The sequence below is a fragment of the Dama dama genome, chromosome 15, assembly GCF_033118175.1.
Source record: "Dama dama isolate Ldn47 chromosome 15, ASM3311817v1, whole genome shotgun sequence".
Lineage (NCBI taxonomy): Eukaryota > Metazoa > Chordata > Mammalia > Artiodactyla > Cervidae > Dama > Dama dama.
Window position 1 is genome coordinate 32,940,004 of NC_083695.1, and position 1,153,433 is coordinate 34,093,436.

A 1,153,433-nucleotide genomic window follows, 5' to 3' on the forward strand; every position below is an offset into this window, starting at 1 on the left:
TTGGCATTTCTCTGTGTTTTAGTGTTTTCAAGTACCCCTTCTGATTCAGGTCAAAGCATTTTGTTTTTCTTAAATGTGAGATTGTATTCTTTCTGCCCAAAGAGGATCGAAGACTTTTCCAAATAAGGAAGTTTTGCTGGAGTGTGTGTGGCCCAGGCAGCCGCAGTTGTTGGGAGTCTTAACTTAGTCAAATACAGTAGCTCCACTAAGCCGGAAAGCACTTAGGGACTCATTAGCACCACTGCACAGCTGAGCCAATGGGGGCCGGGGGTGTTTCCAGCAAGTGGTTGTGGCAGGGACACGAAAAAGATTTGTAGAGAAGGCAAAGTTTGGTTTGGGCACAGCCCTGCTCTCCTCACTCCCTCTTTCCCAGCCCACAAGTCCTGCTTGTGTCTGCCTTTTATTCAGAATAGAAAGAGGATGCTTCGATTCTTTGGAATCAGATAGATCCAATTTTAAAACCCTAGCTCCTCACATAGAATCTTTGTGACCTTATAAATTTGCTCAACTTTTCTTTAAAACCAAAAATAATGGTGCTTATCTTACAGAGTTGTTATGAGGAGTAAATAACTTACTAAACATAATGTGTATAGTATGTTCCCAATTTCCCTTTTTAGGTTTTAAAATTACAGTTGACCCTTGAGCAACTAGAGGTTAGGGTCACTGACCCTTCATGCAGTCAAAAATCTGGGTATAGTTAGCGTTCTGTTTGTGGTTCCTTTGTATCCTCAGTGTCCCATTCTTGTATTCAGCCAATCATGGATCCTATAGTACTGTAGTTTTTACTATTGAAAAAAATCTGTGAATAAGAGGACCAGGGCATCTCAAACCGTGTTGTTCAAGGATCAACTGTCCTCCTTTCCATCCTTTCTCTAGTACCTCCTCTACTATCAGAAACAACTTAGTTTGACTTAGTACTTAACTAGGGATTAGGAAGAAAATGTGATTATTAAAATAATTTGTGCTAAGGTGTAAGTGACTACAATGAAAATGTATTAGCCCATATGAACTTCCATAACCAGGGATGTTGCAAATGCGATGAAGAATTTCCCTGTGAAACTGGGGACATTTAATTTTGCAATGCCCTTAGTTTATACCACTATGCCTTGTCCACCTGCCATGAAGCCTAGTCAACCTCTTAAGGTGAGAAGAAGCAAGTGCTTCATGAGAGTCTATAGTATTCTGGAAATCTGATAAATAAGATCTTTTTTTTTTTCCTAGACAGAGGAATGCTAATCATCTTATTTTAAAAACTTTTCAAAAACACATAATCTTTTAGATTGGTAAATTCAGACCATTCTAGGGTGAGTATCTTTGACAGAAGTTTCTTACCTGAACAGCAAAGACCTGTTACCAATTCCATACCCAAATGGAAAAAATATTAGCCCCAGATCAAGTAGCTCTTAAGACAGTCTTGATGTAAAATGGTATACTTTGTAAAACAGTCTGGCAGTTTCTCAAAAGTTAAACATAGTTTAACTATGTTTAACATAACTATGTTTAACATAGTTTCTCAAAAGTTAAACATAAACCATTACATACTGGTAATATGACCCAGTAATTCCATTCCTAGATATATACCCAAGAAAAATGAAAGCATGTGTTTACACAAAAACTTGCATGTGAATGTTCACAGCAGCATTATTCACAATAGCTAAGTAGAAACAATTCAAATGCCCATCAACTGATGAATGAATAAACAAAATGTGGTACATCTATACAATGGAATATTATTCAGACTTAAAAGGGAATGAAGTACTGATACATACTGTAATATGATGGGTGGGCCTCAAAAACATGCTAAGTAGAAGAAGTTTGACACAAAAGACCACATACTATATGATGCCATTTGTAAGAAATTTCTAGAAGATATAAATCCATAGAGATGGAAAATAGATTAGTGGTTGCCTTAGAGCTGGGGCAAAAAAGGAGTACTGTTAATTGGTATGGGGTTTCTATGTGGAGTTACGAGAATGTTCTAAAATTGGTGTGGTAGTGGTTGCACAACTCTGTGAATAAAGTAAAAACCACTGACTTGAACTCTTTAAATGAGTGAACTGTATAGCATATAAGTGCTCAGTCGCTAAATTGTATGCAATTCTTTGTGACCCCCATGGACTGTAGCCCACCAAGCTCCTCTGTCCATGAGATTTTCCAGGTAAGAATACTGGAGTGGGTTGCCATTTCCTTTTCCAAAGCATATAAGCTGTAACTCAATAAAGCTGTTATACACACACACACAGATAGCACAGTACTTGTTTCCTTGTAGGTACTTCCAGATTGGTTGGTTAAAAGGCTACAGGTCTCCTAAGCTCTAGAAAATGAACCTGGTGTCTTGTTTGGAGATCCTAGTGAGTGATCTCTCATGAGTCCAAGCATGGATGGGAGGAAACAGAATGAGGACTTCACAAGTTCTGCATTCTGTATTTCTAGTCTTCTGGCTGGAAACATGTATGCAACAGTAGAAAATAGGCCAGAAAATGGCTTCTAGTATTGCTACTGTTTTTTCTTAAAAATCTGATTTCTCTGTAAGTCCTATAAATAGAGTAAACCTTATTAGAGGGATATTATTATTTAAGATTGAAGTCACTGGAGAAATCATATGATTACTAATTCCACAGGCAACAAATTAAAATGGAAAGCTCAAATCAGCTATAGGGAGATGAGAAAGGATCTTTGGCAAGATGCTAGATAATTAACAGAGTTCTTTTGCATTAAAACAAAAAGCCTTAGGGGTCAGCAAAAGTAGTTATAATTGCTTTGTCTCAAAGATTCAAGTGACTGATGGAATAATAAAGGTAATTCTTTGTAGACTAGGAAATTTAATAGTATGTGTTTCAGGATCAATTAGAGTAAAAATGACACCTAGTCTTCATGAATTTTTATTGTTTTGCCCAAGAAATTCTCCCTCTTTGATTTGTAACATGGAGAAGCATAACTAAAGCACAGTCCAGACCTGATGTCATTAGTCTCCATTTCCTCAGTGAGTCTAAAATGCAGACACCAAGTAAGCAGTATCAGATCTTTATTTCCCAGCTTGAAACATGATTTGGTAATATGAGCATATTTAAATTAGTAAACACACAAAATTAAGATTGACTTCACACATTTTAAAATTGCTTTTAAAACTTCAAATGCAATGTATGGTCATATTAAAAGTGTAAAACTGCAGCAGCTTGCATATTACTAATAATAATTACTAACAATGAACACACATTTACTCTGTGCCCAGCACTAAGTTTAGAGTTACCTACTTTAATCCTCACAACCATCTTATGAGGCATATTTTCCTCCATTTTCAGACAAAGAAACTAAAGAGAGGTTAAGTAACTTGTTGAAGGTCACACATCTTCCGAGTGATAGAATCATGATTTTAAACCAGGCAATTATATACTTCAGTATCTAAGCTAAGTTCCTTTATACAATGAGTGAAGTTCTTATTAACTTCTCCAATCCTCTTCCTCCAAATTAACTATTATTTGCAGTTTACCATATATTAGAAAGATGAAATTTAGTAACTGGAAAATAGCCATTAGCTTTCTCATTCAAATCCAGGTATATAGATCCAGGTATATCATATAATATATAAAACTAATTAAACATATAAATGCAATTAAATACAATTAACTACATATAATAATTAATTGTGTAAAATTAACTAAATGTATTATAAAATACATCACAATATTCACAGGCCCAGATATCAACCCCCCCAAAATGAAAAACCAGATTCACACAAAAATGTACATAGCACAAAAATGTGAATGTTCATAGTAGCATTATTTATAACAGCCCCAAAGTGGAAACAATTCAAATGCCCATGAACTTCTGATTGATAAATAAAATGTGATGTACTCAAACAATGGAATATTATTCAGCAATAAAAAGGAATGAAATACTGATAACATGCTACAAGGGTAATACTTGAAAACATTATGTTAATTGAAAGAAATAAGTCACAAAGGATTATATATTGTATAATTTGATTTATATAAACTATCTAGAACAGGTAACTCTATAGAAATGGAAAGTAGATTATTGGTGCCTACAACTGTGGGTGGGAATGGTTGAATGGGGAGTGACTAAAAACAGGTAGCAAGTTTCTTTTGGGGGTCATGAAAATATTCCAAAATTGATTGTGGTGATGGTTATACAACTCTGTAAACATACTAGAAACCATTGAATTGCATAGTTTAAATATATAAATTTTATAATATTTAAATTATATTTCTTTTTTTTAATAATGAAAGTAGCTCTTTAAAAATGTTATTTATTTTTTTTTTCTGGCTATGCTAGGTCTTTGTTGCTGTGTGGGCTCTTCTCTAGTTGCAGTGAGTCGGGTCTCCTCCCTAGTTGTGGTGCATGAATTTCTCATTGTGGAGGCTTCTCTTGTGGAGCACAAGTTCTAGGATGCTCAAGTTTCAGTAGTTAGGCTTTCAGGCGCTAGAGCACAGGCTCAGTAGGTGAGGTGCAAGGGCTTAGTTACTCTGCAGCATGTGGGATCTTCCTGGATCAGGGGTTGAACCTGTATCTCCTACACTGGCTGGCGGATTGTTTATCTGAGCTACCAGGGAAGTCCTAAACTATATTTCATTAAAGCTGCTAAAACATCGTTCATGATAGTGAATTATAATAAAAATCCATCTGATTATTTTAACCTGTCCTTGAAACTTAAATAATTAATAAAATTTTAATCAAGAACACCTTCATAAATCCAGGTAATTAGATTGCTTCTCAGATATGACAAGGTTATAATAAGAAGAGAAAGCAAAATTTTAAAAACCACAAGAAGCAGCCACAATTTACATACTGGTCACGTAGAAGAAAGAAGAGGTTACTTGTACAAGAATCTAGAGTATGTCTCAGCTTTAATCTATACTATTTTGGTTCATATTTGGCTTTCAACAGACTACATACTTATTTAACATGATTTTAAAATGTAACACATTTTTGGCAAGATGACTGGTATATGAACCGTGATGGTGTGGCAGCTAAGCCCCAAAGACAGACCCTGATATACCTCCTGCTATTCAAGCTTTTGTGTAGTCCTCTCCCACATAGAGTCTGGACTGACCCTGTAATTCATTTTTTTAAACTACTAATAATTTTTTAAAAAATTTACTTTGGCTGTTCTGGGTCGTTGCTGCTACCCTCGGGCTTTCTCCAGCTGCTTCAAGTGGGGGCTCCTCTTTGCTGTGGTGCACGGGCTTCTCACTGTGGTGGCTTCTTTTGCTGCACAGCACAGGTTAGGGCGCTCGGGCTTCATTAGTGGTGCACATCAGCTTAGTTGCCTCACGACATGCGGAATCTTCCCAGACCAAGGATGGAACCTGTGTCCCCTGCATTGGCAGGTGGATTCTTAACCACTAGACTACCAGGGAAGTCCCAATTACTAATAATTTAAATTTGATTTAGATGTCACACAAAAATTTGAAGCTAGGTGATGGGTACATGAAAGCTCATATACTTACAGTGTATTTGAATATTTCCCCACTTTGTTTTGTTTTTGTTTTAAGCAGTACAGTGAAACTGATGACTAGTTCTAGACGTAAGCCTTCAGAATAATTTGCAATTCTTGCTTTCACACTTTTGAAAAGTCTTGAACTGCCATGTAAGAAACCTGGCTACCCACTGGAGAGATCACTTGGAAAAGTGACTTAGAAAGGCCATGTAGAAAGGGAGAGACTCTGAGACTGAATGGAGAAAGAGGCCCAACCATCCCAGCAGTTCATGTCCAGCCTTCCAACCATAATCACCAAGGAACCAGACATGTGACTGTGCTGTCTTGGAAGTTCCAGCCTCATGCATCCCCCAATTGAGGGCAGTCCCATCTGACACCTCAGGGAGCAGAACTGCCAAGCTGGCACCAATCAATCCACAGAATAATGACAGATCATACAGTGAAGCCACTGAATTTTGGAGTGGTTTATTATGCAGCCATAAATAACTGAAATGAATATTTCTGTTTTGTTTTCGCTAAACCTCCTAATCCCACAAGTATGTGTGGGCTTTGTTATTCTTAGAGCTAGTCAGGGAATAAACTACCACAGTTTTTCACTTTAAAAACTTTTAATTTGGAAATAATTTCAAATTTACCAAAAAAGGAAAGTTGTAAAATAGTACACAGAGCTTCCATATACCTATCACCCTGGTTCTCTGCTTATTATTTCTGAATCATTTGAGAAGAAGTTGTAGACACGATGGGCTATATTATGCTTTAACATCTCAGTTTGTATATCTTGAGTGTAAGGATACAGTACAACAATCAAAATCATGAAATTAACATTGATCCAACAATATAATGTAATCTATGGACCCAATTTAAACATCCCCTGATGTCTCAATGGAAAATAGACGGAGAAACAATGAAAACAGTGAGAGACTTTATTTCCTTGGGCTCCAAAATCACTGCAGATGGTGACTGCAGCCATGAAATTAAAAGACGTTTGCTCCTTGGAAGAAAAGCTATGACCAACCTAGGCAGCATATTAAAAAACAGAGACATTGCTTCTCGGCCTTTTGGCTAAGATCAAGTGTAAACAGCAGAGACATTGTTTTGCCGACAAAGGTCTGTCTAGTCAAAGCTACGGCTTTCCCAATAGTCATGTATGGATGTGACAGCTGGACAATAAGGAAAGCTGAGCACCAAAGAATTGATGCTTTTGAATTGTGGTGTTGGAGAAGACTCTTGAGAGTCCCTTGGACTGCAAGGAGATCAAACCAGACCATCCTAAAGGAAATCAGTCCTGAATATTCATTAGAAGGACTGATGCTGAAGCTGAAACTCCAATACTTTGGCCACCTGATGTGAAGAACTGACTTAATGGAAAAGACCCTGATGCTGGGAAAGATTGAAGGCAGGAGGAGAAGTGGATGACAGAGGATGAGATGGTTGGATGGCATCACTGACTCAGTGACATGAGCTTGAGTAAGCTCCAGGAGTTGGTGATGGACAGGGAAGCCTGGCATGCTGCAGTCCATGGGGTCACAAAGAGTCAGACACGACTGAGTGACTGAACTGAATTGAACTGAATGTCTCAATAATGTCTCTTACAGGTCCAGGATCCAATCTAAGATCTAATATAGCGTCACATGTTGCCTTTAGTTGTCATGTTTCTTTAGTTTTCTTCAATCTGGAGTAGCTTCTCAGCTTTCTTTCATGATCTTGAGAGTTTCGAAGAGTCCAAGGTAATTGTTTTGAGAATGTTCTACAAATATGGGGTTTGTCTAATGTTTCTTTATAATTTATTCTATTTATTCTATAAAAAATATTTATTCTATTTTTCTTTATAATTTATTCTTTATAATTTATTCTATGTCACAGAAGTGAGGCTGTGCTAGTCTCTGGGCATCATATGAGGAGGCACATGGTGTCAGTTTGTTCCATTATTGGGGATGTTAACTTTTATCACTTAATTAAGATGGTATCTACCAGGTTCTCCATTATAAAGTAATCAACAATTATTTTGTAGCAAAAACTTTGGGATCATGTGTCTGTATTGTTTTTTATAAAAATTTCACCAGTGTTAGCATCCTTTAATGATTCAGGGATGGGGGAGCCTGGTGGGCTGCCGTCTATGGGGTTGCACAGAGTTGGACACGACTAGAGCGACTTAGCAGCAGCAGCAGCAGCAGCAGCAATGATTCCAACTTGAATAAATTATTACTCAGTTCAGTTCAGTTCAGTCACTCAGTCGTGTCCGACTCTTCGTGACCCCATGAATCGCAGCACGCCAGGCCTCCCTGTCCATCACCAACTCCCGGAGCTTACTCAAACTCATGTCCATCGAGTCGGTGATGCCATCCAGCCATCTCACCCTCTGTCTTCCCCTTCTCCTCCTGCCACCAATCCCTCCCAGCATCAGGGTCTTTTCCAATGAGTCAACTCTGCTCATGAGGTGGCCAAAGTATTGCAGTTTCAGCTTCAGCATCAGTCCTTCCAATGAACACCCTGCTCCAGTTCTGGAGTCAGTGATTTAATTAAGAGTCCAGTTTCTTTTTAGTGGATAACAGTATCTAGAAACCAAGATCTAAATATGCTCATTGTTATTGGAATGTCATTGCTTCTAGAACTTGCCAGCAAACAAACAAAACACACACACACATACACACCCACTCACATACAACTATATGTCTGTCTAATCAGGCCATGATACCAGCATCTCCAATTTCCACACAACATTCTAGGGTATAGTCTAGATTTCTCAGTTTTCATAGTTGTAATTCCTTTCCCAGTGAAAAATCTATATTTATTTATTTGCTTAACCTCAGACATGCCAACCTCCGCCTCTTACTAGATACCAGTGCAAAGGTTGGCCCCAATGAAGGGAGTGAAAGTGAAGTTGCTCAGTCGTGTCTGACTCTGCAACCCCGTGGACTGTAGCCTGCCAGGCTCCTCCATCAGTGAAGGGTAAGAGGAAGAAAAAAAGACATTTCCCCCCAATGTGCCAGAAGTTCAAGCAAATATTTATGTATATTCAACCATTTTGGCCATGCAGTTCACAGATCACTCATTTTGTTAAACAACAGAAAAATACAATTAAATTTGCTTAAGTCTCAATATATTATAATTGATAAAGGCTTTAGTGAACAAGATTTTTTAAAAAGTATTTATTTTGCTGAACCCTGTCTCAGTTGCAGCATTCAACACTTTTAGTTGATGTATCAAGGATGTAACCTGGGCCCCCTGCTTTGGAAGCACAAGAGTCTTAGCCACTAGACCACCAGTGAAGTCCCAGGAAACAAGATTTTTAATGGCATCCCTGAAAGCAGTGGAAAGACATGAGACTGTGAGCTAGAAGGAGCTGGGTTTAATTTCTGTCTCTAAGACTTAGTGGAGAAATCTTAGGTAAATCCCCTAATTTCTCTGAAATGATTTCTTCTTCTGTAAAATGGAGATGAAGACATAATTCTTTTAGGATTAACTGAGACAATACATATGCAATGGATTGTCTTGATAGAGACTGGATTTTGAAATTTGAAAAGCAAGATGAAAACTGTAACTTAAAATTTACAAGCAGTTCCTTCCTGGTTGGCATCTAGTCCTATCACTTCATGGGAAATAGATGGGGAAACAGTGGAAACAGTATCAGACTTAATTTTTTTGGGCTCCAAAATCACTGTAGATGGTGATTGCAGCCATGAAATTAAAAGACGCTTACTCCTTGGAAGGAAAGTTATGACCAACCTAGATAGCATATTAAAAACCAGAGATGGTACTTTGCCAACAAAGGTCCGTCTGGTCAAGGCTATGGTTTCTCCAGTGGCCATGTATGATGTGAGAGTTGGGCTGTGAAGAAAGCTGAGTGCCGAAAAATTGATGCTTTTGAACTATGGTGTTGGAGAAGACTCTTGAGAGTCCCTTGGACTGCAAGGAGATCCAACCAGTCCATCCTAAAGGAGATCAGTCCTGGGTGTTCATTGGAAGGACTGATGCTGAAGCTGAAACTGCAATACTTTGGCCACCTCATGAGCAGAGTTGACTCATTGGAAAAGACCCTGATGCTGGGAGGGATTGGGGGCAGGAGGAGAAGGGGAAGACAAGAGGGTGAGATGGCTGGATGGCATCACCGACTCGATGGACATGAGTTTGAGTAAGCTCCGGGAGTTGGTGATGGACAGGGAGGCCTGGCGTGCTGCGATTCATGGGGTCACGAAGAGTCGGACACGACTGAGCGACTAAACTGAATTGAACTGAAGAAGTGAAGATTTGGACACACATTGAGAATTCACTGCCCTTTTTTTCTGGAAAAGTTGCCACTTTGTCTTGAAACTATGCAAATGTACACAAACTAGCCATCCATTGTTCTTGGGGAAAAAAATGAAAACAGTAACAGAACGCAAATATAGTGGTTTTCCATAAAGAAATTATGTGTTTGATAATGTAAATAGAGTGTAATTTTAGCAACCTTGATGGGGAACCTCTCCTTTCTTCTATGAATTTAGGCTGCCCTTTGCTTACAAATTATTCCTCATTCTTAGAGAACAGTGTAATTTTTTCCCAGTTGTTTTTTTCTGAGGGAACCCTGAGAACTGTAGGAGGAACTGTGGGCATAACTTAAGCTCAGGTCAGAGGAGAAATTGTACACAGTGAGAGACTTTCACACAGTAGTTTTTAAGACAGAATAATCTAGAACGTATTGATGCTGGATGTGTTACTCCAGGCCCTCTAAGATGGTATTAGATGTGTAAGAAATGTATTAGGGAAAATGTCTGAGAGAAAATGGGGAGGGAACCCGGAGAGCTGGGACAGTCATTTTTCATACTGTGGGTGAAAAAGGAAAGAGAGTCAATACAGAGAGGTGGGAATGAAGCAGGAGCCCAAGAAGATAGAGATAGATTTCTGCCACTGTACTTGGCCACTCCATACTCCTTTTGTTCTGTGACTGACAAGGGTAGGCTGTTCCTCCTAACTTTGATTCTGTGGGTTCTGATAGATAGAAGATTCTGATAGATAATCTTCTATCTATGCAACATATGCCTTTTCTGGGTTTGTTTATTTAAATGCATTTGACTCCTCAGAACCACCACATGTAAGAGAAGTAGCTAAGTGCAGAGCAACACCCCTTTCCCGATGCCAGACTGTGGATACCCATGGAGAGAACTGTGGCAGGCAGGGCAGGGCGCACACAGGTGTCCCCTGCCTTGATGATCTGGTCAAGGTCCCTAAGAAAGACCACAGGGTAAGGAGGCCAAAGTGACAGAGTCCTAGAGATCTCTTCCTGACCCCTCAATAGATAGTCCTTCTCACCAGGTCATATTGAAAAGGTTACTTCTTGGCAATGAATGAGTACTGAGTATTTGTTTTAGTATTAATGGACACATGGCTGAAATTTGTAACCTTAGGCTGATGAAACTCAAGCATTTGGGTTATCTAGATAGATAAAGCGAGGGTTTCATAACAGGCCTACAATTAATCTACTTATTTTCCACCCGCTATCCAGGATTCTCTGTCATTCTATAAAATGCCATGCTCCAGGGTTGCTTTATTTACAAATCTACTTTAATTTCTGGAGAAATCACTTCTGAGCACGTAAAGGATAACGCAAGTTCCCCTTGCTTAGGAGAATAAATAGCATTTTAGGAATTTTGCTAGGTGGCTTACATTCTCTCACTGATTTCCATTTAAAAATTTCCAAATCAGGGGTCTCTAAAATGTGCTGTTTATAACAGTATTTACAAAACATGGCAAAATAAAAATAAAATTTCTTTATAAAAAAGCAACATTTGTATAGGTTACTGGAAAGAAAAAAAGATTTCGCTTAGAAAAGATAGTAATATAGTTATTCACAATACTCCAAACTATAATACTGTGCTGTTCTCAAAACAAGTCCCCAAATAAAAATATTAAATATGTGCCTGATGCTGAAGGGTGTGTATTGGGAGTGGTAGGAAAAGGGAAAAAAGACCTCTTCTCTTTGAATGAATTGAATACCTTTATCTTTTCAAACTGGTGCGAACCATTTGGTATACTGTTTCTTCCTTTTTCTCAGGCTAGGGACACAGACAAGACTGGGGAATAGCAGTGTGTGTTAACCAGGGCTCTTCTGACTGCTGATGAGAGAATCCTAACTTAATTTAGCTAAAGCCAAAGGGAATTTATTGGTCCTTACATTGGAGCAGTTTAGAGCAGCCTCAGGCTTTAAGCATAACTGGATTCAAGGGCTCAAACAATGGGACAAGTTTTTCTTCTTTCCTTGTCTTTGTGTTCTGCTTCTCTCCATGGTTTGGCCTTATTTATTTATTTATTTTTTACTTTACATAGACCTCTGGGGAAACTGTCTTCAACTCCAATTTCACATCTTTCAAGTTCAGTAAGTCCAATGGAGAATTTCTCTATTTGTCCATTTCTCTCATATGTCAATTTCAGGGAAAGATTTTGATTGACTCTGCCAGGATAGTGTGCGGTTGACTGTTACCAAAGAGGTGGGATATTATGATTGGCCAATCCTGGGTCATAGTCACTCTACTTTGGTAATGGTAAAGGAAAAATGTTAGAGAAAAGGGATAACTGTAATTAGGAGCCTCACCCGGTCACATGAAGAAGGCTTCCCCAATGGCACAGTGGTAAAGAATTCGCCTGCATTGCAGGAGATGCAGGAGACACAGGTTTGATCCCTGGGTCAGGAAGATCCCCTGGAGGAGGGCATGGCAACCCACTCCAGTATTCTTGCCTGGAGAATCCCATGGACAGAGGGGCCTGGCAGTCTACAATCCAAAGGGCTGAAAAGAATCAGACACAACTGAACGCCTGAGCATGCATACCAGTCATATGAAGGAGAGGAATATGCCAAACAAAAGGTTTTGTACATTAGAAGGATAAGAAACATATTGAGTGTTAAATATTACAGCTCATAGAGGGTAAAATGCAGAGCCCAATCTAGATTTTTCTATCTTTGGTCTTCCCTATGTCTCAATTTCTTAGGCTAATAAGTATCATGTGCTTAAGCTAATGAGATTCAGTTCCAAACCACATGATAAAATACTCTTGCTTTTTCTTCCTATAGCTTTTGAACTTACTGCTCTTTCCAGATTCCTCAACTCAGCAATAACCATATAACTTATTACCTTTGCACTTGAAGAGACAGTGGCATCTAAAGTTAAGATACAAAATCTGTGAGAAATGAATTGAATTTTAATTTTAGAGCCCTAGTCAAGTTTCTTGAACTTTCCTTCTGCTTTGACCAAATGCTACTCAGAAAAGAAGCAAGAACAAAGGCAATAATGGGAAGCATGTGGGTGCTATGCTGTGTGTGAACATTTTACCAAATTTATAAATTTCAGGCTTTCTCTTAAATGAATTTCTGAAAATCATGGCATTCCTGTACCGGCCAAAGAGGTTTTATTTATAGGCACATAGAAATCCACACTGTAGCAAGTATTGTTCTTACAGATGGAGGGGGTAGCTTCCTAGGTTAGTGTTCAGCAAACGACAGATCTGGGACTCATTGTGTTGGGATCACCAAGGGATCTTACTAACAGTACAGATTCTTTGGCCCCCACTACAGAACTACTGAGTCAGAGTATTCTGGGCAGAGCCTAGAAATTTGTATTTTGAAGAAGCTCCCTTTGTTGATTTCAAGGTGTAGTCAAATTTTAGAACTACTGACCTGGATGTCTGGAAGACTTCATGCCCATGAAAATTTTGCCTGTTGTCCTACCACAATGCTTGAAATTCTCATGTAACACTTAAATACTGAAGATTTCAATTGATGAGCGAACATTATCAGTATGTTTTAATTAGGGATCTTTCAGTCGTCGATGATAGAAACCTATTTTAAGTGAACTGGCTGACACAACTGAGAGGAGAAAGGAGAGGTTTTTCAATCATGGCTTGCTTTAGTGATTCAAATGATGTCATCAAGGATTGGGTCTTTCCAGCTGTTAGACAGGTCTCTCGATGTAATGGGGAAGAAAGCTGTTGTCAGGCCATGATTCACAATGTGGGCAGGTTGTGGGGGAGAGAGAGAGAAATTATCTAATAGTTCAGCATGAGAGTTCCCAAGAATCTTTGGCCAATCAAAAGTCACATGTGTATCACTGAGTAGGAAAAGTGGTTTGGTCAGCCTCATTTGGACCATCTTAAATAGGATCTCTTTAGGAAAGAAGGGTTTTGTCACCAAACAAAGATGAATGTGATGCTGGGAAGTCAAACATAAGAAATGATTGCTACAGTATGGACAAGGAACTCATCAGCATGGACCAGTGGCTCAAGGTGTAGTGTAGGGATCCCTTTGAGTCTCTGTAACAGTTTCAGGGGGTCCACATTATTTTTCACATTAATTTAACAGTAAAAACATGTTTTTTATGTTAACATATGGTGGGCTTATTTTAAAATGACTAAATAAATATATAAAAGTTTGATAATTTCTTTAAAGCAGTAAATATTGATAAATGTAGTCACATAAACAAAAAAATCTTTGGGGTCCTCAACAATTTTTAGGAGTGTATAGAGGTCCTGAGACCCAAAAGTTTGAGAGCTACTGGCACATGTAGAAATTAGCGAACCAACACTTTTGCTATGCAGTGCCTTTACTCACTAGGGTTAATCCGGGATCTGCAAAAAACATTGCTGAAAGAAGTTCTCTGCATAAAAATCTAGGACTGAAAGTTCCACTTGATGGATTAAGAAAACTCATGGGAATGAATAAAATATGAAGAACTCATCTGCACAGCTAAAAAAACAACATCCTCTGATTATTCCTTTACCATTATAAGTACTTAAAATGTACAAATTAAGGGTTGTTTGGAGCTGTTTAAAAGGGATGATTGAGTTTATAGTCATTTTCAAAGTAACAGCAGGACAAATTAACAAGTAAAGTATCAGATCAGGCAGTTGCTTGGGAAAGTTAGAAGAAGAAGAAATACTACATGAAAAAAAGGCTTCCAAGAAAAATGAGTGTATCTGTCTAACCAAAAGACATATATGAGTGTTCACAGAAGTTTTATTCATATATGACCAAATTTTGGTTAAAAAATCAAATGTTCACCAATAGCAGAAAGGATAGATTTTGGTATATTCATGAAATGAAATACCATGTAATAAAGAGCGGACTACTGCTGGATGTGTTTGGATGAATCTCACAGTTGTATAACAATGGGTTGAAGAAGCCAGGCACAAAAAGAATACATACTGTGTGAGTCCATTTGTATAAACATCAAGAACAGGCAACACTAATCTACGATGATGATAGAAATCAGATTATCGAAGACTTCTCGGGGAGGGGTGTGCTGCTGCTGCTAAGTCGCTTTAGTCGTGTCAGACTCTGTGCAACCCCATAGAGGGCAGCCCACCAGGCTCCCCCGTCCCTGGGATTCTCCAGGCAAGAACACTGGAGTGGGTTGCCATTTCCTTCTCCAATGCATGAAAGTGAAAAGTGAAAGTGAAGTCACTCAGTCGTGTCCAACTCTTCATGACCCCATGGACTGCAGCCTACCAGGCTCCTCCATCCACGGGATTTTCCAGGCAAGAGTACTGGAGTGGGGTGCCATTGCCTTCTCCGGGGAGGGGTGTACTTGATATCTATTTCTGTGTATCAAATTACCTAAAATCTTAATGGCATAAAACAACAACAAAAAAATGATTTTCTCACATAAATTCTTCTGGGTCCAGGATTTAGGAACAGCTTATCTAGGTGGTTCTGGTTCGGGGTCTTGTGTGAGACTGCATTCAAAATATCAACCAGGCTGCAATTACTTGGATGTTATGCTTTAATAACAATTTGTTTTACAGCAATGGCCTTCCTGGACTTCCCCAGTGGCTCAGCAGTAAAGAATCCACCTGAAATGAAGGAGCTGCAGGAGACACAAGTTCAATCCCTGGTCATGGCAACCCACTCCAGTATTCTTGCCTAGAGAATCTCCATGAATAGAGGAGCCTGACAGGCTACAGTCCGTAGGGTCACAAAGAGTCAGACATGACTGAAGCGACTTAGCATACATGCACGGCCTTCCTACACACATTGCTAGACTATCAGCTCTGTCTTAGTCACTACTTCTGTGCACCAGACACCGTCTGGCACACAATAGGTGCCTCTATCGAGTTAGCCTGACTGCAAGTGATAAAAAACCCAAATCAGGGACTTTCCTGGCAGTCCAGTGGTTAAGACTCCATGCTTCCATCACAGTGGGCACAAATTCAATCCCTTATGGGGATCTACAGCCAAAAAAAAAAAAAAAAGAAAGAAAAGAAAGAAAAGGAAACTACATCAAACTGACTTAAACTGCAAGATTAATTTCCTCAGTGTGCTAGTTAATTTTGTGCCATCTAGACTGGGCCATGAGGTGCCCAGATATTTGGTTGAACATTATTCTGGGTGTTACTGTGAGAGTATTTCTGGATGAGATTAACATTTAAATTGGTAGACTAAGTCAAACAGACTGCCTTCCCAAAAGTGAGTGGGCGTCATCCAATCAATTAAAAGCCTAAATAGAACAAAAAGGGTAACCACCCTGGAAACAGGGAATTCTTCCTGCTTGCCTTCCAACTGGGATAGGAATTTTTTGCCTGCCTGAAACATGGGCTTTTTCTGAGTGTGAGCCAGTCAGCCCTTGACAGGAATTATATCATTGGCTCTTCTGGTTCTCAAACTTTTGGACTTGGACTAGAACTTAATCACTTTCCTGCGTCTCCAGACTGCCAATTCAACTGGTAGATCTTGGGACTTTTCTTCCTCCACGATGAATCAATTCCTGTTAATACATCTCTTTGGTTCCTATTGGCTCTGTTTCTTAGGGAAATCTTGATCAATATATTCAGTAACTGAAAAATCCTCAGGGCAGTCTGACTTCAGGTGAGAATTGAGTCCAGATAAAAAGTTTCAATGAAGACATAGTTCTCTCTTTTCTCTACATTGTTGCCTTCAAATTCAAGCTCTTTATGGTGTTCCTCAGAGCTCCAGATTCTCCCATCATGGAAGTGAAATGGCTGCATATGCTTACATTTTTACACCATACCTTGAGGGAAAAGAAAGCGTGTCTTTGGTAGCTCCTATACCTGGGAGTCACACCTCTTTCTCATAATGGACCAAATTGGATCAATTGCTTATTCTTGAACCAATCACTATGAACAGGTGGAGAGACTGTATTGATTGGCTGGTGCCCATCAAGGGAGTGGTGTTCTCGTACATCAGAAAGGGGCTTGTATCTACCTCAGAAAAGCAAAAGATTTTTTAGATTTCTGAGTTTGGTTTCTTTTTTTTTTTTTTCTGAGTTTGGTTTCATTGGGCAGAATTGATCACTTGGCTATTCGAGCTGCAAGAAAGTCCGGGTAATTTTGTATAGTTAGCTGAGTTCTGATAGGAGGAAGAGGAAAATTAACTTGGGGTAGTGTCTTTTTCTTGGTGGGGCCATGCTGCAAGGCATATGGGATCTTAGTTACCTGACCAGGGATTGAACCTGCGCTCCCTGCATTGAGTCTTAACCACTGGTCTGCCAGGGAAGTCTCTAGCAGTGTCTTTTATATTAACAACAAAGAGTGGGGTTATCATAGTTGGTTCAGACAAAGCATGGTTCATCCCTTAGGTTTGGGGAGGGGCCCACCTTCTCTGAGCATATTTGCCTTCTTTGGCAGATAATACTTTTCAAATGTTCTCCTTAAATGGAATACTTCTCCATCAAGAAATGAGTCTGTTCCCTTCCTGGAATCTGGGCAGGCTCATGTATGATTCACGTGGAAAGTGATGTTAGGTACCTGCAAGGCTAGGTTAGAAAAGGCAATACAGCTTCCGCATAGCTCCTGATTTCTTGGGAGTTGTACCATTGGAGTTCTGAAGTTTGGCTACCCTGAAATCATCATGCTTGAGAGACCATGGGAGGGATCATACAGAAATTGAAAGAGATGGCTGATGGGTCCATTATTTAAGCCCCCAAGCTCTTTGAGTCTTCCTAGTCCAGTTATCAGACCTATGAATGAATAAGCTTTTGAGATGATCCCAGCTATAGCTACTGTCTAACTGCAATCTTATGAGAGACTCTGAGCTACAACTTCCCAGCCAAGCTACTTCCAAATTCCTGAGCCACAGAAAACAAGAGGGAGAATAAAACATTATTGTTTTGGAGTAATTTATGTGTAGTAATAGATAACTGATATACTGCTCCAAATTAATAGATTCTATAAGTTAAGGATGAAAGAGAGAACGCCTATTGAGTAGGCAACCAATAGGCATAGGTATTTGTTCATCTCATTAGTAGCAAAGATGTTAAAGCAACAATTTGATGCCTATAAAAATAAAAATTCAAAGCTATTTTTTAAAGCACTATTTACAATAATAAAGAGTTGGAGACAAGAGACAACTTAACTCTCCAAAAATAGGATGTTGATTAAATAATTTATGGTTCTTGTACACTTTAAATGTAATGTGTCTATAAAGCAACTACAAGAAAATCAAGGTCTGACGAATATTCAATGTCATAGGATAGTTCTTGGCATAATAATGTTAAGGTGAAAATATGAAGAATAAAGATTGAACACTATAAGTTATTTTGTTTTTTACTTCTTTAAAATTTGTTTTTAATTGGGAGAAATTGCTTTACAACATTCTGTTGATTTCTGCCATACAACAATACAAATCAGTCATAATTATACATACATCACTTCCCTCTTGAGCCTCCCTCCCCTCCCCCAACTCACCCCCTCTAGGTCATCACAGAGCACAGCCAGGCTGGGCTTCCTGGAACACTATATTTTAAAAGAGTGAATTTTTGTGTATGTAAATTATCTCAGAAAAAAATTTTGCATGAGAAAAAAATTGAACACACACAAAACATGTGAGAATAGGAAACAAAGGCTAAAAGGGGATATTTTAAATGTTATTAGTAGTTATCTCTGGGAGTTACAATTCTACGTAATATTTAATAACCTTCTTTGTAGCTTTCTTACACAGTGAAGAAGGTTGAAATGCAATAAAAAAGTGAGAAAACTTAAAAAATGTGTAAAACTGAAAATGATTTAAATTCACATTGAAGTTTTAAAAGATTGGTCAAGAAAGAACAGGATCATATGGTAGTTCTTTTCCTAATTTTAGAAAAATCTTTATTGAGTGTGTTTCAGTATTACTTCTGTTTTATGTTTTTTTTGAGTTTTTGGCTGTGAGGCATGTGGGATCTCAGCTTTCAGACCAGGGATCGAACCTGTACCTCCTGTATTGGAAGATGAAGTCTTAACCACTGGACCACCAGGGAAGTCCCTCTATTTTTAATTTTTGAGGACATCCATACTGATTTCCATAATGGCTGTACCAATTTACATTCCCAAAAGTGTATAAGCATTGATTTTTCTCCACATCCTCACCATCACTTGCTATTTTTTTATTTTTCACCCCACCTTTTTAAAAAAAAAATGTATTTATTTTTAATTGGAGGATAATTACTTTACCATGTTGTGTTGGTTTCTGCCATACATCAGCACGAATCAGCCACTGGTATACATATATACCCTCCCTCTTGAACCTTCCTCCTACATCCCACCTCATCCCACCCCTCTAGGTTGTCATAGAGCATCGCGTTGAGCTCCTGTGTCATACAGCAAATTCCCACTGGCTATCTATTTTACATATGGCAATGTATATGTTTCAATGTCACTCTACTTTTTACTTTTTGATAGGAGCCATTCTAACACATATGAGGTGATATCTTAGTGCCGTTTTGATTTTCATTTCCCTGATGAATAGTGATACGGAGCACCTTTTTGGATGTCTTCTTTGGAAAATGCAATCCTAATTCTGGGAATATATCCAAAGGAAACAAAATCTAGCTCTTGAAGAGGTATCTGCACTCCCATGTTCATTGTAGAATTATTCACAATAGCCAAGACATGTAAAGAATCTAAGTGTCCACTCAACAATAAAGAAATTGTGGTATACGTACACAGTGGAATATTATTCAGCATTTAAAAAGAAGGAAAGTTTTCCATGTGCAACAACATGGATGAAACTGGAAGATGAAACTGGCTAAGTGAAATAAGCCAGGCACAGAAAGATAAATACTGCATGATCTCATTTACACGTGGAATCTAAAAAAGTCAAACTCATAGAAACGGAGGGTAGAGGGTACTTACTACGGGAAGGGCTGGAAGGAATGGGAGAAAAGGGGAGATACTGATAAAACTATACAAACTTTCAATTATAAGATGAATAAGTTCTGGAGACCTAATGTACAGCCTATTAACTATAGTTAATAATAATGCATTGTATACTTGAAATTTTCTGAGAGTAGATCTTAAGTATTCTCAACACACATGAAAAATGCTAATGATCAATAAATGAGATGATGCATATGTTAATTAGCTTGCTTGTGATAATCATTTCACAATGTATCTGTATATCAAAACACCACAGTTTATACTATAAAGGTATATATACATATATGATACCATATGCTTTATATAAGTAGATAAATAGTTTTTATTTGCTAATTATACCTCAAAGCTAGGAAGAAAAAAAGAAAAAGAACCACATTTTTTTTCAAAATGATGGTGGAAGTGGTTGTGGTTTTGGGTGGGGTTGGTGGGTGGGGTAGGGTGTACAGGCAGCATCTGGGGAAGGGAAGGAAGGACTACTGACTGAGCCACTGTGTGGTTCTTATGTGGGGATGGCCTGGGGAAGGGGTTGGTAATGTGTTCTAGAGAGAGAAGGTACATCTGTGGTGAGCTGGCGGAATGCTCTGTGTGTGTGTCTATGTGTAAGTTGTAGATTCACCCATGTGGGCATGAAGTGCACTGGAGTGTACTGAGAAGGTGTAAGCAAATCCTTAGACACACGACCAACATACAGCAGTCCAAAATCTCATCAGAAGGAGAACACAAAAACATGGAGCAAAACTGAGCACCCCAACTGAATATAGAAGTTTCTCTATCCCTGATTAAAGTCTCTGCAAATTGCGCTCGTACTGACAGTTGCTATTATGTGTCAACTTCCCAGTCTGTGTAATAAAAGAGAATGGCGTACTTCTCCTTTTTCACTTACCTCAGAGAATTGTTATGGACTTAAAAGAATCTAAAGTTTCCCATGTCATGGACACTGTGGAAAATAACTGCCACTGTCAAAAACTCTTCCCCAGTTTCTTCTAAGTGGGAAATGCTAAATTTTTACATATCTTACACTGTTCCCTATCATTAGTGGTCTTCAGACTAATTACATGGCAAACAGTGATGTTGAGCTAGCCACAACCACGAGCAAATGTCAGAGTCCTTAACCTCTGTATGTTATAATTTTGTGGAAATTTACCTTTTTATCTTTATCTTTGAGTTGTATGAACATTCACTTCCTTCTGACTAATATAATCACTGTCCTGGAGCATGCTCCATTCCAGGTCTTGCTCATTCTGGAATGTCTGCTGTCTTGCCTGCCTAACCAAACATTATTCTTCCTTTGAGACCAGATTTGATTTCCTCTTGCTTGGAACTTGATCACATGCTCTTTCCACATTATTTTTTACTTATTCTCATGATAGTTCTTAGTCTAGTGCAGGCTATGAATTGACCTCTCTCTCTGGTAACATTTTTTGATTGGCTATTATGTGCTAATCCTTTGTATTCAATAAGATTGAAAACATTTTATTTTCTTTTAGAGATGAGAAAACTGAAGCCTTGTAACTTGCCAAGTGTCAATTTGAACCCATGTGGCTAAGTGCCTATCTATAAATCTGGGGTTCTGTTATTATAGAGGAAGAGCAAAACAGATATTGGGAGACATCTAGCAACCTCTGTCTTAGAGAGATGGGAGATAAATGTAAAATGGTCATCTAATAGAAGGACAATTGTGATAAGTGCTATGAAGGAGGAAGGATTGTATAAACAGTTCAGGCTTTGAAAGAAGTCAAAGAGAAAAAAAAAAGAAGTCAGAGAAAACTAGATGTGGGCCTTGAAGATAGGTATATTATTCTATTGCTATGTAACAAATTATCCCACAACGCCCACTTATTATCTCAAAATTGTATAGGTCAGAAGTCCTGTGTGGTGTGGCTGAGTTCTCTGCTCAGCATCACAAGGATATAATCAAGGTGCCAACTGGACTGAGTTCTCATCTGGAAGCTCTGGGGGTAAATCTGTTACTGAGATCATTCTTCTTGTTGGCAGAATTCAGTTCCTTGTGGCTGTGCAAATGAGGTCCGTATTTCCCTGCTGTCTGTCAGCCAGGGCCAGGCTTAGCTCCTAGAAGCTGCCTACATTCCTTGATATGTGGCCTCTTGTATCTTTAATCCAGCAATAGCTTGTCAAATCCTTCTTGTGCTTCTAATTTTCAATTTCTTCTTCCGTGATCAGCTGGAGAAAGCTCTCTGCTTTAAGGGGGTTAATATAACTAGGCGAGGCCTGCCTGGATAACCTTCCTATCTTAAATTCAACTGTACTATATAACATCAATCATGTAAGTAAAACCTATTATAGTCATAGTACTGGGGATTATACCAGGAGCTATAAATCTAGGGGAACATCTTGGAATTTTACTTGGTGGTGGTTTAGACGCTAAGTCGTGTCCAGCTCTTGTGACACCATGGACTGCAGCCTGCGAGGCCCCTCTGTCCATGGGATTCTCCAGGCAAGAATGCTAGAGTGGGTTGCCATTTCCTTCTCCAGAGTATCTTCCTGACCCAGGGATTGAATTCAGGTCTCCTGCATTGCAGGCAGATTCTTTACTCACTTAGCTATAGGGAAGCCCCATAAGACATAGACAAGCAGAGAGAACTTTCTAAGTGGGGAAGAAAAGCAGGCAAACTCAAAAGTAAAACTGCACCACAGATTCTTGGATATTACAATGTCTGTTTGTGACTGCTCCAATAATAATAGCTTCCTTTTACTGAGGTCTCCTTGGTGCTTGACACAAATTCATTCACTAATCCTTATATCAGCTTTATGAGGGTGGTATTATTTCACTTTTACAAAGAAAGAAATTCAGACAGAGAGAGGAAAAGCCACTCACCACAGTTCTATTTCAATCAAGTTGTAAAGCTGGCACTATGGCTTGAGCTCTGGATGACTTCCAAGTTTGTGCTCTTTCCATTGCTTAACCCACCTAACTGTGGGTCTGGATGGGAAAGCAGAAGTCAGTCATGTTGTTCTGAGCTCAGTCTGTGGAGGCATGTTTGCTAAAATGTGTTAACAGGTGCCATGGAAGATTTTAGAAGGAACATGTGAATTGTGGGAGAGGAAGGGGACAAAAGTAGATATGGATGTGGATGGAGGGGAAAACATGGACTGGATGTGCAGTATGGTATTTTAGGGAGGTTAGTATGATCAGTCAGGAGGATACTGGATTACAAGATTGTAGGCAGGGATGATATGTTCCAGTTGACTACTGCGTGACCAAGCCTCTGAATCTCACTGCTAACTTGCAGGAAATTCACAGAACAGAAGAACATGTTAAATTGCACATAAGTATACAATCAGCAGAATGGAGGCAAAAGAAGGATTACAGATAACAAATCATACAGTTTCATCACCCAAATATTACTATTACTAATGTGAAATAATGAACAGGGAAACCAGCTTTGGTAGCTGTGGTGTGTGTTAGTTGCTCAGTCGTGTCTGACTCTTTGGGACCTGAAGGACTGTGCCCACCAGACTTCTGTCCCTGGAATTCTCCAGGCAAGAATAGTGGAGTGGGTTGCCATTCCCTTCTCCAAGGGATCTTCCTGACCCAGGGATAGAACCTAGGTCTCCCACATTGTAGGCAGATTCTTTATTGTCTGAGCCACCACGGAAGCCCAACTGTGGTAGGACTAGATAACAGTTTTAATAGATTTGATAAGAGGCTCCATAAGGAATGGGAGTTCCTAGGGAGCTGTTTAATAATTCAGTCAGTCATGGTCAGATGTAGGTTACCAGCTATGTAACTAGGGCCAGGTTCATGGGTACACAATCAGTGTAGTTACACAGGGCCCTGTATTCAGAACGTCATATTTGGGGCTGCAAGCTTTGCAGTCAGTCTTGATTCTTAATAATTTTAGCTTTGAGTTTGTACTTTAGCAGAGAAGTCCAATGGGACAATTGGAACAGACACCAGGGGACAGGAGCCTCAGCTACTGCATGGTCCTCCCTTCCACCACATCCCTTGGATGGGTTTTCAGATGCTGGCCCCTAGACCCTGGTCAGGCTCCCCTGCCCCGTTCAGTGACTAGTACCCACTACTCTGCCTTACTCTGCCTTGGGCAGGGCTCTGTGTGTTCCACCAATAGTATCTAGGGTTAGGCAAGTGGGTGGCTATTCTCAACCTAAGCTATTTAATATCAATGCCACAGCATTTCTTTGCACTTAACTCAGTGGGGGTGAGCTTCTTGCCTTTCTTTATCATTACAGAGAGGGTCTCAGTGTGGAGGTTGTAATACCTTTGGAGGTCACCCATTTACTGTGAGTTGAGGAGGCAGGCCTATGGGAAGGGGAGATGCTTGACTTGGCCTCCTTGTCCTTCGCTGGGAATAGCATGTTAGTCCAGCAGCTAGCGGGGGCGGGGCGGGGTGCTTCAGGCAGCCAGTAGGTTGCATGGACCCCTAATTTCCTGTGGGGGGATCTGCATTTATGCCAAAGGTATACCCCTGCCCAGGGAGTGTGACATTAAATAGCAGATAAAAATACTATGACAGGTTGAGAGAGAGACCACCAAAGAAAGGAGCAAGCTTTACATTTTAGCATCTTTAACAGCACTTTTTCCTGCTTTTTGATCCACATTTTTATTTTGCACTGGGCCCCACAAATTGAGTAGCTGGTCCTGTGTGTGATCTTAGAAATTACAAAGTTTTTGTAAGAAACTTTGTAAGAACTTTTGTAAGAAAAGTTTGTAAGAAAACTTACAAACTTAGAAACTTACGAATTCCAAGTTTCTTAGAACTTCAGTTCAGTTCAGTTCAGTCACTCAATCTGTCCCACTCTGCAACTCAATGAGCTGCAGCATGCCAGGACTCCCTGTCCATCACCAACTCCAGAAGGCTACCCAAACACATGTCCATTGAGTCGGTGATGCCATCCAACCATCTCACCCTCTGTCATCCCCCTTTCCCCCTGCCCTCAATCTTTCCCAGCATCAGCGTCTCTTCAAATGAGTCAGCTCTTCGCATCAAGTGGCCAAAGTACTGGAGTTTCAGCTTCAACATCAGTCCTTCCAATGAACACCCAGGACTGATCTCCTTTAGGACGGACTGGTTGGATATCCTTGTAGAACTTAGAAAGTATCAAATAAATGTTAGCTTAAAATAGAGAAATCCATTGCCTATAAGGACATGAAAGCAGTAACAAAAAGGTGGAGCTACTATGAGAAGGAAAAGTAGAGGACTTAGTAACACAAGGTAGAAGCAAGATATATACTACTAGGCAAAAACAACTTCAAGAATTGCACAGTGCAACACACACTAGTTTAGCCTCTCGCAAAATGTGGGTCCTTGAAAAATACTTGCCTTTGACTTGAGCATCTTCTGCTTGGAGGTATAATGAAAGTGTTTCATCTTGGAATGGGGAAGCTTAGGCAAGAGATTTTGAGGTGACGAAGACATTTAGAAGATGTCTTCTACACCACATGCTGTGAGAAGATTAGGCAATTTGGTCTTACCTATCAAAATGTATGGATTTTTGCATTTTTCACTTCTTTTCTAGGTTCTCCTTAAATACACCTATGGGCTTCCCTGGTGGCTCAGTGGTGAAGAATCTGCCTGCCAATGCAGGAGACTTGGGTTTGATCCCTGGGTCGGGAAAATGCCCTGGAGAAGGAAATGGCAACTCACTCCAGTATTACTGCTTGGGAAATCCCATGGACAGAGGAGCCTGGAAGTCCATGGGATGGCAAAAGAGTCAAACATGACTTAGTGACTAAAAAATAACAATACAGAAGCAAGTACCATTATGTTCATGCAGAACTGTTGAAGAGGGAAAAATCAAAATGTCCATTACTAGGGAAACTGATTTCATGCAATGGAATATCATGCAGCCATCAAAAGAACGAGGTCCACCTAGACTTATATTTACCAAGAAAGAGATAACCAAGGGGATTTTATTTAAGGGGAAAAATATCAAGTTTCTGGAAAATGTTTAATCCCACTTACTCAGAAAATATATATGTACAAGATAGTGAGTAGACAGGTCTAAAGCAAAAGTCTAAGTCCTGCACACCAAACTGTTAACAGTGACTATCTCTGAGGATGGGAGTGGGTGAAGTAAGTGTGTGTGTGTGTGTGTGTGTGTGTGTGCCTGCGCTGTGTGGGATGTTCCTCTGGGCACCTCTGCTGTTTGAAAGCATTACTGAGAGGACGTGGAAAGTGTATTTTTAGGGCGTTGTGTGAAGGGAAAACTTGGGGAGCAGGGAACAGACTTACGGCTCTCGGGTCTCCTCAGACTCCAGCGCCGACAGAGGTGAGGAGACCCCGCCCCACTGAGGTGATTCTGCAGAGGGGCGGAGCTCTGCAGAGCCGACGCGGGAGGCGGCCTCGGGGGCGGGGCCCCCGGCTCCAGCCGCACGCTCCGCTCCCACCATGCCCTTATAAGGAGCGCCCGGCGTTAGGGCTCGGGAATCCGGTCGCAATCCCTGCGGCGCAACCCCAATCCCAGGCCCCTCCCTTGGGAATGGGGGCGGGGCGGGATCTTGGCGGCGCGGTTGCGGGGGCGGAGCGTATAAAAGAGGGACCAATAGGAGTGGAGGCCTGGGTCTGAGCGGCGCTTTCATTGGGCGCGGCGACGCGAGCGGGCGGGGCGCCGGTGAGGCTGGTTACGCTGAGGGAAGCCCCGACTCCGTAGTCGCTGCTCCGAGTCCGTCTCTGTGAGGGTTCCCGGCCCCTGCTTCTCAGTTCTCGGTAGCCCGCGGTTCGCCGCCCCGCTCGCCGCCGCGATGCCGGTGTTTCATACGCGCACGATTGAGAGCATTCTGGAGCCGGTGGCGCAGCAGATCTCGCACCTGGTGATTATGCACGAGGAAGGCGAGGTGGACGGCAAAGCCATCCCTGACCTCACCGCGCCTGTGGCCGCCGTGCAGGCGGCGGTCAGCAACCTCGTTCGGGTGAGCGCGCTGGGCCTGGGGGAACGGGCGCGGGAGACGTTCCTGGGGTCCTGGCTCGCCTCACGGTTCCCGGTCACTGCCTGTGAGTTTGCGCGTGGACTCGGGAGCCAGATCGCCTTAGGTTTGAATATTGACTCCCCCGCTTTCTGACCTTGAGCGAGCCCTCGGGCCTCTCTGAGCTTCAGTCTCCTCATCTATAAAATGGGGACAATCCTAATAATGCCTGCCTCCCGGGTTTCTTGTGAACATTCAGTGAGGTGGTATTTATAAAGTGCCTAGCGCAGCTTATGATCTGTAGTAAGCGCTCAGTAAAGGGTAGGTGTTAGGATGTCTGATAGCCCCTTTCCTTCAGCTGGCTGTCGCCCCTCCCGTTGACAGCCTTGCTCTCAGCTCCTTTTTAGGCCTCCCCGGCCTGGCCTCTGGGCTGACGGGCTCCTCTACTGACTCCCTGCCTCTCCTTCCAGGGATTCTTAAATAGGAGCCACGTTGTTCTCCCTTCTGATACTTCTGCCCCTCACCTTGAAACCTGCCTGACCCACCACCCCTCCCCAGAGCTCCGCGGGTCCGGCCCTTTTGTCCACTTGTCTTACTGACCCCTCATGTCTGTCTCCTCCCTTCCTGAGGAGTACTTCTGCTCACACCTCTGGCGCTCAGAAACGCCGGGCGACTTCTTTATGCAGTAATTCCTGACGACGAATCCCTTTCCCCCTTTCGCGTAACCCTGCTGCTCTTCATTCCCGCCCCCACCCCCAACTCCTGTGGAGGTTTCCACCTGGCTTTACCTGCTGTCACAAGGCTTCCTACCTCTGGGGCCTTTCCAGACTCGGGGGCCCTCCTCCTCGGCCCCTCCTCCTGACAGGAAGCAAGATGGAGCTGCCGGGAGAGGCCTGTGGAATCTGGGATCTGCGGCCCCTGCCGGAGAAAAGAACGGGGCGTCTCCTCCCCAAGCCACAAGTTTCCTAGGTGGCTAAGTGGCTCCGCAGACCCCTGTCGCCCACAGCGGTGACTCGTAACTGAGGTGATTCTTGGAGGCGGCGGAGCCCGCTTCTGAAGTGGGAAAAGAGGCGCTGTGCTCAGTCTCCTCACACCCCGCTGGCGAATATCACACTTTTCTTTCCCACCCTGGGTGGGTGACTCAGAAGGCTGCTGCCTGTGAGAAGCAACTTTGGAAAAAGTTCCTAAGGCTTCCCCACCGAGCTGTGTAAATAGAGTGTGTCAGGGTAGTTAGGAGGCTGGGAGGCCACTGTGGGTCTGGGTGCGGCTTGGGCTTCTTATCTGATTCGAGCGCTTTAATGCACTTCAGCTGCTGAAAGTCTTCCTCAGTCTTCAGGGGCCCAGTTCAGGAGACAGTTCAGGAGACTGCTAATTAGGAAGACACTACTGACCAAATTCCCCATCTGTTTTCCCTGTAGATTTAGTTAAGACTGTATTCAGGAAGAATACTGTGTTCATTCAAAATGTCTAGTTCTACATTGTTCGTGTTCTTTTTATAACTAATTTTAATCTAAGGCTCCAGAGTACATTCTTATGTAGTGTTGTCTAACATGGCTGCATTCCAGGCCTCCATTTTTCAACAAATAGGAAACAATGTAAAGAGACAAGGTAATAGTGTCCCTCCAAGGAGTACTTCAGGAAATGAAATCTTAAAACCACATGTTGAGCTTGGAACAGAGCTGGTGTAGTTGAGGGGCTGATAGCTGGCTAGGCTATTTAGAGAAAAGTTATTTATGAGCTTCAGTGCATGAATTAATAAGAATTGAATGTCTGTTGTATAGGGAACATTTTAATAAATCAGGTTCTCAGGTTGAAATGTGCGTTAGAATCACCATTGGGGCTTTTTAGAAATAAAGATGTCCAGCTACCATCCCAGACTTACTGAGGAGGTTGGGTCAAGGTCTTTGTGTTTTTAAGAAGCTCCAAGGTGGTGTGATACAGTCCCTTAGTAAACATTGTAATAGATTCTGTGAGACTAACACAGAAGAAATGAGGGCAGTGATAAGCTAAAAACAAAATTACTTATTATTACATACTTTCCAATATATTACAAAAGAAGAAATTAAAAAAAAAAAAAAGAAGAAATTTGATAGGAGTTAGCAGAGAGAAAGTGAGGAGGATTATGTTGATAAATAGTCAGTGGTGAACAAAAGTACTTGTGATTAAGTCACTTCCAGGTTACAGCAAGTAGATTGTCTTGACTCACTCAGGGAGGCAAGCTGGAGAGAAACTGGAGCTGAAGTTAGTGCATGCTGTATGGGCAGTTTAACAGAAGTCCAGTAAAATGAAAAAGAATGGAAGGGAGAGGATAAGAGTGTGTGAGGGAAAACTGTATAGATTGTGTTCTGGGGAGCCCGGAGGACTTACCCATTGCTTGGAATTCGGGGTGTCTGTTGTGGCCCTTGTGTATATGCTACTGAATATTGTGATGAATTGTGTTCATGTGTCAAGTTCCTAACTAGATTGTGTCTCATATGATATGTATGTGCTCCCCAGTTCCTACCCTTAACATTGGCACATGGGAAAAGAAGGAACTATGGGAAGGCAGATAAATTTAGGAGACTGAAAATTTGTTGGTTATGAAGAAAATGAGAGAACTTTGGGTTTGACAGGCAAAATGGAGCAGGAATTAGGACTATATTAGAAATACAGTAGAAGAAGAATTAGTAGAGCTTGATAATAGAACTCTCAGGGAAGAAATGTGATGTTCCTCTAATAAATCTGATTTTTGAACAAGTATTCCAAAATGCATGCAATTCACATTTCTTTCAGTTACCTAGGGAGGCTATATCCCTATTCCAGTGTTTCTCTTTGGGACTTTTTTTTTCTTTTTTTTACAGATTATATACATACAAATGAATTTGTTTTATTTTGGTTAAGAAAATTTTGTCTGAAATGGGTATTCCTTAACCTTACTACCATTTTTGAGTCTAAAGTGACTTTTGAATATTTCCAAAATGAAAATATACCCAGTGGTGATGAAATTCTGCATTGTTAAGCAGTAGTCATCCACTTATCAGATTGGTATTTATTGAGAACTCCCTTTTAACATCAAAGCACTAAGTATTATGTTGGCCAGAGTAAGTATAATATTGGATTGAAAGTCCTAAGTGGCCCAGAGAAAGTGAACTATGAAAATTCAGAGGAAAATGAGATCACTTTTCTTGAGAGCATGGGGAAGACTTCATGGAGAAGGTAACCTGTGAACTGGCCTCAAAGAAGGTGGTATTTGAACATTTAAAGATGTGGTAAGAAAGGCGTTACAGGAAGAAAGAACTACTTAAACAGAGGCATAGAATTACTGAGACTCTGAGGACCAAGTTTGGACTTAGGGAATCATTAAGCAAAACTCATTTGGATTTGCAATTTTTCATGTGTATTTGTTAAATAAAAGTAGTCTGGTCACTTTATATATGTATCATCACAATTGAGTTATCACTTTTACTCCACCCTTAGAGAGAAGGTAGGATGAGATTATTTACATGTCCTTTTTTCTAGTGAATAAGATCATTTTTTAAAAAACAGCTTTGTTGATATATAATTTACATACCATACAATTCACTCATTTAAAGTGTACAATTAGGTGTTTCTCAGTGTATTTATAGAATTGTACAACATCTCCAGAGTCTAATTTTAGGACATTTTTGTTCCCTCAGAAAGAAACTTTATACCCATTACACTCACTGATTCTCTTCCATCCCCTAATACCTCAGCCTTAGGCGACCGTCAATTTGCTTTCGGTCTTTGTGGATTTGCGCATTTTGGACATTTCATGTAAATGGAATCATAAAATATGTGGCCTCTTGTGTCTGACTTTTCACTTAGCATAATGTTTTCATCTATGGTGTAGTATGTGTCAGAAATTCATTCCTTTTTGTTGCTGAATAATATTCTGTTGTATAAAATAAGGCCATTTTAAACACAGAAAGTGATTTTAATGCAGTAACCTAGGAGGGGACCTAGGAGAAAGAAGTGTGGGAAAGGAAAAATAGAGGAGGGGTACAAGTTCTAAAAGCAATGTGAAAAATTCAGAAGCCTTAGGCTGTCTGTGTTGTAGCACGGTATATAAATTTTTCTTTTTTCCCATTGAAGTGGCCCATAGAAATCTGAGTCTTTGTGACCGTAAAGTCATGCCAGTTTTGTTAATGGAGGTTCATACACTTTGCCTTCTCCATTGCATCTGAGGGCATGTGTTGTAATTACTCCTGGGGCTCATGAAATATTTATTTTGGGAGTTTCGTGGCTTTGACTTTTATGAGCCTCACCCATATATCAAACCCTGTTGGGACCAGCTCTGGGACAAATAGCAGCATTGTCTTTAAACTGATAGATGGGAAAGACTGTTCTTTTCTTAAAAAGAAATCAGCAGTTTATTTTGTTGTTAATATGTTATTTGTATTAACATCTGAAATTATTCCTACTTTAATTTCTTTTGGTTGATGTTGGACTTACTTCATTTAAAATAAATAGCAATGTTTGGGTGACAGGCCTATGGGTGATTTTTTTTCTCTTAATATTCTGTATTTTCTAATTTTTAAAATGAAAATATTCATTCCTGTATTAAAGAAAAATTAAGGTAAATAATAATGTATGATTCTTTATGGTTTATAAAATGCTTTCATATAAACATCTGTATAATCTCATAGCAATCCTTTAAGGTAGATATTGCTATGGTCCCAATTTTACAGATGAAGATACTGTAAATCAGTTAAGTAACCTGCCTACAGTGGCACGCACAGCTGCTTAGTAGTGGAGCTTGGACTCAAACTCTGTTTCTCTCACTCTGGACCCTCTGCTTTTTTCACTTTACCATGCTGTGTCTACTTGTCCTGGATTGGCAAGATTATCTGTTCAAAGCCTGGCTTTGGCATGGCCTGTGTGAAGGGCCTATATTGAAAAAATGATGTGAAGGTAAGACATTCAATTTTGTGATTCAAAGATGTGAAGACAGCAACATTCAATTCTGCAGCTTAAAAAAATAGATACAGATAGTACAAAAGTATTTATGTCTGTAAAAGATAAAGACTTTTTCTAGTGTATTTAGCTGCTTAGCTTGAAGTCTATTAGAACTAAATAGTATTTAAAGTAGGTTTGTAAGATTTCTTTATTTAAATAGTATTTAAAGTAGGCTTGTGGGTTCTTTGGGGAATTATGAAGTTTCATTTGGAACAGATCAAAAGAGATATACAAATGGGACTTAAATCTGTTCATGACTGAGAGAATGGAAGAGTTTTGGAGACAGTGTTTCTACAACTATGTTTATAATTTTAATGGAGCCCCAATTTAAGTATTTGTTTATATGTACTGACACTGTATAAAGTTGGGCTTTTCTAAAGCTGTTTTATAAATAGCACTGGTATAACTGGACACAATAAAAGTTATTTTATATTTCATGGACAAAATAAAAGTTATTTTATATTTTATGTTAAAGTCCTGTGCTGTCAACCACAGTATCCTAAGCTGACTCCTTTTGCCCTTGTCAGGAGTAAGGACAGCTTTAAGGCAACTGCTTTTATGGATATGGGACTAATTTGGATTTTAATATTTCTTGTATATTTGTTAAAAGAGTAGTCTGGTAATTTTATATACTTAATTACTGGTTATTTACACACACGCACACATATATATGTATGTGTGTATATATATATTTTATATATATATATATATATCTATATAATACTTATGTTTTATATGTATCACAACTGAGAGGGTCATTATTTTAAAAGCTTTCTGACAACTTCCTTGGGTTTTGCTGGCACACCTTGAAAGAGGGTAGGTTGGGAACATCTTAATTATCCACAGTATACAGCCAGCATAGCGTGTATTGTTTTTCTCTTTTGACAGCCATCATACTTGGTCAGTGTTTGTCTTCACTGGGTTGAAGGTTTCTCAATGGCAGGGACCATGTCTGTGTGTTTGCTTCTTTATTTCCAGTGTCAAGTCGGTAATAGGTATGAAATATAACTTAAAGAATACTAAATACATAGCATTCATTTTTTATGCACAAAATATTATAATAGGAATTTTTGTGTGGCAAATATCTTTCATCCCCAGCTTTCAAACATCTGGTGTACTGAATTTGAACAGTCTCTTCAAATTTATAATAGGCCTCATCTGAAACAAGTAGAATGTATACTGAGAGGGAGGAATGAATGGCTAACTGCCCATTGTTTGAGATAACAAAAGTGTTAGGCTATTTTGGGTTGTGGTTCTCTGTTTCAGAGTCATTTCAACTATGCAGGCCACTTACTAAATTCATAATGTGTGAATATGTTGCCTCCTGTCTGAAAGTGGCATTGAGATTTTGCATTCTTTTTCAACTCTTTTTGTCTTTTTAAAATTTAACAGTTTAGTTCAGGGGTTGATATATTGTTTGGAGCTCTGCTAGTTACAGTGCAGTATCATACCATGAGTCATCAATGCTTCATTAAAAGATTTTTATTTCCTTGAACCATATGGTAGAAGACAAAGATTTCAGAAAGTTGATTTACTTCTTTTTTGTGTTTTGGCTGATCTGGGGCCCAGCTTTTTCAGTGGACCTTATGTCATGGTCACGACGACGGTGGGGTATATTTTTACATAATAAACCAGCATTATAGCAGTTTCAAAAGAAGTAGCAGTGTAGAAAGAACAAATGTCAGAGATGAGTTTTCTCCCTAGGATAATTCTGCGTGCTCAGGACTCTTGCTGAGGAAGGGTCAGCCTGTCAGTTCATGTTGCTTTCAGGCCAGTCTGCTGTTATATCTTCCCAAATAGAAAGGACTAAAAGAAGAAAACAAACTTTAGCCTTGGCTTTTTTAAGGTCCAACAGCCTTCAGTGCTATGTAGTATAAATATTTCAGAGTGAGCTTTAAGGGGTAAAGTTCAAATCTGTAATAAGACTCTGAAACACCCAGAGATGAAAGTTTAGATATGTGAGGAAGGACCTCCCACTGGAGGCTTTCATCGGTCTTTCTGTTCCTTGTCTGGACCTGTAGAATCCTTACAGTATACATTTGGGTATACTGTGCCACATAGACAGTTAAGTTAAGATAACATAAGTTTCAAGTTATCTAGGTGACTACTTCTCTGATTTTTTTCCTGTAATTTTCTTATTCATTCAGTGTGTGTTGGGAATGGTTATGAGAGGAAGGCTATCTTACCTGTTTCTCCTTAATAATTTACAAAAGGTTTAATTAGGGAAGGAAGTTGAAATATATATTTAAGTAGAGGATTTTTGTTCATTTGTATTTTTATCATAGTTAAACTTTTATTTTTCATTTAAAATAATACTAGTGAATAGTATACTATCAATAATTATTTTTTGTCATGCTGCCATAGTCTTTCAAAAAGAACAGTTTTTCTTGTTACAAAAGTATTATACTTTTTATTGTTGAAATTTACAAACATCTATAATCACAGTCTTTTTACAGTGTTTCTCAGCCTTTTTCAATCTTTTACCTCTACTCCAAACCAATTTGTTTCCACAGATATAAATACAAACTTAACTATATATAGATGCACCAGTTCTTATCCCTTTCCCACCACTGACACCCCTCCTCCCAAACCATTTAATTCACGTTCCTGCTCAAAAATTTGCAAACAAAAGCAAGGAAACCCAGTCTGTTATAACTACCCAGGATTTTCACTGCCATGTGCTGTTTGGGGAGCCATACTGCTTAGTTAACAGCGCTTTAAGTGAGTGCGGAATGAAATAAGTTCAGAATAATGGGCTGGATCCTGAAAGAACTTCTAATCTCAACATCCTCTTTAAAAATATGGGGTCTTTACATTGAATAAGTTTGTGCATTATATGTACACAAAGGCATAAGGTATGATAGAGTAATGAATAAAAGGGGACTTGTATAATTAGATGTAGGCAGTTAGGGAGTCCTTGCTTTCTTTCCAGTCCGTTGGTAAAACTTTGTAGATCTTCTGTACTTATATGCTGGGTCATGAATCTTTGGATAATTGATTTGATTCTGTGCTTGTTTCTCTCTCTCTCCCTACTCCCCTAGGCTGTCTCCTTCTCAGACTGTTGGTTTCTGGAGGGCAAAGACTGGTTATATTCTTCTTGATATTCCCAGTGTTTTCCTTATCGTGGTATCCCAGGTGGTGCAGTGGTAAAAGATCTGCCTGCCATTGCAGGAGATGCAGGAGACTGGAGTTTGATCTCTGGGTCTGGAAGTTCCCCTGGAAGAGAAAATGGCAACTGATCCCAATATTCTTGCCTGGAAAATCCCATGGACAGAGGAGCCTGGTGGGTCCTTTGTCCGTACAGTCCATAGGGTAGCAAAGAGTCAGACATGACTGAGTACACATGCACACTTATCCCATCTCATGCTCATAGTATTCCTTTGATAAATGTGTTGTGTTTTGATATTCACTATAGCCACTAGTCATCCTAGGTTTATTCATGATGATAAAGATAGCTCACTATCTCTTGTCTCCATTGGATGACTTGGTATTCTCTTCTGCCCTTAAATGTTGCTATATACAAATGCCTATGTAATCACAAAGATAAACAGATTCATAAATATTATATTGTGTTGGCTACATAATTGGAACTTTAGATTCCAAAAACTTCTGTTACTTCTATTAGAAGTCAGCTTATTGGATTGGTATGAATGTGGCATGTGTGTATGTATAGAAGATGAGAGGTAGTGAATCTTAGAACTAAAAATGTTTTACAAGTATTGTTAAGTTGCAGAAAATAGAGTCTTGGCCCTTAGAGAATTTCCCACTGATAAGATTTCCAGTTGAATGATTGTTAAGGGGAAAGTGGCTGAATTTCATTGCAGTTGGCCACAGTCCAAGTCAAAGTCATTCCTTCTTTTGAAATAAGCTTAACATATTCTCATAGGTAGGCTTTTTGTGAAGAAAGAAAAATGGTGTATTTGTTCTTAGATTTGAAAGTTGAGGGACCAACTAGCAACTTACCTAGCTTCCCTGTATTTCCAGCCTTCTCTCTGTCCCCACCCCATCTCTGGAGAACTGGATCATCTTTTATCTGTAAGGTGGACAGCATGTTTTTATTCATTTAATTCAAATAGATAAGGATATTTGAATGTGCTGGTAAATTTCTAGTAACACTCAATTTTCTTATTCTATGGCTCTCACCCAACAGCAAAATTAGTTATCAGACTCTGGCTCTGCACATTGCCTGGTGTTCTGAATGATTTGTTGTTATTCAGTCACTAAGTCGTTTCCAATTCATTGTGACCTCATGGACCACAGTATGCCAGGCTTCCCTGTCCTTCACTATTTCCCAGAGTTTGCTCAAATTCATGTCCATTGAGTCAATAATGCCATCCAACCATCTCATCCTCGGTTGCCCCCTTTCTCCTCCTGCCCTCAATCTTTCCCAGCATCAGGGTCTTTTCTAATGAGTCGGCTCTTCACATCAGATGGCCAAAGTATTGGAGCTTCAGCTTCAGCATCAGTCCTTCCAATGAATATTCAGGGTTGATTTCCTTTAGGATTGACTGGTTTGATCTCCTTGCTGTCCAAGGGGCTTTCAAGAGTTGTCTCTAGTGCCACAATTCAAAAGAATCCATTCTTTGGCACTCAGCCTTTTTTATGGTCCAACTTTCAGATATGGTCTGTGGCCTCAAGTTGTTAAAACACAGGTGAAATTTATGATCTTATAAAAGATTTAGCTAATCTACATTCTCTCCATGCATCAAATTGTTGTGGAATTTAAATTATTTAAAGGGTTGTGTGTTGGTAGCAATAGTTTTTATTCCTTGGAGCCATGGAGAAAATGTGAGTGGTCCAGCAGCAGAATGCTCAGGTGGTGTGTCCCCTAGTTAGGAAAAGAACTCTGAGCATTGGCTTCAGCTTCCCTCTTCCTGTGATTCTCTAGGCACAGTGGGTATTCATTTCCTCAAGGCTGGGTGCTGCTTGTGGGCCATCACATGGGCTATTCCCTCTGCTTGAGCTACGCTTTACTTGGATTTCAAGGTAAAGCTATTCTTTACTTGGATCATTTCTGTTAATCCATGACTTCCATATTAAATATCAGCTTTTTAGGATTGACTCTAAAAAGTCAAAGGTTGAAAAAAAAAAAAAAAGTCAAAGGTTGACCTCCCTGACTCTGCCTTCAAAACTATGTTAGGTCCCTCTATCATATGATTATTTTTTTTTTATTGTGCTTTTTATAATTTTAAGTCATTATTTGTGTGAGAATTGCTTCTTTAACATCTTTCCCCCTCTAGAGTCCGGTGGGCAAATATTGGCCCTGCTGTGTTTGCCCCTGAATTTCCAGCACCCATCAAAGTGCTTGACACATAGTAGAGTCTTAAGGTGGAGAAGGAAATGGCAACCCACTCCAGTGTTCTTGCCTGGAGAATCCCAGGGGCAGGGGAGCCTGGTAGGCCGCTGTCTATGGGGTCGCACAGAGTCGGACACGACTGAAGTGACTTAGCAGCAGCAGAGTCTTAAGGAATGATTGTTGAATGAACAAGAGCGAAGACCACTTGCTGCTTCCCTACCCCCAGACTGTTCTATGCTTCTTTGGAAAAATGTATATCATGCATGGGTGAATCTTGGCAAAATTTAGCTGCCAATTAGGAAAGCAGCTGTAAATCAATGCTTAGCATGGGGTATTGCATGCAGTAGGATCATCCAATTCATGTTTCTTGAATGAATAATTTCTAGGCTTAGAGTCCTGGAGTGCAGATGGGGATAATCCTTTTCAGCGTAGAATCATGCAGGGTATGTAAATGTAAATAAAAATATAGCATGGGTTTGGGATTCTCTATTAGTTTTGATGCTTTGCAAATGAACATCTTTGGCAAAGTGCATCTAGTAGCATGAGTTAGCAAATACCAAAGTCAGAGTTTAGATATAGATATAAGGTACTCCCCTGGAGGAGGGTATGGCAACCCACTCCAGTATTCTTGCCTTGAGAATCCCATGGACAGAGGAGCCTGGTGGGCTACAGTCCATAGGGTCACAAAGAGTCAGACATGACTGAAGTGACTTAGCATTCATGCACGCACACAAGGTAATTCAGCCTAGAATACAATGGTTAAGAGTAAACTCTAAAGGTTTAAATCCTGCCATTGATTGACACATGCAACATATATAACATTGGAGAAAGTATTTAATTTTTGTTCCTCATAGTCCTCTTCTGTAAAACAAAGCTAATATTAGTATTTGACTTAGAGTGTAGTATCTTGAAGATTAATGAGTTCATAAAAATGTTTAGAACTATGCCTGACAGGTAAGAGCTCAGTGAGTGTTAGATATATATTTTCACATGATTTTTAAGGCATATTTTAAATGTTAGTCTAATGAAAAGGCAATGTTGATTTTTTTTTTTTTTCTTAATGTCTCAGTATAACTCCTAACTTTTACTCAACAAGGCAAAGTGCCAGTGAAAGCTTTCTGTAGAATTCCATATGTTGTGGAATATACAGTTTTATCAACTGTGGGGAAAATATATCTCACAGTTTAGGTGCCTGAGCCTTTGATTGCCAGTTTCTCATGATTTAAATCAGATGTTTAAATTTATGATTGATATCTCCTTTATTTGGAGCAATAGTAAGGGTAAAAATTTATCTCCCCTCACCCACCCCAATTTAAAAGCAAAAATTGAGACTGAGGATTTGAGCTGTATTCCAAGCATTCATTATCCTATTTTCTAAAAAAGAAAAAACCTGAAGGGGTAGTCACTAAAATAAATGGAATTGGCTCTTGCAGGTAGAGTTGAAAAGTATAATGCATCTGTGAGATACAATTCATCTTGTTCTGGAACAGCCAAATTGATTTAACAAATATTTAATGACTGCATATTATTCTGGATAGTGGAAAAGTTTAGTATCTCTAGCCTGAAAGGAAGGATAGAATCTCTTCAAATGTCCCATCAATATAAGAGTAATAGAAGGACTTCCCTGGTGAGTAAGAATCCACCTTCCAATGCAGAGGATGTGGGTTTGATCCCTGGTTGGAAAACTCGGATCCTGCATACCCTGGGACAGTTAAGCCCATGTGCTGCAACTACTGAGCCCCTGTGCCACACCAGAGACCCAGCACAGCCCTTGCCTCCCCTGCTGCCCCGTCCCCCGCCAAAAGAAGTCGTGAGTTAAAAAAAACTATATTATTTCTAGTGTTTCAGTGGCTTTCTGGAAATTTTTTAACATGCATATTTAGCTTCAAAGTCTTAAATTAATTGGCACCTTTACTGTTTACTTGAATAAAATGGCAAAATATTTGTAATCCCACTGTCCCCTTATATATGGTTGTCTGAGATTTTGTTTCTCTCTTGATTTTTTCACCTCGCAAATTAGACACTGTTGTTCTATTACACTGTTGCTTTCCCCCTCATTTACCTATGTGTTCACCATTTTCTTTGTGATACAAGAGAAACAGTGAACAAATCTCCCGTCTTCCTGAAGTCTCTCCTTTACTAATAGCTTTAGGTGGGTCTTTGGGCAGTACACACTCTAGTTCTTTTATCTGAAAATATCTTTTATTTTGCCATCTTTTTTTTAGAAAGATAATTTAATTGGATATACAAAACTAGGCTGGTAGTAATTTTTCTCCAGTACCTTGAAAATATTATCCAATGTTTTCTGCGCTCAAATCTGCCATCTGTCTAATTGTTATTTTGCTCTAGGTGATGATTTTTTTCCTTAGTGAGTTTTAAAGTCCTTATTTATCTTTCTTGGGATTTTTTGGGCTCCCTGATTTTGAGGGTCAGTTTCTTTTATCAATGCTAGAAAATTCTTAACTATCATCTCTTTGAATTTTCGCCTTTCTTCATTTTGTTCTCACCCTTTGGAAGTGTAGAGATTTTCTCACTCTATCCTCTGTATATCTGAACCGCTTATATTTTCCATTTGGTTATTTCTTCAGCTCTTCCAGTTTGTTTGTTCTCATTCAACTGGGTCTAATATGCCATTTAATTCAGCCATTGAGTTTTTAATTTAAATGGCAGTATTTTTCATTTTTAGAATTGTATCTTTTTCAAAATCTTGTCAGTATTGGTAGTCTCTTGTTCTTTCATTATACTTTTTTAAAAAGATTGCTTTTATTTTCCTTTTGTTTGATGAAAAACATCTTGGAGTGTAAGGAACTATGAGAGTAGAAAGGCACTTATAAAATCTGTTGAAATGCCAGGATACCATTACTGTTGAAATTACTGTTTTGGTTTTTGTTTTTTCCTCTTATATACATAAAATTTACTGTATTAGCTATTTTTAAGTATATCATTTTGTGGCATTAAGTATATTCACATTTTTCTTGAGCCATCACCACAATCTCTAGAATCTTTTCTTTTTCTCAATTGGAACTTTGTACCCATTAAACCCTAACTCCCCATTTCTTTCTTTGGTAAGTGCAATTCCACTCTCCTTCCTGCTTAACTTGACTTCTCTAGGTACCTTATGTAAGTATAATCATACAGTATTTGTTCTTTTGTGAGTGGCATATTTCACCTAGCAATGTATCTTCAGATTTCATCCGTGTTGTAGCAAGTGTCAGAATTTCCTTCCTTTTTAAGGCTGAATAATATTCCATTTTATCACATTTTGCTTCCATTGTTTGGCTGAAGCAAATAATGCTGCTATTTCATCACACTTTTAATGCTTTCTGAGGGCTGGACTTTGTCCCCAAGGGGTATAAACTGACGAACTCATGGAGGACTGCAAACCCAACTTCTAATACAAGGGAACAAACTTGTAATCAAAGTCTGAAGGACCTTTTAAAGGATAAGGTGGAAAGAAGACAAGAGGGGAAGTTCATTCTGTGTTACAGAGAAGCAGTGTTTGAAGCATGAGAGAGTGCGCCAGCCAGAGAAAACCTGGAATGCCTTCTGAGCAGAGAGAATGAAAAGATAGAAGAGTGTGAGTGTGCCATAGGGAGTAGGGAAGCTTTAGTGGTGATACTGTTAAGGTAGATTGTGCTAATTTGTGAAGGGACTTACATGCCGTATTAATCACCGAACAAACCTCCAATTTTTGAATAAATGAAAATTTTACCCTGGTTCAAAATTTAAAATAGTGAATCGTCTCCATCCCACCCTTGAACCCCAGCCATCTTGGTTTCCTCCTCAGTGGAAACTAATGGACACAGGAGACCAAATGTCTTGAGTGTGCTTCTAGAGATAGTTATGCATATTCAGGCAGTTGTATTCCTCTTTTATACAAATGGTGACCTATTACCCTGTTTTGTTCCTTGATTTTTCCCCCCTTAACCTGTTTCGGAGAACATTTCTTATCAGTTTATATAGAACTTTCTCTTTTTTTTAATTACATTTTTTTCTTTCTGGGCCATACCACATGGCATGAGCGATCTTATTTCCCTGACCAGGGATCAAACCTGAGCCTCCTGCAGTGGAAGTACAGAGTTCTAACCACTGGACCACCAAAAAAGTCCTATCTTCCCTTTTTTAAAAAATTGAAGTATAGTTGATGTGCAGTATTATATGTTATAGATATAGTGTTATAGATACAGTAGAGTAATTCACAATTTTTAACGGTTATAGTCCATTTACAGTTATTATAAGATATTGGGAATATTTTCTGTATTGAATAGTATATCCTTTTAACTTGCTCCATACAAGCTTTCTCTTCTTTTGATAGTTACATAATGATTCACTGATGGTTGTAACACAGTTTATTGAACTAGACCCTTGTGGAAGTACCTTAAGTTACTTATGATCTTTTACTAATTCAGGCGGTGTGGCAATGAATGACACAGATATGTCATTTTATATGTGTGCAGGTACATTTATAGGATAATTTTTAGAAGGGACATTATGTTTTATGTTATGTTCTGTTCATGAACTCTATTTCATGAACATTCTAAGCCCTGGATGTTTAGGCAATGGAGGGATTTTAAGCTGATGTTTAACATGGATAGTTTTGAGCTTTAGTAAGACATCCCTGGTAGTGGTGAGGAGATAGATCTGCAAGTGAGACACAGGAGTTGGAGAGCCACCCACCCAAAATGGTTAAGGTTGCCTTCAAGCAGCGGGAGGAATGCAGATAAAGAGTGGACATTCTAGAGATAGCGTCTTTATTATGTAATTTACATTTGGATTCATAGTATTCTCAACAATATGTCAGTAAAACAGATGTTTTAAAAACTATTTTATGTATCCTCAATTATTTTATTTATACTATGTGCTTATCACTCCCATTTTACAGATGGGATAACTAAGGCTCATAGAACCTTGAGCTAGTAAGTAACAATCATTTTTTTTTTTTTTATTAGGAGGGTGGCACTTTTATTGTTGTTTAGTTCCTTAAGTTGTGTCTGACTCTTTTGTGACCCCATGGGCTCCACCCTGCCAGGCTCCTCTGTCCATGGGATTTCCCAGAATAAAATCACTTTGAACTGCATGACAGAATAAATAGAATCCTTATCAAATTTCAAAGAAGTCCACAATTTTATTGACACAGCAAGTTGTATCCACACTTTTTTGATCTCATGTGGAAGCAGGAAAACTCTCTAGAGAAGACAGGAAGAAAAGATCAAATTGAAATTGGAAGCTCAAAAAAGGGACTGTAAGGGAAGAGCTGTACTTACCCTTGAACTCAGGTATGCCAATGGTTTTTTTTTTTTTTTTTTTTTGCCAGTGGTTTTTAATTATTCCAATGTGTATTCCAAGATGGCATGGAAAGATTTGTATGCTAACATGTTATGCAAAAAACAGCAGGTGGATATGTTTAGAATGATCCTATTTTGTATTTTTTTTTTTTCATTTATTTTTATTAGTTGGAGGCTAATTACTTTGCAATATTGTAGTGGTTTTTGCCATACACTGACACGAATCAGCCATGGATTTACATGTGTTCCCCATCCTGATCCCCCCTCCCACCTCCTGATCCCCCCTCCCATATTTTGTATTATTTTATATGTGGAAGAGCATATACTAAAATGTGGTGGGATTGAGTTGTGGGATTTCAGGTTAAAATTTTTTGTTTTTCTTAACCATAATTCATGTTTGTCTTTTAACAGTGAACATGTACAACTTATGAAGTAAAAGAAAGCAAGTATTTTCCCACATCTTTTTATCATTATTGTTTGCATTATTCTCACTGCCTGGAATTATTATTCCTCTCCTGTTTAAAATGGGTCCAGTGTTGATGTCACTTTCTCCATGAAGCTCTATTTAGGTTGCTTAGTTGAAATTAATCTCTAATTTTGCTATGTTTCCATGAGGTGTGGCCATGTTTCCTATCAAATACTACCATGAATTAGAGCTATTGTACTATGTGCATGTCTGTTTACACCCCTCTTCTTCCAACTCCACCCAGCTTCCAAATTTGAGTTCTAGAAACATATAGTGTTCCCATTGACTCGGATTGCTCACATTTGATAGACCCTAGAATGTTGAATTGGTTGTATTTGTAGCAGTGCAATATTTTCCTCTGTCAGAGCAAGCAATGATAGATATAAATTCTGAGTCACAATCAGCAGGGTGATTTTTAAATTCTGAGGGCAATGATATATCTATGTACACTGGAAGAATACTCTTTTCCTAATTTGAAAAGGCCGCTGAAAATTCTCTAGAGTGAAAGGAGCCATAAATAAATAAACATCACCTCTATAACTGCTGTATCTGTCACATCTCTAAAACCAAAACATGAGAGCTACATTTTACCTGATACGTACCCGAGAACTTTTATCTTGGAACTGGAAGTTCTAACTTGGGCTGTTTGTTTGAAAGCTTTCATAGAAAGGCAAAATTCCTCAGTCGACTGCAGTCATTTACTCTACTGAAGGCACTGAGGAATGGGAAGGCAAAAATCACCTTTTTTCCCCTTCTCTGGAAATTGACCTCTTTTATTATGTTTGTGAAATAAACCTTTTCCTCATCATTTTTTAAAGTAGTGTTTTGTTGGTCCTTCCATATCGTTCCCCGCCCTCGCTTTTCTTAAAGCTACCAGCCTAGATTAGGCTTTAATATTACCTGTTCTTGAAAGTTCTCTACCAACCTCTCACTCTCATCTAGTACTGGCAAGTAAAGATTCTAGGTACAACTCTGATCTCAACACTTTCTTGTCCAGAAACTGGCACCTCCTCCCATTGTTTTCTAAATTCATCTAAATTCCTTTTTCCAACTCTTTTTAAAAATTGAATATATTTGACATATAACATTGTTAAAATTTTAGTATACAATGTTTCTTATCAAAGAAAGATATTTTATATATTTATGTATTGCAATATGTTGCTGTTTAGTACTATTTATCACATATAATTATAGTACAATCTTGTCTATCTTATTCTAACACTTGATGGTTATTACACTTTACCCCCTTTCTGTTCGTATTTCTCTATGGAGTAGAGAAACTAGCAAATTACAGACCGTGGGCCAAATTTTGTACTGCCCAGGAGCTAAGAATAGTGTTTAATTTTGAAGTATCTGAAAAATCAGAAGAAGAAGAATATTTTGTGACACGTGAATTTATGTAAAATTGAAATTTTAATATCCATAAATAAAACTGTATTGGAATACAGCCTTGCACATTTATTGACATGTTTTCTATGACTGCTTTCACACTACAGTAGTGGTGAGAAGTGCTGGCACAGAAGTGCTGTGCCATATGACCCACAGAGCCTAAAATATTTACTCTCTGGCCCTTCATGGAAAAAATTGCCAACCCTCGACCTAGAGTCATAGATTTATAAAGCTGGAAATAAGACCTCAGAGATGTTCTGCTCCAACTCTTCATTTTAAAAATGAGAAAATGTATTCTCAGATGCAGTCAACAGTATGTCTAAAGCAAGGTCCCTTTGGCAGTGGAAAAGCCAAGATCAGAATTATTGCTGGTCGTACTTTCCCATGGTAGCCTTGCATGAAGTCTGTACTGGCTTGGTGAGACTACTGGCTGTTTAATGACCAAACTCCCATTTGTGTCACCTCTGCTTCTATACATGTGCTGAATTTCCTTCCAAGATACCTTCTTCCCTCCAGAGATTTTATCCATTCATACCTTGAGGCTCATCTCAAATACTGAAGATTGCCCTTATCTCAGCAACTGGTTGAGCTCTCTGTTGCACCTGCCCCTAGTAATACTAAGTTATAGCTCCCCAATAGAACTCACCAGAGTCATTTAGTTCTGATGCTATTTCAGGCCATAAACTTAGTGACGGTGCATCTGTATGTCACCTGAGGAAGGGTCACCAGCACATTGCCTTACACACAAAATTCTTAGGACATAACGAACCAATCTAAAAATGTCAAGATCCAGAGGCACTTTCAAGATCTCTAATTTACTTCTCTTCTAATAAAAAAGAAAGAGAAAAAAATGAAACACCACTGAGTCGTATTTTTGATGGGATCAGCTATATAGAAGAGTTTGTAGGGAATTTACCTACACCATATTCACCTGGCTATTGATGAAGAGAACTCGGGTTTGTCCTAAGGAGGATTATCTAACTGTGTGATGATTATTTAAGCCTTTAGTATATTTGTTGACTGATTACTAGGGCTTCCCTGGTGGCGCAGATGGTAACGAATCTGCCTGCAATGTGGGAGACCTAGGTTTGATCCCCGGGTTGGGAAGAACGCCTGGAGTAGGGCATGGAAACCCACTCCAATATTCTTGCCTAGAGAATCCCCAGGGACAGAGGAGCCTGGCAGACTACATACAGTTCATGGGGTCTCAAAGAGTTGGACACAACTGAGCGACTAAGCACAGCCATAGGCTTATAGAAACTTGCTATAAGGTAGGCATGCACACAAATTCAACAATAAGAACCTTCCATGTTCTGTTTCAATCTCCAGGGATTTTCTTCTGTCATACTTTCCATACGAACTCTCAATTTGGGATGACTTCCATTTATGAACTAAATATAGACATTTATTGCCCTGTAATGAATCATTAGTAGAATACTTGATGTTTAGTAAGGACTGAAGTTAAAAAGATTGTAATTTAATGTTTAGGTGCATTGCCAGCATGTTTTGTTTAAAAAAAAAGAAACAGTACAAAAAAAAGACCAACTAGATGGATGAATGGACTCTCATTATAGTGTAATTCTCTCAGTTCTATTTCTTCCTTTTGCCCAACTGGGAATAAGTTACCCAAGATGAGAGAGCCAGAACTTACTAATGGATTTAGTTGTTTGTGGCAACTGTTGAACAGATAGATATCTAGGCTGCAGTATAGATAGTTTGTATTAGGAACAAAAGGAAATTGACTTTAATATTCTTGTCAAAGTCTTTTTGATTAGATTGATTAGACCAAGGCTTTGTCTAATCTGTTACTGTTATATGAAGAACAGTGATGAAATGCAATCTGCAAAAGGCATAAACATGACTAGTATTGCTGTAGATGGTTGATAACTTTTTTCTATCTGTACATCTTGGCCAGTTTATTTCACTTTTCAACAAGTTTAAAACTAAGTGTGCTCAGCCCATATATAATCTCACTAAGTTATATTTATAGTAGTTGAGAAGAAAAGTAAAAACATTAAGAAAAGCCTAAAGGTAAAACTTTGGGGATTTTATAGGTACTAGAACACAAGAGGTTTTCCTATAAGCATTATATTGGGAGCCTTAACCATTTGACACATTAATATTACAAAACATAGAATTTCCAGTTCTGGTTGCTTGTAAGAAGTGTGTTTGTAGCTTGAGGTAAGAAATAGAATAGTTTTACTTATGGCCCTAATTGAATGGATCAGAGTGTCTTTTACAGCCTAGAGCCAAATTAAATTACTATACTGTAAAGTGACTCAGAATAATTTCCAGTTACCAAGCAGAGTGGTTCCCAACAGTAGTGACAATACTTATTTTTGCCATTGGGTTACTACTTCAAGTTTGACTGCACTGTTTTTTGTTTTTTTTTTTTTAAAAAAAGGACTATATTGTTGATCAGTCCTGGTTCAATTTTGAAAGCTAGCTGTAGCCAGGTTGACTCAGTTGATCATCTCTAAGCAAGTAACAGTCAAGAAGCTTGAGCAACTGAAGCCCTAATGAGCTTGACCCCTGTTTGCTGTGTAAATCTTCCAGCTTCTGGGAAGGAAAATCAAACAACATGAGTTGTTTAAACTTCATCTTGATGGTTTATATTTGCCTGTTGTGAGCTTGAAGTTTTTCTTGTCCTTATTGCCATCTGAAAGTTCCAAAGAATTGTAAAATCATGCAGAATTACAGCAGAAAACTTGAGACATCATGGAATGTGTCTTCCACATTTTTTAAAAAACACAGAATAATGGTATTTGCGACTCTGTGGACTGCAGCATGCCAGGCTTCCCTGTTCTTCACTATATCTCAGAGTTTGCTCACACTCATGTCCATTGAGTCAGTGATGCCATCCAGCCATCTCATCCTCTGTCACCCTCTTCTGCTCCTGTCCTCAATCTTTTGCAGTATTAGGGTCTTTCCCAGTGAGTCGATTCTTCACATCAGGTGGTCAAAAGTATTGGAGCTTCAGCTTCAACATCAGTCCTTCCAATGAATATTCAAGGTTGATTTCCTTTAGGATGGACTGGTTTGATCTCCTTGCTGTCCAAGGGATTCTCAAGAGTCTTCTCCAGCACCACAATTCAAAAGCATCAATTCTTCGGTGCTCAGCCTTCTGTATGGTCCAACTTTGACATCCGTACATGACTACTAGGAAAACCATGTCTTTGACTAAATGGGCCTTTGTTGGCAAAGTGATGTCTCTGCTTTTTAATATGCTGTTCAGGTTGGCCCTAGCTTTTCTTCCAAGGAGCAAGCGTCTTTTAATTTCATAGCTGTGGTCACCATCTGCAGTGATTTTGGAGCCCCCAGAAATAAAGTCTGTCACTGCTTCCACTGTTTCCTCATCTATTTGCCATTACGTGCTGGGACCAGATGCCATGATCTTAGTTTTTTGAATGTTGAGTTTTAAGCCAGCTTCCTTGGTGGCTCAGACGGTAAAGAATCTGCCTGCAATGCAGGAGACCCAGGTTTGATCCCTGGGTCAGGAAGATCCCCTGGAGAAGGGAATGGCTACCCACTCTTAATAGTCTTGCCTGGAGAATTCCATGAACAGAGGAGCCTGGTGGGCTATAGTCCATGTGGTCTCAAAGAGAAGGACACAACTGCTTATTTAACTTATATGCAGAGTACATCATGAGAAATGCTGGACTGGATGAAGCACAAGCTGGAATCAAGATTGCTGAGAGAAATATCAATAACCTCAGATATGCAGATGACACCACATTTATGGCAGAAAGCAGAGAAGAACTAAAGAGCCTCTTGATGAAAGTGAAAGAGGAGAGTAAAAAAGTTGGCTTAAAACTCAACATTCAGAAAGCTAAGATCATAGCATCTAGTCCCATCACTTCATGGCAAATAGATGGGAAAACAGTGGAAACAGTGGCAAACTATTTTTGGGGGCTCCAAAATCACTCCAGATGGTGAGTGCAGCCATGAAATTAAAAGACACTTGCTCCTTGGAAGAAAAGTTATGACCAACCTAGACAGCATATTAAAAGGCAGAGACATTACTTTGCCAGCAAAGGTCCATCTAGTCAAAGCTATGGTTTTTCCAGTAATCATGTATGGATGTCAAAGTTGGACTGTAAAGAAAGCTGAGCACTGAAGAATTGTTGCTTTTGAACTGTGATGTTGGAGAAGACTCTTGAGAGTCTCTTGGATGGCAAGGAGATCCAACCAGTCCATCCTAAAGGAAATCAGTCCTGAATATTCATTGGAAGGACTGATCCTGAAGCTGAAACTCCAGTACTTTGGCCACCTGATGTGAAGAACTGATTCATTTGAAAAGACTCTGATGCTGGGAATGATTGAAGTCAGGAGGAGAAGGGGATGACAGAGGATGAGATGGTAGGATGGCATCACAGACTCAATGGACATGAGTTTGATTAAACTCTGGGAGTTGGTGATGGACAGAGGGGCCTGGTGTACTGCAGTCCTTGGGGTCTCAAGAGTCGGACACAACTGAGCAACTGAACTGAACTGAACTGAGCAACTGAGTGATTTTAGGCAAGTCAGTTAATCTCTCCGTGCCTCTGTTCTTCATCTGTGAAATGAGATAGCAGTGGTACCTCCCTCATAGGGCTGTTTAAAAGGATTTAATTAGGTAGTAAAGGGCCCCTGACTTGTAGCATGTTCTTAATTTAAAAATAATTTTTTAAGGATAAAATGGAAGTCACAAATGAGTACTGCAATGGCAGAGGGAAAGAAAAAGGGTCTAATATTTATTTAGTATCTGTTATCTTTCCAGGCCATGACAGATGCATATATGTTAGGTGATTTACATGTGTATTACTACATCCTTCAGCAATGAGAGACATTTTACTTTTTCCCTTTTACTGATAAAGAGATTCAGGCTCAAAGAGATTATTACTTGCCCCAGGATACAGAACTAGTTTTAACAGTTTCCCTGGTGGCTCAGTGGTAAAGAATCTGCCTGCAATGCAGGAGACCTGGGTTTGATCCCTGGGTCAGGAAGATCCCCTGGGAAAGGGAATGGCTACCCACTCCAGTATTCTTGCCTGGAGAATTCCATTGACAGAGAACCCTGGTGGACTACAGTTCACAGGGTCGCAAAGAGTCGGACATGACTGAGCAGCTAAGACTTTGAAGATTCATTCCAAAGCCCCAGTTCTTTTCCTGCAACTCCATGTTACTGTCTAGGATGGGCCCTTGGTCCCAGTTTTCCAAACATAAAAATGGGTGATGTTTCAAAATTCGTTTACAAATTGGTTCAGAGACAGTGTTTTTCCGTAGGGACAGTACTACAAATGAACTAAATCTGTTAAGAAAAAAAAGCATTTGCAATTCTAGCTATTAAAGTAGAAAAACAGGAAAAATAAGAGTGTATTCTGTGGAATGCTTGGGAAAAGCAGATTTAGTTAGAGGGCAGTGAGGAAAATACAGACTGTTTTGGTTTTTTTTTTTTCTCCCTGAAGAGTTATTTATTTTTGGCTGTGTTGGGTCTTTGTTGCTGTGTGGGCTTTTCTCTAGTTGTGGTGAGCAGGGGCTACTCTTCATTGAGGTGCAAGGGCTTCTCATTGTGGTGGCCTCTTTTGTTTGCAGAGCAGGGACTCGGGGTGCTCAGACTCAGTAGTTGTGGCGCCTGGGCTTCGTTGTCACATGGCATGTGGGATCGTCCCAGACCAGGGATTGAACCCATGTCCCCTGCATTGGCAGGCGGATTCTTAACCATTGGACTACCAGGGAAGTCCTAAAGACTGTTTTGATGTTGATGGGGCCTCTAGGATACTTTAAGGAATTAAACGTTTGTGGCACAGAGACAGCCTACATTTGATAACACTTCCATAGTGTACAAAGCACATTCATATGTATTGTTTCCTTATAATCTTGTTTGAGATAGATAGGATAGGTGGTAGAGTTGACCTAATTTCTCTTAGCAATATTTAACTTTCCCTTTTTTTTTTCATGTTTTTAATCTATGGAGCTAGTCACCTTAATAGAGCCATAGAGGACTAGTTTATAGATATGTTGAAGAAATAATGAAAAGAATGAAAGATCTTTTTGAATTAATTGTGGGAGGAAGTGGGTGGTGGAAAGTTATCTGTACTGATGACCTATTTTCTTGTTATTAAGAAATTGGTGGCCACCCAGTGCACAGGTGTCCATGGTTGTGTCCACAGAAGAATCTGGAGTTGAGGGAGAGAATGCAGTATTTGCAAATTGGAAGACTGTCCACAGTATCTTCATAAATAAGAGATTTGGTGAGCAAGGCTGCTCTGCTAACATTTATCTAGCCTAATTGATACACTCAATCTCATGTTCTGTTAAAACAAGCAACTGCTGCCAAGGCAGCTTAACCCTAGTTCTAAGGAAAGTATGTTGCATCAAGTGACATTAGAACTTGCCACTGATGTAGTTCACCTGGTTTTTAACCTGTTCAGTTGTATTCTTATTGACGCATATTTAAGTTTTGGGCAGTTGGTCAAAATTTGAACCTTTTAGGTGCTGGTGTTGTCTCATTACTTAATGGATTGTTTCATACCAACAATATTGTTGACATGTTTTAAAAATTTAATCTATATTTTTCTGATTATGAAGGCATTGCATACTCATTTTTTAAAAAATCTGGAAAGTATGGAAAAGGATTGAGAAGAAAATAAAAATCATCTGAAGTTCTACTCTCCATGCTGTAATTCCTTCCAGTCATTTTCTTTTGTTTTTTGAAGTGGATATATTTTGGGGAGCAATTGAGGTGTTTCATTATTAGTGAAATATCTGAGGCATAGTAAAATTTTACGTGACTCTCCTGATATATTGGGGAGAGCCTTGTGTACTGTGCTAATTAAGAATGGAATCTTTTTGTTATATCAGGTGCCGCAAACTCAAATACCTGCAGAGTCAAATAGAAAATGAGTGAATCAGGTGGGTTATAGGGCACCAGGGATGGTAGAGACTGTGGTCAACTGAAAAGTACAGGCCCTGATTGAACAAAACTGTTATTATCTTCAGCTTATTGTTGCCACATGGAAACAGGGCCTAATGTTTCCAGATTTTCCTGATAATCAATAAAATATAGAAATCTATGCTTCTTTTTATGTGAAAATTTCCATTTAAAAAGAATACTGAGCAGATCAAATAAAATAGGTCTGTGGGTTGCACTTGTCCCATGCACTCCCATTTTGTCGTTCCTAATATAAATACTTCTCAATCTTTCTCATAGCTCTCATAAGAAGAGCACTTTTAGAAAATATTTAGAGAAGAGTTGGATAAGGAATTTCTAAGAGTGGCTTTAGAAACTTTTAACTCTGTGTAGACACTGAGAGGGTTGCCTAGTATAAGAGTGAAAAACTCTGATACCCACAGGGACCAGACAGTGACATAAATGAGTGAAATGGTCTGGCTGTTAACATTTTAGGGAGTGATGCAGAAAGTATACTCCCTATATGGGACATTTGGGGTTCCTACACATTGTTTTCTTACTGAGATTCAGATCTCGTATGGCCAAAGCTTTTGATATTTTAAGAGATGTCAGAAATTTGAATCTTTGTCAAGTTTTTTTTTTTTTAAAGGACCAAGCAAAAATCGCCCTTGACTCAAATTCTGCACAAAGGCCACTAGTTTGCAACTTCTAGCTTAGAACATTGTTTCCCTGAGTATCCTACAAATCCTAATTCCACCATAGACTAATAGGTGTTAAGAAAGAAATAATTCTTGGTCAAATGAATTTGAAAAATGTGGCTTAAACAAAATGAAACAGATTTCCTCTGACTAAAGGTTATTTAAGATCCTTAAATATACTGACATGCCTTGTAAATTCCTAAGAAGAACATGCAGCTCATATACTCCATAGTTTCAGTTGCCTTGTCTCCACTCATTTCCCCCAATACTCTTCTTGTCTCTTGAGAAAGAGGTGGCTTTCTGATAGAAGCTGGTCTCTACCTGCTCTTCAGATTCTATCCCTACCTTTTCAGGAACCTTGCTTCATAACCAGTCTTGCTTCCTGCCTCTTTTCTTTCACTCTGTCAACATGCTTGATTTTTCTCCTATTTAAACAAAATAAATAACACTTTCCCTATATCATGCACAAATATTAATACCAAACAAATCAGGGACCTAAATATAAGAGCTTAAATTATAAATAAAAAAATAAAGAGGAGTAAGTCTTTTTGACCTTGGTTAGGCAAAACCTAAGATATTTTATCAAAAGCACAAGCAACAAAACAAAAAGATAAATTGAACTTCATCAAAATTAAAAGCTTTTGTGTTGCAAAAGACGCTATCAAGAAAGTGAAAAGAAGACTCACAGACGGGGAGGAAGTATTTGCAAAGGACATATCAACCAATTAAAATATGAGTCAAGAATTTATTATTTTTATTTATTTATTGGTTGTGCAACTTGGTTTGTGGGATCTTAGTTCCCTGTCCTTGGCAGTGAAAATGGAAAGTCCTAACCAACAGACTGCCAGGGAATTCCCCTGAATAATGGGTTTAGATAGACATTTCTTCAAAGAAGATATGTATATGGTCAATAAGCACATGTAGTGATGTTCAACATAATTAGCCATTAGGAACATGCAAATTAAAACCATAGTGAGACACCACTGTACTAGAATGACTATAGTAATAAGAAAGGCAAATGATAACAAGTATTGCCAAGGATGTGGAGAAATTTGAACTCTCCTACATTGCTTGTGGGAATGATCCAGCAATTAATTCTATATCTAGGTATCTACTCAAGAGAAATGAAAACATATGTCCACACAAAAACATTTACACTAATGTTCATAGTATCATTGTTCATAATAGCTACAGTGGAAATAATACAGATGTCCATCAGCTGATGAGTGATAATAAAAATGTAGTATAACCATACAATAGAAAACTATTTGTCAAGAAAAACAATGAAGTACTGATACATGCTACAATATGAAAGAAACCATTCATTAAAGACCACATATTGTATGATTTCATTTATATCAAATACCTACACTAGACAAATCTATAGAGACAGAAAGTAGATTAGTGGTTGCCTAAGGCTGGAGGTGGGAAAGGGTTGGGGATAAATGAAGGGGGTGGCTGCTAATCAGTTTCTTTTTTTTTTTTTTTTCTCTTAAAAATATGGAACGCTTCACGAATTTGCGTGTCATCCTTGCGCAGGGGCCATGCTAATCTTCTCTGTATCGTTCCAATTTTAGTATATGTGCTGCCGAAGCGAGCACTGCTAATCAGTTTCTTTTTGGGGTGATGAAAATGTTAAAAAATTGATTGTGGTGATGGTTGTGGTGGTGTTATTCAGTCTTGTCGAACTCTTTGCGACCTCATGGACTGCAGCATGTTAGGCTTTGCTGTCTTTTAATTGTCTTCCGAGTTTGCTCAAACTCATGTCCATTGAGTTGATGATGCCATCCAAGCATCTCATCCTCTGTCGCCCCCTTCTGCTCCTTACCTCAATCTTTACCAGCATCAGGGTCTTTTCCAGTGAGTCAGCTCTTCGCATTAGGTGGCCAAAGTATTGGAGCTTCAGCTTCAGCATCCAGTGAATATTCAGGACTGATTTCCTTTAGGATTGACTGGTTTGATCTCCTTGCTCTCCAAGGGACTCTCAGGAGTCTTCTCCAGCACCACAGTTTGAAAGCATCAATTCTTCGGTGTTCAGCCTTCTTTATGGTTCGACTCTCACATTCATACACATTCAGCTGGAAAGACCACAGCTTTGACTGTATGGGCCTTTGTTGGCAAAGTGATGTCTCTGCTTTTTCATATGCTGTTCAGATTTGTCATAGCTTTTCTTCCAAGGAGCAAGTGTCTTAATTTCATGGCTGCTGTCACTGTTCATAGTGATTTTGGAACCCAAGAAAATAAGGTCTGTCACTGTTTCTATTTTTTCCCAACTATTTGCCATGAAGTGGTGGAACCGGATGCTGTATCTTAGTTTTTTGAATGTTAAGTTTTAAGCAAACTTTTTCACTCTCCTCTTTCACCTTCATCAAGAGGCTCTTTAGTTCCTCTTCACTTTCTGCCATTAGGGTGGTGTCATCTGCATATCTGACGTTAATGGTATTTCTCCAGGCAATCTTGATTTCAGCTTGTACTTCATCCAGCCCAGTATTTCACATGATGTATTCTGCATGTAAGTTGAATAAGCAGGGTGACAATATACTGGTGATGGTTGTACAACTCTGTAAATGTACTGGAAACCATTAACCTTTCTCTAGAGTTGACACTATTTTTCACTTTTTTGAAACTCTATCCCGTTGGCTTTCATGACACAGTTCTACCATTCCTTGACCCTGCACTCACACATTCCCTTCTCAGCTCTTTTCATCAGTTGATTTTTCCACCAGCCACAACCTATTTCTTCAACCCAGTCAATTAAACTGAGCACTCATCTCTATGATTTCTCCTTGAACATTTGCTTATCTGCATCTGAGCATCCCATAGATAAGAATTAGTTTCTCTCTTGGAGCTGGCTGTCGTCCTCCATTACAGGTATTACTGTAGCAGGAAGGGGGACCCCTCCAGGGCCCAAACGTGGGCTCTTGTCCAACAGTTGGAAGTGAATTGTCCAAGAAGACACATGAGCTGACAAAGCAAGAGATTTTATTGGGAGGGGGCACCCGGGCAGAGAGCAGTAGGGTAAGAGAACCCAGGAGAACTGGTCTGCCACATGGCTCACAGTCTTGGGTTTTATGGTGATAGGATTAGTTTCCTAGTTGTCTTTGACCAATCATTCTGACTTAGAGGCCTTCCTGGTGGCACACACATTGCTTAGCCAAGATGGATGCCAGCAGGAAGGATTTTGGGAGGTGGTCAGACATGTGGTGTCTCCTTTTGACCTTTCCCGAATTCTTCTGGTTGGTGGTGGCTTATTAGTTACGTGTTCGAGACCTCCTGTCATAAAATAACTCACGTTAAATGTTTACTATGGTGCCTGGCCAGATGGGCAGTTTCAGTCAGTGTGCTTCCCCTGACCTTACCAAGTCACTTGAGTCAGAAGTCTGGGTATGTCTGTTGCCCTCTATTTGGACTGAGTGTCATGTAGATGGATTTCTTACATCTGCCCTCATATCCATCTGTACTGCTGCTGCTTTAGTTCACTTTTAGTTTATCTTTTACTGAGACTCTAAGCTCCCTGAGGTCAGGGGCCATGTGTATTTTCTTCATCACTGTCTTAATACTTGGCACATGGTATGTTATATAAATATTTGATTGAATAAATGAACTAACAAATGAACTTGTATTTCTAGTTTTTCTCCCTCTGGTCCATTGTTTCTCCTGAGTTTTTCTTGTTGAAATATAAACCTGATACGTCTTTTGCTTATAACCATAAAATAATTTCCCACTGCTTTAGAGAATGAAATCTAAGTACATTGCACATAGGGCCCTCCCTGGTGTGGCATTTTTTTGTTTTTTCAGCTTCCTACTCTCTATACCTCTTCTCCACCCAATACCCTTTGTTCCAGCTGGGTGGGTCTCTGTCCCCTGAGCTGGCCATAATTTCACATATGCTTCTCCGTCATTGGAAACCTCTTCTTTCTTCCCCAAATACCATCACTCCTGGAGAACTCTTATGCCTTCTTAGAGTTTCTTTTCCTCTGTGAAACTTGGATGTAACTCTTTTAGAGCATTATCTTGTCTTACAATGATTTATTCAAGCATTCGTCTTGTCTGTGAAGGGCAAGGCCTGCGTCTCACTTATTTTTTGTGTTCCCATCACACACAGTGTTGTGCATGCTATTACATATGAAGTTCTCAGTAAATGCTTGATTAAATGAATGAGTTAGAAATCAGAGTAGGTTAAAGAGTCCTAATTTTTCTGGTATATGTGGCTTTTTAAAAACCTGGTTCTGGGACTTGCCTATTGGTTCAGTGGTTAGGAATCCAGATACATGGTCTGGGAAGATTCCACATGCTGCATGGCAACTAAGTCCCTGAGCCACAACTACCAAAGCCCATGCTCTCTACAACAGGAGATGTCACCTCAATGAGAAGCCTGCACAACTAGAGAGTAGCCCCACTCACTGCAACTAGGGAAAGCCTGTACGCAGCACAGAAAACCCAGTGTAGCCAAAAATAAATTTTAAAACTAAATAAATAGACATTTGGCTCTAGTGTGTTATTTTTTTTTCTTTAAACCCTGCTTCTGCTTTTATTTTTTAATTTTTTAGCCACTCTGGGCAGCATGTGGGATTTTAGTTCCCTGACCAGGGATTGAATTCCCAGCCCCTGTATTGCAAGCATGGAGTTTTGACCACTGGACCACCAGGGAAGTCCCTGGTGTGTCATCTTTGAATGATACAAAAGGAACCAGTGAGTGAGTGGATGTATTACAAGTCCGTCACCAACCACTGTAGGAAAATAGTCAAAAGTGTTGCTGATATTGAGACACATACATTTTCACTACCCTTGTATGACTCACACATAGTTTTGGACATGGCTGCGTGTCGGAATGGGCTTCCCAGGTGGCTTAGTAGTTGAGAATCCACCTGTCAAGCAGGAGATGAGTGTTTGATCCCTGTGTTGGGAAAATCCCCTGGAAAAGGAAATGGCAACCCGCTTCAGTATTCTTGCCTGGGAAATCCCATGGGCAAAGGAGCCTGGAGGGCTACAGTCCATGGGTTGGCAAAGAATCAGACATGTTGTTGTTGTTCTGGTGTCATATCTTTCTTGCTTTTTCATTTTGTTAGTGACTCAGCAACAACAACCACCTATCAGAATGGCTGTTCCAAATAATAGATTGATCAGCCTCATACTGAGCCAAACTAATAGGCAGATGAATGCATATTCTCTTGTCTGGTCACAATCAATAGGTCAGTCAGTTGACCTCATACCTTGGCTCGGCCCACTGTCACCTTGACTGTAAGTTAGGGTTACGTTTTCATCATTTGTATCTTCTTGTCTAACTACATTAGCAACTTCTGTTGATTACCATCTCCCTGCCACCATTTTAATGTTATGCTCTATAGTTACCACTTGTACAGTACAAATCACTAACACAAGTCCTACTTGCTGTGTTTTGTCTTCCAGTTTTCTTACACTTAGTCTTGCTAAGGGAGGCATCTACATTACCATACTTTTTAGTCTGGGAAGTGGCTTGAACCAGCCAAGCCTTTTTTTTTCTTTGGCTAAAAAGAAACCAAATCTCTGTATTATTGAACCAAATTGAGGTAGATGGTGATAGAAGAGTATAACAACAGCTGAAGACAAAAGGCTTCTTGCAAATAACTTGGAACTAAAGTCACAGAGTGAACAAAAGATATTTAAATTAACTATGGAACAAAGTAAGAGCTCTTCAAAAGAAACAAGGCTTCCTGCCAAGTCCCTAAAAATGCCCCCACGTCTTTTACTCATTCACTACCATTATTTCAGTTTATATGTCTAAGGTTGCTTTATTTCTTATCTCATTCTCTTCCCACCACCTAGCAGACACATAGTTGGCACTTACTGCCTATTCATTGAATGAAGTGGAATTGGACCTCAAGAGTTAGAAGCAATTCTCTGAAGAAGAAAATAAAAGAAATAATTTTAGCATTGAATAGAACCAAAAAATCTGAGTTTAAGCAAAGGAATTCAGTTTGGAAGCCATAAAAAATGTATTTACTGTAAAGCTGGATTACTTTGAAAGGGTTGTTGTTGAGTGCTGACCTGGAAAACCTGCTCAGGATTTAAGATTATAATATAAAACTAAGACCTATATGTCATTCTTTTTTATTCATTTTTTAAAAACCCCTTACCATACAGGTCTTTTTTTCCCAGAGGGAATAAGGCTTATTTTAAGGTTAAAAAAATCAGGCATGTACTTTTGGCATCTCACAGTCATAAAACATACAGATAAAATGTGTAGGAAATGAGAGCTTTTACATTTTGTATTTATTAATTGTTTTATACCTTCTCTTGCTCACCAAAAGAATTTGAGGTAGAAAATGAGATTGTAAGGTAGAGAAAATAAATTTTCTTCATCAGAGAGCTAAAAGAGAGTTTGGTCAACACACAGTAGACAAGAAGGGAGACCCTTAAAGAGATCATGTAGTATGGAAGAAATAATTGAGTAATTTTATGATTAATTTGAGGTCACAAGTACTCTTGCCTGGAAAGTCCCATGGACGGAGGAGCCTGGTAGGCTGCAGTCCATGGGGTCGCTAAGAGTCGGACATGACTGAGCGACTTCACTTTCACTTTTCACTTTCATGCATTGGAGAAGGAAATGGCAGCCCACTCCAGTATTCTTGCCTGGAGAGTCCCAGGGACGGAGGAACCTGGTGGGCTGCCGTCTATGGGGTTACACAGAGTCAGTCACGACTGAAGTGACTTAGCAGCAGCAGCAGCAGTCATTTATTTGGAGCAGGAAATGGTAATCTACTCCAGTATTCTTGCCTGGGAAAAGCTGTAACTAGAAATCAAATCACCAAATTCCCACACATGTGCTCTTAACATGTATGTAACAAATATTTGACATAATTAGTCAAGAATTTTGATGACCTGGTACTACACAGGTTCAGGAAGCATTTGTCAAGATTACCACTGACCCTCCTGTTTGCTCAGTTGTAGCCTGTATTAGGAAATCATATGCTTCCCCATATTAACGTTGATCTCCAGGAATAATGTTTTCCTATGAGCCGTGAAGATTCTTGCTAGTTAACAAAGGGCATTTTGTGAATCCCTTTCTGAATTGTTCTTTTTATTTGGAAAAAATAGCTCCTGTAGAAACTGTTTCTGTTTTGATAGTGTGGGGAGAGAGAAGGAAAGTGTTATCTTCTGGTTGATGGCTTAAGAACAGGAAGTTTTGTCTCCGGCTCCCCTCTGTAGACTTTGTCAGCTGTTTACACATAGGAGATGCCTTTCTGGTCCTGCATAACTTTAGAAACTGGCTTCTTTGAAGTTCTTGATTTGATACTTGATAAAGTGATGGAACACCGAATTGAAAAGATCCAGATCTAGAACAAAGGATGACAGCCTTTGAATAAATGGGCCGGTTAAGTTACATAATCCTCTCTGCCTTCACTTGGCATACAAAGCCCTTCCCAGGCTGACTCCAGTTTGCCTTTCTAGCTTCATTTCCTTTGCTGAAGCCTCACCAGCCTGTTTTTCTTGTCTAGTTAACCGTGTGCTCAAACATTTCTGAGCCTTGGCCTGTGTTCTTTGTGCTTGGTCTGTCTGATCCCTCTCTTCTCTGCCTGGCAACTGCTGTCTCTCCAGGCCCAGCTCCCTTCTTCTGTGAAGACACCAAGTAGCAAAGGCAAAAAGCAACATTTATCTAGCAGATGTGTGGAAAGTAAATTAAGGAAGTCTGGAGGCAGGAAGACCAGTTTAGGAAACAGTGCAATCCCATAGACCTAAGTTGTCCAGTATGGTAGCTGCTAGCCACAGCTACCATAAATTCAAATTAAATGAAAGAAGACAATTTGAAAAGGTTACATGCCGTGTGAGTCTAACTATATGGTGTTCAGGGAAAGGCAAAACTGTAGAGACAGTAAAAAGGTCAGTGTTTTCCAGGGGTTTTGGGTGGAGAGGGATGAAAAGGCAGAACACAGGATTTTTAGGGCAATACCCTGCTTGATACCATGATGATGGATACCTGTTAATATACATGTGTCTAAATCCATACAATGTATAACACCAAGAGTGGAGTGTAATGTAAACTATGAATTTGGGGTGATTATGATGTGTCAATGGTAGATGCATCAGTTTTAACAAATGTACCATTCTGGTGGGGGGGGGGGCGGCGTTGATAATAGGGGAGGCTATTGGTATGGGGACGACAGGATGAGATGGTTGGATGGCATCACTGACGCAATGGACATGAGTTTGGGTAGGCTCTGAGAGTTGGTGATGGACAGGAAAGCCTGGTGTGCTGCAGTCCATGGGGTTGCATAGAGTCAGACATGACTGAGTGACTGAAATGAACTGAATTGGTATGGGGGCAGGGAGTGTATAGGAAATCTTTGTATCTTTTCCTTAATTTTGCTGTAAACCTAAAACGATTGTTTAAAAAATAGTCCTATCTCCCAATTCATCCCAGACATAAAGCACTACCATGTGTAAAATAAATAGCTCCCTGTATAGCTTAGGGAGCTCAGCTTGGTGTTCTGCGATGACCTAGATGGGTGGGGTGGAGTGGGAGGGAGGTCCAAGTGGGAGTTATATGTTTGTATACACAGAGCTGATTCACTTCATTGTACAACAGAAACTAACACAACAGTTTCAGTTCAGTCCTTCAGTCGTGTCTGACTCTTCGAGACCCCATGGACTGCAGCACTGCAGGCTTCCCTGTACATATTTTCTTTCCTGCCTCAGGTCTTTTTCTTGCTTCTCCCTCGGGATTATTCTTTCCCAGCTCCTGCATGAGTAGTTCTTCAGCTTCAGAGTCTCAGCTCTAAATGTTACTTCTTTGTCCACTCTGTGGCTCCCAGCTACCCACTCCAGTTTTCTTGCCTGGAGAATTCCATGGACAGAGGAACCCGGTAGGCTGTAGTCCACGGGGTCTCACAAAGCTGGACACAGCTGAGCTACTAACACTTTCACTTTACACTTTCTTTCACTTTTCACTCCAACCACATACTCTTTATAGCATCATCTTTACTAATACCTGGCATGATTTGTTGTTGTTGTTGTTTTTTTATATCTTTACTTGTATACTATCTCGGTCTACTCCCACTAGGATATAATTTCCATGAGGGCAGGAAACTTTGTTTTTACTTCTGCTCTGTGTAAAGTACCTAGACAGTGACTGCACATGCAGTTGCATTCAGTAAATGTTAATAATGTTGAATAACTGAATACTTTCTAAAGGAGATTTAAGAGGAACTCCCCCAGTTCGCTCACTCTTTCTCTGCGCTTGTCTCTCTCTAGCTTTCTATCTCTATGTGTACACATGGTGTGTAAGATAAAAGGGATTGCCATTTATCTAAGTGTGAGTATCTTTCTAAGCCCTTTATGCTTAGAATGAACTAGTGACTTTTTTGCTGAACTTCATCTTTTCCTTCATGAAGTCATGGCCTACAGCTTTTTGAATGGCAAAGTTTTGTTGGAAACTATAGTGAACAATACATCTGGAAATATTCTGTCATGTTTTGATCTGAGAAACTCTAAAGAACTAGCTGCTGCTCTGAAAGGCTTTTATTATGATACAGACTGTCTATTGTCTACAAAAGCACTGGCTATTACACAGTGGTATATGTGTCTTACTTTTTCTGAGCTATTAACTTGAGAGAAAAAAAACTTGTATTCATTAATTCATGCCTGGCTGGTAATTCTTGAGAATTACTTATTGTATTATTTATTTTAGCTGCCTTACTGTGCATTTGGGATTTTTTTAAACTAGTTTTTCTTTAAACTCAATAAAAAGTTAAATAAATAATAGGATTGAGAAAATTTCCACTCTGGGTTTTAAAAATTTCATAAATTTCTGCACTGATATCTGGTTCATATTTGTGATTTAACATTCCTAAATAGTTTTATATTGATAAAAGGGTAAATTTCACTACCCCTTATATCAAAGTTTGCTTCTTCTATATTACTTTGTAATATGATATAGTTAAAGAAAAATTGACATCCAAGCCCTACATAGGAATGATTTTGAAGAAAGGGTAAGTATACATACCATCTGTAGTATAGTAAATACATGTACAGATGCACACAATCTGGTTAATGTGACAGTATTTTAAATTTAAAAAGATTTTTTAACCATTACTTTTTAGAAAGATTTTGGTATAAAATGACAAATAATTACTAAAATCATTTGATAGGAAATAATTGCACCTAAGTAACCCAGAGTAATATGTTAATATTACTTTTTAAAAGATAAAAATTAAAAAAAAAGATAAAAATTTTATATTCACATTTCAGAAAATTAGAAGACAGAGCATACAGATACAGATTCACTCAAATTTTTCAAGCATTAATAAACACATTTTGTTTTATATTCTTTCAGGGTTTTGGCCTTATACATAATGATTTTGGGGTTTGTTTTAATCATAGTGTACTTATTATTTTTATTTGTCCTTTTGAATGAATTATAACATCATAAACATTTTCCCATAGTGCTATGTCTTTATAACCATTGTTTTAATGGCTGCATAGTACTAAGTCTAAAGATAAATCTTAATTTAATTACATGTTCCTCATTGTTGGATAAGTTTTTTAAAAATGTTTTTGCTTTTTTAACTAGCATGGAAGTGAATATTTATTTATTTATTTTTTAAATTTTTAAAAAAATATTTTTTAAAATATTGTGATTACCACACTTGGTATTATTGCTTATCGGGTATATTCTCATAAATGGAATTCTTAGATAGGACAGTTTCATTTCTTAACACATATTAGCAAATGCTTTTCCAAAGAGAATGTACCAGTTTACATTGCCACCAGCAGGGGGTAAAACTGTCTGTTCCATTAAAGCATGTAGCATTATATATGTTTTCAAGTTGCTCTATGACTGTGTGGATCACAACAAACTGTGGAAAATTCTTCAAGAGGTGGGAATACCAGACCACCTGACCTGCCTCCTGAGAAATCTGTATGCAGGTCAAGAAACAACAGTTAGAACTGGATGTGGAACAACAGACTGGTTCCAAATCTGGCAAGGAATACATCAAAGCTGTATATTGTCACCCTGCTTATTTAACTTATATGCAGAGTACCTCATGTGAAATGCTAGGCTGGATGAAGCACAAGCTGGAATCAAGATTGCTGGGAGAAATATCAATAACATCCGATATGCAGATGACACCACCCTTGTGGCAGAAAGCCTTTTGATGAAAGAGCCTTTTAATAAAAGTGAAAGAGAAGAGTGAAAAGTTGACTTAAAGCTCAACATTCAAAAAATGAAGATCATTGCATCCAGTCCCATTGTTTCATGGCAAATAGATGGGGAAACAATGGAAACAGTGACAGACTTCATTTTCTTGGGCTCCAAAATCACTGCAGATGGTGACTGCAGCCATGAAATCAAAAGATGCTTGCTCCTTGGAAGGAAAGCTATGACCAACCTAGACAGCATATTAAAATGCAGGGGCATTACTTTACCAAGAAAGGTTCCTATAGTCAAAGCTATGGTTTTTCCAGTAGTCATGTACGGGTGTGAGAGTTGGACTGTGAAGAAAGCTGAGCACCAAAGAATTGAGGCTTTTGAACTGCAATGTTGGAGAAGACTCTTGAGAGTACCCTGGATTGCAAGGAGATCAAACCAATCAATCCCAAATGTTCATTGGAAGGACTGATCCTGAAGCTGAAACTCCAATACTTTGGCCCCCTGATGGGAAGAATTGACTCCTTGAGAAAGACCCTGATGCTGGGGAAGATTGAAGGTGGGAGGAGAAGGGGATGACAGAGGATGAGATGGTTGGATGACATCACCGACTCGATGGACATGAGTTTGAGTAAGCTCTGGGAGTTGGTGATATACAGGGAAGCCTGGCCTGCTGCAGTCCCGGGCTCACAAAGAGTTGGACACTACTGAGCAACTGAACTGATGATTAGGGAAAACATCATGTTGATTACTAGTTAAGCTGTGTATTTTCATATATTTGGCTCTAGTTTCAGAGTTCTAATTACTTCACATATTTTCCCAGTTCCAGTAATGTCAATTATTTTTTGAACAGACATTTTAACCCACCTAACTGGATTCATGTACTTCGTGTAGTCCTTCAGAGATGTGGCAGTTTATGATTAAGCATAAATAAATAAACACATACATATTCTCAATGATGAATTTCTTTTTTTCCCTCACTGTGCTCAATGATGCCTTCAAATTAATTACTCTAGAGAAGGGGTTATACTTTTATGTTTGCACTCCATGTTTTTATCCAAGTGTATTATGAAATGAAATATAGGAGCAATCCTGATAATTTAAAAAAAAAAACTAGAAATTTTCTTCAAATCTAGAAGCTTAAATGATAGATTATTTGTGATTTTTTCCCATATGTTTAAGTAATAGTTTTAAAAGTCTGAGAATTTATAGTTGAATTGTGAATCTTTTTTCCCTGTAGGTTGGAAAAGAGACTGTTCAAACCACTGAGGATCAGATTTTGAAGAGAGATATGCCACCAGCATTTATTAAGTAAGTAATTAAACATTCTTCTATTGCTAAGCAGAATAGTCTTTTTGTTAGGAAAGGAAAAATAGTGATTGTAGCAGGAAATTTTAAAATATAAAGCTCTGTTTACAGTTGAAATTTCAGTTTTTCATTTTTCAACACTCAAGTTTTCTACTGTTGATTTTATTAATTGGTGTTAAATATTTTTGACATAATTTTTAACCAAACTATGATTTCTGAATTTTGTTTTTCAGAGTGGAAATTATTTAGAAACATTCTGATCTTAGCATGCATGAGTCTGGATTATGTACTAAATACTTTTGCTCAGAAATAACAGTAGATACAAACTTAAAAAAAATATTGTAACATATTTCAGTAGCATTTTAAATTTAAATTTTTAAACATTTTGACCTACCCTATCTAAAGTAAGCAGAGTTACTAACTTTTGATTAGTTAAAGCTTCTTTATGACAGTCAAGTCCTAAGTAAAAGTAAAGGTTGATGCATAAGACAAAATGACTCTACAAGTCATTAAGAATAAGATGACTATTCAGTTAAAGAATAAAAGAGGCAAAGAATTTGAATAGGCAATTCAAACGAGAGGAAATCCAAATAGCCAGTAAACCTATGAGAAAGTGCTGTATGTCATTAGTCACCAGAAAAGTACAAATTGTTCTATTATAAGCTCCTAAATTAAGAAGTCTGATGTTGTCAGTTGTTGGTGTGGATGTGGAGTAACTAGAACACCTGTATGCTGCTGTTGGGAATGTAAATTGGTACAACCACTTTGAGAAACAATGTGTTATTAGTAAAGCAGAAGATAGGCAATTTCACTGCCTCCCAGTATGTTCCCTAAAGAAACTTATACCCTTGTACACTAGGATCTATATACAAGAATACTGATATCAACACTGTTCGTGATATCTTGTCTATCTACATTGGAATGGATAAAAACAATCATGGTATAGTCATCAGTTGAATATTAGTAGTAAAAAGGAGTGAGAATATCTCATTTTAAAGTGGTCAATTTTATGAATTAAAAGAAAGAATGAATCTCAAAAATAATTAGGGAAGTGAATGATAGAGATATAGATATATAGGTGGTTGTTGTTGTTCAGTCGCTAAGTCCTGTCCAACTTTTGGTGACCTCATGGACTGCAGCATGCCAGGCTTCCCTGTCCTTCATATCTTCCAGAGTTTGCTCAAATTCATGTCCATTGAGTTGGTGATGCTATCTAACCACCTCAACATATGTTGTATAGTCCATTTATTTAAAGTTCAAAACCATGTAGAAATAAATTGTGTTGTTTAAGGATGCCTGTAAGGTAAAAAGATAAAGGTGAACAAAGAAATAACACAGAAGTCTGAGTAGTAGTGTTTCGAGGATGAAAAAGGAGGGCTATATCAGGGAGAGGAATGCAGGGGCTTCTAAAGTGTTAATAATGTTCTATTTCTTGATTTAACTGTTCAGTTACCTGAGTGGTTATTTTGTAATTATACATAGGCTTTTGAAATTTTCTGTATCTATATGATGTATCACAATTCAAAATAAAGCAAAAAGTATTCCTTTATTTTTATCTTCCTTATGTTCTATTATTTTCATTGAGCAGATGCAAAATTTCACCCATATTGGTGCCTTATTTCTGACTTACTTGAGTGGGTGCTTCTGCAGAACTATGTTTTTGTTAATTCTGCAGAGTGTTCATGTGTTAGGAAGTAAGGTACCAGAAGCATCTGTTTTTTGCAGTCTGTTTTGTGGGAGTATCTTTTCAAACTTGCCTTCCTTGAGCTTGGTGGCCTCCTAGGTTTCTTCCAGGTCTAACCAGTATGAGCCTACTTTTTGTGCCATTTCATCATCATGGTAGTAATTAAGAGTCCAATGGTGGCAGTTAAATGTATTATAATTAAACTTGCGTTTACTTTATAATAAAAACACAACTCTAGCTTACACGCATTTATCCCTCACCCCCAGAAGGTACAGAACATGGTGAGATAGTGTATAGGGAGATTCAATATCTGATAAGTTGGACTTGATGAACCTATAAAAAGTTCCTTTCAACCCTTCACATTCAAGTCTATGAATATCATTTGATTGGTAAATGAATTTCTTCAGGAAACTGATTTCTGCTTGTTCCCAGAAGTCAGTCTGTAAAGAATCTGCCTGCAGTGTAGGAGACCCAGGTTCAATCCCTGGGTCGGGAAGATCCCCTGGAGAAGGAAATGGCAATCCACTCCAGTATCTTTGCTTGGAAAATCCGATGGACAGGGGATCCTGGTGGGCTGCAGTCCACCGGGTTGCAAAGAGTTGGGCACGACTGAGCAACTAACAGTTCACACTTCACTTCCAGAGATAAACTTTTGAAATATGCTGTGTGCTATCTCACAGGCTTCCTTGGGGACTTAGAAAAATTAAGGAGTACCCTAGTTGTGATGACATTCTCAAAAGAGTGGGTAACTTTAAAACAAAACAAAACTTCATTAATCACCCTTGGTGGTAACTAGGTCCCCAGCCCCTTACTCTGGTAATGGAAAATTTAAAGAGTTAAGGATTTATCCTATCTTTTCAGAGCTTCCTCAAAAAATTGAAAATAGAACTATCACATTATCCAGCAATTCAACTTCTGGGTATTTATGTTAAGGAAACAAAATTACTCATCTTGAAAATCTGTCTGCACCCCATGTGCATTGCAGCACTGTTTACAATAGTCAAGATATGGAAACAATCTAGGTGTTCATCAATGGGTGAATTGATAGAGAAGATGTGAGATATATATTATTCAGCCATAGAAAAGAAGAAAAGTCTGCTGTTTGTAACAACATGGATGGACCCTGAAGGCTTATGCTAAGTGAAATAAGTCAAAGAAAGGCAAATATTGTATGATTTATATGTGGAATATTTTGAAAAATGAATTCGTAGGTATAGAGAACAGATGGGTGGTTGTCAGAGGTGGGGAGGTGGAGGGATGTGTCAAAAAGCACTGACTTCTAGTTATAAAATAAATAAGTCCTGGAGATATAATGTAGAGCATGGTGAATATAGTTAATAATACTGTATTGTATATTTGAAAGTTGCTAAGAGTAGATCTTAAAAGTTCTCATCAAAAGAGAAAAAAAATTATAACTATCCTTTCTCTCCAGTGTGTACTTTATTTCACAGTAACCTAATAGCCCTAATTGATGAGGGGAATTCTAACCAATAAATGTGGAATAAGTGACAAATTAGAAGTCATCTTTATGTAACATTTAATGAAACCATTGATTTAGGAAAGGGTCATCTGTGGATGAAACCATCTGGTTTTAACCTTTATCATACTATGGGGGGAATTCCTTGGTTTCCTTGAGGAGTTGGGAGAAAACATTGTGTTATGACCAACTGAAATAATTACTGAGCAGTTTTTTAAAAGTACATGTCTTAATATGCCACACTCTGAAATGTTACCTGAAAATAACCTGGTGTACAGAAATAATATGACTGTGGTTATCAACCAGATATGGAGAAAAATAAATATTCTGTAGTTTAAAACATCAGGCCTCTTTATGCTTTTCTTTTGAATGCAAAATGAAGCAAAAAATAGCTTTAGTAGATGCCTTGACTAGGATGGGGAGGGGACAGAGCGGGAAACAGATGGAAGCAATTAATGACATCCTTGGAACTGTTGAGTAGGACATTCTTTTGGGCTGTTTGGTTGATGTTTGGAAGTTTCCAGGGCATGATAGACTGGAGCTTCCTCTGCCTACACTTTCACAAGAATTTCTAAATAGTGTCTGCTTTGGGAACACTAAAAAATAAGTTTAAAAATTTATTCTTAGATCAGTCTCCTCTAGATTGTTAAAATGTCAGGGCTGAAGAAAACAGAAGACTGATGATCTATACATGGATTTATACCTAAACAATCAGATGTAGATGTAGAGATGTTTTTAGGGAAAGATATGTCATTTTCAGATTCTTTGACTTTATCAGCTTTTGGGGGGGGGTCTCAAAATCAAATCATAGTCTATTTGTGTAACTGACAATTAAAGGGGCATGCTGGAATGTCATAGAATGTTTTAGTATCAGTTAAAGATTATACATTTGGGTTGTAACTGTTGGTAAGGGACTTCTAATGCTTGGCAATTTGTTGTTATAAAACTGAGGACCATTTTAATATAGAACAAGATTTGCGTTGTCACAGGAAGACTTGCTCTTGGGTGGAGCAAAAGTTATCTGATCCCTGACTGCACTGGCAGATAGAGTTTACAATTTACTAATTTTACCGAAGATTGCATTAATAGCCACACTGTTGCACAAGAGGTGTAGGGTTGCATGATGATTGCCATAGAAACTGTGATCTTCATAGACTTCAGAAGTGCCATGGTCATGCTATACTGTTAAAATATTGGTTAGACTCACCCTATAAGAAGTCATTTGTTCCTTTAGAGTCTGGCAGCAAGAGATTCAGCTGCCGTACTCCATGTCTGTATTTTGTGTCATCGTCATCAATCATTGTTATCAGGCAGTGGCAGCAGTGATAATATTTATGTGCAATTGATTGATTAATGGGCTAGACACACTAATTGGTTAATTGAGTATTTACTGATGACTTTTTAATGTGTGTAGCGTACTAAGTGCTACATAGAATAGCACTTTTTATCATTCTTATTATGAATGATCACTTGTAAGATGTATTACAAATTATTTATTAACAGTGATAAAGTGCCAAAGTTTGCAAGTGCTTGGTTTTTTTTCAATGTAAATTGATCATATTCAAGATCACATATATAATAACACGCCTCTCATTCCAACTCACTAGGTTTCGGTTTTTTCCCTTTACCTTTTATTGAAGTATAATATTTTCACCAACTTTTTATTATGCTTTCTTTAGTGGGGGAGAAATTAGTGGAAATATGGATATTGTGGCTGAAAACTGCATAATTCCAGGTATACCCAAGGGGGTAGGTCATATATGAGAGTTTTATTCTTCTGTGTATCATGGAGTAAATAAGGTGACCTGCTATTACAGAAAGATTTTTTATTTCCTTTTTTAATATTTATTTATTTTGGCTGTACTGGGTCTTTGTTGTAGCACATGGACTTTCTCTAGTTGGTGGTGTGAGGGCTCTCCAGTTGCTGACCATGGGCTTAGTTGCCCCGAGACATGCAGGATCTTAGTTCCCTGACCAGGGATTGAACCTGTATCTTCTGCATTAGAAGGTGGATTCCTAATCACTGGACCACTAGGAAAGTCCCTGCAAAGAGGTTTTTGAGAAAATGCTGTCAGTTCAGTTCAGTCCCTCCGTCGTGTCCGACTCTTTGCGACCCCATGAATGGCAGCACGCCAGGCCTCCCTGTCCGTCATCAGCTCCCGGAGCTTACTCAAACTCATGTCCATCGAGTTGGTGATGCCATTCAGCCATCTCATCCTCTATCATCCCCTTCTCCTCCTGCCCCCAATCCTTCCCAGCATTAGGGTCTTTTCCAATGAGTCAACTCTTCGCATGAGGTAGCCAAAGTACCGGAGTTTCAGCTTCAGCATCAGTCCTTCCAATGAACACCCAGGACTGACCTTCTTTAGGATGGACTGGTTGGATCTTCTTGCTTTAAGAAGTTTAAAATTGAAGAGCTATAAAACAGACTGATTCAACTGTAATAGAAGTTCTGAGTAGTGCTATCATTTTAGGTAGAAACGGTAGGAAGACGTTTCATGTAGGAAGTGGGACTTTGGAGGATGGAGGGAGGGGAAAAAGGAGCATACTGGAAATGGGGACAGGTGTGGTGAGAAAGGAAAATACTCCAGGTGAAATGAATAGCATGAGTCAGTCATGGGGGCTGTGAGGAAAGGAAGTCACAGTGGGAGTGATGGGAACTAAGCTTGGGTAGCTGGGTCACATGATGCAGCCCTTGGAGGCCAGGTGGAGGAGCTTGAGTTGGGTGCAGGGAAACTTTGCACTTCTTGAGCAGTAAGTAGAATGACAAGATGAAGGTGTTTTTTCAGGAAGATTCATAGCCGATACAAGGTGAATAATAGGTAGGTGTTAGTGAAGGAGAGTAAGCTGTATGTCAAAATGACCAGATTCATTTCTGTCAGCATGGATTTGCTTCAGGTTGATTTCTTATAGGTAACAAAATGTTTATGGCAAACTATTTTATTTGCCTCAGAAAAATTGCTGTTGCAGTATACAGTGGAATTTCATTCTTATTTTTGCAATGGAGCAGAAGTGGATAAGGAAGGCAGTTCTTGACTCTTATCCAGGGGTGTTCAGTGTCTGAGTATGTAAAAAAGTGTCACTTGTGAGGTGGTCTTGTGAACTTATTTAAAAGGGCATAATGCCTTTTGTCTGTTGGCAGGCAAATGACAGTTTCATTTAGAGCTGGGAAGTGTTGCCACTCTGTCTCAGTGCTGCTCTGAACAGTCTGCTTGAAATCATCACAACTTGGATTGAGTCACTAGTTTGGACTACTTTTGAAACATATTGTAATGTTTATGCCTATCAAATAAAAGAATGTTCCTAAAATACTTTGTAAAAGGGTATATGTAGTATTGGAAATGCACAGAATGGCCATTAGTCATATTTCCTAGGAAATTGTCTTGTTTTAATCCTTAAACTTCATTAGTTAAGCACAGTTAAAGTCTGTATTTGATATAATTTTATCTTGACTGATATTCATGTACAAAGAAGAACTTTCTAAAGGATTTAAACATGCTTACACTTAATTTAGGTCTCTTCTGACCAAAAGTAGTAGTGATGTATTTTTAGATCACAAGCCCTCATATTTAGCTTTTGTCATTGCTTTGATCTTGAGCACTCTGAATAATTTGTGACGAAATCTGAATTTTCAAACACTCTTCTTGGTGAAAGTGGCCAGCACATCTTTTTAAAGTATTAATTCTTTGATTAATACTCAGTGCACTTTGCTTCTCTGGGGCTAATGTGTGATTCTAATTTTTTTTTTTTCCAAGTTTTTTTGTGATCCTTCCCATTGTTGCTTTAGGAGACTTTTGTCACTTAACATAGATGACCAAGTAGCTGTGAGATAATCATTCACATCTGCCAGCTGATTTGTTGCACCTTTGACCTAGAGCAAGCACTCAGACTTTAAATAGTTCACCTTTGAACTTGCCATATTAAACATAGTTGAGTACTACTTGTTTTTCATAGACTTTCTCAAACAAAAGTGATTTAAGTTTTGAGTCTTCTCAGTTAGTGAACTCTGAGTATTTTATTAACTCGTGGGAGAGTTCTAAACATGTTGGCAGGGATTTAACCCTTATTTTACTTTGTATATGTTAATAATTAAGAAGTAAACAAATAATACTTAAAACATGTGATACTTTGGTTTCCATTGCCAACAGACTAGTCATAGTAACATGATTGAAACTCAAGGGGCCAAGGGAACTCACATTTATTGAGTATGTATTATTGGGTGAGGTACTTATATATTTTTATTTTCTCATGTAATTCTGAGAACACCAACTTCAAAGTATTAATACATTCATTTTATAGATAAGAAAACTAAGGTTTGACAAACATTAACTCACCCAAGTTTGCTCATGTAAATGGAAGAACATGTTTCCTATTGATGGTCTTGTGGTGTCCAAGTGCATGTTCTTTCCATAATCTGACTTCCAAGAAGTCATGTAGTCCACCCCTCTCTTTTTCAGGCAGTAATAGCTTTACGGGCTCTCCTGGTGGCTCAGATGGTAAAGAATCTGCCTGCAATGCAGGAGACTCTGGTTGGATCCCTGGGTGGGGAAGATCTCCTGGAAAAGGGAATGACTACCCACTCTAGTATTCTTGCCTGGAGAACCATGGACAGAGGAGCCTGGCAAGCTATAGTCCAGGGGTCACAAAGTTTGGGGTCCCAAAAAGTCAGACACGACTGAGTGACTTTCACATTTTCCTTTTTTTTTTTTAAATTAACTTTATACCACTCTGAGGACAACTATTTACAGTTTTCCTAAGTATTTCCAAAGGAGGAATTTTACAGATTTAATTTTTGATGTACTGCACACACAGTTCTTAACCTATATAGAAGTTAAAGTCATAATATTTTAAAATTAAAAAGAATCATAGAGATTATTTAATCCAACTGCTTTATTATATAGATGAATTGAGGCCACTGGCTGCCCCAATACTACCCTGCAGAAACAGAAACACTAAAAGTAATTAGTGACCAGACTTCCCTTAATTATTACCTTCGCTATTGCTATAAAGGTCCATTCTCAAATTAAGACATTCGCAAAATTAGCTTTTTTTTTCTCCATCTACTTAAAATCTTTATTGTTCTTTTCTTAGTAGATGCAAGAGAACCTTATAAAAATAGTTCTATTTCTGTTATGGGCAATATGCATAAAAACGAGACAAGATTTATTTATAAAATAATATTCAGAAACTATATCTGGAGGATAATTGCTTTGTGTATTTTTTGTGCTACAAAATAAAATGCCTTTGAAATGCATATATAAATAATGTAAATAAATTTTAGCTATGGAAAATAAATAAAATTCCAACATTAACAATTGAAAAAAAATAGCTCTATTTCTTGAGTACCTTTTATGAGCTGGTACTTTGTTTTGTTATTTAATCCACCTCATCTTGCAGATGAGGAAGCTGAGACTCAAGAGTAGTTCCCAGTAATTTGTTGAAAGTTACCCAGTACATAAATGGCAGAGTTAAGATTCAAACCCTAAACTATCTGACTCCCAGGCTTGTACTCAATCTAGCATGCTAAGACTGTTTCTTGCTCTTCCTTATAAGAATCTCTCCTCATAACATATTAGTTATTGTCAGGCTTAAATGAGTGAGAATATGTAATAATACCTGAAAAAATTTTTTTCATGATTATTAGCTTCCTTCTTGAACTTCTCGATCTTTTTTTCTCAATCATTTTCTCCAAATAAACTCAGTTACTTTTTAAGCTTTTTTCATAGAAGAGTCTCCTCTAGTTTATTCCCTTGTAGTAATACCTTTTTTAAAAATAAAAGTCATGATTGCTTGTTTTTATTTAATACTTTTTCTGTATCTGCTAAGATAATCATGCAGTTTTTATCCTTTGCTCTGTAAGATGGTCTTTGGTCTACTCCATAAATATCAGTTTTTCCGATGGTGACCTGTATATGCATTTCTTCTTCTTTTTTGGCCACTCTGCATGACTTGCTGGATCTTAGTTCCCCGGCCAGGAATCAAACCTAGGCCCCAGCAGTCAAAGTATGAAGTCCTAATCACTGGACCCCCAGGGAATTATCCCACCTGTGCATTTCTGAGATAAACACTATGTGATTGTGATTTAGAAAAGAAATTGCAGTGCTAAATTCAACTTTAATATTTTTAAAAGGCTTTGCTTCTTAGTTCATGAGGGGTCTTGATCTGTAATTTTCTTTTGTTATTCTATTTCTTACCCTGTTTGTTATCAAGGTTATTTTAGTCTCATAAAATAAGATTTCTAGTCTTTGAAACATTTTATATAACAAAAGGATTGTCTATTCTTGAAAGTTTGGCAAAACTTGCTTCTAAAACTTTCTCTGGGTCTGGTGTCCTTTAGAGGAAGAAATTGGATTACTCTTTCAGATTCCTTTTATTATCTAACTCAGGTTTTAAATTCATTTTGAGTTAGCTTTAACAATCTGATTCTTTTGTAAGAAATTGTCCATTACGTCTATCCTTTTTTGTTCAGTATTGTTTACTTCTGCTTTTTTTCTTATCACTCTTATGGGGGGGATTTATATTTTATCATTTTTTCCCAAAGTCTTTTTCATTAAATTCTGCTCTTATATTAATTATTTAGTTAAGTTTATTATATGAATATCTTATTTTCAATATTCTGTCTTTATGTTCAGTATTTCTTATTTTTAATAAATATATTTTGAGCTCTCAGTTTTGCTCTAAGTCTGACTACAAGTTTGTAAACAGCTTATAGGTACTTCTGCTGCTGCTGCTGCTGCGTCGCTTCAGTCGTGTCCGACTCTGTGCAACCCCATAGACAGCAGCCCACCAGGCTCCCCCGTCCCTGGGATTCTCCAGGCCAGAATACTGGAGGGGGTAGCCTTTCCCTTCTCCAGGGGTTGTTCCCAACCCAGGGATCGAACCCAGGTCTCCCACATTGCAGGCGGATTCTTGACCAACTGAGCCACAAGGGAAGCCCGCTTCTATATAGTAGTTCAGCCCTAACTATTTTGTAATTTTGATGTGAATTCCTCTTACATATGTGTATTATTTAGTAGTACATTTAAAAATTCTTTTTACTACAGGCATACTTCAGAGATTGTGGGTTCAGTTCCAGATTACTGCAGTATTTACAATAAAGCAAGTCACATGAATTTTTTTGTTTTCCAGTGTATATAAAAGTCATTTACACTATAGTCTGTTAATTGTGCAATAACATTATGTTTTTAAAAAAGCAATGTACATACCTCAGTTTAAAAATATTACTAAAAAGTACCAAAGCAATTATAGTAATAACATCAAAGTTCACCATAACAAATATAATAATGATGAAAAATCTTGAAATATTGTTAGAATTATCAAAATGTGACACAGAGACATGAAGTAAGCAAATGATGTTGAAAAAATGGTGCCTATAGTTTTGTTCAACACAGAGCTGCCACAAACCTTCCAATTTGTAAAAAACACAGTATCTGCTAAATGCAGTGAATGAGATATGCCTGTATCTTTTGATTGTTATATTTCTGATTTAATTGCTTTTGCCCAGCAGTCAAGATGTATTATTGATTCTTTGAAATTCTGTGACATAATAAGTGGTCAGTGTCGGTAAGTGTACTGTGTGTGTTTAAAAAGAAAGTGTATTTTCTTCTGCTTGGGTATATAGTTCTCTTTTTATCAATTAGACCAACATATAAATATTATTGATTTGACTTGTTATATAGTCTTACTGTAGATCATAAATTGTTTATGATTAAGGTCTGTTGAAATCTACAATAATTGTAGATTTGTCAGTTTTCCTCATAATTGTCAATTTTAACTTTATGTATTTCAAAGCAGTATTATTTAGTCGTTACAAGGTTATGATTCTCTGGGTCCTAAATTATGTTCATTATTTTGTTACTATCCTTTTTTAAGAATGACTGTGGCTTGATGTTAAGCCTACTGTTGACTTTTATTTCCAGATTTTGTTCTTTTTTTCTTTTTTAAACCACATCTTAGAGTTTGTCAGTTTTCTTCATAAGTAAAAATATTTTCTTATTGTGTCTGTGCTCAGTTGTGTCTGACTCTTTGCAACCTCATGGACTGTAAACTGCCAGGCTCCTCTGTCCACGGGATTATCCCAGCAGGAATACTGGGGTGGATTGCCATTTCTTCCTCAAAGGGATCTTCTCAATCCAGGGGTTGAACCCACTGGATTCTCCTGCATTAGCAGGCTGGTTCTTTACCACTGAACCACCTAGGAATCTCTTATTGTGTCTATTCCACTTCATTTGTGTTTAGGTATTTACACCTCTGCTGTGTCATTACATCAGCAGTCATTACATTCTGCCGTAGAATAGTGATTGTTAACTTTTTTCAGCATAAGCCCTTCAAGTGATAATGGTAAAACTATTACTAGTTAATTAAGAATATATAAGAATATTCTTATATATTATATAAGAATATATATTATTAATATATACTATATAATAATATTATATAATATATAAGAATAATACAAGAATATATAAGAATATTACAATGAATTTATAATGTTTTAAAGTAGATTTTGATTTTATTTATCATGACAACATCAACATACATTTGAAAACTACTAGTATCTGTAAGACACACTTATTTCTATGTTATCTGTTTCTGCTGTAACCCTAGCATGAGATGGAGGAAAGACCAGAGGAGCTGATGGACCTGTAAACAGCAGTGTTCTTGATTAAACCTTGCAGGCTCTGAATCTCCTCTTCCTTCACAGATGCTAGATTTGAACGGGAGGTGAAAGAAGGTGGGGAGAAAGACTAGGACTAGTCATTTAGGCTTTAAAAGATACAAAAGGTAGTGACTCATACTGTCTTTCAAATAACTTGCCACCAAGACTTGAGGAGGATGTAACTTGGGCAGCAGTGACACTTCAAACCTTCCCATCCCCACCATGCTGCTTCTCCTTCAGTTATCTCTGGGCTTTGGTTTTGTTTGAAGGGTAAGTCGAAACTGGCTACATAGCCTTCTAATATCATTTGAAATAAAAGAATTTAGTGAGCCTTTGATGTTTATGGGTGTTTCAGCTCTGTTATCTCAATGTACATATTCTAGCAAAAAAAGTTTGGTGTTGCCCTTAAAGGGTTTTGAATTTTTTCAGTATGACTCATGACTCGTTGTGGCTTTTAATTTTAGTCAAAGTTACTGTCACTGTGTTAGGTAAGGAAAGGAATGATTTGTGGATAAGCCCTGTAAAGATCTTTAAATCTAGGAGCCCAGGGTTGGAACAATGTGTTACCATGCAGCGTACACATGGGTCAGTTGATGCTGGGCATTTGCTACTTGAGCCAGATTAGAGTTTATCATTGTACTCAGTGTTCCTGACTCCCTCCTAAAAACTGTAACTGCTTGTGGCCTTCACTCAGGTTTCTGGATGACTAATGGCTAAGGCTCCCTGACCTTTCTCAAAATGGCAATGCCAGGAGCAAAGCATATTGGTTTGTCCTGGGTTGCCACAGAATGAGTCTAGCTTTTGCTATTTTAAAGTAACATTTGTGCCAAATGGTGAGTATATAAAAGAATATTTTCACATATTTCCCTGAGTCTTTTGAGATCTATATATATATTATTATCATTCCCTAAAAATTTTATGTATATGCACAAAAGGTATGAGGATAGAATGGGTTGATTAGAGGCCGTACTTCCTGTTTGAGGGGTTCTAGAAAGACTGCACTCTCAGTTGCTTATGCCTGGAATTTCTTTAGAGCTCATTCATCAGGTTAACAGTTTAAATGCTTGAATACCTAGGAAAGGGAGGCTCTTTGAGGCATCAGCAGTCATTTTTACTGATCTTGGGTTAGGTTCTAAATTTAGGAAAGCGGAGGGTATTTGAGTGCTTACCCCTTACTCTCAACCCCAGGCCTCTCACCCAGGCCTTATATTTGTGAAGGGCCTGGTCTTCAATATTTTCTTCAAATGATACCATGTATATAGGCCCAGAGAAAAAAAGGGAGTCTTAAAAGAAAATTTATCATGCAGTTAAAACTACTCAATGTAAAGACTTAAATATTCCACTATGTTTATAACCTTGTTTTGGCATTTCTTTATTTTTATAAATGATGGGTTTCTGAAACTTGGAAGTGATCTGGCCCTTTCATGATCTCCGAGAGACCCTGCCCAGATAAGAAGGGAGGGGAGGTCTGAACATGCATTAAGAAGACAGCAGGAATAGCCTGGCCAGTTGATTTTGCCTGTGAGGTCATTATGCCAGGGTCAGCCTGATTGGAAATGGTCATGTTGGGTGCCAGGGCTACAGTGGCGGAAACCTCATCCACCAGCTGACTGTGTTCTTTCTTCCTCCCACCTGTTTCCTTTCCATCTACCAAGTGTTGTCTGTGCTTCGAGTGATTGGATGTGCTTGTGATCTGACCAGCTCTCTCTCTCTTGAAAGGACAGGTCCCAAGATGTAAATACCTGCTCCCTTGGATGTGCTCCAGGCTAATCTGACTTCCATGAAATCATATTTTCAGGTGTTCTGCTCCACAGCACTGCAGTCTTTAGCAAGCAGAACACATTTTTTGTAATAGTGTTTATAAGCTAAGTGACTGTACTGTCTAAGGTTAGGTTTTATTCAAATAGTGAATTTGATATGGCATAGTTTCCACCACCCCTCAACATGTGTTTTAGGGGTGGGGTGAAAGTTTAACTTGCTGAGTGTTTTAGAGAGCTTCCTGGTTTAAAGTTATGGAGCAATATATGTCTAAATAGGCCCATTAGACTCTCTCCTTTAGGGAGGCATACCTTGTTTTATTGCATTTAACTTCATTGTGCTTTGCAGATATTGCGTTTTTCACAAAGGTTTTTGGGAACCCTGCATTGTCAGATGGTGGTTAGCATTTTTTTTTTTTTAAGTGATAAAGTATTTTAAAATTAAAGTATGTAGTTTTTCTTCTGGGAATCATGCTATTGCATACTTAATAGACTACAATAGAGTATAAACATAACTTTTATATGTGCTGGAAAAGCAAAACATTTTGTGTGTCTCACTTTATTGTGATATTTGCTTTATTTTGGTGGTCTGGAACCAAACCCTCGATATCTCCAATGTGTGCTTGTATTATTTTTTCCAGCTCTCTTTCTCTCCCTTCCTCATTTAAATCAGTGAGCTGGAATATAATTGATTTTGACAGAGTGGCTTCAGGGCGAGGGATTTACCTGTCCTTTGTAGTAGTTAACTGCCCTTCCCTAGTCAAAGCAGGTCTACTGCAAATGTTTATTATTGTTCACAGAAAGGACACTTGACTGTGTCCCTGTGAGAGAGTGAGAGAGAGTGAGACACATACACAGAGAAAGAAAGACAGGGAGGGAGAGAAGGTGATGGGGAGAATATTATTCCGTGGGAAAAACAACTCAAAGAGATGCTACCAGGAGAATTGTCATTATAAGTAGTGCTGAGCTTCTGAGGGCAGGAGCACCTTTTTCTATCACAACTCTTGTAATCTCTCAGTTAAAGAAAGAAGACTACTTCTACTTTTGTATGCCCTCAGCATGTGCTGGGCATACTTCTAAATACTAATTCTTATTTTTTTATTTATATGCCTCGCCTTACCAAGGCGGTAACCCCTTAAAAATAGGGACTTAAAAAAAAGTCTAGGGAATTCCCTAGCAGTCTAGTGGTTAGGACTTGATCCTTTCAATGCTGTGGGCCCGTGTTCAATCCCTGGTTGGGGAACTAAGATTCTGCAAGCTGTGTAGGGCACCTTCCTTGCAATCTAGTTCTAGGACTCACGTAGCATGTAATAGGTCGTCAATATGTTAGATGAACAAATATATGAAAGAATTAAACTAAAGGAATTTAAGATTAGTAACTCACTTCTTTGATGATGCTGTGAAAGTGCCGCACTCAATATGCCTGCAAATTTGGAAAACTCAGCAATGGCCACAGGACTGGAAAAGGTCAGTCTTCATTCCAGTCCCTAAGAAAAGCAATGCCAAAGAATGCTTAAACTACCACACGATTGCACTCACCTCACACGCTAGCGAAGTAATGCTCAAAATTCTCCAAGACAGGCTTCAATAGTATGTGAACTGTGAACTTCCAGATGTTCACATTGGATTTAGGAAAGGCAGAGGAACAAGAAATCAAATTGCCAACATCTGCTGGATCATCGAAAAAGCAAGAGAGTTTCAGAAAAACATCTATTTCTGCTTTATTGACTATGCCAAAGCCTTTGACTGTGTGGATCACAAAAACTATGGAAAATTCTTCAAGAGGTGGGAATACTAGACCACCTGACCTGCCTCCTGAGAAATCTGTATGCAGGTCAAGAAGCAACAGTTAGAACTGGATGTGGAACAACAGACTGGTTCCAAATAGGAAAAGGAGTACGTCAAGGCTGTATATTGTCACCCTGCTTATTTATCTTATATGCAGAGTACATCATGTGAAATGCTGGGCTGGATGAAACACAAGCTGGAATCAAGATTGCTGGGAGAAATACCAATAACCTCAGATATGCAGATGACACCACCCTTATGGCAGAAAGCAAAGAAGAACTAAAGAGCCTCTTGATGAAAGTAAAAGAGGAGAGTAAAAAAGTTGGCTTAAAACTCAACATTCAGAAAGCTAAGATCATAGCATCTAGTCCCATCACTTCATGGCAAATAGATGGGGAAACAGTGGAAACAGTGACAGACTTTATTTTTGGGGGCTTTGAAATCACTGCAGATGATGACTGCAGCCTTGAAATTAAAAGACACTTGCTCCTTGGAAGAAAAGTTATGACCAACCTAGACAGCATATTAAAAAGCAGAGACATTACTTTGCCAACAAAGGTCCATCTAGTCAAAGCTATGGTTTTTCCAGTAGTCACGTACGGGTGTGAGAGTTGGACTATAAAGAAAGCTGAGTGCCGAAGAATTGATGCTTTTGAACTGTGGTGTTGGAGAAGACTCTTGAGAGTCCCTTGGACTGCAAGGAGATCAAACCAGTCAATCCTAAATGAAATCAATCCTGAATATTCATGGAAGGACTAGTGCTGAAACTGAAACTCCAATAATTTGGCCACCTGATGCAAAAAAACTGACTCATTTGAAAAAAATCCTGATTATGGGAAAGATTGAAGGCGTGAGGAGAAGGGGATGACCAAGGATGAGATGGTTGGATGGCATCACCGACTCAATGGACATGAGTTTAAGTAGGCTCCGGGAGTTGGTGATGGACAGAGAGTCTTGGCATGCTGTAGTCCACAGGGTCACAAAGAGTTGGACATGACTGAGCCACTGAACTGAACTGAACTCACTTCTGGATGCAGTCTAGAAGAATCTTTAAAAATGTCTTGTGGCAATGAATCTTTATAATATCTAGATCTGTTTTTCTCTTATTTTTCTTAAATAAAAAAATTCAAAAAAAATTCAGCATAATTTAAAACATCTTGATTAGTGATAATTGAAATCACATGGAACTGAATAGTTGGAACCTTTCCATCTCTTAAATGATATGGTATTATATCATGTAGTAATTTTATGAAGAATGGACTTGAGGGTTATGAGTGGGTCCTGTGAGGCTGTCATTGGTTCATTGATCTAAAGCAGAAGAGCTTTCTACTAATTTAGATTGAAGACTCAAAGGCAGAGAGAAGCCTTAAAATGTGTTAGCCAATTGATTTAAAGTAGCTAACTCATTATGATTAATATATAGTCAAGATTTATTTTTTTTAATTTTATAATTATTTAGGAAATAGACCTTATCCCTACTGTCATTCTCTAAAATGCTTTTTAAAAAAGATTTGTATTAAAAACCAGATCACTTTAAGAAGCCAGGCAGGTTGAATGTTTAAATAAAATCTCATTTTCCACAGACAAGACAGACTCCTTCCTGTTTCTGCCTACAGGTTAGTCATGGTGGGATTTGTTTGGCTTTATGAATCTCATTAAATTTTAATGTACAGATCAGATGTCTTATTGTAGGTAAAAGGAAAGGATGCAGTGTCTGTTTTGGCCCTATTATTTTACCACACAAGGGAACCATTAGTGGAGAATCAAATTGATTCCTGTAAAGCTTTTCCATTTCATCTTTTTTTTTTCCTGTTTCCTTTCTCCATGATGGTTATTCCTTTCATTTATTTTTTGCTCTTTCCAAATTTGAAACACTCGTGCAGAAACTGTCTTTTCAAATAGGTGTAGTAGAGTAGTTCCATTCTGTGGTGTTTATGTTTGTTTGCTATAATTTCATCAAAGTTCATGTTAACCTAGAAATAAGTTTGTGACCTTTTAAAGTTAATGATTTTGAGGGCCAGATGATTTCATGATATCCTATACTTGAAAAAAAATCCATTCATTCATTCAACAAATGTTCATTGAGTATTTATTGAATATTTCTTATGTGTCAGGGATTGTACCCTGTGAATACAGGAAAGATAAGGTCCTTGATCTTGCTGAACTTACACTCTTGTGGGAGATAGGAAAAACAAAGCCAGGAGGGTTTATGCCTCATGTGAACACATAAGAGAGCCACTTATAGATTTGGGTAGGTTTCCTGAAGGAAGAGTCGTTTAAAAGCAGCACCTAGTCATTTGTCAACACTACCTTCTGGGTAAACTGTGTCCTCAAATTTTGAAGAGCACGTGTGTGTGCTCTCTTGTTCCTTTCTTTGTTGCCACCGAGAAAGCAGTGTGGGTCACCAGCAGCTCTACTGGAGCCATTAGAGAAAATTTGGCCAGGGTTCTTGCTCTTGCTGGTCTACTCAAACCAGCGGGTCTGATCTGGAAATACGAACTCAAGATGTGCAGCCAGTACTTGAAGGACATGAGCTTCATTAACTTGGCCTAAATGAACTCCCTTTAATGGATTATCCAGCACATGTATCATATGCAGAAACAATACTAGCTCTTTGTATATAAAATAAAAGTTTGAAGAAAAAAAAAAGCAGCACCTAAGACAATAAATAGGGGTTAGTCAAGCAAAAGAGGGGAGAGAGAAAGAGGCGTTTCAGCTAGAAGGAATGGCTGTTAAAAAAATAAAACAAACAAACAAACCTTGAAGCAGATGGCCAGTGCTCTTCAACTAGTGGTCTTTAGTAAGCACCTGACTATTCCTAAAGTGAAAGTCGCTCAGTCGTGTCCAACTCTGCGACCCCATGGACTATGCAGTCCATGGAATTCTCTAGGCCAGAATACTGGAGTGGGTAGCCTTTCCCTTCCCCAAGGGCTCTTCCCAACCCAGGGATTGAACCCAGGTCTCCTGCACTGCAGGCAGATTCTTTACCAGCTGAGCCATAGAGGAAGCCTGACTATTCCTAAAGGACTTTTGAAATTCTTTGAATACTTTTGAATACCTTGAATATTTCAAATGTAACTTTGAAATAAATTTAAATATTTATTTAATCAGATATTTAATTATTTTAAATTTAAATATTTTATTATTTTTTATTTTTTAAGTTCTACCACTTTATTGCTACCAGCCCATCTCCCTCCACCCTCGTGCACACATGCTCAGTCATGTAATCCCATGGACTGCAGCCCCCCAGGCTCCTCTGTCCATGGACTTTTCCAGGCAAGAATACTGGAGTGGGTTGCCATTTCCTTCTCCATTAAATATTTTTAAATCATGAGTTTAGTTGCAAAGCATGTATTTTCTGCCATATTATGTATTTTGTACACATCTCAAATATTGCCGTGTTAATTTAACTCTAATTTGTGGAAAACACTTGATACAATATTTTCAAAACCAGTACTCATTGTCTAACTAGTCAGCCAAATCAGATATACTTTTTTTGAACTTCGTGTCTTAAAAAGTTCTTGCTTTAGCCAGTCAATTATCTTTTAGAGATTTAAAAATAAGAAAAAAAAGTGCTTTTATATTTATCCACATAGGTACCATTTTGTGCTCTTCATTTATTTCTATAAATCCAAACTTGTCTGGTATAGTTTGTCCGCTAGACATTGTCCGAATTCCTTGATTTATAGCCCCATGTCACTTCAACCTCTACTTCTATTATATCTCTTTTTGGTTCTGTTTTCAGATCATAGTGAGATAATACCTTCAACGTGTTGATGAAATAGTGATCAACCAGAATTCTGTACTACTGAAATAGCCGTTGAAGAATGAAGACAAAGTAGACATTTTCAAACAAATCAAAATGAATACATTTTGTCACTAGCAGACTCATAAAGACACATCTAAAATATAAGGATGTGTGTGTATGTGCTCAGTCCTGTCCGACTCCTTGAAACCCCTGGACTGTACCCCACGAAGCTCCTCTGACCATGCGATTTTCCAGGCAAGAATAATGGAGTGGGTTGCCATTTCCTCCTCCAGGGAAAATCTTCCTGACCCGGGAATCAAACCCAAGTCTCCTGTGTCTCCTGCATTGGCAGGTGGATTTTTTTTTTCACCACTGAGCCACCTTTGATCCAAAAATATAAGGATACAGAGAGTTAAAGTTATATCCAATCAAATACAATAGTCAAAGAAAGCTGGTTTACAATATTAATATCAGCAAAAACATTATTGGAGATATAGAGAGGTGTTGCCTAATGATTTATAGGTTCAAATTATAAGAAAGATATAATAATTGCAAATTTGTATGTACCTAATAAGCTAGCTTCAGTAAAACAAAAGTAGAATTGCAAGGGGATATGTACAAATCTGTTGTTCTGGTGGGATTTTTTATCACTCAGTAACTGATAGATAAAACAGACCAAAAAAATATCAGCAGACATATAGAAGATTTGAACAGCACAGTTAACAAGCTTAAGTTAATGAATATATAAAATAATTCACCTAAAAATTAAGAGCAAACTTATTCTTTTCAAGCACATAGAAAATTATACCCTTTAATATTACTAATTGTATGTTACATAAGTATCATCTCAAACTATTGAGATTTATCAATTTTGGTCTGTCATATTGGTGAAGATACCTAAGTTTGATTATACATTGAGTTGTTGAGACTGTGAGGAAGCAGGTACATTGTGGTGGAAATGTAAATTGATAATTTCTGTGGACGGCAATATAGCAGTGTTTGTCAAAACTATTAATGTCCACACCTATGACTCAGCATTTCCATTTCTAGATAGTATCCTATAGATATATACATTTAAAAATGATACTTTTGGGGAAATGCCTAGTGATCCAGTGAGTTAGGACTTGGTTTTCGTTCATTTCAGTTCAGTTGCTCAGTCATGTCCAACTCTTTGTGACCCCATGAACTGCAGCATGCCAGGCCTCCCTATCCATCACCAACTCTCGGAGTCTACCCAAACCTATGTCCATTGAGTCAGTGATGCCATCCAACAATCTCATCCTCTGTCGTCCCCTTCTCCTCCTGCCCTCAAAGTTTCCCAGCCTCAGGGTCTTTTCAAATGAGTCAGCTCTTCACATCAGCTCTTCACAAACTCCTAACTATTGGAGTTTCAGCTTCAACATTAGTCCTACCAATGAACACCCAGGACTGATCTCTTTTAGGATGGACTGGTTGGATCTCCATACAGTCCAAGGGACTCTCAAGAGTCTTCTCCAACACCACAGTTCAAAAGCATTAATTCTTCAGCGTTTAGCTTTCTTTATAGTCCAACTCTTAACATCCATACATGACTACTGGAAAAATCATAACCTTGATTAGATGGACCTTTGTTGACAAAGTAATGTCTCTGCTTTCTAATACGCTATCTAGGTTGGTCACAACTTTCCTTCCAAGGAGTAAGCGTCTTTTAATTTCATGGCTGCAGTCACCATCTGCAGTGATTTTGGAGCCCCAGAAAATAAAGTCAGCCACTGTTTCCACTGTTTCCCCATCTATTTGCCATGAAGTGATGGGACCAGATGCCATGATCTTAGTTTTCTGAATGTTGAGTTTTAAGCCAACTTTTTACTGTCATCTTTCACTTTCATCAAGAGGCTATTTAGTTCTTCTTCACTTTCTGCCATAAGGGTAGTGTCATCTGCACATCTGAGGTTAATGATATTTCTCCCAGCAATCTTGATTCTAGCTTGTGCTTCATCCAGGCGAGCGTTTCTCATGATGTACTCTGGATATAAGTTAAATAAGCAGGGTGGCAATATACAGCCTTGACGTACTCCTTTTCCTATTTGGAACCAGTCTGTTGTTCTATGTCCAGTTCTAACTGTTGTTTCCTGACCTGCATACAAGTTTCTCAAGAGGCAGGTCAGATGGTCTGGTATTCCCATCTCCCTCAGAATTTTCCAGTTTATTGTGATCCACACAGTCAAAGGCTTTGGCATAGTCAATAAAGCAAAGTAGATGTTTTTCTGAAACTCTCTTGCTTTTTTGATGATCCAACGGACGTTGGCAATTTGATTTCTGGTTCCTCTGCCTTTTCTAAATCCAGCTTGAACATCTGGAAGTTCACGGTTCACGTATTACTGAAGCCTGTCTTGGAGAATTTTGAGCATTACTTTACTAGCGTGTGAGATGAGTGCAATTGTGTGGTAGTTTGAACATTGTTTGACATTGCCTTTCTTTGGGGTTGGAATGAAAACTGACCTGTTCCAGTTGTGTGGCCACTGCTGAGTTTTCCAAATTTGCAGGCATATTGAGTGCAGCACTTTAACAGCATCATTTTTTAAGATTTGAAATAGCTCAACTGGAATTCCATCACCTCCACTAGCTTTGTTTGTAGTGATGCTTTCTAAGGCCCACTTGACTTCATATTCCGGGATGTCTGGCTCTAGGTGAGTGTGAGTGATCACACCATTGTGATTATCTGGGTCATGAAGATCTTTTTTTGTACAGTTCTTCTGTGTATTCTTGCCACCTCTTCTTAATATCTTCTGCTTCTGTTAGGTCCATACCATTTCTGTCCTTTATCGAGCCCATCTGTGCATGAAATGTTCCCTTGATATCTCTGATTTTCTTGAAGAGATCTCTAATTTTTCCCGTTCTATTGTTTTCCTCTATTTCTTTGCATTGATCGCTGAGGAAGGCTTTCTTATCTCTCCTTGCTATTCTTTGGAACTCTGCATTCGAATGGGTATATCTTTCCTTTTCTCCTTTGCTTTTCACTTCTCTTCTTCTCACAGCTATTTGTAAGGCCTCCTCAGACAGCCATTTTGCTTTTTTGCATTTCTTTTTCTGAGCCCAAATTCAATCCTTGGTCAGGAGACTAAAATCTTGGAAGCTGCACAGCATGACTAACAACAGAAAAGATGTTTATTCAAGGTGGTTCATTGCAGCAAGCTAGTAAATTATAGACTTATGGAGCTGTGTAAAGAATAGGGAGGTTCTTTGGATACTTGTATTAGAACATCTGCAAGTTAAATTAAGTGAAAAAATCAGAATGCAGAGAGTATGCATAGTATGATCGTAATTATATTAAAAAAATGGAAGTCTGTGGTTTTTTTTGTGCATAAAGTATCTTTTTTATTGAAGAATACAGAGGAAATGGGTAACATTGGTTGCAAGTAGATGGAATTTGAATGCTTAGGAGATAGTGGAGGGAAGAAAAATTTTCACTGCCTTAGGGTTTTATATATGTGTATATGTTTTTGTCATATGTATAGATATATATATTATATAATTTCAAATTAAATTTTAATTTTTAATTAAAAAATTTTAACTAAATATAACCAGTCATCTAAGATTGTTGATCAAAAGCCATGTCAGTGAGGTCTTGCTCTTTGTTGATATTTATAATGTGCTACCTTATTGCTCTGGTGTTTGTGAGTTACTGGAGTATGCTTCTTGAAAGTTAGTGTTTTTTGCATCTTTATATACATACTTATAGTGTCCATAGCCGAATGCTTTTTATGTAGTTGAAATTGATATGTTGATTTAATTCTATTTATTAACAGTGCAATACTGCCTTGTACTTGTGGAATTTTACATTATTTCATTTGAGCCTCAGAACTGCCTGTGGAGTGGGCTTTTATTTACGTGGGACATTTTTTTGTGTGTTTTCAAATAAGAATGTGTAATTTTGGCTAAATATTCTAATTTAAAGTAACTTATTGCATGTATTTATAAGTTACTCTGTGATAACATAATGCGTTTATTGAGTATGGGATTAGAAGAAATGATCCAATAGGTCCTTTTCACCTCTGAGTAGAAGAATAGTTGAATGAACGAATACATGTTAGTAGTACAAGAGGATCAAGGTGAATATTTGCTTTATGCATTTTGGGTTCCTTTTTAAAATGATCTCCCACCTCCAAAAGACACCTGACTTCACTGATCAGGTCATCCATGTTATTAAACTAAATTATATTAAACTATTAATTACTGGTTATTAATGCCAGTGACATTTTATTTAACACCACTGTTTTATAGGGCTGTTTTCAAACAGTCAAGTTTGTCAAACAAATCCATTTGACTAGATGTATAAAAAATTTGTACATTACCTCATGCTTTTTCTTTGTGTTTCTTCCTATTCCTTTGGTTCATCTGATTATCATTTTTTTCATTTAGCACAGTGCTTTGGTATTTTTTTTTCAGATGTCGAATCTGAAACTGTTGTCAGTGTCTTTTAATGGCAGTGTGTATAGGGTGAATAGTAAGGAAACAGAGGAGTTACAGAGATATAACCACCCAAAGTAAAAGGTCCAGAACTTCTTTTTATTATGTTTTGTAGTCAGGAAATAATGAAGAACAAAGGCTTAATGCAGTGAATGAATGAATGTGCTGCCCTTAATTGCCAATTTTAAAAGCTGGAAACTCTTGTCTCTTCCATATAGGAAAAAAATGTGAATTTATTTCCATTTACATCCATTGAATTTGCATGTGACATTCTTCTGCTTGGTTCTGCCAGTGAGTTAACTCCATGTTCCTCCTCACAGGGTGGAGAATGCTTGTACCAAGCTTGTCCAAGCAGCCCAGATGCTTCAGTCAGACCCTTACTCAGTGCCTGCTCGAGATTATCTAATTGATGGGTCAAGAGGCATCCTCTCCGGCACATCAGACTTGCTCCTCACATTCGACGAGGCTGAGGTAAGGCACCCCGAGGCCCAAGCACACCTCTTCCTGACAAAAAGCCCAGTCATAATGATAATAATGGAGGACTGAGGATTGTTTAGGATGAGAAAACGTTGACTAGCTACACATCTGAATCACTGTGTTTTCTACTTATCGTTAACACAATTGATTGAATACTCTGAAATATATTTTCAGGTTCGTAAAATTATTAGAGTTTGCAAAGGAATTTTGGAATATCTTACAGTGGCAGAGGTGGTAGAAACTATGGAAGATTTGGTCACTTACACGAAGAATCTTGGACCAGGTTAGTCATATGCTACTTTTATAATAAAATGTTCTATGAATTGTCCTTGGTTGATCAAGAGGAAAGAAGCACTCCTGCCTGCTTTTTTTGTGGAAGGTAGGTAATGATGCTTTGGATTTTTAGTTGTCTCTGCTCTCTTGATGGAGCTGACTCTGTGCTTCTACTGAAGAGAAATCATTGTCTCTGAAAGCTGAATCTGCTTTCTGCAAATCCTGGCCCTGTCTAATGAACTGAACTAGACATTGCAAATGTTGCTGGAGAATGTAGGAAATACTTTTCTATTACTGCAATGCTTAAGGCCACCCTGAATCCTGACCTCTTCATTCCACATTATACAGCATTCCTTCACTGTCTGTCTACCAGCTGGCCTGAGCTCTCTGTGACCTCTTAGCTTGCTAATTAGCCCGCCTGCTATTATGGATTCATGCCCTTGCCCAAGACTGCATAATATAATCAGACCTAGAAGGAGAGAAGAGCTTCTGTAACTAAATCTCTGATTGTATAGTCATCTGAGAATTAAATATTCAAAATACATGAACAGATACCAGCTTTTGGTGTTATAGACATATAACATGAATTTGAGGCTCCTTAAAGTATAAATGAGATTAATGATAAGACATATTAGATATTTAATTTGTTAGTATTAAGGATCACATATCATTTTATAAAATTCTTTTTTCTTACATAGAATGATATTTAATTAATAGATTTTCTAGAGGTTCCAGTGCAGTCATTCTGTAAACTTAACAGCAGTTAAGAATTTCTCTGAGCTATCATTGAAGATCACTGAGAAATGGCTTTAGAGAAGTACCCTTTAAACTTGTTCCTAGCACTATGAAGAAATCTTATTTCTTCAGATGAAATCTAATGCAAAATCTCAACATATAAAAGACAAAAATGGAGCCAGTGTGGATCAAGCAGGGGTATCCCCACCTGTCTATCTCCTTTTGGGTACCCCTTGAGAATCTGTGAAATTACTTAAGAAATTTTAAGAGCAGTTTGAAAATCAAAGTAGTAGAGACTCACATAACACCCTTGAATAATAACCAAAGTAAACAAAAATTTCTAGCAGGCCAACTCTGAAATATCAGATTGTTTCAAATGCTGTCATCACCATAATTACATTTGTAACATTTTTTTTTGTGTTTTTTATTATGAAACTGTGACCCCTCCTTATTTTGGGCAAATTGGAAAGTAGAGAAAAATTTAAAGATGAAAACAAAACATGTTATTGTAACTCTTAAGACTTTTTTCAGCTGCTAGATTCTCAGTACAGACACACCTCATTTTATTGTGCTTCACTTTCTTGTGTTTCACACATACTACATTCTTACAAATTGAAGGTTTGTGGCAACCCTATCTCAAGCAAGTTATTTGGTGCCATTTTTCTATTTCATGTCTCTGTGTCATATTTTGGTAATTCTCACAATATTTAAAATTTTTTTATTATTATTTTATTAGTTATGGTGACCTGTGGTCACTGATATTCGATGCTACTATTGAAAAGATCATGATTCATTGAAAGCTTAGATGATAGTTGGCATTTTTTTAGCAATAAAGTATTTTTAAATTAGGGTATGTACATTATGTTTTTAGACAGTGTTATTGCATTCTTAATAGACTACAGTATAGTGGAGATATAACTTTTATATTCTCTGGGAAACCCAAACATTCCTGTGACTCACTTTATTGTGATATTCACTTTGTTGCAGTGGTTTGGAACTGAATCCACAGTATCTTTGAGGCGTGCCTGTAGTAGGCTCACATGAGGTTCTTATACATATAGGCTCAGTGGCCAGGTACATGACATGAAAACTGGTATGGAAGCCAGGCAAGGTATTCTCCTGCTCACCACTTGTGAATTGTTTTTTTTCAAATATATATTTATTAATTTCAACAGTTTAAATGTATTTGTGAATGTATGTCAAATGTGTGAAAATTATGTCACATTTAGGATTTATATTTATTAAATTAATTTTAATGAGAAGAATACATTTGCTTTAAGTTAGAACTGTTCTGCACAATTCAATGTCATAAATGATAGAGTTCAGTGATAGTATGTGTGTTTAAATAAGTGGGCAATTTGGACTTTCATAGTAATTCATAGTGGATATAGGCTCAGAAAGCCTGACTCTGGATTGTTTCACTGCTCACCCTGTACAATTTATTCCCTGTGCCCCAGGAATGACTAAGATGGCCAAGATGATTGACGAGAGGCAGCAGGAACTGACTCACCAGGAGCATCGAGTGATGTTGGTGAACTCAATGAACACTGTGAAGGAGTTGCTGCCAGTTCTCATTTCAGGTATTTTCTGTCTGTACTTTATCTTACAGAAGAAAAAAAAAGTGTTTATATGTTCTAAACTCTGGTGTTCATTTTCTTTTCTGTTTAGTTGCATGTCCTTCAGCCTGGGTAAAAATGCAGCTGGTTAGCTAAGAGCCAGGATTCATTTTCTTTAATGCTCTCCTCCTGCTCTTTGTGTGACACTGCCCTCCTAGTGCCTACTCCTGTTCTCTTCAAGTTCTAACAGGCTCCTGTTCTTCTCTAGGCGCTCTAGTTTTGGAAGTATGGATCTTGACCCCTTTATTTGTACTTGGGAAAAAAATTAGGAGCTGGAATAGATCTAGAACACTACATAGAAGAGAAGTGAGTCCACAACCCTTTCCTCTCTCTTCACTATGTTGAAGAGCTGATGGTCTATACCAACTAGGATCACCTTCCCTTTGGGCAGAGCCCAGAAATGCAAACATGACGGCTGCTCTTTCAACTAGCAAAAGAGAATTGTGCTTATTAAGAGTCTAGTATGTATCAGATATCTCTAGTATATATCACATATCTCGTGGTTTATGTAAATTTTCTTAGTCAAGTTATGTGTTAGTTGGTTTAACTCTTAAGAGGGTTTCTTTATTTTCAAAATCTTTTAAGGCATGTCACTGTAACCCCCCAGCTACTGCCTTCCTGCTTTGTCATTTTTCATGTAGTGACTAAAATAGGAGATGTGAGTGTAAGAGTTCAGAAAGCCCTTATATAAACTAGAAAATAAAAAATTGTAAATAGAGTCTTAAAGTCTTCTCAAAAATATGTTTTTTGAGGCCAACTGTTCTATGTGGCAGAAAGGCTGTTGGAAAAAATCTTTCTAATTTGGGTAACTCAATAAAATGTTGATCTTTGTTTTTATAATTTTATTATGTTTATGAGAAGATTTATGTTTATGAGTTTATGAGAAGATATTTTTTCCCAATGTTTCGTTATTATTTTCTTCTTTACTTGTAGGGGTTAGATAGTCCTTCCTGTATGTTAAGAGAAATAATGGAAGATGAACTCAACCCTGGGATCTTCCACTGGGATTGAGGCAGCAGCATACTTTGGTTACAGTTTAACTGACTTTTTACCTTGTCCCATTAGGTTTGTGTTAGATGGGACCAGTGTTGGGCCTGAGATGTGACTCGGGATCTTCAGTGCATGCATGTTAAATTAGTTCCCTGATGATGATGTGGTGATGCTCTTGTACCTTCAGTTTTCTTTACAGTGAAGGTTGCTGATATTGGAATTTTAATAGCAGACTTGCAGTGTTTATTTCATATTCTTTTTAAGACCTTAGAAGCCCAAAACATGTTCAAAGTGTGAAGCATCTTGTGTGACTATTGTAATACAGCAAGATTACATTCCAAACTTAGTTTCTGATCTTTTGTTTATTTTTACAGCTATGAAGATTTTTGTAACAACTAAAAACTCCAAAAACCAAGGAATTGAAGAAGCTTTGAAAAATCGCAATTTTACTGTAGAAAAGATGAGCGCTGAAATTAATGAGATCATTCGTGTATTACAACTCACTTCCTGGGACGAAGATGCCTGGGCCAGCAAGGTAGGTGTTATTGGGGAAGAAATAAGCAAAATCCCCAATTCTCCCCTCTTGGGGGTGTGATTGTCTCACATTTTATCTTGTAATTTCGTGCAGCATTTAGACTACTTAGATATTATGAAAGTAATTTCTTCTTTATTTTTATTTCATGAATTACTTGCTGCTTTTGCACTTTTCCTTTGTTTTCAGGTAGAACAAATAAATAGGTATGTGGGGTGAATGTTGGTTGAAAGCTGAGATGTGTAGCTTGTCTATCAAACCGGAGTCTCATTTATTGAGTTGGTGGAGGAGTTCTGCTGTGGTGTATACTCCCCTGGGTAGGAGCCCTGCCTTTCACGTGGGTGGTTGTTGCTAGGTTACTAAGTAAGATACAGAATATGCCTACGGCTGAATTTTATGGAAAACTTTTCTTAATTGGCTTTTGACCCAGAGAAATCTACAAAAGAAAATGTAGGCATTTCTAGGTGTGTCCCTTTATCATTCCATTTTCCCTAAAGAAAGCTTCACTGAAATATTAGTTTTCACATTGTCTGTTAGTTTGAGGGGTCCCTTTCCCCTTGGTCTATAATTTCCTGTTGGACTCCACAAGGGCTGGTGGATTCCTCCGGGACCCCAGCAGCAGCGGTTTGAGGTGCTGCTGCTCTGGTCTGCTTCTCCATGTTTAGTGATCGGAACAGAGACACTTCTGTTATCGGAGCCCAAGATGCAGGCAGTGGGGGATCCCACTGTCTCCAGCTTCCCCTACTGTGTGGACTCAAATGTTATCTCCAGGGCCACCCAGCAGGCTGGTAGCAGACTGCAGAGGGGATTTTGTTGTATGATTTCCACTGGGTGTCCAGTAGGGCTCTGTTTGTCCTCTAGGACACCTAAAAGTTAAGGTTGAAGCTGAGCCTAAAATTACCAATTCTGTCTCTTTTGTTGCCCAGGAAGTTAAACTAAATGTGTAGGAGAAATTAGTTAGATTGTCTTAACCATGGATTTGTTTTCAGAGGCATGAAATTATTGAACAAGTCCTGAGACTATATTTTAAACCCATATGGTAAAATCATATAAAGTCTTTGATATTTTACTTAATTTTGCTTTTGCATGTTTGACAACTTTCACTTCCCTGTTATGACTTCTTTATGCATCTTTTTTTTGTTCTCTTGTTTGTTTTACTCTTTTTCTCACGTTTAGAAGGTAAGCTTTCTCTTGCCCTCTAGTTTCTTTCTTGCTTAAAAAGAGAAAAAGCATGTCTGTGAGGTTTTCTTGTGCTGTGTGCCATGCCTTATTCCGTGTGCCGGTGTGTAACACTGTGCTCGATTATGCGTCAGAATGTGACTTAATATGGGACTTGGGGCTGTGCTGGGCAGACTGTTTAGCTCAAAAGGAGCTGTTTTTTGGGGGGAAGCAAGAGGAAAGACATTAGTATGGGATGTCAGGCTTTCTATATTTGGTGGGTGCCTTCCTCTCTTTGGGGACTTCCCTGGTGGCTCAGTGGTAAAGGATCCCCCTACCAGTTCAGGAAATATGGGTTCAGTCACTGGGTTGGGAAGATCTCCTGGGGAAGGAAATGGCAATCCACTCCAATATTCTTGCCTGGGAAATCTCATGGACAGAGGAGCCTGGTGGGCCATAATCCATGGGGTCACAAAGAGTTGGACACGACTGAGCAACTAAACAATTCCTCTCGTTGAGCAGGCTCCTGGGAACTGCTTTGACCTGGTCATTCCCGCTGACTTCTTTTGAGGGGCAGATTTCCCCATGTGGGTGACCCCTAAGTTATCTGTGGATCCTGCTCTTAGCAAAGGAAACTTCCAGCTGATGCCATCTCTGTATTTGTCTCTTGTGCCAGTTTCCTTTGCAGGCTCTGGAATTTGGCTTTTGGAGATGGCATCATTGAGGTTTTAAGCCATGATGAAAATAGGTAGGCTAGAGGGTCTCAATGAGGCACCTGTCCTTCACAGTAATCCAAGCCTGCAGAATCAAAAGGAAAAAGTCAGGTGTACCTCAAGTTTTTCCTAATTTCAGTCCCTGGCTCACTGCATGTTCTGCTGTCTGAGCTGTGAATCAGCCATCATTCCCCATGACCTCATGGTCCCCTAACCTAATCTCTTTCCTTATTCTCTCCCCTTTGCTTCTAGCAGATGAGAAATAGTAAAAAATGAGGAGCAGGCACTGCAACCATCATGTTTCTATTTTCAGAGGGGAAAAGTCATCCATCAATTAGTAAATAAGTCACTGAGCTTTACTTTGTGAAAGTCTGAGAGCTGCTTCTTTAAAGACCAAAACCAAAACTGTGGTCAGTTGAGGTTTTCACGAGGAAGATTAGGCACTTGGGGGCATATACAAGGGACATAGACCTGGTTCCCACTGTGTACAGTCTAATAGCCATCTCAGTTTTATGCTGATCTGGAAGGAATCAGACTGTTAGGATACTGTAAAACTATCAGAATAAAAGGAAATAAATAAAATTAGCTCAGCCAAAAGAAGCTTAAGTACAAAATGACGTCAGAATGAGCAATGAATATTTATTTTTTAACTTCCTTTTGCTTTTGTTATACATTTACCTGATTCAAAAATCAAAATGCTATAAAAAGATATATATGACATAGCTGACTCTCATTCCAATCCCTTTCCACTCTATCTCCCTTACCCCCTAAGAGTAATTGTTTTTATTAGTTGCAAGAATATTTAGAAAAAAATTTTACCCTGAAAATGGAAATAGGTAACTAGGGTTTTAATTATTTTTCAGTTCAGTAGCATTATGCATCTTTCATTGCTCACCTGTAAGCAGTGAATTAATCAGACCCTGTGTCTGTCTGTGACCCCTGGGTTCCCATTCTGTTTAATACATGCAATATTTTTACCTCCTCTCACCCCCTACCAATAAAGAATTAACTTTGTCTTACCATACTTGTTTCATGCCTCCCTATTGGTGCAGTTTTCTCCTGGAAAGTGATGATTCCTCTAGAAAAGTGGGGGAAGAAAGTAAGTGGAAAAAATTCTTGGTAAAAGTGCGTCTTGCCAAATAAATTAAGATTTTAAAGAGGCAATGCAATAGCTGACTATTTTATGTTTTATACCTACATGCAGATGGCAGATTTACAAATTTAAAAGTACTTTGACTTTAAACTCTTCCTTTTATTTTGAAAATAAAAAATTTCCCCTCAAATCAACAATCATAATAATTATTAAAAACTAGTTTAGCATTTTTCCTGAGAATACATTATGAGACAAAAAAAATGTAGAGATTAAATAGAATTGACATTTTACCCTTTGTAAATTTAGCAACATATATTAATCTTTTTTTGGTGTTTATATTACTTGTATTTTGATGCATGTTGAGAATAAAAAGGAAGTGAGAAAAATTTTAAAAACGTTTCATTACTGAGAATTTTTGAACCCTATGAGGTGTTCCTGTAACTGCACCCTGAGTCAGTTATTCAGAATTTGTCCCTGTGGTGTATCTCCTCCCACTGTAGGCCTAGGTTGGTGGTGGGTAAATGGTAGTGAGTGACTCAGATGTCTTTGTGCAGATTAGAGTACCAAAGAAGGAAATACCGCTTAGAACATGTGCTCCTATAATACTTTTCCTTGCTGCAGACCATTGGGGTTTAAGTGTTGATTTTTATTTCAATTTTGAAAAAATAAGGTTATATATGAGCTTTTTATGAGTCTTTTAATGTGATGCAATATTAGTATTCTAGTATGCAGCTAACACAACAAAGGATTTATCTCTTAGAGTCTGAGATAAATAGTTAATTTAAGCATTTATATATCTTACCCTCTCCCCCAACCAAAGGAGAAAAGCCCACCATGTTAAATTGACATTTCCCTTCTGATCCAAGTGCTCTTTTAGTTGATACAACTGATTGTGTGCACATAGGTGGTGCAGAATTGTAGCACTGAGAAGGTATTCTTAGAGATGAAGAACTGATGCCTGGGAGGCTTGCCTGGAGGTTCAGGGACAGACAACTTTCTCTCCATGGTTAAATGTAGTTTACAAGATTTTGTGTTACTGCCCAATTTAACTTTCCAAAAACATCTTTGTTTAAAATATGGATTTGGAGTTAGAAATGTGGTCAGAAATGGAATGGAGTGGGAAGGGTGGGGACAGGAGGTGTTAGTGGAAAAAGGAGGGTAGGTTGGGCAGTGAATGAGAGGGGGTCCTTAGTCCCATATTTGAAATTTTCAAGAGCATGGGATTGCAGGAACTCACTTTCCCTGCCACACTTCCTCTTGACTGTTTGTGGGAGGAACTCAGTGGTTCTTGGTATTAGTATTATTCAGTGTTCTTTAGGTCTAACTCTGTATTAAATTTCAGAAGTGTTTCAGTTCCTGGAAAAGCATGGAAAAAGAAGTCTTTTAGGTTGTCCTTCTGACTTTCAGTATGTGTGGCAGAGTTTCAAGGAGCTGTGTTTCTTTTCATTTAAACCTGAACTCCTGAGAGTTTTACAATAAAAGGAACCAGAGCAGGAGGGGCCAGAACGCTGTCAGCTGTCCCCAGAGCTGCACAACTGTATCTGCTCTTTTTTATATTCACTTTAAAAAAAAAAAAAAACAACCCAACAACAACAACAAACAGAGAAGAGCTTGGTGAAGACTCGTCTCTTTCCCAAATTTTAGATATTATACAGAAAAGTACTTAGTGAAGGTGCAGTTTTTTTCTCTTCTATTTCATATCCAGAGTGTACTCTGGGTACTTAGACCTACACGGCAAGGTTTAACTAAAAGCTCTGTGGTACATAATGTAGTTGGCCGCAGAGTTATGGTTATTTTCATCCTTTATAAATGTCTCAAAATTGCTTCTTAGTCCTAGTTGAATTTGTTTATATTATATCTAGTGTTAGTATACTTCTATTGTTGCTTATGTCAGAATTCTGTTACTTCCATAATAAACACTCCCCTTCAAAAGAAATTCTTAGGACACCAAAATGTTTGTTCCTATAGACATTTTTGCTTTTAATGTGGTTGGTCAAAAAGTTTGTTGGGTACTCAAACAAACTTTTTGGTCACCCCAATAGATATGACATTTAAATGTGTTGTGTTTAAATGGCTATTTACAACTTGTCTTATTCCAGAAAGAATTTAATGTGGCCCTCCCAGTGACTGTTTTAAATCTCCAAAATTGTCTAAAATTTATTCTGTTAAAAATTTTGCTAACTAATTGAATTTCCCAGTTTAAAAATGCATCTTCATTGCATATTTGCCATTGATTCTTTTTAGGAGAAAATGATAGTAATTATAAGAAATAATGTTAACTTCTTCATATTGTCACATCTCCTCAGGACCAAATTAGTCACATCCTTAGAGTCAGATTCTTTCCTTGAAGTGTGGTAGCCATCCTTTATTAGTGAGAGAAAAAACAGTGACTTTTGAGAATACTGAATGCTGAGCAAAACTGGTTTTTCTATTGGGTTTCAAATCATTTTTGGGCAGTGGTGAGTAAAAGCAGTTATTTAGGTTAGTAAGAATTATGAATTTGATTTATAGAGCTAATTTTCTGGGCAGTGGCAGTATTAACCAATCCAAAATTGGCAAAGCAAAAAATTTGCTGACTACTGTAAAAGGTTAGTGGAATCTTTGACAACTCTCTTCGGTAAAAGAAAAAAAATTCTTGAATTTCATCTAACAGAAAATAATGAGATTTGAGATCAAATGGGGCTTCTAGGACTGAGCCCCTTAATTTAAAGTTGAAGTTAAATGAAGCAATGAGGGAAAAAATGGCTAAAGTAGAACCTAACATGCAAGAAATGCTCAATTAAGGTTAGTTTCCTAACTAATAGCTATTAATGCTAGAGTAGACCCTAGAAAACTTCTGATCTTTGTTTCTTCTTAAATTTAGATTCTGAAATATAATAAATATCTATTGAATTTTTCACTGATTATATATGTATATTAGAGAAATGGTTATTAAGAGATTTTAAATTAAGTATTTTTACATGACTTCAGTTTTTCCTCTTCAGCATGTGCACAGTATTTCCTAGGTGAGAGATTGTGAATTTTTAAAAAATCTGTATCTAGACAAAGTCCTATAACTTGTATTAGACCCTGAAGGCTATCTAGCTCTGAGGTTGGGTATTGCCTGAGACTTTCTTTAAAACAATATTAATTTGGGCCTTGCTAATTTGGAATTAAAGTTGACTTTTGAAGGCAAGGTTTGCTGTACAGAGTGATTAGAACAAGATGGAGGAGGAACAAATATTTGAGAATCAAAGCACTTAAATGCCACTTGTCTACTTGCACTAAATACAAATGGATTTTAAAATAGATCCTCCTACGACTCAGTCTTTTGTTGATAGATAGCTATCATAATTTCATACACCTCAATAATAAAAATATTTTATTTCCATTTTTTCAGTAATTTGGTTCACTTCTTTTTAGTTGCTGTGGATGAGAATTTGTTATTTAGAGCCTGAGGTAGACAAGTTTATAACAAGAGAACGGTCTGTATCTGTTTAGATGGGGAAAGAGGGAATCTAAAGCTGAGAGTTCTATAATTTGACTGAGTACTTTGGAAAAGCTGGAGTCAGGCTGCTAAAACCCTAAGCCTAATTATGAATGCTCCCTGTACTTATTGGTGCTAGTGCTGGGTTTTGTTTGCATTTAAAGTGGGGATGCTCCTAGTGCCCCCAAGTGGAAAACTGATGGCACCACACCTTTAAGAACCCCAATTTACAACAGTAGAAATTGAAAAAAGGTGGGGATTTAAGACATTCCCTAGAGCTTCAGAGGGTAACTCTGTACTTTGATGGATGGACTCTGTAACAGCTAGTTCCCTGAATGTTAATAAAAGAGAGAGAGACTGACTTTTAAGGTGTTAGAGACTTAAGAGATGGCCAGTTGTTCAGTTGTGAGAATGGGTTCATACATATTTGTTATATTGTTTTCTGTATTTTTATTTGCTTAAAAAACCCTATTAAAATATGTGTATATTTTAAAAGTGATGAGTCTGTTTAGACTTCTCATGGTATATCCTGGGAGGTTTTATGCTAGTCACTATGAATCCTGATTGTGAACAATAGATTGAGACCCCCTTATTCTATCCTGCCTCTTCTTCCAGGTTAGGGATGGTAAGGGCACTAAGGATGAGGAGTGGCAGAGAAGGCTGAATGTATTTCTTTCTTGTGATACATTCAGTAGTTTATTTGTGGAATTAAAACTAAATTGCTAGAGTAAAATTTTCAGTTTTCTTCTAACCAGTAATTTCAGGTTCCTCGGGTTAATTAAACATAGTGAAATATCATCCAGTGTATATATTTCAAAACAAGATGTAAGAGAAACTGTGATTTGTGGCACCACATTCTAATGAGGCTTCTCTAAAGCCAGGAAGGCTTTGGCGGCGCTGCAGGATCTGAATGTTGACTAGTAGAAAGGCTGATAATGAGGCATGTGACAAAAGGGCTTTTTCCTGCTGACGATATTAAACTGCTTTGACTTGAGCAGTTTTACCAGTTTTCATAGTTAAGCAATAGGGAGACCAGAAAATAGAATTAACTGAAGATTTGCATGCAAGATGTTGCATTCTGACAGAAATAAGCATTATGGTGTGATGAGAATATTTTTAAGGCTGTTGTAGGACTACTGTAGCTATTGTATGTTAATGGTGTAACTTCTTCTCTGTCTTACTTTGTATCATGGTATCTCAGTTTTTGCAAAGAAAATAATTGATACTTTTCTTCAAAAGGACACTGAAGCCATGAAGAGAGCATTGGCCTCCATAGACTCCAAACTGAACCAGGCTAAAGGTTGGCTCCGTGATCCCAATGCCTCCCCAGGTAACCCTCTGGTTTTACTTTTCTGATAGATACATCAAAAAGCTAAAACCAGGCAAAAAGAAAAAAAAAAAAAGAATTTATTCCATAATCTCATAATTCTGAGATAACTACTGCAACATTTAGGGGTATATGCGATTCTCTGATAGTTTTGACTAATTGAAGCATTTCTGGTCCTTAAAAGGATGAAGGGCATGAATTAATAACCTCTCATCACAGAGGAATAAACCAAAGTGAACTGGGCATTCTTTGCCAGATTATTGGTTCACCCTTTCCCTGAATCAGAAAGGTAATTATTTTGAATAAAAGCTCTTCTCTTCTAGTTCCCATTGGGCAGATTTCCATTTATGCCAACAGAATACTTAATTAAGCAGATGAAATGATGATGCTAATAAGAATTGGGAAGCAAAGTTGACTTGTATAAAGATAAGACCCAAATAGGTATTGAGCTAGGCTTTATGGATTTCCTAATCTAATATTTATTCAGTTTTAGATTAATATTTGAATGAATGTATAAAACCTAATAGAGTTTGGAGGTGTTAAGTACTATTAAATTGTTAGAGCCTACTTTCATCTCATCCGTATGCTTACCACAAGCTGCTTATTATCTCCAGCTGTTTATAGTTCCAAGGATCTTTTTCAGCAGTCTCTGTGGTTGAAACTTCACCCTACGGTTTAAGGGCACGGCTTGGCTGTTAACTATCAGATGTATTGCCTTCTACTCACTAGTCATTTAAAATCATCCTTTCCTTCATGAATGAAATGACTTGTAAAGCATCCTCTCTAAATAATTAATAGATCTATAATGTAGATATTGAATCTCTCTCTCTCTCTTTTTTTCCTTCTGGCTGCCCCTGGCTTTTGGGATCTCAGTTCCCCAGCTAGGGATTGAACTCAGGCCAAGGCAGTGAAAGCCCAACATCCTAACCACTAAGGCCATCGGGGCACTCCCTTGAATATCTCTTTATTTTAGGTGATGCTGGTGAACAGGCCATCAGGCAGATCTTAGATGAAGCTGGAAAAGTTGGTGAACTCTGTGCAGGCAAAGAACGCAGGGAGATCCTGGGAACCTGCAAAATGCTAGGGCAGATGACTGACCAAGTGGCTGACCTCCGAGCCAGGTAAAGTTCCTCTGCTCTCACCAGAGCACTGGTGCTAACAATTGGGATCTTGCTTCTGATGGAGTGATTCAGAAGCAAGTTTCTGTGAATTTTACTGAGTTCTCTTTGGCTGATAGATAACACAGGTATTATATTCTATGAATTCTTTGGGATTGGAGTGAATTTTCCTTTTGATGAACTTTTAAAATATGTAGATGCCTTGTAGTGAAGTTGAAGTTGAAATAGAAATATGTTTTTTTAGTTTCTAGTCATAGGCTTATGAAAAACAAGGTATAGCAGATAGATATCTTTTATGAAGGATGATGGCAAGAATAAGAAACATAAATTGGAATGATTTCAAATGCCATTTAAAAAATCAGTTAGATAGATTATCCTCTGTGTTGGTCACATCTAGGCTCTGTTTTGGGGTTGCAAAGAGTCAGACATGACTGAGCGACTGAACTGAACTGAGTTTCTATTTGATCATTATTCATTTAGTTTTATAGTTCTTTTATCTATCTCTTAGCCACTTCAAGTTTTGGCTTTTAGAATCCACCTCCATTCCCCCAAACTATATAGAGTTTGCTAATAAGAAAACTCAGTATAATAGGTTTGTTTTGAACTCATACATATAGTTAATGAAGTTCTAAAAGATCTTCAATTTTTATGAAATTTTATACTATGGATATTGAGAAAATTGAGGTATAGATAAAGTTTAATTTTGCTTCTAGATTGTCATGACACATCTCGAGGTAATTGGAATATAGAATCTCCCTTCAAACTAAGACCTCAGGAACACTCCTTGATGTGTTGCACACCATTACACATGGCCTCAAATGTATTAACATAACGGAATTCAGAATATAGTTCCTTTTTTTCTTTGGCCATGCCGTGTGGCATGTGGGATCTCTGTTTCCCAATCAAGGATTGAACCTGTGTCCCCTGCATTACAGAGTCTTAACCACTGGACGACCAGGGAAGTCCTAAATACAGCTCTTAAGGACTGGTTCCTAACCTGTTTCGGACCAAGGTCATTTTTATAATTTGATGAAAACTATTAATCTCTACCTAAAAAAGATGCATATAAACATGCTTAGACAATATTATGTGTAATTTCCAGAAGTTCATGGATTCACTGTAGCCCTGGAAGCTCCATGGGCTTCAGGGTAAGAGTCTTTACCTTGAAGGAGAGAAGAAACTGCATAAATAAATGTGATCTCATTGAGTGCAGTGGGCCTATTCTCCTGCTGTGAAGCAGTCTCCTCTGTCATGAGCCTGACAGGAACTTCACAGAAAGGACAAAAAGAAGTTCTGTTCCCATTTGGAGAAATGCCAATGTCGTTTTGACAAGATTCTTGGCTCTTCTGATTTCTCACTGCTGCCTCTTTTGTCTGCAGCCTTTTCACAGTGTGGTAGACAGCTTTCAGTTGGAATTCTCAAGTACACAGTTGTATGTATTTAGAGAAAGATGAATCTGAACAAGAGAACGAGGTAGTTGGCTATACAGGATTGACCATAAATCTATGAAGAGAAAAGGTTGAAGCAGTGAGGAGCCCAGTGAGTCTGCTTCACACTGGCGCCTGCAATCTCCTTTCACAATGAAAGATTGCAAAGCTGTCTCCCTGTTATCCTTTCTTAGATATGCCTAACTTTCTAACAGTTTAGCGGCTGAAACTCAGGAAGTTTCCTCTTTGGTATTCTTTTTTTCAGTAACCTAGGATTGTAAATGTATATTTTCCTCTCCATGGGACTCAATAAACTTTTTCTTTTGAATGAAAAATTATGTAGCCCGTAAATATTTTTACTTTTTCACACTCTTACACAAACAAGGTTCCTCATCATGAATTATTAGATTTGAAAGAAAAAAGCAAGTTAAAACATAAAAAGTAAAAAAGAAAAAGAAAACAAACATAAAAAGTATCTTTCCAAAAGTCTCAGACTCCTTTGCCATAAAACAGAGATGTCAAGCATAAGTAAAACATGTGTCTATATTTATATACAAATATTATTGGCAATAAATATTATTGAGTTTACTACCTCAAATATTGGTATACATGAGAAACATAAGTTTAAAAAGAGGTTAGATAGATGAATGATAAGTCCATAATCCATACTATCATTAAAGGAAGCAAAGATTTTTGGAGGTTATCCTATAATCAGAAGCTCAGGTTATGATCAGCCATGCTATTGGACCAAATGATGGAGTTGTCACTCGCTATCATTGAATTTACCAGGCTGGGTGGACTAAAAAATATGAATCTAAAAAGATGGCATATCTTACTTTCTTATGACTTGGGAAGTCTGTTACAAAGGGAAAACAAGTTTCCACTAACTTGCATCATTTTTTGTAGTAGTAGCATACCACTTCTGAGAGAGGAAAATAAAGAAATTAGTTCTTTAGGAACTTGGTGAGAACTTGTCACTCCATGCCCTTTTCCCTCAGTACTAACTGCTTTTGATACTTACAGAATGCATAGGAATGGATATTTAAGATTACCATTAGGTTATGATAAATGACAATTCTGTAGTAATAATAGTTATATATGTGTGTTGGTTTATTGCCAAACTGTTTTCAACTATATCTTTTTGTTTGGCACCACTCTGTTTGATAAGCAGGGAAAGTATTGTTACCTACCCACTCTTCGTTTTCTAAGTTAGAAAACTGAAGCCCGAAGAAGTTAAACATCATAAGGTTCCACAGGTGCTGGAGCCAGGATTTGAACACAGATCTCCTTGGTCCTAGTGCGGTGTGCTTTCAGTAACACTATGCGTGCTGCCTCCTGAAACATTTTCAATGTATATTTGCCCATAAATAAGACAATCTAATGGGCTGTTTATTTCTAAAGCATACCTACTATGGTAACAAACCCTCCATAGCGATAAGATCACAAGTGGATTTGCCCCTCTAAAGATTAGGTTTGGTTATGTAATCACCACCAAGAGGAAAATTATAATTATCAAAATTTGCAGGTCTAGTCTTAAAGTGGTTATGCAGTTCCTTAAAGCTTCTGTATGATATTGTTTTTTTCTTTTTTGTTTTGTTTTGACCATGCTGCACGACATATAGGGTCTTAATACTTTAACCAGGGATCAAACTCATGCTCGTTGCAGTGGAAACTCAGTCTTAACCACTGAACTGCCAAAATAGTCCCTGCTACTGATTTTAAGATGGTTTGGCTGTTTTGCTGTGTTTCTCTCTGTTTCCTTGTGTTATCCCAGATTTAGTGGAAAAAAGGAAAAAGGACAAGTACGTTAGCAAAATGATATACATTGTGCTTTCAGTATTATTTTGCCATTAAGATTTTGAGAGAGTACAACAGCAACAAATCTGTCTGTCTGAGTAGGGGACAAGGAGCCTCACCAGTGGCCATGCAGAAAGCCCAGCAAGTGTCTCAGGGTCTGGATGTGCTCACAGCAAAAGTGGAAAATGCAGCCCGCAAGCTGGAAGCCATGACCAACTCAAAGCAGAGCATTGCAAAGAAGATCGATGCTGCTCAGGTAGCAATGGTGATTTTCAGGAGGGGTGGGAAATAAAAGACAAAGAGAAATGTTCCATAATATCCTGTATCTCCCTCCCCCCAATTTTCTGTGGGTGGATGATGGCTGTTTCTAAGTGATGACTAATTCCCAGCAGTTGTCATTGTTAACATGTTTCCTACTACCACAGGCTTAAGACTAATGTTTATCTATATTTTGAAATGGAGATCTTAATTTTGAATCCTTCAGTTAGTTAAAAATAAGTGTTCTGAGTACCATTTTCCTAGTTCCTGATGGGGATTACAGTATGTTAAACCTGTTCTTCATCTTAGAGTTTACAACTATATTTGATCATAGCAATGTTAAAGGGTTAAAAGTTTTTGATACTACTCTACTGTAAAATGATTTTCAAGCATTTCATGAAGAAAAATATTTAAGAAACTGAAGAATTAATAAGGTATGATTAATTCAAAGATAAGATAAAACTCATGAAGATGTTTTATCCTGATGAGAGTGAAGAAAGTCAATTTTGAAAAGACGGATTGACTTGATTTTACTTTAGCAAGAACCAGTGTAAAATAATAAGGACTAGCATTATTGCTGATATGCCTTGTGATTATTTTTGAAATATTTCTGATGCCCTTGTTAAGTTGAATAAAATTGGTTCATGAGTAAATCACAGTGTGCTTATTTTTCATTTCTATGTGTGTAGAATTGGCTTGCAGATCCAAATGGTGGGCCAGAAGGAGAAGAACAGATTCGAGGGGCTTTGGCTGAAGCTCGGAAAATAGCAGAATTATGTGATGATCCTAAAGAGAGAGATGACATTCTGCGTTCTCTTGGAGAAATATCTGCTCTGACTTCTAAGTTAGCAGATCTACGAAGACAGTATGTATTTAATCAATTAAATTATGCTTTAACTCCTCCCTTTTCCCCCCGAAGTACATACCTAGTTGAATTTTATAGGTTAAATGCACATATGATGCTCTTCTACTGTATTCTCATTGATTCTGTGTGACGTGGTAAGGGCAGATGGTTTTAAATTATTTAAGTTAGGATACTAAGAACACCTTTTTTGGGATCTGTTTTTTAAATTTCTTAGGACATCCTGCTACACCATATTTGTGACTTTTCTGTTTCCCAGGCATATGAGGAAAATAACTTGTGGTTAGCTGTGAAAAGATAGGTGTGTGTGGGGTGGGATTGAGGAGACATAAGAAAATATTTTCTTCCTTCCTAAGCAGTGTATTTTTTATGTAGCAATTATAAAAGATCCTTAAATATGATATTCTCACCACAGCTTCTTTTGAAGATTTTTTTTTTTAATCAGTGAGACATATAAGGCCTTCTTAGCCTTATTTGATTATATTGAAAAAAGGTGTTGCTTTCTCCTTTTGAATGATATTTTTCTGTCTTAAAGAAAGCAATTGCATCACATGCTAAAACAACATTAAGGAAGCATACAATGGCAAAAGTTAAGAGTTGATTCTCTCTCCCACCTCAGTCCTCTAGCCACTTCTCCAGGGATAACCATAGTAAAGTATCTTGAGAGATTCAAGGTACTTGAATACTTCAGTTCCTATTTTTCTGTGTTTCATTTAACTTGTATGTTTCAGTTCCTGTTCTTCCATGGGAGAGTGCCTACCTTTTTCTCAAAGAGGTACTTTAGAGTTCTTTCAGATCTTACATTGGCTAAGACAGCAATATTGGCTAAGAAAGCAAACTCCTGCCTCAGACTATGAAATAGAAATGAGCGAGAGCAGGGTAGACATACTTTAGGCAGGAGGTTGTGGTGAGAGCAGCTTATGTAATAGCTGAGATTTGATTTGGTATCAAGCTCAATCAATTGGGGGTCACTGCTTTATACCCCAAATCTTAAATTATGTAGGTGGGAAAGTGTATAACTAGACAATTGTAAAATAGAGTGGGTTTCCCAGGTAGTGCTAGTGGTAAAGAACCCTCCTATCAGTGCATGAGACATAAGAGATGTGGGCTCGATCCCTGGGTCAGGAAGATGACCTGGAGGATGGCAGGGCAACCCACTCTAGTATTCTTGCCTGGAGAATCCCAAGGAGAGAGGAGCCTGGTGGGCTACAGTCCATAGCGTCTCAAAGAGTCAGACACGACTGAAACAACTGAGCACCCACACACACAAAATACAATGTCTACAAATTCAGGTATCTGTTTATTAATATTAGGTTGTTAGTACAGTCTGCTTACATTTTTACTAGATATAAAAATACACAGAGGATCTAAACACAAGTCCGTTTACATAGCAAGCACTCATTAATGTTTCTTAATGAAGAGAGAATTAATGATGACACTGATAACAGCAGACCTTCATGTTTGGTCACATGCCATCTTTACTTATAATATATATCTAATATATGCATTTATATAAAACTTCCTGACAGGGCAATTACCTTTTTTGTCCAGCTTTACAAAAATGGAGAAAGTATAAGAATTTAGAATCATAAAGGAGCTCTTAAGATGATATCTAAATTAGTCATTCTGTCAGGTAGGCTAATATTTGCAGTTTTATCAGTGAGACAGATACACTTCTCCTGGTTTACTTTTCTATGACTACTGGACTTGAGTTATAAAATGAGTCATACTCTTGAGGTGGCAGGCTGGAGGGAAGGATCAGCTAATCTATTGATGACTGACTGAGCTCAGCTTACCAAATGGTTGAGCTTGGTTGAGACAGAATGACCAAACTCATATTTAACTATCTTAACTGGGAAAAACAATTAGAATTTATAGTATTAATTTCTTATTTAAGGGCCAAATAGATAAATCCCTTTCCTTTCAAGTCAAGTTAATAATAATCGTTAGCAATTTGTCATCTCATTAGCATTCCTATTATCAATTAAGTCATCTTAATGTAAAGAGTATCTTGGTGTGACAGGGTGACTATTTTTTTCTCTGCAGAGGAAAAGGAGATTCCCCAGAGGCCCGAGCATTAGCCAAACAGGTGGCCACAGCCCTACAGAACTTACAGACTAAAACAAACAGGGCTGTGGCCAACAGCAGACCTGCCAAAGCAGCTGTCCACCTTGAAGGCAAGATTGAGCAAGCGCAGCGGTGGATTGATAATCCTACTGTGGATGACCGGGGAGTTGGTAAGGCTATTAGTGCACTTAGCCCTCATTAAATTTATTTCAGTGAAGATAAGCAAGTTGTTGCTAGAGATCCTGTGTCATCTGTGATTAGGTACAGAGGGGCTCTTTAGTCACTGGTGAGTAAGTCATTCCACAGTATGACTCCATCTCTAAATGTAGCCAGTAGTATTTCTTTGATTTAATCAAAAGTATTAGCAAATAAATGATTTTGTTGCAGGCAAATAGAAAAGTCCTCAGGTTGCAATTGAAACTTTGAGCTAATTATTTCCAGTTTATGTATACTTTCATTCTATTATACTTCTTTCTGTTATTACAGTCCTTAGAAAGTTGACAGTTAAATATAATTTTTAAAACTAAATAAAAGGTACTTAACTACCAAAGTTATTTTCAGTTGTGAAGTCTCCTGCATCACACAATCACCTGTAGAGTTGATAACCTAAAATTTTGATTTTTGAGATATTTTAGGAGTGGAACTATAAGAATTTAGGTCATATGATAGCAAGCCTATTGAAGCTGAAACATATATTTATTTCATTTGCTGTATTCATTGGAAAATTTTTAATTATTTTAATTAATCCAGTGTTGGCTAATCAGGCAGATGTATAATTTACTGGTGGAGAAATACAAATTTTCTGAATGGCAATTTGGAATTATATGTCAAGAGCTTTAAAAAAAAGTTCATACCCATTGACTCAGCAATTTGACTTATAGGAATTTATTTTAAGAAATAATTAGAGATATTTCTAAGGAGTTACAAGAATGTATATAAACAACATAAATATTTAATAAGTAAATTGCCAACAATTATGGTTCATATGATAAAATATTACATAAATTTTAGATCGTGAATTTTGAATAATATCTAATGATGTAGAAAAATGCTCATGTTAAATAAAAAGAAGCACAGGATAAAAGTTAATGTATAGTTTATCCTAGTTTTATAAAAGATAAATGTATGTATGTATATAGAGGAACATGCAATGCATTAAAAAAAACTGGAAGGAAATGTTCAAATATATCAGTCTGTGAGAGATGGAATTATGGGTGGTTTATATTTTTTTTACATTTTTTATATTTCTCAAATTTTTTTGTCTTATTAGTGGGGAAAAAAAACCACATCACTAAATGTTACTATTAAAAAAAGAAATCCTTGCCAGAATGGCACAGTGATTGGCCTCTCCATATCCATGTGAGTGTCAGTGTTTTCCCTCCTGGTACAGGTCAGGCTGCCATCCGAGGGCTGGTGGCCGAAGGGCATCGTCTGGCTAATGTCATGATGGGGCCTTATCGCCAGGACCTTCTTGCAAAGTGTGACCGAGTGGACCAGCTGACGGCCCAGCTGGCTGACCTGGCTGCCAGAGGGGAAGGGGAGAGCCCTCAGGCGAGAGCTCTTGCGTCTCAGCTCCAAGACTCCTTAAAGGTAGAGCTTGGGAGCATGTATCCTTGCGTTTCTTATGCTTAACTGTAATTGAAAAGCTAGGGAGGGAGAGAGTTTTTAAAATACATAATTTCCTGAGTCTAGGGAAAGTGAAAAAGATGTGATCAAGAATATAAGAAAATCCAGAGTTTATTAGGAAAAAGCTTATCAGTGTGTGATAGCAATTAAAATTGTGTTTCCCAAGAAATACAAGAGCTTTCATATCTGCTCTACCACGTCTCACTTACACTTGTTTAGTCAGCCAGCTTTTTTTCTTAAAATGGACTCCTTTTTTAAACTTACATTTATTTAAAAGAAAAGTTTATAATAATTTTGAAGTCAGGAGCTTGATGAGCTAGTTATATTTTTTATAATATTCTATAAAAGAAACAATTATTAAAATAAAAACATTTTTCTGTATAACACCTAAAATCTTCTTAGATATCACCAGCCAGTGCATGCCACCCATTTTGAGAAACAGTGGAGGTGACTGAGACTTTTTTGAGTATAAATCTATTCTAAGACTTGGATTGGAACTTCCCTGGTGGTCCAGTGGTTAAGACTCCACACTTCCACTGCAAGGATCATGGGTTCAATCCTGGGTCCCGCTGGTCAGAGAAGTTCCATATGCCTTGTGGTGCAACTAAGGAGCAAACAAAAACCTTAGGTCAGACTAAATGTAAATTATGAAAAGGAGTTTTTTTCATGACTTCTGAGAATTCTCTTCTTTCGATCCATGTTAGAAAACGGATACATGTATTAGTTATTGAGTTTTTCTTGAAATTTATTTGAAATATCATGTATCCAAAAAAATCCATTATTGATTTCTTTCCTCTAAATATATGAAATTAATTATTTAATTAATTAAAGTAATATAAGAAATTTGACACTGTATCCATAGTATCTTACAGTTACTGAGATCATATCAGGCCTCTCCAGCACTGGGACTGGTGAGGGATTATCTCATTTCATGGTCTTCTTTGGGCTCAACCCTGTGATTCTTAGTATTATTTCTTAGAGGCCATCAAGAAATGAAGTAAGATTTCTTGCTTCGGTGGAACAGTCTCTAGGGCAATGTGGGTTATGTCCTTAATCACTTAGAGGGCAAGATTCACTTCTTATACCTGTTTTATGCTAGCTCAGTGCTTTGTTCACAGTTAATACTCACAGTTGATAACATTGAAAGAAACACTGAATGAATGAATGGGAAGAGAGGACAGTGGCAGATGTGCTTTTTGGATATTTATGGAAAATTTCATTTGTAAACAATGTTTTTAAGGATCTGAAAGCCCGAATGCAGGAGGCCATGACTCAGGAGGTGTCAGATGTTTTCAGTGATACCACAACTCCCATCAAGCTGTTGGCAGTGGCAGCCACTGCTCCTCCTGATGCACCCAATAGGGAAGAGGTGGGTGTCTGAGGTCTTCCATTTCTTCTATTGGCCATCCGTGTGTGTGTGTGTGTGTGTGTGTGTGTGCACACGCGTGCATGTGTGAAGGTAAAATGTGACTACAGTGTACATCGGGGTGGTTGGGAAATTGTGGATGAAGGGTAGAAGAGGGAAGGATGGCCTTGCCACTTCTTATTTCAGTCACCATGTATTTCAGCTAGGAATCTCTTTAGGCCATGTCTTCACTTGAAAGTAGTGGAAGACCTGACCATCAGATATGAAAACAATGGGTTTTATTTTTATCACATAACAAGAAACAGGGAGCTAAGTAGCCTTGGCATTGATTCAGCAGCTTGACACCTTAAAAGCTGGCATCCCTGTGATTTTCATGATCTTTCCTGATAGAGATGGCTGATGTAGCCCTGGGCATTATGTTCAAGGCAGTAAGAAATGAGGACTGGGGTCACCCCAGTCATAACCAGCATAATAGTCCCTCTAGTCATAACTGTCCCTTCAGTGTGTCCTTAGGACAGTTTATTCTTGACATCGAAGTCAGGACAATTCTTTTAAGACATTTGATGTCATTCTTTTACTCAAACCCTTCAGATTACTCCTCTCTGTCCCAGAGTGAAGCCTGAGTCCTTACAATGAACAGTAAGGCCAGTGATGTGCTGGTAGACCAGCTCTCGAGGAGAAAACAAAACAAAAAGCAAAAGACTCTGATTTGTAAAGTTCGTTGACTTTCATGATATAAATACTCCCACAATGACTGGTTCAGTGTGAAGTCACTGTAAGCAGAATTGGGAAGAGATGGGCACTTCTGGCTCTTATGAGTTTGTGTGAGTTGATACCAGCATCTTTGTCACACCACTGCATCTGAGATGGTCCCCCATCTACTTCTCTGCCCTCATATGGTACCTCTTGTCCCTCTCATGCTCCTCTCTCTGCATTGACCTTCTTGTGTTGTATTCCCAGTATTTCTTGTTTATGTTTATATGTTCTAATATTGATGCCCTTGCTCTTGTCTTCTTGGTCCTTCCACAGATAACTGCAAATACTGTTCACTCACTTTCTTCAGGTGTCTACTGAAACATCACTTTGGGGTCACCACCTAAGAGACAACCCCAGCCCAAGGAATTTCCTTGTCTCCACATCCTGTTTCTCCTTTGTGTTTATCAACACTTGCGTATTTACCTCATTTTCCTTTGTATGTTTCCCTAATGTTAGTATGAAAGCTCCATGTGGGCAGGGATTTTGTTTTGTCATTACCTTATTCCCATTTCTTGGCACAATTCTTGGCACATCACTGCCACTGAATAAGTGAAAGTAAACACTCTCCCAGAAATCCTCCAGGAGACCTTTGTGTATATCTCATTGACTGGAACTCTGTCACGAGGCTACCTCACTGCAAAGGAATCTAGGAAAGGAAGTATTTGATTTTCTAGACTCTGTAGTACTGGCAGTGAAGGAGAAGGAGTTGGGTCGGGCACCCAAGACAGTGTAGAACAGGTGGGCAGAGGTTTGTGTTATTCTTATTTGCTAATGACCCCCATTTTTGTTCTGTAGCCTTGATTCCTGGGCAGTTCAGCTCATGGTTCACTTAGGCTGGGGTAATTTGCTATTTTTTCATTCCAGACATCTCTCGGTGTCGGATGAGTAGGCAAACTCTGCTGGTAATCTCTACCTAGATACTGCTGGGTACCATAGCATGTATTGTCCTGTTTTCTTCCTATTGGAAATTTGTGAGTTGCTACTGACTCTTCCCTTCATCAATAAAGTCAGACAAGCCAATTTGATCTCACAAATATGTCTTGAATTCTAATTTCTATTCATGTTGTCACAGCTGTAATTCTGATTCTTGTCCCTTGCTGCCTGTGTGACTATGCAGCTGTGACTAGTCTTTGAATCAGTCACTAAGGCACAAATAAAATAAAATTACAGGGCTGAGCCTGATATTTTCCTGCTTAAACCTTTCAGTGGTCCTTCCTTTTCGCATAGGAGAAAGCCAGGGCTCTGTGATCTGGCTTCTAATACTCTCCTTACCCCTGTTTCCCACAAAGCCCTGCCCTTCAGTTCATGTCCCAGCAATAAATACCTCTTTGCTTATAGTTTCCTGCCTACTCTGTCCTTTCTTTTCTCCATGTCTTTGTTCTCCCTGTCTCTCTACCTAATTATCTTCCCCATCATCTCTTTTGGCTAATTTCTATTTATCCTTTATTCTAGTATCTTTTTCTTCCTGGAGAGGTAAAGTGCCTTTTTCCTCCCAAGTATCAATGCTTAAATTTATTATTGCAGATAGCACACAACTATTATAGGCATCTGTTTATGGGCCTTTTAAACCCTGCTAGGATGTGAGCTTCCTGAGATGCAGAAATAATATCTTACTCATCCTTGTATCTTCAGCACCCATTCCAGAGCCTGGCACATAGTAAGTGCTCAGTAAATTTTGGTTGCGTGACAAGAAAAGCAAGCTAGATTAAGTCAGAGGGAGCAGCAGACATGGTCTGGGATTGAGATGGTTGACAAAAGTCAGCCAAAGCCTTGTATATTCAGAGTAGGGAGACCAGACAAGGAAAGAAATAAGGATGGAGGCCAGGAGAAGAGGATCAGGAGATCAGAGATTTAGGAAGAGATTCTGAGCATTAAATGGCAAGAACCCATTAATGGCTGAATGCAAACAAGGGGCCAGGATGGAGAAGAGACTTGAGTGGGGTAAACATAGAATCCTGGCAATGAGGAGCCTGTTTTTGGGCCAAGAGACCTTTAGAGATTGTCTGCTAGGAGCCAGAACCTGACTCCAAGTATAGGCAGGTAGACCTGGAGGAGGTAGAGAGGAGGGTAGATTCTGCTAGGCACTCCTGACGTGCTCTGTGTATAGTATAAGTGTCACCCAGGACTGCTGGTGAGTGTCAATCCTCATAATGTTATTCAGACAAATGACAGAGGAACTTCTGTTCTCTAAGTTCAGTTGTCCCCTTCGAGGTAAGCGACTTTGAATAACATCCATGCTGAAGAAGATGTGTGAACTGAATGAACAATTCAGTAGATAGTTTTGTTTTGCGGTCATGGAGTTCAGCCGTATTTCCCTTGTGTCAGGCCTGGGTGTGAGCACCAGCTATCGTTTTTCCCATGGAGGTCAGGGGCAGAACTTTTACAACATTAATGGTAATGGGATATGTGAGGGGAGCTGCCCTGAGGAGGCGGGGGCTCTGGTTAGGACTCCGTAGATAGTCTTGGCCTGTAAAGCATTCAGCTACCAACCTTGTGTAGGTTTTTCTGACCTCTTCACGCTAGAGGATAAGCCTTTGGGAAAGGGGGATTAAGTCTTTGGATGCTGTGAACTTCTGCTTGTAGACCCCACAGCTCTATATGTCTTGTTTGCACTTGGTAAGCATTAGTTGAACTGAAATTCAAGGGTGTGTGTGCACTTGTCTGCATACATGTGGTGCTAATGGCCAAATCTCTGAGGAGATATGGCAAGGCCAGGACTCAATGTGTGACTGTTGTCTTATTAGCTGGGGTTTGATGTCATCTCCTGAAGTTTGCTCAAGCAGTTGCTGCCTCTACTTATAAAGAGAGAATTTTCCCTTTGGCTGTCTGACCTGATCTATTGTAATAAAATTACTTAATATCTTTGTTTTTTTCCTCAAGGTATTTGATGAGAGGGCAGCTAACTTTGAAAACCATTCAGGAAGGCTTGGGGCCACAGCAGAGAAGGCGGCTGCTGTTGGGACTGCTAATAAATCAACAGTGGAAGGCATTCAGGCCTCAGTGAAGACAGCCCGAGAACTCACACCCCAGGTGAGTTTCACTCCCTTTTTTATCATGTAAGTTCACACCATAGTGAGTAAAGGAGGTTAACTACAGAACAGTTTCTATACATTTTTGAACACTTATTATAAAATATCATGAAAAAACCCACATTTACCCTTAGTGCCTATAAAATCATTTTTATATTGTTTGAATTTTTTTTTTTTACAATGATATGATTAGTTTTGAAAGTAGAAGAAACTAGTAAAGTACCCCTCTCCCATGAAGAATTAGAGAAAAATTTGATAATCTTGAGTGGTTAGTTGGGTTTGATTTTAGAGTTTATGCCTTTCCGCACATCTCTTTGAGGGTATTTAAACATTTTTAGTTGTGTTTATACTTAGTTTTCTTTTTTCTTTAACTATATAACCAAGATATACCAGACTGTGAACAGAATATTGGAAGAGTAGGAACAAAAGAAAACAAATTGGACAGGAATTAAAGTTCTAGTACATGACAGACATTCTTTAAAAAAAAAATCAGTTCAATGTCACTAAATAGTGTGATGTTTGTTTTTGTTTATTTCACTTATTTACTTATTTTTCACGTATTTACTCAGCATATATTTCTTAAGTGCCTGTGATACATTAGAAATTGTCTTGGTTTTACAGATTTGTGATACTAGATTTGGTGGGAGCTTGTAGGCAGAGACAGGGGACATTTAGCATGTCCCTTCATTGTTCAGCTTTTATCCATGTGGCATGTTAACAAGTTAGAGTCTCTTGAAAAATCATACTTGTCTAGCTTTTTAAAAAAACATGTCTGTAAAACATGAGTGTATCTAACTTTCCTGAAAAAGTCCCATAAAACATGAAGAATAAAATATAGAATTTCTGTATAAAACTGAGATTCCTAAAAAACAGAAACACAGCAGTAGGCTTAACACACCAACTACAGAAAGAACCAGGACTTTGGAGACAGATCTGGACTTGAATCCTTTCCTCATGTGTAAAATGGAGGTAACTCTTTCCTAGTGGATTACTTTGAAAATTAAGATGTTTCTATGTTATACAGCCTATCAAATACTCAGCAAATGTTAGTTCCTTCCCCTAGACCTGTAACTGACTAGCTAAGAGCTCTTGAGCAAGTGACTTCAATTTTCTGTATCTTGGTTTTTGCAGCTGTGAAGTGGAGAAATTACTATCCTGTCTCTCTCTCACAGGCCTGTTGTGAGGATTCAGCCTAATAACAGATGTGAAAGTACCTTGTTAACTATAGACAGTTGTTTTTAGTAAATATTCATAAATCTGTTATAAGTAATCGGTATCTTTCTTAATGATGCTTTTTAAGATGCAAGGACATGGAGGGCTTAAGTATTTGTCTGTTTTGTGTATGTTTGGAAGTATCTCCAAACACTCCTTTACTTTGTTACTTTATTAGCTTCTTAAAATCAGGCTGTGACTGTAAAACCTTTTCCAAGGGCCCATTCTGGGGGGCTGTTTTTCAGACCAAAACTAAAGTGTTTGGCCTTAAAGGAGACTTGCCGACTTCTGGCCTTACAGTGCCACCTGCAGGTGAAGAGGGGGAGGCTTCTGTCAAGGCTCAGGTTTGAGTGTGAAGGTGCTCTTGGCGTTTCAAGGTTGTCTGTCATTCCCAGGTGGTCTCAGCCGCTCGCATCTTACTTAGGAATCCTGGAAATCAAGCTGCTTATGAACATTTTGAGACCATGAAGAACCAGTGGATCGATAATGTTGAAAAAATGACAGGTAGAGTTGTGTGCAAAATTCTTGCTGTCTAATCCATGAGAGACAAGCTCTGAGAAACTCAAGCAGGACTGGTTATGTTACTGAGCTGCAATTGGATAAAGGTTCTGTCATGTGCCTGACAGTGTACTTGGCCTTGATTACAGCCTCTGAGCAGCAGCGGCTTCTCATTCAAGCCCTGCAACTTTGTCCAAAGAGAGACTCTTTGAGCCTCTTTGATTTTAATGCCGCCCTCCCAGTGTGATGTTTATTGTTACAGCTCCTATCTTCTCTGAATAGTGTCTTTTCTCTGTCTGAGCCAGGGTTTGGTTTCAGAGGCTGAGAGGCAGTGTTTGTGGATACAGTAAGTGTCCCTGTCATTTTCAACGGGTTCACATTTCAAGGAACCACAATAGCTACCATTTAATACAACTTGTCTCAGAATTTCCTCCAACTTATCAACTACGTAGTTTTTTTTTTTTTTTTTAAAGGAGAAACCAACAACCAACAGACCTGTGTCTGTGCAGTTGAAGTGGCATCTCTGAATCTTCATTCTCTGTGGAGGGAGGGATGGGAGAGGAAGAGATGAGGGAGGTAGGCGCTTCAGCTTCCCTGCACAACCTGCTGGGACAGGGGTCCTTAGCAGCCAGTGATGAAAGTGGAGCTCCTTGGGCATCTGAAGACAGGTAACAGAAACAAGAAACAGGCTGTTAAGGTTACCGGAATCCACCGCGTGGCTCATCTTGGGCACTACAAGCTGCCAACAAGCAACAGATGGCTGGGGAGTGAGACGGAAGGAGAAAACATTCTTAAGAGATAATGTGGTGCTGATGTGGTGAAGGTTTCAGACACAATCCTGGTTTCCTCCTCATGTGAAAGCGTTACTGGGTGTCTGTGGTAGATATAAGAAGGCTGGGACCACGGCTGGTAAAAAGGCTGTGAATCTGTTTGGCCTCCTGGGCTACATTCTCACTCCTCACCCGCTACCCACCCTCCAGTGGTGCTTTTGATTGTGTAAGAAGGATTTTGAGCTGAAGGCAAGAATTATGAGTGTTGTACTTTCACATGAATGGGCATCAGGGTTTTGGAGTATCTATTCTTCTAAAATAGAAACTAAACTCCATTTCTATTCTCCGGACAGGGCTGGTGGACGAAGCCATTGACACTAAATCTCTGTTGGATGCTTCTGAAGAAGCAATTAAAAAAGACCTGGACAAGTGTAAAGTTGCCATGGCCAACATTCAGCCTCAGATGCTGGTCGCTGGGGCAACCAGCATTGCTCGTCGGGCCAACCGGATCCTGCTGGTGGCTAAGAGGGAGGTGGAGAACTCTGAGGATCCCAAATTCCGTGAGGCCGTGAAAGCTGCCTCTGATGAATTGAGCAAAACCATCTCCCCAATGGTGGTGGATGCAAAGGCCGTGGCAGGAAACATTTCTGACCCTGGTAAGCAATGCATGGTGTGGTTCACCTAACCTGAGAGGTTAATTCAGGCAGCTGACAGGGAGGGAAGAGAAGATGCACCCCACAACCCCCACATACAAAGTCTTGAAGGAAAAACTAGAGTGTGCTAGTTTGAGTATGCTAGATTAATCTTTTTCTATTCAAAATATATTGGACAGAATATTTCCTGCAGTGTTGGCAGGGTTATCGTAAGTTAGTTTCTCTGGAGCAACTTCTCTGTACTTTCTTCATGCAGTCTGACTAAATAGCTCCCTGTCCTGTTGAATCATTATTTTGGAAATTTCTCAAAAGATGCATAATAATCAATTTATCAACCACTTAACTTATGTCACTTGCATAACTTCTGCTTTTCTTAAAATGCTTTTTCTCTAGACACCATTCTTTATTTCTGTCAAATTTGGAGGACCTGAGTTGACCTGTGGGTCTCCTAGGTGATTATCTTGATCCTACACCAAAGAATTTGGGTTTTCTTTAGCTGAATTTTGATCATGTTTTCATTGCTGCTGAAGATGTTTCACTCCTTTCTGGTAGGAAACATCTGAATTCCTTCCTTCTGTGAACCTCCAGTGATTCTAGCCTCGTCTCTGAGTAGGATCCACTCAGTGTGAGAGAGTGGGAAGAAGGGGCTGCCCTCTTCATCCCCAGCCCAGGCAAAGTCTACCTAGTTTTCTCAACCCACCATCACTAAAGACTTGCTCAGTTTCCTAATTAGAGTTTCTAATAGTTTGAGTGGCTTCCCAGGTGACTCAGTGGTAAAGGATCTGCCTGCCAATACAGGAGACATGGGTTCAGTCCCTGGGTTGGGAAGATCCCCTGGAGAAGGGAATGGCAAACCGCCTCAGTATTCTTGCCTGGGAAATCCCATGGACACAGGAGCCTGGAACGCTACCATCCACAGGGTTGCAAAAAAGTTGGACACAACTTAGTGACTAAACAACAACAATAGTTTGAGTAAATTCTTTAATTCTAGGTGACAGGATACAGTAGCAGCAGCTCATTGTAGGGGTTAATATGCTGAATGCCAAGTGGAGTAGGTAGGGAGAAAGGTGAGAAGTACCCCAGGGAAAGTCTGCCCCATCTGAAAGTGACATCTCCCCTGTTCTGAGTGGGGCATGCTTATCTCTTGACTGCTTTATCATGAGAGGGGATGAGCACCACCTGATCCCAAAGTGTTCCTGCCCAGGAATGTCCCGAGTGCTTGTCAGCTGTCCAGGCAAGAAGGTCCCCTGAGCACTACAGGGAACGGCTGGTTTGTGCTGCTTCTGACTCTTTGCAGGACTCAGGGCATCTGCCTTGCTCTTACCTCCCTTCCCTTTCAGTCACTGCCTGTACCACTTACTGGCAGCTTCACACCCAGCTTTTGTTACTGGAAACCAGTTCTGCTGGACAGACAGTGCTCCAGGGTACTGACCTACCCAACTGAAAGTGAGGGTGTCTGTGTTTAGGACTGCAAAAGAGCTTCCTGGACTCAGGATACCGGATCCTAGGAGCTGTGGCCAAGGTCAGAGAAGCCTTCCAACCTCAGGAGCCTGACTTCCCACCTCCTCCACCAGACCTTGAACAGCTCCGAGTAAGTAAACCCAGATACAAGGGGAGAACTGAGCAGCAGGGTGTTGGGACTGCAGTGGCAGAGAGGTAGTCTGCTCTGGAGCCTCTGTAACCAGGTAGCTTTGTTTTATTTCACTTGAATCTCAGTCAGAGGCACAACTCAGCTTTCATTTTTGAATCTAGGGGAGTCCTAACCCAGTGCTTATGCATTGGGTGTGCTGGGTAAGTGGAGAGTCGGTGGTGTTGGTCTGCTTTGATGGGGAGTGACTGGAGCAGAGGAACTGGCTATGGTCAGTGTGAATGTGACGAGTGATGAGTTAGTGGGGTAGGCTGGTAAGGAGTGGGAAAATAGCCATATTGGAAATAGCTTGTCCTTAGGAATAGCTTATCAAGGCAATAATTTTATTTAATGTCCTGATTTACTTACCTGTATTTAATGTCCCAAATTTGCTTTCCCATGTTTAAGTTTCTAAGTTTGTTGAGGACAAATTTGGGTGATTGTGCCCATAGCTAATGACCAGTGCTTCCCTAGCCACCAACACTTCTTTTTTGATATGATTTGATTCTTTCCATTTGGTGGACTGTGGGTGGGTGGTTAGAGTCAGGAGATGGCTGTTCTGGGGAATGGATTCTTACGGGATTAATAAGAGTCCTGACATTTGGAATCAAGAACTTAGAAGTCATTTGGTCTAGACACCCCTCATTGGTAAACGAGGAACCCGAGGCCCTGGGGAGAAGTTCCACGCTTATGCAGCTGCCCCTCAACTCTGGTCCGAAGTTAAGACCAGAACTTAGATCTTCTTTGAGGATCTTTGGCTTGGTATTACCATGCATGCCTCCCTGGGATATGTCCAAAACAGTAGCTGCTAGTTTTTTGTGAAGAGAAAAGGAAGAAAATATGCTTCTGTTGAGATTGAAGCAGGTGGTCCTTGTGCTCAGTGTGGATGATTGTGAATGTGGGTGACTTTTCTGGGGATGCTATTTTTAATTAAAAAAAAAAACAAACTTGCTCATTTTTAATTGAGGAATAATTGCTTTACAATATTGTTTTGGTTTCTGCCATACATCACCATGAATCAGCCGTAGGTGTACATATATCCCCTCCCTCTTGAACCTCCTTCCTATCTCCTGCCCCCTCCCGCCCCTCTAGGTTGTCACAGAGCCCCGGTTTCCGCTCCCTGAGTCTTCCAGCACATTCCCACTGGCTATCTCTTTTACGTATGGCAGTGTATACATTTCCATGCAACTCTCTCCATTCATCCCATGTCCACACATCCCGACCTTCCCATGTCCACAAGTCTGTTCTCTATGTCTGCATCTCCACTGCTGCCTTGCAAAGAGGTTCATCATTACCATCTTCCTAGATTCCATATATATGTGTTCATATATGATATTTGTTTTTCTCTTTCTGATTTACTTCACTCTGTATGATAATGCTCTAGGTTCATCCACCTCATTAGAACTGACTCAAACGTGTTCCTTTTTATGGCTGAGTAATATTCCATTGTATATGTACCACAGCTTCTTTATCCATTCATCTGTCGATGGACACCTAAGTTGCTTCTATGTCCCAGCTATTGTAAATAGTGCTGCAGTGAACACTGGGGTACATGTGTCTTTTTCAATTATGGTTTTCTTAGAGTATATGCTGGGGATGGTTTTTAGAGGAAAGGAAAGAATTCTAGTGGGGTGGTTCCTAGGACTTTACTTATAACCTAGCAATTCTTTCTTAGCTGACAGATGAGCTTGCTCCTCCCAAACCACCTCTGCCTGAGGGTGAGGTCCCTCCACCCAGGCCCCCACCACCAGAGGAGAAGGATGAAGAATTCCCTGAGCAGAAAGCCGGGGAGGTGATTAACCAGCCAATGATGATGGCTGCCAGGCAGCTCCACGATGAAGCTCGCAAGTGGTCCAGCAAGGTAAGTAATGAAGCTCTTCTTATTGAGAAAGGATGAGGAGCCAGACACACAGTCCAGGAAGAGTCTTCCTGGAAAATCATCCTTTCTCTGCTTTGGTTCGTGTTGTTGCCAGTAGCTGGATCCTCTTCTTTCTTGTGATTTAGTGAGATGTTTTTGGTACTTGATGGTTTCTCCTTCTAGCAGCTCAAGTGAGAGCTAGGACACCTGTGGCTTCCTTTCCTCTGTCCTCTGGAGTATCAGCTCCCCTGATGGTGGACATTTAGTCTCTAAGAAATTTCTCTTCTTTCTTGGGGTCACTGAATGTTGTTAGATGCTCTCTTGGTAATTATCCACACTCCAAACATGGCACAGTCTTCTGTGGGCTCTGCTCTAGCTATATGAAATATTTTCATTTTCCTTCTCTTTTCTCATAGAATCAGATATTTGGTATCGTAAAAGCTTTGTCCTTTGTCCTTTTATCAGAATCATCTTACCCTTCAATTCAAGACAGCTTCAGGCTAACTCCCAACAGATCTGGAAGTGCAAATGTTCATGTGGTTGGTGAAAATTTGGATGCTATAGCAGTCACGCCTCGTGAATAACTTTTGCCTGCGTGCGTGTGCATGCTCGGTTGTGTCTGACTCTTTGCAGTCCCATGGACTGTAGCTTTCCAGGCTCCTCTGCCCATTCAATTTTCCAGGCGAGAACACTAGAGTGGGCTGCTATTTTCTCTTCCAGGGGATCTTTTCCACCCGGGGATCTTTTCCACCCAGGAATCAAGCCTGTGTCTCTTGTGTCTCCTGTGTTGGCAGGTGGATTCTTTACCACTGAGTCACTTGGGAAGCCCCTATTTGGCTCTAAATGATGAAAAGTGAGTGGTAGCCTTTCTAGATAAGAGGCAGATTTATTTGTTAGTTTTAAGTCAGTTGTGTTTCTACTATGACCCTACATCTTTATTCCCAACATCTATTTTCCTTTTTCTTTTTATGCTCTCTGTCATCTCAAGCTCTTGTATTGAATATAGTTCCCAAGGGACCTCCCGCACATCCAGTTGATCTTGAGTTTTTTTCAGGCTGGGAATTTGACCTTGGTTTTTTTAACTCTGTATTTTTCTGAACTGTTAGCTGTGAGTCCAGGTTCACAGAAGGAATGGTGACCTTGCTGGTATAGGACCTGACCTGTGGACTTTTACAATCATGTCTCTCCAACTGGGGCATGCATACCCCTGGGACCGTTAGCAGAGTCCCAGTGCATGTGGGGAGTGGAGTGGGGGTGACAGTGAAGGTTGGTTTTACTTAGAGATTTTAAAGAAAATTTATTTATTTATTTGGCCATGCCTCATGGCCTGTGAGCTCTTAGTTCCCTGAACAGGGATCGAACCCAGTCCCCAACAGTGAAAGTGCTGGGAATTTCCTAAAGAAAATTTAAATTTCATTACAATAAACCCAGATACATTGTGCAGAGGAACACAAAGTATACATGAATTGTAAAGATAAACATAAAACTTGAGGGGTGGACAGCATTGGCCTAGATGTTTATCCTACTCTGCCATTTGTCACCAGAAATCCTTAAATCTGACTGCATCTGGTGGTTTGCCTCTGGGGGTTGCTGACTCCAAGCTGTGTGAAGTCAGTAGTTACTTGAACCATGTGTGTTTAGGGAGGTGGGGAGTGGGATGTGTTTGTGTTTCTATCAGTCTATCTTTGTACACTTTGGGACTCTGAACCCCACCCAGAAGGAGTGGGCTGGCCTTACCTTTAAGGAATGGGGATGAGTCCTGGTTGAGACAGTTTAGGTGAAAGGATTTAAAAGGTACCTCCACCACTTGTTCGCCCTGAGTCCTCCAAGTTAATAGTCAGCTTTTGGAGGCAGGCTTCCTGTGTGGATTAAGATTTTTAGGAGTTGTAGCAACCTTAAATAAAATTTGACACAAACTCTTACTTTCTCTTGGTTAGAGATGTTTGTAATCTGAGATTACATACCCTGAGATGTTTGATATAAAGAACCAGTGTTTGCCATTCTTTATTATTATTTTTTTTTTTTTTGCCATTCTTTATTTCAGTGGTTTGACTTCATTGAGGGCAGTTCCTTTCATTTTCTTTCCCCCTCAACCTATTCTTAGCATCTGATCTCCCTGCTCCTCCCTGGGCTTTCAGAATCACATCCCTGGTATTAAATTAATTGTCTCCCCCAAAACACACAGGTCCCATTCTCTCATGGGCATCAACTTAGAGCTCCTCTGAACTCAGCCTTGATCAGTTGACAGGTTCATGCCTTAATTATCTGTGAACTGTGTAAACTGAGTTTGGGCTGATGCAATTGGAGAAATTTAGGTTGTACCCAAAGAATAGCTTTCTGAGGCAGTACTAGTGATAGATGCAGAGTGAGATTGTGAAGCATTGTGTCTGAGGACCTCAGACAGGGAGAACTGCTCTGAAGTACGTTTTCCCTAAGGTGGATGCTGGATGAGGTGTCTTCTCGAGGCTCCTTCTAGCTAGGTGATCGTGGGGTATTTGATAAGCCCTCTTCACTCAGCGTTGTGTTTTCCTTTCCTCTTTCCTGATTTGATATCTGTTGCTTCCAGTTTATCATTTTAGATTCTGGGACTCTTAACCCCAAAAGGAAAAAAAAAATTGTGTCTGGCAGCTGCAGAGCTGACCCAAGATACCTCCTGTGTCCAGGAAACTGTAGAACAGTGTTCACATGAGTCAGCAGGTTTTTTACTTTTTTCTGTTCAAAGCAGCTTGTGTGGCTGCATTTACTTTTCCCCTCTGAATTCCTTTTAAAGTTAATAAGCTACTATTGATTGTTCGTTCGGCTTCTCAAAAATCTTCTGACCCAAGAATTACTCTTTGGTAGTAAGTGTATTAAAAAGGAATGCCAGTTTCTTTCTTTGTATAAATATGTCTCTGGAAACCTTTGCTACTGGAGTAAGCAAGCCTCTTTCCCTTGCTATGAGCAGATTGGTGCTGGAGGCTGAGAATTCCCTTTCTGCGGAGCTTGGCTCATCTGACTCCTGGAGGGAATCCATTTTCTTTCCCATCCTAGGCCAGCTTGGGTTACTAAACCAGCTGAAGCTCAGTTTCCCAAGCCCTACTGCTCTTACTAACACTGTCCCTGTTTCTCATCCTTCCTGCCATCGACCAAGCCGGGTAACCCAGCCGCTAAGGTGGGTATAAGTGTTGTAGCTGAGGCAGAGGCGGCTGATGCTGTTGGGTTCCCTGTCCCCCCTGACATGGAAGACGATTACGAACCTGAGCTGCTGTTAATGCCATCCAATCAGCCGGTCAACCAGCCCATTCTGGCCGCGGCTCAGTCATTGCATCGGGAAGCTACCAAGTGGTCTAGTAAGGTACTGATGAGCGCCCCCCAGTGGGGCTGCTCTTTATGCATCCGGCCATGTGCAGCCTTGACACATTGCATCACTCATGATCTGTGCGGGTCCTGTGAGTCTGGGCCGGGTGGGCGTCTGTCTGTTTGCACCTTGTTGTTAGGACTGGCTTCACAAGTTTCATAGGTCTGCTAATGCCAGATTAATTGGATTGCATTCATGTTTGGGGGTTAGAGAGAGATGGGGTCACTTTTTGAAAGGAATCCTTTTCTTACTGACCTTGTGGCGGACATCGAAACCTTAAACCCCTTGGGAAGCTGTGGATGCGTCTCTCAATGACTTTCAGGTCAGGAACCACTGTAGACCATTAAGAGGTCATCCGGCCTGATCATTGGGCTTTGCCTGCCCCCCACCCCCAGCTCCTCTCCGCTGACCTCTCACTGATGGCTCTGGCAGAGTTGATCAGGGTGAGAAGCAGCTTTACATGGCAGGGTTTCTGGGGAGGACTGCTTGCTGTCCTGCACTTGGCTGTGTGGCAGATGCTGGCCTTAATGGGTACCCACAGGGAAGGGAGCTTCACTGACTGCTTGATCAGGGGTTTCAGTGGGCCAGGGTGTGGGAGTGGGGAAGAGAGAGGGCTCAAGGCTGCAGGACAGGAACCAAAAGAGCTCTGGCCTTAGGGAGTAGAGGATGGGGATCATTAGATTTTCCCCTTTGAAGGTGGCATGTTGCAAGAAGGTTTTGAGGAGTGATGGGTGATAAATAAATAACCCTGGCACAACACTATCCTCTAACCAAGGTCATGAAATCCTGGAATGATCCCAGGTCTGCAGTGGAAGAGGTGGGCCTAGCCAACCTTGTCTAACATACTCCTATTCTCATGAGTTCTTCCCGTAACTGTTTTCTCTCTGGCCTCAATTACTGCCCGGGATGTTACACACCCTCTTGTGTAAATGGTCGGCCACTTCATGGTGCCTGTGGATGCCTCTCACAGAGCACCCTGCCGTGGCATGGTTTGTGTATGCCTCACTGCATTGTCTAGAAACTGAAAAGCATGAGGGGAAAAATGCATAGGGCCTGGCCTTTTAGGTAGTTTTGAACACTGCATTTATTATTTTTGCTTGCAATCAGCCAAAAGATGAGCCTTTTGAAGGCATAAAGTAAATTACTTGTACATTATGACCCATGAGGTTATAATGAACCAAAATGCCAAATCTAAGATAAGCTGCTATTAGTTGCAGGGGTTCCAGTTACAGCTTGACACATGATTTTTATTTTCCCAGAGCCTCCCCCAGCATCCTGTTAGCTGAAAGTTTCTTTAATTGAAGCCACTTAGCTGAGGGGACTGAAAAATTGATTTTTGGTCTTTTTAAACGTGAAAAATGAAAATAACATGTTCCTTTAGGCTGACAGTACAAACAAGAGGCAGTAGAGAGAGGGAAGGAGCTGTCTAGGTCAGAAAAAAATTTTTTTCACCAAGGCTAATAATACTTACTTGGTTTAAATTCTAGTTCAGCAGTGGCAATCCTTGGCTGCTATTTGTAACAAGGGTAAGGATGAAGAGGATGATTTCAGCATCTGGAAAGGCTCATCTGTATTTTTCCCTTCAGGCCAACTGTACTGCTTTCCCCCCACAGAAAGGAAAATGCCTGTTTAACCAATTCCTTGGGCCCACTCCCATTTTATTGACATGATTAACCTGGAGATGCTGAAGTGCTTGTTTAGTGCTATGCCTGGGGCTCACATGTTGCCCTTTCAGATTAATATCCAAGTCTTCCTTTTCTTGGTCCAGTGATCTCTCTCTCTCTCTCTCTCTCTCTCTCTCTCTCACTGAATGCTAGGGTGAGTGCCCTGGCTCACTCTTCTCTTTACTTCTCCTCTGCTGTCCGTATCACTCAAGAATAGCCTGTGTATTCTCTTCTCACCTTCCAGAGGGCTGCTAGAGCAGCAGGCTCCCTCCTCTCTTCTCTCTGCTTCTACTTCGTTCCCTAACTTGGCCAGAGTATGGGCTGAGCTCACTCTGTGTCTCGCTTCTCTCCAGGGCAATGACATCATTGCAGCAGCCAAGCGCATGGCTCTGTTGATGGCCGAGATGTCTCGACTGGTCAGAGGGGGCAGCGGCACCAAGCGGGCGCTGATTCAGTGCGCCAAGGACATCGCCAAGGCCTCAGATGAGGTGACTCGGTTGGCCAAGGAGGTTGCTAAGCAGTGCACAGATAAGCGGATTAGAACCAACCTTTTACAGGTACTCAGGACAAGTGTGTGTGTGTGTGTGGGTGGGGGGGGCGGGGAGGAGAAGAGTGGCAGGGGCAGGGGGAAAAGCAGGAGAGAGAAACCGGGGTGAGCAAGGAGGAGGCACCTCAGAATGGAAAGAAATAGCAGAAAGGGGAAATATGCATGTGAGCTTGGGAAAGACAGAGTTGGAAAAGTTTATTTCTGAATCAAACAAAAGAATTTTAATGCTTCCATTTCTGGACAAAGAGACTAGACTGATTCTAGGGGGAAAACAAGTGGAATTCTGCTGCTGATATATTGAATACCTTCTGCATGCCAGCCACTGAGAGTAAGAGGTGGATAAGTCTCTCCCTCAAAGAACTTGCAGGCAAGAAAAACATAGAAACCTACTCAATTAAGTTTTCTTTTTTAGGTATGCGAGCGAATCCCAACCATAAGCACCCAGCTCAAAATCCTGTCCACGGTGAAGGCCACCATGCTGGGCCGGACCAACATAAGTGACGAGGAGTCCGAGCAGGTACGTAGCTGCTGCTTCTGATTTCTCACCAGTAGCTTCTGTGCCCCTTTATGGTGATTTAATTCAGCCTTGAGGAAATTTTACCTGTGAAATGAGTATTTAGTACATGGGATGGAGTCTTCAACTCTCTCAAAAGGGCACCTATGTTGGAGAGATGCATCAGAAATTTGGAAAGGGAAGTGAAAAGCTCTTGTGCAACTTTTGTCATTTTACAAATGAGAAATTGAGGGTTAGGGAGGTTGAGTGAATCAGCAGCAAATAGGACTCCACTCAGTTCTTTTTCTCCCTGGAATAGGCTTGGCTCTTGAGAGGCCTCTAGTGTGTGTTCAGTCCTGCCCACTGTTACCTTTCCGGCTGGAGAATTTCTGCTTCCTTGCCTTCTGGATGATAAGTGCCTCAGGGAGGATGAACAGTGCTGTCTTTTCAGGGGCATGAGGTGGGTTAGGCCTGTGGTGAGGCGGAAATGACATCTCAAAGGAGGTGCTTTTCTTTTGGTTTTTTGACAGATATTGAAATAAAGATGGTGGGAATGTTTGCTTAAAGTGTTTCTTGTATGTATTTTGGCAATCACAGTTTGTTCTCTTTCCTGCCTCCTGGAAATGTGGTGCAGGTCTTTCAGAAAGCCATCATTTGAGCACCTCTTGCTCTCCTAAACTCACTCCAATAGGCTGTGCTGTGAACCAGACTTCCAATGTCTTCTTATGGAAGATAGCACATCTTTTTTTGATCTGCCCAGACAAGGCTTATCATACATTGGCATATGTATTTGGCACTGTATAACGTGCTATGTAGAGGAGTTAATAAAAGACATAGTCCCTCTCCTTGGAGAAGTCTGGGCCAGGAGACAGAGGGTAGGAGCACTGTAGCGGAGGCAAGGAGGCCACTTCTCTTAGTGTCAATAGTGCTGCCTTAACTACCATGTTTAATTCATTAGCTCTCACCTTAACCCTCTCTTCCCCTAAACCATGCAAACTGGATCTTAACCTGTAACTTCTGCGTATTCTAGGCAGGGTTTGGGTACTAGGCTATTTCCGTTCAGGTGATCTCTTCTGCCCCAAGGAAAGGAAATAGAAAAAACAAGGAAGGAAGGGTTAAGACTCCAGTTTCCGACCTTATCATTTAATCAGTTAACTAACAAAAGTGTATCTTGGGAGTGTCTACTATGTTCCATTAAATATTCTAGTAAAAAAAGAAGAAACTGACAGTGTGGTAGAATGGAAGAGACACAGGACTGCAAGTTAGAAATTTGAGGCCTCATCCTGACTGTTGTGTGAGTTTGGCTGGCAAGTCTCTGAATCTTTCTGGGCCTCAGCTTCTTTGTTGACCAAATGAAAAGATTAACTGATTGGGACTTCTAGTCCATAGTTATGCCTCTCAGAGCCCATAATCCCTCTGATATCACATTCACAAGTTTTGTGCATCTGAGCTTTTTTTCCTGGGGAGAATCCACAGCCTTCATTAATCTCTCAAAGGATCTGTAGCTCAAAAATACATAAGAATTAAAAAAAAAAAAAACTACTGGGTTAATAGATTGATAAGTTACTAGTGTGATCTCAGTCCTGTATTTTGTATCTTTAGAAGACTTACTTATTTAGATTTTCATGGATTTAAAAGGTGGTTGGTTTACTTGATTACTTTTTCATTCATTAAATATTCGTGAAATACCTCATGTGACAGGAACTGACATAACACTAAAGTACAATAGAGAACAAAACTGACAAAATTGCTGCCCTCATGTTACTTTTTTAGATAAAATTATATAAAACATCAGATGAACAACCTAGATAAAACATATAGTATATCAGCTAGCATGAGTTCTGTAGAGAAAAGTGAAGACAGAACTGGAGGATGAGGCACACTGGGAGTTGGGAAAGTGGTTTGTGACTTAAAATAAGGTGAGCAGGAAAAGCCTCAGCAAGGTGCTAACTGGGCAGAGAGATTGAAGGAGGTGAGAGGTGAGCCACTGGGACACCTGAGGGAAGAGCATTCTACATAGAGGGGAGCTCAAGGCAGGAGCTTGTTCAAGCATCGTCAAAGGAGTATACACTAGATGCCATCTGAGAATACTGACCACAATCAGCGATGGTCCAGTTTGGGGTTCTTTTTGGTGACCCAGCTATAAACCACCAGTGACGCCAGGTGCAGGTAGGGTAAACTGCATTCTATTCCTGATTTAAGCCTGTTTCAGAGGCAGGGCTCCATCAGGGACTCTGAGTAATGGAGAGCTCCTCTTTCCTTGCAGGCCACAGAGATGCTGGTTCACAATGCCCAGAACCTCATGCAGTCTGTGAAGGAGACTGTTCGAGAAGCAGAAGCGGCTTCAATCAAAATTCGAACAGATGCTGGGTTTACTCTGCGCTGGGTTAGAAAGACTCCCTGGTACCAGTAGACACCTGGTTGGACCTGGCTAACACAGAAGCCCCTGCTGCACAGGATGAAAATGATCTGGTCCCAGGAGCCACCCAAGATTGCTGGGGGGTTGAAAGTTACCATCCTGGCCTGACATAAAAATTAGAAAACATTCATACTCTTGTTATGGACACTGAAACGTTGTCTCCGTATAAGGCCTGTATTCTCAAACACGGCTTTACTTATGCACACACTATCCCAATAGGCAGACTGGGTTTCTAGCCCATGGACTTCACATAAGCTCAAAATCCAAGAGTGAACACTAGCCTGACACCCTGCTCTGCCCTTGTTCCCTAGAGGACGGCTCCCTTTCCGCCCCTACTCCCTCATTCTTTCCACTAGGCTCCCAAGACCCAGGGCCCAGGCAAGTCAGTTAAGGATATCACTGTGCCTCCAACATTTGTTTTGGGCTTTCCATGTTGCTGACCCTGCCTGCCTCTCCTGGCTGTGCTTCCAGGGTCTTTTTCAGATGTGAGCTTCACTGCTGCAGGGGAAGGTGGCCTCTGGGGAGCCCCAGATTGTGGGGCCTGAACTCACTTCCTTCCTTTCCCCAGTTCAATCCTTCTAGTTTCCCACAGTACACAGCCAAATTTCACTTTGTCAGGAGGAAATCACTGTATCGTGTGGTTCTGTCTTTACCTCACCCCAGAGCAGTGTCTGTGCTAGGAAACCTTTCCGTCCCATACCCTGCCTTGGCCCGCCAAGGTAGCCATCCCAAGAACACACTGTGTTTCCTGGTGCTCTCTGCCACTGGAGAGGCAGAGTAGCCGGGCCATGGCTCTGCCCACCCTCCTGGCAGGGCCACTCCACGCTTTGTCACTGCCTGCAGAGGTCTATGCTGAGGCCTTATTCATTCATTCTTAGCTCTTACTGTTCTTTCTGAGCTGAAATGCTGCATTTTATTTTTAACCGAATCATGTCTCCTGTCCTGGCTTTTGTATTCTTCCCTCAAACCCTTCCTAGACAAGATTTTAAAGATAAATGTTTGTTTTGTAATTTTGGAAGATCCTTTTTATCCTTTTGAAATTCAGTCCTGAGAATTGGTGCTTGCCCCCAGGAGTGTTTAATGGAAAGGCAATCCTATCTGAAGGATGCTTCCTACCTAAGGGAGGTGGTACTTGCAGACTGGAATTCTGGCACTCTGGGGGATGAGTCAATGGGAAATAGTCCTCAGAAATTCCTACCTCCCTCAGCCAACAACAACCAAGTCTCTTGCGACCTCCCCTCTCTCCCAAGTACAGCTGTTCAAGGGAGTAATGAGTTTAATTATCACCATAAGTTTCCTATTAGCAAAGTGAGAGAGAAGGGAGTTTTTCCTTCCCTGTACTTTTCACTGCTGTCTAAGCATTCCCCAGCACATGAAACTGTATTTCTTCCCAAAGCCAGAACTGGATGAGTAAAGGAGTAAGAACCCTTGCCTGAATGTCCTCCCCACCTCAAATGTGTGTTAGATCCTAACATCGAATGTGTAAAACTTAAGTTGGTACTGTACACTCAGGCTTCCTCTATTACCTTTTAACTGATGATTTTCAAGGCCCTCAGCATCTTTGAATAGTTGCTTAACTGATATAAATGCAATATTAATGCCTTTAAAGTATGAATCTATGCCAAAGATCACCTTTTGTTTTACTAAGACTACTTAGAGGAAGTAAGAAAAATCATGTTTGCTCTCCAAGTTCTTCCAGTGTTTTGAGACACTGGTTTATACTTTACGCCAATGTGCTTTTCTCTAATATCAGTGCTTAAGACACAGTGAAGCAAATTAAAAAAAAAAAAATCCCTGAATGCTGATTAGAGACATCACCACTGAAAAACTACATTTATAAGCTAGGATTTGTTATATGCAAATATTTTCTGCCTCTTCTGTTTAAAACAATAAAGTACATTTGTATAAAGCTTTAAATGATGGGTATGTTATTTCAGCAAGAACTTAAAAAACAATTGATTTATTTATCTTGGCTGCGCTGGGTCTTCATTGCTACACGAGGGTTTTCTCTAGTCGCAGTGAGCAGGGGCTGTTCTTCGTTGTGATGCGCGGCCATTGTGGTCCTTCTCTTGCTGTGGAGCACAGGCTCTAGGGTGCGCAGGCTTCAGTGCTAGTGGCTGGTGGACTCTAGGGCATGGGCTCTCGTGGTTGTGGTACATAGGCTTAGTTTCAGCGAGAACTTCTAGATCAGGCTTCAACTGTATTCTGAAGAACAGCAAGTGAAGCTAATCCTCAAAATGAAGAAACTAAAGATTTTTATTTATTGTACTGGAAGAAGTAGAAACCACTGGGTAAGTATTACCACTGGGTAATACATTTACTTCAAAAGTTCTGTGTAATAAAGGACAACTCTGGGTATTATACACTAGAAGGAGCAGAAATGACAAAGGCTAACAGTAAGAGGAAAGCAGGCAGAAGGTACAGACCATCCCCTGGTTGAAGGAGTCTGTCTTAGAAGAGTACAGCTCTATGTGGAGGCCATCACTAGCCCCTAAGAAGCTAAAGCTATTACACGTGCAGGAATATTGCGAGTCTACATGTCATAGTCCAAAGTCCAGGGATCCAAACAGGGCTGTGAGGCAGAGCTAGCTTCTGGGGACATATTCCTCTTCTTGCTTGAGGAAGCTCAAGGAGTAGGAACAAGTTCTTGAAGTGAAGCTGGGACATCAGTATTTTTGATTGATTTTTTATATCTAAAAGTGGTAAATATCACTAAAGAGGGAGAGTACTGCTGACTACATTTATCACTGCTTTAACTTAGAAAAGCTGCTGACTAGGGAGGCAGATTCTGGGTGTTCAACTTACAGGGAAATGTCCAAGGCTACTGAATTAGTTCAGCAATATCTGGAAACAGTTATTCATGGCCTCATTTTTGCTCACCATATGTTCACTGGTGCTGCCTTCTTCCTGTATTATCATTATTCTCAAATCAGATGACTCAAAGGACTACAGGATCACTACCTTCCATGGATTCTTCTACAGTGGCACTTAAGGAAAACCCATCACATGAACTCCCTTTGAATAAAATGATGGTCGTGACTCCTTTATGCAGAAAATAAGCTTTTGGGTTATACTCAAGAAGTGAGAACAAGAGGCTATTCTTGAGCTATCTGGAATTCTGTGCTTGAAAAATACTTAATTACGATTAAGTATTCATGGATCTTTGTCATCAGCAGGTGGTGGTAGGGAGAGGAGCTCTGATCACTCCTTGTTCAGCCTGTGGCTAGAAGGGTGAATCTTAGATACAGGGCTATTAACATAATCAGTCTCGAGAGGAGCATTCGGAAGTGTTTTGCTGCAACCTTCACACCTTGTGTGATGATGCCAAGTAAAACGGGATCATGGCTCAGCTGGTAAAGAATCTGCCTGCAATGTGGGAGACCTGGGTTCGATCCCTGGGTTGGGAAGATCACCTGGAAAAGGGAAAGGCTACCCATTCCAGTATTCTGGCCTGGAGAATTCCATGGACTGTATACCATGGGGTTGCAAAGAGTTGGACACAACTGAGAGACTCATTTTCAGCCTGCTCGAACACTTGAGGCATGTCCCTCTGAGAATGCTCAATTAACAGTCAAGCTAAAAAAATCAACTTGTTGCTTTCATCTTTTTATTGACAGTGTAGCCAGAGCTAGAGAAACGACTTACTGGATTCCATCAAATTAATAAATACAATAATTTAATTGTAAAAGGAAACAGTCTCCTTGGAAGTTTTAGCAGAAGTTACTAGAGGCAAGGGACTCTTGGCATACAATCTGCTGGGATATGGGAGGGTAGCAGAGAAAGAAAATTAGTCCATATATGGATGGTTGAGATGAGGGATTCTGCAGAAAGAAAAGCAAATGTATTGATCGCTCTTTTGAGGTATGAACTCTGAAAAGGAAGACATTAAAATGAAAAGCAACTGAACTGGGTAATCAACCTTATGCAAAGGGAATAAACATTTGGCAACATTTTAATTTTAGCTGCCAAGCTGATACTGGTTGTCCTAGAAATTGCAAAACGTGATCTTTCCTATTAGATGAAAGGCAGGCTTGGTGCCACAGGCAGGCGAAGAAAGAATGCTGCTGTGCAGTGGGCTCCCTGGACCAGCACCAACCACCAGCCCTTGACAGGAGAATGGGGTGAGTGTAAGGGTTATTGTCAGCATAAGGGAAAGAAAGGGAATTAGAAGTTGAGAAGAACAAAATGAATGGAGTTACAAGGAGAAAACTGATAGCAAGAACAAGCACTTAGATCTTAACTTTCTCTATTCTTCATGTCTAATGAACCAAAATAAGTGGGCAAGGACTTCTAAGTCAGCCAAGTTAAATGATAACTGTGGGCTGACTTGCCAACCATAAAGATCAATCCAGGTTTATCAATGTTACTGAGGATTTTGTTTCTGCCTCATTATATATGTACTTATATATGTACTTTCACCTACTTGGTCAGTAGAGTAGAGATATTTAAGTACTCCAGTGACAGTTTCAACAATAGTTTCAGAGAGGAATCTTGACTGTAGCCTTGGGTAGCACAGACTATGTAAAGGGAGTCCCCCTCAAAGCAAAGAATGTAGGCAAATTGAAACCGTTAAGAACAGGAAGAAAAAAAGAAAAGATTAAAAAAAAAATCTGATAGTATTGAGGCAGGCACATTTTCTTCCTTCAGCTGAACTAGGGCATGAGGGCTTTAGGCTAATTGGTTCAAGTGATATTGGACAAGCTTTATAAAACATGAAGACGGCAGAGGTTCACTTAAGTTTCTTTTACTATGTTAGTTTGCTCAAAATCTCAAATGCTTGTGCTTGCAATAACTTCCTAAAAGCAGAAGTAGTGTTCCCTTTTATTACCTTAAAGCATTCGCCCCTTTGATGCAAATGACTCTCACTGTGCTAACAGATGAAGTGGCACAAAACGGAGGTTGTACTTACTGCAGCAAGGTCCCTATAAACCAAAGTCGGCTTTACATAAAAATCTTATTTATAAAAAATACAATACCAAGTACAGTGAGAATGGGGCACGGAGCAGCAGTGCTCCCTGCCAGGGCCGTGCGGGGTGGCTTTTGCTACAGTGCTTGCTTAATGGCACAAGTGAAAAGCTGAATAAGGCAAACACTTGAAGAGGCAGTTTTTTGTAAACTTCTTGGGTGGGAGGACTTATTCCTCTGTTGGGACAGATGATTGGGGATGGCTAAGATCAAGTGTGACATTTGGCTCCACTTGATACATCACATTACAGACTAAGACAGCGTCTGCTGGCTGAGACCGGTTCACTTGTTTCAGGGGAGAGGTTATCACTGGAGACTTCTGCCTTGACTGTTAAAATGTGCAGCCTCTAGCTGGTGCCTTCCTATGGAGGAAATCACCTCTAAAATTTTCCTAAGTGACAAGGTACAAATAAGCTAAGTCATTCAGTTCCTTAGCTTAAAGCTCCTTAAGAACCCTACATCAATAAGTAAGCAACTTTGTTAGCGGTGTGTGGCTTGACACAAATGCTTTAACTAGAATATGTATTCCCACCCAATTGGTACCTAATAGTAATACATTGTGATGACACCTGGAAAACAAATAAATCTTCCGGAATTCTGGCCTCTTCTCATGTCCTCACTTGGAACTTTCCAGCTTTTGTGACGTATTTGACTCCTTTAAATGGCTTATATTTCTCCCCGTACATGTCCAAGCGGTTTACTTTTAAGCCTGTGTCAAAAAGAACATGTAAGCAAAGGAACAAATTACAATCTTGGTCATACCAACCAATACAATATTTGCATAAGAAACAGAGTTTACTATACAGTAAATCTGACATTAGCCAGTGTCTGTTTCAAGATCTGGAAGCAATGTTCCTTCTAGCATTCACAGATTCAAGTACTAGGAGCGTATGATTTTAGTTCAGATTCTCATATGGACAAGCAAAGTCTTTTAAGGATAATTCTTTCTTTGAGTATAAATGATTTCTTTCTTTGTGCCTGAATGAGGGTAGGGGTGAAGGGAAGCTATGTGAAATAAGGTGCTCTCCAAAATCACTCTCAAAAATCAAGGAGAGTGAGAGGCATACTGGAGTTGTTGCTCTTTGTAGAGATGGCATGTCAGTTACTCTTCTAAGCTCCTAGCAGCTGACCTCAGCAAAACTCAGTTACCCTTATACACGTCAGATTTCTCCTTACCTGAAATAGCAAGCTGTTGGATCTTGAACTGTATGTTGAGGCTTGGATTCTCTTCTGGCTTGGGTGCCCCAGACTGTAAATTTACCAGTCCTTTAAGACTGGGGAGCTTTTGTGGAGTGATTTTCCCCACATCCCACGTTAGTACCTTAAAAAGAAAAAAACAAAAAACATTCTGAACTATTTATTTTTTTGAACTATTTATTAAAGACAAATGTTCAAAGATAAGGTTCAAAGACACCATAAACTTCTGTACAAAATAAAGCACAGTGTCTTGGAATAAGAGACCTGGGATTTCCACTGAGTTTTACCACTAGTTAGCTCTGTGACTCTGAATGGAGAGTGGAAAAAGAAGTAGATGCATTTACTGAGCATCTACTTTGGGATATAATACTGTGCTCAGCACTATTCACACGCTGTCTCAGGAGCCTGTGATGTGAAATTTTGTCTAATCTTAACAAACTAAAGCTGGAGTCAGATGACTTGCTGAAGGTCACATGGTTACTTAGAGGAAAGGTTGGGATTTGAACCTAAGGCTATCTGGTATCAAATATCCTTTCGACTATGCCATCTTTACTGTTTCTCTCTGGGCTTAAGTTTAGTTTTCTTTAAAATGAGAAGATGGGCCTAAATCGGTGCTTTTAAATAAACTTTTAGTGATGGAACCCTTTGTTCAAATGAAATACTTAGTGAGGAAGCTCAGTAACAGATGAGAAAGTAAAGCTGTTATGGTTGAAGCTGGGGTGAAGGCTAGGGATCTAGTGCTCCTGCTTAATTTCTCAGCCCTGTGTGGTCTCTGGGGAGATTCTTTGACTCCTTAGGACTAGATTAGATGATCTTTAACATTCAATGATTTTATAGTTAAATAAAAAAAGACTTTTCATTTACTATGCAGCTCAATGACTTTACTGAGGAAAAGAATCATATTTTTTTACCCAAGCAGGAAGCAGAGAGAAAAATTATCTTTTTACAGTTTCTCTGAAATCCCTCTGCTAGAGGCAAATATATGGAGGATGAGAAGGCAACTTTCCTAGTCAGCATCCTCTGTGGAAGAGTATGAAATAATGCTTTTAAATTAAAAAGGAAGAGAAAGGTCTTAATTTCTTAACAATTAATATGTTGTAATATTTATTAACCATTAATAGATTATTATATGCACATAATGCTTTCCTCTTTTTAAAAAGTTTTTACATCTTCCTCATTGAAGAGTGAGTGAACCTCTGGATTATCAATGGATAAGAAAAGGCAGACTCTGAAGGAAGAAGGAATGAATCTCACTTTTCTGTTCATCGACTTAGTAGCAGATGCAGGATTTTCTCCTGTGGCAGAGCACACCACAGTCTGTATTCTAGGTTGTTAGAGCTTTAATTTCAACCAAGATATTAGACCCTTCCCTCCGTCCTCCCATGTCCCCAAATCACAAAATAAGGATTGCAGAAACACTTGCTCACTCTTGATTTTAGGTGGCTGTACCTTGGTAACTGGATCAAATGTATAGCTGCCTTGGGTTGGTGTCAGGTTCATATTCAACACAACTTTTGGCATGTGAACTGTCACTGTGATTCCTTCAATAGTTTTCCCCATATTCTGCTTTGGTCCAATTGTAATATCAAATCTACCACAAGAACTGTTCTCCTTAAAACTGATGCTATGTTTCACATATACTGGTATTGCCACTAGACTAAAAAGAGAAAGAAAGACACAACCACAAAAAACATACAATTAATAGTGTGAGCTCTAGAGGTGGCATGCAAGCCTCAGTATAGCATATCCAATACCCGCAGAACTCCAGGTTCAGTATCTGAACCAGGGCGGCTGAGTACAGCACAGCGTTGTGGAACCACTGTGCTAGAAATTATACAATTTCTGAGCAGTAAGTATACAAATCAAGATATAAACCTGAAGCTTAATTATAGCATCAACAATTGGCACAAACAGTCCTGGTTTAAGAAATGAAGTAAGATCCCAGAGAAAGATAATTTAGAATTACACAAACTAAATATATCAGTTTCTCTGTAGTAAGAGCCAAGAAAAAGTTCCTCTGCTTTTAAGTTGTTTTGATGTTGTCCAAATACTTTCTGATGTTTTCAAGGGACAAACCAGCTACAACCCATGATGCTAAATTATTCATTTAAACCTCAATGCAGAGAAGAGTGACTTCAAGCCAGTTAGTTGAGGGATGTTCTGGAGAGCTACAGGTAAGTCTGTCTCCTTCTATCAGCCATGATGTCCACAGATCATAGTAAAATTATGGCATGGGTTCATGGTTTTATCCAGGTTATGCATGGTCCCAAATGCTTGCTTCTCAGGTATATATTTACTATTATTCTATACTCTTAAGATTCAAAGTATACTAATTATATTTTAGACACGTATTTTCACCAGTTTGTTCTGGATCTCCTGGTGAGCAATGGCTAAAGGAAGCAATGATGAATTCAAGTAACCAACTGTTAGAATGAAACAGGGAAAAAGTGAGTTCTACACAGCACCCTGATAGATGACAGGAGATTATGACTGATGTAACAACATACTTTTGTGAGCTGACACGGTATGATATGAGTCGGAAGTTTCCATCTGGAGGAATAAATGACAAAACTCTTTCAGATTCCCAACGCTTGAACCGAATGCAGGGGTGGAAGCTGACATCATCTAGAAGCCTTGGATTCTGCCAGGGAAAAGAGAAGACAACCATATTCATAAAGTATAATGAATATGGCAACTCTAGTCAGATATATTATGAGATCTGAGAAATATGCTTTCTTAAGATAAAGCAGTCATGTAAGTTTATTATCATGACCATATCAACACAGTCTTATTGTCTCACAATGAATTCAAGTATACAAATAGTTTATATACATTATTATTTGAATTTCAATAATTCAATTCCAGTAATTCCCATGAGGTAGAAAATGTGAGTGGTTTCATTTCCATTTCATAGATGAAAAAACTGAGGTTCAAAGAAAGTTCAAGGTCAGGACAAGTTAGAGGCAGAGATAGCATCAGAGCTCAGTTCTCTTAGTAGTTCTCAGGAGCGTAGCATGCTGAATCTAAAATGATGAAAAGATCAATGCCCTTTCATATCAACAAAGCATATAACAATTCAGTAAAAGCAGCACCACAGATGTGCAGAAGCCAGCCAGCCATTTAAGCTACTTCTAACATACTCAGAGGCAAAGCCCTCTCTGCAGCATATCCATAAAGGCAGTGCTCATCATGTAAGCTACTGTCTTTGTAAGCTGTGCTAGGAATGTTTCTTATATAATCCACTGCAATCGAAAACAAACATGTATCAGTATTTATCATTTCATTTAGTACTTCATATGTATTGGACACGAAGGAGTTACAAAACAGAACAAAACTTACCATGAAAGAAAGGGAAAGGTCAGGCATTCCAGAGAGCTTAATGCAAGCATCAATGACCCCCTGAATTTCTGCAAAGACTGTAGATCCTAAAGGAATAATAAAGGTATCATTGGAATATGCACGTATTCTAGTAAAATAGCTCTACTTTACTAGAGCTATCACTATATCTGAAGTAATGAAGCTATTTCCCAGGTGTCAGACATACTGAAGCTTTGCACATCTATTAAAAGGTTAGTGAACAGAGGATCCATTACACCAGTTCAGACAACTTCTTTACTGAGTGCCATGGCCTGTTCCTATCTCTGGTTGGAATATCATCATATTTACGATGATTCTAAGGAAAATCAAACCCATCCTTATCTTTATAGAGTCAGTCTTGTAAGACTGCTGGATGTGAAGTTAAAATACTTTTTTCCCAGTGATTTTTAAAATAAAAAAAAATCATTCAGTTTTTAAAGGTTACTTTCCATTTACAGTTATTACAAAACATTGGCTATATTCCCTGTGTTTTACAGTATACTTGTGAGCCTATCTTACCCCCCACTGATTGTACCTCCCATTCTCCCACCCCTTTATTGCCCCACTCCACCTTGGTAAACACTAATCTGTTCTCTGTATCTGTGAGCCTGCTTTTTTTTTTTAAATTCATTAGTTTGTTGTCTTTTTTTTAGATTCCACATATAAGTGATATATAGTATTTATCTTTCTGTATCTGGTTTATTTCATTTAGCATAATGTCCTTCAAGTCCATCCATGTTGGGCAAATGGCAAAATTTCATTCTTTTTTATGCTGAGTAATTTTCCATTGTGTATATATACACATCTTCTTTATCCATTTATTGGTTGATGAACACTTACGCTGCTTCTATATCTTGGCAACTGTAAATAATGTTGGTTTGACCATTTTTTTTTTTTGAAGTTCAAATATTTTAAATAAAATTAGCCAAGTTTCTAATGAATTGGACTAAGATACCTATTAACTTTTAAGAAGTAGGAACCATTATTCTTTAACAGTACAGCAACTATTCCATACAATGGAATTTTTATAATAAAAATGAAACTCACTGTAGAGATAGTGTTTGTAATTCATAAGTCATTTTCACATACCAACTAGCTGTGTGACAGATTATTAACAGATTATTTAACTCTTCTAAGTCTCAGTTTCCCCATATATAACATGTGAGAGGTGGACTAGCTATTTTTAGTAAAATATTAGGATTCTAATACAGTACTGTTCTTCAGTCTGGGGTCTTTACTAGAAGGATCGCACATAAAGTGGTTGTAAAAAGTATGGTGCATAGTAGATATACATTACATATTAGGCTGGATAAATGGCAAGATAAATGAATACATGATAATTGGCTTAAAGTAAGGTGGCATAAGATCTGATTTATAAACGTTTGGCATTTCTCAACTAGTAGTTATGAAAATTATATGTAACCTCTGGGCAAAATAAACAGATTTGAAAACAAATGCCTTTCTGGTAAATGATACTGCCAAGGGATATCAGTTTTCTATTCAGCTTATGTCACCTGGATGGTTTTTCCCCATAAGACAATATGCACACAATTACCTGATTTATCTATAATTGCATCAATTTCTTCAACAACATCAAAATAGGCTTCATTGTTTGTATACTTTACCCCTGCACGGCGCCATGGAATGTTGGACAGCTGCCCAGTGGGGAGTGTGTCCCCAACATTACTACTGCCTAGAAATCAGAAAAATAGAAAGCAAAGCTAACATATAAAATGGTCACCAGAAAAGCTATTAGCAGAAAAAAAAAAACCTCAAATAGTTTAGCTGCTTCTTCACTGTTTGGGTTTTTCTCCACTGAAGTTGTAATGGTTTACAGAATTGTCAGAGACATATCCATACCAACATGATCAAATTTCTAGAAGACAGAAATAGGCCACATGGTCCTGTGTTTGTCTGCCAAACCAGGTTAAATTCATTTACTTATCTTTTGCTTCCTGTGTGTTGCAGTAACCTAACCTAATTCCAGTGGCTTAACAACAGAATCTCCTCCTGCTGCCACTAATGAAAACAGGCTAGATGTTTCAAAACCCTTTGCTGATTAGATGTTTGCACTGCGAATGCAGAGTGATAAGTAGGCCATTTGGTGTTCAGCTTAAATTATACATGAGATGTTGCCAAACAGGTCTCTCATGTGGAGAGTAACTGGATGTGGAATAACTGGATGAAGAACATACTCTGGCCTTTTAACATTTTAAGGTCAGCACATCCATATGGCATACCCATATGTGATACGGAAAATATACAAAATCTGGCTAATCTCCTGGTAAACTGACTATGTCTTAAAATAAGTCTGGTTGTCCAAAACATATACCCTTGAGCTGTGACACTTTAACATTCTGGTTAATTTACACTCCAATTCAAAGTAGTACATGTTTAACAACAACAATGACATGTGAAAAATTAAGAAAAGTAGCTAAAAACTATCTTCCTATTACAGAAATATAGCTACTATTAACATTTTGGTATATATATTTCTTCAAACATTCCCCTTTGGAGAAGGTAATGGCAACTCATTCCAGTGTTCTTGCCTAGAAAATTCCATGGACAGAAGAGCCTTGGGGCCTGGAGGGTTAGTCCATGGGTCGCAGAGAGTCCGACATGACTGAGTGACTAACACACACCCATACCCACACACACACACACAAACACACACCTCCCTCAGAGCAGGTTGCATCTATTACTTTTCTTCTATTTTGATAATTTTGCTTTCTTTCTGATTTCACTTTAAAATATATAGTTGACCCTTGAACAACACAGGGTTTAGGGGTGCCGATTCCTATGGCAGATGAAAATCCATATATGATTTTATAGTTGGCCTTCTCAAAACGTGGTTCTGCATTAACAGATTCAACCAAGTGTGTGGACTGTATAGTACTATAACATGTATTTATTGAAAAAAAATCTGGATTTAAGTGGACTCTCGCAGTTCAAGCCCATGTTTGGTTGTTGTAGTTCAATCACACATACAACTTTGTAGTGTGATTATGGTTGATGATCCTGTCTCCAACCCTGCTGCTTTCCAGAATTTTCTAAAAAACACTGCTTTAATCTTCCTTTTCAAAACCTTGAAATGCTATCCCACTGGTTTTATGATTAAAAACTAAATATTTAGCCTCGTATTCAAGGACTTCCTCAACTTAACCTTTCATCTCATGACTCAACTGAAAAACAGCTCTGCTTCTATTAAACAGGTTAACACAATTCAAGATTTTTCCACCGTGTGTTTTTTTCTCATATGGTTCCATCAATGAAGAATGTTCTTATTCCTCCCTCCCTTCCTAAATTCTTTTGATTCTCCAGGTCCCTGCCCTAGGCCCACCCACTACAGTTCAAGAGAGATTACTTCACCCACTGAATCACTCTCTTGATGTTTACTGTGTATTATAAACTTAAGAATTTTTTTTGTGGGGATATTTATTTATAATCATGGGCAACTTGTTATGGTTGTGTGCTTTTTTTTTTTTTCTTTCTTGGCAGTGCTGCATAGCTGCATAGTTCTCCAACCAGGGAATGAATCCAGGTCCCAGCAGTGACAGCACCAAGCCTCAATCACTGGCCCACCAAGGTATTCCACACCCCCTCTTTTCTTTCATTTAATAGCACAAGATGTGTACCCTCTAATGTCACTACACTGTCTATAAAGTTATGGAACTGTTTTTCAGAATCTTACACTGTTATTTATATATTTTAATTTTTTCCCCTCAGTTTCTCATCCAGAGTTTACATTTTAGGAGCAAAGAAATCTCGTCTTATCTTTCCTTAAATTTCTCCTGACACTTATTCTTGAGGATGAGGATGAATAATGGAAAGATCACTTTCTTGTATATACTGGCATATAACAGTTCATAGAAATTTTTCTCTAGAAGACTTTGATACTTTCAAGGAGTTTTGTCATCTGAATAGCTCTAATTTCTAGCTATACTTAAGAATTAAAGCAAAATTAGAAGTTTGCAACACAAGTACAAGGCCCATAATGCATGAAATCTCACAAATACACTAATTTCCTCTTTAATACATCTTTTTAAAAAAAATTTTTTTAATACATCTTTTATATGTATAAAATAAAGACTTGAAGGAGGTAACATATACTCTATGGTACAGAGTCTTAAACTTTCTATACTCTAGTAATTGTGCAGTACGCAGCGGTAAAGAATCCGCCTGCTAATGCAGGAGATGCGGCAGGAGACATGGGTTCATTTCATGGGTCAGGAAGATCCCCTGGAGAAGGAAATGGCAACCCACTCCACTATTCTTGCTTGGTAAATCCCATGGACTGAGGAGAAGGCTACAGTCTATAAGGTTGCAAAGAGTTGGATGGGACTTAGCGACTGACACAGGGTAATGCCAGTTTTAAAATGCTACTTTTTAAATGTTATTTTTTGTTCTTTCCCCAGCTTTACTGAGACATAATTGACATATAACATTGTATTAGTTTAAGGTATACAACATAATTATTTGATATATATATATGTATATGTTACAAAGTGATTACTACAATAGTTAACAGCAGCCACTACACTGGCTTATGGTTAACTGGGATAATTTATTCAGTGTTACTATTCATGCTAAACAATAGCAATAATATTGCTGCAGTCTTGAAGCAAAACTTATAACAAAAGAGTAACAACCAAAAACTCTATCATTTAAGATATAGGCTCTTTTCATGAAAAGAAATATATTGATATATCCATTTTAACATTACTACTAACTACAGTTCTGGCGAAAATGGACTACCTTAATAATCTGCCAGATCACAAGCAAAAATGAACTGTTTATGAAGTTTTAAAGACTCGGTTCCTAACAGACTGTTTTACCTTACCTGTAATAGAGTTGACGACAGAACGCAGAATTGTTGGTGGTTTAATTAATTCTTTCAAGATGTTAGATTCAGTAGCCAGTGGAAATCCATTGTCCAACATTTCTTCCAAGAGCTCATATACTATGACCACATTATCCTTAATTGCAGCCTCCGAACACTCACCAAAGTAGTCCTAATAAAATATACATAGTATTGCACAATGGAAGGCATGAAGAAAGGTTTGCTAAATATTTTTTATTCTGTTATAAAGGGTATATTTACAGTAGCATAATTCACTGTTTAAGATGTTGAAAATACATAAACCAGAGGGAAAAGAGCCCTCTATAATTCTATATACTATTTCTCAATATTTTCCTAATATTTTTAGATTGAACTGAATTCCTACTACAAATTATGCCAGAAAGTACACTGAAATATTAAAACAGAATATGAACTATAAACTTAATTTTCCCTGATTAGGTACTCCAAAAAACACAGATCAGTTTTAAACTACTGGTACATTAAGCAAGACAAGAAAAAAAATAAAATGTAAGTAATGGAAGATTTCATAACCTATAAAAACTGGTGCCATTCAAAGAACTGCATGTGGAGGGCACTATTTTTTCCTGATGACATAATTTATAATACATTAAAAAAATACAGTTTCTATGACCATGAGATTGTTCTGTTCTCTTAAAACAGGAGCAGCCATGTGCACTACTTGTATGCCCTATTAAAAAGATTTACGTTTTATGAACTTATGCTTAGTTGGAAAGAAGAGGGACAGAGAGACAGGGAAAGAGACTGTACACCAAAATTAAAGAATATAATTATGTCCCACCTCCAACTAACTTAAATAATCCAAATTCAAAAGACTTGATGAATAACCAACCTGAAAAGTGTCAGCAACTCGATGTAAGAACTCAATTACAAAGAGAGGTGGTACTTCAGTCTGTATGACAGAGACAAAGAAGAGCTTATCCCGGTAGATACTGATGAGGTAGTGGTGAGGTGTTGAAATAACAGGTGGTACATTTTCAACATCAGCAGCTTTCTCTTGAGCTTCAAAAAAATAATCACAGACAGACTGGCTCACGACGCTCTTCCAGTGCTTCTCTAGAAATATGTCACCGGAACAGTTTATGAGAAATAGACTGTGGATCATTTTCTGTGGGAGGAAAAATGTTTAAATTTAGTATATATCAAAGAAAAGTATCCTTGTATTATCTGGACACCAAAACCAGACAAAGGCAATACAAGAAACTACAGACCAACATCTGTAGACAGATGTAAAAATTTTCAATAAAATACTAGCAAACTGAATCTAGTAACACATAAAAAAGATTGTAATCCTGACCAAGTGGGATTTATTCAAGAATGCAAGGCTGATTTAACATATGAAAATCAGTCAATATACAATTCTCATAAAATAAAAGACAAAAACACAATTATTTCAAAAGGTGCAGAGTATCATTTGACAAAATCCAACCACCTTTGTGATAAAAACATTTAAACTAGTAACAGAAAGAAACTTCCTCAGCCTGATAATGAACATCTGTGAAAATCCTATAGCTACCATTTAATGCTTAAAGACCAAAAGCTTTCCCTTAATATAAAGAACAAACAATACTCCATTTTCACTACTTCTTTTCAACATGGTACTGGAGGATCTAGCCATGACAATTAAGCAAGAAAATGAAACACTGCAGCTATGTGCGAAAAGAGTGTTGAGTTCTTCAAAAAGTTAAAGACAGAGTTACCAAATGACCCTACAATTCTACTCCTTTATACTCAAGAGAACTGGAAACATATGTCCATACAAAAACTTGTACACAAATGGTTGTAGCAACATTATTTATAACAGCCAAAGAGTGGAAATAATTTAAATGTATATCAATTGATGAATGGATTCATTAACCAATTAATGGATAAATAATACTGATAAATATCCAAAATAAAATATTATTTAGCCATAAAAAAGAGTGAAGTACCAGTACATGCTACAACAGAATGGATCTTTAAACATTATGCTAACCAGATACAAAAGATCATAGATTATATGAGTCCATTTGTATGAAATGTCTAGAACAGGCAAATCTACAAAGAGACAGAAAGTAGATTAGTGGTTTCCAGGGGCTAGGTAGAGGGAGAAGAATGGGGAATTACTGGTTTTGCATTTCTTTTTGAGGTGATAAAAATCTTCTGGAATTAGAAATGATGGTTGCACAACTTTGTGACTATACTAAAAACTACTAAACTTCACATTTTTAGAATACTGTGCAGTTTAGTTTTTAGTATAAAAAAAGGTAAGTTTTAATTTAAATTATTATTTCAATTAACAGAAAGTATTCTTTAATACTCTGCAACACACAAATCTACCCCCAGGTGGATTAACAGAAATATGTACAAATGTACACAGAAAACATGCATAAAAATATGCTGTAGTAGTGAAAACTATTACTAGTTATTAATAGTAAGTGGGAAAATAAACTAATATATTAAAATGAAACAGCAATGAAAATGAATGAACTACTGCTACATGAAACAAATATGGACAAATCTTACAATACTGAACAAAGCCAGACACAAAAGGATACATGCAGAATGATTCTATTTATATTAAGTTCTAGAACAGACAAAACTACTCTATAGTTAAGAGAAATCAAATGGTTTCTATTATGAAGGAGAATGGGGGTGGTGACTTAAGTGAGGCATAGGGTTGGTCTTCTAAGGTACTGGTAAGGTTTTATTTCTTGATCTAGATGACGGTTACAAGTTGTGTTCATTCTGTGTTAATTTATTAGGTTTTATGTTAACAGCTTGAATACTTTTCTGAGTGTTAGTTATACTTCAAATAAAGAGTTTATTGTCCTTGTAATGTGGGAGACAGTGGACAAATATCTAATTATGTTAACTTGCTCCTTTCTTTTATATGAATATCAGTATCAGTAACTTAGTCTAGAGGTTCATACATTCAAATTACAATGCTGAATGATAAATGTAGCCTAAGGAGAAAGAATGTAAAATCTATTAATATAGTTTCAAAGCATGATGACAAACTACAAAGAGGAAAGGAAGAGTTTCCAGAATGAATTCAGTTCTATTGACAGGGAAAATGATGACAACCTGACCAGTTCTTTTCAGAGGAAGTCATTTACTTAATGACAGCAGTTGACATTTAAAGACTATCTGATGATTTCCTCTTCCCATTTGGTGCATGTTCAATAGTTATTAATTTAAATAATACTAATTTATAAGATGTGCTTTAGTAATTATTGTGTTAATAAATATGGGTGCTATTAATAGTTTAGGCTTCCTGTTTATTAGAAAGAGAAAATGTTTCTTTGTTCAAAGGCATCTCTACTTAGCCAAGTAATCAACCTTGATTGAGTTGGCAGCAATAAACCCTGACAGCTAAGGCTTTGGACCTACTAAATTTTTCCAGATTAATACCCATACTCAGTCACCCAGTCATGCCTGACTCTTGGCGACCCAATGGACTATAGCCTGTCAGTCTCCTCTATCCACGGGGTTTCCCAGGCAAGAATACTGGAGTGGGCAGCTATTTCCAGATAAAAAGCGCCACTGGAATAGAGACTTGCTATTCAGAACCTGCTTTTAACTATTACCTCTGCTCTCTGATATGTTTAAAAAAAAAAAGGAACAGGGGTATCCAGATCTACCCCTGTTCCTTTTTTTTTTTTAAACATTATGGTACCTTTTGTGGAATAAAATTTTCACCTGAAATATAAAATACGGATTAAAGTGGAACTTTTGTAATCAACTCAGTGAGACCCAGATTTGAGCACTTCAGGTGAGCCACCTATGGAATACAGCATCTTTCTAATTTTCAGCTTCAAAGTGTTTTATTCATTAAAGACAGATGAATTAATAATATCTAAAACTGAATACTTACTGTGGGCCAGGCACTATCCTAGGCACTTTACTTACATTATCTTTTTTTTTCTTTTACTTTTTTTTTTTTTTTACATTATCTTCTTTAATCCTCACAATCAATGCTATAAATACTTATCCCCATTTTGCAGATTAGACAAGAATGTCTGGAAATGATAAGTCAATTATCTAAGGTCATACAATAAGTATCAAGGCTAGGATTCAAATCCACATCCAGTTGAATCTTGAGCTCCTGTTCTTACTTGCCTCTTAGGAACTAATTATCATGAACACACTCTAATACACTAGTGTCCAGTAATACTTCCTGTAATGATGGCCATGTCCTCTACCTCTGCTGTCCAATATAGCAGCTACTAGTCACATGTGAACACTTGAAATGTGGCTAATGCAACTGATGTACTGAACTTTTAATTTTAATTAAATTTAAATAACTACACAGAGCTAATGGTTATCATATTGGACTGGGCAGCAAATGTGCTGTTTGAACTTAAAATTTAAGAGAATGAGTTGAAGGATACGTTTCTTGTTTAGTTAGAAGCCAAATGTATTCTAATAAATTACATAGTGCAGAAATTACATTTGAGAGAGCTGACAAAGTTATCTTCACCTGTTTATCCTAAAGACAGTATAGTTTGCATGGATCTTGGTACTTTACTGCCACAATATACCCTAAAAAAGCTGTTTGTTCTTGAAGAAGTGACTTCGTAGTTTCTTTATTTGAAGGGTCAGATTCCTACTTGTCATCTTAAGCTGGTGAAAAATTCTTTCTAGGAAAAGTTTCCACCAAAGTTGTTTTTATTGGCATAGTTCAGGTCTCAGAAGAATAGAGTAAGTCAAACCACCATCTGGATTTACCGCTGTTGTCCTTAGGGCTGAGGTGAAAGCATAGTTCTTGCAGCTTTCAACAGTGAGCAGCTTTAAAACCTATCTTAACTTTCTATTATAGGGAAAGAGAGCTTATTTCTTCTATCCATATTAAGACCAAGGGCCTAGTGCAAAAAAAAACTACTACATGCAGCTGTGTAAATTAAGTTGTTTCTTTAGTTACTTATCCTTTGAGTAGCCGCAGTTACTTCTTCCATTATTTTAATAAACTTTCTGGGAAAGCTACCACAACTATCATTCTGTTCCTAGTGACTTCAGAGTCAGAAAACAGAATTCTCCCAGCTTATATTAAAGATACTTAAGAAACTGTATTTAGAGGGAGTTCCATCAGAGCTTCAATTGCAGCTTAAATATTTCATAAACCCTCTTTACTGAATGTTGAACACACACACCCTGATGATTCACAAACAATGCAATCACAATATTCAAAATACCCTTGGAAGAGAGTGACTAAAAAAGAAAATGTATTCCTTTTGTATACAACAGAATGGAGGCACAGAAGGGCATATATCTAAGGTGAGAGAATGAAACCAGAAAATATTTTAGTCATTCTGATTTTTAACCAATATTTTGACCATTGTTCATTCAACAAAGTTTTGTATGTGTTCTATATTAAGCAATGGGGATACAAGTTGAACAAAACAGAGTCTCTGAACTCAAAGCATTAGAGTTCAGCAAAGAAGGCAAACAATTTAATACAGTCAGATAACAGGGGAAATACAATGTGCTATAAAAATTCACAAGGCTTCAAGGTGAGAAAGAACATAAGATAAAGAAATCCAGTACAAATTTAGCAACTTCAGAAGGTGGATGGAGGTGGTGAGATAAAAACAGAGAAAAGCAGATATTGGTTCACTTCGTTCCCAGTGCAATGCAAAAAGTCATTTTTTAAATGGTTTTATGCAGGGGATTCATGCAATCCAATTTACAGTTTTAAGAAAGACTGCACTATGGAAATTGGATAGTTGGGCAATTGAATATGGTGACATTAGCTGACAGATGACTTATGTGGTGGCCTACACTAGAGTGCTGGCAATACAGATGAAGCAAATGAAAAGGCAAGAGAAGCAGGGTTGAGAAAAGGTTTGGGGGTAGAGATGGGGACATGAGATGGAAGAGGAGGAATTTAGCTCTGGTCCTACATAATCTGACCCAATTCTGGATATATTTGACCCCAATGGATATATTCAAAACACCACTGTATACAGAGGTCTGGTGCTTCAGAGGGAAGCCAAACTGGAGATAGATTTGTGAGGACTGTAACTATGATTTTTTATTAATGGAAATTATAACAAAAGGAGACTAAAACTGCAAAGAGAGAACATGTATAGTAGAAGAGAACCTATAGAAGGAACTTCAACATTTGAGAATGTTGGGTCAAGTCAGCCTACAAAAAGTGAGAAAATGTGGCTAAAGATGGATAAGAAAAAAAAAGGGGGCAGAGTTTTTAGTAACTAGAGTATGTCAGTCAGTGTGTTTCCAGAACAATGGAGTGGTAAACATTTTAAATGGCACAAAGAGGTCAAGCTATAAGAAAAACTGAAAATATCTGTTATTTTACAGTGTTCCTCAACTTTCGATTCATCATTGCGTCTGAAGAGGCCTTTCAGAGCCCCATTCATTCATACCCCTCCTCCATAAAATTATTAAAATCACAGAATATTTCTGTACACCTCTTTATGTTCCATAAATATCTGTGCTTTATACATAAAAAGTATGATTTTTTTTTCCTCATAAGAAGCAAATTTTGTCCCTGCTGAGAATGTACAATTTAGAGGCTATTGGTGATCTCAGTGAAAGAGGTTTCATTGTAGCTCAGTGGAATGGTGGAAAAAGATATATGACAGTAGGCTGAGAAGGACATAGCAAGAAGTGGGAAAAACAGAGATAAGGAGAGTAGATGATACAGTCCAGAACTATAGCTGTGAAGGAGATAAAAAGGCAAGAAAATAAAGGGGAATAGTTCATAAAGTTAAGGAAGGATATTTTTAAATGCTGAAGGAAAAATATGAGTAGAAGGGAGGCTGATGATGTAGGAGAGAGGGAATACGTTAAAAAAAAAAAAAAGAAGAGGACTCTGAGAAGGCAGGAGAGGATGGCACTGGGAAACTCGGTGAAAGCATGTGTCTTTCCTAAGGAGAAGGGGCACTTTTCCCTCTTTAAACAGAAGGAAAGCAGATTTGTATACCTGGTTGCAAGATGATGGCTTCTATTTTCTTTGTGCAAAAGAAGAGGAGGTCATTTGTTGAGAAAGTGAATTTCTTCTGTCTACAAATACCATTTGTTAGGTGTGAATTAAAATAGTACTGGGCTACTTAAATATATCTAGTCTGCAGGGAACTCCAACATGTTGACTGTTTAGAAACCTTGTAAAATCCTAAGATTCAGTAAGAAAAGCTGACCTTGTTGCCAAGAGAGCTTCCCAACTAAAGGTATATTAGGATTCCAGTAATTTTTCTCTCATCTCAATCCTCTACTTTTCCGATGGTTCAATTGAAAGTGTCCTCTATTACTCAGCCATTAAAAAGAATTCATTTGAATCAGTTCTAATGAGATGGATGAAACTGGAGCCCATTATACAGAGTGAAGTAAGCCAGAAAGATAAACACCAATACAGTATACTAACGCATATATATGGAATTTAAAAAGATGGTAACGATAACCCTATATGCAAAACAGAAAAAGAGACACAGATGTACAGAACAGACTTTTAGACTCTGTGGGAGAAGGCGAGGGTGGGATGTTCTGAGAGAATAGCATTGAAACAAGTATACTATCAAGGGTGAAACAGACCACCAGCCCAGGCTGGATGCATGAGACAAATGCTCAGGGCTGGTACAGTGGGAAGACCCAGAGGGATGGGATGGGGAGGGCGGCGGGAGGGGGATGGGGAACACATGTAAATCCATGGTTGATTCATGTCAATGTATGGCAAAAACCACTACAATATTGTAAAGTAATTAGCCTCCAACTAATAAAAATAAATGGGAAAAAAAAAAAAGAAAGTGTCCTTTGTACTTTCCAACATTAATCCTTTTACCTCTAATTTGGATCCCATCCCCTCTCCTCTCTTCCAAGGTCTTACTTCTTCTTTCTTGAATCTTTACTCTTATACATTAGTTCCTCGCTCATAAAGTGCTTTGTATCCTCTAAAGCAAACAAACTCCAAACCTTTTAGGGAGATTGCAAACAATTTTTCTCTTCATGCTCCACATGAAGAAGCATTAGTCTACACTTGCAGTCTCTCCTCTCAATAAAGCAGTTCTTGCAAATGACCCAATGACTTCTTAATCATCAATTCCAACAACCTGTTCTCAGACTTCAACTTCTTCCTTTGATCCTTGCAGCATTTCACGTCACTGTTAAGTGTCCGCCAAACAAGTACTTCTTACCAAATTATATGAAACTTCACCTGTTTTGGTTCTCACCTGGAAAGTTTCTTTCTGGTTTGCTTATCAGACTGTTTCCCCCCCCACCCCCCCAACCTTTCATCTCCATCTACACTACTGTCTCAAAATGGATATATCCCAAGTCCTACAAAATTCCTCCTCCGCATGTGTTGTTGTTTAGTCGCTAAGTCGTGTTCGACTCTTTTGCGACCTCATGGAGCTGTAGCCCACCAGGCTCCTCTGTCCATGGGATTTCTCAAGCAAGAATAATGGGGGTTGCCATTTCTCCCTGACCCAGGGATCGAACCCAAGTCTCCTCCATTGGCAGGCAGATTCTTTACCACTGAGCCACTTGGGCAACCCATCTCATGTGAAGACTACTAATTTGAAACAAGTATCAACAGGTCTTTGTAGCTCAAATGGTTAAGAGTTCTCCTGCAATGCAGGAGACCACGGTTCGATTCCTGGATCAGGAAGACCCTCTGGATAAAGGAATAGCAATCCACTCCAGCTTTCTTGCCTGGAAAATCCCATGGACAGAGCAGACTGGCGGCCTATAGTTCGTGGGGTCGCAAAGAGTCGGACACGACTGAGCAACTAACACTACTACTACACTATCAACTTCTTAATCAAGCTCCAACTTCAATCCAAACCAACCACATCGTTCATAATTCTTTCCATACTCACTGTCACCTCCTCAGTTTAGATCCCTATTTACTCATTTTTGAAGAACTGCAACACCCTCCTCACCGTATTCCCCGAGGCTCATCCAGGTGCCACCCTCTAACAGGACGCCCGCTCGCGTCAGTTAGGGATTTTGTCCTCCAAAGTAGAAGCCTGGGGTTGAGGTCCGAGTCATCGGTACTCCAGCTCTCCGTGCGTGACAAGACCTTTTTCCCGCGCCGAAGCACGACAAGCGACCCCAATGAGCCTGAACCTCTTGAGCTTGAGGCCTGAGAACACTGGGCGGTAGGTGCACCGTTCCCTTCCGGCCTAGCTGGCAAGAAAGACCGGAAGGCCGGGAGGAAGGCGCGGCTCCGGTCAACAGCACCAGAGGCGCTTCCACACTCCAGGCTGGAAGCCGGAGCTCTAGCTAGCCAGTCTACTTACCAGCTTTCGTGATGTCCCCTGTCCGTAGACCAACCCCCCTCTCCCCCGCCCCTCACACTCACCCCGGCTCCTGGGCCCGTCAGTGATTAGACGCGGGTCCTCTCCGGACCGAGGCTGAGACAGCTGAGAAAGCCGTGAGGACCCTGCAGTTGGGATGCCCAGCAGATTGCCTGACTAACAGCATCAATATGACCAACAGTACTGGAAAGAGTAAACGAGCGGGAAGACGCTGAATGAAAAGACGTCTTTTGAATTTTAGGATATCATCTTCTGAATCATCCAGGTCTAGAAGAATGGGAGCTTTCACCTCTTCTCGACTCAGGCGCTCATCTGCAGCCTAAACCAGTCTGGGGTGTCCCTGGAGTCGAGCGCGCGGGGTCTGGAAGAGCTGTGTACTAGCCAATGGGTAAGGCCAAGAGGTAGGGCCAAAAGACTGTGGCTGGGAGAGGCACAAACTGGGAGGAGCCAAAAGGGGCGGGGTCTAGTGACAAGGAGGCGGTGATGCGATGAGGGGGCGGGGAGAGGGAGCCGAAGGGGTGGGGCGAGCCCTGGAGCGTAAGTGAGGTGGGAGCGCGAAGATGGCAGCGGCTGAGGAGGAGCCAAAGCCCAAAAAGCTGAAGGTGGAGGCGCCTCCAGCGCTGAGGTGAGCCCTACCTGACATAGGGTGGAGGGCGACAATGCCTGCCGCTAGCCAGGGGCCACGTAGGGCTGCGCGACCGAGGCGCTGGGTGGTAACCTCAACCCCCGGCATGCGGCCGTCGAACGGGACCGGTAGCTCTGGTAGTTGCCCGCCTGGCTGCGACCCTTTGCCCGTTGCCCGCTCAGTTTGGCCCAGTCGCCGCGGAGACGCTCCGCCGCCCTTGACCAATCAAAGCGCCGGCCGGGGCGCGGAGCCGGCTTTGGGCAGGCTGCGGGGCCACGTGGGAGCCCGCCCCCGCTTGGCCGTGCGACCTGGGAGGACCGGACGGGATCCGATCTGAGCCGAGTCAATCACGGTCACCTCCTCTTCCCTGGGGGATGACGAGGAGAATGCCCAACGACTGGCCTACCCTGAGGCAAAGACAGAATTCTTGGGTATTTTTCGTAAAGGTCGCGGAAGGGCGCTTTGACTTTCCTTTTAGTACTTAGGTAGATCTAAATGATGGTACCTTTGCAAATCCTCCACCAAGAACCAAGACCCCACCTCCGAGGCTTTGCGGGAGTGGGGTCGGGGGCGTGGGGATGGCCCCAAGATGGTTAGGAAAGGTTAATTTTTCTTCTTTGCACTTTTGGCAGCAATTCTGCACCTAACATATGATTTGATTTTGCAACTTTTACTTAAAAAAGGTTACTGGTTAAAATATTCATTCCTGATAAATATAAAGTGGAGTATGCACATTTCTTGATGATTTTGAAATGCTCCTTGGAAGGCAGTGGGTTTTCTATATAAAGCTAGATATATAAAACTGATTTAAAACTATTGGGACGCTCCTGATTATATAAATTTCGTTTCTTCCAATATGACTCTTCTTCACTTTTGAAAGAACGAATCTTTCATGTTTGAAAAGATCGCTTAGGAGTCCGTGGTCTGTTCACTTTGTTTTCAATGGATGGTGTCGAAATCCCCGCCAGTACCTTTAATGTATTCATATTACCTTCAAAGGGCCAAAGTGTTAGTGTGCCTACCTTATATAAAGAAAATAAACTTTTGAAAAAAATTTTCACCCACGACTCAGGATGTTCTGTTTTCGTTTTAAGCTTTCAATCTACAGGCTAAAGCAAAGGCTTTTGAGTCAGACCTACCTGGATTTGAGTTGTTAGGAGAAGCAAATTGACTGAAACCGCCCACCCTGGCCCAGCACTGTAGTAACCATTTACTTGAGTTATTTTACCATAGGAGGTGGCGGTGAGGAACACAGAATTAACAAGTCACCATTAACCAGATGAATTTGGGAAGGGTCAAAAGGAGACACCACGTGTCCAACCATCTCCCAGAATCTTTCTTACTGGCATCTATCTTGGCTAAGCAATGCCTCTTCCACCAGGAAGGACCCTGAATAAGAAGGATTGGCCAAAGACAACCCGGAAACTAATCCCATCACCATAAAACTTCAGACGTCAAGAAACTGGCAGAGCAGTTCTCCTGGGTTCTGTGAACCTACTGCTCTCTGGCAGGCGTCCCTCCCCAGTAAAGTCCCTTGCTTTGTCAGCATGTGTGTCAACTCGGACAATTAATTTCTGAGTGTTAGATAAGAGCCCACCTTTGGGCCCTGGAAGGGGTCCCCCTTCCTGCAACAAAGGCATATGCTTTCCTTGAAAAGCACCTTAACAAAGTTTCCTTTACCAAATTGGAAGATAGCTCCACCTTTTCCCCCTTCTGTCCTACTAAAGATGCAGCCCTTAGATTTTTCACTTATGCTCCTCCATTTTCAAAGTGCTTTCCTGTTTTACAGATGAGAAAATGGAAGCCCAGGTGAAACAGTAAAGGAACTGAAGTTTGAACACAAAGCATCTGGGTGCAAGTTCATTGTTATTTGACTTTACTGTGCCTACTTTTATACAGTCACCCAAGATATGCTTCTCTCTGACTATGCAACCTTAAAAATAATCATAAAAAATAATGTTTAATATGTATTGTTTCAGCATTTTACCTATTTTAACTCTTTCAATCCCACAACAACTCTTCAAGTTAGACACTGTATGTCTATTTTACCAAGGAGGAAACAGGTATAGAGAAGTTAAGTAACTTTATCAAGGTCAACTTTATTAACTTCACATTTTGATCAAAAGCCCTAGTGAACTGTTAACTCAGCTTTTGTTTTTTTCTTGTTTTGTTTTTTGGTTAGTGTGTATAATTTTTTGTTGCAATTCATGAGCATATGATACTTAATAATTCTTAAACATGTATAATGTTATTTTACATGTCATTAGTGTCTGTCTACCTAAAACCTGTAAGTCTTTGCTACCTGTAGACATGAAGTTAGGATTAGACACTTGCTAATAATAAATCTCTTCATTTTGTGTGAAGACCTTTTGTGATTGGCTATGCCTACTTTCATTATATTCATTTGTCTTTAAGGATCTCAGTGTGATAATGTACTGAGTGGTTAGTGGTTAGTTGTGTGCATTATTTCTGATGACTTGCTTGACATTTAAGAGGCTAGCTACCAGTTTTGGTTAACTTTTAAGAGGATGGCTTTTAAAGTCTGTTGTTCAGTTGTCAAGTCGTCTCCGACTCTTCATGACCCCATGGACTGCAGCACACCAGGCTTCCCTGTCCCTCACTATCTCCTGGAGTTTTCTCAAACTCATGTCCATTGAGTTGGTGATATTATCCAACTATCTAATTTTCTGTCACCCCCTTCTCTACCTACACAGAAGCCCTCTGAAACAAAAAATTATCCAGGCAAAAGTGGCAATAATGTGGAGGTTGTAAAAACTCTGCTCCAGAGAGAGCATCTGACAAGTCTAGTTTTCCTTTCTCAAAAAATATTTTTCTAGACTTTTTAGGGTTTACTGAAGTTGGAAAGAAGCTAGCTCTATCACGCTTTCACACTGGGTCGAGGAACAGAAGGCACACTAGGTGCTTTATATGTGCTATCTCGTTTAATCTTCCCAGCAACCTGTGAATGATCCTTGTGTTACAGTGATGTATTTAGGCCTGAAAGAAGTCCAGAAGCATTTTGGGGAACTGTTCCCTAGATAAAGATGTTCCATGATGATTACCTGTATTTAGGACCACTTTCTTTTCTGTCTTTTGGGAATGTCATCCAAGTTCACTTCTTGAGCGGTCACCTCTGAGAGGATAGAGTTCCTTCCCAGGCTTTTTGAGCACATGCCAAGTCTATTTTTTTAGTCTTTGAAGTGCCTGCTATTTTAGGCATGGTGCTGAAAACTAGGTATACAAAGTGAGAGAGCTAAGAACCCATCTTCTTGGTGGGAAAATGATACCTGAGCATTCCAAAAGGTGACAGAGAGCTAGCCAGGTGGAAAATAGGGTGTCTGGCTTTAAAGAAAAGTTTGTTTGGAGGTAGAAATGGGAGAGAGCTGCCTCTGTTGGGGACCTACATCTGTTTGGCCTGACTGAAGCTGGAAGGTATAAAGGGGTCCAGGTTTTGTACTGAACACTTTCACCTGTGTGATCTTTCTATCTCTCTGTCCTTCAGCTCCCCCAGACCTAATTTTAACTGCTGAATATCTCCTTCAGAGTGTCTTGCTGACACTTCAAAGTCATATATATCAAGCTAAATTCACCTGTTGTCCGAAATCTGCACCTTTTCCCATGGTCTGTACGTATGTTAATGGAGCCACTAACTTCTCTTATTCCAAAGTTTGGAACCTAGATACTTGGTTCATTTTCCCTCTGTGTATGGTTATCAAAGTTGGTCTTTTCTTCTTCAATTATGTCTGATAAATTCCTTTTCTTTGCCATCCGGCTGCCACAACTCAAGTTTAAGACTTTATTTTGCTTAGACTTTGTGTTGACTTTTTCACCAGTCTCAAGTTCTGCCTAAACTTCATTAAGAATAGCTCGACTTATTCATCATAGAAAATACTGTAAGCTCTGAATTGATGTTTAGGAAAGGCTGAATCTGAAGAGCCATTGTAACTGTTTGTGATGTTAGTAATTACACATTGTTCTGAGTCATGGTTTAACAATTACACATTGTTCTAGGTCATGACTTTTATATAACTTATACATATAAATTATACATAATTTTAATCTTTATTAAAAAGGAAACAAATTGCACTTCTCCAGTCAGCAAATGTTGAACTTTTCTCAAGTTTTTGTTGCCTAACCATTTCTCTTCTATGGACTCCTTTTAGTCTTAACTTCTGTCTTTTACTTCACTAATCTCTCTGCTTTAAAATTGTGTATTAAACCTCGGAAAAGTCTGTAAGTATTTTATTTTATTTTATTTTCTGTAAGTATTTTAGATGAGAAAGCAACAGTATTAGCAACCTCTTTTATTAAAACATTTTTTTTTTTCCGATTTCAGAAAATTCTCTGGAATATGATTTTTATAAATGGAGCATACTGTTCCTGGGGTGGCCTGTTGGGAGGATTAAATGTGGAAAATGTGTGCATAGTAGAAAAGAGAAAGGATGATTGATTATGTGTCTGTAGTGTGTTGCTCAGTGCCTGGTCCTTAGGAGCTATTCAGTTAATGTTTGTTGGGTGAATTATCAGCACAGTGTAGAGTGAGACTACTGAGTTTTACTTTTTTAGATCTTATGCTTTTAACAGTGCAGCCTAGAATCGAGTTTGGCTCTTTTTAGGTGACATTGCATGTTGTTGACTTACATTACAAATTCAGTCCTTTAATATTAAAGCTTTTGACTATGAAAGAAAATGAAAAATGGAACTCTTGGAGGTACTTTGTATGAATGCCTTAATAAAGTCCTTTCCTAAGCATTATAAATTAAGGCAGAGTGAGGGTGGTGAAAAGGCAGAGTCAGAGGAAAGCTTCCATGAATGGTCCTAGGTATCTAGAGATAAACATGAAATGCTTGGAGCCCAGGCAAAGTTGGAAGGACTTTTGGTAAAAAGGCATTGAAAACTAAGTTTCTGGTATTAGGTATAGGCCTAGACTGAATAACACTAAATAAAACATGAGACCAATATGTTACTTTCTACCTGGAATATGGCTTGACTTCTCTTCCAGCCAATAAAATCCTGTCTGTATGCAAAATATTCAGAATTAAATGGGAAAATATTCAGAATTAAATGGGAAACAAAAGAAGAGTGAATCAAAATTCTTGAGCATTCTGGTCAGGATGGAAGCCAGCAGAGCAGTAGTTAAGATCATAGTCTCTGGAATCAGACCTTTGGTCCTTGGTCCTTATTAGCTGGTAATCTTGGTAAGATTGTTTAATGGCCCCATGCCTCTGTTTTCTCACCTTTGAAATGGGTATAATAAAAGTACTTACCTCAAAAGATTGTTGAGAGCGTTTCATGAAAAAATAAATATAAAGTTGGCTCATAGTATGTCTTCAGTAAATATTAGCTATTGCTGTTGTGGTACTGTTTATCCTGCTTCTGGCTCCCTACCCTGTTCCAAACTCTGCAATTACACATTTAAGCAGAAAAAGAAAAGATCCAGGTATACTCAAGAACAAGATAAACATCTCCAGGGACTGAAATGGAAAGGAAACATGCATTTAGATTCTGGGTTCAGGAGCAAGTGGAAATAACTTTGTACAGGGCGCTGGAGTCAGATACCCTGAATGAATCTTGTAGCTGGACTGGGGCTGACTGAAAAGAAGGCTGAAAGCCTCTGTTCCTGGCTGTTGCTTTAAAAAGCTGTGAATCTGAAGTGGTGACACAGAAGTGGCTGAGCTGCCAGATGGCTCAAAGTTGGGAACTGTAATTTCTCCATTATCAACTGGTATAAGAGCACCAAACTTGGAGGTCATGAATCTAGAAGAGGGGTGGCTTACCTCAAAACCATTGGAAAAACGAAAGGAAAGTCTGAGCCTGCAAACAGATAATGAAGACTATTATTTAGAAAATAAACACAACCACCGGGAGATAAACTCACTTAAAATCTAATGGAACTGTTAGAGCAATTTCAAACTGATTTTAAGTTTTTTTTAAAGATTCTTAAAAAGATAAAAGAAATAATAGTTATTTAAAAAATGTTATAAATAAAAAATAGTAAATATGAATTAAATGGCTATATAAAATAAAAAATAGTTACTGAAATTAAACAACAAAAGTTGGTTAAACTCCAGTCCAAACACATTTAAAGTGAAAATTAATGAGTTGGAAGATAGTACTGAGTAATTCACCCAGTTGTAGTACAGAGAAATCAAGAAATTTCAAGAGATTATATATATTATATGTATATATACACTTGTGTGTTATGTTCAGTGATTAAGTCATATCTGACCCTTTGCAGCCCCATGGACTGCAGCATGCCAGCATCCCTGTCTTTCACTGTCTCCTGGAGTTTGCTCAAATTTATGTCCATTGAGTCGGTGATGCTATCTAACCATCTCATCCTCTACCACCCCCTTCTTTTGCCTTCAATCTTTCCCAACATGAGGGTCTTTTCCACTGAGTCAGGTCTTCCCATCAGTCAGTTCTATTGCTCAGTTGTGTCCAACTCTTTGCGACCCCATGAACTGCAGCACGCCAGGCCTCCCTGTCCATCACCAACACCCGCAGTCTACCCAAACCCATGTCCATTGAGTCAGTGATGCCATCCAACCATCTCATCCTTGGTCATCCCCTTCTTCTCCTGCCCTCAATCTTTCCCAGCATCAGGGTCTTTTCCAATGAGTCAGTTCTTCACATCAGGTGGCCAAAGTTTTGGAGTTTCAGCTTCAACATCAGTCCTACCAATGAACACCCAGGACTGATCACCTTTAGGATGGACTGGTTGGATCTCCTTGCAGTCCAAGGGACCCTCAAGAGTCTTCTCCAACACCACAGTTCAAAAGCATCAATTCCTTGGCATTCAGCTTTCTTTATAGTCCAACTCTCACATCCATACATGACCACTGGAAAAACCATAGCCATGACTAGACAGATCTTTGTTGACAAAGTAATGTCTCTGCTTTTAAATATGCCATCTAGGTTGGTCATAACTTTCTTTACAAGGAGTAAGTGTCTTCATTTCATGGCTGCAAGCACCATCAGCAGTGATTTTGGAGCCCCAAAAAATAAAGTCAGCAACTGTTTCCACTGTTTCCGCATCTATTTGCCATGAAGTGATCGGACCGGATGCCATGATCTTAGTTTTCTGAATGTTGAGCTTTAAGCCAACTTTTTCACTCTCCTCTTTCACTTTCATCAAGAGGTTCTTTAGTTCTTCACTTTCTGCCACAAGGGTGGTGTCATCTACATATCTGAGGTTATTGATATTTATCCCGGCATTCTTGATTACAGCTTGTGCTTCCTCCAGCCCAGCATTCCTCATGATGTACTCTGCATATAAGTTAAATAAGCAGGGTGACAATATACAGCCTTGACGTAATCCTTTTCCTATTTGGAACCAGTCTGTTGGTCCATGTCCAGTTCTAACTGTTGCTTCCTGACCTGCATACAGGTTTCTCAAGAGGCAGGTCAGGTGGTCTAGTATTCCCATCTTTTTCAGAATTTTCCACAGTTTATTGTGATCCACACAGTCAAAGGCTTTGACATAGTCAATAAAGGAGAAGTAGATGTTTTTCTGGAACTCTCTTGCTTTTTTGATGATCCAGTGGATGTTGGCAATTTGATCTCTGGTTCCTCTGCCTTTTCTAAAACCAGCTTGAACATCTGGAAGTTCACTGTTTACATATTGCTGAAGCCTGGCTTGGAAAATTTTGAGCATTACTTTACTAGTGTGTGAGATGAGTGCATTTGTGCGGTACTTTGAGCATTCTTGGGCATTGCCTTTCTTTGGGATGAAATGGAATGAAAACTGACCTTTTCCAGTCCTGTGGCCACTGCTGAGTTTTCCAAATTTGCTGGCATATTGAGTGCAGCACTTTTACAGCATCATCTTTTAGGATTTGAAATCTCTCAACTGGAATTCCATCACCTCCACGAGCTTTGTGTGTAGTGATGCTTCCTAAGGCCCACCTGACTTCACATTCCAGGATGTCTGGCTCTAGGTGAGTGATCACACCATCGTGATTATCTGGGTCCTGAAGATCTTTTTTGTATAGTTCTTCTGTGTATTCTTGCCAGCTCTTCTTAATATAGTCTGCTTCTGTTAGGTCCATACCATTTCTGTCCTGTATCGAGCCCATCTGTGCATGAAATATTCCCTTGGCATCTCTAATTTCCTTGAAGAGATCTCTAGTCTTTCCCATTCTATTGTTTTCCTCTATTTTCTTTGCACTGATCGCTGAGGAAGGCTTTCTTATCTCTCCTTGCTATACTTTGGAACTGTGCATTCAAATGGGTATATCTTTGCTTTTCTCCTTTGTTTTTCACTTCTCTTCTTTTCACAGCTATTTGTAAGGCCTCCTCAGACAGCCATTTTGCTTTTTTGCATTTCTTTTTCTTGGGGATGGTCTTGATTCCTGTCTCCTGTACAGTGTCACAAACCTCTGTCTGTAGTTCGTCAGGCACTCTATCAGATCTAGTCCCTTAAATCTATTTCTCACTTCCACTGTATAATCATAAGGGATTTGATTTAGATCATACCTGAATGGTCTAGTGGTTTTCCCCACTTTCTTCAATTTAAGTCTGAAGTTGGCAATAAGGAGTTCATGATCTGAGCCACAACTCAGCTCCTGGTCTTGTTTTGCTGACTGTATAGAGCTTCTCCATCTTTGGCTGCAAAGAATATAATCAATCTGATTTTGGTGTTGACCCTCTGGTGATGTCCATGTGTAGAGTCTTCTGTTGTGTTGTTGGAAGAGGGTGTTTGCTATGACCAGTGCGTTCTCTTGGCAGAACTCTATTAACCTTTGCCCTGCTTCATTCTGTACTCCAAGGGCAAATTTGCCTGTTACTCCAGGTGTTTCTTGACTTCCTACTTTTGCATTCTGGTCCCCTATAATGAAAAGGACATCTTTTTTTGGGTGTTAGTTCTGAAGGTCTTGTAGGTCTTCATAGAACCGTTCAACTTCAGCTTCTTCAGTGTTACTGGTCTGGGCATAGACTTGGATTACCATGATATTGAATGGTTTGCCTTGTAAACGAACAAAGATCATTCTGCCATTTTTGAGATTGCATCCAAGTACTGCATTTCGGACTCTTTTGTTGACTATAATGGCTACTCCATTTCTTCTAAGGGATTCCTGCCCACAGTAGTAGATATAATGGTCATCTGAGTTAAATTCACCCATCCCAGTCCATCTTAGTTCGCTGATTTCCTAGAATGTCGATATTCACTCTTGCCATCTCTTGTTTGACCAGTTCCAATTTGCCTTGATTCATGAACCTAACATTCCAGGTTCCTATGCAATATTGCTCTTTACAGCATTTTACCTTGGTTCTATCACCAGTCTCATCCGCAACTGGGTGTTGTGTTTTCTTTGGCTCCATCACTTCATTCTTTTTGGAGTTATTTCTCCACTGATCTCCAATAGCATCTTGGGCACCTACCGACTGGGGGAGTTCATATTTCAGTGTCCTATCTTTTTGCCTTTTCATACTGTTCATGGGGTTCTCAAGGCAAGAATACTGAAGTGGTTTGCCATTCCCTTCTCCAGTGGACCACCTTCTGTCAGACCTCTCCACCATGACCCATCCATTTTTGGTGGCCCCATGTGGCATAGCTTAGTTTCATTTAGTTAGACAAGGCTGTGGTCCGTGTGATCAGGTTGGCCAGTTGTCTGTGATTGTGGTTTCAGTCTGTCTGCCCTCTGATGCCCTCTCTCAGCGCCTGCCATCTTACTTGGGTTTCTCTTACCTTGGACATGGGGTATCTTCATGGCTGCTCCAGCAAAGCACAGCCGCTGCTCCTTACCTTGGATGTGGGGTAGCTCCTGTCGGCTGCCGCCCCTGACCTTGAATGTGGGGTAGCTCCTCTCGGCTGCTCCTGCGCCGTCGCAGCTGTCCATCAGGTGGCCAAAATATTGGAGCTTCAGCTTCAGCATCAGTCCTTCCAGTGAATATTCAGGGTTGATCTCCTTTTGGATTGACTGGTTTGATCTTCTTGAAGTCCAAGGGACCCTCAAGAGTTTTCTCCAGCACACAATTCAGAAGCATCAATTTTTCAGTTATCAGCCTTCTTTATGGTCCAACTCTTACATCTGTAAATGACTGTTGGAAAAACCATAGCTTTGATTATCCAAACCTTTGTTGGCAAAGTGATGTCTCAGCTTTTTAATACGCTGTCTAGGTTTGTAATGTCTTTTCTTCCAAGGAGCAAGCGTCTTTTAATTTCATGACTGCAGTCACCATCTGCAGTTATTTTGGAGCCCAAGAAGATAAACTCTGTCACTATTTCCATTGTTTCCCCATCTATTTGCCATGAAGTGATGGGACCGGATGCTGTGATCTTAGTTTTTTGAATGTTTAGTTTCAAACCAGTTGTTTCACTCTCCTCTTTCACCCTCATCCAGAGGCTCTTTGGTTCCTTTTCAGTTTCTGCCGTTATAGAGTAGTATCATCTACATATCTGAGGCTTTTTATATTTCTCCTGGAAATCTTGATTCCAACTTGTGATTTATTCAGCCCAACGTTTCACTTGATGTACTCCACATGTAAGTTAAATAAACAGGGTGACAATATACAGCCTTGCCATACTCCTTTCCCAATTTTGAACCAGTCCATTGTTCCATGTAAGATTCTAACTGTTGCTTCTTGACCTGTATGCAAGTTTCTCAGGAGACAGATAAAGTGTTCTGGTATTCCCATCTCTTAAAGAATTTTTCAGTTAGTTGTGATCCACATAGTCAAAGACTTTAGCGTAGTTAATGAAGCAGAAGATGTTTTTCTGGAATTCCCTTGCTTTCTCTGAAATCCAACAAATTGGCAATTTGATCTCTGATTCGTCTACCTTTTTTAAACCCAGCTTGTACTTTTGGAAGTTCTCCCTGGCAGTACATATATGTAAAAATTGAGGCACTAACTAATGTCTAATTAGGAATTCCAAAAAGAGGAAAGAGTGTGGATAGTGGAGAGGCCATGTTGTTTTGCTGAAAAGTTTTCTTTCAATTTAGGATTGAAGGATTCATTAATAAACCACTAGTTACACAGTAAATAATTTCAATATTTAACACAGGATTATTTGACTTAATCTCAACATATAGTCATTTGTTTACCACTGGAGCCACCTGGGAAGTCCATATAGTCATTAAAAGAAAAGAAATAGAAACAATAGAGGCAGTACCATATGTGTCACCAGATTGGCCAAATTCTACATCCAGACTTGAACAGCAGTGGGAAGTCCTGAGTAACAGCAGTCTGGAGTCCTAGTGGGGAAAAGAGCCCTGGGCGGTCTGTCGACCCCATAGGTGAGACTTCAGATTGCAATTTTGGAGGCTCCTGCTTATTATAATCACAGGCCACTTGACTCGCTGGTAACAATTGTGTGATTACAGGCAGGCATGTAGTCCACGCAGGGTCCAGGCAAGGTCAGAAGTTGGTCAGAGGTCTGCTCCCTTACTTCTGAAGCCTGAAGACTGCCTCCATTTTAATTTCCCTAAAACATGTTAGAAGAAATGATGACTGAGAATTTTCCAGAATTTAAGAAAGATGAAAGCCCTCAAGTTGAAAGGGTATTCCAGGTGTGTTTAAGTGAAATCATATGGTATTTGTCTTTCTCTTTCTGACTTACTTCACTTAGTATGATAATCTCTAGGCATCCACGTAGCTGAATATGGCATTATTTCGTTCTTTTTAATGGTTGAGTAATATTACACACACCACATCTTCTTTATCCATTCTTCTCTCAATGGACATTTTGGTTTCCATGTCTTCGCTATTTTAAATATTGCTGCTGTGAACATAGGGGTGCGTGTATCTTTTTGAATTACAGTTTTGTCTGGATATATGCCCAGGAGTAGAATTGCCTGATCATGTGGTAACTCTATTTTTAATTTTTTGAGGAACCTCCATATAGTTCTGCTTACTGGCTATACCAGTTTACATTCAAATTGTGGGTTATTTGTGTTTATTATTTTTTCTTTTTTTGTATTTTCCAACTGTTCTACATTGAACATATATATTAGGACTTGATTTTAAGCTAGAGGAACTTAATGTATACTGAATACATATTTTGGTCAAGTGCTGAGTGGATGAGTATCATCATTATAGAATGGACCTCTGGGATACTAAGTAAATCTGAAACTCTTTAAAATAAGTGTTAAGATTTTCGTACAGGTTATAATCTTTTCATCTTTATTTCTGAAGTCCCCAAAGCTCTGAAAACTGGAAATTTGAAAAAATGGTTTGAGATAGAATTAATTTGCCAGCAAAACTTGAACGGGTGTGAGGCTCCCTATAGTATTTATTTGTTGACACAAATTTGCTGTACATATATCTGCTTGTTAATGGCATGCTACATGAAACCTTCCTGGGCAATTTACAAAATATAGTACATAGAGTGTATTACCTTCCTAAAATTCACAAACTTCTGAATCTCATAAAATTCTGGCCCCAAAACATATGTTGCCCCAAGGGTTCAATAAAAGGATTGAGGGCCTTTTGAAAAATTTAAATACTCAATTTTTTGTTGTTGTTCAGTCGCTAAGTTGTGTCTGACTTTGTGATCTCATAGACTGCAGAACACCAGGCTTCCTTGTCCTTCACTATTTCCTGGAGTTTGCTCACTCACGTCTATTAAGTCAGTGATACCATCTAACCATCTCATCAAACTCTGTTTTAAAAATTCTGTTATTTAAAGTTTACTATTGTGAGGGAACAACAGTTTCTCATCAGAATCACTTGCTAAAATACTCCTGCAGTCCCCATTCTACAAGTTGATAATTCTAAATCAACGCTTGTTTCAAAGGTCTTGTTTGGCTGGTTCTACCATAGTCTTGTGCTGGTTATGTCATTGAGTTATTAGGTTTTTTTTTTCCTTTATGATAGTAACTGACTAAGGTAAAGACTTCAGATTTTTGGATTTCAAGATTTAGAAGGCTTATTTCACTGGAAGTGGCCTCTTGAACTGAAGTTTCACGTACTACTTGAAGATAATACCTTTTGAATATTTTCCAAAGCAGATTTAAAGTTGTTGCCCTCACTTCTATGTTTTACTTCTGGTGTTTTTGTTTGTACTTGTGCCCTCACAAGATTTCCCTAAATATGTTTCCATTTAGAAAACAATAATTAGCTTCCAACATAAGAACATCTGAATTTCTACTTGGAATTTGGCTTTCATTGCATGCATGCCGATTTCAGCACCTTCTGTAGAATAAGAAATTGTGTATAGCAATTATGTAAGAAACCCTTACCTTCTCAAGACACAGTTCATTTACTTATTAACAGGCTCTCACAATTTTGTCAGCAAGCCACACTTAGTTATTAGTAAACGCAGCTATTTTTCTGTGTTAGCTGCAAATACAAGATTATAGGTTTGGAAGTAGCCTATGTGATCACTGATCACTCACAAAATTAGTGGTTATTGGAAATGATAATGAAGTAGTTACTTGGCTCTTTTGCCTTCTAGAGGCTGAGGCTGGACTTTGGTGTATCCCTAGTAGAACCATTTCTAATTCTCTAAGAGACTCAGTTGATTGAAAGAGCGGGAAGTCTAGCCAAATATGACTCATTCTAGGAGTGCATCCCTTGCTTCTATTATCCTCTGGTATTGAATTTATTTCTCACACAGGCCATCTTAAATGGAGTAAGAAAGACAACATTTTTCATCCCTAAGCCCACAATCTCATGAGCCCAAAGGCAAGACTTTCCACATCTGTTTAACAGTTTTGAGAATATTCTGATTGGCCCTGCCTGGGTTACATACCCACCATTGAACCAATTAGTGTCTCAGAGGTGGGGATTTTGGCCAGCCTTGGATGTACTCTTACTCTTTTTTCTGTGTGCATGCTTTTATATGTGATGGGGAGTGTACGGATGTTCAAGAAGACACGATAATCAACAGCTCCACCATGAACTTGAAGGGTGCAGGAGGTGGTGTCACTCTCTCAGCAAGAGAAAAATTCGTTATGACACTTAAAATATTTACAAAAACGAACAAACAATCCCCTCCTGTCTCCTGCTGCCAGTGGAAACCTCATTCCTCAAGGTCCAGACAAAGTCTATCTTCCTTATAAAATTTTGGTAATCACCACGCCTGGGAATGGCTCTCTCTCTGGTGGTTGGTACTTTATGCTTTGTATTATTGCAGTGCACAGTATGTGCATGTTTTATCTTGTCTACTGCTACTTGAAGTCAGGAAACTAGTTGAATAACTCTCAATGCTTTATAACTAATTACTTCATTGCAACATAGGCCCTAAATTTTTGTTCAATGAATTAATTAACTCTTTAAAGAGGTTTGAAGCTTATCTTTGTAGTATTCAGTGGTGCAAAATGGAATCATATATTGACTGTAAATTGTTATCTGTTCAGAAGAGTTGATAGAATTCTTACCTGAAAATGTTTCATGGTTCTTGGACCTTTGTTTTTTATTATCATGTGGAGTGAGCTTGTGTGTGAAATAAATCCAATGCTGGAGGACAGAGGCCAAGAGATGCACTCTAGACTGCATTTCTGTTCTTCTGCGGACTATAGTGAGCTTTGACTATAATAATCCTTTCATGCATTTGTCCATAAGGAAAATTACCTCACGATAATATATTTCTCCTATATTAATGGCTTCCCAGGTGGCACAGTTGGTAAAGAATCTGCCTGCCAGTGCAGAAGATGTAAGGGACTCACTCGGGTTCAATCCCTGGGTCTGGAAGATCCTCTGGAGGAGGAAATGGCAACCCATTCCAGTATTTTTGCTTTGGAAAATTCCATGGACAGAGGAGTCTGGTAGGCTACAGTCCATAGGATTGCAAAGAGTTGGATACAACTAAGCACACACAACCAACCAACCAACAACCCTATATTAATAGAAACATTTTATTAAGGCCATGTTGTCAGTGTTTTCTTTCTTAAAATAAATATAGCACAGCTACTTATTTGGTGGAGAAATGAATTTTCTGAAAGAGTGAATTTACAAAGAACTCAGTGACCTATCAGAATGATCAGTCTTTTCCCTCTGGGTTTGCAAGTCCATATTTAGTGAGATTATTTGCATTGTAATGAACTCCAAAAGCACTGAAGGTTAGCAGTATTGTTCTTGATTTCATAACATACTGTGTTAACAATGTACCATGTAACCAATAAGTGATATCGCTAAATGGTCTTTTTAAGAAATTTGTCTCTATTGACTCATCCAAGAGGGGTCACTTGAAAACTATTGAAATAGAGCAAAATAATCAAATTCAGATGTCTTAGGGTTCTCACATTCCTTTAAGCTTGATGTAGCAAAGTAAATAGTTTTACCCTTTGAGCCCTTGAGCTGAAGTCTGGAAAGCCATGTTAAGTTTCTGAGTTAAGCAAGTTAAAAAAGAAAATTTTATCTTTCTAAACAAATAAACAGCTCAAATGTGTTGTCTTTGAAGTTAACCACATTAGAGATTTGAACATTTTCTTATAGGCATGGCTGAGGAAGTCTTGGGTTCCTTCTAAAACAGAGTTTTTCAGAAATTGTTTTGCTTATGCAGAGCTCACTAGAGACCTTCAACCTCACTTCTATGTGAAGCATGATAAGCTACATTCCTGAGAAGACTTGTTAGTATCCTGTAACTATCACCTCAGACTCAAAGCTCTTTAAATGCTCTCTTGTTGAACAAGATGTTGCTTCTTTTTACTCATAAAACAGGTTAAAGCAGGCTTTCTTAGCCTTTCCCTTTTAGAAGCTGTTTTGGTATTTCCAAAGAGTGCCAGGGAATGCTGGTGTGAGTAGGAGTAGGAACAAGGGTGGGAGGAGATGTCTAGGTGTGCAAACCCTAAGGTAGGGTAGGATCTCACAGAGTTGAAGTTTCCTGCAAATCTCAATATTAGCCAGATGTGGTTTTGAAATGATAATTTACAATTTCACATGATTTTTTTGAAAACTATGAACATGTTTTAGACCCTTTAGATTGTTAGTGCCTGGGGAGGTACTTAAAATCAGTCTCATGTTTACCTTGTGTTTAGAGAATTGAAGCCCAGTGAGGTTAAATATGAGTCATGTAACATAGCTATTAAGTATCTGAAATGAAATTTGATGCCAAGTCTTATAATTTCTCATTGTCCTACTTTCTAGAACAGGAAATGAAGTATCAGTTTTTTTTTGTTTGTTTTTAGTTTTTTTAAAGATAAAAATAATATATGAATACGTCAATGACTTTCACTTACCTTTTCTTACTGATCCTCACAAGGCCACCAGGTAACTGCCTTCTGCTGAGGAAATAGACCCAGGGAGGTTAAGCGTCCCTAAGTAGTAAACTCATTTCACACTCAGGACATCTGACTCACATTTCTTGGTGTGTGTATTACACTCTGAAGACAGAAATTGAGAACTTGTCAGAATAAATTCTGTATGTGCGAGATAAGCACACTATTTAAGGAAATTCTGTTTTCTGTTTAGTAACCTTGTTTAGATTTTTATCTTTCAAGTTCTCTTATTCACATATGTAAGTGTCCAACCCTCCTCACCCCCTAAAATAAACCTGTGGGATATACTTAATTGTATGCTTTGCAATGGATTAACTCATTGAACTTCAGTTTTAAGCAGGTTGTGTTTTCCATTAAAAGCCTTTTTTGTTTGGCCTAAGCCAATTTTGCTTATGTTTTGAGAGTTAAAATGTTCCAACTAAGAGAATAATTTCTGGTAAGTTTTTATTTGCTTTGCAGATTTTGTACTTTTCTCTGATATTGATGATTTGAATGTTATGACTTAGCATTGTTAATTATTATAATAATATGGGATAACCATTACTGTCCACAGAATTTAATATGCTCAAGATTATAGAATAAGTGGCCGAGATAGGGTTCAAACCTGAATCTGTCTTAATGTTTAGTAATTAGCTCAAATATTCAGGTATTATATAAACAATACAGCGGGAATCAATAGTGATTTGTGGGATTAAAAAAAATAAGCCCTTTGCTTCAAAAATACTCCTAATTTATATATGAAACTATTACTAGTAATCTAAAAATCTATTAATTAATATTTTAATATTATTAATAATTTAAAATTTTATAAAAATATTCTACCAAATCTGAGATGGCAGTGGTGAGAATTCTTTTTCATTAGAAAAGACCTGCAGCCACAATTAGTCTTGGACCTCATACAGAAAAAAAGCAACATTTTTAAAGAAATGATAAAATGTTCAGTTAGCCTACTTTTAAGGATATGACTATAACATTTCATTAAATTCAATTGGTACTTAAAAGCTCAATTTTATAATGCTTGATAACCATAGGAAAAAGGAAGTAGGAGAAAGAAAATGCAGATCTATGAAAAGAAGAGGGGGAAGTAAAAGGAAGTGATTTAAAAAAAGGACTCAGTTCCTCTTAGCTATTTTTGATTTCTCCATCACTTCCAACATCAGACATCTCTGCTTTTCAGCTTTTCACTCAGCTCTGAAGTGTGTATGTGAGTTTGTAAGAAACTTCTTGTTATGAACTGAAATACCTCTGGTCTCTTAGGATGGTACAAGGAAAAAGAGCTTTGCATTATTAATCAGAACACTTGGGTCCTATTAAGGTCTCTGTCTAGGTTTGTGTATACACCTGTGAAGTGAGTAGTCTAGATTAAAAAGCTTTTCAAACTAGATCATGAATCAATTTGGGTGTAGAAAAAGTAGTATTTTATAAAAAGAAATTAGAAAATGTCAGTGCATTGAATATGGTTAGGATAAATACTGCTTTGTGAAATGTTTCTGTTATGTGTATTTATGGAGTATTAGTTGCAGTGCAAAATGTATTTTCACAATGAGTTTGATTTTTCTGTCCTAAAATTTAGTGGCTTAGAAGAGCAGCCATTTTATTAGAGTTAATGGTTTTATGGGTCAGGAGTAACTGGTTAATTCTTCTGCTCCATGTGGTATTGGCTAGGATCACTTGGAAGTATTTAGCTGATAATAGATCTGGTCTATTTTGGTAGAGGTGACTGGAAGTCTTGGCTTAGCTGGATTCCTCTTTCTCTGTGTAGTTTGAGTGCCTCTCCGTGTGGTTTCTTCATCCTGGTAGTTGGACCTCCTTGAGAGCAGCTCAGGCCTCCAAGAGACCAAGGCAGGCGCTGGTGGTCCTTTATGGCCAATGCGTGACCCAATTTGTCTATCTAAGCTTTTAATTCTGCTGCTGTCCTTTGAATAATGATTCATTTCAATAATCTACTCCCCTACCCCCCCACTTACACAAATAACATTGGAAAATGTGTCAACTTTCCATTTCGAAGTGCAGAGTTTAAATATGTATATTATTTTCCCATGGTATATAGTGAGTTTTAGGTTTTTGGAGAAATACTTTAAGGTCTACACATTTCTGTGGAGTCTTAAGTTTGTTACCTAATGCTGCCTAAAAGAACTGCCTTCTTATAATGTTTGGAGATTCCATTTGAATTTAATTACTTCTTTCCTTCACAAATAGTCAGTCTGGAGCTGTTATGCTTTTGTCAAAATCTGGAAAAGTGCAAAATCTGTTCCCACCAACCCCCATTCCACTCCACAGTAAAGAAAACAAAACCATTAAACGTTTTTGTTGTAAATCTAAAGGTTGTTATCACAAGAAAAAAAATCTTTGTTACTGTGTATGGTTATGGATGTTAACTAGACATTGTGGTGATCATTTATACAAATGATCACATATATGATGCAATATATACAAATACTGAATTATCTGAAGCTAATACAATGGTAGGTGTCAATTATACCTGCAAAAAATATATTCATTTTTGTAAAATGTAGATTTTGTGATATATTTTTAGCTGATAGAGACTTTCTAGAATAGGACTATTCCCCGTGATAGAATTGTAGAGATTTTTTTATATATACTTTTTATTCTGTATTGGGGTATAGCCAATTAACAATGTTGTGTTAGTTTCAGATGAACAGCAAAGGGACTCAGTCATACATACACATGTATCCATTCTCCTCTAAACTCCCCTCCCATCTAGGCTGCCAGGTAACACTAAGCAGAGTTCCATATGCTATGCATAGGTCATTGTTGTTTGTCTGTTTTAAATATAGCAGTGTGTACATGTCCATCCCAAACTCCCTGTCACTTCCCTCCATCCTTCACCCCAAGAGCTGTAGGGATTTGAAGAAATGTCAATGTCAGAGTATTTGCCCATATTTGGAATATTAATAGCAGTCTCTTAGGATATAAGTAAAAGGGATTTATCTTACCATACCCTTGGCTATTTAGAATCCCAGATCTTGAAGCAGTGTTTGAGTTTAACCCCTGGCTTTTTGGGAGTGGGTTGGGCTGGTTATTTGACTAGTTATACTGGACAGTAATTGTTTTTTTGCCTCTGTCTGCAGACAAATGTCTTGTTTTTCAGGTAAACCACATTCATTTTAAATGTTCCTCCACCCCAGGCTATTCTTTCCCACCAAGAAAGACATGAAGATAATCAAGATTTCCTTCAAAGTAATAAAGGAGGAGAATGTGGAAAATGATAAGAGTTTAGAATGAAATTCTGTGTGTTTAAATGCCAGTATTTAAAAATAAAGATTAAAACCCACCCTCAAATGAAATGGGAGTGGGAATACTTAGGAATATTTTAAGCTTGTAAATAGGCTTGTGAAGGTAAATGTCTTATCTCAACCTCTCGCAAAGTGATATGTTATAGATGCTTAGTTACACCAAAATAACAACTTTTGAAATAATATTGTATATACATACATACATACCTGTGTACATACTTTGTGTATGTAAACATATGTCAAACCCTGATATTAGTAGTCCTATCATATTATAGTTCTCTATGAACTTTTATAACTATTGAGGCAATGAAATAATCTGTTCTTAAGGTTTCTTATGCCTGATTCTCTCAGATGCAGTGAAGCATTAGAAAATCTGTACAGCCACCCACCGCAAAAGCTAATGATCCTTCCCTTTCATTTGAGACTATGTGATCACATCAAGTAAGCAATGGGTGAAGTATCTCCATTGAAAGCACTCCAAAGAGTGCCATGGTATGTATGCTATATTTATATGTATATAGTTTTAATTACACTTGAGTTAGAATGTCTGTTGTGCCAACTAAGAGAAGACACTTCAAAGATTACATTTTCCCCAATACAACAGTTTTGGTGGGCACATCTCTCCCTCCCAGGTTTCCCAATAACAAGGAGACTACTATCATTACCACATCCACCACCATCGCTGCTATATAAAACTTCCAAGTGTTTCAATTTTAAATACTTAGTTATTACAGAAAAGCAGTCTACCCTGTTTCCACAAGGAGGGGTTGCACTGTTTCTCTCTGCACCCTGAAATCCAATTTCAGATCAGTCTTTAGGCTGATGAGAGCCAGTGCCAGTCTGTGTCCTGTCCTATAGACTGTGAGAGAAGATGGCCCTCTGCCCATGTAGTAGGGTTGAAGACAGGGCCTTCAGATCTAGATCAGTCCTCATCAGTGGAAACTATGAAATTGCAGGTTACTGTTGTTAGAATACCCTCTTAGGAAAAAAAAAAGCTCCAAAAAACACTGAATAAGAGACCAGTTTCATCATCATTTCTAAAAAACTCAGTAGAAACTTATCATTCCTTAGAACTCTTTGGATAAAGCTGCATATTTTTTACTCTTATTTAGAAAATGATAGGCACCAGTTAGTTAGAGGATATAACCAAGGACAACATGAATATAAAAAAAAATTTTTTTTCTTACAGTGGAGCCTGTTGTGGACATTTGTGGTTTCAATTTCTGAGTCTTGAAAGATCTTGCTAAGAAATAATTTGTAATTTTCCTAAAGCCTAAATTTGATTTGCACAAGATCAATGGCTGAGATGGGATATTTTCTTAGTTTTATAGTAAATTGAACCCTTGTATTCATTGTGTGCCTCTGAATTCTTGCAGAGTGGTAAAAAATATATTTTTCTTTGTCAAAAATCAGTCTTGTGATTTTGACAGAAATGAAATTGTGGTTGAAATTTTAAAAATGAAGAGGTCTAAGAGATGATTCTTGGTGACCATTAGGAATCTTGGCCAAATTAAAGATAAAAACGGCAGATTCATTGTCTGCTTAGATTTAACTATGAATAAGTAGACATGGGAAAAAAAGAAGCAACCTCTGAAAGTATTTCCTATGATGCTCCAGCTAATAAGAAAGCTGTTACTGGACTATTACATCATATGGGTTGAAGTCACAGTATAGTGGTCTGAAACTTGGATGTTTATAAAAGTCTCAGACTTACGTCAGTCTATCTTGGGTTTACTCTGATCAAACACTATATAGTGGCAACTAGTCCCAGTTCTGGAGTCATACTACCAGAGTTTGGATTTCTGCTCTGTAATGTGTGACTTTCAGCAAATTATTTAACCTTTTTGAGTTTAAATTTCTTCAAGTGTAAATGGTGATAATATAATGTCTTCTATTACGGTTGTTATAAATTCAGATGAGATAGTACTTGAAAGATGTGTATAGCATGGTTCCTGGCACATACTAACCACGCATTAAGTTGTTCCTTGGAGAAGGGCATGGCAGCCCACTCCAGTATTCTTGCCTGGAGAATTCCATGGACAAAGAAGCTTGGTGGGCTACAGTCCATAGGGTCTCAAAGAGTTGGATGTGACTGAGCACACACGCATGCAAGTTGTACCTGTTGTTTTTCTTATATACGTATTTAGTGGCTGCTGGCTTCCCTGGTAGCTCAGAGGTTAAAGAATCTGCCTGCAATGCATTAGACCTGGATTCGATCCTGGGTTGGGAAGATGCCTTGGAGAAGGGAATGGCAACCCACTCCAGTATTCTTGCCTGGAGAATCCCATGGACAGAGGAGCCTGGCAGGCTACAGTCCATGGGGTTGCAAGAGTCGGGCACGACTTAGCAACTTAGAGAGTGACTGCTAGCAGGTGACTGCTAAGGTAGAATGGTTCCCCTCTTAGGGTGTTGTTCAAATGAAACTGCATATACAATTATGGACAACTATTTAATCTATTAATGGAAAACAGTAGGCACTACAGAGTAAGAAAGACTAGAAAGAAAAATCTGTTTCCCAAGTTTTTATTTCTGTCCCTGACCACTCCTAGAACTTGTCCTTTGAACTTGATTCTTGCCTTTTCCATTTATCTTGGTAATAGCAGCACCATTTACTCAATTTAGTCCAAATTTACCCAATTTAGTCTAAAATCTAGGAGTTACTCTTGAATCCTTTTATTTTCCTTACTCCCCCGTATTTTGCAAGTCCTGCCATTCTGCCTCCAAAATGTCCATTTTCTTCTATGTCCACCACTATTTTTGTGGTTCAGATCACAATTATTTGTCATCTTTAATACTGTAATAGGTTATTTATTTGGTTGCATCAGGTCTTAGTTGCGGCATGGGGGATCTAGTTCCCCAATCAGGGATTGAGCCTGAGCCCCCTGCATTGTGAACACAGAGTCTTATCCACTGAACCATGAGGAAATCCCTGTCATAGAGTTTTAATTTAGTCTTTCTGCCTTCATGCTCCTGTGACCCATTCTCTGCACCATAACCAAGCTGCTCTTTTAAAACAATATCAGATCATGTCATTCCTCTGTTTAAAACTTAATTATAGTGGCTTCCTGTCTTGCTTATAACAAAATCTAAACTTCTTAGGCTCATCAAAGCTAAGACATTCTGCTGCTTCTCTGACTACAGCCTTTCATCTCTTCCTTGCCTTTTTTAACACTGGCCTTCCAGTTATTTTAGTAATATCTGTCTGGAATCCCTTCCTCACTTTGCTCTTCTTTGCTATTCGGTTTCCTCCTCCTGGAGGCCTTCACTGACAATCAACTCTAAATGAGCCTTTCTCTGTGTTGATCTGATTTTAATTCTCTGCATAGCACTTATGAGCATTTAATGATCTTATTTATTTGATTATTCATCCATATCCCCTCACTAGAATGTAAGTTCTTTAAGGGCAGTACATATTCTTGGTCGTTGCTCAGTCTCCAGTGTTTTGAGTAGTAGAGTAGAACTCAGTAAATATTTGTTGAGCTAATGAGTGACTGGTGCTCCGCACTACCCCCCCCCCCCCCCCCCTTTTTTTGGCTATGCCTTGGATTGTGGGATCTTAATGCTCTGAGTAGGGGTTGAACCCCTGACCTCAGTGGTGAAAGCATGGAGTCATAACCTCTGGACCACTAGGAAATTCCTGAGTGATTGATTCCTAAAAGCTTGTTGGTCAAGTACCAGATTTATGGTAAAATAAAAATAAGAAAACATCTTTTACATAGAAACTATACTTCATAAGATTACCAGCAATACTCTGAGTAGTGCTATTTATTCTGTGATGTCCTTTTTACATTTTTATGTTAAAATGCCCTTTTATAAAGTGATAGTGCTATATTCAATTATGTATGTTTAAATATATGTTTAAATACATATTCTTGGCAGCATAAATGGGAAGCTGTGTTGTCCTATACTTTTAGGTTGGAAGTTTTCTTTGACTTTTAGAGATTTGTGGTTCACTGAAAATAAAGAAGCACTGTGTGGGTGTTCTTGGGAGGGAGTTTTGCTAAGAATTCTTACTAAATAAAGTTCAGTCAATCAAATGTTATTATATTCTTCAAATTCTCCTGGGAAATAAATTGTCAGTTTCCGTTTAAAGATTAGGTTCTGTTTGAATATGTCATGTTAAAGTGAAATGTGACATAAGAATCTACAGACAATAATTTAAAGAAAACAAAAATAGTGAGCCTCATATCTTTTGAGGTAGTATGTTTAGCAATGTTTCTTTGAATAACCTTGACCATAATGAAAGCTAAGTAAAACTGTACACGTTTTATTTTCATTAAAACTGACAAACTCTTAAAAAAAAAAAAAACCTACCTAATTTGTATTGAGTCACAAGTGGACAGTTTTGTCCTCTGCGCCCCGCCCCCCCCCCCCCCCCCCCCGCCCCGCCACTGTCCAGTAAGAACTGAAAGGGACCTGAGGTGTTGACTGTAACAAACGACCTTGCATTTCAGATAAGGAAACTAATGGTCAAAAGGAATACTTTTTTTTTTGGTAGGCCTAGGCTTAGAATTCACACCTCCTATTCCTGTGCTTCCCAGGTGGTGCTTGTGGTAAAGAACCTGCCTGCCAAGGCAGGAGGTATAAGAAACACAGGTTCCATTCTTGGGTCTGGAAGATCCCCTTGAGGAAGGCCTGACAGCCCACTCCAGTCTTCTTGCCTGGAGAATCCCATACACAGAGGAGCCTGGCAGGCTATAGTCAGTCCATAGGGTCACAAAGAGTTGGACAGGACTGAAGCAACTTAGCACACAGGCATTCTAATTTTGCTTAGTTAGGGATGTAATAAATTTTTGCTACTGTTAATGCGAAATGAATAGTATACAAATCTTTGTTCACATTTGCTCTATTTTATCTATGATAGTTGCCTAAAACATGGAATTGGTGACACGTATTGCCACAAGGCATTCTAGAAATGTACCATTGTATGGAAATACTTCTTTTATTGAATGCTTAACGACAAACTGGTTGTATTTGAAGAGAACTTTGCTATTGTTTTGCAGTTGGAAGCATTTGTTGAAAAGGTAAGTCTACAAATTTGTTATGGTACCCATAAATGTATTTATTTAACTATTTGGGGATTAGCTATCTATGCGCCTTTAGTGGCAAACTAACCACATGATTAGATAAATAGAATATTTGCTTATCTATCTTTCCATGAGTAAATTATTCTGACCCACTGATCTTGATTCAGCTATTTGAATTGGAAGAAGGTTAGTGGAAGTTAAAAATTCCAATTGACTGCTTTTCCCTAGAGTGACGAATAGGATTGAAATAGATTGCTTAGAAAATTGATCAAAAGTTTTTTAGTAGTTACTCAGTAGCTAACCGTGTGTGCATTTGTATGTGTATGGTTGAAAAAAAACTGGGTGGAAGAGAGGGTAGAGAAAGATTAGAAAAGGAGCATGAAAAGCTGAGGAAAGGAACATGCTATGAATAAAAAAAGCTGCTGCCTTTATCTGGAAAAACATGTCTTTTATCTCTACCTGATTAACTCTAAAAGAACGATCACACATGTACCCTGTTTACTGAAATAACATTTTTATATCTATACCTGCTGAAATGAACTGTTACTTAAGTACATTTTAAATAATACACTTTTTAAAAGTTGTGTTGACTGGTTATGAGTACAAAAAAACAAAACAAAGTATTGATTGTTAGATGCAAAGTGTCACTTATCAAAAGTTAGTTGTTTCTTTAAAAAAACTTTGAATGTGATATGACTTTAATTTTATTGAATATTTGAACGTTGCAGACTTTTATCATCCCTTAATAACATACAATATACTATATTTGTTTAAAAGCAGGGTTTCAAATCTAGCTTTTTTGTGTACCACCTTTTTTTCTTTACCTTTATTATTAAAAATCAAAAGTAAGTGTCAACAAAAGCATGAGTAAAAAGTTCATTTATTTTTCACAGGGCCAAGTTCATGTTAGGTTTCATATCATGCTTCTCAGAGAGATAATTTTAACAAGTGTGGTAATAACAAAGTAATAATCATGTCTTGTGCTAAGGACTCTATTAGACACTTTACTAGAATGAATTAAGTTTTAATCTTCTCAATGCCATGAAAAGCACGTAATGTGTAAACTCATGCAGGAAGTCATGTAAGGGTTCCAAGTCACTTCTGTCTTGCTACCTTTATAATCTTGCTACTTTCCTTTACAGCCTTGCTACTTAGCATGGCCCACAGAGGAGAAGCAACTGGCAACATCTGGGAACTTAAGGAAATGCAAAATCTTGACCACAGAGCTTGCTGAATCCCTATTAATAAGATCTCTCAAGTGATGTGTATTAAAGTCTGAAAAGCACCATAGTACATCCCATATTAAAAGTTGCATGGAGATTTTGAAGTTTGTTCTGAGAATTATTCCTGGCTTTACTTTAGTTCATCCGGGTTGTGGTGCTTGTTCAGTCACTAACTTGTGTCCGACTCATGCGGGTTATCTATTAACATTTTCCCTTAGAGGAGAAGGCAAACTGTTGAATTAGTCAATGTCTCCACTGCTTCAAATTGCTATCCTGCTGCTGCTTTGATTCATATCCTGAGGAACAACTGACTAGTTCTGCTTGTGGAAATTTGGTCAAAGTCTCAATCAGCCAAGACTCTGTTTTTAATAGCCTTTACTTGTGGACTAAACACATCAGATTTATAGTGCAGGGCTTCCTTCTAGATAGGCATTTTCCAAATTAAAGAAAATAATGTTTAAAACAAAGCATTTTTGAAGAAAACTTGAAATCTTTTGGAATACTTACATTTTAGATTGTAAGAAACCATAGATTTGTGTAAATTGATCTACTAATTTCATTTTGTGAACATAATTATTCTGTCACAGGGGCAATGATAGGTAAGAAAAGCAAGGCTGGCTTAGAAGAGCACTGTCAGGAAGACATGTAATGTAAGACAAAATTAAATTTCTAGTAGCCACATTAAAAACTAAACAGTTTAATCTTAATAGGTTTTATTTAACCCAGTGTAGCAAAGTACTATTTTAACATGTAGTCAACATAAATATAAAAACTATTTCTGAGATATTCTGTATTTTTTTGTACTGTCTTGAAAAAGTACATATTTATCTGTGCAGTGTCTCAGTTTGGATGTTAAATTTTCCACAGTGAAATGTATGCAGTGAAAAATACTGTGTTTAATGGAATAATGTTTTACTTTGCTTTTGGTTTTAAATTTAAACTAATTAAAAGGAAATAAATATTTAGTTCCTTCAGTCACAGAATGCCCATTTCAATGTTACGTGTTGGGGTGTGTTTCTAATGTAACTGATTTCAGACTATGGAATTGATCCCCATCCAAAATGCTTAGGAAATGAATGCCACTGGAGGTTATGGTCTGTTTACATAAATATTTGTACACAGAATAAAGAGGGAATAAACAAAAGCTATTTAGATCATAAAACGTTTATTTCCTAACGCCCCCATGTCAGTCCTTCCCGCAGTTGGAATTGATTTACCTGTCTTTTATTAGTGGTTCAGAATCAGTTTCTTAAGTCCTTTTACCCCCGCCAAATTGCAAGGTTAGCGCCCAGAGTTAAGGTTCTTCTAGTTTCTCCCCGTGACTAGATGCTTGCTCAGAGAGCTGCATCCTTTTCAAGAAAGCGAGGACGTATGACACTGTGTCGAGCTGGATAGTCTGGGCTAGTTTGGCCTGGAGGTTTTAAAAGTTACACGTGTACCTGGATAACCCGGGAACTTGCTAAAAATACTATTGTACGGGCCTCACGTTTCTAGCGTCTGATTCGCAAGTTTATACTGAGACCCTGGACACTTCCTTATGAGCTGTCCGAAGTGTTTTTAAAGTCCAAAACGTTTGGGGACCACCATACTCAGCATTTGACTCTTAAAAGGCTGCGAGTTCTAATTTAACACGTCGTGCTGCTGTTGCCACGGGATCGATTCTACCCGGACTGAGGTTGCCAGGCTGTTGCTGTTTTTCTGCAGATGGGTTTTCAGGCTGTTAACCCTCCTCTCCGAAGACTGCCCTGACATCGCCCCCGTCCCAAGCCCTGTTAGAGCGACCTGGGCTGGCCGAGGTAGACCGCGCCATGTGACTGATAAACCGGTTGCCTTTCGGGGCGGCCATTTTTGAGGCGGGCACCCAACCTCGTGCACCGTAAGCCGGGAGCGGGAGGTAGGCAGTTACCAGAACCCAAGATGGCCACCGAGCCCGCTAGCCAGCCCGCTAGCCCGCGTGCCGGCACGAGACGCGCGGGCGGCTTGCCGTGGCCGGCGGCGCCCCGGGCAGGTCCTCGGGCCGCCGGCCCGGGGCGGAGCGCCCGCCCCTTCCGGGCGCGGCCAATCAGCGTGAGCGACCGGCTCGGCTGGGGACGCCCGCGCGCGGGGTGTGTGAGGACGCGCTCCCGGGTCGCTGAGTGCCTGAGCCCAGAAGCGGTGGCTGTGGTACCTGCTGCTGCCACCCGTGCGGACGCAGAGCATCGGACGCGAGCGCTGTCGCGTGGGTCTGGAAGGTGAAGCTATGACGGCCATCAGGTAATGAGTCTGGGCGGCAGCCTGAACTGCGCGCTGGGTAGGCATTAGCCTCTCGGCTGCTGAGAACTGTCGCCCCTTCTCTTGGGTGTTCTGGAGCCTCCCGGTGCCACCGGTCCCCCTCATGTGGAAGGTCTCTGCACTTTTCATTTGATCTTTTATGCCTTCCTCAGAAGTTTTGGGGGCTGAGGCACATGGCGGAGACCTTTGAGTAGCCGCATAGCTGAGGTAACCCTCGCCCAGATTCTGGGTTTGAAGCTTGCTGGTGAGTCCAGTGGATTTCTCATGAAAAATGTAGCTGTCTTCCCCACACCCCCCGGATGGCCTGAGGCCTGGGGAAGTGTGACGTGCACCGGGCGTGTCCATGCCCGCGTGTCTTGCCTTCTGACAACTTCGTTGGTGGCCCAGTGCAGACCTGCAGTGTTGGCCCTTTGATGCAGATAGATTGCCCCGAAGTTTTGAAATTGTGTGTCCTCACAGTGTTTGCTTATGACTGGAATTAGTACTCTGGTTCCCAAGGTACCATCTGTTTACCTACTTTTATTTGAGAGTCCCCAAAGAATGAGTTTCCTAGTATACAATGCGAGCAATAAACGGAAAAGCTTCACCTCAATTGCTCTTCAGAGTTTGGAAGTTTCTTTATTGTTAATGGCCCGGTCCAGTGTCTGTGGGTAGCATTGACAATGGTTACCTCATACTAATGCAACTATTTATAAAAAGATAAATCTAAAAAAAAAAGAGAGAGATAAATTGCCTTATTTACCCAGTGTTCTGAACAGCCTCTTTTAAAGTAGACCTTGGCCTTCTTGGCCTTCCCTGGTGGCTCAGCTGGTAAAGAATCTGCCTGTAATGCGGGGGACTTGGGTTCTCCCCCTGGGTTGGGAAGATCCCCTGGAGAAGGGAATGGCTACCCACTCCAGTATTCTGGTCTGGAGAATTCCATGGACTGTACAGTCCATGGGGTCGCAAAGAGTCCCACAGGACTAAGCGACTTTCACTTTTTGACCTTCATTGTCCCAGAGAAAGGGAGGCCCCAACACAAATGTGAAGAGAATAAATGAAATTAAATTTTGCTCTGCAAGCTTCCAGCAGCCTAGGTCCTGGTGACTAAGTGGTTTCTCACTGGTGATTTTGACTACACAGTATTTAAGAAATTACTTTAGAACCTAACCCTCAGGTAATTTAGGATGTAACTGTTGAACTTGGATGCAGTTTCTCTTAAATTGCATAATTCTGTGTAAACTCAGAGTACTTACCTCATTATGCAGAAGGAGGATGGGGATACAGTACTGAAATGTGGCAGCTTCCCAGGTGGCTCAGTGTAAAGAATCTGCCTCTTAATGCAGGAGACCTAGGAGATGCCAGTTTGATCCTTGGGTCGGGAGCATCTCCTGGAGGAGGAAACGGCAAGCCACTCCAGTATTCCTTCCTGGAAAATTGCAAGGACAGAGGAGCCTGGTGGGCTACAGTCCATGGGGTTGCAAAGAGTCTGACACAACTGAGCACACATACACTGAAATGTGGAGATCCACATGGAAAGATCTCACAGTATATTGGGATGTATAAATTTGGCTTTTAACACTAACAGTATTTTAGGGTGAATTAGGATTATGCTGTTAAACCTAGTCAATGCACCCTCTCCCCATTTGCACTTTCAAATCCCATCATTTCAGTCTGCTACTAATTAGGAGTGTGGGGCAAATACTTTCTCTGTTAAGGGTCTCTTCTTGTGTGGACTTAATTTTAATCCATCATCATAATCCTGGCTACTCTTTGGTGGAGAAACACCAAAATCTAAAACTTCTGCTGCTTGGCTAGTGACAATAGGATGTGTTTTTTAATGTAGAGGTTGAATGGTGGTTGTATTAAAAAGACTTGATTTTTTTTTTTAAAAACATGTGTTTTTGGCTGCCTCTGGTCTTAATTGAGGGTGTATGGGCTGTTCTCTAGTGATGGTGCTCAGGCTCCAGAGAGCACAGGCTTAGTAGTTGCAGGCTTAGTTGCCCTGAGGCATATGGGATCTTAGTTCCCCAACCAGGGATCAAACCCATGTCCTTTGCATTGGAAGGCAGATTCTTAACCACTGGACCACCAGGCAAGTCCCAGAAAGATTGATTTAAAGGTTAATGCTAGTCTTATTTGACCTCTGGAAGGGTAGATAACTACTAATAGTTACATTTATGCTTGTATCTTCAGATATTAGTCTACATTTTGTATAGTCTTCAGCTACAGTGACATTACTCAAGGATTTTTAGATGTTACCTAAACTCAGTTGCCACATTTATACCTGAGGCTAAGAAAAGTTGGGTGCCTTGAGTAAAATCAGTTAGTGGCAGAGTTAGGAACTGAATCCAGATATCCATAATCTAGTGCTCTGCAAGATACCTTTATAAAAACAACATACTACTTAAATTTCCCAAAAAGACTGTTTCTAGAACTTTCTGGCAGTCCATTGGTTAAGATTCTGTGTTCCCAGTGCAGGGGGCATGGATTTGAACTGAGGAACTAAGGTACTGCATCCACATGGCACAGCCTAAAAAACTACAAAATTACAATATATAAAATAAAGAAAAAAACTGCTTCTGGGAACAAAAATTGTTAAGTATTGTGACGGACAACTGTAGTAACTTTCTTGCTTTCCCATAGTCCTCCAAAGAACTTAATAACTTAGGTTTAAGAGTAGGCATGGGGACTGCTTAAGTTGAAGGAACTTTGTATATGTGGTGACAGTTTTAAATGGGTTGGTAATCCTACAGATACCAGTTGGTTCCCAAAGAAGACAACATTTAATGCAATTTTATGATACCTTTCACTTTTATATTTTCACATTCATGTTTATTAATTTTCACATTTATGATGTTACGCGCGTTCCCATTTTGTACTCAGTTTGATAGTAGCCCAGAGGATGGGTACTGCTGACTTGCTTTTACTGACGAGGAGAATGATCAAGGTCACCAAGCTGACATCATGTCTAATGCTGTTTTTTACACCACACTTAAAATAATTGCTGGTAAATATAGTAATATGTGACTCTTTACGTAGACTATGACAGAATATAGAAATGGAGACCAGTGAGGGCCAGTGGTCAATATACCTGGGTTCTAATTGACAGTATTTTTCTGATTTAGTGATCTTTTTCTTTTTTTCTCTGAACATTTGTTTTATGAAATACTCAGTGAAGGTAATGTGTGCTCATGCTTAGTCACTCAGACGTGTCCAACTCTTTGTGACCTTTTGTGATTCTTTGAGCTCACCAGGCTCTCTGTCCATGAGATTTTCTGGGCAAGAATACTGGAGTGGGTTGCCGTTTCCGCCTCTAGGGGATCTTCCCCACCCAGGGATTGAACCCACATCTTGACATCTGCACTGCAGGCAAATTCTTTAGCTGAGTAATTGGGGAAGCCCTCAAACAGATCTCTGATTCCACTGAGATTTGAACTCGGATTGCTGGATTCAGAGACCAGAGTGTTACTCATTACACCATGCGGTCTGTTGTGATGGTAATACAGATATGTATTCCGCAGTGTTCTTGGGTAGATATGAAACTTTTTTATATTTTACGGCATTTTGTAAATGGAATATTAACTTGTTGAATGCAATTTGGTCTCCTTAGAGAATGATGTCATCTGAAAATAAATGTTTAAATCTTAGATTTTTAAATAGGAAGCGAACTTACCTAATTCCCTCATTTTACAGTCGAAGAAACTGAAGGCAAGAGATAACTGTGATTTGTTCAGGTTCATAACAAGTAGTTGCATGTCTTGAACTAGATCCCAGATCTCTAGATACCTGATTCAGTGCCCTTTCCAGTGCAGCATCCAACTGTTATGAATTCCTAAATAACTAGTTACATAAAAAGAATTTAAAAAAAAGCTTATGATCTTTGAATAAGTTTGGGTGGAGAATTTGACTCTGACTTTTATTGTTTATGTTCTACTCTGCTACACCATTACTAATGAAGAGTCTAAGTTTGCAGCCTCTTAAACCAATTATCAGAGTATGTATTGGGTTGGCCAAAAAGTTCATTTGGTGTTTCCTGTGTGATGGCTAACGAAAACCCCAAACAAACTTTTTGGCCATCCCAATATATCAGATTCCAGCTGGTCTTCATCTGAGAAATGATGGAACATATTTGATAAACTGATGCTTTTGTCATTTTTAATTGGCCTAACAGGAAAGTTGATGCTTGGGTTAAAATTCAGTACACATAGGAAAATGTAGAATGTTAGGAGTATAAGAGAATCTTAGAGATCACTTTACTCTCTTTCTTTCTTGATACTGGACCTTCAGGCCCAAATGAAGAGCTATGCCCTAGTTTGACAGCAATAGAACTAAAGAGGGAATTTAGGTCTCCTGACTTCTACTTTATACACTTTTTATAAAAGTACTAAACCAATGGTACTTCAAAATACTCCTATGAATATTGCCTTGTTTTCCCAACATGAATGTCTAGTCTGGTTTTGAAAATTGCTTACAGCTTGAGTTTGTGCCATGGAAGACTGGGAAAATGAGGTAGGGAGTCAGGGAGAGTTTGCTGTAGAGCTGAGGAACCCTATTCTTTGGCCTGCCCAGACAGGTCAGGTTTGGTTTAAGACTATTCTGGGACTAGACATGACTGTGACCTACATGGTAATTCTGTAACCACTTCTGTGGGTTAAGCCTACATTGGAAAATTTATGTGGGCTGTGGGTGGAGTCCTGGGGTATTTTTCTCGTAACACTCAAGACCTTGAGGTACATCTAGTAGGATCTGCCAGGCCACTCAGATGGAGAACATTCATATGGAGACTAAATTCTGGCTGAGATTGAAGTGTGTTACTTTGTTGAATTGGTTTCTTTAGAATATTTAAGCAGTTTTTCAAACTCATGTCAGGGCTTGTGTCTTTTATAAGAATTATAAATTTTATATTACTACACAAACTTTTTTATGCCATGAGGCTTCCTAGTGAAGCTAATGAGCTTTTTAAAATAAAATGAAATTGTTTCATCTATGAAATATTTTGAAGAACTAAAGCAGGAATCTTTTCCTTGGAGAACTGCAATGTTGTCAGCTGTTAATACTCATATTTATAAATAGGTCATCTTTGTTTGAAAAGGCATACAAGGTTTTCTAACTCCAGATCTTTCCAGCCACAGTATTGCTACATTAAGCAGAACTGTCAAAGATGAAATGGAACCAAAATGATTGTCTAGACAGTTTGAAATGTTAACCCTTTCTTGTAACATTGGTTAATACTCATGACTATTTACCTGTTCTACTTGATTTTAAAATTGTACTTTAAAAAATATTGTAATAAAATGTAAGTCTGAATTCTTAATTTCACATAGCATAGCTAGTTTATAAATAGAATGACCATATGTCCCAGTTTGCCCAGGACAGTCCTGGATCATGCCTGTTATCTTGGCATAATTATTAATAGCTCTTTCTTTATTCTTAAAAGTGTCCCACTTGGATAATAAGTTATCTGGTCACCTACTTACACACTATAGTGATTTTGTGGTAGTAGATTTAGGTTGTTGAAATCTAAGACCATAAGATAATGGAATATTAGCTTATTTTGGCTAGATTTGGATATTTTTCATCAGTGAGGCATTTTTGTTAACAGAATTCTTATTTTCTCAGAGTAGCATATTAAACAAGAAAGCATGTGATTTGAAGTTAGGTATCATTTATTTGTTGTATGACCTTTGACAGGTTATAAAACTTTGCTGAGCCTCTTATTCTTTTTAACAGTGGTGGTGGTTTAGTTGCTAAGTCATATCTGACTGGCGACCCCATGGACTGTAGCCCTGCCAGACTTCTGTAAACACAGATAATAGCAAAACCTATCCTATAGGGTTTTTGTGAGGATTTAAAGGCAGTAACATACATAAAAATGCTTTGTAAGTTTCAAATTGCTATGTGAGTGTTAGTCATTAGTATCTCATGCATGTGCTTCTGAAAATTGAATTTAAAATGAATAATTTTATCTACTTTAGGGAACCGTGCTATTTAATAGCACAGTCTTTTAGAAGTGTTAGCTGTCATGGGGAGTAGGGAAATAATACTTAGAGATACATGTATGGTTGAGGATTTAGGGGTGAAGGGGAAGAAAAAAATAGATGATGCTGGGCAGAGGGAAGAGATTTTTTTCCTTGAGTATGCAAGACAGCATGCCAGTATGGACAGGCTTAAATGAAAAGACTGGCTTCCATAGCCTAAGGGAAACAACAATTTTCCTAGTTTGTGTATGTTTTAAAAAATGCCAACAATGTAATTCATATATAGTAAAATCACAGATGCTAAGTTCACTGAATTTTTTTTGGGAAAAAAAAGTATTTGTAAAACACCACCCAGATCAACTTAAGAAAACATGTTCATCTCCCAGAAAGTTTTTTCTTGCCTCTTTTCAATCAATCTCTTTCTCCTGCCCCATCCAGGCAATCATTTTCTGGCTTCTATTAGTAGAGAGTAGTTTTGTGTATTCTAAAGCTTCATATAAATAAAATCATACAATAAGTACTGTTTGTGTCTGATTACTTTTGTTCAGTAAGTTTTGAGATTCATCCGTTTTGATGTGTGTTTTAGTAGTTTGTTTCTTTTCACTGCTAAGATTCTATGATATGAATATTATAACAGTTCTGCTGATGGACTTTGGCTTGTTTCCAGGGTTTGGTTACCCTAAGTTAAGCTTCAAGAACCTTCTTGTATAAACCTTTGTGTGGACGTGGGTAAATGTCGAGGTGTGGAATTGCTGTGTTCTAGGGTAGATGTGTGTTTAACTTCAGAAACCACCACTGTTTTCCAAAATAGAAAATGGAATACATTCAACATTCAGTATTATAAGAGTTCCAATTATTCCACATTCTTGACATTTTTGATGTCACTTACTCCTTTTCCATCCTTTTCTCCTTTTCCATCCTTTCCAAATACCAAAATGTTTGGCACTTTTGATTTTAGCCATTCTGGTGGGTATATAATTATATTTCATTGTAGTTATAGTTCACTGATGGCTAATAATGTGATTATAGGCCATTTGCTTATCTTTTCTTTTGAACTGTCAGTTCAGGTCTTTTACCCATATTTGTAAGTATAGGTTGTCTTTTTTTTGTTGCTGGTTTGTTCATTCTTTTGGTATTTTAGATAGAAGTTATTTGTCAGATTTTACACACAAGCATATATACCTTCATGTTTAGCAAATATTTTCTCTCTGAGCCATGTCCATTTTTTGTAGCAGTGTCTTTTGGGTGCAGAAGTTTTAAAATTTGATATTGAATTCATTGATTTGATTCATTTTATTTTATGTTTATTACCTTTTAGGTTCTTAGAGATCTTTCCTTTTCTATCTCAAAGTTATGAACTATTCCCTTATGTTTTCTTCTAGAAGCCTTATAGTTTTAGCCTTCACATTTAGGTCTGTGATCCATTTTAAGCTAATTTTTTTTGCTACAGTGTAAAGGTTTCCTTAAAAGGATTCTCAGTCAATAGATTCAATAGGTATAAAACTTTTCCCTGACTCTCTATTCTGATCTGTTGATCTGTTTGTGTAGTGTTATTCCAATGCTACATTGACTTAATTATTGTAGCTTTGTAAGATTGGTATTGTTTCTTTAAATTTTTGGTAGCTTTCAGCAGTAAAGCCATCTGGGCTTAGAATATTTAGAGAAATGATAAATGGTTATTCAGATTTACCATTTTTTCCTGTGTCAGTTTTGAATTTTTAAAGAAATTTGTTCTAAATTGCTGGATTGTTATAGAGTTACTCATAGTATTCTGTTACTGCTTGTGGGAACTGTTTTATGTCCCCCCTTTTTTTTTTATGCCCCCTTTTTCATTCCTGATATTGGTACTCCACCACTTCCTCCTCTTTTTTTTTTTTTTTTTAACTTTTTGGGCTCAGTCTTATTAGGGGTTTACCAATTGTATTAATCTTTTCAAAACCCGAGATTTGGGTTTTGTTGAACTTCTGTTTTGGTATTACATTTTTTATTTTGTTTATTTTTTGCTGTCATATTTTTATTTTCTTGCTTCTACTCTTTTGGACTTAATTTACTCCTTTTCTGTCTTCTTTTGAGTTAGAAATTCAGACCATTCATTTTAAACATTTCTTGTTTTCTAATATGTGCATTTCATATATAAAATGTTTCCCTCTCAGTACTTCTTTAACTGCAACATACAAATTTTGACATGTGTGATCAGTTCAAATAATTTTCTAATTTCTGTTGTGATTTCTTTCATCTACAGATTTTATTCACAAGGTCATTTAAAAGTTTATTGTCTAATTTCTAAATATTTGGGGGTTTTAACGGTTATTTTTAAAAATTGTTTTTCTATTTAATTCTATGATACAGAAAATATATTGTTTATACTTTATAAGCACATGTCTGTATTTTATATATGTGGGCATGCGTGCTTAGTTGAGTCTGACTCTTTGTGACCTCACCAGGCTCTTCTGTCCATGGGATTATCCCAGGTAGAATACTGAGAGGGTTGCCATTTCCTCGGCCAGGGGATCTTCCCAACCCAGGGATCCAACCCATGTCTCCTGTGGCTCCTGCATTGGCAGGTGGATTCTTTACCACTGAGCTACCTGGGAAGCCCCCTTTTGTGTATAGAGAAAAAATACATTGTTAAGTTTCAGTCCTTTGATATCTACTGAGATTTTTATGGTCTTACCTGTAGCCTGATTTGCTGAATGTTACATGTGTTTTTAAAGTCTTTAATTTCACTCAGCAATATTTTGAGATTTTCAGTGTAGTTGTTCTGTACATCATTTATTCAGTAAATGAATATTGCAGTTGTTGGGATGTATTGTTCTATAAATGCCAATTAGTTTGCTTGTTTTATTTACTGCATTATTCATTTCAGTTCAGTTGCTCAGTTGTATCCAACTCTTTGCAGCCCTGTGGATTGCAGCACGCCAGGCTTCCCTGTCCATCACCAACTCCCAGAGCCTGCTCAAACTCATGTCCATTGAGTTGATGATGCAATCCAACCATCTCATACTCTGTCCTCCCCTTTTCCACTTGCCTTCAATCTTTCTCTTCATCAGGGTCTTTTTCCAGTGAGTCAGTTCTTCTCATGAAGTGGCTGAAGAATTGGAGCTTCAGCTTCAGCATCAGTCCTTCCAGTGAATATTCAGGACTGATTTCCTTTAGGATTGACTGGTTTGATCTCCTTGCAGTCCAAGGGACTCTGCAGAGTCTTCTCCAACACCACGGTTCAAAAGCATCAATTCTTCGGCACTCAGCTTTATTTATGATACAGCTCTTGCATCCATACATGACTACTGTGATATATAATTCACATGCCGTAAAATCTACCATTTTATTATTTTTTTTTAATTTTTATTTTTTCTATGTTCTTTCCAATACTTGTTATTGTCACCCAATCTTTGCTGAGAGGCTGGCTGTACTTGATAAGGTGTAACTTCAATGCTCAGCCAGACTTACAGTGCTGCCATAGCCTTTATTTCCTGCTTGTGCAGAGCCTCATGCTCAGAGATGGTTGCCTAATGCCTTTTCAAGTCTTTCTTGAACATGCACACAGGCCAGGGCACATATACATGGTCTCCTAGATTCTCAGGAGTATTCAGAACTTTTCAAACCCCCTCATGGACATCTCATGCCCACACTTTTCCTTTTAAGCTTTTTGGTTTGCTCCCAACTGCTTCAGATGGCTGGAGTGTTAAACAATTGCAGATGATTGTTTTTGACAAATGTTCCTGGGGAAAAGGCTGTGAGCACTGGGGAAACTGTGAGTCAGGTCAAATAATGAGAAGTGTTAGGAGTGGGGGTTTTTTGGGTAACTGCCGATTACTCAAAAGCTCAGATAATAACAGTGTCTGAAAATGCGGCTTTGAAAGAGCTCCAGTTCTGTTCCAACTCCTCCAGTGGCTGATAGGCTCTTGCTTTTCACTGTGTTTTTGGGGCTGTTGCTTTTAAGGCTGCCATGGAGCTAGGGAGGGGGATGGGAATTCGGGAAGTTAGAATGCCACAAAGCTTGCTGTTTTTGCAGAGATTCAGCCTTTTTTTTCCCTTTGAAAAGTGTTCCTCAGATGTTGCAAGCCTTTGGAGTTCTGGAAGTGTTGATTTTGACTTTTTTTTTTTTTTTTTTGCTACTGTTCTTGTTGCTTTTATGGAAGAGAGGATTTTTGGAGGCCCTTATTCTATCATTCCTGATGATGTCACCCTAATTGTTTTTTAAACATTTTAATATATTCTTTCTCTTTCTTTTGAAAGTATACTTTACGATTTTCTTTTTTTCTTTTTTGACTCACAGGAAGTTGCAAAAAGAGTACAGAGAGTTCCTATGCACCCTTCACCCAACTTCTGCCAGTAATAAATCTTAAATAACCATAGTGTATTACCTAAACCAGGAAATTAATATTGGTATAGTACTTTCCCAGGTGGCGCTAGTGGTAAAGAACCCATTTCCCAGTTTTAGGAGATAAAGATGTGGGTTTGTTCCCTGGGTTGGGCAGATCCACTGGAGGAGGCAATGGCAACCTACTCCAGTATTCTTGCCTGGCGAATCCCACGGACAGAGGAGCTTGGCAGGCTACAGTTCATGGGGTCACAAAGAGTCAGACACAACTGAAGTGGCTTGGCACGCATAGTACTATTAAGTTGACTATGAATTGACTATGAATGTTTTTAGAATATCACTAGTCTTTGCTTACACTGTGTTTTACTGGCGTGGTGGCGGTGTATGGTTCCGTGAAATTTTATCATGTACAGATTCCATATTAACACAGTAAGGGTACTAAACTGTTCTGTCACAAAAAGAAACTCCTTTGTGTTATCCCTAAATGGTCAGTCACAACAGTGTGTTTGAAATCCATCCAAGTTGTATCATAGTTCATTTCTTTTTAATGCTGAATATTAGTCCACTGTATGGGTGTACCACAGTTTGTTTACCTAGTTACCTGTTGAAGGACATTTGGGTTGCTTCCAATTTTTTTTACTATTACCAGTAAAACTATTATTATAAGATGGGCTCCAGGTTAGGCATTTAAACTGGCCTCCTGTGTACATTTCTTGGGGCAAAAAAAGATGAGCTCCAGTTCAGACCTTTACAATTAGCCTCCTGTTTGCATTTCTTGAGACAGGAGATTGGTGGGCTCCAGTTTAGATATTTACAACCAGTCTCCTGTTTGCACTTCAAAATAGAAATACCAACAGAAATAGAGTAAATAGCCAGGCTTTGTCTCCCGAGGACAGTTTAAGATAACAACAGTCAGAAAGGGGCTAAACCCTGTTTGTGTAAAAGATCAAGAGATCGTATATTTCCCATCCTTGAGGCAAGGGATACATTGCACACCCACAGAAAGGCTCCTTTGGGGGTCAGAAGGAGGAGTTTGTCACTCCATCATATGTGATGCCAAGGCCACCCTACAGACCTCTGGGCTGGAATATATTTTGAAAAAGAATTGCACGTGCATGTTGGGGAGGGTCCTAGGGTAAGTCAGGTGTGGAAAAAGAAACCATGTAATTGGCCAAAGGTAAACAAATACCCAGAAGAACTGCCCTGTATAAATGACTTAACCACCTCTTTACTGCCCTTGTCCTCTTTCGGGGGGACGCCCACACCCTTTCTCTTTGGGTGTGTTTTTCTGCCTCGCGCCTGTCTTAGCTGTTTCTCTGTGTGCTCTCCCACTTGTGGTGGTGCTGTGTCTCTAATAATAAACTTTGTACCTGCTTTTACAGTTTTAGACTCCATGAGAAATGAATTTCTCAGTGGGGGCAAGAGCCAGGGAAAATTTGCTTCTAACCTCTATCCCTTGCTGATCTGGTGGCTAGGATTCCTGGTTTTCATCCAGGGTATACAGGTTCAATTCCTGGTCAGGGAACTAAGATCTCACTTCTTGCTACTACTCACTGCTGCCTCTCCAAGATCAGTTAGATTTGTTTAAATAATATAGTTCTGGTCATATTATATCAGATTTATTGTGGCTAAAAAAATAGCAGCAGTGTAGAAATTTAGGCAGGGTCTAGAGGGCCTAGAGGACCTCGTTAAAGGCAGTGCCAGTGGAATGTTGTGGGGGTTCCTGGCAGATAAACTGTTGGAGAAAGCTAAGACGGTGCAGTTACTACTAAGAATAGTGCTTATTGATGGAGAGAGAACAATCACCTATGAAGATGAGGCTTCTGAATTTAAAGAGAGGATGATGGCTATAATAGTTTAGGATGTTCATCATTAGTATTCTGGTGGCATAGTGTAACTAAATATTTTTGCTGACCAGAGAGCTAATCAACAATAATATATCAATAGAGTAGACAAAGTTTTATGAGTATCTTTTACTCTAATATCTGTGTCAGTGCATGAAACTTGTAGGTTGTCTAACAAAATAATAATTATGGGTTTATGTTGGATGGAGTGTGAATTATGAGACATGTAAAATTGCTGACTAAAAAAAAAAAAAAAACCAAGAAAACTAATCATTCAGAATTCTTTCATCCTAGCATCCATTCCAGGAAAAAGACATTGCTAACACTTATATTGCTAACAAAATAATAGTCCTAGTATGAGTCAGATAGTTTTTGGCCATAGACCAGCCTCATCTTGTTAACATCTAATAGGAAAAGATCAAAATAAATGCTTACTTAAATAGTATTTTCATTATTTGAGAAGAGTGGTACAGAATTTACTGGCCTGGACACTAGTGTGTATTTAGGAAATAGGCCGTTTTAAAGCATTAGTGTTTTTAACAGAGTTAATATGTCATATTAGAATGAAGTTATTTAATAGCTTCTTAATTATATACAGTGATGGAGAGGAAAATGATGTGAGTAGTTTAAACTCATTTGCTTTTGGAAATAATTGTATAGATTTTACTTAACTTATTGTATGAAGATACCTTTTATGCGTTGTTTTAAATTCTATTGTCTCTTACCTCTTATATTAGCCATGGTTGCTGCAATGGGTTCCAACCAGGCCAGCTTGACAGCATCTCTCATCAAAGCCTATGCTATATAATTCTTGCAGTAAGGAACAGTAATTGGTATTTAAGTTCTTCCTCTTTTGTCCTTTACACAGGGAGCTCTGGATCAACATTTCATATATTCTTGTCCATTTATGTTCATAAGCAAAGGTTTTATTGGAGAAATAGATTTAGAAATGAGTTTAAACATGGTTATTGTGATTCATTGTTCTCATTTCCCACCATAATTCTTTGACTGTAGAAGCCATGGGCCTAGAGAGGTTGCATTCATTTGATAATATTATTTCTACTAAATTTTCGAGTAGGGTGTAATAAACTATTTTGAGAGTGCAGGAGATATGCAAAGGTCTGAATTCTTAAAAAGAAGTATCACTGTTATATTTCTTAAAACCAGGAGGGGACCAGTTGGGGGTGGAGAGACTGACATGGGGACGGGAGGATATTTTTTTGTGATGATGGAAATGTTTTGTGTTTTGATTTAGGTGGTGGTTACATTACTGGCTATACTGAATTAAACACTTAGAAAGTGTGAATAAAGAGAAACAGCCAAGCTGCTCAATAATATTTCCCCTGTGCTTTTGTTTTGTTTTGTTTTAAATAAATAAGAGATTGCTTCAAGGAAATTAGAGATACCAAGGGAAATTTTCATGCAAAGATGGGCACAATAAAGGACAGAAATGGCGTGGGCCTAACAGAAGCAGAAGATATTAAGAAGAGGTGGCAAGAATACACAGAAGAACTATACAAAAATGATCTTCACTACTCAGATAATCACGATGGTGTGATCACTCACCTAGAGCCAGACATCCTGGAATGCAAAGTCAAATGGGCCTTAGGAAGCATTACTACGAACAAAGCTAGTGGGGGTGATGGAATTCCAGTTGAGCTATTTCAAATCCTGAAAGATGATGCTGTGAAAGTGCTGCACTCTATATGCCAGCAAATCTGGAAAACTCAGCAGTGGCCACAGGACTGGAAAAGGTCAGTTTTCATTCCAATCCCAAAGAAAGGCAATGCCAAAGAACGCTCAAACTACCGCACAATTGCACTCATCTCACATGCTAGCAAAGTAATGCTCAAAATTCTCCAAGCCAGGCTTCAACAGTATGTGAACTATGAGGTTCCAGATGTTCAAGCTGGATGTAGAAAAGGCAGAGGAACCAGAAATCAAATTGCCAACGTCCGTTGGATCATCAAAAAAAAAAGAGGGTTCCAGAAAATCATCTATTTCTGCTTTATTGACTATGCCAAAGCCTTTGATTGTGTGGATCACAACAAACTGGAAAATTCTTCAAGAGATGGGAATACCAGACCACCTGACCTGCCTCCTGAGAAATCTGTATGCAGGTCAAGAAACAACAGTTAGAAATGGACATAGAACAACAGACTGGTTCCAAATAGGAAAAGGAGTACATCAAGGCTGTATATTGTCACCCTGCTTATTTAACTTATATGCAGAGTACATCATGAGAAATGCTGGACTGGAGGAAGCACAAGCTGGAATGAAGATTGCCAGAATTATCAATAACCTCAGATATGCAGATGACACCACCCTTATGGCAGAAAGTGAAGAAGAACTAAAGAGCCTCTTGATGAAAGTGAAAGGAGAGTGAAAAAGTTGGCTTAAAGCTCAACATTCAGAAAACTAAGATCATGGCATCTAGTTCCATCACTTCATGGCAAATAGATGGGGAAACAATGGAAACAGTGACAGACTTTATTTTTGGGGGCTCCAAAATCACTGCAGATGGTGACTGCAGCCATGAAATTAAAAGATGCTTGCTCCTTGGAAGAAAGTTTTGACCAACCTAGATAGCATATTAAAAAGCAGAGACATTACTTTGCCAGCAAAAGTCCGTCTAGTCAAAGTTATGTCTTTTCCAGTAGCCATGTATGGGTGTGAGAGTTGGACTATAAAGAAAGCTGAGTGCCGAAGAATTGATGCTTTTGAACTGCGGTGTTGGAGAAGACTCTTGAGAATCCCTTGGACAGCAAGGAGATCAACCAGTCCACCCTCAAGGAAATCAGTCCTGAATATTCACTGGAAGGACTGATGCTGAAGCTCAAACTCCAGTACTTTGGCCATCTGATGCGAAGAACTGACTCATTGGAAAAGACCCTGATGCTGGGAAAGATTGAAGGCGGGAGGTGAAGGGGATGACAGAGGATGAGATGGTTGGATGGCATCACTGACTCAATGGACGTGAGTCTGAGTAAACTCTGGGAGTTGGTAATGGACAGGGAGGCCTGGCGTTCTGCAGTCTGTGGGTCACAAAGGGTCGGACATGACTGAACTGAAGTGAACTGAGGAGTTTTTATTGTTTGCCTAATAATACACAAATTAGGCAGAGAAGTTCCTAATGAAATGATGGTCACATTTTACTGTGTCTGCCTGTTGGTCCTTCATTTTCTAAGCACTTACTTTCTTCATTAGACTTTTATTTTGATTATAAATGCCAATGTGAATAAATAAATACATTGTCTTTTATCCCTCCCTCATCAGCTTTCTTTAAATAGAAAAAGGGACAAATTTCCCCTTACTGCATATTCAACCATAGTTGCCCTATCTGTGATTTTAATTCAGTCTTCTCAATCATTTTAGACTGTAAGTGTAGGCTGTACTTTGTTCTCCTGAAGAAACTTTGGTGTATCAGTCCTATTGGTATTAATGATAATCTCCAAGTGGTGAGGATGGTAACTGGTTTGGAAGCAACTGGGAAAGAGCTTGAGCAAACTAGATACCAGTGGGAAATTATGCAGGGGCGAATTTTATTACCATTAACTAGAAGAATGCCCCTCGTCAAGGCTGACCCAGCTATGCCTCTAGTCCATTTCTTGCTGTCAGTGGTATTGCTTGTGGTTCTCAGGGTTCTAGCTTTCCCTTAGTTTCGAGTGATTCTGTAGTACTATGGAAAACAGACTCCCTCAAAGTCCATTAAATGTAATTGAAAATTACACTATCTATGATACCCACTGTAAAGGTCCCACCCCAGGCATTCAGTTTTTCAAGGGTAAGGCTGTTGCTTGACTTTTTCCAGGACTTGCTATATGCTCTATAATAAACTTTCATTAGTTCAGTATTTTACTCTCTAGATAGAGTTAAGTATTTATCATGTTTGTTGAATATATAAAACTTTATTAAACCTTGAAAAAAAGAACATTGAATTTAATGAGCTATTAAATATTGTGGAAAAAAAATCACATGATCTAGTTTCTTTTTTTGTTATGTTTATTTCGTCCAATTTAAAAGTCATTCTCCTTTCTGAATGGCTTTGTGCTACCTCTAAAGTTTGTCCTGCATGTATATAATAGGCAAATCAAAAGTTTAATAATCTAGTATGTTAGATTTATTTTCAGGGGAAAGTGAAGATGTTTTTATATTTGTGTGCATTTTATATGTCACCTTACTTTCAGAGGTATTTCTAACTTGTGCTTGTATTTTGTTTGTGCTTTTTTTTTTTTAGTGAAAATATTCTCTTTGGAATGGGAAATCCTCTTCTTGACATCACTGCTGTAGTGGATAAGGATTTCCTTGATAAGTAAGTATTGAGTTCTTCATATTTACTATGTGAAACAAACTGAAAATGTTAGAGTTGAATTCGCTGTTTAACATCTTCAGTTGGAGGAAAATTCAGGAAATTTAATCCTGATAATGGCAAGTGGAATATCATTATTACTGAGTAATTGACCACAGTTTTCCCTGGGAAAACTTTGGTACTTTTGTTCATTCCTATTGCTACTTTCACTTGAAGGTGATTCTGTTATTCTTTGCAAGGAAGAAGTATGTGATTTACTTAATGATTTAATTTCCACATTTTAAAATTAACTGTCAATGAACTAAATCAGTAATGGGTACCATACCATATGGGAGAAGGAATAGGATTAGAGAGAACAAGAATATGTAGGACATAATTCACACCCTATGAATCTTCCCTATTTCCCCCAATAGTAACTTTTGATATTGTTAGTTTAGCTGAGAAATCATTTTATGTTTATTTATCTGTGGTCATTTGGTACAAGGGAAAAGTTAAGTACTAAAAAAGACTTAATGATGAAAAATTAATATCCCCTTCCTCTTAAACAGCCCAAGTTCTATGCCCAGGGACAACCACTTTAAAAAATATTATTGATGCAAAATTTACTTAAAATTAAATTGATAATTTTAACTATTTTAAGATGTACAGTTCAGTGACTACTAGGACATTGGCAGTGTTGTACAACTGTCACCACGATCTAATCCCAGGACATTGCATCTTGTCAAAAAGAAACCCGAACCCAATAAGTGGTTATATCAGTATTCCCACCTGCCCTCCCCACCTTGCCCCAATCTACCAGTTTAGTTTGTTTCCATGGATTTGCCTATTCTGGATATTTTATTTCATATAAATGGAAGCGTGCAATATGCAGCCTTTTCTGTCTGGCTTATTTTACTTAACATGTTTTTCAAGGTTCTTCCATGTTGTAGCATGTGTCAGTGCTTTATTTGTTTTAAGGCAGAATGATATTCCATTGTTTGTATATACCACAGTTTGTTTATGCATTCATCAGTTAATGTAGTCATTGGCTGATGGACACTTAGATTGTTTTGTCTTTTGACTGCGATGAAGAAACCTGCTGTGAATATCTGTGTACGAGTTTTTGCAAGAATATGTATTTTCATTTCTTTTGGGTTTATATATTGGAGTGGAATTGCTAAGTCACATGGTAATTCTGTGTTTAGTTCTTTGAAGAGCCACATCCTCACCAAAACTTGGTCTTTTCCCTTTTCAAAATTATAGCTATCCTAGGACTTCCCTGGAGGTCCAGTAGTTAAGACTCCATGCTTTCTTTTCCGGGGGCACAGGTTCAATTCCTGGTTGGGGATTGTAAATGGAGTCATTTTCTTAATTTAAATTTTGGATTGTTCATTCCTAATATGTAGAATACAATTGATTTTGAGGAATAGCAATTTTTAGCAAATTCTGTTTTTTAATGTCTTGGAGATTAACTCTTTATCTGTATAAACTCAAGTGTCACAGGGTCAGGCAAGAATTTATAATTGTGTGAATCTGGCTTATTACAATATAGTAGGAAATAGGTTAGGGACCCAAGGACAAGCTGGAGGATGTGTCTTATCCTAAGACATTCAGATACAAATTTTAAAATACACTCTGCTAATCAGAAACACTCTTGCATACAATTATATTAATAGTTTTACTTCTTCTGGTTACCTTGTACTTTTTAATGACATAATATTCATACATGAAAAAATTTTCTTGTATCAACTTTCAGTGGAATCCCTTGACTTCTCCTTATATACAGTGAATTTACCAGTGCCCCTGTTCTTCCCTCTGTTACTTCTCTACTTTCTAAGTTTTGTTAACTTTCTACTTTAACTCCTGACTACTGCTCTAACTTTTAGCTTTATAAATTCTGTTCAACTTTATTTTTATTTTAATATTAAGATTGATATATTTTCATTCTGTTAGCTATCTATAATTACATTACCAGCTTTGAAGACAAAGTGGTAGTGAAGATTGAAAATCACTTATCCATACTTACACAGTCTCACTGTGTTTATTCCTTTTTGCAGACTGAAATAGTGTGCTTAGAGTGTAGGATAGGTTTAACATTTGGAATGTAATTAGAGTACTTGACTGTATTAACAGAGTAAAAAAAGAAAAATAATGTAATCATCTCAATAGACAGAAAAACCATTTGCCAAAACCACTATCTATTCCTGATACAATTTTGTATAGGATTCTTAGAATAGAAGAGAAGAATTACTTATTTCTCATAAAAGTTTGGTTAGAGTAAAGCCTTATAACATAATTTCTAATGGTGAAGTCTTTATACTTTTCCCTAAGATCAGAAACAATTCAAGAATTTCGGCCCTTACCACTTCAGAATGTATACAGTGGTCCTGGAGATTCTATTCAGAGCAGTCAGGCAAGAAGAAGTTAAAAGACATCCAGCTTGTGAAGGAAGAAATAAGCTATTTTTATGTCCAAAAGGCATGATCATTTATGCAGAATAACTGATGGAATCTACAAAAAAGCTACTGCCTGATTTCAAGAATTATTTTAAAGTTACAATAATCAAGCAGTGATATCACTGTGAAGTTTGATTGCATAGAGTAGAATGTCCAGAAATAGCCTCACACATAAATGGATGACTGATTTTTGACAAAGGTGCAAGTCAGTTCAGTGGAGAAAGGATTGTCTTTTCAACAGATAGTGCTGGAACAATTGAATATCAACATGCATAAAAAGGAAATTGTATTTTGTACCATATACAAAATTAACTGATAGAGCTAAAATGTCAGACCTAGAAGTATAACACTTCTTCAGGATAATATAGCAGGAAATCTTCGTGACTGTGATTTAAACAAGAATTTCTTAAATATAGAACACCAGAAGTACGTTCTATAAAAGAAAAAACTGATGAGCTGGACTTCTTTCAAAATGAAAATTTTTCCTGTTGGGAAGATACTGTTAGAAGAATGAAAGGAAAAACCATAAGTTTAGAGAAAATGTTTGCAAAGCATATGTCTGATAAAGAACTACCAGTGAGAATATATAACGAACTGTTTTTTAAAGCTCAATCAGAAAAGAAACAGCCTAATAAAGATGAGCAAGAAATTTGAACATTCACCAAAGATATATGGATGGCAAATAACCACATGAAAAGGTATTCCATCTCTTTCATTATTAGGGAAATGTAAATTAATGATACAGTGAAATACTTACATCCACATTTTTGTTAGAGTGGCTAAAATTTTAAAACTGAGCATACCAAATGTTGGTTAGTTAATGAAGGAATTGCAGCTTGCTTCTCATGGAAATATTAAAATGCTGCACTGAATTTCAGTCTGAAAAGTTAAACACACATCTGTTTGATCCAGCCATTTCATTCTGAGATAGTTACCCAATCCAGCCAGTTCATTCTTAGATATTTACCCAAGAGAAGTGAAAGTGTGTATCCACACAAAGACATGTTCACTAATGTTCATGGTAACTTTGTTTTTAATAGCTAGAACTTGGAAGTTAGCTAAATGTCAACAGGTGAATCATTAAACAGATTGTTTACCCATACAGTGGAATATTAGTCAGAAATTAAAAAGGAATAGAGTATTGTTTGAATGAAGCTTAGAAAAATTGTGTTCATTGAAAGAAGCTAGACAAAAAAGAATACTGTATGATTCCATTTATATTGAAATTATAGGGAATTCAATTTATAGTGACACAAGGCAGATTGTTGGTTTCATGTGCATGTGCCGGGATATGTTGGAGGACAGGAAGGAGAGATTACAAAGAGACATGAGGGAGCTTTTAGGAGTGTGTTTATTATCTTAAATGTATAATGATTCCATGAGTATATATACATGTATCAAAGCTTATCAAATTGTATACTTTAAATACATAAGATGTATGTCAGTTATATATCAGGAAAGCTTTATAAGTAAAACAAAATAGAGTCAATTGAACATGAACTTCAAGAGTTTGAAGTTAGAGCTCCTTTGCTTTGTGAGATGTTTTATTCAGGAAATCAACTAATTGATTGTCACTGTTTTAAAAATAATTCTAATAGCAAATAAAAATACAAAGCGAAAGTAAAAAATTTGAAATTTTATGCTATGTGTAACCAATCTTAAATTGTTTTGATGAACATGCACCCAGACATCTATGTATTGATGTGACTCAGAGATATAATATATTTGTGTTTATGGGATAATACTATATGTAGTCTTAGGTAATTAGCTTTTTTTCACTCTATACTGTCTTTTTTAAGGTTCATGCAAATATGATCAGAATGATTATGATCTGGCAGCTGTGTGCTGACACTGTTGGCAACTCAAATAGCTTCTTTGTTTCACTAGCTGCCAAGTCTCTTCAGTCGTGTCCTACTCTTTGTGACCCCATAGACAGCAGCCCACCAGGCTCTCCCGTACCTGGGATTCTCCAGGCAAGAACACTGGAGTGGGTTGCCATTTCCTTCTCCAATGCATTAAAGTGAAAAGGGAAAGTGAAGTCGCTCAGTCGTGTCCGACTCCTAGCGACCCCATGGACTGCAGCCCACCAGGCTCCTCTGTCCATGGGATTTTCCAGGCAAGAGTACTAGAGTGGGGTGCCATTGCCTTCTCTAGCAGCTGATCCTAACTGGCCAGTTGAAGTCTTTTTTTTGGTGGTGGCGGGTTGTTTAATTTAACCTTGACTTTTGAAATCAGTACTTGGAGATAAAAAAAAAGTTTTTGAACCCTAATCATAAAAAGTAGAGTGTTTCCTTTCTTATATCCCTGACCATTTCTTCCAAAATACACTTGAATGAGTTCCTTATCATTTTAGAATATCATTATAAAGACTGTTTAACTTATTTTTTAGACCATGTTTAGATGAGTGTTTTATATTTGCACTGTGTAAAAATAAATTATCCAGGAATAATTTACTAGGTACTAGATTAATGAATTAAATATAAACTAACTAGTATCTTACATTATAAAAATGAGGAACCTGTTAAAATTTTTCTGATAAAGTATATTTGTGACTTTGATTTTTTAAAAAGTATTTGGGCTTTTCAATTAAAAAAAGCTTATCATTGCAAAACTCAGTTCAGTTCAGTTCAGTCGCTCAGTCGTGTCCGACTCTTTGCGACCCCTTGAATTGCAGCATGCCAGGCCTCCCGGTCTATCACCAACTCCCAGAGTTTACTCAAACTCATGCCCATCGAGTCGGTGATGCCATCAAGCCATCTCATCCTCTCTCATCCCCTTCTCCTCCTGCCCCCAATCCCTCCCAACATCAGGGTCTTTTCCAATGAGTCAACTCTTCTCATGAGGTGGCCAAAGTATTGGAGTTTCAGCTTCAGCATCAGTCCTTCCAATGAACACCCAGGACTGATCTCCTTTAGGATGGACTGGTTGGATCTCTTTGCAGCCCAAGGGACTCTCAAGAGTCTTCTCCAACACCACAGTTCAAAAGCATCTATTTTTCGGTGCTTAGCTTTCTTTACAGTCCAACTCTCACATCCATACATGACCACTGGAAAAACCATAGCCTTGACCAGACGGACCTTTGTTGGCGAACTAATGTCTCTGCTTTTTAACATGCTATCTAGGTTGGTCATAACTTTCCTTCCAAGAAGTAAGCGTCTTTTAATTTCATGGCTGCAGTCACCATCTGCAGTGATTTTGGAGCCCCCCAAAATAGTCTGACACTATTTCCACTGTCTCACCATTGATTTCTCATAAAGTGATGGGACCAGATGCCATGATCTTAAGTTTTCTGAAAGTTAAGCTTTAAGCCAACTTTTTCACTCTCTTCTTTCACTTTCATCAAGAGGCTTTTTAGTTCCTCTTCACTCTCTGCCATAAGGGTGGTGTCATCTGCATATCTGAGGTTATTGATATTTTTCCTGGCAATGTTGATTCCACCTTGTGCTTCTTCCAGCCCAGCGTTTCTCATGATGTACTCTGCGTATAAGTTAAATAAGCAGGGTGACAATATACAGCCTTGACGTACTCCTTTTCCTATTTGGAACCAGTCTGTTGTTCCATGTCCAGTTCTAACTGTTGCTTCCTGACCTGCATGCAGGTTTCTCAAGAGGCAGGTCAAAACTACTACTAGTTAAAAAGTAAACTTAGTACTGAAGATTTTTAAGGAAAAAGTCAGTTCTTTGCTACATCTTCCATATCCCCCCTTGCTTTTACCCACTCCTGCATCAGTTCAGTTCAGTTCAGTCGCTCAGTTGTGCCTGACTCTTTGCGACCCTGTGAATCGCAGCACGCCGGGCCTCCCTGTCCATCACCAACTCCCGGAGTCTACTGAAACTCATGCCCATCGAGTTGGTGATGCCATCCAGCCATCTCGTCTTCTGTCGTCCCCTTCTCCTCCTGCCCCTAATCCCTCCCAACATCAGGGTCTTTCCCAATGAGTCAGCTCTTCGTATGAGGTGGCCAAAGGATTGGCGTTTCAGCTTCAACATCAGTCCTTCAATGAACACCCAGGACTGATCTCCTTTAGGATGGACTGGTTGGATCTCCTTGCAGTCCAAGGGACTCTCAAGAATCTTCTCCAACACCATAGTTAAAAAGCATCAATTTTTTGGCGCTCAGCTTTCCTCACAGTCCAACTCTCACATCCATACATGACCACTGGAAAAACCATAGCCTTGACCTGATGGACCGTTTTTGGCAAAGTGATATCTCTGCTGCCAGTTCTGCATAAGTGCTGTTTCTCCAGAAGAAATCATTTTATCTCCCCGCCGCGCCCCGCCCCCCCCCCCCCCCCCCCCCACCCAGGTATCTGCCTGTTTCTAAATAGCGTGCTAAGACTGTTTCATGTGACTTTTCATAAGGATGATTGATTGGAGAGGCAAAGGATAAAAGTTCCTTTAAAGTCAGGAGAAGATACAAGAACATGTTTCCATTGAGATGGATTCCAGAGTAGAGGATACAATCGCACTCTGTATGGAGGGGCACCCTTGGTCTTCAAGTTGCTAGGACAGTCCAAATCTTGTTATTGAGTGGAGAGGATTATTGTGGTTATTGTGGAGAGGATTCCTTCTGACCTTCTGAGAACTTTGCTTTTGCCATTCTCAACAGAGTTTTTCTATTCTCTTTATTTTTTTTAATTGTTGGATAGTCTCTGATGATTAATTCTTACCTCCTTGCTGACCAGATTCTAATTACTTGTCAAAACCCCTGTGCATTCCTGAATGTTTCCTGGGAGAATAGGTGAATTGAAGGTTAAAATCTCATGCATACCCTAAGCTTAAGGCTTCCTGAGGTCTGTATCTCTAGCTATTTCTTGGTTTGTCAATTTTACATATTGTGTATTGTCTCTGTTACGATAGCTAAGGATTTAGCTCTGTTTCACTCACATCATTTCCTCTATTTCATATTCCCCATTTTATTATATTATATTAAAATAAAATTGAAAAATGGTACAAAGTGAACCTATTTATAAATCAGAAATTGAATCACAGAAGTAGAAGGCAAGTTTGTGATTACCAAGGGGGAAATGGGGAGATTAGTTGGGAGATTGGGATTGATATATACCCACTACTATATGTAAAATAGATAACTAATAAGAACCTACTATATAGCACAGGAAACTGTACTCAGTGCTCTGTAATGACCTCTATGGCAATCGAATCTAAAAAAAGTAGGTTTTTATATATATAACTTTAGGTTTATATATTTATATATATAAGCCTCACTTTGTTGTAGAGCAGAAAGTAAAACAACATTGTAAATCAACCATACTCCCAAGAAAAAATTAATAAAAATAGATCAGTAATCATTGTGAACAAAATTGCAGACTGTGATTACTTAAAAAACTTTTTTATTTTCTTTCAGTGATTTATTGCATTATGTGTTCATTTGCATTGTTTTCTGTACACAGAGTTTCAATAGACACTCTGTTAAGTCTGTCATGTTCCTATTAACCACTTTCCCCCTTATCCCTCCTCAAAATCAGTAAGTCTGTAACCTCTTTTCCCCTGGTGATGTCCCTTCTTCAGTTCTCCATCTTTGTGGTCCAGACTGAACTGGTTGTGTTGCTGGACTTGTCTTTTTTTTTTTTTTCTCCTTTCAAATAGCAGTCTTCCTGGAACTTCCCTTTGACTTTCTCCTTTTCGATCTCTTGTTTCCGTCATCTCATATCTTCTTTATTGGTTTTCTCTGTATGTGTGTATGTATAACCTATCCTTCAGGGAAAAAGTGCAGGAATACCTGTACAGTAATTTTTTTTTAATATTTGTATTTGTCTGACCTTTTAAATATTTTTCCCCTCACACCTTGTTGATTGGTTAGTATAGAGATTTCTTTGAGAATTTTGAAGGCATGTGCCATTGTCTCTCAACATCCAATGGATCTCTTCATATCACCAATTTTTTCTCTGTGGAAGCTTTTAGAATTTTTTGTTTTTTGACCTTGGTGTTGGCAAATTATCATTATATAACCTTTTGTTCTTGTGTTATGGATGCGGTTTTTCCTTCTCTTTCTAAGCATGTTAATTAGACTTGGTTTTGTTTGGTCTTGAATGTTTCACTTTTCTTTCCTGCTTTATCTTTGTTCTCTGTAGATTGCTCTTTTCTGATTGTTTATTGTGCTCTTCTTCACAGTGGAGAGTTTCCTCCAAAGATGATTGTTGGCTGTCTGTTCTTATTTAAGCGTGAGGCATTAAAGAAGTTTATTTTATTTATTTGCAAAAGAATAAGAAAAAGTCTGGAAGGATATGTTCTAAACTCGGGCAGTCATAGGAGGGTAGGTTGGCTAGGGTGGATACTTTTATTTATATTTTTGTAAAGTCCTTAATTGCTTCTATGAGTTTTTTTTTTTTTTTTTTTTGAAGCTTTAATGAAGTTATTTACTGTTGTATAATAATAGTTATCTATTGGTATGTAATACATTACTACAGAACTTGACTGCTTAAAATAACAAAGATTTATTCTTTCACGTGGTATCTGCAGTCACTGTCCATAGTGGTTTTGGAGCCCAAGAAAATAAAGTCTGTCACTGTTTCCATTCTTTCCCCATCTATTTGCCATGAAGTGATGGGACCAAATGGCATGAACTTAGTTTTTTGAATGTTAAGTTTGAAGTCAGCTTTTTCACTCTCCTTCACCTTCATCAAGAGGCTCTTTAGTTCATCCTCACTTTCTGCCATTAGGGTAGTGTCACCTGCATATCTGATGTCATTGGCATTTCTTCTGGCTATCTTGATTCTAGCTTGAGTTTCATCCAGACTGGCATTTAGCATGATGTACTCTGCTATAGGGCTTCCTTTGTAGCTCAGTTGGTAAAGGATCTGCCTGCAATGCAGGAGACCTGGGTTTGATCCCTGGGCCGGGAAGATTCCCCTGGAGAAGGAAATGGCAGTGAGCTCCAGTATTCTGGCCTGGAGAATCCAATGGACAGAAGCCTGGCAGGCTGCAGTCCTTGGGGTCATAAGAGTGGGACATGACTTGGTGACTAAGCCACCACCATCACTCAGCATATAAGTTAAATAAGCAGGGTGACAATATATAGCCTTGACAAAGTTCAGTTCAGTCACTTAGTTGTGTCTGACTCTTTGCGACCCCATGGACTGCAGCACGCCAGGCTTCCCTGTCCATCACTAACTCCTGGAGCATGCTCACACTGATTTCCATTGAGTTGGTGATGCCATCCAACCATCTCATCCTCTCTCATCCCCTTCTCCTCCTACCTTCAATCTTTCCCAGCATCAGGGTCTTTTCCAGTGAGTCAGTTCTTCACATCAGATGGCCAAAGTACTAGAGTTGCAGCTTTAGCATCAGTCCTTGCAGTGAATATTCAGGACTGATTTCCTTGAGGGTGGACTGGTTGGATCTCCTTGCTCTCCAGGGGACTCTCAACAGTCTTCTCCAACACCACAGTTCAAAAGCATCAATGCTTTGATGCTCAGCCTTCTTTATGGTCAAATTCTCACATCCATACATGACTACTGGAAAAACCATCGCTTTGACTAGATGGACCTTTGTTGACAAAATAATGTCTCTGCTTTTTTATTATGCTGTCTAGGTTGGTCATAACTTTCCTTCCAAGGAATAAGCGTCTTTTAATTTCATGGTTGCAGTCACCATCTGTAGTGATTTTGGAGCCCCCCAAAATAAAGTCAGCCACTGTTTCCATTGTCTCCCCATCTATTTGCCATGAAGTGTTGGGACCGGATGCCATGATCTTAGTTTTCTGAATGTTGAGCTTTAAGCCAACTTTTTCACTCTCCTCTTTCACTTTCATCAAGAGGCTCTTTAGTTCTTCACTTTCTGCCATAAGTGTGGTGTCATCTGCAGATCTGAGGTTATTGATTTTTCTCCCAGCAATCTTGATTCCAGCTTGTGCTTCCTCCAGCCGAGTTTCTCATGATGTACTCTGCATATAAGTTAAATAAGCCGGGTGACAATATACAGCCTTGACGTACTCCTTTTCCTATTTGGAACCAGTCTGTTGTTTCATGTCCAGTTCTAACTGTTGCTTCCTGACCTGTATACAGGTTTCTCAAGAGGCAGGTCAGGTGGTCTGGTATTCCCATCGCTTTCAGAATTTTCCACAGTTTTTTGTGATCCACACAGTCAAAGTCTTTGGCATAGTCAATAAAGCAGAAATAGATGTTTTTCTGGAACTCTCTTGCTTTTTCGATGATCCAGTGAATGTTGACAATTTGGTCTCTGGTTCCTTTGCCTTTGCTAAAGCCAGCTTGAACATCTGGAAGTTCACGGTTCACATATTGCTGAAGCTTGGCTTGGAGAATTTTGAGCATTACTGTACTAGCATGTGAGATGAGTGCAATTGTGTGGTAGTTTGAGCATTCTTTGGCATTGCCTTTCTTTGGGACTGGGATGAAAACTGACCTTTTCCAGGGATCATTAATATAATGAGCTCACTGGGCAGAATGTGGATCTCATGCCACCAGTGTTTTATTGTCTGGGGGCATGTTTCATGGTTCTGTTGCTTTAGGCTTGCTTAGCTTTGTGCTTAAGCAAACCTGCTTTATTGAGTAATCAGTAACTTACAGGGGTCTCCCATACTTTTTTCTTTACTTACAATCCTCTAATAGGATTAACTGCTGAACTACTTTGCCCCTGTACTCTGTCCGTTTCAGGTTGGGCTTATTGACCAAAGACTTGGTTATGCTAAAAGCCTGTTTTTCTGAGAGTGTGTGTGTGTGACCCTTAATGTGAATATCTGGAAGTCTAAAGAGTCTGTTCAGTTTCTTTCCAGAAAAGTCTTCCATTTTGCTTTCTGAAGGTTTCAGCCTGGCTGCTTTATTCTGAGTTGGCCAGTGAGAGGGGTACCATAATTAAGTAGGCAGTTTCACCTGTCCCTCTTTACTTCCCCTGCTTTGCCTTTTGTCCGTTAATTCAGAGATGCTTCTTTTTGGTTTCTTGAGGGAATAAACTGGTAATTTATCTCTATTTTAGGAATTGTAGGTTGTGATGGTGAGATGGTAGTAGTCCATTCCCTTACTTGTGGCTCCATGTCTTACGTGTATCTTCTGAGATTAGGGTTTCTGCAGATGGACTCCGCTTGCTTATCATAAGCAGCCTCTTTCAGTTGCAACTGAGATTTTAGTTCCTTTAACACTGCTGAGTTCGTCATCTGCTTTCCTTTTTCTGAAAATTTGTGGAAACCTTTTGACCAGTACTGCTTAATTACTTCTTTTTTATTGCTTTTGATCCTGTAGATGTTTGCTTTTTGTGTGTGTGCCTTTGTCATGATTTTTACAGTCTTAGATGGAAGAGTAGATAATCTTTCTGCCATATTTAAGTGGAAGGTCCAGGGGTATGACTGTGTGTATTTCACTGTTATTGTATGTACTGTATCAGGCAATATACAATCACAGGAATTTTGAGACAAATTGGACTTTTGAGATAATTTAAATCTCTTTATTCATTTTACAGCAGAGGAGCATTCTCAGTGAAGTTACAGCTTTTGCCGTTGATTATAGTTAGCAGTGCAAGCCTGAGATGGAACCTGTATGTCCTGACCTTATTTGTTTCTTTTTCTACCATGCCACACTCACTACCTTTATTTTTTAACTAGCATTAAATTATCGGTAATATAAACCTATTGTATAAACTAAGAATTAACAACTACATACCAGATTTGGGGGATTCAAAATGAGTAAGCCTGGTTTCTTTGTCAGAGCAATCTCTGGATTAATAAAAATCAATTTCTTACTTACTTTTAGTTCACATCTTTTCTTGATTGCTGATCTTATCTTTTGCTTTAACTATTTAGCGGTTTGTGTAGTTTATGTGATGATCTCAACTTAGGATTTGTCAAACAAGTGGTGGTTTGAATAAAAGAGGTTTTTTTCTTTAATTTAGTTTCCTTTGACTTTCTTGGCTCTCATTACTGTCTTCTGCTTTCTGATTTCTTAAGAGGAAGCTCAATATTTTTTCTGTTGTATAGTTTTATAATTAAATCCCTATAGCATATGCCTCACATGCAGCATTTATAAACCTTGCTGGGGAGAGAGCCAATTAAGAAAAGTATCTTAGTAAATTTTTTCTGTATACCTAAGCTCTTGGTGCAAAAGAACTGCACTATACCTTTTCTTACATGACTCTTAGCAGAGTGCTGGATATATGTTAGGCACTTGGTAGATAGCATCTGACTGAAAAATATTTTATGAAAGGCCTTTTTTAAAGTGGAATTTTGTGTTCAGTGTTGAAAGCTAATGAGGGAATTGGTATGCATTTTTCATATGCTTTGTTTGTCAGGTTTTTCAGCGCAGTTTTTTAAAGAACAAGAACCATCATATTCCAATGATCTTTGCACTTTGGACTGATGTACACAAAGGGCTGAATCTAAAGAAGGGCCATAGAGAATCCATCTGAAAAACTTTCAAGAATAATGAGAAAAATAAGAATATAATAATTTTTGACAATTATTATTTGACAATGAAGCATTTATTCAATGTGTATTAGGTACATTTTTTATATAATATTAGTTTAGTCCTCATGACAACTTCATGAGGTAGTTATCCTCATAAAAAATAACAGAGCTTAAGACATTTGTTCATGACCAAAAAATGTATCAGGCATTGTGCAGTAATTTGAAATACATGCTTGTTTTAATTGTAAACCTGTATTCTATATTTTCTACTATCTTACTCTGGAAGTATTAATTTGAAATTGAAAAACTCAATTATACATCCAGATTTTTGGAGTGTAAATAAGTATATATGTAAAGGCTCATAGACTTAATGAAATTATGTTTTCCTTTAATTATAGATATAGTGTAGATGAGAAAGATCTGTGTTGTTTGTTCTAAACATTGTTAACATTCAGTTTTAATTAGTTTATCAGTATATTAATAATTTATTTGTATTGTAAAGTAATTAGCCTCCAATTAAAAGAAATAAATTACTTTTTAAAAAAGCAAAAGAAAAAAGAAACAACAACAAAAAAAGAAAGACTCCAAAATTCTTTGACTGAGCTTTCAAAACAATTAAGTTCTGTGTTGGGAGGATGGTATGTTGCCTCCAATTGACCTGTTTCCAGAATAGAGCAAGCATTGCCGATTCAGAAGTATTAACTAGATAATTATTTGATATTCAAAAATTAAATTTCTTCTAGAGTTTCTGTTCTTTACTTGAAGATTATAAAGCTGGTATTCCCTTGAATAAGAAAAAATTAGGATCTTTAATTAAAAGAAAAGCAAAATTAAGTTAGTTTGTTTTGATGTATACAATTTGCCAAAATATTATAACTGAAAATAAGTAGGAACACTTGTTATAGGAAGTAGACTATTGAAAATAATCTTTTTCTGGCATCTTGAAGAGACACAGTGGGTGTGAGGAGAGGAGGAAATACGGAACATATAAATACTTCCAGATGAATATGGTGTAATTATGGAGAGTCAAGGAAAAGAAATGTATTAATAGGGATGGAAAACAGAGGGAAGGAATTTGTAAGACAGATTTGCCTTAATTTTCCCTGACCCACAGAAGAGAAATGAGAGGATTAATGAAATGGTAATTGGAAATAAAAATCATCATTTGCAGTGAAAATACTCGGTTTTAAAAAGGGAAGCTAGAGTAGTTCAGGAAATATGTTTCTCTCACAGATATAAATCCTTAATAATGATACGAATTTTAGGTAAATCTTGATTAATGTAAACAAAAATGAAAGATATTACTTAATGTTTGCTCTGAAAATACTCAGAGTAATAATAGTTGGTTATAAATTTCAGTGCTGATTATTGTCAACAATTTATAGGTAAATCATTGTATAAGTTATGATAGATTACTTTGATAAATGAGTGTATATTAGTTTAAAGGTGAAACATTTGGAGTGTCAGGTGAGACTGTATATAAAGTTAAAAGCTATCATTGTTTTGTTTAAAACTAATTGTGAGGAAAAAAAAACTAATTGTGAGATGCTCTGACATTTTTGTAGTTAAGTCTATATATAGCTATTTTCCAATATTTTCTTCTGCAAGTCATATCATTATGCTTTGTGTATTTAGGTCTTTAATTGATCCTAAATTGATTTTTGTAGATGATGTGAGGTAAGACTCTGGTTTTTAAAAAGTTTTCCTTATAGGGAATCAATTATTATATTACTGTATTGTGAATAGTCTACCTTTACCCACTGATCTTCAGTGCCAATTTTAAAATTTATCTGTAGTTTGGTTTCTAGTTTCTCAATGTTTTTTCTTTCTGTCCTTGACCTTATATAGCCCTACAGTTGTTTTGTTGGTTAAGCTTTGCACTGAGTCTTTTTTAAAGAATTTATTTATTTATTTTTGGCTGTGCTGGGTCTTCATTTCTGCATGCGGGCTTTCTCTAGTTGTAGCGAGTGGGGGCTACTCTCTAGCTGTGGTCTGCAGGCTTCTCATTGCGGTGGCTTCTCATGTTGCAGAGCATGGGAGCTCATGGGCTTCATCAGTTCTGATGAGTGACCTCAGTAGTTGCAGCTCAGAGGCTTAGTTACTCTGTGGCATATGGAATATTCCTGGACCAGGTATCGAACCTGTGTCCCCTGCATTGGCAGGCAGATTCTTAACCACTCGACCACCAGAGAAGTCCAATAACTTTTTTAGATTATTGCTGGTATTTGGAAATGCTGCTGAATTTTGAATATTTCCTTTAGCTCAGTTACCTTTGCTTTTCGTTAAAAGAAAGATGATCTTGGCTATTTTGATTTTTTAAAAAAATGAATTCTACATTCTTAGAATTTGAAATAAACTGATATTTGATTCTGAATCTTTGTATTATTTCATATTAAGTAATTGGTTTTGAGTTGCTCTGGAGCTTCTACAAATAAGACCTAAAATACAGATGCTGAATGAACACAGACTCATTTATGAAGACCTCATTTTGCCCCAGATATTATAAGATGGTATTCCTTGTGGCTTCTCTGATATTTAGACCTGATTTTGAATATTGAGGAAAATGGTACTCTCAAGACTTACCTAAGCATAGATTCATTTTTGGCAGTTCATTTGAGCTCAGTACATATTTTTTGGAGCATCTACTTTGTGGTCAGCTTTTTGCCAAATAAATTTCTTTCCTTTAAGCAGCTAGTAGTGTAATCAAGGAGATAAATGTAGAAAGAAATCAATTCATTACTGTAGCATTATAGAATTTGGTTAAGTATAAGGTAAGGTAAAGTGGTGCAGTGGTAAAGAATCTGCTTGCCAGTGCAGGAGACAGAGAGATGCAAGTTTGATCCGTTGGTCAGGAAGATCCCCTGGAGTAGGAAATAGCAACCTGCTCCAGCGTTCTAGCCTGGAAAATTCCATGGACAGAGGAACTTGGTGGTTGCAAAGAGTTGACCATGACTGAGTGACAGAGCACACATGCTCAAGGTAATCTTAATGTACAGGTTAAAATTGTGCCCTGGAACGACTTGCAGTTGTGTGACAATCCGTGGAAGCTCAGTTTTCTTGTAAATAAAATAAGAATACTATATCTGTTGTTGTTGTTCAGTTGCCCAGTTGTGTCTGACTCTTGGCGACCCCATGGACTGCAGCATGCCAGGCCTCCCTGTCCCTCACCATTTCCTGAAGTTTGCCCAAACTCATGTCCATTGCATTGGTGCTGCCACCCAGCCATCTTATCCACTGATGTCCTCTTTTCCTTCTGCCCTCAATCTTTCCTAGTATCAGGGACTTTTCCAATGAGTTGGTTGCTCACCTCAGATGACCAAAATACTGGCACTTCAGCTTCAGTCCTTCCAATGAATTGTTGGAAGTAGTACTCCAATGTGTATTCAGTGTTCGTTTCCCTTAACATTGACTGGTTTGATCTCCTTGCTGTCCAAGGGACTTTCAGAATCTTTTCCAATATGACATTTTGAAGGCATCAATTCTTTGGCATCCTGCCTTCTTTATGGTCCAACTCTCACACCATGCGTGACCACTGGGAAGACCATAGCCCTGACTATGGACCTTTGTCAGCTGAGTAATGTCTCTGCTTTTCAGTATATAGATTATATCAGACTGGTGCAAATATAATTGCGGTTTTGGACTGTGACTTTAAAATCATTATAACTAGTCTGAGACAAATCTTTATTAATCAAAATAGGAACCATTACAATCAACATATTTTTGTTAATGAGAGATAAGCTTGTTTATTCCTGTAGTGTAAATGGTCGACATTCAGTTCTTTGGCAACTTCTCATGTAGTTATAAGAGGATCAGCTTCCATGATCCTCTCAGTTGGTCCTTGTCAGCTTCCACGGGCCAGCCACTATGCTACTCATCTTCAAGGCTTTTTGAACCACCCTGTGCTCTATGTTGGTTAGCAGTTCCTGGGCCAAAAAGTGTTGATGCTGGGAGTCGTCTCTGCTGCTTTTGTGACCCATTTTGAACTTGAATGAGAAAATTGCTCAAATTTGCTTTTTGTCTAGCATCATTTCCCTAGTCTAAAATAAATATAAATTAAACAGTAAGTAATAAGTCATTTCCCAAAAAACAACATGAAATGAGAAATGCGCATTAAAATGATGTATAACATGACCACATTAAGAATGTATTCCAGTATCAAACGACAGAGTTCCGCAGTGCGAAACTGTAATTATTTTTGCACCAGCCTAGTAGTGGGAATATTATAATATGAAGATTGAACAGGATAATTTATGTATTTGCCAAATGCTAGCTGATATTATTGGCTGCTAAGGAGCTTGGAATGTGCCTCACATCTCTGTTATAGACAGTGGAGACAACTTCAGAGAGTTAATGAGCAGGGGGATTGTCAGGTAAGGGAGTTAGAGAAGGCGAGGTTCAGAAAAAGAACGAGACTGGCACTTTATGGGAACAGATCACCTTTAATGAGGCGAGAAGGGGCAGTAGTCAGATTAGCAAGCTGCTGCGCTTATCCAAGAAAAGAGTAAGTATATATAGGCATGTATGTGGAAAGTTACTGTCTTAAGGGGGCCTGTTCTTCTCCAGGGTTGTTCAGAGTAGTTATCTCTTGAACGGCTGGGGCAAGGCATTTTGGAGATAGACCAGAGGTTGGACCAGCTGGGAGCTGGGTGTAATCAACCTTAATGTCCATTTTTACCTTTGGGTGAGAGAGTTCTTTGTTTTGCATATAATGGTGGGGAGGACCTGGAGGGGAGTTTTAACTCCAGGCTATTTTGAGCCATGTAACTTTCCTTCAGGGATGACATGTTCAGATTCATGTCTAGAATTCTATAAATCACTGTGTCTGCAGTAGATCAGGGGATTTGGGGGGATAAATTAGAGGAGGCTGTAGTGATAGACGTGTTGACAGATGGTGACCTAATCATTATAGTTAGAAAATGGTCAGGAGAAAGTTCAATAATACAATGATATAAAGGTAAGATTTGATTGATTTAATGAAAGGAGCAAAGGAGTCAGGAGTGATGTTCCAATGTTTAGTTTTGGTGAATGACGAAATGTTGTTATTTATAACTGAATTAGGGACTATGGGAGGAAGGACATGTTAGAGGTGATGAAGAGATTGGGTTCAGGTTTGTTCATGGATGAGATAAATATGTGTTATCTAGATGGGCATATTTAGGAGCGTCTGTGATTTATGTGTCTGCTTGGTAGAGGATTCACGGTGGGAGAGACATAATAAATAAAAGTTATGTTTAGTTGTACTTTGACCTAACGGCATTCAATAAATGTTACCTGTTATTACCATTATCATCCTCATTACCACCGCCAATACCACCATCATTATATAGGTAGTGTTAATTTTTTTTTTATACCTCCAAAAATTAGTTTAATACTGGTCAGAAGGCCTAAGTCCCAGGAGAGACGCACAGCTAGAGCCTGCATGCTATGTCGCTTTAGTCTTGTCCCACTCTTGGTGACCCTGTGGACTGTAGCCTACCAGGCTCCTCTGTCCATGGCATTTCCCAGGCAAGAATACTGGAGTGGATTGTCATTTCCTCTCCTATAGGTAGTGTTTAAAGCAACTAATAGATAAGAGTTTCTAGGGGAAAGGCATGAAGTAAAAAGAGAAGTGGGGTGGAGGATAAAGCATTTAATGGATGGGTAGATGAATCACAGAAGGAGATGGTGAGCTTTTATTGGGAGAACTAAGACAAGGTCTCACAAAGAATAGTGAGTTTGTATGACAGAGTAGTTAATAGTATCAGATGTAACAGATTGGTAATATAAAGCCTACAGGGAGTCCACTGAATTTGACAGTACAATATCAATGGTGATCTCAGCTAAGTAAATCACAGTGGAATGATAGAGAGGGACAGAAGCCAAATTGAAATGTACTTGGAAGTATAATGAATGTGTGATACAAAGTTGGCTAGCTTTGATGAAGTGGTTCAAGAGCCACGTGGTGACATCTTACAAGTACCAAATGTTAAAAATTTCCTTTAATGAAAATATCTAGTTAGTCATTATGAATAATTATCAATGATGTTTTTAAAATACAAAGAGTATATTTCTGTGTTGAGACTTAAATCTAGCTTTATTATTTTTCTTCCCATTTTCTCTAGCTGAATTTTATTTATTTTTTAAAATTATTTTATTTTAATTGGAGGCTAATTACTTTACAATATTGTAGTGATTTTGCCATACATTGACATGAATCAGCCATGGGTGTACATGTGTTCCCCATCCTGAACCCCCCTCCCACATCCCTCCCCTCAGGGTCATGCCAGTGCACCAGCCCTAAAGCATCCTGTCTCATGTGTTGAACCTGTACTGGTGATCCATTTCACATATGATAATATACATGTTTCAGTGCTATTCTCTCAAATCATCCCATCCTCGCCTTCTCCCACAGAGTCCAAAAGTCTGTTCTTTACATCTGTGTCTCTTTTGCTGTCTCGCATATAGGGTAGTTGTTACCATCTTTCTAAATTCCATATATATGTGTTAATATACTGAATTGGTGTTTTTCTTTCTGACTTACTTCATTCTGTATAATAGGCTCCAGTTTCATCCACCTCATTAGAACTGATTCATATGCATTCTTTTTAATAGCTGCGTAATATTCCATTGTGTATATGTACCACAATTTTCTTATCCATTCCTCTGCTGATGGACATCTAGGTTGCTTCCTTGTCCTGGCTATTATAAACAGCACTGCAATGGACATTGGGGTACACATGTCTCTTTCAATTCTGGTTTCCTTGGTGTGTAAGCTCAGCAGTGGGATTGCTGGGTCATATGGCAGTTCTATTTGCAGTTTTTTAAGGAATCTCCACACTGTTCTCCATAGTGGATGTACTAGTTTTCATTCCCACCAGCAGTGTAAGAGGGTTCCCTTTTCTCCATACCCTCTCCAGCATTTATTGTTTGTAGACTTTGATAGCACCCATTCTGACTAGTGTGAGATGGTACCTCATTGTGGTTTTGATTTGTGTTTCTCTGATAATGAGTGATGTTGAGCATCTTTTCATGTGTTTGTTAGCCATCCGTATGTCTTCTTTGGAGAAAGAAGACATAGTCTTCTTAGTTCTTCATAGTCTGTTTAGTTCTTTGGCCCATTTTTTGATTGGGTCATTTATTTTTCTGAAATTGACCTGCAGGAGCTGTTTGTATATTTTTGAGATTAATTCTTTGCTTCGTTTGCTATTATTTTCTCCCATTCTGAAGGCTGTCTTTTCACCTTGCTTATAGTTTCCTTTGTTGTGCAAAAGCTTTTAAGTTTAATTGGGTCCCATTTGTTTATTTTTGCTTTTATTTCTATTACTCTGGGAGGTGGGTCATAGGGTATCCTGCTGTGATTTATGTCAGAGAGTGTTTTGCCTATGTTTTCCTTTAGGAGTTTTATAGTTTCTGGTCTTACATTTAGATCTTTAATCTATTTTGAGTTTATTTTTGTGTATGGTGTTAGAAAGTGTTCTAGTTTCATTCTTTTACAAGTGGTTGACCAGTTTTCCCAGCACCAATTGTTAAAGAGATTGTCTTTTCTCCATTGTATATTCTTGCCTCCTTTGTCAAAGATAAGGTGTCCATAGGTGCGTGGATTTATCTCTGGGCTTTCTATTTTGTTCCATTGATCTATATTTCTGTATTTGTGCCAGTACCATACTGTCTTGATGATTGTAGCTTTGTAGTATAGTCTGAAGTCAGACAGGTTGATTCGTCGAGTTCCATTCTTCTTTCTCAAGATTGCTTTGGCTATTTGAGGCTTTTTTGTATTTCCATACAAATTGTGAAATTATTTGTTCTAGTTCTGTGAAAATACCGTTGGTAGCTTGATAGGGATTGCATTGAATCTATAGATTGCTTTGGATAGTAGACTCATTTTCACTATATTGATTCTTCCAATCCATGAACATGGTATATTTCTCCATCTGTTTGTGTCCTCTTTGATTTCTTTCATCAGTGTTTTATAGTTTTCTATATATAGGTCTTTTGTTTCTTTAGGTAGATTTATTCCTCAGTATTTTATTCTTTTTATTGTAATGGTGAATGGAATTGTTTCTTTAATTTCTCTTTCTGTTCTCTCGTTGTTAGTGTATAGGAATGCAAGGGATTTCTGTGTGTTAATTTTATATCCTGAAACTTTACTATATTCATTGATTAGCTCTAGTAATTTTCTGGTGGAGTCTTTAGGGTTTTCTGTGTAGAGGATCATGTCATCTGCAAACAGTGAGAGTTTTACTTCTTCTTTTCCAACCTGGATTCCTTTTTCTTCTCTGATTGCTGTGGCTAAAACTTCCAGAACTATGTTGAATAGTAGTGGTGAGAGTGGGCAACCTTGTCTTGTTCCTGACTTGAGGGGAAATGCTTTCAATTTTTCACCATTGAGGATAATGTTTGCTGTGGGTTTATCATATATGGCTTTTATTGTGTTGAGGCATATTCCTTCTATGCCTGCTTTCTGGAGGATTTTTTATCATAAATGGATGTTGAATTTTGTCAAAGGCTTTCTCTGCATCTATTGAGATAATCATATGGTTTTTATCTTTCAATTTGTTAATGTGATGTATCACATTGATTGATTTGCGAATGTTGAAGAATCCTTGCATCCCTGGGATAAAGCCCACTTGGTCATGATGTATGATCTTGTGATGTCAGATTTTGTTTGCTAGAATTTTGTTAAGGATTTTTGCATCTATGTTCATCAGTGATACTGGCCTGTAGTTTTCTTTTTTTGTGGCATCTTTGTCTGGTTTTGGTGTTAGGGTGATGGTGGCCTCATAGAATGAGTTTGGAAGTTTACCTTCATCTGCAATTTTCTGGAAGAGTTTGAGTAGGAGAGGTGTTAGTTCTTCTCTAAATTTTTGGTAGAATTCATCTAGCTGAATTTTAATCCTCATTTAGTTTTCTAATGAGAATTTAAAATATTATTTTCATAAACCTTGTAACTTTGCTATTATTTGCATTCTAACCCCATGGTTTACTCTTAATTTTCTTCTCTATAAGCCTCTTAAATTTCAGCCGTAGTGATTAGTGGATTAACACTTTTGATCTCCTTTTTCTTCCTTTCTAGTATGGGTCATTTTTGTATTTTTTAAAATTGAAGTGTAGTTGATTTACAGTGTTATGTTAATTATTGTGGTACTACAAAGTGATTCAGTAATATATATATATACATACATTTTTTAAAATAATATTTCCATAATGGTTTATCATAGGATATTGAATATAGTTCTCTGTGCTTTCTAACATTTCTTTTTTTTTTTGCCATAGTGCACACCTTGCGGAGATCTTAGTGCCCTAACCAGCGATTGAACACAGACCCCAGGCAGTGAGAACATGAAGTCCTAACCACTAGACTGCCAGGGAATTCCCTTAATATGTTTTAATCAACTTTTATTTTTCAGTTGCAAGAAGCATTTAAACATGTTAAGTTTAAAATCTTGCTCTGTGCACACTATCTGATTGATTCTGTCAACTTTATAGAACTTTGCAGGATACCATTAAGTTTCTTTGGTTTATACGGTAATATTTGTAGATTTCTAGAATTTTACTTGTTTGATTCTCAAGAGGGCAATCTTAGTTGCAAGTATTTATGGATTGTTTATTATCATCCTGCTGTATAGCAAGTCTTAGTTTGGCATTGACTATCTGACATTGGTAGGGCATTTCATTTATGACCAAGCTGTTTTTGGGCTTAACAATCTCTTCAAAGACCTTTCTGAGCCTTAAGTTCTAAGTTATGCTAATCTTCAGGGAAATAACATATTTGAATGAATAATGTTTGTTTCAGTCTCGTACAGAAAACTCAGACTTTGTGGAGACTAGAGGCAAGATAGAGAGGGCCTTTGCCTTGTCCTCTCCTGCTTCTTCATCTCCTGATGATTGGAGTGTATGTCTTTTCCCTCTCGTAAATTCAGGTAGAAAAAAGGTTGAGAAATACCATGGTACCCTTTTGCTGTCTATGGCTTTTTTAGGAACTTTGTTCATGTTTGACATCTAAGAAATGATATAAAAGCAGAACATCTGTTTAATCATGTCTTTAGGAAACAAAACTCAAGTGAAAAATAGTTTATGTGTTGTATTATTCTGGAGAAGACTGAGTAGAAAGTTGAAGTATAGCTCTCTACTTTCTACTTCTTACTAAGTTGAATTTTCCCTTTCAATTTTATTAATTTAAAACATTGAATATTCAGAGAATAAGTTAAATGTAATAAGAGACTAAAAAATCTGTATATCTTTTGTTCTGCCAACAGAAGTTGGGTTGACAGAACAAGATACACTAAATGAAAAAGAGAACTGCATTTAATTTAGTTCCACATTTAAACAGACATTTTAAAAGCAAATATTAACATTAAATGTTTCATTGAGTAGTAGCTCCATTTCATTAGTAAGGATTGTGGACCTGATGGTATATTTACTTTTACATTTATAATTGTAATTTATATCTTGCCTCCAAAAATGAATTTGAGGCAGTGTTTTAAGTATAAAACTGTGTCTGCAAACCTAGCAGTTTGGCTTGCTCTCGGTGGTAAGTCAGGTTCTTAAGAAGAAGGGTACAAGAGTCAAGGAAGAAATAAGGAAGATAAAACTGAAAAAACCAGAAAAGACAAAGGTTATTAAGATGGAAAGTTACCTGGTTTCGAGCAGGGGAAAATCATATCAGAGAAAGAAATACTAAGGAGAGACTGGACATTTTGAAGTTTGGGGTTAGAGAGCTAATCTGCCAGTAGAATAGTTTAAAATCGACCTTGCATTTTGATATTAATTTCTTATTTAAACGCTTCCTTCTCTGTAGTGACCCTCTGTGTCTTTTCAGTCTTTTAACTTTATTGAGGCTTTCAATGGATAATCAAAGGTCTCTTGGTGAATGCTACATTGTACTTAAAAATATGTGGCTTCTTTTCAAATATCTTTGATTTCTAACATAATTCCTCAGTGATAACAGAATAGACTGTATTAGACCATGAAATTTTTGTGCCTTATTTTATGTCCCTGGGTATGTTCCAGGGTCTCTTGATTTATAGTCTGTGGAAACTAGAATTTTTATTCTACTATTGTGTGACAATTATATAAATCTTAATTATTTTTTCTTGGTTCATAGTACTTTTCAGGTTTACTTATCCTTCTACTTTTCTATGTATTCATTCTGTTAGTTTTTGAGAGTTTGATACTGAAACTCCAACTAAAATCTTAATTTATCTACTTAAAAAGATAATTGTAATATATAGTGGAACTACATGTAACTTTGTTCTATACTTTCCAAGTCTCCTGTATATGTGTTATCATACTTTTATAATTTAAAAAAGAAAGAGAAATAATGGATCTTGCAAATTTATTGTTGAGGACCTAAGGATGTACTCGAATCTGCAAAGTAGAATGTCTTTGAGTGATTTGATCACAGTTAAGCTGTCCTTGCCTTCTTCTTGCCTATAATATGGATCTTTCTTATGGTCTACCTTCGCTATTCCCTTTAAATTCTTACCCTGAGACTTTAAAAATTGTTGTTCAGTTGATAAGTTGTGTCTGACTCAATGGATTGCAGCACGGTAGGCCTCTCTGTCTTTCACTATCTCCTGGAGTGTGCTCAGATTCATATCCATTGTGTCAATGATGCCATCTAACCATCTCCCCTGTCTCCACTTTTTCCTCCTGCCCTCAGTCTTTCCCAGCATCAGGGTCTTTTCCAGTGAGTTGGTTCTTTGCATCAAGTGTCCGAAGTATTGGAGCTTCAACTTCAGCATAAGTCCTTCCAATGAATATTCAGGGTTGATTTCCTTTAGGATTGAGTGATTTGATCTTGCTGTCCAAGGGACTCTCAAGTCTTCTCCAGTGCTGCGGTCCTTTAATGGACCGGAACCTGGTGGTTCAGGGTCGATGGTAAGGAAGTGAAAGAGAGAAAGAAGCTGATATTCCCTGGTTTATGAAGAAAACCAATAAAGCCCTAGAACAGGGTTTGCACCGCTCATGAGGGCACAGGGCGCCCTCTCGAGGGGGTCTTGAAAGCTGGGGCAGGAGAATGAGCTTGGTGGGGCTTCTACGCTCCAGAGAATTAGGTGGAGGGAGGGAAGGAGAGGGGGAGGGGAAAAGGGGGAGAGGGGGAGAGAGACATGGGGACCCAAGCTCTGATGGAACAAAGGTGCTTTAATGATCTTTCTGTGAGTATATGTAGGCTGTTGTACAAGGAATTTCTTTCGACAGTGATAAAGATCAGAAAACCAAATGTACAATAATTGTTACCAAGGGAACAAGGGATTAACAATGGTAATACGGTCAGGAGACAAGCCAGATCTCAAGAAAAAGGATCGCGACTAAGCAGTTTTATCCTAAGGAGAATATTTACTGAAGGAGATTCACGTATGTCTCATCCTCAGTCCTGGGAGTGGCGTGCTATTCCACTCGTTTCTGTTGCCAGAAATTGATAAGGAGCAGAGGATTTATGAGAAACAGCATGTAGGAATCCTGTTAAACATTCCCTGACACTCCAGCACCACAATTCTTTAAAAGGAGGAAAGGTTTTTTATGGGGAAGGAACACAGAAGAGATGAAATGGGAGAGGAAGAGAAAGTTGGGCAACAGATAAAAACTGTCCTTTCTTTGGACTCTTACAAAAGAGACAGTACTTCCTATTCTGTATTGTACTTAACTTTATTGTAATATCAATACTTATGACACTATGAGTGGTTACTTTTATTCTGATTTGTCTACTGAATTGTGAGATCCCTAAGGCAAGACAGGCTTCCCTGGTAGCTCAGAGGGTTAAGAATCTGCCTGCAATGCAGGAGACCTGGGTTTGATGCCTTGGTTAGGAAGATCCCCTGGAGAAGGGAATGGAAACCCACTCCAGTATTCTTGCCTGGACAATCCCATGGACAGAGGTCCCTGGTGGGCTATAGTCCATAGGGTCACAAAGAGTTGGACACGACTGAGCGGCTAGCACACACATAAGGGCAAGACGTTTTTGTTATTTCTCTTTCACTAACCATCTAGAGAAGGAACGTAAGGGAATTCCCTGGTGGTGTAACAGTTGGGACTCCCTACTTCCATTTCAGGGGACATAGTTTCAATCCCTGGTCAGCGAACTAAGATCCTACTGGCCTCGTGGTAGGGCCAAAAAAAAAGGAGCTAATATATTAAAAGTGTTTAATGCTGTGCCACAGCATTGTTAAGCACACAATACATGTTTTTAAAAAAAAAAAAGGAAAGTTATATTGAGTTCTTATTTTGTATATAGCAAGCACTTTGCTAAGAGAGAGAGATCATCAAATCCACTGGTTTCAAACTTTTACTTTCATGAAAATGTTTTGATAAGTAAGTACTTCCTCACTCATTTAAGTATTTATGATTTTTATATTTTAATGTTAAATAAAACTGGTAAATCATTCTTTTACTGGAGTGTAAATAATATAGTGGTTTGATACCCACCATTCATTATACATGTATAAAAAGATACAAATAACTTCTTTCTTAACATTAAAAAATTTATATTCCTTTCTCTGTTTAAATTTGTATTTCTATTACACCTTTCCCACCAGATTTCATCCTTTTGTGATGTATTTTTTATGTATGAATTATGTTTTGCATATAATATATAATGTATACATTATGAAGGCAATATATTTTTATGCATGCAAAGCTTTCTTGAATATTGATCACCCTATCGTGTGTCTTTGAACAACTATATGTATGAAGTCAAATTTAAAATATATTTTTCTAGTTATTTTAATTAGCATACAATTAGTAAAACAATATAAATGTATTAAATGTTAAATCATTATTAAGCAAGAAAATAAGAAGTTTTTGGAAATGCATCTTTTAATGAGATGGATGAAGCTGATCTTTAATTTTTTTCAATTAATTGGAACCTTTTGTGGATAAATAATACCCAGTGCTACAGTAAGACAATGTTCAGCACTGGTTTTATTTCCTCCTTTTTTTTCTTTTAGAGATCTAAGTTCTGAGTACTCTGTTTATATAATTAATTGAATGATAATGGACAGTTTTGTTTCAGAAATTTTTACTCAATTATTTGAACTTTTCTAACATCAAATGATTTATCATCAGAATTATTTTTATTTATCTATCAGCTGATAATTTGATTAAGACCTTTTTCAGTTTTGTTGGAAGCAAAGAATAGAAATCACCTGACTTACCAGAGTCATTAGAGTCATTAAAGACTTGAAATTCTGGGAAGTATACCAAAAAGGCTTTATTAAAGCTTCTTAATATAATTATATTAAGTAGTAATTGTATGTTAGTGTTTTATTCATAGGCATTATTCAGAGGATATTGAGAAAAGCTAAATCTTGTTAACTTCAATATACCTATGTCAAAAGGATATTTCTTTGATAAGATGTTTTTATCAGGTGACTTAAACACGTTTTAACCAAAACCATTTATTCAGTTTAAAGCCCCTGTCTATCTTGAAACCTTTTTGACGAAACTGATCTTTCCTTGTCACGCCAATGAGATTTGCTTTCATGATGTAAGAAGTCTGAGTTCATTTTTTCAATTCAAATAAATTGATTTATTCATGTTCCTGTAACAGCCATCTTTGATACTTAATCCTTGGTAGATGTAAGGCAAGAAGACTTGTTTAAAGAGTGTTCCTTGGAAGAAGTAAATTGACTTTGTCTTTCTTGTTCTTTTTTAGAAACTCTCTTAGCTTTGCTTCACAGAGCTCTCCTTGAAAAGGAATGTATTCTCTGATGATGAACATGGGCTAGAAATGATGAAGTTTTAAAATGAAAATTGTAATCAACTTCTGAGTATATCTGAAAATAGAACATTCTATCCCAATTCCACATTTTAAATTTCTGTCTTTATTATTTACTGTAATAGTGTATAAAACAGAAAGCCATAAAGTGAGTTTGTAGTACTTTAAGAAGGCTTTGAAGACAAAGTATTATGAATCATTCCTTGTTTAATACTTAAGAGATTTTTATACTTAGGCATTGCAGTATGGTTACATTCAGGGTGGAAAAGATGTGTGCCATTCTTTTTATAAAGTGAATAAAGGCACTTGTGGAAGGGGAGGCAAGAAAGGAGAATTAGATGACCTCTCTGCTGTCAGACAGTTAATTTTAGGAAAAGGATGAGTACAAGTGGAAAATGAATACCTGTCCTTTGTTGTTTGCCTATTTCTGTGACCTTTAGTAGTGTAAACTATATGATATTGGAATATCCCTATTCTTATATTTATGGTAGCCTCTATTTTATAGTCAGGGAAACTTATAGTTGAAAGAATTGCCTATGGTCACTAAGCTAGTTAATGGTTTAGTTAAGAACTCCAAAGCTGATTTTCCCTCCTGTGTTACATTACCTCGTACATAGTCTGGTATGTAATAAATGTTTACTGTATATTGCTTTTTTTCCTCTTCTGGCCGTACAACATGGCATATGGGATTTTAGCTCCCAGACCAGAGTAAGAACCCACACCCCCCTGCTTTGGAAGTGTGGAGTCTTAACCACTGGACCACCAGGGAAGTCCCTACTATATATTTAATGAAAGAATAGCTTTGTATTGTTTTGTGAACTGTTAAATCATAACCTTGGAGTAGTTTCTTGAATTTTGTACTGCTGGATAAATGTAACATTATAGATGAGTTACTACTGAAGAATATTGAAGATACCTCAAAAAAAAAAAAAAAAAAAAGATACCTCATATTTTTAAAGCATGGTCAAGTTCATCTCCCTTTCGTTCCTGAGGTGGTGTTGGTTGAAGTGACTAACAGCATCAAAGAACTCAGACATATTTTTAATGTTTTATCAATTAAGATAGAGACCTGTTATCAGTGTAGTAGTGTTTATTTGCTTGGGGTCAACTGGCTGTATGTAGAAACTACAGTCAGATGTCCATGAGGCAAACATACTCATATGTTTATTTGACCAGTATATTTTTGTTTTTGTGTTACAGGTATTCTCTTAAACCTAATGACCAGATTTTGGCTGAAGAGAAACATAAGGAACTGTAAGTGCATTAAACCCTAGGCTACACATAATTTAGACTCTGTGGATTAGATGTGTAAACAATCTGATTTTTAAAATTCCATGAGGTCCTAAAATCTGCAGATATAACCAATAGTATGTTCCTAATCCTAGTAGGATTAGGATAAGTTATACTATATAACGTTAACAAAGTTGTTAGCACATGCACATTAAAATATGTTTTAATAGTATTTAATTGTATCCCATCATCTGGACTAAGGGCATATTGGGAAATAAGTTGTTTTGTTTTCTTTCCCCACATAAAGTATTAAATTGTCATTGTTAATTTTGGCTCTTGCCCAGTTGACTTCCACCCTGTGCTTAAGGTGGAGACATGATTTTGTCACCTTAGGAAAAAGTAAATGCTTAAGCTTGTTTAGCACAAGGTTAAGAAAACACTTTAAAATTGTAGATGTGAATATAACTTTGTTTCTTTAAAAAATTTTAATATTCATAGGATTCTCTCTTTTAGGTAAAGTAACTGTATACATGATTTTGGAATATCTCTGTTGCTGTTTTTCTGCCCTATTGTAGTATCTAAAAAAATTACTGCATTACAACAACTGTGAAGTTTTTAGCTAAAAATTTCAGACTTGGTAGTTTTAAAAATTCATCTCTTGTTTTTCAGTATCATAGGATTGTTCCATGAGGGAAGCTAAAAAAAAAAAGAGTATACGCTTCTCTTTTCTAGTAGTCTACCTTTTTTTCTCCATCATGCAATAAGAAATTCTGATAACCATAATTATTATGCAAATATTTAATATCAAATAATAATGTAGAACGAAGAGTTTGAGGCTTACTATACCTTTAGGTTGGACTTAACATTATCAGTATTATTATTATATGTTTTTAGAATTGACATATAGTTGACTTACAGTGTCGTGCAGACCACACTTATTCTCAGTCATAGTTAAGGTTCTATCCTGTTTATAAATACATTGGTGAATTTTACAGACTTCCTTGGGTGTTTCCTTAATGTTTGACATCTGTTTCAAGTCCCTCGCTGTTTAATTTAAATGAAATCTTCATTTGTACTCATGTGTATGGAGAATAACTTTCTGTAGATCAAGTACTTTTCAAGACTCTTATTTTCTTCCCAAGGTTAAGTAATGATTTTTCTGAGTACTTTTAACTTCTTAAAAAAAAAAACTCTGTCCTGGATCTCTTCCAAATTATTTTCTTCCTTGTCTCTTATTGAAGAGATTGTAGAAAGTGTTAATCATCAAATGGTAGGCTTGGTGTGCAGGGAAAGGATTTCTTTAAGAGTTCTTACAATTGATATATCCCATTGTTACGTTTCCTTTCATCATGTTAATCATAAAATGGTAGGCTCAGTGTGTAGGGAAAGGATTTCTTTAAGAGTTCTTATAGTTGGTATTGTTATGTTAGCCTTTCACCAGTGTTTTTATATTTGTTATGTCTTCATTTAATTATAATCTCCAAGTGGGTTCTGAAATTTATTGTCAAAGAGTTTTATATATATTTTTTCTTTACAACCAGAAATTGTCAGTGAGTGTACTTGATTGTCACTGTACCATTGGTTGATTGCTTGTTATTTATAGGTCTTATAGCAGAGCTTTTTTGGTTTGGGAATTAGGTAGTCAACCTAGAAGTTCTTTGGGGCTTTCCTGGTAGCTCAGCTAGTAAAGAATCTGCCTGCAATGCAGGAGACCCTGGTTCAATTTCTGGTTGGGAAGATGCCCTGGTAGAAGGGATAGGCTACCCACTCCAGTACTATGACCAATATTAAAAATACCAGAGAACTGCAATGAAGTAAATATTTTCATATTATTTAATATGTAACCCATATTAATGCTATTCATTTACAGTTTCTTTAGCTGTCTATGTTATAGTTGACCCTCAAGGATAGACTGATGTTTTTCTTTGACTTTATTATTAAATGTATCATATATAATTAACCATATACCCACCACCTAGATTTTATCATTGACATTTTACTCTACTTACTTTTTTACCTATCCATTCTTTTGTCCATCCATGACTTCATCTGCTTTTTGAATGCATCTTAAAAGTAAGTTGCAGACATCAGTATGTTTCCCCGTAAGTATTTCAACATACATACCATCACCTAGAGTTCAGTCCTTTAAAGTTTTTTGTATTTACATACATTTTCATACATTGAAACACACAAATCTTCAGTGTACATTTGCTGAGTTTTGACAGATGCATGAATGTTTGTAACCCAGTTTTCTATCAAGATCTAGAACATTACCATCACCCCAGAGAATTCTTCCCTTATTCCTCTTTGTAGTCACTCTCTGCTCCTGCCCTCTGAGAGGAACCATTATTATGATTCTTTTTCAACTATAGATTAAGGTTATCCTATTCTGAAATTTCTTACTAATGGAATCACATGTCTATTCTGCTTTATATAGTGCTTCTTTCACTCAGTATAATGTTTTTAGATTCTTTCATGTTGTATGAATTAATTAATTTCTTTTATTGCTTATCAACATTCCATGGTTTATCTGTTCTCTTATTGGTGGACATCTAGGCCATTCCATTTTGGCTGCTATGAATAAAGTTGCTGTTAATATTTTTGGACAAGTCTTTTGGTGAACATGTTTTCATTTCTCAAGGAAAATTACTCAGGAGTAGATTTCCTGCTGAGTCACTAGGATATAGGGTAACATTATATTTGGTTCTATAAGGAACGACTAGATTTTCTTCAGAAGCAGGACTGTTTTACATTCCTAACAGTGATATATGAGAGTTCTAGTTGCTCTACATCCTCATCAACATTTGGTGTTCGATGACCTTGCTAATTTTAGGTATTCTGGTGGTTATGTAGTTGCATTTCATTGTGGTTTAATTTTCATTTCTGTGGTGACTATTACTGTTGAGCATTTTTTCATTTGCTTATTGGCCATATATGTTTTCTTCGGTGAAGAATCTGTAAAATCTTTTGCTGATGAAAAACATTGAATTGTTTTGTCTTTTTATTGAGGAGTTGTTGAAATTCTGTATATATTCTAGTTACCATCTATGTCAGCTGTATGTTTTACAGTTTTCTTCTCCAGTCCCAGGCATACCTTTTTTCCTTAATAGTTTCTTTTGATAAGCAAGTTTTAAATTTTTATAAAGTCTAATTTATCAATTTTTGCCTTTATGATTATTGCTTTCTATGTTCATCTAAAAAACTTTTGCCTGCCCTCAATTTATGAAGATACTCTTATATTTTTCTTAAAAACTGTGATTTGAGCTTTTTTTGTTTAGGTCTGTGATCTGTTATGTGTTAATATTTGTCTATGATGTGAAGTAGATGTTGAGGTTCATTTTTCTTTACCTGAATGGATATCTAGTTACTTCAGCACCATTTGCTGAATAGACTTTACTTGTCCACTGAATTGCTTTAATGCCCTTGCTGAAAATCAAATAACCTTAGAAATATGGATTTATTCTGTTCTGTTGATTTACTTGTCACTCTTTATGCCAGTAACACAGTATAGTAAATATTGAAGTCAGTTTCTGTAAGTCCTTCAACTTTGTTCTTTTATGAGATTACTTTGGATATTCTAGATCCTTTACATTGCCTTTTATTTTAGAATCAGCTTATCAATTTCCTCACAGAGACCTTTTGGGATTATCCTGAGGATGTTGAATCTATTTCAGAGAGAAGCAACATCTTAACAGTGTTTAATTCTTCTTTAATTACTCTTGGCAGTGTGTTGTAGTTCTCAGTGAAGAAGTTTTGCTTGACTTTAGGCCACATGAATTTTAATACCACCCTTTATGACTGTGAATTTAGAAACAAAATATTGAGGGTTTCACATTATATTTTCACCTTGAATGTGTTAAATTTGGATAGATGATTTTTTCTTCTCACAATGGAAAATCTTCTGTATTTGCATTTTTCTTGTAGATTTTTGTTTCTCTTTGAATATATTATATAATAATTATTTTTATAAGTTAACATTTATCACTAAAAGTATATTGGAGTTACTATTTTTCTACCATTTCTCCATAATTAGCTGTGTAGGAAAATTAGGTATGTTCCTAATCTTTGCCAGCTGTGGTTAAAATGAATATTATTAGGCCATTCCAGAGACTGGAAAAGAGAGGTAGGTATTTAGCTCAAATTTGTCATAATTAGTGGAGAAACTCTTCAAGGTGTGTAGTGTGATGAAAGATTAATAGCTCAAATTTTTAATTTAATGAAAATGCTCTACAAAAATTGTATGATATGACAGGAAAATACATTTTATTGATTGAAGCAGATTTTTTGGTCAGACTTTTCTTTTGTCACTATTTAGCTAATGCTAAAGCTGAAACCCCCAATACTTTGGCCACCTCATGCGAAGAGTTGACTCATTGGAAAAGACCCTGATGCTGGGAGGGATTGAGGGCAGGAGGAGAAGGGGACGACAGAAGATGAGATGGCTGGATGGCATCACTGACTGGATGGGCATGAGTTTGAGTAAATTCCAGGAGTTGGTGATGGACTCCAGGCCAGGGAGGCCTGGCGTGCTGCGACTCATGGGGTCGCAAAGAGTCGGACACGACTGAGCGACTGAACTGAACTGAACTGAACATTAAAAAATTGCACGTTTTCTAGGTTACTCTTTGCTTTACTTTCTTTATTTAAATTTAAAAAAGATGTTGGAAAGGAGTCTAGAATCTTATTAGGATTTAAGTGACCTGTGTTTTAATACTTAATATATACACATTTTACAGAAAACAAATTTTTCAACTGTCTTAAAAGGCAAGTGCCATACTCTTGGATTAATCTTAAATGATTTATTCTCTTTTTCCAGTGCAATTAAATAGTTAACTGTATAGAATATTACGCAGTTGTTAACATGTTTTTAGGAAAATATTTAATATCATGATGATTAAGTAATTGAAAAAGCTTGCCTACAGATATCGTAGAAGAGAACTGTAGTAGAATAGTAGATCTGTGGGTGATAGGATTATGGGTGAATTTTGTTTTTTTCCTTGTCCTTTTATGTGTGTTTTAAATCTTCCCTAATGGGTTGTGTTAATTCTGTAACCAGAAAAAAGAAAGAATTGATAAATTCCCTAAATGTAAATTGGTTATTAAATATATTATCTGTTTCAGGATGAACTTTTTCAACTTTATGATCATAATTGGTAATCTAAGTTAGGAAAAATAAAAATGAGGGTCTAAAGGTTGAAATGACACAACTTAATTTTTTTTAGTGTAACATGAAGTCTTCTTTCTTAATAAATAGTGCTTATGCACCAAGGATCTTAAACTTGTTAGTACATGCTTGATTGATTTGGCATTGGTTGATTATCTTAATTCTTTTGGCTGCTGGTTCTCTCTAGTTTTTGACCTGCACACCTGAGAAAACTTTCAGCTGGGTTCGCCGCTGTCAGAGCAGAATATTAATTTAAAAAAACTTAGCAGCAGCCCTTCATGAAAGCTGCTTTTAAGTAATTTCATTTGTATTTTATACTTAAAATACCTGAGATCTCTTTATGTTTAAGACCAAGCTTTTAAAAATATCGTTAAGAGGTGTAGCTATAAAACAAATAGAATTATCCAAATTAATAATTCCATGCTTTATTCCTATAAAACAATATTATTTGCTTCTTAATTATAATCTGCTCAAAATCTTGATTTAAATTGTAAAAATGCAACATTAAGTTAACTGACCTGCATTAATTCTTTGCATGCCAATAGAGTATAATAACTAATTGTTTTGGTATTACTTTGTGGTAAATATTAAGTATGCTTTTATTTAAAATATTCTTAGTACCCTAAATGTCATAATTCAGACTCCATATACGTTTAGTCACTTGTGCTTCTCACTTGTACTCGATATTTCCTTGTTTGGGGAAGACTGACATGCACAAAACAGGGAAGATTGGTCAGCAACTAAAGTGACACTTGTTTGTTTTCAGCATAATGACTTTTCTCAAGTTGCTGTTTTTCTGTGTACTGAATATACTGCGAGGTGATTTTTAAGTAGGGAAGGCCAAGAAATTAAATGATCTGATTAATCCAAAACTATAGAATTTATACTTTGCACTGAATGTGATCCAATAATGAACTGGTTTCATTAGTCTACAACAGATTTTTCTCAGTCTTCTAGAGTTTTAGTTTTCTAGGTGGAAATACTTAAATGAGAAAAATACCACTATTTCATTTAATAAGTATTTTTTCACCTGCTTACATGAAAACATGTTCAGCCCTTGGAAACAATCAATAGCATCTGATATGCTCCTAAATTCATTATTATTAATGGTGTGACTTAGTAATTCTTTGAAAATATCAGGATTGTTTTGTAAGAGTAATATAAGAATGTTTGCCTGTAAAGCTGATAGATTTTGTTCATCGCAAATGCCAAAGAGGAAAAAGAAAGCCTGGGAAGTGGAAAGTCAAAACTGAAATAAAGAACATCTAGGACCAGCAACGAGGTTACATGGTTAGTATTTAATATCTTTTACGTTCTAGAATTCAAGATTGTAGAAATGAGCCCTAGAATTGGGTTACCCTGCCCCTTAATGACAGCATTGGACCGGAATCCAAATCTCCTGATTCCCAATTAAATGCTTTTTCTATCACACCAAGCAGCTCCTTGAGAATATGATTTTTTTTTAAATAAAAGGGATTAATACTCATTGGCAGATTCACTGATTATAATGAATTCAACTGTATCAAGGCTCAGAGGCTAATTAATTTTACAGTATTATGATTTTAGAAACCACCTTGGACTCACTGAGTGAGTTGAGGACAGTCAATCAAATAAATGCTACGTGTATCTGAATTCCAAATGCAAGGCACTTATTCTTCCAAGGAGAGGGTATAATACAAAGCTTTTTGGCCAACTTGATTCTAAAAACTTTTAGAGAAGTTTGCAAAATGTCAAATTTGTACTTGTAATTTAGTTTTATTATATACTTTTTACAATCACATATTATGTGAAATGATATTAAAATTGTTTTTTTTTACTTGTCATACGTTTGAATATCCAGAATTTTCATAATCTAATCACCACTAGAACTGTTTTCTCTAGAACACAGCAATCTTCTTTGATCCAAGGTGTTTGATTTCATGTATGATACTTTCATAGGACATTTTATTCTAAGCCACCAATGCCTCTTACATGGGAAACATTTTTGTTGTTGTTTGGGAAATATTTTTTAATTGATTTTTTAATATGTAGTCATGATCTTTGTAGAGTAACTATTCACTATATTGCTTTTTAAGTTTATCTTTAAAAGTTGCCATATAATAACATTACCATGTGTGCTTCTGAAGCTGTGCCTCCAGGAATAAGTACTAAATGTATGTTCAGATTCTTTGTTCCTTTTTTTGCTTTTTTAAACTAATCAGGCGCCTTTTGTAAGAATCCCAAACTAGCATTGACTGAATTTATTTCAGGCAGCTACAAATGGTTCTAAACTAATCTGTGACCAGAGTTCACCCTTCTGGTGAATTTTTGACTGTATGTGTTATCACTTTAGAATTCTATAATTTCATAGCTTCTTCTTATCTGTTGTTATACCTGGATTATGAAGCATTTGAAATGTTTGTGTAAATATTTTATTGTTTAAAAGAAAATTATTAGGCCTGTCATAAAGGAGAAGAACTCATTACAAGAGACAATTTTAGTATTAGGCTTGGTCATATATTCATGTGTATGTTAGAAGAATGAAAAATGTATGTTATTAGTGGTGAAACCTTAAAAGCCTCAAAGGATTTATCCTAAATTGCCACCTTTTGTTTTGATGAAATATACGGTGCTCTAGACTTAGTGTTAGAAGAAACTGGGTTTATATATGTTTTGCTACAGATTGTGACCTTGGTGTATCAGTTAAGACTCGGTTCCACTGTGAGTAATAAGAAATAAGAAACCTATTATAGGGTGTAAACCTTATTCATTGTGAGAAAAAACTAGGGAAATAAAGGGCCAAAAAGGATTAGAGGAAAATCACAAACCAGTCCTGGTGTGTGGGTTAAGGAATTGGAGCTTTCAGGAAGCAACTAGGCACGCCCAGCTGCTGGAGTGAACAGTGAAGAGAGTTGGTGCTTTGTTGGCTCTCTGAAGCTACTACTTCTGTGTGTTTTCAGTGGGGGATTTGGTGATGAGTTTGGGCTTGGTTGGGAAGGTGAGCTGGAGGTGGAGTGGGGATAAATAAGAATAAGTTGGAATTCTACCCATACCTTTCTGTCTTCACTACCTCTAAACCAGTAGCTGCCTTTGGAGTGAAATGTTTGATGTTTTACTTGTACCTCCCAAATTGTACATAAATTTCTCTTGTAGCTAATCCCAACCTAAAACCACACAGGGAAGAGAATTCTGGGAAATGTAGTTTTAGTTGGTATGCTACCATACTTGGGTTAATCAATTTGTCTCCTGAATATAACCTCCTCATTCGTAAAATAAAGATACTTTTGCTTTATCTTGTTAGGTTTAATGAGGATTAGATGAAATTATATATGTGAAATATATACTGGAGCCTGGTGGGCTAAGTCCATGGGGTCGCAAAGAGTTGGACATGATTGAGCACAGGCTGCACATATATGTGAAAACGTTTTTGAACTATAAGGGACCATAAAGGTTAGTTGTGAAGTAGGTTTTTTTGAGTATGATAATGTTCATAAAAATACTCTTGAACTAGCTTCTGCTCTTAGGGAAGCTTAGCTGTCTCTCACATGTCATTGTGGGCTAAGATTTCATTATAACCCATTAAGTAAATAGTTTCTTTAACTACTTCTCTTTTAGTCTATTCTGTAATTCCTCTGAATATAGTTTCTGAGTTTCAGTCATAAAATTGTTCAGAAAAAAATGCTCGTATCTCTTTTTGCTTTCTACCTCTTTGGTTTTTTTAGTGGGGAAGGATAAGATACCTGAAATTTTATCCAGAGCTTTTTAGTTCAAGTGAAATTCATTGATCTTTTGTTGCAGATAATTTACATGAAGTAAAATACGATGCTGTAAAGAGAAATATTGCATAGGAACCTGGAATGTTAGGTCCATGAATCAAGGCAAATTGAAAGTGGTCAGACAGGAGATGGCAAGAGTGAATGTCTATATTTTAGGAATCAGTGAGCTAAAATGGACCAGAATGGGTGCATTTAACTCAGATGACCATTATATCTACTACTGTGGGCAAGAATCCCTTAGAAGAAAAGGAGTAGGCATCATAGTTAACAAAAGAGTCTGAAATGTGGTACTTGGATGCAGTCTCAAAAATGACAGAATGATCTCTGTTCATTTCCAAGGCAAACCTTGATTATCACAATAATCCAAGTCTGTGTCCCTACCAATAATGCTGAAGAAGCTGAAGTTGAGTGGTTCTATGAAGACCTACAGACCTTCTAGAACTAACACACCAAAAAAGATGTCCTTTTCATTATAGGGGACTGGCATGCAAAAGTAGGAAGTCAAGAAACACCTGGAGTAACAGGCAAATTTGGCCTTGGAATACAGAATGAAGCAGGGCAAAGGCTAATAGAGTTTTGCCAAGAGAACCCACTGGTCATAGCAAACACCCTCTTCCAACAACACAAGAGAAGACTCTATACATGAACATCACCAGACGGTCAATACCAAAATCAGATTGATTATATTCTTTGCAGCCAAAGATGAAGGTTTATACAGTCAGCAAAAAACAAGACCGGGAGCTGACTGTGGCTCAGATCAAAACTCCTTATTGCCAAATTCAGACTTAAATTGAAGAAAGTGGGGAAAAACATTAGGCCATTCAGGTATGACCTAAGTCAAATCCCTTACAACTATACAGTGGAAGTGACAAATAGATTCAAGGTATTAGATCTGATAGAGTGCCTGAAGAACTATGGACGGAGGTTCATGACATTGTACAGGAGGTGGTGATGAAGACCATCCTCAAGAAAAAGAAATGCAAACAGGCAAAATGGTTGTCTGAGGAGGCCTTACAAATAGCTGAGAATAGAATAGAAGTGAAAGGCAAAGGAGAAAAGGAAAGATATACCCATATGAATTCAGAGTTCCAAAGAATAGCAAGGAGCGATAAGAAAGCCTTCCTCAGAGATCATTGCAAAGAAACAAAGGAAAACAATAGAATGGGAAAGACTAGAGATCTCTTCAAGAAAATTACAGAGGCCAAGGGAACATTTCATGCAACGATGGGCACAATACAAGACAGAAATGGTATGGGCCTAACAGAAGCAGAAGATATTAAGAAGAGATGGCAAGAATACACAGAAGAACTATACAAAAATGATCTTCATGACCCAGATAATCACGATGGTGTGATCACTCACCTAGAGCCAGACATCCTGGAATGTGAAGTCGAGTGGGCCTTGGGAAAGCATCACTTCGAACAAAGCTAGTGGAGGTGATGGAATTCCAGTTGAGCTATTTCAAATCCTAAAAGATGATGCTGTGAAAGTGCTGCGCTCAATATGCCAGCAAATCTGGAAAACTCAGCAGTGGCCACGGGACTGGAAAAGGTCAGTCTTCATTCCAATCCCAAAGAAAGGCAATGCCAAAGAATGCTCAAACTACCGCACAATTGCACTCATCTCACATACTAGCAAAGTAATGCTTAAAATTCTCCAAGCCAGGTTTCAGCAATTCGTGAACCGTGAACTTCCAGATGTTCAAACTGGATTTAGAAAAGGCAGAGGAACCAGAGATCAAATTGCCAACATCCGCTGGATCATTGAAAAAGCAAGAGAGTTCCAGAAAAGCATCTATTTCTGCTTTATTGACTATGCCAAAGCCTTTGACTGTGTGGATCACAACAAACTGGAAAATTCTGAAAGAGATGGGAATACCAGACCACCTGACTTGCCTCCTGAGAAATCTGTATGCAGGTCAAGAAGCAACAGTTAAGAACTGAACATGGAACAACAGACTGGTTCCAAATTGGGAAAGGAGTATGTCAAGGCTGTGTATTGTCATCCCGCTTGTTTAACTTATATGCAGAGTACATCATGCAAAATGCTGGGCTGGAAGAAGCACAAGCTGGAATCAAGATTGCTGGGAGAAGTGTCAATAACCTCAGATATGCAGATGACACCACCCTTATGGCAGAAAGCGAAGAAGAACTAAAGAACCTCTTGATGAAAGTGAAAGGGGAGAGTGAAAAAGCTGGCTTAAAGCTCAACATTCAGAAAACTAAGATCATGGCATCCGGCCCCATCACTTCATGGCACATAGATGGGGAAACAATGGAAACAGTGAGAGACTTTATTTTGGGGGGTCCAAAATCACTGCAGATGGTGACTGCAACCATGAAATTAAAAGATGCTTGCTCCTTGGAAGAAAAGCTATGACCAACCTAGACAGCATATTAAAAAGCAGAGACGTTACTTTACCAGCAAAGGTCTGTCTAGTCAAAGCTGTGGTTTTTCCAGTAGTCATGTATGGATGTGAGAGTTAGACTATAAGAAAGCTGAGCCCCGAAGAACAGATGCTTTTGAACTGTGGTGTTGCGGAAGACTGTTGAGAGTCCCTTGGACTGCAGGGAGATCCACCTATCCATCCTAAGGGAAATCAGTCCTGAATATTCATTGGAAAAACTGATGCTGAAGCGGAAACACCAATACTTTGGCCACCTGATGCGAAGAATTGACTCATTTGAAAAAATCCTGATGCTGGGAAAGACTGAAGGCAGGAGAAGGGGACGACAGAAGAACAGATGGTTGGATGGCATCATTGACTCAATGGACATGAGTTTGAGTAAACTCGGGGAATTGGTGATGGAGAGGGAGGCCTGGCATGCTGTAGTACATAGGGTCACAAAGAGTCAGACACGACTGAGTGACTGAACTGACTGAATTTACTTGACATTATTTTAATATGTGATATCAATGGAGTAAAATTTATTAGGGTCAATGTGGGTTTGAGAGAGTGGAAACTGCTGTGTTGAATTCTTTTTTCTTCTTGGTCTACAGCAGACAAGAATATTTTGAGAGTGAAGTTATGGCAGATATCAACTTGAAAAATAATGAAAGGGTTATGCTGACATGGTCTATAATTCCCTAAAAAATGAGTCAACCTATTTGGAAATGATATGAATTTAGAAGTTTTGGGGAAGTTTTAATGTCTGTTGGCAGCTAATGTAGCTCCTGAAAATTATTGACTATAATTAATATTTTCTCTATTCTCTATAATGATTTCTTTTTTGAAAATACTGAAAAATTTAAAAATTGAATAACATGAGTAAGGGACGAGAGCAGTATTTTAATTACTCTTATGTGCTAATTTAATCTTCACCACAACCCTACGAGATAGATATTATAATCATTCCCATTTTACAGGACACTAAAGCTTGGAGAGAGTCTATTACTTCTTTTATAGTAGGAAAGGATAGGCTCCGATTTGATTTCAGATTTTTTTTTTTTATTGCTTTTTACTTTGCCTAAGTTCAGTGACTTAAGAAAAAGAGTATTTAAAGAAATTCTTTAGAAAAATGATGTTATGTAAAGCAAACATTTACTTCACACACTGTGGTTGTGGTGGATGCTATATTTCATTAGTTTAATGTGATTTACCAGAGAAATACTATACTTTGTAGATAATATTGTGGTTTTTTGGGGGGTTGGGTGATGGCTAAGGTGTAAAAACTTTAGAGTATAATCCAAGTTTATGTTGATGAATAGAAATCTAATATTTCTAACTGAATAGGTCTTTTCTTGGCGTTCTATTATAAATTTTTTTCCTTGTGATGCTAGCTCCCTCTGTAGAACTTCATTAAGATTGCAACTTGGCTATTTCAATCATTTTGTGAAATGATTGAAACATTATCCAGAATACATTTTAAATTTTCCTTAAAAACTTTTGCTTTATATTCTAATCATTTCTGAGTGTTTTTTTTTTTTGTGTGTGTGTATGTGTGAAAATGTTACCTTTATAAAAAGTCTCACTTTGTATATACTAAATTTTAGTAGCAAGTACAAAGGGAAACCATCTTTCCCAAATATTCCTACGACTTTAATGTTTATTTAATTTGTTAAAGCCAGAGACACTTTTGATTTCTAGGTCTGTAGGGTCTGTGTTGGATAAGACCAGGGGAGATAGGAAAAAACCTGATGGAAGATTTGAAGAAAAAGTTTTTTGCAAGTATAACTGGTTTCCATATATCATATTTTAAATTATCTTTTTAAAAGAGTTTTTTCAGTGTTAAATTGGATGAGAAAATGGTCATTAAGGGAATTTTGCGGGGAGGGGTCTTGCAGAAAGGACATGAACAAAATTTCTGCATGCTAGAAGGATTAATTTCTTTTCAAATTGAATTCAACAGAAAAATCCAAAGAAATGCAGGAAATACATACATAGTTTCCATAAACTTATGTTCTTGTGGGAAAATCCTTTGTTATCAAATCCTACCACCAATTTTCCTTTGTTGGAATGTAGAGACTTCTTTCACCACTACTTTTTCTTGTTTCTCTTCCAAAATATTGAGCTGTATAATTATCTCTTCAGGGAAGTTTTCCCCACTAGAATGAGGGCAAAGTGAATGTGCCTAGCTTCCAAAATAGAATTTGGAAAAATGGGCAAATTGATGTCAACTTTAAAGCTAGGGACATTATTAGGATGATGCATGGATCGGCTTTTGAACAGTTTTATAAGTTAATTATCTTTGAACCTTTTGTTAATTTTGAGAGTATTTATTCTGTTAAAGTATAATATAGTTTATAGAAACACAGGTGTACATTATGGTGGCACAAAAAACATCAGGGTGCAAGAAACACAGAAAACAGATTTTTATTTTTTTTATATTTGTTGAGCTTCACTGAATTTGATAACACAGTTATTTGTAACAGTATAATTGAACTATTTTATTGATATAGCAATACTCTTCATAATCTTTTAAAAAAATTGAGATATAACTGATATAACATTGTATTAGTTTCAGATGTACAATATGATGATTCAATATGTTTATTTTTTAATTAAGTATATAGTTGATATACAATGTTAATTTCTATTGTACAGCAGAGTGATTCAGTTATATATGTATATATATACTTTTTTAGTATCCTTTTCCTTTATGGTTTATCACAAGATTTTGAAGATATGTGTGTATATTGTAAAATGATCACATGTAGTTAACATCATCACCAACATAGGTGCAGATTTTTTTCCTGTGGTGAGAAGTTTTAAGATCTACTCTGTTAGCAACTTTCAACTGTCTGTATTCTTTTTTTTCATATTTCTTCCTAGAATGTTACAGTAGCACCTTAGGACCACCTGCCTTATTCTCACCCTTTCTCATCACTTCACATTCTTTGTTTAATGTTTGTTGCAGTATTTTGGTTTTTTTTTTTTTCTGTCCTATTGATTGTCTACCTTTCTAAGAGACTAGTTTGTCCCATCTAGTTTGACCATGTTATTAAGGCACATTAATAGTTCTCTGTTGGCTATTGGATGAATTTCTCTCTGCCTACTGCCAAAGAATGTTCAAACTACCCCAAAGTGAAAAGTGAAAGTGAAGTCGCTCAGTCGTGTCCGACTCTTTGCGACCCCAGGGGCTGTAGCCTTGCACGTTCCTTCGTCCATGGGATTTTCCAGGCAAGAATACTGGAGTGGTTGGCCATTTTCTTCTCCAGGGGATCTTCCTGATTCAGGGATTGACGCTGGTCTCCCACACTGCAGGCAAATTCTTTACCATCTGAGCCACCAGGGAATACATGCTAGCAAAGTAATGCTCAAAATCCTTCAAGTTAGGCCTCAGCAGTGTGTGAAAGGACAACTTCCAGATATACACGTTGGATTAAGATAAGGCAGAGGAATCAGGGATCAAATTGCCAACATTGTTCAATCATAGAAAAAGCTAGAGAATTCCAGGAAAACATCTACTTCTGCTTCTTTGACTATGCTAAAGCCTTTGACTGTGTAGATCACAACAAACTGTGAAAAATTCTTAAAGAGATGGGAATACCAGACCACGTTACCTGCCTTCTAAGAAACCTGTTTGCAGGTCAAGAAGCAACAGTTAAGAACTGGACATGGAATAACGGACTGGTTCAAAGTTGGGAAAGGAGTACATCAAGGCTGTATATTTTCATCCTGCTTATTTAACTTATATGCAGAGCACATCATGGGAAATGTCAGGCTGGATGAAGCACAAACTGGAATCAAGATTGCTGGCAGAAATATCAGTAACCTCAGATATGCAGATGACACCACACTAATTTCAGCAAGCAAAGAGGAATTAAAAAGCCTCTTGATGAAGGTGAAAAAGGGAGAGTGAAAAAGTTGGCTTAAACCTCAACATTCAAAAAATGAAGATCATGGCATCTGACCCCATCACTTTGTGGCAAATAGACTAGGGAAACAATGGAAACTGTGACAGACTTTATTTTCTTGGGCTCCAAAATGGCTGTGGATGGTGACTGCAGCCGTGAAATTAAGAGATGCTTGCTTCTTGGAAGAAAAGCAATGACAAACCTAGACAGTGTATTAAAAAGCAGAGACATTACTTTGCCGACAAAGGTCCATATAGTCAAAGCTATGGTTTTTCCAGTAGTCAGGGTATGGATGTGAGAGTTGGGCCATAAAGAAAGCTGAGCACCGAAGAATTGGTGCCTTCGAACTGTGGTGCTGGAGAAGACTCTTGAGAGTCCTTTGGGCAGCAAGGAGATCAAACTGGTCAATCCTAAAGGAAATCAACACTGAATATTCATTGAAAGGACTGATGCTGAAGCTACTATACTTTGGCCACCTGATGTGAAGAGCCGACGCATTAGGAAATACCCTGATTCTGGGAAAGATTGAAGGCAGGAAGAGAAGGGGATGACAGAGGATGAGAAGGTTGGTTGGCATCACTGATGGTTGGATGACATCATGGATGTGAGTTTGAACAAACTCTGGGAGATGAGAAAGTCCTGGGAAGCCTGATATGCTGCAGTACTTAGGGTCAGAAAGAGTTGGACAAGACTGAGGGACTGAACAATAACAACAGTGCATGACTTGGAAGCAGTTGATCTGAAACTGGGTTTCCCCCTTCAGTTTTATCACCTGCCAACAGCTTTCTTCTGCTTTAAGCTCCCTTAAGGAAATAGATGGGGAGACAGTGGAAACAGTGTCAGACTTTATTTTTTGGGGTCCAAAAATCACTGCAGATGGTGACTGCAGCCATGAAATTAAAAGACGCTTACTCCTTGGAAGGAAAGTTATGACAAACCTAGATAGCATATTAAAAAGCAGAGACATTGTCAACAAAGGTCTGTCTGGTCAGGCTATGGTTTTTCCAGTGGTCATGTATGGATGTGAGGATTGGACTATAAAGAAAGCTGAGTGCTGAAGAATTGATGCTTTTGAACTATGGTGTTGGAGAAGACTCTTGAAAGTCCCTTGGACTGCAAGGAGATCAAACCAGTCAATCCTCAAGGAAATCAGTCCTGATTATTCCTTGGAAGGACTGATGCTGAAGCTGAAACTCCAATAGTTTGGCCACCTCATGCGAAGAACCAACTCATTGGAAAAGACCCTGATGCTGGGAAAGATTGAAGGCAGGAGGAAGAAGGGGACAACAGAGGATGATTGAATGGCATCTCCAGCTTGATGGACATGAGTCTGAGCAAGCTTCAGGAGTTAGTGATGGACAGGGAAGCCTGGTGTGTTGCAGTCCATGGGGTTGCCAAGAGTCGGACACAACTGAGCGACTGAACTGAACTGATTATATAAAAAATAAAATTTTTATATTAAAAATTGACGTTTCTTTCTTTTTAAACAAAGACCTCAAGGTTCTGAGGAGATGTTATCCTTAATGGCCTGAGAATAATGGTTAACTTCTTAGTAATTAAAGCAATGCTGTAATCTTGTTTCAGTTTTCAAGTATACTTTTGCTTGCTAATCAAGCCATTTTTTATTATTCATTTATAGTACTTTATAATGAGTCCCTATTGTTGTGCAATTTTCCCAAAATAGAGTTAATAAGGTAAATGTAGAAATTTATTTTAAGACTAAGGTGAGTAATATTCCATTGTGTATATGTACCACAGCTTCCTTATCCATTCGTCTGCTGATGGGCATCTAGGTTGCTTCCATGTCCTGGCTATTATAAACAGTGCTGCAATGAACATTGGGGTGCACGTGTCTCTTTCAGATCTTGTTTCCTCGGTGTGTATGCCCAGGAGTGGGATTGCTGGGTCATATGGCAGTTCTATTTCCAGGTTTTTTTACTCAGCCATTAAAAAGAATACATTTGAATCAGTTCTAATGAGATGGATAAAACTGGAGCCCATCATATAGAGTGAAGTAAGCCAGAAAGATAAACACCAATGTAATATACTAATACATATATATGGAATTAGAAAGATGGTAACGATATCCCTATATGCAAGGCAGAAAAAGAGACACAGATGTATAGAACAGACTTTTGGACTCTATGGGAGAAGGGGAGGGTGGGATGATCTGAGAGAATAGCATCGAAACATGTATATTATCAAGTGTGAAACATCACCAATCCAGGTTGGATGCATGAGACAAGTGCTCGGGGCTGGTGCACTGGGATGACCCAGAGGGATGGGATGGGGAGGGAGGTGGGAGGGAGTTCAGGATGGGGAACACATGTAAATCCATGGCTGATTCATGTCAATGTATGGCAAAACCCACTACAATATTGTAAAGTAGTTAGCCTCCAACTAATAAAAATAAATGGAAAAAAAAAAAAACAAACTAACTAAGGTGATATCCACCAGATGGTGCTATTTCACCTGTTTTGTTTGTGGGGAAAAGGAAAGATGAATATAGAAATTTTAAAAAAGTGTGTGGAAGATCTCAGCGCTTAGTGGAGAGAAGTATTCAAGTATTGTAAACTTATAGAATATAGAATAAGTTTACATATATAAGTTATAGTAATGTGTTTTAATAGAGTTATAGACCATTGCTACAGTTAATATGGCAGAGAACTTTGTATTTAGTGTAAAAATATTAAGTAGATATTCTTAAGTTTTACATAATGCGGTGCTATCAACTGTCATAGCTCTGTAAGCATTAAAGCAAAATTTATATTTCTGTTTTCTTTTTGTTTTGAAGTAAATAGTGTTACTGTCCAACTGAGTTACATTTACAAGTAAGGCAAACCTTTTGATTATTTGGTATATTCTTAAATACTTCTCAGATCGAGAAGAGAGGATTAAGCTTGAATTCATTATTTTTACAAAGGATAAAAATGATCCTCCTATGTTAACTTGTGTATTACAAAGAAGGCAACTGTGTGGCACACTCGTCATTTAGATGCTGCAGTTGAGTGACTGACTATTCATTGTAGTTAAAATGGCTAGCTAATGAAATCTACTTTTCAGTGACATGTGAAAGATCAGGCAGCGTTTCTAGGATTTTAATATACTTTACTTATTCTGGCCTTACTATCACTCCGTATTTGTGCCTGGCCTTGAGATTGAAGCATAAAGGTGTATAGGTCCTGTTATAAGTATTTGCCAAAGGATTGTGCCAAAATGATTCTGTTTGCCTGTGTGAAATTAGAGGTTTAGCTTGCATTTATTTCTTATATTTTACTTTTTTCTGTGGAAAGATACACGTATTACTTTGTAGGGGAGGAAAATTTTTCCCTATACCTTTCAGGGTTATTTTGGTTGGTCTGTTAATTCAATTGTCAAAAGATTACAGGAAAAAGAAAAAACAAACAAATTTAATTACTTATGTCTGGGATCCCCATAAAATCTGAAACCCAAGGGCAAGCCTGGCAGTTGAGGCCTTCTTGAGGTAAGGAATGGGATAGGGGCCTGGGGCTTTAAAGGGGAGGAGGGTATTTCACACGACAATAAGAACAGCAGATGTTTGGTAATTGTATGTCATACAAATAGTCCATTCAGATAAACTATTATCTCTGGTAGCTGTGTCTCTGAGCCACGCCTCTTATCTGAATGTTTTTTAGGTACTTAAGGGAGAGGTAAAAAGCTCTTCTTGAGTCTTTTGGGCATTGATTGTCTCCAGCTCAAAATAATCCAAATGCTCAAGTGACACATTTTTTAGGAGACTTGTTCTGAACCCCTTCAACTTCAGAGTCAATGAATAAAACTTAGCTCTTTAGGCTAGGAAATATAGATAATAGATTTTCTTGTATTTTTAGACTTTGCGAATGAATAGTTTAATCATGATTATATTAACATAGTTGATATTACAACCTGAAGATTGTGAACCATCATAATATAATAACTCCCTTTGTATTTTATTTCCTCTGTGTAGTGATTTCCATAATAATGGTATGCTATGTTGCATTATTTTTAATCTTCAACATCTTTTCTTATATGACTTTTTATAGTTGGTTTTAAAAGGACCATCTCATTGAACTCTCTTAAAATGATATTAGTGATACATTCTATCATGGTGAAGATAATGTATTTTCAGGTTTTTTTTTTTTAATAAATCTTGTCATCAGTCTAGTTTCATGTGGATCTTGAGAATTAGAGATGGTCTAGTCTGATAGTGCTCCAAGTGTGGTTCAGGGCCTCTTTGTTGAGGGGGGGGTTCATAATACCTTTTCCAGGGGTTCATGAAGGCAGAGCTATTTTCAAAATGATAGTAAGATATTGCTTGCTTTTTCATACTCACTCTCTCATGAATGTAAGTAGTTTTCCAGAGGTTACATGATATATGATGTTGATTGAATGCATAAGCATATGAGGATGTAGCTGTCTTCTATTAAGCCAGACATTAAAGAGATTTGCAAAAATTATATATAGTGTAACTCATGTCACTTAAAGTTTTTTCGTTTGGAAATAGGTTTATTCCCCATAAAATGTTATTTGTTTTGATATTTAATGCTTCTATTATTAAAAGCAATAAATTAATCAACATTTAATAATCTTAAAAATTTTCTAATATGATAACCAAGGATAGATATAAAAGCTCTTTGAAGTATTCAGTACTTTTTTTTTTTAAGTATAAAGAGGTTCTGACATCAAAGTTTATGAGCACTTCTGATCCTAATTTTTCATCTTCATTTCACAGATGAGAGTACTCTGTGGTCTAGAGAGGTGAAGGAGTTTAATCAAGTATACTCAACCAGTTTTTGGCTTAGCTGATACTTGTATCACTGATTTCTGACTGCTTTGATTTATTTTATTAGCTGTTTTGCTATTTAGATATTTTCCAACCTAATACCAACTCTTGAGTTTCTTAAACTGTTTTGTAGTTTGATATTTTAACTGATTTTATTAAGTATATGAGTAAATTGGGAATATTGACCTGATTTTTTAGCTACAATAAAAAATTTTCTTACATTAAATTTCTAATATGACTTTGCTATAAAGTATGAACTTTCTAGAAAGAAAAGAGAATTGATAGGTGAAAAAGTGTAGCCTTAGTGAAAAAAAAAATAAAATTGAGGTCAAAGAGGTAGCCTCTTGTGTTTTAGAGAGTCTTTTACTACTCTTGTTTTTTCACCATTCATCCACAATAAAACGTAGGTTACAAGCTTCCCTTGACATTTATGGCAGTCTACTTGTAAAGGTATTCTATTCTTAGGTTTGAAAAATTAAGAGGATAATAATTCCACATTCTCTTTTGGTGGATATGTGTTATTTCTTATGTTGAATTTCATGCTTGGGAGAGTGAATTGTAAAACATTCTCTCTCTTTTTTTAATTGTTGAAGAAATTTAAATTCATACCATGAAGATGGGTGGAAAACCTGGGTAGCTTTAGCTTGAAGAGGGAGGATCAGGAGATATATATGATAGCCCTTATCATTTCAAGGACTTTCTTCATGTGGAAATATTAGGTTAATTGATTTATTTGTAAAACCTCAAGTATAGAAGAACCAGTGGGTAGTTGACACAGACTGGATCATTTTAGCTGGATAAAGGAAAACTCTCTAGTAGTAAAGAAGTACAGAAAAATAATCAGTTTCTTATGTAGGTACTACGTGCCCTGTGTCAGGAGGTGTTAAATTGTAGACCAGATTGCTTGGCGGGAATGTTGGCAAATGAAGCGAGAAGTTAAGGTTAATGGAGTTAGACGATCTTTCATAAGATTCTTTCTATTATTATGTGTTTGCATATACTTGTTGAAAATACCTTGTTTTAATGATAAGAATTTATTTTAGAAAGGTAATTGGCTTAGCAGATATATTTTGCATTTATATTTACTAGTCAGTAAACTGCATGGATCTGTGGTGTTGCCATGAGCAGTATAATCGATTCTCCCAAAAGGACTATGTGTTTTGTTTGTTCCTTTTATTGCAAGCCATTTGAAAAGATGATAGATTGTTACCAGAAGTTTAGAAGCGAAAGGAATGATAAACATTAGAAAGGAAGATGAAAGCAATTTTGAAGATGTACTTTGAAGTGAAGATACTTTGAGATATGTTTCATTTTATTATTATGATCACAAATATTTTCTGCCTCTTATTACCATTTTTTCCATGTCTGTTCCTTTTCTAAGTATCACAACAAAATAAACTATTCTATAATCAGTATTTTTGTGAAATTCTTTCAATTGTTGCTGGTTTTATAAGTTATAGGATGCTTTGTAATATAATCAAAATGATGGCAGCATTAAAACATATTCTTAGTTTAACAGTGTTGGCCTGGGGAGGGTCTAAGTCTAATATTTTTCACTCTTTTTTTTTTTGGGCATACTAGAGGAGAGGACATATTCTTACTATTATTAGAAGTTTTAATAAATGGATTATAGCAAAATATTTGACTTAATTTTCATTTGTGATTGGGTGTCTGTATTTCTGTCTATGCATGTATCTTTCTCTGTATAACATGTGTATCCTTAATACTTTCAAAAATGATTTGAGATTTTATAATGTCTTATTGTACATGCATGCACTCACACATACAGATGTACACAGTGATGTATTTGTTCATCACACATTTATTGAAGGCCTGGCATAAGACTTAAATTACTACAGGGCTCAGGTAGGAAGTGAATGAGAGAAATGAGCCAAGTTGAAGAAATAGTTTTTGGTTGATAGGTAGACTGTATTCTCTCTTCAAAATAAAATTTGTGGCACTGTGGAATCTTGCCCTCTGTTATACAGTGTAAATAAGATTATTGATTTTGATATTTAAATAGTTAAATTCTAGCAGAACTGAATGCAAGGACTTCTTGGTCAAATTGTCATTAGACATATTAACTAATCTCCCCATTCTTCAAGAATGCTGAGGTTTTTGTCTATTTATTAATTAATTCTTGTGTTTATTCATTTAATTAGCATTAATTAATCTCCTACAGTGTGTAAAGCCTACTTCAGACATTGGATACCGTATCAGATGATAATTTTTTTTCACTCATAGAGTTTATAGTCTAATGGGAAAGACAGATTTGAACAGCACATTTCTTATTCAATAAATATTTCTAGTAAAACATAAAGTACAAAAGCTTAGAATGTGGAGTCTAATGATTTGAGTTCTTATTCAGATACTGTTTATCTTTTCATCCAGTTAATGCTTGTTATTAACTGTTTATTGTATATACCAGAAACATAGAGATGAGTAAGATATAACTGCCCTGAAAAAAATTTAGTCTCGAGGATTATAGACAGCTAATAGCTAGTGATAAATGTTATGATTGAATTATGTATAAAATCCTTAAGGAGTAATACATTCCTCTAGCTATGAGGGATACAAGAACCTAACTCGAAGACTGATCTTTGAGCTAGGCCTTGAAGGATGATTAGAAATTATTTGGGAACAGAGGAATCAGTGTGAACAAAGGAGGAGTTACCCTTGTTGACTGAAAAACAAAACAAACAGGAAAAACAACCCATGATGTGAGAGCTATGCGTTCTCTTTATTTGGGACTTACTGAGGACTGTAGCCATGGAGACAGTCTCAGGCAGCTCTGAGGAACTGCTACAAAGAGGTCATGGGGAAGGTCATTATATTGAATTTATGTGATTTTGATCAAGGGGGTGTATGCAACCAAGCACACATCTAAACAGAAGGTTACTGCCAGTCACAAGGAACAGATGTCTTTGTTAATGGTTTTAGTGCTGTTCTAGGTATAAAAATATGCAAGAAACTGGACTCATAGAATTTTTTCCTAAAAATATCTAACCAACTGAAGGCCTGTTCTGCCAGTTTTTCCCAGAGTACAGAGTGCCTCCTTCCTGATCTCCGCCCTAAAATACATTCTTTGGTTTGTACCCCCATGCCCAATAGAGGGATGTCTATGAATGCACAGAACATGAATGAACAAGTTCCATGCAGAGAATGATGAATTATTTTGTACTGTTTATAACTCTAGGTATGCTATGGAAGGAGAGGTAACAGAAGAAGCTACGCATGTAGGTCAGAGCCAAACTATGACAGGTCTTATGTTGTTGTCCAGTTGCTAAGTCATGTTCAGTTCTTTTTGACTCCATGGACTTTAGCTTGCCAGGCTCCTCTGTCTTCTACTGTCTACTGGAGTTTGCTCAAATTCACATCCATTTGAGTCAGTGACGCTATGTAACCATTTCATCCTCTGCCACCTGCTTCTCCCTTTGCCTTTGATCTTTCCTGGCATCAGGGTCTTTTCTAGTGAGTTGATTGTTTGCATCAGGTAGCCAAAGTATTAGAGCGTCAGCTTCAGAAACCATCCTTCCACTGAATATCAGGGTTGATTTCCTTTAGGGTTGACTGGTTTGATCTACTGGCAGTCCGAGGGACTTTCAAGAGTCTTCTTCAGCACCACAATTCAAAAGCATCATACATATAATAGACTTACATACTAGGCTAAGTTGTTCGGTAAAATTGAGAGCTGTTTGGGACCTGTGGAAGACTTTAAAGCTGGCAAGCATGATTAGACTATATTTTACACAGATAATTGATAGAATACTGTGTAGGATGAAGTAGAGCAAAGGTGAGGCTGGAAACAGTTGTACTAGTTTAAAAACTCCTCATATTAGATATGACTGAGATGATGAGGATCTCTTATAGGGTAGTAGTAGTGACTTTAGAACATGAGATGAATTTGATATATACTTCAGAGGTTGAACTGACAGAATTTAGTAGTGGATGAGGAGAGAGGACATACAGGAATATTTTGAATGTTTGTCTTCATCATGTGTATAGATAAATGATGGTGCTATTAAATTTGAAGGGAAAAGCAACATGGTTTGGGGGATGTAATAAATTTGTTTTTGTAATGTTAAATTTGGAGAAGTAAACCTAAAAGGAATGTTGGAGGCATTTATGTTGTAAGTTGAGGAAATGCCTGTTACAGAGAAAGGAGAAGAATTAGGAGAGAGCTAGCTAACTGTAGGTATGTCATTGAATTTCTTAAATTCTGTTTGAGATTTATAAAATATGGCAAGTGGGATCAGTTATTTTTGTGGTTTGGAAGTAAGCAGTGTTTTTGTTATCACAAGTTCTAAATTAATCGTGCAGAAATCATAATGATAATTATGTATGTTACAGACTAATAATATTAGTTAAGATTTATCGAGTGAGTTAAAGTGGAGTGCTCCTGTGAAGCTTAGCTGAAATGTTAAGCATTTTATGTTCATCATCATATTAATTCTCATAGTAGCATGATTAAATATTATACTATATAGATTTTCAGAAGAGATGATTTGTTGATCAAGAGTAAACAAGTGAAGGGTTGGGTATTGAAACCCAGGTTAGTCTGACTTTAAAATCCAGGCTCTTAACCACTATGCTAATTGCCTGTTTTGTAGAACATGAGAGCTGTAATAGATCTAAAGACATTATCTAGTCCTGCCCTATAATCAAATATATGTCATAGCTAAAATCTGTAATTAATGTCAAGATTAGCTGTCCAATTTACTTAATAAAAAGCTTACCCAGCAGCCATTCATTACCACTGTTGTCCTTGTGGCAGATCTCTGTATGTGTGTGTGTGGGGGGGGACGGGCTCACCCCTCTACTCTCTGACTTGAGAAAGATCATGTCAGTCTAGGCCAATCATGTTTGTCTCTCTCTCTTCTATTGCTAGTAATTAGTTAAGATGTGGGCGTGTGACTACATATCTGGCCAATGAGAGGGGATGCTTGATGAGGGGCTTCTGAGAAAGTTTTTTCCCCACTTATTTCTGGATGTTATCCATCTATGTGGGTACTTGGAATTGTGGGGTTTATTTTGTAACCATTCGAGGGCTAGTTGAGTATAAAATTAAACAAAAAAACCCCACTGTATGGCAGAGTGAAAAAATGGAGAGAACCTGGATCCTTAATGATTTTGTTGAGCTGCTAGACTGCCCAGCCCTAAAACTACTCTATCTCAGGACTAAGTGTTATGTGAAATTAGAGTAAGTCTCGTAGGCTGTTGGGGGGGGGTGGGGGGAGAGATTTATTAGGCCATTTTGGATTGGAATTTTTGTTTTCCCCATAATTTCCACTGAAAGAAACCTAACTGGGGTCAGATTATTTACTCTTGATCAGCAGAAAGCATTGTAAGACTTGCATTACTATTAAGGTGCAATTAAAACAGGACTAGTAGACAGTTTTATTGGCAAGTGTGCCTAATCTAATTGAGGTAGAAGCTATAATAGATGATTATATTCTGAAGAATAGATGTTATAGGTTAAAGTAGGAAAGTGTCATTGAGGAAATAAGCCTGTTTATCCTAACACTTTCTGTAGTTAAAAGGAATAGAAAATAGGTGTTCAAATTAGGGTAGGGAATGGAGTTGGCTTTACTTTGTAGTCAGCTAACTTGTTTCAGGGTTCCTCACTTACACAGGCCCTTCCAAGGCCCTGAGAGGATCCCAAGCAACATGTTTTCATAGTTTTTTTTGGGGGGGGGGTAAAATTTGCCAAAGTTAGGTATTTTAACTGTTGTCTCTTTCATTTTGAACTTCCTGCCATCTATTTGATAGTACCCTCATTGATCTGGGATCTAGTTAAGGGGGAGTTCAGTAGGAGACGCATTTACATTTGTAGTTGCTGACTCTAGAGCGCGGGCCTAGTAGTTGCGGCACATGTGTTTAGTTGCTCTGCGGCATGTGGGATCTTCCTAGGCCAGGGATCGAACTGGTGTCCCATGCATTGCTGGGTGGATTATTAACTACTGGACCACCAGGGAAGCCCTGTTTGAAGTTTTTCTGTGTATACTTTAGTTATTACTGGTTATTCTGGCATAGGGATGACTTCTAGAATATTCTTACTTTCCACTGATACATAGATGCAGGGCCAAGGGTCTTAGAGCAATATGAATATGTTCTTTGTGTCTGGTACCAGAATTATCTAGACAAAGGAGGAGGAATATAATTTAAGTATTAATATATGGAATCAGAAGCTTGTCTGGAAAAAATTTCCAAATCTTAGAGCACATATATGAAAGAAACTTAATAGGAGTTTTCCTCAATCTGACACTTCTAACAATGCACATGACCTTACCTGTAATATGTTGTAAAACTGATAAAAAGTTTCTTAAATTATTAATTGTAATCATTGATCAAATAGACTGGCAGAGAGAATTGTCTTTCTATTTCCTTGATATTACAAAAGTGTTGTATGAAGGGACAATAGGCTATGTGGCCAGAAATGTAGGATATATGAGTATCAGAGAGGTTGGTCAGGTAATGAATAAAAATATGCCATTCTTTCTGAAATTTTTGATGTTTGTGGCATTAGTTTTTTAACTAGTTTTTAACTAATATGTAATTTGTTGTAATTTGTTTTCACATTCTAATTAAATATTTACTTCATACCTAATTTTGTATTTTATTTCTTGTTATAAAAGATTCTGGCCCACAAAGCACAGATCCATTTCTCATAGGAAACCAAAGCTAAGAATTGTCTTGAAGAAGTTTTGAAAGAATAAAGTCAAATGACAGTTAAGCAAGTACCATGTTTCATCATTATGGCAGAGTAAGATAGAGGTAAAAAGTTAGAAATGAACACAGGGAATTGGCAGTTTTAGTAGCTATAGTGGATTTGAATGATGTTTTCCCTTAACATTTTATCAGATTATTTCTGGTACATGGCCACGGCAGCCTTGACGCTACTGTCTTTGCTACTGTTCTTCAGGAATTGGAATGGGAGAGATTTGCTGAGTGGAAAGAAGGCTGCTACTGTGTGGCAGCTAGTGAAGAATAGACAGAATCACTCTCTATTGTGTAATAAAGAATTTGTTTTTTTGTCCTGGGTTCCTGGTACAGAGCAACTGAAACCCTTGGAATTTCCCAAGTGATGGAAATATTGTTATTCACGAGCTGCTTGAATCACTGTACTATGGCTATCAGTATGCTAGTGACTAAGGGTGGGCCCCTAGATAACTTCATGTGGGGGTGCACTGGTCACCTAGGAAGACCAGATCATGTGATTACAGGGTAGGGACTTTGAGCCAGCCCAGCTCTGGGAAGGGGGATCGTAGGTTGTGTTCAGTCATGTGGCCAATGATTTAATCATTCATTGTAAATGAAATCCCAACTCTGGACATTGAAGCTCAGTGGAACTTCCTTGTTAGTAAACAAAGTAGGTTCCAGGAACGTGTCCAGCCTTGCTTCCACAGAGGCAGAGGCATGGAAGCTCTCTGAGATCCTTCCAGACCTTATTATGTCTCTTCATTTGACTGTTTGAGCGTTATCAATTATAGGATAACTGTGAGTATGGTGTTTTCCTGAGTGGTGTGAGTCTTGTTGTGAAATATTCAACCTGAAAGGGTATAGGTAACCCCCAAATTTGTAGGCTGTCAGTCAGAAGTGTGCGTGGCATCTGATGAGAGGGAATCCTGCTGTGAAGTATCTTTTAACTTGTGGGTTCTGCCCTAACTCTGGGTGGTTGGTGTCAGAATTGAATTGCAGTTCCAAGTTGAGATTGGAAGACAATACCTCCAGAAAGGCAAATTCTAAAATTATGTGTGAAAATTGTTAGGTAGCTGCTAAGTCATGTCCAACTCTTTTGCGACCCCATGGACTATATAGTCTGCCATACTCCTCTGTCCATGGGATTTTCCAGGCAAGAATACTAGAGTGGGTTGCCATTTCCTTCCTCAGGGGATCTTCCTGACCCAGGGATCAAACCTGAGTCTCCTGCAGTGGCAAGCAGATTCTTTACTATTGAGCCACCAGGGAATCCATGTGCAAAAATGCTAAACACAATTTAGGACTTGGTGGTTTGCAGCACCAAAACGAAAATCATAAACGGACAACTCACGTGTGAGCAGATGTTCAATTTCATTCCTCGGAGATGGAACATTTTATTTTTTGACCTATTATGTGTTTCAGTGTTTCCTTTTCAGGAGAATGTTAATAACCAGTTCACATGTTATGTCAATTAGAATTGAGTTTGCATGTACTAGGAAGCCCAAAATCACAGTGACATAAACAAGATAGAACTTCATTTTTCTTTTATGTAAAAGGTATCTAGAAGTTAGCTAGTCCATATTGGTGTAAGAGCTTAATAGTTACCAGGAACCCAAGCTCTATTTCTCTGTGCTGGCTTCAATTTTCAGGTTCTTTATGGTGACTGTTAATATGTTTAAGTCTTCTAGAGGTCCTGTCCTTAGAGTAGTCTATAAAAAGACCCACTTCCTGCCCTCCTGGAGTTTATAATGAATGAAGAAGCAGCTTGTAAAATTGAAGGTGTAGCAGGCATCAAATAGTGGCTTCTCTTGGGGAAGGTGACTGAGGAGAAGGTGATTTCTGAATAGGGTAGATTAGGAGCAAGCAAAAGTGGCGATAATTCCGATGACATAATCAGAGAACTGTGATTGACTTTAATTTAAGCAGACAGCAGTAAGATAATTATGTGGTAAGCTTAAGGAATTAATAAAGGAATTTGTATAAAATACAGAGCCAGCTTTTAGGAAGGAATGATTAACTTTGTTGGGATAGGATCAATGATTCAAGATCAACAGGACAGTCTTCAAATGATTTGGAATACTCCTATCTGTTTTCTTCCTTAACCTCTTATTTATTCAGGCTTATTCATATTCTGGTTAGCCTCAGGTACTCTATTTGCAGTTTGATTGTGTCCTGACTTTGTGCTTATATATAACTTTCTTTCTGGGAAGTTCTTCCTCTCCCTGTAAGACTCATTTCTGTTTTTCCTTGAAAATTCAAAATTCCTTAAAAGATTACAAGCCTTTCCCCTATCCACCTCCTTCCATCATGCTAAACTCTGCTGCATTTCCAGAGCATGTTAATGCTTTTTTTGCATTATATTTAAGCGATTTTCATTTGTCACATCCTAAAAATTGTATATTACTTGAAGATAGAAACTATTTTGATTCTTGCATCTCTACTGGAAACAGTAAATATTTACATGAAAAAAAATTTTACTGTATTATATTCACTTGCACATACTTTCTCACTATTTCTGTATGTCTAAATATATAAAGAGCTACTATAATCGTTATTTTTAAGTATAATTTTCCTACAATATCTGGGCTTTTAGGTCACTTTTGTATTACATAAGTTATGTAATTTTATAAAATCTATTTAAATGCATTTGTACTGAACATGTATGGATTTTGTACATTTGAAAAATACTAGTATAACCAGACTTAACATCTTTCTGTCTGGAGAGTGCAGAAAGTGTCTGGAGAATGCAGGAGACTATCTCATTCTATGTATTATTTTTTAATTGTTTTAAGTTACAGTTACAAAATTATAAAAATTTATTTTTCTTTGATTCCAGATATAACCCAATTGCATGTTCCTTGTGCAAGATCAAAATGATTCCTAAATATATAGAAAACAGAAGGCCCTCAGAATTTTTTATCAATGAGATAGCCAATACCAGTAACTTGGTATATATTTTCCAAACATTTAACTGAAAAGTATTTGATATAAACAAAATAATATGTGTAAGTCAGACAGGAAGAGACAAATACTGTGTGTTTTCACTTATATGTGGAATGCAAAATGCAAAACAAATGAATAAATAATAACGAAAGAGAAACAGGCTCATAGAGAACAAACTAGTGGTTGCCAGAACTGGCAGCAGCATTAGGGTATGAGTGAAATAGGTGAAGAGAATTAAGAGGTATAGACTACTAGTTATAAAATAAATGTCATAAGGATATAATAGAGAGTAAAAGCATGCTTAAACTCAACATTTAGAAAACTAAGATCATGGCGTCTGGTCCCATCTCTTCATGGCAAATAGATGGGGAAACAATGAAAACAGTGACAGACTGTTTTCTTGGGTCCCAAAAATCACTGCGGACAGTGACTCAGTTCAGTCGCTAAGTTGTGTCTGACTCTTTACGGTGCTATGGACTGTAGCAGACCAGGTTTCCCTGTCCATCACCAATTCCCGGAGCTTTCTCAAACTCGTGTCCATGGATTCGGTGATGCCATCCAATCATCTCATCCTCTGTCATCCCCTTCTCCTCCCACCTTCAATCTTTCCCAGCATCAGGGGCTTTTACAGTGAGTCAGCTCTTCTCATCAGGTGGCCAAAGTATTGGCGTTTCAGCTTCAGCATCAGTCCTTCCAATGAATGTTAGGACTGATTTCCTTTAGGATTGACTAGTTGGATTTCCTTGCAATCCAAGAGACTCTCAAGAGTCTTCTTCAGCACTACAGTTCAAAACCATCAATTCTTCTGCCTCAGCTTTGTTATAGTCCAACTCTCACATCCATACATGACTACTGGAAAAAGCCATAGCTTTGACTAGACGGACCTTTGCTGGTAAAGGAACGTCTTTGCTTTCTAATATGCTGTCTAGGTTGGTCATAGCTTTTCTTCCAAGGAGCAAAGTGTCTTTTAATTTCATAGTTGCAGTCACCATCTGCAGTGATTTTGGAGCCCCCCAAAATAAAATCTTTCACTGTTTCCATTGTTTCCCCATCTATTTGCCATGAAGTGATGGGACCAGATGCCATAATCTTAGTTTTTTGGATTGTTGAGTTTTAAGCCAACTTTTCACTTTCCTCTTTCACTTTCATCAAGAGGCTCTTTAGTTCTTCTTCGCTTTCTGCCATAAGGGTGGTGTCATCTGCATATCTGAGGTTATTGATATTTCTCCCAGAAATCTTGATTCCAGCTTGTGCTCCATCCAGCCCTGCATTTCCCATGATGTACTGTGCATATAAGTTAAATAAGCAGGGTAACAATATACAGCCTTGATGTACTTCTTTCCCAACTTTGAACCAGTCCATTGTTCAGTATCCAGTTCTAACTGTTACTTCTTGACCTGCATACAGATTTCTCAGAAGACAGGTCAGGTGGTCTGGTATTCCCGTCTCTAAGAATTTCCCACAGTTTGTTGTGATCGACACAGTCAAAGGTTTTGACGTAGTCAATAAAGCAGAAGTAGATGTTTTTCTGGAATTCTCTTGCTTTTTCGATGATCCAGCGGATGGTGGCAATTTGATCTCTGGTTCCTCTGCCTTTTAAATCCAGCAGGATGGTGACTACAGCCATGAAATTAAAAGACCCTTGCTCCTTGGAAGGAAAGCTATGACAAACTTAGACAGCATATTAAAAAGCAGAGACATCACTTTGCTGACAAAAAATGTCTAGTCAAAGGTTGGAGAAGAAAATGACAACCCACTCCAGTATTCTTTCCTGGAGAGTCCCACGGACGGAGGAGCCTGGAGGACTGCAGTCCATGGGGTTGCACAGAGTCGGACACGACTGAAGCGACTAAGCAGCAGCAACAGTCAGAGATACGGTTTTTCCAATAGTCATGTATGGATGTGAGAGGCCATAAAGAAGACTCAGCACCGAAGAATTGATGCTTTCAAACTGTGGTGCTGGAGAAGACTCTTGAGAGTCCCTTGGACTGCAAGGAGATCCAACTAGTTAATCCTAGAGGAAGTCATCCCTGTATATTCATTAGAAGAACTATGCTGAAGCTGAAGCTCTGATACTTTGGTCACCTGATGTTTAGAGCTGACTCATGGGAAAGACCCTGATGCTGGGAAAGATTGAAGACAGGAGGAGAAGGAGACAAAGGAGGATGAGATGGTTGGATGGCATCACTGACTCAGTGGACATAGTTTGAGCAAACTCTGGGAGTTGGTGATGGACAGGGAAGCCTGGCCTACTGCAGTCCATGGGGTCACAGAGAGGCAGACACTACTAGAGCGACTGAACATCAACAACAGTACAGCAGAGGGAATATGGTCAATAATACTGTAAGAGTTTTGTATGGTGCATAACTATAAAAATAGCAAATCACTCACACAAAAAGAATAAATATATATATATATATATATATATATATATATATAAAATCTTGTGAAGCCTACTCATGAAACTAACAGTCACAAGCCCATCACACAGGTTTAGAAAGAAAATGTTTTTAATAGCTTTGAGAATCCCGATGTACTCCCTATGGATTTTATTCTCTCAAATTCCCTACAGAGGTCACCATTCTCCTGAGTGTAGAGTTTTTCTTTTGAGGGTGGGTTTTGTTTTTACAGTTCCTTTTCTGAATGGTTTTCTTCTAAATTTTTATTCCTGAATAGTATTGTTCTTTAGTTTTACTTGTTTTGAAACTGTAAAGTTAATGCATTTTTGCATGTTTCTCTGATTTATTGTTGTTGATACATTGATTTTCATTGTTAACTTGTATTCCATTGCATGAACATATATCAGTTTATTTTTCCATTCACCTGTTGATGGACGTTTATGTCATTTGTGTTTATTTTGTGATTATGAACAGTATTTTTTAAAATCATCTTATATGAGACTCCTCTTGTACATATGCAATAGTTTATTTAGGGTAGTACTTATCAAAATACTGTGAATTACAGTTTGGAATAAGAAACACATTTTATATTTTAGTGCATGCATGCAGACACATGCTCCTACAACTGAAATGTACTATTTATTGTTACTAAATATAATAAACAGTTTATGACAAATATGATTTAAAAATCTACAGAATGAGTAGTGAAAAATGAATATTTGTAAATGTTTTGTTTTGGAAATATTTATACAGTTTGGGAAGTTTTTATTATGGATATTCTTAAATCACTTTCAGTTCACTTTGTAGAAGAGCAGTGTTTTAACTAGTACACTGTTGAACCTGTTGTTTTCTAGTATTTTTAATTGTCAAGTTGAAATCTTTGTTCATACTAATAGATTTTTGTCAGTGGTAACATGCTCTTTCTATGTAGAAATAGAAATTTCTCTTTGGTCCTACTCTACAATAATTCATGGTGTTTTAGCATCAAATTTAATGTAATTTTTGATTCAAGGTTTAAAAAATGGATCTGTTCTCTAAATGTTTTTCTTTTAAGTTTCAAATTTCTTATTCAAAAATTAATTATGGAATGTTTTACACAGAGAAGTAAGAATTTATAATACATCAATTTAATTCATACTTGTTTCCATTAATATTCTCTTCAGTAAGGGAACAATGCCTTTTGCTATCCATGGCTATTTCTGTTGTATTAAAATATATCATTACTTGTTCCCTATAGTTTGACATTTATTTCTCTTTAAGTGTATTGAAAATAATCAAACATACCTGTTTTGTCCACCAAGTTTTCAAGAGTACTTGTCTGAAAAGATTTTTATTCATTTTAGAAAAGGATATCTTTTTCCTTCATTTCATACCATCTTTTCTCAACAGCTAATAAGTGTTCTTCAAATGTAATTCTATGTGGGTATGGTTAGTTCTAATTTTTGAACAAAATATTTTAGAAAGTCAGCTATTCAGTGAGCCTCCTTTCATTACATTAACAGATTTTATTACATTTTACCCATGAGATTTGATGGAATTTGTGTGTTAAAGCTTTACTACATAAAATGATGATTCCAACCAGCTCTTTGTTTTAGTGGACTAGTAATTTTTAAGAATAGCTGTTCTTTTCCAACCGTATTTGCTGCTCTGTCACTTATAATTCCTGTAAATTTTTTAAATTTTAATTTATACTGATCAGCAGTGCACTTTATGTAAAAGTTTTTTTTTTTTTAATTTTCCATAAAGTTTCACTGGAAATTATTCTAGTAATTTGTCCTGAATATTTTATCTATTAGATCTTTAGTCATTCAGTCAGTCAGTTCAGTCGCTCAGTTGTGTCCGACTCTTTGCGACCCCATGAATCACAGCACGCCAGGCCTCCCTGTCCATCACCAACTCCCGGAGTTTACTCAAACTCATATCCATCGAGTGGGTGATGCCATCCAGCCATCTCATCCTCTGTCGTCCCCTTCTCCTCCTGCCCCCAATCCCTCCCAGCATCGGGGTCTTTTCCAATGAGTCAGCTCTTCGCATAAGGTGGCCAAAGTATTGGGAGTTTCAACTTCAGCATCAGTCCTTCCAGTGAACACCCAGGACTGATCTCCTTTAGGATGGACTGGTTGGATCTCCTTGCAGTCCAAGGGACTGTAGTAGACCTTTGATATTCATGAGTATTATACCTGTTATCTTTATGAAACTCCAAAGTATCAAATGCTGCTCTAGCATATATTGTCACTCATAAAATGAAACCAACTACAACTCACAAAAGTGAACAAGACTCTTTTAGGTCCTGTTCTATAAATAAGGAACTAACCCTTTATAAAGCTGTTAAGTGTTGCCAAAGCAATTGGGTGAATTGTTTCTCTTGTTTGCATTGGACTTTATCACATCAGATGGCTGAGCCACCTCTGAATAATGCCTTTTTAATAAACCCAGTCATCTGAAATTTAATGTATCCAAACCTGTTCCTCCCACAGCCTGCCTCACTTTGATAGATAATTCCAGGGCAGAAAACTGGAAACTGTCCATGGCACTCTGCTCTCTCTCATTCCCCACCTCCAGTGGACCTCCAGTCCAACAGCATGTTTTGTCTACTCATTCTTCTTTCAAAATACTCTGAGTTCACACACCTCTTTCTGTCTCCATTGGCACTGTCCCAGCCTCTTCTTTTTCAAGTGTCTCCTGTCTTTCTCTTGCCAATGCTGCATTTTATAATTCACTAAATGTATTTGAGCTAGTTGTATGAGAGGTTAAAATTGCTGCAATATAAAAATCTTAGATTAAATTATCTTCCCACATGTATCTGACATAAATTGAAGGAGTTCTTACCAAGTTATGTCATGAAATTTATGCCAGACTAAAACCGAGAAGTTTCTTGATATTTTGCAGTAGTACAGATTTTACATAGTTTAGTAGTATATCATTATCAAAAGATATAGCTATTAATGTACCAGCTTTTTAAAAAAAATGCATCTTCCCCTCTGTCTGTACAATACTAAAAGTGAAAAAATGTTCAGTGACTGTGTGTCATTGCTTTCGCGATGAGTTTGGCTGCTAAGTGATGACTTCCTTTTGCAATTGTATCTCCATGAACTGTCAAGACAGTTATTCTTCATTTATCAAAACATACTGCTTTTTTTTAGAACCATTCATTTGTCACTATAGAATGGTAGTTATTTTTCTGGACGTTTATTTTTTTTATTAATTGCCTATGATGTCAAGTACAGGGGATTCAGAGGTAGCTTAGACTGTCTCCTTTTTGCAGTGTTCCTAGTCTGGTAGGTGCTAAATATGTCAGCATATTTGGAAAACTCAGCAGTGTCTATAGGACTGGAAAGGTCAGTTTTTGTTCCAATCCCAAACAAGGGCAGTGCCAAAGAATGTTCAAACTACTGTACAACTACTCTCACTTCATATGCTAGAAAGGTTATGCTCAAAATCCTTCTGGCTAGGCTTTAGCAGTACGCAAATCAAGAATTTTCAGGTGTACAAACTGGGTTTAGATAAAGGCAGAAGAATCAGAGATCAAATTGCCAACATTTGTTGAATCATGGAGAAAGCAAGGGAGTTCTAGAATAACATCTACTTCTGCTTCACTGACTATAGTAAAGTCTTTGACTGTGTGGATCACAACAAACTGGAAAATTTTGAAAGAGGTGAGAGTAGCAGACCACATAACCTATCTCCTGAGAAACACGTATGTGGGTCAGGAAGCAGCAGTTAGAATTTTACGTGGAACAACTGACTCTTCAAAATTGGGAAAGGAGTACATCAAGGCTGTATATCACCATCTTGCTTATTTATTTTACATTCAGTCTACATCATGTGAAATGCCAGGCTGGATGAAGCACAAGCTGGAATCAAGATTGCCAGGAGAAATATCAACAACCTCAGATATGCAAATGATAACCACTGTAATGGCAGAAAGTGAAGACGAACTAAAGAGCCTCTTGATAAGGGTGAAAGAGAAGAGTGAAAAAGCTGGCTTGAAACTTGACATTCAAAAAACTAAGATCATGGTACCCGGCCCCATTACTTCATGGCAAATAGAAGGGGAAAAACTGGAAACAGTTACAGATTTTATTTTATTGGACTCCAAAATCACTGAGGATGGTGACTGCAGCCAAGAAATTAAAGATGCTTGCTCCTTGGAAGGAGAAATAAGACAAACCTAGACAGCATATTAAAAAGCAAAGACGTTACTTTGCCAACAAAGGTCCATATAGTCAAAGCTGTGGTTTTTCCAGTAGTCATGTACAGATGTGAGAGTTGGACCATGAAGAAGGCTAAGTGCCAAAGAATTGAGGCTTTCGAATTGTGGTATTGAAGAAGACTCTTGAGAGTCCCTTAGCCTACAAGGAGATCAAACCAGTCAAACGTAAAGGAAATCAACCCTGATTGGAAGTCCTTCATTGGAAGGACTGATGTTGAAGCTGAAGCTGCAATATTTTGGCCACCTGATGTGAAGAGCTGACTCATTGGAAAGAACCCTGATGTGGGGAAAGATTGAGGACAGAGGGAGAAGGGGGCAACGGAGGATAAGATAGCATCGGTTTGATAGCATCACCGACTTAAAAGACATGAATTTTAGCAGACTGTGGGAGATAGTAGAGGACAGAGGAGTCTGGCATGCTTCAGTCCATGGGGTCTCAGAGTTGTACATGACTTAACGACTGAACAATAACAACAGTCTACTGGGTAGCCAGTGGACAGTCAGAGTGGAGATATGAAATTAGTATTTAAGGGAGTACAAAGTCTTTGGTTGTCTTGTCAGTCAGGCAAAGCTTCACAATGGAGGACTTGAGCTTAGTTGAAAGAAGAGTAAGATTTCATCAAGTAGAGGTGGAAGAGAGCCCTCTGACACAGACAACTGTGAAAAGACAGGGAAGACTGAATGCAACATTTGTACTGATTTTGTCTCCCTGGAGCATTTTGTAACTTGTATTGGGTATTCTGACAGGACGGAAAAGCAGGCAGGGATCAGTTCATGGGGTGGGGGAGTGAGTCTAAGAAAATTATTCTTAGTTGGTGATATGTTCAGATTTGTAGTTTTGAAAGGGTAGTTGCTACTATCCTGGTTATAGTTTTGGCTGTTTTGGTGGGAGCTGATTGTTTAGATTTGATCATAAATTAATACAAAAAAATTGGAATTCTCTTTGTTTTCAGGAATCTTATGAACATTATTTAACCTATCTTCGTAGCCTACTTAGTGAATTAGATGTCTTTAAGAAAAAAATTTTTTCTTCTGAAATTTAAACTTTTTGAAGATTTATCTTTCTCAGATAATTGACCTAATGAGTTGTGAGCAGAAGTGAAATGTGTATTTTGGGATGGAGCATTTAATTACCAGTGAAGGTCATTTCAGAGCTCTCTTTCTATTAATCATGATGACTGGCAGGATTTGAGATTGTGATTGTTCCATCATCTTGGTTAGTGAAATGAAAAGACATGGAGTGGAGCCATTAGAAGACCCGTGAACGTCTAGTAAAACTGAAGAAAGGACCTGATTGTCTTAAGCCACTGAGATTTTGCAGTTGTTACTTGATCCTAACCTTACCTCTCTTCATTGATGCACAATCTGTATATTAAAGCAGTCTTAGCTTATAAATAAAGTTATTTGAGAAGGAATCATTATAGAAGTATAAAACTAGGTAGAGAAAATTTTCCTATCTGGTTTAGAGATATTTAAATCACAATAATTCACATATGTGGTAATGTAAAAGTTTTCATGATATATGTAGACTATGAGTTATTGTGTCTATAAGAAAAGCCATTTTAAAGAGATTAAAATGATCTTTAATTTTTAGCATAAATATAGTAAATGTGATATAAATCCATTACAAACTGGGTAAAAATTGACGATAACTGCAATTTTATGTCACTGAATTAATTTTACACTAGATATTATTTTCCAGTTAGTATTTACATAATTGGAAACTTATGGGTTTCATTTTTTTTTTATATTCAGAGTGCCAAAATAATTTACATGTACATTTTGTGATGGTAAAGTGGTACCATTTCAATGATAGAGAATCAGTCGGCCAATACAGCAGACTCAGGTTCAATCTGTGTGTCAGGAAGATCCCCTGGAGAAGGAAATGGCAGCCCATTCCACTTCTTGCCTGGGAAATTCCATGGACTGAGGAGCCTTGGTGGGCTCCCGTCCATGGGGTTGCAAAAGAGTGAGACGTGACTGAGCAGCTAAGCAGGGCACAGCATAAGAGTTACTAAAGCAGTTCACTATGACATCATGTAATCATTTTAGATAATCATCATTATAAAATATGATTAGGATAATCATATAGATGTAGGTAACTTAATGTTTATATAACACATTTTTGTGGTATTTTGGTTATCCCAATAATGAATACTGAGTAAAAATTTTACTTCAAATGTGCAAGCTAACATTAATATATGCTTAGGATTGTCATCATTTACTGATAGTAAATTAGATTTCCATACTAAATTATTCCTGCTTACTTAGGCAATACATTTAAACTATAGAAGAAAAAATGCAGTGTAACTTGTACTGTAAATAAACTATTAGTAATGAGCATCACAGTGAGAGCTGGTAGTATATGAATTATTCACTGCAAACTTATTATCTCTGTGTCATTAGCATGTAAGATAATGAACCTAATTACCATGGCTTTAAACTCAGGGGAATTAGCAATTTATGTGTGGAACTTTGTGGGCTGTAGTCACCACCCATACGGGCATTGAGGGAACTGCAGATACAACTGTGTTTTGTTGCTGAGATACTTTCTCCTTATTTGCTTCTTTGCTGGTAAATTTGTTTTTGTTTATTTTTAGGAAAAGACAAGAGATTTTCTCTTATTTGAATACCCTTTAAAGAAGTTAAAGAAAACACTTAAATATTTTAACATGTTTTCTTTTTAGTGTTATTTAGGGTTATAGATAGATGAAGTATTATTGATACACTTTCATTGACCCACATAAATTAGCATCACCTATTACAGTAGATTACCATAAATAGTGTATTTATTTGAAAAATCTAGGCTAAAGGTTAATAATCAATTTTCTCCTTTTAATGAATTTAGGCTAAAATGCTTTACTTTCAAAGTACTTGATATTAGCATATAGCCCTTTCAATCTATGATATTGTATCTGTGATAATAATTGAAGGTTTTGATGAACTTCTTGCTTCTGTTTTCTTTATTATAGTGTAAATTATCTGTAGTAAGTCATTCTAATTAAAGTTGGTAAATCTACAACTGCTTCAATTATACACTAATCAATTATACACTAATTTAATTCCTCTTAGCACGGTATGGCACATCATTAATTGGTTTCAGACTTAATACAACAGATTCAGAAATAATCAAAATTTAAAGTATTTTATTTAGCTGGGAAAATGTGAAGGATCATAATGTCAAATAATTCACATATCTGCTAAACTAAGTGGTTTATCTTTAACAGTATAAGCATTCAGCTGCCATTTACATTCCTTGTGAGTGCTGTGGGCTGTCAGGGTGATTATATAATAGCATCATATATTAATAATATACTTGTTTTATATTCTGTCCTTTAAATTTTTTATGTTACTAACTTACTTTCTATACCATGATTTTATCTATGTATATATTATATGTATATGTAATATGAGAGTATACCTTAATTCATTGGTTTTCAGCTTTCTCATGTCATGGCCCACACAGAATATTTATTAGTAACTGGTTTTAAATGTGTAAGCATGTGCTAAAATTATTGTTTCTAGAATTACATTAAAGAAATAAGATAATGTAATTAACTTAAATCTTTAGTGAAGTAATGTTTTGTTATGCTTTTATTCTTTTTGAGGTAGTGACTTACTAGTGTTAAGTGTGCTTCAGGAGTCTTAGGAATGAGTTATAAACTCAGTGTAATAACTTTTCTCAATTAACTGCTCATTGAATTAAATGATTCAGATTACATTTCATTACTCATTCTTTCTCTGAATGTTCATATTATTAGGGAATACTCCTTGCCCTGCCCACCTTTCTTTCCAATAAATTATTTCTTTGTAAGAATGTTATATAATAGATGGAGGTTTCTAGGTTATGAAGACTATGCTAAATGCATTTTACCCTTTTGAGAAAGTTATTTTTGGTAGCAAGTTTCAGGAAGTCCCATGGGCCTTTGATCCATTATATCTCAGGATCACTTTAAAAAAACTCCAAGTTAATGTATGCACATGGTTAGAATTCAGATAGAACAGATGGTCTTGTAATGAAAAGCAAGAGAAATCATATCCCACGTTTCCCCTTCCCACTCCCCTGAAGGCAGCTACTTTTAACTCGATCTGTTTTGACTGCTTGCTGTGGTTATCTCTACCTATAGTAGGGATTGTGTATTATTTCTTGGTATTTCTGCTCTGTATTCTCCTATGATGGGGTGAATCTTTATCTCCTCTATGTTTCCCGAGCTGTTTCAGTTCTTAAATTGGTTACTTTATGTTTCAAATAATAATAGGAATGTTACATTGTATGGTTGTTCCCTGCTTTCTTTCAACTTCTTTTAATTTTAACAATATCAAAGTTGATAATACTAAGAATGTTTTTGTATTAAAACAGTTGTTGCATGTAGGTAAAAAACTGATTAGTGCCGGGTTTATGATAAAATACAGCAGTTTTCTGCCCCTCAGTTTTCTAGAAGTAACCACTTTTTAATGCTATTATTGATAGTTTCTTTCTTATGATACCACTTTATTTCTAAATAATATGATTGTTCAGCTTTTCTTGACTAACCAATTTTGGCTATAATTATTGACTTTTTAATGTTGATTTGTGAGTCAAATCATAATACACACCTACTTCTTTCTTCTCTAGTTTAAAAAAATATAATAATTTTGGGTAAGTCTGTGAACAGTCTATACTTAATGTTTGCATTATAATGATCATGTAAGGATTGAATAACATAATGCACTACATTACGTCCATTTACTTAAACAAAATTTCTCCTTTCCCCCTCCTCTATGACTTATTGCTTTGCTTATTCATTTACTTAGTTTCCTGTGGGTTAATTTGCTTATTTCTCCCTGTGTTTCAACAAATCTCTTAGGCACTGCTCAATTTTTTTTCAGAGTTTAGGTATAAGTCTAAAAGCTCTTTTTTTTTTTCCCCTAGAGCTTTTTCTCAACTTAAGGTTCTGCTTCAGTCTTTTTTTAAATGTTTCGCAGCCCTCATCCTGATCCTCTGACTTTTCTTTTGGATTATTTTCTTTTGGGGCTGTTTTCTCCTTTATTAGTTTATTTCCTCATTTTACTGAAGTTTATTCTCATATTTTACTGAAGCATATTGTGCAAAGATTGCTGAAGAAAGAATGTGTTGAAAAGTGAAATTTTTGAGTACTTCCAAGTCTTAAATATCTCCATTCTTCTTCACCTTAGATAGTATTTCAACGAGGAATGGAACTGTAGAATGAAAATAATTTTTCAGTTATTTTAAATTATTCAAAAATTTTCAAATTTTTCAAGAATTTGAAGGCTTTGCTTCATTGGTAGCTATTATTACCCATGAGCGTTATATGTAACCTGTTTTTTCTCTTTGGAAACATTTTGATAGAATTTTTTCTTTCCCTCTAGTATTCTGAAATGTCTTTATGTGATTTTTCTTAGGAGCATGTGATGAAACCTTATCATCCAGAGACTTTAATGTTCCTCTTGCCGTTTTTGTTAAACATTTTTGGCAATTTCCTCATTATCAGTTTCTCTGTTCTTTCTCTGTATGAACTGTAAATTATCTTTATTAACCAGCTATATTTCTATTAATAAACACTTTGAGTTTTTCTTTGCCCTAGTATGTTTATTACCTTTTTGCATGTGTTTTTACACAATTGTGCCAGTTTTAGTAAGCTGTAACTTAAAGTCAAGGCTAATGCCTTTGACTGTGTGGGTCATAACAAGCTGTGGAAAACTCTTTAAAGAGATGGGAATACCAGACCATCTGACATGTCTCCTGAGAAACCCGTATGCGGGTCAAGAAGCAACAGTTGGAACCCTATCGGGAGCAACTGATTTGTTCAGAATTGAGAAAGGAGTATGACAGGGCTGCCAGTTGTTACCCTGTTTATTTAACCCACACGCTGAGCATGTCATGAAAAATGCTGGGCTGGATGAGTTACAAGCTGGAATCAAAATAGGCAGGATAAACATCTACCTCAAATATGCAGATGATATCACTCTAGTCGGAGAAAGCAAAGAGGAACTAAAGAACCTCTTGATGAGGGTCAAGGAGGAGAGAGAAAAAGCTGGCTTAAAACTAAATTTTAAAAAACTAAGATTATGGCATCCGACCCCATTATTTCATGGCAGATAGAAGGGGGAAAAGTGGAAGTAGTGACAAATATGCCTTTCTTAGGCTCTGAAATCACTGCGGATGGTGACTGCAGCCATGAAATCAGAAGACGATTGCTTCTTGGCAAGAAAGCTATAATAGACCTAGACAGTATTTTGAAAAGCAGAGACATTTCTCTGTCAACAAAGGTCTGTATTGTCACGACTATGGTCTTCCCAGTGGTCACATATGGCTGTGAGAGCTGGACTGTAAATAAGGCAGAATGCCAAAGAATTGATGCTTTCAAATTGTGGTGCTGGAGAAGACTCCTGAGAATCCCTTGGACAGCAAGGAGATCTAACCAGTCAATCTTAAAGGAAGTCAACCCTGAGTTCTCACTGGAAGGACTGATGCTGAAACTGAAGCTCCAGTATTTTGGTCATCTGATGTGAAGAGTCGACTCATTGGATGGGAAAGTATCATCTTTCCTGATGTTGGGAAAGATTGAGGGCAGGAGAAGAGGGCATCAGAAGATGAGATGGCTTGATGGCATCACCAATGCAATAGACATGAACTTGGGCAAACTTCATGAGATGGTGAGGGACAGGGAGGCCTGGTGTACTACAGTCCATGGTGTTGCAAACAGTCAGACGCAACTGGGTGACTGAACAACAGCTTAAAGGGATACACATTCTAACTCTTCAAAGATGCCAAATTGTCTTTCACAAAAGTTGTATCATTTACTTACGATAGAGCATAATGGTGTTTATTTACACATGCAACCAATGCAATAGATGAAAATATGACAGCAGTTCTAATAAATTTTCTTTGATTATTGCTGATACTGAGGTCAGTTTTGTTTTACTGCCCATTTTTAAGCATATATTTTGCCTTTGTCCTGGCTTTGTCATTTTTCAGACAGAGGGGTTGTTCCTAAATGTAAATGTACCAAGCAAGGCAGAACACCTTCAAAAGACACGAGATTTTTACCTTAAAATTGGGATTGGGCTTTAACTGTGTTTATCAGTGTTTCCTCTGAGAGAAGGAACGTGGGCAGCAGAAAGCTGTGAGAAGGAGAAGTTTCGTGGTTCTATTGACATTCTGGTGTGAAGCTCCAATATTTAGAATTGCTTTTTCAAGCATGTTTATTTTCAGTTATTCACTTTTTTCTGTCCTACGTAATCATGAATCATAACAACTAGGGAACATGTTTGATACTGATAATAGTTGGATTCATTGATTATTCATTTATTCATTCAGTCATTTATATTTGATCTCATGGAATATACAATCCTAGGGATTGTTTGGAGTCTAATAATAAAACATGTAGTTTGTACTTCTTAACAATAGAAGGATTGAATAATTCAAAAAAACTTTAGAATTCAAACACAGGCTTACTTTAAAGTGGAATGTCATGTTTGCTTGTTTGTATTTTCATAAGTACATTTCTTAGCTTTTGATTTTTAAAGCTAGGAGAGAACAGTGTCTTGGAAGAAAGACCTAATATGTGATCCTTATGAGTTTCTCAATTGTTGCAAAACATAAACATTTAATAAGACATTCAACAAAGTAGATTAAATGTTATTTAAAACATATGTTATAGTTGACCTCATGGCTAAATGGCCTGGTTCAGGAATCTATGAATTATCCCAAGGGTAATTCTTATATAGGAGAGCTTTTTGTTTTGTTTTCATGCTGAAATACTTGATTTCTACAAATACTGCACGAGGGAATTGAGTAAGAAGTCAAAAAGTCAGAAGAAAAAGAGAAGCCTTGACTTTTTACTGCTTTAACTAGGACATGAGAACATTTTTAGTAAAAGGCTATGCTTCATCATGAAAATACAACTGAGTGTTTTAGGCCTTCACAGATTTGATTTCACTGTGTTTGGTGATGAATGTTAGTAAGCTGAATGAGATGGGAAGAAATTAAACAGGAACTCTCACACTTTTGAAGTGGTTGTGTTCTATAGTTTTGTATCATGGATTTTCTTGTCTTTAGATTTTCCTTATAAAATATCTTAAGTATATAGAAGAATTGAACAGTACTGAAACATACACCCATGTACCCAATATATTAAAACTGTGCTATATTTGTTGAAGGTTTTAGTGTGGCAGGGGGAGGGAACAAAACATACAGGTACAGTTAGGACTTCGTATGTACCACTCTGCAGTCCCCTTCTCCCTGTTATCCCAGGTCATTGGAATTTTTACTTGTTCTTCATGTTTTTAAGCTATAATACATTTCTTAGTGTTTAATGTGAACATATGTGTATTCATGCACAATATGAGTGAATTGATCAGAAGGTTGTAAAACATTATGTAAATGCTGTTTTACTGTGTCTATCCTTCATAGTTTTTTGTGCAGTTTGACTTTTTGAGATTTATATATTTAAATATTATTTATATGTTGTATTATGCATTTAGTCATTTAGTCATGTCTGACTTGTTGCAACCCCAGTGGACAATAGCCCCTCAGGCTGCTCTGTCCATGGCATTTCCCAGGTAAGAAGACTTGTGGGTTGGCCATTTCCTTCTCAAGGGGATCTTCCCAACCCAGAGATCAAACCCGTGTCTCCTGCATTACAGGATGAATTTTTTTTTCACTGCTGAGCCACCAGGGAAGCCCTATATGTTATATAATGCATTTAAATTTCATGACCATAAATGTCATAAATATTTATTTTCTTCTATGTAGTACTGTATGAGTGTGTCATAGTTTATACTCTGGTTGAGGACTTAGAAGTTTTTCAGTTTTAGAAACTTTGCTGCAATTAAAATTCTTGTATTTGTGTATGTACATGTGAAAGATTCTCTTGGGATGTACTGTCTACTGCAGTAGCATTTCGATGTAATTAAAATTTAGTAAATTTAATTAAGTTCATCAGTTAAACTAGACACATTTCAAGTGCTCAGAAGCCATTTGTAGCTAGCAGCTAATGTACTGGGCATTGTAGATACAAAATATATCCCTTTTTCCAGAAAGCTCTGTATGACAGCACTGACTCAGATTTATACCTGTGTGTGGAATTGTCAGTCATGCGCATCTTATACTTTACTAGATATTGCTGAATTGTTCTTGCCATCAGCATCTGAGCATTCCCTTTCTCAACTGTCATGCTAAGAATTGGTGTCAATAGAAATTTTAATTTATTTTTACTTTGATAGGTGTGAAATGTGTCTCATTGTGGTTTTCACTGATATTTAAAAAATGTCTGGTGAAGTTGAGCATGTTTTCCTACAACTTTATTTGCCTATTTTGTGATTGCCTGTTAGTATCATTTGCTCACTTTTTTTTTCCTGCTGTAGACTAATTTATAGTTTTTTATGTTTTATGGATATTAACTCTTTGATTGTATTTGTTTACATATATCTGTGCCCTGTGTGTGACTTTGTGGTGTCTTTTGTTTCATGTAGGTTTTGTAATTTGATGTTAACTAAATTTATCAATCTTTTTCTTGTATGCTTTAGGCTCTTTTGCTTTAAGAAATTTCTGCCTCCAAGTCAAAGAATTTCTATATGTGCCCTACAGAGTTTGATCTTTCATCCAATTGAATATAAGTTTTGTGTATAGTGTGAGGTAGAGTTTGAGACTGAATTTTTCATAAATGGATAACCTGTTATTTTGGTATAATTTTTTGAACAGTCCAGTGTCATATATTGAGTTTTCTGTATATGTGTGAGTCCGTTTCTGGGTTTTAATTGCGTTTCATTCTTATCCCTACATTTTCGAAAAATTGAAAAACGTGGATAACATTTTGAACGTCAGAACTTCTAGACACTTACAAGTGGTAGGTTAAATTTTTTAAAATTAATTTTCACTTTTATTTTCTCTTGAAATACAACTTTTTTTGTTTTCTTTTGGTACACAACTGAATCACTCATTCCCAATTTTCTAAAATGGGTTTGTGGTTTGGCCATAGTATGAAAAAAAGAATTAAGAAAAAGCAGTATGCATCTTGTGAATAGTAATTAAGCAAATGGGTTTTGGAGTCTTACAGCCTGTCCAATAATTTGTGATCTTGGGTACGTGAATGGGATACTCAGAGTAGTAATTTTACTAAGTGCTTTGTGACCTGCATTAAGCACTAAGTGCCTGGCAAAGATGAAGGGCATTCTAAACAGTTGTTCCTAAAGTAACAAGACAGTTGTTGAGAGAGGAATGACGGGAGATTTAAGACAACATGTATGTACATATGAATAAAGGAATGAATTTTGTACAAAGGAATGGATTTTGAAATGATTATTAAATACAGAAAAACAGTAGGAGACTAGCCTGTGTTCCTTTAGCTGTGAAGGAAGTAGACAGTGAATCTCAGATAGTGACCAGTGCAGGACACTAGGTGGTGCCATTAGTCTAGACTCTCTATTTGATGCCACTGGAGGCTGGACAGCCTCAGGGTAAAAGATAGAAAGTCAGGAATCCAACTCAATGGGCATTAGTTTGAGTAAACTCGGGGAGTTGGTGATGGACAAGGAGGCCTGGCGTGCTGCAGTCCATGGGGTCGCAAAGAGTCGGACATGACTGAGTGACTGAACTGAACTAAAGGTGTCAATTGTTTTTTTAAGAGTACGTTTCAAAGTAATGTGATAGTTCTTGATTTTCTTCTCAAGTGATCATTTTGAAAATTTTTCTGTTTTGAAGTAGTTTGTTACTTTTTAAATAGTTTATTTGATGGACAATCCATTTTTCTTTCTAATTTTAAATTAAAGATTATATATAAAAATGTATTTCTATTTAGATCTCGTGGTGAAACTAGATAACAAGTTTTCATTTGAGATGATAAAGAAGGAACTTGGTGTTAAGTTTTAGTGACCTTACCTCAGATCGGGTTATGACTCCATTAAACTTTCTAAAATACTGAAAATAATTTAATTCTTGTTGATTTCTTTTAAGATTCCTGTTAATTTCCTTTAAGGTTCCAGATTGAGAATAATTAAATGCATTATTTGGCTTTTATGAATGATTTATACCACTTGTTATTGATATGTGCATTGAACAAGTGACAAAAACCTGTAATTTAGATTGGCTTAAGCAAATGGAAATTTATTGGGTCACATATTAAAAAAGATATGACATGGCCGATTTCAGGTAAAGCTTGATCCAGTGGCTAAATAAAATCCTTGTGTCCTCTTCACCTGTTAACTGTGTTTCTCTTAGTTTTAGGTTCTTTTGCAAATAGGCTCTCATCTCCTGGAGGTAGTGTAGACCCCAGCAGGTTTATATCCTCTCTCTTTTGTTTTTTTTTTGCATCTAATCTCTCCAAGAAGAGTTACGGCATTACATTATGTTAGGTCTGTTTGGTTAGTCTTGGGCTGCCTGTTTACTCCTGCAATTGGGGGTAGAATTAGCTCTCCTGGAAATTTAGAGATTAAGAGTTTTGGAGGGGTAGTTTCTCAAAATCAGATTTGAAGATTGTTACGGGAATAAAGAATGGTTATAAAAATGATAGTCATTCCTTTAAGAAAATTGACTTAAGACTGCTTTCATTCTTTTGATTTTATTTTGCTAGAGTTTGTTTTGACTTTTCATTCTTTTGATTTTATTTTGCTAGACTTTGTTTTGACTTTAATTCTGTTTATGCTGTATCTTAGTTGTGCAACTTCTCAGAATCCGTTTTGTCATTGACAGGCGGAATATGACACCTATTGCTTTAGTTATTGTGGATAACTAAAGCAATAGTTAGGTGGATGAAATACAACGATATGTGTGGATGAAATACAATGATATGTGTGGAATACATATCATGAAATACATATCATGGAATACATATCATGAATGAAATAGGTGGATGAAATACAATGATATGTGTGGAATACTTAGCCGAGTGCCTGGCATATATTAGATATTTCAGAAATGTTAGTTCACCTCTAAGCATGGCCTAAGCCAGACACTTTTGGGTTTAATCAATACTTGTCTCATACTAGTCTGTAATCAGTAAATATTAGAAGTATAGTAACTTTTATTGATAAATTTCTAACCTCAGTGTAATTTATTGATTAGCACTTTCAGTGATTAAAATGGTAATTGATAGACACTGTCCTATGACACTGTCATGACTTACCTGTATCTTTATATTCTATTGAATGTGTAGATTTAGCTCATGAAGACTTTTGTAATTAATCTATGCTGGGAAATATAAATTATCTTTAAAGACAGCAATAAATATAGTTAAATTGTGATAAATGGTTTTATTGTTTGGGGAAATAATATAAACTGTTTCATATATTTGAAGAATACAAAGAAGTTGGCAACAAGAGAGAAAGATGAATGATTATGGTTTAAGCTTATTTTTTAATTAAGGTGCTTCATTGCTGTGTACAGTATTCAGAAATGTATTTTTAAATGCAACATTAATTTTTCAACTACCATTAATCTTTATTTGAAAATATTACTTACATTTATCATAATATTTTTTCACTATCCTAAACTTTTATAATCCATTTAGGTTAACTGGTGTGTAGTCTCAAGAAAAGAACCTTCATAATGGTTTTTAAACTATTTAAACATTGGCTATTTGGTAACCTACATTTCTAGCAATATATATAAAACTCTTGATAGTGATGACATAGAATTGTTTTCTTTGTAATATAGCACAGTACTGGTATCTTTTACTCAGAATTGACATTATTGATATCAAATATAAAAATATTTAACTGTATAGAATTTTGTAACCAAAAATAAAGCCACATCAGACCAAGGGATATTGAAAACTCATGTGGCCCATCTTTTATTGTTGGTTATTGTGTTCATTGTTGTTTGTTTTAATTGCAATTTATTTTTTAAAGCACTGTGTATATATATACGTGTGTATATATATATATATATATATATAAAAGCAATTAAAAAAATGCTCATGAGAGATATCAATTTGATGGTAATTAAAAGTACAGAAAATTTTTATAATTGAAAATGGTGAAAAATTGATTTGTACAACAAAACAAATTATTTTGAAGACAAAGTTGGTGATTAAATATGTGAAAAGTATTATTCCTTTGTCACAGTGAGTTCTTGCTTCTTGGTTATATTTATTGATATTTTACTGTATCAGAAATTAACATGAGGACATTTAAAATTTTTATTTAAACATTTAAACATAGCTGTAATAAACCCATTGTATGTTAATATAAGTAACATATTTTTGTCAAAAATTATGTTTTCCAAAACAGAAAATAATATAAAGAGACTGATATTGTTATGCTTTGTTTTACATTTTTGCTAATTTTTTAAATGTCTGAATTAGTAGAAGCAGGTGGATTCTTACTGTCTACATTCAGTCTGTTGCAGTATGTTGTTTTGATTGAAGTGTATGAATGACATATGGCCTTACACCAAGATTACAGCATATAGGTATAGCTAGTTAAGAGTGTATAATAGAAGTAGCAAGAACAAATTAATTAATCTGAAAATGTCCAGTTAACATCCTAGATCTGTTACTTTAAAAAGGTCGCAAAACAAAATGGAACACAAACATATAATCATTCATTTCATTAACCAACCAGATTGATGTCATTATGTTATGTAGCCTATGCAAAACTTTGCTATAATAATCATGCAAGAATAGATTATAAAATGAAAATAATTTTGCACATGGATTCTCTGAAAGAATTGTAGGGCCCCTTGTGGTCCATGGACCGCATGTTGAGAACTCCTAGCCTACATACTTGAAAACAATTGCTGTGAGGCGTTGGTAGAAATTCTTTTTAATTTACAGTAAAGTTTGAGAGTTAATATCAGATGTCTGTTGATCTTATGTTAAAAGACCAGGAGTTTGAGAATTTTAAGTCTTAACACAGTGTGTAAAAGCTGCTGATCAAATTTGTAGCAGCCAGGAATAGTCCTTTAGGGTTCCGTTCAGTATAGTTCACTTGCTCAGTCATGTCCAACTCTTTGCGACCCCATGAACAGCATGCCAGGCCTCCCTGTCCATCACCAACTCCCAGAGTCCACCCAAACCCATGTCCATTGAGTCGATGATGCCATCCAACCATCTCATCCTCTGTTGTCCCTTTCTCCTCTTGCCCTCAATCTTTCCCAGCATCAGGGTCTTTTCAAACGAGTCAGCTCTTCGCATCAGGTGGCCTAAGTATTGGAGTTTCAGCTTCAACATCAGGGTTAAGGCTCTTTAAATTTATTTGATACTCAATTAAATGTCAAGGTAGCTATTGTGGATGTTATAGCTGCTAAAAAAGTTTCTTAGGTTACTTGTGCAGAAATCATCAAGAAGAGAGAAATTATTTCATGACTAATTTTTATGTGGACAGACCAGGACTATTTTGGAGAAAGAAACAAATAAAATACATGGATGAGCAAGTTAGGAATAGAGGATAACAATGTATTTTTCTATTTGACAGGACTCATATAGGGACTGGTCATGTGTGATTGAGAAACAAAGGGGATTTAACCTACTTACATATACAGGCTTCTTTCTATATGGAGAACTTTCTTAGTATGACTTATATTCACCCCAATATCAAGTTGTGGGGGATTTTGATACCTTCCAGTTGGCAGTTGTTCAGTTGAGGCATGGAGACAAAACACACGTTGGTTAGTATCTTGCAGTAATTGTAATTTCTAATGTTGGAAATTTAGCTCTAAAATGACATATTAAACAATTTAAACATTCATGTTTTCTTGCTTAAAGACAAAGTATTTTTGTTCTACATTTTTATCAAGTAAGTTTTAAGGTAGTTTTCTTTTAAGTATATCATTTGTTTTCTTAATAGTTAGTGTTTATCAAAACCAATTACTTGTTATGACAGAGCTACTTGGCATTGTCCTATTAGCTTAAGCTTCCCTTTGATATGTCCAAATAAATACTTGCTTTTCCTAAGTAGAACTCAACTACACTGTAAATCCATTGATACTAAATTATTTGTGGAGAATTAACATGCAGGGAAACCTTAATTATTCAGAATACACTTATGTTATGAAGTGTAGATGATTTGTTTACCATCTTTAATGCAACTCAGTCAAAATATATGTAGATTTTTGCATAAAAGGGAAGTGTTGCTAATATCTTTTGCATTACTTAATGTTACATATAAAATTAATTTTCCTTGTTAAGAGATGTGAGAAATTTTTTCATTCTTCATTTCTGTTTTTTCAGTTTCTATGAAAATGTAGATTTGATCTTTTTATAATACAAGGAGAGTAGAACAAATGTGGCAAGCAGCATTGGTTTCTGGTAAGATCTGAAAGTGCCAGCTTATCAGCTTTCAGTCTCAAATATGTATATAATTCTTTAACAATTAGCAACTGATTAAGTGGCAGGAAGAATGGTTGATCCTGACAGAGACACTTTGAGTATAACTCTTGCCTCGTGTAACCCACTCCGGTATTTTTGTCTAGAAGATCGCATGGACAGAGGAGGAGCCTGCTGGGCTCCAATCCATGGGGTTGCAAAGACACGACGGAGAGACTAACGCTTACCTCGTGTAAGAGTGCTGTCGCTCACAATGCTTCAGGGACGCTGATCTTTGTCTTGTTTCTCGAACAGCTGCTGATTTTACATCGGGACCTTCTCATATGTTTCCTTTTTCTGGAATACTCTTCTGTATGGTTCTTTTGGGCTTCTTTCAGTTCTCAGTTTAAATGACACTTCTCTTAGCGCTTCCCAATATCTGAAGTAACTTTGTTTTCTTGTTTATTATCTGTCTAGAATATAAGCTCCTTGAAGGCAGGATCTCTGCCTGCCTTCTGTATCCTGCTCCTAGGAGTGGCTGGTACATAGCAGGAACTTAAATATAGTTGTGTGAAGGAAAATTATATTTAAGTGATTTAAGATGAAATCATTTAAAAATGCCTTATTTCCCAATTCTCATTATAATTTAAAAGATATTATTACAAATGCCTAATCTTATAACCTCCAAGTAGTGATATTTTACTGCTCCTTGCTGTGATGAATAAATTATAAGCCATCCTGTGTTTAATTCTAGTTGGATTTGGTGGGAAAGTTTTCTACTTTCAGAAGTTTGCTGTTAGATCATTTTGTCAACTTTTCCCATGTAATTACTTAGTTCATTTACAGTGTTTCCCAACAATTTACAAATAAACTTAGGTCATTAGGGCCTCCTGTTACTCCTTCTACCCATATGCAATTTCAGTCTGCCCACAATTTATAGTGTACCTTCTGTAAGGTCTTTATTGTACAGATCACTGCTTGTGCTTCACCTTAAGCAAGCACACAAGTATAATTAGAAGAAGTAGAAAATAGAAAAAGGGAGTAAAGTGGAAGAGAGGAGGGGATTTTGAGAATGGGTGAAATTGGTTCCTAAGTGGAAGTGTGGTAGACATGGAGTTGTGCAGCCCACATCCTTCAAGGAAGAATTACAAGGGGAGAAGAAGGTAATCAGAAAGCTTTCAGCTATCAGCTTGTTCAAGGTCAGCTTCTGGTACAGAGAACCTCCTGCCTGAGGTTCAGCCCTTTCCAGGGCAGCTCTCATCCTGCACCTGAGCAAGGCAGAGGTGTAAAAGCCCAGCCTTTTTGTTCACACTGAGAAAACCCTGACAAGTAACTACTTCCAGAGATCCCTCCCTGCCAGGTTGCCTGAGGCTTTGTGAGGTCTGTATTATAATTTGACTTCTGCCTTGCAATTCTGCTTTCCCCTCCTTCCTTTCACAGGAATGATCTCTAGTAAACATCTTGCATCCCAAACCCTTTCAGTGTCTGATTTTAGAGAATTCTAGTTGTATGTAACAGGGAGGTCTATGGTGGTTGTCCTTGAATTTTTCATAAAATTTATGCAAATTTATGTGCGTGTGTGTGTGTGTGTGTGTGTGTGTATCATTCTGAGAGGGTCTACAGCTTTCATCCTATTTTTAAAGCTAGATTGAAAGCTGCAGGTCATTTTTTATCAAAGAATTAAGAAGGAAAGGCTTTCGTTTTAGTTTTTTGGGATTCAGGTTCAGACTAAATATTGTGAACCTCTAATTTTGGCTAACAACTGAGCCAGAGCTTTGTTGACTGGGGAACATTCTCCAGTGACACAGCAGTGTAGCACCCTGGCAGAAGCCACTGGAGCTGGTTCTCATGTGCTGCTGCGTTGGCTCTTAGAAGCTCGGGAAAAGTGATGGCCCATGTTAATTGAAGTCGGTATGTTAGAGCTGCTGTTTATCAATAATGTAATAGGGAAGTGCAGTAGTGACGGGGGTACCAGCATCATATAGAAGCTGCAAGTGGCTGTTTACTGTAGATGGAAGCTGATGGTGGTGGTTGTTTCTCAGTCACTCAGTCGTGTCCGGCTCTTTGCAACTCCATGGACTGCAGCACACCAAGCTTCCCTGTTCTTCACCATCCTCCAGAGCTTGCTCAAACTCATGTCCATTGAGTCAGTGATGCCATCCAACCATCTCATCCTCTGTCGTCCTCTTCTCCTCCTGCCTTCAATCTTTCCCAGCATCAGGGTCTTTTCTAATGAGTTGGCTTTTTGCATCAGGTGGGCAAAATAGATACTTTTATAAAACTGGACTCTAGTAACGAAGGAGAAGATGAGATCCTGGAATAGTAAAGCCTCAGGAGCCTTACTTAACTATCAAGCAAGGAAGGTATGTTAGTTTTCTGTTGCTTCCATACAAATTGACACAAATATAGCAGTTTAAAGCAACACGCATTTATTATTTCATAGTTCTGTAAGTCAGAAGTAGGTTCGATGTGTCACACTGAACTGCTTTTCTGCTTCAGTTTTCACCAGACTCAAATCAAAATATTGGCGGGACTGCATCTTTCTGGGGACTCTAGGGATGAATGCTTCCATGCTCATTCAAGATGTTGGCTGAGTTCAGTTACTTGGAGTTGTAGGGGGGCTGGGATCCCATTTGCTTGCATGCTCTTGGCCACAAACTTGTATCTGCTTAATCTCTGTTGTTTCTGTAGTTATATATATATGTGTATTTTCTCTTCTTTGTTTGTTTCTTTTGTGTGTATTTTCTAAATTGATCTTTGTTGAACCTTTGTTTTCTGTTTCCTTAATTTGTACTTTTTATTTCCTTCCTTTTGGTTATCTATTGTTACTTTCCTAATATCGTAATATGAACTAAGAGTTTGTTCATGTGAACACTTGGCTCATTAATTTACAGATATTTTTTCTAAGACTTGCAATCAAGTTATATGGTTTTTCTCAGAACACTTTTTGTGTGGTATCATGTAGACTTTGAGATAGTGTTTTAACTGTCATTCATCTATAAGTATTTTAAATTTCCCTTAGCAATTTCTTTTTTATTCTTTAATTGGAAATTCTTTTTAAAAATTTGAAATATGGACTTTAAAGAAAGTATGTTTGTTTTTTAATTCCAAATTATAGTTAGAAAGTTACACATGATATTTGCTCTTAGAAATTTTTGTAATTTATCTTATGTATACATTTACTCAGTATACAATTACTTTTGTATTTTTTTATGTGTACTTGATAAACACTCTCTAATTGTTGGATGAAAAAAATCCATGTGTTCCATATGTCATTGTATTATCCACTCATGGTCTTGTTATTTCTTGCATAAATATAGATAGATAGATAGATAGATTTTTTTGTGTATATGCTTGCTTGATCAATAATGTAGAGACGTGTGTAGAAATCTGTTGCAATGTAAGATTAGTAAATTTCTTTTTCAGATTCTTTTATTTTTGTTTAATATATGTTGCCCATTTTATTAGATGCATATCCTTTTAGAATTACTGTTCTTCCTTATAAACTTAGCTTTTAAAAAATCGTTATTAGTGACCCTTTCTGTCCTAATTGATGTCTTTTACTTTTAATGTTTATCTGATAACAGTTACAATTAAACTTCTTTTCATTAACATTTGGTCAGTAAATCCTTTCTTCCTTTCAGAATGTTAGATGTCCTTATGCTTTTGATGTATCTTTTATAACAGCCGTTAGTTGAGCTTTTTCTTTACCTTAAAATCTTTCTCCTTTAGCATATAATTGTGACTTTTAAAATTTGTCTTACTTGTCTTTTTTTCCTCTTTTCTTCCCTTTAAAAAAAAAGTGCCTTTAACTCAGAGTCTCACTATAACAGAGTTGTTAAACTTTGGATTTTTTCCCTCAATTTAATCACTAAAAAAGGGTTTTCAGCCTACTTCTAATTTGTGTGTTTTGTATAATGAGTGAGGTTGAGGCTCTTATTTCAAAACCATTTGCTTCTCTGTTACTATGTAACATTTTTCATACATTCTACACCACACTTCCTTTTTTGGCGAATTGTTGATCTTTTTAATGATTTCTGGGAGTTTTTTATATGTTACGAACCATAAGCTGTGTAGATATGTGTTATAGACATTTTTACAAGATTATAATTTAGATTTTTTTGTTTTGCTAATTTTATTTTTATTATATTATTGACCTTATTATTTCTTTTAAGCCTTCTTAATTCAGTATTTTACTCTTAAATATTTGATCATTTTGTTATTTATCCTCATATGTAGTATGAGATGTGGATTCTACATTTGATCAGTATATCCTTTTTTACATAGCTGGTTATTTAGTTGTTTCATACTCTTCAGATCATTAGATGTCCTTATGCTTTATGATCTAATTAACATTTACTTATAGAACACTGTACTTAACAATATTGTTGTTCAGTTGCTAAGTCATGTCTAGCTCTTTGCAACCCCATAGACTGCAGCATGCCAGGCTTTTCTGTCCTTCACCACCTCCTGGAGCTTGCTCAAACTCATGTCCATTGAATCAGTGATGCCATCCAGCCATCTCCTCTGTTATCCCATTCTCTTCCTGCCTTCAGTCTTTCCCAGCATCAGGGTCTTTTCTAATGTTGCAGCTCTTCGCATCAGGTCACCCAAGTATTGGAGCTTCATTTTCAGCATCAGTCCTTCCAGTGAATATTCAGGATTGATTTCCTTTAGGATTGACTGGTTTGATCTCCTTGCAGTCCAAGGGACTCGCAAGAGTCTTCTCCAACACCACAGTTCAAAGGCATCAATTCTCCGGCATTCTTTATGGTCCAACTCTTACATCCATTATGACTACTGGGAAAACTGTAGCTTTGATTATATGGACTTTTGTATGTATTGATTTTTTAACCCATGTTCCTTACCACATTCTCTTACTGTTCATAAGTTTTCTACTGGTTTTTTCAATTTTTTTTTTTTGGAAGGAAAAGCACAACTTTATTTAATCACAGGTGACTGTCAACAAAAACAATTGCTAAGAATTCCTTTAAAACCATTCTCAAATGAATAAGTAATTTTACAAGGTCACAAGGTAGAAGATGAATACTTCAAAATGACTTGTAATTCTATATGTTAGCAATGAACAATGAGAATAATCAATTTTTTAACTATGCACCTTTTTTAAACTATGCAATAACATATTCCAATATTTATAGCTCCAATTTCCTTCATTTTGTTAATGATGTTGACTGGTATTCCAATATGATGGTAAATGGTGATAATAGACTTTCTTGTCTTATATCTAACTTAGCAAATTAGAGTGGTATGTTGTGCATTTCATGGTACTCCTCCACCTTCAGAAAGTATATTTTCATAAACTCATTCAGTGAATTTCCACCAGTGAACTGTCTTGTCACATTTTGTGCTTTTCTTCCTACTGCATGACAGCTGGTTTTGACAGCTTACCATGTGTATTTATAGTTATTCTATACCATCATTGATTGCTCTAGCTTTCTCTTATTAATTGGTAGTACCTATTGACTCTATTAGAGCTTCTCCAGTGGCCTAGGGGGTAAAGAATCTGCCTGCAATGCAGGAGACACAGGAGATATGAGCTTAACCCCTGGGTGGGGAAGATCCCCTGGAGAAGTAAATGGCAATTGACTCCAGTATTCTTGGCCCGGGAAATCCCATGAATAGAGGAGCCTGGCAGGTTACAGGCCATGGGGTCTCAAAGAGTCAGACATAACTAAGCACGCAGGCACACACTGCCTATCTTTGTTTCCTACTTTTAAGAAAAATAAGGTGCTGTTTTCATTATCCTTGATGTTGCATGATTTCCATTAGGAGGAAGAGAATGTTCCATGAATATTAAAGTTCTAGTCAGAAGTTTCTAACAGACTTGCGAGCATCCTCAATTAAACCACAACTCCATTTTTCTTGTTCTCTGTATAGAATTGAAATATTTAGAGTTGTTGAGATTTGAGTACTCTTAGTCCTTTCTTGGAGTACTGGTGGTTGTATAACCAGCTACTTCAAGCAGACATTTTTGGTGCAAAGTATTCTAAATCTCAGCAGTGTATTTTTTGCCAAAATTACCTTTGTAGTTTCAAGGCAATGCTCCATTGTTTTCTAGCTTTCAGTGTTGCTCTGATGAATTCTGATTCTTTATCCTTTGTTCAAAATGGTTTTTTTCCCCCCTGCAAAAAATGCCTTTAGGCTTATTGTCCTGATAATGTCTTTGTATGAGTCTCTTTTCATCTGTTTTGCTGGACACTTTGGTGGTGGGATTCTTTTGATGTGGATCTTGTCCTGGAGTCTTTTTTTTTTTTTTTTTTTAACATTTATATTTGGCTGTGCTGGGTCTTAGTTGTGGCATTCCGGATCTTTAGTTGTTGCATACAGAATCTAGTACCCTGACCAGGGATAGAACCTAGGCCACCTGCATTGGGAGCCCAGAGTCTTACCCACTAGACCATCAGGGAGGTCCCTTTCCTGGAGTTCTGAAAAATGTTCTTAATCATTTGTATGAATTCTTCCTATTTGTCTTTCTTCTCTTCATGAGTGGGGACCCCAGTTATTTGGATATTGGACATCTTGGATAGGTCCTCTAAATTTTCTCTTCTAATTTAAAATTTTAGTCTCCCTTGTTGAGGAATTTTGGGTTTTGCTATCATATTTTTAATTTCAAAGGGTTCTTACTTATTCTGATACTTTTTTTTTTAAAGTAGCATCTGTTCGTGGCTCATGGATGCAGTATCTTATCTCTCTAAGGATTTTAATAAGATAGGTTTCATATCAAGGTTTTTTCCTAATGTATGTTTCCCTTTCTTCCAAGTTTTCGATTAACTTTGTTTTGGCTTCTGTCTTTCACAGCGGAGAGTTTCAGATGTCTTGTAATATTAACCTCTTTGCTTATTTTAAAGAGTGGAAAATTGAAATAATAACTGTGCATGGGTAGGAGTTGATTACTGTTAAATGATCTGCTCTACTGTTTTGTAGCAGAATTCCATTTGATGTTAATGAGATCATTTCTTATACTAGGTCAGTTATAGGAAGGTTTTTTCCCCAACTTCCTGGTTCTGGAGCGAAGAAGGAGAAGAAAATTGGAGGTCCAAAAGTTTAGTGTATCAACCTTTGGTTAATACTCCTCATGTTTTCAGTATACTTTTATAGCACTCTTATCCGTTTTAGAAAATGGACCTCTAGTCTTCTGCATGGCTGAGAAAAAAGGACATTTGCCCTGATATGTAAAGTAGAGGGAGGGATCTTAAGCAGACTTTTATGTGCTAGCTTCACTCCCATTCACTCCCAATGCTATCTAGTTTGATGCCTTTTGAGAGTATGGCAGTATAAATTTGATAACCCTCGGTTTCCTTCTACCTTTCTCCACTGCTGTTTGGTTTAACTTCCTTGGGTCTGTTGAGTTCCTTGGGTCCATTCTGTTTTATAGTGTCCAAAGTTTTGCCACCATTGTTTCCTTTTCTGGAATTTTTGTCCTTGAGAATAGTTTTAGTGGTGTTCAGAACGAATCAGAAGTTTATCTAAGTATGCAGTTCCTTTTTTTTTTCATGAATGTATGACACATGTTTTGAATTGCTGCTTTTTCTTATTTTAGTCTCTTAATTTAGATAGAAAACTATTGCATTATATAGTTTTCTAGTGAGATATTCAGTTAATCAGAATTGAAATTTTTAAGAGGTATATAAAAGAGGATTTTCCACATTGTTACATATAATGTTCATTTAAAGTATGTAAAGGAAATAATAAATGTATATTATATGTAATGTATGAAAATAGTGTAATTTGATGCTTCACATTTTATAGAGTTCATTTGATACTTTAGTTTTTATCACTTATCAAAGGCCCATGTACTTTATGGGAGACTAGGTTCTTCTTTACCTTCAGTGACTGAATTTGAATTAGTCTAAGCTAATCATTGTTATTTCATTCCTTTTGATTGATTTAGTAATGACTGGCCAATGACACTTGAAATTTATTTGGGAAGTTTTTCTTTTCTTATTTTTATAATACATAAGAAGGAGACAGTCTTTCTCCTTTGGACCTTAGATAAAATGATACTTACAACTATTGCAACTATCTTGGGCCATTAAAGGACAGAAGTCATCATGCTGAGGATGGTGTGGAGAAAACATGAAAACAATCTATGCCAGTGATGATGATGTTGAGTCATAAATTAACTAACCCAGGAGCACTGCTCTAGTTCTGGTACTTTTTATGTGAGATGATGATTCTTCCAATTATCTTTAAAAATAATCAAACTAACCATTATTCTTAGCGAGTTAGAAAAAAGAATCCTAAGTAAACATTCTAAAGTTCAAATTACGTAAATGTTAAAACTGCAGGTTTCTGAGAAGTTAGTAGGCTCCCCCCACCCCCCACTAAAACAAGCTGAATTGGGAATTTATATTGTATTCTTTCATTATTACTATCTTTGCCCATAGCTTGTGTGACTCTGACATTTTAGTTGTTTGGTAAAACTGATAATTTTATTCTTTTGTTTTGGTGTGATTCAGGTTGACATGACATTTTAATAACTCTTGCTCCTAGGACTGATTAAAGGAACAACTTATTTGCTGAAATATGTACATTTTTCTTCATGAAATTTTTAAAAAAATTTGTGATTTGCCTTGCCAAAGCTTTGAGAGTCTATGTTTTTGATCTTGGCATTATGTTTTTAATTAATATTTAAACGCAAAAGGTGACAGTCTAAAGGATCGTTTTGTTAGTGACTTATCCTTAAAAGCAAGTGGCATTTGGTTTTATTTTACAATAGAATTTAATCCTACATGTTTTTTGTTAAAGTAATGTTACCAAAAAATCTCTTATTGAACTATTTGTGGTGAGCTTTTTAAGGATGTTTAAGATTTCACATGCAGTTTAACTGATCACAGATGAAGTTGTAAATTAATACCTCATGAGTGTATTTGACTGCAGGGCATTGTTTGTGAATCAAAACTCCTTTGTTCCTGTAAACTGTGAAAGAGGTTTAAGCATATGGATTAAAATTGCATGGTGATACCAATGTACTTATGAAAAGACACTGTAGTTGGATCATTTAAAATGTACTAAAATATTATGAATAGCCATAAATTGTAATAAGTACCTTAAGCTTTTAAGGGTCATAAGAGTTAGTTTTATTCCTTTGTTGGATTTAACCACCTTAATAATAAATTGTTTTCTTTTTAAAGCTGTGCTGTGTGCTAAGTCACTTAGCACAGTCATATCTGACTCTTTGTGAGCCCTTGGACTATGGCCTGCCAGGCTCCTCTGCATGAGGATTCTCTAGACAAGAATACTGGAGTGGTTTGCCATTTCCTCCTCCAGGGGATCTTCCTGACTCAAGTATCGAGCCTGGGTCTCTATGTCTCATGCACTGGCAGGCAGGTTCTGTACCGCTAGTGCCACCTGGGAAGCCCCTTTTACAGCTGTACAGAGTAATAAGAATAACCTTTGATACAGTATGGTGGTAAGAACAGCTGAAGTTTCTTAGAAAACATGTATTTTTACAAAAGTGTTCATGGCTTTATCAAATAAACACAGTAAGTTTTTTCTTCTTTTCATTTAAGTCATAGTCTTAATAAAATCTGTAGAATGAATAATTGTTCATTGATATTTTCTAGTATAAGATTATTAAGTAAACATTGTTTAGTGTAAAGTCAGGTTTTTTTTTTTTTTATTGCTCTATTTTTGTTTTACAATATATGTTAGCCACCTGGTGTAGAACGACCTTTCCTGGTTGTTACAAACTGTCAAGTATCTATTGGAAAAAATCAGAAAATAGCTTCTTCTTCTGGAAGGCAGGGATAGGTTAGAGGAAGCAGGAAGAAGCTTTATGTAACATTTTAAGTGACTATCGCAAACACTAGATCTTAGTAGAAAAAATGGTTGGGAAGCTTTTGGGGTTCTGATCTGCCGTCACCTTTTTAGACTCCTTCATTCTTTGAAAACGTTGTTATCTGTTTTACAAATACTCTCTTTCTTACTGTCTTCTTAGTTCTCATGTGCATGAGTAGCAGTCATCACACTTCATTAAACTCCTCTGTTATAACTACCTTTATGTTCATTTCACTTGAGCAACCCTGTTTTCACATTCTGAACCTGCTCCATCCCCAGAACTGCTTTAACAAAATAATCTGTGTTTTTCTTTTTATCTTCTTCATATTTTCACCTTATTCTCTTTATCTAGCCTGAGTGGCATGGACAGTTATTTGAACTACTTCTTACCATTATCTTCAACTTTCTGTTCCCTTTGACCAAGCCAATTTCTAAACCTTGGTTAATTTAATTTTATGGCTTGTTTTTTTACTTTTTTATCACAGTTAACTTATTTTGTCATGCTATACATTTTCGGCCATCTTTAATCCTACTGCTTAAGCCTTCATAAGCAAGTTGTTCACTAGTTGTTAGCAAGTTGTTGTTCAACACTAGCAAATTGTTCTTATTACCATCTGAAATGGATCTAAAATTTCTCCTTCTTTGCTACTTTCACGTTTATTGCCCATATCATCTCTTGGATTAAGTACTGTAGCCCTATCATCTCTGGTTTTATTTCTCCAGTGGTTCTTGCTTTCCACTTTTTCTCTCTCAACGATATGTGAGGGATTAGATATTCATCTAACCGTTTCCCACTAAATTACGAGTCTCCCGTCAGTTGTTGTTTTGTTGTTTAGTTCCTAAGTTATGCCCGACTCTTTGGGACCCCGTGGACTGTGGCCCACCAGTCTCCTCTGTCCATGGGATTTCCCAGGCAAGAATACTGGAGTGGGTTGCCATTTCCTTCTTCAGGGGATTTTCCTGACCCAGGGATCTCCTGCTTTGGCAGGGAGATTCTTTATTGCAGAGCCACCAAGGAGGCCATCCCTTCAGTAGTAATTCTCATGTGAGGTGCGGAATTCTCTATGTCTCTGTAGGATTTTATTTGATTTTGAAAACACCTTAAAAATGATTCTCTTATTTCTGAGGTCCTAAATTGTCTGTTGCAGGAATTCCTTATTTCCATTATCTGTAGTGCTACAGGAATTGTCTTTTTAAAACATGGATTTGGTTGGTTGGCTTGGTTTTTTTGGAGCTGCACTATGGCTTGTGGAATCTTCATTCCCCAAGCAGGGCTTGAACCCAGGCTCCAGCAGTGAAAGTGCTGAGTCCTAACCACTGGACTGCCAGGGAACTCCCTGAAACATGGATTTAATTCACTTTACAAATGTATAGCTACTTTTTTTTTTTTTTTTTGGCCATGCAATATTAGTTGCTGGAGTAAGGCTAAGGTGTTTGCCTTTGAAAGAAATATTAATGTCATAGTACATCTGTCATATAGTGGAGCTTTTATTAAGTGCCAGCTACTTCTTGAACTTGTCTTTATAACAGTCCTTCAGTGTAGATATTGTTAGTCGCTCTGTAGATGAGCAAACTGAGTCCCAGTGAATTCTGAGTAATAAACAAGTGATAAATGTTATGGCAAACACTTGAAAAGTTACCTCTGAGAACTTTGAGGTGGGATATCTAGTTTAAAAGGATTAGAAGATGAACGATGACTGCATAGAGATGATGATGTCTTAAGCTAACAAGTATGAAGTTAGGCAAAGAAAGTGATAAATAGGAAGGTGTGTGTGTGTGGCATGGTTGTATTGTGAACAGCCTTTGCAAAAGACATGCAGAGACTTGAGAAAGCATTTTATGGGTACACCACAGCATGACTGAAATGTAGGGCATGAGTGAGGGAGCTGAGAGTGAGTTAGTAGGTAAAAGGTGTTAGATGCAACCTGGTTTATATATGTTTAAATACCCTGCTAAAATGTTTAGATACCCTGCTAAAATGTTTAATTTGTTTTTAGTAGGTGATAGAAATAATTTTAAATAGGAGAGTTAATTGATTAAACAGTGTGAGAATGGATTGAAGGAAGGCCTTTCTGCAATCCTGAAGACATGTCAGACTGTTGGAATACCCTAAATAAGGAGGCCCTACATGTCCCAATGAGATTGAAGGGAATAAAGGTGGGATTTAAAGCCTGTTTGGAAGCTGAAATCAACAGACTTGATGTAAAAACTGAGAGGAGCTATTTCTCAGGTTATATTCAGTGTGGGAGAGCGGTTATGTCAGTCTGAGATAAAGCATGTTAATAATATATAGTACATAATATAGACATGCTTAAGGCATTAATACGCTCTGAATAAATATTTGTCTAAGCTGCTTCCTAAATAGCCTTCTAGTTTTTTTTATTGGAGTGTGTTCTTTAAACATCTGAACAACTGTGACCATTGAGACCCTTTCATTTATCAAGCCTTAACTAAATATCTAGGGCCCAGTGATACTGTGGTTCCTGTGGGGTGTGGGGGCTACAATAGAAGTTCTGGGACTTGTCCATCTAGTTGAATTTCTTGAATTTAAACAGCTTATGAACTTCCAGTTTTCATTTTCTCCAATACTGAAAACAGACTTTTTACTAGTGATCATATAAACCAATATTGTGGTTAAAAAAAACAGTGACCATAATATATGGAAGCAAACTTTTAAAACTTCACTATAAAAACATTTACCTGAAGGTCTCATTGTTTTTTTTTTAACCAAAATTTATACATTACTAAAATACAGTGAAGATGAGCTGTATTAACATCTATCTCCTTAGATACATCTAGAATGGAACCTTGATAAGTGTAGTAGAAAGTAGGATCTAAAATGGGCAACAGTGTTACTTTACTTTTCTTTATTAATATTCATAGAAGTTAGTTGGCCTTAAACTATTTAAGAGATTATTTATATGAAAAGCAAGTAATGTTTTATAAGCATTGCAAGTGACAAGGGGGAGGGTGAGTACTTTGAAAATTATGTCAACACATAGGAAATGAAAATATCAGAATGAACCAGTTTACACTTCATTGTTGAATTGAGTCCTCACGTTGTGGATTAATTTATGGATTAAACTTTATTATAACTCAAACATGCTTCACACACGTACACACACAGATACACACACACTCATTCTCCCTCTCTCTCAATACATGTGCATTCACTGAAGTCTTATAGCTACTTTTTTATGACACACTGCTTTACACATAGTAGGCATTTGATAAATATTTGTTGAATTGAACTAAATAAACACTGTTTGTCAAAGCTATGTGAAGATTAAGCCTAAATAAAGATGTCTGTTGAACCATGATGAAAGTTAACATTACGTAAAACGTACTCTTAAACAGTAATGGTTCTTTCTGATTGTTGAGAATTTGGAAAATACATAAAAATACAACAAAAATATAAAGATCATCAGTAATTCCACCATGAATGGAGTACTTCTGTTACCATTTTGTATTTTCTTCCAGCTAATTTTTCTGTGAAAATGGCACTATCAACTTCCAGTTAAGAAATAAATAAATCATGGGGATGATATTTACAGTGTGGGGGACATAGCCAATAATAATATAATATGTAACATAGCCAATATATAATATAGTAATAATATTATAAAAGATGGTAACTAAACTTAGTGAAGTGATCGTTTTTAATGTATAAAAATGTTGAATCACTGTTGTGTATCAGGAATTAATGTAGTGTTGTCAGTCACTTGTACTGTAAAAAAACAAATGAACAAGAAGAAAAAGAGATCAGATTTATTGCAGGTGGGTGTAGGAAGAGGCTGTTGGGGAGGGGGAATTGGATGAAAATAGCCAAAAAGTGTAAACTTCTAGTTATAAGATAAATAAGTACTAAGGATATAATGTATAATATGATTAATATAATTAATACTGCTATATGTTACATATGGAAGTTATTAAGAGAGTATATCCTAAGAGTTTTCATCACAAGGAAAAATATTTTTTTAATTTATATCTATATGAGAAGATAGTTACTAACTTACTGTGATAATCATTTCATGATGTATGTATGTCAATTCCTTATGCTCTACACCTTAAATTTATATAGTGCTGTTTGTCATTTGTATCTCAGTAAAGCTGGGAGAAAAAATGGTACTACAGTTTTGAAAGAGATGAGTACTTCAGGGAGATTACTTTATATTTACTTTCTTACACTGGTGCTTTTCAAAAAAGTTGACTGTGAAGTTTTCTGCTGTAGTGAATTTTATTTTGATGCTTAAAAAAAAAACAAAAACTCTCCCCTTCGCCTAAAATAAAGGAAATAAAGTTCTCCTTCCTGGAAAAAGGAGAGAAGATGGAATATATGTATGTCATCATACATGTGAAAATTGATGCATTTCTGTAAATATATGGGCAGTTAGTAGTTTACTCTTTCTTAATACTTCTACACTCTATTAGGGTTCTTGGCTACAAGTGACAGGAAACTTAACTAGCACTAGCTTAGTCTAGAAAAGGAACTTAGCAACGTAAGTCGCTAAAACTGCATACACACAAAAGTATATGGGTACAAGTTGGGCCTTAGGAATGACTAAATTTACAGACTGAAAAGCTGTCAGATTTTTCTTTCTTCAGTTTTCTCTGTCTCTAAGAGTTATCTTCAGGATTTTGCTTCAGTTTGTCAGACTTCACTTTGACTTACTGTGTGTGTTACGGTCTTCTGCTAGCTTTCCTTATTGTTTGTTTGAAAAGTTATCAGTACTGTTGATTAGTAATTGCAGATACTGTTTTTACATTTTTATTTTATATGCAAAACAAATATCCAGAAAAATAATTTGGTTTAATAGTTTTGTAAGATTTATGGTGTATTTCATTATTTGTCCTCAGAAGAGTTAATTTCAAATGAAATAACCATGACTGAAATCTCATTTGTTTAATAACTGAAAAAGCCTTTGAATTTACACCAGGGACTTGCTGATAAATTTTAGTATTTGTGGCATTAGTATTCATATTCTGAGATGTTAAAAGTGCTTTTATGAAAGAGGTTAACTGTTTCACTTAAAGAATGTCTTTTTCTTTTCTTTTTTTTGGTAATTTGCAGTGTGCTCTCCATTTTTGCTGAATGCTTTTTTAAAAAAAGACACTTTACATTGTTTCAGGTCTTTCTTCTTGCTGATCAACTAATGTGCTGAATGTGTTTTGTTAAGGTGACCCTTTAAGAGTGCTCTTATAGACTAAGGAGAGGCACTGAATTTTCCAGTGTTGTAGAAGAGGTTATATTTAGCTGTTGGTATTTCAAGTTGGAACACTTCATTCTACTTTGCCTTTAGTTAATGAGTCATCTGGAGAAAATGGGCGGCCTCTTGCATTTAGGAAGAGTCTGTAGCAAATAATAATAATGAGTTAAATGCTGTGGGAGATTTTCTGCCAAATTACAAACTTAAAATGGAAAATGTTTTGTAATACATTTTATTGTCCATATGTAAGATATAAGCTAAAGAATATAGAAGCATTTTGCTCATTATTATCTTCAGCTGATTAAAATAAAAAATAATCCTGATGTTACATATAACAGAAAGAACAGTGTTTTTTTTTTTTTTTTTTCCTTTTTACCAAAGCATTATATAGATTATTATCAGTTACAGGCACGTGGGAAGCCAGATTAGCTCTGAAATTCTTTGATATACAGGATATACTACAGTGGTCAAACTTGAGTAATTGTTGGTAATTGAGGGAACTATTGTGATTGTTGATGTACTGATTTTTTTTCAAGTCTTCTTATATCTGCTTAATTTTTTCCACATTTAAAAATTGTGGTAAAATGCATATAATATAAAATTTGTCATCTTAGCCGTTTTTAAGTGTACAGTTGTATTGAATATAGTTGTTCATTCATTACCACCATCCATCTCATTTCATCTTATAAAATTGAGTCTCTATGCCCATTAAGCAATAACTCCTGTTTTTCCCTTTCCCTAGCCTCTGGCAATGACCATTCTACTTTCTGACTCTATGGTTTTGATTACCTCTAAGTACCTCATAGAAATGGAATTATACAGTATATGTTTTTTTTATGACTGGCTTCTTTCTTGTTCTTGAGATTTAATTATATTGTAGTATGTATCAGAATTCTTTCCTTTTAAAACCTGAGTGATAGTCCATTATGCTTATATTTCACATTTTGCTTATGCATTATCTATTGATGGACACATGGATTAATTCCACATTTTAGCTATTATAAATAATGCTGCTATGAAAATGGATGTGCAAATGTCTCTTTGGTATCGGTTGTTTTGGTCATAAAGACAGAACAAAAAATACATACCCAGAAGTAGAATTGATGAATCATATTGTAATTCTGCTGTAATTCTGCAATTTATTTTTTGTGGAATCCTTATACTGTTTTCCACAGTGGCTGTACCATTTTACATTCCCACCAACAAGTATACAAGGGCTCCAACTTCTCCCTGTTCTGGTCAAACAGTTATTATTTTCTTTTTTTGATAGTATCTTTCATAATAATAATAGTAATATTTCCTAATAATTATTTCCTAATATTAAGTTTGAGGTAATATAATTCTGATATGCATTTATCTAATGATAGTGATGTTGAACATCTTTTTCTTGTGCTTTTTGGTCATTTTTTTTTTTTTTTGAGAAGCATTTATTCAGGTCCTTTGCCCACTTTTGAATCATGCTGTTTGGTTTTCCTTTTTAGGAGTTCTGTATAAATTCTAGATCTTAATCCTTTGTTAGGTATATGAGTTGCAGATATTTCTTCCATTTTGTGGGTTGTCTTTTTCTTCTGTTGATATTTTCTTTTGATGCAAAAAAGTTTTTCATTTTCATGAAATCTGTCTATTTTTTGTTGTTGTTGCCTGCTCTTTCATTGTCATATCCAAGAAGTCATTGCCTAATCCACTATCATGAAAGTTTTGCCCTGCATTTTCTTCTAAGAGTTCACAGTTTTAGTTCTTAAATTTAGGTCTTTGATCAATTTTGAGTTAATAACATATATATGTAGAGTTAGATGAACATCCAACTTCATTGTGTTGCATGTAGATATCCAGTTTTCCTAGCACATTTGGTTGAAAAGACTGTTCTTTTGTTCATTAAATGATGTAGGCACCCTTGTCAAAAATCATTTGACCATATATGTAAGAATTCATTTCCGGACTGTTTATTGTATTCCATTGGCCTATATTTCTGTCTTTAAGCCAGTTCACACTATTTGATTATTGTAGCTTTGTAGGAAGTTTTGAAATCAGGAAATATGAGTCCTTTTTCTTTGTTCTCTTCAAGATTGTTTTGGCTGTCTGGGTTCACTTAAGATCCCACATGAATTTTTAAGGTATATTTCTTTATTTCTGAAAAAAGGGTCACTAGGATTTTTGATAATGTGCTAAATTTTTATAGTTTTCTTTGTTACCTTATATTTGGTTTAGTATGACAGCTTTGCAATATTAGAAACTCTTTGAGAGAGTAGCAAAGGATATGGAAGATACCGATTCTAATTTTGGTTACCTTTATGTTATACTTATCACAATATTTGCATACTTTAATTTTCTCATCTGTGCAATATTTTGTTGTTCATGAATTTTCTTGCAGGATTGAAAGGAGATAGCATGGGATAAAGAAGAGCTTATCTTTTGGTTCTGCCTTAGTAAAGCCTGCATTTTGATTCTTGATATGTACAACCCTGTACATGGCAGTCAAGCTATAGGACAGTTTCTGTCTGAAAAGAAACTGGAAAGATGACAACTGCTGTAAAGTCTCTATACTTTTTTGTGGATCTCATGGATTATTTCTTTGCAGTGAAGTAGAATGTCTTGTGGCATAGCTCATATCCTAAACTCAACATATCCAATATCAAACTCTTAATCTTTCTCCAAAACCTGTTCCACCTATAGCCTTCTTTTTTTTTTCACTTTATGACAACTTTATCCTGGTTTTTTGGGCTACATTATTTTTGATTCTTCTCTTTTTCTGATGGCACATATCCAATCCTTCTCAAATCTTATTGGACCACTTTGAAATACATCCTGAGTCTAGTTACTTTTTAACCATTGATACCACTATTGTCATATGTCCCTTGCTTTATGCCACCATCATTCTTTGCCTTGGTTATTGTAGTAGCCTCTATCAGTCTTGCTTTTTCTACCCTTCCAACCTTCATTATATTCTTCGCAGGGCAGATAAGTTGAATTTTTAAAAACATTATCAGATCATGATGCTCTGATAAAAAATAAGGTATAGATATCAAAAAGAAAGGAAACTATAATTTGTAGGTGAAATGACTCTATTTTTGTAAAACAAAAAATACCAACAAACAAATATTTTAAAAACATTTACTTGGTAGGAATTTACTTAGTGATGGTGATGGAATTTCAGTTGAGCTATTTCACATCCTAAAAGATGATGCTGTGAAAGTTCTACACTCAATATGCCAGCAAATTTGGAAAACTTAGCAGTGGCCACAGGACTGGAAAAGGTCAGTTTTCATTCCAATCCCCAAGAAAGGCAATGCCAAAGAATGTTCAAACTACCGCACAATTGCACTCATCTCACATACTAGTAAAGTAATGCTCAAAATTTTTCAAGCCAGGCTTCAACAGTATGTGAACTGTGAACTTCCAGATGTTCAAACTGGATTTAGAAAAGGCAGAAGAACCAGAGATCAAATTGCCAATATCCGCTGTATCATCAAAAAAGCAAGAGTTCCAGAAAAACATTTACTTCTGCTTTATTGACTATGTCAAAGCCTTTGACTGTGTGGATCACAACAAACAGTGGAAAATTCTGAAAGAGATGGGAATACCAGACCACCTGACCTGCCTCCTGAGAAATCTGTATGCAGGTCAGGAAGCAACAGTTAGAATTGGACATGGAACAACAGACTGGTTCCAAATCAGGAAAGGAGTACGTCAAGGCTGTATATTGTCACCCTGCTTATTTAACTTATATGCAGAGTACATCCTGAGAAATGCTGGGCTGGAGGAAGCACAAGCTGGAATCAAGACTGCTGGGAGAAATACCAATAACCTCAGATATGCACATGACACCACACTTATGGCAGAAAGTGAAGAGGAACTAAAGAGCGTCTTGATGAAAGTGAAAGAGGAGAGTGAAAAAGTTGGCTTAAAGCTCAACATTCAGAAAACTAAGATCATGGCATCTGGTCCCATCACTTCATGGGAAATAGATGGGGAAACAGTGGAAGCAGTGACAGATTTTTAGTTTTTTGGGCTCCAAAAATCATTGTTGATGTTGACTGCAGCCATGAAATTAAAAGACACTTGCTCCTTGGAAGGAAAGTTATGACCAACCTAGATAGCATATTAAAAAGCAGAGACATTACTTTGCCAACAAAGATCCATCTAGTCAAGGCTATAGTTTTTCTGGTAGTCATGTATGGATGTGAGAGTTGGACTATAAAGAAAGATGAATGCCAAAGAATTGATGCTTTTCAACTGTGGTGCTGGAGAAGACTCTTGAGAGTCCCTTGGACTACAAGGATATCCAACCGGTCCATCCTAAAGGAAATCAACCCTGAATATTCATTGGAAGGACTGATGTTGGAGCTGAAACTCCAATACTTTGGCCAACTGATGCGAAGAACTGACTCATTTGAAAAGCCCCTAATGTTAGGGAAGATTGAAGGGAGGAGGAGAAGGGGACGACAGAGGATGAGATGGTTGGATGGCATCACCGACTCAATGGACATGAGTTTGAGTAAACTTTCGTAGTTGGTGATGGACAGGGAAGCCTGGCATGCTGCAGTCCATGGGATTGCAAAGAGTTGGACATGACTGAGCAACTGAACTGAACTTGGTAGGAGATTATAGAATTAATACACAAAAACACTTTTTATACTTTTCTCTGTACAAAGAACCATAAATGATAAATTGGTATTTTAGTTGCTAAGCTGTCTCTGACTCTTTGTGATCCCATGGACTGTAGCCCATCAAGCTTCTCTGTCCATGGGATTATCCTCTCAAAAATACTGGAGCGGTTTGCTATTTCCTCTTCCAGGGGATCTTCCTGACCCAGGGATCGAATTTGTACCTCCTACTTGGCAGGGTAGGTTCTTTACCGCTGAGGCACCTGGGAAACTCCAAATGATAAATTAACAGCAACATAAACAGAATACAACTACATACCAATAGACAACCACAAGTGGAGGTTCTTCCCTAGTAACTCAGATGGTAAAGAGACCAGCGTAAGTGGGGTTTATTCTAAAATGAAAGGATCATTCAGAATTAGCGAATCTTTGAATACGGTTTACCACGCTTTTTCCCTAGCTGCCTCCCAGAGGTTACAGTTATTTGCTCATCAGCTCCAGACCAGCTAAACCAATGAACCCTGCTATCTGGTAGCTGAACCACACCTTGTCAAATGAAGTCTGATCCTTTGCATGTTTTTCCTTCCCCTCAAATACCATATGGGCATTCTTATATCTTTTAGTTACTCTTTTATCATAGTTAATTCTTTATGTTAAAATTCCCCTGTTTAATTTACTGTGGTTTCAGTCTTTTTAGTGAACCAAACTAATGAACCATATTAGTAGATTTTTGGAGAAATTTTATATATATTTTTTTCATAGATGCTAAAAATGCATTTGCAAAACTCAATGTTTATTCTTCTTTTGCTAACTTTTTATGAATTGAAATATAACACACATAGAAAAATGTACACATCATAAGTGTCCAGCTAAAGGAATTATCTGAATAAACATACTTGGTTTAACTGCCATCCAGTTCTAGAAATAGAACTTGGCTAGCAGCCTAGAAGCACCCCTGTCCTGGCTCTTTCTTCCCTTAAAGTATCCACTGTCCTGACTCATAACACAGAGATTAGCTTTGCTGTTTTTGAATTTTAAATAAATGGAATCATACAGTGTGTATGTTTTTTTCTCATACCTTTCTGGCTCATCTTTGTTTGTGTGATTTATCCACATCAATTCTGGTAGTACTGCTTCATTCATTTTCTTTTCTATGTGCTACTCCACTGTATAAATCAATCTCAATTTACTTTTGTATTCTACTGTTGATAAATATTTGTGTTGTTTCTAGTTTGGCTCTGTTATAAATAATGCTAGTGGTGAACATTCTTGTATATATCTTCTAGCATTAATGTGCACACATTTCTTTTGGAATTATGTGTAGCATTGGGTCACTGAGTTGTCTTATTTTTACTAGATACTGACAAAAAGATTTCCAAAGTTTTGTATTTCCATCAGCAGGACTGAGAATTCTAGTTTTTCCACTGTTATTTTCAGTCTTTAAAACTTTTGTTTTAGCCAGAGGGTTGTATAAGTAGTGGTATTTCATTACTGTGTTAATTTTATTTCCTTGACCATAATCAATAATAAGTTGAGCATTTTCTTATTTGTTTATTTACTGTTTGTGTGTATACTTGTTTGTGAACTGCATGTTTAAGGTCTTTTCCCAGTTTTCATTGGGTGTTTAATAATATTTGATTCATTCATAGGAATTTTGTATATATTTATGTTATGGCCCTTTTTGGTTGGCAAATGCCTTTCGTGATTTTGAGACTTGCCTTTTCACTCTTTAAAGGTATCTTTTTGTGACTAAATGTTCTTCATTTTAATGTGGATACTCCATTTTGGTGTTCTTTTCTTTTTTGGCTCTATGATTTTAACTACTGTCAGTGTTATTTCATTCTTAAATGTTCTGTAGCATTCAGTGATAATGCTGTCTCAACTTGGAGTTTTCTTTATGGGAATATTCCTTTAAAAATAGATAAAGGGCTTTTTATATTTTTCTATTTATTGTTATGCCACCTTTGGTAAGATTTGTATTTATAAGTATTCATACATTTTGTCTCAATAGTTAAATGTGTTGTTTGTACAACCCTTGTTCATAATGTCTTCCTGTGATCTCTTAATTTGTGCGTAATCTATGGATTACAACATATACCCTTTTGCATTTCTGCTAATGGTTGTTTGTTACTTCTGAGGGTTTACCAGTTTTATAAACCTTTTCAAAGAGCCAGCTTTGTCTTTGTTGTTCTCCTCTTGTTTTCTATATCTACTTATTCTACTGTTTGTTGTTTTCTTCAGGTTTAGTTTGCAGGTTTTTTGTTTGTTTTGTATTCTAGAATGGACACTTGACCGTAAGAAATAATTTTTTAAAATATATGACAAAAAGTTTGCCCAAAGTCAGAAGACAATTCACAAACTGATCAAAATAATTGCCAATTGAACGAGAGTCCAAGTCCAAGTTTTTTAATATGTTAAGAGCTTCTAGAAGTCAACATGAAAAGAGCAACAGTTACATATTAATAATGAGCAATGTCTATGAACAGATGATGGACAGAAAAGTTAATATCAGTGGCATTTAAACATATGAAACGATGTTCATCCTCTCTCCTAAGAGGAATTCAAAGTAAATGTGTTGTGATAATTCTTACATAATTTATTGGCAAGGATTTGGGAAATAGGCACTTGCATACTATGGTGGGGATGTAAATTGCCACAACCTTTTAAAGGAACAGTTTATATTATTCATCAAAATTTTAAATGCCCTTTGACTTTTATGTATCCATAAGTATATTTGTTCTCATATTACCTGCAAAAGCAAAAAAAAAAAATCCTGGAAAACATCTGTTCATATATGTTTATTCTACAGATTAGGTTGTTGCTATGCAATATAAAGCTGTGAAACCACTGAAGAGAGGTAGTTTGAAGGTGCTGGTTGTTACGGAACAAACTCTGTGAAAGACTGTTTGCTGAAAAATGTATCTTGTTAAAGAGTTTGAGGGTGAAGTGTGGGTTTTGTGTGTGCTTAGTGAATTTCTGAATTGCCTAGCTGTGTATCCTGTGTAAGGTAAATGCTAAGTGTTTGTTTTATGTCTATGGAATTGATTGACTTCATCTGATATTTATTTAACACAGGATATTCAGTATTTCTTTTAGTTAAATTGTAATTTTTCACTCATATTGTAAATTCATTGAAAATAGATGATATGGACCATGTTACATGCTCTTTATGTGCTCCATGCTGCCTGTCATAGTACATCAAATGTTGTACAGACAGTATTTAACATTCATTTCTTTTACAGTTTCAGAATCTGGTCATAGTTGCATATGTGGTAGATGGATAGGACAGTCATTATTTAATTTTCATGTTACAGCAGAGTGAACTGAGCTCAAGTGAATAAATGATTTCTCTGAAGCAAGGATTGGTAAAGCCTGTGGACCACACCTCTCCCTTCACCTGTTTTTGTATGATCTGTAAGCTAAGAATGGTTTTTATATTTTTTAATGACTGAGGGGGTATAATATTATATGGCAGGAATCTTTTATGGAGTTCAAATTTTAATGTCCATAATTAAAGTTTATTAAAAGATATCATAAATATTTATCTATGTATTGTCTGTGGCTGCCTTCCCACCACTATGGCTGACTTGAGTAGTTGCAGCCGAGATTCGATGTGGCATTCTCATTGCTTCATTCACACTGTTACTTGGTACACTGTACATCTCAGTGATGCAGTTGTGATTCAGTAGTGTTTCGAGCATCATGCATATTGCTGTACCATAACATTTTATTTTATTTTTTTATAACTGTTGCATATCCCATTATGAGAAAACAAGAAAAGGGGAAAAAAGGGGACTTTGAAACTTAAAGTTTTAAGCGAGTGTGGACTGTGAATTATTTTATTAAATTAGATGATAAAACATTGGGTTTATTATGTTCTATTAAAAGAATATATAATATATGTTACCCTTACCAGCCTAAGCACTTACAGTATTTCAAATGAAGGAAACAACTCTCATAAAAATTAGAAATTTAAAAAAATTTCATCATAGCAGATTTTTTTACCCACAAATATAAAAAAGGTAAAAATGAGCTGGCTCTCAAAGTAAGGTTTGGAGTGGCTCATTTGTTAGCTAGGCAAAGAGAGCCAGTTACCAATGGTGAGCTAATTTAATTAAACTGTGTTTTATTGTAGTAAAGAAATGAGTTCAGAAAAAATAAATTTGTTTAAGATTATTAGCCTTTTGATGACAATAATTCAGTTAAGAATTGAGGACATTGGTAGCAACATCAGTAGTCAAATTAAGAAAAGGATAATGATTTTGAGTGGTTTTCCTGACTCTTGATGAGTCAACAGATGTTTACTGACACTGTTCAGTTGTGTATTTAAAGAGGCAATGCTGAGTTTCAAGTGACTGAAGAATTAATTAGTCTCCCCGAGAAGTGTTTGTAGAACAACTTCAGGCAAGATTATTTTCAATGAAGTTGACAACACTATTTCAGTGTAGTCTGAAGTAGAATCTAAAGATATGTTACAAGTCATGGTGATAAAAATATATGTGGAGCAGAAAAAAAGTTAGGTAGACTGATTTACAAAGTTTGCGAAAATGTTAAGTTTTTAAAGCCTATGGTTATTCTCTATTATTATGATTACAGAATTGTGGAAAACATTTGTAACTTCCATTTATTATTGAACCAGAAATATAAATAGTGAACTTAATTTGATCTCATGAAGAAATGGTTCTAGTTTTTGTCAGAAATTGAACTGTTTGACATAACCTAGCACCCGTAAGTTTGATCATTGCCATTTCTTGAGCTCGCAGTCAAGATTAAAAATTTTATAGACATACTCCTTTTACTGCTCTTGGAATATTGAATGGCTTGAACATTACCTTTTGCTTCAGTCTTCGTATTGCTTCTTACTGATTTAAGTGATAATATTTCTAATTATGAGGCAAACCAACTCTTATATGTGAAACTTACACCATGGTAATCATTTGACAGCAATTATGGCAACCCACTCCAGTATTCTTGCCTGAAGAATCCCATGGACGGAGGAGCCTGGTAGGCTGTGGTCCACGGGGTCTCAAAGAGTAGGACACGACTGAGCGACTTCACTTTCACTTTTCACTTTCAAGGCAGCTTGACCTGGAGAAGAGAATGGCAACCCACTCTAGTTTTCTTGCCTGGAGAATTCCGTGGACAGAGGAGCCTGGCGGGCTGTAGTCCACACGAGTCAGACATGACTAAGCAACTAACACACACACACACACAAGGCAGCTTGAATCACAAGTAATGTCAATTTGCTTTATATATGTCACATTCTGTCAGAAGGTAAAGCAAGGAGTGATATCTTCATTCACACAGACAGCAGACATATTTTCCAGGCTGCAACTGTAGTTCCAACAGTATTTTTCAGACCTTGTTGGAGGTGCAAAGAAGCTTCCTTATTTCATAATCTTCTAACAGTGTGATTGAGGAGCCTCTACCTAACCTTGAGTTATAAATGATTGATCTATAGTGACATGCTAAAAGGCAAATATCAAGAGACTTTTGTAATAGAATTCTATAGATGCCTTATAAGTGATGAATATACTCAATTAAAATCATATGCTTGTGGATTGATATCAGTATTTGGCAGTATATCTGTGTGAAAAGACATTTTCGAGGTTGAAATATGTAAAATCTCATTATAGATCAGTGTTAGCAGATGAACATTTGCAATCATTTTTGATGATAGTGAACAGTAATTTTGAACAGCCATTAAATGAAATATTATTCCCCCCAAAAGAATTATGTTCTACTGCTAATAGTAGACTTGAATTGCCGAAAGTTTTTTGGAAATTCGTTCTCTCTCTTATTTTATAACTACCTCAATAATACTGTTATTATGTGTTTTTCTCTCTACAGAGAAAGTTTTCTGAACCCACTCTCCTCCTGAAGGAAAAATATATTTCAAGTTAGAAACCAGTTATGCATTGATTGTCCTTTATACTCATTTTAGAGTTCTTGCCTTTAGTGTTGCAGGAAGGGGGACCCCTTCCAGGGCCCGAAACTGGGCTCTTGTCTGACACTCGGAAATGAATTGTCCGAGGAGACACATGCTGACAAAGCAAGAGATATTATTGGAAAGGGCACCCGGGTGGAGAGCAGGAGGGTAAGGGAACCCAGGAGAACTGCTCTGCCGCGTGGCTCGCAGTCTTGGGTTTTATGGTGATGGGATTCGTTTCCGGGTGGTCTTTGGCCAATCATTTTAATTCAGAGTCTTTCCTGGTGGCGCACGCATCGCTCAGCCAAGATGGATGCTAGCGAGAGGGATTCTGGGAAGTGGACGGACAGGCAGTGTCTCCTCCCGACCTTTCCCGAACTCTTCCGGCTGGTGGTGGCTTACTAGTTCCGTATTCCTTATCAGGATCTCCTGTCATAAAACAACTCATGCAAAGGGTTACTATGGTGCCTGGCCAGGGTGAGCGGTTTCAATCAGTGTGCTTCCCCTAACATTAGAAAAGACTAAAAATGTTCAAAGTTGGGGCAGTTTATTGCCTGTTAATATAATTTCAATCTTTGAAGTGTTGGAAATGAAATTCACCTGTAAATTATGTCAGTAGAGGATGTCCTATAGAGTATCTTGCAGCAAATACCCTCCTCCTGTAGTAGCTGTCTAATTTTAAAATTCAAGGCTTTGCCTTCTTTACCTTTTTTTGTTTGCTTTTGCTTCCAAATGACTGATGATGGGTCTTCAAAATTTTTTACTTCTGAAGTTCAGTATGTACTGAAAAGGATTTTTATTCTATGTTGTACTGAGTCCAGTGTTTTACTTTATCGTTATTTATCTATTTTTGGCAGTTGACTTAAAAAACAATATGAATACTTTCAAGTTAGTAAGCTTCATGGACAGTTTTATTTTAAATTCTGTGAGAAATACGTATTTTAGGATCCCATATAACATGCCTTGATGCATTCTATAATATATATTTTGGTAAATAATTGTTTATGAAATAGGCTTTTACATTAACAGTTTAACTTCATGCAAAAGAAAAATGCACCGTCAGGATTTTAATAGAAATTAACCCATTTATTCCTTACAGTAATCTTCTGAGAGTTTATTGTTGTCTCATGAGAGTTTCCATCTTTGACCAAAGGAAATATTTGTTATCTGAACCCTTCACCCAATATATTTGTTAGCAATTACAAAGGATTATTGATAGTTACTTTCTGGTCGTTGAGCTCTCTAAAATTAGTATATTCTCGTACAATTAAGTCCTATATATTTTATAATTGAGCACTAGTGTTTTTTTTAAAGTTTACTTTTATGGAGCATTTTTTGCCTCTTGGTACTTTGCTTCCAAATTATAGTTTCTTTTTTCTTTTCTCTCTCTCTCTTTTTAAAAAGTCTGTTTATATTCAATGGGATTAAAAACACACTTCCACTTTTAGAGCAGATTTATCATCCACCCTTCAGGCTGTTCTTTAACATGGAGCTCTTAAAATGAATGTCTTAAGATATACCCCAGATGTTTTGAACTTCAGCAAACTTGTGGTTTTCTTTATTGGAATCTCTGTTTGTAGTACTCAGAAGATGAAAGAAAACATCTCCTCAGTCTCCAAACACTTTTCATACTGGTTTTAACGTCTTTTGCTGCAAAGACATGCACAAGATAAAACTTCTATCACTGATAATTCTTATAATCCTTCCTCCTTCCTTTAAGTAATTATCAAACTGGGAATTGCATTAACAATCATGTAAAAAATATTGTCTGTTGTCTGTGCTTTTCAATCAACACTGTTATGTGGTTAGTTTTTATTTTTTATAGCTGTAGCATTTAGTAGAGATTGAGGATGTTTTGTTTCAAGTGTTTATCCAAAATGTTGGGAAGTTTGAATTTAAATTTTTCTTAGTGATGTCAATCATTTAGTTCTTTCTTTTTCTTTCTAGAGGATAGCCAAATTGCATATTCTTTACAAAATCAGCAAGTAAAGTACTTCTCCAGAGTTATAAAAATAGTTGGTAACATTTATTGAGTGCTTGGAGTGTTCAAGGCAGTGGCGTATTGCTCACGTCACGACAAAGTGGCAATGATTTGTACTAATTGAAAGATAATAAGGGGTTAATGAATGTAGTACAGTAGTGTACTACATACAAACACACACACTTTTCTCATCTTAAGCGTGTTGTAAAGGAAGCAAGTAGGAGCACCTTATCTGATCTCTACTGTTTATAATAATCAAATTTTTTTCTTACCAGGTGGCCTCATATCTAAATATTAACCTAAAGTTTATGTCTTATACTTTAATTTCTCTTGTAACAGTGTTCATCATTCTCATTTGTTTTAGTTCTTTTGACTTAATTTTCTACCTCATGTCTAGGAGGTATATGTGACTTAGGCAAAATTGCCATCGATGTCAAATTCTTTCTAAAAATATTCAAGAAAAACTTAATTTTGTTAAAATGTGTACATATTGTCAATCTGTACCTTCTTAAAAATTCAACACCAGCAGCAGCAAAAGGACTCTTTTAATCCTTCTATAGCTCATCCATCCACTTATCCCCCTTCTCCTTTTTTTTTTGGTGTGTGTGTGTGTGTGTGTGTGTTCCCAGTATCTGTCAGGCACTATGCTTAAATACTGCAGAATGTAAAAACAGTCTCTAATACCATGTTTTACGCATGAGGAAACTTAATCTCAGAGAATATAAATTACTTGCCCCATCTCAGACAATTAGATGAATATGAAATTAAAGCCAGATCTGTCTATACCAGAGCCTTTGCTTAAGGAATCTGCCTATCTTGATCACTTGCTATGTAAAATCATAGTTTGACCATATTGGTATCAAATTTGTCTTTTGTGTTCTTGGTAAGGAATTTCAACTATGCTAGATTGATATCTGCCCTCCCCCCTTCTTCCTTCCTTTTCAGTCTTTTCCTTTTAAATACTGATATTCCATCTGGTTCCACCCTCTGGGTTCTTCTCATTTGTCTAGGCATAGATTTCTTCAGATTTTTTTAGCTTCTTAAGCCTATAGGAATGTTGTCTTTAATCAAATTTGGGAAGTTTTAAGGTGTTATTTCTTCAAATTTTTTCCTGCACTGCATTTTTCTCTTCTTCTGATACTCTGATAGCATAAATGCTAGATCTTTTAGTATTATTTCATAGGTATCTGAGTATTTGCTCATCTAAAAAAAATCATTTTTCTCTCTATTGTTCAGACTGTATTGATTGGTCTTCAAGTATACTGTTTTAATTTTTCTGTTGAGTCCATCTAGTGAGTTTTAAATTTTCACTTATTGAATGTTTATTTGATCTTCTTTATATCTTTTATTTCTTTGCTGAGTTGTTCCTTTTTTTCTAGATACTTCAAGAGTTCTTATAGTTTTTGTTTTCTGGAGTTCTCCTTTCTGGTCTCCTAGCCAGAGATCTGGGGCTTTATTTTCCCAGTTCTGCCTCAGACTTCTGTGACTCAGACTTGTCTTGGGCTAAGTAATAGGAAGATACAGAGAAAAGATTCTCAGCTTGAACTTATATTCAAACTTACAGTTATTTGAACAATAAATTCTTAAACTCACATATATCAACTTGTTCAGTTCTAAATGTTCACTCTTTTTTATAATTTTAATCCTCTTAAATTCTCCACTGTTTCTAGTTTATGCATTCTTTCCTTTAATTCCTTGAAAATATTATAGTTACTATAAAGTCTCTTAATTCCAGTATTTAAATCATTTTGAAACTTCTTTATTGTTTTTTTCATTTTTAATTGTTAAATTATCAGTTGTTCACTGTTTGCTGTTCACTTTATATAAGAGCTGTTGATCCTTCAGATTGTATATTCTACCAGATTGTTCACCCATTTGTTTATGAGGATGTGGAGTGAAAGGAGAGCTAGCTGATAACCTTAATAAAGTTAAGAATTAAATCTAGGTCAGAGTTGATTTTTGGTTTTAATAGATTTGGTCTACACCATTTGTCTCTGTTTCTAGAGCTTGACTTTCTAAGACTCTTAATTTAGACCACTGGGGTCTTTGTCTCCACTGTGAAACAGTCTACCAGAACTACTCTCAGAGGTTTCTAGCTTAATTCTTTACCTTTCTTCCCAGTACACATTCAAAATTTAACAAATATCTTTTTTTTTTTTTTTTTTTAGAAGGCTTGGCAGTGTTTATTTTTATTTATTTATTTTTTATTTTTTTATTATTATTATTATTTTTTTTTTCCAGTGGGTTTTGTCATACATTGATATGAATCAGCCATGGATTTACATGTATTCCCAATCCCGATCCCCCATATCTCAAGTAGGAGACTGACATTTAAAATATATATATTTAAAAAAATTTGAGTATAGTTGATTTACAATGTTAGGTTAGTTTCATCTGTGCAGCACAGTGATTTCTACATATATTCTTTCCCAAATTCTTTTCTCTTATAGGTTATTACAAAATGTTGAGTATAGTTCCCTGTGCTGTACAGTAGGGCTTTTTGTTAGTTATCTATCTTATATGTAATAGTTTGTATATGATAATACCAATCTCCTAATTTATCCCCCCTCCCCTTTCCCTTTTGGTAACCATAAATTTGTTTTCTGTGTCTGTTAGTCTATTTCTGTTTTGTAAATAAGTTCATTTGTATCTTTTTTTTAAGATTTCATATAAAAGAATAGCATATGATATTTGTCCATCTGGCGTACTTCACTTAGTATGATAATCTTTAGGTATATCCATGTTACTGCAAATAACCTTATTTCATTCATTTTCATGGCTGTGTAATATTTCATTGTGTATTATATATAACCTTTTTGAATTAAAGTTTTCTCCAGAATTATGCCCAGGACTGAGATTGTAGTATTGTATGGTAACTATATTTTGAGTTTTTTCAGGAACTTCCATGCTGTTCTCCATAATGGCTGTACCAGTTTACATTAGGAAACTGACATTTTGTTTTAGATGCTAAGTTTCCAATTTTATCACTTTAGTACGATGTGATGAATAAAATTATCTAACTCTTTTTTTAACCCCCCTCCCTTCCACCCTCATAGCATTGTTCTGCTAAACCCAGTTTGAATTTTCAGCTTCAAGATAGAACCAGGATAGGCACATATCCTCTCCTGCTTCCCAGTAGAAGAGTGTCTATCTTTAGTTTTTATTTTCCACTCTTCCTATGGAGTTCATTTCTTGCCTAACATATTTTTAGTTCCTTTGCTCCTGGCCTTTGTTTTGTAAGCACTGCCAGCCTGGGCAAACTTTCTGGTTTTCGGGTGATTTTGGTTAACCTCCTTAGTTTGCATTTCATTTTCAGAATTCAGCAAATGTGTTATGGGACAAACCAGCTATATGTTTGGTGGTTCCTGAATTGTCAAATTTTGTCTCTCCAGCCTAAAGCTGGTGAGTACAAATTTGGACAGGTCAGACAAACAACTGCTGGTTCTGGCCAAATCTTTGAACAGTTCTCACCTCCCTAGAAATTTATTCATTTGGTGATTGTTGCTCCCAAAGATCTCTTGTACCTTTAATGATTTATAATATGTATGACTTTACTAGTTGTTGTCAGTAGAAATGCTTTTTATGACTCAGAATCAAAATTTCTATGTGTTATGTTTTGGTAAGAAATCTGAATGTTTGAGTGTTTCTGATAAATGATATTTTTTATAGTTGGATAGAGAAAAATGATTAATTTGTTGCTTAAATACTGTCCGTATCCATATCTGTTACATATGTTTATGGAGTGTTTGTATTAAAGAAACTAAGGCCCCATTACAAATCATGTATTCTGTGATAGAAATAACAAAGCAGTAATGGAGTGAAAAAGTGTAATATGTGTTTTGGAACTTTCTGTGGACATATGGGTGACACTCTTAAGTTTATCAGGAGACTGTCTTATTTTGAGAAACACTATCTTACAGTATTTCTCTTTTTCTTATATATGGCTTTTTCTTGTATAGTTTAAAAGTAAATGTCAAACAGTTTTACTATTTAATGAAGCTTGTACATTGGTTTAGTGACGTTTTCTTGTGTGTTTTTATAAGGAGGGGATACCTAATGTGTATGCTGTGCATCTGTATTTAGGAATAATTCATTTTATCTTAATCATCTACATTTATATACAAAGTACTTTTCAACAGTTATTTCACGTGCAGACATCTTCATTCACCTTCAGAGTTATAAATGGGAATAATTAAAACTTTTAAACATTTTAGAATTGAATAAAGACTTATCTAAGCAATGCATGCTTAAAACTGCTTTCTTATCAAGGAAAATAAAATTAGAGGTTAGAGAAATACCTTTAAATTACAATCCTCATGAGCTAATAGCTTAACCCTGGTTTTGAATGACTGTTACTTTTTCCATCTTTTAAAAATATGCTTAAATATAAACACATGTGGGAAATGTTCTTTTGGCTTTTATCAAACTGACATTTAAGTGAATTTTTTTGAACCTCACTAAACATTTGTGGTAAAAGATTTCAAAGCTTTGAATCTTTCTATTGGCCTATGGATTTTTCCCCACTGTGTTATTCTATTAACATTTGGTCTTAATAAGTATAACCTGTTTAGAATTACTGATGTTTTTTCATTTATTATTTGTTTAGATGAGAAGTTTAGGAAAAGAACTTCATCAGAACCCTACTTGGCAGTTATGAATGCTTTCTTAAGGAAGTTAAATATTTTGAGTTTCACTGTAAAGATTTTACATGTGTCTTATCCTTCATATATCTTCTTTATGAAGTTTTCGAAAGTTTTCATGTTTGGTTTCTATGCTGTGATGTTAGCACAATGTGAGGTCTTTATCTTCTGAGCTTGCTCTCTTTTTCCTTCTAAGACTGGCATAAAAGAGACTTTAGTTGCTGTGAAAGTGGGAAGCAATTGCCCTAAGATAGAGCTAGAAATTATAAAAGATGGTTTTGTGGACACTTTCCTATTGATATTTCTTTTATTTTACTTACAAGAACTTTTTAAAGGAGGTTTAAGAATGATTGGTCCTAAGTTATAGGGTATAACCATGAGATTTTCCTCATGATTTCAAGATGCATGCAGAAAATCATTTTAAAGAGTCATAAAAATAAAAAGAATGATAAGGAAAAAAAAAAACACAACAGGAGAGAAGAAATTAAATTACAGAAATAGCTCCTTAAATGTTAATGTGTAGTTTTTCTGTTCTTAGTTTCAAGCCAATAAGGTATTTTATTCTAAATTATCTTATTCTTACTTTATATGATTTTAATGTTTTCTTAATTTTTGGGTGGATCTCCTAGTCCTGAGTCTGCCACTTACTAGAGAAATTAATAAAAAATCATTTAACTGAACTTGAGGATAATGAAAGTGAATTTCCTCGTTCTTCTTAAAACAAGGCACATAAATAGAATCACATAACCTGCAATTCAGAATTGCTAGGGGACAGATCATACTAAGAATTTAAATTTCTAATAAATACTGGAAGAAACATCATGTTCCAATAGAGAGAGCTCTTAAGTACTCCTGTATATCTTTACCTCTGGAGAGAAAGGTTGGAGGGTGGAGGACCTTAAAGAGCCTATGAAAAAGAAGGGAAAGATGTGGAGAACAGAGTTCAAGAGCAGATGCAGTCAATCCTGAAAAGTATATACTTCTCAGAGTTAATATTTATAATAAATGTTGAAGAGTATTTTTATAACAATAAGTTTATCTTTGAAATTGTAGGTCAGTTAATGTTTCAGTCAGAAATGCTAAACACGCTTTAGCATCGTTAGTCACTAGCCTCACAATGACATATTCAGACTGAGTATAGGTCTCCAGACTTGTCAGGAATTAATGTTATGTAATATGAAAAATATCTAGATTGGTAAATCACTTTTTTCAGGAATGTCAGGAAATAAGTTTATATTTCTAAAGTTTTTCTTTAAAAGTCTCACATTTATGTCTTTGCCATTTGTCTTACCAATTTACATCGCTGGTTGAGTAATTTATTTAGGGTTAAAAAAGAGGTTTATTTGAAAGAAATTTCTTAACCTAAAAACTGAGTAAAGATAGGAATTAAAAATGCCCTACATTCTAAAACTTTCTTTGAATCTTAAAAATTTGAACTAGATTATATTTGAGTCCCAGATTGTAAGGGATAAAACTTAGTTTATCATTCATATCCTTATGTGTGAATCACTGTCAGTGGAATGAAGAGTCTTAAGATTGTTTTTTCTAAGGTATAGTATATATACATTGTTTTATTATCATCCTCCGACAAATACTATTCTCCTTAACCTTTACACTCTTGATTTTCTTTACTTTAGTGTGGTCGTTATTCTTTATTCTTGAGTGCTAAATTTTCTGAGTTAGACTCTGCTTGTGTTTATTTCTTAAAACTCATTGAAAAATCATTTAGTGTTTGTTTCTCATTCCAACTTTGTAAAGTGGATACTAGTTGGAAATTTTAAGAAATGAACAGTTTACTACAATTATAAGCAGTACAATCTAGATACTGTCTTCAAGGTAGCACCATGTTTCTCTTCCATTAAACTTTTCAGTTACTGACTTCTCCATAGTCTTATCTGACCATGTTGTAGTTGTTGTTTTTCAGTCACTCAGTTATTTCTTACTCTTTGTGATCCCACGGACTACAGCATGCCAGGCTTTCCTGTCCTTCATCATCTTCCAGAGCTTTCTCAACGTTATGTCCATTGAGTTAGTGATGCCATCTAGCCATCTCATCCTCTGTTATTCCCTTCTCCTCCTGTCTTCAATCTTTCCCCAAATCAGGGTCTTTTCTAATGAGTTGGCTCATTGCATCAGGTGGCCAAAGTATTGGAGTTTCAGCTTCAGATCAGTCCTTACAATAAACACCCAGGACTGATCTCCTTTAGGATGGACTGGTTGGATCTCCTTGCAGTCCAAGGGACTTTCAAGAGTCTTCTCCAACACCACAGTTGAAAAGCATCAATTGTTCGATGCTCAGCTTTCTTTATGGTCCAACTCTCACATCCATATGTGACTACTGGAAAAACCATATCTTTGACTAGATGTACCTTTGTTGGCTAAGTAATGTCTCTGCTTTTTAATATGCTGTCTAAGTTGGTCACAGCTTTTCTTCCAAGGAGCAAGTGTCTTTTAATTTCATGACTTCAGTCAACCACTGCAGTGATTTCGGAGCCCAAGAAAATAAAGTCTCTCACTGTTTCTATTGTTTCCCCATCTATTTGCCATGAAGTGATGGGACTGGGTGCCATGATCTTCTTTTTTTTGAATGATGAGCTTTGAGGCAACTTTTTCACTCTTCTCTTTCACCTTCATCAAAAAGCTCTTTAGTTCCTCTTCACTTTCTGCCATAAGGGTGGTGTCATCTGCATATGTGAGGTTATTGACATTTCTCAGGGCAATCTTGGCAGCTCTGCCAGCCATGTTGTAGTTAATATAGTAATTACTGTTTTTGAAAAGGTGAATCTCTTTGTAGTATACTCTCCTACATTCTTTTCCATTAATACTTGGCTTGACCTCAGTGCCAAAAGAGCTTTTATGCTAAAGGATGAATTATGTTTAGTTGACTGTGTTTACTTTGGTCATTTAGTCATTGCCCAGTTGTTCCAAAATTAGAAGCTCTTTGCTCCTGCTAGTAACATGCTTATGATCATCAGTATTATTTTTTACCAGAAGTCTGTGTTTTCTTTTAATAGACTTAAAATTTTCATGGTTGATCATTTTCTTATGATAACTTTCCTGTGCATATTACCACTCTGAGGTATGGTTTAATATTAAACCAGGATTAAAAGACTAGTATTTAGTCACATCTCTGCCTGCCATGTTAGTGTTTGAAGACTTCTCTACTCTATTGTTTTTTTACTTTTCTTCTCAATAACAAAACATACATATTGGTATAGATAGCATATTTATGAAGTATTTAATAATATGTGATATGAGAGCTGAGAATGTTACTTAAAATTTAAGTTCTCCTGTATACCATCAGCTTAATACTATACACAAGTATTAAAATTCTTTAGCAGTATATGGTATATTGCATTCTTCTTTTTTCCATAAGGTTAATGTTTGAGAAATTCTGAATTATATCCCAGTGACATTAATTTTTATTTAAAATTTTCTTTAATGAAAATACTTTCATTATGAAGTGGATCAGCTGTTATTTCAATTCTGTTTTTTATTGAGGTGTTTGATACACTCACTCCATTCAAAGAAGCTCAAAGAAAGAAAAAAGAATGTATCTATAAAGTACAAAAATAGACACATCGCTCCCTATAGGGAAAAAAATCACATTCTGAAATATATTGAAGTTCTCCATCAAATGTAAAGGTATCATAAACTCTGTTATCTCTAAATAACCTAGAAAATATTTAGGATTTTTATATAATTGATTATATCCCTGTAAAGTTTTAATTGTGGTTTTGAGGCTTATTAATATTTTAGTTTAACTTTTTTGTTCTTTCATTAAAGATAGACAGTCCTTCTTTTCCTGGCATTTTCCAGTGAGTGCATTTATAGTTTTGTCACAGACAATGTGGAACATTCATATAAAATCAGGAGATTTTGTATCAGCTAGAAAATTGTGTAGAGGAAATGTGCCCAATCCATGCAAGAGATTAAAGAAAATAAATTTTTCCTCAGTGTAGTTAGTTCCCTAAACAGAAATCTTTCTAGGTTTGATAATTGCCTACTTAGGAGTTCCCTTTTTTCCGTATGATTTTTCTTCTTTCTTTTATTTCCTTTCTTAACACGATCCAACTGGTAATCCAAAGTAGAAGTCTCAGTATTGTTTTCCCTCTGACCCATCTTTAACTTCCAGTTATTTATCACATGCGATGTCTTCAACTTCGGGAATGATTCCTTAGGTTGATCACTTCCCTCTAGCCTCTTGGCTCAGCATCGCACTTTAAGTATGAACTTAGGCTTGCGATCTGCCTCTCTCTCTTTCTCCCTCTCTCTCCGTTCTTTTTTTTTTTCCCCTCAAAAGATGTGATCTTCCCTCTCCACTCTTTTTAAAAAATACTTTTATTTATTTATTTGGCTCTGCAGTTGTGGTGTGTGGGATCTAGTTCCCTGAGCCAGGGATTGAATCTAGGCCCCCTGCATTGGGAGTGTGGAGTCTTAGCCACTGGATCCCTGGGGAAGTCCCAGTCTGCCTCCAATCTACCTTGTTCGTGGAGGAGTGCTATTATCATGTAAAAATAAAATCTACCTTTCACACTATGAGTAAATAGATTTTAATAATTCCTAGTTGCCTACTGAATAGTATTGAAGTTTATTAGTCTGGCAGAGTTCGCTTTTGTCAGTTTTTACTACTTTCATTTTTACCTACATTTTAGTCTGTGTATAGCTTATTTCCCTGAATATGTTAGAGTTTTGTTTTATCCTTAGCCCTGAATATTTTTTCTCCCATATCTGTCAAATTCCACTTCAGACGTTACTCTTTCCCTGCCGCTTTCATTCAAAACCACTCACTTCTCTGCTCTGTGTTTTGATTTGTATATAGTTCTATTTGTATAGTTGTATGGAAAAACTGCTATTTTCTTCCATTATAAGATGAAGTAGGTTTTTAAATGTTTTTATTACAAACAGTTTCTATGCTTTTTGCACAATCAAAAAAAGTATATAAGATCTGTAATTGCTTCTACTTTGGAGTAAACCACTGTTAACACCTTGGTTGTAACCTTCCAGGTCCTTTTTAGTACACACGTATATTGGGTAATTTTGCTTGCAGTATACACATACATATTGTAATTTTCTTGGGTTATATTGTGCATATATTTTGGTTACTTAATATTTCTCAATTGAAATATATGGAAAATGTCAGTAGTATAAGTCTACAACATTGAAGAATGTTTAACTATTTAGTAGAATCATTGCATACACACAGTAAAAAATCAAAATTAAACGTTTTTGAAATGGACCTACCTTGTCATCTATCAGAATTCATCAGGATTTATCAGACTGAAATTTGGAATACTGCATACTGTAGTATGTAGGTATTTGTTGAAAAGAAATTGAAAAAAATAAGAGCTAATAGTAGTACCCATGTTATAAACTTGTATTGAGCATTTTAAAAAGTGATTTGGTAGAATATTTAAAACAGTAGCTTCTGGCATATAGGAAATATTACATAAATGTTAGCTATGGAACCTAACCCTAGAACCTCAGAGGGTTCTAAGATTCTATATGTTTAACAAATAAAACATATTTCTTTGTTTCAGATATCTCAGTGCTTTTAATATGCTGATATACAATATGAATCTTCAAGATGAGAATAGAATACACAATTTCCTATGCTTATTTGGTCTTGTAATCCTTTTTCTCTAGAGCATCTTGAAAAGCTAGTGTTCTTTTTAAACCATAATAGTCTCGAAGGTAGCCGCTAGCCTTGAGGCTATAGATGTTCAAGTATAAGTTAATAAAGTTAAATGAAATTTAAATTTTTATTTGAAATAAAACATCAGTCACACTGTCTACCTTCCAAGCATTGAGTAGCTAGCTAGTGGCTGTCAGACTGGATGCATAGATACAGAACTTTCCACTATTAACAGAGAGTTCTATTGGATGGTGCTGGGAGAATTGATAACAAAAACAAAGTAAACAGTACAGTATGTTGTTGGTTTACTGTGATTTTAGTATCTGTACTAAATCTACCCGCCAGTTATTACCAAAATATCTGTTTGATCCTTTGTTGTTGGAAGGAAGAAATTAATGATGGAGCAGATAAGACATAACTTAAGGAAAGATTCTTGAGAAAGTGAGAAAGGATAGTGTTGCTGTAGCAGCAATAAACTGGGGTGGCCTTCAACAGAAATTTATTCTTTTAAAGTTTTTGGGAAGCAGAAGTCTGAAATCAAGGTGTTAGCATAGTTGCACTCCTTCTGAAGAACCTAGTGGAGAATCTTTGTCTCAGAATTCTAACTTTTGATGGATGTTGGCATTCCGTGGCTTCCTTGGCTTTTGGCCACGTCTGTCCAATCTCTGTCTCCATCTTCACCTCTGTCTTCTCTTTTGTCCATTGTAAGAAGACCTGGCATTGGGATCCAAGACTTAGCTGGGTAATTCAAGAGGGAGGATTTTACTTCCTGAAGATCCCCAAATCTTACCTCCTGCAAGACCCCCCACTTTTTTTTTTTCCCCAAATAAGGTTACATTCACAGGTTCTGATGAAGGGACATATCTTTTTTGAGAAATTGGCTTTTGAAAGTGGAATGACCTCAAACAGGTAGAGCAATTAATCACTTAATGTTTATTTTTTCCACTCATTCTTCCTTTCTCTTCCAATCTCCAGTATCACTCTTAGCTGATACATAGTTTAGAAAGTAATTAGAAGAGAACATTTCCTAGACTACCACAACTCCCATATATCTGCATCTGGGACTATGTACTTTTTCTTCTCTCCTGTATTAGATTAGTATTATTCTATTCAGTTCAGTTGCTCAGTCATGTCCGCCTCTTTGCGACCCTGTGGACTGCAGCACGCCAGGCTTCCCTGTCCATTACTGACTCCCGGAACTTGCTCAAACTTATGTCCATTGAGTCGGTGATGCCATCCAACCATCTCATCCTTTGACTTCCCCTTCTCCTCCTGCCTTCAATCTTACCAGCATCAGGGTCTTTTCCAGTGAGTTGGTTCTTTGCATCAGGTGGCTGAATATTGGAGCTTAACCTTCAGCATCAGTCCTTCCAATGAATATTCAGGGTTGATTTCCTTTAGGATTGACTGGTTTGATCTCCTTGCAGTCCAAGGGACCCTCAAGAGTCTTCTCCAACACCACAGTTCAAAAGCATTAATTCTTTGGTGCTCAGCCTTCTTTATGGTCCAACTCTCACATCCATACGTGACTACTGAAAAAACCATAGCTTTGACTAGATTGACTTATGTCTTTAAAGTGATGTCTCTGCTTTTAATATACTGTCTAGGTTGGTCATAGCTTTTCTTCCCAGAGCAAGCGTCTTTTAACTTCATGGCTGCAGTCACCATTTGCTGTGCATTTGGAGTCCCCAAAAATAAAGTCTCTCACTGTTTGCATTGTCTCCCCATCTATTTGCCACGAAGTGATGGGACCGGATGCCATGATCTTCGTTTTTTGAATGTTGAGTTTCAAGCCAGCTTTTTCACTCTCCTCTTTCACTTTCATCAAGAGGTTTTTTAGTTTCTCTTCACTTTCTACCATAAGGGTGGTGTTATCTGCATATCTGAGGTTACTGATATTTCTCTCTGCAATCTTGATTTCAGCTTGTGCTTCATCCAGCTGGCATTTCACATGATGAACTCTGCACATAGTTAAATAAATAAAGTGACACTATACAGCCTTGACGTACTCCTTTCCTCATTTGGAACCACTCTGTTGTTCCATGTCCGGTTCTAACTATTGCTTCTTGGCCTGCATACAGATTTCTCAGGAGGCAGGTCAAAAAGGTATGGTAAGGTGAAGTCGCCCAGTCATGTCCGACTCTTTGTGACCCCATGGACTGTAGCCTATGAGGCTCTTCCATCCATGAGATTTTCCAGGCAAGAGTACTGGAGTGGGTTGCCATTTCCTTCTCCAGAGGACCTCCCTGACCCAGGGGTTGAACCCAGGTATCCCGCATTGTAGGCAAATGCTTTACCATCTGAGCCACCAGGGAAGTCAGGAGGCAGATCAAGTGGTCAGGTATTCCCATCCCTAAGAATTTTCCACAGTTTGTAGTCATCCACAGAGTCAAAGACTTTACCGTAGTCAGTGACGCAGAAGTAGATATTTTTCTGGAATTCCCTTGGGTTTTCTATGATCCAACGGATGTTGGTAATTGATATCTGGTTCCTCTGCCTTTTCTAAATCCAGCTTGAACATATGGAAGTTCTTGGTTCACATACTGTTGAGGCTTCGCTTGGAGAATTTTGAGCATTACTTTGCTGGTGTGTGAGATGAGTGCAATTGTACAGTTTTTTGGATATTCTTTGGCATTGCCTTTCTTTGGGATTGGAATGAAAACTGACCTTTTCCAGTCCTGTGGCCATTGCGGAGTTTTCCAAATTTGCTGGCATTTTGAGTGCAGCACTTTCACACCATCATCTTTTAGGAATTGAAATAGCTCAGCTGGAATTTTGTCACCTCCACTAGTTTTGTTTGTAAGGATTCTTCCTAAGGTCCACTTGACTTAGTACTCCAGGATGTCCGGCTCTAGGTGAGTGAGCACACTATCGTGGTTATCTAGGTCTTTAAGATCGTTTTTTTGTAAGTTCTTCTTAGTGGTATACAGATACTGTTGTCAAAACTTTCTAGTGTGTGCTCCGTCGTGTCTGACTCCTGCGACTGCCAGCCTCCTCTATCCATGGAATTTCCCAGGCTAGAATACTGGAGTGAGTTGCCATTTCCTACCCCATAGGATCTTCTTCACCCAGGGGTCGAACACACGTTTCCTGTGTCTCCTGCATTGTCGGGTGGATTCTTTACCACCAAGCCACCTTGTCAACAGTTTGGGCCTTGCTAATTGTGTTTATTGGCATCTCAGGGTTTTATATATGGGATTTGAAGGCAATTGGAAGTATAGAAGTGGGTATAGCTACTCTGTTTTCCCTATTCCTAGTGTAACCATTTCTGTATTTATCCCTTTTTGTATTTTGAAGTTTTGTGAAAGGGTTCATTTGAGTAAAAAACCTCCTTCTGAGCTTAAAATTTTAAAAATAGCTCTAAGACTGGTATCTTTTTACTGTGTTCACATCCCAGTCTCTCTTCTTTGATCTTCTGTAACCCTTGCTTTCTGTATTGCATACATTTTGTTTGTGGATAACTTGATATTTTTAAATTTTCTCTTTTTTTGTGCATATTCATCCTTGTCCCTCCAAAGCATATAAATGCTTTAAAATAAAGTTTATGCCTGTGCCCTTTGGTTATCTCCCACAGCATCCAACATGTTAGAGATGTGTAGTAGGGAATATTGACTTGTCATCTAGATTATTAAACTCCATGTAATTTGAGACATTTTAATCAGTTTACTTAGCCCTTTGACAGAGTATAATACTAGGGATTTACATGCATCACCTTGTATGAAAAGTACTATGGGTAGTTAGTATATATATCTTCCTTTATCAGATGCCAAAGCAATGAAGTATGAAAGCTTTAGATCATCTCTCTCTGCCTCTCTATTTGGCAGATACAGAAACTGACACCAAGCAACTTTTCTAAGAATCATGCAACTCCATGTAGTTTTGTAATTCTTTAAGGTATAAAACAGTAGCCCTTATGATATTTAAAATTTTTGAACTTACTAGGGCATACATTTGTAAGAATTCTAGAGTTCCACATTTAAAGTAGGAAAATATTCATTGCTTATAAATATTTAGTAACTTATAAATTTTTATTTTTACCTTGTATTTAATGTCTAATTATGGTCACCCTATGTATTTTAAACTCTCATAATTGTACACTTGTGGAAAACAATTTGTTAAGTATGGAAATTTAGCAAAGTTGTTTTTCATATAGCATTTTAATTCATTTATTTAACATTATTATGTAATTCAAAAATTTCACTAAGTGTAATTTAATGAGCTTCTAATCAGAAAAAATTGCATTGTGACAGCTGACAAATGCTAACTTTTTTCTACTGTGATTTCCTTCTAGGTTTGATGAACTTGTAAAAAAATTCAAAGTTGAATATCATGCTGGTGGCTCTACCCAGAATTCAATTAAAGTGGCCCAGGTTGGTTAATTATTTTAAAGGTGGTAAAAGAAATTGGCTCAAAATGATTTGATACTTTTCATCATTGTTCATAATTATTTTAATCTATATTTTTTGCTATAGAATATTTTTGTTGGTTTTAAATATTTATTATTCATATATATTTCTTAATTACTTGTGGAATCCTTTGGTTATTGTTTTATAATGTTTCATGTTATTGATTTGTAGAAATTCTGCATATTTTATAAATAGTATTCCTTTTTTGGAATTGGAAGTATTTTTTATTTGTCATTTATACTTTAATGACTTTTCACGTCTTTGCTCTGCCAAAGTTCTTAGTTTTTTTTTAATATAATTAAACTTTATGGCTTCTGCATTTCTTATAGTACTTAGAGTGAATGTTCTTATGGATACTATAAGTTTTCTTGTAGTATATATAAATACATATATATCTATATATTTGTATATATTTATGTATAAATTTATGCATCTGTGTCTGTATCTGTGTACATCTTCCAGTGGGTAACAGGACGAACTCATTTTGACATATACTCTTTCAAGTTACCAGTGTAACCTAATTTTAAGTGGTAATGTTAGTGTTCTATTTAAAGTTCCAATTATGAAGAACAGGAAGAGCTTTATAAATCTCTGTTCTTACCTCTGCGATTTGTAAACTAGCTCAGAATCCCTGTAACTGCAGTCACAAGTTAACTCTCATGGATTCAGATCATTTTGATTTTTTTTAATTGATTAATGCTTTCCCTTGCAATTTTAATTATGGGCTGAAAAAGTGGAGAATTGTCAAAGATTGAACTTTTATTAAATGTAGACATTTACTGTAATTATCCTGCATACTATCAAAGCTCAAATTTAATCATTTGATCATTTAAAGTATTAAAATATTTTAGGTTGTAAAATACTGTGTTCAGTGGCCTGAGGAGAATGAGATCTTTGTATTTATCAGTGGATTTTGTTTGTTTGTTTGTTTAACATTCCACTAGTCATTTTGTGAGTTCAGGTTAATAGAAAAAAGACAGTTTACTTTTTGTACTTAGGTATTTTTATTAGTCTTTTCAGGCTGCCATATCAACTGTATCTTCATCTTATATTTCCAAGCCTCCAGCAAAAGTTTTCTATTGTTCAAGCCATCTGGTCTATGATATTTTGTTATATCAGGCAGAGCACACTAAGACAGGTTATATACCCAAAAGTATTAAAAGCAGGGTATTGACATATATGTACATGTGTGTTCATGGCAGAATTATTCACAACAGCTAAAAAGTGGAAGCAACCCACATGTCCTTTAGTCAATGAATGGCTAAACAGAATGTGGTGTATACATACAATGGTATATTTTTCAGCCTTACAAAGTAAGGAAATTCTGACACATAGTATAATATGAATGAATCTTGAGTGTATTTAGTATGTGAAATAACTTAGTCACAGGAGTATTAATAATGATGATTCCACCTATATGAGGTACCCAAATTAGTCAAATTCATAGAGATGGTAAGTAGAATGTAGTTTCCAGGGGTTATAGGAAGAGGAAATGAAGAATTATTGCTTACTGGGCATAGAGTTTCAGTTTTACAAGATGAAGAGTTTAGAGGTGAATAGTGTGGTTGTACAGCCATGTGAATATATCTAATGCCATTGCACTGTATGCTTAAAAATGATTAAAAAGATAAATCTTGTATATGTCTGTTTTACCATATTTTAAAAATAAATTGAAAAATAGATCCTAGAAATGCTTCAATAGGGAGTAGTATCAACTTTATTCAAGTTTTAGATTTCATTTGCTTATTTAACAATCACTGAGGCAACATAACAAGAACATAGGCTTGCTCTTGTGGCTATGGGAATCCATTAAACTGGGTTTGAGTTCAAACTTTGTTGCTTTACTGGCTGTGAAACCATGGGCAACTTTTATGGGCCTTTCATTTGTAAATGTGGAGTTTAATGCGTATCTCAAATGAAAGTCATAAGGATTAATGAGATAATGAACATTTAAAAAAATTATACTGCTTTTTAAGGGAAAGTTTGGAAACCACTAGGGTTGCAGGGCTTCTCCCCTTCCCCCCATTTACTTAGTTAACAGACTGTAAACTTACCCATCCATGGACAGAACAACCAGATTTGTGGCTCTCATCCACTTAAAAATACTTTTTCAATCTAGTCTTCAGTTAAGCATGTTATTTGGCTTTTTAGTTCTCCTAATATTTTGAGAGTGCTTTTCGTTTCCATCTGATTGATGATTCAGCTATATATTGCCCAATTATAATTTATTTTTGGGGTAGCCAGAGAGGTTTGAAAAATGTTCCTATAGAAGTACTTTTCTTCAGAAGGGGAATTCTTCAGATTTTCCATGGCAGTTATTAATGGAAATAATTAATTGCTTTATACATAAAGTAAATATTTATTGGCATCTGCTATGTGCTAATCATTGTGCTCGGCAGTAGCTGGTATTGTAAGCAGTGTCTTATAAAGTTTAAGTAAAATTTGATAGAATATTTAGAACCTTAACGTGAACAGTTTATAAGCCTTGCTTGAATCTAATGTGATGAATGAATGAGGTTGAGTTGTAAGCTGTTTAAAAAGTCTAGCTAGAGATGGCCCATCAGGACAGGTTCCAGATTTTGTTTTCTGTTAGTGCATTTGATTGGTTGGTTTTGGGCTTTGGTCTTCATTTCTTATCCATTTGTGTTCTCCTTCGCTTCAGAGAACAACTGGATTGCTCTTCCATTTTCTCTGTTATTCTAGGTGACTGAGAAGCAAATACTGGACAACAAATACCGGTTTAGTGTAACTCTGCTAACCGAAGGTCTGCCAGGTCCTGTGCACTGTAGATCTAAAACAGGGCCAAGCTCTATGATAGGAATTCAGTCATCATTGAAGTACTCATAAACCATTTAATTCTATATATTTTTTGTTAGTACATACCATGTGTAATACATGTTTCCTGTGTGATCTTTTGTAATAGGTGTTTTGAAAATAATTCAGTTCTTCTATAAAGATAAGAAAAATAAAGATAGATGAAATTCATAGATAGTAAACTGATAGCTTTTAAGATTGAGATAAAACTCACAGGTTTTTGTTTTGTATTTTTTTCCCTTCCCCATGCCATGCACCATTTGGGATCTTGGTTCCCAACCAGGGATCAAACCCTTGTCTCCTGCGGTGGAAGCTCAATGTCTTAACCACTGGACTGCCAAGTATAAGTAGTATACAAACAGCTTAAGAAACAGGCAATATTGGTATGATTTGTTAAATATAAATAGCAAGTAAGTTTATAACCTGTAAGACTGCTGAAGATGGAATAAAAAGCTATGCTATAACAAACAAGAGTGTTACTTATAGCTAGAAAGGGATTGAAAAACCACATTATGATCATATAATAGTAGGCTGACAGTTATACCTGCCCTTGAAAGATCACTCAGTGAAACTTACTATGTCCTTATTTCTGGCCTCACAGGTGTATAACTCCGGAAAGGTAAATAGAGCCATGACTACTCAGGTTATTTCCCAAGATTTAGTTTCCTTGTTTTATAATATCTGCCAAGGACTCCCGTCTCTGGGCCCCGTTGCTCAAACTGTGGCTCTGTTCTCCTACCTGTACCATTATCATCAGTCAGATGAGGTTAAAGGCAGATAATGTGTGAACATTCAGGTAGTGTGATGCTTACCCTTGTTTGCACCCTGAGTATTAACTTACTCCAACACTTTCCCTTGCTTCTTGCTGTGTATTTTAGATGGATACATCTATGATTTCAACATCTTAATTTGGTCAGTAGACCCTTTCTGTTCTGTGTCCTCTGGTATAGCTAGCTTATAAAGTATTTGGAGTCTATTAGGGCTTTAAGGTAATTTCACCACACAGCACCAGGTTTAGGTCGATTTCTTCTTGTTCAGTAGGTTAACAACAATAGCTTGCGTGATAGCTATATTCAAGATATGCTGAAACATTGAAAGGGAAAGTTACTTGCAAAAATCATCACTGCTATTAAAGAAGAACTGAAAGTCACATGGAGAGTAAAGGTTAACACTTGACGATGTAGAACTCATTCTTTCAGATCTTTTCTTATCAGCAATCACACTTTGATATAAGTGATGTGACAAATCATGTCAACAGGAAAATGTTCCCATTAGCTCTTAGATAATTTAATTTGTTAAAGCATGTTTTGAAGATTTTAATCAAACTGCAGGCAGCATAAAACAAATTAAGATATCATGATATTGTTGATATCATGCCCAAATATAATTTTTAGGCTTTTCTTATCTGCATATTTGACATACAGTACAGATTTAAATTTTAACAGATTCTGTTCAGTGTAAACTTACTAATGAAAATAAAAAGATTTTATCTTCTAAGTATCCTGCACATGTTGTATACAAAAAAGTGATGTGATTTGCTTACCTGTGAGCTTGGTACTTTCATAGTGGATGTTTAGTCACTTTTCAGTTTTTTTAAATGTACAGATGGCACTTACTGTGATTTTTGACTTTAAAAAAATGGAAGAAGATTGCCTCCTTGAACATGTGCCTAAAAGATGGCTATAATTATTGCTGGACCTAGAAAATATGTCCTGCAGTATAATATTTTAAAGATGTGTTACAAGAAGAATGTCCTTGTCTAATGTACATTGAAGATGAGAATGCAAAGATTACAGTAAAACAAAATTTATATGCTATTTCTTCATAAGTGTTTGATGATTCTTGAAGAGGCCATAAAGAGGCTAAGAAAAACTCATACAATAAACAAATGACTCATTGTTGTGTGATAGGACTGCTTTATATCTCAAGAGGGATAAAAGGTCACTTTGAAAGGGCAGCTAACTTAAATAGGACTTTCTCAATGACTTTACTAAAACTGTAACTTACTTGGAATCCAGCTTGACAGCCCAAACTGCAATGACCCTTCTGTTTTGAAGTGTTTTGAAATAATGTTCATTTTAGGCATGGATAGTATATGTAATGAATCTATAGATGCAAAGGATATTATTGAATAAACATTTGGAATACTAAAACAAGCATTTAGATTCAAGGTAGATAAATATTTTACAGAGCTAGAAACGGATTCTTACACATCTCAATGTCTGTTTTTGCTAGAAAGTAAAATCTAAAGTATTACATGTTCAGATGCTTTTGTTGAAAGAATATTTAGTTTCATGTCGTCATGTTGGATGGACATCATGAATGTGGACTTGATAAGAGCAGAGCTATAAGTCAAAGTGAAATTTACATTTAACTGTACCCAGTTTTATCACACATTAAAGGAGATTTCCTAATGGTTCTAATCAGTTCAGAGAAGTATTATTGGAAACACGAATTTGAAATATTCTTTTGTTTTATGGGACAAAATGGAACAGGTTATTGTTATTTTTTTTTCTAAATTTTGGTAATATCTGTTTAATCCAAGTGTACTTAACTCTTCTTTTAAAAAATCTTACATTTATGTACATTAAGAATATACAGTATGGCCTATCAAAACTTAAATATCTAATAAAGAGTTAAGAAAAGTATACAATTTCAATTAAATACTATGTTGGTTTGCTCTGGTTGCCCTAATAACATCATGGATTGGGCGGCTTAAAAAGAGAATTTAACTTTCTCACAGATCAGGGAAGCTTAGAAGTCTCAGGTCAAGGTGTTGGCTCCTTGGTTTCTTCTGGGTCCTTTCTTCTGTTGCTGCGTTTTCACATATTTGCCCCTCTGTGCATACCCCTTATGTCTCTGTGTGTTTCTATTAATTCTTATAAAAAGACACCAGTCAGATTAGATTAGGGCCTATAATGAATGCCTCATTTTAACTTAATGACCTCTACAAAGTCCCAACCTCCAAATACAGTTGCATTTTGAAATCTTGGTGGTTAGGGCTTCAACATACGAATTTTGGGAAGACAGTTCATGACAAGTACTCATTTGTTATATATCCTTTTTGGTAGTGTACCATTTTGATTCCCATCTTCTTTCCTTCTCTATATTTGTTTTAGTTACTTCCTTGGTGGTTACTTTGGGGAATTACAGTTTCGTTCTAAACTTTTAACAACCTAGTTTAAATAATATCAACTTAGTTTCAATATGAACACTTTGCCCCTTTATATCTCCATCCTCCCTCTTTATATTATTGTCACTGATTATATCTTTATACATTGTGTGCTCATTAACATAGATTTATAGTTACTATTTAATTCATTTACCTTTTAAATCCTATAGGAGGAGTTGCAGACCAAAAGTATAGTAATACTGGTTTTTATATTTGTCTATGTAGTTACCTTCATCGTTGTTTTTTATTTCCTGATATGTTTTTAAATTATTGTTATATGTTATTTCCATGACATCTCACAGAAGAACCTGAACAAACTTTTTGGACAACCCAGTACTATCTGATGTGCCTTCACTTCAGTCTGAACGACTCTTTTCAGCATTTCTTATAGGGCAGGTCTACTATTAGCAGCTTCTTTCCACTTTTCTTTTTATTTGTGAATGTCTTAATTTATCCTTTATTCCTATTTATTTATTCATTTATTTAGTTATTAGTTGCACCATGTGGCTTGAGGGACCTTAGTTCCCTGATCAGGGATTGAAACTGGGCCACAACAGTGAAAGCCTGGAATCATAACCAGTAGGCCCTCAGGGAGCTCACTATCCTTTTCTCTTAAAGGATAGTTTAGCTGTGTGTAGAATTCTTGGTTGACAGTTCATTACTTGAAATATGTTGTATCATTGCCTTCTGGTCTCCGTGGTTTCTGATGAGAAATCAGCTTTTACTATTATTGAGGACCCTTTATTCTTGACAAATTGCTTCTCTCTGCTTTTAAGATTCTTTCTTTTCTTTTGATAGTTTAGTCAAATCTTGGTATGGATCTCTTTTATTGAGCTTCTTTGATGTATAGGTGTGTGTATTTCATCAGTTTGGGATGTTTTTGACCATTATGTCTTCAGATATTTTTTTCTGCTCTTTTCTCTCTTCTATGATTCCTATAATACATAATATCTTGGTATTCTTGATGGTGGTTTTTTTTCTCTAATGCTTCTTAGAGTTTGGAGCTGCCTGTCTCATCAATTGCTCCATAATTATTGTTTTGTCATTATATACATATGTATATATATACATACATATATATGTATATAGCAAATATACATGTATATAAAATACATATATTTATATATATGTAAGTCTCGTTTATTTGTTCCTGGGCTGGAATTTTAAAAAGATGGTCACTGTTTTAAGGCCAATGGTCTATTGATTTCTATTCTTATGCTGGAGCTATTAGTTTTTGTAAACCTTACCTACATATTTATATTGTTTCTTTGCAGTCTTTATTGTATACCAATGTTGTATACTCACTCAACCTTTAGAGCCTCATGACAGCCTATGAGACAAAAAAAATGTGATCTCTGTTTTAATGATAAGATTCTAATTAAATAAGATAGATAAAATGTCATGGTGGGTAACAAAGCAGATCAGCACTAGAACTCAGATGTTCTAACTGGAAACATCTGATTGCTCTCCTTACTGGAGATTTTCCCCTTACTGGAGATTTTTCTCTCCTCCTTAGTGGACTTTAGTTTTGACTTGTTCGTATGTTGCATTTCACATATTGTCTACTTCTTACAGTCTGCTTCAATTTGGGAAGAGTTGGAGGTTGTCAGAGAATCAAGTAGTCATCATTTTAAATACAGCTCTGAGTAAACCAACTCTTTCTTTCACGCTTTTTAGGGACAGCAGTTTTTTTGTTTGGATATCTTTTTGCTTCTTGACAGTTCATATTTTTTGGACTCCCTGAATTTTTCAGAAGCCTGATGACCAGATACATGTGGTAATCCTATATGGTTTTAAGTTATATAAATTCACGGTTTTTAAGCTTCCTGTACATTTAAAAGAATTATTTATTTTTAATTTTTGGTTGCACTGGGTGTTTGTTGCTGCACACAGGCTTTCTCTGGTTGCAGTAAGCAGGGGCTACTCTTCGTTGCAGTGCGAGGGCTTCTCATTGCAATAGCTTCTCTTGTTGTTGGAGCATATGTTCTTGGTTCACGGGCTCCATTCGTTGTGGCTTGCAACTTCAGAAGTTGAGGGCTCTAGAGTGTGGGCTTGGTAGTTGTGGCACATTGGCTTAGTTGCTCTATAGTGTATGGAATCTTCCCAGACTAGGGATCATACCCATGTCCCCTGCATTGGCAGGCAGATTTTTAACCACTCTACCACTAGGGAAGTGCTCTCACAAATTGATTTACTGATTTTTCTAATGTTCCATACTTGTTAAAATTTTGTCATTTTGAATATATTCTGGGTATCTAGTCAAATATTTTAAGTGCCTTCTCAGTCTTTGTTACCTGGACTATAATGTCTTTGGAATCAATTATTTCTTCTTTCATCCCCTGAAATGTTAAGGCTATATGGATTTTTATAATTCTTTATTCAATAATAAAGAGTAATAATTTTATTATTACTTTAATAACTGTCATTTTTCTAAATAAAGTATATTTTTCTTTTTCATTTGAAGCAAAGGTCTTGGGGATCAAATAGTGCTTCTTTCTTTGCTGTAGTTTAAATCATTTATTGATAACTACTAAATTTGTATATGTTCCTTGTCGAATAGCCCTCTCTGCTACATTTTTCTTTAGAAAGTACAATATGTTCCTAATTATAAATTTTCTTCCTTAATCACATATATAAATCCATCAGTGATAGATTTGATTCTCTTCTTCACATAAGTATTAAACATTTTGCTTGATCTTTTCTTGAATTCTTGTATCCTTCTAATTCCTCACATGTTTTTCTGATTATTGACTTTTTAGTCTTAGTATTTCTCATCGTTCTCCCAGTTAGATAAGCCTTTGTATTGAAATTTTAACCAAGGTGTTTTTGTTTTTTTTTAATTTTGAGAGAAATATTTTGTGTCAGTATTTTTATGTTTTATACAGTATGACTATGAGGGGTATGTTTTAGGAAGGGTACAGTTTTCTTCACACAAACATCATTTAATCTATCAGTTTTCAGAATTGTTTTAAAGGTTTCCCAAACTCTTTATATATTGAATACCTGAAAACATTTTTTATAAAGTTTCTAGTTAATGTTGGAATGAATAGAAACATGTTCAACCCAGAATTATAAGCTTGGTATTTTAATATTTTAAGAATCTTGTAACATTTCCAGTTAGGTCATAGCATAATAGAGCACAGCCATGCACAGCCCTTAACACACAGCAGGTTCTCCCGGCATCTTGTTACCAGGCTGTGGTTACCTTGAACTGTTAGTGGTCCTTCTCACCCACTGGTCAGTGCCGCAGTGGTTCCCTCCCCCAAGTGACTAACTGTCACTGAGGGACCATTAGTGGGCCCATTCAACTTTATGACCAACAGAGTGGTGGTCCTCAGTCAGAGAGTAAGGTAAGAGTTTATCCTGGCCTTCTCCCCAGGGCTCTCTAGCTCATCCAACATCAGGTCAGTGAGTGAGCTGGGGCGCCCAGGGAACCGGCTGAAGGCTGTGTCCTGCAGGGCTCCACTACTGGCCGGGCCCAGGCCTTGAGGCGGCAGTGAATGTCTCCCCAGTCTCTGCCTCTGCCACCTAATGGCAGCTGCCATCTGCCTATGTAACAGTTTACAGAACCTGCCTCCGCTGTGTGGGTGGCCTGAGGAGCCTGAGGGCCAGCTGGGTTCTGGGCACCTGGCTCTCCCAGCGATGTCAGCTGGGTTAGGGTTTGGTAACCCTGCCCTGAGGGATCCACCAGCTGAGAGCTGCCTCCCCTTAGCCAGGACCTGACCTCAGAGGGCCAAAGTTGTGCCTTGGGGTCTGGTCCTTTCTTGTCAGAATATAGAACAATGTTTGTTTGGTGAAGATTTATGAGAATGTTACCTGACCATGACCTAATACCAAGAAGCTTAGGACCAACCACTCCTCTTCCTCACTTTTCATATAAAAGGGCTTTGTTGAAAGCTTTCGGGAGTTTGGGTTTTTGGTTTTTTGTTTTATTTTTAAAAATTGCTTATTTATCTTTATTTTTGGCTGCACTACATCTTCATTCCTGCACGTGGGCTTATTCTTGTTGCAGCGTGCAGACTTCTCTTACAGCAACTTCTCGTCGTGGAGCATGGGCTCTAGGTGTGGGTTTCAGTAACTGCAGCTCACAGGCTCTAGAGTGCATGCTGCGTTGCACCGCTGCACGTGGGATCTTTTCGGACTAGGGATTGATCCAGGGTCTCCTGCACTGGGAGGCAGACTCTTAACCACTGGACCACCAGGGAAATCCTGAGTTTGGGTTTTTAAGGTATGAAGCACCCATCTCTTTGCATGGCCCTCAGTAAACCTGCCTTTGTTCTAAACTCTGACATTTAGTATTATTTGGCCTCAGTGTGCGTTGGGCACATGGGCTTGTGTTTTAGTAACAGTAGCATTTAGAAATAAAAATTAATGAAAATCGAGATCCTCATCTTTATTTTTGTAGACTTTTTTTCTTTTAAAAAAACAAGTCTGTGTGGCTTTCCTATATGAATAAATAGTATTCTGATTATTTCATTTTTTTGACCAATTTCACTTGAAAAATCTGTTTAGAGATTAAAAGGCATTTTAGTAGATATATCTCTGGGAATCTGGGAACAGTCTAGACTGCTTAGATCTAAAGAGGAGAAATGACTTTGGAGTGATCAAAGAGAGTTCTCCCTTCTAATGCCTTACACCTGGAGCAGTTGTAGAAACATCAATAGCACAACTATATTTATAAATATCAGAGCAGGATGTGGCAGATGGTGATGCAACACAGAATCTTGTCAAACTTTTATGTCCCTAAAAAGAAGATTTCTTTTAGTGCCTATTTTAATAATTTTAACTTGAATCTTATAAAATAAGGTTGACTCTTTATGTTGTGAATTTCTCCTTGCAATTGAAAAAATTAAGTATGAATTAATATCTTACTTCTTTGGTAATCTTTTTCTTTGTTGAATTAGACTGTGAATGACTGTTGTAGTAAACTAAGGTGAAAAAAGTAGTGTTTTGTTTTCCTAAATGATATTTTTCATGTGTTTGTGACATCCTTCTATGTTGTTAGATTCTTTAATGTAAAGCAAAAACCGATATTTTCTCTTTCTTCCTTATCTCCCCATTCTCTTTTCACTATCCTTCTTTCCATATTTTTTGTCCTTTAAGGCTTACTTTATGACTATGTTCAGGGATTCTTTTCCCACCATTAGTAAAACATGCCTTTGGTTTTGTCTCAGTGGTTCTGGTGTGCTCTGAGGTTGTATCGTATAAATCTGTACCTACATATCATAAAGCATGCACTTTATTAAAAAGAAGTGTACCTTTTACACTTATGAACCTTAATGTGGTGCATTGTCCCCGTGGTATGAAATTAAACAAGGTTACAGTTTGATACTGTGTTTCTCCTGCCTAATAGTAAAGCAACAAGTGCTTCAGTAAGGAAAGCTGGAAATAGCAGGACCTTATTTCATCCGGGGGATAAAATTTTTTGCCTTTATTCTGTTTCCTTTTATTCTATTTTGTAATTACATTTAAATAAGTGTCTTGTTGATTAATTAATTTTTTGAAACCGAAAAATAAAGTCAGGACCTCTTCTGGTGTAGAGGTGAGTGCCTAGACTTTTTTTTAATAAGGAAGGCTTTTTTTTAAAGATCTATTTATTATTTTTGACTGCACTAGATCTTCGTTGCTGTGTGCGGACTTTCTGTAGTTGTAGCAAGTGGGTGTGCAGACTTCTCTCTGTGGTGTCTTCTCTTGTTGCTGAGCATGGGCTCTGGGCACACAGCCTTCAGTTGTGGTGGTGGTAAGACCAAGCAGTGGTTCACTAGTTGTGGGGCAGGGGCGTAGTTGCCATGTAACATGTGAGATCTTTCCGAAGCAGGGGTTAAACCTGTGTCCCCTGCCTTGGCGGGCGGATTCTTAACCATTGGACCACCAGACTTTTTGTTTGATAAGTTGGACAGTGAAGATGGCCTTTGCCAATTAAATGGTATAGTGGTACTGTCAACTGCCATGTTTTTTAAGACAAGCTTTTCTAGAGTATTTCTGTTTTCTTTGATACTTTTGGTGATAAGATATTTTGTAAAAGTGAAAAACAAAATAGTAAATTTTTAGCTTAACATTGCATAGTGGTGGGGGCTTAGTGATATGTTGTGCAGTAAATAAAGCTGGGGAAGTGTAAACTTGGACTAGTTACCTAACCTTTTCAAGTTTCAGTTTCCTTTTCTGTAAAATGGGAATAATCATAGTACTCTTACAGGCTACCATTCTTAGAAGGGAATATCATGACTCTCAGATATAAAATAAACACATGCCAACAATTTTATTTAACTCATTGTTAATTAGTATACAGGTTAGATGTTGCAGTTTATTTTAAGGAGAATTCAGGAGTAAAGATATGTGTTGTCCTTGGAATCAGTCTATAAGTATTATGAAACTGACTATGATGGGGTGACATTTCATTTTTCGTCTCTACTGGGTTGATTTTAATTTTTGATTTTTATAGATAAGAATTATTGCTATACATAATATATAATTATAAACTCCTGAAATAGCTCAAAGGTGATAATATGACATGTACTTCATGTTGCTGCTATTTAGTCGTGTCCTACTCTTTGCAAATCCATGAACTGTAGCCCACCTTGGGATTTGCTTTGTCCATGTGATTTCCCAGGCAAGAACAGTGGAGGGGGTTGCCACTTCCTTCTCCAGGTTATTTTCTCGACCCAGGGATTGAACCCACGTCTCCTGCTTGACAGATGGATTCTTTACCACTGAGCCACCTGCGAAGCCTACACTTAATGTTAGGGAAGAATAATTCTAATCTTTATATTTTCTCCACTTTTATTAGGAAGAGCTGTTGACAAGTTCTCTGGTGGTAAAGAATCCACCTGCCAGCGCAGGGGATGTGAGTTGGATTCCTGGTCTAGGAAGATTCCATACGCGGCTGGTCAGCTAAGCCTGTGCCATAGCTACTGAGCTACTGAGCCACAAGCGAAGCTGCCACAATGAGAAGCCCACACACTGCAAGTAGAGAGTAACCCTTTCTCACTGCAACTGAAGAAGGTCCATTTGTAGCAACGAAGGCCCAGCACAGCCAAAGATAAAGTAAATAAATATTAGAAAAGAATAATTGTTGAATTGATAGCATAATTATTTTCCTTTTTAGCCTGTTACTACAATGTATTATTATAATATTTTTCTTCTGTTATTATTGTGTATTCTTTAAAATGTAAGCATTTTAGGGCAGGTACTTGGTTTTAGTCCTTGCTCTATGTCCTTAGTATCTCCAGCAATCTATGTGACTTAAAAGACTTTCAATGAACAAATTTTGAATGATGGAAGTGATTAAGAGACATAACCCTATATGAGAAAACTTACCTTTCTTTACTGCTCGATTCTCTGGTTTGTATTAATTTTATTTAGGGTTTTATTTATTTTTTTTTTTGGACAGGCTGAAAACATAGCATCTTTACAAGCATAAATATTTATTTTAATCTAATTATTAAATTTTTTCTTTTAGTGTCATGCATTGAAATGTTTTGACTGCAATATAAATAAGGTTTATAATAGTATAATCTTCAGAGGCAAAGATCTGAATTTTAGACCTGGTTTCACTTTCTTATTGAGTGGCCTTCAACTCTTTGAGCATTAGTTTCTTCAGAAGTAAAATGAGATGATAACTCAAAACACCATAACTTTATAGTTTATTAAGAAAATTAAATATAGTAATAGGCATAAATTACCTAGCAAGGTGCCTGATGCATAGTAAGTGATCAGAAAGCTTAGCTTTGGGACTTCCCTGGTGGTCCAGTGGCTATGCAAAGGGCTTGAGTTCAGTCCTTGGTTGGGGAATTAGATCCCATCTGCTCCAACTAGGACCCGGCAAAGCCAAATAAAACCAGTTAAAAAAAAAAAAAAAGCTTAGCTTTTACATAACTGTTTCTGATTTGAACAACTCACAGATGTAATGTGATGGTGATTTATCACATTAATAATAGATATGATAAATTAAATGTGGGACCCTAATGAATACCCTTATCTAAATTGGTATTCAGGATGTCTATAGTCTTTTTGAATACATGATATCATAAGATATTCACCATACCTAATAAAATAATGTCATAATTTTTACTTATGTTAGTGGGCAAATAAGCTAACTTCTGAGAGTTAAATCAAAGGTCTGAATTTTGCTTAACACATTTTGTGCTATGTAAATAAGGAATTTTAAAGCATTTCTAAGACATGCTTATTTAGGGTTCCCCTTTAAGCCTTCAGTTTAGCTGATAATATCCAAAGTTAAGTGTAGGAAAAGAAGTTTTAAAAAATCTTAGTCGAGTATAATTGCAAAGTGTTCTTGTTTCCACTGGAAGAAATTCAGAATATGTAAAAGAAAATTCTTAAGACAGAGTTTTTAATTGTAACAGTACTATATGAATAGGCTTTTGAATATAATAGCTTATTGATAAAATTTTTGAATTTGTAAATGAATCATCTGTTAAAATCTTTAGAGTTCATATTAAATCTTAGGAAATTGGTCTCCATTCTTCATATATCGTCTGTGTATTGTAGTTCACTGTCAACTTTGCAATATATAATAATGAATTGTTAAATTGAGAATCTGTGATAGTACTTTCCAGATTCTGTTTATTTGCCTGATACTCATCTTTACTGTAAGAAAGTGAGCTAAGTGAATTCCCTGACTGTCCAGTTGTTAGGTCTTGGTATGTTCACTTCTGGGGCCTGGGTTCAGTCCTTGATTGGGCAGCTAAGATTCTGCAAGCTGAGTGACACAGCTAAAAAATAAAAAAGAGTGATCTAAACTGTTTGTTTTCTAGGACCTACCCTGAGCATTGCTGCTTTTTAGGTGACCAAATACTCCAAACTCTCCACTCCCCACTTGTTGTCTTTTGTTTTCCCCCTCAGAGGCATTGTTGCTATCCATTAAGAGCCAATAACTTCCTATTTTCTAATTTTATTCCTGTACCAGTCAAGATACTCATTCCTTCTTTGACATTTTCAGGACACTATATTCACATTGATTTATAAGATTATTTGATTATGTATCTGTTTAATATTTATATTGGGCTTCCAAGGTGGTTCAGTGGTAAGAATCTGCCTGCCAAGCAGGAGACATGGGTTCAATCCCTGGGTCTGGAAGATCCCCTAGAGAAGGAAGTGGCAACCCACTGTACTATTCTTGCCTGGGAAATCCCTTTGACAGAGAAGCCTGGCAGGCTGCAGTCTATGGGGTCGCGAAAGAGTTGGCCATAACTTTACAACTAAACAACAGCAGCAATATATTATTAGGAAATGAAAGGCCTGAGTTTTCTGATAATGGAATTTGAAATAAGTGCAAGGTAAATAGGATAAGGAATATTTTCTCTTTTTAAAATTAGACACCTGTATGGTTGGCCGTAAATATGTATGCATGTATACACAGGGGTTGGTGAGATAAAATGAAGAATTGACCTAAGGAACCCTATTTCATTCTATTCTCCTACTTGAATCCCTCCCATGTAAAGCATTTAAAATCCAGTATGCAGTGATACAATCCTTGAACTCATTTTCATAGATCTTACCTGGTAGTAATTGCTGTCCATTCTATCATGAACTACAATTTCCAACTTTTCATAAAGTCTCTACATGAAAATTAGCAACTTTCAAATAAGTGGGAAGAAGATTAGATGGTTGGTTGGAAGTTAACTGAGCATTGAGCTCTGTTCTTGGTAAGAGATTGATTGAAAGGTTGATTGCAGGTGGTGTATAGTTAAATTGATGAGCTTTGCTGTTTAATCTTTGTGTATTTAGAAGTGATTTAACAATATGTAACAGAAAAATATGAACATTTTTATAATTTAAAAATTTGCAGTCTGACAAAATAAGGAACTTAGGTTTGATTTTATGAAAGCAATACCAATTATTATACTTTATGAATATGGCATACAGTTTATGCAGATATGAGCAGTTAAATAATGATTCACTATATAGATCAGGTTATTTTCAGTTAAATTCAGAAAAGTAAGTTTTCTATTTATGGACCACTAGGGATTTGCACTTTATGTAAAGTTATCACTTTGTCTTATATTAAAAATTGAATGAAACGTTCATTGGGTAAACTAATACAATTCACATTTGAAAGTAATATTTGAACCATAAGAGTTATCTAAAAGTACTGGGGATCTAAAAAGTAGTATCTTTACTACTTTACTACTATGTAAATATGAAGTATTTACATAAATATGTCATTTATCTTAAATGGTGAAAGATTTTAAACCTTTAAGTATATAGAATACAACTTTAAATTATTTAAAATAGTTCATTTTTTCCTTCCCCAAACTTACAGATTTAATCCTACCCTGAGGAAAATTACACTAAATGTGAAAGATCATAGTCACTAATAATGTAGTCAGTGTTGCAGTTTTTTTAAAAGCAGCAACTATCAATTGTTAACTATCTCCTTTAAGCACCTAAGGGTTGAGGTTTAATTTTACAGCAGCAGTGACTGCAAGTAATGTACATTGCTTGGGACATGTACATATCTGACCTGAAAGGGCTCATACTTTTGCAGTGATTATGTAGTAGGTGGAGTAGCAAGCTCAGCCATTGGGCTCTTCTGTGTATAATGAAACCTTTCATGTAGGAAGCTGTGGCAGGTTGATGCTTTATCCTCACCCCCATAAGGGCTCCTTAACATTTTTTTAAATGGCTTTGTTAAACTTAGAACTTATGTTAGAAAATTGAAATGTAGAGAAAAAAATGACAATTTTTTTTTCTTTCCAGTTGTATGTGAGTCTGTGTTTGTGTTTGTATAGTTCTTACAATTGGAGAACATGGAGAAAACATTTGCTTTGTTTTTAAGGCAAATTCAGTTTGTGTCCTGTACGTTTACAAAACCACCAAAACACAATGTTAGTGAAAGTAATGTAAAAAGAATATTGAAAATGAAGGAAAATAGACTAAGAACAGTATATTTCTTGAATATGGTGCTTAGTTCTGGTAACCATGTATATATTTAGATTACATGACAAACTTGTTTGGATGATATTAGGCAAGTCATCCAAATAAGGCTTTCTTGGTGGGCTCAAATGGTAAAGAATATTTATGGACCACTAGGGCTTCCCTGTGGCTCAAACAGTAAAAAAAAAATCTGCCTGCAATTCAGGAGATCTGGGCTCAATCCCTGGGTTAGGGAAATCCCCTGGAAAAGGAAGTGGCAACCCACTCCAGTGTTCTTGCCTGGTGAATTCCGTGAACAGAGGAGCCTGGTGGGCTATAGTCCACAGGGTCACAAAGAGTCAGATGCAACTGACTATATTTCACTTTTTCCTGTGCCTCTGTTTGCTCATTTGTCCACTGTAAGATGCACTATGTACACTTGGCTTTGTGAGTCAAGTTTTTAGATCCTATCTACGAGTCTTAGTCTACCAGCTCAATCGTGTCCGACTCTTTGCGACCCCATGGACTGTAGCCTACCAGGTTCCTCCGTCCATGGGATTTTCCAGGCAAGAATACTGGAGTGGGTTGCCATTTTCTTCTCCAGGAGATCTTCCCAACCCAGGGATTGAACCTGGGTCTACCGCATTGTAGGCAGATGCTTTTTTTTTTTTTTTTTTAAAAACCTCAACCTACTTTATTTATTTATTTATTTTCGTTTATTTTTATTAGTTGGAGGCTAATTACTTTACAGTATTGTAGTGGTTTTTGCCATACATTGACATGAATCAGCCATGGATTTATCATCTGAGCCACCAGGGAAGTCCTCTGGCTTTGCGAGGGTGAAATGTAAAATATAAGAAGAGTATGTACTACTCAGTAAGGTGCTGGCACATAAAATCATTTCACAGATGTTATTAAGCTTCAGTATCATCATTAAAGATTATGTGATTTAATTTTTCAGTGTTTTCATAACATATTTGTATGAATACGTGGTACACATTGACATATTGGCACTGTTTGGAGCCATTTTCAAAATAACCTTTAGTTATACATTTATTCAATTGCTGTTTCTGATTTTAGATACAAACGTAGAGATTGAGATATGTGTTGTTATTTCATAAACATTAAATCCCAGTTCTCTCTCATTCTTCTGGTAAGTGATAAGAGTTTGTCGGAAATTCCCTGGCAGTCTAGTGGTTTGGACTTGGTGCTTTCACTGCTGAGGGCCCAGGTTCAGTCCCTAGTCCGTGAACTAAGATCCCACAAAGCCATGAAGCAGGGCCAAAAGATCAAGCTTGTCTTACACACAGAGTTATAGGCATCTTTTTATTTAGTTTTCTAGTATTCTTCTATTTGTATTTCCCAAAATGCAATATGTGTGTTTTGGCTTTTAAAAGTATTGCTCTCAAGTTCTTTGACATTCTTTTTTTTTTCTTCCTCCCACAAACATCCCTTGTATTTTTCCTGCCAACCCAAAACCAATCAATCTGATTGATCATTCACTTTGGGCAATGCTTGGGGAATTTATATTTCTTTTTTTTGTTTTGTTTTCATTTATTTTTATTAGTTGGAGGCTAATTACTTTACAGTATTGTAGTGGTTTTTGTCATACATTGGCATGAATCAGCCATGGATTTACATGTATTCCCCATCCCGATCCCCCCTCCCACCTCCCTCTCCACCCGATCCCTCTGGGTCTTCCCAGTGCACCAGGCCGGAGCACTTGTCTCATGCATCCAACCTGGGCTGGTGATCTGTTTCACCCTAGATAATATACATGTTTCGATGCTGTTCTCTCGAAACATCCCACCCTCGCCTTCTCCCACAGAGTCCAGAAGTCTGTTCTGTACATCTGTGTCTCTTTTTCTCTTTTGCATATAGGGTTATCATTACTATCTTTCTAAATTCCATTTTTATGTGTTAGTATACTGTAATGGTCTTTATCTTTCTGGCTTACTTCACTCTGTATAGTGGGCTCCAGTTTCATCCATCTCATTAGAACTGATTCAAATGAATTCTTTGTAATGGCTGAGTAATATTCCATGGTGTATATGTACCACAGCTTCCTTATCCATTCGTCTGCTGATGGGCATCTAGGTTGCTTCCATGTCCTGGCTATTATAAACAGTGCTGCGATGAACATTGGGGTGCACGTGTCTCTTTCAGATCTGGTTTCCTCATCGTGTATGCCCAGAAGTGGTATTGCTGGGTCATACGGCAGTTCTATTTCCAGTTTTTTAAGAAATCTCCACACTGTTCTCCATAGTGGCTGTACTAGTTTGCATTCCCACCAACAGTGTAAGAGGGTTCCCTTTTCTCCACACCCTCTCCAGCATATATTGCTTGTAGACTTTTGGATAGCAGCCATTCTGACTGGCGTGTAATGGTACCTCATTGTGGTTTTGATTTGCATTTCTCTGATAATGAGTGATGTTGAGCATCTTTTCATGTGTTTGTTAGCCATCTGTATGTCTTCTTTGGAGAAATGTCTGTTTAGTTCTTTGGCCCATTTTTTGATTGGGTCATTTATTTTTCTGGAATTGAGCTTCAGGAGTTGCTTATATATTTTTGAGATTAATCCTTTGTCTGTTGCTTCGTTTGCTATTATTTTCTCCCAATCTGAGGGCTGTCTTTTCACCTTGCTTATAGTTTCCTTTGTTGTGCAAAAGCTTTTAAGTTTCATTAGGTCCCATTTGTTTATTTTTGCTTTTATTTCCAATATTCTGGGAGATGCGTCATAGAGGATCCTGCTGTGATTTATGTTGGAGAGTGTTTTGCCTATGTTCTCCTGTAGGAGTTTTATAGTTTCTGGTCTTAACATTTTAGATCTTTAATCCATTTTGAGTTTATTTTTGTGTATGGTGTTCTAGTTTCATTCTTTTACAAGTGGTTGACCAGTTTTCCCAGCACCACTTGTTAAAGAGGTTGTCTTTTTTCCATTGTATATCCTTGCCTCCTTTGTTGAAGATAAGGTGTCCATAGGTTCATGGATTTATCTCTGGGCTTTCAGTTCTGTTCCATTGATCTATATTTCTGTCTTTGTGCCAGTACCATACTGTCTTGATGACTATGGCTTTGTAGTAGAGTCTGAAGTCAGGCAGGTTGATTCCTCCAGTTCCATTCTTCTTTCTCAAGATTGCTTTGGCTATTTGAGGTTTTTTGTATTTCCATACAAATTGTGAAATTATTTGTTCTAGTTCTGTGAAAAATATCGTTGGTAGCTTGATAGGGATTGCATTGAATCTATAGATTGCTTTGGGTAGTATAGCCATTTTGACAATATTGATTCTTCCCATCCATGAACACGGTATATTTCTCTTTGACATTCTTATATATAAAAGGTGGGGTCTAATTTCCCTGTTATTAAATGTGGGCCAAACTTAGTAACTAGTTTCTAACAAATAGAATGTATGGCATTGATGATGTGCTATTTCTGAGGCTAGGCCCTTAAAGGTATTGTTGCTTCCACATTATTTTCTTTTGGATGCCCATAGTAGCAAAGTCAATTGTGTGTCATGAAGATACTTAATCCGTCGATGGAGAGGTTCACATGGGAAGGAACTAAACTTTTCCACCACCAAAGACCACCAACATGCTAGCCATGTGCAGGAGCCAGCCCCAGTCACCATAACCTAGTGAGATACTCTGAGCCACAACTCCTCTGCTAAGCTACTCCCAAATTCCTGACCCATTAAAAACTACATAAGGTTACATTTCTTATTTTAAGCCACTGTGTTTGGTAGCAACAGATAACTAAGAGTCACAGAGTCCAGATTTTTAAATGTATAAGAGTATGTAGTGAAAAATATGTTTAAGTGTACAAGACTATGTAGTGAAAAGTAGGTTTTCTTCCTGTACCCATACTCTGCTCACCCAGCTCATTTAATTAGATGTGATTCCTGTAACAGATTTCTTGTATCCTTCTAGAAGTATGCTATTCTTTTACAACTATGTGCATATCTGTCAATGTGTATTTTCTTCATGTGTTATACTGTATACACAGTTTTGTATTTTGAATTTTTTCCTTAATAGTATGTCTTGGAGATCATTCCATATCAGTATGAAATAAATCTGGCTAGTTCTTTGTAATGGCTATTACGTTCCATTATGTGATAGTATTATAATTTGATTAATTACTACTTCTTGACATTTAAATGGTTTACAGAGATGCTTTAGGAGTGCCTTAATATACATGTTATTTTCCATCTGTATGTCTTTATAATTTAGTTTTAGAAATATGAAAGAGCACAGGCATGGTAAATTTTTATGCAAATAAACAGATTTGTCCACACAAACATTTTACCAATTTTTATTTCCATCAGAACTGAATGAACATGTTTATTTTAGTACATCCTTACCATTCAGGATATTATTGGGATCTTCTTTATCAATATGATATGTAAAAAGAAGATCTCCTTGAAAGTTTACATTTCCATTTCTCTGGATGACATGAATTACTTGGATGGAGTAAACTATTTTCTGAGAGAAATAAATCACCAAAACTCATTCTAAAAAGAGAAAAATCTGTGTGGTATAATGCTCATATGAGAAATACAGTTTATCAACGAGCTTCCTCTCCACAAGCGTGAAAATCATAGATGATTTTGCTTAGAAAATATATCAGACTTGTGAAGAGTAGATTATTTGAAGATAATTAAACCATTGAGCAGTGTAGGCGAAAAAACCTTATGGATTCTTTTCTTTCAAGCTTGTCTCACATCGATACCATAACCTGACAAGGAAAGCAGAAAGAAAAAGAAATAAGGAGACATAAAACTAAAAGTACAGATTAATACTATTTATGACTTATTGTGAAAAAAAGCCTCAAGTACAATATTTGGAAGTAAATTTAGTACCACATTAATAATTGTCAGTGACCAAACTGAGAAATAAGATTAATTCTGGGAATGCAAGGATGGTTCATTGTTACAAAATCTAGGATCTTCTCTGGAGATGCTGAAACAACTTCCATTAAAGAAAACAGGTATGTTTTCTTAGTACAATCTGTCTCTTTCATCTCTAGTGACAGTATCATATTTTATAGATAAAATAGAAAAATAATCTAGCACTGCCTTTGTTGAGGGGATTCCCTGGTGGCTCAGACTGTTAAGAACCCACATGCAGTGCAGGAGTCATGGGTTCCATCCCTGGGTCAGGGATATCCCCTGGAGAAGGGAATGGCTACCCATTCCAGTGTTCTTGCCTTGAGAATGATGACTGAGGAGCCTGGCGGACTGCAGTTTATGGTGTCAGAGTCAGGCACGACTGCGTGACTAAGCACACATGCACATTTATTGTGTCTTTTGTGTAAAAACCTTAAGAGAATGAAGCAAATACTGTTGTCAACAAAGAACTAATATATTAGCTGCATTTAAAATTAAAATGTTGAGGTGCTTATATTAATAGACGCTAGAAACTAAACCTCATTTATGATAGCAGAAAAAAAGATAATACAACTTTTGGACAAACATTGTTCTTTTATTTTTGTTTTCTGCAGTCTCATCGCCACCAATCCTCTTTTCATGTTTCCTGTTTTTATTTAAACATTCTTTTTCTCTGCCCTTATTTTTCTCTTTGTTTTCTCTCTACTCCCGTTGTTGTGTGACTTTATGTATTCATTACTTTGAGCTATAAGAATAATTTAATACCAGAATAATTACAGATAGCAATATTACAATGCATATAGAAAATATGACTATTATTACTATTACGACAATTTACTATTGTTGCTTGCATCAAAAAGTACAAAAATAAGCTATTCATGGGCTAATTTTTGTTCTTTACAGATGTAGGGAAGTGCCTAAATTTCAATCCTATTGATGTGTTTTCCAAGTTTTAAATCATGCTTCTAGTTTTGAGAGCCATTCTTGATTTTTATTTCTCAGAAATATGATACTCTAAAATAAATACAGTGATAAATGATTATTTAAGTCATTTTACTTCAATCAAAGTAGCAAGGCCAGAATAATTTAATTTCCCAGAAGAATAATGCAATAAAAATCAGTGGTAATTCTATGTAACATTAGCCTATATTTCTATTTCTTTAACTTTGAAATCATTTGTTGCCTTTAGCTGGATCATATTTCTTGACTTTTACTTTAATAATAATTTTGCAAATGTAAAAAATTGCTATATAATGGGATTAGTAATGTCATACTCTATTAAGCTGATGCTCTCTTAAAAATTGTTGATGGTAACAATATGAAATGAGAGGTATATGTAGTTTTGAATGATCTTAACTTTACTGTGCATCTTTTTTATTTAAGTTTAAAATATACTCATATTGTTTCTATCACCAGTATTTTTCTTTTAGTGGTATAGCACAAAGAGCTATATTATGATGGTGAGACTATGAAAAGGTAAATTTATGGTTAGTTTCTAAATCTGCTCTAGAGTTTATTACCATCTGGTCTCTTTGGAGACTATTATAATTATTCATGGAAGTGTTTTCAACACACAAAAAAGGAAGGTTTGTGTATTGGCAGAAAGCAAGAAATACCAGTGGTTTAAACCACATGTAGTTTTTTCAGAGTCAGGCAAGGAAAATGAACTGAAGAACTAATGGAGAATCATTAGTAGTTATGTGGTTTGTCTCAATTTTGTCAGAATTTCATTCATAAAGAACAAAATACTGTACAAGAAAAACTTAAGGTAGTAGAAATACAGTAACTCCATTTGGCATATTTTATTTTCATTTCAACCAGTGAAATGTTAGGATGGTCTCAAATCTTGGTGTAAACCTCAGAAATAAGATGAGGAATGTATGTCAAATTTGAGGACTTTTGAAATAAAAGCAAAAATATATTCATGTTAAAATAATTATAGAGGTGAGAATGCCTTTATTAAAGGTATTTGTCTTAGATTTAATGCAAACATTATAATAAATAATTTTACATGTGTTCTGGACTTATGTCACTCTCAAGGAGTAGTAGTTTACAGTGTTTTAAGCTTAAGTTGATTAATAGTAAAAGGATAAAAAGAAATATCTTTTTACTTTTCCATTCTCACAGTTGGAGAGAGGTCTATAAAAAATGAGATGACAAGTCAAAAAATTGAATTCATCTATTTTTATTCAGCAATTTTAAACAAAAAATGCCTGGTGGGCTGGGAATATACAGGAAATTTAAATTTGTGATTGAGAATAAGAAATGCATTTGTGATTTAAAAAAGAAATACCAGCATGTCACATTAAAGTTATGGTATCTACACTATTATACAGTTAGCAGGAAAATGTATTACATCAGGGGGTATTTTGCACTTTAGAGAGCTGGTGTGGGGATGCGGATGAAGAGAATAACTCTGTAGAAGGCATGAGCATTAATAATCCAGTCAGAGAGGAAGAATTTTGCTGTCTCGCATGTAACATAAAACAGATGTTACGTTCTATTAAAAACCTCCTTAACTAAAATGAATGTTTAGATCACTGGTCAATAAGAAAAACATGAACAATGGCAATGTAATGATTTTGAAAATTTATTCCATTTGTCAGTTAATATTGGTGGTAGGGAGAGTGAAGGGAAGCTTGCTAAATGTTATTGTATTTTGGATATCTTAATTTAGAAAGCTGAAAGACAGCAGTGAACTATATTTGTTTTTAATTTATTTTACCCATTTAAGCTTGTTTCTTCCTCAGAAATTGTTGTAAAAACCAACAAGAGATTTAGAAACCATGAGTTCTGATTTAATATGTCTGAAGAGGTGATTTAAATATATCCAAAAGTTTTAATTAATTAAATGAATGCTGGAAACATTGTTAAGTAGTTGGCAATGGAAAGAAAACATATGGAGAAAAGGACACTGGGGATGTTACCACAAGGTGCTAGATATCTTTCCTTTCTTTGTAAAAAAAAAAAAAAAAACGGTTTACCTTTTCTTTTCCCCTAATATTTTTAACCATTAGAAAATTTTAGGTGTAAAAAGTAAAATTTTAGGTGTAAAAATTAGGTGTAAAGTACATGCAATAAAATTGACTTTTTAATGTACAATTGTGTCAGTTCTGACATATGCACACAGTCGTGTAGCCACTATCAGGGTACAAGCTATATTTTAGTTCTCCTACCCCAGATGTCCCCTGTGCGCTATTGTAGTCAGCCTTTTCCCCACCTCAGCTCCTAGCAATCAGGGCTCTGTTTTTGTTGGCAGATATAGACCTCCTTGGTTGGTGTGCCAAGACCATAAGGCTCTGATTGCTCTCTTTCCTGGGACATTTCTCAGTATTATTTATACAGCTGGTGGACTTAAGACATGAGGTAACTGTCTCTTGCCAGACAAAGAGCAGACTTAGTTACTGTTTGCTATAAAATTGGTAGAGTCCCCAAGCTTTATGTTCCTCACCTGCCAGTGGAAATCCAGAGCATATATAGCATCTCTCTGAACCATATCCTATTACCTCCATAGGACTTGGAGCAAGGGGAAATAGTGCAAATATGCCTATATTTGAATGCCTTGCCTTGAGTAAAATAAAGGCTTTTCCTTTGACTCAGGAGTCTCATGTCTTCTGTTAGTGAATTAGTACCAGGGTTTTTTTTTTGTTTTTAAATTAGCTTTTAAAACATGAAAAAATCAAATCCCATATCTCATAGTTTTCTGTTTTTATAGTTTAACCTTTTCCAGAGTTTCATATTGACAGATCCAGCTCCTAGCTGAAAACCTATGTGTGATTTTTCAAGGCGTCATAGAGATCTACAAAGGTTTTATGTGGTGGGTTTTAAATGGGAAAGCTGCCTTCCTTACTCCCGACTTGGTGCAAAGCCAGTCAACTGTCTCTGAAGGGAGTTGTAGTCAAGGACTCGTCCCACATGGCCAGCCATGCTCATTCCTACACATGTCAGTATTCCTAGGCCAAGTGCCTTCGTTTGGAAACTTGACTGGGGCTTTCATTGAGACCTGGCCTAGATTTCTATGTGAAGACCTTCTTCTTAAGGAAGTTAAAGAACTTTGAAGACACCTTTCTGTTCTGTGACTTAGTACTCAATACTTTTCTACACCTGGCTCTCCTTCCATCTTACTCCAGACCCAGGGTCTTAAGACTGCTGGAACCTTTTTTTGCAGACTCTGTTGGAAGTGAAGCAACTCCCACATTGGTGAAGATTAACCTGATTTTTGACCAGTGTACTGGTCTTTGGGGGGGAAATATGGAGCAGTAGGGAGCTGACACTTTCTACAATTTAACCTCTTCTTTTTTTCTTTAATTTTTATCAGAGTGTAATTGTTTTCAGTGTTGTTTCAGGTGTAAAGCAAAGTGAATTTGTTACACGTATGCATTTATCCGCAAGTTTTAGAATCTATTCCCATTCGCATGTAGGTCATTACACAGTATTGAGTAGAGTTCTCAGTAGGTCCTTATTAGGTACCTATTTTATATATGGTTGTGTGTGTATGTCGATCCTAATCCTCCAATTTATCCCTCCTCCCCTTTGCCCCCTGGTAACCGTAAGTTTATTTTCTACATCTGTAACTATTTCTGTTCTGTAGATAAATTCATTTGTACCTTTTTTTGTTCTTATAGATTCTGTATATAGTCTGTGTCATATATTGTCTTTATCTGACTTACTTCACTCAGCATGACCATCACTAGGTCCATCCATGTTGCTGCAAATTAGTCTGTTTCTTGTAGTATCACCGTAAGTGGTGAAAGACTTAATTACTTTCAGTTTAGTTTGTTGTCTTTTTTTTTTTTTTTGATGCACAGCTTGTGGGTTCTTAGTTTCCTAACCAGGAATTAAACCCTTGCTCTCAGCCTTGAAAAATAGAATCCAGACCACTGGTGTGCGTGCGTGCTCAGTTGCTGCGTTGTGTCTGAATCTTTGTGACCCCATGGACTGTAACTGCCAGGCCTTGTCCATGGGATTTCCTAGGCAAGAATACTGGAGTGGGTTGCCATTTGTGTCTCCAGGGGACCTTCCTGGCCTCGGATTCAGACTTGCATCTCCTGCTTAGCAGGCAGATTCTTTACTGCTGAGCCACCAGGGAAGCCTTGTTAATCAACTGGATCACCAGGTAATTCCTTGGCTTGTCTTAATCAACTACTCTGATATCTGACAACCCATCTTTCTTCAACTCACTTGAGTTCCTCACACATATAAATGGAATCGTTTAGTTGACCAGTTCAGTTCAGTCACTCAGTCATGTCTGACACTTTGTGACCCCATGGACTGTAGCACGCCAGGCTTCCCTGTTTGTTACCATCTCCTGGAGCTTGTTCAAACTCATGTCCATCAAGTTGGTGATGCTCTCCAACCATCTCATCCTCTGTTGTCCCCTTCTCCTCCTGCCTTCAATCTTTCCCAGCATCAGGGTCTTTTCCAATGAATCAGTTCTTCTGATCAGGTGGCCAAAGTATTGGAGTTTCAGCTTTAGCATCAGTCTTTCCAGTGAATATTCAGGGTTGACTTCCTTTAGGATTGACTGGTTTGATCTCCTTGCTGTTCAAGGGACTTTCAAAAGTCTTCTCCAACTCCACAGTTCAAAAGCATCAAAAAAGATTTCAGGAAAGGGTAATGGTTGGAACAAGTGGATACCTATATGCCAAAGTGGCGATTAAAAAAAAAACAAACATTGTTATGTATCTCATTCTACAAACACAAAAATTAACTCAAAATGGAATACAGACCTAAATGTAACAAGTAAAACAATAAAATTTCTAGAAAAAAATATAGAAAAATATCATTCTGACCCTCAACTAGAGTCAAAAAAATGAACATGATTTAAAAAAAAAAAAAGATCTGAATATTGCTCTAAAGAAGGTATATAGATAGTAAAAATAATAATAATAATAATAATAATAATAGAACACTCAACATTGTTCAGTTCAATTCAGTTCAGCCGCTCAGTTGTGTCTGACTCTTTGTGACCCCATGAATCGCAACACACCAGGCCTCCCTGTCCATCACCAACTCCCGGAGTCTACTCGAACCCATGTCCATCGAGTCGGTGATGCGATCCAACCATCTCATCCTCTGTCATCCCCTTCTCCTCCTGCCCCTAATGCCTCCCAGCATCAGGGTCTTTTCCAATGAGTCAACTCAAAAGCAGGAGGTGGCCAAAGTACTGGAGTTTCAGCTTCAGCATCAGTCCTTCCGATGAACATCCAGGACTGATCAACATCGTTAGGAAGTATAAATTAAAACAATGAGAAATATCCTTGTCATACTATTTACTTATGTGAGAGAGCTTATTAACTACACACTTGGAAATATTATTGTATATTCCATCTTAAAATCATGTTAAAATGGCAAATAAGCATATAATACATTTTCATTATCTTTAGCTATCAGAAGAGTGCAAGTTAAAAACATGAGAAGCGTTGCACATCTTTAATTAGCTAAAATTTTTAAGTGACAACAGTAACAAATCCTGATGAGCATACAGAAGAACTGACTCTCTCATACATTGCTATTGGGAATATAGAATGACACAGCCACTCTGGTAACAGCTTGACATTTCTTTTAAAATTGAACATATATTTTCATGACTCAGCAGTCACATTCCTGAGCATTTGTCATAGAGAAATGAAACTTACGTTCCTGCAGAGACTTGCTACACTATATTCATAGCACTTTGTTATTGCCCCAAACTGGAAACAATCCAAATAACTTTTATCAAATGAATGGCTGAATTGTGATACATCTGTACCATGAAATACTACTCAGCTTTAAAAAGGAATAAAATATTGCTACAGACAACAATTTGCATGGATTTCAAGGCGGGGGTCATACTGAATGTAAAAAGCCAGTTGCAAATGGTTATATTCTATGTGATTCCAAATATATAATATCCTTGGAATTAAAAAAATATATAGTTTTGGAATATATTAAAGTGTCAGAGGTTTAGGGATGAAGGTGAAGGATAGTGTAAATAGAATTTTCACAAAAAGCTGTCTTGGTGGTGATGGAACAGTTCTATATCTTGATTGTGGTAGCAGTTGCACAAATCTGTACACTGTTAAGAGTTTATAAACTGTACACATACTCAAACAAGAATGTGTGTGAAACCTAGTGAAATATGAATAGGATCTGTAGTTTAGTATTGTACCAATGTCAAGTTCCTGGATTTGAAAATGAGCTATGGTTATGTAATACATCATCTTTAGGAAAAACTGGGTGATGGTAGTGTAGGAGCCTTTTATACTATTTTTGCAATTTCTTGTGAATCTGAAATTAGGATTTGGTTATTCAGTATATTTTATTTATTGACATTCTTTTATATCTTGTGTCTAAGCTGATTCTTCACTACAGAATAACCCCATAATATGTACTTTAAAATGTCTTTTAAGTTAGGGCTTAAAAGAGTATGAAATTTAATTTTGTAAAGTGTTTCCCTTGTCTGTTTTAAACCTTTTCACAGAATTTCAAGGTTGCAAATATAAATAAAATAATTTCATTTTAAAATGATTTACTTTATAGACTAAATTAGAGAACACTCATGATTTCTTCAGAAAACTAGGTTGTAAATTAAAACCTTTGATGGTCACTCATCTCATTGGTATAAATCTGTAATCTTTCCTACTTGTAGCATTCTTTTTGTTTGTTTGACCTGTTTGTGCCCATTTTTTGAATCTCAGCTTAAATGTGACTTTCTTGTGGAGGTCTTTCTTACTCTGACACTCTTCTTTCAAAGTCTTTGTTTCTACTCAGATATATGCTTCTATGCCAAGTTGAATTCATTTTACATATGTACAGAGTGACCAAATAATGGGAAAGTTAATCAACCAACAGTGTCATTCGGTATAAAATTTTGGAGTACATCCTAAATCTTAAATATATTAATAAATTATTGAAAAGATGAGACCACCCAAGCTATTCTAGTGATGCTTAACAGAGATGTATTTGTAACTGGTAGAAGAAGAATCACTCCCTGAGTGTAAGATCAATTGCTGTTCATTTTATTCACCTGAAGATAAATCACTTTTTCAGATTTTACAGACTTTGTCTTTTTCTGAAAAAATGATATATTAAAGTGAAAGTTTCTTTACTATATCAATGTATATATACATTCTTCCTTTATAATACTTATATATTGAAGGAACCCAGAGGTCAACAGTTAAGTCTTGTCTGCTCTCTTTTTTATTTCAATGTTATTTCTAAATGAGTTGATGAAATTCCCTTCTGTTTTGAAGGACCATTTTTCACCTGCATATGAGAAAATTTAAACTATTTGAGCTGATATTAACATATTCTGTTAATATAAATTGTCTGTGATAAAAAGTATTTGTCAATTTATATTTATTAAGTATAATTTTAGGATTCAGATCTACTGACTGGAAAAAAAATAGTGATTTTTGGTATAATGAAAAGAAAAAGGTATATGATAATGGTTAATTATCTAAGGAAACGTTTTCAGTGTTTCGTCATGTGTCAGAATTTTGCACTGTTTATATTACATGAGGAAAAACTTGGTTATTTCCCTATATTCTCATACACTTTTTGACACTTTGACAAGTATGATAGTTTTTATTTCTGCACCTAGTGACTTTTCATTCTAAAAATATTGTTTGAACCAGGTTTCAGAAGATGTATTCTGGTTCCTAGTTTGGGAACTCTATTACTATTCAAAACTGTAAGCATTTTCATCTTTTATGAAAATGAGGGCCTATGTACCATTTGTTTTGATAAAGTTAGTAGAAATATGGATTATTCTGGGAGGTCTAGAATATATAGTTTTATTGTATATATCTAGGTACATAGATTAAAGACCAGTGGGTCAAAATAGGGTCAAGAAATAAATACACATAACACGGGAAATTCAGGAAGAATATACATAAAACTGGCAGCCAGTGGAGGAAAACTAAGAAATTACTATTTGTGGGTGAATTTTTTTCTACTCATGTGCTTTCTTACTGTTTTAATTACTTTTATGACACACTATGTATTATGAATTTTAAGTATGCACATAATTTTGAAAAATTAAAATGTGTCAGATTTTTGTAGGAGCAATTTTTTAATCAATATTTAATTGTCCATTTGCTAATTACACCAGGATTAGTATGACAGGTAGAACATTGGACACTGTCTTTCAAATGGTTTTTTAAAAAACAATACAACCTTCTTCCATAAGAAATATTTCTTAATAAACTATTCATTAGACATATACCATTATCCTTTATGTCAGAAATTTAAAATAAGAAAAATTTTATGGCTGGCCTGAATGATGAACATTTGTCCTCATTTTTTTGTGCTCTGGCCTTTGTGATATCCAAAGGTATAGTTCCCAGGTGGTGCTAGTGGTAAAGAACCTGCCTGAAAATGCAGGGAACATAAGAGATGTGGGTTCTATCCCTGGGTTGAGAGGAACCCCTGGAGGAGGCCATGGCAACCCACTCCAGTATTCTTGCCTGGAGAATCACATGGAGAGAGGACCCTGGTGGGCTATAGTCCAATGGTTGCAAAGAGTTGGACACGGTTGAAATGACTTAGCATGCACACAAATGACCTTTGTGATATCCAAAGTTACAGTTTTTTTTCTTCCTTTTATAGTGTACTAACACAAGTATATTTGATACAATGTCCTAATTTCGTTTCTTTAACATTTAAATTTTAATTTTTATCATCCTTTTGCCAAGATTTCTTATACTTGCCATACTATATAGTGTACATTGAAATAATTTTTGAAATCATTACTTTTGCTTCTTGCTGTCTCTGGTTTTGTTTTGCTATCTTCAGAGTTTTATATATATTTGGATTTACTGTTTGGAAAATCCACCATGTGTTAGCTCTCCTAATAGTCCCCCATGTCATGCAGGTCCTTATATAATACAAATAACTATTCTTGGGGTTTTGTATATTTATTTATTTGACTGTCATTTTATTGAAAATTGTTTGATAATTGTTTACTTATGAACTTCCTTAGTACAGAAAAATGCAATGCAAGACTAGCAACGCTCAGTTTGTGCTATTATAGTTAATTGTTGCTATGTGGATATTTTCAAATTTTAAAAGACTCAGAGAACAGTAAAACATATACTTAGCACAAATGTTACCACTCCTTGGTACCTTTAAAACTGTGCTTTAACTTTTTAAACCTTTGTTCTCATGCTACTTAAAAAAATAATTTTATTGAGGTATAATTCATCTATTATACTTTTAATCATTTAAAGGGTACAGTTGCATGGTTTTCCCTATATTCATAAATATGTGTGGCCACCACCAGTGTCAATTTTGGTACATTTTTATTACCTCAAAAAGAAACCCCATACTCTAGCTATCACTCTCTGGTTCTCATTCATATGTTTTCCACATGAATTTTGGGGTCAGCTTGCACATTTGTACAAAAAATACTGCTTGGACTCTGATTAGGATCAATGTGGGTATTACTGGCCATATTAACTGTGTGAAGCCTTCTGACTCTGAAAAAATGGGATGTTTTTTCATTTATTTAGATCTTTAAAATCTTTCAAGTGTTTTATAGTTTTCAGAAGTTTTTCATGTTAAAAGAAAGTATTTCCAAATATATTTTATTTAAAAAAAAATAATTCGTTTTTGGCTGTGCTGGGTCTTTGTTGCTGTGTGCAAGCTTTCTCTAGTTGTGGCAAGTGGGGGCTGCTCTTCATTGCAGTGCCTGGGCTTTTCATTGTGGTAGTTTCTCTTGTTGTGGAGCACAGGTTCTAGGTCCATGGGCTTGAGTAGTTGCTGCTTGTGGGCTCAGTGACTGTGCCTCAAGGGATCTAGAGCACGGGCTCAGTAATTGGGATCATGGGCTTAGTTGCTCCCGAGCATGTGGGAATTTCCCAGAAGAGGGATAAAACCCATGTTCCCTGCATTGGCCAGCAGATTCTTAATGACTGGACCACCAAGGAAGTCCATATTTTTTCATTTTGGTGTTATTGTAAATTGAATTACTTTTTTAATTTCATTTTTCAGTTGTTCATTGCAAGTGTATAGAGATAGAATTCATTATTTAAATATTGATCTTATTTCCCATAGCTTTCCTGAACTCATTTCTAATATTTCTGAACTAAATTCTGATATTTTTCAGTGAATTCCCTATGGTTTTCAGTGTACTAAATATGTTATCTATTAGTTTGGCCAAAAAGTTCATTTGAGTGTTCCATAAGATGGTACAGAAAAACCCAAACTTTTTGGTCAACACAATATACTTTTACTTCTTCCTTTCCAGTTTGGAACCCATTTGTTTGTTTGTTTTGCCTAGTTGCCTTGACTAGTGACTCTTTGTTGTTCTTTAGTCGCTAAGTTGTGTCTGACTCTTGTGACCCTATGAACTGAAGCACCCTAGTCTTCTCTGTCCTTTACTGTCTCCCTGAGTTTGCTCAAACTCATGTCCATTGAGTCAGTGATGCCATCCAACCATCTCATCCTCTGTTGCCCACTTCTCCTCTTGCCCTCAGTCTTTTCCAGCATTAGGGTCTTTTCCAATGAGTCAGCTGTTCACATCAGGTGGCTAAAGTATTGAAGCTTCAGCTTCAGTGTCAGTCTTTGCAATGAATATTCAGGATTGATCTCCTATAGGAGTGACTGGTTTGATCTCCTTGCTGTCCAAGGGACTCTGAGGGGTCTTCTCCAACACCACAGTTTGAAAGTGTCAATTCTTCAGCACTCAGCCTTCTTCATGGTCCAGCTCTCACATCCATACATGACTATTGGAAAAACCATAGCTTTGACCATACAGACCTTTGTCAACAAATGATGTCTCTGCTTTTTCATACACTGTTTAGGTTTGTCATAGTTATTCTTCCAAGGTGCAAGCATCTTTTAATTTTGTGGCTGTAGTCACCATCCGTATTGATTTTGGAGCTCAAAAAAGTGAAATCTGACACTGTTTCCACATTTTCCCCATCTGTTTTCCATGAAACGATAGGACCGGATACCACGATCTTTGTTTTTGAATGTTGAGTTTTAAGCCAGCTTTTTTACTCTTTTCTTTCTCCTTCATCAAGAAGCTCGTTAGTTTCTCTTCACTTTCTGCCATTAAAGTGGTATCATCTATGTATCTGAGGTTGTTGATAGTTCTCCCAGCAATCTTGATTCCAGCTTGTGCTTCATCCAGCCTGGGATTTCAAATGATACACTCTGCATATGAGTTAAAAAAAGCAGGCATCTAGCATAATGTTGAAGAGAAGTGGTGAGAGTAGACATCCTTGTGTTGTTCCTTGTCTGAGGGCCAGAGTATCCTGTCATTCACAATGATGTTTACTGTGTATTTTTCTTAAATGCTCTTTGTCATATTCAGGAAGTTCCTATCTATTACTAGTTTATTGAATCTGTTTAACTTGAAACAGTGTTAGATTTGCCAGGTGCTTTTTCTGCATTTGTTGTCATAAGCATATGAGTTTTGTTTTCTATACTGTTGATATGATATATAACATTAGTTGATTTTGAGATGTTAAGCCAATCTTGCATTCCTGGGATTAAATCTCATTGGTCATATTATATAATTCTCTTTTATATATTGCTGGATTTGTTTTTGCTAATATTTTACTGGGGATTTTTATATCATATTCATAACAGGTATTGGTCTGTAATTACCTTATCTTATTTCTGTCTGTGGTTTAGTATCATGGTAGTACTGCTTCCATAAAATGAACTGGGGTTTGTTTCTTTTTCTGTTTTTTGGCAGAATCTGTGGAGAATTGTTTTTAATTCTTCTTTAAATATTTGTTAGATTCAGTGGTAAAGTCATCTGATCTTTAGTTTGTAGGTAGTTTTTGATTACTAATTACTTCACTAGTTGTATTGGTTTCTAAAGATTACGTGTTTGTTCTTGAGTCAGTTTCAGTAGTTTGTGGTCATTCTGTTCATTGTATCACCCATCTTATCTGAGTTACCTCATTAATTTTTATGTCTTTTTTCATTACAATAGTCATTTCAGGTCTCTTCTGGATATCTGCATGACACATCACTTCCCACACATTTACATTCAATCTGTTTGTAACTTTTGATGTAAGGTGTGTTTCTTCTAGACAAACATAAGTATTTCTATATAAAAGTATCAGAACTATTGATATGAAAATGTGAGATTTGTCTCATTGTTTTATTTCCATGAATCGGTATACTATTTCCACAAATTGTTTTCTACTTTTTCTGTAAAATTCAGCTTGTTTTTACTAAGGCCTTCGATGAAACATTTAATAAGATTAAGTTTCATTGCGTTTTGAAAGGTCTGTTATTTTTTGAGTTGTAAATTCATTTCCCTTATTTTCATGTCATGAAATCAATTAAAAAATAATGATCTGTAGTTTCCTAAACACTGGATTTTTATTATATTGAATAATGAGTATAATAGTTATATCTTATAATGTGATCTTCTGGCATGGAGAAATACTATAATGTTAAATATCATTTTTTAGTTGAATTTTGTATCATTTAGATTTTTCTCTGATAGTTTAAATTTTTATATTGACAGTTTGTTGCATATTGATAAATGCTTTTAAGTCATAGTAGTGTGTAATTTTAACATGGATTGGCCTCATCCAATGTAATTGTTTTTGTTGTTGACTAATGTCTCTGCTTTTTATTTATTTATTAAAAAACATTAAAAATTTTTTTTTCATTTATTTTTATTAGTTGGAGGCTAATTACTTTACAATATTGTAGTGGTTTTTGCCATACATTGACATGAATCAGCCATGGATTCACATGTGTTCCCTATCCTGATCCCCCCTCCCACAATGTAATTGTTTAATTAGCTTGTAGTAAATGCAAGCTAGTCTAAATTTTCACTGATTTCCAGTCTCTAATCAGTTGACTTATGAGATACATTTCTTACATTTTTTTTTCTTAAAAAAAAAAAATCTTAAAAAGTGAGATGAGAACACTAAAATCACTTAAATACAAATTATAAAAGTTTTTCATAATGTTTTAAAGAAGCAATCTTGTTTTTGAAATGTCTATTTAATTTTGTGTATAGAGTTCCTTAGGGATTAAAAAAAATAGTTTTTCTGGATTACATACATAAAAATGTATGGAGAAGAAGTAAGACTTTATAAACACTGTTAGTCATTCTACATTAAAAAAGGTTTTCATTTTTCAAAAAACTCTCACTTTAAAACAGTGGTCAAAATATGTATTCAACAAATTAGTGTAAGAATTGTAATGCAGGCAAGTAAACCTTGGGCTTTTTTAGTTTTTCTACTGATTACCAGTGTTAAGCAGAAGTTTCATATGGGAATAGGAAAAAATGAACTCACCATTCTCTTGAGCATCTGGAGTAAGTTTACTGCCAGAGGCAAGCTCGTAATTTCTATATTCTTATCCTTACAGCAAATCCTATGCTGCCCTGAAATGAATCACATGCACAGCCTCATTGACTCTCACAGAAATAGTCTAGTGCCTATGTGAGTTTTTTTAGCTGGAAAGATTGTATCTCTGGGCCTCAGTATAATTCCTTTGTAAATAGTAAAGATACCTCTATAACACAGTTCCTTCAGCCTTAGTGTGCTTTTATAATTATCCATGGAATCCTAAAATAGGTATGAAAAGAATTATTGTTTTTAAATGAATGACATCTCTTATCAAAAACATGATGAACTTTAACTCTTTTATGGCTATTTAGAGCTGAAGACGTTATTTGTATAGTCTTATGGAAAACTTTATAAACATCTGGGATGACAGAAACAGTCAAAGGCCTGATGGGAACTCACAAAGTAGAACATCTACTCCATGCTCTGCCAGCAAGTAGCTGAGTGATCTTGGGCAAGTGATTCAACTATTTAATAATTTAATAATACTTCATAATTAATTAGATATGATTACTGTGGGGGAATTAACAAGATGGTGCCAGTCAGGCTCTGTTGCCCCACACTGTCACACCCTCTCGCCCCATATTCTGGAAACAATGACTTTGCACAGCTGTGTAACAGCTGAGATCATTTGTAACACTGCACGTGTGTATCACAAGGTACTCCGTTGGTCACAGGGTCCTTGTGCCGTATGCCTATATGAGCTTCACCGTGAAAGCCCTGGCTGCTGCTGCATCAGGGCTGCATTGGAGCTACATCATAGTTATGTTATATAGGACTATGTTTTTGCTATGTTATAGTTATGTTATGGTTATGTTATGGCTGCTGCATCAGCCAGGAAAGAGGCTGTGTTATGGTGGCTGTGCCAGCCAGGAGAGAATAAATGTGTCTGTAGTTCCTGGGCTTCCCTGGTGGCTCAGCTGGTAAAGAATCTGCCTGCAGTGCAGGAGACCCTGGTATGATTCCCAGGTCGGGCAGATCCCCTGGAGAAGGGATAGGGTACCCACTCCAGTATTCTTGGGCTTCGATGGTGGCTCAGATGGTGTGGAATCCTCCTGCAATGTGGTAGAGCCAGGTTCAATCCCTGGGTTGGGAAGATCCCCTGGAGGAGGACATGGCAACCCACTTCAGTATTCTTGCCTGAATCATCCCCATGGACAGAGGAGCCTGGCGGGCTACAGTCCATGCGGTCACAAAGAGTTGGACAGTACTGAGCAGCTCAGCACAGTGGCAGTTCCCGCCTCTCCTCTTCCAGCCTCTTGGCTCCAGCCTCACCTACCCTGGGTCAGTGAACAATGCACACAGTGTGAACAGCAAGACAACTGGTGCTGTGAACAGGATCAGCAAGATAATTATAAATTAAATAATTATTTTAGACTTGATTTCTGTGGTCCATATAGCTCCTGAATTTCATGACATTGCTCCATTTTCTCTTATATTGTTTCTTAATCTCAGTAAAAGCCACTATTATATTGACGGGAAAGATCTATTTGCAGTTAAAACTTGAGTTACTAAGTGTGTTATTGCTTCTCGTTTTTCATCCACTGCTTCCATTTTGTGTGATTATGTTTACAATATGCATTTTTAATGCATTTGGTTAAGTCCAAGCAGAACACTGCAGTAACTAAAACTTCACTACAGCTTGCAGTTGCCTGGCATCAAGAGAGAGTTATTATACAACTTATTGAGAAATTCTGGGCTGTATGAATCAGAAGCTGGATTGAAGTTTTCCAGGAGAAATATCAGTAACCTCAGACATGCAGATGACACCACCCTTATGACAGAAAGCAAAGAGGAATTAAAGAGCCTCTTGATGAAGGTGAAAGAGGAGAGTGAAAAAACTGGCTTAAAAACTCAACATTCAAAAAACCTAAGATCATGGCATCTGCTCCCATCACTTCATGGCAAATAGATAGGGAAACAATGGAAACAGTGACAGATTTTATTTTCTTGGGCTCCAAAATCACTGCAGACGGTGACTGCAGCCGTGAAATCAAAAGATGCTTGCTTCTTGGAAGAAAAGCAATGACAAACCTAGACCGCATATTATAAAGCAGAAACATTACTTTGCTGACAAAGGTCCATCTAGTCAAAGCTATGATTTTTCTAGTAGTTGTATATGGATGTGACAGTTGGACCATGAAGAAGGCTGAGAGCTGAAGAATTGATACTTTTGAATTGTGGTGTTGGAGAAGACACTTGAGAGTCCCTTGGACTGCGAGGAAATCAAACCAGTCAATCCTAAAGGAAATCAGCCCTGAATATTCATTGGGAGGACTGATGATGAAGCTGAAGCTCCAATACTTTGACCACCTGATGTGAAGAACTGACTCATTAGGAAAGACCCTGATGCTGGGAATGACTGAAGGCAGAAGGAGAATGGGACGACAGAAGATGAGATGGTTGGGTGACATCACTGACTCGATGGACGTAAGTTTGAGCAAGCTCTGGGAGATGGTGATGGGCAGGGTAGCCTGGTGTGCTGCAGTCCATGGGGTTGCAAAGAGTTGGACATCACTGAGCGACTGAACAACAACATCGCTAGCGTGGGGGAAAATTCAGAATTCATAGTAGTTTCTTTCTCTTTTTTTCCATGGCCATATGTGGGATTTTTGTTCCCTGACCAGAGATTGAAGCGTGGAGTCTAATCACTGGACTGCCAGGCATGAGTATAGCTTTCCCACCATCATAATGTCCACAAATTATAGACCAAGCCATAATAAGTCAAGGACTGTCTGTATTACTATAGTAATGAATAATCTTTCACTTTGGAGCAGCTACCGCATGTAGATTAGTTTCTAAATTTTGGAATTACTGTCCTCTGATGCTCTTCGCTGGCACTAATAGTATCCTGTCCTTACTGCATTGTCCCTTGAGGACTGGTACTCAAAAAGGCAGCACTAAGATATTCCTCTTGCTGCCATTTTTGCCATGAGTAATAAATTATCTTTGTCTCAATCCAGAGGTCTCATGTCCTTCACATGTGTGTGTGTGTGTGTGTGTGTATGAGTGTTTGTGCATGCATGCACATGCTTGGATATAGAAAAAGGAAGGAAGATGAATAGGCAAACACTGGCTGACTACTTCGTTAGCATGTACCTACAGTTAAATAGCAGACCCTTGATAGTTTTTGACTTAATAGCTGTTTATAGAAGAAGTGCAGGGTCTCATGGTTAGTAAGTAGCAGACCTGTAGTTTGAACTGAGGCATTTTTTTAGAGGTAGATAATATAACCAGAAAATATTGTGCTAATGGCTAGAATTTGATGAAAGCAGACAAATACATATTTTATATCACATTTGCATACTTTTACCTTGACTCTCCCTCTGATAGCTCAGTCGGTAAAGAATCCACCTGCAATGCAGGAGACCCCGGTTCGATTCCTGGGTTGGGAAGATCCGCTGGAGAAGGGATAGGCCACCCACTCCAGTGTTCTTGGGCTTCCCTTGTGGCTCAGCTGGTAAAGAATCTGCCTGCAGTATGGGATACCTGGGTTCGATCCCTGGGTTGAGAAGATCCCATGGAGAAGGGAAAGGCTACCCACTCCAGTATTCTCGACTGGAGAATTCCACCAACTGTATAGTCCACGGGGTCGCAAAGAGTTGGACACAACTGAGCAACTTTCACTTTCACTTTTCACCTTTGACTCATGAGCAGTCTGAATGTTTTCTTCCTCATCCCCATATGTTGCATTAAAAAATGTGATAGGCTGTGGCTGGAATATCTCAGGATGAAATTCTTTTTATAGCAATATAGGTTTTGTAAATTAGAACACATTGAAAAATAAAAGTACAATGACCTTGAATGAAAATTGTGGGAATTTCCTGGCAGTCCAGTGGTTAGGACTCTGTGCTTCCAATGAAGGGGACATGGTTTTGATCCCTGCTTGAACAACTAAGATCTTGCATGCCATGAACCTGGCCAAAAAAAATTAGAGAGTATCTTTATGCTTGTTATGGAATTACCGTGAGATAATATCCACAAATATTGATTTTAAGTGACACTCCTTATGTGATATTTTGGGTATTATTAATCCTATGTTTTGAGGAATAATTTGTAATGTAAGTTATAGAACATTTTAGAAAAATCCCGGATTTAGCATTAGCATAAGCTTCTAAAACTAAGCATGATGCATTGAACAGTTGATTTAACATTATCTGTGTCTAACCTATGGGCCATTTATTTCAGATTTCATTGTGAGATATATATGTGAAGATTGTTTGTGAGCAAAAGAGTGTTGCTTTTTCTATTTTGAGAATCTCTACAAAAGCATACAGATTACTTGTATGTGAATGTGGTTTTATTTTCAAACCCTTTCACAATATATTCAGTATGTTTCACATTATATATATTATAGTTCATAGTAAGAGATAAGAAATAGACTAAAGCTTCCTCCCTCAGAGTGAAGAATTCTCTATCTTATGTTTGGCTGCAGGAGAAAGACAAAGATGTTTTTGTTTTAACTAAGCTGTCATCAACAAATATTTATTTTATCTGTACAGATCCATATATAAATATAGCCATATTTTCTAAGTATAGTGAAACAATTGTGAAAAAAATTGATCAAGATATGTAATTTATAAATACTATCCAGTTGTTTGTGATATTCTGAAACTTGGTTATTTGAAATTGCATATCATGTGAGAAGAAATCTGGATGATTTCTGTATAAGCAATGGGTTGGCAGTGGTGTTCAGTTACTAAGTTGTGTCTGACTCTGCAACCACATGGACTTCACACACCGAGCTCTTTTGTACTCCACTGTCTCCTAGAGTTTGCTCAAATTCATGTCCTTTGAGTTGATGATGCTATCTAACTGTCTCATCCTTTCATACCTGCTGCTTCTGTTGCCTTTAGTCTTTACTAGCATCAGGGTCTTTTTCAGTGAGTGGCCTCTTTGCATCAGGTGGCCATAGTTTTGAGGTTTCAGCATCAGTCCTTCCAATGAATATTCAGGGTTGATTTACTTTAGAATTGACTGGTTTGATCTCCTTGCTGTGCCGGGGGCTCTCAAAAGTCTTCTCCAGCACCACAATTCAAAAGCATCAATTCTTCAGTGCTCAGCCGCCTTTATGCTCCAATTCTCACATCCATACAGGAATACTGGAAAAACCATAGCTTTGATTATATGGATCTTTGTTGGCAAAGTGGTATCTTTGCTTTTTAATATGCTGTCTAGGCTTGTCCCGGGGGCTTTTCTAGTGGGTCAGTGGTAAAGAATCCACTTGCAATGCAGGAGACACAGGTTTGACCCCTGGGTCGCAAAGGTTCCCTAGAGAAGGAAATGGCAATCCACTCCACTATTTGTGCTTGGGAAATCCCATGGACAGAGGAGCCTGGCGGCCTACAGTCCATGAGGTTGCAAAAGAGTTGGATACGACTTAGGAACTAAACAATGACTTCTGGGTTTGTCATAGCTTTCCTTTCAAGAACCAAGGCTTTTTTTTTTTTTTTTTTTGCATGAACAACAAGGTAATTTATTAAGGCAAATTCTTCATCCCCTCAAGATATTGTGGGTGGAATGATTTTGGAATTAACCTAATCAAGATGAGAGGCAAGACAATTTCGTTGAGAATTCGCACATCTATCATAGTAAAGAGAATTGACTCAACAGACAACTGAAAGTGGAGACTAGGTCTCCTGAAGTGTAACAGCTGGAACTTAATTGTAGTTACATATTTTAAAAAGCAAACATACTGAATGGTATGACTAGGCTTGTTACACTAGTTTAAAGCTAGGCCACCTACTGGCACTGCATTTTGCGTGTTCTAGCGTTGGTCATTTAAAAGAGTGAATATTGAATATGTGGGCTCCACGTCTGACCCACAGAACGTCCACCCCAAATCTTCTTGTTCTGTGTAAAATATCCACTGTGTATGTACTATCAAAGTTTTATTTAGGCTCCATTATTAAGTCAAAAGAATGTAAATAGTCATATTATAATAAGCTAATGACTTGTGTATTTCCATATGGATGAATGTCAGTATATCTAAATAGGAAATAAATAGCAATCCTGTCTACCTATATAAAAGAAAAATAGAATATCTCCAGATTTGCATACTCATCACTGTAGAAGAGGTATGCAGGTTTTAAGGTTTCATAATCAGTTGTCCGAAAAATAGCAGTTATTCCTTCAATATCTCATTAGCATCTGACTCAAATTATTTTTAGATTACGTAATTTAGAAGACATTATAACCCCACTAAGAATTTGTAATTATTCTGAGATGGTTTCATCATTAACCCTAGAATCACTATCAGAAAGAGTAACAATGTGGTAAAGGAAAAAAGCTAATCAACATGACTAAAAATATGCTCACTTTCAGAAGAACAATCTGGTCATCTGGAAAAATCCCAGCTACAACCTGCGAACACTCCCATGTGTGAGACTGGCCAAGGCACATGATTTCTGGGCAGGAAAGCCGTGAGATCGGGGTGAATTGAGGCTGTCCCTAAGGAGTAGCCTATAAACTTCCAAACTGACCTTGGGCAGCATAACTGGTCCCATTTTCTCTAAACCAGTTCCGTGCTCTTCTCCCCGCATCAACCCAAAGTTTGCTAAAGAGCATATTGGAGCAGAAGTGGACATTCTAGCACATTCTTATTGCTGTATTACATTCGAAGACAAGAACATCCCACCCACAACAGTGTTGTTCCAAGAAGCAGGGCGGGAGTAGTGGTAGATTAGAAAAGAGTCTATTTATTAATTATACAATCAATAAAAAGTGAAAACATTTCAAGATCTTCAGTAAGCCTGTATCCAAAAGAGTCTGTTTTTGTCAGTGATGCTGGACTTGGAATTCTGTTTCTCTTCACTTTCTACCTTTAGAGTAGTATCATCTGCATATCTGAGGTTATTGATATTTCCCCCAACAATCTTGATTCCAGTGATGAGGAGAAATTTCTATAAAACCATGCTCTTTGTACATAGGCAGAGTAACTCAGTTTTCCAAACTAAGTTGCGCCCTGAAACTTTTCTTTCCTTTTTTTAATTGAGTTATTAATTTACAATGTTGTGTTAGTTTCAAGTGCACATCAAAATGGCTAAATATATAAAATATGTTTATTATATATATTTATTCTTTTTTAGACTCTTTTCCATTATACAGGATATAGTTCTCTGTGTTATGCAGTAGATCCTTGTTGTTTGCTTGTTTCTATGTAGTTGTGTATAGACGTTAATTCCAAACTCTTGATTTATCCTGTTGGTGACCATAAGCTTATTTTCTATGTTTGTGTGTCTATTTCTGTTTTGTAAGTAAGTTCATTTGTATCATTTTTTAAAATTCCACAAATAAGTGACGTCATATGATACTTGCTTTCCTCTATCTGACTTACTTCCTGGACATTTAGATTACTTCCACAGTTGCTCACTCATGTCTGACTCTTTGCAATCCCGTGGATTGTAACTTGCCATGCTTCTCTGTCCATGAATTTTTTTAGGCAGGAAGACTGGAGTGAGTAGCCATTCCCTTCTCCAGGGAATCGTCCAACCTAGGGATCGAACGTGGGTCTCCTGCATTGCCGGCAAGTTCTTGAATGTCTGAGCCACCCTTAGTTACTCTCAGTAGTGCTACTGTGAACATCGCGGTGTTTAAGTAAGAGTTTTCCTAGATATATTCCCAGGAGTAGGATTGCAGAATTATATGGCAACTCTATTCTTAGTTTTTTTAAGGAACCTTGGTAATGTTCCCCATTACATGTTAAGTGGCTGTACCAATTTACATTCCCAGCAACAGTGTAGGTGGTGAAACTTCTTTTCAGTTCTTTAATTTGCTTTTAGTGGTCTCTCTTATTTTCTCTAGATTTTATGTTAATAATATTTTCCTATCCTCACATGTACCCAATCTCTTATCCCTCTACCAGGAGATACCTTTCCAGCTTCTCAACTAAGCAACTCTTGGCTTTCAAGAAGTGTTTGCAGTGTCTTGTTGCATAGTCACGCTTAACTGCATCCTTATCTTTATTGTTTCTATCTAATATTTGAGAGTTAGTTATTCCCCTTTCATTTTATATCTAACATCCTTCATTTGTGCTTTTGTTCTCATCCTTGAGTCTACCCTCAAATCTTATCCCCTCCCTGGTCTTCACTATCTTTGTTATAAATGTGCTTAATTTCTCTCCCATCCCAATATAAAATAAGAAAATCTCTCTCCAACATCTGCCTTATCTATCTAGTTTCCTTTTCAGTTGAAATTCTTGAAAATGTAGTCTGTACTTCTTTATCTCTTCATTGTTCTTACCACTTCTCTGAAACTCAGGTAGTAGGAGCCACTTGATTATGATTTGGTCATCCAATCCACTGAACCCTTTCTAGTCCTCATCTCATTTGACTCATTTATCAGTGTTGACCCTACCACCAGTTTGAACCTTTTTTCCTCTCTGGCTTCACTTCAGTGATACTTGTTCCTCAGATTTTCTTCCTTTTCTGGTTCCTCTCCCTCCTTTTTCATAGCTGGATCTTCTTTTAATTCTTGCAGTGTTTCTTTCCTTCTCCTTTAAATCTTTACCCACTATTTTCTCTTGGGTTCTTATAGCCCCTTTACAAATGAATTCCAGCTCATTTTCAGACATCTGACACTAAGCTGGAGTGTCACAGGCACTGTTTGTGATTTCCTCTCCTTTATCTGCTTGGCAGTCTTGGAAAGTCTCCGGTGGGTTTCACTGCCCCCTCTGTTTTTCTCTGATACTCCTTCTTCCCTTACTCTCGTTTGTTCTTTTCTCAGTTATAGGGTGATTTCCCTCTGTTCTCGCTACAGCTATTTGTCTCTCCACCAATTTGTCTTCCACAGAGCTGCTGAAAACTCTACTAAAAGACAAATTCTGTGATGTTGCTTCTTTAGAATGCTTCAGTGGGTAACGTTAACAGTTAGGATAAAGAGTCTTTCCTTTTTTTATGTGTTCTTTTTTCACTAAGGTAAAATCCACATAACATAGAATGAATCATTTAAAGTGTACAATCCAGTAGAATTTACTTAATTCACAATACTGTGCAACCATACTCTGTGTCTGGTTCTAGGATGTGTTTTATCACTCCAAGTGGAAACCCCAGAATGAAAGCGGTCGTTCCTCATTCCCTCCTGTCAGCCCCTGACAACCACAGATAGATTATCTGTTACAATGAATTTGCCATTTCTGAATGTTTCATGTAAATGAAATCACTGCTTTATATGACCTTTTTTATTTGGCTTCTTTTACTTATATGTAATAATATTTTTGTGATTCGTGTAGATTGTCATATGTATTAGCACTTGATTCCTTTCTGTAACTGAATAATAATTCCATTATATGGCTGTATCCTGTTATCTATTCATGAGTTTATGAACATTTAGGTTGTCCACAGAGTTTGAATGTGTCTTTTTTATTCATTTGAGTATATACCTGTAGGGATTTAATTGATGGTTCGTATGGTAAATCTGTGCTTCTCGAGGAACTACTAAACTCTTTCCACAGTGGCAGCAACAATGTACATTCTCACCAGAAATATATTAAGGGTTCCAATTTGTACAGATCCTTGCCAGAATTTATCCCCTCACCCTTTCTTTTTTTAAAAATTATAACCAATCTTGTACATATAGTGGTATTTCATCACTGTGTTATTTCCCTAATGATTAATGGTATTGAACATCTTTTTATGCACTTGTTGGCCATTTATATATTTTCTTTGGGGTAATTATTAGGCTGATGGTCTTTTGTTTTTAACTGAGAAATACCTTTTAAATGATCAGATCCGAGATATTTCTGGATATAATGATCATCAAAGAAGAGTTTACATTTTGACCTTACAAGTTCTTTATTATCATGGTCTCATTTGAAATGGTACTTCCCTGGTGGCTGAAATGATAAAGAATCTGCCAGCAATGCAGGAGACCCCAGTTCTATCCCTGGATGGGAAAGATCCCCTGGAGAAGAGAATGGCCCGCCCAATCCAATATTCTTGTCTGGAGAATTTGATCGACAGAGGAGCCTGGCAGGCTATAGTTTATGCCTCACAAAGGATCAAAAATGATTGAGCAACTATCACTTTATCATTTTTTTTTCACTTTATCATTTTAAATAGTTGCTTGAATATTACCAGAACTTCTGGACTCTCTGTCCTTAAAATGCAGCAAATTGTTCTTTAATCTTAATACTAAAATATCCAGTACTTTTTGAAAATTTCAATATAGAATATTTCCAACTAGCACTTCTTTATACCCTAATGAGCAGTTACGAAAAGGGTATAATTTTCTTTATCTGTTAACCAGCAGTCATTGATTAGTGCTGCAGTAATTGCTGATGTTCTCTGTTGTTTACTACTTTCTCTTTTTAAAAAATATTGTTTGCTTTCTTGTGAGTATGTAATAAGCATATACCAGGTTAATGTTTCAGCTGATAATCAGGTATAAATGTGAATATAAGGTATAAGTGTGTTTTTTGCAGTCATTCTTATGTGAATATAAGAATCTTTGATTAATATTTTTGAAGACCGTATAGAGTAATTTTGAGGTAATTTGAAAATAAGCTTGTATTTATTATCATGGAGATATGCTAAACTGTTGAGGGTACCTTTACTGATTGTCTAGTATTTTAAATCATATTGTTTGCTTTTCAGGCAACAGATCATGATGAAAAGTTAATTCACAATGAAATGTATATATTAGCAATAGTAACTTTTTGATTTGGCAAGGAAAAATTATAATCTTAAGTTTTATCTACCACCACCACCCAAAAGATAGTCAGTTTCCCTTAACTTTCTGAATGTTTCAGATTAGATTTCTAACATCCACATTTTCAAAGATCGTATATTTATTTTAACTTATATTCTGATAGAACTGGAAGGTTTAGCCATAATGCTAAATGTATGAAAGAGATTAGGTTTTGCAAGAGAGAATTCATATATCCCTTAATGTTTTTTATGTTACCTCCAAATTTTTCAAAGATGGAACACACGTGAAATCTACTACTTTCCAAGGGCTTCATAGGTGGTGCTAGTGGTGAAAAATTCACCTGCCAATGCAGGAGACCTTAGGGATGCAGATTCGATCCCTGGGTCAGGAAGATCCCCTGGAGAAGGTAATGGCACCCTACTCCAGTATTCTTGCCTGGAGAGTCCCATGGACAGAGGAGCCTGGTGAGCTATGGTCCATAGGGTCACAAAGAGTGAGACACGGCTGATGTGACTTTGCACTCGCACGCACTTTGCAAATGACAGGTTTTTACACACAACATTGTTCTGCTTTATCTAAAGGGCTTACTTTACAAGCTTAATTTGAGTGTCTGTTCTCTGTCACTGCATGTAATTTCTGGAGACTATTTACATCTTTTTGTTTGTTTTGTGTTTTTTGGTTTGTGGTTTTTGTTTAATTACATCTTTTAATAAGGTATGTTTCGTAGCTCTCAGGGAATTTTCAGCATGTACCAATTATTTCTTAGAAATGGGCAATAAATTATTTGGAAACAAATATACCATCTTTTTCTACTTTGGCTAGAAACCGATTCTCTGAATAATAGACTTTTTTGGGTGTCTGTTAATTGGTAATTTTTGGTATCAGTTGACTCCTGGGATTCTATAAAGTGTAGTTGTTAAAAGATAACTTAATGAAGAATAATTCTTTAAATAGTAGTTGCCTATATTTCATACTGCATTTTTTGTTATTAAGTGTCCCATGATCATTTGTTAACTAAGTCCTTAACTTATCTAATAAATGGGACATTTATGATCAATCAGTCAGTTCATTCTCTCAGTTGTGTCCAACTCTTTGCGACTCCATGGACTGCAGCATGCCAGGCTACCTTGCCCATCACTATCTCCTGGTGCTTACTTAAACTCATGTCCATTGAGTCAGTGATGCTGTCCAACCATCTCATCCATTGTTGTCCCCTTCTCCTCCTGCCTTCAGTCTTTCCCAGCATCAGGGTCTTTTCCAATGAGTCAGCTCTTCACATCAGGTGGCCAAAGTATTGGAGCTTCAGTTGTTCCATGTCCAGGCTAACTGGTGCTTCTTGACCTGTATACAGATTTCTCATGAGGCACACAAGGTGGTCTGGTATTCCCATCTCTTGAAGATTTTTCCAGAGTTTGTTGTGGTCCACACAGTCAAAGGCTTTGGCATAATCAGTAAAACAGAAGTAGATGTTTTTCTTGAACTCTCTTGGTTTTTCTATGATTCATGGGATGTTGGCAATTTGTTGTCTGGTTCCTGTGCCTTTTCTATATCCAGCTTGAGCATCGGGAAGTTCTTGGTTCACATACTTTTGAAACCTTGCTTGGAGAATTTTGAGCATTACTTTGCTAGTGTGTGAGATGACTGCGATTGTGTGGTAGTTTGGGCATTCTTTGTCGTTGCCTTTCTTTGGGATTGGAATGAAAACAGACCTTTTCCAGTCCTGTGGCCATTGCTGAGTTTTTCAGATTTGCTGGCATATTGAGTGCAGCACTTTCACAGCATCATCTTTTAGAATTACAGCTCAACTGAAATTCCAACACATCCACTAGCTTTGTTTGTAGTGATGCTTGCTAAGGCCCACTTGACTTCACAGTCCAGAATGTCTGGCTGTAGGTGAGTGATCACACATCCTGGTTATCTGGGTTATAAAGATCTTTTTTGTATAGTTCTTCTATGTACTCTCTGTATTTTAATAAAAATTCCATTCATATTTAAGTGAACATTCTACATCACTTAACAATGTTAGTTTTTTTTTTTTCTTGCTTTCCTCAGAATAATGATGATATTCAGTCACAGCATGATTTTGTACATATGCTTCAGATCCTTTTATACTGAGTCATCAGGCATCTATTGAATAATTAGTATTTCTTAAAACATTGTTTTAGAATTTTTTTTTACTTTTAAAGTACTTTCAAATCACATACCTTTTTTATTTTTCATTTGTTTTTATTAGTTGGAGGCTAATTACAATATTGTAGTCGTTTCTGCCATACATTGACATGAATCAGCCATGGGTTTACATGTGTTCCCCATCCTGATTCCCCCTCCCACCTCCGTCCGCATCCCATCCCTCTGGGTCATCCCAGTGTACCAGCCCTGAGCACTTGTCTCATGCATCCAACCTGGACTGGCGATCTGTTTCACACTTGATAATATATATGTTGTGATGCTATTCTCTCAGATCATCTCCCCATCACCTTCTCCCATAGAGTCCAAAAGTCTGTTCTATGCATCTATGTCTCTTTTCGGTCTTGCATATAGGGGTATCATTACCATCTTTCTAAATTCCATATATATGCGTTAGTATACTGTATTGGTGTTTATCTTTCTGGCTTACTTCACTCTGTATAATGGGCTCCAGTTTCATCCATCTCATTAGAACTGATTCAAATGAATTCTTTTTAATGGCTGAGTAATATTCCATGGTGTATATGTACCACAGCTTCCTTATCCATTCATCTGCTGATGGGCATCTAGGTTGCTTCCATGTCCTGGCTATTATAAACAGTGTTGCGATGAACATTGGGGTGCACGTGTCTCTTTCAGATCTGGTTTCCTCCGTGTGTATGCCCGGGAGTGGGATTGCTGGGTCATATTCCAGTTCTATTTCCAGTTTTTTAAGGAATCTCCACACTGTTCTCCATACTGGCTGTACTAGTTTGCATTCCCACCAACAGTGTAAGAGGGTTCCCTTTTCTCCACACCCTCTCCAGCATTTATTGCTTGTAGACTTTTGGATAGCAGCCATTCTGACTGGTGTGTAATGGTGCCTCATTGTGGTTTTGATTTGTATTTCTCTGATAATGAGTGATGTTGAGCATCTTTTCATGTGTTTGTTAGCCATCTGTATGTCTTCTTTGGAGAAATGTCTGTTTAGTTCTTTGGCCCATTTTTTTGATTGGGTCATTTATTTTTCTGGAATTGAGCTGCAGGAGTTGCTTGTATATTTTTGATATTAATCCTTTGTTACTTCGTTTGCTATTATTTTCTCCCATTCTGAAGGCTGTCTTAAAAATGTGAAACGCTTCACGAATTTGCATGTCATCCTTGCGCAGGGGCCATGTTAATCTTCTCTGTATCGTTCCAATTTTAGTATATGTGTTGCCAAAGCGAGCACCATACTTTTTTAAGAAATAAAATTTTTTATGAGTATCTTAGTACTTTCAATTCAAGGTAATAATAGTAGGCATTATTTGAAAAACAGTGTAAAATGTTGTGAAATGGTGATGCTGTCCTAACATACCTTTTCAAGAAAATTTTAACATTTCCCCTCTTTTGGCAATCATTTTTATTTTTTTTTTCTTTTTTTTTTTTTATTATTATTATTTTTTTTTTCCAGTGGGTTTTGTCATACATTGATATGAATCAGCCATGGATTTACGTAAATCCATGGCAATCATTTTTAAAACTGTATATTTCCTATTGATCAAGCAGAAGCAGGAAAAATGCACATTTTAATCTTTTCTTTTTGTGTTTTTGAAGTCTAAAGGCGTTTAAATGAATTTTTTTGTGACTTGTAAAGATCTGTCTATAGTTTCCCAACCAGAAGGTAAGGGATGATTTCACTGTTATAAACCTTACATCATCCCCTTTCAGAGTTGGTTGAACTTGATTCTTTTTAAATAATTCTCTATTATGTCAGTGCTGTAAATTGTCATCCCTTACAGTTCTATATATGAGATCTGTGACTCATTTTCTGTGATGATATAGAATTTTCCTAGCCCTTGTACCTCTACATGTCACTGTCCCCAAATCTGGCATTTCACTGCCCTTAGTGCATTTGAGTACACTCAATTTTCTTTCAAACTTACATAAACAAGTTCTCTCGCTTTTTCTGTTTTTTTATTTCTCCATGCTTAGCCACCAACCCTAGGTCAGTTTAACTTAGTATCTGCCAGTCTATTCCTTGGTAATGAGATTGCTGGATGCAAATCACAGCACTATTATATGCATGGGTCCTATTTCATAATTCCTGGTCTCCAAACCCACACTTAGCTCTTTCTGTAGTATTTTTGGAAATGGTAGCTCTTCTTTTTAGAAATTCTAATGAAGATTATTGTTAAAGTATTATATAATTTATGTAAATATTTCATTATCTACTTGGAGGATACTGAATTCTATCATAGGAATACATTTTAGAAAGTTGATGAATAGTTGACCCTGAACATTTAGCGGTTAGGTTTGCCAACCCTGCACCTATAATTTTATAGTTCACTCTCTGTTACCCTGGATGTGTACCAACAGTGAATTGTGTAGTAATATCAGTTCAGTGCAGTTGTGTCCGACTCATGGACTGCAGCATGCCAGGCTTCCCTGTCCATCACCAACTCCCAAAACTTGCTCAAATTCATGTCCATCCAGTCGGTGATGCTATCTGACCATCTCATCCTGTGTCGTGCCCTTCTCCTGCTTTCAGTCTTTTCCAGCATCAGGGTCTTTTCCAAAGAGGCAGTTCTTCAAGTCAGGTGGCCAAAGTATTGGAGCTTCAGCTTCAGCATCAGTCCTTCCAGTGAATAGTCAAGACTGATTTCCTATAGGATTGACTAGTTTAATTTTCTTGACGTCAAAGGGACTCTCAAGAATCTCCTCCAACACCACAGTTCAAAAGCATGAAGCCTTTGGCACTCAGCTTTCTTTATAGTCCAACTCTCACATCCATATATGACTACTGGAAAAACCATAGGTTTGACTAGATGGACCTTTGTTGGCAAAGTAATGTCTCTGCTTTTTCATATGGTGTCTAGATCGGTCATAGCTTTTCTTTCAAGGAGCAGGCGTCTTTTGATTTCATGGCTGCAGTCACCATCTGCAGTGATTTTGTAGCCCAAAAAATAAAGTCTGTCACTGTTTCCATTGTTTCCCTATCTATTTGCCATGAAGTGATGGGACTGGATGCCATGATCTTAGTTTTCTCAATGTTGAGTTTTAAGCCAACTTTTTCACTCTCCTTTTTCACTTTCATCAAGAGGCTCTTTAGTTTCTCTTCACTTTCTGCCATAAGGGTGGTGTACTCTGCATATCTGAGGTTATTGATCGTTTCTCCCTGCAGTCTTGATTCCAGCTTGTTGTGCATCATCCAGTCTGACATTTCACATGCTACAGTCTGCATATGAGTTAAATAAGCAGGATCACAGTATATAGTCTTGATGTGCTCCTTTTCCAATTTGGATCCAGTCCATTGTTAAATGTTCGGTTCTAACTGTTGCTGCTTGACCTGCATACAGGTTTCTCAAGAGGCAGGTAAGGCGGTCTGGTATTCCTATCACTTGAAGACTTTTCTACAGTTTGTTGTAATCCACACATTCAAAGGCTTTGGCGTGGTCAGTGAAGCATAAGTAGATGTTTTTCTGGAACTTGCTTGCTTTTTCTGTGATCTAGTGGATGTTGGCAATTTGATCTCTGGTTTCTGTGCCTCTTCTAAACCAGCTTGAACATCAGAAAGTTCTTAGTTCACATACTGTTGAAGCCTCGCTTGGAGAATTTTGCGCATTTCTTTGTTAGCATGTGAGATGACTGCAATTGTGTGGTAGTTTGGGCATTCTTTGTCATTGCCTTTCTTTGGGATTGGAATGAAAACTGACCTTTTCCAGTCCTGTGGCCACTGCTGAATTTTCCAAATTTCCTGGCATATTGAGTGCAGCACTTTCACAGCATCAACTTTTAAGATTTGAAAATAGCTCAGCTGGAATTCCATCACCTCCACTAGCTTTGTTTGTCTAAGACCCACTTGACTTCTCATTCCAGGATGTCTCGCTGTAGGTGAGTGATCACACCATTGTGGTTATCTGGGTCCTGAAGATCTTTTTGGTTTAGTTCTTCTGTGTATTCTTGTTACCTCTTCTTAATATCGTCTGCTTTTGTTAGGTCCATATCTTTTCTCTTATTTATTGTGCCCTTCTTGGCATGAAATGTTCCCTTGCTATCTCTAATTTTCTTCAAGAGATCTCTAGTCTTTCCCATTCTGTTGTTTTCCTCTATTTCTTTGCATTGATCGCTGAGGGAGGCTTTCTTATCTTTCCTCGCTATTCTTTGAAACTGTGCATTCAAATGGGTATATCTTTCCTTTTCTTCTTTGCTTTTCGCTTCTCTTTTTTTCTTAGCTATTTGTAAGACCTCCTCAGACAACCACTTTGCCTTTTTGCATTTCTTTTTCTTTGGGATGGTCTTCGTCACCGCCTCCTGTACAATGTCAGAAACTCCATCCATCATTCTTCAGGAACTCTTATCAGATCTAATCCCTTGAATCTGTTTCTCACTTCCACTGTATATTGTAAGGGATTTGATTTAGGTCATACCTGAATGGTCTAGTGGTTTTCCCTGCTGTTTTCAATTTAATTCTGAATTTGGCAATAAGAGTTCATGATCTGAGCCATAGTCGGCTCCCGGTCTTGTTTTTGAAGACTATATAGAGCTTCTCCATCTTCAGCTCCAAAGTATATAATCAATCTGATTTCAATATTGACCATCTGGTGATGTCCATGTGTATAGTCGTCTCTTGTGTTGTTGGAAGAGGGTGTTTGCCATGACCAGTGTGGTCTCTTGGACAAGCTCTGTTACCCTTTGCCCTGCTTCATTTTGTACTCCAAGGCTAAACTTCCCAGGCTCTTGACTTCCTACTTTTGGATTCCAGTCTGTTATGATGAAAAGGACATATGTTTTGGGTGTTAGTTCTAGAAGGTCTTTTAGGCCTTCATAGAACCATTCAACTTCTGCTTCTTTGGCATTCGTGGTTGGGGCATAGACTTGGATTACTGTGATGTGGAATGATTTGCCTTGGAAATGAAAAGAGATCATTCTGTTGTTTTTGAAACTGCACCCAAGTACTGCATTTCAGACACTTTTGTTGACTATGAGGGCTACTCCATTTCTTCTAGGGGATTCTTGCCCACAGTAGTAGATATAATGGTCATCTGAATTAAATTTGGATGACTTTAATCATCCTATATTAAAAACTATAGTGTAGTACTATAGTAGTTATTATTGAAAAAATCTGTATATAAGTGGACCTATGCAGTTCCAGCTTGTGTTGTTCAAGGGTCAACTGCAATTGCTACATGAAAACACTGCTCTTATTTTTTACCCTGCTTTCAAATCAAAATGTATCCTTTTATTTATCACTTGAGTTGAAAGTCAACAAACCATGTCAAAATTTTGCCAAAAAATAATTAGTTTATGACACAGATTTTTTTGATTTGCAGAATAGTGACTTCAAAACAAGAAAGCAAAATCATGATTATGATAATTTTATTATAGTTATATAATGTTAATTTTATTATAGTATATTAATATAACATGAAGGGTATATGAGAAGTCTTTGCATTGTTTCTGTAAGTTTTCTTTAAGTATAAAATTATTTCAAGGTAAAAAGTTAAAAAATAAAATAATTTTATATTTAGTTTTTTAAAATAAAATTTTATCGAAATTATTTTTTATTGGGCCTAATTGACTTACAGTGTTAGCTTCAGGTGTACAGCACAGTGATTCAGTTATACGTGTACATGTATCTGTTTTTCAAGTTCTTTTCTCATTTAGGTTATTACAGAATATTTGAGCAGAGTTCCCTTTGCTATATAGTAGTTCCTTCAGTTCAGTTCAGTCACTCAGTTGTGTCTGACTCTTTGCGACCCCATGGACTGTAGCACGCCAGGCCTCCCTGTCCATCAGCAACTCCCAGAGTTTACTCAAAACCATGTCCATTGAGTCAGTGATGCCATCCAACTGTCTCATCCTCTGTCATCCCCTTCTCCTCCCACCTTCAATCTTTCCCAGCATTAGGGTCTTTTCAAATGAGTCAGCTCTTCGCATCAGGTGGCCAAAGTTTTGAAATTTCAGATTCAGCATCCGTCCTTCCAATGAATATTCAGGACTGATCCTTATTGGTTATCAATTTGAAATGTAGTAGTGTGTATGTTAATCCCAAATTCCCAATCTATCCCTATCCCCATCTTTCCTCCACCATAAGCATAAGTTTGTTCTCTTAAGTCTGTGATTCTGTTTCTGTTTTGCAAATAAGTTTGTATCATTTTTTAAGATTCTTCATATTAACAGTATCTTACATTTGTCTTCTGATGTCTGACTTACTTCACTTAGTATGGTAATCTTCAGGTTCATCCATTTTGCTGCAAATGGCATAATTTCATTCTTTTTAATGACTGAGTATATTATATTGTATGTAAGTATCATATCTTCTTTATCCTTTCATCTGTTGATAGACTTTTAGGTTGCTCTCATGTCTTGGATATTGTAAATAGCAGTGCAACGAGCTTTGGGATCTGTGTCTCATTTTGAACCATGGTTTATTTCACATGTATGCCCAGGATTAGGATTGCTAGATCACATGGTAGCTCTATTTTAATTTTTTTTAAAGAACCTCTGGACTGTTCTCCGTAGTCATTGGAGCAGTTTACATTCCCACCAACAGTAGTTGGAGAGTAAACTTCTTATTTGGAATAATTTTAGATTTACAGAAAAATTTTAGAGTAATCCGGGAGAGTTCCTATGTAATCCTCACCTAATTTCTTCTTGGTGTTAGTTTATTAAATAAAAATATCATTTTCAGTGTATGTTTAGGAGCTAAATACATTTCAAGTCTTTATTCTAACTCTATTTAAATATAATCTTTAACATTAATTAGCAATTTTAGTACGTTTTACTTTTGCTTTTATTATGCAGATAATTCATTGACAATTATTATTCATGGTAATATAGTTTAGATATAATCTTGATTAATTGAGAATTTGTTATATTTTACACCATAAGATTTTAAGTTCTGTGGTTATATATGTATTAAAATATTATATGTCTTGATAAATTAAAAATTCCATTTTAGTGATATTTACAAATTTTTCATCCTATACTGCAAATATAAATTTTAATAGGTGCCACTTCATCAGTTTGCCAGCCCATTAGTATGAAAGTTTTAATCTAATTCTATAGAAAGTAAATCAAATAGAATTATATGTTCTTCTCTGGAAATCATGTCACTGTATAATTATCATATTAGTGTACACTGATTTATATAAAATTTTTCTATTAAAAAGTCATATAAAAACTAAATTTCTTGAAGCATGTGTATTTTCTAGTTATCCAAAATCTGGCCATATTTTATACATATTCATTGAGTCTGTCTATATGCAGGCGTTTTCTTGTCATTTTAAAGGACTCAAATATGTCTGTATCCACAATACTTTTGAGTTTCTACTCCCAACTGTCGTTCCCCTCGTGTTTGTTTGAAGTGAAAGTGATAGTCGCTCAGTTATGTCTGACTCTTTGCAACCCCATGGACTTTACAGTTCGAGGAATTCTCCAGGCCGGAATACTAGAGTCGGTAGTATTTTCCAACTTTCCCTTCTCCAGGGGATCTTCCCAACCCTGGGATCAAGCCCAGGTCTCCCACATTGCAGGCAGATTCTTTACCAGCTGAGCCACAGGGAAGCCCTCGTGTTTGTTTAGATCTCTCTTATTCTCCTTTAACATATTACGCTATTCTCAGCAAGTTACTTCATATGCTTCTCAATACATATAACAGAAATCATCAGGTTTCAACTTTTTCACATTCTCTCCTCATTGTCTTCAAATCTGTTTATATAATTTTTATTTTTTAGGTTCTATTCCATTTTCTTTCTCATTCTCTGAAACTGCAAATTATTACCTTTCCACCTTCCCTTCACTACCCCTAGTCTAGGTAGAAGAGTTTATATTCATTATCACTACTGCTTTACCTTCCCTTTTAAGATTTCAACCTTTCTCTCTCTTTGGAAACATTATTTATCTATTTTTTTACAGAAGTCACTGATAATATAATTGCCAAAACCAGAGACCATTTAAAAATAGGAATTCTAATTGACCCACTCAAGGATATTTCATTTGTTGATTACTTCCTCAGTTTTAAAACTTTCTTACATTGGCTTTGAAGATAAATAGCACTCTTTCTTTGTTCTTGTTAACTTTGAACTATCTGTACCCTTTACTGGCTTATCTTTCTCTGTCAGTTTCTTACTGTTGTTTCTAATCTGTAAGTCTTAAAGATTCAAGTACATTAAATTCAAAAAGTGGTAGCTGAAGTACATCATAAACAAAGATGAAATGAAAATATTTGCAACATTTATAAGGCAAAGAATTAATGTTCCTAAAGTTTTAAACAATTCTTACAATTTTGGCAGCATTAAGAAAAGAAAAGCCCAACTGAAAAAGTAAACAAAGGATATGAGAGTAATTCAATTCATATTAGAAGAAATATGAATTGCTATTAAGTAAACCTCAACCCAGTTAACAATAAAAATGCAAGTTAAAATAGAAGTCACCAGATTTGCATATCACTTAGTTGTAAATAATTTGATTAGAATTCAGTGTTGGGAGATTGAAAAGCAAAGGATACTTTTATACTATTTTGTATGGGAGTGAAAACTAGGTATACCTTATTGTGGAGCAATTTGGCAGTATTTTTTAAAATTTTATGTGCACATAATCTTTGATGCAGCAATTCCTAGTTTTGGTATCCTATAGTAGTAGTTAGATATTTAAATAAGGAATACATAAATATATTAAGGCAGTTTTTATAATAAAGTAGACTGAAAACAATATAAACATTCAGCAATAGAGAAATATTAGTCATTATGATATACTATTATCTGTGTATGGAATCCTAATTTTCCAATGGTAAAAAATTATAATACCACTAGCATTTATAGAGTGTCAGTTTTATATTAAAGCTGTATATTTAAGAATCCATTGATAAGGGATTTTACATTTAGATCTGTGATCCATTCTGAAGTATTTTTGTTTACAGGTGAAGAATAGATGGAAATTTTGTATGTAACTATCTAATAATTCTAGCTCTATCTGCTTAAAAACTATTCTTTCTCCAGTGAATTATGTTTCTACCTTTGTCTGATCTGGTTGTCACAGATTTTAGAGTCCAGAGAGAAATTTATCAATTTACGGTTAATTGATTTCTGATAAGAATGTCAAGAAAATCAAACAGAGAAAGAATGGTCTTTTCAACAAATGATGCTGGGGAAGGTACATACAGTACCTTATGAACACTTACCCTGTCTCACACCATATATAAAAATTGTGGTGAGGATGTTGAGCTGGTAGGACTACAAAATGGTGAAGCTGGTTTGGCATATAGTTTCTCAGTTCCTCAAAAGACTAAAGATAGAGTTATCATATGACTCAACATTTCTAGGTATATACCCAAGACAGAAAAAAATATATCATTACATAAAGAGTTGTACATGTATATTCATAGCAGTATTATTCATAAGAGCAAAAAAGTGGGTGAAAACCACATGTCCATCAATTGAGGAATAAATAAACAAGATATGGAGTATCTGTACTATAGAATATTGTCAATAAAAAGAAATGAAATACTTATTCATTCTACAATGTGGCTGAATCTTGAAAACATTGTGCTAAGTGTAAAAAGCCACTCACAAAAGTCCACATGCTTTATGATTCCATTTCTGTGAGATGTCCTAAATATGCATATTTATAGTAACAGAAGATACACTGGTTGTTTCGTAGGATTTGTGGGAATGGGAGTTTAGTGATGGGGAATTGGACTAAGTGATGTGGGATCCTTTTTAGGGTGTTGAAAGTGTTCTGAAATTGATGTGGTGATCCTTGCACAACTCTGAATATACTGTGCTATGTAAAATGCTATTGAATTGTTCACTTTAAATATAAATTGTACATGTGTTGACTGTTCATCAACAAAGATATTGTGTGAAAAGGTACATGTATCCATCAGTCTTTTTAACTCTTTGTATAGAAATTCTTCCCATATGTGACTTTTACTATGGTGCATTGTTCATTTGCAAAGTTTTTATTCATTAACTTATCCAGATTTTTCAAATGTTGTAAAATGTCTCTCATTTGTCAGTATCACTCCCAGTTTCAAGAAAACAGTCTTTTATGTTTTGGAACTCTCACAATGGTGAATATGTGATTTATACAATTATAATTTTCAGTTGAAAGCTCAAATTTCATTATTAAGAATAAATCCTGACAGTTTTTTTTTTTTAATGTGACAGGCTTTCTTTTTTTCATTTTTAAGACTATATCTGCCAAATACTCAAGTTGTAGTAACTGTCATTTGTCTGTCCATCATTATTTAAATTAAAAATAGTTTTCCCTAAAGAAAGCAATTTAGTTCGTGTAGAAACTCAACATCACAAGAGTTTTTCTTGAGGAAACCATTTTATTCAGTCATACTTTTCCAGTTTCTTAAACAGTGCATTTAAAAGATGTGTATTTAAAGGTCAGTGCTTAATAAAAATGATGATTTTTGCTGCTTCAAAAAATTCTTAAATTGGTATCATTTAAAAAAAAATTCCTTCCAGTTTTATTGAAATATAATTGACTTACAGCGCTGAATAAGTTTAATGTGTGCAGCATAGTGATTTGATTCACAAACATCATGAAATGATTACTGCAAAATGTTCAGTGAACATCATCTCATCTAGATACAGAAAGAAAAAAAATCATGTTTTCTTGCGATGAGAACTCTTAGGATTTATTTTCTTGACTTTTATATATAAAAAACAGCAGTGTTAATTATGTTGTACATTAAATCCTTAGTACTCTTATTTATGTTATAACTGCAAGTTTGTACCTGTGACTGCCTTCATCCAATTCCTTCCACCACTCCCCCACCTGTAATAATCACAGATCTAATCTTTTTTTCTATGAGTTAGTTTGTTTTTGAGCAACTAACATAACACTATGTTAGTTTCTGGTGCTCACTTAGTGATTCGATGTATCTGTGCATTACAAAAGGATCACTGTGATGAGAGTAGTTAACATCTGTCACCTTACAGAGGTATTACATTATTGAATACATTACCCATGCTGTTCATTTAATAAATTGGTATCTTTTTAATATGAGCGCAAGGTTGTGAAGAATTCAGTGACTACTGTTCTGTGGCTCCACTTCCTTTATTTATCTCAGATACCAGCAGTTTACCCATCATTTGCAGTTTGCACTTTAAAGCAAATGTCAGCATAGTGAAAAATGCAAATAATATCTTCATATAGTCTGAAACTTGAATTGACTTTGTGAATACCCTGTCATGTTTTCAGGGTCTTCCAGGGGTCTGCAGACTCTTTCAAGAATAGCTAATTTTCAATGCTTTTTCAGTATTCGTGACATTTTGTGGTACTACACACTGGTTTTTCCAATATACCAGTAGATAGTCTACATGAATGTTGTCCTAATTCCATGTGTTGAAATTCACCTTTTTCTAGCTTTCTCACATAGTACTTCATCCTGTGTTCTTACATAGTTTTTCTCTATTAGTAATGTAATCCCCCCTCAGTCATCCAGTTAGAGACTTTATAGTCAGTTTCAACATACACTGTCCTTCATTTGCCATAACTAAACAGTCCTTTGGGGCTTCCCAGGTGGCGCTAGTGGTAAAGAACCCGCATGCTAATGCAGGAGACATAAGAGATCCGGGTTTGATCCCTGACAGGAAATTCCCTGAAGGGGTGGGCAAGGCAACCCACCCTAGTATTCTTGCTTGGAGAATCCCATGGACAGGGGAATCTGGAGTACTACAAGTCCATAGGGTCACAAAGAATCAGACATGACTTCAGTGACTTAGCACACGTGAACTCAAAATCAGTCCCTCATCTTATCTGTTTTGCCTCCAAAAGAACCTTTTTTTATATCTGTGTCCTGCTTTCCTTAGAATTCTTGAGAGTGAGCTCCTTGTCTCTTTTCTGCAGTACTGCATGGCCAGCTAATTGGTCTTCCTATATCCTGTTCATCCTCTTCTTTTTGTCAATAACTGTGAAATGTCTTGGATTTTATACCTCTTGCAGGCTAGCACATTGGTCTGCCACAGCTTCTTAGATGTTGACAGAAGGCAAGAAGCTCCTGGGTCAGAGACAAAGGAATTTTTTTTTTTTTTTTTTACTTACAACAATGCAGGCAGCATTCAGTTTCTATTCCCATTAGTTCGGTTTGATTTCTCAGTCACTCAGAGGCAATGTGGAGGGCAAGCTGTGTTCACAGAGTTTGCATCACAGTGGAAGAATCCGAATTTAAAAAATCACAATCTTTAAAAATGTTCCCTGAAACTTGCCCAACTTTTACCCTGACATAAAGCCACTATCTTTATGTTTGTTATATTAACATCCTTAAAAAGAGAGAACAAAATCTGATAACAACCTACAGAGACATGATAGACCCATGGTGAATTGTCTCTCAATATTTTTTGTTAAGTTTTCTGGATACTGTTGCCAAAATTATCTTACTAAAATACATTTTTGTCATGTAACTCAGTGATTGCAGCCTGCTTTTCTGTGTTACGGATTGCTGGTCCTTTATAAAATATGCTATTATAGAACCCATGTTTTACTAATACCCCGAGTAAGCCATGGACATAGTTTCCCTCTGTGTTTTTGCCCATGTTTCTCTTGTGTATAACTTACTTTATTTCTCTTGTTCTCAAACTGATAAGATCTTCAACCTTCAAGAACCAGCTTATTTGTCTTTTTCTGTTTGACTTTCTCATTACCCCCCCAAACTTCTTGATGCTCTCAGAATATTTTGTGTCTATATCTTTTATAATGCTCATTGTTTCTGTTTCCATGCTGCCTCCTCCACTGGACTATGAACTCTTCAAGGTCTTAATTTGAGATTGTGTTTCCTCACAGAGTACTTTAGATATAATAAGAGCTTGATAGAAGTTTGTTGAATTAATAAGTGTATAATTCCATGGTGAGTGCCCAATAACATTTTTATTTTGATGATGATATAATTCAGCTACTAATAAGAGTCTCCTTGCAATCTCTGCATGTAAATCTTCCCCCCCAAATTCTATCCATTTTAATTATCTTGTGCTACTCTGTAATTATCTGATGTTACTGTGCAAAAAAATGCTGTTTATTGCTATTGCATATTTCATTGTAAGTGTAGATACAGGTGGGATAAAATGTAGGTCTATCAGAGATATGGACATGCCTGAAAAATTGTCCTTTGATTCACAGATCTGCACTTGGGGCTATGATATAGTTGTTACCACTTATTTAACACTTATTGGATAGACAGGCTCGAAGCTAAAGTCTTTTATTAGGGTCAGTCGAAAGGGGCTAGAACTACATAAGTACCTCAGCAGTATGTTGAGAATGGCAAGAGTACCTTCTTCAAAGACATATGGCATCCTCACTAGGAACAGGAAATTTTAATAACATCAACAGTGGCCTCCTTAATGCAGATTTGAAAGCCAGTGAAGAGTTCTTTTGTTTTCTCAGAGTGCTGCTGATTCTAATTCTGTACAGACTGGTAGTGTTCTTTACTTATGTTAAAGGAATATGTGTATTATTGCTTATATCATGTCCAACTCTTTGTGGCTGCATGGATTGTAGCCTGCCAGGCTCCTCTGTCCATGGAATTTTACAGGCAGAAATACTGGAGTGGGATGCCATTTTCTATTCCAGAGGATCTTCCTGACCCAGCAGAGATTGACCCCATATCTCTTGTGCGTCTTGCATTGGCTGGTGAATTTTTTATTGTTAGTGCTGCTTGGGAAGCCCAAGGTATAAAACTGAGAAACAGAAATTGAACCTACTGGTAGACCGCTGGTAGTGTTGTTGTTCTCATTTAGTTTGCTAAGTTGTGTCCAACACTTTCATGACCGCATGGACTGTAGCCCTCTAGGCTTCTCTGTCCATGAGATTTCCCAGGCAAGAATACTGGAGTGGGTCGCCATTTCCTTCTCCAGGGGATCTTCCTGATCCAGGGATTGAACCTGCATCTCCTGTGTCTCCTGCATTGGCAGCAGGATTTTTTACCTTTGAGCCACCAGGGAAGTCCTTATATATATGAGTATTACTCTATGAAGCACCATCCTTATGACAACCTTGCATATTATTTTCTTACTGATTTTTGAGAGTGCTTTGTACATTAAGGACACTGACCTCTCTCCACCCTTTTGGCATGCACACGCTTTTTTGCTTCTTTGTAATGATTTTAACTTTAAATCAAGTAACAGCTATCAGATTTTTCTTTTATAGTATTTGGTATTCTTGCCGTAAGGAAATCTGCCATTGTCTTAAAGTTATTTTGGAAGTCGCTGGATTTTCTAACTTTCTGGTTTTATTTTATTTTATTTATTTTTTTTACATTTTTTTGGTTAAAGTGTAAGGGGACAGAATCACCCCTATCCCCAAAGGCTGTATGCTTATCCTAGTTCAGTGTATTGAATAATCCCCTTTTCCCCAACTCAGTGAAATATCATCTGTAGCCTATACTGTGTTGCCATCGGTACATGAGTCTGAATTGGAACTCTTTTTTTATCCCCCCATTGATTTCTTTCTGTGTTTGTACCAGTTACAGTTGTCAAATAATACATTTTAAAGGCAGTCTAGGTTTGTCGTAGCTTTTCTTCCAAGGAGCAAGCATCTTCTAATTTCATGGCTGCTATTAGGATGGTGTCATCTGCGTATCTGAGGTTATTGGTATTTCTCCCAGCAATCATGATTTCGGCTTGTGCTTCATTCAGCCTAGCGTTTCACATGATGTACTCTGCATGTAAGTTAAATAAGCAGGGTGACAATGTACAGCCTTGACGTACTCCTTTCTTAATTTGGAACCAGTCCGTTGTTCCATGTCTGGTTCTAACTTTTGCTTCTCGACCTGCATACAGGTTTCTCAGGAGGCAGGTAAGGTGGTCTGGTATTCCTGTCTCTTGAAGAATTTTCCACAGTTTGTTGTAATCCACATATGCTAAACTCAAAGGCTTTAGCATAGTCAGTAAAGCAGAAGTAAAGATTTTTCTGGAATTCCCTTGGATTTTCTATGATCCAGTGGATGTTGGCAATTTGATCTCTGGTTCTTCTGCCTTTTCTTAATCCAGCTTGTATTTTTGAAAGTTTTTGGGTCATGTATTGTTGAAGCCTAGCTTGAAGGATTTTGAGCATTACCTTGCTAGCATTTGAAATGTGTACCACTGTACAGTAGTTTGAGCATTCTTTGGCATTTTCCTCCTTTGGGATTGGAATGAAAATTGAACTTTTCCAGTCGTGTGGCCAATGCTAAGTTTTCCAAATTTGCCGGCATATTGAGTGCAGCACTTCAACAGCATGATCTCTTAGGATTTGAAGTGGGTCAGCTGGAATTTCATCACCTCCACTGGCTTTGTTTGTAGTAATGCTTCCTAAGGCCCATTTTACTTCATACTCCAGGATATCTTACTCTAGGTGAGTGACTACACCATCATGTTTATCTGGTTTATTAAGACCTTTTTTGTACAGTTCTCCTGTGTATTCTTGCCACCTCTTATTAATATCTTCTGCTTCTGTTACGTCCATACCATTTCTGTCCTTTATTGTGTTTATCTTTGCATGAAATTTTCCCTTGGTATCTCTTATTTTCTTGTTGAAAATTGAGTATCTGTGTGTCAATTCCTAAGGATGCACTGATGAGCAGAACAAATAAAAATTCTACCTCCATGTACTTTGCAAGGAGTTGTGACTCCTTGCAACTCCATGCTCTTCGCATGAAGCAAAGAGCAGACTCATTGGAAAAGCACCAGATTCTGGGAAAAATTAGGGGCAAGAGGAGAAGGGGGTGACAGAGGATGAGATGGTTGGATGACTTCACTGACTGACTAACTCAAACTCATGTCCATTGTGAGAGAGTGAAGGACAGGGAAGCCTGGCGTGCTGCAGTTTATGGAGTTGCAAGCAGTTGTACTTAGCAACTGAGCAGCAACAACAATCTCCATGTAACTTATTTTAGTGGGACGAAGAAATACAAATAATGTAATGTGTTAGGTGTTGGCCTTAAAAAATTTTCTTTAGGAAAATGATTCAGGATCAACAAACCATCGAAACTGGGGATCTGCAACCATGACAAGCCTTATGCAGGTCCCTACAAAGGAAGGAGGAGGGGACTCTTTTTATTTATTTATGTTTTTGCCTGTTCTCAGTTTTCATTTGTGTGCAGATTTTTTTCTAGTTGCTGCTTACTGAGGTGGCTTCTCTTGTTGTTGCAGAGCTCAGACTCTAAGGTGTAGCAGTCTTCAGTAGTTTCTGCTTTCAGCTTGTAGAACACTGCCTCAGTTGTTGTGGTACATAGGCTTAGTTGCTCTGAGACCTGTGGGATCCTCCCATATCAAGGATCAAACACGTGTCTTCTTCATTGGCGGGCAGATTCTTTACCACTCAGCCACTAGGGACGCTCTGAGAGGACTCTTAAGGAAGTGAAAATAAATTGGGAGGGTTTAGTAAAAGAGTCCATTGAGGGAACTGAGAGGTCAAAATAAGTGACTTTTCATTGACTGAGTGATGATAGTTTCTCATTGGCTGAGCTCTTGCCAGTGAAGAAAAGGACTGGTTCCTCCTACTGGTCGCCACACTCTTATTTTAACTGAGATTTCTGTTTATTAAATTTTATGAAAGCAAAATAATTAAAAGAGAATTGGGAGAGTATTGGGAATATTGGAACAAAAAGAATGTTTTACAATATTAAATAGAGTGTGTGTGGAATAGTTTTGTTTAGATTTGTGTAAAGAATTTTTAGATGAGTGAATCACTGGGAAATCTGGCTCACTGGGAAAGTCCAGTCTAGTAGAGTGTCAGTAGTTGCTAAGGGAGAGCATGTTTGGCATGTTTCGGAATCCTGCAAGGAGTTCATTGTGGTTGCAGCAGGACATGAAGAGTAGCAGAACATGAGGTTAGAGAGGCAATAGGAGGTAAAGACGATTGGCTTGAACCTGTATGGCCTCACAGACTAATGTAAGAAGTTTTGCTTCTTACTGAGTGATCCGAAGAGCACTATAGGGTTTTAAGCAAAGGAATGACATTTACTGATGTATGATTTAAAAGGAGGCAAAGACATCACGAAAGTTTTGCAACAGTTCAGGCAAGAGATTATGGTAACTTGGATCAGTGGTAGCAGTGAAATCAACAAAAAGTTCTTGGGGAAAAAAAAGTAGTTAAAATTTGGAAATAAAATGAGGATAGACGCAATTAGCTTTTCCGAAGGTCTGGATGCAGGATTATACCATCCTAATGAAAGAGATGGGAATACCAAACCACCTGACCCACCTCTTGATAAACCTGTATGCAGGTCAGGAAGCAACGGTTAGAACTGAACATGGACCAACAGATTGGTTCCAAATAGGAAAAGGAGTACTTCAAGGCTGTATATTGTCACCCTGCTAATTTAACTTAATGCAGAGTACATCATGAGAAACACTGATCTGGAAGAAGCACAAGCTGGAATCAAGATTGCCGGGAGAAATATCAATAACCTCAGATATGCAGATGACACCACCCTTATGGCAGAAAGTGAAGAGGAACTAAAAAGCCTCTTGATGAAAGTGAAAAAGGAGAGTGAAAAAGTTGGCTTAAAGCTCAACATTCAGAAAACTAAGATCATGGCATCTGGTCCCATCACTTCATGGGAAATAGATGGGGAAACAGTGGAAGCAGTGTCAGACTTTATTTTTTTGGGCTGCAAAAATCACTGCAGATGGTGATTGCAGCCATGAAATTAAAAGACGCTTACTCCTTGGAAGGAAAGTTATGACCAACCTAGATAGCATATTAAAAAGCAGAGACATTACTTTGCCAACAAAGGTCCATCTAGTCAAGGCTATGGTTTTTCCAGTGGTCTCGTATGGATGTGAGAGTTGGACTGTGAAGAAAGCTGAATGCCAAAGAATTAATGCTTTTGAACTGTGGTGTTGGGGAAGACTCTTTGAGAGTCCCTTGAACTGCAAAGAGATCCAACCAGTCCATCCTAAAAGAGATCAGTCCTGGGTGTTCATTGGAAGGACTGATGTTGAAGCTGAAACTCCAATACTTTGGCCACCTCATGTGAAGAGTTGACTCATTGGAAAAGACCCTGATGATGGGAGGGATTGGGGGCAGGAAGAAAAGGGGACGACAGAGGATGATATGGCTGGATGGCATCACTGACTCAATGGACATGAGTTTGAGTAAGCTCTGGGAGTTGGTGATGGACAGGGACGCCTGGCGTGCTGTGATTCATGGGGCCGCAGAGTCGGACACAACTGAGCAACTGAACTGAACTGAACTGATAACTTTCAGGCTTCCCCGGTGGCTCAGTGGTACAGAATCCTCCTGCCAATGCAGGAGATGCAGGAAATGGTAGCTAACTCCAGTAGTCTTGCCTGGAAAATCCCATGGAGAGAGGAACCTGGCTGGCTACAATCCTTGGGGTCTGAAGGAGTTGGACACGACTTAACCGACTGAGCATGCACACACAACTGATATCTTTATTGCCTATCTGTTTATCTATGGTATAAAAATCCTTTATATGTAATAGTCACATTTAGTCTCATTTAAATTCAATAATTTGGCTTTGTTGTTTAAAACACTTCAGTGGCATTCTGTTGCACTCTGTATAAAATTTATTCTCTTTACCATAGCCAATAAGGTGTGCATTATCTGGAACCTACATATGTGTCAAAACTTAGCTACTATAAACAATTTTTTCTTCAGTTTCTTGAATACACGCCAGCTTCTTCTGTGCCTTAGAAGTTTGCACTTGCTTCTCTTTCTGTTTGAAAGAGTCCCCACCACCTACCTCACTTTTTGCCTATTTAGCTTATTTATGTATTTTATGTCTCAATTTGTTGTTTCTTAGGCAGGCCTATTTAAGGTAAATTATTTCCTTGTTTCTCTCTCCCATGCCTTTCTCTTTCTCAGCCATTTGGTTTTTTTCAGTTTTGGTGTTTCTTGCAGTTATTTTATTTCTCCGTTCAATGTTTTTGTTTTATTTGCTTTGCATTTGTTTGTTTTCTTTTCTTTGGGATCTCTCTGAGGTAAGAACTGATTCTAACTCTTTCAACTTTGTGTTTCAGTGCTAGTGTGGTGTCTGGCCCATAGACTCATTCAGTAAATAGCTGCAGGTTGGATTGACTGACTAGATTAATGCACAGATGAACAACCAAAATGTTTACTTTATATGCCAGAGTAGCAGCCCTGGGCATTACACCTAAGTTATATTTTTATTGTGTTGTTATTTTGCTACTCTCCTTGTTTAATCAGCCATTGCATATTGCTAATTGTAAGATGATCATATATGATTCTTTATCACCAGAAGACAGTTTCTTCCTTGAAATTGATTTGGTTATTACAATTAGGCAAATTCTTATGTTTCAGAAGATAGCTGTAGTCATATAGTTATACTGCCTATTCCAATGATGTGTGAAAGGAAGTGTGAAATAATAGCTTTAAAGATGTTTCCTACCCCCACCCCTTTTTTCCCTTGAAGCTATTATCTTAAAGCAAGAAAGGGAAAAATGAGAAATCTATGGTGTGAGTTCAGGTTTACTACTGTAAGTATATAAGAAAGGCCCCTGTTACCATGACAACAAATGCATAAATTTCAAATGGAAAATTTTCAACGTAGGGAACTGATAAAATTGTAGCATCCCTATTCTCTTAGTATAGAATTGCTCTTTGGCAAGTTGTAAAAGAAATTCTGAAATTCCCTACTAAAATTAATACTAAAATATTCCTATAATATTGTTTTAAAGTAATTTATTATGAGTTAAAACTGTACCAAAACAATATACTTTCATAGATCTGTCATACAGAAAGTTAAGCATTTGATTTGACATTAAAAATTACTTTTCTAACCTGTCCTATATCTTTGCTTAAATGGTAAATAGTTTAATATATTGCAAGTTTTTGACAATAGAAAATGACCTGCCACTTTATAGATTCCTTTGCCTTAAATGCTTTCTAACTCCAGTGCAGGAAGGCTGTTAAGCTTTAAGTGCTCTGTCATATTGGCAGGCTTTTATAGTCGAATTGAGAACAGCAGTGAGCAATGATGATGGAAAACGATGGCAGGTAGTCTTAAAACACCATGAAGCACAGACGATTGTGTGTAATGCCTTGAATTGAATCCTTTTTGAATGAAATGATCAGCCATATGTGCCACCCTTATGGACCCTGTAAGAAGAGGAGAAGAAATGTGCCCTAATGCTAACTGTGCATGAAATTGCAGTGTTAGGAGATATTGACCAGATGTTTCAATCTCAACAAATAGCTTGTTATGTGACTGAGTGAAAATATCTTTGCAGCTTTGATCACATACACCTTGAAAGAAGGGGTAATTTAATAGAGGCTGTCATAGTTCATCATCGTCAATAAACTTTGACTTGACCTTTGCCTTATGCTTTTGATGTTGCTTCTGATAAGCGTTGATGGGCAGATGTTTACTGCCTTGAGGGATTTTTCTTTTTATAATGTGTATGCTAGAAATCGTAAAGAAGGATTTTTCTCAGTTCTTCTCTTGCTCTTCGGTTATTATTTGGATTCTTTCTCTGTGGATTTTGTAGAATTTCTGCACAAATACATCTGAGTGACATTTTTACCTTTAAAGTCCCACAGTGGTTTTTCTCCAAAAGTTTCTTATTCTCCTCACCTCTCTGTCCCAGTTTTAATTGGCCACAATTGGCTTCTGTGGTGATTTTTTTTCTTGTTTCATATACTGTATATTGTTTTTTTTTTTCCTTGTAGTTTGAAGTGATGGATATCTTAGAAAAGCATCATGATTTGCTGACTTTTACAGTTGAGAACAGTGATAGCTAGAGAGATTAAGTTACTTATTCAAGGTTACTCTTTTCAAAGCTGGCTGCATGTCTGAGAACTGATGACACTCTTCCCAGTAAAATTTTCTTTAGTTCACTTTCTTTCCTATATCTAGAGTAGTGATTGAGAGTATACCTTCTAAAATAATCCAGACTTGAACGTGCCACTGACCTATTTTCCTCATCTGTGAAATTGGAATAGTAAGTATCTATATTGTGCTTGGTGGTTCAGATTAGCTGAGATTACATAAGTAGGTAAAGCATTAACATATTGTCTAACCTAAAGTAAGGGCCCACTCATTTAACTCTCAATTATATTTTTGTTTCTAAAAGGAAGCCTTGCGTGCTGCAGTCCATGGGGTTGCAAAGAGTCGGACATGACTGAGCGACTGAACAACGACATTGTTTGTTAATTACAGTGCTTTTTAGTGGAAGGTTTTTTTTTTATTATTGCAGTTTTTTCTTAAATTGTCAGAGGAAAATATTTAGACTATATGGGGAAAATTAAAATGATTTTAGACATCATTTTTAAATTATGGTAGAAAATATAAATAAATAAAATGTCCTTTAAACTACAGCAGCTGTTGCTACTATCTCCATTACTTTGAAGTTTCTTGGCAATTTTAGGAGATGAAAAATTTTCCTTGACTCTCATAGGGTCCCTGGCTAGGTTTGGAAAATCAAACTGACAAAACATACAAATTTATTTAATATAAATTGTATGTGACATGGGAGCCTTCTTAAGGCAGTGAAGATCCAAACAAACAGTTTGATCTGTGTAGCTAGCTTTAATGAAGAAAGGGAAATCTTACAGAAATACAGTAGGTTAGAGAGCATGAGCAACTACTATTGTAATTATTCTATCGGTATAATTAACACTATTATTTCTAGGGCAAATTGTTAAATACTGAGATTACTAGAAAGGAGTTTGAATTTTATTTTCTAATGAAATTTGTAGCCTATCTGAGGTCCATGGGCTCCAATCAGGTCAAGGTATACGTGAGAGAAAGCAGGGAATCCAGTTAACTCCCCAGTTAACTGGGGAAAGCGTAGCAAGGTCTTTTTGTTAGGATTCTTCTCAGTGTCCCTTTGTCTTTGGAGATAAAGGTACTCTTTTCCTTCAGATACAGGGAGGGCACCTCACACATGAAGGTTTTATTACCTGTTTCAGGAGAGGAAAGGGATGGTAAGAGTGATCATTTTCCTGCTTCTGTCTTTTTTTTCAAATTCCTTTAGCCACTATGCCATAACTTGGAGTAGTGTGTCTTAAACCCCCAAAGTGTATTGGTTACGTATATTTACAACATCATTTCACTTTGTAAAGGAATATAACAAGTTCAGGTAATGTATGGAAATGTTACATTGAATTCTGTTTCTGAAGACTTTTTCTATAAGATTCTTTTTTTAACAAGTCAAATTTCTCCTTGTAAGATATCTCTATTTTGACCTAAAAGTAAGACTTCTTTGTGCATAGCAAGAAAATAAAAGAAAGGTAGGCCTAATTTTTAAAATCTTGGGAGAACATAGAAATAGAGTATAAATTATCGTTTGGTAGAAATCTTATTTCCCAAAGACATCTTTTGAAACGCAGATTGAATAAAAACCTGAATCCTGTTACAGCACTGTATTCAGGTGCTGTGTTATCTTTTTATCATCTGATTTTGGAGACTTTTGGAAATAAATCTGAGCTACTTATTTTTGATAAGTGAAGAAATTGAGTAACAATTTCAAATAATGTAAGTTGTTTAAAAATGTTTTTGAAAATTTAGATGAATAGTTTTGGATCAGTGGTTTTCTTGGTTAATTTGTTGCAGTCCTGTAGCCTTCTTACCTTTATGTTTGAAAAGAAAAAGTCATCTACCCTAGCTATAGCTGTGTTCTCCCTGCACCATTCCTCTTCCCCCTCCTTCCTCTCTGGTGTGGGTGGTCTAATCCCTTTTAAGAGTCTAATAAAGCTTGTGAATCCTCTCTTCTGAAAAATGTATCAGAATTTCCTTATATTTCAGAGAGTTCATGGATTCCCTGCTTTCTCTCACGTATACCTTGACCTGATTGGAGCCCATGGACCTCAGATAGGCTACAAATTTCATTAGAAAATAAAATTCAAACTCCTTTCTAGTAATCTCAGTATTTAACAATTTGCCCTAGAAATAATAGTGTTAATTATACCGATAGAATAATTACAATAGTAGTGCTTAAAAGAATAGTTAAAATTTTATTATGTGCCAATGTTATACTCCATCTTCTGTTAAACCTTTAACCCGGACTAATGGTTTATTATTAATGATATCTCCAAGTGGACTTACCCAGCTTACATTTATTGTGTGCTTTAGAAAATAGTGTATCTTTAGAATACAGTTTTAAAGAGTAGATTATAAACATTTTGATTCTAAGACCTTTTCTGATTTATCTTCATTCACTGCATTTACACAAAACTCCTTTTAGGAATACTGAATTTATTTTTAGTTCTTTAATTTCAGTAGTCTCTTTTTTGCTTCTGAACCTGCTTGTCATTCTTCTTCCGCTGAAAATTAATTTTCCCACCCAAGACCCACATGTCCCTATTTCCTACAAATTTCAGTTTTGACACAGTTTCTTGTATTACCTTTAGGGTATCTTCTTTGGTCACTCCCTGAAGTCTAATATACATGCTACTCCTATGTGCTGCAGTAATGTTCTCATTCTTTCTTGCTCACTCGCTGTCACACTTTATATATATATATAAATGATATATAAAAATATCAGAATCTGGATATAACCAGATTCCAGGCTGGTTAATACTCAGGGATTGGAAGAAGAAAACAAGCCTACTAAAGAGAGAATTGTTTCTTTATCTATTATTTACTGCAATAATGTCCAGTAGATTTCAGTGATCAGAAATACTTCTCAAATGAGCTAAATGAAGTTACACTAAAATTTATTTTTATTATATCTCAGTGTACTGTTATCGTCATCATTAGTACTCTTTAATAAGTACTGCTTTAGGCACTTTACTTTCATTATCTTATTAAATTCTCATAATAATTCTGCAAGAAATATAATTTTTCATAGAGTATATAATTTATCATCACATGACTAAATGAATTTACGTATGTCTGAGTCTAAAGTTGGCTTGTTTGTTTGATTTTTCTAGTAGGCCAAAGGTTCCCAAAATCTCTTCAGAGAAAAAGATATTAACACCTATTTAACAACAAAAATAACTAAAAACCTATTTGGGGGATAATAGTCGGATTATTGGGAATCAGTTTTTACTAATCATTTGGATACCAGTAGGTGAAAATGAAGCAGCTTTGGCAGGACAGGAGAATAGTATTACTAGTCATTGAAGAAGAATGGATTCTTGATAATATTTATGAAAATTTTCTGTTTCACCTTGACTCACTTGGTGGCATAGCAGTCATCTCAGAGAATCAGTCCTTTAAGCTTTGTGGTATATGCAGTTTTCCTAACCAACTACCTCAATTTTGATTTCCTCATCACCCTTTGCAATCTGCTTTGTTGCTGTTATTTCCCAGTTTTAACGTTTAATTTCCAATAGTTGTGCTTTATGGTTTTCTTGAAATGCCTCATTGGGTTTTCTCTTAGAAAATTTTTTATCTTCGGCTTATCTTGCAAGTATTTTAGTACCTAGGTGTTGTTCTTTTTCATCATTCTTCATGGATTGAATTAAGGTAGCATTATTTTAGAAGTGACTGGTTCTTGAGCATCATTGTCATTTATATTGTCCTAAATATTACACTTAGGTGACAAAGAGAAAATTCATCTGAAAGGTGAAGTTAATAGAAATCTTTCCATGTGTTGTTTAAGTCTCTTGATGTGAAGTTTAATATGTCATTTATTCAGCTCCTATTTAAATCCAGTTGTAAATTTCCTCCTCCTGATTTCTTACCTTATGAGATATCATCTCTTATCCTCTCATTTTTACTAAAAAACCCTCCTGTGCACCCTTTTACTTTAGAATGTTGCCTAAACTTCTTAAAGTGGCATTTAATGATCTTACCTAGCTATTGGCTCTCATCAGTCTCTTTCCTCACATATTTGTCATTGTTCAGTTTCTCACTCATGTCCAACTCTTTGTGACTGACCCCGTGAACTGCAGCACCAGGGTTTCCTGTCCTTCACCATCTCCCAGAGCTTACTCTCAGACTCATGTCCATTGAATCAGTGATGCCATCCAACCATCTCATCCTCCGTCATCTCCTTCTCCTTCTGTCTTCAATCTTTCCTAGCATCAAGGTCTTTTCCAGTAAGTCGGCTCTTCACATCAGGTAGCCAAAATAATGGAGCTTCAGCTTCAGCATGAGTCTTTCCAATGATATTCAGCACTGATTTCCTTTAGGATGGACGGGTTAGATCTTCTTGCTGTACAAGAGACTCTCAAGAGTCTTCTCCAACACCACAGTTCAAAATCACCAATTCTTTGGCACTCAGCCTTCTTTATGGTCCAACTCTCACATCCGTAATTGACTACTGGAAAAACCATATTTTGACTAGATGGACCTTTGTTGCCAAAGTAATGTCTCTGCTTTTTAATATGCTGTTAAGGTTTATCATAGCTTTTCTTCCTAGGAGCCAAGTGTCTTTTAATTTCATGATTGCAGTCACCATCTGCAGTGATTTTGGAGCCCAAGAAAATACAGGCTGTCACTGTTTCCATTGTTTCCCCCATCTATCTGCCATGAAGTGATGGGACCAGAGGCCATGATCTTCGTTTTCTGAATGTTGAGTTTAAGCCAACTTTTTCACTCTCCTCTTTCACCTTCATCAAGAAGCTCTTTAGTTCCTCTTTGCTTTCTGCTGTAAGGGTGGTGTCATCTCCATATCTGATATGCAGATGACATAACCTCAGATATGCAGATAACACCATCCTCACACGTAATGCTCTGTAATTATGCTCCTAATTGACAAATGTTTATTTTTCTTTATTTCTCTTTCTCATTATTTTTATTAACATCATTCTCATTTCTCAAACTGTGTGCCAAGGTCTCATCTGTGTGGACACAGTTTGGTTCCACAGTATATTTTAAATTTTCTAGAGAAACAGATATCTATTAGACATAGTACAAACCACTTGCTACAGATATTTCCATTTTAAAATTGGATTGCAATCTTTCTTTTGGTGGCATCATAAACTTTGTAAAATTGGGTTTCTGTGACTGAAAAAAATAAATGAGCACTGCTCAGAAATCGTTGTGAGACAAGGATGAGGTGAGTGTGGTGGTGACCAGTCTGATTTCAAGGTTTGAGAATTTTGTAGTGCTCAACAGGGACTAAATTGTTATGAAATAAATACTATGTTGCTTAGAGCTAACTACTTAATAAATTAAACTTCTTTTTCCTAACACAGTATAGGAGGCATGTGCTCTATGCTTCTACTTTCTTTTCAGTTTACAGCTATTTTTGAAAATTATGCATATCCTTCAGACTAGTTGATAATGTCACCCATCTCTGGAAGGCTCTTCTGATCCTCTCAGCTGCAATCTCCCTCCTGTGTGTTTCCTGGTAACATGGTATCTTTACTATTTCTTTCAAAATTGTATTCAACTAATTCATGTGTTTATTTAAAGTTAACAGTGATGATTTTCTGGTTCTCCTGTTAGGTGTAGTTACTTATAGTATAGTAAGAGCCGTTTCATAACATTTACAGAACTAAAGTGTGTGTTTTGTTAGTCTATTTCTAATTCTTAAAGCATTCTTATAAGATCACAGATTATATTATCCACATTTTATATTTGAAGACATTGGAATTTAAATCACTGTTAATTTCTGTCACACTGCCTACCTCTTAACCTTTGACTGTTCTAGTTACTTCTCCTTTTCCTGTTGACAGAACCGGCTTTTTGATACATCCTTAAAAATTCTATTGAGTTTGTTTGTTTTGGTTTTTATTTATTTATTTATTCATGGCTGTGCTGGGTCTTCATTGCGGCCCACAAGCTTTCTCTAATTGCAGAGAGTGGGGGTGCTCTTTTGTTACCATATGTGGGCTTCTCATTGCTGTGTCTTCTCTTGTTGTGGTGTGTGGACTTTAGGGCAAGCAGGCTTCAGTACTTGTGGCATGCAGGCTCATTAGTTGGTGCACATGGGTTTAGTTGCCCCACAACATGTGAAATCTTTCAGGACCAGGGATTGAACCCTTGTCCCTTGCATTGGCAGGAAGATTCTTAACCATTGGACCCCCAGGGAAGTCCTCATATTGATTAGGATTTGCAATGGCTCTCTGAATCAATTAATGGAGAATTGTGTTTTTAACAAGTATTGAGTTTTGGGGAATTCCCTGGCAGTCCAGTGGTAGGACTCGACGCCTTCACTGCTGAGTGACCAGATTCAGTCTATGATCAGGGAACTAAGACCCTACAAACCACACAGCCTGGCCAAAAATGTGTGTGTGTGTGTACATATTTTTTCCTAATCTGTACACATAGTATATAGCTCTCTATTTATGTAGATATTTTTCCCTCTTAGCAAACATATATAGTGTTCTCTGTACAGATTTTGCACATTTTCTTAAATTTATCCCAGTATGTTTCATTTTTTGATGTTATTGTAGATGACATTGTTTTCTTAATTTGAAATTTCAGCTGTTCCTTGGTAGTATGTAGAATCGCATTAGATTTTTTTTTAATAATGATCTTGACCCTGAGTCAGGCTTCTCCAAGCCAGGCTTCAACAGTATGTGAATTGTAAACTTCCAGATATTCAAGCTGGATTTAGAAACAGCAGAGGAACCAGAGATCAAATTGCCAACATCCCCTGGATCATCGAAAAAGTAACAGAGTTCCAGAAAGACATCTACTTCTTCTTTATTGACTACACCAAAGCCTTTGACTGTGTGGCTCACAATAAACTGTGGAAAATTCTTCAAGAGATGGGAATACCAGACCACCTTACCTGCCTCCTGAGAAATCTGTATGTAGGCCAAGAAGCAACAGTTAGAACTGGACATGGAACAACAGAGTGGTTCCAAATTGGGAAAGGAGTACGTCAAGACTGTATATTGCCACCCTGCTTACTTAACTTATATGTAGAGTACTTCATGAGAAGTGCCGGGCTGAATGAAACACAAGTTGGAATCAAGATTGCTGGGAGAAATATCAATAACCTCAGATACGCAGGTGACACCACCCTTATGGCAGAAAGCGAAGAAGAACTAAAGAACCTCTTGATGAAAGTGAAAGAGGAGAGTGAAAAAGTTGGCTTAAAACTCAACATTGAAAAAATGAAGATCATGGCATCGAGTGCCATCACTTCATAGCAAATAGATGGGGGAACTGGAAGGCGTGTCAGACTTTATTTTCTTGGACTCCAAAGTCACTGCAGATGGTGACTGCAGCCATGAAATTAAGAGATGCTTGCTCCTGGAAGGAAAGCTATGACTAATCTAAACAGCATATTAAAAAGCAGAGATGTTACTTTGCCAACAAAGGTCCATCTTGTCAAAGCCATGGTTTTCCCAGTAGTCATGTGTGGATGTGAGAGTTGGACTATAAAGAAAACAGAGCATTGAAGAACTGATGCTTTTGAACTGTGGTGTTGGAGAAGACTCTTGAGAGTCCCTTGGACTGCAAGGAGATCCAACCAGTCCATCCTAAAGGAAATCAATGCTGAATATCATTGGAAGGACTGATGCTGAAGCTGAAACTCCAGTACTTTGGCCACCTGATGCAAAGAACTGACTCATTTGAAAAGACCCTGATGCTGGGAAAGATTGAAGGCAGGAGGAGAAGGGGATGGCAGAGGAAGAAATGGTTGGATTGCCCACTCAGTGGGCATGAATTTGAGTAAGCTCTGGGAGTTGGTGATGGATAGGGAAGCCTGGCATGCTGCAGTCCATGGGGTCACAAGGAGTCGTACACGACTGAGTGAACTGAACTGAGCTGACTCCTGAGACCTTGATAAAGTCACTTTTTAATCCTAAAGCATTTATATGAGATTCTTTGTGATCTCAGATATTCCTTAAACACTCATAGATTGTCCCCAGCCAAAGCCTCAGTAGTTATTCTACATGGATTTCAGCTCATTCCTCTTTGAAACTCTTTTGCAAAATTTCTAGTCTCTTGACTCTCCTTCAGCACTTAGCTGTGTCCGCTCATTTCAGTGAGAATGCCAGGTTGTGTTTGTCTTCTTCCTCCCTCCTCCATAGTCTGTAAATTGCTTACTGGCAGAGAGGCTACATGATGTCAGGGCTTACCTTGTGTCTTTTCTATCAAAGATTACAGTCTAGCTCTTCCTGTTGGCCAGTGTTTGAAAATTCTATAGTTTTTCCCTTTTGATTTTCTTTTTAGTTATTTATAGCACAAGGGTAATTCTGAACCCTACTTCTCCCTCAGAGCTAGATTTGAAGTTAAATATGTGTTTAATGATGTACTACACTTACAGGAACAAAAATTGGGGCAGTTTATTCTGCCTTTAAAAAAGCAGTAATATAAAGCAAGTTATGACTGAAGGTTGAATCTCTTCTAGAATCTCTGAGAATGTAATGATTTTGACTTTGTTTTAGAGACTGTTATTTTCATCATTTTATTCTCTAGTACACATGTATTAAATGTGTAAGAATTGATTTTTTTAATCTTTTTCAACTTCCTTGATTATAACATCTTGACTTATTCAGATAGTTTGCTAAATACCTTGAAGCAGTGAATATGGCTTCTGTTTCTTTTGTGTATCTACTTTGGCTTACTAAACTCTCATTTTATTTATTTATTTTTCATTTATTTTTATTAGTTGGAGGCTAATTACTTTACAATATTGTAGTGGTTTTTGTCATACATTGACATGAATCAGCCATGGACTTACACGTATTCCCCATCCCGATCCCCCCTCCCACCTCCCTCTCTGCCCGATCCCTCTGGGTCTTCCCAGTGCACCAGGCCCAAGCACTTGTATCATGCACCCAACCTTGGCTGGTGATCTGTTTCACCCTAGATAATATACATGTTTCGATGCTGTTCTCTCGAAACATCCCACCCTTGCCTTCTCCCACAGAATCCAGAAGTCTGTTCTGTACATCTGTGTCTCTTTTTCTCTTTTGCATATAGGGTTATCATTACCATCTTTCTAAATTCCATTTTTATGTGTTAGTATACTGTAATGGTCTTTATCTTTCTGGCTTATTTCACTCTGTATAGTGGGCTCCAGTTTCATCCATCTCATTAGAACTGATTCAAATGAATTCTTAATGGCTGAGTAATATTCCATGGTGTATATGTACCACAGCTTCCTTATCCATTCATCTGCTGATGGGCATCTAGGTTGCTTCCATGTCCTGGCTATTATAAACAGTGCTGTGATGAACATTGGGGTGCACATGTCTCTTTCAGATCTGGTTTCCTCGGTGTGTATGCCCATAAACTCTCATTTTAGATTGGCTAACTTTTAAGTGGAAATAACTGATCCAAGGGTAAAGTTCTTTTCTTTGTCAGTATGCTGATATCAGATATTGACAGAATGTTAGCCAGTTTCCTATGGTGAAATATTCAATAGTGGAATCATAATATAACCTGCTGAATAGTTCTATTATTTGTCCATTCTTTTTGTTTTGAAGGTTCAAGTAATACTGATTTGTAATGGAAACATTTCAATTTATTTAAATTGTGATTAGGGAAGAATTATAAATCAGATTTAACCTTCATAGTGAGTTGATATAGCCCTTTTTTTCAGATTACAGTTTTTAACATATGAAATTTGATTATAATTAGGCTGAATTACATTGCAATTACTATCATTGATGTTTTCATGACATTTTAAGTTATTTAAATGATCATAGTAAAATTTGCTATTGACTTTCCCTTTTTTTATCTCACTACCTAAAGCAGACATGGTTGATCATTCAGTCATGCTTCTACATGAGTAAAAGTAAATTTTAAAAAAAAGCAGATATTTTCTGTTGTTAAATTTATAATTTACCTAAGAGTGGTTTAAAGGATTTAAAATCTATTAGGTATGGCTATTGATGCATTTTAAGATATTAAAATGCTCCATGAGGTTGACTTATTTTAATAAATTGATATCATCAAAGTTTGAATAAGTTAATTTTAAGTTATTATTATTTTTAAATTCAACAACTGATTTAGTCATATCTTTGTCCCTTCCTTTAAGTTTGAAAATTTTCTAACTCACAGAAAAATATTTGTTGTTGTTGAGTCACTAAGTCATATTCAGCTCTTTGCGACCTCATGGACTGTTGCATTCCAAGCTCCCCCGTCCTTCACTATATCCCAGAGTTTTCAAAAATTCATGTCCATTGAGTCAGTGATGCTATCTAACCATCTTATCCTCTGCTGCACCCTTCTTCTTTTGCCTTCAGTCTTTCCCAGCCTTCAGGTCTTTTCCAGTGAGTCAGCTCTTCCCATCAGGTGACCAAAGTATCAACCTTCAGTTTCAGCATCAGTCTTTCCAATGAATATTCAGCATTGATTTCCTTTAGGATTGACTGGTTTGATCTCCTTGGAATCCATGGGCCTCTCAAGAACCTTTTCCAGCACCACAGTTTGAAAGCATCAATTTTTTGTCACACAGCCTTCTTCATGGTCCAGCTCTCTGGACATCCCTACATGACTCCTCAAAAAACCGTACCTTTGACTGTTAGGACCTTTGTTAACAAAGTGATGTCTCTGCTTTTTAATATGCTGTCATGATTTTTCACAGAAAAGTATAAAGAGAAGTAAAAGGAACTTCTCTGTACCTATCATATAGATATACCAACTTTTAGCATTTTTGCTTTTGCATTCTCTTTCTTTATATAAATATATATATATGTTTTCTGAACCATTTTGTATTCTCTACTTGAGAAATTTATGCAATACTGTTTTCTGATATATTATACATATTCCAATTTCAGTGATTATTCTAATAATTTGATAGCTGTTTGATTTTATTCTTCAATCCAACATCCAGTAAGGATTAAACATTGCATTTAAATATTTGTTGTATTTCAAATAGTTTTGCTTGTATTTTTTTAAATTTTTATATTTAATTGATTGGATTTATTATATTTTATTACCCCAGCCCTCTGTGGAAGGACATTTTTCCCCCAATAATTTTTCATAACAAATAATGTCTCAAAGAATATTTAGGCATAAGTATTTTGTATTTGTATTTTGTATTTGTGGACATATATCTTCAGGGTAAATCCCTAGATGTAGAATTAGACTGCTCAATCATTAGACATTTACTGTATCTTTATCTTACAGATTTATTTTCATTATCTTTTTATACTTTCCTCATCCTTTTAGCACTAAATATATTGATACATGCATTTCTTTTCTTCTCAAATATTTGGGAACATGGTATGTTTTTGATATCTTGACTTCGTATATTGAATAGTTTGCTAAAAAGTAATAGAAACATAATAAATGTTTACAGTATCAAAATGACTGTTGTAACTAATACAAGTGTTAAAAACCTCAGGAGTTTGAGCCTAATTAGAAAAGATAACCAGTCAAGAGAAAGTATGCATTTTAAAAGACATTGTCTTTATAGCAAATAAAGTTTATGAGACTAGTGAATTAGAATTTTTAATACTATTTAGTTCTGAATAAGTAAGTTGTCTTTAAAGTAGCTTACTTGATCTGAACATAGTTTAGCATATATATTAGTGCATATATATGTATACACACACATATAAATTACATATATAATAGAGACAATCACAGCTATATACATCATTTACTTTGTGCTGTGTACCTTGTCCAGCAATACATATACATTAAATTACTTAGTTTAATCCCCAGCAACCTTATGAGATATAATTATTTGCCATTTATAGATGAGGACAGTGAGGCATAGAAATATAAGTGACATACTCTTACTTATTGAGCTAATTAGTGGCAAAGGCAAGATTTGAACCCACACAGTATTCATTATAGATTCTGGACTTTTAATGACAGTGCTTCACTACTTCTATTGGACTTGGTATTATTTTTCTGTATTAAAACTAATTAGTGACCTAAGGCTCTATATGACTTTGATTCTGAGTTCTTAATCAATCGCTCTGCTCTCTTTCTTTCCTTGCAAGAAGTATACTAATATTTTCTCTAGTTGTTTTATCAAATTTGTTATCATAAGTGGTGATACAGGAATAGAATTCCATTCATAACAGCAACAGCTGCTCACAAAGAAACCCTTTTATGCCACCATCCATGGCAGAATACTGAACTATGTGTTCCATTTTTCTGACCCATTAAAATTATTTATGTGCCCATTTTTCAGTGGATGATTCAGCAGCCGCACAAAGCAGCAACATTTTTTGGATGCATTGGGATAGATAAATTTGGGGAGATCCTGAAGAAAAAAGCTGCTGAAGCCCATGTGGATGCTCATTACTATGAACAGAATGAGCAGCCAACAGGAACTTGTGCTGCATGCATCACTGGTGGCAACAGGTCAGTGTTCTCTGAAGGCACGCTCTGTACTAATTGACTGTTTAACTGCTTGTAAAATCTGAATTCAAATCTGAGTTTGGAATTTAGACTTCATGTTTATAATTGGTTTTAATATTTAATAAACCCTTCTTCCTTATATCACTTTTCCTTAAGTTTTTTTTTCCTTTCTTGAACCTGCTGTTGTCTCCATGAAGCATAATGAAATGAAAATTTGGAGATCCTGTGTTCTTGCCTATGCTTTTTATGTGTGTGTATGTTAGTTGCTCAGTTGTGTCCAACTCTTTGAGACCCCACGGACTATAGCCCACCAGGCTCCTCTGTCCATGGAATTCTCCAGGCAAGAATACTAGAGTGGGTTGCCGTTCCCGTCTCCAGGGAATCTACCTCACCCAGGAATTTAACCTGGGTCTCCTGCATTGCAGGCAAGATTCTTTACCAGCTGAACCACCAGAGAATTAGAGTTAAGAATGGAGCACATTTTATTCAATGTTTTAGAGCTAGGCTTTTGCCAAACTGACATTAAGAAGAATGTCCTTTTCAACATATCCTGAGATTGAGATGTTAAAATAAATATTTGCACATATATATTTTAATGTATATAAAATATTACATTATATCCAGTCTCTTATGGATTACATCATCTAAAGCAGTTCTGGCAAATAGTTATCTGTTAATGCTAAACAACTTCAGTCATGGGTAGTGTACTACTCAAGAAACAAGCCATTACATTTCTATAAACAGCTTTGCTTATCAGAAGATTTTTCTTTCTATGAATTTGAACGCTGTCACAGCCTGCCATGCATTGCTTTTTTCTGTGCCTTTTGCAGTTATATGGGGATATATCTTCAATACATTCATGCTTTGCTAACATCAACATTATCATGTTGCTTATCAGCACGAGCCTTTTTTCTCCATTGAAAAAGAAAAAAAAATGATTTTTTTTTGTTATTGTTAGAATCTGCAAAGATGATCTCTTTTAAAATAACAGTTCACTCGATACTTTACATACCTTATCGCTAGAAATGCTGTATGTCCTCCCCATTTCCTATCTCCCTTTTTCTTCTTTCTTGCCTCTTGTCTTCTTTTCCTTATTTCCTACCTTATCTCTCCTCCCCTTGCTCCATTCCTTCTTTTTACCTCATTTATTTTTGCACACTTTTGACTTCGCAAATACGTATTAAAAACTGGACGATATTCTAGACAGTAGTTATGAAATAGCTAAAATAAAACTTTCAGAAATAGTTATGGTACCACAGCCATTTTAAAAAATAAAGTTACAGGAAAGTAGTAAAGTTCTCCTACACACAAAAAATAGTATTTGTAATAAATAAAACCATCAATTGTTCAGATATTGAGATATACTTAATTAGACCTTTCCTCTTTTCAGTTTTTCTTAAATCACCTTTAGTAGGCAGGTGCAGAGATTTCCTATTAGTGATAAATGGATCAACTTCTGCCTGTTTTACCACTCAAGCGACAGTAAAATTGCTAAATTGTTTTTATATGTTGTTATTTTAAAGAGCATTTGTGATAATACTAGGTTTTCCAGATGTCAGCAGCTTAATTTATATACTCATATGAATTGCATTATCAGTATTATTTAGGTAATATTGAAAGTCAGAAACTGAGGGAAACCTTTACTATCTAACTCATTTTCTAAATTGTAGAACTTAATAAATTTGGATAAACTTTTAAATAGAGCTAGAAACTCTTACTTCTACTATCCCAAACTCAGATTAAGGCAATATTTTTCTTAACCAGGTTCTTTTTCTCCAAACTCTGAACCAGGTACACTTGGATAGTAAGAATACCTGTATTTTCTTTTGGAGGAACTATTTAGTTTTCTATCAAAGAGTAGTTTTATTATTGGAATAGAATTTAGTAGCTCATACTAAAAGTATTTGGTTTTATTTAGTAACCATTTTATGCCAAAATTTTGCAGGAGTCATGATTACTAAAATGTATTTTATAGATTGAGTGGTATTCTTCATTTGTAATATAGTTATTTTATATATGCGTGTATTGATGCATATCATGCTTATTTTCATTAATCCAGTTAAACATAAACAGAATGTATCTTTCAGTTAGTCATTCAGTTGGCATATGGGTGAGTAGAAATATGTTTTTGAAGATAATTGATTTATTTTTTGAAGAGAGAATCTAACCATGTTATCAAAATCTTAAGTGATGATATATTTGTGGGTTTCTTTTTTTTTTTTTATCAGAACTGTTACCAGAAAAAGTTGGAAAAATTGGCAAGTTGTTTTTCTTATTTCTGGATCAGTAGGAAAAGGAAAAGTATTTTTGTCTGTAATGTAAACAATTATTGTGTTGAGTTTAATTGTTGGACAATAATAAAAAGTTGTATGTGATACTTGGCAGCAAGATTTTAAGTGTAGTATTGTGGTTAGATTTTTCAGCTGCAAAACTGGACCAGCACAGGGAGTTTTCAACTATAAAAAGTTATAATTTTAATCTATTATAGTGCATAAAATGTAATGAATTGCAAATTAATTTCTCATAGTAAATATGGTCTACATATATATGTGTGTTTTGCAAAATTAATTTCATTTTTGGCTTTTAAAGCATTAAATATCAATGGATATTCTGTTGATACTTGAAAACTGAATATTTTAGTTGCATATATATTTTTTCTGTATAACTAAATAGTAGCTGTTTCTTACCTGCATTTTGAACTATTAAAATATAGAAAGTAGATAATTTTATCATTTTAGTAGCAAAAGGAAGCTTAAATGCTAGTTTCTCAAAATACCAGATGATATTTAGATTAATGTCTGTGTTTTTATCAAGGTAACCAAGATGTCTTACAAAATTTTTAAAACAAAATTAACATTAGTAAAATCAATGTACAGCCATTTGAAGAATTAAGAATTAAAATAAAAGTCATACTGAGTGAAGTATTTCAGACAGAGAAGGAGAAATATCATATGACATCCCTTATATGTGTAATCTAAAAAGAAATGATACAAATGAATTTACTTACAAAACAGAAAGAGACTCACAGACTTACAAAATGAACTCATGGTTGCCAGGGGTTCCATGGGATAGTCCAGGAATAGTTAAGGACTTTGGAAAGTTCATGTATATACTGCTACATTTAAAATGGATAATTAACACAAACCTATTATATAGCACATGAAAGTGCTCAATGTTATGTGTCAGGCTGGATAGGAGGGGGTTTTGGAGGAGAATGGATACATGTATATGTTTGGCAGAGTCCCTTCAGTTCACCTGAAACTGTCCCAACATTGTTAATTGGCTATACTTTAATACAAAATGTTTTTGGTGTTAAAAAAATTAGAAAAGAAGAATTAAAATGAAAACAAAAGTTGCAAAAATAGTTAACTGTATAATTGCAGGACAGGTGTGACTAAGTAAAAGCCTACTTATGTTTTGTTGTTGTTTTAGATCCCTTGTAGCTAATCTTGCTGCTGCCAATTGTTACAAAAAGGAAAAACATCTTGATATGGAGAAAAACTGGATATTGGTAGACAAAGCAAGAGTTTATTATATAGCAGTAAGTATTTGACTAATTCAAATTTCTGGTACATTTTTTACTATAAATTATAGTTTGTTGATGTACATTTAAAACTAATTGTCTCATCCTGCAAATTATATACCCATCTCAAAGCATATTTTGGGTTCACTATTGCAAATAAAGAACAGAAATATCATTCTGTGGTAACATAATTTGAATTATTTACCTTTAAATATACCTCCTTTTGGATACATTATATATAGATGTTTTCAACCAAGTGTCAAAATCTGTATTAAATTTTAAGGTCTTTTGAAGTAATTCTGGAAATTAGCCAGTTGTATTTATAGGCTACTTATGAATGATGCATGCGTTGTGTGGGAAAATATTAGTAATATAAATGTTCACTGCAAACAGTTTGAGCTTATTTGCCTAAAAAAATCTTAATTACTATTTATTCCATAGTAATTACCATGACACCTTTTAATTTAATATTTCAGAAACATTGATCATGACAAATCTGTTAAATATCAGAATAAGGGCAGCATGTAATTTCAATTATTAAGTCTTCTGACATAAAAATAATTGGTTAAGAATTCATTTCTAAAATAAGACTGTAATAAAAATTCTCCTGAGTTAATCACCCTATGAAAATCTTATTTTTATTTAATATGAGTTAAATGTGACTGATGAAAAATAAGTAGATACCTCTGAAAAATTACAAGTACTTCATATGCATATATGGTTTTGATATAACAGCTGCTGCCATTTACTACCTGAGCTGTGAAACAGCTGGTAAGATGTATAAAAATTTGATTATCCAGTAAGAACATGTTTATTGAAAATATAATTATTTCTTTCAGTCTAGTGTTAATGTCTCCTACAGCATGTTTATATGCTCTGCTGTAGGCTTTACAAGGTTGGTATTGATTTTTCTGTATAGCAAATCCTATCCCCTTTATAGCTGTCAAGTAAATGCTTACATTGAGAGGATTATATAGAGGAAAGTCACATTATGTCTTCTGCTAGTATGTAAGAAAAAATCTCAAACTTTAAAAAATTTTATGGGTTATCTTCTGTTTTGTTTTATTTCTCAAAATTGTCTCATTTTTTCATTAATGTCTTGATAGCAAGTGTTTGTAGTGTAGCTCTAAGGGGGTCTATGCATTATCTTAAACCATCTTATATTTGAAGGTCAAAGATCACATGGTTTAAAGTTTGTTGCTATTTATGCTATATTTACTGACTGAAATTTGACAACATATAATGATACAAAAATATTTTTACCCTGACAGTTATAATTCTTGGTACGTCAATATATTAATTGGGCCTCAAGTTATGAGCTAACTTCGAAACAACTCATAATTTTAATGATTATGCACATATAATACATCTAGCCAATTTTGCATGAATGAAATTTTTGTAGCCGTATAGACCCATTTGCAACCAACAAATAATTGTAGCAATTATACACCATAACACATCTAGCCAACTCTGGGTAGATGGAATTTTTACAATAGTGTTAACTGGTTATTTGAGTACAGTTTTTTATAAAGTGTAGAGTGATCAGTTTTGGTCAAATTAATAAAATTGAATTACTTTTGAAACTTGTGTGGTGTATTCAGCCAGAAACAAGTATCAAAACAGATTGCAGTTGATTCATCTGTTGTAGTTGTTATCACTTAGTTTCTGTTTCAGCAATGTCATAAAAGAATGCTCTTTCACACTGCCAGGTAAATCTATAGTTTGTTCAGAGTTGGCTATTTAAATAGTTCTAGAAATAGTAGATTCATACCAGATACTTGGAATGCTATTTATTCTTGGTGAACATTGAACAAATATTTATTCTGCTTAACAACTAAGAACATAATTATTTTTCATTAAAATCTGTGATATTTCTTCAGAAATGTAATGTTATTTCTACAGACTTTCAACTGTTCTTTTAAATATTTAACTCCCTTTGTGTTCAGAGCATCCAGTCTAATCTTAGAGAGAAAACTGCAAATTTAGATTGAGTTGATAGATACAACTGTACTTATTTCAAGAAATCAGATGCGCTTTCTAACACTTTCAGGTTCTGTAGGGGTTTGTAGTCATCTCACATCATCATCGTAAACTTTGGAGGTTCAGCCAGTTGAAATTGTGGGAGCTCTTTTAAATATAAAAGGTTCTTGATCTGAAGAAGTGGTTCAGTATATCTAGCATATTTCCATAAGTAAAATGTCTGTCTGCGTTACACAAAATAATCTAAATCTACTTACTCGACTTTTTCTCACTCTTCCATGAATTATTAATGGTCAGAAGCATTAAGAAAATTTAAAACTTTTCATCCTTTTCTCTGTCACATAATGCATTGAATCTACAATTGAAAGCAAAAACTTGTCTTATAAAAAATTGAAGTAGAAAATGCATACACCAGCATTCTCTTTTGGTGTAAAGTGTCCCACTTATGGCATATAAACTCAATTTTTCCATGTTTAAACCAAATTCTTAGTAGATATTTAGGGATTCTTGGTTATATTAGTAGCTAATTGATTTTTGAAAACATAAACCTTAGTTGCTCTTTACCTTAGAATCAGACTGACATATCTGTTTATTAAAAGAAATATTGTTACAGTTGCCCTCTAAGACTGTGATATTTAGGAAAGGTTTATGAAAATGATGAGATTGGAGCCATTAATTTTGTAAACCATGTGTTTTCTTTCCAAGCAATATTAATGTGCTATAAAAAGTCAGCAAATCAGTGCTGTATTTCATCTTCCCTCTTGGCTTTTTATAATTATTTTTATTTTATATTTTCAGTGTTTAAAATTTACATTTTATTCTATAACCGTAATAGTTACAGACTTCTTCTATGTTTAAATGATCTAAGTGCTTACCATCCACTTCTTTACCCCATTTACTCCATTCCTTTATTGTTTACTTTGTCCCTCAATTGGCTGCATTCATTAAACATTTCCCAACCAATGAAAGACTAAGAACTCTCTTCTTGAGCTTATTTTCATGTTGTTTTTATATGTGAATGACACCCTGTTTGGTGTAATATTTTATGAAACAAAGTGCCTTGTGGACATTGCTTCATTGTCCCTTAACATTTCTTATGGGAAATGTAAGGTCAGGTTGGTTTTTATTTCTGTTCCTTACTATTAACTTTCTTTTTTCTGTTTACTTTGTATTTCATTTGCCACTCATTTATTCCTCTTCCTTCATTCTGTTCCACCCCCTTCCACATTTGGAAGAATAATTTATTGATTTGAGACTTTTCTCTTCTAATATAGACATTTAGTAATATAAAATTCTCTCAAAGCATTCATATGACTGTCTCTCACAAATTTTGATATATCATGTTTTCATTTTCATCTAGTTTGTAATACTTTCTACTTTCTCTTTGGCTTTCATATATGACTCATGGATTATTTAGAAATGTGTTGTTTTTTCCTAAATATAGAGATTTTCCAAGGATCTTCCTTCTACTACCATTATGAATTTGTGTATTCCTCTTTGCAATTCTGGTTTCTTTTCATATATTTTGAAACTCTGTTATTAGGGGCGTAAATGTATGTGTTTGATTATTTGACTCATTTATCATTTGGAAATATTTATCCCTCAAAATATACTTTGTCCTCAATTCTACTCTGTCTGATATTAATATAACCAATATAACTTTCTTTTGACTGTTGATAGTATGGTATATCTTTTCCCACTCTTTTACTTGTAACCTATTTGTCTCTTTATTTTTAAAATGGATCTCTTGTAGGCAACATGCTATTGAGTCTTATTTTTTGTCCATCCTAACAAGATCTACTTTTTGATTGGAATGTTCATACCATTCCCATTTAATATAATTATTGATATGGTTAGATTTGAGTTTTTCATCTTGGTATTTGTCCCATCTGTTCTTTTTTTTTTTTTTTTTTTTTTTTTAACTTTTTTTTTTTTTTTTATTATTATTATTTTTTTTTTCCAGTGGGTTTTGTCATACATTGATATGAATCAGCCATGGATTTACATGTATTCCCAATCCCGATCCCCCCTCCCACCTCCCTCTCCACCCGATTCCTCTGGGTCTTCCCAGTGCACCAGGCCGGAGCACTTGTCTCGTGCATCCCACCTGGGCTGGTGATCTGTTTCACCATAGATAGTATACATGCTGTTCTTTTGAAATATCCCACCCTCACATTCTCCCACAAAGTTCAAAAGTCTGTTCTGTATTTCTGTGTCTCTTTTTCTGTTCTGCATATAGGGTTATCGTTATCACCTTTCTAAATTCCATATACATGTGTCAGTATGCTGTAATGTTCTTTATCTTTCTGGCTTACTTCACTCTGTATAAGGGGCTCCAGCTTCATCCATCTCATTAGGACTGGTTCAAATGAATTCTTTTTAATGGCTGAGTAATATTCCATGGTGTATATGTACCACAGCTTCCTTATCCATTCATCTGCTGATGGGCATCTAGGTTGCTTCCATGTCCTGGCTATTATAAACAGTGCTGCGATGAACATTGGGGTGCACATGTCTCTTTCAGATCTGGTTTCCTCAGTGTGTATGCCCAGAAGTGGGATTGCTGGGTCATATGGCAGTTCTATGTCCAGTTTTTTAAGAAATCTCCACACTGTTTTCCATAGCGGCTGTACTAGTTTGCATTCCCACCAACAGTGTAAGAGGGTTCCCTTTTCTCCACACCCTCTCCAGCATTTATTGCTTGTAGACTTTTGGATAGCAGCCATCCTGACTGGCGTGTAATGGTACCTCATTGTGGTTTTGATTTGCATTTCTCTAATAATGAGTGATGTTGAGCATCTTTTCATGTGTTTGTTAGCCATCTGTATGTCTTCTTTGGAGAAATGTCTGTTTAGTTCTTTGGCCCATTTTTTGATTGGGTCATTTATTTTTCTGGAATTGAGCTGCAGGAGTTGCTTGTATATTTTTGAGATTAATCCTTTGTCTGTTTCTTCATTTGCTATTATTTTCTCCCAATCTGAGGGCTGTCTTTTCACCTTACTTATAGTTTCCTTTGTAGTGCAAAAGCTTTTAAGTTTCATTAGGTCCCATTTGTTTAGTTTTGCTTTTATTTCCAATATTCTGGGAGGTGGGTCATAGAGGATCTTGCTTTGATTTATGTCGGAGAGTGTTTTGCCTATGTTCTCCTCTAGGAGTTTTATAGTTTCTGGTCTTACATTTAGATCTTTAATCCATTTTGAGTTTATTTTTGTGTATGGTGTTAGAAAGTGTTCTAGTTTCATTCTTTTACAAGTGGTTGACCAGTTTTCCCAGCACCACTTGTTAAAGAGGTTGTCTTTTTTCCATTGTATATCCTTGCCTCCTTTGTCAAAGATAAGGTGTCCATAGGTTCGTGGATTTATCTCTGGGCTTTCTATTCTGTTCCATTGATCTATATTTCTGTCTTTGTGCCAGTACCATACTGTCTTGATGACTGTGGCTTTGTAGTAGAGTCTGAAGTCAGGCAGGTTGATTCCTCCAGTTCCATTCTTCTTTCTCAAGATTACTTTGGCTATTCGAGGTTTTTTGTATTTCCATACAAATTGTGAAATTCTTTGGTCTAGTTCTGTGAAAAATACCGTTGGTAGCTTGATAGGGATTGCATTGAATCTATAGACTGCTTTGGGTAGAATAGCCATTTTGACAATATTAATTCTTCCAATCCATGAACATGGTATGTTTCTCCATCTGTTTGTGTCCTCTTTGATTTCTTTCATCAGTGTTTTATAGTTTTCTATGTATAGGTCCTTTGTTTCTTTGGGTAGATATACTCCTAAGTATTTTATTCTTTTTGTTGCAATGGTGAATGGTATTGTTTCCTTAATTTCTCTGTCTGTTTTTTCATTGTTAGTATATAGGAATGCAAGGGATTTCTGTGTGTTAATTTTATATCCTGCAACTTTACTATATTCATTGATTAGCTCTAGTAATTTTCTGGTAGAATCTTTAGGGTTTTCTATGTAGAGGATCATGTCATCTGCAAACAGTGAGAGTTTTACTTCTTCTTTTCCTATCTGGATTCCTTTTACTTCTTTTTCTGCTCTGATTGCTGTGGCCAGCACTTCCAACACTATGTTGAATAGTAGTGGTGAGAGTGGGCACCCTTGTCTTGTTCCTGATTTCAGGGGAAATGCCTTCAATTTTTCACCATTGAGGGTGATGCTTGCTGTGGGTTTGTCATATATAGCTTTTATTATGTTGAGGTATGTTCCTTCTATTCCTGCTTTTTGGAGAGTTTTAATCATAAATGAGTGTTGAATTTTGTCAAAGGCTTTCTCTGCATCTATTGAGATAATCATATGGTTTTTATCTTTCAATTTGTTAATGTGGTGTATTACATTGATTGATTTGCGGATATTAAAGAATCCTTGCATTCCTGGGATAAAGCCCACTTGGTCATGGTGTATGATTTTTTTAATATGTTGTTGGATTCTGTTTGCTAGAATTTTGTTAAGGATTTTTGCATCTATGTTCATCAGTGATATTGGCCTGTAGTTTTCTTTTTTTGTGGCATCTTTGTCTGGTTTTGGAATTAGGGTGATGGTGGCCTCGTAGAATGAGTTTGGAAGCTTACCTTCTTCTGCAATTTTCTGGAAGAGTTTGAGTAAGATAGGTGTTAGCTCTTCTCTAAATTTTTGGTAGAATTCAGCTGTGAAGCCATCTGGTCCTGGGCTTTTGTTTGCTGGAAGATTTTTGATGACAGTTTCGATTTCCTTGCTTGTGATGGGTCTGTTAAGATCTTCTATTTCTTCCTGGTTCAGTTTTGGAAAGTTATACTTTTCTAAGAATTTGTCCATTTCATCCAAGTTGTCCATTTTATTGGCATAGAGCTGCTGGTAGTAGTCTCTTATGATCCTTTGTATTTCAGTGTTGTCTGTTGTGATCTCTCCATTTTCATTTCTAATTTTGTTAATTTGGTTTTTCTCTCTTTGTTTCTTAATGAGTCTTGCTAATGGTTTGTCAATTTTGTTTATTTTTTCAAAAAACCAGCTTTTAGCTTTGTTGATTTTTGCTATGGTCTCTTTAGTTTCTTTTGCATTTATTTCTGCCCTGATTTTTAAGATTTCTTTCCTTCTGCTAACTCTGGGGTTCTTCATTTCTTCCTTCTCTAATTGCTTTAGGTGTAGAGTTAGGTTATTTAATTGGTTTTTTTCCTGTTTCTTGATGTAAGCCTGTAATGCTATGAACCTTCCCCTTAGCACTGCTTTTACAGTGTCCCATAGGTTTTGGGTTGTTGCGTTTTCATTTTCATTCATTTCTATACATATTTTTATTTCTTTTTTGATTTCTTCTATGATTTGTTGGTTATTCAGAAGCGTGTTATTTAGCCTCCATATGTTTGAAGTTTTAACAATTTTTTCCCTGTAATTGAGATCTAATCTTACTGCACTGTGGTCAGAAAAGATGACTGGAATGATTTCAATTTTTTTGAATTTTCCAAGACCAGATTTATGGCCCAGGATGTGATCTATTCTGGAGAATGTTCCGTGTGCACTTGAGAAAAAGGTGAAGTTGATTGTTTTGGGGTGAAATGTCCTATAGATATCAATTAGGTCTAGCTGGTCCATTGTGTCATTTAAGGTTTGTGTTTCCTTGTTAATTTTCTGTTTAGTTGATCTATCCATAGTTGTGAGTGGGGTATTAAAGTCTCCCACTATTATTGTGTTACTATTAATTTCCTCTTTCATACTTGTTAGCGTTTGCCGTACATATTGCGGTGCTCCTATGTTGGGTGCATATATATTTATAATTGTTATATCTTCTTTTTTGATTGATCCTTTGATCATTATGTAGTGTCCTTCTTTGTCTCTTTTCACTTCCTTTATTTGAAAGTCTATTTTATCTGATATGAGTATTGCGACTCCTGCTTTCTTTTGGTCTCCGTTTGCATGAAATATTTTTTTCCAGCCCTTCACTTTTAGTCTGTATGTGTCTCTTGTTTTGAGGTGGGTCTCTTGTAGACAGCATATATAGGGGTCTTGTTTTTGTATCCATTCAGCCAATCTTTGTCTTTTGGTTGGGGCATTCAACCCATTTACATTTAGGGTAATTATTGATAGGTGTGGTCCTGTTGCCATTTACTTTGTTGTTTTGGGTTCACATTTATAAAACCTTTCTGCATTTCCTGTCTAGAGAAGATCCTTTAGCATTTGTTGAAGAGCTGGTTTGGTGGTGCTGAATTCTCTCAGCTTTTGCTTATCTGTAAAGCTTTTGAATTCTCCTTCATATCTGAATGAGATCCTTGCTGGATACAGTAATCTAGGTTGTAGGTTATTCTCTTTCATTACTTTCAGTACGTCCTGCCATTCCCTTCTGGCCTGGAGGGTTTCTATTGATAGATCAGCTGTTATCCTTATGGGAATCCCTTTGTGTGTTATTTGTTGTTTTTCCCTTGCTGCTTTTAATATTTGTTCTTTGTGTTTGATCTTTGTTAATTTGATTAATATGTGTCTTGGGGTGTTTCGCCTTGGGTTTATCCTGTTTGGGACTCTCTGGGTTTCTTGGATTTGGGTGGCTATTTCCTTCCCCATTTTAGGGAAGTTTTCAGCTATTATCTCCTCGAGTATTTTCTCATGGCCCTTCTTTTTGTCTTCTTCTTCTGGAATTCCTATGATTCGAATGTTGGGGCGTTTCACAGTGTCCCAGAGGTCCCTGAGGTTGTCCTCATTTCTTTTGATCCTTTTTTCTTTTTTCCTCTCTGCTTCATTTATTTCCACCATTTTATCTTCTACCTCACTTATCCTATCTTCTGCCTCCGTTATTCTACTCTTGGTTCCCTCCAAAGTGTTTTTGATCTCATTCATTGCATTATTCATTTGTAATTGACTCTTTTTTATTTCTTCTAGGTCTTTATTAAACAGTTCTTGAATCTTTTCAATCTTTGTTTCCAGGCTATTTATCTGTAACTCCATTTTGTTTTCAAGATTTTGGATCATTTTTATTATCATTATTCTAAATTCTTTTTCAGGTAGATTCCCTATCTCCTCCTCTTTTGTTTGACTTGGTGGGCATTTTTCATGTTCCTTTACCTGTTGGGTATTTCTTTGCCTTTTCATCTTGTTTAGATTGCTGTATCTGGAGTGGGCTTTCTGTATTCTGGAGGTCTGTGGTTCCTTTTTGTTGTGGAGGATTAACCCAGTGGGTAGGGTTAGAAGATTGGCTTGTCAAGGTTTCCTGGTTAGGGAAGCTTGCATCAGTGTTCTGGTGCGTGGAACTTGATTTCTACTCTTTGGAGAGCAATGGAGTGCCCAGTAATGAGTTTTGAGATGGGTCTATGTGTTAGGTGTGACCTTGGGCAGCCTGTATGTTGATGTTCAGGGCTATGTTCCTGCGTTGCTGGAGAATTTGCGTGGTATGTCTTGCTCTAAAACTTATTGGCTCTTGTGTGGTGGTTGGTTTCAGTGTAGGTATGGAGGCTTTTGGACAGTCACTTATCACTTAAAGTTCCTTGTAGTCAGGAGTTTTCTGGTGTTCTCAGGTTTTGGGCTTAAGTCTCCTGCCTCTGGATTTCAGTTTTATTCTTCCTGTAGTCTCAGGACTTCTCCAACTATGCAGCCCTGATAAGAAAACTTCTAGGTTAATGGCTAAAAGATTCTCCCCCGTTAGGGACACCCAGAGAGGTTCACAGAGTCACATGAAGAAGAGGAGAGGGAGGAGGGAGATAGAGATGAACAGGAGGAGAAAAAGGGGGACTCAAGAGGAGAGAGACAGATCTACACAGCTGTCTGTTCCCAGAGTGTTCTCCGTAGCCCAGTCACCTACAAAGATTCACAGAATTGGATTGGGAAGAGAAGGGGAAAGGAGGAAATAGAGGTGTTCTGAGGTAGAAAACAGAGAGTCAAGATTGGGAGAGAATAATCTTCGGTTTAAAAATAGGGCTTCTCTTCTTTTTTTTTTTTTTTTGTAAGGTTATAGTGTATTGAAAATGAAAATTAAGGAGTAGTAGAGGAGTACTAGAGGACTTTAAAAGAAATAAGAGAAAAAGAAAAATAGAAAATAGAAGAGAAAAAGGAAAGAAAAAAAGAAAAAAAAAAGAAAGAAAAAGAAAAAAAAAGAAAAAAAAGAAAAAAAAAAAAAAGGAAAAAAAATTTTTTTTTTTCCCCCTAATTAAAAAATCGTAAAAGTCTATGGAAATGAAAGTTAAGGAGTAATGGGGGAGTAATAGGGGATTTTAAAGGAAAATAAAAGAGAAAAAATAGAAAAAAGAAAAAAAGAAAAAAAAATTAAAAAAAGAGAAAAAAGTAAAATTATATCTAGGAGTTTCTCTGGAGCTGTTGCGGTCAGTGTGGGTTCGGCTCAGTTTCAGATAGCTCCTCGTTCCAGCTTATGCTTCTCGATATCTACAGGCTCCTCCGGTGTAGTCAATGTTTCCTAGAGGGATTTTAATCTGTTGCACCAGTCCCTTCTGAAGCGGTTCCCTTTGTTTATTTGGCTTCTGTTTGCCGGTCTCTTCAGAGCCTCATTTCTGCCCTGACACAGGCGGGCGAAGGTGGACTCTTATTCAGGTAGCTAGTTCCGTCGCTCTGCGGGGATGGGCTGGCGCTGCTGGGAGGGGCCGACCCTGCCCTCTCCGTCTGCGCCGCTCAGGCTCCCGGCTGTTCTATATGGAGCGCGCCCCGCGCTGCGCGAGGTTCCAGCCCTCGGGTGTTCCACAAAAGCGCGGAAGGAGAAGCTGCGCCTGCTCTCTGTGCCTTCCCCGTCAGAGCGGTCCAGGCAGCCAGGGGCTCGGTGGGCTCACTCTCCCCAGGTGTGGCGCGCCCCCTCCCCTCCGCGGACCCAGTCTCAGTTTCCGCTGGCGCCAGTCGGGTGCGCGCGCCTTCTGCCCTCCGCGTCCCCAGCCCCAGTCCCCGCCCGCGCCGGTCGGGTGCCTGCGCCCTGTGTCTCGCCGCGACCTTCCCCTCCCCCCTGCCTCCTGCCTCCGGCGGGGCTGGGCCGGTCCGCAGCCTGCGAGCTCCTCTCTGGACCCTCTCGGTCTCTTTGTTCTGCGAACGGCCGGCAGTGTGTTCGGGCCGGTTAATTTACTCTCTCTCCTTTGGTCTCCCACAGTTCAAGCTGGCACCTCACAGAAGCTCCCTCCGATTGTCCTCAGGGCACTCAGGCCCGGACCCTACCCCAAGCAATGCCGCCTAAGAGCTCCCGGGACGGATCTCCGTCCTTAGCTCTTTTGTCTCACTTTTTATCTTTTATATTTTGTCCTACCTCCTTTGGAAGACAATGGGCTGCTTTTCTGGGCGCCTGATGACCTCAGCTAGCGATCAGAAGTTGTTTTGCGAAGTTTGCTCTGCGTTCAGTTATTCTTTTGATGAATTTGTAGGAGAGAAAGTGGTCTCCCCGTCCTACTCCTCCGCCATCTTGGCTCCTCCATCTGTTCTTTAATGCCTGTTTTCTCTTTTCTCTTTTTTTGGGTTAATCCAGTATTTTTATCTCCATTGTTGGTTTAATATCTCTAACTTTCTGTTGTTGTTATTTTAGCAATTGTTTCAGATGTTATATATATTTAAAACATTGTAATCTGCCTTCAAATCATGCTGTATGGCATCACACATGGTATAAGAACCTTGTGGTAGTACACTTCAGTTTCATCCTTCCTAGTCTTTATGCTATCACTGTAACACATTTTATTTTATAATTTTGTGTTTATTTTTTAAAACAGCTTTATTAATACATTATTCACTTACCATACACAGCCATATTATACTTTTACATGTGATAAACACTATAACATTTTTGTTGAAATCATCAAACATCTTTTAAAGAGATTTAAATAATAAATGTATATATGTTCATTTAACTTTACCATTCTAGATGGTAATGGTTCATTACCATTTCAAGAGCTCTTCATTTCTTTTGCTTAGAATCAGATTTCCACTTGGTATGCTTTTCCTTCTGTCTGAGAGCTATTTTTTAGCATTCCATGTGTTTTGGTCTGTTGATGATGAATTCTTTCCATTTTTTTGTGCTTGAAAAGTCTTTATTTCACCTTCATTTTAAAAGAAAATTTTGCCAGGTATGTAATTCTAGGTTGACAGGTTCTTGTCTTTTAGTACTCTGAAAATGTTGCTCTACTGTCTTGTCACTTGCGCTATTTCGATGTGAAATCTGATATCCTAAATTTTGATTCTCTGGGTGTCACATGACACACACCCCTGATTCGGTCTCCTCTTAGAGATTTCCTATTTATTGCTGATTTTGATCAATTGATTATTGTGCTTCAGTTTTTAATTTTAGTTTTCTTTTCATGTTTATTGTGCTTGGGGTTTAACTTCTTAGAGCTGTGGATTTATGGTTTTTATTATGTTTGAAATGTTTTCAGCCATTATTTCTTTAAATATGTTCTTTGCCTCAACATCTGTCACCTCCTATTGGGTCTTGGACTGCTTCTGTATTAGGTCACTTGAAGTTTCTTATTGTGATGGCTAAGGATTGCTACTAGTAGGTACAGGACAGTAATGTTGCTAAACATCCTACCGTACATGGGATAGTACCACACAACAAAGGATTATCCAGTTGTAAACATCAATACAGCTAAGGTTTAAGAAACCCTATTCTAAGGCTAAATAATCCCTATGACTGAGGCAAGATTTATCTATACTTAATGCAGTACCCTGTTAATTATGAGTTTTTTGCTCTAGATGATGGAAATAAATACCATTTCCAGAGGTCTTTGTGCCTAAAACTATTGTATAATCCTTTTCCCTGTAATACTTTTAGATCATTCTTTCTTGCGCTCTGGTCTGGTGAATGTTCAAAAGCAAACCCTCTGCACATTTCTGGGATTCTCTGTAAAGCTTTTTCTTCTTGGATATCTGGCCTCTGATGTCTACCAGCTCTGGTCCTCCTTGATTCTCAGCTCTATCTTCTCAATTTTAGTGGACTGGGAATTCTCTCAAAGCAGTAAGCTAATTCAGTTTTGTTGAATTCTGTTTAAGAGAAACTAAAGGCAAAGGAGAAAGGGAAAGATATACCCATTTGAAAGCAGAGTTCAAAAGAATAGCAAGGAAAGATAAGAATGCCTTCCTCAGTGATCAATGCAACGAAATAGAGGGAAACAATAGAATGGGAAGGAATAGAGATATCTTGAAGTTAGAGATACCAAGGGAACATTCCATGCAAAGATGGGCTCAATAAAGGACAGAAATGGTAATTGGCCTAACAGAAGCAGATAGTATTAAGAAAAGGTGGTAAGAATACACAGAAGAACCATACAAAAAAGATCTTAATGACCCAGATAACCACGACGGTGTGATCACTCACCTGGAGCCAGACATCCTGGAATGCAAAGTCAAGTGGGCCTTAGGGAGCATCACTACGAATAAAGCTAGTGGAGGTGATAGAATTCCAGTTGAGCTATTTCAAATCCTAAGGGATGATGCTGTGAAAGTGCTGCACTCAATATACCAGCAAATCTGGAAAACTCAGCAGTGACCACAGGACTGGAAAAGGTCAGTCTTCATTCCAATCCCAAAGAAAGGCAATGCCAAAGAATGTCCAAACTACCGTACAATGGCACTCATCTCACATGATAGCAAAGTAATGCTCAAAATTCTCCAAGCCAGGCTTCAACAGTACGTGAACCGTGAAATTCCAGATGCGCAAGCTGGTTTTAGAAAAGGCAGAGGAACCAGAGATCGAATTGTCAACATCTGCTGGATCATCAAAAAAGCAAGAGAGTTTCAGAAAAACATGTACTTCTGCTTCATTGACTATGCCAAAGCCTTTGACTGTGTGGATCACAACAAACTGTGGAAAATTTTTAAAGAGATGGGAATGCCAGACCACCTGACCTGCCTCCTGAGAATTCTGTATGCAGGTCAAGAAGCAACAGTGAGAACTGGACATTGAACAACAGAGTGGTTCCAGATTGGAAAAGAAGTACGTCAGGGCTGTATATTGTCACCCTGCTTATTTAACTTATATGCAGAGTGCATCATGAGATACACTGGGCTGGATGAAGCACAGGCTGGAATCAAGATTACTGGGAGAAATATCAATAACCTCAGCTATGCAGATGACACCACCCTTATGGCAGAAAGTGAAGAGGAACTAAAAAGCCTCTTGATGAAAGTGAAAGAGGAGAGTAAAAAAATTGGCTTAAAACTCAACACTCAGAAAACTAAGATCATGGTATCCGGTCCATCACTTTATGGTAAATAGATGGGGAAATAATGGAAACAATTAGAGACTTTAGTTTTTGGGGCTCCAAAATCACTGCAGGTGGTGATTGCAACCATGAAATTAAAAGATGCTTGCTCCTTGGGGAAAAAAAAGCCATGACCAACCTAGACAGCATATTAAAAAGCAGAGACATTACTTACCAACAAAGGTGCATATAGTCAAAGCTATGATTTTCCCAGTAGTCATGTATGGATGTGAGAGGTGGACTCTAAAGAAGGGTGAGTGCTAAAGAATTGATGCTTTTGAACTGTTGTGTTGGAGAAGACTCTTGAGAGTTCCTTGGACTGCAAGGAGATCCAAGCAGTCCATCCTAAAGGAGATCAGTCCTGAATATTCATTGGAAGGACTGATGCTAAAGCTAAAACTCCAATACTTTGGCCACCTGATGTGAAGAACAGACTCATTTGAAAAGCCCTTGATGTTAGGAAAGATTGAAGGCAGGAGGAGAAGGGGATGGCAGGGGATGAGATGATTTGATGGTATCACCGTTTCAATGGGCATGTGTTTGAGCAAGCTCCGGTAGCTGGTGATAGACAGGGAACCCTGGTGTGCTGCAGTCCATGGAGTCGCAAAGTGTTGGACGCGACTGAGTGACTGAACTGAAATGAACTGAATTCTGTTTGCTAAAATTTTTTTGAGGCTTTTTGCATCTGTGTTAATCAGTGATATTGACTTGTAGTTTTCTTATTTTTTGTTGTCTTTTTCTCATTTCGGTATCAGGGTGATGGTGGCCTCATAGAATGAGTTTGGAAGTGTTCCTTCCTCTCCAATTTTTTGAAAGAGTTTTAGAAGGATAGGCGTTAGCTCACTTCTAAATTATTGACAGAATTCTCCTGTGAAGCCATCTGGTCCTGGGCTTTTGTTTTTTGGGAGATTTTTGATCACAGCTTCAATTTCAGTGCTTGTAATTTGTTTGTTGCTAATTTCTATTTCTTCCTGGTTCAGCCTTGGGAGATTGAACTTTTCTAAGAATCTGTCCATTTCTTCCAAGTTATCCATTTTATTGCCATATAGTTGTTTGTAATAGTCTCTTATAAACGTTTGTATATCTGCACTGTCTGTTGTAACCTCTCCTTTTTCATTTCTGATTTTGTTGATTTGATTCTTCTCTCTTTCTTGATGAGTCTGGCTAAAGGTTTGTCAATTTTGTTTATTTTTCACAGAAACTGCTTTTAGTCTTATTAATCTTTGCTATCATTTCTTTCATTTCTTTTTTACTTATTTCTGCTCTGATCTTTATGATTTCTTTCCTTCTGCTATTTTTGGGGTTTTTTTTGGGGGGGGTGACTTCTTTTTCCAGTTGTTCTAGGTGTAAAGTTAGGTTGTCTATTCAATGTTTTTCTTGTTTCTTGAGATAGGCTTGTATTGCTATAAACTTTCCTTTTAGAACTGCTTTTGCTGCTTTTCATAGGTTTTGAGTTGTCGTGTTTTCATTGTCATTTGTTTCTAGAATTTTTTAAATTTCCCTTTTGATTTCTTCCATGATCTGTTGGTTATTTAGAAATGTATTGTTTAATCTCCATGTGTTTGTGTTTTTTGCAGTTTTTTCCTTGTAATTGATATCTAGTCTCCTAGCGTTGTGATCAGAAAAGATGCTTCATATGATTTCAATTTTCTTAAATTTACTGAGGTTTGATTTGTGACCCAGGATGTGGTCTATCCTGGAGAATGTTCCATGTGCACTTGAGAAGAAGGTGTATTCTTTTGCATATGGATGGAATGTCCTGGAGATAGCCATGAGATCCATCTCATCTGTATCATTTAAGACTTGTGTTTCCTTTTTCACTTTCTGTTTTGATGATCTATCTATTCGTGTGAGTGGGGTGTTAAAGTCTCCTACTATTATTGTGTTACTGTCAGTTTCTCCTTTTTTGTCTGTTAGTGTTTGTCTTATGTATTGAGGTGCTTCTATGTTGGGTGCATAGATATTTATAGTTGTTATGTCTTCCTCTTGAATTGATCTCTTGATCATTAGGTGGTGTCCTTCCTTACTTCTTGTAATATTCTTTATTTTAAGGTCTGTTTTGTCTGATATAAGGATTGCTACTCCAGCTTTCTTTTGCTTTCCATTTGCATGGGATATATTTTTCCATCCTCTCACTTCCAATCTATATATGTCTTTAAGCCTGAAATGGTTTTCGTGTAGACAGCATATATATGAGTCTTGTTTTTGATCCATTCAACCAATCTGTGTCTTTTGGTTGGAGCATTTAATCCATTTACATTTAAAGTAATTATAGATAAATATGTTCCTGTTGCCATTTTCTTAATTGCCATCAATCTTAATTGATGTTGTAGATCTTTTCTCCTCTTGTATTTCTTGACTATATATGTCCCTTTAACATTTGTTGTAAAGCTGGTTTGGTGGTACTGAATTCTCTTAACTTTTGCTTGTCTGAGAAGCTTTTGATTTCTCCATCAATTTTGAATGAGATCCTTGCCTGGTAGAGTAATTTTGGTTGCAGATTTTTCTCTTTCAGCACTTTAAATATATCCTGCCATTCCTTCTGGCCTGCAGTTTCTGCTGAAAGATCAGTTGTTAAATGTATGGGGTTTCCCTTGTATGTTTCTTGTTTCTTTTCCCTTGCTGCTTTTAATATTCTTTCTTTGTGTTTAATCTTTGTTAGTTTGATTAGTATGTGTCTTGTCATGTTTCTCCTTGCATTTATCCTGTATTCGGACTCTCTGCACCTCTTGGACTTGATTGACTAGTTCCTTTTCCATGTTTGGGATATTTTCAACTATAGTCTCTTCAAAAAATTTCTCATACCCTTTTTCTCAGACTCATAGTTCAAATGTTGGTGCGTTTGATATTGTCCCAGAGGTCTCTGAGACTGTCCTCAGTTTTTTTCATTCTTCTTAATTTTTTCTGCTCTTCAGAAGTTATTTCCACCATTTTATCTTCCAGCTCACTGGTTTGTTCTTCGGTTTCAGATGTTCTGCTATTGATTCCTTCTAGAGTAATTTAATTTCAGTAATTGTATTGTTTGTCTCTGTTTATTCTTTAATTCTTTTAGGTTTTTGTTAATTGATTCTTGCATTTCATCCATTCTGTGTTTTCAAGGTTTTTGGTCATCTTTACGATCATTATTCTATTCTGAGTTCTTTTTCAGGTAGTTTGCCTATTTTGTCTATATTTATTTGGACTTCTGTGTTTCCGGTTTGTTCCTTCATTTGTGTAGTATTTTTCTGCCTTTTCATTATTTTTTTTTTTAAACTTACTGTGTTTGAGGTCTCTTTTTTGCAAGCTTCAAGGTCGAATTCTTTCTTCCTTTTGGTTTCTGCCCCACTAAAGTTGGTGCAGTAGCTTGCTTAAGCCTCATAGGGTGAGATTTATGCTGAGTTTTTTTTTTGTTTGCTTTTCCTCTGATGGGCAAGGCTAGGTGACATGGTAATCCTGTCTGCTGATGATTGGGTTTGTATTTTTGTTTTGTTTGTTGTTTGGATGAAGTGTCCTGCACAGGTTGTCCTGGTTGGTGATGCTGGGTCTTGTATTCAAGTGGTTTCCTTTGTGGGAGTTCTCACTATTTGATACTCCCTAGAGTGAGTTCTCTGGTAGTCTCAGGTCTTGGAGTCAGTGCTCCCACTCCAAAGGCTCAGGGATTGATCTCTGATCAGGAACAGAGATTCTACAAGTGGTTTGTTATGCCATTAAGTGAGATGAAAACACATACCCCAAAATGAGAAACCAAAGATGATCCCCAGACAAATGATAGTTACAAAATCAGGCAAGTAATAATTAAAATAATAGAATATGCACATATACCTATACATCCATAAGCAAAATCAAAACAGGCCAACAAAAATAAAGTACAATAGACTGACCCAGAGAACAAAGGAAACCAAAAATTATATCTACCAGTTAATAACAAAAACTAACTAAAGCACAAACTGGAAAACAAAACTAAAGCCAACTGGGGAATAAAGCAATGAAAGCAAAACTAACAAATATGGTGAGAGGAAAGAAAAGAAAGAATAGATATGCAAAGCTAAATAGAGGTACATGAAGATTTATATACATTAAAGATTAACTGCAAGGGGAAAAGAATAGTAGGAAAAGCAGACAAAGGACTAAATGTAGAAAAAATAATAATAGGTTTTAAAAAATTAAAAATTTAAAGGAAAAAAAAATAAAGGAAAACTCCACAGAACTGCAAAAGCCCAATGCAGAGGCAGAGGTTTATAACAACAATAAAAAGTGTAATTGGGGAGAAAAAAAAAAACTCAAAGCTTAATAGATTTCATAGTGCCCTTAAAATCGACAACTACAGTGGGAGGGGGCAGTGGTGAAGGAAAAAAAAATCTAAAAGACACTACAGAACAAGTCAAAACATAAGAATAACAAATGTTTTGTTGAGTCACTGCTGTTAGGATCGTCCCTTGCTGGGAGTCACAGTCCACCTCACCTCCCTAGGTTGCCCTCCAACACTGTGCTTGTCTCTGGACTTGCTGTGGGGGCAGCTCAGATTCTAATCTGGTCCTACTCCTGTGTATTCTTGCCTCCAATGTCCACAGCTATCAGAACTAGTGTGTTTTCTTTTGTGGGAGCTCTCAGTGTTCTTTTATATATTCCGTAGACACAGAGTCTGCCAAGTTGATCATGTGGATTTAATCTGTAGCTTGTACAGCTGTTGGGAAGGTTTGGGGTCTTCTTCCTTAGCCATGCTGCCCCTGGGTTTCAATTGTGGTTTTATTTCCACCTCTGCATGTGGGTTGTCCACTGGGGTTTAGCTCCTGAGGCTGCCCTGGAGGACTTGGGTCTGCCGCAGTGAGGGCCAGGTGCAGAGGTGGTATAGCTGCTTGGGTCGCAGGGGTTCTGGCAGCACCAGGTACTCAGGGGAGTTGGCGTTTAGCGCAACAGGAAGTATAGTGCTCCAGAAGGCTATGGCAACCAGTATTGGCCAACACACTCCAGTATTCTTGCCTGGAGAACCCCCCTGACAGAGGAGCCTGGCGGGCCACAGTCCAGAGGGTCGCACAGAGTTGGAAATGACCAAAGTGACCCTATGTGCCTAGAGGCAAGACATTTTTTTTTGCCTGTGACAGCTCTGCCCCAGTGAGGGCTGAACATGAAGGTGGCGCAGCTCCTTGGGCCACGGGGACCCTGGTGGCTCCAAGTGTGCAGGGACACGGAGTGCCTCAGCTACTGGAGTTATGGCCCTATCAGCCTTTTTTTTGAATCTCTGGTAGCTGGCGATCAGAAGGCCTCTTTGGCTAGTCTTCCTCCATAGCTCCACCTGTTCAGGCACTTAGAGGGCTCCCTTACCTGGGATCCTTATCTGTTGTTCAATGCATCAGGCAGATAGAGGGGCCCCCATGGCTGGGTCCCACTCTGTCAATCGGCACATCAGGTTCTTAAAGGGGGGTCCTACTCTAGTTCAGCGTGTCAGGCCCTTGATGGGCCAGCCTCTGGTTCAGATGCCGATGCTCACATGTGGGGAGAGAGAGGCTATGGCGGTGGCTCCACCCACTGTGTGTCACTCAGCAGTATTGCCTTGCTTCCATGGCTGCCTGGCTTTCATCCACAGGCATTTCCTACCTCAGTCTCCTCCCTCTTGTGTTCTCGGTCTGTCTCTCCACAGTCAACAGTAGCCCTTGCCCTGGGATTGCTCCACAATCCCCAAGCTCCAGCTCGCAGCTGCTTCACCTTGTAGGGGACCTGTGTCCCTGTCTGGGATACATGTGGCTGCGGCAAGGACTGCCTGATTCTCATTCCACTTAGGCTGCTACAAATCATCTTTTTCACTCTCAGCCTTAAATGTTTCTCCTTTGACTCAGAAAGTTTGATGTGGGGATCGGACCCCTGCTTCAGTTCCTCCACCCACTGAGGGCATGTCCAGTCCTAGTAACACTCCTGTTTTACCCTCTAGTTCCTTTGTCCAGTGAGTTTTGCGTGGCTCCATATATTCTTTTCTGCTGATCAGGTACTCCTGTCTGCTCTCAGCTGGTGGTCCACATGCACTTCTGTGTCGGAAGGTGTATTCATGGAGAGAGATGTACTCCACATCCATCTACTCCTCTGCCATCTTGTTCTCTCCACCCAATGTATTTTTTACGTCAGACATTGTAGTTCTCCCTCTGTAAGTTTGATAATGGGCCTTTTTAACTCCTGCTGTGTCTACTCTACATATTCATACATTTTACCTGAGTAAAAGGTATGAAATTTTAGAAATTACCTCCATTTCTAAACTTATGGGCTACAGTTATAATACCTGTTTTAATACCCTTGTCTGCAAGTTCTATTCATGTGTTTTTTTCTGGTTCTTACCTTGACATTGGGTTTTTTACTTCATGCACATGTGCTAAAGACTTGATGGGGAAGCCGTACAGGTCTCAAGTTCTCATTTTGTACCTCTTCAAATGGCTCTGTCCTATCCAGTATATTGCCCTTGCATGTGCTCCCTACCATGGCTTCCCTGATTGTAGATACTGGACTCTGCTTAGGTTCTCTCTGCCTTGACTGCAACCTGGAAATTCTCTCTAGTAATTAAGTTTGAATAATTGTAGAGATCACTTGATCTTGTCTCTCATGTGATTGTCCAGTTTCTCATAGTTGTTGTTTGATATGTTTTGTTCATTTTTATAGTTGTTTAAGATGGGAATATAAATCCATTTCTCATTGTTTTCATCTTCATTAGAATTAGAAATCTCCTAGCTTTGTTTTTCCTTTTTTTAGATGACTCTCTTTTTCTGCAAGATTACCTAAGCTTCTTTTGCAATTTGAACAATTTTAAAGTCCATTCAACCTAAGAAACTGTGTAAATTATTGTTCTAGATTGTGTAAAACTCTCTAGCTGTCATTTTCTCATTTAAAAATGTGAAGGCTCTTAGCTAATAGATAACTGTCATCCATGTATAATTAAGATGTTACGGTGATTTTTCTAACATTTTCAGTCAATCCTTAGTAGTGTTTTGGCCTGCATTATGAGTACAGTGGGATTTTGCATAGAAGTTTATGTGTTATTTCTGAAGACTTTTTAATGAGCAAAAGTTTCCGTATGTCAAATACATTGTAAAACACTAATCAGCTTGCAAGTTTAGGCTTATATAGGGAGAATTTTTAACTTTAGAGATCAAGTGGTATTTAAGAAACAGGTTAACAAAGGCTTCCAGTGCCATGTTACTTACTTTTTGTAAACTGAGTCACCCGGTGTGTGTTCTCTTTTACTGATTGAAAATTAAGCACTATAAATGAAAGAACAGTGAAGCATAGTTTGTCAGTAATGTTTGAGAACACAGGGTCAGTAGTTTGGATTATCCTTTGACTCCTGTGCATATTTTCCTCTTTCTGTGATGTTTTCATTTTTAATGGCTTATCACAGATCTTCTTTTACCCTGTCTGTCTTTGATTTATAACTCCATCTGACCTCTTTTCAGCCTACAGTCTTATCATTTTGGGTAATATATTTTTTGTGAAGGTAAGGTTTTAAGTGGTACTAAGGTTTGCTTCTGGAATGATGGGAGATACGATTATGGATGATTGGAGGAAACATGGTTTGAAGAAGTGTACACGCTTAGAGAAAAGGAATAGAGTTAATTCATGGTAAGAAATAGGATCTTTTTTCCATAAAGGGCAACTAGTATTCAGTGGTAATTATTTAGGTCTTAACTTCATTCAGCCTGGTTGAGTTTTCTACTAAAGTTCTTAATAATGCCATTAGTAATCATTTATCTTAGTACAACTGTTACTTGGACTCAGTTACAATTAAATATCTTTGTCGATACTGTGAAAACAATAATTAAAAGTCATTAAAATGAAGTGTGATAAGTTATAAGAAATGTATTCTAGGAGATCATGTATTTGAGATTTTACATATGAGAAATTTTTTTCTGTGAATGTTGAATAACAAATTAGAATGAATGTATAATGGAATAAGATAATTGCTGTTTTTTTTCAGCATTTGGTTTTCTTCAGAGAACATTTGCTGAAAAAATGCACTTAGTATATACACTTAGTATAATATGATTAGAAATTTTAAAAGACATTTTGATTATACTGAAAATTTAGTGTCATCTAATATTGTAACGTTGTTGTGAAAAAATTTGAGAGCGATTCTAATGAAAAGGAATGAATTTGTGTTGTAATTGTAACCTAATAGAAATTAGAGTAATGTACAAGAGAATGAAAGAGACCTATTAATTTAATATATATTAATGTATAATGTATTTTATATATACATATATATAAATATATATATTTGGATATACATATATCCAAAACATCTGGATAGGTGAAAATAGAAAAATTTTGCTCAGTTATGACACTTAAACTTGTTACCGAACACTTATTGTGCTATAGAAAAAACCTTTGTAATATCATCTTCTGAAAAATATATTATTATAGTGAATGAACTTTGACAGAATAAACAAATGTATTTTTTAAAGAATTTAAGCTAGTTTGTGAGCGAAAATTGATTTAATAAGTCACTTAATAAGCTCTTTATAAAACATTTAGCTATGAATGAATTCAAGGCATTTTTGAAATTTATTAATCTTTGTCATATTCTTAGGAGATCATTAGTTAAGGAGTTGATATGGTTGAACTATCTCTGACTTTTCATTTATCAGTGTTCTAAATGCAGTTTTTCAGTGCTTATATATTGAAACTCCCATTGCATTGGTCAAATTAAAGACCATCATTTGGTTTTACTCCTGCATTTTTTTTTAGAAACTTTAAAAAATTTCTGAATTCAGTTTTAAGTTGAGCTGAGTCTTCATTGCTTTACACAGGCTTTTTCTAGTGGCAGTTTGTGAGCTTTTCTTGCTGTGAAGCACGGGCTCTAGCCGCTTGGGCTTCAGCAGTTGCGGCTCCTGGCACCTAGGGTGTGGGATCAGTAGTTGTGGCACACGGACTTGACTGCTTTATGGCATGTGGAATCTTCCTGGAGCAGGGATTGAACCTGTGTTCCCTGTATTGGCAGGAAAATTCTTATCCATTTGTGCCACCAGGGAAGCTATTCCTGCATTTTTATATTGGAAGGTTTTGACTGTACTATTCTGTTTTGCTTCACTGACTTCATTAGGAAGTAATTATGAATTTTTAAGCTTTAAAAAAAATTTTTTTTACAATGTCCTTATAGGTGACTATTAACATTTATAAAGTCAAAATATAAAATGAGAAACATTTTTCCCCCTCCTATCTGGAGCATTACATGTCTGTGTATAATTTCTGACATTTAGTATAGTAGTCCCCCCACCACACCCTTATCTGTGGTTCTCCTTTTTGTGCTTTCAGTTACCCATGGTCATCTTTGGCCTGAAAATAGTAAATGGAAAATTCTGGAAATAACAATTTATAAATTTAAATTGTGCACCATTCTGCATAGGATGATGAAGTCTTGTGCCATCTTGCTCTGTCCTTTGTCCATCACATCAACGTTGTGTGCTACTTGCCCGTTAGTAATTTAGTAGCCATCTCAGTTATTAGGTGAACTGTTGCAGTATCGCAGTGGTTGTGTTCAAATAACCCGTGTTTCATAATGGCCCCAAAGTGCAAGAATAGTGATGCTGAGGAAAATGTAGTCTATAAAGTGTTTAGTACTATTGGCAATTTCAAGTATACCTTGACATTCTTGGAACATATTTTCTACAGATAAGGGGGATGCTGTACATATGAATCTGTGTCATTCAGGAATTTAGAGTTTTATGTACCAATTTGACATATCTTCAAGTAAAACCCCAACCTGTGTGTTAAAAGACATCCATCTTTAACTTGGATACAAGATAGAGAGAGAGAAAAAGACTGTTAATTCTTTGCTTCTTTTTTTTTCCCATTTATTTTTATTAGTTGGAGGCTAATTACTTTACAATATTGTAGTGGTTTTTGCCATACATTGACATGAATCAGCCATAGATTTACATGTGTTCCCCATCCCGATCCCCCCCTCTGGATTCCTTTTATTTCTCTTTCTGCTCTGATTGCTGTGGCCAACACTTCCAAAACTATGTTGAATAGTAGTGGTGAGAGTGGGCACCCTTGTCTTGTTCCTGACTTTAAGGGAAATGCTTTCAACTTTTCACCATTGAGGATAATGTTTGCTGTGGTTTTGTCATGTATAGCTTTTATTATGTTGAGGTATGTTCCTTCTATGCCTGCTTTCTGGAGAGTTTTTATCATAAATGGATGTTGAATTTTGTCAAAGGCTTTTTCTGCATCTGTTGAGATAATCATATGGTTTTTATCTTTCAACTTGTTAATGTGGTGTATTACATTGATTGATTGTCTCTTTTGTTTCTTTTGCATTTATTTCTGCCCTAATTTTTAAGATTTCTTTCCTTCTACTAACCCTGGGGTTCTTAACTTCTTCCTTCTCTAATTGCTTTAGGTGTAGAGTTAGGTTATTTATTTGACTTTTTTCTTGTTTCTTTAGGTAAGCCTGTATTGCTATGAACCTTCCCCTTAGCACTGCTTTTACAGTGTCACATAGGTTTTGGGTTGTTGTGTTTTCATTTTCATTCGTTTCTATGCATATTTTGATTTCTTTTTTGATTTCTTCTATGGTTTGTTGGTTATTCAGAAGCGTATTATTTAGCCTCCATATGTTGGAATTTTTAATACTTTTTTTCCTATAACTGAGATCTAATCTTACTGCACTGTGGTCAGAAAAGATGACTGGAGTGATTTCAATTTTTTTTGAATTTACCAAGGCTAGATTTATGGCCCAGGATGTGATCTATTCTGGAGTAGTTTCCGTGTGCACTTGAGAAAAAGGTGAACTTGATTGTTTTGGGGTGAAATGTCCTATAGATATCAATTAGGTCTAGCTGGACCATTGTATCATTTAAAGTTTGTGTTTCCTTGTTAATTTTCTGTTTAGTTGACCTATCCATAGGTGTGAGTGGGGTATTAAAGTCTCCCACTATTATTGTGTTATTGTTAATTTCCCCTTTCATTCTTGTTAGCATTTGCCTTACATATTGTGGTGCTCCTATGTTGGGTGCATATATATTTATAATTGCTATATCTTCTTCTTGGATTGATCCTTTGATCATTATGTAGTGTCCTTCTTTGTCTCTTTTCACAGCCTTTATTTTAAAGTCTATTTTATCTTATATGAGTATTGCGACTCCTGCTTTCTTTTGGTCTCTATTTGCATGAAATATTTTTTTCCAGCCCTTCACTTTCAGTCTGTATGTGTCCCTTGTTTTGAGGTGGGTCTCTTGTAGACAGCATATATAGGGGTCTTGCTTTTATATCCATTCAGCCAGTCTTTGTCTTTTGGTTGGTGCATTCAACCCATTTACATTTAAGGTAATTATTGATAAGAATGGTCCTGTTGCCATTTGCTTTGTTGTTTTGGGTTCGCATTCATACAACCTTTCTGTGTTTCCTGTCTAGAGAAGATCCTTTAGCATTTGTTGAAGAGCTGGTTTGGCGGTGCTGAATTCTCTCAGCTTTTGCTTGTCTGTAAAGCTTTTGAATTCTCCTTCATATCTGAATGAGATCCTTGCTGGGTACAGTAATCTGGGTTGAAGGTTATTCTTTTTCATTACTTTAAGTATGTCCTGCCATTCCCTTCTGGCCTGAAGAGTTTCTATTGAAAGATCAGCTGTTATCCTTATGGGAATCCCCTGGTGTGTTATTTGTTGTTTCTCCCTTGCTGCTTTTAATATTTGTTCTTTGTGTTTGATCTTTGTTAATTTGACTAATATGTGTCTTGAGGTGTTTCGCCTTGGGTTTATCCTGATTGGGACTCTGGGTTTCTTGGACTTGCGTCACTATTTCCTTCCCCATTTGGGGGAAGTTTTCAGCTATTATCTCCTCGAGTATCTTCTCATGGCCTTTCTTTTTGTCTTCTTGTGGGACTCCTATGATTCGAATGTTGTCCCAGATGTCCCTGAGGTTGTCCTCATTTCTTTTAATTCTTTTTTCTTTTTTCCTCTCTGCTTCATTTATTTCCACTATTTTGTCTTCTATCTCACTTATCCTATCTTCTGCCTCCGTTATTCTACTGTTGGTTCCCTCCAGAGTGTTTTTTATCTCATTTATTGCATCATTCATTTTTATTTTATTTTTTTCTGATGCTCATTGCTTTATTTATTATTTTTTTTGTGTGCAATAGAGTTAAAGTATAAAAGGGATAGAGAACGCTTCTGACATTAGACATCAGAAGGGGGCAGAAAGAGTACCCCTGCATCATTCATTTTTAATTGACTTTTTTATTTCTTCTAGGTCCTTGTTAAACATTTATTGCATCTTCTCAATCCTTGTCTCCAGGTTATTTATCTGTAACTCTATTTTGTTTTCAAGATTTTGGATCATTTTTATCATCATTATTCTAAATTCTTTTTCAGGTAGATTCCCTATCTCCTTCTCTTTTGTTTGGCTTGGTGGGCATTTTTCATGTTCCTTTACCTGCTGGGTATTTCTCTGCCTTTTCATCTTATTTAGATTGCTGTGTTTGGGGTGGCCTTTCTGTATTCTGGTAGTCTGTGGTTCCTTTTTATTGTGGAGGTTTCTCCCAGTGGGTGGGGCTGGATGTTTGTCTTGTCGAGGTTTGCTGGTTAGGGAAGTTTGCGTCGGTGTTCTGGTGGGTGGAGCTGGGTTTCTTCTCTCTGGAGAGCAATGGAGTGTCCAGTAGTGAGTTTTGAGATGGGTGTATGGGTTTGGTGTGACTTTGGGCAGCCTGTATATTGACGCTCAGGGCTATGTTCCTGCGTAGCTGGAGAATTTGCATAGTATGTCTTGCTCTGGAACTTATTGGCTCTTGGGTGTGGTTGGTTTCAGTGTAGGTATGGAGGCTTTTGGATGCTCTCTTATTAATTAATGTTCCCTGTAGTCAGGAGTTCTCTGGTGTTCTCAGGTTTTGGGCTTAAGTCTCTTGCCTCTGGATTTCAGTCTTATTCTTCCAGTAGCCTCAAGACTTCTCCATCCATACAGCACTGATAATAAAACTTCTAGGTTAATGGTGAAAGGATTCTCCACAGTGAGGGACACCCAGAGAGGTTCACAAAGTTACATGAAGAGGAGAGGGAAGAAGGAGATAGAGGTGAGCAGGAGGAGAAAAGAGGGGATTCAAGAGAGGAGAGACAGATCTAGGCAGTACTCTGTTCCCTAAGTGTTCTCCGCAGCCCAGAACACCCACAGAGATTCACAGAATTGGATTGAGAAGAGAAGGGGGGGGAGGAAATAGAGGTGATCTGAGGGAGGAAAAGGAGCGTCAAAAGGGGGAGAGAGTAATCAACACACTCCTGAGTAAAAATGGGTACTGAATATTGGATTCTTAAATGTCCAAAATTGATATCAAATACTGAAAAGCAAAGATTAAAAATCTACAGTAGAGGTTAGACTCTTAAAAATACAATATTAAAAAACAACAAAAACAAAAAATTTAAGAAATATATATGAAATATATTTTAAAATATAAATATTTTTATTTATAAAACAAAGTATAAAATATTTATAAAGTAAAAATACTTTAAAAATAGGGTCCTTCCTTTTTTTTTTTTTTTTTGCCAGTTTATAGTGGGTTATAAAAATGAAAATTAAGGAGTATTAGAGGAGTAAGGCAATGGCACCCAACTCCAGTACTCTTGCCTGGAAAATCCCATGGGCAGAGGAGCCTGGTAGGCTGCAGTCCATGGAGTCGCTAAGAGTCGGACACGACTGAGCGACTTCACTTTTACTTTTCACTTTCAGAAAGCGCTGGAGAAGGAAATGGTAACCCGCTCTAGTGTTCTTGCCTGGAGAATCCCAGGGACAGGGGAGCCTGGTGGGCTGCTGTCTGTGGGGTTGTGCAGAGTCGGACACGACTGAAGTGACTTAGCAGCAGCAGCAGAGGAATAATAGAGGACTTTAAAAAAAAAGAAAAAAAAATTTTAATTAAAAAAAATAATAGTAATAGTAAAAATACATCTAGGAATTTCTCTGGAGTTGTTGCGGGCAGTGTGGGTTCGGTTCAGTTTCAGATAGCTCCTTGTTCCAGCTTACAGTTCTCGATATCTATGGGCCCCTTCCAGTGTAGTCCGTGTTAACTACAGGGATTTTAATCTGTTGCACCTGTCACTTCTAAAGCGGTTCCCTTTATTTGACTTCTGTTTGCAGGTCTCTTCGATGTCTAATTTCTGCCCTGACACAACCGGGCGGAGGGTGGTCTCTTGTTTAGGTTCGCTTGTCCACTCATGCTGTGGGGAGGGAGGGGCTCTGCAGACAAATATCACTGGCGTGTGTGGGGAGGACTCACAGTGTTTCGGCCACACTGGGTTTGCCCCTGCTCATGGATGTGTGCTTTCCCCGTCTACACTGCTCAGGCTCCAGGCTGCTCTATAGCGAGCGGGCCCTGAGTTGCGTGCGGTTCCAGTTTTCGGGTACTCCACAAAGGCCTGCGTTTTGTGCCCTCCCCTGCCCGAGCAGCTCAGGCAGCCAGGAGCTTGACGAGCACACTCTCCCCTGGTGCAGTGCACCTTATCCCCTCCGCGGTTCCAGCCTCAGTTTCCGCGTGCCGGTCAGGTGCACCTTGTGTCTCTTCTGGGAAACTGATTTCTGGCTGCGACCCTCCCGGTGGATGTCAACCATCCAGAATCTCAGGAAGTCTTTGGTTAGAGGCTGAAAGCCTGTTTGCAGTTTGGTAGGGGATGCCGTCTCTGGGGCCGAGTTTGCCCCTTTCCCCTACCCCCGCCTCCTGCCTCCATAGGGAGATGGGCTGGTCCGCAGCCCGCTAGCTCTTCTCTGGTATTGCTCAGTCCTTTGTTCTGGGAAGGGGCGGGTAGTGCATCCCACAGTTTAAGTTGCCATCTCTCGTTAGCTCCCTCAGATTGCCCTCAGGGCTTTCAGGCCCCGTTTTTACCCTAAGCAATGCCGCCGCCCACTCCTCTCTGTTCAGCCCCCTGCTTGCTGGTTGCAGCGCGAGCATCTGGGAGTTGTTTTTAGGCATGTAATCCGTGGGTTTTATTTATTTTTCCTGCCAGTTAGGTTGCCCTTCAAGATTCGAAAACTTCCCCGAGACCCGTCGGTGAGAGGGTTTCCTGGTGTTTGGAAACTTCCTCTGTTAAGACGCCCTTCCTGGGACGGATCTCCGTCCCTGACTCTATTGTCTCTCTTTTTATCTTTTATATTTTGTCTTACCTCCTTTTGAAGACAATGGGCTGCTTTTCTGGGTGTCTGATGTCCTCTGCTAGTGATCAGAAGTTGTTTTGTGGAGTTTGCTCTGTGTTCAAATGATCTTTCAATGAATTTGTGGGGGAGAAAGTGGTCTCCCTCTCCTATGCCTCCGCCATCTTAGCTCCCTCCCCTTTTGCTTCTTAAGCATTAGCATTGGAGTTCAGTTTTTAAGCTGAAAAAATTTTCTGAATGTTACATCTGTCCAGTGAGTTACGCAAATGATTACTGTTCTTGCTTCTCCTTTATTAGAGAGAATCTTTTATTCATACTAGAAAATTTTTCAAATGAGAATGTGATTTTTAGAAATTGTATTTGTTTTCAGTTTGTCTAGAATTTTTTTCGAGCAAGTTAAACTCTAACAGTATCATTTTTTAGATTAATACTTTGTGAAAAATATATAGAGATATTTTCTTCAAGTTGAGCAGTTTACTCCTGTACTGTGCTAAGTCACTTCAGTTGTGTCCAACTCTGTGTGTAGCCCGCCAGGCTCCTCTGTCCGTGGGATTCTCCAGGCAAGAATACTGGAGTGGGTTGCCTTGTGCTCCTCCAGAGGATGTTCCTGACCCAGAGATTGAACCTGCATTTCTTATGTCTCTTGTATTGATGGGTGGTTTAAATAGCACCACCTGGAAAGCCAGTTTACTCCTATATGCCTATAATTTTTCTTGAGTCTCATTTTTAGCAGGTATCAAAAGTAAAACTCTATAGTAGGAGGGATGAATATATGGAATATTAAAGTTTTCTTCAGCTAAACAGAATCATCTTTTTACTTGCTTAGTAGAGCTAAGATAGTATTGATTAAAGAAGCTTTGGACTCTAAAGATTGAAACTCTAAAGATTTAAACTTAAAGTGTTTTAAACTTGTGGCTTTATAATTAAGTCTTGGAATTTTATGTGATTTTGGAAACCATACTGTGTGCTAATTGCCTTAGAAGGTAGGAAAATAAACATATGTGTAGCAGTTAATTGTTAAGACAATAGGTTCTTATATGTAGGTGTGTGTGCACTCAGTCATGTTCAACTGTTTGTGACTCCTGGAACTGTAGCCCACCAGGCTCCTCTTTCCATGGGATTTTCTCAGCAAGAATACTGGAATGTGTTGCCTTTTCCTCTTTTAGGTGATCTTCCTGACCTAGGGATCAAACCTATGTCTCGTGCGTCTCCTGCATTGGCAGGTGGATTTGTTATCATTGAGCGACCATGTCTATATGTATAACAATTAATTGTTTAGACAGTAGGTTCTTTTACAGAACCCCAAATGAATTAATAAACCATCTACTGAAGTGTTTCTGCTTCAGTTTATATATTTCAGGTCAATCAGCAATTGCTTGAGAAAATGTTTATTAAATCTCTTTAATAAACATGTTTAAGAGGGGAAATTTATAAGCATTGTGATGATAGTATACATTTTTACATGCTAATTGTCACGTCTTTGATATTGTATATAAATTGGACATAAACAGTCTAGTATCTGTAGACATATATCTTTTTTCTAGCATATTTTATTGTATATTCTTTCTAGCTTAATATGATGTAAGCCATATGTTCTGTTGTGTCTGTTCTTCTACAATAGATAAATAAAATTGGATTTAATCTCTTCATAGCAGCTTTATTGAGATATTTATGTCCTATAAAGTTCACCTGTTTAAAGTGTACAATTTGGTGATTGTTAGTATTGATATATTCAGAGTTCTGCAGCCATCACTATAATTTAAATTTAAAACTTTAACATCACCACAGAAAGAAACTTTGTACCCATTCGCTGTTACTCTCCATGGTTCCAGCATTCAATTTTATATCCATATTGTATAATTGTTTCTATGATTGAAGTATTATGGCTATAGATTACATAATTTTCCTAATTAGACAATGAATTTATTTCTTTATTCTTTGACACACATAGTAGAAGTAGTCATAATAAATCTTCTTTGTTTTCTTCCTTTTACCTATTTCTCCTTTGCAGATACTCTATAAAGAGTGGCTTTTAATCTTTTGTTCTCGTTTATTTGTTCTAACTATAATACTACATGTTTTGGAGCCAGTTCTTTAAAATAGCTCTTAATTTTTTTTTCTGATCTGGTTGGATGACGTGTAGTAGATGAAGTTTTAAAAATTGTATTTGGTAAAGTGGGATGAAAACATGAGAAAAGTTTTCTTCCTTTTCAGTACTTACTTAGACCTATTAAATTCATAATTGCTATCATCCAATTTCAGATCAGTATAATTTCAGATCAGTATAGGTTCCTAAACTATGTAACAGGGCTCATTTGACTCTAACCTCTTGTGTCTATGTAGTGTTTTCTCTCTACCCCTTGGATGTATTCATATTAACTTTTTCACTGACTTTGTCCTAATATAATTAGGAGCATTAGCAAATCCTAAATAGTTGAAGATGTTTTAAAAGATAGATTACTACTTTTCCAAATTTCATTCCTCATGTGCAGATTGCTGGCACAAGTTTTTGTTTAAATTTTGATAAACCCTTGAACACTTTTCTCTCTCCCATCTTCCCCTATAAAAACCTTTAGTCCAAACACAAATTTTGTCTAATCTCCCACCTCTTTTTAACCCTGCTGTCCTGACGAGTCTTTTTATGTATTTATTTTTCAAATTATTATTTCTTACTTCATTCTATAAATAACATAAGACCAACTTGTATTATTATTGTTAACTTTAAGGGACATGACAGAATTAGTCACAATCAAAACAAAATATGAATATATAGTAACCCAACAAAAATATCATGGCTCAGTCTTTTCAGAAAGACATATATATACAAACTAGAAGAGTCCCATATATTCCATTATTCATCCTACAAAAATAAATATTTTTACAGATATGTAGTTTCTTCTAAGGTTAATATTTATTTAATTTGATAATGATAATAAACTAAATTAAATCTTTAAAATATTATTTTGCTTAAAAATGTATTTCTCAGGCATTTGTTTCAGCCAGCATTTCTCAGGCAGAAGTATCTGCTTAGTATAGTAGATTTTAATTTTTTCTGAGTTTTGAACCATTCCAGAAAGATATATTTACTCATAAAATTTTTGTAGAGTTTTTGATAGTTCATGGATATAAGACTTTTTCCTAATTAATGGAGCCCAGGTCAGTAACCCCTGTTATAGTAAATAGTGAATGAAGTGATATATAATTCCAGTTATAGTTCCATATTAGAAAATGTCCATTCTGGATTTCTAAAGCTTCTCTAGTTGTGTCTATATGCTTGTTTTCTTATATCATTCAAGAATTAGATTTTGTAAAAAAGTGTTAAAATGTAGAAGCAGGCCCAGTGGTGAAATCATGTTGTTTAGTGCCAGGGATAGAAGAACAGAATTCTATAAAATTATTCAAATATCTTTAATTCATTCAGTCTGTCAAAGTGGCCATTGTGATGTTTTCAGGTAGACCATAGCATTTTTACTTCCTCATATGAGCCAAATTGGGACTATGCTTTGTGGGAAGTTTTTTTTAATACAGTATGTAGACATTGGTGAGAATCGAAATGTCCACTAACTTACTAGTTTCACAGATGCTTCCATAATACTTAGTGTACCCTTGGGTTTATTAAATTATCATATCCTGACAGCAATTCTGAAACATGCCAGTCCTATAAAGCCATATTTCTAAGAACTAAAGCAAGGTTTCAGCGAACCATATCTGACATGCCATGTTAATTTCCATAACTATCATTCTGGAGGCGGTAGTATTTCTAAGGCATGGAGAATCTTGATAAATCTACCAAGGAAAAAATGAGAAAATATCTACATTTTCACTGGGTATCCAATTATGAGGTTTGGTTTCTTTCAGTTCTAATTGAATCACTTCAGAAATAATGATAAGCATCTTTTTTTCTCTTATCATGGATTATACAATAGTTATTTGGATATATAATATATCAAAACACAGTATCTTTTTCTGTTTTTATCATACTTAGTGTTCATATTGTGAATGAAAACCTCATTCTCTCATCTCATAGTATATTTACATGTACATATGATTTTTTCCTTAAGTAGAAGGGAAACAACCGACAGATACATAGATTAATTTCCTTTTTAAAACTGCAGCAATCTGTTCTGTGATTCTTTTGTGTGTTTGGGACTATTTTGTGGAGAAAGAATTTGTCAAGCAGCGTTTGAGGGACGTTGGCCTTTTGTGTACCCTTTCCTAAATAAACTTAAACAGAAACCTGTCAACTCAAGAATAAAATATTTCTTTGTAAATTCTCACCTGCAAATTATTGATAGTAGGAGGAGCACCTTTTTAATCCTTATATCCCCCTTCTCCTCAACAGCTTTTTGATTGTAGATAAACTTCCCAGCTCAGTAATTAACTGAGCTCAGTCATTGCACCCCATATCATGTGATTTTTTTTTTTTTCAGTAGAATACATTATTAGAGCACTTACACAGCCAGTCTAGCTGCAGCAGCCCAGGCGGCAACAGCAGTGCCATTTTTCACAAAGAAAATGTTGAACAGGAGCCAAATGTTTGGTGGCAGTCTGTTGCTAGGAAATCAAGGTCCTGAGGCGATTAATGACAAAGCAAGCAATAACAAGAAGGCAGAATTACAGATTTAAAAGAGAAAAAAGTGGTTGGTGTTATAATTACCCAAAGAAATCCGCACTCATTAAATTGGCTGTTTTTATGATTGACTTTAATTGGAGGTTAGCTCAGATATTTAGCTCCTTTCCCACCCCTTTAAACACACACAGGCACATAATCTGTAGAACTGCAGACTTGTTTTTCTAAGCATTGAGAGGAGCTTGCCCTGTAATTTGATCCCCACTGACAGATGCATTTTCTATGCTGCCATTTTGAATTAACCTATTGTAGAACAATTTTCTTCAGCCCTGTTGAATAAAACATCTAGTCCGATTACCTCTGAAGGATTTGATAGAGTAAAAGAATGTACTTCTCATTGAAGTAGATTGTTTGCATAGACTCTACTGATTTTGAACTCTGGCAATAAGCACAATCATTTGTAATAAATTTTCAAAGAAATTTGTGGGGAGAAGGTAATGAGAGTCACCCTTTTATAGTTTAATGTGTGGGTACCTGCATCAAAACAATATTATTCTTTCAAGAAAGCGTTATTTTCCCAATAAGATGTTAATAGGCATTTAAAAAATTTTTATGAATCTTCATTTATACTGTTGATAATTTTAGGAATAGAATCTTGTATTTATGTGCTTAAAATGACTACTCTTCTTCTCCAACAACAGTATTTTAATTATAGGACTCATTATGCTTCAAAGACCCTATTGTAAAATTTTTTAATATTTAAAATATTTAACTAAAATGATTTTAAGATCTGCCTGTTTGAATAAATGTTTGATGTATTTAAATATAGAAAAAGAATTCCTTTATATTTTCTAGAATTTGATAAAGTATATTACCAGAATGACATTAATCAGTCTTTCATGTTCAGATGAAGCATCACAGTTTATTTACCTTTTACAACCTTGAGAATAAAGTTACATGATGCCACTACTCTCCAGATTTCTAATCAAACCCTGAAACAAAAGAGCCAAGCACATTCTTTCTGACAATACACACACTGCTAATCAGATGCCAATGCCAAGCTGTCTGCTTTATTAAATACTTAGCTTCCTAGAGGCAGGAAGACAGCTGCTATAAGTATGATAAAATTTGGTAGTTCAATCTTTTTTTTACTACCCTTAAGCTACTAAGTTACTGTTAATTTAGACCACCCCAATTGGTGCACTTTAGGGAGTTTTTTTTAAAGAGTTTGTAATTAAAATGATAAAGCATTATTATTACATTGAATACCTTCTGTAAGTTTTACATTTGGCAGATACCTACTGAGATAACTCCAGCATGTAATTTACAATGATGTAATGGTTGTAATTGCATTTTGAGGGGGTGTGGAGAGGAACTATAGGAGAAAAGTGCTTCCTTTAAGCAGAGTTTTGAGATCTGTTTCTATTTCATTTAAATCCACTCTTATCCCAAAATTGGCTACCTATAATTGACTGTAGCAGCCATAAACATAAAGCATTAAGATTCTATCCAAATATTATTTAAAGTGTTAATGCATACATTACCACCAGGGGGAGAAAGCTAAAAAGTCTTTGATGATAATACTGCCAGCAACTGACTTGTGCAGCTTAGACCTATATAGTTAATCATATCTCCAGATGACAAGTACCTTTGGGGCCATGATTTCATATACAATTTGTATATGAAATCAAATATATGCGAAATCTATACTGACTTAACTAAGTACCTAAATGTAAATTAAGAGGTTAGAAATAAACAAGTTGAAGATTTTTATTATTATTTTTCTCCTAACTGTCAATCTACTTGAGCTATCCTTCTGAAACTGAATTCTTCAGATCTATGATATTGGGTAGATATTAGCATATCTACTGAAATCAAATAGCCACATGATTGATATACCAAATTGAATAGTCTGTAAGATAGTTTTCTAGTTTATTGTCCCTACACTGTAGTTGTGGTGTTGGTTTGGTTTTTTTAATCTCTGTCTAGTAAACAGTTTACAGTTCAATACTAAATATTTGTGTGAGCAAAACTTATAGAGTCTTTCCCTGGAGAATACTTTACAAACATATAAAATAGGTGCTTGGGACTAGACTCCAGCTCCCCACCATGAACAACGTCAAAGTTGATCTCATGTCTTTTCTCCAGTCTAGAACTCTAATGTGATAAAGTATAAGCACTCCCCCATAATGTTTAAGCATGGCCTTTCCCCACAGTTTTATGTTTTATTTTGTGAAAAATCAAGAGTTTTTATTCTTACACTCTGATTTATAATCATGGAGATATTAAAATTATAAATGTTGGGCAAAGAAAATCATTGGCTACAAAGAAGACATCCAGATCAATTTTTGTCGTGATTGAACTGTTCTTGTATGATACTATAGTGGTAGGTACATGATGCTATGCATTTATTAAAGAACTGTACATCATAGAACTGTACGTCACAAGGAGTTAAGGTGAAAATATTTCTTAATGTAGGGAATCCTGGAATTAGGACAGACTTTGAGAAAAGAATGTTGAGCTTTAAGCCAACTTTTTCACTCTCCTCTTTCACTTTCATCAAGAGGCTTTTTAGTTCTTCTTCCCTTTCTGCCATAAGGGTGGTGTCATCTGCATATCTGAGGTTATTGATATTTCTCGCTGCAGTCTTGATTCCAGCTTGTGCTTCTTCCAGCCCAGCGTTTCTCATGATGTACTCTGCATATAAGTTAAATAAGCAGGGTGACAATATACAGCCTTGACGTACTCCTTTTCCTATTTGGAACCAGTCTGTTGTTCCATGTCCAGTTCTAACTGTTGCTTCCTGACCTGCATATAGGTTTCTCAAGAGCAGGTCAGGTGGTCTGGTATTCCCATCTCTTTCAGAATTTTCCACAGTTTATTGTGATCCACACAGTCAAAGGCTTTGGCATAGTCAATAAAGCAGAATTAGATGTTTTTCTGGAACTCTTGCTTTTTCAGTGAACCAGCAATTGTTGGCAATATGATCTCTGGTTCCTCTGCGTTTTCTAAAACCAGCTTGAACATCTGGAATAGATGGGAAAACAGTGGAAGCAGTGTCAGACTTTATTTTTGGGGGGCTCCAAAATCACTGCAGATGGTGATTGCAGCCATGAAATTAAAAGACGCTTGCTCCTTGGAAGGAAAGTTATGACTAATCTAGATAGCATATTAAAAAGCAGAGACATTACTTTGCCAACAAAGGTCCATCTAGTCAAGGCTATGGTTTTTCCAGTGGTCGTGTGTGGATGTGAGCGTTGGACTATAAAGAAAGCTGAGCGCCGAAGAATTGATGCTTTTAAACTATGGTGTTGGGAAAGACTCTTTGAGAGTCCCTTGGACTGCAAGGAGATCTAACCAGTCCATCCTAAAGGAGATCAGTCCTGGAGGTTCTTTGGAAGGACTGATGTTGAAGCTGAAACTCCAATACTTTGGCCACCTCATGTGAAGAGTTGACTCATTGGAAAAGACCCTGATACTGGGAGGGATTGGGGGCAGGAGGAGAAGGGGACGACAGAGGACGAGATGGCTGGATGGCATCACTGACTTGATGGACATGAGTTTGAGTAAACTCTGGGAGTTGGTGATGCATAGGGAGGCCTGGCATGCTGTGATTCATGGGGTCGCAAAGAGTCAGACATGACTGAGCGACTGAACTGAACTGAACTGAGAAATGAATCTGTGTTCCAAATATATAATATTACCTTACTGGAGGGGTGCAGAAAAAAGAAGCTGACCTAAGTAACTTGGGAAATGGTGTCTTGACTGGAAAATGTTAAGTTAAATACAAAGGAACACTATAGAAACACTGTATTTGGCAAATTTGTTTCTTATAGGGGTACGAGTTAATAATTCTGAGCCCACTTTGTATATATACTGGAGTTGGACAACTATTGAAATAGATGATGGATAGTGTGATTCAGGTTTCTCACTGTCGGAGAGAGATGTTAAAGATATACACGATAACCCGGGGTGGGGGGGAAACTAGAAAAAACTCTTGGTACTGAGTTAGAGTTGGAGATATTAGTATGAATTCTTGTTCAGCTAATGTATAGAAATAATTACAGATACATGTGTGTACATGGGTTAGTGTACATACGTATGTTTCCTAGATCTGTCAACTAAGAAGGCTTAGAAGCAGTGATACCCCAAGCAACAGACACACTCAGCACCCAGACCTGTGTTGGAAAATACTATTCTCCACTAAAAGGATCCAGGGTTCCTTGGAGAAATGGCTGATTCTATGACTGAAACAGGGAAAATGAACTTCTAGTATCTTGTATTCTTCACCCCCATCTAATCATGAGAACATCACACTAATCTAACTGATGGAAACTCTTAAGAAATACCATTCAGTACTCCTCAGAACTTTTAAGATAAAAAAAATCAGGAAAGACTAAGAATTTGACACTGATAAGAGGAAACTAAAGAGATATGACAACTAAGCACAGAGTGGTTTCTTGGATTGGAACCAGAACAGAAAAGGATATTAGTATAAAAACTGGTGAAGAATAGCCATTTTGACAATATTAATTCTTCCAATCCATGAACACGGTATGTTTCTCCATCTGTTTGTGTCCTCTTTGATTTCTTTCATCAGTGTTTTATAGTTTTCTATGTATAGGTCCTTTGTTTCTTTAGGTAGATATACTCCTAAATATTTTATTCTTTTTGTTGCAATGGTGAATGGTATTGTTTCCTTAATTTCTCTTTCTGTTTTTTCATTGTTAGTATATAGGAATGCAAGGGATTTCTGTGTGTTAATTTTATATCCTACAACTTTACTATATTCATTGATTAGCTCTAGTAATTTTCTGGTAGAGTCTTTAGGGTTTTCTATGTAGAGGATCATGTCATCTGCAAACAGTGAGAGTTTCACTTCTTCTTTTCCTATCTGGATTCCTTTTATTTCTTTTTCTGCTCTGATTGCTGTGGCCAAAACTTCCAACACTATCCTGGAGGAGAACATAGGCAAAACACTCTCCGACATAATCACAGCAAGATCCTCTATGACCCACCCCCCAGAATATTGGAAATAAAAGCAAAAATAAACAAATGGGACCTAATGAAACTTAAAAGCTTTTGCACTACAAAGGAAACTATAAGTAAGGTGAAAAGACAGCCCTCAGATTGGGAGAAAATAATAGCAAATGAAGAAACAGACAAAGGATTAATCTCAAAAATATACAAGCAACTCCTGCAGCTCAATTCCAGAAAAATAAATGACCCAATCAAAAAATGGGCCAAAGAACTAAACAGACATTTCTCCAAAGAAGACATACAGATGGCTAACAAACACATGAAAAGATGCTCAACATCACTCATTATTAGAGAAATGCAAATCAAAACCACAATGAGGTACCATTACACGCCAGTCAGGATGGCTGCTATCCAAAAGTCTACAAGCAATAAATGCTGGAGAGGGTGTGGAGAAAAGGGAACCCTCTTACACTGTTGGTGGGAATGCAAACTAGTACAGCCGCTATGGAAAACAGTGTGGAGATTTCTTAAAAAACTGGAAATAGAACTGCCATATGACCCAGCAATCCCACTTCTGGGCATACACGCTGAGGAAACCAGATCTGAAAGAGACACGTGCACCCCAGTGTTCATCGCAGCACTGTTTATAATAGCCAGGACATGGAAGCAACCTAGATGCCCATCAGCAGATGAATGGATAAGGAAGCTGTGGTACATATACACCATGGAATATTACTCAGCCATTAAAAAGAATTCATTTGAACCAGTCCTAATGAGATGGATGAAGCTGGAGCCCATTATACAGAGTGAAGTAAGCCAGAAAGATAAAGAACATTACAGCATACTAACACATATATATGGAATTTAGAAAGGTGATAACGATAACCCTATATGCAAAACAGAAAAAGAGACACAGAAATACAGAACAGACTTTTGAACTTTGTGGGAGAATGTGAGGGTGGGATATTTCAAAAGAACAGCATGTATACTATCTATGGTGAAACAGATCACCAGCCCAGGTGGGATGCATGAGACAAGTGCTCGGGCCTGGTGCACTGGGAAGACCCAGAGGAATCGGGTGGAGAGGGAGGTGGGAGGGGGGGATCGGGATTGGGAATACATGTAAATCCATGGCTGATTCATATCAATGTATGACAAAACCCACTGGGAAAAAAAAATAATAATAATAATAAAAAAAAAATAATTCCTTTTGCAATAAAACAGAATTATGACCTTAAAAAAAAAAAAAAAAACTGGTGAAGATTAATTAAGTCTGGACTTTAGTTAATAGCAGTACAAGAAGTTGGTTTCTTTGTTTGGACAGATATACCATGGTGATGTGAGGTGTTAACATTAGGGCAAACCGGAATAGGAGCATCTGGAAACTCTCTTTACTAAGTTTGATGTTTCCCTATATGTCTAAAATTATTCCCAAACAAAACTTTATGTAAAAATTAACCTGTGTACCTACCACCCATCTTAGGAAGCAGAAATTTGCCAGTATCTTTAAATCTGTATTTGATCCTATGATCCCCTGTCTCTCTCCAGCCCCAAGGTATTGAGGCTTATAAAATCTTGAGTTTTATGAATATTATTCCTGTGATTTTCTTTATAACTTAACCGTATTTGTATCCCGGATCATTTTATCGCAAAACCTTTAATCACTTACATAATTTCCCTGTCTTATCTTTGCTACTTTCTGAATTATGATGTATTTTCTGATGTTTCTGATTATGTCTTCACTAGTGTCTAGTATTCTGTTTTGCCTCTCCATTGAGTTTTTTAATATCCATAACTTTATTTTTCATTTTTAATTCTTTCAGATTTGCTTCTTGTTTCATCATTTTGGTAAACTCTGACTCATTTCCCCTGTTTATACTTCTTCCTTTTATTTTTTAAAATATATTAAACTTATTTTTTATTTTTTGCCTAGCCTAATAGTTAAATCTTTTGCAGTTCTGATTTTGTTGTTTTTTGTTTCTGCTGGCTCTTGCTCAGACTCCCTTATGTTTTATGTGTGAGCTCATATTCAGTATTTGTAGTATTTTTGAGGCTGAGGTGAAGGTGAGTTTCCGGAGATAGGATTTGCATGGGAATCTGCCAGAACCCTAGAAATACTGTCAACATGGACACACATTCAGATAAATTTTAGGCTTAAACTTTTGTGGGCTGCATAGGTAGTATGAGTTCTAGACCTACAAACTTCTATGAGGGTGGCCTTGTGGTTAAATTTTCAGGAAAGATATTTTTACCTTCACCCATCAGCAGGTTTGAAACATACAGATTTCCTTGCTGCCTCTTTCTTTGGGATAGGCTTCCTTCTGTTTCACTCTTACACTGAATGTGCAACTCTTTAGAGTTTCAGCTTTATGTTGAGATCTATAGTCTCCCTATCTTAGGTTACCTAAGATTTCATTTCTAAATCTCAGGTTCAGTAGTATGCTGGTAAGGATTTTAAAACTTGCTCTCTAGAGGGAAAAAAAAAGTCTTGATTTGCAGTATTTTTCAATTTTATGTTACAACTAATTTCAAACTACCAATGTGAAGTCATTGAGCATGAATTTGCGAAGAGATACGTATAGTTTGCTCCCACAAGCCATTTCCAGGATACTGCTGCCAACTCTGTACATGGCTGTAAAAAGTAAAGCTCAATTCATGGAATTTGACATGTCCCTAGAATGAAAGACATTTGGCTGTTTGCTTACCTCCCTGGATTTCCATTTTTACTTTGTTTTAGCTTTCTGAGTGTTCTGTGTCAACGTAGCAATGCATTTCAAAACAAAATAGATTCTTTTCTTTTTATTTTTAACTCATCATTTGTTGTTTTCAGCAAAAGGGCTTTGTTATTATGGTACCTAAAATTAGCTTGACTACCAAAAATAGAACTACTTCTTGTATGCAAATATAATTGATTGGTTTTTTTGTATTATAAACATAATGCATGACGATTACATTAAACTTGAGACATACAAAAAGTACAGCAAAGAATATTAAAACCCCCATAATCCCATCACATTTGTTTTTTTGTGCATGCATGTGTCCCGTTGAGTTTTTATATAATTTGCATTGTGCTATATCTTCTGTTTCATAATATGATTTTTATTTCTTAATATTTAAGGAAGGTTTGCTCATGTCATTAAAAATTACTCCACAAGATGCCCATACCCCATTACACAAGAGTAAAGAAAAACATCTTCAAAAAAAAAAAGAAAAACATCTTCACAAGTATAAATTGGTTTAAACCAAGAATCCAGTCCTTATGGTATGTTGAAATAATTTGTGAAGATTATTTATTTCAGTATTTATAATTGTAAAAATATTAGAGTGTATATTAATGACCAGTCATAGGAGATTGATTGAATAAACCATGGTACATGCACACTATGGAGTAGAATGCAGCTTTTTTATAAATAGAAATGAATTGATATCCAGGAAATAAGATACAAAATGAAAGCACAGAAGAGCACATGTAGTGTTATTTTTGTGTGTAATAAAAAGGGAAAATAAAACATAGAGAACAATAAAATCAGTAATCTGTAAGTGGCAGAAAGTGTGGTGGAAGAGATAGGGATCTCACATGACACTTCTTGGAGTTTATTTTCTTGGTATAGTTTCAAATTTTGTTAATATCCTACCTGTTCAAAGGGCTTTTCTGATGGCTCTGCAGTAAAACATCTGCCTGCAATGCAGGAGACATGGGTTCAATCCCTGGCTCGGGAACATCCCCCAGAAGAGGAAATGGCAACCCACTCTGGTATTCTTGCCTGGGAAATCCCATGGACAGAGGAGCCTGGCGGTCTGCAGCCCATGAGGTTACAAGAGTTGGACATGACTTAGCAACTAAACCACTGCTGTGTATTCAACAGGTTAAAGAAAAATGATATCAGTGAGATAGCAGATCTAAAACTAAGAGTACTAAAACAAATGAACATAATTGTTTATCAGAAGTCAAATGAATACTGTATACCGAAAGATAAAGAAGAAAGAAGGGAGGAATAATTCAAGTAATTTATTAACACAATATTGGATATTAACACAATATCCTCGGTTTGGGGCAGAATGGGAAAGGCAAACAGTATTGCATACACATCTTGAATTTTTTTCTTTATTCCGTTTCTTTATTTTGGTGGTATGAGCAAACTAATGCTGAAACTGTTTTGAGCGAATGAGTAATTGAGTTAATATTGTTTGGAGCCTGTATTATCACTGTGGAAAAATGGACATACAAATAGAATGAGCGAAGACAGAAAAGAATGCTGTGGGGATGGATTGGATTAGAGGTATCTGTGTAAATACGTACAGTCCTGTGTATAAGTGACTTATGTGTATGCGTACTTGTATATATACGTGTGTGTTTGTGTGACTATATACACATTTATGCCCTAGTTCTCTTGCCAAGTGGACAAAGGAGGAAAGTTGCTCAAGTAGTAATGACACAGCCAGCACTGTATCCCATTCTTTTAGCTTCCTATGGGTACTGTAAGAAATTACCAGAAACTTAAAACAACAGAAATTTATTCTCTCACCAGTCAGGAGTCTAGAAGTTCAGAATCAATGTGCTGGCAGGGTTTGGTTAATTCTTGATCTTAGAGGGGTCGAGGGGGAATCTCTGCCATGCCTTTCTTGTAACTTCTAGTGGTTGCCTGTAATCCTTTAAGTTCCTTGCCCTGTGGCAACATAACTCTAGTCTCTGCCTCTGTTGTTGCATGCATTTTCTCTATGTCCAGATTTCTTTTTTCTTATAAGGACCCCAGTCTTTGGCTTAGGTCTCACACGGTGTGGTCTCCTCTTGGTTACATCCGCAAAAACTCTATTTCCAAGTAAGCCTGCATTTACAAGTAATACCAGCAGTTAGACCTTAAACATATCTTCTTGTGGGGCACAGTTCAACCCATGACACCACTTCAAAAAAAAAAAATCAGGACTCCCTGTTGAAATGGCAGATTCCAGGGCCAAGTATAACATCACAAAGGAAGCATTCAAAATAATGATGGATGATTTATCTTAACTATATAGGAAAGAGCTTGAAGGTCTCCCATTGGCCAAATTTGGGACAATTTGAGCATCAAAATAATTAAATACCATAATGAATTATGAACCTTTCGGAAAAAAGAGTGTTATGAGATTATGCCAATCGTCGGTGGGAGGGAGGAAGAAAAGAAGAAAACAAGAAAAAGAAGGCATCTTGCCTCCAGTAGAATGCTGCAGGTTGAATGGCAGATGTGGAAGGTGTCGTGGAGTTGGAAAAAAGCAAAACTGAAAACAAACCTGACATTGTTTTGCAGCTTCCAGGGTAAAAATTAGATCAAGTAAAAATCATCAGTAGAGGCAACAGGTTGATGAGGAGGAGGATATTTGCATGGTCTTAACAGTGGCTCCCCAAAGAATGTTTATTAGTTGTAGGGTTGAAAAATAGCAGTAATGCATTGAAGACGTCAAGCCCTCGTGATGAAAATTATCACCGATGACAGTCAGATGGCCAATGTATGTCTACTGATGAGGTTCTCTGAGGAGGACACAATGTCGCCTATGCAATATTCTGTCTAGAGTGCATTATCTCAACTTAATAACCAGGAGACATTAGAAAATGCACACAAATAGAGAAAGTCAGTACTAACAAGTGCAAATAAATAAAGCAAATGAAATAAAAATGTTAACAGGGAACTGGAGTAAAAAGCATATGTATATGGGTGTTCTTATACAATTTTTATTTTTGGAACTTTTCTACATTTAAAATTATTTCCAGTTGAAAATTCATATAATTTCTATGACAAACCTACACAGTATATTAAAAATCAGAGGTATTATTTTGCTAGCAAAGGTCCATCTAGTCAAAGCTATGGTTTTTCTAGTAGTTGTATGTGGATGTGAGAGCTGGACCATAAAGAAAGCTGGGCGCCAGTGTACTGATACTTTCAAATTGTGATGCTGAAGAAGACTCTTGAGAGTCCCTTGGACTATGAGGAGATCAAACCAGTCAATCCTAAAGGAAAACAACCCTGAATATTCATTGGAAGGATTGATGCTGGAGCTAAAGCTCCAGTACTTTGGCTACCTGGTACGAAGAGCCAACTCTTTGGAAAAGACCCCGATGCTGGCAAAAGGAGATTGAAGGCAAAAGGAGAAAGGGTAGGTGAAGAATGAGATGGGTTTGACATAAATTTGATCGCATCACCAACTAAGGGGACATAAATTTGAGCAAACCCTGGGGGATAGTAGAGGACAGAGGAGCCTGACATGCTACAGTTCAAAGAGTTGAACAAAACTTAGGAACATAACAACAACAAAATTCTTTAGTTACTGAGAAGAAATTGAGGAGAAAACCATCTTAAATTGGACTTAGATAGTGTACAGTCCCAACGGACAATTAGCCAATCTTTTTAGTGAATATTTTTCAAACTTTTTAATTAGGAAACTGTTTTTGTGTTAACTGTGAAATATCTTATTATACTGACTTTATGCTTCTTAAAGCATTAAATTATGATACCTAGAATCTCTTTGAGATTTAACATATCAGTTTAATCTGCAGTTATATATAGCTAATATATATTATATATATAGTTAATATATAATTAGTGTCTATATATTATAGATATAATATATAATCAGTATCTGTGGCGAATTGGTTCAGGAACTACATCCCCCTCCAAGGACATCAAAATTCTTGGATGCTAAAATCCCTTATATAAAATGGTATGGAACAGTCAGTCCTGTCAAGGTATTTGTCATATCAAGGTATTAATATCAAGGTGTTTCTGCATCTACATTTACAGAAGGCTGACTGTATGGTTAATACATACTTACAACTTGTAGTAAAGTATCTCAATTCTTTCCATTAATTCCAATCAATTTTTGTATGCATAAAGGAGATCATTAGAGTTATTAGAAGAAACCTATAAACTTTTAAGACTAGTGGCCTTATTAATCATAATTCATATCTATAATATTATAGAGATAGAGAAGGAGGAGATTAACAATATATCCGTCAGCTCTTTCAATCAAGATGGATATAATACGAGTGGATTTTAAGCCAAGGAAGATTTCATGAGAAAGAAAGGAGGAGAAATTCTCTAATGCTGAGGAGAATTTTTGTGGTCATCCGTAATCAATTATACAAACTATACAAATATAAAAGGAAAGCTTTGACATGTGATATTCTCAAACTTGGATATTCAGAGGAGTGATTTTATCTGTGCACTGGAAGCAAATACATCTCTCAGGACCATTCATTTGTTCAAGTGCTTATCATGTGCTGGACAGTGTTTTAGGCACTTAGAACATAACTGTGAATAAGGATTGTATTTATATTAGACAATATAGCAGAAAATGTTCTCTGAAGAATTGTTAATAATGGATCACATTTGTGTAGTGACACATATGGTTCTAAGATCTTTATGTATATTAGTTAATTAACCTTGTGAGTATTGGCACTGTTATCACCTCCATTTAATGGTTGAAGAAACTGAAACATGGGGATGTTACTTAACTTACTGCAGGTCTCACAGCTAGCATATGGCCAACCTTGAATTTGAACACATTGTGTAGGCTCCTGTGTTCAACCCTCTTTTTAAAAAAAAAAATAAAACTTTTGAGATCACTGGAAATTGATATGTCATTGTAACAAATAATATAAAGAGATCTCATATACCTTTACACAGTTTCCCCAAAACACTGTACTGCAATACCACAACCAACGTACTGACAATAATATAATCCAGGTACCAAACAGATCCATCACAAGAATCTCTCATTGTCTTAGTGTAGGCTACTATATGAAAGTGCCACAGACTGGGTGGCTTAAACAGTAGGATTTTATTTCTCACAGTTCTATAGGCTGGAAAGTCTAAGATCAGAGTGACAGGATGGCATGGTTGAGTTCTGATGGTCTTTTACTGACTTGCAGATGGCTACCTTCTTGCTGTAGCCTTACACGCTGGAGAGAAGGGACTGTCTCTCTTGTCTGTTCTTACAAAGGCACTAATCCTTCTCATGAGGCTTCCATTCTCGTGACCTAATTACCTTGAGAAGCCTTACCTCAGAAACATTGCACTGAGAATCAGGGCTTCAGCATACAGAATTATAGGGGACATAGACATTTATTATACAGCACTTATGTTGTCTTTCTATAGCCATACCCACTTACCTTCTACCCCAACCCCTTCACATACCCCCTTAACCCTGGCAGCCACTAACCTTTCTCTGTAATTCTGACATTTCAAGAATGTATAAATCTAATCATAGAGTATTTCACGTTTGAGATTAGCTTTTTTCACACAACATAAGCCTGTAGAGAGTTATCTGGATTGTTGGCATATATCAATAGTTCATTCTCTTTTATTAATAAATAGTTTGGTATGGAAGTGCCACAGTTTGTTCACTCATTGGAAGACATCTAGGTTGTTTCTAGTTTGGTGCTATTATAAAATGTTTCTATAAACATTTGTTTATATTTGTATTTATTTTTCTTAGCTACTTCTAAGCTTTATCCATCCCTTCCTATCTCTCAGTACACTGAATAGACAATAACTTGCTGGTGGGGTGACACTGAGAAGAGGCCTGAAGGAATTAAGGGGAAATGCCTTGTAGCTATTTGAGGAAAGCACATTTCTAGCAGAGGGGAGCAGTTAAGAGGCTTTGAGGTAGGAATATGCCTATAGTATTTACAGCACAGCAAAGGAGGCCATTGAGACACACCACAAAGAGAATGAAAGCAGATGAATTCTGAAAGGCAGCTATGAGTCAAATCTATAAGATATGTAAGGTTTTAAATTTTCCTAAGATGAGACAGGCAACTATTAAAGAGTTTGAGTAAAGGAATGACATATTCTGTATTGTATTTGAAAACTCACTATAACTCCTAAGGAAAATAGATGGAACTTGAGCCAGGGAGAACAATAAGGAGGCTTTTACAATAATACTTGGCAAATACATGATGCTGGCTTGCACTAGTGGTGGAGCTGTTTAAGATGGGTCAGATTCTGGATATATTTTTGATAGATTGATTATTGGATATGAGAGAGAGAAGAGGAAAGGATGATTCAGTTTACCAAGTTCAGAATGATTTATAAAAACCATTAGATTACCTTACTTATTTATAGTAGTAAATATAACATCGCCCAAATATTTGTGTCTGACTAACTTGCACATTCCAACATCCGCTGGATCATCAAATAAGGAAGAGAGTTCCAGCAAAACATCTATTCTGCTTTATTGACTATGCCAAAGCCTTTCACTGTGTGGATCACAATAAACTGTGGAAAATTCTGAAAGAGATGGGAATACCAGACCATCTGACCTGCCTCTTGAGAAATCTGTATGCGGGTCAGGAAGCAACAGTTGGAACCAGACATGGAACAACAGACTGGTTCCAAATAGGAAAAGGAGTACATCAAGGCTGTATATTGTCACCCTGCTTATTTAACTTACATGCAGAGTACATCCTGAGAAACGCTGGGCTGGATGAAGCACAAGCTGGAATCAAGATTGCCAGAGAAATATCAGTAACGTCAGATATGCAGATGACACCACCCTTATGGCAGAAATTGAAGAAGAACTAAAGAGTTTCTTGATGAAAGTGAAAGAGGAGAATGAAAAACTTGCCTTAAAACTCAACATTCAGAAAACTAAGATCATGGCATCTGGCCCCATCGCTTCATGGCAAATAGATGGGGAAACAATGGAAACAGTGTCAGACTATTTTTGGGGGCTCCGGTAGTTTGTGATAGACAGGGAGGCCTGGCGTGCTGCAGTCCATGGGGTTGCAAAGAGTCGGACATGACTGAACGACTGAACTGAACTGAACCTGCATATTCTCTAGCCATAGATAAATTTGCATTGAGAACGCAATATTTTCTCTGTGATGACATAGAATCAGAAGAAAGAGACTTTCAGTCCTTAGTAGCATGTGAACATACCTTCAACTCTTCATTAGGACCTGAAAAATGTGAAGTCCATTGTCCATAGTTCCCTGAACTCTTGTTGAATAGGTAGTATTAACATTTGCCTTTCTCTCTCTTTTATGACCTGTCAGCACTAACACAACTCCTAACTTCAACATAACCTTTCTCTAGATTTGTTAATATATTGAAACAAGCTATATTGCTTCTCTCTTATTTTGTTGTTTTATGGTTTACTAAAAGGCGGTATGAATATTCCTTATTTACATGCTATTGAGTAATGTCTCACATTGTATCATTGTAATGGAAATAGTGATAAACTATAAACATGTTTTTCATTTGTATAAATTTAGTATTGCAATTAGTATTGCTGAAACTTTGTTTAGTGATATATCATTTATCCAGAATTGTCAAGGATAGTATTACATCTTAAAAAACAAAATACTGAGTAAGAACATCTTTAAATTTTTACTCTTTCAGATAAAGATGTAGCTGTATAAATTCATGATCTTTTTTATCAGTTCTATGAATATAATTGTTTTCTCCATGTCTCAAGATTTCATATACAGTATCTATTGTTTTATGGGTTTGTTGTATGCTTTTAAGTGGCTCCAAAGAGCTATGTATTTTAAGTTCAGTTCAGTCGCTCAGTCGTGTCCGACTCTTTGCGATCCCATGGACTGCAGCATGCCAGGCTTCCCTGTCCATCACCAACTCCTGGAGCTTGCTCAAACTCATGTTCATTGTGTTGGTGATGCCATCCAACCATCTCATCCTCTGTCGTTCCCTTCTCCTCCCACCTTTAATCTTTCCCAGCATCAGGGTCTTTTCAAATGAGTCGATTCTTCACATCACGTGCACAAAGTATTGGGAGTTTCAGCTTCAGCATCAGTCCTTCCAATGAATATTCAGGACTGATTTCCTTTAGGATTTACTGGTTGGATCTCCTTGCAGTCCAAGAGTCTTCTCCAAGAGTCTCCGAGAGTCTCTCAAGAGTCTTCTCCAACACCACAGTTCAGAAGCATCATTTCTTCAGCACTCAGCTTTCTTTATAGTCCAACTCTCACATCCATACATGACTACTGGAAAAAGCCATAGCTTTGACCAGATGGACCTTTGTTGGTAAAGTAATGTTTCTGCTTTTTAATATGCTGTCTAGGTTAGTTATAACTTTTCTTCCAGGGAGCAAGTGTCTTTTAATTTCATGGCTGCAGTCACCACCTGCAGTGATCTTGAAGCCCAAAAAGATAAAGTCTGTTACTGTTTCCATTGTTTCCCCCATCTCTTTGCCATGAAATGATGGGACCGGATGCCATGATCTTAGTTTTCTGAATGTTGAGTTTTAAGCCAACTTTTTCACTCTCCTCTTTTACTTTCATCAAGAGGCTCTTTAGTTCTTCTTCACTTTGTGCCATAAGGGTGGTGTTATCTGCATAGCTGAGATTACTGATATTTCTCCCGGCAATCTTGATTCCATCTTGTGCTTCATCCAGCCCAGCATTTCTCATGATGTACTCTGCATATAAGATAAACAAGTACGGTGACAACATACAGCCTTGACGTACTCCTTTCCCTATTTGTTTTTCTTTTTCTTTTTTTTATTTTTATTAGTTGGAGGCTAATTACTTTACAGTATTGTAGTGGTTTTTGTCATACATTGACATGAATCAGCCATGGATTTACATGTATTTCCCATCCCGATCCCCCCTCCCACGTCCCTCTCTACCCGATCCCTCTGGGTCTTCCCAGTGCACCAGGCCTGAGCACTTGTATCATGCATCCAACCTGGGCTGGTGATCTGTTTCACCCTAGATAATATACATGTTTCGATGCTGTTCTCTCGAAACATCCCACCCTCGCCTTCTCCCACAGAGTCCAGAAGTCTTTTCTGTACATCTGTGTCTCTTTTTCTGTTTTGCATATAGGGTTATCGTTACCATCTTTCTAAATTCCATTTTTATGTGTTAGTATACTGTAATGGTCTTTATCTTTCTGGCTTACTTCACTCTGTATAATGGGCTCCTGTTTCATCCATCTCATTAGAACTGATTCAAATGAATTCTTTGTAATGGCTGAGTAATATTCCATGGTGTATATGTACCACAGCTTCCTTATCCATTCGTCTGCTGATGGGCATCTAGGTTGCTTCCATGTCCTGGCTATTAAAAATATGGAACGCTTCACGAATTTGCATGTCATCCTTGCTCAGGGGCCATGCTAATCTTCTCTGTATCGTTCCAATTTTAGTATATGTGCTGCTGAAGCAAGCACTCCTTTCCCTATTTGGAATCAATGTGTTATTCCATGTCCAGTTCTATTGCTTCTTGACTTCCATACTGATTTCTCAGGAGGCAGGTCAGGTGGTCTGGTATTCCCATCTCTTGAAGAATTTTCCTCTGTTTGTTGTGATCCACACAGTCAGAGGCTTTGGCATAATCAGTAAAGCAGAAGTAGATGCTTTTCTGAAACTCTCTTGCTTTTTCTGTGATCTAACGGATGTTTGCAATTTGATCTCTGGTTCTTCTGCCTTTTCTAAATACAGTTTGAACATCTGGAAGTTCACGGTTCACGTACTGTTAAAGCCTGGCTTGGAGAATTTTGAGCATTACTGAGTGCAGTTGTGTGGTAGTTTGAACATTCTTTGGCATTGCCTTTCTTTGGGATTGGAAAGAAAACTGACCTTTTCCAGTCCTGTGGCCACTGCTGAGTTTTCCAGATTTGCTGGCATATTGAATGCAACACTTTCACAGCATCATCTTTCAGGATTTGAAATTGCTCTACTGGAATTCCATCACCTCCACTAGCTTTGTTCGTAGTGATGCTTCCTAAGGCCCACTTGACTTCACATTCCAGGATGTCTGGCTCTAGTTGAGTGATCACACCATCGTGGTTATCTGGGTCTTGAAGATCTTTTTTGCATAATTCTTCTGTGTATTTTTGCCACCTCTTCTTAATATGTTCTACTTTTGTATATAGATACTTTGTAATAACTTTACCACTTCTGGGGCTGGTAATGAATCATCGTTAACCAACCTCCTTTCAAGATTTCTAATTTTTTAGGGTAGGTATGAAAAATCTAATTAGGTAGGTAGAATTTTTAGAAAAGAGGGAATAAATTGTAAATAATTTAGGTATTTGAGTACTCTGGGACCTTTTCAGCTCCGTGATTCTCTTTGTTACTCTGCATTCCTGAAAGGCTTTACAAAGTAAGTCAGCAGTATCTCCATATGTCGTTTAATTTGACATCCTTTGGTTCAGTGGAAGCAAATACTGCCCATTATTAGCAACCTGACATATTCTGTTGAGAAAATGAGCAATTTGGATCATCCATAATTGTTTATACTGCAAACAGTGTATCAGAAATGTCATAGTCTCATTTCATTAAAAAATTTACATTACACACAGATTTTAGAGTACTCATTCATGATGAAAGTCTACTTCCATACTGTTTGTGTTTGGAAACATTCAGTAGCCAGTCTTGAACTTAAAAATTTAATTGAATGCTTAAAGAATTACAAGTGTTCCTTTTCTTAGCTCTAATGCTAACCAGAGTGCTTTTCTAAACTGCTGAGAATGGACTGAAGATTCTGCTGAGGGCTGTAGATAGTTATCTGCCTAATTGAGCCATCATTTGTTGACATGAGGGGGAAAACCACGTGACCTGCTTTAATGCATTTCTCAGTAACAGCAGGAGGCTAGAATGTAGCTCATTCAGAAGTTAAACAGCAGTAGTATTATTAGACATGTGAAGATAGCATTGGTTATGGAGTGGTTTAAATAAAAGGTGAATAGTAATATAAAAGGATATAATCTTATAAAGTATAGGGAGTGATTTTTTAAAAATCACTTGTTAGTTATTCATTAACTGTTTACTGATTTTTACACTTGCTAGGTATATTAAGGTAATTGTTGACTTCTCAAAATTGATTGTTAGTATAAATTAGTGGTAAAATTTGAAATTGGTGCTTTATCATGCTGTGCTAAAGCAGTGAAATATTATTGAATATTTCTGAATAGATAGGAATGTAGTAGGATCAAAACTTTATTGACTACATTAACCTCACCTGGAATAAGAGACATTAGTTGGCTTTGAGGGCTTCCCTTGTGGCAATAGCAGTTAACAGTGCTGAAACTTAGTTGAGTGATATATCACTTATCCAGAATTGTCAAGGACAGTAGTGCATCTTAACCAACAAAATACTGAGTAAGACTGTCTTTAAATTTTTACTCTTTCAGATAACGATGTAGCTATATAAATTCATGATCTTTCTGTATCAGTTCTGTAAATATAATTGTTTTCTCCATGTCTCAAGATTTCATATACAGTATCTTTGTTTGAATAGATTATCTACATTAACCTGACCTGGAGTAAGAGACACTAGTTACAAGGACAGTAGTCAGCAGTGTTACTTTAGTCTAGGTCAAGGTAAAAGAACATAGGAACCTTAACTAAAATACCAGTAAAAAAGTAGGAGATTATATAAGAGCCTTTGGAAAAAAACTGTGTGACAGACCAAAACAAGTTAGAATTACCCTCCTGGATGTCTTGAGAGACTTGTGACTCCATTAGCAATCCAGAGGGAAAAAGGATTGTCTAGATACATAATAAGTTTGATTTAGGGCGTGTTGAATTAGGAAAGCCAATGCAATATGTGTAGGTAATCGAAATGAAGCTATGGTTCTTGGGAAGTGAGTTGGAGCTAAAGGTGAATATCTGTGAGTCAGCCATAATGGTGGATTTGGTAAAGCTTCTAGACTATTGAGATTATTGAGAGAAAAAAATACACAATACCAAAAGCAGTACTTTGAAAAGTGCTTCCTAAGTGGTGAATGAAGAATTAATAATCAACTGAGAAGAAGAGCCTGGCATAGTACCGTCCATGGAGTAGCAGAGCCAGACATGACGTAGTGACTGAGCAACAACGGCAGACAAGATACAGAAGAACGGCTTTGAAAAATGAGAACTCATCACAGGGAAGCCACTTACAGACTTTTATACCACTGGTGGCAGTTTAAAAAAAGTCACTAGAGCTAAGGGTAGTCTGGGAGACATTTGATCTCAGTCTGCAATGAATTAAATACAGCAATCAAGAGAAAGTATTTAGGAACTTTTTAGCAAGTTCACTGTTGGTAAATGTCAGTTTAGTTCCTCATTGAATAGGGAATGGACAACTTCAAATGTTGGGAAACACCTGTGGTAGATTTCTGATGGTATAGTCTATAAACAAGTCTTGTACAGTAGTGCCATAAAAGAGTTCATATTGGAGTGACTTAAAAAATCCAACTTGTCTTTTACCACAGGGAGTTTGATATGCACTCCACCAGAGAGATAGTGATAGTAGACAGATTACATAGAGTTAAAGAGTGTTGGATGACAATAAAAGTTTAAAGACATAATAGATCTGAGTTTGTATGTTATCTGAATAAGATATGATAGAAGTCTGATAATGGAAATGGAAGAATTATAACTAACAGATGGAATGAAATCAAAGGCATATAGATGAAGGCTTTATTGTTGGAGGAAATTTTACACTTATTTAGTATTTTGTGTGTTGTTTTTATTAGATATTTATTTTGGTCTTCACGGGAATCCAGTGAGTTAGGCAGAGTATAATTTCTATAATTCATTCCCTTTTACATGGAAGAAAATGGAGAAAAAAATTCAGATTCCTTGAGGCTTCCCTAGTGGCTCAGATGGTAAACAATGCCTTCAATGCAGGAGACCAGGTTTGATCCCTGGGTTGGGAAGATACTCTGAAACTGGGAATGTCTACCCACTCCAGTATTATAAATAAATGGTATAATGAATTTAGTTTATGAATAACTAGCTCTCCACCTGAAAGACAAAAATTCAGGTGCCTTATCCATGATCACATGGTTAGAGAATAGAAATATTTTGATGCCTGTTTTATACTAATAATTGCTATCATGTTTGAAAATAAGAAAAGATATTTGAAAAAATAATGGCTGAAAACTTCCTGAATTTGTTGAAAAACATTAATCTACATGTCTTAGAATTTCACTGAATGTCAGGTGATATAAATGCAAAGATGAAGTGAAGTGAAGGTATGTAATAGTAAAAATGTTGGAAAACAAGTACAGAAAAGAAATTGTGAAAAAAAGCAAAGGAAAAAATAGTCATCACATAAAAGGGAACACCAATAAGATTTTAAGCTGACTTCTCATCAGAATAAATAGAGACCAGAATATAGATGGTAAAGAATCTACCTGCAATGTGGGAGACCTGGGTTCGATCCCTGGGTTGGGAAGATCCCCTGGAGGAGGGCATGGCAACCCACTCCAGTACCTACTAGCTCTCCTTTCTTCTCTGAAAGACATAAAATTATATAAAGTAATACATATAAAAATGCATTCCTGGGTTTGTTGCATACATATAGGCTTAATATGTAATAGTAATAGCATAAGAGAGAGGAGTAAATAGAGCTGTACAGAAATAAAGTTCTATATCTTACTAGAATTAAGTTAATATGAATCTGAGATAGATATAATTAAGATGTATATTGTAAGTTTTAAGGCAACCAAGGAGAAAATCACAAAAATTACAGTTTAAGGTCATTAAAAGACCCATAAGCATAAAATCAGTTCATTTGAGGAAGGATAGTCTTTTCAAAACATTGCAGCTGAAATAGGACATTCATAGGTCCAAAATTGAGCCTTATACAAAAATCCTCATACCTTATATAAAAATCAAGTCAAAATGGGTCACAGACTTTAATGTAAAAAGGAAATTATAAAACTTTCAGGGAAAAAAATGGGTGCAAATCTTATCAACGTAGGACTAAGCAAATTTCTGTTCTATATTGTACTAGAAGTACTAGTCAAATCAATTAAGCAGGAAAAATAATGGACAGCTGGAAGAGAAAGTAAAACTATCTGCTGTAGACTATTTGTGTCCCGTCAGAATTCCTTTGTTGAATGCTAATAATTTAATCCTCAATATATTTAGAGGTATGGTTTTTGAGAGCTGATTGGGCCGTGAGGACAGAGCCCTCGTAGGTGATCTTAGTGCACCTAAAAAAAGAGGCACGAGAGGGACCCCTTGCCCTTTCTGCCGTGTGAGGACATAACGAAAAGATGCCCATCTGTGAAACAGGAAGCACGCCCTCATCAAACACTTGATCTTGCTCTTCCCAAATTCCAGAAATTTAAGAAATAAATTTGTTTTTTTCCAAGCCACTCAGTCTTTGGTTTTTATCTCATAGCAGTCTGAATTGACTAAAGACATTGTATTTGAAAATAGTGTGTGATTTCTCATGTAGAAAGTTTTAAGGCATCCACTAAGAGGGGGAGGGGGAAGAGGAAAAGGATATGATAAACATAAATTAGAAATTAATGAAATAGAAAATACAGACTTAAACCTAAAACCTAGCTGTTTTAAAAAGTAATCAAAGTAGATAATATTATCTGATAATGCTAATAAAGTGAAAAACAGGAAAGAGCCCATTAGCAATGAAAATGATGTTTAATCAGTAAAGAGAGGAAAAATTGGGGCTAGTATATTTAAAAGTTTGATACATTCTGAAATTTTCACATTTATCTTATATATTATCTTCATAGTTAGCCATACTCATGGCTATAAATACCCTTCATAGAGGGTTGTGATTTCCAAATGAAGTTTTTTCATGTATGCCTCTTTTCTAATTTCCAAATGTAATACCCACTGCATGCATTGGAGAAGGAAATAGCAACCCTCTCCAGTGTTCTTGCCTGGAGAACCCCAGGGATGGGGGAGCCTGGTGGGCTGCCGTCTATGGGGTCGCACAGAGTCGGACACGACTGAAGTGACTTAGCAGCAGCAGCAGCAGCAATACCCTCTAGTTAGTTGATATATGCCAATGGTAGTCTTGAAACACCGTTGATCATGTTTCTCCCTTATGTCTAATACATTTCTGTACATGGCATCACTATAAGGTTTGGCTCAGTGCTCTCTGGCCAAATCCTACAAGTCATCCTTCTTTATTCCCTTTCCTTCAAGAAGTATCTGTCTTTAAACTTTATCAGGAATGCATCTATTTTTCTTTTATCTGCAACTACCTTTCTATTTTAAAACTTTAGTATTTTTTTACTGTAGGCCTACTGCATCAACTGATCTCCCCAGTTTTACCTTTTAACTCTTTCTAAACCATTCTCCACAGAATAATAGGAGTTATCTTTTTAAAATGCGTATCAGTGTATGTCATTTACTGTTTAAGTTCCTTGCATAGTTGCTAGTTGCTTATAGAATAAAGTCTGAACTTTATGCAATGATATATAAGATCCTACATGTTTTATTGCTTTCTCTTACCGGTCATATCTTATTCCATTCTTCCCTCATTGACCATTTTTTAAACATCTAAACTCTTTTCTTCTTCAAGTCCTTCACTCTTATTCCTTCTTCCTAGAATACTCTTGGCCAGTGGTCCCCAATGTTTTTGGCACTAGGGACTGATTTTGTGGAAGACAAGTTTTCTTTGGATCAGAGGTTAAGTGGATGGTTTCAAGCATATTACACTTATTGTGCTCTTTATTTCTAATCTAATGCTGCCTCTGATCTGACGAAGGTACCAGTCTGCAGCCCAGAGATTGAGAGTCCCTGCTCTTGAGTCATGTTTTCTAAGAGCCGACTCATACATACTCTTCAGCTTTCAACTCAGATAACATTCTTTTAGCAAGACATTTTCTGGTCACCTGTGTAAAATTGCTTCTTCCTGCCTTTGTTATTATATACCTCTAACATACTCCCCATTCATTATATAATCATATTTGTTACCTTTTTTGAGTCATCTCAGTTGGTAATTATCTTTATTTCTCCTAAGATCCTAACTAGATGAGAAGGTAAACAAAGTTCTTGCCTGTCTTAATAACCACATTAACTCTGGCACCTAGCACAGTGCCTAGTATTTAATTTATATTCAGTATGCATTTGTAGAATATTATTTTTCTTTTTGTATACTGCCCAGTGCTCACCACATTGTTAACAACTAGAGGAGAGTGGAAAAGTTGACTTAAAGCTAAGCATTCAGAAAACTAAGATCATGGCATCCGATCCCCTCACTTCATGGCAAATAGATGTGGAAACAGTGGCAGACTTTATGTTTTTGGGCTCTAGAATCACTGCAGATGGTGACTGCAGCCATGAAATTGAACGACGCTTGCTCTTTGAAAGGAAAGTTATGACCAACCTAGACAGCATGTTAAAAAGCAGAGACATTACTTTGCCAACAAAGGTCCATCTAGTCAAGGCTGTGGTTTTTCCAGTAGTCATGTGTGGATGTGAGAGTTGGACTGTAAAGAAAGCTGAGTGCCGAAGAATTGATGCTTTTGAAGTGCGGTGTTGGAGAAGACTTTTGAGAATCCCTTGGACTGCAAGGAGATCCAACCAGTTCATCCTAAAGGAGGTTAGTCCTCAGTGTTCATTGGAAGGACTGATGCTGAAGCTGAAATTCCAATACTTTGTCCATGTGATGTGAAGAATTGACTCATTTGAACAGACCCTGATGCTGGGAAAGACTGAAGGTGGGAGGAGAAGGGGACGACAGAGGATGACATGTTTGGATGGCATCACCAACTCAATGAACATGAGTTTGGGTGAACTCCGGGAGTTGGTGATGGACAGGAAGGCCTGGCGTGCTGTAGTCCATGGGGTCACAAAGAGTCGGACACGACTGAAGGACTGAACTGAACTGATATATACATATATGAACAGATACTGTGTCTCTTGAGTTTCTTTGTTGTTTTATAGTGGGTCTATTCCTTCCTTTCTCCCTTTTTTAGGTCATATAATCATTTATATTATTGATTTGTCTTCGGTTTCATGTGGGCATGTTCAAATGTGTGCCTATGGTCAGTGTTCTTTTCTCCCTAAGTATGTATCTTTTGAATAAAAACTCTCAACTTTCTATCGTGATCACCTTTTAAAGAACCCTTTTATATATTCCACAGAATGCCTCTTGTTTTTTTCTTGTTGTTAGGTTAGACTGCCCAATTAGGTGTCAGATAAATTTGCTGCTTTTGGCACACTTTCTGAACCAAAATTTTAATTCTAGAGCTTAGGGTCAGCATTTTCCAAGTGTGTTAAACTGTAATCCTTTATAAAATGTTATATGTAAAATAATGAGTAATTTTGAATTTACTAAAAGCTGAGAAAGTTATTACTTTGGCTTTCCCGAAGATGACTTAAAGTTTATCAAAAAGAATTATAGAAAGAACAGATTTATAGCAGCTGTCTGATACATGCCCAGAATCCCCGTGTTCAACTAAAACTGCCTTGCCCTAGGCTTTCTAGAGCATAATGCCCGTAGCAAGTAGCTTTCAACGGCTACTTTCAGGCTTTTCAGGAAGCAATATTTTCCTTCAGTAAAAGGGTCACTGTACTGTTTTTCTTTTTCCTTCTCCTGTCTTATCTTTTGAGTTCAGGAAGTACTTTAAATTTACAGGCAGCTTTGAAGGCATGAAGCAAGTTCAGGCCTAGAAGTATTTCCTGTTATGGCATTAATCTAATTCCATGAAAGTAGAGCTGATTTTTCATCTGTAAAGTAGATAAAGTGCCTAGAGCAGCCGACCATTATTCTGGGTTATCATGATAAAGAGGCTTAGTTTTGACACGAAAGAGTTTATCAGCCTAACCAGTGGAAGATTTCATCCTTTTTGTTGAAAGATATATTAATGGATTATAATCTGTCTTGGCTTCCAAAAGAGAAAATTCTCCTTCATATTGAAATTGTTTACTTAATTCAGCAAATACAGTTTTCATGTTTATAAAATGTGTAATACACAGTAAATCAAGACAACATATTAAGGGCATCACATAAAATTAAATGTTAGAACATTTTTTTCTTAGTGTTCAAATTAATGTCCCAATTTGAAATAACCACAACTTCTCCAAATGAATCAATATGACTTAATTTTAGTATATAGACATGTATAATTTCCTATAACCATTTATGTTTGGTATTAGTAATTCATGTTATTAGGTCATATAAAGTCTTCTATCAACTTATATAAATACTTTTCTCATAACAGTGTATTCCATTTAATAGTCAAATAGTTATTTGTTTACTTAGGTTATTATGGACTTTGAGTATATAAAGCAGGCAAATAATACATAATTCTAAAAGTAAAAGTTCATCTTTTTCCCACTTCTGCCACCTATTTCCCCACTAGGCTAAGATGTTTAGATTAATCCTAGTACTTTGTTATAGGTTGAAGAATTTTTATTTGTTTCAAAATTGATTCCACACTGGACATATTCACAATGTTTTCTTGAATAATAATAGCTTATTTTAACATATCTTACTACATGGTAGTACGTTAGGTATTTACTCCCCTTGATACTTCTCTGTGTTAAATTCTGTTACCTCCTTGGAAAATGGGCCTTCCCTGGTGGCTCAGCGGTAAAGAATATGCAAGCAATGTGGGAGTCTGGGGTTTGATCCCTGGGTTGGGAAGATCCCCTGTAGAAGGGAAGGGCTATCCACTCCAATATCCTGGCCGGAGAATTCCATGGACTGTACAGTTCCTGGGGCCACAAAGAGTCGGACACGACTGAGCAACTTTCACACTTCACTTGGAAAATACAGAACCTGAAGTTAAAAGAGGTTAAATAGTTTGCTCAAGATCACCCAACTAGTAAGTGATGGATTTGGGACTGGAACTCATGCCCTCATTATAGACTTACAGAAGTAAACAGTCATTTCCCAGTTCTGCCTTTTATACCTGACATGAACAAAGACTCTACTTACCACTTATTTCATAGTTAATGAGAAAATTGCTAAAACTTTACCATATTCTAATGAGATGATACCTAGTTTTTTTTTTTTTCCCCCCTAGGGGGAGAGGGGCGGGGTGATGATACCTAGTTTTATGTACATTTTGTTTAAAATAAGTGAACTATCTATTCATGCTCCTAAACCAAAATAAAGACATTGCTTTGTTGTTGAAATGAATATTTTAAAATGTAGGTCATCTGAATGTGAAGAATTTCTGGCCCAATCAGAGATATACTGAGCATTAAACTTGTGATTAGGAAATTTGGAGTTTTGTTGTGGTCTCATTAATTCAAAGTACAGTTGTCTGTGATTATCATATTTCAAAAGGGGTTTGAATACTATCCATTCTATCTTAGAGGATTTGGAGAAGTTAGTATGAGATTTCATGTTAAATTTATTAATTGAAACATTATTCATTGAGTCTGCCTACTGTGTGTATTCTGTTAAGTAATGTGACAAGTACAATGTAGAAAACATGGGTGCTATCTTTATTGGACTATCAGTCTTTTAGGAAGGATGAGATCTATTGCAATATAAATTGACAAATGCTTACTTAGTATATGTGAGGGTCTCCTTAGCTAATCTGTAAAAAGTAACAAGTTAAGTATAATTCCATCAACCTTATACTAATCTATAGCTCTGTAAACTCAAGGCCTTACATCTACTTTCTGAAAACACATACATATACATATACCCAAAGCAGAGGTTTTAATAAGAACGTGAAAAAATGTTCAGCTTCATTAAGGATCATAGAAATGTAAATCAAAACCACAATGAGATTCATCTTCACACTCAGTAGCATTTCCATAATCAAAATAATAGATAATCAAGTGTTGACAAGGATGTGGAGAAAGTGGAACTTCATGAAATACTGCTGGGAATGTGCCAGTTCCTTAAAAGGCTAAACATAGAGTGACCATATGACTCAGCAATTCCAGTCCAGGCATATACACTGGAGAAATCAAAACTTTTATCTATGTAAAAATTTGTACACAAATGTTCGTAGCAGCATAATTCATAATAGTCAAAAATTAGAAATAACTCAAATGTCCATAAACTGATAAATGTATTATAATCTCTGGATTTATACACTGGAGTGAAAGTGAAAGTTGCTCAGTTGTGTCTGTCTCTGTGTGACCCCATGGACTGTACAGTTCATGGAATTCTCCAGGCCAGAATACTGGAGTGGGTAGCCATTACCTTCTCCAGGGGATCTTCCCAACACAGGGATCGAACCCAGGTCTTCTACATTACAGGTGCATTCTTTATCAGCTGAGCCCCCAGGGAAGCCCAAGAACAGTGAAGTGAGTAGTCTTTCCCTTCTCCAGGGGATCTTCCCAACCCAGAATTGAACTGGGGTCTCCTGCATTGCAGGCTGATTCTTTACCCAGCTGAGCTACCAGGGAATATTATTTAGCAATAAAGAGGATCAAATATTGGCACATGCTACAACACGAGTAAACCTTAAAAATATTATTCTAAGTGAAAGAAGCAATTTACAAAGTGTCAGAAATGCATAATCACACTTATATGAAAATTCCAGAATTTGATAGAGACAGAATTTAGGTTGGTAGCTGCCTGGCAGGGTGTGGAGGGGAACTGTGGGGAGTGGGGAGATAGTGATGGGTGATGGAGACTGACTACTGGGTACAGGTTTTCTTTTGGAGATTACAGAAGCATTCTAAGATTGACTGTGGTGATGAGTGTACATCTCTGTTAATATACTAAAAGCACTAGATTGTGTACTTTAAATGTGTGCATTGTCTGGTCTGTGAGTTAGATCTCAATAAAGCTATGATTTAAAAAGTAAAATGTAAAATAAAACAAAACATGATGTTCAGAATGTTTAGACTACTTAGACCTGTTGGTACACCTAAGAACAAAGTATCTAAAACATTAGTACTTAGAAGTCTACTTGTTTGTAGTATTAAAGGCATAGAATTAGAGAAGGGCGCATTGGAATGTGTAATGTAAAAGTATTATTGTTATTTTTTTTATTATTTTCATAAAAACCATGGTAGTGTTAACTTACTTACTTTCTGTAGTCCCATTGGTTAAGTAGACTACAGTACTTAGAATGAGTAAAATATTGGTAATCCACTGATGAAGAATTCATATCAGAACTTTATAAAACATCTGTCACTTGCCTCTCCATTTCAGGCAAGTGCAGGTGACCTAACTGTTAATATGATGATCTCTTTGGCACTTCATCAGTCATTTGCCAGATTATCCAATGTGAGCAAATGATCAATATAGCCAAAGTATATTTGTAATTTTGTTGCTTAGAGCTTAAAATGCATTTCACCATAGGAAGTATACCCCTGTGCAAAAGCTGGTTAATTCCCCACAATATTTTATAAACAATATAACTAATTTAAAGCATTATTTAGGTAGGCAGTGAAAGAGGATAAAGAAAAGTCTCTTTCCTGAGGATAAATCCTGGCTCTGAGGTTTTATACTTTTAGTGGGAAATATTTGTCTGTTTTGTGATGAACACATATTTGGGAGTTAAATAAACTCACGGGTCTTCTGTTTCATCCCAGTCATGTAACTGATTTTGTTGTGTTGTTGTGTTAATTGCTCAGTCGTGTCTGATTCTTTGTGACCCCATGGACTGTAGCCTGCCAGGCTCCTCTGTCTGTGGAATTCTCCAGGCAAGGGTACTGGAGTAGGTAGCCATTGCTTTCTCCAGGGCATCTTCCCTACCCAGGGATCAAACCTAGGTCTCTGGCATTGCAGGAAGATTGTTTACAGTCTGAGCCACAAGGGAATCCCCATTTAACCCATGTTTGTGTACTCAGTTGTGTCTGACTCTTTGTGACCCCGTGGACTGTAGCTTCTCCGCCCCCAGTCTCCTGCGTCCATGGAATTTTCCAGGCAAGAATGTTGGAGTGGGTTGCCATTTCCTTCTCTGGGGAATCCTCCCAGCTGGGGGATCAAACCCACATCTCTTACATCTTTCTTGCATTGGCAGGTGGATTCTTTACCACTAGCGCCACTTCGGAACTTTTAAAAGAAGCTGTTCCTTCGAAATTCAGAGTTAAGGGATTTACATCCTTTTTCTTCAGCAAGAAGAGAAAGAGGTGATGGTCATTAATCCTGATCCATTACTTTTCATGAAAGATACAACATTTTTCCTGTATTGGTTCATTTGTGTGACTGCTTTATTTCCCACCAGAAATCACAAACACCATTTCGTGTGAGAGTATAATAATTTTCATAACTTCTGCTTATAAGGGCACATACACACAAAAGATTAAAGATATGGATTAGAAAAGAAGTAATAAGACATTGAGAGTAAATATCCTGGTAGAATTAGTTTCTTCAATGGCATAATTACTAATTTCGAAAAACAAAAGTAAACAGTGATGTAAATATGTTGTTCGGTATTTTTCTAAAGAATTAGTTCATTGCATGCACATTTAATTTTTACATGCTTGCCCCAAAAAAGTTTTTTTCTCTCCCTATTATCACATGAAAATTACAGATGTAATACACAGCCTCTGTTGAAAAAACCTTCCATTAAAATCAGCTGCCCCTTTGAGTGATTAATGATATTCACACTTGTTATTAAGATATTAATGTATCTACATTTAATTTCATTATTAACACCTCATGTTTCTTATTATTCGTTCCTCAGATGAAGAATTTTCCAGTTTATAGCTAAGTGGCAGTTATATTTTTTAAAATTTAATAAAGAGCAAGATGCTGTTGGTAGTACTAATAATTCATATATAAGTTTAAACATGCTTTTATATTCATTCTTTTATGTATTTGTCCACTATTATTCCATATTTTAAGTGCTTTTGAGTGAACAAAAGTGGTTGAAATATAAAAGAAGCTACTTGGAATGTCTGTAATATCACATGCCCTAGTATGTTTACACCTGCTTGAAGGAAAGAGTAAATTATTTCCTGAGAACCCCACAGTTACATAGCTATTCCCACCTCTGATCTGCTCTGAGGCATTTAACCTCTCTTAACCTTGGTTTCCTTATTTAGAGGAAGTGGCTGTTGAGCTTTATACCTAAATCATAAAGTGAGTGCAAGTAATTGTTTACTGAGAATTCTAAGAAAGGGTAATGGAAAATGTCAAGTATAAATGAAAGAGTTATAACTGCTCTCCTCTCTCAAAGGAATTGCAGTTGAGCTATTGAACTATCATTTTTAAAACTTCTACCTTTTTGAAAAAGAGTTGTTTAGGTAAAAATACATAAAAGATTTGCTTTGTTATCTCAATAGTGATTTTGAATTAATTGAAGCATACAGCATAAACATTTTATTATTATTATTACTTTGAAATAGTAGATTAGCAAAAGCCAGTGAAGAATTTGGGAATAAGTTTTGCCAGGTGAACCATAAAATGGATGGTACATACTTTGAAGGGCTTTAACTTTTTCTTTTTTCTTTTATACTGATTTAAGATTGATAATTTATCTCCTTACTCATTCTAATTACTTGAAATTGGGGAGGGGGGCATCCTGCCACTAATTGTGTAACCTTTTTGTAAGTTATTTTCTCAGAAATCCTTCCAACCTTCCCCCCTCCTTAATATGCTAATGTTCATTTTGAATTTGTAAGAGGGAGCTATGCAGCTCTTAAAATTCATTTGCCACTCAAGTCTTTTTTCCAAAGAGAGCTTGTTAACCTCTCCTCTGGAAGAGATTGTGAATGCTAAGATAGGTTGTATATGGAAGAATGGGTGGGAGATTGTGGTAGAAAAATAGAGTATGGTAGAAAATATAAAAGTTGGAAGGACCTTATATTTCATGGTTAAAAGTATAAGCTCTATACTGTAAGCATTTGGGAACCATGAAATCTTTTTAGGAGGAATGTGGTATAAGACTAATTTGGAAGAATACTAGTGAAACATTAGATAATTGTCCATTTGTTTTTCACCATTTATGCTAGTGGTTCCCAAATATGTAAAATGAATGAAATACGGAAGAAAAAGCTTCAACTTTTCTTCAGTTTCTTGTTGCTTTTAGAGCATGGAAATATGCTGAGATATTTTTAAACCTGTTTCATCAACTATTATTTTCTCTATTTTATATACTGCAATGATTTTAAGCACACTTTTACCAAAAGTGTAAATGATTACTCTCAAAACACCTCATGTTCCTCATTTGTGTTGGGAAAGCTTTGGGGTTTTGTTTTTGGTTCCTTAATGCTTTAGTGAAAGCATTTCACATCATCTACCCTTCCAGTAATAATTTCTATCAGACATCTATTATTATGTTCATAATGAATATTAACTTATTAGCTATACTATTTGCTAACTTTATTTAAACATCCTTCTGTTTCCCTATTTGCCAGAAGATTGTAGGAGAAATTGGCTACAGCCTACTCATTAATACTAGGATGCTGAATGAAGATGAACTTTAAGATTTGGCTAATATCCTACTACTCTGTCAATTTCCAGCCTTAGTTCCCTCATCTTTAAAATAGAGGTGATGATAGCACTTTGCTCAAAAAGTTGTCAGAAGTTAATAAATACATGGGAATTTCCTGGCAGTCCAGTGGTTAGGACTCCACACTTACTGACTAAAGCCCGGGTCATGTCAGGGAAATACAATCCCTCAAGCCAGCATGGCCAAAAAAGAAAGAAAGAAACAAAGGAAAAAGAAATATATAAAAGTGCTTAGCCTAAGACATGTTAACTGCTCAATGAATGATTCATAATGCTGTTAATTATCATTTCCTTCTAAGAGCCTGTAGTGCAGAAGAAAAAGTTGGAGCTCCTAGAGTTAGATAGGCTTGTATTCAAATTCTAATTCTGTCACCTGTTAGTTATATGACCTTGGACAACTCAAACTTAGCTTTCCTACCTGTAAATAGAAATGATAATGTTTAGTTCATTAGATTATAAGCATTAAATCAGGTAGCATTTATCAGGCATATGATAAATTTCATTATATGCCACTTCCTCTTCTATGTAAACTTTCTAGGCTTCTTGTCTTACCCCAGGTGTTAAGCAAGATTTATATTAAAACCATGTCCTCTCCTTTTTGTAACACACCTCAGTGCCAAGTGAAGTGCTCTGTTCATAAAATAATAAAGTTTTCGTTGACAGTTTAGAACTCCTCTTCAGTGTTTCTCGATGATTAGTCCCCTTTAGTTGAAAGGTGATGTTTAAGCCAAGAATTGTTAGACACATTCACTGCAATTCAGACTTGTGTATTTTATATACTCACTTACAATAATGTATACTGGTTTTCTTAATTGATAAAATGCCCATTTTTCCAGTTAAAAAGCAGAGGCACACATTCTTTGAAAATGTATAATAATTGTGTGATTTGGAATGAGATTTTCATCAGCCTGGGTTCAACCAGAGAAAGAGAACCAATAGATACATTTGATACACATGCATACAGAGAGATCGAGAGAAATTTCAAGGAATTTAACTTTATCCTTGTAGAAACTGGTTAGGCAGTCAAAAAACCACAGGACAGGCAACCAGAATGATCACCACCAGGCTAGAACTCCATGGACATGGGCTGAAGCTATCTTCCAGAGGTGGAATTTATTCTGTGAGGGAAACATTTGGCCATGTTTTTGAGGCCTTTCAACTGATTCAGTCCAGCCCTTCCAGATAATCCAGAATATATCCTTAAGAGATGTCAACTGATTGGGGGTTTTAATTACATAATACCGTCACAGCAACACCTAGATTAATACTTGAATGAAAAACTGGAGTCTGTAGCCTAAGCCAAGTTGATCTCATTAAAAAAACCATCATAGAGGATAAATTTTGGTGAAAGAAATAGCAAGTTCAAGGTATTTTCCTCTTTATTTTTGTGTATTATGTGAACTTTTTTGTTTAAAGTATATAATGTAATTGAATAAGAAGTAATAAAACATATTCTCATTGTTTCTGCTTTTATATATTTAAAGTTTGTTTTGTCTTTAAAGCATTATAAAATTTCTCTGGTTGATATCTTTCAATGCTTTTCTGTGTAACGAGATAAAGTAGTTGAATATAAAGGAAAAATATTTGTGTGGGAATTAAAGATTTATTGTATAAATGGCTTAAAGTTTTCTATTTTTGCTATAGCCCTCTGCTTCTGACCAGGTACTGTACTCAGGCCAAAACAGTAGAAGTCTGGAATCATAACCACCAGGGCCGCCTTTAAACTTTCCCTAAATGGTTTAAAGATTAATTAACTGTGCTATCTTTTTACCTTCCTATAGAGCTTTTCTGTTGGCTCAGATGGGGAGAAATTCACCTGCAGTGCAGGAGACCTGAGTTTGATCCCTAGGCCAGAAAGTTCACCTGGAGAAGGGAATGGCAACCCACTCTGGTATTCTTCCCTGGAAAATTCCGTGGACAGAGGAGCCTAGTACACTACAGTCCATGAGTCACAAAAAGTCGGACACAATTGAGCAACTTTCACTTTCTTTACTTTGCTATAACAGATCAGTCATTTGTTGTTCAATTGCCAAGTCGTATCTGACTCTTTGCAACCCCATGGACTGCAGAGCACCAGGCTTCCCTGTCCTTCACTATCTCCTGGAGTTTGCTCAAACTCATGTCCACTGCCTCAGTGATGCCATCCAACCACCTCATCCTCTGTCACCCCCTTCTTTTCCTGTCTCAATCTTTCACAGCATCAGGGTCTTTTCCAGTGTGTTGGCTCTTTGCATCAGGTGGCCTAAGTATTGGAGCTTTAGCTTCAGCATCAGTCTTTCCAGTATATATTCAAGTTGATTTCCTTTGGGATTGACTAATTTGATCTCCTTGCAGACCAAGGTACTTGCAAGAGTCTTCTCCAGCACCACAGTTCGAAAGCATCAATTCTTCAGCACTCAACCTTCTTAATGATCCAACTCTGACATCCATACATGACCACTGGAAAAACCATAGCTTTGACTAGACAGACTTTTGTCGGCAAACTGATGTCCTTGCTGTTTAATACGTTGTCTAAATTGGTCATAGCTTTTCTTCCAAGGAGCAGGCCTCTTAATTTCATGCCTGCAGTTACTATCCACAGTGATTTTGGAGCCCAAGAAAATGAAATCTGTCACTCTTTCCACATTTTTCTCATCTCTTTGCTGTAAGTGATGATACCGGATGCTATGATCATAGTTTTTTGAATGTTGAGTTTTAAGCCAGCTTTTTCACTTTCCTTTTTTACCCTCATCAAGAGGTAGAAAGTTATCTGTTAGTACCCAGAAACTGTTTTATTTCCCATTTTGTTCTCACTTCTAACCAAGTATCAGAAAAATATCAAAGGAAAAAACAGTTGGACATCTTTTCACTTTTTTGTGCTTTAAAAATTTTTAAGAAGTACAGCTCCACTGCTATTTTTGTAATTAAATTAATTTTTTACCAGGATCTTGTCGAAAAAGTAAAATACTAATTCCATTTATTTAATGATTTTCTTTTGAGCTTATCCTCATTTTATAGTACCTAGTCAATTGAATATTATAGAGATTCTCTTGTGGGAAACAGTAGGGATCAAAGAATATCTTACTCTGATGACTTTTTAGTGATTTTATTGCTAGAATGTGAAACATTGTTTTATTGTTTATTTTACTCAGTAAAGTTGTCTGAAAACTAGGTAACAAAATGCAAAACAGTGTATTTACTTTTCCACCTTTTCCCAAAGAGACAATAAAAGCAGTGTTTCAGTGGAATAATTTGCTACCTGTGTTCTTCCTTGGCAAGTACTGGTAGCTTTTATCACATGATCATAGCTGTATACAAAAATGCTAATGATGAAAAATGAGTATAATTTCTATTCGTTGAAATCTGACCAAAAATTTAGAAATGAAACCTGTTTTTCTGAGGTGGCATCTAGATTTGCGGTTCTTTCTTAACAAATGAGCTGATCTGTTTTTTCCAGCAATTCAGAAAAAAGGTGGGGGCCTAATATATAGCAAAGCTACTAAAGTGACTGTTTGAGTTTTTCATACCATCTATCGAAGCTTTACTGATACCACGGATTTGACACAAATGGATGTAATTATTTCTCATTTTATGAAGAAATAAAGGATTGATCAAGCCATCCTAAAATGAAGGAGTAAAATGCCAGGAAAAATGGAAGTAAAAAGAAAACTAAATATTGTATTCTTTAAAGAATAATAATATAACTCAATGTATAAAAAGTGATTATTTTAGAGATTATTTGCTTACTTATTCCTGTAACTGGCATTTTTGGGACAGGAACTTGAAAGTACTTGATCAGAACCAATACATTGATTAAACGTCTCAATCGCCTGTTTTGCTTGTTTATGGTGTTTCAGCTATAATTCAGAGCATAGACATGATATGTTTCACAAAAATTAAGCTATGTGTAATTCTGCATAATTAAAAGAAAGTTACATCTTAACTTGAATTAATACTAGTTGTTTTAGTAAATTTGCAGCTGAGGAAATGGACTTGGTTGACAACATATGAAAGATATATTCTAGATAAATGAATTTAAAATTTTCAGATTAACCTGTAATTTTATCTGTATTTGGTTATATCATTAGCTGAAATGTGGAGCTAGTCATTCATTCTACTTACTGACAGCTTCTAAAGTACTGAATTTATGTTATAAAGCTTTTTGGTGCTGCTTTCTTTATAGCTGTTAATGATTTGCTGTTTCTAAAACAGTGTTTGAAGTCGGTCTGAAGTTAATTGATCAACACACATGAATATGGTAGGAAGAAATGAGATTAGGCATGTAACCTCTATTTTTATTTCAACACTATAAAGCCATGAATTTTTAAGTATATATAGAAAGAAAATACTTTGGATGTATTTTAGGAAATTTATAAATGAAAGCTTGATTTTGCTACAGAACAGTAATAATAAGAATTCTTTCCAGAGGTTTTTAAGAACACTGTTTCCTGGCCAGCTGATTCTGGGTGACCATTTTCATGTTAACTCTAGTTTATCTTATGACTGGCCACAAGTTTTTAAACTACACATTTGAATTTACCAAATACACTTAATGATGATTAGAATAGCTCTTAAATTAAAAGAATTTGTTTTGAACAAGCAGTGGACAGATTTCTGGTTTGTCTCTTGCCAGAGATTTATTAGGAATTTTTGTCAACTTGTTTTGGTTACTGTAACCTCTGAAGTTTACAACGATGATAGTGATAAGTATGTAGGTTTTTACTATAATAGAATTTAGAAAAAGTTACGTAAGCTTTATGCTTTATAGGTGTGTAAAGATACTTTACCAGATAGATATACTGATTTTTAAATTATCTTCATTTTGAAGTTATTTTTCTTTTTGTGCAAACCATAGTTTAACATATGAGCAGGTGATTAGTTTCATGCTAACAGAGATAAGTTTAACTAAAAAACAAATTTTATAAATCTTTCTGAAAATCACACAAACGAGATAATTTCTTACAGGGTCAAGAAGTTACTAAATTTTAAAAGTTTGAACGCCTGGTACCATCCAGATGTTTTATGAATTTTTTTTAAGCAAAAATCCAAATAGTGAATAGCTAATTTGTTCAGCATTTAAGATTCACTTCTATAGGACTCAGAACATGGATCCCATCTCATTGACTATGGTTCTAATTACCTCAGCTTGGACTGATCAATATTTGGTCTTTTTCCCACCATACAAACATGTTACTTTGACTCTGTCTCTTTCTCTTCCTTTTGGATAATTTGCAGCCATGTGAGAATGGTTCATTTTGTTTGTTCTCTCTGGCTAGAGGCCAAGGGTCTCTTATTAGTATAATGCAGCTCATTGATGTGAATTTGTTGATCTCCTGGGTAGTTTTTCACAAATTTAAGGCAATTAAAAGCTTTTATATAGCATTTCACTTGAAATTATTAGTGGCCTTTCAGTGATTTTGCTTTTAAAAATTACTTCATCATTTTATGGTTATTTCCTTTCCTTCTCATTTCTCTCCCCTTTCCAACTTATAAAAGTCTTAAAAAAAGGTTTCAAACAACCATTTCATTGATAGATTTCATAAAAAGCAACAATTTATAAACTTGTAATTCAATAACAGTATTTTAATTAATAGTTTTAAAGGACTAATGAAATTTTTTGTTTTTAAATAGTTGTTTATTTTAAGTTTATGGATATTCATAATAGAAGCCATAATGAATCTGGAGAACAATGACAGAAATTGGAGGTCAAAATTATTTAGTAATTGCTAAAAGCAAAAGCATATATATGTGTGTGTATGTATATATACGTACATATATATTTCAAACTTCTGTTTTTAAATGAGGAAAGTTTGTTTCAAAATTAGAGCTATATTAATATCTTAAAATTTTCTTGTAGCTAATAGTTGCCCGTGTTCGTTCCTTAACCTTTGCAGTGAACAGACCTTTCTTGAATACATCAGAAGTAAGAAATGTTGAAGACCACCTGAGTCTTAAGGAATGCTCTTATTGCATTGATTAAATTAAAATCTTTTTACTTCATTTGTACATATTAGGAATCATTGGTGCTATTTCTTTATTCCTCCTCCATTTAAAAGATTATTTATTGAGTTGTTGTTTTGGACAGTTCCGTGGTGGTCCATTGGTTAAGACTCTGCGCTTCCACTGTAAGAGATGCAGATTTGGTCCCTGGATACCTGGTTGGGGAACCAAGTTCCCACATATCATGCATTGTGGCAAAAAACAGAGTTGTTTTCATGGTGTCTGTCAGTAGCAAAGTTTCAATTACATTACTTAATTCGATTTGTTTTGTTAGTCTACTGGATTATTGTAAAGAAACCATCACTAGAGTGTATCTCAGGTAACTTGAAAAAGTTTTAAAGTATTGCAATCAGTATATGAAATGTCATATTCATTTATAGAGACATTCTTTATGTTTTCTATATTTTTACTTGAAAATACATATAAAAATAATAGACACTTAATAGGAACTTCATGCTAAGGTAAGAATATATTATTTTGGTTGAGAAAGTATGCCTTGAAGTTAAACTATCAGGATATAAATCCAAGTATCACAGTTTACTAGCTGTGTTCTCTTGGGCAAGTTAACTTCTAAACCTCATATTCTTCACTTCAAAATAATACATATCTCATAAGGATAAAATAATTACGTGTAGGTTGTTAGAACATTGTGTGGCCCACAGGCAACACTTGGTAAATATTGCTATGCTGCTGGCTGCTGCTAAGTCACTTCAGTCATGTCCGACTCTGTGCGACCCCGGAGACAGCAGCCCACCAGGCTCCCCCGTCCCTGGGATTCTCCAGGCAAGAACACTGGAGTGGGTTGCCATTTCCTTCTCCAATGCATGAAAGTGAAAAGTGAAAGTGAAGTCGCTCAGTCGTGTCTGACTCTTAGCAACCCCGTGGACTGCAATCTACCAGGTTCCTCCGTCCATGGGATTTTCCAGGCAAGAGTACTGGAGTGGGTTGCCATTGCCTTCTCCGAATATTGCTATGATGTTTTTATTATTTTTCAGACTATGTTAAATTTTATACAGGTTTATTCCAAAATTAAGGGTATACCAAGGGGAGACGTTGAATCCCAACAAAAAAGAAAAGCAAAGAGTTGTTAAAAGAAATAACATTTTTCAAGTAGTGTTCTTGTATTTAAAAAAAAAAAAAACAAAACCTGTTCTTTATACTTCATTAAAGTAGAACTGTGTACAAAGGAAACTCATAATTTAGAAAATGTAGTTAACTCTTGGACTTATGGTTGAGTTATATTGAATAGATAAAATCTATTTCTTGGCTAATCAGGAACACTTCAGAGAGTTGACATTCTCATTTTTACAAGAAATAAAGTGATTTGTTAATTTGAACAATATGATTAGAAGCTTCAGGTTTGATTTCATTATTCATAGGTGAATTTCATTAGTATATCATAGGAGATATTTAACTTTTTAAAAAATGTTGCTTAATCTAAATTAAAGGAGTATTTCTGAAATGATTTTTATTATTTTGCGTTGCAGTGGCATGACTTTAAGATGCACAAAACTATTATCTACCTCTTCCTCTAAGCAAATCTTTTTTTTTTTCAAGGTTTTTATTTTTTTTTTTATTTTAGCTGCAAATATTTTTAACCAACAATTTAATTTAAAAATCTTTTTGACTTCCAAAAGAGGCCTTTCCTTGATTGATTTCTACCTACCTCTCTTGCCTGTTTTCAGACAGTGTTCTAAGTTTCAGCCACATTGGACTTCTTTCAGCTTTTATTCTTCTCTGATGAGACAACTCTTTTATTCTTACCTTCCATTATCTAGTTAACTCTATAGTTCCATCAGATTTTGTCTCAATCATCACTTCCTTTTTCAGTTCCATTTAATGTACTTTTGTTATCCTAACAACATTTACATTTTGAACAAATATAAAATGAATCCATACTATATGCTAGATACCATGTATATATTTGTATATACATATGTATATACAATTTTTTGCTTTCAGTAATGTTTCATTCTAGAGAGGCAGGGGGAGGGGGTAGGGCACAACACATATAGCATACTTATATATATATCAGGTGGTAATAATAGTTTATGGAAGTTACATGACAATAAGTATTTTATAAAAGAATAAATTAGGGAAATTGATTAGCACCTGATAGGCAGGGATTGGTAGTGTTCTCTTTTAAACATGATATTCTTGGATGATCTTTTTAAGGAGAAGATGTTTACTTGACACAGAAATTTGAGGGGAAGATCATGTATGTATCTGACTGTTTCAGGCTGATAGAATGGACAGTACAGCGTGCTTGATATTTTTGAGGAATAAAAAGCCTTTGTGATGAGAAGGATGGTAATGTTTTCTGGCCCTTTAAACAGTAGTTAGCACATAGCCAGTAAATATCTGTTGAATTTATGAACTGATATTTGAAACACTGGCCTAGATCATTATTTTCCTAGAAAAGCAAACAGATTGTTTATTTAGTAACTTTTCTTTTGATCAGCTTAAGACTCTGCCTTTCAAACTGGCTTGAAAAATATCAGGGGTATGTCACATCTTCTTGGCTATAAAATTGAGAGTAAATGTTATTTGTAAACATTTCAATACAGAATTCTCATGATTCTCAGATTCTCAGTAATTTTTAGTTTATGATGTATCCGTCGGATTCCTCATGTTTCCACCACATCCCAGTTTTTAAGTTTGTGCTCTTTTCTGTCATTCAGGAGTGAGTACGTTGAGACCTGTTCCAAAAGAAAGCTGTATATCATCAGCTTGGTGTTGGAAATTTTTTTGTACCGTACATCTAATAAGGTCATCTAGTTTCAGATTGGTACAGGCTGTTCCATTTACCCCACCTGTACTATCAGCTCCCACTTGTCTCAGCTCCCAAAGCAATTAACTAAATACCTTTTTTTTGTCTTCATATTTCTTTCTGGAATACTTATCTACGTTTCCTCTGGGACCAGCCTACAGACCACCTGGTGGTTCTTCCCTAACCATAGAATTCTTTAGATTAGTTAGGATTTAACATGAGAAAGATCAAGAAATGATAAAGGAAACTTGATTAAAAGATTTTTTTCTTTAAACACACACATATATCCCCTACCTTAACATATAGTGAAAAGCAGTTTTTCCTAAATGAAAGAAGAGCCTCATTTCCAGATTTCTGGGAAAATAAACGTAAGGATAGGCAAAAATTGAACAGATTTCTTTACTGTGAAACAAAATCCTTTTTTCACAGAACATGTTTTTACATATCAGGAGACACTAGGGTTCAGCAGGACACTATCTGGAAAATACTAGCACAAAAAATCAGCTCTCTATAGCCAAGAGTCAAACATTTTCACTGCTAAAATGAGGCAGATTTATTTTTCCCCTAGCTTAGTTTCCATACTAACCTTTATTGGTTCTTTTTTGTCTTCCAATGATTTAATAAAGAAAGAAAGTATCTAAATATGTTCTCATCACATCCCCCAACCTCATGATCACTTCTTGTTTTTAGCTTCCTTCCAAGAGTGTTCTCCCCTTAATGGCATTCACACTTTAAGAAATGAAAGACAGCCTGTTTTATTTTAAATTTTCAAATTAAAAAGAGATTTGGGTTTGGAATCTGTTTCTCTGACTATAACTGTTCCTCTACCCCAAGGGGAAAATACAGTGAAAGAACACCTGATTTTAAGTGCTCTTTGAACATTATTCTTCCAGATAACGCAGTTTTGTTTTTTTTTTTACCTGCCATCTGCTGAAATTTTATTATTTTTTTAAATTAATTAATTATTTATTTTACTTTACAACATTGTGTTGGTTTTGCCATACATTGGGTTTTTTTGTTTTTTGTTTTATTATGGAAAAAGCAAAGCTTTGGGATACCTGTGTACCAAAAGGTCCTTTTGACATGAACTGTGTGATTCTAATATGCACATGTACACAGACTCACTGTGATTGTTGCAAATAGGAAGCGTGGAGCTTATTTCATTTGTTGTGCTTATGAGTCTGTTATTCTATAGTTGTGAAATTTCAGATATTAATATGTCTAATTTGTTGTTGATTTGACTCATTTCTTACCTAACACACGTAGTATTGTTGGCTATTGAAAAAAAAGTGATGCATGTGTGTAAAAAGATTGTAGTTTTAAAAAATGTACATGAACCCCATTAGGTTTTGTATAATTCTAATAATGAAGAGATTTCTGTTCAAGGATGCTTTATTTTTCTTAAAACTTAAGTATGATTTTATATTCAGTGTATTTATTCCATCTCACTCTAGTGCCAGATTATTCTATTTGCCTTATCCCTGCCATATACAGTTTAAACACTCTATGCCAGTAACTAGTATAAGCAAAATTGTCCCTAACAAACGTGAAATCTGCAAGAGTTTTGTTTGTTTGTATCTTTTCCTCTGTGAAGTTGTCACTTCAGGGTAACATGATATGATGTGAATGTTCTAGCGAAGTGTTCCTTTTATTCCATGGATTACAAATAGCTTAAGAAAATATTTAAACTGAAACTGTAATGATTACTCCTGGTAGTCTCCATTTTATTGAGAATGCCTTTGTCAGAAATTATGTCATCACAATGGACTGTTAGACAGGAAGTTCTGTCTAGCAGATGAATGAATTAGGAGTACTGAGATTCTAATAAAAGACTCTGTTGTAATATTGAAATACTGCTGGTGGGGGGTTGCCAGTTTTCTGTCTTTAAATTTACAGAATATCTTATGTGATTAAGGTAAGAAATACTTAAAATAAATCCTTAGAGTAAACCAACTCTAAACTTGAGAAGCCAGAAATAGAAAATGATATTTCCTTTTAATAATGCCATTTAAGTTCCCAACTTTTCTGAATTCAGTTGCCAGACACTTGTTTCTTTGTCTCAAAAACTCCTAGCAAAAAACAATAAATATACTTCTTGTTTTACTCAGCTAACATCTAATTTTATCTGCACATTAATTCCATTTTAAAACTTTTCTCATGTTCCTAGTCTGAATGATTTATGTAGTCCTCCATTGTTCTGATTATCAGAACAAAGATTTTGATTCTTTATTTTAGAAAGGAAAAATATCCTGACAGTACTATTTGCACGTCATTTAATTGTTTCCTTCCAATTTAAAATATGAACTATTTTAGATACATCTCTGATCTTTCCCTATCTGAATACTAGTTTTTTCGGTAATTCGTATTGCAATAGTATAACATCTTCCAAACACGTATCCCTTTTATGACTGACACAAAGCTTTACATATAGCAGGTATGCAATATAATAGAAGGTGGTTTGGAACTCACACATTTTCTTGTCTAAATATAACCTCCTGCTGTTTCATCTACTTTCTTAGCTAGATTTAACAGTCACTAGACTTGATGACATTTTACAATTAATGGTTAATTCATTATACACTATCTTCTATAGTAAATGTAGAAAAATATTTTTGCAGTATTGTTCCCCAAATCATGGCTTCCTAACTAATAGTAAAATATCTTATCTGTACTAGAGTTTTATTATAGAATAATTACAGCATTTTCTAGTGCTATATCTTAGCCCATTAACTAAAAATAGACCATTTCCATTTAAAATGGAAAATAAAATTATCCTGTTGCTTGAAAATATCTTAACTTGGGTTTTATTACAGGTTGCATATGGTATCTGTTAGAACTTTGAACCTATCTTGCTTTTTGAATTATTATGTGGATTAACTGTTGTATTTGAAAGTTCTTGACTTTAAAAGCATATGTCTGTTTTAAATCTTATACAAATGCTCTACAAGTTTTGAGAAGAGTCTAATTTCTTCGTTGTATGTCTTTTTGGTTTGTTTGTTTTATTTTTATATCAGAACTCAATGTCCTAAGCATTCCCAAATTTAAAACATTGCTTTATATTATATGGTATTATTGATATTAGATAAAATCTACCTATATTACTGACACGGGGACCTGACAAAAATTTTAAGTTTTGAAAAATGATGTTATATAGCATATTAAGATAAAAAACTTTTATCATGGTACTCCCAAGAGAAATAAAATCTCTTTAAGAGTACATTTGAAGAACTTGTCTATAATTCTGTAGATTGACTTATAGAGAAAAAAGTATAAGAAAAATAATTTTTAAAAATTATGCAGAGACCACATTTTCTTCTAAAGCTACTGAAGTTTTGGGAGGTAATTTACTAAATAATGTGTAGTTCATATCTAATTTCAAAAGTCCAAGTAATTTTTGTGTTTTGGCTACCAAGTAGAGCCTTACAGTTTAGTCATATTTGAGTGAGTCATCTACTTCAAAATGAAAGAGCAAGATAGTTCTTGCCCTTTCAACACAAATTTGGCTTTCATAATTTGACTCACATTTGCCATGATTTTGGGTAGTGAATGAATCTAGTAAACTATCTAGCTTCCAGTGTGACATATTTTCTTCTCTGCTGCTGCTAAGTCACTTCAGTCTGTGCAACCCCACAGATGGCAGCCCACCAGGCTCCCCCGTCCCTGGGATTCTCCAGGCAAGAATACTGGAGTGGGTTGCCATTTCCTTCTCCAATTTTCTTCTCTAGAGCTTATCAAATAGCAGTTGTCCTTCTGAAATAATGAGAATTTGGATTCTTTCTGAAAATTTAAGTGAGAAGAGTAGATTATTGTAAAGATAAAAACTGATTAAGTTTAGAGATACACATTAAAGGAAGGATGACTGAAACACAAAAATTAGGATTTTTAATTAACTACCTGTTAATTCACAGATTTAAGAATTTGTGATGGTCTCATAGTGTCTTCTGGATTCCAAGAAAGTGATGACTCAGATTTCATAAGTAAACATCCGTTCAGTTTAGTTCAGTCACTCAGTCATGTCCCACTCTTTGTGACCCCATGGCCTGCAGCAGGCCAGGCTTCTCTGTCCATCACCAACTCCTGGAGCTTGCTCAAACTCATGTTCATCAAGTTGGTGATGTCATCCAACCATCTCATCCTCTTTCCCAGCATCAGGGTCTTTTCCAGTGAGTCAGTTCTTCACCATCAGGTGGCCAAAGTATTGGAGTTTCAGCTTCAGCATCGGTCCTTCCAGTGAATATTCAGGACTGATTTCCTTTAGGATGGACTGGCTGGATCTCCTTGCAGTCCAAGGGACTCTCAAGAGCCTTCTCCAGCACCACAGTTCAAAAGCATCAATTTTTCGGTGCTCAGCTTTCTTTATAGTAGAACTCATATCCATACATGACTACTGGAAAAACCGTAACTTTTACTAGATGGCCAAACAAAGGTCCTTATATGCTGTCTTAATATGCTATTTAGGTTTGTTATAGCTTTTCTCCCAAAGAGCAAGTGTCTTTTAATTTCATGGCTGCAGTCACCATCTGCAGTGATTTTGGAGCCCAAGAAAATAAAGTCTGTCACAGTTTCCATTGTCCCTCATGTATTTGCCATGATGCCATGATCTTAGTTTTCTGAATGTTGAGTTTTAAGCCAACTTTTTCACTCTCTTTCACTTTCATCAAGAGGCTGTTAAGTTCTTCTTCACTTTCTGCCATAAGGGTGGTGTCATCTTCATACCTGAGGTTATTGATATTTCTCCTGGAAATATCATAAACATGGAAAAGTATATTTCTAAGAAATCCTTGAGAAATTTCTACCTAATGTGATGATTTTATCTTATTTTTGAAACAAAGAACCTCTATACTGTTTACAAATTTCCTAGTCTTTTGTACATTTTCAGTTTTTCAGTGTATATTTCCTTTTCCTATAGTTATTAGAAAACTAAAAGTAAGTCTCTGTTTTGCAGCTTATGACATTGTGTTTATTCTGTTTTTTCTTTACCAGTGCCTTTTAATCATGGTCTTATCTTTTTTACATCCTTCTCAACCACCTTAATCCTCAAAGAATTAGGTAAAGTGTAAGTGAAATACTTATAAAACTCAAGAGAATGTTCTTAGATTCTGACTTGCCAACATATAGATCCTAAATATAAGAGAAAAATCATGAGCAAAGGTTCATGGTCTTTACATAATTAGAAAGTACTGTTACTGTTATAATTACTCTGAATTGATGTATTCTTATAGACACCCAAAGATTCTTGTATACAAGTGTTACTTGTATGCTTCCAAAGTAATAGAGAGTTTGTACTAAAAATGACTAGCAAGAAAATTTTCAGGAGTATATCTAGGATATATTTTATATGTGACACCTTTTCCTGAGTCCTTTATGTTCTAATTTTAGAAAGTTTCATTTTTTTTAATAGCAGTACATAAATGTTTTCTTAGCTCTATGTAAGTAAGAATCTGTAAACAATTTATGGAATGATATTATATTATAGTTTTGTTTTAAATTTGTTTCTGTCATACCTTGAGAGAATATTTCATGAACTTTGAATCATTTGTCTTCGAGGTACCTGAAATAATTTCAAAGGATACCTTACCATGACAAATGTAGTTAAATTTAAATATTGTTTTGTATAACTTCATTCCTAATACTGAGTTACTCTGTATCTACCAGTTTTTCTCGGTGCTGAAAATATAGCAGTGACCAAAACAAATAAAGATTGATGTCCCCAAGGAGCTTACATTTTAGTGTATGAAGACTTCAAACAAAATATATAGTGTATTAGATGGTAATGAGAAGTATAGAGGAAAATAAAACGGAAAAGGAGTGTTGTGGGGTCTGCAGAGAGTGGTTGTACTTTCAAATGGCCCCATTAGAGAAAGCCTCACCCAAGAAGGTAGAATTTAAATAAAGTTTGAAGAAGTTAAATGAGCCAGTCACGTACATCTTAGGGATAAAAACAATCTAGACACAGGAAATAGATAACAAGTATATCTACAGTATACTTGTGAGGAGTGACGAGCATAGCATATTTCAGAAACAAGGAGACTAATATAGCTGGAGTGGAGTAAGAAATGGGAAAAGTAGTAGAAGATACAGAAGGAAAGATTTGAGGGGTATATTGAGAATGACTTTACACACCATAGTAAAGACTTTATTTTTGTTTTACTTTCAACGAATAAAATGTCTTTAGAGGCTTTTGTGTGGAAGAGCAACATAACCTGACTTTTATTTTAGTATAGCGTTATTCTGGCTGCTTTGTGAGTGGGACAGAGATAGACATTGGGAGATCAATTTGGAGGGCTTTGTAGTTATACAGGGAAGAGATAAGGTGGCATGAACTTGGATGCTGGCAATGGAAGTAGTGAGAAGCAATCAGATTCTGAGTATAGTTTGCAGGTAGATATAATAGAATATGCTATTGGATTGGAAGTAGGATATGAGAGAAAGAAGGAAGTATTATATATATTATTTACATAATAAAAGATGGAAATTCCATGAACTGAGATGAGGGAATTGGGAAGAATTTGGTTCTGTTTTACACAAACTATGGGAAGTTTTAGTCTCATAGCCCAGTGGCCTATGGTTAATATAGTCCCTTGTCCACAGTGAATGAGTGATAGATCATTTAATATTTCATTTTGTCTCAAACTTAGTTTAGACTTAGACCTTGATAAACTTGTATATTTATGATGAAGAAATTGGTCTTTTTTTAGTTTATTGATTGTATTTCTATTTTATAATGTAATATGAGGCACACTAATGGAAATACAACTTGAAGTTCTTTTCTTTTCTTACTAACATTTAAAAAATAAATATATATAATGTCTTTTGTCTTACTAACATATTTGTACACCCTCCCCCTTCTTGGCAAACTTGTTTGAAAGTATAGTGTTACACGTTATGTCATGGGTATACTAGAGCACATGTGTTCAATACAGTTCATAAATGGAAGCAGCTGGCTTCCTGTGCAGTTAAGAGAAGGCATGCACACAGCTGAGATCAAACTTCAGAATTCATTGGATTCAGTTTCTATCTTGTGTGATCATGTTGTAATTTCAATTAGTACAGATGTGTAACAAGCTACCTAAATGGCTTAAAAATGATTTTGTTTCAATAGTTGAACTGCTAAACCTAGTTAATGTTCTTTCCCCATGCCTTGTCCCAACTCATCCATCCTACCTCTTAAAACAGCACATTATACCTATAGACTTAGTTTTATATTCGATTCTGAAAAGGTCTTGGCAAGAGGCAAAAAAGTTATCATCTCAAAGGGAAAAGCTGAATTCATACACAGGAACTGCAGGATTACTTTGGCGTTTTACTAGTCCCTTGTAACACTAGCAGGTCCCATAAATACCTAATGGAAAAACAGCAGAAAATGAGATCTGCAGCAGCCTTCTGAGATCGAATTTATGTTGCTGAACATTTTTTTGAGGTTGAGTGTAAAGGTCAAAAGAAAGTGGTTAGATTAAAGTTGCTGATTTTTGCAAACTTAAGGCCATGTTTAAAGGTTCCTCTTTTTGTAGCAAGAAAATTTCAAGATAAATGGCTTTGCTTCATTAGCTGAAATGTCATGTCTTCATTTAATATCTGTTACATGAGACATTTAGTGATTTAGTAGTATTTACATGCAACAAATAAAATCTTCAACCCAATTTAATAAATGTAGATAAAAGAAATTAATTTTTAAAATTGGAGATCTTACCAAGGTAAGATAAGTGAATGTATATGACTGTATTTTTTAAATTTTAGATATTTTTGGAAAATGTAGAAGGAAAGAAGTCAAAGTTTTCCTTTTTGTTAGTTTAAGTTATTGATCCAGCATAGTATTACCCATCTCTTTTAAAAACATATTTTATCTATTTATTTAATACTATTTCAGTGAAGGTAAACTTCACTGAAGAAAGGACATTAAAATTTTAGCATTAAATTAAAATTCATAGATGTTTTTACTGGTCCCTTTTCCTTTTGAATCGGGCTTCCCTGGTGGCTCAGACAGTAAAGAATCTGCCTGCAATACTGGAGACCTGGGTTCCACCCCTGGGTCAGGAAGATCCCCTGGAGAAGGGAATGACTACCCACTCCAGTATTCCTGCCTGGAAAATTCCAGAGGAGGAGGAGGAGGAGGAGGGCTGGAGACCTACAGTCCATGAGGTCAAAAAGAGTCAGACAAGACTAAATGACTAACACTTTCTTTTCTTTCTTCTTTCTTTACCTTTTGAATAACCTTCTGTCCCTCTATCACTATTTTAATGAATCAAAGAAAGTGTGAGCTACTAGCATACTATAGACTTTGTACGGTGAAAAACTATAAACTTCCATTCTGGACACTTCTTTTTTGAGTTGATAGTACATAAAGCCACAACAAACATTAACTTAAAATTATGAATTATCTGTATCTCCAGGGCTTTCCTTCTGTCTTTGATTTCACAGTCCAGATTGTCAGTCATTGATGGCTCAGAATTGAAAAGAATAAAATGAAAAATTTTGGCATATTACATTGAGTACTACATTACAATAAAAGTTATAGAGTAATAATATACTAAATCTTTTTTTGCAGTAGTTGAGAATTACTAGTAAAGCCATTTATTGTTATCTCTAAGAAGTGGGATTATGGACAATTTTTCACTTTCTATTTTATGTTTTTTTTTTTTAATTTTAAAAAATTCATTTTAATGACACAGAGATTAATATTTTTAATAAGGTACAATTCACAGAGAAGATAAACATCATAAACCATTAGATACCCAAGAAAGAAACAAAGATACATAAAGCAAAACTCAGAAGATAGATAAGGGAAAAGAAATCTATTTTATGTTTTTCTCTATTTTAAGCAGTTTTCATGACAAATACCTTAATAAGGACAGTATTAATTTTATTATTTTTGTTTAAAACTATTTATTAAACATCAGCTGATCTTATTAATAACCTGGAATCACAATTTATATAAAAAGTTACTTTCATATGAATCTGCAGTCTCAATTGATCGCTATTGTTCTTTATGGAACTAGACAGAGATTAGATCTCCTGACAATGACAGTTGGTTCTTAAACCCAGGTCCTGTATTATACCACATTTTTCTCATTAGTTCACACTATACTGTATAGGCAATTTCCTCCTCTTAACTTTTTGTATTTTATTACTCTGTTAAAGTAGAACTACACTTCTCTTTCCAAGTGCCCTTTTCTATTCAGTACTGTTTCTATTCAGGGGTCCCAAGTGGTCAGTTATTCTGATTGGGGAGAGGGAGTGGGTGTTGGTATAGCTAGTGGGATTGAAAGACTGTTAGGAAAGTGGGTAACTGTATAGTTATACCTCATTAAAAAGAGCCTCCTCTCACCTTCTCAAGTCAAAGGCTGTACCTTAACTGACTTACTGCCATTCTTATTTTTGAAGCCACCCATTATTATGTTCAACTGTTTTTGATGTTGTTGAGGTGAGGAACTTAAAGAAAAATGAACCAAAGTTCCTTTAATTTCAGAGTTTTAACAAACTTGTGTTCTCCAAATCTTCAAAAGGAGTGTTTAGCAATACTTGCAAATATGACATACTGTCATGTGAGTTTTTAGTGATAATTGTTAATGGAACAATTTGCAGTATTTTAGCTAGCTGTAGAGGCTGTCATTGAAACGTATAATATATATTCTGTGTTCATTGATAGAGCTTTTATGAAGGAGTCAGTATTGTGTACTAGAGAGAGCATTAGATGGCAAATTGTGTTTCAAATACTAATCATAGTTTTGTCACTAGATTATATAATGTGCAAGTTTAATAAACTGTCTAGACCTGTACTACTAATAAAATTGGAAGGTGAATAGGATTATCTATAAAGTTTCTTTCAGCTCTAAAAACTATAATTATTTAAACATTTTATTATGACAAAATTAAAATCATATAAAAATATGAAATGGCACAGTGAACTCCTCTATTCCCATTACCTACATTCATATCTTAACATTAACAGTAATCCCTAGTGTTTTCTAATATCTAGTCCATGTTAAAATTTTCATTTCATCTCAGTAAAAATAATTTTCATTGTATAATCATTTTATTCAAATCATAATCCAAATAAGGTGTGTGTGTTTATCATCTAGCTTTTTTGTCTTGTATGTGTTTGTTCAAAAATACCTAACAAAATTTATCTTCTTAACCATTTTTTTTTATTATTATCTTATTTTTTTTTTTTTTATTAGTTGGAAGCTAATTACTTCACAACATTTCAGTGGGTTTTGTCATACATTGATATGAATCAGCCATAGATTTACACGTATTCCCCATCCCGATCCCCCCTCCCACCTCCCTCTCCACCCGATTCCTCTGGGTCTTCCCAGTGCACCAGGCCCGAGCACTTGTCTCATACATCCCGCCTGGGCTGGTGATCTGTTTCACCATAGATAGTATACATGCTGTTCTTTTGAAACATCCCACCCTCACCTTCTCCCACAGAGTTCAAAAGTCTGTTCTGTATTTCTGTGTCTCTTTTTCTGTTTTGCATATAGGGTTATCGTTACCATCTTTCTAAATTCCATATATATGTGTTAGTATGCTGTAATGTTCTTTATCTTTCTGGCTTACTTCACTCTGTATAAGGGGCTCCAGTTTCATCCATCTCATTAGGACTGGTTCAAATGAATTCTTTTTAACGGCTGAGTAATATTCCATGGTGTATATGTACCACAGCTTCCTTATCCATTCATCTGCTGATGGGCATCTAGGTTGCTTCCATGTCCTGGCTATTATAAACAGTGCTGTGATGAACATTGGGGTGCACGTGTCCCTTTCAGATCTGGTTTCCTCAGCGTGTATGCCCAGAAGTGGGATTGCTGGGTCATATGGCAGTTCTATTTCCAGTTTTTTAAGAAATCTCCACACTGTTTTCCATAGCGGCTGTACTAGTTTGCATTCCCACCAACAGTGTAAGAGGGTTCCCTTTTCTCCACACCCTCTCCAGCATTTATTGCTTGTAGACTTTTGGATAGCAGCCATCCTGACTGGCGTGTAATGGTACCTCATTGTGGTTTTGATTTGCATTTCTCTAATAATGAGTGATGTTGAGCATCTTTTCATGTGTTTGTTAGCCATCTGTATGTCTTCTTTGGAGAAATGTCTGTTTAGTTCTTTGGCCCATTTTTTGATTGGGTCATTTATTTTTCTGGAATTGAGCTGCAGGAGTTGCTTGTATATTTTTGAGATTAATCCTTTGTCTGTTTCTTCATTTGCTATTATTTTCTCCCAATCTGAGGGCTGTCTTTTCACCTTACTTATAGTTTCCTTTGTAGTGCAAAAGCTTTTAAGTTTCATTAGGTCCCATTTGTTTATTTTTGCTTTTATTTCCAATATTCTGGGGGGTGGGTCATAGAGGATCTTGCTGTGATTATGTCAGAGAGTGTTTTGCCTATGTTCTCCTCCAGGATAGTGTTGGAAGTTTTGGCCACAGCAATCAGAGCAGAAAAAGAAATAAAAGGAATCCAGATAGGAAAAGAAGAAGTGAAACTCTCACTGTTTGCAGATGACATGATCCTCTACATAGAAAACCCTAAAGACTCTACCAGAAAATTACTAGAGCTAATCAATGAATATAGTAAAGTTGCAGGATATAAAATTAACACACAGAAATCCCTTGCATTCCTATATACTAACAATGAAAAAACAGAAAGAGAAATTAAGGAAACAATACCATTCACCATTGCAACAAAAAGAATAAAATACTTAGGAGTATATCTACCTAAAGAAACAAAGGACCTATACATAGAAAACTATAAAACACTGATGAAAGAAATCAAAGAGGACACAAACAGATGGAGAAACATACCGTGTTCATGGATTGGAAGAATCAATATTGTCAAAATGGCTATTCTACCCAAAGCAATCTATAGATTCAATGCAATCCCTATCAAGCTACCAACGGTATTTTTCACAGAACTAGACCAAAGAATTTCACAATTTGTATGGAAATACAAAAAACCTCGAATAGCCAGAGTAATCTTGAGAAAGAAGAATGGAACTGGAGGAATCAACCTGCCTGACTTCAGACTCTACTACAAAGCCACAGTCATCAAGACAGTATGGTACTGGCACAAAGACAGAAATATAGATCAATGGAACAGAATAGAAAGCCCAGAGATAAATCCACGAACCTATGGACACCTTATCTTTGACAAAGGAGGCAAGGATATACAATGGAAAAAAGACAACCTCTTTAACAAGTGGTGCTGGGAAAACTGGTCAACCACTTGTAAAAGAATGAAACTAGAACACTTTCTAACACCATACACAAAAATAAACTCAAAATGGATTAAAGTTCTTAACCATTTTTATATGTATGGTGCTGTAGTATTAACTATAAGCACATTGTTGTGAAACAGATTTCTAGAACTTTTTCATCTTGCAAGACTGAAACTCTGTCCATTAAGCAACAGCTTCTCTTCTCCCAGCTCTTGGCAACTATCATGCTACTTCCTAGTTCTAAGAGTTTGACTATTTTAGATAGCAGGTATGAGTGGAATCATGCCGTATTTTTATGTTGTTGTTGTTACTAGCTTATTTCTCTTAGAATAATATCCTCAAAATTTCCCACACTGCACCATATGATAAGACTCCGTTCTTTTTTAAGGCTGAATAGTATTCCACTGGTGGTGCTAGTGGTAAAAAACCCACCTGCCAATGCAGGGGACAGAAGAGATACTGATTCAGTCCCTGGGTTGGGAAGATCCCCTGGAGGAGAGCATGGCAACCCACTCCAGCGTTCTGGCCTGGAGAATCCCATGGAGGGAGAAGCCGGGCAGAGTACAGTCCGTAGGGTCACCCAGAGTTGGACACAACTGAAGCAGCTTAACACGCAGTATCCCACTGTACATATTTATCACGTTTTTATAGTACGTTCTGGGCTTCCCAGGGGGCACAGTGGTAAAAAACCCTTCTGCCAAGCTGGAGATGCAGGTTCGATCCTTCGGTTGGGATGATCCCCTGGTGGAGGAAGTGCAACCCACTCCAATATTCTTGCCCGGGAAATCACATGGACAGAGGAGCCTAGCAGGTGTCTCAATGAGTCAGACACAACCTTGGCGACTAAACAACAACATTGGCAAAATGTATTTAAGATTTACTCTTGTAGTGTGAATCAGTCATATTTACTATGTAAAATAGTTATTTTATAAATGAGTTCTGTCATTTTATATTCTTTCTGTTCCTGAGATTATTTGTTTTGTTTTTGTTTTACATCTTTCCTGTGGTCTCTTCCCCCTGAACTCCGTGCCTGCACTCTGGCTTATTTTGTGTGTGTTTGTTTTCCATAAATTTTTAGGCTTATATTTTTATTCTGATGATTCCCTTGTAATCTGTAACATCATTTAAACTAATTATTTTAAGATGTTAGCTGTTGATTCTTAGAAATTCCTCATTCTCTTTTCTTACAGTGTTTTTTTTTCCTTTGTATTTTTAAGCAAATGTAGACTACAATTGCATGGTTTATAAGCTTTTCAGAAGTTCCTTGACTCCTGACTATGAAAGAAGAGGATATCTTAGTTAATACACTGTCTCTCACCATTCACTCTCAATTACTGAGAAAGAGAGCATCCATAAAGAGGTTTTATAAGATTTACATTCTGTTCTGTAACCAAAACCACTCATATACTCAATTTTTGTTTTTTTCTTAATAACTATTAAAAGAATCAAAATTCATTGCCAGACTTTTATTAATAGTAGTCATCTCTGGTTTGCAAAAGTTTATTCTCAGCGATTTCTTCAGAAAATCACATAGATACTATATTCCTCTAATTCTTTTATGTTCAAAAAATTTTTCATTTCATTTATACTTACATGGTAATTTAATCACAAATAAAATTCTTAGCTAGACTTTCTTTCCTTGAGGAGAGTATGGTCGTTGCTTCATTATCTTATATCTTTTGATGATGCTTTGAAGTGTCCGCACACTCACATAGATTTCTTCCTTCTTCATTGGTTAACTCTCCTTTACATTATGCACTTTCATTACTCTATGGTGCGGTGTATGTATTTCTTATTTATTTGTTGTCTGTCTCCATCCCATAGAATGAAAATAACAATAAAGAGATTTGGTCTGACTTGTTCGCTACTGAATTCCAAGAGTCTCTGTCAGTGTTCATTACTTGTTGTTGTTCAGTCGCTCAGTTATGTTCGACTCTTAGTGACCCCAGGGACTATAGCATGCCAGGCTTCCCTGTCCTTCATCATTTCCCAGTTTGTTCAAACTCATGTCCATTTAGTTGGTGATGCCATCCAACCATCTCGTCCTCTGTCATCCCCTCCTCCTCCTCCTGCCTTTAGTCTTTCCCAACATCAGGGTCTTTTCTAATGAGCCAGCTCTTCTCATACGTGGCCAAAGTATTAGAGCTTCAGCATGAGTCAGGGTTGATTTCCTTTAAAATTGACTGGTTTGATCTCCTTGCTGTCCAGGGGACTCTCAGGAGTCATCTCCAGCACTACAATTTGAAAGCATCGATTCTTTCCTTCTCAGCCTTCTTTATGGTCCAAATCTCACATCCATACATGACTACTAGAAAAACCATAGCTTTGACTATATGGACCTTTCTCGGCAAACTAGTGTCTCTTCTTTCTAATATGCTGTCCAGATTCGTCATAACTTTTCCTCCAAGGAGCAAGCATCTTTTGATTTCATGGCTGCAGTCACCATCTGCAGTGATTTTGGAGCCCAAGAGAATAAAGGCTGTCACTGTTTGCCTTGTTTCCCCATCTGTTTGCCATGATGTGATAGGACCGGATGGCACGATCTTAGTTCTTTAAATGTTGAGTTTTAAGCCAGCTTTTTCACTCTCCTCTTTTACCTTCATAAAGAAGCTCTTTAATTCCTCTTTGCTTTCTGCCATTAGAGTGGTGTTATCTGCATATCTGAGGCTGTTGCTCTTTCTCCTGGCAGTGTTGATTCCAGCTTGTGTTTCACCCAGCCTCACATTTTGTGTGACGTACTCTGCATATAAATTAAATGAGCAGGGTGACAGTATACAGCCTTGGCGTAGTCCTTTCCCAATTTTGAACCAGTTCGTTGTTCCATGTCTGGTTCTAGCTATTGCTTCTTGACCTGCATATGGGTTTCTCAGGAGGCAGGTAAGGTGGTCTGGTATTCCCGTCTCTTGAGAATTTTCCACAATTTGTTGTGATCCCCACAATCAAAGGCATTAGCATAGTCAATGAAGTAAAAGTAGATGTTTTTCTGGAATTTTCTTGCTTTTTATGATCCGGCATATGTTGGCAATCTGATCTCTGGTTCATCTGCCTTTTCTAAATCTAGCTTGTCCATCTGGAATTTCTCAGTTCACATACTGTTAATGCCTAGTTCGAAGGATTTTGAGCATTACCTTGCTAGCATGTGGCGTGAGTAATATTTTGTGGTAGTTTGAACATTCTTCTGCATTGCCTTTTTTGGGAATGGAATGAAAACTGACCTTTTCCAGTCCTGTGGCCACTGCTGAGATTTCCAAATTTGCTGGCATACTGAGAGCAGCACTTTCACAGCATCCTCTTTCACACAGCATCATCTTTCAGGATTTGAAATCGTTCAAATTCTGAAATAGCTGAAATTCTGTCACCTCCGCTAGCTTTGTAGTGATGCTTCCTGAGGCCCACTTGACTTCACACTCCAGGATGTCTCGTTCTAGGTGAGTGATCACACCATCGTAGTTATCTGGGTCATTAAGATCTTTTTTATATACCTATTCTGTGTGTTCTTGCCACCTCTTCTTAATATCGTCTGCTTCTGTTAGATCCATATAGTTTCTGTCCTTTATTGTGCCCATCTTTGCATGAAATGTTCCCTTGGTATCTCTCATTTTCTTGAAGAGATCTCTAGTCTTTCCTATTTTATTGCTTTCCTCTATTTTTTGCATTTTTCATTTAGGAAGGCTTTCTTATCTCTCCTTGCTATTCTTTGTAACTCTGCATTCAGATGGGTATATCTTTTCTTTTCTCCTTTGCCTTTCATTTCTCTTCTTTTCTCAGCTGTTTGTAAGGCCACCTCAGACACCATTTCCTTTTTTGCATTTATTTTTCTTGGGAATGGTTTTGATCACTGCCTCCTGTACAATGTTATGAACCTCTGTTCATAGTTCTTCAGGCTCTCTGTCTATCAGATCTAATCCCTTGAATCTTTCTGTCACTTCCACTGTATAATCATAGTTGATTTCAGTCACTCAGTCATGTCTGACTCTGTGACCCTGTGGATTGCAGCACGCCAGGCTTCCCTGTCTATCACCAACACCTGGAGTTTGCTCAAACTCATGGTCATCTAGTCAGTGATGTCATCCAACCATCTCATCCTCTGTCATCCTCTTCTCCTCCTGCCTTTAATCTTCCCAGCATCAGGGTCTATGACTCAGTTCTTTGCATCAGGTGGCCATAGTATTGGAGCTTCAACATCAGTCCTTCCAATGAATATTCAGGACTGATTTCCTTTAGGATTCACTGGTTGGAGCTCCTTACAGTCCAAGGGACTCTCAAGTGTCTTCTCCAACACCACAGTTCAAAAGCATCAATTCTTTGATGCTCAGCTTTCTTTATAGTCCAATTCTCACATCCATACATGACTACTGGAAAAACCATAGCTTTGATTCAACGAACCTTTGTCAGCAAGGTAATGTCTCTGCTTTTTAATATGCTGTCTAGATTTATCATAGTTTTTCTTCCAAGGAGCAAGGTGGCTGCAGTCCCCATCTGCAGTGATTTTGGAGCCGAAGAAAATAAAGTCTGTCACTGTTTCCATTGTTTCCCCATCTGTTTGCCCTGAGGTGATGGGACCAGATGCCATGATCTTTGCTTTTTTAAATGTTGAGTTTTAAACCAGCCTTTTCACTCTCCTCTTTCACTTTCATCAAGAGACCCTTCAGTTCCTCTTCAATTTCTGCCATAAAGGTGGTGTCATCTGAATATCTGAGATTGTAGATATTTCTCCTGGCAATCTTTTTTTTTTTTTTTTTCACTTACAAAAGGTAGTCTGTGTTTATTTAGGGTCACAAGCAGTTGTTTGACTCAGTGTGACTCAGACCGCAAACACACCATTTCTCCTTCACTCCATTCTGGGTCCCGGGGTTGGCTGGGGCCCAGCGTGGCAGGAGCGCTGCCAGCCGCCCCTTCACAGGTTCACAAGCTTCTCATTAAGGGCAATTTGTGACTGTGTGAGGTTGGCCATTTAGGTCACCATCAACAGGTCGTTGATGTTGCTGTTGAGCATGGTCTCGAAGTCCTCGGGAACTATTTTGGGTACTTGGTTAACCAGACTCATCAAGAAGCGCCCGAGGGTATTGTCGGCTGACACCTTTCCAGACAGCACATCCTCCTCATACTGCAACACTGTGCGGAGGGCATCCTGGATGAGAGTGGAAGCCCCGCCCACTTGCTACAAGTCACTGGAGAGGCCGATCACCCGGTTGGGGCTAAAACAGGTCTGCATGATCAGGTCAATTCCAGTGCATTCAGTGTCGTAATATGTGTATTTCACTGTCAGAGGGGTGAAGATCACCCCCATGGTCCTCCCAGGAACACCCATTAAAGTGCTGACATAGGCCTTGATGCTCATGCGGCCGTTCTGGAGGCTGGTGTCCGCTGGGGGGTGAATGGGGTTGGGGGCCCTCGGCTGTAGTACTGAGTGCTCTGTGATGTCATGGCCTGTAGCGTACCAGCCCAGGATGAGATCGTTTGGAGAGACTTTCTTGTGCAACTCATACATGTTCTTAGCAAATTCCATGTCAACAGCCACCTCATCTTCTGACTCGTTGTGTGGCACTGAAAAGCAATTGGTGGCTTCCACTGAGTACTTGTCAACAGTTCCCAGCAGGGTCCCGATAACTTAGGCAGCTCCCTCGTTGCGTCGCTCATAGCTGTCCACGATGGAGGCCAAAATGACCAGGTGCAGCTGGACCACGCGGCCGCCAGGGAAGGGGCCTGGGAGAGCAGGGCCAGACAGAGACCGTGCAGGGGTCTGCGCTGGGGCTGGCGCTGAGGCCGGCACTGAGGCCGGGGTCTGGCCCGGAGCCGTGCTCCTAGCCGCTGCCACTGCCGGGTCTGAGGATGACGCGGGAGCCGGCGATGGAGCTGGGGCCAGGGCTGGGGCCAAGGCCAGAGATGAGGCCGCAGCTGGGGCTTCGGTTCGGGTGGTGGGAGGCGCGCTCGCCGGTACTGCTGGTGTGGCCATCTTGTCAAGAGAGAACGTCTGGCAATCTTGATTTCAGCTTGTGCTTCATCCAGCATGGCATTTTGCATAATATACTCTGCATATAAGTTAAATAAGCAGGGTGACAGTATACCACCTTGATGTCCTTTCCCAATTTGGAACCAGTCTGTTGTTCCGAGTCCAGTTTTAACTGTTGCTTCTTAACTTGCATACAGATTTCTCAGGAGACAGATCAGATGGTCTGGTATTCCCATCTCTTAAAGAATTTTCCTCTGTTTATTGTGATCCACACAGTCAAAGCCTTTGGTGTAGTCAATGAAGCAGAAGTAGATGTTTTTCTGGAACTCTTGCTTTTTCTTGAACCAACAGATGTTGCCTTTTGATCTGTTTCCTCTGCCTTTTCTAAATCCAGTTTGAACATTTAGAAGTTCTTGGTTCACGTACTGTTGAAGCCTCACTTGGAGAATTTTGAGCATTATTGTTGAAGCCTTGATTGGAGAATTTTGATTATAATCATAAGGGATTTGAGTTAGGTCATAGGTGAATGGCCTAATGGTTTTCCCTATTTTCTTCAGTTTCACTCTGAATTTTGCAATAAGGAGTTTGTGACCTGAGCCACAGTTAGCTCCCGGTCTTGCTTTTGCTGACTGTATAGAGCTTCTCCATCTTTGACTGCAAAGAATATAACCAGTTGATTTTAGTATTGACTGTCTGGTGTTGTCCATGTGTAGAGTTGTCAAAAGAGGGTGTTAGCTGTGACCAGTGCATTCTCTTGGCAAAACTCTGTTAGCCTTTGCCCTGCTTCATTTTGTACTCCAAAGCCAAACTTGGCTTTTATTCCAGGTATCTCTTACCTTCCTGCTTTTGCATTCCAGTCCTCTATGATGAAAAAGACATCTTTTTTTGGTGTTTGTTCTGGAAGGTCATGTAGGTCTTCACAGAAGCGTTCAGCTTCTTCGGCATTAGTGGTTGGGGCATAGACTTGGCTTACTGTGAATTTGCATGATTTGCCTTGGAAATGAACTGAGATCATTCTGTCGTTTTTGAGATTGTACCCAAGTACTGTGTTTCAGATTCTTTTGTTGACTGTGAGGGCTACTACATTTCTTCTAAGGGATTCTTGCCCACTGTAGTAGATAAAATGGTCATCTGAATTAGATTTGCTCATTCCTATCCTTTTAGTTCACTGATTCCTAAAATGTCAATGTTCACTCTTGCCATCTCTTATTTGACCACTTCCAATTTACCTTAATTCATGGACCTAACATTCTGGGTTCCTATGCAATATTGTTCTTTGCACCATTGGACTTTAGTTTCACCACCAGACACATCCACACCTGGGTACTGTTTCCTCTTTGGCTCAGCCCCTTCATTCTTTCTGGAGCTATTTCTCTACTCTTCTCCAGTAATATATTGGGCACCTACCAACCTGGGGAGTTCATCTTTCAGTGTCACACCTTTTTGCCTTTTCATACTGTTCATGGGGTTCTCAAGGCAAGAATGCTGAAGTGGTTTGCCATTCCCTTCTGCAGTGGACCACGTTTTGTCAGAGCTCACCACCATGACCTGTCCGTCTTGGGCGACCCTACACAGTATAGCTCATAGTTTAATTGAGTCAGTTTGAATTAATGAGATGAAACTGATTCTGTCCCATATTCCAGGTTTCTGGGTACCTTGAGGTATTTGTTGGTTCATCAAAGAATTTTTTAAATAACTTTTTAATAAAGAAAATTCTTAGATTTCTTTACTAGGGAAGAAAGAAGCTAACTTAACTCAGCAAACAGTAGTTTGTTTAGATAGTATAAAGCTAGAAACATAAAGTGTATATATACACTACTATATTATACTCTCATTGGTGTATTTGTTTATCAAAGATACAATTTAGCAATTTTTCAACTGCTTTATGGGTATACCGGTGCAGTTGTATTGTTACTAGTTATTCTGTGTCCAGGTAATGCCGGAGACATGGTGGTGTGTTTCATTTGCATTGCTTGTTGTTATTGTGGCTTGTTGAGAGAATATGAGTAGAAGTTTTAGTGTAAGGTAAATGCTATTATCTTTAAATACATTTAATTAATTTATTTATTTTTGGCTCTGCTGGGTCTTTGTTACAGTGTGCAGGCTTCTCATTGCAGTTCCAGATTCATTTTTCATGATTTTTCTGTTACTGTTTTATTTTTCTAACTTAGAACATTATTAATATGTTATCTTAGATTTACCTTTTTGTTGTTTTATAATTTTTTGTATATTTTGGACTTTTTAAATTTTTTTTTTTTAAGTAGTTCTGGATTTCCAGCAAAATTTAGAGGACAGTACAGAAATTTCCCGTCTGCCCTTTGCCTTCACACTTTCATAGCCTCCCCCATTATCAGTGTCCACCTCTGGATAGGTTCGTCTGTTACAGTTGATGAACCTCTCTGGACATGTCATTACCATCCAAAGTCCCTAGTTAACATTAGAATACAGTCTTGATGTATCTTCTGTGGTTTTGAACAAATGTATGACATATATCCATCAGTATAGTCTTATACACAATATTTTCATTGCCCTAGAAATGCTATGTGTTTCTATCATTTTCTTAATAATTTATTTTCCTGTTTTCATTAGTTCCCAATTTATGTTGCTCACTTTACCCAGTCCTGCTGTATTTCTTTTACTACAATGTTAGCATTTCTTCTGTCCATTTCTGTGATAGTTTTACATTTATTTTAGGTTTCTCCTTTGAACCCAGGCAGTTTATATTTCATTTTCTGTTAACATCTTTAAGCATATCTCCTCCATACTTTTGCCTCTGTTTTTAATACAGATCTTTGCTGTATGGGATTTGTCCATGTATTGGGTTATAGTTCTTACATGTTCCACTGGTATATATTAATATTTCTGTTAAATATCTTTCATGTGTCTTTTTTGTTGTTGTTGTTTTGTCCTTGGAAACTTTCTAGGCTGTTGGAATTCTCATGTTTGAATAAGAGATAGTTTTCTAAGCCAGCTATCTTATAGGAAGTTCAAATAAGGAAGAGACAAGGTATGTATTCTATACTGGCAGGAATTTTCCTTAGGATACCTGTGTACCAGTTCATTTTATGGTCAGAACTGAGTAGGATACAAATTGTGTGTAACTTTATGTATTCTTACCACTCTTCTCAAACGCTTTATATCAGACTTCCTTTCTATTAAGCCTTGATATCTAGGGAAAGTTTGCCACTATTTTTTAATCACCGATTTCAGCTATTACAGAAATCCTCTTTATTTTTGGCTTTAAAAATTTTAAGTCTAATAGCAAACACATGTCTTATGTATGCATGCTCAGTCGCTAAGTCATGTCTGGCTCTTGGTGACCACATGGACTATAGCCCACCAAGCTCCTTTATCCTTTGAATTTACCAAGTAAGAGTACTGGAGTGGATTTCCGTTTCCTTCTCCAGGGTGTCTTCCCAACCCAGGGATCAAAACCACGTCTTTTGCATTGGCAGTGGATTCTTTACCACTGAGCCACCAGGGAAGTCCCAAATCAGTTTTATACCATTCATAAACTGAAAACTTTAATGTCTTTAAGGTGGTCAGTTCTTCCTTTGGTGAGCCAGAGAGTCAATGCCTTTATCATCAAAATTAAAATGTTTTGGGGAACTTTACCTTAAGTTTCTATTGAATAGCAAAAAGCAAAAAAAAAAAAAAAAATCAGGATATTTCTAAGAAATGACAGTGAGGGATGGTGGGACACAGCCTACCATATATTACAGACTATTGGACGTTGACAAAGTGGTAGAACATTGAAATAGGATAGAGAGGACTGAGACAGACCTCCTCATACATAGTAACTTGATTTATGAAAGATCTGGCTTTGCAACTTGAGGAAATGGTTGATTTTCAGCAACTTTGCTGGAATAATCATTTTTTTCACAGAGAAATAATAAAACTGAATTCCTGTTTTTACACCAAACAGAGAAAACAATTTCAAGTGAATTTTTGATCTAAACATTTAAGTTAAAACAACAGAGCTTCTAGAAGGTGACATTGATAACGATCTTCATGACTTTGGGGGTCAGAAATGATTTGTTGAGCAGGGTACAAAACATACAAAGGAAAAGACAAGTTTTAATTCTAAATGTTGCCAAGATTAGTACTAATGATTCTTATATGTTTTTGAAAACAGTTACATTACTTGTTAAAGTTGAAGATATGCATTCCATACAACCTGGGAAGTTTTGTTACTTTTTGACACACTAATTATGTCTGGTATCTGGAACTTTACTGTGTGAACCATGTACAAGACGTCTATACAAAAAGTTATAAACATACTAAGGAAAGTTAAAGAAAAGTTAACTTTGGAGTAACAGGCAAATTTGACCCTGGAATACATAATGAAGCAGGGCAAACGCTAATAGAGTTTTACCAAGAGAACACACTAGTCATAGCATCCATAGATTTAAGGGACTAGATCTGATAGACAGAGTGCCTGATGAACTGTGGACCGAGGTTCATGACATTGTACAGGAGACAGGGAGCAAGACCATCCCCAAGAAAAAAAAATGCAAAAAGCCAAAACGGCTGTCTGAGGAGGCCTTACAAATAGTGGTTGCTATGACCTCTTCCAAAGACAAGAGAAGACTCTACACATGGACCTCACCAGATGGTCAACACCGAAATCAGGTTGATTATATTCTTTGCAGCCAAAGATAGAGAAGCTCTATACAGTCAGCAAAAACAAGACCGGGAGCTGACTGTGGGTCAGATCATGAACTCCTTATTGCCAAATTCAGATGTAAATTGAAGAAATGGGGAAAACCACTAGACCATTCAGGTATGACCTAAATCAAATCCCTAATGATTATACAGTGGAAGTGAGAAATAGATTTAAGAGACTAGATCTGATAGACAGAGTGCCTGATGAACTATGGACAGAGGTTCATGATATTGTACAGGATACAGGGAGCAAGATCATCCCCAAGGGAAAAAAATGCAAAAAAGCAAAACGGCTGTCTGAGGAGGCCTTACAAATAGCTGTGAAAAGAAGAAAAGCAAAAAGCAAATGAAAAAAGGAAAGATATACCCATTTGAATGCAGAGTTCCAAAGAATAGCAAGGAGAGATAAGAAAGGTTCCTCAGTGATCAGTGCAAAGAAATAGAGGAAAACAATAGAATGGAAAAGACTAGAGATCACTTGAAGAAAATTAGAGATACCAACGGAACAGGCTCAATAAAGGACAGAAATGGTAGGGACCTAACAGAAGCAGAAGATACTTAGAAGAGGTGGCAAGAATACACAGAAGAACTATACAAAAAAGATCTTCACGACCCAGATAATCATGATGGTGTGATCACTCTCCTAGAGCCAGACATCCTGGAATGTGAAGTCAAGTTGGCCTTAGAAAGCATCACTACAAACAAAGCTAGTGGAGGTGATGGAATTCCAGTTGAGCTATTTCAAATCCTGAAAGATGATGCTGTAAAAGTGCTGTATAATATTCCAGCAAATCTGGAAAACTCAGGAGTGACCACAGGACTGGAAAAGGTAGTTTTCATTCCAATCCCAAAGAAAGGCAATGCCAAAGAATGTTCAAACTACCGCACAATTGCAATACTCATATCACACGCTAGTAAAGTAATGCTCAAAATTCTCTAAGTCAGGCTTCAACAGTAAATGAACCGTGAACTTCCAATGTTCAGGCTGGTTTTAAAAAAGGTAGAGGAACCAAAGATCAAATTGCCAACATCCGCTGGATCATTGAAAAAGCATGAGAGTTCCAGAAAAACATCTATTTCTGCTTTATTGACTATGCCAAAGCCTTTGACTGTGTGGGTCACAGTAAACTGTGGAAAATTCTGAAAGAGATGGGAGTACCAGACCACCTGACCTGCCTCTTGAGAAATCTGTATGCAGGTCAGGAAGCAACAGTTAGATCTGGACATGGAACAACAGACTGGTTTCAAATAGGAAAAGGAGTACACCAAGGCTGTATATTGTCACCCTGCTTATTTATCTTATATGCAGAGTACATCATGAGAAACGCTGGGCTGGAAGAAGCACAAGCTGGAATCTTGGTTGTCGGGAGAAATATCAGTCACCTCAGATATGCAGGTGACAAAACCCTTATGGCAGAAAGGGAAGAAGAACTAAAGAGTGTCTTGATGAAAGGGAAAGAGGAGAGTGAAAAAGTTCGCTTAAAGCTCAACGTGCAGAAAACTAAGATCGTGGAATCTGCTCCCATCACTTCATGGCAAATAGATGGAGAAACAGTGGAAACAGTGGCAGACTTTATTTTTTGAGCTCCAAAATCACTGCAGGTGGTGATTGCAGCCATCAAATTAAAAGACTCTTACTCCTTGGGAGAAAAGTTATGACCAACCTAGTCAGCATATTAAAAAGCAGAGATGTTACTTTGCCATCAAAGGTCCATCTAGTCAAGGCTATGTTTTTTCCAGTAGTCATATATGGATGTGAGAGTTGGACTTGGACTATAAAGAAAGCTGAGCACTGAAGAATTGATGGATTTGAACTGTGGTGTTGGAGAAGACTCTTGAGAGTCCCTTAGACTCTTGAGAGTCCCTTAGACTACAAGGAGATCCAGCCAGTACATCCTAAAGGAAATCAGTCCTGAATATTCATTGGAAGGACTGATGCACAAGCTGAAACTCCAATACTTTGGTGATGTGCTGCGAAGAACTGACTCATTTGAAAAGACCCTGGTGCTTGGAAAGATTGAAGGTGGGAGGAGAAGGGGAAGGCAGAGGATGAGATGGTTGGCTGGCATCACTGACTCAACGGACATGAGACTGAGTAAACTCCGGGAGTGGGTGATCGACAGGGAGGCCTGGCATGCTGTAGTCCATGTGTTCGAAAAGAGTCGGACACAACTGAGTGAATGAACTGATCTGAACTGAAAGAAATAAACCAAGGTACATTTTTAACATTGTTTATGCATTAAAACTCTGTATTATAAAGATTCAGTATTGTCAGTTCTCAAACTCATTTGTAGATTCAATACAATTCTACTATAAACCCTAGCACCTGGAGTGTATCTGTGTATAAATTGACAAACTAATTCTCAAATGCTTTTGGAAATTCAAAGGATTTATAGTATCCAAGACTCTCTTAAAAATTAACAAAAAGGCAGAAGTTAATTTTCAATATAAAGTTATAGTAATTTTGATATTGCCGTAATGATAATGGAAGAGAGTAGAGGATCTGGAAACACACCAACAGATAAGAGTCTTTCATTTTTATTAATATGGTAAATGTTTCAATAAATGTGGTAAAAACTTTCAATAAATGTTTAAGATTTTTCATAAGTATGTACATATTCTTTTAATCAAAATCTGTTTCCTTGAGAAATTGAATGATGTGAATTATGGCCTTTGAAATATGATCTGAGTTTAGGTTGCAGTTCAGTCATGTATTAACTTAGCTATTTGAATGAAGGCAGTTATTTAATCACTGTGAGTCTGAGTTTCTTCATCTGTAATATAAAATACAAAAATTTCCCTCTCAGGATTTTGGTGACAAAAATAACAAATATAATCCTCCCAGCACACTTCAGTATTGATAATGGATACTTCTTATTATGTTTCTCAGAAACCATGAAAATTTTTCTTTTTTCATTAAGAATTCATATAATTCATTTTTGACAAATTTGGATATACTGTTTATTATATTTAAGCTTACCAAATAGCCTCTTTTGTTATGGTTGCCATTGGGTATTTTTGTTGTTGTTATATGGAACTCCTAATCCAGATTGGATTTTTATTCATGATTAGTTTTCATGGTTTAAGAAAAGCCTATTATTGCCTTGTATTCATAAAGTAGTTTTGTAAACACTGATTCAGTTCAGTTCAGTTTCTTAGTCGTGTGTGACTCTCTGCGAACCCATGGACTGCAGCACGCCAGACTTCCCTGTCCATCACCAACTCCTGGAGCTTTTTCAAACTCATGTTCATTCAGTCGGTGATGCCATCCAACCATCTCAACCTTCGTTATCCCCTTCTCTTCCCACCTTCAATCTTTCCCAGCATCAGGGTCTTTTCAGATGAGTCAGTTCTTCGCAGCAAGTGGCCAGAGTATTGGAGTTTCAGCTTCTGCATCAGTCCTTCCAATGAATATTCAGGACTGATTTCCTTTATGATGGACTGGTTGGATCTCCTTGCAGTCCAAGGGACTCTCAAGAGTCTTCTCCAACACCACAGTTCAAAAGCATCAATTCTTTGGTGCTCATCTTTCTTTATAGTCCAACTCTCACATCCATACATGACTATTGGAAAAACCGAAGCTTTGACTAGATGGGTCTTTGTCGGCAAGTAATGTCTCTGCTTTTTAATATGCTGTCTAGGTTGCTCATAGCTTTTCTTCCAAGGAGCAAGTATTTTCTAATTTCATGGTTACAGTCACCATCTGCCGTGATTTTGGAGCCAAAGAAAGTAAAGTCTGTCACTGTTTGCATTGTTTCTCCATCTATTTGCTATGAAGTAATGGGACCAGATGCTATGATCTTAGTTTTCTGTATGTTGAGTTTTAAGCCAACTTTTTTCACTCTCATCTTTTACTTTCATCAAGAGGCTCTTAAGTTCTTGTTTTTCTGCCATAAGGGTGGTGTCATCTGCATATCTGAGGTTATTGATATTTCTCCCTGCAGTCTTGCTTTCAGCTTGTTTTTCATCCAGCCCAGCATTTCTCATGATGTACTCTGCATATAAGTTGAATAAGAATAAGCAGGGTAACAGTATACAAACACTGATTATTGTAGCATAATGAAGGTTAAAAGCCCTCAAAATGGTTAATGTTTTAAAAAATACTTGAAAAGGGTTAGCTCTATTTTATCATAAGTCCTGTTATCGTAATTAAATTGAGTAGAACCTAGTTTTTGTACATGCTAAAGGTAGTATTTTCTCTTGAGATATTTTATCTAATATAAGATAAATAAATTACATATTCATCAGTATTGTATTTAGCTTCCTGTCAGATCTTTTGGGAAAGATTTCACTGTATTGAGCAGTGTCCCATGCTGAAGAGGTTTATCAGGTCTTCAATAATGAAAGTAAGGGAAGTTCCATTCCCTCTCCATTGCTACCTGGGGTTGGATAATGCTGTTAATTGCATACTATATGTCAAGTAACAGTAAACCGGAGCCACGCGAGTCTTTGGGGGGCTTTTCTAACAGTGAAATGGATCGATGTTGCTGTATTATTTTAGTGGCTCCATTACTTCCTCTGACTGACTTCCTGATCCTCAACTGCAGTTGTCAGATCTGTGACCACACGATAATGGAGATATTGCTACCAATGATGTCCTTAGATCTGTACACTGTGGTCTCCCCAACTCTGTTAGCGTTCTTATATATACAGTTTTATAATGTGAAACGTAAGTAGATTACAAATGAACATTTCTGTGCCAACTGTCTGTTTGGGATAAAGTGTTTTTGATTCAGTGTTACTGTGATTTAGAGCTACAAATTAGTTGTATCCCTCTGAAATTTGATCCTGTCATCCTTCTGAAATAAAGGTGTCACAACTAAAAAAAAAAAAAAAAGAAAGTAAGGGAAGTTCCAAAGAGAAATTTGGATGAAATAGAAGAGTTTAAAGAGTACATTGAAACTCTAGCAGAAAATTATCTTTCATAGTCAACATATTACTTTGCTTATCTAACAATCATATATTTTTAACCAAGCAGAATTTTTAGTCATTATATTTAATCAGTGCTTCCTGAATACATAATATGCCAGGGCTTCTCTGGTAGCTCAGATGGTAAAGAATCTGCATGCAATGCAGGATACTCGGTCAGAAAGATCCCCTAGAGATGGGAATGGCTGTCCACTCCAGTATTGTTGCCTGGAGAATTCTAATGATAGAGGCCATGGACAGAGGAGCCTGATGGACTGCAGTCCATGACGTCACAAAGAGGTCAGACATGACTGAGTGACTAACACACTGTAATCATTTAATAAGAGAATCTCATATTAAACTTAAGGAGTTACCCATACCAAGTGATTCAATATGACATCTTTAATAATAACTTAGTGTGTTTCCTAAGGCATACAGTGAGAACTACAAAGCATCACCTATTTACATCACCTAAAACACTGAAGCATTACTGGCAACAAAGCTAGTGGAGGTGATGGAATTCCAGTTGAGCTATTTCAAATCTTCAAAGATGATGCTGTTAAAGTGCTGCACTCAATATGCCAGCAAATCTAGATAACTCAGCAGTGGCCAGAGGACTGGAAAAGAGCAGCTTTCATTCCAATACTAAAGAAAGAAAGTGAAGCCAATCAGTCGTGTCCAACTCTTTGCGACCCCATGGACAGTAGCCTACCGGGCTCCTTCGTCCATGAGATTTTCCAGGCAAGAATACTAGAGTGGGTTGCCATTGCCTTCTCGAGGAGATTTTCCTGACCCAGGGATTGAACCTGGGTCTCCTGCACTGTAGGCAGACGCTTTACTGTCTGAGCCACAGAGGATATACTAAAGAAAGGCAGTGCCAAAGAATGTTCAAACTACCACACGATTACACTCATCTCACACGCTAGCAAAGTAATACTCAAGATTCTCCAAGCCAGGCTTCAACAGTATGTGAACTGTAAACTTCCAGGTATTCAAGTTGGATTTAGAAAAGGCAGAGGAACCAGATATTAAATTGCCAACATCCACTGGATTATAGAAAAAGCGCAAGAATTCCAGAAAAATACCTACTTCTGCTTTACTGATTACTCCAAAGCCTTTGACTGTGTAGATCACAACAAACTGGAAAATTCTCCAAGAGATGGGAATATCAGACCACCTTACCTGCCTTCTGAGAATCTGTATGCAGGTCAAGAAGCAACAGTTAAAACCGGACATGGAACAACAGACTGGTTCCAAATTGGGAAAGATGTATGTCAAGGCTCTATATTGTCACCCTGCTTATTTAAATTTGTGCAGAGTACATCATGCAAAATGCTGGGCTGGATGAAGCATAAGCTAGAATCAAGATTGCCAGGAGAAATATCAATAATGTCAGATACAGAAATGATACCACCCTTATGGCAGAAAGTGAAGAAGAACTGAAGAGCCTCATGATGAAGTGAAAGAGGATAGTGAAATAGCTGCCATAAACCTCAGCACTAATAAAACTAAGATCATGGTATCCAGTCCCATCGTTTCATGGCAAATAGATGGGAAAACAATAAAAACAATGACAGACTTTTATTTTCTTGGGCTCCAAAATCACTGCAGATGGTTACTGCAGCCATGAAATTAAAAGACACTTGCTCCTTGGAAGAAAAGTTATGACCAATCTAGACAGCATATTAAAAAGCCAAGACATTACTTTGGTGACAAAGGTCCGTCCTGTCAAAGCTATTGTTTTTCCAGTAGTCATGTATGGACATGAGAGGTGAACTATAAAGAAACCTGAGTACTGAAGAATTGATGCTTTTGCACTGTGGTGTTGGAGAAGACTCTTGAGAGTCCCTGGACTGCAAGGAGATCCAACCAGTCAATCCTATAGGAAATCAGTCCTGAATATTCATTAGTAGGACTTATGCTGAAGCTGAAACTTCAATACTTTGGCCTCCTGATGTGAAGAACTGACTCATTGGAAAAGACCCTGATGCTGGAAAAGATTGAAGGTGGGAGGAAAAGGGGACAGAGGATGAGATGGTTGGATGACATCACCGACTCGATGGACATGAGCTTGAGCAAGCTCCAGGAGTTTGAGATGGACTGGGAAGCCTGGTGTGCCGCAGTCCATGGGTTTGCAAAAATTAAGAGACGACTGAGCAACTGAACTGAACTGAAAACACTGAAGTATCAGACCAGTCTTGACTGTGGAACATTTTATAAGACAATGACCTGGCATTTCAGAAATGTCACTGCCATTAAAGACAAAGGGGAGAGGGTGGGAGAAGACTTTCAGATTTAGGGACACTGAAGAGACTTGACAAGCAAATGCAGCACTTGATTGAACCTGAATCCAAAATTTTTCAATGGAGGAAAGGAACTTGCTGCAAAGAACATTTTTGAAATGATTAAAAAATATTAGATATAAACTGCATGTTAGATAATATTATTACATCACTTATATTTTATATTTATATAGTAAAATATTTTTTATCTTTATGGAGAGAAATACTGAAGGACTTAAGGATTGTGATGTTTGGAATTATTTTCCGGCAGTTCAAGGTGGGAAGAAGTCATTTGTGGAGTATGTTCCAGTTGGTAAATACAGATGCTCTGGGAGTGTTTGTTGCACTATTCTTTCAACTTTTTCTATAAGTTTGTTGAGCTTTCTGCGTGGGGCTGCAACATGCAGCTTGTGGAGTCTTAGTTCCCCTACCAGGTACGGTTCCTGCACCCCTTACGTTGGAAGTGCAGATTCCTAATGACTGAACTGCTGAAGAAGTCCCAGTTTGTTATTTTTTCAAATGGGAAAATTGAAGAATAATCTACAGGGAAAAAAACACATTTTAAAATACGGTAGCAATTATAATAATAAATTAATACAGGAGATATGCTTTTTTAACTTTTATGAATTACCTTTTTAGAAATCAAGTTTCTATGGGAGAGTTTTTTTCCTTTTGATAACTTTTTAAAAATAGTTTTCCAAACTTCATATACTGGGAATGGAGGAATCCAAAAATTTTTTTATTTCACATCTAAATGCTAATGAAAATTGACCTTTTAAAACATTAAAGTCATTTAAGTTATCTAACTGGGATTCATCGTTTAGCTTTGTCCATCAGATTGTATTTAACATTTAGGTGTTGTAGTAAAGTAGCTAATCTGTATGATTATCCAGGTTTACACTGATTTTACAACTTACCAACTACATGATCTTGTTGAGTCATTTGACATATCTATGCCTTAGTCTCCTCAGATATCAAATAGGGTAATAAGAGTACCTATATCTTAGGGTTTTAGTAATGATTAAATGTGTTAATATATTTGGAGCACATACAAGTGTTTTAGAAAGTGTACCTACTGCTGCTGCTTCTGCTGTTGTATTTGTTATAACCCGGCCCTTTTTTAAGAAAATGTGAGTAAGACTGTTAAGACTGGACTGCCATTGAGGAGCTCACAGTGCAGTAGTGTGACTCAAAGAGAAGGTAATTTTACATTTTATACTAGAAGTTCATATAGAACATTACTTATTTGTTTAGTCATCTTTTCAATCAGATACTGAGTTCTACAATATAAAACATAGCTTTCAGCTCAAGAGACAGATAAGAATATACTTTACAGAGAGTTTTTAAGTGTCACAGTAATACTAAGAGAAATTCAACAAATTGGCCTCAGTAAAGAAAGCTCATGATTTTTGGATGAAGATTAGAGAAATGGGGAAAGGAGACACTGCGAGCTGGAATAATGACTTGGGGAAGGGCACAGATGCATGTAGCACCTCCAGTGGATTTGAATGTGTATGTATTTATATAGGAAAATAATCTTCAGAATGTTTAGATTTGAATTAAATTCTTATTTTAAGACTTCATTTTCTGTATCCATCCTGTTTTTGATAGCATTCTGTTTCCTAAGTCATACTTTGAAACAGGGATATATATATAATCCTGAAAATGCTGCTGTTATTCCACCACAGTTAGAATAAGAGAGGATAATTTTCTGATTATTCTCCAGTTGGATCAACCTAAGTTCTGTGCATAACTATTAAATACAGACTCAGGATTAAAACTATTTCCAGTTTACTTGTCAAAATGGAATTTGTAGTTTGATTTTTTCTTAGGTCTGAGACACACCTAATGTATATAACATACTGAAACCACCAAAAGTCAGGGAGAAAAAGTCTTGTGTAATTTGGAATAATATACTGGGGTTTGAATTGCTCTTCTTAGAGAGTCTTTAAAAATCATGTAAAATGATTTGAGTTTCTATAAGTTTCGTGGATTACAATGGCCCATATTAATGTTGCCTTGTATTTAACCCGTATTTTTGAACATGATGGAGCATTTAACCAATTATTCTGAAAATGAATTATTTTTCCAGTCATAATCTCTGTACTTAAAAATTCCTTCCATTAATTAGGGAAACCACCATTTCTCTTCACTGTGTATATTTACAACCGTTGTCTTGAACACCGTCTCCCATTCCTGTTGTCTTTTGTTTTGAAGAGTACTGTATCTACACAAGTAGCTGAGCTGACCTTCCTACGGGGATGCCCTGGAGTCTGCAATGATCAGAATAATTAATTTATTTGTGTCTTCTGTTATGCTTGTATTTTTTGGCAATAAGAATCCTTACTACTTTCAAAAAAAAATTCATTCTGTTTCTTTTCAAATTCATAGCATCTATATTTGGAAAATATGTCAATAAGGAGGAAAATAAGCACTTTCAATTGTGTTAGAAAAGATTTTCCAAATTAGATAAAAATGTTTGACAGAATAAAATCTTTATGAATTCATTGCAGTATTGATTTTATCAATGTGTTTCTGAAAAGATTCTTTTATAGTAATTTTGAAGAAGTTCAACATATGGTATATATTACATAATTAATGATAGTATAAAACTATGTTAACCCATAAAATATCATCAGAGATTTACAAAAAGCCACAAACTTAGTTGTACTGAAGAAAATTGCAATAGAAAATGCAGTCCTTTGTCTTACTTTTTATATTTAGATGGTACCTTACTCTTTATATTTAGATGGTACCAGAGATATTATATCCCTATGTAGTATATGATCTCCAGCATATGTTGCTGAATTAGGACAAAGCTTCAGAGCCTAAAAGTTAAAATTATTTTCATGGTGCTATATTAATAGTAAATAACAAGAAAAAAAACTTTGATCTAGTGTCTTAGTGTCAATCTCCTAATTGAAATGATCCAAAAGTTCAAAGATTTCAATACATTCATTTCTGCCTAATAACAAAGTTTTTTGTTTTTGTTTTATCCTTGGGCATCAGTTTATCTTTGTCTTAATTGTCTTAATTTTCAACTGTTAGGGTTGAACACAATAATTTTTAGTGCTCCCTCCAGGTTGAAAATTCTGTTGATTTTTCTTTTATTAACTCACAGATAGCTTCCCAGGATGGAAGTAGTGTTGCACACACTGAGATATCAGATATTCAATCATATTTGCACCCATAGATCTGTGATTAAATTTTACTTGTTATTTATATGAATTATGTAATTCTATGGAATGTAATGTCTATTTCAAAAATATGACACATTTAGTCACTCAAAGTAATAGCCCTATAGAATTCTAATAGTAAGTTTTTGTTAATTAAGTATTAAAATTATGTCTGCTTAAAATGAACATGAGGAAAAGATGTCTGTTTACAAAGCTATTTATAAAAGTCTTCATAGTTCTAACTTGAGACGAAGATCATACAGTGCCTTTTTTCCACAGTGCCTTGTAGACAGAAGATACATAATGAGTTTTTGTTAAATAAATAAAATGTGATTTATTTTGCTATATTCCATTTCCTTAAATTTTTATTTTATTACAGAAGTCTTCAAAGACACGAAATTGCAAAAATAATATAATGTAGCCACATCTACCCATTACTAAGATTCAGCAGTTACTAAGATTTTGCCTTCTTGCCTTTAAAAACATTTTTACATTCAAAGATTTCCCTCAAAATACATGACCCCCCCAAAAAAAAATACATGACCCCCTTCCTTTTTACGCTATATTCTTTGTATTTTAAAGAAGGTAGTCTTTTTTTTTTTTTTTTTTACTTTTTTTCTTTTCCTGAAGACCTCACTTCTGAGGCCCTTCATTTCTTTGCTTCAAGCTTTTTGCCTTTTCTTCTCTCTATTATCCTGAAAGTCCTTTCATCTCTGATCTGTGTTGAATCCTTAGTTTCTAGAATCTCATGAGTTCTTCCTTATTTGAAAGGTACACATCCTCTGTTAACCTTCTGAGAAAAATACAAGGGAGATAAATATTTGGAACCTAAATATTTCAGTCTCTATCATTTACTTTCATGCTAGATTAATAGTTTGGCTGCATATGGAATTCTAGAAAGAATATTTCATTTCTAATGTTGAAGTATTTGCTCTATTATATACTACACTCGGATGTTGCTTTTGAGAAGTCTAAGTTCATTTATTTTGTAAGCCATTATTTGTGATCTGGTTTTTCTCTAAAAGCATTTATAATCTATCTTTATCTTTGATTTTTAAAAATTCCCTAACAAGTTATAATGGCAGAGGTCTCTTTTAGTTCCTTGTATTAACTTACTGATTCCTGGAAGTCTAGACAATAAGAAAGTTTTGGTGAACTTTAAAGTGCAAATGTAAATTCTATTCTATGTAATTTCCTTTCTACAATTTTTCTATTCTTTCTTTTTGGAATATGTGATAGAAATTTGGCTTCCTGGAATGTCCCTCTACTATTCTCATTATTTTTCTCTTGATCCCCTCCACCCACCCCACCCCCAGCATTTTCTCTGTTCATTCGAATTCCTTTTTTATAGCTTCACTTTTTGTTGGAGACTCTTCTCAAATATTGGTATTGCTGGTTGTCCATTTATATTTAGGAATGATGCATTAAATACCTCATTAGAGTTTACGTAAATGAGACATTTTGATCTTCTTAGAGTATTTGAGTAAAAGACAACTCTTTCATGGGAAAGGTAACTTGTGCCACCACAGTGGCTCAATGGTAAAGAACCTGCCTGCCAATGCAGGAGGTAGGAGTTCCATCCCTGGGTCGGGAAGATCCCCTGGAGACAGAAATGGCAACCCACTCCAGTGGTTGCCATCATCCACTGGGAAATCCCATGGACAGAGGAGCCTAGTGGGCTACAGTTCATGGAGTCACAAAAGAGTTGGACATGATTTAGAGACTAAACAACAATAACAGGGCTATTTATTCATAGTTTCTCCAGTGTAACGTCGGTCCTCCAGTTTTCTGTTCAAGTGAACTTGAACGCTCGTCAGGAAAAGTGTCTTAAGGACTGACAATTTGTAGTATGTAAATTTTCACATAATAACCTTCACCTTGGCCCATTTTCAGCCTAGCACTTCATTCTGAATCCTGTCTTCCTTTCTACGTGGAGTTCCTGAACCTGACCCCTTCTAGTTCTTTCATAGTTTTTTCTCCATTATCCTTCAGAGGTAAGGGAATGTGTGGTTCTGTGGGATGTGAATGGGAATCTGAAAGTTCAACTCTTAAGTCATTTCCCCAATTTTTCAGTCCCACTAGATACATGGTTTTACCACTTTTTGAACTTAACAGGGTTCTTTGGATGAAGTAGCTTGTTTCTTGCTAATATCTCTGCCAGCGTTTATACTTTAGCTCTCTCTACTCCGCTAACCTAGGTACTACTTTTCTTTATGCTTTCTGCCTTCAGATATTGTAACCTGAAATAGGTTCTTCTACTTTTATTTACAAAGGTGTTTTGTTTTAGTTTCTCCTTCTCTATATTATTTTGAGGTAATTTTTGGCAAAGAATTTACAGAAATGTGTACACTCTGGCATCAGAATTGCTATCTTAAAACCAACTCCATATCTTTCCATTTTCTCTCATTAAAGTCTGTAAATAATTAGAAATGGTTATAATAAATGAAATTTTCCTTAGTGTCTGACTTTTAAATAATCTACTTCATTTAAATAAGTATTTAAGAATCAATAATATAGATACAGCTTTCTAGGTTGAAAGCCAGAGGCCTCCACTGACCACTGGGGTCAAGCAAACTGGTTCTGCTTAAGTCATGAGAGCCTCTGGATTGCTAGATGCTATGTCTCCATAGACTCAAGCAAATATACTCTTTCTCCCTTGTATATCTTACTTGTAAGTTGTTTGTTATTTTATTGAAAGTGATTCTACAAAGAATGAAACATTTCAGATTTTTTAGGAGGATAGAGAAATGAGGCAGAAGGTCATATTTAAATATCAAAGTATCCATGTGCATAACTCAAGCTGAATTGAACAACCTCTGTGTATGATTTTAAACTGTAATAGCATGAGATCCCTTAGCCTAATTCACTCCTTCTTAGTAAGCATCCTCAAAGTGAAGGAGAAAAAAGAATCAATGATATTTTATAGTTGAAGATAGATAATATTCTGTGTGATCAGAGCAAAAGTATGGCATTACTTTTGGCAGCATTTCCAGATTAAAATGATAACATACTATTCACATTTGCCAAAAATAATGATCTATCTTATTTCCATATGCATTTATTTATCACCTACTATTAATCATCAGAAACGGTGACGTTTATTGCTCCTTGAGTATGTGTAGTCCTGCTTTGAGAGAAGAAATGACTTTTGAATGTTATCACTCAGTTCAGTAAGTTTTGCCTACGAAAATAACAAAATTATGGATTTTTAATTAAAAATTAAATACTTTGTGTGTGTTTACTGAGTTTATTTATACTTTTGTTTTAGTGGTTACCTTTATACTTCCACAATTTCTTATGTTCTTTTATAAGTCTCGTTATTTAAACTTTTACTATCTGGTTTATCTGGTTTTTGAGCTTATATATTTCCTTCTGTGTTTGTCTTTTCTTTCCTTTGTTAGTTACATTATTTCTACTTTCTCCCAATGTAAAATTTGTACATTAGTCTTTCGTCTTTATCCTTATTTTTATTTTAGTCATAGAGGTATATAATGTTTAGCCCCATTTTAAAACTCTTCAGAAAGACTCATGAGTAAACAATTCCCTAAATTCTGTGTTGAAACAGTTCTCCTGTAGTCTCAATATATTTAAGGGACACCTTAATTGGACATAAAAATCTTTGATTGACTCTTTCATTGAGATTTCTAAAATTTACTGTTCTAGTGTTGCCTTGCTTTATGTGTTGGTTTTGAAAAGTCTGATACCACTCTAATTATTTTGCCTTTTATATATTATTTGGATGTTTGGAGGATTTTGTCTTTATTCTTGAAATCTAATGGTTTTGCTCTGATACATCTCTGGGTTGCTCGTTGTGTGTTGCTAATTTTCCCAGATACCTGATGGGCTCTTTCAGTATTTAGATTTAGGTCTGTCTTATTTTTCTGAAGTTTCCTGGGATTATAATTTTAAAAATTAATTCCATTTACTAGTACTTCTTTTAGGGATTCAAACAGTGTGAATATTATTACTCCTTTTTCTGTCTTCCTTTTCCATTATTTTTCTCTCTTTTTACTTATTGCATTTTCATTTTCTTAATATTCCTGTCTTTTTCCTTTTTTAGTGTCCCTTATTACATTTTCATTTGAGTTTATTCTTTCTTGAGCAACCTTTGTCTTTTGTCTTCATTCTTGAGTTCAATCCACTCTCTTTTTCTTGTTTTCTTAATTTCTATTAGTTTTTAAATTTCAGTTACATACTAGGTTTTCATATCTTCAAATGCTTTCTTGAGTATAACTAATTCCTTTTGTGGTACTAAATTATTTTCATTTGCTTCATGGTTGGTTTTCCTTTGTGGAACTTTCCTTGGCTGATAGGGGCTTCCCAGGTAGCTCAAACAGTAAAGAATCTGCCTGCAATTCATGAGACCTGGCCCTGGGTCGGGAAGACCCCTTGGAGAAGGGCATGGCACTCCATTCTTTCCTGGAGAATTCCATGGACAGAGGAGCCTGATGGTCTCCAGTCCTTGGGGTTGCAAAGAGTTGGACATGACAGGGCGAGTACTACTTTGACTTTCACTTTCCTTGGTTGATACGTGTTGATTTTCACTTTTGATGTTTCCTAGCTATCTGTTGTTGTTGCTGTTCAGTCACCAGTTGTGTCTGACTCTTTGCGACCCTATGGACTGCAGCTCACCAGGCCTCCCTGTCCCTCACCATCTCCTGGAGTTTGTTAGCATCTGTTACTAACAGTTTGCTATCTGTCCCTCTGTCTCTTATTCAGAGAAAGAGAGAGAGAAAGAGTGAGTGTGTTTTTATGGTCCTTTAAATAACTCTTGGTGTAATAGTGCCCTCTTCCATCAGTATGTCAGAGTGCAAATTTGTTAGTAAATTTGTGGAGGCATTGGGAGAGACAGGAGTTGTTTTCAGTGGATTTGTTTTGGATAGGATTAGAGATTATGAGTTCTCCTACTTTGTGCTGTCTTTCTAAACTCTAAAATTTACCCCTTTTGATTCTTATTCTTTTCATGACTCAATTGGCAAAGGGACTTCTTTTTTTTTTTCTTTTTTTCTCCCTTAGAAATTATGTATTTCATAGAATGCCCCTTCATGTTTCTATGCTTTTAAATTCCTCCTCTGATCTATCTGGACACCTATTAAATATTTTCATATTTAGGATGGAGGTCATCTTTCTGACAGTGGTTTTATATTGACCTTAGTCCCAGTTACCAGCTTTCTTCTTAGCCAGTATTTTTTGTCAAACTACCTTTACTCTCCATAAGCCCTCATGGTATAATGGAGGTGGGCATGAATATAAGAAAATCTTGCAGTGGTGTATGGTGATCCTTCTCCTTTTCCTTGCCGTTATTTTCTACTTTAGGCATTGCTTTTCTCAATTTGTGCTAAGGGCATGTTGTTTGGGTAGATTTATTTTTCTATGCTGGTACTGTAATGTTTCAGAGGAGACAAGACTTACATGGAAACTACTGCTTCAACTACCTGGCATTTCTCAAACTAATTTGTTTTAATTTTATATACCATCTCTTCTTCCCTGCTTGTCTTCACTGTGAAGTTCTAGACTCATTCATTCAAAAAATATTTAAAACATTTTTCTCTGTGTATGTGAAGTCTTCTAGGGGTGCAGTAATGAACAGAGCAGATGTTATTGCTCTCATATATATATATATATACATATATATATATATATATATATATATATATATATATATCATTCCAGTAGAAGAAAGAAAGAAAGTAAAGAAGTATATAATATAATGTTACATAGTGATGGATAGTATGTTTGAAAATAAATACATTAAGCCAGGAAGAAATGACAAGGCTGAGGAGCTTGTAATACTATGTACAATAGTTGATGAAGACCTCTGAAGAAATGTTATTTGAGCAAATTATGTTACAGAACAGTAATGTACATCTCCTTATATTAGCATTTACTTCATGTAAACTCTAAAGATTGCTGTTGTTCAGTTGCTCAGTCGTGTCCGACTCTGCGACCCCATGGACTGCAGCATGCCAGACTTCCCTGTCTTTCACCCTGTCCCAGAGCTTGCTCAGACTCATGTCAGCTGAGTCAGTGATGCCATCCAACAATCTCATCCTCTGTCATCCCCTTCTCCTCCTGTCTTCAATCTTTCCCAGCATCAGGGTCTTTTCTAATGAGTTGACACTTCGCATCAGGTGGCCAAAGTATTGGAGCTTCAACTTCAGCATCAGTCCTTCCAGTGAATATTCAGGGTTGATGTCCTTTATGATTGACTGGTTTGATCTCTTTGAGTCCCAGGGGCTGAAGAGTCTTCTCTAACACCACAGTTCAAAAGTGTAAGTTCTTCAGCACTCAGCTTTCTTTATGGTCCAACTCTCACATCCATACATGACTAATGGAAAAACCATAGCTTAGACTGTATAGACCTTTGTTGGCAAAGTAATGTTTCTGCTTTTTAATATGCTATCTAGGTTTGTCATAGCTTTTCTTCTGAGGAGGAAACTGCAGTCTTCATGGCTGCAGTCACCATCTGCAGTGATTTTGGAGCCCAAGAAAATAAAATCTGTCACTGTTTCCATTGTTTCCCCATCTATTTGCCATGAAGTGATGGGACCCAATGCCATGATCTTCGTTTTTTAAATGTTGAGTTTTAAACCAGCTTTTTCACTCTCCTCTTTCACTTCATCCAGAGGCTCTTTAGTTCCTCTTCGCTTTCTGCCATAAGGGTGATATCATCTGCATAGCTGAGGTTACTGATATTTCTCTGGCAATCTTGATTCCAACTTGTGCTTCATCCAGCCCAGCATTTTTCATGATGTACTCTGCATATAAGTTAAATAAGCAGGGAGACAATATACAGCCTTGACAATATACAGTCCATTATTACATGTCTGGTTCTATTGCTTCTTGACCTGCATACAGATTTCTCAGGAAGCAGGTAAGGTGGTCTGGTATTCCCATCTCTTTAAGAGTTTTCCACAGTTTGTTGCCATCTACACAGTCAAAGACTTTAGTGTAGTTAATGAAGCAGAAGTTGAAGGTTTTCTGGAAATTCTCTTGTTTTTTCTGTGATGCAGCAGATGTTGGGAATTTGATCTCTGGTTCCTTTCCATGATAAATTAATTAATTCTAAAAACTCTACAATAGTGTGGTTGTCATGGTATTATTTAACTAGTACAGCATAAAAAGACTTAAAGAAAGTACAGCCTCAAATGTTCTATGATTCAGCTGTTTTCTTTCCCTGGTTTGGAGGATTATATTGATAGAGTATTCTCTAAGGAACATCTAATCTATCTTTTTCTTTGAAAACTCCATGTTTTATGGTTGGTCCATCAGAAGGCTTTACTCCCACGTGCATCGATTTTGCTGAGTTGTTTTGATAGAAGGTCTTAGTCTTTCATTGAAGAATGCACCATAAACAGAATGAATTTGCTATTGCAAAATTGTTAAGGACAGCAAGCACTGTGTTTGTGTGTGTGTGTGTGTGTTAGTCACTCAGTCGTGTCCAACTCTTTGTGACACCATGGACTGCAGCCCGCCAGACTCCTCTGTCCATGGAATTCTCCAGGCAGGGATAGTGGGGTGCGTTGCCATTTCCCCTTGCAGGTGATCTTCCCCACCCAGGGACTGAACCCAGCTCTCCCGCATTGTGCACAGGTTCTTTACCATCTGAGCTGCCAGGAAAACCCATTAAGTACCATATGAGAATATTTTTATACCAGTTGTGATAGCTTATGGTGAACAGTGTTGGATTTGTGATCTCTAAAGAAGATTTAGCTTTGGGGCCAAGGGACCAGGCTTGATCACGCAAGAGCTTTTGTGTAGCAGAGTTTTATTAAAGTAAGAAAAGAGGCAGAGAAAGCTTCTGACATAGACATCAGAAGGGAAACAGAGAGTGCCCCCCTTGCTGGTGTTAGCAAGGGAGTTATATACTTTTTAATTAATTATTACAGTAAATCAAGAGAATGTCTGAAGTTTGTAAAGACCTTCCTATACCCACTCCCATAATTTACGTTTTAAAATAACAGGATTAGCCAGAAGGTTTCAGGAAGGAGAAACTGTCCTCAAGCAGGATACATTGTTGTTATACAATCCAATTTCTTTCTCCAGGGGATCTTCCCAACCCAGGGATTGAACCCCGGTCTCCCGCATTGCAGGCAGACGCTTTACCATCTGAGCCACCAGGGAAGTGGGTTATATAATCCTTAGTACAGAGTTTAAACTGAGTTGTTTGTTGTGTGATCATCAGTTCCGGGTTTAAAGAAAAAAAGCGTTTTATGTGACTTAAGACCAAGGAATGTAGGGGGTGGGGGGAAGGTTTGTCCTTTCCTCCTCCTTGAGAACCCCAGAGCCCTATCTCCGCTTCAAGAGCCCCAGACCCCTTTCTCCTCAGGGATCCCCGGACTTCTTATCAACCTGTCTGGGAATTGACTTTCTCCGTTCTTTCTTATACGAAAGTCGCCTTTTTCATCTCTTCAAGGACGAAAGCCAGGTAAGCGAGTGTCTTACTTTTAGCTTTGGCTCTCAAGAAACTTAGAACCCAGTTCAGAGCCAATTCAAGACTCCTGTGCCATGCATTTCTTTTCCCCTCAATCTTAACCCGTTCTGAGTTATATTTTCCCTCATCCTTTTTCTCAAAGTTTGCCTCATTAATTATGGAGTGTGACTGTGGAGCGTATAAACAAGTAAGCAGATGTACAAGTCAGTAGACTGAAGTGCAGGTGCCTCCTCACTTGATTATTTTTATAACCTTAGGGAAGTAGAGAGACTTCCCCTGGTGGTTCAGACGGTAAAGCGTCTGAATACAATGCAGGAGACCTAGGTTCAATCCCTGGGTTGGGAAGATCTCCTGGAGAAGGAAATGGCAACCCACTCCAGTATTCTTGCCTGGAAAATCCCATGGACGGAGGAGCCTGGTAGGCTACAGTTCATGGGGTCGCAAAGAGTCGGACACGACTGAGCGACTTCACTCACAGGGAAGTAGAGCAACCTCTCTGGACTGTAATTTCCACATCTGCAGAATGGGTTTATGGATCAAATGTTTCTTAATATAGAACCGTATTTCCATGGGAAATTACTCAGATGTCCAATATATAAGTCAGGTAGTAACATAATGTGTTCAGCCCAATGCCATAGCTGCAGGGAAGCTATTTTGATATTTTCTTAATCTAGATAATATCAGTTACCTCTTGGAATAAAAAAGTATAACTTTATTTCACTATAACCAAGTTTTATATTTTGCTGCAGTCTCCCTTTTTTCCTCTTCATAAAGATTTTGAGTTTCTCTGTGATGGAATAGAAGTCTTAAGAATAATGAGTAGGTATTTCATTATTCCAGAGGAGTGGTTTTTTATTTTAACATGCATCAAAGTCACATAGGGGCCTTGTGAAAACACAGTTTGTTGTATGCATTCCACAGTTTCTCTTTCAATAGGTCTAGGTTCGGACCAAGAATTTGCATTTTTAAGGAAGTTCCAGGTGATACTGAAGCTGCTGATTCGGGAATTACATTTTGAGAATTACTGTCCTATATCTGTTAAAAATGCATTTTAGTCAGTTTCCTTATTTTAAAAATTATGTCAGATCATGTAACTTGATAACAGCCAAGTAATGTATAATATAATATGTAAAATAATATTTAAATAATATGCAAAGCTTCTAATGTCACGAAGCTGTCATATCTAGCAACAAGGGCTTTCTATACCTTTTTGATGACTTGTACTACTGTTATGAGTGGATAGATACCAATCCAGCAGCAATCTGTGTTGGCTTCAGCTATAAAGCAGTTATTCAAGTCTAAAAGCAATCTTCTCCTATTGACGTGCTGGAGACACCTAAGAAGAAAATGTCAGGGTCAATATAAGTGCATTTACTGACAGTTTAGCTCTTTGCTATGTCACAGAAGATGGGTTGAAATTTGGCTTTTATCAAAAATAGAAACACCGACCACTTAGGATGATAAAGCAATAGCTTTCAGCTTAGTCATTTATAAAACAGTACTTTTATAGAAATAAGCAAGCAGTTGTTTATTTTTATGTAGTTTCATCTTCATCATTTCTAAACTCAGATTTAGAGCAACTATGTCCAGTAGTAATGGAGAGAAATCACTAGTTTGCATTAAAGTAACAACAGAGGATCACCTCAAGACAAAATATAACCAAAAGGAACAACCATCTCGCCGTAGGTTCTTACAGATCACTTGTGTTCTTTATTCTTTCTGTTCAGAGCCTGATCTATGTATTTCATAAACTTTAATCTTAGAATTTTTTATTTTTTAATTTTTCATTAAACCCTCAATTAGTTACATGAATCAGCAGTTGTAATAAGTTGCTTTTCTAGCTCACTAAGACCTGTCAGTTTCTGGATGAAAGGGACTCCCTCTTCACAAAACCCCTCCAATCTTTTTTAAAACAACACTTTTGATATGTACATATGTTTTATGTTATTTAATGCTTCCAAAAGTATTTTAAAATCAGGTATGAAAACAAGAAAAATGTCTATAACCATGTAGTTAAACACAATGTGATCTATCTATGCAATGTGGTATTATTTGCCAGTGAAAGGAATCAGTGTACTAAATTCATTCTATACTCTGAGTAAACTTCATATATGTTATGCTAAGTAAAAGAAGCCAGGCATAAAAGATCACATAATGTGTGATTCCATTTTTTGAAATATCCAAAATAGGTAAATTCACGAAAACAGAAAACAGATTGGTAGTTGCCTGGAGCTAGGAGCTGTGAAGAACTGAATCACTGGAAAAGACCCTGAAACTGGGAAAGATTGAAGACAGGAGGAGAAGGGGATGACAGAGGATAAGATGGTTGGATGGCATTACCAACTCGATGGACTTGAGTTTCAGGAAGCTCCTGGAGCTGGTGATGGGACAGGGAAGCCTGGTGTACTATAGGCCGTGGAGTTGCATAGAGTCGAACACGACTGAGCTGAACTGAACTGAGGGGCAACGTAGAGTTACTTTTTAATGGGTATGGGATTTCTTTTTGGGAGTGATGAAAATGTTTTGAAACTAGATAGAGGTGATGGTTGTACAACACTGTGAATATACCAGATGACATTAAATTGGTCACCTTAGAATGGTTAGTTTTATTTTATGTAAATTTCACCTCAATTAAGAAAAAAATCGGGTAACTTAAAACCTAACTGAATTCCAGAATTTTTGACATGGAAGGGCTTCTCAAGATCATCTACCCATTCTCCTGTCATGAAGAAACTGAAGTTCTTTAGGACTCTCACTCAAATATTTAAATGTACCTTGTCCAAAACATAGACCAGAATTTGAAATGTCTGAATTTCTAATCCAGCCCCTTTTTTAAATGTGTAACTTGCTGCTTTTTTATCTTTTATCATTTTAGATATTTTAGGTGAAATACTACTCCACTTGTTACTTGTGCATTAAAATAACAACGAAGAAACATAGCTTCATTTGTGCTACTTACAAAAAATGCAGGAATAGCAGGTGTTTGTTTTAGTCATTTGCCAAAAAGCAGGCCAGAGCTTGAGTTGAAAGAGGGTTATTCTCTGCAGTACATGAAAGAAGGCACCCTGTATTTTAATGCTAGTCCACAATTGCCTGATTTGTGAACCCTGTGGTTCTACCATTATTATGATTCATTTCTAAAAATTCAGAAGTATTAAATTTTTTTTAGCTTTTTACCACCGACAATTTCTATGTTTCCAACATAGAAGAATATTCACGGTATAAAAACTAAATGTCCCTGCCTACCTTATGGTGACTAGAGGCTCTGTTTTCAGCCATTATCCTCAGAGGCACCTAGGGAGAAATATTGAGTGGGACTAAAGGGTATAGACAGAGAGCAGCAACTGCTAATGCAGCATAACTTATATCCTTTGAAACTGAGTTTTATACTCACATGTAGGTAGATAACTTGCCTTGATTTAGTTCTTATAGTTATATGTTCTTATATGTTATATAAGTTATATATAGTTATATGTTCTTATTTCAGGGGAGGACACCAGAAAATACAGTTTACCCTTGATCAGTGTGGGAGTGTAGTGGTGCCATCATCCTGTGTAGTCAGAAACCCGCATATAATCAACTATATTGCAATAAAAATTTTGAAAAGAGAAAAGCCCTGTGTGTCACTTTAAAGTCACCCTCCACATCCATCCATAAGCATCCACAGATTCAACCAACTCGGGATCATGCAGTACTTTCACATGTATTACTTAGGGAAAAAAAATGTACCCGAGCTGTTAAAACTTTTGTTGTTCAGGATCAACTGTATATGGTTTTCTTCTGTCTAAGCTCACTTTATCATTAGTTTCTTCGTGTGGTTCATTCTTAGGAGGAAGCTACCTCTCATTATCATCCTGTATTGGATTTCCTATTAATTTTTCTCTCCAATGTTCCTTTTATCACAGTGGCATTTTTACTTGGTAGTTTGTATTTCCTTCTTTTCCTTCAGTCCAGGGGTCAGCAAAATATGTCATTTGGGCCAGATTTGGCTCACTGACTGTTCTTGTGAATAAAGTTTTATTGGAACATAATCATTCTCATTTTTTGTGTTATTGTATATACCTGCATTAGTATTAAAACAGCAGAATTGGGTGGTTGCAACAGAGATCACAAATCTAAAATATTTACTATTAGGACTTAAAACATGTGCCAGTCTTTGGTTTTGTTGTCCAAGTAGAAGGTGAAGGATAGATTCTACAGAATGAATAAATAAAACCAGCAAATGAGAGGATATGGGGAAGTATAATAGAATTTGTACTTAAGTTAGTTAGAAGCTCTGTGTGGTCAGTAGAAAAGTTTCTTGAAGGTGAATCATCAGAGAAAATGTAGAAAAGATAGATTCCTGTCATACTTACAGGTTTTGATGGCATGTCAGAAATGAGGTGTATTGTGTAGGAAATGAGCTGTTTAAGGTTTTTGAGCAAAGGAGCTTTGCCAAAACAGGATACTGTTGCAGTAATGTTTACAAGCCAAATGAGGATTGTACTAATGGAAAATTAATACTGATGTATTAATGAGAAAGAGCATAGTTGTAAGAATTTCTAGAGATAAAATTGATAGGCCATTTGATTTGAGAACAAAGTTAATAATTCTCAAACTTCATTGAGCAGGAAATTGGAAAATTATTTATATGTATTTTGGAGATGAACTGATTTTTATGGAAGGTTTAAGTTAATGGAGAAGGATTATAACATTATATAGTGTAAGAAACAAAATTGTTTATTAGGAACCAGCGATACCAAAGTTATTAGGGAATCTCAGCCAAAGGCAGTTTTTCATTGGCCTTATTTTACCAATGAAATTGTAGCCTATCCCATTTCCATCATCTAATTAGGGTCCATCTCGTTATAAAATCCTCTTTCCTTTGGTCTCCAGAATTCCACCCTTACACTCAGATTTACTTCTATTGTCTCACACAGAGTATATTACTGACATGTTCTAAATACTCTGAATCATGCCCAAGAAGGGCTTTAGCTCTCTCAAATAAAAATTCTTATCACATTATTTCCTTCAACTAAAGCCATGTTTTGCAGACTCTGTACTGAGATACTCCATGATCCTGCTGCAGCATATTCAAGAGTTCTGTAGGGTATTTTGTATCAGGGTAATGCATAGTCTCAACATCAGATTGTGATGCATTGCTTTGGGATGATGTCCTATGGGAATGGTTGCTGTGGTTTTAAAAAAAATCCTGAAAATCAGTGCAGAATAGTAAATGAGAGTTACACTATTCAGTTAGAATCCAAGGCTTGAAGAGTTGTGCAGTACCCATAAGCACCATATCCCATTAGTAAGTGTGGTGGTTTTTGAATGAAGTAAGAAAAACTTTTCAGTTTATATGTATTCTTTTTTCAAACCATGTAATAAACTGTTAAGATTATCAGTAGTTATTAAGTTGTTCAGACCTGCCTATTATCAAATGTAGAACTGTTAGGTATTTCTTAGGGCACCATGAAAAAGTTGTTCACTAAGGGTGTTGCAAACTGAGAAAGTTCAGATTCTTTGAACTAAAGAGTTGTCCAGCTCTAAAATAAATATACTCTTCCTTTAGCATGTGAAAATGCATCAGTCCTTTTATTTCTCTTTCTAAAACTGCATTTCATAGAGGCACAGATGTAGAAAACAAACTTTGTGATACCAGGTGGGAAAGGGGGAAAGGATAAATTGGGAGGTTGAGATTGACGTATACACACTACTGTCTATAAATTAATTAATAAGCACCTACTGTGTACAATCCCCTAAAGGAGGGAATGGCAACCCATTCCAGTATTCTTGCCTCAAGAATCCCATGGATTGTGTAGTTTGGTGGGCTACAGTCCATAGAGTCACAAAGAGTTGGACTCTGAGCGACTATGCATTCATGCACTGTATACCACAGGAAACTCTACTTAATCTGCTATAATGATGTATATGGGGAAAGAATATGAAAGAATGTGGATTCATGTATAACTAGTTCACTTTATTGTACATCTGAAACTAACACAGCATTATAAATCAGCTATACTCCAATAAAAATTTAAAACAATAATAGATGGAAAAAAATAGCGTTTCAGTTACATGGGATTTTATGTAGAGTCTCAATAAAAATTTAATCAGATATTTTAAAATTATCTGTCCACTGTGCTTTGTGCTATAGCAAACATAATAAAGTACTCTTAGCCTTAAGTTTACAATCAAGTTAGGGAGGTAAGACAAATGTAAATTGCTTAAATTATTAAGTAAAATAAATACTCTTGGTTATTTATTTTATAGTATATATTATGGAGGTTCAAAGAAGAAAGAGTATATCTGTTGGTAGGAATGCAGTATGACTTTGTGGGATGAATGTTCGATTTAAAATGAACCTTGATGGAGGGGTAAAATTCCAACAGGTAGAGATGGTGGATATTTCAAACAGGAAAAAAAAAAATCATGTAATGACTGAGAAGATTTATTTTGGGGGAAGCAATTCATTCTATATGATTGAAGGAAGGACATACCTTGTAAATAGAGGTTACAGCTGATATGCTCTGGAAGTTGGAATATTATTGTGGAGAGCTTTGAATGCTGGGGTGTGAGACATTTGGATTTAATTTACTAGTAAAAGAAGACTGATTGGGGTGATTAATCTGTCAGCAGGATATAGAATGATTAAATCAAGGAGAGATAGGAGGCAAGGAGCTTTTGGAAAGGGAATGATGGATTTTGTTTTATGTATTTGTATTTCAAAGGAAATACCAAGCTTTATATCCAAGTTTAAAGGCATATTTTTGAGCAACATTATAACTAAGGGCTATAAAATAGAACTCAACATTAATAGAAAAATAAAACTTTGTAATGCTCTTGATATTACTGCAGAAATAATGTTAATAAAATGTTAATATGTGTGGAGCGCATGCTTCATGCCAGGCATTATATGAAGCATTCATTTAATTTTCACACAACCTTAATAGGCATTAGTATTCCCATTTTTTAGATAAAAACCTAGGGAAGTTACATAGCTCGGGTCACATAATAAGTACTAAGACTGGCAAACTGTCTAAATTAAGTATACTAGTTTGTTTAACCTCTGGCGCTGAGAATTGAGTGAATCCATCTCAGATTTTGACAAATAATTATTATTTGGCTTAGGTATGGCTTCTCTTTTATTATTTTATTTTCCCCTATCATTCCTGATCTCTCCTAATTCTTCACTCTGTGGATACTCCAATGTGTTTGATATGTGTCTTGCATGCTTGAAAAATGAATCATGATGTTTTAGATGTGTGCACGTGTGTGTTTATTGTACACAGTATGTAAAAGGATGAACTATACACAATCTGATGCATATTTTTCTAGTGTATTACTTTATATCTTTGTATAATAGTATGTATTCACCACACTTTCTGTGTCTTTTTCCCTAGAAAGGGTCTTTCAGAATGCTTCACATTTCCTTTTACTTTCAGCAAAGCTGTGGTAAACATCCTTGCATGTATCTCCCTGAAATCCACGTTCTTTCTACTATTGCTTCCTCCTATTATATGCTTTTGGAGGTGTTTATTTCGTATGGAAGAAAACCTGACATCTTTTCACCTGTTCATGTTTTTTTAATCCTGAAAAAGATTAATATATTTGTGGAATGAGTGATTTTATTTATGCTTCCAAAAGGAGCCAAAAGGCAGGAAGAACTAGGTGAATTATCCTAAAATTCCATCGTTGGATTACGTTTAGTCAGTGGTAACATAAGCGTTACAGCATCACTAATATATTTTTTCTGACTTTCTTCTTTAAGTGATTCTTTTCCTGTCATTGATATGAAGTAGTGCATATCATAACATTGTAATTGTAAACAGTTTATACATCATCCTAATGTTTGTCGAAGTCAGTATTTTCCTTACAATCATATAGGAACTGTGCTTTGTAATAATTCATACTTGATTGTCACTCTCCTACAAGGAAATACATTTTATACTCTAGGAGATTTGCAGAACACGTAGGACCCATTAAAAGAAAGAAAACATGCTGTATGATTTTTGTGGGGGTTTTTTGGCTTCTTATTTATTCATTTTCTCAACTAGTCTTGACTAGTGTTACTATGGCACTTTCGTTATGGTGTGGAAAACAGACTAATTATGTTCTTTAAAACAGACAACAGTCGTACATCTTGAGATACAGCATCTGGTACTCAGCCATCCCTCATCAGTGCTAGTCTCCGTTTTGTAGGACTTCTAGTTGTCCAAATATTTTTATGTTATTGTATATCTTCTTCTTCTTTAAAATATTTATTTATTTATTCTTGGCTGCGCTGGGTCTTCATTGGTATGTGAAGACTTTCCTTGTGGCGAGTGGGAGCTCTTCTGGTGGCTGTGCACAGGCTTGTTATTCCAGTGGCTTCTCTTATGTGGAGAACAGGCTCTGGGGCGGGGGCCGGGGCGGGGCGAGGGGTGGTTTCAGTAGTTGTGGCTTGTGCAGGCTCGGTCATTGTGGCTCAGGGGCTTAGGTGTTTGTTCCATGGCTTTTGGATCTTCCTGGACCAGAAATCAAACCCTTGTCCCCTGCATTGGCAGGCAGATTGTTAACCACTGGACCACCAGGGAAGTCCCTCTTTTAAGGAGTTTATATCAAGAGAATAATCAAACCACTTCACCAAAATTTGAAAAATAAAAACATGAAAATCATCCATAATTTTTCTACTGAAATTTGACCATATTTGCTTTTGGAGTATTCCCTACTAGATTTCTTTTCCTATTGATAAAATATAGTTTATAACCATATTTTGCATATACTACTTGTATAGCTTATGTTTCATTTAACACTTGTGTGGCATAAACATTTTCCACTTTGCCACTTTGTTTCATAATTATCCTTTTTATTATCTTCAAAGTATTCTCTAGAATAGCATTATCCAGTGGAAATACAATAAAACTCACATAATTTAAGATTTTCTAGTAGAGACATTGATAATCTAAAAAGAAACAAGTAAAATTAATGTTAACAGTATATTTAACTTCAATATCTAAAATAATTATCATTTCAACACATATCCATATAAAATTATTAATTATATTTTTAACCTTTTTTCTTTGAAATTGGCATCTGCTTTACATTTGTAGCACAGCACAGTCACTAAATTGTCAACAGTCGAAATGAAACGTAGCTGTACCAAAACAATAAAAATGTGTTTAATACAAGAATATATTTCATTCCTTCCATTTTGAAATTTCAAAAAAATTAAATTAAAAATTCAGTTCCACAGTCACAGTAACCACATTGCATATGCTCATTATCGACATGTGGCTTCTTACATTTAAATTAAAATTAAATAAAATTTGAAATTCAAGTCTTCAATTGCACTAGCCACATTTTAAATGATCCACAGCCAAATTTAGAATGGATGTATATGCCAGTTCTTACTTGACTACTTGTTCCTCTATTATTGAATATTTATGTTTAAGTCATATGTATAGTATACTGATATGTTCCCCAATGAATATTTTCCATATTTTGAATTATTTACTTAAGGTAGACCTTAGAATTATTGCATCAAAGAGCATGGATTTTATAGTTCATCATATTTTCAATTTATTTTCTTGGAAAAGTGTCAGTTGTACTCCCATCAGCAGTATTAATATAGTAATTTCAGCAGCCTTTCTTCATCATTAAGTTACTACAATAGTTTTATATTCTATGTATTTTTTGTTAATTTAACTATAGTTGATTTACAATATTACACTAGTTTCAGGTGTACAACATATTGATTCTATTTTTTAATAGATTTATACTTCATTTAAGTTATTGAAAATGATGGCTCTATTTTCCTGTGATGTACAGTGTATATATTTACACCCTATTTATTTTACACGTAGTAGGTTGTATCTCTTAATCCCATACTGCCATCTTGCTCTGCCCTACTTCTGGTAATCACAGTTGTTTTCTTATATCTATGAATTACTACATTCATATGTGATAATAAAAGGTATCTTTCTCTGTCTGACTTATTTCATTAAGTATAATACACTCTAGGTCTGTCCACGTTGTTGAAAATGGCAGAATTTCATTCCTGTTTATGGCTGAGTAATCTTCTTTATCCATTCATCTTTTGATGGACATTTAATTGCTTTCAGCTGCTTTGAACTTTGGAGTGTTTTTATCATTTTGAATTAGTGTTTTTGGTTTCTTTGAATATATATTCAGCACTGGAATGGCAGGATCATATGGTAGTTATATTTTTAATTTTATTAAAATTTTAAAATTTTAAGTTTTTGAGAAACCTCCATACTGTTTTATGTAGTGGCAGTACTAATTATCATTCCCACCAACAATGTCCAGTTGTTCTTTTACTCCACATTTTTGCAAATATCTATTATTTATAGACTTTTTGATGACAGCCCTTTTGACAGTTATGACATGATATCTCATTGTGGCTTTGATTTGCATTTCTCTAATGATTAAGAATCTTTTCTTGTGCCTATTGGTCATCTGTATATCTTCTTTAGAAATGTCTACTCAGATCTTCTGCCCATTTTTTTAATTGGATTGCTTATTTTTTTGATACTGAGGTATATAGACTGTTTATATAACATTTTGGATATTAACCCCTTATTGGTCATTTTATTTACAAACTTCTCTCGTTCCATAGATTGTGTTTTTATTTTGTTGATGGTTTCCTTTGCAGTACAAAAGTTTTTAAGTTTAATTATTAAGTTCCATTTGTTTACTTTTGCTTTTATTTCCTTTGCTTTAGGAGACAGATCCCCCCAAATTGCAGTAATATCTGTCAAAGAGTATTTCACCTCTGTTTTTCTCTAGGAGTTTTATGGCATCCAGTCTTACATTTAGGTTTTAGGTCTTTAATACATTCTGCATTTATTTTTGTATATGATGTTTGAGTATGTACTAATTTCATTCTTCTACATGTAGCTGTCCAGTTTTGCCAGCACCACTCATTGAAGAGACTCTCTTTTCTCCATTGTTTATTCTTGTCTCCTTTCTCATAGATTAATTAAACATAATGCATGAGTTTCTTTTGGGCCCTCTGTTCCTGTCCATTGATCGATGTGTCTCTTTCTGTGCCAGTGCTATACAGTTTTGATGACTGTAGCTTTGTATTATAGTCTGAAGTCAGGGACCATGCTTCTTCCAGCTCTCTTATTCTTTCTCATAATTGCTTTGCCAATTTGGGGTCTTTTATAATTCCATATAAATTTTAGGATTATTTGTTCTTGCTCTATAGAAGATGCTTTGAGTTGTCTGATAGAGATTGCAATGAATCTATAGATTGCTTTTAGTGATATGGACATTTTAATCATTTTAATTCTTCTATTCCATGAACATGGAATATCTTTCCTTTATTGTGTGTGTATTATCTTCATTTTCTTTCATCAGTGTTTTATAGTTTTCAGAGTATAGGTCTTTCACCTCCTTGGTTAAGTTTATTTGTAGGTCTGTTATTTTTGATGTGATTTTAAATGAGCAGTTTCTTTTCTTTTCTTTTAGTATTTTAAACACTGCAGTTCCTTACACTCCCCCATATTTAAGCTACCATGAGAAATCCTCAGAGTGGCTGACTAACAAATCTGCATACTTGGGATTTCCAAATTTTATGTCTGGCTCTGTTAAAAAACGATTCTTTGGCTCTGCCTTGGCCTTCCCCATTCTTTTTCTCCTGCCTTTTTGTGCTGCTTCAGTTTTCATTTTAATGGATAAAATTGTCTCATTTCACTCTGAATTCTGATTAATATTAGCCAGTAGGCTCTACTTTGCTTTTCATTGTTCTTATCGCCAAAGAGTAGCAGCACTAACTGTTGTGCTGACTGAAATTCCTAACTAGAATTTTACAAGAGTTTTGTTGATTCTATAGAGTGTTTTTCTAAACTATAGCTGTCTAAACTATTGGTCTGTTTTTATTACAAACCTGTTACTTGAAAAAAAATTTATACTGGCACTGTTTTTATTTTTGGTGATATTATACTCTGAAACATGTGGCTTAGCAATGGATATAAATCAAGAAAGAAAAATGATGGTTGGCATCAATTTTAAGTCTTTGCACTTTAACAGAGCACAAATCCAAAATTGCTCAAATACTAAATATTTGCTTAAAGAGAAACAAGAAGCAATTCAAAAATGGAATTAATTTGAATTGTGAATTTACCTCAATTAAAAACTAACTTTTTTAAATATATTCTTTGTAAAATTGACAAAAAAATTGACAAAATGGAAGTTCTGCTGTCCACATCACAATGCTCTTATGTTGCATTTTAAAGTTAAACACACATACAACATACACACATTTGGAATGAGGCCAAATTTAGACTCCAGGGGCATACTGTTCTGTACCTTAAATTACAATCAGATGTATTTTAGCACAGATCAAATTTTCAGTCTGAAGTTGGTGAGAAGCCTAATTATTTGACCAGGTTACTATTTATGTAGACCATTCTATGACTGTCTGTGGTTAATCCACAGCTGGCAGAGTGCTAACTGGGAGGTTTTTATTTCATGCTGAAACAGTTTGGGGAGAATTAGGAGGAGGGGAGAGTTTTAAACTCTCCTCATTAAATGAAAGACTAAAGAGCAAATACATCCATATTACTATGGAGACAAGATGCTATATACACTGTTCATCATAATTCTCCAAGTGACAAAAATAGCAAAGCAACTTGAATGCTCATAGTTTGCAAGTGACATTGTATTTCATTAAAAAATGAAGATGAAAAGATTAAATGATATTACCTAATAATAAATGATGTTACCTTTCTGAACAGTTGAATATTGATAAAGAATAGGGATTGGGTGGGGAGGGAGGTGGGAGGGGGCATTGGGATGGGGAATACATGTAAATCCATGGCTGATTCATGTCAATGTATGACAAAAACCACTAGAATATTGTAAAGTAATTAGCCTCCAACTAATAAAAATAAATGAAAAAAAAAAGAATTAATGGATTAGAATTTTAAATGATGAGAAAATTTTGTGTTATTTTGATCAGAAAACATATTTCTTATAATTTCATTAGCAATACTTTAGTAAGAGATAATTATTATAAAGTTCTCTCTAAATACTTCAAGAATTTTAAGGGAAAGATACCCTTCAAAATTATACCCCAGTACACATGACTCCTGCCAGAAAGTTGATTTTTTAATGTTCAAAATCTTACTTTCTCTTTAAACTGTTTGAGTTTGCAAGAGGGATGTAGTTAGTCTCTCAATTATAAGTGAGTATTTCAATAGCTCTTTTGTAACTTAAGGTAACTCTTCTTCTCTAATGAAATGGCACATATTAAGCATACAGTACTCATATGATAAGCTTTTCTCCTGATCAAATGCTACAGTTTCCTGCTTTGCATTTTATAATTGCATTTTTAAGGTTTACATTGTAGAGGCTGGGCTTCCCTTGTGGCTCAGCTGGTAAAAAAATCTGCCTGCAATAAGGGAGACCTGGGTTCAATCCCTGGGTTGGGAGATCCGCTGTAGAAGGGAACATCTACCCATTCCAGTATTCTGGCCTGGAGAATTCCAGGACTGTATAGTCCATGGGATTGCAAAGAGTCAGACACGACTGAACGTCTCTCACTTTCACTTGTAGTGGCTTTTGTATTATGTATGTTGTTGGTGGTGTTAAGTTGCTCAGTCATGTCCAATTCTTTGTAACTCTCGTGGACTGTAGTATGCCAGGCTCCCCTGTCCTTCACTGTCTTGTGGAGTTTGCTCAGATTAATGTCCATTGAGTTGGTAATGCTGCCTAACCATTTCATCCTCCACCAATCCTTTCTCCTTTTGCCTTCAATCTTTCCCAGCATAAGGGTCTTTTCCAGTGAGTCAGCTTTTCATATAAGATGGCCAAAGTATTCAAGCATCAGCTTCAACATTAGTCCTTCCAATAAATTCAAGGTTAATTTCCTTTAGGATTGACTGATTTGATCTCCTTGCATTCTATGGGACTCTCAAGAGTCTTCTCCAGCACCACAGTTTGAAAGCATCAATTCTTTGGAGCTCAGCCTTGTCTATGGTCCAACTCTCAGATCCATTCATGACTACTGAAAAAACCATAGCTTTGACTATACAGACTTTTGTTGACAAAGAGATGTCTCTTGTTTTTAATATGTTGTCCAGGTTTGTCATAACTTTCCTTCCAGGGAGCATCTTTTAATTTCAAGGCTGCAATCACCATCTGCAGTGATTTTGGAGTCCAGGACAAAAAATCTGTTACTTGCTATGAAGTTATGGGACCAGTTGCCATGATCTAAGTTTTTTGAATGTTGAGTTTTAAGCCAGCTTTTTCACTCTCCTCTTTCACCCTCATCAAGAGGCTCTTTGGTTCCTCTTCACTTTCTGCCATCAGAGTGATATCATCTGCATATGTGAGGTTGTTGATATTTCTCCTGGCAGTCTTGATTCCAGCTTGTGATTCATCTGTATTTTGTATCAATTTCTTGTATTCCCACTGAGAATGATTCTGTGGAGATAGCATTTCTAATTTCTTCTCCTTTTTTTCTTTACCCAGGGTTTTTTCCTCACAGTTTCCCCAGAGTCAGTTTTAAAAGTGGCTCACCATGCTTCTGAAAACAACAGAATTTTCACTTTGAATCTGTCTGCACCATTTATTAGTCAGTTCTACAAGGAATCATTGATGAAAGTTATGCCTTTTGTTGACATACTGTTTGGAAACGAGGTGGTGAGTAATTTTTTAAATAGAAGTACCTCTCTTTTGGTTTATGTTTGTGTATATGTTTAGAAATACATAAATAAAAACTTAAATATCTGCATAAGTACACTTAAGAATTACACAGTAAAATGGCCTCAGTTTGGTCCACTATAGTTCATTATTTTCAGTATTTCCTTCAGAATATACTAATATTTTACATAATAAGCAATTAGTCTTTTAAAGAATTTGGTTATTCAGGTTTGTTATTTACACATGGTAACATTCACTCCTATGAGCTCCTATAACATTTCTAAGAGCTTTTGCAAATGCATACCTGTTATATGACTTGTAAGCATAAGCAAGATAAAAAACATTTTCATCATCTTTGTCGGTCAAGCCTTCCCCTCATCCTTAGCCCTTAACATAAACTGTTTTCTGACCTGTAAAATAATGTTTTCCTTTGAAACGTTCATGGATTAAGGTAAGTGATATCTAGCTAAAATAAATGTTTTATGAAGTTAAGTACATTTTCAAAGTCTTGAGTCAGTTTAATAAATTATGACTATATGGTTGTATATTGTAATTTGTAGTTAAATGTGTTTATTTATAGTATTATTTTTGCTAATGTCTGTTATATTTGAAGGTGATGAAAGGAAATTTCATTTAAATATTACAGCTTTTATTTTTTTATCAAGATTATAATTTCTTTCATTCAAAATTAGTGAAAAACAATTTTTTTTTCTTATTTAATATTCATATCTTCTGTCTTGTAGACTGTAAACATCCATAAATACTTGTGGACTATAAAAATCCTTGAAATAGAAAAAAAGGAGACTTTTGCTATATCTTCCTATTATGAATGTGTGAAGTTGTGTGAATTACCTCAGAAGTCCATTCTGATTCAGATTCTGTGATTCTAACTTAGTTTGATTATACTCACCAATTTTGTATCTAAATAAAATAACTATATTGTCTGCCTAGAATAACATAAAATTTGACTTGAAAGTAACTTGTGGGTTATTGGTGTGGAAGTCATATGGTGTGAATATCTTCAAAGGGCGTTTAGCCAATTGAAGGACATGCTACTTTCTTAATGATTAACAAACTGACATAATGGCAAGAAATAGTGGTAAAAACCTTGATCTCCTAGGTATCTGCTAGAGGTCTCATTTGACTGAAATCTGTGTTTTAGATTTTCCATATTGTCAATGTTATTTTCTAGGTACAGGAAGCTCTTCAGAAAAGGGCTATTCTAGACTCTTTAAATAACATTAAAGAATTGGTCATTAGTATAGTACTCTGAGAGTGCTTGGGAGAAATTGATACTTGAATCCAGAGTCCTTTATAGTCAGAAACAGTAGAATGGCAATACTTAGACTTTAAGAAGACAAACTTTAAAACTTAAAAAAAAAAAAAAAGATAAATGTCATTCTAAAGAGTGAGATTTGGGAAGTAAAGAAAACTTGAGAGGATAGGATACCAGCAAAAATTCAGTTATGACTTTAGAATCTCAAATGACCTTAATTAAAAGGAAAATGAAGAGGAGCCTTAACAAAAATAAAAAGCATTGGAGAAGACACAGAAAACTGTTTAATAAGAGCTCACATTTGTAAAACATGTAAAAATGATGGAAAGCATTTATAGAACGAAGGAGCAGTGCTAAAAGTTTGGCTGAGACATAGGAGAATAGAAAAGAATAGAGGCCTAAGAATGATTAGTTTTGCAGAAAATGCTGATAATATCAAAATGTTCTTTATTGTTTAAAAAAACTTCAAAAGTGCAATCAACAAAAAACGTAATTGGACTTCATTAAAATTCAAAACTTTTGTGCATCAAAGGACACTATCAAGAAAGTGAAAGACTACCCATGGATGGAAGAAAATAAATACATCTGATAAGGGATTAATGTCCAGAATGTATATCTCAACAACTCAGATATATCTCGACACAGCAGACAATCCAATCTGAAAATGATCAAAGGACTTAAATATTTCTTCAAAGAAGACGTACAAATGGGCAGTAAGCACACATGAAAAGATGCTCACCATCACTAATCATTAGAGAAATGCGTATGAAACCAAAATGAGAATACTACTTGGCACCCTTTTGGATGGCTATTGTCAAAAAATGGAAAAGAACAAGTATTGCCAAGAATGTTGAGAAATGGAAACCCTTGTGCATAGTTGCTGGGAATGTAAGTGATGCAGCTGCTGTGAAAAGCAATTTGATGCTCCTCAAAAAGTTAAACGGGGAATTATTACCATTGTTGTTCAGTCACTCAGTCGTGTCCAACTCTTTGCAACCTCATGGACTATAGCATGCCAGGTTTCCCTGTCCTTCACCATCTCCCGGAGTTCGCTCAGAACTCATTGAGTCAGTGATGCCATCCTACCATCTCGACCTCTGTCGTCTTCAGTCTTTCCCAACATCAGGGTCTTTTCCAGTGACTTGGCTTTTCGCATCAGGTGGCCAAAGCATTGGAGCTTCAGCTTCAGCATCAGTCCTTCTAATGAATATTCAGGGTTGATTTCCTTTAGGATTGACTGGTTTGACCTCCTTGCTGTCCAGGGGACTCTCAAAAATCTTCTCCAGCATCACAGTTCGAAGGCATCAGTTCTTCGGCGCTCAGCCTTTTTTATTGTCCAGCTATCACATCCATACACTACTGGAAAAACCATAGCTTTGACTAGATTGACCTTTGTAGGCAAAGTAGGCAAAGCACTGTCTCTGCTTTTTAATATGCTGTCTAGGTTTGTCATTGCTTTTCTTCTGGAGAGCAAACATCTTTTCATTTCATGACTGCAGTCCCCATCCACAGTGATTTTGGAGCCCAAGAAAGTAGCCTGTCACTGTTTGCATTGTTTCCCTATCTATTTGACATGAAGTGATGGGACCAGATGCCATATTCTTTGTTTTTGCTATTACCATATGATGAAGCAATTCCACTCCTAGGTATAATTAAAAAAAAAAAAAACCAAAAACTTCAAAGCAGGGATTTTACACCAGTGTTTATCAGCATTGTTCGTAGTAGCCACAAGTTGGAAGCAAAGCGGATGTTTTTCACTGGATGAATAGATAAATAAATTTGATGTATTAAATGCAGTGGAATATTATTCAGTCTTTAAAAGGAATGGATTCTTATGAAACACAGAATAAATAAAATCTTTTACCTGATACATGGTAAAATCTGAATGAACCTTGAAGATACTTAAGTGAAATTAGCCCTACCTATACAAGCAGACACTTATTGCATTTTCCTATAAGAACTCCTCTGAAATGAAGTATTTAAAATAGAAAAACTCAAAGAGAAAGACAGCAAAACAGTGGTTACCAGGCACTGAGGGGAGAGGGGAATTAGGAGTTATTATTTAATGAGTACAAAGCTTCTGTTTGGGATGACAGAAAACTTCTGGAAATGGATAGTGGAGATGATTGCAGAACATTGTGAATATAATATCAGTTAATTTAACACTTAAGATTGTTAAAATGGTAAAATTTTACTACCTTATGTACATTTTATCATAGTTTTAAAAATTGATTCTACAAATCAGTAAACTTTAAAGTTTGACTGGAACTTAGTATAGCTTATTAGGGAAATTATTTTTCCTTACCTGGAAGAGGAAGTAGTCAAATTACAAGCTACTACATGGCTCCAAAAGGGCTTCCTTGGTTGCTCAGTAGTAAAGAATCTGCCTGCAGTGCAGGAGATGCAGGTTTGATTCCTGGGTTGGGAAGATTCCCCAGAGAAGGAAATGACAACCCACTCCAGTATTCTTGCCTGGAAAATCCCATGAACAGAGGAGCCTGGCAGGCCATAGTCCATGAGGTCACAAAGGGTCAAACACAACAACCAAACAACACAACAGGACTCCAAGTCATGTCAGGATGACTGTTTACTTTTCTGATAGGATTGCTATTCATATGAATTCATTTCAGTAGATATGTAGTACTTGTTATGACAGTCCAATAAGCAGTGATGTATATAGTATATTTGAGATGATTTGTAATAATATAGATTATAGGATAATGAATATTGGATATAGGGCAGTTTGATACATTTGATAATTGTTGAACCAGTCTCAAAAAATTCTTCTGACAAATTAGTACTGATATGCTTCAGTGTTTACCTGAGCTTTGCTCAGGTAAAACTATAAGTGATTCAGATAAACTTGTGTTTATGGATAATGCAAATAATGGAACATGTTAATAAATTATCAAGTAAATTGAATATCAAAATGAGACTTCTGACAATTTTAATAGATTAGAAATACCAGTTAAGTAATGAAATTTAATAAGGATAAATAGAAATGATATCATATTTGATTATAAAAAGTATGGTATTACAAGCTTTATCTCTGTGATCTCATCTTTCTTTCTTTTCCTCAAATATTCTCGTAATAATAAACTATCTTCAGTTTCTAGGGAAAAAAGGGGACATTTAACTTATAAATTGCAATGAAGTGTGAAATATATTTCTCAGGGTATACATTCAGGATTGCTTTGTCCTTCCCCCCACCTCTTTATCCCTCAAACCTCTCCCCCAAACCTACAGTGTTTAATATAAATTCTCAAAATGTCAATACTTAGCCAAAACTAAATACACTTGGCTCTTATTTTTCTACCTAGTGCCATTTTTTCTTTCATAGGATGTGTGCTCTTTGATTAACCCAGCTTACCACTTGGAGAGGATTCCCAGTTCATTGCAGAGGAGAACCCGCGTAGAACTCAACAGTCTGTTTCAGTTGAGGAAATGGAGCTGCAAGTTTGGGAAATCTAACAGCCAGCCAGCTAGTTTGCAATTCATAGCACCAGAAAAGAAAGAGCTACTCAGACAAAGAACACAGGAGATTTGCAGAGTCCCACCCAAGTCTTTGAGCTGAGTACTGATCAGCTGTGAGGAAACTAATGAAGGCTGGGGGGAAAAGCCAACACCTGAGAAGATCCTAGGTCATAATCTTCAGAGTGCACATAAAGCCTGTAACCATCCTTATTTTACTAGCTAGAATAGAGACCCTTATCATAATTCATGGGCTTCAGATAGAGTACTTAGAACATCACTGGGGCAAAATTAGTTTAGAATGTGGCTTCTTTTGTCCCTTATATTATTATCCCAACATGCCCATGGTCCCCTGTATTAGTATGAAGTTCCCTTCTATTCATATTCAGAATACTGAGGGCTTTTTTCTGGAATGGATGTTGGATTTTGACATTGCCACACCACCCCAATTTTAGAAAATCCAATCTAATAATACATAAAAAGGATACTTCATTGTGACCAGGAATATTCAGTTGATTTACTGATCAATATAATTCACCTTAGTAAAAATAAAAAGCATTACCATCTTAATAGATACAGAAAAAAAGATTTGTTAAAATCCAACATCCATCCCTGATAAAAAGCCCTCATAGTACTTAGAAGGGACCTTCTTCAACCCAATATGAAATATTCACAAAAAATATACAGCTAACATCATGCTTAAATGATTAAAAACTGAGTACTTTTCTTTAATATCAGGGACAAAGCAAGGATGTTCACTCTCTTTACTTCTCTTCTGCATTGTTGCAGATGTTCTAGCCAATGCTAATAATATATGAAAAATATCCAGATTAGAAAGAAAGAAGAAAAATTATCTCTATTGTTAAACATAATGCTTGTCTTTATAGAAATCCTGTGAAATCTACAAAGAGATATTAGAAATAAAAATGAGTTTAGCAAGGTTGTGTGATGTAAGATAAACACACAAATGGCAGTTGTATTTCTATATAGTAACAGCAAACACTCAGAAAGAGAAATTTTTTTTTTTTCAGAAATAGAAATTTTTAATCACTATTTTCATTACCAAAAAGATGTATAGCATACTGTGGGATAAATTAAAAGATATGCAACAGCTCTATACCAATTACGACAAACTATTGTTCAGAAAAATTAAAGAACTAAGTGAATGGAGAGAGAAGGCCTGTTCGTGGATTTTTAAGAGTCAATTGTGAGGAGGTCAGTTCTCAAATTGGTCTATGGATTCAACATAATTTAATTTAAAATCCCAACAGATTTTGTTTGTTTTGTAGATGTCAACAAGCTTATCCTAAAGTTAATGTGGAAAAACATTGGACTGAATAGTCACACAGAATTGGAAACAAGTCAGAGGACCTGCACTACGTGGTGTCAGGACTTAGAAAGCCGCAGTACTCAATATAGTGTGGCACTTGCCTAAAGATAGGCAGACTGCTAGCAGCCCTTATTGAAGAGTTTATCTTTTCTCCATTGTATATCCATGTCTCCTTTGTCAAAGATAAGGTGCCTGTAGGTGTGTGGGTTTGTCTCTGGGCTCTCAGTCTTGTTCTTTTGGTCTGTCTTTCTGTTTTCATTCCAGCACCATCCTGTCTTGACTGTAGCTTTGTAGTGTAGTCTGAAGTCGGGAAGGTTGATTCCTAGCTCCATTCTTTCTCAAGCTTGCTTTGGCTCTTTGGGGTCTTTTGTGTTTCCTTAATGAATTGTGAAATTTTTTGTTCTAATTCTGTGAAAAATGCCATTGGTAATTTAATAAGGATTGCATTGAATCTGTAGATTCCTTTTGGTAGTATTGTCATTTTCACAATACTGATTCTTCTGATCCGTATTGGAAGAACATGGATACATGGATATCTCTCCATTTGTTTATATCATCTTTGGTTTCTTTCATCAGTGACTTACAGTTTTCTGTATAGAGCTCTTTTGTCTCTTTAGGTAGGTTTATTCCTAGGTATTTTATTCTTTTTTGTTGCAGTGGTAAATGGGATTGATTCCTTCATTTCTCCTCCTGATTTTTTGTTATTAGTCTACAGGAATGCTCGTGATATCTGTGTATTGATTCTGTATCCCATGACTTTTCTGGCATTAGTCTTTAGGTTTTTCTATATATAGTCATATCATGTTATCTGGGAACAGAGTTTTACTTCTTCTTTTCCAACCTGGGTTCCTTTTATTTATTTTTCTTCTCTGATTGCCTTGGCTAGAACTTCCAAAACTATGTTGAATAATAGTGGCAAGAGTGGACACTGATCAGGATCAGTGTCTTGTTCCTGATCTTAGAGGAAATGCTTTTAGTTTTTCACCATTGAGAATAATGTTTGCTGTGGGTTTATCATGCATTGCCTTTATTGTGTTGAGGTAGGTTCCTCCTCTGCCCATTTTTGAAGAGTTTTTTGTCATAAAGAGGTTCTGAATTTTGTTGAAAGCTTTTCCTGCATCTGTTAAGATTATCGTATGGTTTTTATCTGGATAGCTATATGTGCAACAATGAAATTAGAACACTTCCTAACACTATACACAAAAATAAACTCAAAATGGATTACAGACTTAAGTTTTAGACCAGAAACTATAAAACTCTTAGAGGAAAACATAGGCAGAACACCCTATGACATAAATCACAGCGGGATCCTCTGTGACCCACCTCCTAGAGTTATGGAAATAAAAACAAATAAACAAGTGGGACCTAATTTAATTTAAAAGCTTTTGCACAGCAATGGAAGCTATAAACAAGGTGAAAAGACAACCCTCAGAATGGGTGTAATTAATAGTAAGTAAAACAAATGACAAAAGATCCCCAAAATATACAAGCAGCTCATGCAACTCAATACCGAAAAACAGACAACCCAATCAAAAAGTAGGCAGAAGACTTAAGCAGACATTTCTCCAAAGAAGACATGTAGAAGGCTAATAAACACATGAAAAGATGCTCAGCATTTCTTATTATTAGAGAAATGCAAATCAAAACTACAATTAGACACCATCTCATATCAGTCAGAATTTCCATTATTAAAAAATCTACAGACAGTAAATGCTAGAGAGGGTGTGGAGAAAAGGGAACCCTCTTAAACTGTTGGTGGGAATGTAAATTGATATAGCCTCTATGGAGGACAATATGGAGATTCCTTAAAATACTGGGAATAAAACTACCATATGATCTAACAATCTCACTACTGGGCATATACCCTGAGAAAACCATAAATGGAAAAACACACATGTATTTCAATGTTCATTGCAGCACTGTTTACAATAGCTAGGTCATGGAAACAACCTAGATATCCATTAACAAATGAATGGATAAGGAAACTGTGGTGTGTGTGTATATATATATATAAACTATATATATAGGTATATTACTCAGCCATAGAAAGGAACGCATTTGAGTCAGTTCTAATAAGGTGGATGAACCTAGAGCCTATCATAAGTAAGTCTTATCATAAGTAAGCCTATCATAAGTAAGTCATAAATAAGTAAATAAGTCAGAAAGAGAAAAACAAATATCATTTATTAATGCATATATCTGGAATGCATGAGATGGTACTGATAAACCTATTTGCAGGGCAGCAGTGGAGCTGCAGACGTAAGAACAGACTTCTGGACACTGGAAGGGAAAGGAGAGGGTATGACAAATGGAGAGAGTAGCATGAAAACATACACACTACCATGTGTAATATAGTTAGCAGGTTGGAATTTGCTGTGTAACTCTGGGAGCTCAAACTGGTGCTCTGTGACAATCTAGAAAGGTAGGATGGGTGGGAGGTGAGAGATAGATTCTAGAGGGAGGTTCAGTTCAGTTCAGTTGCTCAGTCATGTCCGACTCTTTGTGACCCCATGGACTGCAGCACACCAGGCTTCCCTGTCCATCACCAGCTCCTGGAGCTTGCTCAAACTCACGTCCGTTGAGTCGGTGATGCCATCCAACCACTTCATCCTCTGTTGTCCCCTTTTCCTCCTGCCTTCAGTCTTTCCCAGCATCAGGGTCTTCTCCTGTGAGTCAGTTCTTCGCATCAGGTGGCCAAAGTCTTGGGAGTTTCAGCTTCAGCATAAATCCTTCCAATGAATATTCAGGGATGATTTCCTTTAGGATGGACTGGTTTGATCTCCTTGCAATCCAAGGGACTCTCAAGCGTCTTCTCCAACACTACAGTTCAGAAGCATCAATTCTTCAGTACTCAGCTTTCTTTATAGTCCAACTCTCATATCCATACATGACCACTGGAAAAACAATAGCTCTGACTAGATGGACCTTTGTTGGCAAAGTAATGTCTCTGCTTTTTAATATGCTGTCTAGGTTGGTCATAGCTTTTCTTCCAAGGAGCAAGCCTCTTTTAATTTCATGGCTGCAGTCATCATCTGCAGTGATTTTGGAGCCCAAGAAAATAAAGGCTGTCACTGTTTACATTGTTTCCCCATCTATTTGCCATGAAGTGATGGGACTGGATGCCATGACCTTAATTTTTTGAATATTGAGTTTTAAGTCAGCTTCTTCACTCTCCTCTTTCACTTTCATCAAGAGGGAGGGGACATATGTGTATCTATAGCTGATTCATGTTGATGTATGACAGAAAGCAAAGCAATATTGTAAAGCAATTATCCTTCAATTAAAAATAAATTTAAAAAGAAGCTATCAAAATAAGTATTCCTTGATTAAGTTGCTAAAATAGAATAAAGATAGGCAAATAGATCCATTAGACCAACAATTGATTTTTTTCAAAATTTCAGAAGCGATTCTGTAGAGAATAGTTTTTTTAACAAATTATACTTTACCACTTGATAGCCATATCCAAAAAAGTAAACTTCAATCCATACAAAATACAACTGAATACAGCATACAGTAGCTATTCAAGTGTTCAACATTAAAAAATTTGACCATACCAAATATTTGCACGAGCTACTTGAACCGTCAGATACTGCTGATGAAAGTGTAAAGCAGTACAACTACTTTGAAAAAATGGTTTCTTACAAAGTTAGGTATATACCCACCATTTGACCTAGCTGTATTATTCCTTGGTATTCACCCAGGAGAAGCAAAAGTATATGTACATACACAAATGCTTATTGGAGTTTTTATTTGTTATATTCAGTCTGGAAGCAACTTAGTGTTTGTTAACTGGTGACTAGATAAACAAATTGTGATATATCTATGCAGTAGAATACTACTCTATGAAAGAAATGTGTTTATACATACACCAACACAGATGAATATACATACACCAACACAATCTGAATATTTATGCTGAGTGAAAGATGAGCTGCCAGACAAAAAGTACATTCTGTACGATTCCATTTAAATTCTAGAAAATTCAAAATATGTAGATTCATGGTTGCTTGGGAAGGAGTTATGCTGTGAGGCAGTGATCACAAATGGACGTGATGAATTTGTTCCTTATCTTGATTGTGGTTGTTGTTTCAGGACTTTACGCTTGTGTCAAAACATTAGATACTTTAATTTGTGCAGATAATTATATTTGAATTATACCTTATAAAGCTGTTTTGAAAATATATGTACTGTATGATTCTGTTTACATAAGTTTAAAAATGGAGAAAATTAACCTTGAGTTGTTCAAATAAAAAGCTCTAAAGAATCAGTGTTAAAATGAAGACATGAAATAAGGAAATTGAGGTATCTCCTCTACAAAATGAATTGCCAATTTTTTGCTTGGTTCACCATGTACCAAATTTCTGTTATTTCCAGGAAATATCCTTTGTATTTCAAGGGCAGTATCAAGTCAGAGAAGGAGTATTTTGATAGTCCTGACTTTTAATTTTGATGGATTGTTTTAAATTATCATATTTTATCATTAAATAATACTTTAAAATTACATTGGGCATCCACAAAAATCATCATATTAATTCACACAGCAGTACTGTGGCTGGTTTTCTAATGCATGTGAAGTTTTGGCTTGATTCATAGAAAGTAACATTGACCTCTGAAAAACACTAGGGTTAGGGATGCCAACTGTAAAGGCAATAAAAATTCTGTTATAATCTATGGTTGGCTCCCCACCCTAATGGTTCTACTGTACCCAAGGTTCCAAGCAAAGGCAGATCAAGTAGTGCTCCAATATTTACTATTGAAAAAAATCTGCCCCTGAGTGGAACTCTGCACAGTTCAGTGTTGTTCAAGGGTCAACTGTACCGAGGTTTTGTTAGGTACTGTTGAAGGTGTTCTTAGGAGTACTGATATTCTGCCTGTCAAGTTTCACTTAACTTTCTTGAATAACATGCCCTCTCCATTCCCTTGTTAAAACATAATAAGTAGTGCCAAATGAATAAGGAAAAAGTGTTAAGCTGTTAGACTATTTTCTGATTGACCAGCTTTTTTTCCTACAAGTTTTTTTCCTGATCAAGCATCAATTTATTTGTTCCTAAGCCTTCTTACTGCAATTTTTTTCATTATGTAATTATTTAATAATTACATAATTAATAAAATGTGAATGCATATAGAATGTGAATTCAATACAGTTCAGTCGCTCAGTCGTGTCTGACTCTTTGCGACTGCATGAACCACAGCATGGCAGGCCTCCCTGTCTATCACCAACTCCCGAAGTCTACCCAAACCCATGTCCATTGAGTCAGTGATGCCATCCAACCATCTCATCCTCTGTCATCCCATTCTCCTCCTGCCCTCAATGTTTCCCAGCTTCAGGGTCTTTTCAAATGAGTCAGCTCTTGGCATGAGGTGGCCGAAGTATTGGAGTTTCAGCTTCAACATCAATCCCTACAATGAACACCCAGGACTGATCTCCTCTAGGATGGACTGGTTAGATCTCCCTGCAGTCCAAGGGACTCTCAAGAGTCTTCTCCAACACCACAGTTCAAAAGCATCAATTCTTCGGCGCTCAGCTTTCTTTATAGTCCAACTCTCACATCTATACATGACTACTGGAAAAACCATAACCCTCACTAGACGTCTGGACCTTTGTTGGCAAAGTAATATCTCTGCTTTTTAATATGCTGTCTAGGTTGGTCATAACTTTCCTTCTAAGGAGTGAGCGTCTTTTAATTTCATGGCTGCAGTCACCATCTGCAGTGATTTTGGAGCCCCAAAAAATAAAGTCTGCCACTGTTTCTACTGTTTCCCCATCTATTTGCCGTGAGGTGATGGGACCGGATGCCATGATCTTAGTTTTCTGAATGGAATGTGGAGCTTTAAGCTAACTTTTTCACTCTCCTCTTTCACTATCATCAAGAGGCTCTTTAGTTCTTCTTCACTTTTGCCATGAGGGTGATGTCATCTGTATATCTGAGGTTATTGATATTTCTCCCTGCAATCTTGATTCCAGCTTGTGCTTCCTGCAGCTCAGCATTTCTCATGATGTTCTCTGCATATAAGTTAAATATTATTGAGCTGGGATGGGGAAGACGTGTAAATCCATGGCTGATTCATATCAATGTATGACAAAACCCACTGGGAAAAAAAAAATATTATTGAGCCCATTTTTGCATGAAATGTTCCTTTGTTGTCTCTAATTTTCTTAAAGAGATCTCTAGTCTTTCCCATTCTGTTGTTTTTCTCTATTTCTTTGCATTGATCACTGAGGAAGGTTTTCTTATCTCTGCTTGCTATTCTTTGTAACTCTGCATTCAGATGGGTATATCTTTACTTTTCTCCTTTGCTTTTTGCTTCTCTTCTTTTCACAGCTATTTGTAAGGCCTCCTCAGACACCCATTTTGGTTTTTTGCACTTCTTTTTCTTGGGGATGGTCTTGATTCCTGTCTCCTGTACAATGTCACGAACCTCTGTCCATAGTTCATCAGGCACTCTATCAGATCTAGTCCCTTAAATCTATTTCTCACTTCCACTGTATAGTTATAAGGGATTTGATTTAGGTCATACCTGAATGGTCTAGTGGTTTTCCCCACTTCCTTCAATTTAAGTCTGCATTTGACAATAAGGACTTCATGATCTGAATGTGAATTAGTTTAATGAATTAAGTTCAGGTACAAAACTCAATGAAGACAAATTGCTTTAAAAAACTGTTCTTGAGGACTTCCCTTGTGATCCAGTAGTTAATCCACCTGCCAGTGTTTGATTCCTGGTCCAGGAAAATTCCACAAATCACGGGGCAACTAAGCCCATGTGCCACAACTACTGAGCTCATATACCTCTAGCCTTTGCTCTGCAACAAGAGAAGCCCATACCAGATCTAGAGAAAGCCTGCACACATGATTAGAGCCTGTGGCGCCAAAACTAAATTAATAATAATTTTTAAAAAACTTCTTGAATTAGGTGTGAGCATGCAAAGTTTGAAAGAGTAAAGGAAGAAGAACACATAAATATCTGCACTCAGGGGTGTTTCATAGAAGTCTTCAAGTTTTGATTCTCCTTTAAAGAAACTGAAAGTGGAATTCATGAACTAAGAATTGTGGATCTCATTCTGTAACATAGACTCTGGAATATCCATCAGCATATATACACTGAAATCCTTGACCCTACTTTAAATATTAGCAAATGATGTATCTTTATATATTAAGAAAATGTTTATAGACTTTTTCAATTAAAACTTTTAAATTTAATCAATTTGCTGATTTATTAGCCAACTGCTGTTCCTTTCCTCTCCTAATAGGTAAAGTGAGGGATTTATGTAGAAATACTAGATGATCTTTTAAACTTTTCCTTGTAACCTAAGAATGTTTATTTCAAAAACCATGGATTCATTTTCTAATGAATCTAACATTCTGATATTCAGTAACAATGACCAGTTTTGCTATAAATCAGCAAGTCCTTGTTCTGAAATCTAGAATATTACAGTCCCAAACATTAACTTTTGATAGTCTTTTTCATTGTTAATAGGCTCGACTATAATGCTTTGTAAGCTAGATTTTCCCCCTTCTTTTACCTCTACTGATTCTTTTCTCTGTTTGATATGCTCTGGGAAAGAATATTCTTCTGTAAGGGATTCTGAGCTCATTCTGAGCTCATTCTGAAACAAAGTAGAAGTGTTCACAGGAATACCAGTGCTCCATTAATATGATAAAAAGAAAGTATAAAGTATTAACCAATGTGACTTTTTTTTCTTTCTTCTATCATGGTAGAAATACATAACAAATTTATTATTTTTGAGTGTATAATTCATTGATTTTAAGTACACTGACAGCATTGCGCAATCATCATCACTATCTAGTCACAGAACTTTTTCATCTTTCCAATACAGTAGCTTTATACTCATTAAACCATAACTGCTAATTCCTCTTTTCTGCCAGTGCTGGGTTATCACATGTCTGCTGTCTTTCTCTATGAATTTGACTACTCTAGGTACCTCAAAAAGTGCGATCATACCATAGTTGTCTGTCCAGCTTATTTCATTGAACATAATATTTTCAAAGTTCATCAGTGTTGTGTCAGAATTTCCCCTTTGTCTATTTATTCCTGTTGATGGATATTCAGTTTGTGTTTGCCTTTTGACTTTTGTTAATAATACTGCTGTGAATGGTGGTGTGCATGTATCTGTTCAAGTCCCTGCTTTCAGGTTTTTTGGATATGTGGAAGTGGAATTTCTAGGTCATATGCTAGTAATTCTCCTTTTAACTTTTTGAGGAACCACCAGATTGTTTTTCCCAGCAGGTACACTGTTTTACATACCCACCAGCAATGCACAAGGGTTATTGTTTCTCTGCAACCTTGCTAGCACTTGTTGTTTTCCATTTTTTCTTTTGCAGTAGCATCCTGTTGCTGTAATGTAGCATATCATTATCTCATTGTGATTTTGATTTGTGTGATTGACTTTTAGAAATGCATAGTGATAAATTTCTATGGTACCTCAATTAAAAATATTGATAATCTGTTAAATTCCTTTTTGTACTTTTAAACTGCACACCTAAATTTATTGGTTGTTCTTGTCAAGGTAGTTTTAATATATAAATTATGTAAATGTTTGTATTTTAATTTGTTTCTGACATCTTCAAAGTTTAAAACATTTCCCTTCAGCCACAACCATTTGTTACCTAGAGTCACATGTAATCAGCTTAATGAAGGACATTCTGCATGCAGGTAATTCTATTCATTGATGCCTGCTAATGCAGTCTGCTTTGTAGTCATTATCTAGCAGTACATGACTAAAGAACTTGATTTTTCTTCTTGTTTTCATTTTTATTAAATTAAGGTGTTTTTTTTTTGAATAGTGTCATCTTGCAAATGGTTCTTAAGAATAATACCTTTCAAGTCTCTGTAATCACTGGATAATTAACCTGCCAGGATTAAGTACCCTCAACTTTGCTTCAGGATACTTAACTCTCAAATAAGGTCAATTATCTCATGATAATGACTGCTTTGTCAAGAGTTACTAGTTAATTCCACAGTGAAACGTCACATTACCGGTACAGGGTGCTTTAAGATAGAGTTTAAATAAAGAAATACAGGTTGAAAACTGGGCAGAAGAATTCAGTTTAATTATTTCATACATATTAAGAATGCTACATTTTAGATAAAACTCCTCTTCATAGACCTAGTGTTTTGAATCTTACAGATGATTTCTATTTATAAAGATTATGTGTTACTCTGTTTCATCCATCCTTTTCTGGCAGTATTCCCACACTGTACATTTTCTTGCAGGGAAATCCATTTTAAACCCATTGATCCTACAGAGAATTCAGTATATTAAAAATCTAGTGCAAACCAGGAAAATTGAAATGACTCTCTTTTGTAAGTGATGATTTAACTTAAAAAAAATTTTATCAATCAATGAATTATAAAACAATAAACACAGCTCTGCACTTTTTTGTTGTAGTTGTTTTTGTTGTGGCTTCAGTTCAGTTCAGTTGCTCAGTCGTGTCCGACTTTTTGCGACCCCATGAATCACAGCACGCCAGGCCTCCCTGTCCATCACCAACTCCCGGAGTTTACTCAAACTCATGTCCATCAAGTCAGTGATGCCATCCAGCCATCTCATAACCGTTCAACTTCAGCTTCCTCAGCGTTACTGGTTGGGGCATAGGCTTGGATTACCGTGATATTGAACGGTTTGCCTTGGAAACGAACAAAGATCATTCTGCCGTTTTTGAGATTGCATCCAAGTACTGCATTTCAGACTTGTTGACCATGGTGGCTACTCCATTTCTTCTAAGGGATTCCTGCCCACAGTAGTAGATATAATGGTCATCTGAGTTAAATTCACCCATACCAGTCCATTTTAGTTTGCTGATTCCTAGAATGTCGACATTCATTCTTGCCATCTCCTGTTTGACCACTTCCAATTTGCCTTGATTCATGGACCAAACATTCCAGGTTCCTATGCAGTATTGCTCTTTACAGCATCAGACCTTGCTTCTATCACCAGTCACATCCACAACTGGGTATTGTTTTTGCTTTGTCTCCATCCCTTCATTCTTTCTGGAGTTATTTCTCCACTTATCTCCAGTAGCATATTGGGCACCTACCAACCTGAGGAGTTTCTCTTTCAGTATCCTATCATTGTGCCTTTTCATACTGTTCATGGGGTTGTGGCTTACTAGCTCTTAAATCATATTATGACAGTGATGTGCAGCCAAAAACAGGAATGTTACTTGATGCATCAGAACACTGAAAGAAATGTAAAATTGGCTTTCGTTATTTGAATCCATGTTTTCTAAGCTTGAATAATGGCTGTAGCACTGTATAAGTAAATCGTGATCATCTTTTTACTAAACTAGGTGGAACAGGCTAACTTTTTCTTCTTTTATATATTTTTCTGGAAAAGGAAGGGGACCTTTATTGACATTTATTTTTTATACCATTAAATTCTTCTGAATCTTTCTAATGGGCTTCCCTGGTGACTCAGTGGTTAAAAAGAAATCCACCTGCCAATGTGGGAGACACAGGTTTGATCCCTGGGTCAGGAAGATCCCCTGGAAAAGGAAATGGCTACCCACTCCAGTAATCTTGCCTGGGAAATCCCATGGACAAGAGGAGCCTCGCAGGGTGTAGTCCATGAAGTCACAAAGGGTCAGACGTGGCTTAGCGACTAAACAACAACAATCTTTCTAATAGCCATTGATTCTTTTTTAAATTACATTATAAAAATTAAGAATTGGAAAACAGCAATAGTTTTAATTGTAAATAATTTTTGGTAAACTCTTATCTTATCTGAAGTATTCTGTCACTGTCTATGCAAAGATGTCATTTGCTATTTCAATATGAAAATCTGTGTAAATCTTTAAATTATGTGCACCAGGTATAATAGTGCTATACATGCATACATCTTCATCCACATAGTCTCTGTTTGGTTAGAAGACTTTCTTTATAAAGGTATTTTTAATTTGGGGGAAATTTTCCTTTCTCTCTTGAATCTGTGCACATTTTATCCTCAAAGAATTCCTGTTTGAGTTCTTGTATCTTTTTATCAAATCTAATTCTTTAAAATAACATGATTTCCAAACATTTTCAGAGAGCCAGGTTGTCACCAGATCCATATTCTGACAATGTAAGAGATGGTCTTTTCTGTCCTCATATTAAGGTATTTCCAACATGTATGTGGGAAATAACGCTGTATCTAAAATGGTAATCCTACCGTTTTAAGTATACAAAAGTGCCTAGTTTCTTCCAAGGAAAGATGGAAGTCACCTTCCTCTGACTGTTCATATAGGTTTTTCCATTCCTGTCTCTTTTTTACCAGTATAAGCAAAAAAAGTGAGAGGAGCCTACGATACAGACAAAATCTAAGGTTGTTATAAGGTCAGTCCAGGAAAGTAGGAAATGATGTTTCAGAGAAGATACATAACCCCTTCATAAAAATTAAAAAACGTATGGTGCTCTTATAAGATTCTGATGTATTTTCTGCTAAGGATAATGAAATTTCAATTAAGATGATGCTGTGGCATTGTTATGTTGCTTAGCTCCTAGATTTTACTTTCTCCTAAGGGTCTTTCTGATATATTTTACTCACCTGGAAAAAAAATGAGATTTACTATAGCACAAGGGAGTCTTCTAATGCTAGTGGCATGTTGTAAAGATGGGCTGTGGGAAGGATTTGGAAAGGGCCAAAAGCTATTTAACTGTAAGCTCTGTGCATCTTTTCCATCTTTTTTGTTAACTCTCTCCTTTCCTCCTTTTCTCTTCTGATCCCCACCAACATACTTGCTCCCTTCATTTCTCTCTCATCAGCAAACTACATTGCCTCTGTAAGGATGAAAGGTCTTTTAATCATTTCCTAAACTCATCATTTGTTAAAAAAAAAAAAGAAAAAAATCCTGTGATTTGAAATGGTTTGAATTGCTATGGAGATGATCATATTTTATGCAGTAATGCTTTTCTGTGTTACTCAGTATTTCAATTATTTTTTATTTGAATGTTTTAGTTACTGTACTATAAATGTGTCACTATTATAGTATTATTTGTCTGGTGTGCCATGATATAAAGGCAGTGACTTAATATTTAAACTTTTGCTTAATGAATTTTAATATTTTCTTATTACTAAAATTATAATGAAACTGACATACTGGTAAATAAAAGCTAAATTTATGTGACATAACAAGGAGCCTACGACTATACTTAGAATTTTTAAAATGTCTGTTTTTGCCTCAGCTTGAATTTTTTCTGTAGCTTTCTTGTTTAACATTAGGAGGATAACTGGTGAATTTTTAATAGGTTCTATAGTATGTTATCAACAGTAATTTCCTAGCTTTGATGTTTCTAAAATGGTTATGTTAAATGTTCACATTTGGAATACTTTTCACTCACAACAGCTGTATACATTAATGTTGTTTCTAATGGAGTTATTTTAATGTTTGGTTACTGACTATTTTTAAGGCACTGCCATCGAATAGAATTCATTAGAAGGGTCAGAGTCTAGCCTTATTTCAAGAAATTGGTTGCTGCAAGAATTAAACTGAATTAAGACTATAATTGACTCAGCACCTATCAGCCTATCATTTTAGCACAATAAAAATAATCCAGTAAATTAAAAAATGATCATTTCTTAAGATATGGACTTTAAAGACTTACATCTCATTTTTGCTTGTCTAAAATCATTCAATGAATATGAATGAATCCTCATTATATATTAATAGTTTTATCTTTATTTTCTTTTTTCCTGTAAATCCCTCTTTCTCCTGAACTTCCTAACTACTCAGGCCTTCCAGACAACACGATTTAATTTTTGCCTTCATGTTTTTTCATCTTTCAGTCCTTCTGTCTTTATCTTTAGTGTCTCTAACTCTTTCTGGCAAACTTCTAATTATCCATTAAAACTTGCATTACTTCCCTCACCTTCTCCTCTCCTTATCCTCCATCCCCATTCACTTAGTCATTTCTAAAATTTGATTTAGTGATATTTTGTGGGTAATTATAACACATTTTTCTTAACACTTGCATAGTTTAGTAATTACATGTGAATGTATTTTCTTTTACACTAATGTATTCATTCACAGTAGACTTCTGTTCATTATTATAGTCCTGCTGCCTAACAAATAATATGTGTTTACTAAACATTTAATAAATGAATGGGTGAGGGTTTTTTTTCCCCCCGCTGCTGGGAGTTTGAATCTTTGCAAATTATATACAATGGTTTTCTTTTTAAAAGCTATTTTCCTGCTTAGTCACCGCTGTTTTTTGTTTTGTTTGGTTTTGTTTTAATCATTATTTTTGATCTTAGGAAGATCTAGGATTTAAGAATTGATCATAAATATGAATCCCCCAAACTAAACTTTTAGCTATTTTAGGCTATGTTTGACACATTTAAAATATTTTTGGGTAATTAAATATTGTCCTTCAATTTGACCACTATTTATTGAGAGAATATTCTGTATCAGGCACTGTGTTCTACATCTGTATTCTAAAATCCTTTTAGAATGTCAACAGTGCTATTACACAGTCACTTGCCTATCACCACCCCTTTTCTCTCAACATTTTGAAAATAAGAATCTGCAGTATGTTTTCACAACATGAAATTCAGGTCTGGCTTAGGGGTCCCCGTTCATATGAATAGTTTTAAGAGCCTCAGTTTTGTGATAACCCTGTACTAACTTCACAAGCCCAGGGGACTATGGTTTCCACCAAAAGTATTTTGTCAGCCCTCTTATTTCTCTCTGGTGTCAGTTCATACTGTAGAGAAGGGAGACAAGGGAACTGAAACTTCAGCTCCCTCTTGTCAAATTTTGCTCCCTAAGAAACAATATTTAAACCTTTCATCTTTTTCTACACCCAGGAAATGATTGGCTCCTCCAATCTTAATTCTTTTTCTTTGGAAGAGTGTCCTAATGTTTTTTCAAAAATATGACGCTCATAGGATTGATGTTAGATATTTTTAAGCCAAGTAGATATGGTATCCCCTATGACTGTTGTTATAAATGTTACTGTTCGTTTTGAACTATAATGAATAATGCCTTTTAAGAAGCAGTATTTTCAATAATTGACCTGAATGAAACTAAATATTAAGTGTGGAGACATTTGTTAATAGAGTGGATATTAGTACTAATTTATTCATACTGGTACTAATTAGTCATATTAAGGTAGAATTCTTAATTTGACAAGTAAAGTTCTTTTATTACAGCATCAAGCCAAATAGGGTTGATAATTTGTACAAAATTAATTTTTTACAGCAGAGGGAAACATATGTTTTCTTTCTCTCAGCATGATATTAATTTAAAAATGACCTCTTCAGTTTCTGCCTCTTTCAGGGGGGCAATTCTGGCTTGGAGGTAAATTCAGTTTACTCCTTCCTAATCAAATCTCACATTTGTTATGTAAAGTCAAAGTCTGCATTTCTTGATATATTGAACCCCAAAATGCACTACAAGGAATACCACAAAATAAATCAGTGGAACTTTTGTCTGTTGCTCAGGAAAATTTAGACTAGCTACAAAATAGGTGAAAAGATACAAACCTACAAAGCAATGTTGTCACAACTGAATGGTACTTAGCACTAGTATTCAAATAACAAATGAAAGAAGTGGAAACTTTAGGAGAGGGGAAGATTTAGAAGGGGCCTTTTAAATTTTGATTTTAACGTATTAATTTCCGTATGGCAAGAGTATAGGAAGCAATAGTGACACAGAAGTAGGGAACTGTGAAAGTGAAGGTTGCTCAGTCGAGTCCGACTCTTTGCAACCCCATGGCCTGTACAGTCCATGGAATTCTCCAGGCCAGAATACTGGAGTGGGTAGCCTTTCCCTTCTTCAGGAGTTCTTCCCAACCCAGGGGTCGAACCCAGGTCTCCCACATTGCAGGCGGTTTCTTTACCAGCTGAGCCACAAGGGAAGCCCTAGGGAACTGTATAGGATCCCGATTCACCCCACACCAAGGAGGAAAGGGGGTGTGGGTGAATTGGGAGATTAGGGTTGACATATACAGATTATTGATACTATGTATAAAGTAGATAACTAATGAGAACCTACTGTATAGCACGGGGAATACTATTCAGTGCTCTTTGGTGACCCAAATGGGAAAGAAATCCAAAAAAGAGGGAATATATGTATAAGTATAGCTGATCCATTTAGCTGTACTGTAGAACATAACCAAATTTTAAAGTAACTATTACTCCAAAGAAAAAATTTTAAAAAGAGGCCTTTCCTAGAAATATTTTTATCTCTATTTGTCTAGCTATTCTCAGATTTACACTGAATTCTGTATTTTCTTTTTCTTTTATTATAAACATTACTCCCAAGATGTCATTGATTTAGTTATCATAGTCCCTTTATCTCTGTATAATAGGTAACAAAAAAAAAAAATAGGTAACAAGTCCAGGGAACATTTCTAAAAAGATTGCTCATGCCTAGATTAGTTTTACAGTAGAGCTTTTAAAAATTAAGAAAAGCTCTGTTGTAAGAAAATAGAACATCTTGGCTAGTAGAGAGAAGAGTAGAAATAGAAGTGGGAGAGAAGATGGACAGACTTCCAGATGATTTGATACTTTTGGGGAACCTTCATTCTTAGAAATGTAATTGAGAATGTATTCAGTCTTCTAATTTATTTTGTGATGATCTTTACTACAATGTTAAAAATAAATTTTTATCCTGAAAGTTTATAAAAAAGACAAATTAACAAGTCATGGACTATATATTTTATCAGACTACCTTTAAGTGATTTTTAACACTTTTCCAACTATAATAATAATGCATGCTCATATAGAGAATAAAATATAGAAACAGTCAAAGAAAAAATTAAAATTAACTTTCATTTCAGCATTACTTATTCTAAAACATTTTTGCATGTTTCCTCACAGTGTTTTTTTCATACATATTTTTTAGCTTAAAATTTTTTTTTTACTTTTTATTTGCCTGCACTGGATCTTAGTTGTGGCACTCAGGATCTTCAGTCTTCATTGTGGCATGTGGCATCTTTTAGTTGCAGCATTCAGGATCTTTAGTTATGGTATGCAAACTCTTAGTTGAGGTATGTGCGATCTGGTTTCCTGACCAGGGATCTAGCCCAGATCCACTGCATTGTGAACACGGAGTCTTAACCACTAGACCACATGGAAGTCCCTAAAGTTTTTATTTTGAAATGATTTTCAAATTTGAGAAGAGTTGTAAGAAGAATACAAATAAATTTCTCCTCTAAGCTTTGAGCATCTTCTCTTTTTGCATATGATTTTTAACGTATATTCAGACTTTTCTTGTCTTCCAGGAATGTTCTTTCTAGTAATTTTGTTTCCCTACTCCAAGAACCAGTTCAAGATTGTGCATTACCTTTATTTTTGTCTTTGGTTTCCTTTAATCTGAAACAGCTCCTTGGTGTTTCTCTGTCATGATATTAGCATTTTTAAAGAATGTAGCAAATTGTTGGGCATATGCAAAGTTTTAACAAATTGAAATTATTTCCATTATTGTAACTTTATTTCTCCTTTTCCACTTAGCATTAAATTTTCATTATTTTCCAGTGTCCTTAATTGTTCTTTCAGTTATCATTTTAGTTGCTCTATAATGTCATTTATTTTCATTAGTCTTGTATTGTTGAACTAATTTTACTGTTTCTGATTGTTTCAGTATTGCAAGTACCATTCGGAAGAACATCTCTGTAAATAAATTCTCAGTGTAATTTTTGTTTCTGTCTTCATCTATCAAGTATTTCTTAAGTGCTTATAACATGTAGCAACAAAACAAAATTCTTACAGAAGACAACGATTAAGTGTTAAACTCTGTGATCCTGAATATAATTAGAATGGAAATTTGGAAATGGGGAAAATTACCAATTAACAAGATTGCCAGGAACAACTTAGAAAATGCAAGATGTCCGTTTAAATTTGAATTTCAGATGGAATTCACAATGTTAGAGATATAATTAAACTAAAAAAAAATTAATTGCATATATGAAATTCAAATTTAATTGGTCATCTAGTATTTTACCTGGCAACCATACCCGAAGATTGAATATTCAGGAAGCCTTCATGGTAGGGAGTAAAGAGGTTTTATACAGAAAAATGGCTTCAGAAAGCCACTGAATGCAAGAATGGAGTATGCTCCACAAGGATGAAAGTTTTGTGTCTCATTCATTGCTGTATTCCCAACCCGTTAAACAGGATCTGCACACTGTAGACACTCAGTACTTTCTGAATGAATAAATGAATTTGCACTATGAATACAACTGGGACTTTTTTTTTTTCTTTTTTAAACAAGAGTTACCTGTTATAACTAAAATCAAATTTCCATCATCCTGGAAAACCTCGCAAAACACTTTTAACTTCCTCCCTTTTTTTATTCATTTATTTCATAGTGATTTATTAAGTGTCCACTATATATCCAATATTAGGGATACTTAGTTGAATAAGAACAGATATGGTCCCTACCCTTAAGGATTTTATAGTCTAGTGGGAGTGACAGACCTTATTAAGGTACTTCTTATTTATAAGTATAGACTTAAATATTATGTCGAGCAGGTACTTTGTTCTGAATTCATATAAAATAAGGGTGTATTCTTAAACACCTGACCATGATGAATGTAGAGTTGTGTCTACATTGTGTCTTGAGGGACATGTTGTGTCTCGAGGGATAGATGTAATTTATTCTATGGGGTTTCCCTTCATTCATTAATTTTCCCCCTGAGTTTATAGAACTCTCTTTGGGCTGTCATAAAGAGGTATAATTTATACCTATCATAGGTATATTTATATGTTAACTCATTGAAGTTATAGTGGAACTTTTAATAGCCATAGACTTGCCATGTACATTAACATTGAGACTATTTCTGGATTCTTTGAAGATGTTTATGTCTAGTTGTCATTCTTAGTTTATAAATCTGAAGTGGCAATTTTAGGTCAGAGATATCTATCCAGTGGTTTGCAGTCAAGGAGTTTTGGTATCCATTGTCACATTAATCAGAATAGTTGTGTTTGAATCTACAGTCTATATTGAAAATCTAACTACCTCATACCACCTCTTCTAACTTCTTCCTAGTTCATGATGGTCTTATCAATTCCTGGATTATTGCAGTAGACTCAGTAACTGCTCCCCACTTCCCAGGTCTTACCACCTTGCATCAACAACAGAAAAATATTAGAGGTTTTAAGGCAGTGATAGTAACATTATTAGATCATGCTTTGACAGAAGTATGTTGTGTTTAATAGATTGGTATAGGGATAGAGTAAATGTGGATTGATTTGGAAAATACTAACAGCAATATTTGGCTTCCTTTGTGGCTCAGATGGTAAAGATTCTGCATGCAATGCAGGAGACACGAGTTCAGTCCTTGGGTCGGGAAGATCTCCTGGGGAAGAGAAAAGTTACCACTCCAGTATTCTTGCTGGAGAATCCCACGGAACAAGAAGCTTGGTGCACTACAGTCCATGGGGTCGCAAAGAGTTGGACACAACTGAGCGACTTTCACTTTTCACTTTCAATAGCAATACTAGTCTTTTTAATCTGCATCTTGTTGCTTATTAATATACATTTGAACCTTAGTTTATAATGTTTTATACTCAAATGTAATTGAATTGCTTTTTAAGTAAACTTTTCTATTTTTATTGAGATAGACTTGACATACAGAATTATATAATTTAGGGTGTACAACTTATTATATAAGTTTAGGGTGTACAAAATTCTCCAAGCCAGGCTTCAACAGTATGTGAACCGTGAACTTCCACATGTTCAAACTAGATTTAGAAAAGGCAGAGGAACCAGAGATCAAATTGCCAACATCCTCTGGATCATCAAAAAAGCAAGAGCGTTCCAGAAAAACATCTATTTCTGCTTTATTGACTACACCAAAGCCTTTGACTGTGTGGATCACAACAAACTGTGGAAAATTCTTAAAGAGATGGGAATACCAGACCACCTGACCTGCCTCTGGAGAAATTTGTATGCAGGTCAAGAAGCAACAGTTAGAACTAGACATGGAACAACAGAGTGGTTCCAAATCTGGAAAGGAGTACGTCAAGGCTGTATATTGTCACCCTGCTTACTTAACTTTCATGCAGAGTACATCATGAGAAATGCCGGGCTGGATGAAGCGCAAGCTGGAATCAAGATTGTTGGGAGAAATATCAGTAACCTCAGATATGCAGATGATAGCACTCTTATGGCAAAAAGTGAAGAACTAAAGAGCCTCTTGATGAAAGTGAAAGAGAAGAGTGAAAAAGTTGGCTTAAAACTCAACGTTCAGAAAACTAACATCATAGCATCTGGTTCCATCACTTCATGGCAAATGGATGGGGAAACAATGGAAACAGTGACAGACTTTATCTTTTTGGGCTCCAAAATCACTGCAGAGTGACGGCAGCCATGAAATTAGAAAATGCTTGCTCCTTTGAAGAAAAGCTGTGACCAACCTAGACAGCATTTTAAAAAGCAGAGACATTACTTTGCCGACAGGGACCCATCTAGTCAAAGATATGGTTTTTCCAGTAGTCATGTGAGAGTTGGACTATAAAGAAAGCTGAGCACTACATCACTCGTTATTAGAGAAATGCAAATCAAAACCACAATGAGGTACCATTACACGCCAGTCAGGATGGCTGCTATCCAAAAGTCTACAAGCAATAAATGCTGGAGAGGGTGTGGAGAAAAGGGAACCCTCTTACACTGTTGGTGGGAATGCAAACTAGTAGTACAGCTGCTATGGAAAACAGTGTGGAGATTTCTTAAAAAACTGGAAATAGAACTGCCATATGACCCAGCAATCCCACTTCTGGGCATACACGCTGAGGAAACCAGATCTGAAAGAGACACGTGCACCCCAATGTTCATCGCAGCACTGTTTATAATAGCCAGGACATGGAAGCAACCTAGATGCCCATCAGCAGATGAATGGATAAGGAAGCTGTGGTACATATACACCATGGAATATTACTCAGCCATTAAAAAGAATTCATTTGAACCAGTCCTAATGAGATGGATGAAGCTGGAGCCCATTATACAGAGTGAAGTAAGCCAGAAAGATAAAGAACATTACAGCATACTAACACATATATATGGAATTTAGAAAGGTGATAACGATAACCCTATATGCAAAACAGAAAAAGAGACACAGAAATACAGAACAGACTTTTGAACTTTGTGGGAGAATGTGAGGGTGGGATATTTCAAAAGAACAGCATGTATACTATCTATGGTGAAACAGATCACCAGCCCAGGTGGGATGCATGAGACAAGTGCTCGGGCCTGGTGCACTGGGAAGACCCAGAGGAATCGGGTGGAGAGGGAGGTGGGAGGGGGGATCGGGATGGGGAATACATGTAAATCCATGGCTGATTCATATCAATGTATGACAAAACCCACTGGGGAAAAAAAAAAATAATAATAAAAAAAAAAAAAAAAAGAAAGCTGAGCACTGAAGAATTGATATTTTTGAACTGGGGTGTTGAAGAAGACTCTTGAGAGTCCCTTGGAGTCTAAGGAGATCAAACCAGTCCATCCTAAAGGAAATCAGTCCTGAATATTCATTGAAAGGACTGATGCTAAAGCTGAAGCTCCAATACTTTCGTCACCTGATGCGAAGAACTGACTCATTTGAAGAGACCCTGATGCTGGGAAAGACTGAAGGCAGGAGGAGAAGGGGACGACAGAGGATGAGATGGTTAGATGGCATCACTGACTCGATGGCCATGAGTTTGAGCAAGCTCCAGGAGTTGGTGATGGACAGGGAAGCCTGGTGTACTGCAGTCCATGGGGTCATAAAGAGTCAGACATGATTGAGCGACTGAACTGAACTGAAGGTGTACAATGTAATGATTTGACCTATATGCATCATGAAATGATTATCATAGTAAGTTTGGTGAACTTTCATCATCATATAGATATGAAATTAAATAAATAGAAAAAAAATTTCATGATGAGAACTCTTAGGAATTACTCTCTTAACACCTTTTGTGTATAACATACCACAGTGTTCATTGTATTCATCTGCATTACATCCTTAGCACTTACTTATAAGTAGAAGTGTGTAGTAACTTTTGACTTCCTTCATCCCATTTTCCCTCTGTCCCCACCCACCATGCCACCTGCCTCTGTAAATTCAAATCTGGTCTCTTTTTCTATGTATTTCTCTGTATGTTTGTTTTTGAAGTATAATTGACATACAAGACTACATTAGTTCCTGTTACATAGTGATTTTAGGTAAACTTTTTATTTTGTCTAGACAGTCCTATATAAAATGTTTAAGACAGTGTGGAGTTGACTTAAGGATAAGCTAATAGACAAAGGATAGGGTTCAGAAATAGACCTACACATGTACAGTCACCTAATTTAGAAAAAGGTACCACTGGCAACTTGAGAGGAAAGGATGGTGCTAGCGATCTCTTGAATGTTCAGGTAAAACAAAGCTAACTTTGATTCCTACCTTACACCAAAAATCAGTTGTATATGGATTATAAATAAATATAAAACAGTAAAGCTTCCAGAAGAACTCAGGAAAATATGGTCTTAATAGGCCATATCTGATGAAAGACACCAAGAGCTAAAGTGCTAACAAGGAAGAAAGATAAATTGGAATCATTAAAATTAAGGTCTTTTAATCAAAAGACATCATTAATGAAAGTGAAAAGATAAGGTACAAAGTGGACTTTAAAATTACGAGAAGTTTGGCAGGGAAGGCTAGTGGAACAAAATACGGTTATGCATAATTTTTTTCCACACTGTAAGGAATATGAAAAGTAGAGAAGCCTACATTTAACTAAAGCTAGAAGACATTTTGAATCATTATTTGTTCTGATCTTCTGCCTATTACTTAGTAAGTATCCATACCTTAGGCTTACAGATTCAGGTATATGTTACATACATATTTTAGGGTCTTTTTAATGGTTAGAAAAAACTTGGTTTCCCCCCCTACTCTTTAATTCCTAGCTAACTATGAAATATGACACATTTATCCTCATTAAATAGTGAGATACCTTAGCCCTTTCCACTAACTTTTTACATTGATAGAAAAGATTTAGTTAGGTGGTAATGTTAGACAAACCTAATTAAATTGTTTTCATAAGTCACTGCTAGCAGCTATTTGAAATTTATTCGAAATAAAGACATTTTGTACTTCTTTATTTTTACATTTTATTATCTTACATTTTTTAAATGGCTCTTTAACTCAAAATGTCTTCTATGCCTAAAGCAATTCAAATAGTAAACTAGGAATAGAAAAGAGATGGACTGTAAATAGAGGTGGAAATATCTCTTGGGGCTAATGAAAGTGTTCTAAATCTGAATTGTGATGATGTTTGCAAAAACCATTGAATTGTTCTCTGAAAATGTGTGACTTTTACAATATGTAAGTTGATATCCTAATAAAGCTGCATTTTCTTTTTTAAACGACACCATAAATATAATGAATAGGCCAACTGCAAGTTCCAGGAAGCATTTACAATTCATGTGTCTGACAAAGGTTTGTATATAGTATATATAAGGAACTTCTACAAATAAGAAAAACACAATAGAGGAAAAAAGTGGGCAAAAGACATGGATACTTCACAAAGGGAAATAATGTAATGGCCAATAAGGATCTGAAAAGAGGCTCACCATCATTAATCATTAGGGAAATATAAATCAACACCACAATGAGATACCATTCCCCACCAACTTTAGTGATTAAAGTTAAAAGAAATACCAAGTGTTGGAAAGAATGTAGAACAATTGGAGCTCTCATTCTTTGCTGGTAGTACCACAAATTTAAAAAACTACTTGATAGGGTTTATATATATGTGTATATATATATATATAAAAATATAATCTTAACCATACACTTCCCTATTATTACCCAATAAGTTATTTACCTAAGGGGAGCAAAAACATATGTCCACAAAATGACTTGCAGAAAAATATTTATAACAGAAAATAGGTGACCATCAGAAGGATAATTTTTCAACAAAATGTGATATATTCATACAGTAATATGTTACTCGACAATAAAAAGAAATAAACTACTGTTACTACCCTCCCCCCCCCAGCCACAGGGATAAATCTCAAAGAAGTAAGACCCACAGTATAATATTTATGCTCTATATTAATCCATCTAAATAAGCAAAAACTATCTGATATAAATCAGGAAGTATGCATTGACTGGTATAGGGCAACAGAGACCTTTTTGGGATTATGGAAATGTTCTATATCTTGTTTTGAGTGACATTTAAGATGGGTACATCATGTTGTTTGCAAACTATAACTCAATTACAAGAAAATACAAAGTGCTATAAACGACAGCCAATTGCAAGCCAAGCAAGCATCTCTCACAATAACCTCATCATTTTTTAACAGGAAAAGTAAATTCCCAACTGTTTCTGGAAAAGGAAACAGTTCTTTTTAATGCTATTTTACACATGCTTACATATGACAGATTATATAAGCAAATGGGATAAATATTCTCTATGAAAAAGCATGAATTATTTGCCTTATTGTATATGGTCTTATTTTAGTAAAACAGGGTGGTTTCCTGTGGTAGCCTCCTACACTCTGTCCTCTAGTGCTTTCTTGTGGTAAAATGTGAACTGTGATGTGCTGCCCATAAAAGAGTAATTATACATCAGTTTGCTCTTTTTCTTTTCTCTTATTTGTTTCCTTTTTTTCTCATTGTAAATAGTTAATATGTATCAAAGAATATATAGAACATATATGTTACAAGTAAATGCCTCTGCTTCCTTCCTCATTTGATACATTTAAAACTCTTTTTCAAGCTCCTCCAAAGCTACTGCCTATATTTTGACCTCTACGTTATCTGGAATATATATGTGTATGTATACATATGTATATATGTATATATTTATACAATATATTGTTGTTCTCTTTTATTTTTATGGAAATGACATAAATGTAGTCTGAGTTTTCTTCTTTTCATTCAGTAAGATGGTTCTGATATTCATCCATGTTGCTATATATAACTAAAATTTATTAATTTATGTTGCTATATAATATTGGTAAAAAAATAATTGGTCCTTTTTTCTTAACCCTCTTTCTCATCCTTTAACTAGATCTGTAGTAGTAGTTAAATCAGTAAAATCATGAGTGATTTCACATATATGTAAAACTTCTAACAAAGTTGAAATTATGACTTGAAAATATAGATACCATTAGAAATCCTTTCTATTTCTGTAAGTATAGTAAGCTATATGATTTGCATTTTTATAGTAGAATATGAATTATATACTTATACCAATAGCTGCAGAGTAGGAAGTTTCAACGCACTAGAATGAAGTGGATCATCAAGACATTTCTTGGTGTCTGAAGATCAGTATGCTCTGTATGGTGCCACTGAACCAATGAGTTTGAAGAAAATATTCCTATTGCTGACATGGCAGAAAGTGGATTACTCTTTTATGCACAAGTTTATTGTCTTTCCAGTTTAATTTATGTATGATAGTTGTATATATAAAGTATATTGATTATAAATATAACCTGCTTTATTTAACCTGTATTTTTTCCTCCAAGTTCAAATAAAATTATACTGTATTTTCTAAGTTTATTGCAATTAAGAAAGAAAAAACAACCTCCAGGTCAAAGTTAATGGCAAGTTATAAGATATGGTTAAGCTTATAACATTGTCATTTACTATGAATAATAAACAGTTCTAATGGGTTTTTTCAGGAGTCCATCTTGGTATTGGTATTTGTTGTATTTATCAGTGTTTTATTTCCCATAGAATATGATTCTTTATAAAAGAACCCTAAAGTGTATAGTATATAAAAGCATAATTTAAGTCATTGGTGTGAGATACCTTTAGCTGTCTCATAAACCAAAGAAATATCCTTTCATCACAGGGGATAGGAATGCAAAAATAGGAAGACACCTGAAACAATAGACCAGTTTGGCCTTAGAGTCCAAAATGAAGCAGGGCAAAGGCTAATGGGGTTTTGCGAAGAGAACACATTGGTCATAGCAAACATCCTTTTCCAACAACACAACAGATGGCTATACACATGGACATCACAAAATGGTCAATACCAAAATCAGATTGATTATACTCTTTGTAGCTGAAAATGGAGAAGCTGTATACAGTCAGGAAAAAAGAAGACCTGGAGCTAACTATGGCTCAGATCATGAGCTCCTTATTGCAAAATTTAGGCTTAAATTGAAGAAAGTAGGGAAAACCACTAGGCTCTCCAGATATGACCTAAATTAAAGCCTTTATGATTGTACAGTGGAGGTGAGAAATAGATTAAAGGGATTAAATCTGATAGAGTGAAGAACTTTGGATGGAGGTTCATAACATTGTACAGGAGGCAGTGACCAAAACCATTCCAAAGTAAAAGGCAAGAAGTCAAAGTGGTTATCTGAGGAGGCTTTACAAATAGCTGGTGAAAGAAGAAAAGCAAAAAACAATGGAGAAAGGGAAATATATACTCAACTGAATGCAGAGTTCAAGAATAGGAAGGAGAGATAAGAAGGCCTTCTTCAATGAATAATGCAAAGAAGTAGAGGAAAATAATAGAGTGGGAAAGACTAGAGATCTCTTCAGAAAAATTGAGAGACTAAGGGAATATATCATGCAAGAATAGACATGATAAAGGACAGAACCTGTAAGGACCTAAGAGAGGCAGAAGAGATTAAGAAGAGGAGGCAAGAATACACAGAAGAACCTTACAAAAAAGGTCTTAATGACCCAGATAACCATGATGGTATGGTCACTCACCTAGAGTCAGACATCCTAGAGTGTGAAGTCAACTGGGACTTAGGAAACCTTACTACAAAGAAAGCTCGGGGAGGTGATAGATTTCCAGGTGAACTACTTAAAATCCTAAAAGATGATGCTATTAAACTGCTGCACTCAATGTGCCAGCAAATTTAGGAAACTCAGCAATGGTCATAGGACTGGAAAAGATCAGTTTTCATTCCAGTCCTCAAAAGGGCAATACCAAAAAATGTTCAAACTACTGGACAATTGCACTTATTTCTTGTGCTAGTAAGGTTATGCTCAAAATCCTTCAGGCGAGGCTTCAGCAGTATGTTAAGTGAGAACTTCTAGATATACAAGCTGGGTTTAGAAAAGGCAGAGGAACTAGAGATCAAATTGCCAACATTCATTGGATCATAGAGAAAGCAGGGGAATTCCAGAAAAACACCTACTTCTGCTTCATTGACTATGTGAAAGCCTTTCTGTGGATCACAGCAAGCTGGTAAATTTGGAATACCAGACCACCTTACCTATCTCCTGAGAAACCTGTATGCAGGTCAAGAAGCAACAGTTAGAACCTTGAATGGAACAATTGGTTCACAATTGGAAAAAGAGTATGACAAGGCTGTATAATTGTCACATTGTTTATTTTTTATGCAAAGTATATCATGCAAGATGCTGGGCTGGATGAATCACAAGTTGGAATCAAGATTGCTGGGAGAAATATCAACAACCTTAGATATGCACATGATACCACTTGATGACAGAAAGTGAAGAGAAACTAAAGAGACTCTTGATTAAGGGGAAAGAGGAGAAAGAAAAAGGTGGCTTAAAAATCAACATTCAATGAACTAAGATCGTGGCATCTGGTCCTATCACTTCATGGCAAAGAGAAAGGGAAAAAGTAGAAGCAGTGACAGATTTTATTTTCTTGAGTTCCAGAATCAACTGTGGACGGTGACTGCAGCCATGAAATTAAAAAGACACTTGCTCCTTGAAAGAAAAGCTATGATAAATATAGACAAAATGTTAAAAAGCAAAGACCTCATTTTGCTGACAAAGGTCCGTATGGTTAAAGCTATGGTTTTTCCTATAGTCATGTATGGATGTGAGAGTTGAACCATAAAGAAGGCTGAGTGCTGAAGAATTGATGCTTTTGAACTGTGGTGCTGAGGAAGACTCTTGAGAGTCCCTTAGAGTGTAAGGAGATCAAATCGGTCATTCCTAAAGGAAATCAACCCTGAATGGTTATTGATAGAACTGAAGCTGAAGCTCCAGTACTTGGGCCACTAGATGCAAAGAGCCAGCTCATTGGAAAAGATCCTGATGCTGGGAAAGATTGAAGGCAAAAGAAGAGGGCAGCAGAGGATAAGATGGTTACATAGCATCACCGACTCAATGGACATGAATTTGTGCAAACTCTGAGAGATAGTGAAGGACAGGAAAGCCTGGCGTGCTGCAATTCATGGGATCACAAAGGATCAGACATGACTTAAGGACTGGACAACACCACCACAAAATCAGAATGATGGATTGAAAGAGAGGAAGGGAATGGGTGAGGGAGAGAGAATTGTCAGCGAAACTTGTTAAGGTTTATACTTCTAAGTGACATCATACAGAAAGTTTAAAATTCAGTATACAATATTATAAATATCTCGTTAAAATACAGGACAATAAGACTGTTCTAAAAGTAGTCAAAATCTTTGGGTGGTCTTTTTTCTAGGTTTCTCTGGTAAGAAAGCACTTGGAAAATTTAAATAACACTGGTGCCAAATCAGAGATTTCTTCCCCTATAATCAACTAAAAACCTGACCTAGTTGGTCCTAACAGTAGACTCAAAACCCTAGAGAAGATAGTCAGAGTATTTTTCCTGTTGACCAAGGTTGAGACTTTATCCTTAAATCACATAGGACATTGCACTTCTTTTTTAGAAGCCTAGATCTGTAATAGTGATAGTAATAGTTGTATCAGTAGTTCTTTATGAAGCAACTAAAACCCAAGGATGAAAGACAATATTCATTTGTTTTCTTGAAGAAAGCAGGCATTAGAGAGAGTGAACACATACTAAATGTGATTTAAAAAAAAAAAAAAATAGAAGGTGTAGAGTTTTATTCTGATAAGTCATGCAACAAAGGAATTTAAGTTATTGCAGCTCCAGGGCAGCAATTACTTATATATTGACAACTTATACATGTTTTACATGCCTGTTTGCTCTGTTCCCCACTGAAATGTAGTTACCATAGCAATGAACACATCACATGGTTCCTGTGCTAGTTCTAAAATAGAGAACAGCAATATGCCATATGAGCCATGCTTATTTTGTACATAAGGACTGCATATACAACTAGAGGATATTCCATTCCCTTCCCAGTGTAGATAGCTTATCACTGATTTAGAAAGCTTTCAAAGTAAAAAGCAGTTGGCAGGAGTGTATTTCAAGTCTCCAACCTCTTTTGTACTATATAGTTTGTATTGTTTGCCACTGAGCTAAAAGAACAGCTTCACTAGCTTTGACCAGCAGGGACTCTGCTATTGTATATTTAACCAAGTATCTTCTATGGAGCATCACTGCTACTCAGAAGATTTGACCGGAGGGGCATATATAGCATTCATGGAAACATTTTTTCAGTCTTATTGACCAGTCCTTATCCAATCTTAGCTTTTCTCCTACTGTCTTCTTTTGTGTACTAAGTTTAAAAAAATATAGGAGTCTGTTTTAGAATTTGAGAGGAGAAGGATGCCAGGCACAGCTGGAGGCATGCTGTTAGTTCCCTTTTAGGACCATTAATTGCTCTGTGCGATTTAAGTGAAGGTTACACAGCAGTGTATCTGTAAAAAAAGGATTTCAGATTTCTGTGATTGATGCTATCAGGTCCCCACTTCTGCCCTATTCTTGCATTCTTTAGAGTATGTAGAAGGCTGTCAGACCTCAGACATAAAATAGGAGCACACCCCTGTTGCTATGGATCTTACCAGGTATTTATTTTCAACAGTCCCAAGAACTATGACATATTTGCTCTGTAACAATCTCTAACACGTATAAAATAAGAAAATGAATTTCTATATGAGCTGCCAGCTGCATTACACCTATTTCACTGGAAGTATGAATTAAAATTTTTTAAAGTTCTTTATTGAAACTACTAGAAATAGCTATACTATAGATTAAGTAGACGCTCCCCCAATGGCTCAGCAGGTAAAGAATCACAAGGAGACACAGGAGATGCAGATTCGATCCCTGGGTTGGGAAGATCCCCTAGGGAGGGCATGGCAACCTACTCCAGTATTCTTGCCTAGAGAATCCCATGGACAGAGCCTGGCAGGCTACGGTCCATGGGATTGCAAAGGGTAGGACATGACTAAAGCGACTGAACACAGCACATAATAGAGGAACATAGAATAGAGGAAATATTATTATTATTAATAGAGGAATAATAGAGGAAAAATTATTTTACACATATTTTACCTTATATTCTTGACTGAAGTTTGTAGGAGGTGAATCATAGATCTTCAAACACAAATTAGTCAATTTAAAAAGCTAAATAGGCATATATATATATCAGTATTTGACTACCTATTACTGATGGGATATATGTTGAGGGTATATTTGCATTTGCCCTTTCATCCCCCTTGTAATTTAAAAAACGTGCTTTAGTATTGCATAAACTTTACAGTATCAGATACTTCCCTACCCAAATAGTATACAACAAGGTAGAACAAATGACTGAGGATGTCATGGTTATATTGAACTTTATTTTTTCTTAGTTACTGTTTAGAAATTGGGCTTTCCAAAACTAGATAATGCCAAAAGAAAACTCTTTCATAATCCCACCACATCTCAATGAGATAATCTCTGTTGTTACTTTAGGTATCCCTTCCAAATTATTTTATCATGAAAAGTATTTTAAATATTCATTTTAATGAGGTTGTACTGTAATTCTGCATTAAAGCTTTTTGCCTAACAAAATACATAGAACTCTTTTCCTGTTAGTACAGATTTCTCTTTGGTATTTTTTTATAGTAGTCGTATTATTGTGTGCATACACTATAGTTTGTTCTCCTATTGAAGGCTATTGGGGTGTCTTCTGTTTTTTTGTGTGTGTTGTTGTTGTTATAAATAGTGCTATAGTGAATATATGTCTGTGTACTTAAGTGTGCATTTTTCTTAAGATCAATCTCTAGAAGTAGAATTGCCAATGATTTTTAGTTTTGTTAAATTTTGTCAGTTGCCCTCCTGGGAGTTTCTACCAAATCATATTCCGAATTTAAGTGTGTTTTTAAGATTGGCCAAAATGATCAACTTAAAGTGACATCTCATTGTTTTATTTATTTATTTTTTTAAAATTTTTATTAGTTGGAGGCTAATTACTTTACAATATTGTAGTGGTTTTTGCCATACATTGACATGAATCAGCCATGGATTTACATGTGTTCTCCATCCCGATCCCCCCTCCCGCCTCCCTCTCAATCCCATCCCTCTGGGTCTTCCCAGTGCACCAGCCCTGAGCACTTGTCTCATGCATCCAACCTGGGCTGGTGATCTGTTTCACCCTTGATAGTATACTTGTTTCAGTGCTGTTCTCTCAGAACATCCCACCCTCACCTTCTCCCATAGTGTCTAAAAGTCTGTTCTGTGCATCTGTGTCTCTTTTTCTGTTTTGCATATTGGGTTATCATTACCATCTTTTTAAATTCCATATATATGCATTAGTATACTGTATTGGTGTTTATCTTTCTGGCTTACTTCACTCCGTATAATGAGCTCCAGTTTCATCCATCTCATTAGAACTGATTCAAATGAATTCTTTTTAATGGCTGAGTAATATTCCGTGGTGTTTATGTACCACAGCTTCCTTATCCATTCGTCTGCTAATGGGCATCTAGGTTGCTTCCATGTCCTGGCTATTATAAACAGTGCTGTTATGAACATTGGGGTACACACGTCTCTTTCACATCTGGTTTCCTCAGTGTGTATGCCCAGAAGTGGGATTGCTGGGTCATATGGCAGTTCTATTTCCAGTTTTTTAAGGACTCTCCACACTGTTCTCCATAGTGGCTGTACTAGTTTGCATTCCCACCAACAGTGTAAGAGGGTTCCCTTTTCTCCACACCCTCTCCAGCATTTATTGCTTGTAGACTTCTGGATAGCAGCCATTCTGACTGGTGTGTAATGGTACCTCATTGAGGTTTTGATTTGCATTTCTCTGATAATGAGTGGTGTTGAGCATCTTTTCATGTGTTTGTTAGCCATCATATGTCTTCTTTGGAGAAATGTCTGTTTAGTTCTTTGGCCCATTTTTTGATTGGGTCATTTATTTTTCTGGAATTGAGCTTCAGGAGTTGCTTGTATATTTTTGAGATTAATCCTTTGTCTGTTTCTTCATTTGCTATTATTTTCTCCCAATCTGAGGGCTGTCTTTTCACCTTACTTATAGTTTCCTTTGTAGTGCAAAAGCTTTTAAGTTTCATTAGGTCCCATTTGTTTATTTTTGCTTTTATTTCCAATATTCTGGGGGGTGGGTCATAGAGGATCCTGCTGTGATTTATGTCGGAGAGTGTTTTGCCTATGTTCTCCTCTAGGAGTTTTATAGTGTCTGGTCTTACATTTAGATCTTTAATCCATTTTGAGTTTGTTTTTGTGTATGGCATTAGAAAGTTTTCTAGTTTCATTCTTTTACAAGTGGTTGACCAGTTTTCCCAGCATCACTTTTTAAAGAGGTTGGTTGTCTTTTTTCCATTGTATATTCTTGCCTACTTTGTCAGAGACAAGGTGTCCATAAGTTCGTGGATTTATCTCTGGGCTTTCTATTTTGTTCCATTGATTTACATTTCTGTCTTTGTACCAGTACAATACTGTCTTGATGACTGTGGCTTTGTAGTAGAGCCTGAAGTCAGGCAGGTTGATTCCTCCAGTTCCATTCTTCTTTCTCAAGATTGCTTTGGCTATTCGAGGTTTTTTGTATTTCCATACAAATTGTGAAATTATTTGTTCTAGTTCTGTGAGGAATACTGTTGGTAGCTTGATAGGGATTGCATTGAATCTATAGATTACTTTGAGTAGTATACTCATTTTCACAGTATTGATTCTTCCAATCCATGAACACAGAATATTTGTCCATCTATTTGTGTCCTCTTTGATTTCTTTCATCAGTGTTTTACAGTTTTGTATGTATAGGTCTTTAGTTTCTTTAGGTAGATATACTCCTAAGTATTTTATTCTTTTTGTTGCAATGGTGAATGGTATTGTTTCCTTAAGGAATGCAAGGGATTTCTGTGTGTTAATTTTATATTCTGCAACTTTACTATAATCATAGCTCTAGTAATTTTCTGGTAGAGTCTTTAGGGTTTTCTATGTAGAGGATCATGTCATCTGCAAGCAGTGAGAGTTTTACTTCTTCTTTTCCTATCTGGATTCCTTTTATTTCTTTTTCTGCTCTGATTGCTGTGGCCAAACTTCCAAAACTCATCTCATTGTTTTAATTTGCATTTCTGGAGTTATTGCTGAAGTTCATAAGTTTGAGAGCCATTTCTGTTTTAATCTGTCATCTCTCAAATTCTTTGCTCAGCTTGCTTTTGAATGATGCATTTTTTACTACAGTGTTTATTCCCCGCCGCCCCCCCCCCCCCCGACTTTGTTTATTAGGGAAATAATACCTAATAAATTCCTGACTTGTAAATGTTTTTCAGTTTGTCTTTTCACTTTATTTGTATGTAATCAACATTTGTTGGTTTTTCTTTTTCTCTTATAACCTTTAAATGTTAGTATCATATTCATCTGGGTCTAAACTATTCATTTTATTAACTTATTTTCAGAATCTAATCATTTGAGTCCTGTTGTATACCAGGTGTCTGGCAACAATTGGTCAGTACTGCATGTACAATCAAGGAATATCATCATACTTCAGCACTGATGTTTTAGGCTAGCAATAAACCAAAGTCTCTAGAATGACTAGCAGCTTCTTCTAAATATTGTGGTAAAGCAGAGTAACTTGTAACATAACCAAATTCTCAAAAATTATTACTAATCATTTCTGAATATTGCCTTAAAGTTAAGGTGGTAACATGTAACATGTAAAAGCCAAAGTAAGAACCTATATGGAACAAATGATTTGTCCTTTTCTGCAATTTGATTTTGTCTCTTATGTGTCTTTATATTTACTCTTAGTTTTGTGGCTGAAAGATGTACATCTTTCCAAGTTATGGTCTTATTATGAAAACATGAGGTGAAACAGATCACCAGCCCAGGTGGGATGCACGAGACAAGTGCTCCGGCCTGGTGCACTGGGAAGACCCAGAGGAATCGGGTGGAGAGGGAGGTGGGAGGGGGGATTGGGATTGGGAATACATGTAAATCCATGGCTGATTCATATCAATGTATGACAAAACCCACTGGGAAAAAAAAAAATAATAATGAAAAAAAAAAAAAAAAAAGAAAACATGAGTATTAGCATTTCTCATAAACAGGAAAAAAATTCTTTTAGATTAAGAGACCTACCACAGTTATCCTTATTTTACATACTACTCTGCAAATTATCAAATTAATAAATACTTATTGATTTATTGTTACACTCTTACAAGAAAAAACACCAATTGGTTTGTGTTTTATGGGGTTTTTTTCCCTTAAGTTTGAGTTGTAACCCTCTCTTCAAGAAGTTCATGGTCTAGTTTGGAATATATGGCATAAGTACATCAAAAGTTAAATAATAAAATAAATGATAATTACCCAATGATATACAAAGGCTCCCTACCCAAACCAAAATAATACAGAATGATAAAAAAGTATAAATTTCGGATTTTTGCATCTATGTTCATCAGTGATATTGGCCTGTAGTTTTCTTTTTTTGTGGCATCTTTGTCTGGTTTTGGAATTAGGGTGATGGTGGCCTCATAGAATGAGTTTGGAAGCTTACCTTCTTCTGCAATTTTCTGGAAGAGTTTGAGTAAGATAGGTGTTAGCTCTTCTCTAAATTTTTGGTAGAATTCAGCTGTGAAGCCATCTGGTCCTGGGCTTTTGTTTGCTGGAAGATTTTTGATTACAGTTTCGATTTCCTTGCTTGTGATGGGTCTGTTAAGATCTTCTATTTCTTCCTGGTTCAGTTTTGGAAAGTTATACTTTTCTAAGAATTTGTCCATTTCATCCAAGTTGTCCATTTTATTGGCATAGAGCTGCTGGTAGTAATCTCTTATGATCCTTTGTATTTCAGTGTTGTCTGTTGTGATCTCTCCATTTTCATTTCTAATTTTGTTAATTTGGTTCTTCTCTCTTTGTTTCTTAATGAGTCTTGCTAATGGTTTGTCAATTTTGTTTATTTTTTCAAAAAACCAGCTTTTAGCTTTGTTGATTTTTGCTATGGTCTCTTTAGTTTCTTTTGCATTTATTTCTGCCCTGATTTTTAAGATTTCTTTCCTTCTGCTAACCCTGGGGTTCTTCATTTCTTCCTTCTCTAATTGCTTTAGGTGTAGAGTTAGGTTATTTATTTGGTTTTTTTCTTGTTTCTTGTTGTGAGCCTGTAATGCTATGAACCTTCCCCTTGGCACTGCTTTTACAGTGTCCCATAGGTTTTGGGTTGTTGTGTTTTCATTTTCATTCATTTCTATACATATTTTGATTTCTTTTTTGATTTCCTCTATGATTTGTTGGTTATTCAGAATCGTGTTATTTAGCCTCCATATGTTTGAATTTTTAACAATTTTTTTCCTGTAATTGACATCTAATCTTACTGCACTGTGGTCAGAAAAGATGACTGGAATGATTTCAATTTTTTTGAATTTTCAAAGACCAGATTTATGGCCCAGGATGTGATCTATTCTGGAAAAGGTTCCGTGTGCACTTGAGAAAAAGGTGAAGTTGATTGTTTTGGGGTGAAATGTCCTATAGATATCAATTAGGTCTAGCTGGTCCATTGTGTCATTTAAGGTTTGTGTTTCCTTGTTAATTTTCTGTTTAGTTGATCTATCCATAGTTGTGAGTGGGGTATTAAAGTCTCCCACTATTATTGTGTTACTATTAATTTCCTCTTTCATACTCATTAGTGATTGCCATACATATTGCGGTGCTCCTATGTTGGGTACATATATATTTATAATTGTTATATCTTCTTCTTGGATTAATCCTTTGATCATTATGTAGTGTCCTTCTTTGTCTCTTTTCACATCCTTTATTTGAAAGTCTATTTTATCTGATATGAGTATTGCGACTCCTGCTTTCTTTTAACAAAATTCTAGCAAACAGAATCCAACAACATATTAAAAAAATCATACACCATGACCAAGTGGGCTTTATCCCAGGAATGCAAGGATTCTTTAATATCTGCAAATCAATCAATGTAATACACCACATTAACAAATTGAAAGATAAAAACCATATGATTATCTCAATAGATGCAGAGAAAGCCTTTGAGAAAATTCAACACTCATTTATGATTAAAACTCTCCAAAAAGCAGGAATAGAAGGAACATACCTCAACATAATAAAAGCTATATATGACAAACCCACAGCAAGCATCACCCTCAATGGTGAAAAATTGAAAGCATTTCCCCTGAAATCAGGAACAAGACAGGGGTGCCCGCTCTCACCACTACTATTCAACATAGTGTTGGAAGTTCTGGCCACAGCAATCAGAGCAGAAAAAGAAGTAAAAGGAATCCAGATAGGAAAAGAAGAAGTGAAACTCTCACTGTTTGCAGATGACATGATCCTCTACATAGAAAACCCTAAAGACTCTACGAGAAAATTACTAGAGCTAATCAATGAATATAGTAAAGTTGCAGGATATAAAATTAACACACAGAAATCCCTTGCATTCCTATATACTAACAATGAAAAAACAGAAAGAGAAATTAAGGAAACAATACCATTCACCATTGCAACAAAAAGAATAAAATACTTAGGAGCATATCTACCTAAAGAAACAAAAGACCTATACATAGAAAACTATAAAACACTGATGAAAGAAATCAAAGAGGACACAAACAGATGGAGAAACATACCGTGTTCATGGATTGGAAGAATCAATATTCTCAAAATGGCTATTCTATCCAAAGCAATCTATAGATTCAATGCAATCCCTATCAAGCTACCAACGGTATTTTTCACAGAACTAGACCAAAGAATTTCACAATTTGTATGGAAATACAAAAAACCTCGAATAGCCAAAGCAATCTTGAGCAAGAAGAATGGAACTGGAGGAATCAACCTACCTGACTTCAGACTATACTACAAAGCCACAGTCATCAAGACAGTATGGTACTGGCACAAAGACAGAAATATAGATCAATGGAACAAAATAGAAAGCCCAGAGATAAATCCACGAACCTATGGACACCTTATCTTTGACAAAGGAGGCAAGGATATACAATGGAAAAAAGACAACCTCTTTAACAAGTGGTGCTAGGAAAACTGGTCAACCACTTGTAAAAGAATGAAACTAGAACACTTTCTAACACCATACACCAAAATAAACTCAAAATGGATTAAAGATCTAAATGTAAGACCAGACACTATAAAACTCCTAGAGGAGAACATAGGCAAAACACTCTCCGACATAAATCACAGCAAGATCCTCTATGACCCACCCCCCAGAATATTGGAAATAAAAGCAAAAATAAACAAATGGGACCTAATGAAACTTAAAAGCTTTTGCACTACAAAGGAAACTATAAATAAGGTGAAAAGACAGCCCTCAGATTGGGAGAAAATAATAGCAAATGAAGAAACAGACAAAGGATTAATCTCAAAAATATACAAGCAACTCCTGAAGCTCAATTCCAGAAAAATAAATGACCCAATCAAAAAATGGGCCAAAGAACTAAACAGACATTTCTCCAAAGAAGACATATGATGGCTAACAAACACATGAAAAGATGCTCAACATCACTCATTATTAGAGAAATGCAAATCAAAACCACAATGAGGTACCATTACACGCCAGTCAGGATGGCTGCTATCCAAAAGTCTACAAGCAATAAATGCTGGAGAGGGTGTGGAGAAAAGGGAACCCTCTTACACTGTTGGTGGGAATGCAAACTAGTACAGCCGCTATGGAAAACAGTGTGGAGATTTCTTAAAAAACTGGAAATAGAACTGCCATATGACCCAGCAATCCCACTTCTGGGCATACACGCTGAGGAAACCAGATCTGAAAGAGACACGTGCACCCCAATGTTCATCACAGCACTGTTTATAATAGCCAGGACATGGAAGCAACCTAGATGCCCATCAGCAGATGAATGGATAAGGAAGCTGTGGTACATATACACCATGGAATATTACTCAGCCATTAAAAAGAATTCATTTGAACCAGTCCTAATGAGATGGATGAAACTGGAGCCCCTTATACAGAGTGAAGTAAGCCAGAAAGATAAAGAACATTACAGCATACTAACACATACATATGGAATTTAGAAAGGTGATAACGATAACCCTATATGCAAAACAGAAAAAGAGACAAAGAAATACAGAACAGACTTTTGAACTCTGGGGGAGAAGGTGAGGGTGGGATGTTTCGAAAGAACAGCATGTATACTATCTATGGTGAAACAGATCACCAGCCCAGGTGGGATGCATGAGACAAGTGCTCGGGCCTGGTGCACTGGGAAGACCCAGAGGAATCGGGTGGAGAGGGAGGTGGGAGGGGGGATCGGGATGGGGAATATGTGTAAATCTATGGCTGATTCATATCAATGTATGACAAAACCCACTGAAATATTGTGAAGTAATTAGCCTCCAACTAATTAAAAAAAAAAAAAGAAAGCATAAGTTTCTTCTGTAGAAGTAGTATATGGTAAGAAAATGTTACTGGTATGAAAAGTTTGGCTGTAATCATTTCTAGAATCACAAAATGAATAAATCATAAAAAAAGATAAAGATACCAGCAGGTAGCCAGTTTATAGATAGGCAGAATACATGGTCGTTTGAGAATTTTTGAATTCATGTGTTGGAAAATATAGTTATTTCCTTGCTTATGTCACCATTTGCCAGATACTCCTTTGTGTTGAAGCTTTCACTTTTATTAAAGTAGATGTACCTTGTGGAAATTTTAAATAGCAAGTGTTGTCAAATATTAATACTTCAGTGTGAATAAATTTTAATCTTCTCCTCATCTTAGTTTTAGATATGGAAGGAGAGAAAAAAGTGAGAAAATTCAAAGTCTGGGGAAAAGATGAACCATGAGAGTCTAGGTTGTTTACCATTGTACACCTTGGAGTGACATCTAAATACACCCTTCATCTGCGCATTATACATGTGTCTACTCCTCATATCTACACATTTCATTGAAATTGATGGGGACATTTAAAATATTTAAAAAAATAAAATAGAATGTTTTAACGTGTTCACTCTTTATAGCTTATACAGCATCATTATGTGATGTCATCATATGAGTCAGAGTTGGAGTAGAGGAGCAGAACCAGTAGAACCATATAGATAATATGGATTTCTTACAAAGTACAGTTCTGAAGACTGACTAAAGTTTAAAGTCTACTCAAGAACAGAAGATGATGGGCAGGTTAAAATCATATGGGTGTATGTGGCATAGCATCTCAGTTTAGGGAAAGCCTCGGCTCTCTTTTGGGTTTCCTGGGGGCTCAGTGATAAAGAATCTGCCTACCAATACCAGAGATATGGGTTTGATCCCTGGGTCGGGAAGATCCCCTGGAGAAGGAAGTAGCAACCCCCTCCAAAATTTTTGCCTGGGAAGTCCCATGGACAGAGGAGCCTGGTAGGCTACAGTCCATGGGGTCGCAAAAGAGTCAGACACAAGTTAGTGACTAAACAACAAGCTCTCTTTTATAGGGCTCACTGATTATGTCCCACCTGGGATACACTTAAAGTTAACTGTTTAGGGACTCTAATTTCATCTGCAAAATCCCGGATTAGTGCTTGGTTGAATAACTGGGAAAGATAGTTCAGCCTAAGCAAGATGATGTGCCCCAGCGCCCCCCAAAAGACATCATAATCATTTAGACATAATTTAAGCAATAATTGTTACCTTGGCTGTAATTCACAAAAAAATTAATTCCCCTACAACTGGTAACCTCAAGAATCATTTACATTAGCACCATTCACACTCAAAAACTAAGCTTTGTTGCAAGTCTTAAAATAGAAAGGTTTCCTTAAGAAGCAATCAGTCTGTCCCTTCATTTCGCAGGTGTAAAATCTAAGGCCCAGAAAGAGTGTGAAATTTAATTTTTTTTAATATTTGAAATATCTCATTTAGGGATATATTTTAGTTCAGTTAGTCTTTCACCTAAAGCCCTACAAGATTCATCTAAGAGTATAGGTAGAGCACTGAAAATATTCCATTTTTAGTTCAACTGTCAGTTTGTAATATTATTATATATGAGAGATCTTGGTACTTAGAAATATGTTTCTTTGGGTGTACAACTTAAAATCTGGATATTTAATGAACTTTGTAGAGATGGCTCTTATGAGAATGAATTTTGTCCTCTTTGGAGGATTAAAACCTGTTTTAAGAGATCGCATAAGGATTAATGACACAGTTTTAGTATTTCTCCATTGCCTTGCCTGCTACCTTTTCCTTGTAATTTTTTATATTGGATCCCTAGTTTGCCTTTGATATTATGGTATATAATTAAAGTTTAACTGAAATTTGGTTGTGGGTTTTTTTGTGCTTAATTGTGTATATATGATGTTCTTGAATACTTGCATAACCTCCCACTAAAGGTCCATAAAGACCATATATTAATTCAAAAAATATGTAAATGACTGCTATGTGCCTGACACTTCTCTTGATGCAGTGGTGAGCAAGATGGATAATCTAGTAGGAAAATGAGACAGGGAAACACCAGCATTAATTATGGAAAGTATCTGTACTGGGAAAGTATAGAGACTTGATTAACCTTTGTTGTTTTTTTTTTTTCATTTGGCCACTTCCTGACGTGTATGTGTGTGTGTGTGTGAGTCACTCAGACATGTCTGATTCTTTGGGACCCCATGGACTGTAGCCCGCCAGGCTCCTCTATCCATGGGATTTCTCATGCAAGAATACTGTAATGGGTGGCCATTTCCTTTTCCAGGTGAATCTTCCCAACCCAGGAATGGAACCCGCATCTCCTGAGCCTCCTACATTGGCAGGCTGGTTCTTTCATTTCATGCTCTTAGTCTCATTGTTCCTGACCTTTAACCTTTGTTTTGAGATCAGTATATTGGTTTGAACTAATTGAAACTACCAGTGACCAAGTGAATATGACATAACTAAAAAAGTTGAAGTCCTTACTATGTTGCTTCATCACTAATCCAGGCCTTCTAGCTAAATTCCAGAATATAAATTAAATCTCTTATCAAATGTGACACATAAAATTTTAGGATCCTTTTTAGTGTGGTACATGTGTTTTCAATAAATGCCTGCTTTGGCAAGAAATTAAATCAGCCTTCTTTGTGTCAAGTACACTTGCATTATATTTTATGCTCTATAACTTTAAAGCTGTTCTTGCAAACCAGGTCAAAGGCAAAATTAAATTTGATTTCTGTATTTGGTTTTATATTCAACAGATACCATTTTTTCTTTGTTTGGTTATGTTGTGTTGTAAGGATTTGGTTTTTTGTTTTTTTTTTTTGTCAACAAAATTCAGAATCCGTAATACCATCTTTCCTCTAACCAATCTCCTGTCATCGTGGCCTATTTCCAGTTTTAAAAACAGTTGACCTCTTTCTCTTCTTGTCTCAAGACTCCTTTCGCGTTCTTTTCCCTCTGCCTTGACCTGTAGTATTAACTTTTATTCACCCACTAAATTATTCATTTTTTAAAGATTCCTCCTTCATCCACACCACCAAATCTTAGTTAGATCCTGCTTAGCAGTTTCTTCTATATTTTCAGTTCCTATTAGTTCCTGGTACATAGTGGTAAGTGAAAAGTAGGATTAATATACTGAGCACTTATTATGTTCTAATCAATATAAAATGCCCTCAAGGAACTTTTAAGTCTAAAGGCCCATGTTACTTTGTAAATGATATTCTTAGTTTCACTTTATGGGACAGAATTACCAGTTCTGAATGGAATAAGTATAAAAGATATAAGAATGTACATTTATGTAAATGCATGTATTCCTATGTCTGTGTATTACAAAGTAAAGTGAATATTTTACTGTGGTTGCTGTCAAGAAACCTTGAAAGCTACCACTTTAGTGGATGCTGTTGTGTAATAATTTCTTAACAAATATTTCCAGAAAAGCAATCTATTTCACTTATCAACTTCCCTAGGCATCTCTCTGTTTCTACAGCTTTGGCTACTCACATTTGTTTGCTTAGAGTCAATAGACAAAATCAGAAATCTCCCAGAAAATGCTATTAATATTTAAGTTCAATGAGCCCATCAAAATTTGGAGGAAAGCCTCTTGAAAAAAGGAAACACTGTATATTCTACCTTTAATTTTCAAAACCTGAAAACCTTCACAAGCCTAGGAAAGCTAGTGGTATTTCATCTATTCTCCTTATTGGACCATGTGCCCCATCCTGTGATTTTCTTAGAATTCTGTAATACTTCCTATTTTTATGCTTTTACTTTGTTTTTCTTCTCAGGATGATCTTTCAGGGTCTAGCAGAGAAATCCCTTTTCTCCAACAAACCTTTCTAATTTTTTGAAAGCTCTTTGAATTTTCTCACCATTTTGGTATATATATTTCTCCATTTTTATGTGCTATACTTTCATGTACTTGGTCATATAATCATCATTTTGTATTGGATGTAGGCTTTTCTATGTTTGTTTTGTTCTTACTCCTTAATTTCACATTTGCCTCCACCCAAAAAGTTGTCGCTTGAATCTTATTTTCCTTAAATTTAGTGCAATTTTAAATTGCTTTCCTGGGAAATTAAACGCACATCATTATTGGGGTGCCGTCCTTCACCTCCCCAGAGTTCTTACACAAAGTAGAGTACTCAGGGAATTACTACCACTCTCCACCCTCTGTCTTCTGTCCACATTGGCTCTGCTGAGATCCCTAGCCGTTAGCTTTGGAAGTTCAGCAGCTCTGCTGCTTCCTCTGCGTGAAAGTTTTGGCTAAGGTTGGTAGCTTTAGTAGCTTATATTTAATTTTCTATGTTGGATGTTTTCTGTTGACCCTTCTTCAAGATTGACTTTTTACTCTCTCCCTTCCCTATTTTGTGCCCGAGGGCCCTTAGAAAATTGCTTGAGTATTCGTAGCATGGAGAGAAAAGGTCCTTGTGAGGCCCTCAATTATTTAAAATATGGTTTTAAATCCCTGGGAGCCCCAAGGTCAGGTGAAAGTAGAGGAGTTCAAAAAGAAGAAGGGGCGGGTTAGAGCCTGGAAAGTCAAATGATGGGTCTTAGAATACAGCCTAACTCCAGGAACATTACTGTATCCTTTCTATAGGCTTGTTGAGTTCCATACTATTCCCAGCTAACTGAAGGGGAGAGTTAAATATTTAAACAATTCAAGATTGCTGATTATGAGACTGGCAATTTTTAAACAAGTCATCATATCAACAATAAAGCATAAATCTTGTCTTAATAAGACACCACTTGCAATTCTATTTTTCAGATTAATGAATATGATTAAAAATAAGATAGAATAAAAACCTTGGAAAACAGTTAACTAAAATCCAAATTGGATGTGAAATAAAGACCAAATTATTATTTTCAGTCATGTGGTTCATATTTCCATATGTTCGAAAAATCCTTAAGAACTTGGCATAAAGTCCTGCTGAAATAATTTCTGCTTCTTAAATGACAGGTATCCCATTTTTTATTGTAGTGTTAACTCAGAATCCATAAAGTATGAAAATGCATAGTACAGAAGATAAATTTGTAAGCATTTGCCTCAGAATCATCACTGTAGTACATTCACTTGCAGCCTATATCTATATCCTTCCTCTCCTTCACCTCGCCTCCTTATGTCTTTACTTTCACCTTCTTTTCATTTTAAGCACCATCACTTCTCTATCAGATGGTTCTTGTTTCTACTTCTGAATACATTTAAACGCCATTTATGCAGTCATAAATTCTTACTGAATTTATGTTTAAACCTAATGGGATTCAGCAGTCATTGGAAACTGCAACATAATTATTAAATGTTGATTTTAATACCAGTGATGATTCACATTTTCCAACCTCTGTATTTTGCAATTTGTTTCTCTTGGCAAGAGTTTGTTTTCATATACATGAATAAGGCAAAAGGTTTCTTGAATTTTGGCTTTCAGAAAGAAGGAATGAATCTTTTACTGTCTTCTGGAGGTTTGGTCGCTAGGTTGTGTCTGACTCTTATGAGTCCATGAACTGTAGCACGCCTGGTTCCTCTGACCATAGAATTCTCCAGGCAAGAATACTGGAGTGGTTTGCCATTTCCTTCTCTAAAAGTGAAAGTCGCTGAGTCCTGTCCAACTCTTTGGGACCCCGTACAGTCCATGGAGTTCTCCAGGCCGGAATACTAGAGTGGGTAGCTTTTTCCGTTCTCCAGCAGATCTTCCCAATCCAGGAATCAAACCAGGTTCTCCTGCATTGCAGGTGGATTCTTTACCAACTGAGCTATCAGGGAAGCCCCTTACTGTCTTCTAAAATGTTGCTTTACCTTTAGCAAAAAAGTATAAGCAGTAAAAACTGACCGATATTTAAATCTCGCTGATTTAGTCCAGTCATTTCTTGACAGAGTCTCTGGACTTTCTGTTTAAGGAGCTTTCTCTAATAGGCTTTCTGTAGTTCTTAGTGACCTCCCCAAAACTCATTTTTATGGTCATTGAATTTTGGACCTAGATGGCCCTTAGAAAGTTTTAAGCTTCTCATTCTCAAGATGAAGAAACTGAGAGAGTTTGCCTTGCCCACAGTCACACTAGAGGTAAAGTAAGAGACAAAGAAAGAACTGGAGTTCAAGTTTCTTGATTCCAAGTCCAGAATTCTTTGATTTTATTTCATTTTTTTATGTAACTTCGAAGGAAAGCCTAAATAAAAAGGTTTGCCCAAAATTTATTATATTGTGTACATTTTATGACTGGTCATTTATATACTTTACTCTGAGTTAAATTATTTTATATTCATCACCTGTTCTCTGATCTGCCATCTAAAAATCTTCACCTGTCTTCTCTTTTATATCCAGTCTGTATATTGTCACTAGATAAATCAATCTTTCTAAAGTGTAGTCCTAATTAGGGTGCCTGTCCACTCAGAAACCACAACATCTCTCACCTCCACCATCTGCCTACCACATAGTTAAATGAATTAAATCCAGTCTTCTAACTCATTGCAGTGTAAATCTACCTTTCAAATCTTAGTGCTTTCCAGTCCTGTATTCATACCTTATGATCCACCCAAATTGGACCACTTGCTACTGACAGGACACACCTGTCATTTTCCATACCTCCCTACCTTCCTAAAATTTTGCCTGTCTTTTAGATTTATAGCAAATTCTACTTCCACCATAAAGCCTTTATTGTTTTCTTTCCTTTTCACTTCCATTGCAACATACTGTAGTCCGAGTTTAATTTTTGCTTTCATCTTCATTCTTTCCTTATTTTTGATTAATGAGTCTTGCACAGTGCCTTGTAACTTTGGAAATAAAAAGTACTTTAAAAGTATCTAACATGCTCATTGGTTGCTAAAATTCTTATGAAAGATAGGGATTACTACCCTCTCTATATTCCTACAATATATAATCAAAAATCTGTCCAGGTCGTTAGAACCAAGAGAAGTACAACAACTCCCATGCCTATCCAGCGCTGAGTAGTATCTGACTAACATTGTCATGGTGATTACATGGAGGCTGGAGATACAAATACCTGTTATGAAATGCCTGTTCTGAGTCTATCACAGTCACCAAATTTCACATTTTATGCAATATCTGTAAAATATACAATGTTTATATTTTGCTTTGGGGAGACTAATAAGAGGGCTTTTTTTCTTAGGCAGTTACACATAAAATTATGCCATGTTCTGTGGCAGCTATGTTTTCAGATGCTATGTGTGATAATGCACTGAGTAATTTAGGATGCTCCTGAGAAACCTTAAATAGAACTTGATTTTAGTATTCTTTTCATATATGCAGTTTATGTAGTTTGCTTCTTAAGAATGTACTGTTGCTTTTTTGTGACTCTTGACTTTTTTTAACATCCTTTCAAAAAAGAAAAATAAATTACTGTCTTCCTATTAATTAGCAGAGGGTAATGTAAAGGTAGCAGAGTAGGAAGAGAAGTTACTGATAACTGAAAATCTCTATGATAACAAATCCATTGTTTAGTGTTGGTTGTCCAAGTGAATGTTAACCATGGCAGTGATATAGTGAATTACTCTGTTTGAAGTGGAAGTGAGGGATATAGCAATGTGCTCCTAAATCCAACTCCTTGCCTTCATCCTGCAAGTGCTAATCCAGTATTGCCTAATTACCAGACTCTTCTAGGTTGGTGAACATCTCAGGCAAGCCCCTGTTGTGTCCAAACCATGTCTAATTTGCTCTGGCTAATGAAGAATTGACTTTCCTTGTTTGTGAGGTATAGTGCCTACTAATTGGAAATGTAACTCAGATCATTATTTTCACAATGAAGTTTTTGGGATTGTTATCATTGCTTCTAGTTTCTGTTTCCAAAGGTTCACTATCTAAATTAGATCTTGTTCTGGGAAAACTTGGGCATCCTTGGTGGCTCAGATAGTAAAGAATCCGCTTGCAATGTGGGAGACCTGGGTTTGATCCCTGGGAAGGGAAGATCCTCTGGAGAAGAGAAGAGCTCCCCACTCCAGTATTCTTGTCTGGAGAATTCCAGGGACAGAGGAGCCTGGTGGGCTACATACAGTCCATGGGGTCGCAAAGAGTTGGACATGATTAAGCAGCTAACACTTGGAAAACTTAGCACATAAGACCAATTTATGAAGATCAGTTTCTCTTCTTTTGAAACCAGAAAATTTAACATTAGGTCTTGAGCTGCACACGTATGGGGTGGTATCTATAATGATATGTGCACTGACAGTGAAAAAATGATATGTATTACATATCATTGGATGTACCTAGTATTCATTTGCTAAAGAAAAAAAAAATGTCATTTTAAAGTTGTGAATCTACCATAATGGGTTGTTGCTGGTTGTAAGTTCATTTAGGCTTATATTTCTATCCCATGTGCTCTAAATTCTCTAATTATCATGTATGTCAGCAAAGTAAAATAGTAGCATATCATAAAACCACTTAGCAGATAACTTACCAAGTCCTCAAACCTGAGTTGAGACTTGCTATTTACCCTTGTTATTTAATCTGTATGTAGGAAGTTGTTTTGTGGGTTTTGTTTAGTTATTTTTGCTGATTTTCTTTGTAGCTGTTCTTGTCTATTATAAATATTGGTGCTTATCTTTGTTGAGCTGTATTAAACCCTTTGACATCCAGTATCTGGCAGTGACGTCTAGACTGTGCCTATCTTTGAAAACATAGTTTAATATTTCAGAGTTAACCATTCTTCCAGGAAAAACTATTTCCGTGATTATTTGTGTGATATTTGGAAAGAGACAAGTGCCAAAATCCTTTATGGTTACTTCCCAGAGCAGGACAACTGAAGAAATAGCACGATATACAGATTGAGTGAATATTGTCACGGAACACATAAGGCCAGCAATTTGCTGGCCAAATCTTAGATCTCATTCCAGAAAAGCTCAATATACATGAGTAGAAAGATCTTTTACCTTTTAAAATATGTTTCTTTTAAAACAGTTTAACTCATTCCAGCTCTCATTTATTTAATTCATACTCTGTTTGATGCATAATTCTAAGATACAATATGAAAATCAGTTCTTAAGAAACTCATAAACTAGGGGAGAAAATAGACTAGGTAAATAAATTGTAAAGCAGTGTAAGAAATAACAGAGACATATATAGAGCACTAAGATCTCTAAAACAGAAGTATGAAGCACAACAAATTAAGTCATTGATCTAATGTAGAGGTATTTCTTCTTTGCTTAATGTAGGTGAGTGCTTTGTCCTTATCATTTGGTAACATATTAGATGTTTTGAGGATATAAAATAAAAAGGTTTCTGTGCTAAGAATTTATAATCTAGTAAGAGATAAGCTGTCTCTACAAATAACTGTTTCCAGTCTGTACATAACTGCCAAAAAAAGAAACCTTTACGATTTTAGCAAAACTCTTCTGCAATGCAGAAAGCCACTTCTGGAGATGGGAAGGAAAGACCATGAACAATTCAGGAAGGCTTCCATTAAGGAGAAGATGGTTGAACTAACCCTAGAGGGATTGGTAGGATTTTGACAAGGGTGGTTGAAGGATATTCTAATTGATTTAGTGCCTACATGTGCAAAGTAGCATGAAGGCAAAAAAGCCTGAGGCGTGTTCAGAGAAGAACAAGTATTCTAGTTTGAGTGGCATCTGGTATGTGTACAAGGGAATAGTAAAAGATCAGGCTAGAAAGAAAAAGCAGGAACACTTTATGGAGGACCTTTGAAAGTCAGGCTTTGGAACTTTTATCAGTACTTTATCAGGAGGCAGTAGGTAGCTTTTTTAACAAAGGCTAATCAGAGTTGATATTTAGGAAGGTGGATCTAATGATGCGGTGTAAGGATGCATTCAAATATGCGTATGACTGTTTAAGAGACTATAGCAGTAATCTAGGCAAGAGGTAATACAGGCCTGACCTAGGTTTCTGTGGGTAAGAATGACAAGACTATATAGGCATTGTGCTTATAAAATGTACTTGGCAGAACTTGGAAACTGTCAAATGTGAAGAGAAAGAAAATGTCAATGGGCCTCTGGAAGTGAGGAAGTATATCTGAGGATGATACCAAATGAAAGGAATAAAGGAAATTACCCCTAAAAAATGTAAAGAAGGGAAAAGATTTAAAAGTTCATAGCTGAATTTCTCGGTAAGACTACATTTAGGGAAGTTAATGAATTTGAAGATAAACAACAGGGAAGGTGAGAGAGAAAGGGAAAGATGATATGTAACAGAAAAGTAGGGAGGAATGTTTCTCAGAGAGGGTGGAAAAATTCACACTCTAAAGCATCAAAAAAAAAAAAAATCTCAGTTTTTCATCTGTTAAATTATCCAATAAAATTGGAAAAATGCAAGCAAGAGGGCTTAAATATGTAGGAGTAAGTGGAAAGACTGACCAAGGACTAGAAAGAGGGAAAATATTTATTCAGGAAATTAAGAGTAATTGGTGATGCAAAGAAATTTGGACAAGGATTAAAATTATGCTTCTGAAGAAATAGAAGAAAATGGATATTCTTAAAATAGGAGAAAATAAATATTTCTTAAAATAATTATTCCTAACTTTTACACTATGGAGAAATCCTTCATCGCTCTAGAAAAGAGATCAAGTCCTATTCAGAAAGGTGAAGGAGAAAGCCAGGATTGGTGACCAATGGGAAAAGTTTCTGAAATGGATATAGTTAGAAGCTGATTTATAATACTATGTACAGTAAGTCAAAAATACTTTTGACAAAAATCCCATTTGTTAGCCAGTCACTTTATAATGTTCAGTACAATAAAAATGCCAGTATTTTGTTACTACCTCTGTGCTGAATTACCTTCATTTCCCAGCGTGTTGTTGGTATCTAATGAAAACTCATACTTTTTTACAGAGACTCCTAAACACACAGGCAAGCACTGTATTAAATGTGTTACCTCAGATTCTGACAAAAGTTTGCAAGGGGGGTAAAAAAGAGAATTCCCTGGCAGTTCAGTGGTTAGGACTCCTCACTTCCACTGCAGGGGACAAAAGGTTTGATCACACATGGGGCAGCCCAAAAGAAAAAAAAAAAAGGTTTGCAAAGTAGATAAATATCTCTTGGTTCTAGTTTGTAGACTTAAAATGATTGGCTCCCATTTCATTATCAAATGCAATACTGGCTTCTCAAAAGTATCTTTTTAAACCTATTTATCCTAGAGGAAGGATAGGCGAGTTATGCTTTCACTTAAATATTTATGGAGATACATGTTATGTTGGGTGTTTTCTATCATCTATCTGTAATTATTTTTTTAATAGCCTGACTTTTTTTCCCTTTGACTTCTTTGTAGTTTCATTTTTGTTGTGGGTTTTTTTGTTGTTGGTGGTGGTGTGTTCTTCACTTTCTTTTTTCTTTTCCTTGAGAGACCTGTATTGATTGTTACCACCATGCCTAACCTTGTTTCTTCCCACTGGCCATTATGAAAATTCTAATTTTGTCTATATTAGACTTGTTTCTAAGGCATAGTGCTACTGTATACTTTCTGCATAGTTATTGTGAGTCACCTGGCAAGAAGGAAAATCATACTGAGTTTTGGTGATACTTGGATGGAATGTGTTATATACATATCCATAGTTTAAAAATTATGACCTGAGAAAGAACTGCCTTTTCCACCCCTGACCCCTTCCCCAACTAGAGGTAGGAGATTAGATGCTTCTCAGTTTGGGGTTTGGTTTTTTGGTGTTTTTTTTGGGGGGGGGGGGGGGGTGGTTAACTATTTTTTGTTATGTTATTAAGTCACAATGTGGTCCTATAAGTTTCTTCTTAAGTTAATTCAGTAATATTTTGGATTGTGAATGTTGTTATGATTTCTAATTATTTCCTCTTCTCTCTTGAAAGACAAGAGACTCAAAGAATAGAGGAGCTTTTACGATAGGTTCTGCTGTTGGGTTCATTAGGTCATAGAGGGTGGACTCTATGTAGCAGTGATTATCACACCTTGACCTTAGGAAGGTAGCAGGGATGATCACATCTTGACCTTAGGAAGGTGTGATAGGAAACTTAGGAACTTTAAGAAGCTTAATGCATGGAATATAGAAAAAATAAAGGATATTGGTGCACATTTGAGAGAAAAGAATTATTTAAAAGATACTTAATAAAAATGACAATCTCTCCCCATCCTAAGATCTTCCTTTCCTTTTCTGATCTAATTTTTAATGCTGATCAGTAATACCATTCTCGCTGACCCACATAAACATGTATCTAAACTTGTAAGAATCAATTATTTATCTTATCTTTTACTGTTTTTTTATTAATATAAGTGATTTAAGTTTTAGACTTTTTTCTTTTTCCAGTAAATGAGGGAAGTAAGATCTGTCTAAAGATACATTTTACTTATCTTAAGGTTGACAAGCTGTGTAGCCTGGTCTCCATAGGCCTTCAGTTCTTCACTAGTAATGCAGTAAAGAAGAAAAATGTCTGTTTTAAAACTTATAAGTATTCTACGAATAGCATAATACAGGGATTGCTCAAGTTCAAGTGACCTAACATACATATTTGGCGTCCTGGAGAGGAGAAACAAAAAGATATTTGAAGTAAAAAAGACTGAAAATGTTCCAAATTTGAAGAATACTATAAACCCAGAAACCAAAGAAGCTCAACAAACCGCAAAAAAAAAAAAAAAAAAAAAAAACAAGGAAAAAAACTACACCAAGGAACATCATAATCAAATTGCATAAAATCAGTGATAAAGAGAAACAAAGGTAAGTATGCATCTGAGGGCTTCCCTGGTCCCTCAGGGATAATCTGCCTGCCAGTGCAGGAGACATGGGTCTGATCCCTGATCCATGAAGATCCCACATGCTGCAGAGCAACTAACCATGTGCCACAACTATTGAGCCTGTGTTCTAGAGCCTGGGAGCCAAAAAAGAATGCATCTGAAACAGTGCAAGCTGAAACTCAGAAAAATTGTCAATCTCAAATTCTATACCCTGCAAAAGTATCTTTCAAAAATGAAAATGAGTTAAAGACATAAAACAACTAAAAGAGTTCATCAGTAGCAGACCAGCACAAACCATTCAGAAATCATCGGCTCCAGATGCTAGCTGTTATGAATACATTTTATTTGGTATTGGATATATACTTTAATGTCTCTGAACCTTCAGATTTTTATTTATGAAAGGAGAAGAATACCTATTTTATGGGATTTTTATGAGGATCAAATGAAATAAGGAAAATAATTGACATCTGTTGAGTGTCTTCATTATGCCATGCACATGGTATCTCACTAAAAATGGAAATAAAACACCCAATAAGAGGCCTACTCCCCTAATTGTTTTCCTATCCTATCACCTCTCCTATTTTTTTAGCAGCTGAAAAACTTGGGTTATTCTACAAGATAGCCCAAATAGCTACTCAATCAAATTTTGAAGAAATACTTTTCCTAAACTTGCTTTCCTTTACCTACCATCATTAAATATGCATAACAGTGGGAGTGATGAACAGCTTTCCTTGGTAAAACAGACACATCACCTAGTAAATCATTTTGTGAAAGGATTAAATATGTTCTAAACTGAACCTAATTTATTTGGCTTATAATTCGGTTATGTAATTTTTTTTCAGTCATGTTTGTGAAAGTATACCTTATACACTATTTAATTTTTATCATAAACCTATTGGATAGGGGCCATGCTTGTCTTTATAGCTTATACATTGCCCCACAGAGTTTTTGACACTCAATAAATGTTAAATAATATTTCTATTCAGCGTTCTGCAGGTAGGAAGCGTATGGTAATAAATGCCAGAGCACAGGTTGAAAATCTCCCAGAAGTTGTATGTTCTTTGGAAAAACCAATACAGATATTTTCATGAATGAAGCATTTTTAAAGGGGCTTCTCAGATTTATAATTTACTTAAAAATATTCTCCAGCCCTTGTTTACTTTATTTACAAATTAAAACTTTTCCTCTTCACAAATAATTTAATATTAAAAGTAGTATAACATTAATGCAGTCTCATAGGAAGATATGTAAATATTTTTATAAATAAGTACAGAGTACATTTTGTAAATAGTACAAGGTAAAAGTAACTCATAGTGTGAAGGATAGCATGAAGAAATATTTAGAGGCTTAAGCAGTATCAGTCAGTTCAGTTCAGTTACTCAGTTGTGTCTGACTCTTTGGGACCCCATGGACTGCAGCATACCAGGCTTCCCTGTCCATCACCAGCTCCTAGAGCTTGCTCAAACTCATGTCCATTGAGTCAGTGATGCCGTCGAATCATCTCAACCTCTGTCGTCCCTTTCTCCTCTCACCTTCAATCTTTCCCAGCATCAGGGTCTTTTCCAGTGAGTCAGTTCTTTACATCAGGTGGCCAAAGTATTAGAGTTTCAGCTTCAGCATCAGTCCTTCCAGTGAATATTCAGGATTGATTTCCCTTAGGATTGACTGGTTTGATCTCCTTGCAGTCCAAGGGACTCTCAAGAATCTTCTCCAACTCCACAGTTCAAAAACATCAATTCTTCGGCACTCAGCTTTCTTTATAGTCGAACTCTCACATCCATGCATGACTACTGGAAGAACCAAAGCTTTGACTAGATGGGTCTTCGTTGCCTAAGTAATGTCTCTGCCTTTTAATATGCTGTCTAGTTTGGTCATAGCTTTTCTTACAGGGAGCAAGCATCTTTTAATTACATGGCGACAGTCACCATCTGCAGTGATTTTGGAGCCCAAGAAAATAAAGTCTGTCACTGTTTCCTTTGTTTCCCCATCCATTTGCCATGAATTGTTGGGACCAAATGCCATGATCCTGTTATTTTTTGAATGTTAAGTTTTAAGCCAGCTTTTTCACTCTCCTGTTTCAGTTTCATCAAGAGGCTCTTTAGTTCTTCTTCGCTTTCTGCCATAAGGGTGGTGTCATCTGCGTAGCTGAGGTTATTGATTTTTCTCCCGGCGATCTTGACTCCAGCATGTGCTTCATCCAGCCCAGCATTTCACATGATGTACTCTGCATATAAGTTAAATAAGCAGGATGACAGTATACAGCCTTGACATACTCCTTTCCCAACTTGGAACCAGTCTGTTGTTCCATGTCCGTTTCTAACTGTTGCTTCTTGACCTGCATGCAGATTTCTCAGAAGGCAGGTAAGGTGGTCTGGTATTCCCATCTCTTTCAGAATTTTTCAGTTTATTGTGATCTATACAGTCCAAGGCTTGGGAGTAATAAATAAAGCAGAAGTAGATTTTTTTCCTGGAACTCTCTTGTTTTTCCATGATCCAACAGATGTTGGCAATTTGATCTCTGGTTCCCCTGTCTTTTCTAAATCCAGCTTACACATCTGGAAGTTCATAGTTCATGTACTTTTGAAGCCTGGCTTGGAGAATTTTGAGCATTACTTTGCTAGCATGTGAGATGAGTGCAACTGTGCGGCAGTTTGAACATTCTTTGGATTTGCCCTTGTTTGGGATTAGAATGAAAACTGACCTTTTCCAGTCCTGTGGCCACTGCTGAGTTTTCCAAACTTGCTGACATATTGAGTGCAGCGCTTTAACAGCACCATCTTTTAGGATTTGATTAAGCAATATAAGTCTTCATATTGCTGCAGTCCATGGGATCGCAAAGAGTCAGACATGACTGAGCAACTGAACTGAGCTGAATATAGGAAAAAAATAAACAGCAGATAGTTCTTTATCATTAAATGTCAGCATGACTCAGAGGTGTATCACTGCTACAGGTAAGAAATGGTTAATCACAATCAAGTATAGAGAACTATTTAGATAATATGTTTCTAAATTATCTTTCCTTTATTTTTTCACCTGTGATTGATCTGTTAGCCACACTTGTTTGGTTTGACTTCTGTGAGGATTTTTTTAAGGATTAGCATAATCTGAATAGAGAGATTTTCTGAATTGGACCATGTTAGTTAACCTCTTAGAGGCTTAGGTTCCTTGTGTATAAGATATGGATAGAGAATCTGGGCACAGTTTAGTTTGGTGCCCCTGAATTCAGAGTCTCTTACAAGGCTGAAGTCAGGATGTCAGCCAGGGCTTTAGTCCTATCACTGCTTGGGAAAGATTCACTTCCAAGCTCATTCATGTGGCTGTTAGCAAGCCCTAGATCCTCTCTGATGGTTAGTTATGGGCCACTCCATGGGGGAACTCACAACATGGCAGGTTATTTCCCCTAGAGCAAGAGCTGAGAGAGACTGTGTGAACAAGAGAATGAACAAACAAGACATCCCATCACTTTTTGTCAGGTATTTGTTAAAAGTGAGTCTCTTGGTCCAGACAGCACACAAAGGGGAGGAAATTTTACAAGGATTTGAATATCACCAGTTAAGGATCTACATAGTACGCAACCAATTTAGAGGCTTCCAGCTACACATGTGATCCACAGATAGGACAAATCATGGAATATACTCTGGATTCTCTGAAATTCATTTGCTTAAATTTCCCAATATTTTACCAAAAGCTTGAATTTAATATGTGATATGATTTTATAGTTCACATTAAATATTTTACTTATTCCTAGTAATAATCCAGTCAGTTTTGTTGACCTCAGTTTTACTAATAAAAACTAATATATACTGAGTGACTTGCCCAAGATTACATATCAAATGAGCATAAAATGGCAACCTTAGTGTAGGTCTTCTAAGCCAACTACTCTTTCCATTTGGCTGTAACTGCTTCCTGACCAGTACTGTCTTGCATTTAAAGCCTTCAAAAAAGGCTTCATACATATAATTGTATAAAAAAATATGAATTTCATTTATATGCAGAGATTTTTATACATAGATTTATAGAGAGAAAGACAGGCATATCATATCATATCATATCATTCCGTCTTAGACTCTCATGTACACCACACCATTTAGGATTTACAGTATTGTTTCAAATATTGCAAGTCGAAGTCTAATAAGATGTATAATAGCTGTAACACTGATGTATCTCTAGCATAATAGTATCTGTTAGCCTAAAACTATCCTTGCAGGGTAAATACTAGTTGAATGGAGAGATGAACAACCAAAACAGCAGAACTGTTTTCGTGGTTCCATTCTCCCTTGGCTTTTCCCAGAGCTCTGGACTTCTATGACTTGAGTGAAGACCATGCTAACTCCAATGAATTTTCTGCTTCCTGTTTGCCATTGGAGCAGCAAAATAATTTGTTTTGAATGGATGAGCTGCCTTCTATGGATAGTCAGAAGTTATCTTTCTTTGGTCCTAAGTTGGATCTTCTTTTTTACTTCAGTCCATGAAGTTTCAGTCAACACCCAAGATCCCTCATGTCCGATATCAAAAAACAAGAGTGGTAACATAAGCAAGCAGATAATACCTCTAAATGGGTTCAGTGTCTTGAAATGTAGAGGCAGAAGTAGGAGAGCAAGTGTTATGAGCTATGATAGTGGTGGGTAGTTAGTAGTTAGTTACACCCTTCAGATTACCCTGAAGAAACGAGAGATGATTTTTTAAGGCATGTTGCTAAATTCTTAAAATAACTTTGTGGTTTGGTTAGTAGGAACATCTGTTTCCCTGAAGGAAAACGATAGTTCCTACAACCAATAAGTTAATTTGGCAAAGTCTCAGGATATAAGGCCAATACACAGAAATCATTTGTATTTATATGTAACTAATAACAAATAATTGGAATTAGAATAACAATATGGCCTATTTATAGTTTTAGTTTTATAGTGATTACATATAATTCTACATAAATTAAAATCAAGGTGTTATCAGGCAAAATGCAAGGAAAATAGTTTTCTTCTTAGATATATAAAGGAAATTGTTGTATTTTCATACACACAGACGCACACTTAAGTTGTTCCCTCCTTGCCTCTATAACCTGAGAACTGTGTTTTTTAGTAGTGGTTTGCTAATCCCTTTAAGTAGTTCTTCATGTAAGTATTCCATAGTTCTCATTAACCATGAATTTCAGCTTTATTTTTTAAACCTCTACTCAAAAACTGTACTTGGTTGTTGTTTCATCCTTTTAGCCTGGTTGGTGAAGCAGCAAGCCTACTGCAAATCCTAAATAGCGTGGTGTAGATGAGAGCCTAAGACTTTAATTATATGTCATTTTATTCACAACACTCAATTCCAGGAAGAAAAAAAAATGACTTTGTTGTTGTAAAAAGACATGTGTGAGTATCATTCATTGTAAACCAAAAATGATACTGTATTATAGCTTAGGCAACAATGGGAGCTGATTTTGAAAATGTGACCTGTATGAGAAACTGAATAATAGTGAAAGTTATCAAAATGGAAAGAAGTGTTAATGTGAAATCCAGCCTTCTCAGAAATACTCTTTCCTGGCCTGTTTCGTTTTGCTTTTGTTGCTTGTCATGCATGAATGAAAGTGCTACACTCTCAGGGGAGCAGGAAAGCCTCTGTGTCGGTTGTTTATTTCCTTAATCCCTCCTCCTTTGTGATTTTTGATGTCAGATGTAAAATGGAAAGCCTGTAAATATAATGATTATCACATGGATAATCACCTGCATTAGGAACGGCCATGCTTCTCTATTCTAACCCTAGCTGTTCTCCACATGTCACATCCACTCTGCCGTTGGATTTTAACCTGACTGCTTCATTAGATTTGTGAAACTCAGTACGTGGCGCCCTGGGGCAGCACAGATGGGGACTTGCTTGTTTTCTTTTCTCACTTTTACTGCGAAGGCACGCTAAAAAGTCCTTTTCAATTTAGTGTGATCAGTTCACTTGGAATTACCCCTGATATTTGGAACCTGCCTTAACTGTTCTGCCCACCATTTATGCCTTTTTTCTTCCTTGATTTCTGACCTAATGCCTTTTCTTTTTGTCCCTCCATGCAGTGAATCTTAGGACTAAAATTCTCCTTCAAATTCTTACTGGGTCAAACTGTTCCTCTGTGTTGTTTTATTTGTTTTGCTGTGAGGGAAAAATAAATGTTGTTCCATCGTTGTATCTACAAACACCTTCAGATCAGAGGTTAGCTGTGGGAAAGTCTGCAGAGATGTGAGCCAGCTGCCTTTTCTAATGGAGAGACTGGGGGCACCAACCCAAGATCAAAGGAAGGTGGGAGGAAGTGAGGAGATAAGATCTTTTTAAGCCATAGAACAAGTGCTTAGCTTTTCAGTGATAGGGCACAGCTCTGCAAACCTGTGTGAGGGGGTGCTGAGATAGAAAATTGAGTTGACTTTTCTTCAGCATGTCCTTCCTCAGTCAGAAATATGTTAGTGCTTGGAATAGTTTACAGATGTGGAAGAGTCCTAGGGCTCAGTTTCATTGAAGAATAATGATCTGACATTGGTAAATGTGCCTTCTTGCAATTAGTCAGTTCTATTGTACCATAACAGATCACAGTCTATTGCTTCTTACTTTGGGGAACAAAACTGGAAATTAAAAAGGGAACTTATCTACTGTATGTGAATTTTGAATTTTTATGTCTTAGTACAATTTTAGTTGTACAGATTTGTCATATTAACTTTGTCTTACAGTCCTTTAGGTTTCTTTCATGCCTCTGATAAAGTTCCATATAAATAAGTAGTTCTTACAAAGCTATTTCGTTGTTTTTTTTCATATAAGAATTAGCTTGGTTAATTCTTGAGTTGGACAACTTGGAAAAATTCTACATTGCTATCTTTTGAACCCTATCCTTTTCCTTGAAATCCAAGCTAGTAAATATTATTGACTGTCTGGTATACAAGAATCTGGTGTAAGTAAATTGTCACGAAGGCTAACCATGCTTACACCAATTGTCAAGATCATGATTTAGTTTTTTTATCTGTATCAACTAAGGTTAACTCAATCAGCCTTATGCGCTTCTCTAGTGAACAGCCTAAGGAGTTGTACTTTCAGCTTATCACTTTCTATTAACTTCAGTGTTCGATTGTGATCGTATGTTTCAATTTCTCAAACCCTCAAAGTGGTTCTTTAAACTTAGATGGTATTAGTATATTGGACTATAAGTGCATACATACTTCTTTTCTCTGTGTTTTCCTTAACATGTAGATAGTACCCAGATTTGTGCTGGAGACATTAACTGTAGTTTCTGCCTTACATGGTTTGGTGCAGCAGTCATTTTAGTTAAGTTGGATCTGCTCACTACTCAGGCTCACATCCCATCCTTCTATTAATATCTCTTGGCAAAGATAATTTTGGAGGAATGTAAGTTAAGATGTAGAGACTCTTGACAGTTGTCTGCAGTTTTTTTTTTTTTTCATCTTCAAGAGGAAAGTGGAATTGAAAAGTAATATTGCCTCCATTTTCTGTATCAGTACTAAAATGAAAATATATGCACAAAGCAGAGAGTGAAGAAAGGGAACAGATTTGGTTACACAGATGTGTTTTTGTCATTTGACAACCTATTATAATAGGGCATTAGAGATATAATAATGGTCATCAGATTGTGCCCTTAAGATATATTTAATATCTAGAAAAACATTGTTTTAAAATTTTTAACTAAATTTTAAAAAATATTCAGCATTTGTTACCCTGTCATCTTAAATCAGAGAGAAATGAGGGGGTATACTTTTTATTACAAAAGTTTTCAAACAGGCAAAAGATAGTGATACTGAATACATCTAGATACATTAATATTTTACCATTTTTGCTTCACTTTCTTTTTTTTTTAAGTTTTCTAAAATAAATTACATATACCATGCCATTTTATCCCAGGATACTTCAGGATACACCTAAAAATCTATGATTTTTTCATATCAACTTGGTAATTCCTAATATTTGATTTCCATTTCATAATCAAACTTACCCAAAATGTATTTTATAACTGGTTTGTTCAAAACAGTTTCCAGTTAAAATCTGTACATTACTCCTGTACATTTTATCATGATGTTGACTTACTAAAAAGACCAAGGTCCTTGTCCTGTCTAATATCCTACCTTATGGATTTGTTTATTAGCTTTCTCAGTGTATCATTTAACTTGTTCTTCTATCCTATGTATTTCCTATATACTGCAAGTTATTGAATAAAATTTTGATTAATTAATGTTAAAAACTTTATAGATGGTGCTCTGTACCTTATACTACATTATGACAGAAGCCACAGACTATTTGGTGATCAGAATATTAGGTGATAAGATTGATCACTGGATTAAAGTGATGACTGCTTGATTTTTCTGCTATAAAGTTATACTTTGCTCCCGGTGACCAGCATGTGATCTTTGATACTTTGATTCCATGAAATAACCAGTTCCCTATCATTCTTTAACCTAATGAGTTGAGCATCCATTGATGACCTTTGCCTGAATAAATTTCATCAGAGATTGCAAAATGGTGGGTTTTCTGAATCTAATCTATACGTTTATTAGCAAACATTCTTCTTACAGAAGAGTTTTCTGAAAGGTATTGTTTTAATTAAAAACATAACCATCAGCATCTTCCTTAGGTTTCAAATGATTTTCTTTGTCGGGGTCAAAACACCTGAACTCATGGTGACAGCTACAGTAAAAACATGTACTACATCTTCTTTATTTCAGCTTGTGAAGTGTGTTGACATTTGCTGCCTTTCTTTTATGCCAAGGGAAAAAGAAATCTTTTTTTTTCCGTGTAAGAATAAAAATTGAACTTGTGAGTATATTGAGATAATTGTGTAAAAAGAAGACTATTTGAATTAGTTTCAAAATGGATTATTTCTTCATTACCTAGCACTTTATAATTAACTGTTCTTTTTTTTTTATTTCAGGAAGCTGCCACTTTTGCTAGAGAGCAAGGCTTTGAGGTGAGTTAACCCACAATTGCACACTAAACAGATCCTAAAGGTTTTTTCTAGCTGATAATGAAGTTCTTTTGGACAGTGATTGATGTGCTATTATACTCTCAGAGCCTCGCAGCAGTTGCCATGGAAACTTGGCAGTCGTCATGGTTTCTTTGTTCTGCCAGCACAGTGTTATGACGCACTCTGCTAGGTCTGCACCCAACATCGCCTACAGATGTTATTTATTGAATTTTGAAAAGCCTCTTGGGAAGCCAAGAGGTTGGGCACGGTTTCAAGCTGCCTCTGCAGATATGGGGCCTGTCAGTTTGTTCAGTTAAAAAGCTACCTCATTAGCTGCATTACATTTCATAAGAATTCACTGCTAAAGCAGTGGTGGAGCAACACTAAATAATGAAATATAATGTCATTTAAATAATTTCAACCTTACCACATGTAGATTATCATTATGTAAATTAATTTCCAAAAGGTTATACTTAACTGTTGTTAGGAACTGACTAATTTAAACCCTTCTCAAATGAACTTCCTATTTGAATCTTTTTTCTTTTCTTTCTTTTTCCTCATTTCTTTGATAGCATAAAACATATACATTTTCTGAAACAAAAAATTGATAATTGCTTTAATTTTCAGATAATCAATTCTGTTTTCCTTATAGAAATATTATCCTGTCAAGATTCCAAACTCCACATAGTTGTTGTTGGCAAAATTAATAGCCAAGACCGTGTTTTTATGTATGTAGTATCTACCTTCCGATGGATTGTTAGGAAACACTGACTAATCTAAACCCAGGTTAATTGACAGAGATTAACTGAGTTTGTGATTTTTATGACTATCATATTTATTTAGTCAGAACTCTGTAGAATATTGTGTTCTATATAGCAACTTGGAATGTTTGATGGAAGTAAGTTTTTTAAATTTAACCTGACTAGATCTGGATATATAGAAACTCTTTCGTTATTTGCATACTCAGTATTGTCTACCATGTACAGAAACTGTGAGCGTTGTTTGGATATATTAGTAAGCTCACTTTGAACTCTTTGGAGAAAGGTGTTTTATAAAATTGTGATGGAAATGTTATTTAAATGTACTAAAGACAGATTCATTATTAAGCAACAAAGTGATACATGTGTATGTTATCCATGTCATAGGACTTGACAACTGAGGTGCTTCTTTTTCTTGGAGGAAGATAGTGAGCATGTCGTATAAGTATTCTACTCTCAAGGTCATGTATAAAAACTGTATCAGGGTAGGAAGCTGTCTCATAGTGCTCCATTAATGGAAACTATCATAGTTTCTTGGGAGTTTGCTTTTTTTGTTTTAACATATTCTCATGAATATAAGGTTGAGTCACATGAAGAAGAAGGAATAAAGATTTCCAAGCAATTTTTATCTAATTTAAGTTTCCCTTTGTAATTTCTCAAACTGGCAATTGCTGTACAGGGCTGAATGTAATGAGGGGAACATTCAACTCAGAAAGACAAATGTTCTGATCGTGAAACTATAAGTAAATGTTCTAAGTCTTGTTTTAAAGTTTCACTGATTTTAAATTTCAGTATTAACAATTAATACTCTCTGTTGTTACATAAAAATTCTTCAAATAAAAAATATATAGAGTATAAATTTATGTCCTATTTTATGTGCTAACATTTAGAAATGTATTTCAGTTCTAAAAAATAACCACTTTTATAGATGCTTAGAAATGTAACATGTTGTATAACAGATGATTCTGTAGTGCCCGATAATAATTTTAATAATTTATTAAACCTTACTAATTCATAGTTTTATTGTCCCTTTGAGGTACATGCTTTGAATATGCCTGGTTTAAATTCAGTCTTAGCAACAAACTACTTTTTCTATTTTCTACTAACCAACACCATATTAACCTTTCCATTAGTTCTTACTTATTGACTCTGAAGTTGTTTCTTTTTACCATAAATCTGCCATAACTGATAACAACATATGAACAAAGTGATGATTATAATAGTATACCTTATTACCTCCTGACATAGCAAAACCCAGTTGGTAATTTGACAATGATGTGTTAGATTGCATAAAGTATACAGTGTCTTGATGTATCCATGGGTTCCCTAACATACTATAAACATTTCAGAATCTGTAAGAGCCTTGATTAGAATACCCTGAAGTCAGTATTGTTAATACAATATAATGCTTGTATGGAATGCTATCTAGAGAAACTGAATGATTTTAAAATGTCATTTAAGTTTCCTTAGTTGGTTAGATAGTAATATGAAAGCATAGATTTGAATCTCAGTATACTCAAACAAGAATAAATCATTTAACAGTTTAACGTCTGTGGGAATGTGTCAGTGCTTTCAAGTCTAGTGTGACAAACTAGACAAAATCTGTATCTATTTCCTCCCAACTTTAATTTTACCACTTAATTCGGGACATGAATGAGAGGAGAGAAGTGAAAAAATTAAAGAGAAAGGAAAGGTGGGCACTTTTTCTTCCCACACGTCCTACCTTCATTTTCTGTTATAAATCCCAATCAGTTCCCAAAGCCACTGAATGTTGCCACCAGTGATCTGTCTGCTAAGAGACCAATCCAAATGCCTCTAAAAATAACCAGTGTTTATCATCAGGAAATATCCTCAGTGACATTGTTTATGATATTCTGGTTAGCTTCTCTGCAAATTTCAGATAATCTTTCTTTAAGAAAAAAATCTTTAATCTTTAAAGTGAATTGGGCAATTTTCAGTAAGAAGAAGCAGCTAGCTAGCAGCTTAGGAGGGCACTGGAGAATGAGATAAAAACGGACTGGGCAGAGCACAAAGCAGAAGGGAGAGGAATATATATATATATATATATAGGTTGATGGAAAATTGCATAGTGCCTGATTTAAATGACAGACCTGCTAAGAATTTTAAAATGACAATTCTTGGTGTAAAAAGTTTCATGGGTACTTTTATTATTTTGGAAAATCGGTTCAGACTGCAGTGTGTTTTTAAACCAACCTTATCTTAAGTTGAACCGATTAAAGGTTTGTATTTTTAGAACCTAAATAGAAATGAGGCACTTAGCAATATGTTTCATTATGAAACCTTTTAAAAGCAGTATTGAAAATTGATTTAAATTAAAGAACATACCTCCAAAACCTAAATAAAACTATTCTTTGTGTTCTCATTCTCAGTGCAATAGAGTATATGCCAAATGATGTAGAGATTTAATACCTTTTCTATTGTATCAGTTACTCAGTTTTACTCCAAGCAGCAAATTTTAATTTTCTTATTTTAAAGCTCTAAAATACAATACTTCTAACCACAGAGGAAATAAAGCAATCCTTTTCCATTTTCCCACTTCGCTACAGCCCATGACTCTGCTAAGAGACTTCCAGGCTTGTAGTCTTTCTCTGACCAATGACAGCTCTGTCATTTTATACCACTGAGAGAAGAAAGTATTGAAAGTGCTATCCAATAGGCATCCACAGGCCATGTGTGGCTATTTAAATTAAATAAAATTAAAAGTTCAGTTCCTTAGTCTGTAGGCAAGTGCATGCCTATGTAGATAGTGACTACCATATTGGACAGAGCAAATGTAGAACATGACATCCTCACGGAAACTTCCATTGATTAGCACTGGATAACAAGTCTACAGAGAGTTTCAGAAGGTATTGATTACCAAAGAGTTCTCCAAGATTTTTCTAATGTTCCTCTGTTCCTCACAAATATAAAGAATGCACAGTGAATGATTGCCAAGAGTTTCTGGAAATGAGAACTAAATTAGATCATGTTTGTTGATAGAGTACAGTGCTGCTTCCCTAAGTGACCAAGTCTCAAATGATAACAGTTTTAAAACACTCGATTAACAGAAAGAGATATAATAGTCGTGATTCTCTTGATGTAATCCCTTACTCATTCAACAAATACTTGCTGAGCACTTACTTTGTGCCTAACACTTCGATAGACCCTGAAGACAAGATAGAAATAATAAAAGTGTACAGTAAAAGAAAAGGTGGGAGTCTCCTATTTAAGATACTCTAATTATTGGAGTGAGTCTCTGAGGAAGTAAAACTAAAAAATACAAATATCTAGCTATGACAGAAAAAAGCAAAACAAACAACAGGGAAACAAACCAGACAAAGGGAACAAGAGTCTGCAGGACTGTAGACACAAGAGAGCGTAGTACTGTGTACTCTAGGTAGTAACAGGAGGCCAGTGCAACTGGAATGAAATGAGTGATGAGGAAGTGGTATGAGACAGGATGGAGACTGACACATCATATGACCACCATGATTATTATAGGAGTTCCTATTGGGAAGCAAAGCAGAATCTGTGTGACTAAGTGGGGCAATATATATGAGCACCATATTTGCTTTTCTATAGGAATAGATAGGTGGTGACAGTATTCTTTTACATTTGTATCATCAGCTTGTTAAAAATGGAATGAAGACAATATATTAATTTGGAAAACAATGCTAAATTTAAAGTGTGTGACCACCAGTGACAATAAAAGCATAATTTGACATTTATGAAATGATTCAAAGTTTATAAAACATTTTCTAAAATATCATTAATACATTTAATATTCATACAAACCTTGGAGGGATAGGTATGGCATGTATTGCCATATCAGTTGAACAGAAAAAATAAACTACATAACATGTTCAGAGTCACATAGCTAACAGATAATGGAGTCAGAATCCAAGCTCAGCTGTCTTGAATCTGGTAATCTTTATAAACTACACTTCTTTCTCACAGTCTAACATATTGGAGGAGGAAATCAGATTTTCAAATGACCTTGGAAATGAGAAATATCTAGAAATTCAGAAGTTGAAATTTCACTAGGGTAAAACACAAATCAGAATAATTAAGAAAAATATCATGTTTAAATGGAAGATCAGCAATGACTTGTGACTGTGGCGTATAATTATTTAACATGAAGATGCTTTAGTTTTGTGATCACAACAGAAATCACATAACCAGAATTCAGAGACACAGTATGATCTGTGGATAACAGGGAAGAGTGTTGGAATCAGAACTTTGTGGATACTAGTCCTGGCTCCACTTCTTAGTATGTTTATGACCTTGGGAAGTTACTTAACCTCTCTATGACTCAATTTCCTCATCTATAAAATGGGGATATAGTAAGAGCACTTATTTCCTAGAGTGGTTAAGATTTAATGAGTACTTTAGAGCTATATACATGGCTCTTGCTTTCTGCATTTATAAAATAGGGACATAGTAATAATATGTACTGTCTAGACTGGTTAAGAGGTAATGAGTATTTTAGAGTGCTCATAGCTGTTTATACATGGCTCATATTTAAATGTGAGCTTTCTTCTACTTTTTCTTCCTTTTTTTCTCTTTCTCCTCCCTTATTGGATAACATAATTGAATTCTCAATACTCAGAACTCTTCAGAGGGCTTCCCTGGTGGGCCAGTGGTTAAGAATCCACCTCTTGGAATGCAAGGGACACTGGTTTGATCCCTGGTCCCAGGAAGTTCCCACCTACTGCTGAGCAACTAAGCAACTAAATGTGTTACAAGTAATGAGCCTAAGCAACTAAATATGTTACAAGTAATGAGCCCACTCCCTCAACTAGAGAAAGCCTATGAGCAGCACTGAAGACCCACCACAGCCAAAAGAAAAAAAACTCTTGAGGTCCTTTCTAGAGATTTTCAGGCAGTTTAGGATTTGACAGTTTTGGAGCATATTTACACAACAGTAAATATAGGAAATACATTAATATTTATTAAGTACTTGGCATGTGCTAAATACTGCATTCAGCTCTTTCACTTAGCGTATTTTTCCTCCTGACACACACAAAAAAACTATTTTTAACTTTCTATTTTGAAACAATTTTAGATTCAGAAAATTTGCAAAAATAGTACAGAGAATTTCTAGATACTTTCACTTAGCTTCCCCTAATGTAAACATCTTACAGAACCAAGGTATAATGATCAAAACCTGGAAGTCAACATTAGTATAGTGTTAGTAACTGAACTATAGAAATTATTCTCATTTCACCAGACAAAGAGAACAAGTTTTTCCTCTAATTTCTTTTTTCTCTTCCACAATCTAGTCCAGAGTCACACATTGCATATATTTGTCTTCTTAGTCTCTTCTTATCAAACAGTTTCTCACTCATTCCTTGTTGTTCATGATCTTCATACTTTTGAAGACTGCCTGTCAGTCATTTTGTAGAATGTCCATCAGTTTAGGTTTGTCCAACATTCAGAAGACTAAGATCATGTTATCCGGTCCTGTCACTTCATGGCAAATAGATGGGGAAACAGTGGAAACAGTGGCTGACTTTATTTTGGGGGGCTCCAGAATCACTGCAGATGGTGACTGCAGCCGTGAAATTAAAAGATGTTTGCTCCTTGGAAGAAATTCATGACCAACTTAGACAGCATGTTAAAAAGCAGAGACATTACTTTGCCAACAAAGGTCCGTCTAGTCTAAGCTATGGTTTTTCCAGTAGTCGTGTATGGATGTGAGAGTTGGACTGTGAAAAAAGCTGAGTGCCGAAGAGGTGATGCTTTTGAACTGTGGTGTTGGAGAAGACTTGAGAGTCCCTTGGACTGCGAGGAGATCCAACCACTCCATCCTAAAGGAGATCAGTCGTGGGTGTTCATTGGAAGGACTGATGTTGAAGCTGAAACTCTGATACTTTGGCCACCTGATGTGAAGAGCTGACTCATTTGAAAAGGCTCTGGTGGTGGGAAAGATTGAGGGCAGGAGGAGACGGGGATGACAGTGGATGAGATGATTGGATAGCATTACCGACTCAATGGACATGAGTTTGGGTAAACTCCGGGAGTTGGTGATGGACAGGGACGCCTGGTGTGCTGCAGTTCATGGGGTTGCAAAGAGTTGGACACGACTGAGCAACTGAACTGAACTGAATATCTCTCATACTTAAGATTCTGCATTTTGGCAGAAATACCACAGAGGTATTGTGCCCTTCTCAGTGCATTATAACGGGCATATACATGATATCCCAATGTCTTACTATTGGTGATGTTAACTTTGATCACTAGGTTAAGGTGGTATTTATCCTCTATGAAGTTAACTATTTTCACATTGTAGTTGATAAAATATCTTGGGGGTGATACCTGTGCAGATATCCCATTTTACCCACTAATTTAAGCATCACTAAAGTTGATCACGGGGGTAAAGGGATGTCTGTCAACCTTCTCCACTGTTAACATTTCTATTTTTCCTTTTGTAATGAAGATGTTTAGAGGGAGATACTATAAGACTAAGCTAATGCCCTGTTTCTCTTCAGACTTTTGCCCACTAATTTTAGCATACTTCACTCTCAACATCTTTTAACACAAATACTATTGTCTTAGTTTTGTAGATGAGAAAATGAAGTTTCAGAGAGGTATATTTACCTGCTATGTTGTTCAGTTGCCCAGTCGTGTCCAACTCTTTGCGACTGCTTGGACTGCAGCACGCCAGGCCTCCCTGTCCATCACCAACTCCCAGAGTTTACTCAAACTCATGTCCATTGAGTCGATGATGCCATTCAGCCATCTCATTCTCTGATAGCCTCTCCTCTTTCTGTCCTCAATCTTCACCAGCATTCAGGGACTTTTCCACTGAGTCATCTGTTTGCATCAGATGACAAAAATACTGCAGCTTCAGCTTCAGTCCTTCTAGTGAGTATTCAGGGTTGATGTCCCTTAAGATTGACTGGTTTGATCTCCGTGCTGTCCAAGGGACTTCCAGGAGTCTTCTCCAGCAGCACAGTTCAAAAGCATCAATTCTTTGGCATTCTACTTTCTTTACGGTCCAGCTATCACAACTGTACAGGACCACTGGGAAGACCATAGCCTTGGGTATACTAACCTTTGTTGGCAGTATAATGTCTCTGCTTTTCAACACTCTGTCTAGGTCTGTCATTGCTTTCCTGCCAAGAAGCAATCATCTTCTGATTTCATGGCTGCAGTCACCGTCCGCAGTGATTTTGGAGCCCCAGAGGAGGAAATCTGTCCCTACTTCCACATTTTCCCCTTCTATTTACCATGTTGTAAGGGGGCTGGATGCCATGCATGATCTTAGTTTTTTAATATTTAGTCTTAAGCTAGCTCTTTCATTCTCCTCCTTCACCGTCATCAAGAGACTCTTTAGTTTCTCTTTGCTTTCTGCCATTAGAGTGGTATCATCTGCATATCTGAGGTTGTTGATGTTTCTCCCACCTATCTTGATTCCAGCCTGTAACTCATCCAGCCTGGAATATCCCATGATGTGCTCAGTGTGTAGGTTAAACAGACGGGGTGACAGCAGACAGCCCTGTTGTATTCCTTTCTCAACCTTTTTTTTTTTTTTGAAGTAAGTGATTACTTTATTGTCAGGTAAACAGAAACAGAATGACATCTTGGCTCTATAACAGTGATGTATTATGCCTATGTGTATTTCTCTTTTTTTTTTATTATTATCTTATTTTTTTTTTTATTAGTTGGAGGCTAATTACTTCACAACATTTCAGTGGGTTTTGTCATACATTGATATGAATCAGCCATAGATTTACACGTACCTATCAATTGTTCCGTATAGGGTTCTAACTGTTGCTTCTTGACCCACATACAGTTTTCTCAGGAGACAGGTAAGGTGATCTGGTATTCCTGTCTCTCTAAGAGCTTTCCACAGTTTGTCATGATTCACACAGTCAAAGGCTTTATTTAGCGTAGTCAATGAAACAGAGATAGATGTTTTTCTGAAATTCCTGTGCTTTCTCTATAATCCAGCGAATGTTAGCAATTTGATCTCTAGTTTCTCTTCCTTTTCTAAACCCAGCTTGAAAATCTGGAAGGTCTTGGTTCACATAATGCTGAAGCCTAACATGCAAGATTTTAAGCATGACCTTACTAGCATGGGAAATGAATGCAACTGTCCAATGTTTAGCACCTTCTTTGGTACTACCCTTCTTGGGGATTGGGATAAGAAATGACCTTTTCCAGTCCTCGGGCCACTGCTGGGTCTTTCAGATTTGCCTACATAATGAATGCAGAACCTTGATGGCATCATCCTTTAGGGATTTGAATAGTTCTGCTGGGATTTCATCACATCCACTGCTCTATTAACATCAGTGTTTCTTTTTTTTTTTTTTTACTTCAGTGTTTTTTAAGGCCCGCTTGACTTCACACTCCAGAATGTCTAACTCTGGGTGACTAACCACACCATTGTAGTAATCCAGTTCATTAAGATCTTTTTTATACAGATCTTCCATGTATAAAAATTTACTATTTGAGGTCACACAAATAGGAGGAAAAGCTATGACCAACCTAGACAGCATATTAAAAAGCAGAGATATTACTTTGCTGACAAAGGCCCATAAAATCAAAGCTATGGTTTTTCCTGTAGTCAGTGTTCATTGGAAGGTCTGATGTTGACACTGAAACTCCAATACTTTGGCCACATGATGCAAAGGGCTGACTCATTAGAAAAGACCCTGATGCTGGGAAAGATTGAGGGCAGGAGGAGAATGGACGACAGAGGATGAGATGGTTGGATGGCATCATCAACTCAGTGGACATAAGTTTGAGCAAGCTCTGGGAGATGATGAAGGGCAGGGAGGCCTGACATGCTGCAGTCCACAGGGTTGCAAAGAGTTGGACACGATGGAGCAACTGAACAACAACATCAAAAATAGTAAATCCAGTTGTGTCATACTCTTAAAATCCCTTGTGATTTCATCCTGTTAAGATATGTTAGAGAAGATATATGGGAGAAAGAACTACAAGAAGATAAGGAAGAGGTTCATGTTTTCAAGTTTTACAGAACTTGAAATATATGTTGTTAGGAAGACAAAATTGAAGTTTTAAGAAAAGCTTTTATACTAGATGGGAATCATCTGTTGAGGGCAAAGCAATGACTCCTCAAAGCCTAGTGTGGGATACTTTGATTTGGTGCACAGTGGAACTATAGATATGGATACAAATAGAATAAAGCTTAATCTTTCTGTGAAGATTTATCTTTTATATTTGAAAAGTTTGTTTCAATCCTGAATTGCTGTTTTTATAAGGTTTAACTTGAGGCATGAAAAAAATGTTGCTTTGATTAGGTTACCAAAACTCCCACAAAAAACATTCTCTTTTTTCACAGGGTTGGTATAAGACAACCAAATCTCACTCTTAATTTATTCCTTATACCACATTTAAGAAGGATCGCTACTTAAAAAATCATCCAGTACATGCATACAATTCCATTCCTAAGGTGGTAAAGTGAATCTTTCTGGAGTTTGCCTCCTATCTTTACTAAAAATGAACTGTACTCAATCATAAGCAAAAATCCTATATTAGTAAAATATGTCTGTAGTAAAGAGATTTGGAGACTATATGTAATTTTAATGTATATATTTGTTAGAGACATTATTATTATAAGACATTGTCATTTGGGGGGGATCCTTTCAAATGTTACTGGTTATTTTTAATAGTCTTTCCCCTCAAACTGAGGGAATTTCTTTTCTCATCTTATCAGAGTTTCAGGCATAGTTCTTTTCTAAAATAAGCAAACAAAAGTGAAATAGTCAGCATGTTTGAAAGGTCAGCAGCATGGTCCAACGACAAATGGCTGTTTTTTTCAGAAATAGCAGTCCTCAGGAATCATGATGTTAGGTTTAGGAGAAGCTTATATTCATATATCATCCAGAATTTCTTAGGTATTTTGTGACTAAATAGCATACGAATATTTCATTAAACATTGTCATACCTTTAAAAGCATCATGGTTTCTGATGTCTGTAGCCAATGTGACTTGTCTGCTTTGCTTACCTAAATTTTTCTGTCCTATATATCCTAATTAATTTCTCTTATTAGATATATTTCCACTCTGGTATATATTTCTCTCTCCATAGCTTTTTTAAACTTTGCACAGTGATAGAGGAAGCTACCAACAAACTCCAGACCATGGACAATTTTAGCAGCCCTCTGAATTCAAACATGGATTTTTAAATTATCTAAAATTGTTGAGGACTTCCCTGGTGGTACAGTGGATGAGAATCTGCCTGCCAATGCAGGAGACACAGGTCCAATACCTGGTCCTGGAAGGTGCCACAAGCCAAGGAACAGCTAAGCCTGTTCACTGGAACTGCCGAGTCTGCGTGCTGTAACTGCTAGGCCCACTGCCACAACTGCTGAGCCTGCCTGCCACAAGTACTGCAGCCTGCAAGCTCTAGGCCCACGGGCCGCAACTACTGAAGCCATGTGCGTAGAGCCTGCGCTCCGCAGCAAGAGAAGCCACCACAGTGAGAAGTCTGCACACACAACTAGAGGATAGCCCCTGCCTACTGCAACTAGAGAAAGCATGCATGCAGCAGTGAAGACCCAGCATAACCAAAAAAATAAATTAGTTTTTTCAAAAACTAATGAAAATACATTTTTTAATCCAAAAAAGTTGAAAACATGATTGTAAAAATCTAACCCATAGCTCAAGAATCAGATTTCAGGACAGGACATTTATGATGTAAAACTTTGCAGCCTATTGTGATCATGAAAAACAGCATGAGGGTTTCTAGAACTAATTTGTATTTTTTTAAACTTTATCTTTAAAAAAGCTAAGTCTCTAGAAAATGGTTAGCATCGCTCTCATTTTAGTTCTTTGAAAAATTTATTATATTAACTGCATTATTTCCAGAATCAGCATAATTATGCTCTCTGTAAGCCTCTAAAATAATTCAGTAATACTCTTTTACAAATCTCTCATTAATTAGAAATTTGAAAACTGACTTGTTGATATTAAAGAATTATCATTAATTAAAAATATGATAATAGATGGTTATGTTTGAATCATTACCTTTCAGAAATGCATAAGAAAGCATTTTACGTGTGGCATTATATAGTATTTGAGATTTCCTTAAGAATAATATGAAAGGTAGGTAGATAAATAGAAATAAGATGCATCATAAATTTCAAATCATTGCAGCTTGATGATAGGTTCCTTGAAGATTGTTGTACTATTCTTTTTACTTCTGTATGTACTTAAAATTTTTATGTAATAACTCTATGATCAAGTCTCTCTTATTTTGAGCATGAGAAACTAAATCCTTAATGTACTGTAAAATTTTAGTTTATTGTATTGGTTATAAGCATATTTTTCCTCCTTTCTATTGATAGACTGAAGACATTAAAGAAATAGCCAGAAAGGCACAGGCTCTGCCAAAAGTCAACTCAAAGAGGCAGCGAATCGTGATTTTCACCCAAGGGAGAGAGGACACCATACTGGCTACAGGTACATGGGGAAGCTGTGGGAAAAACCCAGTATTATGGAGATTAATCATTATTTTTAAATTTTATATACTTTCTATTATAAATTACTCAAAACAGTGTACATTTTTCTTTTTAAGCTCTCCTTCATGCACTTTACTCACTGTCACCCCCACTCCAACTCCCGCCGCTGGCATCCGCCAATCTGTTCTCTGTATCTGTGACTTTGAGTTTTTTGTTATTATTTTTTTAATTCTGCATATAAGTGAGATCATACAGTATTTGTCTGTCTGATTTATTTTGCTTAGTGTAGAGTACTGAAGTTTTATCCCTATTATTTCAAATGGTAGCATTTCCTTTTTTGTGGCTAAACAATATTTCACCGTGTATGTGCGCACATGTGTGAGCTGATGTATATATACATTTTTATCCATTCTGAAGTCTGTCCATTCTAAGTGTCTATCAATGGACACATAGATTTTTTCCATGTGTTGACTATTGTAAATAATACTGCAGCGAAAATGGGGATGCAGATATCTCTTTGGGTTAGTGTTTTTGTTTCCTTCGTGACTCAGAAGTAGAACTGCTGAATCTTACGGTAGTTCTACTTATTTTTGAAGAGCCTCCATACTGTTTTTCATAGCAGCTGCACCAATTTACATTCCCACCAACAGTACAAAAAGGTACCTTTTTATCCACATTCTTGCCAACAGGTATTTTCTATCTTTATGATAGTTTAGCCATTCTAACAGGTATGAGGTGATACCTCATTATAATTTTGATTTGTATTTTCCTGATGAGTAGTTATTTTTGTACCTTTTTCATGTACTTATTGGCCATCTGTTGTCTTCTTTTGAAAAAATGTATATTCAGATCCTCTGTCCCTTTTTAAATTGGATTATTTGCTCTTTTACTGTTGAGTTGTATGAGTTCTTTATATATTTTGAATGTTAAACCATTATCAGGTATATGACTTGCAAATATTTTCTCCTATTCTGTTGGTTGTGTTTTATTTTGTTAATAGTTGCCTTTGCTATACAGGAGTTTTTTAGTTTTAACTCCCACTTATTATCTTTGCTTTTGGTGTCAAATCCAAAAATTCATCATCAAGACCAATGTCAAGGACTTACCCCCTTTGTTTCCCTCTAAGAGTTGTTTGATTTCAAGTCTTAGCTTCCAGTCTTTCATTCACCTTAGGGTGATGCTTATGTATGTTGTAAGATGGTGGTCCAGTCTCATTCTTTTGCCTATGGCTGTCTGGTTTTCCCAATACCACTTATTGTGAAGAAACTGTCCTTTCCCTATTGTGTCCTCTTGGCTCTTCTGTCATAAATGAATTGACCATATATGTGTGTGTTATTTCTGGGCTCTCTGTTCTGTTCTGTTGACCTATGTGTTTGTTTTATTCTGCAGTGCTATACTGTTTTGACTACTCTACCTTTGTAATATCATTTGAAATCGGGAAGTGTGATTCTTCTAGCCTCATTCCTTCTCTCAAGATTGCTTTGAGGGTAGTTTGTGGTCCCCTGCAAATTTTAGGACTGTTTCTTCTGTATCTGTAAAAATGTACCTTTTATTGTTTATTTTAATATATACACCTATCTTCTCCCAGTAAAAAAATGTTTCAAGAACTTATATTTATTAAAATTCAGTTAAGTGAATCCACTTTGACTTGTTTTGAAATTTTGGAGATATTGTCAGTCTAGAAATGTCTTTCCTGAAAATAAATAAATAAATAAATAAATTTTACTTACCAAGTACCATGCTTGAATAAAATAAATTTATCTGATTATGAGCAAGTAGAATTCAGAAGTAAGTTACTTTGTTATTTTTAAACTTCAAGAAGGAAACCTCACTTCTGTGTTTACTCAGCCATCTATTTTATAACTGTCATAGAATAGGAGTTTCATCTAGTAAACAAAACATTTATTCATTGAAATGAGTAATATTGTCACTATGATGCTGCCTACTGTTAAAGCCAAAATAAAAAACCTTTAAATATTCTCTGAATCATTAGGATTAAAACCAATCAGCTCATTAATAACTGTTATAAACAATAGCAATTATTACTTTTGTGTTTATTCAGTACTCTGCAGAACACTGAAATTTAAGGTAGCCTTAAAGATCTAGCTGAGAAATAAAATTGGTACACATCAAAATGTGAATACATGCATTAAAAGTCACTTCCGTCGTGTCCGACTCTCTGCGACCCTGTGGCCTATATAGCCCACCAGGCTCCTCTGTCCATGGGTTACTTCAGGCAAGAATACTGGAGTGGGTTGCCATTTCCTTCTCCAGGGGATCTTCCCAACCCAGGGAAGAAACCCATGTCTCTTATGTCTCTTGCATTGGCAGGTGGGTTCTTTTCCACTAGCACCACATGGAAAACTCAGTGAACACAACAGAGTATAATTATATTTCTTAATTATTGGTACAGACTATATGGGAGATATAGAAGGAGATCAGTAAATCTTGAAGAAAGATGCTATAGAGAATATGTAATAGGTTTTTTGTTGAATTAAATATATAAGCCTGAAATACGTAAAAGAAGAAACTGTTGTCAAATTGTGGGAAGAAGGAACCCTACAGTTAATTTATTTCAACTTTCTTATTTTAGAATTGTCAAAATCAAGATTGAGAAGTTTACTTAAAATTATGTTTTGAAATTAATTCAGCGAGTGGTAAATAGTGAAGTGGGATGATAAATGAAATGAGATTTGTCATGAGTTAATAATTGTGGAAGCTGGGTGATAGGATATATGGGGGATGGTTATTATGTTATTACTTCCACCTCTACATATGTTTTAAAATCTCCATAATTAAAAGTGAATGAAACAGAAAGAAAAGTAAAAAAAAAAATAATTTTTCAGACAAAATTCAGAGATATTAAGGACCTTTCCTAAGATACATTGATATTCTTGCTAAGTCTTGAATTTTAGGAGGAACTTAAAGAAAGGAGGGCCGTCCAGTCAAAGAAGATCATGTAAGCAAAGGCACCAGGTAGTATATAATCTTTAATTGTTGTGACAGGAAAAGCCATGTTGTAAATGTGTACAAGGGAGAAAAGGGTCATGAAAAGAGAGCCCTGCATTGATAATAACTACCTGGATTGCTGTCTTCCTATACTTTGTAGCCTCTTCCTGTCAGCACTGATCTCTTTGGAAAAGTGAAAAACATGCAGATTTTTTTATCTTACAGGAACTGGTATACTGCCTTCAGATTCAAAACATGCAATTTGTTGCTCTTTATGGAGACATTTATTTTAAGGCTTTATATATTCCAGATCTACATATTGTACAAGTGTCTTCCTCATTGTGAATTTGCACAATTTTCCCAAAATTGAAACCTTTAAAATTAGCCTCCCCTTCCTGTGACTGAATTTCCTTGTCAACTCATTTTGTTCTTTATTAAATCTATTAAACCATGCTTAGGGATGCTTACCAGCAGGAATTTATTTGAGGAAAGACACTGGCTAATCTTTGCTGTTCCTACTCTATGAAAATGAACTTAAATTAGAGGATGCACTATATCTGCAATGCATGATAAATACAAGATGGATAGAGAATCTGTTCAGCGGTGTCAGCTACAAAAGCAAACATGATAAATGTTAATGCAGTTTTGAGCCCTGGGATAAGCTATTCAATGCAGAAGCATAGCTGAATCTCTTTGCTGTGTTGTTATTCATGGCAGCCAAATAAATGTCAATAATAAAAGAGAATTAAAGATTTTCATTTCCCAGAGGCAATCCTCTAATACGGCTTGATCTTTCATTTCATTTGTAATTCGTTCTCATGTCAGGATGCAATCATTCGCCAGGCTCTGGGTGTCATGTTAAGTCATTTAATAATGATTAAGAACATAAAAATGCTTGGCCTGTGGGGCAATTCACAGAAGAGATGCCAATTTGTTATTGTTTTTCCTCCTTTCCTCTTGAATATGGATCAGCTTTTTCCCACCTCCTAGCATTAAACTAATGGAAGATGGGGGGAAAAAGTATCCCTTAATTTACTATAAGTGACATTCCAGAATGGCACAAAGCAGTGCTAACACACTTATTAAAACACTAATTAGGAATCATTGTTCCTTAAACCTTGCGCTGTAGAGTACTTTTAAATGATCATTGCTAAGTTTGTGGCATTTAGCAATAATGTAACAAAATTAGTTTCCTTGGTATTTAATTCTGGAGACCTTTCTCCTTTTGAGATAGAGTCTAGATAAACTGTTTTCTCTTGTATTATAAATATAATTTTTTGAATTCCTCTTTCATAAATTGCTTGTGAATCTAAAGACTTTTACCCTTACTCCTTTTTTTTTTTTTTTTTTTTTTTGGTCACTTCTGTTTCATTTGGGAATCCATCCTCTATCCTTCCAGCCCAGAGGTTTTGTCACATACTAATCATTGGTTCATTGCTTGCAGGCTAATTGAGTTCTGTGCTTTTGGGGGAATGAGGGGATTGGAGAGGGACTGGAAAGTAATGAGTAAGAGACTAGGGATGAAGGCAGAAAGAAAAGAAAAGTTGATTCTATCCATTTTGATCCTTTTAATAAATGTTGAATGAACCTGTTGGTAACATGGGAGTCAGGTTAGGGAAATCATTTCTGTGTCTATAAACTTTAGAAAAACTAAGACTGAAGATTACCTACCACAAAGCAGCTGCTAATAAGGTCTTCAAATATTAACATCTTACTAAAATAAGGATTGTAGTGGAAAAAAAGATTTTCTACATACACATGTATAAATATATACATATATGCACATATATACATATTTATATCTTTGTAGCAAGTTTGTTTTTCCAAGTTTCTGTACTAAATATATCACTGAAAATTGGAAGAAGCAATAGGACTTTTGTTCTGAATTGAAAATAACACATTTTACACAGTAGCTGTGATGAGACAATGAAATAAGTACACTGAATAATAAACTGTAGACTTTTGTGAATACTTCCAGAGTGCTTTCCGATCTGTTTGAATTGTAATTGTGCCCTAAAAGAAAAAAACAGACTTGGTCAGAGTTTCTTAATTGGAAAACTGGTGCTGTTATATTAGAATCACCTAATGGGCTTTTGGTAAATATTGCCCTCCCTTCATAAAAACACCTTCCCCTCAACCTGATACATCCCTGTGAGGAGTTAGAATATATATTCTCAAGAAGATGTGTAAGAATGGAGGTGATAGTCTGGGGGAAGAGAAGTGCAAGGTTGTGAATTTGTTGAAAAAACTCCCTAAGTTGATAATGTGTCTGCACTTAGTCACTCAGTCAAGTCCGACTCTTTGCGGGTCCATGGGCTGTAGCCTGCCAGGCTCCTCTGATCGTGGAATTCTCCAGACAAGAGTACTGAAATAGCCATTCCCTTCTCCATGGAACCTTCCCAACCCAGGAATCTTACCCAGATCTCCAGCATTGCAGACAGATTCTTTACTGTTTTAGCCACCAGCCCCTTAGGTGATATAGCAATGCTACTATCCTCTTCTCTCACTTTGAGAGACACTGGATTAGGTGATTTGATAACCTTGCTTCAAGTTCTGTGATCCTGTGGGATAATGGAAACAAAATCTTCTAGCAGCTAAGCATCTAATGCTTCAATAAGTCAGGCCTTGTTGGTCCTCTTTCTCCATAAATCACAAGGTAACAAGGACTCACCCACAATGAAAAGCAATCTGTACACATACTACTTTACGTAGTCTCCGGCCTCTAGGGAGTTTGTAATTTAGGATAGTCACGTCATAGTGTCTTTTCTCGTTTTCTTATGAGGAAATGGGGCTATTGAAGTTTTTTGTCTTCATGTTCTTGAGTCCTTAAACTTGTCACCCCATTTACTAGTTAAGTTTTCATGTTCTTTGAAAACAGTCAGGGCTGTCTATTACTCTCTAAGAAAAGCTCAGTGTGATTTGCAATTCGGGTAGGCATAAAGCACAGAAGGTGTGCAAAAGAAAATGCAAACTCTAAAGGAAAAACAATCTCAGCAGCTGAAAGAGTAATGTCAGCACATCATCACAACTCCTACTGCTACAAAATATTATTATAAATCACTTTGAAAATGTTCTCCACTACAGCCAAACCAATTTTAAATCTTGTTCTTATTGGCATAGGTACTGGTAATGATGTGGATGGAACAAATTAAATAGCATTCTTTCAGAACATCTATGCATGGCTTTCTTAGGGAAAACTTCTTACCAGATGAGGTTTTATACAATATGAATTTTTCTTAACTTTTAATGTAAAAAGGTAACTTCTTAACTCATGTTCCATTTTAAATGTTTTGTAACCACAAAAGACAAAGTCCTTTAATTAATCCAAAAGTTGAAAATAATCTAGAATGACATATGTGGAACTGTCCTGTTCCTGACAAAGTATTATCTTTGGGGCATGGTTTGTATGGTTTAGTGATCTCAGGCTTGTCAAGAAATGAGACTTCTTTCAACACCCACCTTTCTATCAAAGCTAGAAAGCAAAATGGAAGACAGCCTACCCTAGGCAAAGGTTAGCCTTATCATAGAATTTATTTTTGGAAGGACCTTTATTCAGATTTATTAAGGTATAGATTACATATGGTAGAATGCACATACATTTTACCAATTAACATGGAACAGCCACTGTAATCAAAATATAAAATATCTTGTATGGTTTGTTTTGAAATATAGTATGGATACACAACTGGTTCAGATTTTCATTATGTTGGCACATCATACCTATGATTTTCATACCTATGCCAGTGACCATCAGATCAAGTAAAAGAACCCTTCTAGCACTTTAGAACCCACACCTTGTGCTCCCCTCCTAATCATTACCCCCACCAAATTTACCCATTATTTTTGCTTCTACTGCTAACAATTTGTTTTGCTTCTTTTTAAAATAGAATCACCCAATATATAGGCTTTTTATCCTGCTCTGTCCCCATACTTTTTAAAGCACTACCTTCCTTTTTGACAACATGAGATGTTCAACTACTTCTTCATATAACCCCAGCTCCTTTCACAAGCAAATGTTTTTAGAAACCCAAATCTGGGTACCAGACATGCTCATTGCTACTTAAGAATCATTGCTTCTAGACCCTCTTACAAATAGATTGGCAGTATATGTATATAAAAAAAAACCATGACTCCACACCTGTTTATATTTATTTCTCTATCCATGTATATATTTAAATTCCATGAGTTCAGACTAATACCTTTGATTCCAGTCCAACAATAAAGTTCTTTCTGACCTTCTTCCTTTGCTTATTTATAACTTCTTACTCTGATATTGAAAGTTCTGGTTTTGTTATATAAGCTATACTTACTATTTGTTTCTTCCTAAAGTAGTTTTGTTTTGGGGCTTCCCTGGTGCAGTGGTAAGAAGTCTGCCTGCCAATACAGGAGATACATATTCAATCCTTGGGTCGGGAAGAGCCTCTGGGGACGGAAGTGACAACCCACTCTAGTATTCTTGCCTGGGAAATCCTATAGAGAGAGGACCCTAGCAGGCTACAGTCCATGGGGTCGCAAAACAGTTGGACACAACTTAGCAACTCAACAACAAAGTAGTTTTTAATTGCTTTCCCAAACCCTTGACATACAGTGTTAGTTTACAGTTATTTTTGTCTTTGACCCTACAGTATCTAGTCAGTTCAGTTCAGTCGTATCCAACTCTTTGTGACCCCATGAACTGTAGCACGCCAGGCTTTCCTATCCATTCCCAACTCCCGGAGTTTGTTCAAACCATGTCAGTTGAGTCAGTGGTGCCATCCAACCATCTCATCCTCTGTCATCCCTTCTCCTGCCCTCAATCTTTCCCAGCATCATGGTCTTTTTCAATGAGTCAGCTCTTTGCTTCAGGTGACCAAAATTTAGGAGTTTCAGCTTCAGCATCAGTCCTTCCATTGAATATTCAGGAGTGATATCCTTCAGGATTGACTGGTTTGATCTCCCTGCAATCAAGATGCTGTTATCCAAAAGTAACTTTAAGTTAGTTCTTTTTATTCTATCCACTTCAGTATGGTTACATTATTCATTTGTAATACAGTTATATTTGTTAGAGTTTGTATTCTACTTTGGTTTCCTTTCATATCTGGGTTGTTTTTTTTTTTAATTTATTTTTTAATTGAAGGGTAATTGTTTTTTAAATAAGTAAAAAATTTACTCTTTATATCTCACGTTCTCTGTGTTTTGACAAATGCATATGTTTATGTAACTACTACCATAGTTACAATTCAGAATTTTCCAAACGGATGGTACCAATTTATATAGAATGACTTTTTCCCCTCACGTTTTCACCAGCATTTGATACTATCCATCTTTTTAGTTTTGTCATTCTGGTGAGTATGTACTAGTATCTCATTGTGCTTTTAATTGAAATTTTCCTGTTGTAATGAGGTGGGGCACATTTTCATCTGCTTATTAGCACTTGAATATCTAGTTTTGTAAAGTTCTTGTTGAAGTTTTTGTGCTTATTTGATTGTCTTATTGATTATAATTCTTACAGTCAGCATATAAGTCGTTGGTTAGAAGAGCCGTTAATTTTATTTATTTACTGTAAAATTCTATTTTGTATTCTTTTTTCCTGTAGCACACACAATGTAAATGTAAATATCAAATCACTTTGTTGTGCATCTGAAACTAATGTAATATTTTGTTTTGTTTTTAATTTTTAATGGATTATAGCTGATGAACATTGTTGTGTTAGTTTCTGCTGTACAGTAAAGTGAATCAGTTATACATACACATATATCACTCTTTTTAAAATTCTTTTACCATAAAGGCCATTAAAGAGTATTGAATAGAGTTCAATTACAGTAGGTCTTTATTAGTTATCTATTTTATATATATGTAGTGTGTTATACGGAGAAGGCAATGGCACCCCACTCCAGTACTCTTGCCTGGAAAATCCCATGGATGGAGGAGCCTGGTAGGCTGCAATCCATGAGGTCACTAAGAGTTGGACACGACTGAGCGACTTCCCTTTCACTTTTCACTTTCATGCATTGGAGAAGGAAAAGGCAACCCACTCCAGTGTTCTTGCCTGGAGAATCCCAAGGATGGAGGAGCCTGGTGGGCTTCTGTCTGTGGGGTCGCACAGAGTCGGACACAACTGAAGTGACTTAGCAGCAGCAGCAGCAGTGTTATATTAATCACAATTTCCTAATTTATCTTCCCTGCCCTTTCCCCTGGTAACCATAAGTTTTGTTTCCTACATGCATAACTGTATTTCTGTTTTGTAAATAAGTTCATTTGTACACTTTTTTCTAGATCCTACATGTAAGCAATATCATACGATATTTGTCCTTCCTCTGACTTAACTTCATTCAGTATGACAATCTCTAGGTCCATCTGTGTTGCTGCAAATGGCATTATTTCATTCTTTTTTTATGACTACTCTGAGTAATATTCCATATACCAGATCTTCTTTATCCATTCTTCTGTGGATGAACATTTAGGTTGCTTCTGTGTTCTGGCTGTTGTAAATAGTGCTGCAGTGAACCTTAGGATGCAAGTATCTTAGAAAAGCCTTTAATTTTAATATAGTCAGATTTATAGTGTTTTCCTCTGTGGTAAATAAACTTTCATGTTCTTTTGGGGAAAATCTTTACATATGCCAAGCTCATGTCTTCATATTTTCCTATTCTTTTTTCCTAAAGTTTTAATTTTAAAAAATCTTTCATGTAGGTCCACAGTCCATCTAGAATTAGAGCTAGTTTTATAAATGGTGTGATCCAGAAGGCATGATTCATTCATTTTACCCATATGAGTAACCAGTTGACCCGTCATCCTCTTCCTAACTGCACTAAATTGATACCTTTGTCATATTTCGGGTGATCTTATATCTGTGATTCTTTTTCTTGACTATTCTGTTCCATTGTCTCTTTATTCTTATACTGGTTTACATTGTCAGTTACTTAGTTTATATAATCACCTTTATTATCTGATTATTATCAGCTTTCTAACTTTGTTCTTCAGGACTCTCCTGGTTCTTCTTGGTCCTTTGCATTTCCACATAAATTCCAGAATCTGTTTATTATTGCCCCCTCTAAAGTTTTTTGTTTTTTGTTTTTGTCAAATTCTTAATAGAATTTTTTTGAGATTTTATTGAATCTGCATTTCAGTTACAGAGAATTAATACCTTTATAATATTGTGCTTTCTAATCCATAGAGTATTTCCCTCTGATATTTTAAGTGGTCTTTAATTTTTCTCAAAATGTTTGTTATTTTCAGTGTAATAGTCTTGTAATATCTATCTTTGTAAGATTCCAAGTTTTTTGTCTTTTAGTGCTATCCCTCTTTAAATGACATCCTTTTAGATTTCAGTTTCTATTTCCTTTTTATTGATGTATAGATTTTTTATTGTGACCTTGTTTTTATTCATTTTAGTAATGTATCTTGGTTCTGTAGGATTTTCTGTATATATAATGATATCATCTGTGAATATTTACAGATTTACAATTTTGCTTCTTTCCCAAATATTTACTTTATTTTTTTTTTTTTGGCTGTATGGGCTTTCTCTAGTTGTAGCAAGCGGGAGCTACTCTCTAGTTGTGGTGTGCGGGCTTCTCAGTGCGGTGGCTTCCCTTGTTATGGAGCACAGGCGCTAGGACACAGGTTCAGTACTTGAGGCGTACAGGCTTAGTTGTTCCGCAGCACGTGGGATCTTCCCCAGTCAGTGATTGAACCACTGTCTCTTGCACTGGCAGGTGAATTCTCTGTCACTGAGCTACCAGGGAAGTCCCACAGATGTTTGCATTCTTTCAAACTTTTTCTCAACTGTATTATCTAGCACAGTACAGCATATCAAATATGAGTACAGTTGAAATGGTTATTTTGAGCATCTTTGTCTCATTTCCAACAGGTGAAAAACAGTACTTCATCAAAAATGATATTTGCTATAGTCTCTTGGTCAATATTCTTTATCAGATTAAGGAAGTTTCCTTCCAGTCATAGTTTACTAACTTATTGTTGTTTACAACTTATTGTTGTTTACAACTTGTTGTTAAGACTATTTTTACTCATGAAGGAATGTTGTGTTTTATCCAATAACTGTCCTGATCTATTAAGATTGCTATATGATTTCTTTCCTTCTTTTACTTTTAATGTGTGAATTATAGCTTGGTTTTGGAGTGGTAAAACCACCTTTGCATTCTTGAGATAATCCCAATATACTTGTGATATTCTTGTATTACATCATTGGATTTGACCTAATTATGATTTGTTTCTGATTTTTGCAGTGTTGCTTAGAGTTTCCTTATAATTTTCCTTTCTTGTAACATTTTGTTAGTTTGAGTAGGAACATTATGATGATCTTATAAAGTGAATTAGATAAGTGCCTTTTTCTGTTCTAGAGTTTTATTACACTGATGTTAGTTTTATGTAAATATTATAAAGAGTTCACCCTTCAAAATGTCCTGGCGCAGGGAATACTTTGTTGGATGACTTTTCATTGCAGATTCAGCTTCTTTCATTGAATCAGAATGTGTAGCTTCCATTTCTTTCTATGCTAGTTTTGATAAATTGTGCTTTTTCTAGGAATTTTTTTCATCTAAATATTAAAATCTATCAGCATAAAATTATTCATACTCTTCTCTCACCTTCCTGCTTACTATAGGATTTATGATGTTCTTTTTAAAATTCCTGACATTGGAATTAAATTTCTGCTCTTTTCCTTGATCACATCCTAGAAGTTTAATTTAGTTAGGATTTTCCAAGAAGTAGATGCCAAGATGAAGTTAGAGGGACTTGCCTGGTTATCCAGTGGTTAAGAGTCCACCTGCCAATGCAGAAGACACAGATTAGATTTCTGGCCCAGGAAGATCCCACATGCCTGAGAGCAACTAAGCCCATGTGCCACAACTACTGAGCCTGTGCTCTAGAGACCATGGACCGCAGCTACTGAGCTGGCGTGCTACAGCTACTGATGCCTGTGTGCCCTGGAGCCTGTGCTCATCAAGAGAAGACACTGTAAACAGAAGCCTGCACACCGCTACTAGAGCATAGCCCCCATTCACCTCAACTAGAGGAAGCTGGTGGGCAGCAACAAAGACCCAGCCAGCCACAGATAATTAATTGTTTACATTTTTGAAAAGATGAAGTGAAACGTCAAAAGATTTATTGAAGGAAACACCTGTGAAGGATAATAAGATGGCAGTCAGAGGGGGCAAAGAGACCTGTCCAATTGTGATGCAGGTCTGTTCCCTGTGTTAGAGAGAAGGAAAATACATAGGAAAGAAGCAAAGTAGGAAGAGGCTTAGGTTATAATACAGTTAAGTTTTGACAACATCAGTGAGGATTCCTCAAGCCATAGTTGCTCATCAAGCCAGGCCTTGGAACAGAGTCCCACCTCTCTCAAGAATAGGATTCCAGGGCTTCCCTGGTGACTCAGTGGTAAAGAATCTACCTGCCAGTGCAGGAGACTCGGGTTCAATCCCTGGTCCAGGAAGATCCCACATGCCGTGGAGCAACTAAGCCCATGGGCCACAGCTGTTGAACCTGTGCTCTAGAGCCCAGAAGCCACAGCTACTGAGCCCACATGCCACAACCCAAAGCCTGCGTGCTTAAGGTCCCGTGCTCTGTAACAAGAGACGCCACAGCAGTGAGAAGCCTGCCCGCCTCACTAGAGAAAAGCCCACACAACAACAAAGACCCAGCACAGTCAAAAAATAAATAAATAAATGAAGCAACAGCAAAAAAACAAAAAACAAAAAAAACTCCACTGTCTTCCTGCTGTGTTCAGTCCCATGCTGTTGGGAAGCATGGACCCAGCATGAAAGCAGTGATGGATTCAGAACATAGCTAGTTCCATCAGTCAGTTATGGCACATGGCAGATCTGAGAGGCGCATTTTGATGGCCTCCACAGGGTTGATCAATTATTATTAGTCTTATAGAGAATCAAGTGCCTTCATTGATTTTTCTCAATTATCTAGTTTAATTTTCATCTTTGAAATTTATTTTTATTTATTTATTTTTCATCTTTGAATAAATCCTTAAGTTACTTAGAAAGTTTTGCTTAATTTCCGAGTACCTGGAGATTTTCTAATTATCATTTTGTTTCTGACTTTGTTTAATTTTATTGTGATCAGATATGTTGGATGATTTTATTTCTTCAAAATTGTTGTAATTTTGTTTTTACTGCATGCCATATGGTTAATTTTATACATAGTCTTTGGGCATTTAAAAAAATGCAAATGCTGATATTCTTATATATGGTCTTTATATATACAGTTAGGTCAAGTTTGTCAAGTTTGTAGTTCAGACCATTTATATTCTTGTTTATTTTTGTCTGCTTGTTTTATCAGTTATGAAGAGAGGTTTATTAAACAGCCCTACTCTGATTTGAATTTGTGTATTTCTCCTTTTGGTGCTATCAAATTTTGATTTATGTATTTTGAAGGTATCCTATTACACGCACATAAGTTATTTTGTTTAATATTTGTTTATTTATTTTTGGCTGCGCTGGGTCTTATTTGCTATACACGAACTTTCTCTAGTTGTGGTGAACGAGAGCTAGTCTTCATTGTGGTACACAGACTTCTCACTGTGGGGGCTTCTCTGGCAGAGCATGGGCTCTAGGCATGCAGACTTCTCTAGCTGCTGCATGTGGGCTCAGTTGCTCTGAGGCTTGTGGGGTCTTCCCAGAGCGGGGATCAAACCCATGTCCCCTGCATTGGCAGGTAGATTCTGGACTCATAGACCACCAGGGAAGTCCTGTATATAAGTTTAGAATTCTTTTATCTTCATGATAAATTGAACATTTTATCATTCTGAGATGTCCCTTTTTACTTCTAATAATGCCTCTTGCCTCAATGTCTGTTGTATCTGTTATTAGTGTAAATATGCCAGCTTTCTGTGGGTTATTATTTGCACTGGTGCATGTGTTTCTATTCCTTTACTTTCTACCTTTCTTTGGTCTTAATTTAAGATTTTTTTTTTTTTTCAGTCAACATACAGTTTTTGTTGTTTTTCAATTCTGACAATCTCTATCTTTTGGAATCTTTATATTAAATATAAATAACTCAAATGATTGGATTCATGTTCTATTTTCTCATATTTGTTTTCTTTTTTCTGTCCTTTCCTGCATCTTTTGGATTAATCAGATGTTTTTAATTCTCATTTCTATCTCTATATGTTTGCCAGTGGTATATCTCTTAATGTGTACCCTAAAGATTACAGAATCTATCCTTGACCTATTAAAGTCAAATATAAACGATAACTTCTGCCACTTCTCATACAATAGTAGGATCTTGTGTGTGTGTGTGTGTGTGTGTGTGTGTGTTAGTCACTCAGTCGTGTCTGATCTTAGAAGTTTTAAATCCATCTAAACCTTTCAATCTTTTGTATTATTGTTGTCATTCATTTCAATTCTACATATATCTTTACATATATCTTAATGCCTTATAGTGACAAAACACTGTTATCTTCTGCAGTTGAGTATACTCCTTCCATTGTTTTTCTTTCCCTTTTGCATTTCCGTGTTTTATCTAAGTATTTACAAATTATTGCATAATTTTTCTTCTGCCTAAACAGCTCCCCTTTTGGTGTTTCAGTCAGTGTGTGAATTCTTTTGGGTTTTGCTTGAAAATGTTTCTATTTTGCCTTTCAATAAATATGGAACTCTATATACTGGGTTATATTACTTGAGCTCTTTAATGATCACCTTCCATTATCTTTTGGATTCTTTTATCTTTGTTGAGAAGCCAGGCATTAGTCTTATTCTTGGTTCTTTGAACATGATAGTTTCATTTTCTTTTACTGCTTTTTGTGATTTCTCTTTGAGCTTAACTTTGGTTTGTTTGTCTTTTGAATTTTTATCTTGTATGGAGTACAGGTAATTAACAATACTGTGATAGTTTCAGGGGTACAGCAAAGGGACTCAGTGATACGTATTACATGTGTCCATTCTCCTCCGAACTATACTCCCACCCAGGTAGCCACACAGCATTGAGCTGAGTTCTCTGTGCTATATAGGAGGACTTTGTTGGTTATCCATTTTAAATCTAGCATTGTTAACATGTCAATCTGAAACTCCCTGACTGTCTCTTACTCCGATACTTCCTCCCCTGACAAGCATAAGTTTGTTCTTTATCTTTGACTTTAATTTTGTATTTGGTTTTGTACTTATCCTGTTGGGATTTTTAGTGCTTCTTTCATCTTTGACTCTGCATCATCTTCTTAATGTTGCTTAACAATTTGGGAAAATTCTCAGTAATTATCTCTTTAGATACTGCATTCCTGTCTTTCCAATTAGAGACCAATCACACATATCTTGGGCCTTTTTCATTGTGTTCCATATGTCTTTTTTACCTTTTTTGTATCTTTTATCCTTTTTCTTCCCTCAGGCTTCAGCTTGTGTGTTTTGCAGTGACCTAGCATTAGTTCACTAATCCTTTCTCTTTTGCTTTCTCCTATCTGCATTTCAACACATCTGTTGATTTCATTATTTCAGTAATCACATTCTTCTTTTTCTAAATTATTTGGTTCTTTTTTATTGATCTCAGTTTTATAATGTAATCCTCTACCTTGTCATTAATTTTTCAAACATGTTAATTATAATAATAGTAAACTGCATGTCCAAAAGCTATATCTCAGTTATCTGTAGATCTGTTTCTTTTATCCCTAATAAATTATAGCATTTCTGCTGGTGATACTGTCTTTTTGTAGAAAGCAGCTAGAGTAAAGCTAGATCAGAACGTGAACCAACACAAGGTTTTCTTGCAGTTTTTATAAGGCTCAGTCTATTTCTGATTTTTTTTCCCCCTCACTCCTGAAATTCTGCAGGTCTCCTGAAATCCTGGGGTATTTACTAGGATCCCTACTCACTGGTAGGTTCTCTTTGGCACCATATAACTACCAAAAACATTACTCCGCCTTTTAGAGATCTTCTACTTAATCTGTTGACCTCTTGTCCTGCTCCCTTACAAATTTGGCAGATACCGCAAAGGAGAAAACGCCTGAGACCAGTCTTACTCCACTACCCCCTTCATGATTATGACACTGCAGTTCAGATTGCCTTCACTCCAGGTGTGTCTCACCAGGCCTGGAGAGTGCCAGAAACTCCATTGGCTTTGTTGCCTCTTGTGCACTTAGTCGCTCAGTTGTGTCCGACTCTTTGCGACCCTGTGGACTGTAGTCTGCCGGGCTTCTCTGTCCATGGGGATTCTCTAGGCAAGAATACTGGATTAGATAGCCATTTCCATAAACTGTGGAAAATTCTTCAAGAGATGGGAATACCAGACCGCCTGATGTGCCTCCTGAGAAACATGTGTGCAGGTCAAGAAGCAACAGTTAGAAACGGACATGGAACAATGGACTGGTTCCAAATTGGGAAAGGAGGACAACAAGGCTGTATATTGTCACCTTGCTTATTTAATTTATATGCAGAGTGCATCTTGTGAAATGCTGGACTGGATGAAGCACAAGCTGGAATCAAGATTGCCAGGAGAAATATCAATAACCTCAGATATGCAGATGACACCACCCTTATGGCAGAAAGTGAAGAGGAACTAAAGAGCATTTTGATGAAAGAGGAGGATGAAAAAGCTGGCCTAAAGCTCAGCATTCAGAAAACTAAGATCATGACATCCTGTCCCACCACTTCATGGCAAATAGATGGGGAAACAATGGAAACAGTGACAGACTTTATTTTGGGGGGCTCCAAAATCACTGCAGATGGTGACTGCAGCCATGAAATCAAAAGACACTTGCTCCTTGGAAGAAAAGCTATTACAAACCTAGACAGCATATTAAAAAAGCAGAGACATTATTTTGCCAACAAAGGTCTCTCTAGTCAAAGCTTTGATTTTTCTAGTAGTCATGTATGGATGTGAGAGTTGGACCATAAAAAAAGCTGAGCAGTGAAGAATTGATGCTTTTGAACTGTGGTCTCGGAAAAGATTCTTGTGAGACCCTTGGACTGCAAGGAGATCCAACCAGTCAATCCTAAAGGAAATCAGTCCTAAATATTCATTGGATGGACTGATGCCGAAGTTGAAGCCCCAACACTTTGGCCACCTGATGCAAAGAACTGACGCTTGGGAAGAGACTCTGATGCTGGGAAAGATTGAAGGCGGGAGGAGAAGGGGATGACAGAGGATGAGATGGTCGTATGTCATCACTGACTCGATGGACATGAATTTGAGCAAGCTCCAGGAGTTGGTGATGGACAGGGAAGCCTGGTGTGCTACAGTCCATGGGGTTGCAAAGAGTCGGACATGACTGAGCAACTGAACTGAACTCCTTCTTCAGGGGATCTTGCCGACCCAGGAATCAAATGGGTCTCCTGCATTGCAGGCAGATTCTTTACTAGCGGAGCTAAGGGGAAGCCCTCTTAGCATAAGCCAGTTCCCCAGATTCTGAGACGTTCACCAGGCCCTGAAGAAGAAAGTCAACTTTTAGCACATCAGTGTAGCTCTTAAAGGTTCTCTTTTCTCAGAGGTCTTGTCCCATCAACTCTTGGCTATTTTGGCAGTTCTCATACCTTCATTTATTTAAAAATTAAAAAAAAATTTTTTTCAACTGTTCTAGCTATTTATGATGTATGAGTTGGTTTGTTACAAGCAATAGCAATAGAACCTAACATCCTTAGTGAATATCTTTTATTATAAATTCGAAAAGTATATGGTCCTGGAAAGTTAAGTGGGCTGATCTATTTGTTATGTAAGGTTGTTAGCTGATTTAGTAATACTGCACCCATAATCCACTTTGAAAACTGCTAGATTAGGTAATTTCCCCAAGACCCCAAAGTTAGAGGCAAAAACAGCTGGATTAGAACCTAACCTTTTGATTCTTAATCTAGTATAATCTATTCTGCACTATGCTGCCTTATGTATTTATTGCAGCAGTGGTTCTCAGCTTGGAGCAGTTGTTCTCTTTCCTGTTGGTTGTCACAATGGAATAGGTAGAGGAAGGTTGGGGAATTCTACTAGTATCTAATGGATAGAGGCCAGAGATGCCACTAGACATCCTTTAATTCACAGGATAGCAACTCACAACAAAGAATTATCTGACCCAAAATATAGATGGCACCATGGTTGGAAAACCCCTGGCTCACAGTGTACCTCAGAATGTTTATTTAAATGATCACTATCTCCTTCCCGGTTACACACTTAACCGTAAGATCAATAACAGTAAATCTTCAGGTAGGAATACACCCAGGGGCCCCTTAATCTAAGAAAGCATCTATGTATGAACTAGTCCATACTGGGTTAACTGTGTTTTTTAGAGTTTCTCCCAAATACCCTCCAATACTCTTTAGTTAGAATCTGTTAGAGCTAGAAAACGTTCTGATGAAAAAGAGTGTGTACCTATAAATGCATTTCATGTATGTGAATGGGTATCTAGATGCTAGATATGTTTAGCTACACACTGACAGATAGATAGATAGTGAGCTCACTCTATCATGTACGACTCTTTATAACCCTGTGGACTGTAGCCTACCAGGCTCCTCTGTCCTTGGAATTTTTCAGACAGGAATACTGGAGTGGGTTGTCATTTCCTGACCCAGAGATTGAACCCATGTCTTCTGTATCTCCCGCATTGGCAGGCGGATTCTCTACCTTGGAGTCACTTGGGAAACCCTAGATGGATAGATGTTAGCTTAAATAGTTCTTAGAGAATGTATCTGTTGTGTTTTAAAACTATATAATCAATTTCTATAATTTAAAGCTCTTGAAGGTACACAAATAGATATTTACCTAAGAAGTATATTACCAAATATTTTTCAGAGTAATTATTGATTATACCCAGTAAGTGATTTTCCTGCAATTCAATTAGACACCAAAATTCATTTTTCAGAACATTACAACTTGGCGGCAAAATTTTATTTTGGCTTAAACACCGCATGCAAGTTTTTGGCTCGGATAAAAACCTTTGGAAGGGTAGCAGATAAGTATAATTCAGATAATTGAACAGCTAAATTTTTCCTCAGTTAAAAGGAATAAAGTGTTTTTACATTTAATATGAAAAACTATTTAAATGAGGACTTAACTGTTGCCTTGTTCCTATTATTAGGATCAGACAGTTTATCCCAATTAAATGTCTTAAGAAGCTCACATCATTTTTGAATCATTGATTTTTAAAGTAGCCCTATAGAAGCCAGTATTCCTGAGGACTTTCCCCCTTTGTTTAATCTTGGTCCATAAAGTTTATTTAGCTTTTCCCTGTTTCTAGTAAACTATTTTAAGTTCCTGTATTTAGAGCTTTTCTTGTCCCAAGAAAGTGGCCTATTTTTTTGTCTCATTATTTTGCACTTAATATCAGCAGTCCCCAACCTTTTTGGCACCAGGAACTAGTTTCGTGGAAGACAGTTTTTCCATGGACTAGGGGCGGGGGGTGGTTTAGGGATGATTGAAGCGCATTACTTGTTTTTTTTGTTTTTTTTTTTTTAATTTTCTACAACCTTAATTATTAATGTTCTTTTGACATTAACTTTAATTTCCATATATTAAAATTTCGATGAACCCTTTTTTAAAATTTATTTTTAATTGACAGATAGTTGCTTTACAATGTTGTGTTAGTTTCAAGCACTGTACATTTATTGTATACTTTATTTCTATTGTTATCACTTCAGCTGTACCTCAGATCATCAGGCATTAGATTCCAGAGGTAGGGACTCCTAGTTTATATGATTTGCTCATTGTAATAAATTTTGACCATACTCTGATTTCCTAGAATTTCACCCATACTCACCTATAACAAAGGGAAAATTTTTTTAAGTGCCTTGTGAGTAGGCAGTACCTTCACATGGTTCAGAATTCAAAACGTATAATAATTAGGGCTTGTTCAGCTGTCTGGGACTTGTGAGGAAATAGTTTTTCTTTATTTGAATAACCACAAAACTTGTCTTCAAAACGTACATACTTTTGGAAATGAAAGGGGGGCACTATTAATTGTAATAGGACTATCCTGGGCAAACCAGTCTATGTGGCCATGCAAGTCATTATAGATATTTAAACAAAAGTATTTAGTAAAATGAATTACTACATTGGTTGATGTTTTGGACTTGTGTTATTTCTAAAATTTCTTCCAACTCACAAATTCTTCATCATGTGCTAAGAATATGCCAGATAATATAGAATTTAAGCCTGAGAATCTCTAACTCCAAGAACAAGTTGGAGAGGCAAGATACCAACAGATTAAAACAGTAAAGTAGCAGTATAAACGAATTCAAGTCAGGGTCATTTTACTGAATGCCTTCTGTATTCAAAAATTGTAGTTACAGAGATAAAATAAGACAAAATCTCCTTTTCTTGGAATCTAGAAGAGACATAGCCCACTAATACAACATGAGAAGTTGTATACAACTTTTATGAGCAAATTTTTATAGGATCAAGAATGAAGAAATTTGTAAGTTTCACAGAGGAAGTGGTGTTTGAATTACGCTTTGAAGAATACTTACAGTTTTGGCAAGTCGATATTACAAAAGAATTTAAGTTAATGGAGCACTAAGATCAAAAGGCAAAGAGGCCTTAAAGGGTATGATGTATCACAGAGAAAGTTACATATCAGGGAGATCGGTGTGGGTAAGCATGAAATGGTAAGTTGTAATAGGCCTTTGAATGCTGTACTGCACAGGACATGATTAAGTGCTTAAAGTACATACTGAGAAGAAAGAGATTTGGGTTGAGAAACATCTTGTGGTCAGTTTATCATAATTCAATAAAAGAAAGGAACTATACTTACACTTGTTTATAAAGCTCTGTTTCAGAAGGATCAACAAATACTAAAGATGTAGATCTTTCTTTTTTTTTTTTTTAATTAAATGCCAAAGAATAAAAGCTGCAATAATCCCTCTAAAACGTATTAGTGATGAACAATCCCATGGGGTTAGAATGAGACAAATTTGATAGGGTTAGAAAAATTGTAGAGAAAAGGAGCTATATATAAACTGGGATGAAAGCACTAGGGAAAACGCCTTAGAAAATTAATAAAGATTGGCTTGGTTTAAAGATGATAAACAAAGACTAATGCAAGAGGCTAATGAATTCAGTCATGAAGAAAGTTTATACTAAAGTGCTCTCCAAAAGAATTGCTGCTGGCCTGATTTTTATTAAACATTTTTCCCTTAAATAAGGGGGAAAATATAAGTAACCCATTAATAAAATTCGCAATCAATACTAAATTAGGAGATACTGTCTCTGTTAATAAAATGATGGAAATTCTTATAATATTAATAATTACTGTAAGTTGGATATAGAAGGTCAAAATAGTGTTTAAAATAAGATGAGCTCTGTGTTTCCCATTTTTAAACCCACATAGAAGCAGCAGGTAGCATTTGAGAAATGTCTCCATTTCCAGGAGATATTCTTGGTTTAAGGGTTTTAAGAGCTGAATGGTAGGAACTCCCTGGTGGTCCAGTAGTTGACAATCCACCTTGCTGTATAGAGGACATAGGTTTGATCCTTAGCCTGGGAAGATTCCACATGCCGCAGGGCAACTAAGTCCATGTGCTACAGCTACTGAAGCCTGTGTTCCTAGAGCCCATGTTCTACAACAAGAGAAGCCACAGCAATGAGGATCCCATTCACCTCAATTACAGGGTAGCCCCCACTTGTCACAGCTAGAAAAAAACCCATGCACAGCAGCAAAGACCCAGCACAGCCATAAATAAACACTTAAAAAATTTTTTTAGAAAAATAACTGCATGGTAGCGACACCTAAAATGTAGAGCTGTAGGAATATGTCTTCACTGAAGAGCCTACATTTATATGATACATAGTGTGATTATATTCTATGATTCAAAGTAGATTTTTTGTGAAATTTTTCAGATAAATCTTTGTCACTGAATTTTCTATAAAACATTTCTTTCTGAGACTCACATTTTAATGAAGGAATTATTTTAAAATTCTTACTCCCTCTTGATGATGTTTAGATACTTAGAGGAGGATGTGTAGGTCTTAAGGAAAGTTAGGTGAGGAACAGTGGATGGAGGCCTAGGCAAAAAGTGTAGTTCCCTGGGACAATTATATAGTTCCCTTAGCAAGGTTCATATTTCAGTCTAAACTGCTATTTGTACTGAATGTGCGCATGAGCTCTAGAAAGTAAATCATGGCCTTCACTTTCTATATCTTGCAGTAGATTTTACCATAAATTAGAGACTGTAGTGTGATTATTTGAAAGATCAACAGTGCAATTTGTTAGGATCAAATAAACAGCTTTGCAGTCAACTCTTCTGGAATCTATTGACGCATTTAGACTTAAGCCCTCATAGCAAATCCATAGAGATTTAAACTTTTTAGAACCTGGACTCTAGCTACTTTGAAAATTTGACACAGGGAATAATTAAGAAAGATTTCTTTTGAAATGGCCTCGGAGTCATCAATCTCTGTTCTTATATTATACTACTCTATAAAGAATCTCTATATTCAAGTTTGTTTGTTTGGATGTTTTGTAAGTACAGAAAACTATCAGGTGAGTGAGGCAGGGGGAGGAAGGAGAGAAAGAGGGGAGGGAGAAAGGGAGGGGTGTGTGTGTGTGTGTGTGTGTGTGTGTGTGTGTGTGTGTGTTTTCAACATTAATGGAACAGTTGGCTGTAGTAAACTTCTTAAAACCTGTACATTGGTATATCAACTTAAGAAGTGGATCATAAGGAAAGTCAGTAGGTTTCTTTGACACATGATAGCAAGAACCCAATCCAGCATGCCACTTGTAAAGCATGAAGGCATTTGTCACCATTGACAGTACTGACATTTAATCTGGGATCTGTTTGCAACTCAGCTTTCCATACATTCCCATGTATATGGTGGTCTCAATTCAGCTTCAAAGCATAGCTTTTTCTATCAAGTTATTCTGAATTTTATGTAACAGAGGAAAACAGAAATATTAAGTAGATACTGTTTGGATGATTATTTTTCTCCAGATGAGCCATGCCAGCCAGAGGGTTCTGGGAATTGACCTCTTGTGCTGTTTTTGTAATTCACAAGCCAAAACTGTGGTAAGTTAAATTATAGGAGGTTGATTAATGATCCAAGAAGGAGGCATAGTAGATCAGTTACATAGGAAACTCAGGAAAGCCAAGTTAATAAGAACTAAAAAGTACTTAACCTAGATGAGGCAGATGTTTAAGTAAGATGTCCTGGTTACACAAGCTGATAGCAAATCTGGTGTCAAGTCAGTTTGGGTATAGTCTCCACAAGAGTACAACAGCCTGAGGAATTCTAGTATGAACCCACCAAGATATTATATGAGCTAGGAATGGTAGCAGGAATATGGAAGAACTCTTTCGCAGGAGTCAATCAGTGTCATTCAGAGAGGTTTATTTTTATATAAAAGCTGCTGGTTTAGTCGCTAAGTCATCTCCGACTCTTGTGACCCCATGGACTGAAGCTCACCAGACTCCTCTAACCATGGGATTCTCCAGGCAAGAATGCTGGAGTGGATTGCCAGTTCCTTCTCCAATAGAAGCTGCATTGGTTTTCTAAAAATGGAAGGTTCCCAAGGAGCTGGCACATACTAAAATTCCTAGCAAACACACTGCAGTGAAAGCCGTCTAGATTTAGAAGATAGAGACTAGAGTGTTAGGAAGGCTAATACTCAGGGCTAAAGATAGGGAATCTAAACCAAATCTCAGTTTAGTTCCTAGGATTGGCTGATGCAGAAGACGACTTATTAAGATAGAACAAAAGGTTTGTGGTCACAGTTGGGCCACCACAGCTTACATCTGAATGCCTGTTATTCCATGTTCTACTCTTGACAAGTATCCTGTGCTTATTAGGATTAGCTGAAACTCGGTACCCAGCTCTGCAAATACAGCCTGAACTACAAAGAACTAGGAAAGATATAAGCAGAGCAAAATGAAGAAGGACCTCATGCAAGCAAAATCGGGACTTAAAATGTCAGCAGATAGCGGTCTGAACATGTCATGGATGGCAGAAAGCAACTTGCAACTTGTTTAACTACTACAGTGCTAAATTGAACCACTGCTGTGTGTAACCTACTGTGCTGAGGTAATGTTGGAAACAAAGATATACGGCCTTTACGGCAAAGCTTATTCTTGAGTAAGGCAGGTGAGATCTATACTAGAAACCAGAATAAGAAAGAATTATATGAATTTTACCTAAAAATACACTGTAGAAATAATGCAAGCATGAATTCATTTTTTACTAGTGATCATGGAAACAATATATTCTAAAGGGAACATGTAAACTAATTTGTGGAATGTAAATAAGGTTTTGATGCAAATAAGAACTAGAGATGATCTTAGAGATCATCTGGTACATCTTAGAAATTTGAAAAGTAATTGAGACCCACTGCTGGTGGGAAAAATTTTGTACAACTTTCCTGGAAGATAGCTTGGAAATACATATCAAAAATCTTTTAAAAATGTAAAACTTTGACTCAGTATCTTTACTTATAGGAAGTAATTCTGTGGAATGATTTAGCCTATGCACAAAGATTTATACACAAGGATGTTTGTAACAGCATTGGTCTTAATTTTTTAACTTCTCATTTTCTGCAGCAAAGTTGTTAGAAATAATAGAGATCTTCCATATATTAATTACCCAGCTTTCCTAAACATTAATATTTCATGTAATTATAGTAAAATGATCAAAGCCAAGAATTTAATACTGATTTCATAGTACTAATAAAGCTACAGGCCTTATTCATATGTCACCAATTATCAGTAATGTTCTTTTTCTGGCCTAGGATACAATCTAGGATCCCACACTGCATGAGTCATTAGTCAATTCCTCTTATTCTCTTACAGTCTGGCATAGTTTTGCAGTCTTTCTTTTGTCTTTTGTGACTCTGACACTCTTATACTGCCTGGCTATTTTGTAGAATGTCTCAATTTGAATTTGACTGTTTCCTCAAGATAAAATTCACGTTATGCATTTTTAGGCAAGAATACCACACAGATAATATTTTGCTCTCCTCAGTACATCATATCAGGAGGCATATGATATCAGTTTGCCTCATCGGTGGTGACATTAACTTTGATCACTTACATAAGATGGTGCCTCTCAAATTTCTCCTTTGTAAATTAATGTTTGTCTCTTCTTAACAAAATATTTTTTGGGACGATACTTTGAGATTTTATCTTTCATCTCCCCCCCATTATACTTTTGCTCTCAAATTTTAACATCCATTGATTGATTAGTAATAATGATTACTGTAGTGTCAACCAAATAATGAGTTTTTAATTTTTATTATTCATCATGTATTTATTAATTGGAATTCTGTCATCAGAAAGAGCTTTCTCTTCTCCCCATTTGTTTATTCATTTACTTATTTATATCAGCATGAACTCACAGATATTTATCATTATTTGTTGCTCAGATAGTTCTAGATTTGGCTATTGGAAGCACCTCCAAATTGTCTCTTGTGCCCTTTCAACAGGCTCCTATCATTTATTTCCTTACGTCCTGACACAAGATAGTCCAAGATCTTCTTGTACTTATCCCTAGCCATGGAATCAGCCATTTCTCTAAGAAGCCTTTGATCCTTTTATTGGCACTGACCATTCTCATTTCTACTGGATTGTCTCTATTTTTAGATTTCTGTGGATGAGATTAGAAAATATGTGAATATGTAAACACATCTACTACTTCTATATCTGTGTATATGTATTTTTAAAATATGGGTTCGTATTGGTATTGTCTACTTCAGTCCAACACCACAGACTTCCCTGCACATCCTGTCATGTTAACTTTTTTTCTGATATATTAAAAGTTACCATGACTACGTAGATACTCAGTGAAGTGTCTCTCTCCACTCATCCTTTCTTCCACATTCCAGTTTTCACTCTTTCATACTTTTTCTACCCACCAGTAGGCAGCAGAGCTCTTTAGTTTCTGATTATTCTTCCTCTGTTTCATCTTTTTTTCTAATAGTTTATTGAGGTAGAATTCACATACCATACCATTTACTCATTTAAAATGTGTAATTTTGTCTTGGGGATATATTCATAAAGTTGAGCGATCATGACTACAGTCACTTTTAATATTATTTACAGTCAATTTTCTAAATCATCCCAGAACATACCATTTTTCCTCAGTTCCTCTCTCTTTCGGCCCTAGGCAACCACTAACCTGTCTCTCTATCTATGCCTTTTGTCTTATGAGTTTTTGAACTTATTAATATATATCCATATGGCAGAAATTGATTTAGTAATGAAGGTGTTTTTATTAACATGGAAAGATATACACAATGTATTTTTCTGTAAATTTTTTAATTTATATTCTCAATATATAATACTTTCAAACAATACGTTCCCTTTTATATCAGTCCTCTTTCATTTAGTATGGTATTTTAGAGGTTTGTCCATGTTATATCATCTATCAGTACCTCATTCCTTTTTCAGTTCAGTCACTCAGTCATGTCTAACTCTTTGTGACCTCATGGAATGCAGCACACCAGTCATCTGTTTCCATCACCAACTCCCGGAGCTTCCTCAAACTCATGTCTATCAAGTTGGTGATCCCATCCAACCATCTCATCCTCCGTCTTCCCCTTCTCCTCTTGCCTTCAATCTTTCCCAGCATCCGGGTCTTTTCCAGTGAGTCAGTTCTTCACATCAGGTGGCCAAAGTATTGGAGCTTTAGCTTCAGCATCACTCCTTCCAATGAATGTTAAGGACTGATTTCCTTTAGGATTGACTGGTTAGATCTCCTTGCAGTCAGAGGGACTCTCAAGAGTTTTCTCCGACATCAAAGTTCAAAAACATCAATATTTTGGCACTTGGCTTTCTTTATGGTCCAACTCGCACATCCATACATGACTGCTGGAAAAATCATAGCTTTGACTAGACAGACCTCTGATGGCAAAAAAGTAATGTCTCTGCTTTTTAATATACTGTTTAGGTTGGTCATAGCTTTTCTTCCAAGGAGCAAGCATCTTTTAATTTCATGGCTGCAGTCACCATCCACAGTGATTTTGGAGCCCAAGAAAATAAAGTCTGTCACTGTTGCCATTGTTTCCCCATCTGTTTGCTAGAAGTGATGGGACTGGATGCCATGATCTTCATTTTTTGAATGTTGAGTGTTCAGCCAACTTTTTCATTCTCCTGTTTCACTTTCATCAAGAGGCTCTTTAGTTCTTCTTCACTTTCTGCCATAAGGGTGGTGTCATCTGCATATCTGAGATTATTGATATTTCTCCTGGCAAGCTTGTGCTTTGTCCAGTCTGGCATTTCACATGATGTACTCTGCATATAAGTTAAATAAGCAAGGTGACAATATACAGCCTGTCGTCCTCCTTTCCCAATTTGGAACCAGTCTGTTGTTCCATGTCCAGTGTTAACTGTTGCTTCTTGACCTGCATACAGATTTCTCAGGACGCAGTCAGGTGGTCTGGTAGTCCCATCTCTTGAAGGATTTTTCACAGTTGTGATCCACAGAGTCAAAGGCTTTAGCATAGTCAATGAAGCAGAGTAGATACTTTTCTGGAATTCTCTTGCTTTTTTTGTGATCCAGCAGATGTTGACAATTTGGTCTCTGGTTCCTCTGCGTTTTCTAAATCCAGCTTGAGCGTCTGGAAGTTCTCAGTTCACGTACTGTTGAAGCCTAACTTGGAGAATTTTGAGCATTACTTTGCTAGTGTGTGAGATGAGTACAACTGTGCGGTGGTTTCAGTTTGGCATTGCCTTTCTTTGGGATTGGAATGAAAACTGAGCTTTTCCAGTCCTGTGGCCACTGCTGAGTTTTCCAGATTTGCTGGCATGTTGAGTGCAGTGCTTCCACAGCGTCATCTTTTAGGATTTGAAACAACTCAGCTGGAATTCTATCAGCTCCACTAGCTTTGTTCATAGTGATGCTTCCCAGGGTCCACTTGACTTCACACTCCAGGATGTCTGGCTTTAGGTGAGTGATCACACCATTGTGATTATCTGGGTCACTAAGATTTTTATTGTATAGTTCTTCTGTGTATTCTTGCCACCTCTTCTTAATATCTTCAGCTTCTGCTGGGACTATACCATGTCTGTCCTTTATTGTGCCCATCTTTGCATGAATTGTTCCCTTAGTATCTCTAATTTTCTAAAAGTAGAGCTTCATTTCCTTAATTTTCTAAAGGAACTTCATTCCTTTTTATTGCCATATAATATTGCATTGCATGACATGTTAGTTTCCTAGGACTGCCATAATAAGTTACCATAAACTGGATGGCTTTAACAACAGGAATTTATTCTCTTATAGTTCTCAAACTTAGAAGTCTCCAGATATCAGTATATAGAGCCATAACGATATTAGTTAGGCCACATTTAAAGACTATAGGGAAAAATATTTTCTTGACTCTTTCTAGCTTCAGTTAGCTGTTGGCAGTTAATCTTCAGCATTGCTAACATTCCTTGGCGTGTAGCTGAATCACTCCAGTCTGCCTCTGTCTTCACCTGGACCTCTTGTATGTATTTTTCTGCATCCTCACCTCTTATTGGGCTTCCCTTGTGGCTCAGCTGGTAAAGAATCCTCCTGCAGACGGGAGGAAGGTTCAAAAAGGAGGGGATATATGTATACCTATGGCTGATTCATGTTGAGATTTGACAGAAAACAACAAAATTCTATAAGGCAATTATCCTTCAATTAACAAAAAATTAATTAAGAAAAAAAAGAATCCACCTGCAATGCAGGAGACCTGAGTTCGATCCCTGGGTTGGAAGATCCCCTGGAGAAGGAGAAGGCTACCCAGAAAGGAAAAGAATACCCAATATTCTGGCTTGGAGAATTCCATGGATTGTATAGTCCATGGGGTCGCAAAGATTCTGATATGACTGAGCAACTTTCACTTCATCTCTTATTATGAGGACTTCAGTCACTGGATTTTGGACCTACTCTAATCTAGTATGATCTTATTTTAAATAATCAGGAAACATATTATTTCCAAATAAGGTTATAGCCTGAGGTTCCAAATGAATGTGAATTTTGGGGAGATGCTATTCAACCCACCTATATATAAATATACCACATTATTTATTCATTCATTGGTTGATGGACATTTCATTTTTATACTTGTTTATGACCAATGGAACAGATACATGAGTGTTTTATTATTTCCTTTTCTTTTCATGTGAAAGGTGGCATACTGTTGATACTTGTTTGCACTTTGCTTTTTTCACTGAATGTTATGACTTGAATATTGCTCCATACTACTTCACAGAGGTCTTACCAATTATAGTCAGACTCAAAAGAGTAGATACTAACTTTCATTTTAGAATAGGAATAGCTCCTATCAAACCAATCCTTTCTCTGGTAGCGATTATAACTCTGGAAAAATATTAGAAAAGAAAATACTAGGGTGTTCCCTGGTGGCTTAGTGGTGAAGAATCCACCTTCCAATGCAGGAGATGTGGGTTTGATCTCCGGTCTGGGAAGATTCCTACATGCCGCAGAGCAGCTAAGCTCATTCATGATAACTACTGAGCCTGTGCTCTAGAGCCTGGGAGCCACAATTGCTGAGCCCTTGAGCCACAACCAATGAAGCCCCCGTGCCCTAGTACGCTCAGGAGCAAGAGAAGTCACCACAGTGAGAAGCCCATACACCAGAACTAGAGAGTAGCCCCTCATCGCCACAACTGAGAAAAAACTTCATGCAACAACAAAGACTAGTACAACCAATAAATAAATAAATATTCTTTAAAAAAAAAACACTGGGAGATACTGGAAAACAATGAAAATCAGGTGGAAACTGCACGAGAATACGTGCAGTCTTACAGACTTCAGGAGCAGAGAAAGAGTTTGGGGTGACTACATCAGGTAGAAAGTGAGCAAAGAAATTCCTGAAGGGAAAGAACCATAGAAAAGTAGCCTGAAACTCTGCATAAAGGTCCTGCAGTCATGGAGGAGGAAGAAATTTGTATGAACCCTGAATTACACATATACAGATAAGTTCCAGCAGCTCAACCAAAGCTAAAAGAACTGAATGACAATTTCTGTCGTTGTCCGTTGCTGGAACCAGGGGTTTAGAATTTGAGTTTAGCTAAGTTTAACTGCTAACTTAGTGGGCACACAGACACACCCATTTCCTGCTCTCTGCCGCTGCTTTAGTGCCACAAGTTGGGGACTCAAGTCTTGTCCTTTCCGTATGTTCATTTAAAAAATAGGGTAATAATAATGATGGGCTTCCTTCGTAGCTTGGTAAAGAATCTGTGTGCAATGCAAGAGACCCAGGTTCAATTCCTGGGTTGAGAATATCCCCTGGAGAAGGAAATGGCAGTCCACCCCAGAATTCTTGCCTGGAGAATCCCATGGACAGTGGAGTCTGACAGGCTCTTGTCCGTGGGATCGCAAGAGTTGTATACGACTTAGCAACTAAACCACCACCACCAACTGCTTACTTTAAAAAAAAAATTAATCCTCTTCAGAGATACATAAATGACCAGTCTCTACAATAGAGGTCAACCAACTATTTTTAAAGGGCACAAGAGTAAATATTTTATAGAGTTGTAGGCCTTGCTTTGTGGTCTTAGTTGAAACTACTCAACTATGCCATTGTAATGCAAAACTGTCCATAGAAAATCTGTAAACAAATGGACTTGGCTGCATTCCACTGAAACTTTATTTAGAAAAGTCAATGACTGGCCCTTAGGTTATAGATTGCTCAACCTCTGTTTCACATCTCATGCACAATATTCAGGATATAATCTCAGATTACAAAGAAACATTCATGCTGAAGAGCAAAAACAATCAATGGAGACAAGCTCTGAAATGACACTGGTGTGGAATTAGCAGACAGGAGTTTTAAAGCAATTGTTTAACTGTATACTCCAAGATGTAAAGTAAAATATGCTCATATGAATGAACAATTAGAAAGTCTCAGCAGAGATATAGAAACTTTTAAAAATAGAAATTCTGGAACTGAAAGTACAGCTTCTGAAATTAAAAATTCACCACCTGCTCTGAGCAATTTAGAGATGATAAAAGAGCCAACAAACTTGAATACAGATCTATTGAAATTATCAAGTCTGAGAAATACAGAGGAAAAAAAGACTGAAACAGAATGAACAGAGCTTCTGTAACCTGTGGGACAATATCAAAGGGCCTAATGTATGTGTATTTAGAATCCCAGAAGGAAGGGAGAGAGAAAATGGGCAGGAGAAATGTTTGATTAAATAATAGGTGAACATCTCATAATTCTGATTAAAAACATGAATTTAAGGATTTGGAAAGCTCAATGTATACCACAAACAGAATAAATACACAGAAAATCAAAACTAAACATATTATAATCAAACTACTGAACACAAAAGATAAAGAGGAGAAAGTTGCTAAAGCAAAATAGCACATTACATACAGAAGAAACATTAAATGAATAATGGCAGGTTTCTCATCAGAAGCATTGAGGGTCAAAAGAGAATGGAAAAATCTTCCAGGTACTCAAAAAACCTGCCAGTCCAGAATTTTTGTGTCCAACAAAATTTTTCTTCAAGTATGAAGGTGAAATCAAGTCACTTTTTTGTAAACAAAAGGGTGCATACTATATGATTCCACGTGTGTGTGTATGTATATATATAGAGTCATTGGAGATAGAAGTCAAGATATATTTGGAGGGGATTAGTAATTTCAAGAAGGGAATGTTTCCATGTAATATACCACCTCACAAATTAGTAGCTTAAGAAAAAGTTTTATTAATGATTCTGTAATCAAGAATAGGCTCAAGTGAGTTCTTCTGCTGGTCTTGACAGTAGTCACTTGTATGACTGCATTCAATTAGTGTGTTGCCTGCAAGCGGGATTTGTTAGGGTTGCCTGGAACCCTTTCTGTCTTCATTTAGTCTTAGAGTCAGTACTTCCGGCCTCAGGCTTACAGTTTATACCCCTTTTAAATATGTGTTATACTTCAATAAAAAGTTTACTTTCAAATGGGGTACAATCAGTGGAAAACCTAGTTGTTAAAGAATAATGTAGCAAAAACAGTTATTATAGAATGTTTCAGAGAAAACAAGTACTTCTTATCTGTCTAGTGTAAAGTTTTTGTAAGGAAAATTAATAGATGACAAAGAAAAAAAATATTTAACTTTAGGTTGCAGTTAGATGGCTCCAACTTCAAAGGGTGTAAGAACCTGTTAAAAGAGTTTTGAGCAGAGGAATCTTGTGATAAGAACAGTAGTTTAGGGGATATAATTTCATGATAGTGTATAAGATCAAATGGAGGAAAGAGAGGTTATAATCAGGCAGACTTGTTTGGAAGCAGCTATTCAGATGTGTACCTATAAGGATTTGAACTAGTATGGTGGAAATTTAATGAGAAAGAAGGTAATAAAATTTATTTATCCCATATACAGGGATCGAGGACCTACTCTGTTCCAGGCACTGAGTAAGGAACTCACAATAAATGAAATAGAAGTATAGAGAAATAATCACAGTTTGTTGTAATAAGAGTTTTAATAGATGAATGCTTAAGGTGTTAAGGACCCAAGATGAGGAATCAACTAATTGTTTGGAAGAGTCTAGTAAATGTTTTATACAAGATTAAACATTAGGTGAGTATTTGAAGTTTGGCAAGCAAAAGCATAAGTAAAGAAGAGTAGAGCATCTTGCATTGAGGACATGGTAGAATATGTCTCTGTGTCCAAGCTAAGCCACAGGTACAAGGATCTAGAAAGACAAAAGAAGGATTACATTGCTAAAGGCAAAAGATACCATTAAAGAAGGTTTAATAGGAATTATGACTACGTAAGTAGCAAAAATTACCCTAAGATTCTGAGTATAAGTAACTAGAAGAATGATAATACAGATAAATGGGAACTCAGTGTTATGAATTATATAGCCTATAGATATTTTTCATCTGAGTGTACCTAAAATACCCAGAGGGTACTTTTTTATGTATATTTGAACACTAAATGTGTTTCATCGGTGGAATTCTGAATATCGTACACTCATCGTAGGTTTTTAAAGCCAACAAACAACCTAGAATTGATTATTGACCATTGGCACAGTTTTTCTTCAAAATTACAATATGTAAAATAAAAGAAAATTTACTTGAATTTTTCTTAACTCAGAAGAAAAGAAATAGGGTGACTAAATGAGAAACATAACTGTTATGAATGTTCCAAAGGTTTGGATCTAAATTATCAAATTAATTCCTCTTTCATTTGTTTTAAAATACTGTTGTTTCAAGAGCGACCAATTATCAGCTAATGCTAGATCTATAATTATGTGTTAATATATGACAAGGCTGGCAGTCTGCACAGAAGACTGGCATTTAGCAGATGCTTGAAGCTGCTGTTGGTCCAATGAATCTGTAGCTCAGAAATTTTCCTACAAAGAACCTCTATTATTCAGGTTACACATCCATTTTTGGAGACACAATCCACTGACTATAGTCAGTATTACCTGAAAAATTACACAGTAATTGATTAAAAATCCAAATCAAACTGTGATACAGTGGATCCATTTTGAGTGGTTGTCTGAGAACTAGGGGGCAGAAAGAGAAGCTTATTAAAAACCACAAGAGTAATTGTGGAAGTAATAGATATGTTTATTGTCTTGATTGTGGTGGTAGTTTCATGGATATATACATACTACATACTTAACAAATTATACACTTTAATATGTGCAGTTTACTGGATGTCAATCTATTACCTACCTAGGTTCTTAGACTCTTGAATCAATAGAAATTGATAAGAGGTCAGAGGAGAAATTCAGGCCAAGATTTACTAGGACTCATACTGCAGCACAGGGAATGCAAACAAGTTCCCTTTATCACTCCCCAGTGCCCAGTGTGGGGATGAGCAGGTCGCATACATGGAGTGAGGGTAGGGGCAGTGGCTGGGCTCCAGGGGTGGTTTAAGTGGTCTACCCCCCCTTTGGCGGTGCTGTGGGCAGGAATCATGTGCACTACCCTGCTTTTGCTCTGGTACCTCAGAAGTAGCAACTGGGACTTGGCCTTTATGTATATTGTTCATAATTTGCCCCAGCTATGCATGCATGCAGTTATTTTTAGTTTCTTAGCATTTCTTTGTATTTTTTTGCTCTAGGAAACATTTGTCCATGTACAAAAACTCCAGTAGAGGGTCCCAAGCCACAGGTTTCAGTATGTCTCAAATCATAGCTTAGTGCAGCTGTTATTAAAAGAAATTAATCTTAGAATGGTCAGATATAATATTTGAGGTACTGCACCATTATTCATATTTTAAAAGATCTAGTCTTTTTTTTTTTTTAGATCTAGTCATTTTTAAGTGGATATGCACAATTTGAACTAATCTAGGTTACCTGAATTATAATGAAATTAGTGTAGTGATTTTTTAACTAGAGTCTTAAAATAATATGCTTTATTAAGTATAGATTTGTGTGTTTATGAATCTGTGCTGGGGCTTCCCTGGTGGCCCAGGTGGTAAAGAATCTGCCTGCAATGTGGGAGACCCAGGTTCAATCCCTGGGTCGGGAACGTCCCCTGGAGAAGGGAATGGCAACCCACTCCAGTATTCTTGCCTGGAGAATTCCATGGACAGAGAAGCCTAGCGACTGATTCTGGATAATTTTTTTTTTTTTTTTTTTTTTTGAGAATGTATTCCTGCGGACTGGATATTTAAATTGGCCTTCAAGCAGGTTTTATAATACATCAGTACTGCCTTAGTTTGAGTAGTTTTTCCTTATGAGAGATGCAGAAAGGTCAATGTCTCAAGTGCCCCAGATCATAATAAATATTTTAAATACTTTTCTTACCTTTATACACTTTTGCTTTTATTAATGAGCTTTTTTTAAAAAAATTGAACTATTAATAGCTTTCTGATAGTGTCATACTAGCTGTGAAAAGTGAAAGTGTTAGTCATTCAGTCGTGTCTGACTCTTTGCCACTCCATGGACTGTAACCCACCAGGCTCCTCTGTCCCTGGAATTCTCCAGGCAAGAATACTGGGGTGGGTAGCCATTTTCTTCTCTAGGGGATCTTCCCAACTCAGGGATTGCAAGCAGATTCTTTACCATCTGAGCCACCGGGAAGTCCATCATCCTAGCTATGGTTGAGACTAATGTGAAGTCTAGGTTGGTTGGTTTGTTTTTCTTTTTTTTCTTTCTAGGAACTCTAGTTTTTAAAGGTTAATTCTATTGGTAGAACATAGATGTGTTAGAATACATAAGGACTTTGATTAAAGATCAACTGAGGATATGTGATATAAGAGGATCTTTTAAAAGAATTGGTATTTGATGCTTGGGGGTGTAGTCAATCAGCTTCCTATATAATATTACTAAAATACAAATAAGTGAAAATATTCATATCCTTTAATACAGTATTTTCAGTTCTTAAAATTTAAACTAATCAAAATAAGACTGTGTGAAGATAGTTATATCACTTTATGCATAATAGTAAAAAATTAAACAAAACCTTGATGGAACGGATAAAGTATGTTATTTACTTTATGCTAGCATTAAAAATGATACAGCAGTTTTAGACTATTCTTATATATTGTGTTAAATGAACAATACAAGTGTTTATTCATTTTGTAAAACATCATTACTTAAAATTTGAGGACTTTTCAATAGTATACAAAAATCAGAATATTAAATTACCTTCCACTACAATCAAAACAGTTGGAGGTGGGGGTAAGACAATAAGTACTGTGTGTTTTCCATATTTTATTTCTATATATTTTTAAAATTATCAGTTGTTTTTAGAAGAACACAAGCCTTTTAATTAAGTATACAAATTTAGTTACCCTAAAGTAATATAGACTACTAGTGTCTGAAGCTCTGGGGTTTCATTAGTACAGTGACGACTTAATTAACAAATCCTCGATGAACAAAACCTCTTTCCCCAAGACTGGCCTTGGTTCAGCAGACATGAGGGAAGGATCAATTTTCTCTGAGCTAGATTGGTGGCAGCAGGGACTAATGAGGCAGGGCCTTGAAAGTGGCTCTCTCTCAGATCTAACTCCTCAGGGGTTAGCTAGAGCTGATGCTAAGGGCTCTGCTGTACTCCTGGGACCTACACAGCCTGGTTACCCAGGTGTTAAAAAAACAATTTCTGTGCCAAGACCATATGTGGCTTTTAAGAGACGCAGCAGGACTCTTGATTTAGGCAGAGCATTCCTAGTGTGGAATGAGTAGGCTAGAAAATAGCAAAGTGGGAATTCCACGTGCCAGGAAGCTTCCGCTTGTCTTCTGTGTGCTGCTCACTGCTCTGCTTTTTCTATTTTCTGGGTTTTATTTTATTCAACTATGAAATGAAAGGACTGACTAGAAAATCTCTACTGTATCTTTCAGTTCTAATGGTCTGTGTGTCCAGATTGCTCTAATGGTCTATATGTCTAGATCAGGAGTCAGCAACCTTTCTATAAAGCGTCAGCATATATGATCTCAGTTGAGGCTGTTTAACTCTGCCTGTAGTGTGAAAGTATCCCTATATAACAATGCATAAATCAAATGGAAATAGGGCAGCTAGCTATATCTGGCCCATAAGCCATAGTTGAACAACCTCTGGTCTAGATTTTTTGGTAAGATTTATATATTTTTGGCTTCTCCGGGTCTTCATTGCTACATGCGGGTTTTCCTGGGCTGTGCTGAGTGGGAACTACTCTCTAATTGCGGTGTGCAGGCTTCTCATTGAGATGGCTTTTCTTGGTGCAGAGCACGGGCTCTAGGCACGGGAGCTCAGTAGTTGCAGCTCTCCGGTTCTAGTGCACTGACTCGGTGGTTGTAGTGCATGGGCTTAGTTGCTCCGCAGCATGTGGGATCTTCCCTAATGGGGGATCCAACCTGTGTCCCCTGCATTGCCAGGCAGATTCTTAACTAGACCACCAGGGAAGCCCTGGTCTATATATTAATATAATGTAAGTATTAAAAGAATTCTTAGGGGGCTACAACATAAACCATATATCAGAGGGACCATTCTCTCAGACTTTTTACTTTTAAGGTTAGTGAGACATAAAATGATATTTCAGAGAGTTCCCTGGTGGCCTAGTGGTTAGGATTCCAGGCTTTCACTGACATGTCCTGGTTTCATTCCCTGGTTGGGGAACTGAGATAAAAATAAGTAAATAAAATGATATTTCAAAGTCAGTGTTTAACAGCTTGGAAGAAAAGGATAAAAATACCTTGTCATCAAATTACTAGAGTAAATTATCTGCAGTAGAGGAGCCCTGTGATTCCCAATTAAGGAAGAAATGGTATCTATAATACTTGTGACTAGATTCTTCAAAATCCTCAAACTGTCAGCCTAGTAGGAGAAAAGTTCAACAGCCTGTTAATATCGTTTCTTATAAAATTGGCTAAATCAGTCCTTTCATGGTACTGTATGCTTCAGACTGTGTGTGTGTGTGTGTGTGTGTGTGTGTGTGTGTGTGTGTGTGTGTGTGTGTGTGTGTGTGCGCACACGCGCTTTTCTAAAAAAGGACAACTGCCATGCTAGGCAGGCTTCAGATTTCTATCTGTGTTGTGTTGGGCTTATACCTCGGTCTTAAGTTACCAGGATTCCAACATGGAAATCAGAGTATGATCACTTTGGAGACCTTTGTTAGTTTTCCCACTTTAGGCCTCATCCAGTATTACTGTGTCTAGAGCATTTATAGCAAACTTTACTTTTGTTTGCTGTAACAACAAAGAAATCATAGGTTGGGTTAATTAACTCATGCCTATTATTATATAAAGGGATCAGTACAGTGACACTTTATCTGCTTAGGGAAGTCTAAAACATTCTTCTTAGCCAGCTTGCTTTCACCTAAACACTTGGGATCTTTTACTTTCTAAGCTGCAGAGCATGAACTCCTTACTGGCCTATCCTACTAAATCTGTGAGCACAGCAGAACTGACATATTCTTTGAGTTACAGCTTGTCCAGAGTGAGCAGTTGTACCATCCCAGCATAAGGACATCTATAGCCGTTACTTTAATACAGCAGTTTTCAAGGTGTGAACCCATTGGAGGTGTCCAGGACACTCTCAGAGTGTCTTCCATGAAGGCAAAACTATTTCACAATAACACTAAGACATTGTCTTTATGACTCAGTTTCAGTAGTTTTCCAGAGAGTGCATAATGTGTAATACAGCAACAGATTTCATACTGAAGTAGATGTGAAAACCCTGCTGTCTTTTATTAAACCAGACATTAAAGCGATTAGCAAAAATGCAAATGCAAGTTTTCAATAATATTTTTATTTGGAATATATTATTTTTATAAAAATATGTTAAAATTTAATAGGTCTATTAATAAATTTTTTCCACTCTTTTAAAATTTCTAATACAGTAAGTATTGATAAATACAACTCACATAAACAAATGGCACTTGGGGTCCTCAATCTTTAAAAATATTATATATGTCCTAGAACCCAAAAGTATATCTCCCAGTTACTGATAACAATCTCAGCATGTTTCCATACATAAAATGTCAACTGAAATTTCCTCGTTCAGCAAACAGATGTGAAGAATTTAGTGCTTATCCTTTCAGACATCTCTCGACTGAGTGCTTGCATATCTACAGTACATAATTTTGTATATATAGGATTATACTGTACTTTTTCTCTGAATTCTTATAAAATCCTGAGGTCTTTAAAAGGGCATAGGAATCATCTTATTTCATTCCCAACTCAATTCAAGAATCCTTTCTAAAACATTCACTGCCTAGCAGATTGTTCATTTTGGTTTTATAAACCCTAAATTGTCAGAAAATTCTTCTTTCTGTTAAACAGAAATTTACCTTCTTACAAATCTCTTCATTGGCTCCCTAATTTCACTTTCGGTAGCTATGTAGAATCCATCTTATCTATCTTCACTGTGTCTCATCCTGGATATTTTCTTCTGACCTATCTTGCAGTTCACTAATTCTTTTCTAAGCTGCATCTGAGTTTCTTTTAAACAGTATTCATTGAATTCTTATTTTCAGTTTTTGTTTAAACCTGTGAAATTCTTATCTATTTTTCTTACTTTTGTACTCCTCTGTTAAAGTTTTCAGTTTTTAACTTGTAATCAGTAAGGACAGTCATTTCAGAGTTTCTGTTTGACGGGTTCATTATCTGGACCACTTTGGGCTACTTTCTGTTGTATAATTTCTGGTGGTTTTAATTTCTTGCTCCTCTCCTTATATTACTGTTTTTTGTGTGTGTGTGTGTGTTTGAGACTTTGTATTTGGAAAATTCTTTGTAGAAATAATTCAAGGTATAGGCTAATTCATGTTTTCTTTTGGTAAGCACGTGTCCACTGGCATACTAGAAGCATCTTGAGCTAAGTTTAGGTATTTAGATGATTGGGGTATAAACCACAGTTCATTGCTCAGGCCTGCCTACCTCCTGTATACCCTAAACCTAGCTGCAGTCCTTTGGGTTCCAGACTTAATATGAAGAGATTTCACCAGGGCCATCTCACTTTATAGGGTCTAGATTCCAAGTTTTGTCCTCCAGCAATATCAAACATCAGACTCACCTCTCTGGGCTCTATTATCCCTTATGTCCTACCCTGGTAATTTTTCATTCTTTTGTTAGGGCATCAGTACTTTCAAGCACATTTTAAGGATATTTTTTGCCCATTCTAATTCTTCATGGGATGGTTGGTCCAAATTACTTAATCTCTTACTATCAGAAGCCCCTAAAACCTACTTAAACTCATACTAATATTTCTCTATTCTTCTGGATTGCTAGAAAAACTGTTAGGAAGCAGAGATAACCCTGAAAGGGCATCCTCATAGACACATTTTACCATCTGTACCATATTTATCCATATGCTCTTTAAGAACACATGTTGAATGTGTAATCTGATATTGCATTTCATTTCAGACACAATGAAGGTATTATCAAATTCAACTAAGCAGTTATTCTGTAGTCTTCATCTCATAATTTTGAAAAGTTAAGATTAATAATGGAGTGCTACCCTTTTTTTATATATATATTTATTAGCCAGGTTAGGCTAAGGCAGCAGCCTACTAACAAATAACCCTCAGAATCTAAATGACATTCAATAATAGATTTTCTTTTTCTCTTGCATTCTTTTTCTTCACTGGGTAGCTGAGGCCCTACTCCATCTTTTCTCCTGTCTGGGATCAACACTGAAGGGCAGTCCCAATCAGGAGTATGTTACTTGCATTAGAGGGGTAAAGGCATGATGAAAACTACACAGTAGTTCCTACATCTCTTGCATCATCTCCCCACACATTTCATTAGCTGAAGCTAATCATATGGCCTGATAATAATCAGGTAGGAAGTACAGTCATTATTACAGAATGTATAATAGTTCCCCCACAGGATTGAGCCCAGTAAGGAGGAGCAGTGAATACAGTGTATCCCGTGGTCCCATTTTCCATCCCAGGTTTATATTCTAGTCTTCTTGAAATATAGTCTAGTCTTCTTGAGATAAAGCTAATGGTCTTATTGTAATTTGGGGTTATATCCTAAATTTATCATAAATTACACTAACAACAAAAAAGTCAGAACATGCTATTCTTTAAACCTTAAATTAAGGTAGAGAATGGGGTTTGTTTTAAAAGCCACTCACATCACCCTTCTTTAAAATATTAATTCTGTGTGAGCACAGTTTCTTTCATCTGGTGTTTCTCTAAATTCCTTTGCCCCACCTCTTTTCCCAGTAGTGATAATGGAATTTGTTTTTCAGGGAGTTAAATCTTTAATATTGACCCCTCAGTATTACAGCATAGCCCAGTTGTTTTCTGTTTTGTATTATACCTTCATTAGCACTAAATTTTTCATCCTAGCTTTCCTAGGATTTTTATTTTTATGGTTTTAAAAAAAAAAAAAACTTCAACATTTTTCCCATTTATTTGCACATCTTCTCTCTTCTTGATTGTTTCATTGTCCACCCACCAAAGATATATTTACTGCCTCTTATCTTTTCATTCATCATATATGCTCTTAAATTCTAAACTCAGAGATTCTCAGTCCTCTTTTATAGTTACAGTGTTTCTCTAGTTCTCCTATTACTATTCAAAATGTTTTTGTGATGTATTGGGATTTTCTTCAGTGTTTGAGGTTCTCTAACATGTCCTTTTAGTTTCATGCATCAGACCGATTCCTACTATATTTTTATGGGTTCTCCTATAATTTTTTTAATGAGGAAAGTATTGAACAGCATCTAGATTTTATTATTCCTTCCTCTAAAATATAACATTTATTTAATAATGAGATGAAAATACAGGCTTTATGAGATATAATTCCTGTGTCAAAAAGCTGTAAGTGCTACCACTGTTTTGTGACCCCCTGAATGATGTCTGCTTTCTTTGTGTTAAATCTATCAATAAATGATCCCAAGGAATATCATAAAATTCCCTGTCATTAGCTCTAGAAATGCCTTGATGAGTAACTTGTTTAATGGGATAAAAGCTTCAGTAAACTGATGTCCCCACCTGAGTGGTTAATTCCGAAATATTATTTGTCTAACACATTGTTGTCAATGACAACTGAATAAGAACTTTTAGGAGCAGTTGGCTGTCCAACGATCGCAAATTTCAAGGCTATGCAAATTGTGCCAGTTCAGCCCAGCTCTTTTCTCTATTATCATATCAATTGAGTCAGTTCATAGTAGACAAAGCAAGGTTATGGGAACCACCTAGAGCATCATGCACCATTTAACATCAATGCAGCATACAAGAACATCTGCAACTTCAATCTTATTAACAGTGGAGAGAATGGAAGGCAATAAACAGCTTTCTTCACCATTTAATTGCAAAATAGTATTTCCTAATGTTTGCATTGTTTATCAACAGGAACTTCATCAATAATTGTATAATTATGGTTGCCTAGATTACATAGGCAACCCTCATGCATCTTGTCATTTATTACAGAGAGGTCTGAATTCAATCTGAATTTGAACACACAATTCAAGACTAATAATGTAAGTCCTTTGAAATGTGAGTTGTATAATATAGATAATTTGTGCAGTAAGAGAATGGCAGTTTATGATTCTTCAGTCACTTTGGGGGTTAAGTTAACACAGAGAAAAGACTGAAAGGCAGTGAAAAATGAGGGGAAGCCACTAGTTAGATTCTAACATAGATCCATTGAACATGAAAGTAGGTTATGTTCTTTAGAATTAATCATGAGTAATTAGATGTTTGCTTTAGGCCAAAATTGGGCTGAATTAAAACAGAATTGTTATGCTGAGGTCTTCTTCTTAGTCTCTATACTTAAAGGGAGAAATGGCAGAAAGCTACAAGTATACTGAGAAAAAAACTGTGGTGGCCAAAGTTAGAAATTGTAAATGCAGAGGAAGACTTGACATATCTGTTCAGTCTTCACCTTTGTTGCTTCTTGAAGCCATATAACATCACTATCCCTAACTAGCAAAATGTGAGTGTTTGTAGCAAGCAGCCAAGTGCATTCTTCAGGCTCTGCGGAAGCAGGGAGTTTCTTTTGGCACACACTGCAAAATAGCCAAGAAAAATGAGAGGAAATAATATAAGTCCGGTAACAGTTATTGGTGTGGTCAGTGGGAGTTGTTTCATAATAAAACAGGAGCAGGAAAATGTGAAAAATAAGATGTACATTTGAAGTAATTCAGGCAAGGGACTGGTCTGAAAAGTTTGTATCTTTTAAACAAGAAAATCTCATAGTTTTACTTAGATTTATTTTGTATATGAGGAAAACCAGAAGCCTGTTCATGAAATTAGGTCTGAAACATTTCAATATTTAGGATATTTTCTCCCCCTGATTAGTCTGTATTTATACCTTTAATAATTCTTCATTCATCTTCTAGCACTTCTTTTTAAAGATCGCATAAGGAAGAAAAAAAATTGCTATAGTAAAGTATCCACAGAGTAGAAGAATATATAGAATTTTTGTCCCATTTTTTGGTTGTCTGGGTATAGTGAACAGAACAGAAGCTTTCTTAACATGACAGTTGACCTATCATTTCCTCCACCTGAGGGATTCCAAGAACTGATGTGCTGGAGGTAATGCTTCGACATGTAATTACTTAACATTATGCCTAGAAACTTTTTTTTAAGTTTTAAGTAGTTACAGCCTCTGCTATAAACTTTGAAAAAGTTCTAGCTCTGAAGAATGAGAGTGGAGATTTTATATACATGCATATATATATATATAGGTATACATATACATGCATATCTGTATATATATGTCTCTCACTTAAAATACCTCAGGGAAAACATTTGTCTATGCTGGGGCTTTGCATAAATGTGTAGTACCAATTCTGACACTTGCACACCTTTCCTTTAAAGAACTTATATGCAAACATTATTCAGGAACCTTTTCTAGGGGCTATTTATCAAAACTGCTATGATAATAACTTTGTCATAATGAGTCCTGATCTCTGTTTAGGGAGTAATTGATAAAGTAAAAAATTAATGTTCCATAATTCACATTACAATGCACATGTAATTATTTGAGATGAGGCAAACCCTATGCATTTAATTTACAACTATAATTAAGTAAACTCATTTGATACTAATTAGGTGAGCCTAAAAGGATCATAGGTTTGTGTATTTAATTATCAAAGTACAATCAGCAACCAATTTCTGAAAAGCTTTCCTAACTTGAACTCAACATTGATCTTTGCCCACACTACAATTTTATCTTCCTGGACCTTCAGTAAATTAAAAGGCATTGTGAATCATGGAAAATCTTCTTGGTGGGTTAGCTTTTTTGGCAATTTGTAATTCACCATCTGAAAACAAGAGCTTATATATATACTGGAGTTTTATATCTGTAAATAGTACATCAAAAATGAAGGAGAAATTAAGATATTTCCAGTTAACAAAAGCTAGAGGAGTTCATTACTGGTCATTCAGTCAGTTCATTTGCTCAGTCGTGTCCGACTCTTTTTTTGTGACCTCATGGACTGCCGCACACCAGGCTTCCCTGTCCATCACCAACTCCGAGAGCTTACTCAAACTCATGTCCATCGAGTGGGTGATGCCAGCTAACCATCTCGACCTCTGTCGTCCCCTTCTCTTCCCGCCTTCAATCTTTCCCAGCATCAGGGTCTTTTCCAATGAGTCTTTGCATCAGGTGGCCAAAGTATTGGAGTTTGAACTTCAGCACCAGTCCTTCGAATGAATATTCAGGACTTATTTCCTTTAGTATTGACTGGTTGGATCTCCTTGCAGTCCAAAGGACTCTCAAGAGTCTTCTTCAACATCACAGTTCAAAAGCATCAATTCTTCAGTGCTCAGCTTTCTTTATTGTTCAACTCTCACATCCATACATGTCTACTGGAAAAACCATAGCTTTGAGTAGATAGACCTTTGTTGGCAATGTAATGTCTCTGCTTTTTAATATGCTGTCTAGATTGGTCATAACTTTCCTTCCAAGGAGCAAGCGTCTTTTGATTTCATGGCTGCAGTCACCATCTGCAGTGATTTTGGAGCCCCCCAAAATAAAGACTGTCACTGTTTCCATTGTTTCCCCATCTATTTGCCATGAAGCGATGGGACTGGATGCCATGATCTTAGTTTTCTGAATGTGGAGTTTTAAGCCAACTTTTTCACTCTTCTCTTTCACTTTCATCAAGAGGCTCTTTAGTTCCTCTTCACTTTCTGCCATAAGTGTGGTGTCATCTGCATATCTGAGGTTATTGATATTTCTCCCGGCAGTCTTGATTCCAGCTTGTACTTCATCCAGCCCGGCATTTCTAATGATGTACTCTGCATGTAAGTTAAATAAGCAGGGTGACAATATACAGCCTTGACGTACTCCTTTCCTGATTTGGAACCAGTCTGTTGTTCCATGCCAGTTCTAACTGTTGCTTCCTGACCTGCATACAAATTTCTCAAGAGGCAGGTCAGATGGTCTGGTAATTCCATCTCCTTAAGAATTTTCCGGCCCCAGTCCCTGAGCCGCCGCCGAGGACTCAGCAGCCTCCCGCTTGAGCCTGCTCGCTTCCAGATGCTCCTGCCCGCCTTCTCCCGCCGCCGCCTTCCGCAGGCCGTTTCCACCAAGGAAAAGGAATCATATCGTATGTCCGCTATCCAGAACGTCCACTCTTTCGACACCTTTGCTGATGCAAATAAGGGTGATGATATGCTTCCTGCTGGCACTGAGGATTATATCCATATAAGAATTCAACAGAGAAACGGCAGGAAGACCCTTACTACTGTCCAAGGGATCGCTGATGATTACGATAAAAAGAAACTAGTGAAGGCGTTTAAGAAGAAATTTGCCTGCAGTGGTACTGTAATTGAGCATCCAGAATATGGAGAAGTAATTCAGCTACAGGGTGGCCAGTGCAAGAACATATGCCAGTTCCTGGTAGAGATTGGACTGGCTAAGGACGACCAGCTGAAGGTTCATGGGTTTTAAGTGCTTTTGGCTCACTGAAGCTCAAGTGAGGATTTCCTTGCAATGAGTAGAATTTCCCTTCTGTCCCTTGTCACAAGTTTAAAAACCTCACAGCTTGTATAATGTAACCATTTGGGGTCTGCTTTTAACTTGAACTAGTGTAACTCCTTCATGCAATAAACTGAAAAGAGCCCCCCCCCCCAAAAAAAAGAATTTTCCACCTTTTGTTGTGATCCACATAGTCAAAGGCTTCAGTGTAGTCAATAATGCAGAAGTAGATGTTTTTCTGGAACTCTCTTGCTTTTTCGATGATCCAACGGATGTCATTAATGGTAGATCTGCCCTGTAAGAAATCCTTCAGGCTGAAATGAAAGGATGCTGGACAGTACTTAAAGCCATGTAAAGAAATAATACCAGTAAAGGTAATTACATAGGTGAATAGCCAGTGTTCTTGTATTTTGGGTGTCTAACTCCTGTTTTATTTCATACGTGATTTAAAAGACAGTACATTTAACGGTAATTATAAATATATGTTAGTGGACACATCTGCATAAAGATGCAACTTATAGCACCATCATAATGGGGAAAAGGAACAATATGAAAGCATAGGTTTTGTGTGTTGTTGAAACTAATTTGGTTTTGATTCAAATTAGATTGTTATATATTTAGAATGTTAATTGTAATCTCTATGGTACCCACTAAGAAAATATTTGAGGAATACAGAAGTTTCCTCTATTTTGTTAAAATAGTATCTAAAAATTAGTTTATGAGAAAATATATTTGTTTGCTAGCTTAGAAGTCTTTTAATTCTACCATTAGTCAATCACCAAATATTTATTATATACCTAATAATGGGTTTCTGCTACATTTCAATAGTTATCTCCATTTCTTCCCACTAAATATGGAAACATATAATCAAGAAAGACTTGTTACATGATGTCTAGAGTGACTTCATAGACTTGAAATATGCTAGATAAAATGTTCACATTTTCTTTCTTTTTAAAAAAATTATTTTTTGTCTCTGCTGGAATCTTCATTGCTATGCATGGGCTTTCTCAAGTTGCAGCAGGTGGGGGCTACTCTCTAGTTGCAGTGTGTGGGCTTCTCATTGCGGTGGCTTCTCTTGTTGCAGAGCACAGGCTCTAGGGTGCTTGGGCTTCAGTAGTTGCATCTCTTGGGCTTAGATGCCTCATGGCGTACAGGATCTTTTCAACGAGGAGTTGAACCTATGTGCCATACATTAGCAGGTGGATTCTTAACCACTGGACCACTAGGGAAGCTCTTCACATTTTCATATTTCTTAATGGCATTTATTCTGTAAAGAATGTGAAAATTTGTGCCCATGACTTTCCCTGAGGGTGTTAAAGATGTTTCTGTCTGCATACCTTTCAAACCAGGGTACCTGGATGTAGGTAGAAGACACCTATATGATCCAGTATGTGTTCCCTTCACTCTCAAAGTATTAAGGGTATTGACATCACTATCAGAACATGTGAACTGAAAAAAAAAAAGAACATGTGAACTGTAGCCACAGACGCTCAAATTTTAAGCTTTCAGAATGTGCTTCATGCTAAACATGAAGGCTTTTCCCTTTTCTTATCAGCTACCACTATGGTAAAATAAAAACTAAACTGCTGATGCAAATGTTGCTCACAGAGAACATTTACTTAACGTTATCTAAAATGTGCTGTTAAAATAGGTGAATAAATTCATACCTGGCCTATTGATACTTCTTTATTTCTTTGGGAATACTAGTGCAATTTGTCAGTATTAAAACAGAGACTTTTTTTTTTTTTTGATAGCAAGGCCTAAATTTCTTCTGTCCAGATGTAACCAATGTCAAGAAGTCACACCCACACAATTAAGGACACCAGCCTTGCAGCACTGACATCTGCAGCCTGACCAGTTTGTATCTTGTGTCTGGGTCATCTGTGGAAGTATAAGTGGTACTGTGGACTGTAAACAGACCAAGTCTAGCAGGTGTCATTTACATAAACTAGAGTGTCAATAGTATCCTCTGAAGCTGTACAAGATGGTTTTCTTAAATTGAATTATCTCTCATCTTCTTCCAATCTCAGAAACAAAGATGCTGGGTTTTGGGGTGGGGGCAGTTTGTGGATCATTTGAAGAACTATCTAGTAGTTCAACATAACTAGCAGAGTATAAAGACTTGACACCCAATGGCTTCTATTCTATCCTCTCATGGTGAAAATTATTTGGTGACTTCAGAAGAGTAATAGACATTTAGAATGACACTTTGGACAGGAAAATGGAAGCAGCAACTAAGGATTATTAGTAGAACCAGTTCTGAGAGGAATTAGCAGTAATCGGCTCAGTATTAGATGACAGACACCAGCCTGTTTGGAAAGAGGGTCTTTATCATTTTTTAATAGGGTTGTGCCATTCTTTTTAATCTACTTATAGGTATGAGTGTGATCCTTAAACTATTCCTGCAACTTTTCAAAAATCTGATGCTACAAATTCTGTTCATAAAGAATAGTGAAGAGTACAACTAAGCTTAAAAAGCAATATAAAATATTGTAATTGAGAGGTTTTCTTCAAACAGGTAATTAACCATACATTTATACATTTTAATCTACTTTTAAGTGCAAGAGAGATTGGTAAATGCCTCAATAAAGAAAAGTGTTCTGTTTAAATTGGATAAAATCATTGTTTACTAGTGTTTATCGCTATACTCCAAGTAGTCAAGTGATCTCTGAATCCAGTTTAGTTTATTGGACAGTAAATAGTACTCATAACTTTTATCAGTGTTTGTCAGGGAGCCCTCTGAAATTCACTCCATACTTTGAGGAAGTTTAATTTCACTGTATAGTATAAACTTTAATTTTTTTTTTGTTTCCTTTTAAACCTATGACGTTACCTTAAAGCATTATCATCCCTGCAAACCAGATTGCACTAAACATTAGTGATATTTCGTTAATGCTTTCTAGCTCTAAGATTTCTTAATCCATAGGATAAAAAGGGAGCCATTGTTCCCTCATATCTAATGCAGCTTTTCCTTTGCAAACATAACAACATTTGCCATTGCTGCTATCAGCAACTCAAAGAGAAAATCTTACCAATAGAAAGCCCATGATTAGAGGTAGTGGAATCTGTAGCATCTTCATTGATAATAGAGAATAGCTTGGGTACATGCATATCCATTTGACAATCTTTACTGTTGTACTCAGGAAGAAATACATGGTTTTGGAAAGGGGTCCATTTAGAATACCAGTAGTATCCTGTATCCCACTAATGCAGTGATTAGGACTAAACCACAAGAAAAGAAAGATGGGAAAGATGGAGGGAGGGAGAAAGCCATTGATGTTTGATTGCTCAGTTTTCTCCATAACACTGATCAGTTCAGTTCAGTTGTTTAGTCATGTCCGACTCTTCGCGATCCCATGGACTGCAGCACACCAGGCTTCCCTGTCCATCACCAACTCCCGGAGCTTGCTCAAACTCATGTCCATCATGTCAGTGATGCCATCCAACATCTCATCCTGTGTCATCCCCTTCTCCTCCTGCCTTCAGTCTTTCCCAGCATCGGGGTCTTTTCCAGTGAGTCATTTCTTCACATCAGGTGGCCAGAGTATTGGAGCTTCAGCATCAGGCCTTCCAATAAATATTCAGGACTGATTTCCTTTAGGATTGACTCCCTGCATTCCAAGGGACTCTCAAGGGCCTTCTCCAACACCACAGTTCCAAAGCATCCATTTTCGGCACTCAGCTTTCTTTATAGTCCAACTCTGACATCCATAGATGACTCCTGGAAAAACCATAGGTTTGACTATCCGGACCTTTGTTGGCAAAGTAATGCTTTTTAATATGCTGTCTAGGTTGGTCATAGCTTTTCTTCCAAGGAGCAAGCATCTTTTAATTTCATGGCTGCAGTCACCATCTGCAGTGATTTTGGAGCCCAAGAAAATAAAGTCTGTCACAGTTTCTCTTGTTTCCCCATCTATTTGCCATGAAGTGATGGGACCGGATGCCATGATTTTTGTTTTTTGAATGTTGAGTTTTAAGCCAGCTTTTTCACCCTCCTCTTTCACTTTCATCAAGAGGCTCTTTAGTTCCTCTTAGCTTTCTGCCTTAAGGGAGGTGTCATCTGTGTTTCTGAGGTTACTGATATTTCTCCCAGCAGTCCTGATTCCAGCATGTGCTTCATCTGGCCCGGCTTATTCTGCATGTAAGTTAAATAAGTAGGGTAACAATATACAGCCTTGATGTACTCCTTTCCCAATTTGGAACCAGTCTGTTGTTTCCTGTCCAGTTCTAACTGTTGCTTCCTGACCTGCATACAGATTTGTCAGGAGGCAGGTCAGGTGGTCTGGTAATTCCATCTCCTTAAGAATTTTCCACCATTTGTTGTGATCCACACAAAGGCTTTGGTGTAGTCAATAAAACAGAAGTAGATGTTTTTCTGGAACTCTCTTGCTTTTTCTGTGATCTAATGGATGTTGGCAATTTGATCTCTGATTCCTTTGCCTTTTCAAAATCCAGCTTGAACATCTGGAAGTTCACAGTTCACATACTGTTGAAGCCTCGCTTGGAGAATTTTGAGCATTACCTTGATAGCGTGTGAGATGAGTGCAATCGTGCAGTAGTTTGAACGTTCTTTGGCATTGCCTTTCTTTGGGATTGGAATGAAAACTGAGCTTTTCCAGTCCTGTGGCCACTGCTGAGTTTTCCAAATTTGCTGGCATATTGAGTGCAGCACTTTCATAGCATCATCTTTTAGGATTTGAAATAGCTCAATGGAATTCCATCACCCCCACTAGCTCTGTTCATAGTGATGCTTCCTAAGGTCCACTTAACTTCAGACTCCAGGATCTGGCTCTAGGTGAGTGATCACACCATCATGGTTACCTGGGTCACTGAGATCTTTTTATAGTTCTTCTATGTATTTTTGCCACCTCTTCTTAATATCTTCTGCTTCTGCTAGGTCCATACTGTTTCTGTCCTTTATTGTGCCCATCTTTGCATGAAATATTCCCTTGGTATCTCTAATTTTCTTGAAGAGATCTCTAGTCTTTCCCATTCTATTGTTTTCCTCTATTTCTTTGCATTGATTACTAAGGAAGTCTTTCTTATCTCTCCTTTCTATTCTTTGCAACTCTGCATTCAATTCCTTTTCTCCTTTGCTTTCCTTTCGATTCTCTTCTTTTCTCAGCTATTTGTAAGGCCTCCTCAAACAACCAGTTTTTGTTTTTGCATTTCTTTCTCTTGGGGATGGTCTTGATCACTGCCTCTTCATCTCTACTTCACCTCTAATATCACTTTGGCCCACTGTGGCTCCAAGCCCCCTTGTCATGGATGCCTGTCTTGATTGATCTCGCCCAATTATAAAGATGAGTTGCTCAGCAAGAGAGAGAAGGGGAAGGGAGGGGTACGTCTTGAATTAAATTTTTAAGGATAAGTGGGCTTTGCCAATCAAAGGTAGATAAAGCACACTTCAGGTAGGGAACTTATATATGAGCTATGGGGTATAGAAAAATAATTCTACAAGTTTGTATTTTTTCCAGAATGTTATTGAATAGTTGCATCACAATTTGTTAAACAAACTTTCTTCTCCCAGTGTAAAATGACAACTTCCACCTTTATCATATTTTAATATGTATGTGGGTATATTTATTTCAGTCCATTTGGGCTGGTATAACAAAATACCACACATGGAGGGTAACCAAGCTTGTTACAGCCCAGGTCCTCTGTATTGAGTATTGTACCCCTGATGTGGCTACTTCTTGCTGCTGAAGTCTCAATTCAATCATTACCTCCTCAGTGAGGAGGTAGCACCCATCTAAATTAACTCTCCGCCTCAGTCATACTTTTTCATCCTGTTTGTTTCCTTAATGTCATTTATTGTTATTTCAAATTATCTTCTTCACTTTTGCATTACTTATATATTATCTGTCCTCACTAGAATGGAGGTCCTGTGAGAGCACGGTGTTTGTTTGTCCTGTTCACATCTGCATTCTCCCTCTCTGACAAAGGTCCTGGTAGATGACACGCTCTTAGCAAGTATTTGTTGAGTAAAGTAGATGAAAAAAAATAATAAATAAAGTAGCTGAGCCAAAACCAGACTCAAACAGTGTATCCTTTGAGTCCTAATGCAGTGTACTTGCCATCATTCCATTTATTCTGCCTTTCATGAAAGCACTTATATGTTTGGAACTACAATAAGAATTGATGTTCAGAATAATAACATTAACATGTGCTATAAGATTCTCTATTATCAAAGAAAATTTTCATTTGAGTTCAATAAACTAAACTAATTAAAGCAGGGATGTCATGGTATGTTATTATATTAGTACATTTAGAAAGATTTCCAACTAAAGAGACTTTCTGCTTTTTCTTTAATCAGAAAATTAAATTAGCCCAGAGTTCTTCATTCCCCCAAAAGTCCCTGTTAATTAGGATTGTTCTATAAATCTATATTATTAGCAGAATTTGTCATCTGTTTCATTATCCTGTTTATTAGAGCAGTCTGAGCAGGGTGTCTTTGCTCATATCCTGGTTTGTGTATCACAGTGAAAAGAAAAATTATTTCCTAGATTCTCTTTTTTTTTTTCCTATTCTGTGACACAGGCATATTTCATGCTGTTTGTTTAACAACTTAATTTCCTTGTGTCAGTTCCCAGTATAAAGTAGGAATGATATTATTGACTTGGCTATTAAGTCAAATAATTAAATTAGAGTCTACTTAAAAGCATTAGTGCTTTGAAACATTGTGATAACTGAAGATTGAAAACAACCTAAAAGTCCATCAGTAAAGGACTGTTTAAGTAAAGTATAGTATATCCATTTAATGGATTATTATGCAGTCATAAAAAATAATGGGGACATTCTCTGCTTACCAACATAGAAAGATCTCCTAGTGAAAAAACATGGTCCAGGGCAGGCTACATAGTGTTATTCTTTTGTTGTTGTTGTTTAAAATAAAAAGAAGAAAAATAACTATGTATTTTGCTTGTATATGCATAGAGAAATGCTGGAAAGATATACAGGGAAACAATAACAGTGATAACCAGATTGGAAAATAGTAGGACTAGAAACAGGAAATGGGACAGACTAGGGAGTGGAATTTATACTATGTCTTTCTTTTTATAGATTAATATTTGGGGTCTATAGGTTATATATTACCTGTAGTAAAAATTGAAAGGTTAACTTAAATAAAAAACAAAACCCATAACTAAAAGCAATGTGTGTTTCTGGACTGCATCTTATAGGATTAAAAAAAGTGCTATAAAAAACATTAAGGGACTTCCCTGGTGGTCCAGTGACTAAGATTCCGTGCTCCCAAGGCCAGGGGCTCAGATTTGATCCCTGCTCAGGGAACTAGATCCCACATGCCACAGCTAAGAGTTTGCATGCCACAACTAAAGATCGATCCTGAGTGCTGCAACTAAGACCTGGTGCAGCCAAAAAAAAAAGAAGCCTATTAGGACAGTTAATAAAATTCAATTATGAAATATAGATTAGAGGAAATAACAATACTAAGTTTTTTAATTTGTCAACTATACCATGGTTACCTAAAAGAATATATTTGTTCTTAGGAAATATACACTGAATTACTAAGGAATAAAGGACATGATATATGAAACTTATATTCAAATGATCTGAAAGAATAAATAAAAATATGTATGTGTCTATACATACATATCAGAGGATTGATAAATTGTGACAAAATGAAAAACTGATAGATCTGAATAAACATTCTCTGTAAACAGTAGTGCTTATCACTTTCTGGTGAAATTTTTGCCATAAGTTTCCAGTTTTTTCCATGACTGGTAATGCTCGTCAGAGGCAGTGGCAGAAGTGGTGACTGACTATAGTCTACATTATGGCTGAAGATCATCTGCCTGTCTACTTCTTATCCTGCTTTCTATCTTTTTCAGTTGTATCTTCACTACAACTTAGAGGTGACATTTGTGATACAGTGACAACACATGGCATTTTAATATATCTTGAACCAAATTTCCTAAGGATATTAACTGTCTTGGGACTTTGTGTATAGTGCTAAAATATATAGTTCATTTTGTAGTGGTAAAGCTACAGGAACATTTAGTCAGGTTGTGTGGCATTGAGTGACTGAATTTGTATTATTATTTTTGAGTTAGATACTTTGGCATTTATATGAACTACCATCTCTACTATAAATGACTTAACATTATAGTTGATTCTAGCCAGACTGGCCTCTTAAGTGCTTGAGAAGTAAGGCATATGTCACAGTAAAGTGAGGAGTAAATTATCTGCTTGTATAAACTGTCCAGAGAATGTTTGATTTTCATTGCTTTGTATTTTAAGTATGTTAAATTTGATTGTTCTGAGTGAAGATACCCTAAGGTCTTATCTAATAAATGACACTGACACTAAACAAATCTGGTATCAACTGAATTGTTAGTGTTTGTTTCCTGTCTGTCTAGGGAAGCACATGATTTTGTGCTATTGTAGAAGTCTGGAAAATAGGAATAATAATAATTCCCATGGGGTGGGGAGGGAGATGGAAGGGAGGTTCAAAAGGGAGGGGAGGTTCAAAAGGGAGGGGATATATATATATACCTATGGCTCATTCATGTTGAGGTTTGACAGAAAACAACATAATTCTGTAAAGCAATTATCCTTCAATTAAAAATAAATTGATTAAAAGTAATAATAATTCCCAGCCCTTTCCCTTCTCACTTTATAAAAAAAATTGGGAGGAATTGAGAGACAGTAGCACTTAAGCTCTTAAGTAGTACTTGATCAGAACTAACAGTGTCATTTTTCTATAACTAAGGCAAATGGCTTTTTTTTTTTTTTTTACTACTTTTCCCACAGCTCCTCCATTTCACACCTTTGAAAACTAGGTCCCGGTAAAAGCAATGTGAGTTTCTTGGGCCTCATTAGCTGAATAATACCCATGCATATAAATGGGTCTTCAGATTTAGTTAAGTTCTTTATATTTTCATGCAATAAATTGACTAGATAGCTATGAAATAGATCATGCTGGCAAATACCATTTACTTAGTTTGTGGATTTTTTAAAAATAGCTCTGTAAAACAGCTTAGATCATTGTATTTCAAAATAAGAATTTACTGAAAATATAATTGAATATTATTGAACATTGCTTAATCCCTTTTCAATAATTTGAAACACCATTCAAGGTCTTGGAATTTTGGGGGTTATTATTTTGAAAAGAGATCTCATAATATAGATTTCCGTATGCAGCAGATAAAAGATTCCCAGGTGGCTCAGTGGTGAAGAATCTACCTACCAGTGCAGGAGATGCAGGTTCAGTGCTTGGGTCAGGAAGATCCCCTAGAGGAGGAAATGGCAACCCACGCCATTCTTCTTGCCCAGAATATCCCATGGACAGAGAGAAGCCTGGTGGGCTGTATACTCTGTGGGGCCGCAAAGAGTCGGACATAACTGAGCAACTGAGCGTACACGGAGCAGCAGATACTAGAGCCTGGACTATGTCTATACCAATTTATGACAGCTCTTTATACATTCTTAATATTCCTATATATTTACTTATATTGATAAGTACAAAAGGTAGAAAATATTTCTACTTTGTTTCAGGAAATTGAACTTCACATGACACCTAAGGATAAAAGATTTTAAGAATCTACACATACATCCAGAAAAAAGTATAGTAAAATTTCATTCACTTAGAATTTTTGCTAATGTAGACCAAAAGTCGTGATTCTTAAGAACATAATTCAGATAAACTCTTCCATTGTGAATTAGGTTTTATTCATAAAGATTTCTCCAATTAAAAATCAGTAACTTATTTAAACAGGAAATCAAGGAGTTATATCTAATTGTGGCTTACTTACCGTTTATTGATAATTATTTTCAAATCTCTAATCCAGTAATTAATTCTTATATTAATTCTTCTATTACCTAAAATGTTTTATAGACATGTTACATTATTACATAATATAACCCTATTATAAATTGTAATGGTGTCATTAACTTAGCTCATTTTACTTGTTTAGTGCCTATTCGTTCAAGTTTATAATTGTTAATTCCCTTTATAGTAGGACTTGTACTTGGAAGTAATAAAATCAGATTTCTTTATAAATATTTATGGTACAGACCTTTCCATAAACCAGACTGTAGCCCTTTCCTTTCCTAATTATTTCCAATAAACTCTACTTGTATCTCTTTTTTTGGCCTGTGTAGCAGTCTATACTACATACTTCCTAGGAAATTTAATCTTGGACATTTATGCCTTAACTTCCAATTAGTCAAAACCTTGTCAACTTCATGTATGTCTCTTGTTGTAAAGTGTGGAGAGGTAGTACTTAGAGTTTTTAGATAGATACGTCTAACATGGAGTCTTCTTAGCATCTATAGTCATAGGGATCACTAAGTGAATGAGTCCTCTTCTGGAGTATCAGCCTCCAGAAGAATCAGTCCAGGAGGATCTTTTTTTCATTATCTTATCTTTGTTTATCTCTTGCTGAAAGTATCCATTAGTAGGAGGTAGCAAAAAGCAGGCAGAACATGCTTTTTGAAAGTCTTAAGTTCTTCATTAAGACCTTAAAGTTTCCAAGATCTCCTTTTCTCTGCTTCTTCATCTTAGGTGAGATTGAAGGTTACCGATTTTTGACCACATCTGTCACCAGAAAGGATGCAAATTTGTGGTTTGAGAAGTTCCAGACACCAATAAAAAGCACTATTCAATCTTTTACAAATGTCCTCTAGGCCAGATTTCATCATAAATACAGTAGTTTCCCGTACCTGCAGGGGGGTATGTTCCAACAAATTGGATTCCTGAAACTGCATGGTAGCAGACCCTATATATACTATGTTTTTTATCCCTATACATACATAACTACGATAAAGTTTAATTTATAAATTAGGCATAGTAAGAGATTTACAACAATGACTAATAATAAAATATAATAGTTATAATCTGTAATAAAAATTATGGTATGGGAATTGCCTGGTGGTCTAGTGATTAGGACTCCATGCTTCCACTGCAGGAAACCCACATTAGATCCCTGGTTGGAGAAATAAGATCCCATAAGCCTCACAGCACAACCAAAAAAAAAAAATTATATGGTTTTTCTCTTTCTCGAAGTTATCTTATTGTACTGTATTCACCCTTCTTATGATGACAGGAAATGATTCAGTGCCTGTGTGATGAAATGAAGTGAGATGAATGACACATATTGTGATGTATTATTAAGCTAACATTGACCTTCTGATGATAACGTCAGAAGGAAGATATCAAGCCATGATGTCAGTGGTTGGGTGTCAGCAGCAGATGATGTCCATGATTGGGGATCCTTGATAGTTGAAGGGTATTTGTTTTTGTTTGTGTTTGTTTCACTGAAATCTTTTAGAAGAACATGGTAATTGGAAGTTGTCTCTTTTTAACACATCAAAGTTTTGCTGCCCTGGTGGAATCCTTCAGTGATAATAAGGGTAACTTTAATACTGCATTCCATCCATGAATCTTGTTCCCTAATTTTGTCCTTTAAAGTCTGTGCAGTCTGAAAGACTTCAGCAAATTTTGGTGTCGTCTGAATTGCTGGTTCTGTTTCACTTTCTTCTTCGTAATCCTTCTCTGTTGATGACTCAACAGCTTCTTACAGTTTCTCATCTATTAACACTTCTTTCTCCATAGTTTCTGATGCGGTCTGCTTCTTCATCAAGCATGTTGGCAAATCCTTCTTACTGTATGAATGATTTTCCTAACTTTTCTGTTGATTCCCAGGAAGCCTTTAAAATCATTCATGACTGCAGGCCTTTACAATTTCTAGTTTAATTAATCCGCTGTAGCTTTGATGAATATTATGTGTCTGTAACAGGGAATGATTTCCAGTATCACACTGTGTCTAGATTGGAGTCTGCATCAATTGCTGATCAAATGTTATCAAGTACCAGGAAAGTGTATGTGGCCTTGACAAACTGAATGATGCTGTGGTCAAGGGGTTGAATCAGTGAAGTCGTGTTTGAAGTTGTAAATTTCCAGCCTCAAACATTTTCATGTTTATAACAATTCAGGTTGACCAGGTGTGTTATCCATTATTAATAGGACTGTAAATTCCAACCTTGCCTCTTGCAAATATTTTTTCACTTATGGGATGAAACATTAGTAAAAAACCATCCACCTCTTTCCCGGCTGGAACCATGGAGGGTGCAGAAGAGAAGAAAAAGAAGGTTCCTGCTGTGCCAGAAACCCTTAAGAAAAAGCGAAAGAATTTCGCAGAGCTTAAGATCAAGCGCCTGAGAAAGAAGTTTGCCCAAAAGATGCTTCGAAAGGCAAGGAGGAAGCTTATTTATGAAAAAGCTAAGCATTACCACAAGGAATACAGGCAGATGTACAGAACCGAAATTCGAATGGCTCGTATGGCACGGAAAGCTGGCAACTTCTATGTACCCGCGGAACCCAAATTGGCATTTGTCATCAGGATCAGAGGTATCAACGGTGTGAGCCCAAAGGTTCGAAAGGTGCTGCAGCTCCTTCGCCTCCGGCAGATCTTCAATGGCACCTTTGTGAAGCTCAACAAGGCATCAATTAACATGCTGAGAATTGTGGAGCCATACATTGCATGGGGGTACCCAAATCTGAAGTCTGTAAATGAATTGATCTACAAGCGTGGTTATGGCAAAATCAACAAAAAGCGAATTGCCCTGACAGACAACGCATTGATTGCTCGATCTCTTGGGAAATACGGAATCATCTGCATGGAGGATCTGATTCATGAGATCTATACCGTTGGAAAACGTTTCAAAGAAGCAAACAACTTCCTGTGGCCCTTTAAATTGTCTTCTCCACGAGGTGGAATGAAGAAAAAGACCACCCATTTTGTAGAAGGTGGAGATGCTGGCAACAGGGAAGACCAGATCAACAGGCTTATTAGAAGGATGAACTAAGGTATCTACCAGGATTATTTTTGTAATCTGGTCCGTTAATAAACAATTGAAACAAATTGAAAAAAAAAAAAAAAAACCATCCAATAAATGAGGTGACTGTCACCACTGCTTTCTGACAGTTTTTGAGAGCAAGTGGGTTCTTTTCCCTACACACTACACGTTACTCTGGGCTTTATCACGTGCCCTGCAGTGTTGCCACATAGTACCAGAGTTCATCTGTCCTTCCATGCTTTATACCCTGGTACCTTCTTTGCACTTTTATGAATGTAGCTTCTATTGGGCATCTTCTTCCAGAAGAGCCCAGCTTCATTGCCACTGAAGACTTGCTTTTATGGTATCCTTTCTCCTTAATCAGTTCCAACACTGTCAGGAATGTGGCAGTAACTTCTTCATCAGCAGACTCAGCCTCTCGAGTAATTTTTATATTTTTCAGTCTAGATCTGTTCCTTAATCTGTGTAACCATCCTTTGTGTGTAGGTGTGATCACTCAGTCATGTCTGTAACTTTTATAGTTTGAGGTACAACATCAAATCTAGCACAGATTTTCTTTTTCCTTCTTCACAATTTCACAGATAGAAAATTCATTCTTACTGTAGATCTTAGAAACCTTTTCACTTAAAGTACTTCATGGCTTCTTTTTGGCATATTCAAATCTCCAGCATCGCTACTCTTGTACTTTGGGGCCATTAGTAAGTAAAATAAGAGTTACTTAAACATAAGCTCTGCAGTACAGTGATGGTCAATCTGGTAACCGAGGGGGCTACTGAATGGCTTATGGGAGGCATACATCATAAAGGGATGATTCACATCCAGGGCAGGATAAATTGGGACAGTTCTCAAAATGATATGGAACTTAAAATTTATGAATTGTTTATTTCTGGAATTTTCCATTAGACCTCAGCTGACCACTGGTAACTAAAACCACAAAAAGCAAAACTGTGGATAAGGGAGACTACTTAATGTCATTCCACTGTCATCTGCCAGGATTAAAGTAGTGTATTCGGTTACTCTGTAGTCAAAACAACCAAGCCCTAGTCCAGACTGCTGTAAGGAAGGAGCTCATTGCACTGTCCCTTTTGTTCTGCCCAGGCAGTCAGAGGTAGCTTTTCCTTTTGTTGTTTGACTGGTAGTTTGGAGGAAATAGTGGCTCTTTTGTAAAAAGTAACCAGATTAGGTTATTTGTAATAAGCCAACTATTATCAGTAATCCTTGCCATTGACATGAAGTATTATTGAGAATAGTAGTTATATTTTTATTGTGCCATTGTGATTTTCTATACAGAAACACCCAAGATTCATTATTTCTATTTTTTAAATTTATAGCTCTTTAACTGTATCCAAGATTTCACTGCCGGGGCTCTGCTGGTGGCTCAGTGGTAGAAAATCTGCCTACCAATGTAAGAGACGAGGGCTTGAGGGTTCAATCCCTGGTCCGGGAAGATCTCCTGGAGAAGAAAATGGCAACCCACTCCATTGTTCTTGTCTGGAAAACCCCACGGACAGAGAAGTCTAGCAGGCTATAATGGTGTTGCAAAGAGTCGGACATGACTAAGTGACTGAACAATAAGATTTCACTGGCAGGAATGTAGGCCAGTCTTGATGTTTTATTAGAGATCCATGATATAGTACTTCTGTTCATGTATTTTTACTGTCCAAAAAGGTACTGCTACCATTTGTAATCGTTCCTTAAAAATGTGAACCACCCTCAGTATAACTCTTAACAAAACATATGGCATCTGTGTGCTGAAAATTACCAAAAGCACACTGCTTACAGTTGGCTTCTCACCTTGGTTCCCAAGTGCTCATGTACAGAATATGGACCTCATGTTCCATCTCTCTCTCTGAATGATGTAGGAGCTTTAAGCTTTCCTGGGTTAGTTTGTATGTTGAGTATTACAAAGAGAAGTCATTCTGCCTTGCTTTGGCTCTAATTGCAGAAAATGAAGTCACCGCTTTTGCTGTCTTGGATCAAGACCAGAAAGAAATTGTTGATACCAATGGAGCTGGAGATGCATTTGTTGGAGGTACAGACTCATTTATATGATACTTACTTATAAGTTAAATATTTCCTTTAAGCCTATCTCTGCCACATGGCCAAGATTTTTTAATTTAATAACTTTTGATTTCTTCTTTTAAATAATTAACTCCTGATATTTTTTCCATATGCTTCTATCATTGTTATGAAGGGTATATTACTACAGAAAAATACATATTTTGGGCTTAAAGGTAATTTACTATTATGCTATATCCCAGTCATTTTCACAAGATTAATTGTGTCTGTCAGAATATTGCATAAACAAGCTGCATCAAGTATAGTACATAGTATATTCATAGCACTTCAAGCTGAAATGTTAACACATTGTTGTTCTTTAAAACAAGTTGTGAATATTAATAGTATGCTAATAACTAAGGATGATGTCTTTGGATTATATCCTTTGATTGTATCATCTGTTTCTAACACAATAGTTGGATGTTTATAAGAACTAAGTCTTTTTTGGAGTGAGTAGTCAAAAATAAAGTCAAGAAAATTGGCAGTCTTGGCTTCCTGACTTAGGGATTCCCTGGTGGCTCAGACAGTAAAGGATTGCCTGCAGTGCCGGAGACCCCAGTTTGATCCCTGGGTCGGGAAGATCCCCTGGAGAAGGAAATGGCAACCCACTCCAGTATTCTTGCCTGGAGAATCCCACGGACAGAGGAGCCTGGCAGGCTACAGTCCATGGGGTTGCAAAGAGTCAGACACAGCTGAGCAACTTCACTTTCACTTGGCTTCCTGACTTAGGTTGATGTAAAATCTGATTCATAAGTTCTGAACCCCTTCTAGCTAAGTGTAGTAAGTCTCTAGAAAGCTTTAGATTCCTGAGTGATAACCCAAAAGAGTCCCTCCTGATCTTTATTTCTCATAACATCAAGGAAAAAAGGTAAATGGAACTGACCCTTATCCTTCTTTCCTTGGAGTATAATTTGAATTATGGGAAACTTATTTGAGATTATGTAATGGTTTTAACTTAGTATTGTTTAAAATATTTATATTCTTTTTATTTTAATGTTCTATTTCACTAGCATAAATTTTTCGTGTTTCCTTCTTTGAAACTTTTCGTTACCAGTCTTAAACTGTTAACCATAAGACTGGTAGCATGCTGCTCGCTTCGGCAGCACATATACTAAAAGACTGGTAGCATGCACCATGCTCTGTTCTTTGGAAAGAGTACATGTGCATGCAACAAATAATGTGCTACTTTGCTGTCATTCATGTATGTTTTATTTCTTTGCTCTGAAAGTTTTCACCATTGATTAGAGTATTTTGCAGCTGTTTTTTCTATTCCATGCTGCTTCAGAGGTCTAATACCATGTAAAATCTAATACTATGTAACCTAAGAACACCTTATCCAGAATTGGGTCAAATTTTGTAATACATTAAGGAGACACTGTTGATTTCCTGGTTAAAAATTTATTAAACCAGGAATCTTAGTACAGAAACTTATAAACTTATAACTTTTGTGTGTATTATTTAAGCATTTAAAAATACTTAAAACAGTTGGAACTCTCTTTCTTTGATGTTTAGTTCGGTATCTCCTGAGGCCACCATAAATAAAATGATGATGATATGATGGTGACCTAATTAGCCACTACTTCTGATCCTCAGGCCTGGGTTTCCTAACCTTGCAACAGCAATTCCATTATAGACCCCTAACCTCTTATAATGTTTCCAGTACAAGGTAGGAATATGTAGACTTTCTGAGAAAAAGAAAAGTCATTCTTAGGATATGAAAGTAGGAGCAGCCAGCTACCCATTTGTATTATGAGCTATAAATGAACTATATCATCAAAGCACTTGGGCTCTTACAGGGTTTTCAGCCTGTTTATCTCATTTTTCTTACTCAGCCTCATGATATACTTATGGTTGGGGTACAGTGAGGTAAATAAAAAGGAAAGAGTGTGGAACAGGGACCTGCAAACTTTTTTATCCTAAAGGGCCAGGTAGTAAATATGTTAGGCTTTGCAAACCATATACAGGCTATACTGCATATTCTTCTCATTTGTTTTCTTGCTTGTTTCTTGTTTTGTTTTTCATTTTTTACAGTACTCTAAAAATGTGAAAACCTTTCTTCGCTCTCCAACTGTATAAAAACAGACCACAGTCTGGGTTTGACCCTTAGGCCCTGGTTTGCCAACCCATTTTTGTAATATGTTGGCAGCTTCCTCACTTGATTCACTTTCATCATACCCTGGATTTCACCACAGAGTGTTGAAATCAATATAGAGAAAGTGGAAAGCAGGCTGAAACTAGGCAGAACTTTACTGGTGAAACCTCAATTTAGTTCAGTTCAGTCGCTCAGTCGTGTCCGACTCTTTGCAACCCCATGAACCGCAGCACTCCAGGCCTCCCTGTCCATCACCAACTCCTGGAGTCTACCCAAACCCATGTCTATTGAGTCGGTGATGCCATCCAACCATCTTATCCTCTGTCATCCCCTTCTCCTCCTGCCCTCAATCTTCCCCAGCATCAGTGTCTTTTCAAATGAGTCAGCTCTTCGCATGAGGTGGCCAAAGTATTGGAGTTTCAGCTTCAACATCAGTCCTTCCAATGAACACCCAAGACTGATCTTTAGGATGGACTGGTTGGATTTCCTTGCAGTCCAAGGGACTCTCAAGAGTCTTCTCCAACACCACAGTTCAAAAGCATCAATTCTTCGAGGCTCAGCTTTCTTTATAGTCCAGCTCACATTCATACCTGACTACCAGAAAAACCATAGCCTTGACTAGACGGACCTTTGTTGGCAAAGTAATATCTCTGCTTTTTAATATGCTGTCTAGGTTGGTCATAACTTTTCTTCCAAGGAGTAAGCATCTTAATTTCATGGCTGCAATCACCATCTGCAGTGATTCTGGAGCCCAAAAAAATAAAGTCAGCCACTATTTCCACTGTTTCCCCATCTATTTCCCATGAAGTGATGGGACTGGATGCCATGATCTTAGTTTTCTGAATGTTGAGCTTTAAGCCAACTTTATCACTGCCCTCTTTCACTTTCATCAAGAGGCTCTTTAGTTCTTCTTCACTTTCTGCCATAAGGGTGGTGTCATCTGCATATCTCAATTAGGTAGCCATTTTTCTCATTTAACCCTACTCTCATTGCTTAACAAGATAATCAGATCCTGAAAGACTGAGTCATGCAATGAGATGTTGTTGTTGTGTTAGTCGCTCAGTTGTGCCCGACTCTTTGCGACCTCATGGACTGCAGCCCACCAGGCTGCTCTGTCCATGAGATTTTCCAGGCAAGGATACTGGAGTGGGTTGCCATTTCCTTCTCCAGGGGATCTTCCCAACCCAGGGATCAAACCGGATTTTGTGCACTGCAGGCAGATTCTTTACCGACTGAGCTATAATGTTATTTTAACAGAGAATAACAGTGTTGGCTAGTTCAGCACATTCTGTTTACTTAAGTCAAGCTATACAGTAATAGCAATAAGTAACATGTAGTGCCCCAAGCCAATCGATATCCTAGGCACTTTACATATATTAACTCATTTAATGTTCATAAAAGCTCCTGGAGATAAGTTATATTTAACCCCATTTTACTGATGATAAAGCTGAGACACAGAAGGGTTGGGTAACTTGCCCAAAGTCTCATAGCTAGAAAGTAGCAGAGATAGGCAGTGTGAACTGTTCTGCTTCTCTAAACTTTTAGGGAAATCTCATCATTAGGACTCAGAATCATAGACCAGCCTTACTAACAGTAACTGGTTTTGCCGAAGAGAATTTTCCTGTCGTCTGCATAGATGACTTCATTTATTGAACAGGAGCTTTTGTTATCTGATAGGATTCTGAAGGCAATGGCACCCCACTCCAGTACTCTTGCCTGAAAAATCCCATGGATGGAGGAGCCTGGTAGGTTGTAGTCCATGGGGTCGCTAAGAGTCGGACAGGACTGGGCGACTTTCACTTTCACTTTCACTTTCCTTCATTGGAGAAGGAAATGGCAACCCACTCCAGTGTTCTTGCCTGGAGAATCCCAGGGACAGGGGAGCCTGGTGGGCTGCCGTCTATGGGGTCGCACAGAGTCGGACACAACTGAAGCGACGCAGCAGCAGCAGGATTCTGAGAACTCCAGAGTAAGATTGTTGCAGAAAAGAAAGAGAAGGGGAAAGGGAAGAGAATCGAAGGACTGTAATCCCTGGTGAGTTTGAACCAGGAACTTTTTGCTAAACAGTGGAATTGATGGCACTACAGAGATACTGAAAGACAGATCATAAACTTGCTTGGTCAGCATGGAATCAAATGGAAGGAGTTATATGAATCAACTGTTTAATAGCACCATGCTGGTGCATCTGTCTTACAATAGAGATGGTCTTGTTAGTTTGAAAAGTAAAAAATTCATTGATTAAAATCCCCTACTTCCATCTCTATACCTGGGAAAGCATACTCCTTTGGCTTGAACATGAATGAGAGGCAGTAACAACGTTTGCATGTATTATGTAGTTTCTTTTTCTGTGCTTCATTGCCTGATTAATGTATCTCCTTTCTGATCGACACATTTTATCTTTAGATGGTTAATATATTTCTCCTATTACTTTTCAAGTTTTGCTGGCTTAAAAGCATTTCTTTCTTTTGTGAATTTGCATAACTGTATTCCAGTCCCAAGTTTAAGTTCTTAGATAAATGATGATTCACCTACCATGTGGCGATATTACATATCCCAATACCAGAGTGCCATGAATTCTTATTAGCCACATAAGAGGTACATGACTACATCATTGATGTATAATTTTAAAATGACTACCCCAAATGTCCATAAATTAAATTCATAGTTCCATCTCAAGGGTTTAGTGACAGTGACAAATACCTCTGACCTCTACAAGCATACCTCCTTGTTCTGTTTGTAAATCTTGAACACTTTCTTATGTGTCACTAGCCAGCCCTGATGGAACTGCCCTTTCCACATTCTCCCGTAAACGCCTAAGCGCTATGATTGTACCCTTGAAAATGGAGACAATTCTATGATCTCTAAGCATGATTTCCTAATTTCCCAGGTCAGTAGAAAATTTCTTCCTGTTGTCCTGCTGTGCTTTGTCACAGCAGGTCTGCCTTTTCCTTTGGAACCCTCTTTGTCACTGCCATAGTAACAAATGGAAACATTGAGAACATTTTGTGACAGGCACTGTCATTGTTCCCAGTGAAATCTCTTCCCCTGTGTCTTCCCAGTAAATGAAACTGAGAAGAAAAATCATAACAAATAACATGAAAGGGGACCTAATCAATATGTTCCCAGTGGGCTGTCAATACCAGCTTGTGTTAATCTAATATGATTTAGTCATATGTTTCATGGCAGCTGTAGGAATATGGACTAGATCTGCTAATCATTTTTAGACTGAGTACACCTTTGACAGATTATACCCAGGCACATATATATTAATATAAAATAACTCTCAGATAAAAGACTAGAGACCTCACTCAAGGGTCAGCATTCTTAGGATTTCAAAAGCTTCATTAAATAATGATTAAAAGCCATATATAGCTTAGAACAGTTTATTTTGAATGATAGTAGAGTAACTGTGCTGCCTTTAATATTTTTATTTTCAAATTTCTCATGACAGCTTTTGCAAGGAAAATGCATTTTCCTAAAAGATACTACCTACAAATGACTTTTAAAGCTACTTAGCAATCACACTGTAAATAATTATCCTATTTCTCATCTAATAAAAAGGAGCATTAACTTCACTTTCTAATTTATGTTCAGAAAAGATGTTTTGTTTTTTAAAAAAGATTTGAGTTTCTAGAGCAGAGATACTACTTCCTTTTCAAGTAGTACCTGTCTATATTGCTGAAAACCATAGAGAATCTAAATTATGTTTATATTTTCTATTCTCACCTTGCTTTTTATTCCCAAACATTTGTATTAATAGCTTACTGTCCCATTTTTCTAAATTGCCACTTGATTGTGCTACGCAAAGAAGTGGTACAGAATTCTTATTTTTTTTTCTGCACCACCCCCTTCCTCAGAGGTCTAGAAAATAGCTTGGTGCATGTTGAATATATCATTTCTCACACTTCTTTACTCAAAAACCAAAACCTTCATATGACCCACTGTATGCAGAAGATTTACTTGTGCATGGTAACCGAGAAGATTGCTGCATATTCCTACCATGTCCCACAGCAACAACAATCCCTTCTCTGTCTTCTACTTCTAGCAGGACATCTTTGGTGTTTAATTTCTTAAGCAGTTTCCCTTAAAACCATTAAATGAGGTATAGAATACACTTGGCCATTTGCTGTTAAATTGCTCAGTCGTGTCTGATTCTTTGTGGTGCCATCAATGGCAGCACACCAGACTTGGTCATTAGGAATTTGAAATACAACACAGACATCAACTCAAGTTCATGCAAGGGAGAAGGGAAAAGAGATTCACACCTTGCACAGTCCTGGGATTCTTCATGACATGCTATGCTGATGTTTCACACCTAGAGATTTCAATAAGCTGACTTTGGACCAGGACCAAATTTCATGAACCTGGCCAAAGATTATTTAAGCCTTTGCTTGTCTAAAGAGGCAAAGATGATCCTCAAGCCTTGACAAAAAAGAGAAGTAACTTTCATTCACATGGGATACAGGACGATTTTAGGATAAAGTCTGAAATTTTTCACCATTAGAAATGTTCCCTCAAAGATATAGTATTTTGGATGGCCTCCATCTAGAAGCAATTGTTAATAGACAATGGAATTCAAAGGACTTTGTCTTCTGGAGATTTGGATAATTTAGAGACAGGCTGAGCCATGTAGGCTATCAGATCCTGAAACTTATATATGAACCTTGTTATTGTTTAGTTGCTAAGTCGTGTCCAACTCTTTCGTGACTCCAAAAAGAGCCTGACAGGCTTCTCTCTCTGTGAGATTTCCTAGGCAGGAATACTGGAGTTGATTGCCATTTCCTTCTCCAGGGTATCTTTTATGACCCAGGGATCAAACCCACATCTCCTGCATTGCAGGTGGATTCTTTACCACTGAGTCACCTGGGAAGCCCAAAGATCAACCTTACATTTCCTGTATTTGAAGGCTATTGAGAAATGCTTATTCTAAGGAAACAACATTGGTATTTATAAGATTTCATTTGGTAGAAGAGGGCAGAAGAAATATCATAAGCAAAACTTTCTGAAGTTGATTTTCTTAGAAGTGTGACATGACAAAATATATGTGTGTAAGTTTTCCAGCCTTTAACGTTTGTGAGTCAGATAGAACTAATTTGAATCCAGTAGCAGTTCATGCTGCTATTACATGGATTTGGTCAATTTTACCTACCTTATCTGTCTGATTCATACAGCCAGTATCAGTTAGGTTTTGCTGCGTAGCACACCATCCTCAAAACTTAATGATCTGAAAGAGCAACCATTGATTTAGCTCCACAAATCTGTGAATTGGGCCCAGGCTCAACTGGGCAGTTCCTCTAGTCTCAGAGGTTCAAGAGATTAAGTAATTTGCCCAAGGTCACAGTGAAAGCCAGGATTTGAACTTAAAGTTTGACTGCAAAGTTCTTAACTCTGATCATTTTGTTATACTCCATTCCATTAGTATATGCTCTTGTCTTCCCCTCCAAATGAGGAGAAATATCCAAAGTGCCTTTGTAACCACTAGTCTGTAGACTGGGGCCAGTCTACAGAGATTTCATCAGTCAATAGCAAAATGAAAAAACAGGTAGGAGCAGCATAGTAAGTTTTCACAAAGCTAAATATATTCAATTGGAAATCTTGTCTCAGCGATGTTTGAATTTGTTACCATGTGCCTTTATTGGCTTTGTTATTAGTATAATCAAAATAAATGAAGTCACATGTTGGTAGTACTGATGCTTAGCCTGGTCGACCTTGTGACTTAGCCAAGTCTTAGCATGGTGTGTGAGTTATTGGAAACAACGCCCGTCGCTTCTTGGCCTTTTGGCTAAGATCACGTGTAGAAACAACGTCCAAACTACATGAAAATTTGGTCTAACCTCTGTTGTCAAATGGCTGTTTACTGTCAACAGAGGTGTGAATAAAACAAACAAAAATTTCTCGACATGATCATTAAATTCACAGCTATTATCCCATCAGATATGAGTTCCCAAACCTGGGGTATGAACACAGGTTCTTAGCTTATTTTTCACTTAATTATCTAGTTTACATTGACATTTTATGAAGTTAAGATATGTACGTTTTATTTCTAGCCCATGAAATAAATGGCAAATTAAAACCAGTCTCTGTCATCAAGTGCTCTTAGAATTTTAAAACCACCCTGCTGTGAAGAATTGTCAGTTGATCAAATACAGGTTTTTGAATTGAGTTAAATAGTAACAAAATTACTTATCTTGCATACAAATTAAAGCATAAATAATCTTACTATCATCTCCTTATTGCCACAGCTATGACTTTGTCCTGATGGGTCTTTTTGTTTTTAATTATTATTGCTCAAGATGTTAGTGCTGAAAGGGAGTGTTTTTTTAAATCATGTTTCCTGGTTTTCAGACTGTTTTCAATAGTGAAACCATGTTCAAATGAGGTCTTATCTGAATCAAAATGAGATTAGGTTAAACAAATCCCTCATTTGACCTTATCCGCATTTTATTTAGCAGTTCATAAAAGAGTTCCCTTGAATGGGTTGATATTAGTTATGAAAACCTAACATGATCTGTTAGAAAGCCCCCATTTGATGGATGAGGAAAGTGAGACCAAAGAAAGGGAGTTAATTGCAAATATGCAAGACCAGAAGCTAGATCTCCTAACTCATTAATTCATGATCCAATAATTACATATGTTCATAAGCCAAATGAAAGTTGTCAGTTAAGTAGGCCTTTTGGAGATATATAGGTCAAGAGTCAATACCCCAAATGGATAGAAGCCTTTGATGTAGTTTTTTTTGTTTTGTTTTTGGCATGTGAATATCCAAGATGTTAAAGCTTTCACAATAAACAGAAGCATGTGCTAAACTTTTATTTTGGGAACCACATCAGGAGCTCACAGGTTAGGTTTAGAAGTCAGATTCTAATCTCATCATGTACATTTTTGTTACATAAGGAAGGAGTAGTGATCATTACAGCAGTATTTTGAAAGGGTTTGTGGTGTAAGGGCACCTTATCCATACAAGTAAAACATACAACTTTCTGGTACTCTTTAGGAGCTTCTTTTCTGAATTAGGAGCATTGAAAGGTTTTCTTGGTTTGGGATTTTTTTTTTTAATAATTCAAAAGTAATATCCCACGCCATGTTAATAGAGTTTGACAAGTTTCCATTTTCAGACACCAGAGAGAGGAAGTAAGTTATCCTCATTGTCACAGCACTGATCACTGCCTGTGTGTTATACCACACTGCTCAGTAGCTGTCTTTGTGTGGGAGAACGTATTGTGCTGAGTGATCATAAAGGAACCTTCGCTCTGAATTGACTTCCTGTCCATGTCAGTCACTGCACCATCTGACACCACTTAGGCTTTGGTTTTCATTATGCAAATATCTGCTAGGTCAGACCTTACCCTGACAGGCACAGTAGCTTTTAAAGTTATTTCAAAACTTAATGTTTGTTGATTTCCTTTTTCCAGAAAAATCTGTGTTTTTTAGCATATGAGTCACAAGTTGTTGTTTAAGTTCATGACTAGCTAGTAGTCAATATGAAGTCAAAACAAAATTTTACTAACTAAACTACATAGAAAATGAAAGAAAAAAAAAGCTTATGTCTCAGGCTTTTTCAGCAGGGGGAAACCATTACTTTGTCACATCTGGGTAGTCTAAGCCAGCCAAATTGAAGTGGGAATTTCCTGCCATATGTTAGTTCTTTGAGCAACCTGTGAACATCTAAAAGAGGGTATATGAGTTCTTGTTTGGTAGAGCTGTAGCCACTGTGGAGGCTTGCTCCTAATAGGTAGCAGACATTTTTATGTACTGCCACTCATCAGGAGGTTGTGTAGTCTGTCTATAGCTAACAGTGTTTGCTCTTGTTAAATACGTTAATTTGGAAGACCTAATTTGGAAGGTAGAACATCAGGTCTCAGATACTATGCCAAGAGTGAACACTGACACCTCCCAAATTTGGGTGATAGTTTTGTTTCATTAATAAAAAGAAGGTAAGACTGAACCACCATGGGTATTCCAGATAACTTGAATTAGGTTATTTTATAAAGTCAATGAAGACCAAAATAAGCCACTTAATATAAAGGAAAATAAAGATTCTGAAAAGGCAGAAGAAATATCAAGTATTTACATCAGCTTTCTATTCAGATGCACATGGGAATTAGGAAGTAAAAATTTCATTCAGAAGAGTTGTGCACAAAAGGTAGAAATGCTTTATCCATTTGAAACAAGAGACATTTTTAAGGGGGAAAAAAAAGGCTTTCCACATGATCTCACTGTTTTTGTCATCCTCTGTAAGGGAAAATATTGACATTTGCCAGACTGTTTGCTCCAGCTTTCTGATCTCCTGCAGTTTATTTTTATAACAACCTTATCGATGGGCCTCTTACCCAGCTCTCTAGGTTTAACTGAGTTGAGTCGATTTGTTACCACAGCTTCAAGTAGCTGTTACAGAACAAGCAAGACATCCTAATAAAGCTGTAAATGTGTTTACTCAAACAGAGTATTGATTTTACTTGGAGAGGGAGAAGCTGGTGCTTAGCACAGTGTCAGGGTGGATGAATTTCACTGCAGTTTTTCATTGTCATCTGTCATGGTTGTGAGACACTAAGTAAAACCATCAGAGGATAATTAGAAGGACCAGAAATTTAGCCCCTAAAATCAGTTAACCGCCTGGGAGTTTCGTAGCTTAATTAACTTTTATTTAAAATTTCCTCTAGTAATAATAATCAAGCACTTTTAATGGTGCTTTCAGATAGAGCAAGATTTCAAGGTTGTGACTTGGTAAATATATAAATTTAATGGCTAAGGGTTTTTCAGACTTTTTTCATTCTTGTAATTTAACATTAGAACACAATGTAAGGAGACAGTGATCTGTACTCATATCAACAGATATACATGGTCTTTCTGAAAAATCAATTTTAAAGAAACAGTAAAGCAATTATAAAGTAATTAAAACACATCCTATTAAGGAAAAAAAATACCCAGTTAGCATCTTTAGTAAACCTAAATGGTTTTGTAGTGCAGCATGACCTATACACATAAAACTGTAAATGCCACCCTTGTTTCTTAATACCTTCCTTCATTAAAGAAGAATCTAAAATATTGTAGCTTGCTATAAGTTAGTCGTTATCTCAAAGATAAAAGTTGATTGCACAACTGCGATAAAGACAAGAGTCAGATTAAGAATTACTTACCTTCTATAAAAACTATATTAGCTACTGAATTTGATAAAAAGTAGTCATATAAACAGTTTACTTGCCTCCTTGAAATGACTAGAAAAAGTCACAGTTGAAATGAATTATACCTAGGATGATGAACACAAAACTGAAAATTTATCAAAAATAAGTTTCACCATTATATATTTTTAATTAGTCTTTTTCCCATTATCTACAGTCATTTATTTGCTGCCTTGTAATAAACTCATGCTTTCTTACACTACTGCCCAGCTTAGCTAAATGACTCATTAAAATGATGATATCTGAGGAATGACCATTTCTAAAGCCTAGGAGTAACAGACTCTGTCGAAAAAACAGTGAAAGATATTGAAGGGTTTTCTTTGCCTTTGAAATGCTTTGTAGTTATAAGCCAAATTCTACCCTGAGTTAAACTTTTAAACTTTGAAGTAAAAGGTTGTAAAATTTTGTTACGTAAGTGGGCACCACTAGAGCTGCTTCTTTTAATTTTTCAGAAGGTAGAGGAAGAAGTTGGTTTTTCACAGTTGTATTTCCAACTTTATTCTTTGTTGAAGTATTCAAATACAGAGGAAAAGGAAAGGTTATAGATTTATGATTATAATATATCATTCTGTTTTTTATATTTCAAAATCCCTACAATACAGTAATTAATTTTGTTCTATTCAGTTTTCTAGAGAATGATAGCTATGTGAGGAAGCTTGTTGTCATGGAAGCAGGGAGTGGTGCAGGATCTAGTAGGGCAGCCATACTCTGGCTTCAAGGTACTATCTCATCTGACTCTTTTGGTCAAAGGAACAGAAACCCATTTCATCTAGCTCAGAATAAGGATTGTTTTTTAAGGAAGCACATCAGCAGTAAAGGAGACATTATAACATAGTGGTTAAGACAGTGGGTCAAAGACGTGGATTTGAGTCCTGGTTCTGCCATTAACTAGTTGTGGGACTAGTTACTTGACATCTCTGAGCCTCAGTTTTCTCATCTATGAACAGAAGACAAAGTACCTATCTCATTTGGGTTATTGTAAAGGTTGAATGTCACAAGGTTTACAAAGCACAGTGCGTACTACTTAGTAAGGACTCATTAAGTGTTACCTGTCATAAAAGGAATCTCAGGCAAGAACCATGACTGGACAAATTTTTGCTGAGAATGGAGCCAGATGATGATTCTAGAATCCATCAGTTCTAGAGACCTCAGCAGTGGAAATCCATGGATCTTTACTCCAGTGCTTATACACTAATGTTACTCAGCTTCACTGTATGTCTGCTGCTTCCTTCTTGGTCTTTCTTTTTTTCCATTCTGGCTCCTAAAAGAGAACACTAGGTTAGCTCAATTCATTTTTTGTGCCATTTATAAATAGGACACTGGAAGAACATCTTGGGTCAGATGTCTTGGCCTTGGTCCAGGGGTTGATTTGTATGCTCAAAATATATCAACTGACCCCCTCAACAATGCTGAAGGTGAAGCAGCTTTTCTTAAAAGGGTAATGGATGGAGCCTTTAAAGGGCTCTATGTACATGTATGTTTGCATGCCTTGTCTTTACCCTTTTTCTCATGCTTAGAGTTCTGAAAATGTTCCCTACAACATGATCCATCTATCACACAACACATGGAACATCAAACACCTTGTATCTTAAGCTAGAAATCTAGGGATCATACTCAATACTTTATTTTCCCTGTGTTCCAACCTTCAGTGAGTTCTTTTGACTCAATTTTAAGGATATATCTCATATCAACTTATCTCAAATCCATCCATTTTTCTGCTTTATCAGATCTACCACTTTAATTCAGGCCTGTTTTTTACTTTCTACAGTAGCTTCCTATGTGGTTAGTCTCTCAGTTGTGTCCAACTCTTTGTGACCCCATGCACTGTAGCCCCAGGCTCCTCTGTCCATGGGATTCTCCAGGGAAGAATACTGGAGTGGGTTGCCATGCCCTCCTCTAGATCTTCCCAACCCAGGGATCAAACCCAGGTCTTCAGCATTTACCATCTGAGCCACCAGGGAAGGGGATTCTGCCTGACCAAATTCTGAAAATCATCAAGACAAGGAGCTCCTTTCTATGTCTCTTCCATTTTCTTCCTTCTGGAATAGGAATGTCTATAACTATTATCATATGCCTATCCCACCACTGCATTTGGAAAGCAGGAGCCCTGTTGATGTCTTGTTTCTCTGATTCACAGATGCAAAGGAATTTTACCCCAGGGTTTTGACCTGTTGCTGATTTAGATGGTCTAGATGAGATTTGGGACTTTTGAACTGATGATGTTTGGATGAGAGTTTAAACTTTAGGTTTGAGACTTTGGGGAATTTTAGGGTAGGGTCAGTATATTTTTCACAGGGGACAGACATAAATTTGGGGGTCCAGAAGGCAGACTGTAGTGGACTAAAGGTCACCTCCATTAAGATATGTCCATATCTTAATCCTCAGAACCTTTGAATGTTACCTTATTTGGCAAAAGGGTCTTACAGATGTAATTAAGTTTAGGCTCTTCATATGAAATTATCCTGGATCATCTCATTGGGCTTGAAATTACAACAAAAGTGTCCTTATAAGAGAGAGGCATAGGGAAATTAAATACACAGAGCAGAAGTTAATGTGAAGACAGAGCAGACAGAGAGATGTGGCCATAACCCAAGGAATGCCAATAGCCACCCAAAGCAGGGAGAGGCAAGGGAAGATTTTTCTCTAGAGCCTTTAGAGGGATCATGGGCCCTTGGTTTTGGACATCTGGCCACAACAACCATGAGAGAGTAAATTTCTGATATGTTAGGTCACCTAGTTTGTGGTAATTTAGTACAGCAGCCAAAGGAAACTAATACAGCTACTAAACATTTTAAAGAGTTTTGCACTTTTAAACAACATTCTGAAGAAAATCTGCATAAAGTTCACCTCTGCTTGCATGCTCCAGCTATGCAAGCCTTTCTTAGGCCTAAGACACTTTGCACATGAAATTCCCCTTGCCTGCAGTGCTCTTCCCCACTTTGCAGGGCAGTGTCTTTGCCATCCTCAGTCCCAGCTTAAAAGTTTTCTCTAATCATTCTGTCTAATGTGGCTCCATTCACTCTTCTCTACTGCTGCACATAGTTGTTTTCCTTAATAGCACTTGACATTCTCTGGAATTATCTTACTTATTTATTATCTTGCTCGCTGATTTATTGCTTCTTAAAAAATCTCCCCCATTAAAATACAAGCTTTAAGAGAATAGGGTCTCTATGTGTCTTATTCACCAATGTATCCTCAGGATCCACCACAGTACCTGGCAGAGAATAGACAGTAAATATTCATTGTATGATACAAAGTCAATCACATGCATAGTTACAACCAACTTATCTCCTACATCAAATAAACTTAGTATATCTAAGAACTTGGTCATTGAGGGATTTTGTCAGAAAGGGGATGAGTCAGGAAATAACAGGTTAAACCATACTTTAGTATCAGGTCACCTTCACCTTTGCCTAAGATTAAACTGTGCTACTTAAATGACCATTGACAGAAGGTTGGATAAAGAAGATGTACATATATACAATGGAATATTACTCAGCCAGTGAAAAGAATAAAATAATGCCATTTGCAGCAACATGGGTAGACCTAGAGATTGTCATACTGAGTGAAATAAGTCCAACAGAGAAGGAGAAATATTATATGGCATCCCTTATATGTGGAATCGAAAAAGAAATGATAGAAATGAACTTAACTTACAAAACAGAAACAGACTCACAGACTTAGAGAATGAACTTATGGTTGCCAGGGGGAAGGGATAGTTAGGGAGTTTGGGATGGACATGTACACACTGCTATATTTAGAATGGGTAGCCTTCAGGGACCTCCTGTGTAGCACATGGAAATTTGCTCAATGTTTTTTCGCAGCCTGGATGGGAGAGAAGTTTGAGAGAGGATGGATACATGTGTATGTATGGCTGAGTCCCTTCACTGTGCACCTTTAACTATCACAACATTGTTAACTGGCCATACCACAATACAAAAGTTAAAAGTTTTTAAAAAATAAATAAAAGTGGAAAAAAAAAAAAAGATTGAACTTTGCTTTTACGTGCGTGGATGCTCAGTTGCTCAGTTGTATACTACGCTTTGCAACCCCAGGGACTGTAGCCCGCCAGGCTCCTCTGTCCATGGGAATATCCAGGTAAGAATACTGGAGTGGGTTGCCCTTTGTCCTCCAGGGGATCTTCCTTCCCAACCCAGGGATTGAACCCTCCATCTCTTACATCTCCTGCATTGGCAGGTGGGTTCTTTACCTCTAGTGCCAGAATATAAAAACTAATTCTCAGTATCATAATCCTGAACATCAGTTCCTGATGTTAATAGGCAATAGCATACAAGTCAGAGGCTCCCAGGAAGATTTCACAGAATGTACTGAAGTTACCCAGTAGATGTCTAAATTTGATTTGCCAAAATGCCTAGTGGAATGTCCAGTGCATCCAGTAACAGTGCCTTTGTCATGTCCTACGTAGGATCTTTCCTGCTGTTTCTTACTGAAAGTGTTGTAAAATGTGGCTTCTCCACAGGAGTAGCAATGAGACTCCGATAAAGAGTGCTTGACATACACTGAGCATACATACATATGCCTGGGGCATACCCCTTGCTTCATTTTCTACACAGTTACCTAAGCTTTAAGCCGCAGAATTACTCTTAACATTTTAACTTGCATCAGCACCCACATCAGATCACTGTTTATTCTCCTTCCTACCCTTATGACCTGTCACGTGAGACCCGTGGTTCTCAAGCTTGAGTGTGCATCAGAATTCAGAGTCACCTGGAAGACTTGTTAAAAGATAAGTTGCTGCGTCCTGTCCTCAGAGTTTCTGATTTGATGATGTCTGGGGTGGGGGTTAGGTCACGCTAAAGCTGCTGGTGCAGGAACCACACTTATAGAAACACTCCCAGAATGTTGAAGTAGATGCCGATGTGATCTCTCTGCCAACACTCTCTTTCCTAGTGAATTCATGTTACACACTTCTGCCAGGATTATTTTTAAAGTATTTATATGGCTTTCCTAAAAACTCTAAAATCCTCAAGGATTAACACTGTTTTATCCATCTTTGAATCCTTTGATTCTAGCACCTTACCTAGTAATGGCAGGTATTCAATAGCTGTTGGTTGATTCAATCAATCAAAATACTTTTGATAGCATTCTAGGTTTTTATTTTCATTTGCTTCTTATACAAGTTTGTATAAGTATACGAGTGTTAGCGTGGTAGTGGCATGAGTCTAATAAATTGAGGATTCAGATTAGTCAGATTTTAATTTATAGAATATCTCTTTCTTAAAGCAGGCACGGGTAATAAAAATAAAAGTACAGCTTTTAAGTTGACTGTCTCATTTGCCGTGTGGCAGCATATATCTGATAACCATTGGTTTAGAAGGTATAACAGACCAGTCTAAGAGAGCACATAAAATCATCACTGACGTGTAGATATCTAAGAAAGGTGGAAAATAACCAAATACTAAAAATCAAATTGACCTAGAAATGACAGCAAAATTTTTACAAGGAAAAGGACAGGGAAAATATAGAATTCAACACTCTCAGTTGCTGTAAAATATTATATCAGGTTTGCTTTAATTACATGGTAATGCCTCTGAGAACAAAGGTAATTACATGATAACTTATGTTACTATTCCCATATTATCTCTTAATAACTATGTGATTAACTTGTCACTATTATATAGTGTGTAGTTCGATATCACTCATGTATAAAGAACATTGATAACTTAAATGGATGAGTTGGGGTGGGATGAGGGATGAGGATAGTATAGAAAGCATAGTATTATAAATATCTAGAATGCAAATGATTCATTAGATCATTGACCTGGTCCTCAAGGATCTGAACCAAAGCTGTGGAGAATACCATCAGTGTCTAAAATAAATCATGTGGCTTCCAAGACAGTTCAGTTCAGTTCAGTCACTCAGTCATGTCTGACTCTTTGCTACCCCATGAATCAGAGCACGCCAGGCCTCCCTGTCCATCACCAACTCCCAGAGTCTACCCAAACCCATGTCCGTCAACTTGGTGATGCCATCCAGCCATCTCATCCTCTGTCATCCCCTTCTCCTCCCGCCCCCAATCCCTCCCAGCGTCAGGGTCTTTTCCAATGAGTAAACTCTTCACGTGAGGTGGCCAAAGTACTAGAGTTTCAGCTTCAACATCAGTCCTTCCAATGAACACCCAGGACTGATCTCCTTTAGGATGGACTGGTTGGCTCTCATTGCAGTCCAAGGGACTGTCAAGAGTCTTCTCCAACACCACAGTTCAAAAGCATCAATTCTTCGGTGTTTAGCTTTCTTCACCATCTAACTCTCACATCCATACATGACTACTGGAAAAACCAAAGCCTTGACTAGACGGACCTTTGATGGCAATGTAATGTCTCTGCTTTTAAATATGCTATCTAGGTTGGTCATAATTTTCCTTCCAAGGAGTAAGCATCTTTTAATTTCATGGCTGCAATCACCATCTGCAGTGATTTTGGAGCCCCCAAAAATAAAGTCTGACACTGTTTCCACTGTTTCCCCATCTATTTCCCATGAAGTGATGGGACCAGATGACATGATCTTAGTTTTCTGAATGTTGAGCTTTAAGCCAACTTTTTCACTCTCCTCCTTCACTTTCATCAAGAGGCTTTTTAGTTCCTCTTCACTTTCTGCCATAAGGGTGGTGTCGTCTGCATATCTGAGGTTATCGATATTTCCCCCTGCAGTCTTGATTCCAGCTTGTGCTTCTTCCAGCCCAGCGTTTCTCATGACGTACTCTGCATATAAGTTAAATAAACAGGGTGACAACATACAGCCTTGACGTACTCCTTTTCCTATTTGGAAACAGTCTGTTGGTCCATGTCCAGTTCTAACTGTTGCTTCCTGACCTGCATACAGGTTTCTCAAGAGACAGGTCAGATAGTCTGGTATCCCCATCTCTTTCAGGATTTTCCACAGTTTATTGTGATCCACACAGTCAAAGGCTTTGGCATAGTCAATAAGTTTACTGTGAGCAATGAAATAGATAAGTGATTATAGGACATAAGGCATATACTTTCATGTTTTGAGAGGTTTTTAGTTTTAAGTAAGTATTAAGATTTGTTTTTTAATGAAAAAAGACATACTTCATCCATATCATTAAGCAAGCATCTTGAGTTTGTATGTGCAGACTATGTGGTGAGGATGTACAGCACCAGAATACTTCATTCATTCATTGCTAATAGGAATGCAAAATGGTACAGCCACTTTGGAAAACGGTTTGGCAGTTTCTTAAAAAACACACTCTTACTATAAGATCTAGAAATTGTCCTCCTTGGTTGCCCAAATGAATGGAAAACTTATACCTACATAAAAACCTGCACACAAATGTTTATAGCACTTATTCATAATTGACAAAACTTATAAACAGTCAAGATGTCCTTCAAAAGATGACTGGATAAGTAAACTGTAGTATATCCATTCCACAGAATATTATTCAGTCATAAAAAGAAACAAGCTATCAAGCCATGAAAAGGACACAAAAGAAACTGAGACATACCATGCTAAATGAAAGAAACCAATTTGAAAAGGCTACAAATTGTATGAATCCTTTACTGAAAGGATAAAACTATGAAGAGAGTAAAGATATCAGTGATTGTCAAAGGGCGAGGGGGGAATGAGAGGTATGAATAGATAAAGTACAGGGGTTTTTTGAGCAGTGAAACTATCCTTTGTAGTATTGTAATGATGTGTAACAAATCATTAGACATTTTCTTTTTTATATGTCTTTGAATCCTATAGAATGAACAACATAAAGTGAACCCTAATGTAAACCATGGACTTTAGTGAGTCATTATCGGCTCATTAATTGTTAACAGCATACCACACTAATGCAAGATGTTAATGATAGGGGAAATAAGGGATGCAGCAATGAGAAGGCATATAGGAACCTTGTACTTTCTGTTTAGTTTTTCTGTAAACCTAAAACTGCTCCCAAAAATAGTCTATAAATTTAAAAAACAAAAAAGGCTAAAATGGAAAAAACCTTTCTTCCACCCACCTCATTTTACTAGTATCTTCAGTTTGTGTGTGTGCCTTAAGTTTCCCAACTTCATCAATTACAGTGTTCTAAGATTCTAAGGCCAGTATCCTATGGCCAGTGATCTCACCCTTTTTTCTAAAAAAGCTTGTTCTATTGATATCACATAATGACCACTCTATCCAAGTACAGTGAACCTTTCTGCTTAATTCTGGCAGGAATTCTCCCAGAATCCCTGCTAAGGAAGCATTGGTCCCTGAATTTCCATTTCAAAAGATGCAGACTGATGTATTTGGCATATGCCATCTACAAATGAAGTCTTCATGTAGGGAAGAAATACTGTACTAAAGTTGCCTCAAAAACTCTCTAAGGTGCCTCCTCTAACACTGCCTGTGTTTCCCTAAACCTGAGAATATAGAAGGTAGTGAAGATCTTTAGTTCTTGAGAAATCTTTCTGAGAATAATGACCAATTTCATTGTACTTAACACTCATACTGATTTTCTTTGCAGAAAGCTGTTCCCAAGTGGCTACAATTATTAATAAATTCTAAAAGCATGAATGGAAAACTATCAGAATAAAACATCACTTAGCTGAAGTTCTTGAATGAGTTGTTGTTAAACATTTTCTGAATAATTAAATGTTCCATGTTATCTTTTAAAATGTTTGTTGATTTTTTCTGATTATAAAAGTAATATTACTTACTATAGAATATTTAGTAAATAAAAGGAAACAGGAAGTAAAAATCATCTCCAAAATCTGGAAATGATCATAATTCTTCAGACATATAAGAATTTTGCTTTTTTACTATTTTGAATAAGCATGTTTCTAAAATACATTTTAAAGATCTAACCAAAGAGTGAAAATGGAGGGAAACACATGTAGGAATTTCATAAAATCAGAATGAGTACAGGTGTACTCTGTACTATCTTTGCAACTCTTATATAAATCTAAAATTATTTCAAAATAAAATGTTTAAAAATGCTCGGAACAGGATGGGTTACTTAAGATATGGTGGTGGAACAAAAATGTAACTCTGGGAAAAATGAAAGTTGATTACTACCAATCATGACACTCAATTTCTAGATGGAATAAATAATTAAATGACCATAAGTGAACTAAAAGAAAATACGAGCTGATACTTATCTGAACTCATGGTATGGAAGACCTGTCTCAACTCAAATTCAGTGGAAAAAGCTATTAAAAGATAAATATATTGATGTAGCAATAGAAATAAAAGGCGAGTGACAAAATAACAGGAAGTACTCTCAACATAAATAGGAGACAAACTGAAAGAATGTCTTTTAGAAATCAATAATAGGAGAAATACTCTAGTAGGAGAACAGGTTAAAGCTGTCATCAGACAGCTCATAAAAAGAAGCAATACAAATGAACAAAAAAGTTTTCAACCTCCCTAATAAACAAATAACTGTAAGTTAAAACAAAATTCTGCCTTTCACTTTTTAAATTATCAAACAGATTTTTAATAGCAAGAATGCTATTGGGTATATACATTAATAACATCATTTTGAAAAGGAGTTTGGCAATATGAATAAAAAGCCTTAAAATTAATCACCTTTGGGGCTTCCCTGGTGGTCCAGTAACTAAGACTCCGAGCTCCCATTGCAGAGGGCCTGGGTTCTATCCCTGGTCAGGAAACTGGATCCCACATATACCAAGATCTGGTGCATCTAAATAAATAAATAAATTTTAAAAATTAATTACCCTTCAAGAAATATATCCTAAAGAAATTAAAATTTTTAATTGTGCACAATAAGTGTTATTAAAATGTTATAAAGATACTCACTATAGTTTTATTTATAGCAGTAAAAAAAAAATTAGAAATACACCTAAATATCCAGTAATAGGATTAAGTAAATTATACTGCATCTACATTTAAAATGCATGGTCTCTAAGAATATTTAAAGATATGGGAAAATGTTTCTGATAAAGTTTTTATTACAGAAATAATACCTGTAAGCAGTAGAAAACACAACAGCACAAAAAGGAAATACACATGTGTCATAGAAGTAGTATATTTATATATAATGAAAGGTAAGCATTGCTTCCACCCCAGTCCTCTAATTCCCCTCTGTGAGGTAGCTTTGGTTGCTGGTATTTATTGAACCCATCCATAAATATTCTGTGTTTGTGCAACTTTATATATGTGTACACATCCTAGTATTCATCAAATGAGAGTGTACTGGGCTTACTTGAGTTTTCATTTACTTTTATCTTGGAAATTGTTTCATAGCAGCTTAATGAAGATCTAACTCATTCTAGTTAACTGCTTTCTGTAATTCCATTGCATGGATTTAACTGGACACCTCTTCAAATTGTTGTAATTTTTTTTTTTTTAACATAAACCATGTAGCCATATGTGATGATGATCAGAAAAGTTAACTCATGTTTTTTACTGTGAATGTTGAATGACCAGTAATGGAGTCTACTGGGTTTTTAGTTCCAGCCACCATGAAAAGTATTAGTGAAGGAACTATATATGAAAAAGAAAATACTGACTTGTAGACTTCATTCATTTCCTTCTAAAATATTCTGGCTCCTAAGTGTCGTTATTAAGACTTTCATAATTACTGACAATATTTCTATTTCTATGGATGACACTAAGGAAATTCTACATGTTGTATGTTTTCTACAGTAACCACATAGAATGGACAACTTGAGCTAGGAAATCTCATTGCCTTTTGTCCACACTAGCCGCCACACCTCTAATGTGCCTTGAGAAAAAAATTAACTTAGTACTCCTCTCAGCACAGTTTAAATTATGTGTCAGGGCTCACTTCAGACAGTGGATTCCGGTATGCTAAAATTGACCACTCTTTTTAACAACAGTAAAAGAAAAGTCCAAATGAAATTAACCAGAAGATAATAAACCATATTGGTTGTTAATGGACAGAGGTTTAATCTGAGAACTCTGGATCTGTAATTGCTCCAAGATTCAGAGCCCTAGGAACCAAATTCAGTGTCAGTGAGAAGCCTTCAGGTACACTGTGCCTCAGCACCCCGAGACCTAAGGTCCATGACATAACCAAAAGTGGGAGAGGCCCTGGAATAAGCCTATCCATGAAAGGATCAAAGAGGAGTTACAGAGAGAAGGACTCAAGTTAAAAGGTACAACCACGGCCTCAGCATGTGAGTTCTTGATTTGGAAACCTGTACTGCTGTTTCTTGTTCGCCAGTGTATGTCTCTTGGTCCTGTTCACATGGCTGTCTTGAAAGGCATATACACAGCGCCTTACCATTCTTTTTTTTTTTTTTTAATTTCCTTTATTTATTTATTTTTTTTCCAGTGGGTTTTGTCATACAGAATCAGCCATAGATTTACACATATTCCCCATCCTGATCCCCCCTCCCACCTCCCTCTCCACCCGATTCCTCTGGGTCTTCCCAGTGCACCAGGCCCGAGCACTTGTCTCATGCATCCCACCTGGGCTGGTGATCTGTTTCACCACAGATAATATACATTGCTGTTCTTTCGAAACATCCCACCCTCACCTTCTCCCACAGAGTTCAAAAGTCTGTTCTGTACTTCTGTGTCTCTTTTTCTGTTTTGCATATAGGGTTATCATTACCATCTTTGTAAATTCCATTCATTTTTAACGTGATGTACTAATGACCTCCCCACAAAGAGCTTCTAAGGTATTTTTTCATATTGAACACCCATGCCAAATCAGTTTAAAATTTTACTTCTTGACTTCTTGTTTGGCCCAGAGTCTTTACTGAAAGAGTACAAAATTCTTTTTTAATTTATCTACAAGCCATATTTATCTGCTATAGTGTCTGCTAGCCGCATTCTTTTAATTCATCACATTCAGTGAATGAAATATGAATAAGTACTTTGTTTACTTGCTGGCACAGTATTTGTGTATACTAACAGAATATTGTATTTTTCCTACCTAAAAATACTTTATTGAAATAATATCTTAAAAATACAGAGAACTTTAAAAAATTGGGGTGGGAGAGCCAAAAATTCTACAGAAAAATAAGCAAAAGATCAGAAAAAACAATTCACAGAAAGAGATTCGTTTTTTAAACATAGAACAAGGTCTTCAGTTTCACCCATAGTAAGAGAGATGCAAATTAAAGTTACTTTAAGATATGTTTCTAACCCATCAGTTTGGCAAAAAATCAAACGCTTGACAGTGTACTCTGTTATTGAGGTTGTGGGGAAACATGCGCTCATAAACATTACTAGTGGAAATACAGAAGGTTTAACCCCAAGGAGGGGAATTTGGCAGTATCTAACAAAATTACTTACATATTTATCCTTCAACCCCAAAAATGCCACTTCTAGAAATTTACCTGAAAGGTACATACACACACCCAACAGCACAAAAGCACACATGCAAAGTGTTATTCATTACAGAATTATTTGTGATTTCAAAGCATTAAAAACTGGTGAACATCCACACATAGGAGATGGAATGAATGAACTCTGGTGTATCCATTCAAGAAGCTGCTATGCGGCTATAAAAAAAGAACAGGGAAAATCTCTTATGTATTAGTATGCAGTGATGCCAGGAGATATTTTAAGTGAAAAAAAAAGCAAAGTGCAAAAGGGCATATATTCTTTGCCACTCCTTTTGTATAAAAAAAGAGGAAATAAGAAAATACACAGATATCTGCTTACTTTTACAAAATAAACACAGGAGTTCAGTTCAGTCGCTCCAACTCTTTGCAACCCCATGGATTGCAGCACAACAGGCCTCCCTGTCCATCACCAACTCCCAAAGTTTACTCAGACTCATGTCCATTGAGTCGGTGATGCCATCCAACCATCTCATCCTTTGTCATCTCCTTCGCAAGAGCAGCCTTCAGTCTTTCCCAGCATCAGGATCTTTTCAAATGAGTCAGTTCTTCTCATCAGGTGGCCAAAGTATTGAAGTTTCAGCTTCAGCATCAGGCCTTCCAATGCATATTCAGGATTGGTTTCCTTTAGGATGGACTGGTTGGGTCTCCTTGCTGTCCAAGGGACTCAAGAGTCTTCTCCAACACCACAGTTCAGAAGCACCAATTCTCCGGTGCTCAGCTCTCTTTATTGTCCAACTCTCACATCCATACATGACTACTGGAAAAACCATAGCTTTGACTAGATGGACCTTTGTCGACAAAGTAATATCTCTGCTTTTTAATATGCTGTCTGGGTTGGTCATAACTTTTCTTCCAAAGAGTAAGCGTCTTTTAATTTCATGATTACAGTCACTCTGCAGTGATTTTGGAGCCCCCCAAAATAGTGTCACTGTTTCCATTGCTTCCCCATCTATTTGCCATGAAGTAATGGGACTGGATGCCATGATCTTAGTTTTCTGAATGTTGAGTTTTAAGCCAACTTTTTCACTCTCCTCTTTCACTTTCATCAAGAGGCTCTTTAGTTCCTCTTCACTTTCTGCAGTAAGTGTGGTGTCATCTGCATATCTGAGATTATTGATATTTCTCCGGGCAATCTTGATTCCAGCTTGTGCTTCATCCAGTCCAGCATTTCTCATGAAGACAAACCAAAAAACAGTGAAATTGGGTACCTCCAATGGGGAGGGCATAGGGTAAAAGAAAGTGACACTTCTCTGAGCATAGCTTTTTTAGAATTTTTAATATTCTACATATTTTTAAAGAAAAATTAATAAGGATGAAAGTGAGGGATGAAAATTGAAATCATGACCTCAACATTCTTTTCATTCTTAAGTAAGTGAACCATTCTGAGAGAGTCAATTCCTAGGCAGGTTGATAAGAAGTTTGAGGGTCCCCAAGGAGAGAGAGGTCTGGAATTCTCAAGGAGGAGGAAAGGACAAACTTTTTTCCCTCTACATTCCTTAGGATTATATAACAATAATGGACAGTTTCTGGAAAAAACCTTCTGGCTAATCCTGTTATCTTAAAATGTAAATTATGGGAGTAGGTCTAGTAAGGTCTTTACAACCTCCTGACATTCTTTTGATTCACTGTAATAACTAATTAAAAGTATATAACTCCATTGCTAACACTAGTGAAGGGGTACGCTTTCTGCCCCCTTCTGATGTCTATGTCAGAAGCTTTCTCTATCTCTTTTATACTTTAATAAAACTTTATACACAAAAGCTCTGAGTGATCAAGCCTCGACTCTGGCCCCGGATTGAATTCTTCTTCTCTGGAGGCCAAGAATCCTGGCATCTTTCATGGTTCAGCAACAACCTGTCAATTCCGAAGTGGGGTAAAAAAGAAAACCAATCTAAAGAGCATACTGAACACAGTATTTGAGCACATTGGAGGACAGCAAACCAATTCTAAACTGTTTTTAATAGATTTGGGGTTTTGTAAAATTAGTAGTGAAGCAGTTTTGAAGCTGTTTTGGAGATAGTATAAAATTAAGCCAATAAATATTTTGATATTGTTGGAAGCTAGGGTTTTCACTGTCGAAAAAAGTACAGAATCATAATAATGGACTGGAGAAAGGTAAGAAAGAGTGCTATGGGGATGGATTGAAACTGGAAGTATTGGTGTCAATTCAATTTGTAAAATAGGTCTGTGTACATGTGTATATATGTGTACATATGTGTGTGTATAAATACACATATAAAGGTACACATATAAATGTGTACATATGTGTGTGTATCTGTATCCGTACATGTGTAGAAGTACATATTTCCTAGCTCCATTTGCTGACAGGGTCTAGCAGCAAAGAATGCACCTACCTCCCATACTTTGTTTGGTCTCTAATACCATTTCACCCTAATAGGAAATAGGTATCCTTGGGAAAATGGCAGGTTCTAAGGCTGAGATAGGGTGGGTTTAAGATGAGCCAAGAATATAATTCCAAAAAGTAAGGAAGTACTCAAAAACAGTATGAGGGCACATCCAAGGACACATGAGCCAGCTTGAAGGTGCTCCCACTGGTAAAAACTGGGACATTTTGAGCACCATATAGAGCTGTATTGAATGATAAACCACTGATTAAAAAACAAGAGTCTGTGCCTCCTTATTGATACATAAATAGATGAAAAATAGTAAATGAGATTAGAGATAAGCTCTTGCATATAGAATGTCAAAAGCTGACTGGTAAATGTGAAGGGAGTGCTTGAGTAAAAAATCATCATGGTTTAAGTTGCTTCAGTTAGAAATCATGAGTGAATACTAAATTTGGGAAAAGGGATTGGAATTCTTGATAGGGAGCAGAATATCTACCAGCAGACTACTTGTTACATGCAAGGGAAAATATAACCATACAGTGGAGAAGTAGGACAACATCTTGATCCGGTGATCAAAATTACCACCAGTGAATAGCAGCCAGACATAATGTGTTCCTCAATGTGATACCCTTGAGAAGGACACAACATAATTTTTCTAGTATTCTGGCCAGGAATGCATAATCTGAATTTAATCATGAAGAAATATCAGGCAAACCAAAATGAACATCACTCTATTAAGTACGGAGTAGGGGAAGACTGTATTCTTCAAAAAAGTCCTTGTCACATAAGTTGAAGGAAATGTTCGAGATAAACCAAACTAAAAATATGACAAATCCTAGACTAAATTCTATCCTAGATGGAAAAAAAATGCTATGAAGGACATTAGTGGGTCATTGACAAAACTGGAATATGAACGGTCAATCACATAACTATTCTAACACTATTACTGAAGTCGATGACTATGGTTATCCATGAGACTAGCCTTATTCTTGGGAAAGATGCATAGATAGATTTAAAGGTAAAGAGCATGACAAATGCCACTTCTTCTCAATTAGTTCAATGGAGAAAATTGTATAAAAAAGAGAAGATGGGCCCAAAAGGAGCAAAATGTTGACAATAAGTACCTCCCAGGTAAAGGATGTATGGATACTATTTGCATTATTTGCAAGTTTTCATTTCTTTTTTGGCACATTTTCTGAATTAGAAATTATATCCAAATGTAGTTTTTAAAAAATACATTTTAGGCCAACTAATAATAAAAATCTAAACTTAAAAAATTGTACAGAAAAACATTATGCTAAGTGAAGTAAGGCAGACAGAAAAGGCCAGGGGTGGGAGGGAATGGAGAGTTTAATAAGTATAGTTTCTGTTGGAGTAATGAAAATATTCTGGAAATTGATAGAGGTGATGGTTACACTACATTGCAAATAGACTTAATGCCTTTAATTGTACACTTTAAAATGGTTGAAATGGTAACTTTGAGGTTATGTATATTTTATGCAATAAAAAAGCTATCTTGGGAATGTTTAATTCTTATTATGAAAGAATTTCCTGTGATTCTTTAAATATAAGCTCCTTTTTTTTTAAACTATTTCATACAACTGGTGAGGACTCATATCAGCTACTTTATGAAGGTTCAACTTATAACTGATTATATAACATCTGTAGTTCATCTCAGTTAGAATTTAAAAATAGATTGTTAAAAAACTGATATTCACCCAGGGCAAAGGTCTAAGCTTTTTTTCTCCATCCAGGTTTTCCACTTGTCAAAGCAAATGTCTCCTCAGGGGACTTCACTTCAATCAACAACTAGCTCTTCTATTATAAAGAGGATGCTGGTACTTAGGCTTCTCAAAAATATTTCATAAACATAAGCTTTCTTTTTCTCAGAAAGAACATACCAGGAGGAATGAGGAAAACAGATGTTCCTTATAAGTCTTCTAATAGACGTGTTTCCATTGTAAGCTGATCTGACTGAATTTGGCATCTGCTCCATTCACTGTGTGGGCTGAACAGTTGAGTCTCACAGTTTGGCTGAAAGTTAATATTGCCCTTTGACTGTTACCTGAAAACTCAATGATAAAATACTCTTACTAAACCTCTTGAGAGAGTGATTTCACATTCTAAGCAAATGTCTTCAAAATACATCACTCCATTAACGAAATTAATTACTCTTTGGTTGGGCGTACTTATTTATTTTATTGGATACAGCATTCCCCAAATCTGACAAGGGAGAAGCCTGTGTGGTCAGAATGGTAGAAGAGAAAGAACATAAATCTCTTATAATGTTCTCTACAGGTCACTATACCACAGCTTTTAAATTAACCTTAACCCCCCAGCTGCCCAGGGCCTATGAGGCCTAAAAGTCTGGCTACAGAACAGTTTCTCATTATCATCTGTTCTTCTGCGTTTTTGAGTACTGCTATAGCATCTCTGGTTTTCCTTAGAGGGGAAGTAGCCCCAGATTTTTCTGTTCTTGACTATCTTATTTGTAACTACAACAATTTTTTATGTAGTTTTATTGCAGTATAATTGACATACAATAAACTGCACATGTTTAAAGTGTACAGTTTTACAAATGTTGACATATTTATACACCCATGGACCATCACTATGGACACATTTACTGCGTCCATACTATTTGGATTGTTCCCAATTTGGGGCTATGCCAAATAAAACTGGTCTGAACATTCATTTACAAACCATGGTTAAATACCTAGAAATAGAAAGACTGAGTCTTTTGATAGGTGTATGTTTAACTTTTTAAGACACTGATAATTGTTTTTCAAAAAGAATCTTATTTTATAGTCTCACAATCAGTACTTTGGGCTTTCCGGTGTCTCTGAGGTAAAGAATTCGCCTGCCAATGCAGGAGACGCAGGAAACTCAGGTTCGATCCCTGGGTGGGGAAGATCCCCTGGAGGAGGAAGTGGCAATCCACTCCAGTATTCTTGCCTGGAGAATCCCATGGACAGAGGAGCTTGGCGGGCTACAATCCATGGGGTCGCAAAGAGTTGGACACAACTGAACGGCTGAGCACACACACAGGCAATCAGTATTTGAGAGTTTCATTTAATCTGTACTCTTGCCAACACTTGCTTTGTCAGTCTTCTTTCATTTTAGCCATTCTAGTGGGTGGGCAGTGGTATTTCATGGTGGCTTTAATTAGCATTTTTCTAACAGATAATAATGTTGAACATCTTTTCCTGTGCTTGTTTGGAAGGGTTTATCTTCTTCACTAAAGTGTTTGTGTAAAAGTGTTTAATTTAGCAAAGTCAAAATTATTTTTTCTTTCATAAAAGTTTACACTTTTTATGTCCTAAGATCTTTGGCAAGTTCAAAATCACAAAGATTTTCGTATAAGTTTTCTTCTCAGTTTTATAGTTTTAGCTCTTGCATTTAGACCTATAATCCATTTCAAGTTAATTTTGTGGTTGGTGTGAGGAAGGGTAGAAGTGTGTGTGTGTTTTGTTTTTTTTTTTTCACATATGGCCCATCCAGCTCTTCTAAGAACATTTGTTTAAAAAGAAGTATATTATAATAACATGGAAAAAAAGAAAGATTATCCTTTCTCCATTGAATTGCTTAATACCTTTATAAAAATCAGTTGATGATATAGAAGTAAGTTTGTTTCTAGATTGTTCAGTTTCACTGATTTATTTGTCCATCTTAATGCCTGTACCACAGTGTCTCAATTATTTTAGTTCTGTAGTAAATTTTTAAATCAAGTACTCTTATTTTCAGAGTTCTATTTTGATTAGTCTAAATTCTTTGCCTTTCCACATAAATTTTAGAATCAGCTTGTCAGTTTCTATTAGAAAAGCTTGCTGGAATTTGGGTTGATACTACATTAAATCAGTAGAGCTGATAACAATATTGAGTCTTCTGTTCTCTGAATAGTTTATAGCTCTTCATCTTACTTAGCTTGTTTTTTATCTCTCAGCATTGTTTTTTGCTTGTTTGGGGTTTTTTTCTCAGCATTGTTTTGTCATTTTCAGTGCTGAGGTCTTACACAGCTTTTGTCAGATTTAGGTATTTCACATGTTTGGTAGTATGGTGAAGAGTATTTTTAATATCAATTTCTAACGGTTCATTGCTAGCATATATAATTGCTATATATACACACATTACTAGTACAAAAATTCAGTTGATTTTTGTAGAGGAATCTTTTTTTTTTTTTGTAGAGGAATCTTATATCCTGCAACTTCACTAAAGTAACTTAGTTCAAGTTAACTTTTTTCTAGATTCCATAGGAATTTTTACATAGACCAGGATTTCTCAGTTTTGGTATTATTGACATCATAGGATATTTAGCAGCATCCCTGGGCTCTACCCTCTAGTTGCCATTAGCACCCTCTGATGCAAATATGACATTGCCACATGTTCTCCAGGAGGCAGAATTGCCACTGTTGAGAACCATGGATATAGGTGGTCATGCCATCTGCAAATGAAGACAGTTCTACTTAATTTTCTATTTTGATGCCTTTTCTTTCTTTTGTTTGCCTTAGTGCACAATGTTTAAGAACAAACATTCTTTCCTTGTTCTCAATTCTAAGGGGAAAAACATTTCATCATCCTCCATTAAGAGTGATATTAACTGCAAGGTTTTCATAGAAGTTCCCTTCTGTTACTAGTTTGTTGAAAGTTTTTTTTAGAAATCCATCTTGGGTTTCATCAAACGATTTTTCATCATCTATGAAGATGACCTTATGATTTTCCAATATGGTAGATTAAATTGATTTATTTTTGAAAGTTAAACCAACCTTGCATTTCTAGGATAAATACAACCTTATCATGAATTATTATCTTTTTAAATATACTATTGGATTGGATTTGCTAAAATATTTGCATCTTTTCTGATTATAGTATCAGAGTAAAACTGGCCTCAAAGAGTGAGTCAAAAAGTATTCTCTCCTTTTTAGTTTTCTAGAGTTTGTATAGCATTGACATTATTTTTCTTCTTTAAATGTTTGGTAGAATTCAGCAGTGACACCATCTGAACTGGAATTTTCTTTATGTGAAGCTTTTTAATTTTTAAATCAAATGTTTAATAAACACAAGGCTATTCAGGTTATCTATTTCTTCCTGAGTGAGCTTTGATGGAATGTGTATCTCCAGAAGTTTGTCTAACTTGTTAAATCTGAACACTTTATAGTTCTGTAAAACTTTATTGGCATTAAGTTGTTAATGACATTTCCTTATCCTTTTAGCGTGTGTAGACGTTATAGTGATATGGTGTCTCTTATTATCAATAGTGACAATTTATGTCTCTCCTCTCTTTTTTTCCTTCTCAGTCTGTGTAAGTGTTTATTGTACTTTGATTCCTACTTCCATCTTCTCAACTCAGTAACTGTCAGGCTCTACCTAGGTTTTCCTTCCATGAATTGTGGCCTGGTAGTTTACCTCATTTATTTCCCTTCCTTCATGTATCTTTTGTGACTGATGTACAATATTTGAAAGACTTCGTTTCATATACTTTGTTTTTATTTTAAAGTTGTTTCTGAAGAAAGGGTAAATCTGATTCTTTTATTTCATCTTGATCGGAAGCAAAAGGCCTCAGCATTGTTATCTATCTTATCATATTTATTTTAATGTCAAACTTATCCATGGTGCTTGACTCTCTATATTATTTCACTGATACTTCTGGGAGTGAAAAAGGTATATAAGGTCCTTCATAACTTTTCAACTCTCAGATTTGTTCTTGGAGAGAGATCCAGATGATAGAGTTTTTCCCAAATAACAACTCTCTAGGAATAACAGCAATACAGAAGGAATTCAGAGAGATAGGCAGAGGTATAGCTCATAATTTCTCAGCTATAAAGACCAAAGATAATACTATATGGCCAGTAATTCTTTCTTACAACCTTTTACTCTCAAAGTTAAAGGAAAGCATGATCATTTATGCCTAAAAAGACTAGATTGACTTGATGATGAGTTGTCATGTCCCAACTTGAGCTCTTTAAGAGAACTATTAGGGAAGAACCCTCTAACCCTGGAGGTTTGACACTTCACTATCAAGACTGAAGAGAGGCATAGGTACGTAGACCATATTTTGTTCTGACCCATATGACATTTCTGATGCTGTTACGCAATGCTCATGTTTTCCCCTTCTGCCTGTGTTCCAGGTTTTCTGTCTCAGCTGGTCTCCGACAAGCCGCTAACTGAATGCATCCGTGCCGGCCACTATGCTGCAAGTGTCATAATCAGGAGGACGGGTTGCACCTTTCCCGAGAAGCCAGACTTCCACTGATGGAAAAGCATGAAACTGCACCCAGGGGTAGAGACACTGCCCTGGTTGTTTCCTGAGAATTCCCGTATTAATAAAGAAGAAAATTAAATGCCACCTTTCCTGCTATAATAATGTTCATTCTTAATTTAGGGGGTACAGTAATGCACAATAGAATCTTTATTCTCTCAACAACCTAAAGTAGGAGGTTTATTTCCATAGTTTGATAGTGCCAGGTAAATGTCAATTAAACAGGAATATAGTATTTCAATTGAAATTTTTGTTTGATTTTCCATTACATTGTAAATTCAAGTATACTAAGCAAAGTGATCATTTTTTTACATTCTGCTTTGAATGCAGATGCAATTTAATATAATAGATTTTTTAAAGGGAATTAAAGATAATACATAAATCTTTAGCTTTTATACAAGTATATTTAATTCAGAAGTGTGTTTATACACATATACACACACATGTGTTCATATATGTACCACATATATACATGACAAATGGTTAAATAAGGTACAGAAATATTTATCTTCCCAAGTTATGCCAAGTAATTTCCTCAGTGTGTACTTAAACATGTAATAAACTTTGGATAATTAATTTGCCAAATTATAAGCTATATTACAATATTCAAGTCATAATCTTATATTTACCTATGGTACTCTGTATTTGATACAAATAAAAACTTGTCATAAAGGGCTTTTTTTCTGTCTTTGTCCTGTGCTCAGCAAACTAAGGAAGAAAGATAACTGTCTAATCCTGGGTCCTGAAATATCTGATCTGTTTATGGAGATAGAAAAAACAACATAACACATCAAAAAATAACTTAGTATTGGAGACCAGTAAGCCACTGTTTTCAGGAAGACAGAATGGTATGATATAACTTCTGGGGAATGCCCTGGCAGACCAGTGGTTAGGACTTCATACTTCTGCTCCAGGAGGCACAGGTTCGGTCCCTGGTCAGGGAATTAAGATCCTACATGCTGTGTAGCATGCCCCCCACCCCCAAAAAAGTCTAAAAAAAAATGGAACCTCTGGAGTCAGACTAATTACCTTGATAAGAGCTTGTGCAAATTACTTAGCCTCTTGAACGTCAATTTCCTCTCTATAAAATGGAATCATAACCCCTACGTACAAGGTCATTGAGATGATTCAAGAGGGGATAACTAGGTACAAAATGCTTGTTACAAGTCTAATAAGAACCTACTATTGTTATGATTATTGTTACTAAAGAAGAAGAAAATCATAGTTATAAAACTGAATTCATAGAAAAGCGTTCAGGTTTTTGTTTTATGTTTAAGAAGACTTTTAGGTCTCCTACACTAATCCTTTTTAACATTGTTGAGATACAATTCATATACCATAAATTTTTTTATTTTAAAGTATACAATTCAGTATGTTTTAGTATATTCACAAAGTTGTGTAGCTATCACCAATATCTAAATCAAGAATACTTTCATCACCCCAAAAGGAAACCCTTTTCTTCCCAATTCACTCCTCGTCCTCTGATAACCACTAATCTATTTCCTGTCTCTATAGATGTGCCTATTCTTGATGTTCATAAAAATGAAGTCATATAATAATGTTTTCTTTTGTGTCTGGCTTCTTTCACTTAGCATGTTTTCAAAGTTTACTTATCCTATGATATTTTCGGTACTTCTTTTTATTGCCAAATAATATTTCTTTGTATACATATGCCATATTTTGTTTATCCATTCATGTTGTTGGACACTTCAATTGTTAATGACCCAGTTAACCCTTTTGGGCTATTATGAATCATGCTGCTATTAATATTCATGTCCAAGTTTTTTATATGGATGTATGTTTTCAATTCTTTGTGGTATATACCAGAAGTAGAATTGATGGATCACATGGTAACCCTATGATTAACTTTTTGGGAAATTGCCAGACCTTTTCCAAAAGAACTGCATCATCTTACATTCTCACTAAAAAGGTTTGTGAGTTTCAATTTCTTCACACCCTTGCCAACACTTGCTACTCTCTGTTTGATTATAGCCATCTTGGAGGGTATGAAGTGATATCTCATTGTGCTTTTAATTTTCATTTTCCTATTTATTAGTGATATTATATTTATTGACCATTTGGATTTCTTTCTTTGGAGAAATGTCTATTCAAAGTTATTGCCCATTTTTTAATTGAGTGGTTTTTCCTTTTATTGTTGAGTTGTAAGCATTCTTTGTATGTTCTATATATTCTTATCAGTCATATGATTTACAAATATTGTCTTCCACTGCGTGGGTTGTGAAGCATAGATTTTTTTTTTTTACCTTTTGGCTGTGCTCTGCAACTTGTGATTGGGCTTTCCAGGTGGTACTATTGGTAAAGAATCCGCTTGCCAATGCAGGAGACACAAGAAATGTGGGTTTGATCCCTGGGTCAGGAAGATTCCCTTGAGGAGGAAATGGTAACCCACTCCACTATTCTTCCCTGGCAAATCCCTTGGACAGAAGATCCTACTCGGCTACAGTCCACGGGGTCACAAAGAGTCAGACACAACAGTACACACACATGTGGCTTGAGGGATCTTAATTCCCTGACTAGGGATTGAACCCGTGCCCTTGGCAGTGTAAGCATGGAGTCCTAATCACTGGACCACTAGGGAATTCCCCAGATGTTTTTAATTTGTATAAAAGCCAATTTCTCTCTGTCTCTTTTTTTTTTTTTTTTTTTTTGTCAATTGTGCTTTTGGTTTCATGTTTGAGAAACCATTGCCTAATCCCAGGTCGTGAACAATTAACATCTATATTCTCCTCTAAGAGTTTGATAGTTTTTGCATATATTTGAGTTGGGAGGTCTAATTATCTTGCTTCTGGATATGCAGTTGTCCCTGTACCTTGTTAGAAGAGACTAGTTTCTCCACTATTGTATTGTTTTGGGGCTTCCCTGATGGTAAAGAATACACCGGCGATGCAGGAGACCTAGGTTTGATCCCTGGGTTGGGAAGATCCTCTGGAGAAGGGAGCACTCCAGTGTTCTTGCCTGGAGAATTCCATGGACAGAGGAGCCTGATGGGCTACAGTCCATGGGGTCACAAAGAGTCAGACACAACTGAGCAACTAACACTTTTACTTTCACTTCAATTGTATTGTCTTGGCACCCTTGTCAAAAATTATTGACCATAAATATAAGGTTTTATTTCTGGACTCTCAGTTCCATTAGTCTGTATGTCTGTATATTATCCTTATGCCAATCAGGACTGTCTTGATTACTGGAGCTTTGAGTAAGTTTTGAAATGAAAGTCTTCTAACTTTGTCTCTCAAGGACAATTAGTTTTTGAGTGTTAGAGTATCTTTATCATATTAAAACTACTGCAGAATGTCTTCCTCTTAGATCAGTAGTTTTGACACTGATAAACCTTTCCTATTCTTTTTTTGATAAGAAAGTTCTTTACCCCAAGGTTATTGATAAGTACCACTCACCTGCTATACTTTTATGACAGTCACTATTTTTAAGAGGTTCCAGAAGCATGTTTTCTGGTAGTAATTAACATGCACACAGATCACATAACTTTCTTGTTTTAGCAACATAGTCATTGGGATGTGTGTTCTTGGACTTTTGGCATACTTTTTTTAGTTCTCTGTTTTATTAAAGGACAAGGGAAAAATAATGGCTAGCCTTGCTGACCAGGTCTCAGGGAAACTGCCTCTTAACTGGTTGTCAGGCATCCTCTTGTCTGGGCTAAATTTTTCCATCTTGGAACGATGAATAGCTAACCTACTCCACTTTATAGCATCTTGGTTTAACAGATCGTTGAGGGAAGACTTGCAAGACTGGGAATGGGGGAGGGGATAGTGAAGTTGTCAAGAAAACATGGGTCCTGGTCTCAGGTTGGCTTCGAATAGTTGAGTGACTTATTTTATGTATTGGGTTGGCTAGAATGTTCATTTGGGATTTCTGTACGATGTTACAGAGAAATCCCAAACAAACTTTTTGGTCAAACCAGGAACTCAGAAAATATAAATGCTTTGGTTGTGACATTCCTAAAGGATATTACGTATGAGTGCTTTTTAACAAGGCTGCTTTTCTGTGTCTGGGAAAAGATGGTCCTTACAAGCCATTCATTTGCGTGTTACAGTTGGGTGAGTTGGGTGGGCATAGGAAACCCATGCCTCAGGGGTGAACCTAGGTGATCTGGAAAATTAGATTAAAAAAATTATTTTAATTAAAGATAATTACTTTACAATATTGTGATGATTTTTGCTATACAGCAATATGAGTCGGCCATAGGTTTACATGTGTACCCTGCATCCTAAACCCCCCCTCCCACCTCCTTCCTCACCTTATCCCTCCAGGTTGTTGCAGACCACCCACCGGCTCTGGGTGCCCTACTTCATACATCAGACTCACACTGGTTATCTATTTTACATATGCTAATGTATATGTGTCAATGCTTTTCTCTCAAATCATCCCATCCTCTTCTCCCACTGAGTCCTAAAGTCTGTTCTTTACGTCTGAGTCTCCTTTGCTGTTGTGTGTAGGATCGTCAGTACCATCTCTGGTATTTTTCTTTCTCTTTCTGACTTACTTCACGCTATATAATAGGCTGTAGGTTCATCCACCTCATTAGAACTGACTCAAATGCATTTCTTTGAGTAAGTGAATTAGATTATTGAGGCTGGCCTAGTCTCAGTAGGTGATCAAGTTTGCCTGAAAACTGCTGCCATGATGTGGAAAAGAAACTGATACCAAATATTTGGAAACAGGCTGGGTGCCCAAGTATTAGTATAGCCGAATAGGAGTGAAAGAAAAAGTAACAAGAATGGCTATTGAATTTTCTTCTAGTTTTTATTGAAGGCAAAAGGGGGTGGCAAAGGATGAGATGGTTAGATAACATCACTTACTCAATGGATATGAATTTGAACAAACTCCAGGAGATATTGGAGGACCAAGGAACCTGGTGTGCTACAGTCCATGGGGTCGCAGGGTCAGACAAGACTTAGCAACTGAACAACAACTCATTTTTGTATCTATCTTCATGGCATATACCTTTAAGTATTGTTTTCTTTCTCTAAATCACGGAAGAGTAATTTTCAATTTAGATCAGGGTGAAAGAAATACATTCTTTATCTTAAAGTCAAACTTTTGCTAAAAGCTGTTGTTCTTACTCAATTATGTAAAGTAACTGTTATAATTCTGTATCTTTTCAAAAAAGGATGCATATTATAGATTGGGTTTTTGTGAGTTTGGGGGGGATTTTGTTTTATTTTGTCTGGGATTTTAGAGGGATAATTATTTGGGGGCTTGGAGGTGATATTTTTTGTTTTTTTTTCCCCCCCACACCACGCAGCATGAGGAACTTCTACAACCAGGGATCAAATCTGAGCCCCCTGCAGTGGAAGCACAGAGTCTTAACCACTGGACCACCAGGGTAGTCCTCGGTTGTTTTAGATATACACAAGCCTACAAAAGAAGCATGTGTTTGACTGGCAGTCTGAAAATACCACCTGTATTGAAATAGAAAAGCATGCACTTGTTCATTTTTGTTACTCCATTACCCTCAGAAAAAGTGTCCATTTAATAATATTTTCACTGGCTATAGTAGGTTTAAAATGTGAACAGTTTCTTTATGATTCAAAAGTCCTTCGCATTGTGTCCCCTTGGTCAAGTTCTTGAACTGCCCTAAGCCTTGGTTTTCTCAATTCAAAATGAGTAGAATAGTGAGTGAGAGGGTGTTAAGAGAATAGGAGAATAAGACCATAAGATCAATAGTAAAATAAATTTGAATATGTGGTTTGATATTTTACAAAAGCACCAAAGCAACGGGATGAGAGAAGGAGGAAAATCTTTTCAATATACAATGCTATTACAACTTGATAGTTTTATGGGGGAAAAATGAACCTTTGACCCTTTACCTTACACCATACATAAAAATTAAAAATGAATCACAGCTGTTACAAAAGCTGAAACTATTACGCTTCTATAAGGAAACAATATTTTCACAGCTTGGGGATAGGCAAAAGTTTCTTGTTGAGGACTGTGAAAGCACTAACCATGAAAGAAAAGATACTGATACATTCAAAAAAATTTAATCCTGTCACTCATCAAGATACCATTAAGAATATGAATAATCAAGCTATAGGCTAGCAACAAAGAACTTATATCCAGAATATATTAAAAAACTAATTCAATAATGAAAAGACAAACATGAAAGAAAATATGTGAATAGTCATTAAGTATATAAAAGTATTCAACATCATTAGTCATGAGACAAGTTTTTTTTTCCCACATTCAAAAAGCACGCAAAGGATTTATTTGCTAGTCAAAGCTGTTCACAGAACCAAACAGGGACTATAAATTAAGTTTTTCCAAGGAGCTTCACCTTAGTGAAATTAGTTGACTCTGTAGGCAGAAACAGGTTAACAGAGGACATTTACACCTTGGGAAAATATATCACTGATGAGGCGTCCCTATATTTAATTATTTTAATGAGCATGCGACACTGTTAAATAACCACAGATTTCTTCAAAGCTTGTACACACCCACGTGTGTGTGCTCAGTTGCCAAGCTGTGTTCGACTCTTTTGCAACCCCATGGACTGTAGCCCACCACGCTCCTCTGTCTGTGGGATTTTCCAGGCAAGAATACTGGAGTGGGTTGCCATTTCCTTCTCCATCATGAGGCAAATTAACATGAAAACCTCAATAAGATAACTACTGCATTAAAATGACTAAAATTTAAATGACAGCACGAAATGTTGGAGAGGATATGAAGCAACATTGCCAGTGAGAGTGTAAAATGAAACAGCCACTTTGGGAAAACACGTGTAAGTTTTAAGAAACTTAAAAGTTAAATGCACCTATTCTTTGATGCAGCCATTCTACTCCTGGTATTTACGTAAGAGAAGTGAAAGCATAAGTCTACATAAAGACCTGTATTAGAATATTTATAGCATTTTTATTCATTGTTGCCAAAAGGTGGAAACTGGGTTAGTTGTCCAACAGCAAGAGAAGAGATAAAAATGGTGGTGTAGTCAAACAGTGGAATAATACTCAGCAAAAGAAGGAAGTTACTGATAAAACAATATGAATCAATCTCAAAAACACTACTGGGTGAAAGAAACCAGATACAAAAAAAAGAGGGCATAGTGTAAGATTCCCTCCATATGAAGTTCTAGAACAGGTAAAACTAACCTACAGTGAGAAAGTTCAGAACAAGAGCTGCTTTGTGGGAGAGGAGAGAAGTGGAAACTGACTGGGAAGGGAAATGAGGGGAATTTCTAAGCTGACAGTGATGTCATAATAGGGGTTACACAGGTATATTCATTTGTCAAAACTCAGGGAATGTCCCACTTAAGCTGTGTGGTTTTTGAAACCCTCACATACACATGAACTAAGCTATATGTTGATCTCTAGTTAATGATGTGCATACTAATAGATATGAAGTGTATTAATGTCTTTGACTTACAGTGAAGTGCATCAAGTAATAAATAAGATGAACAGAAAGAGGGATGGTTAAATGAGTAAATAAGTGATAAGTCAAATGTGGCAAAATATTAGTTGTAGAATATAGAAGGAAATGGATGTATGCTGTATAATACTTTTCAATATTTCCTTATGGTCGAAATTTGTCCTAATGTTCAAAAAAATATAAAGTACTTAAATAGGAAAATCAATTAAATATAGTATAGCTGATTTACAATATTGTATTAGTTTCATGTATACAGCAAAGTGAGTCAGTTGTATGTTTTTTCAGATTATTTTCCATTATAGATTGTTACAAGACATCAAATATAAATATAACTCCTGGTGCTATACAGTAAATGTTTGCTGCCTATCTATCTTATGCAGTTTGTATCTGTTAATCCCATGTTCTTAATTTTCACTCCCCTTACCTTTCATCTTTGGTAACCATAAATTAGCTTTCTATAACTGTGAGTTATTATTTTTTGGATTCACGGATAAGTGATATGTAATATTCATTTTTTTCTGTGTCACTTATTTCACTAAGTATAATATTCTTTAGGTCCATCCGTGTTGATACAATGGCAATATTTCATTCTTTTATGGATGAGTAATAATATTCCATTATGTATGGAGTACACAGATGACAATCATCTGTTGATGGGCACTTGGATTGTTTCTACCTTGGCTATTAAATATGATTGATAGCAACATTTCATGAAGAAGGTAAAACAGCACATGATGCAAAACCACATATTATTTACTTCAAAATGTAACTTTCACATGAATTCTCTGACAAAATTAGCCAGTCCTTGGGCTGCTGCAAGATTTCTTGGCGCTATCTGCAAACTCCAAGCTCCTCTTCTGAGTAAGGAACACCCTCTCCTCATTCCCTAACCCACACAGCAGTTGGAATATTCACAAAGCACCTCTGTAAACATCAACCAGACCTCTTCCCACCCAGACTCCTAAACCCACTGCAGTCTGCCCCTACCTTCTCTGTAGCATCCCTTCTCCTGATAACCAGAAAATTCCTAGTAGGCAGACTTAATAGCCAGTTTTACATCCTCATCCTACCTCATCTTAGCCTCTGACTTGGAGGACCATGCTCTCTTGACCTCTTACTCCCTCAACTTTGACCCAGCCACTTTTTCCTCGTTATCTTGCCTCCTGTACCTCCTCTTCTTAGCATGCTTTCAGAACACCTCTGTCCTTTTCTTGTGTCCAGGTGCCTCCACCCCAACAAGCCTTTTGTCACTCTAAGCTCCTCCTAGGTGTTCAATTTGACTGCCATGAATTCGCCTATCATCTAATTACTCTCAAAACTCTGTTTCTAACCCTGATCGCCTTCCCAGCTTTAGGCTCAAAACCTATATAGCTCAGCCCCTTGGGATATTCTGCACGCAAGTTGATTATCAAAACAGAACTCATCTTCTCTTGAACTCCCCAGCCCAGTCTATTTCTACTTTTTCTATCTCCATTAATAGAAGGTATTCCCAACTTTTTCCTTCCTTGCCCATTTATCTAATTGATCACCAAGTTCTGTCAGTCTACCTCTCCTAAGTCTCTTCCTCACCTCCTCCGCTCTCAGGTGTAGTTTAGACTTTGATCATATCTAACAAATTTGCCCAACTCTAGTTCTTCCCCTTTATTGGTCGTTAGTCAGTCTTCCCTCACCACGGGAGAGGCCTTCCTAAGAAGAAACAGTCACACTCCGTGGTCTGGTCATTGACCATGCGCCCCTTCATCACTTTAACAGCCTTCCTACTGCCATCCCTCTTTATAACCCTTCATCTGAGCCCAAATATATCTTATAACTACACTCTTGCCTCTATGTAGATTGCTGTTTTCCCATTACAACTACTCATGTGTGAGAATCCAGCTCAGAAGTCAAAAGTTTAAATGACAACACCAAATGTTGGGGAGGATGTGAAGCAGGACTGCCAGTTAAGAGTGCAGTATGGAGCAACTGCTTTGGGAAAAGGCATGGAAGTTTCTTATAAAGTTAAACACACCTATTCTTCAATTCAGCCATTCTACTCCTGAAATAGGTGTGTCCTTTAAAAAGTTCTCTGTAAACCTCCTAGGCAGTTAGTTCCTGCTCCATCCCTTTTTTCTCTCAAAGTACATTGCATATTTCCTTATTGTAGTTTATACAATCACAATGTATCATACAATTTTTATTGATGTATATGTCTTCTAAGGCAGAACTATCCACTGCCACATAGTACATGCTCAGTAAATGTTTGCTCAAGGAAGGCCTTTCTCGGTTCTCCAGATCTTTGCAGTGAGTTAGAGCTTAGAGATGGCAGGGTCACCAAGGATATCAGCTACTAGAACAACTACTAAAATAATTGTTACTATGTGTTTATACTTCTGCTCACATTTTCCATAATTGAACTCTCCCTGCCTCTCTTTTTAGTTCCATTCTTCGAAGACTGTCTACTACTAAGTAGGCAAGTGAATAGAGTACCCAGATTGCCACAGTTGAAACACCTTCTCTCCCCCTCCCCAGTCACAAAATCTGCATGCACATAAATGAAACCTGATCGTGTGATATGGAATAAGCTTTTATCCTTTGTAACTCTGATCCTTTTTGAACTCAGAAAAAGCTAGAGGGTAGAAGATCTGGAATTTGAGGACTGATCTCTAGTCTAATCCCTGCACTAACTAGCTAGTGAGGGGAGGAATGATTCCACAACTCTGACCTTCAGTGTCTCTCCTTTAAAAATGACGTGGAGTGAGCCATTTGTGAAAACCTAGTACATACAATGACTCATTTTTTCAACAAATATTCACTGAGTAGTCATACTTTTTTAAATTGATGTAAAAAGTATATAGTATCTGAGTGCCCACTAAATATCAAGTAATAGGTTAGGTACAGGTATATTCTAGCCCTCAATGAATACATTTTTTTATAAGTGTCTATTAGACTTTCTTAATTTTTAAATATTCCATATAGTACTATTTCCTCCCCACCCTATCCTCTTTTGGCCAAAATAATTTTTTCTCTGGATTCCTCCTCTAAGGTCTGCTAAGTAGCATGGAGTGGTGGCTAACAGCATGAACTTTAAACCAGACTTTCAAGGTTTGCACCTGGGCTCTACCACCTTTTAACTGTGAGACTTTGGGTAAGTTGTTCAACTTCTTAATGTTTTGCTTTCTGCATTCTTAAAGCACAATAATATCTACTCTGTTAGGTTGTTATAAAGAATAAAAGTGTTAATACATGTACATCTTAAAGTGTTACCTGGCACTAAGTAAAGTGCTTAAGTAGTGGTAGCTGTTATTATTTGCAACCTGTGGTTCATAGAGTCCCTACCTTGCCATGAAAACCATTTCATGGCAAAGTATAAAAAAACAATTAAAGACCTTACTTTTCATTTATATTCCTTTAAATAACTCTGCTTAGAAATTTTCTTATAAACCTACACTGTCCAACATGGTGGCTATTAGCCATATGTAGCTACTGAGTACTTGAAATGTGGCTGATTGGAAGAGTAGGGTTGCAAGTATAAAGTAAACCAGATTTTTAAAATTTAGAGGCGTGACATCAGTGAAAATAATAGAGTAAGAAACACCTAAAGCTTTCCCCTCTAAAAGTGCAACTAAAAACTGGCAAAAACTGTCAGAATCAACTTTTTCAGAACTCTGGACGGTAATCAAAAGCTTGAAGCAGCTTAGGAAGCATTTTTTTCAAGAAAAACAGTAGCATCCTGATAAGACCAGTGAGCTTTGTGGCATTTTAACTTGCCTGAGTCCCATTTCTTGTACCCCAAGGGATGCAAGAAACAAGGAAGTATGGCCCATACATGGAAGCAAAAGCAGTCAATACAAAACTGTCCCTGAAGAAGCCCAGGCATTAAACTTGACAGGGATTTTAAATCAGCCATCTTAAGTAGGGTGAGCTCAGAGAAAGTCACATTGAATCATATAAAATCAAACCATTTTGGAAATAAGTTTGGAAGTTTCTTAAAATGTTAGATATGTACCTACCACATAATCCAAATATTACATTTAGGTATATTCCCCCCTAAAATACAACATATGTCCATACAAAGTCTTATACATGAATGTTCATAGCAGCTTTATTTGTAATACCCCTAAGGAGGAGAAGGGTGCGACAAAGGATGAGATGGTTAAATAGCATCATCAACTCCATGGACATAAGTTTGAGCAAAGTCTGGGAAATAGCGAAGAATAGCGAAGCCTAGCACGCTGCAGTCCATGGGTCGCAAAGAGTTGGACATGATTTAGCAACTGAACAACAAAAACTAGAAATAACCCAAATATCCATCAGTAATGAGTGAATGGACAAAGTAATATATATGTTATTCACCAATAAAAAAGAATGAATCATTGATCTGTTCAACACATGAAGCTTGAAATACTTACACTGCAAAGGTGATTCCATTTACGTAAAATTCTAGAAGGTACAAGCTAAACCATAGTGACAGAAAGCAGATCAGTGTTTGCTTGGGAATAACAGGGTTATGGAGTGTGGAAGGATGGGGGAAGTGCATTTCAAAGAGGCATGAGGCAAATTTTGGAGTGATGCTTATGATCATTATCTTGATTGTGGTTATGACTTTACAGATATATACATGTCAAAACTTACCAAATTATATACTTCATATTAGTACATTTCATTGTGTATCAATTATACTTCAATAAAACTTTTCTAAATTGCATATGTGTTGATAATATAAAATGGTACAGCCATTTTTGACACAGTTGGGCAGTTCCTCAAAAAACTAAACATGGTTATCTCTAGTCAGCAGTTTCACTTCTACATATCCACATTCTACATAAAGAATGCTCCATAGCAGCATATTCAAAATAGCCCCAAATCAGAAGCAACTCAGATGTTCATCTGCTGATCAATAGATAAACAAATATGCTATAACCACACACTGGAATATTATTCAGCCATAAAAAGGGATCAAGTACTTACGGATGCTACAATATTAATGAACCTTAAAAATATTATACTAAGTGCAAGAGCCATCACAGAACACCACATATTATATGATCCCATCTGTATGGAAAGTCAAGAATAGGAAAATCTCTGGAGACTGCAAGTAGATTAACAGTGGACTAGGCCTCTGTGTAGGGGAGAATGGGAAATGACTGCTTATGGGTACAACTTTTCTGTTGGGGATGATGAAAAAGTTCTAAAATTAGATTATGTGATGATTGCACAACTCTATAAATATACTGAAAAACATTGAATCATATGCTTTAACATGTGAACTTTATGGTATGTAAATTATGTCTCAAAAAAGCTGTGAAAAATTACATATATGGCTGGCATTCTATTTCTGTTGGACAGTGCTATTTCAGAGAAGCACAGCTTGGTGCAAAATATGGCCCAAAGGTAGATAGGAGAGCACAGTGGTGCTCATTACATGACTACCTTGCATATTAAGTTTTCCATGAGTATTTACTCAATTGTTAACCTAGGACAAATGCTATAGGTAATAAAAATATATTAGAGGAAATTTTTTGACTGCAGGATTTTTTTTTAAATATCATGCATGAAAGATTTTAAATACTCCATTTACATTTGCTAAGCAGTAATTAAATTATCTAAAATCAGCTTGCATATACAAATTATATTCACGTCTTGGATAGTTTGTGCCCTTAAGGATTTTCCTGTAGTCACTAAGAATGCCATCCCCAACTCTGCCTACTATCTACATCAGTTTCCTCTGCATCTTGCAGATTGCTACCTTGGAAAAATTTAGACAGCAGCGAACTTTCTAATCAAGTGCCACCTAATGGTGTGTCAATATTTGGTGATCTCAAATATTAAATCCACCAAATGAGCCTGATGCCAGAATCAAACAACTTTATGGTCATAAGCTGAAAGCATGATGTCTATGTGAGTTTGGGGCATGATGTGGGTGGTAGTTTTATTTTTTCCAAATGGGTGGAATTGTCTTCTACTTCTTCTTCAAGGGACATGATGATTCTAAAATATCCTGTGTAGAAAATAAAGAGATGAAAGCTTTGATAAACATAATAATCCCACAAAGATGCCTATGCCCTAACCCCTAGAACATATGAGTATATTATATAAAATGGTAAAAGGGCATTGCAGATGTGACTAAGGTTACCAACTTTAAAATAAAAAGATTATTCTCTTTGATCTGGGTGAGCCCAGTCTAATCACATGAGCCTTTACAAGCAGAGAACAGAAAGAGGTCAGACAGACTTGAAGCGTGGAGACTCAGTGCATCATTTCTGGCTTTGAAGATGTAGAAGCAATGTGACAAGAAATAGTAAAAAACATAAGGAACTGAGAGGGGCCCCAGGCTATCAGCCAGACAGTAAACTAGACCTCAGCCCTACAACCACACAGAACCATATTTCACTGGCAACCAAAGTGAATGTGCTAGTGGATTCTTACCCAGAGTCTCCAGAAAGAAACAAAGCCCTATTAACACCTTGATTTTGACATTTTGAGATCTGGAGGCAAGTACCTTGCCAAGCCCACCAGACTTCTGACTACAGAACAGTAAGATAATAAATGGAGGTCGTTTTAAGCTGGTGGCAGTTTGTTACATGACAATAGAAAATGAACACAATAGCTATTAGAAAGGGATTCGGAACCCCAAGTGCTGAAAAGGTTCTTGGGGAAGGTAAGAACGTGCTTAAACTTAAAAACTGGAAAATACATTCAGGGATATAAAGAAAAACATTATGAGCGGGATTATATTATAAAGCTGGATTTAGAAAAGGGAGAGGAACCGGAGATCAAATTGCCAACATCTGATGGATCATCAAAAAAGCATGAGAATTCCAGAAAAACATCTACTTCTGCTTTACTGACTGTGCCAAAGCCTTTGACTGTGTGGATCACAACAAACTGGAAAATTCTTCAAGAGATGGAAATACCAGACCACCTGACATACCTCCTGAGAAATCTGTATGCAGGTCAAGAAGCAACAGTTAACACTGGACATGGAACAACAGACTGGTTCCAAATCGGGAAAGGAGTACGTCAAGGCTGTATATTGTCACCCTGCTTATTTAACTGACATGCAGAGTACATCATGAGAAATACTGGGCTGGATGAAGCACAAGATGGAATCAAGATTGCTGGGAGAAATATCAATAACCTCAGATATGCAGATGACACCACCCTTATGGCAGAAAGAAAAGAAGAACTAAAGAGCCTCTTGATGAAAGTGAAAGAGGAGAGTGAAAAAGTTGGCTTAAAACTCAATATTCAGAAAACTAAGATCATGGCATCTGTTCCCATCACTTCACAGCAAATTGATGGGGAAACAATGAGAGACTTTATTTTTGGGGGCTCCAAAATCACTGCAGATGATGGCTGCAGCTGTGAAATTAAAAAACACTTGCTCCTTGGAAGAAAAGTTATGACCAACGTAGACAGCATATTAAATAGCAGAGTCATTACTTTGTCAACAAAGGTCCGTCTGGTCAAAGCTATGATTTTTCCGGTAGTCTTGTATGGATATGAGAAAGTTGAGCGCCGAAGAATTGATGCTTTTGAATTGTGGTGTTGGAGAAGACTCTTGAGAGTCCCTTGGACTGCAAGGAGATCCAACCAGTCCATCCTAAAGGAAATCAGTCCTGAATATTCATTGGAAGGACTGATGCTGAGGCTGAAACTCCGATACTTTAGCCACCTGATCTGAAGAACTGGCTCATTTGAAAAGACCCTGATGCTGGGAAAGATTGAAGGCGGGAGGAAAACGGGACGACAGAGGATGAGATTGTTGGATGGCATCACTGACTCAATGGACATGAGTTTGAGTAAGCTCTGGGTGTTGGTGATGGACAGGGAAGCCTGGTGTGCTGCAGTCCATGGGGTCGCAAAGAGTGGGACATGACTCTGTGACTGAACTGAACTGATATTATATCTCAGAATCAGGGTTTGGGGCTCAGTGCCTGATTGTGTATTGGACTCTGCAGGAGGCATGGAACTGGCCTGATAGATTTAACTATAGTTGTACAAATTCAGAAGGACTCAAGAGAATGAAGACAAGAAGTATGACTCTAATTTGTGTATGATGTTGAGAGATTCTTTGAGAAAGGAATAATGATCATGCTGCTTTTTGACCCTAGGTTGTCATCACTGGAATTTTCTGTTCACCTCATACATAGCAAATCGATCACTCGTGCCCCAAAGCATCAGACAAGTCTTTACTGTAGAGAGTATGAACAGCTCTAGGATGAGGGCATGTTTGGTGTCTTCCCCGGATGAAAAAAAAATTAGCTCTTTCAGGAAGTAATCATATAAGACCACTGTTATCCCATTTGGGGACCAAACCAAAACAAGAAATACATTTCTTGTCATCTGGATTATTGTTGTATAAATCTCTGTTCTCACCCAATTTTATAAATTCTTTCAAATGTCTGAGACTCAAGAAACCAAGTGCCTTATCTCAGTTCTAATCTTCTGCTTTGAACTTTATGAATTAAATGTGATTGTCAAGGAATAAGAATGAAACACTTAATTCCAGTGCTATGTAAACTATAGAAATAAAGCAAGATTCTTAATTTATTTTACAAAGCTAAAATACACACACACACACACACACAGAGCCCAGATAGACTAGTCTGACTTAAGCTACTTATATGGAATTTATAAACATACACTCAAAATGGAATACTGCCAAATCTAATCCGTTAGTACAATATATTAAAGTAACATTCCATCACTAAGCATTCCATAACATTCCATTCCAACATACCATCATCACCCTGAAATGCAAGGGTGATCAATACTTTACAATTTATAAATACTGTACACAGACCATGTCTGTCTTGTGCTAGTATAGTCTTGGTGTTTAGCACTGTGCCTAGCACACAGTATTTGCTGAAAAACTAAATTAATATTCACTATCAATAATCCATTTGAAAATAAAATGAGAAGATAAATATCTCATTCAAGTAGCAATTATAGAAATTTTATATAAATACATAAAACATATATATAAATATTAAAACTTACATAAATACATAAATATAATTTACATAAGTACATAAAAATGTATTCCTTGTTTTATTGCAGTTTGCTTTATTCCATCACATTTTGGTAATGCTTGCAATATCTCAAACTTTTTCATTGTTACTATGTTTGTTGTGGTGATCTGTGATCAGTGATGTTGAGTGTTACTGTTGTTGTTGGGGGATGCCACAAACACACTCATGTAAGATGCTGAACATCATTGATAAATGTTACGTGTGTTCTGACTGCTCCACCAATTGGCCATTCCCCCATCTCTCTCCCTCCTCTTGGACTTCTCTGAGACACAACAGTATTGAAATTTGGTCAATTACTCACCCTAAAATTGCCTCTTAACTGTTCAAATGAAGGGAAGAGTCATGTCTCTCACTTTACGTCAAAGGATTAAGCTTAGTAAGGTGGCATGTCACAAGCTGAGACAGCTTGAAAGCTAAGCCTCTTGAGCCAAACAGTGAGCCAAGTTGTGAATGCAAAGGAAAAATTCCTGAAAGAAATTAAAAGTGCTACTCCAGAGAAAACAAATGATAAGAAAGAAAAACAGCCTATTGCTGATGCAGAGAATGGATAGAAAATCAAACCAGCCACGACATTCTCTTAAACCGAAGCCTAATCCAGAGCAAGACTCTAACTCTCTTCAATTCTGTGCAGGCTGAGAGAGAGGAGGAAGCCGCAGAAGAGAAGTTTGAAACTAGGAGAGGTTGGTTCTTGAGGTTTGAGGAAAGAGGCCATCTCCATAACATAAAAGCATTAATTCAAAGGGAAGCAGAAAGTCCTGATGTAGAAGCTGCAGCAACTTAGCCAGCAGATGTAGCTAAGATAATTCATGAAGGTGGCTAAACAACAGATTTTCAATATAGATGAAACAGCCTTCTATAGGAAGAAGATGCTACCTAGGACTTTCATAGCTAGAGAGGAGAAATCAATGCTTGGCTTCAAATCTTCAAAGGACAGGCTCTTGTTAGGAGCTAATGCAGCTAGTGTCATTCAGCTGAAGCCAGTGCTCATTTACCATTCTGAAAGTCCTAGGGCCCTTGAGGAATGATGCTCAGTCTACCCTACCTGTGCTCTCTAAGTGGAAAACAAAGCCTTGATGATAGCACATCTGTTTACAACATGGTTTACTGAATATTTTAAGTCTACTCTTGAGACCTACTACTCAGAAAAAAATGATTCCTTTCAAAATACTGTTGCTCACTGACAATGCACCTGGTCACCCAAGACCTCTGATGGAGATTTACAAAGAGATTGGTGTTTTCTTCATGATTGCTAACACAACATCCATTCTGCAGTCCTTGGATCACCGAGTAATTGACTTTCAAGTCTTATTATTTAAGAAATACATTTTGTAAGGCTATAGCTGCAATAGATAATGATTCCTCTGATGGATGTGGGCAAAGTCAACTGAAAACCTTCTGGCAAGGATTCACCATTTCAGATTCCATTAAAAGCATTGTGATTCATGGGAAGAAGTCAAAATATCAACGTTAACAGGAGTTTCAGAGGATTTGGTTTGCACCCTCATGGATGACTTTGAGGGGTTCAAGACTTAATAAAGGAAGTGACTGCAGATGAAAATAGCAAGAGAACTAGAATCAGAAGTAGAGCCTAAAGATGTGACTGAGTTGCTGCAACCTCATGATGAAACCTTAATGGATAAAACTTGAAATGATAACAAAGGATTTAGACTATTACATAAACTTGATAAAACAACAGCAGGGCTGAGAAGATTGACTTCAATTTTGAAAGAAGTTCTACTGTGGGTAAAATGCTACCAAATAGCATCAGATGCTATAGAAAATTATTTGTGAAGGGAAGAGTCCATTGATGTGACAAAATTTGTTGTTGCCTTATTTTAAGAAATTACCACAGTCACACCAGCTTTTAGTAACCACCACCCTGATCAGTCAGCAGCCATGAGCATCAAGGCAAGACCTCCACCAGCAAAAAGATTACTACTCACTCAAGGATCAGATGATAGCACTTTTTAATAATATTTTTAATAAAGATATGTGCATTTTTATATGTGATACTAGTGTATATTTAATAGGCTATAGTATGTAAATGTAACTTTTATATGTACCAGAAAACCAAAAAAATTCATGTGGCTCACTTATTGTAACTTTCACTTTATTACAGTGGTCTGGAACTGGATGCATAGTATCTCCACGGTATCCCTGTATATATATGTGCATATATATTTGCATGTATGTACATGTATGTATATATATCACCGGGAATAAACTTTAAAAGAAACTTAAAATGTATGAAGATCTACCTGAAGGAAAGAACAAAACTTTACCAAGGTACATTAAAAAAGATAAATACATGAATAACAATGTGGCTGTAGTTAACTGTACTGTATTTTACACTTGAAATTGCTAAGAGGGTAGATCTTAGGTTTTCTTACCACAAAAATGAAGAGAGAAAAGAAAAAAGTAACTATGTGAAGTGATGACTATGTCAGTTACCTTGATTGCGATAATTTTCCACCATATATGAATATCATATCAACAAGTTGTACACCTTAAACTAATGTTTTACTTTTTTAATTCTTAAATTTGTTATGAAGCAAGATTTGGCATAGAATAGACAGATCAGTAAAATAAAATTTAAAGCCAGGAAACAGACCTAAGTATTAGTATATACATGTGTTTAGTATATGATAAAAATAGCATTTAAATCAGAGGTAGAGTGGCAGTGGGTAAAATTGGTTAAGAAGGTTAAAAGGTATCATCAATCATCAGTTCAGTCGCTCAGTCATGTCCAACTCTTTGCGACCCCGTGGACTGCAGCATGCCAGGCTTCCCTGTCCATCACCAACTCCCGGAGCTTACTCAAGCTCATGTCCATTGAGTCGGTGATGCCATCCAACTGTCTCATCCTCTGTTCTCCCCTTCTCCTCCCACCTTCAAACTTTCCCAGCATCAGGGTCTTTTCTAATGAGTCAGTTCTTTGCATCAGGTGGCCAAAGTATTGGAGTTTCTGCTTCAGCATCAGTCCTTCCAATGAACATTCAGGACTGATTTCCTTTAGGATGGGCTGGTTGGATCTCCTTGCAGTCCAAGGGACTCTAAAGAGTCTTCTCCAACACCACACTTCAAAAGCATCAATTCTTTGACTCTCAGCTTTCTTTATAGTCCAGCTCTCACATCCATCCATGACTACTGGAAAAACCATAGCTTTGACTAGACAGACCTTTATAAACTTCAAGTTATAAAATAAGTAAGTCATGGGGATGTAATGTGCAGCATGTTGACTATAGTTGATAATTCTGTATTACATACTTGAAGCTGCTAAGAGAGTAAATCTTAAAAGTTCTCTTCAGAAGAAAAAAAATCTGTACCTATGGTGACGGATGTTAACTAGACTCATTGTGGTGATTATTTTGCAGTAATTACATATCTGAATCATTATGCTGTATACTTTAATCCAATGAGATATATCAATTTAAAAATCAGAGAGGGAAAATATTGTTCAAGCAAAGAGTTCTGGGATAGTTGGTTTCTATTTGGAAAAATTAAGCTAGAGTTTCCACTGCATACCAATCATCAATATAAATTTTCAAATATGGGTTATTTTTTAAAATACCTTAAAGAAAATCACTAGAAAATACAGAAAGTGCCTATATAATTTTGAGTCATAAATGTTTTTCAAAGCAAAAATCATAAAAAATACATAGATTTGCATGCATAAAACTTTGAAACAGATTTAATTTAAAAGAATGAAAAGCTAAACCACAAACAAGGGTAAAATGTTGGCAGTATGAAATGTAGACAAATGCTGCTGCTGCTAAGTCGCTTCAGTCGTGTCCGACTCTGTGCGACACGTCCTTAATTTTAAAAACTCTTGCAGGGCTGGTGGCTCAGTGGTATAGAATCCACCAACCAATGCAGGAGACAGAGGTTTGATCCCTGGTCGAGGAAGATCCCACAGGCTGTGAGGCCACCAAGCCCATGTGCCACAACTACTGAAGCCCGTGCTCTGCAAGAGAAGTCACCACAATGATAAGCCTGTGCTCCACAACTGCGGAAAGGCTGGGTGTAACAACAAAGACTTAGTGCAACCAAAAATAAAATAAATAAATAAAATTATTAAAAAAAGAAAAAAACTTGCAAAGCAAAAGGCAAAAGACATATATCTCAATTTTTTAAAAATGCAACAAAAGGCAGTTCACAAAACTAGAATACAAATGAAAAAAGAAATGTTTTCCTCGCTAATAAACATTTGAAGTTATCTTTTTATATATCCCAAATTGACAGTAATTAAAATAATATAACTACTGAAAAGCAATGACTTCATATACTGCAGAAGGCAGTTAAAAAGCCTTAAAAACATGTATCTAGAATTTTCTTCTGAAGAAAGATCAAGGGATACATGTAAAGATCTATCTCCAAGGATATTCATCACAGAATTTTTTCAATATTATTAGTGGAAAGAATAGAAATGTTCTACAGAAGAAGGCTGTTTTGGTACATCAGTCCATGTGTACAATGGAATGCCTCAGAGCCCTTAAAAATTATGTTGAAGGATATTTTCTAACTTGGTAAATATCAGAATGTTGAAGCCATTGAACTCTAGAGTCAGACCTGGATTTAAATTCATCTCTTCCCAGCTTTGTGTCATGGGACAATCAGTTTTATCTCTCTAAGCCTCAGTTTCTATACTGACCCTTTAAAGTTGTTGAGGGAGATGAAATAAATCATTTATAAGAAGTACTCATAAAGACAATGCCTGGCATTCAGTGAATATGCTGCTTATACACAGAGTTGAAGTCAGTAATACTGGCCTACAAAAGACATTTAATAAACATTGTTGAATAAATAAAATATGTGAACATGACAGGAAATTTTACTTAAAAAAGTTGTGTTTAGGTCAGAAAGAAGATGTGGCTCTCAAGTAATGAGACCTTGGTTTTATAGGACTTCAAGAACTCAGGAAGAAATGCCAAAGGAAAGCTTTCAGAAGGATTTTGAACAGCAGCAGCATATTGAAATAAATGTACACAGCCTGGATAGCTGGAAACACATTTAGATGTAAGTGTTCTGTTAAAAGTGTATTTTGACATTGTAATGTTGTAGCTGTTCTTTACATGGCCCACCTCAAAATACCCTTAGTACTGTGTTCATTCAGCAAACACTTTCTGAGTACTGAGTGTGCTAAGCACTGCCACAGCTCAAGGTCCTCGTGGAGTGTTTTACTGTGATGGGGTGACATAGTCTCACCGCCCAACAGGCACTTTGGCTAAGCTCTGGAGAGCCTGGCACTTTGACTCAGGAAAACCCCAGGTTTAAACCTGTTCCTAGAGAATGAGTCCTGACTCTGGACCTCAGTCTTCTCATCTATAAAATAAGAGCATTCGAAAGACAACTTCCTTTTTTTTTTCTTTTTTATACCACAAGCTGAAAGAAATCAGTTGTGACCCAGAACTTACTCACATTTACACACAGACACACAAAACATAAAGCGATTTCACGAGTGCCAAGACCACTTCCAGTTCTGAAATGTTTGTTTTTCTAGTGGAAAAAGGTCTGGCAAGGAACCAAAAGCCCTGATTGTTGGTGGCTGTCAGCCTTATGGGATCTTCGGCAGATTATTTCAGCTCTTCACACACTTCTTTATGAAATCAGGTTCTTGGACTTGATCTCTGAAGTCCCTCCATTTCTGAAATTCTGTTTTGTGATCATTTAATTCTTTTAAGCAGTCATTATTGAGTATCCTGTGCCAGGCACTTTCTAGGGCCAGGAGAATGAATCTTGGACCTACCATCTTACTGAGTGAGTCAGGGTAGATGGCACAAAGACGGAAACAGGTGTGTATGCTTGCTCCAGAGTTGGTTTATAACCTGCCGGAAGGTCCTTAATAAAAGGTCATGATCTCCGCTTGTCTCCTATCTGGGCCTCAGCCATTTTTATAGTTCAATAAATGGGCATTAAATGCACTGAATCACCAAACACATATTTTCACCACATTTCCACCACGCTGCATCCTGAAGGAAAGGAGTTTCCAGGGGGGACTCACTGCCCGTTCTCTGTACCCAGAGCCGGCAAGCCCTAGTGACAAGGAGAAATGCTTGCACATGTGGCACAAGCTGCAAGTTGTGAAGGACAAATGGAGGATACATAATATAGCTGAGTGCTGAGTTAATTGTCTTACTAAAGTCCAAATGTTATTTTTCAGCCCTCACTCCCCCACCCTGTGAGCCGCTTACTTTTATCAGATTTTTAAAATCAATGTCATGCAAAAAAAAAATTCCATTCATATTAATCCAAAAATGTTTCTTCACTTGACCCACAGCCCTATCCATGTGACCACTTTCCATCAGAAGATAGCTGTTTGAATTGTCAGTTCAAAAGCTCCCACTGCCCAGCAAGGCCAAATGCCAACACACAAAACAACCTTTCAAACCAGTTAAGTTTATCTCTATGCCAAACACAGCTTTGAAATACAAGTTTAGATAGAATGTGAACTGCTGATGAAGAATTGCTTCAATGGAATCAGCCCTGTAAAGGGCCAAAGGAGTAAACGTGATCTTCCACGTGAATGAACTGCAATGGCTGCATATTGATGAGACACATTCAAGTCTTACCTTCAGTGGTGCAGTCAAAAGTAGACTCTTTCCTCGATTGGGTATGAAAGCCTATTTATAAACAGCTTTACCAGCTCTGTGGTACTAGAGAGTTGGACGACTGGAAGAGAGGATGGAAGTTCTGCCTGTTACGAAGGATTATTCTGTGTGGCTCTATAAAAGCAGGGCCCTTGGCCCTACCCTCACTGTGTGAGTCAGCGTCTCCTTCTTTTAGGCGCCCCTGCTCCCATTCTCAGTCTCTGTCTGCTGCTGTTTACCCTCAGCAGCAGCAGGGAAGCAAAAGGTAGAAGAGCCAAGCACAAAACAGGCCCGTCCCAGTGCCGAGTGTGTGGTGTTCTCTGTCTAGGAATTGCTCTTTGGCTACAGACCCATTACTCAGAGTGAACGCAGGGGTGGTTTAGGTTAGAACTTTTCTGGGAAGCAATAAAGCTATCCAGGAAGCCATTGTAAACCACACAACCCAAAAAATGTTCCTTGAGACCTAATACATACCAACAAATTCCAGGTCCCGGGGATGGGCTCCCTGCTCTCATGGAGCACACACTTAGTGAGACAGGAACAGTAATAAATAATTATATCATGTATCGTGTGGTGTTCAGGGTAAGAAAGATAAATCAGGACAAGGGGAAAGATGCTATCCTAGATAGACTGCTTAGACAAGTTTCCTCTGACAAGGCAATATTTGAATGAAGATTGAGTCACACACATATCTTAGGCAAGAGTTTCAGGCACAAGAAACAGCAAGAAAAAAGTCCTTGCTAGAGATGTGCTTGGCTGTTTGAGGCCCCAAAGGTGACACTCTGAGGAGCCAGTGACAGAAATTCCTCCTGGGGTGACTCTTACAGGAGATAATTGAGTTAGGTGGCGAATAAAGAGTTTCTTACTAAGATTGCTAGTGCTCTCTGCATGTGGGTGGTGGGTTGATCCTACCCATAATGTGCACTCACATCTTCTAATCCCTCAATCTAGTCTCCTCAACATGTGTTTTTTCAAAGTGCCAAAGTTGCTAAAATCTAAGCTGCTTCACAGGCAAAAACCCACAATAGAATGAAAAAAGAAAAATAAGTCTGGTCTTAAAAATATTTGTAAAGAAAAATAAGTCTTTGGTTATTTTCTGTTGATCATCTACTAAATACAGACACATTATATATATACATATATATATATACACACACACACATATGCACACACACACACACACACATATATATATATATAAATCATTCTGTAATAGGTGTTATTATCCTCATTTTACACATGAGTAACCTGGATCCTGCCTTGAACCCAGGCTGTCTGACTGCAGAGCCTGTGTTCTTTTCCACTGTAGAGCATCACCTCCTGTGTGCTGACTATGTGCATTGGATACTACAGACGCATTGCTAGCCCACTGATTACAAAGTGTTGTCAGAGAGCAGACTTCCAGATTGGTTTGAGACTATGCAGCTCCCCCACCCCCACCCCCACCCAGAAATGACTGGCAAACTGTTTGTACATGGCAGCTGTCAATTCTTCAAAACCTGTGTTTCTCCTCAGTGTATGTCATGTCTCCATTGCAAGTTCAGCCATCCCACAAACCTAGGTGATGGAACAAAATGCTACCTTCAGCCCAACTTACATCTGAAGACCTCAGATGATATTAGGGCAACGCCTGCTTTGCTCTCAGAGATATTGCCATATGCTTTCACAGTTAACCAGTGCTTTCTTCTAAACTAGCACCCACCCACATATGAAATGGCACAAATAGGTTAATACTTGTTTTCCTTTCTTTAAAGAGACATCTAGTACCTGGAATCATGGAATGTCGAGCATCAAAATGGACCTGAGATTTTTTTTTTTTAAGACCCACCATCCCCTGATGGTTCTCTTGCTGCCCCATATTTTACCCAGTGGTCATTCTGTTCATGTTGAACACTCCAGTTTCCAGGGAACACACTACCCCCGGAACAGCTCTTCTGTTTCTGAGTGGCTTTGAGCAGCTTTCTAACACTGGGCCAATGTCTCTCCTCACTTAGGCTCTACTCTGTGAAATTAATTCATACTCTTCCTGGGAGGCTATGCAGTACATCTAATCCCTGTAACAGGGAAACCAAATATTTGTCCTATACTTTTATTAATGTAGCCTAAAATCACAGCCTTTTTTGGTACTCACATTATACTATTGATTCACATTGAGGCTTTCATCAGCTAAAACTTGTGGTGCTTTTTTTTTAAGCTTACTACTGTTAAGCCATATCTCTGTGTCCCCACTAATACAGTCAATTTAATAGAAAATTACAAGACATTTATCTCTATTAAAGGTTTATCTTGTAATAGAAAATTACAATACGTTTATCTCTATTAAAGATGCACATCTATTAACTAGATCTTTCTGGATCTTGATGTTTTTATCCATTTTCTTGCTATCCCTCTCACCTTCACTTCATCTGTGATAATTTGGGAAAGCATCTGTCATCAGGACTTTAAAAGTCATATACCTGTAGAGGCCCAGGAGTGGATCAATGGGACTGGTTTTAACTGTACACTCTGTGAGTGATGTGGGCTCTGTGAACAGGGGAACAAGAGTCCCTTGGCAGAGGAGCAGCTCCTACTTACTTCAGCTGACTGTTGCTCTACAGGAATGCAAATACACTATGACCTGATCACCAGCTTCTTTTAGAATCTGGAATTCTGGATTTTTTTTTTTTTTTTTTTTTTTTAGTCTACTGATTTCAAAACACAGACTCTATTTTTTACCAGCATATGGGATAAAGGTATCTATAGAACAGGTGTCCTGTGGGCCATCAGTTGGCAATCAATTAATTCATTCCACACTAAAGTAATTGAACTGTCAGAGCCTGTGACATCACTAGAAACTACCCTCTGAGGCATTCTGAATTCATTCCCCAGCCCCTTCTGAACGTGGTCCTTCAACCACTTACTAAGTCTTTTCTACCTGGATTGATATCCAGCCCTCATTTGCCATCTTGCCCAGATACACTGGGGACTGCTCCATAGAGGAAGTGTTTCATTTCAGAAGGGAATACATATAGTGAAGGAAGAGTTCAGGCATTGCTGGGGTCTCATCTTTCCCCTGCTACTTCCTGGCTGTGTGACTTTGGGCAAATTCCTTCACTTCTCTGTGCTTTAGTTTTCTCTCAGTAAAATGAAGGTAATGATAGTGTCCACTTCAGAGAGTTAGCATAAGTATTTTACAAAATCGTACCTGTAGGATGCTTAGCTCAGGGTCTAGTGCATAGGAATTGTTCAATAAATTTTACCTACACTTATTACTTTTATGGTTATATACTTCGTACTTTGTTATTAATATGAATCACATTATTATATCTGATGTCTACTATAGATAGTGACTGGACAATAAGAACAACCCAGTGAGCACAGTTGGAAGTTGGAAACATCTCCAGCCTTTGTCCTTCACTTGTGACCCCCTCAGCCTGGAAACCTTGGCATATTGTTAAAGCTCCTCTTAGAGAAAATACTTCCAATGGTGAGAGTTGCAATCTCAATTTTGCCTTCATATGACACACACCAAATCATGCTATTCCTCTCCTTGAAAACTTTGAGCATTTCCTCTTTCTTGCAGAATGGAGTTCACACTCCTTTGCCTGTGATTTAAGGTTCTCTCCCACCTCCTATCTGCCCATAGCTTCAGCTCTTCCATCAGGAGAACTTCCCCAGGGGCCTCCACCTTAGGAACTCTCTACCTACAACTTGCCACTCCCTGGATGTGTCCCAGGACCTTTTGTACTCATTCTGTGAGCTCATCTCCCAGGTAAGAAGCCCTCACCTTGCCATTCACTGACTAAATCCCATTCATCCTTCAAACCCTGTGAAATTCAAGTCTACTGTGAGAAGTTCTTCTCTTAAATTCTTTAGCATTTACTGTTTCTACCACTTACCTGGCCTTAGCATGTTCTGCTTTCTGTTGTTGCTTGACTGGTAAGCTACAGAAGACGGACTGGATCTTGGCCTTTTTTTGTGAGTCTCCCCTCAACACACACACACACACACACACACACACACACACACGCCCCACATAGCACAAGGCTGAGAACATTGAGAATGCTCGATAAAGAAACATTTTTGGCCTGACTGAATGGCCTGAAGGACTGTTCCTTTCAACAATTATGGCCCAATAAATTATACTGGCATTGCCTCCTAGAGAGAAAGGCCACACTAAGGCTCCACAGATGGGGAAACTCTCTGCCAAAACCCAGATTCAGGGCAGCCTTGGCCCTGTTTGGCTGTCTACCTGAATCTGGGTTTAACAACTTGGGCTACAGTTTTACAGCCTAAGTCACCAGGCTCAGCACAACAGCATGAGTTCTTTGTCCACATGCTGGTGCCAGGTGTTAAGCGAACTGGCTCACTCTGCTTAAGGAGACCTGCGGGTGGGGGAGGGGCTGCCTGTGCTCCAAGCTGTCAAGCCAGGGGGCTTGTCTGCAAAAGGAGCCTTCATCTGGACCCTAAACAGGAAAAAAGAAATGAGGAAAGTTTATAACATGAGGATTCCAGGCTGGATGCTGGGGAAAGGGGGGTGGGGAAGTAGAATGACCTTTAAGGTCATGACTGAATGGGACAAAGCTGAGAAAAATGGCCTAAACTCAATCAGATTTTATTTATTTACTCAATCAGATAAATTGTAAGAGTTATGCAGTCCTAGGAAGGTGAAAGAAGATGGGAATCCATCAAATTAAATCTTTAGAGTTGAGGTTACTTTTTTTTGGCCAAACCATGCAGTATATAGGATCTTAGTTCCCCGACAGGGATCAAACCCGTGCCCCCTGCAGTGGGAAGCGTGAAGTCCTAACCACTGGCTGGGCTGTGCTGTGCTTAGTCACTCAATTATGTCTGACGGTTTGCAACCCCATGGAGTGTAGCCCACCAGGCCCCTCTTGGGGAGGAGAATCCGTGGGAATTCTCCAGGCAAGAATACTGGGGATCTTCCCAACCCAGTGATTGAACCCAGGTCTCCCGCATTGCAGGCAGATTCTTTACCAGCTGAGCCACCAGGGAACCCCAAGAATATGGGAGTGGGTAGTCCATCCCTTCTCCAGGGGATCATCCAGACCCAGGAATCCAACCAGGGTCTCCTACATTGTAGGCGGATTCTTTACTATCTGAGCCACCAGGGAAGGCCCCTAACCACTAGACCACCAGGGAGTTCCAAAGATTACATATTTTAAGACAGGGTCCCCAACCTCTGGACCGTGGACCAGTACCTCTGGTCAGATCAGCAACAGCGTTACATTAGAATAAAGTGCACTATAAGCATAATGCGCTTGAAGTATCCTGAAACGATCCCCCCAAACCCCAGTCCCTGGAAAGATTGTCTTCCACAAAGTCTGTCCCTGGTGCCAAAAAGGTTGGGGACCACTGTTTTGAGACAAAGAAATGCAATATCCGCACAAGTGATAGAAGGGTTGGGGACTTTTGTGAGTAGGGGCTGGAAGGGTCTCTGGCTACGTGAGCTGTCCCTTTTGGGGTATTGAAGTTATCAGTATAGCAGCTATAAATGGGGTTCCAGCCGTGGTGTGATGGTTAAAGCTTAACAACCAATTCTCCAAAAAAAGCCCTGGCTTGTAGCATTTGCAGATTTCTGTGGTGTAAATATACCCACCATGGTCAATTTCAAACTACTTGGTGGAGGCTCAGAATGTGGGCTTGGGAAGTGCTTTGCAGCTGGCTCCTGTGAGCCTGGGCGAGTGGTTACAGAGGTGAAAAGTCTGAGTCACCACAAGCTCACCTTCTCAGCTGAGGCTGAGCAAGTTGGTGCGATGCCTCCTTGTTTCAGCTTTTGACTCTAAATAAGTGTCCTTTCTGGCTGTATTAAGTGCCAACTTTTTACATTTTTACTCCTTTGGTTGCTGTTTTCTCTCTTTAAAATGGTCATTTCCTCGAGTGTAGTCCTGAAGTGCTGTCCACTCTTCCTAAGAGCAAGAAGGCTCTGATGTGCCTCACAGAGAAACTTCATGCGAGAATGGCTTATAGTGCCATTGGTTGTGAGTTCAATGTTAGTGAATCAACAGTATCTATTAAATAAAGTACTTTAAACAGAAATACACATAAAACTAGGTATGTATGGATCAGGTGACAAACCATTATGACCAGAGGCTCTCGGGAACCTAATTCTGTATTTCCCTGAAGAGTAGTTCACTAATTCAGTGTTTATGCCAACTTTATAGGGCACAACTACCTCTGATGAGAATTAGCCGTGCTTTCAGAAAGAGTGAGGGGCTGCAGTGGTCCAAGGCAAAGCATCAGAGCCCCAGCAGGATGAGCAGGGAGCCCTGCAGGGGAAGCTCAGGGTAGAGAGTCAGAACCTCAGCAGAGAACAGAAGAGGTAGCCCAGGTGGGAAAGATTAATTGTGAACCTAGGTATGAGTCAAATAAAGAAACATATTAAAGGTAATGGAAGCTAGATTTCACTATATTTCTATCTACTGAAAGGACCCAGGAGCAGCATCACCCCAGTGGCACAGAGCTCACCTAAGGCCCAGATCTTGGCTTTTAAACATTACTTTTTCCATGGCTTCTTGGAGGAAGAAATGATTCTAGGGCTAGGAGTGAACACATGATTCTGTTTGATTTGCATGCTATAAAGGACATCATTAAGACTATGGACAAAATTCTTTCGAAGTTTGAGGAGTTAATGGTGAATATATTAGTATTCACTTCCTGATTTTAATGGCTCTGTTGTGGTTACACCGGGGAATGTCCTTGTTTGTAGAAAAAAACACACTAAATATTCAGAAGTGATGGGATATAAGATTGGCAACTTACTCTCAAATGGTTTGGAAAAAAGTTCTTTAAATTGTACTTTCAGCCTTTCTGTAGGTTCGTGTTTGTGTTAAAAATGTGTAATCAGGTAATTGATTAGATTTATAATTTTTAAGTAGAAATCTTACCAAGTTTATATATAGTAGTGAAACATTTCAGAAGAATTAAGTTCACCATATCTATTTGTTTAATTTATTAGATTTATAAAAACTTACTTAGGTACTTGGAAGGGTTTATCAGTTAAATAATTGAAGTACTTTTAAAAGGAAATAGAGTATATTACATTTATAAATGCTGTTTTAAATAGTTGAAAGTATTTAACAGAATCTATAAATAGGACCAAATTACTATTTTTAAAGTAATCACTAAAATGTGCTAGACTTATAAATAGAATAAAGCCTTTAACTGAATTTAAAAGTTTAATTAATATTAACCTTTTAAACCCAGAGTAAATACAAATAGTTTTTCACGGGTAATGTAGATTCAACAGTTAACTAGCACTGCTTTAGCACTAATTTTGTGCCTAGAGCAGCCAGGATAAAGAAGAAATATAAAACATAATCTCTGACCTGCTAAGGAGATTATAACTAATCAGTGCCATGAGATCAGCACACAGGAGACAATAACAAATAAAACAATATGGCAAGTATCAGAAACTGAGATTAAGTGGCATATGCTTGTGTACACCTGTATAACCCTAGAAGGCAGAACTCTTATCAAGAGGAAAATAAATGGAAGCAGTTACAATACTCAGCTTTAACACTCAGGATGGGATTAGTCTACACTACAAGAAAAAACCAACCTTGAAGTCTCAGAGGCCTAACATGAAATTTGCATCTTGCTCACGCAGGTTAAATGCAGGCCAAAGTAGCTCTTTGCCCTACAGTGAATTTAGGCATCTAGACACCTTTCACCTTATAGCTCCACCATTTCCAACCATTGCTTCCAGGGTTGCTGCAACAGGAAAACAAGAGCGTGGTTGTTATAAGAATTAAAATATGATGTATCATCAGAATGAAAGGGCTTTAAAAATAGTTGTAGGTGTTGTTGTTGCTTTTATTATCATTATCAAGCCGTCCACCAGTTGAACTTTATAACTTAGAAACTAGTGAGTTTCCTCTTACTAGGAGGTATCTAAACAGAGGGAGGGCAGCAGTTTATCCAGGATTCCACGAGAAATACTCAAAGACTGGGTCAGGCTAGACCTATAAGGATCTTTCATGGAGATTCTGTTCTGTTCTAAGTGCACTAGAAAATGAAGGAAATTGGTGTGAAATAGAGGAGATGAGCCTTGGAAGACGGGGTGAGTTGGTCATGGCCACCACAGCACTTGGCTACAGAATGACTATTCATCAGGTGGCCCCAAAGGAGAGCATGAAGTCAGAAGAGCTGGCTAAGTTTTCTTCTTCCTCTTTCAAATGTAACATTTGCTTTTTCATTAAGAGTCTACATGCTGTCATTTCAACAGATGATCCTGGGGTTACTGGATATTCACATCCAAAAGAATGAAATTGAACCCCTTCCTCTCATGTACAACATGTAAAAATTAACTCAAAATCAATCACTGACCTAAATGTCAAGTTTAAAACTATAAAACTCTTATAATAAAACATAGGTGTTAATCTTTAAGACTTTGGATTAGGCACAAGCCACAAAAGGAAAATTGACAAATTAGACTTCTTCAAAATTAAAAATTTTTGTGCTTCAAAGAGAAAGTAAAAAGACAATGCAGCAAATGAGAAAAAATGTTTCCAAATTGTAGATCTGATAATGGTCTAGTCTCCAGAATATATAAATAACTCTTACAGCTAAATAACAAAAAGAAAACAACTCAGCTTAAAAATGGAAAGAGAATAATTCTACAGAAAAGACATACAAATGCTGAAGAAATACATGGAAAGATACTCAACATCATTAGTCATTAGGAAATGCAAATCAAAATCACAATGAGATACCACTTCACACTAAGATGACCTTAATAAAAAGATGGACAGTAATAAGTGTTGACAAGAATATGGAGAAATTGAAATCTTCACATGTTGATAGTGGTATGTTAAATTGTGCTGCCATTTTGGAAAACAGTTTGGCAGTTCCTCAGAAAGTTAAACATAGTGTTACCATATATGACCCAGAAGTTACACTCTTAGGTATATATTCAGGAGAGACGAAAACATATGTCCACACAAAAAGTTGTACACAAATGTCCATAGCAACTTTATTCATAATAGTCAAAAAGTGGAAAAAACCTAAATGTCCATCAACTGATGAATGATAAACAAAATATGATACACCCATACAATTGAATATTATTCAGTCATATAAAAAAGTAAAGTATTGATAAAAGCTATAACACAGATGAACCTTAAAAATTATGCTAAATGAGAGAGGCCATTCACAAAACATCACCTATTATATGATTTTATTTATATGCAATGTCCAGAATAGGCAACTCTACAGAAACAGAAAGTAAAGTAGTGGTTGCCTAAGGGCAGAGGTGTTGGGGGGAAATGGGGAGTGACTGCTAATAGTCATGGGTTTTTTTCTTGAGGTGATGATGTTCTAAAATTGGTTGTGGTTATGTTTGCACAATTCTAGATATACTAAACAATTAAATTACACACTTTAAAAGGTTGAATTATAAAGTCTGCAAATTATCTCTCTATAAAGTTGTTATATTTTAACAGCTTTAAAACACAAACCTAGAATGGAATTATATCCAGAATATGCAAAGAGCTCTTAAAACTCAACAATAAGAAAACAAACAACTGAGTTTAAGAATAATTGAAGGATCTGAACAGATCCTCACCAAATAAGTTATGCAAATGGAAAATAAGCATGTAAAAAGATGCTCAGTATCATATGTCACTAGAGAGTGCAAATTAAACAACTCCACACCTTTAAAAATGACCAAAATCCAAAGAACAGAAAGTGTTAAATGCTATGCTAGCAAGGATGTGGGGAAATAAGAACTGTGATTCATTGTTAGTGGGAATGCAAAATGGTATAGCCACTTGGGAATACAGTTTGACATTTTCTTTCAAAGCTAAACATAGTCTTACCATACTATCCAGCAATCAAACTCCAAGGTATTTAACCTCATGAGTTAAAAACTGTCTGCACAGAAATCTGCACATGAATGTTTATAGCAACTTTACTCATAATTGCTGCAAGCTAAAAGCAACCAAGCTATCCTTCTAAAGGTGAGCAGATAAATTACAATAATCTGTAAAATGGAATAGTATTCAATGATAAAAAGAAATGACTGATCAAGCCTCAAAAAAAGGAACATGAAACAGCCTGAAATACATGGTGCTAAATAAGGGAGGCCAATTGGAGAAGGCACTATAGTATATGACTCCAATTATTTGACATTACAAAAAAGGCAAAACTCTAGAGACAGTAGGGACTTCCCTGGTGGCTCAGATGGTAGTCTTCCCGCAGTGTGGGAGACCGGGTTTGATCCCTAGGTTGGGAAGATCCCCTGGAGAAGGAAATGGCAAATCCCTCCAATATTCTTGCCTGGAAAACCCCATGGATGAGGAGCCTGGCAGGCTACAGTTCTGGGGTCACAAAAAGTCGAAACAACTGAGCAACTTCATTGCCACACACAGAGACAGTAAAAAGATCAGTGGTGGCCAGGAGTTTGGGGGTGGAAGGGAGAGAAGAAATGAGTGGGGCACAGGAGACTCTTAAGGCAGTAAAATTATTCTCTATGATGGCATAATAGTAGATGCATGATATTATGCATTTGTCAAAACCCATAGAAAATATACAACATAAAGAGTGAACCTTAATGTAATTTATGTACTTCAGTTTATAATAATGTATCAATACTTATTTATCAGTTTTAGCAAGTATATCACATTAATGCAAGAGGCTAATTGTAAGGGAAGCTGTGTGTGCTGGAAGAGCATATATGGGAACATTCCCATACTATCTGCTGAATTTAGTATAAATTTAAAACTGCTCTAAGAAATTATCTATTGATTAAAGAAAAATTAAGGAATGAATATGGGCTTCCCGGGTTGCTCAGCTGGTAAAGAATCCACCTGCAATGCCGGAGACACCAGTTCGATTCCTGGGTCAGGAAGATCCTCTGGAGAAGGGATAGGCTACCCACTCCAGTATTCTTGGGCTTTCCTGGTGGCTCAGATGGTAGAGAAGAATCTGCCTATATATGGGTTGGGAAGATCCCCTGGAGGAGGGCATGGCAACCCACTCCAGTATTCTTGCCTGGAGAATCCCCATGACAGAGGAGCCTGGCGGGCTACAGTCCATGGGATTGCAAAGAGTCGGGCACAACCGAGTGACTAAGGACATACACACACAAGGAATGAATATGGAAAACAGAAAACAGATTACAAATACACAAGACTAGTACAAATCAGACCAAAAAATATGAACAAACGGTACTCTTTAAAAACATTAAAAAGAATTTAAAGGTTTTTTTCAGAGTCTATGTGCATCTCAAAGAGATACCTGCACTTTCACGTTCATTACAACATTATTCACAATAGCTAAGATATGAAACCAATCTAAATGTCCATCAATGGATGAATAGATTATTAAATGTGGTATATACATCTAAAGGAATATTGTTCACCCAAGGGAGCCATTTATGACAATATTATGGTAAGTGAAATAAGAGGAAGACAAATACCATATAGTATCACTTATATCTGATATCTAAGAGAGCCAAACTTGTAGAAGTGAAAGTGTTAGTCACTCAGTCGTATCCAACTCTTTGTGACCCCTGCACTGTAGCCCGCCAGGCTTTTCTGTCCATGGAATTCTCCAGGCAAGAATACTGGAGTAGATAGCCATTCCCTTCTCCAGGGGATCTTCCTGACCTAGGGATTGAACCTGGGTCTCCTGCATTGCAGGTGGGTTCTTTACCATCTAAGCCAGCACAGAGTCAAATGGTGTCTGCCAGGGGCTGGAAAGAGGGGTAAATAGGGAGGCGATGGTCAAAGGGTACAAAGTTTCAGTTATGAAGATAAGTTCTGGAAATCCACACAACATAGTGCCTATTGCTAACAATATTTTACACTCAAAAATTGCTGAGAGGATAGATCTTATATTAAGTGTTCTTACCACAAAAATAATAATAATAATAAAGTAAGGGGGGTGAGAGGAAACTTTGGGAAGCAATGGATATGCCTATGGCTTAGATTGTTGTGATGGTTTTAGGGGTGTATATTTATCCCCAAACTCAACGAGTTGTATGCATCAGTAGGTACAGCTTCTTTTACATGTCAGTCATATCTAAGTAAAGTGTTTTTATAAATAGAGTCTATGTGCTTGCCAACTATGATGTGTCTTCTCTTGCAAAGGACAGATGATGTCATGGCACTGTGTCTCCTTGTTGCTACTCAAATGTTTGGAACAAGAACAATACTACAATAGGCATCAGAAGCTCTCCTGACAGCCTCAGGAAGCCAGGGAGACCTCTGCTCCAAAAATTTAACTAGGAGAAAAAAATGCATTCTCTACTTTCATTCCAAACTTACTAGTCACTAAGAGTTATTCTCTATCACCATGATCTGTGTTCTTTTTTGGGATGTGTCCATTTAGAATACAAGCACTGAGAAAAGCAGTCATCACGGGCTCCCATAGAACCAACTCTCTTTCCTTGCTCTGCCAAAGCTGTGGGAGGAATGCTGTCCTTGACAAGCAGGAATAAGCCAGAACATGCTTGGCCACTTAGGCCCTTGTCAAGAAAAGAGCAAGAACTACTACACATCACCAGTGAACTGGGGACTATGGGCCGGTAGTTCTCTACCCTGCTCTGCTTCACTCAGGGATCCCGTCAAAATCACAGGTACCCGGACCCACTCTGTTCACTCAGTCAACAAATATTCATTAAGCATCTTTTTTTTGTGTGCCAGCCACTGTTCTGTTTACTCAGAATAAAGACCAACCCTCCCCGCAAAAGACAAAAATTTCAGTGCTTTTGTGGAGGAAAATAAAGAATAAACACAATAATTAGTAAATGGTGACTGGATCAGACATGACTGAGTGACTGAACTGACTGATGGATGTTATAAGGAACTAAAGGCTATGGAAGAAAGATGTAAGGCAAGGAAGATGCAGTGAGGAGCTGGTTGCAATTTTAAATCTCAGGGACTGGGTTACATACTAGGAGGACTAGCCCTGAAGATGGGGGAGTCAGCCACCCAGCCTTAGGCCAAGGAAGCAGTCTCCAGGGCTGAGGAGATAGGACCTGCAAGGACTGACCTTGTCTGGAATCGAGGTGTCTGTCCTCTGCCACTTAGAAGTGGGCCCACCTGGTTTTCCTTTCTCTGTCTTGCAGTTTGAGAGGTGTGAGTGTGACCATTAGGAGCTCTTCTAGCTTGGAACTCTGGTGGCAGGTTGGAACTGGTGGCAAGTTGGAACAGGAATGAGAGAGATTGGAGGGGCTGACACCAATTGAAATGCCACTTCTGACTTGTCAAAGTGAATGACAGCAGACACGAAAAAGCCCGAGGCTGCCACCCAGTTCTGTGTGCTATGGATGCAAACTCGGAACAGAGCATGGGATAGAGTGTGTGGTGTGACAGCAGAGACAGCTGCAGTTTAAGGCAAACTCGACAGTAAGTGTAGCTCCTGCCTAATGCATTTACTCATTAAGTGCGGAACCTACTCTGATTTCAATAGGTTGCATGTTTTTGTGCTAAATTGCTTCAGTCATGTCTGACTCTTTTCGACCCCATGGACTGTAGCCCTCCAGGCTCCTCTGTCCATGGGATTCTCCAGGCAAGAATACTGGAGTGGGTTGCCATGCCCTCCTCCAGGGGATCTTCCCAACCCAGGGATCGTACCCATGTCTCTTTTGTCTCCTGCATTGGCAGGTGGGTTCTTTACCACTAGCGCCACCTGGGAAGCCCTTCACAAAGGTTAGTGAAAGTAAGTCACTCAGTCATGTCCGATTCTTTGTCACTCCATGGACTGTCCATGGAATTCTCCAGGCCAGAATACTGGAGTGGGTAGCCTTACCCTTCTCCAGGGGATCTTCTCAACCCAGGAATTGAACCCAGGTCTCCTGCATTGCAGGCTAATTCTTTACCAGCTGAGCCACAAGGGAAGCCCAAGAACACTGGAATGGGTAGCCTACCCCTTCTCCAGGGGATCTTCCCGACCCAGGAATTGAACTGGGATCTCCTGCATTACAGGTGGATTCTTTACCAGCTGAGCTAGATAGAGTTTGTGTAAAACAAGTTTGTGTAAAACAAGCTAGATAGAGTTTGTGTAAAACAAGATAGAGTTTGTGTAAAACCTTCCCCTTCTCAATGAGTATATATTTTCAACCATTGTTTAAAGAGAAACCTATTGCTTTAGGGAATTTCATCTACAAAGTTCATGGACATGGATATGGGAGCTATTATAAAACCCAAATGCATGCTTGAAATAGAAAAGGTGCTAAATAAGACTTCACTCCACACAGCAGGGTGCTAGTCAGGATAAGGTATGTTGCCAGCAACCCAAATCTCAGTAGTTTATAACAAGATTATTTCTACTCCATCTACATGTCTGTCATGAGCTGGCTGGGGCTACTGCCCCACGTGTCCTCATCCTAGGGCCCAGGCTGGGGAAACAGCTGTTGTCAGAAACATTACCAATCACATAACAAAGGGAAAGAGATCTTGGAAGGGTCTCATACTCATAATTCAGTGGTTGAGCTCAGCCATTGTACTTCCACTACCACTAAGAACATCTTAAGAGGGAGAACATGACGAGGGCAGACTTTATATCAGGTTATGTAAAAAGACAAAAAAAAAAAAAAAAAAGGCCTGCATTCTCCCCAGCTCCAGCCCAAGACCTCTGATTGTCTCAGGAACTGGGATTCAAAAGGAAAATACCATGTTCTAAATGTGCCAAAGTTTGAGAAAGCAGAACTTCCAGAGGGCTGGATCCAGCAGGCAGGTAGCGATGTAGTTCAGGCAAGAAAGATGGGCTTAGAGACATACATTCAGAAGTCATCTTCATTGAGCTGAGAACTAAGCCAGGAAAAATGAGGAAAAATTGTCAAGGACAAATGCCAATGGCCTCAGACACTGAAAAGAGAGATCAAGATGTCAGAGGACCAGGACAAGGGTATGGAGAAGAAGGCAGCCATATGGATTTGGTCCCAGGGGTTGAAGGGTATGTCCAGGCAGAGGGAATACATGAGCATGCCAGGGGGTCTCAGCTTAGACATGGCACCCCAAGAAACCCTCCCTGGCTTTCCTCAGTTGCATCTGCAGCCCTCTTGAAGTCTGCCTCCCCCACGCACCCCCATCCTCTCCTTGGACCAGGGCTCCTTGGCACCTGAAACAATGTTTTGTTCACTGTGACACTTCCTCTCCCCACCCCCCAGTACCTAGTCCAGTGCCTGACACTTAGAAGGCACAAGATAAATGCTCAACAAATGAAGAGGAGAAAGAGAAGGTATATCCAGGAACTAGTGATGACTGAAGCTAAGGTTTCAATAGGAGGGAAAAATAGAAAACAGGAAAACAAAGATAGATGCAGTTTGGCTTAACTCAACAAATAATGTACTCAGCCCTCTGGGGGCGGGGATGGGGGTTGTGATACAGGATGTGAGGGAACACGGGTCCTGTTTTCAGGGTGCACGCAGCCCAGTGGGGAGAGACCACAGGCCACACAGAACTCCAGCATCAGAGTCAGGGAAGCACTAGAAGAAACTCACAGAGTGCTATGGGTGTTTAAAGTAGGGAGAGATGGAACACCAACTTGAAAAAGATGCCATCTGAGATGTGCAGTTGAAAACAGGGAGTGGATTTTCCGGGAAGATGAAACAGAATGACGAAAGGCACCAGCCCAGGTAAACATGGCCTCCCGACACATGGGTCATTGGCGTCTAGAGTTGGGAGAAGGAATCACTAGTGTGTTAATGAGGAAAGTGCAAATTCTTCTTCATAGAAATTACTCTGTGGGAACACCAAAATGTGAGCACAGAGGTGCGACTCAGATCGCAGGCAGTATCTCTGCTCTTCTGTGTGGTCACTGAGCTGCTGTCACCCAGGAACAAAAGTGCACAAAAGGACAGATGCAAACAGAAGGTGTCAAGAGGCACCTTCCCCTTCTCACCCACTTAAGACCTACATGAGGAAAGCAGAAAACCACTTTATCATTGACATCACTGGCCCCCTAAAAAAAAAAAAAAAAACCTTCTGGCTTGTAGTCTTTCAAAGTCTGGATGGAATTTTTATTTTTTTATTTATTTGGTTATTTTTTTTTTTTTATCATGCCTCATGGCTTATGGGATCTTAGTTCCCCAACCAGGGATTGCACCTGGACCCTCAGCAGTGAGAGCATGGATTCCTAACCACTTGACTTCTGGGGAATTCCCTCGATGGAATTTTAAGATTTTATATTTCACGATTTGTGTTTTATTTGCCACAGTCACTTGTCAGTTTGGGACACTGGCAGAGTAACCAGACACTTTGACTGGCCAGAGGCTCTGTCCCTCTCACAAAGACCTCAGAGATTTTCCAAACAAATTATGCAAGAGGCAAGGACTAATGATGCTGTGGCCATTCCATGCCAGAACTGAACTATGGTGACCAGGGCCAGGGAGTAGGGGCAGAACGAAGGGCAGGACCCCAGGTGGAGGACACAGTTAAGCCAGGCTTTGGCTCTTCCCTGGCAGAGCACAGAACAGGTGCTAAGCTCCCTGTGGCCCCGCAGTTCTGCTCCTCAGCATGCCAGAAGGAGAAGGGCCTTCCAGTGTTCGGCATTCCTTATCCCTGTGAACGAACGCAAACCTCCTGAGTTTCTCTTTGTAAAACAGCCTTCTATAACTGTCGGAACTGGAGAGATCAAAAAGTGTCTGTACCCTCTCCAAAAACAGAGCAAAATCTCTCCTTGATCTAAATAAAGTGACTTAACAAGTTTTCACTTAATATAGAGATAGGATTTGCATCCAGTTCAACAATCCACCTGCCAAAAAGGCACTTTATGGAAACGAAAGCAGAGTTATGAACCTCTCAGCAAACTTGTGTGTAATGGAAATTATAAATCAGCAGCAATGATATAATTATGAAGGATATTTTATAAGAAAATATCCTCTTAGCATGTTTAGAGATACTTTATGTTCCATAACATAAAACACAAATCCAGGGCTAACTGGAAACAATGACATGGTACATAATAATGAATGTTCCCCCCAGTGAGTCCAAGTATTCATCTGAGTCCTTATCTTGATCTTTCTGGGTAATCAGATTTAGAAATCTTAAAAATCTCATGTGCTCAGAGGCAGGTCATGGCAACTTCACCCAGGGGTGAGCACCAAAGGAGTGCAATGAAATAAGAACAATCAAGGGCCAAGCCGCCAAGGGCAGCAGAATGTGTATCTGGGCACCAAAGCCTGGTGGGCTCTACTGTACCATCCTAAGTTGACCCCAATAAATTCAAATTAGGTGAAACAAAAAAAAAAATGTTATTTTTCATAGGACACAGCATTTCAATCCTGGGGAAGGAGGACAGGAAAAATCAGAAATTCTCATATGTAAATGGCCAGTGTGTTGGATGTGGAAGAATGCTGCATGAAAAGTAATATTTCCCAAAATTTGGTACCCAAGATCACTTTAGGGCATACACAAAGGAATCTATTTTTAGGGGGTTCATTTTATTTTTTTGAAATAGTTCTTTAAGAATCTTTTTTTTTTTTTTTTAATTTGGAACAATTCAAATGTGTATGTTAATGAACAAAGACAAGTGGTACTGGCTTTTCAGCTTATGATATTGACATAAAATTTTCCTTTTGGCTACATTTCAGTAAAGGAGCAAGTTTATTTAAATAAAACTTCTAGTAAATAATAGTATGGTCAGCCCTTAGCTAATGGTAAAACAGAGACACTGATGCCCCACTGTGAGGTCTGGGAAACAAGAACAAAAACAGAAATCCTGGACCTTCTGGATATGTCCTTTTGTCCCAGAGTGGGAAGAGTTTCTTTCATTCATTCATTTGGCTTTTAGCAAGTGTTTTTTAGTGCTTGTCATGTCCGGACACTGTTCACTGGCATCTGATGGTGAACAACAAATGGTCTGCCCTTGAGGAGCTCCACATTAGAGGGGATACAAACAATTAAAGAGACAGTGGGGGGCTTCCCTCATGGTCCAATGGCAGAGACTCCGTGCTCCCAACATAAGGGGCTCTGGTTCAATGCCTAGTCAGGGAACTAGATCCCACATGCCACAACTGAAAGATCCCATATGCCTCAATGAATACCTTGTGCAGCCAAATGAATATAAATATTTTTAAAAATAAAAATAGAGACAGGGACCATATGCCATGATAAGTGAGAAAAAAGGATCAAGGCTAAGTAATAAAAGAATCAGATGCTTTAAAACAATTGATAGTAAATTATACAAATATTTAACAGTGAGAAAAAAGAATGATAATATATTCATAGCAAAAATAATGGTATATAATACTATCTTTATTAATGAACAAAGATAATGTTTCAATGTAGAGCCTACTCTTTGCATATATTATTTCATTTATTCCTTACCACAACACTGTTATTTCCTTGTTAATAAATTTATCTTACAGGTGAGCAAATAGTCATCCTCAAACTCACACAGCAGTGCTGGGATTCAAACTCAGATCTTCTTGCTGCCAGAACCTGAGCACATTACTGAGTCATGTTGCCTCACTAGAGCAGATGTGGGAGGACCAAGGGAGAGAGTAGGGAAGTGGAAGAAAAATGTGGAGCAAAGAGGAGGAATAAGGCGGGAGAAGCAAAGAGGAAAAAGAAGTCAAGGAATGGATGAGAAGAATAGGAAAGCAGATGAAGGAAGAGGAGAAGGAGGGGGCAGGAAACCTGTATCCCTGTGATGGGGGAATTAAGGAAAACTTGAAGCAACTCAGGCAGGGGGTGGGCCGGGTATGGTGACAATGCCAAATCCATTGTTCAAAATCCTTTAAATTGAAGACATGAAATGTTCACAGTACGAAAATATACAGAGAAAGACAATAGATTTGTGGTTGCCCATGGCTGGAGGCTTTGGAGTAAATGAGGGGTGACTGCTAATGTGTACAGGATTTATTTTTCAGTGATAAAAAAGATTCTAAAATTAATTATGGTAATTGTTGTAGAACTCTGTGAATATACTAAAAACCATTGAACTGTATACTTTGGGTTAACTGTGATATGTAAATTATATCTCAATAAAGTTGTTATTAAAAAAAAAAGAATCAGAGAACTTGAAGATAGGTCAATTGAAATTATCCAACCTAAGGAACAGAAAGAAAATTGATTGGAGAAAGAGAACAGAATCTCAGAGACCTGTAGGAAACCTTCAATTATATCAACATATGCATAAGAATATTCCAAGAAGGCAAAGAGAGAGAGAAATGGGCAGAAAGAATATTTGAAGAAATAATGGCTCAAAAGTTCCAAAATTTGAGAAAAAATTCAATAATCTACATAACCAAGAGCTCTACAAAGTCAAAATAGGATAAATTCAAGGAGGTTCAAATCAAGATGCATAATAAAACAGTTGAAAACAAAAAATAAAGAGCAAACCTGGAAAATAGCATGATAGAAAAAACACAGTCACATACAAAAGGCCCTCAATAAAATTAACAGTTAATGTCTCTTCAGAAACCATGGAGGCCAAAGGTTAGTGGGAACACATTTTCAATGTGCTAAAAGAAAAAAACTGTCAGTCAAAAATTGTATATCCGGCAAAATTATCATTCAAACATTAGAGAGAACTCAAAAGATATTTGTATACCAATGTTCAAGCAGTATTAGTCATAAGAGCCCAAAGGTGGAAACAAACCAGATGTCTGTCAACAGATGTGCAAGTCGCTCAGTCGTGTCCGACTCTTTGCAACCCCATGAATTTCTCTAGGCCAGAATACTGGAGTGGATAGCCTATCCCTTCTCCAGGGGATCTTCCCAACCTAGGAATTGAATCCAGGTCTCCCACATTGCAGGCGGATTCTTTACCATCTGAACCACAAGGGAAACCCCTATCAACAGATAAATGGACAACAAAATGTAGTATACAAACAAATGAATGAAATTATGACACACACTACATAGAAGAACCTTGAAGGCATTATGCCGAGACAAATTGGACACAGAAGAACACTGTATGATTTTACTTATATGAGTAAATTTATATGGGTAGGCAAATTCGTAGGTAGAGTTGAATGGTGGTGCTCTCTAGGGGCTGAGTAAGAGGGATTGAGGAGTTAGTGTTTAAAGGACACAGAGTTTCAACTGGGGAAGATGAAAAAGTTCTGGAGATGGATGGTGGTTATAGTTGCACAATGATGCAAAGATACTTAATGCCACAGAATGTACATTTTAAAATGGTTAAAATAATAAATTTTATGTTCTGTATATTTTGCCACAGTAAGAAAAAGTGCAATGTTAGATTAAAGTAGCAAGAAAAATTAAGGTGAAATTATGACATTCTCATCAAACAAAAACTGAGAGAATTTGTCAGTAGCACACCTATCTAATGGAAAATACTAATAGGAGTTCTTCAGGCTGAAATGAAAGAACGCCAGAGAATAACTTGAATCCATATGAAGAAATAAAGAGCTTTGGAAGAGGTAACTAAATAAGTATGTATGAAAGACAGTATATATGTATAGTTTGTTTGTAACCATTTTTCTCTCCACTCTGATTTAAAAGACAACTGCATAAAGCACTAATTATAAACTAATTGTGAAAGATTCAAAATATATGTTGACAGTCACATGTAATATAAAGATGTATTTGCTTGACAATGATAGCATGAAGGAAGGGAAGGAAATGGAGCTATGTAGAAACAAAGTTTTGTATAATTTTGAAATTAACTTGGAACAGTTCCAAACTGGATTGTTTCAAGATGTGAATTACAGCCTTCAGGAAACCACTAAGAAAATAATTCAAAAAAAATAGTAGGAGAAATGATATTAAAATGGTACATTAGAAAATAGCTACTGAACAGTAAAGAAGACAGTAATGGAGAAATAGAGAAATAAAAAAAAAAAATAATAATAAGGCATATAGTCAACAAATAGCAATGACTGGTGTAAATCTTACCTGTGTGGGATTGTGCTCAGTTGTTCAGTCATGTCAAACTCTTTGCAAATCCATGGACTGCCAGGCTCCTCTGTCCATGGAATTTTCCAGACAAGAATACTGGAGTGGGTTGCCAGTTCCTCCTCCAGGGGATCTTCCCTACCCAGGGATCGAACCTGCATCTCCTGAGTCTCCTATGTTGGCAGGTGGATTCTTTACCACTGAGCCACCTAAGAAGCCCAAACCTTACCTTATAGGTAACTGAATGTAGATGGACTAGACACTCCACTCAATAGGCCAAGATTTTCAAAAAGAGTAAAGAACTAACTATATACTGTCTACCAGAGATACACTTTAGATTCAAAGGTGCAGATAAGTTAAAGAAAGAGATGGAAAAAGACATACCATGCAAACAGTAACAAAAAGAGAGCTGAAATGTCCATATAAATGTCAGACAAAGTAGACTTTATAATAAAAATTGTTACTAAAGACAAAGCAGATTACATAATTAAAAAATGACCAATATATAAAGGAGACATAATAATTATAACTATACACCAATCAGAGCCCCAAAACTCATGAAGCAAAATAGTCATAATTGAAAAGAGCAATAGACAATTCAATCATTACAGTTGACGAATTTAATATCCTATTTTCCATAATGAAAAGAGTAGGTAGAAGATCAACAAGTAAAATGAAGAACTGAACAACACTATAAATCAACTTGCACACATCTATAAAATACTCTAACAATAGCAGAATTTCTTCTCAAGTGCTCATGGAATATTTTCCAGTATTAGATCATATGTTAGGCCATAAAATTTTTTTCAATAAATTTAAAAGGCTTGAAATCATGCAAATATGCTTCTGATCACAATGAAATGAAAGTACAAATCCATAGCGGAAGGAAATTTAGGAAATTCACAAATATGTGGAAAATATAAATATACTCTTGAACAACAAGTGGGTCAAGGAAGTCACAGGGGAAATTACAAAATACTTTGAGATGAATAAAAATGAAAGCCCAACATACCAAAACTTATGGAATGCAATGAAAGCAGTGCTTTGGAGGAAATGTATGGCTTTAAGTTCCTATATTAAAAAGAAGAAAGATCTCAAATTAATAACCTAACCTTTCACCTTAAGAAATGAGAAAAATATCAAAACCAAAGACACAAGAAAGGAAAACTACAGACCACTATCTCTGGTGAATATAGAATGGAAAAATTCTCAACAGAGTATCAACAAGCCAAATTCAACAATAATTAAAAGGATCGAATTAATTTGAAAATAAATGAAGACTTTTTAAAAAGAGAACTCCCTGGTGGTCCAGTGGTTAGGACTCCATACTTCCACTTCAGGGGGCACGCGTTTGTTCTTTTGTCTAGGAACTAAGATCCCACATGCCACCCAGCACAGCCAAAGAAATTTTTTTTAATTAAAAAAAAAGAAATTTAAAGAAGATCATATACCATGATAAATGCCATTTATTCCAAGGGTTCAAGGATGGTTTGACATCCATAAATCAATCAATATGGCACACCACATTAACAAAATGAAGGATAAAAATCATATGATCATATCAATAGATGAACAAAAAGCATTTAACAAAATTCAACATCCATTCATGATAAAAACTCTCAACACAGTGCGTATAGAGGGAGCATACCTCAACACAGGCAAGGCCATATATGACAAACCCATATCTTACATTATACTCAGTGGTAAAAAGCTGAATGCTTTTTCTCTAATATCAAGAACAAGGATGCCCACTCTTACTACTTTTATTCAACATGGCATTGGAAGTCCTAGCCACAGAAATCAGGCAAGAAAAAGAAATAAAAGTCTTCCAAATTGGAAAATAAGAAGTAAAACTGTCACTATTTGCAGATGACATAATTCTATAAACAGAAAACCACAAGGACTCCACCAAAAAATAAAGTTAAAACTAATAAATGAATTCAGTAAAGTAAAGTTGCAAGATACAAAATCAATGACAGAAATCAGGAGTTCCCTAGTGGTCCAGGGGTTGAGACTCTGCACTTCCACCATCAAGGGCCCAGGTTCCATCCCTGGTTAGGGAAGTAACATCCCAAAAGCTGTGTGGTGTGGCCAAAGAAACCCAAAAAACAGAAATAGGTTGCATTTCTGTACACTGATAACAAGTAATCAAGGGACTTCCCTTGCAGCCCCAGTGGTTGAGACTCCATGCTTCCAATGCAGGGGGTGTAGCTTCAATCCCTGGCAAGGGAACTAAGATCCCATATGCTGCATGGGGCAGTCAAAAACAATAATAATAATAAGCAATTAGAGAAATTAAGAAAATAATCCCACTTACAATTGCTTCAAAAAAGAATAAAATACCTAGCAATAAATATAAGGAGGTAAAAGTCTTGTAAACTATAAACTATGAGACACTGGGAAAAGAAATTGAAGACACAAATAAATGGAAAGACGTTCCATGGTCATGGATTGAATGAATATTGTTAAATTATCCTTATTACCAAAGCAATCTACAGATTCAGTACAATCCCTATCAAAATTTCAGTGGCATTTTTCATGGAGCCAGAACAATTCTAAAATTTGTATAGAAACATATAAGACCCCAAATAGCCAAAACAACCTTGAGAAAGAAGAACGAAGCTGAAAGTATCACATTCCCTAATTTCAAACTGTATTTACAAAGCTATAGCAATCAAAACAGTATAGTATTGGCATTAAAAACAACAATAACACATAGATCAATGTAACATAATACCTAGAAGTAAATCCATACATATCATAGTCAGTTAATTACAAGAAAGGAGCCAGGAATATACAATGGGGAAAGGACAATCTCTTTTAAGAACTGAAAACCAGACAGCCACATAAAAAGAATGAGACTAGACCACTATCTTACACCACCCACAAGAATTAACTCAAAATGGATTAAAGGCTTGAATATAGACCTGAAAGCATAAAACTACTAGAAGAAAACTCATTGAGATTGTCTTCGTGATTTATTTTTTGATTTGATGCTAAAAGCAAAAACCAACAAAAGCAAAAATCAAAAAGTGAGACCACATCAAAATAAAAAGCTGCTGAGCAGTGAAGGAAACCACCAGCAAAACGAAAAGGTAACCTATTGAGTGGAAGAAAATATTTGCAAATCATGTCTCTAGTAAGCAGCTAACATCCAAAATATATAGAGAACTCATACAACTCAATAGCAAGAAAAACAATCTAATTTTTAAAATGGGCAGAGGCTCTGAACAGGCATTTTTACAAAGAAGATAAACAAATGGCCAAAAATACAGGAATAAGTGTTCAATATCCCTCATCATCAGGGAAATGCAAATCAAAGCCACAGTACAATATCATCTCACACCTGTTAGAATGGCTTTTGCGAAAACGATAAGAAAAAGTGTTGGCAAGGATGTAGAGAAAAGGACATTCTTGTGCACTGTTGATGTGAATGTAAATTGATGCAGTTACAATAGAAAACAGTATGGAGGTTCCTCAAAAAATAAAATATAGAAATACCATATTACCCACTTGGGTATTTATCAGGTCAGGAGGTCAGGAAGAGGACGTCTCACACACGTATCACTAAAGTCAGCACAAATCCCATCAGGAAGAGATGCACCTTGTGTCTCCAGCAGAAAGTAGCATGACTTTACTAGTGACAGCAGGAGGAATAAAGATTTTCTCCTTGCCTGGCAACAGCTCAGCCAATGAGAGATTGTCATAACTCAGCCAGTGAAAAGCCACCCTCCCTCAAACTTGTTGTTTCCTCCAATTAACTTGTTGTTTTTAACAGCCCCTCCCAACTTTTCCTTCTCCTCTGTAAAAGAGTTTCCTCTCCTTTGCCTTACTGGACTTGCATGTAGTTCCCCATAGTTGCATGTCCTGAATTGCAGTTCTTAGCTGCTCCTGAATAAACCCATTTTGCTGGTAAAAAAATAATTGGCTATTTTTTTGTTTTAGGTTACCAATGAACATTTAAATTGTCTCTGTTTTTCTCTCTCCCCGCCCCGCCCCCCCTTTTTTTTTTGGACTGCACTGCATGCCTTGTGGGGATTTTAGCTTCCCAACCAGGAATTGAACCCAGGGCCTCAGCAGTGAGAACATGGAGTCCTAACTACTGTACCACCAGGGAATTCTCTACCTCCTTTTTTATTATACAAAATGCGAGTGGAAATTTAAAAATCTCTCCCTTAGAGCACATGTGGGAGAATTTTTCTAGGGAGGGAATTACTGGATTGTGGGGGTATTTTCTTCTTAAATATTATTAGCTATTGCCAGTTTGCTCTGCAAAGAGCACGTCCCATTTTACACTGGCTCCCAGTGTATGTAGAAATTTCAGTTGCTGCACAGTCTAACCAGCCCTTGAAATATCTCTTTGTGGTTTTAATTTGCATTTCCCTATCCCTGGTAAAATTGAACACCTTTTCACATGTTTATTTGTGGTTTAGGCTTTTCTTCTAATTGCCTGTTCATGTCCTTTGGTCATTATTCTACAGAGATATTTCTCCCTCTTTTTAAATTGATTTTTTAAAGTTTTTTTAATATGTTCTAGATACTAATCTTTTGTTGATTGTACCCAATCTGTTGTTGATTATATGTAATGCAAATATCTTTTCCCCTTCTCTGACTTGTCTTTACTTTTTTTATGACATCTTTTGTTGTACAGAAGTTTTTAATTTTTAGACAGTTGAATATTTGAGTTCTGTTCTTTCGAGTCTCATGCTTTTTGCATCTTGTTTAAGAAGTGCTTCTCTATACCGAGGTCGTGATATTTTCTCCTGTTCATTATTCCTTTATATTTGTTAATACAGTCAGTCTGGTTGGTGTTAAGAGGGAAAGGGAAGACTGATATGTCCCCTCAGAGGTGACTTGGCATATCTTGCCTGGATTCTTTAATGCTGATTTCATGGTTTAACTCTCTGGGGCAATTGTATTCTTCTTATTTCTAGGCTCCAGGGAAAGCTTTACTGAAGCTTCCAAATCCTAGGCAGAGTTCTATTTGATTGGCCTGGAGTGGGGCCCAGGAATATGCATTTTTGATATGCAGTCCAGGTGATTTTGATGCAGAAAGTCTCCTTTTGAACACCTCTGGCAGCACTTAGCCACCCTTCCAGGTATCTGAAAACTTTGCGGTGAACCCAGTTTTTGCTAGCCAGTGACTTAGCCTCTCTCTGCCTCAGATTCCTCTTTGTAAAAATATCTCCCTAGAAGAATTCTTCCATGAATGGTGAGTCTCATGTATGAAGACTTGGCCTGGATCTGGCATGTGGCAGGGCTCAGTAAAAGATGAATCTTCATTAGCCCTGAAGGTCTCAAGCTCTGGGGTGAACTGGTCCTGCCTCCCTCCTAGACTCAGCTCCCACCGTGCTCCCCATCATGGTGGCAAGTCACTTAACCTCTCAGAGCCTTAATTTCATTATATGTAAACTGGTATTAATAATCCCTACTTTATGAAGTTGTTGGAAAAATTAGAAATGGCATATAAAATGCCCAGGACAGTGCCCAGAATGTTGTGTGTTTAATTCTGGAGAAGCTGAAACTTGAAGTTCAGAAACTGTTCTTACTGAGCAGCCACAGACCTAGAGAGTCCTGGGGCATCTCCCAGGTCCCTTCCCAGCGGCCAGAACAATCCTAGACACGTAGGCTTTCGGTAAAGGTTGATCAGCTCTTGTTTCTTTCCAGTGTAATAGACAGCACCTCCAAAGGATCCACAAAACTGGAAAACTTTTTATTATTTTATTTAATAGGTGTTTGTACAGAGCTTATAATATATCAGGTCCTATTTTAAATGCTTTATATTAATTAACTCATTGCCTCTTCATAATAACTCCATGAGGTAGATACTTTTATTACTCCTGTTATATAGATGAGGAAACTAAGCTCAAGAACAGCCCTGTACTGAGTAAATTGAACCTTCCAGCTGTGTTGCTTTCGGAATAGCGGAATTAAACCCCCGGAAAAAAAGTGCTACGACTGCTGGTCCTTCTCAGAGTTTTCTATCTCTGATGAGGGTAGCTTAATAGGCGAGGAAAATAACCTTTGAATTGAAAATAATATGCTTGAGCAATATTAGTTTTTTAAAAATTTTTATATTTTAAAACCCGGTCTACCACTTCTTACCTGTTAGGATGGCTACTAAAAACAAGCAAACAGCATGACAAGTGTGGGTAAAAGTGTGAGAAACTGGAATTCCTGTGGTGCCTTGTTGGTGAGAATGGTGTAGTTGCTATGGAAAACGATACGGCAGTTCCTCCAAAAATTAAAAAAATAGAATTGCCATATGATCCAGCAATTCCTCTTCTGGGTATATATCCAAAAACTTGAAAGCAGGGATTTAAAGAAATGTTTGTATACCCATATTCATAGCAGCATTATCTCTATAGTCAAAAGGTGGAAGCAATTCAAGAAACTGTGGTATATACGTACAATGGAATGTTAATTCAGACTTTAGAAGGAGAGAATTTCTGATGCATGCTGTAGTGTGGTTGAAACTTGAGGACAGTATGCTAAGTGAAATAAGCCAGACATAAAAAAGACAAATATTGTATAATTCCACTTATATGAGGTACCTCCCGTAATCAAATTTTTTGATTCAGAAAGAATAGTGGTTGCTGGGGGCCTAGGGGAGGGGTAGAATAGAAAGTTACTATTTAATAGGTATAGAATATCAGTCTTGAAAGATATGAATGTAATTAATGCCACAAAGCTGTATACTCAAAAGTGGTTAGGATATTAAATTTTATGTTATATGTATTTTACCAGAATAATAATAATAAATAGTTAAAGGAGAGAGCAAACAAACTACTTATGTGATGGTGGAAGAATGAATTGTAGGCACCAGGAGACCAATGACTTGTCTGCTCTGTTCATTATTGTGTGTATTCAGTGCTTGGTCTTGTTGCTACTTAAAAGATATATGTGTGTGCTAAGTCACTTCAGTCGTGTCTGACTGTGTGTGACCCTATGGACTGTAGCCTGCCAGACTCCTCTGTCCATGGAATTCTCCAAGCAAGAATACTGGAGTGGGTTGCCATTTCCTCCTCCAGGGGATCGTCCCGACCCAGGGATCAAACCTGCATCTCTGTCTCCTGCATTGGCAGGCAGTTTCTTTACCACTAGTGCCACCTGGGAAGCCCCCTACTTAAAGATAGTGGATGAATAAGTGAACATTAGAAAACAAATCCTTCTGATAACTCCTATAGCCCATTAGGGGCCTCTCAGATGGCGCTGGCGGTAAAGAACCTGCCTGCCAACGCAGGAGACTTAAGAGATGCGGGTTCAATCCATGGGTCAGAAAGATCCCCTGGAGGAGGGCATGGCAACCAGAATTGGCAACCAGTGTTCTTGACTGGAGAATCCCATGGACAGAGGAGCCTGGAGGACCACAGTCCACAGGGTCACAAACAGTCTGACACAACTGAAGCGACTTAGCCTGCACACGCATGCATAGCCCATTAGGGAGCCCTATAAGAAGTGGAAGGTGATGTTGTGAGAAATGGAGAGGAAAAAGTGGAATCAAGTTCGAGGCCAGTTGTTCCAGTCACGCTTGAGCCAGGCAAGAGCTGGCTAAAAGGCCCCTGCAGAGGTTGGGAGGTTTCCCTGATGGGGAAGTGGATGAAAGCTGGCGCTTAGGAAATTGACCTCTGTCTGGGTCTGTTGGCCCCAGCAGCATCCCAGGGGCTCTGAAGAAGGACTGAGATGTTACCTGGCACTCCTCTCTCACCTCCCCACTCCTCAGCAATCACCATGACTTTTCCATGCAGCCTCCATCCCACCTCTAACAGACCCTTCCTTTCTACCTTATTGCTGTAGCAAAGTGAACTGTAGCAGTGATTTCTGTGAATAGTCTGTCTCCTTACCTGTAATGCTTCTCTCCTCCAACCCAAATTATACAAAGTAATCTTTCTAAAATCAGTTTTCATAGTTTAAAAAAGTTAACAGTATCTTGTTCTCTACCTACTGAAATGTAAACTTAGATGTTTAATAAACTCTGTGGAACTCTATCCTTTTCCAGCTGACCCAGGCTGTGCTTCCTCTTCACTGCCTGTCCTAGGATTTGGGGTGTTTATTTTCCATTTTTCATTTTATTATGGAATATTCTAACACATGCAAAAGTAGAGAATACAAGGAATCCCTATAGACCTGTCCCAGTTGTCAGCAAATGATCAGTTTTGTTGCATCTGGACCCCCACCAGCTCCCCACACACTACCTTTTTTTTTGGTTCGTGAGCTTTTCAATTCTTTATTTTCTTTCCTGATTTTCAAATAATATTTCTTATAAAAATTTCAAACATCACAAATGTACAAAACAAAGAATGTGACAGCCTTCCATAATCCCACATTCCTCAGATAATAATCATTGTTCACAGTTTGGTATAGGTTTTAAGATTTTTTCTTTTTTTGCTGTGAATATATTATACAATATAAATAACCATATTTAATCTGCTTTACAAATTGTTTTTCTATTCATCAATATATTTTTGACAGGTTCCATATTAGATCATGTAGATCCACCTTGTTCTTTCTAACAATCACATTATATTTTATATATGCTTTGCTGTAATCTATTTAACCAGCCCCTATGGGTGGACAGTTGAGAGAGCAGTTTCCATCTTTTCATTGTTACGAAAAAGGTTACAGTGATCATGCTTTTACATATTTCTTTCTGCACTTGTAGAAGTATGTCTATAGGAAAGAATCCCAGAAGTGGAGTTGCTTAAGTTTAAACAGATGCTGTAAAATATGAAAAGTATATAAAAGTACTTATTTTGTCATTTTCTTACATATAATTAATCTGTCTTGTCTTTGCCAAACTGATAAATTTAAACTATTTCATTATGATATAAATTTGTAAGATTCTAAGTTGAGCCTCTTTCCTTCTATTAACCAAGTATCAAAACTCCAGGGAGGCGGTGGAGACAGCGTGTTACTGACAGAGGAACAAGGAAGGGGGAGAGCCTGAGCCAGGAGAAGCGGGCAGATTCTCAGTGGCAGGTGTGGTGAACTTCAGGTTAATGTAGCTGGACCATACTACAAGTTACAAGGTTCAGACCAAGGAGTAACTAAGTTGAATTCTCTACATTCGAGACTTGGTGTCTTTGAGGCGAGCCTCAAAGCCCCAGCCTGCCTCTGCCTTCATGTCTGTAAAGGAGGCTTTTCCCCAGAGAAGCCTGCCTTCAGACCACGAGCACTCTCGTCCCACCCTTCCTCCTCAGATGTACCAGGACTCAAGCAGGATTTCAGCCAAAGATGGTGGACTTTGGGCTCATACTAAGATTGAGACACTTAAATCATTAGTAGAAGACATTTTTGTAAAACTGTAATACTTGAATTCCTGTACTTCTCAATGTGTACAGTAATTAATAGCAACCAAAATTATTTCTTATATAGAACTTGGATTCAGAAAATTCAGTACGTAGTCACTAAATTTATTGACTGAGTCAACCAGTGTTTCCCAGAGGTTTCCTGAGTGGTACCAGGTATTACTGCTAGGTAAAGGGATACAAAGGAGAATAAGAGAAACGTATGGTATGGTATGGGCTTCCCAGATGGTGCTAGTGGTAAAGAACCCACCTCCCAATGCAGGAGACAGAAGAGACGCTGGTTTGATCCCTGGGTCAGGGAGATACCCTGGAGGAGGGCATGGTAACCTACTCCAGTATTCTTGCCTGGAGAATCCCAGGACAGAGGAGCCTGGTGGGCTGTGGTCCGTAGGCTCGCAAAGAGTCAGACGAGACTGAAGTGACTTAGCACACATGCATGCATGCATGCATGGTATGGTATGGGAGGAATGACTTCTATTTCAAACTAAGATGTCAATATCCCTATTATAAACAGATATAAAAACAAAACTGACAGAGAATGAACCAGCAAGAGAGACTCCCTCATCTGTGTTCAAAAGAACAAATACTAAATGCAAACAAAAAAAAATTACCATGTTTAAAATTACCAAAAGGAGATAGTTCAAAAATATAAGAAATAATGTTTTAAGAAGTCAGCCACAAGTGAATATGAACTATAATGAAAAAACTTGTTTCAAAATATGACTCATTTGATAATCTGGTTATAATATACAAGAATCATGAACAATTAAAAATATTTTTATCAAAAATTTATAAACTGAAATTAACCATAGAGAAACATCAGAAAACCCAAACTAAAGGAAATTCTACAAAGCAACTGACCAGCAATCTTTGAAAACATCAAGATCATAAAAACTAGGTGGAGGAACTCATCCAGATTAAAAGAAATTAAGAGAGAACAACTAAATGCAACCAAGATTGGATCCTGGTCTGGTAAAGAAGGAGCTTTTGGAGGCTTTATTGGGACAATTAGTAAAATTTGAGGGACTTCTTTGGTGGTAAAGAATTGTCCTGCAGTACAGGAGACTCAGGAGACACGGGTTCAATCCCTGCGTTGGGAACATGCCCTGGAGGAGGCAATAGCAACCCACTCCAGTATTTTTGCCTGGAAAATTCCATGGACAGAGAGCCTGGTGGGCTACAGTCCATGAGATCACAAAGGGTCAGACGTTACTGAGCACACACAGAGTGAAATCTGAGTGTGAACTACAGATTCAGGTCAGTTCAGTTCAGTTGCTCTGTCGTGTCCGACTCCTTGCGACCCCATGGACTGCAGCACACCAGGCTTCCCTGTCCATCACCAACTAATGGAGCTTACTCAAACTTATGTCCATTGAGTTGGTGATGCCATCCAACCATCTCATCCTCTGTCGTCCCCTTCTTCTTCCTCCTTCAGTCTTTCCCAGCATCAGGGTCTTTTCCAATGAGTCAGTTCTTTGCATCAGGTGGCCAAAGTATTGGAGTTTCACTGCAGATTAGATATCAGTAACTTAACAATGTTAAGTTTTCTGAATTTAATAACTGTATTGTGATTATAAGAGGATGTCTTCACTATTAACAGCAAAGATGAAAATGTTTAGGGGTAAAAGTCTATAATTTGCTTTCAAATAGCTCATTTAAAAGATAATTAAAAAAAAAAAGATAATAATGGTATGTAGTGTATAGTATAGTGAAAGTCGCTCAGTCGTGTCTGACTCTTTGCAGCCCCATGGACTGAATTCTCCAGGCCAGAATACTAGAGTGGGTAGCCTTTCCCTCCTCTAGGGATTGAACCCAGGTCTCCCACATTGCACACATATTCTTTACCAGCTGAGCCACAGGGAAAAAACCCCTATCAAGAATGGTAAAGCAAATGTAGCAAAAATAAGAACAATTGGTGAAAATAGATGAGGAGGGTTTGGGAGTTCACTGAATTGTTTTTGCAACATTTCTGTAAATTTTACTGTTTTTTCAAAATAAGAAGTTAAAAATTAAAAAGTCTTGGGAATTCCTTGGCTGTCCAGTCGTTAGTGCTCTTTGCTCTTACTGCTCAGGGTCTGGGTTCAATCCCTGATTGGGGAACCAAGATCCAGTAAGCTGTGCCACATGGCCAAAAAAATACAAAGTCTTTTTTTTTTTATACAAGTTTACTCTTAAATATACAATAGATTCCAAGACAACATTTCATTCTAGCTATAGATGGCAACAGATGTTATGGCAGGCAATCCAGATGTTTAAACAGGAATGGAACTAAGAATCATCATTGCCTCAGGCAAAAGGAACAGCTTACTTTTTGCCAGATTTCTTAATTCCACCTGTGGCCAGGGGGCCTTTCTCTGTAGCCTTTGGCTTTTAGCTCCTTTAGTTTCTTCTGCTGCTGCTTCTGTTTCTGCTTGCGTGCCTCATCTCGTCCATCTCCTTGGCTTGCTTCTTGGGCTGCTTCAGGGGCTTCTTCTTGCCACCTTTGCACCCGCCATAGCACCTGCCCAAAAAAGCCTTTAGGGTATGTAAAGATAGAAAGATATTTCCAATATTTCTGGTATGGTAGAGATCATTGTTTAGAGTGGCTCCATCATGCTTTCTGGGAAGAAGAGGCTAACCATTTGAGTAAAGCAGAATGGGACGCCTGAACACAGCCTTTCAATGCCCCTTGCTCATGGAGAACAGCTGTTAGAAAAAACAATACCAATGGCTGAGCTGCCAAATAAAATCAGCTTTGGGGTCAAGGTGTAACTGTCTGCCTCTGCCCAATATTGCCCCTGAACAGCAAGCAGTATGTGAGACCCTGACAGCAACCTGACCCACCTCTGCCAAAGGTGGACAGTTGTTATTACACTTGTTTTTCCTTTTTTTTTTATGTTGAATTTTCTTGATTCTACCTGGTGAGTCCAGGAATGCTCTGAATTTTCTGTGGATTGGAGTTAATCACTTGCACAGCACAATCTGGGCCATCCTGTTCTTTGCTGTTGGAAAGGAACTCTGCTTCTCCTCCTAGGTCCCTGAGAAGAGAAGTAGTCTTCTGAAGCTGCCCCGGGCCCCTAACCCTAACCCTAACCCTAACCCTGTAGGGGAGGACTTGCCCCCGCCCCAAGCCCACTCAGCAGGAGCCACAGCACAGAGTCCCTGAGCGGCTGTGTGTCCCACTTGGATGGTGGGCTGGGGCTGGGCCAGGTGGGAAGCTGGGGTGGACCGGTCAACTCTCAGTGTGACCTTGAATATTGAGGCTGCTAACATCTGAGTCTTGCGGTGAAGTGAAGTGTTACTTCCTCAGTTGTGTACGACTCTTTGGGACCCCTTGGACTGGGGTTTGTCAGGCTCTTCTGTCCATGGGATTCTCCAGGCAAGAATACTGGAGTGGCTTGCAATTTCCTTCTCCGGGGGATCTTCCCAACACAGGGATCGAACCCTGGTCTCCTGCATTGCAGGCAGCCCCTTGACCATCTGAGCCACCGGAGAGGCTGGGGTAATACCTTGAAAATTCACACATTTTGTTACAAGTTGACCGTGACTGTCTTGTGGCAGAAGTGGATAGGGCAGGAGAATATTTTTTCCTTGTGCACTATGCAGATTTACCTAGGAGGCACAGCTGTTTGGCACTTACTCACTAAGTGGAACCACAATCACTGAACAGGTATCTTTTGGGTGCTTATCAGGGGTTCAAGTGACAAAGGACAGTCACAGTCCCAGCCCTCAAGGAGCTCAAAAAGAGCAAGAAGAGTCAATGGATTAGGACAATACAGTTATGTCACAGCACAGAATGAGCAATTTCCTAGAACCTTGACAATGTGTTTTTTATTTTAAAGCTGAATGGCAAAAACCACACAAAAAATCAAAAGATAAGTGATAAACCAGAGGAAAGAATTTGCATATGTTTCAACTGAAGAGCTAAATGAATGAAGGAAAAAAAGAGACCTACTACTCAATAGAAAGTGAGGCCAAAAGCAGACAATTCAGTGAAAAGGAAACACAAATGGCTGTTAAACATATGAAAAGGTGCTCAACCTCACTCACAATAAAAGAAATGCAAATTGAAATTTCAATAGAATACCACTTTCACCTTGGCCAAGAACGAAGGTTGATGACACTGCTGCGGAGAGCTTCAGAAACAGGCCTTCTGATACCTTTGTCCAGGTGTGCATTGGAACCTCTGTGGGGCAAGTTGGCCATAACTGTGAATTTTTAAATACACATCTTTTGATTCAGTAATTCCAATGCTAGGCATTTAACCTACAGACACATGGAATTTGCGAAATGTTACACTGTTAAGTGAAAAAAAAGCAAGGTACAGAGCAGTGCATATCATATGCTATTAGCTGAGTTTATATCTGAAACCACATGACTGTACCATAACTTTCTTAACTTTTCTCCTAATGCTGGATGCATTGTTTCCCTGTTTTTATGATCATAAGTAATACTGGAGGGACTTCCCTGACAATCCAGTGGTTAAGACTGTGCACTTCCCCTGCATGGGGCATGGATTTGATCCTGGTCGGGGAACCCCACATGCTGGGGGTGCAAGGGAGGGCAAAAAAAACGTAATACTGGATAGACATGTTTCTTTGCCTACATGTCAGATTATTTCTTTGGGACAGTCCAGATTACTGGCTCAAAGAAAATTTAGAATAACAACCACTACAGCTACCACCCCTGTGTGTTAAGCACTCTATTTTTTCCCTTCAGCCTCACAACAGCCCTGTGAGGTAGGGAGAAGCACCCCATTGTTCTCATACTTGAAAAAACAAACTTAAAGGAGGCAAAGTGACTTCTCTGTGGGCACACAGCTGGAATGGTGAGATCAGGACTCACACTTGCTTGGCCCCCATGCCCCTGCTTTAGAGTCCACTCATCTGCATGGAGCATTTTTAAGGCTCTTGATAAACGCTGTCAAATATTTTCCAGAAACTTCACATCAGTTTATGCTCCCAGAGAGAGTGTCACACTTACCACACCCAGGCCAGTGTGGGGGGACCCATGTTTTCATTTTGCTTATTTGCAAGTGGAAAAATAGGATCTCACACATCTTCAGTAACTAGTAGGTCTGAAGATTTTTCATATGTTTATTAGCTATTTATACTTTTCCTCATTAAAAAGTTTGTATTTATTTGTTTTTGGCGCTGCTGGGTTTACCTTGCTGAGTGGGCTTTTCTCTATCTGTGGTAAGCAGGAGCTATCTCTAGTTGCCGTGCGTGGGCTCCTTATTGCAGTGTTTTCTCTTGTTGCAGAGTATGGGCTCTAGGGCACAGGCTCAGTGGTTGTGGCACATGGGCTTACTTGCTCCTGGCATGTGGGATCTTCCTGGACCAGGGATTGAACCTATGTCCCCCTGCATTGGCAGGTGAATTTTTTACCACTGAGCCACCAGGGAAGCCCTTTGTCATTTGTTAAAGTGTTCGTGTTGGACTATGTATTCTTTAAAATATATCAGACTTTCTTTTAAAATGTATCACATCAATTCCTATCTAGTCTCAGTCAGGACACTGGCTCATTTTGGGTAAAGCAGCGGCCCAGGCAACCGGATGGGTTATGCCTGCTCCCGTATCCTTGGCTTTACACTGGAAATCCAGGTCCAGGAGGTAGATGGGATGACCGTGGCAGAAACTGAGTACATTCATATTGAGAAAGGTGGCGGCAAGGAGTTGGATGTGATGCTTAAACAAACCCATAGGACGCAGGATAATGTCCCATCCACATGTTAATTGCTTTCTGCTAGAGTAACAGTTATCTGGGATCATCCTCCCTGAAATGACCCTTTCTGCATCATGGCTGATGCCAGGCTGGTGATGACGCTCAGACTGGACCTCCCCCAGGGGCAGGCACATTTTCAGAATGGAGCAGAGGTTGTCTGGGAGGGAGCCTGCCAGTTTCCAGAACCTTCTGACTGATTTCCTTGCTTCCGTCTGTGCAGGCCACTGGGGTCATGTCCACCAGGGAGGGTCAGGAGGGAAGGCTGGGCTTAGGATCCAGGATTGCAGAGGCCGTGCCAGCTCCAGGCCCTGCCTGGCTGGCCCTTCTGGGGTAGCTGGGGGCATGTGGCGTGGGGCTCCGGGAGGCGGCCGAGCAGGGAAGGGAAGGCTCCTGTCAAAGCCAGCTGAGCCCTGCGAGTTTTCTGTGCCAGACATCAGCCCTTCAGCAAGGTGAATTCTTTCAGAAAGAGACTCACTCACATACTGCAGAGACATCCGCAACCTGTTCGTGAATTCACACTAAAAGACAAAACAGCAGCTGGGCTAGTTTAGCAACTTTAGTTAGTTTAGCAGCTGATGCTCCATTGCGCCAAAAAGGAGCCTTTGAGCCCAGCCCCTGCTCAGGGAGGTCTCTCAGGAATTATTTTGTATCCAGCGGCCCCGGGCTTCGCAGTGACAGCGGAGTGACTTAGATGGCACCGTGGGATGTGGAAACACAAAGGTGCAGATTATCTCCCGGTAGCTGGCAGGGGACAGTGCCACGGACACGGGTTTGCGCCCCGGAGTCTCTGCTGCAGCATCCACCTACTGGGAGCTTAGTATCCTCACTCATTTCTCTCTCTCTAAAAAGTATTCTTATCGAAATTAAGTGAGAGGTTTTGGCATGCCAGAAAGTAGTTATTCCTGTGTTCTCACAGCCTGGAAGTGGTTCGGCTTCTGGACCCCTGGAGGCCTAACCTGGAGGTTCTTCTCTGTCACTTTCTTCTTTCCATCGAGTGCCAGGACTCCTTCTTTCTGCCCCAGAGGCCGCATTGCCTTCCTGGCCTGCAGCCTTCCCGTGCCTTCCCTTTCTTGGTGGAGCCAACTCCCTCTCTGGCCAAGAGCCTTGGACCTTGGCGCCTGGCTGAGGTCGTGTGCACCTCAGGGGTTGCTTCTGGTCCACAGGCGCTGAGTGGGCCGTGCCAGGAGGGCAGGTTGCTCGGTACAGCCCCGCAGGGCCACTCCCATGGGGCCGTGACTGGAGGCCTGGCTTTGAGTTCATACTTCATCAAGGGACAGGTAAAGGGAATTCTGACCTCCAGCCAGCCACTCAGCACCTCAGGGCCACAGTTTCCTAGTCTGTAAAATGGGGGATAATAGCAGCATTTAAAGAGGATTTTTGTGAGGATCAAATGAGCCAATTCAGGGAAATCACTTAGCCCTGTAAGTACTCTGTAAGTGGTAGCTGTTATTAATAATATTGTTAGGCCAAGCACTTAAAAGCCATGCTCAGCCAACATGTTCCCGCAGTCCACTTCAGCATCCCATGTTCCCACGCTGTTTATCCTAAGAGGTTTTGAGTGGAGCCACAGAATTACACAACACCATGCCCAACATGAGTCCCCCTTCTTTAATTGACAGGAACAAAATGCACTTCTCTTAGCCACCTTGCAAATCAGCTCCTATATCATTTGTCATTTCTTAGAGCTCCAAGACTAGAAAGGCTGAGAAACTGCAAAAAAAGGACACTGAATGGACTGGGGCAGAATTTCTTTCTCTTAAGAAGCAGCAGTTTTTCCAAGAAACACCCATATTTCAAAAAATTCAACTTACAGTGGTGACAAAATTAATTATTTGGAAACCAACAAAGCCATGCTAAAGTAGTAAAGTGATTCCAACTTAGTTTTTCTACTGTGTTCAGAAATACAGTAGATTCTAGCCTGAGAATGACACTACTGCCCCAGACTTTTCAGTTTTTATTTACATGAAGAAACAGATCCTTTTCTTTTTTTTTTTTTTTTAAACCATTATATCTTTAAAATTTAAATAAATCTATCCATTTACTTATATTGATTTATTTGGCTGCACTGGGTCTTAGTTGCAGCATGCAGCATCTAGTTTCCTGATCAGGGAAGGTACTTGGGGCTCTTGCATTGAGAGCCCAAAGTCTTAACCACTGGACCACCAGGGAAGTCCTGGATCCACTGTTTAATTCCCTTCATCTCATCAACAGTTTTACTAAAGCATTCTGGGGGAAATCCAACATTATATGATATATCTGATATATCCATCACAACTGTGGTCAAAGGGCTGGGGTGCTTGGAGAAAAAGGATAATTGTGAGGAGGGAAGTGTTTTTACCTCAATGACACAGATACTGACATTTTTAAAAAGGTATTTGTAAAGTACTGCACTTAGGAAATACATTCATTTAGGTTCTGCAACTCTAGTGCTTGCTGTAATAGACACACTTCAACACATATCTCTTTGGCCTAACACAACAAAATTTATTTCTCTTGTTACACATTAAAACCAATTGTGGGATTTGGGGAGTCTTCTCCATTTAGTTACTCAGGGGTCCAGGCTGATAGTGACTCTGCCGACTTGTAGCTTCTCTTCTGTGACACATGGCTTCTGAGATGCTTCAGCAAGGAAAGAGAGGCATGGAGAACCACTACCTTGGTTCTTAACTTCCTTGACCCAGAAGTAATACATACCACTTCTGCTCAGAGTCCATTGGCTGAAACTAGCCACATGATCTAACCAAACTGAAAGGAAGGCTATGAAATATAGGGGAACATAGGGAATACTTGGTGAACAGTAATCTCTTTGCCTTGCCATAGATTGAGATACTACAAACCACAAATAAACTGAACTTGGAGTTGTTATTTTAGATCATCATAACTGATGATCTTTAGGAAGCTTTAGGAAGCAGGGTCAGGAGCCATTATAGATTCTTTACTAAAGGTTATCATTAGATGTGTGGCACTGCAATGGAAAAAAAAAGGAAGATATCAGTCCCAGTTGGTAGATATGCCAAGTCACATTGGCTACTGAAGTGAGCCACATGGTCACAATAGGTGACCAATAGGTCACAAACTGCAGAAGTGCGTAGCTAAAATAGTTGTGGGAGTAGGAGGATTTCCTCAAAGTATGGTATTCTTGATCTTAGAAACTTGAGATGGGTGTGGTTTCAAGTCTGTGTGTATATGTATATGTGTGTGTGTATATATATATATATATATATATATATATATATATATATATATATATATACCTGTGTGTGTGTATATGTATGTTTGTGTGCGTGTGTGTGTGTGTGTGTGTGTGTGTGTGTGTATGTCACTAAGTCATGTCTGACTCTCTGCAACTTTATGGACTGTATGTAACCCACCAGGCTCCTCTGTCTATGGATTTTTCCAGGTAAGAATACTGGAGCGGGTTGCCATTTCCTACTCCAGGGGATCTTCCCAGCACAGGGATTGAACCCACATCTCTTGAGCCTCCTGCATTGGCAGGCAGATTCTTTATCACTGAGCCGCCTGGGAAGCCCATGTGTGTGTGTGTGTGTGTGTGTGTGTGTGTGTATATGTGTGTACACACATATATACATAGCAGAGAAAAACCAAATGTAGTATATAATAAATAAAACATACCCATTGATCAAATGCTGAAATGTTAAATGTTTAAAAACATTAATGTTAATGTTTAAAAAATGTTAATGTTTAAAAATTCTCCAACAAACATACATAACTTAGAAAAAATGGTTTTAGATTAAGTAGCAGAAAGTACAGTTTTACAGTGGTTAGGGAATGTATTCATCCAACCTTCATATATTTAATGAATGCCTGTGAAGTTTATGGGACTTCCCAGGTGGTTCAGTGGGTAAAGAGTCTGCCTGCATTGCAGGAGACGCATGTTTAATTCCTGGGTTGGGAAGATCCTCTGGAGGAGGGCATGGTAGCCTACTCCAGTATTCTTGCCTAGAGAATCCCATGGACTGAGGAGCCTGGCGGGCTACAGTCCATAGGGTCGCAAAGAGCCGGATGCGACTGAAATGACAGCATGCACACATGATGTATATGACAGTATACAGGAAATATTTAAGCTTATGAAGTTTACAGTCTGCTTTATGAATTTTATAAGATAAGCAAATGAATGTTATAAGATAAGCAAATAGGTAACAGATCCTTAACTTTTTATTTTACTCAACATCATTTATGAATACCATGTACAGGGCAATTTGGGAACTATACAAATGAACCCAATCCCAACCCTGAAGTTTCCAGCCAAGGTTGTTATGATCAAGCAAGCTCTCAACCATGGTCTCCCACAAGCAGTTTTGTTACTAATACTGGGAAAGGTATAAAGCAGGTTAAACTGCTCACCAGGCTGATCTTCTCGAGTGCCTTTAAGATGTTTTTGACTTGCTAACTTGAATGACGGGATGTGGACTGCACTGAGAACCTTATAGCTGGAAAGGCTAAATCAGGCCCTCTGTCTGCAATTCCATCAAAAAATTGGAGTGGTTATCATACAGATATGCAATAATTATCATAAGTGCAAACTGTCTGAGAAGTTGCAATATTCTAGTAAGTCCTAGTAAGTTACTCTTTTTTTTACTACTTCAGTTTCCTTAGCTGAAAAATTTATTCCAAACCTCAGTCACAATAGGAATATTGATTGAGGTAGAAAGTTAGAATACATGCCAACATATTATCTTTCAGTGTCAGGACTTACAACTAATTTGTTTACCTTTCTCCCCTTTTTCTTTATTATCCACACTTTCTATGACAAATATGTATAAATATGTTATAATTAAAAGATGCGATAAGAAAAAACATATTTAGAAGTTTCACTCTTTCATCAGTTCTTTAGAAACTTTATATACAAGAACAATGACCTTTTGGGAATCACAGATAAGCCAATAATAAATTACTAAGAACAGAGATGAGTTTCAAGATGTTGCCACTCTGGATTTGTCCAAGGACACACATTAGTTGGTGGCAGAGATGGATAAAAATCTGGTGCCTACTTTTATTCTGGTGCTCTCTTCCATATTCCTTTGCCACTGTCTCTCTGAGCTGTATATTTTCTTTCTGTATTAAAGGTAGAATAAGAGAAAACCATCTCCAGTTAGTTGAGCACATTGAATTGAGCATGTTGGAGAAAATTGTTAATGATTTGATCGAGCATGATCTATACTTTTTGCCCCTGGAAAAGTGTAAAATAGTCCAGTGATTCCTGAATGCACTCTGGTCAGGTAGCCAGACTCAGAAGTAAAGTTTCAATGTCTGCATTGAAATGGGAAAAAAAAGAGGAAGAAAGAAAATGTACATGTTGATATGGTCATCCACTTTCATTTCATGGGCCGGACTATCCTTTATTCAGAAAGTTCTTTCTTTTTTGTAATAATGCAGATGCATCAGTTTAATCGCTCAGTCGTGTCCGACTCTTTGCAACCTCATGGACTGCAGCACGCCAGACCTCCTTGTCCATCACCAACTCCCAGAGTTTACTCAAATTCATGTCCACTGGTGATGCCATTCAACCATCTCATCCTCTGCCATCCCCTTCTCTTGTCTTCAATGTCTCCTAGCATCAGGGTCTTTTCAAATGAGTCAGTTCTTTGCATCAAGTGGTCAAAGTATTGAAGTTTCAGTTTCAGCATCAGTCCTTCCAATGAATATTCAGGACTGATTTCCTTTAGGATGGACTGGTTGGATCTCCTTGCTGTCCAAGGGACTCTCAAGAGTCTTCTCCAGCACCACAATTCAAAAGCATCAATTCTTTGGTGCTCAGCTTTCTTTATAGTCCAACTCTCACATCCATACATCACTACTGGAAAAACCGTAGCTTTGACTAGACGGACCTTTGTTGGCAAAGTAATGTCTCTGCTTTTTAATATGCTGTCTAGATTGGTCATAACTTTTCTTCCAAGGAGCAAGCATCTTTTAATTTCATGGCTGCAATCACCATCTGCAGTGATTTTGGAGCCCCCAAAAATAAAGTCTGACACTGTTTCCCCATCAATTTGCCATGAAGTGATGGGACCAGATGCCATGATCTTAGGTTTCTGAATGCTGAGTTTTAAGCCAACTTTTTCACTCTCCTCTTTCACTTTCAGCAGGCTCTTTAGTTCTTCTTCACTTTCTGCCATAAGTGTGGGGTCATCTGCATATCTGAGGTTATTGATATTTCTCTCAGCAATCTTGATTCCAGCTTGTGCTTCATCCAGTCCAGCATTTCTAATGATGTACTCTGCATATAAGTTAAATAAGCAGGGTGACAATATACAGCCTTAACATACTCCTTTCCCGATTTGGAACCAGTCTGTTGTTCCATGTCCAGTTCTAACTGTTGCTTTTTGACCTGCATACAGATTTCTCAGGAGGCAGGTAAGGTGGTCTGGTATTCCCATCTCGAAGAATTTTCCACAGTTTGTTGTGATGCAGATGCGTGCATGCATGCTAAGTCAATTCAGTTGTGTCCAACTCTTTGCGACCTTATGGACTGTAGCCCACCAGGCTCCTCTGTCCAAGGGATTGTCCAGGCAAAAATACTGGAGTGGGTGGCCATTTTCTTCTCCAGGGGATCTTCCCAATCCAGTCTCCTTATGTCTCCTGCATTGGCCCACGGGTTCGTTACCACTAGTACTGTCTGGGCAGCCCCAATAATGCAGTGGATGGCCATTAGGTCTTTTAAAAAATGTCCTTATTATCAAAATTATAAGTTGGCAGCTTTGTCATTTTCCCCGGATTTTAAAATTCAAAGGACTGCTCTTGCTGCTGCTAAGTCGCTTCAGTCATGTGCGACTCTGTGCGACCCCATAGAGGGCAACCCACCAGGCTCCCCCATCCCTGGGATTCTCCAGGCAAGAACACTGGAGTGGGTTGCCATTTCCTTCTCCAATGCGTGAAACTGAAAAGTGAAAGTGAAGTCGCTTAGTCCTGTCTGATTCATAGCGACCCCATGGACTGTAGCCTACCAGGCTCCTCCATTCATGGGATTTTCCAGGCAAGAGTACTGGAGTGGGGTGCCATTGCCTTCTCCATCAAAGGACTGGGAACCATTAAATTAAATATGGTATTGTTTCATTTTTCTTTTTTATAGCCTGGTGCTACAAATTGAGTCTTTATTAAGACTCTTTTAAGTCTCAAAACAAAACCAAAAAGATCTTGAGTCCTCTGTCCTCCCAGCAATGTTTAGCTAATTTTATAATCTTTTACCACCCTTTTGTCTTCAGAATATCTCACTTGATGCTGAGGCATCTTCCTGGTAAATATAAAACAATGGTTCTGAACTGTTGACTGCACAGGGTGCTTAAATACGAATACTAATAAACAGGGTCCACCCCAAACAGTCTTAGCTGTCCTCAAGTGGAACTTGCTGCTAGGCGGATTCAAAAGTTCCTTCAGCTGATTCTAATGTGCAGCCAGGGATGGGAACCACAGGTGTATGTGGTGGTTGTTAAGTAGCTTCTATGGGTCAGGCTCTAGGGCAATTATACAGATGAAAAAACTGGACCATGCAGTAGAAAAGCTAATTAGGGCAACAAACTGGCAAAATGTGACAACAGAGTGTAAGTGCTTTTATTCTGTAATTTGACAAACAATAACAGAGCACTTAACAAGTGCCAGAGCTGGATTGCTCCAGGTTTGCTTCAAGTCCTGTGGGCTACCTGCAAAGACCAGGGAAACTTCACAGAAGAGGCAGCAGCCAAGCAGGGATTTGGAGCTATCTTTTTTTCCAAGGTCTTCATCAAGTAAGGTAGAGAGGGCAGGCATGGACTGCAGAGGGAACAGTGTGTGCTGGGCACGGAGGAGTGTGTGGGGCTGGGAGAAGCTGGAGATGAGATAATGGCTGGGTGCAGATGTAGCCTTAGAGATAGACTAAGGAGTGTAGAATTGGTTCAGAATGCTTTTAAATGACCCTAAAAGTTTTTAAGCTTGAACTAATGGGGTAAGAGTACAAAATATTTGTATTTAAAACAATGCAGACTTTTCATCCACACCTATAGCTTGAATTTGCTAGCCTATTTAAAACTAATGGTTTGACTGATCATCCCTCACCCCCTTTGCCCTTGACTGACATAACCAGACACTGTGACCTTGAGGGGATACAGTTTCCAGTCCCAGTGGCAGGTGGAAAGGATAGTGGAGACCAGTGTTTTTCTAAGTGACTAATTGAATGTAAATAGACTTCATCCTGAGCTTTGGCCTGGACAGATCAGCTCAGGGTCTCTGCCTGCTGCCTCCCTTACTCAGTTTCTTTCATAAGGTTTTGTTAGTGCATCTGTGGATATGATCCCTCTTATCAGAGTGTTTGTGTGACTTGCTTCAGAGCAAGTAAACAAACCCAAAAGATCAAGCCCTCCAGTTCCCTTCAGCTCCTGAAGCTATTCTGCATTCTTTTTCACTCTTACTCAGGATTCAAGGACAAATAGGTCAGACCATGGAATCATCTCAGTATACTAGGGACTACAAACTTCTGGCTAAGAAGCTCACAAAAGAAACATTACTTTCCAGTTGGGAAAGATGAGGATTCAGCCTAGGCCAGTAGTTGTCAAATCAGGGATCATAAGCTTCAAGCCAAGTCATGGGCTAAAAATGTAGATTTGGGAGACTCACTGTAGACCTACTGAATCAGAATCTGGGGTTGGGCCAAAGAATCTGTGTTTTAAGCACTCATTCCCAGATCATTCTGATGCTGCTGATCTGTGGGCCACACTGAGCAGTTCTGGTCAGTGGCGCCCACTGGCAGCTCTTTTGGGGAAGGGAGGAGGACTCATCAGATGGGCCCCTGGATTCATAATCCTTCAGTCCAGTCAGCTTGCAAATTTTGCACTGTTCTTGGTTTTCAAGTTATTTCTAGGTTAATATCTTAATTGAGCTGTTCAGCTCAGCTGAGGCTTTGAGATACTATAGATAAAGAGAGGTTTAGAGGAAGCATTAAGTATGTATCTCTGGCTGTGACTCTGTTATCCTTTCCAGTCCCACTTATCTGAAGAGCCAGGATTTCTCAAAGGACAAGTAACCTTAGAGGGGAGTATCATTGGGAAAGCAACACAGTCCCTTTCCTTGCCATGCCCTGCTAGAGAACTATATTAAGAAAAGAACCTCAAAAAAAAAAAAAAAAAAAACCCTACATCAATTTGTTGGGTAAAGATACTTCCATCTTCTGTGTTTGCCAGTTCCTGGAGTTACAGGAGCACAAGTTTAGGCAAATGAGACCCTTTTCTATCTAAGGTGTCTGTTCAGGTCTTGATGCACTGGAAATCCATCTGGCTAACTCATTAGTGATAACAAGTGTTAGATGCTCATAAATCTCCCACGATTCATTGGCTGAAGACATCTTAAATGTGGACTTTTGGCTTTAATTGTCTTTGGTTGCTTCTTTAGCATACTTTAGTTTGTACAGATTTGGGGTTTTGAAACTTGTTTTTAATTAAGACATGGTTTATTTTTATTGCTTGAGATAAAATGCAGGCTGGGAGGCTCAAATCTAAGTTACAAAATAAAAGTGCATCTGGGCAGACCACGGGGAAAAAACAAAAACAGAACATAAAGGCTTAAGTGTGTGCCAGGATTCTTAGATTTACTTAGTAATTTCTTGGAGAATAAAAATCCCAGCACCTGCATTATTAAAAAAAAAAAAAAGCATACCTTATAAATGTCCTTCTCTTTGAAATACCTAAATGAACTAGACTGAATTATAAACTAATGGCTTGTAAAAATTCACCTTGAGCCGGCTACTGAAGATACTAAATAAAAGAGGTAGAGAGAGGCTATGAGGAAACCCAACCTGCTGTTTGTTTGTTTTATCAGTAATGTAACTCAAAAGTAGCCAACCCGAGAGCTTTCCCTGTGTTTTGTTTCCCCAAGCTGAGCCTGTGAATGCCAAGATTTAATCTAAAGAGGTTTGTGTTTTAAAAACTAACAACCAAGTAATAAAACACCTATAAAAGGGATTTATAATGGAACCGGTGACAGTTTTGAGTGTAGTATTACAACTCTTCTGCTCCCCCTCTCCCCTCTTCTGTCCTTTCATCCAACTCTGCACCCTTTGTCTTGGCTCTTTCTCACCTTGCTGCCAAGAAGCATGTAAGTAGGGGCAGCTCACACCCTAGAGAAGCAAACCATCTTAAAAAGTGAAGTGTGTTTTAGCTCTGCAATCGATGACTGCGCTGTGCTGCTGCTTTTGTTTGTTTGAGAGAAGTTGCTCTAACAAAGTACCTACCTAGCTTGCACAGTGGTTGCTAATGCGGAGCTGAAGATGCTGCTGCTGCAGGGTCACTGCCATGAGGATGCTAGAGTCAACGAGGGCAGGAAGCCGGGGACTCCTCTCCCTGGTACCTTGTGTCACCCTGCCAGGGCCCAAGACCGCCCTGGGGCAGACTCGACTCAACAGGTGGTTTCCCACCTGGGCCGCCATGCCTGAAACTTGGTTCTTTTACAGAGTCATAGTTCTCCTCCTCACGAAGAAATGGCGCCTCGAAAGGGAAACTTCGTACTCAAACTCTCGAGGAGCCATTTCTCAAGGCTACTTTTACTATTTTCTGAAGTCTCCCCTGTCAGCATCCCACCGGTCTCCGGGAAGAACGAGGGTCTCTCTTCAGAGTCTGGACGGCGCTGGGAGGCATGTGGGCAGCGTCAAAGTGGCCTCGCCTGGGCGGCCAGATGAGCCCCCAGCCTCCCTCTTGTGGGCCTCAGGAACTCGGGGGGCCCAGGGGAAGCCTGGAAAACCGAACTTCGCCATCAGCCTTCCTTCGAGCGCCAGCTAGAAGAGAGGGGGAAGGGCCCCCCCAGCCGTCTTCCCCCCGCCCCTAGCCCCTCTGCCACCCGGCTGCATCGCCCAAGAAAGCACTGAGAACGCAGCTCAGAGCTCTCCAGCTCCTCGCAGACCGGGAGAGGGCATCTTGAGGGGTAGCTTCCCCCTCCAGCGGCGTCTGACATCCCCACTCCCACCCAAGGATGCCGCCGCCGTGCCCTGTCCGCAGTCGCTGAATGTCACTGCTCCCTCTTCCTCCTGATCAGGGTAGACACAGCTCCCGAAGCATCCCCCACCCCAAAACTGCCGCGACCGCCCAGGGTACAAGGCCCCGCGGAGGACGAAGTTTGGGACCCACGGCGGCGGGGGGTGGGGGGGCGCTTTGGCGAGGACCGCACCTCTCAAGTCCCAGCCCTGGCGGGCACACTCCCCGCCCCAAACGGCCCAGGCGTCCCCATCCTCCCGCGGACACCGGCATCCCCGCCCTCCCCCGAGGGCGGCAAGCGGAGCCCCCCCAGGGCGGAGGCAGGTACCCCCGGGGCGGGGACTGGGGCGGGCGGGGTCCAGGCTGCGCCCCCGGCCGGGCCGGGCGGGCTAGCTGGCGGCGCGGGGGGAGCGGGGCTGGGCGGCGCTGCCTCGGGCTCTGTGCGCTGCAGCCCGGAGCCGAGGAGGAGGAGGAGGCGGAGGAGGAGAAGGAGGCGGCGGCGGTGGGTCCCGGGCGGGGGGAGCGCGGCGCTGCGGACCCGGGCGGCTGGCAAAGGACGAGGCGGAGGCTGAGGAAGGCAGCGGGGAGACCCGGGCTGCAGCAACAAAGGGCAGCAAGCGATTGGCCGGGCTGCAGGCGAGGTTAGCCCGGGACCGGGGTGGCTGGAGGCAGCGGCGAACGGTGCACGTGCTTGCAGACACGGGCGAGTGTGGAGCCGGGGGGTGCACGCCCGGCGGGTAAGGGCTTGCTCCCCCTCGGCATGGGATGGCGAGGAGGCTGCAGCGACATCATACTGCTTGCACCCGGCCTCGGCTTGCAAGCTAGGGGTGCGTGGGGGGTAAGGATGCGAGCCAGGGGGCGGGCGAGTAGTCGCCCGGGACAGGACGGGAGAAGGTGGAGGAGGGGGCGGGATGGAACGCTCCAGGCGGCGCGCCCGTCCGCGCGCTCCACCGCAGGAGCTGGCGACTGAGAACCTCGAATTTTAACTTCGCGTGCCCGCCCGCGCGCGCCCGCCCGCGCCCACCCCTAAATCCTGCGGCCGCCGCCAGCGATCAGCTCTCACACAAACTTTAGCTGCGGGCTAGGGGGTTTGGGGTTGAGTGGGGGAGGGGGAAGGGAAAAGGCCCTTTGATTGGCGTCGTCTGCAGCCAATAAGGCCAAGTACCTCTCCTGCGAGTAGACCCAATCCCTTTCTAGAGGTAGAGGGGGTGGGTAGGTGGAAGTAGAGGTGGCGCGGTGTCTGGGCGAGAGAAAAAAGGCTGGACCAATAGGTGCCCAGAAGAGGCGGGCCAGGCGGCCTGTTGATTGGTACTGGCAGTGGGCCCTCCCCCGGGGTGGTACCGGAGGGGGGGCTGATGGGTCGAGGGGTGTGCCTATGCGGAGGCGAGATGACCGGCAGGATCCTGCCCCAATGGGCTGCAGAGTGGTTAGTGTGTGGGTGACGGACAGACTCCTAGGCCAACGGGTGGCCCTAAGTGTCTGCGGTCTAGTCCAATGGAGCAGCGCTGGGGCGGGACCGTGGCTCGGGTTTAATGAGACTCCATTGGGCTGTAATCAGTGTCATGTCGGATTCATGTCAACGACAACAACAGGGGGACACAAAATGGCGGCGGCTTAGCTCCTACCCCTGGCGGCGGCGGCAGCGGTGGCGGAGGCGGCGGCACCTCCTCCAGGCGGCAGCCGCGGCTTTTTTCTCAGGCAGCGGCAGCGCCCCCGGCAGGCGCTGTGGCGGTGGCGCGCGGCCAGGTCTGTCACCCACCCCGCGCATTCCCAGGGGGAGGAGACTAGGCGGGAGGGGGGCGGGAGGGGGAAATAGGGGGCTTGTGACGCCCCTCCCACAGGCCTCTGCGCGAGGGTCACCGCGGGGCCGCTCGGGGTCAGGCTGCCCCTGAGCGTGACGGTAGGGGGCGGGGGAAAGGGGAGGAGGGACAGGCCCCGCCCCTCAGCGGGACCTCCAGGGCAGGGGGCGGGGCTCGAGGGTAGAGGGGCGGAGCGATATCGGGATGGGGGCGGGGTTCGGGTGGTCGGAAGGCTAGGGCTCGTAGGGGTTTTCTGAGTGGGAGGGACCTACTAGGAACGATGGGGGGCCAGTGAGTGTCTGGGAAGAACACTCCCAGGGAGGGGGTGGGTGTGAGGGGAAACGAGGTGTGCTAGCAGGTGCAGCAGGGAGGGTGAGGAGAGTGCAGGATGGGGAGATGTAGAGGGAGGACCGAGGGGCAAGTGAAACGGTGCAGAAGGCTGAACTTGTAGATATCGGGGGAGCGGGGGCAGAGTAAGAATGGATTTGGGTGTGGTGGATATGGAGTAGTGCTGAGAAAGCGGTGCAGAGTAGATGCTGGTTTGGAGGAAGTATTGAGGAAACGGGGGGTCAGGTGCATTTACAATGGGGGGAAGGAGGTATATGGGTGAATCGGCATGCTAGAATAGAAAGGTTTGCTAGCTTTGGGGTGTAGAAGCTTGGAAAAAACATGGAGGGATGGGAAACGGATATTCTTTAGAGAGTTTCTGGAAGACAGAAGAGCAAACTTAAATGCCAAGGGAGCCTACTTAGAATTTAGATATATTCTAAATTATTACGTATATTTTGCCCCGAGGTGACCCTTGCGCAAAATATATCTAACAGAAAGTCTGTTAGGAGTCAGGAGGTTCGGGAGGTGGGAAAAGGTGACAGGTGTGAAGAAAGGTACGTGGGATTGGGTGAATGTGATTTGCATTGAATCGGGAGGGTAGATGGGCGAAGAAAGATGTTAGTGTGGGAGACAGGGTTGTTAGAGGCTTCCCAGGTGGCTCAGTGGTAAAGAATTCACCTGTCAGTGCAGGAGGGTAGGGGACAGGTTTAATCCCTGGGTCCAAAAGATCCCTTGGAGTAGGAAATGGCATCCCACTCCGGTATTCTTGCCTGGAAGGGAAATTCCATGGACCGAGGAGCTGGTGGCCTACAACCCATGGGTACGCAACTTGGCACACACTTTGGATTTCTTGGGTGTAATTTGAGCTGGAGTCAGCAAAGGGGGAACTGGACGTCTGTCTCAGAAAGAGGCTCCTTGTGTTTGCATATTTTTGAATTTGTAAGTACTTTGGTCTGAATTGAGTGCAGGGAGTGGTAGGAGACAAAGGGCAAAGGCAGAGGAGGGGCTAGATTACAAATGCGGAAAATAGGAAAAGAGTACCGTGAACTAAGATTTGGGTGGAGGTACCTGGAAATTCAAAGTAAAGAGCGTATGAAGACTCCTCCATATATGGACAGGAGGTGGGAGTAGCTAATGGGAATAACTTACACCGAGATAGTGTTCCAGTTCTGTGGTACTCCAAAAAAGGTGTGTGTGTGTGTGTTTTGTATGACTGTGAGTAAAGTACATTGATTTTCTGGGATAATCTTGAAGTAAAACACTCCATTCTTTTATTCATAAATTCTTCACACATTTATCAAAATGAATTTGGGCAGGATTTTTTTTTTTTTTCCAGAAGAAAAGGATAGTGCATTTTTCAATAAAGGATAAGATTCTTACCTGAGAACTTGAGCTTAGGGTCAAAGATTGAGATGGTGAAGTGATGGTTAAAAAGAGAAGATAAAGACACAAGGAGGGTTTACCATTAAAGGAGGAACTTAGGAGACTGACTGGCTGGTGGTGATGACACCGTCAGTTGAAATTTTGCCTACTAGTCAAGCCCAGGCCTCTTGAGTAGAGTGAATGTTATGTCTTAGCTGTTACACCAGATGTTTATCTCTCACACCACTTGTGCAGATAAGGTGGGAACTCTCAGATATAAGGCATCAGGGGAGGGAAAAGTAAAATAAGGTGAATATTGGAAGGTAGTTGAGGAAGTTGGATAAATAAAACACTTCAGAAACTTGCATGGACTGTTGAATACCAGTCAGAAGAAGACTTAGCCAACGATAACGGTTTTTTAAATGCCAGAGTTCCTAACAAGTGACTTTTCATCTCTTAGTTCTCTGTACAATAGTTTCAGTGTTCTTATATACAGATCCCTGTATTTGTATCAAGTGAGAGAAAAGGAATTGTTTTATGAAAGCAGGTATGTGTGAACTACAGTGATCAAGTCTTCGCATGTAGAATAGTAAATGACTAGTGAATGGGAGAATTTCTTCCTTGTAGTGCTTTAATTTGCTTTTCCAGAACGCTGTTAAGCAGCTTTTCATGGGACTCCCGTAACCTTCCACAATTTTTCTATCATTAGTTTCGCTCTTTTTTTTTTTTTTTTTGAAATGTCCAGGTAGCCATTTAAAAAATAATTTTATTTATTTATTTTTATTTTTGACTGCTCGTGGGTTTTCTCTAGTTTGTGGTTAATGGTGGCTTTTGTACATGGGCTTCTCATTCCAGGTAACTTCTCTTGTTGCAGAGCACAGACTGTAGGCTGCAGGGGCTCAGTGGTTGTGGCTCCTGGGCTCTAGAGCACAGAGTTCAATAGTTGCGGCATGTGAGCGTAGTTGCTCCCCAGCATGTGGGATCTGCCAGGACCAGGGATCGAACCTGTATTTCCTGCATTGGCAGGCAGGTTCTCTACCACTACTAGGAGCCACCAGGGAAGCCTCGTCAGTTCCACTCTTGCTGGATATTTGAGTTGTTTCTAGTGTGGGGAAGTTGTGAACTAAGCTGCCAATGTTACCTACTCATCACCTGGTATGCATGTGCACGGTCTCCGACTGAGGTGTCCACCTGGGGATGGAGCTGCTGCTTCGTAGGCAGCATGATTGTTAATGCTGCTTATACCTGTTGTCCTGGTGTTAACTGTATAGTGCTCAGCCGTGTCCTACTCTGCGACCCCAGGCTCCTCTGTCTAAGAATACTGGAGTGGGTTGCTATTTCCTCCTCCAGGAATAACACCTTTAATTCTCAGGAGTGTCTGAAATTGGATGATGATCTGTATGGTTGCCCTAGTCATGGGGTATACTTGTCTGCAACTTTACTAAGGTACCAGTTCGACTATTTTCCACAGTTGTACCAGGTTATACTTCCCCCAGTATATCTATGTATCTATATCTGAATTCCCTGGCTGCTTATTCTCACCAACTTGACTTAGTCTTGTTAGTTTTTCAGCTTAGCCAATCTGGTACACTTTGCCTTTACCTTATTAATAAGGAGGAGTTTTTCATTTGTTTATTGGCTACTTGGATTTCCTCATTTGTAAAGTTCCTGGTCAAGTCTGTCCCTGCACCTCTCCCCTCTTTTGTAAATTGGTCCTTGTGTCTTTTTATAGCTATTTAGTAGTTCTTACTCTAAGTATGAGACTCTGTCCTTTGTGTGTGTTGCAAATGCCTTCCTTCATTCTCTGGCTTGCCTTTTCACTCTTTGTGGTGTCTTTTAATGAACAGAACTTCTTAATTTTAATGGAGTCAAATTTAATGGTATCTTCTTTATGGTTAGTGCTTTTTGTGTCTTGTTTTAAGACTTTTCCTGCCCTCATGTTAAGTAGATATTCTCCTATCAGTTTTATCTTGTAATCTTTACTGACCTTAGAAGGTGTATGATCATGAGGAAAATACACTCTTCTTGACCCCATCCTCACCATTTCAAACCTCTTTTTGCTCTTCTTCACTTTTTCCTGTTCTCTGTCTTGAGACTTGTCTGCAACTGTAACTAAGCCAGGTGCTGACTTTCCCTGTCTCATAGGAGAAAATGGTCATATAGACAGAAGTTCAGCTAGATTAGATTTTATAGGTCTCTAGCTGACTGCATTGCCCTTTTTCCTTTTATGAGCTAGCATTTTATTGTGTTCCTGCTATGTGTCCTCCGCCTTGCTTCTTTCATATTTGTTATCTCACTTATTCCTCTTTACAGTCTGCAAAACTACATTTTTCTCATTTTTACAGGTGAGAAAACTGAGACATAGATTGACTCAGTAATGTGCCCTATGTCCCACAGCTTAGGTAGCTGACAAAGTGGGGACTTGATTCCTGAACTCTCTAGATTCATCCCATCATAGCACATTGCCTTGTTGAATAAGATTTCATGAGCCTGTTTGACAGTATCCAAAACCGATGATAATAACTTTCTTTTTTTCAATATAACATGTTTTACTTTAAGCACATATAGAGATAATTATTGTGAAACTGGGTAAAACTATCAACCTCTCTGTGTGTGTTACAGTAAGTAAAGTTAGTGAGTGGACCTTTAGAGGTCCTTGGGTGGGCAGTAGAGAAATATGTAAGCCCTTGAAATTGTATGCAAATGTCTGTATGTGCTTGTGTTCCTATTTAAAAATAGATCTGTAATTTTCTTGAGATTCTCAGAGAGCAGCTTTAATTTGTTTTAAGGATATCCTCTTTGAAACTGTCTGTGATAAAGTTAATGCAGAATTCTGAAATGATGTGTATTTTCAAAATAATCTTTTACAAATTAAGATGTCAGATTTTTTTTCCCCAAATACATTGGTTTTGTCTTTGTCATTGAAACCCAACTAAAGCTAACTTGAGGTTAGAATTGAATAGGAATTTTTAAATGTCAGAAAAAAAATAAAAGTCACTCTAAATTCAGCTGATTATTTCTTAAGTGAAAGTGCTTAGTTATAATATCATTATTACTAATCAGTGTACCCTGGCTCCAAAGGCCTGATGACTTTGAATGACTTTTCATCTTGTCTCTAAAATCCTGTTTTACAAGAGATCAAATTTCCTGTGAGGTTCCTAACAGTGTTATTAAAGTTTAGAGACTGAAACTGTTGAGCACTTAAATGTAGGGATGACTATGCAAACGGAATTCATAGGCTTCACCAGGAGATTTGGGACGAGTCGCTACTAATTTATGATGATGATGTTGAAACTAATCTTTGCTAGGGATTATGGAAGCCATAATAGTTTATTGATGGTTCAGTTATTGTTTGTTGAAGCAGATTTACACAATTATAGTTTAATGACATAACAAGGATACTGTCAACTAGGAGAGCATGACATGAAAAATTAAACTTCCAATTAATATAATATGTATTAGTTGAAATTATAATTTTCATGGTGATTTAGCCTCTTAGAAATCCTTGGAAAACATTATTAGCTTTTGAATTGAAAACTTTATGTTAATAAGTAGTGAGAAAGAACTTAGTATTATTCTAAAAAGATGGGAATTAATTATTCAATTCAACTAACATTTATGGAATGCCTACTCTGGGCTTGCTGCTGAGTTAAGCTCATAAATATAAGTTGAACAAGATTGATATGTGGGGAGATGAAATACTGATTGCTAAAAAAAAAAAAGAAAGAAAGAAATACTGATTGCTTTTGTTTGTTCCTTCAGTCATCTTTCCCTTCAACGTATACTGGATGGATACCATAGCCAGAATTATTCAAACGTTCAACACATGTGTGTGTGTGTGCGTGCGTGTACGTGCACGTGCTTGCATTCCACTCCACCTTGTTGTGTTGCTACTCCTGCACTGGCTTTCTGTTACTTCATCTGTTGTGTTCACGTGCCTCAGCCTGGTTTTTGTCACGTCCAACTTTATTTCTTACTCCTATTCAACACATCCCCTCTCCAGGCATGCACATGGACTCAGTATCCCTCCATTCTGACAGCTCATTCTTGTTCTGTGCCTTCTGCTAGATTTCCCTTCATTCATTCACTGGTGCATTCGTTTAACAAATAGGCATCAAACCCCTCTTACGTTCAAGTTGTGGTCCTTGGAAATCTTGGGGCATGCCAAGATGAATCAAACATAAGTCCTGTTCTTAAGAATTTTGCAGTCTAGTAGTGGAGATGAGGTAAGCAAAATACAGATTAGAAATGCCAAATGATAAGAAAGCTAAAAGTTTCCTGTTAGACAAAGTGATGTAGGGCTTCTGGGGAGGTGTCTGTGGAGAGACCAGGCAGTTAATCTAAGTTCTGCCTTTCAGGGTCCAGTTTAAGTCCCATCTGTCCAAGGGATGTTCTCCCCATCTGCACTACCAAGGAATAGTCACGGTTGTTTTCAGACTTTGTTCCTTCTGTATTTAGAGGAGCCCCTTCTTTGAAGTGAATATTATAGAGAAGTCCTTTAAATATAGAATAGTTAAGGCAGAGATGCTTTGTTCGGTGCAGGGATTGTGGTGGCCCTAGTGTGTAACCCACAAGGGCACCTGCAGGTGGTTCTGAAAGCCCAGGCACTTTCTCACAAGAGCTCCAAGGAGCCTAGTTTGAAAACCAATAGAGAGACAGGAAAGCGTTTAGCATCTGAATTAAAATCTTTCATGACTTACTGGTCTGAGGTCTTGACAGTCAGAAATCTGTTTTTCTTTTGCAAAATGTGGGCAACAATGCTACCTTACAGGGTGGTTTTGAGGTTTACTTGATAATCTATGTAATTTATGGCTTGCCCGGTGGCTCAGCGGTAAAGAATCCACCTGCGGTGCATGAGCCTCGGGAGACACGGGTTCAGCCCCTGGCTTGGGAAGATCCTTTGGAGGAGGGCATGGCAACCCACTTCAGTATTCTTGCCTGGAGAATCCCCATGGGCAGAGGAGCCTGGCGGACTATAGTCCATGAGGTCTCAAAGAGTCAGACACAACTGAAGCGACCTGACATGCATCTGCACGTGATAATCTATGTAAAGTGCCTGGCCCACAGTAGGTGTCAGACAGTGGTTGCTATTATTATAGTTTATTGCTCTATTTCTTAAAAAAAAAAAAAGGGGGGGGGGTTGAAATTCATATAACATAAAACCATTTTAAAGAGAACAATTCAATGACATTTAGTATAGTCACATACATGACCTCTATGTAGTTTTCAAAATACTGTCATCACTCCAAAATAAAGTCCCTTACCGCTTAAGCCAGGCTTCCGTGGTGGCTCAGATGGTAAAGAATTTGCCTGCAGTGTGGGAGACCTGGGTTTGACACCTGACTGGGAAGATCCCCTGAAGAAGGGAGTGGCTACCCAATTCAGTATTCTTGCCTGGAGAATTCCATGGACAGAGGAGCCTGGCAGGCTATAGTCCATGGGAGTCACAAAGAATCTGATACAACTGAGTGACCTTCACTACTTTTCACTTTTACCCATTAAGCAGTTTCTCCTCACCATCTCCCCCATCCCTGCCCAGGTCCCACCAATCTATGTTCTGTTTCTAGCTTTATCTATTCTAGGAGTTTCTTATTAATGGGATTATATGATATGTAACCTTTTGTGTCTGGCTTCCTTCACAACATATTTTTGAGGTTCGTCTATGTTGTAGCATGTATCACTACTTCATCACTTTTTCTTTTTTTAAAGATTTGTTTAATTTTATTTTTGGCTGTGCTATTTTTCTTCGTTGTTTCATACAGGCTTTCTCTTGTTGCAGTGAGTCGGGGCTACTCTTGGTTGCAGTGCTCAGGCTTCTCATTGCCGTGGCTCCTCTTATTGCAGAGCAGGGGCTCAAGGTGTGTGGGCTTCAGTAGTTGTGGCTCATGGGCTCACCAGTGCAGGTTCAGTAGTTGCCCCTCAGCCTATGGGATCATCCTAGACAAGGGATTGAACCTATGTCCCCTGCATTGGAAGGCAGACTGTCAACCACTGGATCACCAGGGAAGCCCCCACTGCTTCATTTCTTATTATGATTGAATAATATTCTAGTGTATGGATATGCCATATTTTATTCACCCATTTATCTGTTGATGGACATTGACCTGTTTCTACCGTTTTGGCTATAGGAAATAGTGCTGTCATGAACATGAGTGTACATGTACTTATCTAAGTCCCTGTTTTCAGTTCCTTGGGGTGTGTATCTGGAAGTGAAATTGTGAGAACATACAGTAATTTTATGTTTAATTTTTTTTGAAGAACTACCAAATTGTGCTGAATTGCTTCTTATCCCCACAGCATCTACCATAGGGCTGCACACGCAGAACAATATCTCACTAAATTTGCTGGTTTTTCTTTGATAGTGTTTATAACCTCACCTCCTAGTTCACATGTTTTGGGCCTTGAGCATTAATTTTGAGAAGTAATTGCATGCAGGATTTGAAAGTTAACCAGTATTACTGTGTGGATGATGTCTGATGTCCCAGAAATTTGTTCACTGAGAATGCTGTTTGGGGCAGCTGTGCTAGTTGTCTGTGCTGGGTGGTTATAGAAGGAAAGAAGTTAAGTCCTCTTCCCTTAAACAGTCTATATTCTTTTTCAGACGATATTGTTAAGATTTGTGGGTCCATACTCAATTACATAATAGGCTATGAAAAAATCCAGGAGCCTATAAAAGTGGGAGAGCTAAAAATATCTGTTTTGTCAGTATGACAGAAGAGTAAACTCTACTATTAATCTTTATTTTTTTCTACCACTGCTTTTGGCTCACCCGCAATCTCATGACTCGAGTGTTATGACATTGATTTTGAAACAACACACAGCCTTAGTAAAAGCTTAGAGGAGGCGTCACATATAATTTATGATCCAGGGTATTTTGACTCTTCTTATGCAGACATGAGTATTTCTGAATAGTGTTGATATTTTTATAATACTAATGAAGCCAAAAGCTCAGTGTTGGATGAAGCATTTCTCTAGATTTGTTTAGAATAGTTTGTAATGAATGATGTAAATAGTGTTTTATTAAAAACTGTATGATACAACCATGTAATTTACTCATGTTACTTTGTGGTTAAAAATAGTGATTCAAAACCTTAGAAAATAGAGTAAATTTAATTTTGATGTAGCATGAGTCCCCAGAATTAATTTGGAATGACTCATTCTTATTTTTGATAGCCTTTTAGTCCAACTTTCAGGCTTTTATAGAAAAAAAATGAAAACAGCATAACGGTTTTTAGGGTCGTACTTACAATAGCATGTGCTGTCTACCTGTGAAACCAATCTTAGGGCTTTGGAAAAGAGAAATGGTGTGGATAATTCTGAATCAGGGGAGGCAGGGGGCGGAAAGCATTTCTGACTGGCTTTTTAATGAATTATGCATTTTTTTTGCCTTAGATTTGTCTTTCTAGTTAAATATTGCTTAGACTAAAATTAAATTGGTTTTCAATCTATTCTCTTAAAATATACCAATTTACAGTGGGGCCAGTGGGATGTCAGAAACAAACCAGCCTAAGATTAAAAAAATGTGCAGTGGATAATATACAAAGTGGATAATATACATGTGTTTAGTTGAGAATTGGCTACAGATAAGAGACTTATGATTCTGTTCCTTACTTAGCTCTGTGTGTGTATGCTTTTAACACTGATTCAGCTTGTAGCAAAGAGCTGCTGAGTTACATCTGCTTCTGCCTAATTAACTCGGTTGGTTGGTGTCAGATGAGAGCTGATTGTGAGATTAAATTGAGGAGTGAGGTGTGTGTCTGTGGCTAGGGGAGGGGAGAAGGAGGCGCTCAGGTTGCTCGGTGGTTTTGTGCAGCGTCAAAGTGCGGCCATTCGCTGTGTTGTTTCACGTTTATTTTCTGCCTCCCTAGTGGCTCAATTGGCAAAGGATCTGCCTGCTATGCAAGAGACCGCCTGCAGCGCGGAAGACTCGGTTTTGATCCCTGGGTTGGGAGGATCCCCTGGAGAAGGAAGTGGCAGTCCACTCCAGTATTCTTGCCTAGAGAATTCCGTGGACAGAGAAGCCTGGCGGGCTGCGGTCCATGGGTTTGCAAGAGTCAGACACAACTTAGTAACTAACCATCACCACCCTGAACTGTGTCCTCTGCTGAAATATTGTGGAAACGGGTGCATCTTTCTCTTAGTTGCAGCTATTGGCCATATCTTGATAGTTCAATCAGTACTTAGATACCAGATGACCCTTGGCATAAATAGCGAATGTTGCCTGGGAAAGTTAATATTGACCTTCAAACAATGTTTGACCTTTTTTTTTTTCCCCATCCAGACAGAATGTTACACCTGCCTGACTACTTGAGTAATAGCAAGTTGTTTGGTTTTTTTTAAATGATGAAATTCTTTCTTTGTCTCTATCGCAAACCTCATTTTTTAAAATTTGGAGGACAGGTCTAGCCTTGAGGAAGCCTGGAAGTTTACTTCCTGAGGTACTTGTTGTGGGGCTTCTTGTCAAAGAGAGCTAACTTATCACTAAATAGAGCGTACCAATAAACTCACCGTGTCTGTTTGGGTTGAGTAGCGTGGAGATCCAGAGATGGTTACTAAATTTAAGGGGTGTCCTAATGCCCGAACTAACATTTACATTTTTTTCCTTTGGCAGATTTGCCTGACGATCTGGACAATCTTCTTTTTTGTCACGGACTGTTAAAACACTTGGAGTTCCAATTCTGGTATTTTCCCTTTTTTGAAATTGTATTTTTCAGATGTAAAAATGTCAGTCTCGTTGAAATGTGTTGGTCATGGAGATGAACAGTCCTTTTGATTGTGGGTTAGGATTATGGTAATAGCTTGTCATGAAGGTGTATTTTGAGTATTAGTTATGAAATGTATTTTGTTTTAATGTATGTTCATTGGCCTGTGTAACCAAAATGCCCGAAAGCAACTTTGCAATATTAGATACTTTTCTGTGACCTCTTTTCCTGCTTCCTGCAGTTGTATTTTGTGCAATCAAATTAAATTAGTTGATTCATCATGAATAAATGATGAAAGATGAAATAATTACTTGGACACGGTAAAATGTCTTCTAATGAAATTTTGCCCCGAACCATTTTATTTTGGAAAGATCAGCTTCCTGTTCTAAACTTACTAAAGCAGAATGATTCCTGTGTTCTGTCCTGAAAGTGGTTGCACGATGAAAGCCAATGATTTCATTCTTAAACACACTGTGTTCCAAGTCTAACATTTTTGTCAATGATTTATGTAATGCCACAAAGGGGAGTGCTTATTAGATTTGCAGATGACATAGACGACAGAATCAAGATTCAAAACAATTTTTAACAAGTTGGAATATAGATTCAAACCAATAAGATGAACTGTGATAAGTTTAAAAATCTGAGCATTTATTAAATTTGTACGGGGTAGAGAATGAAAATCCTCAGCTTAACAGTTTTTTTGAAAGAATATCTGAGATTTTTAGTTGGACTACATGCTTGGCATGAGCCAGTTGTGTGGCAGGGCTGGTAAGAAAGTTTATGTAACCCTGGGTTGCATTTATAATTGGATAATGCCTGGACTGCCACATTTTAAGATGAGCATTAGCCAAACTAATGAGTGAGCATGAGAAGGAGGTGCTTGGAAACCTGTAATGTGTGGGCATGTTAAGGAATTGGGATATGAGTGGTCCAAGGTGGGACTAGAGGTAGAATGGGGTTTGATTGTAGTGGTTTTCAAAAGATACTTGTTTTCAAATATATGAAGGCTCATTGTGTTTTCAAATATAAAAAGGAGCGTAGTATTAAAGAATTTCTTGAGTTTGTTCCAGGGGAACTAGAACTAGTGGGTGGAAGTTATGGGAAGAAAGATTTTGGCTCCTGTGAGCAAGAAATATATTACAGTTAGGGCTGTCCAACAGTGGCATGAGCTGTCTTAAGAAGTGACAAATTCTCAATCACTGAAAGTATTTTGAGACTTTATGGCCCATCTTTTGACGAATTGAACAAGGGGTCTTTTACTGTTTAACTAGAAGTTGGATTGGATGATCAAAGATCTCTTTGGTCCCAAGTTTCTAAATCTGAATGGAGAAAAATAGAGTGAAACTATAGTATACTAATTGCAAAAAGGACAAATCCTTTTTGAAACTGCCACTTTCAAGCTGACTGAGCTAGTATAGTTCAGTGGTCCAGTTGTTTTTTAGTAACAGAATCTTTGAAAGCAAATGTTAAATTCTTCAGTTTATCTGCTTAAATTTTTGGGAAAAACATTATTTTACTCTTTTTTAAATGTTTATTTTATTTATTTCATTTTTATTTTATTTTAATTGTTTTACCAACTCTTTGCAACCCCATGGACTATACAGTCCATGGAATTCTCCAGGCCACTGGAGTGGGTAGCCTTTCCCTTCTCCAGGGGATCTTCATAACCCAGGGATCAAACCCAGGTCTTCCACATTACAGGTGGAGTCTTTACCAGCTGAGCCACAAGGGAAGCTCATTTCACCCTTTGAGGTACATTAAATGTAAATAAACAATCAGAGATAACTTTATAATTTTATGAGCCGTTTTTCAGAGAGTGTAGGCATTGTATTAAGTGGAAATGATGATAGCTGTTCTGTGCTGTGTATTAGATAATGTGTTCACTTAATTCTCTCAACAGTCCTGGAAGGATATACTATTATTGCTCTACAGGTAAAGTGACAGAAACTTAAGTCATTTTCCCAGGGTTTCTCTGCTTGACATGGGTAGGGCCAGCATGTGGACTACTAGTCTTAATTGCAGAGGAAGAACTAGCTGGAACAAGCAGTTGAGGCTCAGGTGAAGGCAGAACTGACTTAAGTGTAGAAGAAAGGCTTGTGAGCTTGGAGTCTTCCACTGACTATTACCCTGTGTTCCACCTTTCCCCAAGCCTCAGTTTACCCATAGAGTCATCCTGCAGATTTCAAGTTATATGTGAGCACACTCTGAAAACTTCAAACTGTTTGAAAAAGAGTTTTAAGATGTGGATTTTACCTGTGAAGAGCAAGATTAGAGCCCAGATCTGACTCAACTCCCAGGCCAGGGTGCTTTGGCCGGTGCTCTTGGCAGGTGTTCTCAATACCAGATGGGAGATCTAGGGGATTTTTGTGTATATCAGGAGGTTCTCAGAAAGCAGTATCAGTGTCTACCTGGAATAGGATGTGTACAAACCTTGCTCGAATTGAGCAGTTTCATGAGCTAAGTGGGTAGAGACACCTAGAGGGCTCCATTATTCAAAAGGTGATGGGTTATGTTACCACATTAGTTTCAGTTTCCTTCCAACCTGTGGATGAGAGTGTTACAGAACCTCTTCAAAGGACCGGGGAACATGGTTCTGTAGCAGAGGCTCAGTGGGAAATTTTCTTACGTGTGAGACTTGAGAAATACCTAGAATGTTTAGCTGAAATAGAAAAGTCAGGACTATTGCTCTTCTGTTTTTAAGTTTAATATTCTTTTTACGTTTAATGTACTCCCGTCAGAGTTTTTTCCTTTTTTAAAAAAAATATTTATTTATTTGGCTGTGCTGGGTCTTAGCTGTGGCCTTTGGGATCTTTAGTTGCAGCATGTGGTATCTAGTTCGCTGACCAGGCATCAAACCCAGGCCTCCTGCATTGGGAGCATGGAGTCTTAGCCACTGGACCACCAGGGAGAGCCCCTCCATCAAATTTTTTGCACCATAGATTTATTTTGGTGTTGATTTTATGTTTATGGTAGATACGTATCTTGAACCACTAACATGTAATTTTATTAATTTCAATGAAGGTTATCCATTAAATAAATGTTGATAACTTAGGTATGATTTCTTAAATGCCCCATAAACTACTCATATAAATAACAAATGAAAAATCCTTAAAGAAATTCCTTTTCAGACTGTGACCCAATTTCTGGCTGGAAAATATAATCATTGTGGCTTTGTTATATAATACCTGCTTGTCATTATTTCTGTGGTCATTTTGCATTTGAAAAAGAGTCTTTTACTTTATTTTTAGAAGTTTGATTATTAAGAGGTTTCCCTCTTCTTTATCTTTTAAGGTCTTGATTTCCTGGTTAAAGATGTTCTTCACTCGAATGCAGTTTTTCCTGTTGGTCAAATAAGACAACTATCAACTTTGCCTGTTCATCCTCTTTTTAATCTCTAAAGGATGGATATTTGTGAGATGTTGCTTAATATGGTCTGGGATAGTCTGCCCATTTGTTGAATTGTAAGTGACTTAAATGTGCAAGTTCTGTTAAATACAAGGAGAACCTCTATGGGTAACTTTTGTACTGAAGAAGTCATTTGTCAACCATGGTAAAACTTGCAAACCCACTTTATACAGAGTGGATTCTTGAAGCTATACAGAAAATAAAAAAGCAAAAGCAAAGGCCCTCTGAAGAGAGAATCTGCCATGCCGTCAGCACTTCCCATGGGTTGGATAAGAAGACAGTCTCTGAACAGCTGGAACTCAGCGTTCAGGATGGCTCAGTTCTCAAAGTCACCAACAAAGGCCTTGCCTCCTATAAGGACCCAGACAATCCTGGGCGCTTTTCATCAGTTAAACCAGGCACTTTTCCTAAGTCAACCAAGGGGTCTAGAGGATCATGCAATGATCTGCGCAACGTGGATTGGAATAAACTTCTAAGGAGAGCAATTGAAGGACTGGAGGAGCCAAATGGCTCCTCCCTGAAGAACATTGAGAAATATCTCAGAAGTCAAAGTGATCTCACAAGCACCACCACCAACCCAGCCTTTCAGCAGCGGCTGCGACTGGGGGCCAAACGCGCAGTGAACAATGGGAGGTTACTGAAAGACGGACCGCAGTACAGGGTCAATTACGGAGGCTTAGATGGCAAAGGGGCTCCCAAGTACCCCAGCGCTTTCCCATCTTCGCTCCCACCTGTCAGCCTTCTACCCCATGAAAAAGATCAGGTAAGTGCAGACAGAAATGTCAGTACTCTAAATATTGTCCATTTGACTTGTACGGTTTCAGTTAAGTTTTACACAGACGCAAGTTCTGGGTTAAGTGTGATAAAATCAAATGTTTTGCCTCTGAGCAGTCTTTTATATTTTAAGATATATATATTATTTTACAATATAAATTGCTCTATATTGTTCTGCAACATATTGAGGGCTTCCTCATTGGTTGACTAAGAATTTAATGTGATGATTATGTGATTTGTTTTTTGAACTCTTAATTGCTAATGTGTGGGTGCTTGAAGGGCCCAGGATAGATAACTTCACTCTTTCCTCAAGGCAAGATCATATATTTATTTCAAAAATCCAAGAAGGGCCATTGCATGCTTTTCTCTTTTTAAATTATTACTTTTTTTTTTTTAGCTTTATGAGGTATAATTGATTTATTTTCCTCTTTATTGTTGTTTCCGAGAAGAATCTTAAGACTAATTATTTTAATACTGATAGCTTGTGCATTACTGGAACTGTTTCAGTATGTGACCTAAATCCTGCCTGTTTCAATTTAAAGTCATTTATTACTTGTTCACTTTTCTCATCTGGTGAAAGTGAATATTTATTTTGTCTCACCTGTATCTATCTTTCAATCGTTGGTTTCTCTGGGCTTTCTGTTATTTCCAGGATAGTTATACATTTATGGCAGATTTCTCCTAAAGTTACTGCTGCAATTTAAAATCTCTGGTTATATAGGGTTATCCTTTGTTTTATTTCAAAGCTATTGAAGTTACCACCCAAACTAAAGCCAAAATAGAGCAGCAACAAATTGTTTATAATGGTTTCAGCCCTCCCGTTTATCTGTCTATCCCTTGAGGGAGTGGATATATTGATGTCAGTTATTAATAACTTTACATCTTGTAAACTGTTAGCCATTGTTGATAGACAGGGTGGTTGTTGTATGAGCGAACTGCATTTTCAGAAGTGATAGAAGCAGTGTCAGGAAAAGCTGTGCTCCTGAGGACTTGTTTTTCCTCTTTGGATATTATTGCCCTTGCTAGCCCCTGCTTCCCTCATTGTGTTAAGCTGATAGAGGCTCAGCTCTTGCAAACTAAGTGGGACCAGGTGATTAGCTTTTCCATGGACTATTCTAAACCCTAGCACTTATTTTTTAACTGTATTTCTATTTTATTAATTTTCCTCAACATTTATTTTATCCTTGGGTGGTATTTGCGTTTGTGTGTAGCCAACCCCCAGTTCTTTGTGAGAGAATGTGGGCATAAAGAAAGAAGTAAATAAACCTATGAAATTTTCTTTTTAATAACATTTGTTTCAAGAAAATACAGCAGGTGACTTAAATCCTAATTTCTGTTTCTGACACAGCCACATTGAGTACTTCTGTTCCTCATTAAATATTTTTGTAAAAGCTTACTCCATAAGGAAATTCCTTAAGGGAATATAGAACCATTTCTTGATGGTTTTGGATGTCTTTGTTTTAAAAATATATACATTACTCTAAGGCATTAATATATTAAAGCTTTATAATTATCAGGTATGTGGACTAATTCAGGCAGCTTTAGGCAATTTAATAGCATGTTTTAATAATTTTGTGATCCAGGGGAATATCTTAACTTGTGGTAAAGGAATTGTTACAGATTTTCCACAGTCCCTTTCCTATCCTTCTCTTTAACCTTGCTCATCGTTATTTTTGCCATTCTTATATTTTTTTCATACAGCATCTGTACAAAAGTATTTTTAGTCTAAGGGAAGACTCCTGTCTGGAGGTGTCTAGAATTGAGAACAGAGTGATTTATTGCTTAGCGTGCAAATTGTTCTTGCTCTTTCTGTGATGCTATTCTTTAAATTGTCCAGTTAGCATCATCCGATAACAAGGAATGCTGAGAAAATGTGTCCTATAATTTTTATTTGATGAAATTTGGGAATTGTGTTGAGTAGTCATAATCTAATTCTTAAAAGAGGACAAATAAACATAAATGAAAATCAGATCGAGTCACTTTGATCAGAATGTACTGTATTGTTTCCATTGTATATTACAATGGCATTTTTCCTTGAAAAGTATAATAAGAACTACATTAGACTATATTGCCCTTTGAGATTACAAGGGGTAAATAGTTTAAAACCCTGTGAACTTTCCAAGTCAGTGTAATAGAAATTCTTATCCTGGGTCCATGAATGAGTTTGGGGTAGGTAGGTTAACAAATCCCCTTAAATAGAACAGTCGTTTGTATCCACATGTTTTTCTAGTGTCAGGGTCTGTAATTTTTATCAGATTCTCAAAGACATCTAAAGTGTCAAAGAGCCAATGTGAACATTTTTATACTGTAGAAAATATTTTTGAGTTTGTTATACAAAAACCTATATATATGCATGTGTGTGTGTGTGTATATATATACATATATATATATATATATATATATATATAGTTTCTTTTCCATTGTTTTTGCTTCAGCTGTTGAACTTGGATCTGTATGTAGACTAGTTCATCTATAGCTTCATGTATATAGGACTTGCTCTAATATATTTGAAAGGCAGATTATCATTGTTCTTGTGCTAGACGTCTGAAGAATTCACATTGTGGGAGGACAGTTATGATATAAAGGGCCACTATACAGAGATGAAGTCATTCAATTACAATTTAGCTGACCAGTATCTTTTAAGAAGCTGTTACTCTAGTTACTTTTGTTGATCTATTTCATTTAATTGTAAAAAAGAAAATAAAAATAGTGAAAGTAATAACATTTCTTATGTGTTAAATGCTGGCACTATTCCAAGTGCTCATTTATTGTCTCATTATCACAATAACTGTGAGGGCCATAGATTATTGTCCTTTTATAGATGAAAAACTGAGGCTCAAAACCTAAGCAGTTTATCCAAGGTCACTTACAGAGCTGGTGAACAGTGAATCCAAGATTTGAGACAATCTGACTCTAGACCTCTTTACCACTGGGCTGTATACTGGTCAACAGGTGTGGCTTTTCATTAACAATAAAAGTATCTCTTTCAGTTCCTCAAATGCTTTGAAGCAGTTCCCCGCGTCCCCCCCCCCCCCCCCCCCAACTAATAGATTTATGGTATTTTAAATTTGGTAGCTGCAATGAGCTTATTACAGTTTATAAAGCAGGTACTATTTATAATATTAGCAATATGGGAAAGCAGTAGGGAAAATAGTAAATCTGTATCTAATTAGATTTAACATCATCATCATTCCTATGCATGACTGCTAGGAGGAATACAATGCAAGTTAAAATAGAAGGGCTCCTTCCTTTCTAAAATGTAATTGCACATCTTCTGATAGTCTAGAATTCAAATTGGATATTACCATACTGGCTCCTTAGCATAACTTCTTTGTATTTATTTAAGAAAGCTCTCTTTGGTGAGGTGATATGGAAATGAATTAAACCACTGAAGATAAAAGTTTATCTTTGACTTGGTGAGGGAACTCCTAAAGGATAGTGTTAGAGTTTCTCATTAAAAATGGGAAAGCTCAATTAGGTCAGATTATGAGGACTTTGGAAAAGTCAAATATTCTAAGAGAGACTTTAGTTATCAGTATGCATTTTGTAGCATTAAGATTCTATTTGAACATTTGGGCTTTAGCATTTTTATAAAATCAGTTTGGTTCAGTTTTAAACAGATTCCTTGGTATTTCACTTTATTGGTAATATCTTCCTAAAATTTACTAGGTGTCAAGTCTCGGTATGTTTCTAGTGCAATACATATTATTGTAATGGGAGCTCTCATTTTTGGCAGCTGTAGCTGGAAAGGGAGACACTTCTAATATCAGGTAGGGCTTTTGATGTTTTTTCTTGAAGAAATGAAATAACTGTATTATAATCCTCTGAAAAAGCTTCAAACATAATTACCACACCAGTGATACTGTCAAAAAGAAAAAAATAAAAATGAGTTTCAAAAGGAGCATAGATGATCAGAAATGGGGCTGAGAGATAAAACTTTATTAAAAAATCACTTTTTGTGCTCTTGGCCTGTTCAGTTGTTTATTCTATTTGCCCCTCACTCCTTTTAGGGAGATATTTTATTTATGGTTATTGGTTATTACTATGAAATAGTTCCTTAAATAGAAGAATTTTTTTTTTGAAGGAAGTGTAATAGGGAAGAACAAATCTGACTCCCTATTAGATCTGTTTCCTTTTTTTTTGAGTTTTCATAAATAGAAGGTTAATATATATCCTATATCAATTTCCTGTGTCATGTAAGTGCCATAATTTAAACAGCTTAATTTTTTCTTCAGTTTTCTCGCTGCCCTCCTCAACCCTCTCTGGGATTTTTTCAATTGCCTGTACTTTGTGAAGGACCATTCACTAGTCCATATTGTTCTTTGATGTGGCAGGCTTCCAGAAGTTTCTCAGCTGTAGAATTGTCCATGGTTGCAGACAACTCTGGATCTTTTTGACAGAAATGTGTGTATCTTTTATCTGCTAATTATAGAGTCCAAATGTCCTCTCTGTTGTCCTTCTCCGTCCTCCTTTGAATTGGTCTCCTTTGTATTGCAGATGTCACATTTCTCAGACTGCTTAGCTGTCTGCACTCAACTGAAAGTTGGAAAAAGCCCTAAATACACCAAAATATACTCTTACATGTAACGTGAATTTTGGAATTGGTATGGATCAAAGTCGGTTTTAGAATGACTGAAGTCAGACAGAAACCTGTTCTGTAATGTGAATGACTAGGTGAATCCATATGTGCTTTTCCAGGGTCAGGGAGGGAAAAGGATTGTTATGTTGTTCCTGTGTTTAAGCTTCAGAAGTTCTTTAAAATAACATGAGCTGAGCCCAGGTTGGATGCATGAGACAAGTGCTCAGGCCTGGTGCACTGGGAAGACCCAGAGGGATCGGGTAGAGAGGTAGGTGGGAGGGGGGATTGGGATGGGGAATACATGTAAATCCATGGCTAATTCATGTCAATGTATGACAAAAACCACTACAATATTGTAAAGTAATTAGCCTCCAACTAATAAAAATAAATGAAAAAAAAACAAAAAAAAACATGAGCTGCTTTTGTGAGCAGATAGTACTAGTTACTGAGGTGATGTTGAGAGCCCAGGAATTGTCTGAGACTAGTTAGTTAGGTCAAGGGAAGGACAGAATGAAGAACACCTGCGTCTTTCTTGCACTCGCAGGAGTGAGTATGTTCCACTTTTGAGCTTATATTTAGGTGGGACTTGTGTACACTTCTAGTGAAATACATTTCAGGTAAAATATAAACATTAGAAGATTTTGGACTCTTAAAATGAGTGTGAAATACTCCTTTTAACTCTTTGGATCTTAGATAAGTTTGATATTGTAGCTGCCTTTTCCTGACCTTGACATGATACATAAAAGAGTGTTCTCTGATTTCCTAAGGGTATTTTCTTTCAAGCATTGAGGATGCTAAGGGTGCAGTTTTGTGGTTTCTTGACTAATTTTGGATGTTTTGAGCAGCTTTCAGGAATTTACTATTGTATTCCTTATACCTATTTGGATTATAGCAGCTATATTTCTTTCAGTGCTAAGAAAAATCTAGATTTTTATAGCTTTGATGTTGTTTAACAGTTAAGTGCTGTTTGCTGATTTATTCTGACTGTATCTTGGATGGCAGAGATTTTTATTCATCCTTTCCTTTCAAACTTTATTTAATAAATAGTACATTTTAATGTATCTCAGAACAAAAGTTTACATTCTTTTTATGTATTTTATCTTTGTACATGGTAATATAAAAAGAATACATGTGATTGTTTTATCACTGCAATAGCAAAGTTTGATTAGAAAATTCATGACTTTGAGTATTGTTTATAAACTTAATTTTTCTGGCCTATACATTAAACTACAGTTTAATGGGTCTTCTCTGGTTATACCAGCATTTCAAATGTGAATCAGCATACTTAAGTACTTTGATTTCTCCAATCTATTAATGTTTCTAAGTACATAAACATCAATTAGCTCACTAAATTAAAGTTCACAAATGAGTCATCCATGTAATTTGTGACGTTTTGAATTAGCAGGCCATGAGGAAAGTGTGTTTTTGTTTGTGTTCCCTTATCTCACTGTCTTCAGGTAGTGATGGGGAGTTTATACAAGTAAAAGGAGGAGGCCTGGCAGTCAGCCTTGTGAAATGCTAGTCACTGTTATCAGGCTTATACTTTGGACTAGACTGCTTTCCCAGAGAAGTCTCTAGGAGTTGCAGACAGTATACTGTTGTTTTTCCTTTTATAAGTGAACCTTTTAATTAGCAGAGTATTAATTAGAGTGTAACTTTGTTTTGTTTGGTGAAATATAATATATTGAAAACTCTGCAAAATGGACTATACAGGCAGAATTTTAGAGTGAATGATATTGAACTGTGAGGCTGATTTCTTCAAAGATACAAAATAAATACTAATCAGTGGTCTAAGCAAAATCCAGGAAGGATTTGTGTTAATTTGACAAGTGGGTTTAGAATTCTTTAGCCATTATTTTTTAGAAACCAGCTTTGTTCATACATCCTTTCTGTAATTTGCTTCACTTTTGATCTTTGATAAAACCAGCTGCAATTTTGTTTCATTAACAAACTTAACTGGTTAACAGATGTTTGTTTTGGCTTGATTGTATCCTTTCTATTAAAAACAGCATAAGCATACATAGAAACTACGCTGGGCCTTTTCCTGTCTGGAGTTAGACAGGCGTTTCAGAAGAGCAACTTAATTTTATTTACAAGTTCAATTTTTGTTCCTCTGTGCTATTATAGTAGGTGTACAAACATTTTAGCTCTTGTTCCTCCTGTGAGGGAGGTCTTTTGTTCTTAATCCTCCATCTGTTAGTCCAGTACACCCTCCCCCGCTCTTCTTTTTTAGCATTACAAAATCTTAGCATGCAGAAAAAGGTATTGCAGAATTGGTAATTGAGATATCAGTGACTCTTCCACAGTTCAAGGGATGGAATGGGACTAGCCTGGTTAAATTTAGATAATGTCTTCCATCTTCTTTGATGTCGGTAAGCTGCCACATGGAAAGCAATGAGGCCTGCAGGAAGGAGGTGAGCCTTGGTCTGGGCTGTCTGTGATACAGTGATGTGGGCTGCAAGCCAGAGGTGACACTTGAATGTGTCTGTAGTACTTTCTGATGTCCTGAGTTTTGTCCATGGTTGACTGCCATGCTTGTGACCGTCTCGGATCATAAATGAGAATGATGAATTTCAAGAAACGGAGAGTAAGGGTTATACTGGGTAAGAGAAATGGTAGTAAGAGAAGCAAAGAGTTCGCAAATTAAAATCCAGTTTTAAAGATATGGAATGATGATTCCAGTTTGATATTTGATCAACTTGTTTCCCAAACTGGTATTTTAATGCCGTGTAGGAGCTTCTACCTTATATTGAAATCCACCTGCAGCTGTTGAGCCTTGGGATGTGAGTGAAGCAGCAGAATGCAAAGTCTGCTAGTCCAAGAGTTGGCAGTTTGAAGAATATGAGCTATTCCAGCTACAGTGCTGGCCAGGCATGAGGAGGCTGGGAAAGGTAGGCAGTGTAGGGAGCCTGCTGCTTCTCAGGTGGCACAGTGATAAAGAACCTGCCTGCCAAGGTGGGAGAAGCAAGAGACCCAGTTCATTCCCTGGGTCAGGAAGATCCCCTGGAGGAGGAAATAGCAACCCACTCCAGTATTCTTGCCTGGAAAATCCCATGGGGAGAGGAGTCTGGCAGGCTGCAGTCCATGGGGTCACAAAGAGTAAGGACACACCTAAGCATACATGCATTCAGACTCAGTGGGAGACAGGAAGATGTTTCCCCCTTAACTTTGTAACTTATGAAATTGCAATACTGCAGATAAGTTGAAAGAGTAATACAGTAAGTGCTGTATTTCTTTCATCTAGACTCATCACTTGTCAACATTTTCCCACATTTGCTCTTTCTCTCTTTCCCCTATTTTTGTGTGTGTGTGTATACACACATATTCATACTTACGGTTGAACTATTTGAAAATAATAGCAAACATGTTAAATTATAATAACAATTATACATCAAGGAACATTGTCTAGTGTATCCACAATGGTATTATCACGTGTAGAAATTCAACAGTGAAACAAGAGTATTACATCTAATAGACAGTCTGTATTGCTTCAGATGGCCCCAAAATGTCGTTTATAGCTTTTGTTTTTGAGTTGGAAACCAGTTAAGCATCTTGCATCACACTTGGTTATCATGTCTCCTTTAGTAGGGACCCATTTTCCATCTTTTTTTACTTCTCCTGTCAGTGACATTTTTCAACAGTTTTGCCCAGTTATTTTTGTAGGATGTCCCATACTGTTAATTAGTCTGGTTATGTCCTTATGATTAAGTTCAGAGTCAATATTTTTGATAAGAATACTACGTGGGTTGTGTTGTATATTTCCTTTTTCTGGTCACCTCCTTTAAGGTGGTCTTATTACTGGCAGTGCTTTTTTGATTAGTTGCTTAAGGTGGTGTCTGCCAGACGTCTCTTTATCAAGACACCTTTTTCCTTTTGTAGTGAAGAAGTAATTTGCGCAGTTATCTCATGATCCTCTGAGACCATGTGAAAATCTTTTCATCCAGTGTATATTAGTTTTCCATTATTTGCTGTGACAGATTTCCACAAATTTAGTAGCTTGAAACATTGCAAATTTGTTGTCTTACAGTTCTTTTGGTTGGAAGCCCAACATGGGTCCCATAGGATTGAGGTCAAAGTGTCAGTAGTTCTGTGTTCCTTTCTTGGGACTCTGGGGGAGAATCCGTTCCTTCACCATTTCCCACTTCTACAGGCTGCTTGCATTTCCTGACTGACGGCCCCTCCCTTCACCTTCAGAGTCAGCAACATCTCATCGCTCTGACCATTTTACCATAGTCACATCTTTCCTCGACCAGCAGCCTGGGCAGCTTTTCAAGGATTCATGTGGTTAGATTGGGGCCACTTAGATAATCCAGGATAATCTCCCCATCTCAAAGTCTTTAACTTAATCACAGCCATAAAGGTCATTTTGCCATGTAAGGGTGACAGATTGACAAATTCTTGGCATTAGAAAATGGATCTTGGGAGAGGGGGTGGCATTATTCTGCCTGCCACATAGTGGTTTCAATATCCTCACTTAAATCAACTTTTACATTAGAGGTTGCAAATCTTTGAAGATTTTGGTGCTGTACTGTAATAACATGGTTTAAGTCTGCTTAGAAAGGAGTGAAGGCTGGGAGTCAGACGGCTTGAGTTCTAGGTCTGATGGTACCTCCTGAATGATTTCCATGAGGGCAGTAACAGGGGCTGCCCCCCACTTCCACTTAGTGTTTCTTTACTTCCCAGTCGAAGAACTAAAGAATGGGTTTGGCAGTAATAGCTTGAGAGTTTTAACAATAGGAGTCTGAGTATCCAAAATGTTTTCTAACAGAGTACATTTAAAGTTGTAGATAAGGCTCCTTCATTTAAATACTCACAGGGTGCAGGAAAATATACGACAGCTTAATATGGGAGACTCTTTGGTGATATTTTGAAGACTTAAATAACGTCTGAAGAGCTTTATGTCTGTTATTTAAATCTGAATCCTCAGTTAGAGAACTCTTAAATAGGCCAATAAAGAAACTGACTTATTTAAAAAAGAATAATATCTTGGTCACAATGTTATATGTCAATTATACCTCAATAAAGTTGGGAGGAAAAAAGAAAAATATGCAGGTGAATGTCTGTTATGTTCTTTCAATTCTTAGTCAAAACTGAGGAGGAAAAAAAATCACATCAAGATTCACAAAGGCATTGAACCTTCATTTCCTTTCACTCCATAGTGTTTTAGTAGAGTCTTCTGCAGTAGCTGCAGTTAGTTGGCATGCGCTGGTAATACTGACCTTTTCAGTTGTTAAAGAATAACTGTTTGTTATCTGCCTGTAAATGTGCTTTCTAGAACTGATAAAAAAAGATAATCTTCTCATCTGATGAGTTCTGACCCTCTGTAAACCTCCCTTCCAACTTATTTTCCACCAGCTACTGAAATACAACAAGATGTCAACAAGTACATTCTCACAGAGCATTTATACCAACTTAGATAAAATCATCTCTTTATTGGAAAATTGTGTAATGTCTTGATTTCACTTTAGCATAGCATGTGGTTAGCAATAAATCTTGTTACAGAACATTGATCAGGGGCAAATTATATGTATTTTTCCAGCTTCTAAAAATTTCAGAGCAACATGAAATAAATAGTTATCATCAAGACCACCACTTTCTAGGTTGTTTTACAATCTGACATAGTAGAACATCACCATGTATCTTGCTTAAGTGCCTTGACTCTCCTAAAATACGTTGTTTGTGCCAGTGTCTATTTCAGTTCCAAGTTATGTCTGTGATACCAACCAAGGCAAAAGAATGTGGTTAAAACTTGGTACTTGTGCCTTGTAAAATAGCATAATAAACAGCTCAGATATGAAGGCTGTACAGAAAACATGCAAGAAGATATTAGTATGAAATACTGATAATCAGTACTTACTATGGACCAGGTAAATTTCTAAGTAGTTAATATATACAAAGTAACTTTACATGAACCCTGAGAGATAAGTACTGTTACTGATGGAATTTTACAGATGAAGAAACAGAGATGTTACCTTGCCCAGGAGGATGCGGGAAGTGTCAGGGCTAGTGTTTCAGCCTGGCATACAGCTTGGAGCACAGCCACTTCACCCCTTCCGGTCTTCTCACTTATTTGGATGGAACCAGCGCATACCTGTTGAATTCTTATAACATATAAAGCTCTGTACTAAGTGCTATAAAACTTACATAGTATAAGCTGTATTCAAATTGTAGTTAGAATTACCAGCTGAAACATCCCTAAACATACAGCTGTGCGGTACCTTTTCAGAAGACCAGTGTGGTGATATTCATTTTCACAGTGATTGAAAATGTATTTTCTTCAGGAATGAGTAATAACAGCCAACGTTTATATACTGCTTACTGTGAGTCGGACACTACTTAAAGTGCTTTACGTACTTGCCTGTGATGTAATACTTCTTTGCCTTCTTACGAGGGAGGGGACTGAAGCACATGAGGTTAAAGGACTTGCCCAAAGTCACACGGCTGTTGCTTGGGGAAGTGGAGCCAGGATTCAGGTCCAGGAGTCTGGGTTCGACAGTCTGTACGCTTAAGCCTTATGCTATACTCCCTTATATTTTCCTCAAGAAGAAAACTTCTTTTAAAGAAAGGGTATTGAAGAGAGTACACATTAAGTTCTTATAAACCTGGACCTGTAAATGCCTTTTAAGTGTTTATAATAGGAGTCACTGAAAAGACTTAAATTTTGTACTGTGACCTCATCTAATTTTCCCAAACATCCTGAGGTAGAAGGAAATGGTACTCTTTAAGATGATAAGGATGCTAATAACGTTCTGAGTTTTAAAGTTCCTGAGAGATTCTGACTTGCTTAACCTACAGTTTCCCAAGATGGTTTGATAATGGGCCCTCCTCTTTCTCCTCACTCCTCACAGTAGCTGTTCACTTGTCTAGAAATCTTTTTTTTTTTTTTTTAATTATTTATTTATTATACTTTACTAGAAATCTTTACATTTGGTTAAACACAGTTTGGATAGTGATAATGTCAGGTTATACTGCTAAGTCCTTTCCTCATTTCTCCCAAATACTCATCCCAAGGGAAGCCATTGACTAATTGACTTTGGGTTTGTTCTTCAGGACAGAAAACCTCAAATCATCATTTTAATTCCTTGTCTGTGTTATGAATTAGTAAAATGTTAGTCACTTAGTCATGTCTCACTCTTTGTGACTCCATGGACTGGAGCCTACCAGGCTCCTTTGTCCATGGGATTCTCCAGGCAAGATTACAGGAGTGCCTGGCCATTCAGTTCTCCAGGGAATCTTCCTGACCCAGGAATCAAACCTGAGTCTCCTACATTGCAAGCAGATTCTTTACTGTCTGAGCCACCGGGGAAGCCCTAGTGTAGTAAACCCATTGTGTAGTTCTTCAACTAGAGAATAACATTTCAGAGTAGCAGGTGGCCTTTGAGGTCACCAAGGTCCGGGGTTTTAAGTTGAGTTCCCAGTATTCCTTTTAGGGGGTTGTGAACTTTGAAATTGTATACAGAATGTTAGGCTTACATGTTTTATGAGTATTCTTCTGAAGCCTCTCATCTCTCCCCTCCTTCAGCAGGTCACTTGACTTTAGACCAGTGGTTTCCCAACTTTGCTGCGTGTTGGAATCATTGGAAGAGCTTTTAAAAATTCCATGCCCAGACCACATCCCACCTGTTAACACACAGTGTCTGGGTGGGAGGCAGGCATGAAAACTTTTTAACAATCTCTGGAGGGATGCCAGTGTGCAGGAAAAGTTTAGGAATCACTGCCTGAGGCTAACTTTCTTCTTTTATAGATGAGCAAACAGGGGCTATTTTGTGGTTGAGGAAACAATCTAAATATGTTAATTGGACAGGGCCCCCACTGTTGCTAAAAGAGATCTTAGGGATCATGCAAGAAAGAAGTCTTAGGAAAAAGAAGCTCTGGGGGCAGAATGGTTTGGTTCAAATCCCGACTTTTCCACTGGGCAAGTAGTCTTTGTCTTGGTTTTCTCAGCTGACAAATGGAGACGATAAAAACAGACTGCACAGGGGTAGTTTTGCTGCACTAGAAAGGGCAGCTGAACAGAGTCTAGCACTATGGGAGACACAGCTGCCCCTGGCCTTGCTGCTTTTGAAGGAAAAGTGATACCCTCATCACCTAATGAGGAAGGCCTCCTTTCCTACTGGAGATTTGCTGTAGTCACACAGGCCACCGATGGCTACAATTTTACGTTTCTTTGTTGTTTTTTCCCTCATTTCTTGTTATTTAAATAATAAGAAAAAGAGTGTGTTTTCTAGAGTAACACATGTTTATTGTACAGGTTTTGAAGAATACAGAAAAGTTCAGGCATGATATACTATGTAAATTTCACTCCAAAGATAACTAGCATTAAAAGTTTGTATTTCCTTCCACTCTTTTTTCCCCCTACATGTGTATTTGTTCTATTTAAATAAAAAGATGTTAGCTGTATAATTTTGTATCTTGCTTTCTACATTTAAAATATGTTGTGAGCCTTTCCCCATATTAATTCTTTGAAATGTGACCTTAAAAGACTGGTGGAATTTCGTATGTCTTTGTTGCTTAACATGTAAGATGTTCCTAACTTTTTTGCTATTACAAGTAATCCTGCTACTTAAAAATTTGTGTACACATGGGTAATTATTAGAGGAGTATACTGGGGCATAAACATTATTTCTTCTTCTGTGACTTGTGAAATACATGGTAAAAAATATTTCAAAAGGTAGTACCAGTTTGTACTCTTGGGCAGAGTATGAGAGTCCTTGAGCATCCACTTGCTTCTTTAGTTCAGTTCAGTGGCTCGGTCGTGTCTGACTCTTTGCGACGCCAGGGACTGCAGCACGCCAGGCTTCCCTGTCCATCACCAACTCCCAGAGCTTGCTCAAACTTGCTTCTTCACCCTTATTTATTTATTTATTTGGCTGCACCGAGTCCTACTTGTGGCTTGTGGGATTTAGTCACCCGACCAGGGATCAAGCCCCAGCCCCCCCTTCATTGGGAGTGCAGAATCCCAGCCACTGGACCACCAGGGAAGTCGCGGCCTCATCCTTACCTTTTATCTTGCTAGTGTAGTAGACAGAAGAGTGGATCCTTCTTACTTTACTTTGTATTTCTGTGATTACGAATGACTTGAACGTTTTTGTTTAGTGGTCATTGCTCAATAGCTGTAGTGTTGTGGTTACCCATCCTTCATTCCTGTGCCCTGGAGGCAACCATCTTCAGCCGTTCAACCATATTTAGTCATTTCTTCTGGAAGTTAGACTTCTTTGTTTTTAAACAGCACTCTTATAATGCTGTTGTCTTGAATGTCAGTTTTAGACATTTTCTATTGACTTCTTGCCAGGGGAAATAAGGGTAAAGTTCTCATACACCCTTCCCTCTCCCATTGCCCTTCTCATCTCAGTGTAATTAAGTCATCGTTTTTGCTTATTGGTATTCAGTGTGCAAATATTGTTTAGTTGTGCCTTAAGTATATTGTTATCAATGTTCGTGAGTTTTGTTGTTTTTTTAAATAAGTAAAAATTTCTTTATTTATGACTGTACTGGGTCTTGGTTGCTCTGTGAGCTTCTCTCTAGTTGCAGTGAGTGGGGCCACTGTCTGTGCGTGGCGCGCGGGCTTCTCACTGCAGGGGCTGCTCTTGTTGCAGAGCACAGGCTCTGGGGTAGGTGGGCTTCCGTAGCTGCAGCCCCCGGGCTCTAGGGCGCGGGCTCCGTAGCTGCAGCCCACGCACTTAGTTGCTTCTCAGCATGTGGGATCTTCCAGGATCAGATACCGAACCCACGTCCCCTGCACTGGCAGGTGATTCTTTACCACTGAGTCACTAGGGAAGCCCTGTTTTGTTTGTTTGTTTAGAAAATTCTCCATCCTGAGTTCAGTGAGACGTTTACTGTTTTTTCCTTCTAGTTTTTTGTCTGTCTTTATACTTAAATCCTTAAAATCATCTGCAGTTTTAATTTTGGTAAGTGGTGTAAGGGTCTTTTCTTGTTGTGTTGTTTTTAATAGCTGACACTGTTCCAGGATCAGATAATAAAATTCTTATTTTCCCCACTGATTTATGATACCTTAAAAAAGATCACATCATAACTTTTTATCTGTCAGAAAGCTAGATCTCTCTTAATACTCAGCTTCATTTTTACCTTTGACAATTTTAATTCTGTTAACTCTGTAACATTTATTTCACTTAAGCTCATTTAGCCTGTGGAACTGTCTTCCAATTTTGCTTTGGAACGTAGGAGAGGACAGAGGAGGCAAAAGGCGAGTGGCCTCTACGGTACAGTATTCCCATTTTCAAAGACTTATGGAATACATATCACTTGAAATCATTTGCTGTCTAAATTCTGTGTATCTTAGAGAGTCTTAACTAGCCCTATTATGTCAGCCTGTATTTCACGAATTCCTTATGATTATTTTGTGGAACTGAGGGTTCAGAAAAGAATGTATTTTACCCAATTAGCTATTGTTTTTAATGACATGAAGTGCATTTGTCAGAGATCCTTGCTGTGTTAAACCTGTCCCAGTTGGAAGAGAGTGGGTTTCCCCTTGGGCATGCCTGAGCTGTTGCCCATCAGACTGTCTCCTACCCTGCCATCGGATCTTTCCAGCTATCCCACTGTCCTTCAGTATTGCCCAAAAGTGTATACTGGGCTGTGAATTTCCTAAATTTACCACTGTTATTAAGATTTCTGTTTTGTTCCATTGTGATCAGAGAATACAGTTTATATGATTTCAGTCCTTTTATATTTATGCCTAACATATGATCTGTCCTGAAAAATGTTCTGTATGCTCTTGAGAGGAATGTGTATTCCACTATTGTTGTGTGACGACATCTGTAGATATCTGTTAGGTCTGCTTGGTTTGTAGTGCTATTCAAGGCTTCTGTTTCCTTGTTGACCTTCTGCTTGATTATTTTATTATTGAAAGTGTAATATTGAGGACTCCAACTGTTACTGTTGAATTGTCTGCTGCTTTCTTTATTACCAAGAAATATTACTTACTACTTAGTGTCTTTTCAGGCTCTGTTGTCAGGTGTGTGTATATACATGTTTAAAATTGTTATATTTTCATGATACATTGACCCTTTCATCATTATACAGTAGCCTTATTTTCTTTCAGTAACAATGTTTATGTTAAAACCTTTTTTTGTGATAGTAATATAACCACTTCACTTTTGTTCGGTTATTATTTTCATGGTTTATCGTCTTCCTTTCTTTTACTTTGTATTTATTTATATCTTTGAATCTAAGGTGTACCTCTTGTATACAGTATAAACAGTCCTGCCATGAAGACTTGAATAAAGGTATTTGAATCTGTGTTCTCTCTTCTTTTGGATATATATCCAGGAGTGGAATTGTTGAGTCATATGATAATACTGTGTTTAATTTTTTGAGGAACTCCCTAGTTGCTTTCAAAAGTGGCTGCATCATTTTACATTCTTACCAGCAATGTTTTGAGAGTTCCAGTTTCTCCACATTCTGACCAACACTTATTCTTTCTCTCTTTCTTAACTAGGGCTCTCTTATTTTCCTTTTCAGAATTTTCAGTTAGTTGTGCTTATTTTTCCACATAGACTTTATTATTATTATTTTGTTTTCTTTCTGGTTGCGCCACACAGCTTGTGGGCCCTTAGTTCCCCAACCAGGGATCGAACCTGCACCCCCTGCATTGGAAATGTAGATTCTTAACCACAGGACTGCCAGGGAAGTTCTCCACATATACTTTAGAATGAGCTGTTTAGTTCTCAAAAGATCTTGTAATTTTATCTGAGCTTTTAGGGTATAGAATGGCATTCTTATAATAAACTGAAGCTTATACCAAAAAACAGATGTATCTTCCATTTTTTAATATGTTTTATTACTTCAAGTTTTCTTTATTGTGAAAAATTTAAATCATATGAAAAATCAAGAGCAATGCTCACCCATTACCATGAAAATAATTCCTCATGACTACTCAGGTTTCATTTATATCCCTGCACATTGTCCCTAGCCCCGCCACGGCTGAATTATTTTGAAGCAAATCCAAACACATTTTGTTTATAAATATTTTTGTAATATAACCATTATCATCCATTTAAAGTCTTGCATGTGAATGTAAGTGTGTAAGACTATAGAGTATGAGCAATGTGTACTGAAGGATTTTAACTTTCTGTTAAATTAATTCCTGGATATGCTATTTTTAGGGTGCTATTGTAAATAGAAACTTGTTACCCTTTCTAATTGACTGTTTTTAAAATACAAGATAGTTTTTTATTTTTTAAATACAAGATAGCTATTGACTTTTATGTATTAATTTTGTACCTAGACACCTTATGAGTTCTCATTTTGTTCATAATAGTTTTTAGTTATTATCTTGGGTTTTCTGGTCAGGTAATGCTGTATTGGCAAATAATGATCATTTAGATTCTATTCCCTCCTTGCTAATTTCTATATCTGAAATTTTTCTATGGTCTGTTTTTATCAACTTTAGTACTTCCTTAATGATGTTAAAAAATACTGGTGACAGTGGATATATTTTGGGGGAATACTTCATTATCTCTCAAATATGATACTGTCTTATGTATTTATTATGTTGATAAAGAAATTTATCAAGTATAGATTTTTTTATTTTATTCAGTATCTTTTCAGCATTTATGGAGATAGTGATTTTTCTTTGACCTTTAATATGGTAAATTATAATAACTGATTTTCTAATAGTGACCATTCTTGCTTTCTGAGTATGAATTGCAGATGTTCATAGTATGTTATTTGTTTAAAGAGTGACATTCATTTTAATAGCACATTTTCCTGGCATATTTAAAATTTTCAGTCGTAGTAAATTCACTCACACATCTTAGAAACATGGCTTCCCTGGTGGCTCAGAGGTTAAAGCGTCTGCCTGCAATGCGGGAGACCCGGGTTCTTTCCCTGGGTCGGGAAGACCCCCTGGAGAAGGAAATGGCAACCCTCTCCAGTATTCTTGCCTGGAAAATCCCATGGAGGAAGGAGCCTGGTAGGCTACAGTCCACGGGGTCACAAAGAGTCAGACACGACTGAGCTACTTCACTTCACTATTCTGTAAAGAAGCATTCTTATTAGTAAGTTATTTCCTGGTGCCTTTTTGTTAAGCTCGTGTTAGAGGACAGTATTCAATATTGTGTGTGTGTGTGTGTTTGTGTGTGTAGTTTGTGAGAGAGAGAGGGCGTGCATACACATGGGTGCTTGAAGAAGAGAGTTATAACACAATATTGGGGTTTAGAAGCTATGATATAATAAATTGTAATGCATGATATATCCACATCTTAGTTGTAACAAACCATAATGTAATAATTTTTTCTAAAACAATTTAAATATTTTTACCATTAAACTGAAATCACCATGTCTATTTTTTTGTAGAAATGTCAGTTATGATTTAATGAGATAATGCATTGGTGCACTTGACTTGGTGCCTATTCAATAAAAGAGATGAGCCAGTTATTTTGGACATGTATAAAGTCTGAAAAAAATTTTTTAATTAATTATTTTATTTGTAGCTTTGAAATTTTTAATGAAGCACATTTTGGCATATACCTCTCTCTTCTGACAGTGATCTTTTGACTGTCCTTTTTCAAGGCCTAATCAAAAAAGAGTAGGTATTAAATGTTTTCCTTATAGCTTTGCATTCTGTAAGTTTAGTTTAATAGCAGAGGTTTTTTTTTTTCTTTATTAATTATTTAGATTATTTATCCCCTATTCTCCTCAGGTTTTTGGTTAATTCAGTGTTTTACAAATACAAGTGTGTCTCCATTACAACTTTTGCCAGTTTCATATACCATCTATTAATTATTTTCTTAATATTTTCTTTCTTATTGCCCTACTAAAGAGATAACAGCCAAATGCCATGCATAAATTCTGTACCAGAAATTGGGGGATAATTAGGTACATTTGAATTTGGGCCAGATTTTAGGGGAAATTTCCTGAAGAAGGAAATAGCAACCCGCTCCAGTGTTCTTACCTGGAGAATCCCATGGACTAGAGGAGCCTGGCGGGCTACAGTCAATGGGGTAGCAAAGAGTTGGACACGACTGAGCATCTAACACATACACTTAGGGGAAATTAAGGCATTACTGTTAATGTTCTTCATGTGATAATGGTATTTTGGTCATCTAAGATTATCTCCTTTTGAGTTAGGTAGTACCTTCTGAAGTATTTAATGATAAAGTGTCATGCTGGTGCAGCTTACTTTCAAGTGGTTCATCAACAACCATATCAAAAGTATGTGTGATTTCCAGGTGGCTCAGATGGTAAAGAATCTGCCTGCAATGCAGGAGACCCGAGTTTGATCCCTGGGTGGTAAAGATCCCCTGGAGAAGGGCATGGCTACCCACTTCGATATTCTTGCCTAGAGAATTCCATGGGCAGAGGAGCCTGGTGGCCTGCAGTCCATGGGTTGCAAAGAGTCTGACACGACTGAATGCCCGACATTTTCACACATATATGTATGTTTAGATAGATAGAAGATGTAGATAGAGCTATGAGGCAAAATGTTAACAATTGGTGAGTTTAGGTCAAGGGCATACAAGCATCCATTGTACTTACACTCTTCTGTAGGCTTGAAATTTTTTTAACATGTAAATTTTGAAAAATAAATATAATTACAGTACTCGCTGTCTGTGGGGTTGCAGAGTCAGACAAGACTAAGTGACTGAACTGAGCAGTACTTGTTAAAAATTAAATTGCCTTATTTTCTTTACTTTGATCTACTGAAAAAGGAAACTTTTCATTACTATAAGTGGAAAATATGTATTCCATATCATAAACAGAAGATAGTTGTAAAAGTTATTATTAAAAAATTCTAATTAAAAATATATTTGTATACTGTTATCTTCTGGGAGCCTAGGCTGGCCTCTGAAACAAAGATTTAGCAAACGTTAGCGAGGTGTTAAATATATATTAGCACCAAACTGAGACTTTCTTCTTGACTTAATAAGAAGGTATGAGAGAAAATTGAAAAGGGAACAACGGCTTTCTTGTTCTGTGTGATTTAGATTGCTTCAAATTATCTTGAATCTCACCAAAAAGCATCTTGAATCCTACACTTTGAGAAATGCTGCATCCATTGATTTTAGTATAGTGTGTTAGAAAGAAAATAAACTTGTGTACTGTGTATAGTTTCTATTATGTTTTTGTTTTTAAACCTTCTGTGTTGAATCATCATCAACATCATTATTTGGTAGTTTTGATCACTACAGATGCATGTTTAGCTGAATGGCATCTTGGCCTAAAAGGCAGATGTCAGATTTTGCAGTCTAAATAGCTAGTGGTTTCTTGCTCTGAAGTTGCTCTTGTAGATGGGGTTTTCCTGGGTTTTTGTCTTTTTGTTTTCCTTTCTCTCTTTATTTTTTTCTTTCCTGCTACATTGTCCCTGCTGTTATTTGGAAGCCACTAGGTCGCTTTGCCTCTTGAACAATGAAAGGACCCAGATCGTGTCTGTCTCACATTTTGTTATCCCACTACAAGACTCAATTGAATAAAACATATTACCCATCTGGCCTGGAAATCTCAGTGGCACTCAAAATAACTTACTAACAAGTTGTTGGATCATGAAATCTTGAAATTTTTCTGAAAGTTCAGCTTCTTTGTAGCTGTTGCTAAGAGAGAAACGTCGTTGACATGAGGGCCATGAGGACACGTCTGCATACTGCCAGTTGTTTTATAGGCATTTGGCTCTGCCGCCTTGCAGATGGTTAGACTCTGGGTGGTGGGTAAATGTGTGCCGATTATCTTATTGAATTAAGGTAACCTTTTGTCATTCATTGAATTCTGCAGACCAGTTGGTCAGTGAGCAGCTGCTCTGTGTGGCTTGGTTTGCGTTTGGAAGCACACAAAGAACTATCTTAAAGGGTGGTCAGTCTAATCCAGGTATTCAGCAAAGCAAGAGTGAAAGCCTTCTTCCTCCTTTGACACTGTTTTCTATTCTGACGGAAGCAAATGAACAAAAATGTTATTGCTTCTTGCTCAGTTAACTAAATGATTTAAAGCAGTGGTTTATTGAGTGTTTGGATGAGTGCATTTTTGTAACCTAATGTTTTAAGTTGGAAAAATTATCCTATCATAATATTTGACGTTAGAAGCATTCTAGTTTTAGGGCAGAGTCTGTGTTTGAAGATGCTTGGTAGACTAATGGAGTTGTTGTCTTTTTAGTTTATTTTCACAGATATCCTGGAAACCAAAAGCATGCCTTAGTGATATCATCTTTTGGCAAATTCCAGCTGTATAATTTTTGTAGGGCTATTTTGTTTTGAATCTGCTGTATTTTTGTATGAATTCTAGTCTCAGTTTCTGGAAACTGTTTCGGGAGGCTTTATTTTTAATAAAGAGGTTCTAAATTGTTTTTAGTAAATTGCCAAAATTGTGTGGCTCATTTCTTCTTTAGGAAAATTTTTCCTGGACTCATCTTTTTGGCTTTACTCAGAGTACAGTGTAGGGGGCCTCAGAGAAAGTGACTGGCCACTAGTTGATTTCCTTGTTGTCAGAGAGAAGTCATTTAACAATGATTGATGAGTCATCTGATTTCTCTAGTTTGGTCATCTGTTAGGCCTGGGAGACTTTTGATTCAAAGCCCATTTTTTCATTTGGATTTATATGCTAGTAATGATCATGATGTCTATCAACATTTATTAAACACATACTGTGTGCTAGGCTTTGGACTCAGTCCTTTACATATGCTCTTTTCTTTTATCTGCTCAACAGCTTTATGAGGTAGATCTCATTAGTTCCATCTCAAAAGATGATAAAACAGCCTCCCAGGAAGGGTAGCTCGTCCAGTGTCACACAGCTCATTAGTGCCTGGGCCTTAATGGTGTCCAGGGCTCTCAGCCTCCAAAGTTTGTCCTCTCTTCTGCCATGCTGCTATTTTAATGAAGATCTAAGCCACAGATTTTTGGTCAAGCCTTAGAGTAACCAAAAACTTCCTTAGGGCTTTAGATTCTGTCTGAGCTTATCTTAATTATGGTAAAAATAATATAGCAACTTTAAAGAAAAATTTTTGATATGTGAACACTGTCCATAACATTGCCACCCTCACACAACCATTTTATTTTGTATTTCTCTTCCAGATTTGTCTTTCTATATAACTATAATCAAGTCATATCCATAGCTGTATATTCTGCTTTTTTAAAAAAAATACTATTAATTCATAAATAGCTTCCATTTTAAATGTGATTCTTTAAAAAGATTTTTCCTGATCTCTTTGAACCTCCCATCCAATTGAAGTCCCTTAAGTAATTCCAGCGAAGTACCTGATACTTTATCTTATCAGCACTTATTACAGCCTACAATTGTGTATTTATTTGTCTGGTTATTATTTAACTTCAGTTGTCCCCTCTAAGTGGAAGAGCTCCACGAAGATGGAGACCTTTTTTCTTTGCTCACCTCTGTTGAGTGAGCGCAAGGAGTTAGCTAATACTAAATTTTTGTTTGTCTTTTACTCCATTGCAGAAACACAGAGTCTGTCCAAAAACAGTTGGACAGATTTTCACCAGACTTGGAGAGTTGTGGGAGAGTGTGTTTAGGATGGTCAGGAGATGTGTCATATGTTTTCTGATCCTGTCTGTGTCTGAGATAACGTACAGAGATTTAAGAAATGAGACCTAAAAGCAAAAGTCCTCAGGGTGGGTTACTGGAATTGCAGCCTATGGTTTACGTTTTAGAGTTGAGTAGCTTCTCGCTTGGGCTATTCCATATCTTAATCTAGAATGAGGGGCAAGCAGCAGTCTCTTTATTTATTGATGACCACTGAATCTCAGTTACATATCAGCTCATTTCAAATAGATCCATTTGATCTTTTCATTTTCACTTTGCTTCTTTAAACATGAATTGTCTTTTGAAAGCGATGATTTTAATTGCCATTTCTCTTCTGTGAGACACTTGTGAGCTAATGGAACAAATTAAATAGTGCAGGTGTTTATAGTACAAAAGACATGATCTATCGATGTCTGAGGCTAGAATTTTGTTAGAAGAGACTCTGCTACTGTATAGCACAGGGAACTATATTCAGTATCCTGTGATGAACCATGATGGAAAAGGATATGAAAAGAATATATGTGTATAATGAATCAGTTTGCTATACAGTAGAAGTTAACACAAGATTGTAAGCCAACTATACTTCAATAAAATAATTTTTTTTAAAAAGAAGAGACTCTGTATGTTGTACATTACTCTGTGGAATATATAGTGATTATTAGGATGGTCGAAAATAAATCAGATACTTGAAATGTGTAAGCAAGCCAACTGCCTGGTAATTTAAAAATCTTGGCAAGGTAATCTGTAGACTCCTGCAACTGGAAAAAAGTTGAAAGAGTCAAATAAAAACAGAGCTCATTTTCAATCTCTGACATTTTAAAAACCAGTTTTGAATTTAGGGTAGAAGGTTGCCCTTTACAGTGTCTGGACAACAGACAGACTGAAATCCATCTCCCAGCCACCACCCTCCCTAGTTCTGGGGGCTGTGTTCGGGCACACCCTGCTGCCAGGGCCCTCTTGTTTCTCTTGCAGGCTCAGCCCGCTCTTCCAGGTCCCGTAGAGGATGCTTCAGCCCTTCCTGTCTTCTTCTCACCACCCCATGCCATCTCACCCCACATAGCAGGATATTTGCCAAATAAGCCACGTGCTCTGGTACCTGTGCTGGATGTTAAACCAACAATCAGACATACATACCTCCTGTCCTGGACGTGTCAGTACACACCTACACATGTCAAGCTGAGGCCAGAGCCAGCACCACAAGAGGAAAACTACCAGTGAATTCATTAACAGAGAATACACTCTTTAAATAGCCTTACGTTATGCACCGGCCTTCGCGTCCTAGCAGACTTTTTACCTCTTCATGGACAGTCTCCTGTCTCCTCTGAGCTGCTGTAGCGCTGTGGTCTTTGTTGTCTATCCTGTTGGCACTGTCTGTAACTCGTCAGTTCTGTGGGCGCTGACGTTCTAGGCTGGTTGTCAGTTCCTTAGAGGGTGAGACTAAAGCTTAAATTGATAACATCCATGCTGCCTCCCACAGGGGCGTACTTAATTCAATTAAGAAATCACAGACTCTCGAGGTTGAAAGAGACCTGTGGGTCGTGGGGCTGAGCCCGCGCTTGCATCTCTTCTGCAGAATCCTCCCAAGTGGTCATGCAACCTCTGCTCCTGCCACAGGGAGGATGGGAGCCCCCGTGCCCAGAAGCAGCTTTTTGTTCTAGTTTCTGTTGGTATCTGAATGCTTGCATATCTTGAGCTGCTCTCTGCTCTGGGTCCAAATAGGCCTGAACAAGAGTGAGAAGGGGAGTATTGAGAGCCTACTGTGTGCCAGATACGGTGCCAGGCATTTCACTTAGACTGTTGTTCCAAAGTGAGCGTTCAGTGTTGCTCAGCTGTGTGCCCCGGTTCACTGCCTCCTCACCTCTGTTCAGGAGCCTGTTTCCTTTGTTTCAAAGGACCTGCAGGACCCTCTGCTCCCAGATGGGCTAAGAGCTAGGCATTATCCTTACTAAACATTTGAGGAAATTGAGGCCCAGAGAGAGTTACGGCCACACGGATGGGAAGCCAACCCCATCTTCTGACTCCAGAGCCAGCCCTTTCTCTAAAATATTGTGGCCTTCCCCTTTCACGCTGAAGACGTGGGTCCTTGTAACACTCGAAACCACGTTGTGCTGGCCCGCTAACCCCCTCATCATCCTTGGTCTTAGAAACCTTCGCAGTGCTTACCTGAGGGTGCGCATCTCAGTCCTTTTAATATCAGCTGTATACTAATGCTCTCAAATTCTCCAGTTCAGACTCTGACCTGAGACTTTGACTGCACCCCGGCTGTGCCCACGTGCTGTTGCTGTCCCTTCAGAGGAGAAGGGGTCTCACTGACTTGTCCCTTCCAGTGTGCAATCTTACACAGTGAGGTCTTGACAAGGCCACTTTTTTTAAAAAAGCCGTTTGTTTAGTCTTTCATTTATTCACTCAAAAATAGCCAAACACTGTTCTCCTTTCACAGAATTAGGTGCTGATAAGCAAATAAGCCAACAAGGTGTATACAGACTGTTAAGTGACAGGAAGGTAATCAAGAATGAAGTGAGACAGAGGAAAACCAAGGATGTGTCTGTAGACACTGTGCCCTGAAAAGTCCCTGAGGAGAGATGAAAAGATGAGGAGGGGTCAGCTGTGGAAAGAGCTGAGGGGCTCCAGGAGGGAAGGGTCCTCCCTTGTGTTTGAGAAAGAAAAGGGCAGCTTGTGTGGCTGTAACAGAGAGAACCATAACAGCAGAGAGTTTAAAGTTAGGGAAGAACAGAATCTGATGTATGTTTTTAAAATCTTCAAGAGACATGACACCTAAATGAAATGTGCAATCCTGGATTGGGGTGGGGGAGGTAGGAAATGTTAACTCTAAAGGACAATGTTGGGATAAATGGCAGAATTTGAATACAAACTGCATATTAGATACTAGTATTGTATCAATATTAAGTTTCCTAAATTTGATAACTCCTTGTGGTTATGAAAAGAGTGTCCTTGTTCTTAAGAGGGGTGAAGAGTCGTCTTTGCATCTTATTCTCAAATAGTTCAGGGGAAAAAAAGGAGGAATAGAAGGTGACAAATATGTTGAGGACATATGGCTGTTTATTGTAATATCCTGCAACTTTTCTGAAGGTTTGAATTTTTTTTTCCCGAAACAAAACTTTAAAGGTCTCTAAAGCTGCTGTGTGTGAGAGGAATTACAGGGGACCAGAGTAGGGGTCGGCGAGTCTGGAAGGAGGCTATTGGGATGATGGAGACGTGGATTGCGGTGTCACAGTGGGATGGAGAGAAGAGGACAGATTTGAAATGTGAATTGGAGGTAGAACTAATGGAACTTGCTGATGGAGTGGATGTGGTGGCCTGGGGAAGAGTAGGAGGTAGAAATTGCCTCCTTAGGGTAACAGATTGAGTTCCAAAAGAATCTTCTTCCCAAGGTACTCTTATCCCCAATCCATTCTACTCAAGGCAGCCACTTTATGAATAGTTAACATAGTGATTTATTTTACAGGTGAAGTGAGACTCAGGGCTATAAAGTGGCTCATTTGAAGTTGCCAGATGTAGACAGAAATTTTACTCTCTTTACCCAGAAGAAACAAAATATAGGCGTGAGTTAAAAGTGTTCTTCAAACTGAATCCTGTCCCATTAGTTGATTGTGAAATTGATGTAGTAGTTGTTAGCAGCTTTAAAAAACAGTAAAAAACAAACAAACAAACAAACAACATTGTAGCATGTCCTGTGTGGAAAGGATAAGTAATGTTTCATGAAACTTCAGTTTTAGTTAAATATGTATATATGTATATTCTCATCATGATATAAAATGTGTTATTTACTTTGAGTTACCATTGAAAATTGAAGCACCACGCGCAGGATTATTGCAGACAGGTCTTACAGTCCCCATGGGAATAAGAAAGCAGAAGATAAACTTACTTGGGTGGCTGCTGTTGGCTGTCCTGTGTTGTTTATTTTCTTAATGATTGATGGGCTTTAGGTCAGTGTGTTTTTTGTAGACTTCATAGTCATCCTCCCCTTCCAGTCTTGGAGTCAACAAATATTGAGTGCCTGCCGTGTACCATGCTGTTGTTCTAGGCAACCCCAATGAGCAAAACAGCCCTGGCCCTCAAGGAGCTTACCTTTAAACACGTTACCAAGTGAAACTTTAAGATTCCTTCAGTTTTTTTGAGTGATAGGTGCTCTAAAGGTTTAGGAGGACTGATCCAGGAAGGCCTCTCTGAGAAGGTGACATTTGCATTCAACCCCAAGTGAAACCAAAGGTGCAGCTTTGCTTCAGGGGAGAATGACCCAAGCAGAAGCAATAGCCCAGGCAAAGGTCCTGAGTTGGAAACAAGCCAAGGGTTTTGGTGGGACAGAACTGTGGCGAGGGGATCAAGGGAGAGTGGAAAGAGAGGAAGTGAGATTTAGGATATTTTTTTGGAGACGAAGCTAACAGGACCTATTCGCTGTATAGCGCAGGCATCTGTATTCAATATCCTGTTCAATAATGGAAAGGAAATATATAGCACATATAGCGGTGGTGGTGGTTTACTTGCTAAGTCATGGCCAACTCTTTCGGCCCCATAGACTGTAGCCCGCCAGGTTCTTCTGTCCATGGGATTTCCCAGGCAAGATTTCTGGAGTAGTTTGCCATTTTCTTCTCCAGGGGATCTTCCTGACCCAGGGATGATTGAACCAGGGTCTCTTGCATTGCAAGCAGATTCTTTACTGTCTGAGCCACCGGGGAAGCCCTAGTGTAGTAAGACCATTGTGTAGTTCTTCAACTAGAGAGTAACATTTTAGAGTAGCAGGTGGCCTCTGAGGTCACCAAGTTCAGGGGTTTTAAGTTGAGGTCCCAGTACTCCTTTTAGGGGTGTGTGTGTGTGTGTGTGTGTGTGTGTGTGTGTGTGTGTGTGTGTGTAAGTTGAGGTCTAGGGGTGTGTGTGTGTGTGTGTGTGTGTAAGTTGAGGTCTAGGTGTGTGTGTGTGTGTGTGTGTGTGTGTGTGTAAGTTGAGGTCCCAGTACTCCTTTTAGGTGTGTGTGTGTGTGTGTGTGTGTGTGTGTGTGTAGGGCATAGCAGTTCACTCCAGTATACTTGCTTGGAGAATCCCACTGACAGAGGAGACTGGCCCACTGTGGTCCATAGGGTTGCAAAGAGTCGGATATGATTGAAGTGACTTAGCACATATATATATGGGTATATATATATATATATATACACACATACACATGTATATGTATAATTGAATCACTTTGTGGTCCAACCGAAATTAATACAACATTGTAAATCAGCTATACTTCAATAAAATTTAGGATAAATTTTATTTATCCTATAAATAAATATCCTATCAATAAAAATAGGATGTAGAGGGAAGGGATACAGGGATAAATCTAGGTGGACGATGGAGCCATTTACTGGTGAGGAAGACTAGAGGCTGATGTAGAAATATGTAGAGATGTAGAGAAAAGTAATTCAGTAGTTCTGTTCCTGGCTATGAGTTTCAGAGGCCTGTTGGACATAGAAGTGGAGACCCAGGATGGTCAGTTGGATGGTCAAAGTCTTAGGTCAGAGTCTGAACTGGAGAATTTGAGAGCATTAGTATATAGCTGATATTAAAAGGACTGAGATTCGATGAGCTTCCCGGGGTGAGGCTGGGGGGTTGGATGGATCTGGAGTGGGTGAGCTGGGAGTGTGGATCAGAAGAGCAGAGGCCTGGGGACAGAGCCCAAGGGCAATTAAGAGAAAGGTGGAGAAAAGCTCTGTGAGCACCTGGAGAAGATGTTTTCTGGAGGGAGGGGGGAGGGCCCAATATCAATTTATATAGCAGCTGATTCCCTGCTTTTGAGCCCTGGATTTACTATCAGTAAGTGAATTTATTTATTCTGAGAAGTTACTTCTCTGTGTGAGATAGGTGTTTTTAAATTTCTTATTTGATAAATTAGGGAGAATAGTACTCCTTTCACAGAAATGTTTGGTAAATTAAATTAGGTAATACACACAGAGTGTTTCAAACAGTCCCTAGCACATAATAAGAACTCAATAACTCCCTAGTTTTTTGTTGCAGTGGTGCTTACTATAAGAAATCAATTCAGGCTTAAGGTCTGTATTCCGGGTTAGTATAGAGGTTAAGTGGTAGCAGAAATGGCTGTTTGTCTATGTGTGCTGTGCGATAATCAATTTGGTTTAGCTAGTTCTCTGAGATATTTAAGGAGTCTTGCACAATGAGGGGACCTTCTTACTCGGTTACCATTAAATGGGAATATCAAGTGACCCTAAAATCAAAGTAATAGAAAATTGTCTTTTTCTCAGACATTTAATTTGCTGTTTCTTCACCACACATCATCCTTCCACTTTTTTTTTTTTTTTGGCTGTGCCAGGCAGGATCTTAGTGGGATCTTAGTTCCCTGACCAGGAATCAAACCTGTGCTCCCTGCCTTGGAAGCACAGTCTTAACCACTGAACTGCCAGGGAAGTCTCTGTCCTTCTGTACTTTCAAGGTCAGGGGAGATATTAATTTATACCATACTGCTACCTTGTCAAACAAATTATTGTGTAAAGGAGCTTCTTAGATTTGACAAATGAAATCTCAGGAGGAACTCGTTAAACCAATAAAATTAAAAATTCTAATTCCCATTGCTTTCTAGTGTGTACCATTTTATTCATCTCAAATAAACATACAAATTCAAGCATCCTATAAGACAAATAGATTCCTTTTTAATTAGTGGCTCTTTATACAGAATTTTTATCATCATGAAAGTTTTAAACCAAGAAAAGAACAAATATTTGCAGTTGCAACTTCTTGTCAACTTTGCCCACTATTTGAAGAGCTCTGAAAATGTAAATGTATGTCCCATTTTTTCACTGTGGCAGTAAAAAAAAATAGACTTTGACTTCTTAGGATCATGTCTCCTCTGTTATGTATGGAATGTGGGAGATACATAGAAGTGTTCTTTTTTTTGTGACTGATGTTACTGTTTCTCATGCAAAGACTTGTTTATCAAGAGCTGATCTTTGCTTTTGTGTGTGTGCTTTTCATAGTACTATTTCTTAGGCATCTCCAAATACTAAGGCAGAGTTTATTTTGAGGAGTTATTGCTTTGTTAATTATTGTACAGAATTATTTCTCAATTTAAGGAGGCCTTGTATTCCATGGCAAAAGTAAGCCAGCTGCAGGGGTTTCTGGGAGCAGAATAATGTAGTGCTAAGGTCTTATGCGTCAATGTGGGCAGTCTAATACTTTACACCAGATTTTTAATGATGCTTAAATATGTGGTGGTTTTAAGATCCCATTTGAAGTGAAGAAGCTCTTTAAAATTTGTTGAAATAATTTAGAAAAGGGGGGAATGATTTGGCCAAGATTTGAGAGGTATGAACTTTTTTCCAAGGCTTTACTATGGTTTTGATGCTGCTGAAAGTGACTTTGCCAAATTTCACCTTTATATATGTTGGTTATACTGTGCCTGGATCCAAAAAATGATTTTAGGTGACTTAAGTGATTAAAATATATTTAATATACTAATCTTCTTTTCTAAAGTAACAGAAATAATTAAGATGAAGGACTAGATAAATCCTATGTCTATACTGAATAAGTTAGTTCTAAACATTCTGATAGCTAAGGGGAAAGAGAAGCCTGGTTTTTAAGATTCTCATTGTCAAAAGCATAGAGGTTTGAAGAGAGAATATTTCTCCAGCCTTTTCTGAATTTAAGGATAATTTGTTTTGGATTCTAATCCTATATAATCAACAATGAGTAATAACATCGACAGTCTCTCTTCCCACTCTTTCCTCAAAGGGAAATACCCAATTATAAAAATAATGCATGCTGGTTGTACAAAAGTTTAAAACAAATAAAAAATATATCTGTCAAAGTGAACTTTCTCTGAATGACACCTCTGTCTGAGTAGACATTTCTCAGTTCACAGGAAGTGGTGGCCTTAAATCCCAACTCAGTGGCGGTATTTGTAAGGAGCCATGATGGCGAGTTCAGCACATAGTTATTGGGCCTCTCAGGTTTGCTGCCATTAGGGATACAGAAATGATTAAGACACCACTCTTTTCCTTAAGAAACTCAAGGACAAATGCGTTTCACTCTTTGTCAGTGACCCATGAAATATTTCGTATCTGTTTACTGGCTACCTGTTATGATCTGGTATGTACCCGCCAGCCAGGGAGACCCTAGTTGGGTACTTCAGTTACTAACTATGCAACTAATGCTCATGCTGTGTTCTAAGTAACTGGGCTCAGCATGAAGAAGTTAGCTTGAGAGCACAAAGAAGGAGAGAAACTTGTTTTGCTGGGCAAGGGTTTGCAGAGGAAGGAAATTTTAGGTTGAGGTCTAGTGTCAGAGTGCACCAGACAGCCCAGAAGTGGGGATGGCATTCTAGGCAGAGGGTACAGTGAACCCAGAACTTTGGCGGTGCAAGCCAGAATGCACATTTGGGCAACAGATAAATAGCAGATGGCCGAACAGAGTGTATGGCTCGGAGGAGGGGGAGTGTGAGGGAAGATGAGGCTGAGAGGATGGTAGGGCTGTGTCCAGTGAAGAAACTTGGATTTTATTCTGTCAGGAGGCTTTTAAGCGGAGGAGAGATTTATATTTCAGATACATAACCGGTGAAGTGTGACACGTTGATTGTGGGGCAGAGAGATTGGAGGCAGGGAATAATGTGCAACTGAGATAAAGGAGAAGCAAGGTCTTGGGTGTGGAGCAGTGTCCGAGAGGACACACCGAAGTATTGAGACATTTCTAGTCTATTGTGTGGGATGGGTGAGAAGAGTCTGGGGAACAGCGGTTGCTGAGGAGAGGGCGGGTCTCCGGGAATACTGACATTCAAAGATTAGCCCAGGAAGGGGGCCTGGTTTTCATTTCATTAGGTATTTTGAGCAATTTTACTTTTCATTTTCTCCCTGCTCAGCAAATGAAATCTTTTTTCATTTTATTTATTTTTAATAATTGTATTATAGATATCTCAACAGACTATTTTGATCCACAAGATACTTTATTATCTAATACACACACATATATATTAATATATAAATCTTTGTAAATAGAGTAAAGCCTCTCTATAATAAACTTGGATTTGTTTACACTTTTTTTTTTTTTTAAAGAAACCGTGCTGAAGTTATACATGCCACCATCTGGAGCCTCATCTTGTCCTATCCTCGTTTAGGCAAACTGGTACATCTTTCAAAGCACCCTCTCCAGCCCTGACAGCCCTGGGTCAGAGGCAGGGAGTCTTAGGACTGGGGCTAAGTCTCAGTCCTGGCTCCTCTGCCTCCTAGCTGTGTGACTGTGGGCCTTTCACTTTTATCTCTGAGCCTTAGTCTGCTCATCCATGAAGCGGAAAGATTAAGTATCTATTGAAGCTTTAAAAGTTAAAAAACATTTGTTGATTCAAAATGGAATATTTCCAAGAAAACTATATGACATTTTGAAGAGGCCATTTTGATGTTGTAGATTTGACCTTCATGCCTGTTTCCTGACTATGAAACAGGCTATTAACCTTTCAGCTTTAAAACATTTACCTTGTATACCCAGAAAACCAGCAAATACCCCCATCCCAGGTCTGATCCATGCTGTACTCCATCCCTGAGCTTTTTTTTTTTAATAAAATATGCATACCTGGTATAAAAATGAGAACAATTCACTTTTTAATATTGTTTCTCATGATTCCCTTTGAACCTGGAGTAGCCTGATGACTCTTTCTCGAGAAGTTTCACCGATACTGTGGGTAAGGGACATTGGAGAGTAGATAGTCAAGAGCTTCAGTGGAGGTTGAACAAGCAGAGGTTTTTGTCTCTTGCAGCAGCCAAGGTAGGCGCTCCAAGGCTGCCAAGATGCCACGATTCCACCTTTGCATCTTTCTGCTTCGCCGTCCTTAGCATTGAGGCCTTCCTCACACTCCTCCCATTCTCACAATGTAGCTTCTTCATGTGTAGTCACCACTGCTGTGTTCCACCAGGGAAAGAGGGAAAGGGCCAGGGGTAGCAGTACAAGCTTTCTCCTGGGGAGGCTTTTCCTTTCTGTTCAGGAAATGAGGCATCTTGTCCTCTGTGCTTATATTTCATTGCCTTGAGCTGAGTCACACCGTCGTCACTAGCTTCAAGTACTCTGGGAGGTCGCAAGTTTAACTTTGCAGTCTCTCTGGTTAGAAGGCAAAGGAAAAGATGGTGAGAAGGAGTTTCTGCCAGTCATTCTGTACAGTGTCTGCCCTTGATAGGGTGACATTGTCTTGGTGTAGTTACTAACTTCACGGTCTTATTTAGGGTGACCAACTATCCTGGTTTGCCTGGGACTGAGAAATTTCCTGGGATACAGAGCTTTCGGTACTATATAGCCTGGACAGTCCTAGGAAAACCAGGGTGGTTGTCACCTTAGTCTTACCATATTCTCTTGGGTCTAAAAATACAGAAGTGAGTTATCTCTTGAGGATAAAACAGCCTTGGCTGGGCTTACAAAGATTGAAAGGCGACTTAATAATTTAATTTTAATAATAATAATATCAAATATTTAATTTTAAATTATACAAAATAATTATCAGACTATTAAATAATTTAATAATGTACAACAAGAAATAAGTGATATTGGATCCGTGGAGCATCCTGGAAGCAGAAGCTGCTTAGTACATCTGAGCTTTTGACAAAGGGTCTTTGGGTTGCAGTGTTACTCAACTCCAGGGGCCTCTGTTCACTCCAGCCTGGGGTGAATTCCATAGTGCTAATGCTGTTCAGAAAAGCCTTTCTAAGGAATTACATGATGAAAGTGAAAGAGGACAGTGAAAAACTTGGCTTAAAACTCAGCATTCAGACAAATAAGATCATGGCATCCGGTCCTATCACTTTATGGCAAATAGATGGGGAAACAATGGAAACAGTGACAGACTTTATTTTCTTGGACTCCAGAATCACTGTACATGGTGACTGCAACCATGGAATTAAAAGACACTTGCTCCTTGGAAGAAAAGCTGTAACCAATCTAGACAGCATATTAAAAAGCAGAGATGTTACTTTGCCAATAAAGGTCCATCTAGTCAAAGCTGTGGTTTTTCCAGTAGTCATGTATGGCTATGAGAGTTGGACTATAAAGAAAGCTGAGTGCCGAAGAATTGATGCTTTTGAACTGTGGTGTTGGAGAAGACAACTGCAGGGAGATCCAACCAGTCAATCCTAATGGAAATCAGTCCTAAATATTCATTGGAAGGACTGATACTGAAGCTGAAACTCCAATACTTTGGCCACCTGATGTGAGGAACTAACTTATTTGAAAAGACCCTGATGCTGGGAAAGATTGAAGGCTGGAGGAGAAGGGGACGACAAAGGATGAGATGGTTGGATGGCATCACCAACTCTATGGACATGAGTTTGAGCAAGCTCTGGGAGTTGGTGACGGACAGGGAAGCCTGGCATGCTCTAGTTCATGGGGTCACAAAGAGTCGGACACGACTGAGCGACTGAACTGAACTGAAGGAATTCCCTGTGGTCTCGTGGTTAGGACTGTGCACTTTCACTGCTGAGGGCTCAGGTTAGATCCTTGGCCGGGAATTAAGATCCCACAAGCCACACGTGGCAAGAAAAAAAAAATGCCTTTTTAACAGGACCAGACCAAGTTCCTGGTTTCTCTTCAGGTGAAGCTTCTCCTCTGGACACTGCCATTTTGTTTCTTCACCCTTTCTGAGCTGCTGTTGCTGACAAGTCTCCCCTTCTGATAGACAGTCTTTGGATATTTTATTGTCTTCAAGCAAATATTTTTTTTGAAAAATTGAGATATAATTCATATATCCTAAAATTCACCCTTTTAAAAGTATATGGTTCGGTGGTTTTATTAGTATATTCACAAAGCCATGCAACCTTTACCACTACCTAGTTTCAGAACATTTTCATTACAAAATGAAACCCTGTACCCACTCGCAGTCATCTCAGCCCCTGGCAACTTTTAGTCTGTGTACTGGCTGTTGGGAATTTGTCTGTTCTGGACATTGCATTTGAATGGAATCATACAGTTTGTGGCCTCTTTTATGTCTGGCCTCTTTCACTTAGCATAATGTTTTCAAGTTCATTCAAGTTGTAGCATGGAGTAGTGGTTCTTTCCTTTTAATTGCTGAATAGCATTCCACTGTATGGATGTGTCATATTTTATTCATTTATAAGTTGGTAGACATTTAGGCTGTTTCTAGTTTCTGGCTATTTTGAATACTGCTACGAACATTTGTGTACAAGTTTTTGGGTGGACACATGTTTTCAGATCTTTCAAAATACACCTATGTGCATGTGTGCTAAGTTGCTTCAGTTATGTCCTACTCTTTGAGACCCTATTAACTATAGTCCTCCAGGGTTCTCTGTCCACAGAATTCTCCAGGCAAGAATACTGGAGTGGGTTGCCACGCCCTCCTTTAGGAGATCTTCCCTATCCAGGGATTGAACCTGCATCTCTTATGTCTCCTACATTGGCAGGCAGATTCTTTACTGCTGAGCCATCAGGGAAGCCCGAAACACACCTATATTCTCCTAGAATAAACCTAGCTAGGAGTAGAATTGTTGGGTCTTCAGGCACATCTTACTCTGATTCTTTAAGGATACTGTGTATAACTTATTGTTTGACTCTCATTAGATAGCTTTCGTTTTCCAAGATTGGGGGTAGATTTATGTCAGAATTACCCTCATTGGCTCTCTCCACTTCATCTGTAGGCTTATTGTGAGACTTTCCTGAGATCAACCTGTGTAAAGTGAAGTGCTGGCCTCTAGCTGCACATCCCTCATTTCTGACATTTCCACTGCCTTTAGCTCCCTGCCTTCCCTTCTGGCCAGCTTCAGACATCCCAGACTCCAACTTCTGTCCTTCTATCAAAACATAATAATTTGATATCTTTCACTGATACTTTTGATTGATTGACTGGTTGTACTGAAAACAAGTCTATATTATCTCAGGCATCATTTGCAGGTTAAACTCTATGCTGCAGGTTAGTACACTGTGTAGGGGTAGAGCTTTAGACACCAAAAGCCCTCCTAGGCTTCCTGCTGAGGTTGACCTTGAAGGCAGTCTTAATATAGACAGGCCCTTGGTGGGTGATCTGCAGGGGGAAGGGTATGATTGGAAAGACCCTTCCCACTCCTTTCCCTGCTGCTGAGACCCAGACTGGATGTGTCTACTGTGGCTGGCAGAATCCTCCCCTTCATCTCACTCAGAGCCTGGAGCCCTGCCCCTCCTTCAAGATTTCCTCTGCTGTCCTCCCTTTCCTGTTCAAATAGAAATTCCTCTTATTTCTCCTCTTGCTGTTAAAGTAATCTGGCTTACTCTCTTTTTTCCTCAACCTCTTCCTCAAACTGTCTGATGCATATTTTATATTTTCTTGCATGTTTGACTTTTAGTTAATATTTAATGATAATTTCATTCTGCAGCCATCTTCTTATCTGACATCCTGGAACTCATCCCTGGGCCTCTCAATTCTAGCCTCTGATAATTATATTTTATAAAAAAGAAGTGTGATATTCGGATATATTCTCTTATTAGTTAAGGTATTACTGAACGTGAGGCCATGCATCTGTAACAAGCTGTTCCGCTCTGTGAATACTAATGTCATTTAGAGAGAAACCTTTCTTTGTTAAACACTTTTTCTCCACGGGCCACATGTTTCCAGACCAATTTCATAGTAATTTGTGGTTTTTTAGGTATGTCAATAGAGATGCTGTAGCCAGCATGCCAGGATTTGGTTAGATAAACATTTTACAAGATGGCTTACTTTTAAAAATTATCTTTGTTTAAAAAAGTTAATTTCTTCCCTAATATCTGGTAAATCAAGGTTAAAACATTTTTTTTTAATGTTTTAAACCTTTTAAACCTGGTTTCTGAAGGTTGATACGTTAGTGCTTTTTTTGATTTACCTCCTTCTGAATTTTAAGAAATCAGTGCCAGAATCTGTAACATGCTTATAATACATATACTTTTGATGATCATGTGTATTTTATTTATTAAAAACAGCTAAGTAAAAATTTCAGTGAATGATAGTGTGCATATAGTAACATATTCCTCATCATTTATATGCTATTGAGAGAGTGACTCATGCATTGTTTTTGCTTGAGTTTCTGAGAGTTTGTAAAAAGGTTACAGACAGTCAGCAATGGAATTGAAATAATGGATGTATAAAATGGGAGATTAAGTTGTTTCTCATCTGTTTCTCTCTTACCTGGATGAAATTTTAACCTCTTAAAAATTTCCAGTGAAGTCAAGGTCAGTACTGTGAGCCCAGTACGATTCTACCCATCATGGTCTAAGGATTTCCTGTCCTGTCACAGAACATGTATATTTCCAAGAGAAAAAATACAGTTTTTTTTCATGATGATAAACAGCTCTTTAAGGGCAGAGTCAGGCATAAAAAGATGATCTCCATTTTAGGACTGTGAGGTGCTTGTGGCAGGAAAAGGGAGATGAAAGTTAAAAGTTCCCAGTCCGTTGCCTGCCCATGATACCTCCCGCTGCCCTCCTGGCAGAAATTTAGGGATATATTTCTGTTAGGTGTAAATCACTGGTCTTAGGATAGAGCAGAAAACTGACCTGAAGACAGTCAAATTGTTTGTGACCCACTTCAGTGGTCCTTAAAGTAGAGTACATCTCAGTAAGAAGTGGTAAATGAATGACCTTGGGTAGTAGGTAAAGCTCGATTTCTTAGACAGGGTGGTGGACAACCCAGTAAGAATGTCACAAATATATAGTAAAAACTTGTAAAATTCAGACTCTAACGTACCATTTTATACCCTGACTCTTTTTTTTTTTATCTTGTCTTTACCTTCAGGCCTCTGTCATTGTCCACCGTGGTTTTGATTTTTTTTTTCATTGTGCATTTATTGTCCCTCGTTCACCGTGGGAAAAAACTTTTCTGTCAAAGCGATGTAACTTTGCTTTCTAGATCTTTTACCTTGAAGTCTCTGTTCCTAGAAGTCTGCAGAAGATCACTTTTCTCTCACTCCCCATGTGTGTATTTTATCTGTTAAGGAAAATGGCATTTAGTGGGAAGGGGTGGGAGATTGACCCACATAGTAGAGGCTTCCTTTGTTATAATTTACATACTTAACATATTCATGGCAGACTTTCTCCTGTTTTCAGATTCTGAACTCTTAGAGGATTTAGATACTTTGGTTTTGTATGCACACATGGTGAAATTCCTGGGTTGAAAAAAGTTCTAAGTGTTTCCACACTTGGCCCAAGGCATTAAGGGTTATATAAAATTTAGTTCCTTAAATGACCATTAACCAGAAATTTTATCTGGCCACACAGAGGAGACATGTAACTTAAAGTATGCATTGCCCTCTGCCTAGCGTATTACTTTTGGCAACCAGAGATAGATGAGAACTATGCTGTGTTTAAATTTTTCATTGTCATGAGACAAATCTACTATTATAAAAGCTTTGCTTATCAGTGAATGTTTCCTTCTATTGATTTAATTAAAGGAGCAGTATATTTTTAATTTAATCATGGCACTTTGATGATCTGATACTTATTGGATGCAAGCTAAGAATTGTTCAGTTTTTCAAGATTTATATTGCATCTAGAGTGATGCTGATCAAAAGAATGAAGGAAATATGTTCTGTGTCTGCCTTGTCCAATATTAACCACTCGTGGCTGTTGAGCACTTAAATGTGGCTAGTGAGACCCAAGAGTTAAATTTGAAGTTTTCTTTAAAATTAAAATTTAAATAGTCACAGGTGGTTGGTTAGTGGTTATCATATTAGACAACAGAGATTTAGATCATGTAGAAAATCACCCTTTAGTATAACGACATCTTGGGCTGTCAAGGTTTCTCATTTTGGGTGGAACCAGCCTCAACTGGTTAAATTTGAAGTTAGTAAACAGCGTTGCTGTTAGCCATAGGGAAAGCCTTATTTAACAAAGGAGTAAGTTTATCAGACTTAAATATATTAGAAATGAACTTCTTTGAGAAAAAAACTGAGTCCAAAAATAACTCCAATAAAATTAATTGAACAAATATTTAGAAAATATTTCCTGTGTGTAAAGAACTATACTAAACGTGGAGGCCTTAGGAGTGAATGGAACTTAGGTGGTCCCCTCAAGGAGTTTTCTATTTGAGTCTTTTTTTTTTTTCTATTTGAGTCTTAATGGGGAGGTTTTGGTAAGCTGAGGGGGTGAGCTCTGTCCAAAGGGGTTCCTTGTAGAGCTCAGAATGCCAGGCCAAGTAGGGTATTATCAGCAGACTGTTGAAGTCAGGATTCGGCTTCAGGGCTTTGCGGCCTGGCTGGGGCTGTAACAGCACAAGAAGGAACTGTTTACATCTGGGAACATTGAGATCCCGACATACAAGATTAATCTGGAATGAGAGAGGGTTGAGGTGGGACTGGGATTTCTCCAGGTGTGCACTGTGAGAAGCTCGACTGAGTTCCAGATGTGTTTGAGCAGGCCCCTCAGGTCTTCAGCATTTCTGAGAGATGGCCTTTCCCAAGACTCTGGAAAGCTGGAGGCAGAGATACTGGGCATGAATCCCCCCACACCCCCACGCCACCTCTGCACACACATTTCTCCTCACCTCCATGAGGAGGGATTCTTAATAAATGCTAAGTCTGGCTCAACAGCCAGGATTTTCTAATGTATATAAATATTCCCTTAAACAGAGGTATAGAGAGTGTTAAGTAAGCCAGATTTTTTAAAAACTTGCAGGAACTCAGCTTTTTTCCCTTTAAACTGACGAGACCCTGGGCTCAGCTGGCTCTGCTCTCGGTTGGAAACCCAGGGACAAAGGAAAGCCACAGGGGAACAGGCGGCACCTGCGCCTGCTCTCAGTCGCCACCTCACTTGCCCATGAAGTTCTGTGATTTTAGCTAAATTAATCATGAATTTAGAGCAGAGCGGGGTGTGTTCCCACCAACCTGTGACCCTCCACAGCCCTAGGTCTTCCCAGTGAGCCACTAGGCACTGCTTGGGAGGCAGGGAACCCGGAACCTAACCGTCCTGGGCCCTCTTGCTGGCAGTTGGGTGAGTCATGAGGGCCTGAGGGGTAAAGCTCCGGCAGGCGGGGAGCAGTAGGTCATAGGCCGAGAGAGGGAGGCCGTGTAAGCAGTGGGGAGCTGGAGTCAGTGATCTGATCTCATGGTGCAGATGTGGAGGGAGAAGGGCCAGGCTTTTCCCCTGGGGACAGGAGTCCCTGTCACACAGCCTGTCTTGGCAGCTGGGCCTGTCAGGATCCAGTCACCAGACTTACCTGCTGTGGGTACGCACTGTCACTCTGGGCTTGTTTCTGCCAGGTCAGGGATGCAGCGCCACATCCCTGTTACAGTCTGTCACCTCTGAGGCTGAGGTGGTGGTGGGGGTGTGTGTGTGGCCTTGGGTTGGCAGTCTTCACGCAAGGTGTCCAGACACTCGTGGTTCGGGAACTCAGCCACGGAGAGTGGGATGCTCGCCTCTGTGTACCTTGGGCCAGGAGTCGGGCTGACCGGTTTGGCACACAGGCCTGGAATAGGTTAGGCTTCTGCTTCAGGCATTAAGGAAGGGAACTGGCTAGGCCTTCCTGGTGCCCACTGGCTGGCACCTGCCCCTTTCAAAGGTGGGCTCAGGGTAGCTGTGAAAATTTTCCAGTGTTTGGGTCGTGGGAGTGTACGCCTTCTCCCCGTAAGCACTGCCAGGCCAGGACCCAGCGGAATTGAAAAGAATGAGTTACTATTAGAAGAAAATATTTCCTATATGTAAGTAAACTCAGGTACAGATGGGAAATGATGAGTAAATTGGACTTGCAAAGATTTGAAACCTCTGTGTCACCAAAGACAAAATCACAAGTGTAATTAAAGGACAAGTAGGAGACTAGGAGAAAATAGACCATGTGTAATAGACAAAGGATAAATGTAGAGAATATGAGGAACCAGAAAAATCAGATTTTTTTTTTTCCTGTTATATTGACAGAAGTTACAAAGATTAATAATATTCCCTTTCGGTGACAGTGAGAAAAAAATGGATGTACTTTATATATAGTGAGCATATAAATTGTTCAGGTGTTTTTGGAAGGCAGTTTGACAGTGTCTATGAAAATAAAGTCCATACCTTTGATTCAGTAATTTTGTGTCTAGTACAATATACATGGGCACACATTTATTCTCTCTGTGTTAGCAGTGGTGAAATACTGGAAAAGCTAAATGCACAGTGGTATAGCCAGCATATAGAATATTATGCCACACCTAATAACAGTGTGGTAGTGGATCTGTATGCAGCTTGTATGGTAAACTCTCCCAAATACCTTCTTAGTGGGAAAAATAAATTACAAAATTATCACATTTATGTTAAAAAAAAAAACTCTCAGAACTAGATCTATTTCTGTATGTATTGCATTTCATAGATTCTTTATGTATTATGCACATGAAATCTATATATAAAATAAATTCATTTCTGTTCTAAATGTATTTCATGGATTCCAAAACATGTTTTTCACATTTTAACATTTTTAAAATCAGTGTGTCTATATATATATATGGGGAGATAGAGCTGCCTAGTTATCTGTGTCATCTGAGTCATTTTTCCCTATCTTATATTTGATACTCAGCTCATCTGAGACTGTAAGGCTTGCATGGCTGAGAGATTGTTCAGCCTCATTAAGAAGTTAAGGAGCTGTGAAGATGCATGGGGAGAGACTTGAGTACTGAGGCCCAAAAGAAGCGTGGAGCAGGACACTCGAGCCCAGGGCCAGTCGGCATGGTCACCTTTACTGTCAGTGTGAAAGGTTGAAGGGCTCAGTCTACAGGGTGGCACCAGGTTAGCCAGGGCTAAGTACTGTGGGGTTATTCATCTACTAACTAGGGGTTCCCTGGGACAAGCCTGGTCAGTGGTGTCCCATCCACTGTTTGGTTAAGGTAATGGTACGGTGAAGCAGAAAACAGGTCAAACCACAAAGTGTTACTCAATGCTACTGAAAGAAAGTGCATTGTCTGGGTGGAGAACTAAGTCCTGGTGATGAAGAGCCAGAGGAGTAAATGAACTTTTATACCTGAGGGGTGTAACAGGGCAGGTAGAAACCGTAGGTTGGAGGGAGGGTCTGCCCTGCTCTGGAGGCCCAAGCAGGAGATCTTTGTACACAGAGCATAGTGTGGGTGTCTCTGCGGAAAGTCAGAGCCACATTGTGAAGGGAAACACAGAGTTTAGTGCTAATGCTGTAAACTCAATGCAAGTCGCTCAGTTGTGTCCGACTCTTTGCGACCCAATGGACTGTATGGTCCCTGAAATTCTCCAGGTCAGGATACTGGGGTGGGTAGCCTTTCCCTTCTCCAGGGGATCTTCCCAACCCAAGGATCGAACCCAGGTCTTCCACATTGCAGACGGATTTTTTTTTAACCAGCTGAGCCACAAGAGAAGCCCCCTGTAAACTAAATGACTGTTGAAAAGGTACAGAGTGTAGTTTCTTATAAGAGGTCAGCCAGGGCTCTGGGAGCCAGAGGAACGGAAGAGCACTCCCTGGGAAACCCAGGAAGATTTCCTGGCCAAGATGTCATTGGGGTAGTCATTGGACGAAGAGTGGAATTTAAACCTGTTGACTTTTAAGGAGCGATGCGGGCGGAAGGGAAGAAGGGCTTATTGCTGTGAACAAGGGCACAGAGGAGAATGTGGGGAACTGGGAGCGGTGCCGCTTGCTGGTACAGGCATGTAAATAGGTAGATGGAAAAGGTAGATAAAAGGGAAGCAGTAGGAAGTAAGATTTTAAAAGGTAAGTTATAGCTGGGCCATGAAGAGCTAAGAAGGCCAAGTTTGGAAGTTTAACTTTGATTAAGTAGGCATATAGTTTACGTTGAATCCTTTGGTTACCAAGTTTTAAATATTTTTCTATCATCATTGGTTAATTTTTGTAAAGTTTTTTTTAAAAAAAACTTTAAAAATTTTTGTAAATTTTCCGATTTAGTTTCTGAGAGGTTTTTTTTTTGTTTTTTTTTTTTTAATAATATAAATATTCAGATCTTGTGTGTAGAGCCCAGGATTTTTTTTTTTTTCCTCATGCAAATGGTTGAATTTTAAAATTACATGTGTTCTATAAACTTTGTTTTTACTCTCTGCCTTCCAGCATTTGCAAATAACCACGTCTCTTTCACAGGAGATCATAAGAGATCCTAGCATTTATCTCCATTCAGTGAAAGTGAAGAACCGAGCCCTGTATGAAGAGGTGAAATTGAACATGAAAGATTTACTGAGAACATTGTTTAGGGAAAGCTATGATCCCTGTACCTTTGCTGTGACATGATTTGGAACAGCTCTTCCGGTCCTGGCAATTCTTTACAGCCTTTCTTTTGAACTCAGCCCTGCTTCCGTTGCCAGTTTAACCTCGACATTAGCTGGTACTGCTGCTTCGAGGGCTGTCTTTGGCAGGAAGCCTCCAGGCATTTTTCTGGATTCTGGTTTTGGCTCCCCAAGTACCTTGCTGAGCTGAATTGGCCGTATCTGAAATGTGGAGGACCTAGTCTGAAATGTGGAGGGTCAGTTTGGAGTAGGAAAATACAGTAACAATTCTTGCTTTTTCTGCTGCAGTGTAACTTATCAATGGAGAAGGCAAAGGCACTCCACTCCAGTACTCACTCTCGCCTGGAAAATCCCATGGACGGAGGACCCTGGTAGGCTGCAGTCCATGGGGTCGCTAAGAGTTGGACACGACTGAGTGACTTCACTTTCACTTTTCACTTTGATGCATTGGAGAAGGAAATGGCAACCCACTCCAGTGTTCTTGCCTGGAGAATCCCAGGGATCGGGGGAGCCTGGTGGGCTGCCGTCTATAGGGTCACACAGAGTCGGACTCGACTGAAGCGACTTAGCAGCAGCAGCAGCAGCAGCAGCATAACTTATCAAATCCTCTTGTTTTCTCCTTACTGGTACAAGGGGTTGCACTGAAATGGTTATTCATCTGTGTCTGTGATGTTTTTAAAAATAATAATTTCACTAATATGTCACAACATGCATTATTTATTACTTTAGTAAATGGATAGTTTAACAAGCAGCAATTTACAAAGTTAAACATGACAATTAGCATGATCTGACATAAAAAATTAAATAATCTCCTGGCATCTTTGTCATCAGCGTTGCATTAATGATTTTAGCCCTTCTGGGAGCTTTCATTTTTTGTTGACTGTGACTGATGATGGCAGACTGTGGTAGTGATCTGCTTTTATAAATTATTTTTTTACTTGGAATGTTATTAGCATGTAATGTGGACTTGCAGAAATAAAATTGTTTATCATTGTCAGTGTTGTTTTGACTTATATTTTGAGTTCTTCAAGGAAGAAGATAAGGAGTGTCTCTAACAGACATTTGGTGTCCACTATGGTTTGCCCACTGGTGTGCCATGGGGAGGGCCTGCCTTCGGCTGTGGAAGCTGATGCAGGTCAAATGCACGTTTCCTGGTCTTGCCTCTTAGGAGTTACAGGAGTGGGCTTACTCCTTAGGCTCAGCCTGCTGACTGTTTTCACCCTGGAGTTTGAAGCTGGAGAGAATGGTGTAAAATGCAGGGACAGTAATGGCAGTACAGCTACTAAAATGGCCAGGATTTCATCTTCCCTGGATAGTCCTCATGGTACACATCAGTGTTGATACAGGTGGGCTTAGCTTTTACTTTTGTATGTTTCGCACTGATACCTCCAACCTGCTTTTGTGCACACAGTCAAAACCTTGAGCATTGGGTGACAGACAGTTCAAGCTATTGTGCGGTGACACTGCCTGCCTGCCAACAGCTTGGGTTCAGCAGGGTTGATTTCTTTTTCTGTGCAGCAGTGCTTATTTGTGCAGTTATTTTAATATTTAATAGAGTTGAATTTTAAACTCTTCTTGGAGGAATTTTCGACTTCATGGAAGTACCTTGGATACCTGATGACCGAGTACCTCAATTTGATATAGCCCTTCTCATTTTTCTATCCTATTAGTAAGGAAGTATGTATGATAGTGTATTAAATGGGAGTTTTTCTTTTGCCTAAAATTCTGGCCAAGATCCAGAGCTGTAGCCAGTAGGTGCTAGGCACCCATATAGTCTCAAGAGAGATTCTAGAAGCATCTATCATGGGACTTGTAAAGGGGTGGCTAAATGGGTCTAGCAAGTGTTACACCCTCCATCCTGTAACCCAGCCTCTGTCAGGAGGACTGGAAATGAGTTGCATGCACAGAACTCCTAGGAGGAGAGAATGTTTTTCCTTGAGGGAAAGGAAGATTTCGCTCTGTGTGTCGTTCTCTCAAGAGAATAACAGAAAGGCTGGGATGACGGTGAAAGGAGACTGGCATTTTATTGAATCGCAGTCACCAGCCAGGTGCTGCTATGGATTTAGGGTGAAGTCCTGAGGAAGAACTCCAGAGGGAGTGTGGCATGCCTCTCCTGGAGTTTGGAGGTGTCTGTGAACAGAGGCTGGTGTCTTCCTCTCACCTGGAACTAGCTGTGTGGCTGGAGCTACCTGGGGTGGTGACTGGGGGGAGCAGTGTGTGGAGAGAGGGCAGCAAATGCCAGACACTTCCTGCCGGCCAGGAGGTCTGCTTGGAGGCAACCACTGAGTCTTCTTGAAGGAACTTCCCTGCATGTGCAGACTGCCTTCCAGGCATGGGACCCCAGCAGAAAGAGGCTGTGGGCGAACCACGGGCACGAACTGAGAGAGATGAGCCAGAGGGCCCCTTGCCTGCCTCGGCAGCATGGGGGATCCAGAGACGGGGTCTCACTGGAGAGGTCTGGCATTTGGGCTCTAGCAATTGGCAGGTGTTTTACAGGCCAGAGGACCACAGACGAATAGATGGACATTTCCTTTTCCTTTTTCTGCCATTTGCCTCTTTTCATTCTCTGGCTCCCCACACTTTCCTCTCTGCTGGTCTTAGGGGAAAAGCTTCACATTAGATGAAATTAGGTTTGATGTGGATTAGACTGGAGTTTTTAGTACCCAAAAGTTTGACTGTATTTAATGCAATTTCTTTTTTAAACTCGTAACTACAAATATGTAGTTCTAAGTTACTGAGCTTGGAAAAAATCCTTTCATGATGACACAGTCAGCATCTCAGCACCAGTAGATTAGAGCTGGGCAGTTTCACTTATTTTGTGTTTTGCAGATTTCAGGTGTATAGCTTGCCAACAGTTACTTTGTCAACTGAGAAAGTTGAAATTTCACTATAAACTGAACATTGTAAACTTGCTAACTAATTTTATAGCTAGTACAAGTCATGTCCCTGTATTGGCATTTGGGACCCCTTATGAAGTAGTCTGAAACTTTGCAGCTTTTCATTGCTTTTTTGGTGTGTTTTGCTGTTATTTACTTTTAAAGTGTGTGAAAAACATTAAAATTTACCATCTCAACCATTTTTAAGTGTAAAGTACATAATACAGTATATTTTTTAAGTGCATAGTTCAGTAGTGTTAATATGTGCACATTGTCATGTAACAGATCTCTAGAACTTTTTCATCTTGTAAAACTGCAAATCTATACCCATTAAACACTATTCCCCTGCCCCTTTTCCCCCTTCCTCAAAACCCATGGCAGCCACCTTTGTGCTTTCTGTTTCTAAGAGTTTATTTTAGATACCTCATATAAGTGGAATAGTCATGTAATATTTATCTTTTTGTGACTGACTTTTTTCACTTAGCATAATATCCTCAAGGTTCATCTGTATTGATGCATATGACAAGATTTCCTTCCTTTTTAAAGACAATAATATTCCATTTGATGTATACACCATCCTTTCTTGACTCATTCATCCACTGATGGTCATTTGGGTTGGTTCCACCTCTTGACTGTTGTGAATAATGCCGTGGTGAACATGGGTGTGCAAGTGTCTCTTTGAGATCCTGTTTTGAATTCTTTTGAATATGTGCCCAGGAGTGGAAGCTAGGTCACATGGAAGTTCTATTTTTAATTTTTTGAGGAACCTTTATACCATTTTTCCTAGTGGCTGCACCATTTTAGATTCCTACCAACAGGTCACTGGAGTTCCGATTTATCCACATCTTCATCAATACTGGTTATTTTCTGTTCTTTTGATAGTGCCCATCCTGATGGATATGAGGTGATGTGGCATTTCTTTTATGATTAGTGATGCTGAGTATCTTTTCTTACACTTGTTGGCCGTTTGTATATCTTCTTTGAAGAAATGTTTGTTCAAGTTTTTTACCCATTTTTGAATTTGAATATTTGCTTTTGATCATTGAGTTGTAGCAGTTCTTAATATATTCTGGATGTGGACCTCTTATCAGATATAGGATTTGAAAATGTTTTCTCCTATTCCATAGGTTGCCTTTTCACTCTGTCCTTTAATTGTATTTTTTTTGCAGTTAAAACATTAATTACAATGATTAAACATTTTGAAATACTGAAAAGTTTAGGAAATAATGACAGACTTTGATCAGATCTTCAACATTTTCCCAGTAGACTTATTGAGTAGCGCACGAAACTTGAATTAATTCCATCATTTGACTAAAATGCTCTTCTCCCATCATCATTCCTCCTTATTCTCTCCCACTCTTCTGTCCAAAGACTCCTGAAAAATACTGTTTCATCCTTTTGTCTGTACCCTTTCACACACACTTGTTTCTTTTGTATGATATAAGGCGAACCTTATTTTACCTCATGTTTTACCTTTTCATGCTCATGCTCCTTTAAGACTCAACCAGTCAATCAGTAATTTCTTCCATGTGCTAAGTTGCTTCAGTCCTGTCTGACTCTGCGACCCTGTGGACTGTAGCCTGCCAGGTTCCTCTGTCCATGGGGATTCTCCCCATGGCAAGAATACTGGTGTGGGTTGCCAAGCCCTCCTCCAGGGATCTTCCCAACCCAGGAATCAAACCCAAGTCTCTTATACAGTCTAGGTCGTCTGGAGGTATTTTGAGGATTGTTATACTTAGCCCACTCCAGTCGAGCAGTGTAAACTTCTAAAGCACCCAGCTTGTTCTTATCTCTTTAGTCCTCATTCCCGTGGACCTGCCACAATACCTAGTCCATAGTGTTTGGCTTCTTTAATGATTACGGATAGAAAGAACAAATGCCTTTTTAGAAGTAGCAGAACTTTTTGCCAATTTTGTGTCTAAGTATCCTTTCTCTTCTAATTTCATCTGGTAAAATTTTGGCAGCTAATTGTAGATTTTTATGAACTTACATTGGGTTGCTTTTGTCTTCTGTTATAAAAGCAATAATTAGAGGAAATGATCCTTTTGAGAGGTTGCTTAATGAATTCTGCTTCTTTCAACTGTGCTGCTTTAAATCTTATTTCAAGTAAACTGAACTAATGCCCAAATTATTTCACTGTAGATTCCAGAGTATTATGATTAATTTCCTTCCATTAAATTCCTTAGCGTCTTTTCTTTGGTGGTAGTGGTGGGGGTAGGGGCTCAACAATCGAAAAAGACTTTATTGATTTTACATTTAGTGTGGTTTACTCTGCTCAATTATATTGTTCAAATATAAGTTTGTGTGTGACAAAAGATTGTGTATATTGGAATTCTATTTTCTCTTAAATTACTTTGTGTTTTATTCACGACTGGTGTTTAATGGTTTAAGATTTCAAAAAGCCTGTTCTTCGTAAGTCCTCAAGTGCTTTTATTGTAATCCTGCAACCTAACCTTCTGGTTTCACTGCATCCTTCCCCACCCTTGAAACAAGCCCAGGCACAGACACACACTCTGGCATGCACCCCTATGAGCCCGTCCGCCTCCCCTGCCCCTCACCCCCACCTGACAGAACTGAACGCAGTGGCCCAATTCCAGTGGCCGTGGTGTTGCAACTCCCCTCCCCACTGTGGTGGCCCATGGACAGAGATCTCTTATCTTCAGCTGCAATAAGCTGGTTAGTTCCTTTTACTTCCATTAAGCTCATGGGCAGTGAAAATCCATTAGGTCATCACTACTTGGAGACTTTCTTTTTTCTGTTACTTTTTCACAAGGCATGCTGCTTGCATCCTCCAGAATGTAAGAGATGAGACCAGCATCTATTTTTGTATCTTAGCAGTGAACTTCATCCAAGACGGTCTTGATTTTTAAATGACTTTAGCTTGCATCATGATTTAAATTACTAGTCAAAAAATTTCAGCTTTTCTATAAAACATTCTATTAAAAATTTAGATGTATTCCTCATGGCTTACATTTAATAAATAAACACTATAAGCAGGGATCTGTGTTGTTTTTTTGGCTTTGAAAATTGAAAGTTTGGGAGCTATTATGTTTTAGAACTTGAAAACTCCATAGAAAATTAAGTATAATTCAGTTGTAGATATTTTTGCCATGTTAAATTAGAATTTTAACTATACCAAGCATAGAAGGCACTTTTAAGTTACTTTGTTCAACAAAACGTGATGGATGCATATGTGTATTCGTTAGATGTTTTCTTTGTCACCAATAAACTGTATGTTTGTTTAGTAAAAAAGAACAAAGTGCTTCTTATAGAATGTTCATCCTCTCAAAACATGTGAAATGCATTTGTAAACTAGGCAAAGTCACCTAAAATTTGGGTCCTTTCCAGTCAAGTTATATAGCTTTCCTGTTCTTAGTAACTGGAGGCAGGGTTGTGATGGAAACAATGGGGGCTGGGCTGTGGACAGACCTGCTGCTTCTACCGCTCTGTAACTTTTTGCAAGTTAGGATTAACCTCTTTGAGCTTTGTTTTCTCATTTATAAGTTGGAAGAGGATTAGCATCCTGTTTGCACATAGCTCATGATACTAAGTAATTTATTTTCTCTAGACAGCACCTTATATTTGTGAATTGCTTTCAGGTGATGCTGTTTTATTTATTTTTTAAACTTCATCTCATTGGATTTTTACTGCCCATTTAGATGGTGGGTAAGGCAGATATCATTCTCCTTGTGCAGCTAAGAAAACAGGTTCAAGAGAAGTTTTATGCTTTATCTGTCTTATCTTTTTAAAAAATTGTATGTATTTGTGGCTGTGCTGGATCTTCGTTGCTGCGTGTGGGCTTTCTGTAGTTGGAGCGAGTGGGGTCTGCCCTCCCAGTAGTGGTGCGTGGACTTATCACTGTGGCGGCTTCTCTTGTTGGGGACCGGGGGCTCTAGATCGCGCAGGCTTCAGTAGCTGTGGCACACGGGCTTAGTTGCCCCGTGGCATGTGGAATCTTCCTGGACCCCAGGGATTGAGCCCGTGTCTCCTGCATTGGCAGGTGGAGTCTTAACCACTGGACCACCAGGGAAGTTCTATCTATTTTATCTTTACATGGCCAGTCAGTGACAGCAAGAACTCCAGCTTGTATCTCCTGGCCCCTGTCCCATGGTTTTCTCACAAAAGTGCTATTTAATACTGTGAAATGGCAGGAAAAAAAGAAGCATAAAGCAGCTCTCTGCTGATAGTCACTTTATTTTTCCAATGTAATTATATCTTTGGGGGAAAAAAAACAAACCTTTGATTTTTTATCTCCCAATAATTCATTTATAGTCAGTTAGTCCAAAGAAAGAATTTTTTCATATATTTATGGAAGCAGCCACTATTTCTATGAAAGATTAGATAATATATCACCATTCTAAATGGATTTTTTAAAACTCTGTAATCCAGTGAATGGTTCTTGAATGCTTCTTAGCCTGAAGCGTGTAAGGTGGATTGTGAAGATTTTATCACTCAGGGTTTGTGCATTGTCACCACTCTTCTTTAGGTGTGAAGTTGACCTCCACTGCTGTGTAAATGAGTGATCATCTGTTCTCTTGGAAAAAAAAAACCACAAAAACCCCCTAAGTATATGAGGTGTGACAGTGTTGCAATGAAACAGACTCACCAAGTCACACATCAATACCAGCGTCGTTATTTTTGGTCAAATGCGTATCACATAGCTAAAATTTATCATCCTTATCCTAGTGTAACTTCAAATATCTTAGACCTAAGCAGCCTCTGTATTCTTTTCAATATGTAGCAACGAGAGATTTAAAACTTTAATTACACAGATGGGACAGTAAGAAAACAATGCAAGATAAAAATCTCTAGGTAATGTTGTAGAAACTGAAGTTCTATACAACTTCAGAAAAGAGAAGGATCAGTAGGATGTCCTAGTGGAAATGTGAGCTTAACTGCATTTTGATCAGAATAACATTTTTTTCTGTTATCTTATTGCTAATATCTAAACACAGATAAATCTGGCATTAACCTAATGTCAGTGTTATCTAGAGACATCTGATGTTCAAAACAGAAAGTGGAGGTGGATTAGCCTCAGTTGACTGCCCTTGCTCAGAGGATGTGGTCAGGGCTGTTTGTCTGCGTCTGTAGCTCGGCTCCCTCTGTGTACGGGATCACTGTGCCTATAGGCTCTCTCCTGGGTGACAGGAAGATGGCTGCCCGTACATCCTGCCAGGTGAGTGGTTCCAGCCTCCAGAAACTCCAGAAACTCTCTCCCAACACATATATAGAAACAGCCTTCCTGAGGCATGCGTCCACCCCTTAGACCAGCTGTTGTCACCAGATGCTTGGGGTCTATGGTTTAGAGTATCATCCCTGTGAGTTGAGGATGAGGACATGATGATTGACAGTTCTCCAGGACCAGAAGTGGAAGTGGGTTTGCCAAAAGAAAGGGGGTGATGTGCCAGAGGAAGAGGAGAGGGTGGGAAATGTGTGCACAGCAGCACAAATATCAATAATAACTCTCATAGTCTGCGGCGTAGGACCGCAAAACAGTTCTTAAATTGTCCTCTGGGTTCAGGTCAGGGGTGTTAAACGCAGAGGAGTACTCTGAGTAATTCTAGATGGTCCAGGTGTCATTCCCTGTTATAGTGGTTTTTAAAGCTTTCAAATCGTCAACTACTCTTTTACCTAATACCCCATGAAAATATATATTCTGAGTGTCCCAAGTGTTTGTGCTTTGAAATATCTATATGTACCTTTTATATTTGTGCTTTTATAAGTTGAAAAAGGTAATCACCATGGCCATCTATTTGGATGTGACAGCCCTCCATTTTATAAAATAATTACTATTGAATCAGAATTTTTGTTCAACGTGTGCTATTAGGTTACCTATCAAAGCCAACTGAATGAATGACTAAAAGGTTCAGATCAAAAGCAACTGGCTTAACTTCATGGAGATTTTCATCCTTTAATTTAAAATGTGTCTGTGTCTAACTGATTATCTCTCACATTTTATAAAGAAATATTGACGTCCTGTAAAGTATACAGTGACCTCACTTCTGGCTGTGTGGGCAGACTTCACTGCAGGCCTCTGAAGCATTGATATTCCTGTAACCTTTGAGGCAAGATGTGTGTACAGTGTATTAATGAGCTGGTGGAAGTGATGTACAGTAATTTCATCCTTGGGTAAAAACAGATGTGAAAGATTCTGTTTTAATATTTAATCAGGCTCCAAGCCTCTGTTGGCTTGTTTAAGTTGACCTGACAGCATTATACCTGGAAACACTTTGAATTAAACTCTGAGTGCTTGACCTTGTTCAAACAGTTGTAATTTAATAAGGCTGCTGTCTTGGTGGAGATAGCGTGGCTAATAGGCAAATCCTTTTCTGGCTGGGATTGTTCTGTTTGTGAGTGCTGAGGGTGGGGAGGGTCAGAGATTCCCAGGTTCTCACCAGCTTTAGGGAGGAGCTAGATTTGAAGAAGCAAAATGTCTAAATTAAAAAATTGTCTTTTAGAAGACCTTTAAGACCTCGTTTTTTGTTTTAATTTTTAGCCTTACAAAAGTAATGTTTTTAATGTAATTTTAGTTGGGCTCATTTTGGTTGAAAACAATGAAAAATCATTTGTTAAGAATGATTCCAACCAAGGGGGCTGGAAAATTCTCAGTAATCAGAGGAGCCCTAGGAGAAGCAGATGCCAGCTCTGGTTCTTTGTCTGTTTGTCCTTCCACCTCCTGTCTTCCCTGCCCACCCATTCATTCATTCTCTTTTCCCTCTGGTCTCTGTCTCTGCTTCCACGGCAAGTCCCTGGCTCCTCTCTCCTCTCTCATCTGCTGGTTTCCTCACTGTCCTTCCATCTTTTCCTCTGCCTCAAGGCTTCTGTTTACTCAGCGTTTCTTTTCTCTCAAGCCACCGGTTTGTAGTAGGCCTTAGTAGTTTCACCTTTTTGTATCCTTTCTGATGTGGTTTCTGTCATTAATAAGTTTGTTTCCTTATTCAGATTCCAGATAGTGGGATGCTATGTCAAAGCTACTGTGTTATCTGGAACATGTACAGGAATTGGTTTTGTCTTGAAAGAAAGTTTGTTTGGACTAGATACCATGAGTTGCCCAATATAAAGGTGCACACACACACACACACATATATATATATATATATATATATATATATATTCTGGTTATGAGAGTGTTCTTACATGCTTATTGGAAAAAAATGAGAAAAATAAAAATTAATCAAAATGCAATTAAAATCTCCTGTGATTCCCGCTATTCAAATAGCTAATACTTTGGTATATTTCCTCTCATATGTTTTCTTATTTGTGTATAAAAATTATATACACATTAAACACCCTCACCAAATTTGGAACCATATTGGTAATACTTTTTTTTTTTGATAATACTTTAAAAGCCTTCATACGTACTGCTGTCACCAGTGACAGTGTAGGTATACTCAGGCTGTGAGACTTGTATTAAAAGCTATGCAGTTTGGTGTGAATATTTTATTCTTGGACTTCTGACTAATATTAAGTGTGGCATCCTTAATCATTTTATATTATCTTTTCTTTGACTTGCATTATTTATCAGTCCCTTTGAGAGGAGTTAACTTGTATGTATTTCCAGCTTTCACTGTGTTTAACATAGTGACTCATATGAAATAAATGTCCAATATTTGGTGTCTTTTGCTTTGTTTTTACAAAATAATTTCTGTATATACTCTAAATACATTGATAAGGTTCCAGCTCAGAGGAATAAAACATATGTATGTGTATATATGCTAATATGCTGAGGATATGGAAAAGGAACAAGGAAATACTAATTGCTTTAAAACTAGTAGAAATTTTGACAGTCCTTGTAGTATATGTGTCTTCTGTAGAAAGCTAGCTGGTTCTCCTTTTTCAGGAGGCCTTCCAGGGTGGCACTCATTGTCTTGTTGGGTTTGCTGTGGTCCAGTATGGTAAGCAGAGTGCTAAGAATGCCCCCTGATGACCTTTGGCCTTTGAACAAGCCCCTCTGCCTTGAGCATGGGTGCAACCTGTGAATGTGTTGAGCGGGCATGCCCACAATTATATTACCTTGGACTATGAAAGTGGGCAGTGTCCAGGTGGGCTAATGTAATCAAAGGAGCCTGTTAGTAGCAGAGCTTGCTCTCTGGATAATGAGAAGAGAGAGATTTGAGGCTTGAGTAGGATTTGATTGTGTTTTGCTGGCTTTGGAGATGGAAGGGAATATGTGCCTCGAAATGTGCATTGCTTCTAGAAACTGAGTGTGGCTCCCAGCTGACAGCCAGCAAAGAAACGAGGACCTCAGTTCTATAACCAATAGGAACTGAATTCCACCAGCAACCTAAATTAGCATGAAAGTGGGTTATTCCCCAGAGGCTCAAGATAAGAGCCTGATCAACGCCTTCGTTTTGACTCTGTGACACCTTAAACAGAGAACCCAGTCCAGTCAGCCTGCTTGGACTTCTGACCTACAGCACTGTGAACTAAAAAATGGGTGTTGCTTACTCCACTGTTTGTAGCAATAGAGAACTAATATAACCCAGAGTCTTGCTAATTCTTAGCTTAGTCAGATTTTATCTTTATTTTCTCTGGATATCAAGGGCAGAGTTCTCTGTCACACAGACTCACATTAACCCAGCTGAAGAACTGATGTATAAAGTTTGGGGGCCAGTATATTTGTTTATTTGTCTAAGAAGTAATTATCCCGGGAGTAGTTGATTTCTGTTATCTCCCTGAAGGCAGACCTGGGTAGGAAGCCAAGCTTGTATCAGTGGGCATGGCATCTAGCCTGAAGAGTTAGATTATTTTAGTTTTTCTGTCTCACAGCAGGGATTCCTGTGTCCTGGACAGTGTTTAAATGAATGCTGCCAGCTTATCTGGAGACTCACTCTATTAGTTTTCAATTGCTCTGTTAACAAATCACTGTAATTTAACAGCTTAAAACAACATTTGTTATCTCACAGTTTCTATGGGTCGGCATGGATTAGTTGGATCCTTGGCTCAGGGTCTCACCAGGCTGCAATAAAGATGTTGGCTGGGGCCATGATCTCTTCTGAAAGTTGAGTTCCTCATCTAAGCTCGTTGGATGTGGATGGAGTTCAGGTCTTTATGGTCATAGGGTTGAGGCCCTTTGCTTCTAGAAGCTGCTCTTCCATATGACCCTTCTCCACAACATAGTTTTTTGATTTTTCAAGATCCTTTGAGAATCTCTTATAGACTTCCAATCTCTGATCCTTTGAAAAAGCTCCATCTGATTAAGTCAGGCTCACCTTAGATGATCTCTATCTTGATGGACTTGAGGGTCAGTGGATTTGGGACCTTAATTATATTTGCAGAATTTCCTTACCTTGGTCACATAACTTAACCTAATTGTGGGGGACTGGGGAGAACCCATAATATCCATGGTCCTGCCAAGGGGAGGGAATTCTAGAGGTTGTATACACCCAGAGGCCATCCTAGAATTCTGCCTACCACTGCTTTAGTCTCAGTGTCCACTGCTGACTGGCTTCTTGTGTCTGCCACCTTCTTTCAGTTCAGTTGCTCAGTTGTGTCCGACTCCTTTGCAACCCCATGGACTGCAGCACGCCAGGCCTCCCTGTCCATCACCAACTCCTGGAGTTTACTCAAACTCATGCCCATTGAGTCAGTGATGCCATCCAACTGTCTCATCCCTCTGTCGTTCCCTTTTCCTTCTGCCTTCAATCCTTCCCAGCATCAGGGTCTTTTCAAATGAGTCAGCTCTTCGCATCAGGTGGCCAAAGTATTGGAGTTTCAGCTTCAGCATCAGTCCTTCCAGTGAATATTCAGAACTGATTTCCTTTAGGATTGACTGGTTCGATCTCCTTGTAGTCCAAGGGATGCTCAAGAGTCTTCTCCAACACCACAGTTCAAAAGCATCAATTCTTTGGCACTTAGCTTTCTTTGTAGTCCAGCTCTCACATCCATACATGACTACTGGAAAAACCATAGCCTTAACTAGATGAGCCTTTGTTGGCAGACTCATATCTCAGCTTTTTAATGTGCCATCTCGGTTGGTCATAACTTTTCTTCCGAGGAGCAAGCGTCTTTTAATTTCATAGCCACAGTCACCATCTGCAGTGATTTTGGAGCCCCCCCAAAATAAAGTCTGCCACTGTTTCTACTGTTTCTCCATCTATTTGCCATGCAGTGGTGGGACCAGATGCCATGATCTTTGTTTTTGGAATGTTGAGCTTTAAGCCAACTTTTTTGCTCTCCTCTTTGACTTTCACCAAGAGACTTTTTAGTTCTTCTTCACTTTCTGCCATAAGGGTGGTGTCATCTGCATATCTGAGGTTATTGATATTTCTCCCAGCAATCTTGATTCCAGCTTGTGCTTCTTCCAGCTCAGTGTTTCTCATGATGTACTCTGCAGGTTAAATAAGCAGGTGACAAAGGAAATGGCATCCCACTCCAGTATTCTTGCCTGGAAAGTCCCATGGACTGAGGATCCTGGTAGGCTACAGTCCATGGAGTCTCAAAGAGTCGGACACGACTGAGCGACTTCACTTCGCTTCAATATACAGCCTTGGCGTACTCCTTTTCCTATTTGGAACCAGTCTGTTGTTCCATGTCCAGTTCTAACTGTTGCTTCCTGACCTGCATACAGATTTCTAAGGAGGCATGTCAGGTGGTCTGGTATTCCCATCTCTTGAAGAATTTTCCACAGTTTATTGTGATTCACACAGTCAAAGGCTTTGGCGTAGTCAGTAAAGCAGAAATTGATGTTTTTCTGGAACTCTCTTGCTTTTTTGATGATCCAGCAGATGTTGACGGTTTGATCTCTGGTTCCTTCTTTAGCTGTGTTAATACATCCAGTGTTTGGAGGTCTGGGCTTGGAAGCTGTTTTGCATAAAGCTGCTACATAGTTCTACTCATATGCAGTATGTATTGATTTTTAAGTTTAAATTTATAAAGCAGATTAATTAATCTTTTCCCTTCAGTAATTGAGGAATGGAATGAAGGGAAATGTCTTCACTATAATTGCCAAGATTCTGACAACAGTGACCTCTTTTTGTAGTTTTATGGCCTGAAGATTTTATATTATTAGGGAAATTCTGCCCTCATCAAACAGTTTCGTTTTGTGGCCACGTTCTTGGGATCTTAGTTCTCCAACCAGGGATTGAACCCAAGCCACGGCAGTGAAAAACACCAAGTCCTAACACTGGACCACCAAGGAAGTCCCCTCATCAAACTTTTGAGGACTATAACTTAACATTCTACTTAATAGATGGAGAAACTGGGGAGAGGAAATGAGTTGTTTGCACAATTAAATTATTAACCATTGAAGAAATGCCAGTGTATTGTTTCTTATTTATATTCTACATTCTCTCACTGTGAAGACTCCTGGTAAAAGGCAGTCTAAATTTAAAGCAATTAAGATAAAATTCTATTATGAGGACTTTGATAGTACCTGAACATAGATGTCCTTGTTCATTAAAATGAATGCTAAGGAGTCCAGAATGTGTTTTCATGAGGCAGGTTTTTACCACTGCCCATCTGTTCTGAGAGATCTTTGCCTCAGGCCACAGTGGCCAGGAATATGGCAGTTAACTTGCCTTGCTCTCTGGGGAAAAGTCCAGAAATGGGCAGTGAATTAGTAAGTAAGAAGTGTTCCCTGAGCTGTAGGCAGTCAGTTGTTGATTCACCGATGAAAAGGTAGGAGGTAGGCTAATGAAACACGACATTCAGACTCGGCTATTGACTCTTAGCTGAGCTGAACTGGGGATTTCTGCTGTTTTGCTCATTTTCCCTGAGTGGAGTAGTTTGTAGGTTAGACATGCAGCCCTGGGAATCAGGCTGCCTGGGGTAAACCCTCATTCTCCATTTACCTCTGTCTCCCGAGCCTCTCTTTGCCTGTCTGTAAAATGAGGGGTAAAAGAGAGTTTATGTAAAACACTTCCTATGGTGCTGAGCGCTAGTACTGGTGGTGGACCCAGGAGAGATGGCTGAGATGGGAGCCATCAGTCCCAGCAGGGAGGGTTAGAATTGTTTAGAATTGCCAATGCAGAGTGATAATAAAAAGCAGACTGGCTTTAGTTAGTTTATTACTGTTTTTAAATTCTCTGCAGACAAAGTACCCCGTTACTGCCTGCACCCTGGGTAGACCACTCCTTCCATCCAGCCCCTTGAAATGCCACCACTGCCTAGCCAGTAAATGCCCCAAAATGTTTACTGCTTTTCTCACATTTGAGCCAAGGTAGATGTTTTCATTAGAGAGGAATTGCTGGGTGGACATGGACTAATAACGTTTGTAATCGTAGAGTGTAAAAAAATTGTTGTAATAAAAATAAGACATTTTGAATACAGTTTATAAGCCATTAAGAACAAAATGTAGCAGAATCTGACCTGAATAACGGAAAAATGAGGCAGTACTGAAATCAAAACAGAGCTTTGCTTTTTTCTTTGTCTGAGTCCCTAACATTGTAATACTTCGAACATCTGCATGAAGACATGAACTGTCCCTTCACTTATTACTTCAGTCTTCCATTTTGTCTGTAAACCATAATTAGACTTACAGTTTCAGCCTGAGCTTGGCAATCAAGATGGTCCCTGTCCCTAGTCTTGGCCTCAACCCCCTTTCTCTAACTCATCACCCAAGACTCTCCGTTCACTTACACACGTCGTTTCCAGCTCTGCTGGACTGCTTCTTGGGCTTCAGCCCCTGGCTTGCTCCCTGCACTGTGTCCCAAACTACCTAAGTCACAGTTCTGCAGGTTAAGTCTCTTTGCATCAATGAAGCCTTCCTTTCCAGATCTCTTTACTGCTTTTTCCTGGTGCTAAATCCTTCTTTTAAATTTATAGCATTTGTTTATAGGACTCATTTTTTCCCCAGCCTGCAGATGTTGGCTGAGATCTCACTGTAGTCAAAGCAGGATGATCCCTGGGTTCTGCAGAGAGGCGGCTGAACAGGTTGGAAATGGTCACTGTTGCCTTCCTGAACTTCTCTTGTCCCGTTTTCTTTTCAGGATACATTTGTTTCACAGTCACCTGTCTTCTCTACTCTTACTACAGATGGAAACGAATCCACCAGAAATTGCTTAGACTAAGTGGGCAAGAACTTTCAGAATATTCAGAAGGGATCTTAGAAGTAACTTAATGTAGAAATCTCTTGAGAGGGGATGAGCCTGTTCTGTTTGCACACTCTGTTTGCTGTTTGTCACAGGTGCATCCTTAACACTGAGTCTGAAATTCCTCTTCATTCTGGTGCCGTCCAGTGCAGTTTCAGTGAATTTTTCAATGCAAAGTATTGCTGACACAGTGCTTTTTTGGTTCTGTGAAAATGGCGATTTTATGTGGGTCAACCCAATATTTTCCTCCTGATTCTCTGGGATTTTTTTTTTGTTTGTTTGTTTATATATTCTTCTAGTTATTTTTTTTAAATAAGTTTCTGTCACTTAAATCCTTAATATAAGTTCGTAGTTCCTTTTTACATATTTTTTATGATTTATGTATATCCTTGCTCTGGTAGACCGCAGGATTTTGACCCACAGCAACTCAAATTCAACTGCAAGTTCTCTCCCAACTGCTCTCCTTTTTGGACTCTGAACCAAGGGTTTTTAATCACAGTATCCGCAGTATATATACGATGAGGTTAAAGGGTGGTAGTCATTTGTGCTGGGCTCAGTCACTCAGTCATGTTCGACTCTGACCTACTGGACTGTAGGCCACCAGGCTCCTCTGTCCCTGGAATTTTCAGGCAAGAATACTGGAGCGGGTTGTCATTTCCTTCTCTGGGGGATCTTCTCCACCCAGGGAATGAACCCATGTCTCTTGCATCTCGCACACTGGCAGGCAGATTCTTTACCACTAGTGCTACCTGGGAAGCCCAGTAGTCAGTAGTGGGGGCACAAGAAATCTGAAAAGTAAAATAAGAGGTGGCCATCTTGGCCTTGTTAGTATGTAAACAAGGCCAGGCCTGTTCCCTCAAATCAGTTTTGGAGTTTATCCTCTTGATTGTGCAGTTCTTTATTGGCTAGACACCAGGCTGCACTTCTCAGATTTGGGTTAGCGTTACGCTGAAACAGGACTCCCGCATCCTTCCTGGATAATTTCCTCACGTTGTGCATAAGTCTGTGGCTCACCTCCTCCGCGTCGTGGCCGCACATCTTTCCCCTTAGTTCTCTAGGGCTCTGTGTGGATACTGGCCTTCTGAGGAAAGGGTTCTGTGGCCAGAAATGCTTTCTGATTTGCTTGGACTAACTTGAGTTCTCCCGCAGACTTAAATTTCTTTCCCCTGGTGCACGTTTTGTGAATGCTTACTGTTCTTTACCTGTTGTTGTTTCAAAGATGTAGAGCAGCTGTCATACTTACAAGATGAGCAGATTGCCTGGCTTCCAAGCCCCACCCTGAAGCACTTAGATCCCACACTGCTTGAAGGGAGGAGGTTATTGTGCTGTTGTGTTCAGCTGTGTCTTCTTTCCCCTAATGTTCTATTTTACTCCTGCTTTCTTCTTTCTTGTTCAGTGCCTCAGTCGTGTCCGACTCTTTGCTCCACGGACTGCAGCTCACCAGGCTTCCCTGTCCTTGTCTATCTTCTCGAGTTTGCTCATGTCCATTAAGTTGGTGATGCCATCCATCCATCTCATCCTCTGTCTACCCCTTCTCCTCATGCCCTCATATGAGCCTTTCTCACATCGGGGTCTTTTTCAGTGAGTCGGCTCCCCACATTAGGTGGCCAATGTATTGGAGCTTCACCTTCAGCATCAGTCCTTCCAATGAATACTCAGCATTGATTTGCTTTTGATGGACTGGTTTGATCTTGCTATCCAAGGGACTCTCAAGAGTCTTCTCTAGCACCACAGTTCAAAAGCATCCATTCTTCAGCACTCAGCTTTCTTTATGGTCCAACTCTCACATTCATACATGACTATTAGAAAAACCATAGCCTTGACTGTACAGACCTTTGTCAGCAAAGTGATGTCTCTGCTTTTTAATACATCGTTTAAGTTTGTTACAGCTTTTCTTCCAAGGAGCAAATGTGTTTTAATTTCATGGCTGCAGGCACTGTCCACAGTGATTTAGGAGTCTGAAGAGAGTGAAAAAGCTGGCTTAAAACTCAGCATTCAAAAAACTGCTTTCTTGAGGTCATATATTTATTGAGTAAGATGAGGTAAAGGGATACATCCCATTGTTGTCCCTTTAGTAATCTGTCTACTTTGGTTAGACTCTAGTTTGTCAGTAAATTAGTGAATTCGCCTAACTGCCTTACCTTGTTTTTCTCTCTGTCCGTAGTTATAACATGAAAAGAATTTATTACCTGCCTTTTTGTTTTGTTTTGTTTTTGGGTCTGTGGCATTTTCCTCTGACTAAGTGTCCAACAGCCTTGTTAACGGATGAATTGGGGGCTTCCCTGGTGGCTCAGTAGTAAAGAGTCTGCCTGCCAGTGCAGGAGACACTGGCTCAGTCCTGGTAAAGGAAGATCCCACATGCCTCTAAGCAGGTAAGCCCGTGCGTCACAACTATTGAGCCTGTGCTTTAGAGCCTGGGAACCATTTACCGAGTCCATGTGCTGCAACTGCTGATGCCCGCGTGCCCTTGAGCTCAGCAACAAGAGGAGCTGTCAACAGTGAGAAGCCTGCGTACTGCAACTAGAGAGTAGTTCCCTCTCTGCACCTAGAGAAAGGCTCTTGCAGCAATGAAGATCCAGCACAGCCAAAAACAAAATAAATAAATATTTTAAAAAGAGGAGAAATGAACTTAGTTTTTGAGGTTTAGTGCCTAAGTGACTCCACCTTGGGGTCTAAAAATACTTCACTTCTGGGTACTCAGAAATAAGCTGTTTAATTTTTTCTAAAGTTTTTGCTCAGGGGGAGTGGAGTGTCTGCTTTCCTGTTATTTTCTGAATATTCTTCCTCAGTTTTATTGTTGTTGTTGGCATTTGCTCATATTCAGACTTCTGGCATCTCAGCCGTTCTCCCTGACTTTAAAAACGTAGTGGACTGTAGGTCTGCTGCCTCACTGGTAAGTCATCTCAGCTTTAAGAGGAAGTTTACTGAGGGTTGGAAACTTGAACTTGTGTAAAACAGATATCAACACTTACCTTTTATGGATGAAGGCAGGGAGTAAATACACATACATACAGAAGCTAGGTCCTCTCTTAGCATTTCTTCCCTAATCTTGGGCCTGAGCCAACAATCTTGTCTAGTGTGTCCTTTGCCATTTTCAAGATCCTCTTCTTTGATTCTTGCTGGCAAATCTTGGGTATTTGTCTTCATTCCTGAAAGAATATTTTTTTAAAAAATATTTTGAGAATAGGCACTTTATTATGTAAAACATATTTCCTCTAAAATCTTCAAAGCAACTTTATTTTTCTTTGATTACTCTGAATAGCCTAGCAGGGTATAATGTGTGAAGATATTTGATAAACACTGTTTGCATTCCTCCGGGATTCATGCTCTTACATGGTAGCCTATATGTGTGTGTGTGACTTGTGTGTATGTATGAACATATTTTTTAAAGTTGATTAAACATAATTTTTAACTGTCTTCACTCACTTTAGAATTTAGTCCCTCTGCTGTTCTGTGCCATTTTTATAGAACCATGTCATTTTTCCCTTGATGCCTTCCCTGTCTTCTCATCACGATTTTTAAATTATTATTTTGTAGTATTTGTGATTCTTATATCCATTTCAAGTTACCTTTCCTTTAAAAATATTTTGATACATTTTCTTGATGACTGTATGTCTATGATCTGGGGAAAAAAACAGTAAGTGTTTGTGATTACTTTTTAAGAAGCAGATTCCATTTTCTAAAATTCTATTCCCTTTTGTATTACAAAGGATTTCTAAACTGGCGTCCTTCTAATTGTGTCTTCAGTAGCTAATGAGTTCAGCCTTCAAATATCCTTCTTTCTAGGCTGTTTGGGCAAGTTACTCAACTGTTTTGCATATATTTATGTGATAGTTAAAGGTTGAAGGGGATAGGGTTGGAGGATGAATCCTAACTTTCAGTAGATTTTCTATTAAGTAGTCATTCAGATGTATAATTTCCTATATTGTAAGTCTGTTAACTTTGCTCAGCCATGTATCTTGTATTTAGCTGTGCCTGTATTATGGAAAGGTTATATTTTATATGAGCATTTGCTTTCTCTTATTTTTCCCTCTTTAATTTCAGTTATAACCACTATGAATGTAGTTTATAATATGGGCAGCCATGTCCAGTTTTTAGGCTTTCAGAATTACAAAAGAGGCTATAATATATTGGTTCATAGCATTGCCTAATTACAGTCAAATTCGTGAATGACCTGTGTAAGTTAGTGCTCTCCCTGATGTCTGTGTCTGTGTGATGGAGCAGAGTGATCATGGCACATGGGGCCAGTCTGGCAGGGCTTTCCAAACATGGTGCCCCAGCATCAGCCCCAGGGCAGCCAGCAGCTGGAGCAGCATCTGCTTTTGACAACACAGTGTCCTTGTTGCTATTGATTGGGTTGTGCAGTCAAGTGCAAAAAAAGAGTCTAACCGTAAATGGTAGTTATATGATAATCCTAGAGATAAGTAAGTGTCATGTGAAGTGTTACTTGCATTTGGGGATGTGAAGAGAGGGAAGAGGTAGGCAAGTAATCGGTGGGAGAAGTTTGGTGTCACAAGCTATTCAGTGGGAACTCTGCAGATCACTTTTGTTAGGGAAATCTGAAATCAAGCACCCCATACATAAACTTCAAACTAGATTTCAAAATATTCTCATAATGTTAATTGCTTCTGGAATTTCACAAGGATTGGATTAGACTTGGATCTTGCTACAGAAGCACATTATTTGACATTAGTCAAGCAAGAACTTGTATTTTAGAAATTTGCTCCTTTGAGAAAGGAAGGAAACGTGTATGCTTGAGGCCAGCGAATAGATCTACATTTGGAGACAGAAAGCAAGCTGACCTGTGGGGGTCACCCAGGCCTTCCCCAGCAGAGACCCACACCCAGTGCCTGAGTCACCTGCTACTGACAGTACAGTAGACCTGCCCTCAGGCCCAACGTGAGCTTTAAGTGTTATTTTATTTAGCAAGTCTGTAGCATTTTCTTCATGTAGTATGTCACTGTGCTTTCTCAACATATAATTAGTTAATCCAGAAATTAAAAGACCTGTGACAGAAAACAGATGCTGTTCTCACCAAAAATTGAGAAATAAAATTCAATCAGGTTTATTAAATGAGTTTTTCTCAAATTGAAGAATTGTTATGTGAGTAGCTTTCAACATAATTTTCTTGGTATTAGATGTGTAGAACTAATTTGGATTTGGTTAATTTCATATTTATCACATTTAGTTATTATTTACTGCCAAGGTTAAAGCAATTTATTTCTTCTGGAAAATTTTAGGATCTTCTGAATAAGGAACTTCAGCCAAACTTGGTAACTTTTTCAAAGTAACTGGCTCAAGAAATTAGGAATTTCTTTAATGATGAGCCATTTTTGTTTTGAATTCAGCAATTTAAAAGGCCTGCATAGTTAGGTTATGATTCCAGTGTACCCTCAGTGCAAATGGATTTTTTTTCCCCCTGTTGACATAGTCTGCTTTGTTTTCAAGTTTATATAGTTCCCTTAGAAGCAAAGAATGTATCTTTTGAGGTACAGCTTTTTATTAAAACCTGTTCTTTGGCAAAAGTAGTGATAATTTAATACTGATAAACCATTACTGTATATAGCTTTGAAAAGCATCCTTGTTTTCTCTGTGTGCTTGAGACTCATGCTGTATAGGCTGATAAGTGCGTATACTACCCCAGCCTACTGTGTACTCTAGCATTCTCCCTTTGCCTCACTTCCCTAATCTGCCGGGCTCCCTGTGTTTTCAAGACTTTTCTTCCCATAAGGGGCCTCACCCACCAAGAACCTCACTTCCTGCCTTCACTTCCTTTGTCTAGCTGACTCTCACACATCCTTTAGATTTCAGTGTCAGTGTAACTGGAATCTGGGAGGCCTTCCTTGACTAGGCTCTGAGTTTCCAGTGCTTCCCTGTTCTCACTAACATAACATCATCACGTTTATTAGTGATCTCATTGTAAACCCCAATAAGGCAGGGACTGGATCTTTCTGTGTCTCCAATACTACCCCAGTCCTAGCACATACTAAGTTGCAGTGAAATGTCTATAGAATGAAAGACTGTTTCTGTTCTTTATCACTAGTCTTTCAGATAAAGAATTAACTGGTTACCTTTGTCTTAAATTGAAACAATTTAAAGGTTAAAAGTTCTGATAGATCAATTCAAATCCACCACTTCAATACTGCTGCTTGTTGCCACTGTTATCAATATTCTGAAGATGATTTAAAATTCACTTACATTGCTTGCAATGGTGGTTTTTAAAAATCTGTATTTTTTATAGTGGTGTTGCCGTTGTTGTGACCCTGAGAGGTATCATAATGCCTTAATGGTAATATGTCGTGTAGATCTGTTTGCATTTTCACTTACATCTATAGTTCTACGTGTTTTATTGAATTGGTGCCTTCTTTGATAATTCGCATTTTTCTCTATGTTAAACTGACCTCTCAGATTCGTATTTTTACCATCTCAGCAGTTTTTATTCAGGACATATTCTTCTGTTGTATTCTGTAGCATGACACAGTGCTTTATACAGAGCTTCGTTTCTTGTGCAGTGATGAATCAAGAATGAAATATCTGTGGAGAAGGAAATGGCAACCCACTCCAGTACTCTTGCCTAGAAAATTCCATGGATGGAGGAGCCTGGTGGGCTATAGTCCATGGGGTCACAAAGAGTCAGACATGACTGAGCGACTTTTCACTTTCACTCTCACTTCCTAAATACAATGGAGGTTCTGATTATTGCACTTAAAACTGGGATGTTGGACTATATTTTCAATATTCTGTTAAACAGTAAAGTACTGTGTAGATAAAATGATACTAAAAAAAAAATATCTGCACAGTAGTACTGGATTTCATGTATAATGATTCCATGTTCTGTATATCACTACGTTATGTCTTACCCAGAGAGTCCTTATAGAGTCTGCATCTTTATTGACTGTGCTGGCCATAGATAAATTTCAGGTCTATTAAATTTGCTTTGTAGTTCTCATATACTTTATTTGGTTTTTTTTTTTTTTTTTTAGTTATACTTGACACATTGTATATGAATTTATTTTTGGTAAAAATTCAGGTAGTGTCTATCTGGTAATGGTTCCTTTGACCTATTTCATTTTTTTTATTTACATTGTATGTCTGGACATTTTGTATAAAACTGAACATTTCTTTGTGACATTTCTATCATTTGAGAAAATAATTCAATCCAGCAAGGACTTTAAAAAATTATTTTGAAAAAATAATACAGAAAAATTGTGAAAATAGTGTAGTTTATATGTACTCTTTAGCCCCCCCCCAATGTTTACCTGATCCTCTAATGTTTACCAATTACATTGCCATAGTATGATTATCAAAGCCAGAAATGTATTAATACAACACTGTTAAACTAAACTATAGACCTTACTTGAACTTTACCAGTTTTCCACCTACTGTATTTCCTTGTCCCAGATCCGATCCAGGATCCCACATTGCCTTTCGTTGTTGTTTCTCCTTTGTCTCCTCCAGTCTCTGTTCTCTGTTCTTTCTTTCAATCTCCTCAGCAAACAGTTTTGGATACTCACTATGTCCTAGACACTAAGGTTGGTGCTTGGGGCTAGAAAGATAAAAGAATGGAAAAGACTTGGCCCTTACCTTCTAGCTCTCAAGGTAGACAGCATCTATACAAGCGATGAGCACAATGTAGTATATAACACCTTCTGTAAAAAGCCTTTGTTCCATCTGCATAGAGGGGAGAGAATTAACACTAGCTCATTAGGATTTCCCTGGTGGCTCAGACGGTAAAGCGTCTGCCTACAATGCGGGAGACCCAGATTCAATCCCTGGATCAGGAAGATCCTCTGGAGAAGGAAATGGCAACCCACTCCAGTACTCTTGCCTGGAAAATTCCATGGACGGAGGAGCGTCATAGGCCCATGGGGTTGCAAAGAGTCGGACACGACTGAGCAACTTCCCTTCCCTTCCCTTCATTGGGTGACAGTGTTGAGGCAGCCTTTTCTGAAGACATGAGATTTGATCTGGTTGTTAAAGAATGAGAGAATTTTTCTTTTTGGAGAACTGGCATGGAAGAGAAAGGACATTATGGACAGAGACAACATTATTGGCATGAATGCATAACAGACAAAATGGTGACTGCATAGACTGGCACATCACTTAATTGAAATATGGAGCATAGGGTATGTAGAGAACATAGTGAGAAATGAAACTAATAACAGTTAAGAACTATCTGTTTTCATTGCTTTTTAATTATGTAGATATAGTCTCATATTTATGAGGTAAGTTTATCTTTTTAAAAAAGTTTCAAGTTAACCATACTTATAAGCATTTAATTTGTAATCAGTGTTTCTAATTTTAGAATGTATAGCATTAAGATTTTATTGTCTGAACAAAGGAAACATTTTCAACTCTTAAAATGGAATCTAAAATCTTCTAAAAATTCTATTAATATTATGAATTCATTTTATAATGTCTTTGAGCACCTATTATGTAACAGACATTCTTTTAGGTAAGGGATATAGCAGCAAAGAAAACAAGAAAATTTCTGTCCTTGTTTCCATACATCTTAGTGGTCTTTGTTGTAATACATTTGAACTGACATGGCAGTGCAGTTCGTCAAGCATTTGTGTCCTGCCTACCGTATGTAATGCAGAGGATTAGAACAATGAATAACTGTATGACTGGGTCATGTAAGAGAAAAAGAGTTTTGTTGAGTTCAGGTTTGCTGGCACAAATAATTTGGTCTTTATTTTACATTATTTCTTGATTATTTTTGCTACGTATAGAATTCTGGGTTGTTGTTTTCTTTGAGATGATGAAGGACAGGGAGTCGCAAAGAATCAGACGCAACTTAGCAACTGAGTAACAGCAATGGTTTTCTTTGAACATGTGGAAGATAGTCCCTTGTCTTATGACTTCATTTGTTAAACTAAGGAACCTGCATTTTAATCTATTTTCTTCAAATTTTATCTGTGAAGTTTTGCTGTGATATGTCTAGATATTCATATCTTTTTATGCGGTCTGCTAGGTATCTTAGTTCATATAAATTCTCAGCCATTATTTTTTTACATACTGTTCCTGCTTCCTCCTCTTTATTCTCTCTTGTCAGGTTTCTTTCTTTTTTTCTTTAGTCCTTGAACATTCTGTTTATAAGATCTTTCTCTTTTTAAAAAACATTTATTTTATTTTTGACTGGGGGATAATTGCAATATTGTGATGGTTCCTGCCATACATCAACATGAATCAACCATAGCTATACGTGTGTCCCCTCCCTCTAGAACCTTCCTCCCTCTTTTCAGGTTTCTAATAAAATACATGTTATAATTTCTTACTGTAGGCCCTATGCATACAGGCCATACAGTATTTTTCTGTATTTTTCATCTTTTGAAAAAGATTTTTCTCTTTTATTTCTCTTCTGTATTTTTCATCTTTTCTTCTGAGCCATACTTGACTTTTCTTCTCAATTGCAGTTTACTAGTTCTCTCTTCAACTGTATCTAATCTGCCAATAAACTTACTCACTGAATTCCTAATTTCAGTTATTGTCTTTCAGTTATAGAATTTATTAGTTATTTTTCACATTTGTCACATTTTTTAGTTGACAGTCCCCTGCCAAATCTTTAAGCTTGGTTTTTATCTCTTTGACTATAATAAATGTAATTGTTTTTTAATCTTAGCCTGTATTTTCAGCATCGGCAGACCTCAGAGATATTGCAGGTTTGGTTCTGCAACACCACAGTAAAATGAATATTGAAGTAAAGGAGTCACACAAATTATTTGGTTTCCTAGTGCATGTAAAAGTTAGGTTTACACTATACAGTAGTCTATTAAGTGTACCATAGCATTATGTATTAAAAAAACTGATGTACGTATCTTGAATAAAAATATTTTATTGCTGAAAAATGCTAACCATTCATCTGAGCCTTCAGCAAGCATAGTAGTAACCTCAAAGATCACCAGTCACCTTAACAAATATAATAATAGTAATGAAAAAGTTAGAAATATAACAAGAATTATCAAAATGTGACATAGAAATACAAAGTGGGGAAATGCTATTGGAAAATTGGTTCTGATAGACTTGCTTAGTGCAAGTTTGTCCCAAATCTTCAATTTGTAGAAAAGGCAGTATCTGTGAAGTACAATAAAACAAAGTATGCCTATATCTGATATTTCTGTGGGTCTGATCCTGTCCTTTAATGTTTCAGGTAGTTCTGACTTACGGTGTCTTTTCTCTCCATGTGCTTGATTATATGTTGGATACTGTTTTTGAAAAAGCATTTTTATAGAAATAATTTGAGGCCTAGAATTTTCATGTGCTCTGCCTTAATGCCTTAGGCTGAGGCCTCCTCAACCCAGGTCCACAATTCAGATGTTGTAATGTGTGTGTTCAGTTCTTCACTTGTATCCGATTCCATGTGACCCCATGGAGTATAGCCTGCCAGGCTCCTCTGTCCATGGAATTCTTTAGGCAAGAATACTGGAATGGGTTGCTGTTCATTCTTTAAGGGAATTTTCCCAACCCAGGGATCGATCCTGAATTTCCTGCATTAGCAGGTGTATTCTTTACCACTGAGCCATCGTAAATTGGACTGCAGATCCATATGTAGGCTGGTTACTTATATTTCCCTTCCCTGCTTATGTGTGGCCCAATTTACAGCAAGGGTCAGACTACTAAAGACCCCAACTTCTTAGGCCCCAGAGGCCACCACAGTTTCACCTCAGCCTTTCTTCCTGAATAGGTTAAAAAAAAATAATGTAGGACAAATGCAGTTCTTGGGTGTTGGGCTTATCTGTCTGGCATCCAGTTCTCACCAATCTTGGACAGATAATCTGACCCTGTCTAGTTAGCTCTTTGGTGCTTCCATGAAGATGTATTTTTGTTATCCAGCTTTTTACGTTGTCTTTACCAGAAAGTTGGGTATGAACTGCCTATTCTCCCATCACTGGAGGAGTGCCTCCAGCATTTACTGCCTCAGCTCTGCAGTTCAGTATTTTAGCTGGATTGTTTGTTTTTTTAATGTTTGTTTATCCTGGATTTTTAACCAGATCGTAAGCTTTGTGGATAAGACTTTGCCTAATATTTCTTATCTATCTCACATAGCATTTAGTATAATGGTAAGCAGATAGACAGTTCTTTACAACTTCATTGATTGGCTGATTAAAGGGCAGTTTTCCAACATCCAGTGTGTTCTCCTTTTTGTTCATAAGGCTGCTTTTGTTCCTCAAAGAGAGATTTGTTATAATTTAAAAATAGCTTCAATTTTTTTCCTCTTCCCTGCTTTTCCATCCCAAGGTGGGATAGCCCCAATTAAACCAACTGATAAAACCCTGGCACAAACTGGTACCCAGGGAGCGTTCCTTAGTTTTAATTTGTATGTATTATCAAAGGAAAGATTGTTTAGATGTTTTAGAAATTCAAAATTTTGGTAATGAAAATATTTATGTAATGATTTCTTTTGAGCTTGATTTGCTGTGGATTTTTGTTTCTTTCTTTTTTCCTTAGGATCAAATGGTTTCCTGATGTAAATGGATTACTGTAATCTAAGTATTTTTTGAGTGTAGATTTTTTTAGCTTTGCAGTTCTCAAGTACAAACTGCCTTTTGCTCTTTTTTGTGCATCTTTCAAGTATGTCCTAACCACTGAGTAAGAAGGGGTATAACCTAGGAAGTTGTAGATGTGCTTTTCTTCTTGTATTATCTTTTATTCACATGCGCTGAATAACTAGTGTATTACAAATGGACTTGCCTATTATACTCTCACTTCCCTTCTAAATTTATCCTTACTTTGGAAGGTGGGGGGCAAAAGCAAGACAGCAAGACCCTTTTAATTCCCCCACACCATTGGTTCTTCTGTACTTTTGGCAATTCTCTAGTGGCTGCTTGAACTACTGGTTGTCAGACTGACCTGATTTGTTTCACTTGTAAACAAAATGGCTTAAGCCACTGTTGATTTTTGTGGCAGCTCAGTTGCTTGGAGCAAGGTGCTAATGAGACCCGGGTCATAGGTCCGAGCTCTGAGTGGGTTGGTAAGCTTTGCTCTGGCCCATGGCCACAGACCCCGACTCCCCTTGCCAGCTGTCTTGCACATGTGTGCCGTGGCTCATTACGGGTACAGAGCAGGGGGTGTAGATAAGACAAGGCAAATCTGTCATCTCTGCCAGAAAAGACAACTCCTACTGATGGGTCAGTAACCTTTTTGTTGGAAGAACAGCACATTCGTATTGGCTTCCGTGGATATGTCCATCTAAGTCTTTTTCTTAAAATAACCCTTGTGATTGTATGGGCTGTCTGAAGCAAGTTTAGAATACTACTGACATTTTAAAATGTGTTTGAATGTAAGAATGGCCTTTCAGTTTGTTAAAGATCATTGTTCTCAATTAGAAATTTCTTACTATAATCTCTAAAGTAGAAAAGTAATCTTTAGAAGTCAAATTTGATAAAGCACTAGAAATAAACTGTGAAATTGCTGTTAGGAAGAAATCATCAAGTTTAGGAAATGTCTCCCAGGTCTTTTTACCCCAACCACCCACTTCTAAAAGAAAGCAAGGAAGGAAGTTAGGTAGGAAGGAAAAAGGCAGGCAGGCAGGCAGGCAGACTGGGTGCGCAAAAAAAAAAAATTTATCCAGAAAAGCATACAAGTTTGCTCTTTACCAGAACATTTTAGCAGATTTCATCTTAGAAAAGGAGATTTCCCTTTAAGAGCTTAGCTTTAATGGTCTGAATCAATCTGACTAGGAATTTAGACATTTCTTCATGATATATTTGGAATCTGTAGATAATCTGATTCTTTTGGGACTTGAATTCTTAACTTACATGGTGTAAAGCAAAGGGGAGCACGTGTGTGTGTGTGTGTGTGTGTTTCTTCCTAAAGATATTGCCTCAATATAAAGTTTTTGGCTTGCATCAGTGAATTTGGAGTATGGTTTGTACCACTGGTGGTGAAATGTGGACAAACCCTTCATTTCTATAGTCACTGCTGTTATTTTTATACATGTTAGTGGGACAGAACCTGCTTCAGACTTCTCTTTTCATAGTTGTTACTGCTTAAGATGAGTTTCTTCTTACATTCATTTTTTTTTAAAGAATAAAAGTGAGCCAAGTTAAAAACATTGTTAAGAAAATAATAGCACAGTTGATGTGTAGGTGAAGCAGAATTGCTGAGGATGGTCTGGGAATGACTAAGGATTGGAAAACACATCTAAATTGTACTCTGCCACAGAAGAAATGTAGGCTTTTAGAAGCAGGCAGAGGTTATTGGAAAGATTGGAGTCTCTAATGTTTAGCTAGAAGGTGAATAAGTTGGTTTCTTAAGTTCCTGTTTATTTATTGGGTATATCCTCAGGTAGGTTGATAAGAGTTACATTTAAAACGGATCTTTGAGAAATGAACTCAGAACAATTTTAATGCTAAATCATGGGCAAATAATTGTATTACTAGAAGTAGCATGGAGAAGGTGGAAGGAGGAGAAGTCTGGCATTTTAATTTATTCATTAAATCAACCAGTATTTCCTGAGCACCTGCTGTAGGTCAGGCTCTGTTGTAGGCATTGAGGATATAGCAAGGAACAAAACAGACAGTCCTCTGCCCTCATGAAATTCATTTTACATTCTAATGGGAAGAGACAGATAATAAACAAGTAGATATATAGCATGTCACCTGGTGATGAGTACTGTGGAGATAAATAAAGCAGAGTTAGTGAGTGACAGGAATGGGAGGCAAGATTGCTATTTTAATTAGTTTGATTAGGAAAGACCTCCCTGAGAAAGTGACATTTGATTCTGAAGGATGTGCAGAGCATGCCGTGCATGGAGATGGAGTGTTCTAGACAAAGGCAATAGCAAGTACAAAGACCCTGCTGATGGGAGTGTGTTCTGACCTATTTGGGAAACAGAAGGGGAGGCCAGTGTCACTGGCTGGAGTGGAGGAGGAGAGTAGTTAGAGATGACAGAGGGGAAGAAAGACCCCAGCTTATGCCAGGCCTCAGGAACCAATGTAAGTCTCTGGCTTTTCTGTGAGTGAGAGGGGAGTCCTTGCAAGGTTTTAAGCAAAGAAGGCCATGATCTGAGCGACTTAGTTTTAACCAGATGTTCTGGCAGCTGTGCTGAGAAGAAACTGTAGGACGGCGCTCAGGAGGCCAGCTAGGACGGCGGGGCTGTAAACCAAGCAGGAGCTGCAATGGCTTCGACTCGAGTGATCGAGGAGAGTAGTGATAAGCGGCTGGGTATATAATGAAGTAGAGCCAACAGAATTTGTAGGTGGACTTCGATATACAGTGTTAGAAAAAAAGGAGACCTTAAAGTTATTGGCCTGAGTAGCTAGAAACATGAAGTTTTCTTTTACTAAGATGCAGAGAGACAGTGGCAGGAGAGGAAAGGGGAAAAACGACGCAAGTACAGAGTGCACTGTACTTTTACATTTTAAATTTATTTTTGTTTAAAATAGCCACAACTCCCTGCCCTGTTGCACACAAAGGACCTGTGCTTGCCTTTATTCCGGATTTGTTACTGTAGATTTCCTGGAATACTTCTTAAAAACTATAAATAAAGTAGTCATAATATAGCTCATTTTGCAGATTTTTTTAAACTTCCTTCATAAGCTATTGGCTTCCAAATAGCAGTGTATTCTGCCAATTTGGTGACTAATTGGGTCAGAGGTTAATAGCAAGACATTCTTATAAACATCAATGGGAGTGGTGTCTCCAAACGTAAGCTTGTTTTAGGCAAAGATTCAAAGAATGGGAATGACTAAAAAATATGTTCCAAGCCGAGTAAATATTAAGAGTTTTAACTTTGAAAGGAAGAGACGTGATCCTTGGAAATAAGTGTCTTAGTTGGATGTTCTCATGGTCAGGTTTTAACAATGAAAAGGTATTCATTACCATCAAACCATCACTTCTTAACCGTGAAATTGCCTTTTTAAAATTAGAAATTCTATGACTTGCTCTCTACTATGGTGATTGGACATTTCTCCTTTTGCCAAAAAAAAAGAAAGAAAGAAAAACAGTGTTGGATTTAGTGCCTTCCAGCCAAGAGAACTGCTCTTCTCTCTATAGGCCAGTTAAGTGCTTCTCACTGCTCTGTGATGAAATCAGATGATGAAATCTGTCAGTTTGCTCTATTGAATTTTTTTTTCCAACTTTGTTTTAATTGAGCCTTTGGGGCATAAACTGTGTTTTAACATCTGAAAGCTAAAGGCCTAATATTGTGTGATAATCATTCTATACCTCCTCTCTCCCCAAGCCACCCCCTCTCTCCCACTGAAAATTTTCAATGAAGAGGATTTCCTCGGTAGGTCTAGAGGTTAGTCTTGTTCCAGTCTTTCTATATAATAACATTTCTTTTTCATAATCTTTACTAAGGCACTGGTAATCACAGTGGTTGGCAGAGAATAAAACATTTTGTGAAACCTATACCTGGAAATTGAGTCACTTTTATTGCTTAAATTTCCTTCACAGAATAGCATAGTTTCTGTTGGATGAGTATTTGTTATAAAAGCAAATTATTAAGGGTAGAAACTGTTTATACAGGGTGACATGTTGGAGGATATATGAACTAGATTATTTGCTCCTTTGTGTTTTCAAAGCTCTTTAATAATACCTCTTACAACACTCATTGCATAGTGTTGTCATTAATTTTTAGGTGTCTGTATTCTGTGGAGTGGGAATTCTTTTATAACACAATGCCCGATATACTTCATTCATTCATTGGAAGAATGTTCTGAGTGCTTACTCTGTGCCAGACATGTGTAAGGTGTGTGTGCTGGAGGCACAGTAGTTAGCAGAACAGATGCAGTTTGTGCCATATGGGGTTTACAGCCCATGGTGGGGTCCAGGGATGGAAGACAGTAAGCCAGTAATTGTACAGGTAACCATGCAGTTATAATAGCAAGTACAAAGTGCAGTGAGTGTGTAAATGGGCACCTAGTATGTATATTGTGAAGACTCAATAAATAAATGTTGAATTTGGCTTTGAAATTGAATGAATACCAGTAAGTCTCCTACCTATAAACAAGTTCCATTCTGGGATCATGTTCATAAATCCAACAGAGTTAGCCCAGGTACCCAACTAGCACAGTTGGTTATGTATTGATGGTACTGTAGTGTCATAGGTTTATAGTATTTTTCATAGGGGGGAGGAGCCAAGATGGCAGAGGGGTAGGACGGGGAGACCACTTTCTCTCCTACAAATTCATCAAAAGAATAACTGAACGCAGAGCAAACTTCACAAAACAACTTCTGATCGCTAGCTGAGGTCATCAGGCGCCCAGAAAAGCAGCCCATTGTCTTTGAAAGGAGTGCTGTATAGTTGGAGAAGTCCTGAGACTACAGGAAGAATAAAACTGAAATCCAGAGGCAGGAGACTTAAGCCCAAAACCTGAGAACACCAGAAAACTCCTGACTACATGGAACTTTAAGTAATAAGTGACTGTCCAAAAGCCTCCATACCTACACTGAAACCAACCACCACCCAAGAGCCAATAAGTTTTAGAGCAAGACATACCATGCAAATTCTCCAGCAACGCAGGAACATAGCCCTGAACGTCAACATACAGGCTGCCCAAGGTCACACCTAACACATAGACCCATCTCAAAACTCATTACTGGGCACTCCATTGCTCTCCAAAGAGAAGAAATCAAGTTCCATGCACCAGAACACCGACGCAAGCTTCCCTAACCAGGAAAACTTGACAAGCCAATCGTCTAAGCCCACCCACTGGGTAAAACCTCCACAATAAAAAGGAACCACAGACCTCCAGAATACAGAAAGCCCACTCCAGACATAGCAATCTAAACAAGATGAAAAGGCAGAGAAATACCCAACAGGTAAAGAAACATGAAAAATGCCCACCAAGTCAAACAAAAGAGGAGGAGATAGGGAATCTACCTGAAAAAGAATTTAGAATAATGATAATAAAAATGATCCAAAATCTTGAAAACAAAATGGAGTTACAGATAAATAGCCTGGAGACAAAGATTGAAAAGATGCAAGAAATGTTTAATAAAGACCTAGAAGAAATATTTTTCATATAATTCATACACAAACAACAAAACATCTTTAATCTTACAGTGCAGTACCTTGAAAAGTATAATGGTAGAGGGCAACAGCCGGCATCCAGGGGCTGGCAGCAGTGCCGGCTCCATCAGTGCTGCTCTTCATGCTTGCTTCCAGACATCCTGGGCTCGACATGAGGCTGCGGTGCTACTACACGCTATACGGTACTGTACGGCAAAGCACACAGAAGCACAGCCACACGGAGCATGCGTGCCTGTGGCAGTGTGTGTCAGACACGTGAACTGGCTTACATGACTGGACATGTGAGCACATGTTTGCATCTTTGAAAGTTTGCAACTTGAAAGTTTGTATGTAAGGGACTTACTGTACTTGAGGTTTTAGACTAGTTGAAGTAAAATGTGTTATTTTAAAAAAAACATTGGGGGGAAACACCATTGTATGTATATTGCCTATAAGAGAAAATGTAAACTACCTATTTATTTTATGATGGCTTTTTTTTTTTAATTTAAATATTTACTTGGCTGCACTGAGTCTCAGTTGCAGCGTATGGGATCTAGTTCCCCAACCAGGGATCAAACCCAGGTGCCCTGCATTGCAAGCCACTGGACCACCAAGAAAGTCCCTTTTTTTCTTTTTCTTTTTTTTTTCAAAAAAAGGTTAACTTGACCCAAGCTCTTTCTTGGGTCCATGCCTCTGAACATTTTCACATATGTGTTCTAGTCTTCTTCAGTAATGGCAGGCACTTACCCTTCCAGACCCAGCCTAAACGCCACCTTGCTCCTTCCCTGTCGTCTCACAGCTCCTTTAAGACCGTGCAGTATTTATCTGAAATCCTAGAGCTTGGCCCACTGCTTCCCATGGAGGCGTCGGGCAGGGGTTTGTTGAACTAATGACTCTGTTTCCACACCTTCCTCGCTGTGCACCGAGGACCTTGTTTTGGTTCCCAGGAAGGAGTGAGCTCTAGTCCGGTCAGCGCCGTGCCGCACTCCTTCATTTTGGGGTGTTTGTTCTTGCTCTTCTCACACAAGGTTGTGAGGATTAAATGTGTAATGAGGTAGGAGTCAAGCATGTTGAATAAATGTAAGGCAGTGGAATCATCATAATCAGCAGTAATTACCACTACACTGCTGTTGTTCCTTAGAATACGCATTCCAGAAATGTAATTGCAAAATCTTACTGAGGACGCCAGTGTTCTAGGTTTGACCTAGATGTTAATGTAATAAACTATTCTCTACCAATTAGTGTGTTGGCCGAGCAGAGGTCCTTGACAAGGCCCCTTTCAGGCTTCTGTACATCGCTTCAACCCCCACCCCCACTCCCATTCCAGTAGTACTGACCGCTAATGAATCAGGAGTCATATCTGTCAACCGGCAAGGGGCTGCCTAAAGCAGATCCCCATGGAGTGAGACCTTGCTGTTTCCGTGGGTATAAAGAAGCCTCTCAGGAGAGCCCAAATGATTTAGGAAATCTGAACTGGGGAGCCAGCAGCTCAGCAGGAGGTACCTCTCCTTGCCTGACTAAAGTCTGCCATAAGAAACCTTTTTTTTTTTTTTGGCTCTGACAGACTCGCTAGGGAAATTGAAAATCTCCTTTTTAAGAAACAGATAATTTAAGATCCTTTCTGATTCCAAATGTCAGCAAGTGGTGATAGGCTGGATTACTCACTGGTGGGGTTAGGAGGAGGGGGAAGCCACAGAGAGCTCTGGGTTCTCTCAAAGCCCAGTTCTCCAGCTCCTCACCCCTAACCCTTACTCAGAAGGTGTCTTTCTCCTGCTGGCATGGAATGGATGTTGTTTTTCCTACCCAGTCACCTTTGTTGGTGTCCTTTGCTCTTTACAGCAGTGTTGCCAGGAGACTCTTTGGTGGCTTCCACAGCCATCTTTGCCCTTGGACCCTATGCTATCCAGCCAGGAAGTATGCAGACCAAGTTGTCATGCACTGCTTTCCAGTGCTGGCAGGTAGAGAGACCCTCCGAGCCACCCTTAACTCAGGAGGACGCCTGTGGCTTATGCAGGCTAACCCAGATCATGAGTCAGGCATCTGAACTCATCAGCAGAGAATGCTCTAGGAAAAACAGTTGGTCTACCTGGCATTTTATTATTTGTGTGTTTCTTTTAGCTGGCAGTTCTGTTTCATCAAGGGTAATAATAATGCAAGAGTATGCAAGGCAAAACTCAAAGAAAGGTAGTTGTGTGGCTGTAATATCAAATTTTTTACTCTGCTCAAAATTTGTGAAATTGTTAATCCTACTTTATGAACCAGGATATTTGAGTAAAGCAAATATCCATTGTTTATGCCAGAAGCAAGAGTTTGCTTTCTCTTTCCCTGATTAGATTGTCACTTACTTGATAGATAAGTAATTTTTAAAAAGTCTTATATCCTGATGGTGCATTAGGCCCCAAAAAGGATATAAAACTATAAGACCCTCTCCCAAGAAACTAGTGGTATGATTGAATGGATAAGATTAAGCATGTGAAGCAGAATACTTATATTTTGAGTAGTAATCAAGTGTAATAGTGTATGGTTGATTTCAGCTTTAAGTGCAGTGTGTGCAGGAAGAGATGAAAGATAGATATTATTTAGTAAAATTCACTACTTTAGAAGAAATAAATATTAGTAATATTTTTAATTCTTCTGTCAGGAAGAGCATTTTGAATCACTGATTTAGAGAACCTAGGTTTTATTCTGAACCTTGAGTTTTTAGCTCATTTATGTCATTTGACATATGAACATGTCTTTTTGGAGGAAGGAATCTTTATTTTTTATACATAATTGTTAAAATTGTCATAGTCTTTTTCTTGAAAAATTAAGACATCAAGTCAACAAGTATTTGTTGAACACTGACCTTGGGCCAATGCATGTACATTTTTTAGTTTTTAAACAACGGTAGTGTAACCCTGGAATAATGCCTCTTAAGATGACTTTGATAAGTACAAGATGGTGAGTTGAGCTTTTAGCCAAGAACCTTTGTTTTCCCTTGTGAATATATTTCTCTTTTCTTGTGTGGTAGAACTTGAGTTAGAAATGTTCAGACTGTTTCTGTCCAAGCCACATTCTCACTATTGTCAGGGTTTGTTTAGTGATTTATAATTGATGAAATAAAAATTTGCAAAGCTTGTGAGGCTCTGCAATGGGAAAATGCTGTGCCATATGAGGTGTGGTGGTGGTTTGGGCCTCATCTAATATATCTGGATGTTTGTCTTTCGTGATTTTATGCCTATCTCTACCAAACAGAGATTCTTTCCTCTTAATGGAATTTGAAAAAAGATCATTTATCTTGAATGAAATTGGTTTCTTCTGTCTATTGCTGGGGGATTTAGTTTTCAACCAGAATGTCTGATCTGTTTTATGCGCCTGCCAAAAAAAATCCCAAAATACTGGCCGCCTGAGTTCTGGCTAATGTTTCCAGGCGCTCTGTTTTGAAAACATTCCGTTTCTACCCTGTGTTACAGATGCTCTTGCATACAGTGAAATCCTGTGATAAATATTTTTCAGTGAACATAAAGTATTTGAAAAATAAACGAATGGCAGTGTTATCATTAGTCATACATTGACTGAGCGCCACCAGTGTATTCATCATCGTGTACAGGACGTAGTCCAAGACACAATCCCTGTTTAGTGGTTTTATGGTCTAATTATCTGTGAAATGGTCATGTCAGAAAACACCAAGGAGCTATCAATTGGGCAAATTCTTTGCAATTATGATTAATAACCTGCTCTGAGTAATTAATGGGAAAATATATGTGGCTCCTACTGGCCTGCTAGTTTCAGATTGATTGGTGGTAATTGTGTATTCAAAATAATTCTTAGTAAATTAAATAATTCTTTTTAATAATCCTAGGCTGGTTCTTACCTGTATTTTAGCCCACTGAAGAAGAAAATGAGCACAAGTAGGAGGTATCTACCATTCTTTATAAAATTATTTAGATCTTAAAATCAGTCAATAGCAAATTATATTATTTGAAAAATGATTGCTTTTCAGAGACTGATGATCCTTGCAGTATTTATCCTTTCTTGATTATTTTAAGGTACTTTGAGAATACTTAACATCTATTTAGACTTCTGTTGTATTAGAAATAAAGTATTTTACATTAAATAAAATTGAAATGTGTTAAGATCAAGTCTACAAATGCAAATATATATTTAAATTCAATATTCAGATTGGAGTTTTGTAGGCACAATATTTAACGATGTTTGTACTTCATTTACCTGTTCTTTTGACTCACACAGATGCAATATAGTGAGTATAGATATAAAAACTGTATTTGAATAGGATTTTTCCCATCTATTTGCAGGTGCAGTTTTTTGATAACTTTAATTCAAGTGTGATTGTGTGGTCCACTTGACTTTATTATAGTAGATGCTTTCTTATTTGATGTGATAAGAATTGACTGGTTAACCCAAAAAGGTAGTTAAAAGTAGGAAACAAAAAACTGTATCAGTATATATGGGGCAACATTTTATTAATAGTTTAACTTATAATAAAGTATATATCGTGTATATACTTGCCATTTGTTTTGTGGAGGTTCCAGTCTTGTCTTTGAGGACAGGTTGGAGTTTCCCATCTTTTTTCTCCACAACTTTCAGTCTCAGTTTCCTTAGATGCACTTGTGAAGTAATTAGAATGCAGCATTCTTCTCGTTGTAATTTCCTCTAAGTCTTGTAATAATTTTTTTCACTATTAGTCAGATCTGTCTAAAAACATTCAACAAAGTGTCCATAGAGACTACAACTCTCTTTGTATACATAGTTTATTGGGTATTGGATAACAGTGTTTAATTTAGGTGCTTAATTATTGTAACAGGCATAACTGACATAAACAAATTTGAAAACAAACACGATTAAGCACAGACCTCAACAGGTGGAAACAGAAGTGCATGGGTGTCCTAGAAAATAGCTTATTAGCCACTGGTGTTGAGCATTTTGTGGGGAAATCAAGAGCTCTGGACTGGGGAGGCTGTGATGTGTTTGGTCAGTGAGGAAGAGCTTTGTTTCTTTTTAATTTGAGGCTCTTGCCAGATTGGATCTTCATCTAAAGGACCTTCTTTTTTCCGCATGAATCCTTGTGTGTTTCCATCATCACAGCCGCCACCTCTCTCCTTTCCGCCCAAGTCTGCTGCCATCAGCCTGTACGCTTTGTGTCTACCTGCCACCCTCCATTTGAAACTTTGCATCAAAATTCAACCCCTTGTAGAAGCCCTATGGATTGACTCTACCCAACTTTTATGCTTTTGTTGATAATTTGTATATTATCTTTATAGCTTTAGTGAAATAAAACTTTGAACACTTGAATTTTAGTATCAAATACAGTATTATGTATGTATAGTAAGTGCTCAAATATTTCTTTAGCCATATGAACCAATAAAATAGGACAGTTCTTCCCCTGAACATCCTCTCTGCAGTTTTATTGAGAAATAATTGATGTGACAGTTGTTGAGATGTTTAATTTTCAAGTATTCACCATACCTTTCCTTAAAAGGAGGTGGAGGAAATGGCCTTTTAGAATGTGACTTGCCAACCTTCCACAGAAGATACTGTTGAAGAAAGCAAGAAACTCACATGTCTGTGGGATTATGTTGTCTGAAACATGTTCTTGAAGTGTGCATGTATGCTTTTTTCCCTGGAATTTGTAAACTCTCCAAAGGCACAGGTCATATGTTCTCCTTCTTTGAATTTTCTGTGGCACAGTGGATAGAGAATCTGTGCTCTTGTACAGTAGAAGTGAGAAGCAGGTGCTGAAAGAATGTTGAGTGGCCAAAATGCCTACACCAAATACAACAGCAACTCAGTGTCTTCCAAGCAGTCACTACATGCTGTAGCACTTAGCACTTTATACATGTGGTCTCATTAACGCATGCAGCTTTTGTAGTTCCCATTTTACAGAGGTGGAACCTAAAGGAGGAGTCAAATTCTTGGCTGCGTTCACACAACCAGAAAATGGTAGAGCTGGAACGCAAACCCAGGGAGTCTGATTCCAGATTCTAGGCCTTCAGTTTCAACAGGCTTTCAGAGACCTTCTGTAACAAGTTTTGAAAAATTTAATGAAATATGATTATTTTCTTAACCAAACCAAATGGAAAACTAAAAACTGATTCTTAGGTGAAGCCAATGTATGCTAAGTAGGAAGGCCTTGGGAAGGCCTGGTCAGAAAATGAGAGAATGGGAGAGCAAGCATGGTGCTGTCCACTACCCGATGAGGAAAATATCTACTTAGTGCTGTGAACCCTTTCGTTTTATACGTGTAACACCTGAGTGAGGATGGTAGAGCTGTCAGGCGCTCACATCTCATTGCTGGGCGACATCAGGAAGCTCTTTTCTTAGGATAGCTGTCCATCTGTTCTCCAGGAGCTCCTGGACCTGTGCCACTGCCACTTGGCTGCTGGCTTCAAGAGAGCCTAAATCAGTGAGCTGCTCACACCAGGGAGAACAAACAGGCTCTTCTCCTTAAAGTGTCTGTAATTACATGACCATAATTAGAAATAAAACCTTTAGGTAATTTGCAGCTTACAAGGGAAGACTTTCTGCTTACACACCATTTTATCCTCTATTGTTTCACATGCTGATCAGGGAAACAGGTTTCTTGGCCTAACAATAGATCATTAAGCTAACTGAGAGATGCAGATTCCCCACACTCCCTAATTTTGCTGTGTGGTCTGGGGCTCATCAGGTGCTTTCTCAGCTTTTGGCTTGTAGTATTACATGATGTGGCGGCAAATACGTATAGGAAGTGTTGCATGCGACAACCTGAATTCCTGATATTAACTCCCTGGAAAAAGAGATATCCTACAAATAAATAACTTGTGAGTAGAGACACTAGTTTTGGTGCTTGTGGTTAGGGTTCACTTTTGTTGTCATGATAGTAAATGAAAACATTGTTTCGGTGGTTCTACAGTGTTCAGAGAGATGGAGGTCACTGCTGTTTTTGTCTGACGGTTTGAGTTGGAGTAGGTTCTGATTAATTCATGAGCCCCAACTGCAAGGTAGATGTTCAGTATTGATTAGACATATGCCCCTGGTTGTATGCTGTTAAAAAGGACTCAGTTGTGAAAATACTCCTAGAGCTAAATCAATAAGCTACTAAAGTTGTTTTTCTCCCATAAATGTTTGTATTTTATCTTTAACTAAATGAGAAGGACTGTGAGGAATGTCTATGATCTGGACTGTTAAAGAAACCAGCTGTATCTTTGGAACAGTATGCTCATATGTTAGCCATTCCAGGTGAGTATAAATTATTCATATGTACATCTTAGCTGAGGATAACTCTGGCTTAATGGAGGAGACAGCATAACAGTTTTCTCTGGGAAGTTATCTTTTTTTTTTTTTTTTCCTGGTGACATGGGTAGAGAATTTGCTCAGAGGACACCCAGATACTAATGAAAATTTCAAGGGCTTTGAGACATAGTTCCTCATAGCGTAAGGGTTTAAAAATGTCTACAGTTTCTGTGATGCTCATAGCCAGTAATTGCTAAGCAATTAGCTGTACTGGCAGAATCACTGGGAAGTTTTCTGCCTTGGCAATTTTTTTCTGAAAACTTTATTAAATTTAGAGAGCAGTTTCTGGCTGACTTTCCTTCCTCAACATACAGACTTGTCCAGAATAACACCCATCTATATGAAATCATCGTGAAATCCACTGAATAGCTTCTAGGCCTGTCATTCTCCTCTCTTGGCCTTCTCCTCCAAGTTCCTAGAATGGACTGTTACCTCCTGCCGGGTAAATTTCCTGACCACGCCAGCCCCTTCCTTAAATCTTTACAGGGGCTTCTCATTTCCTTTTGCATCTCCTCTGGCTGTTCGCCCCATGCATCAAAGCCAGTCTCTAGCAGGCTCTGGATTATCTCATTTCCCTCATCTGCTGCTCAGGTCCCTAGCCTTCTCTCTCCATTCATTTCAGTTCCTCTAGGTAGCACCTTCTCTGTGAACTCATTACATTAGTCTTCTCAACAGTCTCCCAAGCACTATCATTTTCTTAGATTCTCTTCTCAACAAACTGTCCTTTTTCCTTCAGTTCTAAATAACTCCTGAAAGCCAATCTTCTGTAAAAGTCATTTTGAATTAAGTAGAGAATTGCCAATGGTGGTCTCTTCATCTCCTCTGACAATAAAAGACCTTGCATGGCTTCTTCCTCTAATATCCATCCCTGTTATAAACTTACTTCTTGCTTCCCACTTCCAGAATGACCCTTGCCCTTGACTTATGTGTGTATCCCATCCTACTCTAGTTACTGTTCCTAATTTAGAGACTCACACAGGGGTGAAGAAGGCAGGCTCTGAGGCCGGCCTCCTGACATGGAACCTGAGCTCTGCCGCTTGCAGCTGTGGACTCCTTGGGGTCCATTATTTAACCTTTCTGGGCCGCAGTTTCCTCCTTAATAAGTTTGGAACCATAAGAACACCTCACTGAGTTTGTTGAAATAATGTAAATACCTCACACAGTATCTGGCACATGGTTAGCATGCAATAAATATTAACTGTTATTTTTTTTAACAGAGGAAGAGGAATGAAGAACACACCCTATTAATATATCTGTATATCTACACAGTACATATATATATGTGTGTATATACATATATGCATGTGTGTGCACACATCTGCATTCACTTACATAGTTACATAGTTTAGAAAAACATTCAGAATATCATTTCTCTTTTAGAAAATGAAAAATTACATGTTATAAAATACAAAACACATAAAGTTGAACAAAATCTCAGCTGGTGAGGCAGGGGTTTCAGTAGAGGTGGGGAGGTGTCCTGCAGCATTTGTTCCTGCTCACCCACTGAATATCTGGCATTAGTGGTTTGATCTTTGTTTAAAAGCACCAGAGTTCCATATGCATGTGTGGGCACTTGTTTGCTTTTGAGTGATAATGATTAAGGCAACTGATTTTTCTTAGGAAAGTTTCAAAAGCTAGTCCACCCCAACCTTAAGTAAATGAAAGAGAAATTAGTTTTTTAAAAAAGAATAGTATGAAGGACAGCATTCTTTTTAAAAATGACTGTAGAAGGAAATGATAAAAGAAGGAAAAGAGAAGTCTGTCATGAGTTTACACATATCCCTTTAAACTTTGATGCATCTTCAGTACAGCAATTATTTAGCATGAGGATAATTAATTGCTTTTGTTTTCCTAGTTTTCCTACTTGTAATATTCTGTTAATGAATTTTATAAACATACTGAAAATAATCCTGGGCTGATGGGTATATTTTCCAAATAGAATAATTACCAGGCTTGTGTTGATTGTTTATATTTAAAAATGTCGAATGTAGATATTGTTGGATTGCTGTCAGATTAGTCGTTTATTCCTTATTTAACAGAGATGTATCAGTGAAACATTTGTTTAGAAAATAGAAATAATTATAGATAGGGAAATTAAATTTCTTAAAAAATAATAATAAGTGATTTAATATACCAGTGTTTTTTTTGTATAATATTGGAGGACCCAGAAGTGTGCAGTGTGCACATGACTTGACTTAGTGCTATTAATATTTATCATATCTTCGAGGTTGCTACTCTTGTAAATGTAAAAATTATTTGAATTTCCCTATTTTCATTTATGTAATTTTAAAGCTTACATCATTTTAGGTTGTCTTATTAATGCCAGTTTTATAAAATAAAATAATTGAGAACTTATGAGGAAGGGTGGCATGAAAGAGGCGACCAGAGTTACACAGTTTAATATTTGTAACTTTCATTTCTTTTCAAATGTAGATTTATTCCTGGTGATACAAATTGCTGTTTTCCTTGGCAGGCATTAGGAGCAAGTCTATGTGAAATTATGTAATGTCTGAAAAGTTATATTCATGATTAATTGGCCTATCCTAGAATGGTATTTGTGTGTGGAATAAGGCGATCATGCTTTTTTATTTGGCAGTGAGTTAAAGTGCTCCTGCTCAGATCGGGTTACTCTACAGAGCTTTTTTGACTGAGAACTGTGTATTTAGCTTGATCTCTTTTTAAAAAGCGTAAAATGTAGTTTCGAAGCCAAATATGCTGGAATTCATATTGTAACCAGTGTTAGTCTTTGGATAGCTTCAAAAGCAAGCTGTTCCACTCTGTCACACCTTAGTTAGCAAATGAAGCCAGAAGATTTAAAACAACATTATCGTCTCTGTGGCCTCTGAACTCACAGCCAGTCTTGATTATCTAAGGGTAGATTGTCTGTAGTGTCAAATCGTAGTTTTAAATTCTTCCTGACCTTGACCCAGGCTGATCAGTTACAATGATCTGTTTGTTTATCTAAGCTGGACTTTACAAGAGCTAGAAAATAAGGCCTTTAAACAATTGCCCTTTCCCATGTGTCAGCTTGAGAAATGATGACATTCATTACTAAGAACACAGTGATGGTGAACTTGATAACTGAGACTGCAGTGATCTTGGAGCCCAACTGTTTAGGGAAAGTTAACTTCTGTTTTCTGATCTGTAGTGTGGAGATAATAGTACCTACCTTCTGGCGTTTTAATGATTGATTAAGTGCTTACCTGAGTATCTGTTATTAGTGCTTTTCAAATACTTGCTGCTGCTAATTACTGTTATTTCTGCTCCTGCTGCTACAACTGCCACCACGCCAAAGACTGTGTTACTGTCCCTAATAAAATAGTTCCTCTGGCAGGGCATTAACTCCAGGGTTCTGGTCTTCAGTGAATCCTCATATTGAAATGGTAAAACATAGCCCAAAGTTGAATATGAGTAACTTGGGGGTTACTCTTTAAAAGTATCTATATTCTTATTGCCCAAAGGTGTGGACCACAGATCAGCAGCATTAGTGTCGCAGGAGACCTTCTTAGAAATTTAGACTCTGACCCCATTCCAGAATTAATGAATCAGAACCTGCATTTTAACAAGATCTCCAGGTGTTTTATGCATGTGTACTCAGTTGTATCTGACTCTGCCACCCCATGAACTGTAGCCTGCCAGGCTCCTCTGTCCACGAAATTTTCCAGGCAAGAATACTGGAGTGGGTTGTCATTTCCTACTCCAGGGGATCTTCCCGACCCTGAGATTGAATCTTCATCTCTTGAGTCTCCAGCATTGGCAGGCAGATTCTTTACTACTGCACTACCTAGGAAGACAGTCTATTAAAGATTGAAAAGTATTTATTGCCATCATTTCCCAGCCTCTCCCCACCATCCTCAAAATCATCTGAATGACTTAGAGATGACTACCAGCAGTGGACCACCAAGCAGTATCACATGAGCCAGGCCCTCAAAACAGGCTGTTAATTAGAAAGAAGGGAAGATGGAAGGAAGAAGGGAGGAAGAAAAACCATGCCTGACAATACTAATACTGTAATTCTGGAGTTGAGTCCGTGGTCACTGATTTTAGATTGTTTTTTGTTGTGACATGGATCATGGAAAGAAGTACTGAAATTTTATGGGCTGGTAGCAAATTTCTTTGGCTCTGTAAGTTCCAGTGATCTGTCAAACTTACCTTGCAGAGTTTCCTTTTAACTCATGGTCTCAAAAATTAGTATGCATCCCTTATTTTCTTAAATATATACATACACAGTGCAGTCATCTTATAATCCTGCTTCATTTAGCTTTTTAATGTGAAGATGGTGTTCTTACTGTGCCGTTTCTGAAAGACCGGTGGATAGGAGAGTAGAGTTCCATGATTTGTCCTTACTGTGCTTGGGCCAGGACTTCTCCCTCTGGTTTGTTTCCTCTGTACAAACATTGTGAAGATATATAAGAACACTGGTCTTTAATTAACTATGAATCATGGGTGGTTGCGGAGGAGCAGTTCTATGTATTATCACATGCTAGGGGATAAAAGAAATTGCTAGTTTTTTGACTTAAAATGTGACCTTTGAATCTATTGTTTAAAGTTAATTTGAAGAACAAATTTAAGTTAAAATATGGTACGGTTTTCAACTATTAAGTTGTAAAGGATAAATTTTGCTAAAGTGTTAGGTAGAAAAAAATAAATAAAGTGCTAGGTAGGAGTGATACAGTGGCACAACTTTATGCTGTTAAAAATGCCTGCGTTCTGTGACCCAGCAGTCTCACATCTAGGCATTTATTCCACAGGTATATTTGCACATGCAAATGTACATATGTACATTTTTGTGGAAGCAAAAGAATAATAACCCCAATATCTATTGGAATGAAACGGGTTTCATGTGCCTCAACTTTTAATTTTTATAAGATGAAGGTATCTCAGTTTACCTTGTGAAAGGGGATTTGAGTGTCCAGAGATTAAATGTAGGATGGAAACTTATTTTCCATTCCATGTGTCTTTATACTGTTTAAATTTTAAAAATACACACACACACACACACATACACGAAACTTAAAATCGACAATATGGCCCTTGTATTGAAGAAACTGAAGCCATTCAACACTTAAACAATTTTTTTTTACTTTACTTTTAAAGTATATTCATGTCCATAAACTCAATCATCTTCCCTCAAACACACAGTAATTAAGAGCAGCCATGAATTCTTAGTAGCCTCTCAGTACTATGTATACTCTTGCACTTCTCAGACTCTTTCTAGCATAAACTGCCTGATGTCCTAATCATTCAGAGCTATGATTCTCGACCTGGGGTACCACCAGAATCTCCTTGAAGCTTTTAAAAAATCAAAATGTCTGAGTTGCCTGTTTAATCAAAATCCATGTGTGTGGCTTAGGCATGTACATTTTTTTAAAACTATGTAGGTGATCCCACTGTTCACACCTGTTTAAGAACCCCTGTCTAGAGAGCAGTTATTGGTAGGATTCCTCTTCTGCTAAAGCACTAGCTATTACCTCCTCCCTGCCCCCTGCCTCCCAGAGTAGAATGTTTGGGCTCTCTGCTCTACATCCCAAGGAAAAGGGACTGGCACTCTAAATAACCACATGACTCTATCTGTTGCATTAGAATAAAAATGATGATAGTGATAATAACAAGTCAGGTTTCTGCATAAGAATCAACATTTTTCTGCATATAAAGAACATTGAAAGTAAATAGGGGAGATCAAGAGCTGATTCTTTGAAAACATCAATAAAATTCAAAAACCTCTAGGTAGAACAATCAAAAAATAAAAGGAAAACAAATTATTGATAGCAGTAACGGAAGACACTTGAAGACATGAAAAGAATAATAACAGAACATTATGAGCAATTTTATGCCAATAAATTGGGCAACTTAGATTAAATGAGAAAATTCCTTAAATGCCCAAATCACCACAGCTGATACATACAGACAAAATGCAACTCTGAATAGCTCTATATCTGTTGAAGAAATTGAGATCAAAACATTAAAACTGTGGTACAAAGGAAACTCTGTAAAGGTCAGACAACAGACAACTTTAATGGTGAAGTCTATAAAATATTGAACAATACAAATGTTAGATTAATTCTTTCAGAAAGTAGGAGGTAACACAATTTTATTTCTCTTTGGTAGCAGTGAACATTCAGAAATTGAAGTAACATTTATAATAGCATCAAACAATATGAAAGTATAGAGGGATGAATTTAGCAAAATATGTACCCTGTAAAGTATAACCATTATTGAAAGAAAGGAAAGAAGACCTAAATAAGTGGAGAAATATACCTGCTCATGGATTGGAAGACTCAGTAATGTTACAGAATCAGCACTCCCCAAACAAGTATACCTAGTCAACACAATCACGATAAAGCAAGCTTTGTTCTAGAATTTGACAAGTTATTGAAAAATTGAAATGGTGATACAAAGAACTTAGAATAACCAAAACAAATTTTGAAAAAGAAGACTGAAGTTGAAGGACTAATTCAATGGGAAGAAGAAAATCTCTACAAATTGTCCTGGAATTGCTGGATATACATATGGAAAAAAGTGAATCTTGACCCTTACCTCACTCCACACACAAAGATTAAGTAAAAATGTATCATAGACTTAACTTATAAACTAATGCCATGAAACTAGATGAAAATATATGATAAAGCCTTTGTAACTTTGGATTAGGCAAAGATTGTTGAGAGTGGATATGAAAAGTAGAAAAATTGGTAAATGGGACCTCATAAAAATGAAAAAACTGCTGTTTCTTGAAAGGAATTGTTAGGAAATGAAGAGATAAGCCACAGAATTAGAGAAAATATTCAAAGTGCATATATTTTTCATATATAAGTAAGTGTTAGCCCCTTCAGTTGTGTCCAGCTCTTTGCGACTCCATGGACTGTAGCCCGCTAGACTCCAGCTCTTCTGTCCATGGAATTCTCCAGCAAGAATACTGGAGTGGGTTGCTCTTCCCTTCTCTGGGGGATCTTCCCCACGCAGGGATCCAACCAGGTCTCCTGCATTGCTGGCAGATTCATTACCATCTGAGCCACTAGGGAAGCCCTTTACATATATATAAAGGAGTTGTATCTAGAACATATATCCTGCAACTCAATAATGAGACAAACAACCCATTTTAAAAACAGATGTTATAGGGTGCGTTCCTTAGGAATCAGGCACTGAGATAAAGTTTTGTGGTAGGATATTTATTAAGGGAAGGCTTTAGTAATCTGACTCTTGTGGGAGGAATTGCAGTAAAGCAGCATTGGGCGGCGGAGAGGGTTGAGCAGCGATGCAGCTCAATAACAGCCATGGCGGACTTTATATGTAGTTCTTGGATGTGGGCCACTGCGGGAACGAGAGTATCCTTTGATGACATGACTGCAACTGAAGCAGTCCCTGAAAGGAGTGACATCTGAAAACTGCCTGCCGGTAGCGTTTTCAGTAGCTGGGGCAACAGGTTTTTAATTGGAAGAAGGTTTGGCAATATATTGCAGTAGACCATGATGACAGGTAGAAGAGTCTGATAGAAATTGTACAAAGGAAGATGTATGAATGGCCATTGAGCACTAGCCATCAAGTTTATGCAAATTAAAACCGCAATGATATCCTCTTACACACTCTCTGAAATGGTTAAACTTAAAAAGACAGGCAAAACCCAAGTGCAACCAGGAGTGTAAAATGGGCAGTTCACTTTAGAAACCACCCTTGACCGTTTCTTATAAAGGTAAACATATACTTACCATTTGACCCAGCAGTTTAGCTCCTAAAAAGAAGCGAAAACATGTAACTCCAAAGAGAAATGAAAACATGTTGAACAGTGCATAGCATCTCCGCTGCCATGTAAATCTCTGTGAAGGCGGGCACTGGTGGAGCCAGGTGGTGGTGATATGACCAACTGCCATGTTAGTATCTGTCTACCTCTGCCGCCTCCTTTCACTCTGCTTCCCTGTCTGTACCCAGTTACAAGCAATTCAGTTGCCTGTGTTTCTGAGCAGATGATGCAGGTTTCTGTTGGTGAAATTGGTAATGAGAATATTTACGTTCACATCAGGCCTAAGTGACCTTGTATGTAGGCACCACATCTAGATTAAAATGGTTTCCTTGGGGCAACTGAGGAAACCAGCGATTCCAGCAATGTGATGTTCTGGAAAAGGCAAAACTATGGATACAGTAAAGGAAAGATTAGTGGTTAACAGGATTAGAGCGGGGAGGGAAAGATGAATAGGCAGAACAGGAGGATTTTTTTTAGGCAGTGAAAAATACTCTGTATGATACTATTAATATAAAGGTAGATAGATGTCATCATAAATTTGTCCAAATCCATAGAATGTATAACACCGAGAGAGAACCCTAATGTAAACTGTGGGCTTTGAGTGATAACAATGTGTGAATGTAGGGTCATCAGTTGTAACAAATGTATGAGCCTGATGGGGGATGCTATGTATACGTGGGGGCAAGGGGATATATGGGAAATTTCTGTACCTTCCTCTGAATTTTGCTGTGAATTTAAAAGTGCTCCGGAAAAAAAAAAAAAGAAAACTGAAAGATTTGTGATACTTGAATATAAATTGATTTTAAAATTCCATTTTTCAAAATCTAGGGTAGGGTTTATATTATATTGCTAATATTGTGACATACTCACTGAAAATAGTAGTTTGTAAATCCTAAGCTGACTTCCTATAACCATGTGTTGAATTTCCAGCTGTGTTGAGTCAGACTTTGATCCCTCTTGAGAAGATAAATGCAGTATCTGCAGTTTTTAATGGTAGGGGTGTAGGAGAAACTTTGAGATGAAATCTTAAAAACCAAGTCCCTGTCCAGATAAGAAATTAAAAACCCTGGGAAAGGCAGTTGTTTCTTTGTCCTACCCCTCCCCCGTTTGTAGGTCTCATTATTACACCCCCCACCCCCACCCACCCACTCCCATCCCTGCCTAGGGGGAAAAAAAAGAGCAAATGAGATATTATTGTTAAATGCTGTGTTCAGGATCAGATTTGTTTCCTTCTAATAGAATCACTTTCCTTAATCAGCACTCTTATAAATGGCACACCTGCCTAATTAGAACAAGTTCTAGACTGCAGGATATAGTGTGAGCATTTCAGTTACCTCCACACAATTGATAGCTATTGTGACTGATGTTCTTAGAAAGTCTTCCCGTCTCTCTTTTTATTCCTCTGTGGCTAAGCTTTTTATTATTTTATACTTATGACTCTGCCTTTGATTGTGGAAATTTCATGGTATGTGGTCATTGATGTTGTTTCTGTTTCTACGTTATTCCTTAAATGAAAAAAGAAGTGATGTATTTATGGATATGTGTAGGGATGCTTTTAAATATTTTTATTTTATTGGATTTAATTTGCTTGTTGTCAGTCTTAAAATACAGAGAACTCCCTTGACTGTGACAAGAAGGTGAAATACAACAGTCACATTCAAGATCTCCATACATTAGCCATAATAAATTCTCTTGCCCTGAGTAATACAGAAACTCAATCCAGAGCCAGTGAGGATGATGTAGTGCTCCCTCACAGAACCAATCACCCACCAAGAAGCATAATGAGCAAGGGAGGTGATATAATAAAACCTCTATGGCCAGAGGAAAATTATGGTTAAAAACTGTTGCCTATGAAAAGTCTTGTAATAAGTATATCTCCAATTATCTTCCGAAAGAAATTATTTAGGCATCTGCTCAGGTTAAGATTCATGAGGGAAATGCAAGAATAGCCTTAGAATAAAGCAAAAGGGTACGTGAGCGTAGAGAGGGTGGCGGTGGACATGTTGTGAACAGAGCTCTTTGTGCCCCCAGGGTCTGCAGTGGCCCCGGTGCTTCTGGGAGGGTGTGTGGTCACCAAGCCTTCTTCTTGCAGAGGGATGTCCACTGACCACCGAGGGGGACAAAATAACACTCTTAAGAAGTAAGATGGTTTCAGTGATCACAGAAAAACTCTATTGTACTCTGAAATATACTATTTCCCAGGACCGCGGCTTCAGCAGACAGCTGTAAAGGAAAATCCTCAATGTGCATGATGTGTATCCTAGTTAGGAGTGGGCTTGATCTGTTCAGACAGTTATCAGTTGAGTAAGTGGGTTAAGTGGTGAGAGGTGAAGTCTAGCTCTTTATTAGATAAGTGGCAGGTAGAGTGCCGAAGCAGCCAAAAAATAAAAAAAGAGGAAGTGTGTTCCCAAAACAACAGGAACAGTGTCATCCTCCGTTGTCCCAGCGCGTCACTTGTACCTCTTGTGGAAAGTAATGCATTACCAATAATAAAACGCCAAGGTTTGTAAAATACTTTTTTAAATAGATTGAACAGATTAGTGCTTTTTTATAATTCTGTTACTCTGACCACAGTATATTCATCTTTCTTGACTTCTTTTTTGTGTGTTAGGTACTGGTTCTGAGCATGGCCCCAAATCTATCTTGCATACAATCTATAGTGCCTATTAGTGAGTGAGCCCCAATAGTTAGTATCTGTGGGAGTGATGAGGCAGTTTTCATCCCAGCTGATTTTTAAAATGTTCTGTCTTGTCAGATTAGACCCATGGAAGTATTATGTCCAAACATAAGTATCAGTCACTGTAAATGATCAGAATAGGAAAAAAGCGGTCAGATTAGACCTTTAGGTCACTCACCTTGCCACCAACCGTTGCTTCATATTGCAGTCATTAAAAATATACATTAAAATAAAGAACAGTAGTCAGTATTTGGGGACCTGTTAAATCAGAGAAATCAGTCTGAACCCAAAAGCAGTCTTTTCATTTGTTCTTTCATTTAGTCCATAAATGTACTTTGAGGCTGGAGGAACAGCAACAAATCTCTGCTCTCTTAGTGTTCACTAAGTAAAAAGAAACAGACAAACATACAGCGTATGTCAGATGGTGATGCACACCGTGCAGAAAAATGAAGCAAAGCAGGGAGGATCCAGAGGTGCTGGTGGGGCGCCCTTTGGAGAGAGTTGCAGGGACAGCCCTCCGGATAAGGTGGTACCTAAATCCACCTCCAGAGGAAATGAGGGACCAGCCATGGGAAGCAGAAAGAGCAGAGAGCTTAGAGTCAGCAAGACGCCATGTCTTAATAGCTTTGTGACCAGAGGGAGCATTTAGCTTACCTGTGACACCGAGACGGACACGAGTCACCAGGCCTGTTTCACAGGGTTCGTGTTCGGCTCAAGTGAGACATTTGAGAAAACCAGGGAACAGGAAAGCAGTACCTTGACTTCAGATTTCAGCATAAAGCGATAAGAGGGTACAAATTAAAGAGATAAATACAACAGCCTTAAAACAGCCCTTTCATGCAGCTTGTTGTGAAATTTTGAATTGAGTTCTCTGAGCTGAAGTGTGGAGAGCATTCTCCAAAGATGAACCATTTGATACTAGGGTGTACAAGATTTATATCCATCTTTGTTTGCCTTTCGTGGTATTATTTGTTTAAGATTTTATGTTTGTTTGTGCTTTTCTTCCTTTGACATCTTTTTCTTTCCTTTTCCTTTGAGCTTTCCTTTTATTAGATCAGTTCCAGGCCTCTTCGCTCTCGGTTGAGGCGTCTTCTACCCTGTTCCTGTGGTCTCTGAGTAACTCATTAAAAACAAAAACCAGAGAGCCCTTTAAGATGAATACTTATCAGGGGGCTCAGAGCCTCACAATATCCACCTTTTATAGAGTAATTCTAGACTCCAGATCGAATTATTTGCACTGATGTTTATTAAGGACTTGAAGCCATTTGTTTACCCTGTTTGTTTTTATAGCCTGAGTGAATTTTGCAATAATTGTAACAATGTTTGAACAGAACTTTGTAGCCTACAAAGTACCTCACACACACACTCACTTGGGAACTTTAGCAATCCTGGATCAAGACAACATGGACTCTACTGTGCTCTTTTAAAAGAGGGGGAACCTGAGACTCAGAGAACAGAAAATAAATTCAGGTCTTTCCATGATACAAGTGTAAATATATGATTGAGAAATGCGGAATTGTTTCCAGCACTTGGAATTACTAAAATGATATGTTTTATAAGTGAAAGTGAAAGTTGCTCAGCCGTGTCCGACTCTTTGCAACCCTGTGGAATCATCCATGGAATTCTCCAGGCCAGAATACTGGAGTCGGTTGCTGTTCCCTTCTCCACGGGATCTTCCCAACCCAGGGATTGAACCCAGGTCTCCTGCATTGCAGGAGGCTTCTTTACCAGCTGAGCTACCAGGAGGATTCTTTACCAGCTGAGCTACCAGGGAAGCCTTGTTTTATAAGTAGATTCAAGGAATTTTGTAGATGACTCCAGGAGAAGAACCCATAAAGGAGTATGGGAAGAGAGGACTATGTCCCTGATCACTGTGAATGGTGACTGTGGAGACAAAACCCCTTTTGGTGTCGTTGTCAGAATGAGGATGTGAGCCTGGGTGCTCTTGCCTTCATCTGTGTGTGAGCTTTCTTTTTTTTTTTTGACAGTTACTTAGACTAACAAGACTGGCAAGCATCTTCTCCGCCCCCCTCCCCCCCGCCGCCCTGCCCCTTTCAGGGCAGAAATAAAAGCAACCGTAAACAAATATAAAACTTACATAAAATGAGTTGTCTTGAATTTTAAAATGTTTCCTCAGAAAAGATTATTTTATTTTGATATTGAGGGTTCCTGGAGACTCTTAAAATGTCTCTTAAAGTATAATAGAAGCAATAAAAAATTAGAGCTCAGCTGGGAAGGGCCTTTGAAATTATCTAGCTATGGAACCATTTAACTATTTGATCTGGAAAGGACCTTTGAAAAGGTCCCACATCCCAACTGTGGGAGACTCCTTTGTCCACCCTGGTGTCCTTGACATCCTGATAGAGTCCACCCAGCCTCTCATGGCCTCTTCTGATTTTGAAGACTGTATGATTCCATTTATATGAGGTCCTTAGATTACTCAAACTCATGGAGACAGAAAGCAGAAGGGCATTTGCCTGGGGCTAGAGGAGAGTAGGGAGTTACTATTTAATAGGAACAGAGTGTCAGCTTGGGAAAATGAAAAAGTCCTAGAGATCAATGTTGGTGGTACAACATACTTAATGCCACGGAACTGTATACTTTAAAATGGTTAAGATGATAAATTGTATGTTATATGTATTTATATATATATATATATATATTTTTTTTTTTTTTACCACAATGTGAAAAATAAAGAAGCAAGAAAAAAAAATCATTTTGTTGCTGGAGGGTTGGGGCATGGAGAGCATGGAGAACAAACCTAACCCCCCCAAAAAGAGGACACCCACTTGTCCCCTCCCAACCGTCTCTTCCCAGCGAACCAGCCCCAGTTCCTTCAATAGGTCATTTCATTTTGTTTTACAATATATTTGAATCAAGATTAAGATAAGGACTATACATTATAATTGGCTGATAAATCTCTTTTAAATCTCTTTTAATCTATTGTCTCTTCTTTCATATCTGTTTCTCTCTCTTCCTCTTTCACTCATTCTGTCTCCCTTTAATTTATTTGCTGAAGAAACTGGGTCATTTGTCCTCAAGAGTTTTGATACTTGTGTCCCTCTGCTTTGCAGACTGATACCTTCCTCTGTCCTCTGCATTTCCTGTGAAGCAGTAATTGGATTGAGTTATTTTATTTTATAAATGCTGTAATCCAACTATATAATAAACTCATTTTAGGTCCTTTTTTATTTTTGTAAGTGCCTTCCTAGCCTTTTGCTTGGAAAACTGTAAACATTGAAAGGATAATTGAAAAAATTGAAAGAATCATGTCATGGACACCCTCCTACCTTTATGTAGATTCACAAACCATTAACATTTGCCACATTTGCTCTCTCCCTCTCTGCACACAAACACACTAATACACATAGGGATTTTCCCCCTGCATCTTTTGAGCTCAAGTGGTAGACATCATGACACTTTATTCCAAAATATTTCAGCACATAACTCCTAAGCACAGCTCCTGTATAATCAATCAGTCACAGTCTGGTTTGTGTATTGTCTATTTAGTGCATATTACCCTACTGATCCAAATAATGTTCTTTATGGTCATGGGTATTTTTGAGAATTTTGAAAACCAAGTGAAGATCACAAATTATATTTCATTTTCCTGACACTTTAGTTGCCTAAATTGGTTCTGCCCTTTTTGGGGGTTGGGGTCTTACCTGACATTGACATTTTTTGCAGTGTCCAGGTTAGTTGTTTTACATCATGTCCCTATATTTGGATTTGCTTGATTATCTCCTTATGATTGGAGTCAGAGTCAATGTTCCCAGAAAGAATACTGCATAGGCAGTGCTGAGTCCTTCAGCGCCCCACTTGGAAGGCACCTGATGTTGGTTTGTCCCATAATGGCTGCTAGGTTTGATTGCTTGATTAAGGAGGTGTCTACCATATTTTTCTATTGTAAATGTACCATTTTCCCAGTTTTTCTGTTTCCCCATAATAAATAATCTATAGCATATTAAAGGTTGCTTTTTAAATAATTTTAAAAGCATGCTATTTGGTCATGGGAGAAATCAGATGGCAGAGATTATAAGCACATTAGAATTATTACAGCCAATGGAAAAAATAATTTTTAAACATTTGTTTTTCTTGAGTGAGGAGAGACAAGGAGGGGAGGTAATAAAGGTGAGAAAATGGGCTTTAGCAAAGACAGACTTGTGTTTGAATCCCAGCTCCACACTTGAACCTGTGTGACTTTAGGAAAGTTACTTCACTCCTTAGAGCCTCAAGTTCTTTCCTACGACGGGTATAATAATAATCATTCCTGGCAGGATTGTTAAAATGATTAAATGAGCTAGTGTATGAGTGGCCTCTAGTCTAGCAGTTGCCCCAGGACTATCCACTTGGGAAGTGAGGAAGAAATGCTTCCCCAGCAGTTTGCAGAGTTTATAGTTCTCAATGAGTGTGTGCTCTTGAGATGACATTGAAATATTCATTCGTGTTGGTAAGGAAATATGATCAACAGGTAAGGTGCCTTTTTGAAATTTCAAAGAAAGGAATTCAGAACTGGAAGATGTTTGGTTCCATTTTCAGACCTCTTAAACATGCTTTGTCTATAGTGGAATTGAGCTGCCGTTTATTCAGACCTGTTTCTGACTGCAATCCATTTTAATCTATTACCAGGGATTATTTTTTGAAACAGTTTATATGTAGTCGGATTGAGACTAGTGAGTCATAATAATCCTATGACCCATTTACATGCCTTACTGTAAAAGTTTCATTTCATACAAGTGACAATTTTTTAAAGTTAATTAGACTTGGCTATACTGAGGTTAGCAAAAAGCGCTTTGAATTATCAATAATTCAGCAGGGCAGACATTTCTGTATAATGCAGTGGTTTTATAGAGTATTGTGAGATAGTTATCCCTGAAATGAATGGTTGCGAGCATACATCAGCGTGGTGGGGCCTGCCTGAATGTAGCGCGAAGTGATATCATCTGCGCTTTCTATTCTTGAGCAGAGTGTGAACCATCGGTCTTTCTGGCCATGAACTACTAGCAACCTTTGTCCTTTGTGTTACCTTTAGTTAAAAACGAAAAATGAGCATGAATGCTGGCTGATGGCCATGTCTTTCTTACAGTGAAAAATTCATCTAGGGAAGAAAAATAGGATTGCGGATTTGGATTTGTTTCATTGCATGAATGATATGTGACATTTTGTAAATTATTTATCCCTGCAAGGATGGCAGCAATGGCTCAAGCATTGTTACATCAAATGAAAGTAGGAATCCCATTAGTACAAGGACTGGGTTTTAGCTGGAATCTATCAGGGGAATGTTGTCACTTGAAAACCAGATTGTTCTTTTAATTGCTATTTAAAGGAACAAAAGTGTTCCCAAGGTACTGCAGTTGAGCAGTTGAGAGTAATAACTATGGATCCATAATTATGCAGTGCTGATTATCTGGCATTTAAAAAATGGTGGCAGGAGTCAGTGACCAATTTGTTGTAGCTTGTCTTTTTTGGTTTTTCCAGAACAGAGTTTTATTCTCTGCTTTTTAACTGGGGCTACAAAACTGTATTTGCATAGTTACCTCAGAAAGTAAAGCCTGTGCATATTAAAAGAACAAATTAAACTGAAAATAAGGGCAAGATAATGAAAGCTTGTATTGTAAGATGAAATTAACAGTCATATTGAACAGTTTGCAAATGCTTGGTCATGAGATGAGTTCTGGTTTTTGATGACATGCCACATTGAACCAAGACGTTTGTTGGAATCACTGTTACTATTTGAAATATTATTTTAGAATAAGGTTTTTTAAACTAGCATACATTTCTTTCATTTATTCACATATATTTTTATATAGTTAGCAAAAAACATTTTGAGTGCCTATGTGCATCAGGCTTTTGGAATAGAGTGGCTGAACAAATGAGGTTTATTCTACACTGATGTATATTTGGAAAGTTAGGCCTAGCAAAATCTTGTTTTTAATTTACATTTAAATAAAAAAATTTTGTGATTATACTAAGCTTTCTTGCCCTAAATTTTTGATTCACAGGATTCAAATATAAATGCGTTAGAGTTACATTCTGATGGCTAGCAGACAATGTGTGATGCTTGGAATATGCAGTAAAATTTTAGTTCTCATACAGTTTGGCTGTGCAAAATAATGTGACCAGACCTGTAGGCACAGTCAGCTCTTCATATGGATGGGAATACTAGTGTTGCTGGTAGTCATAAATAACAGTGAAGGCACTAAAATGTATGCAGATTTATACATTGTTAAAAGCAGTTTCTTTAGTGAGAGTTAAAGGGGTGCTAGGGATTAGACAAATGTTTTGTTGTTTCTTTTATTGAAGGGGACTGTCAGAGATTGAGAGTTTATCCCTTTTGTGTGGCATGGTGTGGTTTATTTTTGAAGACACTGGGGTCAGAAAGGGCTTGTTAATGGTCTTTTGATCACCTTAAATGATCCTACAGAATTTTAAAGTTCTTAACGTTTTTTTTGGCCATGCCACACAGCATGCGAAATATTAGTTCCCAGACCAGGGATCCAGCCCACTCCCCCTACAGTGAAAATGCAGAGTCCTAACCACTGAACCACAATGGAAAACCCCTTCTTTAGTTCTAAGGCTGTTATTATGTCACCTTTTAACGTGCCAGTATTCTATGTCATATATTTAATTGATGGATAATAGTAACCTGTACTAAAACATTTGATAAAATTTAAGCAATCTGGTCTGACTAGATGATATTCATAGACTATAATACTGAATAGATGAATCAATTTATTGTAGGCATATAGATTAAGGAAACGATTTGAGACTTCAAATGAATTCTTAATGTTCATTTCAGGAAGGTAATACATAATATATATAATGGTTTTAAATTTCATTGGCTTAATAAAAATTATTTCTGAGTCTTATGCATTACACTTAAATGTATTATTCAGGCAGTACTTCAACTATCAAATAATTTGAGGGGTTTTTTAATTAGCAGAAAACATTGATATGAATACCCTATTTTTTCTTTGGTAAAGAAATATGTAAGATGCTTTTGATTTTAATACTTTGTATTTAATTTTGAAGTGGAAAGCTAACAGTGTTTTTTTCATTTTAATTTTTTCATAGCCCCGTGCCGATCCCATTCCAATATGTAGCTTCTGTCTGGGGACAAAGGAATCAAATCGTGAAAAGAAACCAGAAGAACTTCTCTCTTGTGCAGATTGTGGCAGTAGTGGTAAGTTGTTATTTTTTGTATGTGTATACAATGACTCCCCGTTATAGCTACATGGCAATTTCTCTATCAAAAAATACTTGTTATTTAAAGCAATTATTTGATAATAGTGTAAGCTTTAAATTTAAAAAGTAAATACAAGTTGGGGAGAAGTGAGTATATTTGCACTGATATAAACAGTGTTATATATGTTTATAAAATATTATGTATTCATATTTTAAATTAACCTTAGATTTCATACCAGCATTGGTAATTCAGCGTGGAATATTCTACTTTGAAGGTAAATTCAAGGTAGAAAATTCTACACTTTCAAGCTGATTGCAGCTAGAATCACTTGTTTTTTTATAACCTGAAGTCTCAATTTAATGCATTTGAGTTGGAATATATAGTGTTTCAGGTCCTGACACCTACTGGTGAAATATAATATCACAGCCCAGCTCTGTGTGCCAGTGAAGGGGATGGACAGGATTCTGGCAGCTGCACTGATATAATCCAGAAATCATCAGGCATGAAAGAAACACAACTTGCCCAGTGGAAGATAGGAAAAGAGTGGTCTGTTGAGAAAGTGATACTGAAATCAAGGAACTACTGGGTAGGGATACTGTTAGTTGCTCAGTTGTTTCAGACTCTTTGCAACCCCGCCCGCCAGGCTAGTCTGTCCATGGAATTCTCCAGGCAAGAATACTGGAGAGGACTGGGTCATTGGTAAATTGCAATGTCCAAAATGCTTTCAAGATTGCTGTCACCTCTTTTTCTCAGCATAGGACTTTAAGAGCACATTTCCACTTTTGTAATGGAAATTAAGTCACATTATGCTTATACTAAAAGAATTTGTCTTGGAACTCACTTGGTGGTGCCGTGGTTAAGACTCTGCACTTCTCCGCTGAGGCAGGTGCAGGTTCAGACTCAAGATCCCACATGCTGCAAGGCTTGGCAAAAAAGATAATTAAAAAGAATGTGTCTTACCAGCCAGCCTTCCTTCTTAAGTTGCCTAGAGATGTACATGGTTATATGTATGTGTGTATACACACACATACACAACTCAACAGAGTGAGCGGCAGTTACTGGGCTTTTAAAAATCAACCTCTGTATTAATCTTTAAATTTTCTTCTCCTAGCCTACTGAAACTTTTCCCCGAAAAAATGTTATTTTAAAATTAACACCAAGTATTGCTCTAGATATAGTTAATTCTTTAAAAACATCAACAAATCTGCAAAACACAATAGCATTCTCTCGTTTAGCAAGTCAGTGATATAGTATAGTGGTTAAGACCAAACTAGAAAGCCGGCCATAGACCCTTTACTTTGAATGGGTTAACCATTCTCAGCCTCAGTTCCCTTATTAGAAATGTAGAGATAATGGTAGCATCTTATATCTTGGGTTGTATGGAAACTAAAGAAGAGAACTAAAGTAAATAGCCTGACACATGGTCTACACTCTGGTAAGTGTACTATACACGTCAGCAGTTGTTGGTCTTTTTTTATTTTTGGCGTATCATATTGTTTTCCTTGATTGCTGCAAGAAATTTAAAATCTTATTGTTTATGACAGCTGCTTGATGGTTGGATAGAGGAAATGTTTCACACTGAAGAATGACACTGTTGTGTAATGATTCTTCCTTCTCCTATGAAGGTTTAACTTGATAGATCCTAAATGGTTCTGCAGCTCTCAGGACTTGACTAGGAGGAGAGAGCCTTGGAAATAAGACAATTCAAACTGTGCTTGAGAAATGCTTTCTGACAGTCTTTTTGATGGGCTTTACAGATTCATTAAAACTCTTTCACCTGCCATGATATCGTGGCTAGTGACAAAAGGGCATGGAAACATTATCTGTGTGTTCGGATTAATAAATCTCAATCCTTCACTCTCCTTGTTTTACCCTGTTGAGCTAGTGCCTCACTCATCAGTTCTGACTCTGTAGTTATCTTTTGGGTTTTCTCACGAGGCTCATTCTGAATGAATTATTGTTTTGTGTAACTGCCTGATCAATTTAGTAGTGTTCTCTTGTCTAAGGTTTACCCTTTGTGATTTTTAAGGTGGTACTTTAAAAACACCCTTAACTGTTTTACTTCTTGAGTGTCTATTTGTCTGGGCACCTAGAAAGATTAAAGACGTACTTAAATCTGAAAAGAAAAGTTCCCTTCATATATTTCCTTACCTCTGGTGATACACTTACTTAAGTTGATAAGAGATCATTATCTTCCAGATCATAAATTCAAGGCTTCTTTCACAGGGTATAAAGGCGTAATTCTAAACAGGTAGATCTTAGATTTTCTGATGTAACCAATCTCCCTTCGTCTTTCCCAGATTGAAGCCTGCCAAAAAAGAGGTTTGAGTTCCTTTATAGTTAGAGGTGACTGAAATATTTTTACTCCTGAAGTTTCTCACTTTTCCAGGGTATGTAGATGTAGCGTTGTGTTTTCTTTTTTCAAAAATGATCTCTTGTTTTCTCTTTTAACACATGGGGAAGAATGGATTGAGGATACTATTTAAAAGACTTATATCCAGAGTCATTTTGTGAGCCCCTTCCTTCACATAGAATGAGCTAGAGACTTTGGAGTTGAGGTGTGGGTCATGGTAGAAATTCAAGACCTGCGGTCGTCAGGTTCCTTTGTTTAGGATAGAGGATGGTTGGCTCAGTGTGCTTCTCTGGACTCCCCTATGTGATCTGGCTCTAGTGTTAAGGTTCACTTAATCTTCCCTTGTAATGCTCAAAATTCTCCAAGCCAGGTTCAACAGTACGTGAACCGTGAACTTCAGATGTTCAAGCTGGATTTAGAAAAGGCAGAGGAACCAGAGATCAAATTGCCAACATCCGTTGGATCATCAAAAAAGCAAGAGAGTTCCAGAAAAACATCTACTTCTGCTTTATTGACTACACCAAAGCCTTTGACTGTGTGGATCCAAACAAATTGGAAAATTCTTCAAGAGATGGGAATACCAGATCACCTGACCTGCCTCCTGAGAAATCTGTATGCAGGTCAAGAAGTAACAGATAAAACTGGACATGGAACAACAGACTGGTTCCAAATCAGCAAAGGAGTACAACAAGGCTTTATGTTGTCACTCTGCTTATTTAACTTATATGCAGAGTACATCATGCGAAATGCCAGGCTGGATGAAGCACGATCTAGAATCAAGATTGTCAGGAGAAATATCAATAACCTCTGATATGCAGATGACACCACCCTTATGTTAGAAAGTGAAGAAGGATTAAAGAGTCTCATGATGAAAGTGAAAGAGGACAGTGAAAAAGTTGACTTAAAACTCAACATTCAGAAAACTAAGATCATGGCTTCTGGGCCCATCACTTCATGGGAAATAGATGGGGAAACAATGGAAACAGTGACAGATTTTATTTTCTTGGACTCCAAAATCACTGCAGATGGTGACTGCAGCCATGAAATTAAAAGATGCTTACTCCTTGGAAGAAAAGTTATAACCAACCTAGACAGCATATTAAAAAGCAGAGACATTACTTTTCCAACAAAGGTCCATCTAGTCAAAGCTGTGGTTTTTCCAGGAGTCATGTATGGATGTGAGAGTTGGAATATAAAGAAAGCTGAGCACTGAAGAATTGATGCTTCTGAACTGTGGTGTTGGAGAAGACTCTTGAGAGTCCCTTGGACTGCAGGGAGATCCAGCCAGTCAATCCTAAAGGAAATCAGTCCTGAATATTCATTGGAAGGACTGATGCTAAAGCTGAAACTTCATTACTTTGGCCCCCTGATGCGAAGAAACTGATTCATTTGAAAAGACCCTGATGCTGGGAAAGATTGAAGGTGGGAGGAGAAGGGGACGACAGAGGATGAGATGGGTGGATGGCATCACCCACTCGATGGACATGAGTTTGAGTGAGCTCCGGGAGTTGGTTATGGACAGGGAGTCCTGGTGTGCTGCAGTCTGTGGGGTCGCAAAGACTCGGACACGACTGAGAGACTGAATTGAACTGAACTGAATCTTCCCTTGAGTGTACTGTGCCAGCCTGGCTTTATCTACTTTAGTTTTAAAAAAAAAAATTGTTCCTATCTTGGGGAGATGCACTGTAAGCATCTACTTCATCTGGTAGATTGGATGAGTGGACTTTGTCTTTAAATGGAAGGACTAAAGGAAAAATATGGTTCTTCTTAGAAAGCTTGGGGAGATTTTGTAGTTACAGTGCTCTGTTGTGACATGTTGGTGATTATAGGGAAAAAAGAATCAAATAAGTTGGCCTGGCTCAGCAGTGTCCCCCAATAATGGTGGGAGCCCTGGTGTCAGGGTCCACTTCAGCTTCAGAAGTAGAGATTACAGAGTGGCTGGTAGCTTTCTGGTTGGCCTTACAGAGATGACCACTATCTCATACTCTAGAGTCCATTTGTTCTGGGATTGGATTGAGACTGCTTGTAATGATCAAAGGAATCCGTAATGTAAGATGTTTCTGTAAAAAAAAAAAAAAACAACCCCATAGCCTTATAAAACAACAGCCAAAAAAAGGGAGTATAGATAACAGCCCATAAGGATTGCTTTTAAATGTGTTTCCCACATGTGCCTGTTGGTTTTTAGTCACCTCTTTCTACCTGAAGTATCATTTATATGATGTTACATTTAGACTGCTTAGACTTACTAGACCTGGGTAATAAGTGTTTCCTTCTGCTTATGTCATAAAGTAAAGCCAATTAGAAATTTCTGTTTTTAAGATGGCTCAGTGATGCAAATGGGCAGTATTTACTTTAACTGTGTTTTTTCTTCTGCTAAAACTCCTTTTGAAAAGAAATCATTCACGTTTGCAGGTAGTAAAACTGTGAAGGGAGGTACGTAGTACAAGGAGCCCCGGATTGCAGTGCTGCGGTCCTCTTTACTTGCTGGCTGTGGAGCCGTGGCTGTACACATGTGTGAGATTGGGAGGGTGGTGTCTGTATCCTGCATCCACAGGGCTGTTGTGAGGATCCAGTGAGATAATGCTATGAAGATCATCAGTTCTACAAATCGTCACACAAACACCAAAGGGCTATTTGAAGCACTAATAGGAATGTGGGGCTCATCACATAGTCTTCAGGTCTATGGAAATGTTGGGACTAGGAAGTGATTTTACTTGACTTTCATGGATCAGCCTACTTTGAAATTAACACTGTTATATTCTCTTTGCCTCATTAAGACCAAATTATCTTTAATTAGCTTCACATAAGTATTAGATATTATACCAAATGAAATTTTGTGTCTGCTGCTCAGATTGCTGGGTGGTTAAATCTTACTTACAGATGAGTTATGTGCATGTGTGTTTTCAAATTAGCAAATCTAAGATAAGTGCACAGTTCAAAATTACAGCATCATTCTAAGTGGAAGCTCATCGACACTGGAGACAGCATGGCTGCTGAGATGCAGCTGGAGAGCAGGAAGATTACCTTTGTACAGTGAAGGGAGTCAGAGACATGGAGTCGCGTGAGTTGTGTTCCAGTCTGTCCTCAGGAGACCTGGAGTCTCCCCTGGGTTTGTCTTTATTAGTGTTAACCCTGAATAAAACTTGCCTGCCTTCTGCTCCCAGTGAACTGGTTGGTGCAATATACATATATATGTAATCGCTAGCTTCTTGAGGTTACTGTGAGAAAATACCCCAGTTGGTTAATTGTCCAGTTTCATACTGACTATACACAGATTGAAAACTAGGTTGGGAGGAAGCCCCTTAACCAGAAAGAAACCCCAAGATGGACTCTAAAGAGGACTAGACAGGGATGGAGGAGGAAGGATTGGTGAGACCCCCTCTCCACAAGCCCAGAGCTGGATTGACAGTCCAAGCAGAGTAACAGGAAGCAGAAGCCTTGCTTCTGACCTGTTATTTCACTAAAATTCTGCTGGTATGATTAACAGTGACCTCCATGTAGCAAAGTCTATAAAGGTGCCTTCCATGTTTATGTAAAACTCTAGGGACTTCCCTGGCAGACAAGTGGTTAAGTCTCTTAGTTTCCACTGCAGGGGCACAAGTTCATCTCTTTTGGAGGAACTAAGATATCCTGTGTGCTGTCCAGTGGTGTGGCAAAAAAAAAAAAAAAAAAGCCTAGTGGACATCTTTCAATCTACACCAAATAACTCCTCTCAGTCATATTTGAGTTGTTGAGAATCTTTTTCCTTGAAATGTTCTCATCTTTTGACTTCTGTGATTTCATATTCTCTGTGTTTTCTATCAGTTCAGTTCTTCCAGATCTTTTGTGCGCTCCTTGGCCTCTCTTCATTACCTCAGAGTTTCTTCAGGCTTTTGTCCTTGGCCCTGTGTTTCCTCACTTTGGTTCATAGCTTCTCCTGGGTTCCAAACCCTTAGATATAAGCACCTCCAGGACTCCTCTACTTGACACTTCATAGGCTCCTCAGAGATAATATCCAAAACAGCTTATGAACCTTAAACTGCTCCCTCCTCCCGAAACAACCACCACCACTGTAGCAAAAACAGAAATCTTAGCAAACAAACAACATCCTGCTTCTCTTCAGGGATTTCCCATTTCAGCAAATGGCACACCACCAGCTACTCGTTCAGTTCTACAAGCCCTCCTCTGTCCTACTCTCTCATAGGAAGAAATTCCCAAAAATGCATTGATTGTACATCCTAATATGTATTGTACATCCTCAGTATATCCACAGCCTTCACCAGACCTGCTCAGAGCTGCTATGATAATAAGCTAGTTTTAATCTTCATACTTTCTCCTCATCCATTTTGCATACTTCAGCATAAATTACTTTTTAAAGCCATAAATCTAATCACAGAATTTTTAGTGTCCACCAGTTAACCTTAGGAAAAATCCAAGCCCAAAACACTCTTCTGGATTGGGCTTCTGTTGACCCCTTTGCACATCACCATCCCTGTCACACTATATGAGGTTATAAAGAGGTTATATCAAACTTCTTTCCTCTTCTTAAATGTCCCCATGTTCATCCCCGTGTTCTCCTGTCACTCTGCACATGCTGCTCTCTCCCACCCTGCCCGCCTCTGCTCCCCTCTGATCTCACTCATCCTTTGGGTGTCTTTTTAGGAAGGCCTTCCTCTAACCTCCTGCTAGACTTGCCCACATCTCCAAGCCAGCCAACCCTAATTCTTGTCTAATGGTTGTCTTTCCTCTGGACCATGTGATCTATAATGTCTGTCCTTTTCCTCATCATGTCTTCAATGGACAGGTAGTTGGTCAGATAACTGATCTGAGGGACCCAGTGTCTTGAGTCTTTCATAGTTTTTCCATTGCTGCTGTAACAAATTACCACAAAACTGTAGACAGAATTCAGTGCCTTGCATATGCAGGACCGATTTCCCCATTTCTTGCTGTCACTTACTCAGCATTCCCTGCTCCTAATGGACGCCTGTGTTCCTTGGCTTATGTGCCTCCCCACCCCGCACTGGGTGCAGTCCTTCTCCTGTTCTGAACCTCTCCTCCTCCTTTTGTCTCATGTTACTGACCAAGCTGGAGGATTCTCTGCTTTTAAGTACTTGGGATTAGATTGGAATAATTACACAGATAATTCAGGATAATCTCCCATCTCAAGGCCTGTACCCTTGGTCACATCTGCAAAGCGCCTTTTGCCATGTCAAGTAATATATTTGTATGTTTTAGGGATTACAGATAGACATATTTGGAGGGCATTGTTCAGTCTACTACAGAGCTCGTGGTTTTTTCCTTCCATAATACTTTACTCAAAAATCACTTCTACTGACTTGTGGTCTCATTGGTACTTGTTTAATTTTAAACAGTACTCCTTTCGTTTTGCTGGGTAAAACTGTTGTAAGTTATCAAATGTGCTTAAAATGTGCTGGTATAAGAATGAATGAGAGAGAGTGTGTGTGTGTGTGTGTGTGTATGTATGTAAACCACCATGAATTGTGTCAGCAGAGAGAACCCAAATTTTAGAGGGGATTGTTGAGTTTACAGAATGGCTAAAATGGGAGGTAAGGAATTGAATTATCAATAGCATTGCTGTCCTTTCTCTAATTACTGTAGATTATGTACTAGTGTATCAAGACTCAGTCACAGTCTTTTGTGTAAAGTTGGCCGTGAGAAAATAAAAATGGAAACGTTTCTTCATCCCTCAGCATCCTTTACAGAATCATAGAAATTTAGAGCTGGAAGGGATCTATGGCCAATTCTCTTGAGCTAAATAAAGGTAAGATTGCTGCCTAAAGGAAAGATAGACTGAAGATTTTAGAATTTGACAGGGTAGCTTAAATGGTAGTAGTTGCAATATAATATTACTTAAAAGTGAGAGGAAGCAATAAGAAGAAGAATATTCCTTGCTCTTGATTGAAAGTGGCTGAAATCCATTAACTTTCAAAAGTATAATTAATTATTAAAAATTATTTTTTATAGGATGTCTGAGAAAAAAGTAGTGAGCTATAATATGATGTGAATTACCTTAGTTGCTGGATATTAAGCTACAAAGTACAAAAGCAGATTTTAATGTAGAGAAAAATTTAGTGCATGAAATTGAGGTCATATGTGCTAGTGATGTATGACTTACAGGAAGTAATAAAAAGGAAGAAAAAAGAGAAGTAAATGGTATACTTTTAAGCTGATGGGACCCATTTTAAGGGTGGAATTTAAATTGCTGTTCTTTAAAACTTCAGTTTTTACCCCCCTGTGTAAGTGGGGGTGGGAAAACCCTGATCTTAGTAGACCTTCCCCTCCCTCTTCAGAGTATACTTCTTAAAGTCAAAAAGCAAGCTGTCTTTGTTTGCTATTCCTGAGCAGAAAGAGGTGATTGATACCATTTTTATATATATAAACCTGCCCCCCACCCCAACATTCATTTGAATGAGAGAAGCCCTTGTAAAAGAAAAGTGTCATAGGTTAAATGCATCTGCCTGGGTGTCTACTGCCTGAGGTCATAATCCTATGACAACATTTTATTTGCTCAACATCTTAAATACAGATGTTTAGGTTTTTGGTTTTGTTTTTTTTTTTAAATTCAGGAATAGTTTGCTTTTATTAACAGTATTGATGATTGATTTTGAATGTTTTTACTTCAAAAAGCCAAATCTCCTGGTGGGTGGAATTTTATGAAGCACCTGTTAAGCTTTAGGGAGGAGGACCTTTTTGGCAGCAACCCAAAATACATATTTAAACAATGAGCCTGCCAAAGTCAGGAAATTATAAAACAGTTTTGAAATTGCAGAATCTGCTTTTTTTTTTTTTTTTATTACCCCTCAGGTTTCTTTTGCAGCTTGGTTATAAAGTTCTTTCACATGGGATTTACTAACATCCGTACTATTTTAAGACCAGATTTAGAAAACTAAAATCAAAATTGGAGGTCTCAGGTTTATGTGATAAAAGACCATCAGATTTTAAACTTCCAGTGTCTGGACTCTCACTCCCCAAACCTTTCAGAAAGATCTATTACTCAGTGTAGCCTGGCTGACTTTCTTAAGTGGTGCTATCCCTTGGGGTCTCCAGTTTTCCTGTGTGAGGTGAGAGCTGCTAGATGAAAAGTATGTCCAAAACAGGGTAGAAAAGCTGAACTCTCAGAAAAATGTGAGATGCTTGCTAAGGGTATGCTTCTTGGCATGTTCTGTGTAGCCTGGACTTTGCAACTTCTTAACTCCCCAATTCACTGTTTCTATTCCTGCTTACAGAGCTTCCCAGGTGACTCAGTGGTAAAGAATCCGCCTGCCAAGCAGGAGACCTGGGTTCGATTCCTGGGTTGGAAAGATCACCTGGAGAAGGAAATGGCAACCCACTCCAGTATTCTTGCCTGGAAAATCCCATGGACAGAGGAGACTGGTGAGCTACAGTCAGTGGGGTCACAAAGAGCCAGATGTGACTTAACGACTTAAACAACTCCCACTTACAGGTTTTAAGTTCAGGAACCCAGGGGCAAGATGGCAATAGTGTCTTCTTTGTATATCCCAGCAATGGGATATTCTTTGTATACTACTGAGTTTTTTTCTTTTTTTTGCATTTGTTCATTGTATTATGTTAAACAGCGTCAGATTTTTATTTAGTTAACTGTTGTTTTATGTTTTATGATTTCATTACACGCAGAAAGTAGGAATCATTTGAACTTCAGCACTCTCCTCACAGGCCAGCAGGCCAGAAAGCTTTGGGGTAGATGGTGGTTGATGAAGAGGGCAAGGGCAAGAGATTTAACAGGAGGCACAGGTATGAGAACGTGATCTGAGCATACGTTATCTTCAAGTTCTCCAGGACTTGTGATTAGAACTGGTATACATTTTCCAAGTTTCTCTTAGGGAAAACACTTTACAGTCACTCTGTCACATATCGATGCTAGGGGGAAGGGCAGAAGGGGAAATATAATTTGGACTCTTCGATTCTTTTGTATTTTCATGTTCCTGAGGTTCTTTGGCTGACATCATCACTATCTATTAAATATTAGGGAGTTTAAAAAATTGAAGGCACCATTCCCATAAAGCAGTTTGTTTTTTTATTCTTATAGGACACCCATCCTGTTTGAAATTTTGTCCTGAATTAACAACAAATGTAAAGGCCTTAAGGTGGCAGTGCATTGAATGCAAGACATGCAGTGCATGTCGAATCCAAGGCAAAAATGCGGTAAGTATGGCTCTCAATATCCTCTCTCCAGGTAAATTGTTAGCTTTCAGTGTTAAGGTTTTTCATTTTTGTAGATTGCTGCTATTTTCTTTTTAAATGTTTAGGTACATGTGATACCAAATGTCAGCAGGGATCATGGTGCCGCTTTATCATATTTTATTATTGTTAACCAGATAACATAAGAATTTGTGGCCTTTTACAGTTGATTTCAGTCTCAATTAGTCTCTAATATGCTACATTACAGGATAATATGCTTTTCTGTGACTCCTGTGATAGAGGATTCCATATGGAGTGCTGTGATCCCCCACTTTCCAGAATGCCAAAAGGTGAACCTTTAAACCTATTAAAAATGTGCTTTATTAGGTACACATTAGCCTAGTCCTAATGTCTGACAGCTCACGAGTGTATAGGTTCTTTAAGCATTTTTTCATCCCTCCTACCTTCCTTATACTTGTGGGTTTAGTACAGGTTGTGAGCAGAGAAGTGTAAAAGCTTATAGTTTGGGGGTAATGTATATAATAAATACTGTACTTCAGACCCAGGACTAAAAAGCTCATTCCTCTCCTAAAACCACTCCCCATTAGAATAAATTTAGACTAGGTAGGTCAAAAGTTTAGAGTATTTTCCATGCTGTTTAGTATAGCATTTAGAGGTAAAACATTACCTGTTCTCGGTGATGGTGATAATGATGACTCCAAAAAAGTCCTATGACAGGAGCCATCACCATTTTCTTGGCTGTTGATTGATAATCTTGAACATGAAGATCTGAACTATCTTACATGGGTATATCCATATAGAATATGGATTTTCTTCTCTGTTTATTGGGTAGTCAGCCAAGTTCAGCCTTCTTTTTCTCACATGATAATATATTGAACATTGTAAATAACTTTGCCTTATTATTACAAAGTTTATACATTTTCATTGTGAAAAATTTAGAAAATACCAATTGACAAAAAGGAACGGAAAGAATAATCAATTAGAAATTCTTTCCCTGCCCCACGCACCCTTTTAAAAAGAAATGGAAAATTCTGTACATGTTTATGGTTTTTCCCTCTTAACAATAGATCCTCATATTCCCACATCATTAAATATTCTCCCAAAGATAGTTTTTAATGAGTGTGTAGAACTCTGTAGTATATAGAGCCGAGATTATAAGCATGATGTCTGTGGGCCACAGAAATGTTTTATTGAGACTTCTCTTAACTGTGTTACAGAAGATCTGGTACTATATTTAAAGATTTTTTAATTTGAATTTGCCAGTGCTCCATTCTGCCTCAGTCTTACTGCTACCTGTTGCTTCACATTCCAGCTTGCTTCAGTCACATGTATTATACCTGGGTGGTTCCTGAACATAACTGATTTTGCAACCCCATGTTTTTTAAAAAAAAAAAAAATTTAACCAATTTTGTCTAGTGAATCTTACAAATATTTCCAATTTTTTCATCAACAATTATTGCCTTAAGATAAATTCCTCAGGGAGGAATTTCTGGGTTGAAAGCTATGTCCATGAAAGGTCATGTCAGTTTTCAGGCCAGCCAGCAGTGTATGAGAATACCTGTTTCCCTGTATGAGGACCAACACTCACCATTACTATATTTCATTGAATCTAAGACACACATTTTTTAAAAACATTTTAACATCTTTGAAATCAGATGCATCTTGTAGTCATAAATAGCTTAGATTCAATGCAATACAGTGTTAATATTTAAGTTTTTTACCAGTTAGATAATAGAAAAAAATGTCTGATAATTATTTTCTTTAGTGAATTTGAACATTTTTTTGTGTTTGGTTATTGGCTGTTTGTAGATCATCTTGTAAAGCACCTGTTTTTATCCGTTAATCATTTTTCTATTAGGGGTTTTCACCTTTTTCTTACTGATTTGCAGAATCTCTTTATATTTTCATGTAGTCAAATCCATGAATCTTTTTCTTTATGGCTTCAGTCTTAAGTGTCAGTCATGCTTAAATTATGTAAATAGCCATGTATTTTTCCTGCTTAAAACATTTAATTTTGTCACATAATATTCATCTGCCTAGAATTTGTGTTTATAAAAGATAGGAAGTAATTATTTTCCTTCCAGATAGACATCTATTTGTTCTAGCACCCCTTTCTGAATCATTTCATCCTTTCCCCACTGATTTGAAATATGATCGTTACGATATGCTAAACCGTTGTTCTGGCCTTTTAGTTCTTATCCATTGACCTGCTTCCATATGCCACACTTCAAGTTATTGTAACTCCACAGTACTTAAATGTTTTAAGTTTTAATTTAAAAAACTATATGTTAGAATTATAACTTATTTAATATAGAAAATTCCCCAAAAGAGATGATAAAACAAGTATTTTTTTCCTAGAAGTTCCAGTTGACTTAAAAATGTTCCAATTGACTTAAAAATGTCTCCCTCAAATCCAAAAATATATAATATTTGACAAGACTGGGTTTTCACATGTGTTTACGTGGTGGAGGGAGGCTTGGTTTCATGTTGGGCAAAACCTTATTGGAAGAATTCGCAGACGGGTCAGCCCTCTGCTCTCATCACTTGACCCTGGGAAAGCTGACCTTTAGTGACAGCTTCCCGAGGAGAATGACAAAAGGGAACGATCCACCTTCTAGGGTAAAGTTCTGCATACAGCCATCCTTGGGCAGCTTATTACAGCTGCAGTTTATATTTAATCTCTCTCCTAAAATGAAACATTAAAATATTTTTCTCATATATATATTAATTCAGGGATGTGGATTTGCCAAGTCTGCAGACCAAAGAAAAAGGGAAGAAAACTACTTCATGAGAAAGCTGCACAAATAAAACGACGATATGCAAAACCCATTGGACGACCGAAAAATAAATTAAAGCAACGATTGTTGTAGGTTGAGATCTTATCAAAAAAAATCTTTTATGTTGTGCTTTAAAATACAGTTGATTGTAACCCCCTTAGACCCCATTAACTTTTTAGCATCATTTTTACAAACTCAAGGGATGAGGAATATTTCTTCTTTTGCATAAGCTGTGGAAATCTTTTTGAAAATAACATTTAAAATTACAATTGGCATTTTGAGGTCTTCTGTTGCCAGTATCTGTGATGCTTAGTGACATTTTTCAAGCAGCAGGATAGAAGCAGAATGTAAAAATTGGAAACACTCATTGTGCCTACTTTATTACTGGCTGAGCATTAAAAGAGCTTAATTATATAAATATTTTTATAGGAATTTTTAAAACAAGAGAGGGATTTGTTCACATCTATAATGACTCTCTTTTGTTACCCCAGATAACATTTTAGAAAAATACTCCTCGTTTCTGGTGCTAATGTAGTATTACAAATTTTTAAGATCCCTTTTATGAAATAGAAGCTTCTGAGAAATCTGCAAATGACTGTCCTAATGTTTGCCTCCAGAGAGTTAGACAGGACCATTTGGTATGTGCACATGTATACAAACATATAAACAAAATAATATATTTGCAGTAGCATGCAGTTCTATTGGATTGGTCAAAAAATTCATTTGGGTTATTGCATAACATCTTAGGGAAAATCCAAATGATATACTTTTTGGCCAACCCAATGCTATGTTAGCCCCATTTCCTCTAGCCTAGTTGCCATGTGGTTGCCATTAAAGCCAAATAGAACATTTAGCTGGAATTACAGAAGTAGAGAAAAGAGGTGTAATGAGTGTGTCTGTTTTTTAACCCGTATAGAATATAGAACTGAATATCAGCATTAGGTAAGGTGTTTAGAAATGAAATCTGTAGACTTGCATATCTGAAGCAGCTCTGTCAGTAAGACCCTTGCCTTTCTCTTTGGGCTTAGTGAAAGGGTCATTGTGACGTAGAAATGAACAGGAACTCTACACACAGTGAACAAACACCAGGTGTCTTACTTGCTTACTCTCCCCTCTCCCTTAGTTTTATCTGAAGCAATTCACTTTATTACCTGCTCTCAGGAAAACAGTATCCTCCTGCACTTTTATCTCCCAAAGGAGAAATAGAAAATGCATGCTCCTTTCTAGAGTGTTTTGTGAAACTTAATGAAAATCTTCTAACTGGTGGACATTCTAATATGGAATTTGTGTTAATTTGTAGAGGGAAACATGAAACATATTCATGAATAAAATCTTTCATATTAGCATCACTTGAAGTAGGAATTATGTGTTTTTGCATTCATCCAGTGTTAAGCATTGTTCTTGAAATGGGACTGTATCCTCAGGGCCCAATTTAAAAAACCGAATTAGGATATAAACTTTCTAAACAAAGGACACAGCTGAAAATTACATCTGGCACCAATCCTAACTTTTTGTTTGTCCAAAATTGTCCTTTGAGCTTAGGAATTTTTAAGACAGTCTGGAGAGTTTTCCTTTTTACATGCTTTATAAGCGTATTATCCTTTCTGGGCAATCGATTCCAGATACAGTCCAAATGTAACATTCTGATGCAAAACATTTTAGCCTGGATGAGTTGTTTATTGGTGACTCTCACTGTGACACTCGAGATCTCCAGCTCTAACCTGATTTGGCTGACTCGGTGGCGTTGGGCGAAGCTCCTGGCGGTTGAGCTGCTCCAGATGAGCCTTAGTAGCTTGCTCCGTTGACCTACGCCAGCTTCCCCTTTAGGGCGACTGCTGAAATTGTTCATCAAATCTCTATGTACAGGATAACCACTAAACTGTGCTCTTCTTTTTGTAATTACTTCAGATATTTTTATAATTTAAGATCATATCATTTTCAGGCTTCCATTTCTTCATTACTAGCCGTCAGCTCAACTGATAATTTTTAAGGTCCGTTCTCGGGCCCCAGCACTGCCATAATTCACATGCACATGTTTCTGTTGTACAAAATTCTGCTGCAAAACGGGTGGCTTTCCAAGCCCTAGCCTGAGGCGGAGGCAGGCAGCTGCCGTTCCTGTAGGCAGCCGTGCTAGCAGTGACCTCCGGTCTCCATTGAGCTCACAGCTGCATGAGCAGAACCAGCCTCACATGAACTGAAATCGCAGTCAGAACCAGTGTGTAGGGACTCTGATGCCAGGTGTCTGATAATGACCATGGTAAATGTGCTGCTTCTCCACCAGACTCTCCATGTCATGTCTGACCTGCTGTAGCTTTTCTTTAACCATTTCTTCAGTTTTTTGCTATTGTTGTCCTTTTTTCAGCAATATTTTATGCTGCAATTAATTGTCTCCTCTACTTAGAGAGTATTATTGGTTATCTTATCATCCTAAGCATAAAATGCTAAGAGGAAGAGGGTATTTTTTTTTTAATGTTTTCTTTTAAAAAAAAACAAACTAATTTATAGATAAAAACTAAATTCTGTTTCTATAAATTTTCCATTTGAGTTAAAATTGCTTCTAACTAGAGATTATATAAGTTTCTTCTTTCACTTCAAGATAATACTTATGACTTATTTCCTTTAATACTTCTTTTAAAAGGCATTTCAGAAAATCACAATTATGTGTAATGACACAAGGGGTAACATTTTTTATTTAATTATAATGAAACCATTGGGTGATGTTTTAATCTCCTCAAAAATTTTCTTACTCATAATGCCCTTGGGTCCACATGATTCTTCCAGTCCCTGTTGGACAGGCCCTGGGAGAATCATGACTTGCCACCTTAGTGGCTATAACCTGTTCCAACAGAAAAAAGCACCTCAGTGAAGGCACACACACACAAGCAGGGCTTTAGGGTTACAATTCAGTTTTTTAAGTTTAAGCCCGTTGACTGCATCTAGTTGCTATAAACTTGTGTTAGATACCTTTAATTCTATTATTAAATGCTGATACTATTCTCTAAATTTTTGCCTAGGTCTGTAACCAGTGATGAAGGATCCATGAATGCATTCACAGGAAGGGGGTCACCTGGTAGGGGTCAAAAGACTAAAGTCTGTACCACACCTTCATCCGGTCATGCTGCATCTGGGAAGGACTCAAGCAGCAGATTGGCTGTTACAGACCCCACTCGGCCTGGTGCCACCACCAAAATCACCACCACCTCCACCTACATTTCTGCCTCTACACTTAAAGTTAACAAGAAAACCAAAGGGCTCATTGATGGCCTTACTAAGTTTTTTACACCATCACCTGATGGTCGCAGATCACGAGGTGAAATAATAGACTTTTCAAAGCACTATCGTCCAAGGAAAAAGGTCTCTCAGAAACAGTCATGCACTTCTCATGTGTTGGCTCCAGGTACCACACAAAAGCTAAAACCTCCACTTTCTTCACTCCCACCTCCAACCCCCATCTCTGGTCAGAGCCCCAGCTCACAAAAGTCCAGCACTTCTGTTTCTTCTACCTCTCCCCAGAGTTCTTCCAGCCAGTCCAGCGTGCCCTCCTTTAGCAGTCTTACTAATAACAGCCAGCTGAAGGCACTCTTTGACGGACTCTCTCATATCTATACCACTCAGGGACAGTCTCGCCAAAAGGGACACCCAAGTTATGCACCACCTAAACGTATGCGTCGTAAAACCGAATTCCCTCTCACAGCAAAATCTAAAGCCCATTTCTTTGGAAAAAGAGATATTAGAAGTAGGTTTATTTCTCACTCCTCCTCCTCTAGCTGGGGGATGGCTAGAGGACGTATTTTTAAAGCAATTGCTCACTTCAAGCGAACAACTTTCCTTAAAAAGCACAGGATGCTAGGCAGGTTAAAATATAAAGTGACCCCTCAGATGGGGACCCCCTCACCAGGGAAGGGGAGCTTGACAGACGGAAGGATTAAACCTGATCAGGATGATGGTAAGCAAAAGGTCAAAGCTCCAACCAAACCTGCGTCCCGTCCCTTTCTCCCCAACCCCCGGAAAAAAAAAAAGAATCAATCAATTCCTATTTGTCACATAGGTCTTAGCTATTTCTCTTGTTCTCAACTTCACTTTCATACAGAAGCAGTGAAACTTTGACCTTTTCCTAATGCTGACTAAACCTCCAAAACATTATTTTTTCAACTAATACTCTCCCACTTTTATGATTTACTTCCGTTTGTAGTGACACTAGGACCCCCCCAGATGCCGTCATAGCGTTGCTTGTGGCTCTGTGGTCCCGCATGAACAGCCACTGTCCCGCTTCCGCCACACTGCTCCCCGCGCCGCCTCTCCAGCCGCAGCGCTGCGGCCACGTGCTGTGCGCGCTTCCAGCAGGGGGCGCCGGCTCTCCTTTCCCTCTGTCCATTGCTTTCTCGTAACAAAGTTCATCCTGCTTCCTTCTCGGCAAAGCCTGATCTGTGATTCTGTGAAGTGTGCTTTTTGGATGTGAGTGTGTCTGTGTGTGTATTCACCTCAGGGAGAAACTGATTTCATGATTTCATTTAACAAATTGGCCCGTTACATTTGCTATCCTTTATATAAAACAAAAGCCAAGATAAGTGTCATTGGGACAGAATGATAGATTTTATTGTCTCCAACATGATCATGGGAATTCTATACCTAGACATTGATATGCCTTCTAATCTTGGTTGAAAACTTTGATTTTGCTTTGTATTGCTCTTACTTTCCCGTGTTTGTTTACTGAAGCTATAAGAAGATGACAGTGATAGTTCAAATAATTTGGGTACGGCAGGGAAAAGGTACTGCTGGATCTATGAGTAGTGCTTAGATGTTAAAGCTTATAAAGCTTTTAAAAAAAAATAAAATTCCCTATTTGCCCACTGTGCTAATTTGGTACCATTTTGGTAATTATATGGTGGTTATTCATGATGCAAGTCAGTAAATACACTTTCTGCTGGTTTTAAATGACAGATACGGAAATCAAAATAAGCATCAAACAGGAAAGTACAGATATAAATGTGATTGGAAACAAGGATACCGTTACTGAAGAGGATTTGGATGTTTTCAAGCAGGCCCAGGAACTGTCTTGGGAGGTAAGGCCAGAATACTGCATTCCAGAAACAAAGATAATATATGACTTTTGTATCTGACTAGTGTGAAATTAACTGCCTTGATTTTATGAAGAATCCCCTTCAAAACCCTTTGTCGTTCTTTAACTGCTACCATCATTTCTGTTGACTGTACATTCAAAAGTATTGACTTTGAGTTGTCTTCACTCTGACAAGTTGGTAATGGCTCAGCTGGTCTCACAAAATAGGCCAGAGTAGCAGTTGTTGAGGTAGATTTTGAAAAATGCTTCTAGGGGTAAAGAAATAGATTTCTGATTATTCTTGCTCAAATTAAGAAAATAGCCCTTTTAAATAGTTCACTGAGAGAAGAAATCACTTTTAAATTGACCAGTGCTTCTTCCAGCACAGATGGCCAGCAATACGAAAAACATCTCCTGATTTTAAGTCCTGGGCATTGGTGAAGACAATGTTGTGTTGCATGATCAGTTGTAATTACTCTTATTTTCAATGTCCAGTAATTTCTTTTAAATGATTTCCCTAAGAGAGTAACTCTACTTAGCTTATTTTCACCAAAACATTGAAAGGAAGGGCTGTTGGACTTCTCAGAAACAAATTTATTATGGATTGTGAGTTTTTCTGTTAGTAGATCACATTTAGTAGCCTACTCATTGGAAAAGACTGTGATGCTGAGAAAAATTGAAGGTAAAAGTAGATGAGGGCGTCCTAGGATGAGATGGTTAGATAGCATCACTGACTCAGTGGACATTAATTTGAGCCAGCTCTGGGAGATAGTGAAAGACAGGGAAGCCTGGCATGCTGCAGTCCATTGGGTCACAAAGAGTCAGACATGATTTAGCAGCTGAACAAGATCACATTATCAGAGCACGATATTTATGGATAGATTACCTGCTCTACCCCACTTCCTTTTGTGGGGAGTAGGGGTCTGTCTGAAGGCTCTTGAGCTTTTAGTTTTAGTAGAAACCACTTGGACTAAATACTTGTGCTTATTTCTCCTTGAGGGGCCATTGGATACTTCCATTTCTCATTCTACATTCTTTGTAGTGTTTTTCCCTTTGGCTAAGATAATATGTATCCCATCTCACCCCGCCCCCAACCCGCACCCCCCCCTCCCCCCAGTCACTGAGGTTTGAAGTCCTTAAATGTTACCACTTTGGGAGATTGTATCTGGCATTCATATTTAAGCATGATGAACAGCAAGCAATTACCTAAAAGTTACTGCTAAACCTAAAGCCCTTTCTATCCAACCCAGTAACCCTGACTTTTCCATTCAAGAACATTTCTTGGCTGTGTCAGGCACTGGGCTAGACCCTGGGAATGTCCCGATGAATAAGGCAGGCAAAGTTCTAACCTCCTGCATGAGAGTAGAAGGAGATGGGTGTCAAACTGCAGACTTCAAATTGATTATTTAATTACAGTTGGGGTAAATATTACTTGGTGGAGAAACAGGAACTGTTAACAGTGTGACAGTATGTAATAGCCACATCATCTTAGAATTTCCTCAGTTTTAATACATTGTAGCAGATCATTGACTGTTCATAGACCTTTGTATGTTTTAACAGGTACTCATTTTTTCCTATATTGGTAATACTGTTTCTTAAAGAGTATTTGTTTATATATAAATATGATACAAAGTTGACTATTGTTTCACAAGGGCTTATGATTTTTTTTTCAACAATATGAAAATTCACAATTATGATTAGCATTGGTAGATTTTTATAGCCACTGGTGAGAGAACCAAAGTGTAAGTGAAGAAATCCTCTTCTGAGACTTCTGTTTTTTTTTTTCTTTCTGACAGAAAATAGAGTGTGAAAGTGGAGTAGAAGACTGTGGCCGGTACCCTTCTGTAATAGAATTTGGGAAATATGAAATCCAAACCTGGTACTCCTCGCCTTACCCACAGGAATATGCAAGGTAATGGAATAGGCCTTTACCTATACCTATAATGGAATAGGTATACAGCCTTAATGTCTCATATGTAGGAAAGAGCCTTCTAAAACTGAAATTAGGTGATTTGTGAGACATAAATTTTGAGTGTCAGTTTCAGGTGTTTCCAAAACTATTACTTTCATCAGCACCTTCTTATAGCACTCAATGTTCTATATAAACACCTTATACTCGTTAGTAACACCAGTGTTGTAAATTTTGTCTTTTAACTTTCAGTCCATTTTTTCCTCTCTTGATTACTGGGGAAATACTGTTTATGTAAGAAACCAAATCAAGGAAAAAAAAATTAGCCATTGTAAGGTATTTGGTAGTTTCTTCTTGGTTGCCTTTTTCATTTTCCTAATTAGGCCTGCTAGTTTTATCTCTGATTTCTGGCATTTTATTGTCAAGTATTCTTTTTTTGTTGTTTTTTTACATAAATTGGAGCAAAAGACCTGGAGGAGGAATTGGCAACCCACTCCAGTATTCTTGTCTGGAGAGTCCCATGGACACAGGGGCTTGGAGGGCTACAGTCCATAGGGTCGCAAGAGTCAGACATAACTAAAGCAGCTTAGCACTTAGCACACATAGCAAAAAAAAGGAAATACAGAAGAAAATAGGTGGGAGTGGGTAGCCTTAAGAGATTCTTCCCTAAGTCTTGACTTTTAAGCCATCTGTGACTGACTTGTTAAAAATGAAGAGAAAATAATGGTACTAGGATTTTCTTTTGTCCTGAACTAAGATTAGCTGTGAAATTGTCTTGAACTAATGTATCTAAAAATGGGTGTTTTGTGAACAGATTTTTTTTCCTTCAGGTATGTCAGGGCATACTTCATTAGTATCTTCTCAAATCCTTTAGCCTGCAAAGTTCGGTAATCACAAATTTACTTTTCTTCTAGAATAGATTTCACCCTTTTCTCTTTCTCATGGGCATCTGCCCAGTCATCTAACTGGAGAAAATGGGGAGGATTTCTAGAAGTTAAGTGGCAGACTAAGAGTCAGGGGTTTTGGTTTCTCTTCCCAGTTCACATCGCTCAGCTCCGTGTTCCTAAACAGTTTTTGAAAAACACCAAACACCAATGAGCTTTTATATGTATGGGTAATCATAAGTCATGTTGTTCTGAGAGCTTTGGATAAATTTTGTACATGAATCCAAGATTTGAGATTTCTCTGATGAGTCTGTCTAGTTCTCCCCAAAACCCTTCTCCCCATGTTTATATCCCAAAGCCCTTGAGAATGCTTCCAGGCATTCTCTTGTAAATACAAGCAGTGTCCACCTAAGCATGACAGGGCGCTGGTTAACAAAATGGTGTCATTTCTGAGGTGGAGAAAAAGCCAGCAGAAGTGAGAAATTGTCTAATGTTACTCAGAGTCAGTGGAATTGGTAGGAACAGATAAAGTCATTTGACTTGACTGCATTTAGTGCTTTAGATTGTGTATAACTGATAGTAACCTTAAAGCTACCTCATTCATGAGAAATGGAGACAGCTAAATTCTAGGACTTCCCTGTCTTATAAGTACACAGATCATTTTAAAAATAATGAGTTCACTTCTGTCTGAAAAGATTGTTATCGTTACACCACTGATTATTTGTAATATTGAAATCATGACATTAAGGGTGAAACTTGAAAAATATGCATGGATGACAGGATGCCATTTTTTTTAGTCATAGTTCCAAGTCTGAAAACCTTTTTTCTATAGGACATTTCTAAGGAAAGAGCTGATTTGTTCGCACAGTAAAGACAGCAAATATTATTAGATTGAAAAATAGTGTAAAGTTTGTACATTCTGTCTACTACTGGCTTTCTTTTTCCTTTTTTAAACTACTTCTTTCAAATAATATTATACCACCTTTTTATGGCTTAGAGAGAATTGAACAATGTTTAATATTTCCCCCTGAAAGGAATAACCAATCAGATTATATTCTTTGGTTTTAAACTTTCAACAGATTACCAAAGCTTTACCTGTGTGAATTCTGTCTTAAATATATGAAAAGTAAAAATATATTATTAAGACACTCAAAGAAATGTGGATGGTTTCATCCTCCAGCAAATGAAATTTACCGAAGGAAAGACCTTTCAGTATTTGAGGTAAGCATGTGTAAATAAAAAACTCAGCATTGGAAACCTAGTGCTTCTAATTGTTGACTATGTACTGATTTGTTCATAGAAGGTACAAAGTTTATTCAGTTTTGGCACTGAAATTCAGAGTGCTTTTTCAAATATCTCCATATTTTGAAGTGTTGTGCTAACCATGTTAAGCAACCTTTGAGATTGATGATGAATTCCTACTTCATCACATTAACTTTTTTGTCTTCTCCCAAATCCCTGTCTGCACCAGATATATTCACCAGTGAATTTATGATCTCCTTAGCTCTTTGTAAATTCTACTCTCTTTGGCAGGAGAAATTAGCTTTGTTCAGCAGCTCCAGCCAATGTCTGGCAGGTGCTCACTCTTCCAGGGAATTGAGCAGCTGTACATATCTCCTCAATACACAACCACCTGTGTTTCCATCCACTTCTTGGCAGGGTGGATAATCCTTTTGGTGAGACCTCAGCAGATGTTGGGACTCCCTCCCTTCCCAGTCTGGGTCAGTGGCCACCCCTGGAGAACCCTGCTGTTCACAGGAGCCCCTTGTGGCCATGTGTCTGTAATTGCGTGTTCTTGAAGACATTTTGTGTTTTCAGAATTGATTTAGTAGCAGAAGATCTTTGCCGGTATATTGTTTCATTGTTTGATCATGTTCTGTTGTCAATTGCAGGGATCCAGTTTAGCTGAGTCACTTGTTCCTTGAGGAGGCCATGCCTTTCTTTCCTGTTATTGCCTATTCACAGGCCTTCTCAGTTCTCCCACTCTGGTTGAGCGCTGCCATCACCCTGCCTGATTATCATTTCTGTTACTCATCTCAGTCATGGTGTTCATTCCTGAGTGCTCAGAACAAGCCTTCCCTGCACAGCAGATATGATCTCTTTCTCTAAAATAGTTTTACTGTAGGGTTCTCTTTTTCAGAGTTGTTCAGATTAGAAATTTATTATTCTACCCCACATTTCTCTATAATTCTGGTCTGTAATGTCTTGCATTAAATTTAATGTAGGGGAGGGTCATGCCTAGGTTTCTCACATGGATCAGGCTCCCTCTCTCAGACAGTGTTGGGCCTACTGCTTTTTCCCAAGGCTCACCAGAAAACACATGTATTGTGTCTTAGGATTTTTTGAAGCCCCTCTTCCTGGTTAAGTCGGGCTCTTTCGGCACGCTTGAAGGGAGAAGGGTGTTGTTGCTGGGAAGGTTTGATGTGTGTGTTCTTACTAAACGGGGGGCACACGGTCTGTCACCCTGGGGCCTGCTTATGTTTCGGGCTGGATGGTTCTTTGGTGTAGGGGGCCTTGTAGGGGGTTCAGCAGCCTCCCTGGCCCGTACCCACTAAATGCCAGTAGCTCAAACCCCCTCCAATCAGAATATCCAGACGTAGCCAGTGTCCCTTAGAGGACAAAGAGCACCCACAGTGAGAACCACTGTGCCAAAGGGAAAGGCAAAAGCCAGTTGCCGTCCTGGTGTTCGTCTTGGGATGCTAACGGGCCAGCCCCAACCAGTGGAGACAACAGAGCTGTTCTCAGTTGAAGCTTAATTCATGAATGTCACAAGTTTAACTTAACTGTTGGCTCCTTCCTTGATGCCTTGGAAGCTTTCTTCTAACCAAAATAAAATGAAAATCAGTGTCTCATTGTTTCTCAAAGGACAGAACACATTGTTGGCTTTAAGTAATTGTTAAATAAATCTGCATAACTCTGCCAGAGGGGGTGAACCTCTCATAAATCCAGGAAAAGTCTTCTTGGGGTAAGAGAATCAATCTTGTTAGGCTAATGAGAATGCTCTATTTCAGGGTAGGTACTTTGGGACCGTACATAGATAAGAAGGGAAAAATCAGAAGCAGATCTGTAAATTTTTTACTCATAAAAATAACTGAAGGAATTGGATTGGATAAGTGCCAAGGTACCTATTTTAGAATCTGAGTTAATACTAAGAGTATTATTCCCACACAGTATGTGGGAAACTTGTCTTTGCAGTGTCCTTAGTAACATAACATAAGTAAATAATAATCACAGATTACTACTTTGCTATCTTTTCTATATCCCTCTTGAAAGCATGTCATATTAGATCTTTCACAACTGGTAAGACTTTTCAGCATTGTCATCTCTCTGTTTTTCTGGTTCAGGGATACATACATCTCTGTCTTTCCTTTTTGTAATATACTACCATTTTCAAAAGGACCATACTCCCGAAAACTTCCTTTAATTAAAGAGAGAATTGTATCCTCTGTGCCCGTTGCCCATATTTGATCATGTTGCCATGTGTGGGACCTAGGTATCATCCAAGGGAAATGATTATATGAAGTCTAAAAATAATCTGTGCATTATGAGAACCGGTATGGTCCACAGGAGGCTCAAGAATGATCAAGTTCATTGTCAAAGAGCTCTGGTTAGCAAATATCCATTTCCCATAAGAAAAGTGCTAGGGAAATTCTTCTTGAATCTGCTGTGCTTTCTGTTTTCAACAAGTAACTACATTTGATCAACGAAATTGGCATCTGTGCCTCGCCTCCTGTCTGTAACCATCAGGGTCACAGCTTGACTCTTTTACTTTGAGAAGTAAACTGTCGTCATGGTAGTTACTGTGGGTTAAAATTCATCTCACTTTCTCTAAGTGTTCCCAACATAGGAATTTTATCTTTTCCAATTATGTTTAAAATAATGCTTGGGATAAAACCAAAATGGAAGCCTCTTTTGCGAATCCACGTTTCTGAGGAGTCAGAATAATACAGTTTATTTTATGTGAAGCCCTTTGGAAACAACATGAAGTTTAACTTAACTCAAGCAGCATTTTGATTGGTTTACATTTCTTTAATTCAAGTTTACTTGGTTCAAACAGAGAAGGCATGCCTAATCATTTTTTAGTTGTAATAAATAGTAAATAAAAATTACTCCTTTGTTACCAATGTGTGGCCTTTCTTCAGGAAGTGTAAAGAGAAATTTAAGCTACCTTAAATTTACCCCAATTTAAGGAGAAAAGGTGGAATTCTGATTTGCCAAATGACAGCTATTTTCTGGTAAACTTTCTTGGTTAATGGAGTGTGTTAATTGTTTAGTTTGGGATTTGAAAAAAAAAATTATATGCTTTCCAAAATACCATATAAAAGAAACAGTTTTATATTGAGTGGTATTTTTATGTTAAATAATGTTGTCTGTTTCTCTTTGCTAGGTTGATGGGAATATGAGCAAAATTTATTGCCAAAACCTTTGCTTGTTAGCCAAGCTCTTCCTGGACCACAAAACATTGTATTATGATGTTGAGCCATTCCTTTTTTATGTCCTTACAAAAAATGATGAAAAGGGCTGTCATCTAGTTGGATACTTCTCTAAGGTAAAACAAGAGCCAGTATGACCTTCATTTTCTTTTTCAGGATGTTTTTGGTAGAGTCCAATTCTTCAAACAGGGCCTTTTTATGACTCTGATTTGAATAAATGACATGTTTCTGAAAAGCTCAGATTCTTATTCAGAGCTCATTAAGAAAACACACACACAAAAACCATAAGCATTGCGCCTAGGAGGTGTGTAAAAGACCTCAGCACTGTTTGCTGTGTTGACTGTCAGCGTTCATGTAATGTTATAATTACTGCCTTGCAGACCACCTACCATCTTTCATTTTCTAAATGTTAAGCTTAGTTCCCCTTTCCCCCTAAGTGGTATCAACATGAAGGTTTCAGTATAATGTAGCATTTAAAAGATAATTCTGTTTTCTCCTTGTTGCATTCCCTCTGTGGTCATCAGTATCTCAGTGAGTTGGAACATTGGCATTTGGACAGTTAAGTTGATAAAATGGCTGGTTTTACTCTTTCGTCTCTTACTCTCTGCGCTATTGTTTTAAGATCTAAAGTAGCCTCAGCTTTAGAAAGCCCAAGTATCTCCAGCTGTTAACATAGGGGAGCCCTTGACATATTGAGTGCCTATAGTTTGTCTTTTTCACGTGGTTCAGAGCAGTTCTCTCACATTCTTCTGATCAAAGGCTTCTGAGATACATTAACTCATATGCAATAAAAGGAATCTGAGTTTGGAGACATTTATCAGGCTAACCTTAAATTTTCTTAGGTAGCTAGGAAATAGTTTAATATGCCAGAATGGTAATTTTAAGATTTCTCGGGCAGAATATAAATGCTCCAAATCCTTTAGCTTATTTATTTTACGATATATGTTTACATATTAGGTGATAAGTGAATTCCAATTAATCTACTGTTGCATAATGGAATACCTAATGGAATTGCCATTTTCATGGAAGGTCAAAGCTTGGCATACAGAAGTTTTTCTAAATTTAAAAAACAACCCAGAGACTGTAAACAAAAATAGGAATAAGTGACAGCAGTCATGGGAAACAGCCTCAACATTTTAATCCATGTATTTGATAAAGCTCTAAAATGAAAAAGAAGACTATTAACTTTTATAGGTTACAGATGATAGAGATTAATACAAGGGAAAGCAATAACTAGGAAATTTATATAATTTATAGAACATTTTACCTTCTGTATAGATGTGTCCAAAGAATTTAAAAGAATTTTAATTTTTTGTCCAAAGAATTAAAAAGAATAATGGTCATGACTGTCCTTTCTGTTTGAAAATGGTGTTTCTCTAAATCTATGTGCATTTTAAAACAGATAGTGATGCTTATTGACATTGTCCTGCCTTGTGTTGAGTTGACCTCTAGGTCTTCGGTTCACAGTAACTCTGGAGGTTTAAGTCTTCTCTTTGTCACAGGGCGCCCAACATTTTTATTTGCATGAATGCTCAGTCCTGTCTGACTCTTTTCGACCACATGAACTATAGGGTGCCAGGCTCTGCTGTCCATGGAATTTTCCAGGCAACAATACTGGAGTGGGTTGCCATTTTCTTCTCCTAACACTTTACTTAGAACAAGCTAAACTTTTTTCATTTTGTCCCTGTTTCTTTTATAGTATGGCAGCAACTACCGTCATGTCTTACCATACTCGGAATATTAAAATATCCTTTGCAACTGCAGTAAAACAAAAATTAATCTAAAAAGCAGCTATGTTAAAAGACTAGATGCAAATTAAGCCATATTCTAACATGTCAGTTGGAGTTTGAAGGACTGTGGCCCTTTGGGATTAAACCAAATTCTAGATGTTATAGCCAAAGAATGGCCAAGATGACCTAGAAAATAGAAAAGTTTAGTATAAATCATTACATGCATATATCTTTCTAAGCATGTAATAGATGACTCAAAACAGGAAGGAAAGAGGGAGCAGTTGTTTAGAATTTAGCTGTGGTAACATGTGTTTAAAGGCAGGGGGCAAGGATGGGGGGAAAGGACCACTTATGCGTTAGATTTCCAAAAATATCATACAGGAAAAAATAGTTTGAAATAAAGAAAAGACTTGTGTTGAGGATGAATCCTTTAACTCAGAGTACACCTCTTTTTAGAGACAGTGACCAGTTTGTCTGACTTTGCAAAACAGACTAATTATTTGAATCTTTGCCATGGATGTACACATCCAGTGATGGGGCCATCCAGTTTCTTAGGAAAATTGACATACATTATTTCTTACTCATTTATTGGAGACTCCACAGACAGCTTCAAATGTGCTAAAGTCGGGAGCACATCTTTTTCACAAAGAAATCTTTAATTCTGCCCTGTAGTGTTTTTTACTCCACCATTTCCTGTGATCTTTCAAATAGGTTCATTAAAGATCTGGGTGTTCCAAAGTAATTCTTTGATGTGGTTAGTACCATTTGTGGTTAATCTAATTTGTGGTTTATAGTTGGCCAGAGCATTCACAACCTCAAAAGCCTTTTCCAGATCTTCTCTGTGTAGGTTTTGGCGGCTTCTATGTACCGTGAAGAAAATGTTGCTGCTCTGATGCCATAGCCCATGAAAATTGCAAATTTTCCCTGAACTACAAGAACCATTTCCACTATATTCTCTCCAGTCTTCTTCCTGGTTTCAGACTGTTGGTAATATGTTGGCCTCAGTTTGGTTTGGAGGCTTGGGATTTCTTGTTGCTGTTGTCTTTTTGTTTGTTGTCCTTCTTTGAAATACAGATTATTTCTCCAGCATTTTACTTTGACTGTTTATTCATAAGAGAAATGTATTTGTGCAAGTCTACCCACACAGACACTGTTTTAGTTTCACTGTGGCCTTTAACAAGGCATTCTTAACTGATCCTGCTGCGTGACTCTCTGAATCTTCCCCCACTCCCCCTGCCCATCTCCCAGGTTGTTTGAGCATAGAAAACCTTTCTTCCATACTGTGCTGTTTCATTTTGACTCACATTTCCTTGGATTCTTTATTCATATTTCATGGTGCTGACTTTCAAGAATAAAGATATAATTGAGAGGCATGCCTCGAGTGCGTAGTTTGTTGTTAGCTGATAGTTTGATTGATTAAGATGGTCGAGTTATTCTGCTTGATCCTGACCTAACACGTCGGCTCACCGTAGTGGACCGTGGTATATGGACAGCGGCAGGTGCAGGGAATTGCCCACTTTAGCAGTGCTCTGACATACTTGATCTGTTTCTCCTTCCCTCAGGAAAAACTTTGCCAGCAGAAGTATAATGTCTCCTGCATAATGATCATGCCCCAGCACCAAAGGCAAGGATTTGGACGGTTTCTCATTGATTTCAGTAAGTGAAATACTTTATTTACTTTCATGATCCAGGGAGCTGATTGCTATTAAAGGAGAGTAGTACATAAAACTTTATTTAACCTACTTTGTTGTTTTTATCAATAGATAATGGGTTTTCTACTTATATTTACATAGATTAGAAAGCCTTCCTCAAATGAAAAATGTATTGCTGCTCACTATTGTACTCTAGGAAATTGAGACCCCATCTCTCGCAGTGTCACCAGCTCACAAAACCATTACCCTGAATGAACCGGCAGAATTACATTCCATTCTGTGAGGCTCATGCTCATTAGCACCAAAAGAGGCAATTATTTGTGATTAAAGCCAGAGGAAGTGTTATTTAAAAGGATTTTCAGCTTTCTGAAATTCTGCCTATAATCTTGTGCAGTACAGAGCAGAAACGGAGTGAGGGGGGTTTCTATTTAGAAAAACAATTCTTTAGGTAGGCTGTCCTTGGAGCCTGTCTAGTAGAAATAAATATCTTGTTTTGTCAATTTCCCTTGTCTATTACGGAAATTACTATGGAAATGTTTGTATTTAAAGATTGCCCAAGTAATACTTTTTATACACATTTGTATCTGCTGAGTGTCCTCGATGAAAATCGGAATGCTACTTTAAAGTATGCATAAAATAATGCTTAAAGAAAATTGGTCGTTTTTTCCTCCTTTGTTTATATTAGATTGGATGTGTAAATACTGTATTAAAGCTGTATTTGGAAATTTGATTCAAAATATCCAGATAACAGGAAGACCAGGTATCTCATGATAGTAATCACTTCTGACCATGTGAAAATCTGTCACTAGGAACTGTGTGCTTCTTCATTACCAGAGTTTAAACTGAAAGAAGGAAAACACAGCAAATCATGTAATCTTCATAAGGTACATCAGATGCAAAACCAAAATGTAAATATACTCAAGGAAAACCATGAAGCAACGTGTTGAGTGTAAATCTATATTATTAGATGTTGAAATATGAAAGTTTGGGTGTAAAATATAACTATATAGCAGTGTTGGACTGATTTGTATAATTTATTGACATTGAAAGATAGTATTCTTCTTTGAAGTATTTTAATTGATTGTTTTTATATTTTCAGATGATATTTCTAGTCATTAATTAATTACCTTAGTCTTACTCTTCTTTCTTGATCTAGTTATCCCATGAAAGGTCACCTTACCAGAAGTTCACCATTTTATTTTTCCATCCCAGTTGTAATGTGTTCTACAGGCAAATCCAATTGTTTTATTTTGGAATTTTTTGTGGCCACCGTTCACAAGTTGTTCCTAATAATTTTTGGTATGCCTCGCAGCCACTTGAGCCTTAAATTTTGGATAGTATTTGCATGCTTACAGAGTAAGGCAGCCTGTTTAGTTCAGTATTCCTGATCTTCCAACAGCTAGTTCCAGCCTCTCTTTGCAGCTTTTTCATGTATTATGTTTTATATTAACCTCCATTTCCTCAAATACTCTGAGCAGGTTCCCATATTTCCATTGTCTGTGCGGAGCCTTCCTTAAATGGCCACTTCCTCCTTTTCTAGCCTCAGTCTATTCAAAATCCTACCCATTGTTAAGAACTGGCTCAAGAACCTCCTTTCTATTTTTTTCTTAATTGGAGGATAATTGCTTTACGATGTTGTGTTAGTTTCTGCTGCACAACCAGGTAAATCAGCTGTAAGTATACATATATGCCCTCCCTTTTGAGCCTCCGCCTCCTTTTTGATCCCATCTCCCAGAGTTACATCCTGTTTTTTTCTTGGCTCTTTATCTCCACAGTGTAGCACTTGGATCCAATTTGTTCTTTTGTAGTAATTATTTGATACAAGTGTCATGCTTCCAGCTTGCTCTAAGCTCCTTGGACACCTTCTTTTTATTCAGTAGGGCAGAGCACTCAGTAATCTGCATTAGATGTATTTTTGCTCGTTTGAATGGAATCTCCAAAGTGATATGGTCACTGCCCATGATGATTTTCTACCTAAGGTTTAAAAGAGACTGGTACTTACCAGGTAAAAATGCAGGTCTCTAAATATAGTAGCCACTTATTTGTTCAGCATGATCTGGTACTGAGGCCTTCTGCATAAAATAACAACCCAGGAACAAATGCCAAATCTTTATGTTAACCATTTTAGTGAAAACTGTATTAGAGTCTACTCTGTTTCTTAAAACAACTAGGGAACACAGTGGAATCTATCTGGATGGCTCAAAGCCATCATGATGAATGCCATCCATTAGGGTGCAGCCAGGCAATGCAATGCTAAAATGTGTCATTTTAGATTTTCTCATTCATGTACCCTTGGCATCATCTTGCACTGGAGTGGGTTAAGAAGTATGGTGAATGATTTGAATAAAGCTGAAAGGGGACTGGTGCTGTTTCTTCAGAGAAGAGATCGGGGGAAGAATTTTATAGTGCTCAAAGAAAATGGGGACTAGTATAAACCAAACAAATTCAATTTAAAACCAAAAAATAATTCCTTGGCTACACACGTTTGAAAGAAGATAGAGTAGGCTGCTATCAAAATTGATAGCCTCTCCTCATTTGGAGTTACTTAAAATAATAGTAGATAAATATCTTTCTATAATGATTAGATCCAGTCTTTTGCAGAAGGAGGAGATAAACCCCATGGCCTCGCATAATCCTTATTGACCTTACAATTCAGAACTCAGGGCAAAACTGATAACCGGAGTTACAGGTTTTCTAAAATCTGCTCTGTTTTTTTAAAGGAACCTTTTAAGGGTTAAATTTATTTTATTTCTACTTGTACATGAGCCTGAGGGTCTTTTGGTCTGGGCAGGTATTTTCAGTAATTTAAAGAAGGTTGTAAGGCAGGAAATCTTTATTTGGTCTACAATAACTACTGGTTCAGGAAGCTAAAACAAGACACCAATAGAAGGAAAGCTGTGCACTGCCCAGCTGCCCGCTGGCACACAGGATTATAGATATGGGCACAAAATGATGAGTGAATATAAAGAACTGTGAATCTAAAACTCTGAACACTGTTCTCAAGAAATGGAATGGTCATCCCGGGACCAAATGCTGTCCTTGGAATAATGTTATTGTGTGTGTCTTCCTAGGACAGCTTGTCTGGGATGTGTCAGAGCAGGGCTTTCTGAGAGGTCTTCTGCAGATTGGCCCAAGTGACTAAGGGCACCTACTCCCAGTCTGCTCATAAACCAACTAACAGGTTTTGTAACTCTGCCCAAAACTTCAGTCGGAAGTGGATAGCGGAAGGAGAGGCTTATCATGGGTTGAAGCTGATGCTCTATTTCTCTTTCTCTCCTGCTTTCTAAGATTTCCCTCTCTCCCTCAGTTAGAAAATTTTAAAGTCCTCCCCTTCTCTGTGTCCACACACACACACATACCACTCTCCGTCCACACCAGACATCTCAGAACTCCAGAGAAGCCCCCTTCCCTCAAAACTGCTGTGATTCCTGCTTCCAAGCCTCCCAGGGTGAGGCAGTAGCGTGTCCCTGCTGCCAGAGCCACCCAGCGGTGCCTTTCCAGCTCACTGCTTTCCCTTCAATTTTGAAGTACTCTCAGACTTAGAGCAAAGTTCCCATCTACTCCACCCCAGTTCCCCAGATTTTGTCACATTTGCTTTTTGCTGTATTATTCTCAGTCTTCCTCTCGCTCCCTCCCGTCCCCCTCTGTCATTCTGTATTTCTTTTCCAGAATCATTGGAGAGTAAATTACAGACCTGTTGCACCTTTACCCTTATACCATTTCAGTGTGTTTTTCTTTAAAATAAAAATAAAAAAGATGCTGTCATACAAAACCATAAATTATCAAAACCAAGAAATTAACGTTGATTCAGCATTATCTGTTATCTAATCCATCTATCTTGTTCAAATTTCAAATGTTGCCAGTTTTCACTTATGTCCTTTCCAGGGGGAAAAAAAAATTTTTTTTCCCAGTCCAGGATAGCATATTGAGTTATTATATCTCTTGAGTTATTTGGAATAACACCTTAGTCATTTTTTGTTTTGTTTTGTTGTTACTTTGACATTTTTGAAGTATACAGAGCATTTTTTTGAACGTTGTCCCTCAGTTTGGGCTTGTTTGATGTTTCCTCATAAGTAGATTGGAGTTCTCGATGTTTTGGCAGGAAGATACAGAAGTGATGCTGGGTCCTCCCGAGCACCTCCTAGCAGAATCACATGATCATTTCTTTGACCTATTACAGTGTAAGATGGTGCCTTTCAGATTTCTTCACTATAGAATAACATTTTTCCCTTTGTAATGAGTAATATCCTAGTAAGAAGATACTTTGGAATTATGTAAATATCCTGTTTCTCATCCAATTTTCACCTACTACTTTTAGTGTTTATTTATGATTCTTATCTAAAACTCTTTATTACTTTGGTAGTTACCAGATAATGATTTTTAAAGCCCCAATGTATGATCTACTTGTTGATATATGCTGTAAGGAAAGTGAAAGAAAGTGAAAGTCGCTCGGTCACGTCTGACTCTTTGTGACTCTTCCATGGACTATACGGTCTGTGTAATTCTCCAGGCCAGAACACTGGAGTGAGTAGCTGTTCCCTTCTTCCCAACCCAGGGATCAAACCCAGGTCTCCTGCATTGCAAGCAGATTCTTTACCAGCTGAGCTACCGGGGAAGCCCAGAGCGTCCTTTATTAATTTTTTAGTTAAATAATCACTTCATTTATCTCATTATTCTTTATAATTTATATAATTATGGAGTACTTAATGAATTTTTATTTTATTCTATGGATTATATCCTGTAGCTGCCATTATTTATTTTGATATTCAAATTGCCCCAGATTTATTCTGTGCAAACTGCTTCAGACTGGCGCCTGTGTCCTTCTAACATATCTGATCCTTCCTTACCTTCTGGTACAACAAACATGATATGCCAGATTCATCTTATTCTCTCTCTGACCTAGCCCTGGAATCACACATTTCTATTTTAAAAGTCTTTTATTCTTTATGGTGGAAAACAATGTAAAAGCCAAGATCTGAGCACCTAGGTGTCAGTACTGCTACTGGGGTGTCCCTGCTTCTAGGGCCTCTCAAGGGGGAAGAGCTAGGAAAGAAGAGATATATGTTTATGTGTGTATGTGTATACACACACACACATCCCTGTTATGAGTTCACTGAGCTTTGTATTCCAGATCAACACCTCTGCAGAGTTTTAGTCTATCCTTCCATATTATTGTATTTGCAACTCTCTTCTCTGGTAGTGAGAAACCTGACTTCCATTACCTACAGTGTATTTATTAATGTGCTTAGTCCTAGAATATACATTAAATCATTTTAGGATTGCTAATCACATCACTGTATAAAACAGACCTTCTAATGAGAGGTCAGTATTTGAATATAGTTCTTCATGACTTTACCCTGAGTACAACTGTTTTCAAATGTTAAGAATATAGCACAACATGATTTTCAAAGTTGAAACTGTATTAAAGCGTATACTCAAAGAAGTGTTACTCCTTCCTCAGTCCCATTCCTGAGCCTTTTCTGCAGGTCACAGTCTTATTAGTTTCTGTTTATCCTTTCATTGTTTCCTTTGGTACAAATACTTATGGAGCAGTGATAATCTGTTGTATATACCTTCATTTGTGTAGGACTGTGCTTGGTGGGGCAATGGATGGGCAGTGACGAACCGTCTTTTACTTAAGCCTGCAGAGCCGAAACCCTGCATGGGGAGCAGGATACAAAACCCAGGCTCCTGTGCTGACCCAGGAGAGACCCAGGGAAAACAGCTGATTCAGCAGTAGGTTGCAGAACACTGTGCCAGGTAGTGGTGAAACAGGCTGGCAAAAGCACATACTTGTGTGTTTGTGTAAGCGCATTTATCTGATTCTGAACTGGATAATGAAGAAGGATGAGAAAAGATTCATTTCTTACCTCTTCACTCAGCCTTGTTGATTGGGACACCCTAGTCTACACTCAGGTAAACACAAGCAAGAGAAATGAAGACACAGCTCTTGCTGGGTGGTTAATTAAGTTCACTGAGGAGACATCAATTGTTGGACAGTATGTTTCTACAATAGATATTGAGAGCTCGTGGCTTGAGAAGTTAAAGTGAAAACATTCCAGGCTGAGGAAACAGCATATTCAAAAGTGTGAGCATGTACAGAAGCATTTTAGATATTTAGGTAACAACAAAAGAAACTCTAGGTAGATTAAAGACTTAGAGATTAACAACAAAAAGAACATTTAGAAAGTAAAAGAAAGGATATCTAATTATATATCTGGTCTTTAGATGGTCGTGGACATCCTAAGCATTAAGAAAATGAAAGAAATCACACACAAAAAAATAGACAAACTTCACTGTATAATAATGCAAAACTCCTATGTGGGAAAATTTTAATATTTAAAGGCAAACAGGAAAGATGTTTGCAACAAATGTACCAGGCGAAGTTTTGTTATCTGTAGTATTTAAACAAATATAAAAGTAAAGGTTTTGATAGTGTTAAAACATAAACCCTAATGGGAAAATGAGCAGAAGTCATGAACACAAAATGTGCAGAAAAGGAAAATCATTGATGGCAGCAACAGTGCTGACATTTATTAAGTGTCTAATATGTGTCAGTCACTGTCATAGGAGTCTGTCCTCACATCACATGTTGAGATGTGTGTTTTTAACCTCATTGTAAAGGGTCCAGAAGTAGGAAAAGTAAGCCAAAAGAGGTCAACATTTCAACAACAACAGTATCCATTATCATAGCTGACATTTCTAAAGCGCTTACCATGTGTCAGGTACATGCTAAGTCGCCTCAGTCATGTCCGACTCTTTGTGACCCTATGGACTGTAGCCCGCCAGGCTTCTCTGTCCATGGCAGTCTCCAGGCAAGAGTACTGAAGTGGGTTGCCGTGCCCTCCTTCAGGGGCTCTTCCCGACCAGGACTGAACCTGCATCTCTTAAGTCTCCTGAATTGGCAGGTGGGTTCTTAACCACTAGCACCACCTGGAAAGCCATATATGAGGTACTGTAACCCAAATTACACAGACTCGCTTAATCCTTGCAGATACCCTCAGTGGGTTACAGTTACCTCTCTTTCGATGGCACAGAGACACTGGGAAACTTGTCTAAGATCACTCGAGCCACTGTTCAGTACCCCATAGAAGAAGGTTAAGATGAGGTGTAAAAAGTATCCTTTCAAGGATTGGGTATAAGTGAAATTTAAAGAAGTAGATTCAAAAAGCTTAATTATCAAGGGCAGTAGGTTTTTTTGTTTTTAAGCTAGAGAGACTGGAGCACTGATGGAGAAAAATCAATGCGAAAACAAAGGATAACCAGAGGGGTGGTTTAGTACAAATGAGAAAAGGCATTTGATGAAATTCAGTATTCTTTCCTAATTTAAAATAAACATACTAATTTGAATCATAAGAATTCTAAATCTTACATTAACTTTTTCTTCTTTGTTTCAGACTTTACTTACTCTTAGGGGAAGGAGCTATAAAGAGTAGATGACAGTTGGGTCCAGGAGTCTACAAACTTAAATCTACAGTTTCCTTGAGACTAGTATACAGATGACAAGCTTTTCAGTTACATAAATTATCAGTTAACGTTACCTTCAGTCAGTCATTTTAAAAACAACTGTTTGTTTGTAGGCTAATCATAAAAGTTTGTAAGCAGCTTCGATTCTTGGCTTTCTCTACTCAGTATTAAAATACTGTACGATGTATCAGGGTTGTCCTTCCTGGAACAGAACTTGCTCTAGAGGAAATATGAATGATGGAATGAGATAGGTACTTATTTCCAGAAATTACCTTTGCTGATCTTTTCTATGATTTTGTATGTCGAGAGGTTTCCCCTCAATTTTCATGAGGAATGTATACTGTTTACAAATTCAATCTGTCATTAGTGTGTGCTGCTAGAAGATGTGTGCAAATGACCCAGTTTTGTGCCTACAAGTTATGAACTTGGTCATGTCCCCAGTGTGGTTAGCAGTGTCCTTGTTCACTTTTCTTAAGAATGAGACTGGATTTAAGTCTTATTCTTAAGGAGTCCACACACCTGGATTTAAAGAAAATAAGAAATAGAATAAACTTTTAAGAAAGGATGCTTCTGGGTACCATTTAATAGCTAGTTTCATTCTCACTGAGAAGTAACAGATTAACTTTCCATGCCCTCATTCTTTCCCTGATCTGGTTCTAGTGACAAGAGATCTCTTAGGTAGTTTAGAGAGTCCAGTCCCAGTCTTGTCTTTCCTTTAGCCTCTTTATACCTCTCGGCTGATTTCTTGAGAAAACACCGCTTAGACAAGAAAGCACCTTCTCTCCCTACTCCTCTGCCTTTCTAGGTCCATCAGGCAGAATTAGAAAGTCACATGCTGCATCTCTACCTAGAATATTGTGATGTTGAAAGTTAATATGATGTTGGTGATATTAACCATGTTACCTCTCTCAAAGAGAAAATGTCTTCTCCTATATCTTAGATGCTAGCCCCTAGCTTAAATGTTATATATCTAAATACCAGGATACATCTCATAGTAGTTCTGGTTACCAGCTAGCAACTTTTAGTTTTAACAGTCAGCCTTCAATAGATTACTTTAAAAGAGCTACCACTTACAAACTTTTCACAACACAGTTTAAGTAAAACTTAAGAAAACTATTAAACAAAAATTTAGATTAACTTCATCCTACCTGAAAATTGCATGCTTTTTTTAGAACAAAATTTCGGATACTGACTGGCCTGTCTCCTGTAGAAAATAGGAGTTTTAATTTAGGAATCCAGTTGGTTGGGTTCCAGTGTGCCACATTTTACCTGTTAGTAAATTCTAAAGAACCAGGACTGGACGGGAGTCACTAGCTTCTCTCTGAGGCCAAGTTGAGTACAATTTCAGGACAAACAGATTCTCCCCAAGAGCTGGATCCTTAGCGTGACAGGCCCTGGTGAGATACCCCACTGCTCTAGTGAGGGTCTCTTGGCGTCTCTGCACTATTATGGTCAACTTAGGGCTACACTTTCCAACAAGTGACCCAGGAACTGGACCAGGTAGCCAGAGATGTTGCAGTCTTCGTAGCTCTAGTCACATCACCCTGAGCAGCCTCATCCTTTTACCCTGGCAGGCATGTGAATATTATCTTCTCCCTTTTGGGGTAGAGGCCATGCAGCACTCCCTGGGGCATAAACTCTGCTGGGTAGGTTATAGGGTAAATATTTTCACTTTCCCCTATTTATGAGCCCCACAAGCCAAGCATCAAAGATGTTTTAAGAGACCATGGCAGTGTGTCTTAGGTACATGATCTGACTGAAACACTCTGACCGCCTGTGAGGAGTTAAGCAAATTGAATAAAGGAGCTGTATGTTTGAACATGTGCTATTTACCTACTTTTGTGATTTTTATTTAATATTTTTTCTTTTTTCTTCAATGGCACTATTAAAAAAAAAAAGTGCTCTAGGCTGAGTAAGTGCAAAGTCATTTAGAAAGTTGCATATGTCTTTTATATATTCATAGCTTATTGTCCATCATGGAGGTAGAGTCTTTGTTCTCTTCTGTAATCTCACCCCCATAAGAGCCTGGCACTGAATTGTTGTTGTTTAGATGCTCTGTCATGTCCAAGTCTTTTGCAACCCCTTGGACTATAGCCCACCAGGCTCCTCTGTCCATGGAACTTTCCAGGAAAGAATACTGGAGTGGGCTGCTATGCCCTTCTCCAGGGGCTTTTCCCAACCCAGGGATCAAACTCACATCTCCGGTATCAGGAGGTGTGTTCTTTATTGCTGACCCATCAGAGAAGCCCCTGGCACTGAATAGGTCTTTATTATTTATTGAATAAATGTTAAATGAACTACCTCAGGAAGAACTTTCTTAATATACTTTCTCTTCTCACATGTGATTCTTAGGAAGAATTTTATCTTATTAGAATATGATTAATTAGGTGTGGTTTGCTCTCTTCCAAATGATGTTGTGTACACCCTGCCTTCTGTTGAGGTCTGGTATTTTTGTTCAAGGGCAGCCTCTGTCTTAGAATCATATAAGTTGCATCAGAAAGGAAGCTGTCAGTTATCTACTATAAACCTTGAGCAGAGAATTGAGAGCTGTGACAAAATGCACATTTACACACAGTTGGTCAAAGAGATATTTATCTTTTCCTACTTTCATCAGATAATTTGTTTCTTCATGCATTTATTTTGGAAGGAAAATTCCAACTTTAGTCCTAAGAAACTGTCACGAAAGTTTCTTTCTTTGCAGAGCTTTCCCAGCAGCTCTCCTCCCGTGGTGAGCACAGGCAGAGCAACCATTAAGGAATAATAAATTATGCTTTTGAAATGGTGCTCAAGTCCTTTATGGCCTTTTCTAAGATAGGAGCTGCTCCCCCCACCTCCACCATGACACTTGTTGCAAGATAGAACCAGCAGCTGTATCCTCAGACTTTGGCTGGGTTTTGGAAGACATGTTTTGACCTGTGTAATCAAATATAATGATGACATATCTTTTAATAGGATTCTAGTTTATAATATAATAAGGGAAATGACTATTTTTCCTTATTTTCTCATTATAATATGTTGTACTAGGAGCCTTTGTCATGACTGCTTTATTACGCTGGGCTGAAGTACAGTATATTTTAATATGCTAAAGATAACATCAAGGTTGAAAATTGAGCTCTTCAGTGATTTATTCAGAGGGTGACTGTTATTGAATGCATTGAAATGACTTGCATGAGGCAGTGCAGCTGACGATTTATTTATGTATTTTTTTTAACTAAGCTTGTCATAAATAAGAGCAAATAAATAGCTCTTAAAGAATAGTTTGTATTCATGCATCAATGAAAACATTGTAAATATGAAACATACGATCTGCAACTACCATTTTGCCTTACATAGCTGAGAATGTTTCAAGTTTTGGCATGCAGGTGGATTTTTTTTTAACAAGTCTTTTGCCTGGTTGAATTGTTTACATTGACCAGCATTTGCAGTGAGTAGTTTTGAATCCCACTACTGGGCAAGCTCCATTCCAGGAGTTAGTATGAGAAAACCTAGCCTTCAAGAATAAAGAGAACTTGGCAACACCGTCAAGGCTTCCCTGATAGCTTAGTTGGTAAAAAATCCGCCTGCAATGCAGGAGACCCTAGTTCAATTCCTGGGTCTGGAAGATCTACTGGAGAAGGGATAGGCTACCCACTCCAGCATTCTTGGACTTCCCTGTGACTCAGCTGGTAAAGAATCCACCTGCAATGCAGGAGACCTGGGTTCGATCCCTGGGTTGGGAAGATCCCCTGGAGAAGGGAACCCACTCCAGTATCCTGGTCTGGTCTGGAGAATTCCATTGACTGTATGTATAGTCCATGGGGTTGCAAAGAATCGGACACGACTGAGCGACTTTCACTTCACTGGCAACACTGTCACGGGGGCCAGGACTTGTTTACTGATTTACCCCAAGCCACGAGCAGTGTCATACTCACAGGCGAGCCCACAAAAAGTTTGCTGAGAGAGTGAAATAATGAACGCCCAAAATGTAGTCTGTCCTCCTCTCTGTGTCAGTGACAGCCCCTGTCCGACTGACCCAGCCAGATCTCAGATCTCTCCATCTTTGGTTTTTTGCTTTTTTTTTTCCCATTCATTGATCCCTTCATCCTTTCCTTCAGCCAGCATGCTTTGCACTCTGCTGGGGTGAGCCTTGGTGATGAAAACATCAGGATGAATGATCTCGTTCTTGCTCACAGGAAATGAGCACACTGAGGATGCTCCCCACCCACCCAGTGTATGCCGTGCGTGCGAGGCACACTTGGGCTGCATCACTGCAGAGGAGGAAATGCTTCCAACTTCCGTTTCCATTTTCCCAGCTAAGATATATGCAGAGGAAGCATTTTTTCATTATTTAACCAAGAGCAAGAAAGATTTTGTTCCAGTTGGTTGAAATTAGTGCTATACCTGGTTTTGGTTTCAAGGGAACTCTTCTTTGTAAACATGTTTTGCAGCTTGTAGTAGTATGTTTGAAGTAGAATATTCTAAGATAATAGTTTGATAACATCCTCTCTCGAGGGAATTTCTAAATAATATGTTTAAAATTTGATTGTAAAGCAGAATTTTTTTTTTAGTTTTATTAAAGTATAAAGGAGATAGAGAAAGCTTCTGACATAGACATCAGAAGGGGGTAGGAAGAGTACCCCCAGAAGTTTTTTTTATATCAATTTGTTTTGGGTAAAGCAGTTTTCTTACATTGTTTAGAATTCTGTTAGGAAAATACTAGTTAGAAACCTGATTTTTTTTTTCTCCCCCATGGATTTGTGTTCAATGTGTTTCTACTCTAATATTGGTGCTGCATTTTCATGTTTACCAATATAAGAACCTTGTTTTATACTTACTCACAATGAGTCCTGCTTTGAGCTAACACCATAGAGGAGCTCCTTTTTTTCAACAAAATTGTTTTAAATTAATGTTTATAAAGTGCTTTAAAATAGTTTGGTGGATTAAGAATAATTCAGTTATGCATTTTTCCACATTGAAAAAAACATGCAGTGTGATTATATAGTAGAAGGTATTGAAAAAAGTTGCTGAAATCTTGAGGGAAAATATAATGCAAGTTGACCTCACTATACACAATATATTTGCATATGTCCTTGGGGGGCGATATTTTGGTAATAAAAGTATAAAGAAACACAAGAGATTACTATCAGTCATGATTGTGGTTGCTTATGAGGAAGAAAGGAGAAGGGTAAACAGGATGGGACAGATGGGAGGTTTGCAGCGTGCGAGCTGGGAAGCTTCTACTTCTTGATCCCGGGAGATGGTTACAAGGGCGGTTGCCTTATGATAATCTTATTAAGCTGTATATGTTTGTTTAATATGTCTCTGTGTGTTACTTTTGCTTTTTTTGTTGTTGTTTGTTTTTTAAAGAAAGTGATGTTCTTGAAATAGAAGATCACGCCCTATGGTATCTGTTTTAGAGCTTAGACTTTTACATGAGTATAAGGGAATTCCCAGGTGGCGCTCCTGGTTAAGAACCTGCCAGTACGAGACACATAAGAGACGTGGGTTCACTCCCTGGGTCAGAAGATCCCCTGGATAAGGGCATGGCGACCCACTTCAGTATTCTTGCCTAGAGAATCTCCATGGCAGAGGAGCCTGACAGGCTGCAGTCTGTGGGGTTACAAAAAGTCAGACATGACTGAAGCGACTTAGCACACACAAGTGTATTTGGTATATCGGCATCACCTTTATGTCAGACTTTGCAGGATCATTTACTTTTTATTTTTAATTGGAGGATAATTGCTTTGCAATGTTGCGATGGTTTCCATGTACAGCAACGTGAACCAGCCATAAGTCTACGCGCATCCCCTCCCTGCTGTGTCTGCCTCCCATCCCACCTCACAGGTTGTCACAGAGCACCAGCCTGAGCTTGCTGTGCTAACCAGCAGCTTCCCACTAGCCAGTATCTTACACATTGTGATGTGTATATTTCAGTGCTATGTGGAATCATTTTTACGTGAAGGAAATATCCTGAAATTTACTAGAATCATAGCCTCTCAAATGTTAGGTCCGTTAGAAAAACAGCACTCCTGTAAACTATGCTTCTACTCTTAAGCCTAGAGAAACATAAATGAAGGGCTGTATGTTAACACAGGTGATAAAATAGCGGATTCAGGCAAGGAATGACTGTGCAGAATAGGGGTGAACTGAGGAGAGAATATGGAATGGAAAGACCAAAGAGGTAAAGAAGAGACACTGCAGCATTGGGATTTTTCTTCCTTTTCTCTTCCCTCCCTCCCTTCCTTGCTGCTTTCTTTCCTCCACCCCCCACCTTCCCTCTCTTCTTTCCTTGTTGTTTCTTTTTTTTTTTTAAATAACTTAATTTGTTTATTTTATTTACTTTTTTGTTTTTAATTTTTGGCTGCACTGGGTCTTTGTTGCTGCACGCAGGCTTCCTCTAGCTGGGGTGCATTGGCTGCTCATTGCAGTGGCCTCTCTTGTAGAGCACAGGCTCAGTCGTTACGCCACATGGGCTTAGTGACCATGGCACGTGGTATCTTCCAGGATCAGGGAACAGACTTGTGTCTCCTGCACTGATTGGCAGGCAGATTCCTTACCACTGAGCCACACTTTTTTTCTTTTTTTGTGTGTGGGGGGAAGCCCCCCACACTTTTTTTCTTTTTTTTGATCCAAGATGAGGGAAAGCAATACTGGCAGACATTGTAAGTGTAGGAAATTGCCCTTCCTTCCACCAAGAATGCTGAGTGTTCAGCATTCTGATATTTGGGGCAGATTTTTAGGCACTAGAAACAGTGCTTACAGAAGAGAAAAGATGTTTAAAAGTTAGATTTTTAAGACAGGTAAGGAAAAAGGCTAGAATGTCTTAAAATGAGAGTAGATTCTGCTGATTATTTGTTGCAAAAGCAGGCTTCCTCCTTCTAAAGAAGCAGATGATTTTCTGTAGATTAGAAGTCCTTCCCTGTGGTTTGCCCAGTATTGGAGCTTTTCCCCATGAATTTAAGGAAGCTAATGAAATTTTTTTTTCCCTACCAAAGCAGAAGAGCCATCTGAGGACTCTGACAGCCTTCTACCCCTGCAAGTTTTAGTTGCATCCAGTTAAGAACTTACAGACCATAATGAATGTTTTTAGAGAGGAAATAAATTTAATGACGCCTGTGAATTTGTTTTAAATGTTGTTTATTTTACCAGATAATTTAGATAAATCTTTCTTGAAGAGGAAGAGAAATCATGAGTTTTCGTGAATAATCTGGAGCTTTTCAGAGGATTACTTTGAAATACCTCCCTGCCGACTTTTCATAAATTAAGCATAAACTTTCTTTGACCTCATCACACATAATTAAATAGCTGTTGAAGGGTTAAAACCAGCTAAAAAGCAATTCTGTATCTTGATCCCCATTCTCCAGCAAAATTATACAGGAAGTTTCTTTTGGTTCTCAAGCAGGGTAATTACAACAGACAGTCACATAATTTACACTTTCAGTCTGTTCGTCCGTAATCACAAACTTCCACCTAGTTGTGTATACCCCCATGAGTATCCGCATTATACTTTGATTTGTAAATGATGATTGCAGTGTAATTGATTGCTTGCATGTAGCATATTGAATTGATTCTTAAAAATGAACTTTAGCTGTTAACATATCTATTTGAATTCCTGTTATTTACGTAGTTTGTGGTTCTTGTGTTCAACAGTTGCATACTGGTTAACAAATTAAACTCCCAAAGCTTTTTTCCTTATTAAATTTGGAAAATGTAGTGTCTGTCCACAACCTAACTAGAAAAGTGCCTAGAACAGTGGGCATTCCACTGCTGAACACACTGCTAAACAGTCCCGACCTTTTGAAAGTTGGATGGACATTTTTTGATTACCAGTGACCACAGAGTATAAAGGCTTACGGGTTTAATACTAGGAATACTGTGGCAAAAACTGTGCTAATGTTAACATATTGTTAATATATATACAATATATTAATATTAGTACAGTTCCCTCATAGCTCAGTCAGTAAAGAATCTGGCTGCAATGCATGAGACCTGGGTTCAGTTCCTGGGTTGGAAGATCCCCTGGAGAAGGAAATGGCAACCCACTGCAATATTCTTGCCTGGAGAATCCCATGGACAGAGGAGCCTGGCAGGCTACAGTCTATGGGGCCACTAGAGTCAGACACGACTTAGCAACTAAACCACCAATATTAATATATTGTTACTGAAGTCTCAGCTATTAAGTACTTCTCTAATTACGGAGCCAATCTAAAAAGTGGACTTTGAGAAATAATCACCTACTAACTGAAGGGGTAGTCACTGATGTCTTTTCATACCACTAGTGGTGATGCTTCAGAGTTTTTGTTTTTCCAACAGCTAACAGCTAACTGTAGCCAACTGGACTTTAAGATCCCTATAGGATTAAAGGCTAGACAACTTACATGACCCCAAGTCCCCTGGCAAACCAGCCAGTGACTTGACTGAGCAGCTCGTCCCAGCCTCGCGTCCTACCCCATCCAGCCTGCAGGTGCAGGTGTGCTGCCCTTCTGTCAAAATGGGCTCATCAGTAACCGTCTGCGGAGACCACCTTTTATTGCCAGAAGCTTTGTACTTCCAATCCTGTTTGAAAGCTTAGAGGAGAGAAATAAAAAGTGAAAAGAGAAGATTCTGACTTCTGTAGACCAGTGAAATAGCAATGTGTGTCTAAGTCAGCTTGGGTGATAGGGATAGAAAACTGTCTCAAAGACCCTTTTTGAAATGTACTTTGCAAACAAAGAAAAATTTTAGATTTTGCTTCCCACTTTTTCCTTTCTTCAGTCTTGCTATATTCTTATATTTGCTGTGTGGAAAGTTCATCACTCATGATTGGAATCACAACATGCTTTGTCCAGTCTTTGAAAACTATAACTGGGAAACACACACACACACAAAGTATTGCGGGGCAGTTGTGGGAGAGGAAACACATGGAAAGGCAAGTTGCTTTTCTCTCTGTCTTGTCTCCTAAACATGGTTTGAGATCAGTGGCCAGTGGCCATTGGCTTATATGCTCCCCCTTGGTTGGCCGGGTAGGATTAGACCAGACAATTAGCTATTAGAATAACTTTTTCAGCCACCCTCCACAGAAGCTCAGTGGTCAAAAGAAACTCCCATTTTTGTTTTTTGCAGTATTTAAAGAAGAGTTCAGTTGTAATTTTTACAGAGAAAGGTCTCACAGGTGCAGCATTGTAAATATATACTGTTACATGCTCTGAGCAGATGCTTTATTTGAAGTGTGTATGGGTTTAATGCAGTGATTAAAATGTTGTAACTGTTCAAAGATAAATTCTTGTTACCAGGATTTTGCAACTTAGATATAAAAATTGTATCCAGGTTTCAACTTGGAAGAAATTTAGTTTTTGAAGAGTTTTTCAGATTGAATCTCTCCAGTGTGGACTTTTGCCTATTTACAAGAAAGGGCATAGTTTTTAAATGCCAGATTACTTCATCTTAAAAAATTTGTTTTTGGTAAATTTGTTTTTCCCAAAACTTTCCAGAATTTAAAAGTGGTTTGAACTGTGGAAACCCACAAAAGGTCCAAAAGGAGGGCATTCTTCTGACATGTTTTTCTAATTTCTGTCACCTCAGATGTCATGGTACCGGTACTGTATTACTGTTACCTAACCAAGGGTGCCTCTGAGTGATGAGTCAGAGCTTAACTTAATTTGCAATAGGCGAGGGCCTCATTAAAAAAAACTAGTTACTTCCCAGATATATTTAAGGAAAGATTTTTTTTTTTTTAATTCTTGCCTTCCCCAAATTATTTTAATTTGGGAATAAATGATAGTGACAAATTGATCATTTTGTTCTTTGTCAGAGGTCATCTTCCTAACAAGAAATTTGGGAGACTGAATCTATTTCATCCATTATTACCTTCTTAGGAAAATTATATTTTTCTAATATACCAGACCAGGACCTTGATGGTGTGGTAACATGCCATATGTAAACAAACATTTCTCAGTTAAATGTTTAAATCAGTGAAACTTCTGTGAAGTCTGTCACAGAGTTCTCTGCCAGTGACCCTCTTCTCCTGTCTGCCGCCAACTCTCAGACGTGTCTGTTTCAAGATTCACCTTCTACTTGGATCTCTCATCAGGCACCACTGCTGCCACCACAGCCCTTTGCGGGGCAAGGACAGAAATAGAGCAGTGGGATTGGTATACCACCTGTATTTAACATTCTGGCCAAGGAGTAGTCTCCAAGATTCTTTGCCTAATGTAAACCCTAACACTTTGAGACCAGACTGGCTTGAGAGGCAAGAGTTGTGACTGGATGAAATATGGACATCTGGAGTTTTTAAAAGGTTGAGTGATTCTAGTGTGTAACCAGAGCTGAGAAACTTTGGGCAAGACCACAAGATAGAAAAAGGAGAAATAAAGAGACAGTGTCACTCAATTAAATTAATCAGTTATTAAAAAACCATTGACTCATTTTTACCCTGTGGCTGTCTCACAAGGGTCTGGCCCTGGTCATCCCCCACTTGGTAACTCATTCAGAAATGTTCACCCTCTCCAATACAAGGGTGCCACAGAGGGAGGAGAGTTCCTGCCACCTGATGTCCTGTTTGTGAGTTGTATACACAATGAGTTTGTATATGCAGAGAATGACCACCCACTTTGAGAGGCCACACCCACTCACAGACTCATGGAACTCATCTGGTAAACTCCAGCATGGTCTGTGTGCTTATACACAGGCACACCCCCCACAGCTGCAGGGGCGTCATGCCCCACGTACACATTCCCCAGGGTGGCGGTGGCGGTGGGGGCCTGGCTTGAAGGAATACCATTCCTCTTCCATGTAGTCTTGAGAGCGAAGCGGGGGTGTTCAGTAAAAAAGACCAATGGCCCCACCACATGACTGAGGAAGAGCCCAGCATCAGCACAGTCTGCGGAGGAGCTTGTGGGATCTTTGAAAAGGGAGATCTTAAGGGGCGCCTTAGAGAAACAGCCTGGCGTGTGACCCAGGGCAGCCAGCCTTCCCTCTCCAGAGACTTGCTGTTCCCATTCTCTGGGTTTCACTGGCTCAAGCCATGTTCCCAGGGACACACTTGAGTCTTCTATAACATTTGGGTCTTTGTTTCATCTGTCTTGGGACCATCCCCGGGTTCTTGCTAAAGCCCTCCAGCCATCATTGTTACTGTGGTTTGATGGCGCTTGCTCTTTCCTGAGGGTAGTCCTTGAAGTTAAAGACTTGAGGACCAAAGGGAATTTGGGGGCACAGAAATGTGCTTGCTGGGAGCTTTTAGTCGCCAGTTTCTTGAGATTGTTCCTGAGGCAGAATATGTTTGCCTTTTTCTTTTTTTTTAATCATAGCTTCGTCCTTTAATTTAATTTATGTTTGGGTGGTTAGATGGGGACGGGGGCAGGAAGAAAACTGTCTGAGGCAGTGGAGTGAATGGAATGGTTTTCAGGTGCCTCAAGCAAAAGTAGGAAAAAGGAAAGGGAGCTGTTCTCTGTCTGTCTCCTTCTGTCCCAGTTTTCTTTCTTTCCCCTACAGTAAGGATAAGCAGTCATCAAATGACCAGCTTTCTTTTTCTTTCATTCACTATGTTGAATAATAATGATAATACCTAACACTCATACAGGGTTTCTGTAATATGCCAAGCACTGTTCTACGTGCTTTGTATTCATTCATTTAATTATTATGACAACCCTAGGTGACAGGTATGATTGATTACTCTCCACACTTTATGGATGAGGGATCTGAAGCACAGAGGGATTAAATAACTTGCCCAAAGCCACACAGCTGTTACATGCGGACCCTGGATTCCATCACAGGCAGTCTTGCTCTAGAACCCTTGCCCTTAACCAACCTGTAGTGCCTCTTATGATCTGTCATACGGTGTTCAGTAAGTGCCATATTGTTTTATCATACCTGTGCCCTTTTTGCCCATCTTTACAAATTCTTCTCATTTTTTATTTAACGCAGATGGTTTCAAAGTATGGTCCAGAGACCGCTGGGGATCTCAGAAGCCCTTTTAGGGAGTCTGCAAGGTCATAACTATTTTCTAAGTTATACTAAGATACTGTTTGTCCTTCTCTCATTCTCCCATGAGTGTACAGTGGAGTTGTCAAGAATGTCATGACCTGTGATATCACAACAGATTGAATACCAAAACAGATAGGAGAATCTAGCTGTTTTTTCTTAAGCGAGTTGTAGAAGAGTTTTGCAAAAATGTTAAACAATGCTACTCTTCTCACGTTTTATTTATTTATCTTGTATTTTAGAAAATGATGTCAACACATAATGGGTTTATGGGGGTTTAAATAAATATTTGTCAATTTTTTTTCTAAAATTAATATATGTAGCCCTTATAAACAGAAGCTCTTAAACAATTTTTTAATGTAAAGAGGTCCTGAGACCCAAACGTTTGAGAATCACTGGCTTCATGTATAAACCTTGCTATTCAAGCATGGTTCATGGTATAGGAACTTGTTAGAAATGCAGACTCTCAGGCCCCACCCCAGATGTTCTGAATCAGAATCCAGTTGTAACAAGAAGGGGATTGTTTGCACAGTGAAGGTTGGGAAGCACCGGCATAGAAGCTACAGACAAAGCCACTCTCCAACTCAGTGACCCTGGCTAAATTTCAGTCTGGTGGGGCTTTCGAGATTCTCTACCACCAAGGATCTGGGTGGGTGAGGTCTTCTCACCGAGATTCTTCAGCCACTGTCTTTTCATTGGCTCTCCTACTGCGCAGGGCCATTGTAACATCCCCATCAAAGCCAGCAGCCTTATAGCAGAGTTTATTCCAGTGCTCCTCAAACTTCTGTGCATCACAATCACCTGGAGGGCTTGTTAAAGCACAGGTGCTGGGTCCTGCCTACAAAAGCTCTGATGAATAGGCCTGAGAATTTACAGCCCTAACAAGTTCCCAGGTGATTGAGGATACTGTTGGTCTGGGGGACCACACTCTGAAAACCACTGGTCTTTAGGCTGTAGACTGAGAGGTCAAGCAGTGTTTATTCAAGTTGTTATATAATTACTTCAAGCCCATAAAATTATGGGAATACTGCCTTAAACTTACATGTCTTCAAAACTTATCTCTTAAAATACAGAATATCTTTAAAATTAAAAATTTCCAATTTCGCTGAGGACATATCTGAGCAGTTAAGAATTCAGGCAGATCACAAGTTATGTAGAATACTCCTATTCTCTTCAAACAGTGAGAAGGCTGAGGTTCAGCTTCCTTCTTTACTAATTGCAAAATCACCACAAAATTTCAGAGGAGACATAAGTAGTCTGTCAAACTGATTTATCTCCACTGTTTAAACTGATAACATGCCATTTGTCCACTTGGTCACAGAGCTGCTTAACCCCAGAAACCAGTAACAGATGAGTGTGGACCAGTGAATTTCCGTCTGCAATCATGAGATACATGGTTAGAGCCACTGGATTTCCTCTGACCCAGAGCTGCCATAAATCCCTGGCCTGGTGTCAGTTCCCAGGCTTGCAGACCCAGTGCTGTCTATCGATAGGAACCCTTTAGTGGGCTTTGCTGAGCTAAACAGGTGTCTGATGAAAACTGTGTAATCCTTAAAGATTATTTTCCCCTAAAAGCAACTGGTTACTCCAGACCCATATAATCCAGATAGATGGGAGTTGGAAATACTTTGCCAAAGTCTGCCCTTTTGTCTTTGAGGAAGTTCATATGGTTTGGCTCCAGGTGGTAGAACATAAAGATGTGCAAGGGTGAGCATGGCTGCCTTGGAGAGGAAAATCATTTCCAGGAGTGGAAAACATTAGTCCACTCTGGTTTAGTCTACATTCTTATTTACTACATTACTGATTTAAAAGAAAAGGAATGTGTCATATGAATCAAGGGTTAACCTTGCATTTAATATGCTGGGAGTTCAGTTAATTTGGGAATTTAGGCTGCAAAAACAAATCTTGACCTTGTCTACATTGTTCCCTCCTTATCCTAACGCCTATAGGAAGGCAACTCTCTACCACTTTTTTTCCCCTGCCCTTAGGAGAGAATTAACCTCTTCAAACACTGGGGATCAGAGCTAGTTAACATGAGGATTGCTTATCTTACTACAGGTAGGTCAACCTCAACAGAGGTGAGGTAAATTTGGGTCCCATGCAGTACAGCTTAGAAACACTTACTTCTTTGCAGACCTCGCCTTATTTTTCCTTCCTCTTTAAGCAAATACCTTGGTAATCTTTTGAATTTAGTGTGTGGTTCATACACTACAACTTAGACCTCACTTTCTCTTGGGTAAGTAGCTCCAGTGAAGCAAAATAGGAAGCTAGCTTCCTCAAGATAGTTGATGTGGGTGAGGGGTGTTGGGCCAGTCAGCTTTAAAGTACAAGTCTTCTGCTCACAGAGTTAAGAGCTGTTCCCCAGCACCTCTGGCTCACAATTTACAGGGAATAATTTCACCAGCGATTAATTATACTGCAGCTACTGGGATTTGTCCTCCAAATATCACTTTGTTTCCAGTCTGAACAGCCAGGTTTCTCCAGGGATAGTTCAGGTTTTCTGATTCAAAGTATCCCGAGTTGAGGAAAGGCTTTAGAGCACCACAGGAATCTGTTCACCAGGGGTGTATTATACTTGTTTCAGATGCTTCAGGATAATATACTGGCTTCCAAGATAAGTGCTTTTTATTTCCCTGCATCTTAGATCAATTATTTGGAATCTTTTTGGTAAGTTAAACTTAAGAGCTGTAACTTAAACCACCACATCACTATAATCACTCAATAAGTAACTGTTCTTACTAAAAATTATTGTCATTGGGCTCTATAGTGATGATAATTTGAGGAGCCCAGAAAAAGTAGAAGGAACCACAAGATGGCAAGAAATTCATTATTTAGACCACTCCATGTTATGAAGGTCAGAGTCATAAAGTGCCACCAGCTACAGCTTTTTTGAGGAAAAGTGCCTGCTGCGGGTAAAATTTAAATTATGTATTATTTCAACCTTGTGCACAAATGGAGTGGAAAAGACATGGCACAATTTTTCCTGCTAAACTATTGTATATATTTTAACATATTACCAGTGACTTGACTTTACTACTAAGGAATCAGAAATTGGACCTTGGTCATTTTGTTTGTTGAAATGGATTCCATTTAAAGCAAAAATTTCTCCTTCAGGAGAAAAGACTTTGTGAACTTACAAATGGCTCTTAGCGCAAGTATAAGTTTCTTCTACTGGTGTGAGCTCCTTGAGGGGCTCATGAGTCAGAGAGGAGAAGGGAACACTAACCGGAGGCAGTGCCATGATGTCTTTGGACAGTGGCATTGTGTGGTCTGTAGTGTGGTGGGGCCATCATCCTTGGAAACCTGCTTGGTGTCTTCTGGCTGGAGTTTGGGTTTGCAGTTTTTCCTCTCCCCCACCGAGGAAAGCATCGCTTCCTGGCAGGTATGGGTAGCCTTTGCAGCCTTTGCTAGCACAGCACAGAGGTGTTCTCTGAACGTCCGTTGGGCTTGGCGTACACGGTCTCGGCGGGGCTCAGTCACATATCACAGACTATGTCCAAGGGAGCATCCCAGGGAGACAGCCACTTAACATGGTGGGAGCAGCAGGTGCTGAAAGGTCTGTGCCTGGGTGTTCTCCACAGACCCCAGGTTGCCTAACCCGTCTAGTCTGAGGCCCTGAGAAGGTGCATGCTACTCTCTCAGGGTGTGAAAGCATGAACAATTGTGTCAGCTGTCTTTCGGGGATTCTGGCTGCTTCCCTTTAGCCCAACATAGCACTCATGGAAGAGAAGACAGAACAAAGAAATACATGTGCTTCCTGGATAAGGCTGCTCATCGCAGAGGGGACGTAAGGTTGGGAGGGTGCAACTTTGGTTGTATAGAAATCTGTCTGCTCGGCTTCAAGGTGGGGGTGCTTAATGTTCCCAACTGTGGGGTTCAGATGAGAACCAGTGAGGGGCTAGGGAATTTCACAGTCACTGCATCAGACTTAATTGTGGGATCCTGTGGACAAAAATGGATCATTCCATGTCCACGATACTATGGTTCTTTTCCCCCACCCTCCCCGACTCCCATGCACCCTGGAGGTACAGAGCTGGGACCTCCAGCTGACCGAGTAAATTTCTCAGCATGTACCAAGCACTTAGGAGGCAGGTGACAGATGTGCCAATTATCTGTGTCCTGAGGTTTGGGTACCCTTTGTATTCTGGTGACAGAGAGCTCTTCTGCACACTGACAGGGCATAATCTGGGCTGGATTCAGCACAGTGGCCATCACTGTTAGCATTCCTGACGCACTGCTGTAGAAAGCCTCTGCGTGCAGCCAGATGACGTGTCGACAGTGGTTTGACTGTCAGATTTTGTGGTGCTTGTTTGCATTCAGTCAGATACTTTGCACTTAAACATGAGTTAAAGAGACAAGTCAAAAGACTTCAGCAAAACCTAAAGTTAAATATGTGCCTGATCTTCATAATGGCGTTCAGATTAAAACCATCAAAATGCAAAATGCTGTGGTTATACCCTTCTAGGGTAAGGCTGGATTTCTTGTTGTATATTTCTGCATTATTTACAGTGATTCTGAGAGGCAGGAAAATGCACCAGAGACATTGCTTTCTCCTTTTAACAAAAAAATTCAAAATTGAGAAAATTCTTGAAAATGCAGCCATTTTGGAAATGTAGATAAAGAAGAAAAATGCTGAAGATTTGGGTGGTTTACAAAGCAGCATGATTTTGTAATTGCTGCCACCTACTGTATGTAGTTGATGTTTGTTTAAATTTAGGAAGTTCATGAAGGTGAGGCTGTTGAAATAGATAATTAGAGCAAGGTAGACATCATTAGTTTATAACATTTCTTCTCTACTCAGTAAGTGGCTCTTAATTACCAAGACAGCCGCCAGCTTTCATTCATTACCTTCAAGTGGGTTTAAAGTTTTTCTCATTTTAAAGTTCCTTTGCCAAGGAACCTTCAGTAATGCTGTCGGGTACGTGTTCAAAAGCCTACCATGCTCAGGGCTTTTCTGTGTATACATGAAACAGTTTGTTTTAAGGAAGTTGTTTTGTTTTAATTTGTAGGAGCAACGGTTGGATTATAAATTAATTTCCATGAAAGGGGTGAAAACAGAGCTGGGGAGCTGACAGGAGTTGCAGCCGTTGACTTAAAAGACATTCTTTTATTGGTCCTGAACCAAAGCTTCAGATCCGCCGCTAGTTAAATGTAACAAGCAATACAGAATCTCAGTCAACAGAGGCCCTTGTCTTTTATTAAGACCCAGCTGTTAAAGGGTCATTTGGTTCTTCCTGTGGAAAACAACCCCCCCATTAATGTTCGGGGTGGTCCCTTGACAGGATTTCTGAGTAAGTGCCTGACATTTAGTTTTTGAAAGGATCTGTAGCCGGGGGACTTGGACGTTGAGACTTATCAGAAGTAATGTGTTCAACTTTAGCTTCGTTAAGTATGCCACAACGTATGTCTGAAATGCTGCCATCAGCTAAATGAACTGACTTACAGGGCTACTGTAAAGGACTAGGGGGCATAAACGTCGTGGATGTCAGATCACTATAACTGGGAAGAGAATATACATAAAATTAATGCAATGTGATGTCACTTGTGTGATATGTTGTGATGTGATGTACCTTGTTGCTACTTACAGTGTAAGTCTTATATTATTTTGAGTGGCCCCTGTTCCAGTGTCTGAGAACACCACAGTGAGGTCGACTTTTGCTTTTTCTGCCCTAGGCTATTTGCTTTCTCGAAGAGAAGGCCAAGCAGGGTCTCCTGAAAAGCCACTCTCCGATCTGGGCCGTCTTTCCTACCTGGCCTACTGGAAGAGTGTCATCTTAGAATATCTCTACCACCACCACGAGCGGCACATCAGCATCAAGGCCATCAGCAGAGCCACGGGCATGTGCCCCCATGACATCGCCACCACTCTGCAGCACCTCCACATGATTGACAAGAGAGACGGCCGGTGAGCACCGGTGCCCTGGGCCACCCAGCTGCCTCGTGACCATCTGACCCCAGAAAGGGTCCCTAGAGTTAGGCAGATTCATTCTATTTAAATATTAGAGGTTCCCCAACAATATTATAAAAACTTTTCTCCTAAAAAGAAAACAGGCAGTGATACTTCTTTGCTGGTCAAATTTCAGTTTGCTCCACGTTTTCATTGATGAGCTTTCTGTTTTTTTCTAACCCAGGTAATGTTAATGATAGCAGAGATCAATATCTGAAGGTGAAATGAAATTTCAGCTTTTGATTGCACTTTTTTCTGCCTCCTCACATTACAGATTTGTCATCATTAGACGGGAAAAGTTGATATTGGGCCACATGGAAAAGTTGAAAACCTGTTCCCGGACCAATGAACTTGATCCAGAGAGTCTGAGGTGGACCCCAATCTTAATTTCTAATGCTGCAGTTTCTGAAGAAGAACGAGAAGCCGAAAAAGAGGTAGTTTGGGTTCATCAACCTAAGTTGTGTAATTTCAATCTTGTAGCATTTTTAAGCTAAGGTCATTAACATCATTGTCAAAAGCTTGGTTATGTAGAGAGAGCTTGTGAAATGATATGGCACTAATTTATCCTAAGTGAGGTTGCATGGTAAGACATGATAATTTTATTGAATTGAGTATGAAAAATGAAACGTTTATCATTGATCACAAAGCAGCATTTTTCACTACTGACAGCATGTAATCAGATCAAATTTGGTACTGAGCTCCAAGACTGCAGTGTCAATCGATTCATTGTGTTTATGAACTTGCTTAAAGTGCTCCATGCCAGTGAGCATGTAATGTAGTGATAAGGACTCAAATCAATTCGCTGCATCATTAATACTGCTAAATATCCCATGAAACCCAATCTTCTTTGATTTGTTATCCTAACTGATGCAAAAGAGTTCTGAGATGATGCAGCTGGAATACTGCTTGACTGGCTGATTATCCTGATCAGAAACGACTTAGAGATCCTTTGCCTTTGATCCTTAGAGGCTCTGACTGTGTAACTGCCCTCACCCTGGCCCGCCATTTTTACCTCCCCTTTAGGCCGAGCGGCTAATGGAACAAGCCAGCTGCTGGGAAAAGGAGGAGCAAGAAATCCTGTCATCCAGAGCTAACAGTAGGCAATCACCTGCAAAAGTACAATCGAAAAATAAATATTTGCATTCCCCGGAGAGCCGACCAGTGGCAGGGGAGCGAGGGCAGCTGATGGAGCTGTCTAAAGAGAGCAGTGAAGAAGAGGAGGAGGAAGAAGAGGAGGAAGAGGAGGAGGAGGAAGAGGAGGAGGAGGAAGAGGAAGAAGAGGAAGAGGAAGACAATATCCAAAGCTCTCCTCCAAGATTGACTAAACCACAGTCAGTTGCCATAAAGAGAAAGGTCTGTGTCTGTTTAGATTTTCTGTCTTGTGAGTCAGTTTCAATCAAATCCTATTTGTCACTGCAAACATTCTATTATTTGTTTCACTCTCCATTCTTTAGATGTAGTTTATTTGTATCCAGTCCTACCGATCATATATCTTCATCATTTATCTTACAGTCATGATTGTGTTTACTCTTTGAGGTTTGTTGGTGCTGTGACAGAAAATCGGGGACAGGCGGCTTGCTCGTCTGGTAGTTACTGCCACCTGCTGGCTTGTGGGACTGGTGTAAATCAGGCTATGGGAACAGAAAAGGGCCCAGGGCAGCACTTAACCACTCTTCAGTCAATTTTGATGAAAACGTCAAGGCCTAGAGAGGATAGGAGACTTGTCCAAGGTCACACAACTCATTAGAGATGGAGCCAGAACCAGACAAATGCTCAGACTCCAAGCCCAGTGCCCCTGATGCTATTTCCTTCTCTTGTCCTTGGCACAGAATTGTTAGAAGGTATTTTAAGCCCTTAAGTTTAATGCTGATATTTTGCATTTATGCAAGTACATATTCTTGAAATGTCTCCTATCGTAGTAGCCTCGTGGTTTCTCTGGGTACACATACCAGGTGCAGAAGTTAGAAAATTGATTTTGTCTTTAGGTAAATGTTCAACCCAGATCTGCTGTCTTTGTCTTCAGTGTCTATGTGTGACATGCAGAAGGGCCAGATAGTGTAGGATAGCCGAGACTAATAGTGAGAATGCAAGTTAAGGCTCTGCCCCCAAGGCCCCCCTGCGTGGTTTCTGTCAAAGAACCTGCCGTTCTGACTCCCAGGGTGGTTGGTGCCCCATCACCTGAGCCTGGCCGTGTTTGAGTGGAAGGGCAGCTGGCGGCGGGGGGCGGGGGGGGGGTATCAGAAGAGCATCCCACAGAGTGAACTTTAGGCTTATGAATCATATTTTGATTTCTTACAAGGAACATGTATCCATGTATTATGTATGTAACAAAAGAAATTTGCTTCAAAAATAACAAAACCCAGAATTATCCAAGGCATGTTAAGTGCCTACCATCACACAAAAGGACTCAACCTAAAGAAAACCAGTTCTGCATATTGGCTAAACTCATGTTTGGGAAAATTCTCATGGATTAGGGAGAGGAGGCTGACTGAAGGGATTAATAATCATAAATACTAAAATACAGAATATGACTATCAAAATTTATATGTGCACTTCAGTGAACATCCAGACAGTTAAAAATGTGAGGAGACGCAGTAATTCTTGGATATGGTTTACCTAGAATTTGAGTTTTTTTTTTTTTTTTTTATTATTATTTTTTTTTTTCCAGTGGGTTTTGTCATACATTGATATGAATCAGCCATGGATTTACATGTATTCCCAAGAATTTGAGTTTTAATCAAGCATTTTGTACTCTTCTTTGCACTGTACTTTCAGTAATTTTTCAGACCCATTATTGACAGATTACATCTTAGCAGCAAATCTACCTGTTATTCTTATACTTGGATTTTGTATCATTGAGTACATCTTGCTTGGAAAAAATATTTTATGTTTTCAGTTATGGAACGTCATTTTGCCAACCTCTAATGCAATTAGAAAACATTGTTATATCTTACATAAGTAAGACACATTCCACATGTCTTTACATTTTCTTTAGATGCCGTCCATGTTAAAATATTTTGTAAAATTATCAGCTGCCGGCATCCTTGCAGCCATCAGTACATGACTCTAACGTTGTCTGCAGAGTAATTCTTTCTTCAAGTACTCTTTCTTCTTTCCTTTTCATCGTTCCTGAATTCCTGTGAGATGGGGAATGAGTAGGCTAGTCTGTGTACCATCATGTATCTTACAGTGCTGTGCACGCAGTAGGTGCTCCTTGAACAGTTACCAAATATTAAAATGAGTGACCCAGTGGCTAGTTGGTTGTTGAAACACTGATGTCCATGATGATTTAATCACTATAATGTATAGGATTTTGAAGCCAGCAGGTACTACTCGAAAATAATATGCTAGGAAAGCAAACCTCAGCTTTTAAAAATCTACAGTGCAGCTGCTAGGATGTTCCCTCTCAAAGCATCTGCCTGAGTAAACAACTGTTTTATTTGGAAAACACTTGTCTGTGTAGTGGGCGCCCGAGAGGGATGTTAAACATCAAATGGAAGGTTAAGTACAAAGGCATTACAGAAGTCTTTACATGTAAGTCTCAGACACGCGTTCAGTACATGTTTGCCGCATGTCGACTCAGCAATGTAATTTCTCATGAGCTCTGATGTATTATGTTTGGAATTAATTTCAGAGGCCTTTTGTACTAAAGAAGAAAAGGGGTCGTAAACGCAGGAGGATCAACAGCAGTGTAACAACTGAGACCATTTCTGAGACGACAGAAGTACTGAATGAGCCCTTTGACAACTCAGACGAAGAGAGGCCAATGCCACAGCTGGAGCCTACCTGTGAGATTGAAGTGGAGGAGGATGGCAGGAAGCCAGTGCTGAGAAAAGCGTTCCAACCTCAGCCTGGGAAGAAAAGACAGACAGAGGAAGAGGAAGGAAAAGACAATCATTGCTTTAAGAATACTGACCCCTGTAGAAGTAAGTGGAGGAATTATAAAAACCTTACCCTTGTGAATTTCTGTCTGTTATTGCCAAAAACCAGGCACCTGAATTCTACCCAAAGGCATCTCTGAGGTGATACCAACCCACCAGAAATAAGTGCTCATCTGTCCTTTCTCATTCATAAAAGGTTCTATCCCTTCTTCCTGGAATTGGATTTTATGTTAAACAACTTCTAAGGCCAGAACATCCCTCTAGGTGGGTTCATCTTACTTTCCAGAAATTGGCTTATCCTCAAAAACTTTGAAGTCTGTCAATAAGAAACACATTGCACTTCCTTGATTCTAATATGTACTTTTTTTGACATTTAATACTTCTGAAATCAGGGTATATATTATTATTATTGATGTGAGCACTGAATGCTTTTTCCTGAAAAACAAATATTAGTAAATTGATGATGAATCATATAATCAATGGTGTCTTTGGAGATGTTCTTATCAAGAATCAGCTAAACCTACCCACACCATCACTATTAGCTTTGATAACATAGGATAATGTATAAATCAGGAAATTATCTTTCCTTTCAAATTACTGTTTAACAGTTGCTGTTGCAGAGACATCCCACCCCATCTTCTAAAAAAAAAGAAACACTATTGACTCCTCTTTGATGCCATATTTAAAAGAAACCATCCCTTGCCTGTTGGGCTGGAAACTTGAGCTCCCAGCTGAATGATGAGGATTTGTGGGACAGTCTCTCCACTCTCCAGTTGAAATGACTCTATTCAAAACCTTACTTTATTTTAGTCTCAAGAACAGGCCATCTCACTTTCTTGGAAACCACCGATAATCACTCTTGCCTTTGAAAAGCCACAATTTTAAGAACATGAGCAGGCAGCTCCTTGACTTTCTGAATTAACAACAATGCTATTGCTACATACCTGTTTTGTGGAGGCAATGACATCTCACCCTGGGTATAGAGGAACCAAGCCTGCTCATTAGTCATTTTTTGGCATGGAATTTAAGCCTTATTCCACTTTCTAGCTGTGTTCTCAGGAGCCTATACATGAATCAACACTGCCTTCATTCTCTACTTTGTGCCACTTGCCTTAACAAATTCCAAGTGGCTGTATTATACCTGATTCCTTTCAGGCTCTTCTTTCTTAAAAAATAGTTATTAGAAATTTCATCTTCTGACTTAGCAGAGTTTTCCTAAAAATGCTAGTAGATCTAGTAGCATGTGGAATGAGAATGTGGAGTCCAGAGTCACTGGTATGCCTGTTCCCTGTTTGTGTGAATAGAAATGAAACCATTGGAACATCATGAGATATCTGTTAGCTGGGTATTGTACTTAGCACTTTTGGAGGAATTGGTCTACAGTACCTATCTTTGCAGTTAGCCAGTCTGAATGTAGTACAGACAGTAAATTTATGTGTAATCCTTTATTACATCAGTGAGTTCAGTGTTTACCCTGCTTTGCACTGACTGGATTAGAAACCACTCCATTCTGGCGAAAGGGATCTCCGTTCCTCACTGATTATTAATTAGATCTTGCTTTGTTCTCCAAAACAATGTTTCTAATAAGACCACTTCTCTTTATGAAGCTTTTTCTTTAAATTGAACCCTCTAGGAGATCAATGGGGCTTCCCATGTAGTGCTAGTGGTAGAGAACCTGCCTGCAAATGCAGGGGACATAAGAGACGTGGGTTTGATCCCTGGGTTGGGAAGATCCCCTGGAGGAGGGCATGGCAGCCCACTCCAGTATTCTTGTCTGGAGAGTCCCATGGACAGAGGAGCCTGGTGGGCTACAGTCCAAGGGGTCACAAAGAGTCAGACACTACTGAAGCAACTGAGCATGCACGCAGGAGATCGATATGATCATTAATTTTATAAAGATATTAAGACTTGGGTGTTTTATATTTGTATTTATTCATATATTTACTTGTTTGCTTGTTTATATAAATATATATTTATTTTACAGAAATATATTTATATTCATACATACATACAACTAACAGTAAAAATAAGATTAGCTGAGCTAAAATGAACCTGACAGTTATGGTTTGTTTCTTATTTAATATTCAAACTACACATTTGCACATGGATCCAAAATGCAGTGTGGATAGAATTAGTGATAAAACGAATACCTGTATTTTAAATGTTCAATAATTTCAAGGTAATTACATTATAGTGTGTGTCAGGCAGAAATGATCCTGGAGTAGATTAGAAATGTATTTATATTTTGGTTATTTAGTTAGTTATTCATTTGTTTCAGAGGTACATAGTTTATTTTTATGCCAGAGAGAATATTCAAATCAAAGAAAATAATGTCATCTGAGATTTCAAACAAGTAAATGTCCACAAGCAGAAGTTCACTTTCTCAGGATAAATGTGCAAGCTAGGCTTCTATTCATTTCTCCAGTTTAGTGGTGATTGGGATATGAGCTAACTTTAACCCCCTTCCCCTGCATTTCCTAATTTGCAAATATTCAAAATGATTCTTTTCACATTGTGGAATTCCAGGCTTTTGTGTTAGAGAATATTTTGTTTGTTAAACTGAAATAAACTTATTATAGTTGCTTATATTATAATATAAGCACATTATTATTCATGTGCTTCCTATAAAAAAGCACAACTTTCTGTAAAGAGTGAGTTATGGGGGGGTAGGTATATGGTGTGTGCAGCATGTATTATTTTCCAGACCTAGGTTATTTCCTCAGGTTTTTTTAACCACAGTATTATTCTGTATTAGGTTTGATTATATCTTTAGCATCAACGCTTAAAGTGCTAAATTGAAAAGCAGTATTTGATAAATTATTTAGAAGAATGAATTCAAATTGTTTATGGTGATGCTTTCTAAGATTTTATTTTTCTTCCTCCCCCTTTCTGTCTGTCTCCTCGCTAAGACAATATGGATGATGGTGCAAATAACTTGAAAGAAGCCAGTAGAGACAATCCTGAACCTCTGAAGTGCAAACAATGGCCAAAAGGAACAAAGCGTGGTCTGTCTAAGTGGAGGCCAAACAAAGAGAGGAAGACTGGATTTAAACTGAACTTGTACACCCCACCAGAAACACCCATGGAGCCTGATGACCAGGTGACAGTGGAAGGCCAGAAGGAGACTCCAGCAGACAGAACCAGCCCCACTTCCACCAGAATTGAGGAGGCGGTCAAGGAAGCTGTGGAACCCCTGCTGCCTCAGGACGAAAATGGAAGGGAGGAGACGTGTGCACCTGTAAGTCCAATTAAATCACCGGGTGGAAAACCTGAAGACGATTCAATCAAACCTGAGGAGGAAGAGGAGGAGGAGGAAGAAGAAGAAGAGGAAGAAGAAGGAAATGTAGAAAAAGACCCCAGTGGTGCCAAGAGTCAGGAAAAGGAGGAGCCAGAAGTCTGCATGGACAAAGACGACGCTGTGCATTTGGATGATCATGAAGAGGAGGAGGAAGAGGATGAAGAGCCATCTCACAACGAGGGGCATGATGCCGATGATGAGGATGACAGTCACATGGAGTCTGCTGAAGCAGAGAAGGAAGAACACCCAAGGGAAGCCTTCAAAGAAGTACTGGAAAACCAGGAGGCTTTTTTAGACCTTAGTGTCCAGCCTAGTCATTCAAACCCAGAGGTCCTAATGGACTGTGGTGTTGACCTCCCAGCTTCGTGTAATAGTGAACCTAAGGAGCTTGCCGGAGCCACTGAAACTGCCCCTGAATCTGATGAGGAACCCCCAGGAGAGCAGGCACAGAAGCAGGACCAAAAGAACAGTGAAGAAGTAGATTCTGAGTTCAAAGAGGGAAACACAGCCACCTTGGAAATAGACTCTGAGACTGTCCAAGCGGTTCAGTCCTTGACCCAGGAGAACAGCGAACAGGACGACACCTTTCAGGATTGTGCTGAGACTCAAGAGGCCTGTAGAAGCCTACAGAACTACACCCATGCAGACCAAAGCCCACAGATCTCTGCCACTCTAGACGACTGCCAGCAGTCAGACCACAGCAGCCCAGTCTCATCTGTCCATTCCCACCCTGGCCAGTCAGTACGTTCTGTCAATAGCCCAAGCGTCCCTGCCCTGGAAAACAGCTATGCCCAAATCAGCCCAGATCAAAGTGCCATCTCAGTGCCGTCTCTGCAGAACATGGAAACCAGTCCAATGATGGACGTCCCGTCTGTTTCCGATCATTCGCAGCAAGTCGTGGACAGCGGGTTTAGTGACCTGGGCAGTATCGAGAGCACAACCGAGAACTACGAAAACCCAAGCAGCTATGACTCGACCATGGGCAGCAGCATCTGTGGAAACGGCTCTTCACAGAACAGCTGCTCCTACAGCAGCCTCACCTCCAGCAACCTGACACAGAGCAGCTGTGCTGTCACCCAGCAGATGTCCAACATCAGCGGGAGCTGCAGCATGCTGCAGCAGACCAGCATCAGCTCCCCACCAACCTGCGGCGTCAAGTCTCCTCAAGGCTGTGTGGTGGAGAGGCCCCCGAGCAGCAGCCAGCAGCTGGCGCAATGCAGCATGGCTGCTAACTTCACGCCGCCCATGCAGCTGGCTGAGATCCCCGAGACTGGCAATGCCAACCTTGGCTTATATGAACGGATGGGTCAGAGTGATTTTGGGGCTGGGCATTACCCACAGCCGTCAGCCACCTTCAGCCTTGCCAAACTACAGCAGTTAACTAATACACTTATTGATCATTCATTGCCTTACAGCCATTCCGCTGCTGTAACTTCCTATGCAAACAGTGCCTCTTTGTCCACACCATTAAGTAACACAGGGCTTGTTCAGCTTTCTCAGTCTCCACACTCCGTCCCTGGGGGACCCCAAGCACAAGCAACCATGACCCCACCCCCCAACCTGACTCCTCCTCCAATGAATCTGCCACCACCTCTGTTGCAACGGAACATGGCTGCATCAAATATTGGCATCTCCCACAGCCAAAGACTGCAAACCCAGATTGCCAGCAAGGGCCACGTCTCCATGAGAACCAAATCGGCATCTCTGTCACCAGCCGCTGCCACCCATCAGTCGCAAATCTATGGGCGCTCCCAGACTGTAGCCATGCAGGGTCCTGCACGGACTTTAACGATGCAGAGGGGCATGAACATGAGTGTGAACCTGATGCCATCCCCAGCCTACAATGTCAACTCTGTGAACATGAACATGAACACTCTTAATGCCATGAACGGGTACAGCATGTCCCAGCCGATGATGAATAGTGGCTACCACAGCAATCATGGCTACATGAATCAGACGCCCCAGTACCCTATGCAGATGCAGATGGGCATGATGGGGACCCAGCCATATGCCCAGCAGCCAATGCAGACCCCGCCCCACAGTAACATGATGTACACAGCCCCGGGACACCATGGCTACATGAACACAGGCATGTCCAAACAGTCTCTCAATGGGTCCTATATGAGACGGTAGGCAACATGGGCAGTCACAAAACCCCTGGGCATCTCTCTCGGATTGATCTGCACAAATACCTTCTAAGAGTACGATTTCAAAACCAGCAATTGGTGTGAATGCAAAAACATTTGTTGGCACCATTTATTATTAAAAAAAAAAAAAAAAAGCTGTATGCAGCAGAAAGCCTTATAAAGTTGTTTTTCTTTTTATCTTTTTTTTTTTCTTTTTCTTTTTTGGTACCTTTGTTTCTGTTACTTTTATATGAAATTCTCTGCAAAGGAAGGCCTCTCTTTGGACTACATATGGAGGCAGCCACTCACTGTGACTGCTTCCATTAAACAATGTGGATATCAAGCCCCACCCCACCCCGAATTATCTGTTTTAATACTGAACCTAGAGCTTTTTTTTTCTTCCCTGTCCACTCCATGTAAATGCCTTTACCATTTTCAGTTATTGTATATTTTGTTTGAGGTGACACTTCAGCATGCCGCTAATGTCTTTGTTAGTGACAGTGCATTTTGTAGTACTGTACAAGTGTTGTGCTAACAGTAAGCCATTTCTTAAGTTTTTTGCCTTGATTAGGGTGCCCTAATTTGAGGGTTTAAAAAAAAAAACTATATTTTTGTTAATTATAAAACTGTAAAGAGCTATAAAAGCTATTCCCATTTGGTTAGTCAAAAGGGTTTTATTGCTAAATGTTTGGTGTAAAGTTGAGACCCTTTTCCATTTTGGTGACAGATTTCTTTGGGGAAAAAAAGGCAGCTTTCTGTTTTATAAATGCAGACTTCTGTTTATTGAATGAAGCATATCTCAGTGTTTATCTGTCAGGTTTTGAAACATTTCATATATGTCCAAATACTTGGCAGAATTTAAAAAAATAGTGAATTTGGTGTAAAGTTGCTATTTTATGGAAATGCCTCTAACTTTACATTTTCATTCCATCTGTAGATTTTTCTATCTTTATAAAATATTGGAGTTATTTTTTAAGGAAAAATAGAGAAGTAGCTTGTGAATAGCTCAAACTAAGCTTACAAATCGCATGTAAAAAAAGCAAAAAAAAAAAGTTATTTGTGTCTGTTTATATTGCTTCCTTTTTTGTAGCCTTTGTACCTGTACAGGGTGACTGTAAGGGCCAAGCAGGAGAGGCGTAATCCTTGTATAAAATAGGAGCCAGCGACACTCTTGTATTTATCTGTCCTCTTTTTAGTCAGTCACTTCAAAAAAAAAAAAAAAAACAACAAAACAAAAAACAAACAAAAAAAGCTGTACATTTTAACATAAAATAAATTATGATGAGCCATTTTTAGCCTCTTGTGTCCTGTCATATTATGATTGATAGAGAATGACCAATTGAACTGTATATCATGTGTCACATCTCAGATCACATTCACATTTTGGGAAAATAAATTATTTAGTGTAAATCGGAGTTAAGAGATTTTCTGATTTGTTTTGACTTTGTGGGAGGGGTTGGCAATAAATAAGAGTAATATCTAATAAAACCATCACATATACCAAATACCTATTTAATAAATTAATTTATAATGGATTTTAATGCTTTTCATGAAAGTTTATTTTATGCTAGTGCATACCTTCTGTATGCCAATCATTGTCTTTAAAATAAAGTGAATTTGTTTTTTTCTTTTTGACTTTGATCTTCATTTGCAAAGGGATCCTGCCCAAATATTCAGCTGCCTCGTTTGTACAGTCTGTATAAAATCCCCTCAGGGCCTAATCCATTGGTAGCAAACTTCATTTTTATAAACTGTAATACCAAACAAACAAAAAAAAAAAGCACCCAATTTGGACTTGAATGTTTGAAATATCATTTTCTTGAATAAGCATGCAAGTTTTGCTCTGTCATGAATGAGTGATTGGATGTTATTTTTAGAGTCTAAAGTTTAGGGGGGAAAAACTCATTGTTCACGAACATTATGGCATTCAGAGAAAGCCCTGTCTGACTGTTAAAACATTTGATTATTAAGTGACAAGCCTAGAAATGAATGCTTGAGTCGGTACCCGTGTGGAAAGGAGGACAGTGCACACAGCCCGGGGTCACTGGTCCCAGTGGAGGGCTTTGCCTCGTGCACTCACTCACCCTTATTATTTTCTCCCACAATTATGAAGCAGTCTGGGCTTAGTGTCAGGATTTTATCTTTTGGTTCCTCCTCCCCAAAACTGTATAGCAAATGGGGGAACATCTGTAGTAGCTGGAGGGAGGGCTTCCAAGAAGACACTTCTGCAAAGACTGTTGTCACCAAGGGGAGAAGAGAACATTTAAAGTGCTTTTCTGGTGGGAAAGGGAACTTCTCCTCCTCCTTCAGAGCAGGAAGTGATGGTGTGCTGTTGTTGGAATCAGCTGCTGGCATCTGTTCTAGAGCTGCCGAGGATCTTAGCAACCCGGTGGATCCACACCTCAGGCAAGAGTCTGCCCATAGGACGGGTAGGGGGCTTGGGGGGATTTGCTAACCAGCTGGTGGGGAACTATGCAGAACCTTCCACAGGCCCCACCTGGAAACCTTCTCATATTTCATCTCTTCTCTTGTGTTAAATAAGGTTCTTTGGGGACTGAGACTGTCCTCTGTTCCATGTATTGCCATGGCTTATAACCGCACCCTATGGTTTGTGTGGCGCCTGGGCTTACCACACTCCGCCTGCCTCACAGTCCTCCAGGGAGCTTGAGGACAAGTCCCAGTCACTGCCTCAGACCTGCCACACCAGAATTTAAGAACATTACTGGGGACTCCTGATGTCCTACAGGCTCAGGGCCCCAAGTCCTAACATTCATCACAGATGGAAAGCATTGGTGGGCGAGAAGCTAGCTGATCTGAGCCTGCTCTGCACTTGGCTCCTCTCACTTAGAGAAATCAGCTCAGCCTTAAATGCAACACCAGGGAGCCCAGAAAACAGGAACTTGGATTCATCAGGAGAAATAGAGTCACTGTTAGGTTGAGACCCATCAGCAGGCCACACCTTCTAAACACAGTAATGTGTTCTTTCAGTTATAAGAATTTGTTAACAAGTGATTGTCAATTGCCAGCCTGGCATTTTTACCGGCACAGGTGGTGCCTACCCAGGTGTGAAGGCATCGGCTTTCCTTGCCAACATTCCATTTTAGAAAAAACGTCTCACAATATCACAAGAAAAACATAAGTCACAAATATCCACCCTTTGCAGGAAATGGGGCAGTTTCTCCAATTTACGCATGAAGGCACTGAGGCTCAAACAAGCTAACTTAATTTCCAAACACACTGAACTGAAATCTGTGAGCAGAAACAAATTTGATTATCTCCAAATCACAGTTTTTTTCTAGAACACTTTACTCTGAAAGAAGTCCATAACTTGTCAACTCTCTGATTTAAAGGCTTAGCTAACTAATACATAATGCTTTTAAAACTGTTAGGTGATATACAAATATAGGTTACTTTGTTGTTACAAGCAATACTGGTTTACAGCACAAGTAGTTACATTATGAAGCAGGAGCTTCAGTTTCTTTGCAGCTGCACTCTTGGTTTTCCTTCTCCCTTCTCCATCTTCCTGCTCTCCCTCCTCCAACACCCAAGCACTCAGGCAATAGGGCTTCCTCTTTTCTCTCATTATCTCACTCAGTACAATGACTTCAAACACCACCTCTATGCAGATAGCACCCAGGATTATATTGCTAACAGGGGATCTTCCTCTGAGCTCTCTCTGTAGATTGAAGGTGAAATCATGGGTCATCTTTTGTAGGTCTTAGACATGATGTAACTGGTGATCTCTAGTCCCCCCCTTCCCCCATTTCTGCCCTGGTCAACTCCATCTCAGTATTAAGGCACCACCAAGAAACCGAATACTTTGGCCACCTCATGCGAAGAGTTGACTCACTGGAAAAGACCCTGATGCTGGGAGGGGTTGGAGGCAGGAGGAGAAGGGGACGACAGAGGATGAGATGGCTGTATGGCATCACCAGCTCGATGGACATGACTTTGAGTAAACTCCGGGAGTTGGTGATGGACAGAGAGGCCTGGCGTGCTGCGATTCATGGGGTCACACAGAGTCGGACATGACTGAAGCGCCTTAGCAGCAGCAAGAAACCAAATCTCTGCCTTCCAGTCCTGTCCCTCACAGCAGGCTTTGTCTGTTCTCCAGGATAATTCTAAATAATCTTGAATGCTAGTCGCCTGGCACTATCTTAGTCCAGACCATCTTCCTCTTTCCCATGAACAGTTCAACACCCTCTTACTGGTTGCCTCACCCCCCTACAATCGATCCTCTATATTTCAGCCAGGGTGATTTTTTTCTTTCTAGAGTGATCTTCTTAAAACATAGATCAAACCATTCCCCTGCTTGAAACTTATTGTGGTTACTCTTTGCACTTGGAATAAAATCCAGTGTCTCTCCCTTTCTGTATCCATCTCCTGTCTCACCACGAGCTCCAGCTTCACTGATGGGCAGTTACTGAAACACCACCACTGGGTAGAAACACACTTCTTTGCCACCTTGGCGCCACTTCACCTGTGCTGTTTCTCCCCCTAGAATGTTCCCTCCCCATTTGGAAGGTGCTCTCCTTCAAGTCTCATCTCACCCCATCCTCTCAGGTCTAAAGTGCGTTTTCCCTTGCCTCATCCCCACTGTTCTCTCCCTCAGTACCTGCTTCCCTCATCCCACGTCATGACAACAGACATTTCTGCATTGGCCTCCTAACCCAACTTTTAGCATGTGGTAGGTTCTCAAATACTTGTTGACCAAATGAATATATCATTTCTGAAGAATTTAAATGCTTTGGCAAAAACTTCTGTTCTTCCTTTCTTCTACCCCTGGCTCCTATCTTAGAGAGACCAGACTTTAATAACTTCAAAATGATCTGCTTTCCTCGACAGGACTCATAGCCCCACAAAGGTGGGAACATGTGGGAAGGTGGAGAGAAAACACAAGAACCCTCTGAGGGACACCAGCAGCCAATGGACCTATCCTTCCCACAGATGGATTCATAAATACTTCATTATGATGTATAAAAGTAACATCTCATTAAAACAGAAATGTTTCTTTCTGGACCAGAAATGATCAGACCTAGGAGATAAGAACTGAATGTAGAAGAGCTATTGTGATCTTGTGATGGGAAAGCTTATGTAGGGGCCACTAGAATCCCTTTTGGTCCACATCTCTTTTCCAAGAACCTGTGTATAGGGCTCCCCTCACCCAAACCTGAGTCATTATGAGGATCCATTATGGGCCAAGGTGACCCCAGAGCAAATCATGGGCAATCCCAGGGAGCCCTACAAGGGCTCACAAAGGCAGGGCATCTCCCCTAAAGTCGCAGGGTGACCCTCGGGTGGCTTTACAAAGCTGCTGAGCTCCTAGTGGGTTCATTTTCTTGTTTTCCTTGTAGGCCATTATCATCTCAGGTTTTCTGGTCCTTGACTACTGGCATCAGCATCTTTCTCTGGGTTCTGTCTGGTTTCCAGTTCCTAGTTCTAGAAGACATCTCCCCCGGCTTTGTTCCTGCTGCTGCTTTCTCCTCAAGAATGAGAATCACGCGACCGTGGTGACTGGATTAACTGGGCATGGGGGTGGGGAGCAGGCTTACAAGGCTGCCTGGTTCTCGCATTCCAGGGCAAACACAGTTGTAAATACTTTATACCAGGCCTGAAAGCAAGCTCGTGTTGCTTGGACCAGAATCAAAAGGAAAGATTTCCAGTCCCCCAAAATCTCTTTTCAAAATTATTGGCTTCCCTGGTGGCTCAGTCGGTAAAGAATCTGCCTGCAATGCAGGAGATCCAGGTTCGATCCCTGGGTCGAGAAGACCCCCCTGGAGAAGAGAATGGCAACCCACTCCAGCATTTTTGCGTGGAGAATTCCATGGACAGAGGAGCCTGGCGGGCTACAGTCCACGGGGTCACAGAGTCCGACACGACTGACTGACTGAACTTTCTGAACCGCCCTGGCTCCCTGAGGAAGGCGGGGGAAGCCAAAGACGGGTCCTCTGTGCAGGGTCTCAGGACCCGCACGCCTCACCCCTCCCAGATAAATTGCTGTCTTCAGCTTGCAGAGAGCAGCATCTCTGGATGGCGACCTGAGCCTGTGGAGTCTATCGAAAAGAAGACGCAGCAGCCGCCGCCCTTAAGGAAATCCCTGTCGCCTGCACCTCCCCACCCGAGGAGCAGACCGTTTAACCCAGGCGCTTTTTCTGTGGTTAGAAAATAAAGTTATATTTTAAAATTATATTTTTACGAATGTGACTTTCAAACAAAACCAAATGTTTAATCACAGCACAGTGTCAACAAATTTTTTAAATCCTTTTCTCTGCTTCCATCTTACAAAAACAAAACAAGGACGGCGCCCGCGCGCTCACCTGTAACCAATTGTGCCGGGAAGTCAGTCCGCGCCATTTTGCAGGGAAGCCAAGCGCCAGGCTCGTCCCGGAGCCCGCTGTGAATGCCCCCCTGTTCACCAGCCCCCGGGAAGTTTAAGATTGTTTGGAAGGAGCCAAGCTTTGGTTTCATGTGCCTTCCCTGCGACAGAGGAAGCCACGGGGCACAGCTGTTTGCGGCCTTCCCTCTCCGCTCCCAAACGGCCAGCTCGCCGCGCGAGGGGCCTACGGCGCCTGCTCAAGGGCCTTCTCGGCGGCCTCACTGCGCCGGGCCTGTCGCCTCTGCTGCACCAGCTGCCGGTCCAGTTCCCGGAGCTGCTTCAGAAAGCCCCGGTTGGGTAGGACACAGCGGTTCTTGGCCACTTGCCGGATGGCGTCCACCAGGGTCATGTTCCTGTGGATCATCAGGTAGGCCAGGACCAGGGTCGCCGACCGGCTGCGGCCCATGGCGCAGTGAACCAGGATCTTATCTGAAATGGAGAGGGGAGAAGACAGAGCCACATTGGAGAGGCAGGGTGGCCTGGAGGTTGGAACATACGTGTGAGGCTCAGGTGGAACCTGCGCAAATCCTGATCCGTCGCCCATATTGTACGACCCTGGGCAACTTACTGAGTGTCTGGGAGCCCCAGCTTCCCTACATGTACAATGGAAATACCATCAATTATCTTCAGTAGTGCCCTTGTAAAGGCAATTTGCTTAAAGCACTTGGTACACTGCTTGATGCATGTCAAAGGCCCATAGATGCTTCCTACCTGCCAAAGCGCCTCCAAGTGAGAGCTCCATCAGCTGTGCAGGAGAAAAAATTTTATGATTTTTTTTTTTTTTTAGTGCTCACTTGTAATTTCTTCATGTTTATAATATATTCACATTATTTATTTTCTTAGTGCTTATTTTGAATAGGACAGCCAGTAGAGTTCAGATTTCAAAATGTATAATACGGTGCCCATTGAAAAGTCTCCCTCCCACCCAGCTCCTCAGTTCCCCAAAGTGACAAGTATTACCAATTTCTTCTTATGGAGAAGTGTCTGTGCATATACATAGCAAAAACATACTTTTTTCTCTTCTTTCCTTGCCCAGAAGGTAGCAAGTTTTACACGCTCTTCTGTACCTTGCTTCTTCCATTTAACAATGTGTCTTGGAGATCTTTGTATATCAGCCTCTGAAGAGTTCTCTCTTTGTTATTTTTTCTTGTGGCTGCACAGAGTTCCTCTGTATGGATGAACCATAATCCACTTTAAGCAGATGCACTGCATCCCTTCCATGACTGCAGGTGGATTGTGGAGAAAAGCAGGCTTTCTGCACCATTTGCAGTCCTGATGCATTTAACCTCAGTAAGGAGAAAGTTACCCACAGTCATAAGAGATAGAGGGCATGGTCTGCTTGCTATGGTGTCTGTGAGCATCCACGTGACCCAGTCTGCCTATAGAACCCTAGCCTATTCTCCTGCAGGCCTGGATTCCAGAGTCAGTTCTGCTCCTAATTACCTGGGTTTGGGGTAAGCCACTCAGCCTGTGGAGCCTCAACTTCTTCAACTGTCAAAAGGGGCAGCAGCCTCAGGTCAACTGTGAGCAAAATCAAGTGAGTAAAATTCACAAGATCAGATTTTTCAAAAATAATTTTACTGTGTCATGTAGTACAACCACAGGATGACTATTCTTACAATCTAGATGATAAAATCATCATCTAGACTAGTGGTTCTTTAAGCATGATTTAAGACCCTGGGGGTTCCCAGGATACTCTGAGGAGATCTATAGCGTTAACATTATTTTCAAAATAGTACTGTAGTGATATTTGCCTCATTCACTGTTTTGACCTTTGCACTGATGGTACAAAGGCAATGAGGAAGAATTGCTGGTGCCTTAGTGTAAATCACAGCAGACTTCCCTGGTGGCTCAGAGGTTAAAGCATCTTCCTGCAATGCAGGAGACCTGGGTTTGATCCCTGGGTCGGGAAGATTTCCTGGAGAAGGATATGGCAACCCACTCCAGTATTCTTGCCTGGAGAATCCGGTGGACGGAGGAGCCTGATGGGCTACAGCCCACAGGGTCGCAAAGAGTCAGATACAACTGAGTGACTTAACTTTAACTTTAGTGTGAATCACGGCAGAGGCACCTAACTATACTAGTAATCATTGCATTCACCACCAGGCACTCGTGGGGGAAAAACCAGCCAACTTCCCTTAAGAATATCTTTGATGAAGCAGTACAAATTATTTCATCAAATTTCAGCCCTTGGTACACTTCTTAATATTCTGTGTGATGAAATGGGATACATATATATAAAGCAGTTAGGCTACAAACCAAAGTACGGTTGTTATCTCAAGGAAAAGCTTATGAGAGATTGAGTTGCAAGCTGAATTTTGCTAATTCAGCTTATGGTGTTTCGTGAAATACCATTTTTACTTAAAAGAGTGAATGACAGAAAAACTATGGTAATTCAAACTTGGGTGTTTGGCAGACTTTTTATCAGAAGTGAACAAAGTGAGCCTGTCACATCAAAGAAAACAACTGACAGTATCTGTTGCCAGTGATAAAAACAAGCTTTCAAGCAAAAATTAGAATTTTTGGAAAACCTGTATCTACCACTGTGAGATTGACAGTTTCACAATACTCTTAAGATTTTTCTGTTAAGATCAGCAGTGATATTAACAAATGTGTCTTTCGACAATGTACAGTGAAAACTGTCGACATTTCAAAGATCTGCCTAACTCAGTGAATGAGATTTTCCATGGGACCAATATGAGATATTACAAAATCATGATGGGTAAAAAGTCCATTGGTGTGTCTTGAACTTTCAATTGAATGATTTTCATTGAATGATTTCAATGATTTTGTTGATTTTACCCATCAACTTTCAATTGAAAGTTCAAGACACACGAATGGATTTTCATGTAACAGAGTATGACATTTATAGATATGGTTTCAAATCCCATATCACAGCTCACCTTTAAGAAACTGTCACGCGTCAAGTTTTGGTGTAATATCAAAGAAGAATATCCACAGTTTTCTGAAAAGGCTGTTAAGGTATCCATTCTTTCTCCAACTACGTATCTGAGTCTGGGTTTTCTTCATATACTTCCATCAAGACACTGTATCACAACAGATTGTGTGCAGAAGCAGATATAAGAACCCACTTGGATTCTCTTAAGTCTAACATCAAAAAGATTTGCAAAAAATGTAAAATAATGCCATGATTCTCCCTAACTTTATTTTGGAAAGTGTAATTTTTTTCATAAAAACATTGTTATATGCAGTGGGTTTACTTTATTATTTTTTGATGAATATTCTTAAATTTTTCAGTTTTTATTTCTAATAAAGATTGATAGATCTAACCTACATAAATGACAGCTCTTTGAGGCCTTCAGTAATTTTTAGGAGTGTGGAAGAGATCTGAGACTGTAAAATTTGAAAACTGGAGATCTAGAAGAACTTCCACTAGAAAAAAGCTCCCTTTGGTCACCATCAATGGCAACAGCTGGGCCTGATGAGAAGCCACCATGAGAAGCAGCTTTCCATCCTTCAGGCCTCGATCTGGCAGTGCTCTAGAGAAGAGCTCACAGAGTGCATCGACACACTTTAGCTCATTTCATCCTTAATACAACCTTCAAGGTTTCATTATCCTCATCCCTGCTTTACAGATGGGGAAACAGCCTCAGGGAGGCAAAATGACTGCCAGAGGTCACCCAGAAAGACGGCGCCACCACTGGAAATAGTTCAAAGCAATTTGTTATTGAGACCCTACTGTGTGGTGGCTCCTTGCTACTGTGCCCTGGTGACAGAGAAAGTAATGAAATTAGCATCTCTGGCTATCCCCAGCACTGCCCTGCTGCCATCCCAGTGCAGTGGTGGTCTTCTCCTACGGTTCTAGGGTCTGTTTGCTGGGGCCAAGCTTAAGCTATGTGACCCCAAAGCTGTTCCTAAGTCTCAGGCCCCAGGCCCGGAAGGATGACCAAGGAGAAAGATGAGCACAGATGTCACTGGGTTTGTGGAGCACTGTCAGGAGATATGAAGAGCTTGGCAAAGAACACTTCTGAGGGGACGCGGCTCTGTGTCCCTCTCATCCTCATCCCTCACCTCATGGGACTAAGCCCAAAGGTTGACAGTCAGTGGCGACAGCAGCATAAGACACACCCACCCACCCACACCCGATTCGGAAGGCCCCTCATAAAGAACTTAATTTTATCGTGATTCATCTCCAAGAGTCTGCACAAGCTAGCCAGGCATGCCTCCAATCCTGGTAGCTGAGCTGCAAGTGTGGCCGCCTTTTCCTTGTGCTCCTTGGTTAGAAAGGCCAGAGCAGGGCTAGCTTCTTCAGCGCTGGATGGGGTTTGGGGGCTGGCCCAGCTCAGGGGCATGACTGTGCTGCTGGAGTGGAATGGCTACTTCCGGCATTCTAATCCCCACGGACTGTTCCAGAGGCTGCCTGGCCCCTTGCCAGCTCTGCTGATAACTAAAGCGTTTCTTCCTCTCCTGGCAAAAAGTGTAATTCTTTCTGTCATGACTAAAGACTTGAAACAGACGAAAGCTGTAGTTCATTAAGTCTTTAGGGAGCCTGAAGTCTGTTAAGTGGGAGGAGGGGAAGGGGTGAGAAGGGGAAAGGAGCTGGAGCAGCTCGGCTCCAGCAGAAGCCCCTTCCTGCCGATTTTACGACAGTGGCCCTAATGCCGGGTCGGCTGAATTTTGCTTTTACGACGGCAGTGCTAGTGCCGTCAGCCTCGTGAGCTTGGTGGGTCTCCTCGGGCCGAGGAACTGTCCCCGGTGTCTCAGCGCACTGCCCCCTCTGTTCTGTATCTCTTGCTACAACACCCTTGTGGGCCCAGTGTTGGATGGTGAGAACCTGCTCTCGGGAGACAAGGAGGATGGCTGCCTTTGGCCTTTTAACAGCATGGCCCGCACCAGAGGAAGCTGGCGGCTCTCTGAGGTAGACGCCAGCCAGGGTTAGGACCCTGAGGGAAGGGATCATTGTCAGGGTTGCATTTTCTAGATCAGTGATTTTCAAACTCTTCTGTGTTACATCCCGTTGCCCACCGGCATAAAATTCACAGCTAACATGTACATGGGCTCAGCCCACCCCATATCTTCCAAGCACTTTGTGTGCATTTTAGTCAGTCCTCACAACAACCTGATGAGGTAGAGAAAATCAGTGGCCCTGTTTGACAAAGGAGGTGGCTGAAGTGCACAGAAGTGCTGTCTTAGTCACACAGCTGGGAAATGGCAGGGCGTGATTCAAGCCCAGGCCACTGCCACTAGAGACCTTAAAGGCTAGAAAGGGGCCTCACAGGTATGTGTATATCAGAAAAGAGTTTTACAAAATAATTAGCACTTCTGCCACATGCCAGGCATGCTGATGTTTTCTGTTCTTTCCTAATCTTTTGAAATTTTCAAGAAGTACTAGTCACAGCCTCTAAATTGATTTCTTAGTCCACTGATAGGCCACAATTTATGCTTGAGAAATGATTTCAGTTAAGCATTCCTCCTTTGACCTTTTACCCAAAAGGTGAATTCCCACAGTTTTATGAGGAAAAGTCAAATCCAGAATCTCTTGTTGTTCAGTCACCCAGTCATGTCCGACTCATTGTGACCCCATGGATTGCAGCATGCCAGGCCTCCCTGTCCCTTACCATCTCTCAGAGTTTGCCCAAGTTCAAATTCATTGCATTGTTGATGCCGTTCAGCCGTCTCATCTCTACTGTTTACCTAGTGGCGTGTTTTCCCTGGTGACCAGAAGGTAGGTCTTGGTCACACAAATCAGTCATATAGGCCAAGCCTGTTAATCACCAACTCATCTCATCCCATTCCCTTGGTTTGAGGGGTATACCCTTTGTCTCCCACTCACTACCTTGGAACCTGCAAAGGCAGAGTTCCTTCTCCTCCCAAAATGGTCTGCACCCATGGAAGTCCTCAGAAAAAGGATATGTGGTGTGTTAGAACTGCCAGGCGGCAGGCCTGTTCTTGCTGCAGTGGGTTAGGAGACTCTTAAAACACCCTGAAAATCTTGGTCTGGTTAAAGCCAGAAGCACCAGAGAATCAGCCTCCTGCTCAAATGCAGACTTCATTTATTTATTCATACCTTCCTTATCCATAATAGATTTTAAGATGGCTTCAAAAGCAGCCTATGGACTGTTTGTTTAAGAAAAAGAAAAGGAAAGGAGAGTGGTGACACTAAAATCTGATCTTTAGAACCTCATGGTATCTGCCCTGGGATTTCTCAGAAGATTTCATTAAAACCACAGTAACTTAGCTCTGAGGATGCCATGCCAAGAGCAGAGAAGGCAGTCCAAATGGGGCTCCGGTGGCAGTACTTTGTCCGTACTTCTTTTTCTGATGAAGCATGACAATTCAGTTGTTTTAGATCCTACAACCAGCTGGAATGTCTCACCCTTCATGATATTCAGTGACCCCTTATACTACAGAGTCACCAGATGCTCAAAATAGGGACGAAGGACTCTTCTGTGAGGCCTGAGTGACAGAAGGGATGCCCGTTGGCCTCTGATTAACTCTGTGACCCTCACCATGCCATGTGGCTTCCATGGTCTCTGTTTCCCCAGCTCTCAGGGCAGGACACTGGACTCTCCCAGGAATTTTCAGTAGTGACTGATGTTGCTTGGTGAGTGATTTCGGAACAGTCAGATCAAGGTAGGGTAGACATGGGGCTGACTACAGACCACAATTACAGCTCTGCAGCACCACAAGGGATGTTTTTCTGCTTTTCGAAAAGAGACTGACTGTGAGGGGCAGTGTGGGAAACTATGCGCTAAGCTGAAACTAGCCCAGGAAGAACAGGAAAGACAGAGAGGAAAAAGACATGTCTTTGCCTTTTGGCCAGACTGTCCATCAACACCTCTTACAGCAAGAGTATAATAAGAAACATACGAGTGCATCTGGCTCTAAAATGCTACAGGAGCATCCCGTGGTTTTCCAGGGTGTGACGAGACCCATCCAGGCAGCCTGCTACATGTGCCATACAGGCTGAGCACACACTGTCTCCACTAATGGAGTCTCTGATGGTGCTAACTAGCATTTTATTTTGTTACTCGGACTACTCAGAGCACAGGTTACAAACTGACAGCCATTGGGTTTCTTTTGTTTGGTCTTTGCAGCATTTTAGAGATTTTCAACTTGTTGCCAGTACTTAAAAATTTGAGCAATTTTATGTTAAAATCCAGGTTGGAGACTTTCCCTATAATGTCAGATCTACCACATCAGCACAGATTCTCACAAGATGATCGCCGGCTGGGACTGAGTAGCAGTTGTCCCCTGTGGAGGGAATACAGGGCTCTTGGCTTAACCATGAGAACCCCCTCCACACACAGCCTCCAACACAGCCAGCATCATTCATTTATGGCATCTGCCTGGGTCCTGAAGGGTTGGTGTTTGAGCCCTCAGCTTGAGGAAGTCTTTAGATATGCAGATACAAAGGGCACAGAGAAAGGAATCAGTCCTCCCACCTGGTAACAGGGTCCTGTCCAGTCCTGCTCCCCACCCCCAGCCAGCTGGTATAGGCCCACACTCCCTGCATGTCCTCTGACCTGTGGATATAGTTTTCTCTCTTGATGCTTTCTTGGCTAGCATGATGCTTTTGGCCACACCGTCTACCTGTCACAATCCACAGCGATGCTCTGAGATCTGCCCGGGCATAAGCATATGACCCCACTGTCCATTCTTTCCCGATTCAGCAGTGAGTGGGCGCAGACTCTAAAGTGGCATGTCAGGAACTGGGCAGGCTGTCCTATGCGTGTATCATGCCACTGAAGTTCAAAGCTGGAATGTCTTTTTTCCTTTTCCTTTTTTTTTTTTTTTTACCCCTTTGGGGATTGGAAACTTTATCATGATGATATGCACGTGCTGGTGTGGTTATGTGCTTCGTGGTGCGCGACCTTTCTTTATCAAACACATCTGAGAGCCTGCTGTGTGCCAGGTTCTAGGCTAAGTGCTTTTTGTGGGTTACTGCTGATCCTCATTATAGCCTTTCAAGGTAAATATTTTCATCACCGAATGGAGAAACCAAGGCTTAGAAATCACATTGTTAGTAGGTTGTGCAGCATGAATTTGAAAGCAGCCCTGTCCTCTCTGAAGCCAGGCCCCTTCCATTAAGGGGATGGTTGAAGATAATAGTAACGGCAAGTTGAGCACATTAAACAGAATCGGAAGGATCGGGTGATTGAATCTTTTTGTTTTTTAATGTCAAATATGTTTTTAGTTAACTTCAAATACTCTAAGGCGAATTTCACCTTATGGTGATGAGTCAGAGTCCAGTTGCTTTTTGATCCTGCTTGGAAACCCAGAATGTGCCTAACACAGAAAGATGGTCCATAAATAGACTCATAAAAAGGATGACTTTGAAATGAGGCATCCCCTAAGACAAGCACTTCAGCTCCGCGTTTTGTTTTGTTTTTTTCCCTTCACTCTGACATTGCTTTCTGAACCAAAATAAAAACAAGGTCTGAGACTCTCCAGCAGACGTGGCCTAGGCCCAGCGGCAAGTTGCAGTTTCTGCAGCAGGCTAGTTGGTCAGTCAGTGAGCCTCTGAATCCCAACTGCTTGTGGCCAGAAAGACTTAGTAACTGTATATCCTGAATTTTGTGATGACACCATAATTCAGTGTGTGACACATGGGGCTGAAGTCAGAGCACAGATCAAGGACTTGAAGCCCCTCTGACCTCTATGGAATGCCGCTGAAATGCAGCCTGCAGTCATCATGGAATATTATCTCACCCGGATGCATACCTACACTGTGCCCTTCTCTCGAAAATAGCCTTGCAGCCTTTACCTGGATTAGGGCAGCTAAAACTGCATTGGGAGCACAAGGACTAGCACCGTGATTTTTAAAGATGGTTATTAATTAACCTTGAAAAACTTGGACATTATGAGCACAAGACTCAGATTCTCAAAGTATAGTTTGGCACTTACAAAGAATAAGTTGTCAGTTTTCTTTTTGTTTTTTTCTCGAAAGCCTCATCCTTTAGTTTTAAAAATTGAAATATAGTTGATTTACAATGTTGTTTTAATTTCTGCTGTATAGCAAAGTGATTCAGTTATACATGTATATATAGTCTTTTAAAATATTTTTTTCCATTATGGTTTATCATAGGATATTGAATATAGTTCTTTGTGCTACACGGTAGGGCCTGGTTGTTTGTCCATTCTATATATAAAAGCTTACTTCTGCTAATCCCAACTTCCCACTCCATTCCTCCACCAAGCCCCTCCCCTCCCCCTTGGCAACCGTCAGTCTGTTCTCTATGTCCAGGAGTCTGTTTTGTAGATAGGTTCATTTCTGTCGTATTTTAGATTCCACATGTAAGTGATATATGGTATTTGTCTTTCTGAGGTTGTCAGCTTTCCACAGGAGAGTTCACTAGGATGAATATGACGGGGGGTGGGAGGATCGGAGAGGCGGGTATGAGCTAGGTTGGAGAGCAGGAGAATTTGAAGTCTCTAGATTTCCACTCAGATTAGCTCCCTAAGGTTTTTCGAGCATCGAGGCCCTTGGCTATTAGTCTGGTTTGGACCCAGGCACAGTTAGCATCTTGGCAGCACCCCAGCTTTGAGGGTTCCCAACCACCCCTGGCGTTCAAAGGATGGCTGCTGTGCCTTAGGGAAGAGAGACTCAGGCCTAAGACCTCTCCTCTGAGCCCTCCAGACCTCCCATTAGTGGCATCCGAGGCCAGACCCCAGCAACAACAGCACCGCTAAGTGAGGCTCAGAGACTCCAGGGGATCCGACGTTTCCAGCTACCTTGGCAGGGCAGAATTTGAGAAGGGGGCTTACTTTAAGCATGCAGATAGCCCTTCCTACGGGGGCGGGACTGCGGGAGGGCAAGGTCTCTTACTGTGATCATAGCGGAGGGCAGCGTCAATGAAAGCGGCTGCTGGGTAGAAGAAGACGCTGAGGTCAAAGGTGGGCAGGTCATCAGCCTCGACGCCATGGTACTCGATGGCCATGTCGCGGTAGTAGTCGGGCCCGGTGTCCACGTTCCAGCGGCCGTGGGCAGCGTTCAGCACGTGGGTGAAGCCTGCCTTCTGCAACCCATAGCGGTCCAGCGCGGTTGCCCTGGGTGAGAGAGACAGGCTGGTAGGCAGAGCCCTGGCCAGCATCTGGGGAAAACTTGAGCTCAGTCCATGGGTTTTTGCCATCGATTCTAGCTTCTAAATAGGCCTAGCCACTGAGATGAATATAATCAATCTGATTTCAGTGTTGACCATGTGTAGAGTCTTCTCTTGTGTTGTTGGAAGAGGGTGTTTGCTATGACCAGTGCGTTCTCTTGGCAAAACTCTATTAGCCTTTGCCCTGCTTCATTCTGTACTCCAAGGCCAAATTTGCTGTTACTCCAGGTGTTTCCTGACTTCCTACTTTTGCATTCCAGTCCCCTATAATGAAAAGGACATCTTTTTTGGGTGTTAGTTCTAAAAGGTCTTGTAGGTCTTCATAGAACCATTCAACTTCAGCTTCTTCAGCGTTACTGGTTGGGGCATAGTCTTGGATTACCGTGATATTGAATGGTTTGCCTTGGAAACGAACAGAGATCATTCTGTCATTTTTGAGGTTGCATCCAAGTACTGCATTTTGGACTCTCTTGTTGACCATGATGGCTACTCCATTTCTTCTAAGGGATTCCTGCCCACAATAGTAGATATAATGGTCATCTGAGTTAAATTCACCCATTCCAGCCCATCTTGGTTCACTGATTACTAGAATGTCGACGTTCACTCTTGCCATCTCCTGTTTGACCGGTCAACACTGAAATCAGATTGATTATATTCTTTGCAGCCAAAGATGGAGAAGCTCTATACAGTCAGCAAAAATAAGACCAGGAGCTGACTGTGGCTCAGATCATGAACTCCTTATTGGCAAATTCAGAGTTAAATTGAAGAAAGTAGGGAAAACCATTAGACCATTCAGGTATGACCTAAATCAAATCCCTTATGATTATACAGTGGAAGTGAGAAATAGATTTAAGGGACTAGATCTGATAGAGAGCCTGATGAACTATGGACGGAGGTTCGTGACATTGTACAGGAGACAGGGATTAAGACCATCCCCATGGAAAAGAAATGCAAAAGGCAAAATGGCTGTTTGAGGAGGCCTTACAAATAGCTATGAAAAGAAGAGAAGTGAAAAGCAAAGGAGAAAAGGAAATATATTCCCATCTGAATGCAGAGTTCCAAAGAATAGCAAGGAGAGATAAGAAAGCCTTCCTCAGCGATCAATGCAAAGAAATAGAGGAAAAAACAGAATGGGAAAGACTAGAGATCTCTTAAAATTAGAGATACCAAGGGAACATTTCATGCAAAGATGGGCTCGATAAAGGATAGAAATGGTATGGACCTAACAGAAACAGAAGATATTAAAAAGAGGTGGCAAGAATACACAGAAGAACTATACAAAAAAGATCTTCATGGCCCAGATAATCATGATGGTGTGATCACTCACCTAGAGCCAGACATCCTGGAATGTGAAGTCAAGTGGGCCTTAGAAAGCATCACTACGAACAAAGCTAGTGGAGGTGATGGAATTCCAGTTGAGCTATTTCAAATCCTAAAAGATGATGCTGTGAAAGTGCTGCACTAAAAAATGCCAGCAAATTTGGAAAACTCAGCAGTGGCCACAGGACTGGAAAAGGTCAGTTTTCATTCCAACCCCAAAGAAAGGCAATGCCAAAGAATGCTTGAACTACTGCACAATTGCACTCATCTCACACCCTAGTAAAGTAATGCTCAAAATTCTCCAAACCAGGTTTCAGCAATACATGAACCGTGAGCTTCCAGATGTTCAAGCTGGTTTTAGAAAAGGCAGAGGAACCAGAGATCAAATTGCCAACATCCACTAGATCATTGAAAAAGCAAGAGAATTCCAGAAAAGCATCTATTTCTGCTTTATTGACTATGCCAAAGCCTTTGACTGTGTGGATCACAATAAACTGTGGAAAAATCTGAAAGAGATGGGAATACCAGACCATCTGACCTGTCTCTTGAGAAACCTGTATACAGGTCAGGAAGCAACAGTTAGAACTGGACATGGAACAACAGACTGGTTCCAAATAGGAAAAGGAGTATGTCAAGGCTGTATATTGTCACCCTGCTTATTTCACTTATATGCAGAGTACATCATGAGAAATGCTGGACTGGAAGAAGCACAAGCTGGAATCAAGATTTCCGGGAGAAATATCAATAACCTCAGATATGCAGACGACACCACCCTTATGGCAGAAAGTGAAGAGGAACTAAAAAGCCTCTTGGTGAAAGTGAAGGAGGAGAGTGAAAAAGTTGGCTTAAAGCTCAACATTCAGAAAACTAAGATCATGGCATCTGGTCCCATCACTTCATGGGAAATAGATGGGGAAACAGTGTCAGACTTTATTTTTCTTGGCTCCAGAATCACTGCAGATGGTGATTGCAGCCATGAAATTAAAAGACGCTTACTCCTGGGAAGGAGAGTTATGACCAACCTAGATAGCATATTTTAAAAGCAGAGACATTACTTTGCCAACAAATGTCTGTCTAGTCAAGGCTATGGTTTTTCCATTAGTCATGTATGGATGTGAGAGTTGGACAGTGAAGAAAGCTGAACACCAAAGAACTGATGCTTTTGAACTACGGTGTTGGAGAAGACTCTTGAGAGTCCCTTGGACTGCAAGAAGATCCAACCAGTCCATCCTGAAGGAGATCAGTCCTGAGTGTTCATTGGAAGGACTGATGCTGAAGCTGAAACTCCAATACTTTGGCCACCTCATGCAAAGAGTTGACTCATGGAAAAGACCCTGATGCTGGGAGGGATTGGAGTCAGGAGGAGAAGGAGACAACAGAGGATGAGATGGCTGGATGGCATCACCGACTCAATGGACATGGGTTTGGGTAAACTCTGGGAGTTGGTGATGGACAGGGAGGCCTGGCGTGCTGTGATTCATGGGGTTGCAAAGAGTCGGACACAACTGAGCGACTGAACTGAACTGACTGAAATGAAGGACTTCCCTTGTGGAAGCCCTGCTCCTGCTGACCCCCTGGCCACTTTGTCTTTTTTATATTTCTGGTTCAGCAGTTCAGAGAAGGCGGAGAGTGGGCAACCTATTCATTTGTCCATTCACTCTTTCATTCACCAAATACAGAAGAACTTGGTGCTGGGCACTCCAGTGGTGGCGGGAGTGGACTGTCAGATGTCAGATCTCCTCTAACACTGTCAGAATAACCTGTTCATTAGGCCAAGCTGAATAAATGAAAGGGAGAGGACCACCTCCACAGAACCTCAGGAGACCCCTTAAAGCAGCCCCTCCTCTGAACCCTTGGATATTTCTGGGGTTTGAAGGGTGAGGCTCAAAAGAATGGTTGAAAATGGGTCATTCAGTGTGAGAATATGGCAAAATTCTTGATCATGATGTTCAGGAGATTGGTGAACACTATACATACTCCTTCCTTTGATAAGTAAATCTTTGCCTCCTTGGGCAAAGCACTGTTTAGAGAAAGAGAGTTGTTTGAGCTGTCTGTTGTTGTAACTGATTTTAGGAAGTTCCTGAAGCCAACATTGAGATTATTTTCTCATTTATAGCCTTATCTTTCTAGGCAAGGTTTTTCAGGAACAAAGAGTAAATTTCGTGTTAAAGTAGGTGACCTTGGAACATGGACAGAGGAAGCAGGAGTTATCGTTTCTTGAAGGGCTAGGAAATACTTTATTGGAAAGAGGGTTTTGAGCCTGCCTTACTCTAGGTATCAACACTTGGTGATGGAGGAGAAGAGGGAGGCAAGGGCATGCCAAGCCAAAGAAATAGCATGACCTAAGGGATGGACTGGAGATAATGAAAGCCGTTCAGGAAAGGAATCTACTGTGTGCCAAGCACCGTCCTGGGTACTGATGCTGCAGCAATGAGCAGTTAGTCAAGGTCCCTTGGGAAGCTTAGATTCTGGGGAAAGCAAATAAATGAATGATCCATTTCAGATAGCGGTAGGCTGTGCAGAATCACTGTAGTCCTGCTTTAGGTAAGGTGATCAGGGAAGGTCCCTCCCGGGTGGTGGCATTTAAACTAAGACAACGGGGTGATAAGGGCCTAGGCAGGGGCAGAGGGGGAGGGAATGTGTTTTATTCAAGCAGAGGCAACAGCAAGAGCTAAGAACAGAAGGGAGATGTGTGGCTGTAATTGCAAGGGTGGTAGTGGTGCAAGAGGAAACCAAAAGCAGGGCTGGGTCATGGTGGACCCTGTAGGTCATAGGGGAGAGTCTAGATTTTATTCTCGGTGTGGTAGAATGCCACATGCCACAGAGGAGTTTAAGGAAGGGGTGAGTGTTGTTTACTTTTTTAAGATCAGTCTGGCTGATGCATGGAGATGGATTGAAAGGAAGAGAAAAATAGAAGTGGGGAGCTCTTTTGGAGGTGTCACAGTCATGTGGCCAAGGGAGGAAGGTGGTTGGACTGAGTCACAGCAGACTTGCTGATGGACTGGGAATAGGGGCAAGAGGGAAGGGACTGGTTTGGGCAGAGCATATAATGTGAGAGGAGAGGAGAGAAAGGTCTGGAGAGGGAGTGTGGGATCTGACCATGGAGTGCTTGCTAGTCAGAATGTGCATTTGGGGGTTGAGAAGAGCTTTTTGTGTTTGAGACAGGTGATCCCATGTGAGCTTTGAGATGACATCTCCCTCAACAGCGCAAAGTCCAGTTCTGCAGCTCAGGGAAGAGGTGACAAGGTCTGGAATCATAACAGTAAGAGGCCAAAAAGTGGCAGTGTCCTCCAGCTGAGGGCTCATCTCAAGGCCACTGGTAAGAAGATATGGACAGAAGTGAGCATATTGGATGCCAGCGTGGATCAATACCCTGCACCTTCGTGCAGCAGAAACACATGCCAAGGGCCCTGCATCTATCACTGGTTTCCTGGGGCTTTTTGTTGGTCATGAGAGGAACCACAGTGAGCTTTTAGACATGTGCAAACAGCCCATGGGAACAGAGGCATAGCAAGGCGCGGAGTTCCACTGAGCCCCCAGTTGGCTTTTGGGGCTGCCATGCTGACTATGAAACACATTATGCTTTCAATTTTTCCTCAGAAAGGTCTGTTTTTCATTTTTCTCCTTGCCCCAAAGTATGTATACAACAAACATTATGCTTTTGGGACCTAGATCTGTGCTCAATTAAAGCCTCCACTAATGCAGTCCATCTTGCCGAGTAGCAATCAACCTCACTTTGAGGTTGAGCTCAGTGGAAAAATTAAAATTAACTGTCCTTGACAGGAAGTTCCTACCCACCATAAAGACTGGTCTCTCTGGGTTCTGCAGCTGGGTTTCAACATAATCAAATGGCAGTTTGAATAAATAGCAATTTGCACTTTGCTCCTTTGGGGGTCAAGGATCAAGGTAGATAGGCAACAAGACTTATTTCATGACACGTCCACATTCTTCCCTCCCTCCCAGAGCGGGTTTTTGACTGTGTCTGAAAGAGAGAAGGGGGTTCATGGGGAAGATTAGACCTGGTGGGTATCCTGAGGCCTGTTGCAGGTTTTTGGGCTCTGTGGCTTCCTGGGCCCAGAATTGGGGGTGGTGTCCTCACACACCCCTCTGAGAATTTCCCCCAGCTTGACTTACTCAGAGTCTAGGTGAGGACTCAACAGCAGCAAGGGGATTTGCAGATACATAAAGTGACTGTTAGTAGCAGCAGCTGTTTTGGAGGCAGGTCCCCAGTTGGCCCAGACACCCAGCTCGTCTGTCACTGGTGGGATTGGAGGGCGCCGCTTGGCACTGTGTTGTTTTATTCTTAACTTTCAGGGCCATCTATTCAGAGATGTGGGAAAGACTAAGAAATGTGCCTCTGTTGAAGGGGTAAAGCTCAAAAAAGAAAAAAAAAAAAAAAACAACAGGGTTAAGAAATTACTCCTAGAATCTAGGTGATGCAGCAGCCTTAGTTTCTGGTTGTTTGAAAAATCCTAGATGTTGGTAATCTGTTCATTTTTAAAGTGTCAGCTAATTACAAAACTAACACATGCTCTCTGTAGAACATGGAAAACAAATATGCTCCCCCCAACACAAAAACACATGTATTTCTACTCCTTAGCGATAAGGACTATTTGCCTTTTGAAATAAGATCTTCCAGTTGTTTTTCCATGAATATATTTTTATATTCTATTAAATGGTTGGGGGTAATATGGTAATATTATGATAATGGTAATACCATATATACAGTTTAAAAACTTTGTATGGTGATATACTGTAAACATCTTATTATGTCAACATAGAGCCTGCAGTAGCTGCATACTATTCCCTTTCATAGATGAACCTCAGTTTTCCCTCCTCAAGTCCCTAGCTTTGGACATTTGTGTTCTCTCTCTCTGGTCTGTCTCTCTGTCTCTATCCTAGAGAGAGAGTAGTGGTTATTATAATAAGTAACTGTAAACAAACAACTTGCTGTATCTTTGAGCACATCTCTGTGTCCTTGGGGGACATTTTTTTGAAGTGGAATTGCTGGGTCAGCAGGCATGAGTGTTTTGAACACAATTGATACTTGTTACTAAATTATCTTCTAGAAAGCATGTTCAAATTTACATTCTGATTTTTGCTTATTGCTGATTTCATAGACCAAAAAAGGTGTCTTGTTTTTATTAATTTATTTTAGCAATGTGGTCGGACCTGTTCTCTCACATTTGTTGGACTTGTACAGTTTTACTTTTTAAAAAAAATTTTTTTTTAGCTATGCAGTGTGGGATCTTAGTTCCCCTATCAGGGATCAAGCCAGAACCCCCTGCATTGGAAGTGCAGAGTTTTAAGCACTGGACCACCAGGGAAGTCCCCTGGACAGTTTCACTTTTGAAGAACATTGTTATATCCCTGTTTTTGACCCAGTTCTCTTTGGCACTTCTCCCTTCCTTGTGAACCTCTGACCTCAAATGTGGATTCTGAATCTGGGTTGGAGGGCCAAGGAAGGGACTCCTTTCTCCTGAGGTCCAGTTTCCTCAGAGACCTTCCCTTCCTTCCTCCTTCCAGCCCCTCGAAGTTTCTCCACGAAACTTGCTTTAACCAGCACCCCTTCCACCTTGAGGAGTGACTAGAACAGTCTCCTTGGACAGAGCTCTTGGTGTTCTGCTTTTTCTGACCCCTTGGGGCCCTATTGATTCCTGTCCTACATACCTCAGCCCCTGCCCAGAAGCCCATTTCCCACAAGTGTGTGTTCTCACAGAGGGGAGGAGGGACATGTATGTACACGTCTGCCCAAGCTGCCCACCAGCTGCTCCCAAGTGGCCAGGATTCTGCCCTGGGAATTGATGTTTGAACGTCCACTACTGATGGGGTGGTTCTCCATACCCTCACATGTGAGGACCTGCTGATTTCCCACACCTGTGGATTCCTGTTCACCATGGCCCACATCCTGTCATTTTTTGATGCCTGTGACACACACTGGCTTCCCTGGTGGCTCAGTTGGTAAAGAATCTGCCTGCAATGTGGGAGGCCTGGTTTCGATCCCTAGGTTGGGAAAATCCCCTGGAGGAGGTCATGGCAGCCCACTCCAGTATTCTTGCCTGGAGAATCCCCATGAACAGAGGAGCCCGGCGGGCTAAAGTCCATGGGGTCACAAAGAGTCGGACGCAACTGAGTGACTATGCACAGCACAGACACACACTGGTGAGTGTAACACTGCTTGTTGTGGTGGCACGTCATTTTGAGAGCATGACCCTGATGGTGACCTTCTTCTCTGGAGTCTTAGCCACACCTACTCCTTGCAGGTGAATTTTAAAACAGGCACAATTCTAGTTTTTGGTCTCCTTCAATTCATCTGATATGAAGGCAGAATTCACTAGCTGTCTGTTTTCTGGGTGTTCTTGTTACTTGCGGATGATGAAACCTCTGGGACCCTCAGATTTCTTTATTTGTTAAAGAGGACCAATTACACTGGCAGTACTTTCCCTGCAAGATTCTTACAAAGTTGAGTGATGTGATATTCAAGTTTCTTTGAAAGGTTAAAAGATAAATTCTGAACAAGGAGGAGGTAGCAAGCAACAGGAAGATGTACAACGGAATTTATCGGTGGTTATCTCTGGGTAATGGGGTTATAGGGAATTTTAATGTCCTTCTTTTTGTCTGTGTTGTGTAAATCTTCAGTAATGAACGTGTCATATATTCACTTAGTGTTTAAATATATGCCACTCTCCTTAGTTCTCAGGAGAGATTGACTGTCGCAAAGACCTAAGGTGGCCTCCGTGTTTTTAACTCCTCAGGAGTCTCTCCGTCATCTTCCTCACCCCACTAGGCTCTAGGCCTCCAAGGATTGAGGCTAAGTGGAAAAAGACAATGCATAGAAGGCCTGGTTTCAAGACATGCCATTGTATTAATGATTAGACAAGGCATTCGGCTAACCATGAAAGGAAATGGTTGGCATTGCCAGGGGCCTTTGCGAAAATACTGCCACCCAGTATGAGAAAGCCCAGTGAGGGCAGGACCATTGGCACCTCTCTCCTAGCACCTTGCCCATCACTGGTGCCCAGCTGTGCTTAGTCGCCTTTGATACTTGGAGGCCCAGAGTCCAGATTTTCTGGTTCTTTCAGGTGACATTCAGCATGTTAAATTGTCAACCTTGGCTGTGTTTTCACTCATCCTAGTCTAGCCATCAGTTCAGTTCAGTTCGGTTCAGTCGCTCAGTCATGTCCGACTCTTTGCGACCCCATGAATCGCAGCACGCCAGGCCTCCCTGTCCATCACCAACTCCCGGAGCTTACTCAAACTCATGCCCATCGAGTCGGTGATGCCATCCAGCCATCTCATCCTCTGTCGTCCCCTTCTCCTCCTGCCCCCAATCCCTCCCAGCATCAGGGTCTTTTCCAATGAGTCAACTCTTCACATGAGGTGGCCAAAGTATTGGAGTTTCAGCTTCCATGGCCCACCCTAAAAAAAGACAGTCAAATTTTAGCTCTACTTGGTGCCTCAAGGCCGAATTAGTTCTTTCTTTTTGAGGGCAGAGGTTGCAGCTATCCGGGTACACACCAGTGAGAGGTCCTGTCTCAAACTGAGGACTGTCTCAGCCATTGCTTTGCCTTCACCTCAGACCCTGATGCTGGGAAAGATTGAGGGCAAGAGGAGAAGGGGGTGACAGAGGTTGAGATGGTTGGATGACATCATTGGCTCAATGGATGTGAGTTTGAGCAAAGGCCAGGAGATAGTGTAGGACAGGGAAGCCTGGTGTGCTGTATATAGTTCATGGGGTCACAAAGAATCAGATACAACTTAGCAACTTAACAACCCTCTCCAGCATCTTTGACCAACCAACCTTGGAGATGCCTCTGGCTTTGGAGGCTGGTGGTCTGCTTGGGAGCAAAAAGGAGGAGAAAGAGAGACCCCTTGGCAAGCGAGCTCAGGCTGAGTGGGGCAGGTGCAGGCATTTGAAGAGTCAGGCTTGATGGGGAGAGGCTGCTGGCTGTCGATGACCCTAAAAGGCAGCCCTTGGAGGCCACTGTAATTTTAATAAAAATAGAATCCCCGCCATTCAAGCAGCAGAGCAACTTCTCAGAGCCCTGGCGTTGGCTCATAGGACCGCCTCTGTTGTGAAAGGGAGGCGAGATTTCTCAATGATGCCTTACTATGGGGATCCTGTCCTGCCTGGGAATTTGCAGTCACTTTGACTGTAGCCAGGATACTTGCCCTCCTGCTGACTATCAAGGAGAAAAAAGAAAAAAAGATTTTGCTAAGCAAATGAAAGATGTGAATGAGATTAAAGTGAGAATATTTAAATTACAGAAATTTAGTGCTTTCAAGCATCCTGAAGCACTTGTGAAGCACCCATTTAGGGACTGCTGATTGATAAGAGGTGATGAATTATTCTTATCTCATCATTGATGCCAGTCCCTGGTTCTCTGGAGGGCAACACTTGGTTAACCTAATTTGAATCTAATTTGAATGACTTAAAAGTAATAAAACAAGTATGTGCTTGAGCCTAATAAAGCCTAATTTATTTAATAAGACATTTCTTAAAGAATTTTACTTCAGAGCTAGAAGGGGCCTTTGAAATTATCCCTTTATTTTACAAATAAAGAAACTGAGTCCGAGAACAATAAGTTGTTTCGCCAAAGGCCACACAGAGTGGCCACCCACGCTGGGGGCTTGAACTCTCTGCCTCAATCCCTGCTGGATGACTTTTGCTGTACTCCACACTGTCCCTCCAGTTCCCACTTGGAGATTCAGACCCCCTACCAAGGCGTGGGAGAGGGTGGCTGTGCCTTGAGCCCTTGAGGGAGGAAGACTTCCCCATGAGGACATCCAAAAGGTGACTTCCTAGGGGGGCCTACCGCCCCCCACCGCTGAACCAGCACACTTCACATCAACCACATTGCTATCCTATCTGTGACCTCTTCTCACCAGACTGTGGTGGTGGTGGGCAGGGCAGGGGCATCTCTGCCCTCCCCAGGCTGGTAAGCAGTGGGAACTTGGAGTCACCAGGCATCCCATTTGGTGATCCCCTTGGGATAAACTAGGCTTGAGAAAAGCTTTAGAAATTCTGGAACCCACAGGCTTGTAGGGCTTTGATGTGGCGCTGCCCCCGTGGGCCTTCAGCCACCCGGGTCCCTGGAAGGCCAGGACAGTGTCTGTGGAGGGAGCTGTCTGGAGAAGGCCCATCAGGAGGGACCTTCCTTCCAACCTGGCCTTGGGTTTATGATAGCATCTCGCGGGAGAAATGTGACTGGGGGTGTTTTCTATCCCAGGGCTGCCCTTAACACACAGGGACCGTTAGTGGCAAAGTGTGGTGACTGTCCTTTACCTTCTTCTCACACCGTGAGTTGAGTTTCCAGAAGCTGCCTGATCTCTTAATAGTTCACACTCAGTGCTAGAAACTGTGCTCAGGATCCAGTGTACCAAACCATCGAACCCACATCTTATAGGTAAAGTCATCGGAGCTCAGGAAGCTTGAGTGACATGCCCAAGGCCACATAGGAGCCAGTATTTGACCCAAACATTGTGGCTCCTGAGCAATGCCCAGCCATTCTGTTCTTGAGGTGAGAGGAGGGCAAAAGAGTGAGGTGCTTCTTGGGAATCAGCCTGGTCCTTCCCCCATTTATGCCATTTTTTAGGATCAAATCTAAAGAAATAATCCTAAATATTAAAAATATATTTATACCTAAAGATGTCCACTGCAGCATTATTTATAAAAGCAAGAACATGAAAATGACTGATAAATCCAACAGTAGGAAAAATGGTTAAATAAATGATAACTATGTCCATCTGATATATATAATTATAGTTATTATAATTAAGTATATGAGAAGTATATAATAAGGGGAAAAGTTTTTGAATGATGCTGTGTGGGATAAAGACAAAGATGAAATGAATAATCCATATGATTGCAACTATTTTAAACCAAAAGTAGCATATAGAAAGTCTAAGAGGAAATTACTACAGTATTAACAGGAATGGCTTTGGAGTGATGGACTTCAGTGATTGTTTTGGGAGATTCAAAAGTTTTCTTTAACACTAATCACTATCTTATTATTAAAGCTAATCTTTTTTAGTGCTTACTCTGTACTTGACACCACACTAGTATTTGACGTTGTTGTTGTTCTGTCACTCAGCTGTGTCTGACTCTGCGACCCCGTGGACTGCAGCACACCAGGGCTGCCTGTCCTTCACTGTCTCCCAGAGTTTGCTCAGACTCATGTCCCTATATTATCTCAATCCATACACCCTTATGAAGAAAGTTCACTTGTCAACATATTATACCTAGGAAAATGAAGATGTCTATACTCTATACAGTGAGTTTATATTACCTTTAAAGTAGGAAAACAGTATATTTACTATACTTATTTAATAATATGAGAAGATATTCAGATCCCCCCACACACCTTTTATTGCTACTTCAGTATTAAACATTGTTGTATATATATATATATATATATATACTCTTATTTCTGTATGTTTCATTTCTTATAAGTGATATATGGGGTCACAGTGTGTGCATACATTTTTTATTTTGAACTAATTCTAGACTCACATAAAAGTTGCAGAAATAGGGACTTCCCTGGTGGTCCAGTGGTTAGGATTCCACTCTTAACTGCTGAGGGCTCAGATTCAGTCCCTGATTGGGGAACTAAGATCCCACAAGCCATGCAGTGGAAAAAAGTTGCAAAAATAGTACAGAGATTATTTGGCAGTAAAAAAGAATAAAATACTAATACATGCTGCAACTTGGATGAACCTTGAAAACATTACGCTAAGTATTAAGAAGCCAGTTGTGAACGGCCATTTATGTGAAGTTCCAGGTTAGGTAAATTCATAGAAAGGGAGAACAGATTGGTGGTTTCTCAGGCTGGGGGAATATGGGGAATGGAGCGTGATTACCTAATGGGTTTGGGGTTTCCTTTTGAGGTGAAGAAAATGCTTTGAAATTAGATAGTGGTTGTACAACTCTGTGAATATAATAAAACCACTAAACTGTATACCTTAAAAGGGTGAGTTTTACTGAATGTAAGTTATATCTCAATAATGCTATTATTTTTTAAAAAGTAAACAATGGAGTCCCTATTTAGGACAGCCCAGGTTCCCCTAATGTTCAAAACTGAGAGATGATGTGATAAATTATGGCACACCTATACTAAGGAATATTGAAAGTACAGAATTGTTTAATTCCCTTTTTCCTGCTAAAATTATTTAAAAGAAATAAAAATCCTTTAAGTGTTTGCATATGTTTCCTTATGTTTGCCATGATATACATAAAGTAAGCTTAATACTGGTTACTCAGGGCAGAATTAAGAGAGGACAAAGGGAGATTATGCAATTTGTTTTTAAAACTCTGTTTAGTTTAATTTAGTGTAAAAGGGCATATAATTCTTTGTAACTTTTTCCATTTAAAATTACTAAGAAAAAAAGAGGAATGCTGCCTCTGGATATCCAATGACTAGACAGTTATCTCTAGGTTTTTAAGCAGCAACTATTGAAAATCACACATGAGTGGGTTCTGTACCATCTGACTCCTTGGAGAGGTGGGTTGTAAACTGGAATCCTGGGGGATGGAGGGAGGAGCAGGAATGCTAACCAGGATGAAAGCTTATGAGTTAGGCAAAACTGTATTTGAATCCCAGCTCTCATCCACTTACCAAGCTGTGGACTTTGGGCCCATTATTTAGCTGCTTTGTGCCTCAGTTTCCTTATCTTTAAAATGGAAGTAATGAGATGACCTCTCATGGGGCTGTAGTGAAAATAAAGTGAGATCACTCATGCAAGATGCTGAGCACAGTGCCTGGCACATCATAGTCAATAAATGATAGGTATTACTATTATTTTTTTTCCTTCTGGCTCAGTGGTAAAGAATCTGCCTGCCAGTGCAGGAGACAGAGTTTCGATCCCTGGGTTGGGAAGATCCCCTGGAGAAGGAAATGACAACCCACTCCAGCCGTATTCTTGCCTGGGAAATCCCATCAACAGAGGAGCCTGGCATGGGGCTGCAAAAAGTCAGACATGACTTTTAATGACCAACAAAAGCAACATTACTGTTATTACTATTATTATTTACAGTAGGCACTTCCCATTTTTTTGAAGAGTGGGGCATGGTGGCTGTAAAAATCTAGAGCAAGGGACAGTGACCTCAACTTTGCTGGGTCTACCACACTTCCTGATACAGAGGGTGATGTGCTCCTATGCCACCCACCTGAGAACTGACTTTATTCTTGCTTGTCTTATCCCCAGCTAAAAACAGACTACAATTTCCTAGCCTCTCTCGCAGCGAGGAGCAGGGGAAGTCTTTGGTGGGACTTCCCTTCGGGAAGATGTCCTTTTCCGCTGCCTTCCCATGGTCTGGATCCTACAGTTGGTGACAGGAGCCCTACTAGCAATTCCAGGTCATGAGGCAGCCTTGAAGAAGTGAAGCCACACCTGGGGGGTGGTGGGGCCCAGGCATGGGAGCCTGAGCTGCTGATGACCCTGGGGTCGCCACGCCAGCCTCAACTCTCCTTCCTCTGTGCATCTTTTATGTGAGACAAACCAACCTCTATCTTGCTTAAGCCCCTTTTCTGAGTTTTCTATAATAGGAAAATAAACCTAGCCCTAACTGATAAAGAGTTCTGTCAGAACCAACCGGGAAAGCAAGAGCTCATGGTGGGACGGTAGCACAGGCTGTGACCTAGGAAGGGCTGGCTGAATCTGGGCACTTACTCATCGCCGATGTAGAGCTTGGGCCAGACCTCATTGACGTGGGTGTACTGGGGACTGCCTTTCCAGAAGAGACGCTCCAGCTCGAAGGCTCCAGGAGTACAGTAATCCTCAGCCTCCTCCTCTTCCTCCACCTTCGGCAGCAGCTTCTTGGCAGATGGGTAGACGTTCTTGAGGCCTGTCTTCGGTTCTCCGGATGTCATTTTGGAGCCAAGGGATTTTCTTTCCTTTCTGCAGCTGGTCACAAGAGAGGATCAGAGTTGGGGTTAGCAGGGACAGAGTTGGGTATAAGCTGACCTGAATATCTGGCAGGAATTTCCCCGGCTTGCTCTGATCCTCCTTCCTTTTCCCAGGTCACAGAAGTCAACAAGGAAGGTCATGATGGCAGTTAAACAACACCTTCCCGACATTCCAGTCCCCTGCAGAGCAAGCATGCTGGATGCCCTTTGAAGTGGGCATATGCTGCAGACTCAGGACAGGGTTTGGGTCTAAGAAATCCCTGCAGGCAGCCTGTTCTTTGCCATCTTTCTTTTAGATTTTTACCCCTTTGTTGGTGCCTACTCTTTCCTTTATGTGACTGGAGTCTGCAGGCTGAGGCCATTTTGAGCATGAACAAAAAGGCCTAGAAGGTCCCTGGCCTTCCTGGCCCCTGGTATTCAGTGTCTGCAGAGAGCTGTTGTCTGGTGGAAAGGGCACATCTGGGAACCCAGAACCTGTGAGGTCTGGGCAGCCAGGATTCCCAGGGCTTCAGAAGTCTTGGGGTGGGAGGAAACTTGGCTGTGTGAGGGTCTGTCAACTTGTTAGAAAGTTGAACACAACGTTGGCCACTCATGCTAGGAGGCTGGCAGTTGTGTTAATTTACTGGTCATTCAGAAGAGACATTCCAAGCTAGAAAGCTGTGTCTGCAGATCGAGACGTGTATTTGTAGAGCTTGTCAGCCTCTGTGAATAGAATGTGTGTGAACAGTTTCCATTGTCCCCAAGGAAAAATTCTCCGTGGAATAGGGCACCATGTGTTCTGTGAGCTGGGTGACCAATACACTCAGGCAGCCTGGGAAGGAAGGTTGTACTCCTAGTGCTGGAAGCCTGGAGGGAAAGAGGAAAAGGGTGGAGTCACTGAGAAACTCTCGGATGAGAGATGGGGAGGAAATGCTATTCATATATTTAACAAATCCTTATGTAGCACTTAATGTGTGCCAGGCACTATTCCAAGCACTTTACAATTATTAACTCATTTAATCTTAACAACCCTAAGAAATAGGTGCCATGATTATCTTCATTTTGGAGATGAGGAACACTAAATTGATGATGTTTGTAATAAGTGATCTTAGTCTTCTGAGAAAAAAATAATTGCCATGGGCTTACCTGGTGGTCTAGCAGTTAAGAATCCACCTGCCAATACAGGGGACACAGGTTTGATCCCTGATCTCGGAAGATCCCACACACCACAGAGCAGCTGAGCCCATACACCACAACTGCTGAGCCCGTACTGAGCCCACGAGCCACAGCTACTGAAGCCTGAGTATCCTAGAGCCCATGCTCTGCAACAAGAGATGCTACCACAATGAGAAACCCATGCACTGCCATGAAGAGTGGCCCCCACTCACCACAACTAGCTAAAGTTCACATGTAGCAATGAGGACCCAGCGCTGCCAAAAATAAATAAATTAAGGAATAAAATTTTTTTTAAAAAAATTGCTGTGAGGGCAGAGGTCAGAGTGGAGGATACAGTGTGAGGAGGGGCAGGCCCCAGGGACTTGAAAAATGTAAAAATCCCCGGGAACTTCAAAGACCAGTAGCATCCTATCGAAAGGACCCAGAGCACATCTCGAAGAGGCTCCCACTTATCAAAAATGGGACAGTTTGAACATGAATAATAAAAACAACTGCAGCTGATAGAAACACATGAAGTATTTAAGTCATGATGATACTTAAAACAATCATTCACTGTTGGAAGATGCTAGGGAACCAGCTCATTGTGAAGACAGGTCAATAAACAGAGAGAATCTAGCATTTGTTGTTCCTTTCTGATACAAACTGTACTACTGGGTAGGTGAGGGGAATTTTCTTTTATAGAAGAACTTTAATAGAGAAGGAAGAAAGCACCATTTTACATCACCTGAGGAGCTAATGGATGTAGGAACTGAGCACTGACAGCTGCAACATAAGAAGTGATGATCAGACGTTACGGGCCTTCTGATGGAGAAACACACCACCACTACCACAGAAGGTGTTTCGCCAAAGGAAGAGCTGGATCTTTGATCAGAGTCCTCAGAGTCTAGATCTAGCAACTGCTCTGTGGGAGATTCAGAGGACAGTTAAATTATATCTCATGGTCTTATCTTTTAGAAATATGTAGTGAAATGTTCATGGATGAAATGATATAATGCCTGGGATTTGCTTCAAAAATAATCCCACTGGAAAATGTAATAATATATTGTGTATGGGGTGGGGGGAATGGATAAAGGTGTGATGAGGCAGTATTTACCAAGGATGAGGGCTGCAGGTAGTCACTGTTACTCTTTGTATGCATGAAATTTTACATTATTATTATTTTTTTTTAAAGAAGAAAAGGGCTGAAACCACTGCTCTGGGAAGTTTGATTCAGCCAGGTTCACAGTAGATGAATTAAAGGATCACTGGCTAGCAGTGTCTTTGGTGATCATGGGAGGTCAGGATCTGTGACTTTCTCCTGCAGGACCCTGAGTGGAGGTGTGGGGGCAATGGGCTGCAGAGGCCTCTCTTTGGAGTCTGTGGAAGTATGATCTAAAGGCTACCTCCCAAAGAATCATCTGGCTCTTGCAGATTCCTGAGTTGTACCATGAACCAGGGTGGTGTCTAGGAGTCTGTATTTTAACAAACTCCCAAGTGAGTCTGATGCTAACTAAAGTTTGATAGTAATTGTCCAAGTATGTGGTTCAAGAGTCAAGGAGCTGTTGAGTCAAGAGAAGGGTAGGAAAGGTGCTCAATGTGCTTTTCCATGTTCTCACTGAAATGCAGACCCAAGTCTTTAGCCCTGGATAAGGATGTGGGACTGGGGCAAGAAACGGGTTAGATAGCCTTATGCCGAGGCTCCTTGAAGATGCTCCTTTGTGTTGTTTGCAGCCTCAGTGTCTGACATGTAAGAGGGGATCATTGACATTGAAGTCGCTCAGTCGTGTCCAACTCTTTGCGACCCCATGGACTGTAGCCTACCAGACTCCTCCGTCCATGGAATTTTCCAGGCAAGAGTACTGGAGTGGGTTGCCATTTCCTTCTGCAGGAGATCTTCCTGACCCAGGGATTGAACCTGGGTCTCCCGCATTATAGGCAGACGCTTTACTGTCTGAGCCACCAGGGAAGTCCCAAGAGGGGACCAGAAAGTATTTATTGAATGAGGGAATGGCCTAGGGAGTGAACAGAATCAGTGAATGGATGACTGAGGGTGGTGAATAAGACTGGGGACTTGTGCTAGGGGCTTAGTGGAACTGATGAGGCAGGAAGGAGCCTTGGGCTAATTTGGAGGAGGACAGAAGGTGAGTGAGGAGCAGAACACAGGATGGACAATCCTCTGCAGCGGGGAGTTACTCAGACCCGAACTCTGCTCTGGGGCATGGCTGCTGGCATTTGCAGGCACTAAGTGAGGTGTTATTTTAAGGAATGGATGGAAACGTCTGTGGAGGAATCAGCACAGGCACCCAAGTCTCCTGAAAGTGTAAGTACACTCTCCCTGCTGCAGGCCTGGGGTGCTTTAATTTTGAGAGGTCTGGAACTCAGCTTATCCATGGCACCAGCTCTTCCTGTTTCACAGTGAGTGAGAGCTGGGAACTGAAATTTGAAGGTTTGAGCCATTTTGAACCCTGACTGCTACCAAAGTAGGCTTCAGAAGAAGGGATTTTAGGAAGATGCTGGAGCAACTGCATTCCGAACCCTCTGCCTGCCTCCTTTGATCACTGAAGCTGACCTCACCCTTGCTGAGGCTGGTCCTCCTTCATTATACTGTGGAGGGAGCCATCCCCATCCCCGTGCTGAAAGCCTCGGCTGGATTTCCAGACAGAAGCGGAAGTGGTGTGGTCTACCCAGAGCGGCTTGGCACGCAGAGGGAGCTCTGGGATCTATTATCCTCCAGCATGCAGATTGGATGGGGGGAGAGAACAAAGCACAGAGCCGTCCAGAAACCACAGACCTGTAATCTTTCCAAATCCTGAAGGCGGCTTGTGTGCATCTCTCTGCATGGCTCCCAAATCTCTGAATCTCAGAGAGGCCAGGAGCGTCTGTTTCCCAGATCACAGCCAAAGTGGAAGGGGAAGACAAACCTGCTCTGTTTGGTTTCCATAGATTCGACCTAAAGATTAACTGCCAAGGTCTCGATGACACATACAATATCAATCACAGGCTAAATGTCATAATGAGAGCTGGGCAGGTTGTCAAGAGAGGCCTCCAGGTTCCTGTTACAGCTTCATATTGAAAGGTTTGGTCCCAGGAAATCAAATGTCAACTTGATGGCTACTTGGCCTTTATTTGCAGCATCAGCTTGCCTCTTCTCAAAGGATGATAGACTCAGGCTCTTTCCTGGAGGGGCCAGGCAGATAACTCAGAGGAGTTAAGTACATTGGGTGTTAAAGAATAAAACAAGCAAAAGCCCAACTATTGGCCTCAGGTAGGAGACATCAGGGAGTGGTGCAGACTGTGGCCCAATGGCGAGCAAACACCCCCACTGAAAGGGGCAGCAGCTTGCCATTCCATGTGGGAATGTAAGTTTCCGTATTGTTGGTTATTTTTATGAAAAGTCAGAGAGCCAGAGCTTTGTGGGAAATCAGCTGATTTAAAAACTTTAAGTCAGTAGGCAGCTGTACTAGAGACTAGCCTTGTCCTGTCCCATTCCTCAGTTTGGATCACTGCAGTGGACAGCTCCGTTATACACAAAAGACTTCCTCCCTCAAGCCCCTTTATTTCCCTGATTGAGGGTATTTTTGGTCTTTGCACTGATCCTGTTTGCTGGAGCACTTCACAACTTGTTCTTAAACCCTGGTTTCAGGGTCTGCCTTGGAGGGAACCCAATTAAGATACCGCTGATCTTAAAACATTCAAAGACACTGTGATAACAGAGAACGCAGAGACCGAGTAGTACCTGACCTATAAGGCCCAAGCGCCGTTTCCCTCTGTGAAGCAGTAGCCTTGCTTTGAGAAACTATTTCTAGGAATAATCAAAATTGGGATCCCTCATTAATCCTGACCCCATGTCAGACTTTTCAACGGTACAGCTTGTGTTTGATTAAAGGTTTCCCTTGCCAGTGAAGAAGGGCTAAAGCTGAATTTAGAAATATAATTTTGACACCATGATTTGACTTTATGTAAAAAAAAAAAAATATGGAATTTGGGATTAACATATGCACATGACTCTATATAAAGTAGATAACCAGGGACCTACCATATAACACAGGGAACTATACTCTATGTCTTTTAATAATCTAAAAGGGAAAAGAATCTGAAAAAAAATATGTATATATGTACATTCTTTTATATAATTGAATCACTGTACTGTACACCTAAAACTAACACAACATTGTAAATCAACTATACATCAATTAAAAAAACTTTATGTATATTATATATATATATATATTTCTTTTTTTTTTTTTTTTTTAACTAGGGAAAAATCCACCAAATACTATAAACAAGTGGCAGGACTCAGGAAGATATTTTTGTGTGTCTTCTATTTTGGGATTCTTTATAAATAATCATATTTTATAATAAATAACCGCATCTGTATTTTTTCACTGTGCTGGCCAAATAGAACAGTCTGGGCTGGAAGCTGCTTGTAACTTCTGGTTTATGGTTTCCACTCCGTCTGACTTGCCTCCAGGGCCTGGCTGTTTCCTGGAGTCCTCTATGTCTCTGTCCCTCCCTCCCCACCTTCACTGGCTGGTGGCCCTTCTCTGCTCTCACAGCCTTAGCGATCACTGAGGACTCGGATCTACACGTCTCATCCCAAGCTTTGCTTTCTTCTGTGATAACACGGAGCTGTAACAAGAGGGATGGAGATGCTTCAAAAACAAACACTTAACCTGGATTCTTTTGCTTTCTAAGGTAGAGGATGGAAGAAGCCCAGTGGAGAGATGCATCATTCATTTCAGCAGGAAAGTTAAATATCTAAGTGGATCCCCTTGAGCCTGCAGAGATTGGTCAGGTAGCCATGCCCAGGAGTGTGAGCCACAGAACAGGCCTCCCGATGAACAAAAAAACACCCTTGAAGGATCCTTTTGATGGGGAAAAGGTAAGTCCTAAAGCATATTTCGGAAAGTGATGGCGTGAACAAAGAGCTAAATTATTCTATACAAGAAAGCAAGGGGAGTTCTGAGCCTCTAGAACATCCCCGGAGTGGGTGTGAGGGGACTGCTGTAGGTTGTGGGAGGCAGGGCTTGGGAGCCAGGTGAGGAGCATCCAGGGCACACAGCCACAGGATTCCTCAGAACAGGGGTCCCCATGCTTAACTTTGTGGTTGCAAAGAGTCGGACTTGGCTGAGTGACTGAACAACAGCTGACTGTATCAGTCTTCCCCAGTGCCTCAGTGGTAAAGAGTCCTCCTCCAATGTCAGAGACGTAGGTTTGATCCATGGGTCAGGAAGACCCCCTAGAGAAGGAAATGGCATCTCACTCCAGTATTCTTGCCTGGGAGATCCCATGGACAGAGGAGCCTGGCAGGCTACAGTCCATGGGATCGCAAAAGAGTTGGACATGACTTAGCAACTAAGCAACAACTGGCTATGTCAGCCCTCTCATTGTCACCCTAAAACTTCAGTGAAATTGTTAGATGGTACAGACTGCTGTGTTTGCAGTGGTTTTGAGAAATCAAAGGGGAAGAGGCTTGTGTTGGTTGAGAGAAGAGACCAGAAATGTGTGAAGCAGCATGTACAGTGTGATTCTGTTCTTGTACAAAAATACATTTCACCAAAATATTAACACTAAGTATATGCTTATTTTAGAATGATGAAATTATATGAGCTTATTCTTTTTTCTAAGGAGCCATCTTTTCTAAAATCTCTTGTGATGAACACATAATACTTGAGAGTGTATGGCAGGGGGAAAAAAAGCCTGTGACAGTTCTATTTGAGAATTGTTCTGGGTGTTGTAGGTGTGCTTTCTAAACCTGTGGGCTGAAGACACAGAAAGGTGGCCTTCAGGACAAGGCCTAACCAGGTGTTCCTGACATGACATACAGCACTGAGCACCTTCCAGTCTCTGTGAGTTTCCCAGAGCCAAGGCTATGTCCTTCTTGAGCCCTCTGGTGGCAAAGCCAGGCCTAGGTCATGTCACTGCATCATTCTGGTCCCTCAGTGCGTCCCAGAAAACCAGAAGTGAGTCAAGTTTTGTGGGTTCTGAAGTGTATACAGTTTCTTTAAGAAAAAGAAAACCCAAAAAAGAAAACTGGAGACAGACCTCAGGTGGAGAGGACAGCATCCATCCCCGTGCCTCGGGGCTCTCTGACTCTGCTGAGCCTGGTCTTGGTTTAGGCTAATTCGGCCAGCATCAGGGCTGCTTTTTGACTTCACCTCAGAAGTTAGGCCTGGCCCTGCTCACCCCTACAATCCACCATATCTTTCTGTTAAGTGCCAGGCCTGGGTGGGCCAGAGAGGTCTCTGCCTTCTACAAGTTTCTGGTCTAGTAGAGCAGTTTATAATTTAATCTTCTAAAAATGAATCCTCTTCCTTTGAAGGTATCCTGCATTTATGGACATAACATATTTACCTTAAATGCATTGGGCTCTTGGGGAAAGTTAGCCTGTGTTGCCTGCATACACATTTCTTCCATGACACCACCCAAGTTGGGCTTGGAATGTGCCTTGAAAGAAGGGGGAGAGTAAAAATGTTATTGTGGTTGGGAAAATAACTCTATTAGGAGAGTAATACCTACTGCCAGGGTACATGGAAGGGCAGAATTTGGCAGCAGTATATGTATATGAATATACATGTTTTTAATTTACCGCAAGTCATGCTTGTCTTTATGCATCTTAAATCTGCGAAAATGATCCCAACTAGGAAATAAAAGTTGTGGGATTTTTAAAAAATTAAAACCTGGACGTGAAAACCCTAGGAATTTTTTGTTGCCTATAATTTAATTCCTGATATATCAGACACAACTGAAGTTTAACAGATTTTTCTTTTCCTTTTGGATTCTGGCAAATATGTTAATGGGAGGCAATTATGTGAATTAATGTAAAATCCTTTTATTAAAAAAAACAGAGAAGGCTTCATTTAAAGAGGTAATTTAATATTCCTTCTAAGATGGGGTTGATGTCATTAACTTGTTTGATTAACTCTTCAAATGGTTTCAAAGTGCTTCAGGGTGGTAATTTATGAACTCCTAATTGATTTTTTTCAGTCTTGGTTTGGCAGAGTTGGGCCTCCCGGAAACCGTGAGGAGGCTGGAGGGCCACATGCAGCTTCCTTCCCAGACAAGGGGGCCGGCTGGGGTTGACTTGACCTCCACGACCAGCCCCGTAGGGGAGAGGAGGCTCTGGCACAGGAGCCCACAAGAGCCTCTGACCAGACCAGTGGTGGTGTAAACATTGCAGGCAGTTACACAGCTCATGAATTCAGGAATAGATGGCCTTTTAGCCCCCCTCTTTCAAGGATCACTTCCCACTGTGTGCCACCGCAAAATGTAAGGCTTCCTTGTGAGGGGAGAAGATGTGGGGGTAGACTGTGGAGGTGCAGCCCTCACCATGGTCTCACCCCCCCCCCCTCTTGCCCATCCACACCACTATCACTCACTAGGTCCATCTCTCTATGCTGCTCAGAGGAGGCTCTAGGCCTTGGGAAGGCTGTAGGCCAAGCTCCCACCTCTTACAGCTGCCACCACTGTGTTAGGACCTAAGTTCTGAGCCCAGAACGTGTTAGGAATAGGGGTAGAGCTGTTTTATGGGGGCCAAAGGTCTCTGTGGGGGTAGTCGTGGCAGACAGGATGGGGCATTAATACGTCTGAACATCCTCCTCTGGGTGATGGGGCTCCTTTGCTCATGGGTGAAGTATAAGCAGAACTTTGGGGAGGAGGAGAAAGGTCTGTCTCCAACTTGTTAATATCTGGTGCCCATGCCAGGCTTCGATGAGACTTGATCCCCTGTTTGCAGTGGAAGTGGTGGGTCCAGAACCATCAAGGGTCACCTGCCCTGGAGGCAGGCTGGAGAGGACACGCGGAGCTCTGCCTCCTGACACCAGGACCTGGAGTGGCTGTGTGCAGGTGGGAGTTCAGGCAACGAGGGAAGCGGGTGAGGTGTCCCCTGCACCCCCACCTCACGGAGGGGCACCTGAGCACAGTGGCTATGTGGTCAGGCTCTGAGGCACACTGGCCTCGCAGTGGTCTGGGCTGCGTGGTGCTGGGAAAGCTGCTCCATGGCTGTGTGTCTCAGCGTGCTCATCTGAAGTGCAGATGACGACGCACACCCCTCCCAGGCTGCGGCAATTCCAAGGAGTAAGTACATGACGGTGTGACTACGCAGAAGACAAGCTCTCCGAGCCGTCCTCGCACGTGGTCAGCCAGGACCCCTTGCCGACTCACAGGGTTGCGCGGTGTCTGGAGAAGGCCAGCCCTGGCTCCAGGGAGGGCAGGCTGCCCCCTCCCCAAGTGGACTCAGCCAGGCATCACCAGGGTGGTAGGCCCTAAGCCCCCGGCCTCAGGGCCCCCTCTGCCCCTTGTCCCCTGTGAGGTTGTCAGCAGCCACTGGAAATTCACCCTCAAGTCAGGACTCAGGGTCCCCTCCCGTGGGTGCCACCCTAGGACCGACATGCCACCAGCAAGGGCTTCCAGCTCGTCAGATGGTGGAGGGCCATCGCCCCGACCCCCCAGCATGGATCTGTTTTTGCCCCTGAAGAGCCTCTGACCTCTCCCTGACTCCTCAGACCCTCTCCCACGTCCCACCTCCCCCTCCAGGCCCAAGGTTGTTCCCCTGCACAGGATTCAGCTCAGAAGCCCTCCGAGTGCTGTTGGCAAATGTCATTTGGTGGGAACAAAATGCTTCTGTTGTGAAGAGGACAAAGACGAGGCCACGATGGAAGGTTCAGGGCACAAGAACACAGACCGGGTACAGAGCCCCTCAGATGTGGGGCCTTCAGTGGGGAGGTCTCTCCACACATGCACCTTCACCCGTCTTACTTGAAGGGGTTCCCTTGGAATGTTCTCAGATTTCCTCAACACTCAGAGTCCCCCACTCCCAACGCTTGGGTCCAGGCCCATGAGGGGCCATTGGGGCCACAGGACAAGGGCCCAAGGTCTGATGGGAGAGCCCTGGCCTGAGACACAGGATATCGTCCCATCTTCCTGCCTACAGGCGCTGGTGTCTTGGTCCAGAGGCCAAGTCCTTCAGTGACCCAGTCTCCCCATCTCTACCAGAGCAATCATCCCCAACCCCACCCTCCCACCAGGACAGGAAAAAGCTTCAAAAATAGCCACTCTGTCCAAATGATGCTTAGGGTTACCGAGGACACAGGAAGCGTCCTCACATCCCCAGGGTTTTGAGGACTTAGTGGTAATTTGTGCTCCCCCACGCTTGATGTGAGTCACCACGGGTGTCTCCATTCCACCCCCACCTCCTGCTGAGGTTTTTTTTCCCCTCTGCTGGCTAAATGGATAAATGCAGAACCTTGCTGGAATATGATATGTGATGCAATGCATCCAGTGCCTCAGAAGGGCCCGATGAGATTTAACCCACCCTATTATCCTTTAGAAATGGTTGTTGAACTGGAAGCTTAGATTTAGAGGAAGGGAAGTGGAGAAAATTTCTTGGGAGTCTTTAGGGAAAGACGGAGCAAGAAGCCTGTCAAACTGAGAGGATGTCAGCTGGTCTCTGCCGCTCCAGAAACAGGTGGGAAGGGGTCCTCTGATCCCCATACCCGGGACCCCAAAGAACACTTGACTGAACCCAAGAGAGATGCCAGTCTCCCCACCAGGGGGCCTTACCTGTGCGCACTGGGTCCTGGCCGGGTCAGGAGGCGCTGGACTGTGGGGCGTGTGGCGGCCGCACACCCAGCCACTCTGACTGGCATCCAAGAGCCTATTTTTAGGGTCGGATCTGCTGACACTGACCTTGTGTGCTGCCCAGTCTGTGAGGAGACCTGTGGCATCTGCTTGCAAAATGATTTGCCAGTGTGACCTGAAACCCTTGACTCTGGGAGTCCTGTACCTGGAGCACATACGCCTGTCCCCAGCCCAGCCACGGAGGCGGGACACGCGGCCACCAACGCGGGGACAGGCAGGGGGATTTCCTGGCTTTGTTTTCTTGGGATGGATAAGGCCAGGTGTCTGCGGGGCCCTGCCTGGGGCTCTGTCCTGGAATAGCTGGAATGGGGGCGTTTTGCAAGCTGGCACAGTGCCTGTGCAAGGGCAGGGGACCCCCAGCCTGGAAAACTCTCCACTCCAGTATTTTCTGGGAGTTTGTGGAGCTGTCTCTGAGGGGTGAATGGAATGATTGCCACATCATGCAGGGTGATCAGTGAACCACATCCTCCTTCCAGAGAAACTGGAAGCTTGGGTTCATTTGCATTGTGTCCCTTCCTGTGAGACCTTCAGCAGATGTCCAACCTATGTCTGGGCTTCAGTGGGGACAATAATCATAATGCCACCCTCTTATGTTGTTATGAGAGTTACATGAAATACAGTGTGGAAAGTATATAGCCAGTGCCTGATACATGCTAAACATTTAAAAAATACTGGATGGTATTAGGAGGCCAAAAATATTCCCAATTCAACCGTCATTCCCAGGTCTCTCTTCTTAGCGATTCCTGCTCTCAGCCTCCCATCTCTTTGGCCCCAGCCTTCTTTGCTCCTAGGTCCCCACCACCACCCCTACTGCCATGGTCCTCTTTTTCAGGGCTGCAGGGGTCGGGGGATAGTCCTGTCCAGGCTCCTTTATTTTTCTGGTAAAATCATTCTAAGGCTTCCTGTAGTTCCTTTTAATAAGTGACTTGATTTTCCATCCTTTCCCATCCTGTCACCCTTTTAGGGCATCCTTCAGTGTGTAAAGGATTAGGGGGAGTGGGAAGGGGGTCCCCAGTCTCTCTACATCCTTCACTTAATAGGGCCTTCTTATTTTGGGGTCATTATATTGCCCTCTACAACTTTGTATTCAGCAAACCAAAACAGAATTCACTTGTTTAACGACTGCCAGTTTCATTTAAGCGATTATTTCTTCTAGTATTTTTCATTGCGAAAGTGCTAAGAAAGATTTTGCTTTTATTGATTTCTTGGTGCAGAGAATACGCACAAGGCAGAGTACTCAGGATTTAAGCACACAGAATGTATTAAGGAGGTCAAGCTGTCAGAGTCCACATGTCCCTGCTGTCCTGTGCTAGAGTCAGAGCACCAGAGTCAGAGGCCCTTCTGCAATTGCCCTAAGAACTGGAGAAGTCAGAGATGCTGGAACTAACTGAGGCTGAAGAAAAGTTTCCATCTAGCTGGGAGCCTGGGGGACAAGTCCCAGCCTCAGTCCCAAACCCAGCCCAAGTTAAGGGCTGAGGTGCAAGAGGAGCTGCTGAAGATGTAGATTCAGAGGGGGGCAAAAATCAAATAGCTAAAGACATCTGGGATGGATAGATAGATAACCATTAACAGATCAAGGTAGTATTTCACACTGTCTAGAAGGATGGCCAAGAAACTAAAGCCAAGGAAAGATTGATGTGTGTTGCTGGATTATCACCTCCGTTAGACCAGCCCCTAAATGCTGTGATCAGAAGACTGGTGACCCTCTCCCCACACCCTACATGTTGCCAATCCTTCACACATTAAATTATGCCCAAAGGAGAGTGACAAGGGTGGGGAAGGGTGGAAACCACATAATTAATTATGAGAAACTATAGGAAGCCCTGGGAAGAGTTTATTAGAAAAGAGTGGTGGTGGTAGGGGACACCTGGTCCGTCTTTTAGTTAGCTGAAGGGCTCACCTGTGAGAAACGGCAGCCTTCTCTGCACAACTCTCAGGGCAGAACTCGGGCTGTGGGTGAATGCCCCCAAGATCTGCCTGGTGTGGACCCAGCACACATACCATTATGCCAGGATGGGAGCAAGCCCAGTAACCATTGGCTGGACTCAGAGATGTCTCTAAATGTTTAAGACGCAGAGGATAGTCCGCCAGGATTCTGTGCAACAGCAAGCCGCCCTAGTGCAGGCAAAGTGTTATCTGTAGAAACAGCTGTTATTTTCATTGTAGCTTCTTAGGAACTTAATGTACATATGGCAGCACTTGACATAGGTTTCCTCCCAAAGCCACTGCCTTCTCTGACTCAAGTGATTTTATTAGCAAATTCCTTTCCCCCAGAATCTCCCTCTACTTTCTCGATTTTCACATGCAGGTAGCCAGTGCTCTGGATCAGGATTCTACTTATGCGCAGTGGGAAGGTATGGTAGACAGAATACACACACACTCACACTCATGCACACACCCACAAAGGTGTCCACATCCCAATGTCTGGAACCTGTGAATATGTTACAAGGCAGAGGGGAATAAAGGTTGCAGGTGGAATTAAGAGTGCCAACCACAAGATCTTAAAATAGAGTAACCTGGATCACCCAGGTGGGCCTGATGTAATCAGAACATCTCTTCAAAGTGGGAGAAAGAGGCTGAAGAAGAGAGTGAGTCCTTGTGAGAAGGACTCAGCTCCCTGTTGGCAGCTTTGGAGATGGAGGAAGGGGCCACAAACCAAGGAACAGCCTCTGGAAGCTGGAAAAGGCAACGGATTCTCCCTTAGAACTTGCCGAAGGAATGTAGTTCTGCCCATGCCTTGATGTAGCCCAGTGAGACCCACGTCAGGCTTCTGACTCCACGACTGTATGAAGCTCAGTGTTGCTTTGAGTCACTAAGTTTGAGGTGGCTTGCTACAGCAGCAGTAGCAGCAGCAGGAAAACTAGTATTTGATATTTGACTAGTACCTGACTTTTCTGGGTTGAAAAGATCCAGAGGCTTCTAGTGCTCTATGGACACCAGAGTTTATGCGGACGCTGAATCCAGCCAGAGCCCAGGGAGAGGGTGCCCTCCCAGATGGAGCCCAGAGGGCCGAGGCCATATCTCAGCAGCACACGTGAGTAGTCTGATGGCTTGAGGTCCTCTGCTGTCCACAAAGGCCTTTCTTCTTTCATGTTAAAAAGAAAAGCAAACAAACTGAGGTCCGTGTTCTGCAGCCCGCCCAGAGCCCTCCACAGCATCTCCAAGGACTGCTGTCCCCTGGAAGGAGTCCAGATAGGATGGCTCTCGTTTCTCTGGGTCAGTGTTCCTATAGCCTTCTTGCCTCTCCACCTCTCTGGCACGTGCCACCCTCCTCTCCTCCAGCCTCATCCCAAGCTCGACACCATCCTCTTCTGTTCTTCCTCCAAAGCACCACTCACCCAACGCCATTGTGTGTGGCAGAGGGGACCTCAGCACAGAGCAGGTGATAATTCCAAACTCCATGTCTGAGCTCCTTAGTCTTAGGAAGTTGTTGGCTGGGCCCCAGTCCCAGGGCATTTCCCTCTTTTGAGACATCCGTCCCTGTGCCTGCCGTGTTCACAAGGCTCCTCACTGTGTGCACAGTTGTCGCAGCTTTTCTTTCCTTCCCTTCTGGGCCTCTCCCTCTCTCCTTCAGAGCTTCCTCAGGAACGTCCCAGATTCCTGCTCTCCAATGATTATGCTGAGCATATCAGCTCCCTCTTGGTTGCAGCCTCCCAAGCAGAATAAGCTAGGGGGTCTCCCTTTCTTATCAAAGAGCCCACCATGGCATTTTCCCGGATAAGTCACTGTCACCCATCTGAGTGAGTTTTTTTTATTTCCCCGACAGTATCATCCACGGACCCTGGAAGAAGGAGCCCCTCGCTGAGCTGCTTTCTTAGAGATCCGCACCTCTGTCTCTCTCTGTGTGTCTCATGCACACACACACACGTGTTGAGATGCTGCTGAGCACTCATTTGAATCGCTGAAAGCAAGCGAGAACCTGACAGTGCCAAACCTGGGTAAGAATGTCGGGGATTGTGGTAACTGCGCTGTGTGTTGGTCATAATGGTGGTGACACAGCTAGACGAATTTGTCAGTAAAAAGATAGAGTGAGCTTTGCTGTGTGTAAGTTTGAAAATTAAAAAGGATGTTGTGGGCACCTCATTCACCCGGGGTCTGGCTCTTCTCACAGGCACCTAGTGGACCCATCACTCCACCCACATTTGCAATTAGCACCATTAAGGCCGCAGAGAATGTGCTTGCCCTCCCCTTAGTGTCCTCAGGACGAAAAGTGACCGAGTCTGAATTCCATGAAGCTTGGTGGGTTGTGTCACTGCTAACTCAGGGTTCCAGAGAGGATTAGAGCTGGGGAAGTGGGACGGCTTATCCTGCTGAATCAGTCGTGGGCTCAGCAAGCACACAGACCCGGTAGTGCTGAGCATCCATTGTGTCTGCGTTCTGCTCCAGGGCTCTGGAGGTGACCTGGCATTAGTGTGGTATTCCCAACAGTCACACAACAGCTGAGGGATATTTTGGTGTGTTAAACAACTCATAGACTTCTTTAGCATATATATTATGTGCAGGTCTAGATGTAATGGAAAGCAAAATGCCACTTCTTTACATTGACTACTAGAATTGCCCATCATTTTGTTTTTGTAACAGTCGTTTATAAGATTTAACAAAGCTTTCAGAGAATTGAGTTAAGATTTTGGGGTTTATTTAGATTGTTTTGATTTAAAACTTTGATATCTGACAATTATATATTCCGTTTCACTTTTAATAGAAACTTTGAATGTTTTAAAAAAAGAACTCTTTTGAAAATACACGTGGAAATGTTTCTCATGTTTTATTTTCATTTAATTTGCACTTTGATAAAAATTTCTTTGTTCAATTTGAATTGTGCCTTTTATTTTATTCTTCAGATCAGCACTGTCTAAAAGATATATAATACAAGCCAGGTTTGCAACTTAAAATTTTCCAGGGGGAATTCCCCATGGTCCAGTGATTAGTACTTGGTGCTTTTACTGCCATGGCCCTAGTCGCAACTCAGCCAAAAAAAATTTTTTTTCTAGTAGCCATATTAAGGTGTAGAAAGAAACAGGTGAAATTAATTTTAATAATGTATTTTATTTAACCATACCCCAAATATTACAGTGTCAATATGTAAGCGGTATGAAATTATTAAGATATTTGACATACTTTTTTCTATGTGAAATCTTTGAAATCTGAGTATCCTACACTTATAACACAACTCATCTCATTTCAAGTGCCCAACAGCCCAAGGGGCTGGGGGTTCCCATACTGGGCAGCCTGGGTCACGGAGAGGGAGACAAGACCTTGTGCTGATGGGACTCACAATGGGGGTTTCCATCTGTCCAGGCCTGGCCTACCTCCTTCCAGCCCAGGTTGTCCCCGGTGTGTGGGTGCCTTGAAGATTTCTGTGACTCTCCAGGGAGCTTGCTGGCAGCCAGCAGGGCCATGTCTGCTGTGGAAGTGTCACTCTTGACTTTGACGGCCTAGCGATGTGAGGACTTCGTGTTTGGAGAGAAGACCTAAGGGCCGAGGATGTTTCTCTGAAATCGATACCTCTGTTTATCTGCCTGGCTGTCAAAATACTGGGAGTGCCTGCTGCCAACCTCCTCCTGGGGGGCTCTGGAGCCCTGAGGACCTGGGGCATGGGCTGTAGGTCGGGGTCCCCCCAAGCCCCCCCTTTTCCCAGATGACTGTTGTTTGAGCCCTGCTTGAGTCTGTCAGTGATCTCAGCAAATGGGTAAATTGCATCTCTATTAGCACCTCTGTCTGCATACCAGGACTTGTTTATTTTACAGATAGATAGCTGTTTCCTCTTCACGGCCTGTTAGTGCATCAAAGTAACATTGATGAGGCTTGACAGTGTGATTATTCCTGTCTGGGAGGCAGGAGAATGGAGGAGGAAAGGGCGTGTGCTTGCAAAACAGAAGGATTTAGGTTCAAATCCTGCCTCTGCCACTTAACTCTGAGCTGGTACAAGTCCCTTAACTTCCTTGAGCCTGTACATTGTATCTAATAACAGGATTTACCTATGGGGTTACCATGCAGATTAAATAAAATGATGCACATGAAGCCCTTGGCTTGGAGAGCCACGATTACACACTAGCCACTGCTGTTCTCATTCTCCCTCAACTCTGGTTACTTGTTTTTCTCTCCCACTGGACAGATTAAGAAGTCCCTAGAGAGGATTAAATGAACAAACCATTAGGTTGGGAGCTGAAACCCCCGCTGTGTGCTTCATTTATTTATTGAAGTGATGCCCTACTCTGAGTCCAGGCCCTGTCCTTGGAGCAGGAAACCAGGTCCTGCCCTGGATGAGCTCATTGCCCAGCGGAGAAGCAGAAACCTCTGAGCACGCACCAGCAGCACGAGCGGCGAGGGCTGTGATGGGCGGCACAAGGGACCGGGGTTGCCCAGAGGAGCCGGGAAGCTCAGTACAAATGCTCGGAGAAGGCCAGCCTTGGCATTGGGGGAAGAAGGCTAGATGGGAGCATCTGTGGTAATGTACTGGTCATCCATGAACCCAGTAGGCACTCAACAAATGCTCGAGCAGAGACTGCTATTACTCCAGACTGTCATGGACGTCTTCAGTTCAGTGCCAGCCCAATGCAAGTTTAGTTATGACGGGTATCTTGTGCCAATTCCAGTTAGACTTGGGGGCATTGTCTGGGATGAGAAAATATACACACCAATGTATCAATATATAAATATATACACACACTCATGTATATACAAATATAAATACGCATATCCATATATATACACGTAGATATGCATGTAGACATATGTTAACATACGGGGGCTTCCCCGATGGCTCAGTGGGTAAAGAATACACCTGCAATGCAGGAGATGCAGGTTTGACCCCTGGGTTGGGAAGATGCCCTGGAGAAGGAAATGGCAACCCACTCCAGTATTTGTGCCTTGGAAGCTCCATGGGCGAAGGAGCCCAGTGGGCTTACAAAGTCCATGGGGTCACAAAGATTCGGACAGGTTTAGCGACTAAAACACCACCACCACCACCTTTATCTATAAGCCGAACTGAGCTCAGGTTTAGGGAGGAGTTGACTCTGACACATTGTGTGAAGTGGACCTTTAGTTACAGGCTGGAAAGGGACAGAATTCACCAGGGATAGTTTAGAGAAAGAGATATTAATGAAGGGACCACATACAGAGTGTGAGTAGGGTTAAGGGAACAAGCCAGGGACGCTGAAGCAGCCAGGCAGTAGAAAGCCATGGGCTACAGATGTGCCCGTGACCCAGCTTCCACCAGGCAGAGGAGAACAACACTCTCAGGGCTGGCAGAGCAGCAAGGTGGGAGGCACCGGGGTCCTTGCATGACCCCTTGGAGCTGAGACCCCCTAACCAGTCTGGACTGCCCACCTACCTTTGAACAGTGACACCAGAGAGAAATAAACAGTTACTTAAGTCACTGTGTTTTGGAACCTCTCACAGTAACCTAGCCTGGACCCTAATGCTTTGAACGGCTAGTGTGGTTACACCAGAGTGAAGAAGAATGAGAATGTTGGCATACGAGGGCCTGTAACCATGGGGCCTTGTGGTCATGGTAAGGAGTTTGGGTTTTATGCCAGGGAGGATGCTTACATGATTTGATGTGCATTTTAAGAAGAACATTTGACTGGTATGTAGGGAATGGAATGTGGTGAACAAGTAGTGTACTAGGGAGTGGCCTGCTCTTGTTTTCCAGGGAAGAGATGCTGCTGCCTTAAGGGCTCAAGAATGGTAGTGACAGGGCTTTTGAGAAGTTAGATTCCAGGTATGTTTTGATGGCTGATTGTAAAGAATTACCTGGTGAATTTGACTTTGACGTGTTCATTGTGAAATGAAATGATAAATGAAATGATATGACGTACTTAACTAACACAGGCCTTAGCACATAGTGTTGTTGTTGTTTTAATAAATGTTCTCTGACTCTGATGATGTAACTTTTCTCTGCACAAAGTTGCTGATGAATCTTAGGAAAGAAGCTCATGTTTTCTTAAGCAACTTCACTACTTTGGTATCTGGGCACACAGTCTCAGACTTGTCCTTGAGGCCAGTTCTCAAGGAGGGGCATCAGGTGTGCCTAGGACCTGAAGAGACCCTCACTGCTACAGTCAGTCTGGCTTGGAGTGGGTGGAAAATTCACACACTCTGCCCTTCCCAGAGCACCTCTCATGTGCTGGGCAGAGTTCTGCAAGTGGAGGGAAAGGTAACAGCGAGATGTGCTACGTCTCTATCCTCACGTTGCTGTTCTTCTTTTCGCTGGGATGTACAAAGGAACTGCGGCGTCTTTATTTATCTTTAGCTCTTCTAACCTTCCCTGCAAGCTCCCTCCCCACCTGCTGGGAATAGCAGACACTTACATTTGCTAAATAATAACATCCCAGCTTCCCAGTTAAAAGCTCAAACTCAGAATCCTCTTCCGTTGAGCAAGCCAGACTGTGGATATACTGTAATACGGATTGTGGATGTGGTGCATGCATCGGGGTTTGCTGCAGGAGCGATAAAGGTGGGTAGGGAGCCTTGGTGCTGCGGGGCCCCTTGAGCCTGGCTGCTGCTCATGTTGGGCAAAATGTCCACCTTCCAGAAAAAATAAGTAAAGAGCAAGGCACTCTCTACACCTTTCACTTCGTCCCTGGGACCATGCCTGAGAGAACGGAGGTCACCGCTCCTGCCCCTCCTTTAGTATTTGTTCTCTCCAGTCACTCACTCCCTTTTTCTTTCTCACCGGAAAATCCTCTCGGCCTCCTCTTACTGGATTTGGCCTCTTTTTCCCATTTGTCAGGGGCTATAAAAGTGAAGTGACTTCCAGGTAGGGTTGACTGATTTACAAATACATTTTTATTTTAAGCATCTCCTCTGCGGGCTTCACCAGTGTCCCAGTGGTAAAGAATCCACTGCCAATGCAGAAGATTTGGGTTCGATCCCTGGATTGGGAAAATCTGGAGAAGGAAATGGCAACCCACTCCAGTATTCTTGCCCGGGAAATCCCATGTACAGAGGAGCCTGGCGGGCTGCAGTCCACAGGGGTCATAGAAGAGTCAGACATGACTTAAGAGACCAAGCAATAAAAACAAGTGTCCTCTACAATATTTGGGACATATTTATAATAGAAAATTGTTTGTTGTTTGTCTGAAATTCAGATTTAACTGGTGTCCTATATTTTATCTGGCAACCCTACTCCTAAGAAACTTCTTTACGGGGGAAACAATATAAAAACACAGCCATTGAATATTTTCAAAATTTTATGCCTGGTATAAGGCTTTACTCCCGCTGGCTTCTTGGCTGAACAGACTGGCCTTTCAGAAAGAAGGAGGCTGCCCCCTACCTCCTCTATAGCATGGGCTGTTCCCAGTTCCTCAGAGGAGCCCATTGTGTGTGTGTTGTATGGAGAAGGCAGGGGAGACCGTAAAGCAACCAACTTTGGCTTCCTGCCCTCCCCCAGTCCCCTGCCCATCACACCAGGGCAGGCTTCCCTGGGAAGTGGGTAGCCCCATCCTGCTGGCAAAGCTGTTGCTTATCTAGAACTTTTACGAGCACATTTTTATTGAGTGTAATTGGGAAAAAAAAAAACAAAAACACAACTCCAAGACATTCCAGATTTTTCTCATAAGCCTGCTTCAGGCATGTGTGTGTGTGTGTGAGTGTGGGAGGCATTTAACTTTTCTCTCTTCTTCCCTAAGTTAAGGACTAGGATAAAGATGAACTGGGGGTCTGGAGAGCCTGTAAAACTCTTTTCATTAAGCAAAAATTCTAGTGTTTGGATAACGAGGGCTTTAGCTAAGAGGGCTGCATTTATCATTACAGTCTAATATCCTAATCTAAGTTTACAACAATATCTAAGAAACTTATATATAATAGAATGCAGAGCCTCTTATATGTGTAAAACTCCTTGACGAAAGTATATAAATCATATACATCTATTTAAAAGAATGAGAAAGTAAATCCAGATGATGGCCTCTGGATCGGGCTGGTGGTGGTGACCACCTCGCTGGGCCCCATTGCTGTTCTGAGAATCTAATGGGAAAAAAAAATGCTTCTCTCTTGGGGCCTGTGTTAACAGGCCTCCCTTCCCCAACCAGGAAGGAAGGAGATCCAGATATTCCTTCCCAAGGCTCCTGGCTTTCTCAGCAGGAAGGAAAGAAATGCAAGCTTTTGTGGAGGACTCACTGCGTGCCAGGCACGGGGCTGCTCCCCAGTTTCCGTCATCACAAGAGCCCCGTGCAGTGTGGCATCTGTCCTGCTTTTGCTCTTGAGGAATGTGAGGTTCAGAGCAGCTGGCTGTCAGTCCCGGCTCACGTAGCTGGTTAAAGGGTGGAGTCTGAATGGAAACCCGTGTCCCAGGTTCCTGTTCTTCCTGCCGTCCCATTCCCACCCCGGGCCACTCAGCTCGGCAGTGGCAGCGTCTGTTGTAATCTTCTTGTCTGGAGATGGATTGCTGCTCCTTGGGAGGCACACAGCCAGACCGAGAGTAAGAGGGGGAAGGCCAGCTCCTTCTGTGCAGTGGCTGTTTCCTGTGACAGACCTGCCTCCACTGACTCATTGTCCTGCCAAACTTATTTTTTTCAGGCGATATCAGGGGTCTGATGGAAATTCAGGAAGGAAATAGTTGAGGTTCTTTGAGGGACCCAAGGATAAACTCACTCTCCAGTGACCTCAGGGGTTCATTGTAAGAATACACTGGAAAACAAGGAATCTCCTGGAGAATGGGAGTGTCTCCCAGGATACGCCATAACTCCAATGACCTGGTTTACGTGGGATCCCATCAACTGTCGGCTGCTCTTCACTCCCAGGACAGAGCACCCATCAATGGCAACCTCTTACAGTTAAGACCAGTTTGGCTGCAAGTAACAGAGCCTTGAAGAACAGGGGCTTAACCAAGACGGACATTTCTTTCTCTCTCCTGTAAAGGGGGTGTGGAGGCCGTGGAGTCCAGGACTAGGAGGGAGCCCAGCCAAGTCCATTCTCACCCTCAAGTGGAACACACATTGCCCTTCAGGGAGACTCATCAGAAGTTCCACACAGTGATTCACTGTATCTTATTGAATAGAACATAGGTCCCTTGGCCAAAGTTATCTACTAGGGAGGGTGGGAAACGTTCTACTTTGGCTGGGTGCATTGCCACCCAGCTAACAATTGAGGTTCTTCACCAAAGTAAAAGGGGAGGATGGACATGGGGAACATGAAGGCCGTGCCCAGGTGCCCACCCTGGTGCAACAATCTATGGCTAGGACAGCAGAGCAGTAGAGTTATATGGTACAGAGTGTGTGGCACCAGGAATCCCCCGGAAAGAGGCACTGATGTGATGGGGATCTTTCATGGGCTATACAGAGTGCTGTGTGGGATGGTCTATGAGGGACCATTAGAGCCCCTTCACCCCACCCCCAAGTTTCCCCTTTCTATTCCTGCCTGCAAGTTCAACAGTCAAGTGAAGACGTGCCTTCCTAGCACACTTGCGATCCTGGGAAATTAACCTGACCTCAGTTCTTTATACTCACATGTGTATTTTCTCATGTCTGCTTAATGGGCAACCCTCTACCGTAGTTGCTTCCAGAATCAGGAGGCTCTAGCAAGCACTAAGTTAGAGCCCTGGGAGGCTTGAAAACTAGTCTGATGGAGTCCCAGTTATGGGTCCCGGGAACCCCAGTGTGGCCCTAGAGGGTATAGGAGACAGAGTCAGAATACCTGCACAGGGCTGTGAAAGGGGAAGTGTTTCAAGGGATGGGCTGATGGAAGGCTCTGAAGTAGCAGCTGGGATGGAAATCTCAGAAGAGGGGAGATTCTAGCAACTCCCAAGGAGAGAGGGCCAGGCTAACCAGACGCCAGATGGCTCAAGGAGCATGGATAGAGAGATTCGTGCAGAAACCTGGGGGCATAACCTGAGAAGAACTGAGTGATCTGGGGAAAGGGAGAACACTGGTAGCCCATTCCTCCTGTCTGCCAGGGACGGGGGAGCCGGGGAGCTAGCAGTGGGGTGGGGTATTTCCCTTTGAGTTTTCCTCAAATCAGGTTTCCCCAAGGCCCCAGTGGCTACAGAGTTAATACTGTAGCTGCCCTGGGGAGGAAGTGGAGGAGGCAGGTGTCAAGGCCAGGCTGTGAACCAGAGGCCAGCAGACCCACAGGGGCCTCCTGGGGGCCAGGAAGTCAGCAGGAGTGTGTTTGCCTGGAAGTTAGGCAGCTGTAGCTTAGGACAGAGCTTGGGAGAGGAGGGGGATGTTCCATTCCTGGTAGCCTCCCCACCTTGCCCACCCCAAAGCCTTTACCACCAGCATTCCCCCTGGGCCTCTAACCATCCTCTGGTCTCCAGTGGGACTCTTGGCAGACAGAAGCCAGGGCTTTACTGTCATCTGTCCTCCCCCGTACTGTGATGTTGCCTTCATGCACCCAGCACCTGGGTGGATTGATGTGACTGCTCTGTCCTTTTTTTATTCACCTGTTCCTCCAGAGGCTGATTTAGTGGTTAACAACTGGGACTTCTGCTCACACTGGCTCTGCTGCTGTTAACCCGTTGATGTATAAAAAACTACCCCAAGTGTTCATGGCTTGAGAGCATTTTGTTTTATCTCATGATTTTGTGGGTCCTTAATTCGGGCAGGTTCAAGTGGACTGTTCTTCTGTTCCACATGGCACTGGCACCTATTCCAAACGGTATTCAGTTGGCAGGTGTGCTGATCTGAAGGGTCCAAGAGGAGGTCACTGTAAGGTCTAGGGTCCTGGCTGGAAGGCTGGACTCAGCAGGGCTGGTCAACCAGTTCACCTATACATGGCTGCTCCAGCCTCATGGCCTTGGGGGAGTCAGATGTCTTGTGGGGTGACTTGGGACTCCCAAAGAGAGTGTTCCAAGAGCTCCAGGTAGACGTTTGTGAGGCACCTTATGACCCAGTCTTAGAAGTCCCAGAATATACCACTTCTGCCCCAAGTTCCATTGGCAAGCAAGTCACTAAAGACCAACGCAGAATGGAGTCTCAGGAAGTGTTTAAGAAAATAGGCTTGCTGACTGAGTTTGTAGTATGGTTCTACCACTGCTAGCTAAGTGACCTTGAGAAAGTTTACTTACACTCTCTTTGGACCTCAGTTTTCACATCTGTAATGTGGGAATATTAAAAATAGTATCTACTGCTGTGGCTTATGAGAATTAACTGATTATGTATATCTCATATCAGTGCCTGCTCTCAGAACACCTACTCATGATCACCAGTATCTGCAGTTTCCTTTTCTTCTTGGGCACCCTGCTAGACCACATTTCCCAGCCGCTTCTGCAGTTAGGTGTGACGTGACTGAGTTCTGGCCCTGGGAACGAGAGGGGACGTGATCTGCATCCCCCCTTCTTGCTCCCGCTTCCACCCATCAACTTGTCTTCTGAGAGAGAAATGAAGCTTTGTTCGTCAGAGCCACGAGCCTGCTTAATGCTCAGGTGTATAAGCTCTCAAAGCTAGCTGCTATCTGGTTTAACCTCTCTGCATTGATGTTCTTGTCTATACAATGGGGTGATAATTGGACTTACCCCATAGGGTTGTGAAGATTAAATGAAGTGTACAGCAGACCAGAACAAAGGGGTTAGGGGCACAGACCCTCCCACAGAATTGAAAATTCATGTGTATAACTTATAGTTGGCTCTCCTAATACAAAGTTCCTCTGTTTCCATGGTTCCTCCCGATCTATATCACTGATTCACATTGGTGGATTAAACCAACCATATATCGTATAGTACTAAAGTATTTACTATAAGTGGAGTTATGCAGTTCAAACCTGTGCTCCTCAAGAGTCAGTTGTATAGTTTGATTGACTGGCCTAGCTTCCTTTTGATCATAGTTATTTCATCTGAACTCTATAAACTGGTCATCATTACCTTTTTTCTTGATGCAAGATTTGCTATAATCAAGCCTCTTGAAGGTTTTCAAAGGATAACATAAATTTGCAATATTTTAGGCCTAAAACAAATAATGGGCTTCCCTGATAGCTCAGTTGGTAAAGAATCTGCCTGCAATGCAGGAGACCCCGGTTTGATTCCTGGGTTGGGAAGATCGCTAGAGAAGGGATAGGCTACACACTCCAGTGTTTGGGGGCTTTCCTTATAGCTCAGCTGGTAAATAATCTGCCTGTAATGTGGGAGACCTAGGTTCGATTCCTGGGTTGGGAAGAACCCCTGGAGAAGGGAAAGGCTACCCACTCCAATATTCTGGCCTAGAGAACTCCATGGACTGAATGACTTTCACTTTTTCAACGCAAATAATAACAGCATCATTTAAATATTTCCTAAAACCATTTGCTGTTGGGTTTCAAAAGCTAAATATAGAGAATAGGTTGTTTCTCATTTTAAAACTTTAGTCAATTTATATTTTTTAACTAGGAAATAGTTTAAAATACCAAAAAAAGAAAAACCAGATATCTAAACTCCCACAACTCAGTATTGTCAAATTTTAACGTTTTGCCGTATTTGAAGGGAAGTCGCTCCGTCGTGCCCAACCCTTTGCGACCCCGTGGACTGCAGCCTGCCAGGCTCCTCTGCCTATGGGATTTTCCAGGAAAGGATACTGGAGTGGGTTGCCATTTCTTTCTCCAGGGGATCTTCCCGACCCAGGGATCGAACCCAGGTCTCCTGCATTGCAGGCAGATTCTTTACCGACTGAGCTATAGGGGAAGCCATATTTGATTTCTGTTTTTTTCCCTAAAGAAATAAAACATTATGATGAAACTGAAAAAACAAAAGATATATAATATATCTAATATACTCAGCACAGTTCCTGGCATACACAAAGCAATCAGTACTTGTCAACAAATTGTGAAAACTTTTTATTTTGAAGTAATTTTAGGTGTACAGAAGTTATAAAGATAGCAGAAACATTTCTTAGCTACCCTTCATGCAGCTTCCTCTAATGTTAACTTCTTATACAACCATGGTCCAAGTTCATGGTCTTAACAATACCTCACTTCTTTCATGAGCCTGCTCCATAGGACAGGAGGAGCAGATGCATCATCGCAGACTTCCTGGGCCAAGTGTGGCAGGCAGGAAGGCTTCCTGGTGGAGGTGCCAGTCTGGAGCTCAGCCTCTGTTTCCTCGGGTGCTCTGGGGCATGTTTGGCTTTCCCTGCCTTCTTCCCCCTGTATCCCCAGAATCTGAGTCCAACCCTTAGAGCCCCAAGAAGGTAACCTGCTGAAACAAATGCCCCAGGCCCTGGGTAGGGCTCTGTTCCAGATTCAAGGTGCTCCACCCAGCTAGCAAGGGCCAGCTGCCCACAGTCATAGACCCGGATGTTGATTTAGAGGCTGGTTTCTGGAGCCACTATTTTGGATCCTGCTGACCATGCATGAGCAGTGAATAGCAACAAGGGCTGAGCTGTCAGGCAGGGCAAGGGGATCCAGGGAATTGGGGGTGGGCAGGCTGGGCTACGGGGTGAGGATTAGCTTTGTCTGCTCTGGAGAATTATAGGCCTCACTACCCCAAGGGAAAAGCCGAGTTCTCCATCCTGCCTGGCTGGGCACAGACTTCTGCTGGGACATGTGTTTACCTTTTGGAAGAGGCCCAGAGAGCACCTGAGGCAGCCAGCTAGGACTAGGAACAAGTGCTGCAGGGAGGAGAATGGGGAGCTTCTGGGCAGCACCTGTCCTTCTCGGCCAGAACCCAGAGGTCCTGGATCCAGTAGGCAACATCCAGCCTCATTTTAGCTTCTCTGAGCCTAAGTTTGTTCATCTGTAAAATAGGGATATTAAATCTCTATGACCCAGAGAGGGCTGTATATGTTTGTACAGTTTATAAATTGCAGGAGTGAGTGGGTCCTAAAACACATCCTGTGCTCAGCTCCCTGAGTTGAGCACTGTGACTTGGAACTAGGTCTACTGATTTGGTCAGAGGTGACCCTTTTTTTGATTTGCAACAAAGGAAAAGTACTTGCCCTCTGGAAATAGAGCAGATGGTAGAGAAGGATATAGACTCCTTAAGCCCCCAGGAGAGGGTATGGCTGTCCCCAGAAAGCCTTGGCAGGGGAGCACAGAGAGAGGTCAGAGGTGGCCCAAGGAGACAAGATGAGCTGGGAAGAGGGTGTCAGGGTGACCAAATGGTGAGATGCCGTGGCAGGTGGAGCTGGGAGGAGAGGAGGTCTCCTGTGGAGGCAGGCCCAGTCCTGGGGCCAGGTTGGGGATCCACTCCCCCTGGTGGACCCTGTAGAGAGGGCACAGTAACACAGAACTCTCCCTGAAGGTAAGGTTACAGGAGAGAGGGTGGGAGTCTCGGGGTCCTTGAGCCCAGAGAAAGCCTGGTGAGAGACTACCAGCTGGAAAAGGATGACAGAGCACCAGGCACTTATAACCCAGATGACAGGTGATACACAAGGTGTGGATGGACATTTTGGTATCTTGAGGAAGAACACTTCACTGAGGCTTGCAGGGTCCAGGGGGATCCCCAGAAGTGACATATAAACTGAGACATCTCAAAGAGACCCCAGTGAAAATGTGTGAGGATGTGCATTCAGGCGCTGTAACCTGAAGCATGTATAAAGCACCAAGAGGTAAGAGAGTGGAACATTTCTGGAAAGTGCAGGTGGATTTAGCATTTCTTAATTACACAGCATGTATGGGAATAGAATTAGAAGAGAAATGTCTGGAGACATGAGAAGTTCTCAGAAAATGAATCTTTATACTTTGTCAAGCTGTCTGTCTTTGGGGGGCTGTAAGTGTTAGAGTGACATGATCAGATTTTCAGTTTAGTAAGATGTCTAGGGCCTGCGTGGAGATTGGGAGGGGCAAGGCTAGAGGCAGAGAGACCATCAGGGGCTGAGCAGGAAGCCAGGTGAGGTGGCTTGAATTTGGGTAGTCGGCAAAGATGAAGCTAAATGAGCAGATCCGAGCTTGCTTTAGGTGGTGGAATTGGTAGGCCAACTTTAAGAAAGGGAGGAGTCCAGGGTGACACCCACCACAGGCTTGGGTGATAATGCCTGTCAGAACCCTTCACTAAAATAGGAACTAGGAAGAGGAATGGGTCCGGGTGGGAGGTGATGAAAAGTTCAGTTTGATAACTCAAGGGCAGTATTCAAATGAAGGTGGCCAGTAGTATACTGAGGTTTTTGAGCTCAGAAAATTGGGCCGCCATAGGGGTCTGAGAGTCATCAGCCTAGAGATGTGAACTGAGGCTGTGGGAGCCAGAGGACCTCCCCCCTCCCCCAAGGAGTGAGAACATGGAGAGAAGACACAGAGGCCAGAGCTCTCAAGAGACCTTGACATTCAGCAAGGGTCCGCTGGAGGAGGGAAGCGCTACATAGGAACCGGCAGAGAGGTGAAAGGAAAGCCAGCCCATCTAATCCTCATAAATACCTCACGTACAGGTGAGGAACTTGGGGGCTTTTTGCACTGTTTTATTTTATTAGGGCACAAGAAGTAAGAAACTCAAAGCCAATGTTGCCCTATCATATAACCATCCTTCACCAAGAATTTGGGTGTGTCTCCTACCCTCTTGTTTAATGCCTCTATTAGGTTTCTGTGATTTCGGTGAGTGCTTTTGAAAGCAGAATGAAGATGAAAAGACTGACTGGATTCAGGAGATAGCAGCATGTTTGTGCACAGCATGTTTTGACAGTCGGTTTTTGACACAGGGCAGGCATGTGAAGGATGGTGATGCCTCAAACTTTGGTCTTTATTCAGACAGTGGATTCAGACTCTGTCTCTAGACTGCCATCATAGGTTGTCTAGCCTTCTGGAACCTCATGACCATCCTAGGAGTGAGCCACTGCCCCACAAACCACCAGAAGATGAACTCACCAGAAGAAGAAGTCTTTATTATGAGGAACCTTTTATTATAGAGACAGACTGAACTCTCTTTTGCATAAAGAATCTTTGGATTGGGTCAGGGAATATCCACCTGCTAAAGGTCACCACCAGCTCTCCCTGCCTCTGCCTCAGCTAAGCCCCCACTTGCTATTTACATCTCAAGGTCACCGGAAACAAGGCCCCCAGGTCCAGGCTGGTTAGGTGGGCCATGCCGGCCAGAGGGTCAGGATTCCTGGCTGCCCACCAGGTCAGAGCCGGCCCGTCTCCCGCCCCAGTCGGTTGTCTAGGACCTGGAGCTGCCGGAGGAAGCCTGAGTTGGGGCAGATATCGCGGTGGGCCTGCACTGTCTGGATGGCCTCCACCAGCGTCATGTTCTCGCAGATCATGAGGAAGGCCAGGACAACTGTGGCAGAGCGGCTCACCCCCATGGCACAGTGTACCAGCACACGGCCTGTGGGGAGACCCAGCCTAGCATCAGGTACCCGTCCTCACACCGCCCACCCCAGAGGGAATCAGAGATGCTTCTGCCCACCTGTCCCAGCATCCTGGGATACTGACACTGTCCCCAGTGTCATGTGGCGCAGCTGAGGCCCAAGAGGAAAGGGACTCGCTCAAGGTCACATAGCATGCTAGTGGCAGGGCTAAGGTTAGCAGCTGGGAGGCCCTTCTCCTGCTCCAGGTGCTTCCTTTGCAACTTTGGCATAATTGAGGGTCAGCACTCCTGGAGTCCCCTGGGTTTGCATCAGGTTATGGGGGTGTCCACCTACCTCCCTGTCCTCAGTCTGCCCTCTCCCCTGCCCCTGCAGCTCTACATCAAGGCCTCATCTTAGAGGAACCCACTCGAGAGCCCTTGCTAGGTCTTGGACCTTCCGCCCAACACCTGGCCTCTTACTGAGGGGTATGGTTACCCTGATGACCACACTGGACCTTAGTTATATCTATGATCGTTAGTTTCAAGGGTGAGGTTCCCCCCTGAAGGGACCGCTCACTAAATGTGAGTAGTGAGCCCCCTGGGGTGGGAGGGTGGCTAAAAGTCCCCACCTTCCACATATTGGAAAAGTGGATAGCCCCAGATCCCGCCTGCACCCCTCTCCATTCCCATTCCTTCCCCAGCAGCTGACCTTGGGGAACACTAAGGGCACTTCGGATGTATCGAGCAACAGGCAGAAAGTAGACACTGAGGTCAAAGAAGGGGTTGTCATCAGCCTCAATGCCATAGTACTCCAAGGGCATTCCGCGGTAGAACTTGGCACCTGTGTCCACCTGAAACTTGCCTGCGGCGACATTCACAACATGGGTGATGCCCAGCTGGGTCAGCTTGTTCTTGTCCCGGGCTGCGTACCTGAAGGGGCACGGGAGGAGGTGGGGTAGAGCTCACTGAGTCTGCCCCGGCTGCGCTGGAATTCACCCCTTGGCCTCCTCTGCTGACCTCTCCCAAGAGTAGAGCCTGGAATCAGTGAACTGGTCTGGGTGAAGGGGCTCCATTTCACTCGGGCCAACTTTTCTGGAGGGCAATTCAGCCACATGCATTAGAAACCTCAAAAATGTACACTTGCCCCAGCCTCCTAGGAACTTAAAGAATTCCAAATGTGCTCACAGACAAATGTAAACTGTATCTAGTGATATTTAAGATAGAGAAAAAGTGGGAGGTGGGGAGAGTCACTAAATAGCCTATAAGAGGAGATTGACTGTTGATACAGCTGAATGAAACACTGCACCACCACTAACGTGGCGGATAGATGCAGGTGAACAAGAAAAGGTGTTGGTACTGTGCTGAGAACCTATGAAAAGTACAGGATAACAAAACAGAAGGTCATTTAAAAGTGCTTTTAAAGTATGTTGTGCAGTTCCATTTAAAAACTTTTCTATATAAAGCAGATTACAAAATGAGATTATAAAGTGATACCATTTTTGTTAAAAAAAGAACTGTGAAAAAGCATTTATGTATTATGTGTGTATGCATTTTTTTTTAAAGTCAACAAGGATTTTACAACTGGTTATCTGTATGTGTAGGGGAGATACATATTTGGCCATATGTTAATAAGATATTGATCTGTATTTTCTAAATATTAAGGAAAACTTATAACAGCCACATATATTCATCCATATGTTCTAAATTTTAAGACAACTTTTAGGGAAAATGACTCACATTGCACACTCTCTCTCTATATATATATCCTAGAGAAACATGTGTCCCAGGGTACACGTACTAGAATGCTGTTAGAATTTCTGTTTATAATAGACCCAAAGTGGAAACAATTTAAATGGAATGGATAAACTGTGATATTTACATGCAAATGAATAATATATAGCAATGAATTATATGCTATATATATTGCAGGCATCTCCCAATTTTGAGCAAGTGATGCCAGGTACAAAATACACAACATGACTTTATTCCTATCACTTTAGAGGATAGGCAAAACTAACACAAGTGGTGAAACTGTAAAGAAAAGCAAGGAAATAACTATTTCAGTACTCAGTGGTTATCTATAGGGGAAAAGGTTATATTGAGAAGGGTTCAGTGGAGGCTTCCAGGGCACAAGTAATGTCTTATTTCTTGACCTGGGGGGCGAAACAGACTTTGTGCACTTTCTTGGGTATGTTCTAGTTCCACAAAGTAGTAACAGTGTAAAAGGAAATAAATATGTGAAAAGAGATGGTCAGAGGCAAAGAGGGTGCCAACTCTGCTCCTTACAGACTCCAGGAGAGGGTCCCCTTCTGCTCCCCCCGTCCCCCACCATGGATCGTACTTACGCATCTCCCAGGAAGAGGTTGGGCCAGACTTCGTTGATGTGGTTCAACATGGCAGCCCGACGGACCCACAGTAAACGCTGCAGCGAGGCCAGTGTGGGTGGCTGGTAGGGGGACACCCGGACTGACCCATGGATCTTGGGCCTCCGGAGGTCCTGCTTCTGCAATGAGTCCATCCTGGAACAGAGTGGACACTGCAGTGGCAAGTGGCAAGCTCCCCACTGGTAGGTCCAGCTGACATGGAGGCCCAGGCATGGTGCAGTGCCCAGGTGCCACTGGGATGCTTCAGAAGGGCCTCAGTTATTTCAGATGAGGTTATTAACTAGCTCGACTGGGGCTGAGGCCTAGACCTTTTCCACAGGAAACCAGGGAGCCAACCCCTTGTCACCACTGTGGAGCCAGGAAGCCCTCTCCCCTACCCTCTCTTGGAAAGTTTGTCCAAGGGGCCCTCAAAGCTCCCTGTTTGTAGCAACTAGTGCAGTGCAGACCCCACCCCTTATGTCTCCGGTTACTTGGGAGTTTCTAAGGATGAGAACTCCAGATGGCTGTGGCCCACAGAAGGCACTTAGACCCCCACACCCAGGCAGCTCATCTCAAGCCCTGTTTCTCTGCTGCTTCTAGGGCTGGTCCTCAGGCTCCCATCCCTCCCACTTTCAGGTGCTTGAAGGTCAGAGCCCATCTCTGGAGTGAGGAGCCTGGACTATGAACTGACCCTTATTGGCACTTCCCTGCTGAATGCGCTGATGCCTCTTGGGAGCTGGGGCCTCATTCATGGAAGGTCCCTATTTTACATAGGAGGCAGCTGAAGGTCAGAGAGAATAATCTGTTAAGTGATGCTCAAAGCTGTATGGTCACTAAGGAGCAAGGCTAGGGTTTCAGTCCCATTCTGTGTGCCTTCAGTTCCATCCCCCCCTCGCGTTACCCACATTGAGGTCTCCAGAGTGGTTGCTAACCCATCTTTCTTTACAGGGGAGCCTGCTGTAGCTGTTCCGTGTCTGCCTGTAGGCCCTGGGATTTTCCTCCTTACCCCTGTGACTCAGGCCAGTGCTGCAGGTCAGGCCTCACCCCGGTGGGGTGGCTCGTGTCAGGAGTCAGCTGGCTGAGGGAGTCCGAGACCCTGCAGAGCTGGGATGTCAGTGGCACCAGAACCTGGGTCTGATGCTGGGCTGGGAAGGAGTGCCTCTCTCGGCTAACTGGCCCTGGCCCCTTCAACCAGTAACTAGGGAAGGTACAAACTGGGAAGAACTTCTTTGCTCTGTGGTAGGCGGTGCCAGGACCAGGAAGAGAAATGGGCACCCAGGAGGCTACTGGCTTGGCCAGGCTCACCCAGCGGGCAGTGGGAGGGCAAGGCGGAAGCGAAGACCCGGCTTTCCCTTTCATCCCCACTGTGACCTCTCAGGGCAGGCTGAGTGGCCTGCCACCTACCTATGGCATGGTCTGGGGCCAGGAGTAGGGGAGTGGATTCAGGGACAGGACCCAGCACATGAGCAGAACGGGGCCGGGGCAGGTTCCGCCTGGAACACAAATGCTGTGAAGCGGCTAGAATTCCAGGTCCTTCCCTTGGAACCAGTGGGGGTGGGGCCTGAGAGCAGACCCAGGCCACTGTGGACTGAAGTGCCATCCTTCCACACCTCCAGACCCCTCTCTGCTTGGTGTCTCTTTGGGATTAAGGGCTCTTGGCCCTGGAACTCCCCAGGGAGATGGGAGACTACGTGAAGTGGTGGGAAAAGAACTTTAGAAAGAGTGCAGAGAGCTTAACCACAGCTCATTCTGAGGTTAAGAGCAAGCCTTAGCTCCTGTCTAGGCCATGATTTCTTTTCCTCATCTTCAAGATACTGGCCTTGCCTGCTTTAAGGAGTCTCTGGAAGGTCTGATCTGATCTGAGAGAGGAGTGGCTGGGTTTGCAGAAACTACAGGGTAGAGCGAAGTGTATATTGTTGGAGTGGGGAGAGGTCAACAGCCACACGGGTCTGGTGCTACCAGCTGGGGCTGCAGGAGTCCCAGGTGGGGTGAGATGGGGCTTTGGGAAGCCTTGCGGGCACAGCTGCAGGCCTCTGAGCTTGGTGTGGGGTAAGGCCGCCACCCAGTGTCCAGTGGGTGTCTTGCAGCTCAGCCGTGCCAGACCGGCAAACTCCGGCTGAGACAGAACTTGTCCCTGCTCCTCCTGGAGGCTCCTGGGAGATGGAGGAGCCAGCAGAGGGGTCGGGGATGGGAGCTGCCAGGCCACAGCCCAGCCTCAGCCTCCTCAGGGCCTAGGCCCAGGTCTGGAGAAGGGGGCCTTTTCCTTGAACTTAGGGGTACGTGTTGTTAGGCCTCACCTTGGACTTTACACCTGATGCTCACGGATATACCCTCTACGTGTGTGCTCTATCCTGCGAGGGTCCAGCCCACCTTGTCAGCCAGAGTCAGGCCCAGCCCCCACCCAGCGACTCATCCTTAGAGCTCTGGGCACATGCACAGAAGGGAAGTTGGTGGCTGCAGCAGCCCCCGTTTTCTGCCATCCCCAGATCTAGACTGAGAGTCCTGCCTGACCCCTCCTCCTGCATCTTCTCGGCCACAGCAGGGTGAAAGCTGGACCCGATGTCCAGACGGGATCGGGCGCATTCAGGGTGACATGGCTGTAGACATGGGCCCAGCGTCCAGCAGGGATCGGCTCTGCCTGGCTCTTCGCCCCACTCCCTCTGGTGCCGCTTCTGCCTCCTCCCTGTGTCTCCCCCTAAGCGAAGCAGCTGCCTCTGTGGGCAGTGCTCTTCCTGCTCTTGAGCTGCTGCTGTTTACAAGTTCAGATGCCTGTTTTCTGCCTTTGTGCCTCTCGTCCCCTCTACGTTGCTGTTGCCAGTGCCTCTTGTCTCCACCCCCCCTCACAGGACCTCATGCTCCCCAACAGCCTCCCAGCACACCACCCCACATGCCGCAGCCTCAGACCAAGGCTCAGGCCTGCACAGGGCAGGGGAGCAGCCGTCTGCCGTCCACCCCTTCCTGGTCTTCCCTCCTGCTCACTCTCTCCTCCTCCTCCAGGCAGACCACATGGGGCCACAGGAGAGGTGAGGCCAGAGAGCTCAGGGCAGGACAAGCGAAGAGTCTGGCGAAGGAAGCCTTGGGGAGGGTGGCAGGCGGGCGGCCAGTGGTGAGCTGCCTGTGACCCTGTACTCTGCGTGCTGGCCCTTGGAGGAGGGCAGACCTGGGCCAGGTTCTCAGGTCTGGAGCTGGGATCTGTGTGGTCTTCTCTGAGCCAGTTTTCATAGTGGAGCTGCTGTGAGAATGCCATGAGTCAAGGAAGTGTTTAGGGCACCTCCCCCAGGGCCTGCCTCCTGGTAGATGTCCAGTAAATGGTGCATCTTACTCTTATTATCATCACTCTTACCCTCTGAAGCCTCAGTCATATCCCACGGGACAGTGAGGCTTGGTCTCTTATCTCTTTGTGTTCCTTAATTTTTCTTTCTCTGTCCAGTAATGGTTATTATATTTACCACTAACTCAGGATATGCTTTGTATTAGACATTTTTCTCACTGAATTCTCACAGCACCCTTATGAGGCCGATTACATTTACCATTGCCATTTTTACAGATGAGGAAACTAAGGCTCAGAAAGATTAAGCTCTATGCCCAAGGTCACACAGCCAATAAGCACAGGAGCCAGGATTCAAACCCAGGTTGATCTGATTACTAGGCTTCATCTGTGCCTCTATCTCCGGCCCAGTCTCTCCGCTAATGCAGTGCAGCCGCCTCCCCCACCCCGGCACCCACAGGCACAGGTGTCCCGGCCCTCTTAACCCAGCATGCTCTGCAGCCCCCAGAGTAGGGGCACTCACCCACCTGTGGGGGTATTTGGCCCAGGCTGTGGTCTTCTCTGACAGGCACTTTTTGCTCCCAGCTTCCAGACGCCTGTCTCTGCACACTTGATGCTGTTTCTATTTTTTGATTGGAGTTTAATTATAAAGCATGATGCGCTGCTCCCCTCCTCTGGCCTCCCCCTGCCACTCCCAACTCACCCACAGGTCCCCGGCACGGACAGTGCCAAGCCCAGCCAGGCACCTGGCCCCGCTGGGCGTAGAGGCAGTCCAGCAAGGGGGTCTGCCTGTGGCGTGGGGGTATGTGGATGTGGGTTGTGGGGCAGGAAGAAGGGAGACGGAATAAGCCATTTGGGAAGGCCTGTTGGTCTTCATGGGGAGCACGTGGAGTATGGGCAGAAAGTTAAAGCAAGAAGTCATCCCCATGGGGCAGTGGGGAAGAGAACAACCAAATCACATCCCAGCTGGCAGCACTGCGGACATCAGAACCCAGGCCCAAGGGCCCCTCCCTGGGAGCCAAAGGTTATAGGACTGGCCCAGGATTAAGATCCAGAAGATCAGGCTGAGGGAAATGTGGGCAGAAAGACAGACAGAGATATAAATGGAGTTCAGAGCAGGTCTTTGGAACAGGCCTGGCCTACAGTCAGAAACCATGCGTCTGGAAGCCACCCTGTTCTCTGCGAAGCTCCTCTCTCCCCCAGAAGACATTCCTGGAGCAGACCTCCCGTCCCTTTAAAGTCTCTTCCAAGGCTGACGGCTCAGTTAAGAGACCTTGGATTTGGGTCTATTAAGAATACTCCCCCCCTTCAGAGACCCTCCTCATATACCCATGCTTCAGCACTCTTCTCCACTCACACCCCCAGATGACCCCCACACAGATGATTAATTACCTGCAGCCACGCCTCCTCTGCGTCTCTGAAGCTGGAGCTCCAGCAAGCTGGGCTCAGCCCTTACTGCGGCTCCCTGTGCCCTGGGGAGGGCTGATGGAGGCAGCTGTGGCCACAGGCCACACTTAGAACTAAGGAACACTTAGAACTGCCCCTCCCACTCCCATGTCCCCCCGCTCCTCGGGGAACTTAAAACCCCTGGGAGAGGAGTCCTCAGGGCCTGGCTGAGAGGGCAGCCCCTTCCCACCTGTGAGAACTGGAGGCCGTGGCTGACAGGGAGTGCAGGCAGCAGGAGGAAATGGATGGAGTTGCAGGCTCTAGGGCGGGCCCCGCACTGGGCTCTTACCATCTTCTGGGTATCCACCTGGGCCACAATCTCCAGCAGCACCAGCAGGGCCAGGGCAAAGTGGCAGAGCCCCATAGCAGGGAGTAAGGCCCAGCTCTGGGGGAGAAATGAACTCCATGTTACATGCAGGTAAACCGAGGCTCAGATTGGCCGGGACTCACCAGGGCAGGGACAAGAGGGGCCAGCTAAACCTGCTTCTGCCTTGAGCCTCTGTTAAGATCAAGTGGGTTATGGGTGCCAAGACAGATAAAGAGGCAAGTTTGGGGCCCAAGGCTCATGAAGAGAGATGACCTCTCCCCAAAGCCCCCTCACCTCTGAGTCCTCAGCCCTAGGACTGCTGTGTACAGTCACACAGGTTGCTCACTGCACAACTCTTGGGGCCCCAGCTTCACAGACTATTTTGTGGATGTAGCCCCAGGAAATGTGCAAGGCCATAGCCCAACTGACTCCCCCAAAGCCAGCTGCCTGAAAAGAAAGATGCAGAGGTCTGAAGTCAGAGGATTTAAGGCCCCAGGCTGAGGAAGTGGGGTGATTGGGCATGATCAGAGATGTGCTGTTGTCCCAGTTCCCAAAACCTGCCTAGAGGAATGAGCAAGATGGGAAGATGCTCTTCCCATCCTCCTCTCGGCTCCCACACCTGCAGAACTCCCCACAACAGTTTCCCACCCAGCTTCGCCTTAGGCCTAATCCCAACCCCAGCTATAATGCTTATTTTCTTTCATGGCATTCACCCTCAAACTAACCGAGACCTCCTTCTTGCCCCAATTCCCAACCCCAAGATGCTCATCCTCCTAACAGCACACGGGAAGGGTTCATATTGCTCACGTGCTCCCCCTTGGCCAGGCTGGTTATGCGTTCAGAGACAAAAGCAGCTCTTATGGGTGGTGGCCAGGGGGAGATTCGTTCATGCCCCAGGGAGGCTCTGGCAGGAGGAGAAAGCTGCTACTCTCCTAACTCCCAGAAGAGCCCAGGACAGTGTCCCACTGCCAGCTGGCAGCCCTTCTGAGCCAGTGGGTGGTGGGGCACAGCCAAAGTCAGGATTGAGGAGAGATGAAGGAAGGAACAGTATGGGTAGCAGGAGCTGGAGGTGGGATAGGGGAAGTGGAGAGCATCTCTGGAGGCTTAACCTTCCCTCAGATGGCCCTCAGTGGGGATGTGAATATAAGGAAGATGAGCTGTTGGAGCCAGACAGGGACAGCCCCAACATGGGCATGGTGGGAGAAGAAGGACAGGGGGCATTCTGCAGCTGCCTCACAATCTGGGGCCCCCACAGCCTCTCCACCCCCAGGAAGGGACACCCCTGCCTCCTCTCAGTTGAGCAGGAAGAAAACACAGAGCTAATGCCAAAGAAATTACAGCAGCACCTTGGCAACCATTTGTGGGCTGGGAGCCTGAGACGCACCATTGCTGCTGGGGGAGCCAAGCTCATTCTACTGGGCAGCTGGGGACACTGGGGCCTCTAGCAGAAGGGAGGTGGCTTGGGCAGAGGAGATACTGGGGATCTGTCCCTTTTATGCAGCTTAAGGACTGAGGGATTTTGCTCCAGATGCACTGAACATGGAACGGGAGGAGGCAGAAGGTAAGTGGATAGACTTCAGGAAGGCTTTATGTCCTATGGGGTCCCCAGAATCAGAGAGGGAGGGAGGTTACGAAGGGTCCTTCTCTAGATCTATGAGATCACATTGGGTGGGGTACGAAGGTAGAGAGTTGGGTGCTGAGTCCAAGGCAAAGAACTGAAGGGCATGGTGACAGGAGAACTTTGTATCAAGCAGTGAGGAGGTTGTGGCCAGTGGCGGGAGCACCTGTTCCCTTTCTCCATTGTGGGAATGGATGCGCAGGGCTGACATGATAATTAACTAAACTTGGAGCAATAGCTGCAGCCACACGTTTCACCAAGGACTGGGATCCAGACCTGAGCGGAGGCTGTGCAGAGGTGTGGGGAAGGGCCAGACAGCTCAGGTACAGGACTGACTGTGCTCCTATCTTGGTAGGGTTCAGGTGAACCCCACAGGCTTTTGGCCAAGGAGGGAGGGCAGGTCAGCACCAGGACCAGTTTGGAAGGCCTCACCTCTTCCATTTTATGCTTCCCACCCCTTTCTTTCCCAGCCTTTCCATCTGCTCTGGCTCTGAAGAATCTGTAGGTGGGCTGGGAGTGAGGGGAGGGACTGATGATCAAGTTGCCTCAGCCAGGCCTAGGATTGGTGAGGGCAGCCCAGAAGCTTGGGGAATGGGCCAGGCCCCTTTCAACCCTCTCTTCCAGCCCCACTCAGCCCTGATACCCAACCTCTGAACTGCACTCATTCATGTCCCCTGCCAGGCCTCACCCAACCCCTTACTCTAGCTGTACCCTTGCCCTCTGTCCAGCCCTCACCTGACCTTTCAGTTCTCACTGCACCCAGCCGTCGCCCCTCACGCCCTGCCCAGCCCTCACCTGGCCCCTCAGCTCCGGCCTGCACCCCGCAGCTGCTGGTCCAGCCGGCAGAGCTGGTGGAGGAAACCTCTGTTGGGGAAGACCCATCGGCGCTCCCTCACGGTGATCACCGCCTGGCGCAGGGAGAGCTGCTGGCGCAGCATGAGGTAGGCCAGGACCAGTGTGGCGGAGCGGCTCACCCCGACCACGCAGTGCACCAGGACCTTGGCTGAGGAAGACATCTGCTGAAAGACCCTTTCCCACCAGCCAGCCCACCCAGTGGCTGAGGTGGGGACCCAGGTTCCTTCCCTTGCTCTGCTTTGGGTGTATTCTGTGACCCTCGGCAAATCACTCAACATGTATGGGCCTCCATTTCCCAATCTGTCAAGTGGGTATATCAGCACCTCTTATGCCTACCCTTGGGATGGGGTACACACACCCCAACACGGCTTCTAGGACCCTCTGTGGGCTGGCCCTGCTGACCCTGCAGCCTCATCGCAGTCTGTCTCACCCCAGCTCTCAGCTCTGGAAACACTGGGTAACTTGCAGTCCCTTGAAGCTGTCATGGTCCCTGGCCTCCAGCCTTCCCACATGCTCTTTCAACTACTTGTAAGTTTTTCCCTTCTGTCAGTATGACTAACATCTACTACTCATTTGTCAGGATTCCACTGAGACACAGCTTCCTGACTACTCATGGTATCACTTGAATCACAAAGCAGCTCATCCTTTATGCATGGGGCCCAATGAATCCTGTTGTAGAGGGAATTCCCCCCAAATTCCTGATCCTCTGAATCCAGCACCCTGTCCTGTGGTCCCATGGCTCTTCACTTCTACCTACTCATCTGAGTAGCGCTCAGATGTAATACTTCACATTTTGAATGTCTTTCCACCAGGGACCCTGCTTTGCTTAAAGCAAGTATCTAGTGTCCCCGTATCTAGCTCCATGCCTGGCACAGAGAAGATAATAAATAGTTGATGAATGAATAGGTGAAGAAAAATGAAGGTCAGGATACTTGGTATTGAAAAGTGCTATGAGCCACAGTCTTGTCTTTCCCATGACACAGATGAGAAACTGAGGTTCAGAGAGGGACACTGGCTCATCCGGGGTCGGGTAGCAAGGGGCATAGCTCTCACCCAGGATGAACACGAAGCAGCTTTCCCAGGCTCCTTTGTTGCACCCCAGGTATTAGAAGATTTTTTTTTTTTTTTCCATTTGAAAGTACTTTGGGGCAAAAACCAGACATCTAGATACCAGATGGCAATCTCCCAAGGCTGAGTTATGTAGAGAAAGAACTGTTTTGTTGTTTGGGAGACCTGGCTTCCAGCCCCAGGGCTGCTCCTAACTCGGAGCATGACCTTGTACTTCAGGCCTCCCTTTCCCTGTCTGTGGAGCAATGCTACTGGATAAAGTGCTGGGACACTGAGCAGAGAATTTTAAAAACATGATGACTTTTTAAAAACTAGGGGTGGGAGGGCACTGATGTTAAAGGGGAAACTGGACATTCCCCCCATGACTGAGCTGGGTAGGATAGGGGTTCAGATGCAAAGTCCTACCCCCAGGCGTGCTAAGGGCACGGTGGATGAAGTCAGCTGCAGAGGAGAAGTAGGCACTGATGTCGAACTCAGGAAGGTCGTGGGCTGGCACCCCCAGGTAGCTCACACTGCTGCCATAGAAGTCAGGGCTGCCCTGACAGTAGAGGCCCCCGTGGGCGGCATTCAGCACGTGGGTGATGCCCAGCTTCCATAGCTCAAAGCGGTTATTTGCTGTGGCCCTAGGGAGGGGAGGAAGGGGAGCCATGAGGTCTGGGAAGGAGGCGTTGTCTGGTCCCCCTGCTTCAGAGCGATGAATCCATTAGGGTCCAGAAGGAGCCAGAGGAACTTGTGGGGTTCACAGCTCACAGCCCCACCCAGGAGCTTTCTGGTAGAGAGCTGGTAGTACAGGGATGTAGCTTTAGCCTCTCTTTGCTTCCTGAGGCAATCCGCCCCAGCCATGGCCAGGACAGGAAAGAAAGGATTGCTTCAGCCCTAGGACCCAGTTGCACCTCCCTTCTTGCCCCATGCCCTGCCCCACACATCCGGCTCTTCCTGGCCACTACCTCATACCTGCTTCTAATCTGCAGATATTTAAAGGTGACACCTTTCTTGATTCACCTCCAGTCAGCCTTCCTTACCCAGTCTGTGTCCAGAGAAAGAAGGCTGGAACCGGAAAGGGGAGCTCTCTGGCCACCCCATCTCTCACCCCCAAATCACCACGATTCCCCGTCCTTTGTACCCCACCCCTCCCCCCACAAGACCCACCAGTTGTTCGGAATGTGCCAGAAGACTGGGAACCTCTGGGAGTTCCCATCTTTCAGGCAGGCAAAGTCCCTACTCCCCCTGGTGGCTGCACCTGATCACTGCACTGTTGCTAGCACGAAGGGGTCCTGGAGAAAGTCCCTGGCTTGGGAAACTCAGAGCAGAACCAGTTGCCCTTTCTCTCACCCCAACCCCCCATCTCTGGTAAAGATCCCAAGAACTGTCTCTCCTTGTCCTCACCCCCACGTCCCTTCAGCCAACTACCACTCACGCATCTCCTATGTAAAGGTTGGGCCAAACTTCATCCACGTGGCTGGAAGAAACCTTCCCTGCCCTCAGGAGCTCCTCCAGTTCCAGGACGCTGGGGCAAGGCGTGGCTTCGGCATCTCCCCTCAGCTGTGGGAGCGAAGCCTCCGCCATGGGCCAGCCCACCCACCCCTCTGTCTCTGTGGTCACTCCTCTCTGCCTCTCCAGTGTCATCCCTCCTTCCTAGAGACTGGCAGGGACAGGTGAGACAGCAGCCAGTGACTCAGCAAATTACAGGGGCCTCTAGAGAAAACAGGACGTTTTCCTCCCCAAGTCACCCCCTAGCCCGAAACTGCCTGACCACAGGGAATCAGATATATCTCTGCAAGTCACTTTACCTCTCAGCCTGTTTCTTCATCTCTCAAGTAAGGAGAATTTTAAGGATTAACGGAAACAAAAGTTACTCTAACACACAGTAGGTGTTAATAGATTTAGAGTCCTGTATTTGGTTCTGAGGACTGAGTTAAGGTAGAGATCCAGGGTGCAGAGGAGGTGGTTGGCTCCAAGGATGCATGATGGGAAAAGTTCTTCAGGTTTGGGTGGGTCACATACTAAGTGGAAACTGTATGACCGTTGGATGAGCTTCTGGATTATGGGACTCAGGGGAAGTTCCCTGAGTTACAGAGTCTGAGAAATGTGGAGAGGAGGCCTGGAGGACCTCATCTAAAGGGTGCCCACAGGATTTGTGGGGGAAAGTTTGAACAATAGTTCTGTTATGAAGATGACTGATTTCTCAAAAGAGAAGGCTAAAATGGGCCATGTGTGCCAGAGAGGCAGAAGGGAGAGATGAATGTTTCCCTCTACCAGAGCCAAAGAAAGGATGTCATCAAAAATATTTTTGGGTGGGAGGGAGATTCCTCTGCCTATAAGGGATTTTGTCCTCACAGCAAAAACAGAGAAAGTCTGTATTTGTCCTTCTGCCAGAGCTCCTTGTAGGCTGAAGTGAGATGTCTTGCCCACTCTCAGATGCCTTCATGAAGGCTTTGTGGGGGGGGGGGGGGGGGGGCACGAGCTATAGTGGGGAGGCTCCCAGTTGCACCTGGCTTTGAGTCTGGTTTGAGGGTAAAGGCCATACCAGGGCATTCCATGGAAGCAGGTTGCACTCATGTCCACCCCAGAATCTATCCCCACTCCCATCAGAGCCACTGACGCCTGCCTTGCACCGCCCGAGGAAGCAAGGTGATGAGGCGGCTGGAGCCCAGGTCCAAGGCCAGTTTTGGTCTTGGTTTGTGCCACTGCTAGGCCTGAGGTGGGGGCTCCCTCAGGGTGGGGTAGTACAGTAAAGCGAGAAGAGCACAGATTCTGAAGTTAGACTTCAGTAGGAATACTGGCTTCGGCACATATTAACTGCCTAAGCTGAGGCAAGGTTTCTTGGCCCTTCTCTGTCGTGATACCCTGCAGAGGTGGAACAAGGATTAAGTGATATATTTATATGGCATCTGGCATAGGGACAGTCAGAGAGTAAAGGGGCAATAAACAGTAATAATGATGACTGGAGGTTGGCTCTTGGAGAGGAGCTGGCTCCCTGCAAAGGAATTAAGGAAAAGCCTCTCTTGCCCCCAGTTTACTAATCCCATAGGCCCCGCCCCGCCCCGCCTGTACAAGCGCCTCATCGCTCCTCTCTTCAGCTTTGGACCATTTGGTCTATTTGCATGCTGTCTCGGGTTTCCCTGCACCCTTTTCAGGTCGCCGCCCTACCCTCACGCCCATCTTGAACCCCGAGTCCCTTCCGGTTTTGGCCCCACCCCTACCCTGGGGCTCCGCCTCCCGCCGAGGGGCCCCCGCCTCGCGAAGCAGTTCCGGTTCGGATTCGAGCAGCTGCCGGCACGGATAAGACCGCGGCCGGAGCGCGGCCGCAGCGATGCCTGCGCGCAGCCGCCACCGCCCCGGCCTGCACTCCGGCTCGCTTACCCGGGCTCCGCCCCCACCCCTTAAGGCGTCTCTCTCCCGGGAGGCCCGGAGGGCACCGGACTCTGATAGCTGCTCGGACGCCGACTCGGAGGCGGGTCCGGGGAGCCCGATTCGGAGCAAGGAGGTGAGCAGCAGCTGAGGTGGAGGAGAGGGGAGTTCGGGGTGGGCGCGTGCAGCAAGGGTGAGTGGGGGAGTCGGGGATGGAGGCGGGTGGGGGTGCAATGGACAGAATTCGGAGGGGCCCTGGGAGACGGTTGAGGGACCGTGGAGAGTCCCCTTTAGAACGGAATCTGAGGGAAATGGAGGTTATTGAGCCAAGGGCCTGAGGCGGGTGACGATGGCCCCAGACTAAGGGGTAAGTAGAGGCCGAGGGGTGAGCGAGAGGGTGTGGAGGCTGAGGGAGATGTGGCCTTGAAGAGGCAGGGGCTTGGAGGTTTTGGAAAGCCGGGTGAAAGTGAGGGGAAAAGACCGAAGGGTCCCACGGGAATGTAGGACCGGAGGGGGAGATGCTCTGCGATTGGGCAGTGGGAAGAGGGATCGGAGGAGCCGATCCAGGGTCGATGTTCCCACTTGGCGAGAGAGAAGGAACTGGGGTGGGACTGACGAGATTGCTGACCTAAGGGGTTGGTACTAATTAGGGGAAGGATTTAGGTTTGAAGAGGAAGGGGCTCTCAGGTGGCAAGTCGTCTGGTCTTGAAGGCCAAAAAGAGAGAAATGGGGTCAAGACAGAAAAGGAGCCCTTGGGGACTAATTTAGGGCTTTGGCATTTTCACAGGTGCCTTTCATAGCATGGAAGATCTCTAGGGTGATATACTTGGATTATGGAGCTTTCTTGTTTGTGGACAGTGAGTCCTTATAAGAATCTGGCATGAGAAGGGTGTTCTTTAACACTGATTTGCCCAAAGGACTAGGAGAAGTAGTGAAAAGGGAGTGATGTTTGGAAAAGATAGTGAAAGGAGTGATTCTGAATATAAAGATAAATCCTTTGAATTTCTTATAACAGTGATAGCATGTTTCTCTTTTTTTGTTTGTATTTTATTTAAATTTAAGTTTTGTCTTAAATACCTGACAAGTTTAGGCAATCTTTAAAAAAAAAAAGATTTAATACTTGATTAAAAAAAAAAAACTAAAGTCGAAACGAGTTTGGACACTTAGATTTTGCAGATACTCAGTACTGACTGATTTCACTCTTGATAGCTTGAGTTGACATATACTGGTCACGGGGTAAAAATATGGTCGCTGCAAGTGTCTGGGTTAAAAGTATCTGGTTTTATCTACCTAAAAAAGTAGATAAAACTGTGAAATCACCAGAGACCAGGAGACTACCAGACCTTCCTCTCTCCCATGACTCCAGAATTGGAGTTATCTCTTGAAAACTGGAAGTACCCTTGACAGATTTGCAGGACCAATACTTTGCAGATATTGTATATATAATATTTTTAGTAGAGTTATCCAGAATAAGAATAGAGGATGCTTGTAGCTGTCAGTTAACAGAACTGGGATAGGTGGGTACACAGATGCCTTTTACTGTATGGAAGACATAGTACCAAAACCATGATTGTGCCAGAAAAATAATGATTACCATATCTATATTTAGTTGAAATAGGTTTTCTTTTGTAATTGTTAAATAGCATGGTTTGGTGAAGTGTTTGACTAGCCACCTCTCATATGTTGTTTTACAACTTTTTGTACAGTTATAGGTTTACAAAGTTGTTGGCATTTCAAAACAAAGTTTTAATTAAGTATTTCTAGTCTAAATGGGTATCTTAACAGTTTAATCTCTTTTTTTTAATGGCTGTTTTTTATTTATTTGTACTTAAACAACAAACCAGCCAAACTGGTACTACTATGATGTGGCAAAATACAAAACATCGTTCTCCAAAAATAGAGTGATGAACAAATTAGGGGCTGTAGTGAAATAGATAAAAGGGGTGGAGGAAATCAGTAAAGCACCCTTCATCTTAAGGACTGAGATTCTTAATAAGTAAAGCCTTCCCATCCCAGAAAATATGAATAATCCTCATCATACGTCTTTGTACTTTTGTTCCCTGTGCTTGAAGTTAGATTCTAGATCCTAAAAGTATCGAAAATATTATATATTATATCCAAAATGCTATAATCGAGTTATCTATAGCCAGACACCTTTTGTCATGTTGTACAATGCTTCTGAAACCTCTCATTGGACTCATTACCCTTTCCTCAAATTGACACAGAAGATATAGTGAAAAGCAACTTCCTAAGGGGAAGCGGTACAGAATTCTAAAACGAGAAAAATTGTAGAGAATATACAGTCTCTGCTCAGGTTAAGATTGCATACAATAGCCGTCACAAATAGCCATTACAGATCTTCAGGCTGTATGTTGAGAGGGTAGTTTGGGAATAAATCCGTGATTTGCTGCTGGGAACTAACATACTTGACAGTTTGCTGTATTACGTTATAATTTTCCCCAGCAGTTCCCAGGGTGGCCTCCAGATCACAGACAGAGTTCTGCTGGAGCTGGATCCCGGGCTGCAGGAATTCCTCCATGTAGTTGTCGAACTGATTGTTCCAAGGCTGGTTATTCCAGGCTTGGGGGCACCGGGCCTGACTGTTCCAGGGGTGGTTGCTTCAAGATTGACTGTTCCAGCTCTGGTTGGTTCACGTGGGGTTATTCCAGGTCTGGTTACCCTACATGGGCAGGTTTCCAGGAGAGTTCACCAAAACATCCCTGGTGGTAGGAATAGAAGCCCGGGTATTCTGCTGTTGCTGGGCCCTGAGGCATGCCATTGCTATTCCTTGGCCAGTTGTTTTTCTGCCATTTCTTACATTTCATTCTCTGGTTCTAGAACCAGGTCTTCACCTGCTTGTAGCTGAGGTTCAAGATGTTGGAAAGTTCTTGCATTTGCTGGAGGCTGAGGTATTTCTGCCTCTGAAATCTCATTGAGTACACACAACTGGGTCTGTGAGAACACAGCTCTCATCTTCCGTTTCTTGACCGGGACGTTCTCTTCCTTCTCTGTGCTCTCCTCCGCAGACGGAGGCAGTGGTTTCACTCTGGGGCTTGTGGAAGAATCAGGACTGTCCTGAATAAGCAAATCCATGGAGGAAGGAAGAGGAGAGACAGTGTCTGTGTCGAGGGTGTCAGCAGATGACGTTTGCAAGGATGCGTAACTTTCTTCAGGCATGGGTGAAGATTCCCTAGAGTTGGATGCTTCGGGGCCAAGCAGGCTTTGGGGACAAGCTGGATCCACACTCATGTTGTTGAGTTGAAGAAGATGGGAAAAAGCCTAAGAGCTAGATGCTAGATGCTAGGAAAAGTCCAGGCTGAAGAATCTAGGTAGAAGAACTTAGAGAAAGGTGAAGATCTCCAGGTGTGAAAGTATTTATTTAAAAAAAAAAAAAAAAGACGGAATGAAAGGAGTCACCTGCGAGATAAGAGCCAACTAGTCCTTAACAGTTTAATCTTAATGAGATGATAATTTACTTATTGCAGCTGGTTACTAAATTAGTTTATGTGTATACACTATATGTCATATCTTCACATGCTCAGTGGACTGATAATTATTTCTTCAAAGGAGAGATGAATTCTTAGCCTTGCTTTTAGCTATTGTTAAAACATTAGCTCCTTTTTCTTTAAATTAATACAATTGAGAAAGTATATATACTGTTGTTTATTTATGTTTGTTTACCCTCACTAAACTGAGATTCTCTAGAGATCTTGTCTCCATACTTTGCTCTAAATAAAAGTCTTGGCATGTAAAAATTTGCTGCACTGAACTGAAGTATAACTCTATTAAGATTACATCTTAATGTTAATGCAGAATTAAAGAAAGGAACTTTTAGATGAAGTTGTACAGTTAATATATTAGCGTGCCTAATAGTTATTTTGTCTTTGATTAGCCTTGACAGTTTTCACAGCCACTTAGTTGTGAATAAAATCATTTTTATGGTAGAGCAGTTTCTCTTAGGCAAGGCAGCATGTATTACTCCCAAATAAGCCATTATGACTGCAGTGGCAGAACATGCAGATATATTTAGATAATCATTTTTTATTTCAGTAGCATCTTGGCCATTCTGCGAAGACTCTTCACACTGCGCAGTTCCTCGTAAGCATTTTTATTTTGTTAATCACTAGACCCTCAGTGCTTTTTCAAAATTTTGCCATAGATGATTTAGAGACATTTTCATGACTTTTCTTAGAATTGAAATTTGAATATTGTTTTGGGGAAACTGTTGAATCACAGATGTTCTAATGAATATTATTATTTTGTCTTGTAACAGCAACCATATTAACTAGTTATTCTTTCAAAATTCTTACCTCTTAGGCCTGATGCAATACTATGGTGTTAATAGTAGGATGTATTTAGCATGGCCATTATTCATGACAGTGATTCTTATTTATGTGTTTGTGCTTCTCTTGGCTTTGAGAAATCAGGAGGTTAACTTAGGCACCCTTTGAGAACATTTCAGTGTTTATATGGTGCCTTTTTCATTGTCTGGTAATTTACCATCTGCATATGTGGATATAGATTTGTGACGTACCTGTACCCTCTCCTCCCATACACATAGCACCATCATCAGTGGATCTTAATCTCCCTGACTTCAGGCTTCTATATTTGAAATGTTTTGTTACTTCACTAAATTCTGCACCCTATTAGTAATAAAATCACCTCACTGCAGAATGTAACCTAATATAAGTGTATCTTGGCTTTTGCTTAGGATAGTAGAAACTAGGAAAACTTGGTCATAGTAGTTTCACCATTAAAAAGTGCTTTATGATATCTACCTTAGAAGAATATTGTGGAGGCAGAAACCTATTTTTATATTTGTCTTGAATAGTATGTGTTTTGTATAGCTTTTGAATTGTGGCTGAGACAAGAGAGGTGGTAATATGTCTATTATCTTGACCCTTTTTCTGTTCTCTTAAAGTTCTTGATAGGTAAGAAATTCTAGTAGGGAGTGAGAACCATGAATTTAGGTTCTCCCTGTAAGTTAAACTGTGTTACTGAGTTTCTGGAGATGCCTGCAAGCTGGTTTTAGTGTAGAACTTTGAGACTAAATTAAATTGATGTTAGTTTCATCAGTGCAAATTGGTATGAAAGTCAAAGATTCCCAGAATCATACATTAAATTTTGGAGCAAAATCCATTGTATTTGCACAGTATTGTAATGGAGCCTGAAGTCTTGAGCCAGTTTTTCATTTTCCATTATGCTGATTTGATTTAGAGGTATAGCATATTTTAAAATAAAGATCTTTACCAGTCTGTCAAACACTACTAGCCTGCCCGAATATTATTTTAGTGACTAGAATAAGAATTTGAATTTTATATACTTCTTTACTGGTGTGCTCTGGCATGCAGCCAGGTTAAGTATTCTTCATCAAATTTACCAGTAAATTTTAGCCGTTGTGTAAAAACTTTTACTATAACTGAGGATGTAACCCACACAGTGTTGTCTATAAGATTCTTATTCATTGAACTGAGATAGTTCTTACTGTGATATAGAATTAGGTGCAACCTAATAGTGGAATAGTCTTAATTCAAATGCACGTTGGAGTCAGAAAACTTTTGTGTTCTGACAACTTTTTTAATAACGATAGGTAGCAGTGTATGGTCTGGGGCTGAAGTGCAGCCAAGAGAGTGATAATGTAACTGAAGGGGCAATTTAATGTATTTCAAATGTGCTGCCCCGGATTCTACTGCCCAGGAGTGGGATATAGCAGAAGGGTAAAAAAAAAAATCACTGCTAGTACGGAGTGAAGTAAATCAGAAAGAGAAAAACAATTATCATATATCAACGTGTATATGTGGAATCGGGAAAGGTGGCACTGATGAACCTATGCAGGGCAGCAGTGGAAGCATAAACATTAGAGAACAGACTTGTGGACACAGTGGGGAAAGGAGAGAAATTGGGAGAGTAGCACTGAGACATAAATATTACCGTATGTAAAATAGATAGCCAGTGGGAATATGTTGTATGACGCAGAGAGCTCAAATTCAGTGCTGTGTGACAGTGTAGGGGGTGAGAGGGGGAAGGAGGTCCACGAGGGAGAGGATGTATGTACCCCCCGTGGCTGATTCATGTTGATGCAGGGCAGAAACCAGCACAACATTGTAAAGCAATTATCCTCCATTTAAGAATAAATACATTTTAAAAATTTACTGCTAGTGTTTCAAAAATGGTAGTAAGTGGTTCTGGCTCTTTGAAACTGTTTTGTAATTATAGCAGCTTCATAGATACTTGGAAATGGTGCTTACTAAGAAACAAACTATCTTTTGATAACTGTAAAGAGAAAATAATAGTTTTTTGTTTGCTCAATGAAAAGCTTTTAATTTAGGATTAAAAATTTTTAATGGGATTTTTGAAAAGCTGCATAGTCCCAAATATTATAAACTGAGAGCTAAATGACCAAAGTAAATCTTGTCCTCTTACATTTTGGTTTGCTTTCATAAAAATTGCCATCTATGGGGTCGCACAGGGTCGGACAGGACTGAAGCGACTTAGCAGCAGCAGCAGCAGCATAAAAGTTACATTTATGCTCTGGTTTATGGATCTGCACACTGGTATAATTTGTCTTTATTATGCATATTAAATAAACTTTATTAGATCAAGTTGGATTTAAGCTTACTTTAGTGTGAGTGCAACTGTAATGTATAATAGCTTTAAGGAGAATAGATTAACATTAACTTCATAAAATTAAAAAAAATCTCTTCCTCATTTTTTGTCTTGATATATAGGTATTATTTCTTAGATTTTATACATCACTTGGAAATGGTAATTTTTTAAAAAATTTACTGGATCCCAAATCAGGAATAACTTCCTAAAACAGCACATATATTTATGAACCAAATTTCATCAGTCGTTCTAAATTCCTTTAGGGACATTTAAATGTGTGGTTTTTGAAGACAGTGTATGATATTTAAAGGGGACAGTTATTTCAGGCAGCTGTACTTCAGTGTTTGTACACACACACACAGTCTAGTGAAACTCCAAGAAAAACCCAACCTTCTTATTTATTTATATATTTATATATTCCATCATGGTTTATTACAGGATATTGAATATAGTTTCCTATGCTATACAGTAGGACCTTTTTGTTTATCCATTCTATATGCAATTGTCTGCTGTTTCCAAACTCCCAGTCCACTGCTCCCCCCTCTACCTCAGCAACCACAAGTCTGTTCTCTATGTCTGTGACTGTTTCTGTTTTGTAGATTAAGTTCATTTGTTTCATATTTTATGTTACATATATAAGTAGTATCATGTGACATTTATCTTTCTGACTTACTTTGGTATAATAATATCTAGGTCTGCCCATGTAACTTCAGATGGCATTGTTTCATTCTGTAAGAAAAATTCGGTATATTTAAAACACTACAATCACCATCTGAACAAAGACTTCGTTTCTGTAAAACACATGACAAGTAAAGGTTTTATTTTGTTGATAATGTCTTCATTATATCTAAAAAACTGCATAACGATAAATCAGAAGCCATTTAGGTCTCTTGTGTGTTTGTGTAATTAAGACCAGGGGAGTGGTGTGTGTCTTTCCACTTATTGGTGCCTGTCACTTTAGGAAATTTTCCCAGTGAATTCCCAAATTGTCATAGTATAGAAGTTCTCTTGGTATCAGCAATAATCAATTACATCAACCTATGACATACTTTTAAAATATGTTGGTGAGTGGTATGTTATTGTTGAAATATTTTTGTTTGGTTAAATCTGATATGAAATAAATGTATGAGAAACTCATGTTGACATATAGAATTCTGCATTGGTTAACTGGAATCACTATTGTATTGTTATTTTGTTTTTTAGTTTTTGTTACTTAATTGCATTATTGTTTCCCTTAAAGATAATTCTACCTTGAGTAAAACCTTTATAAAATTTTAACAGTTGTTTTCAAATACTCATTTCTTTTGTATTAACAAAAGATTTCAAGATTTTGTATTAACAAAAAGATTTAAAGAGTTAAGAGTGGGTTTGATCATTAGTTGATAAATGACTGATTTTTAATTTTATTAAATCCTAATGATTTAATTTCAGGTCTAGGGCAACACCAGCAAACAGCAGAGTTGATGGGGGCAATACCAGCTTACATTTACTGAGAATTTCTCTTTGTCACATATTACTCCAATTGCATTACTTGTATCAGTCCTTGTATTCTTTACAACAAGCCTGTGGAGTAAAGAACTAGTATTCTCATTTTACATATGAAAATAGTGACTCCCAAAAATGTTAAGTAACTTCTGCAAGATCACATAGCTTATAGCTTGTGAATGGTAAATCCACAGTTTGAACCCAGGCAGTCTGATTCCAGAGCCAGTACATTTTTTTCTTTTCGGGGGAAAAAAAAAGGATCCCACTTACCTGACCAGGGACTGATCCTGGGCCACAGTAGTGAAAGCCTGGAGTCTTAACCAGTAGACGACCAGGAAACTCCCAAGAGCCCCTACTCTTAACTACTATGCTTTGTGGTTTTTATATCAGATTCTATGGTGGAATAGCTGTCTGAGATATTTAACTCTCTAGCTCTGGTTTCTTTAGCTGTAAATTAAGAAATTGTACTAGATCTTGCAGGTCACTTCCAATTCTAACATTGTAAGAATTCTTTCATCCTGACTCACAAAACATGATTTTAATATTTCTGATTATTCTTTTTGAAATCTCTTGATCTGTTGTAATACAAAGGTTCAGTCATCTTCCAAAGTCACACTGTTAATGGATAATGGAGCTGGGTTTGTAGTCAGATCTTCTCTTATTATCTTGGTCTTTTTGCTATTTCTTTTATTTAGTATGTGTGTGTGTATGGTTGCGTTAATAATTGAGTTGAATTTATTTTCTAAAATTTTCAAGTCATATCTGTTTGTGTGATATGCTTCAAACAAATGAGAAATGATATTGTTTTTATTCTCTTAAAAGAACTTTTCCCCCCTGATTATCAAGTATTGCAACATGCTTATTGTATAAAATTTGGAAATTTTAGAAATATTTGATATAGAGAAAGAAAGAGTCCACTGAAGAAGTAACTATTGATAGCTTGGTATTTTATTTATTTTTAAATATATACATATACTACAAGTGCTGTGTGCGCCTTTTTAGAACACTTTCTCCTTTAAAATTTAAAAAAATTTTTAATTTTGAAATAATTATAGACTCATAGGAGGCTGTAAACAGTACAGAAGGATCCCGTGTACTTTCAGTGGTCACATCTTGCATAATTATAGCACCATATTAAGACTAGGAAATTGACATTGACTCAGTGTGTGTATATGTATATCATTTTATTCTGAGCAGATTTCTGTAACCATTAATCTACTCAAGGTATGGAAATATTTCATCACTGTGAAGATCTTCCTTGGGTTAGCTCCTTCAACAAACTCTCTCTAACCTCTGACAGGTAACATTTAACCTCTGTACTGTTTTATACGAGTATAATTTTGTCATTTTGAGGACAAATGAAATCATACAGAATGTGAGGTTTTAAGATTTACTTTTCTCGCTCAGCATGATGCCCTTGAGACCCCTTCTAGTGTGTGTATCCAAGGTTTTATTGCCATGTTTTCCATAGTATGGATGCATCACAGTTTAACTATTCATATATTGTAGTGTATTTTGTTTTTATATGTCTCAGCAATTACAAGTAATGAAGCTAGGGACACTTGTGTATAGGTTTTTGTGTGGACATAAGTTTTCATTTGTCTGGGATAAGTGCCCAGGATTTGCTAGGTCATATGATAAATTTATGTTCAGCTCTTTAAGAAATTGCCTAACTATTTTCCAGCATGGCTATATAATTTTACTTTGTCACCAGCAGGGCATGAGAGATCCAGTTTCTCTGTATTTCTGCCAGAATTTCCTTTTGTCAAAATTTATTTTAGCTATTCTAGTAGGTGTATATTGATATCTTATCATAGTCTTAATTTTCATTTCCCCAGTAGCTAGTGATTCTGAACATCTTTTCATGTGCTTATCTGCCATTCATATATCCTCTTTAATAACATGCCTTTTCATGTCTTTTGCTCGTTTTTGTTTCTTTTCATCCTAACTTCAACCCTCATAATCATTTTACACTCTTCTGACAAGTATTCTTTGTAAAGCACACTCTGATTATCTCACCCTCTTTTTCAACAATCTCTAGTGGTTCTCCATTATCTGTAGAATATTCTCAGTTTGACCAGTTTCCATTATCTGGCCCTAGTATTTATTTTCAACTTACTATACTACTGTTCCCTGTGCCCTAAGAATGCTCACAGGTCTCAACTTGTTTTCTGTCTTAATCCCTCTGCTCCTGTAGTCTTCTCTGCTGGTGTACTTTTCTCCATCTCTGCCCAGTTTTTAAAGTCTCAGCTCAAATGTTACTTCCAAGAACTCTTCTGTGATCTCACCAATAGGAAATAACCTCTTTCCAATTCTCTTTTTTATTTTTAGCAAGTTACATAAGTAACCACTTCATTAGCATTCTTCAGAGGGTTAAATGAGATAATAGATATAAAGAACTAGCAGCTGTAATTCTTTTTATCTTTTCAAGAAATGACTTTCTTCAATACCCACCGGTAAAATCTTTGAGGGTAGAACCTGCTTCAGATCTATCTAGGTAAATGCCACATTGCCTAGTATGCCTTCAGATAATATATGCACAGTGAATATCCAGTTGATGAACAAATGTAACAAGAGGTCATCTTAAGACTGTGTCCCCAGTGCTGTCCTATCTGACATCTTGGTACAGCAGGCAGTAAATGTTTGTGAGTAAACAGTGCAAAATTTGTGATTCAGAAAGCCTTCATTGTTAGGCAGTCTCATTACTGTAGTTGTTTTTTTAAGATTTTTTTTTTTTAATGTGGGCCATTTTTAAAGTCTTTATTAAATTTTTTACAAAATCGCTTCTGTTTCTGTTTTGGTTTTTTGGCCATGAGGCCTGTGGGATCTTAGCTCGCTGACCAGGTATAGAACCTGCATCCCCTGAGTTGTTGGAAGGCAGAGTATTAACCACTGGACTGCCAAGGAAGTGCCTCATTAATGTAATCTTTGACGTAACTGAAGACCTTTGATAAATTCTTCTGCTGATAACTAGAAAATATTCAATATTTATAAGCATCAAGCTCTACAGAAGTACATGCACCCTTAGCTCATGTGAGATGGTGTGGTGTAATGAATAAGCAGATGGACTTTGAAATCAGATTGTCTAGGTTGGAGTCTTGTTTGTATTGGTTACTAGTACAAGTTTCTCTGTTTCAGTTATCTGTAAAATGAGAAAGATAATATCTATCTATATGGTTGTTCAGAGGGTTATTTGAGCATATTAGTAAAATATTTAGAACATGCTGGCACTTTGTAACTGCCTTAGATGTTAGCTGATCTATTTAACAGGTATGTTACTACTTCCTGAAAATGCACTGAACAGAGTTTGGAATTAAAGGGAGTGAGTTAGGGTATATAGTTGACCCTTGAGCAACAAGGGTTTGAATAGTACAGGGACACTTCTATGTGGATTTTTTTCAGTAGTAAATAACTGCAGTACTACATGATCTGCAGTTGGTCAAATCCCTGGATGCAGAACCGTGGGTATGAAGGAACTGCCCATTTGGAGGGCTGGCTAGAGGTTATGTGCAGATTTTTAACAGAGCGGAAGGTGAGCATGTTATTTTTAAGGATTAACACTACAGATGTCAAACATCTTGTACCTGAATATCTTGCCCACCATATCCCTGGACCACTGGTTGGATGCCTCATTGTGCTCATCATGCAGTGCCGTGCTTAGTCACTCAGTCGTGTCCGACTCTTTGCAGCCCCATGGACTGCATCACAGCCCGCCAGGCTCCTCTGTCCAGGGGGATTCTCTAGGCAAGAATACTGGAGTGGGTTGCCATGTCTTCCTCCAGGGGTTCTTCCCAATCCAGGGATTGAACCCAGGTCTCCCACATTGCAGGCGGATTCTTTATTGGCTCAGCTACCAGGGAAGCTCGTGTGTATGTTTATATTTTATTCATTTGTGTCACATAGGTTATAAGAGAGACAACAACTCAACGTAAAATCAGCCAGTGTATAATAGGTCAAATAAGATGTGTGCACAGTCACCTCGAAGATTAGTTATCCAAGCCGGAAGTAGAAGAACAGACAGAATCAGACTGAGCGATGTAATGCAGTACTTTGAAACTCTTGGTACATATCAGAATCACTTGGAGAACTTTTAAAAATGTATAGGTGTAAAGCTCATCTATCCTGAGAGATTTCGACTCAATTGTCCTGTAGTGGGGCATGGGGATTGTTGGTACAGACATGTTTTTAAAATTTAGATTATTCTCATATATAGCCAGGGTTGAAAGCCATCATGTATATAGTTTACTTAGAGCATAGGCAGAGGAGGAGTCAGAGAGAATTGGCTTTTTATATCCTGCACTGTGTAGAAGAGAGACAAACAAACTGGGTGATAGAAACAGCCTTTTCTACATAGGTATCTGTGTGGCACAGATGGTACTTTAGGTCTCATAAGAGTCTGGATTAAATTTTTCTTAATAGTGTCTGTTTTTCCTTGTTCTGATTACTTACTCTACAAGTAACATTCTGCTTACTAAATCAGCCTTCTAGATATATCCAAATTATAAGGTTTTGTCTGAGACAAGGTGTTTGAGCATTCGCTCTAGACACTTGTCTAGTGTCGGCATTCTGGTGATTTTGCTGTTAGTCTCCCTTGGTTTTGATGAACTTTAGAGGTACTGACAAGGTCAGATTTTGAAGCTTCAAGACTGAATACCAGATCCTGGTTCCTTGTGAATTTACCAAGTTAGTGACCAGGGGTTGTCTCTTGGGAATTAGACATTCTAAATTTCTTGATTTAAAACTATTCTGAAGTTATTCTGAAGTCATGAAGAATTTGTAATAAAATTTTGTAATTAAAAATAGGCATAAATAAAAGGAAAATTTTAAATCTTTTTAAGAGTATATACTTTTAACAATGAAATAACCAATCTAAAGGCAGGATTTTGTTTTATTTTTTTAAATGATCTTGTTCAAAAAGGCTTTGGGGATTGAGTTCAGTTATTTTGATTACTGCTACTTTTTTGCACATTCATTTAATAATGCTTATTGAGGACCTATTATGCACTAATCACACAGACCTTAGTAGTGTTCTTAGTAATTCATGCTATCTTCTGTAAAAATAAAACCAAAATTACCTAACAAAAACCCACTAAACTTTCTTGCTGTCCTAGGTATTAGATATTTAGTTTACTAAATACATTCTTATTTTCCTTTTTCTCCCCCTTTCTTTAATTTTTACTGTGGTATTTGTGTATTTTCTTATTCTTGATATTGTTGAACCTAACTAATAGATGAAATGGCCAGATCTGAATATTTGCTTTATTTACATTTTTTTTGCTTTATTTACATTTTTAATGGGACATTTTATTACTAAGTCCTTTTCTACTGACACAGTGTTCTTGGTTGAGGAAAAGATCATTGAATAGCCTATTGTAATAAAACATGTCATTCATCCCAAAGATAATGGTATATAAATTTAATAAGAAGAACAGATAAAACCATATCCTTCTTAATTAATTTACCAGGAAATTCAAGGAAACAGCATAAAGTTGTTTGCCTTACCTAGAATTTTACTAGATTGTGGAACTTATGAGTTAGTTTGAAGCCTTTAACTTTGGGTACTTTCCTTCCTTTGAAAGATGACAGCTTGAAAGACTGAAGGGGTAAAATGGTTATATTCAGTCAGGGTTCAGTTACAAGAGACAAACTACTCTAGCCTGTGGACTGGGCTGCTAAGAATGACTTCTGTTGTTTTGTTTTGTTTTTCATTTTGTCTGTGCCAGATCGTAATTGCGAAATGTAGGATCTTTTAGTTGTGGCATGCAAGCTCTTTAGTTGTTGCTTGTGGGATCTAGTTCCCTGACCTGGGATCGAACCTGGACCGCTACATTGGGAGCGTAGAGTCTTAGCCACTGGACCACCAGGGAAGTCCAGGAATGACTTCTAGAACAAAATTTGAACAAGCCTGCTAGAGGAGTGCTACCTTTGCCACAGTTAGCAAAGGTAAATATTAGGGTATCAGAAGGTCAGTATGGAACTGTTAGTTTAAGAACACACCATTTGAACAACAGCCATAACAGACCAATTCAAAAATGAGAAAATGAGCAAGAGACTTGAATAGACATTTCTCTAAAGAATATATACAAATGCCCAGAAAGCAGATAAAAAGATGCTAGTCATTAATGGGAATCAAATCAAAACTACAGTGAGATACCACTTCATACCCATTAGCAGGACCATTATTAAAACCAAAAATCAAAAAAAAGCAAGTGTTAGTAAGGGATGTGGAAAATTAAAACACTTGTGTGTTGCTCTTGAGAATGTAAAATGATGCAACTGCTTTGAAAATGGTATGATGATTCCTGAAAAAATTAAACAATCAAATGACCCAGCAATTCCATGTCTGGGTATATACTCAAAAGAAGTGAAAGCAAAACTTGAACAGATATTTGTATATACCCACGTCCATAGCAGCATTATTCACAATAGCCAAGAGCTAAAAGCAACCCAAGTGTCCACTGATGGATGAATGAATAAACAAAACATTGTATATACATACAATGGAATATTATTTAGCCTTAAAAATAAGAAAGTTTCTGACATATGCTAAAACATGGTGAACCTTAAAGATATTATGCAAAGGAGAATAAGGCAGACATGAAAGGACAAACATGGTAGGATTCCACTGGTTGTGTTTCAGTTCAGTGCAGTTCAGTTGCTTAGTCATGTCCGACTCTTTGCAACCCCATGAACCGTAGCACTTCAGGCTTCCCTGTCCATCCACCAACTCCTGGAGCTTGCTCAAACTCATGTCCATCGAGTCGGTGATGCCATCCAACCATCTCATCCTCTGTTGTCCCCTTCTCCTCCCGCCTTCAATCTTTCCCAGCATCAGGGTCTTTTCCAATAGGTCAGTTCTTCGCATCAGGTGGCCAAAGTATTGGAGCTTCAGCTTCAGCATCCATCCTTCCAAAAAGTGTTCAGGACTAATTTCCTTTAGAATGGATTGGTTTGACCTCCTTGCAGTCCAAGGGACTCTCAAGAGTCTTTTCCTAACACTACAGTTCAAAAGCATCAATTCTTCAGTGCTCAGCTTTCTTTACAGTCTAATTGTCACATCCATACATGACTACTGGAAAAACCATAGCTTTGACTAGATGGACCTTTGTTGGTAAAGTAATATCTCTGCTTTTTAATATGCTGTCCAGGTTTATTGTACCTTTTCTTTCAAGGAGCAAGAGTCTTTTAATTTCAAGGCTGCAGTCACCATCTGCAGTGATTTTGGAGCCCCCCAAAATAAAGTCTGTCACTGTTTCCATTGTTTCCCCATCTATTTGCCATGAAGTGATGGGCCTGGATGCCATGATCTTAGTTTTCTGAATGTTGAGCTTTAAGCCAACTTTTTCGCTCTCCTCTTTCACTTTCATCAAGAGGCTCTTTAGTCCTTCACTTTCTGCCATAAGGGTGGTGTCATCTGCATATCTGAGGTTATTGATATTTCTTCCAGCAATCTTGATTCCAGCTTGCGCTTCATCCAGCCCGGCATTTCACATGATGTACTCTGCATGGAAGTTGCATAAGCAGGGTGACAATATACAGCCTTGATGTACTCCTTCCCCAATTCGGAACCAGTCCGTTGTTCCATGTCCAGTTCTAACTGTTACTTCTTGACCTGCATACAGGTTTCTCAGGAGGCAGATAAGGTGGTCTGGTATTCCCATCTCTTTAGGAACTTTCTTAAAATTTAAGAATTTTAAGTTTGTTTTGATCCATACAGTCAAAGGCTTTGACGTAGTCAATAAAACAGAAGTAGACGTTTTTCTGGATACTGGTTGTGTCTAGAATAATAGAGACAGAAAGTAGAATGGTGTTTGACAGGAGCATGCAGGAGGAAACAATGGGGAATGTTCATTTGGCATGATGGAAAAGTTTTAAAAATAAATGATGGTTAATGATTGAACAACAATGTAAATGTACTTAATTCCACTGAAGAAGTGAAGTGCTGTGCACTTAAAAATGATTGAAACAATAAAATTTCAGGTATGTATAGTTTAACACACACAGAAGAAATATATCATCATATATGTGATGAAGGCATTAGAAAGCCAGTATTGCTACTCTATAGCTGCAGCTGCTTCCTGACAAAAAGTGAGTGATTGGAAACTGGAGAATTACATACACACTCACACACAACCAACATTTCCATAATCTTTCTTGTGGATACCAAACTTTAGAAAAATTTGGCCCCTACTTCACTTTCTGCTTTTCATGCCGTGCAGGGGGCCCTGTGGGGTTCCTGGGCACAAAGCCCTTTTGTGTCCCGCATTTCTTTGATTATAGGAAACAGCTTTCATTCATTCTCCATCACCTTCCCTGAGTCCAAGTGGGCAGATTCAAGCAGTTATTAATTAGGAAAGGGATGGGAGACCAGGGAGAAAAAAACAGTCCAGAGCAGCCTTGGGGCAAGGTCCTGTTTCCCTATCAAAGGATACACACAACATCATCTTTGAGCTATTTTGCAGATACTGAAACCCCCTCCAGGTGGGAGAAGTTAATGATTAACAATGATATGCTGTCCACAAGCATGTAGACCCCAGACCAGTTGGACCTGAAGGTTGATGTTGCTGACTCCTACTTACCTCACCATCAACCTATCAGAAGAATGTCTAGGAGCTGATCACACCCTCTTGGACAATTACTGTAAAACTTCTCACTGTCTTCCGCAAGTTGGGACACATGGTTTTGAGGGCATTAGCCTGCTGTTTCCCATTTTGCCTGGCAAAGCAATAAAGCTGTTCTTTTCTACTTCAGCCAAAATTTTATCTGAGATTTGATTCAACACTGGTGTACAGAAAAGCTCAGCTTTCAACATCACTTTTCCACATCTCATGTCAGAGGATATAGTTGGCTAAACTTAATTCCCATTTAGAACCTTAGTGGCAAGGGATCCTGCAGAATAATTTTTAGTTTTTTAACCTCTGTAGTACAAAAAACAACTGGAAGGAGATTGGAAAGGATGCTGAGTGCCAATTCATCGTATTTGTCACAGACACTGAGACAGTGGTGATTCAAGGATGGTAATACTCCTTGTCTCAAGTCATCATTTCCAGTAGTGGCCAGATTGTCCTGTAGCTGGTCAGTCAGAGATGGGGTAGGGCAAAGTAAATAGCTTTAGTGAGGCAGAATAGGGAAAGAGTTTGTTGATAGACATTGTTTCTTTTTGCAGTTCTAGACTGATTTTGCTTGGTTTGTTACACCTAATACACAGTATTGACAGTTTTAATATAGTATTAATAACTGAGTTATTTATATTATTGTGAAGATAATAATTTAGTGCTTATCACTCCAGTGGAATGCATATCACTCATTGATTAATGAATAGCTATGCTTCTGTTAAGAAATACCAGATTTTGGGAGGACTTCCCTGGTGGTCCAGTGGTTAAAACTTTGCCTTCCAATGCACTGGGTGCAGGTTTGATCCTTGGTTGGGAAGCTAAGATCCCACATGCCTCATGGCCAAAAAGCAAAAACATAAGCAATATTGTAACAAATTTAATTAAGACTTAAAAAAAAAAAAAGAAATACCAGATTTAAAGTTCTTGTGTTTATGAAAGCTGTTTTCATTGTGTTAAGTATGGAGATAAGATCATAGGAAATAATGAACTCTTACTGTCAAGCTGTTGAAATCTCTAATCAATGTGAACTAAATATGGAGAGAAATATAAATTTGCTAGTAAATGAAGGAGTTGATATGCTGAAAATTGAATTTTTGAATAGGTTTCAAAAATTTGTCAGAGTCCATCCAAAAGATAAGGTATCTTTATAGAACAGTCAGATACTTTATGTATAGGTGAGTTGGAACTAAGTTTGAGTAATGCCTGATGATGGTACGATTCTGCATGAGTGAACTGTGTTCTCAGTGCTTTGTATTGACCTTTGATAACTAATTTCTTAATTGCTCATAATTTCAAAGTAAGCTTATTTTAAATTGTGTCTCAAGTTGAGACCTTTCCTCTATGTACCAGTTAACATTTTGGACAGGTACCATGCTTTGCATGCAGTGCTTTTTGATGTGGATCAGACTTTAATGACTACCTAGGAGTTAGTGTCCAAATAACATGTCAGAATTTTTTGATTCTGTTATTCTACTTCTAGAAATCTAACCGAAGACACTGCAATACAATTTGTAATAGTAAAAAAGTTGTGAACAGTTGTCAACATTGGGAAATCAGCAGATTATTGTATAGCCATACAATGGAATGTCCTTTTCAAAGGATAGTTTGATGACATTAGACAGGACTCGTGCAACAATGTTAAGTAAAAATGTATTACATGTGACATGATTTCTCTGTAGAAATTTTCTCTATAGAAAATACTATGTGTGAAAGATAAATTTAAAAATTACAAGCAGTAGTTCTTGGGGCGGGGGTAATTTTGAAATTATAATTTCAGTGTTCTTCAACAGATGCATTGTTCTTCTATATATTTTTCTGTCTTTATTATAGAAGTATATACTTTAGCAGATCAAAACAATGCAGAAATCTGTAGACTAAAAACCATAAAATTATGTCCGTAAGTCACTTAACTAGGCAAATGAAGTCCAGTTTATCAACTTGTTCTCTTATGGATTTTGTTTTTGTTGTCATAGCTAAGAAATATTTTCTTAACCTAAGTTCAGAAAGATTTTCTCCTCTATTTTCTTTTAGAAGTTTTCTAGTTTTAGATTTTACCTTAGGTCTATAATCCATTGAAGTTAATTTTTATATGTGGTGAGAGGTATGGATTAATGTTTTTGCATGTGGATATTCATTTGATCTAATAGCATTTGATGAAAAGACTGTTCTTTCTCCACTGAATTGCCTGTGCTTAACTGTAGAAAATTATATATCCATATATATGTAGGTCTGTTTCTCAATTCTCTGTTCTATTCCATTGATTTATTTTTATGCCAGTACTCAGTTCAGTTCAGTGGCTCACTTGTGTCTGACTCTGCGACCCCATAGATTGCAGCTCGCCAGGCTTCTCTGTCCATCACCAACTCCTGGAGTTTACTCATGTCCATTGAGTCGGTGATGCCATCCAACCATCTCATCCTCTGTCATCCCCTTCTCCTCCTGCCTTCAATCTTTCCCAGCATCAGGGACTTTTCCAATGAGTCAGTCTTGTAATTAGTTATCTAATCTTATTCTTTTTCAAGCTTGTTTTGGTTATTCTTTGTCCTTTGCATTTCCATATCAGTTTTTGAAATAAGTTTATCAGTATCTACAAAGAAACCATTTGGGATTTTGATTGGGGTTGCATGGAATTTATAGACCAAATTTGGTAAGAATTGATGCATGTCAATGAAAATCAGTTGATCTAAGATAGAAATGGAAAATTTTATTTGAGCCAAACTGGAGACTATAACCCAAGAACAGCATGTCAGAAAGCTTTCAGAGCCGTTCTACCAATTAGAAGTGGAGGCATAGTTATGTAAGTTTTGTGGGCTTTTTTTTTTTGGAGACAGAGGGCTGTACATTAAATGACATATTATTGACAGTTTAATACTCCAGATCTAAAAGTCTTGTGGCCCCTTAACAAGATCAAGAAGGAATGTTATCTTTTTTTTTCTTTTAAAAAAAAAAAAAAAGACATTTATTCAGTGTCATGATCAGACTATTACATTTAGCAATCAACAGCATGGGTGCAAAAAAAAAAAATCTACATTAAAACCCTTTGTTGGAATGCTTTACACTTTCCACAGAACAGAAACTAAAATAACCTGTTATACAATTAGTCACAAGTACAGTCCTCGAGTTTTTTGCCCATATACATGAGTATTGTCTAAAACATGTCTTCTTTGTAGCAGCTAGGCCCTGCCACCACTGTGCTTGGCTGAGTTCACAAATCTGTTGTAACCTGTAGCTTCCCTGTCACTTCCCTGGCTCTCCTCTCCTGCTAAGCTTTGTTTCCTGGCGGTAATTAAAACCTTCTGCCACTGCCATAGCTACTGCTGCTGCTGGAACCACCATAGCCACCTTGGTTTCGTGGTTTGGCAAAGTATTGGCCTCCACCACCATAGGGGCCAGAACTTCTGCCTCCAAAGTTTCCTCCTTTCATGGGTCCAAAATTTGAAGATTGATTGTTGTAATTGCCAAAATCATTGTAGCTTCCGCCACCTCCAAAATTGCTTCCGTCATTACCAAATCCATTATATCCATCCCCACTGCCACCATATCCGCCACCACCACGGCTGCCACCAAAGCCACCTCGACCACTGAAGTTTCCTCCACGACCAAAGTTGTCATTCCCACCAAAACCACCTCCACGACCACCACCAAAGTTCCCAGAACCACTTCGACCTCTCTGGCTGGATGAAGCACTAGCCATCTCTTGCTTAGACAGGGCTTTTCTCACTTCACAGTTGTGGCCATTCACAGTGTGGTATTTCTGAATGACAATTTTGTCTACAGAGTCATGGTCATCAAAGGTTACAAAAGCAAAGCCTCTCTTTTTGCCACTGCCTCGATCAGTCATGATTTCAATTACTTCAATTTTCCCATACTGTTCAAAATAATCTCTCAGGTGATGTTCTTCAGTGTCTTCTTTAATGCCACCAACAAAAATCTTTTTCACAGTTAAGTGGGCACCAGGTCTTTGAGAATCTTCTCTTGACACGGCCCTCTTTGGTTCCACAACTCTTCCGTCCACCTTGTGTGGCCTTGCATTCATGGCCGCATCCACCTCCTCCACCGTGGCGTATGTGACAAACCTGAAGCCTCTGGAGCGCTTGGTGTTTGGATCCCTCATTACCACACAGTCTGTGAGTGTTCCCCATTGCTCAGAATGGCTCCTCAGACTCTCATCAGTTGTTTCAAAGCTCAATCCTCCGATGAAGAGCTTCCGCAGCTGTTTGGGCTCTTTGGGAGACTCTGATTTAGACATGACGGCAGTGGAGGCGGGGAAGTCTTCAACGATGCTTTCTCGGTGGCGTCCACGGGCAGAAAGGAGGGAATGTTATCTTTTAAGGAGTTGTCTTATTGGTGCTAGAAGAATGTTGCACTTTATGGCTAAGCAGCTGTTTTTGCCAATGGGGGAGGTTTGGTTGATGCATAATGCAGATATGCAGTTCTTGGTGGTAAAGGGAGAAGAGGCCAAAGGGCAGAGAAAAAAAATTTTTTTTTAAATTTTATGTTTAAATTTTTCTTGTCTTGCCATAAAATGTGAATGTTTTCATATATAAAATATGAATCCTTTAAAAATATTATTGAATTTGATTTGCTAAGATATGTTTCAGTAAACAGTAATCCCTTTGTCTCCTGTTGCTCAGTCCCCAGAAACTACTATCTGCTTTCTGTCTCTATGAATTTGTTCGGTATGTCATCTAAAGTGAATCACACAACATTTGTCCTTTTGTGTCTGACTTATTTCATTTAGCACAAGGTCTTCAAGTTTCCTTTTAAAGACTTAATAATGTTCTCTTCATTTTTAAAAGCTCTCTTTTTCCAGTGTTTCATTTTGAATAATTCATATTGTTATGTCTTCAAGTTTACTATGCCTCAGCAGCATCTAATCAGCTATTAATCCCATCCAATGTGTTTTTTATTACATATCTTTGCAATTTCATTTCTAGAAGTTTGAGTTGGATCTTATGTGTCCATATCTCTATTTCACTTTTTTTTTTTTTTCTATTTCACTTTTTGAACATATGTAATGCAGTTATCATATCTGTGTTAACATCCTTGTCTGATAATTTTATTAACTGTGTCTGTTCTGGGTCAATTTCAATTGATTTTCTACATGTTGTAGGTGAGTCTTCCTACTTCTGTGCATGCCTGGTCATCTTTGATTGGTTCCCAGACATAGTGATTTTACCCGTTGGGTGCTGAATACTTTTGTATTCCTATTAATATTCTCCCACTTTGTTGAGGGATGTAATTAAATTACTTGAAAACACTCTGATCCTTTTGATTCTGCTTTTAAGATATGTTTGGCTGAACCAGAGACATGTTTAGGTTTAGGGCAGGATTTCTCCATATCAGCGCTAATTTTTTGTTGTGAGGGACTGTCCTATGCATTGCAGAGTGTTTTAACAGTATCCCTAGGTCTCTAGTCTTTAGATGAGCCCCTAGCTGTGACAACCAAAAGTATCTCCAGAAATTGCCAAATGTTTTGGGTTGCCAATTGCCCCCAGTTGAGAGCTCCTGTTTTAGGGTTAATTTTACCTTTCTACTATGGAAAGATCTTGCTGTGTACTCTGCCCAGTGCCCCATGAATCATGAGATTTTTTTTTTTCCAGCCTGGTTGTTTGCGGTAGGTGCTTTTGGTGATATTGTGTGAGTACTAGGCATTATCGCCTCTAATCTTTCTGGGTGGTTCTTTTTTCAGTTTTGTTTGGTTTCCTCACATACAAATGTTGATCAGCATTCAGCTGCCTGTTCAAGGGAGGTCCTTTGCAAATCTCTGGAGTTCCATCTTCATCTGCGTACAGTGTTATAACAAAAATACTGTAGGCTGAGTGCCTTTACACATCTATTTCTCATGGATCTGGAGGCCAAGGAATCCAAGATCAAAGTGCCAGCAGATTTGGTGTCTATGAGATCTACTTCATAGGTGGTCTTCTTTTATCGGTGTCTTTACATGGCAGAAGGGCTGAGAGAACTCTCTGGGGTATATAAGGGCATTAATTCTGTTCATGAGTATTCTGCCTTAATGACCTAATCACCTCCTAATACTATCCCACTAGGGGTCAGAATTTCAATATAGGAATATAAGCATTCAGTCTATAATAAGTTCTGTCTTTCTCCTCTCTTTTATTCTATCCCATATACACTAACCACCTTGATTTCCCTAGACTCTCACTTCCATCCCAACTCATGTTGCCTGCTGGGCCGCGCCCGGTTTGTATCCTACATCACTCGTACATGGCCGGGGGTAGTAGGGCTCACCTTGTTTCCTCCTCTCAACGATCTCCTTGTTGTCTCGTGCCAACTGTCTTGAAACTGGTTTTCTCTCCATATATTTTGTCTATATTTTGGCTGTTTCAGGTGGAAAAGTAAATCTGGTTTCTCTTACTGCATCTTGGTCAGAAACAGAAGTCCCTTTAACTGATAGTCGATTCATATCAATTATTGATTAAAGCTGAAAGTATACTGAAATGTTTACTAATTTCTTCATTCTGTAGGTTTGTATGAAATCTATAGCTGTCATTTTCTTCATTAAAAGTTTCCTGTTCCCTGTAGGTCCTTTGGTACAACAAAAGTATTATGTTGTCCTGAAGCCTTTTATCATCTTTAGTGCAGGTTTTCGTAGTGTTAACTAAATATGGGGCTCTGACTGTATGTAGCAGCATAGAATTAAAGGGCGTGCCCTGACCTGATGAAGTACAAGAGTGCAGTGTGTCATGCTTTTAGGGCATTGCCACAGCAGGTTCAAAGACTTCTGGGAAGCTTTCTTGTACGATAACTCGTATTTTCTAGCAGCTGAAACACCAGCATCAAAGCCTGTTTGTTAGTTAGATTGAGGATATAAAGAACAGATTGTTAGCCAGATTGGAGGTGATAAAAGACAGGGGAAAAAAAAAAAAACACGAGAGAGATCATTTTGAGCAGTATATGAAATGAAACTTTACTGAAGAATAAGGCTCAAAGGATGGGAGTGACTTGGAACCCACTGGTGGTAAGCTGTTAGAAAAATGAGAAAGTGAAATAGAAATAAAATGACAGAAGGAATCTGGCCTTATTTTGTATGAGATGAGCCTCTTGTACTTTTTACATTGTGATTGTTTCAGAGTTCATAGCGTGCACTTGTTGGATATTCAGGGTTGAAATAATTTATTCAGCGAATACCTTGGGGAAAAGATATGTATGTGGTATGTAGGATGAAGCCATCTGGCTATCTATATGGATTAAAACATAGCAAAATCATTTAAAATGGAGCTATATGTATATGTAATAAGTGATATAAAATTATATACATCAATGTGTGTAAATTCCATGAGTTGAAGTGAATACATCATAATTCCCTGTCCTTTGGGGTGGTGATGCTATATTGTAGGTAAAAGGATTAAGACTGGAAAGCTATTGTGGCTTTATACTATTAAAAGCTTTGTTTGGAAACACTGATTTAAGGTTTCCAAAAACTAGGTTTGCTTTGTAGTAATCAAAATATAAACATTTAATGAGCATGTTTCTTGTTGGCTGAATAGTTTTGATGGTGTAAAAAGTATTTATGTAGTTGAGTATCTGCCTTTTTCAGGTAATTATAAGTATTCATGGCAAGAGTTTGTGTTGGATAGAAGAATGCAGAAATAGCAGCTTTTTACTTTTCCTCCACATAAGGAAGCATAGAAGGTTTTCATAGCCAAAAATGCTGATGATAAGGGAATGATAAGCACTAAAACCAGGAGTTACTACATCTGGGAGGAGAGAAGGGTATTGATGTTTTGTTTTAGTTTTTAAAACTTTTAAAATCAAGTTTAACACATGTAAAGTGTAGCTCATAAGTATACGGGTTGATGAATTTTCAGTTTATAACTACAATTCAAATTAAGAAACGGAACATATGTATTGGAACTGTTTGATTTTTTTTTCCAAGCTGGGTAGTGGGCATGTGAGTATTTGTTGTGTCATTCTTTCTTCTTCTTTTTTAATGCTTTAAAGTTTACCTACTGTGTTTTTAAAAAATCATCTCAGAAGAAAATATAGTCTTTAGTGATCTGGAAAATGTCAGAAAACCCACTGACTTTAGTTGTTGAGAAAGTACTTTAGGGAACTAGGTTTTTTCCATGTAAGCCCTTGTCTCCCATGTATCTGATAAAAATGTAGAAGCCTGATATAGGCTCAAGTTACTGAACACTTTATTTTATTTTTTTAAATATATTTATTTGGTTGTGCCAGGTCTTAGTTGCAGCATGTGGGATCTAGTTCCCTGATCAGGGATTGAACCCAGGCCCCCAGCATCGGGAGCACAGAGCCATGGCCACTGGACCAGCAGGGAAGTCCTACTGAGCACTTTAAAGTGGAAAGAGAACATGAGCAGAACTGTGTGGGATCAAAGTAGTAAACATTATTAGTACTTGTTGAAATGGTACATTCTTTCTATAACTGCAGTATGGGGAATTCCTTGGAGGTCCAGTGGTTAGGACACAGCACTTTCATTCTGAGAACTAAGATTTAGCCCCTGGTCGGGAACTAAGATCCCACAAGCCGTGTGGTGTGGCCACACACACAAAGAAAGAAATACTATAATTGCAGTATAAAATGTGGCCCCTCGAATTTGTGGGCATTGAAGTGTTTTATCACTAAATCACAATGATATTTTAAGAAGGAAATTCCTTATAAATTCTGTAATGGAATATTCAAGGTATAGAAAGAAATGAACTATTAAGATATTTATAGATATTTATATCTAGTAAAGATTTTATATCTATTGTAGAAATTGTTTGTGTAGTAGATAGAAATATGTTTAATCTTAAGGGGGTTCCTGAAATTAGTTTTCCATCTACCTTTGTGGGGTGTTTTGTTTTTTTTCTTTTTGGAGTCAGTTGCTGTTCAGTTCCCAAGTTGTGTCCAACTCTTTGTGACCCCATGGACTGTGGCACACCAGGCCTCCCTGTCCCTCACCATCTCTCAGAGTTTGCCCAAGTTCATGCCGATTTAATCAGTGATGCCGTCCAGTCATTGCATCCTCTGCTGCCCCCTTCTGCTTTCAGTCTTTCCCAGCATTAGGGTCTTTTCCATTGAGTCAGCTGTTCAGAGCTGTTAGTAATTGCCTTCTGCTTTTCCTTCTGAGCTGGGGGGCTTATCTTTTGGTGTCATATCTCTTTGCCTTTTTATACAGCTTATGGGGTTCTCACGGCAAGAATACTGGAGTGGTTTGCCATTGCCTCCTCTAGTGGACCATGTTTTGTCAGAATTCTCCACTATGACCGTCTGTCTTGGGTGGCCCTGCATGGCATGACTCATAGCTTCATTGAGTTATTCAAGCTGCTTCACCACAACAAGGCAGTGATCCATGATTTGGAGGGAGGAGAGAGATTCCTCAAACGTGAAGATTTCTAAAATTTGATTTATTTTCATGTATGACAAATCTTTCTGTATATCTCATTTTATGAAAGTGTTGAGTTATATTCTCAATTGTTCTCACCAGTAGGCTTTTTCTAATTAAGTTATGGCCTGATATGGTATGGCAAAGCCATTTGTAAAATATTACAAAGAAACCTTTTTATAAAAATGTTTGGTCATTAGCTTTTCCTCTGCTACTGAATTTATGTGCATAAACTTATTAGAATGTTAATCTATTGAAAACTACTCACTAATGAATAATTTTGTTTCTTTTTTCTTATCCAAAAGCCAATACGGCAATGTAGATGAATAGCTGTTTCTGGTGTATTTATGTGTATTTGGTCTTCAAAGAAGTTGTTAGGGCACGTTGAATTTTTGTTTATTTTCCTATTTTCCCTTGATAGACAGTTGAAGAAGAAATGGCTGGTCCTAATCAACTCTGCATTCGCCGCTGGACTACCAAGCATGTAGCTGTTTGGCTGAAGGATGAAGGCTTTTTTGAGTATGTGGATGTTTTATGCAACAAGCACCGACTTGATGGAATCACATTGCTTACATTGACTGAATATGATCTCCGATCTCCTCCTCTGGAAATCAAAGTCTTAGGGGACATTAAAAGGTTAATGCTCTCAGTCCGAAAATTGCAGAAAATACATATTGATGTTTTAGAAGAGATGGGATACAACAGTGACAGTCCCATGAGTCCCATGACTCCATTAATCAGTGCTCTGCAGAGTGCAGAATGGCTCTGTAATGGGGAGCCTTCACATGACTGTGATGGACCCATCACTGATTTGAATTCTGATCAGTACCAGTATGTGAATGGTAAAAACAAACACTCTATTCGAAGATTGGACCCAGAGTATTGGAAGACCATACTGAGTTGTATATATGTTTTCATAGTATTTGGATTTACATCTTTCATAATGGTTATTGTCCATGAGCGAGTGCCTGACATGCAGACCTATCCACCACTCCCAGATATATTCTTGGACAGGTAAGTTTTCTTTCTAGTTACCAAATTTGTAGAAGATAGCTATAATAGGAGTGATAGAGTAGAAAGAACCACTCCTTATTTTATTTTTCTATGCTATATTTCTATTTTTCTATGTTATAGCTGTAATATTTTCTACATTTATGTTATAGCTTCTTGGGCACTTCATATTTTAAAAGGATTTCCTGGAATGTTATTTGTAATAAGTGGAATTAGGTTATTATTATTATTTTTTAAAAGATGAACAGGGTTTTGCTTTTCTAAAAATGTGGGGAAGTCTCCTGTATCATCAAATAAATTATAATTATCACAGATGCTACAAACTGATTCTTGATAGTATTCTGTTGGTTTATAAATAATGCATAAAAAAGAGTACAGTATATTAAATGAAAAATAAGAGTAGAACAAAACTTAAAACTATTAGTTTTTATATTTGTGATTTTAAAATGTGTTTTTAGTTTGTATTGCTATCTTATTTGTTTCTATAAAATATTGTACCCTTCTGAAAGTGCCTTATAGTATATGGGTTTTTTTTTTAATGAAGTGAATTACAGTGTCCACATTAAGGTGGCAGAATGACACATATAATCACATTTTATTCTCAAGCCCTGACAAAAAGCATAGTGAAGAAGTTATGTTTGTTTGTTGGTCTTAAATTATAAACACAAGGAAAGGGCAGATAAGAGAGGAGAAAAGAGCTGTACATTTTTGAAAGTTTGAAAGCAGATGGGTGAGTAGCAATAAGCGGAGCTAAAGTAACCTAATTCTAAAGCAGCCATCAGGAAAGCTGAGAACCCAGTCTGTGTTGCAGATTTCTCAAAGCTCTGGGTACTGTAGGTGAAAGGGTGATGCTAAAAAAAAAAGAGAGAGAATTGAGTGAAAGCTGTTTAAGAAACTGTGTTAGATCCCTGTATCTCCTTTGCTGTTTTATCGTACACAATTTTTCCAACAGAAGACCTTAAGGAAGTAAAGACAACAGCATGTGGATAAGAGGACTCTAGGCAGAGGAAAGAGCAGGGCGCAAAAGCCCTGAATTGTTAGTAGACTTAGCATGTTTAAGGAACACCAATTGAGAGATGGGGAGAACAGTTGGAGATGAGATCTAAGAGCAGACAGGAATCCAGACTGTATATGTACCTGTTGACAATTGTAAGGACTTGAGCATTCATTCTAAGTGAAAAAGGAAGCCATTGAAAAACATTTAGGATAAGAGTATAGTGACCTAATGTCATTTTAAAAGGGCACTATAATGGTTGTTGTATTGAGAATAGCATGAGGATGGGGATGGGAAAGCAGAGGTTAGTTAAGTTATTGGAATTCATTAGACAAAGATGAGGTGCATTGGATTAGGATGGTAGTGGTACACACATACATATATGTGTTGTGTGTTTGCAACAAGATTTGCTTATAGATTTGCATGTAAGGTGTAGGAAAAAGAGAGAATTCAAGGATTATTCCAAGATTTTTGACTTGAGCATCTGGAAGGATGAAGGATGAAGTTGCCCTTTATAGAGGTTGGAAGACTGTGGAAAGACTTCCAACTTCTTGGAGAGAAAGTGAGGGTGTGGTTTTAGACATGTCGTGTTTGAGGTATGTTTACACCAAATCAGATGTCAAGTAAGAGGTGGGAAGATGTGTTAGAGTTCAGAGAGTCTGGACTGAAATTTGGGAGTTATGAGCATAAGTAAAGCTCTGATAATTGGTTAATGTCTCCTAGGTAGTGAGTTTAGAAGGGAAAGGAAGAAGATTGAAGATTGATCCTAAGAATAAGTATAATATCTAGAGGTCAGAAAAGTAAGTCAAACCAGTAAAGAAGAAGACCAAGAAAGTCAGGGCAGAGAGAGCAAGAGAGTATTCTAGACACCAAGTTTGTTTGTTTGTTTTTTAAGTATTTTTAGAAGACAGGAATAATTTATAATTAGCTGTGTCAGATGCTACAGAGAGGTCAAGTAAGATGAGGTTAAATGACTGTTCACCTTGACAAGGGCAAAAGCCTGATTGTAGTGGATTCAAGAGAGACTGTGAGACTGGAATATACCCAAAGGTGTATCTCCACACATATGAAGCAGCATATGTACAAAGTTATTCATTGTGACATTATGTGTAAAAATTATAAATATTGGAAATACTATAAATGCTTATTCATAGAAAACTGGTTGAATACACTGTGGTATACTTACACAATAGAGTACTATCTAATCATAGAAAAGAATGAGGAAGATTTTTGTGAACTGATAATGAAATGGTTTGTAAAAGAAACTCAGTAGCAGTGAAGCCATGAGCATCCAGATCATGGTTTCTAAATCCCAGTCTCTACCAAAGGAATAGACCAGGACTCCTTAGAGAAATGGCTGATTTTAAGTTTGGAGCATGGTAAGCATAAAATGAGCCTGAAATAGATCTTATGCCAGAAAACAAGGAAGTGGAAACCAATGGAAACCTATCAAAGTAACATATGATCTAGTTTTAAGGGGCTCCCACTAATCAAATTAGGACAGTCAGAACATCAAGAAGCATAATGATGGTGAAGTGAAGTCGCTCAGTCGTGTCCAACTCTTTGCGACCCCATGGACTGTAGCCTACCAGGATCCTCAGTCCATGGGATTTTCCAGGCAAGAATACTGGAGTGGGTTGCCATTTCCTTCTCCAGGGGATCTTCCCGACCCAGGGATCAAACCTGGGTCTCCCGCATTGTAGGCAGATGCTTTACTGTCTGAGCTACCAGGGAAGCCCCATAATGATGGTAATGAATTATAATATACTGAGTAAGAATCTATGAACCCATAGTGATAAACAAAACCAAGAAGGAGTTCCTCAAGGGAATTATAAGGTAAGTTGACGAGCCAAAACCAAGCACAGCACATGAACTTTAATTGGATCCTTGATCAAGAAAAAAAAAAATTCTGCTGTAAGGACATTTTAGGGATAATTAGGAAAATTTGAATATAGATTACATATTAAATGATACAATATAACACTTAAGTGTTACAGGTTCCTGGGTATAATAGTGTATTGGGTTATAAAGAAGGTACCCTTGATCTTAGGACATACATGTTGAAGTGTTTAGAGAAGAAGTGTCATAATGTTTGCAACTTTTCAGGAAAGATTTAGTCTCGGAGAGAGAGAAAGTGTGTGTATGTGCGTGTGTAGGTATGTACAGAAAGAAAGAAAGCAAATGTGGGGAAATGTTATGGTAAGCAATCAATAAATTTAAATAAAAAATATAGTGTTTATTCTTTAAAGTTTTTTTTGTTGTTGTTATGATCAGAATTTTTCAGTTAAAAAAAAGGGGAAGGGCAAAGAAATGATGTGAGAGAGAGGAGGAAAATGGGAGGAGAGAAATGGAAACAATCAAGTCTTACAGGCCCTTAAAAGTTTTTCTGTAAGGGCAGCAGAGAAATGGAACTGTAGCTTGGAGAGGACTCACCAGGGTTTTATTTTGGATGGAATGTATCATGTAGCGTGGCTGTTGTATTGATGATGGGAATGATCCAATTTAAGGGAAAGGATATGAGAGGGTATAATTGATGGAGTAATGTCCTTAAGTAGATAAAAAGGGGTTGGATCTTGTAGGTGGGTGAGGCGGGTCTTAGTCACATGGTCTATTCATTCATAACAGGGGAGGATAGAAAATATGGAAACAGATATAAGATTGCCAGTTGTGTTGGTAGAGCATGAGGAAGTACTCTGCTGATTGTCTTTATCTTCTCTGAAAACAGATTTAGAAGAGAGAGCAGGTCAGAGGTTTGAAGAGAGAGGATGAGTGTGAAATGGCCGTCTGAATGAATAGACTTGTGTGATGGAGTAGCACTAAAGGCCTGCTTGAAGTTAATAGCTGTGTTGACTTTGTGTGTCTTTACCACTCACCTGCACAGATACAGGTGTAGAATAGGTAGATAACTGGATTTAAGCGGGGTCAAAACTTTGCTAGGCAGTACAATAAAGGAGGAAGAAGAAAGAGTGAGTATAATGACTGACTATAAACTTAGGTGGATAAGGAGGGACGGGAGGATATGAAGTAGGTGAAGGACAGAGGAAGTGTTATTAAGATCTGTGGGTTTTGGGTCTCAGAATTATTAAAGTTAGAGAACTAGGAGGAGTAAGATGGAAAAACAAGAAATGTTGGTTAGTGTAGGATTCTTGCTTCAGCTGTGAAGAATAATCTTGGTGATGACAAGATCCAATTTATAACAGTGCGCGTAGGTCACTGAAGTAGAGTAAGAGAAGTTGGAGAAGTAAAAAGAGGAGTGAGAAGAACAAATATCACAACAAAAGGAGCTTTGGAGAGAGTGGTATTGAACCAGAAACTAAAATCTCAAATCAGAGAATGGGTGCTGAGGTTCTGTAGATGACTATAACAAGGCATAATGAGAAAAAGAGGGGAAATGATCATGAGGATTTTATTTTAAAGTGTACATTCGCGTAGGTTTTAGTATATTTATAAAGTTGTGCGGCCATCACCACTACTTCCAGAACATTTTCAACACCCTAAATAAATTTGTATTATCAGTCACACCCCATTTCTCTCCTCCCTCTAGGCTCTGGCAAGCAGAATCTACTTTCTATGGATTTGTCTGTTCTGGACATTTCATATAATGGCCGTATACAACATGTGGCCTTATTTTGTGTCTGGCTTCTTTTATTTAGCATACGGTTTCTAAGGTTCATGCATATGAGTAGTATGCATCCGTACATCATTCCTTTTTATTACACACTATTATTTCATTGTATAGATATACTGCATTTAGCTTATCCATTCATTAATTGATGAATGTTTGAGTTGTGTTCACTTTTTGGCTACTATGGATACTTCTGCTATGAACAGTCATATACAAAGTTGTGTATAGACATATGTTTTCAGTTTGCAATGGGGATTTGAAACCAAATTTTGCCTTACATGCTGCAGTGCCACCAGCTACAAAGCCTCATGCTCTTAAATATCTGAACTTCATTCACAGGAGAATGGTAGCAGGAGCTGTCAGCATTGCTTCTATATCCACTTGGATCTCTTTTCCATTTTCTTGCACATTTATACTCCCAGCATCCAGCAGTTGTGTGTCTTTGTTAGAGGACTGCTCTTGGGCTGCTGGGATACACTTTGCCTGCTTAAAAAGAGAATCACACATGCTTGGAACTTTACATCCCTTAAGCAGCAGCTCTTAACTGATGATGTGAGGTGGGGTATATGTATTTCATTTCTCTTTGCCCAAGTTAGGACAACGTTTAGGTTGGACCTGCACTGTCTCCCAGATTCCCCACAGAACTGAGCCAAAATTACCTTGCCTGAGTTTCCCACAGAGGTCTGCTTGTTGGTTCACCCTTGCCTTGCCTCCTTGCCTTCCTGATCTCATTTCCCGGCTACTCTATGATTTTCCCTTGGGAACATTCCTAATCACTTTCACAGTGATCTTTGTTGTGTCAAGCTTACTTGACACAATTCCAAGAGCTTCAGCACATCATAAACAAAAAATTACGAAACAGAGATGGTTTTAGAGGCAGGCCCACTTACATGTGAGGAGAGATAGCTAATAACCGTAACAACAAGGGAGGAAACAGAAGCACTGTAAAAAGCACACATAAATAATGGAAAAACCACATCAATCTGAGGCTTAACTGGCTTTCATTTCTCAGTAGTCCCTGAGGTCATTACCTTGTCCAGTGTAATAATCTATGTTCATAGTAATGACTCTGAATTATGAAAGAAAATTAAATTCTATCCAGAAAAAAAAAAAGGAATAACATGTACATTGCATTTTAGAAAGCATTGCATCAAAATAAATGTGAGATATTGAAAACACATTTGACAATTTCCTTACAACGCTTCATTGAAAAACGAACAGGAAAAAGTGGAGATGGGGGTTCCCAGTAATCCAATGAAGGCAGAAGCAGTGATAATAATGAAAATTTATAAAGTAGAAAGCTAAGTGCCTATTGTGAGATTGAGGACTAGCAGTGCCTAAGAGGTGAGTTTATTTGTACTGCGGTGCTGCAGAAAAACTTTCAAAACAAGAGACATCAAGCATCTCTCAAGACAGGGTATAGATAGGAGCTAAATATGGGAGAACTGATTAAAAATCTATTTAAGACCTGTTCTACTGCAACTGAAGATAGGTAGTTTGTTCTCGAACATAGTTGATGTGAGGGTCTCGACTCAGGGACACCATTCCCAGCTGAGAACAAAGGTGCATGTTTTCATTGTATTTTCAAGGTGATTAACTATAAATCTATGGATTGATCACAAGACTTCAAGCTCCCTTCCTAACTTCCCATCCCTAGTCATACCAGCCCTAATCCTCCAAGCAAGGAAACAAATTCCTCTTCTTAGAAAGCCTGCAGAAGAGAAAAGGACTGTAGATACTGGAGGGTGCACTGACTTCAGTATTAATAGCTTGTGGCACATAGGCTCAATAGTTGTGGGTCCCCCGCTCCAGAGCACAGGCTCAGTCATTGTGGCACATGATCTTAGTAGCTCCACAGCATGTGGGGTCGTCCCGGATCAGGAATTGAACGCCTGTCTCCTGCATTGACAGCAGATTCTCTACCATTGAGCCACCAGGGAAGCTCTTGATAGTTTCTTAAGAAGTTAAACACATTCTTAACATAGGACTCAGTGATGTCATTCCTAGGTATTTGCCCAAGAAAAATGAAAACATATGTCCATGCAAAGATCTGTTCATAATCACCCAAACCTGGAAACAGCCCAGAATACCCATAGCTTGTGAACGGATAAGGAAATTGTGGACAAAGAATTGTACACACAATTACATTAGATGAATCTGAAATATATTAAGTGAAAATAGCCCGATACAAAAGGTGTTTGGACAAACATTGTGTGATTGCCTTTATATGCCATTCTAGAAAAGGCAGACCTGTAGGCATCAGAAGTCAGATCAGTGATTGCCCCACAGCTGAAAGTAAAGAAAGAGATTGGCACAAGAGAAGGTTTTGGAGTGATGAAAATGTTCTGTATCTTTATTGTAGTGGTGATCGCATGACTGAATGTTTGTCAAAACTCATGGAACTCTATAGCTAAAAATGGTGAATTTTTGTAAATTAAACCTCAGTAAATTTGACATTAAAAACAAGTTCATCCTCTAGTCCCTCATCTGAGAAAATAATTCAAGGATACACTACATCAAAACTAAGAAGTAAATTGAGAAAGAGGAGGACATGGGATTCAGGAAATAGTGGATCCAATATAGAAAAGAAGAATTCCCAAGATGAGGGTTAAGTTTTACTCTAAGAAACGCCATGCAAAAAGAGTAGAAAATGCAGGCTTTCTAAAGAAGGAGCTCTTGGATAGATTTCTCTATCTCAATTCTCAATTTCTTGATATTGATGGAATAATCTGGAGGTGAATTGGTGATAGGCACCCAAGAAACAGAACAAAAAGTTACTAGCTCCAGAGAATTGTAAGAAGTTGTATGAGAGATTGTCTTCCATTGTCTTAACTATGAACTACACTTAAAATTTTACATTAAGTAAAAGCCAAAAATTATTTGAAACAAAATTATGAAATAATATTGAGAGCATGGGAGAGAAAGAGAATGTGTGTGTGTATTTGTATGTGCTTTTGTGTGTGTTACTAGAAGATACAATGTCAAATAAAACACAAGAACGAAAGTGATTGCCTTTGGGGAGCAAGAATTACGTTTACGCTGAGGGTGAGGCAAAAAACTTACTTTTACCATAAAAGCTGTGTGCTTTGTTGCTCAGTTGTGTGGGACTCTTTGGGACTCCATGTCCGATAGCCCACAGGCTACTCTGTCCATGGGGATTCTCCCATGGCAAGAATACTGGAGTGGGTTGCCATGCCCTCCTCCAGGGGATCTTCCCTACCCAGGGATCAAGCCCAGGTCTTCAGATGGATTCTTTACTATCTGAGCCCCCAAGCAAGTCCATACATAAGTATACCTTTTTAAAATTGTTTTAAAAGTTTTAAATTTTTAGAAGTCATTTAAAGGAATCTTTTATCTGAAAATTTGTATTATGTGAAATAACCCTTTTCCCCATAATGCCAGATAAATAAGGCAACATCAGATTAAAAAATACACAAGAGGAATCTTTTTTTCTGAGGTAATGGGTAAAAGATGAGTCCCTGAACGAAGATGATCATCTCTTTTCAGTTACTCTGAATAAGGTTTGAGTGGACTGTTAAATCTTTCAGATTTCATGTTTTCTTTTTAAGAATACCTTTAGTTCCTTAGTTATAAAATTAATGTGCCATAGTATAGAAAATTTTAGTGTAAATTAACAGAATACAAATAAAACTATCAATAATCTTACCATTCAGTGATGACCTATTTGGACTAATTGATTTCCATCTTCTTCCTCCACCTCTTCCTCCACACTTCTCGTTCCTCCTCCTTTATTTTTCTTCCTTGTTCTTTTTCTTCCTCTTCTTCTCCCCACCCCCTTCTTTCTTTTTAATTGAGAAAAGTGACACGTCTTTTACTGGTGGGTAATCACAGGCACTGTGGATTTAGTAAGGAAAGAGAGATCAATGAAAAAGACGGAAGAAACAGAAATATAAAACAAAGGAGGGCAGAGAGAGACAAAAAAAAAGAGTAAAACAAAACAGAAACTCTATTTACTTTGAAAACAAAATACACTAAACAAACAAACAAAAAAGAGTAGTTGAGTTCAAGTCCTGACAGTGTGGACTCTGAAATGCACATCATTTAAGAAGTGAGCCTTTTCCCCCCTTCTCTTTTGGGAGCAGTCCTGTATGTGGGTCTGTCGTGCTATGGGGAAGGAGAAAAGAGTTGTTACTTCTCTGCAGAGAACCATAACTGGGAATCACAGACAACAGAGAGCTTCAAATAAGGAATCACAGACAACAAAGAGGTTCAAATAGTTTCATAAAACTATTTTATGAAATAGTTTTTTTTCTCAGGTTCTCCAGATACCATCTTCTAAAAGAGGTAACAGTTAAAGAAAATACTTTTAAGGTCATTATTAGAAGAGTATCTTATTGAAAAGGGTGGCACCATTTGCATACATGTACTTGTTGTCAGTCCAAAAATGTAACTTTCTTCCTTTCCAGCGTTCCTAGAATTCCATGGGCCTTTGCCATGACAGAAGTATGTGGCATGATTCTGTGCTATATTTGGCTCCTGGTTCTTCTTCTTCACAAGCACAGGTACCTCTCTTATTTCATTACAAGACTGAACAAGTTTTGACTATCTTACATAAAGGTCATCAAACCTTGTTTCTTCCTTTGCTGTTTCCTTCTTAATTTCCTTCGCTGGTTATTATAATATTACAGTTATTGGTACAGAAAAATATTTTGAGTTTGATCAGCAGAAGAGTCAACCTGAGGTAGTACCTATATATTTAGTAATATTCCAAATATATTTTGCAGGGAAAGATGGTGATATATAGCCATGGGCTAACTACTAACAGTCTAAGTCTAGCCTTACCTTTCTCTGTAAACAAATTGGAAATATCACTATCTATAGAAGGATTGGGACCCCTCCAGGGAACAGTCTTCTGTCAGATGTTTGGGTGGAAGAAACTTTTCTCTGCTTGAAGGAGGCCCATTAAACAAGAGGTCATTTTACACATCATGCACATCTAGCAAGTGTAGCTTAGTATAGATGATACAGGAAATTGCTGAATAGGAAAGGTGCTGCTTTTGTACTTCCAAGAAATATAAAGGGAATAATTTTTTCATTAAAAAAGAAAGGAGAGAAGCAGAAGAGAAGGCTCCTTTCCTATATAATTAAAGAAGGGAAATTATTTAAAAAAAATTAGACATAGTGTAAAATCTAAAAAGCAATATAGATTAATTTATTTACAACAGAAAAATAGACTCACAGACATAGAAAATAAACTTATGGTTACCAAAGGGGAAGTATGTGTGTGAGAAAGGAGGGGTGGGAATAAATTAAGAGTATGAGATTAACAGATACACAGTACTGTAATATAAAATATATAAGCAACAAGGATTAAGGCATAGTAAAGAAAAAATTAAAGATCTGACAAAGTTTGTGGATCTGCTATCTGTTGTTTTTGGGGGAGAAGAACAACAAGAATAGGGATAGTTGCTTGATATTTTTTATTCTTTCTCCTCACCAGGAGGTGCTTAAGGTAAACCACAGCGATGGGCTTTTGGTCCTAAGCAGCAGTTATTTCAGTGCTTTGAAGGTGAAAAGAAAGGTTGATGATTGCTATTCTTGTCACACTTTTAGGCCATATTGCACTTCATTCTCTTTTACTCTGCAGGAATATTTATAACTGGATTGCTTAAAACCAGAGGTGGTTTAAAAACACATGTATCACTGCTGCTTTCTGATTTAACTTTGCCTCACAAGACCCTGTAGATTTGAATTGATCCACTCTTTCAAAACAAGAGTTGAGTTTATATGGGAAACCTTGGTAGGCTTGGCAAAATGCAGCAACTAAATGCAAGCTTTGATGTTTATTTAAGTCAAACAAAATGTTTCTCAAGGGGTGGTCTTTGTGCCACGTTCATTAGAATCACCCAGGCTCTCATTAAAACCCAGGTTCCTTGTTGTCTTCCTCAGAAACCTCATAAAATGATAAAACTTGGAAGAAAGAAATCACTGAGCTTGCAGGAAGACAGGAAAATCCCAAAGAGCCCCAAACACACATACACGTGAAGAAGAAAACAACAAAAAAAACTAACCTATGATGTAAAATCAGAGGAATGAATGCGCATCTCTGGAAAAGGCAGGGTGACACGAGTTGTAATGCCAAAGCTGAGATAAGGAGACTGAGCCTTAGGGATGTAGCACAGTTGAGTGGCTGATAGGAAAACTCCCGATGAAGCTGTGGGTCTTGCAGTGGGCTAGAGTGTTCTCAAGTCAGTAGTGCTACCTGAGTCTCGACACGTTTAACTCTTCTCTGGATGATAGTGTATTCAATTTAGGCTCCTGTGGTTTCCCAAAACGTTGGAGAGCAGGGCCTATTAAGAAAAGTAAGGAATGGTGGACTCCTCCTGCTTTGAGCTGAGACCCTTTCCATTCAGTGTTAGTTCTCTTTCTTCTCTTCTTTTCTTCTTTTTTATAGTACCACAGCTTCAGCAGTGAACCAGAAATGAAGCAGATCCTGCAGACTGAAACCTAGTTTGAAATAATTTCAGTTTCTAAAATTGCATTAAAGTGACCCCAGATTGTTAAATCCCTTAACTACTTGCCAAAAGAGATATCAAATCTCTCTTTGGGAAGACCGTGTAGACCTATCAATAAATTTAATTCTAAAATTTTTTATATACAATATCTGGCACTCAAGTAAATAACTAATTAAAAAAAGCACACAAGTATGTAAGAGAATATGACCAAAATTTAAGAGAAACAGTAAATAATGGAATAGACCCACAGCAGATCCAGAAAACAGAGGTACCAGATACAGATTTTAAAGTAATTCTGCTGACTAGTATAAGTAGCTCACTCGTGTCCAACTCTTTGTGACCCCATGGACTGTAGCCTGCCAACTTCCTCTGTCCATGGAATTTCCCAGGCAAGAATACTGCAGTAGGTTGCCATTCACTTCTCCAGGGGATCTTCCCAACCCAGGGATCAAACAATCTCCTGCATTGCAGGCAGATTCTGTACCATCTGGGTCACCAGGGAAGCCACTAGGAAAGCCCCTGCTGACTATGTTCAAGATAATTTTAACAGAATAAAATGGAAACTCTAGAAGCAAGCACACTTTTTAAAATCCATGAAATTGAGAATTCAGTAATGAGTATGACATCAGGTTGAATGCAGCAGAAGAGAGGATTAATGAATCAGAAGATAATTTGAAGAAAATATATTTTTAAAGATAGAAAATAGATTAAATTTTGGGGAATACTGAGGGGATAGCCTGAAAAAGGTTTAACTTATGGATAATTAGAGTTCCTTGAGGAGAGGAGAAAGACAATAAAGCAGAAGTATATTTGAAGTGAAAAAAATAAATGCAGATTCCTGGGCTCCATCCCAGGTGTACACAACTGCAGTTTGAAACTTACCTAACCTTGTGTTCAGTACTTTTTTTGAGGGTGGGTGGGAAGAACATTTTAAAAATGTATAAGCAAAGTCTCTGTACTTAAGAATCTTCTGATCTGTTTTCACTTAAGATATTAAAAAAAAAATTAACAGTACGAGTGATTTCATGCAGTTTAAAGTTTTTGTTAGAGATGTACTTAATGTAAAACAGTATTAAAAAAACAGTATTTTATAGCTTAAATTTAAGAGAAATTAGAGAATGTTTGTTATATAATTAGTTATTAACCAATTTACAGTATCATTAATGAGCAAAAACATTCCCTAGAATCACATATTTAACTTTACTTCTCATTAAGTAAATGTTATGACAATATATGAGTAATAAAACTAACACTAAGCTAAGTGTCAGGCGACGGACTGTCTTCCTTCTTTCTTGTGTAACTTTTGCTTTCTCTTAGTCATGTTTTCTGACAGTAAAATGATGCTCTTAGGTCTGCACTGTCCAACATGGCAGGTGCTAGCCACATATGGCCGTTCAAATTTAATTTAGTGAAAATGAAATAAAATTAAGTTCCTCGCTTGTACATTCCGGATGCTCCAGAGCCACATATAGATGGTTTATTGGACAGTGCAGATATAGTCCATTTCCATCATTATGGAAGGTCCTGTTGGACACTTGGGTTACATGGTCTCTTAAGATTTCTGTCTTGGAAGAATCTAATGGTTTTCCTGCTTGTTCTCCCTCGAAGTAAACGTTAGTTGCCTGGGGATATGTTGGTTTGCTCTCTTCTGATCTTTCTTCCTTTTTGGCCACTCTGTTCACAGGTCCATACTTCTGCGAAGGCTCTGTAGTCTGATGGGCACTGTCTTCTTGCTTCGCTGCTTCACCATGTTTGTGACCTCCCTGTCCGTGCCCGGACAGCACCTTCAGTGCACTGGAAAGGTAGCCGGCTGTCTTCTTAGCCGCTCTTCCCTCTTAGTCTCGGTGTGTGGGTGGCTTAGATGTGTGTATGAACCAAGGCTTAGATTTTGCTTTTAACATTATTAATAAAATGTGCTTTTTAGCAGTTTTTATATCAGTAATAAACATGTAGAAATCATGTGGTAAAAGTCTTAAGCCAGAATCTGCCTCCCTGTTACTTCTATCCATTGATCCTAACTAGTTCAGTGCTGTAGAGCTACAGAAAAAAGGTAGCTTTCAGTTATCGTTTTTCCTTTCCCACCATCCTCAGCATCTTTAGTTACTCATACTACATGACTCTGGACCTTTCACTGTCTTCATCACTCCTCTTTGAAAAGTGTTGCGGGGACTTCCCTTGGTGGTGCAGTGTTTAAGACTCTGTGCTTCCACCGCAGGGGGCGCACGGATTTGATCCCTGGTCAGGGAACTAGATCCTACATGCCACAGCTAAGACCCGGCACAGCCAAATAAAATAAATAAAGTATTAAAAAAAAGAAGCGTTGCAGTTCAACCATATTCCATTTAAAATGTAGTACCCACTACTCTAAACTTCACTCTTTTGGAGATGTATTTAAATAATGGCTGATTTTTTTGTTTTTGTTTTATACTTTATAGGTTGTTTTGGTATACTTTGGACATACCTTCTCTTCTGGCTATATTGAGAGAGGATAGCTTATACAGATGGGAACAAAAAAAATAATGAATTATTAAAAAAATTTTTTTTAAATCCTGAAGATCATTTGTGCTGTGTATACAAAATTGGCTGTTGAGACTCATTAAATTTGGACAAAAGGATTTGTTAGCCTTCTTTTCTAAGCCTCCATGCTTCAGTTATGTGTTCCCAAATATTTGAATAATATACTAACACGTTTCTTGTTATTTTAATGTTATTTGTAAAGTGTAAAACAAATTGTCAGTTCTTCTACTGCAATATAAATAGTTGAAATGCCGAGGAGGGAAGATTAAGCAGCTAAAGGAGATCAAGAACTAAAAATACAGCCCTGAGCTGAAGGGCATATAAACTTTCTCGAGGTATAAGGAGACTGACCAGTAAGAAAGGAGGAAGGGGTAATGACATTTAGGATTTAGTGTAAAGGAAATCTTTTATTTTTTTAAGGTAAAAGATGCTTTTGTTTCTTCTTTTTTTTTTTCCAAAAAGGGAAATTACTTCTAGTTACCAAGTTACATAAACTTATTGTAAAATTTCAAATTTTATAAAAATATGTAAATTAAAAGTTCCCTCTTCTTTTACCCCACCCCATAAATAATACTGTTAAAAGTTGTTTATATAGCCACATAGACTATTTTTAACCATGCTTACACATTCACACAAGTTTGTATAGATAGATGCCTTTTTTTTTTTAGATAGATGCTTTTTAAACAAAAGATAGGATTATATTGCAGACATTGTGCTTCAGCTTATGTTTTACTTAACAATGTGTTGTTTACTTTTTTCTGAAAAACTGCATATATTATACCTCATCTTTTTAATAGCTGCAGCGTATTCCATTGCATGATTTACCACTGTCCAAGTGGCGTGCATTTAGGTTATTTTCAAATCTTACTCTTTATAAATAATGCTATCATAAACATGCTTTTTCACTTATTTAATGGTCTTAAGATAAATTCCTGGAAGTGGAGTTATGAAATTAAAGGACACAACAATTGTGATACATACTGCTGACATTTTCACTAGGAAAGACTAGATTTTCACTACTGTCACCACACTGCATGTCGGTTTTCCCATCACTGTGCCAGTACTACGTTTTATCAATTTTTGGAGTCAGTTATCATTCTGATTAATGAAAAATGATATCTTAGACTTTTATGGTCTTATATTTTAAACTTAAATCTGTAATTTCTTGACTGAAATAAAAATGCACAGTGTGAGCGCTTTGAGTTTGAGACCAGTCTTTTAGGAACTATGCTGAAGAAGTAAAGGAAGCGATTAGCATATATGTGATCTTGGAGAAGGTGATCGAGCCACACATCTTGGTAGAAGGTTCCTGCTAGGCATGAGGAACAGATGTCTCAGTCAGTGATGTTAGTGCTTTTCTAAGTATGGGTGCAAGAAATTGGGTTCATAAAATTTTCTCCTGGGGTGGGGGGGCGGGGATCTGTCCTGAAGGCCTCTTCTGTCTGTTTTCGCAGAGCACAGAGTACCTCATTCCTAGTCTCTGTCCCGATGTCCTTTCAGGGTATGTTGAAGGTCAGGGACTTCAGTGGCTAATGACTTAATTCTTGTACAACTGGATGGCAAGTGACATTCTTTAGTTAGAAAATCTGCTGAAGTTCTGTGCACAGTGTGAAGGAGAGATTTAAAAGAAAAAATAAGCGAGCTTGTTACAGTGAAAGGAGAATTCCCTGTAGCTGAGGAATTTAATTGCGGGTCAGCCACTAAAGAAAAGGATATATATGCATAGGGCTGCAACATGTATTACAAAAATAAATTAGATACCATCCCTCTACAATATGGACAGCCCTTTTTCTGTCTCTAATGACAGTTTTTCATTATCAGTTAGCTTAATGTGGGTATACCTATTCAGATCTGCCCTAAATACTATTAATTGCTTTGAATTATAATATAACCTATTTATTGACCTGTATTTGCAGCAGTCATTAAAATTAGAAAATTAAGATAATATTATCTATCAGTCAGATCCCTTACAGTGAACTCCATAGGGCTTTTACATTGTAATAAAGTAATTGCTTGAAATCTCATTCCCAAAAGTAGTGGGTTTGGAGACAGAACCAAGAACATGCCTGGTTTTCTTTTTTTAATTTAGTGATGGAAAGGAAAGAAACAGTTAAAGCAAATTTCTCATGAAAATGTCTAAATTCATTCTATTGTGTTTCAGTTTTTTTCTGGAAAGATATTTGGGGCATTTTACGATTGGAAAGGATAGGGAGACAAGTAACTGGGCAATGATTGCTTTTCTTTTTTGTACTATAATATTTTTCTTTAATTTTTTGGAGTATAGTTGATTTACAATGTAGTGTAATGATTTCTTCTTTTTTTTTTTTTGACTGGCATCACTTGTTTCCTGTCTTTGGCTGAGATATTTTCCTAGCAATCTGTTCTTCACTGCTTGATTTTTTTACTGTCACTTGTGTAACATCTCCAACCCTGTTCTCATTAGAGGTCATGGAAATAAGCAAACCATGTGTATTTTAGTATCTCCTTTCCTTTTCTCTGATAATAAATTTCTCTCCCTCTCCTGCCATCAACTGAGACAGAAGGGGGGAACTGGGTAGTGTATAATCAGGTGAGATTTCTAATGAAATGGCGATTCTAATGAGATTGTTCCTCTGGTTCATTGGCCATAGGCTCTTTAAGATATAGGGCTCTAGAACTGGACTCCCTCTGTTCACATCTTTATTACTTATTAGCTGTGTGACCTCTCTGAAGCCAGATTGCTAATCTACACAGTTAAATCAGTTCATACAATTTTTGTGGAAATTAAATGCAATAACATAAAAGCGTATAGTAGCATGCTGCACATAGGAAATGCAGATAAAATTACAGCAATTTTTTATATTGTTATTATGTGTTAAATGCCTTTTTAAAAAAGTGACTGTTGCTCAGACTCTTCCTCAAAATGGATTGCTTTTTTAAGTTTTATGTGTGGGGGTTGGGATTAGATTTTGCTACTAATATCAGGAACTTTACGGTGGCTGTAGTTTAATAAACAAGCAATGATTTATTCTTTCTCATGAGAGAAGTCTGAAAGTAGGTACTTCAGGTCAGGTGTGTGGTAACTTTATGGAGTTATCAAAAATCCATGATTCCTCTGCCTTTTTGCCCTCCTGTCCTAACACCTGGCTTGCATCCTCAAGGCCACTTTGTAGCCGTGGTGACTGCCAGAGCTTTAACTGTCATGTCTGAGTTGTAGGCTGGAAGAAGGAAAGGTAGAGAAGACTTCTTCCAAGCTGTTGCCTCTTTCATTGATAAGTAGCCTTCCCAGAAATCTTCTATACTTCCCTTTCTATCTTACTGTACAGACTTAGTCACGTAGTCACACCTAGCTGCAAGGAAGGATGAGAAATGCAGTGTTATAGTTGAATTCATCACCTCTTCTAATTGATTTTAGAACTGTTACTACTGAAGAAGGGAGAGTGGATATTGAATGGTAGCCATTATCTCTGTCATAGCTTGTTATTGTCAAGAACAGGCAAGCAAATACTACTGTGTTATAGGGTATAAAACTTGGCAATGCTTTTATGCTGTAGTAAGCTTTTAATTTCCATTGGATCATAGAAAAAGCAACAGAATTCCAAACAAACATCTACTTCTGCTTTATTGACTACTCCAAAGCCTTTGACTGTGTGGATCATAACAAACTGGAAAATTCTTAAAGAGATGGGAATACCAGACCACCTTACCTGCCTCCTGAGAAACCTGTATGCAGATCAAGAAGCAACAATTAAAACCGGACATGGAACACAGACTGGTTCCAAATCGGGCAAGGAGTACATCAAGGCTGTATATTGTCACCCTACTTATTTAACTTCTATGCAGAGTACATCATGTGAAATTCCAGACTGGATGAAGCACAGGTGGAATCAAGATTGCCGGGAGAAATATCAATAACCTCAGATATGCAGATGACACCACCCTAATGGCAGAAAGTGAAGAGGAACTAAAGAGCCTCTTGATGAAGGTGAAAAAGGAGAGTTGAAAAAGCTGGCTTAAAACTCAGCATTCAAAAAACTAAGATTATGGCATCCCATCCCATCACTTCATGGCAAATAGATGGGGAGACAGTGAAACAGTGGCAGACTTTATTTTCTTGGCCTCTAAAATCACTGCAGATTGTGACTGCAGCCAAGAAATTAAAAGACACTTGCTTCTTGAAAGAAAAGCTATGACCAACCTAGACAGCATGTTAAAAAGCAGATACATTACCTTGCCAACCAACGTCAAAGCTATGGTTTTTCCAGTAGTCATGTATGGATGTGAGAGTTGGACCATAAAGAAAGCTGAGCTCCGAAGAATTGATGCTTTTGAACTGTGATGCTGGAGAACACTTGAGAGAGCCTTGGACTGCAAGGAGATCAAACCAGTGAATCCTCAAGGAAATCAATCCTGAATATTTGTTGGAAGGACTCATCAAAGCTGAAGTTCCAATACTTTGGCCACCTGATGCAAAGAGCTGACTCATTGGAAAAGACCCTGATTCTGGAAAAGATTGAAGGCAAAAGGAGAAGGGGGAAGCAGAAGATGAGATGGTTGGATAGCATCATTAACTCAATGGACATGAACTTGAGCAAACTCTGGGAGATGGTGTAGGACGGGGAAGCCTGGTGTGCTGCGGTTCATGGGGTCACAGAGAGTCAGACACGACTGAGCGACTAAACAACGGCAGCCTTTTCATGGTAAAGGAAGTCCTAGTAGAGAAGTTTGAATTGCATTGATTTCACTATATGTGTGCTCAGTTGCTCGGTCATATCTGACTCTGTGACCCCACGGACTATAGCCTTCCAGGCTCCTCTGTCCATGGGATTCTACTGGCAAGAATACTGGAGGAATGGGTTGCATTTCCTGCGTTGACAGGCAGGTTCTTCACCACTACGCCACCTGGGAGGCTATTGATTTCATTAAATTACCAGAATATTTCTGAGTACGGCCAAGCTTTGACCACCCATTATTGGTGTCTGCAGTTAATTACAGGGGGAGTCTGGTTGATTTTGCTTAGATCTGTCATTCGGTCTTTGAATTTCAGTGGGAGTGGTAAGAGCCTCTACTACCATAAGCATTTGAAGCACTAATTCTTAGCTTTCTTATAGGTATATGGCAGTGTATGGGAGAAGTTACACCGGGCCTTTGCCATTTGGAGTGGCTTTGGGATGACCCTGACTGGCGTCCACACTTGTGGAGACTACATGTTCAGTGGCCACACGGTCGTCCTGACCATGCTGAATTTCTTTGTCACTGAGTGTAAGTACCTCTTCAGTGCTTCTCGGCACAGCGAGTGACTAGCTGCACAGGAGGCTGGGGAAGGGCATCAGATTCTGTGAAGAGTGGGAAAAACAGGCAGGTCTAGGAAACGTGTCACTGAGAAACATTGGGAGAACTGTTGGAAGAAATGATTTTAAAATGATCTTTCTGTCCTTTTCTCAGATACACCAAGAAGCTGGAATTTCTTGCACACTTTATCCTGGGTTCTCAACCTCTTTGGAATCTTCTTCATTTTGGCTGCCCATGAACATTATTCCATTGATGTGTTTATTGCCTTTTATATCACAACGAGACTCTTTTTGTACTACCATACTCTAGCCAATACCAGAGCATATCAGCAGAGTAGGAGAGCAAGAATTTGGTTTCCCATGTTTTCTTTTTTTGAGTGCAATGTTAATGGTACAGTCCCAAATGAATATTGTTGGCCATTTTCAAAACCAGCAATAATGAAAAGACTAATTGGATGAAGACTATGTTTGTAATGGGCTCATGACTAAAGATGCAGTCATTGTTGAAAGTAACTTTGTTTTCTCCCTCCAGGTTGTTCCTGAATGTCTTGCTTTTTTCCCAATATGTTGACAGAGTTCTCTGTCCTGAGCAAGGCTGTGACCATAGAAAGCAAACAAGAACAATCAAGAGTCCTTACCTGTCTGTCGAACAGAAGTTTAAGTAGATGTTTTCTGCCCCTTCTCTTTAGGCAGACTTAATATTATGATTGAAGTCAGGCTCTTAGCTTTACCTTTTGAGTATTTGCCTGTTGAACTTAAGCTAATCAACTTAAGCAGTTTGCTGGTTGAAAGATGTAAAAAGGAAAAAAAAAATTCCAGTAGGACTCTAGGCAAGAAATACTGAGAATACTAATAATTTTTTAGGCTCCTTATTTTCTTCAAAGGAAAAACCCCTACCCAATGAGCAGTACTTGTTCTTTGAACTAATCTCCGTGTCTTTCTAAAAAAACGCAACTCTGGAAAATGATCCATTTTACTGACAAATTAATTTTTGCCTTCTGAACTGACCGTAAGAAAAGTATACTGACTATACCAGGATCCTTGAAACGAGAATGAAAGAGGCCACATATAAGATGACAAAGTACAACGCTGGCATTTTTTCACCAAAATTAACAAAAGATTCGGTTCTATTTTGTTCTAAGGGTTTAGTATGATCATCAGTAAGTATTCATGAGGGAAAAAATGTCTGAATCCATAAAAATAAAATTGGCTTAATTTTAGTGACAAAAGTACCTGGAATAACTTTGTGCTGTGACTGTTAGCCGGATAAATGACAGCCCAGTTTTATGCTTTTTAATGATGTTATTTAATGAGCAAAATGAGAGTTTTTATCAGATGTTAGATAAAGTTCTTATGTCCTTAAATGGGGATGTTTGCATGCAAATTTTTCTCTTTCTGAAATTTATAATAGGTTGCAGGCATAATATAACTATTTGGTTTTTGAAATTTCTCATCTTGACCATCAGAACTAAGCAGCCTCAGACATATTTGGATATGAAAAGGTTTTGTTGTTTTTTATTTTTAAATACAATTGTGTACATACATTCTTTCTATTTAGCTTTAATTTGGCAGTCAGGAGTAATATAACTTAGTTGCTGTTTACAACACTAGAAATTTAGTACCTTAAGTAATTTGACCTCTGTGATAAGCTTTGTCACTTTAACTTTTAATGATTTTGTACAGTAGTTCTGATAGTAGGATGGTTCTAGAATTAGAAGTTGAACCCCAACTCATGAGCTTAGCCACTTGGAATATTAATTGTGTAGTTTTGCATTCAATTTTAAAACAAGGAGTTAGAAAAGGTGCTGGCATATTAACATGCTGTTGATACAGTGAAATATTTTATTTTTGCACTTTGAGTCATATTCCCACCCCCTATAAGTTACAGGGGAGCCTGAGTGGATTGGGCAGGAAACAAATATAATGCAAGCAAGTTTCAGCTAGTGCTGAGTGACCCCAGTTTGTGTCTTCTCTGAATATTGTTTTTTTATTTTTCACTTGAGAAAATGTCACGAGATAATTTAGTTTTATTATGCTTTTAAATCTCATACTTTAGAATCTGATAGTACCTTGAACTGTTGATCCTGTTACATTCTGGGGATGAAAATGCCAACATTTCATCCAAGGGAAGTGCATAATCATGAAGGTTGAAGGATGTTTCCTATGCAGTTAGAGTAGTTTGACCCTTGAATTCAAAAGATACCTAACATCCACTTTTTCCAAATAACAAAAGAAGCCTGAATTTATCTAGGAAGGGACTGATGTTGGCTTTTGGGAAAATGTTTGGAAAAAATCTGTGGCACCATTAATTCAAGAATGTTGAATAACTACTTAATGGTAAATTTCCCTAACAGCAGTCTTCTTTCCTCCATATGGATTTTATTCTAGAACAAAACAGGAAAAAAAAAAAATTACAACTAACTTTGCAGAGCTATTGATTCTGAGAGTGCCTAACAGCAGACTGCAATGAGGATTATAAAATAACTTCCCAACCTCCCTTTTACCATATCCGTTTTGAGGGAAAGGTAAGCTAGATTTATAATTTATTGTTATAACTGTTACAAGGCAGTGTTTACATAGATTAATCATCTCCAGGTCCCTTCCTTGGAAAGCTTTGAGACAACATTCTTTTCCGTTTCTTTTTTTAATACAAAACATATTTTTGTTACTTACTGTTTTGTCCAGAAATTTCCAGATTTTGTCTTTGTATCTTTTTTCTTGTAACAATTTTGTTAAAACCATAGTGAAAGTAGAATTTACATTTTGACTGTGACTGTGGCTAGGTAGAGAAGCTGCATGCCTTAAATCTACAGAATTTTTACCTTGTATGCAGTTTCAAACATGTGAGAGGTTTACTTCATTAAACACTGAGACTTCAGTATAGAGGGAACCAAGGCAATTTTTTGTTCAGGGATGCAAACTGGAGGTTATACTGAAAGTCTTCCATGCAATTTCTGTCTTCTTAGGGGCAGCATTACCTTTTTTTCTTTTTCTTAAATTACTTGCAGGACAGTGTTACTGAAGGTTAATTGAAGTTTGTAGAGAATATCAGGTTTAGAAGAAGGCACGTTTGCTATTATCACCACATAATTTGGGAGAAACTCTTTTTGGCTATGCTGCAGAATTTTCAACATGCCTATCTTCTCTATAGTCCTCTGTAGCCAGAATTGCTTGGGTTAAAATACACCTTCCATATGCTAGGTCTGTTTATTAGTATCACTGTAAATCAGAACATAGTGAACTCAGCCACAGAGCCAATCAGTTAAAGGAGTGTGGACTGTTCACAGGAAGAACTCCATGCTAGAAACCTGCTGATAATGTAGCTCTGGCACTGCAGGTGGCATTCTTCCCTACCCTGTACCTGCTTAAAATTCTTACTTAAAATAATAAGGACAGAGGTGCCAAATCCTTTTATAGCTAATATGAGGCCCTGTGTTTTGAGGACACCTGTTTGGAAAGTGTTATGTATATATTCAAAGTGATATAACACTAACCTGCTTTGTTTGTATTCAGTAGAAAAGCAATTTCATTGTCAGTTTCATAGCAAACTTTTTTTAAAGGATTCTTGTTCCATAATGTTCTAGAACATTAACCATATTCTTGTTTTAAATTATCTCTTACTAAAAGTAATCATAGTAACAATCATTTGCCAGTTCTTTGCAGGCATTTGAGAGAGGATAACTCTTTTTTAGAATAGTCCCATGGCTTTCTTAACCAGTATTAGTTTCATTTAGAGAGTTTCAGAGCCAACAAAGCATGTCAACTTTAATACCACGTTTACTTGGCTGTTAACAGTTTGCATTTGTGAAATGTTTAATCTGAATTACCCCGTACTGCTGTAGAGGAAATTGTTAGTAACATCAAAAGTCAGACTGTCGCTACAAGTGACCAATGAGAAAGGAAAGAGGTTGAGGGTTGTTTTCCTTCTCTTTTAGTAGCGTTGAATGACTGAAATTACTATGGAAATAGGTTTTGGTGCCCCTCTGGCCTATTCCTCACCCCCAGCAAAGACCACCAATTTCAAGTAACTAAAATATGACCTATTATTTTGCATTAAGTTGAATTAAAACATTTGTGCAATCTATAAGCCATAATTCAGCTTCCCCCAAAGTTAATTTTTTTAGACTATGTTCTACCTTATATTAGCCAAGGACTTTTTCTCTGTGTACTCCATGTTTATGCATAAAGAAGTTTTGTACCTAATATGGAAGGAGAGGGAATACTATGTTAATTTTGATGTTATTTCAGATCTGTTTCAGTCTGAACTACTGGGTTGTCTGAACTCATGAGGCATTGTTACCAGTTAGTAATACCATCTTTAAAATGCTCAATTTTAATAATTTTTTATTCAGAGAATCTATGACTTATTAGGGCAATTGAAGTATTTCTGATATGAAACAAAAGAAGTGGAGACTGATACTTAATGGGGGGAGCAAAATTAGCTTGGGCTAAAATGGGCATGTTTTGTTCTATGAATTCTACCTAAATGTCACCCAGTGTACAGAGAAACTAGTATTACTTGAAGATGTGAAAGTTCCTGTGGTAGCCATACCTTGAAGCACAGTATTGTATATAAGTAAATATCTCAATTCTAAATTAAATCCAGATTTAACTAATATATATTATTTTATATCTTTGTTGTATTAAAATGTTTAAAAACACTAAAAATAAAACATTTGAAAATTGGATTATAGTCTCTTCTTTAAATGTCTTTGCATTATTAATGCAGCTGCTTTATTTTTTATAAAGTGAATTTTTTATTTTTGCAAATGATTGGGTCCTGCAACTTTAAATACTAATGTATTGTCTAGTCCCTGGCATGTGCTACTTCTTAGTTGTCTATTAGATAAGCCATTTGCCCTTTCTCCTTTCTTTTCCATAAACTAGGGAAAGAAAAGTAATATTCCTGATGGTTTAAGAATAATTGTAGATTAAGTTGAGAAGGAGGAATGGGAAGCAGACAGCTACTTACTTATTCCTGGGCACATTAAAGTTTGTGTCTGTTGGTTTTGGGTTTATTTTAACTGTAGATTTTATAGGAAGGTGCCATCATCCTGTTGGATCAGCTTTGGAGGTAATGATAAATAGGAAAAGAAGAGAAAATAGTTGTTAGGGGGTAGCCCAGCAACTCAAGAGCCATGGAAACACCAAACAGATGAGCCGCCCACTGCTGTTGGCTGGTGTAGTGGGAATGTAGATTATGATATACTTTGTATCCAAAATGGTCTGTCTTGTGCCAATGCACTTAACCTATTGAAATGCTGAACTGCCCCGCATTAAGTGGTGTGGGAGCCAACTCTGGGAACACTAAGTATTGTCACAGGACCCTGCTGCTGCTGCTGCTAAGTCGCGTCAGTCATGTCTGACTCTCTGCGACCCCACAGATGGCAGCCCACCAGGCTCCTCTGTCCCTGGGATTCTCCAGGCAAGAATACTGGAGTGGGTTGCCATTTCCTTCTCCAGCAGGACCATGTGAGTTTATTAATTCATAACTGAATTTGTCTTCATGATCACTACTAATTGTAGCCTCTCTGGTGCTGGCACCAGCTGGTATCTTGGGGACTCTGGAAAAGAATTGTCCAAAACAGACTGAGAGGCAGCTTGGTAGAACGGAAGATGTGCTGGATTTAGACTCTGAGGACCTAGGTATGGGTTGAAGCTCTGCTGCAGATTAAATTGGGCCTTTTCTTCCAGCTTCACTTAACCTTATGTGTAAAATGTAGGGGGAAGTGCCTACCTCATCGGCTGTGTTAAGAGCCAGATTATGAAAGTATTATAGCCTTAATGACTCAGTACCTGGTATATCATACTAAACTGTTACTTGAATTTAGGTCAGTAACACAGGGCCTGTACTCTAGGGAGTTAATAATCTTAGGTTAAGATGACCTAAAAATGGAACTAACAACTTTCATTGGCAGAATAGAGCAGTAGTTTTAAAACTGCCTGGGTGAACATCTGGGGTACTGGAAGGGAGTTGAAGCTTGTACCATTTTCATCCAGAGTTGGTGTTTTACATATTTGGCTTTCCCAGTTGGCTTTCCCTTGAAAAAAGGGTTGAGAATAATGGAAGTGAATGTTTGGAAACCACTGAGGGGGTAAACAAGTTTACTCTCTTCATTTAATTGTAGCTTGGGAGAGGAAGGGCTCACTGGGGACTGAGGATCCAAGAAAAGTTCACTAAACCTGTGAACCTTAAACTGAACCCTCCTTGAAGGATAAATCCAATAGGGTGTGATGAAAGTTTAGAGGGCTCTAACTGATGCAAAAAATTGGATTTATTTGAGAATATGTTTGGAAATTGTTGACAGGATATATGATTTTATTTTAAATGGAAGCATTAGGAATGCCTATTGTGGGGTGGGGCCAAAAAAAAAAAAAAACGAATGCCTCTTGCCAGGGTCTAAATTGTTTGGACAGGTATGAGTAATTCTGTGAAGCAGGAGTTGGTAAAGGGCAGAAGTATGAGTCTAAAAGAGAGAGGAAAGATGCTGCTGCTGCTACTGCTGCTAAGTCGCTTCGGTTGTGTCCGACTCTGTGCGACCCCAAAGACAGCAGCCCACCAGGCTCCTCTGTCCCCAGGATTCTCCAGGCAAGAATACTGGAGTGAGTTGCCATTTCCTTCTCTGGAAAAGTGATGGAAAGTACACAAAAGATCACTGGAGATGAAAGGCCAGAGAGATCCCAAGGTAGGTTGGGGAACCGGGGCAGGGCACAGTTTGTAGGAGGCCTTTGTCCCCCAGTCAGGGAAGATCAAGACTCCAAACAAAGGAGCTGCCCACTGCTATTGGCTGGTGTCATGCGAAGGTAGGATATGATATACTTTGTATCCAAAATGGTCTGTCTTGTGCCGATGCACCTGACCTATTGAAATGCTGAACTGCCCTGCAGTAAGTGGTGTGGGAGCCAACTCTGGAAACTTGAGGATGGTGCTGTCATAAGAGAATGCCTCAGAGGAGCTCAGTGATCGCCCTCAGCTGTAACTTAGAAAAAGAGCAGATGATAGCTGAAAGGCCTCTGCTGGAGTAGCATGATATTTAAATGCTATTATGTACTCAGTTCACAGGGCTCCCCAAGAGAGCCAGAGGTACAAAACCACCTTGACCTGCCTGTTCATGTTTCAATTGTAAGAGCCTTGTATCCCAATCTAAAGAGAATACTTGTGTCTATTTTTTTAATTGGAGGATAGTTATTTATAGTACTGTGTTAGTTTCAGGTGTACAGCAGAGTGATTCAGTTATATGTATATTCATTTTTTTTCAGGTTCTTTACCCATATAGGTTACAACAGAATATTGGTTGATTTCTCCATATATAGAAGTATGTGTATGTCAATCCTGAACTCCCAGTTCATCCTTCAGCAGCCCACACTTTCCCTTTGGCTAACCATAAATTTGATTTCTGTGTCCGTGGCTCTGTTTCTGTTTTATAAATAAGTTCATTTGTATCATTTTTAAAATTAGATTCTACATGTGACTAATATAATATGATATTTGTCTTTTCTCTGACCTCACTTGGTATGACCATCTCCAGGTCCATCCATGTTGTTGCAAATGGCATTATTTCATTCATTTTTATGGCTGAGTAAAATTTCATTGTATATATGTACCATGTTTTCTTTCTGTTCTTCTGTCAGTGACATTTAGGTTGTGTCCATGTCTTGGCTATTATAAATAGTGCTACAGTGAACATTGGGGTGTGTGTAAATTTTCAAAGTATGGTTTTCTCCAGATAAATGCCTTTGAATGGGATTGCAGGGTTATATGGTAGTTCTATTTTTCATTTTTTAAGGAACCTCCATACTGTTCTTCATAGTGGCTGTGCCAACTTACATTCCCACCAACAGTGTAGAAGGGGTCCCTTTTGTCCACATCTTCTTCAGCATTTATTATTTGTGGACTTTTTGATGATAGCCATTCTGACCAGTGTGAGGTGGTACCTCATTAAAGCTTTGATATGCATTTCTCTGGTAATTAATGACATTGAGCATCTTTGCAAATGTTTTTTGGCCTCTGTATGTCTTTGGAGAAAAGTCTATGTATATCTTCTGCCTATTTTTTTATTGGGTTGTTTGTGTTTTTGACATCAAGCTGCATGAGCTACTTATATATTTTGGAGATTAAATGCTTTTTGGTCCCTTGGTTTGCAAATATTTTCTCCCATTCTGTGGATTGTCTTTTCATTTATTTATTGTTTGCTGTGCAAAAGATTTTTAAGTTTAATTAGGACCTATTTGATAATTTTTATTTTTATTACTCTAAGAGATGAATCCAAAAAGATATTGTTGCAGTTTATGTCAGAGTGTTCTGCCTACAGGTTTCCTCTAAGAGTTTAATAGTGTCCAGTCTTGCATTTAGGTCCGTAATTCATTTTGAGTTTATTTTTGTGTATGTTGTTAGAGAGTGTTAGGTTTCATTCTTTTACACGTAGCTGTCCAGTTTTCTCGAAACTAGTATTGAAGAGAGACTGTCTTTTCTCCATTGTATAGTCTCTCCTCCTCTGTCATGGATTAATTATCGATTAGCACACTAGTTTATTTCTGAGCTTTCTGTCCTCTCCCAGTGATCTGTGTTTCTGTTTTTGTGCCAGTACCACACTGTTCTGATTACTACCACTTGGTAGTATAAAGTCAGGGAGCCTACCTAATGGTTTTTTGATAAACAGACTCATCAGCTGCCTTCATCAATAAGATGTCAGAGTACATGAAATTTGATCCTATTTTTCCACAAAGCCTGATTCTGGAGGCTTAGCTAGAGAGCATTTTGGCAGTAAGGATGCAGTTTGAGGACTTGAACATGGTGGAAATCTCACCTGCAGACGTGCAGGAATGTGATACACCTGACTGTCCAGGCAGCATTCTGAACTTTCTTCAGTATTGATCCCACAGCAGTGCCTGTGATTCTTACTCTCTTTTTAAAAAAAATTGTCTTTTGGTTGTGCTGGGTCTTCATTGCTATGTGTGCTTTTCCCTAGTTGCGGTACAAAGGCTTCTCATTGTGGTGACTTCTCTTGTTGCAGAGACTGGGCTTCAGTAGTTGTGGTTTCTGGGCTCTAGAGCACAGGCTCAATAGTTGTGGTGCACAGACTTAATTGCTGTGCTCCATGTGGGATCTTTCCAGATCAGGGATCAAATCCATGTCTCCTGCATTGGCAGGTGGATTCTTTACCACTGAGCCACCAAGGAAGCCTCTTACTCTCATTTTTAAAAGTTATTAATTTCAAGTAAATAAATTGTGAACATGGTAACAAACTGTACTGAAGACTCTTTCCCACCCCTGTGCCTTTAGTTCTCCTTCCAAGAGATGACCATTTTTACTGAATTTTTCCTGAGCTACTTTCTATGCACATACAATATATTTTTTTAATTGGCTTTATATTATTTTATACAAATTGTACCATATACATATATATGCACATACATACATGGTTTTGCACCATGCTTATTTCGCTTCACATGTGCCAATGCCTTCCCCTCTAGGGACACGCCTTAGTTGAATGAATAGAGCTTATTGCTCATTGCATTGAGTGAGAACACACACCATCAGGAACTACAGGGCATCTCAGCTGGGAGTGTGTTGGAAAGAAGCTATCAGATTGGGGTTTAGATTAGTTGGTTTAATGGGAAAGTTTTAAGGAAACTCATATTTTGCTGTGGATTAGATGTGTTCAGGATGCTGGAGCACTTCTTTGATTGTGTGTTTTAAAATAAATCCTAACAGTATGCAGGGGGAATGAATTGAGGCTAATGTTAGCTGATAAAGCAGCAGCAGCCACTCATATCAGCCAGGCTAGAGGGATGTTTGATCATGCTTGCAGCTACAATAATAGTCATGTTTTTATATGTGTTCAGACATCATTGCTAAATAGTCTTGTTTTCACTTGATCTGTCATGGTCTCATATCTTGTCTGATGTTGATGTTCTGGGAAATTTTTTGTGTTTAGCAGGAAAACAGAAAAGCTAGTATTCTCCCCATTGCATAGATATTGTAATTTATTACTCATTCCCTGAGAGAGAGACATTTAGATTGTTTACTATTCAAACAACGCTGCAGTTAATAACATGTTAGTTAACCCCCATACAAGTTTATCTGTAGAATTTCTAAAAGGAAAGTTTTTGGGTCAGAGATTTTGTGCACTTTAAGTCTTGTTAGATATTGTCAGATTGACCTCAACAGAAGTTGTACCAGTTTATTTTTCCACTAGCAGTGTATGAATTTGTCTATTGATCCACACCATTGCCAAAATAAAATACTACTGAACTTTTGTATTTTTCCCAACTTGATAGGTTTAAAAATGGTACCTCAATTCCGTTTCTGTGTAAACAAGCTGCAAAATTATTTTTAAATTGCAGTATAATAAGGAAATGGTAGAATGGTGACAACTTTATTAGCATGCAAATCTTTCTGGAAGATTAACTAAATCACAGATTATGGACTTATGTCTATAAGATGTTGGATGGGAAAAGAAAGATGATCATTAAGTTGAGGGTTTTTTTCATTTTATTTGTAGCACAGTATTCAACTTGGCATCTTTTATCATTGGAGAGTAGGGTTTTTTTCATGGTAATGATCTTCCCTGAGAATTGATGGAAGCTAAGTCCTATCTGGTCTGAGGGACAGTCCAGAGGACCCAGATGGTCTCCTTGTCTTAAATTTCTATAAAATGTAACTTATTATTTGTCTGCCCACCAGCGGCTGCTGTTGTCTCTACCATCACTTAGGAGACATTCCAAGGACTCAAATTTACCTGTCCCAGATATAGGGCTGCATTGTAGATGTGTTGGACCTGAGGTATGGAAAATGTTTTGATGTTTCGAGAGAACAGCATGAACATTATCTATAGTGAAACAGATCACCAGCCCAGGTGGGATGCATGAGACAAGTGCTCGGGCCTGGTGCACTGGGAAGACCCAGAGGAATCGGGTGGAGAGGGAGGTGGGAGGGGGCATCGGGATGGGGAATACATGTAACTCTATGGCTGATTCATGTCAATGTATGACAAAACCCACTGCAATGTTGTGAAATGGTTGGCCTCCAACTAATAAAAATAAGTGAAAAAAAAAAAAAAACACTTGAAAATGTTTTGAAAGAATACTTATCCGACATTTATTGAACATCTACTATATGCCAAATAATGTTTAAGCACTGTGCTTCAGTGCTAAGCAAAATAAAGTCCCTGCCTTCAGGACACATACTTTCTAGACCATGAAATAATGAGAAAGAAGAGCATCCCTGTTAGCTGTCAATTAGCTTAGTTACAATGGTATTCCCCGATGGCTCAGGCAGTAAAGAATCTGCCTGCAATGCAGGAGACCCGGCTTCGATCCCTGGTCAGGAAGAGCCCCTGGAGAAGGGAATCGCAACCCACTCCACTTCTGCCTAGAGAATTCTATGGACAGAGAAGCTTGGCGGGCTATAGTCCATGGGGTCATAAAGAGTCAGACATGACTGAACGACTAACGCTTTCACTGAATATAATGTTACAGAACATCAACAGCAGATGAGGACTCTGCATGAGCATGAAGGGCCTTCTTCAGTCATAATTCAGCCTGAATGAGCACTGTGCACCACCAAATAGTAATACACCCCCCTTTCCTGATACACTAGTAACTATGAGGGACCTCCCTAGCGGTCCAGTGGTTAAGAGACCACACTCCTACTGTAAGGGGCATGGGTTTGATCCCTGGTCAGAAACTAAGATCCCACAAGGGGAAACTAAGATTCTCCTTGGTGTAGGGGAAAAAAGAAAACTAGTTACTAAGATGCTGTATTGCTCCAGCTTTCTGAAAACACTCAGTCTGAAACAGCACCCTTGTTTTTTGAACCTTTTGTAACATCACCTAACACAAGCCCACCTCCTGTACAAGTCCCTCCTAAAACCCTCTTACTGAGATTCCCCACTCTTCCGCATGCTGTTCAGTCTCTCTTGCTACAGGGAGTTTAATTTAGAAAACTGACTAACGTGTTTCTGGTGGTCTTCGGCTGGTGGGAATTGACTTCAGCCAAAAGTAGTGTTGTCTTTCTGTTACACACACACACACACACATGATGAAAGGAATGAAGCATTTGTTATTGATGGCATTTGTTGATGGCATTAGAAGGCCCACAGAGGTGACTTGCACAGAGGCATGAAAAAAATGAGGAAGGACCCATGTGGATATCTAGGAGGGAGGGAACAGCAACTGCGCTGGCCTCTGGGGCAGGCTTGGCATGTTCTCCAAATAATGATAAGGCCAGTTTGGCTTAAGAGTGAGAAGTGAAAGGGTGATTAGAAATGAACTTAGAGAAGTAGCCAGGGCTCTAATCATGAAGGCTTCAAAGGCCCTAGTGCAAACTAGATTTTTGCTTCCAGTGTTATAGGAAGCCATTGAGAGATTTTGGTTTTGTTTAGGGGAGAGACTCATATCTGTCTCCCACTCAGCCATTGTAGTGAAAGTGACATTGCCCTTGGGCTAAGGCAGGGAAGTCCTCATCCACCCACTTTTTTCTTTATGGGGTGACTTGCCTGGCCTTGGGGACAGTTTCACCAGGCTCTTCTGGGGTCCTTTATCAGGAGCACGGAAGAATGAAGGATGCAGAAGGAAATGAAAACTTCAGCAGAGCCATAGGAGAATGCTCAGAAATGCTACAGTGGGATGAAGCCACAGTGGATGTAATAGGAAACAGGATTTTTCTTTTCACTTGAATAAAAAACTTCACAGGCTGTCAAACTAGAGTTACAAGTGCCTTGTTTTTAATTCAGAGGTCGGCCTTTGCAGATGGGCACCAGCAGAGGGCGCCACAAACTTCAGCCTGTGTGCTTTTTCACAGGCACAGAATGAACTAAGGAAGTTGCTGTCTGGAACAAAGTACAATAGATTGTTAAAACACATTAGATCCTACCTTCTGAGTTTGATTCCACTGATGGGGGGAATTTGCATTCCTGACAGGCTCCCAGGCAATGCAGATGCTCCTGAATTGGTTCTCTCTGGAGTCAATCACCTGAAAAGCCTATTTTCAAAGTCGGCTCTTGATGAAAGTGAAAGAGGAGAGTGAAAAAGTTGGCTTACAGCTCAACATTCAGAAAACTAAGATGATGGCATCCGGTCCCATCACTTCATGGCAAATAGATGGGAAACAGTGGAAACAGTGGCTGACTTTATTTTTCTGGGCTCCAAAATCACTGCAGATGGTGATTGCAGCCATGAAATTAGATGACACTCCTTGGAAGGAAAGTTAGGACCAACCTAGACAGCATATTAAAAAGCAGAGACATTACTTTGTCAACAAAGGTCCGTCTAGTCAAGGCTATAGTTTTTCCAGTGGTCATGTATGGATGTGAGAGTTGGACTATAAAGAAAGCTGAGCACCGAAGAATTGATGCTTTTGAACTGTGGTGTTGAAGAAAACTCTTGAGAGTCCCTTGGACTGCAAGGAGATCCAACCAGTCCATCCTAAAGGAGATCAGTCCTGAGTATTCATTGGAAGGACTGATGTTGAAGCTGAAACTCCAATACTTTGGCCACCTGATGGGAAGAAATGACTCATTGGAAAAGACCCTGATGCTGGGAAAGATTGAAGGCGGGAGGAGAAGGGGACAACAGAGGATGAGATGGTTGGATGGCATCACCAGGGTTTGGGTGGACTCTGGGAGTTGGTGATGGACAGGGAGGCCTGGCGTGCTGCAGTTCATGGGCTTGCAAAGAGTCGGACACAACTGAACCACTGAACTGAACTAAACTGAACTGCCCTTCCCTAAGAGCATTTCATGATTGGGTGGGGTGAGAATACAGGTGTTCACAAAGCTCCCTCCTTCCCTCCTCTTAGGTGGATATGAAAGTTCACTGAGGACTGTAAGCATTATCTTTGTGCTTGGTTGCTTAGGTGTCTGACTCTTGGCAACTCCATGGTATGTAGCCTGCCAGGCTCCTCTGTCCATGGGATTCTTTAGGCAAGAATACTGGAGTGGGTTGCCATTTCCTCCTCCAGGGGATCTTCCCGACCCAGGGATCAAACCCTCATCTTCTGTGTCTCCTGCATTGCAGGCAGATTCTTTACCTGCTGAGCCACTGGGGAAGCCCCAAGCATAATATTTAGCTTTTTATTCCCCTATTTCATCTTTTAATTTTGGTTTCTGATTATATATATAAACACCTTTAATTTGGGGATGTTGATCTCTTATCTTGTGACTTTGCCAAACTCACGTATTAGTTCTAGAAGTTCTTTTGTAGATTGCTTAGGATTTTTTACATAAGTAGTCTTGCCATCCATGAAAAGGGACAGTTTTATCCTTCCCCCTTTCCACCTTGAACTATTGTTTCTCTGGTGGCCAGAAATAGATCTGCTAACCCAATTATGTCATGATATTCAGGAGCAGATAATGTACCAGTTCACAGAGGAATTGACAATATTCTGAATCCTAAGTGACCATGGAGGACTTAGGGGGGAAAACATCTGCAATGATGATAAGACTTGGAGATGAGAGAGACCTAGTCTTGATAATAGTTTGTTCTCATTGGCCAGAGCTAGAGAGTCTAGCCTTTCCATAACCCTGCCACTCTAAGCCAGGAGTTTCTGAGTTGCAGCATCCCAGAGGATGGGATGGGTTAACTTGGGTTAAGCCTGGGAGTGGACCAGGGCTTGGTAGAGAGGGGATAGCCTATTTGATAGGTCCTGGAAGTTGGCAACTGCATTCTCAGGGAGGCCTTCAAAGGGAAAGCAACAGACTGGGCTTCTACTGCAGGCACTGGGGAGAGGAAGTGCCTTTTCCTGGGCAGTAGTTAAGTGGGGGGTGAATGACATCCGAGAGCAAAGTAATGTGTTTGTGTCTTTGCTCCCTGCACACTGCCTGGTGCCTTTGTACATTGGCACTGGAAGCATAAGCTCCCTGGGCTCTCCCTTTGCCAAACCCCCTTTCCTGGGAACTAGTTTCTGGGGTCAGTTTACTAAGAGTTCCCATTTTCATAGCTTCATCCTTCCTCTGCTTCTATACTTAAGGGTAGCCATTGTCTTCTCAAGGAAAATACCAACATGTATAAAATGCATTACACTTTCATCTCCCTAGCTATAGGGTAGCATGTGTTAGAGTAGATTCAGAATTAGTACTGCCTTTGGCCTCCCACTCTGGGCTCCACCTCTCATCCTTTATCTTTCTTCCCCTTGGGAAAATCATTTATGATAGAAAAGGCTGATAAGCTCAGCTATCACACTGTAATAGGTCTTGACTTAGAGGGGAAGGAACTTTGTTCTGTTTTCTAGTTTTGATGTAGTGGGACTGTGGGTGAATTCAGGCAAGTCACCAAACCACTGTCTCAGTTTTCTCCTTTGATATAATGGAAGGCGGAATAGTACAGGGGTTTAAGGGCATGGGCTCTGAAGCCAAGTGCCTGGACTCAAATCTTGGCTCCTCTAATTATTAGCCGTGTTAACCTTGGGAAGTTCCTAAGGTTTTTGTCTGTCAGTTTTCAATTGATGACAGTACTTACCCTCTAGGGTTATTATGAGTATTTATGAGTTAATACATGCAAAAGATATAAAACAGTACTTGGGACATCGTAAGTGTAAGATAGCTTCATCATCATGATTATAAGGATCCAGGGAGTTCATATTGTGAAAGTACATTGAAACTGGAAAATGATACCCACCTTTGACAATTACCTTATCAAAGGTATTTAACTAGATGCTGTCTAGGTTGGTCATAACTTTTCTTTCAAGGAGCAAGCATCTTTTAATTTCATGGCTTTCTCTAATTGCAGAGAGCAGAGGCTACTCTCTAGTTGCAGTGCACTGACTTCTCATTGTGGTGGCTCTTTTTGTGCAGAGCACAGGCTGTGGGTTCACAGGCTCAGTAGTTGCAGCTCATAGGTCTTAGAACACACAAGCTCAGTATTTGTGGCACACGGGCTTAGTTGCTCCGTGACATGTGAAATCTTCCCAGACTAGGGATCAAACCCATGTCCCTTGTATTGGCAGGCAGATTCCTATCCACTGCGCCATCAGGGATATCCTGAGGTTATACTATTGCTCGGCGGATTACCATTCTCGAACCAAACCTCCCTAAAAGTGAGTTCTATGGGAGAGTTAGGGTGTGTGGGTGGGCAGTAAGCCCCACTGATACAGGGCTCTCTTGCGGCCCCATCTAGCCGTTCTGTTAGGTTACGCTCTCACTTGCACTCTCTGAAGGCTTCAGCTGAATCTGCAGAAGTTCGTCCACTCAGTTTTCCCAGTGTTCTGTCTCCGCATGGTCAGGAGCCTGGGGAAGGTTTTCTTTGCTTTTCAGCCCTTCTGCACTCACCCCACATCATACGGTTGTTTTTGCCATGTCACCCAGTCCTCTATGGTAGAGTGCATAAGCTTCTGTACTGTGACTTCACTGTTTCATCCATCGAGACACAGAGTCTTGTTTCCCCAGCCCTTGTAGGTGCTCTATCTGTGACGTGCTTTCACGAATAAAATGTGGTAGATTTGCTGTGGCATGACTGTGGAAGCTACCACTTTCACCCTCTTGGGACGTTGACTTGAAACTGCCATGCCATGAAGGAGCCTGGGACGAAAGATCTTGTGAGGAGAGAGAGGCCCTGCCGGCCAAGATGTCCCAGCTGAGCCCACTCCCCACCTCACCCTTGCAGCTGCATAAGTAAGCCAGAGGTAGACCAGAAGAACCGACCAGTCAGTGCGCAGGATCATAGACATAAACTGTTTTAAGCCACTAAGTTTTCGTATGGTTTGTTCTGTGGCAGTTGATAACCCATATAGCTTACATTTTATTTCTAAAGCCCCTTCCCATTGGTCTTCTAGGTCTTGAAAGCCCCGGCTCTACATCTTTAACAGCTCAGGGTGTGTTTTTCCAGGCTCCTTGGCCAATGCCCAGTTCCATACTATCCTGAAGTCTGTTTTCACGAGGCTGGTCTTGGCTCCGAGGCTGTTGTATTTTAAGTACAGTCTCACTGGTGAGTCACTGGTGCACTGTTGCTTGGTTTTGCCTGGAATTAAAAGGACCAACACATATGCTGTCAACATTTTCTAATTAAGAAATCACAAGTTTAGATTTCTGCCTGTGACAGGGTGAAGCAATGGGGTCCAGATTTACCCTCCCACTTCATTGATGCCCCCCATCTTCCTAAATATGATATTCCAGTTGTGATATGGACCTAATACTGAGGACAGCCGGCCCATGCCCCTCCCTTGATCTGGACTCTCTATGTCTATCATTTCATGCTCGTATTTTCATGAAGGAGGTAGAGCCTGAGCAGGCAATGTCGGGAAGCATGTGATCTGGCCTCAGCTGACCTCTCCAGCCTGGCCTTGCTAGGAAACCCCTCTTGCTGCTGCCTCCTCCCCTAACATCCCATCTGTGGTCATTTCCATCCTTGTCATATTATTTGCAGTTTGCTGCACATACCATGTTACATGTTCATGCCTGGGCATTCCTTCCTTATGCAGTGCCCTTCCCCTCCTTGTCTGCCATGCACACGTACACACACACACACACACACACACACACACACACGCACACACACACACACCCCTTCCACTGTAAGAATCCTTTGAACTCTGAAGTCTTCCTGATGCTTTCAGGATGATCCCTTCTTAACCTAACCATCCTCTGTTCATAGGGCAATTCTTGCACAGGCAGCACTTTACAATACTTGTTCATGTTGTCTGTCTTTCTAGACTGAGATTGTTGATTTCTAATTAGTCTTTGGCACAGTGTCTCACAGATACTAGTTGCTTAATAAATTCTTGAGGAAGGAGGGGAGAGAAGAAGGAATGTGTGTTACAAAATCTGAAAGAATAGAGATCCCCCTCTGCCACCTATCCCAGCCAGAAGAATAGCCGATATGAAAGCTGAGTGTTCCTTCTGAGTGTTGAGTACAGTAACTTCGTTTCATTGCGTTGTTAATTGGGACTGCACTAATTTGTGAAGAAATACCAACTTGGGTAGTTCATCTTACACAACTTATAAACATGGGATTTGTTCAACTGAAATCCTGCCATATAAGCAAGAGCAAGCATTTCAAGTATTTCCATATACACTGATGGACTGAATTAGAAAACAGTCTCATTTGTTCATTAAAACAGATTTCCCTTAAGACCTATACTGAGGAGCAATTTATTAGCAGAGTCCCACTAGATTCCTAAAGGTAATAAAACTGAATTTCTTTTAATATGCTTTATGATTCAGTTGAACCAACTCTTGTCAGCTGGACCTAGTTAATGTGAATTAACTATACTTGAAATCCTTGGCACTGCAGAGAGCAGAGTGATTCATTCAAATGGTGTTCTGTAGAAAAGAAAAAAAAAATGTTGCGTTGTAGCTTGTCTCATAAAATTACTGGAAGCTCAAAGAAAATGGGTGCTGTTTTGAAGGCAGTGAAGGAGATGTCCTTGGTACACTTTGGCTTCTAGATTTGAAATGCATGAGCTTGATGGTTTTCTCCTTGTAAGGGAGCTATATATAGCAGCAGCCCTCACTCTTTTGACAGGCACCCCTCCTGGTGACTCCCCTTCCTGCCAATTGCTTACTTCTATATACATACCATGTGTAGAACTTTCATGGGGCATTGGGGGGCCTTAGATGGGCCATAGAGGTCATCCTGTTTGAAGGGAAGAAACCTTGCTACACATGAACACACTTGCCTGCTGGGGGAGGAAAGAGGCCACTAGTGCTGGCCTGTACCCCTCAGGCTGCTACCTACAGCTTTTCTACTGTTGGCTCAAATATACTAGAGTCAGGTTTCAAGAATTAATGAGGTTTTGGGCTTCCCTGGTGGCTCAGATGTTAGAGAATCTGCTGCAATGCGGGAGACCTGGGTTCGATCCCTGGGTTGGGAAGATCCCCTGGAGGAGGGCATGGCAACCCACTCCACTATTCTTGCCTGGAGAATCCCCACGGGCAGAGGAACCTGGTGGGCTACAGTCCATGGGGTTGCAAAGAGTCGGACACGACTAAGTGACTAAGCACAGCATAGCACAACGAGGTTTTATGAAGAGCTGAGGCTAGTGTGAAGGCCCTCCCATCAAAGAGCAACAATGAGCTCGTGGGACAGATGATGCCCTTTCCTGAGCCTCCCCAGATGCAGAGCCACAGTTGGGCGCACAGGCAGAAGATCTAAGAATTCCAGTAGCTTCCTCCCACACCAACCCCACAACAGGTTACTTTGAGGGGCTACCGCTGCTATGCTATGCGAAATTTCCCCTACCAAATCAGGGTCCATGGGAAAGCCTTAAAACCAACATGACTTGACACCAGGTACTGAATGAGAAGGCAGTACTCTGAACGAGGCAGGAAAGCCCACCCTGGTTCTGTATGTTCTGTGTCCATGCATTGACATGTTCATTATTATCAGTCTTTGAAATTTCCTTCTTTCACTTTTCTTCCATTTCTTCCTGGTTGCACTAAGCGTGGGTAAGAGGCTTTTACTGCTAAAACAGCTCTTCCTGATTGTGTTTACAGGGCTCAGAGTGCTGACCTATGTACAAGAGCCTGGGAGCACACCTTTGGACTTCCTGGCTCTCTTGTAGGCAGTTATTTCTGAAATCATGATTTGTTTAAATATTTGAATATCATATGTATAACATATTTTTATATATTATATAAACATGTCCTATTTTATACCTGTACTATGTATTTTGAATATTTACATTTCTGTACCATTGGTTGACTTTCCTTATTGGCTCTTCTGCCCCCTTTCCCTGAGATGCCCCTTTCTTTCTGCAAGGAATCATTTTTTTCCACTCAATTTAACAGCTATTTGTTAGTTCACTATGAATAAGGCCCTTAAGCGGAGTTAAAGATTACACTGTCCACCCTCAAGACTTTATAAACCTGATAAGGAAAGTAGAAAAAACACAAAAGACTATAAACCATTATTATCATTCAGTCTGTTGAGTACCTGCTTGCTATATGCTCAGTGGTTTAAGTGTAATTTTTCATTTAATTCTTATAAGCCTTGCAAAACAGTGGTATAATCCTCCCATTTTACAGCTTGTTGGAGAAATTCCTTGAGGTTATACTACTAGCAAGTGACAGAGTTGGGATTTGAACCTGGGATGCTGTCTTCTAGAGGCTGTGAGCTTCCTTTCTGTATCAGGAGGCCTCTCAGTGCAGACCATAAAAAGCAGATGCCAAGAAAGTGATGTGAGGTTCCAAGGAGGAGCTGAATCTGGAAAAGCTTTAGAAACACGTTTGAAATAGGTTTGCCAGTTTACATATTCTGAGCAGCAGATGCCAAGTTGGAATGAAAAGTACAAGAGGTTTGCTGAGGGATATGCCGGAGACAGACAAAGAACAAGAAACAGAAGCAGCTTCAGATTTTGATACAGGAAGAAGACAGGGTAGGAAGAGTTCCAGGTGGCAATACACCTCTAAGGAAGTTTCGGCAAGGTCAAAGGGGCATCTTATTAGAGGAGTCCCGTGTTTTGCAGGGATGGACCTGCATGAATACCCCTGTCATGCTTGGTCAGCAGCAGCAGCTTGTGTGGCTTCACTGGAGCCAGAGCAGTGAATCTGCCATGTTCCTCACAGCAGCAGATGTGAACAGTTGCATTTCCATGGCTGCCATGATAGCCTTAGAAAAACTGGTTAAGTTTCAGGGGTAGCTATGTTAGGAATGGCATGTGAGATAGCACACTTTCTATGGAACACTAGGTTCTCAAGATCCTTGTTGAAAAAAAACAAAACTGGAATGTGTTCTTTTCTCCTTTCAGAGACTCATCATGCACAATAATTTAAAGCTCTGTGAAGGCCACTTGAAGAAACAAGTTAACCTTGGTTTAATACAGCAGTTCCCAAACCTCTTTGACTCAGAGTTTTGTGTATGTAAATTATATCAATGCTCTGTGCAATTAGTATTCAACAAAACTCTGTGATTTCCTAGATACTTAGGTATGGGCCATATGGTGAAGGGCCTCAACCTATATCTAACCTGGGCTGCTTTAGAGAAGGGTCTGAAGAAGGGAATCTGCACTCAAGTTGTATTATCTGGCAGTGGTGTGCAGTGGTGACTAGAGCAAGAGAGTGACCATCAAAGTTCAGTCCTGATTACTTACAGACATAACCCGTCCTGGGATTGCCCACCCCACCCCCTACCGCCCCCACCAGCCCGCCGTCTCCAGAAACAGCATGTGAATCATTTGGAATCCAATTTCTTTACTTCTAATCCAAGGTCTAGGAGAACTAAAAGTGGTGGAAGGGGTGGTGGGTTCACCCAGTATCAAACTGACCAGCCTCCTACAGCCAGAAACAACGGCCTCTTGTCCTTCCTGGCTTCCCTCTGTACTGAATGTCCAGGCGGCAGCCAGCCAAGCTGCCCTTGTGACTTTCCTAGGCCTCCGAACTCTCCCTCACCCTCCTTTCACTGCCTCCTACACCAGCCCCAGAGACACAGGGCAGCCACACAGTAGATACAGGTAGCCGTGGGATGTGTCATGAGACATTCTCGGTGACCCAGTGACAAGACCATGGACAAGCTAGTTCCCTCTCACCTTTTACCTTCATTGTGGAGCTCATGCCAGGGAAAATTTTTGAAGGCAGCTTCCTCTGTTAATGGGCCATGACAAGGCCAGTCCAAAGCAGTGGGCTCTTTGAACATTCCATATATATGGTTAGTCTCCTGCAAGGGGTAAGGTTTTGACAATGTGGAGGGAACGCGAATGGTTAAGAGCGTGTGCCCTGATTCACATCTGGGTTTAAATTTTGTCTCCAGCACTTAAAGCTATCTTTGTGTACTGGGCTAGTTACCTAACCTCTATAGGCTTGTTTTTCTAATTTGTAACAGGTATAACAGGCCGCTTTATAGTACCTGTGTTCATAGAGTTGTTATAAGAATTAAATAAAGCATATGAAGTGTTTAGAACAGTACCTGGCACAAAGGAAGTACTTGATATATGTTAGCTGTGATTATCTTGATTCTGTTTATCCTTTCGAGGGACTCCCTCGTGGCTCAGACAGTAGTCTGCCTACAATGCAGGAGACCCGGGTTTGATCCCTGGGTCGGGAAGATTCCCCTGGAGAAGGAAATGGCAACCCGCTCCAGTATGCTTGCCTAGAAAATCCCATGGATGGAGGAGCCTGGCAGGCTACAGTCCATGGGGTCACAGAGTCAGACATGACTGAGTGACTACACTTTCTTTTTGCATCCTTTCTAGTGTCACTATTAGATACTGGGTGGGCGGATAGAGATAACGTAAGAAATGGTTTCCACTATTAAAGAGTGTGATAGGAAAGGTAGGAGGCAGAGTATTTTTTAAAAAACATGATATGTAGGTAAATTTTACTTTAAAGAAAACCAAATATTGCAGGTATGGCTACAGGATTTAGGAGTGAAGTATACTAATGTCTGCAATTGACTCTGAAATGCATCAAAAAGGCAAGATGGATTGGTGAATGGATAGATGGAAAGATATGGGATAAAGCAGATATAGCACAATGATAATTGTAGAATCTAAGTAGTTGATATGTTGGGGTTCACTAAACAATCTTTCATCTTTCCTGCATGTTTGAACATTTTCATAATAAAATATTGGGGAATATGTTTATGCCATAAGATAAACAATGCCATAGAATTTCAGAGGAAGGAAAATGAATGTGTAACAGGTAGGTCAAGAAAAACTGGTGGAAATACATTTGAGTTGGGCTTTGAAAGGATTCAAAGGATTAAACTCAAAAGTGGTGAGGACAGGAAGCATTCCAGGTGGCTAAAGAGCAAAGGCCATATTACTAAAAGCACTGTGATTTGGGAATATGTGACTTGAATTAGTACAGGCAGCGGGAGGGAAACATAACTGTGATGAAGGAAAGTAGGATTGTGGTCCATCTTCCTTATATTGGGGACCTTATCCAACAGATAAATGGGAGCCACTGAAGTTTCTTGACCAGGAGTCTGCATTTTTCCTGTCACTTTGGGCTAAGCTTTCTTATAGAGGAAGGTGTGAACTTTTTCAAGAAACTAAACAATGTTTTATCAGGGCTCTAATTAGAACTCTAATCAAGACCACAGGTTGCTGACTAGATGATAAATAGCAAAGTTCTTTTCTATCAGTCTCTGTACCAATCCAGAACCCAAAACACTGGGATATCAGTTGAGAGGAACCGCATGAAACTTGCACTTAATTGTGTCCTGACTGTTAAGCTATGACTCCACTACCTGTTTCAATCATCACATTTTATACTATACACTAAATCAGAATGGGATCCACAGGGCATGTGTCTGGAGAGCTTTAGAATGCTCCTCTTTTCCCCTCAGGGTTTCCCTGGTGGCTCAGACGGTAAAGAATCTGCCTGCAATGCAGGAGACCTGGGTTCAGTCCCTAGTTCAGGAAGATCCCCTGGAGAAGGGAATGGCTACCCACTCCAGTATTCTTGCCTGGAGAATCCCATGGACAGAGGAACCTGGCAAGCTACAGTCCGTGGGTTGCAAAGAGTCAGACATGACTGAGCGACTAACACTTTTTGTCTTTTCCCCTAGGGACTGCTCGGACTTGATGGACAGTGTAGATCAGAGGTTTTCACGTTCCAGTGTGCCTGAGAATGACAGCCCCAGTGTTGCATGCACAAAACCAGGCTCACTGTCCTTTATGTGCAACAGGTACTGGCTTGACTTTTGAGACCAGTTGATCCTACGATGACCCTCAGCCCCAGCTGTGGGTCCCCCAAGCATTTTAAGTCCCTCTGTTCATCTGTGCTCTCCTTGGTTTTCATCTCAGCCCTGTCTGTGCTTCCTACTTCCTGGTGTGTCCTCCCACTGCTGCCTTTCCTGCCTCCCCATCCCGGGAGCCCTCTAGAACCTTGTTCCCATTGTAAACAAACTACCCTAAGTCCTCAGGTTCACTCTTCTCACCACAGCAACAAACCACCATTTCCCATTGATACACTGTATCCCATGGAAAACTACTCATTTTCCTATGTTGTCCAATGTCCTAGGGCTGCACCTGGGGACAGGAAGGGTGGCCACTGTCTTAATTCCTCCTCCCTATTATAAAATCATCTCCTTTGAGATTCGTGCCATCAGTTCTACCATTCTTTACTGTGGTCATCCTTTATGACCAGCTTCCTGTGGTCCCTGAGGACTTTGGGACCTGACTCAGTTTTCCTCTCCACTACTTATCCTTGCAACATCCTGGTAACTTCTGTATCCCTGCCAGCAACTTGGACCTCTTCCAGCATTGTGTACTGGGTGTGTGGGGAGCGGGCGGCTCCAACAACTAAGCCTCACCTGTTCTTGACCACCTTCAACTCCACGGAACTTCACTTCCGCTTCATCCTTCCATGGCTGCTCACCACCCAGGCTGCTCCACTGCTAAATCTCACATTCCAACATCCCACATTCTAACCATAATCACAGCTTAGGGTTCTTTCTGTCTCTTTCACTTGTCTGACCTCAATAAATGTGTGTTTCAATTGCATAAAGATTCCCAGTGCCTATCCCTTAAACCTGAGCAAGAGGAGCCCCCAACCTGAGCTTCATACTTGAGGGGGCTCCACTCTAACCCAAACCAGTCAATCCCAAAGGAAATTAACCCTGAATATTCATTGGAAGGACTGATGCTAATGCTGAAGCTCCAATACATTGGCTATTGGATTCAAAGAGCCAATTCATTGGAAAAGACCCTGATGCTGGGGAAGATTGAAGGCAAAAGGAAAAGAGGGTGGCAGAGGATAAGATGGTTAAATAGCATCACAGACTCAATGGATGTTAAGTTTGAGCAAACTCCAGGAGATAGTGGAGGACAGGGAAGCCTAGCACACTGCAGTTCATGGGGTCACAGTCAGACATGACTTAGCAACTGAACAACAACAACACTCTAACCCTTCTTAGATTGTGCCTGTTCCTCCAGGGTGAGGAGTCTGCAGGGCCGAGGGAACATGCCAATCAAAGCCATCAAAGCCATGCTCACCCTCTTTATATCTGGACCAAACTCTGAATACAGAAGATCTCAATTTTCCCTGCTGAAACAGCCCTAGGACTGCTTCTGGGGCCTGCATGGACTTTGCCCTCAGAGTTCTTTCTCCTGAGCATGAATTGAACTGCCACTGACACACTGCTACGAGATGGTCAAGGAGTGAGCTATGTGAGGGAGGATGGAGCTTGCGTGTACAGGCTAGGGTGTACCCTCACAGTGTGGGGCAGAGCCTGGGGCAGGAAGAGAAAGTGCGTATCTAGGGCTGGCTCTCCCCATGTGACGTCGTCATCTGGCACGGTCAGGAACAGGACTGAGTTGCAATAAAGGAACGTTGAAGATTGGCCCAGTGGGATTTCAGAACTGCTGTGGACTCCACTGTATGTCCTGTTTCCCCCCTTTGACCAGGGATTTCTTCAGCAGTGTCTGTGTGCCTAACCTACTCTGTGTGTGTTGGATATGTGTATGTGTGGGAGTAGGCAGCTTCTCTTTAGTTCATAGATCTTCAGATTAAGGGGAACTGTATAGGAACTGCTGTACTTAAAGAAACTACACCAGAGAAGCCTCTTGCTGATACTGTGAATGCGGAGATTTGAGGGAGGTTTTAGGAAGGAGTTAGTGTATTTTCTGTGTAGAAGAAATGTAAGTAATGTGACCAGAGTGTTGACTATCATAGTTTAAAATATATCCACAAATTCTTTGACACTCCTTTCAAAAGGAAGAGACTAATTTCTCTTGCCTTGAGGGTAGACTAGTCTTAGTTAACTCACTTCTAACAAACAGAATAAGGCAGAAGTGACGGTGTGATTTCTGAGATGTGATCATGTAAGAAACTGTGGGTTTTGTCTGTCTTTGGGATCACTGGCTCTGGAAGGAACCAGGAGCTTTGTCAGGAAGACACTCAAGCAGTCGTTCTGTGGAAATAGCCACGTGGTGAGGAATGGAGGCTTCTTACCAAGAGCTACACGAGGCAGCCACCTTGGAAGCCAATCCGATAGCAACATTCAGCCCTTCACATGACTAGGCCCAGCTAAAACCTTATGGGAGGCCCTGAGCCAGAACTACTCAGCTAAGCTTAATTTTTAACCCATGGGAAGTTTCAGATACTAAAATGCTTGTTGTTTGAAGCTATTAAGTTTTGGGGTGATTGGTTACACAGTAATAGTAACTAATAGTCAATCTTGACCTCACTTGACCATCCTTAGGATGTGATACTACTCAGCACTCCCCCTCCCGTTGAGGCTTCCAAGAAAGTACTTCCCCTTGAGTTTTTTTTTTTTTTAACCTGGCCAGTCTTTATCAATTTTCTTCATTAGCTTTGGATGTGAGCACTCAGACATATATACTGAATACAACTTTGAAATAAATTGCCATGATTCTGCTCCTGGTTATTAGGTATTGTGTACATTCCTTGGAGTTGTAGAGGGTGAAGCCTCAGATCTATGTTCTGTGACACAGTGAAATTCTTTGGGGGTTATAAATGCTAGACAGTTCACAGAGTGAATAAATCCTACTGCAAATAACCAAGGTACCTGAGCAGAGTCTAGGTTTTTCTGGGAGGTGGTGTATTATGCTGCAGTTGTGATGGGATGGCATTCTCTGCCAGGAGCCTCACAGTAGCATCAAACATGGCCTGAGCAGACCAATTCCTTGTGGAACCAGGCTGATTTCAGACCAACCTGTTTGTGCTTGAATGAAGGAATTAACCAGTGCTTCTGGTGCTTGGGCTTCCCTTGTGGCTCAGCTGGTAGAGAATCTGCCAGCAATGTGGGAGACTTGGGTTCGACCTCTGGGTTGAGAAGATCCCCTGGAGAAGGAAAAGGCTACCCGGTCCAGTATTCTGGCCTGGAGAATTCCATGGAGTATACAGTCCATGGGGTCACAAAGAGTCGGACACGACTGAAAGACTTTCACTTCATTTCTTCTAGTGCTTCAACTCTTACCAGCAAAGACTCTTACCTTCTTCTAACCCTTTACAATGAGTAATCCCGACCACGACGAAGCAAGATTGCTGGCTGGGGTTGCTCTCGGAGGGAAATCCAACAGCCTGCAGCTTTTTATTCAGGTTTGCATTGTGGAAGCCTATCTAATTATCCTTTTTTCCTGGTTTAGGAGGATATGGAACCTTGGCAGCATTTGAGCAGAGGTGACTTTCAGAGCCAGAGTCCGGGAAGGAAAAAAGGCTTTGCTCATAGTCTAGGGTTGTTAATGGCTATTAAAGGCCACTTCATCTCATTTAAGCTTAAAAGAAGCTGGAGTACAGAGGGGATAAATTGCTGATATTTGCGATAGATTCCGAAGCCTAAACTGACCCTACTTACATCTCATTAGACAGCTCATTTTTTCTTATTCCCTTGGCTCTCCCACTCTTCTTGCACACCCAGTGAACTTGAGTGCGGCGTTCTAATGCTTGGTCAGCATGTTTCCTAGAGTTTCCAGCAGGAGTGACTCATTAAAACATCTTCAGTTCTCTGAGCGTGTAAGGCAATCGTACCTCTAACCGGGACAGAAGCGGCAGAAAAGGAACCCTAGGGCCTTAGCCCGGGTGGGGGCGGGGGATCGAGGCAAGGCGGGGCACCCCGAGACAAGCTCAAGTTTGTTCAGGGAGGGGCAACCCAAGAGAGCTTCCCAGGTCGAGCCCCGCTCCGCAGGGCAATTACACCGAGGTGGGAGGCGGGACCAGGATAGGGAGTGCCCGAGGGGCAGGAGATGTGCCTGTGCTCACTCCCTTCTCCCTGGGCCGGGAGGCAGACTGGGTTTCTCAGAAGCGCACGCTGCACACGCTCAGTGTGAAAGAGGTAGTGCTCAGCTGACTCCTTCCTAGACTGGGGATTGGCTCTGCCGGGTGCGCGAACCACAGGGGAGAAAGGGAGTTGGAGAGACGTACGTGACCGGGGGCCGTGCAGCCGCGCCCAGGCGCGCCGAGCCCCGCGCAGGCACGCGCCTGACGCCCCGCCCCGCCCGTGACGTGCGCGCGCGGGGCCTCCACCCCATCCCCCGCCCGCGCGTCCCCCCCCCGCGCTGCCTCCGCCGTTCCCCGCCCCCTCGCCTCTGGGGCTGCCCTCGTCGCTGCCTGACCCGAGGTCGGGCAGCTTCTACTTTTCCGGCCCCCGCCGAGGGACCGAGGCGGCCCACCCCAGGGGAACGGGTGCGCTCGGGACACGTGGTCGTTTCGGAGCAGGCTGGAGTGAGCAGCGGGCGGCGCTGCGGGGACAGGCGCGGCGGGCAGCCCCAGGGGGTAGCGGCAGGGTCCTGGCGCGGGGAGGACAGGGTTGCGGCGGGCGGAACGGTGTCTCCTTCACTTCGCCCTCCAGCCGCGGCAGCTGCAGCCCGACGCCTAGCGAGCCGAGCGGCCTCAGCTGCTAGCGGAGCGGCAGCGGCGCCTTCCCTTCCCCCGCGGAGACCACCAGGTACCACTACGCCCGCCTCACTCGGACCCTGGGCCTAGGTCCCGGCGGCTAAGCAGGACGCCTGAGTCGGACTCGGGGTCGGCCCTGACTCCCTAAGATGGCCGCGCTGCCCCGCGCCCCTTCTTCCCGATGTCTGAGACCCCCTTCTGGCCCCTCGATTCGCTTTTGACCCCCGCTGACCGCACTTCTTGTCCCTCCCTCAGATCACCTCTCCCCTCGGCCTCGCCATGGCGACCTACGGACAGAACTGCGCGCGGCGTAAGTCGAGTGGGGTTCTCTGCGGGGTGGGGCGGCGGTGTCCTGGCAGCCGAAGCCTGTTGACCAGAAAACCTCAGTTTCTTTCCTCGTATCTCTCCAAGGGCTTGTAAACTCACCCCTTTCGGTAGCCAGTCCGCTGTCTGACTTCCCTGGCTCTGCGGAGGAGGGTGTGTGTGGCATGGATTTCGGATAGGGGGACTAGGCCTGGGGAGTTGGTCTGTGGCCGCATTCACCTTCAGTTTTTGGACGTGCGTTTGATGAACTCGGAAGCAAAAAGTTATTGTCGGGTTCAGCCTTTGGAGGATTGGGCCGGTCACTTTTTTAGAGGAAGTAGTAACCCCCCTTCTGAGAGCGCAAGGTCATTACATGTGCTCCTAAGGGCGTGGACGTACTGTGTAGAATGAATGAGCTGGTGTGGCGAGCTCAGATTGCTTGCCCTTAAGCCTCATCGCATCGGCCGATTACTTGAGTGTCATATTAATATGTTTAAAGTGTATTGGATGTTTAGTTGATGCAGACGCTTGAGTTAAACATAGATAGCTGCATTTTTTTAAGTTCCAATGTTTACGTTGCCCAAATATGAATTACTTTTTTTCTTTCCATTCTAGAATATTGTTTTGGCCTCTGCGGATACTAAAGGATGAATGGGGGAGGGAAGGGGACATGTCTTAGTATTTATTTTATCTCATTTGGTTAAATTGGCCCATTCCAGCGAATTTTGGCAGGTATATCTTTACGTATAGGTATATATCTGTATGTGTTCGATTTTTTGTACTTGTCCCGTCCTAGGAAGTGAGGTTATAAGCACTGTGTAAATTTAGGAATAGAAAGTCTGGAGGGAGTTTCCCAAGTTTGTATAGTTACTTAACTGTTACTATCCATTTTAGAAATAAGCGCTTTGGTGCTGATATCTCCCTCATGGAGTTTTGTTGTAGTTTTATTGTAGCTTCTAGTGGTTTCAAAACCAAGTTGGCCTGTTCGGATTTAATGATAGCAGTGGGTCCTAAGCTAGTTTTTGGACAGACTGGGAGAACGAGGACATTAACACAGGAATGTTTCTTCCCACCAGCAATGTGTATTCCTCCATCATATGCTGACCTCGGCAAAGCTGCCAGAGATATTTTCAACAAAGGATTTGGTAAGAACTGTTTAAAAAATTTTAGATTAGAAGTGAAAATGGGTAAGTTTGGAATGCTTGGTGAAATTAATAATTTCTTCAGATAACTTTTCTGGTGAAAAAGTACTGTAACAATCTACATTCCCCCTTCATCCCAGTTTTCTCCATTTTTTCATTCTTTAGTTCAAGAAATTTATTTTTAAGGAAAAAAAAATTTTATGCTTTTATTTACTTTCAGTGATGCAGTTTAGGTCTTGGTTGGTTGACTAGAATTATGTTTTTTTTTTTTACTGTTTTTGGCTTTTATGGTGGTGGTGACTCCTAAAAGATTATGGGGTTTTTCAAATAAATTTGGGTTTTCTTGAAGATTTTGTTCCATACCTCAGCATCCCTATCCTTTTAGCTTTTTTTGAAGTTGTTTAGATTATTAATCCCAAAGTGCGGTATGCCTTTGGGGCAAATGTTGTAAATGCCTGTATTATTATAAGTTGTTGACAATTCTTGTATTTAAATTAAATTGATTGATCTGATATTTAGGTTTGAAAAGCTTTCTTTAGTACGTGCTTTATTAAAAATGATTTGAAAGCCTTTTTGAGGGTGGGTGCCAAATACACATCGACACACTGGGCAAAGCTTCTTGGAGATGTTCTGTCCTTTACATGTTAGTTTATAGAATAATTAAAATTGTTTTCATTTAAATACTATATATTAACACATATTTATCTTCCTCTAAATATGTGATTTTTTTTAACGTAGAGTCAGCCATTGGTGTGCATCTTTTTGTACAAAAGAATCATTTTGTTCTTTTTTGCTCTCTACTTGAAGGTTTTGGGTTGGTGAAACTGGATGTGAAAACAAAGTCCTGCAGCGGCGTGGTGAGTGTTAGGTATTTGATAAGTAGTGACAAACTTCTATGTAACTTTTGAACACATAAAATAGTCATAACTGAAAGATGTCTACCCATTTTATTTTAAAGAAGATAATTTCATTTTAAAAGAATTTTATCTTGATTTATTTTGGCTTTAGATATGATTTCTGATTTTCATGTGTTTTGCCATGCACAAGAAATTCAGAAAAGACACTTAGTCCTGTGGTATTCTGTTTACTCAGTAAGATTGCAAGCTTGAAGGTAGGAAAGTTGTTACACTTTTTTGTGACCCATTTAATACCTTTGAAAAGCATTCAGGGAGACTTCCTGTTGGTCCAGTGGCTGAAACTTCATGTTCGCAGTGCAGGGGGCCTGGGTTTGATCCCTGGTCAGGGAACTAGATCCCACGTGCCACAATTAAAGGATTCCGCATGCTGTAACTAAAAAGAGGATCTTGTATGCTGCAGCTGAGACCCAACACAGGCAAATGAATAGATAAATAAATATCTTTTGAAAAAAGGAAAATTACTTGAGTCATGGGCTTAAAAATATTCAATAACTTTTAATTTGAGTATAATAATTATATAGTGGTCATAATCTAGCAACCCTCTTTGGGGGGAAATTTCCACTTGTATTTTGTGAATTTAGAGAGTCTTAAATTTGAGTATTTTTAAAGAGGTTAATATTTTGATGTTTGGATGTCTTGATTCTGCCTAACAAACTCCCTCAAAGAGAGTAAAGTAAAATTAAATTTTGTGTAATTTTTTTTTCTCCTAAAATTTTTTGAGATTCTTTAGGGGATGGGTATAGTGTATGCGTGTTGAATGTTATTATTTTGATAAATTCTTTCTATAGTTAACTCCCTTAGTGTATGCAATTGGTATTTACCTAAATTAATAATTTTGTAGTTTCTTAATGCCTAGATTTGGATTTCTGAGGTTTTATATTGGTCACATCTGTTTGGTTTCTTTGGTCAGAAAGGAAGCCTGAGTATTCATTGTGGATGAGTGACTTACTAGCTCAGGGTAACAGGTTACAGAGAGCAGTGACTTGGTGTTTGTTTGTGTTCACTCTTTAAACTTGTTGGCCCCTTTTAAACAAGTTGCTGAAACACAAAAACCCTTCTTAAAAAAAGTAGAAGAATCAGTTCTAGTGTTTAAAATTTTACTTGCTGGCTGAAGGGACAAAATCAACTTTAAACTGGGGAATAATCAGAGCAGTATATCTAGTACTAGATTGTTTGATAAATCAAAATCTTTGAAACGAAAGGCTTATGGTGGACAGGAATTTTATGAAATTAGACTTAAGAACATGAGGGTTTATCGAAGCTTGATTAGATACACTATGTTTTAATTTACATTTAATGTATATAATTAAAAAACATTGTACTGATCTTAAAATAGGTACCTGGCCCCAAGTAGTCCCATTAATGCCTGGTTCTGTTTTCCCACCTGAATTGCAAAGATGTCAGGGTTACCCCAGAAGGTAGAAGCCTAAGTGTCTTCATGAGGAGTGAAAGATATAAGCTTTGCTGGTGGTATCATCTGACCCAATTCTGATCCCAGATCATAGTGTGATCTTTGTTTTCTGTCTTGAGCACTCCTAGGCTTGTACTCAGCATGTATATAAGCTCAGTTTATGGGCTGTTGGGTGGCAGTGGGTGGGACCTCAAGAATCATTAATCGTTGTCATTCAGGGTTAAGAATAGATATTCATACATACTTACATTTCAAGTATCTGTTAGAACACACCTCCATATATTTTATATTGTTTTAATAATGTATTCCTTTCGTGTTCAGTTTAGTTGCTCAGTCGTGTCTGACTCTTTGCGACCCCATGAACCGCAGCACGCCAGGCCTCCCTGTCCATCACCAACTCCTGGAGTCCCAAACCCAAAACCATGTCCATTGAGTTGGTGATGCCATCCAACCATCTCATCCTCTGTCGTCCCCTTCTCCTCCTGCCCTCAATCTTTCCCAGCATCAGGGTCTTTTCCAATGAGTCAGCTCTTCGCATCAGCTGGTCAAAGTATTGGAGTTTCAGCTTCAACATCAGTCCTTCCAGTGAACACCCGGGACTGATCTCCTTTAGGATGGACTGGTTGGATCTCCTTGCAGTCCAAGGGACTCTCAAGAGTCCTCTGCAACACCACAGTTCAAAAGCATCAATTCTGCACTCAGCTTTCTTTATAGTCCCAACTCTCACATCCATACATGACCACTGGAAAAACCATAGCCTTGACTAGACAGACCTTTGTTGACAAAGTAATGTCTCTGCTTTTTAATATGCTTTTTAATACCCTTTTGTGTAGAGCATGTGAAAATATGCAAAACTTTCACAGAATCAGACCCATTTAATCCTCCAGAGGTAGGAGGTTTAAACTTTTTAAAGTTACGATATCTGAGACCTGGAAAAGTGTCTTCCTTAGTGTTACTCATTTAGTAAATACCAGCCAGAATTTGATATCAGGACTCCTAATTTTACATCCAGTGTTCTTTGCTAACACAATCTGGAGCTTTTTACTATGGGCATTGAGTGCCAAGCTTTGACTCAGTTTTTATTAATGAAAGCAGCTAATTTCAGGAGATAGTGTATAAGACCTAAAGAATTGAGTCTGTGTCACTGCAGAGCAGCAGTTACACAAATGTTGCTTTGTAAGTGAAAGATGATTGCTCTTTTCTTCGATGGATACAGTTTTGGATATTTCCTCATTCTGCAAGTATCACAATTTCAGGTTGAAATCCTCTTTATCTCTAAAATGTTCAGATCAGCCATTTTTAAATTTGGCTTTCCCATATAGAGTATAACATTGGTAGTCAAATTAGAACCCTCAAGGCATTTTAATATTTTATCTTGGAAGAGTTCAGCTGCTTGCCTGTATATTATACTCATAAAGATTAGATTTCTGGATTATCTGTAGCAGATTTTAAATTTCAGATAAGCTGTTTCCATATTATACCTTCCTTTTCAGTTGGTGTACAGTTAGGGATTGGCAAGTTACTTACATTTGCTACAAACAGAAGATTATATGATATATTTCAAATTAGTCACTGCACAGATTTTTCTCTAATGATCATCTGTTCTGCAGAGTATAGTTTATATTATGGATAATATGAACCAGTTATAAGGAATTTACTTCCACCAATTTTTTTTTTTTGAAAATGTGAAAGGTGATTGGAAAGGCATAGAACCTGATGAAGACTATGTCAGAAAAACAGAATATTGAGGTTACCAAAGAATTGAAAACTTTGTTTGTGTCATAAATTCTTTCAGTGGAGTGCTGTCCTTTTAGGGATTTTCAAGGGACCATTTCATAGTAAATTGTGTGTAAACTGATTTTAATAGAGGGAGTCTATGATTAGCCATACTGACCTATTTAGTGTTTCATTGAATATCAGGTAGATTGGAAGCAGTTCTAAAATATCCATTCACTATCCCTTTGCCCCCACTGATTTTTTTTTTTTAAACTCAGAATCACTTTAGCAGAAATTTCCTTAAAAACTTCATAGTTTGTTGTCCACTTGAGAATCATACTCAGGTAACTTTTGATCCATTGGTTGAAAATGTCAGTGGTAACAAGATGGTAGTCAGTAATTAACAGGCTAGTTTGTCACTCTCGGATTTACTCAGTAGCAGAGGGTTAGGAGTGTTTGGGAAGCTAGAAAAAGGGATTAGTGAATTACTAAGGGTTTCAGTGGGGTTTGTGTAAGTTAGAAAGTTTATTACTGTAGGCTTACAAGAAAGTTCCTGAACTTGTTTATTGTCTTGTTAGGAATTCTCAACATCTGGTTCATCTAATACAGACACTGGTAAAGTTACTGGGACCTTGGAGACCAAATATAAATGGTGTGAGTATGGTCTGACTTTCACAGAAAAGTGGAACACTGATAACACTCTGGGAACAGAAATCGCTATTGAAGACCAGGTAACATTTTGAAAATATGCTTTAGTATTAATTATTTTTGTGTTTCAAAAAGGAAATAAACTGAAAACAAATTCTTTTTCTCTTGAAATAGATTTGCCAAGGTTTGAAACTGACATTTGATACCACCTTTTCACCAAACACAGGGTAAGCACGGGCATTTTTGTCTGCTTTAAGTTTAAAGCTTTCTTCAGAGTATTTAAGGAAGGTGCACATTCAGATGTCTTGTGTTGGCAAATTTCTGTTTCTCCCTTTGGAGCGTGAGCAGTATGGTTCTTGGCTTGCCTTCAGCTATTTGCCTTTTATCATTGTGGCACTAACTTGGAATGAACATTATTTTTAAATAGGTTTTTGTGACTGATTGCAGCTCTGCAAAGCGTTCTTCCTATAGTGGTGGCAATCTAGTCTCCCCAGGCGCCTTTGTCTTTTACTTCATTGAGCTGTGGGTTTTTTTTTCCCTCTTTTTTTAGTTTCTTATGATTATCCTGCTACCTGTTTGGAGGCATACCTTAGAGATACTGGAAGTTCGGTTCCAAATCACCATAGTAAAGTGAATATTGTGAAAAAGCAAGTCTTCCAGATTTTCTAGTTTCCCAGTGCATATAAAAGTTCCTTTTACACTAGATTATTGACTAGTAAGTGTAAAACAGCATTATATTGGGGGAAAAACAATATACATACCTTAAGTTGGATGGCATCACTGACTTGATGGACTTGAGTTTGAGGAAATTCTGGCGTGCTGCAGTTCATGGGGTCGCAAAGAGTCAGACATGACTGAGCGACTGAACTGATACCTTAATTAAAAAATACTTTTGCCAACCTTCATCTGAGTCTTCAGTAGTAACATCAAAAGATCAGTGACCACAGATCACTGTTACAAGCATAGTAATAATAAAAATGTTTGAAATGTAGGAATTACCAAGACGTGACACAGAGGCACAAAGTGAACAAATGCTATTGGAAAAAACACCAACAGATTTGCTTGATGCAGGATTGCTGTAAACCCTTAATATGCGTGTGTGTGGGGAAGCACTATAAAGTGAACTTCAATAAAACAATGAAGTGTGTCTCGTCTCCCCATTATAATGAGATTCATGTAAATCTGTTTTGTACCCTCTGACTGTAAATCTTTCTTACTGGCATCAGTTTTAAGTCAGTCTGTTCTTTTTCTAGAAAGAAAAGTGGTAAAATCAAGTCTTCTTACAAGAGGGAATGTATAAACCTTGGTTGTGATGTTGACTTTGATTTTGCTGGACCTGCAATCCACGGTTCGGCTGTCTTCGGTTATGAGGGCTGGCTTGCAGGGTACCAGATGACCTTTGACAGTGCCAAATCAAAGCTGACAAGGAATAACTTTGCAGTGGGCTACAGGACTGGGGACTTCCAGCTACACACTAATGTGTGAGTATTTCTTTTTTGAGTTATTATGATGTGGGACCTCAGAGTGGTGTTGCTGTCTCCTGTTATCTCTGAATCTTGGTACAACCTAAAGGAGTTCTCTTAACATAAAAAGATCATCTTTGGGCATTTCTTGAATGCCCTCCCAGAAGTGTATAGAAATGTTACTCTGTATAAAAAATGTTACTCTGAATTTTAGTGCTGAGAGAGTGAATGTTCATTTCACATGAGGCTTGATGTGCTTGGGATTTTTGGAAGAGGCTAAGACGGGGTCTCCTTGGTGGTCTGGTGGTTAGGATTTGGCACTTTGACTGCCATGGCCTGGGTTCAGTCCCTGGGCGGGGACCTGAGATCCCACAAGCTGCACAGTGTGGCCAGGGGAAAAAAAAAGATACTGCCAAATTGTACTAGTGCTTTCCTTTAATTGTGGATGTGTAAGGTGCTCATTTGATAGGATTGCCTAAAGTGTATAGCGTTTTTTCTTAACCCAAAGTAAATTCTTTAAGAATTTTTTCCCTTACAAAAATGATGCATTGGTATGTAACAGAAGTGAAATAAGAAAACCAGAATTGTCCACAATCCCACCACCTAGATGTATAATTTTTGTTAACTATTAATGCTTTGATGTTTCACCTTTTTATATGTGTGTATATAAAAATACGTGCCAGAAAGACTGTTTGGTAATCTTCACTACATTAATGTATTATGATCATTTTCCTATAGCGTTATGTATTAGTGATTGTTAATGGCTGCGTGGTAATTCTGCTGAATGGATATACCATGATTTATTTGACCAATTCGTGTTTTTAAAACTTTAAAGTTTTCAGTGAAACACCAGAGACCCATGTAAGCAATTGCTTTTATTTAAATGTAATGCTATAGTGTCAGCCATGTGCCTTAGACATTATTACATTGTCTAGTCTAGATTGACTAATTTAAAATATCTCATAGCAATGATGGTACAGAATTTGGAGGATCAATTTATCAGAAAGTATGTGAAGATCTTGACACTTCAGTAAACCTTGCTTGGACATCAGGAACCAACTGCACTCGCTTTGGAATTGCAGCTAAGTATCAATTGGATCCCACTGCTTCCATTTCTGTAAGTACTCTTGTGGGCTTAGAATGGGATTTTCATTGTGGGACTTAATCTTTGGATATATTAGATTGTGTTGAAAATTGTAACTGTGGTTCACTCACTTCCCGGTTTATACGCAGGTTGAGATTAGAGCTTTGAATGCTGGTTTTCCTGTGGAGATGGTGTTAGATGTTTGATGTCCAGGCCACAGCAGTGTGTTTAAATTAACCTCAAAGATACTGAAGTAGTACAAAAAGTCAAAGTGTTGGTTGCTCAGTTGTGTCTGACCCTCCGCGACCCCATGGACTGTAGCCTGTCAGGTCCTTTGTCCATGGGATTCTCCAGGCAAGAATACTGTTGCCATTCCTTTCTCCAGGGGATCTTCCTGACCTAGGAATTAAACCCAGATCTTCTGCATTGCAGGCAGGTTGTTTACTCTCTGAGCCACCCGGGGAAGCCCGCTGAATAGTATAGATGATAGCTGTGAGGCCCAGTCCTGTCCAGGCCCGGGGAAGCCAATGTTTTGGGCCCTGGGCAGTTATCATTCTTGTTGGGAACTAATAGTAGTATTTTACTTTATGTCTGACTTAATAGTTTACAAAATATCTTCTGATTTGATCTGAGTAGCCAGTGGTACACATGCTGTTTTGCAAGTGAAGAAACTAAAGCTTAGAGAGGAGAAGGACTTAGTCCACTGCTAGGGAGGGAGAAAAGAAGGGGTAGTCCAGGACTGTACTTGCAAGTACATTGAAAGACATGCAAGTCTTTCAATTTCCCTCCTGCCTAGGGTATCCAGGTAGCTCATTTTGCTTTGCCTGGGACTATCCCAGCTTTAGCACTAGAAGTCCTACGGGAACTTCCTCCCCTTTTTCTCAGGTTAATTGAGTTGCATGGCCACCTTAGTCCTGTGCTTGGACTCCTGCTGCTGTTTCTTCCTTCAGTCATAGTGGATTGTGGTAGGAGGGAGTGCAGTGTCCGAGGGTGTGGGGCACTGGCTCCAATTTCAGGCAGATCAGCAACTATTCTGTGTATTGGTTGGTTACAGGTCAGGCACTGTTTGTACTGGAATGAGAATTAAACCTTCATGAGAGTTACTTCTGTTACATAAAATGATGTTCATTCCTGGGGACAATATGTTTTAATAATTTAGGCAATTAAGTTTTAACCCCATTCTTGTTTCTTAGCAGAGTTGTTATCAGAGAGAATGAGAAGCACCCAGAACGCTTCTCCCATTGGCAAAACAGCGATTCATTTATTTTCCCCTTCTCTGTTTCTAACTACACCTTAGCAGTAAAACCCTCAGGATTCACACTATGCTGTGGTAGCTGCATTGCTGTTCTTTTCAAATGTATGTCTCTGGCACCCTCACAGGTTTAATACCAGCAGAAGATGCAACTCTTTCACAGTCTAAAATGGGAAGAAGGCAGCTTGGGACTTGTGTATCAGTGAATGACTTCTGAGCATTAATTTGGAAATGTATTTAGCATATCCCACCTAAGTTGTGCTGCTGTTACCATAATCAAGCATCACCCCTGAAGCGTTGCATAATGCTCCATCAGTTTTGTGGTTGATTCCTAAAATAGTAGGAGCTATTTTATTGTCTGGGCTCTTGATTTGTTTGGCAGGCTTCCCAAGAGGCGCAGTGGTAAAGAATACGCCTGCTGATGCAGGAGATGCAAGTTTGACCCCTGGGTTGTGAAGACCCCCTGAAGAAGGGAAGGGCAACCCACTCTAGTATTCTCACCTAGAAAAATCCCATGGACAGGAGCTGGGCGGGCTGCAGTCCACAGGGTCACAAAGAGTTGGACACGACTGAACTGCTCAGCACACTTGATTCATTTGGCACAAGATGGTTACTGGTGGGCATTTCTTCCTTAGATAACTAACTCACATGGTCATTGGAGGCTCATGAAGACTTGGCTCTAGTGCCAAGTGAGTACAAGTGTCATTTATGTGACTTTTGCCTGTATGTTATCATTTCTTGTTTGGGCTGTTACGATACATTGCAAAAAAGTGGAGATGTCAAATTATTTCCAAGTCTCTTTAGATCCCAGAGACTGCTTGTTACCTTTTTGTTTCCATAGCACTCAAAATGCTGAAGAGCAAAGGTACCTGACTAGGTAACTAGGCCGTGGAGATTGGGATGAGATGATCCCACTACGGCCATAGGCCTCTGGTGTGGCTTAATGGTCTGAGAAGTGGGGAGAACGGAGCTGGAAGCTTCTGACCATGTCTTGCTCTCCGGAATTCTCGTAGCCTTTGAAAGTCTGTGACTAAAATCCTAAAATAGTGGAATTGTACAGGGCGGGTAGGGATCTGGACTGTTGAACAGTGCTCCGTTGGAACATCTGAAGTACAGTCTAGTTATATGCAGCCAGGACCCACGTTTGTTCATGAGAGGTGTAGGAAAGTGAGGTAAAGAAGTTGTAGTCAGTCTTCAGAGGAAGTGCTTATCATTTGGAGATTTAGAGCATGCGTGGTTTAGATTCTTGAGGAATACCCTTGAAAGTAGTGTGTCATAGTCACAAATTTAAACTATACAAATGCCATATTTTGAAGGTGGTGTGTATGTCATATTGTGTAGTTAGCCTGGTAAACTTCAATTACTCACATACTGGTGTGGTTTTGTTGTGTTAGATTAGATTCAACAAGAACAATTTTTATGAGAGTACTTAGGCTTTTGTGCTCTGTGGACAATTTAGGGTCTGTAGATACATCATCAAAGATAGCAAGAGTTTTGTGTCCTGCTGACAATTGAGTTTAGTAGATAAGAATTAAGCAGGGCCTGGTTTTTGCTTCAGTTCAGCTCAGTTGCTCTGTTATGTCTGGCTCTGCAACCCCATGGACTGCAGCATGCCAGGCTTCCCTGTCCATCACAAGCACTTGGAGCCTACTCAAACTCATGTCCATCATGTCAGTGATGCCATCCAACCATCTCATCCTGTGTCGTCCCCTTCTGCCTTCAGTCTTTCCCAGCATCAGGGTCTTTTCCAGTGAGTCAGTTCTTCTCATCAGGTGGCCAAAGTATTGGAGCTTCAGCATCAGTCCTTCCAATGAATATTCAGGACTGATTTCCTTTAGGATTGACTGGTTGGATCTCCTTGCAGTCCAAGGGACTCAAGACTCTGCTTCAACACCATAGTTCAAAAGCATCAATACTTTGGCACTCAGCTTTATTTATAGTCCAACTCTCACATCCATACATGACTACTGGGAAAAAAAAAAGCTGTGGTTTTTATAGCTTTTACTTGGCATACCTTTGTGAGGCGTGGGTTGGTGGTGGCCTGCTGCAGGGTCGAGGACATTGAGTGCAGCAGTGCGTGCATGGGACCTTTTGAAGGAGGTCGCCATTATCTTCATTTCCTCCACCATGGTTTGGTCTTGGGTCAAGCAACAGGGAGGGAACACAGCCCCGCCCACCAATAGAAAATTGGATTAGAGATTTACTGAACATGGCCCACCCATTAGAACAAAACCCAGTTCCCCCCTCAGTCAGTTTCTCTCATCAGGAAGCTTCCTTAAGCCTTTTATCCTTATCCATCAGAGGACAGACAGAATGAAAACCACAATCACAGAAACCTAACCAAACTTACCACATGGACCACAGCCTTGTCTTGCTCAAGAAGACATTGAGCCATGCCATGTAGGGCCACCCAAGATGGATAGGTTATGGTGGAGAGTTCTGACAAGATGTGGTCCACTGGAGAAGGGAATGGCAAACCACTTCAGTATCCTTGCCTTGAGAACCCTGTGAACAGTTTGAAAAGATTTTTGCTTAATACAATATTAAATTTTATTATCTCACATGGAAAAGCGAACATGTCATGATTGCATGATAGGGAAATACCTAGGGCCTTTGTGTCTCCATTCAAAAATTTGTCTTACATTTGTTTTTGCATTTTATCTTAGGCAAAAGTCAACAACTCTAGTTTAATTGGAGTGGGCTATACTCAGACTCTGAGGCCTGGTAAGTTTTAAGGACTGTTCTGAAGGTATTTTCAAAATCAGTTTTCATTTCTCAGCTTCTTTTGTAAAACTTTCAGACATACAGAAGAGTTGACAAAAGTACAGTGAACACATGTTTACCTTTTGCTACAATATTTTCTTCTTTTTTTTTAATGCTGGGCTATTTGGAAGTTGACATTTCCCTAAATGGTTTAGCATGCAAACATTGTCCTTCATAAGCACAAGACTGGTTATTTACTTTCTTCGCTTGTACCTGAAATGTCTTGTAGTAATTTTTATCTCTCCAGTCATTGTTCACTCATTGCTTTGGTCATTTGATCTCGAGTCTCATTTACTTTACATAATAATTTGATCCTTGCTTGTTTTCCAGAGCAGTACTTCTTTAATACCAGGGTGCATGAATCACTTTGGGATCTTATTAGAATACATAGATCTGGGGTATGGGGTTCTGTCTTTCTAACAAGCTCTTAGGTGATGCCAGTGTCACTGGCTCTTGAACCAGCATTTGAATAGCAAGGTTCTGAAGCACTTGGAACTTTTCCCGGTACTTTGACTCTTCTGAAACCTGAAGAAAAGAATGGTGCCACGAACACTCATCTTCCCTACAGTTACTAACATCTGCCGTGTTTGTTTTCTCTCTCCTTGTCTGTATACATAATCCTTTTCTCTTTTTTACCCACATATTCTTACAAATTAAATGTATATTTTGCAAACATACACATCAGCCCTAGCATACATATGAGAGTAAGACATTTTTAACTGCATCACTTTAAAGACGTCATAACTATAGTACTGTTTTCACAGCTAAAGAAATGAAGAGTTTAAAATAATACCTAATATATAGTCAATATGCAGGTCTCCCTACTTTCCCAAAGTGTGTCTTAATTGTAGCTTTTTCTTTTCTGGGGTCCAAATTGTCTTTTAGTCTGGATAGTGTATTGAACATGATTGAATTTTCTAGAACCATTTTTAGTTGGTTTTTTTTTACCCTGTTTGAGCTTGATTAACATTTTTATGCTCCGTGACTTGATGCTTTCCTTGCTCAGGATGGAGCCAAGTGAACTGTCTGGTCTCTCAGGTACTCCCAAGTGCCCTCTGGTGGCTGGCACTAAAGGTCATCTGACAAGCTGAGAGAAAGTGACAGGCTGTGAGGTGACTGCTGACTCCCATGAGGTGTTGCAGGTACATGATGGTTGTCTGCTTTTGTTTACAGGTGTGAAGCTTACACTGTCTGCCCTGGTAGATGGGAAGAGCATTAATGCTGGAGGCCACAAACTTGGGCTTGCCCTGGAATTGGAGGCTTAATTCAGCTGAAAGAAACCTCTGGAAAAGGGTATCAGAAGATTTGGCCTTAATATATTTCCAGTGTGACCAGCAGGCTTCCCCCCGTCACCCCCCCTGAAAGTGATCAAAACAAAGGATGATCTAAACAAGAGCTGTATTTTAAATATTTAGACAGTTACTTGTTAGCTGGTTTCTAGTTGAATTGGTTGTCTATCTAGTTACCAATACTGCAGTCATGCAGTCACCTATACATTATTTAAATGTATTTAACTGTTAAATGTGCTACCCACCAATAATGAAATAGACATTTATGAAAACTGTGCAGTTGTGTGCATGTTTGTTTTTATGTTCCTTTTAACATTGAATACTGCCGTTGAATGAGATGGATCAGTGGATGTCTTAAGGTTAAAATTTTTTGTTAAATTCAACCATCATTAGAATTACTTTTGGTATCCTGAAACATTACAAATTATGAATAAAATGAGTATACATTATTAATGACTCCAAGTATTTGCAGAGTTAAAAACTTGGCAGCTAGGGTCAAATATTCCTGGTAGTATATCTAGCTAGTACTTCTCCAGTGAGCATTTGTTTTGCTCTTCTTATAAATCTGTGCCACAGAGTCCTCTGATCTGAGAATAACTCCATAAAATGTTTAGACTACAGTATAAGAAGAAGATATATGACTTCATATCTTCAGTTTGTAAATGTGTATAAAATTACATTGGATCATTATTAACTCCAGGAAGGATTAGTGAGTAAATGACGAAGAAAGAGAAATGAAGGGATGGTGCTGAAGGTTGTATATACACACCATACCCCTTTGGGCTATTGCTGTGGAAATGATCCAGGCCCTAGTTATAGTTAGGTGGGATGGGACTAGGCATAGGAAAGTGGAATAAGGAGTAGACAGTGTCAATACCCAGATAGTCTATATGGGCCCCAGTGAGAGGTCTAACTCATTTCTTTCCAGGTAGACACTGAAAAGCTTGGGCCCAAGTTTGTGACCAGAGTGGCTTCAAGCTAGGTGGCCATTGGCCTTAATCTAAACTTGAACTGAATGAAAGCAATTAATAGATGATTCTGGTTGGAAAAGTAGGAAAGAGGAATTTTGATGGGAAGAGAGTTGGAACAATATCATTGAAGGTTAGAGAAGAGTTTTGTTCAACACATTCATAATACTAGATTTGTGGTATAGTTTGTCGCCAGAGAACAAATAAGAAAATGTAGTACTTGGACTCATTATCCAAAAAGTGATACATGCTGAAAATTTCCAGGTCAAGAAGAATCTGATAAGAGAAACCCAGATAAGCTGTCCACACAGATGGAATGTGGGGCACAGAGATCCCTCTGATTTTACTGTTTGTCCTAAGGGACTGGCTGGAATGGCCTACTGTATAAAACACAAACTTTATGGCAATAAGTTGGGCTCTGAACCAGTTTGTTTTGAGTCAGGCAGGACCTATTGCTAGGAAAGAAGAAAAACAAGAAGTCTGCAAGCTAGATGTGAAAGTGCCTATACTTAAGAGTAAAATGGACCTGTTCACCCATGTGCATCCTAGTATGCTTTTATGATTGGGAGAGAGGAAGATAGGTTTTCAGCCAGGTTCCTAAGGGTTGTCTGAAATGCAGGGTATATCCGTGAAAGTTGTCAGCTGTGGGTTCATGGGGCTCCTGTGGCCTTGGTTCTAGCCTCTTCCAGGTTTACTTCTACTTCAGGGCTAATGTGGTGCCAAAACCTAATTGTATTCTAGGCTGAGGCTGTTTCTGCCTGAGGCAATTTTAGTGGAAAGAACACTTCATGTATGAGCCTGATCTTCATCTGTGGTGTAGAGGTAAGATCTTCCTACAGATTGGTGAGGTGTAAACAGGTTTAAACCAGAAGAGTGAAGCACCTGGCTCCCTCTCCCCCCGCAGCTTAAATAGGCTTATGGAAAACCTAACATTCTCTTTGTTTCCTTCTGGGGAACTTGTTAAAAATTGCCTCCTACCTATTGGACTGTCTGCTTCACACCTCTGGCCAGTGACCCCATGTCTCATGTTCCTCCAGGACTTCGGGGAAGACAATATATACTTCAGTAACCCTGAGGCCCTCAGTCTAAGTCAAGTGGCCTGGTCTCAGGTGATGTTGACCAGGGCCTCTACTGCAGAGGTGAAGCCAGGTTCAGTTTTGTGAAGACATGGGCACATGGCTAGCAGAATTGGTGTAGCCTACAACAGTACAGTGCAAGGACCCTTTCCTGCCCCCGGATGCCAATTTGTTCTCCACTAGTGTCCTAGCTTCATTGAACAGGAACTTAATTCACTTGCTTCTCTTAGGAAGAGATGTAAAGAGGGAGTCCAAGAGGCCTCTACCAATCTTCCAGCCCTTAGGTCCCCTGGAGGTAAATCTCCATAAGGATCTGGGGTTTCTAACCAGTTCCATGTGGGTGGGTCAGTTAAAACTTGATATCTTGCCTCCAGTCAGCTGGAAGCTCCTGTGGTCAGGCCACAGCCCCAATGGTGCCAGAGGGTCCTCAGGAGTGTGCCAGGGAGGGGATGAATATCTGTGGCCGCAAGGTTCCCTTTTGGTGAAGAAGTGGCCTTCCCTTCCCGCACCACTGAAGCACAAGAAGATCGTGTCCCAGGCCTCACTTTATTGTCAGATTCAAAGCAGGCGCGGAATGGCTGGGGTTCCCAGGGCCCCTCCCTTGATGCCACTCACTAGGGGCCAGCCCTAGATCTTGAAGGCTAAGGTGAGGCCGTCGCCCAGGGGCAGGAGGCTGATGTGGACCCTGGCATCCCGCAGAATGCGCTCGTTCAGGTTTCGTACACGCTGGGCCGCCTTGTCCTGTGGTTTAGGCTGCAACACCTCTCCCTGACACAGGACCTGCGGAGGGGCGGGGCACTGTGGGGGCGGGGCCTGGGGAGCCTGCGCAGGGCGCGGGGCGAGAGCTGGAGACCTCGCACCTGAGCAGGGCAGAATGGAAAGCCCGGGAACTCGGTTGGAATCCCTGGGGTAGGAGCTTAAGCCCCTGTATTGGGCGGGGCTTTGGAGCACCGGCGAGGAGAAGCCTGAGGAAAAGATGCACCCTGCCCAAGAGGGTCTCTTCTACCCCCCGGGGGCTGCCCCTTACACCGAGCACAGCGAGGACACCTCCGGGTCGCAGCAGCTGCAGACACCGCTCATAGTAGGCGGTGTAGTTTTCCTTATCGGCGTCCACCACGGCGACGTCGAAGGTGCCGGCCTCGCCCGCGGCCAGGAGCTCGTCTTGCAGGGGAGGAGGGGCAGAGGCGGCTGAGTCCACAGGCCCCAGCAGCCAGCAGCCCCCGCCCAGGCCGGCCCAGGCGCTGTGGCCATTCAGGTACTCGAGGGCGCCGGCCTGCCACCCTGCGTGTGGCCGTGGACCGGGTGGCGGGGGGCTGTCACTGCCCAAGCCCGCCTGGCGGACCGGGTCACTGGCTCGTGCCGGGTGGTCCCGTTAGGGAAATGGCGCCCAGGCCCTTTCCACTCCGTTGCTCACCCAGGGTCTCCAGGGCGGGCTTCAACCGAAGGTCGATTTTGTGCTCCTCTTCAGCCTGCAGGAGTGGGGTCAGAGTCAGCATGTCCCTTCTCCCGGAGCTGGGAGTGGTAGGGCTCCAGCGGCCTAACGAGGTGTGTGGGACACTTACCTGCCTCCACAGGGGACGCCCCAGCTCGGGGGGCCCTGCGTCCACCTCGCAGGTCACCACGCACCCGGCGGGGGGAAGGGCCAAGGCCAACGCTAGGGCTGAGTAGCCTGTGAAAGTGCCTGGGGAAACGGACACGGACAGGCTCAGACCAGAGTAGGGGGACAGCCCGGTGACTCCAGTCTCCGGTGTCCCCGACCGTGTGCCTACCCAGGTCCAGTGCCTTCTTAGCCTTGATGAGGCGAGCCAGGTTGGCCAAGAGCTGGGCCTGCTCACGGGTCATCATGGAATCCCCCTGCGGCTGCTCCAGGGTCAGCTAAGTCGGGGGAGGAGAGGGTCGCGCTAGCTCTGCCAGTCACCCCTCTGTGCCCCAAGTTTAGAGCCTCAGGGGCGTGGCTATGGGCGTGGCTCAAGGGCAGACCCTCCGAACTCCCACTGTGCCGGGCCTGGGGAGCCCGGAAGCACAGAAAGGATCATAGCCGCAGCTCAAGGTCACACGGCCACGTGGGCCCCTCCCTGCCCGAGCTGGGCGCCCAGTCCCTCTCCCGGCCCTGCTGACCAGTCGCAGGCTCCGCAGCGCCGGGTGCTCCCGCATGGAACGGCTCAGCAGATACTGCCACAGGGGGCTGTCCTCAGGGGGCAGCAGGCCCTTCTCTCGCCGGGATCGCCAAGGAGGGAACCATCTCCCTGCAGGAGAGGGGTGGTGCCGGGTCAGGGCCTGGGTGTCCAGAGTGCCAGGGGTTAGCCTCAGCCGCAGTCAAGCCTCGCTTCTGCGCCCGCCCGCCTCCCCGCGAGGCCTTTGCCTAGGGTACGGAAGGCTCGGCGCTACTTACCCAGGAAGAGGCCGCTGGCGAAGGCAGCGCCCAATGCGGCCGAGCCCAGGGCCAGCGCGGCGGGCACAGAGATTCGGGGCACTGGCTGGGTCATGGTGAGGGCCGGAGGCAGCTGGCGTCCAGGTCACTTGCGCTGGGGCTACTGGGACCGCCGAAAGACCCGCGGGCCCTCGCGGCTCCGCCTTGCCGGGGCAGTGTCCTCGGAGCCGCGGTCTCGACCACCATCTGGCGGCCACATGCCCTTACTGCAAGCCCCCGCCCCGAGGGGTTCTGGTGTCATCTGGTGGCCGTTTTAGCAACTGCGCCGGGCAGGGAGGAAGCACTACATTGGGTGTCTGGGTTTTTCCCTCCTGACGCCAGAGGTCTAGGGGCCTAAGTCCCAGAGGAAAATTTGAAGCGGCTCAGATAGTAAAGAGTCTGCCTGCAAAGCAGGACACGCGGGTTCGATCCCTGGGTTCGGAAGATCCCCTGGAGAAGGAAATGGCAACCCACTCCAGTGATCTTGCCTGGAAAATCCCATGGATGTAGGAGCCTGGCAGGTACAGTTCATGTACAGTTCATGGGGTCGCAAAGAGTCGGACACGACTGAGCGACTTCACTTTCACTTTCTGGCTATGCTTCTTCCTCATCGCTACCGTTTTTTTCTGAGAACCCCTTGGGGCATATGTGAGTGGGTGAATAGACTGTCGATATAATAGGATAGTAACAGGTACAAAATGATAGAAAACAAAGGAGCCCTGGGAGTGACTGAGAGAATCAAAGGAGGCCTCTTGGGGGAGGTCACCAAGGATGTCAGGCTGAAGGAGTGTATAACTGGGGGGGACACAACCATAGGAGGGGTTCAGGAGCCCTGGGGTGGGTCTGGTTGATGGGGTGCTGAGACAATATCCTTAGCTAAAATCCTGGTTGCCAGCTGGACTTGGATATGAGATCTCGAACCCATCAGTCTCTCTGAGCCTGTTTTTCCTTTGTGTAAAACTGGGACCGTCTTAACGTTAATGACACTAGATCACACAGCCTGGCACACAGTAGGTGCTCCAGAAATGGCAGCCATGGTTATGGTCACAGGTTGGAGGGAAGATATCTTGAGGAGGGGACGTCAGAGGGCAGGTGAGTCCCCCTTGCAGGTCTGTTCAGCAGGGATGCAGGGACGCTGTCCGCTGAACATCGATGAGAACACCTGCTGTGTGCCAAATGGGGTGGGCCAATGAGAGATGCTGCCCTGCTTGTGTTCATGACGCTGAGCTCAGGGATCACAGGACACAGGGAACTGGTGAGCAATCCCAGCTTCACAATTTCCTCTTCTGTAAAATGGGGTTCTTAATAGTGCCAACCCCCTGGGGGTGGGGGTGGGGAAATGAAGTGAAAAAATCCAGGTGAAGGAGTCACACAGAGCCTGGCACCTACTGGGCTATAAGTGTTACATTTAAATGAGTCAGATTCCATCTGCCGCTGCTCCAAGGCTGTCCCCTGACACCAGCCCTTCAGAAAACACACTGGGCAGACTGGAGCTCCGCTGCGGGGAGCTTCCCAGGCGAGGCTCGGCCCAGCAAGGCTCAGAGACCGGCTTGCTCCGGGTCTGGTGCGGGGGGCGGCTTGGCTGAAGCTGAAGACCCGGGCGAACTGGGAGCCCAGAGCCCAGAACTGACCGGAGCTGTGGGAGCCCGGGCACGTGGGTAGACCAGAGGAGTGGAGGGCGGGATCGCCTTGCAGACCCAAGGGTGGGGCTGATCCTGTAACCAATCAGCCCGCCGCACCTCCCCACCCCCAACCCCGGGAAGGGTTCAAGGGAGGAGCCTGTTGTCTAGGTGCTGCACTGGGTTCCAGTCAGCCCTCCCAGTTCCCCCCAGTTCCCCGTCGCCAGGCAAGCGGCCTGCTGGGAAGGGCAGTGCGTTTCCCCTTGCCTTTTGATCTTTTGCATCCCGCTTGTCCCCAGAAATGTTTCTCTGACCTGACTATTCTCCAGGTTGAGGACCGAGGCCACTGTTTTCTGCCGCGCCACCCGCTCCTAGCTGAGCACACAGCAAGTGCTAAATAAATGCTCTCTGAATACCGAGTTGGGGACGCCTCCGGCTCCTGGCTGTCGGGAACTGCCCTTCAGGATGGTGCAAATAGTAACAGTGAGGGGCGTTTCACTGAGCACCAGGCACTATCATCCAGCTTCCTTGTGAGACTGCGATATTATTCCCATTTTCTGGAGGAGAAGACCAAAGTTCAGAGAGACTACTTCTCCACACTTACTTCCCCAGCCCTGCTTTGTTAACCCCGCTGACCCCCTGGTGGGAGGGGGTCACACAGTGAGCTCTTTTGACCCAGAGGAAACCAGACTCCCAAGAAGAGCTTTCCTGGCACCTCCACTGAGTTCCTTCCACCAAACCAGGTGGCACCGGGGCCCTGGGCTCAGCCTGGCCTGCAAACCCTCACTCTCCTTTCTGTCTGGGGGTCTGGGTTTGGGCAACCCCCCAGTTCACACCAGAGCCTCCCTCCCCGAGCCTGGCTTCAGACCGGAGCCTGTGGAGGTGGGGGGCAGCCAGGGAGGGGAGGCATGTCACCATATATCCCCGTCAGATTAAAAAACTAATTTGAAAAGATTAATGTATTCCATTCTTGTTACGCTGGCTCTGATACCTCTGGGCCTGCGGCTGCTCTGCCTCCTGATTATTGAATTTTTATGGCCTGGTAATTAATTGCAGATTCCCTGTTTTGTTCTATTTCTTTTTCTCTGACATTTTAATTTCAACAAAAAGCAGTGGTCTCCATGCAGGTTCTCTCTGGAGATCCTAATGGTCTATAAAACAGAATGACTTATAGACGTGGCACCCACTTCAGTTGGCGAGCGATTGTTTGAAACCTTGCTGATCACGCAAAATTTAATTTTTCCACCTCCCTCCCCCAGTCGCTACTCATTTCTTGTCTCTTCTATTACAGTGCCCGTATCTCAGCTCACAATGAGGGGAGCAAAGTGTCGTCTCCAAAACTGTTACAGTGCCTTTTCCTTGAAGACCAGGGGGCTAAAGACAAAGTAGGTTTTGGTTACTTTCCTTGGAGGTGGCCCCAGTGGTGGCGGTGGGAGCTGGGCCTCCCCAGAGGGCCACATGGATGTGGGCAGCTGCCTCCAGGGGTGAGGGAGAGGGAGGGTCTTTTCCTCCTCTCTCAGTTGCCCTTTTGGCCGAGTGCAACTGCCGCATTAGGCACCAAGGCGCCCACAGGCTCATGAGGGCCGGGAGGATGGGTGCCCATATGTGTTGTCAGGTCCACACCAGGAAATCAAGGGGTTTGACCCCTGCCAAATTCTCAGCCAGACTGGGTCACTGTAAACAGCTGTTCACAAAGACAGATTTGGAAGAGGCTCTTGCACTCCTACATCTCCCGGCCCTGCTAACATCACAGAGGCTGGGCACCTTCCCCTAGGGACCCCCAGCACTGGGCAGGGCAGGGGCAGAAGAGTAAGGTCATGGAATCAAGTTGGGCCTAAAGGACTGGAAATTCAGGTGTCTTCACGGGTCAGGCAGGCCGGGAAGCGGAGGGCAGCGGGGAGCAGTAGGGATTGTGGCGCTCCAGAACTCACGCCCCATCAGAAGGTGTGGTGGCCACTCAGCTCCAGCCAGCACATCCATGTGGAAAGTAGTACGCGTTGTGGCCGGAGCTTCTGATTTTTCAAAAGAGGTTGGAAATCTGGCTTTTATGTGAAAACTCACAATTTGAAACATTTGGGTTAGATTTTTTTTTTTTTTTTGAAGCTCCATGTCAGCTGAACTGAATACATCTTTGATCTTCGTGTCTGATCTGGCCCACAGGACAACTGTTTCCGCTGATTTGGAACACAGATCAGAGACATGAGGACACAGAAGTGGATTCTGTTGGGGCTGCAGAGGCCTCACTGGCCGGCTGATGGCCCCCAGTCCCATGACCCTGCCCCAGGAATCCTCCTTCCACCCGTGGGCCCTTCAGCCCTCTTCCTGCCCTCGTGGGCTCTTCCCCAGCAGCTGTGGTCTCCTGGAGGTGGTGCCTGTGGGCCTCTGTCTGGGGCTTGCTGTCTTTAGGCCTCCTCTTCACAGAGAAGCTTGTGGCCTGGAGTCCGACCACAGCTGAGTGAGTGATGCTGAGCTTTTCACCTAAGACTTTGAGGGGCAGTGACTCCAAAAGCCCCCAGAGTCTGTGTAACTCCACGGACTCTGGGGGCTGTGGTGGGTCGGGTGGGCTGATGCAGACAGACTACGAGTCAGGGGCCTCTGGGGCCCCATGGCCTATTCCTACCTCCTCTGAGTTGAGATACTGTGGAGCCAGTGCTGGGAGTGCTCTGGCCTTTTATGCCCATTTCCTCACTTGGACAGGCCGAATGGGAAGTGACTGCATGGGCTTCAGAGTCAGAGGGTCTTGGGTTCAAACGCTGATTGGTCCACCACTCACTTTGTGTCTGTCTGAGCTCAGAGTTTTTCAGCTAGAAAAATGGGCATGACCCTTCTGTCTTAGTGTTCTGTGTAATGAACTATCACACACTGAGTGACTTTAAAAAAGCATGTCATTTTTAATCTCATGGTTCTGTAGGTCAGTAGTCAGGCTAGGCCAGGCTGATCCTCTGCTCGGGGTCTTACCATGTGGAAGGCAAGGTGGCATCTGTGGGTACAGCTCTGCTTGGGCTCTGGGCCCTCCTTCAAGGTCTCCAGTTCTTGGCCAAATTTAGTCCCTTCTCACAAAACCCCTCCTTCTCAAGGCCAGCAAAGGCACCCTGAAAACTTCTGGTGCTTCTGCCTCATTCTGCTTTCCTTTCTACTTTTCAGGGTTCGTATGATTCCTGGGGACCCATCTAGCTCATCCAGGATAATCTCTTCATTTCAAGGTGAGCTGGTTAGTGACTGTAGTTCCATCTGCAAAGTCCTCCTTGCCGCTCATGATGACGACCATGAGAATAATGGTGGTGGTGGAGATGATGAGAGGGTGGCAAAATTCAGCACAACCTCCAACCTCTCAGAATTGTAATGATTAAAATACCCCTACCTAGTTCTCTTCCCTCCTTCCTTGAGAACCACGGTGTTAGGTATTTAAATACTGAGACATATAAGTGGCAGAGTCAGGATGTGAACCTGTCCCCATCTCAGCTGCACCACTGGGCCCAAGTTCAGAGCTCATGTGTCTCCGGGGAGTTCACTGAGTTCTCTTGAGAGGCTTCCACCATGTGCCAGGGATTGACCTGTGATCCGGCACTTGGGTATCTCCGGGAGTCCCCAGTGGATGACAGGTGTGTTTCATGGTGTTACCTGCTTCTTTCTTTCTGAGGGATGGCTGGGGTGCCACTATCACAACCATTCCTGGGCATCATGGCTTTTGCCGGACACCTCAGCTGAACCTCAGGAGCCTCCCAGTGGTGAAGACTTCATGGGATCCTTTTGAGAAACAGCAAAGTAAAGTCCCCCTGCAGTTCTTCTGTCTCCACCTTGAAATGGTGGCCTATGTTGTGAGTCCTTTCTTCCCTAAAGACAAATACACATGTCCCAGATGCCCCTGCAGGCATGGGACCTGGTACCCACAATCAAATGTACTGCACAGGACTCACATGCAAATGTAGCTTGTGAGTCTGTGGCTGGAAGGATAGTGAAGCTGTGACAATAATTGTGATGTAGGTGGAGGTGTCTGTTCCTGCCAAGGATGGCTGTGGTGGAGCCTCTGCTCAGAGGGGTTTTCATGAGAATGGTCCCTTGCTGTGTAAAGATGAAATGCTTGGAACTGTAGCAGCTATCTTTTGGCCATGAGGCAACAAAGTTAAAGATTAAAATAAATAAATAAAAACAATGAGGTTGCTGAATGGTCCTTGAAGACATTGCCCAGACGTTGAACCACAACCAGCAGCTGTTTACCTCCAGCCTCCTTGTTATGTGAGAAAATGGAGCCCTTTGTGCTTAAGCAATGATTAGCTATATATTCTTTTATTTGACTTTCAAAGCCTTCCTAACTGATACAAACACTCTAGCAGGATGGTCTGTGCCCAGGGGTGGTTGACAGTTGGTACTGAGTTAACTGTTTGCTTTTTTTTTCAGGATAGAGTTACAGATTCCACACTGAACTGGAAATCATGCTCTTCAAAGGTAAGGCCTTGTTTTCCTCAGGGGGCAGTTTTCTCACAGGGATTGCCCCATCCCTCTCTCACCTAACAAGTGCAAGTGCCAGTACCAGGTACCACACCCTCACCTGCTGCAGGCTTGTGGTGTCTCATCAAGGCCCCCCACCCTTAATCCCCAGCAGGGTAGGCATGATCACCCACCCTCTATAGATTGGGGCCATCTGGGATCTCACACCTCGGATGTGGGGATTGGTTCCAGTTCTGTATGGCCTGGGGTCTCCCCATGCCAAAGTGAATCTCTTTGTTTGTGTCATGACCAGAGGTGCCAGCACATCCCAGGTGGTGATGGTGGTAAAGAACCCACCTGCCAATGCAGGAGACACAGGAGATGCTGGTTCCATCCCTGGGTCAGAAAGATCCTTTGGGGAAGGAAATGGCATCCCACTCCAGTATTCTTGCCTGGACAATCCCATGGACAGAGGAGCTTGGCGGGCTACAGTCCATAGGGTCGCAAAGAGTTGGACACGACTGAGCAACTTAGCACACATGCAGGGGTGCAGGGGCTTCTGGGATAGTGGAGGACCAGGTGGGGCGAGCTGGGGTCAGGGTCAGGGAAGCCCAGCAGAGTGGACAGGTTTCTGCTGCAGCAGTGCTGTGCACCAGCCCCGAGTCTCAGCAGCTTCCAAAATGACCGCCTGCTTTTCTAGCTCCTGGGTCAGAGCGTCCTCTGGACTGCTGCTGCTTCAGGCTTTGGGTCCACATCTTTCTGCAACAGGGCTTCCCTGATAGCTCAGTTGGTAAAGAATCCACCTTCAATGCAGGAGACCTCGGTTCAATTCCTGGGTTGGGAAGATCCACTGGAAAAAGGATAGGCTACCCATTCCAGAATTCTTGGGCTTCCCTTGTGTCTCAGCTGATAAAGAATCTGCCTGCAATACGGGAGACCTGGGTTCCATCCTGGGTTGGGAAGATTCCCTGGAGAAGGGAAAGGCTACCCACTCCAGTATTCTGGCCTGGAGAATTCCATGGACTGTATAGTCCATGGGGTTGCAAAGAGTTGGACACGAAAGTTGGACTTTCACTTCACTTCACTTCTTTCTGCAACAAGCAACTACCTGAAGATGCTCTTTCCCAGAGGACAGCACAGGTGCAAGAGGCCAGCCACACAGGTGCTTTGAAAGTCTCTGCCTCAGTCAGCTGTGCTGATGCTCCCACGGCCCCATCAAGTCACTTGGCCAAACTCCTCATGGGGGGCAAGTGTGTGTACTCCATGCCCTCCATGGGGCCGCCCCTGTGAGGTCATGTGGCAAAGGGTGTGGCTATTATGGGTCAGGGAGGGAAGAGTCAGGCTCAGCAGTCCAAGCGACACACAGAACCCAAGGACCCCCAGGCATCCCCAAAGCCACGAATGCAGAGACCCCCCATGGGGCAGGACCTCAGCAGGGGCAGGTGGAGCAGGGTCACTGCCTCATGCCTGAGCTTCAGACTTCCCAGTCTGTTTCTCAGAGGAGGGACCTGGAGCTGTGGGGCTCAGAGTGTTACCTGAGCTCACAGGGCAACCTCCCATCTTAGCCCACCCCCACTGCCATCATCCTAAGCCCAGATGGGGAGGGGGCAAGGGGTCAGGGCACCTGCCTCCCTGGGGATGACGAGCCCCCTTCTTCCACCCCCATGCTCAAGCATATACCCACTTCCCCCAAGACACCAGGATACAGAGCCTGGGACTCAAGTATTCCAACTGCATTGCATGGAGGCCTCTCAGTGCTCGTTGACTTCTGGTGGCCCCTGAGCTGGCCTGGAGACATATTCTGTTTGCCTTGATCAGTATTTTGTTTCTTCGAATGGAGCCAACATGAAACAACCAGAAACTTCACACAGAATTCAGATTTGATTTCCATTTCTTTTGAAAGAGCAGCAGATTTGACAACTCTGGGCCCATGATGCTGCAGGGCAGGTTGGCAGATGCTGTGTGCTGCCTGGCCCCATCCCCCATGGGTCATGTGCCCTTGCCCCAGTCCCCACCACTCCCTGCTGCCTCAGATCCAGAGAGGTTTCCCCATATTCCACACTGGTCTTTGTGCTGCTGGCACATGATGCTGGTTTAATCCACTCCCCAGAAGCTCCCAGAGGAGAGACACCTGTTCAGGGTACACAGCCCATAATGGACTTTTGTTTCTCTTTCTCTCTTACTGAATAAGAATTTCATCTGGATTTCAAAGAGCAATTCCTCTTGTGGGCTCCAAATCAGGACCTCAGTCTCTGCTGCCCAGCCCAAGGTCAAACCGTTCATGTCATGGTTGAATCTCAGGATACTTCTGGCATTGCTTCCCTGAGAACACAGCCACCTTGACTGGAAAATCTACACTGAGATGAAGCTTTGGGAGGTGTTTTGGGGACCCAGGTCCCTGAGTTATGCAGGGAATCCCCTTGGATGTATAAAAAAAGATCCTAACTGCCGATACTTACATAGCAATCACTGTATGCCAGTCACTTCTAACTTCATATTAACTCACTTAATCCTCGCATAAACCTTGTAAGGGGGAAGGTACCATTTTTATCCCCATCTTACAGATAAGAAAGGTGAAGCACAGGGAGGTTAAGCAACATTCCCAAATTTGCACAGCTTGTAAGTGGTATAGTTGAGATTTGAACCCAGGTTCTCTGGTTTCAGAGCTTATTGTTCTTAATCACTGAAGTATCCTAGAGGAAAATACCTATTGTGCTTAGTCACTCAGTTGTGTCTGGCTTTTTGCAACCCCATGGACTATAGCCCACCAGGCTCCTCAGTCCATGAGGATTCTCCAGGCAGAATATTGGAGTGGTTGCCATGCTCTCCTCCAGGGGATCTTCCCAGCTCAGAGATTGAACCCAGGTCTCCCACATTCCAGGCAGATTCTTTACCATCTGAGCCACCAGGGAAGCCCAAATACCTATTGAGGTGGCCAAGTTTCCTATAATGTCTCATTTCACCCTTGAACTTGCCCAGCAAGGTGGCGTTGGATTTGGCTGTGAGAGACAGAAAAATCTAAAAGAGAAGTTGACTTCTGTTTTATACAGATGCAGCTTAGAGGTGGTAGAGAGGCTCCAGGGTCAACTGGGACTCGGGCTTCTCCTCTGCTATGCCGTCATCCTCTTCATGTGGTGTCTTCTCATTGAACAGGATGACTGCTTGAACTCCAGCCATCATACCTGCAATCCAGTTTTCAGGAAAAAGGAAGGGAGAAAATAGAACTAACCTCCTTCCTTCAAGGACACTTCTTCAAAGTTTCATAGGCTATTGTACTTGCATCCTTTTGATCAGCACTTAGTCACATGGCCACACTTGAGCCTGGAAATAGTCTATATTCCAGAGGATAATATGTTTACTGAGAAATCAGTTCTATCATTAAACTTAAAAGAGAGAATGGATATTGACTCAGCACCATCACTGTGTTGTTTACAGATAAAGAAACTAAAACTTAGCGAGGTGAATGACCTGCTGGAGGCAACACAGCCAGAAAGAGGTAGAGCTTGGATCTTCAGTCCCTGGGCCCTTTGGAGCAGGTAGGGCTCTGAAGATACACTCTGCCAGTTTCCTAGGTGGTGAGGAGGACTGTGGATATGTACATGACTCCCTTCCCAGGCCCCAGGAACACCCAGCACCCAGGTCCTGCCAACCAGGCAGCCTTGAGCCTGCAAGCCCTGGCAGCCTCTCTGGGTGCAGATCCATCACCCCGGCACCAACCATGCCCTGGGCCTGACTCCATCCATCCCTCTAATGCCGCATTGACTGTGCTTGGGCGCGTTCCTCAGGCAGCCTCAAGAGCGCTGAATAATTCAGGTCTGCGTAATAGGATAATGAATTCACTGACAACCCAGTGTGGTCTCGGTACTTGCATTTCAAGAAATACTGACTCCCCAGGCCCGCTCTGCAGGCTGGAGACGTACACACGCCAAGAAACTGTTGCCTTTACCTGCCTCGTGGGGTTCAGGCCTGATTGAGTGGATGCCCTACTTTGGTCTCACTCATTGTTCAACTGCTTGGGCAAGTGGGGAGTCTGGGGGGCAGGGGGTCTGTCTGGTTGGAACTGTGGGGCAAGTTGGAAGTGGAATCACAGAAGCTTGGATATGCAGAGCCGGAAAGGACCCTTTGGTCCTGCACACCCATCATAAGAACCAGGAAAGTGAGGTTATGACAGGGACGGGCCTCTGCTCCTGCACACTGCACTCTGTGGCTGGGAATGCCGGGAATGGATCAGGAATCTGTGGAGGAGAGCTGCTTTCTCCCGCCTCCTAACTCTCCGGTTTCCCCATCCCTCAGCTGTAGAGAGTTGTTGTTAATGACTCCCAGCTGCCCCTTTGCTGGAGATGGGCCCTCAGCCTAACAAGAGCCGTTCCCGGAAGGCTCCTTGCGTGACCTGGACAGACTCTGGCCATGACCGGCTGATGTGGTGCCAAAGGCCACCCTGAGCCTCAAGGTAGGATGAACCCTGATGCTTTCAAGGGTCCAGAACCCTTGGAGGGACCGGGCTGTGGCTCAACCCCCGCTGAGACCCTGTGCTGGCCTAGCTTTTACTGCTCCCCTGTCCTGCTTCCCTCACTCCCCTGTTCCTCAGAGCCCCTTCCTTTCCCCACCAACTCCCACCCTACACCGCCCCCCCCCACTGCTGTCAATCATCTGAATGGGAATGCAGGACTCAGGCTCTGCTTCTGAAGAACCCTCCTGAGACAGTTGCATTTCTGGATCTGAACCCTCCTTCCTTATTTGTTTTTGTTTTTTAGCTTAAAAAAATTTTTTTTTTTTTATCCGAGTATAGTTTGCTTTACAGTGTTGTTAGTTTCCACTGTACAGAAAAGTGAATGAGCTATACATATACGTATGTCCCCTCTTTTTTGGATTTCCTTCCCACTGAGTCGAGTTTCCAGAGCTCTATAGCAGTGAGGGACAGGGAGGCCTGGTGTGCTGAAGTCCATAGGGTTGCAATGAGTCAGACATGACTTAGCAACTAAACAATAGGAGGTTCTCATTAGTTATCTGTTTTATACATAGTATCAACAATGTATTGGAGAAGGGAATGGCTACCCAGTCCAGTATTCTTGCCTGGAGAACTCCATGGACAGAGGAGTCTGGTGGGCTACAGTTTATGGGGTTGCAAAAAAGTCAGACACAACTGAGTGACTAACAGGCACATCAGTAGTGTATATGTATCAATCCCCATCTCCCAATCATCTACTCTCCTCCTTGGTATCCTGTTCGTTTTCTATGTCTGTGTCTCTATTTCTGCTTTGTAAATAAGAATGTCTATACCAGTTTTTTTCAGATTCCACGTATATGTGTTAATATACGATACTTGTTTTTCTCTTTCTGACTTACTTCACTCTGTATGATGACTAGGTCTATCCACATCTCCACAGGTGACCCAATTTCATTTCTTTTTATGGCTGAGTAATATTCCATTGCATATATCGTTATCCATTCTTCTGTTGATGAATGTTTAGGTTGTTTCCATGTCCTGGCTATTGTAAATGGTGCTGCTATGGACATTGGGGTGTACGTATCATTTTGAATTACACTCTTCTCTGGGTATATGCCCATTAGTGGGATTGCTGGGTCACATGGTAGTTCTATTTTTTGGTTTTTTAAGGAACCTACATAACTGTTCTCCATAGAGGCTGTATCAATCTACATTTCCACCAGCAGTACCAGAGGGTTCCCTTTTCTCCATACCCTCTCCAGCGTTTATTGTTTGTAGATTTTGTGATGATGGCTATTCTGACTGGTGTGAGGTATCTCATTTTAGTTTTGATTTGCATTTCTCTAATAATTAGTGATGTTGAGCATCTTTTTGTATGTTTGTTGGCCATCTGTATATCTTCTTTGGAGAATTGTCTATTTAGGTCTTTCACCCATTTTTTGATTGGGTTGTTTTTTGATTTTGAGTTGCATGAGCTATTTTATATTTTGGAGATTAATCCTTTGTCAGGCGCTTCATTTGCAAATATTTTCTCCCATTATGAGGGTTGTCTTTTTGTCTTGTTTATGGTTTCCTGTGCTGTACCAAAGCTTTTAAGTTTAATTAGGTCCTATTTATTTTTGGTTTTATTCTCATTATTCTAGGAGGTGGGTCAGAAAAGAGCTTCCTGCAATTTATGTCAGAGTGTCCTGCCTATGTTTTCCTCTAAGAGTTTTATAGTGTTTGGCCTTACATTTAGGTCTTTAATCCATTTAAGGGTTAGGGTAAGAGAATGATATTAGAACACTCTCTAACACCATATGCAAAAAAGAACCCTCCATTCTGGGGACTCCTCCTGGAGTGCTAAGAGGCTCAGGGCCAAGAATGCTTAGCGACATGTGAGGAAATCACTTCTCCACTCTGGGCCTCAGTTTCCCCGCTTGTATGGCTGAGGTTGGGGGAGCCTCTCTCAAGTTCCCTCCATCTCTGAAGGTCTGTGATATGACCTGAAGTGCCCGAAGCCAGTGCCCCATGTCCATGGAGACCTACCATCGGGACTTTTCTCTGAAGGCTTCTTCAAACTGTAAAAGCATTTGCAATGAGAATGAGTTTCCTTATTTTTTTTTTTTTATTTGTAGTTATTTATTTATTGGCTGCACTGGGTCTTCGTTGCTACTCAACCGCTTTTCTGTAATTGTGGAGAGTAGGGGCTAGTTGTGGTGCACAGGCTTCTCGTGGTGGTGGCTTCTCTTGTTGTGGAGTGTGGGCTCTAGAGTGCAGACTCAGTAGTCATGGTACACAGGCTTAGTTGCCCTGCAGCATGAGGGATTCTGCAGGCCAGGGATTGAACTCATTTCCCCTGCACTAGCAGGCAGATTCTTATCCACTGGACCACCAGGGAAGCCTTGAGAATGAGTTTCATGTAAATGACCACGCTGCAGGCAGATTCTCTCAAGGTGGGATCCGTGGGTCACCTGAATCCATCACTGGAAGGGGACTGCCTGGTTGGAACTGTGGGGTGAGGTGGAAATAGAAGTTTGGACATGCAGAGCTGGGAAGGACCCTTTGGCCCTGCACACCCAGCTTATGAACCAGGAGAGCAAGGTTGTGGCAGGCGTGGACCCCTGGTCCTGCACACTGCACTCTGTGGCTGAGAATGTTGGGGATGGCTCAGGAATCTGGGCAGGAGATCTGCTTGTTTTCCTTCAAACCCACTGGTTTCCCCATCCCCCAGCTACTGGAGGTTGGTGCTAATGACTCCCAGTTGCCCCTTTGCTGGAGACGAGTCTTCAGTCAAATAAGAGCCTTAAGGCCAGCCCACCCAGCATGACCTGGGCAGACTGCAACTGATGACTGGTTGGTATGGTGTAAAATGGCCACCACTGGGGACTACCGCTGAGTCCTACTATTGGGGACTTTTCTCTGAAGGCTCTTTCAAAAGGCAGAAGCATCTGAGATGAGAATGAGTTTCGTATTAAGTGATGTTATTGTAGGGCAGACTCTCTCAAGGTGGGATCTTGGATCACCTGAATCCATTACCAGAAGGGGTGTATATTATTATTGTTATTTAAAAATATTTATTTATTTGGCTGTCCTGGGTCTTCGTTGTGGCGTGTGGGATCTTTAGCTGTGGCATGTGGGATCTTTAGTCATGGCATGTGGGAATCTAGTTCCCTAACCAGGGATTGAACCCAAGGAGCATGGACTCTTAACCTCTGGACCACCAGAGAAGTCCCAGGAGTGATTATTATTATTCCCTTTCCCTTCTTCCCTTTTTTGAATATGATATGTGATGTCTGGAGCTGCAACAGCTATCTTTCAGTCATGAGGAAACAGCATGAGATGTAAACAATAAGCTAAGGAGGGACTTCCCTGATGGTCCAGTGGTTAAGAATCCATCTTCCAGAGCAAGGGATGCAGGTTTGATCCCTGGTTGGGGAACTAAGATTCCACATGCTCTAGGGCAACTAAGCCTGTGTGCCACAGTGAAGATCCCACATATTGAAACTAAGACCCAATACAGCCAAATAAATACATATTTTTGTTAAAAAGCTAATGATAGTGAAGTAGAAATATAGAAAGAAACTGTTTTTCAATGGCATTTCTGAGTCATTGCACAAAACCTGAAAACTGCCTCTAGAATCTCAGTATGTGAAATGATTATCTTTATTGCTCAAGCAAGTCCTGGTTGAATTTTCTTTTATTTGCAGCCCAGAGTTTTTGAAACAAACCAACAGTCTTTATCTCATTGAATCATAACAGCCATCTTCTAAAGTAGGGATTATTATTACTGGCTCAGGTAAGTGACATAGCTAAGGCCACACAGCAAAGGGCAGCCGGAGCTTTCAGGCTGGGAGGAATTTTGATAATTGATGAAAATGTAACTCCTGTCTCCACTGTGTGTGTCCCATTGTAGTTTGGCCAATGGGAATAATCTCCCTTGCCATTCTGGTCTTTGGTCATTCTCTCTCTCTGCATCCACCCTAGGTCTTAGCTTAGAGATTTGAGAAAGGTCCCTTGTTGGGTAGGGAGAAGGAGCTGGCAGGTAGCCACTGTCCTTACCAAATGGAGTGTGGCCAGATTCTGGTACCGAGGACGAGGGGAAGACTGAACCCATTTTGGAGATGATTCTGGCCTCTAAACAGTTCTAGTCTCTTGGATGTGGGGTTACAGTGAAAGGGAGAAAGCTCAGACACAGAAATAGACAGAGGGATGGAAGGAGAGGGAGACAGAGGCAGAAGTTGAGGAGGAGGAGGGGGAGAGGAGGAAAGAAGGATGACAGGTTTTAGAGATAAACTTTGAGACAAACATAGCAATGAACCTCAGCTCAGACACAAACTAGTTCATCCCCCTACCCCCACTCCCCACACCAGCTTCAGCCTATTCAACCATGTGATGGAGTGGACTGGGACACCTCCCTCGCTGGGACAAATGGGTCAGCACTGACCTGTATGCATGCTTGGTCAGTGGGCCCTTCTGTCCCCACACAGACCAATCTGATAGTTTGGAGGGTGCTCTGAGGGTGGAGGCAGGACTGCAGGCAGGGTGATGCAACCCTAGGTTAACCTTTGTTTCACCTTTTCTGGAGAGCAGAGGCCTCTTGAAGAAAGGCAGGTAGCATTTAGGCATGTGTGCGTGTGTGTGTACGTGTGCACGTTTCAGACTAAGTACTTTAAGTGGTCAGAAAGCTGGATATTTCCCTTGATAGAAAAGTAGCCTTCTTGATTAGCAGCGATACCAGAAATGCCTTTGTCTCCTGAACAAGAAGGTGGGGTGGGGTAGGGGGAAGAATTTAAAGAGTCATCAGAACATAAGGAATTGGGGAGCCACTGCTGGGGTTGGCTGGGGGAAGAATCACTGCTCCAGACCCTGAGACTGAGCCCTCAAACCTCAGGGGTTGATGTGTGTGTGTTGGGGGGAGCCCTCTGTGAGGGGCCTCCTGTCTACCCTGGATTAGTGGGGAAGGCAGGGACAGAAATGGCCCCAGACTGAGGAGTTAAGAAAAGGTTCTCTGTCGGGAACACAGAGCACCTGTGGGTGGTGGGCAGCGAGGGGCCCGGGGGTCACCTTTGCCCGGAGTGCTCTCTGGGCAGAGTCTGATCTCTAGAGCCTGGTGCAGAGCCTTGACTGAATGAGTGAGCCCCGGGCTCTGCCAGGCCTGGAGGCTGTGAGTGAGGGTGAAGGAGGTGGTCTGCGGCATCAGCTGGGGGCTCAGGGCCTGAGCGGGAGACGGTGGCCCCTCTCCCTGCCTCACGCCCTGCTCATGTGGCTAACTCCTCGTTCCTGGGGGTTCAGGGAAGCAGGCCGTGCTGTCTCCTCCAGGTTGGATGTGCCCTTGACTGAGTTGGTGCAGCGGCTTCAAAATGTGTCTGTGAGTCCTTAGACCCTTCTCTCATAAAGAAGGGGGTCTGGGTCGCCTCACCCTGAGCCTGGGTGACCCTCCTTGAAGAGAATGTGATGGAGGTGATGTTCTCTGACTTCTGAGGCTGGTTAGAAAAGGCCAGGTAGCATCTCCCAGATTCTTTTGGGAACCTGCTCCGGGAGCTGACAGCTGCCCTGTAAGAAGTCCATCTCCACAGAGGCTGCCATGTGCAGAGACCACATAGTGTGAGAGATGCCTCAGGGCCCCCAGCTCATCCATCCCCAGCTGTTTGAGTCTCCCTTGCCCAGGTGTCAGACATGTGCTCAAGGAGAGCTTTGAGATGACCCCAGTCTCAGCCATCCTGCCTGTGACGCGTGATGGACCCAGAGTGAGAACTGCCTGCAGTCCGGGCAACCTCCAGATCCATGAGTGGAAGAAATGATCATATATAAGGGTCCTAGGGATGCCTAGGTCACAAATGACCACAAACTGGAGGCTAAAGTCTAAAATCAAGGTGTTGGCTTGTTCCTTCTGAGGGCTCTGAGGGAGAATCATTCCTGCCTTCCTCCTAGCTTCTGGTGGTTGTAGGCAGTGCTTACTTTTCTTGGCCTGTGGATGCGTCACTCTGGCCTCTGCTTCCATCTTCACATTGTGTTCTCACTGTGTCTCTGTGTCCATATAAAGGACACTGTCACATTTGATTAGGGGTCCCTGGCACAGACATGAAGGATCTGCCTGCCATGTAGGAAACCCAGGTTCCATCCCTGGGTCAGGAAGGTCCTCTGAGAAGGGACTGGCTACCCACCCCAGTATTTTTTCCTGGAGAATTCCACGGACAGAGGAACCTGGAGGGCTATAGTCCATGGGGTTGCAAAGAGTCAGACATGACTGCGTGACTAACACTTTTTACTTTTCCGTGTATTCCAGTATTACTTCATCTTGACTAATTACATCTGTAATAACTCTATTTCTCAAATAAAATGACACTCTGAAGTAGTAAGGTTGAGAATTTAATATATCTCTTTTGGGGGGGGGGGCGTAATTCAACCATGGCATATAGTTATCATTTTAAGCCATTATTTTAAAAAATTTATCTGTTTATTTATTTATTTTTGGCTGTGCTGGGTCTTTGTAGCTGTGTGTGGGCTTTCACTAGTTGTGGCAAGCTGGGGCTACTCTCTTGTTGCCGTGTGCAGGCTTCTCACTGTGGTGGCTTCTCTTGTTGCTGAGCACAGGCTCTAGGGCGTGTGGGTTCAGTAGCTGGAACTCACAGGCTCCAGAGCAAGGGCTCAGTAGTTGTGGTACATGAGCTTAGTTGCCCTGGCAGCATGTGAAATCTTTCCAGACCAGGGATTGAACTCATGTCCCTTGCATTGACAGGCAGATTCTTTACCACTGGAATACCAGCAAAGTCCAAACCCACTATTTTGAACCTATTCATTATGTAGCAGTATTTACTCAGAACATGGGAATGAAGGGATGGCTAGGAAAGCAACTAAAACATCAGTGGAAATGTAATTTACCAGAACATCCCTCTAGGAGGCTACTGTATGTGGCTGAGATAATCAGTTTTCTAATTAGCTTGCAGTGAGGGCTGAATCCTCCTCACAAAAGACGGATGTTCCAGCAACAACATGTGCTTGAATAATAACAGACAGCTTCTCTAATGCCTTCTTTTTTTGAAAGTTAAATTGTTGATTTTTTCTTCCTTTTAGTATTTATTTATTTGGTGTGCTGGGTCTTAGTTGTAGCATGTTTGATCTTTGTTGCTTGCTGAGACATGCAGAATCTTTTTTAGTTACAGCATGCAAACTCTTAGTTGTGCTATGCAGAATCTAATTCCCTGACCAGGGATTGAACCTCGGTCCCTGCATGGGGAGCTTGGAGTCTTAGCCAGTGGACCACCAGGCAGGTCACCTTAATGCCTTCTAATGTAGGAAAATAACTTGAGTTTTGCTTTGTAAGGTATTCCTCCCCTTTAAATAAATGTTGAATATTAATTTAAAGAGAATCAATGTGATTATTAGAGTGTTCCTGGCCTCCATGTATATCAGCATGGCCTTGTTTACTAACACCTACCCCATCAGAGGTCTGATTAGCTGTGGCTACAGTTGCCTGGTTAAGTGTCTAGTTTCTCCATATACCAGAAGCAACCCTGAGAGCAGGGACAGGCCTTGTCTCACTCTCTTCTGAATCCCCGGCACACTTCTTGGCCCATAGTAGGTGTTTATTTATTTTTTTTCCCATAGTAGGTGTTTAATAGTTTCTGAAAGCATGGATGTTGGAAAAGGAACAAAGGGACTTAAAATCTATATGATGATGAAAGGTATGTATATAAATATGTATAATATATATAATATATATTTGTATATATATTTTATATATAATGTATATATAAAATACATACACACATATATTTTATATATATGTATATATAAAATATATACATATATATTATATATAAATATATATTTATATAATATATAATATATTATTTATATATAAATATATAAAAAGGTATGTATAGAAATACAAATCATCTAAGGATGCTAGAAAAAATATTTTTGGAAAATTGAAATTCTTTTCTGTTAATGGAAGAACCTTTAAGAAAATAAGGGAATTGAGAGGCCAGGAACAAAATGGAAACCTCAGTCCAGGGAAATAAGACTGCTGACACCTTGAGGACTTCTACCTAATTTCTACTAATTATCTACCTTATTGGCAGTCTATATAGCTTGAGCTTCTGTGGCACAAGAAAGACAAGGAAGAATCAAGGGATGATAAACATGACTGGGAAGAGTTGAAAAAGAACCAAAGATTCTGGGAATTTAAATATATCACATATGAAATTAAAAACTCAGTGGAACAGCTAGATAGAATAGACACTGCTGGAGAGGGAATTAGTAAACTGGAAGATAGATCATAATGTAGTACAGAAAGAAAAAATGAAAGAGGTTCAGAAGGTTAACGGACATGGAAGACGAAATGAAAAGGTATAATATATGTTTAATAAGATTTTTAGAAAGTGATTAGAGGAATAATGGGAGAGAGGTGATATTCAAAGAGGTAGTAGCTGAGAATTTTCTATGATTATTAAAAAGCATGAATCTTCAGATTCAGCAATTCCAGAAAATATCAAAGTAAATAAATGGAAGTCCATATACAAATACATCATAATCTAATTAAAGAATATCAAAAGCAAGTAGAGATCTTAAAAATATCCAACAGAAAAAAACAAAGTGTACCATAAGAAGAGTGGTACAGTGGGAATGTGCTGGGCCCAAAACCCAGAGGTCAATGGACTGAAAAAAAATTGTGTCGTTCATGACTTCTGTAATTAAAAGAAATTAGACTAAAAGTCTGTTAGTTAAAATAGTATAAATAGTCACAATGAAAGACAGAATAATAATGACTTTAAAGGACTTCGAAAATTCACACCAACCGAGGACTATATACCCCAGTTCCTAATAAGACTGAAATAATTTCTTAAAAGATAATTTATCTCTTAAGAATAAATCCAGATCCTAGATATGTACTAAATTGAATTGAAATATATGTCCATATAAAAGCTTGTACACAAATATTCATAGCAGTGTTATTTATAAGAGTGAAAATTAGAAACAACCTAAGCAATCTAAATACACACCAGTTTATCAATGGATAAGGGCTTACCTGGTAGCTCAGACAGTAAAGAATCTGCTTGCAATACGTGAGTCTCTGGTTTGATCCCTGGATCAGGAAGATCCCCTGGAGAAGCAAATGGCTATGCACTCCAATATTCTTGCCTGGAGGATTCTATGGACAGAGGAGCCTGGCAGGCTATAGTTCATGGGGTCACAAAGAGTCAGACACAACTGAGCAACTAATACTTTCACTTTTTCATGAGTGGATAAGCAAAATGTGATATATCCATACAATAGGGTATTACTTGCCATAAAAAGGAATGAAATTCTGATCCATGCAATAGCATGGATGAAACTTGAAAACATTATGCTAAGCGAAAGAAGCCAGACACAAAAGGTTACTAATTCTATGATTTCATTTATATAAAATGTCCAGAATAGGCAAATTCATAGAGACAGAAGGTAGATCTGTGGTTGCCAGAGGCTGGAAGGGACTATGGAGTAACAGCTGATGAGTGTGGGCTTTCTTTTTGGGTGATGACATGTTCTAGAATTATATAGTAGTGATTTTTTGTTTGTTTTGTTTTTTGGCTGTGGGTGCCCTTTGGTGTGATGCGTGGGCTTCTCTAGTTGTGGCACTTGGGTTTAGTTGCTCCATGGTATGTGGGATCTTAGTTCCCTGACCAGGGATTGAACTTGAATCCCTTGCACTGGAAGATGGATTCTTAACCACAGGACCATTAGGGAAGTCCCAGTGGTGAGGTTTGTTAAACCTTACAAATACACTAAAGCGACTTAATTGTACACTTTCAAAGGGTGAATTTTATAGCATGTGAATCAACAAAAATGCAAAAAATAGTGATAAGGGTAGAAATAAAGACATTTTCACTTATAGGCATACCTTGAAGATGTTGCAGGTTCAGTTTCAGACCACAAAGATCAAGCAAGTGTCTCAATAAAGCAAGTCACACACACTTTTTGGTTTCCTAGTGCATATAAAAGTTATGTTTTGGGAATTCCCTGGTGGTCCAGTGGTTAGGATTTGGCACTTTCGCTGTGGAAGGCCTGGGCTCCATCCCTGGTCAGGGAACTAAGATTCCACAAGCAGCACAGAGCAGCTAAAAAATTTTTTTCGTTGTTGTTTACACTATAGTCTGTTAATGTGCATTAGCTTTATGTCAAAAAATGTACATATTTTAATTTAAAAATATTTATGGCTCAGAGGGTAAAGGGTCTGCCTGCAATGTGGGAGACTGGGGTTTGATCCCCGGGAGAAGGAAATGGCAACCCACTCCAGTACCCTTGCCTGGGAAATTCCATGGACGGAGGGCCCTGGTAAGCTATGGTCCATGGGATCGCAAAGAGTCACACATGACTGAGCAACTTCCACTCCAAAAAATGCCAACCATTTTCTGAACCTTCCGTAAGTTGTAGTAGTAACATCAAAAATCCCTGGTCACAGATCACCACAGCAAATATAATAGGGGAAAATATTTAAAATATTGTGAGAATTACCAAAATGTGACACAGAGCAATGAAGTGAGCAAATGCAGTTAGAAAGAATAGTACTAATGGACTTGCTTGATGCAGAATTGCTACAGATCTTCAATTTCTAATAAATACGTGTGTGTGTGTGCGTGCGTGTGCGTGTGCATGCTCAGTCACTGAGTCATGTCTGACTCTTTGCAATCCCATGGACTGTAGCCTGCCAGGCTCCTCTGTCCATGGAATTCTCCAGGAAAGATTACTGGAGTGAGTTGCCATTTCCTACTCCAGGGCATCTTCCTGGCCCAAGGATCAAACCCACATCTTCTGCATCTCCTGTATTGACCGGTGGATTCTTTACCACTGCACCACCTGGGAAGTCCTACTACACAAAAAAACACAGTAATGAAGCACAATAAAGTGAAGTTGAATAAAAGGTATGCCTGTTTACTTAAAACTGAGACAGTTTATAGACAACGGATCCCTATTCAAGGAGTTTCTGAAGGGTGAACCTGAGAAGAAAAGTGATCTGAGGAAAAAAGTCTCAGATATCAGAAATAACGATGAATTGAAAAAATAATAAAAATAGGGATAAATATAAACAAACACACTGACTGTCCAAAACAGTGTCTATTCCATGGGGTTAAACAGGAGATGGAGCTAAATGCTTGGACTTTTAAGTAAATGGAATTAAAGGTTTTGAAGCACTTTGTATTTTTCCAGAGAAGGGTAAGATATTGATTAACTTTAGACTAAGTTAAGTTATGTAATAATTTCAAAATGCTGAGTCACCAAGAAAAAAATAGTAGAATGCCCATCCTCTACACAGTAGAAGGGTGGAAAAAATGGAATGAGTAAAAAACCTCAATTAATTAAAAATAATGCAACAAAGAAGATGAAAATAAATTCTTAGGAAGCAGGACAAATTAAAAACAAAACAAGATAATAGAAATAAGGTCAAATATATTTGTAAGCTCTGTAAGTATAAATAGACTGAACTCTTCAGTTAAAATTCATGTGCTATCAGATTAGATTAAAAAACAGAATAACCAAATGCTCCTCACTTGAAACATGTCTAAGATATGAGGACATATAGAAAACTGTAAGTAAAACAGTGAAAAACTATCAGAAAAATACTAACCAGAGACGTGTAAAACATGAAGACAGATAAAAAATTGTAAGTGAAAGAGTGAAAAACTATTAGAAAAATTGAAACCAAAACCAAAAGAAAATTGGCATAGTTACATTACTATCAGACAAAATATTAATTGACTTTGAGGCAAAAAGTCATCTTTTCAGATATAGAGAGTCAATGCATGCAATTTAAATTTACAAGGAGAAAACAGTAGTTTTAAATTCATGGATACCAAATAATGTAAATCCCTTACCAGATATATTATTCGGAAATATTCTTTTACCATTCTATGGGTTGTATTTTCTCTTTATTGATAGTGTCCATAGAAGCACAAAAGTTTTTTAATTTTATTAATAAGTTCAATCTTTTTTTTTCTTATTTTGCTCATTCTTTTGGAGTCATATCTAAGAATACTTTGCCAAATCCAATATCATGGAGATTTGCCCCTATGTTATCTTGTAAGAGTTTTAAAGTTTTAGCTCTTACGTGTAGGTCTTTGATCCATTTGGGGTTATTTTTGTGTATGTGTGGGGTAAGGGTTCAACTTCATTCTTTTGCATGTGGATATCCAGTTGTCCTGGCATCATTTGTTGAAAAGACTGTGCTTTTTCCATTGAATGCTCTTTACACTGTTGTCAAAAGTCAGTTGACCATAGATATATGGGTGTATCTGTACTTTCAATTTTAGTTCCTTGATCCATGTATCTAGCCTTGTGCAATACCACACTATCTTGATTACTGTTGCTTTGTAGCAAATTTTGAATTCAGAAAGTATGAGTCCTCCTACTTTGTCGTTCTTTTTCAAGATTGTTTTGGCTATCCCTAGTCCCTTATAATTCCACAGAAACTTTAGAATAAGCCTGCTAATTTCTACAAAGAAGTCAGCTGAGATTCTGACAGACATTGTGCTGAATCAGTCTTCAAGTCTTACATTTCTTTACAAGGGGAGCATATCTCCAATCAGTTGGTCCATGAGAGTAGGACCAAAGGACCTTCCTGACCAAGCTGGTCTGGTGTGCCCCCATGTGTGTGTCCTCAAGAAGTCATGTTCAGCATGGGTGTCATTGCGACTGGATGTGTGTATTGAGTGTGTAAATAACTGAAATAGAAACCCAAGTCTTCAAGACCCTTCCAAGGTTGTCCTTATGACTGTAGTAATGGATGATCTTACGTTGGGTGCCCCGAGCAGCAGACTTTGTGGTGAGGATTTGAGTGAAAGCAGTTACGTGGGAGATGGTCTCAGGAAGTTCTGGAAGGGGAGTGGGGAAAGGGTCCAGGGAGGGGAGAGAAGTCAGGATACTGTGTCTAAATGAGCCAGTTATTGCTGTGGGCATCTGGGACTCAGTTCCGCTGGGCACCTTTATGAGAGGGTAGAGAACAGGGGTTCTCAACCTCAGCACTACTGACGCGTGCATGCATGCATGCTAAGTCACTTCATTCGTGTCTGACTCTGTGGGACCTTATGGACTGTTGGGCTGGATAATTCTTGATTATAGGGAGCTTTCCTGGGCATTGTTGGATGTTCAGCAGTATCCTGGCCTCCACCTGCTAGATACCACTGGCAACCATCCAACCAAAATGTCTCCAGATGTTGCCAAATGTCCCCTGGGAGGAAAAATTGTTGAAAATCACTGGTATAGACTTGTTTCACAACTCTCACATCCAAGAGGGAAGGAAGCTGGGATAGATACACACCAACTCCCCTTCATCATTGTTAAGGCTGCTCCTGAAGGTGTCAAATCCCTGCACCTTAGTCCTGCCCTGGGGATCTATTGACCGTGATCCCAGCCCAGAGAAAGATCTCAGGCAGTGTTGCAGGTGCCCATAGTAAGAAGCCACCAGCATCCATGGAGATAATGAGGCCTGTGGACACTCACAGTGCATCTACCTGGATTGTGCCCCATGAGGCTTTCAGTTCAGTTCAGTCGTGTCCAACTCTTTGCCACCCCATGGACTGCAGCACGCCAGGCTTCCCTGTCCATCACCAGCTCCCAGAACTTATTCAAACTCATATCCATCAAGTCCAACCATCTCATCCTCTGTTGTCCCCTTCTCCTCCTGCCCTCAATCTTTCCCAGCTTCGGGGTCTTTGCCAGTGAGTCAGTCTTTCATATCAGGTGGCCAAAGCATTGGAGTTTCAGCTCAGCATCAGTCCTTCCAATGAACATTCAGTACTGATTTCCTTTAAGATAAACTGGTTGGATCTCCTTGCAGTTCAGGGGACTCTCAAGGGTCTTCTCCAACACCACAGTTCAAAAACATCGATACTTTGGTGCTGAGCCTTCCTCATGGTCCAACTCCCACATCCATATGTGACTACTGGAAAAACTAAAGCTTTGACTAGATGGACTCCTGTCAGCAAAGTAATTTCTCTGCTTTTTAATATGCTGTCTTGGTTTGTCATAGCCTTTCCTCTAAGGATTGTCATAGTCTTTCCTCTAAGGAGTAAGTGCCTACCAGCCTCATGGCTGCAGTCTCTATCCACAGTGATTTTGGAGCCCAAGAAAATAAAGTCTCTCACTGTTTCCATTGTTTCCCCATCTATCTGCCATGAAGTGCTGGGACCGGATGCCATGATTCCAGTTTTCTGCTATGTTGAGTTTTAAGCCCAAATCCTCCCCATGTCTGTAGCTTGGCCTGATATCCATGTTCCTGGGGCTTGTGGGTTCCACTGTATCACTGTGTTGAAACCAACCTCCCCCCATTTCTTCCCTCCCCAACAAGGCTTTGGCCGCTCAGCTCACTTCCTAGTTTTCCCATCTGTTATCATAGGCCTGGCCCAGCTCCTTCAGGTTGAGGAAAGATGACTTGTAAAGACTTATAGACAGAAAAGACCCTAAACGATGTTTCTCCAGGTGGAAGGCACTGGTGGAAAAGGTGCTCACAAAATTCCGGCCCTCTCCCCGTCTCAGCTCCCTGTACCCATAGAGCCTCTAAGGATTTTCTCCTTTTTCAGTATGCTCTGTGATTTGAGCAATCATACCTCCTCTCTGGGTCTCAGTCTTCTATAAAAAAACACAGGTCTGGTCGAGGTGATGCAGATGACCTTGAAATGTCTTTCCATCTCGAGTGGCCTCTAAGAGCCCTGGGAGGCAGTGGGGAGACACCAAGCGACCAGAGTCCAGGGGCCAGCTGGAAACTGTGACAGCTCAGCCCCCAGTGGTGTCGCTGGCCTCTGATCTCCACTGTGTGCCCGACACTCTGGGCCTGGTCACAGCCCAGCGCGGCCCCTCACTCACTCAGGAACATCTGCTACAGCATTTACCACGTTAATAGATTAGCTTTGAGAATCGGGCAGGTGTTTTCCACCCAAGCCAGAAAACATCAAAATCAGATTGCTCTCCAAGCCTTTCCGCACAAGCAATCGAGTTAGAATGACTCATACGGTCTAACAGATAATAAAACACACATAACATTTGCTTTAAGGTACAGGCGGGGGTATTTTGTCCCGCGCTTAGGAGAAACAAAAACTCACTCTATTTGGGAATAGGGTAATTGAATACAGATGGGAGGAGGTAAATGAAAGAATTTAGCAAATATCTCAGTGGAATAGCTAATGGGAATGAGACAGAATAGGAAATTAAAAATTATTCGAAGCAGATGGACCATTCTTTGAGTTTTTAAAAATTTATTAGGGCCGCGAAAAAATGTGTCTGTTTATTTTCTACGGCCATGAAATTAATGACTTGGTGAGTTTTGCTTGTGCAATTTTATGACTGCCATGTCATCTGTCATAATTTGGGGGCTGTTTGATATGGATTTATGAATTTCCCTACCACCCCACCCCTCCCTGATTTATTGATGTGGGTCATATGTGAACTAGGCTGTCCCCTATCAAGGGAGCAACACCAATGGCAGCATAACCCCATGGGCCCTGGGTAGGGGCCTTGGGGGATTCTTGGCCTGGAGTTGAGTAGAAAAGCTGTGGAGGGTGACTCTGGGGCTATGGGAAAGGGGCAGGCCTGACCTGGCTGAACTTCCTCTGTAGGGATGACCCCAGCTTGCCTGGGCTGGGGAGGACGTGTTGGGAAGGGGTTTCCTGCAACCCACTGGAAGCAGGAAGCCAAATGGGCTGCTTGTGCTTGGCTGAGAGTGAGGCAGGGGCTATTGCTACTGCTTCAGCCCAGCCTAAGAGCCACATGGCTTCCTGCCCCTTCAGCCCCCACAGCTGGGCTCACTCCTGCCTCCAGATTGGAGGCTTAAGGGAGGAGAAGAAAATTCACATTGATTGGGAATTTGTGTGCCTGGCCACGTGCTGGGGGCCTAAGTGCATCCTCTGAATTAGTGGTTTTTGGCACAGGGGACTGGTTTCATGGAGGACAATTTTTCCATGGATAGGGAGTGGGGGGATAGTTTTGGGATGATTCAAGTGCAGTACATTTATTGTGTACTTTATTTCTATTATTATTACATCAGCTCCACCTCAGATCATGAAGCATTAGATCTTGGAGGTGGGGGACCACTGCTCTCGATGGTGGTTAAAATGGGGCTTTACAACCAGCAGATTTGGGTTCAGTTTAGCTCTGATTCTTCCCAGCTGTGTGCCTTTGGGCTGTTTACTACCCTCTCTGAACTTCAGTTTCCTCCGCTGTAAAATAGAAGTAGAAATGCGTGATGAAAGGACTGTTTTGAGGCTCAAAGGCGATGATGTAACACCCCAACACATAGCAAAGTGCTGGCAAATGATTGATAACTATTATTATTATTAATAAGCATCTTGAGGTGGATATTATTATTTCCACTGGACAGATGCGGACACTGAGGCTCAGAGAGGTTAAATGAGGTCACACGGTTAAAGGGATGGAACTGGGCTTTCCACACAGATCTGCTGTTTTTTTCCATGACTGAGGCCCAGCCTGTTCTGAACTGGGAGACTCCAGACCCTGAGGGGCATAGTTCAGGGCTACAGACTCATGACCCTGTCCTCTGGTTCCTCTGCCTGGACCTGGCCTGGTCCCCATCTGGTCTGGGTGTCCACCACACACTCAGTCCTGGTGACCAGTCCCTTCTGCTGCTTGGGTTGCCTATGGGGGACAGAGCCTCATCTCCACTGCATCACTAGGGCTAGCTGGCCACCTTGTCCAGGTGTGGGTGGGAGGGGCTGTCCATCCTCAGGACCAGGCCCATCCTAATCCCCTACCTTCCCTGACCCAGCTCCCAGAAGACACAGGAAGCAGTGGGTGTGGCCCAAGGGCCTCTCAGGCCAGGGAGTTCTTTGGGGACCAATATCTGCCTTGGCCATATGTCACGGTGTATGGAATGTGACTTCCGGACAGGCTGCAGGTAGCTTTGAGTCACATCTGAGCTCTCTTCCCTTTAGGTCCGCCTCTTCCCAAATGTTCAGGCCCTTCATGCCTCTCTCAGCACCTCCAAATAATAACAGTAATAACTCCTATTTCCCCAGCATCTGAGATGAGCCCTGGTTCATGCACTCAGCCATTTATTCCTCCATTGGTTCAGTGTTTATTGAGTGATTTTTATGAGCCTGGCACTGTTCCAACACTGGAGATACAGTGGAGACTAAAACAGACATGGTCCCTGCCCTCACTGAACTTACATTCCAGTGGGGAGGAGAGGCAGTCAGTCAACACATTACTCTAATATGTTAGGTGGACTTAAGGGCCTTGAAGAAAATTAAAGTAGGCTTCCCAGGTAGTGCTAGTGGTAAGGAACCTGCCTGCCAATGCAGGAGACATAAGAGACATGGGTTTGGTCCCTGGATTGGGAAGATCCGCTAGAGGAGGGCATGACAACCATATGTTATTAACCATAATTTTACTGTTGAGGATACTGAGACTCAGAGAGATCAGGCCACTTGGCCAAGATCACACAGCAGGCAAAGAAAGGTTCCAGCCCTGAGCCTCTGTGAATCCTTCCCATTCTACCACATTACTTCACTGCATACTACAATTGGGTGACACAGCAGAGTGAGACCTAGGGTCCAGAAGGAGGGTGAGAGCTACATACAACTGCAAAGTGGTTTACAGTTTCACGTGTCTGGGAGGTGTGGCTCTGAGTGCAGGCAGGGCTTGCTCCTGTGGCCAGGAGGCCCGTGGCGGCCCCAGCTGTAAGGATTCTTTAAGGCTGAAGTGCTGGGCTCTGACAGGGCAAGATGGATGAGAGCGCTGGGCTTAGTACCCGACAGAATTTCCTGAGCAGTTTTCATCCAGATGGTCTCTGGGAGGATAAAGTTTAAGAAGATTGATTCCCTGGGAAGGGAGGACAGGAAGGAGAAAGGGCTCCTGGCCTGTCTGCCCAGAGTGGAAACGTCTCTTGTCTTCGAATAAAGGAAACTACTGCTTTGAAAGGTGTGACTGGATGGGCTTAGTGGCTCGTGTGATTTGTAGGCCTCAGGAGAGGGGCAGGAGGACAGGAAAGGGGTGGTGGTGACTTTCCTGTCTGGGAGGAGGGCGGAGGGGGAGGCGTGCATCCTTCTGGATGGGGGCATGTGCAGCCCCTTCAGTGTTAGGCGCCCACTCGGGTCCAGTTTCCTCAGCACCCCCTGGGTTTCTCGCTTCTGCTTTCAACTCTGGATGACTTAAGGTTCCCTGTTGACCCCAGGTGCTCACAGCTTCATGCCTCCAGGTCTCTTCTCTTGCAGAGCCTGGGCTTGGAAGATCACCATTCTGTGATGGGTTGGCCAGTGAGGTGGCACTGTGTGTATGTAAATGGTAAATGATCGGGAACTTGTATCATGGCAGGAAAACTGGCATGAAAGTTGCAGAAACCTTCTGGGAGAGACAGGACAGAGATTTGAGTATATTAAGAACTTCGGGGATCTGTATGTTAACTGCTGTGAATGTTCTGAATTGACTTGGTGATAGCTGCACATTTTTGTGACTCGACTCAAAACCAATGAATTGAATACTTTCAATGAGTATACTCATGGGATATGTGAATTTTATCTCAATATAGTGATTACTAAAGCAAGAGCAAAAAGACACATGGCAGGGAAGGCTATTGAGAGCCCTGAGATAAAATCATCGTGGGACAGGCTTGGGCCTGGTGGTTTGGTTGGTGGCAGTCGAGGTGGTTCTGGGTGAGGCAGAGAAGATAGCAGAGACTGAAGTCTGCCTCAGTCCAGTTGTTTTAGTTTATGCTCTGAGATTTTGTGTGTCGCAAATTATTATTTATTTTAATATATACTTCTAGAAAATTTCAAACAGATGAAGATACCAAAGGATTCTTTAAGAAAATGTCAATCAGAACACTTTAAACATCCAAAAAGAGAAAAGTATGATGAATTCTTGTGTACCCGTCATCCAACTTCAACGATTATTAACTCATGACCATTTTTTTTTTCATTCACCTTCCCATTCACTTCTGCCCTTTCCAGATTATAGTGTAGCAAATCCCACACATCACATAATTTCATCTGAAAATAACATTATCATCTGTAAAAAAAATTGATAGTAATTCTTCAGGATTATCAAATATGCAGTCATTATCCAAATTTTCAAATGCTTCATTAATGTCTTATTTTTTTTTTAATTAGTTTGAGTCAGGATCTAAATAAGCTGCACATTGTGATGAATTGATATATCTGAATTTTTTTAATCCACAAGTTTCTCCTCCCATTTTTGTTTTTGTTTTTCTTGAAATTGGCTTGTTGAATAAACTGGAAGAGATTCTTACAGCATGGATTTTCCAATTGTATGTTTAATAAGCTCTGCTGGACCCTGAATTTTCTGTAAATTGAAAGTTGAGGTTTGATCAGATTCACATTTTGTTTTTTATTTCTGTTTTTGGCAAGGCTGCGTCAGTGGTGGTGGTGTATTATCCCATCAGGAGACACATCATGTCTGGTTGTCTTTCTTTCTGTGATACTCAATGTCTGTATTCATAAATTTGTAAGGGGCTGCAAAAGCTATCATTATTCCTTCTGCATTTGTTAGCAAAGAGAAACTTCTCATCTACTGTCTGGTTTCCCAGTGGTACAGCTCATCTAGGAAAGGCAGGATGAAGCTGGATTTGTCCTTTTATCTACTGGTCTTTAAAAGAATGAGTTAGTTTCCTATCATCCTCTCGAGTTTATTTGCTGTTAGTATCATTATGAACCTGGAGATTGAGACGTATTTGGTGAATTTCAATCCACTGCAGTTAGTTTTATTATTGATTCCTTGCTTGTCTCATCTTTGTCCAGTGTGAACACTTCACTTGGCTCCCAAATCCTTTTGACACCACTCTAGTGGTCTTGGGGCTTGTGGGATCTTCCTGGACCAGGGATTGAACCCATGTCTCCTGCATTGACAGGCTGATTCTTCACCACTGAGCCATCAGGGAAGCCCCTACATTTCTTGTTTTACTCATTTTGGTAAAAGTCATTCTTAGTTGCAAGCAATAGAAACTACCTCTGCTAACTTGAATGGAAAAGGGGTTGATTTTTTTTTTTTTAACGTATGTATCAGGATATTGGTTTGGTTGTACTGACAGATAAAGATAGAGGACTTATTTCTTATAAAAATGTAAAAATGATAGGCAGTGGGGCAGGGGAGGCTGTAGGGTGACGCTGCTCCTCAGAGTCGTCCAAGGACCCAGGTTCCTTCTGTCATGTTGCTCTCCATTCCCCCGACAGCACTGTCCAGTAGAATTTTTGGTGATGGTGGAGATGTTCTCTACCTGTGCTGTCCAATACAGTAGCCACTGGCCACATGTGTCTGTTATGGTTACAGTGACTGAGGAACTGAGTCTTAAATTTTATTTCGCCCTAATTAAATTACTTTAGGCTCATGTGACAAATGGCTCCAGCATTGGACAGTGTACCTTTAGAAGTTGTCCTCCTCTGCCTGGCTATGAAAAGGGACTCCACCAATCTACCTTGTAGATTTCAGGATGGAGTGGAGGAGGATGGGTGTGCAGCTTGCTTCTGAGGACACACATCGTTCTTGTTGTATCCCGTTGGTCGAGACTTGAGGGACAGGCCTCCCTGAAAGGGAGTCTGGGAAGTGAAGTCTCTAGCTGGACAGCTGTGTGTCCAGCTGACACTCAAGAGTTGCTGTTACTAAAAGGAAGAGGTGGTAGGGAATAGATATTGGCTGACAGTGAGAGACAAGGAAACTGGGTAGCTTTAAACTGTTGCCAGGAGTCAGGAGGTAAGGAAGGCTGAGAACCAGACCTTGAGGCCGCTAAGGCAGACGTAAAGCTCAGAGTTCTCACTGTGTTGCTGATCCTTTCTCGCTCTGTGACTCCTGGGTCACAACTGAGGGGTTCATATTATCACCCCAAATCT

The 1,153,433-nt window shown here is 38.7% G+C and overlaps 13 protein-coding genes, 3 long non-coding RNA genes, 3 other non-coding genes and 3 pseudogenes across 34 annotated transcripts; 10 read left to right on the plus strand and 12 right to left on the minus strand.

Moving 5' to 3' along the window:
- Positions 1 to 26,197: 26,197 nt before the first annotated feature.
- VCL (vinculin) lies at positions 26,198 to 131,126 on the plus strand. 2 transcript variants are annotated; one of them, XM_061161875.1, is made up of 22 exons: positions 26,198 to 26,471; positions 63,816 to 63,886; positions 87,766 to 87,916; positions 88,097 to 88,205; positions 90,388 to 90,510; positions 91,911 to 92,071; positions 99,738 to 99,828; positions 100,799 to 100,946; positions 104,270 to 104,423; positions 105,115 to 105,290; positions 107,334 to 107,524; positions 108,745 to 108,944; positions 110,221 to 110,349; positions 113,983 to 114,132; positions 115,739 to 115,847; positions 116,965 to 117,267; positions 118,731 to 118,855; positions 120,567 to 120,752; positions 123,880 to 124,083; positions 126,104 to 126,307; positions 126,710 to 126,814; positions 129,057 to 131,126. In XM_061161875.1, exons 1-22 carry the CDS (start codon positions 26,304 to 26,306, stop codon positions 129,201 to 129,203), a joined length of 3,405 nt encoding a protein of 1,134 aa, XP_061017858.1. In that variant the 5' UTR covers positions 26,198 to 26,303; the 3' UTR covers positions 129,204 to 131,126. The 2 variants fall into 2 exon arrangements, with proteins under 2 accessions (XP_061017858.1, XP_061017859.1); XM_061161876.1 differs by lacking the exon at positions 123,880 to 124,083 and having other exon boundaries at positions 26,199 to 26,471.
- Positions 52,942 to 53,048, minus strand: LOC133070822 (U6 spliceosomal RNA). The gene has a single exon (XR_009696226.1). It is a non-coding gene; the product is annotated as a U6 spliceosomal RNA (small nuclear RNA).
- Positions 131,127 to 132,799: 1,673 nt separating the features above from the next.
- On the minus strand, positions 132,800 to 153,233 carry AP3M1 (adaptor related protein complex 3 subunit mu 1). Of its 3 annotated transcripts, none has more exons than XM_061161877.1 (9): positions 152,909 to 153,233; positions 144,440 to 144,715; positions 143,569 to 143,740; positions 140,284 to 140,421; positions 138,711 to 138,796; positions 137,879 to 138,012; positions 136,821 to 137,028; positions 135,351 to 135,495; positions 132,800 to 134,883 (listed from the first exon to the last, which is right to left on the minus strand). In XM_061161877.1, the coding sequence occupies exons 2-9, from the start codon at positions 144,710 to 144,712 to the stop codon at positions 134,783 to 134,785; spliced, it is 1,257 nt and encodes a 418-aa protein (XP_061017860.1). In that variant the 5' UTR covers positions 144,713 to 144,715; positions 152,909 to 153,233; the 3' UTR covers positions 132,800 to 134,782. The 3 variants fall into 3 exon arrangements, with proteins under 3 accessions (XP_061017860.1, XP_061017862.1, XP_061017861.1); XM_061161879.1 differs by lacking the exon at positions 152,909 to 153,233 and adding an exon at positions 152,847 to 152,866; XM_061161878.1 differs by lacking the exon at positions 152,909 to 153,233 and adding an exon at positions 152,487 to 152,778.
- Positions 153,234 to 153,381: 148 nt separating this feature from the next.
- ADK (adenosine kinase) lies at positions 153,382 to 706,619 on the plus strand. 6 transcript variants are annotated; one of them, XM_061161881.1, is made up of 14 exons: positions 153,388 to 153,489; positions 155,279 to 155,341; positions 173,261 to 173,401; positions 177,774 to 177,933; positions 197,796 to 197,870; positions 226,569 to 226,622; positions 320,185 to 320,263; positions 402,075 to 402,247; positions 405,677 to 405,785; positions 536,434 to 536,604; positions 601,591 to 601,626; positions 613,702 to 613,816; positions 673,666 to 673,752; positions 705,813 to 706,619. In XM_061161881.1, the coding sequence occupies exons 4-14, from the start codon at positions 177,785 to 177,787 to the stop codon at positions 705,935 to 705,937; spliced, it is 1,173 nt and encodes a 390-aa protein (XP_061017864.1). In that variant the 5' UTR covers positions 153,388 to 153,489; positions 155,279 to 155,341; positions 173,261 to 173,401; positions 177,774 to 177,784; the 3' UTR covers positions 705,938 to 706,619. The 6 variants fall into 6 exon arrangements, with proteins under 6 accessions (XP_061017867.1, XP_061017864.1, XP_061017868.1 ...); XM_061161885.1 differs by lacking the exon at positions 177,774 to 177,933; XM_061161883.1 differs by lacking the exon at positions 173,261 to 173,401.
- On the minus strand, positions 370,290 to 370,396 carry LOC133070849 (U6 spliceosomal RNA). The gene has a single exon (XR_009696253.1). It is a non-coding gene; the product is annotated as a U6 spliceosomal RNA (small nuclear RNA).
- On the minus strand, positions 456,584 to 456,690 carry LOC133070833 (U6 spliceosomal RNA). The gene has a single exon (XR_009696237.1). It is a non-coding gene; the product is annotated as a U6 spliceosomal RNA (small nuclear RNA).
- Positions 497,443 to 498,783, minus strand: LOC133070629 (eukaryotic translation initiation factor 3 subunit F-like; annotated as a pseudogene).
- LOC133070630 (eukaryotic translation initiation factor 1-like) lies at positions 658,533 to 659,040 on the plus strand. Its single transcript, XM_061163017.1, has one exon. It carries the CDS (start codon positions 658,533 to 658,535, stop codon positions 658,872 to 658,874), a length of 342 nt encoding a protein of 113 aa, XP_061019000.1. The 3' UTR covers positions 658,875 to 659,040.
- LOC133070125 (large ribosomal subunit protein uL30) lies at positions 670,962 to 671,794 on the plus strand. Its single transcript, XM_061161880.1, has one exon. The coding sequence runs from the start codon at positions 670,983 to 670,985 to the stop codon at positions 671,727 to 671,729; it is 747 nt and encodes a 248-aa protein (XP_061017863.1). The 5' UTR covers positions 670,962 to 670,982; the 3' UTR covers positions 671,730 to 671,794.
- Positions 681,633 to 681,794, plus strand: LOC133070813 (U2 spliceosomal RNA; annotated as a pseudogene).
- Positions 706,620 to 716,364: 9,745 nt separating the features above from the next.
- LOC133070631 (uncharacterized) lies at positions 716,365 to 729,056 on the plus strand. Its single transcript, XR_009696193.1, has 4 exons — positions 716,365 to 716,471; positions 724,481 to 724,647; positions 727,264 to 727,377; positions 728,639 to 729,056. It is a non-coding gene; the product is annotated as an uncharacterized LOC133070631 (long non-coding RNA).
- Positions 729,057 to 776,247: 47,191 nt separating this feature from the next.
- On the plus strand, positions 776,248 to 957,294 carry KAT6B (lysine acetyltransferase 6B). 6 transcript variants are annotated; one of them, XM_061161890.1, is made up of 18 exons: positions 776,248 to 776,362; positions 787,824 to 787,893; positions 791,206 to 792,082; positions 891,942 to 892,050; positions 902,454 to 902,569; positions 902,814 to 902,895; positions 905,300 to 905,432; positions 908,358 to 909,289; positions 910,285 to 910,406; positions 912,199 to 912,314; positions 914,275 to 914,416; positions 917,583 to 917,744; positions 920,921 to 921,014; positions 946,088 to 946,319; positions 946,636 to 946,795; positions 947,385 to 947,714; positions 949,996 to 950,287; positions 953,152 to 957,294. In XM_061161890.1, exons 3-18 carry the CDS (start codon positions 791,462 to 791,464, stop codon positions 955,671 to 955,673), a joined length of 6,165 nt encoding a protein of 2,054 aa, XP_061017873.1. In that variant the 5' UTR covers positions 776,248 to 776,362; positions 787,824 to 787,893; positions 791,206 to 791,461; the 3' UTR covers positions 955,674 to 957,294. The 6 variants fall into 6 exon arrangements, with proteins under 6 accessions (XP_061017873.1, XP_061017872.1, XP_061017876.1 ...); XM_061161889.1 differs by lacking the exon at positions 776,248 to 776,362 and adding an exon at positions 777,210 to 777,467; XM_061161893.1 differs by lacking the exon at positions 776,248 to 776,362 and adding an exon at positions 777,221 to 777,467 and having other exon boundaries at positions 908,358 to 908,740.
- A 3,220-nt stretch (positions 957,295 to 960,514) lies between these two features.
- On the plus strand, positions 960,515 to 964,400 carry LOC133070130 (uncharacterized). Its single transcript, XR_009696080.1, has 2 exons — positions 960,515 to 960,648; positions 961,021 to 964,400. It is a non-coding gene; the product is annotated as an uncharacterized LOC133070130 (long non-coding RNA).
- DUSP29 (dual specificity phosphatase 29) lies at positions 962,227 to 986,295 on the minus strand. Its single transcript, XM_061161895.1, has 3 exons — positions 986,096 to 986,295; positions 971,833 to 972,053; positions 962,227 to 962,471 (listed from the first exon to the last, which is right to left on the minus strand). Exons 1-3 carry the CDS (start codon positions 986,293 to 986,295, stop codon positions 962,227 to 962,229), a joined length of 666 nt encoding a protein of 221 aa, XP_061017878.1.
- Positions 986,296 to 1,015,061: 28,766 nt separating this feature from the next.
- Positions 1,015,062 to 1,022,666, minus strand: DUSP13B (dual specificity phosphatase 13B). Its single transcript, XM_061163018.1, has 5 exons — positions 1,022,493 to 1,022,666; positions 1,021,384 to 1,021,478; positions 1,017,571 to 1,017,744; positions 1,015,935 to 1,016,155; positions 1,015,062 to 1,015,264 (listed from the first exon to the last, which is right to left on the minus strand). The coding sequence occupies exons 1-5, from the start codon at positions 1,022,664 to 1,022,666 to the stop codon at positions 1,015,062 to 1,015,064; spliced, it is 867 nt and encodes a 288-aa protein (XP_061019001.1).
- Positions 1,022,667 to 1,025,030: 2,364 nt separating this feature from the next.
- DUSP13A (dual specificity phosphatase 13A) lies at positions 1,025,031 to 1,027,716 on the minus strand. The gene is made up of 3 exons (XM_061163020.1): positions 1,027,568 to 1,027,716; positions 1,026,556 to 1,026,773; positions 1,025,031 to 1,025,230 (listed from the first exon to the last, which is right to left on the minus strand). The coding sequence occupies exons 1-3, from the start codon at positions 1,027,714 to 1,027,716 to the stop codon at positions 1,025,031 to 1,025,033; spliced, it is 567 nt and encodes a 188-aa protein (XP_061019003.1).
- Positions 1,027,717 to 1,029,415: 1,699 nt separating this feature from the next.
- SAMD8 (sterile alpha motif domain containing 8) lies at positions 1,029,416 to 1,080,138 on the plus strand. 3 transcript variants are annotated; one of them, XM_061161898.1, is made up of 7 exons: positions 1,029,416 to 1,029,637; positions 1,033,555 to 1,033,599; positions 1,055,981 to 1,056,573; positions 1,065,617 to 1,065,712; positions 1,069,350 to 1,069,467; positions 1,075,273 to 1,075,423; positions 1,075,607 to 1,080,138. In XM_061161898.1, exons 1-7 carry the CDS (start codon positions 1,029,464 to 1,029,466, stop codon positions 1,075,909 to 1,075,911), a joined length of 1,482 nt encoding a protein of 493 aa, XP_061017881.1. In that variant the 5' UTR covers positions 1,029,416 to 1,029,463; the 3' UTR covers positions 1,075,912 to 1,080,138. The 3 variants fall into 3 exon arrangements, with proteins under 3 accessions (XP_061017881.1, XP_061017882.1, XP_061017883.1); XM_061161900.1 differs by having other exon boundaries at positions 1,029,525 to 1,029,637; positions 1,033,552 to 1,033,599; XM_061161899.1 differs by lacking the exon at positions 1,033,555 to 1,033,599.
- On the minus strand, positions 1,031,852 to 1,033,181 carry LOC133070135 (homeobox protein NANOG-like; annotated as a pseudogene).
- Positions 1,042,922 to 1,069,333, minus strand: LOC133070137 (uncharacterized). Its single transcript, XR_009696081.1, has 3 exons — positions 1,067,222 to 1,069,333; positions 1,064,857 to 1,065,044; positions 1,042,922 to 1,045,370 (listed from the first exon to the last, which is right to left on the minus strand). It is a non-coding gene; the product is annotated as an uncharacterized LOC133070137 (long non-coding RNA).
- On the minus strand, positions 1,049,162 to 1,050,497 carry LOC133070634 (heterogeneous nuclear ribonucleoprotein A1-like). Its single transcript, XM_061163021.1, has one exon. The coding sequence runs from the start codon at positions 1,050,454 to 1,050,456 to the stop codon at positions 1,049,494 to 1,049,496; it is 963 nt and encodes a 320-aa protein (XP_061019004.1). The 5' UTR covers positions 1,050,457 to 1,050,497; the 3' UTR covers positions 1,049,162 to 1,049,493.
- A 23,439-nt stretch (positions 1,080,139 to 1,103,577) lies between the features above and the next one.
- VDAC2 (voltage dependent anion channel 2) lies at positions 1,103,578 to 1,117,947 on the plus strand. Its single transcript, XM_061161902.1, has 10 exons — positions 1,103,578 to 1,103,736; positions 1,103,940 to 1,103,994; positions 1,105,064 to 1,105,132; positions 1,105,937 to 1,105,986; positions 1,109,752 to 1,109,904; positions 1,109,996 to 1,110,048; positions 1,111,075 to 1,111,302; positions 1,112,251 to 1,112,401; positions 1,116,287 to 1,116,344; positions 1,117,557 to 1,117,947. The coding sequence occupies exons 2-10, from the start codon at positions 1,103,964 to 1,103,966 to the stop codon at positions 1,117,646 to 1,117,648; spliced, it is 885 nt and encodes a 294-aa protein (XP_061017885.1). The 5' UTR covers positions 1,103,578 to 1,103,736; positions 1,103,940 to 1,103,963; the 3' UTR covers positions 1,117,649 to 1,117,947.
- Positions 1,117,948 to 1,120,243: 2,296 nt separating this feature from the next.
- On the minus strand, positions 1,120,244 to 1,122,329 carry COMTD1 (catechol-O-methyltransferase domain containing 1). Its single transcript, XM_061161896.1, has 7 exons — positions 1,122,109 to 1,122,329; positions 1,121,835 to 1,121,962; positions 1,121,486 to 1,121,591; positions 1,121,279 to 1,121,397; positions 1,121,131 to 1,121,185; positions 1,120,744 to 1,120,877; positions 1,120,244 to 1,120,496 (listed from the first exon to the last, which is right to left on the minus strand). The coding sequence occupies exons 1-7, from the start codon at positions 1,122,200 to 1,122,202 to the stop codon at positions 1,120,344 to 1,120,346; spliced, it is 789 nt and encodes a 262-aa protein (XP_061017879.1). The 5' UTR covers positions 1,122,203 to 1,122,329; the 3' UTR covers positions 1,120,244 to 1,120,343.
- Positions 1,122,330 to 1,153,433: the final 31,104 nt, after the last annotated feature.

Excerpts from the sequence above, each read along its gene's own strand:
- VCL (XM_061161875.1), top strand. The coding sequence starts at position 26,304 with ATGCCGGTGTTTCATACGCGCACGATTGAGAGCATTCTGGAGCCGGTG. Across the intron at positions 118,856-120,566 it reads CAGACCTTGAACAGCTCCGA|CTGACAGATGAGCTTGCTCC; the intron begins GTAAGTAAACCC and ends ATTCTTTCTTAG. Across the intron at positions 126,308-126,709 it reads TTAGAACCAACCTTTTACAG|GTATGCGAGCGAATCCCAAC; the intron begins GTACTCAGGACA and ends TTTCTTTTTTAG.
- AP3M1 (XM_061161877.1), bottom strand. The coding sequence starts at position 144,712 with ATGATCCACAGTCTATTTCTCATAAACTGTTCCGGTGACATATTTCTA. Across the intron at positions 138,797-140,283 it reads TGCAATTATAGATAAATCAG|GATCTACAGTCTTTGCAGAA; the intron begins GTAATTGTGTGC and ends TTATTCCTTTAG. Across the intron at positions 138,013-138,710 it reads ACCTTTCCCTTTCTTTCATG|AATCCAAGGCTTCTAGATGA; the intron begins GTAAGTTTTGTT and ends TTTCCCTGGCAG.
- ADK (XM_061161881.1), top strand. The coding sequence starts at position 177,785 with ATGGAATTGGTGACACGTATTGCCACAAGGCATTCTAGAAATGTACCA. Across the intron at positions 405,786-536,433 it reads CAAGAGTTTATTATATAGCA|GGTTTTTTCCTCACAGTTTC; the intron begins GTAAGTATTTGA and ends TTCTTTACCCAG. Across the intron at positions 673,753-705,812 it reads TGGAGATGCATTTGTTGGAG|GTTTTCTGTCTCAGCTGGTC; the intron begins GTACAGACTCAT and ends CCTGTGTTCCAG.
- LOC133070630 (XM_061163017.1), top strand. The coding sequence starts at position 658,533 with ATGTCCGCTATCCAGAACGTCCACTCTTTCGACACCTTTGCTGATGCA.
- LOC133070125 (XM_061161880.1), top strand. The coding sequence starts at position 670,983 with ATGGAGGGTGCAGAAGAGAAGAAAAAGAAGGTTCCTGCTGTGCCAGAA.
- KAT6B (XM_061161890.1), top strand. The coding sequence starts at position 791,462 with ATGGTAAAACTTGCAAACCCACTTTATACAGAGTGGATTCTTGAAGCT. Across the intron at positions 902,896-905,299 it reads ACTTTCCAGAATGCCAAAAG|GGATGTGGATTTGCCAAGTC; the intron begins GTGAACCTTTAA and ends ATATTAATTCAG. Across the intron at positions 910,407-912,198 it reads CCCAGGAACTGTCTTGGGAG|AAAATAGAGTGTGAAAGTGG; the intron begins GTAAGGCCAGAA and ends TCTTTCTGACAG.
- DUSP29 (XM_061161895.1), bottom strand. The coding sequence starts at position 986,295 with ATGACATCCGGAGAACCGAAGACAGGCCTCAAGAACGTCTACCCATCT. Across the intron at positions 972,054-986,095 it reads AAGCTCTACATCGGCGATGA|GGCAACCGCGCTGGACCGCT; the intron begins GTAAGTGCCCAG and ends TCTCTCACCCAG. Across the intron at positions 962,472-971,832 it reads TGCCCTCCGCTATGATCACA|ATAAGATCCTGGTTCACTGC; the intron begins GTAAGAGACCTT and ends TCTCCATTTCAG.
- DUSP13B (XM_061163018.1), bottom strand. The coding sequence starts at position 1,022,666 with ATGGGGCTCTGCCACTTTGCCCTGGCCCTGCTGGTGCTGCTGGAGATT. Across the intron at positions 1,017,745-1,021,383 it reads TGGGCCAAATACCCCCACAG|GATGGACTCATTGCAGAAGC; the intron begins GTGGGTGAGTGC and ends ACTCTGTTCCAG. Across the intron at positions 1,015,265-1,015,934 it reads TGCCCTTAGTGTTCCCCAAG|GCCGTGTGCTGGTACACTGT; the intron begins GTCAGCTGCTGG and ends GTCTCCCCACAG.
- DUSP13A (XM_061163020.1), bottom strand. The coding sequence starts at position 1,027,716 with ATGGCGGAGGCTTCGCTCCCACAGCTGAGGGGAGATGCCGAAGCCACG. Across the intron at positions 1,026,774-1,027,567 it reads AACCTTTACATAGGAGATGC|GGCCACAGCAAATAACCGCT; the intron begins GTGAGTGGTAGT and ends TCCCCTCCCTAG. Across the intron at positions 1,025,231-1,026,555 it reads TGCCCTTAGCACGCCTGGGG|CCAAGGTCCTGGTGCACTGC; the intron begins GTAGGACTTTGC and ends TGTCTTCCTCAG.
- SAMD8 (XM_061161898.1), top strand. The coding sequence starts at position 1,029,464 with ATGCCTGCGCGCAGCCGCCACCGCCCCGGCCTGCACTCCGGCTCGCTT. Across the intron at positions 1,029,638-1,033,554 it reads GCCCGATTCGGAGCAAGGAG|CATCTTGGCCATTCTGCGAA; the intron begins GTGAGCAGCAGC and ends TTATTTCAGTAG. Across the intron at positions 1,075,424-1,075,606 it reads GAATTTCTTTGTCACTGAGT|ATACACCAAGAAGCTGGAAT; the intron begins GTAAGTACCTCT and ends TCCTTTTCTCAG.
- LOC133070634 (XM_061163021.1), bottom strand. The coding sequence starts at position 1,050,456 with ATGTCTAAATCAGAGTCTCCCAAAGAGCCCAAACAGCTGCGGAAGCTC.
- VDAC2 (XM_061161902.1), top strand. The coding sequence starts at position 1,103,964 with ATGGCGACCTACGGACAGAACTGCGCGCGGC. Across the intron at positions 1,103,995-1,105,063 it reads CGGACAGAACTGCGCGCGGC|CAATGTGTATTCCTCCATCA; the intron begins GTAAGTCGAGTG and ends TCTTCCCACCAG. Across the intron at positions 1,112,402-1,116,286 it reads ATCCCACTGCTTCCATTTCT|GCAAAAGTCAACAACTCTAG; the intron begins GTAAGTACTCTT and ends ATTTTATCTTAG.
- COMTD1 (XM_061161896.1), bottom strand. The coding sequence starts at position 1,122,202 with ATGACCCAGCCAGTGCCCCGAATCTCTGTGCCCGCCGCGCTGGCCCTG. Across the intron at positions 1,120,878-1,121,130 it reads GCCCGCCCTGGAGACCCTGG|ACGAGCTCCTGGCCGCGGGC; the intron begins GTGAGCAACGGA and ends CTCCCCTGCAAG. Across the intron at positions 1,120,497-1,120,743 it reads GTGTCCTCGCTGTGCTCGGT|GTCCTGTGTCAGGGAGAGGT; the intron begins GTAAGGGGCAGC and ends GCCCCTCCGCAG.